This window comes from Microcebus murinus, chromosome X (assembly GCF_040939455.1).
Source record: "Microcebus murinus isolate Inina chromosome X, M.murinus_Inina_mat1.0, whole genome shotgun sequence".
NCBI lineage: Eukaryota > Metazoa > Chordata > Mammalia > Primates > Cheirogaleidae > Microcebus > Microcebus murinus.
This window is the reverse complement of record NC_134136.1, coordinates 73,881,883-75,035,315: the sequence shown is the minus strand read 5'-3', so window position 1 is coordinate 75,035,315 and position 1,153,433 is coordinate 73,881,883. Positions and strand designations below refer to the sequence as shown.

At 37.7% G+C, this 1,153,433-nt stretch overlaps 2 protein-coding genes and 5 pseudogenes across 3 annotated transcripts; 5 read left to right on the top strand and 2 right to left on the bottom strand.

Moving 5' to 3' along the window:
* Positions 1 to 330,430: 330,430 nt before the first annotated feature.
* On the bottom strand, positions 330,431 to 334,212 carry LOC105871964 (nuclear receptor corepressor 1-like; annotated as a pseudogene).
* Positions 334,213 to 588,109: 253,897 nt separating this feature from the next.
* Positions 588,110 to 590,528, top strand: LOC105871950 (ubiquitin-conjugating enzyme E2 variant 3). Its single transcript, XM_012765609.3, has one exon. It carries the CDS (start codon positions 588,148 to 588,150, stop codon positions 589,558 to 589,560), a length of 1,413 nt encoding a protein of 470 aa, XP_012621063.1. The 5' UTR covers positions 588,110 to 588,147; the 3' UTR covers positions 589,561 to 590,528.
* Positions 590,529 to 600,692: 10,164 nt separating this feature from the next.
* Positions 600,693 to 602,158, top strand: LOC105871951 (nucleosome assembly protein 1-like 1 pseudogene; annotated as a pseudogene). Its single transcript, XR_001154392.3, has one exon. The product of XR_001154392.3 is annotated as a nucleosome assembly protein 1-like 1 pseudogene (transcript).
* A 214,012-nt stretch (positions 602,159 to 816,170) lies between these two features.
* LOC142865959 (uncharacterized protein CXorf51A-like) lies at positions 816,171 to 816,822 on the top strand (annotated as a pseudogene).
* A 111,388-nt stretch (positions 816,823 to 928,210) lies between these two features.
* On the bottom strand, positions 928,211 to 929,158 carry LOC105867591 (thioredoxin domain-containing protein 9 pseudogene; annotated as a pseudogene).
* Positions 929,159 to 985,653: 56,495 nt separating this feature from the next.
* Positions 985,654 to 988,127, top strand: LOC105867592 (ribosome production factor 1). Its single transcript, XM_012757808.3, has one exon. The coding sequence runs from the start codon at positions 985,675 to 985,677 to the stop codon at positions 986,722 to 986,724; it is 1,050 nt and encodes a 349-aa protein (XP_012613262.2). The 5' UTR covers positions 985,654 to 985,674; the 3' UTR covers positions 986,725 to 988,127.
* A 154,895-nt stretch (positions 988,128 to 1,143,022) lies between these two features.
* On the top strand, positions 1,143,023 to 1,144,868 carry LOC105857814 (plastin-3 pseudogene; annotated as a pseudogene).
* The last annotated feature ends 8,565 nt before the right edge of the window (positions 1,144,869 to 1,153,433 follow it).

Below are 1,153,433 nucleotides of genomic sequence, written 5' to 3'. Positions count from 1 at the left end.
GAGGTTCCCTGCACAGGAACGCCACCTGGACTTGGCGCACGGCCTCCTCCTGGGAGGAGGGTTGCCCTCTAGGATGCTGATCCGCCCCTGGAGGCACACACACCTCAGTAGGCTGTTCACGTATAAGCCTTCTGTGCCCCGGGCAATGCTAGCCCTCGGTGCAGTGGATCTGGTCTGCAGGTCTGACCTCTGGGTCCCAGATTTCAAATTGTATGTTCACCAGGGAGAGGAATTCTGGTCCCAATTCACCCACAGGGAGCCCAAGCTGGGTCTATGTCTCTCAGCCTCTGAGTTGGCACCATTCTCCTGGGAACACCGTGCCAGCAGCACCTGGGAGGGCTGGCGGGTAGGGAGCTCACAGTCTGAGTTCCCCTGAGTTAGCTGTATGGTGCCAAAAGGGAAGGTCCAGTTCCCTGGGGGTGCCTCTGGCTGGTGGCTGTATTGTCTCTCTGGGCAGCCACGGGTAGGGTCGGCGGAGGGGAGAAGGAGGTAATATAGCGTCTGCCGCACGGCTTGGGTCTGTGCACAGGGAGGTGCCCAGAGGGAGTTTGGAGCCTTCTGCCCCGTCAACTACAGGCTCACTGCTACCTGGCGGCGGCCGTCTCTGCGCTGGTGTCCGCAGGTCTCTCCACCTGCTGGGAAGCCCACCATCAATCCCATATGCAGGGGAGGGGAAAGGTGACTTATCCACCTACCCTTCCCGCTGGTCTCCAGGCTGCTCCGGCGGTCTCAGCTTCCAGTTCTCCTTCGCAGCCTCCTCCCATGGAGGCTCTCAGGGTCTCAGGTACCCCTCCTTCTGGCCCTCATCTGCTGTATGCTTGTCTTCTTGCTTCTTTTTTCTAATTTCTGCTAGAATCTGTCTTTTCTGCAGAGACACTCTGTCTGAAGGTGTTATTCGTCCGCCATCTTGCTCCACTCCCTGAGACAATCGTGTCTATTGTCTTTATAGCCCAGTATCTTACAATATCAATAAGGCAATATTTTTGAAACTTCTATATTCCTGGTCTCTCTTAAGAATAAGACTTTTATTAGTCAATTCTTGCCACCACCTTATAATGTCCGCTTCATTATCATCTCATTTTTTAGGTGAGAAAACTCAATATTGGGGAGATAAAATGCCTGTTCTAAGTCACACCTGTGAATGGTATAGACAAAATTTAATGAATGTGTGTTTGACACTAGCACCCATGCTCCTAAGCACTATACACCATCTCCATCTACTGAAAAACCAATCTTCCCAAATCCAAATTGACATCACATATTAGATATATTCTTCCAGGCAGATGGAAAAAATAAACACTTCTAAGGCTAGAGAATGCCTGATTTATTTTAGATAATGCACAAAGGCCACTGTGGCTGGAACCAAGTAGGCAAGAGACAGCCAAGTAGAGGATATGTACAGAGTGATAACTGGGGGCTATATTATGTAGATATTTTCATGGTTTTCACTTGTACTCTGAGTGAAAGTAGGAATTATAGGAAGGATTTGAGCAGAGTAATAATATAAGCTGGCATATATATAAAATTTTTGTTTCTATCTTTGTTGAGAATAGAATATGGAAATCAAGGGCAAAGTATTAAGGGAACTCAGTGGAGAAGGTGATAGTTCAGGGGATGAGGACTGTAGGGAGGGTCACAAAAGGCCAAGTTTTCTCACAGCTGAACTCTAAGAGGATATACTATAATACACTCATACTTGGAAATTTGACTTAATTTGTATCTATGGGAGATTGCAATTAAGACTATATTATCATCATTAGATTAACTGTAGTTTAGAAAGGATTTCAGCTGAATTACCTGGTCCTGGAACATTTTTTCCTTTGTCACTAGCTGGAACTTGGAAGTATCTCTTGTTTCAAGAATATTTACTACAGAGCGTTTACACTAGATGGCGCTCAGTCCATTTCCCCCAGAGGCTGGTTTGCTCCAGTATTTGTTGACACAGAAGTCTGTTATCTCTTGTATACAAAGATCTCTGAGAGATGCACCAATACTCAGTTCTGGTAAAAGAATCAATTCTATAATGGGTACTTTTTTATGAAGTATTGAAGCATGCATACCCAATATAGTGATTCTGAGTTAAACTCATAATTCAACTTAGATCTTAGAGGAGTGCTGGTTTATTTTATTACACTGATGCCTCCTGGTAGGGGGATTAGGAGGAACACCCATTCTTGGTCTGCCTTTTGCCTTTGAGTTTGGAGATCCATATCTGCAGATATGGATCCTAATTTGCAGATTCTAATCTGCAGTGGAAGGTTCTGCCTTAGGACAGCTGTATGATCTTAGTTTAGTTACTTGCTTCCATATGGTTGAACGTGTCCTAAGTGTCTCTTAAAGCCAGGAAACTGAACAATGATATCCTTGCTTCACTAATATCTTTTTAGTTTCCAAGGATGGTCACTCTTTTTAAAAAAATTAGAGATGCCCTTGAAATTCTCTTTCATGCCTAGTTATGACTTTATTAGCTTTACCTAGTTGAGATATACAACTTCAACTGGTCCTTGAGATGGGGTGCATTTCCTTTTCACAGTTTATCTTCCAAAGTTATACCCACCAAAAGATTTTATACGTTGTCTGGAAAGTTTTTTCATCCTTTCATCACTCCAGTCTCATCTGATTTGCTCTGGAGTTCTTTTATTTATTTTATTTTAAAATATTTAATTGACAAAGATCCTCTATATTTCAGGTGTACAATGTGATGATTTTATAAATGTATAAATTGTGTGTACTTGACCTTGAAACAATATTTGAGCCTCACTTTAACTCATATGTAAAATTAGAGAATAGTTATAAATTATTGGCAGCTGTACTCTGCTTATTCCCATCTAATCAGAGTTTATGCTGATGAGAAGTTTTTTTTGTTTTCATTTTTGTTTTTGTTTTCCCTTTCAGGCCTGACTGTAAACTAGCAGTGGCTCCAGAAGCACTTAGTCTTCTGTGGCTAAGAAACACAATATCTGTTTTGAGAAAAACTGACCTCTCTAACCACACATTAAGAGTGTGGAAATTTAGTCACACACACACACATACACACACACACACACACACACACACACACACACACCCTTTCTTAGCAAGGAGAGGAGAGCTATGCAATTATAATCTTACTTTTGCAATTATAATCTCTTACTTTTGAACAGTGTGTTCATATCTCCTTTCTCATTTGATTCTCCCCCAAATCAGTGTGGAATAAGGAATATGGTCATCGTAATCCCTGTCTTCCAGATGAAGTATGTGAGGTTTATAAAGGTCAAGGGCCTAGCTCAAGGTCACAAAGTTTCTGAGTGGTGAAGGAGGGATGTGAACCCAGGTCTCTGTGAATACTGTGCTATAGGGGACCCACTTGACTAATGATGGCTATTAGTGTTAACTGGGTAATAGGTCTTGAAACATTTGCCCATTTTTCAGACATTTGACCTAAAATACAGAGAAGGGAAAATCTAGTTACCTACGGTCATGTAAGTAATCACACAAACAGAAAATTGAAGAAAGAATAAAGTCAATCTAACTTTTGTCCATGTTTATAACCAACCTCTTCCTGTTTGGTTAAAAGTCAATTTCTTTAAAAAAAGGTACCTTTGTTCTTCTAAAAAGAACCAAGTACATTTCTAAATGTTGTGCCCTTTATTAAAAGCTTAGGTGTAAAGAGAAAAAATGTTTATGCTTTAAAAAAATGAAGCTCATCCTTGTGTTGAGCAAATGGGAATCCTTTGATTCAATCTAAAATTTCTATTCTAGGTATGATTTTTTTAAAGGAAATAAAAATGGAAAATATTCAAAGCTTTTAAATACCACTTTTCTTCTTCTCAGTTTGCTTGCTTATTATTAATATAGTTTGAATGGATTCTTGCTTTGAGATGAAAATTTATTTATAAAAGAACCGTGGATAATCTGTTACTATAGCAATGATTTCTCACTCCGCAGCTATTTAATCTTCAAGCACCATGGAACTTTAAATGTCAGGCTGGTCCATATTTAGAATGAATGCAGTATTTGATTGTACCAATAATTAAGGTGTTTGTGATGAAAAGAATTGGAGTTTGTGTTTTTTGTTTATTTTAAATTTTTGTATAGTGTTTCTCACCTCTTAGGCATGCTCAGCATTGGGGAAAACCGTTTCTGGATAATGTCAGCATAGATTCCCACGCAACTGGAAGCACATGAAAATGATTGGCTGTGAGCAAGCCACATCAGTTTGTACACTAGGGACCTATGGAAGAACACATAGATGCCCATGTTCTACATTCTAATACAAATATGCATCTATGAAAATAGAACAGTAAGTTTGTGGAAAAATACTCTGGGTAAATCATTTCACCTAAAGGTTTAGTTCTGAATCCAGCATCTGGGAAATGACTATCTCTTACCACCAAATAGACATTGTTCTGCTTCAACATAGCTTTGGGGGAGTAACCACTGTTTTAAGGGGTCAGTGCATACAGTTTGGTATAGCTGCTACCAGATGGTGCTTAAGTTCAGAGCAGGCCTGTTGGTACTCTTTCTGGCATGACCCACCCATGGCTTGGTTTTGATTTACCAGGATCCAGTTGTATGTTCTGAAGCACACCCTTTAAAATATATCTAAAATCAGCTAAAATGATAACTATAACTGAAGCACAACTTAAAGCCGCCATAGATCTCAATAACACTCTTCCTTCATGTTTACTTGCCTGGTCCAGAGAAAAACCCTTAACATGATCTCCAGGGACCTATGGACCTGACCTCTACCATCTGCCTATGACTCACTATCAGTCTGCCTGAGCTACTGTAACAAAGTACCACAGACTGGATGGCTTATGCAATGGAAATTTCTTTCTCACGCTTTCGATGGCTTGGAAGTCCAAGATCAAGGTGCAAGCCTACTCAGTGTCTGGTGAGGCCTCTTTTCCTGGCTTGCAGACAGCTACATTCTTGCTATGTCCTCATTGGCACAGAGAGAGGGGGAGTAAAATGGAGGGGAGGAGAATGCACTAGTGTCTCTTCTTATAAGGGCACTAATCCCATCATGAGGGTCATACTCACATGACCTCGTCAAAACCTCATTTCTTTCCAAAGGCCCTACCTCCGAATACCATCTCATTGGGGATTAGGGGTTCAACATTAGACTTTTTGGGGAGAGGGAAACAATTCAATTTCTAGTACTTACCTACCTTTTTTCTTCTTACTCTTTCTATTCTAGCCACACTGAAATTATTTTAATTCCTCAAACAGTAATGTTTTTTTCATGACTTCAGGTTCAGGATTCAGGGTCTTCATATAGACAAACTTATTTGCCTGAAATCTAGCCCAATTTTTCCCTCCTTGCTGCCATTTTCACCTAGCTAATTTATATTTATTGTTTAGGTCTCAGCTCAAGGTCACTATATCAAAGAAGCTTAACTAAACCCCAGATTAGGTGAAATTATTTATTATGTATTTCTATAGCACCCTATATACCTCATCACATGAAACCCATGACAATTGAGATTGCTCATTTAATGTCTATCTCCTAGGCCAGATATTAAATTCAATGATGTCAGGAATCTATCTTGTTTACCATTGTATTTCCAGTGCCTAGCTCGGAGTGTGCACTTAAATATTTGTTGAATGAATGAATGAATTACAGGCAAATTCAGTGATAGAAAATCAAGGTTCCTTTGTCTGGACTCAACAAACAAACCTACTTTAAGATAAACTTGTTCTGGTACCACTACATTAAAAATGGTGAACTGGGATAAGAAATGCAACTAATTTTTAACACAGAAATGAAAAATACATGTATAAATGTCTGCTATTTACTTCAAATAGTCTCTTTGAAAAGATGCCTTTGGATCTTGGGACACATTTTGTCTTTTGAGTGAAAGTTTTTGTTTTGGAAATTATTAAAAGTTATTTAGTATTTAATTCATTTATTGATCCATTTAACAAATTCTATTTTTTCTGAGAAATAAGGTGTGGCTAGTTAACAATGAGACCAGTTTTCTTGTGTGACTCATAAACTGACTCAGAAAGCAATTCCAAAAGTTACATCTTAATGAGAATCATGGAAATTTTATCTTGCCCATTTTTTGAGGTCACTGTACAACCCAGACACGTTGACTGACTTTGTGAAAAAACCAAGCCTCTATTGAAATATTATACATATCACTCAAGTATTTCATGTTTTGAGTTGTGTTTTTGCACAAAAGACATGCCAGGCCCTATGACTATACATCACTACAGGCAGGAGGGATCTAAGGGACAAAGAAGACCTCAGCACTAAGACTTACTTGTTGCTATCCAGCCCTCATCTGTGGCCCTGGATGTTTGATTTTTGTCATCTTCATAAGCCATCTGTGCCTTTCTTGCTAAACTTTCCTCCTGACATCTGCAGGTGGGTAAATCGTGGTGTATGTTTCACCCGGTCTAGACCCCACTAATATGTCCCATTAATTCAATTCTGTTTAATTCACATTTTTTTTTAGCATAATGACAAATTTTTTGCTAAGCACTGAGAGTAAAGAGATTAAAAATATATTAGAAAAACAACAAGGAAGTTACAGGTTATTAGCTGTATAAACACTTAAATAACTACCATAAACTATTCTTAGTAGTGAAGAAATCCATGTACATGCAACGTTCAAAGGAGAGAGACTGCAGAAAGGATTTTCTTCCCCTAAGGGACTTCATATTTCAATGCATGCATGTGCTGTGAAGGAGTGTAACAAGAGTCAGTGGAAGACAAGGTGCCACATCATCCTGAACTAAAGGAGAAGGTAGTTGTCTGAAGCCTTCTGTATCAACTTGGGGTGACAGATTTCTCCTATAGTTCTGATGGTACTCAGGGACTGTATTAGTTTCCTATTACTGCAGTAAAAAATTACCACAAACTTAGTGAATAAAAAAATACATATTTATTCTCTTACAGTTTTGAAGGTCAAAAGTCTAAAATCAAGGTAGCAGCAAGGATGAATTCCTCCTGAAATCTTCAGGAAAGAATCTATTTCCTTGCTCTTTTCAGCTTCTGGAGGCCTCTTGCATTCCTTGGTTGATGACCCCTTCTTCATACCATGCCTACCTCTTGCTTTTGTCATCACATCTCCTACTATGACCTTTTTGCCTCCATTTTTTTTTTTTAAAGACAAACCCTCTCTCTGTAACGCAGGCTAGAGTACAGTGGTGTGATCACAGCTCATTGCAACCTTGAATTCCTTGGTTCTAGCCATCCTCACACCTGGCTAATTTTTAATTATTTTTTTTTAGAGATAGTCTTGCTATGTTGCCCAGGCTGGTCTGGAACTCCTGGCCTCAACTGATCCTCATGCCTTGCCCTCCTAAATTCGTGGGATTATAGGCATGAGTCACTGTGCCCTGTCCTGCCTCCCTCTTATAATGACCCTTGTAATTACATTCGGCTCACGCTGAAACACAGGGTAATCTCTCCATCTCAAGGTCTTTAATCACATCTGCAAAGTCTCTTTTGTCTTATAATGTAGCATTCAGTGTCTGGGGATTACAATGTGGACAACTTTGGGGGCCATTATTTTTCCTAGCTTGGGAACTAAGACAATGAGAAAAGTTTGGGCACATACAGCAACAATAAAAGGTATTTTGATCCTATGCTAATCTTGCTTCAGCTATCAACCAATTGAGTCAAAATCAAATATTTCTTTAGCTTTTCATTTTACTTCAAAATGCTCCACTTCTTTGAAATATGTATCATAAGACTATATTACCCATTATATCCCCTTGTCAATGTCACCTACCCACATTCTGATTATCACCATTACTCTCCCCATTAACTTAAGACTATAGTACCTGATTTACTCTGTTCCTCTCCTCTTTTTTCATTATTTTTGCTTACATGACCTGTCTACCACTCTAGCCCTCCAATTGGGTGACCTTTTTATTGCCACTGGTCATTTCCTTAAGCCCGAATCAACTACTCTTCCCTTGTTTACAATTCTGAAATTCCAATTTCAAGTGTGCCACCCTCTAATTACTTCTAATCCTTTTTACTCACTTACTGTAATACTTGAAGTGATACATTCAATTTACCCATTCTTTCTATTCAACTTTCCCATCCTGACCCCAAGTTTCTACTTACCTACCATTCTATAATTCATTATTATATTTATTCAAGAAATATTAAGCAACTACTATGAGCTAGTCTGACATACAGTGGTGAGGAAAATAAAGGTCTTTCCCCAAAAAACTGGGACCAAGGGTGGAGCAAGATGGCAGAAGAGAAATACCACCAGACAGAGTGTCTTTGCAAAACAGTCAGTTTCTAAAAGAAATTAGAAGTAAGAAGCAAGCAGATGAGCATACATCGGCCAAGGGTAGGAAGGAGGGGTACCGGAGACTACGGGAGACTCCATGGGAGGAGGTTGTGGAGGAGAACTGGAAGTAGAGACCTCCCAAGTAGCCTGGAGACCACCAACAAGGGTAGGTAGAGCGGTTAAATTTCCCCTCCCTTGCATCTCAAACTGCTGGTGAGATCCCCAGTGGGAGGAGAGATCTGTGGACACCAGGCCAGTGAAAGCCACTGCCAGTGAGTGGTAAGTCTGTAGCAGACATGGCACCAGGCTCCCAACTCCCTTGGGGCACCTCCACGTGCACAGACCTGAGCCACATGACAGGTGCCATATTGTTCTATTCTCCCCTTCCCTGACCCTAACCACGGCTGCCGAGAGAGACAATGTAGCCACCAGGCGGAGGCATCATTAGGGAATAGGACCTTCCCTTTTGGGGCCCTTTAGCTGACTGAGGGGTACACAGACAATGAGCTCCCTACCCGCCAGCCCTCCCAGGTGCTGCTGGCCCAGTGACTCCAGGAGAATGGGGCAGACCCTGAGGCTGAGAGACATAGACCCAGCTTGGGCTCCCATGGGTGAATTGGGACTGGCACTCCTCTCCCTGGTGGGGTCAGGGATTGAATACCGGGGCCCAGAGGTCAGACCTGTGGACCAGATCATGTGCACACAGGTCTCGCATTGCCCAGGGCACAGAAGGGATATTTGTTAACAGCCTACTGAGGTGTGTGTGTGTCTTCAGGGGCAGATCAGCATCCTTGACGGCCACCATCCTCCCAAGGCGGGGCTGTACGCCCAGCCCAGGAGGCAACCCTACACAGGGAACCTCCCGGCCCACATCACACACAGGGGAGACCTGGTGGTATGAGGTCTGGCCTCATGGCAGAGGCCCAGGAGAAGCCGTGGAATTGGGAAGGGTGGAAAGGAGTGAGGCCTGCTCCAGACTGTGGGTCTCAGATGGCCCCACCCCCATATGCAGACTTTCTGACTGAGCGGGGCCATTCCAGCCCCTCCCTGAGAGCTTTTCCCAGAAGCAGAAAACAGAACTTTGACCCCTGCTAACAGCATTTGTGGTGCCTGAGGGCAGGCTTAACAAACCCAGCTCTGCTCAGACTCAATCCAAGACCAGCCCTCACTGAGCTGGGGAATAAAAACACAAATGGAAGTCCCAGAACCCCACCTACCACATGAGGCACTGGAGTGCCTCCCCAGGGAAACAAGAGCAGATTACAGGACACAAAAACAACAGTGTAGAATGTTCCTCTGAGCAAGCGCCACCTACTGACAGGGAGGACATTGTGCACACTCTTTTCACAGCACCTACTGACTCATCATACAGGGTATGGTTGAATCTCAACCACAAACACCACCTACTGGCTCAGAGACTAAACAGAGTGTGTCATTACCGAAAGGAAAACCTAAAGGAAAGAAGCAACAACTGACCCAGATGGGAAGAAATCAGTGAAGTAACTCTGGAAATATGAAAACTAAAATGGAAAACACAACCCCAAAGAGGAATACCAGCCCCTTAGAAATGGACACCATACAAAATCAGACCACTAAAATGACAGAAGAAGAATTTCGATCATGGATCATAAGAAAATTCAATGAGTTGCAAGAAAAATTGGATAATTAACAGGAAAAAAAAAAAAAAAAACGCAAAAGGACTCCAGAACCTGGAACAAAAATTCACTAAAGAAATTGATACAATGAAGAAAAATCTGACCAAACCCCTGGAAATGATCAATTCAGGGAACTACAAAACACATTGACAAACCTCAAGAAGAGGGTAGATTACGCAGAAGAAAGAATTTCAGAGATTGAAGATAACACCTACCAATTGAATAAATCAGTCACAGATATAGAGCAGAGAAACAAGAAAAATAGCAAAGCCTACAAGAGATGTGGGATTATGTGAAGACACCTAATGTGAGGGGCATAGGGTTAACAGGAGGGGAATAAGAAAACACTAAAGGGTTAGACAAGCTATTTGAAAATATAATACAGGAAAATTTATCAGGCCTTGGTCAAAATCTCAATATACAAGTTCAAGAAGCTCAGAGGACCCCTGGGAGATTCAATGAAAATAGAAAGAAGTCACAAAATAAAGTCATCAGACTGATAAAAATATCAACTAAAGAGGCCCTTCTAAGAGCTGTAAGGGAAAGAAGCAAGTTACATACAAATGAAAGCCAATCTGAATAATGCCAGACTTCTCTACTGACACTTTACAAGAAAGGAGATACTGGGGCCCCATTCTCACTCTTCTGAAACATAATAATGCTCAGCCTAGAATCTTGTTGCCTGCAAAAATAAGTTTTTTACATGAAGGAGAAACCAAGACATTCTCAGATAAGCAAAGACTGAGGGAATTCACCAAGACAAGACCAGCCCTTCAAGAAGTAATCAAAACAGTGTTACCCATGGATCAGCACAATAAACACTCACGAATGTAAATCTACTCAAAAGCAAAAGATCAGAATCATTGCAGGGGGGCGGAGCAAGATGGCAGACCAATAACACCGCTAGACAGAGGGTCTCTGCAGAAAAGACAGATTCTAGCAGAAACTAGAGGAAAGAAGCAAGAAGACGAGCATACAGCGGACAAGGGCTGGAAGGAGGGGTACATGAGACTTCGGGAGACTCCAAGGGAGGAGGCTGCGGAGGAGAACTGGAGGCTGAGACCACCGGAGCAGCCCGGAGACCAGCGGCAAGGGTAGGTGGATTTGCTGTTTCCCCTCCCCTGCATTCGGGACTGCTGGTGGGCTCCCCAGCAGGTGGAGAGACCTGCGGACACCAGCCCAGAGACCGCCGCCGCCTGCCAACGGTGAGCCTGTAGCAGACGTGGCACCAGGTTCCCAACTTCCTCCAGGCACCTCCGTGTGCACGGACCCGAGCTGCACGGCAGGCGCCATATTGCCTCCTCCTCCCCTCCGCCGACCCTACCCGCGGCTGCCCAGAGAGACAATACAGCCACCAGCCGGAAGCACATCCAGGGAACGGGACCTTCCCGTTTGGGATCCCGCCCGCCCTCCCAGGTGCTGCTGGCACCGTGTTCCCAGGAAAACGGTGCCGACTCAGAGGCTGAGAGACATAGACCCAGCTTGGGCTCCCTGTGGGTGAATTAGGACCGGAAATCCTCTCCCTGGTGGGAATACAGTTTGAACTCTGGGACCCAGAGGTCGGACCTGCAGACCAGATCCCCTGCACCGAGGGCTAGCATTGTCCGGGGCACAGAAGGGTTATACCTGAACAGCCTACTGAGGTCTGTGTGCCTCCAGGGGCGGATCGGCGTCCTAGAGGGCAACCCTCCTCCCAGGAGGAGGCCGTGCGCCCAACCCAGGTGGCGTTCCTGTGCAGGGAACCTCCCCGCCGGCACCACAGTCCGGGGAGGCCTGGTAGCTTGTGGTCTGGCCTGCTGACAGAGGCCCAGGAGTAGCTGCGGAGTTGGGGAGGGTGGAAAGAAGCAAGGCCTGCTGCAGACTGCGGGTCTCAGACAGCCCCACACCCACACACAGACTTTCTGGCTGAGCGGGACCATTCCAGCCCCGCTCTGACAGCTTTCCCTGGAAGCAGAGAACAGAACTTTGACCCCTGCTAAAGGCCTGAGGGCAGGCTTACCCAACCCAGCTCCGCCCAGAACGAGAGCTGATAACAGGACTCAAAATCAACACCATAGCCTGTTCCTCCAAGCAAACGCCACGTACTGACAGGGACGGCATCTTGCACAGATTTTCCATGGCACCCACTGACTCAATATACAGGTAGTGGTCCAATTTCACCCACAGGCACCACCTAACGCCTCAGAAACTAAACAAGGTGTGTGAATACCCAAACAATAACCTAAGGAAAGAAACAATAACTGATCGACATGGGAAGAAATCAGTGAAAGAACTCAGGAAATATGAAGAACCAAACGGAAAACACACCCCCAAGGAGGAGCACCAGCCCCCTAGAAACGGACACCGACCAAAATCAGGCAACCAATATGACAGAAGAGGAATTTCGTATGGGGAACATAAGAACACTCACCCAGCTGCAACAACAACTCAATAACCAACACCAAGAAACCACAAAAAGTCTCCAGGATATGAGAAAAGAAGTAGACACATTGAAGAAAAGTGTAACCGAACTCCTGGAAATGAAGAATCAATTCAAGGAACTACAAAATACAGTGGAAAGTCTCAAGAACAGGGTAGATCAAACAGAAGAAAGAATCTCAGAGCTTGAAGATAACACCCTCCAATTAAATAAATCAGTCACAGAAATAGAGCAGAGAAACAAGAGAAAAGAGCAAAGCCTACAAGAGCTGTGGGATTATGTGAAGAAACCTAATGTGAGGGTCATAGGGTTACAGGAAGGGGAAGAAGACAACACTCAAGGGTTGGACAAGCTGTTTGAAGATATAATAGAGGAAAATTTCCCAGGCCTTGCTCAAAATCTTGATATACAAGTTCAAGAAGCTCAGAGGACCCCTGGGAGATTCAACGCAAACAGGAAGACGTCACGACATGCAGTCATCAGACTGACCAAAGTATCAACTAAAGAGGCCCTTCTAACAGCTGTAAGACAAAAGAAGCAAGTAACATACAAGGGAAAGCCAATTCGAATAACATCAGACTTCTCTAATGAGACTTTACAAGCAAGGAGAGACTGGGGCCTCATTCTCACTCTTTTGAAACAAAACAATGCCCAGCCTAGAATATTATTCCCTGCAAAACTAAGTTCGTATATGAAAGAGAAATAAAAACATTCTCAGACAAGCAAAGGCTCAGAGAATTCACCAAGACAAGACCAGCCCTACAAGAAGTACTTAAAACAGCGTTATGCACGGAACATCATAATAATAACCCACGAATACAAAAACAACAAAAACCCAAATATATTAAAGGCCAGATATTACAATGGCTCAAGACAGAAATCATAGCAACAACATCCAACCCAACAGAATGATCATTAATCTACCTTACCTATCAGTTCTCTCAAAAAATGTGAATGGCTTAAACTCTCCACTCAAGAGACATAGGCTGGCTGAATGGATAAGAAAATACAGGCCAAGTCTATGCTGTCTTCAGGAAACACATCTAACCTGCAAGGATGCATATAGACTAAAAATAAAAGGGTGGACATCAATATTCCAAGCAAATAGAAGCCAAAAGTAGGCTGGTGTGGCAGATCTAATATCAGACGATTTAGTTTTTAAACCAACACAAGTAGTAAAAGACAAAGAGGGTCTTTATATAATGGTGAAGGGCACAGTTCAACAAGAAGGGATAACAATTTTAAATATATATGCACCCAACTTAGGTGCAACAAGTTTCATAAAGCAAACCTTACTGGAGCTAAGCAAATGGATTAATAGCAACTCCATAATCACCGGAGATTTCAACACCCCACTGACGCACAAGACAAATCCTCCAAACAGAAAATTAATAAAGAAATAATGGACTTAAACAAAACTCTAGAACAATTGGGTCTGACAGACATCTACAGAACATTCTACCCAAAATCCACTGAATAATCGTTTTTCTCATCAGTTCACGGGACATTCTCTAAGATTGACCATATCCTAGGACACAAAGAAAATCTCAAGAAATTTAAAAAAATAGAAATCATACCATGTACCTTCTCAGATCCCAGTGGAATAAAACTAGAAATCAACCCTAACATAAATACATTTCTACACAAAAACGTGGAAATTAAACAACCTCCTACTAAATGATTACTTTGTAAATGAAGAAATCAAGACGGAAATAAAAAAGTTCTATGAAGAAAACGACAATGGAGAGACAAGTTATCAACTCCTCTGGGACACAGCTAAAGCAGTTCTGAGAGGAAAGTTTATCTCCATAAATGCCTATAACCAAAAGACCAGAAGATCACAAATAGACAATCTAATGAAACAACTCAAAGAGCTGGAAAAAGAAGAACAGACCAACCCCAAACCCAGCAAAAGAAGTGAAATCAACAAGATCAAATCAGAACTAAACGAAATTGAAAACAGGAAAGCTATTCAGGATATTAATAAAACGAAAAGTTGGTTCTTTGAAAAAATAAACAAAATTGAAACACCATTGGCTAAGCTAACGAAAAGCAGAAAGAGACATCTCTAATAAGCTCCATCAGGAATAAAAAAGGAGATATCACAACTGATCCCAAAGAGATACAAGATACAATTTATGAATACTACAAAAACCTTTATGCACACAAACTGGAAAATGTGGAGGAAATGGACAAATTTCTAGAAACACAGCCTCCCTAGGCTCAACCAAGAAGAAATAGATTCCCTGAACAGACCAATCTCAACAGCTGAAATAGAAACAGCAATTAAAAATCTCCCTAAAAAGAAAAGTCCCAGTCCAGATGGCTTCACACCTGAATTTTACCATACTTACAAAGAAGAACTAGTTCCTGTCTTGCAGAAACTATTCCACAACATCGAGCAGAACGGAAACCTTCCCGAAACCTTTTCTGAAGCGAATATTACTCTGATACCAAAACCAGGAAAGGATGCAACAAAAAACGAAAACTACAGACCAATATCCCTAATGAATATAGATGCAAAAATTTTCAAAAAAATCTTAGCTAACCGAATCCAGACGCTTATCAAAAAAATAATCCACCACGACCAAGTGGGCTTCATCCCAGGGATGCAGGGATGGTTCAACAGACGTAAATCTATAAATGCAATTCACCACATAAACAGAAGCAAAAACAAAGACCACATGATTCTTTCAATAGATGCAGAAAAAGCTTTTGACAAAATTCAACACCCTTTCATGATACGAACACTTAAGAAAATAGGCATAGAAGGGACATACCTAAAAATGATACAAGCCATATATGACAGACCCATAGCCAACATCATACTGAATGGCGAAAGATTGAAATCATTCCCACTTAGAACTGGAACCAGACAAGGCTGCCCACTATCTCCACTTCTGTTCAACATAGTGCTGGAAGTCTTGGCTACAGCAATCAGACAGGAAAATGGAATCAAAGGTATCCAAATAGGGGCAGAAGAGATCAAACTTTCGCTGTTTGCTGATGATATTATATTGTATCTAGAAAACCCCAAGGATTCAAGTAAGAAACTCCTGGAACTGTTCGATGAATTTAGTAAAGTCTCAGGATACAAAATCAATACACAGAAATCAGAGGCATTCATATACGCCAACAACAATCTAATTGAGAACCAAATCAAAGACTCAATTCCCTTCACAATAGCAACAAAGAAATTAATGTACCTAGGAATATATTTAACCAAAGAGGTAGAATACCTCTACAGGGAGAACTATGAAACACTGAGGAAGGAAATAGCAGAGGATGTAAACAGATGGAAATCCATACCATGCTCGTGGATCGGCAGACTCAATATCATCAAAATGTCTATACTACCCAAACTGATCTACAGATTCAATGCAATACCTATTAAAATCCCATCAACATTCTTCACAGATATAGAAAAAACAATTTTACGCTTCGTATGGAACCAAAGAAGACCCCGAATATCAAGAGCAATTCTAGGCAACAAAAACAAAATGGGAGGCATTAATATGCCAGATATCAAACTATACTACAAAGCTGTAGTAATTAAAACAATATGGTATTGGCACAAAAACAGGAATATGGACCAGTGGAACAGATGTGAGAATCCTGATATAAAACCATCCTCATATAGCCATCTCATCTTTGACAAAGCAGACAAAAACATACGCTGGGGAAAAGAATCTCTCTTCAATAAATGGTGCTGGGAAAACTGGATAGCCACCTGTAGAATGCTAAAACAGAACCCACACCTTTCACCTCTCACAAAAACCAACTCACGCTGGATAACAGACTTAAACCTAAGATATGAAACTATTAGAACTCTAGAGGAAAAAGTTGGAAACACTCTCCTAGACATCGGCCTGGGCAAAGAGTTTATGAAGAAGTCCCCAGAGGCAATCACAGCAGCAACAAAAATAAATAAATGGGACATGATCAAACTACAAAGCTTCTGCACAGCCAAAGAAATAGTCATGAAAGTAAACAGACAACCTACAGAATGGGAGAAAATTTTTGCATCCTATGCATCCGATAAGGGACTGATAACTAGAATATACTTAGAACTCACGAAAATTAGGAAGAAAAAATCAAATAACCCCATTAAAAAGTGGGCAGAGGACTTGAACAGAAATTTTTCTAAAGAAGACAGAAGAATGGCCAACAAACATATGAAGAAATGCTCAACATCTCTAATCATCAGGGAAATGCATATCAAAACCACAATGTGATATCACTTAACCCCAGTGAGAATGGCCTTTATCAAAAAATCTCCAAACAATAAATGCTGGCGTGGTTACGGAGAGAGAGGAACACTCCTACACTGTTGGTGGGACTGCAAACTAGTTCAACCTCTGTGGAAAGCAATATGGAGATACCTTAAAGCAATACAAGTGAATCTACCATTTGATCCAGCAATCCCATTGCTGGGCATCTACCCAAATGATCCAATGACACTCTACAAAAAAGACACCTGCACTCGAATGTTTATAGCAGCACAATTCATAATTGCAAGGCTGTGGAAACAGCCCAAGTGCCCATCAATCCAAGAATGGATTAATAAAATGTGGTGTATGTATACCATGGAGTACTATTCAGCTCTAAGAAACAACGGTGATATAGCACATGTTATATTTTCCTGGTTAGAGCTGGAACCCATACTACTAAGTGAAGTATCCCAAGAATGGAAAAACAAGCACCAGATATATTCTCCAGCAAACTGGTATTAACTGAGTAGCACCTAAGTGGACACATAGGTACTACAGTAATAGGGTATTGGGCAGGTGGGAGGGGGGAGGGGGGCGGGTATATACATACACAATGAGTGAGATGTGCACCATCTGGGGGATGGTCATGATGGAGACTCAGATCTTTGGGGGGAGGGGGGGAAATGGGCATTTATTGAAACCTTAAAATCTGTACCCCCATAATATGCCAAAATAAAAATAATTAAGAAAAAAAAAAGTCTATCTTGATAGACTTTTTTTCTGTAATTTGAGTGTTTGCATAATTAGAAACTTCCCTCATGTGACATAGTTTCCATTTATAGAAAAGAATGTTAAAAATGCTAGCCAAAATTTTAGGACAAATTGTTCTCAAATGTATGATGCATTTGATGAACAGGTACGTTAGATTAATCTGATTGAAGCAGCAAAGAGTAGATTTATGATATTGCAGAGCAGAAAGTATGGTTGATGGTTTAAAAATCCAAATAACATATCTGAAATTCCCAGACTTCACTCCCTTGTTGTGACCTTGATGAGGATGGACTACAGTGAGGTTTGGGGACTATAGTCGCCCAGGCCATTTCCTCCTGACTTCCCCTTTTCCTTTGTCATATGAGAACAGACTACAAGGCCCCTTCATATTTTTGCTTTTTCAGTGAAACACCACCCTCTTCTTCCCCAGGATTTCCTGCAGCTTACTGACATTGTAGAGACTTTACACAATTAGAATTTCTATCATCTTTTGCTTCTATGTAATCTAAGGAATACTTCACCTTCTGGCTTTCATGCATAGTTTTTCTTCTACCCTTCAGATTATTCATTCTCTACGTCCCTTTTCTTCTTCCTGATCTATAAGCTTTGAAATACTCAGGGTCTCCTTTTTTTAATCTATATACTTAAGGTGATCTTAACTACAACTATGACATCTTATATACTTATATGTAAAAGACTCACAAATGAGAAGGCATGGAAAGAGGAGAGAGAGGAGGAGTAGGAGGAGAGTGGTTAAACAACACTTATGTAATATTTAATAATAACACATGGAATTATCCCATTTTGTCAGGCACTAGGCTAAGAGCTTTCACTATATTCTCTAACTAAATTATCACAGCATTTGTGGACTGTGCCATATTATATTAATACTATACTAGCCTGTATTTGGACTTCTCTCTTCTAGCCTTTCAATTTCTATTAGATCCTAACCCCTCTCAAAGACATTGCTTCAGCAGTTCTCAATGATTACATTAGCAATTTTGATCCAAATGGGTTATTTGGATCACAACAAATCACAACAAATATGTTGTGATTTCTTCAATCTTAAAAACTGAACCCTCTCTCCACACATCCTTTCTACTACTACCTCATTACTTTGTTCTCTTTCAGCAAACATCTTGAAAGAGTAGTTTGCATTTGCTCTGTCTAATATCTTGCCTCCCTTTCTCTCTTGAACCCACTTCAGTCAGGCTTTCACCCTCACTATTTTGCTAAAACTATTCCTTTCATGGTCAAGAATAAAACCCACATTGCTAAATCCATCAATTATCAGCCTTCATTTTAAACTATAAGTATTTAATAGCTGTTGATGAAGCCTATTACTTCCTCTTTCTTGTAACACTTCCTTGACTTGTCTTTAAGTATTCCTCTGGTTTTCCTCCTATCTCCCTGGCTGCATCATCTCAACCTCCTTTGATGATTACTCTCCCTCTTCATGAATTCTAAAAGTTGTAGTGCCCCAGGGATCACTTCAGTTCTTAGACATCTGTCTCCATCCACACTCACTCATTTTATTAGTGTATTAGTTTTATAGGGCTGCTGTAGCAAAGTGTCACAGTTCTAAAGGCTGGAAATCTGAGATCAAGGCTTTGACTGGGTTGGTTCCTTCTAACAACCGTGAGGGAAGTTTCCTTGGTTTATAATTGGCTGTTTTCGTGGTCACATAGCATTATCCCTGTATATGTGTCTGTGTGTCTGTGTGTGTGTGTGTGTGTCCAAATTTCCCCTTTTTATAAGGACGTCAGTCATATTGAAATAGGGCCAACCTAATACCTCATTTTAAGTTGATTACCTCTATAAAGACCCTGCCTCCAAATACTCTGAGGTACTAGAGGTTAAGACTTCAGCATGTAAATGTTGAGTGGGACACAACTGGACTCATAATATTTGGTTTCATTAAATAACTTGGCATTGAATACCATCCATATGCTGATGGATATCCAAATTATGTCTGTAGCCTGGGCCCCTGCCATAAATTCCAGCTGCCTATTCTATGATTCCTCTTGGATATCTAATAAACATCTTAGATTTAATATGCCCATAACAAACTCCTGATCTCTGTACCTCTCCCTTCAGAAAAACTCCTGCTCCTCCTGAGCCTTCCTCATTTTAATAAATGAAAACTTCATCCTTCCAGTTTCTTAGGCCAAAAATATTGGTATCATCCTTAACTCTTGTCTTTTTCTCATACTCAGCATCTAATCTGTCAGCAAACATGGTCTGTTCCCAATTCAATATTTATTTGGAATCTGATTACTCTCCACTATATCCTTTGCTACCAACCTGATCTGAGTTGCCATCTTCTTCTACCTAAAGATTTGAAGATAGTCTTTTGACAGATCTCCTGTGCTTCATCCCTTGCCACTATGGTATATTCTAATCACAGAAACCAGGAAGATTTTTGAAAATGTAAGTTATATCATATCAGTTTCATGCTTTGAACCCTTCATTGGCTTCCCTTATAATGGTCTACCAGATCCTTCATAATACTGGACTCCAGTTAGTTTTCTGACCTTATGGCCTATCAGACTTCTACCTCTTCACTCTCCTCTCTCCTCTAGTTACACAGGTCTCCTTGCTGTTTTTCTCACATTAAGGCCTTTGCACTAGTCCTTGCCTATGCCTGGAATGTTCTCCTCACAGTTGATAGTGTAGTTTAATCTATTATCTCCTTTAAATCTTTGCTCAAATGTCATTTTCACAATAAGGCCTTGCTTGATATCTCTGATTAAAATTCTAAACCCCTTTCTACCTCCCCAGCACTTTTTGTACCCATGCCCTGCTTTTGTCCATAGCATTCATCACCACCTGGTAAACTATATGGTTCACTTTTTTATTGTTTGTTTCTATCCACAAAAACATCACATGCCCGTTTTCTTAGAGATGTATAGGTACATAGTTCCTGCTTGATTTGAAGGATCATTAGGGGGCTCCCTCACTTTTTCAATTAACAGTCATTGCATTCCTTTTTCTGTACCAGACCTTGTGCTAAATAGTAGGGACACAAAGATCTTTGTCCTTGCCCTTGAGGAAATCACAGTCTAATCAGGGAAAAAGACAGAAGTCCCTGTATTCCCAGAATGGGAGTGACGCATGGCCCTGTGAGAGACAGATACCACTGATCTAGGGACTGTCCATAACAAACTGGGAAGTAATCACTTACCAAGTCAAACCCAAAGGGCTCCTCTGGCTTTACAATTTTCCTGTGTCTATAAAAATAACAAATGCTCATCTCTACAGTGTCTCTGATTTATATGCTTATGAAGTTATGTCTATGATTATTTATGCAAATTAAATTAATTGCAAACTTCATCAGAGTCTTTATTTAGTGTTTGGGACTAGGACTCTGTGCTACTATATGAGCCCCTCATTTTCCAAAGGAGTCAGGTCTAATTTCAAATGCAGGAGGATAACTGCTATTTAAGGAACCCTGCTCTGAGTTTGTTTTTTTTTTTTTTAATAGAGTCTTTTTATTTCAAAGTGAATAATCTCCCCCAATTTATATTTTGTATGATTTGAAAAAGTCTGATGCATGCACTCATGATACATAGGAATTTGAGTTTGTACATGATATAGTTGAAAGAACCCTGGATTGAGTCTTTGAGCACAGCAACTGATTATTTCTGTGATTTTGAACAAATAACTGATTAATTCTGTGACTTTGGACAAAGTTTCTTTTTATGTTTTTGTTTTTCTTAATTTTTCTGGTATCTCAATATTCCCCTTTTCTAAGCAAATGTCTGCACTTCCTATTCCATAAAGTCGCTTGCCATTCATAGGATCTGTGACTTTTAGTCACTTTAGTATCCTTGCTTTTTCAACAACTTGATTGACCTCTTCCTACATCCTTGATTAAGAGCGAATTCTTACTGAACCCCATGAGTACAGAATCTAATTTCTGCCCTATGGAAGCCAAACACCTAATAATATCTGAGACAGATTTTGTTCTTTGCTTTTTTTTTTTAGTTACATCTCCTGCAAGATTTTAGGAGTTGTTCACCTGATTGAGCTTTTTTACTCTTCTTTTTTTTCAAAAGGATATTTATCAGGAATATAAATGAATGATAATATATATTTTGATACATTTAAAGCATTTACTTATCCCCTCTTAAAACCTATGGGAAGTAGATAATATTTTGTAAAAATGGAAGCTGAGATTCAGAAAAAGTATGTGTGTGCATGTGTGTGTATGTGTATATATATATATATATATATATATATATATATATATTTTTTTTTTTTTTTTAAACTCAACAGACACTTATCACTTCCTATGCTCCAGGCACAGCTCCAAGTACTTACAAATATCAACTCTTTTAATCCTCATTTAACCTCATGAGGACAGTAAGGCAGGGAGGATCTAAGTAGCTTGCCCAAGGTTATAGAACTCTTAATTGGCAGAGCTTGCACTTGGACCCAGGGAATCTAGCTCAGGATCCATGCTCTCTTACCCCATACACTAAACTAAGCTTCCTTAGTTCCTAAGGAAGTTCCTAAGTTCCTAAGTGCCTAAGTTCACATAGCCTGTCCATTGGGGCCTGGATATGTATCTTTCCTTAAGGCTCTGTCAATTTGCATACCTAAGTGAATCCATACCCACATACATGTCCCCGGACTCCACATATAATATACATGTGTTTTTCTGTGTCATCAAATGGCATGATATCTCTGCCTTTGGCAGTTCCTAATGGGAAGACAAATTCTGTTTCTTAGTGATAGCCTTGCGAATTAATATTGTCTTAGTTAATGTTTTTTTAGATCCTGCTAGTTCCAATGGATTTTAAAAATAGTTTTCCTTGATTTTTTCACCTATAAAATAGTGAAGCTGAGAAAACTCAAATCCTAATAAACTGTGAATGTCTTTAAGAACCCTTATGGTTTCTAGATAATTCTGCTTTGCAAATAAATTGACACCCATTATAGGGGAAATTGATAAATAAAAAATAAATTAGATGTCTACTATGGAATATTACTTAATTGTCACAAGAAATGAACTAGGTTATGTATGGAAACATGGATGGATATTTTAAAAACACAGTATTAAACAGAAGAAAGCGACAGTGTGTTCTCTATAGAGTAATATCATTTATATATTTAAAATACACAAACACAAAATGTCAATGTATAATTACAAATATACATATATGTCCAAGGACATATATAAAAATATTGAAGTGAATGTGTATGAAGGATGAGAGTATGAATAGGCAGTGAAGGGCAAAACTGGTAATCAAGTAGCACAAAGGAGATAACTTTTAACTCTTGACAGTGTGCTAGGTGGCATATTGTGATGGGAAGAACACTGGCTCCAAATCCCATTCTTAAACCCATTAGTTTTATGTCATTGGGCAGGATTATTAATGTAACCATGTCTTAGTCTCTCTATAGTATAAAAGTCTTCTCATAAGGATTAATTAAGGATAGATAGATAGATAGAGATATAGATGTACTGATGGAAAACACCTGTCTGGCCCCAGGCCCTTATCTTATAATTTAATTCTCAGCCTCTTTTCAATATTGTATTTGCTATAATTATTTTGTACTTGCTCATATGGAAGCCACAGCCCTGATGCCCTTTCTTATCGATACCAGTAACTGACCTTCCAAACCACATGCACATCTGACAGGCTGCAAGCCTTAAAGCATCTTAATAATTAAATTTTTAATTTCATTATGAAGGGAACATTTTTTTCAGGGAGGTATTTTATTTTTATTTTTTTATATTTTATTTCGGCATATTATGGAGGTACAAATTTTAAGGTTTCAAAAAATGCCCTTTCCCCCCCTCCCCTTCAGGGAGGTATTTTAAAACAAACGTTTATATAGCAATTTGTGCTTTACAAAGCATTTTTACATCTATTGTTTCATTGAATCCATGTATTAATTTCCAAAGAAGTTGCCAGTATCTTCAGTTTAATGAGAAGAAGACTGACACTTATAGAGACTAAGGAACATATCTAGCAACATGCAGCTTATAAGTGTCAGGCCCAGAATGAGAATCTAGGTCTTCCTACTTGCAGTCCCAGGCATTTCCCATAACAGCATGCTACATCTCTTTTAAGTAACCCTCACTATTTGTTAATGCAGAATATAGTCCCTTCAATTTCACCAGTCACAACTAGGTCATGCTCGGATGGTAAGGTAATATGATAAATTCTGCTCATGACTCAAAATGTATGATTGTGAAATGCAGGTCATTTCTGCAGGGTCTTGGATAGACCTCATTAAGCATTAGTAGAGCTACTCTTATGATTGAGGATATGTTGGAACTGACAACCCACATAGGTTCTCTGGGGCCTCCATTTTCTGACCTACAGAATGAGGAAGCTTGACTAGCTTATCTCTAAGGAACTTTCCAGCTCTAATGCTCTTTGGTTAGTCAGATCCAGGAAAATAACAAAGAGGAACTTAAAGTACACTCAGGAGTTGGGAGCTGAAGCTATTATTTTAGTAACTTCCAAGGGAGTGATTATGTGAAAGTGGTACTTCTTTTGGAATAATTTATATTAGAAACACACTTGAAGTTAGTACAATCCTATTAAAAGCTGTTAATGGAATTATTATTCTGATAATAAGCTGTTATTACATTCTTAGAATTAATGATATTCATTGTAACAGAGGATTAATGTGATAGTAAAATTTAAGCTCTGACTCTGAGTGTAAGGGCCATTTTAAGGTGATAAAAATACAATGATTAAGAAGAACATGATAAGAAATGATTTATTTTTGTAATGGAGGAAAACATGCTGTGTGTTATTTTCAAAACACTGAGAAAAAATTTTCTCACTAATCAAAACCTTTAATAAGCAATCTAAACTCAATGAACTAGAATCTAGGCTTTTATAATCAGTTATTTGATTAAATCAATTGAATTGTAATTGGTTATTTTTACAACTTGTTTAAGTTTTGCTGTATTCTCTATTCATCACTATTTTACCATTTGTAGCTGAAGTACCAAGTTTGAAGTATGGTATTATTTCATTAAAACTCTAATATCGGGTTTTTATTAATGCCTCAAATGTTCTCTTGCACATTATGAACATCTCTTCACTGTTGGATATTGCTGCTCTGGCCATTATGACAACCCTACCTAGTCACACATGACTTTTACTGAAGTGCTGTTTCATGGGATGTGGTATCCATTGATAACATGTTGAGGGTGGTTTGGTGAGGGTAATGGGAGGTGAAGAAGTTTCGTGGTGTTTTACAGGCCATACCACTCTCTCATCACCTCTTTAATTAGGATGGAAAGAGTCCATTTAATTCTGTACCACAAAAATTATTTATTAAGTTGATAAATACCCATTATGCTTCTAAAAAATCTATTATAATAATACTATTTAACTATTAGATCATTCATATTTTGCAAAGGGATTTAATGAACTTTATCTCATTGCATCTTCATAAGAACCCTACAAAATAGGAAGGGGATACATTATTTGCCCCATTTTACAGATGTAGAAACTAAGGCTCAGAACTAAGAACACATTGCTAGAAAGTGACAGCATCCCTGTTTGCCTGCTGTAAGACCCACAATCATTCCACTGTACTACGTTGCCCTTCCATTAGCAGAGGAAAATTGTGAGTTTGGGGAATATCCATTCATTAATCCCTTTCTTATCAATATTAAATGAACTGACACAAGGGTTTTCCAAATAGGTTCACTTTACACTTAGCTCTCCTTTTAAAAAAGTTCACAAGGTTATTTAACTTTTTAATGTTGTGTGGCATTTTAGTTTTATAAGAATGGCCTCAACCTCATTTAAAGACTCCTGAGCTAATTCATAGACTAATTACTAGCTGTGGATGTTCTCTCTGAGCTGAGGGTCTTCCCAGTATGATGAATGTTCATCCCTACTAGGTTGAATGGATTCTAAATGAAGTGATTAATTTAAAAAATCAATTAGTGTGGAGAGCAAATGTTTTACTCACAACAACCTCCAGTTTAAAGTAGTCCCCTTCATACAGAGGTGTTTATGTGGCAAAGTGAGCAGGCAGGAACCTAAGCCAGGTAAACAACCCCTGGGGCATACTGACTATTTTTTGCCCAGGAGTGGGAGGGCATTTTCTCCAAGCCAACAGCTTTTCTTCCCCTGGCTGGCTAAGTAATGAATGTCCTTGACTTTTTCCTTCAGGTTTCCCATGATCTTATTCTGATACGAAACATGTATTACACTGAGTACCTTTCTGTCTTGTTCTCCCTTTCTAAGTTTAAGGATAAGAAAGTGTAGATCATCAATGGAGACACACTTATCTCTACACTGAAACTTGTCGAAATTTCTAAACTTAAGCTGAGGACATTTTAGAAATGAACAAAATATCAAATTCAATGACATAGTGGTAATTAACTTGGATTTATTTTCTTCTTTTGACCTTAACTCATATTTTTGAAAGCTAATTGATAGCTGTAGTTAAATTAACCAAATTGCTCTAGTGGAACTAGTGAATCTTACATTAACAGACTTGGTTGATGGAGAGGGAGGTTAATGGAAGATATACCTTTGTCCTCCATTGTTAGAGAGACCCAAAGTCCTGGTTTGCTCTGTATAGTCCTGTTTTGATGCTTGCTAATGATCAAGTCTGTTTATTAATAATGCCTCTTTTTATCCTCAAAATTATCCTGGTTTAGGTGGTTAATTATATGACTGCCCTATTTATTACTTCTGTTTTACCTGGCTATAACTTCAAACAGACAGTGATACCATGACTTCTCAAATAGGCTATAATGATTTTTATATCCCCTGTTTTCTGAAAGCCTCAAGCAGATATACTGACCAAAAAGAGATATAAATATGCAGTAATCTTTATTATGAGTGAATATTGTATTAGTTTGCCAGGATTGCCTAACAAAGTACCACAGACTAGGTGGCTCAAATAACAGAAATTTATTGTGTCACGATTCTTTAGAGTACAAGTTTGAAACAATGTGTGCCAGCAGGGTTGGTCTATTTCTGAGAGCTATAAGGGAAGAATCTGTTTGAAGCTTCTCTCCTTGACTTGTAGATGGCTGTCTTCTCCCTATGTGTTCACATAACATTTTCCAAAAATTAGTTCTCCCTGTTTACAAATTTCCTTTTTATATAAGGATGCCAATCATATTTTATTAGGGCCACCCTGTTGACTTTATTTTAACCTGATCACCTCTGTAAAGACCATTAAGATCACTGGGCATCACAAATGAATTTCAGGGGAGTCAATTCAAACCATAACAATTGTTAATTATTTATAAAACACATACCATGTACCAGGAAAACATTTTAAAAGGTCCATCCCATTTAAATTTAGGTACACACTTATAAGTAGGTACCATCACATCCCCATTTTACAGATGAGGGAATAATAACTCATTAAACGTGACTTACCCCAAAACATACAGCTACCAAGTTGGGACCCCTAGATGTGAATTCAAAGCCTGGGCCTTTGTAGTCACTCTGCTCTACTGGTCCTGCCACACACACAGGCAGAAGAGTCTGCTCTGCAATGGTATAATTCTGAGGGTTGGGTAGGGAATTTAGACCACAAAATCTTTCCTTTATGTGGGATTTTATTTTATGGAGGACAAAGACTTCTATCTCCTCCATGAAGAAGAGTTATGGCAGAAGTTACATGTTGACTTGAATGTACACTAATGTTTAAGGAGAGATAGGGGGAAATTGGGATCCTAGAAGTTGAGGAAGCGGAAATGACACAAAAAGGGGGCTGCGCATACCCACACAAGCTACTTATTTGAAATTTTTTTCTAAGGCCTACTCTTTACCACGGTTGCCTTCACATTTCCCTAGTGTAAATACTTCATTACAGAGTGAGTAGATGCCTTGGGTACCTGAAATCTTACTTTTTGGCATATGAACTGAATGTGAGGGTGAAGGGAACAGTATCAGACTAGTGTGTCTCTTCCATGATGTGGGCAGTTGGCCAGTGATCAAACCTGTCACCTTAATTCCTGTGTGGAATGTAGTAATACATGTAAACTGAAAACCATTTTCCCTTGTAGTTTAGGGTAGTTTTGTTGCTGTTGTCAAAGGACTCTAAGGATGCTCTTTTTTTCATGTTTATTTCTTCATAATGCTCTCTTATTCCTTGGAAACAGGTCCCTTCTCTAGCATTGAGAGACACTGCTCAATAGAATGATGAAAATTCTTTATTTGTGCTGACCAACTTTAGCAATACAGTCAAGAAAGAGACATGCAATATATGGAAATTGTTAAGGTTTTGTGCTGCTGGGAGCACCTAACGAGGATCACAACATTCTGGCTGAGAGACAGATGATTTGACATCTGTTCCCATGTTTCCACGGTGCTTCTCTGACTTAGGCAGTACTGATTTTCCTCTGCTTTTCCATTTGTCAACTACATTTCATAACTTGGAGGAATGTATTTAAATTAGGAGAGTGAACTCCACTAAGGTGATCTTTTCAACACTTTGCCTTTTGATTATTCAAGTTTTACTTCTGCTTGTTGGAGAGGCAGAACATGCAGCCAACTTTCAGTGAAGCCTAGGAAAACATGTTTATATATTCTTTAGAAAACCATGTGCTAATCTTGACAGGGGGAAAGGCACAGCAATTACATCTTTTCCTGAAAGATAAAACAAACCAGCAAGGTGAAAAAAAAAGAGATGGAGTTCACAAACCTGCAAGTATACAGCTTTTCTGTGAAGGAATTGGAAAGGAAAATGCCTTTAACAACTGTTTGTAAACAATGAGATGAAGAACTAACATTTGAATACATCTTTATACTTTTCAAAGCATATTTACATCTATTGTAAATTATTTTTACATTTAATTATTTTTTAATTATTTTTTATTTCAACATATTATGGAGGTACAGATGTTAAGGTTTCAATAAATGCCCTTTCCCCCTCCTCCCCCCACAAGTCTGAGTTTCCAGCATGACCATCACCCAGATGTTCCACATCTCACTCATTATGTATATATATACCCGCCCCCCTACTCCCTGCCCAATACCCTATTACTGTAGTACTTATGTGTCCACTTAGGTGCTACTCAGTTAATACCAGCTTGCTGGTTAATATATGTGGTGCTTGTTTTTCCATTCTTGGAATACTTCACTTAGTAGTATGGGTTCCAGCTCTAACCAGGAAAATATAAGATGTGCTATATCACCATTGTTTCTTAAAGCTGAATAGTACTCCATGGTATACATATACCACATTTTATTAATCCATTCTTGGATTGATGGGCACTTGGGCTGTTTCTACAGCCTTGCAATTATGAATTGTGCTGCTATAAACATTCAAGTGCAGGTGTCTTTTTTGTATAGTGTCATTGGATCTTTTGGGTAGATGCCCAGCAATGAGATTGCTGGATCAAATGGTAGATTCACTTGTATCACTTTAAGGTATCTTCATATTGCTTACCACAGAGGTTGAACTAGTTTTCAGTCCCACCAGCAGTGTAGGAGTGTTCCTCTCTCTCCACATCCACGCCAGCATTTGTTATTTCGAGACTTTTTGATAAAGGCCATTCTCACTGGAGTTAAATGATATCTCATTGTAGTTTTGATTTGCATTTCCCTGATGATTAGAGATGATGAGCATTTTTTCATATGTTTGTTGGCCATTCTTCTGTCTTCTTTAGAAAAGTTTCTGTTCAAGTCCTTTGCCCACTTTTTAATAGGGTTATTTGATTTTTTGTTACTGATTTTCGTGAGTTCTAAGTATATTCTAGTTATCAACCTTTTATTGGATACATAGGATGCAAAAATTTTCTCCCATTCTGTAGGTTGTCTGTTTACTTTCATGACTATTTCTTTGGCTGTGCAGAAGCTTTTTAGTTTGATCATGTCCCATTTATTTATTTTTGTTGCTGCTGTGATTGCCTTTGGGGACTTCTTCATAAACTCTTTGCCTAGGCCTATGTCTAGGAGAGTGTTTCCAACTTTATCCTCTAGAATTCTAATAGTTTCATACCTTAGGTTTAAGTCTGTTATCCAGTGTGAGTTCATTTTTGTGAGAGGTGAACGGTGTGGGTCCGGCTTTAGCCTTCTACAAGTGGCTATCCAGTTTTCCCAGCACCATTTATTGAAAAGGGATTCTTTTTCCCAGAGTATGTTTTTGTCTGATTTTTCAAAGATTAGACGGCTATATGAGGATGGTTTTATATCAGGATTCTCACATCTGTTCCACTGGTCAATATTCCTATTTTTGTGCCAATACCATATTGATTTAATTACTACAGCTTTGTAGTATAGTTTGATATCTGGCATATTAATGCCTCCCATTTTGTTTTTGTTGCCTAGAATTGCTCTTGATATTTGGGGTCTTCTTTGGTTCCATACAAAGTGTAAAATTATTTTTTCTATATCTGTGAAGAATGCTGATGGGATTTTAATAGGTATTGTATTGAATCTGTAGATCAGTTTGGATAGTAGAGACATTTTGATGATGTTGAGTCTGCCAATCTACGAGCATGGAATGGATTTCCATCTGTTTACATCCTCTGCTATTTCCTTCCTCAGTGTTTCATAGTTCTCCCTGTAGAGGTCTTTTACCTCCTTGGTTAAGTATACTCCTAGGAACTTTAATTTCTTTGTCGCTATTGTGAAGGGTATTGAGTCTTTAATTTGGTTCTAAATTTGATTGTTGTTGGGGTATACGAATGCCTCCGATTTCTGTGTATTGATTTTGTATCCTGAGACTTTACTAAATTCGTTGATCAGTTCCAGGAGTTTCTCGGTTGAATCTTTGGGGTTTTTTAAGTATAATATCATATCATCAGCAAACAGTGAAAGTTTGATCTCTTCGGCCCCTATTTGGATACCTTTAATTCCACTTTCCTGTCTGATTGCTGTAGCCAGGACTTCCAGCACTATGTTGAATAGACGTAGAGATAGTGGTTAGCCTTGTCTGGTTCCAGTTCTAAGTGGGAATGCTTTCAGTTTTTCCTCATTCAGTATGATGTTGGCTATGGGGCTGTCATATATGGCTTGTATCATTTTTAGGTATGTCCCTTCTATGCCTATTTTCTTAAGTGTTTGTATCATGAAAGGGTGTTGAATTTTGTCAAAAGCTTTTTCTGCATCTATTGAAAGAATCATGTGGTCTTTGTTTTTGCTTCTGTTTATGTGGTGAATTGCATTTATAGATTTACGTATGTTGAACCATCCCTGCCTCCCTGGGATGAAGTGCACTTGGTCATTCCAAACAGAAAATTAATAAAGAAATCATGGACCTAAACAAAACTCTAGAAAAATTGGGTCTGACTGACATTTACAGAACATTCTACCCAAAATCCACTGAATATACGTTCTTCTCATCAGCACATGGGACATTCTCTATGATTGACCATATCCTAGGACACAAAGTAAACCTCAGGAAATTTAAAAAAAATAGAAATCATAGCATGTATCTTCTCAGATCTCAGTGGAATAAAAGTAGAAATCAACCATAACAGATACTCACATTTCTACACAAAAACGTGGAAGTTAAACAACCTCCTACTAAATGATTACTTCATAAATGAAGAAATCAAGATAGGAATAAAAAAATTCTATGAATAAAATGACAATGGAGATACAGGTTATCAAATCCTCTGGGACACAGCTAAAGCAGTTCTGAGAGGAAAGTTTATCTCCATAAATGCCTATAGCCAAAAGTAAAAAAGATTGCAAATAGACAATCTAATGAAACGACTCAAGAGCTGGAAAAAGAAGAACATTTAATGTTTTCAATAGGCTTTTGAGGTAGGCAGAGCAGATGTTGCCATTACTTGAGTGCCTTAGGGATAAGGCTTACTGAAACCTCAGCACTATTGGGTGGCAAGGAAGTAGAGGAAGGTGATACAGGTTGGGACATAGGCTTGAGGGTATTACTAATTCAGTTACAAAGTTGCCAAAGGTCATGGCTACTTTGGTATATTGTCAGTGTCTGAGCCTAGTACTGGTGTTTGTTGTGGGAGCCCTGTCTGCTCAACAGGCCATGGTGGTAGGGGTTTTAGGTGGTAGGCAGAACCTGGAATCAATATGGTCCTGAGTTATCTGGAAGGGGCTTGGAGAAGTATTAAGAAGAGGGTTAGTTTGGGTAGGGTTATTGTCAGGGCCATGGAAAAATGGGCAGATTCGCAAGATCAGCATCACAGTGAGTTGCTTGGCAGAGAAAGTGAGACAGAAGCCTGCTTACAAAGACTGAGGTACACAGATGCTTAAAGTTCATCCCTGGGGCACTGAACCCTTAATGAATAGCGAGGCCACTTTCCAGGCTCCACCAGTGGACAGAGTTGAGGCTATCCACACACACAGGCATGCCCTAAAGTAGACCAGGAATTGATGTGGGTTTAAACCTATATGCAGGGATCATCTGCAACTCCACTTGAAAGGGGTTTTGGAAAGCAAATGTGGGGAAAATAAGGCAGTAGGTGACAGCCATTGTTCTCCTCATTTTCTAGAAACAAAGGCATATGAGAGTTACAATCACAGAATAAGAGGATAAGCTGAACCAAGAAAAAATTTTTGTTGACTCTCACTCAAACCAGTGCTCGTTGTTCTATGTTTTACAGAAGCATGCAAAATAGAAAGGTTTTATTGATATTTTACATATGAAGTCACAGAAAGAGCTTCAGCATTAAAATTTCAGGCTCAGTGGTGATGTAAAAGATTGGAAGTGAAAGAAAACTAAAACAAACTCTACCACAGAAAGAGGATAGCCAGTGGGATGCTTGGAGAACTGAGAAGGTTCACATGTACCTGAAAAGTTTTGTCCCAGTTGGTTGTTTCAATGAAATACCCTGAAACAGATGTCTGTTTCAGATTCTCCAGGAGTTCCACTTAGTTTAGCCCATTGCTACTATTTCTGACATACACAATGTCTTTGTTCTCTATATAGACTTATTGTTTGTATATATCAGATCACTGTTACATGTTTATGGCATATATATAAATTATTTGCACAAAGTAGAGAAGATCCAATATACACTTCTCATGAACTCTTAATCCTCATGAAGGTGAATTAAAGAGTGTAGATGAGATATGGAACCAGCGATATGAAGACAAACTCCAAGAATGTGTCCCGTGTGCTGTTGTGGGCAGAGATGTAATGTATAGATGTTCACTCAATGTCTTTATGAGCATTCTATATTGGTTGTCCATGTATTTTGAAACGAAGAATATCACAATATAATTACAAATACTTCCAACCAAAAACCAAGTATTCTACATGCCCAAAAATTGGTGATGTGATAAAATCAAAAACATGCAGCCTTCAATTTGTCCTCAGTTAATCAGAATGATTGTTTCCCTTACATGTACTCTTATAGCTGTTGCTTTGTTCTTCCTTACATAGTTTCTTTACATGCCTGCTTTCTCGACTAGAGTAAAAGCTTATCAAAGGTAGGAAGCAGGTCTCATTTCTTTTTCTGCTTTTATAACACACATTACAGTGTTCTCATCATTATGGAAGCTAAATAAATTTGCATTTTAGAGTTAAGATAAGCTAGATAAATGGAAATAGCTACAATAGTCCTTTTATGTAACAGATGGTTATTTTCTATTTTTAAAAGGGACCAGTATGCAAGATTAGATGCCCATAAAGAAGGAATATGTTAATAAAGGAATATGTGTTACAGGAAAAAGATGACTAAATTAGCAGTCAGAACACTATAGTGTTCTTGTTCTAACTCTGTTGACAACTTACGGTATGGTTCTGGGTGTGGACTTTCTCCTCTATGAGCCTCCCTTTTCCTTGTCTTCAAAACAAGTACATTTAGTTGATAATCCATTTGGATCCATCTTACTCATCAATTTGAATCCAAAATAGAAAAAAAAATATAAAAATGGCACCAGGATGCTGATAATGTACTATTAGGCATGTGCAGGAGCAAGCAGAAAGGTTGCAAGTTTAGAATTTATTTCCTGATTATTAAGCAATGCGAATTTGTTTTGAAGAATAAAGAAAAGTTTAAAATAAAAAAATATAAATCAATAGTAATCCTACTGATACAGAAAATGTCAGGCTTCAGGACGAGACGCCTCCCCATAGCTCAGCATCTCTGTGGGCCAGTGGTGCATGTGGCCAGTTGGAGAGCCGCCCGGGACCCGGCGTGCTGCCGGGACCCCATGTGCCGGAATGCCCCTAGGCCCACATGCCGCTCCCTGTTTCCAGCCATGGTGCTTTCGTGATCCCGATTGGGTAATTTTTGAATCCCACTGTTTTTGATTGGATGTTAAAGCTTGTTGTTGATTGGATGTTAAAGCTTGATGTGGATTGGATGTTAAAGCTTGTTGTTGATTGGATGCTTTTTGAGCCCTACCAAGGCTATAAAAGCAGGAGGAGAACAAGGAAGGGGGAGCAGAAGGAGCAGAAGGGTCAGAAAATTGGAAGAGAGCTGTAACACTAGGTGTGCAGAGCCTGCTGTAGAAGAATAAAGGCTGTTCTTCGACTCTTCGTGTGCTGCTCGCTTCTTTCCCTGGTAAAACGAATAAGACCTGTAACAAGATCTGTAATGCTGGCTGCACACATTGCCGCAACATTTTGGTTCCCTGACCAGGAAAGTCAACCGAGCTGGCCCCTTGAAGCCACTGGAACGGAGAACGGTGCAGATGGAGAACGGCACAAACGGCGGGCTGAGATCTACGGTGTGGACGGCGAGCAGACTGCACCTGGATGGTGGATGGCACCGAGCAGCATCTCTCTCCTTCAGCACCAAGAGCTGTTGGCCAAGGGTAATTTTGCCGAGGCCTTGCTGAGGGATGGGAAGCAGGGGCACTGATGCAGACCACACTGTGACAGGCCTCTCAGCAGGTGCTGGCCTCCACGGTGCTGTTGGCCAAGGGCAATAGCAGGAGGCTGAGCAGGTGGGTGCTGGGCTTAGCAAGCTGGAGTGGCGGACCAAGGCCAGGACATCAAACAAAGTAGGGTCCCCAGGATCTGCCTGAGGTAGGCCTATCAGGGAAGAGGGGCCCCATCGGCTCCTAAGGGGGTAGGCCTGTCAGTGGGACAGAAGAGGAGCCCCATTGGCTCCTAGGTGTAGCCCCGTCAGTGGGACAGAAGAAGAGCCCCGTCGGCTCCTAAGGGTTAGGCCTGTCAGCGGGACAGAAGAGGAGCCCCATCAGCTCTTAGGTGTAGGCCCGTCAGCAGGACAAAAGAGGAGCCCCATTGGCTCCTAGGTGTAGGTCCGTTAATGGGATGGAAGAGAGAGCCTATCATCTCCTATGGTGTAGGCCTGTCAGTGGGACAGAAGAGGAGCCCCATCGGATCCTAGGGTATAAGCCCGTCAGTGGGACAGAAGAGGAGCCTCATTGGCTCCTAAGGGTATAGGCCCATCAGAGGGACGGAACAGGAGCCCATCAGCTCCTAAATATAGGCCCATTGGCTCCTAGGGTGTAGGCTCGTCAGTGGGACAGAAGAGGAGCCCCATCGGGGGAGGGAATGTATCTGAGTGGAACAATGACTGCTTGCAGTTATTGTGTCGGTAGCCCCATACCTTCGGCTACTGGGTTTGAGTGGGTCCTAATCTGGGGTTCTGTGGTGATGTCGGCATAATGATGATTGCTAAGACACGCCTAAATTCCCTCAAGGGATGCAGCTAGGCGGACACCTAAAGGAGTGTTGTTGGGCGGCATAAGGAACAGGAGCACTGGTTAGGAACCAGAGCAGGGACAAAAGAGTCTGGGCAGGGACAAGGTTCAGAAAAGGAGTGTTGTTGGGCAGTGTAGGGAACAGGAGTGCTGGTTAAATCAGTTGAAACATGGGAAGGTCTGAATCCAAGCCAACGGTTCTAAGGAGCATGCTGATAAGTTTCATGCATTCAGTATGGAGAGTTGTGACTGGGACTGCATCTCAACCACTCGTCCGTAGGTTGTGATCTGCTCCGGCCTTCCAGATGCCTCTGCGTGAAGCGTGAGGTCCGTCGCAGGTTTCGGATGATGGAACCATCCAGCTGGGGCAACCTGCCCTGTATTACCAGCCTTTCTCCACCACTGATCTATAGAATTGGAAACACCATACGCCATCCTACTCAGAGAAACCACAGGCCCTCATCGATTTCCTGGAGTCTATCTTCCAGACTCACCGTCCCATGTGTGAAGATTGCCAGCAACTCCTGCTGACTCTCTTTAATACCGAAGAACGGCATCAGATTATAATTGGAACTCAGAAGTGGCTGCAGAAACAGGTGTCGGTGGGCACCCTGGATGTGGAACAATGGGTATCATGAGCAGTGCTTGAGACAAACCCAGAGTGGGATTTCAATGCACCAGAAGGACAAGTGGCACTGGAGTGGTACCGAGAGGCTCTTCTCCAAGGAATGTGAAAAGGGGCCAAAAAGCTGACCAACATGAACAAGGTTGCCCTAATTACCCAGAAGCCAGAGGAGCCACCCTATGACTTCTACGAGCGCCCCTGTGAGGCATACCAGATATACACACCTATTGACCTAGAGTCAGCCGAAAACCAGAGAATGGTGAATGCAGCGTTCTTCAGGCAATCAGCCTCTGACATTCGGAGGAAACGATTTGCAGCCATGCGTATCATGCAGTTAAAGGAGGTGGCCCAGAAGGTGTACGTCAACCAGGACCAGACCGCTCAGAGGGAGAAAGACCAGAGGATAAAGAAAAAGGTCGCCCTCCTGGCTGCTGTCCTCAGTAGACCTGGCCCGTCCAAGTGGCCTGGACCCCCACGAAAGGGAGGAACCAGAGGATGGACACCCTTGGCAAGAGACCAGTGTGCCAACTGCGAGGGGTTTGGGCACTAGAAGAATGAATGCCCCTACAAGGGAAGTCAACTAGTGTGGCCTGGATCCCCATGAAAGGGGGGAACCAGAGGTCGGGCACCCCTGGAAAGAGACCAGTGTGCCAATTGCAAGGGGTTTGGCCACTGGAAGAATGAATTTCCCCACAAGAGAAGTCACCTGTCGCAAGGGAGGGCCCCGTTCAGGACAACCCAACAGAAACTGGAAGCCCAAGAGCTAGTAGGGCTCTCTGGCATTGACTCCAAGTTGGGCCGACCAGGTTCCTTCAGCCCTTGGGAACCCACAGTTGAGATGCAAGTAGGGGGCCAACAGATGACATGTGCAGAGGTTGGAGCAGAACATTCAGTTGTGATAAGGCACAAGGTCCTCCACATGCCAGACTATCCGGTGCCTCTTTTGGGACAGGACTTGCTGAGCAAGTATGAGGCAGATGTCATTCAGAGGACCAAGGAGCTGGAGGAGGCCAAGAAGAAGCTGGCAGAGAAAGATAAGGAGTGCGCTGACCTGAGGCGCAACCACCAGTGGGTAGAAGCACTGAGGCTCAAGAAGAAGATGGAGGGTAACCTCAGTGACATGGAACTGCAGCTGGGCCATGCTACTCAGCAGGCCACAGAGGCCCAGGCAGCCACACAGCTGCTGCAGGCCCAACTGAAGGAGGAGCAGGCAGGGAGGGATAAGGAGCAGCGGCTAGCAGCTGAGCTCAGAGAGCAGGCACAGGCCCTGGAGCGCTGGGCTGCTCTATTAACTTTTGAGCTGGAGGAGCTGTGGGCTGTGCTGAAGCAGGGTGAGCGCAGCTGGTGGCTGGCAGAGCAGGAACTGTTGGAGGCCACTGAGCACCTCAACCTCCTGCATTCGCAGACCACAGGCCTCCTGAACCAGAAGAAGAAGCTTGAGGTGGATTTGGCCCACCTGAGTGGGAAGGTGGACGAGGCCAAAAAGGCTATCACCAATGCCACCATGATGGCTGAGGAGCTGAAGAAGGAGTAGGACACAAGTGCACACCTGTAATGGATGAAGAAGACACTGTAACAGACAGTGTGGGAGCTCCAGACCCAGCTTGAGGCTGAACAGGCTGCCCTCAGAGGCGAGAGGCAGGTACCTATGGGGTACTGGCACAGACTGTGGGCCCCTGGCAGAGGCCAGTGTCCTGTTTGTCCAAGTGGCTGGACTCGGTAGTGTTGGGATGGCCGCCTTGTATGTTGGTTAAGGAGGTGGACTGGCTTACGTTGGAGGGTGTCCATGTGTGGTGTCCATGGAGGGTGTTCATGTGTGGACCATGAACCCTGCCACCTTCCTTCCTACTGGGCCAGGGCCCCCGGACCATGACTGTGCTGAGGCCATGGAGGAGGTCTGTGAAAGCCAGCCAGACTTGGGAGGTGGTCTGTTGGTGGCACCTGACCTGGAGCTCTACAGGGACAGCAGCAGCTACATCCAGGATGGCAAACAGTTGGCTGGCTGTGCAGTCACCACAGGGAGCAAAGTCATCATGTCAGACCCTCTGCCTCAGGGATAATCATCCCAGGGGGCAGAGTTATGGGTGCTCATCCAAGGTCTCTGGTATGCCCAAGATGTAAGGACCAATGTATATGGATTGTCCCTAAATCTGTTTAGAAGCCAAGAACTCAATGGGACCACTGGTCTGGACTGTCATGGGAATTGGACTCAGGGCCTTCACCCCAACAGACTGGGCTAACTTGCTTTGGTAATCCTTTTCTGGATTTACATGGGGTGCCTCTGTGTTCTTGGCTGGGGCTCTCTGGGGAAGAATATGTAAACCAATCAGGAATTATAACTACGAAAGTCAAAGGGCTAAAAGATCCTTCTGATGGTAACCAGCTTGCCCAATGCAGTTATTAGATTCATAGAGAGGTTGATGCCTCTATGTAAACTGATAAGGGCATCAAAAGGGTGGAATGATATGGAAAATGTCGGGCTTCTGGATGCGGCCGCTTACCGCCTCCCCATAGCTCCACATCTCCGCAGACCAGCACTGCGTGTGGCCAGTTGGAGGGCACGCTGCTGGGGCTGGGCCTCATAGCATAGAGCCGCCTGGGGCCCCACGTGTCCTCGGGACCCCGCGTGCCGGAATGCCCCTAGGCCCACGTGCCACTGCCTGTTTCCGGCCACGCTGCTTGCGTGATCCCTATTGGGTAATTTTTGAATCCCACTGTTTTTGATTGGATGTTAAAGCTTGTTGTTGATTGGACGCTTTTTGAGCCCTACCAAGGATATAAAAGCAGGAGGAGAACAAGGAAGGGGGAGCAGAAGGGTCAGAAGATTGGAAGATGAGAAGACAGCTGTAACACTAGGTGTGCCGAGCCTGCTGTAGAAGAATAAAGGCTGTTTTCTGGCTCTTCGTGTGCCGCTCAGTTCTTTCCCTGGTAAAACGAATAAAAGCTGTAACAAGAGCTATAACGCTGGCTGTACACATTGCCACAACACTACTACCCAGGGATAACCACAACGGGCATCTTTGGGTATTTCCCTATAGTTATTGCTGAGTATGTGAGAGGGAGTAATGGTGGGGAAGGAGGAAGGGAGGAAAGGGAGAGAGAGAAAGAAAGCTTTATATTTATGGGATTGTGCTCTATAAACTGCTTAGTATCATACATTAGTCACTTAGCATTAAATTTTGAACATTTTATGTCATTAAATATTATTAGAAAAATTATTTTTAGTAGTTGAATTACATTTTATTGCTTTGCATCATAATTTATTTCACCCACCCCCTGTTGTTATAATGTGATGCACATCTTGTAACATAGATCCTTACAACCCTTGGCCTATTTTCTTAGGATCAATTTGTAGCACATGATCATTTTGAAGACTTTTGATATCTATTGCCAAGTTGCTCTATAGGAAGTAGTACAATTTATGCCACCACTAGTAGTTCATGAGAAGACCCATCTCAATACACTTACTGCCTGCATAGAGGTTATCCTTGTTTTTTACAACCTTGTTTCATAGGTGAAAATGTTTAGTTATTTTAATTTAAATTATTTTCCTAGATTACTTCTGAGATAGAGTATTTTCTGCTACATTTATTGGCTAACTGCCCTTTCACTCTTATGCATTCTCTATTTGATCTGTTTGCCTGTTTGGGGAGAATCGTTATTTTTTTCTTATTGATTTGTATAAATAAACATATTAACTCTTTGTATGTTATATTTTGCAAATCTGTCCCCATTTTATCATTTACATGCTATTTTTAATGCTTTCTTTTTTGTCATGCAGGAGCTTTACAAAGCTTTCCATGCAGGTAGTCAAATCTAGTAATATTTTTCCTTGAGGTTTCTACTTTGGTTTCTGCTTAGAAATGTCTCTTTCACACCAAGATTCTATAAAAATGCAGCTATCGTCTTCTCCTTTGGGGGGGTGGTGGGGGAGGAAGAGATTAGATACCCAGGCTTTGTGGTTGTAGGAGTCTTTATGGAAAATCATTTTTTATTGTGCTTAATCAAGTAATAATTTCCTTTATTGTCCTTGTTTTATAGACACAGTTGCAAGATGGAAAAATTTAAAAACATTTTAATAAAATGCATAAGCCTATTTGATTCTAGTTTAGTATAATACCTCAGGTATTTTATTTTTCTTCAGTACTTTTAACTATTTTATCTTCTTTTCCATTAAAATGTTTAAATATAGAACTTATGCTGAATTTCTTTATATTTAACTTTTCTTATATAAAATTTTAAATACAGATAACTTCTCTTTTCTCTTGTGTTCCAGACCCCAATTTTAAATGGCTCCTGAGCTTTTCCACTTGGATACCTTGTAGGCATCTTAGAGTCAAAATGTTGAAAAGTAAATTAATTATCCTTTGTAAAAGGAAGCAATTCTCTTCCACTTTCTATGTTTGCTGAATTGGTTTAAGAGCTTCATCATTGACGTAGCAGTACAAGACCACAATTTTAGCATCAACTACCTCTGAAGCCTCCCTCTTTATCTGCCATTATGTTAAATGACTTACTGGGTCCTGTTGAGTTTCTCTCTCTATGTGGCTTCAAAATATCTTGTCTGTTTCCACTTCCGATAAAAGTTTGGACTTTTTCATCTTCCCTTGAAGGATTGCCACTGCTACCTAACTTGTCTCCCCTGCCTCCAGTCTTTCAACTCTCAACTTTACAGTCAGTGTTCCAGCATTATTTCTCCCAAATTGAGTTCTGATCATGGCCCAAAGGCCTTGCTGGCTAGGGCTTGTCTGTGGTGGTGGTTGTGGAGCATTGGGATGGGGAGGAGGACAATTGCTTCTCTTGGGGCAGTCTCTGCAAATGGTGTTTTTGATGAGTACCTGATGAGCCTGTAAAGAAAAGATTTAAGAGATAACAGTCAAAATGCCACATGCTAAGACACATGGGGAAAACAGAAACTATGTGCTGGCTCCCTCATCCACTAACCATGCATACTGCTTGATGTACTGTTCAGACCCCCTCACAACTATAGAAATACAAATTGGAAGAAAAACTCGATTCTACTATATCATATTGCTGAAGATATGATGATAATAATAAAAATATAACATACTGGGGAATATAAGGAGAAACAGGCATGCTCTTAAAGTATCAAAGGTATTGTAATTGGTGTACCTTTTATTGATGACTGTGACTTGGTAATACTTACGAAAATGAAAAACAATCACCCATTCTTTGACCAGCAGCATTGCTTCTAGGGATTTATCTTATGGAAATATTTACATACATGTACAGAGAACGTTGTTTAAATGTTTACTGCAGTGTATTGTTAGGACTTATCTGCACATAGGAGTATTATACAGTTGATAAAAAGAATACACACATAAATACATTATTGTGAAATAATATCTAAGATATGTTGTTAAATGAAACAAATGTAATTTAAGAAAAAATATATATACACACACAAATATGCATATGCTTCTGTTTGTGCAAAGGGGATACACATATATATGCATATGTATCAATCAAAATAATATATACTAACTTATTTTTCCCTGCTTCCTTTTACCCTATTATCCTTTCTCTCATTCAGACAAGAGCTAAGGGATTTTTATTTCATATCTGAAGGAAAGGATAATTCAGGAGACATAAATAATCATTTTCCTGGCCATTGAATTTCGAAGCCTATGGAGAAACAGAAAAGGCAAATATAGGTGTATAGAAGCACTGTGTAACTTCAGATGATCTAAGAATGGTGCTTATAATCAACTCAAGACACTTCTCTAGATTAGACAGGTGATAAGGAGAGTGCAAGGGGAAAACTCAGAGGAAAAATATCTTAGGAATTCCTGTGATAAGTTATGATTAATAAGAGTTGAAAAGTGACAGGTGATGTATATATAATTTCCCAAATAGAGCTTAAAGAAGATGCAAAAACCTAGAAAAGAAAACAAATATGACGTATGTTTATGATATAAGCTAAAAGCTTACATTTCTACATGTTAACAGGCTAGGAATGTAAATTAATGTCATTGGCCTTTTGGGGATAATCAAACTGGAGAACTCATGCTATGATGACCAGTTGCTGAAAATTTTTGCCACATGATAATGTAGATCCAATGTTGCTAGATATTTTGATTTTTCTGAGAAACTAGATATTTAAACTTATTTGAAATATCCTGATGTTTAAATGTTGCCAACTAGTTTACATTTAAAGCAAACAAATAAGCAACAAAGGAGAACATTGCCTGGCCACACAAAATACATTTGCATGGCACCTCTTTATAATTCTGGCATAAGCAGTTGGACCTGAGCTGGCTTCACAGCATTATCCCTGAATTGCAAGAAGATAGTGGGAAACATGATTTGTTCCTCAGAGCAGCACAGAAGTGGCAAAAGGACTTCTCTTTGAATTTCCTGAGGGCTTAGCAAGGTTTGGGGGGGGGGAGAGAAAGAGGAGAGAGAGAGTTTCTATGTATATGTCAGAAAGATTGTTAATTTATGTGAGACTAGATTGCCTCTACCTGAGGGAGTGGAGGCTCGCATAAAAATTTACTACAGCTATGCAAGAACTACAATTCCATATTTGGAACACCTATTCTTGCATATTGAGAGTTGGATCCACTAAGTATGTATATGCATAAAATATCTGTGAAATGATATACTAGAAACTGTCAACTACTATTTGAAAATTGGAAACCAGGAATTTAACTATTTTTATTAAATAGACATTTGAATGGTATGATTTTTTTAAGCATATGAACCTATTACTTAAAATAATATTAATAATATGAACAAATGAACCTACCTTTCTAGACTAGTCTTTTCTTGCTCCATGGATCAATCCTATAATTAAGCCTTATCAGATTCCTCCCCTTTCTCTCCCCCACCTCATTTTCCTCTCTACATCCTACTGCAGCCCCTACCCCCCAAATCTCAAATGTTGTTCTACCCTTAGCCTAGCACTCTCACTTATCTTTCAGAGGCCAGCTGAATAATTGCCTTCTTTTTTGGAATTTCTCCTAATTTCTCTCAGTATCCAAATTAACTTTTTTGTCTAAAATTTATAGCATTTGGTTCATACCATAAGTAACATGTGTACAAAATTGTAATATGGTTACTGAATACATGCCTGTCTCTTTTACTCGTCTGTGAATCCTCTGAGGGAGGGCTCATGTGTGATCTCCCATAAAGCCAAGCATGTATCATTCCTTGAATGAAAGAAAGCTTCAGTTCTTTGAACTTTTTATGAGCATTAAGATATTGCTGTACCTTTAGTTCAATAACACAGATAATAAAGATCTTAGTTCTAAGGTCTAATGTGGTGTTCTAGGCCAATAGTTCCTAAACTGCTACAAATTATAGTCCTCTAGTTTGCTTTAAGAAATTCTGATGCCTGGGCTCTATCCCAGGGTAGTCAGAGTCACAAGGAGACAAAACCGCACATCAGTATTTATTTACTTTTTACAACTCCATGGGTGATTCCAATGCGCAGCCAAGTTTGAAAATCACTGTACCGCAGATTTCAAAATCTAATCTGACAATAGCAAAGCATTCCAGAGAACATGCTTTGTTTCCTGTAGCTTTTACGCACTTTCTTGCTCCATTTATTTGTCTTATGGCTCTTTGGAGTCTTGGCCTAGCCAACTACCCTGAGCCCAGTTGCTATCTAAAAATTAGAGATAATACTTGCTTTGTTTATTTTACAGGGTGATTCTGAGGATTCAATGAGATGATACCGGGAAAAGCACTGTGTGAACTTCAAAAATGCTGGAAAAATATTTGTTCTAATTAGACCCATAGTTTCTTTCTGTGCATATTTTATTTCTTTATTGTAAGTGAATTGGCTTGTAAAGAATGTGAAATTTATCTCCAGAATTACTTAAAATTATTCTGCTTTTACAACAGAAAACATCATAACATTGTTATGATGCTCTTCTTAAGCGTCTAGAGCTATTTCTTTTATTTTCTGTCATCTTGAATGGTGATAAGAGAGCTTTGTATTGATCTGAAATATAGACTGTTTCAAAATTCTTTCTATGAATCGTGAGCAAAATCTATTCTAGATATTGAAATCGTTCATATAACCTCAAAAGAACTTTTTTTTACACACAAGACACTTTTTGCCTTTGAAAAATTGCTGTGACGTCTGATGAGATGAGATATCATCTTTGTTAAGTTCCCCATAAATTTGCATGGCAGATACTTCATCGAATAATTTTGGCCTAGTGCTGATCACTGGGTCATTGTCAGTCTGATTAGGTATATATATTTTTATTATTTTGACATAAATGTACTTCAGTGACATTTAAAATGGAATGAATGCTATTCTGGGCAAGGGAACTAAGCAATAAATTTCTCATGCCTTTGCAATTCTGAGCTTCTCAAGGTAGCATAACTTCAAATTCAAACATATGGGCAGTATAATTGTATATTCTCCAACAATGCATTTTTCATACTCACGTATTTATTTAATTAATTTTTTTTTTTTGGCTTTCAGAAGAAATATAAGTATAGTAGAGGGCTCTGTGGTCCCCTGAGTCACATCTATAGTAAATATTTCCACGTACTATCTTAAGCCAATTTTTTTAAAACCTAAAAGTTGTTAAGTTTAAATTGCCATCAGAGTGCAATGTCCTTTATGGCATCAGCCTGGTAGCCCCAGAAGGCACATTATAAACACTGATGATCCTTGGAGCAAGGCTCCCAGAGGTAGGAGACCAGGGTTAGAACACAACTTCTACCATACTTGCTTCACAGGTTGGGTTAAGTTAAAACTCTCTGTGGCTCAGATTTTACATCTGTAAAAGGGAATTGCTACCAGATGTACAAATCACACTGAATGGTTTTGTAAGGAAACCAAGTTTCTTGAAAAAAGCGATATTGTAATATAGTGATACATGATTGAATAGAACTTTTCAGGCTGCAGAGTGCTTCCAGATACCTTTATATTTTGATTCTTGCTATGTTTTAGTGAGGCATAGATAGTAACATTATGAGCAAACAGAGCATCAGAAAGATCTTATAGCTAGTCAAGTCACTGGCGCAGCATGGATTTGGGCCTAGGTCTAACCTAGGCCCTTGTCCTTTATACTATACTTTGTTACAGTATGTGTATGTGTCTGCCCATGTATGTGCTTATCTGTACAAGCATGAATGTGCACATATATAATAATGGGAACATATATTTATGTGTATCTGAATTTATATGTGCATACATGTTTATGTTAGTGTATATATCCTCATGTGTTCACATGGACACTGCATGATTTTGAATGTGGAAGTAGAGTGTGTGTTCATGGTTGCATATAAGTATGCATGTGTACATATGCATGTTTATGTGAGTATGCCTGTATGTGTTTGTTTGTGTGTGCCTGTGTACTTGGGTGTGTGTGCGTGTCTGTGGTGGAGGCAAGAGAAGGGAGACAATAAAGGATGTGATTCTGAGTCAGTGCAACTCTTTGATAAATTTTTCCATATATTTTATAATTTGAAAATTATAAAAGGTATTGAGCAAAATGTTATGAAAATATCTCAGACTCAGTGGGTAGCTTCTTTGGCACTAGGTGCTCTATTCTTTATTTGTTTATTTATTTATTTATTTTGTTCAGACAGGTTCTTGATCTGTTGTCTGGGCTAGAGTGTTTTGGTGTGATCATAGCTGACTGCAACCTCAAACTCCTGGGCTCAAGTGATCCTTCTGCCTCAGCCTCGCAAAGTGCTGGGGATACAGGTGTGAGCCACCACACCTGGCCTCTGCTTTTTTAAAAGAATCTTTTCATAAGTTATAAAGTCAAAATGTTAGATCTAGAAGAAAAATTAGAGATCTTTTTTGACAAGTACACCAGAATTTCCTGAGAAGCTTATTAAAACTAAAAAAAAAAAAACAAACAAAAACCTGGGCTTCTCTGCAGCCCTATTGAATAAGAATCTCTGGGAGTGGGACCTACAAGTTTATATTTTAGAAAAAGTATTTTAGAAAAGCTCCAAACACAAAAGTGATGCACACTCCTGACTTAGACTTCTTATAGAGAATATTTTTATTACAAATATAGTAATTATGTCTCTAACAATATCACTTTTTTGAAACAACTGAAAACAAAGAGAATGAAAAACATGGAAGAAAGTTGTAAAAGTTATTTAAGAGCTGCCCCTTTAAAAGCACTAGGCCCAGGAAGATTCACTGTTGAATTTTCCTAAATATTTAAAGGACGATAGCTCCATTTTCATTTAAAATTTTCCAGAACATAAAAGAAAAATTTCTAATGTTTTAATGAAGTCATTATATTTTCAACATCAAAACTGAACAAGGATAGCAAAAAAAAAAAAAAAAGAAAGAAAAAAAAAGAAAACTAAGAGCCAGTCAAATTTAGGGATTTCAGTGATAACACCCTAAACAAATGTCATCAAATAGAGTTCATCCGTATACTGAAGAAAAAAAAAAAAAAGAAGATAGCTGTGTGGGAAATATGAATGGTTTCATATTAGGGAATTTATTAATATAATTCACCACACTAATAGATTGAATGAGAAAATCCTTTGAACATTTTCATAAATATGGAAAAGTCACTTTATAAATGTCAGTGTTTCCTCATAAAATCTTACTAAAATTAGAATAGATCACATGAACACACACACACACACACACACACACACACACACACACACTCCTCAACCACATACCACCTCCCCCAATCAATGCATTATACTTGATGGTAAAATGCTAGTGATATTTTTAATAATGTCAAAAACAAGACACGGATACCCCCAACCACTCTAATATTACACAGTTTTTGGAGATACCAGGTAATACTGTTAGGAAAGAGGTACAATAACTGTAAAACAAAAGTGAAAATTATCGTTTTTTTTAGGAGTTATGGTTGTGTTTCAGCAAGTGTACAGCAAGTATAACAGCAAGTGTTAACAGTGACTGACCAGGGAAAGAACCGAGCAGCACACAGAGGGTTGGAGAATCAGCCTTTATTCTGTCGGCAGGCTCACAGGGGCATGCCACCAAATTCTGAGCACCACTTGCTTGTTCTCCTCCAGTTTTATACACTTCTTGGGGTTACACACAACCAATCAACTATGTGCATGAGGAATTACCCAATCAGCTGTGGGATTCAAAAAGCGTCCAATTAGCAACAAGCTTTAATATCCAATCAGCAACAAGCTTTACGTCCAATCAGCAGTGGGATTCAAAAGTATCCAATCAGTAGTGAGTTCAGCCATGGGGCCCTGGGGTGGGGATTTTTCCCTGTCAGTTGATCATTTGTGAGAGTCAACTGGGAAATTGTTAGACAATAAGAGATTTCAGCAAAAAGACTGGTTACAATTTTTTTAAATAAACAAAATAAAAAAATAAAATAAACACAACAATAGCTTACCTTTATATACACAACAATGAATTAGAAAACACAACTGAAAAATATACTTATTTACATAAAATATGACATATATAGGAAGAAATTTTAAATTATTAATATTTGGACTGTGTACCATGCTCACATATTTAACAGGCATTTTAAAAAATCATGTACATGTTTGGATCTTTTTTTCAATTAGAATGTGTGTATCTAGGAAAAAAAAAAACCTTGTCTTGGATGGGATGCCTTTGCATTACTGCAGTGATTGCATTTGTCTGAATCCAAGAATCCTTCTACCCCCCAAAATCGTGGAACTTTAAGGCCTTTATTTCCTCACATAATGAAGAATATGGAGGTAGGCACTCTAGGACTGGTGCAGCTGTTCTGAAATCATGTTGCCTCTGTCTTTGTGCACTGCTCTCCCTAGCAAATGGAAATGGAAATAATTCAGGAAGGAAGAATTTCTTGGGTTTTAGAAAAGATAAGCTCATTACATAGCTTGTAATTCAATGTGATTGTGGAAAGCATAGTGGCTTAGTAAAATCAATCCTCCTACTGGGAGTATAGTAAGCATTTTCAAATGAATAAATAATTTATCATTTATAGTAATTCATAATTTATCAGTTTTAACTTGTTATAATTTATATTTACGAATAAATCTTTCTTAAAGATCCATCCATTATTTTCCCGGGACTTAAATTTCACAAATGAAACCAACATCCCAATGAAAGCACTCATGTATCAATTTCCTGTTACATCTTCAGTTCTGACTAGAAGAGGAATCTTATGTCTTATTCTTGCTGGTAGCCACAATTTTAGGCTGAATAATAAGAGTGTATGGCAAACTAAATACTTAAAAATGGGCCTGCAGAAGCCTCAGGGTTGCAAATGCATCACCATATATAGACCTGACAAGTTACCACCATAGTACCTTCTTGAGGTCACAATAATAAGTTTACATAAGTCAAAACATATGGAGCTATGAAATAGACATGCTGTATTCTTTTTCTTATCTGCATTGAGCATTTTTACCTTTTCTACATGCTCCACATTGTATCTAATCAACAGCCAGACACACTTCATTTAGCAACACATACTTTATCTGAAAACTCATCCCAAAGAGAAATATATATCAAAATAGCCATAACTGATTTTAATTGAAAACACAACCTCCGTGCTGACAGTGCCTAATATTTATTTAATCATGATAATTTGTTTGAGTGCTTGGAGTCAGTTGGCAAAGCTCTTTTAAACAGATTTTTGGTGACTATAAGGGAGACTGGATATTAAGTGAGTATTGAAAATAAATACTAGCAATGCATATATCTCTCCCAGTAGCTTTACAATGTAACAAGATGGCAAACATTTATAGTCCATACCATGATAAAAATTTCTCAAAATTAACTACACAGAACAGGGAATTGTTGCAATATAAATTTAACAGATTATTCATTTGGTAAAATTAAGCTCTATGATGGCATGGAATGAATCTCCTTTTCAATACTCTATCCTTGTTTCCTGGCCCAGTGTCTGCCAAATAGCAGTTAGGGTTCAATAAATCTGATTTAGCTGAATGAATACATAACCCAAACTTGGGTGAGGGAAAATGCCATATCCTTCTGCTGTAGTGTATATTTTGACTGCTATATAAACAGCAAATCATGTTTATCATCAATAAACAACTGATTGACTCTTAGTTCTTGATTCATTTCTCTGACTTGGCAGAGGAGCACACTTAATTTCTCCTCCTCAGATATTTTGCAAGACAATCTAAGACATTTTTCAGTTCATTCCTTTCCTTTCTTTTTTTTTAATTGACACATAATAATTGTACATATTTATGGGTTACAGTGTGATATTTCAATACTTGTATAAAATGTGTAATGATCAAATGGGGTATTAGCATATCCATCACCTCAAACAATTATCATTACTTCATGTTGGGAACATTCAAAATCCTCTCTTCCACCTATATGAAAATATAAATTATTGTTAACTATAGGCACCTAACTATACTAGGGGACAATAGAACTTAATCATCCTATCTATCTGTAATTTTGTATCTTTTAACCAACCTTTACCTCCTCTTCCCTCCCCTCTAACCTTCTCCAGCCTCTAGTAACCACCAATTAACTTTCTACCTCCTTGAAATCCACTTTTTTAGTTCCCTCATGTGAGTGAAAACATGCAATATTTGTCTTTCTGTGCCTGACTTATTTCCCTTAACCTAATGTTCTTCAGACTCACCCATGTTGCCACAAATGATAGGACTTCATTCTTTCTAATGGCTGAATAGTATTCAATTGTGTATATATACTATATTGTCTTTATCCATTCATTTGTTGATGGACACTTAGAATGATTCCATATCTTGGCTATTGTGAATAGTGTTGCAATAAACACGTGAGTGGAAATTTCTCTTCAAAATAATGAAGAAAATTACTTTCTTTTGGATATATATCCAGTAGTAGGATTTCTGGATCAATGGTAATTCTGTTTTTAGTTTTTTCAGAAACTTCTAAACTGTTTTCCATAATCGCTATTTCTTTTCTTCACTTTCTATATATAACAAGTCACAAAGTCCTCCAATTAATTGCATTTAAGAAAAATCTATACTGTTTAAAACCTCTGTCCATCCTGTTTTCCACTGCCTCAGTCCAGGCCATCATATTAATAATTTCAAATCTAAACATATATTTTTGTTTACTTTTTTATTTCAGCATATAATGGGGGTACAGATTTTAACGTTTCAATAAATGCCCATTCCCCCCCTTCCCCCCACAAGTCTGAGTCTCCAGCATGACCATCCCCCAGATGGTGCACATCTCACTCCTTATATATGTATATACCCGCCCCCCTCCCCCTTCCCACCTGCCCAATAACCTATTACTGTAGTACCTATGTGACCACTTAGGTGATACTCAGTTAATACCAAATTGCTGGTGAGTATATGGGATGCTTATTTTTCCATTCTTGGGAAATTTCACTTAATAGTATGGGTTCCAGCTCTAACCAGGAAAATATAAGATGTGATATATACCGTTGTTTCTTAGAGCTGAATAGTACTCCATATACATATACCACATTTTATTAATCCATTATTGGATTGATGGGCACTTGGGCTGTTTCCACAGCCTTGCAATTATGAATTCTGGTGCTATAAACATTCGAGTGCAGGTGTCTTTTTTGTAGAGCGTCATTGGATCTTTTGGGTAGATGCCCAGAAATGGGATTGCTGGATTAAATGGTAGATTCACTTGTATCGCTTTAAGGTATCTCCATATTCCTTTCCACAGAGATTGAACTAGTTTGCAGTCCCACCAACATGTAATAGTGTTCCTCTCTCTCCACATCCACGTCAGCATTTATAGTTCGGAGACTATTTGATAAAGGCCATTCTCACTGGAGTTAAGTGATATTTCATTGTGGTTTTGATTTGCATTTCCCTGATGATTAGAGATGTTGAGCATTTTTTTCATATGTTTGTTGGCCATTCTTCTGTCTTCTTTAGAAAAGTTTCTATTCAAGTCCTTTGCCCACTTTTTAATAGGGTTATTTGATTTTTTAATTCCTGATTTTCAAGAGTTCTAAGTATATTCTAGTTATCAGTCCCTTATCAGATGCATAGGATGCAAAAATTTTCTCCCATTCTGTAGGTTGTCTGTTTACTTTCATGACTATTTCTTTGGCTGTGCAGAAGATTTGTAGTTTGATCATGTCCCATTTATTTATTTTTGTTGCTGCTGTGACTGCCTTTGGGGACTTATTCATAAACTCTTTGCCTAGGCCCATGTCTAGGAGAGTGTTTCCAAATTTTTCCTCTAGAATTCTAATAGTTTCATATCTTAGGTTTAAGTCTGTTATCCAGCGTGAGTTGATTTTTGTGAGAGGTGATAAGTGTGGGTCCTGTTTTAGCCTTGGACAGGTGCCTATCCAGTTTTCCCAGCACCATTTATTGAAAAGGGATTCTTTTCCCCAGCGTATGTTTTTCTCTACTTTGTCAAAGATTAGATGGCTATATGAGGATGGTTTATATCAGGATTCTCACATCTGTTCCACTGGTCAATATTCCTATTTTCTGCCAATACCAGATTGATTTAATTACTACAGCTTTGTAGTATAGTTTGATATCTGACATATAATGCCTCCCATTTTGTTATTGTTGCCTAGAATTGATTTTGATATTGGGGGTCTTCTTTGGTTCCATACGAAGCATAAAATTATTTTTTTCTTTATCTGTGAAGAATGCTGATCGGATTTTAATAGGTATTGCACTGAATCTGTAGATCAGTTTGGGTAGTATAGACATTTTGATGATGTTGAGTCTGCCGATCCACAAGCAAGGTATGGATTTCCATCTGTTTACATGCTCTGCTATTTCCTTCCTCAGTGTTTCATAGTTCTCCCTGTAGAGGTCTTTTACGTCCTTGGTTAAGTATATTCCTAGGTACTTTAATTTCTTTGTTGCTATTGTGAAGGGAATTGAGTCTTTGATTTGGTTCTCAATTAGATTGTTGTTGGCGTATATGAATGCCTCTGATTTCTGTGTATTGATTTTGTATCCTGAGACTTTACTAAATTCATTGATCAGTTCCAGGAGTTGCTTGGTTGAATCTTTGGGGTTTTCTAGATATAATATCATATCATCAGCAAACAGGGAAAGTTTGATCTCTTCTGCCCCTATTTGGATACCTTTAATTCCACTTTCCTGTCTGATTGCTGTAGACAAGACTTCCAGCACTATGTTGAACAGAGGTGGAGATAGTGGGCAGCCTTATCTGGTTCTAGTGCTAAGTGGGAATGATTTCAATTTTTCCCCATTCAGTATGATGTTGGCTATGGGTCTGTCTTATATTGCTTGTATCATTTTTAGGTATATCCCTTCCATGCCTATTTTCTTAAGTGTTGGTATCATGAAAGGGTGTTGAATTTTGTCAAAAGCTTTTTCTGCATCTATTGAAAGAATCATGTGGTCTTTGTTTATCCTTCTGTTTATGTGATCAATTGCATTTATAGATTTACATATGATGAACCATCCCTGCATCCCTGAGATGAAGCCCACTTGGTCGTGATGGATTATTTTTTTGATAAGCGTCTGAATTCGGTTAGCTAAGATTTTGTTGAAAATATTTGCATCTATATTCATTAGGGATATTGGTCTGTAGTTTTCTTTTTTTGTTGGATTCTTTCCTGGTTTTGGTATCAGAGTAATATTCGCTTCACAAAAGGTGTCGGGGAGGTTTCCATTCTTCTCAATGTTGTGGAATAGTTTCTGCAAGATAGGTACTAGTACTTCTTTGTAAGTGTGGTAAAACTTGGATGTGAAACCATCTGGACCGGGAATTTTCTTTTTAGGGAGATTTTTAATTGCTGTTTCTATTTCAGCTGTTGATATTGGTCTGTTCAGGGGATATATTTCTTCCTGGTTGAGCTTAGGGAGGCTGTTTTGTTTCTAGAAATTTGTCCATTTCCTCCACATTGTCCAGTTTGTGTGCATAAATATTTTTGTAATATTCATAAATTATATCTTGTATCTCTTTGGATGAGTTGTGATATCTCCTTTTTTGTTCCTGATGAAGCTTACTAGAGATTTCTCTTTTCTGCTTTTCATTAGCTTAGCCAATGGTGTGTCAATTTTGTTTCTTTTTTCAAAGAACCAACTTTTTGTTTTATTAATCTCCTGAATAGCTTCCATTTTTTCAATTTCATTTAGATCTGATTAAATCTTGTTGATTTCACTTCTGCTGCTGTGTTTAAGTTTGGTCTGTTCTTCTTTTTGCAACTCTTTCAGTTCTTTCGTTAGATTGTCTATTTGTGATCATTATATCTTTTGGTTATAGGCATTTATGGAGATAAACTTTCCTCTCAGAACGGTTTTAGCTGTGTCCCAGAGGATTTTATAAATTCTCTCTCCATTGTCATTTTCTTCATAGAATTTTTTTTATTTCCATCTTGATTTCTTCATTTATGAAGTAATCATTTAGTAGAAGGTTGTTTAATTTCCACATTTTTGTGTAAAAATGTGAGTTTCTGTTAGGGATGATTTCTAGTTTTATTCAACTATGATCTGAGAAGGTACATGGTATGATTTCTATTTTTTTAAATTTCTTGAGATTTACTTTGTTCCCTTCGATAGGGTCAATCTTAGAGAATGTCCCGTGAGCTGATGAGAAGAAGGTATATTCAGTGGATTCTGGGTAGAACTTCCTGTAGATATCAGTCAGACCCAATTGTTCCTGGTTTTTTTTTTAAGTTCATTATTCCTTTATTAATTTTCAGTTTGGAGGATCTGTCTTTTGCCGTCGGTGGGGTGTTGAAATCTCCGGTGATTATGGAGTTGCTATTAATCCATTTTCTTGGATCCAGTAAGGTTTGATTTATGAAACTGGGTGCACCCAAGTTGAGTGCATATATATTTAAAATTGTTATCTCTTCTTGTTGAAGTGTGCCCTTCACCATTATATAATGACCCTCTTTGTCTTTCCCTACTTTTGTTGGTTTAAAAACTAAAACGTCTGAAATTAGAACTGCAACGCCAGCCTTCTTTTGGCTTCCACTTGTCTGGAATACTGATGTCCACCCCTTTACTTTTAGTCTATATGCATCCTTGCAGGTTAGATGTGTTTCCTGAAGACAGCATATACTTGGCCTGTATTTTCTTATCCATTCAGCCAGCCTATGTCTCTTGAGTGGAGAGTTTAAGCCATTCACATTTATTGAGAGAACTGATAGGTAAGGTAGATTACTGTTCATTTTCTTGGGTTGGATATTGTTGCTTTGATTTCTCTCTTGAGCCATTGTATTATATGGCCTTCAATCTTTGGGTTTTGGTTGTTTTTATATTCGTGAGTTTTTATTATGGTGTTCCGTGCATAACATTGTTTTGAGTACTTCTTGTAGGGCTGGTCTTGTCTTGGTGAATTCTCTGAGCCTTTGCTTGTCTGAGAATGTCTTAATTTATCCTTCATATATGAAGCTTAGTTTTGCAGGGAATAAGATTGTAGGTTGAGCATTGTTTTGTTTCAGAAGAGTGATAATGGGGCTCCAGTCTCTACTTGCTTGTAAAGTCTCATTAGAGAAGTCTGGTGTTATTTGAATTGGCGTTGCCTTGTATGTGACTTCCTTCTTTCATCTAACAGCTTTTAGAAGGACCTCTTTAGTTGATATTTTGGTCAGTCTGATGACTGCATGTCGTGACGTCTTCCTGTTTGCATTGAATCTCCCAGGGGTCCTCTGAGCTTCTTGAACTTGTATATCGAGATTTTGAGTAAGGCCTGGGACATTTTCCTCTATTATATCTTCAAATACCTTGTCCAACCAGTGAGTGTTGTCTTCTTCCCCTTTTTGTAACCCTATGACCTTCACATTAGGTTTCTTCACATAATCCCACACCTCTTGTAGGCTTTGCTCTTTTTTCTCTTGTTTCTCTGCTCTATCTCTGTAACGGTTTTATTTAGTTGTAAGGTGCTATCTTCATGCTCTGAGATTCTTTCTTCTGTTTGATCTACCCTGTTCTTGAGACTTTCCACTGTATTTTGTAGTTCCCTGAATTGATTCTTCATTTCCAGGAGTTTGGTTAAACTTTTCTTCATTGTGTCTATTTATTTATTGAACTTTTCTTTTAGGTCCTGGAGGCTTTTTGTGGTTTCTTTGCGTTGGTTATTGAGTTGTTGTTGCAGGTTGGTGAGTGTTCTTATGATCCACATATGAAATTCCTCTTCTGTCATTTTGGTTGCCTGATTTGGGTTGGTGTGCGTTTCTAGGGGGCTGGTGCTCCTCTTTGGGGGTGGGTTTTCCATTTCGTTCTTCATATTTCCGTAGTTCCATTGCTGATTTCTTCCCATGTCGATCAGTTGTTTTTTTCTTTCCTTTAGGTTTTTGTTTGTGTATTCACACGCCTTGTTTAGTTTCTGAGCCATTAAGTGGTGTCTGTGGGTGAGAGTCGACCACTCCCTGTATAATGAGTCAATGGGTGCCATGAAAATGCTGTACAGGATGCCATCCCTGTCAGTAGATGGCACTTGCATGCAGGAACAGGCTATGCTGTTGTTTTTGTGTCCTGTTATCAGCTCTTGTTCTGGGAAGAGCTGGGTTGGGTAAACCTGCCCTCAGACACCAACAATGCTGTTAGCAGGGGTCAAATTTTGGGTCTCTGCTTCCAGGAAAAGCTGTCAGGGAGAGGCTGGAATGGCCCGGCTCAGCCAGAAAGTTTGCTTGTGTGGGTGGGACCGTCTGAGACCTCCAGTCTGGATCCGGCCTGGCTTCCTTCCATCCTCCCCAACTCCCCAGCTACTCCTGGTCCTCTGCCAGCAGGCCAGATCACATGCCACCAGGCCTCCCTGGACTGTGATACCGGTGGGAAGGTTCCCTGTGCAGAAACGCTACCTGTGTTGGGCATATGTCCTCCTTTTGGGAGGAGAGTTGCCCTCTCAGAGGCTGATCTGCCCCTGAAGGCACACACACCTCAGTAGGCTGTTTATGTATATCCCTTCTGTGCCCTGGGCAATGCTAGACCTTGGTGCACGGGATCTTCTCTGCAGGTCCTACCTCTGGGTCCCAGAGTTCAAACTGTATCCCCACCAGGGAGAGGAGTTCTGGTCCCAATTCACCCACAGGGAGCCCAAGCTGGGTCTATGTCTCTCAGCCTCTGAGTCGGCACCCTTCTCCTGGGAACACCGTGCCAGTAGCACCTGGGAGGGCTGGTGGGTAGGGAGCTCACAGTCTGAGTTTCCTTAGTCAGCTGTAGGGTCCAAAAATGGAAGGTCCCATTTCCTGGAGGTGACTCTGGCCGTAAAAGTCTTAGAACCACCACGGACAGATATACCAGGCCAATGTGGTGGTTGGCTCTCTGCTTCGTGTCTCTGTCTACCTTTAGTTGCTCGCAGCCTCTTTCCACTAAATATATTTTTGAAAATATAAATAAATGAATAAATGGAATTCTAAGTAGTCTTTCTGCCTCTTGGCTCTCTTCCTTCTAATTTATCATCAACACAACAGCTAATCACGTTGATATTTAACTAAATTATTTTTTAACAAGGACAGATTTCTACCAAATGAAATTCTATTATGTTACCATTAATTAACATTTTTCAGTAGTCTGACTCTAAAATGAGTTTCTAGTGAGAGTTCTTGGCATTTCTCTCTAGTCATCTTTCCTATCTTTGATCATGTCATTATCTTTGCCATCTCAGGATCTGGATCATGCTATTTCATCTTCTTGAATCATTCTTACCCTCCCTACTTCACTTAGCTAACTGATACTTACTATAAAGGTCTCAGCTTAAAAATTAATTATTCTTTCAAGCCTTATTTTAAAACCTCTGGGCCAGATAAGACCATCTGCTGTATAATCTCATAATGCCCTGCACTTCTCCTTCTTAGCACTCAAAATTATTTGAGTTACTTATCAAATGCCTGTCTTTAATAAATTGTAAGGGCTAAGACTTTCATGTCCTGTTTATCTCTGTGTCCTTGTACAAAATATGGTGATTGTCTCAAAGTAGGTTGGCAAAAATATTTGTTGAATTAATGAATGTTAATTGAAATGTAAACACACAGTACACTATCATGACTTGGTGCTCTTTTATGTTATCCATTCTACCTAAAATGCCTTTACCCAATTCTCCAGTGAAATTTGTAATTGTGTGAATATTAATTGTTCCCCTATCACGGGACAGTGACTATGTTAGATGTTGGGGATATAAAGGTAGAAAAGATATAAATCCTTACATTAAGAAATACAAGGTCTAAGAGATACAGGCAGGTGAATGAATAATATGAATCTCTTTGATGAGTGTATTGACAGAATCTCTACAAAACTTAATGGCAGCACAAAAGAAGGGTAATGTGATTATGAACTCCACTGGTGGGGGTAGTGCTGAGGAGAAAGTTCAAGGATGGTTTCATAGGAGAAGTTATGCTTGGTTTGATTCTTAAATGATCATTAAATATTCACCATGAGGTTAGGTAGAGGATCAGGCTATCCCAAAGGAAGAGCCAGTGTGATGGTGTCAGAGGTTGGGTTTCCTGGGAAGCAAGATTTGAGTTGGGATATAGTGTGCAAGGTATTTATTAAGGAGTACCCTTGGGAAGAGAAAGAAGCAAGAACTGTCATAGGTGAAAGTACAGTTGTGATACAGATCTAAGAAGATACATAAGGAGCTCTGAAACTGGAGTGAGCTTTCAGAGTTGTGAATTGTCCCATCTTGCGCCAAGATGTCCAGGTATTTATACTCCTGCATTGGTTATTAGATGTCAGTTGCCTCCTGGGAAGGGATATGACCTTGGGCAATGTAGTTCCCTGCAGCTGAAGAAATTGTTGAGGGTGTTGCTAGATGAGGGATGTCCATTGATAGAATTCCCAGCAGCTGGAACAACAAATCCTTCCTTGAAGCAGGATATAGGTGGTATATCATAGATGACAGGGAAAGATAAAATGCTTTCCAAGTTTAGAAACCAACAAGTAATTTTTTAAAAAAAATTCTGGAACAGGAACAGGAATCAAGATGGCGGACGAGAAACACCGTCAGACAGAGTGTCTCTGCAGAAAAGACAGATTCTAGCAGAAATTAGAAAAAAGAAGCAAGAAGATGAGCATACAGTGGACAAGGGTTGGAAGGAGGGGTACCTGAGACCACGAGAGACTCTATGGGAGGAGGTTGCGGAGGAAAACTGGAAGCTGACACCACCGGAGCAGCCCGGAAAGCAGCGGGAAGGGTAGGTGACTCGGTCAAGTTTCCCCTCCCCTGAATCTCGGACTGGTGGTGGGCACCCACGCAGGTGGAGAGACCTGCGGACACCAGCCCAGAGACAGCCACCGAAGTGAGCAGTAAGCCAGTAGCAGACATGGCACCAGGCTCCCAAATCCCTCCAGGCACCTCCATGTGCACAGACCCGAGCCTTGCAGCAGGCACCATATTGCCTGATTCTTCACTCCGCCGACCCTACCCACGGCTGCCCAGAAAGACAATATAGTCACCAGCTGAAGGCACCTCCAGGGAACGGGACCTTCTCTTTTGGGACACTACAGCTGACTAAGGGGAACTCAGATTGTGAGCTCCCGACCCACCAGCACTCCCAGGGGCTGCTGGCATGGTGTTCCCAGGAGAACGGTGCATACTCAGAGGCTGAGTAACATAGACCCAACTTGGGCTCCCTGTGGGTGAATTGGGACCGGAAATCCTCTCCCTGGTGGGGATATAGTTTGAACTCTGGGGCCCAGAGGTCAGACCTGCAGATCAGATCCCATGCACCGAGGTCTCGCATTGCCCAGGACACAGAAGGGATATATGTGAATAGCCTACTGAGGTGTGTGTGCCTTCAGGGGCAGATCAGCAGCCTAGAGGGCAACCATCCTCCCAAAGAGAGGTTGTGAGCCCAGCCCAGGTGGCGTTCCTGTGCAGAGAACCTCTCTGCTGGCATCACAGTCCAGGGAGGCCTGGTAGCGTGTGGTCTGGATTGCTGGCAGAGGCCCAGGAGTAGCTGTGGAGTTGGGGAGGGTGGAAAGAAGAGAGGCCTGCTCCAGACTGCAGGTCTCAGACACCCTACCCCACACATAACTATCTGTCTGAGTAGGGCCATTCCAGCCCCTCCCTGACAGCTTTTCCTTGAAGCAGAGAACAGAACTTTGACCCCTCCTAATGACATTGGTGGTGCCTGAGGGCAGGCTTACCCAACCCAGCTCTGCCCAGACACTCTTCTAGACCAGCCCTCATTGAGGGGGAGAAAAGGACACACCTGGAAGTCCTAGGGCCCAACGGACCACCTGAGACACTAAGAATGCCTCTCTACAGGAACAAGAGCTGATAACAGGACACTAAAACAATACCATAGCCTGTCCATCCGAGCAAGCACTACCTATTGACAGGGAGGACATCCTGCACACCCTTTCACGGCACCTATTGACTCATTGTACAGGGAGTGGTCAAATCTCACCCACAGACACCATCTACCAGCTCAGAAACTAGACAAGGCATGTGAATATCCAAACTGAACCCTAAAGAAAAGAAACAACAACTGATCAACATGGGAAGAAATCAGCAAAGGAATTCAGGAAATATGAAGAACCAAACAGAAAACACAACCCTAAAGAGGAGCACCAGCCCCCTAGAAACAGACACCAACCCAAATCAGGCAACCAAAATGACAGAAGAGGAATTTCATATGTGGATCATAAGAACACTCACCGACCTGCAAGAATAACTCAATAACCAACACAAAGAAACCACAAAAAGTCTCCAAAACCTGGAAGAAAAGTTCACTAAAGAAATCCACACAATGAAGAAAATAACTGAACTTCTGGAAATAAAGAATCAATTCAGGGAACTACAAAATACAGTGGAAAATCTCAAGAACAGGGTAGATCAAACAGAAGAAATAATCTCAGAGATTGAGGATAACATCCTCCAATTAAATAAATCAGTCACAGAAATAGAGCAGAGAAACAAGAGAAAAGAGCAAAGCCTACAAGAGATGTGGGATTATGTGAAGAAACCTAATGTGAGGGTCATAGTGTTGCCAGAAGGGGAAGAAGACAACACTCACGGGTTGGACAAGCTATTTGAAGATATAATAGAGGAAAATTTCCCAAGCCTGTCTCAAAATCTTGATATACAAGTTCAAGAAGCTCAGAAGACCCCTGGGAGATTCAATGCAAACAGGAAGATGTCACGACATGCAGTCATCAGACTGACCAAAATATCAACTAAAGAGGCCCTTCTAAGGGGTGTAAGACGAAAGAAGCAAGTAACATACAAGGGAAAGCCAATTTGAATAATACCAGATTTTTTTACTTATAATATACAAGCAAGGAGAGACTGGGGCCGATTCTGATTCTTCTGAAACAAAACAATGCCAAGTCTAGATTCTTATTCCCTGCAAAACTAAGCTTCATATATGAAATAGAAATAAAGATATTGTCAGATAAACAAAGTCTCAGAGAATTCACCAAGACAATACCAGCCCCACATGAATTACTCAAAAGAGTGTTATGCACGGAACAGCATAATATAAACTCACAAATATAAAAACAACCAAAACCCAGAGATTAAAGGACAGATATTATAATGGCTCAAGAAAGAGATCAAAGCAACAACATCCAACTCAACAGAATGAACAGTAATGTATCTTACCTATCAGTTCTCTCAATAAATTTGAATGGCTCAAACCCTTCACTCAAGAGACATACGCTGGCAGAATGGATAAGAAAATACAGGCCAACTATCTGCTGTCTTCAGGAAGCACATCTAAGCTGCAAGGATGCATATAGACTAAAAATAAAAGGGTGGAGATTAGTATTCCAAGCAAGGAAAGCCAAAAGAAGGCTTGTGTGGCAGTTCTAATTGGAGACGATTTAGTTTTTCAAGCAACAAAAGTAGTGAAAGACAAAGAGGGTCACTATATAGTGGTGAAGGGCACAGTTCAACAAGAAGAGATAACAATTTTAAATATATGTGTACCCAACTTAGGTGCACCCAGTTTCATAAAGCAAACATTACTGGATCTAAGGAAATGGATTAATAGCAACTCCATAATCAGCGGAGATTTTAACACCCCCCTGATGGCACAAGACAGATCCTCCAAACATGAATTTAATACAGAAATAATGGACTTAAACAAAACTCTAGAACAGTTGGGTCTGACTGACATTTACAGGACATTTTACCCAAAATCCATTGAATATACGTTCTGCTCATCAGCTCATGGGACATTCTCTAAGACTGATCATATCCTACGACACAAATTAAACCTCAAGAAATTTAAAAAAATAGAAATCATACCATGTATCTTCTCAGAGCACAGAGGAATAAAAATAATAATCAACCCTAACAGAAACTCACATTTCTACAGAAAATGTTCAAATTAAACAACCTCCTACTAAATAATTACTCCATAAATGAAGAAATCAAAATGGAAATTAAAAAGTTCCATGAAGATAATGACAATGGAGAGACAAGGTATCAAATCCTCTGGGACACAGCTAAAGCAGTAATGTGAGGAAAGTTTATCTCCATAAATGCCTATAACCAAAAGTAAAAAATATCACAAATAGACAACCTAATGAAATTACTCAAAGAGCTCGTAAAAGAAGAGCAGACCAACCCCAAACCAGGCAGAAAAAGTGAAATGAACAAGATCAAATCAGAACTAAACAAAATTGAAAAAAAAGCGAAGCTATTCAGGAGATCAATAAATCAAAAAGTTGGTTCTTTGAAAAAATAAACAAAATTGACAAGCCATTGGCTAAGCTAACAAAAAGCAGAAAAGAGAAATCACCAATAAGCTCCATCAGCAACGAAACAGGAGAAATCACAACTGATCCCCATGAGATACAAGATATAATTTATGAATATTACAAAAATCTTTATGCATACAAACTGGACAATGTGGAGGAAATGGACAAATTTCTAGAAATACACAGCCTCCCTAGGCTCAACAAGGAAGAAATAGATTTCCCGAACAGAGTAATCTCAAGAGCTGAAATAGAAACAGCAATTAAAAATCTCACTAAAAAGAAAAGTCCCAGTCCAGATGGTTTCACACCCGAATTTTACCATACTTACAAAGAAGAAATAGTACCTATCTTGAAAAAACTATTTCACAATATCGAGAAGAACGGAAAACTCCCTGACACCTTTTATGAAGCTAATATTACTCTGATACAAAAAACAGGAAAGGATGCAGCAAAAAAAGAAAACTACAGACCAATATCCCTAATGAATATAGATGTAAAAATTTTCAACAAAATCTTAGCTAACCGAATCCAGACGCTTATCAAAAAAATAATCCATCACGACCAAGTGAGCTTCATCCCAGGGATGCAGGAATGGTTCAACATACGTAAATCAATAAATGCAATTCACCACATAAACAGAAGGAAAAGAAAGACCACATGATTCTTTCAATAGATGCAGAAAAAGCTTTTGACAAAATTCAACACCCTTTCATGATACAAACACTTAATAAAATAGGCATAGAAGGAACATACCTAAAAATGATACAAGCCATATAAGACAGACCCATAGCCAACATCATAATGAATGGGGAAAAATTGAAATAATTCCCACTTAGAACTGGAACCAGACAAGGCCGCCCACTTTCTCCACTTCTATTCAACATAGTGCTGGAAGTTCTGGCTACAGCAATCAGACAGGAAAGTGGAATTAAAGGTATCCAAATAGGGGCAGAAGGGATCAAACTTTCACTGTTTTCTGATGATATGATATTATATTTAGAACACTGCAAAGATTCAACCAAGAAACTCCTGGAACTGATAAATGAATTTAGTAATGTCTCAGGATACAAAATCCATACACAGATATCAGAGGCATTCATATACACCAACAACAATCAAATTGAGAACCAAATCAAAGACTCAATTTCCTTCACAATAGCAACAAAGAAATTAAAGTACCTAGGAATATACTTAACCAAGGAGGTAAAAGACCTCTACAGGGAGAACTATGAAACACTGAGGAAGGAAATAGCAGAGGATGTAAACAGATGGAAATCCATTCCATGCTCGTGGATCGGCAGACTCAACATCATGAAAATGTCTATACTAGTCAAACTGATCTACAGATTCAATGAAATACCTATTAAAATCCCATCAGAGTTCTTCACAGATATACAAGAAATAATTTACGCTTTGTATGGAACCAAAGAAGACCCCGAAGATCAAAAGCAATTCTAGGCAACAAAAACAAAATGGGAGGTATTTATATGCCAGATATCAAACTATACTACAAAGGTGCAGTAATTAAATCAATATGGTATTGCCACAAAATTAGGAATATTGACCAGTGGAACAGATCTGAGAATCCTGATATAAAACCATCCTCATATAGCCATGCAATCTTTGACAAAGCAGACAAAAACATACGGTAGGAATAAGAATCCCTTTTCAATAAATGGTGCTGGGAAAACTGGATAGCCACTTGTAGAAGCCTAAAGCCGGACCCACACCTCTAAACTCTTAAAAAAATTAACTCACGCTGGATAACAGACTTATACCTAAAGTATAAAACCATTAGAATTCTAGAGGGAAATGTTGGAAACACTATCCTAGACATTGGCCTAGGCAAAGAGTTTATGAGGAAGTCCCCAAAAGCAATCACAGCAGCAACAAAAATAAATAAATGGGAAATGATAAAACTAAAAAGCTTCTGCACAACCAAAGAAATAGTCATGAAATTAAAAACAGAAAACCTACAGAATGGGAGAAAATTTTTGCATTCTATGCATCCGATAAGGGGCTCATAACTAGAATATACTTAGAACTCATGAAAATAAGCAAGAAAAAATCACATAACTCTGTTTAAACTCGGCAAAGGACTTCAACAGAAACTTTTCTAAAGAAGACAAAAGAATGGCTAACAAACATGAGAAAATGCTCAACATTTGTAATCATCAAGGGAATGCAAATCAAAACCACAATGAGATATCACTTAACTCCAGTGAGAATGCCCTTTATCAAAAAGTTTCCAAACAATATATGCTGGTGTGGATGTGGAGAGAGAGGAACAGTCCTACACTTCTTGTGGGAGTGCAAACTAGTTCAACCTCTTTGGAAAGCAATATGTTGATACTTTAAAGCGACTCTACCATTTGATTCAGTAATCCCTTTACTGGGCATACACCCAAAAGATCCAATGACACTCTACAAAAAAGACACCTGCACTCGAATGGTTATAGCAGCACAATTCATAATTGCAAGGCTGTGGAAACAGCCCAAGGGCCCATGAATCCAAGAATGGATTAATAAAATGTGGTATATGTATACCATGGAGTACCATTCAGCTCTAAGAAACAACGTTGATATAGTCCATCTTATATTTTCCTGGTTAGAGCTGGAACCCAACTACTAAGTCAAGTATCCCAAGAATGGAAAAACAAGCACCACATATACTCACCAGCAAACTGGTATTAACTGAGCAGCACTTAAGAGGACATATAGGTACTGCAGTAATAGGGTATTGAGCAGGTGGGAGGGGGAGGGGGGAGGGTACATACATACATAATGAGTGAGATGTGCACCATCTGGGCGATGGTCATGCTGGAAACTCAGGCTTGTGTGGGGAGGGGGAAAAGGCCAGTTATTGAAATCTTAAAATTTGTACTCCCATAATATTCCAAAATAAAGAAAAACAATTCTGGAACATAAGGTGGTAGTGTTAGGCTGATGGTAAAAGGTGATGCTGGTGAGAGAAGAAGAAACCAGATATTGATGATATGCTATGCTGTTTGGACAAGTAAAAGCACAAGCAAGTGCAAATTCTCAAAACAGGTTTGAGTTTTTCTTGTGTTAGGGAAAGAAATAAAATGCATTTATGCAAAAGATGATGTCCTTTGAGCAGTGGCAATGGGAATGGAGAAGAAGCAATTAAATTAAGACATAGTAAGTGGGCAGAAATGAAGGACTATGGTGACTAATTGAATATATCTGTGTTGGGAGGCTTGATAAGTAGAAAAGAGTTAATGAGTATGATGCATGTTTTCTAACTAGCAATGTTATATAGATGATGGTTCCATTAACCAAGATAGGCAAAATGAATAGATCTGACCAGGCAGTGAAGGAGATAGTGAGCTTAGTTTTATTTTTTTATTATTATTTTTTTTTTATTTCGGCATATTATGGGGGTACAGAATTTAAAGTTTCAATAAATGCCCTTCCCCCCCTCCCGCCACAAGTCTGAGTCTCCAGCAGGACCATCCCTCAGATGGTGCGCCTATCACTCTTTATGTATGTATATACCCGCCCCCCCTCCCCACTCCCCAATACTCTATTACTGTAGTACCTATGTGTCCACTTAGGTGCTACTCAGTTAATACCAGTTTGCTGGAGAATATATCTGGTGCTGTTTTTCCATTCCTGGGATACTTCACTTAGTAATATGGGTTCCAGCTCTAACCAGGAAAATATAAGATGTGCTATATCACCATTATTTCTTAGAGCTGAATAGTACTCCATGGTATACATATACCACATTTTATTAATCCATTCTTGAATTGATGGGCACTTGGGCTGTTTCCACAGCCTTGCGATTATGAATTGTGCTGCTATGAACATTCGAGTGCAGGTGTCTTTTTTGTAGAGTGTCAATGGATCATTTGGGTAGATGCCCAGCAATGGGATTGCTGGATCAAATGGTAGATTCGCTTGTATCGCTTTAAGGTATCTCCATATTGCTTTCCACAGAGGTTGAACTAGTTTGCAGTCCCACCAGCAGTGTAGGAGTGTTCCTCTCTCTCCACATCCACGCCAGCATTTGTTATTTGGAGACATTTTGATAAAGGCCATTTTCACAGGAGTTAAGTGATATCTCATTGTGGTTTTGATTTGCATTTCCCTGATGATTAGGGATGTTGAGCATTTTTTCATATGTTTGTTGGCCATTCTTCTGTCTTCTTCAGAAAAGTTTCTGTTCAGGTCCTTTGTCCACTTTTTAATAGGGTTATTTGATTTTTTCTTGCTTATTTTCTTGAGTTCTAAGTATATTCTAGTTATCAGCCCATTATCGGATACGTAGGATGCAAAAATTTTCTCCCATTCTGTAGGTTGTCTGTTTACTTTCATGACTGTTTCTTTGGCTGTGCAGAAGCTTTGTAGTTTCATCATGTCCCATTTATTTATTTTTGTTGCTGCTTTGATTGCCTTTGGGGATTTCTTCATAAACTCTTTGCCTAGGCCGATGTCTAGGAGAGTGTTTCCAATATTTTCCTCTAAAATTCTAATGGTTTCACACCTGAGATTTAAGTCTGTTATTCAGCGTGAGTTGATATTTGTGAGAGGTGAAAGGTGTGGGTCCTGTTTTAACCTTCACAAGTGGCTATCCAGTTTTCCCACCACCATTTATTGAAAAGGGATTCTTTTACTCAGCGTATGTTTTTGTCTACTTTGTCAAAGATTAGATGGCTATATGAGGATGGTTTTATATCAGGATTCTCACATCTGTTCCACTGGTCAATAATCCTATTTTTGTGCCAATACCAGATTGTTTTCATTACAACAGCTTTGTAGTATAGTTTGATATCTGGCATATTAATGCCTCCCAATTTGTTTTTGTTGCCTAGAATTGCTCTTGATATTCGGGGTCTTCTTTGGTTCCATACGAAGCGTAAAATTATTTTTTCTATATCTGTGAAGAATGCTGATGGGATTTTAAAAGGTATTGCACTGAATCTGTAGATCAGTTTGACTAGTATAGACATTTTCATGATGTTGAGTCTGCCGATCCACGAGCATGGATTGGATTTCCATCTGTTTACATCCTCTGCTATTTCCTTCCTCAGTGTTTCATAGTTCTCCCTATAGAGGTCTTTTACCTCCTTGGTTAAGTATACTTCTAGGTACTTAAATTTCTTTGTTGCTATTGTGAAGGGTATTGAGTCTTTAATTTGGTTCTCGATTTGATTGTTGTTGGCATATATGAATGCCTCTGATTTCTGTGTATTGATTTTGTATCCTGAGACTTTGCTAAATTCATTTATCAGTTCCAGAAGTTTCCTGGTTGAATCTTTGGGGTTTTATAGATATAATATCATATCATCAGCAAACAGTGAAAGTTTGATCTCTTCTGCCCCTATTTGGATACCTGTAATTCCACTTTCCTGTCTGATTGCTGTAGCCAGGAATTCCAGTACTATGTTGAATAGAAGTGGAGATAGTGGGCAGCCTTGTCTGGTTCCGGTTCTAAGTGGGAATGCTTTCAGTTTTTCCCCATTCATTATGATGTTGGCTATGGGTCTGTCATAAATGGCTTGTATCATTTTTAGATATGTCCCTTCTATGCCTATTTTCTTGAGTATTCGTATCATGAAAGGGTGTTGAATTTTGTCAAAAGCTTTTTCTGCATCTATTGAGAGAATCATGTGGTCTTTGTTTTTACTTCTGTTTTTGTGGTGAATTACATTTATAGATTTGCATATGTTGAACCATCCCTGCATTCCTGGGATGAAGCCCACTTGGTCATGATGGATTATTTTTTTGATAAGCGTCTGGAATCGGTTAGCTAAGACTTTGTTGAAAATTTTTGCATCTATATTCATTAGGGATATTGGTCTGTAGTTTTCTTTTTTTGTTGGATTCTTTCCTCGTTTTGGTATCAGAGTGATATTAGCTTCATAAAAGGTGTCAGGGAGGTTTCCATTCTTCTCAATGTTGTGGAATAGTTTCTGCAAGATAGGTATTAGTTCTTCTTAGTAGGTGTGGTAAAATTCGAGTGTGAAGCCATCTGGACCCAGACTTTTCTTTTTAGGGAGATTTTTAATTGCTGTTTCTATTTCAGTTTTTGAGATTAGTCTCTTCAGGGAATCTATTTCTTCCTGGTTGAGCCTAGGGAGGCTGTGTGTTTCTAGAAATTTGTCCATTTCCTCCACATTTTCCAGTTTGTGTGAATAAATATCTTTGTAGTACTCATAAATTATATCTTGTATCTCTTTGGGATCGGTTGTGATATCTCCTTTTTTATTCCTGAATTAGCTTATTAGAGATTTCTCTTTTCTGCTTTTCGTTAGCTTAGCCAGTGGCGTGTCAATTTTGTTTATTTTTTCAAAGAACCAACTTTTTGTTTTGTTAATCTCCTGAATAACTTCCCTGTTTTTAATTTCATTTACTTCTGATTTGATCTTGTTGATTTCACTCCTTCTGCTGGGTTTAGGGCTGGTCTGTTCTTCTTTTTCCAGCTCTTTGAGTCGTTTCATTAGATTGTCTATTTGTGATCTTTTTGACTTTTGGTTATAGGCATTTATGGAGATAAACTTTCCTCTCAGAACTGCTTTAGCTGTGTCCCAGAGGAGTTGATAACTTGTCTCTCCATTGTCACTTTCTTCATAGAATTTTTTTATTTCTGTCTTGATTTCTTCATTTATTAAGTAATCATTTAGTAGAAGGTTGTTTAATTTCCATGTTTTTGTGTAGAAATGTGAGTTTCTGTTAGGGTTGATTTCTACCCTTATTCCATTGTGATCTGAGAAGATACATGATATGATTTCTATTTTTTTAAATTTCTTGAGGTTTACTTTGTGTCCTAGGATATGGTCAATCATAGAGAATGTCCCGTGAGCTGATGAGAAGAACATATATTCAGTGGCTTTGGGGTAGAATGTCCTGTAGATGTCAGTCAGACCCAAGTGTTCTAGGGTTTTGTTAAAGTCTATTATTTCTTTATTAATTTTCTGTTTGGAGGATCTGTCTTGAGCCGTCAGTGGGGTGTTGAAATCTCTGGTGATTATGGAGTTGTTATTAATCCATTTGCTTAGATCCAGTAAGGTTTGCTTTATGAAAGTGGGTGCACCTAAGTCGGTGCATATATATTTAAAATTGTTATCTCTTCTTGTTGAACTGTGCCCTTCACCATTATGTAATGACCCTCTTTGTCTTTCACTACTTTTGTTGGTTTAAAAACTAAATCGTGACGTCTTCCTGTTTGCATTGAATCTCCCAGGGGTCCTCTGGGCTTCTTGAACTTGTATATCGAGATTTTGAGCAAGGCCTGGGAAATTTTCCTCTATTATATCTTCAAAAAGCTTGTCCAGCCCTTGAGTGTTGTCTTCCTCCCCTTCAGCTAAACCTATGACCCTCACGTTAGGTTTTTTCACATAATCCCACAGCTCTTGTAGGATTTGGTCTTTTCTCTTGTTTCTCTGCTGTATTTCTGTGACTGTTTTATTTAATTGGAAGGTGTTATCTTCAAGCTCTGAGATTCTTTCTTCTGCTTGATCTACCCTGTTCTTGAGACTTTCCACAGTATTTTGTAGTTCCCTGAGTTGATTCTTCATCTCCAGGACTTCGGTTAAAGTTTTCTTCACTGCGTCAATCTCTTTGTTGAACCTTTGTTCCATTTCCTGGAGACTTTTTGTGGTTTCTTGGTGTTGGGTATTGAGTTGTTGTTGCAGGTCAGTGAGTGTTCTTATGATCCACATTCGAAATTCCTCTTCTGTCATTTTAGTTGCCAGGTTTTGGTTGTTGTCTGTTTCTAAGGGGCTGGTGCTCCTCTTTGGGGGTGTGTTTTACGTTTGTTTCTTCATATTTCCGGAGTTCCTTCGCTGATTTCTTCCCATTTTGCTCGGTTATTGTTTCTTTCCTTTAGGTTTTCATTTGGGTATTCACACGTCTTTTTTAGTTTCTGAGCCAGTAGATGGAGTTGCTCTCTGTCAGCAGCCTTCGCTGGGGTGGTGTCTGCAGGTCTCTCAACCCGCTGGGGATCCAGCAGTCCGAGATGTAGAGGAGGGGAAACAGCTAATTACCCTACCCTTCCTGATGGTCTCCTTAATTACACAAGTGGAAATAGATGGCAGGAACCGGAGCAGTTCCTCTCTCAGCTCCACCCCCAAGGCGGGGCTAGAGACTTTGGAACCGAAGGCCCAGCTCCAAGTCACCAGTGTGTGTGCGTTGTAACGTCTCTCTGTCTTTTATTCGCTGAAGTCTGCTTCCTACATGGCTTGGCTCTGCCCAGGCAAACTCCAGGGCCTGGACACCGAGCACAGAAGACCTGTGCAGACAGAGATTGGCCTGAAGTCGGCAGGCCCGTAGCCAAACCCAGGGAACCCCGTCTTCTGTCTCTTTAATTACACAGGTGGAGATAAGCGGTAGGAATGGGAACAGTTTCTATCTCAGCTTTGCCCCCAAGGCGGGGACAGAAACTTTGGAGCCAAGGCTCAGCCACAAGAAACAGGATGGTGGTAGACGTAAAGACGCTCTGCCTTATAGCAGCTAAGGGTAACTTCCTTCGTGGGTGTCTCCTGCCAGGCAGGTTCTGCACTCTGGACACAGAGCGCAGGAGACCTGTGCAGTGAGAGATTGTCCTGAAGCCAGACCCACCAGGCCCCTTGTTCTGTCTCTTTAATTCCACAGGTGGAGATAAGCGGCAGGAACGGGAGCAGTTTCTATCTCAGCTCCACCCCCAAGGCGGGGATACAAACTTTGGAGCCAAAGGCCTAGCCCCAAATCCCCGGATGTGGGGGTCGTAAAATATCTCTGCCTTATAACCACTGACGGCTGCCTCCTGCAAGGCCCAGCGCTCCACACTCTGGGCACATCGTTAGGGAGACCTGTGCAGGGTGAGACTGACCAAAAGCTGGCAGGCAGTCAATGGGACCCACCTGTCCCTGTCTTTTGTCTCTTGAATTACCCAGGTGGAGATAAGTGGCAGGAATGAGAACAGTTTCTATCTCAGCTCCACCCCCAAGGCTGGGGCAGAGACTTTGGAGCCCAGGGCGGGGCTCCGGGTCGCAGGAGAGTGTGGAATGCAACCTTTCTCTGCCTTAAATCTGCCAAGGGCAATCTCTCCTGTAGCTCTGCCCCGTCCAGGCAGGGTCCACTCTCTGAGCACAGAATCAGTGCCGCTTGTGCAGCAAGTGACGGTCCAATATCAAATTGGTGGAGCATTGGCGCGTACCAGCGCTTTCTCTGCGCCTCCTCTCCAAACCCGGAGTGCAAGTCAGCGCTGGAATGCTGAATCAGCGCCGGAATGCAGGGGCAGAGTGGTGGTGCCGGAGGGGCAGAGGGAGGGGGGTCCTAATGGATCAAGGAGTCTAACTTTGTGCACTCTGACCTCTCAGTGCTATCCCAAACCTCCTCCAAATCCAAAGTCAAAGCCTCCTGCTGTGTAAACTCCTCATACCCTTGACCTGGGAGTGTTCTGCAGGGCTCTGGTTCCTGATGCGTGGAGAGGGGTTGCTGTGCGCGGACCCTCCCCCACCTTAAAACGCGGCTATTGTGTGCTCTGGCGAACTCAGCGCGTTCCCTACTCTAGTCTCTTCTCCACACAGCTTAATCCCGTGCTGCCACTTCTCACCAACTTCAGGCACCTCCCGGCCTACGTGGGAGTGGAGCTCGGTGTAGGCAGGGGTGTTTCTCAGCGCCGGTTAGAGGCTGGCGCCACTGCCCGCTGGCAGCGGCTTAAGCCGCGCCTCGCTCCCTCCCTGATGTGTACCTCCGAATCCCCGAGTTTTGCAGAAGAATGATTGGTTCACCTTTGCTTTAGGCTGTAAATGGTCTTATCCCTCCATTTCCTGTTGAGTGTCTGCAGGCTTGCAAAGCTGGTCTCGGGGAAGTGTAGATCCCTGGAGTGTGGCTATCCGCTTTCTTCACTATTTTCTCTGGGAGCAGAGAGCCAGGAGGGCACCCCTACTCCACCATTTTCTCCTCTCCGTGAGCTTAGTTTTAGACAGGTAGACTTGGAGGTACCCATGGGATATCTAGGTAAGTTATTCAGTAGGCAGCTGAATATGAGGTCTAGAAACTTAGAAGAATTGAAAGCATAAATTTGGGATCCTTAGCACATAGATGATAGCCGATGCTGTGGTATATCACATGTGAAAGCAGATATTAGAGTTGAGGTCTTTAAGGGAAGAACACCAACTTCATAGAAGATGGTAAGAACTAAATGTATTACAGCCCTAGAAGTGTTGGAAGTAGACAAAGGGATCTAATGGATTAAGCATGACAGTTTTTCACAGCACAAAAAATAAAGTAAACATTGGCATAATAGTGCTGGTTCCCCTGTCTCCAAATTCCATGGGGCAATGTGATAAACTCAGTTAGATGCTAGGCACATGGTGAGTTACATTGCACCATAGCTGAGGAAACCAAGGTCAAGGACTCAGCACATTTTGAGCAAGAAGCAAACATTGTTTTAAGTAGCAAACAAGCCAAGCCAGTGGCATTTCCCAGGAAGTGAGCTTTTTACACAGTATCTCACGCTGTGGTCCCTTGACCTACTTAGTTGCCTATGTGACTAGCCACAGAAACAACTTACTATCAGGAGAGTGATAAGCCTTGTAGTCTGGCTCAGTCAGCAAGGACTTGCAGGGATGCTCAGGGCCCATGGTGGACTGCCTCTCCCTAAAAGTCTGTGATTTCATTTGATGCTCACAAACAGAAACAGGTAGGCAGAATATGAATTTATACACCACTTTACAAAAGAGGAAATTGCTCCTCCTGATAGAGGAAAACTGACTTGTTTTTTCTCTAGCATATAAAAGGCCAAGACAGAAACCCAGTTGTTCTGACTTATATATACTTTTGTTGATACTTAAAAAGATAAACATAAATCACAATTAAGAATTCAAGGCAATTCCCAAGTATGGAGAAGTTTGAAGTATGTCAGATCTAAATGGGAATTGACTTGCATGATTTTTCTATAGTTTTGAATTCACTCCAGTGAAAATTTCTAGCAAGTGATGTTCCCAAGGCTGCTTAGAGTCCTGTGGGGGCAATGTCCAAGGTTAACAGGAGGTGAAACTAACAAAAAAAATGAACTTTGCTAACTTATATACACTTGCCCTTCCAATTTCCCAGCATTTCCTCTGCTGTGATTTCCAGTAATTGTAGAAAGTAACACCACATAGTTTCTCACTGAATGCAATTAACAATTTAATGAAATGTGGATTTACTAGCTTGTGTAGATTTTTATCAAATCACCCTACTGAAGCTTGCAGAGTGTGCCCTAATGACTCATGAACAAGCCACAGATATAGTCTTAAAATTCTACAGTGAGCTTTTAAAATAAACTCTGCAGTAACTTCAGTGGCTGGGCTGAAATATGTCACCTTGCTCTCTTTTAAAAGCTACTTAATTTTTTAATGGAAAGTGCAATTTTGCTGATAGTCACATCATGGCTGCTGTATTGGAATAAAGTAGATTTAAAAGCATGGAGTTGAATAAACCATAAAAGTGGGTCTTTATGCAGAAAGGTATAAAATAGAAAATGTAAGGAACACATAGAGAATTAAGGATTTGATTCTGAATATTGGTGAAGATGTTTGGTTATTGACATTCTTTCCACTATAGTGGAATGTTGGTAACAAAGGAGAAGGAATTAAGCAGGAGGAAGAAGCTCAGTAGGGGAAAAATGGAAATATATTGATTGGAAAAGAAGTCATAAAGAGATCTGTGACAACAAAATGAAGTCACACAGAATTTTCCATGTTGGAATTGATACCTGATTGCTCCTAGACAAATGGGTGAGGACGGGGGCTAAATCCTGCAAATCAGATTGATTTATTGATGCAGACTAGAGGAGATTCCAAAACTAGCCCATAGTAAAAGTTTTTGAAAGCAGGTCGAATGTCAGAAGAGGCAGTCATTATAACTCAAGTGAGGGGAGAGTCAGCATCAAGCTGGTGTCATAGGAGGCAGGTGGTACTGGGGCTTAGTCACAAAAAGATACAAATCCATTATAAGAGCCAGCATATAAGTCTGCAGTGGATCCTTACTTATGGCTTACTTGATAATTAGCTGGTAAATGATTGGCTATATGCCATGAGTAGGAATGGGTTGCAGGTAGAGAACAAGTGATCCTGTATCTGGGAATTGAAAGAACTCAGCCAGAGCTGATAGTCAATTCTGAGTCCTTTTCTAACATGCCCTACAGAGCATTTGTTACAGTGAACCATTACCTTCAAATGCCCCCTTCACCACATTTTCTGGTTGTCCCCTTACCTCTCCAGCTGCCCCTTCTCCACCTCCTTCACTGGCTCATCTTCTCTCCATTTTACTTCTAAATGTTAACAGCTCTCAATGTTCTCTACTTATTCTGGGTCCTAGTCTCATGGCTTCAATATCATTTACAGATAGTTGATTCCTCTCTCTAGAGAGAGAGAGTGCTTTAACCCAGTGTTTCCCACATTTGGTTCGATAACTTGAGTACTTTATCAGTTCTTTTTAAAGGAAAGAAAATTCATACAAGTGTCCAAATGTGATGACTTTAATTATCCTTATATTATTTTTATGAGATGCTTTAAAGATATAAACCATATGTGTGCATGTATGTGTGTGTTCCTTAATGCTAAAACAATATTTCAAATTAAATATAATGACAACTACAAATTCACAGCATAATATGACAAGTAATGTTGATTTGTTAAAACCAAATCAGTTTCTTCATTGTGGATATGGCGCTGACTGCTAAAGGACAGATTCTTTTGAATTCGGCATGCCTGCACTGTGAGCCTAGGGTGACTCAATTCTGCTACCACAATTCTCTTTGTAATTCATGGTGTAACATTTTTTACATGTGATCGACTGCTACAACATCATTTGTCCTTCACTTGGTTTGAATGTATCATTTATTATTGTTTTTACTAGATGATCTAAAAATCTTTATATAATTATTTACCATAGTGACAACATAGAATTTATAAAATAAAAGATCTCTGAGAATATATCTGTAGATGCCATTTTGAGATACAGTGCCTCACTTTCATGTTCTGTGATGAATGTAAACTGGAAGTGTCTAAACTAAACTCATTTTCTTCTTCCTTGACAATCTCTTTATCCTATTTCTCATCTCAGCAGTTAGTACCATCTGATCTATCAAGTCATGCAAGCAAGATAACTGGAATTCATCCTTGACTCCTTCCTTCTTTCTGTGATGTATAAGCAATAAAACATCAGGTCTTACTGAGCCTACCTTCCAAATATCTCTAGAATTTATCTGACTACTGCTGCCCCATTTCAGGCTACCAGCATCTCTAACCTTACAACTACCTTCTGCCTGATTTCCTTGTTTGTAGGAAAACTAATGTGGGAAATTTGAGTCTTGAACCCAAATCTTACTCAAAATTAGTAGAGTAGGCATTTTGACACTTACTTTTTAAAAAAAGTTATTTTAATTGACACATAATAGTTGAACATATTTATGAGGTACAGAGTATTATTAATATTTTCATACAGGTATACAATCTATAATGATCAAATAAATGTAATTAGCATATTCATCACCTCAAACATTTATCATTTCTTTGTGTTGGGAACATTCACAATCCTTTCTTCTAACTGATGAAAAATATACAATAAATTATTATTAACTATCATCACCCTCCAGTGCTATATAACACGTATTCTTTCTATCTAGCTACAATTTTGTATCTTTTAACCAACTTCTCCACACCCCCTCCTCCTCCAAATTTTTCCCAGCTTCTAGTGACCATTATTCTTACTCACTACAGGCATAACTTAAAGATATTGTGGGTTTAGTTCTAGTTTCCAGACTACTGCAGTAAAGCAAATAGTGCAATAGAGCAAGTCACACAGGCTTTTTAGTTTCCCAGTGCATAAATGTTATGTTTACACTATACTGTAGTCTATTTAGTGTACAATAACATGATGTCTAAAAACTATACATACCTTAATTTAAAACCATTTTATTGCTAAAAATGCTAATATCATCTGAGCCTTCAGTAAGTGGTAATCTTTTTGCTGGTGGAGGGTCTTGCCTCGATGTTGGTGGTTGCTGACTGATCAGGGTGGTGGTGGCTGAAGATTGGGGAGACTGTGGCAATTTCTTAAGACGACAATGAAGTTTGGTGCATCAATTGACTCTTTCTTTCACAAAAGATTTTGCCGTAGCATGTAATGCTGTTTAATAGCATTTTACCCATGGTAGAACATTTTCAAAATCGAAGTAAATTCTCTCAAACTCTGACACTGCTTTAACAACTAAGTTTATGTCATATCCCAAATCTTTTGTTGTCATTTAAACAATTTTCACAATATCTTCACCAGGAATGGATTCCATCTCAAGAAACCACTTTCTTTGCTTGTCCATAAAGAACCAATTCCTCATTCAATCAGTTTTATCATGAGATTATGGCAACTCAGTCACATCTTTAGGCTCTACTTCTAATTCTATTTCTTTTGCTATTTCTACCACATTTGCATTTATTTCAACTGCAAAAGTCAAAGTGATTCCTGAGGGTTGGAATAAATTGTTCATAAAGTCTTGTTAATGTTGTTATTTTGGCTTCCTTCCATGAATAATGAATGTTCTTAATGGAATCTAGATATTTTGACTTCCTTCCATGAATAATGAATGTTCTTAATGGAATCTAGAATGGTGGATCCGTTACAGACACTTTTTATTTAATTAGCTCAAATCCATCAGAGGAGTCACTATCTGTAGCAGCTACAGCCTTATGAAGTGTATTTCTTAAATAATAATATTTGAAAATTTAAATTACTCCTTGATGTATGGGCTGCAGAAGAGATATTGTGTTAGTAGGCATGCAAACAGCTTTTGTCTCCTTGTACATCTCCATCAGAGCTCTTGGGTGAACAGGTACATTATCAATGAGCAGTAAAATTTTGAAAGGAATCTTTTTTTCTGAGTAGTCGGTCTCAAGAGTGGGCTTAAAATAGTCAGTAAACCATGTTGTAAACAGATGTGCTGTCTTCCAGGCTTCATTATTCCATTTATAGACTATATGCAGATAGATTTAGCATAATTCTTAAGGAACCTCGGATTTTCAGTATGGCAAATGAGCATTGACTGTAACTTAAAGTCACTAGCTGAATTAGCTGCTAACAAGAGTCAGCCCTTTGAAGCTTTGAAGCCAGAGATTGACTTCTCCTCTCTGGGTATGAAAGTCCTACATGTCATCTTCTTCCAATAAAATGATGTTTTGTCTACACTTACTTGTGTCTACACAAGTCTGTTGTTTAGTGTAGCTACCTTTATCAATTACCTAATCTTCCAGACAACTTGCTGCAGCTTCTATAATAGCATGTGGTGCTTTATCTTGTACTTTTATGTTATGGAGTTGGCTTCTTTCCTTTAATCTCATGAACCAACCTCTACTAGCTTCAAACTTTTCTGTTGCAGCTTTCTCACATATCTCAGCCTTTATAGAATTAAAGAGAGTTAGTGTCTTGCTCTGTCTGGATTAGGCTTTGTCTTAAGGGAATGTGGTATATGGTTTGCTCTTATTGTACTATCCAGACCACTAAAACTTTCTCTATTTCAACAGTAAGGCTATTTTGCTTACTTATCACTCATGTGATCACTGAAGTAGCACTTTTAATTTCCAGCAAGAACTTTTCCTCTGCATTCATAACTTGGCTATTTGTGTAAGAGGCTTAGCTTTTGGCCTGTCTTGGCTTTCAACATGCATCCCTCACTAAGATTAATCATCTCTCACTTTAGATCAAAAGCTGGAAAAGTGTAACTCTTTATTTCACTTGAACACTTGGAGCCCATTGTAGGGTTATTAATTGGCCTAAATTAAATATTATTGAATTTCAGAAAATAGGGAGGCCTTAGGAGAGAAAGTAAGATGGGGAACAATTGGTTAGTGGAAGAGTCAGAACCCATACAACATTTATCAATTAAGCTTACCATTTTATATAAACATGGTCATGGCACCCCAAAACAATTATAATAGTAGCACTGAAGATCACTGATCATAGATCACCATAATGTATGTAATAATAATGATAAAAAAGTTTGGAATATTTTGAGAATTACAAAAATGTGACACACAGATGTGGAGTGAACACATGCTATTGGAAAAATGGCACCTATCAACTTGCTGTAGGCAGGGTTGCCAGAAAGCTTCAACATACAGGAAACACAATATCTGTGAAGCATGATAAAGGAAAGATCAATAAAACAAGGTAGGCCTATACTCCTATGAAATTAACTTGTTTAGCTCTCACATAAAAGGAAGAACAAGAGGTATGTGTCTTCCTGTGCCTGGTTTATTTAATTTAACATAATGTCTTCCCAGATCATCCACATTGCTACCAATTACTGGGTTTCATTCTTTTTTTATGGCTGAATAGTACCCCACTGTGTATATAAACCACAATTTATTTATCCATTTATCTGTTGATGGACACTTATATTGACTCTACATCTTGGCTACTGTGAATAGTGCTGTAGTAAACACTGGCTGCAGATATCTATTTGATAATACTGATTTCCCTTCCTTTGAATATGTACCCACCAGTGGGGTTGCTGGATTATATGGTAGTTGTATTTTTAGTTTTTCAGGAACCTCCATATAGTTCTTCATTATGGCTATACTAATTTACATTCTTACCAAGAGTACATAGAAGTTCACTTTTCTCTGCATCCTAGCAATTATTTGTTATTTTTTGTCCTTTTGATATTAGTCATTCTAACTGCAGTGAGCCAGTATCTCGTGGTTTTGATTTGCATTTCCTGATGATTAGTGACTTTGAGTATTTTTCTTTTATTTGTTAAATTTATTTTTTCTGTAATTCTTTTTTTTTTACTTTGGCATATTATGGGGGTACAGATTTTAAGGTTTCAATAAATGCCCATATCCCCCCTCCCCCCACAAGTCTGAGTCTCCATCGTGAACATCCCCCAGATGGTGCACATCTCACTCATTATGTATGTATATACATGCCCCGCTCCCCCTCCCACCTGCCCAATACCCTATTACTGTACTACCTATGTGACCACTTAGGTGCTGTTCAGTTAATACCAATTTGCTGGTAAGTATATGTGGTGCTTGTTTTTCCATTCGTGGGAAAATTTACTTAATAGTAGGGGTTCCAGCTCTAACCAGGAAAATATAAGATGTGCTATATCACTGTTGTTTCTTAGAGCTGAATAGTACTCCCTGGTATACACATACCACATTTTATTAATCCATTCTTGGATTGATGGACACTTGGGCTATTTCCACAGCCTTGCAATTATGAATTGTGCTGCTATAAACATTCGAGTGCAGGTGTCTTTTTTGTATAGTGACATTGGATCTTTTGGGTAGATGCCTAGCAATGGGATTGCTGGATCAAATGGTAGAATCACTTGTATCGCTTTAAAATATCTCCATATTGCTTTCCACAGAGGTTGAACTAGTTTGCATTCCCACCAACAGTGTAGGAGTGTTCCTCTCTCTCCGCATCCAAGCCAGCATTTATTGTTTGGAGATTTTTTGATAAAGGCCATTCTCACTGGGGTTAAGTGATATTTCATTGTGATTTTGATTTGCATTTCCCTGATGATTACAGATGTTGAGCATTTTTTCATATGTTTGTGGGCCATTCTTCTGTCTCCTTTAGTAAAGTTTCTGTTCAAGTCGTTTGCCCACTTTTTAATGGGGTTATTTGATTTTTTCTTCCTGATTTTCATTAGTTCTAAGTATATTCTAGTTATCAGTCCCTTATCGGATGCATAGGATGCAAAAACTTTCTCCCATTCTGTAGGTTGTCTGTTTACTTTCATGACTATTTCTTTGGCTGTGCAGAAGCTTTGTAGTTTGATCATGTCCCATTAATTTATTTTTGTTCCCGCTGTGATTGCCTTTGGGGATTTGTTTAGGAGAGTGTTTCCAACTTCTTCCTCTAGAGTTCTAATAGTTCCATACCTTAGGTTTAAGTCTGTTATCCAGCATGAGTTGGTTTTTGTGAGAGGTGAAAGGTGTGGGTCCTGTTTTAGCCTTCTACAGGTGGCTATCCAGTTTTCCCATTACCATTTATTGAAAAGGGATTCTTTTCCCCAGCGTATATTTTTGTCTGCTTTGTCAAAGATTAGATGGCTATATGAGGATGGTTTTATATCAGGATTCTCACATCTGTTCCACTGGTAATATTCCTGTTTTTCTGCCAATACCATATTGATTTAATTATTAGAGCTTTGTAGTATAGTTTGATATCTGGCATATTAGTGCCTCTCATTGTGTTTTTGTTGCGTAGAAGTGCTCTTGATATTCGGGTTCTTCTTTGGTTCCATATGAAGCATAAAATTATTTTTTCTATATCTGTGAAGAATGCTGATGGGATTTTAATAGTTATTGCATTGAATCTGTAGATACGTTTGGGTAGTATAGACATTTTGATGATGTTGAGTCTGCCGATCCACAAGCAAGGTATGGATTTCCATCTGTTTACATCCTCTCTATTTCCTTCCTCAGTGTTTCATCATTCTCCCTGTAGAGGTTTTTACCTCCTTGGTTAAGTATATTCCTAGGTACTTTAGTTTCTTTGTTGCTATTGTGACGGGAATTGAGTCTGTGATTTGGTTCTCAACTAGATTGTTGTTGGCGTATATGAATGCCTCTGATTTCTGTGTATTGATTTTGTATCCTGAGACTTTACTAAATTCATTGCTCAGTTCCAGGAGTTTCTTGGTTGACTCTTTGGGGTTTTCTAGATACAATATCATATCGTCAGCAAACAGGGAAAGTTTGATCTCTTCTGTCCCTATTTGGATACCTTTGATTCCATTTTCCTGTCTGATTGCTGTAGCCAAGACTTCCAGCACTATGTTGAACAGAAGTGGAGATAGTGGGCAGCCTTGTCTGGTTCCAGTTCTAAATGGGAATGATTTCAATTTTTCCACATTCAGTATGATGTTGGCTATGGGTCTGTCATATATGGCTTGTATCATTTTTAGGTATGTCCCTTCTATGCCTATTTTCTTGAGTGTTCGTATCATGAAAGGGTGTTGAATTTTGTCACAAGCTTTTTCTGCATCTATTGAAAGAATCATGTGGTCTTTGTTTTTGCTTCTGTTTATGTGGTGAATGCATTTATAGATTTACATATGTTGAACGATCCCTGCATCCCTGGGATGAAGCCAACTTGGTCATGATGGATTATTTTTTTAATAAGCGTCTGGATTCGGTTAGCTAAGATTTTGTTGAAAATTTCTGCATCTATATTCATTAGGGATATTGGTCTGTAGTTTTCTTCTTTTGTTGGATTATTTCCTGATTTTGGTATCAGAGTAATATTCGCTTCATAAAAGGTGTCAGGGAAGTTTCCAGTCTTCTCGATGTTGTGGAATAGTTTCTGCAAGATAGGTACTGGCTCTTCTTTCTAAGTGTGGTAAAATTCGGGTGTGAAGCCATCTGGACCAGAACTTTTCTTTTTAGGGAGATTTTTAATTGCTGTTTCTATTTCAGCTGTTGAGATTGGTCTGTTCAGGGAATCTATTTCTTCCTGGTTGAGCCTAGGGAGGCTGTGTGTTTCTAGAAATTTGACCATTTCCTCCACATTTTCCAGTTTGTGTACATAAAGATTATTGTAGTATTCATAAATTGTATCTTGTATCTCTTTGGGATTAGTTGTGATATCTCTTTTTTTATTCCTCATGGAGCTTATTAGAGATTTCTCTTTTCTGCTTTTCATTAGCTTAGCCAAAGGTGTGTCAATTTTGTTTATTTTTTCAAAGAACCAACTTTTTGTTTTATTAATCTCCTGAATAGCTTCCCTGTTTTCAATTTCATTTAATTCTGATTTGATCTTGTTGATTTCACTTCTTCTGCTGCGTTTGGGGTTGGTCTGTTCTTCTTTTTCCAGCTCTTTGAGTCGTTTCATTAGATTGTCTATTTGTTTTCTTCTTGTCCTTTGGTTATAGGCATTTATGGAGATAAACTTTCCTCTCAGAACTGCTTTAGCTGTGTCTCAGAAGAGTTGATAACTTGTCTCTCCATTGTCGTTTTCTTCATAGAGTTGTTTTATTTCCATCTTGATATCTTAATTTATGAAGTAATCATTTAGTAGGAGGTTGTTTAATTTCCCCTTTTTTGTGTAGAAATGTGAGTTTCTGTTAGGGTTGATTTCTAGTTTTATTTCACTGTGATCTGAGAAGGTACATGGTATGATTTCTATTCTTTTTAAATTTCTTGAGATTTTCTTTGTGTCCTAGGATATGGTCAATCTTAGAGAATGTCCCGTGAGCTGATGAGAAGAACGTATATTCAGTGAATTTTGGGTAGAATGTTCTGTAAATGTCAGTCAAACCCAATTGTTCTAGAGTTTTGTTTAAGTTCATTATTTCTTTATTAATTTTCTGTTTGGAGGATCTGTCTTGAGCCGTCAGTGGGGTGTTGAGATCTCTAGTAATTATGGAGTTGCTATTAATCCATTTGCTTAGCTCTAGTAAGGTTTGCTTTATGAAAACACCTGGGTGCACCTAAGTTGGGTGCATATATATTTAAAACTGTTATCTCTTCTTGTTGAACTGTGCCCTTCACCATTATATAATGACCCTCTTTGTCTTTCACTACCTTTGTTGGTTTAAAAACTAAATCATCTGAAATTAGAATTGCCACACCAGCCTTCTTTTGGCTACTATTTACTTGGAATATTGATCTCCACCCTTTTATTTTTAGTCCATATGCATCCTTGCAGGTTAGATGTGTTTCCTGAACACAGCATATACTTGGCCTGTATTTTCTTATCCATTCAGCTAGCCTATGTCTCTTGAGTGGAGAGTTTAAGCCATTCACATTTATTGAGAAAACTGATAGGTAAGGTAGATTACTGTTCTTTCTGTTGGGTTGGCTGTTGTTGCTATGATTTCTTTCTTGAGCCACTGTAATATCTGGCCTTAATATCTTTGGGTTTTGGTTGTTTTTATATTCGTGGGTTATTATTATGATGTTCCGTGCGTAACGCTGTTTTAAGTACTTCTTGTAGGGCTGGTCTTGTCTTGGTGAATTCTCTGAGCCTTTGCTTGTCTGAGAATGTCTTTATTTCTCCTTCATATATGAATCTTAGTTTTGCAGGGATAATATTCTAGGCTGGGCATTGTTTTGTTTCAAAAGAGTGAGAATGGGACCCCAGTCTCTCCTTGCTTGTAAAGTCTCATTAGAGTAGTCTGATATTATTCAAATTGGCTTTCCTTTGTATGTTACATGCTTTTTTTGTCTTACAGCTCTTAGAAGGGCCTCTTTAGTTGATACTTTGGTCAGTCTGTTGGCTGCATGTCGTGATGTCTTCCTGTTTGCATTGAATATCCCAGGGGTCCTCTGAGCTTTTTGAATTTGTATATCAAGATTTTGAGCAAGGCCTGGGAAATTGTCCTCTATCATATCTTCACACAGCTTGTCCAACCCTTGAGTGTTGTCTTCTTCCTCTTCTGGTAACCCTATGACCCTCACATTAGGTTTCTTCACATAATTCCACATTTCTTGTAGGCTTTGCTCTTTTCTCTTGTTTCTCTGCTCTATTTCTGTGACTGATTTATTTAATTGGAGGGTGTTACTTTTAAGCTCTGAGATTCTTTCTTCTCTTTGATCTACCCTATTCTTGAGACTTTCCACTGTATTTTGTAGTTCCTTGAATTGATTCTTCATTTCCAGGAGTTCGGTTAATCTCTTCTTCATTGTGTCTATTTCTTTTTCATATCCTGGAGGCTTTTTGTTGTTTCTTTGTGTTGGTTATTGATTTGTTGTTGCAGGCCGGTGAGTGTTCTTATAATCCACCTACAGAATTCCTCTTCTGACTTATTGGTTGCCTGATTTTGGTTGGTGTCCGTTCTTATGCAGGTGGTACTTCTCTTTGGTGGTGTGTTTTCCGTTTGGTTCTTCATATTTCCTGAGTTCTGTCGCTGATTTCTTACCATGTTGATCAGTTGTTGTTTCTTTCCTTTAGGTTATTGTTTGGGTATTCACACACCTTGTTTAGTTTTTGAGGCGTTAGGTGTTGTCTGTGGGAGAGATTGGACCACTCCCTGTATATTGAGTCAGTGGGTGCGGTGAAAAGGCTGTGGAAGATGCCGTCCCTGTCAGTAGGTGGCGTTTGCTTGGAGGAACAGGCTATGCTGTCGATTTTGTGTCCCGTTATCAGCTCTTGTTCTGGGCGGAGCTGGGTTGGGTAAGCCTGCCCTCAGGCAGTTAGCAGGGGTCAAAGTTCTGTTCTCTGCTCTCAGAAAAAGCTGTCAGGGCGGGGCTGGATTGGCCCCACTCAGCCAGAAAGTCTGGGTGTGTGGGTGGGGCTGTCTGAGACTCGCAGTCTGGAGTGGGCCTTGCTTCTTTCCACCCTCCCCAACTCTGCAGCTACTCCTGGGCCTCTGCCAGCAGGCCAGACCACAAGCCACCAGGCATCCCCGGACTGTGATGCCGGCGGGGAGGTTCCCTGCACAGGAACGCCACCTGGACTGGGTGCACGGCCTCCTCCTGGGAGGAGGGTTGCTCTCTAGGATGCCGATCTGCCCCTGGAGGCACACACACCTCAGTAGGCTGTTCACGTATAACCCTTCTGTGCCCCGGGCAATTCTAGCCCTCAGTGCAGGGGATCTGGTCTGTAGGTCTTACCTCTAGGTCCCAGAGTTCAAACTGTATCTTCACCAGGGAGAGGAGTTCTGTTCCCAATTCACCCACAGGGAGCCCAAGCTGGGTCTATGCCTCTCAGCCTCTGAGTCGGCACCATTCTCCTGGGAACACCGTGCCAGCAGCACCTGGGAGAGCTGGCGGGTAGGGAGCTCACAGTCTGCGTTTCCCTGAGTCAGCTATAGGGTCCCAAAAGGTAAGGTCCCGTTTCCTGGAGGTGCCTCTGGCTGGTGGCTGTATTGTCTCTCTGGGCAGACACAGGTAGAGTCGGTGGAGGGGAGGAGGAGGCAATATGGTGCCTGCTGCGCGGCTTGGATCTGTGCACATGGAGGTGCCCAGAAGAAGTTGGGAACCTGGTGCCATGTCTGCTATAGGCTCATCGCTGGCTGGCGGCAGCCATCTCTGGGCTGGTGTCTGCAGGTCTCTCCACCCGTTGAGGATCCCACCAGCAGTCCCTAATGCAGGGGAGGGGAAACAGCAAATCCACCTACCCTTGCCGCTGGTCTCCGGGCTGCTCCGGTGGTCTCAGCCTCCAGTTCTCCTCTGCAGCCTCCTCCCGTGGAGTCTCTCGGGGTCTCAGGTGCCCCTCCTTCCAGCCCTCGTCTGCTGTATGTTCATCTTCTTGCTTCTTTTTTCTAATTTCTGTTAGAATCTGTCTTTTCTGCAGAGACACTCTGTCTTGCAGTGTTTCTCATCTACCATCTTGCTCTACCCCCCATTATTTTTTCATATGGCTTAGGGAATCCATTTGATTGGATATTAGACTCTTCATGTTTTTTTCATTCTGTTCACCCATGCTTTCATGTCACATAGTACCTAGAATACGGTAGACACTCAAGTATTTGTTGAATGAATTAATTTGCGGCCCATCATTGCTGGGTCATCCCACTGACCCATCCCCACTGACCATGGAATCTGGTTAATTACAATCATAAAGTCACAAAATGTTGGAGATGGCACAGACTTTCAGGAACATCTAGCGCAAGAGGTTTTATGCTGTGGTCTATGAACATGATGAGGGAGCTGATCAGGCAGTGGTCTGGTCCCTCCTGCCTTCACTTCATATAGAATAAAAAAAAAACTTCTCAATTTATGTTATTTACTGAGGTCTTCAACTAGATTTTTTGGGAAAAATAGATTTTTGTTGTTAAATAAGTAAAAATAAAAATGGAATCTTTTCTTTTTTAACATTGTTTTAGTCCAAGCCCATCATTTGGTAAATGAGGAATCAGGCTGAAAAAGAGGACCATACTTTCCCAAGGTACACAAAGTAGTGTTTAAAGTCTAACCTCCCACCTCTAAAAAACATAGAAGGATTCCAGGATCTTGGAAACTTTGTTATATTACAATTCCTCATTGTACTTTTGCCACCCTATATGTTGTGGGAGGAATTTTTCAGAATGATAATAAAATCAAATCCTAGAATATCTGAATTGGAATAGATGTAGAGATAATCCAGATCAAAAGCTTTTATACTTTTATAGAGAACAAATCCTTAATTAAAATGAAATATTGTATGGAAGCCTGTTGTTTCAACTTTAAATATTTGATAAACATTTTGGGGGCACTGTTCTTAGCTCTACACATACAGTAGTTAACAAGACCATGGTCTTTACTCCCATGAAGGTCATGTTGTGTTGTAAGTAGAGGAGAGAGATATGAAACAACTAAACATATGGGCAAACAGTACAACCTGACAGAGGAAATGAAGGTAGACTTTAGTATAACAACAACACAATTGTTTGAAATGAGTCTTGGGTGAAAGTCAGACCCTAATTAATTCATTCAAATTAGTATGTGATTTTCAAATTATTTTATTACTTATTTCATTATGTTAACAATTCAACACCAGGGGGTCCAAATTGTATATTGTTAAATGTTGTCAAAGAGTGAGGAATGTTTGGGCTGGGCATGGTGCTCACACCTGTGAGCAATTTGGGAGGCTGAGACAGGATGATCGCTTGGGGCAAGGAGTTTGAGAGAAAATCCTGGGCAACAGGAAGACCCATTCTCTACAAAACATTTAAAATATTAGGCAGATGTGGTGGTGAGCATCTGTAGTCCCAGTTACTTAGGAGATTAAGGTTAGAAGATAACTTGAACCCAGGGGTTTGAGGTTGCTGTGAACTATGATTGCACCACTGCAGTGGCTATCTAGATAAGGTACTGAGGAAAATGCCTCATGTATAGTTGTGCAGTTTGGCACTGAACAGAGTGCTCAGCTGAGGGGGGCAGTGAGGACTGAAACAGCCCAAACTCTGCTTGCTAAGTTAAGTACATTATATCAGCTTGCATTTCTTTAAGCTAGGGTCACATTTTTCTTCCTCAAAATGTATTGCCTTCTCTTCAAGGCTTGTGCCTGCAGGGATGAGTTCACTCAAAAGGGGACTTTGTTCTAATTTACACAAAAGGGCTACTTAAGAAAGCTGCAGCACAGATCAGGGAAGATCTTTTTGAGGAGGTGATACTTGAAATTTGACTTCAAGGATAAGCAGGAGTCCATGTGAAGGTGTGCACTTGAAGTAGAAAGAATAGCAAGCATTTGTCTGGTTGTCCTTCAGTTAGGAGTCTGACTGATGTGTTTGAAGAACAACAACCAGGCTAGTGTGGATGGAATAGCATACATGAAGGGAGGAGGAAAAGGAGGAGATGAAGTTAGAGAAGTAAAGAGAGCCAGAGTGTGGAAAATATTCCAAGACATTGTAAATATTTTGGCTTCTCCTTTGAGTTGGATGGGATGTTATTGGAGTCTCATAATCATAGCTGCTCTGATTTAAATACCTACCACCAGTGGTGTGCTGCTAAATATTTAACAACCCACTCTCTGGTTGCTGATTTCCATGATGTAATACTCCCATCATGACTAATTTCACATCACTGAATGTGGAGTTGAGAACAGATGTTAACAATTGGCATGGGGTAGTATGAATGAGTTGCAACAACTTATTTTGCAGGTGCAAAATCTGAAGAGATAAATAATGGTCAGATCCATTGGCCTAGGCAAATAATTCATGAAGAAGACCCCAAAGCAATCACAGCAGCAATTAAAAATAAACATTTGTACCCCAGTAATATGCTCAAATAAAAATAAATAAATGAATAAATAAATAAATAAATAAATAAATAAATAAATGAAACCTGATCAAATTAAAAAGCTTCTGCACAGCCAAGGGGACTATCATTAGAGCGAATAGACAACCTAAAGAATGGGAGAAAATATTTGTCTTGTACACATCCACTAAAGGACTGATAACAAGAATCTATATAGAACTTAAGAAAATTAACAAGAAAACATCAAACAACCCCATCGATAAATTGGCAAAGATTATGAACAGAAACTTTTCAAAAGAAGGGAGAATACTGGCAGCAAACATATAAAAATGTGATCAACATCTCTGATCATTAGGGAAATGCAAATCAAAACCACAATTAAATACCATCTAACTCCAGTGACAATATCCTTTGTAAAAAAATCCCAGTACAACAAATGCTGGCATGGATATGGAGAGATTAGAACACTCTTATACTGTTGGTGGGACTGAAAATTAGTACAACCTCTGTGGAAGGTAATTTGGAGATATCTCAAAGAGCTAAGAATAGAAATATCATTTGCTCTGGCAGTCCCACTACTAGGTATCTACCCAAAGAAAAAAGACATTCTATAATAAAGACATCTGCACTAGAATGTTTATAGCAGCACAATTCACAATTGCAAAGATGTGTAAACAACCCAAGTGCCCATCAATAGATGAGTGGATTAATAAAATGTGGTATATGTATACCATGGAATATTACACACTACAAAAAACAGTGGTGATCTAGCACCTCATAGTATCCTGGATAGAGCTGGAGCCCATCTTTCGAAGTGAGGTATCACAAGAATGGAAAAACAAGCACCACATGTACTCACCATCAAATTGGTACTCACTGATCAACACAGAGGTGCTCACATGGTAGTAATACTCACTGGGTGCCCATCAGGTGGGAGGGAGGTGGTGGTGGTGGGTAAACTCACAACTAATGGATGTGAAGCACATTGTATGGAGGAAGGGCATGCTTGTAGCCCTGTCTTGGGCAAGGCAAAGGCATTATATGTAACCAAAATGTTTGTATTCCCCATAATATTCTGATATTAAAAAAGAAAGATTAAAAAATAATGGTCAGATCAAGTAGGACCTAGTTTACCAAGCTAAAGAGTATAGCCTTCATCCTATATGCAGTTGGAAGCCACTGGTGGATTTTAAGCAGAAATAAACATGGTTAAAACTGTGAAAAAAAGAAAAAAAAACTTTTATCAGGTGGTGGGCGGGTGGGGGAGAGGAGGGGAAAGCTGTATACTTACATAATGGGTGTGGTGCGCACCACCAGGGGGTTGGACACACTTGAATCTCTGGCACAGAGAGGGGGGAGGGGTGGCAAGGGCAATATATGTAACCCTAACAATATCTGTACACCCATAATATAATTAAATAAATAAATAAATTGTGTTTTACAAAGTATTACATGCATGTGTCATATTCATTTTATAAATGAGGAAATGAACAAAAGGGAGTTAAATATCTTATTATAGTAAGGGATGCAAAGAGAAAAACTGACAAAACACCTGAGTTAGTAGCAAAACTGAAATTTGAACCCAAGTTATTCAAATATTCCATTTTATAAAATAATCACTAAAGAGTAAATAGCTAAAGTATATCTTCTTCATTTGAGATGTTTAATAGAATAACAGTAAGTGTACATGAGAGAAGGCTACACTGGCAGCAAAAATGTATGTGTCTTGTCAATAGTCCAATAAAAATGTCACCATTAAAAATGGATGACATTTTGATAAAGGTCTAATAACAAGAATCTATCTAGAACTTAAAAGAATTAACAAGAAAAAATCAAACAATCTCATTAAGAAATGGGCTACAGAAATGAAAAGAAACTTCTCCAAAAGAAGACAGAATAATGGCATGCAAACATATAAAAAATGCTCAACTTCTCTAATTACTAGAGAAATGCAAATCAAAACCACAATGAGATACCACCTAACCCCAGTAGGAATGGCCTATATCAAGAAACCCCAAAACAACAAATGCCGGCGAGGATGCGGAGAGACAGGAACACTCCTACACTGCTGGTGGGACTGTAAATTAGTGCAACCTTTGTGGAAACGAATTTGGAGATACCTCAAACAGCTAGAAATAGAAATACCATTCAACCCTGCAATAGCATTGTTGGGGATCTACCCCAAAGAGCATAAGACGTTCTATTATAAAGACATCAGCACTCGAATGTTTATAGCAGCACAATTCACTATTGCACGGTCATGGAAGCAACCCAAGTACCCGTCAATTCATGAGTGGATAATTAAAATGTGGTATATGCTCACAATGGAATATTACTCAATCCTAAGAAATGACTGTGAGCTAGCCCCGTTTATGCTATCCTGGATTAAGCTTAAGCCCGTTATCCAAAGTGAGGCGACAGAAGACATGGAAAATGGACCCCACATCTACTTGCCATCAAATTGGTACTGACTGATTAAAACTATGGTTTTCAAATGGTGGCAACGCTCACCAGGGATTCGGGGGTGGGGACCCAATCTTAGGGATGTGGCGAGCACTTCGGAGGGGAAGGGCATAACTCTAACCCTTCTTAGGGAGAGCGAAAGATATGCAATGTAACCAAAATGTCAAAAAAAAAACAAAAAACTTTTTATTGGGTGGTGGGCAGGCAGGAGTGGGGAGGAGGAAAGGGGTGTATGCTTTCATAACGTGTGTGGTGCACACCACTGGGGGATTGGACACATCGGGGGGAGGGAGGGGGGCAGGGGCAATATTTGTAACCCTAACAATATTTGTACCTCCATAATATGATGAAATAAAAGGAAAAAAAAGAAAATGGATAAATTTAAAAAACTGAATCATTTCCAAGAATTTTGAAATAGTAGAGAAGTTTAAATTAAAACATAATTACTAATTGCACCTTTTTATATCCTTCCAGAAGGATAAACAAATGGCTGAGGATTACCACTCATAATACAGATCCATTGATAACTTATTTAACGTCAACACTAAAATAGTCCTTAATTATATAAGCCTTAATAGTGTATAATCAACGTGACAGAGGAAATAGAGGTAGACTTTAATAATAAACCAATTATTTGATATAAATCAAGGATGAAAGTCAGATTCTAATTAATTTATTGAAATATTAGCATATGATTTCCAAATTATTTCACTACTTCTATATTTCATTAATGTTAAAAATGAAATACCAAGGTTTCAGGGTTCCAAGTTGTGTGTTACTAAATGGTGTTAAGGAGTCGAGAATGCTTGGATAAAATGTTGGTTTCTTTCTCATGGGGAAAAATATGCGAGTTTAAAATTATACATAGTTTTCTCAGTTGGCTTAAACTAGTACCCAGAGGCATCTTAAACAAGGTGAAATTTGTCATTTCTCTTGGAACACAACCAAGAAGAACTAATTAGCAAGAAAAGTTTTCCCCTGCAAGCTGCAAAATTAGTCTTAAGGTCAAAATAAATGATAATGAGAAAGTTGGGTTATTAAGTCTAAGTATAGTTTCCAAAGGACAAATATAAAAGGCCACTAAACAGAATATTATCATAGAGGAGCTTTCAAGTTTGCAGATTGAGATTTAGTAATATAAGTTGCTGAATTTTTAACAAATTTGCATCATATACATTTCCTTCATCTCTACTGAATCATTAAATTAGAAAATATCATCTCCCAAGATATTTTAACCTGAGTGTTGAATTCAAAATGTTCTTGTGTCTTAATTTTTCAATAGTGAAGTGTCAGCTTATTTTATCAAGAAACCACATTCTGCTTTAAATAGAATTGGAGCACTTCCTATAATTGTAACCAGTTAGTAGGAAATTCATAATTTTTTTCTGCCTTCTGCTTCACTTTCATTTATATATTCCATGAACATTTACTGGATATTGCCTTAGTCTGTTTTCTGTTACTGTAACTGAATACTTGAGACTGGGTAATTTATAAAGAAAATAAACTTATTTCTTACAGTTCTGGAGACCAGGGAGTCCAAGATCAAGGGGCTGGCATGTGGTGAAGGCCTTCTTGTTGCATCATAACGTAGCGGAAGGCATCATATGATAAGAGAAGAAGAGAGTATGTGTCAGCTCAGGTCTCTCTTTCTCTTCTTATAAAGCCACCAGTCCCATCATGGGGGCCTCACCCTGATGATCTTATCTAATCCTGATTACATCCCAAAGACCTCAACTCCAAATACCATCAGTGTATGAATTTGGAGATGGTTTCCAAAACATGATATTTGGGGAACACATTCAAACCACAGCAAACATCTATTTTGTGCAGGTCACTGTGGAAGGTGTTGTGTTAAATGCAGCAATGAATCTATTAAGGATCCTGAATCCATTAAAGATGTAGCTTAATACAGGGAATGTAGGGAAAATAAAACATATTCTTCAATTTGCACAACACAAGATTGAATGTTACAAGAGACATATGAGAAGTATAAATAAAATATTCTTGGAAGATATTACTTCATCTTGAGACAAACGTATAAGATTATAGATAAGGATAAGAACACATGGAAATGAATCATGGAAGGGCATTCCAGGTGGAAGGAATAAGTTTCAATAAGGACTTGGAGCTGACTGTCATTTCTTAGAATTGAGTGATATTCCATTGTAAACATATGCCAAATTTTAATAATCCACTCATGAATTGATGGGCACTTGGGTTGTTTCACGTCCACATCCTTGCAAGAGTGAATTGTGCTGCCATAAACATTTGGGTGCAGATGTCTTTATTATAGAATGCCTTTTTTTTTTTCCTTTGGGTAGATGCCTAGTAGTGTGGGATTGCTTGATTAAATGGTATTTCTATTTTTAGTTCTTTGAGGTATCTCCAAATTCTTTTCCAGAAAGGTTGCACTAATTTGCAGTCCCAGCAACAGTGTAAGAGTGTTCAGTATCTCCACATCCTCGACAACATTTGTTGTTTTGGGATTTTTTGATAAGAGGCCAATCTCAATCTCACTGGGGTTAGGTGATATCTCATTGTGGTTTTGATTTGCATTTGTCTAATGATTAGAGATGTTGAACATTTTTTTATATGTTTGCAGGCCATTATTCTGTCTTCTTTGGAGAAGTTTCTGTTGATATCCATTGCCCATTTCTTGGTGAGGTTGTTTGATTTTTTTTTTCTTGTTAATTCTTTTGAGTTGTAGATAGATTCGAGTTATCAGACCTTTATTGGAAGTGTAGAGAGCAAATATTTTCTTCTATTCTGGAAGGTTGTCTGTTTTCTCTAATGATGGTTTCCTTGGCTGTGCAGAAGTTTTTTAATTTGATCAGATCCCATTTGTTTATTTTTGTTGCTGCTGGGATTGTTTTGGGGGTCTTCTTCAATAATTCTTTGCCTAGGCTGATGTTTGGAAGGGTCTTCCCAACATTTTCTTCTGGGATTTTTAAGATTTTATGCCTTAGGTTTAAGTCTGTTCTAGCACTGATTATATTATCCGGGATTGAGTTTAAGCCCATTATCCAAAGTGAGGTGACACAAGATGGGAAGAATGGGCTCCACATGTACTCGCCATCAACTTGGTCCTGACTGATTAACACTATGGTGCTCAAATGGTTGTGGTGTTTACCAGGGATTCGGGGGTTGGGGAGATAGACCCACATCTGAGGGATGTGGTGAACATTGTGGAGGGGAAGGGCATACCTCTAACCCTTGCTCAGGAGAGGCGAAGATATTAAAATGCAATCAAAATGTTTGTACTCTTGTATTTTCTTGAAATAGAAAAAAAATGAAGACAAAAAAAAAGATTGGAGCTGGAGAAGTATAGAATATGTATAAGAAGAATGTAATTAAATTAGGCTGAGCTATGGGATGTATATCAAGAAGAATAATGGTGAATGGGATAAAACGTAGGTTTGTTAAGTAATCCATTAATAGACAAATATTTAATGGGTACCATCTATGTATGAGGGACTGGTCTAGACAGTGGGGATGGAAGAATGAAAAAGACAGTCTTCAATCTCATGTAATGTTCAGAAATTCCTTGAATGCTAAATATAGAGTTTTGGTAATCGATATGGGAAACATCAAAAGTGATATGACAGCTACATGATCACAGCTTTTCAGAAAAAAAAGTGTATTACAAGGCTACAAGCAATATGTTGTTATGAGTAGAAACTTGGAGTACTGGAAAACCTGAACTATTCCCAGTTATCACTTACAGAAAGCAAAACAACTGGCATAATAAAATAAATAGCATTTTTGTATAATTTCACATGGTAAGGGATCAGTTTCACATCTATTAACTCATTTATTCCTTCTGTAAACCCTACGAAGGCAGGCATTATTATTATTATTTCCATTTTATAGATGAGGCTTAGAGACTAAGTGATTTACTAATGGTCATACAGCTTTAAATAGCCAAGTGAGGATTTGATCCCAAATCTTCTGACACTCGATATCCCTTACTATTTTTCTGAAGTTTTCAGCCTCTACAGAATCAAAAGCTCAAAAAGTACAATCTCCCTGTACATATTTTTCCTATCTCATTATTCCAACACTGGATATAATGCAACAATAAAGAGATTATTATGAGCATAGATTTATGAAAATCTTTTTAACTGTCAGATTTGATTTAAATTAAAAATAATATCATGTAAATCATACAGGCAGGTCATAAGGCTGTATCCCTAGTGCATTACAAATGCTGATTCCTTGACTTCTGGTGGGTTTTTCTTTTCTTTTCTTTTTTTTTTATTTTTTTTTTATTTCAGCATATTAAGGGGGTACAGATTTTAAAGTTTCAATAAATGCCCTTCTCCCCTCCCCCCACAAGTCTGAGTCTCCAGCATGAACATCCCTCAGATGGTGCACATCTCACTCGTTATGTATGTATATACCCGCCCCACCTACCCCCCCTCCCCAATACCCTATTACCATAGTACCTATGTGTCCACTTAGGTGCTACTCAGTTAATACCAGTTTGCTGGAGAATATATCTGGTGCTTGTTTTTCCATTCTTGGGATACTTCACTTAGTAATATGGGTTCCAGCTCTAACCAGGAAAATATAAGATGTGCTATATCACCATTGTTTCTTAAAGCTCAATAGTACTCCATGGTATACATATACCACATTTTATTAATCCATTCTTGAATTGATGGGCACTTGGGCTGTTTCTACAGCCTTGCAATTATAAATTGTGCTGCTATGAACATTCCAGTGCAGGTGTCTTTTTTGTAGAGTGTCATTGGATCGTTGGGTAGATGCCCAGCAATGGGATTGCTGGATCAAATGGTAGATTCACTTGTATCGCTTTAAGGTATCTCCATATTGCTTTCCACAGAGGTTGAACTAGTTTGCAGTCCCACCAGCAGTGTAGGAGTGTTCCTCTCTCTCCACATCCACGCCAGCATTTGTTATTTGGAGACTTTTTGATAAAGGCCATTCTCACTGGAGTTAAGTGATATCTCAATGTAGTCTTGATTTTCATTTCCCTGATGATTAGGGATGTTGAGCATTTTTTCATATGTTTGTTGGCCATTCTTCTGTCTTCTTTAGAAAAGTTTCTGTTCAAGTCCTATGCCCACTTTTTAATGGGATTATTTGATTTTTTCTTGCTGATATTTGTGAGTTCTAAGTATATTCTCGTTATCAGCCCTTTATCAGATGCGTAGGATGCAAAAATTTTCTCCCATTCTGTAGGTTGTCTGTTTACTTTCATGATTGTTTCTTTGGCTGTGCAGAAGCTTTGTAGTTTCATCATGTCCCATTTATTTATTTTTGTTGCTGCTTTGATTGCCTTTGGGGATTTCTTCATAAACTCTTTGCCTAGGCCGATGTCTAGGACAGTCTTTCCAACATATTCCTCTAGAACTCTAATGGTTTCATACCTGAGATTTAAGTCTGTTATCCAGCGTGAGTTGGTTTTTGTGAGAGGTGAAAGGTGTGGGTCCTGTTTGAACTTTCTACAAGTGGCTATCCAGTTTTCCCAGCACCATTTATTGAAAAGGGATTCTTTTGCCCAGCGTATGTTTTTGTCTGCTTTGTCAAAGATTAGATGGCTATATGAGGATGGTTTTATATCAGGATTCTCACATCTGTTCCACTGGTCAATAATCCTATTTTTGTGCCAATACCAGATTGTTTTAATTACAACAGCTTTGTAGTATAGTTTTATATCTGGCATATTAATGCTTCCCAATTTGTTTTTCTTGCCTAAAATTGCTCTTGATATTCGGGGTCTACTTTGGTTCCATACGAAGCGTAAAATTATTTTTTCTATATCTGTGAAGAATGCTGATGGGATTTTAATAGGTATTGCATAGAATCTGTAGATCAGTTTGGGTAGTATAGACATTTTAATGATGTTGAGTCTGCCGATCCACGAGCATGGAATGGATTTCCATCTGTTTATCTCCTCTGCTATTTCCTTCCTCAGTGTTTCATAGTTCTCTCTATAGAGGTCTTTTACCTCCTTGGTTAAGTATACTCCTAGGTACTTTAATATCTTTGTTGCTATTGTGAAGGGTATTGAGTCTTTAATTTGGTTCTCGATTTGATTGTTGTTGGCATATACGAATGCCTCTGATTTCTGTGTATTGATTTTGTATCCTGAGACTTTGCTAAATTCATTGATCAGTTCCAGGAGTTTCCTGGTTGAATCTTTGGGGTTTTCTAGATATAATATCATATCATCAGCAAACAATGAAAGTTTGATCTCTTCTGCCCTTATTTGGATACCTTTAATTCCACTTTCCTGTCTGATTGCTGTAGCCAGGATTTCCAGTACTATGTTGAATAGAAGTGGAGATAGTGGGCAGCCTTGTCTGGTTCCGGTTCTAAGTGGGAATGCTTTCAGTTTTTCCCCATTCAGTATGATGTTGGCTATGGGTCTGTCTTAAATGGCTTGTATCATTTTTAGGTATGTCCCTTCTATGCCTATTTTCTTCAGTGTTCGTATCATGATAGGGTGTTGAATTTTGTCAAAAGCTTTTTCTGCATCTATTGAGAGATTCATGTGGTCTTTGTTTTTGCTTCTGTTTATGTGGTGAATGCATTTATGGATTTACATATGTTGAACCATCCCTGCATTCCTGGGATGAATCCCACTTGGTCATGATGCAATATTTTTTTGATAAGCGTCTGGATTCGGTTAGCTAAGATTTTGTTGAAAATTTTTGCATCTATATTCATTAGGGATATTGGTCTGTAGTTTTCTTTTTTTGTTGGATTCTTTCCTGGTTTTGGTATCAGAGTAATATTCGCTTCATAAAAGATGTCAGGGAGGTTTCCATTCTTCTCGATGTTTTGGAAAAATTTCTGCAAGATAGGTATTAGTTCTTCTTTGTAGGTGTGGTAAAATTCGGGTGTGAAGCCATCTGCACCGGGACTTTTCTTTTTAGGGAGATTTTTAATTGCTGTTTCTATTTCAGCTGTTGAGATTGGTCTGTTCAGGGAATCTATTTCTTCCTTGTTGAGCCTAGGGAGGCTGTGTGTTTCTAGAAATTTGTCCATTTCCTCTACATTTTCCAGTTTGTGTGAATAAATATCTTTGTAGTACTCATAGATCATGTCTTGTATTTCTTTGGGATCCGTTGTGATATCTCCTTTTTTATTTCTGATGGAGCTTATTAGAGATTTCTCTTTTCTGCTTTTTGTTAGCTTAGCCAGTGGCGTGTCAATTTTGTTTATTTTTTCAAAGAACCAACTTTTTGTTTTATTAATCTCCTGAATAGCTTCCCTATTTTCAATTTCGTTTAGTTCTGATTTGATCTTGTTGATTTCACTCCTTCTGCTGGGTTTTGGGCTGGTCTGTTCTTCTTTTTCCAGCTCTTTGAGTCGTTTCATTAGATTGTCTATTTGTGATCTTTTTGACTTTTGGTTATAGGCATTTATGGAGATAAACTTTCCTCTCAGAACTGCTTTAGCTGTGTCCCAGAGGAGTTGATAACTTGTCTCTCCATTGTCATTTTCTTCATAGAATTTTTTTATTTCTCTCTCAATTTCTTCATTCGTGAAGTAAACATTTAGTAGGAGGTTGTTTAATTTCCATGTTTTTGTGTAGAAATGTGAGTTTCTGTTAGGGTTGATTTCTACCATTATTCCATTGTGATCTGAGAAGATACATGGTATGATTTCTGTTTTTTTAAATTTCTTGAGGTTTACTTTGCGTCCTAGGATATGGTCAATCTTAGAGAATGTCCCATGAGCTGATGAGAAGAACGTATATTCAGTGGCTTTGGGGTAGAATGTCCTGTAGATGTCAGTCAGACCCAATTGTTCTAGAGTTTTGTTAAAGTCCATTATTTCTTTATTAATTTTCTGTTTGGAGGATCTGTCTTGAGCCGTCAGTGGGGTGTTGAAATCTCCGGTGATTATGGAGTTGCTATTAATCCATTTGCTTAGATCCAGTATGGTTTGCTTTATGAAACTGGGTCACCTAAGTTGGGTGCATATATATTTAAAATTGTTATCCCTTCTTGTTGAACTGTGCCCTTCACCATTATGTAATGACCCTCTTTGTCTTTCACTACCTTTGTTGGTTTAAAAACTAAATCGTCTGAGATTAGAACTGCCACACCAGCCTTCTTTTGGCTTCCACTTGCCTGGAATACTGATCTCCACCCTTTTACTTTTAGTCTATATGCATCCTTGCAGGTTAGATGTGTTTCCTGAAGACAGCATAGACTTGGCCTGTATTTTCTTATCCATTCAGCCAGTGTATGTCTCTTGAGTGGAGAGTTTAAGCCATTCACATTTATTGAGAGAACTGATAGGTAAGGTAGATTACTGTTCATTCTGTTGGGTTGAATGTTGTTGCTTTGATTTCTCTCTTGAGCCATAGAGATATCTGGCCTTTAATCTTTGGGTGTTGGTTTTTTTTCGATTTTTTTTTTTTATTCGTGAGTTTCTATTATGGTGTTCCATGTGTAACACTGTTTTGAGAACTTCTTGTAGGGCTGGTCTTGTCTTGGTGAATTCTCTGAGGCTTTGCTTGTCTGGGAATGTCTTTATTTCTCCTTCATATATGAAGCTTAGCTTTGCAGGGAATAGGATTCTAGGCTGGGCATTGTTTTGTTTTAGAAGAGTGAGAATGGGGCCCCAGTCTCTCCTTGCTTTTAAAGTCTCATTAGAGAAGTCTGATGTTATTCGAATTGGCTTTCCCTTATATGTTACTTGCTTCTTTTGTCTTACAACTTTTAGAAGGGCCTCTTTAGTTGATACTTTGGTCAGACTGATGACTGCATGATGTGACGTCTTCCTGTTTGCATTGAATCTCCCAGGGGTCCTCTGGGCTTCTTGAACTTGTATATCGAGATTTTGAGCAAGGCCTGGGAAACTTTCCTCTATTATATCTTCAAAAAGCTTGTCCAGCCCTTGAGTGTTGTCTTCCTCCCCTTCGGCTAACCCTATGACCCTCACGTTAGGTTTTTTCACATAATCCCACAGCTCTTGTAGGCTTTGGTCTTTTCTCTTGTTTCTCTGCTGTATTTCTGTGACTGTTTTATTTAATTGGAAGGTGTTATCTTCAAGCTCTGAGATTCTTTCTTCTGCTTGATCTACCCTGTTCTTGAGACTTTCCACATTATTTTTAGTTCCCTGAGTTGATTCTTCATCTCCAGGACTTCGGTTAAAGTTTTCTTCACTGTGTCAATCTCTTTGTTGAACCTTTGTTCCATTTCCTGGAGGCATTTTGTGGTTTCTTGGTGTTGGGTATTGAGTTGTTGTTGCAGGTCAGTGAGTGTTCTTATGATCCACATTCGAAATTCCTCTTCTGTCATTTTAGTTGCCAGGTTTTGGTTGTTGTCTGTTTCTAAGGGGCTGGTGCTCCTCTTTGGGGGTGTGTTTTCCGTTTGTTTCTTCATATTTCCGGAGTTCCTTCGCTGATTTCTTCCCATTTTGCTTGGTTGTTGTTTCTTTCCTTTAGGTTTTCGTTTGGGTATTCACACGTCTTTTTTAGTTTCTGAGCCAGTAGATGGAGTTGCTCTCTGTCAGCAGCCTTCGCTGGGGTGGTGTCTGCAGGTCTCTCAACCCGCTGGGGAGCCAGCAGTCCAAGATGTAGCGGAGGGGAAACAGCTAATTACCCTACCCTTCCTGCTGGTCTCCTTAATTACACAAGTGGAAATAGATGGCAGGAACCGGAGCAGTTCCTCTCTCAGCTCCACCCCCAAGGCGGGGCTAGAGACTTTGGAGTCACCAGAGTGTGTGGGTTGTAATGTCTCTCTGTCTAGTATTCACCAAGGGCTGCTTCCTATAAGGCTCGGCTGTGCCCAGGCAAACTCCTGGGCCTGGACACAGAGCGCAGAAGACCTGTGCAGACAGAGATTGGCCTGAAGCCGGCAGGCCTGTAGCCAAACCCAGGGAACCCTGTCTTCTGTCTCTTTAATTGCACAGGTGGAGATAAGTGGTAGGAATGGGAACAGTTCCTATCTCAGCTTTGCCCCCAAGGCTGGGACAGAAACTTTGGAGCTAAGGCTCAGCCACAAGGAACAGGACAGTGGTAGACGTAAAGACTCATTGCCTTATAGCAGCTAAGGGCAGCTTCTTTCGTGGGTATCTTCTGCCAGATGGGCTCTGCACTCTGGACACAGAGCGCGAGAGACCTATGCAGTGAGAGATTGCCCTGAAGCCAGACCCACCAGGTCCCTTGTTCTGTCTCTTTAATTCCACAGGTGGAGATAAGCGGCAGGAACGGGAGCAGTTTCTATCTCGGCTCCACCCCCAAGGCGGGGATACAAACTTTGGAGCCAAAGGCCTAGCCCCAAATCCCCGGATGTGGGGGTCGTAAAATATCTCTGCCTTATAACCACTGACGGCTGCCTCCTGCAAGGCCCAGTGCTCCATACTCTGGGCACAGCGCGAGCGCGGGAGACCTGTGCAGGGTGAGACTGACCAAAAGCTAGGAGGCAGTCAATGGGACCCACCTGTCCCTGCCTTTTGTCTCTTGAATTACCCTGGTGGAGATAAGAGGCAGGAATGAAAACAGTTTCTATCTCAGCTCCGCCCCCAAGGCTGGGGCAGAGACTTTGGAGCCCAGGGCGGGGCTCCGGGTCCCTGGAGAGTGTGGAAGGCACCCTTTCTCTGCCTTAAATTCGCCAAGGGCAATCAATCTCCCCTGTAGCTCTGCCCTGTCCAGGCAGGGTCCACTCTCTGAGCACAGAGTCAGTGTCGCTTGTGCAGCAAGTGACGGTCTAATATCAAATTGGTGGAGCAGTGGTGCGTACCAGCGCTTTCTCTGCGCCTCCTCTCCAAACCCTGAGCACAAGTCAGCGCTGGAATGCCGAGTCAGCGCCGGAAAGCAGGGGCGGAGAGGTGCCAGAGGGGCAGAGGGAGGGGGTCCTAATGGATCAAGGAGTCTAACTTTGTGCACTCTGACCTCTCAGTGCTATCCCAAACCTCCTCCAAATCCAAAGTCAAAGCCTCCTGCTGTGTAAACTCCCCTTACCTTTGACCTGGGAGTGTTCAGCAGGGAAATGCCCGACTGGGCTCTGGTTCCTGATGCGCGGAGAGAGGTTGCTGTGCGCGCGGACCCTCCCCCACCTTAAACAGCGGCCGCTGTGTGCTCTGGCGAACCCAGGACCTTCCCTACCCTAGTCTCTTCTCCACACAGCTTAATCCTGCACTGCCACTTCTCACCAACTTCAGGCACCTCCCAGCCTATGTGGGAGTGGAGCTCGGTGTAGGAAGGGGTGTTTCTCAGCGCCGGTTAGGGCTGGTGCCACTGCCCGCCGGCAGCGGCTTAATCCGCGCCTCGCTCCCTCCCTGATGTGTGCCTCCGAATCCCCGAATCCCCGAGTTTTGCGGAAGAATGATTGGTTCACCTTTGCTTTAGGCTGTAAATGGTCTTATCCCTCCATTTCCTGTTGGATATTCTGCAGGCTTGCAAAGCTGGTCTCGTGGAAGTGTAGATCGCTGGAGTGTGGCTATCCACTTTCTTCACTATTTGCTCTGGGAGCAGAGTGCCAGGAGGGCACCCCTACTCCGCCATTTTCTCCTCTCTGGTGGGGTTTTCTGTATGTTTTACAACATTTCTGAATGGGTCTGTATGAGTCTGTCAGAATCCTTTGTTGGCATTCTTTTCCTCATCCTGAAGATCCCCCATATTGATTTAATAGATCTTTCATAAAGGTGACTTCTTTCAAAGGCTACAGCAACATTTATCTTTCATGGACTGTAGAAGTATCATTTCCCTTGAGAGGAGCACTATTGATTATTTTTTAGAGTTTTGTCCCAGTGGTACTGAGGTAGTAGGAGGCTACAAAGGGAGAATCAAGATTTAGATACCCATTTAGAAGGTTTGAAAAACAGCAACAACATGCTTATGAATTTTTGCTGATACAACAACTGCATTAAATGGCACCGAAACACAGGCAATTTCATAACAGTTCCATCAAAGAGGTCTTTTGGCACCAGAAAGAGAAAACCATCTATAACAAATATTCTCTGCTTGGCTCCCACAGCAGTTATGAGGAGCTGCTCCATATCACTCTGGTGCATGATCTTGTTGAATTCTATTAACCATTTTATGGGAGAACTCATATCATCCTTCTGTATCATAGATATGTAACTCTTGCTAAACACACCTTCTGCCTTTTCATGAGCTGATTCCTATGTATGGAAATAACCTACTCCACTTTGTCTATATATACTGAATTCTATTTAAATGTTGAACTCTTAAATTTCCCCTACTTCGTGAGGCTTTCCCTTATTTCACTTTCTCCACTCACTCTTTTCACAACAGGCAGGGCCGACATTGTTCCTGGCTCTATGCTAGGCATTTGTGATACAGTAAAACAATGAAAAAGGCAGACAGGGGTCCTGCCCTTATTAGGATTTAGGATTTTTTTCTAGTGAGGAGAGAGAGGCAATAAAGAAAACAAAGAATATAATAATTTCCTATTGTGGTATGTGCCACAAGGAAAAGAAGAGGATAGGATACTGTGATAGAAAATGTGGAGGGAATGGTTATTGGGTGGTTAGGGAAGCCTCTCTGGCACCACCACCTGTGTACCTATCACTTGCATTGTTCCATTTTCTGTACTTTACTGAACTTGTTGGTTTCCTTGTCCTCTCTTCCTAATAGTGGGCAGACCTCTTGGCAATATGAATCATGTTGTCTTTATCTGAATCCACTAGTGCAGAGGAAGCACTTTAAAAATATTTGTTCAACTGACTTGACAAAACAGGCTCCTAACAATTGAGTGACTTGCCTAGAGGTATACCTCTAGAAAGGTATAGATCAGGGTTTGAATATGACCTTTCTGACTCCACATGTAGTGTCCTTTCTCCTATATTACAACTTCCTTTCGATTTCATTATAATGACTCACAAGGTCCTACAAAACCTATACCATTACTACCCTTATGCCCCTACATCTAACTTCATCCCCTACTCTCTCCTCCCTCAGCTCCAGCCCACTGGCCTCCTTGCTCTTCCTTGAGCAGGCAAGGTATGTTCCCAACTCAGGATCTGGTTCTGCCTGTTTTCTCTGTGGACAATGCCCTTTCTTCAGTGTTCCACTCACAGCTCTTTGGCCAACTCCTTTGCTTCCTTCATGTCCTTACTCATGTATCACCTTCTCAATGAAGGCTACACTGTCATTCTTATTTAAATCTCTAGCCTGCTTCCTCATTACTTGTGATCCTCCTTAACCAGTCTGACTCCCCCACCCATGGCACTTACCATCTTCTATTTTATTATATTTCTGTCTTACTCATATTGTTTATTGTTTATTATCTCTTTTTAAAGCCAAATGATAGGTTCCAGAAGAGTAGGATCTTGTTCTATTTTGTTTACTATTGTAACTTAAGGTCCTAGAACAGTACCTGGAGCATAATAGTCACCCAATAACTACTTGTTGAGTAAACTTTGAATAAAATTCATGTTTAATTAGAGACATCTTGTACATGATTGAAGAGCAGTCTCTTAACATCAAAATTGAATGTAAGCAGCAAACAAAGGTCATCCTGTATTACCACTAGATGCTTTCATTCTGTCCTTCCTATACCAAGCATAGCATTGTGCTGAGACTTGAGTGGATAGCAGGAAGCATGGAACATTCTTTAGAGTTAAATACTTTCCCATTTATATTTGTTGGATATCTTTCCACTTGATAATCAGGATAGCAGTCAAATGTCTACCTCACTTCTATCTACTCTACTCTTGGAACTTTGCCAGGCACATTGAAAAGAGGTGCTCAGGAATGTTTGGTAAATGGTCTCACACATATAAACAATTGGAAATTTATTGAATTCTCTTCTGATATCTTACAGGATATTTCCTCTAAAAGAATACTAGTAGATGATTCTCCAACTGGCTCATGAATTTGATCTTGGCTTCTTTCAATGAGACATGGGAAAATAATGAGAGTGATGGATCTTTTTAAAATGACCTTTTCTCTGTATGCCTATTAATTTTGTTTTTCTGTTTATCTATGGAAGTCCTGCATCTGAAAGCAAAGCAGCTGCAAAAATAGATTCTCTCCAACTTGGCAAGCAAAGCCATTTTCCTCAGTCAAATTGTATTTAAATAAATAGATCCTGATTTCTTAGCTCTTTGCCCATCGTACTTCATTTGTTTTGTAGGGTGTTTTTAAGAGGTCATCCAAATTTTATTTAAATGCTACTACAGCATAAACATTACTTAAAAGTACAATCTTGAAACATTAGGCATTTTAAAATGTGAGCTTTTGGTAGATACGTTCTATAATCTTAATTTACTTTTTCATAATTTGTCCTAGAACAAAGGGCTTTGAGGACATGGTCATTGAATTCAAATTAAGTAGAACAAAATCTCATTGCTATGGAGGTTTAGAATCTGAAGCTTTCTCACTGTTACCACTCTGCCTAGTTCCACCTCTCCTCACCTGCCATTTCCACATAATTATCTCATGGCAGCCTAGCTCACCATATCACATAATTCCATGAAAGTCTAGTTCCCTTGTCAAAGACTCATAATCACACAGAAGATACCATAGATACACGGCCACACTAAATCTCACTCCCTAAGATATATAAATATACCAAAGGATTCTCAGACACATGACCATGCTACAGCCTGAATCACTTTTGGGTATAACAAATAAACCCATATATCCTACACAGCCATGCCTACACACACTACAGCCCAGCCCAGTTTTTCCCCACAGACACTCAAATACATTAACTCACTAGTGCTCAAATGTTTGTTCTCTCTCCTTTGTAGGAGTGTTATCCATGGTAAAAGGTAGAAGCTCTTATTCAGATAAACAGTGTAGGAAATGATGGACATAAGAAAAATGAGTATAGCATTTTAGAGAAATACTAAAATAATGTAAGAATTATGTATTTACTAGATTAGTATGTATAAAATAGTAATTACCATTAAAATACTCAGAATCTGATCAATTAAGTGAGCATTTACTTTGTTCACTACATGAGATACTAGTATTTGATTTTAAGAAAGGAATTTAATTTCTCCAAGTAGTAATCAAAACTCTCTTCCGTAGCAAGTGGCTTTCAGCCATAGGCCACATTTATATAGCGGTAAATAAATCATAGTAAGTTTCAATTATTCTCACATCCACACAGAGAGATGATTCTGGAACTCTGTGGAGAGTCTTCCTTGAGTATTCAGTATAGTGCTGGTCACCAAATGTGTCTGAGGGAAAGAACCATCCAATGGCATCAGATATAACATCCTATTATCTTCAAGAAGCCTAATACATATACAATTTGAGTCCCTGGTTGTAAGGAGCAGTCAGAAAAATATTTGAAGAAGTGATGACCAAATGTTTTGTAAAGTTGATAAAATTTATAAACTCATAGACCCAAGATTCCTAAGGAACTCCAAATACAAGAAACCTGAAGAAAATGAACCCAGGGCAATTTATAATTAAATTACTCAAAACCAGAGATAGAGAAAATCTTAAAATCAGCTGGAGGAAAGACGACGATACATTACATAGATAATGACAACGGGATTCACATCGGAAATAATGCAAGCAAGAAGACGATGGAGCAATTAAAATACTGAAAAAAAAAACTTGTAAAACTAGAAATCCATATCCAACAATAATACATTTAAAAGATGAAGTCTAAATAAAGACTTTTGCAGATATACAAAAGGTAAAAGAATTCAGCCTCCACATACCTGCACTACAAGAAATATTAAAGAAGTCTTTCAGAAAGAAGGAGAATGATAACAGATGGAAATATGGACTTACACAAAGGAAGTAAGACCAATAAGAATGGTAACTACATGGATTCCTGCTTCCTGATGTTTGTCTAAAGCCTCTGTTATGACCTGTAGGCTAAAATTCGTCTCTTCCACAAGAAAGCCCTGACTCAGAGCCTAGTGTAAAGGAATGTACCATGTACTCTAAACTTTTGATATTTCAAAGAATAGATCCTTGGCTTCTTAGTTAACACCTCTTAGACAAATTTCAGCTTGTGCTAGTGGACTGAATAGGGATTTTTAGGACACTTTGTAGTTTCCAAGCAGACATACTTTATTAAAGCAGACTATTGATCCAAGATCTAGAGAAACAAGAATTAATTATAAAGGACTGAATAAAGTTATTATTAGGATATTTATGTGTGGTTATTTATTTGGAATATGGTTGGTATTATTTTTAAATATAATTTTATATGTATATAAGGAAGGCCTTTCTATTTTTTTAGGCTCTAACCACAATTTAGTAGATTATAATTTTCTAAACTTGAAATGAATCATCTTTAAATAGCAGTTGATTCTCATTGATCCCTCAGAATTCAGAGACAATTACATTTACTGTATCTCCTTACTTTTTATGGCAATATAATTATTTGCATTTGTTTATTAAGAATATATTTTCCTATTTATCAGGTTATAATTGGCCAACTTAATTATGCAAATATGAGCATAAGTCAAGGTTCTCTAGGATTGTCCAGAGAAAACAAGCCAATAGGTATTATACACACGTACACACACAAACACACACGCACACATATACATACATGAGGGGTATAGACAGAGATTGATTTTCATTGATTTATTATGGGAATTGGCTCATGTTATTATAGAATTTGAGAAGTCCCACCATCTGCCATCTGCAAGCTGGAGAATCAGGAAACCTGGTGGTGTAATGCAGTCTTGAGTACAAAACCTTGAAAACCAGGGTCACCAGTGTCCCAGGGCAGAAAATGAAGTCCCAGATCGAGAAGAGAGAGAGGATTTGCCTTTACTTTGCTTTTTTATTCTATTTAAGTTCCCAATGGATTGGATGATGCCTACCCACAGTGGGGAGAAAGTATCTTCTTTACTCAATCTACCAATTCAAATGCTGGTATCTTCTTGAGACACCCTCACAAGCATACTCAGAAATAAAGTTTTGACTACTATCTGGGTATCCCTTAGCCCAGTCAAATCTACACATAAAATTAACCATTACATCTGGAGTGCCATATTTGAGAATAATCTTCTTTTAGTCAGATGTGACAAGTTCATTATTATTAAGAAACATATATGGGGTTAATGCCTACAAAGTCCTTCCAGGAAACTACTCTGGTACCTAGCTAGAGGGTCCCTATCTCACAAGTGGTAAGGATGGTCACTTCCTGACAGATCAGGGACATTAGCAAAATTATAAGCCCTCAAAAAAAGAGGATTTCACCTAAATTTATACGTGCTATATATGAAACCTAGTGGAGAATATATCCTGGGCTTGGTTTCCTAGTCTTGACTAGGAAAACAACAATACAAGTTTTTATAAAGTCTAACTCAAGATTTCTTATGTAAATTTATGGACAGAAGTTAATTTTGGCCTCACTAGTTATTCAATATTATATAATTCCATAGTTGAAGAGAAAATTCAAGGAGGCATATATGATTAATTAACACTCTTGTTTACACCTGTAGAAATAAATAGGCCAAACCAACTGAGGCAAACCTTTTTAAAAATCATTGCTAGAGATTATTTATGATAACAAGTTTGGGTATTATGAGAAAAAAATTCTGAAATTTAGAAATAAGACACATCCCTTCAATATTAGATGAGAGCAAGGGCCACTCATCTTACTGGTTCCCTCTAATTAATAGGTTATATAAGGTCTTTTTGTGTGTTAAAAAATAAAGAACAGAAAAGGAAGGAAAAGAAAAAGGAGAAAAGAAAATTAAACTAGGTAACTTCTAAGATCCCTTTTAGCTCTTATCAGTTTTGAATTTTATATCGTGAGTATATATTGAGCGTCATTTACTTTGAAGAGCCTCAAAATAAATAAAAATGAAGGCAGATGTAGATTTTTTTGCTGCCTCTCAGAATGCTAGTTTTTGATCACTTTCCTGTTTGTTGTGAGGTATAGAGAAAAAACAGTGAATCCTTTATTAACATTACAGATTCTCAAACTTTGACCCTAAAGACTAATGTCAAAATTACTTGTATATGTAAGCTGCCATATTACTGACAAATACATCAATTTCTTCTACTCTTTAAAGGTGGCTTTTATAATGATTTGGAAAAAATATTTTGGTTAATGTGTTTATGTATTCCTGAGAAAGCAATAAAAAAGCGAGTGGTAGTAGAGGAAGATAATATTGATTGTTTAAAAAGTGATATTTAAATTTAGAATCTACATCCTTAAGGTGAAGTATAGCTTGAGTAACTTCTAAGAGAATGACTAGGAAGCTACAGATGTCCTAAGTTACTGCTCCAGGGTCTCTCTCAGGTTTAAAGTACATACTAAACAGAAAACAAATACCCGGAGCAGCTTGTTTTACCTGGAAGTGTTTCAAATTTCTTTGTGAAAATTACTATTGCTTCCCACTATCTGAATCAAGAACCCCAGGATTGTTGGAGGAAAAGAAAGAAGAGGTACTAAGAGAGATACTGAATTGTATGAATGAGTGAAAGTGTCTTATTCTGACTTCTGCTTCCATTGTTTCTTCACCATTTTAATCACATGTGTTCTTTCCAATGCATACTATTTCCAGGTTGTTAACCTAACTGTTGAACTCAAAGCCCTCTATTGATAACCTTGGATTATTTAAAATAAGCAAAAATAACATGGAATAGGAAAGCTTGGAATTATTGTGGAAAACTTTATTTCTTCCGACAACTTCAGGGATCGTGCAATATGTCGAGATGAATTGAATGAGAAGGGCAAATATATGAATATCGAATGTTTGCTTTCTAAAAAGATGCAAGGCAACATGCATAAAGGTATAAATTTTCTAAGAAGAAAGATCTTAACATTTGATAAAACACAAAGTAGCGGAGGGAAAGGACTATATTAACTAACCCTGCCCGAGAATAGCTATCATGAAACTGAAATCTAAGCTTCTTAGAATCTACAACAAAAAGGTAAACATACATCATATAGTTATCATTGTTTTAATATGAGTAAATATATGAGTTCATTAGGTAAAATAAACATTTTTTTCCAGGAATGTGAGGAGGAATTTGTCAAGAGGGGCTCTAAGAAGAATCTTAGTAGTGATATACTTGATGGCATTTTTCCTGTGCAGTGACACGTATAGTGCTTAAGAAAGCCAAGGGCAAAGATGTTTTGTAGTTTTATAATGGTGACTTTTTAGGTGCCAAAGAAATGTAACCTAGGTATGGAGTTTTCTTATCACTTGGCTACATATGCAAACAAAATATGTGCCTTTCTCAAGAATTGTGTGCTTCTAAGTGATTATATCATTTTTTATAGTAAAGTAGTCAACTAACAAACTATTTCATCAATTCATCATTATGCTAAACATGGCTGAAGTTAAGGTATCCCTAGCTGCTATAACAAATATACACTCAAATGTATAATGACTCAATAATAATATAGATGTATTTCTTGCTTATTTAGAAGTGCAAGATGGATGCTTCTGATTGGGGAGGTTGGTTCTCCATACAGTCATTCAGTGGGCCAGGCTGACAAAGAATTTACCATCTTTATACTTGGCTTCCTTGGTCTCCATGGTAATTTACAAATAGCATAAATACAATTGAGAGACTCTAATAGATCAGGGATGTATTTGGCACACATCATTACCTCTCACATTTTGTTGGTCAGATCTCATTTGTATAACTACATAGTGCAAATGATGCTGGGGAATGCAGTCTACCACATGTAAATTGTTAGCAGTCTCTGCCATGTTTGCCTTTCTGATTAAAACATTCCTTTATATCTTTCTCAGACATAATATACATTTGATGCCTCTGTTAGTGAGACATTCCAAAATCTCATGCAGTCACTGAATCCAGGTCAATCAGATCTTGATATGGTTCCTTATGTTATGGCTGCCCATGACCTCAAAAGACATGCTGAATTATCAGTACCTCCACCCCACCATACCCAAAATACAATGGTGGAGTGGTGCAAGTTGAATGCAGTAAAAATTCTCATTCAGAAAGGGACAACTGGGAAACACGTAGCAATCACTAATCTAGAACAATGATGGAATTCTACAGGACAAGCATTTTGAGATTTCTCTGCCATGGCAGTGAAAAAAATTATATGATAAGCTCCTCATTTTTCTCTTTTAGAGGAATTCCTTTGTCCATTACTCTCAGTGGCACCTGGCTACACATTCTGGGATGTTTTTCACTGTTCGTTATTCTTCATTGCCATATCTGAAGTGGGTGAGAAAGAAATAAACAGCCCCGACATCTGACAGCTGGTAGCAAGCCTGACAACTAAATTTAGGCCATGATGTTTACTTGCTAAATAGCGAGGCCATGGTGTTCCCTACTGAAATAAACACTTTTATACAATATCAACAATATTTGAAAAGAGATCACTCCATGACCTTGATGAAACAAGACAAAAACAAGACCACTCAGTAATCATGACTAAATACAGACACAAAGCAAGAACAGTACACAACCACAAAAAATAACTAAATAACTTCCATTCCTGGTGATATAACTACTTTGCTAATGGCAACCCTAGCCATACTTCATTCTTTCTGCCTCATAGATAAAATTTAAAATACGGGATCACATAATTTCCTTTGTTTACTGATAGCATTCAATCCAGAACAGAAGCCCACTTCCTTAAACTGATCCCAAGCAGAATTAGCCCAACATTCCCATTAGTTATGGAATGAGTCATGTGCCCCAAAGTTTATATGTTGAAGTCCTAGCCCCCAGTACCTCATAATGTAACTATATTTGGAGATAAAGTTTTTAAACAGATGATTAAGTTAAAATGTGGTGTTTAGGTTGGGTCCTAATCTAATATGACTGGTATCCTCATAAAAAGAGTAGATTAGGACACATAGAGAAATACCAAGGGGCACTTGTGCACAGAGAAAAGCCTGTGTGAGGACAAAGCAAGAAGGCAGCTACCTGCAAGCCAATGAGAGAAGCCTCAGAAGAAACCAGCCCTACCAAGACCCTTATCTCAGCCTTCTAGTCTCCATAACTCTGAGGAAATAAATTTCTGTTCTTTAAACCACCCAATCTGTGATATTTGTTATTGCAGTCTGAGAACACTAATATACTATCCTAACTCCCTGTTACTGAGACATCCTATAGTTCCTCAGGGGGTGCAATCTTCCCTGCTGCAGCAAGTTAAAAGAAAAAAAAAAGGACTACAGGGGTTTCCCTGGTACTCTTTGATACTTGGCTTGATTGTGGATGTGGGGGGAACATTCAGTTTTTTGGAGATGCACAAGTTTTGCAACATGCTTCTTTCTGGTGCCAACTGAGGACTCAAGATTTTTTTTATAGGTTAAAATACACATGCACACATACACACACACACACGCACACACACACACACACACACACACACACACATAACTTTCTTTTGTAAATTATTACTGAAAAAATGTAGTAAATTTCTGATCTGTATGCTCCTAGGCAGTTCTGTGTGCCAGTAATTATACCCAAAGTTTTTTTGTAGACATAGTTAAGTCTCCTCTGAACCCTAGCTTCCTTACCTGTTGGTTCTCTCTCTTAACTCAGTGCTACTACCTTGAGACAATCAAAAGTTATAGGCTTGGTGTGAAGATAATATCCTTAAACTATATCCTTATGTTTAACTGCAAATTTTGTTGGCCAAAGCTTTTGTCGGTCTTATTTCATACTTTTTGGGATCCAAAATCAATTAGCCTTTCTAATGTTATGAAAACTCCCTAAGTTCACCCAGGAGGTAACAGAATTCCTGAACAGACCAATCTCAAGCTCAGAAATTGGAGCAGTAATAGAAAACCTCCTCAAACGGAAAAGTCCCAGGCTAGATGGCTACACTTCAGAGTTCTACCAAATATACAAAGATGAACTCATACCTATACTACAGAAACTATTCCACACCATTGAGAAGGATGGTATCCTTCCTAACTCATTCTACAAAGCCAATATCACCTTGATACCAAAGCCAGGAAAGGACGCAGCAGAAAGAAAGAAAGAAAGAAAGAAAGAAAGAAAGAAAGAAAGAAAGAAAGAAAGAAAGAAAGAAAGAAAGAAAATTACAGACCAATATCCCTCATGAATATAGTTGGAAAAATTCTAAATAAAATTTTAGCAAATGGAATTCAGCAACACATCAAAAAAAATAATTCACCATGACCAAGTGGGCTTTATTCCAGAGATGCAAGGATGGTTCAACATACGCAAGTCTATAAATGCAATTCACTTCATAAATAAAATCAAGAACAAAGACCCTATGATTCTCTCAATAGATGCAGAAAAAGCATTTGACAAAGTCCAACACACATTTATGATAAAAACTCTTAACAAAATAGGCGTAGATGGCTCATAACTTACATTTATGAAATCCATCTATGAAAAACCCACTGGTAATATCATTCTAAATGGGGAAAAATTGAAATCTTTCCCTCTTTGAACCGGAACTAGACAAGGATGCCCTGTCTCCTCTGCTATTAAACATAGTGCTCAAAGTCCTAGCGATAGCAATAGGGCAAGAGAAGGGTATTAAGGGCATTCAAGGGGGGGGGGGCAGATGAAATCAAACTCTCGCTCTTTGCCAATGATAATGATATTATATCTAGAAAACCCCACGGACTCACCCAAGAGACTCCTAGATTTGATAAATCAATTTGGTAAAGTTTCAGGTTATAAAATCAATATACCTAAATCAGAAGAATTCATATATGCCAAGAACCATCAAGCAGAAACTCAAATCAAAAACGCAATACCCTTTACTATAGCCCCAAAGAAAATTAAATATCTAGGAGTATACTTAATAAAAGATACAAAAGATTTATACAAGGAGAACTATGAAACTAAAAATATAAATTGCAGATGATTTAAATAGATCGAAAAATCTACCTTGTTCATGGATTGGTAGAATCAATATGGTTAAAATGTCAATATTACCTAAAGTGATCTCCAGAATTAATGCAATCCCCATCAAAATACCACCAGCATTCTTTACAGATCTAGGAAAAATAATTCTTCACTTTGTATGGAACCAAAAAAAGACCTTGTATAGCCAAAGCAATCTTAAGTAAAAAGAACCAACTAGGAGGCATCAGTCTTCCTGATTTCAAACTGTACTATAAAACAATAATAGTTAAATCAGCATGGAAATGACACAAGAACAGAAGCATGGATATCTGGAATAGATTTGAGATACCAGAGATGAAACTATCAGTACACAGTAACTTAATCTTTGATAAAGCAGACAAAAATATACAATGGGGAAAAGAATCTCTCTTCAATGAATGGTGGTGGAAAACTGGTTAGCAACATGCAGAAGAGCGAATCAGGATCCCTACCTCTCACCTCTCACAGAAATTAACTCAAGATGGATAACAGACTTAAATCTAAGGCATGAAAGCTTAAGAATCCTAGAAGATGTTGGGAAAACCCTATCAGACATTGGCCAAGGCAAAGAATTTTTGAGGAAGACTAGCAAGGCAATACGGCAGCATCAAACATAAACAAATGGGATCTGATCAAATTAAAAAGTTTCTGCTGAGCCAAGGAAACTATCAGTAGAACAAATAGACAGCCCATGGAGTGGAAGAAAATATTTGCTCTCTACACCTCTGATAAATTTCTAATAAAGAGAATCTATCTAGAACTTAAAAGAATAAACAAGAAAATATCAAACAACCCCATCAAGAAATGGGCAACAGAAATGAACAGAAACTTCTCCAAAGAAGGCAGAATAATGGCCTGCAAACATATAAAAAAAAATGCTCAACATCTCTAATCATCAGAGAAACGCAAATTAAAACCACAATGAGATACCACCTAACCCCAGTGAGAATGACCTATATCAAGAAATCCCAAAACAACAAATGCTGGGGAGGATGTAGAGACAGAAACACTCTTAAACTGCTGATGGGATTGCAAATTAGTGCAACCTTTGTGGAAAAGAATTTGGAGATACCTCAAAGAGCTAAAAATAGATATACCATTTGACCCAGCAATAGTATTGTTGGGCATCTACCCAAAAGAGCATAAGACATTCTATTATAAAGATATCTGCACCCGAATGTTTATCGCAGCACAATTCACTATTGTAAGGACATGGTAACAACCCAAGTGCCCGTCAATTCATAAGTGGATAATTAAAATTTGGTATATGCTCACAATGGAATATTACTGAATTCTAAGAAATTACAGTGGGCTAGCACTGTTTATGCTATCGTGGATTAAGCTTAAGCCTGTTATCCAAAATGAGGCAACATAAGATCAGGAAAATGGGCTCCACATCTACTCGCCATCAAATTGGAACTGTCTGATTAAAACTATGGTGCTTAAATGGTGGTAATGTTCACCAAGGATTCGGGGGGTGGGACCCACATCTTAGGGATGTGGTGAGCATTGTGGAGGGGAAGGGCATACCTCTAACCCTTCTTAGGGAGAGGCAAAGATATATAATGTAAGCAAAATGTCAAAAGCAAAGAAAATCTTTTATCAGGTGGAGGGCAGGTTGGAGGGGGGAAGAGAAGAAGGGTGTATACTTACATAATGGGTGCGGTGCACACGACCTGTGGGTTGGACATACTTGAAGCTCTGGCACAGCGGGGGGGGGGAGGGGTGGCAGGGGCAATATATGTAATCCTAACAATATTTGTACCACCATAATATTATGAAATAAAAGGAAAAATAAAGAAAACTCCAAATTTCTCTATTATTATTTTTCATTTCTGCTTATAAGCTTATTTATTCTTTTCTAAGCTCATAGTTTTATTGTAATACTTATCTAAACATTTCAAGTAATTATCACCTTGCTAAAGATAAGCAACTACTCATACATATTAATATTTTTAAAATCTTTTTTCTCTAAAATACATCAGTTTGTTAAACCTAAAGCACGAAACTATGAGAATTCTAGATGAAAATGTAGGGATGACCGTTTCAGGCATTGGCCTATGCAAATAATTTATAAGGAAGACCCCCAAAGCAATCATAGCAACAACAAAAATAAATAAATGGGACTGTATCAAATTAAAAAGCTTCTGCACAGCCAAGGAGACTATCACAAGAGCAAACAGGCAACCTGCAGAGTGGGAGAAAATATTTGCATGGTACATATCCGATAAAAGACTGTTAACTAGAATCTTTATAGAACCCAGGAAAATCAGCAAGAAACAAATCAAACAACCCTATCAATAAATGGGCAAAGGACATGAACAGAAACTTCTCAAAAGAAGACAGAATAAAGGGCAACGAACATGAAAAAATGCTCAACATATCTAATCATCAGGCAAATGCAAATCAAAACCACAATGAGATATCACTTACCTCCAGTGAGAATGACCTTTATTAACAAGTCCCCAAACAATAAATGTTGGCATGGATGTGGAGAGATAGGAACACTCCTACATTGTTGGTGGGACTGCAAACTAGTACAACCTCTGTGGAAAGTAATATAGAGATACCTCAAAGAGATACAAGTAGAACTACCATTTGATCCACCAATCCCATTACTGGGCATCTACTCAAAAGAACAAAAGACATTCTATAAAAAAGACATCTTCACTCGAATGTTTATAGCAACACAATTCACAATTGCAAAGATGTGAAAACAACCCAAGTGCCCATCAATGCATGAATGTATAAATAAAATATGGTATATGTATGCCATGGAGTTCTACTCAGCCACAAAAAAACAATGGTGATCTAGCACTTCTTGTATTATCTTGGATAGAGCTGGAACCCATTCTACTAAGTGAAGTACCACAAGAATGGAAAAACTATCACCACATGTACTCACCATTAAATTGGTATTAACTGACCAACACTTATGTGCACATATAATAGTAACATTCATCAGGTGTCAGGCAGATGGAATGGGGGAGGATAGGATGGGTGTATACACACCAAATGGGTGTGGTACGCACCATCTGGGGGATGGACACGCTTGAAGCTCTGAATCAGGTGGGCCAAGGACAATATATGTAACCTAAACATTTGTACTCCCATAGTATGCTGAAATAAAAATATGAATTAAAAAAAGACAAAAAATCTTCATGGATCCACTATTAGCCATAGCTCAGAGGCCCATGAATAAAAATGGCAGGCTTGCTCAGAGCATTCTAGGCAGTTAAGACAATTTGTCTAGCCTGCTGCTAAGTGCTCTAAGGACTTGTCTATTCTGGCTAAAATCCTATGAACACCAGTGTGCATGCTCACACACATCCATTGAAAATATCTAATATCTGTGCTTGTATTCTAGTAAGTAAATATTATATGTATATGTATATATATATAATCAGTTTGATAGGTACTGTTTTCAAAGTTTTCATAGGCAATAGTTTTATCCAATATTTTGTTCTGGAATGCTACACCATTCAAATTTGTTTAGCTTTCTGTATCTATTTCCCTGTCACCTACTGTTTGCTAGCCACCCACTAAACTAATGCCTCATATTTTAGGATTTTATTATGGTATGAACCTGTTCTAAGGTATCAAATTTTATATTAGTGTAACAGTTGCCAGTGTAACAGTAGGTAAATGTCTGTAGAAAATAACAGTTTAACAGAAACCAAGCTGGTTCTTCCCATTCTTGTGTGGTTTCCTTTCACCTAATAATGTAGCTCCAGAATCTTAACATGCTCAGAACTGATCTCAACAAAATTTATCCTGTCCTATATCACCATTGTTTCTTAAAGCTGAATAGTACTCCATGGTATACATATACCACATTTTATTAATCCACTCATGTATTGATGGACACAGGTTGTTTCCACAGCTTTGCAATTGTGAATTGTGCTGCTATAAACATTCGAGCGAATATAGCACATCTTGTATTTTTCTGGATAGACCTGGGACCCATACTACTAAGTGACGTATCCCAAGAATGGAAAAACAAGCACCATATATACTCACCAGCAAATTGGTATTAACTGATCAGCACCTAAGTGGACGCATAGGAATTACTTTTATTGGGTATTGGGCAGGTGCGAGGAGGAGGAGAGGGAGGATATATACACACATAGTGAGTGAGATGTGCACTGTCTGGGGGATGGTCACGCTTGAAGCTCAGACTTGTGGGGGGAGGGCACTATACACAACCTTAAAATTTGTACCCCCATAATATACTGAAATAAAAAAAAATTATCCTGACCTGTTCTTTTTTTTTTTTTTATTTTATTTTTTTATTTTGGCATATTATGGGGGTACAGATTTTAAGGTTTCAATAAATGCCCATTCCCCCCCTCCACCCAAAAGTCTGAGTCTCCATCATGACCATCCCCCAGATGGTGCACATCTCACTCACTATGTATGTATATACCCGCCCCCCTCCCCCCTCCCACCTGCCCAATACCCTATTACTGTAGCACCTATGTGTCTACTTAGGTGCTACTCAGTTAATACCAGTTTGCTGGAGAATATATCTGGTGCTTGTTTTTCCATTCTTGGGATACTTCACTTAGTAGTATGGGTTCCAGCTCTAACCAGGAAAATATAAGGTGTGCTATATCACCATTGTTTCTTAGAGCTGAATAGTACTCCATGGTATACATATACCACGTTTTATTAATCCATTCTTTGATTGATGGGCACTTGGGCTGTTTCCACAGCCTTGCAATTATGAATTGTGCTGCTATAAACATTCGAGTGCAGGTGTCTTTTTTGTAGAGTGTCACTGGATCATTTGGGTAGATGCCCAGCAATGGGATTGCTGGATCAAATGGTAGATTCAGTTGTATCGCTTTAAGGTATCTCCATATTGCTTTCCACAGAGGTTGAACTAGTTTGCAGTCCCACCAGCAGTGTAGGAGTGTTCCTCTCTCTCCGCAACCACGCCAGCATTTATTGTTTGGAGATTTTTTGATAAAGGCCATTCTCACTGGGGTTAAGTGATATCTCATTGTGGTTTTGATTTGCATTTCCCTGATGATTAGAGATGTTGAGCATTTCTTCATATGTTTGTTGGCCATTCTTCTGTCTTCTTTAGAAAAATTTCTGTTCAAGTCCTTTGCCCACTTTTTAATGGGGTTATTTGATTTTTTCTTCCTAATTTTCGTGAGTTCTAAGTATATTCTAGTTATCAGTCCCTTATCGGATGCATAGGATGCAAAAATTTTCTCCCATTCTGTAGGCTGTCTGTTTACTTTCATGACTATTTCTTTGGCTGTGCAGAAGCTTTGTAGTTTGATCATGTCCCATTTATTTATTTTTGTTGCTGCTGTGATTGCCTTTGGGGACTTCTTCATAAACTCTTTGCCCAGGCCGATGTCTAGGAGAGTGTTTCCAACTTTTTCCTCTAGAGTTCTAATAGTTTCATATCTTAGGTTTAATCATTCCCACTTAGAACTGGAACCAGACAAGGCTGCCCACTATCTCCACTTCTGTTCAACATAGTGCTGGAAGTCTTGGCTACAGCAATCAGACAAGAAAATGGAATCAAAGGTATCCAAATAGGGGCAGAAGAGATCAAACTTTCACTGTTTGCTGATGATATGATATTGTATCTAGAAAACCCCAAGGATTCAACCAAGAAACTCCTGGAACTGATCAATGAATTTAGTAAAGTCTCAGGATACAAAATTAATACACAGAAATCAGAGGCATTCATATACGCCAACAACAATCTAATTGAGAACCAAATCAAAGACTCAATTCCCTTCACAATAGCAACAAAGAAATTAAAGTACCTAGGAATATATTTAACCAAAGAGGTAAAAGACCTCTACAGGGAGAACTATGAAACACTGAGGAAGGAAATAGCAGAGGATGTAAACAGATGGAAATCCATACCATGCTCGTGGATCGGCAGACTCAATATCATCAAAATGGCTATACTACCCAAACTGATCTACAGATTCAATGCAATACCTATTAAAATCCCATCAGCATTCTTCACAGATATAGAAAAAATAATTTTACGCTTCGTATGGAACCAAAGAAGACCCCGAATATCAAGAGCAATTCTAGGCAACAAAAACAAAATGGGAGGCATTAATATGCCAGATATCAAACTATACTACAAAGCTGTAGTAATTAAAACAATATGGTATTGGCACAAAAACAGGAATATTGACCAGTGGAACAGATGTGAGAATCCTGATATAAAACCATCCTCATATAGCCATCTCATTTTTGACAAAGCAGACAAAAACATACGCTGGGGAAAAGAATCCCTCTTCAATAAATGGTGCTGGGAAAACTGGATAGCCACCTGTAGAAGGCTAAAACAGGACCCACACCTTTCACCTCTCACAAAAACCAACTGACCTGTTCTTTATCCAGTGCTACACATCTTAGTAAATGGACCTATTATCTACCAAGTTCCCCAATTCAGAAACCTATGTGTTCTACCTCTAAACCATTCACAAAGCACTAAATAATTCTCTTATTTACCCCTCCTCTTCAGCTGTAATCTCATAAGTCTGGATCATGTACTGTCTAACAGATCTTCCATCCTTTACCCTTCCAGTTAATTCAACACACAGAGATTCAGTGCTAGTCCTAAAACAAATATGCCACTTTTTGGTATAGTCTGAATATTTGTTCCAGCAAAATTTATATGTTGAAATTCTATCCTCCAAGGTGATGGTATTAGGAAGTGAGACCTTTGGGAGGTGATTGGGTCATGAGGCCCTTGTGAATGGGATAGTGCCCTTATAAAAGAGGCTCAAGGGAACTCTTTTGCTCCTTCTACCATGACAGGGCACAGCAAGAAGGTATGTCTGAACCAGAATGTGGGCCCTCACTAGACAATGAACCTGCTAGTACCTTGACCCTGGACTTCTCAGCCTCCAGAACTGTGAGAAATCTGTTATTAATAGGCCACCCAGTTTATGATATTTTATTATAGCAGCCTGAATAGACTTAGACAGTTTCTTCTTCAAAACCCAATGGCTTCTCATCACCATTATACTACAACCCAAACTTCTTGCTGTGGCCTACAAGGTCCTTAATCATCCGGCCCCTGCCCACCATTCTGACTTATCTCCTCCCAGTCTTCCCATGGCCTTCACTTCAGCCACAACGACTTCTCAGTTCCTCAGAAATGCAGACTATGTTCACTCTCATCTGTGAGCCTTAGCACATGATGATTTTTTCTCTTAGAATACCTTTTACTGTAACCTCTTTCTTTTTCTTGACTGTAAGTCAGTCATCTTTTGGGCTTTGATTTAAGTAACTCTTTCTCCTAACCTACTGCCCCCAAAGAAAATTCTGGGTTAGATGTCTCCTCTATGCACTCACCTATTACTGGAATTCCACAATTTTTACACATATTACTCCCCCAAACTTATAGAGCTATAATAATAATGACAATGATAATAATAACAATAACACCAGTATTAGTAATATTAACTGATATTTATTGAATACTCACACCATACTTGGCACTGTACTATGTCCCAAGAATAAAGTCATGAACAAGATAGATATGACCTTTGCTCTCATAGAGACAAAGGAAAATAAAAACAAACGCATGAATAAAAATATATGCAGTTGAAAAAACATATAGGTTGAATCATGTGAAATTACTGGTGTTTGGCCATTTTGACCTATAAAATGTCAGTTTCACATAGTTGGCCTAATGTTTACAAATTTTGATAACTGCTAAGTAGCAAAAGGACACATGAGAAAGGAAAGCACAGAAGGGCTAGAGTAACTTTTTTAGAAGTGGATGATCAATGATAACCTTATAAGGAAGTAATATTTGAGCTTAGAATAATGAAGTGGACTCACCCATGTTAAGGTTGGGGGATAAATTTTCTAGACACAGAAAATGATCATTACACTGTATGATAATTGTTTTAATTATTTCCATTAAATGTTAAGCATTGAAATGCCAGAGATTGAAACTATTTTATTTACTTTTGTAAAATATGAAGTATGCAATTGAAAGTTTGTTTAATGAATAAAGGGAAGGGATGCAGGAATAAATGAATGAATGGACCTGAACTCCTAGCACACCTCCAATATTGTCTCCCATGACACTTTTCTTTCTCCAGCTATATGGTGGTTCTAATATTATTATATTTACCTCTAATCAAAGTGTTCATTCCTATTAAAACCTCTCTGTTTTTTCTCATTGAAATTATTTATTCCCATAAAGCTGTCATTTACCTGAATATTTTTTACCCACCCTTCAATATTCATATTAGGTGTCCATTCCTTCAGGAAAAGTTTCCTAACCACTTCTCCATCACCAAACCCATCATCACACTTCACAAAACCCAACAGAGACTCTTCTCTGTTCTTTTTACTATCTTGAATTTCCCACTATCATGCCACTTGCCACATTTTTTGAAATCATTCAACATATGTATTTCTCTTATCTATTGAATTGTAAAATACTCTGGAGTGGGGCTTACGTTTTCTTTTTCACCATGTCTCCATATAGTAAGTGCTTGAAAATGATTGTTGGACTGTGAATAAATACCACATTGACAGTACATAGATAGAGAACTATGAATATGCACTCAATAATGCATTTATTTTCAGGAAAAACTAGCAAATCAAATTAAACTTTTTGATATAGAAGTAGACTTAGAGAAAACTTCCCAAGATGTTGTGGCTTTGAAATTATAAAAATATTAGGCTAAATTCAAATAAATCATAGTATTTCAGATGTTGTCTTATTTCACTGATTTACCTTATCTCTAGAAAAATGCATACATTCTGAATACAATCATGATAACCTTGAATAAACAATTAGGAATTGGAGGGTGAAGAGGATGGCTAATGTAAAAAATTCAGAAATGCCAACTTTATTATCTTGAACATGGAAATAACTATTTACCTACACAATTTAACAGTGGTTGAATATACACTTCATCCTATGGAAAGTGTGAAAAAAAGGTGTTTTGACTCATGGGTAGATACTTTATAGTGATAGAAAGTCACATTTGAGGAATTCTTCCGATTCCAATTCAGTGTCACATGAAAACTGCATTTTTTTCCTCTGCCTATAAAAAATTATCCTTGTAATATCCTGAGATGCTGCAGTCCAGAGGTGTTGTCTTCCACAGCTCAGCTGAGCCCTGTGAAATTAGTATTTAATTGAATATAGCAGATCAATGCAGCAGAGGGCAGTAGGAAAGTGGCAGCTGATTGTGTCTGCTCACCAGGATCAGCATAGCCCTTATAAGGGTTTTGCAGAGAATCCATGACTACCCAGCATTTTCACTGGATAAATTGTCAGACTGAGGTGATATTGAAGATGTTTGTCCAGCCAAAAAGGTGAGTACCCAAGGCAAAGCCAGAATTCACATCCAGGCAGGGTATAAAGTAGCAGCCAGGCAGTACCTAGGAGCCAGTTGATTCTGATATCATTACTGTTGCATCTTGCTGCAAAGAGAGTATTTGAAGGTCTTGGCTTGGTTTCTGGGTCTTACCCTTCTTTCTGCTAAGATGGCAAGACCGTGAGATCACCCTGGGTTAGTGCTAGATTCTTTGGACTATACACACAAGAAACTTGGTGTGTATAGATGAGGTTAATTTCTTTCTGTTACTGAAGTGATGGCAAGGATGAACACTGCTATCATATTTTCTTGATCTTTCATGGATTGTTCCTGAATGTATCCCTCATTAGTACTGACATAAATTTCATTGGATCCTGTCAGGCAGTTTTTTCGTTATTAAAGGTTGTTCTTATTTTGCTTTTAAACAGGATGCAATGGCCCTCACTATTATGTACTTTTAAGTGCTTGGATTTTAGATGATGATGATAATGATAGCCACTATTAGTTTTGAGGACTTAGTATATGCCAGTCACTCAGTAAGAGTTTTATATGTATGATATTATTTAATCCTTAAGGGGCAGGCTAGTATGCTGGTTAGGAATATGATCTCTAGAGTGGAACTACTTGGGTCAGCAACTTAGATCCATCACCTACAAACTGTGTGGACTCTGAGCCTCAGTTTTCAGGCACTGCAGATGGCAATGGGCTTAACAAAATGCATGAGGCCTGATCATTGACTTTATGGAGCTCACAGACTAGTAGAAGTTCTCAGTCAAGCCCACTGCCTGTTTTGTATATGTAGTTTTATTGGCACATAGCCATGCCCATTCATTTACATATTGTCTATATTTGTTTTCAAGCTACAATGGCAGAGTTGAGTAGTTGTCACAGACAACCATATGGCCTACAAGGCTGAAAATATTTATTATCTGGCTCTTTATAGAAAAAATTTGTCAATCTCTGCTCTAGTATTAGGTTGGTGTGGAAGTAATTGAGGTTTTAGCATTGTTGGAATTTGCCATTAGATATTGGAATGCATTCTTAAATAAATGTAGTTATGTTCTGCATCATTTTAATGTACATTTCTCACTTTATTTTTTAATAATGATTTATTACTTGCTGTTTAGTTTATATTTATTTTAGATTATGGAAATGAAGTTAGACAAAAATCAAATTCAAGTGATTTTCTTATTTGAGTTCAAAATGGGGCATAAGGCAGCACAGAGAACTCGCAACATCAACAACGCATTTGGCCCAGGAACTGCTAATGAATGTACATAGAATGCAGTGGTTGTTTGAGAAGTTTTGCAAAGGAGATGAGAGTCTTGAAAATGAGTGCTTCAGTAGCCAGCCATGGCAAGTTGACAATGACCAGTTGAAAGCAATCATCCAAGCTGATCCTCTTATAACTACACAAGAAGTTGCTGAAGGACTCAACATATATGGTTGTTTGGCATTTGAAGCAAATTGGAAAGGTGACAAAGCTCAATAAGTAGGTGCCTTGTGAGCGGACAAAAAAATGGTTGTTTTGAAGTGTCATCTTCTCTTCCTGTACACAACAGTGAACCATTTCTTGATCAGATTGTGACATGCAATGAAAAGTTGATTTTGTATGACAACTGGCGATGACCAGCTCAGTGGTTTGACTGAGAAGAAGTTCCAAAGCACTTCCCAAAGCCAAACTTGCACCAAAAAAAAAAAAAAAATTGGTCATTGTCACTGTTTGGTGGTCTGCTGCCAGCCTGATCCACTGAAGCTTTCTGAATCCTGGAGAAACCATTACAACTGACAAGTATGCTCAGCAAATCAATGAGAAGCACCAAAAACTCCCACACCTGCAGCCAGCATTGATCAACAGAAGGGGCCCAATTCTTCTCCATGACAGTGCCTGACTGCACGTTGCACAACCAGAGCTTCAAAAGTTGAACAAATTGGGCTATGAAGTTTTGCCCCATCTGCCATAGTCACCTAACTACCACTTCTTCAAGCATTTCAACAACCTTTTGCAGGGAAAATGCTTCCACAACCAGCAGGATGCAGAAGATGATTTCCAAGAGTTTGTGGAATCTCAAAGCATGGATTATTATGCTACAGGATTAAACAAACTTATTTCTCATTGGCAAAAATGTGTTGATTGTAATGGTTCCTATTTTGATTAATAAAGAAAGATATGTTTGAGCCTAGTTATGATGATTTAAAATTCACGGTCTGAAACTGCAATTACTTTTGTATCAACCTAATATAATGGTTTCAGGTCATCATTAAAATCTAACACATATTGGTGAAGAGCATAGACTTTAGTGTCACACATATCTAGGTTCAAACATTAGCTGAAAAACTTACTGAACTGTGTGACGCTGAACAAGTTATTCCCTGTACTTTAATTTTCTCATCTGTAAAATGAAGATAATGATAATACATACCTCATTGGGCAATGTGGGTATGTGAGGATTAAATGAAATATTTCTTGTAAAGAGTTTAGTCCAATGTCTGGTACATAGTACACACTCATTTATTTTATCTGTTATTATTTTTTGTAGCGGTAAGTGCTTTATTGGAATCTCATTGGCTTTGCTAGAGCAGGAAATTACATATGGGGACTAGTAGAGGATAAGGATGGAAAAGAAGTGGTGGCAGAATCCCACATGGGAGGCAGATAACAGAAGCCACTGACAGACTGCAGATGTTTCATGTAAATATATAGTGAACATCAGGGCATTGAGGGGTGATGAATAGGGAAAAGGGGAGAATAGCATGGTGGAAAATGCTACTTGGGAAAAATCTATATATCTTCCTCTTTCTTTTCTTTGTTTTTTCCCCTATAGCATTTCATAATCCACAGTATGATTTATTATTTGTTATTTATATTTGTATTGTCTATCTTCTACTGCTAGAATATCAGTTCCACGAGGTCAGGGATCTTTGTTTTGATCACCAAGGGATCCCAAGAATGTAGGACACATACAAGGCACTCAATATCTATTAAATGCATTTGGCCAGAAATGCGTAGGATGAGCTGGATGCTGAAACACCACTTAGGGATCAGTGTACTCACCAATAAGCATAAGGGTGTGGGTGCTGGTTTAGGGTGAAGTCAGCACTCATGGGAAGAGAAGTACCATATCTTGTTTTGTTTCAAAATAATTTTCAGGACTTAGTAACTAATGAACAACAGGAGTCAAGAAAAAGTTTGTTAAAGTAAGGTATTTTTCTTTTGGAAAAATTATACATGTGAACTTTTACACCTAGTTGGATCCTTATCACAGTTAACAGCTGTAATTTGCCAGTGGGGAAATGCATACATGAGAGGTGATATTATTGTAGCAAACAACTCCTACTGTTGTTGACAAGATGAACCATTTTGTGTGTTGTCCTGCTAACATGTAGAGATGAACTGGTTCTATTAATAGCTTCTTATCTCTATCAGAATTGCTGTGATTTATGTTGAAACTTGAAAGTTTTCACTACTTCAATATAATTTCACATGTGTGTTGCAGTCCTGATGCCTTGCTCAATTTTCTAGAGAAAGGGAATGAGAATCAGATTAAAACTAACTTCAATATTCATAAATATACATTAAATTGCTACTATAGAAAGCTGCTAAAGATGGCATTTAATCACTTAAAATTTGCTTTTTGAAAGATTTTCTCCTTTTGGATCCTAGAGTGAGTAAATGTGCTGTCTAGAATGGTCTATTTCTGCATCAGTAATTGCCCCTTGCCTTCTGCAGTTCTAGTTCAATGGTAGTCAACAAGCCTGGCTGCTTTTTGTTACAAACATAAATCAGACTCCCTCTTAAGCTCATATTTGGTGACCCCTTTTTATCTTCTTATTCCCCTGAGGAGAACAATTGGATTCAATTCAGCCCACTACAAGTTCCCAAATGAATGCACTGCTGTCATTTTGAAAATGCCATGGTCACTTTGAAGCCTCTTTCTGTTTTCTTTATTTTGCTACAGGAAAGGGGACAAAAGCGATTATGGTGTAAAATGTAATAAATCATTTCCAAAAGTTTAACTGATAATGAAGGAGCAATCAGGAAAAAATGAAACAAGAAAGCAGAATGCTCAGAGGTCCTACAATAAGAAGAAATAAAACTACAAGACACATTATTGGGGGAAATGGAAGATATTTGTTGAAGATATTTTGACAAATTTTGAACTAGTACGAGCATACACTCAAGAAAACATGGATTTATCTTGATTTGGTTGAGAATGAGGCCATTGAAGTTCTTTCCACCAATCTAGTGCCTATCAGTCTTTCCAAACTTTTAACCTACCATTACTTTAAAAGAGTGATATGGAAGAATGGTTAAATGTTTAGGCTCTGAAATCAGATAGTCTTGGTTCAAATACAAGCTCTGCCATTAACTAGCAAGGTGACCTTGAAAATGTCATTACATTTCTCCAAGCCTTTGTTTTTGTATCTGTAAATTAAAAGTAATGCAAAATTCTCAAAGCTGCCATGAAGATAAGGATACATAATCCATATAAATGAGCTTGCAATGATAAATCTATACATTTTAGTTATTATCATTACACAGATTTTCTGCCCATGCAAAAACAAAAGAAAAGCTATTTATTTTTCTTTCCACACATTGGTAGGTTTTAAGGAGGGCCCCTATCTCTGGCCATATAGTTTCCTATGCTTGATGGCCTTGTAACCATCTCTACTGTTGAAGACCTAGCTTTTAGATCCAGTTAAAGCTATATCCCACAGCTTCCTTGATCTCTTAGCTTTTAAGAATTATACTTTCATCTGATGATTTAAATTAATTTTTGCTGATGGTATTTATTCAGTACCTAACTGACAGTGTCTGGCACTGTAACTGACTAATATTGATTTTGTAGAACATTAACTAAATTGTAAAGCCCTTGAGGGCAGGGCCTATATCATATTTCATCTTGCAGTCCAAATTTATAGCATGGAACAAATCTGTGCAGATGATCTATAATATTTGTAGGTGGTAGCAATTGTGATATTAAAATGGCAAGATCTAAATTTAATCTCCTAAGTCTGGCATTAGCCCATATATTCACAATATTTCAGAGTAACAAGCATGTCGTCAGCAGACCTGGGTTGAATCCAGGATCCTCTACTTTCTAACCCTTATATGAAACATTTCACCTTTCCAAGCCTCAGTAAGGGTTAAATGAGTTAAAACATTTAAAGTACTTAGCAAAAAATACCTAGAACATAGGAAAGAGCACTTGATACAAAGATAGTAGTGCCTTGCTATCAACAAACTAAAAAATGTTACTTCTCTTTTTCAGACTCCATCTTCTCCTCTGTTACTACTATTATATTAACTTTTCATTGGCCATTCCTTTATCACCTGTTCTAACAGTTTATTTCCTCTTTTAGGTCCTCTGAACCTGATCCTTGACTTCACTAAGGCGTACTGGCACTTAATTTTCTTCTTCTTCTTCTTTTTTTTTTTTTCAGTTATTTTCCCCATATTTACCATCACATTTTCTTGTCTACTGAGCCTGGACCCCCAAGTCAACCACTTAATATACTTTCTCCTTAGGAATCTTGACAAATTCATATTTGGTCACATCTGTTCTGCCAACCTTCAACCCTGGGGCTAAGCTCATAATATGATTCATTCCTTTCAGCAACTCTCAAACAGAACTGGAGGCAATCACTACCATACCAATCATTATCAGCACAAGGACAGTGTCACTTGCCACTGTAGAGACTATTTGATATGTAGTCTCACTTGAATTTTTAATGCCACTAGAGAAGGTTTTACTTCATTGTTCTCCTATTCAAGAAGCCTGTATTTATCCAAACTTCTGCCAGTCTCCTCAAAACTCGTTCTCATCCTCTGTTCCCTTCACTGGAAACCAGTGGTTCTAAAATTTGTGTGTGTATCACAATCTCCTGGCAGGATTGTGAAACACAGATTTCTGAGCCTCTTCTTCAGAGTTTTTGCTACAGCAAGTCTGTGGTGGGGCTTGAGAATTTGCATTTCTAACAAATTCCCAGATGATACTGTGCTGCTATATAGTTTTACAACTAAGTTTCTCCACAAAATAGCATACACATTTTGTTTGCACTTTTCTACTACCATCAACTCTTTACCTATTTTGACTTGTTTCCAAATCCATTAGTTCACAGAAATATCTATGTATAATGTTAGTTTTGATTCCCATGTTACTACACCTAATGAATACATTTGGATCTTTATCTCTATTGATAACAGTTGTCATTTACTATTCTATTCCATTCTTAAAATTGTGTACCATGATTTCAGTGACACCATATTTACATAAATGCCCTCTTTCCACTTTAATGATTTAGTTTTGATCTAATTTGCTCATTTCTTCTAGTTGCTTGTTTCTTCTGCGTACCCTTTTATCTTGGTAATTAGCTAGGTTTCATTCTTCTCAGTCTTCTCTAAATATTCTCCTGAGGGGGGTGTCATCTATTATTTCTACCACTTATACATTTACAAATTGCTGTTTCTGTTCAACTGTTGATTCAACTTCCTTCTGCTAGATATCTTACCAACTGCAGAAAATAAACATGAAAAAATCTTATTTAATATTTAGACCAGTTCTTCCTCCTGGTTGATAAGACATTGTGAAGTTGATGATACTATGTCTAGAGAATGTAGGAACAGTAATAATCACCCCTCCTGAACAGTCAGGATAATGACTAGTAAAAGAGAACATGGTTTGGGTTGTAAAGTCCAAAGTATTTTAATATGAGAAGTATAGTTGTGCCGCATAAAGCACTATTTTATTTGTTCATTTATCCATTCAGCAGAGATGTAATGAATACTACACACTGGGATAACTTCTGGAGGTATAGTGCTGAGTAAAACATAGAGTGATACATTCCTATGAAACTTGTGGTTTAATGCAGGACACACATACAAAAATCTCACTGATATACAATTATAATAAGTATTATAAAGGACTTCATTTTAATCTTTTTAATCTACACTAGGCAGAATTCACTGATTCACTGTGAGAGAACAAGAGGCAGACATAGATTAGGTGACTGGTTTTGGAAGAAGCCCTTTGAGGAAGTGAGACTTAAACTGAATCTTGAAGCATGAATAGAAGTTTTCCAGGTGAATGGTGAGATAAGAGTGTTTTAAGCAAAGAGAACAACATGGGCAGATGCTTTGTGAAGGAGAGAGCTTGCTGTGCATAAATAACAGAAAAGCCTCTATGTTTGGATGAGAGGCTGAAGGTTACCTGAAGCTGCAGAAGTCAGGCTCCACATCATGTAGGGCCTTGAAGGCTGTGAAAGAAGTTATATTTTATTCTAAATACAATAGAAAGCCAAGGTAATGACATAATACAACTTATATGTTTATAAGTTCACACTGGCTGTATTGGGGAAAATGGATTTTAGGGAAGAAAGAGCAAGATGACCAGTTAGGAGGCTGTTGAAATCATCCAAGTGAGGGATGATGTTATCTTAGACTAGGGTGGTGGCAATGGAGGCATAAAATATAGGTGGATTTGGGATATACTTTGGAGGAGGAGCCAACAGAGTTTTTATTTGTGTGGATTGGAAGGATATATTTCTTGCTTGGTCAGTTAGTTAGATGTTGATGTCACTTGTTGAGATAGAGAACTTGGAATAGGAGTGTATTTCAGAGCAAATATCAGTGATCACTTTTGGACACTACTAATCTATCAATTAAAAATCAAATTCCTTGGCACAGCATTTAATGATCTGAAACTATATCCTTTTCTTCCTCTCCTTTCTTATTAATATCCTGTCTTATTTCCTTATATTTTCCTTATTTTTATCTTTATTCCTTAGTCATCCCCAATATCTTAGAGATTTCTAAGCATTCAATGCTGTTGCACAATTCTTTGGCTAAGTTCTATAAATTTTGCTCTGTGAAGCTTTCCTTGACAGCCCTGATACGGAAAATGTTGGGGGCCGGGACACAGCCGCTTGCCACCTCCCCATTGCTCTGCATCTCCGCGGGCCAGCGCTGTGCCTGGCCAGTTGGAGGGCACACTGCTGGGGCCAGGCCCCGTGGCAGAGAGCTGCCCAGGCCCACATGTCACCGGGCCCTCGTGCTAGAATGCACCCAGGCCCATGTGCCGCTGCCTGTTTCTGGCCATGCTTTGAATCCCCACTGTTTTTGATTGGATGTTAAAGCTTGTTGTTGATTGGATGTTAAAGCTTGATGCTGATTGGATGTTAAAGCTTGTAGTTGATTGAACGCTTTTTAAGCCCTACCAAGGGTATAAAAGCAGGAGGAGAACAAGGAGGGGACAGAGGGTCAGAAGATCAGAAGACAGGAAGAGAGCTGTAACACTAGGTGTGCTGAGCCTGCTGGGGAGGAATAAAGGCTGTTCTCCGACTCTTTGTGTGCCGCTTGGTTCTTTCCCTGGTCAAGAGCTATAACACTAGCTGTACACTTGCCACAACATTTTGGTTCCCTGACCGGGAAAGCTGACCAAGCTGGCTCCTTGAAGCCACCAGTACAGCACCTTTGATGCCGGTGTCCTTGATGAGCTTGTCAAGGCCTTGCTGAGGGAGGGGAAGCAGGGGCACTGATGCAGGCTATACTGCGACAGGCCTCCCTGCAGGTGCTGGCCTCCACGGTGCACGGACAGGAGCAGGAGGCTGATGGGGTGGGTGCCAGGCTGAGCAAGCTGGAGTGGCAGACCAAGGCCAGGACACTGGACAAGGTAGGGTCCCTGGGACCTGCCCAAGATAGGCCTGTCAGTGGGACAGAAGAGGAGCCCAGTCGGCTCCTAAGGGTGTAGGCCTGTCAGTGGGATGGAAGAGGAGCCCAATCAGCTCCTGAGGTGTAGGCCCATCAATGGGACGGAAGAGGAGCCCCATTGACTCCTAAGGATATAGGCCTGTTAGTGGGATGGAAGAGGAGCCTGATTGCCTCCTAAGGGTTAGGCCCATCAGCGGGATAGAGGCTCATCATTGGGATGAAACAGAAGCCCATCAGCTCCTAAATATAGGCCCATTGGCTCCTAGGTGTAGGCCCGTCAGTGGGATGGAAGAGGAGCTGGATCAGCTCCTAGGGTATAAGCCCGTCAGTAGGACAGAAGAGGAGTCCCATCAGCTTCTAAGGGTTAGTCATCAGTGGAACAGAGCCCCGTCGGCTCCTAGGTGTAGGCCCGTCAGTGGGATGGAAGAGGAACCCCATCGGCCTCTAAGGACAGAGATCCCCCAGAGGAGGGAATGTGTAACCTCTGAGTGAATGTGAGTGGAGGGAACAGTGACTGCTTGCAGTTATTGTCTCGGTAGCCGCACATCTTCAACTATAGGGTTTGAGTAGGTCCTAATCTGGGGTTCTGTGGTGATGTCGGCATAACGGCGATTGCCAAGACGTGCTGAAGTTCTCTCGAGGGACACAGAGGCAGACACCTGAGAGAAACTGCTACCCCTTGTCTAGAAAGGGGAGGGGCCAGAGAAGGGACCACAGTCTGGGCAGGGACAAGGTTCAGAAAAGGAGTGTTGTTGGGCGGTGTAGGGAACAGGAGTGCTGGTTAAATCAATTGAAACATGGGAGGGTCCGAATCCAAGCCAACAGTTGTAAGGTGCATGCTGATAAGTTTCATGCATTCAGTATGGAGAGTGGTGACTGGGACTGCATCCAACACTCCACCACCATTGGTTTCTCCACTGCTGGCATCTCCACCACTTGTCTGTGGGTTGCAGTCTGCCCCAGCCTTCCAGATGCCTCTGTGTGAAGTGTGAGGTCCACTGCAGGTTCTGGATGATGGAACCATGCAGCCAGGGCAACCTGCCCTGTATTATCAGCCTTTCTCCACCACTGATCTATTGAATTGGAAACACCATACCCCATCCTACTCAGACAAACTACACGCCCTCATCGACCTACTGGAGTCTATCTTCCAGACTCACCGTCCCACATGGGAAGATTGTCAGCAACTCCTGCTGACTCTCTTCAGTACCGAAGAGCGGTGTCGGATCATGATTGGAACTCAGAAGTGGCTGCAGGAACGGGCGCCAGTGGGCACCCTGGATATGGAATAATGGATATCATGAGCGGTGCCTGAGACCAACCCAGAGTGGGATTTCAATGCACCAGAAGGACAAGCAGCACTCAAGTGGTACCGAGAGGCTCTTTTCCAAGGAGTGTGGGAAGGGGCCAAAAAGCCGACGAACGTGAACAAGGTTGCCCTAATTACTCAGAAGCCAGAGGAGTCACCGCATGACTTCTACGAGTGCCTCTTTGAGGCATACAGGACATACACACCTATTGACCCCTAGGCCCACGTGCCGCTGGCTGTTTCCGGCCACACTGCTTGCGTGATCCCAATTGGGTAATTTTTGAATCCCACTGTTTTTGATTGGATGTTAAAACTTTTTTTCGATTGGATGTTAAAGCTTGATTTTGATTGGATGCTAAAGCTTGTAGTTGATTGAACGCTTTTTAAGCCCTACCAAGGGTATAAAAGCAGGAGGAGAACAAGGAGGGGGCAGAAGGGTCAGAAGATTGGAAGACAGGAAGAGAGCTGTAACACTAGGTGTGCTGAGCCTGCTGGGGAGGAATAAAGGCTGTTCTCCGACTCTTCGTGTGCCACTCGGTTCTTTCCCCAGTCAAGAGCTATAACACTAGCTGTACACTTGCTGCAACAGCCCTAGGAAGAATTGATGATTTTGTCCTTGTACCTCCAATATATTGTGAATTTCACTTCCATCGTAATAAAAATAATTCAGCAATAACTTGTGAGAAGTACTGTTTTATCATCATTTTACGGATAATGAAGGAGAAGCAAATAGAAGTTAAGAAAATTACTCAATATCACCCAACTAGGACAAAAAATCCCAGATCTGCATGACTTCAAAACGCATGCTGTAAACCATCACGTTCACAGCCTACCTCATTATTGTGCCTGCCATTCTATACGACATTTATCATAAGTTGGTCTTCTATAGTAACTGTGCATTCCTTAAAGACAGGACCTGCATCTCATTTATCTCTGGCAGTGACATGCATAAATGAGATAATTATTTATTAATTAAAAATAAACAATACTAGAATCTATTTGGAACTCAGGGAAATCAGCAAGAAAAAAATCAAATAACCCTATCAAAAAATGGGCAAAGGACATGAACAGAAACTTCTCAAAAGAAGACAGAATAAGGCCAACAAACATATGAAAAAATGTTCAACATCTCTATCATCAGGGAAATGCAAATCAAAACCACAATGAGATATCACTTAACTCCAATGAGAATGGCCTTTATCAAAAAGTCCCCAAACAACAAATGTTGGCGTGGATGTCGAGAGATAAGAACACTCCTACACTACTGGTGGGACTGCAAACTAGTTCAACCTCTGTGGAGAGCAATATGGAGATACCTCAAAGCGATACAAGTAGATCTACCATTTGATCCAGCAATTCCACTACTGGGCATCTACCCAAAAGATCAAAAGTCACTTTATTTAAAACACACCTGCACTTGAATGTTTATATCAGCACAATTCACAATTGCAAAGCTGTGGAAACAACCCAAGTGCCCATCAATTCATGACTGGATTAATAAAATGTGGTATATGTATACCATGGAATACTACTCAGCTTTAAGAAACAATGGTGATTCTTTACCTAGGCCAATGTCTGATAGGGTTTTCCCTACATCTTCTAGGATTCTTAAGGTTTCATGCCTTAAGTTTAAGTCTGTTATCTATCTTGAGTGAATTTTTGTAAGAGGTGAGATATAGGGATCCTGATTCACTCTTTTCCATGTAGCTAACCAGTTTTCCCAGCACCATTTATTGAAGAGAGATTCTTTTCCCCAATGTATATTTTTGTCAGCTTTGTCAAAGATTAGATTACCGTATACTGATGGTTTCATCTCTGCCATCTCAGATCTATTCCAGATATCCATGCTTCTGTTCTTGTGCTAGTTCCAGGCTGGTTTAACTATTATTGCTTTATAGTATAGCTTGAAGTCAGGAAGACATGCCTCCCAGTTTGTTCTTTTTATTTAAGATTTCTTTGGCTATATGAGGTTTTTTCTGGTTCCATACGAAGTGAAGAATTATTTTTTCTAGATCTGTAAAGAATGCTGATGGTATTTTGATGGGGATTGCATTGATTCTGTAGATCACTTTAGGTAATATTGACATTTTAACTATATTGATTCTACCAATCCACGAACAAGGTAGATTTTTCCATCTGTTTATCAGGTGGTGGGCAGGCGGGAGAGGGGAAGAGGAAAGGGGTGTATGCTTACATAACGTGTGTGGTGGACACCACCCAGTGATTGGACACATCAGGGGAAGGGAGGGGAGGCAGGGGCAATATTTGTAACCCTAACAATATTTGTACCTCCATAATATGATGAAATAAAATGGAAAAAAGGGGGAAAAAGAAACAATGGTGATATAGCACATCTTGTATATTCCTGGATACAGGTGGAACCCATACTACTAAGTGAAGTATCTACTAAGTGAAGATCTACTATCTACTAAGTGAAGAATGGAAAAACAAGCACCATATGTACTCACCAGCAAATTGGTATTAATCATCATTTATGATTCCTCGGTGTGTGTTTGAAATACTATTCTTTTCATGTCTGAATTTGTAGCAAAAACAAAACAAAACAAAACAAAAAAAACAACTTCTGTCAAATAAGACCTCATTGTTAAAATAATGAAATAATGTTTTGAGGGGGAATGTATATTTAGATCATGATTGCTTTAGAAAAATGGCAATACATTTAGGATAAGGAGAAAGTGCTCTATTAAAATAATGATCTTCGGCCAGGCACGGTGGCTCATGCCTGTAATCCTAACACTCTGGGAGGCCAAGGTGGGAGGATTGCTTGAGCCTAGGAATTTGAGGTTTCTGTGAGCTAGGCTGACACCATGGCACTCACTCAAGCCTTGACAATGGAGTGAGACTGTCTCAAAATAAGTAAATAAATAAAAATTTAAAAATAATGATCTTCTAAATTTTTTTGTAGCTTAAAATAACACAAATTTATTATTTTATACTTTTGAAAGTCAGAAGTCTGAAATTGTTATTAAGGGTCAAAATCAAGAGAGTACATTCCTTCTGGATGTTCTAGGAGAAAATGCATCTCTGCCTTTCCCAGCTTCTAGAGGCCACCTATATTCCTTGGCTTGTGGTTCCTTCCCCTATCTTCAAAGCCAGCAATGTAGCGTCTTTGGATCTCTCTCTCTCTGACCTTGGTTTAGCTTAAGTTAATCAAGTAGACATACAAACAAACATAAAAAAGACTAGCAAGTCACTTAGAGAATAGATCTCTGTAATCCAATAATTTGTTTACAGAAATCACCAAATGGCCAGACCATAAACCAAATTCTCAGTCATTGCTGTTGCTAGTTAGGAAACACTTGTCAGGCATAAATAAATCAAAATCAAAAACAAAATACAAAATTAGTAGAAATAAAATTAAAATTAGAAAAGCAAGGAGTAATCAAAGTTGTATTGTCATTTTGAATTCACCTCTAAAAATGAAGAATGGATGTGTCTGGTGTTAAGCCCATGAAGTATACCATTTCTGTTGATGGAGTTTACCTGCCTCTGTCAGATGAATCTATTCATATGAGCATCTCAGTGGAAGACCTCCAACACTGCTAGATGATAATTTTCACAAAAGGTAACATCCTGACTCTCATTTAGATATAAAATGAGTATACATTAAATATATTATTTAATTCATCATTTACTAAGGGAACCAGCCTGATGTTAAAACTGGTTCAATGAAAAATCCAAAGAACAGACATATGTATAAATCAGAAGTATTCAAATTAAATTACAAATAGATACACAACTGGCTTTTTTGTTTGTTTTTATTTTTCAATTTTATTTTAGCGTATTATGGGGGTACAAGTGTTAAGGTTACGTATATTGCCCATGCCCCCCCGCCCTCCTCGAGACAGAGCCTCAAGCATGACTATCCCCCAAATGTTGCACATCTCACTCATTGTGTTTGTATATACTCATCCCCTCCTCCCTCCTCCTACCTGCCCAACACCCAATAAATGTTATTCCTATATGTTCACTGAGGTGTTGACCCATTGTTTTTCCATTCTTGAGATACTTCACTTAGTAGAATGGGTTCCAGCTCTCTCCAGGAACATATAAGTGTGCTATATCATCATTGTTTCTTAAAGCTGAATAGTACTCCATGGTATACATATACCACATTTTATTAATCAGGAAAACGGATAGCCACATGTAGAAGACTGAAACAAGACCCACACCTTTTACCTCTCACAAAAATCAACTCACCCTGGGTAACAGACTTGAACCTTAGGTGTGAAACTATTAGAATTCTAGAAGAAAACGTTGGAAATACTCTTCTAGACATTGGCCTAGGAAAAGAATTTATGAAGAAGACCCATAATTGCATAATTGCAAAGCTGTGGAAACAACCCAAGTGCCCATAAATTCACGAGTGGATTAATAAAATGTGGTATATGTATACCATGGAGTACTATTCAGCTCTAAGAAACAATGATGATATAGTACATCTTGTATTTTCCTGGTTAGAGCTGGAACCCATACTACTAAAAGAAGTATCCCAAGAATGGAAAAACAAGCAACACATATACTCACCAGCAAACTGGTATTAACTGAGCAGCACCTAAGTGAACCCATAGGAACCACAGTAATAGGGTATTGGGCAGGTGGGAGGGGGGAGGGGGGGCATATACATACATAATGAGTGAGATGTGCACTGTCTGGGGGATGGTAATGCTAGAAGCTCAGACTTGTGGGGGGACGTGGGCAAGGGCATTATTGAAACCTTGATTTTGTACCCCCATAATATGCTGAAATAAAAAAAAAATCACATAAAAAAGTAGACCACAAAGGCAATCACAGCAGCAACAAAAATAAATAAATGGGACCTGATAAAAGTAAAAAGCTTCTGCACAGCCAAAGAAACTGTCAAGAGAGCAGACACCCCACAGAATGGGAGAAAATTTTCGCAAGCTACACATCCAATAAAGGGCTGATAACTAGAACCTATTTTGAACTCAGGAAAATCAGCAAGGAAAAATCAAACAACCCTATCAAAAAATGGGCAAAGGACATGAACAGAAACTTCTCAAAAGAAGACAAAATAAAGGCCAACAAACATATGAAAAAATGTTCAATATCTCTAATCATCAGGGAAATGCAAATCAAAACCACAATGAGATATCACTTAACTCCAATGAGAATGGCCTTTATCAAAAAGTCCCCAAACAATAAATGTTGGCGTGGATGTGGAGACATAGGAACACTCCTACACTGCTGGTGGGACTGCAAACTAGTTCAACCTCTGTGGAAAGCAATATGGATATACCTCAAAGAGATGCAAATGGAACTACCATTTGATTCAGCAATTCCATTACTGGGCATCTGCCCAAAGGAAAAAAAAAGACATTCTATAAAAAATACACCTTCACTAATATGTTTATTGTAGAACAATTCACAATTGCAAAATTGTGGAAACAACCCAAGTTGTGGAAACAACCCAAGTGCCCATCAATTCATGAATGGATTAATAAAATGTGATCTTCTATATTTTAATTAGTCATTTCATTTCATAATTATTTTCTTCATGAGAAATTCATTTTGGTATATAGTATGAGGCAGGGTCGTAATTTTATATTATTTTTCAATTTTATTTAATCAATTTCCCCAGAACTATTTTGTTTCCCTATGGATAGGGAATGCTTAGTTTATCATAACATAAATATTTCTATGTACTTCATTGTGATTCTGTGTTTTATATTCTATTGACTTATTTTTTTAGCATCAGATTGTTCAATTGCTGAGCTTTGAGTTAAATAATTGAGTTTCATTCAATGATTTTAATTATTACAGCCTACTTTTTAAAATTTTTCATATTCATTGTGCGTGTGTTTTTTTAACTTAACTTTGAGCTTTTGGCTTGTTTAATTGAAATACTTAATTTCTTCTTCAGTACAAAGCCCTCATAGTCCTATACAATTAATAGCAGTGAATATCAGTTTTTAAATATAGTTTTGTCAATTTGACGATTAAAATTGGTCATTTACTTTTATAATCAAATGTAAATGTATCTTACTACTAAAAAGTTGTACGTTTTCTCATATTTTTATTATATACTTACAATTTAATTATTGTGAATAGCCTATACTTGTATACCTTTATTGTTTTTTCTATTGGGCTTTCTTTGTTTCATTATTTTCCTTTCTTTCTTTTCATTCTTTTTCTGTCTTGGTAAGTTAGTTTAATTACAGTACAACTTACCTTCACTGAAAGTCAGCTTTTTAATGAACAGTACCGTTTCTTTTGACAAATGCATGCAATCATGTAACTACCACAAAATCAGGATGTGAAATCATTGTATTATCCTCAAAATTTCCTTTTGTACCCCTTATAATCAAATTTTTCCTCATCCCCATCCCAACCTTTGGAAATCACTGATCTGTTATACATATCTATAAAGTTGTCTTTTTGAGATGTTCTAATAATGAAATATTATAGTAGTCTTTTAAATCTGGCTTCTTTAAAATCTCAGCATAATGCATTTGAAATATATTCATGTTGTTGCATATATCTCCAAGTATTCATTAACACTTGTTATTGTCTGTGATTTGGTTATAACAAGCCTGATAGGATAGCATATGATCTTTTTTTTTTTTTAATTTTTTTTTTATTTTGGCATATTATGGGGGTACAGATTTTAAGGTTTCAATAAATGCCCATTTCTCACCCTCCCCCCAAAAGTCTGAGTCTCCATCATGACCATCCCCCAGATGGTGCACATCTCACTCATTATGTATGTATATACCCACCCCCCTCCCCCCTCCCCCCTCCCCCCTGCCCAATACCCTATTACTGTAGTACCTATGTGTCCACTTAGGTGCTACTCAGTTAATACCAGTTTTCTGGAGAATATATCTGGTGCTTGTTTTTCCATTCTTGGGATACTTCACTTAGTAGTATGGGTTCCAGCTCTAACCAGGAAAATATAAAATGTGCTATATCACCATTGTTTCTTAGAGCTGAATAGTACTCCATGGTGTACATATACCACATTTTATTAATCCATTCTTTGATTGATGGGCACTTGGGCTGTTTCCACAGCCTTGCAATTATGAATTGTGCTGCTATAAACATTCGAGTGCAGGTGTCTTTTTTGTAGAGTGTCACTGGACCATTTGGGTAGATGCCCAGCAATGGGATTGCTGGGTCAAATGGTAGATTAAGTTGTATCGCTTTAAGGTATCTCCATATTGCTTTCCACAGAGGTTGAACTAGTTTGCAGTCCCACCAGCAGTGTAGGAGTGTTCCTCTCTCTCCGCAACCACGCCAGCATTTATTGTTTGGAGATTTTTTGATAAAGGCCATTCTCACTGGGGTTAAGTGATATCTCATTGTGGTTTTGATATGCATTTCCCTGATGATTAGAGATGTTGAGCATTTCTTCATATGTTTGTTGGCCATTCTTCTGTCTTCTTTAGAAAAATTTCTGTTCAAGTCCTCTGCCCACTTTTTAATGGGGTTATTTGATTTTTTCTTCCTAATTTTCGTGAGTTCTAAGTATATTCTAGTTATCAGTCCCTTATCGGATGCATAGGATGCAAAAATTTTCTCCCATTCTGTAGGTTGTCTGTTTACTTTCATGAATATTTCTTTGGCTGTGCAGAAGCTTTGTAGTTTGATCATGTCCCATTTATTTATTTTTGTTGCTGCTGTGATTGCCTCTGCGGACTTCTTCATAAACTCTTTGCCCAGGCCGATGTCTAGGAGAGTGTTTCCAACTTTTTCCTCTAGAGTTCTAATAGTTTCATATCTTAGGTTTAAGTCTGTTATCCAGCGTGAGTTGGTTTTTGTGAGAGGTGAAAGGTGTGGGTTCTGTATTAGCATTCTACAGGTGGCTATCCAGTTTTCCCAGCACCATTTATTGAAGAGAGATTCTTTTCCCCAGCGTATGTTTTTGTCTGCTTTGTCAAAGATGAGATGGCTATATGAGGATGGTTTTATATCAGGATTCTCACATCTGTTCCACTGGTCCATATTCCTGTTTTTGTGCCAATACCATATTGTTTTAATTACTACAGCTTTGTAGTATAGTTTGATATCTGGCATATTAATGCCTCCCATTTTGTTTTTGTTGCCTAGAATTGCTCTTGATATTCGGGGTCTTCTTTGGTTCCATACGAAGCGTAAAATTGTTTTTTCTATATCTGTGAAGAATGTTGATGGGATTTTAATAGGTATTGCATTGAATCTGTAGATCAGTTTGGGTAGTATAGACATTTTGATGATATTGAGTCTGCCGATCCACGAGCATGGTATGGATTTCCATCTGTTTACATCCTCTGCTATTTCCTTCCTCAGTGTTTCATAGTTCTCCCTGTAGAGGTATTCTACCTCTTTGGTTAAATATATTCCTAGGTACATTAATTTCTTTGTTGCTATTGTGAAGGGAATTGAGTCTTTGATTTGGTTCTCAATTAGATTGTTGTTGGCGTATATGAATGCCTCTGATTTCTGTGTATTGATTTTGTATCCTGAGACTTTACTAAATTCATCGAACAGTTCCAGGAGTTTCTTACTTGAATCCTTGGGGTTTTCTAGATACAATATAATATCATCAGCAAACAGCGAAAGTTTGATCTCTTCTGCCCCTATTTGGATACCTTTGATTCCATTTTCCTGTCTGATTGCTGTAGCCAAGACTTCCAGCACTATGTTGAACAGAAGTGGAGATAGTGGGCAGCCTTGTCTGGTTCCAGTTCTAAGTGGGAATGATTTCAATCTTTCTCCATTCAGTATGATGTTGGCTATGGGTCTGTCATATATGGCTTGTATCATTTTTAGGTATGACCCTTCTATGCCTCTTTTCTTCAGTGTTCGTATCATGAAAGGGTGTTGAATTTTGTCAAAAGCTTTTTCTGCATCTATTGGAAGAATCATGTGGTCTTTGTTTTTGCTTCTGTTGATGTGGTGAATTGCATTTATAGATTTACGTATGTTGAACCATCCCTGCATCCCTGGGATGAAGCCCACTTGGTTGTGGTGGATTATTTTTTTGATAAGTGTCTGGATTCGGTTAGCTAAGATTTTGTTGAAAATTTTTGCATCTATATTCATTAGGGATATTGGTCTGTAGTTTTCTTTTTTGTTGCATCCTTTCCTGGTTTTGGTATCAGAGTAATATTCGCTTCATAAAGGTGTCGGGGAGGTTTCCGTTCTTCTCGATGTTGTGGAATAGTTTCTGCAAGATAGGTACTAGTTCTTCTTTGTAAGTATGGTAAAATTCGTGTGTGAAGCCATCTGGACCGGGACTTTTCTTTTTAGGGAGATTTTTAATTGCTGTTTCTATTTCAGCTGTTGAGATTGGTCTGTTCAGGGAATCTATTTCTTCCTGGTTGAGCCTAGGGAGGCTGTGTGTTTCTAGAAATTTGTCCATTTCCTCCACATTTTCCAGTTTGTGTGCATAAAGATTTTTGTAGTATTTATAAATTGTATCTTGTATCTCTTTGGGATCAGTTGTGATATCTCCTTTTTTTATTCCTCATGGAGCTTATTAGAGATTTCTCTTTTCTGCTTTTCGTTAGCTTAGCCAATGGCGTGTCAATTTTGTTTATTTTTTCAAAGAACCAACTTTTTGTTTTATTAATCTCCTGAATTGCTTTCCTGTTTTCAATTTCGTTTAGTTCTGATTTGATCTTCTTGATTTCACTTCTTCTGCTGGGTTTGGGGTTGGTCTGTTCTTCTTTTTCCAGCTCTTTGAGTAGTTTCATTAGATTATCTATTTGTGATATTCTTGTCTTTTGGTTATAGGCATTTATGGAGATAAACTTTCCCTTCAGAACCGCTTTAGCTGTGTCCCAGAGGAGTTGATAACTTGTCTCTCCATTGTCGTTTTCTTCATAGAATTTTTTTATTTCTGTCTTGATTACTTCATTTACGAAGTAATCATTTAGTAGGAGGTTGTTTAATTTCCACGTTTTTGTGTAGAAATGTGAGTTTCTGTTAGGGTTGATTTCTAGTTTTATTCCACTGTGATCTGAGAAGGTACATGGTATGATTTCTATTTTTTTAAATTTCTTGAGATTTTCTTTGTGTCCTAGGATATGGTCAATCTTAGAGAATGTCCTGTGAGCTGATGAGAAGAACGTATATTCAGTGGATTTTGGGTAGAATGTTCTGTAGATGTCTGTCAGACCCAATTGTTCTAGAGTTTTGTTTAAGTCCATTATTTCTTTATTAATTTTCTGTTTGGAGGATCTGTCTCGTGCCGTCAGTGGGGTGTTGAAATCCCCGGCGATTAAGGAGTTGCTATTAATCCATTTGCTTAGATCCAGTAAGGTTTGCTTTATGAATCTGGGTGCACCTAAGTTGGGTGCATATATATTTAAAATTGTTATCTCTTCTTGTTGGACTGTGCCCTTCACCATTATATAATGACCCTCTTTGTCTTTTACTACTTTTGTTGGTTTAAAAACTAAATCGTCTGAAATTAGAACTGCCACACCAGCCTTCTTTTGGCTTCTATTTGCTTGGAATATTGATGTCCACCCTTTTATTTTTAGTCTGTATGCATCCTTGCAGGTTAGATGTGTTTCCTGAAGACAGCATATACTTGGCCTGTATTTTCTTATCCATTCAGCCAGCCTATGTCTCTTGAGTGGAGAGTTTAAGCCATTCACATTTATTGAGAGAACTGATAGGTAAGGTAGATTACTGATCATTCTGTTGGGTTGGATGTTGTTGGTATGATTTCTGTCTTGAGCCATTGTAATATCTGGCCTTTAATATCTTTGGGTTTTGGTTGTTTTTATATCCGTGGATTATTATTATGATGTTCCGTGCATAACGCTGTTTTAAGTACTTCTTGTAGGGCTGGTCTTGTCTTGGTGAATTCTCTGAGCCTTTTCTTGTCTGAGAATGTTTTTATTTCTCCTTAATATACGAAGCTTAGTTTTGCAGGGAATAATATTCTAGGCTGGGCATTGTTTTGTTTCAAAAGAGTGAGAATGGGGCCCCAGTCTCTCCTTGCTTGTAAAGTCTCATTAGAGAAGTCTGATGTTATTCGAATTGGCTTTCCGTTGTATGTTACTTGCTTCTTTTGTCTTACAGCTCTTAGAAGGGCCTCTTTAGTTGATACTTTGGTTAGTCTGATGACTGCATGTCGTGACGTCTTCTTGTTTGCGTTGAATCTCCCAGGGGTCCTCTGAGCTTCTTGAACTTGTATATCAAGATTTTGAGCAAGGCCTGGGAAATTTTCCTCTATTATATCTTCAAACAGCTTGTCCAACCCTTGAGTGTTGTCTTCTTCCCCTTCCTGTAACCCTATGACCCTCACATTAGGTTTCTTCACATAATCCCACAGCTCTTGTAGGCTTTACTCTTTTCTCTTGTTTCTCTGCTCTATTTCTGTGACTGATTTATTTAATTGGAGGGTGTTATCTTCAAGCTCTGAGATTCTTTCTTCTGTTTGATGTACCCTGTTCTTGAGACTTTCCACTGTATTTTGTAGTTCCTTGAATTGATTCTTCATTTCCAGGAGTTCGGTTACACTTTTCTTCAATGTGTCTATTTCTTTTCTCATATCCTGGAGACTTTTTGTGGTTTCTTGGTGTTGGTTGTTGAGTTGTTGTTGCAGCTGTGTGAGTGTTCTTATGTTCCACATACGAAATTCCTCTTCTGTCATATTGGTTGCCTGATTTTGGTCGGTGTCCGTTTCTAGGGGTCTGGTGCTCCTCTTTGGGGGTGTGTTTTCCGTTTGCTTCTTCATATTTCCTGAGTTCTTTCGCTGATTTCTTCCCATGTCGATCAGTTGTTGTTTCTTTCCTTAGGTTATTGTTTGGGTATTCACACACCTTGTTTAGTTTCTGAGGCGTTAGGTGGTGCCTGTGGGTGAAATTGAACCACTCCCTGTATATTGAGTCAGTGGGTGCCGTGGAAAGGCTGTGCAAGATGCCGTCCCTGTCAGTAGGTGGGGTTTGCTTGGAGGAACAGGCTATGGTGTTGATTTTGAGTCCTGTTATCAGCTCTCATTCTGGGCGGAGCTGGGTTGGGTAAGCCTGCCCTCAGGCCGTTAGCAGGGGTCAAAGTTCTGTTCTCTGTTTCCAGGGAAGGCTGTCAGGGCGGGGCTGGAATGGTCCTGCTCAGCCAGAAAGTCTGGGGGTGGGGGTGGGGCTGTCTGAGACCAGCAGTCTGCAGCAGGCCTCGCTTCTTTCCACCCTCCCCATCTCCGCAGCTACTCCTGTGCCTCTACCAGCAGGCCAGACCACAAGCCACCAGGCCTCCCTGGACTGTGATGCCGGCGGGGATGTTCCCTGCACAGGAAAGCCACCTGGGTTGGGCGCACGGCCTCCTCCTGGGAGGAGGGTTGCCCTCTAGGACGCCGATCCGCCCCTGGAGGCACACAGACCTCTGTAGGCTGTTCACGTATAACCCTTCTGTGCCCCGGGCAATGCTAGCCCTTGGTGCAGGGGATCTGGTCTGCAGGTCCGACCTCTGGGTTCCAGAGTTCAAACTGTATTCCCACCAGGGAGAGGATTTCCGGTCCTAATTCACCCACAGGGAGCCCAAGCTGGGTCTATGTCTCTCAGCCTCTGAGTCGGCACCGTTTTCCTAGGAACACGGTGCCAGTAGCACCTGGGAGGGCGGGCGGGGTCCCAAACAGGAAGGTCCCGTTCCCTGGAGGTGCCTCAGGCTGGTTGATGTATTGTCTCTCTGGGCAACCGCGGGTAGGGTCGGCCGCGGGGAGGGGGAGGCAATATGGCGCCTGCAGCGCGGCTCGGGTCCGTGCACACGGAGGTGCCTGGAGGAAGTTGGGAACCTGGTGCCACGTCTGCTACAGGCTCACCGTTGGCAGGCGGCGGCAGTCTCTGGGCTAGTGTCCGCAGGTCTCTCCACCCGCTGGGGAGCCCACCAGCAGTCCCGAATGCAGGGGAAGGGAATCATCAAATCCACCTACCCTTGCCGCTGGTCTCCGGGCTGCTCCGGTGGTCTCAGCCTCCAGTTCTCCTCCGCAGCCTCCTCCCGTGGAGTCTCCCGGGATCTCAGGTACCCCTCCTTCCGGCCCTTGTCCACTGTATGCTCGTCTTCTTGCTTCTTTCCTCTAGTTTCTGCTAGAATCTGTCTTTTCTGGAGAGACCCTCTGTCTGGTGGTGTTATTCGTCCGCCATCTTGCTCCGCCCCCTTCTGGATAGCATATGATCTTAACATGCATTTCTCTAATGACTAATAATGCTGAGTGTTTTTTTTTTTTTCATATGCTTTTTTGGCCATTTGTATATCTTCTTTTTTTTTTTTTATTTTGGCATATTATGGGGGTACAGAATTTAAGGTTTCAATAAATGCCCATTTCCCCCCTCCCCCCAAAAGTCTGAGTCTCCATCATGACCATCCCCCAGATGGTGCACATCTCACTCATTATGTATGTATATTGTATATCTTCTTTAATGAAATGTCTATTTAGATCCCTTGCCCACTTGTATGTATTTATTTATTTATTTAGCCTAACTTAGCATCATAATGATTTACCCCTGTTTCTTTTAGGAGTTTTCTAGTTTATGCTCTTCCATTTATGTCCATGATCCATGCATATTGAGTTAATTTTTGTGAAACGTATGTGATAGGAACTCAAATGCATTATTTTGCATGTGGATATCCAATTCTCCCAGGAACACTTTTTGAAAACACTACCGTTTGCCCATTGATTTGCCTTGACACATTAGCATTGCCATATGAATTTTAGAATCAACTTTGTTATAAGTTTCAGGAAAAAAAAACATGCAGTTGGAATTTTAACAAAGATTGCCTAAATTTTTTAGATCAATTTGGGGAGTATTACAATATTATTTAATTTTCCTTCAGTAGGAAAACTTACTTTAGCACTTTTTATATCTCCAGTTTGATGGAATGTATTGTCTTTATTTTTTTGTAAAAAATATATCCATTGAGCTTTCATTCCTGAAGAACAGTTTTGAGTTTTTTGTTTGTTTGTTTGTTTGTTTTTTCATTACAACACTTTAAATATGTTTTCCACTCTCTTATGGTCTACAGAGTTTTTGATGGGAAGTCAACTATTAATTGGATCATATGCTCCATGTAGTGTGTCATTTTTCTCTTACTGCTTGCATAATTTTCTCTTTTCCTTTTATTTTTCAAATTTCAAAATATTGTGGGGCTCCATATGTTTTGGTTATATAGATTGCTTTTGTACTGCTTGAGACCAAGTAATAAGCGTGTCCATCACCAATATAGTGTACATTGTACCCATTAGATATGATTTCACCCATCCCCTCCAGCCCTCTTCCACTTGCTTGATTTCCACTGAGTTTTGCTTCCATCTATGCACATGGATACCGATTGGTTAGTTCCAATTTAATAGTGAGTATATGTGGTGTTTGTTTTTCCATTCTTGTAGTATTTCACTTAGGATAATTGTCTCCAGTTCAATGCAGATTGTTGCAAAAGGTATTAATTTATTTTTTATGGATGAGTATACTCCATGGTATACATATAGTACATTTTATTAATCCATTCGTGAATGATGGGCACTTGGGTTGATCCATTTCTTTGTGATTGTGAATTGTGTTGTTGTAAACATTCTAGTGCAAGTGTGTTTTTGATAAAGTGACTTGTTTTCCTTTGAGTAAATACCCAGTAATGGGATTGCTAGATCAAATTGTAGGTCTACTTATAGTTCCCTAAGGAATCTCCATACTATTTTACATAGAGTTTGCACTAGTTTGCAGTCCCACCAACAGCATATAAGTGTGTCTTTCTCTCCACATCCAGACCATCATCTATTGTTTGGTGACTTTTTGATAAAAGCTATTCTCACTGGGGTTAGTTGATATCTCTTTGTTGTTTTGATTTGCATTAATCTAATGATAGTGACATTGAGTATTTTTTCATATGTTTATTGGCCATTAGTCTATTTTGTTTTGAAAAACTGTTGTTTATATCTTTTGCCCACTTTTTAATGGCATTGTTTTATTTTTTCTTGATGATTTGATTGAGTTCTTTGTAGACTCTGGTTATGAGCCCTTTATTGGATGTATAGCATGAAAATATTTTTTCCAATTCTGTAAATTGCCTGTTGATTGTTTCCTTGGCTTTGAAGAAGCTTTTTAATTTGATCAGGTCCCATTTAATTATTTTTGTTGCTGCTGTGATTGCCCTTGGGGTCTTCTTCCTAAATTCTTTGCATAGGCTGATAAAAGAGTTTTTCCAACTTTTTCTTCTAGAATTTTTATGGTTTCATGTCTTAGATTTAAATCTGTCATCTATCTCGAATTAATTTTTGTGAGTGGTGAGAGGTACAGATCCTATTTCAGTCTTTTACATGTGGCTATCCAATTTTCCCAACATCATTTATTGTATAGGGATAATTTTCCCCAGTGTATATTGTTGTCTGCCTTGTCAAAGATCAGATGGCAATAGTGGATGGTTTTATATCTGGGTTCTCTGTTCTGTTCTATTGGTCTATATGTCTATTTTTATACCAATAACATGCTGTTTTGGTTACTGTAACCTTATTGTATAGCTACATACCAAGAACGTTCAAGCTAAAAGTGAAGTCAAATACTCAATATCTTTCACAGTAGCTACAAAGAAAGCAAAATACCTATGAATATACTTAACCAAGGAGGTGAATGATCTCTACAAAGAAAGCTACGAATCACTGAGGAAGGATATTTCAGATTATGTAAACAAATGATAAAACATATTGTGCTCATGGATTGGTAGAATCAACACTGTTAAAATGTCCATACTAGCCAAAGTTATTTACAGATTCAATGCAATACCCATCAAAATACCAATGTTATTTTATGAAGATCTAGAAAAAATAATTCTATGCTTCATTCAGAACTAGAAAAGAGCCTGAATAACCAAAGCAAACTTAAGCAAAAAGAACAAATCTGGAGGTAGCACGTTTCTTGGACTTTTAACAGTTTGAATACAATCTGATTCAGTCTGGTGTTCTTATGTGTTTACATTGCTTGCTGTGCATTGGACATCTTGTAGTATGTAAATTTATGCCTTTCGTTGTATTTTAGAAGTTTTTAGCCACTATTTCTTCAAATTTTGTTTCTGACTCCTTCTGTCTCTTTTCTCCTTCAGGAATTCCAATTATAGTTATATTAGATTGTTTGATATTTATGTAACAGTTCCCTGATGATCTACTCATTCTTTTGCATTTTCTCTTTATCCTTTACATTGGAATATATATATATATATATATATATATATATATATATATATATATATATTCATTTTTTTTTCTTTGCCAATTTGCTTTTAAAATCATTCAGTGACTTTCATATTGAACATATGGTATTTTCCAGTTCTGGAATTTTGCATTTTTTATTATTTCTATTTCTCTGCTGAGATTTCCTATCATTTCATTTGTTTTGAATAGGCTTTGGTTTACTTAATTTAGGTTAGTTAAAATAGCTACTTTAAAAATCCCATGTGCTGAAGTTCCAACATGTTTCATCTTATTGTCAGACTTGATTGATATTCTTTCATTTGTGGTTTTCCATTGGTTATATTAGAAGTATCAGGGACATTATGAATGTTAATTTGTGAATATTCTGAATTCGTTTTTTTCCCCCTGATTTCTCTTTCTTTCTATTGTTTTCTTAAACTGGCAGTTATCTTGACTGACCTTTAATTGTTTGCTCTGTTTCTTGGGCAGCATCTGTTTCTCAGTTCAGATCTTTCTCTTTTTATTTAGTCTTCACTTTGATTTTGTTCTGCACGTGTATTTTTCAGAGGTCGGACAGAGATGTTATTATAAAGAATATTGAGATATTTCTATTTCAGGATTTTCAGTTTCTTTTTGGCAGTCATGGCTGCCTGAGATTCAAGTCTCTGTTTTTGCTAGTCATAAAGATTTTGTTCCTCCACTAATGACTTCTGTCCTCATAACTTCACTTTGTCCCACACAAAACAGCAGAAAAATGGAACTTACCATGTCCATTGTCTTTTTTTTTTTCTTTTTTAAGTGTGCATTTACTGCTTTTGTTCACTCACCAGTGCCTTTAAGTTGTTCCTTTGAAATTATTTGTGGTTTTTATAGTTATCGTCTGTGGCGGAATCATCCAGTAAAGTTCAGAATTCCCAGGAGCAGAAGTCAGCAAGTTTCTATGTGATTTAATGTTTTTGTATCTATATTCATAAGAAATATTGGTTTCCATTTTGTTCTTTTAAACTACCTTTTCCAGGTTTTAGTATCAACATTATGCTACCTTTTTAAGGTAAAGAAATATTTCTGTCTTTTTCCAACCTCTGGAATTATCTGTCACTTAACATATGGCAGAGTTTCTCTCTAGCTCCATCTGGGTCCTTTTCACACCCCTCCATGCTTATTGACTTGTTTAGATGTCTGGTTGTTCTGGAAGTAATTGATAATGCTATTTTCATATATAATTTTCTATTTTCTCGAGATTTTCAACTTCATATTTTGTAAATTTTACACATATTTATCCTGATAAGCAAAATTCTCTTCTTGGCCAGGTACCGTGGCTCATTCCTGTAATCCCAGAACTTTGGGAGGCAGAGGTAGGAGCATTGCATGAGGCTAGGAGTTTGAGACAAACATGGGCAACATAGCAAGACCCAGTATCTACAAAAAATTTGAAAAAAAATAGCCAGGTGCAATGGCATATCCATGTACTTCTAGCTACTGGGAGGCTGAAGTGGGAGAATCCCTTAAGCCCAGGAGTTTGTAGTTGCAATGAGCTATGATCATGCCACTGTACTCCAGCTGGGTCACAGAATGGGACCCTGTCTCTAAAAAATAATGAAATAAAATAAAAGTAAAGCAAAGTAAACCTCTTTTCTATTGGTGACTGTTTCTTTGCCCATCCCAATATTTCATATATCTGTGTACTTTGTAATTTTCTTGTATAGATAGTTATATGTTAGACAGCTAACATATGTAAAGTACTTATCTTAGTATTGACGCATAATAGATATTCAGTATATGATATTAGGGCCATAAACATAACAGTGCTCTCTCACTTAAAATTATTAGCAGCCCTAAGGTAAATTTTAACCCCATTTTATAGAAAAAAGTCTCAAGGCTCAGAGATGTTATTGAAATATTTAGTAGGCTGCAGACCTGGACTTTGAAACTAGGTTGTTTTTAACCATTATTATCTTCTGTTGGTAGGGTACAGTTGGTTTTATTATACCTCATTATTATGAATCTTGTGTGCCATTTCATATGTGTTAGGTTCTATTTTGGGAAACCAAGAAGGGGAAATATTCCTAGGCTTAGGAAGAGACAAACCCATTTACAAATTCCTAAAGCACAAGTGAGAATACAGTAAGACCTGTGAGTGTCCCAGAGAAAGTGATATGGGTTTCAAGAAGCAAAAGAGTACTCCTCATAGCCAGAATTAAGGAAGGCCTCATGTAGGAGAAACATTTACATTGGAGTTTAAAGCTTAATCAGGATTTCAACATTGAAAGAAGGAAAACAGTTATATATTTCACACAAACAACATGAAAAAATAGAACAATAGCAGAAAAGGAACTCATACCAAGGACAATGAATTTTGAACTGGTCATCTATTTTGTCTGATGTATAAATTGAAATAAGGAGGAAGAAAGTTTGAAAGAGATATTGAAATACAAATCTTGAAAAAGCTTGGATAACATATGACTGAGTTTTGGCTTTATATATAATCGTATTATTGAGTGGAGAGACAGTTGTAGGTTTTCACCAGGGAAGTGACATGATGATGTTGGCTTATCACTTTTTATTGTATTGATATTATATTTTGTATTAATGTATAAGAGCTATTTGATTACAAATATGTTAATACTGTTGAATTTGATTTACTTGTATTTCTACAGCTTATTTGACCTTATTTTTAACTTTTAAGTAATTTCTTTTATTTCAGCTTATTATGGGGGTACAAATTTTAAGGTTTCAATAAATGCTCATTCCCCCCTTCCCCCACAAGTCTGAGTTTCCAGCGTGACCATCCCCCAAATGGTGCGTATCTCACTCATTGTATATGTGTATACCTGACCCCCTACCCCCTCCCACCTGCACAATACCCTATTACTGTAGTTCCTATGTGTCCACTTAGGTGCTGCTCAGTTAATACCAGTTTGCTGGTGAGTATATGTGGTGCTTGTTTTTCCATTCTTGGGATACTTCACTTAGCAGTATGGGTTCCAGCTCTAACCAGGAAAATATAAGATGTGCTATATCACCATTGTTTCTTAGAGTATACATATACCACATTGTATTAATCCACTCTTGGATTAATGGGCACTTCGGTTGTTTCCACAGCTTTACAATTATGAATTGTGCTGCTATAAACATTCTAGTGCAGGTGTCTTTTTTGTAGAGTGTCATTGGATTTTTTGGGGAGATGCCCAGTAATGGGATTGCTGGATCAAATGGTAGATCCACTGGTATCGTTTAAGGTACCTCCATATTGCTTTTCATAGAGGTTGAACTAGTTTGCAAGCCCACCAGCAGTGTAGGAGTGTTCCTATCTCTCCACATCCATGCCAGCATTTATAATTCTTAGGGCATTTCTACTATAAGATTGTATTAAATAAAACATAATAGTGATATACCTCAGAAATATTTAGGATTTTGTTCCAGACCACCACAATAAGGTGAATATTACAATAAAGCAAATAACATGAATTTTTGACATTCTCAGTACCTAAAAATGTTATGTTTACAACATACTGTAGTTTATTAAGTGTGCAATAGCATTATGTCTAATGAAACGTACATATCTTAATTTAAAAATGCTTTACTGCTAAAAAATGCTAACAATCATCTGAACCTTCAGTAAATTATAGTATTTTTCTTGGTGAAGGATCTTATCTTGATATTGATGACTTGCTGACTGATTAGGGTACTAGTGGCTGAAGGCTGTGTTGGCTATGGTAATTTCTTAAAATAAGACAAAAATGATGATTAACATAACAATTAACCCTTCCTGTCTCAAAAGTTTTCTCTGTATCGTGCTGTTTGATATAATTTTACTCATGGTAGAACTTTTTTAAAAATTGGAATCAATCCTCTCAAATCCTACCACTGCTTTATCAACTATGTTTATATAATATTCTAAATCCATTGCTATCATTTCAACAATATTCACAGCATCTTCAGAAATGAATTCCATCTTAGCAAATCACTGTCTTTGCTCATCTGTAAGAAGCAACTCCTCACTTGTTCAAATTTTATCATGAGATTGCAGCAATTCAGTCACATCTTGAGGCACCACTTCTAATTCTAGTTCTCTTTCTATTTCCACCACATCCACAGTTGCTTCCTTAACCGAAGTCTTGAATACCTAAAAGTTACTCGTGAGGGCTGGACTCAACTTATTACAAACACCTGTCAATCTCGATATTTTGACCTCCTTCCATGAATCATGAATGTTCTTAATGAAATCTAGAATGGTGAATTCTTGCCAGAATGTTTTTAATTGGCTTTGCCTGATACATCAGAGGAATCACTATCTATAGTGGCTATAGCATTGTGTAATGTACTTCTTAGATGATGTGAAAGTCAAAATTAGTCCTTGATCCATGGGTTGCACAATGAATGTTGTGTAGCAAGCATGAAAACGACATTCATCTCTTTATACATCTCTGTCAGAGCTCTTGGGTAAACAGGTGCATTGTCAAGGAGCAGTGATATTTTGAAAGGAAATGATTTTTTTTTTCAGAGCAATAGTTCTCAATAGTTGGCTTAAAATAGTCAGTAATTCATGTTACAAACAGAGGTGCTGTCAATCAGGCTTTGTTGTCCCATTTATGGAATATAGACAGAATAGATTTAGCATAATTCTTAAGGACCTTAGGATTTTCAGAATGGCAAATGAGAATTGGCTTTAACTTAAAGTTACTAGCTGCATTAGCTGCTAATAATAGAGTCAGCCTGTGTTTTGAAGCCAGGCATTGACTTCTGCTTTCTATCTAAGGAAGTCCTAGATGGCATCTCCTTCCAATACAAGGCTATTTTGTCTACATTAAAAATCTGTTCTTTAGCTTATCCACTTTCATCAATTATCTTTGCTAGATCTTCTGGATAACTTGCTGCAGCTTCTACATCAGTACTTGCTGTTTCATCTTGGACTTTTATGTTATGGAGATTGATTCTTTCCTTCAACCTCATGAATCCATCCCTCATAATTCAGAATTTTCTTCTGCAACTTTCTCACGTCTCTCAGCCTTCATAGAAAGAAGAGAGTTAGGGCCTTGCTCTGGATCAGGCTGTGGCTTAAGGCAATGTTGTATCTGGTTTGATCTACTACCAGACCACTAAAACTTTCTCTATGTCAGCACTAAGGCTATTTTTCTTACTTATGTTTCATGTGTTCATTGGAGTAGCACTTTTAATTTCCTGCAAGAACTTTCCTTTGCATTCTCTTCATGGCTTACTGATTGGTACAAGAGGCCTAGCTTTGGGCTTATCTTGGCTTTCAACATGCCTTCCTCACTAAGGTTAATCATTTCCAACTTTGATTTAAAGTGAGAGAAGTGCAACTTTTCCTTTCACTTGAATGCTTACAGGACATTGTAGGGTTTTCATTGCCCTAATTTCAATATTATTGTGTCTCAGGGAATAGAGCATCAGACCACACACAATATTAATCAATTCAGTTCACCATCTTATATGAGCACAGGTAATGCCACCTCAAAACAATTACAATTATAATAATAGCACCAACGATCATTGATCACAGATATAATAATAATAATGAAAATGTTTGAAATATTACAGAGACATGAAGTGAGCACAAGATGTTGCAAAAATGGCATTGATACATTAGTTTATCACAGGGTTGCCACAAACCTTCAATTCGTAAAAAATACAATATCTGTGAAGTGCAATAACATGAGATATGCCTATACTTTCTTCTAGTATGTACATAGTTTAATTTTTTTATATATAGGTCTTTATTCCATATGGAATTTATTTTAGTATAAAGAATGAGTTAGGGATATAATTGTATTTTTCTAGTTTATTGCTGTTTATATCAAAAGACTTTGTTTTTTTTTTTTTTTTTTTTGAGACAGAGTCTCGCTTTGTTGCCCAGGCTAGAGTGAGTGCCGTGGCGTCCTAGCTCACAGCAACCTCAAACTCCTGGGCTCGAGTGATCCTTCTGCCTCAGCCTCCCGAGTAGCTGGGACTACAGGCATGCGCCACCATGCCCGGCTAATTTTATATATATATATCAGTTGGCCAATTAATTTCTTTCTATTTATAGTAGAGACGGGGTCTCGCTCTTGCTCAGGCTGGTTTTGAACTCCTGACCTTGAGCAATCCGCCCGCCTCGGCCTCCCAAGAGCTAGGATTACAGGCGTGAGCCACAGCGCCCGGCCTCAAAAGACTTTGTTAAGCAATCCATTTTTCTGTACTGATATTAAATGCATCATTATAAAATATAAATTTCCATGTTTATAAGTCTATTTATTGGCTTTCTATTATGTTTTACTAATCCATCTATTCTTGTGCTAGAACTGCATTGTTTTATTTATGTTAACTTTTCTTATTTATTTCAGCATATTATGGGGGTACAAATGTTAAGGTTATGTATATTTCCCTGCCCCACTACTCCCTTGAGTCAGAGCTTCAAGCGTGACCATCCCCCACTTGATGGGCACTTGGGTTTTTTCCACAACTTTGGAATTGTGAATTGTGCTGCTATAAACATTCGAGTGCAGGTGTCTTTTTTGTAGAGCATCATTTGATCTTTTGGGTAGATGCCCAGTAGTGGAATTGCTGGATCAAATGGTAGATCTACTTATATTGCTTCAATATATGCAGAAAAAGCATTTGACAAAATTCAACACCCTTTTATGATAAGAATGCCCAACAACATAGGCATAGACAGGGCTTACCTAAAAATGATACAAGCCATATATGACAAACCCACACCCATTATCATACTGAATGGGGAAAACTTGACAGCATTCCCACTTAGAACTGGAACAAGGCAAGGTTGCCCATTATCTCCACTTCAACATAGTGCTGGGAGTCCTTGTTACAGCAATCAGAAAAGAGAGCGGAATTAAGAGCTCTAAAATGGGAGCAGAAGAGCTCAAACGCTAACTCTTTGCTGATAAAATGATATTATACCTAGAAAACCCCAAGGATTCAACCAAGAGACTCCTTGAACTGATAAGTAAATTTAGTAAAATCTCAGGATACAAAATCAATACACAGAAATCAGAGACATTCATATATGCCAACAACAGTAAGAGTGAGAAGCAAATCAAAGGCTTAATTCCCTTTCAAATAGCGACAAAGAAAATAAAGTACCTAGGAATATATTTAACTAAGGAGGTAAAAGACCTCTACAGGGAGAACTATGAAACACTGAAGAAGGAAATAGCAGTGGATGTAAACAGGTGGACAAACATACCATGTTCTTGGGTCAGCAGAATCAACATTGTTAAAATGTCTATACTACCCAAAGTGACGTACAGAGTCAATGTAATCGCTATTAAAATACTATAATCATTTTTAACAGATATAGAAAAAATAATTGTATGCTTCCTATGGAACCAGAGAAGACCCCGTATAGCAAAATCAATCCTAGGCAATAAAAACAAAATAGGAGGTATCAATTTACCAGACTTCAAACTATACTACAAGGCTATAGTATTAAAAAATCTTGGGATTGGCACAAGAACAGGGACATTGACCAGTGGAACCGAACCCAGATATAAAACCATCCTCATATAGCCAGCTAATTTTCAACAAAGCAGACAAAAATCATACACTGGGGAAAAGAATCTTTATTCAATAAATAGTGCTGGGAAAACTGGATAGCCACATGTAGAAGACTGAAACAGGACCCACACCTTTCACCTCTCACAAAAATCAACTCACGCTGAGTAACAGACTTGAACCTTAGGTATGAAACTATTAGAATTCTAGAGGAAAACATTGTAAATACTCTTCTAGACATTGGCCTAGGCAAAGAATTTATGAAGAAGACCCCAAAGGCAATCACAGTAGCAACAAAAATAAATAAATGGGACCTGATCAAATTCAAAAGCTTCTGCATAGCCAAAGAAACTGTCAAGAGAGCAAACAGACAACCCACAGAATGGGAGAAAATTTTTGCAAGCTACACATCCTAGAAAGGGCTGATAACTAGAATTTATTTAGAACTCAGGAAAATCAGCAAGGAAAAATCAACCCTATCAAAAGTGGTCAAAGGACATGAACAGAAATTTTTCAAAAGAAGACAGAATAAAGGTCAACAAACATATGAAAAAATGCTCAGCATCTCTAATCATCAGGGAAATGCAAATCAAAACCGCAGTGAGATATCACTTAATTCCAGTAAGAATGGCCTTTATCAAAAAGTCCCCAAACAATAAATGTTGGTGTGGATGCGGAGAGATAGGAACACTGCTACACTGCTGGTGGGACTGCAAACTAGTTCAACCTCTGTGGAAAGCAATATGGAGATACATTAATATTTTAATATAATTTATCATGTCTCTTCTTAACTCTTATTTAAAATTAATGTGTTTTTTTACCCTTTTAATATGTTTTAACATATTTTGAATTATTTTGACAAATATTAAAACAAATAATAATAGAATTTCAAGTGAAATTAAATAGAAGTTCTAAACTAATTTAAGAAACCTGACTTTTTATCTTCTTATTCACTTTATATCTATTTATATAAATTTTATTTGATATTTCTTAGTACTATTTGGATATTTTCCTTACTTTATCAGTTCTACACATTGTAAATTAATATTGTTTCTGAGAATTGTAACTAATGTTTGTGGCTATTCTGAATTGAATCTATTTTTCTATTATATTTTTCTAACTATTTATTTTTTAAACAACAACTATTATGTTTTTAAATATTTACATCAATAAGCCACTTTAAAGAACATTATTATTAGTTAGATCTATTTGAAGTTACATAAATGATAATTTTTTTGTTCTTTTCAGTAATTATATGATCAATAATTTTAATGAAGGAATGCTTCATGATGGAGACTCAGATTTGTGGGGGGAGGGGGGATAAGGGCATTTATTGAAACCTTAAAATCTGTACCCCCATAATATGCCAAAATAAAAAAAAGTCTAAAAATAATAATATTCTCTATAAATTATTTTATTTTTTTAATTATTTTTTTTTATTTTGGCATGTTATGGGGGTACAGATTTTAAGGTTTCAATAAATGCCCATTTCCCCCCCTCCCCCCAAAAGTCTGAGTCTCCATCATGACCATCCCCCAGATGGTGCCCATCTCACTCACTATGTATGTATATAACCGCCCCCCTCCCCCCTCCAACCTGCCCAATACCCTATAACTGTAGCACCTATGTGTCCACTTAGGTGCTACTCAGTTAATACCAGTTTTCTGGAGAATATATCTGGTGCTTGTTTTTCCATTCTTGGGATACTTCACTTAGTAGTATGGGTTCCAGCTCTAACCAGGAAAATATAAGGTGTGCTATATCACCATTGTTTCTTAGAGCTGAATAGTACTCCATGGTGTACATATACCACATTTTATTAATCCATTCTTTGATTGATGGGCACTTGGGCTGTTTCCACAGCCTTGCAATTATGAATTGTGCTGCTATAAACATTCGAGTGCAGGTGTCTTTTTTGTAGAGTGTCACTGGATCATTTGGGTAGATGCCCAGCAATGGGATTGCTGGATCAAATGGTAGATTCAGTTGTATCGCTTTAAGGTATCTCCATATTGCTTTCCACAGAGGTTGAACTAGTTTGCAGTCCCACCAGCAGTGTAGGAGTGTTCCTCTCTCTCCGCAACCACGCCAGCATTTATTGTTTGGAGATTTTTTGATAAAGGCCATTCTCACTGGGGTTAAGTGATATCTCATTGTGGTTTTGATTTGCATTTCCCTGATGATTAGAGATGTTGAGCATTTCTTCATATGTTTGTTGGCCATTCTTCTGTCTTCTTTAGAAAACTTTCTGTTCAAGTCCTTTGCCCACTTTTTAATGGGGTTATTTGATTTTTTTTTCCTAATTTTCGTGAGTTCTAAGTATATTCTAGTTATCAGTCCCTTATCGGATGCATAGGAAGCAAAAATTTTCTCCCATTCTGTAGGTTGTCTGTTTACTTTCATGACTATTTCTTTGGCTGTGCAGAAGCTTTGTAGTTTGATCATGTCCCATTTATTTATTTTTGTTGCTGCTGTGATTGCCTTTGGGGACTTCTTCATAAACTCTTTGCCCAGGCCGATGTCTAGGAGAGTGTTTCCAACTTTTTCCTCTAGAGTTCTAATAGTTTCATATCTTAGGTTTAAGTCTTGTTATCCAGCGTGAGTTGGTTTTTGTGAGAGGTGAAAGGTGTGGGTCCTGTTTTAGCCTTCTACAGGTGGCTATCCAGTTTTCCCAGCACCATTTATTGAAGAGGGATTCTTTTCCCCAGCATATGTTTTTGTCTGCTTTGTCAAAAATGAGATGGCTATATGAGGATGGTTTTATATCAGGATTCTCACATCTGTTCCACTGGTCAATATTCCTGTTTTTGTGCCAATACCATATTGTTTTAATTACTACAGCTTTGTAGTATAGTTTGATATCTGGCATATTAATGCCTCCCATTTTGTTTTTGTTGCCTAGAATTGCTCTTGATATTCGGGGTCTTCTTTGGTTCCATACGAAGCGTAAAATTATTTTTTCTATATCTGTGAAGAATGCTGATGGGATTTTAATAGGTATTGCATTGAATCTGTAGATCAGTTTGGGTAGTATAGACATTTTGATGATGTTGAGTCTGCCGATCCATGAGCATGGTATGGATTTCCATCTGTTTACATCCTCTGCTATTTCCTTCCTCAGTGTTTCATAGTTCTCCCTGTAGAGGTCTTTTACCTCTTTGGTTAAATATATTCCTAGGTACTTTAATTTCTTTGTTGCTATTGTGAAGGGAATTGAGTCTTTGATTTGGTTCTCAATTAGATTGTTGTTGGCGTATATGAATGCCTCTGATTTCTGTGTATTGATTTTGTATCCTGAGACTTTACTAAATTCATTGATCAGTTCCAGGAGTTTCTTGGTTGAATCCTTGGGGTTTTCTAGGTACAATATCCTATCATCAGCAAACAGTGAAAGTTTGATCTCTTCTGCCCCTATTTGGATACCTTTGATTCCATTTTCCTGTCTGATTGCTATAGCCAAGACTTCCAGCACTATGTTGAACAGAAGTGGAGATAGTGGGCAGCCTTGTCTGGTTCCAGTTCTAAGTGGGAATGATTTCAATCTTTCCCCATTCAGTATGATGTTGGCTATGGGTCTGTCATATATGGCTTGTATCATTTTTAGGTATGTCCCTTCTACGCCTATTTTCTTAAGTGTTCGTATCATGAAAGGGTGTTGAATTTTGTCAAAAGCTTTTTCTGCATCTATTGAAAGAATCATGTGGTCTTTGTTTTTGCTTCTGTTTATGTGGTGAATTGCATTTATAGATTTACGTATGTTGAACCATCCCTGCATCCCTGGGATGAAGCCCACTTGGTCGTGGTGGATTATTTTTTTGATAAGTGTCTGGATTCGGTTAGCTAAGATTTTGTTGAAAATTTTTGCATCTATATTCTTTAGGGATATTGGTCTGTAGTTTTCTTTTTTTGTTGCATCCTTTCCTGGTTTTGGTATCAGAGTAATATTCGCTTCATAAAAGGTGTCGGGTAGGTTTCCGTTCTTCTCGATGTTGTGGAATAGTTTCTGCAAGATAGGTACTAGTTCTTCTTTGTAAGTGTGGTAAAATTCGTGTGTGAAGCCATCTGGACCGGGACTTTTCTTTTTAGGGAAATTTTTAATTGCTGTTTCTATTTCAGCTGTTGAGATTGGTCTGTTCAGGGAATCTATTTCTTCCTGGTTGAGCCTAGGGAGGCTGTGTGTTTCTAGAAATTTGTCCATTTCCTCCACATTTTCCAGTTTGTGTGCATAAAGATTTTTGTAGTATTCATAAATTGTATCTTGTATCTCTTTGGGATCAGTTGTGATATCTCCTTTTTTATTCCTGATGGAGCTTTTTAGAGATTTCACTTTTCTGCTTTTCGTTAGCTTAGCCAATGGCGTGACAATCTTGTTTATTTTTTCAAAGAACCAACTTTTTGCATTATTAATCTCCTGAATAGCTTTCCTGTTTTCAATTTCGTTTAGTTCTGATTTGATCTTGTTGATTTCACTTCTTCTGCTGGGTTTGGGGTTGGTCTGTTCTTCTTTTTCCAGCTCTTTGAGTCGTTTCATTAGATTGTCTATTTGTGATCTTCTTGCCTTTTGGTTATAGGCATTTATGGAGATAAACTTTCCTCTCAGAACTGCTTTAGCTGTGTCCGAGAGGAATTGATAACTTGTCTCTCCATTGTCGTTTTCTTCATAGAAGTTTTTTATTTCTGTCTTGATTTCTTCATTTACGAAGTAATCATTTAGTAGGAGGTTGTTTAATTTCCACGTTTTTGTGTAGAAATGTGAGTTTCTGTTAGGGTTGATTTCTAGTTTTATTCCACTGTGATCTGAGAAGGTACATGGTATGATTTCTATTTTTTTAAATTTCTTGAGATTTTCTTTGTGTCCTAGCATATGGTCAATCTTAGAGAATGTTCCGTGAGCTGATGAGAAGAACGTATATTCAGTGGATTTTGGGTAGAATGTTCTGTAGATGTCTGTCAGACCCAATTGTTCTAGAGTTTTGTTTAAGTCCATTATTTCTTTATTAATTTTCTGTTTGGAGGATCTGTCTCGTGCCGTCAGTGGGGTGTTGAAATCCCCGGCGATTATGGAGTTGCTATTAATCCATTTGCTTAGATCCAGTAAGGTTTGCTTTATGAATCTGGGTGCACCTAAGTTGGGTGCATATATATTTAAAATTGTTCTCTCTTCTTGTTGGACTGTGCCCTTCACCATTATATAATGACCCTCTTTGTCTTTTACTACTTTTGTTGGTTTAAAAACTAAATCGTCTGAAATTAGAACTGCCACACCAGCCTTCTTTTGGCTTCTATTTGCTTGGAATATTGATCTCCACCCTTTTATTTTTAGTCTATGTGCATCCTTGCAGGTTAGATGTGTTTCCTGAAGACAGCATATACTTGGCCTGTATTTTCTTATCCATTCAGCCAGCCTATGTCTCTTGAGTGGAGAGTTTAAGCCATTCACATTTATTGAGAGAACTGATAGGTAAGGTAGATTACTGATCATTCTGTTGGGTTGGATGTTGTTGGTATGATTTCTGTCTTGAGCCATTGTAATATCTGGCCTTTAATATCTTTGGGTTTTGGTTGTTTTTATATCTGTGGATTATTATTATGATGTTCCGTGCATAACGCTGTTTTAAGTACTTCTTGTAGGGCTGGTCTTGTCTTGTTGAATTCTCTGAGCCTTTTCTTGTCTGAGAATGTTTTTATTTCTCCTTCATATACTAAGCTCAGTTTTGCAGGGAATAATATTCTAGGCTGGGCATTGTTTTGTTTCAAAAGAGTGAGAATGTGGCCCCAGTCTCTCCTTGCTTGTAAAGTCTCATTAGAGAAGTCTGATGTTATTCGAATTGGCTTTCCCTTGTATGTCACTTGCTTCTTTTGTCTTACAGCTCTTAGAAGGGCCTCTTTAGTTGATACTTTGGTCAGTCTGATGACTGCATGACGTGACGTCTTCCTGTTTGCATTGAATCTCCCAGGGGTCCTCTGGGCTTCTTTAACTTGTATATCAAGATTTTGAGCAAGGCCTGGGAAATTTTCCTCTATTATATCTTCAAAAAGCTTGTCCAGCCCTTGAGTGTTGTCTTCCTCCCCTTCGGCTAACCCTATGACCCTCACGTTAGGTTTTTTCACATAATCCCACAGCTCTTGTAGGCTTTGGTCTTTTCTCTTGTTTCTCTGCTGTATTTCTGTGACTGATTTATTGAATTGGAAGGTGTTATCTTCAAGCTCTGAGATTCTTTCTTCTGCTTGATCTACCCTGTTCTTGAGACTTTCCACAGTATTTTGTAGTTCTCTGAGTTGATTCTTCATCTCCAGGACTTCGGTTAAAGTTTTCTTCACTGTGTCAATCTCTTTGTTGAACCTTTGTTCCATTTCTTGGAGGTTTTTTGTGTTTTCTTGGTGTTGGTTATTGAGTTGTTGTTGCAGCTGGGTGAGTGTTCTTATGATCCACATACGAAATTCCTTTTCTGTCATATTGGTTGCCTGATTTTGGTCGGTGTCCGTTTCTAGGGGGCTGGTGCTCCTCCTTGGGGGTGTGTTTTCCGTTTGCTTCTTCATATTTCCTTAGTTCTTTCCCTGATTTCTCCCCATGTCGATCAGTTGTTGTTTTTTTCCTTAGGTTATTGTTTGGGTATTCACACACCTTGTTTAGTTTCTGAGGCGTTAGGTGGTGCCTGTGGGTGAAATTTGACCACTCCCTGTATATTGAGTCAGTGGATGCCGTGGCAAGGCTGTGCAAGATGCCGTCCCTGTCAGTAGGTGGCGTTTGCTTGGAGGAACAGGCTATGGTGTTGATTTTGAGTCCTGTTATCAGCTCTCGTTCTGGGCGGAGCTGGGTTGGATAAGCCTGCCCTCAGGCCGTTAGCAGGGGTCAAAGTTCTGTTCTCAGCTTCCAGGGAAAGCATTCAGGGCGGGGCTGGAATGGTCCTGCTCAGCCAGAAAGTCTGGGGGTGGGGGTGGGGCTGTCTGAGACCCGCAGTCTGCATCAGGCCTCGCTTCTTTCCACCCTCCCCAGCTCTGCAGCTACTCCTGGGCCTCTGTTAGCAGGCAAGACCACAAGCCACCAGGCCTCCCTGGACTGTGGTGCCGGCGTGGAGGTTCCCTGCACAGGAACGCCACCTGGGTTGGGCGCACGGCCTCCTCCTGGGAGGAGGGTTGTCCTCTAGGGCGCCGATCGGCCCCTGGAGGCACACAGCCCTCAGTAGCCTGTTCATGTATAACCCTTCTGTGCCCCGGGCAATGCTAGCCCTCGGTGCAGGGGATCTGGTCTGCAGGTCCGACCTCTGGGTCCCAGAGTTCAAACTGTATTCCCACCAGGGAGAGGATTTCCGGTCCTAATTCACCCACAGGGAGCCCAAGCTGGGTCTATGTCTCTCAGCCTCTGAGTCGGCACCGTTTTCCTGGGAACACCGTGCCAGCAGCACCTGGGAGGGCGGGCGGGGTCCCAAACAGGAAGGTCCCGTTCCCTGGAGGTCCCTCCGGCTGGTGGCTGTATTGTCTCTCTGGGCAGCCGCGGGTAGGTTCGGTGGAGGGGAGGAGGAGGCAATATGGCGCCTGCCGCGCGGCTCGGGTCTGTGCACAAGGAGGTGCCCAGGGGAAGTTGGGAACCTGGTGCCACGTCTGCTACAGGCTCACCGTTGGCAGGCGGCGGCAGTCTTGGGCTGATGTCCACAGGTCTCTCCTCCCGCTGGGGAGCCCACCAGCAGTCCCGAATGCAGGGGAGGGGAAACAGCAGATCCACCTACCCTTGCCGCTGGTCTCCGGGCTGCTCCGGTGGTCTCAGCCTCCAGTTCTCCTCTGCAGCCTCCTCCCGTGGAGTCTCCTGGGGTCTCAGGTACCCCTCCTTCCGGCCCTTGTCCGCTGTATGCTCGTCTTCTTGCTTCTTTCCTCTAGTTTCTGCTAGAATCGGTCTTTTCTGCAGAGACCCTCTGTCTGGCGGTGTTATTCGTCCGCCATCTTGTTCCGCCCCCCCTGTTTTGGGATTTCTTGATACAGGCCATTCTCACCGGTGTTAGGTGGTATTTCATTGTGGTTTTGATTTGCATTTCTTTAATGATTAGAGATGTTCAGTATTTTTTATATGTTTGCAGGCCATTATTCTGTCTTCTTTGGAGAAGTTTCTGTTCATTTCCATTGCCCATTTCTTCATCGGGTTGTTTGATTTTTTCTTGTTTATTCTTTTAAGTTCTAGATAGATTCTTGTTATTAGACCTTTATCAGAAGTGTAGAAAGAAAATATTTTCTCCCACTCTGTGGGTTGCCTATTTGCTCTAATGATCATTTCCTTGGCAATGCAGAAACTTTTTAATTTGATCAGATCCCATTTGTTTATTTTTGATGTGGCGGTGATTGTCTTGGGAGTCTTCCTCAAAAATTCTTTGCCTAGACCAATGTCTGATAGGGTTTTCCTAACATCTTCTTCTAGGATTCTTAAAGTTTCATGCGTTAGGTTTAGGTCTGTTATCCATCTTGAATTAATTTTTGTGAGAGGTGAAAGGTGGAATCCTGATTTGCTCTTCTGCATGTAGCTAACCAGTTTTCCCAGCACCATTCATTGAAGAGAGAATCTTTTCCCCGTTGTACATTTTTGTCTGCTTTATCAAAGATTAAGTTACCGTATACAGATGGTTTCATCTCTGGTGTCTCAGATCTATTCCAGATATTGATGCTTCTGTTCTTGTGCCAGTACCAGGCAGATTTAACTATTATTGCTTTATAGTACAGTTTGAGGTCAGGAAGACTGATGCCTCCCAGTTTGTTCTTTTTACTTAAGATTGCTTTGGCTATAGATTACGTGGTTTTCTCTAGTTCCATACAAAGTGAAGGATTATTTTTTTTCTAGATATGTAAAAAATGCTGGAGGTATTTTGATGGGGATTGCATTGATTCTATTGATCACCTTAGGTAATATTGACATTTTAACAATATTGATTCTACGAATCCATTTATGACAAATCAATTGCTAATGGCATTCTAAATCGGGAAAAATTGAAATTATTCCCTCTTTGAACTGGAACTAGACAAGGATGCCCACTATCTCCTCTCTAATTCAACATAGTGCTCAAAGTCCTAGCTATAGCAATCAGGTAAGAGAGGGGTATTAAGGGCATCCAAGTGGGGGCAGATGAGATCAAACTCTCACTCTTCACCAATGATATGATATTATACCTAGATAACCCCATGGAGTCATCCAAGAGACTCCTACATTTGATAAATGAATTTGGTAAAGTTTCAGGGTATAAAATCAATATACACAATTCAGAAGCATTCATATATGCTAAGAACCATCAAGCAGAAACTCAAATCAAAAATGCAATACCCTTCACTATAGCCCCAAAGAAAATCAAATATCTAGTAGTATACTTAACGAGAGATACGAAAGATTTATACAAGGAGAACTACGAAACACTAAAATTAATTGCAGATGTTTTGGGATTTTTTGATAGAGGCCAATCTCACTGGGGTTAGGTGATATTTCATTTTGATTTTTATTTGCATTTGTCTAATGATTAGAGATGTTGAGCATTTTTTATATCTTTGCAAGTCATTATTCTGTCTTCTTTGGAAAAGTTTCTGTTCATTTGCATTGCCCATTTCTTGAGGGGGTTGTTTCATATTTTTTTGTTAATTCTTTTGAGTTCTAGATAGATTCTTGTTATCAGACCTTTATCAGGTGTGTAGAGAGCAAATATTTTCTCCCATTCTGTGGGTTGTCTATTTTCTCTGATGATAGTTTCCTTGGCTGTGCAGAAGCTTTTTAATTTTATCAGATCCAATTTATTTATTTTTGTTGCTGCGGTTATTGCTTTGGAAGTCTTCTTCAAGAATTCTTTCCTTAGGCCAATGTCTGAAAGGGTCTTTCCAACATCTTCTTCTAGGATTCTTAAGGTTTCATGCCTTAGTTTTAGGTCTGTTATCTATCTTGTGTGGATTTTTGTCACAGTTGAGTGGAAGGGATCCAGATTCATTCTTTTGCATGTAGCTACCCAGTTTTTCCAGCACCATTTATTAAAAAGAGATTCTTTTCCCAAATGTATATTTTTGTCTGCTTTATCAAAGATTAGGTTACCATATACAGATGGTTTCATCTCTGGAATCTCAGTCCTGTTCCAAAGATTGATGCCTCTGTTCTCGTGCCAGAAACAGATTGATTTAATTATTATTGCTTTATAGTACAGCTTGAAGTCAGAAAGACTGATGCCTCCCAGTTTTTTCTTTTTACTTAAGATTGCTTTGGCCATATAAAGTCTTTTCTGGTACAAAGTGAAGAATTATTTTTTCTAGATCTGTAAAGAATGATGATGGTATTTTGATGGGGATTGCATTGATTCTGTAGATCACTTTAGGTAATATTGACATTTTAACTCTTAACATAATAGGCATAGGCGGCTGATACCTTAAAATTATCAAGTCCATTTATGACAAACCTACCACCAATATCATACTAAATGGGAAAAAATTGAAAGCATTCCCACTTTGAACCAGAACTAGACAAGGATGCCCACTATCTCCTCTTCTATTCAACATAGTGCTCAGAGTCCTAGCTATAACAATCAGGCAAGCGAGGGGTATTAAGGGCATCCAAGTATGGGCAAATGAGATCAAACCCTCACTCTTTGCTGATAATATGATATTATATCTAGAAAACTCCATGTATTCTTCCAAGAGAATCCTCGATGTGGTAAATGAATTTGATAAAGTCTCAGGTTGTAAAATCAATCTACACAAATCAGAGGCATGCATATATGCAAATAATAGTCTAGCTGAAACTCAAATAAAAAATGGCATACCTTTTACCATAGCCCCAAAGAAAATTAAATATCTAGGAATATATTTAATGAAAGATACAAAAGACTTATACAAGGAGAACTATGAAATGCTAAAAAAAAAAAAAAAAGAAATTATAGAAGATGTAAACAGATGGAAAAATCTACCTTTTTCATGGATTGGTAGAATCGATATCGTGAAAATGTCAATATTCCCTAAAGTTATTTAATTTCTTGGTGCCTCACTTTCCTCATATGTAAAATGTAGATAATTATAATACTTTGTAGGGATGTTATGATATTAAATATGCTAATATGTTTGATGTTCTTAAAAATATTTCTGAGTGCTCCAAAAATGTTAGCTACAATTAGCTAACAGTTATCATCTCCATAACCCTGCTACTCTCCTTTAACAGTCATCTAATTCTAATTCACAGTATTCAGCATATTTCAGTCAAATAATTGTGTATCACAATATGTAATTGTCTTGCTTATTGTGCATCTCCTATCACATACTATCCAAAAACATATACAAAAAAAAAGGACCTGAGTGAGCACAAGTCCTTTGTCCACTTTAATCATTGTTTTATCTCTATTGTCTAAAACAGTACCTGGCAATTAACAAGTATTAAGTAAATATTTGCTCAGCCAGTAAATGTTGTTAAATCAATCAGTGGTATTTTTGAAAGATAATAGAGCCCTCTACTAGTGGCAACAATAATACACAGTGCTTTCTTTTAAAAAAATAAATGCTATTGTATATATTTTAAGTTATAACATAATGTTAAAAGATAACATATAGACGGAAAAATGGATCCCATGGTGGAACAAATGACCCCTTCCATTGCCCCCACAGTGACAAGAACAGCTATAATCTACTCATTTAGGAAAAATCTTATTGTTAACTATAGTCCTCGTGTTGTACATTTGATCTTTCTACTTGTTCATCCTACATATTTGCTACTATGCATCCTTTGACCTGTATCTCCCCATTTATTCCCCCACCTCCAACCCTATTAATCATTGTTTTATTCTCTATCTCTTTATATTTCACCCTTTTAAAAAGATTTAACATATAAATGAGATAATGCAATTTGTCTTTCTGCGTCTGGCTTATTTAACTTAGCATAAATGTCCTTTAGTTCCATCCATGTTGTGGCAAATGGTAGAATTTCCTCCTTTTCGAAGGCAGAATAATATTCCATCATGTGTATATATCTCACAGTTACTTTATCCATTCATCCATTGATGAACATCTACACTGTTTTCCATATCTTGGCTATTGTGAATAATGCTGTAATGAACATAGGAGGATGAGCAGCCCTTTTGAAGTATAGCTTATTCAGTAAACTTCTTAATTTCTATTGGTTGTTTATGTTTATCTACTTTCTAAAATAATCTGGAGTTATAAGGAGGGACACAGATACAGTTTAAACAAGGGAAAAATAAACAAAACTAAGACAAGCCACATGTAACAGAAGGCTATATTTGGTTATTAATGCAGCAAAGTGGTGGGCCTCGCCCAAACCGGGATTAGAGGTGGAAGCTAGTGATGTGAATGGAGTACACTCAGGTCACTGCTTTATAAGAAATGGAATCAGTCTTCAGCTCCTAGAATTGCACTCCAGAAAGCAGTTAAAATCTATCGCTCATCAATAATTGAAGGAATAATTCACCCAAGGGCAGATAAAATGACTTTAGTTCTTTCTGGTGGTATAATAAAGTTTCAGAGGCTATCTCATAGATTTGTAAAAACATATGCCAAATCTTAATCATTTCATTTATTTTCTTTCTTTTTAAGAAGGCATTGTAGTTTTGTCACTCAGAAAATAAATTAACCTAAGTACCACTCACAATTTTATTTCACAATTACCAGTGTATAAATGGGTTTTTTGGTCACAAATACATATAACTCATCCCCAAATTGTTAAATAACAAAGGTAACTTATTGACTCATGTAACTGAAAAATTCAGAGATACTGTGAGTTTTACATGATTTGATTCAGTCACCAATTCAGTGACCAAACAGGATCACCTAGGACCTGGCTTATTTCAGTTTTTCCTTTCTGGATTCCATAGTGTTAACTTCATCCTAAAGCCATTTATTCCTGAGGTCACAGATGGTTGTAAACAACTCCCTGATAAATATACTTCCTTGTTCAGGAAAGAAAGTAGATGTGTCTTACCATTCCCAGTGATGATAATATGTTCAGGTATTTGGAAAATGCCAATTAGCTTAATCCATTCAGATTTTACCTCCAGAGTTTGGGTGTAAGGTTAATCCTATGCATGTCATCTAGTAGAGAAAGTTCAGGATTATGTTGCCATGCAGGAGAGGATATGGATGCTGGGCAGCAAACCAAAGCTGTCTGCTATGCTCATTATTCAAGTACTTTAGGCACAGTTTCTAGAAGACCCTCTGAAGGATGATTTGTATTAATACAGCTGGCAGTTCTCATAGAGCCCTATACATATTCTGAATATTCGTGGATCTCAATTAACAACAAATATATATGTACTGACTCTCTACTATGCTAAACAATTTTCTGCCATTGCACATACCCTGGGAAGAATAAAGGGAGGTGTTTCTCATTAGAGACTACTGGGTTCATTGGGGTGACATTTGCAAATCTTGTGAAAAATCAAGTAGGTGCTGGCAATTTTATTTTATTCACAAGAAAAAAATCTATCTTCACTTTGATAGATTAAATCATTTGTAGAGCCTTGATTTGAATCCAGACCTGTCTCAATTCCTAAATCCTTGCTATTTCAGCAGAAGTCTCCTGAACACACACAGCTAAGGCAAAACAGGATTCCCTATGAGCAAGAGGGAGGGAGGACTTCCTAAGGGTTCTTTCCTTCCACCTGAATTAATCTAGTTCTTACTGCAAAGAGAGCCCTCCCTACCCCCACCAGGCATCTGGGTCCATTGACTGTGGAGAACCAAAGATCTTTCTTAGCTGAGCTAACACAAGGATCTAGTTTTCATGGGGACAGAACAGCCTCAATATGAAATTCTGTCACCTGGGCTCACTTATCTACTTCTAGTTTGGCTCAGGTCAGCTGCTTCTGAGTATTCAAAAAACCTCTGTAGGATGGCTTGCATCCCAGCTGTTTTATGAAGGTAATGTATAACTTTTGCCTCTCGGTTAATGAGCACTAGAAGTAGCTTTCCTCAGTAAATTCTGCTGCTTTTTTCAAACAGAGCTGCTGATGCACTGAATCTTTTCCTTTTTCTTTCTCTTTCCTGGTTATTTAAATAGTATAAAATCCACACAGAAAGAATATGATGACAAATATTCAATGACACCTTCTATTCACCAACCACAATAAAGTTTACTTTTGCAACCATAGCGACCATTACCAGCTGCTGTGTAACTCACTCTTGAAGTTCCTTGTATATTGAAAATAATTTACATGAAACCACTTTAAATCACCTCTTAAGTGGATAGCAACCCTCATCTGCCACTAATTCTCTTTTTATAGAAGCGTTATTTTTTTCATCCTAAAGTTTAAAAACACATTTGGATGTAACACAATGACATTTCCTTGAAGCTACTAGAAATTTCCCACAAGATTTATAAGAGTATTTTTTATCTCTTTGTTTGTAATAGTAAGATTTACTTTCCCAAGCAGATGACCAAAAAAAAAAATAATATTGATAAAGGATCATAACCTAATCATGTGGTATTTAAAAAATGTTAATAGGGGAGGAAGAGGGGATCATTGGAAAGACCACAGTGCTGGGGATCAGAAAATCCACTGTACCAATAACCAACCATGAGATATTAGGCATGCCACTTTACCTAAATCCCAGTTTTTCACATATTCAAATGGTGTGGGAAGGGAAGAGAGTGAAACCAGATGATCCTTCCATTTCTAAGAAGAATCTTGTTCTATATGTCATTTGGCAGAGGGCAAACCTAGCCTCAGCCCTCAAATGACAAAGAACAGTATACAATAATAATTTGGAGCTGAGAGACAATAGTTTTATGTGATAATTATTAATTTATGTTCTCTTGTCTCTGACTTCAGACTTTGCTCTCCTTTGTGATACTGGAGATAGACTGTGTAATGTTTCTCCTTTGCCAGCTGGCTTGTTCTTACCAACAGGGCATTGGAGGCATACTGCAAGGATAGAGAAGGAAGAAGCAGCTTTCTTCCTGTGCTTTGTCCTCCTTTGGGACCGGTGTCCTAAGTTCTGATAGCTTTAATCTTATATCCTTAGGTGGTCAGCAGTGGTCCACGTCTTCTGGCATGCTTCTTTGCCACCACAGCAGTCAGCCTCACAGTTCAGCTGTGGCCTGTGCTCTCCAGCAAGTTTCTCTGCCACCCTATGAGATTGCTCTTGAGGTTCAGTTGTAGCTTTTGGCTTCTGATAAATCTCCCCACCAGTGGCATGCTGTGTGTTCCTGTAGTAGTAATATCCCTGCATTCAGGGGTCTGACCCTCAGCCTTGGGGAGGATGTCATGTAAGTTTCTAAGTACCTTCCTTGTTCAGTATTCCTCAACCCTGCAGTCCTCTTATATCCCTCTTAGTAATTACTAGTATTACTTAAGTACTTAGCAACTCTTTATATACTCCTTATTATTCAAAGTGATTGTGTGGTTTCTATATATCTCCTGAATGGACCCACTGATACATTTACTAACTGACATAGCTACACACACATATACACGTGTATGATATTAGCATATTATTAATTAGCATATGATAGAGGTGAAAATGAACTGACAAACAAACAAGATTTTTAGAGGTAAGGTTAGAAAAGGAAATTTAAATGTCAGAAAAGGATATGAGAAATGTTATCTTCATACGTAGAATCTGCTCCATTTACAATTGGGCTAGCTCTGTTGGCAAAAGGGACTTGACTGAGTATGGAAGAAAACTTAGGAAAATGAAAGTAATAAAAACACTTTAATTGAGTTCTAAAACACTGAATTCAAAACAATTAGATTAATAAAATAGTTTCACTATTTTTTGAACTCAATGAAAGTCTTTAAAAATTAAATTGTTTTTAACTCATGATTTGTTAACTCAATAAATGAGGTTTTCAATGTAATTGCTTTTGAAGTTACTGTTTTTGAATGTAGTAAAAGGTTTTTTTAAAATTATTTTCCTTTTATTATCGTACTTATTTTTTTTAATTATTTTTTTTATTTTGGTATATTATGGGGGTATAGATTTTAAGGTTTCAATAAATGCCCATTTCCCCCCCTCCCCCCAAAAGTCTGAGTCTCCATCATGACCATCCCCCAGATGGTGCACATCTCACTCACTATGTATGTATATACCCGCCCCCCTCCCCCCTCCCACCTGCCCAATACCCTATTACTGTAGCACCTATGTGTCCACTTAGGTGCTACTCAGTTAATACCAGTTTGCTGGAGAATATATCTGGTGCTTGTTTTTCCATTCTTGGGATACTTCACTTAGTAGTATGGGTTCCAGCTCTAACCAGGAAAATATAAGGTGTGCTATATCACCATTGTTTCTTAGAGCTGAATAGTACTCCATGGTGTACATATACCACATTTTATTAATCCATTCTTTGATTGATGGGCACTTGGGCTGTTTCCACAGCCTTGCAATTATGAATTGTGCTGCTATAAACATTCGAGTGCAGGTGTCTTTTTTGTAGAGTGTCACTGGATCATTTGGGTAGATGCCCAGCAATGGGATTGCTGGATCAAATGGTAGATTCACTTGTATCGCTTTAAGGTATCTCCATATTGCTTTCCACAGAGGTTGAACTAGTTTGCAGTCCCACCAGCAGTGTAGGAGTGTTCCTCTCTCTCCGCAACCACGCCAGCATTTATTGTTTGGAGATTTTTTGATAAAGGCCATTCTCACTGGGGTTAAGTGATATCTCATTGTGGTTTTGATTTGCATTTCCCTGATGATTAGAGATGTTGAGCATTTCTTCATATGTTTGTTGGCCATTCTTCTGTCTTCTTTAGAAAAATTTCTGTTCAAGTCCTTTGCCCACTTTTTAATGGGATTATTTGATTTTTTCTTCCTAATTTTCGTGAGTTCTAAGTATATTCTAGTTATCAGTCCCTTATCGGATGCATAGGATGCAAAAATTTTCTCCCATTCTGTAGGTTGTCTGTTTACTTTCATGACTATTTCTTTGGCTGTGCAGAAGCTTTGTAGTTTGATCATGTCCCATTTATTTATTTTTGTTGCTGCTGTGATTGCCTTTGGGGACTTCTTCATAAACTCTTTGCCCAGGCCGATGTCTAGGAGAGTGTTTCCAACTTTTTCCTCTAGAGTTCTAATAGTTTCATATCTTAGGTTTAAGTCTGTTATCCAGCGTGAGTTGGTTTTTGTGAGAGGTGAAAAGGTATCCAAATAGGGGCAGAAGAGATCAAACTTTCACTGTTTGCTGATGATATGATATTGTATCTAGAAAACCCCAAGGATTCAACCAAGAAACTCCTGGAACTGATCAATGAATTTAGTAAAGTCTCAGGATACAAAATCAATACACAGAAATCAGAGGCATTCATATACGCCAACAACAATCTAATTGAGAACCAAATCAAAGACTCAATTCCCTTCACAATAGCAACAAAGAAATTAAAGTACCTAGGAATATATTTAACCAAAGAGGTAAAAGACCTCTACAGGGAGAACTATGAAACACTGAGGAAGGAAATAGCAGAGGATGTAAACAGATGGAAATCCATACCATGCTCGTGGATCGGCAGACTCAATATCGTCAAAATGTCTATACTACCCAAACTGATCTACAGATTCAATGCAATACCTATTAAAATCCCATCAGCATTCTTCACAGATATAGAAAAAATAATTTTACGCTTCGTATGGAACCAAAGAAGACCCCGAATATCAAGAGCAATTCTAGGCAACAAAAACAAAATGGGAGGCATTAATATGCCAGATATTAAACTATACTACAAAGCTGTAGTAATTAAAACAATATGGTATTGGCACAAAAACAGGAATATTGACCAGTGGAACAGATGTGAGAATCCTGATATAAAACCATCCTCATATAGCCGTCTCATCTTTGACAAAGCAGACAAAAACATACGCTGGGGAAAAGAATCCCTCTTCAATAAATGGTGCTGGGAAAACTGGATAGCCACCTGTAGAAGGCTAAAACAGGACCCACACCTTTCACCTCTCACAAAAACCAACTCACGCTGGATAACAGACTTAAACCTAAGATATGAAACTATTAGAACTCTAGAGGAAAAAGTTGGAAACACTCTCCTAGACATCGGCCTGGGCAAAGAGTTTATGAAGAAGTCCCCAAAGGCAATCACAGCAGCAACAAAAATAAATAAATGGGACATGATCAAACTACAAAGCTTCTGCACAGCCAAAGAAATAGTCATGAAAGTAAACAGACAACCTACAGAATGGGAGAAAATTTTTGCATCCTATGCATCCGATAAGGGACTGATAACTAGAATATACTTAGAACTCACGAAAATTAGGAAGAAAAAATCAAATAACCCCATTAAAAAGTGGGCAAAGGACTTGAACAGAAATTTTTCTAAAGAAGACAGAAGAATGGCCAACAAACATATGAAGAAATGCTCAACATCTCTAATCATCAGGGAAATGCAAATCAAAACCACAATGAGATATCACTTAACCCCAGTGAGAATGGCCTTTATCAAAAAATCTCCAAACAATAAATGCTGGCGTGGTTGCGGAGAGAGAGGAACACTCCTACACTGCTGGTGGGACTGCAAACTAGTTCAACCTCTGTGGAAAGCAATATGGAGATACCTTAAAGCGATACAAGTGAATCTACCATTTGATCCAGCAATCCCATTGCTGGGCATCTACCCAAATGATCCAGTGACACTCTACAAAAAAGACACCTGCACTCGAATGTTTATAGCAGCACAATTCATAATTGCAAGGCTGTGGAAACAGCCCAAGTGCCCATCAATCAAAGAATGGATTAATAAAATGTGGTATATGTACACCATGGAGTACTATTCAGCTCTAAGAAACAATGGTGATATAGCACACCTTATATTTTCCTGGTTAGAGCTGGAACCCATACTACTAAGTGAAGTATCCCAAGAATGGAAAAACAAGCACCAGATATATTCTCCAGCAAACTGGTATTAACTGAGTAGCACCTAAGTGGACACATAGGTGCTACAGTAATAGGGTATTGGGCAGGTGGGAGGGGGGAGGGGGGCGGGTATATACATACATAGTGAGTGAGATGTGCACCATCTGGGGGATGGTCATGATGGAGACTCAGACTTTTGGGGGGAGGGGGGGAAATGGGCATTTATTGAAACCTTCAAATCTGTACCCCCATAATATGCCAAAATAAAAAAAAAATAATTAAAAAAAAAAAAAAAACAATATGGTATTGGCACAAAAACAGGAATATTGACCAGTGGAACAGATGTGAGAATCCTGATATAAAACCATCCTCATATAGCCATCTCATCTTTGACAAAGCAGACAAAAACATACGCTGGGGAAAAGAATCCCTCTTCAATAAATGGTGCTGGGAAAACTGGATAGCCACCTGTAGAAGGCTAAAACAGGACCCACACCTTTCACCTCTCACAAAAACCATATCGTACTTATTTTAAAGGCTCTCAATCATCAGAGGCCAATTTGCAGAGTATTACTGCCCTGCAGGGAAGCAGGTAGGCACTGCATATGAAGAGTCAGCCCACACTGTTGTGAAATAGAAGTGAGGAGAGTAAATGCCAATGTAGAGAAGTATTCAAGCTTCCAGGTACTCTCATCACTTCTCAGAACTCACCTATATATTCCCTCTGACTCTACTCTTTGCTGATGCCTTTGTTTCAAGCTTCATTGAAAAACTGAAACAATCAGAGGCATTGCTCATTTTCCTACCACCAAGTCTAAAAAATTACAATCTGTAGCCATTTCCTTTTTTCCTTCCCCCTAGTTACAACAGAAAAAGATGACTTTATCTTACCAAAGGCCAATTACTTGTACTTTAGATCCCATCCTCTCTTGCTTTATCAAGGCCTTCTTGAATAAATTATTAACTATTCCTTTTAAAATTTATTATTTTAATTATCATAAAAATAAGCTATAATATTTTCAAATCTCTTGTCTCTATTTTCATCCTACCTTCCATATTGAACCCAATGCAGTCATCTTTATGCTACCACCACTCAATTAAAACAGGTTTAGCCCAAATCACAAACACGTTCCTTATCACCAACTCCAAAGAACTCATCTTAATCCTCATTTTACTCAATCTTTGAGCATCATTTGTCAGTTTTGACCACTCCCTACTTGAAACATATCTCTCTCTTGACTTCTGTAATACCATATTCTCCTGATTATCTCACTAGATGTTTAATCTTAGTCCCTTTGATGGCACTTTTTCTTCTAAATATTGATGTTCTTCAGGATTCAGTTTCAGAATCTTTCTTTTTATTTCTACATTCTTTCCTGAATTGATTTCCTTAATTCCAATGTATATAAATACCTTTGTTATGGGCTGAACTGTAGCCCCTCAAAAGTCATATATTGAAATTCTAACCCCTAGTACCTCAGAATGACTATATTTGAAGATAGGGCCTTTAAATAGGCAATTAAGTTAATATGGGGCCAGTAGGGTGTTCCCTTATACAATATGACATATATCCTTGTGAGAAGAAGGAATGAAGGCACACATAGAAACATTAGGGATGCTCATACACAAGGAAGGACCATGTGAGGACACAGTGAGAGGATGGCCATCTGCAAGCCAAGGAGAGAGGCCTCAGAAGAAACCAACGCTGCTGACACCTTGATCTTGAACTTCCAGCCTCCAGAATTGTGAGAAAATAAATGTTTGCCCACCTAAATAACAAATAGGTAAACTCTCTAAAAGACAATGATGTTTATTTGGAAATAGACATTGCAATGTGAGTACATATGCCATAGGATACTCTGTGCATACTCAGGGAGGTAAAGAAAAATAAAGGTTTTTAAAGGAAAATTTAGGAGGATTATATTAGTGTTTTCAGACAATTATCCTTGGGTACAAGGATCAATAACAAGGGTGGTGGTCATCAGGAGTTGGACAGGTAGTTGCAGGACATATGTACTCACAGAGTTTTTTGTTGTTGTTGTTGTTGTTTTGTTTGTTTTGTTTTGTTTTGTTTTTGTTTTGTTTTTTTGCGTGTAAGTTTGGAATGACCTGATTCAGTTATTTCTGTGAAAGACAGTTAATTACATTATCTGGTATTTACTTACAAGGTCATTACCCATCTAGTCTATTTATTTTTTGTTACATGATCTACTTTGCAGTTGACATGGACATTGAGGGGGTCAAAAGAGTATTTTATTCTACTTTTTATCCTATTTCCTACCTCTGAAATATTTATTAGTTCAATAATGATAATCAAAGGTTTTCTAATATAAATAAGATTCAATAGGTAAGTAATCCATTTCATAAATATTTCTTAAATACCAATCATATATCAAATAATGGGAATGTAACAGTGAGCACTATAACAGAAACAACGTTATCTATTCCCTCAAAGAATATAGGGAATATGGAAAACACGTGGGTACCACCACATACTGAGTAAATTAACACACTAAAAAATCTCATGAATTCCTATAGTGATGCTGTAATCAATCAAATACACACAATTTTCTGGCAGTTTAGAAGTTGTTGCAGTCTTCCCAATGTGAAGTTTAGTAACATGTAATTCAAAGAGAATGGATAATTATAGATATACTTTGACCCCAGAATTGTATTTGTGGAAACATAGCTCAATAAAGTGACTTGAAAGGAAAAACAGAACCTCTTCTGTGCAAATATATTTATATCTGCACAACCTATAATAACAAATTGGAAATAACAAAAATACTGTGTTTGGGGAATTGTTAAAGTAGGGATAGTATAATATAGCTTCAATTTTCATAGGAAACAGACCCAGAGACTAGAATTCAAGTAAAATTAGTTTATTTGGAATGGGAAAGGGACACCAGTAGGAGAGTAGGGGCATAAGACAGGTAAGACAAGGAAGCCAATAAAAGTACATTATAAAGCAGCTGCCACTGAGGGTGACTGAAGATGTCCCATTGGAAAACTGTTACCAAAATGACATGATGTACCTTAGAATGATGCTATTAGTAGGATGATGTATTGATATTCTAATTCTTAACAGTCATAGGTTGAGGTCTATTCCAAGGCAATGTTACTTCTTTAGCATTTTATACTAGCTAAAGGCATGGCCAGAATGGCTTTCAGTCGTTGAGAATGGAGTGATGGAAATTCCTCAGTCATAGATGCAGATACTGTCAGTTTTACATAGTCTAGAGTACATTGAATGGTTAGCTAATATAACAGTGCAGTCATATACTTCTCTTAAATGTGAAAAACAAGTACACCATGTACATATTTGTAAAAATATAGAAGAAAAAATGCCAACCAAATAAAGAGCACGATACTATTATGCAGTGTCTACAAGCATGGAAAGAGTAGTTATTGCACTAGAACACATGGGATCTTATAAAACAGTGTTGTCAAACAGATGCTATTTATTTTGTATTATAAAGGTATTTAATTAATTTATGAAAATACTCCATCAATGTCAATGGGAAAAAATGACTTTTCAATTAGATGTCAATAAACTGATACCTTTCCAATGGTAGTGGTAGTGGATGGGAAAATACAGATACAAGAGATGTTGCAGAGGTGGCATCAATGGAACCTGGTGAAATCGTGGATTTGGTAGGGAAAGAAGTAAAAGTCATCAAGGATAAACTTAATACTTGTGACTAATTGAATGGAAGGATGGCAACATCTTTAATAGTTCTAGGGAAGTAAAGAGGAAGACCTTATATTAAGGCAGAAGGTGATTGGGGAAAGATGACAAACTATTATATTGTTAGAAGTGTTTCTAAATATGACATTAAGGCTGGAGAGACCTTGAGATATTCTCTGAGGATATTAATCTCTGAAATGTATAGAAATGAATATTAGAAAAACCCTAAAGGTAAAAATAATGTCACACATGTAGGTTAACCCCAAGAAAGTAATAGGTACATGAGGAGGAAAAATGATCCCTTTCAAAGAGAATTATTTCTTATGTAATCAGTCTAATAATTTTTCTTAACATTCCTTTGTCCAATAGAGTTTAGGAATACAATCTTGGCTAATTAATTTCCACAACGCAAGTTTTAATGACAGGAGATAAAACACTCAAGGAGGTGAAATAATTAGTAGATACTGTTAATTTATAAATTTTATTCTTTTTCAGAACACAAATATTTGTTGCCTGCCTCCTTGGCTGGCATTAATCTCATCTTGTATCACTGGACTGTTGCCATGGCTTGGTTTTAACAGAGCCAGGATATCTGGCTGTTTTACTCCTCAATTGTGATAAACGGATGAAAGTAGTGATAATTATGCAAGGAACCACTTTGTCACTACTTCCATGGATTGACTTAAGATGCTCTAGACATTGACATAAGTAGGCTACAGTGTTTTATTGACCTCAATTAACAAGAAAGCAACATTTTTTTTTTATTTGTGCCTTTAATATGGGCAAGGGATAAGAAAGTTAAATACATTTCTAATTTAAATTTGGAACCCAGTAAAGGGAGAAAGTTTGACTTGTTCACAGTTCTGAGTCATGGCCAATTTTTTTTTTTTTTTTAACACAAGCCATCTGCTAGTGCAATACATTTAATGATATATTTACTTAAAATTCTTTTCACATGCTCCCCTGAGTTTTTACACTCAAACAGATCAGAAAGAATATTTGGCTCAGGCATGGGACTTCTGTGATCTACCATCTCCATTGATTTTAGTTGACAATAACCTTCCTCACTCAATGTGTCTCCTCAGAGGCTAATACTCCATTTATCTTATCTTTTCATTTCTAAAGATCTTTTATATAATTTAATAGCAGTACACAAGATTTGTAAGCTGATGTGTTTGGATTTCTCTGGAAAGTTGTATATTTTACCAGAGCTAATAAGTGGCCATCTGATGTCTTATGTTTTACCAACAATAATTTTTAGGGGGTAGTCTAAATAGATTCAAAACTAGATTTTCACAGAAGGGTTTACAGAGCTTTACTGACTAGGCTATTTCTAAGAGTCACCTAGTGATTTCCCTTTGTTGTTATTTGTGATTGGTTCAAAAAGCATAGCAACTTGTGTCTATTTCATATTTCACCCACCCAGGATTTTTTAAGGGATTTTTTTTCATAAATTGTCATTTCAGGTATGGAAATGTGTGAGCATTAATAGTATTTTTCAGGCAAAGGATAAACTATGTATGTACCCCTCAACACCAACTCCCCCTTTTTCCTGAATGCTCCTCTTCAGCAAAATTTAAAATTGGTGTAAGGAGAGAATTACCTTCTCAGTGGTTGATGTTTTTGAAGCCTACTTGGACAGAATCACTGAATAATCACTAAAGATCTTATAACTTCTTCTACATCTATAAATGAAAATTATGTTATAACCATATATTTTAGCCACTGAATCATCAAGTTGAATTGCATTTGCAATGTAAGCAATATTTTAAAATTATCTTTATTTTATAAAATATACACACTAAAATTTTTGCATGGGAGAAAAAATGCAAACTAAACCCAACAATAAAAAATATCTGTAGAATCAATATAGTTAAAATGTCAATATTACCTAAAGTGATCTATAGAATCAATGCAATCCCCATCAAAATACCATCAGCATTCTTTACAGATCTAGAAAAAATAATTCTTCACTTCGTATGAAACCAGAAAAATCCTCGTATAGCCAAAGAAATCTTAAATAAAAAGAACAAACTGGTAGGGATCAGTCTTCCTGACTTCAAGCTATACTATAAAGCAATAATAGTTAAATCAGCCTGCTACTGGCACAAGAACAGAAGCATAGATATCTGGAATAGATCTGAGACACCAGAGATGAAACCATCAGTATACAGTAATATAATCTTTGATAAAGCTGACAAAAATATACATTTGGGAAAATAATCTCTCTTCAATAAATGGTGGTGGGAAAACAGGCTAGCTACATGCAGAAGAGCAAATCAGGATCCCTACCTCTCACCTCTTACAAAAATTCAGTCGAGATGGATAACAGACTTAAACTTAAGGCATGAAACCTTAAGAATCCTAGAAGAAGATGTTGGGAAAACCCTATCAGACATTGGCCTAGGCAAAGAATTTTTGAGGAAGACCCCCAAGACAATCACTGCAGCATCAAAAATAAACAAATGGGATCTGATCAAATTAAAAAGTTTCTGCACAGGCAAGGAAACCATCAGTAGAGCAACTAGACAACCTACATAGTGGGAGAAAATATTTGCTCTATACACCTCTGATAAAGGTCTAATAACAAGAATCTATCTAGAACTTAAAAGAATTAACAAGAAAAAATCAAACAATCCCATCCAGAAATGGGCGACAGAAATGAAAAGAAACTTCTCCAAAGAAGACAGAATAATGGCATGAAAATATATAAAGCAATGCTCAACTTCTCTAATTATTAGAGAAATGCACATCAAAACCACAATGAGATACCACCTAACCCCAGTAAGAATGGCCTATAACAAGAAATCCCAAAACAACAAATGCTGGCGAGGATGCGGAGGGACAGGGACACTCCTATACTGCTGGTGGGACAGCACATTAGTGCCACCTGTGTGGAAAAGAATTTGGAGATACCTCAAACAGCTAGAAATAGAAATACCATTCGACCCTGCAATAGCATTGTTGGGCATCTACCCAAAAGAACATAAGACATTCTATTATAAAGACATCTGCACCCGAATGTTTATGGCAGCACAATTCACTATTGCATGGTCATGGAAACAACCCAAGAGCCCATAAATTCATAAGTGGATAATTAAAATGTGGTATATCCTCACAATGGAATATTACTCAATCCTAAGAAATGACTGTGAACTAGCACTGTTTATGCTACCCTGGATTAAGCTTACGCCCGTTATCCAAAGTGAGGCAACACAAGACATGGAAAATGGGCTCTACATCTACTCGCTATCAAATTGTTACTGACTGATTAAAACTATGGTTTTCAAATGGTGACAATGCTCGCTCACCAGGGATTAGGGGGCGGGGGGACCCAATCTTAGGGAGGTGGCGAGTATTTTGGAGGGGAAGGGCATAACTCTAATCCTTCTTAGAGAGTGGCAAAGATATACAATGTAACCGAAATGTTAAAAAAAATCTTTTTCACACGTGGTGGACAGGTGGGAGGGGGGGAGGAGGAAAGGGGTGTATGCTTCCATAACGTGTGTGATGCACACCACCGGGGGATTGGACACATTGGGGGAGAGGAGAGGGCAGGGGCAATATTTGTAACCGTAACAATATTTGTACCTCCATAATATGATGAAATAAATAAAAAAATAAAAAAAAAATATCTGGAAGATCATGAAGATGGTGGAGCAAAGGTAACCCCCCTGGATTCCTGCTCCCAGAGAATGAGACATAGATCTTGTTCTCCTACATGTGAGTGGATCTCCCCACTACAAGGACAACATCTAGAATCCGCAGATGTATAGCGTGGGACTCTCTCAAAAAAGGAAAAACAAGGTGATTGGGAGATAAGATCATGTTCTATTGAGAATGCAAAACAAACAATAGGGACCGTGGGAGGGCGCCGGCCCACCAGGCCATGGGGTGAGGTGGGATCAGACCCACAGGAGAACTCCTTGCGTCCCCATTGTCCTTCACATCCACCCAGAGAGGGACCTGTCTGAAATTGGTGCGAAATCACGGCAGGAGAAGAGGGTGCTGGAGAGTGCCATCACTGGTGCAAAGTATCATGAACTCCCCTGAACCCTGTGCTAGGACAGCTCCAAGACGGGAGGAAACTGAACTGAGCTGATAGAGGAAGCAGTTAGATGTCTTGCCTCTGGTAACCAGTGGTGCCAGCCCTACAGAGCTGTTTACTAAGTTGGGGACTCTAAGCTGTAACTGCCTCAGGTGAATAAGACTGCACAGGGCAGGTCAATAAGAGCAAGGGCTATGGCTGAACATGGGGTCGGCCAGGCAGCATAGAAGAGGCTACGGGGCGTCCTGACAACCCAGACTCCCAATCTGGCACCTGCCAAACCCTAAACAGTCACTCCCTGTGCTGGTGCCCTGCGAGTGGGCAAGCAGTTGCCATTGAGGGGGTCAACAGCCCAGCCATCATATGGTGTGGCAGGGAAGCCCCCCTCCCCTTCCCAGCCTAGAAACTCTCATGGAAAATTCCGCCCCTACACCATCTGTGATCAGCTCACCAGGCCTGGCTCGATCAAAGAACTGCTAAGAGAACTAGCACCAATGAGAGCCACATCCACTGGGGCACCGGGGTAAAGGGCAGAATGGGGAGCTTCTTCCTCCCTCTAGCCCACATCTCTTCTGCCAACAGTGGTAGGCTCCACCCCTGGAGGTGGGGAGAGACAAGAAAACCCACTCTCGCCAAGATCTAGGGAGAACCAGCTAGGCCTGTGTAGTGCGTAAGCATACAGTATAAAAGACTTTGCTTCCCAGAGCAGCTTAGGTCACCCAGCTGAACAAAAAACTGGGACTGGATCTCCTCCCCAGTGAGGGGCAGGCTCCACAAGCAACCCCACCCATCAGGGTAACCTTCCAAGTGTGGTGGAACAACACCCCTGGTGGCTGATCAAGAAACTACAGAAGAGAGGACATCTGAGCAACATCAATTGATCCAGATGGGGAGGAACCAGTGTAAAAGTTCTAGACATTCAAAAAATAAAACCGAAAACACTTCCCCTAGGAGATGCACCAGCTCTCAAGAAATGGACACTGAATAAACCCAAAACACTAAAATCACAGAAAAAGAATTCCAAAATTGGATTGTAAGAAAGCTCGATGATATGCAAGATAAAATGGATAACCAACACAAGGAAACTACAAAGAAACTACAGTAATTGGAGCTAAGATTCACTAAGGAAATCGAGATCTTGAAGAAGAATCAATTCGATATCCTGGAAATGAAGAATCTATTCAGTGAAATACAAAACACAGTGGAAAGACTAAAAATAGGGTGGACCAAACAGAAGAAAGTATCTCAGAGATTGAAGACAACACATTCAAATCAAATAACTTAATCACAGAGTTAGAGCAGAAAAATAAAACACATGAGCAAAGCTTACAAGAATTGTGGGATTATAGGAAGAAAAATAAACTGCAGGTCCACTGGATTCCAGAGAAGGAGGAAGAAGAATCCCAAGGATTGGATAAGCTATTCAAAGAAATAATTGACGAAAATTTCCCCCGTCTACCTAGCAACTTAGAGTTAGAAATACAAGAGGCCAAAAGGACTCCTGGGAGATAAAATGAAAACAGGAAAACACCACAGCATTTAGTCATCAGAATGACCAAAATATCAACAAAAGAGACCCTCCTATAAGCTGTAAGGTGAAAGAAGCAAGTTACAAACAAAGGAAACCCAATTGGAATAACGCCATATTTCTCAAATGAAAAAATACAAGCAAGGAGATACTGGGGCCCAATTGTCACTCATTTGAAAGAAAATAATGCTCAGCCTAGAATCTTGCACTGTGCAAAACTAAGCTTTATATATGAAGGAGAAATTAAGACATTTTCAGATAGGCAAAGTCTCTGTGAATTAACCAAGACAAGACTAGCCCTACAAGAAGTACTCAAAACAGTGTTATGCACGGAACAGCATAATAGAAACTCACAAATATAAAAACAACCAAAACCTAAAGATTAAAAGCCAGATATTACAAAGGCTCAAGAGAGAAATCAAAGTAACAACATCCAACCTAAAGAATGAACAGTAATCTGCCTCACCTATCAGTTCTCTCAATAAATGTGAATGGTTTAAACTCCCAAATCAAGAGACATAGGCTGGCTGAATGGTTAACAAAATATAGGCCAAGTATCTACTGTATTCAGGAAACACATCTAACTTGCAAGGATACATGTAGACTGAAAGAAAAGGGGTGGAGATCAATATTCCAAGCAAGCGGAAGCAAAAAGAAGGCTGGTGTGGCAGTTCTAATCTCACATGATTTAGTTTTTAAACCAACAAAAGTAGCGAAAGACAAAGATGGTCATTATATAATGGTTAAGGGAACAGTTCAACAAGAAGAGATAAAAATATTAAATATATATGCACCCAACTTAGGTGCACCCAGATTCATAAAGCAAACCTAACTGGATCTAAGCAAATTCATTAACAGCAACACCATAATTATCGGAGATTACAACACCTCACTGACGGCACAGGACATATCCTCCAAAAAGAAAATTAATAAAGAAATAATGAACTTACACAAAACTCTAGAACAATTGGGCTTGAATGACATTTACAGGACATTCTACCTAAAGCACACTGATTATGTGTTCTTCTCATCAGCTCATGGGAAATTCTTTAAGATTCACAATGTCCTAGGACACAAAGTAAGCCTCAAGACATTTAAAAAAATAGAAATCATACCATGTCTCTTCTCAGAGCACAGTGGAATAAAAGTACAAATCAACCCTAACAGAATCTCAAATTACTGCCAACTTGAAGCTTGTGAAAAAAAAAAAAAAAAGAATCTCAAATTATAAACAAAAATGTGGAAATTAAACAACCTCCTACTAAATGATTACTTTATAAAAGAAGAAATCAAGATGGAAATAAAAAAATTCTTTGAACAAAATGACAATGGAGAGACAAGTTATCAAATCATCTGGGTCACAGCCAAAGTTGTACGGAAGGAAAGTTTATTTCCATAAATGCCTATAAACAAAACTCAAAAAGATCACAAATAGACAATCTAATGAAACAACTCAAAGAGCTGGAAAAAGTAGAACAGACAAACCCCAAACCCAGCAGAAGAAGTGAAATTAACAAGATCAAATCAGAACTAAATGAAATTGACAAGAAGCAAACTATACAGGAGATTAATAAAACAAAAAGTTGGTTCTTGGAAAAAATAAACAAAATAGACATAATTTTTATAGGCTAACGAAAAATAGAAAAGAGAATTCTCTAACAAGCACCATCAAGAACAAAACAGGAAATATCAAAACTGATCCTGGGGGAGGATCAAGACGGTGAACAAGAAACACCGCCAGACAGTGTCTCTGCAGAAAAGACAGATTCTAGCAGAAATTAGAAAAAAGAAGCAAGAAGACGAGCATACAGCAGACGAGGGCCGGAGGAGGGGTATCTGAGACCCCGGGAGACTCCACGGAAGGAGGCTGTGGAGGAGAACTGGAAGCTGAGAGCGCTGGAGTATCCCAGAGACCAGCGGGAAGGGTAAGTGGATAATTTACCTTTCCACTCGCCTGCATTTGGGACTGCTGGTGGGCTCCCCAGCAGGTGGAGAGACCTGCGGACACCAGCCCAGAGATGGCCGCCACCAGCTAGCGGTGAGCCTGTAGCAGACGCGGCACCAGGCTCCCAACTCCCTCCGGGCACATCCGTGTGCACAGACCCGAGCCACGCGGCAGGCGCCATATTGCCTCCTTCTCCCCTTCCCTGGCCCTACCCGTGGATTCCCAGAAAGACAATACAGCCAGCAGCCAGAGGCACCTCCAGGGAATGGGAACTTCCCTTTTGGGACCCTACAGCTGACTAAGGGGAACTCAGATTGTGAGCTCACTACCTGCCAGCCCTCCCAGGTGCTGCTGGCATAGTGTTCCCAGGAGAAAGGTGCTGACTCAGAGGTTGAGAGACACAGACCCAGCTTGGGCTCCCTGTGGGTGAATTCGGACCGGAACTTCACTCCCTGGTGAGGATACAGTGTGAACTCTGGGACCCAGAGGTCGGACCATCAGACCAGATCCCGTGCACCAAAGTCTAGCATTGTCCGGAGCACAGAAGGGATATACATGAACAGCCTACTGAGGGGCGTGTGCCTTCAGTGGCAGATCAGCATCCTAGAGGGCAACCCTCCTCCCAAAAGGAGGCCGTACGCCCAGCCCAGGTGGCGTTCCTGTGCTGGGAACCTCCCCGCCGGCATCACAGTCCGGGGAGGCCTGGTGGCTTGTGGTCTGCCCTGCTGGCAGAGACCCAGGAGTAGCTGCGGAGTTGGGGAGGGGGGAAAGAAGCAAGGCCTGATACAGACTGCGGGTCTTAGACAGCACCACCCCCATACACAGACTTACTGGCTGAGCAGGACCATTCCACCCCTGCCTGACAGTTTTCCTGGAAGCAGAGAACAGAACTTTGACCCCTGCTAAAGGAATTGGTGGTGACTGAGGGCAGGCTTACCCAACCCAGTTCTGCCCAGAACAAGAGCTGATAACAGGACAAAAAAACAACAGCAAAGCCTGTTCCTCCAAGCAAGCACCGCCTACTGACAGGGACGGCATCCTGCACAGCCTTTTCTCGGCAACCACTGAATCATTATATAGGGAGTGGTCGCATCTCACACACAGATAACACCTAGCGGCTCAGAAACTAAACAAGGCATGTGAATATCCAAACAAAACCTAAAGGACAGAAAAAAACAACTGATCGACATGGGAGGAAATCAGCGAAGGAACTCAGGAAATTTGAAGAACCAAACGAAAAACACACCCCCAAAGAGGAGCACCAGCCCACTAGAAACGGACACCAATGAAAATAAAGTAAACAAAATGACAGAATAGGAATTTTGTATGTGGATAATAAGAACACTCACCGACCTGCAATAACAACTCAATAACCAATGCAAAGAAACCACAAAAAGGCTACAGGACCTAGAAGAAAAGTTCACTAAAGAAATAGACACAATGAAGAAAAGATTAACTGACTCCTAGAAATGAAGAATCATATCATGGAACTAAAAAATACAGTGGAAAGTATCAAGAACAGGGTAGATCAAACAGAAGAAAGAATCTCAGAGATTGAATATAACATCCTCCAACTAAATAAAACCATCATAGAGATAGAGCAGAGAAACAAGAGAAAAGAGCAAAGCCTACAAGAGCTGTGGGATTATGTGACGAAACCTAATGTGACAGTCATAGGGTTACCAGAAGGGGAAGAAGACAACACTCAAGTGTTGGACAAGCTATTTGAAGATATAATAGAGGAAAATTTCCCAGGCCTTGCTCAATATCTCGATATACAAGTTCAAGAAGCTCAGAGGACCCCTGGGATATTCAATGCAAACAGGAAGACGTCACGTCATGCAGTCATCAGACTGACCAAAGTATCAACAAAAGAGGCCCTTCTAAGAGCTGTAAGACGAAAAGAAGCAAGTAACATACAAGGGAAAGGCAATTCGAATAACACCAGACTTCTCTAATGAGACTTTACAAGCAGGAGAGACTGGGGCCGCATTCTCACTCTTCTGAAACAAAACAATGCCCAGCCTAGAATCTTATTCCCTGAAAAACTAAGCTTCATATATGAAGGAGAAATAAAGACATTCTCTGACAAGCAAAGTCTCAGAGAATTCACCAGGACAAGACCAGACCTACAAGAAGTACTCAAATCAGTGTTACACACGGAACACGAAAATAAAAACTCACTAATATAAAAACAACCAAAACCCAAAGATTAAAGGCCAGATGATATAATGGCTCAAGATAGAAATCAAAGGAACAACAACATAAAAGCCAACAGAATGAACAGTAATCTACCTTACCTATCAGTTCTCTCAATAAATGTGAATGGCTTAAATTCTCCACTCAAGAGACATAGGCTGGCGGAATGGATAAGAAAATACAGGCCAAGTATATGTTGTCTTCAGGAAACACATCTAACCTGCAAGGATGCATATAGACTAAAAGAATAAGGGTGGAGATCAGTATTCCAGGCAAGTGGAAGCCAAAAGAAGGCTGGCGTGGAAGTTCTAATTGCAGATGATTTAGTTTTTAAACCAACAAAAGTAGTGAAAGACAAAGAGGGTCACTATATAATGGTGAAGGGCACACTTAAACAAGAAGAGATAACAATTTTAAATATATATGAACTCAACCTAGGTGCACCCAGTTTCATAAAGGACACCTTACTGCATGTAAGCAAATGGATTAATGGCAACCCCATAATCTCCAGAGATTTCAACACCCCACTGACAGCACAAGACAGACCCTCCAAACAGAAAATTAATAAAGAAATAATGGACTTAAACAAAACCCTGGAACAACTGAGTCTGACTGACATCTGAAGGACATTCTACCCCAAATCCACTGAATATACGTTCTTCTCATCAGCTCACGGGACATTCTCTAAGATTGACCATATCCTACGACACAAAGTAAATCTCAAGAAATTTAAAAAAAATAGAAATCATACCATGTAATTTTTCAGATCACAGTGGAATAAAACTAGAAATCAACCCTAACAGAAACTCATATTTCTACACAAAAATGTGGAAATTAAACAACCCCCAACTAAATGATTACTTCATAAATGAAGAAATAAAGGTGAAAATAAAAAACTTCTATGAAGAAAACGACAATGGAGAGACAAGTTATCAACTCCTCTGGGACACTGCTAAAGCTGTTCTGAGAGGAAAGTTTATCTCTATAAATGTATATAACCAAAATTCAAAAAGATCACAAATAGACAACATAACAAAACGACTCAAAGAGCTGAAAAAAGAAGAACAGAACAAGACCAAAACCCAGCTGAAGAAATGAAATCAACAAATTTAAATCAGAACTAAACGAAATTGAAAACAGGGAAGCTATTCAGGAGATTAATAAAACAAAAAGTTGGTACTTTGAAAAAATAAACAAAATTGACACACCATTGGCTAAACTAACAAAAAGCAGAAAAGAGAAATCTCTAATAAGCTCCATCAGGAACAGAAAAGGATATATCACAACTTATCCCAAAGAGATAAAAGATACAATTTATGAATACTACAAAAATCTTTATGCACACAAACTGGAAAATGTGGAAAATTTGGACAAATTTCTAGAAGCACACAGCCTCCCTAGGCTCAACCAGGAAGAAATAAATTCCCTGAACAGACCAATCTCAACAGCTGAAATAGAAACAGCAATTAAAAATCTCCCTAAAAAGAAAAGTCCCAGTCCTGATGGTTTGACACCTGAATTTTACCACACTTACAAAAAAGGACTAGTACCTATCTTGCAGAAACTATTCCACAACATCGAGAAGAACAGAAACCTCCCTGACAACTTTTATGAAGCGAATATTACTCTGAAACCAATACCAGGAAAGGATGCAACAAAAAAAGAAAACTACAAACCAATATCCCTAATGAATAAGTGCAAAAATTTTCAACAAAATCTTAGCTAACCTAAACCAGATGCTTATCAAAAAAATAATCCATCACGACCAAGTGGGCTTCATCCCAGGGATGCAGGGATGGTTGAACATACGTAAATCTGTAAATTCAATTCACCACATAAACAGAAGCAAAAACAAAAACCACATGATTCTTTCAATAGACACAGAGAAAGCTTTTGACAAAATTCAACACCCTTTCATGATACGAACACTTAAGAAAATAGGCATAGAAGGGACATATCTAAAAATGATACAAGCCATATATGACAGACCCATAGCCAACATCATACTGAATGGGGGAAAATTGAAGACATTCCCACTTAGAACTGGAACCAGACAAGGCTGCCCTCTTTCTCCAATTCTGTTCAACACAGTGCTGAAGTATTGGCTACAGCAATCAGACAGGAAAATGGAATTAAAGGTATCCAAATAGGGGCAGAAGAGATCAAACTTTCACTGTTTGCTGATGATATGATATTGTATCTAGAAAACCCCAAAGATTCAACCAAGAAACTCCTTGAACTGATCAATGAATTTAGTAAAGTCTCAGGATACAAAATCAATATACAGAAATCAGAGGCATTCATATATGCCAACAACAATCTAATTGAGAACCAAATCAAAGACTCAATTCCCTTCACAATAGCAACAAAGAAATTAAAGTGCCTAGGAATATAATTGACGAAGGAGGTAAAAGACCTCTACAGAAAGAACTATGAAACACTGAAGAAGGAAATAGCAGAGGATGTAAACAGAGGGAAATCCATACCATGCTCGTGAGTCGGCAGACTCAACATCAATGCAATGTCTATACTACCCAAACTGATCTACAGATTCAATGCAATACCTATTAAAATCCCATCAGCATTCTTCACAGATATAGAAAAAATAATTTTACGCTTCGTATGGAACCAAAGAAGATCCCGAATATCAAAAGCAATTCTAGGCAACAAAAATAAAATGGGAGGCATTATTATGCCAGATATCAAACTATACTACAAAGCTGTAGTAATTAAACCAATCTGGGATTGGCACACAAATAGGAATATTGACCAGTTGGACAGATCTGAGAATCCTGATACAAAACCATTTTCATATGGCCATCTAAACTTTGAAAAGCAGACAAAACCATACGCTGGGCAAAAGAATCCCTTTTAAATAAATGGTGCTGGGAAAACTGGATAGCCACTTGTAGAAGGCTGGAGCAGATCCCACACCTTTCACCTCACACAAAAAACAACTCACGCTGTATAACAGACTTAAACCTAAGGTATAAAACTATTAGAATTCTAGAGGAAAAAGTTGGAAACACTCTCCTAGACATTGGCCTAGGCAAAGAATTTATGAAGAAGGCCCCAAAGGCAATTATAGCAACAACAAAAATAAATAAATGGGACATGATCAAACTACAAAGCTCCTTCACAGCCAAAGAAATAGTCATGAAAGTAAACAGATAACCTACAGAATGGGAGAAAATTTTTGCATCCTATGCATCCGATAAGGGACTGATAACTAGAATATACTTAGAACTCATGAAAATCAGGAAGAAAAAGTCAAATAACCCTATTAAAAAGTAGGCAATGGACTTGAACAGAAATTTTTCTAAAGAAGACAGAAGAATGGCCAACAAACATATGAAAAAAATGCTCAATATATCTAATCATCAGGGAAATGCAAATCAGTACTACAATGAGATATCACTTAACTCCAGTGAGAATGGCCTTCATCAAAAAGTCTCCAAATAACAAATGCTGGCGTGGATGCGGAAAGAGAGGAACACTCCTACACTGCTGGTGGGACTGCAAACTAGTTCAACCTCTGTGGAAAGCAATATGGAGATACCTTAAAGCAATACAAGTGAATCTACCATTTGATGCAGCAATCCCAATGCTTGGCATCTACCCCAAAGATCCAATGACAGTCTACAAAAAAGTCACCTGCACTGGAATGTTTATAGCAGCACAATTCATAATTGCAAGGCTGTGGAAACAGCCCAAGTGCCCATCAATCCATGAATGGATTAATAAAATGTGGTATATGTATACCATGGATTTCTATTCAGCTCTAAGAAACAACGGTGATATAGCACATCTTATATTTTCCTGGTTAGAGCTGGAACCCATACTATTAAGTGAAGTTTCCCAAGAATGGAAAAAGAAGCACCCCATATACTCACCAGCAAATTGGTATTAACTGAACAGCACCTAAGTAGTCACATAGGTACTACATTAATAGGGTATTGGGCATGTGGGAGGGGGGAGGGGGGCGGATATATACATATATAATGAGTGAGATGTGCACCATCTGGGAGATGGTCATGCTGGAGTCTCAGACTTGTGAGCGGAGGGGGCGGGAAATGGGCATTTATTGAAACCTTAAAATCTGTTCCCCCATATAATGCCGAAATAAAAAAAAAGTGGGCAAAGGACTTGAACAGAAACTTTTTTAAAGAAGACAGAAGAATGACCAACAAACATATGAAAAAATGCTCAACATCTTTAATCTTCAGGGAAATGCAAATCAAACCCACAATGAGATATCACTTAACTTCAGTGAGAATGGCCTTTATCAAAAAGTCTCCAAACAATAAATGCTGGCGTGGATGTGGAGAGAGAGGAACACTCCTACACTGCTGGTGGGACTGCAAACTAGTTCAACCTCTGTGGAAAGCAATATGGAGATACCTTAAAGCGATACAAGTGAATCTACCATTTGATCCACCAATCTCATTGCTGGGCATGTACCCAAAATATCCAATGACACTCTATACAAAAGACACCTGCACTTGAATGTTTATAGCAGCACAATTCATAATCGCAAGGCTGTGGAAACAGCCCAAGTACCCATCAATCCATGAATGGATTAATAAAATGTGGTATATGTATACCATGGAGTACTATTCAGCTCTAAGAAACAATGGTGATATAGCACATCTTATATTTTCCTGGTTAGAGCTGTAACCCATACTATTAAGTGAAGTATCCCAAGAATGGAAAACAAGCACCACATATACTCACCAGGAAATTGGTATTAACTGAACAGCACCTAAGTGGTCACATAGGTACTACAGTAATATGGTATTGGGCAGGTGGGCGGGCGGTGGGGAGCGGGTACATACATATATAATGAGTGAGATGTGCACCATCTGGTGGATGGTCATGCTGGAGAATCAGTCTTGTAGGGGAGGGGTTGAAATGGGCATTTATTGAAACCCTAAAATGTGTACCCCCATGATACGCCGAAATAAAAAAAAAATAAAAAAAAAGAAACTGATCCCAAGGACATACAAGATATAATGTATGAATACTACAAAAACCTTTATGCACACAAACTGGAAAATGTGGAGGAAATGACAAATTTCTATAAACACACAGCCTCCCTAGGCTCAACTAAGAAGAAATAGAATTGCTGAACAGACCAATATCAAAACCAAAAATAGAAACAGCAATTAAAAATCCCCCTAAAAAGAAAAGTCCTGTTCCAGATGGTTTCACACCCGAATTTTACCACAATTACAAAGAAGAACTGGTGTCTATCTTGCAGAAATTATTCCAAAGCGGCGAGAAGAATGGAAACCTCACTGCCACCTTTATGAAGCGAATATTACTCTAATACCAAAACCAGGAAAGGATGCAACAAAAAAAGAAAACTACAGACCAATATCCCTAATGAATATAGATGATAAAATTTTCATCAAAATCCTAGCTAACAGAAGGCAGACACTTAACAAAAAAATAATCCATCACGACCAAGGGGGCTTCATCCCAGAAATGCAGGGATGGTAAAAGACATCCAAATCTATAAATGCAATTCACCACATAAACAGAAGCAAAAACAAAGACGACATGATTCTTTCAATAGATGCAGAAAAAGCTTTTCACAAAATTCAACACCCTTTCGTGATATGAACTCTTAATAAAATAGGCGTAGAAGAGACGTACCTAAAAATGATACAAGCCATATATTACAGACCCATAGCCAATATCATACTAGATGGGGAAAAATTGAAAGCATTCCCACTTAGAACTGGAACCAGGCAAGGCTAACCCACTGTCTCCACTTCTACTCAAAATAGTGTTGGAAGTTCTGGCTACAGCAATCAGATAAGACAGTGGAATTAAAGGTATCCAAATAGGGGCAGAAGAGATCAAATTTTCACTGTTTGCTGATGATATGATATTATATTTAGAAAACCCCAAAAATTCAACCAAGGAATTCCTGGAACTAATAAATTAATTTAGTAAAATCTCAGGATATAAAATCAATACACAGAAATCAGAGGCATTCATGTACGCCAACAACAATCAAACTGAAAACCAAATCAAAGGCTCAATTCCCTTTTACAATAGCAACAAATGAAATAAATTACCTAGGAATATACTTAACCAAGGAGGTAAAAGACTTCTACTGGGAGAACTATGAAAAACTGAGGAAGGAAATAGCAGAAGATGTAAACAGATGGAAATCCATACCATGCTTGTGGGTCAACAGACTCAACATCATTAAACTGTCTATACTACCCAAAGTGATCTACAGATCCAATGCAATACCTATTAAAATCCCATCATTATTCTTTACAGATATACAAAAACTAATTTTACGCTGCATTTGAAACCAGAGAAGACCCTGCATATAAAAAGCAATTCTAGAAATTTGTCCATTTCCTCCACATTTTCGAGTTTGTGTGCATAAAAATTTTTGTAGTACTTATAAATTATACCTTGTATCTCTTTGGGATCAGTTGTGATATATCCTTTTTTGTTCCTGATGGATCTTATTAGAGATTTCTCTTTTCTGCTTTTCATTAGCTTAGCCAATGGTGTGTCAATTTTGTTTATTTTTTCAAAGAACCAACATTTTGTTTTATTCATCTCCAGAATAGCTTCCCTGTTTTCAATTTCATTTAGTTCTGATTTGATCTTGATGATTTCACTTCTTCTGCTGGGTTTGGGGTTGGTCTGTTCTTCTTTTTCCAGCTCTTTGAGTCATTTCATTAGGTTGTCTATTTGTGATCTTTTTGACTTTTGGTTATAGGCATTTATGGAGAGAAACATTCCTCTCAGAACTGCTTTAGCTATATCCCAGAGGATTTGATAACTTGTATATCCATTGTCATTTTGTTCATAGAATTTTTTTATTTCCATCTTGATTTCTTCTCCCAGGCTCAACCAGATAGAAATAGATTCCCTGATCAGACCAATCTCATCTGCTGAAATAGAAACAGCTATTAAAAATCTCCCCCCCAAAAAGTCCTGGTCCAGATGGTTTCACGCCCAAATTTTGCCACACTTACAAAGAAGAAATAGTACCTATCTTGCAGAAACTATTCCACAACATCGAGAAGAACAGAAACCTCCCCGACACCTTTTATGAAGCGAATATTACTCTGATACCAAAACCAGGAAAGGATGCAAGAAAAAAATGAAACTACAGACTAATATCCGTAATGAATATGGATGGAAAAATTTTCAACAAAATCGTAGCGAACCGAATCCAGAAGCTTATCAAAAAAATAATCCAACACGACCAAGCAGGCTTCATCCCAGGGATGCAGAGATGGTTCAACATACGTAAATCTATCAATGCAATTCACCACATAAACAGAAGCAAAAACAAAGACCATATGATTGATTCTTTAAATAGATGCAGAAAAAGCTTTTGAAAAAATTCAACACCCTTTCGTATACGAACACTTAATATAATAGGCATAAAAGGAGCATACCTAAAAATGATAAAAGTCATATATGACAGACCCATAGCCAACATTATACTGAATGGGGAAAAATTGAAAGCATTCCCACTTAGAATAGGGACCAGACGAGGCTGCCCACTATCTCCACTTCTAATCAACATAGTGGTGGAAGTCCTGGCTACAGCAGTCAGACAGGACAGTGGAATGACAGGTATCCAAATAGGGGCAGAAGAAATAAAACTTTCACTGCTTGCTGATGATATAATATTATATTTAGAAACCCCCATATATTGAACCCAGAAAATCCTGGAACTCTTAAATGAATTTAGTAAAGTCTCAGGATACAAAATCGATACACAGAAATCAGAGGCATTCATAAACACCAACAACAATCAAATTGAGAACCAAATCAAACACTCAATTCCTTTCACAATAGCAACAAAGAAATTAAAGTGCCTAGGAATATAATTGACGAAGGAGGTAAAAGACCTCTACAGAAAGAACTATGAAACACTGAAGAAGGAAATAGCAGAGGATGTAAACAGATGGAAATCCATACCATGCTCGTGAGTCGGCAGATTCAACATCACTGCAATGTCTATACTACCCAAACTGATCTACAGATTCAATGCAATACCTATCAAAATCCCATCAGCATTCTTCACAGATATAGAAAAAATAATTTTATGCTTCGTATGGAATCAGAGAAGACCCCAAATATGAAAAGCAATCATAGGCAACAAAAACAAAATGGGAGGTATCAATATGCCAGATATCAAACTATACAAGAAATCTGCAGTAAGTAAAACATCTGGTATTGGCACAAAAATAGGAATATTGATCAGTGGGTCATATCTGAGAATCCTGATATAAAACCATCCTCATATAGCCATCTAATCTTTGATAAAACATGCAAAACCATACGCTGGGCAAAAGAATCTCTTTTCAATAAATGGTGCTGGGAAAACTGGATAGCCACTTGTAGAAGGCTGAAGCAGATCCCACGCCTTTCACCTCTCACAAAAATCATCTCACGCTGGATATCAGACTTAAACCTAAGGTATGAAACTATTAGAACTCTAGAGAAAAAAGTTAGAAACACTCTCCTAGACATCGGCCTGGGCAAAGAGTTTATGAAGAAGTCCCCAAAGGCAATCACAGCAGCAACAAAAATAAATAAATGGGACATGATCAAACTACAAAGCTTCTGCACAGCCAAAGAAATAGTCATGAAAGTAAACAGACAACCTACAGAATGGGAGAAAATTATTGCATCCAACCCTTCTGATAAGGGGCTGATAAATAGAGTCTACTTAAAACTCATGAAAATCAGCAAGAAAAAATCAAATAACCCTATTAAAAAGTGGGCAAAGGGCTTGAACAGAAACTTTTCTAAAGAAGACAGAAGAATGGCCAACAAACATATGAAAAAATACTCAATATCTCTAATCATCAGGGAAATGCAAATCAAAACCACAATGAGATATCACTTAACTCCAGTGAGAATGGCCTTTATCATAAGTCTCCAAACAATAAGTGCTGGTGTGGATGCGGAGAGAGAGGAACACTCCTACACTGCTGGTGGGAGTGCAAATGATTTTAACCTCTGTGGAAAGCAATACAGAGATACCTTAAAGCAATAGAAGTGAATCTACCATTTGATCCAGCAATCCCATTACTGGGCATCTACCAAAAAAATCCAATGACACTATACAAAAAAGACACCTGCACTCCAATGTTTATAGCAGTACAATTCATAATTGCAAGGCTGTGGAAACAGCCCAAGTGCCCATCAATCTAAGAATGGATTAATAAAATGTGGTATATGTATACCATGGAGTACTTATCAGCTTTCAGAAACAATGGTGATATAGTACTCTTATATTTTCCTGGTTAGAGATAGAACCCATACTACTAAGTGAAGTATCCCAACAATGGAAAAAACAAGCATCACATATACTCACCAGCAAACTGGTATTAACTGAGTAGCACCTAAGTGGACAATAGTTACTACAGTAATAGGTTATTGGGCAGGTAGGAGGGGGTAACCGGGGTGGGTATATACATACATAATGAGTGAGATGTGCACCATCTTGGGGCTGGTCATGCTGGAAACTCAGACTTGTGGGGGGAGAGGGGCAAAGTGCATTTATTGAAACCCTAAAATGTGTACCCCCATAATATGCTGAAATAAAAAAATATGAAAAAAAGCAATTCTATGCAACAAAAGCAAAATGAGAGGTATTAATATACCAGATATCCAACTCTACTACAAAGCTGTAGTAATTAAATCAATATGGTATTGGCACAAAAAGAAAAGGAAATATTGACCAGTGGAACAAATCTCAGAATCTTGATATAAAACAATCTGCATATAGCCATCTAATCTTTGACAAAGCAGACAAAAGAATAAATTGGGGAAAATAATCCCTTTTCAGTAAATAGTGCTGGGAAAACCGGATAGCCACTTGTAGAAGGGTGAAGCAGGACCCACGCCTTTCACCTCTTATAAAATGAACTCATGCTGGATAACAGACTTAAACCTAAGGTATGAAACTATTATAATTCTAGAGAAAAGTGTTGGAAACAGTCTCCTAGATATCAGCCTAGGCAAAGAATTTATTAAGAACATCCCAAAGGCAATCACAGCAGCAACAAAAGTATATAAATGGGACATGATCAAACGAAAATTCTTCTGCACAGCCAAAGAAATAGTCATGAAAGTAAACAGACAACCTACAGAATGGGAGAGAATATTCGCATCCTACACATCTGATAAGGGGCTGATAACTAGAGTCTACTTAGAACTCATGAAAAACAGCAAGAAAAAATCAAACAACCGTATCAAGAAGTGGGCAAGGGACTTGAACAGAAATTTTTCAAAAGAAGACAGTAGAATGGCCAACAAACATATGAAAAAATGCTCAACATCTCAAATGATCAGGGAAATGCAAATCAAAACCACAATGAGATGTCACTTAAGTCCAGTGAAAATGGCCTTTATCAAAAATCCCCAAACAATAAATGCTGGTGTGGATGTGGAGAGATAGGAACACTCCTACATTGCTGGTGGGACTGCAAATGAGTTCAACCTCTGTGGAAAGCAATATGACGATACCTTAAAGCAATACAAGTGGATCTACCATTTGATCCAGCAATCCCATTACTTGGCATCTACAAAAAATATCCAACGAACTCTACAAAAAGTCACCGGCACTCAAATATTGATAGCAGCACAATTCATAATTGCAAAGCTGTGGAAACAACCCAAGTTCCCTTCAATCCAAGAGTGGATTAATAAAATGTGGTATATGTATACCATGGAGTACTATTCAGCTCTTAGAAACAATGGTGATTTAGTACACCTTGTATTTTCCTGGTTAGAGTTGGAGCCCATACTACCAAGTGAAGTATCCCAAGAATCAACAAACGAGCACCACATATACTCACCAGAAAACTGGTGTTGACTGAGTAGCACCTAAGTGGACACATAGGAACTACAGTTATTGTGTATTGGCCAGGTGGGAAGGGAAAGGGTCTCGGGTTTATACATACATAATGAGTGAGGTGTGCACTGTTTGGGGGATGGTCACTCTGGGGGGTCAGACTTGTGAGGGCAGAGGGGAAAGGGCATTGTTTGAAACATTAAAATTTGTAACCGCATAATATGCTGAAATTTAAAAAAGTAAAAAAGGTATATCTAATTTGTGTCCTTAAAATTATAAACTTGACTGTGACAAACTAGCCATAATTTATCCTGAAAACTGTATAATTATTGGAGGAATATGACTCTTTGTACATAATGTTTATGTAGGCTCTTTTCCATTTTTTTATAGAGGAAAAAATCTCTTTATTATCTCAAATTCTGTGGGTACAAATATTGTTAGGGTTCCGTATCTTGCCCCTGCCCCCCTCCCTACCCCACTATGCTAGATCTTCAAGTGCGTCCAGTCTCCAAGTGGTGCACCCTGCACCCACCATGTAAGTGTGTACCCTTCCCCTTCACCTAGCTTCCACCTGTTCACCTCCCAATAACATTTTGGTTACAGTGTGTATGTTTGCCTCTCCCTAAAAAGGGATAGAGGTAATCCCTTCCCCCTACAATGCTTATCACATCCTTAAGATATGGGTCTCCCCCGCAAATCCCTGTTGAACACTACCATTCTTTGAGCACCATAGTTTTAGTCTGTCAGTACCAATTTGATGGTGAGTAGATGTGTAGCCCATTTTCCAGGTCTTGTGTCATCTCGCTTTGTATTACAGGCTTAAGCTTAATCCAGGATAGCATATACGGTGCTAGTTCACTGTTGTTTCTTAGGATTGAGTAATATTCCATTGTGAGTATATACCACATTTTAGTTATCCGCTCATGAATTGATGGGCACTTGGGTAATTTCCATGACCGTGCAATAGTGAATTGTGCTGCTATAAACATTCGGGTGCAGATGTCTTTATAATAGAGAGACTTATGTTCTTTTGGGTAGATGCTCAAAAATGCTATTGCTGGGTCAAATGGTATTTCTATTTCTAGCTGTTTTAGGTATCTCCAAATTCTTTTCACAAAGGTTGCACTAATTTGCAGTCCCACAAGCAGTGTAAGAATGTTCCTGTCTATCCGCATCCATGTCCACATTTGTTGATTTGGGATTTCTTTTTTTTTTTTTTAATTTTTTTTTAATTTTGGCATATTATGGGGGTACAGAAGTTAATGTTTCAATAAATGCCCATTTCCCCCCCTCCCCCAAAAAGTCTGAGTCACCATCATGACCATCCCCCAGATGGTGCACATCTCACTCATTATGTATGTATATACCCGCCCCCCTCCCCCCTCCCACCTGCAGAATACCCTATTACTGTAGTACCTATGTGTCCACTTAGGTGCTACTCAGTTAATACCAGTTTGCTGGAGAATATATCTGCTGCTTGTTTTTCCATTCTTGGGATACTTCACTTAGTAGTATGGGTTCCAGCTCTAACCAGGAAAATATAAGATGTGCTATATCACCATTGTTTCTTAGAGCTGAATAGTACTCCATGGTATACATATACCACATTTTATTAATCCATTCTTGGATTGATGGGCACTTGGGCTGTTTCCACAGCCTTGCGATTATGAATTGTGCTGCTATAAACATTCGAGTGCAGGTGTCTTTTTTGTAGAGTGTCACTGGATCATTTGGGTAGATGCCCAGCAATGGGATTGCTGGATCAAATGGTAGATTCACTTGTATCGCTTTAAGGTATCTCCATATTGCTTTCCACAGAGGTTGAACTAGTTTGCAGTCCCACCAGCAGTGTAGGAGTGTTCCTCTCTCTCCGCAACCACGCCAGCATTTATTGTTTGGAGATTTTTTGATAAAGGCCATTCTCACTGGGGTTAAGTGATATCTCATTGTGGTTTTGATTTGCATTTCCCTGATGATTAGAGATGTTGAGCATTTCTTCATATGTTTGTTGGCCATTCTTCTGTCTTCTTTAGAAAAATTTCTGTTCAAGACCTTTGCCTACTTTTTAATGGGGTTATTTGATTTTTTCTTCCTAATTTTCGTGAGTTCTAAGTATATTCTAGTTATCAGTCCCTTATCGGATGCATAGGATGCAAAAATTTTCTCCCATTCTGTAGGTTGTCTGTTTACTTTCATGACTATTTCTTTGGCTGTGCAGAAGCTTTGTAGTTTGATCATGTCCCATTTATTTATTTTTTGTTGCTGCTGTGATTGCCTTTGGGGACTTCTTCATAAACTCTTTGCCCAGGCCGATGTCTAGGAGAGTGTTTCCAACTTTTTCCTCTAGAGTTCTAATAGTTTCCTATCTTAGGTTTAAGTCTGTTATCCAGCGTGAGTTGGTTTTTGTGAGAGGTGAAAGGTGTGGGTCCTGTTTTAGCCTTCTACAGGTGGCTATCCAGTTTTCCCAGCACCATTTATTGAAGAGAGATTCTTTCCCCAGCGTATGTTTTTGTCTGCTTTGTCAAAGATGAGATGGCTACATGAGGATGGTTTTATATCAGGAATCTCACATCTGTTCCACTGGTCAATATTCCTGTTTTTGTGCCAATACCATATTGTTTTATTACTACAGCTTTGTAGTATAGTTTGATATCTGGCATATTAATGCCTCCCATTTTGTTTTTGTTGCCTAGAATTGCTCTTGATATTCGGGGTCTTCTTTGGTTCCATACGAAGTGTAAAATTATTTTTTCTATATCTGTGAAGAATGCTGATGGGATTTTAATAGGTATTGCATTGAATCTGTAGATCAGTTTGGGTAGTATAGACATTTTGATGATATTGAGTCTGGCGATCCACGAGCTTGGTATGGATTTCCTTCTGTTTACATCCTCTGCTATTTCCTTCCTCAGTGTTTCAAAGTTCTCCCTGTAGAGGATTTTTACCTCTTTGGTTAAATATATTCATAGGTACTTTAATTTCTTTGTTGCTATTGTGAAGGGAATTGAGTCTTTGATTTGGTTCTCAATTAGATTGTTGTTGGCGTATGTGAATGCCTCTGATTTCTGTGTATTGATTTTGTAACCTGAGACTTTACTAAATTCATTGATCAGTTCCAGGAGTTTCTTGGTAGAATCCTTGGGGTTTTCTAGATACAATATCATATCATCAGCAAACAGTGAAAGTTTGATCTCTTCTGCCCCTATTTGGATACCTTTGATTCCATTTTCCTGTCTGATTGCTGTAGCCAAGACTTCCAGCACTATGTTGAACAGAAGTGGAGAGAGTGGGCAGCCTTGTCTGGTTCCAGTTCTAAGTGGGAATGATTTCAATCTTTCCCCATTCAGTATGATGTTGGCTATGGGTCTGTCATATATGGCTTGTATCATTTTTAGGTATGTCCCTTCTATGCCTATTTTCTTAAGTGTTCGTATCATGAAAGGGTGTTGAATTTTGTCAAAAGCTTTTTCTGCATCTATTGAAAGAATCATGTGGTCTTTGTTTTTGCTTCTGTTTATGTGGTGAATTGCATTTATAGATTTACATATGTTGAACCATCCCTGCATCCCTGGGATGAAGCCCACTTGGTCGTGGTGGATTATTTTTTTGATAAGTGTCTGGATTCGGTTAGCTAAGATTTTGTTGAAAATTTTGGCATCTATATTCATTAGGGATATTGGGCTGTAGTTTTCTTTTTTTGTGGCATCCTTTCCTGGTTTTGGTATCAGAGTAATATTCGCTTCATAAAAGGTGTCGGGGAGGTTTCCGTTCTTCTCGATATTGTGGAATAGTTTCTGCAAGATAGGTACTAGTTCTTCTTTGTAAGTATGGTAAAATTCAGGTGTGAAGCCATCTGGACCGGGACTTTTCTTTTTAGGGAGATTTTTAATTGCTGTTTCTATTTCAGCTGTTGAGATTGGTCTGTTCAGGGAATCTATTTCTTCCTGGTTGAGCCTTGGGAGGCTATGTGTTTCTAGAAATTTGTCCATTTCCTCCACATTTTCCAGTTTGTGTGCATAAATATTTTTGTAGTATTCATAAATTGTATCTTGTATCTCTTTGGGATCAGTTGTGATATCTCCTTTTTTATTCCTGATGGAGCTTATTAGAGATTTCACTTTTCTGCTTTTCGTTAGCTTAGCCAATGGTGTGTCAATTTTGTTTATTTTTACAAAGAACCAACTTTTTGTTTTATTAATCTACTGAATAGCTTTCCTCTTTTCAATGTCGTTTAGTTCTGATTTGATCTTGTTGATTTCACTTCTTCTGCTGGGTTTGGGGTTTGTCTGTTCTTCTTTTTCCAGCTCTTTGAGTCGTTTCATTAGATTGACTATTTGTGATCTTCTTGTCTTTTGGTTATAGGCATTTATGGAGATAAACTTTCCCTCAGAACTGCTTTAGCTGTGTCCCGGAGGAGTTGATATCTTGTCTCTCCATTGTCGTTTTCTTCATAGAACTTTTTTATTTCCATCTTGATTTCTTCTTTTACTAAGTAATCATTTAGTAGGAGGTTCTTTAATTTCCACATTTTTGTGTAGAAATGTGAGTTTCTGTTAGGGTTGATTTCTAGTTTTATTCCACTGTGGTCTGAGAAGGTACATGGTATGATTTCTATTTTTTTTAAATTTCTTGAGATTTTCTTTGTGTCCTGGGATATGGTCAATCTTAGAGAATGTCCTGTGAGCTGATGACAAGAACGTATATTCAGTGGATTTTGGGTAGAATGTTCTGTAGATGTCTGTCAGACCCAATTGTTCTAGAGTTTTGTTTAAGTCCATTATTTCTTTATTAATTTTCTGTTTGGAGGATCTGTCTCGTGCCGTCAGTGGGGTGTTGAAATCTCTGGTGATTATGGAGTTGCTATTAATCCATTTGCTTAGCTCCAGTAAGGTTTGCTTTATGAATCTGGGTGCACCTAAGTTGGGTGTATATATATTTAAAATTGTTCTCTCTTCTTTTTTGACTGTGCCCTTCACCATTATATAATGACCCTCTTTGTCTTTCACTACTTTTGTTGGTTTAAAAACAAAATCGTCTGAAATTAGAACTGCCACAGCAGCCTTCTTTTGGCTTCTATTAGCTTGGAATATTGATCTCCACCCTTTTATTTTTAGTCTATATGCATCCTTGCAGGTTAGATGTGTTTCCTGAAGACAGCATATACTTGGCCTGTATTTTCTTATCCATTCAGCCAGCCTATGTCTCTTGAGTGGAGAGTTTAAGCCATTCACATTTATTGAGAGAACTGATAGGTAAGGTAGATTACTGATCATTCTGTTGGGTTGGATGTTGTTGCTATGAGTTCTGTCTTGAGCCATTGTAATATCTGGCCTTTAATATCTTTGGGTTTTGGTTGTTTTTATATCTGTGGGTTATTATTATGATTTTCCCTGCATAACGCTGTTTTAAGTACTTCTTGTAGGGCTGGTCTTGTCTTGTTGAATTCTCTGAGCCTTTGCTTGTCTGAGAATGATTTTATTTCTCCTTCATATACAAAGCTTAGTTTTGCAGGGAATAATATTCTAGGCTGGGCATTGTTTTGTTTCAAAAGAGTGAGAAAGGGGCCCCAGTCCTCCCTTGCTTGTAAAGTCTCATTAGAGAAGTCTGATGTTATTCGAATTGGCTTTCCCTTGTATGTTACTTGCTTCTTTTGTCTTACAGCTCTTAGAAGGGCCTCTTTATTTGATACTTTGGTCAGTCTGATGACTGCATGTCGTGACGTCTTCCTGTTTGCGTTGAATCTCCCAGGGGTCCTCTGAGCTTCTTGAACTTGTATATCAAGATTTTGAGCATGGCCTGGGAAATTTTCCTCTATTATATCTTAAAACAGCTTGTCCAACCCTTGAGTGTTGTCTTCTTCCCCTTCTTGTAACCCTATGCCTCCACATTAGGTTTCGTCACATAATTCCACAGCTCTTGTAGGCTTTGCTCTTTTCTCTTGTTTCTCTGCTCTATTTCTGTGACTGATTTATTTAATTGGAGGGTGTTATCTTCAAGCTCTCAGATTCTTTCTTCTGTTTGATCTACCCTGTTCTTGAGACTTTCCACTGTATTTTGTAGTTCCTTGAATTGATTCTTCATTTCCAGGAGTTCGGTTACACTTTTCTTCAATGTGTCTATTTCTTTTCTCATATCCTGGAGACGTTTTGTGGTTTCTTGGTGTTGGTTGTTGAGTTGTTGTTGCAGCTGGGTGAGTGTTCTTATGTTCCACATACGAAATTCCTCTTCTGTCATATTGGTTGCCTGATTTTGGTCGGTGTCCGTTTCTATGGGGCTGGTGCTCCTCTTTGGGGGTGTGTTTTCCGTGTGGTTCTTCATATTTCCTGAGTTCTTTCGCTGATTTCTTCCCATGACGATCAGTTGTTGTTTCTTTCCTTAGGTTATTGTTTGGGTATTCACACACCTTGTTTAGTTTCTGATGCGTTAGGTGGTGCCTGTGGGTGAAATTGGACCACTCCCTGTATATTGAGTCAGTGGGTGCCGTGGAAAGGCTGTGCAAGATGCCGTCCCTGTCAGTGGTGGCGTTTGCTTGGAGGAACAGGCTATGGTGTTGATTTTGAGTCCTGTTATCAGCTCTTGTTCTGGGCAGAGCTGGGTTGGGTAAGCCTGCCCTGAGGCCGTTAGCAGGGGTCAAAGTTCTGTACTCTGCTTCCAGGAAAAGCTGTCAGGGTGGGGCTGGAATGGTCCCGCTCAGCCAGAAAGTCTGTGTGTGGGTGTGGGGCTGTCTGAGACCCGCAGTCTGCAGCAGGCCTCGCTTCTTTCCACCCTCCCCAACTCCGCAGCTACTCCTGGGCCTCTGCCAGCAGGCCAGACCACAAGCCACCAGGCCTCCCTGGACTGTGATGCCGGCGGGGAGTTTCCCTGCACAGGAACGCCACCTGGGTTGGGCGCAAGGCCTCCTCCTGGGAGGAGGGTTGCCCTCTAGGATGCTGATCAGCCCCTGGAGGCACACAGACCTCAGTAGGCTGTTCACGTATAACCCTTCTGTGCCCCGGGCAATGCTAGCCCTTGGTGCAGGGGATCTGGTCTGCAGGTCCGACCTCTGGGTCCCAGAGTTCAAACTGTATTCCCACCAGGGAGAGGATTTCCAGTCCTAATTCACCCACAGGGAGCCCAAGCTGGGTCTATGTCTCTCAGCCTCTGAGTCAGCACCGTTTTCCTGGGAACATGGTGCCAGCAGCACCTGGGAGGGCGGGCGGGGTCCCAAACAGGAAGGTCCCGTTCCCTGGAGGTGCCTCCGGCTGGTGGCTGTATTGTCTCTCTGGGCAGCTGCGGGTAGGGTTGGCGGAGGGGAGGGGGAGGCAATATGGCGCCTGCCGTGCGGCTCGGGTCCATGCACACGGAGGTGCCCGGAGGAAGTTGGGAACCTGGTGCCACGTCTGCTACAGGCTCACCGTTGACAGGCGGCGGCAGTCTCTGGGCTGGTGTCTGCAGGTCTCTCCACCCGCTGGGGAGCCCACCAGCAGTCCTGAATGCAGGGGAGGGACAACTGAAATTCCACCTACCCTTGCCTCTGATCTCCGGGCTGCTCCGGTGGTCTCAGCTTCCAGTTATCCTCCGCAGCCTCCTCCCGTGGAGTCTCCCGGGGTCTCAGGTACCCCTCCTTCCGGCCCTTGTCCACTGTATGTTTGTCTTCTTGCTTCTTTCCTCTAGTTTCTGCTAGAATCTGTCTTTTCTGCAGAGACCCTCTGTCTGGCGGTGTTATTCGTCCGCCATCTTGCTCCGCCCCCCCTGTTTTGGGATTTCTTGATACAGGCCATTCTCACCGGTGTTAGGTGGTATTTCATTGTGGTTTTGATTTGCATTTCTCTAATGATTAGAGATGTTGAACATTTTTAATATGTCTGCAGGCCATTATTCTGTCTTCTTTGGAGAAGTTTCTGTTCATTTCCATTGCCCATTTCTTCATGGGGTTGTTTGATTTCTTCTTGTTTATTCTTTTAAGTTCTAGATAGATTCTTGTTATTAGACCTTTATTGGAAGTGTAGAGAGCGAATATTTTCTCCCATTCTGTGGGTTGTCTATTTGCTCTAATGATCGTTTCCTTGGCAGTGCAGAAACTTTTTAATTTTATCAGATCCCATTTGTTTATTTTTATTGTGTTGGTGATTGCCTTGGGGGTCTTCCTCCTAATTTCTTTGCCTAGACCAATATCTGATAGGATTTTCCTAACATCTTCTTCTAGGATTCTTAAAGTTTCATGCCTTAGGTTTATGTCTGTTATCCATCGTGAGTGAATTTTTTGAGGGGTGAGAGGTTGGTGTCCTGATTTGCTCTTCTGCATGTTGCTAACCAGTTTTCCTAGCACCATTTATTGAATAGAGAATCTTTTCCCCATAGTATATTTTTGTCTGCTTTATCAAAGATTAGGTTACTATATACAGATGGTTTGATCTCTGGAATCTCAGATCTATTCCAGATATCGGAGTTTCTGTTCTTGTGCCAGTACCAGGCAGATTTTACTATTATTGCCTTACAGTACAGCTTGAAGTCAGGAAGACTGATCTCTCCCAGTTTGTGTTTTTACTTAAGATTTCTTTGGCTCTGCATAGTTTTCTCTGGTTTCATACAAAGCAAAGGATTATTTTTTCTAGATCTGTAAAGAATTCTGGTGGTATTTTGATGGGAATTGCATTGATTCTGTAGATCACCTTAGGTAATATTGACATTTTAACAATATTGATTCTTCCAAGCCATGAGCATGGTAGATTTGTCCATCTGTTTAAATCATCTTCAATTTCTTTTTTTAGTGTTTCATAGTTCTCCTTGTATAAATCTTTTGTATCTCTCATTAGATATACTCCTAGGTATTTAATTTTCTTTTGAGTTATAGTAAAGGGTATTTCATTTTTGATTTGAGTTTCTGCTTGATGTTTCTTAGCATATATGAATGTTTATGATTTGTGTATATTGATTTTATACCCTGAAACTTTACCAAATTCATTTATCAAATCTGGTTGTCTCTTGGATGACTCCATAGGGTTTTCTAGATATAATACCATATCATTAGCAAAGAGTGAGAGTTTGAGCTCATCTGACCCAACTTGGATGCCCTTAATACCCCTCTCCTGACTGGTTGCTATAGCTAAGACTTCGAGTACTATGTTGAATAGGAGGGGAGAAAGTGGGCATCCTTGTCTAGTTCCAGTTCAAAGGGGGAATGATTTCAATTTTCCCCCATTTAGAATGATGTTAGCCATTGGTTTGTCATAAATGGATTTGATAAATTTAAGGTATGGGCCGTCTATGCCTATTTTGTTAAGGGTTTTTTATCATAAATGTATGTTGGGCTTTATCAAATGCTTTTTCTGCATCTATTGACAAAATCATATGGTCTTTTTTCTTGACTTTATTTATAAAGTGGATTGCATTTATAGACTTGTGTATGTTGAACCAGCCTTGCATGCCAGGAATAAACCCCACTTGGTCATGGTGAATTATTTTTTTGATGTGCTGCTGAATTCTATTTGCTAAAATTTTGTTTAGGATTTTGCATCTATATTCATGAGGGATATTGGTCTGTAATTTTCTTTTCTTGTTGCATCCTTTCCTGGCTTTGGTATCAAGGTGATATTGGCCTCGTAGAATGTGTTAGGAAGAATAGTATCCTTCTCAATGGTGTGGAATAGTTTCTGGAGTATAGGTATGAGTTCATCTTTGAATGTTTGGTAGAACTCTGGCATGCGTCTCTTTTCCATTTTGCCCTTCAATTTCCTTCTCTGGAAAATAATTCAAATATATTAAAATACTTTCCCACTCTAAAATTCTTTAATTTTTTTTCCATTGTATAAAAACTATGACCAGGTTTCCTTTTCTGAATAATGAAAAACTATATATATATATACAAACACTAAGTGATTATCTCTAACACACCCACAACTTAACTACTTCTGTATTCTCTATATCAATTAATAGCATCACTTCCCCTCATTCCAAAACCCAGGAGCTTATAGTCATTTCCATTCTTACCTTTCTGTCTTATCCTAAATTTACAGAGAGCCATCAAGTTCAGTAAAATCCTCCTCAGAAATGTTTGTCTGGTTTCTCTTCTCCCTAATCTTTTTCCATACTTAATCACATAACTTTTCAGAAGTATCTATTGGATTGTGCTGTTCCTTTGCTTAAAACCCATTACTAAGTCCTGCTTGTTGTTTGTGGAATAAATCTCAACTCCATTAGCATCTCCTACAAGGCTCCTAGAAATCTCTCTCCTCATGCCTATCTTCATATTTTGCACCAGGTCCCTATACTAGAGCTACATGGTAGGCTGAATAATGCCCTCTAGAACCATCCATACCCTAATCCCTGAAATGTGAACATGTTACCTCATGAGGCAAAAGGGATTTTTCATATGTGATTAAGTAAAGGAATTTATATTCTGGAATTTCTGGGTTGGTCTACTGTAATTTCATGGGTCCTTATAAGAGGAAGTCAGGAGGGTCAGAGTTAGAGACAGAGATGTGATGACATAAACCAAGTTTAGAGTAATGCTGGGCAATGAGCCAAAGAATGCAGCCTCTAGAAGTTGGGAGTGGAAGAAATGAATTCTTTCCTAGAGCCTACAGGAAAAAATGTAGCCTGCTGACACCTTGAATTTAGCTGTGTGAGACTCATTTTTGTATTTCTGACCTGCAGAGCTCTAAGGTAATACACTCCCATTGTTAAAACAAAACTTTATATGCTTGTGGTAATTTGTTACAGCAGCAGTAAGAAACTAACATGAGATACCTGAAGTAGATTACCTTGTATAGCAGTTTTCTTTAATTTAGTCTACATAACTAAGAAGTTTCAATACAAGATAATACTTGAATGAACAATTTATCTTTGAAACTAAAGTTCAAAACTCTTAATTCTGTTTTGGACTATGCATTAAAGGAAATATTTGTATGCTAGTATACCATGGCAGAAACAAAACTGGATTAGCAAAAGAGAAAACAAAACAAAACTGGGTATTATCATGGTGCTGTCACAAAAATCTTCTATAAAAATACACAAATCAATTGCCTTTACTTGGCCTGAGATTCCCTATCTGTACAATTGTTTCATGCTCTTCATAGTCTGTACCTGCACAAGTCTTAGATAAGTCATTAAGAGAAAATATCCTGGGTATGACCATTAATCACTATTGCTAGCATCGACCTTGACATTTTTAGTTCTCTCTCCCTTCTCCCTCCCCCTCTCTCCTTTAAAGCATATAAATGAAATTGAAATACATATTTAAGAATTGGATAGAGGAAAATTATGTGGAATAAGGAAAGAAAGCTACTTCTTCCATTTTATTTCTCCAGTTTGCACAGTCAAAATAAATTTTCCAGGTTACTAGCTCTGATCAGCAGATAGGTTATCACATTAATCTCAGAAGGGATATGTTCCACAGATCTAGCTACCTAAACTTCATGTACAATAATAAATTAGCAATGTGATCCTAAAGGAATACTGTAAAATGGGTAATTTCAATTGCATAGTTTTATTCTTAATTCCCAGAGCTGGTCATGGAATTAAAAGTTTTTATCTGAAGACATCTTAAGCCACATAAGTATATACAATGATCTCTTCAAAAAATTCAACCCATACATCTGGAAAGTTAAGTAACATTAAAGGAGTCTTCATCATCTTTTATCAACTTGCTTTTATCCTGAAATATTAAATCATCTGGCAATCATTCTTGGCTTTTAAAGGACTTGAAACATTATAACCAGCAGAATCCACTGCAGTCTGTATTTTAATCTGGATGTGTTCTATTATAACTGAAAATAATCGATAAAAAATACTGCTTTAAAACTGAAATTGTAACTACAGGGTATATGCATATGATATACACACTTTAGTAAGGGCCTCTATCTAAAATTGCTAATCAATAATTGTGATCTCCTGTAAAGCACATCTTAGACATCTTTGCACCATCAGCAAAGTGTGGAAATATAGTAAATGTGTATTGTGTTATAATGAATGTTTTCCATAGGTACAGCATTATGCTAGCTACCCTATAACTATTCAGTATATCCAATGGAACCTAGTTTTAAGAAGTACAGAACATAGTTGGAGATAAAGTAGCTTTTAGGCTGTACTTTACTGAGTGCTTAATATATGGTAGTTATACTCTCATGATGACAAGCACGTGTGAAACTATGGGGTAGATAATAGGACATTGATAGACTAGAGCATACCCATAGAGGCATGAATTAATAGCAAGTGGATGCAAATTTGTGTCATGTGAAATTATTTCACATAATATTTATATAACACATTGATCCTTGCCTTTATTATCATAATCATTAAACATCTTTTATTCAACTGTTATATAAAACATAATTTTAATGCCAGGTATAATTCAATATTTGAAATATGCCATTTCATTATTTGAAAAAATTACTACTATATATGTGATATATAGAAATATTTATTTGGAATGCTCAATTATCTGAAATACTAAACTAGATATTCCAAATATTCGAATAGTCAATGTCATGTAGGTGGTCATAAGATTTTTAAAGTATATTTAATTTATTTTTATCCATTCAATAAATATTTATTTACAACCTTCTCATAAATATCATTTCTCTGGTAGTATATTAACTGTCAACAACAGTTATTTAACAGATACAATATTAAATATGCTCATGTGTCAGTAACATGATGTTTATTTGCTATAGCCTTGTAGTATAGCTTGAAGTCTGGTAAATTGATGCCTCCCAATTTGTTCTTTTTGCTAAAGATTTATTTTGCTATACAGGGTCTTCTCTATTTCTATATGAAGCATAGAATTATTTTTTTCTAGATCTGTGAAAAATGATGTTAGTATTTTAATAGGGACTGCAGTGAATATGTATATCACTTTGGGTAGTATAGACATTGTAACAGTGTTGATTATGCCAACCCATGAGCATGGTATGGTTTTCCACCTATTTACACCCTCTGATATTTCCTTCCTCAGTGTTTCATAGTTCTCCCTGTAGATGTATTTTACTTCTTTACTTAAATATATTTCTAGGTATTTTATTTTCTTTATTGCTATTGTGTAGGGTATTGAGTCTTTGATTTGGTTCTCAGTTTGACTATTTGTTGGTGTATAGGAATGCTACTGATTTCTGTACATTGATTTTGCAACTGGAGACTTTGCTGAATTTGTTTATCAATTCCAGTAGTCTCATAGCAGAATTTGGGGGATTTTCTAGATATAAGATCATATCCTTAGCAAAGAGCGATAGTTTGACCTCTTCTGCCTCCATTTGGATGCCCTTGATTTGCTTCTCTTGTCAGATTGCTCTGGATAGGACTTCCACCATTATGTTGAATAGAAGTGGTAATAAAGGGCAACCTTGTATGGTTCCAGTTCTGAGTGGGAGTGTTTTCAGTTTTTCTCCATTCAGTATGAGGTTGGCTGTGGGTTTGTCATATATGGCTTGTTTCATTTTTAGGTAAGTCCCATCTATGCCTATTTTTTATTTATTTATTTATTTATTTATTTATTTATTTATTTATTTATTGAGACAGAGTCTCACTCTGTTGCCTGGGCTAGAATTCCATGGCATCAGCTGGCTCACAGCCACCTCAAACTCCTGGGCTCAAGCAATTCTACTACTTCAGCCTCCCCAACAGCTGGGACTACAGGCATGCACCACCACGCCTGGCTAATTTTTTCTACATATTTTCAGTTGTCCAGCAAATTTCTTTCTATTTTTTTTTTTTTTTTTTTTTTTTTTTTAGTAAAGACTGGGTCTCACTCTTGCTCAGGCTGGTCTTGAACTCCTGAGTTCAAACGATCCACTCACCTCGGCCTCCCAGAGTGCTAGGATTACAGGCGTGAGCCACCATGCCCAGTTTATGCCTATTTCCTTAAGCGTTCTTACCATAAAACATTGTTGAATGGACATAGACATAGACCCATGGGACAGAGCTGAGAACACAGATATAAAACCATATTCATATAGCCATCTAAGCTTTGACAAAGCAGACAAAAACATACACTGGGGACTAGAATCCTTATACAATAAATCGTGCTGGGAAAACTGGATAGGCAGGTGTAGAAGACTGAAACAAAATCCACACCTTTCAACTATCACAAAAATCAACTGACAGTGGATAACAGACTTAATCCTAAGGTGTAAAACTATAAGAATTTTAGAAAAAAATGTTGGAAAAACTCTTATAGACATTGGCCTCGGCAAAGAATTTATGATGAAGACCCCCGAAAGCAATCATAGCATCAACAAAAATAAGTAAATGAGACCTGATCAAATTAAAAATCTGCACAGCTAAGGAAACTATCATGAGAACAAACAGACAACCTACAGAATGGGAGAAAATATTCACATGGTACACATCTGATAAAGGGCTGATAACTAGAATCTATATGAAACTCAGGAAAATCAGCCAGAAAACATGAAATGACCATATCAAAAAGTGGGCAAAGGACATGAACAGAAACTTTCCAAAAGAAGACAGAATAATGGCCAACAAACATAAGAAAAAATGCTCAATATCTCTAATCATCAGAGAAATGTAAACTAAACCACAATGAGATATCATTTATCTCCAGTGAGAATGTCCTTTATCAAAAAGTCCCCAAACAATAAATGTTGGCCTGAATACAGAGAGACAGGAACACTCCTACACGACTGATGGGACTGCAAACTAGTACAACCTCTGTGGAAAGCAATATGGAGATACCTTAAAGCCATACAAGTAGAACTACCATTTGATTCAGCAATCCCATTACTGTGCATCTGTCCAAAGTAAAAAACGAAAGACATTCTATAAAAAAGACATCTTCACTAAAATGTTTGTAGTACAACAATTCACAATTGCAAAGATGTGGAAACAACCCAAGTGCCCATCCATACATGAGTGGATTAATAAAATGTGGTATATGTATACCCTGGAGTTCTACTCAGCCACACTAGCACCTCTTGTATAATCCTGAATACAGCTGGAATCCATTCTACTAAGTGCAGTATCCCAAGAATGGAAAAATAAGCACCACGTGTACTCACCATCAAATTGGTATTAACTCATAAGGACTTAACTGCATATATAGTAGTAACTAACATTCATTGGGTATGTGACAAGTGGCAGGGAGGAGGGGGGGTTGGGTATTTTTACACCTAATGGGTGCAGTGAGCACCGTCTGGGGCATGGACATGTTAGAAGCTTTGACTCAGGTTGGGCAAGGGAAATATACATAACCTAAACATTTCTATCCCCCTAATATGCTGAAATTAAATAAATAAATAAATAAATAAATAAATAAATAAATAAATAAATAAATCTGCTCATGATTTTACACAATGCCTGTCAACTGATTTTTTTATTATTTTTTATTTTTTATTATTACTTTTTTATTTCAGCATATTATGGGGGTACAGATTTTAAGGTTTCAATAAATGCCCTTTCCCCCCCTCCCCTACAAGTCTGAGTTTCCAGCATGACCATCCCCCAGATGGTGCACATCTCATTCATTATGTATGTATATACCCGCCCCCCTCCCCCCTCCCACCTGCCCAATACCCTATTACTGCAGTACCTATGTGTCCACTTAGGTGCTACTCAGTTAATACCAGCTTGCTGGTGAATATATGTGGTGCTTGTTTTTCCATTCTTGGGATACTTCACTTAGTAGTATGGGTTCCAGCTCTAACCAGGAAAATATAAGATGTACTATATCACCATTGTTTCTGAAAGCTGATAAGTACTCCATGGTATACATATACCACATTTTATTAATCCATTCTTGGATTGATGGGCACTTGGGCTGTTTCCACAGCCTTGCAATTATAAATTGTGCTGCTATAAACATTCGAGTGCAGGTGTCTTTTTTGTAGAGTGTCATTGGATCTTTCTGTCATCTGATTTGATTTACTGATAGTAAACTAGAGTGTGACAGCAGAAAGTAACCTTAGAAACTGCTACAAGCCTCTTACATATTCCAGTTTTACAGATGAGGAATGTGAGGTCCAGAGAGGAGTAACTTAGCCAAGATCATACAATAAGATAATGTCAGAGTCAGAGAGAGATCCCTGATTCACTGACTTCCTGGCAATTTTGCTTTTTACTGTGCTGAGCTACCTCCATATTTATATATTGTCTTTCCATTGCCTGAATTACCTTTTTTTGTTTTACATTGTATATACACAACTCAAGAAAAGGAGCTAAAACACAACTATGCTATTTTGAGATTTAACATTTGAATTTTTTTTGGATACCCTAGTGGATGGCTGGAAGGGAATGTTTAGAAATAATTAATTATTCATAAATATCTTGTTTCTGCATGGTTCAGGTCCCCTGAGCATTTGTAGTCAAATTAAGAATGTTTGTATAAGGAGAAATTCCAGGATAGTAAAACTAGAGACATTTCCCTCTCTGGAGGCAGTTGAAAGTAATAAAAATAAAGACCAAATCTTCTTCTCCACAGAGACATTTGCTTACCCAGAATAAATATAAAGTTTCTCTCTTTTTAGAGGCCTATATAAGGCCAGAATTTTCTATGTCAGGGCTTCCTGTCCTGTGGTGTAACCCATTACACATGCAGGTACCATCTGACCCTCACTGTGTCATCCCATGAGGATTGAGGCTCAAGAATTTGGTGCTAAGATATTTCTCTGACTGCTGCTTCTGCTGTGGATAAGCAATGAATGGTCTTTGTCTCTGATACAGAGGTCTTGTATCATATATATAGGCCAACTTGTTAGTTTTTAGGTAAGGTAAAATCTCAGATCCTTTAAAGCAGCAGTTCCCAACCTTTTTTGGCACCAGGGACCAGTTTCATGGAAGACAATTTTTCCACTGACAGGGGTAGATGGGGGGTCCAGGGGTGGAGCTCAGAGGGTAATGTGCGTCCCTGTTTTCCTTACAGGCTGTGGACTGGTACTGGGCTGTGGCCTAGAGGTTGGAGACCACAGCTTTAAAGTTTCTCAGTTAACAGGCAGATAGAGCTGGATTGTTGGCATAAGTATTTAAAATAGCTCATGCTAGTAATGAAACACACTATGAATACCCAGGAAAATGCAAGTGTCTCTGAGTTGCAGGACCGTTAGTTATTTCCTCATCAATCACTTACAGAAATATGTTCAATCACATTGCATAGATATGTGTATCCAATTGTATAGTTCAGATGTTTGAAACAAAGTGGTACCCTTTGAATTTATGCCCTTGACATTCTAACTTAAGACTCAAATCATTTATTTATAACAGTGGCAAAATTACTTTCTGTAAAAATGGACTGCAGAGATCATTAGTCTAACCAATCACATCTAAATTTTCAAGTTTATAATTAGTAAGAATCTAAATTTTCTAACTTTTATTAGGACCAGATGGTTAGAATGAAAGAAATTTAGAATAAGGCTGATGTACAAACAAGTTAAAAATATTTGAAAGTACTTCTAGAGCCACTGTTTTAGTCTGAGTTAATATCAATCACATAGATCAGTCAGGATGAGCCACTGTTAATTCTTGAACTACCCTGTGGTATAAGTGGGATTATCACCATTTAGCAAATGAGAAAAATCAGGGTTTGGAGTGGTCACCAAGGACACAAAAGTTAGCAAATGGAAATGTTGGATTCAAGCCCAGGTCTTCTGGGTCTAAGTCTTCTTACATTGCTTCCATATTTTAATCTGAACACTCCCTTTTACCATAAATATATGAAGAAAAAAACTTTATAGGCATTATTGTATAATGGAAATAACTCATTATTTGCAGTCTAAATGCATGTTTTGAGTACTGTTTCTTCTATGTATATAATAAGTATTTTTATTATTTTTTTAATTTTAATTTTTTATTTTAGTGTATTATGGGGGTACAAATGTTAAGGTTACATATAGTGCCCATGCCCTCCTCACCCCTCGAGTAAGAGCTTCAAGCGTGTCCATCACCCAAATGTTGCACATCTTACTCGTTGTAGTTGTATATACCCATCCCCTCCTCCCCCGTCCCACCTGCCCGACACCTGATAAATGTTACTTCTATATGTCCACTTAGGTGTTGATTCATTAATACCAATTTACTGGTGAGTAAATGTGGTGCTTGTTTTTCCATTCTTGAGATACTTCAGTTAGTAGAATGGGTTCCAGCTGTATCCAGGAATATATAAGAGGTGCTATATCACCATTGTTTCTTAAAGCTGAGTAGTATTCCATAGTATACATATACCACATTTTGTTAATCCACTCATGAATTGATGGGCACTTGGGTTGTATCCACAGCTTTGCAATTGTGAATTGTGCTGCTATAAACATTCGAGTGCAGGTGTCTTTTTCATAAAGTGATTTTTGATTTTTTGGGTAGATGCCCAGAAGTGGAATTGCTGGATCAAATGGTAGATCTACTTGTATCTCTTTAAGTTATCTCCATATTGCTTTCCAAAGAGGTTGAACTAGTTTGCAGTCCCACCAGCAGTGTAGAAGTGTTCCTATCTCTCCACATCCAGGCCAACATCTATTGTTTTGGGACATTTTGATAAAGGCCATTGTTACTGGAGATAAGTGATATCTCATTGTGGATTTGATTTGCATTTCCCTGATGATTAGAGATGTTGAGCATTTTTTCATGTTTGTTGGCCATTCTTTCTTCTTTTGAGAAGTTTCTGTTCATGTATGCCCATTTTTGATAGAGTTGTTTGATTTTTTCCTGCTGATTTTCCTGAGTTCTAAATAGATTCTAGTTATCAGCCCTTTATCAGATGTGTAGCTTCCCAAAATTTTCTCCCATTCTGTGGGTTATCTGTTTGCTCTCTTGACGCTTTCTTTGGCTGTACAGAAGCTTTTTAATTTGATCAGGTCCCAATTGTTTATTTTTGTTGCCTTTGTGATTGCTTTTTGGGTCTTCTTCATAAATTATTTGCCTAGGCCAATGTCTAGAAGAGTATTTACATTTTCCTCTAGAATTCTAATAGTTTCACACCTAAGGTTCAAGTCTGTTACCCAGCGTGAGTTGAATTTTATGAGAGGTGAAACGTGTGGGTCTTGTTGCAGTCTTCTACATGTGGCTATCCAGTTTTCCCAGTACCATTTATTGAATAAGGATTCTTTTCCCCAGTGTATGTTTTTGTCTGCTTTGTCGAAGATTAGTTGCCTATATGAGGATGGCTTTATATCCGGGTTCTCTGTTCTGTTCCACTGGTCAATGTCCCTGTTCTTGTGCCAATGAAAAGCTGTTTTAATGATTATAGCGTTGTAGTATAATTTGAAGTCTGGTAAATTGATACCTCCAATTTTATTTTATTGCCTAGGATTGATTTTGCTATACGAGGTCTTCTCTGGTTCCATAAGAAGCATAATATTATTTTTTCTATATCTGTGAAAAATGATGATGGTATTTTGATAGGGATTGCATTGACTCTCTAGGTCACTTTGGGTAGTATAAACATTTTAACAATGTTGATTCTGCCAACCCATGAGCATGGTATATTCGTCCATCTATTTATGTCCTCTGCTATTTCCTTCTTCAGTGTTTCATAGTTCTCCCTGTAGAGGTCTTTTACCTGCTTAGTTAAATATATTCTAAGGTACTTTATTTTCTTTGTTGCTATTTTGGAGGGAATTGAGCCTTTGATTTGGTTCTCACTTTTACTGTTGGCATATATGAATGCCTCTGATTTCTGTGTATTGATTTTGTATCCTGAGACTTTACCAAATTCATTTATCAGATCAAGGAGTCTCATGGTTGATTCCTTGGGGTTTTCTAGATATAATATCATGTCCACAGCAAATAGTGAGAATTTGGTCTCTTTTGCTCCCATTTGTATGCCCCTAATTCCACTCTCTTGTCTAATTGCTGTAGCAAGGACTTCCAGCTCTATGAGAACAGAAGTGGAGATAGTGGGCAACCTTGTGTTGTTCCAGTTCTAAGTGGGAATGCTTTCAAATTTTCCCCATTCAGTATGATGATATTGGCTGTGGGTTTGTCATATATGGCTTGTATCATTTTTAGATAAGCCGTGTCTATGCCTATTTTGTTGGGTGTTCTTTGACAAAATAAGTATTTTTTTTTAATTTGTGGAAGTCATTTGAAGATTATGGAGTTTAAATAGTTTTCTGCACTGTTAGTAAATGACAGCAGTGGAACTAGAATCTAGGTCCTGACTCCTAGTCCACTGTGCTTGCTACTATGCTGTGCTGCTTCTAGAGGATTCTATTTAAATTATTTTAGTTATGTTGTGTGGTGTTTTATGTCTTCAAACTCCATTTATTTGCCTTTCCACTGAGACAGAAGGAAGGTCTGAAGTTTATTACTTGAAGAGACAAATGATTTTTAAGAATCATCTATGCGTATGGGAACTTATTTGGTTTGGCGACAGCTTCCTAAATTGCATTACATATACATAATTGGCTAATTTTTAAAATTCATTCATAATTGTTTTTCATACCGGTTTGTAGATTATTTAATATACAGATCATTTATTTTCTGAGATATTTTCCAAGAACGTAATTTAAAAATAATTGCTTTTCATTTATGACAAATGCACTTTGATCTTAGGAGAAGAGGATATTGGTTTCATAAAATTTTTAAATTTGAATTGTTTTTTATTTCGGCATATTATGGGGGTACAAATTTTAAGGTTTCAATAAATGCCCATTTCTCACCCTCCCCCTAAAAGTCTGAGTCACCATCATGACCATCCCCTAGATGGTGCACATCTCACTCATTATGTATGTATATACCCACCCCCCTCCCCCCTCCCACCTGCCCAATACCCTATTACTGTAGTACCTATGTGTCCACTTAGGTGCTACTCAGTTAATACCAGTTTGCTGGAGAATATATCTGGTGCTTGTTTTTCCATTCTTGGGATACTTCACTTAGTAGTATGGGTTCCAGCTCTAACCAGGAAAATATAAGATGTGCTATATCACCATTGTTTCTTAGTGCTGAATAGTACTCCATGGTATACATATACCATATTTTATTAATCAATTCTTGGATTGATGGGCACTTGGGCTGTTTCCACAGCCTTGCAATTATGAATTGTGCTGCTATAAACATTCGAGTGCAGGTGTCTTTTTTGTAGAGTGTCACTGGATCATTTGGGTAGATGCTCAGCAATGGGATTGCTGGATCAAATGGTAGATTCCCCTGTATTGCTTTAAGGTATCTCCATATTGCTTTCCACAGAGGTTGAACTAGTTTGCAGTCCCACCAGCAGTGTAGGAGTGTTCCCCTCTCTCCACAAACACGCCAGCATTTATTGTTTGGAGATTTTTTGATAAAGGCCATTCTCACTGGGGTTAAGTGATATCTCATTGTGGTTTTGATTTGCATTTCCCTGATGATTAGAGATGTTGAGCATTTCTTCATATGTTTGTTAGCCATTCTTCTGTCTTCTTTAGAAAAATTTCTGTTCAAGTCCTTTGCCCACTTTTTAATGCGTTTATTTGATTTTTTCTTCCTAATTTTTGTGAGTTCTAAGTATATTCTAGTTATCAGTCCCTGATCGGATGCATAGGATGCAAAAATTTTCTCCCATTCTGTAGGTTGTCTGTTTACTTTCATGACTATTTCTTTGGCTATGCAGAAGCTTTGTAGTTTGATCATGTCCCATTTATTTATTTTTGTTGCTGCTGTGATTGCCTTTGGAGACTTCTTCATAAACTCTTTGCCCAGGCCAATGTCTAGGAGAGTGTTTCCAACATTTTCCTCTAGAGTTCTAATAGTTTCATACCTTAGGTTTAAGTCTGTTATCCAGCGTGAGTTGGTTTTTGTGAGTGGTGAAAGGTGTGGGTCCTGTTTTAGCCTTCTACAGGTGGCTATCCAGTTTTCCCAGCACCATTTATTGAAGAGAGATTCTTTTCCCCAGGGTATGTTTTTGTCTGCTTTGTCAAAGATTAGATGGCTATATGAGGATGGTTTTATATCAGAATTCTCACATCTGTTCCACTGGTCCATATTCCTATTTTTGTGCCAATACCATATTATTTTAATTACTGCAGCTTTATAATATAGTTTGATATCTGGCATATTAATGCCTCCCATTTTGTTTTTGTTGCCTAGAATTGCTCTTGATATTCGGGATCTTCTTTGGTTCCATACGAAGTGTAAAATTATTTTTTCTATATCTGTGAAGAATGCTGATGGGATTTTAATAGGTATTGCATTGAATCTGTAGATCAGTTTGGGTAGTATAGACATTTTGATAATATTGAGTCTGCCGGTCCACGAGCATAGTATGGATTTCCATCTGTTTACATCCTCTGCTATTTCCTTCCTCAGTGTTTCATAGTTCTCCCTGTAGAGGTCTTTTACATCCTTGGTTAAGTATATTCCTAGGTACTTTAATTTCTTTGTTGCTATTGTGAAGGGAATTGAGTCTTTGATTTGGTTCTCAATTAGATTGTTGTTGGCATATACGAATGCCTCTGATTTCTGTGTATTGATTTTGTATCCTGAGACTTTACTAAATTCATTGATCAGTTCAAGGAGTTTCTTGGCTGAATCTTTGGGGTTTTCTAGATACAATATCATATCATCAGCAAACAGTGAAAGTTTGTTCTCTTCTGCCCCTGTTTGGATACCTTTGATTCCATTTTCCTGTCTGATTGCTGTAGCCAAGACTTCCAGTACTATGTTGAACAGAAGTGGAGACAGTGGGCAGCCTTGTCTGGTTCCATTTCTAAGTGGGAATGATTTCAATTTTTCCCCATTCAGTATGATGTTGGCTATGGGTCTGTCATATATGGCTTGTATCATTTTTAGGTATGTCCCTTCTTTGCCTATTTTCTTAAGTGTTCGTATCATGAAAGGGTGTTGAATTTTGTCAAAAGCTTTTTCTGCGTCTATTGAAAGAATCATGTGGTCTTTGCTTTTACTTCTGTTTATGTGGTGAATTGCATTAATGATTTACGTATGTTGAACCATCCCTGCATCCCTGGGATGAAGCTCACTTGGTCGTGGTGGATTATTTTTTTGGTAAGTGTCTGAATTCGGTTAGCTAAGATTTTGTTGAAAATTTTTGCATCTATATTCACTAGGGATATTGGTCTGTAGTTTTCTTTTTTTGTTGCATCCTCTCCTGGTTTTGGTATCAGAGTAATATTTGCTTCATAAAAGGTTTCGGGGAGGTTTCCGTTCTTCTCGATGTTGTGGAATAGTTTCTGCAAGATAGGTACTAGTTCTTCTTTGTTAGTATGGTAAAATTCAGATGTGAAGCCATCAGGACCGGGACTTTTCTTTTTTGGGAGATTTTTAATTGCTGTTTCTATTTCAGCTCTCTATTTCAGCACGTCTGTTCAGGGAATCTATTTCTTCCTGGTTGAGCCTAGGGAGGCTGTGTGTTTCTAGAAATTTGTCCATTTCCTCCACATTTTCTAGTTTGTGTGCATAAAGATTTTTGTAGTATTCATAAATTGTATCTTGTATCTCTTTGGGATCAGTTGTGATATATCCTTTTTATTCCTGATGGAGCTTATTAGAGATTTCTGTTTTCTGCTTTTCGTTATCTTAGCCAATGGTGTGTCAATTTTGCTTATTTTTTCAAAGAACCAACTTTTTGTTTTATTAATCTCCTGAATAGCTTCCCTGTTTTCAATTTCGTTTAGCTCTGATTTGATCTTGTTGATTTCACTTCTGCTGGGTTTGGGGTTGGTCTGCTCTTCTTTTTCCAGCTCTTTGAGTCGTTTCATTAGATTGTCTATTTGTGATCTTCTTGTCTTTTGTTTATTGGCATTTATGGAGATAAACTTTCCTCTCAGAGCTGCTTTAGCTGTGTCCCAGAGGAGTTGATAACTTGTCTCTCCATTGTCGTTTTCTTCATAGAACTTTTTTTTTTTTTTTGAGACAGAGTCTCGCTTTGTTGCCCAGGCTAGAGTGAGTGCCGTGGCATCAGCCTAGCTCACAGCAACCTCAAACTCCTGGGCTCGAGTGATCCTTCTGCCTCAGCCTCCCAGGTAGCTGGGAATACAGGCATGCGCCACCATGCCCGACTAATTTTTTATATATATATATCAGTTGGCCAATTAATTTCTTTCTATTTATAGTAGAGACGGCGTCTCGCTCTTGCTCCGGCTGGTTTTGAACTCCTGACCTTGAGCAATCTGCCCGCCTCGGCCTCCCAAGAGCTAGGATTACAGGCGTGAGCCACAGCGTGCGGCCCATAGAACTTTTTTATTTCCGTCTTGATTTCTTCATTTAGGAAGTAATCATTTAGTAGGATGTTGTTTAATTTCCACGTTTTTGTATAGAAATGTGAGTTTCTTTTAGGGTTGATTTCTAGTTTTATTCCACTGTGATCTGAGAAGGTACATGATATGATTTCTATTTTTTTAAATTTCTTGAGATTTGCTTTGTGTCCTAGGATATGGTCAATCTTAGAGAGTGTTTCCCTTGAGCTGATGAGAAGAACGTATATTCAGTGGATTTTGGGTAGAATATTCTGTAAATGTCAGTCAGACCCAATTGTTCTAGAGTTTTGTTTAAGTCCATTATTTCTTTATTAATTTTCTGTTTGGAGGATCTGTCTTTTGCCTTCAGTGGGGTGTTGAAATCTCTGGCAATTATGGAGTTGCTATTAATCCATTTGCTTAGCTCCAGTAAGGTTTTCTTTATGAATCTGTGTGCACCTAAGTTGGATGCATATATATTTAAAATTGTTATCTCTTCTTGTTGGACTGTGCCCCTCACCATTATATAATGACGCTCTTTGTCTTTCACTACTTTCATTGGTTTAAAAACTAATTCGTCTGAAATTAGAATTGCCACACCAGCCTTTTTTTGGCTTCTATTTGCTTGGAATATTGATCTCCACCCTTTTATTTTTAGTCTATATGCATCCTTGCAGGTTAGATGTGTTTCCTGAAGACAGCATATACTTGGCCTGTATTTTCTTATCCATTCAGCCAGCCTATGTCTCTTGAGTGGAGAGTTTAAGCCATTCACATTTATTGAGAGAACTGATAGGTAAGGTAGATTACTGATCATTCTGTTGGGTTGGATGTTGTTGCTATGATTTCTGTCTTGAGCCATTGTAATATCTGGCCTTTAGTATCTTTGGGTTTTAGTTGTTTTTATATTCGTGGGTTATTATTATGATGTTCCGTGCATAACGCTGTTTTAAGTACTTCTTGTAGGGCTGGTCTTGTCTTGGTGAATTCTCTGAGCCTTTGCTTGTCTGAGAATGTTTTTATTTCTCCTTCATATACGAAGCTTAGTTTTGCAGGGAATAATATTCTAGGCTGGGCATTGTTTTGTTTCAAAAGAGTGAAAATGGGACCCCAGTCTCTCCTTGCTTGTAAAGTCTCATTAGAGAAGTCTGATGTTTTTCGAATTGGCTTTCGCTTATATGTTACCTGCTTCTTTTGTCTTACAGCTCTTAGAAGGGCCTCTTTAGTTCATACTTTGGTCAGTCTGATGACTGCATGTCGTGACGTCTTCCTGTTTGCGTTGAATCTCCCAGGGGTCCTCTGAGCTTCTTGAACTAGTATATCAAGATTTTGAGCAAGGCCTGGGAAATTTTCCTCTATTATATCTTCAAACAGCTTGTCCAACCCTTGAGTGTTGTCTTCTTCCCCTTCTGGTAACCCTATGACCCTCACATTAGGTTTCTTCACATAATCCCACAGCTCTTGTAGGCTTTACTCTTTTCTCTTGTTTCTCTGCTCTATTTCTGTGACTGATTTATTTATTTGGAGGGTGTTATCTTCAAGCTCTGTGGTTCTTTCTTCTGTTTGATCTACCCTGTTCTTGAGACTTTCCACTGTATTTTGTAGTTCCTTGAATTGGTTCTTCATTTCCAGGAGTTCGGGTACACTTTTCTTCATTGTGTCTATTACTTTTCCCATATCCTGGGGACTTTTTGTGGTTTCTTGGTGTTGGTTATTGAGTTGTTGTTGCAACTGGGTGAGTTTTCTTGTTATCCACATATGGAATTCCTCTTCTGTCATATTGGTTGCCTGATTTTGGTTGGTGTCCGTTTCTAGGGGGCTGGTGCTCCTCTTTTTGGTGCGTTTTCCGTTTGGTTCTTCATATTTCCTGAGTTCTTTCGCTGATTTCTTCCCATGTCGATCAGTTGTTGTTTCTTTCCTTAAGTTATTGTTTGGGTATTCACACACCTTGTTTAGTTTCTGAGGCTTTAGGTGTTGTCTGTGGGTGAAATTGGACCACTCCCTCTATATTCAGTCAGTGGGTGCCATGGAAAGGCTGTGCAAGATGCCGTCCCTGTCAGTAGGTGGCATTTGCTTGGAGGAACAGGCTATACTGTTGATTTTTTGTCCTGTTAACAGCTCTCGTTCTGGGTGGAGCTGGGTTGGGTAAGCCTGCCCTCAGGCCATTAGCAGGGTTCAAATTTCTGTTCTCTGCTTCCAGGGAAAGCTGTCAGGGCGGGGCTGGAATGCTCCCGCTCAGCCAGAAAGTCTGTGTTTCGGGGTGGGGCTGTCTGAGACCCGCAGTCTGGAGCCGGCCTTGCTTCTTTCCACCCTCCCCAACTCCACAGCTACTCCTGGGTCTCTGCCAGCAGGCCAGACCACAAGCCACCAGGCCTCCCCGTACTGTGATGCCGGCGGGGAGGTTCCCTGCACAGGAACGCCACCTGGGTTGGGCGGACGGCCTCCTCCTGGGAGGAGGGTTGCCCTCTAGGACGCCGATCAGCCCCTGGAGGCACACAGACCTCAGTATGCTGTTCACGTATAACCCTTCTGTGCCCCGGGCAATGCTAGCCCTCGGTGCAGGGGATCTGGTCTGCAGGTCCAACCTCTGGGTCCCAGAGTTTAAACTGTATCCCCACCAGGGAGAGGATTTCCGGTCCCAATTCACCCAGAGGGAGCCCAAGCTGGGTCTATGTCTCTCAGCCTCTGAGTCGGCACGGTTCTCCTGGGAACATGATGCCAGCAGCACCTGGGAGGGCGGGTGGGTAGGGAGCTCACAGTCTGAGTTCCCCTGAGTCAGGTTAGGGTCCCAAACGGGAAGGTCCCGTTCCATGGAGGTGCCTCCTGCTGGTGGCTGTATTGTCTCTCTGGGCAGTCGTGGGTAGGGTCAGCGGAGGGGCGGAGGAGGCAATATGGCGCCTGCCGCGCGGCTCGGTTCTGTGCACACGGAGGTGCCCGGAGGAAGTTGGGAACCTGTTGCCACATCTGCTACAGGCTCTCCACTGGCTGGCGGCCACGGTGGTCTCTGGGCTGGTGTCCGCAAGTCTCTCCACCCGCTGGGGAACCCACCAGCAATCCTGAATGCAGGGGAGGGGAAACAGCAAATCCACCTACCCTTGCCGCTGGTCTCCGGGCTGCTCCGGTGGTCTCAGCCTCCAGTTCTCCTCTGCAGCCTCCTCCCGTGGAGTCTCCCGGTGTCTCAGGCTCCCCTCATTCTGGCCCTTGTCCACCTTATGCTCGTCTTCTTGCTTCTTTCCTCTAATTTCTCCTAGAATCTGTCTTTTCTGCAGAGACACTCTGTCCGACGGTGTTATTCGTCCACCATCTTTTTAAATTTGAATTTTAAATGAAAGTGCCCCTGAAATAATAACTATTCAGACATAAGTTGAATATTAAAACTTACTTACAACTGTACATATAATAGAATATAATCCTGCATAGGATATTTAGTTCCTGCCATGAAGATTTGTATTGCAATCAATAACAATAGATTTTATATATATATATAAAAGGTGCAGTCCTGTATAGGTACAAATGGGTGGTTAATGAACAAAGGATATTTAGATAAAAGTGGAAATTAGATCCGTTTGCTGCCCTCACAGAAACCACAAATAGCCAGGGAAACAGGCCTGTAAAGAATTTAAATACAAAATTAAAAGTGTGAAGAGTCTTGAATGACAGGCAAAGGGGCAATTAAGATCTATCCAAGATTTGCAAGCAGCAGAGTAACCTGGTCAGAGTTTATTTTGGAAAAATGTCTCTGGTGGCTGATTTTCAGTAAGGGACAGATGTGATTAAGATAATTGCAATAGCATGACACTGTCAAAGTTCAGGTGAAAGATAACCTATATATGTGCAATATGCATATGTACCAGACTATAGTGTCTGGAATAAAGAAGGTGATCTTCCTGCCTATTTGTTTTCTGGCCAAATTACACCTGGACTTTTGAGTTCAGTTCTGGCATGACACCTAAAAGACACACTTATATAGAAAGTGTGCCTACAGCATGGGTAACAAACTCTCATGCTTTCATGAACCAGAAAAGTAATAGACAATAGAAGCATAATAGATGTGAGGGGACACCTATACATTCTGAGACTAGGGGATTAGTAGACAGGAATGCAGTTACAATTGTTTACCTTTTTTTTTTTTATTTTTTTAATTTGAGACAGAGTCTCGCTTTCTTGCCTAGGCTAGAGTGAGTGCCGTGGCGTCAGCCCAGCTCACATCAACCTCAAACTCCTGGGCTCAAGCAATCCTTCTGCCTCAGCCTCCCGAGTCGCTGGGACTACAGGCACGAGCCACCATGCCCGGCTGATTTTTTTTATATATATGTATTAGTTGGCCAATTAATTTCTTTATATTTTTATAGTAGAGACGGGGTCTCGCTCAGGCTGGTTTTGAACTCCTGACCTTGAGCAATCCGCCCGCCTCAGCCTCCCAGAGTGCTAGGATTACAAGCGTGAGCCACCGCGCCCGGCCAATTGTTTACCTTTTTATAGAAAATGTAACACATTCAATTTTTTTGTGTGATCTACTTTTTAAATACTGGGTCACAATTTTTTTTTAACAAAACACTAGATTCTGGAACCTCTCATGAAGAATGTTTGGAAGAAGTAAAACTTTCAGACTACAGAAAAGGTTTGGGATGGTGGGAAAAGGGTGATAGAATTTGGGAACTACATTAAAATAGTCAAAGGCTGTCATGGGTGAAAGAGTGATTTGCACTGTGTGGCTTTATAAGGCATGTAAAAAGAATAGGTGAATGTTTAAGGAAAACAAATTTCAACTACAAATAAAAATGCTTTTGAATGTTCAGAGTTCTTTAAAATTGGAAACAGGGTGCCTTGAGCAGTAGTGAGCTCACTGTCACTAGAGGTGCTTAAGCAAAGAAAAGATGAACATTTAATATGCTGTTGAAAAGGCTCATTATTGAAGGAAAATATTTCTATTTCTGCGGTATCTTTTGACTCAATCTCTATGAATTTTTGGTAGATTTCTAGCTCAGTATGAAGAAGCAGTTTGAAAATCTGTCAAAAATATTAGGGGAAATAGAGACTACATTAAACAAGGTAAGTATCTAAAATATGGAACCAAAGAAGACCCCAAATATCAAGAGCAATTCTTGGCAACAAAAACAAAATGGGAGGTATTAATATGCCAGATATCAAACTATACAACAAAGCTGTAGTAATTAAAACAATCTGGTATTGGCACAAAAATAGGAATATTGACCAGTAGAACAGATCTGAGAATCCTGATATAAAACCATTCTCATATAGCCATCTAATCTTTGACAAAGCAGACAAAAACATATACTGGGGAAAAGAATCCCTTTTCAATAAATGGTGCTGGAAAAACTGGATAGCCACCTATAGAAGGCTAAAGCAGGACCCACACCTTTTACCTCTCACAAAAATCAACTCACGCTGGATAACAGACTTAAACCAAAGGTATCAAACTATTAGAATTCTAGAGGAAAATATTGGAAACACTCTCCTAGACATCTGCCTAAGCAAAGCGTTTATGAAGAAGTCCCCAAAGGCAATCACAGCAGCAACAAAAATAAATAAATGGGACATGATCAAACTACAAAGCTTCTGCACAGGCAAAGAAACAGTCATGAAAGTAAACAGACAACCTACAGAATGGGAGAAAATTTTTGCATCCTACGCATCGGATAAGGGGCTGATAACTAGAATATACTTAGAACTCATGAAAATCAGGAAGAAAAAATCAAATAACCCTATTAAAAAGTGGGCAAAGGACTTGAACAGAAACTTTTCTAAAGAAGACAGAAGAATGGCCAACAAACATGAAAAAATGCTCAACATCTCTAATCATCAGGGAAATGCAAATCAAAACCACAATGAGATATCACTTAACTCCAGTGAGAATGGCCTTTATCAAAAAGTCTCCAAATGACAAATGCTGGCGTGGATGCGGAGAGAGAGGAACACTCCTACACTGCTGGTGGGACTGCAAACTAGTTCAACCTCTGTGGAAAGCAATATGGAGATACCTTAAAGCGATACAAGTGAATCTACCATTTGATCCAGCATTCCCATTACTGGGCATCTACCCAAAAGATCCAATGACACTCTACGAAAAACACACCTGCACTCGAATACTTATAGCAGCACAATTCATAATTGCAAGGCTGTGGAAACAGCCCAAGTGCCCATCAATCCAAGAATGGATTAATAAAATGTGGTATATGTATACCATGGAGTACTATTCAGCTCTAAGAAACAACAGTGACATAGCACATCTTATATTTTCCTGGTTAGAGCTGGAACCCATACTACTAAGTGAAGTATCCCAAGAACGGAAATACAAGCACCACATATACTCACCAGCAAACTGGTATTAACTGAGTAGCACCTAAGTGGACACATAGGTGCTATAGTAATAGGGTATTGGTCGGGGGGGGGGCAGGTGTATGCATACATAATGAATGAGATGTGCACCATCTGGGGAATGGTCATGCTAGAAACTTAGACTTTGGGGAGGGAAAGGGCATTTATTGAAACCTTAAAATCTGTTCCCCCATAATATTCCGAAATAAAAAAAAAATAAAATAACATATGGTGAGCAAGGTAGTGTGGTGTTATTCAAAGTAACCCTAAATTAGGAATTCGGAGACCTGAGTGTAAGCCATAGTTCTGCCACTTACTCATGAGACCCTTGGTAACTCGCTGACATTTTCAGGGTCTCAAGTTCCTTATTAGTACAATGGACAGTTTGGACTAGGTTAGCAGTAATCACATTTTAGTGTGCCTAAGAATCACCTGGGAGTGGTCTTTAAAAATACAGATTAATTGACTCCAATGCCAGAGATTCTAATAGCGTGAACAAATTATCAAGGCTCTATGGATTTGTGGACTTCTCTGCATTTGGATGGCTGGGTTTTTAAAATTACTCTGATTCTTCAATCAATAATTAGATGTTTTAATTTCCAATAATACTATACCTGTTTCAATGCACTGTATTAAATTATATATTACTAACTTTTAATTTTTGTTCTTTTGTTCTTTTACTTCATCTTGGAAATGATGGAACGAGAATAATTTTAGAGCAAAAATAAAGGGAAAAACAATACTTTCTTATTGGCTGTGGTCACATTGCTCTACCACCACAAATGTAGACTTTTAGAAAATTACACCAAAGTGAAAACTCCTTTATCTAAGTTATGCAGCTGGCTTGGTCTACCTTCCTTAAACCCAGTTCTAGACAGAGATCTTATCACTCAAATAGAAAGAAAGGCCAATACTCAATTCACTCATCAATACCAAGCACAAAGCAGTGAGGATCAGAGCAATGGAAGAATTTTAGTTCCTCCCAGAAACTGCTTGAAAACTTGTTTTACTTATGGCGAGAGATAATCTGTGTGTTCAAGTATAAAGTGTTGGTTGGTAATAATCCAATTTGTGTTAAGGGATTAATATGTTTTGGTGTAGGTAATTATGTCAATTTAGTCACAATTGCACTAACACTAGTATTGGCACTTTTATTTCTCACTCATATTTTTGATGTAATAAAAGCATATGAAAACAAACATATTTAAATAATTTCATCAAGAGATATTGCTATGTAATATATAAAACATCCCTGCCTCCTTACATATCATTTTATTCAGCCAAAGCATTCTCTATTTCTTCCCCTTATCAAGCAGAGTTCAATAGAAATGTAATCTGAGTCGACATGCAAAGCATGTATGTAATTTTACATTTTATAGTAGCCACATTACAGAAGTAAAAACAAACAGATAAAATTCATTTTTAAGAAAATATGTTCCTCATGGTATATTTGAAACATTCAAGTGTTCAATAGTCACATGACTGGTAGCTGCAGTATTAGGCAGCACAACTTGAATCTGTTATCCATGAGGTTTCAATCATTTGCCCCTATTCACTGAAAGCTTGTCACCAGCTCACGGTATTTTTTGCCTGTCCTTAGTTTGGTCATGGTCCTAGGTGACTTCAACATTCATAAACTCCGTGGTCTATTTCTTCATCCTCAATAATCTGTTGTCCCCCCCCATCTTAGTCCCTCACTCCTATGGCATCACCCTGATCTTATTTTCACTCATAACTTCTCAACCTCTGATGTAAATTCTGTCATTTCATTCTCCGATTAAAATATCTTATCTTTCTAGCTCTCTTTTCCAGACACTCTCACTATACTTGCCCTTTTACTTCATTGGAACATGTAGTACAATTTTACCTCAATTTTCAGCCCCTTGGGTGATCTGTATCCAATTTAAATGCTATGAAAATTCTGTGGATTAGCAGTTCAACTACTTTCACACCAGGATCCTCATATTCTTGCACAGCTTCATCTTTTTCCTCAATTATTTTTAAAACTCTTTTGGTATCAATTTTGTTCAGTTCCTTAAATGTATCAGGCTCTCTGGCCTCACAGCCTTTGTAAACATATTTTTCTTTACATAGACTGTTACTCCCTCTTCTCAACCTGGTTATGGTTAAATATCACTGTGAGAAGCTTCCCTGCTTGATCTCTAACTTTTTCTCTAGCTTAGATAAGTTTCTGCTATCCTCTTCCGAGAGCACTTTATACATCTCCTGTCATAGCACTTATCACAAGATATTATAAATACTTTGTAAATTTATGTATTATCTGTTAGCGTGTTGTGTCTGTGAAGGAAAGAACTGTTTATAATATTATCTATCATATCTGTACAATTTTCCTTCATATTAATTACTGTTATTATTATAAATTTGTATTAGTTTGCTCATTTAGGGCCTGGTTCTTCTGGTTGATTTTAAGTGTCCTACAGGCAGGAACTAGTACAATTTGTTCACTGCTGCATTCTCAATGTATAGGGAACCTGTGGCTTTGGGGCCACATGTGGCTTCCTGGATCCTTGAGTGTGGCCTTTTGATGAATCCAAATTTTGCATAACAAATCCTTTCAATAAAGGAATTTATTCTATGGAGTTTGGATTCAATCGAGGAGCCACATTTGGGAATCCAGAGGGCCACATGTGGCCTTGAAGCCACAGGTTCCCCACCCCTGGAAGATACCACCTAGTATATAATAGATGACTTGTGCACATATTTTAAATGGATGGATAAATCGATTGGTGGGTGAATGGATAAATGAACAATATAGAAACCAATCTGCATTGATTGATTTGTAGATGCACTATCATGTGATTAATTGTAATACTTGCTTGCCAGTTAACATGGGGAAATTAAAATAAGGGTCTGAATGTATACTGGTTGAATGCTCCATTTACATGGAATTTAAACATATGAAGATCAAAGACTAACTGTAGCATTCCTTTTTTTGAGTATTCATCATATGTCCCACACTACTAGGTTATTTTCATGCATTATTTTAATCCTTGCAACAACCTAAAATTTAATTATCATTTACTGCTTTTTGTAGAGGAGGACACTGAGTCTTAGAGAACCACCAATGTTTATATTTTCCCCATTTTACAGCTCACAATGGTTGAGCACTTTAATAAGTTCATGCAGTTAGTAAGGACTAGATCTGGGACTGGAAATTGAATCAGCTTGCCTCCAAAGCCTGAATGTTCACAGTGCAGCCCTTAGTGCCATCCTCAATGAGGTCTACAGTGATTCTTATAGTTATGACTTCTTTGACCATGTATTAACCTCTCTGACTAGACCAAAGAGGAGAAAATTTTATTGGAACTTCTCTCTGGATAAAAGTTCCATATCAGGGAACTCCTTTATTCTATAACATGGAGCTATGTATTCCTGATACCTATCTTTTAAATACACCTTAATTCTTACATTGCCACTACATACACGGTTTATAAAATCAAATGAACTGATGATGATTTCTTGTTTTCTCAAATACTCAGTTTCCTTATATGTTAAATGGGTAAAAATATAATAGTAATCATCTCAAGGATTTTTTTGAATATTAAATAGAATAATCTACCTGGCAAAGTGCCTGACACTTAATATATAATAGGAATCAATATTTTTTATGACCCACTGAACCTGGTTGACTTGGCTACATACAACTAATTTGAAGACAGAAACAAAACTATTGTGTAATAGTCTCCTTTCTTGCTACATGGTTCTAATTTGCTTTGGGAGAGATATTGTGAACCCTCTGTGTTGTAGTTAATAAAGTATGACTCATAGAGCTGAAGTGAAGAAATTTCAGGCTTTCTTAAAATTTTATTTATTTATTTATTTATTATTTTGAGACAGAGTCTCGTTCTGTTGCCCTGGCTAGAGTGCCATGGCATCAGCCTAGCTCACAGCAACCTCAAACTTGTAGGCTCAAGTGATCCTTCTGCCTCAGCCTCCCGAGTAGCTGGGAATATAGGCATGTGCCACCATGCCCAGCTAATTTTTTTCTATATATTTTTAGTTGTCCAGCTAATTTTCTATTTTTAGTAGAGACGGAGTCTTGGTCTTCTTGTTCAGGCTGGTCTCAAACTCCTGAGCTCAAATGATCCACCCGTCTCTGCCTCCCAGAGTGCTAGGATTACAGGTGTGAGCCACCGTGCCCGGCCTAATTTTTTTTTTTTTTAAATTTCAGCATATTGTGGGGGTATAAATGTTTAGGTTACATATATTGCCTTTGCCCCAACCGAGTCATAGCTTCAAGCTTATCCATCTCCTAAACGTTGTACACCACATCCATTAGGTGTGAATATACCCATCCCCTCTCCCCCACCTGCCAGATACTCGATGAATGTTATTATTATATGTACACTTAAGTGTTGGTCAGTTAATACCAATTTGATGGAGAGTACATGCGGTGTTTGTTTTTCCATTTTTGTGATATTTCACTTAGTAGAATGGTCTCCAGCTCTATTCAGCATAATACAAGAGGTGTTGAGGTATAAGTTGCTGGCTTACAGAAAACAATCAAATTTATAATCCCAATATTCTGTCATATAATTCAAAATTGATTATGTCATTTTCTTATTGCAGTGTTCTCTTTTGACTTTTTTTCTTTGGCAGGATACATATACATTGGCACTGAGTATTAAGCATAAAGTCTGACTATTAAGTCAGGGAAGAGAGAACTTGAGATGGATAATGTTTATGATTCTGTGGGTATGATGAACAGCACTTCTCCATTTAGAGATCTAGTATCTCTTCCGGCTATTCTATAGCTTTCAAAAGAAAGCCTCAATGTGGAACTTTTAGGGACTAGAGCTGGATCCTATTCCTCTTACAGTTCTCCTTTGATGTAATATGTAATGACGCTAAGGTCTGAAGTACTTAAATGTGAAAACCACTTAATCTCAGAGAAATATCATTAGAAATGTATTACTGTTCAAACAACTAGTATACTGTATCATACCCTTGATTATACTGTTTGAGGGAGAAAATTTATAATAGGGAAAGAGTTGGTTCAAGTAATGTATTTAATCACTAAAGATTTATTTATTTTTAAAGTAAAATTAAAAGAAGAAATATGACACATTTTGAAAAAAACTTGTATAAAACCAGTTCATAAAGAGTCTAAACAAGAATTGTGTTTAAAAAGAGGAAAGGCATATTCCACTTAAAAATCAATAAAACATATTCCCAAATTTTGGGAAGATGAATGAAAAATATACTAATTTCATTGTCTCCCATCAGTCATGATGAATTTTTTCTTCCCCAAACTACCATTTGATCTTTTTATACTTTCTATAATAGCATTTATACATAGTCAGCCCTAAATAGTTATTTAGGTTTGTGTCTGGCATGACCTTGAGCTTATGCCTTTCATGGACATATATTTTTGGATTGAATAGAGAATATTATAAAAGCGTTATCTCTTATATGTTATTAGATAGTATAACTGTACATTCACACATGAGCATAGAAGATGAGGCAGTTAAAAATAAATAAGGAAAAGGAAATACATATATTCTTTAAAAGTAGTTGTTAAATTACTACATAATAGCATTACAAAAGTAAAAGGTGCAAATATCATTATATGCACATATCAGGACTATAAAGGGAAGCCAAATTCTTTGATTAATCTCTTCAGCTTTGTGTTTATGTGGTTAACATCAAGCCTATCACTACAAATGTATGTTAATGAAAAAAAAAAAGCCTGACATCTACCATGGAAGTACATAACGTATTTATGAGTTTTATAAACATATAAAATTTTGTGTACCCAGAATTCTAGAATTAATTCTACGTTGGTCAATATGATAAACTAGATGTTCTTAACCACTCTCCTAATAAAGGTATATTGTGGATACATTATAAAAAGCTAATTGTGGGGGCGGAGCAAGATGGCGGACGAATAACACCGCCAGACAGAGTGTCTCTGCAGAAAAGACAGATTCTAGCAGAAATTGGAGGAAAGAAGCAAGAAGACGAGCATACAGCAGACAAGGGCTGGAAGGAGGGGTACCTGGGACTCCGGGAGACTCCAAGGGAGGAGGCTGTGGAGGAGAACTGGAGGCTGAGACCACAGGAGCAGCCCAGAGACCAGCGGCAAGGGTAGGTGGATTTGCTGTTTCCCCTCCCCTGCATTCAGGACTGCTGGTGGGCTCCCCAGCGGGTGGAGAGACCTGCAGACACCAGTCCAGAGACCGCCGCCACCTGCCAACGGTGAGCCTGTAGCAGACGTGGCACCAGGTTCCCAACTTCCTCCGGGCAGCTCCCTGTGCACAGAACCGAGCCGCGCAGCAGGCGCCATATTGCCTCCTCCTCCCCTCCGCTGACCCTAGGCTGCCCAGAGAGACAATACAGCCAACAGCCGGAGGCACCTCCAGGGAATGGGACCTTCCCGTTTGGGACACTACACCTGACTCAGGGGAACTCAGACTGTGAGCTCCCTACCCGCCCGACCTCCCAGGTGCTGCTGGCACCATGTTCCCAGGAAAACGGTGACGACTCAGAGGCTGAGAGACATAGACCCAGCTTGGGCTCCCTGTGGGTGAATTAGGACCGGAAATCCTCTCCCTGGTGGGAATACAGTTTGAACTCTGGGACCCAGAGGTTGGACCTGCAGACCAGATCCCCAGCACTGGGGGCTAGGATTGCCCGGGGCACAGAAGGGCTATACATGAACAGCCTACTGAGGTGTGTGTGCCTCCAGGGGCGAATCGGCGTTCTAGAGGGCAACCCTCCTCCCAGGAGGAGGCCGTGTGCCCAACCCAGGTGGCGTTCCTGTGCAGGGAACCTCGCCGCCGGCATCACAGTCCGGGGAGGCCTGGTAGCTTGAGGTCTGGCCTGCTGGCAGAGACCCAGGAGTAGCTGCAGGGTTGGGGAGGGTGGAAAGAAGCGATGCCCCCTCCAGACTGTGGGTCGAAGACAGCCCCACCCCCACACACAGACTGAGTGGGACCATTCCAGCCCCGCCCTGACAGCTTTCCCTGGAAGCAGAGGACAGAACTTTGACCCCTGCTAACAGCCTGAGGGCAGGCTTACCCAACCCAGCTCCGCCCAGAACGAGAGCTGATAACAGGACTCAAAATCAACACCAAGGCCTGTTCCTCCAAGCAAACGCCACCACTGACAGGGACGGCATCTTGCACAGCCTTTCCATGGCACCCACTGACTCAATATGAAGGGAGTGGTCCAATTTCACCCACAGGCACCACCTAACGCCTTAGAAACTAAACAAGGTGTGTGAATACCCAAACAATAACCTAAGGAAAGAAACAACAACTGATCGACATGGGAAGAAATCAGCGAAAGAACTCAGGAAATATGAAGAACCAAACGGAAAACACACCCCCAAAGAGGAGCACCAGCCTCCTAGAAACGGACACCGACCATAATCAGGCAACCAATATGACAGAAGAGGAATTTCGTATGTGGATCATAAGAACACTCACCCAGCTGCAACAACAACTCAATAACCAACACCAAGAAACCACAAAAGTCCCCAGGATATGGGAAAAGTAATAGACACAATGAAGAAAAGTGTACCCGAACTCCCGGAAATGAAGAACCAATTCAAGGAACTACAAAATACAGTGGAAAGTCTCAAGAACAGGGTAGATGAAACAGAAGAAAGAACCACAGAGCTTGAAGATAACACACTCCAATTAAATAAATCAGGCACAGAAATAGAGCAGAGAAACAAGAGAAAAGAGCAAAGCCTACAAGAGCTGTGGGATTATGTGAAGAAACCTAATGTGAGGGTCATACGGTTACAAGAAGGGGAAGAAGACAACACTCAAGGGTTGGACAAGCTGTTTGAAGATATAATAGAGGAAAATTTCCCAGGCCTTGCTCAAAATCTTGATATACAAGTTCAAGAAGCTCAGAGGACCCCTGGGAGATTCAACGCAAACAGGAAGACGTCACGACATACAGTCATCAGACTAACAAAAGTATCAACTAAAGAGGCCCTTCTAAGAGCTGTAAGACAAAAGAAGCAAGCAACATACAAGGGAAAGCCAATTCGAATAACATCAGACTTCTCTAATGAGACTTTACAAGCAAGGAGAGACTGGGGCCCCATTCTCACTCTTTTGAAACAAAACAATGCCCAGCCTAGAATATTATTCCCTGCAAAACTAAGCTTCGTATATGAAGGAGAAATAAAATCATTCTCAGACAAGCAAAGGCTCAGAGAATTCACCAAGACAAGACCAGCCCTACAAGAAGTACTTAAAACAGCGTTATGCACGGAACATCATAATAATAACCCACGAACATAAAAACAACCAAAACCCAAAGATATTAAAGGCCACATATTACAGTGGCTCAAGACAGAAATCATAGCAACAACATTCAACCCAACAGAATGATCAGTAATCTACCTTACCTATCAGTTCTCTCAATAAATGTGAATGGCTTAAACTCTCCACTCAAGAGACATAGGCTGGCTGAATGGATAAGAAAATACAGGCCAAGTATATGCTGTCTTCAGGAAACACATCTAACCTGGAAGGATGCATATAGACTAAAAATAAAAGGGTGGAGATCAATATTCCAAGCAAATAGAAGCCAAAAGAAGGCTGGTGTGGCAGTTCTAATTTCAGACGATTTTGTTTTTAAACCAACAAAAGTAGTAAAAGACAAAGAGGATCATTATATAATGGTGAAGGGCACAGTCCAACAAGAAGAGATAACAATTTTAAATATATATGCACCCAACTTAGGTGCACCCAGATTCATAAAGCAAACCTTACTGGAGCTAAGCAAATGGATTAAAAGCAACTCCATAATCGCCAGAGATTTCAACACCCCACTGACGGCACGAGACAGATCCTCCAAACAGAAAATTAATAAAGAAATAATGGACTTAAACAAAACTCTAGAACAATTGGGTCTGACAGACATCTACAGAACATTCTACCCAAAATCCACTGAATATACGTTCTTCTCATCAGCTCACGGGACATTCTCTAAGATTGACCATATGCTAGGACACAAAGAAAATCTCAAGAAATTTAAAAAAATAGAAATCATACCTTCTCAGATCACAGTGGAATAAAACTAGAAATCAACCTTAACAGAAACTCACATTTCTATACAAAAACATGGAAATTAAACAACCTCCTACTAAATGATTACTTCGTAAATAAAGAAATCAAGACGGAAATAAAAAAGTTCTTGAAGAAAATGACAATGGAGAGACAAGTTATCAAATCCTCTGGGACACAGCTAAAGCAGTTCTGAGAAGAAAGTTTATCTCCATAAATGCCTATAACCAAAAGACAAGAAGATCACAAATAGACAATCTAATGAAACGACTCAAAGAGCTGGGAAAAGAAGAACAGACCAACCCCAAACCCAGCAGAAGAAGTGAAATCAACAAGATCAAATCAGAACTAAACGAAATTGAAAACAGGAAAGCTATTCAGGAGATTAATAAAACAAAAAGTTGGTTCTTTGAAAAAACAACCAAAATTGACACACCATTGGCTAAGCTAACGAAAATCAGAAAAGAGAAATCTCTAATAAGCTCCATCAGGAATAAAAAGGAGATATCACAACTGATCCCAAAGAGATACAAGATACAATTTATGAATACTACAAAAATCTTTATGCACACAAACTGGAAAATGTGGAGGAAATGGACAAATTTCTAGAAACACACAGCCTCCCTAGGCTCAACCAGGAAGAAATAGATTCCCTGAGCAGACCAATCTCAACAGCTGAAATAGAAACAGCAATTAAAAATCTCCCTAAAAAGAAAAGTCCCGGTCCAGATGGCTTCACACCTGAATTTTACCATACTTACAAAGAAGAAGTAGTACCTATCTTGCAGAAACTATTCCACAACATCGAGAAGAATGGAAACCTCCCCGAAACCTTTTATGGAGCGAATATTACTCTGACACCGAAACCAGGAAAGGATGCCACAAAAAAAGAAAACTACAGACCAATATCCCTAATGAATATAGATGCCAAAATTTTCAACAAAATCTTAGCTAACCGAATCCAGACACTTATCAAAAAAATAATCCACCACGACCAAGTGGGCTTCATCCCAGGGATGCAGGGATGGTTCAAATACGTAAATCTATAAATTCAATTCACCACATAAACAGAAGCAAAAACAAAGACCATATGATTCTTTCAATAGATGCAGAAAAAGCTTTTGACAAAATTCAACACCCTTTCATGATACGAACACTTAAGAAAATAGGCATAGAAGGGACATACCTAAAAATGATACAAGCCATATATGACAGAACTATAGCCAACATCATAGTGAATATGGAAAGATTGAAATCATTCCCACTTAGAACTGGAACCAGACAAGGCTGCCCACTATCTCCACTTCTGTTCAACATAGTGCTGGAAGTCTTGGCTACAGCAATCAGACAGGAAAATGGAATTAAAGGTATCCAAATAGGGGCAGAAGAGATCAAACTTTCACTATTTGCTGATGATATGATATTGTTCTAGAAAACCCCAAGGATTCAAGCAAGCAACTCCTGGAACTGATCAATGAATTTAGTAAAGTGTCAGGATACAAAATCAATACACAGAAATCAGAGGCATTCATATACGCCAACAACAATCTAATTGAGAACCAAATCAAAGACTCAATTTCCTTCACAATAGCAACAAAGAAATTAAAGTACCTAGGAATATATTTAACCAAAGAGGTAAAAGACCTCTACAGGGAGAACTATGAAACACTGAGGAAGGAAATAGCAGAGGATGTAAACAGATGGAAATCCATACCATGCTCGTGGATCGGCAGACTCAATATCATCAAAATGTCTATATTACCCAAACTGATCTACAGATTCAATGCAATACCTATTAAAATCCCATCAGCATTCTTCACAGATATAGAAAAAATAATTTTACGCTTCGCATGGAACCAAAGAAAACCCCGAATATCAAGAGCAATTCTAGGCAACAAAAACAAAATGGGAGGCATTAATATGCCAGATATCAAACTATACTACAAAGCTGTAGTAATTAAAACAATCTTGTATTGGCACAAAAACAGGAATATTGACCAGTGGAACAGATGTGAGAATCCTGATATAAAACCATCCTCATATAGCCATCTAATCTTTGACAAAGCAGACAAAAACATACGATGGGGAAAAGAATCCCTCTTCAATAAATGGTGCTGGGAAAACTGGATAGCCACCTGTAGAAGGCTAAAACAGGACCCACACCTTTCACCTCTCACAAAAACCAACTCACGCTGGATAACAGACTTAAACCTATGGTATGAAACTATTAGAACTCTAGAGGAAAAAGTTGGAAACACTCTTCTAGACATTGGCCTGGGCAAAGAGTTTATGAAGAAGTTCCCAAAGGCAATCACAGCAGCAACAAAAACAAATAAATGGGACATGATCAAACTACAAAGCTTCTGCACAGCCAAAGAAATAGTCATGAAAGTAAACAGACAACCTACAGAATGGGAGAAAATTTTTGCATCCTATGCATCCGATAAGGGACTGATAACTAGATTATACTTAGAACTCACGAAAATTAGGAAGAAAAATCAAATAACCCCATTAAAAAGTGGGCAAAGAACTTGAATAGAAATTTTTCTAAAGAAGACAGAAGAATGGCCAACAAACATATGAAGAAATGCTCAACATCTCTAATCATCAGGGAAATGCAAATCAAAACCACAATGAGATATCACTTAACCCCCGTGAGAATGGCCTTTATCAAAAAATCTCCAAACAATAAATGCTGGCGTGGTTGCGGAGAGAGAGGAACACTCCTACACTGCTGGTGGGACTGCAAACTAGTTCAACCTCTGTGGAAAGCAATATGGAGATACCTTAAAGCGATACAAGTGAATCTACCATTTGATCCAGCAATCCCATTGCTGGGCATCTACCCAAATGATCCAGTGACACTCTACAAAAAAGACACCTGCACTCGAATGTTTATAGCAGCACAATTCATAATTGCAAGGCTGTGGAAACAGCCCAAGTGCCCATCAATCCAAGAATGGATTAATAAAATGTGGTATATGTATACCATGGAGTACTATTCAGCTCTAAGTAACAATGGTGATATAGCACATCTTATATTTTCCTGGTTAGAGCTGGAACCCATACTACTAAGTGAAGTATCCCAAGAATGGAAAAACAAGCACTAGATATATTCTCCAGCAAACTGGTATTAACTGTGTAGCACCTAAGTGGACACATAGATGCTACAGTAATAGGGTATTGGGCAGGTGGGAGGGGGGAGGGGGGCGGGTATATACATACATATTGAATGAGATGTGCACCATCTGGGGGATGGTCATGATGGAGACTCAGACTTTTTTGGGGAGGGGGGGAAATGTGCGTTTATTGAAACCTTAAAATCTGTACCCCTATAATATGCCAAAATAAAAAAAAAAAGAGAAAAAAAATAAAATAAAATACAAAAAAAAAAAAAGCTAATTGTTACAAACATCATGGTGTTTCATGAAAGCCTCTAATGGTTTAAAAAGGAAATTCATAAAAATGTCAGTGAATTGAAATTCTAAATGTCAGTGATAAACAAACATAAAAATCAGAATTGCTGTGTGGGCAAAAGTGAATTTTATTTTTGGAACTGAGACTACCTCTCTTTCCCCTATCCCTACAAGATGCAGGAGATAAAGATAAGACATCTGCGTTAATTCTACATCATTGAAAAATGCTACAGTCTTCTAAGTACTCCTTGTCTTCTGGCAGAAAGAAACATCAATTCTCTTTGGCAAAAGCAATTTAGATTCTCAGTATTCTGAAAAATTAAGTTCAATCATAATACATCACCCAAAAACATGAAAATAACAAGTGTCCACGAGTAAGAATTAATAGCAACAGCAATAAAAAAAACCCAACATATTTAGATTCCCAAAGACATCATATTTATAATGTAAAGTCCCTATTTATGAAATGTTTAAAGAAATAAAAAGTGAATGGAATAAGATTAGCAAATTGTGGAAGAGTATAAAAAACGGCCAGCACATTTACGAAAGAAGCAAAGAGGACTTTGAGCAATATATATATATATATATATATATATATATATATATATATATATCTGTTGAAGTTTAAACCCACAGAGGAAGACATTATTAAATGCTTTATTATTAAATGTTAAAATGAATGGATTACTTTTTTCTAATCACTTTATGGCATTTACGGATTTTAAAATGGCCTTTATTAATATAGCCATTAGCATATTTTTTTCTAAGCCAGAGACTGTCTTTCCTCTAGTATATGTTGAACTGATCCTATTCACTTTGGATAACATCCTGATCATGAACATGTAAAAAAAAAATTATTGTAAACAGCTGAAAGTAAATCCATACCCAAGATAATACTCACTTATCAATCTTTCTAGGCCAATTTAAATAACAAAATAAAAATGAATTCAAATTAAAAAACAAAACTAAAATAAAACTCATCTCATTGTCACACCTTGAGTTCATTTTCTCCAAGGAAGAATTCTTTCTGACCATACATAACTATGTGACAATAGCTTTAAAATTTTTTCTCTATTATATAAGCATGGCAACTCCTTCACTAGGATGAAAGGGAAGCATCCAAGATCAGATCAGGGAACTCTTACACATGTGGCAGTATTTTTACTTTTCTTTAGAGGAAAAAATAAAATAGATCAGGATCAGTTTCAGTATGCCCTTCTTTTCTGAAGAAAATTCTGTGTTTGTACATGTGTGCCCACACACGCTTGAGCATGCATGTGTATTTTAAGTCTAAATGTGTAAAGTACACATATGTATTTCATGTCTAAATCCTACCAAGCAGAAAAAAAAAAACATTCTGAATAATTTGTAGTTAACAATTTCACAGACTTCACCTTGCTGTCTTGAATGGATTGGATTATTATATAAGCTATAAATATAGCAAGCACTCCTTTAGCTTGCAAAATAATAACTTACTTCAACTGCCAGAGAGCTTTTTCTTATCTCTCACTTCAAGTATTCTCTTCTGTGCAATGCAGGCTGCTGCTGATTTTCTGGGCATATAAGTAGTAAATGCTGAGGCAGCACCTTGGTGTTGGCAGTGTGATCAATCACAGCCTCATCTTGTAGAGTGTCTTCCCCTGCTTGGCGACAGGACACATCTTTGAATGTATATTGTTTTGAAAACCTTAGAGGCTGACCATAAATATGCTAATGCTGGTTCTTACATTTTGCTCTACTTTCTTTTACATCCCTTCCCCCAAAGTAAACATATCAAGTTCACAAAGCAGCAGCAGTATTAATACTCAGTTTACTTAAAATTTCTTTTTTATTTCAGCATATTACAGGGGTATAAATGTTTAGGTTACATATATTGCCTTTGCCCCACCTAAGTCAGAGCTTTAAGCATGTCCGTCTCCCAGACAGTGCACACTCCATCCGTTAGATGTGATTATACCCATCCCCTTCTTCCCCCTCCCACATGCTGGACACTTGATGAATGTTATTATTATGTGTGCACTTAAGTATTGATCAGTTAATACCAATTTGATGGTGAGTATATGTGGTGCTTGTTTTTCCATTCTTGTGATACTTCATTTAGTAGAATGGTTCCAGCTCTAGCCAGGATAATACAAGAGGTGCTAGATCACCATTATTTTTTGTGGCTTAATAGAGCTACATGGTATATGTATACCACAATTTATTAATCAAAGCATGAGCAACCATGATTAATTTTGAATTCAAGTGATAGCACAATTTCTTTATCTGTCTCAAGGGGACTTTTCATGGCACTGTGTACCCATCTCAACTTTCTAGCCTTACCTTCATTGCTGAGATTTTGGTGATCCAATCACACTCAATGATTTTGGATTCCTGAATCAAAAGAAATACTTTCACATATGGTGTATACTCTTCCTAGAGTGTATCCACCCTGCTGCTCTTCCTTCAATCTTCCCTTATGTTCTAGTTGTTGAACAACCATTCTTTTTTCAAGTCAATGTTCAAATGTTGCTCTCCACTATGAAGTCTTTCTCCAGTCACCAAATTTAGTTGTTTTAATATTGATATATCCACAATACACAGTAAATATCCTTTATCTATTATAGCTATCTCACTTTATATTCATTGGTTAATGTATTAGTGTCATACGTTGGACCTTGACTCCTCGATGGTTGAGAAAATATGCTGTTCATTTCTGTGGTACTTAGTGCAGCACCTGGTATGTAATAGTAGTTATCAAATAGATATTGAATAAATCTTGATGTGTCCCAGTTCTGCAATTAATCAGCCTGGCATAATAGTTTAAAGAATGGACTACCTACTTTCCTCCAGCTTTCTCTTACCAAACCCTAACTATTTGTTAAATGGTATTGGTAGAGAGGGACTTTTTCCCATCAAGGCCAAGCCCCAATGTGAAATAGATAAGAAATTTACATTGAGTGAGTATTCACTGGTACATATATCCTTCCTGATTAATAAAAGGATGTAATAGTGCATTTATGTTTGAGTACAAATGAAACAAAAATTCTTTACATTTGCCCTTTCTCTGTAATTATAGAGCAAAGAGAGGTGTGAGTTACATTTAAATATCTCACATAAATTCTTTATCCCCATTTCTTGGTTAATTTCAAAAGAAATTGCTACACATTGTGCATGGGAATATTTCATTCTCAAGAGTTCTTTTGCAGTAGTTTCTTTAGATATGCATATACCTGTAGACAATTGAAGGTTAACAGCTTGTATTGGAGGATACTATGAATCAAAAAGCCAAGTAGAATCCTGTTGTTACTTTCAAAAATTATTTGAAGACTAACTTATCTTGCTGATAAAACTATAATTATGTTTTAAATTCTTCACAAGATTACTCAGCAAATTGTACCTTTTATACAAACTCTTTGTTCTTGAAAATCGGTTATTACAGAAAAGCAAACTCTAGCTTTCCAAGGCAGATAACTTTCCTGAGATATGCTTTTAGATCTTCACAAGCTGTCTTTTTTCTCTTCCTGTCTACATTTTTCAAAGAGTTAGAAATATCTGCAACATATTTGTCACAGCTACAGCTGCCTTTAAAAAATGTTACCTCTCTGGTTGATATAAAACAATATTACAAAAAATTGTGTGAGGCTGTGGGTAGGGAGAAGATTGTATACTTAAGGATCTCCAGAATATTTGTTGAATATAGTATAATATATACTTCATTCTGCCATCATAATGTATACCATATTTTCAATCAATAGAAGTTCAAGTTCAAGTTCCCATGTATACCTAAATAAAAGTTCAACTTAACCTAACATGCTATACAAATTGAGTGAATTTGAATAAAGCTTCTATAAAGAAGGGTTGTGACATTATTTTTATTTATGTAGGCACTTATTTACTTGCTATCATTTTGTTTTGAAAGATTTTATGACATTTTAGGAGAAATATTAGTTTTCAGTTGTCAATGTTACTAATGACTCAATGTTAAGAAGCAAGTGCACATACATCAAACAAAGAAGTGATTTGGAGTCATTTGGTTTCTTCCATGAAGCAGGAGTAAAGGAATGTGGTAAATCATGAACTCTAATATGAGCTGTAGGATAGCAAGGACCTTGTCCACTTTGTTTCCACTGTTATAAATTTAGAACCTAGGAAAATACCTGACACAAAGTAGATATTCAATAAATATTTATTGAATGAATGAATGAACATTTATCTAATCATAGAAGCCATACCAGATAATTACATAACATTTGAAAAATACAGAAATTATATCACAAATGATAAAAATAACCTATAATTCAGGCACTCATGAGTGCTAAAATATGTTTCCTTTGGTTTGGTTACATTTTTTTTTTTTTTTTTGCTTCAAAAAATACACTAATTCAATCTAGCATAAATAAAGTAAGGGTTTTGAAAGGATTCTTTCATGGTGTCTCTGGGGCCTGTGATCTTTCATTTCTTCCTTTATCATTCTCTTACTTCTTTGTATAGACTCATTTTTTATGCTTCCTCATCACCATATGAATTGATTGCCAAAATGACTCCCATTGCTACCTGGGTTCAGATTCTTCAATTTAAGCTGCCACCATCAAGTGACTCCCTTCCCCGTATCTCAGAAAAGATACTCTCTGAGACTTCTTCGAGAGAAATTTTGCTAATTGGCCAGTTGATAACCTCCCTCTGAGTCAGGCAAACATATACTTCTTTCCTATTCTGATCAACTGCAGGATTATGGGTGTCTTGTCGGATTGTGCGATACCTAGACTTACCTCTTTAGCATAGGCTACAGGATGGTATTTGGGGACGGTTTAGAAATGAGGAACCTAGTGGGCACACAATGAATGCAAGATCTGTGCCATCCAGGACCATGTCTTTTACCATTTCTGATGCATAGTAAGTATTCAATAATTGAGTGGTGAATGGACAAGCCAAATAACAGGCATATAAATGGGAATCCCTGAAAGCCATTTTTTGCAACACAACAAAGTTTGATGCTTCTATGTATGTATCCATATGTGTGCAGGTGAGGGAGCATGGTACAGAAATATGTGTATAAGTATTTATATGTATACGTGAAAATGTTACTACATTTCCTGGGATGCTTTTTCTGCATAAAGGGTGATAGACCAGTGCCTAGTGCAGTTGATGGTGCATGTGATCTGGCATTGAAGGAATACTAGCATGAATTTGGTGCTCTCTCTGTCTTAAGACTACAAAAACCATAGTTCCTAAAAGAATTGGCATCCACATAGAATGCTGGATTTTTAAAGTAGTAAAGGATAGGTCAGGGATTTGTTTAGTATAATAGGTTTGTTTTCAATTAAAATGAAGGGCTCTCAGAGAACCCCATGGGTACAGAATGAACTGTGAATAAAATAATTATATTTTGTCACTGGTAAATATTGGGCTTTTGTGACAGATGTGTTCTATTGTTTTATGAAGTTTGAAAGAAAGTGTACTTAATGATCTGTCAGGTCCTCCCTAGTCCTGATACTGGGTTACTAAAGTAAATCCATGATTATTAGTTTAATCATTAACATTAATAATATTATAAATATCAACCCTATCTAAACACATGCATACAAACAATGGATTTGAAATACAGATACATTTCTATCTCAACCTAGAAATATGGAAATAGGTTTTGTATTGCAAATGGATAAACCATGTCCTAGGATATTATATTTTTGAGTGACTATAGTAGACAGTAGAAAGTAAGAGTTAATAGAGACTCTTAAAATTGTATTTACCACCTATACATTAAGCAATTATTTGTACATAATATTTCAATAGTTTTATGACAGCAGTTTTTTTTTTCTTTTTTTATTTCAGCATATCATGGGGGTACAAATTTTAAAGTTTTGAATAATGCCCTTGCCCCCCTCCCCCCACAAGTTTGGGCTTTAAGTGTGACCATCCCCCAGACGGTGCACATGTCACTCATTATGTATGTATATCCCCACCCCCACGTCCCCTTCCCACCTGCCCAATACCCAATTAATGTAATTTCTATGTGTCCACTTAGGTGATGATCAGTTAATACCAATTTTCTGGTGAGTACATGTGGTGCTTGTTTTTCCATTCTTGAGATCCTTCACTTAGTAGTATGGGTTCCAGCTCTATCCAGGAAAATACAAGATGTGCTATATCACCATTGTTTCTTAAAGCTGAATAGTACTCCATGGTATACATATACCACATTTTATTAATCCTCTCATGAATTGTTGGGCACTTGGGTTGTTTACACAGCTTTGCAATTGTGAATTGTGCTGCTATAAACATTCCAGTGCAGGTGTCTTTTTCAAAAAGTGTCTTTTGATCTTTTGGGTAGATGCCCAGTAATGGGATTGATGGATCAAATGGTAGATCTACTTGTATCTCTTTAAGGTACCTCCATATTGCTTTCCAAAGAGGTTGAACTAGTTTGCAGTCCCACCAGCAGTGTAGGAGTGTTCCTATCTCTCCGCATCCAGGCCAACATCTATTGTTTTGGGACGTTTTGATAAAGGCCATTGTTACTGGAGATAAGTGATATCTCATTGTGGTTTTGATTTGCATTTCCCTGATGATTAGAAATGTTGAATATTTTTTCATATGTTCGTTAGCCATTATTCTGTCTTCTTTTTTTTTTTATTTCAGCATATTATGGGGGTACAGATTTTAAGGTTTCAATAAATGCCCATTTCCCCCACTCCCCCCACAAGTCTGAGTCTTCTTAATGAAGTTTCTGTTCATGTCCTTTGCCCAATTTTTGATAGGATTGTTTGATTTTTTCTTGCTGATTTTTGTGAGTTCTAAGAAGATTCTAGTTATCAGCCTCTTATCAGATATGTAGGATGCTAAAATTTTCTCCTATTCTATAGGTTGTCTGTTTGCTTTCATGGCTGTTTCTTTGGCTGTGCAGGAGCTTTTCAGTTTGATCAGGTCCCATTTATTTATTTTTGTTGCTGCTGTGATTGCCTTTTGGGTCTTCTTCATAAATTATTTGCCTAGGCCAATGTCTAGGAGAGTGTTTTCAACATCTTCATCTAGAATTCTAATAGTTTGATACCTTAGGTTTAAGTCTGTTATCCAGCGTGAGTTGATTTTTGTGAGCATTTTAAAAATAAATTTGCTTTATCATAGTCTAGGCAGCATATTAAAAATAAATCCTCTTTCTGACTTTGCAGTAGATACTTCCATTTGTTCTTCATAAATGGCATCAGTCAATGCAAAGGCCACTTTTCACTTAGTTTTTATAATAGTAATTCATGTTGAGATATTAGTTAAATTAACTGATCCTGTGTCTTGCAGGACTTTGCTAATAGTACATGGCTTTCAATTTATGTGTAAATGATTAATAGTCTCCACTCAACATTCACTGTTCATTTTTCTTAAATCCTATTTTAAGTGAGTGATCCATTATATAGATAAAACTACTTGATTCCATGGATAAATTTTATCATTTAAGATTTCCATTGACATGCCATTTCTCCCATTTTAGATTTGGTCATCCATTATATAAAACAAAATCTTTCTGCTTTTGAAATAATCTGCTCTTGTGATGCTTTCTTTTTAATATTAAGCTTTAAGAACAGCTCTTACTTTGTTTTTATTTAAATTTCAGAACAGTGAATTTTTCAAGTCACATATAATATGGGAGCTGTATTTATACTTAAACGGATTTTGTTGGGGGATGCGTTGAATCAAGTAGATGTCACAGACGGTGTACAACTAGTCTGTCCATATAGACAACAAGAAAGGTAAAAGTGCACGCAGTTTTAAATAAATTAAAGAACTTTACGTATCAACTATGTATAAACACCTTTGTGATGCAAACACATGCTTACATACAAAATTACAAATATTAGAGTAAACATTTTTGTCTATTTGGAAACATATCCTTTCTACAAATGATCATGTAATAGTAATTGTTGGGTGTTAATTTCTGGGGAATAATCAGCAAGGAAAAATATTATTTTTCTCCATAGTGTTATACCTTATATTGGATGGAAAAATATAAGAATATTTAATTTGCTAGAACATTTAAAACTAAGTTAAAAATATTTCTCTTTTGCTGCATTAAAATGCTTAAATTGTCTTAAAATGTTTAATGGTCTGAATACTAAAGTGCCTGGAGAGCATTGGTGAGGATTTGTAAATAAATAAAACATATTTCCCTACCGCAATTTATGGACAACAGATCAAGTTGTTTTGTTTATGTATTATCAGAAAAACTGGAGGCTATCCAAGAATGGATGTTACCAAGTAACATCTGAAGACTATCATTTTGTTAAGTCCAGCATGGATTGGCAGTTCTCAATCTTTTTATTCTTTAATAAAATTATTCTGTAAAACAGAAGCAATTCTTTTCAATTCAGCACTCAGTGAGCACTTAACATTGTAAGGGGGGAGATAAGGCATAGAGAAGGTTTCTCAGCCTTGGCACTACTGACATTTTGGGCCAGGGTAATTTTTTTTTTTTTTTAACTGAGGGACTGCCCTGTGTACAGTGAATGCACAGGACATTGAACAGCATCCTTGGTCTTTCCTCACTGGATGCAGTAACAACCACACCCACTTGTTGACAGCCAAAAGTGTCTCTAGACTTTGTTAAATGTTCCCTGGAGTGGAAAATCACCCACCCCTTTCCAGTTAAGAACCATTGATATAACGTATGGGATAAAACTCTATCCTGGCACTAAAGAAGCTTACAATTGAGCAATTTTATGACTCAGAGCCTAAGGTTGAATCTTTACTCTGCCTGTTACTAGTCATGTGATCTTTGCCAAATTACTTAACGTCTCTGAGATACTGTCCTTACTTTTAAAATGGGAATAATATTAATACTTAATTTGCACTTATTGTGAGGCTTAAAGAAAAGTAAGGAATGTTATGAATAATATACACTAGCATGTTTGCTAATCTAAAGTTTTCAACATCAGCTGTACAAATTGCTGGTTTCTACTTCTCTCTCCCTGGTCTCTATGGAAGAGGAGCCTCCTTAAGGCTGATACCCACACCTATTCTCTGGTGTCTATCTCCTCCTGCTTTCTAAGTAATATGATTTGTCTCTTTAACATCCCTTTTCCCTTGCAGATTGGCCCTGTGGTCAGAGAGGTTTGAGTACCTACACATAAAGGTATAAACATTAAATGAGATTGTGAATTATGTAGTTAAGGAAACTGCCAATAAAATGCAGAAACTTTTCCATATTTTATTCTTCCATTCTCTCCCCTCCCCCATCCTCTCTTATCTTGTTTAATTGGTAGTTAATTCTTATGTTTCCCTACCCTAGAATTTATTACACAGCATCGCAATGATCTATTTGCTTGCCTGTATCTCCACCTTCCATTAAACTATAAGCTCCATGAAGGCAGAGCATCTTCCTGTCTCATTTACCACCTGCCTTGTTTCTCAACACATATAATGGAGCATTGCATTAGGCCCGCTATCAGAGCACCTTATTCTATTTCTTCATAGTTTTTACTACGACTCATAGCTACATAATATTTTTGTGTTTACTCATTGATATTTGTCTCCCCTACTAAACATTAAGCTATGAAACTATGTTTACCTTGCTTACTGTACTTACACAGTACCACACAGTACCTAGTATATAATAGGCATTCACTATATTTTTTAAGTAAATGAGTGATTAACTCTATAAATGAATACCCCACACTGCATTTGATTTAAAGGTACGTCTTCTTAATCAACTATGAGGCCCTGTGTTGTGTTGTCCTTATCTACTTCTGCAGTTCTGTTCGGCACCATGCCCTCCATCTTCAGCCTACTTTTAGTTCCATGCCTGCCACATGGTCTTTGCATATCATTTTGTTCAGAATGCCACTGCTTCAGATAGTTAAATGCTACCTATCATTCATTTCTCAGTTCCTACATCACTTCCTCATGGAAGCCTACCCAGTCATCCCTAAACAGGCCAAATGTTCCTAGTAAATCCTTGCTCAACATAATGTACTCCTCCTATACAAGGCCTTTTCAGAGTTGTATATATTTCTACACGAATTTTTCACATGATTATTTCAATTTTTGGTTGATGCTTGTGCCCCTCCACTAAATTGTACTATGTTTCATTTTGCTAATCATTGCAATTCTAGTGCCTAGCAAAGAATTTTGCACATAGCATTTTTTCAGTAAATAATTTTTCCTGAGTACATGCATGCACATTTATAAAACAACCTTACCTGATCTGAAAAATAGAAAAGTTTTAGTAGTTCCCTCAATGGAATTGTTGTGAGGATTATAAACAATGTATGTTAAATGCCTAGCACATATAGTTAATGATAGCTGCTTTAGTATTATTTTTTCATTGACCCTTATACATATGTGCTCCATCATATTAGTTGAATGTTAATCTCTGTCGAGTGCCAAAGAAGGAGGAGAAGGACGAACAGAAATAGAAAGAGGAGAAGGAAGAAAGTTAGTGAAATTTTCTGAAAAAGAAGAAAAGGCTGGTCTCGATCACTTGCTGAACACACCAGAAACTTCCAGTTTACCTAAAGGGCATAGTTACCTATGTTTTTATGTCTTCAGACTTAGAGATAAACCTAAGAGACTTATCAATAGGATGAGGTATATTTATAATAAAATCTATCCTATCCATTTGGTGGGTGCCATTGATAGAAGAAATCAAACTTTTATCTTACAAATAGGCATACGGAAAAATGTGTCATATTTGAAAGCCGTGAACTTAGATTACAAAAATATGAGTTTCTATTGTCTCTTTAACCGCTTTGGTACCAGCGTCGACTATAGTCAATAGTCACAGATTAACGCACATGGTGACTTTAGCCGACAGTTGTGAAATGACTTTTCTAATTTTTCATTTATCAAAATAAAATTGTAAACATTTAAAAATAACGTAATGAAAACATATATGTATATGTTACCTATTCTGATTTACAAGTAAAGCTGCCTGTAAAGTAAAAGAAGCTTTCAGTGCTTTAAAGCTTTCCTCATCACACAAGAGCAAAACGGATTCGTCGTCAATACACAGCACAAACTATCGTGCAGACTATGAGTGCCGGCTGTGGGCAAGGCTTCACAGCCAGTGAGCGTGGTGCCAAAGTGGTTAAGTACTGTATTGATTGGCAGCGTGTGGCAGATACTGTTGTCAATTTCATGACCATTTCCCCTTATTTTCTTGCTAGCGAAAGTCTGACTTTGTTATGGCAGTACCTTTCATCCCTGCCTTCTTGCTTTGATCATAGTCCTATGACAATGTGATATTTGGAGCTGTAGTAGTTATCTTGTGACCATGAGGTAACAAGCTTGAGGACATAAAGCTCAGACACTAAAGGGAACAGGATAGAATCATGGAAAGAACATGGGTTCCTAATGTCATTATTGAGCTGCCACACTGACCGTGGAATCATCAACCCACAGATTTATTGGGGAGAAAATGATAAAATACTTCCCTTGTTTATGCTTCTTTAAATTGAGTGTTCTGTTCACTGTAGCCCTCAAATCCAAATTTAAAAATATTACCCTTGGTACACACAAGTTTTTAATCATTTTCTGTCTCAGATTTTCTGTTGGTAAAATGGCGATAATAATAATATCTTCTTCTGAAGATTAATCGATGTAATGTCTGTATAGAGTAATGGCTCCATCATGGTATGCTAGTAACCTTGTATGTTTCTACATAGGCCATGTAGACAAAGTTCAACTGCAGTTTGACCTAGTCTTGGCAGAACACTGCAATCCTCCCAGGAACACAGAAAAGATAGGTAGTCTTATGAAGACTGCCCTGTTTGTTTCTCATCCTCCTCCCTTCTTGTGGGAGGCTGCAATAATGCAACTTAGCATCTATTTTTCTGTTTCCAATGAATTGTGGGACTCTCCAATATGCCCTCTCCTCTTAGGGTACAGCTGCAGGCTGCAGGCTTATATGTAAGTTTACAAAGCTGTTTGACTTTATAGTGATAGAGTGATCCAGCCCTTAGGTCATGTGTCTTCTAGCCCTTCAGGTTCTGTGTCATTTTGAGGGCCCAGAAATTCATGAAGGTTATAGCATGCTTATTTTGATTTTGTAAGCAAAATCTCCCATCCAAGTGCTAACCAGGCCCGACCTTGCTTAGCTTCTGAGATTGGACGAGATCATGCATATTCAGGGTGGTATGACCATAGACTTAAACAATATCTCTATGTAACTAATACACTGAATCCATTTGGGCTTGTTCTCTCCTTGCTGGTCCTGTCTGTGGAGGTGTGGCAAGCCAACCTAGCAGCTGCCAATGTGCTGCTGTTTATGAATGCTTACCTGGCACAGAGGAAGAACTTAATAAATGTTAGTTAGGTATTAGAGCAGTACTAATGATACTGTTATAATTGTGTTACCGAACCTCAGTTTCTTGCCTGTAAATGAATATTATGAGGAAAGGAAAATATTTTTAAGTTCTTAAGTGCCATCTAGTTATATAATAATAATATTTAATTAACTCTTCTTAGCTGACTGGAGGCATACTTTTCATTCATGGTTTAGATTTGTGACTTAAGGAAATGATATCTAACTTAAATATTAAACTCAATCAGATTTTATTGTAGAAGATAACTACATTCATTCCAGAGAGCCCCAAATCATGTGCCACATTATTGTAGTCACACTGAAAGCTTCTATCACAACTACTGGCTTTTTCTCCTGACATTGGCAATATACAGATGTTCTGGTTAGTTGAGGTTAACTCAAGTTAAATAAGGTTAAATGCAATATGAGAAAGTAATTAATCCTTCTAACCTGCTTTTCTAGTTCTAACACTCAATCCCAATCTCTGCCTGCTCCCAGTCTGTGTACAGAGCTGAAATTTTAAAATTCTTTCAGGGTGAATGACTGTTATGACAAAATTACTGTGAAACATCTTTTAAATGAAACATCAGTACCCCTTTGAAGCAAAACCTTGGTACTAAAGACATTACCTACTGGAATATTGTTTCATATACAATTACTTTATTTTTCTAATTTGAAATAAAAATATGTAATTCTACTTTAAATCCACTTTTTCCAACATTCAAAATGATACTTTTTGTTCAGATTATTTGCATATGTATAATTTTACATGAAGTAGAAACCTAATCTCTTGAGTAAGAAGGGAGAGAACAGTTGTTGGAAATAGAATAATAGGTCATTGTTGTTGTTGGTTTTTTTTTTTGTACACTGCTCTGTGTTTTCTGGGAAATTTGTGTTAATCAGTTGTTTCAACAATGTATTATCTTTATCAAGTGTATTTTACTTGGAGACATATGTTTATATTTTTAAAAATGTTTATTTTCTTCTATTAAGTCCCTTTAAAGCCCAAGAGTGAAAAAAATATTATTATCACTAGTAATTTGATGTTCTGTAAAAAATATCATTTTGTCAGCAAGAAAAAGACGCATTTTGTATAAGTCTATACTTTTGTAACTCACAAAGCAAGAAAAATGGTTTCATTTATGATATAAAGGTGAGTATTCATAAAATCTTCAAATCACTAATTCATAAGCTATTATTTTTATACCACTAAGTGACTAACAGCACTAATTACCCCAAATTTAATATTAATGGTAGAGCCAGATTATGAATCCAGACAGTAAAACACCTATTGTGAAGTAAGAATCCTATCTTTTTTGTGTTTGTGTATTATTGTTTGAGTTTTCTACATTTGTCTGTTAATGTGGGATATGACATTAACAGATTTTCTAATATTAAAACTTGTACTCTTTGGATATATATATATATATATATATATATATCCATCTATACATCTATGTTTAGTTAAGAACTTTGCTTCTATGTTTAGGAAATTGATCTGTGATTCTGTGATTCCTGTGATCCTGTGATTTTTCTTTCTTTTGCTCTTCTATCTTGTCAGGTTCTGGTATTAAGTTTATGTTACCATCATTAAATTGTTTCATTTTTTTCAATTCTCTGTAAAAGTTAATAATATGGGAACCAAATATTCTTTAAATATCTGTAGATTATACCCATATAACTACCTAAGTCTTTGTGTCAGTGTGTTTGTGTATATGCAAGAGAGAAAGAGAAGGGGTGTGGGCAGAGAAGTGGCATATACTTCTTAAGGATTGATTCAACTTTTTAATGCTTATAGGTGTATTTAGGTTTCTGTATTTTCTTGTCAGTATTGAATTATATTCTTCAAGGAAATTGCCTACTTATATAAGTTGTGACAGTTATAGACTTAGAGTTAATCATAATATCTGATCATTATTTTTCAATAACTACTATATTTATAGTTATGTCTCCTTTACATTTTCAATATGGTTCTGTTCTTGATGAAAGAGATTTGTCTTAGTCTTTCTAAAAAGAAAATTGTTGACATTATTTATTCTATTTTTAATTTATTTTTCTGTTTCATTACTTCTGTCCTTGCCTTTGTTTCTTTCCACTCTTTGGATGGATTTGATTGATATTTTATAACTCTTAAGTTAGATAATTAGCTCATAAATTTTTAGCATTTCTTTTCTTTCACATATAATTATTACCTAAGACAATATTTTCCCCCGGGTATTGGTTTTAGCTTCATTGCATTTTGTGAGTTTTGAAATGTGATATTTTCATTTGATGTGTAGTATTTAGTTTTTTTATGAGACAGAGTCTGACTCTGTTGCCCGGGCTAGAGTGCCATGGTGTCAGCCTAGCTCACAGCAACCTCAAACTCCTGGGCTCTATCAATCCTTCTGCCTCAGCCTCCTGATTAGCTGGGACTATAGGCATGCGCCACCATACCCGGCTAACTTTTTGTATGTATTTTTAGTTGGCCAATTAATTTTTTCCATTTTTAGTAAAGACAGGGTCTTGCTCTTGTTCAGGCTGGTTTCAAACTCCTGACCTTGAGAGATCCACCCACCTCGGCCTCACAAAGTGCTAGGGATGTGTAGTATTTTTATTCAGATGTAAAGATTTTCTAGTTTTTATTTTGATTTCTTCTTTGATCCATGAAATATTTAGAAGCATATTTTAAAATTCCCTAATGTCTTGAGTTTTTTATTGATCTTGAACTCAATTGTTTTGTGGCCCAAAAATGTGGTATGTATAATGATCGTTTAAAATTTGTAGGGGGGCTTAATTTATGCCTGGTCAATTATTATATATGCTTTAAACATGCAGGAGAAGAGTATGTTTTCTCTAATACATTTGTGGCATAGTTTTATATATGTTCCTTAGTTGAACCTTGTTAACTCTTATTTCAAATATATACTCTTAATAAATACCAGACAAGATATAGTGTTGGTGAAAATGTACACTGATGAGGATTCTCATATATACTCTATGTGATTGTATAAACTGGTGAACCCACTTTGAAAATCAGTTTATATTATCCAGTAAAGATGAAAATACATATGTCAAAAGTCTAGCATTTTTTACCCTAGGTGCATACCCTAGAGAAATGTGGGCATATACATGCAGGTACATGTATAAGAATGTGCATATATGCTACAAACTCAAATTGTCCAAATGTTTATAATGTATAGGTTAATAAACTTTAGTATATTTCTATAATGGAATAATATAGAACAATATAATTGAATGGCTTAGGGCTATCTGCATCAATTTAGATAATTCTTAAAAAATGATGTTGAAAGAGGGAAGCAATACATGCATACAGTATGATTGAGCTTATAAAAGATCAAACATACAAAACTAAAACTATCATTTATAGAGATATATGAAGCTAAACAAAATCAATAAATACGTTTTTATAAAAATTAATATAGTTAGGGAAGAAAGATAGGCTTGCAATTTATAAGGGGTAGATAGATCTTCTGGGATGCTGGCAAGGTTCTATGTCTTGATCTGGGTGGTGATTATATTGATGTGTATACCATTTGTTTAATATTGCATAGTATGTAATTTTAGTTTGTTGTTATATTTCATAATAAAAAGTAAATATATAATACGACAGAGAATGAGAAATGTTATGATGAAATTAAAGCAGCATCTGAGTAATATGCATGTGTATGCATGCATGTGTATTCTGTTACACAGAGTGGTCAACCCAAGTGTCCATCAATTGGTAAATAGATAAACAAAATGTTGTATACACATATAATGGAATATTATTGAGCCTTTAAAAGAAGGATATTTTGACACATGCTACAACATGGATGAACCTTAAAGATATTAACCAGTTACAGGAGGACAAATATTAGGGCCGTCAAATTCATAGAGAAGGAAAGCAGAAGGGTGGTTGCCAGGGGCTGAGGAAAGGGGTTATGGGGGAGTTATTGTTTAATGGGTATGGAGTTTTAGTTTGGAAGATGACAATGTTCTAGAGATGGATGGTGGTGATAGTTGTACAACAATGTGCAACTGTCCTTAATGCTGCTTAACTGTATACTTAAAAATGGTTATGATGGTAAATTTTGCTACGTATATTTTGCCATGATAAAAACAGACAAGCAAATAAACAAGAAAAGTGAGTATCAAAGACCTATAGAAAGTGAAGGATGGAGCCATGTGGATAGCTATGGGAAGAACATTTCAGACGGAAGGAACTGTGAGTAAAAATACTGATGGAAGATGAGAGTATGTTTGGCAGACCCAAGAATAGATGGCAAAGATATCAGTGCAACTGGAGAAGAGTAAGAAAGGAGTGAAATGGTATGAGATAAGGTCAGAGGGGTAGCAAGCAGTCAGGGCAGATGGAGCCTTCATGATCCTGGTAGAGTATTTGTGTTTTGTTCTCTAAATATGATGAGAAGGTATTCAAGGGTGTCAAGAAGGAGATTAGTATGATCTGACTTGCTACTTAGAAAGATTACCCTGATGCATGCTGAGGAAAGGTTGTAGGGGAGAAACAGCAGAAACTACAGGGCCAGGAGGTTTTCATTGGTGGTGGTCATTGTTTGTCTCTAATAGAGAAGATTATTATAATGTTTTTATGCTGGTGAGAATGAGTGACATTCTGTGTAATTTCTAATCCATCTTTATCCATCCTTCAATTTGATTATTTAGTTAACTTGTCCTTTGAGATTTGACCTTTTGTTTTCAGACATACATGAGATATAGCATCCCTTCCTGTGTGTTATTCCTTTTTAATTTCTTCAAACAATCTATGCTACTTTTTATGTTTGTTTGTTTTCTGACTCTTGCTCATGGTGGCTTGATTATACATGTATTTTGTTTATGTGAGTTGTGAGCTTATGTTTAACAAGGAGTTGTAGAAATCCCAAGAGTGCTGGTTTAAGGATGTTTCCATTTGTGAAGAATTTGCAGTTGCTTCTACTAATTACCCTAGAGTCCAAACAATAATCAATCTTGACTCCCTTAATTATTAGATTGGAGTTTCCCAAACTTTGGAAGAATTTCTCATTTAAGTAACATAAAGAAACAGAAAAGTTTCCCTATTTTCTATTTTTGCTTGCAGATTATATGTTTGCCACATTAAAATTTAAGAAAAAATAATAGCATTTATTAAGTGTGGACTGTGTAATTGGCACAGAGCTTAGCTTTTTACATGCTTTCTCTCATTTAGTACACCTAACGACATGGAGATACACTATTTTTCTCCATTTTAGAGACTGGGAAAATAAGGTCAGAAAAGATAACTTGACTGAGGTTAGATAGCCTATAAGTGAAATGTTATTTTTTTCTCTTTTTTATCAAATTGTATGTATTAAATTCTGTTGATTATTTATTATCTTTTACAGTTTTGTTAGGTATAATTTACTTACAATAAATTGATCATATATAAAGTGTAGAACATGATAAATTTAGATGTACTTATACATACACACATATACATGTATCAATCACCACAATCAAGATAATGAATATGTACTTTACCATCAGATGTTTTCTCATGAAACTTTGTGATTCTTCCCTGTCACCTTCTCCTACCCCTCCCCTTCTCCAGGCAACATTTGGTCAATCTACTTTCTGTCAGTATAGATAAGTGTTTGTTTCCTGAAATTTATATAAATTGAATTAAGTATGTACCTTTTGTCTGTATCCTTTCACTCAGCATTAAAATTTCGAGATTTGCCCATGTTTGAATTCTTTCTTTTGCTGTGTGGTTTTCCATTGTATGAATATACCACAGCATATTTATCCATTCATGTGTTGTGTTGATGGAAATTTGTGATGTTCCCAGTTTTCAGCTACTATAAATACCTTAGATATCAACCTTCTTACGCAAGTCTTCTGTCTTTCTTTGAACTCATGTTTTCCTTTCTCTTGGGTAAATGCCTTATAGTTGAATGATTAGATCATATGGTAGGTGTGAGTTTAGCTTTTAAAGAAAATGCCAAATTGTTTTCCAAAGCGATTGTAACATTTTACATCCTCATGAATAGTATGTGAGAGTTTAAGTTATTCCACATTCTTACAAACACTTGTTATGGTTGGTTTTTGTACTTTTAGAAATTTTCATGTACTTATTTTCCATTTGTTTTTTTTTTTTTCCTTTGGTGATGTGTCGATTTACTTCTCTTATCTATATTTTATATAGATATTAATTTAGTTATTTTAATAGTTCTTTATACATTCTAAATGTAATCCCTTTGTAGGACATTTTTTTTAAGTATTATATCTCACTATGTGGCTTGCCTTTTCATTATCTTAGTAGTGTTTTTTAAGAGCCAAATGTTTTAATTTTGGTGGAGTCCAATTTACTGATATTCTCTTTAATTTTTTAGAATATTATGTCATATTGAATAAAGATTTGCCAAATCTAAGTGTCCTAAGGTTTTCTTCTATGTTTTATTCTAGAAATTATATTGTTTTAGCTCTTACATTGAGTCCATAATCCATTTTGTGATTATTTTTGTAAATGGTAAGAAGAAAGAGTAGAAGTTCATTTTATTTTTCATATGATTGTGCAATTATTTCAGAACCATTTGCTAAAAATATTATTTTTTCCTTATTAAATTGCCTTATTACCTTTAGTAAGAGTCAATTGATCTATGTGTGTGTCTGTTTCTGGACTCTCCCTTCTCTTTGTTCCACTGATCTTGCTAACTTTCTGCCAAAGCCACAATGTCTTGATTGCTGTTATTTTATAATACGACTTGAAATCAAATAGTATAAGTACCTCAACTTTAATGTTCTTTTTAAAAATTTTGCTGTGCTATGTAATTTGCTTTCCCATGTAAATTGTAGATTTCCCTTGTTAATTTCTAAGAAAAAATTGTGCTTGGATTTTGACTGCTAGGATTTGTATGTCGAATCTTTAGAACAATCTGTGGAGAAATAACATCATAGTAATACTGAGTATTCCATTCTGTGATTATACTATAATTTTAATTTGTTTAGATCTTCTTTAATTACTTTTAGTAGTATTCTGTTGTTTAAGTACAAGTCCATATCTTTAGTCAAATTTATCTTAATGGATTTCCTATTTTTGATAATGTTATAAGTGGTGATTATAAAAATTTCAAAACATCATGTTTTACACTCTAAACATATGTAATATTTGTCAATCATATTTCAATACAGCTGGAAAAAATTCAGCCTCTGAAATAAATTGATTTATGAATGTTGATTTTATACTGATCAATACTAGTTATATACTGATTATATAAACTTTTTGTACATTAATCAAATATTGATATATTTGTATGTTGATTATCCTTTAAACTTGTTAAATTCACATATTGGTTCTAATATCACTTTTAGAGAACCTGTAGGTTTGTCCACCTAGATGATGATATCACTATGTCATCTGCAATTAAAAATAGTTTTATTTATTTTCCAAACTGGATGTCCTTGTTTTGTATTTTTTTATTAAACTATGCAGAACTACCAGAACAACGTTGAGAAGTGATAAGAATAGGCATCTTTGTCTTGTTAGTGACCTTTGGAAGAAAGCATTCAGTCTTCAGTATTAAATATGATGTTAGTTGTAGTTTTTTTCATAGATTTCCTTGATCAGATTGAGGAAGTTCCCTTCCATTCATAGTGTGCTGTGAATTTTTTTTTTTTTATGAATTGATGTTGAATTTTGTTGAATGTTCATTATGCACCTACTGAGACAGTATTATGGTTTTGCTTTTTTAGTCTGTAAATTTGCTGAATTACATTGCTGGATATTTTCATGCTCAATCAAATTTGCATTCCTAGAATGTAGCCCATTAGTCATGATGTTTTCTCTTTTTTATGTACTGCTGAATTGATTTACTAAAATTTTGTTAAGAATTTTTGCATCTACTTCATGAGGAATATTGACTTATAAGGTTTTTAAAAATATAATTTATTTCTTTTTTCTTTATTTCTTTCTTCCTTTCTTTCTCTTCTTTCCTTTCTTTCCTCCCTTCCTCCCTCCCTTCTTTCCTTCCTTTTTTGTATCAGTAATACTAGTCTCAAAAATGAGTTGGAGAGTATTCTTTCACTTCAATTTCTTAGAAGCTTTTGTGTTAAACTTGCATTGTTTCTTACAAAAATGTTTGGCAAAATCCAGAAAATCTATCAGGACTTTGAGATATCCTTAAGATTAAAAAATGAATAAAAATTATTTAGTGCATATTTGAATTGCATATAATTATAGTTGATGTCCCATTTTAAATGCAATGATGTTTCATTCCATATGTTTATTTAGGAAATTCAAGGGCATATTTAGATTTGAACAGTAACTCAATGATACATTTTGAATTTATATTCTTTCATGGTTTAATAATAATAAAAGTTTAAAAACATGTACCTGTTCTCAGGCCATTATTCTTTTTTTCCCCTGGCTTAGAAATTTCATTGAGTGGAATGTCAATATTCATTTTTTATTTCAGTGTTATCTAGTACAGTATAATTCTGTAATCACATAATTTCATGATAAAGCATCTAACATGCATTATAAATATTGTCTTTATAATAAGTAAATTTATTTTTAAAATTTTATTGACTGGTTTGGGGAAGGAGATGGGGTAGGGAGTGAGAATGGTTCTTACTATATTTCTAAGGGGGTTGTTTTGAATTTGTGATTATGCACATTTGGGTGGTACCTCAGTTTTAACACTATAATATTAATAGTGACTACAGCCATAATAACCATTCCACTGTTTTCCCATAGGTTAAGAAATAACTCTTTTTCATCTTATAGGTCAAGATAAAGAAAGTATCCTCTTGCCTTGCCGTTCTAAGAAGCCTTTGAGAGAATCGACAGTTACATCAATAACTTCAAATGATCTCTTTACCATCTAATGGTAAGATGACAGATGGAATCTTTGCATTACTAAACAGGATATGCTGGTATTAAGAATTATGCAATGAAGCGAAATACATAAATATCCTAATCCCTCCCTTTCCCAAAGGCATCTGACTTTCTTAATACGAACTTACTACATAATAAAATATTCTCTTTTGTGGAGACTGAAGGTTTCCAAAGGAGTTCACCCTTTTTAATCTAATAAATGCATATTGATCTAATTGAATTAAATAATAAACTAAATAAATTCTGTGTATTATAAAACAAATTCTAGGTGTAATGATTAGTGATTAAGACATTCAAGTCTAAGGAAGATTATTGATTTTCTCTTCTAAAACTAATTATTTTGACCATGATGACAGAGGATAGAAACAATCTGTAAGGGCAAATTTCTATCTAAGACTGAACAATTTTCCCTACATTTTTACCTAAAGGGATCTTCTAGTGGTAAGCTATTTTCCCATTCTGAAGAATCATATAATTATCAACATGCTGGGTCTGAAATGTAGTATAAGGACAATGTATGATAAAGCCTGTGATTACCCAACAACAAAAAATAGTGGAAGGAATCAGTCAAGTGAATTGTGTGTCATGGTGTTATCAAACTAAGCTAGTCTATTTAATCCCGTATTTCTCAAGTTGTTTTTTTTATATATAAAATTAGACTTTATACTAGTTACTTATATTTTGAGGATAATTTGTTATATGGGAATTGTAATAAACAAGATCAACAAACTATAACCTCTTCATGGAAGGATTGTGACAATACATCCTCATTTCCTCAATCTAGCATGGTGCCTAATATTCATAATCTTAATTTATTCTCATTTATTATTGTCCATTCATTCATTTACTATTCATTCATTCATTTCTTTCTTAGGGAGATCCACTGCTACTTAGATTATGTCTGTCGTAAGATCCCATAGCACCTTATTCTGTACTTCACCTCTGACTTTCATCACACCTGTCATTGCCTGTTAACTTGTGTTCCTTCCCTACTGGACTGTGAATTTCACAAGCATAGAGGTTGATGACTGTCATTTATTTAACATTTGGCAGATACAAAGAGTTGTGCTATTTTTTCATATCTATTATAGTCAGATTAATCATCAGAAAACCACTTTGATGTGGGTATTAATAATCTCACTTTGTAGACAGAGAAAGTGAAATTCACAGAGAATAATATATAATCAAATCATTCATTTATCCATTCGTTCATTTCATCATGAAATATTTATTGCGTACCTTTCAACTCTATGCCATATTTTGTATTAATCTATGAGGATACATTGGTACACTAAAGCAGGAATGGTTCCTGCCTTCATATAACTTACGGTTTACTGTTAGAAACACTTTAAGGAAATAAAGGAACAAATATATATATATATGAAATTACAATGAGTGATAGAAGACTGAAGTGTGTATTACAGGGGGTTAACATTTACGTGAAGGATGATGAAACAATTCCTAAGGAAGTGACCATGTTGTCTGAAATGTGAAGAACTCATGAGAAATAGCCAGGTTAAGACATGAATAAACAATTTCTAGGCAGAGGGAACAATATGAGCAAATGTCATTGTGGCCTTAGTTAAAATTATTGAATGGAATAGACAATAGGATAATCAAAAAGTTGGACATTTGGAGAACCAATTTTACAAATTAGTTGTGTAGACATATTGTATATATACCATAAGTAAAATTTAAAACTATGGTATAACTAGCATTGTATGTTTCTTGAGATTTGTTGTAAAAATGAAGGTATTTATAAATCCAGTACAACATGCCTAGAAACTCTGCACTAAGCTACTATGCACCAAAAAAATTCCAATGAAAGGTTAAATATTTACATTTTTTAAAATCAAAATTGAGCATGAGTTGATATATCTAGACTTGATAACTCACTTAACCAATGTTTATTTTAGTTTTTAAATGTTTTTATGTTGATACATAATATTATGTGTATGTATTTATGGGCTACATGTGATATTTTGTTACATGCATAGAATGTGTAATGATAGGGTATTTAGGATATCCATGACCTTGAGTATTTCTCATTTGTAGATATTTTGCAAGTTTTCCATTTGGTATAGAAAAAGTTCTTTATTCTTACTTTTAAACACAAGTGTTGCTTGCAGTTCTTTAGTTTTTCCCTTCCCTCCTGTTTGGAAGATTATGTGACATCAATGCATACTGTTACATTAAAAATTCCGAGGAATAAGTGTCTAGGCAACAAGATAGAATACATAGGAAAGACTGTATCTATTTAACTGTCTTTTTGCTGTTGTTAACCTATAATTTACTTTAACATGGTTATTAATCATGAAGAAATGTGGCCCCTCAACCAAATTGTAACTTCACACAACAATTCCCTTTATTAAAAGGATTCGTTCTGTAAAATTTGGATTCAGTCAAAAGGCCTCACTCAAGGATCCAGAGAGCCACATGTGGCCCCAATAGTACAGGTTCTGTACCCCTGAACGGATTTCAGTTGTCTTTATTACGCTCATGTGCATATTCAATGCTGTATGTTAAGCTGGAAAGTATGCTGCTCCATACAGATGAATTTTGTGTGTGCACATGTGTGCACATGTGCACATAAGTGTGTGTATTCATCCATAGCATGATATTAATTTATATTATAATGATATTTTTATAGCTGTCATAAATACTTTCATTCAATACTTATAACTAATTACAGATCAGTAAAGTGAGGCTGATAATAGTATTCAGTGCACATCTACTATGTTACAGGCACAGTACCAGTTCCTTAGGGTTATGTAATCCACCTGATTGCCCTTGTGAGGAAAATGTGACTCATAGAGATTAAGGAATTTGCATGAAATCTCCTTATATAGTCAGTTAGGTTGGATTAGAATCTAGGTGTGCCTGATTCCAAAGATTATATGCACCATGCTGCTTTCTCAGAAAATGCATGTTACTCTGTACATCATAGAATAGTAAGAAGTGGTGCTGGAACTCTAACCACATATCTTGATAACTCTTAGATCTGCTTCATAAATATTATACAGATGACAAGAAACAATATTAGATCTCATAATAAGTTAAGTTACAATACCATTTTGAAAAGAAGGTGATGAATTTAAAATTGTGAGGTTTAAATTCTTTTACATATATTCATTAAAGTGTTACATATAGATTTTAATAGAAATCTTTATTCAAAATTATCACATGCAATTCTGAATTTCCTTTGGTTTATTAGGTGTTGTATGGTTGTGATTTTAAACGAATGTTGGCTGCTGTTTGGGGATTACTTTTTTGGAATTTAAATAAGCTTTTTGCTTTATGTGACTTATATCATCTTTCCTTTTAAGTCAAAGTATTAAGGGAATACTTCAGTAATATTTGGTAAATACACAAGATGGAAAACTTAGTAGCCATTGTAAAGAATTTTGATGACATGGCAAAATGAAAGATGTTAAAAAGAAGAATACAAAATGATATTTGCAGGTTGATCTCAACTAATCTGTGAGTATTATATAAAGACAGAGCAAACGAAACTTTGAATTATGGATAATTTTTTTTTAATTTCGGCATATTATGGGGGTACAGATTTTAAGGTTTCAATAAATGCCCATTTTCCCCCTCCCCCCAAAAGTCTGAGTCTCCATCATGACCATCCCCCAGATAGTGCACATCTCACTCATTATGTATGTATATACTCGCCCCCCCCACCTGCCCAATACCCTATTACTGTAGTACCTATGTGTCCACTTAGGTGCTACTCAGTTAATACCAGTTTGCTGGAGAATATATCTGGTGCTTGTTTTTCCATTCTTGGGATACTTCACTTAGTAGTATGGGTTCCAGCTCTAACCAGGAAAATATAAGATGTGCTATATCACCATTGTTTCTTAGAGCTGAATAGTACTCCATGGTATGCATATACCACATTTTATTAATCCATTCTTGGATTGATGGGCACTTGGGCTGTTTCCACAGCCTTGCAATTATGAATTGTGCTGCTATAAACATAGTTTAAAATTGTGGCAATGGAAAAAATGAAAAAAAAAAAATTGAAAACCTGAAAGCAAAGAGTTTGCTTTAATATAGTAGTAGTAATACTAAGAGTCTTGCTAGAGACTTAGTTTCTGTATCTCCTTTCTTCCTGTCTTCCCATTGTCCTCCCACCTTGTCTTCCCTCCCCTCCTTCCCTCTGTGTTCCTCTGTTTGTGTTGCTATAAAGGAATGCCCAGGACTGGGTAATTTATAAAGAAAAGAGGTTTATTTGACTCACAGTTCTGCAGGCTGTACAATAAGCATGGCGGCAGCACCTTCTGGTGAGGGCTTTAGGGAGCTCCCAATCAAAGTGGAAGGCAAAGGGGGAGCAGGTGTGTCACATGGCGGGAGAGGAAGCAAAAGTGGGGGAAGGTGCTGGGCTCTTTTTTTTTATTTCAGCATATTATGGGGGTACAAATGTTTAGATTACGTATGTTGCCCTTGCCCTGCCCCCCCCCCAGTCAGAGCTTCAAGCGTGACTATCCCCCAGATGGTGCGCATCACACTCATTATGTATGTATATACCCATACTCTCCTCACTCCCAGGCTCTTTTAAGCAACCAATTCTCACATGAACTGATACAGTGAGAAATCAGCCATTATTGTGGGGATCGTAGCAAGGCATTCATGAGGAATCTGCCCCCAAGACACAAACACTTCCCATTCAGCCATACCTCAAACACTGGAGATCCAATTTCAACATGAGATTTTTGAGCAGACAAATATCAAAACCATGTCACCTTTCCTCCCTCCCTCCCTCCCTCCTTCCTTCTTTCCTTCCTTCTTTCCTTCCTTCCTTCCTTCCTTCCTTCCTTCCTTCCTTCCTTCCTTCCTTCCTTCCTTCCTTCCTTCCTTCCTTCCTTCCTTCTTTTCTTCCTTCATGAGTCTTCCTTCTTTCCCTCCTTCCTTTCTTCTTCGTTTTTACCTATTTTTGCATTGCTTAAAATACTTGTATGACTTTTATTATTGTAAAAATAATATAAATTTATTAAATAAATTATATCCTGATATTTTCTGCAAGAATGGGAACTATCTGTGTATTGGCTTTCCCTTCTTTATCCTCATGCGCTTCTGTAATCTTTTATCTCATATTCTTTTTTTGGTAGTATTCCTTTGCATTTGTTGCTTCTCAATTTTATTTCCACATGACTAATTCATTTTTACAGTGATAATTTCAGTTAATACTACATCTTAGGCAATTTTAAATTATTTTATGCCATTTACAATTCACCCATGTTTATTGTTTATGTCAGCCAATATCCTGTACAGCTTAATCTCTTATTTCAATTTCTGTCTCTTGCTTCTAAGAACATATTCTTTTCTTTTCTTTTACTTACAACCAAGAGCAGCATTACATTTTTTCTCCTTTACACTTTTTCAAGTTTGAAGCTCTTCAGACTTTTGATTTGAAATAACAAATCAAATAAATAGGTTTAACTCTTCCACTCTCTCAAGTTCCTGTTAAACTTAAAAGGGAATATAAAATTTTTAAAAATATCAAAAATAGAAACCAGAAAAATATTTTATTCACAAGCAGGTAACATTGATTATTTTTTTTTCACAATAGAGTATGGAATATAAAAGATTGATGAACAGACAATGTAGCCCTTAAGTATCAGAATGATGAATATGCCTGGAGAGTTAGTGAATTCAATATTGGACAGAACTCTCAGATGTTCTCAATCTTAGAGCAGCAGGGCCCAGAGGAGAAAGCAGAGTGTTGGGTAGTTTGTGGCGTCCAAATATCAGTCCATCATTGTACTAGTGAAAGCACTAGAAGTGAGTCTCCAGCACTACCTTTAACAATTTTTTTTATTTTTATTTTTTACCTAGACAGCATTGATGGGTTCCTATCATGGTCAGTCATTTGAGTTACAAAATGGAAGCACTATCCCAACTGACTGAAAGCTTCCAAAGCAACAGTGAAATTGTACTTTCTATTCACTTTGTGGGTTTAAATATCAATTCCCTGGAGAGGACTCCTTTTATCATTTGACTATCAGGAGTCAACAAAGAGGGCTACATGTAAACCTCGCAAAACGTAGTTCAGAGAGGAAAATTGTGAGGTTTTTCCCTTGCTTATATCTCCAGCCTCATCTGTTCACTGGGATGAAACTTTCTGATTCCTTTCAGTTTCTTAAGTATACCAAGTTGTTTCCCAGCTCAGGGCCTTTCCTATACTATTCTGTCTGACTAAAGCCCTGTGTCCTCCACCTTTGTTTTCCAGACTCTTAATTGTCATATAAGTCTCATCTTCAAGGTCAATCACTGAGGAATACCCTGACTACCTAATCTTGTGTCCTCCCAAATTCTGTGATTCTTCTTCATTGAACCCTGTTTCTTCATTCACAACATTTCTAGCAATTCACAATAATCTGTTTGTATAGACATTTATTAAATGTCTATCTCCTCTACTAGACTCTAAGCTTCATTAAGGCAGTGGTAATATCTATTTTATCATTTTTTCTAGCATATAGCACGGTGCCTGGTAGGTACTGAATAAATATTTGTTAAATGAGGGGATTTTTAATTCAGCTCGGTTATAAGGCTCACCGATGTTTGTTTGACTCCAACTGCTGTACCTTCCAACTTATAACAGAAAAGAGGCCTTCAAATTTGAAAAAAATAAAATTATAATTAATTAAAATTTTTCCTTTTCTTAAAGAATACTAATGAACCTGTATGCAGAAATGTGCCAGGAACTGGCATAAACATGATTGTAGTAGAATTTATTTCCCAGTACCAATAGGGAAATTATTTTAAGTTATTACATATATTGTATTAGGAAAGTTGAGGAGAACTCCTTTCTTTACAAAGCTTCAATACCTTTTATTTATTTTATTTTATTTTATTTTATTTTATTTTATTTTATTTTTGCTTTCATAGAAAAACTCAAACCTCTGTTATTTGGGAGCTTAGTATTGTTATTTGGGCACTTTTGAGAGTTTAATGTTTTCTACTTAATTTAAGTGTAATATAGGTTATATAGAATTGTTACCTGCAGTTCTATGATTTTTCTCAACTTTTCGTTTTTGAAGCCATTCTGTTCTTTGGATGTACATGAAAGGGTATATGATCTCACCATTGTAAATGCTGGGTGAAAAATAGTAATTTCATGCAATCTTGCCTCATAACAGGGGAACTTCTGAGAGACAAACCACAGGACCTTAGTTTTAAGCCAAATCCATCCCCATTCCCTTGGCTGTCGATCTTATGCCCCAATAGTTTAGTCTTTGAGGACTAAGGGCATGATGTTCCTCCTTTAGTGCTAGAAATATAGCACAGTTCTGTTATCATTTCTTTATGATCCAAAGGCCAATGAGACAACTTCAGGATCTTCTTAAGAGAATGTAAGCATTACTGAAGTAGTAAAACAAAAGAAGGTTCAGTATTTTTTTTTCAGTAAAGCTTACATCCTTTTGAATAAGTTTTTGCCCTCATGAAGAATCCTCTGGAGGAACATAGGGAAAAACAAATATTTTTCCAGTTCTACTTAACTGTTTCTAAATGTGTTTCTAAACAAAAATAAGCTGGATGAAAGGAAAGTTATTTCTTTTTGGCCAAGATGACAGATTGCTTCTCTGTATTAAATAGTCTAGAAGTTAAGGGGGTGGCCATATTTACCATGTATAGTGTTATGAGCAGTTATATTTTATGGATATATTTGTAAAATTGTTCTTATATATTTCATGTCAAATTGAAAAGTTTATTTTTTCACTATTGTACCTATGGAAATGCAAGCCATTTTACGGGAAAAAAATCTCCAAAAACTATTAAACGGATCTCAGAAAAAAAAAATCCCTTTTCTTTTCATCTAAATCCAAAATATTGGAGAAAAGTCTTATAATATCTGAGACAGAATCTACCATAAGAATTATTTCCCGGATGGCAGATGAGAAACACTGCCAGACAGAGTGTCTCTGCAGAAAAGATAGATTCTAGCAGAAATCAGAAGAAAGAAGCAAGAAGATGAGCCTACATTGGATGAGGGTCAGAAGGAGGAGTACCTGAGACCATGGGAGACTCCACGGGAGGAGGTCACAGAGGAGAACTGGAAGCTGGGACTGCTGGAGCAGCCCGGAGACCAGCGGGAAGCATCAGCCCTTTCCCCTCCCCTGCATTCCAGACTGCTGGTGGGCTCCCCAGTGAGTGGAGAGACCTGCGGACACCAGCCCAGCGACTGCCGCTGCCAGTGAGCGGTAAGACAGTGGCGGACGCAGCACCAGGCTCCCAACTCCGTCGGGGCACCTCCGTGTGCACAGACCCGAGCTGTGCGGCAGACGCAATATTACCTCCAACTCCTCTCCCCCGACCCTACCCGTGGCTGCCCAGAGAGACAGAGACACAATACAGCCACCAGCCGGAGGCACCTACAGGGAATTGGACCTTCCCTTTTGGGGCCCTACAGCTGACTAAGGGGAACTCAGACTGTGAGCTCCCTACCTGCCAGGCCTCCCAGGTGCTGCTGGCACGGTGATCCCAGGAGAACGGGGCAGACTCTGAGGTTGAGAGACATAGACGCAGCTTGGGCTCCCTGTAGGTGAACTAGGACTGGAACTGCTCTCCCTGGTGGGGATATAGTTTGAATTCTGAGACCCAGAGGTCAGACCTGCAGACGACATCCCATGCACCGAGGCCTCGCATTGCCTGGGGCACAGAAGGGATATTTGTGAACAGCCTACTGTGGTGTGTGTGCCTTCATGGGCAGATCAGTGTCCTAGAGGGCAACCTTCCCCCGAAAGGGAGGCCCTGCACCCAGCACAGGTGGCGTTCCCAAGTAGGGAACCTCCCCGCAGATAGCACAGCCAGGGGAGGAGTGGTGGCATGTGGTCTGGCCTGTGGGCAGAGGCCCAGCAGTAGCTGCGGAGTTGGGGATGGTGGAAAGAAGCCAGGCCCGTTCCAGACTGTGGGTCTCAGACAGCCCCATCCCCACATGCAGACTCCCTGACTGAGCTGGGCCATTCCAGCTCCGAACTGAAAGCTTTGCCTGGAAGCAGAGAACAGAACTTTGACCCCTGCAAATGACATTGGTGGTGCCTGAGGGAAGGCTTACCCATCCCAGCTCTGCCCACACTCTCTCCTAGACTAGCCCTCACTGAGGGGAGAAAAGGACACACCTGGAAGTCCCAGGACCCCACCAACCACATGAGGCACTAGAGTTCTCTCTACAAGAATAAGAGCTGATAACAGGGCATAAAAACAAGAGCATAGCCTGTTCCTCCAAACAAGCACCACCGACTGACAGGGAGAGCATCCTGCACACCCTTATCAGGACAGGGAGTGGACGAATCTCACCCACAGACACCACCTTCCAGCTCAGAAACTAAACAAAGCGTGTGAATACCCAAACAAAAACCTAAAGAAAAGAAACAAAAACTGATCAATATGGGAAGAAATCAGCAAAGGAACTCAGGAAATATGAAGAATCAAATGGAAAACTCTCCCCCAAAGACGAGCTGCAGCCCCCTAGAAATGAACACCAACCAAAATCAGGCAACCAAAATGACAGAAGAGGAATTTCGTCTATGGATCATAAGAAAACTCACCGAGCTGCAACAACAACACAATAACCAACACAAAGAAACCACAAAAAGCCTCCAGGATATGGAAAAAGAAATAGACACAATGAAGAAAAGTGTAACCGAACTCCTGGAAATGAAGAATCAATTCAAGGAACTACAAAATACAGTGGAAAGTCTCAAGAACAGGATAGATCAAACAGAAGAAAGAATCTCAGAGATTGAAGATAACACCCTCCAATTAAATAAATCAGTCACAGAAATAGAGCAGAGAAACAAGAGAAAAGAGCAAAGCCTACAAGAGCTGTGGGATTATGTGAAGAAACCTAATGTGAGGGTCATAGGGTTACCAGAAGGGGAAGGAGATAACACTCAAGGGTTGGACAAGCTGTGTGAAGATAAAATAGACGAAAATTTCCCAGGCCTTGCTCAAAATCTTGATAAACAAGTACAAGAAGCTAGGGGGACGCCTGGGAGATTCAATGCAAACAGGAAGACGTCACGACATGCAGTCATCCGACTGACCAAAGTATCAACTAAAGAGGCCAATCTAAGAGCTGTAAGAAAAAAGAAGCAAGTAACATACAAGGGAAAGCCAATTCAAATAACATCAGACTTCTCTAATGACACTTTGCAAGCAAGGAGAGACTGGGGCCCCATTCTCACTCTTTTGAAACAAAACTATGCCCAGCCTAGAATATTATTCCCTGAAAAACTAAGCTTCGTATATGAAGGAGAAATAAAGACATTCTCAGACAAGCAAAGGCTCAGAGAATCCACCAAGACAAGACCAGCCCTACAAAAAGTACTTAAAACTGCGTTACGCATGGAACATCATAATAATAACCAACGAATATAAAAACGACCAAAACCCAAAGATATTAAAGGCCACATATTGCAAAGGCTAAAGACAGAAATCATAGTGACAACATCCAACCCAACACATTGATCACTAATCTACCTTACCTATCAGTTCTCTCAATAAATGTGAATGGCTTAAACTCTCCACTCAAGAGACATAGGCTGGCTAAATGGATAAGAAAATACAGGCCAAGTCTATGCTGTCTTCAGGAAACACATCTAACCTGCAAGGATGCATATAGACTAAAAGTAAAGGCGTGGAGATCAGTATTTCAAGCAAGAGGAAGCCAAAAGAAGGCTGGCGTAGCAGTTCTGATCTCAGATGATTTCAATTTTACACCAACAAAAGTAGTGAAAGACAAAGATGGACATTATATAATGGTGAAGGGTACAGTTCAACAAGAAGATATAACAATTTTAAATATATATGCATCCAACTTAGGTGCATCCAGATTCATAAAGAAACCTTACTGGATCTAAGCAAATTGATTAACAGCAACTCCCTAATAACCAGAGATTTTAACACCCCACTGACTGCACAGGACAGATCCTCGAAACAGAAAACTAATAAAAAAAAAATGGACTTAAACAAAACTCTAGAACAATTGGGTCTGACTGACATTTACAGAACATTCTACCCAAAATCCACTGAATATACGTTCTTCTCATCAGCTCACGGGATATTCTCTAAGATTGACCATATCCTAGGACACAAAGAAAATCTCCAGAAACTTAAAAAAATAGAAATCATATCATGTACCTTCTCAGATCACAGTGGAATAAAACTAGAAATCAACCCTAACAGAAACTCACATTTCTACACAAAAACGTGGAAATTAAACAACCTCCTACTAAATGATACTTCATAAATGAAGAAATCAAGACGGAAATAAAAAAATTCTATGAAGAAAACGACAATGGAGAGACAATTTATCAACTCCTCTGGGAACAGCTAAAGCAGCTCTGACATGAAAGTTTATCTCCATAAATGCCTATAACCAAAAGACAAGAAGATCACAAATAGACAATCTAATGAAATGACTCAAAGAGCTGGAAAAAGAAGAGCAGACCAACCCCAAACTCAGCAGAAAAAGTGAAATCAACAAGATTAAATCAGAACTAAATGAAATTGAAAACAGGGAAGCTATTCAGGAGATTAATAAAACAAAAAGTTGGTTCTTTGAAAAAATAAACAAAATTGACACACCATTGGCTAAGCTAACGAAAATCAGAAAAGAGAAATCTCTAATAAGCTCCATCAGGAATAAAAAAGGAGATATCACAACTGATCGCAAAGAGATACAAGACACAATTTATGAATACTAAAAAATCTTTATGCACACAAACTGGAAAATGTGGAGGAAATGGACAAATTTCTAGAAACACACAGCCTCCCTAGGCTCAACCAGGAAGATATAAATTCCCTGAACAGACTAATCTCAAGAGCTGAAATAGAAACAGCAATTAAAAATCTCCCTAAAAAGAAAAGTCCCGGTCCAGATGGCTTCACACCCGAATTTTACCACACGTACAAAGAGAAATAGTACCTATCTTGCAGAAACTATTCCACAACATCGAGAAGAACGGAAACCTCCCCGACACCTTTTAGGAAGCGAATATTACTCTGATAACAAAACCTGGAAAGGATGCAACAAAAACAGAAAGCTACAGACCAATATCCCTAATGAATATGTATGCAAAAATTTTCAACAAAATCTTAGCTAACCGAATCCAGACACTTATCAAAAAAATAATCCACCACGACCAAGTGGGCTTCATCCCAGGGATGCAGGGATGATTCAACATACGTAAATCTATAAATGCAATTCACCACATAAACAGAAGCAAAAACAAAAACCACATGATTCTTTCAATAGATGCAGAAAAAGCTTTCGACAAAATTCAACACCCTTTCATGATACGAACACTTAAGAAAATAGGCATAGAAGGGACATACCTAAAAATGATACAAGCCATATATGACAGACCCATAGCCAACATCATACTGAATGGGGAAAGATTGAAATCATTCCCACTTAGAACTGGAACCAGACAAGGCTGCCCACTATCTCCACTTCTGTTCAACATAGTGCTGGAAGTCTTGGCTACAGCAATCAGACAGGAAAATGGAATCAAAGGTTTCCAAATAGGGGCAGAAGAGATCAAACTTTCACTGTTTGCTGATGATATGATATTGTATAGAAAACCCCAAGGATTCAACCAAGAAACTCCTGGAACTGATCAATGAATTTAGTAAAGTCTCAGGATACAAAATCAATACACAGAAATCAGAGGCATTCATATACGCCAACAACAATATAATTGAGAACCAAATCAAAGACTCAATTCCCTTCACAATAGCAACAAGGAAATTAAAGTCCCTAGGAATATACATAACCAAGGATATAAAAGACATCTACAGGGAGAACTATGAAACACTGAAGAAGGAAATAGCAGAGGATGTAAACAGATGGAAATCCATACCATGCTCGTGGATCTGCAGACTCAATATCATCAAAATGTCTATACTACCCAAACTGATCTACAGATTCAATGCAATACCTATTAAAATCCCATCAGCATTCTTCACAGATATAGAAAAAATAATTTTACACTTCGTATGGAACCAAAGAAGACCCCGAATATCAAGAGCAATTCTACGCAACAAAAGCAAAATGGGAGGCATTAATATGCCAGATATCAAACTATACTACAAACCTGTAGTAATTAAATCAATATGGCATTGGCACAAAAATAGAAATATGGACCAGTGGAACAGATGTGAGAATCCTGATATAAAACCATCCTCATATAGCCATTTAATCTTTAACAAAGCAGACAAAAACTTATGCTCGGGAAAAGTATCCCTTTTCAAATAATGGTGCTGGGAAAACTGGATAGCCACCTGTAGAAGGCTAAAACAGGATCCACAACTTTCACCTCTCACAAAAACCAACTCACGCTGGATAACAGACTTAAACCTAAGGTATGACTATTAGAACTCTAGAGGAAAAAGTTGGAAACACTCTCCTAGACATCGGGCTGGGAAAAGAATTTATGAAGAAGTCCCCAAAGGCAATCACAGCAGCAACAAAAATAAATAAATGGGACATGATCAAACTACAAAGCTTCTGCACAGCCAAAGAAATAGTCATGAAAGTAAGCAGACAACCTAAAGAATGGGAGAAAATTTTTGCATCCTATGCATCCGATAAGGGACTGATAACTAGAGTATACTTAGAATTCACGAAAATCAGAAAGAAAAAATCAAATAACCCCATTAAAAAGTGGGCAAAGGACTTGAACAGAGACTTTTCTAGAGAAGAGAGAAGAATGGCCAACAAACATATGAAAAAATGCTCAACATCTCTAATCGTCAGGGAAATGCAAATCAAAACCACAATGAGATATCACTTAACCCCAGTGAGAATGGCCTTTATCAAAAAGTCTCCAAATAACAAATGCTGGTGTGGATGCGGTGTGAGAGGAACACTCCTACACTGCTGGTGGGACTGCAAACTAGTTCAACCTCTGTGGAAAGCAATATGGAGATACCTTAAAGCAATACAAGGGAATCTACCATTTGATCCAGCAATCCCATTGCTGGTAATCTACCCAAATGATCCAATGACAGTCTACAAAAAAGATACCTGACTTGAATGTTTATAGCAGCACAATTCATAATTGCAAGGCTGTGGAAACAGCCCAAGTGCCCATCAATCCAAGAATGGATTAATAAAATGTGGTATATGTATACCATGGAGTACTATTCAGCTCTAAGAAACAATGGTGATATAGCACATCTTATATTTTCCTGGTTAGAGCTGGAACCCATACTACTAAGTGAAGTATCCCAAGAATGGAAAAACAAGCACCAGATATATTCTCCACCAAACTGGTATTAACTGACTAGCACCTAAGTGGACACATAGGTTATTTTATTTTTAAATTTTGAGGAACTTCCATAGTTTTCTACGTAGTACTGCTGATCCATTGTTTTCTGACACAGTTTTTAATGCTTTCTCTTCTCAAACCCTCCCCCCTCTTGCCTCTTCCACACATACATAAAGACCATTTGCATCATCTTAATAAATGAAAGAATTGGAAAGTTTATGTCACCATTATCCACGCAATATTTACATATCTATTCAAATATATAGATAATCTGCCTTTAAATATTGCCCCATTTGGTGGGAAAATTCATAAGCATATAATACAGAGACTGTGTGGTAGACAAAATAATGTCTCCCTCAAAATGTCCACACCCTAATCCCTAGAACCTATATATATGTTAACTTATGTGACAAAAGAGACTTCACAGATGTAATCAGGGCTATGACCCTTAAAATAGGGACATTAGATTATCCAAGTGTATCTAATCTTCTCACAAAGGCCTTTAAAAGCAGAGAACTTTCTCCCATTGGTGGCAGAAAAGATGAGGTATAAGTCATCAGATGCACTCTAAATATGAGGATTTGATCTACCTTGAAGATGGTAGAATGCGGTCACAGGAAAGGCATATAGTTGGCTTTTAGAAGCTGAGAGCAAGCCCTCCCTTGCCAACAGCCTCAAAGAACTTGGAAACAAAATCTTTCCCATAGCCTCAAGTAATGAACAAGGTTCTATTCACACCTTGATTTTAGCCCAATGAGACTCATGTAGAACTTCTACAGAACTGTAATATAATAACTGGATGTTTATTAGGATAATTTGTTATAGTATCAATATAAAACTAATTGATAACTGTATTCTATAATTATTCTGTGAAAAACAATCATACAAAGTATATTCAACCTGTTTCTGCACTAAATAAGAAATGGACAACTTTGCTCTTTCTCATTTTCCCTGAGTAATTTGCGATGTGCGTATGCTGGCCATAGCACCAGTAGAAAGAACAGCACCAAGACAGAGGTGTAAGAGGTATTTTAGAGTTCACTGACACCTCATTTACAAAATGTACTTGGAATAACAATGTATTTAGGGATGTTATTGCCTCTGAGCCAGATACTTAGAATATCTGATGTTAGCTCTTACAATTAAGATGCCCTTACCTACAGTCATTGGATTAATTTTCAATTTGCTACTATTTACAATTAGTAACACATTCATATTTGTTATTCTATTTAGTTTTTAGAATAAATTTGGGAGATAAGTCAGACAGATAACAACCTTCTTTTGGAGATGAACAAAGCAAGGTGCTGATAGTTTAAATTTTTTTATTTTATTTATTTTTATCTATATTTTAATGAGTAGTTGTACATATTTATGAGGTACATATGTTTTCTCTGATACATTTACACAATGTGTAATTTTTGCAGAGGGTCACAGAAATAGCCTCAGAACAAGGCATAAACCACTTCTGACTCTATCCAAAGGCCTCTATTCTACCTTAGAGAACAGATGATAAGCAATAGTGAAGGCTGCTTAAATTTCTCAGTAATCGAGCTTGAAGCCATTCTCTTTTACCCTCCTTTTAATTTTTGTACTTTATCCATTATCTTCTATCAATCCATTTAATCCCTTCCCAAATGCATAGCTCCACATTTTTCTGAAGGGAAAAATTGAAGTTCCAAAGAAATTGAAGTGTCCTTTTCTGACTTTTCAAACAATAGAAATGTAAGTGTGTTTATTTAATTCTTGTCACAACAAAGGTTCTCTAGTGAAGTGTTCCTCTTCAAATACCACTTTAAATATTTTTGGTGTCTAATATGTTTATAAGTATTATTTGCTATTAGACATATGTGCTTTCTAGGATAAAGCATTAAAGAAAATATATCTGTAACAGGGGTCCTAATTTATATTGGGATGTCAAGGAAATTGACCATTAGGGTGAGATATTAAGGATGAATAGGAGTTAGTTGAGGAACAGAAAAAAGCAAAGTCAGCAGTCTTGGGCATGTTGACTGAAAAACAATGGGATTTTAGAGGAAGGCAGTCACTAGAGTATATAGGGCCTTATTGACCATCTTCAGGACACTGGGCATGAATCTCAATCCACGTTTAGGATCTTGAGCACAATGGGCACCTATTGAAGGGTTTTAAGCCAGTGAATGATAGAATCCAATTTGTTAAAAAAAAAAAAACTATCCTGGCTATTATGTGAATAATGGTTTGGAAGAGGACTGGGAAATCAAGGATATCACTTAAGTTTTAGGATTGGACTACTAAAGAAATTAAGGATGGCATTAGGTTTTGGCCTGAGCAGGAAGATATATGTCTTTGACATACATATATATCGAGGTGAAGATGATGGGAAGAGAAGCAGAATGGCCAGAGATGGAGTTTTGTTTTGAATATAAAAAGTTTGAGATATCTCTGAGACATGTATATAGAAATGCCAAATAAACACTTGTATAAACAAGTAGGAGGCTCAGAATAGAAGTCCAGACTAGTGACAATAATTTAGGATCATTTGTATAGAGGTTGTGCTCAACAATCTGGGAATGGATGAGATAGACTAGGTAGAGAAGGAGTGAGAAAAGAAAGCCTGTGGCAGGGGGAGAGGGAAAATAATTTTACACAAAAGAAACATAGGCTGGCAGTCTTTAATTGGTAATTCTGAAATCACTAAAGCTATGGCAATATATTATTATTATTTTTGAAGCATAGTCTCGCTCTGTTGCCCAGCCTAGAGTGAGTGCCATGGCATCAGCCTAGCTCATAGCAACCTCAAACTCCTGGGCTCAAGCGATCCTCCTGCCTCAGTCTCTCGAGTAGCTGGGACTACAGGCATGCGCCACCATGCCCGGCTAATTTTTTCTATATATATTAGTTGGCCAATTAATTTCTTTCTATTTGTAGTAGAGATGGGGTCTCACTCTTGCTCAGGCTGGTTTCAAACTCCTGACCTCGAGCAATCCGCCTGCCTAGGCCTCCCAGAGTGCTAGGATTAGAGGCGTGAGCCACCGTGCCCGGCCTATGGCAATATATTATTGAAGCTTAATTGTTGGTAAAAATTGACCTGACCCTAACTTATTTAGTGACAAAATCTGACACTGAGGTGAGAATTTTTATAATCTATTTGTCTAATATGTCAGTATTTAATTTAGGATATGGTTTTAAACATAAATACTTATTGATGTTGGATTAGAGATTGCTTCATCCAGACACTACTAGGGTATTAGATAATGTGGGATATATGTTCTGTATTACTTCCTAAAACCTAATAATCAGATTTCTGTACCATATCTAGTCCCTAGTGTTTTAAGTAAGGCACCTGTAGCATGTGCCAACTAATACACACATGGGCAAGCAAGCATGGCATGTATCTGTGATAGAATGTGGAGTGATAATAAATAGGCTGACAATATAGGAGGAGCAAAGTCCATGTAGGTCTTTGCAAGTTATATTAAGGAATGTGATGGTTAGATTAAATTCAATTAACTATGGGTTTACTATTTATAGGTAACGTTTTTATTCACATTCTATAAGCAATGAACCTGAGACTAAGGGTAATTAATTTTTCCAAAGCTACATAGCTAATAAGTGATGACTGGAATTTTCTAGAGACCCTGCTCTTAACCACAGCACAGTAGTGTATAATTATCAGTGTAAATTGGCAAATGTCTTATTTATTCTGGCTAGTATATTCATGCATGCCTGTGTGTGTGTACTTGCTCCAGTTTTATTTTATATAGTTGTACAGAGCTATAATTAAAACATAGCAAATTGCACATAAAGTGTGCAATTTCATATATGTTCAACCATGAACCAATCATAGCAATCTAGTCATAAATAGTTTTATCACTCATCATGTACATTGATCTCCAGGCAAACACAAGATCTGATTTCTATCACTGTAGATGAGTTTGCATTTTCTAGAATATTTCCTAAATGGAATCATAAAACATGTACACCCTTTCAGTCTGGCTTGTATCACTCAGAATATTAATTTTTAGATTCATCCAAGTTGTGTATATCAGTTGTTTATTCCTTTTTACAGCACTGAGTAGTATTGTTTGGATATACCAGTTTATCTAATCACATTATTTGTGGGATTTTTTTTCCATTTTTTACCATGAAAAATAAAGCTGCCGTGAACATTCATGCACAGTCATTGAATGGTCATGCATTTACAGTTTTCTTTATTACAGACCTTGAAACAGAATGGCTAGATTGTGTAGTAGGTGTCTGACTAAATCTCTAAAAAAAACCTCTCATATAGTTTTACAAAGTGATTTTCATCAATAGTGTGAGAAAGTTCCCATTTATCTACCCTCACCAATACTTGGTGTCATTAATCTTTTCAATTCTAGCTTTTGTGAAGTTGTGTAGTAGTATATTACTGTGGTTTACTTTGCCATTCATTGATGAATGATAATGTTTGACATCTTTTCATCAGTTTATTGATCATTTATATATCTTCTTTTTGGGGAGGAACCTGTTGTGAAGAACCTTTTGTGAAGAATCTGTTCAAATATTTTGCCTATTTTTATTGGGTTTTTTTTTATTGAGCTGTAAAAATTATTTTTTTTATATTTCTGATGTTTGTTATTTTTGCATTTGCTTCATTGATTTGGGTTTGTATTATACACATAGTTTAGGGTTGATCTTGAGATTTGATGTATGGATACCCTAATCACACACACACAAAAAAAAAAAAACACCAAAGAAATTTGAGTGGTTTCATGCCATGCACACAATTAGTGGTTTGTGTTTTTCTCTCACTCTCTGCTGTATTTCTCCCCTATGCCCATCTTGCTGGGGCTCGTGTTCCTGGTTCCTCTGGAAAGTCAGTGTGGCTTCTTTTTGAGTTCCCGTTATCAGTCACAAAAATCAACTTATGGTGGATAATAGACTTAAACCTAAGGAATAAAACAGTAAGAATTCTAGAAGAAAATATTGGAAAAACTCTTACACACATTGGCCTAGGCAAATAATTTATAAAGAAGACACCAAAGGTAATCAATCACAGCAACAACAAAAATAAATAAATGGGACCTGATAAAATTGAAAAGCTTCTGCACAACCAAGGAAATATCACGAGAGCAAACAGACAATCTACAGAATGGCAGAAAATATTTGCATACTACACATCCAATAAAGGTCTGATAAGTAGAGTCAATATAGAACTCAGAAAAATCAGCAAGAAAAAAAATCAAACAACCCTATCGAAAAGTGGGCAAAGGATATGAACAAAAACTTTTCAAAAGAAGCTAGACTAATGGCCAACAAGCATATGAAAAAAATGCTCAACATCTCTAACAATCAGGGCAATGCAAATCAAAACCACAATGAGATATCACTTAACTCCAGTGAGAATGGCCTTTATCAAAAAATCCCAAAACAATAAATGTTGGCGTGGATGTGGAGAGAGAGGAACATTCATACACTGCTGGTGGAACTGCAAAATAGTACAACCTCTGTGGAAATAAATATGGAGATACCTCAAAGAGATAAAAGTAGAACTACCATTTGATCTAGCAATCGCATTACTGGGCATCTACCTAAAAGAACAAAAGACATTCTATAAAAAAGACATCTGCACTCGAATGTTTATAGCAGCACAATTCACAATTGCAAAGATGTGGAAACAACCCAAATGCCCATCCATACATGAGTGGATTAATGAAATGTAGTATATGTATACCATGGCATTCTACTCAGCCACAAAAAAAACCAATGGTGATCTAGCACCTTTGTATTATGCTGGATAGAGCTGGAACCCATTCTACTAAGTGAAGTATCCCAAGAATTGAAAAAACAAGCACTACATGTACTCACAAACAAATTAGTATTATGTACTCATGTAGTAGTAACATTCATCGGGTGTCGGGTAGGTGGGAGGGGGGAGGGGAGATGAGTATCTTCACACCTCATGGGTGTGGTATGCATGGTCTGGAGGATAGACACGCTTGGAGCTCTGACTCGGGTGGGCCAAAGTCAATATACATAACCTAAATATTTGTATCCCCGTAATATGCTAAATTAAAAATAAATAAATAAAAATAGAAAAGAATAGTGATTATTTCTTTAATAATGCAATTTGTACTTTAAGAGAGACACAGATAGTTGCCAATGAAGATTCAGGGAGGATAAAAATCATTTCAGGGTCAGAAAATATTTTTTAAAGACATGACATATGACTTGGAATGCGAAGAAAAAGGGATGTATTGTCATTTACTCGGTCCTCCCTAACAAAGGGAGGGGGTAACTTACCTTATTCATTAGTTTGGGGAACAAAAACAGGGTATGTATGGATTTTTTTCTTCTCTTATTCTTATTGGGAGTCAGGGTGATTATATTTTCTTCCATGACATAAATTTTCCATGATACTTCTTATAGGATCAGCATTGCCAATGATTATGCAATGCTTCCTAGGACTGGTTGAGTAAGTCTGCCTAATTCTGGAGTAGAGTATTAGGAAGTCCATTGCTGTCAAACACTTAAGTTACATTCTTCAGTATTAGCATTATCAGTAATGGATTTTTTGTCGCCTATCATTGGATTTCTTTGTCCCTTTCAGTTACTGAATTGCATGTGGAAAGAAGAAGTGCTGTATTCTGACACCATAAGACACAAACTATTACAATTTATTAGGTATCTACTGTGTACCAGATATTGTGCTAAGTGATTAAGGTATAGTCTTACTCATTCTTCATAACAACTCTAGAGAGGGGTACCAATAATAGCTTTCATTTTACATGTGAAGATGTCGAGTTTATAGGAGTTACTCCACTTACCCAAGGTCATACATGTATATAAGTGGTGAAGCTGTGGCGCAAACCTAAATCTGTCTGGGTCCATTATATTATGCAGAACAGGAGTTGAGGTAAATGTCATAGTTAATCACAGCAGAATCAGGAAAATGATCAGGGAATAGAATAGAGAGTATTTCAATTTTGTTGATGCATAGAATCTGAAAAGGTAGTCTATGGGCAATGGTAAAGTTCTCAGTGTACTGTACATATAGTTGACCATGAAAGACTAAAAGTACAAAAACAAAACAAAAATGATTAGTGCTGTACACATAATGGTTTGAGTAAGAGTTACTGATATTTAGTGGGGGATGGCGTAAATGAATAATTGATACCATGCCATATGAAGTAATCACAGTGTAAGTTATTTCAGTTTGGGGACTGATGCTTTGCTTTAGCATTCAAATTGGAAGATTTTATTTTTCCTGATAAAGGAAAAGAAGAAACTTCTTCACTGCAGCAGTAGCAAAAAGAATATGATTTATAGTAAGGCAAATCTGGACAGTTAGAGGTATTTTTAGGAAATATTTTACAGAAATGGAAGATAATTCAATTGTACATTGGGATGATAGTAATTTCCTATAACTTTGAAATAATTTTTTCTCTAGGAGTTAAAATAGTTTAATTGCATATGATAAAAAGATGAAAAATGCCTTTTTGGATTATTCAGTGAGAGTGACATATCAAAAGACAATAATTTTAAAATATGATAAAATGCAGAGGAATTAAACCAGGACTAACATGGAAACATTTCCTATGCCTGTGCTGGCTAAGAATTTTGTCCACACTGAGGAATGGAGAGCTTGGTGTTGAAGAGCAGAAATCATACCTTACTTTGATCCTGATAATCTCTTTTGTCATGATTGTGTGTGGATTACGTTCTTTTCAGTTAATTTTTGTTGTCTTTATGATCACCCCAAAGGAAAACAAACAACAACAATAAACTTCAAATACTGCTCTAGGAGAGAAACTGAATAGAGCAAATCTAGTAATCACTTGGAATTATTATCTTGCTACCAAACATGGACAGACCAGGTGAGCTGAACCACTCCAGAGTAGAAACATACTGATGGTACTTCTTCAAGTCAACTTAGCACAAAATGTCTTGTAACGACTTCAGTTTTACAAAAGATAGTCATCATAATGTTAATTTACAGAAAAACTTCAATATTTTAAAGTATTATCACATAGATTATCTCATTTTATAAAGAAGATAGCTTATTCTTAAATATTTTAATCTGGTAAATAACATGAAAAATAATGCCATTTATACAGAAATATTTCAATTTGAATATAGAAATTCTTGATTTTAATAAAGTTTCATGTTATATCCATTCTAAAAGTAGGTCAAGAACAGACATTGTCCCGTTTTAGAAGAGTGTGAACACATTTAATCTTCTGTATTCCTATTACTTCACCACTGAATATAATAAATACAAAATATATCCAATTACAGCACAATAGGATTAAATTCAGAAAGTTACTATGGTGCATGATTTTAAGTATCAACCCTTTTGACTTTCAATTTTCAAAAACGTAATTCATAGTAACTGAAAGGAATGTGAACAATAGTATTTGTGGAACATATTATGAGAGCATTGCATTTTTATGAGTATATTATAAGATTCCTATGTTTAAAATCAATACTGAAAAAATCTTGCTGATTTCAATTGTAGGAAAAAACATATTTACTAAAATAATAACTGGAAATGTGTGAATTAACACACAGAAATATAGTCAAGAGGTTGAGGTCCCACCACATTTAAAAAGTTTCTGTTGGCTTTACGACATGGAGGGTATCGGTAAACTTACCAACAGCCATTTCACTGGAGTGAACAGGCAGAAACCAGACTGACTGGGTTGAGGAATGAGATTCCACATACAAGTGGTGTCATACATTATTTTGGTACCATAGCTAAGGAAATATATCCAAATCAAAGAATGTGGAGATTTTCTCCTTTGTTTTCTTGTAAGAACTTTTGTAGTTTAGATATTACATTTAGTTCTTTGATCAATTGGGGATTAATTTTTGTACTTGGATTGTTATAGGGATCCAAATCCATTCTTTGGAATATGAATATCCATTTTCTCCCAGCACCATTTATAGAACAGGCTATTCTTCCACATTGTTTCTTTTTTTTGTTTGTTTGTTTTTTGACTCCTTGATATATTTTTTTTAAATTGTTTTGATATTTTTTAAATTTCATCATATTACGGGGGTACAAATATTTAGGTTACATATATTGCCTTTGCTCCACCTGAGTCAGAGCTTCAAGCATGTCCATCCCCCAGATAGTGTGCACCACACCCATTAGGTATGAATATACCTATCCTCTCCTTCCACTTCCCACCTGCCTGACACCCAATGAATGTTACTAATATATGTGTATCAGGGGTTCGTGACGTCACCAATAAAGATAGGGCACCCTGGAAGACTGTGTTGCAAGAGATAGAAGAAACAAAGACACAGACACAGAAATAATAGTTAAAAAAGCGGGGAGGTCAGGAGACCACCAGCACTCTGGTGCCAAGGTGGCAGTGACTGAACCCCAGCACTTGCTTTTTATTCTCTTTGCCATGTTGTAAAATACAATGATCTCATGTGAAAAAATCACAGGATACAATGATCAAAGGTTTTGGGGTTCCCCCCAAAATCACAAGGTGTCCTAGCTAATTTCCTTCTCATTTCTAGAAGTGAAAAACACATAATTCTTCAGTAGGTACAACCTTTTTGATCAAGGTAAACTGATTTATCTCACGCTCAAGATATGTACATGGATATCAATCTTAATGTCAGTAGCTGCGACCCATTTGATCGAGAAACAAGGAAACTACATGCTTCCCACTGGGAGACTGGCTTTACATTAACTGAGGCATTATTGAGAGAAAAGGAGAGAAGGAACATGACCCAAAGTGCAAACACTATGGAAGCCTTGAGACCCTTCTCCCGAGCTGACACATTGCAATCTACCTCTACAGCCATGAGAAGTTTTCATGTCAGGCCTCCCACGGCTTTTCATGCATGAGACCCCTTAGGCTCTGAGGTTGGAGCATGCTTTTCTGTACTCCCAGATCGCTGATACATGTCTCCCAACTAGACAGTTAACATCTGCATTTATTTCAGGCTTCTGCTCAGGCAATTCCTTCACCTCCTATCCTCTCACAGCCCCAGACATAGCATTGTAAGTCACAGTGGTCTTAATCCCATCATGTGTGATGTGTGCACATAAGAATTGATCAGTTAATACCAATCTTTTTTTTTTCTTTTTTTAGTTAATACCAATTTGATGGTGAGTATATGTGGTGCTTGATTTTCTATTCTTGTGATACTTAGTAGAATGGATTCCAGCTCTATCCAGGATAACACAACGGTACCTATGCTAAAAATGAATTGAGCATAAGGGTATCGATTTATTCTAGACTCTCAATTATATTATATTGATCTTTATATCTATCCTTATGGAAGTTATTAGTATAGCTTTGTAGTAAGTTTTAATATTGAGAATTTTGAATCCAATAATATTGCTCTTTATTAACATTGATTGTTTTAGCTTTTCTGGGTTCATTTTATTTCAATATGAGATTTTGGATCAACTAGTCTAAAAAGGCAGCTAGGATCTTTAAAGAGATTTCATTAAATTGGTAAATCAAATATAAAGTATCACCATCTTATTATGTTTTCTAGTTTATGATCATGGATTTCTTTCTCCATTTATTTAGTTTCTCATTCATATTATTCCATAAAGATTTGTAGTTTTTATTTTAATTTTTTTTTTATTTTGGCATATTATGGGGATACAGATTTTAAGGTTTCAATAGATGCCCATTTCCCCCCTCACCCCAAAAGTCTGAGTCTCCATCATGACCATCCCCCAGATGGTGCACATCTCACTCATTATGTATGTATATACCCGCCCCCCTTCCCCCTCCCACCTGCCCAATACCCTATTACAGTAGTACCTATGTGTCCACTTAGGTACTACTCAGTTAATACCAGTTTGCTGGAGAATATATCTGGTGCTTATTGTTCCATTCTTGGGATACTTCACTTAGTAGTACGAGTTCCAGCTCTAAACAGGAGAATATAAGATGTGCTATATCACCATTGTTACTTAGAGCTGAATAGTACTCCATGGTATACATATACCACATTTTATTAATCCATTCTTGGATTGATGGGCACTTGGGCTGTTTCCACAGCCTTGCAATTATGAATTGTGCTGCTATAAACATTCGGGTGCAGGTGTCTTTTTTGTAGAGTGTCATTGGATCATTTGGGTAGATGACCAGCAATGGGATTGCTGGATCAAATGGTAGATTCACTTGTATCGCTTTAAGATATCTCCATATTGCTTTCCACAGAGGTTGAACTAGTTTGCAGTCCCACCAGCAGTGTAGGAGTGTTCCTCTCTCTCCGTAACCATGCCAGCATTTATTGTTTGGAGATTTTTTGATAAAGGCCATTCTCACTGGGGTTAAGTGATATCTCATTGTGGTTTTGATTTGCATTTCCCTGATGATTAGAGATGTTGAGCATTTTTTCATATGTTTGTTGGCCATTCTTCTGTCTTCTTTAGAAAAGTTTCTGTTCAAGTCCTTTGCCCACTTTTTAATGGGGTTATTTGATTTTTTCTTCCTAATTTTCGTGAGTTCTAAGCATATTCTAGTTATCAGTTCCTTATCGGATGCATAGGATGCAAAAATTTTCTCCCATTCTTTAGGTTGTCTGTTTACTTTCATGACTATTTCTTTGGCTGTGCAGAAGCTTTGTAGTTTGATCATGTCCCATTTATTTATTTTTGTTGCTGCTGTGATTGCCTTTGGGGACTTCTTCATAAACTCTTTGCCCAGGCCGATGTCTAGGAGAGTGTTCCAACTTTTTCCTCTAGAGTTCTAATAGTTTCATACCTTAGGTTTAAGTCTGTTATCCAGCGTGAGTTGGTTTTTGTGAGAGGTGAAAGGTGTGGATCCTGTTTTAACCTTCTACAGTTGGCTATCCAGTTTTCCCAGCACCATTTATTGAAAAGGGATTCTTTTCCCCAGCGAATGTTTTTGTCTGCTTTGTCAAAGATTAAATGGCTATATGAGGATGGTTTTATATCAGGATTCTCACATCTGTTCAACTGGTCCATATTCCTATTTTTGGGCCACTACGATATTGATTTAATTACTACAGCTTTGTAGTATACTTTGATATCTGGCATATTAATGCGTCCCATTTTGTTTTTGTTGCCTAGAATTGCTCTTTATATTTGCGGTCTTCTTTGGTTCCATACAAAGCATAAAATTATTTTTTCTATATCTGTGAAGAATGCTGGTGGGATTTTAATAGGTATTGCACTGAATCTGTAGATCAGTTTGGGTAGTATAGACATTTTGATGATATTGAGTCTGCCGATCCACGAGCATGGTATGGATTTCCATCTGTTTACATACTCTGCTATTTCCTTCCTCAGTATTTCATAGTTCTCCCTGTAGAGGTCTTTTACGTCCTTGGTTAAGTATATTCCTAGGTACTTTAATTTCTTTGTTGCTATTGTGGAGGGAATTGAGTCTTTGATTTGGTTCTCAATTAGATTGTTGTTGGCGTATATGAATGCCTCTGATTTCTGTGTATTGATTTTGTATCCTTAGACTTTACTAAATTCATTGATCAGTTCCAGGAGTTTCTTGGTTGAATCTTTGGAGTTTTCTAGATACAATATCATATCATCAGCAAACAGTGAAAGTTTGATCTCTTCTGCCCCTATTTGGATACCTTTGATTCCATTTTCCTGTCTGATTGCTGTAGCCAAGACTTCCAGCATTATGTTGAACAGAAGTGGAGATAGTGGGCAGCCTTGTCTGGTTTCAGTTCTAAGTGGGAATGATTTCAATTTTTCCCCATTCAGTATGATGTTGGCTATGGGTCTGTCATATATGGCTTGTATCATTTTTAGGTATGTCCCTTCTATGCCTATTTTGTTACGTGTTCATATTATGAAAGGGTGTTGAATTTTGTCAAAAGCTTTTTCTGCATCTATTGAAAGAATCATGTGGTCTTTGTTTTTCCTTCTATTTATGTGATGAATTGCATTTATAGATTTACGTATGTTGAACCATCCCTGCATCCCTCGGATGAAGCCCACTTGGTCGTGGTGGATTACTTTTTTGATAAGTGTCTGGATTCGCTTAGCTAAGATTTTGTTGAAAATTTTTGCATCTATATTCATTAGGGATATTGGTCTGTAGTTTTTTTTTGTTGTTGTTGTTGCATCCTTTCCTGGTTTTGGTTTCAGAGTAATTTTCACTTCATAGAAGGTGTCGGAGAGGTTTCCGTTCTTCTCGATGTTGTGGAATAGTTTCTGCAAGATAGGTACTAGTTCTTCTTTGTAAGTGTGGTAAAATTCATGTGTGAAGCTATCTGGACTGAGACTTTTCTTTTTAAGGGGATTTTTTAATTGCTGATTCTATTTCAGCTCTTGAGATTGGTCTGTTCAGGGAATCTATTTCTTCCTGGTTGAGCTTAGGGAGGCTGTGTGTTTCTAGAAATTTGTCCATTTCCTCCACATTTTCCAGTTTGTGTGCATAAAGATTTTTGTAATATTCATAAATTGTATCTTATATCTCTTTGGGATCAGTTGTGATATCTCCTTTTTTATTCCTGATGGATCTTATTAGAGATTTCTCTTTTCTGCTTTTCATTAGCTTAGCCAATGGTGTGTCGATTTTGTTTATTTTTTCAAAGAACCAACTTTTTGTTTTATTAATCTCCTGAATAGCTTCCCTGTTTTCAATTTCGTTTAGTTCGGATTTGATCTTGTTGATTTCACTTCTTCTGCTGGTTTTGGGGGTGGTCTGTTCTTCTTTTTCCAGCCCTTTGAGTAGTTTCATTAGATTGTCTATTTGTGATCTTCTTGTCTTTTGGTTATAGGCATTTATGGAGATAAACTTTCCTCTGAGAGCTGCTTTAGCTGTGTCCCAGAGAAGTTGATAACTTGTCTCTCCATTGTAGTTTTCTTCATAGAATTTTTTTTATTTCCATCTTGATTTCTTCATTTATGAATTAATCATGTAGTAGGAGGTTGTTTAATTTCCACGTTTTTGTGTAGAAATGTGAGTTTTTGTTAGGGTTGAATTCTACTTTTATTCCACTGTGATCTGAGAAGGTACATGGTATGATTTCTATTTTTTTTAATTTCTTGAGATTTTCTTTGTGTCCTAGGATATGGTCAATCTTAGAGAATGTCCCATGAGCTGATGAGAAGAATATATATTCAGCGGATCTTGGGTAGAATGTTCTGTAAATGTCAGTCAGACCCAATTGTTCTAGAGTTTTGTTTAAGTCCATTATTTCTTTATTAATTTAATGTTTGGAGGATCTGTCTCGTGCTGTCAGTGGGGTGTTGAAATCTCCCGTGATTATGGAGTTGCTATTAATCCATTTGCTTAGCTCCAGTAAGGTTTGCTTTATGAAACTGAGTGCACCTAAGTTGGATGCATATATGTTTAAAATTGTTATCTCTTCTTGTTGAACTGTGCCCTTCACCATTATATAATGACCTTTTTTCTTTCACTACTTTTGTTGGTTTAAAAACTAAATCGTCTGAAATTAGAATTGCCACACCAGCCTTCTTTTGGCTTCTATTAGCTTGGAATATTGATCTCCACCCTTTTATTTTTAGTCTATATGCATCCTTGCAGGTTAGATGTGTTTCCTGAAGACAGCATATACATGGCCTGTATTTTATTATCCATTCAGCCAGCCTATGTCTCTCACATTTATTGAGAGAACCGATAGGTAAGGTAGATTACTGTTCATTCTGTTGGATTGGATGTTGTTGCTATGATTTCTGTCTTGACCCATTTGTAATATCTGGCCTTTAATATCTTTGGGTTTTGGTTGTTTTTATATTCGTGGGTTATTAATATGATGTTCCGTACGTAACGCTGTTTTAATTACTTCTTGTAGGGCTGGTCGTGTCTTGGTAAATTCTTTGAGCCTATGCTTGTCTGAGAATGTTTTTTCTCTTCTTCATATACGAAGCTTAGTTTTTCAGGGAATAATATTCTAGGCTGGGCATTGTTTTGTTTCAAAAAAGTGAGAATTGGGCCCCTGTGTCTCCTTGCTTGTAAAATCTCATTAGAGAAGTCTGATGTCATTTGAATTGGCTTTCCCTTGTTTGTTACTTGCTTCTTTTGTCTTACAGTTCTTAGAAGGGCCTCTATAGTTGATACTTTGGTCAGTCTGATGACTGCATGTCGTGACGTCTTCCTGTTTGCATAGAATCTCCCAGGCGTCCTCTGACCTTCTTGAACTTGTATATCAAGATTTTGAGCAAAGCCTGGGAAATTTTCGTCTATTATATCTTCACACAGCTTGTCCAACCCTTGAGTGTTGTCTTCTTCCTCTTCTGGTAACCCTATGACCCTCACATTAGGTTTCTTCACATAATTCCACAGCTCTTGTAGGCTTTGCTCTTTTCTCTTGTTTCTCTGCTCTATTTGTGTGACTGATTTATTTAATTGGAGTGTATTATCTTCAAGCTCTGAGATTCTTTCTTCTGTTTGATCTACCCTGTTCTTGAGACTTTCCACTGTATTTTGTAGTTCCTTGAATTGATTCTTCATTTCCAGGAGTTCGGTTAAACTTTTCTTCATTGTGTCTATTTTTTTTCCATATCCTGGAGGCTTTTTGTGGTTTCTTTGTGTTGGTTATTGAGTTGTTGTTGCAGCTCGGTGAGTGTTCTTATGATCCACATATGAAATTCCTCTTCTGTCATATTGGTTGCCTGATTTGGGTTGGTGTTCATTTCTAGGGGGCTGGTGCTCCTCTTTGAGGGTTTGTTTTCCATTTGGTTCTTCATATTTCCTGAGTTCTTTCGCTGATTTCTTCCCATGTCCATGAGTTGTTGTTTCTCTCCTTTAGATTATTGTTTGGGTATTCACACACCTTCTTTAGTTTCTGAGGCGTTAGGTTGTGTCTGTGGGTGAGATGGGACCACTCCCTGTATATTGAGTCAGTGGGAGCCGTGGAAAGCTGTGCAAGGTTCCGACCTTGTCAGTAGGTGGCATTTGCTTGGCGGAACATGCTATGCTGTTGATTTTGTGTCCTGTTGTCAGCTCTTGTTCTGGGTGGAGCTGGGTTGAGTAAGCCCGCCCTTAGGAAGTTAGCAGGGGTCAAAGTTCTGTTCTCTGCTTCCAAGAAAAGCTGACAGGGCGGGGCTGGAATGGTCCCGCTCAGCCAGAATGTCTGCGTGTGGGGGTGGGGCTGTCTGGGACACACAGTCTGGAGTGAGCCTCGCTTTTTTTCACCCTCCCCAACTCCACAACTTCTCCTGGGTCTCTGCCAGCAGGCCAGACCACAAGCCACTATGCCTCTCCGGACTGTGATGCCAGCCGGATGTTCCCTGCACAGGAACGCCACCTGGGCTGGGCGCATGGCCTCCTCCTGGAAGGAGTGTTGCCCTCTATGATGCTGATCCGCCCCTGAAGGCACACACACCTCAGTAGGCTCTTCACGTATAACCCTTCTGTGCCCCGGGCAATCCTATCCCTCAGTGCAGGGGATGTGGTCTGAATGTTAAAGGACTTAATTTATAAAATGGCTATTTTTTAAAAACAGTATTTAGCAAATGAAAATTAGCATCCATGTTGTAATTGCAATCTCTAATTGCAATTTGCTAAATAATTAGTACTTTTTGCCAGCAGGTATTAATATGTAACTTAAATGAAAATTCATGAGATCTCTGAGCTAGCTAGAGTAAGTGTCTTTTATTTCTATCCCAGAAACTTTCCAATGGAATGATTTTTTTAATAAAATTATGATATTTACAGGTTTGGAGAATAACTTCCAGTTTTTGTAATTTCTGAACTGGAGTTTACAATTTCTTACTTCATTATAGAGTCATTATGCTATTCAATCTTCAGGAACAAATCAGGGCCTGATCTCCAACAATACATGATTTCAGTGGTGGTGGTGGTTTACTAATGATGTTTAGATCCACATTTACCAGGAATACGCAATAAACTTAAAAGATAAAATACTGTTTTATTTTATTTCGGCATATTATGGGGGTACAGGTTTTAAGGTTTCAATAAATACCCTTTTCCCCTCTCCCCACAAGTCTCAGTTTCCAGCATGACCATCCCCCATATGGTGCACATCTCACTCCTTATGTATATATATACCCACCCCCCTACCCCCGTCCCAATACCATATTACTGTAGTACTTATGTGTCCACTTAGGTGCTACTAGGTTAATACCAGTTTGCTGGTGAATATATGTGGTGATTGTCTTTCTATTATTGGGATTTCTTCACTTAGTAGTATGAGTTCCAGCTCTAACCAGGAAAATATAAGATGTACTATATCACCATTGTTTCTTAGAAATGAATAGTACTTCATGGCATACATATACCACATTTTATTAATCCATGCTTGGATTGATGGCACATAGGCTGTTTCCACAGTCTTGCAATTATGAATTGTGCTACTATGAACATTCGAGTGCAGGTGTCTTTTATGGAGAGTGTCATTCGATCTTTTGGGTAGATGCCCAGCAATGGGATTGCTGGATCAAATGGTAGATTCCCTTGTATCGCTTTAAGGTATCTCCATATTGCTTTCCACAGATGTTGAACTAGTTTGCAGTCCCACCAGCAGTGTAGGAGTGTTCCTCTCTCTCCGCATCCACGCCAGCATTTGTTATTTGGAGACTTTTTGATAAAGGCCATTCTCACTGGAGTTAAGTGATATCTCATTGTGGTTTTGATTTGCATTTCCCTGATGATTAGAGATGATGAGCATTTTTTCATATGTTTGCTGGCCATTCTTCTTTCTTCTTTAGAAAGGTTTATGTTCAAGTCCTTTGCCCACTTTTTATTAGGGTTATTTGATTTTTTCTTACTGATTTTCATGTGTTCTAAGTATATTCTAGTTGTCAGTCCTTTATGGGACACATAGGATGCAAAAATTTTCTCCCATTTTGTAGGTTGTCTGTTTACTTTCATGACTGTTTCTTTGGCTGTTCAGAATCTTTTCAGTTTGATCATGTCCCATTTATTTATTTTTGTTGCTGCTTTGATTGCCATTGGGGACTTCGTCATAAACACTTTGTCTAGGCCAATGTCTAGGATAGTGTTTCCAATATTTTCCTCTAGAATTCTAACAGTTTCATACCTTAGGTTAAGTCTGTTATCCAGCGTGAGTTGATTTTTGTGAGAGGTGAAAGGTGTGGGTACGGCTTTAGCCTTCTACAAGTGGCTATCCAGTTTTTCCAGCACCATTTATTGAAGAGGGATTCTTTTCCCCAGCGTATGTTTTTGTCTGCTTTGTCAAAGATTAGATGGCTATATGAGGATGGTTTTATATCAGGATTCTCACATCTGTTCCACTGGTCAATATTCCTATTTTTGTGCCAATACCAGATTGTTTTAATTACAACAGCTTTGTAGTATAGTTTGAAATCTGGCATATTAATACCTCCCAATTTGTTTTTCTTGCCTAGAATTGCTCTTGATATTCGGGGTCTTCTTTGGTTCCATACACAGCGTAAAATTATTATTTCTATAACTGTGAAGAAAGTTGATGGGATTTCAATAGGTATTGCATTGAACCTGTAGATCGGTTTGGGTAGTATAGACATTTTAATGATGTTGAGTCTGCCAATCCTTGAGCATAGAATGGATTTCCTTCTGTTTACATCCTCTGCCATTTCCTTCCTCAGTGCTTCATAGTTCTCCCTGTAGATGTATTTTACCTCCTTGGTTAAGTATACTCCTAGGTACTTTAATTTCTTTGTTGCTATTGGGAAGGGTATTGAGTCTTTAATTTGGTTCTCAATTTGATTGTTGTTGATGTATATGAATGCCTCTAATTTCTGTGTATTGCTTTTGTATCCTGAGACTTTACTAAATTCATTTATCAATTCCAGAAATTTCTTGGTTGAAACTTTGGGGTTTTCTAAATATAATATGATATCATCAGCAAACAGTGAAAGTTTAATCTCCTCTTCCCCTAATTGCATACCTTTAATTCCACTTTCCTGTCTGATTGCTGTAGCCAGGACTTCCAGCACTATGTTGAATGGATGTGGCGATAGTGGGCAGCCTTGTCTGGTTCCAGTTCTAAGTGGGAATGATTTCAGTTTTTCCTCAGTATGATGTTGGCTATGGGTCTGTCATATATGGCTTGTATCATTTTTAGGTATGTCCCTTCTATGCCTATTTTCTTAAGTGTTCGTATCATGAAAGGGTGTTGAATTATGTCAAACGGATTTTTTGCATCTATTGAAAGAATCCTGTGGTCTTTATTTTTGCTTCTGTTTATGTGGTGAATTGCATTTATAGATTTACGTATGTTGAACCATCCCTGCATCCCTGGGATGAAGCCCACTTGGTCGTGATGTTTTTTTTTTTTTTTTTTTTTTTTTTTTTTTTTTTTTTCATAGGTGTTTGGATTCGATTAGCTAAGATTTTGTTGAAAATTTGCATCTATATTCATTAGGGATATTGGTCTGTAGTTTTCTTTTTTTGTTGCATCCTTTCCTGGTTTGGGTATCAGAGTATCATTGGCTTCATAGAAGGTGTCGGGATGGTTTCTGTTCTTCTTGATGTTGTGGGATAGTTTCTGCAAGATAGGTACTAGTTCTTCTTTGTAAGTGTGGTAAAATTCAGGTGTGAAGCCATCTCGACCGGGACTTTTCTTTTTAGGGCAATTTTTAATTGCTGTTTTTATTTCAGCTCTTGAGCCTGGTCTGTTCAGGAAATCTATTTCTTCCTGGTTGAGCCTAGGGAGGCTGTGTTTTTCTAGAAATTTGTCCATTTCCTCCACATTTTCCAGTTTGTGTGCATAAAGATTTTTATAGTACTCATAAATTGTATCTTGTATCTCTTTGGGATCAGTTGTGATATCTCCTTTTTTGTTCTTGATGGAGCTTATTAGAGATTTCTCTTTTCTGCTTTTCGTTAGCTTAGCCATTGGCGTGTCAATTTTGTTTATTTTTTCAAAAAAAACCACTTTTTGTTTTGTTAATCTCCTGAATAGCTTCCCTGCTTTCAATTTCGTTTAGTTGTGATTTGAACTTGTTGATTTCACTTCTTCTTCTGGGTTTGGGGCTGGTCTGTTCTTCCTTTTCCAACTCTTTGAGTCATTTCATTAAATTGTCTATTTGTGATCATTTTGACTTTTGATTACAGGCATTTATAGAGATAAACCTTCCTCTCAGAAATGCTTTAGCTGTTCCCAGAGAATTTGATAACTTGCCTCCCCATTGTCATTTTCTTAATAGAATTTTTTTATTTCCATCTTGATTTCTTCATTTATGAAGTAATCATTTAGCTGGAGGTTGTTTAATTTCCACGTTTTTGTGTAGAAATGTGAGTTTCTGTTAGGGTTAATTTTTACTTTTATTCCACTGTGATCTGAGAACATACATGGTATGATTTCTATTTTTTTAAATTTCTTGAGGTTTACTTTGTGTCCTAGGGTATGTTCAATCTTAGAGAATGTCCCGTGTGCTGATGAAAAGAACGTATATTCAGTGGATTTTTGGTAGAATGTTCTGTAAATGTCAGTCAGACCCAATTGTTCTAGAGTTTTGTTAATGTCCATTATTTATTTATTAATTTTCTGTTTGGAGGATCTGTTTTGTGCCATCAGTGGGGTGTTGAAATCTCCGGTGATTATGGAGTTGCTATTAATCCATTTGCTTAGCTCCAGTAAGGTTTGCTTTATGAGTCTTGGTGAACCTAAGTTGGGTGCGTATATATTTAAAATTGTTATTCCTTCTTGTTGAACTGTGCAGTTCACCATTATATAATGACCCTCTTTGTCTTTCACTACTTTTGTTGGTTTAAAAACTAAATTGTCTGAAATTAGAACTGCCATGGCAGCCTTGTTTTGGCTTCTATTTGCTTGGAATATTGATCTCCACACTTTTATTTTTAATCTATATGCATCCTTGCAGGTTAGTTGTGTTTCCTGAAGGCAGCATATACTTGGGCTGCATTTTCTTATCCATTTAGCCAGCCTATGTCTCTTGAGGGGAAAGTTTAAGCCATTTACTTTTATTGAGAGAACTGATAGGTAAGGTAGATTACTGTTCGTTCTGTTGGGTTGGATGTTGTTGCTATGACTTCTGTCTTGAGCCATTGTAATATCTTGCCTTTAATCTTTGGATTTTGGTTGTTTTTATATTCGTGGGTTATTATTATGATATTCCGTGTGTAACACCGTTTAGAGTACTTTTTGTAGGGCTGGTCTTGTCTTGGTGAATTCTCTGAGGCTTTGCTTCTCTAGATAGTCTTTATTTCTCCTTAATATACGAAGCTTAATTTTGCAGGGAATAAGATTCTAGGCTGGGCATTGTTTTGTTTCAGAAGAGTGAGAATGGGGCCCCAGTCACTCCTTGCCTGTAAAGTCTCATTAGAGAAATCTGGTGTTATTCAAATTGGCTTTCCCTTGTATGTTATTTGCTTCTTTCGTCTTACAGCTCTTAGAAGGGCCTCTGTTGTTGATATTTTGGTCAGTCTGATGACTGCATGTTGTGACGTCTTCCTGTTTGCATTGAATCTCCCAGGGGTCCTCTAAGCTTCTTAAACTTGTATATTGAGCTTTTGAGCAAGGCCTGGGAAATTTTCCTCTATTATATCTTCAAATAGCTTGTCCAACTCTTGAGTGTTGTCTTCTTCCCCTTCTGGTAACCCTATGACCCTCACATTAGGTTTTTACATAATCCCACATCTCTTGTAGGCTTTGCTCTTTTCTCTTGTTTCTCTGCTCTATTTCTGTGACTGATTTATTTAATTGGAGGGCATTATCTTCAATCTCTGAGATTCTTTCTTCTGTTTGATCTACCCTGTTCTTGAGACTTTCCACTGTATTTTGTAGTTCCCTGAATTGATTCTTTATTTCCCGGAGTTTGGTTAAACTTTTCTTCATTGTGTCTATTTCTTTAGTTACCTTTTTTTCCAGATCCTGGAGGCTTTTTGTGGTTTCTTTGTGTTGGTTATTGAGTTGTTCTTGCAGGTCGGCGAGTGTTCTTATGATCCACATACGAAATTCCTCTTCTGTCATTTTGGTTGCCTGATTTGGGTTGGTGCCAGTTTCTAGGGGACTGGGCCTCCTCTTTGTGGGTGTATTTTCCGCCTGTTTCCTCATATTTCCTGAGTTCCTTTGCAGATTTCTTCCCATGTCGATCAGTTGTTGTTTCTTTTCTTTAGGTTTTTCCTTGGGTATTCACATGCCTCCTTTAGTTTCTGAGCTGTTAGGTGGTGTCTGTGGGTGAGATTTGACCACTCCCTGTATAATGAGTCAGTTGATTTCGTGAAAATTGTGTGCAGGATGCTTTCCCTGTCAGTAGGTCGCGCTTGCTTGGTGAAACAGGCTAGCTGTTGTTTATATGTCCTGTTATCAGCTCTTGTTCCTGTAGAGAGAACTCTAGTGCCTCAGGTTGTGAGTGGGGCCTTGGGATCTCCAGGTGTGTCCTTTTCTCCCCTTCATTGAGGGCTGGGCTGGGAGTGAATCTAGGGGGAGCTGGGTTGGGTAAGCCTGCCCTCAGGCACCACCAATGTCGTTAGCAGGCGTCAAAGTTCTGTTCTCTGCTTCCAGGCAAAGCTGACAGGGAGGGGCTGGAATGCCCCGGCTCAGACAGAGAGTCTGTGTGTGGAGGTGGGGCTGTCTGATACCCGCAGTCTGGAGCAGGCCTCGCTTCTTTCCATCTCTGCAACTCCGCAGCTACTCCTGGGTCTCTGCCAGCAGGCCAGACCACAAGCCACCAGGTCTCCCCGGGCTGTGATGCCAGCGGGGAGGTTCCCTGCACAGGAACGCACCTGGGCTAGGCGCAAGGCCTCCTCCTGGGAGGTGGGTTGCCCTGTAGGATGCTGATCCACCCCTGGAGGCACACACACCTCAGTAGGCTGTTCACGTATAACCCTTCTGTGCCCTGGGCAATGCTAGCCCTCGGTGCAGGGGATCTGGTCTGCAGGTCCGACCTCTGGGTCCCAGAGTTCAAACTGTATCCCCATCAGGGAGAGGAGTTTCAGTCCCAATTCACCCACAGGGAGCCCAAGCTGGGTCTATATCTCTCACCTCTGAGTCGGCACCGTTCTCCTGGGAACACCGTGCCAGCAGCACCTGGAAGAGCTGGCGGGTAGGGAGCTCAAAGTCTGAGTTCCCCTGAGTCAGCTGTAGGGTCCCAAAAGGGAAGGTCCCGTTCCCTGGAGGTGCCTCTGGCTGGTGGCTGTATTGTCTCTCTTGGCAGCCGGGGGTAGGGTCGGGGGAGGGGAGGAGGAGGCAATATGGCGCCTGCCACGCGGCTCGGGTCTATGCACATGGAGGTGCCCAGAGGGAGTCTGAAACCTGGTGCCACATCTGCTACAGGCTCCCTGCTGGCTGGCGGCGGCCATCTCTGGGCTGACGTCCACAGGTCTCTCCACCCGCTGGGGAGCCCACTAGCAGTCCCAGATGCAGGGGAGGGGAAACAGCAAATCCACCTACCCTTGCCGCTGGTCTCCGGGCTGCTCCAGTGGTCTCAGCCTCCAGTTCTCTTTCGCATCCTCCTCCCGTGGAGTCTCCCGGGGTCTCAGGTACCCCTCCTTCTGGCTCTCGTCCGCTGTATGCTCGTCTTCTTGCTTCTTTTTTCTAATTTCTGCTAGAATCTGTCTTTTCTGCAGAGACAGTCTGTCTGGCGGTGTTATTCGTCCGCCATCTTGCTCCCAATCTCGTGTATTCTTTTTGATGCAATTGTAAATGTAATTATTTTCTTAATTTCATTTTAGATTTTTTAATTGATAGTTTATAGAAATACATTCAATTTTGTATTCTGATCTTATGTTCTGTATTTGGCTGAACATTCTTATTAGTTCTAATGAATTCTTGGGAGAATTCCTTAGAATTTTGTATATCTAGAATTATGTCATCTGTAAATATAGTTTTACTTTTCTCCCATCTGGATGCCTATTATTCTTTTTCTTTTCTTTTCTTTTCTTTCAGCATATTATGGGGACACAGACATTTAGGTTACATACATTACTGTTGTCTCCCCTCCCCCTTCTAGTCAGCGCTTCAAGTGTGTCCATCCCCCAGATGGTGTGTATCACACTATGTATGTATATACCCATCCCCTCTTCCCCCCTCCCACCTGCTCGACACCCGACAAATGTTTTTTTCTCTTTTTCTTAACATTTTGGTTACATTTTATATCTTTGCTTCTCTCTAGCAGGGGTTAGAGTTATGTTCTTCCCCTCCACAATGCCTATTATTAATTATAAATTGCCTAACTGGTTTTGCTTGAACTTCCTGTTCAATGTTAAATAGGAGTAGCTAGAGTGAACAACCTTTTCTTGCTCCTAAAATTAAGGGAAACATGTTTTTTCTTTCATCATTAAGCATAATGTTAGCTGTGTTTTTTGTTGGTGCATATTATCAAGTTAAGGAAGTTCTTTATTTTTAACTTATTATAATTATGCTTTTTATTTTTTTTCCTTTTATTTCATCATATTATGGATGTACAAATATTGTTAGGGTTACAAATATTGCCCCTGCCCTCTCCCTCCACCCCAATGTGTCCAATTCCCTGGTGGTGTGCACCACACACGTTATGAAAGCATACACCCCTTTCCTCTTGCCCCCTCCTGCCTGTCCACCACCCAATAAAATTTTTTTTTGACATTTTGGTTACATTGTATATCTTTGGCTCTCCCTAAGAAGGGTTAGAGTTATGCCCTTCCCCTCCGAAGTGCTCGCCACATCCCTAAGATTGGGTCCCCCCTGCCCCCGAATCCCTGGTGAGCATTGCCACCATTTTAAAACCATAGTTTTAATCAGTCAGTACCAATTTGATGGCGAGTAGATGTGGGGCTCATTTTCCATGTCTTGTGTCGCCTCGCTTTGGATAATGGGTTTAAGCTTAATCCAGGATAGCATAAACAGTGCTAGCTCACAGTCATTTCTTAGGATTGAGTAATATTCCATTGTGAGCATATACCACATTTTAATTATCCACTCATGAATTGACGGGCACTTGGGTTGTTTCCATGACCTTGCAATAGTGAATTGTGCTGCTATAAACATTCGGGTGCAGATGTCTTTATAATAGAATGTCTTATGCTCTTTTGGGTAGATGCCCAACAATGCTATTGCAGCGTCGAATGGTATTTCTATTTCTAGCTGTTTGAGGCATCTCCAAATTCTTTTCCACAAAGGTTGCACTAATTTGCAATAGTTGAGGAAGTTCTTTTCTATTTCTACTTTTATGAATGGTTTTCATAAAAGTGCTGTATTTTGTGAAATTCTTTCCTTGTGTGTATTCAGATGATTATGTGGTGTTCATGTTTTTTTTTCTATCAATATGGTATTTTATAGAGTTGAATTTTATATATTAAGCCACATTTCATTTCTCGGAAAAATCACATTTAATCATGCTGCATAATCCCTCATATATTGCTGGATTTGAGGTGTCAATTTTTTTTTAAACTCATCAAAGAATGCTTGTGAGCCTAGGGATATTTGTTGTGTAAAGTTTTTTGATTTTTTTTTATTCAGTCACTTCACTTATTCTACCTCTATTCAGGTATTCTACTTTTTGAGTGAACTTTTATTATTTGTGTGTTTCAAATAATCCAGTTCATAGTATTTCCTTGTCATATTTTTGTAGTTTTTATTATTTTGTTGTTTTGTTTTGATTAAGGTTGGTGATGATATCAACTTTTTCATTCCTGATTTTAGGAATTTGTGTCACCTTTTTTTTTTTTTGGTCAGCCTACCTAGAGTTAGTAGATTTCGTTAATATTTTAAGTAATCCAAATAAAAAAAAAAATTAAACTTGTTTCTTTTTGTATGGTTTCAGTTTTATTATTTGTTCCTCCTAATGTTTTTTTGTTCAGTTTACTTTTCTTTTTCTAGTTTCTTAAAGGTGAAAGATTGGGCTACTGTTTTGAGATCATTCTTCTTTATAATATGGGCATTTACATCCATAAATTTCCCCCTACTTCCCAGTAAGAAATAATTTAGCACAATCCCATAAGTTTTGATATGTTGTGTTTTCTTCATTTGTCTCCAAGTATTTTCTAATTTCCCTTGTGCTTTCTTCTTTGGCCCATTGGCTATTTTTTTCCACTATTTTTTTTTTCAGCATATTATGGGGGTACAAATGTTAAAGTTACATATATTGCCCATGCTCCCGCTCCTCCCTTGAGTCAGAGCTTCAAGTGTGACCATCCCACAAATGTTCCACATCTCACTCATTATGTCTGTATATGCCCATCCCTCCTCCACCCTCGCGCCTGCACAACACCCAATAAATGTTATTCCTATATGTCCACTTAGGTGTTGATCCGTTAATACCAATTTGCTGGTGAGTATATGTGGTGCTTGTTTTTCCATTCTTGAGATACCTCAGTTAGTAGAATGGGTTCCAGCTCTATCCAGGAATATACAAGAGGTACCATATTCACCATTGTTTCTTAAAGCTGAATAGTACTCCATGGTATACATATACCACATTTTATTAATCCAGTAATGTATTGATGAGTACTTCAGTTGTTTCCACAACTTTGCAAATGTGAATTGTGCTGCTATAAACATTTGGGTGCAGGTGTATTTTTTAAAAAGTGACTTTTGATCTTTTGGGTAGATGCCCAGTAATGGGATTGACAGATCAAATGGTAGATCTACTTGTATCTCTTTAAGGTATCTTCATATTGCTTTCCAAAGAGGTGGAACTAGTTTTCAGTCCCACTAGCAGTGTAGGAGTGTTCCTATCTCTCTGCATCCACGCCAATATTTATTGTTTGGGAACTTTTTGATAAAGGCCATTCTTATTGGAGATAAGTGATATCTCATTGCAGTTTTGATTTTCATTTCCTTGATGATTAGAGATGTTGAGCATTTTTTCATATGTTTGTTGACCATTATTCTGTCTTCTTTTGAAAATTTCTGTTCATGTCCTTTGCCCACTTTTTGATAGGGTTGTTTGATGTTTCCTTGCTGATTTTCCTGAGTTCTAAATAAATTATAGTTATCAGCCCTTTATCGGATGTGTAGCTTGTGAAAATTTTCTCCCATTCTGTGGGTTGTCTGTTTGCTCTCTTGACAGTTTCTTTGGCTGTGCAGAAACTTTTGAATTTGATCAGGTCACATTTGTTTATTTTTGTTGCTGCTGTGATTGCCTTTGGGGTTTTCTTCATAAATTCTTTGCCTGGGCCAATGTCTAGAAGAGTATTTCGAACGTTTTCCTCTAGAATTCTAATAGTTTCATACCTAAGGTTCAAGTCTGTTATCCAGCATGAGTTGATTTTTGTGAGAGGTGAAAGGTGTGGGTTTGTTTCAGTCTTCTATATGTGGCTATCCAGTTTTCCCAGCACCATTTATATTTAGGAATGCATTGTTAAATTTCCACATTCTTTTAATTCCTCAAATTTCATTTTATTTTCTTTTTTTGAAACAGAGTCTCACTCTGTTGCCCTGGGTAGAGTGCAATAGAATCATCATAGTTTACTGAAACCTCAAACTCCTGGGCTCAAGCAATCCTCCTGCCTCAGTCTCCTGAGAAGCTGGGACTCTACAGGTACACACCACTATGCCAAGCTAAAATTTCTGTTTTTAGTAGAGATAGGACCTTGCTCTTGCTCAGGATGGTCTCGAATTCCTGACCTCAAGTGTTCCTCCTACCTTGGCCTCTAGAGTGCCAGGATTATCAATGTGACCCACCACACCCAGCCCCAAATTTCCTGCTGTTATTGATTTCTAAATTCCTTCCATTTTGGTAAAAGAAATACTTTACATTATGTCTTAACAAATTATCTATCCTCAATAATATTTTTTCACTTTAAAATAATGTAAATTTTATTTTATTTACTTTTTTTTACCAATGCTTTTTTTTTTATTTCGGCATATTATGGGGGTACAGATTTTAAGGTTTCAATAAATGCCCAGTTCCCCCCTCCCCCCAAAAGTCTGAGTCTCCATCATGACTATCCCCCAGATGGTGCACATCTCACTCATTATGTATGTATATACCCCCGCCCCCCTCCCCCCTCCCACCTGCCAAATACCCTATTACTGTAGTACCTATGTGTCCACTTAGGTGCTACTCAGTTAATACCAGTTTGCTGGAGAATATACCTGGTGCTTGTTTTTCCATTCTTGGGATACTTCACTTAGTAGTATGGGTTCCAGCTCTAACCAGGAAAACATAAGATGTGCTATGTCACCATTGTTTCTTAGAGCTGAATAGTACTCCATGGTATACATATACCACATTTTATTAATCCATTCTTGGATTGATGGGCACTTGGGGTGTTTCCACAGCCTTGCGATTATGAATTGTGCTGCTATAAACATTCGAGTGCAGGTGTCTTTTGTGTAGAGTGTCACTGGATTATTTGGGTAGATGCCCAGCAATGGGATTGCTAGATCAAATGGTAGATTCACTTGTATTGCGTTAAGGTATCTCCATATTGCTTTCCAAAGAGGTTGAACTAGTTTGCAGTCCCACCAGCAGTGTAGGAGTGTTCCTCTCTCTCCGCAACCACGCCAGTATTTATTGTTTGGAGATTTTCTTTTTTTTTTTTAATTTTTTTTTTATTTTGGCATGTTATGGGGGTACAGATTTTAAGGTTTCAATAAATGCCCATTTTCCCCCTCCCCCCAAAAGTCTGAGTCTCCATCATGACCATCCCCCAGATAGTGCACATCTCACTCATTATGTATGTATATACTCGCCCCCCCCACCTGCCCAATACCCTATTACTGTAGTACCTATGTGTCCACTTAGGTGCTACTCAGTTAATACCAGTTTGCTGGAGAATATATCTGGTGCTTGTTTTTCCATTCTTGGGATACTTCACTTAGTAGTATGGGTTCCAGCTCTAACCAGGAAAATATAAGATGTGCTATATCACCATTGTTTCTTAGAGCTGAATAGTACTCCATGGTATACATATACCACATTTTATTAATCCATTCTTGGATTGATGGGCACTTGGGCTGTTTCCACAGCCTTGCAATTATGAATTGTGCTGCTATAAACATTCGAGTGCAGGTGTCTTTTTTGTAGAGTGTCACTGGATCATTTGGGTAGATGCCCAGCAATGGGATTGCTGGGTCAAATGGTAGATTCAGTTGTATCGCTTTAAGGTATCTCCATATTGCTTTCCACAGAGGTTGAACTAGTTTGCAGTCCCACCAGCAGTGTAGGAGTGTTCCTCTCTCTCCGCAACCACGCCAGCATTTATTGTTTGGAGATTTTTTGATAAAGGCCATTCTCACTGGGGTTAAGTGATATCTCATTGTGGTTTTGGTTTGCATTTCCCTGATGATTAGAGATGTTGAGCATTTCTTCATATGTTTGTTGGCCATTCTTCTGTCTTCTTTAGAAAAATTTCTGTTCAAGTCTTTTGCCCACTTTTTAATGGGGTTATTTGATTTTTTCTTCCAAATTTTCGTGAGTTCTAAGTATATTCTAGTTATCAGTCCCTTATCGGATGCATAGGATGCAAAAATTTTCTCCCATCCTGTAGGTTGTCTGTTTACTTTCATGACTATTTCTTTGGCTGTGCAGAAGCTTTGCAGTTTGATCATGTCCCATTTATTTATTTTTGTTGCTGCTGTGATTGCCTTTGAGGACTCCTTCATAAACTCTTTGCCCAGGCCAATGTCTAGGGGAGTGTTTCCAACTTTTTCCTCTAGAGTTCCAATAGTTTCATACCTTAGGTTTAAGTCTGTTATCCAGCGTGAGTTGGTTTTTGTGATAGGTGAAAGGTGTGGGTCCTGTTTTAGCCTTCTACAGGTGGCTATCCAGTTTTCCCAGCACCATTTATGGAAGAGGGATTCTTTTCTCCAGCGTATGTTTTTGTCTGCTTTGTCAAAGATTAGATGGCTATATGAGGATGGTTTTATATCAGGATTCTCACATCTGTTCCACTGGTCCATATTCCTATTTTTGTGCCAATACCATATTGTTTTAATTACTACAGCTTTGTAGTATAGTTTGATATCTGGCATATTAATGCCTCCCATTTTGTTTTTATTGCCTAGAATTGCTCTTGATATTCGGGGTCTTCTTTGGTTCCATACGAAGCGTAAAATTATTTTTTCTATATCTGTGAAGAATGCTGATGGGATTTTAATAGGTATTGCATTGAATCTGTAGATCAGTTTGGGTAGTATAGACTTTTTTATGATATTGAGTCTGCCGATCCACGAGCATGGTATGGATTTCCATCTGTTTACATACTCTGCTATTTCCTTCCTCAGTGTTTCATAGTTCTCCCTGTAGAGGTCTTTTACCTCCTTGGTTAAGTATATTCCTAGGTATTTTAATTTCTTTGTTGCTATTGTGAAGGGAATTGAGTCTTTGATTTGGTTCTCAATTAGATTGTTGTTGGCGTATATGAATGCCTCTGATTTCTGTGTATTGATTTTGTATCCTGAGACTTTACTAAATTCATTGATCAGTTCCAGGAGTTTCTTGGTTGAATCCTTGGGGTTGTCTAGATACAATATCATATCATCAGCAAACAGTGAAAGTTTGATCTCTTCTGCCCCTATTTGGATATCTTTGATTAATGGTATAATTTTATATTGAAGTCTTTTTGGTATACTTGGTTTGTATTGTTTTTTAAGTTTTTTAATTTCCTTGATGATTCTAATTTTATTCATTATTGATAGGTCATTAGTGTCTCCAACTATAGTTACCCTTCTGATAACAATGTTTTGGTCAATTATAAACTGCACATACCACAGTGGTCCCTTAAAATAATAATGGAGCCGAAAAATCCCTATCACCTAGTTGTGGTAGCCATTGTAATATTGTAGTGCAACACATTGCTCATGTGTCTGCGGTGTTGCCAGTGTAAACAAACCTACTGTACTTCTATTCCTATAAAAGTATATCATACACAATTATTTACAGGACAAAATACTTAATAATAATAATGAACAACTATGTTAATTGTTTATATATTTCCTATATTATACTTCTTGTCCTTATTTTAGAGTATACTCCTTCTACTTACAAAAAGAGTTAATGGTAAATCAACCTCAGGCATTTCCTTCGGGAGGTATCCTAAAAGAAGACATTCTTATCAGAAGAGGCGACAGTTCCATGCATGCTATTGTCCTTGCAGAACTTCTAGTGGGACATGATGTGGAGATGGAAGACAGTGATATTGATGATCCTGAACCTGTGTAGGTCTAGGCTAATGTGTGTAATTGTGTCTTAGTTTTTAACAAAAAAGATTAAACAGAAAAAAAAGATTAAAAATAGAAAAAGTTTATAGAATAGGGATATAAAGAAAAATATTTTTTTTTTTATTTTGGCATATTATGGGGGTACAGATTTTAAGGTTTCAATAAGTGCCCATTTCCCCCCTCCCCCCAAAAGTCTGAGTCTCCATCATGACCATCCCCCAGATGGTGCACATCTCACTCATTATGTATGTATACACACACACCCCTCCCCCCTCCCCCCTCCCACCTGCCCAATACCCTATTACTGTAGTACCTATGTGTCCACTTAGGTGCTAGTCAGTTAGTACCAGTTTACTGGAGAATATATCTGGTGCTTGTTTTTCCATTCTTGGGATACTTCACTTAGTAGTATGGGTTCCAGCTCTAACCAGGAAAATATAAGATGTGCTATATCACCATTGTTTCTTAGAGCTGAATAGTACTCCATGGTTTACATATACCACATTTTATTAATCCATTCTTGGATTGATGGGCACTTGGGCTGTTTCCACAGCCTTGCGATTATGAATTGTGCTGCTATAAACATTCGAGTGCAGGTGTCTTTTTTGTAGAGTGTCACTGGATCATTTGGGTAGATGCCCAGCAATGGGATTGCTGGATCAAATGGTAGATTCACTTGTATCGCTTTAAGGTATCTCCATATTGCTTTCCACAGAGGTTGAACTAGTTTGCAGTCCCACCAGCAGTGTAGGAGTGTTCCTCTCTCTCCGCAACCACGCCAGCATTTATTGTTTGGAGATTTTTTGATAAAGGCCATTCTCACTGGGGTTAAGTGATATCTCATTGTGGTTTTGATTTGCATTTCCCTGATGATTAGAGATGTTGAGCATTTCTTCATATGTTTGTTGGCCATTCTTCTGTCTTCTTTAGAAAAATTTCTGTTCAAGTCCTTTGCCCACTTTTTAATGGGGTTATTTGATTTTTTCTTCCTAATTTTCGTGAGTTCTAAGTATATTCTAGTTATCAGTCCCTTATCGGATGCATAGGATGCAAAAATTTTCTCCCATTCTGTAGGTTGTCTGTTTACTTTCATGACTATTTCTTTGGCTGTGCAGAACTTTGTAGCTTGATCATGTCCCATTTATAGAAAAATATTTTTATACACTGTTTGTTTTAAGCTAAGTTTTATTACAAATGTCACAAAGTTTTAAAAGATGAAAAAATCATCAAATAAAAATTACAATAAGCTAAAATTAGTTTATTATCAAAGAAGGAATAATACTTTTTCATAGATTTAGTGTAGCCTAAGTGAACAGCTTTTACAAAGTCTACAGTAATGTACAGTAATGTCCTAGGTCTTCACATTTGTTCACCACTTATTCACTGATTCACCCAGAACAACTTGTAGTCCTGCAAACTCCATTCATGGTAACCACCCCTCCTCTGCTGTTGTACCATTTTATATCTTTTATACCATATGTTTACTGTACATTTTTTTATGTTTAGATATGGTTAGATATACAAATACCGCTATATAATCATTGCCTACAATATTCAGTGCGATAACATGCTTTATGGATTTGTAGCCTCCAGGTTTGTGTATGATGTTTGCACAATGACAAAATTCCCTTAAGATGCATTTCTTAGAAGGTATCGCTGTTGTTAAGTAATGCATGATTATATTATTATTGAGTTTTTATTCTCTCAATTCTTTCAGTTTTCGCTTAATGTATGTTCAGACTCTGTTTTAGGGTGCCTATGTGTTTATAACTCTTATGTCTTTTGAAAAATTGATCTTTATGTAAGTATAAAATGTCTTTGTCTCCACCAACATTTTAGTCTTAAATGTAATTTGATATTAGTATAGCTACTTAAACTAACTTTTTATTATAGTTTGCGTAGAAACTTTTTATTATCTTTTAATGTTCATACTATTTGTGGCATTTAATCTACAGTTTGTTACTTGTCAAAAATAATTAGTTGGAATTTGTTTTCATCCTATTTTCCAATCTGCCCTTTGATTGGAATGTTTAGTCAATTATTTTTAAAGGTAATTTCTGATAAGATAGGATACATGATGGCAATCTTATTGCCATTTGTTTTCTATATGTCTTATGTCTATTTTGTTCTGCGATTTATATTAATATGTTATTCCTTCTTTTGTGTTAAATTGATATTTTCCATTTTACAATTTTTTACTTGTTTTTTACTTATTTTAATCTGTTTTTGAATATTTTTTCCCCAGCGAATGACCTTCATATTACAATGAACATATTAAATTAAAACAATATTTAAGGCCGGGCGCGGTGGCTCACGCCTGTAATCCTAGCTCTCTGGGAGGCCGAGGCGGGCGGATTGCTCAAGGTCAGGAGTTCAAAACCAGCCTGAGCAAGAGCGAGACCCCGTCTCTACTATAAATAGAAAGAAACTAATTGGCCAACTGATATATATATAAAAAATTAGCTGGGCATGGTGGCGCATGCCTGTAGTCCCAGCTACTCAGGAGGCTGAGACAGAAGGATAGCTTGAGCCCAGGAGTTTGAGGTTGCTGTGAGCTAGGCTGACGCCACGGCACTCACACTAGCCTGGGCAACAAAGCGAGACTCTGTCTCAAAAAAAAAAAAATAGTTTAGATTGGTACTAATATTAATAGTATACAAAAATTTGCTACAATATATTGCATTTCTTTCCTCTCCTTTTTGCTATTATTATTATTATTGTTATTTTTGAGACAGAGTCTCACTTTGTTGCCCAGGCTAGAGTGCCGTGGCGTCAGCTTAGCTCACAGCAATCTCAAATTCCTGGGCTCAAGAAATTCTTCTGCCTCAGCCTCCCGAGTAGCTGGGACTACAGCCATGCACTACCATGCCTGGATAAATGTTTTTTTCTATATATTTTTAGTTGGCCAATTAATTTCTTTCTATTTCTTTTTTTTTTTTTTAGTAGAGACAGGGTCTTGCTCTTGCTCAGGCTGTTTTTGAACTCCTGACCTTGAGCGATCCGCCTGCCTCCGGCTCCCAGAGGGGTACGATTACAGGCGTGAGCCATGGCGCCCAGCATTTCTTTTTGCTATTATTGTCACACAAATTTCATCTTTATGCAATTTGATCCCATCAACAAATGTTTAAATTATTACTTCATCCAGTTGAACTGACTCATAAGAGAGAAGAAAAGTGTTATGCACAAAAATAGTTGGATAATTTTTGTTACCTTTATTTGTGCCCTTTTTTTCTTCATGTGGAGTCTTATTACTGACTAGTACATTTTAATTTCAACCTGACAGACTCCCTTTAGTATTTCATGTAGGGCAGGTGTGCAAGTCACAAATTGTCTCAATTTTTATGGTCTTAATTTCTCCTTTATATTTTAAGGATAGTTTTGCTGGTTAAATATTAGTTGACAGTCCTTTTCCTTTATCACTTTTGATATTTCTTCCCACTGCCATCTTGAATCCTTGGTTTATTTTGAGAAGTCAGCTGTCAATTTTACTAAGTTTTTTTTGTATATGATGCATCCTGATATGATTTGAATATCTGTCCCCTCTAAAACCCATGTTGAAATTTAATCCCCAATGTGACAGTATTGAGAAGTGTGTGGGAGGGGGGCTAGAAGAGGTAATTGGACCACTAGAGCTCTGCCCTCAGGGATGAATTAGTCTATTAATAAATTAATGGATTAATGGGTTATCATGAGAGACCAAGTGGTAGCTTTGTAAGAAGAAGAAGAGAGCCCTGAGCTAGCATGTTAACATGCTCAGCACCCTGGCTATGTGATACCCTGTGCTGTCTAGGGATTTTGTGGAGAGTCCCCCACCAGTAAGAAATTTCTCACCAAATGCCACCCCTTGACCTGGAACTTCTCAGTTTCCATAATTGTAAGAAATAAATTCCTTTTCTTTATAAATTACCCAGTTTTTTGGTATTCTATTATAAGCAACAGGAAATAGACTAATACAAGTCTTATTCTCTTGCTGCTTTCAATAATTGTTTTTGTCATTGGTTTTTATCAATTTGACTAGAATGTGCCTAGTTATGGATTTCTTTGAGTTTATTCTACTTGGACATATTTAGCTTCTTTGATATGCACATGATAGTTGTTTTTCAAATTTGGGAAGTTTCATAACAATTGTTCCTTCATATACTCTTTCTGTCACTTTCTATCTCTCCTTTATTGTCTTCTGACACTCCCAGTATGCCTATACTGGTATGCTTGGTGATGTCCAGAGCTGTCTTAGCCTCTGTTATTTTTACTTCAACCTTTTTTCTTTCTGTTTATTAAACTGTATAATCTCAATTAATCCATCTTAAATTTCACTGATTCACTCTTTTGTCAGTTCAAATTTACTGTTGTGCCCATCTAGCATATACAGTAGTCTCTCTACAAAGGAAAAATTTTGTAACATTTTCTAATTAATATTTTGTGAATAAAGGTACATTTAGGTATGATTTCCCATTTTCCCTAAGTATGGTGACTTTTGGGACACTCTATTTTTTAGTTATTAAGTTCTTAATTTTGATTTGGTTATTTTTATAATTTCTATCCCTTTATAGGTAGTCTTATCTGTTAGATATTGATTATACTTATATTTATTATATATTCCAAGTTTTATTTAGTTATTTGAATATCATAAATAGGTGATTTTATGTCTCTCTAGTAAGTCCAATGTCTTTGCTTTCTCTGAGAGAGTTTCTGTTCAATATTTCTATTTTCATGTGTACAGGCCATATTTCCTCCTTGTGGGTATCATAATTTTGGATTGAAATATGGACATTTAAATATTATAACATATCAAAACCAGAAATCAGATTTTCCCCTTTTTCCAAGTTTTCTTGTTGTTGTTGTTATTTGTTATTTTTGTGGCTGTCGATTTAGTGACTTTCCTTAAATAATTTTATAAATTAATCATTATTTATCATATACAAACACTTAAGTCTCTGTTTAGATAGCTTAGTGGCCTTAGCTAATATTAATAATTGGATAATAATTTTAAATGGTTTGAACAAATAAGTCTCTCTGTCCTTTCTGTGGGGTCACTATGGGTCTGGAGCATGTGTGCAATGCTCTGCTATTTACAATTCTGCCTATGCAGAGCCTCAATGTCAGTCACAGGTAAAAGATTAGGGCTTTCTCGTGTCTTTACTGGGCATTTGCACAGCTCTGTATGTGTACATGGCCTTCTAGATTCCCAGGGATATACTGGAGCTTTTCAATGACCCCATATGGAACCTCATTCCCCAATTTTTACTTTTTTTGACTTAAATAACATATATTTATTTTCACATAGTTATGGAAGCTGGAGGTAGAAGATCAAGGTCCCCACTGATTTGGGTTCTGGCGAGGACTCTCTTTCAGGCTTGGAGATGGCGGCATTGGTGATGGTCCACATGGGGAAATGAGAATGACAGAGAGAGAGAGAGAGAGAGAGAGAGAGAGAGAGAGAGAGAGAGAGAGAGAGAGAGAGAGAGAGAGAGAGAGGAGAGAGGAGAGAGGGTGTTGGAGCCTCCTCCTCTTTTTTTTTTCCTTATTTTAGCGTATTATGGGGGTACAAGTGTTAAGGTTACATATATTGCCCATGCCACCCTCCCCCCTCAAGTAAGAGCTTCAAGCGTGTCCATACCCCTAATGTTGCACAACTTACTCGTTGTGGTTGAATATACCCATCCCCTCCTCCCCCCTCCCACCCTCCCAACACCCGATAAATGTTACTCCTATATGTTCACTTAGGTGTTGATCCGTTAATACCAATTTGCTGGTGAGTACATGTGGTGCTTGTTTTTTCTTTATTGAGATACTTCACTTAGTAGAATGGGTTCCAGCTGTATCCAGGAATATACAAGAGATGCTATATCACCATTGTTTCTAAAACCGGAGTAGTATTCCATGGTATACATATACCACATTTTATTAATCCACTCATAAATTGATGGGCAATTGGAGTGTTAACACAGCTTTGCGATTGTGAATTGGGCTGTTATAAGCATTCAAGTGCAGGTGTATTTTTCATAAAGTGACTTTTGCTCTTTTGGGTAGATGTCCAGTAGTGGAATCCTGGATCAAATGGTAGATCTATTTGTATCTCTTTAAGGTATCTCCATATTGCTTTCCACAGAGGTGGAACTAGTTTGCAGTCCCACCAGCAGTGTAGGAGTGTCCTATCTCTCTGCATCCACAACAGCATTTATTGTTTGATGACTTTGTAATAAAGGCCATTCTCACTGGAGTTAAGTGATATCTCATTGTGGTTTTGATTTGCATTGCCCTGATGATTAGAGATGTTGAGCATTTTTTCATATGTTTGTTGGCCATTATTCTGTCTTCTTTGGAAAAGTTTGTGTTCATATCCTTTGCCCATTTTTTGATGGGGTTGTTTGATTTTTTTTCAGGCTGATTTAGCTGAGTTCTAAATAGATTCTAGTTTTCAACCCTTTATCAGATGTGTAGCTTGCAAAAATTTTCTCCCATTCTGTGGGTTGTCTGTTTGTTCTCTTGACAGTTTCTTTGGCTGTGCAGAAGCTTTTTAATTTGATCAGGTCACATTTGTTTATTTTTGTTGCTGCTGTGATTGCCTTTGGGGTCTTTTTAATAAATTATTTGCCTAGGCTCATGACTAGAAGAGTATTTCCAACATTTTCCTCTAGGATTCTAATAGTTTCACACATAAGGTTCAAGTCTGGTTCCCAGCGTGAGTTGATTTTTGTGAGAGGTGAAAGGTGTGGGTCTTGTTGCAGTCTTCTACATGTGGCTATCCAGTTTCCCCAACACCATTTAGTGAATAAGGATTATTTTCCCCAGTGTATGTTTTTGTCTGCTTTGTCGAAGATTAGTTGGCTATATGAAGATGGTTTTATATCTGGGTTCTCGGTTCTCTTCCACTAGTCAATGTCCCTGTTATTGTGCCAATAAAAAGCTGTTTTAATGACTATACCCTTGTAGTATAGTTTGAAGTCTGGTAGATTGATAACTCCTATTTTGTTTTTGTTGCCTAGGATTAATTTTGCTATAAAGGGTTTTCTCTGGTTCCATAGGAAACGTAAAATTATTTTTTCTATATCTGTGAAAAATGATGATGGTATTTTGATAGGGATTACATTGACTCTGTAGGTCACTTTGGGTAGTATAGACATTTTAACAATGTTGATTCTGCCGACCCATGAGCATAGTATGTTCTTCCATGTGTTTATGTCCTCTGCTATTTCCTTCTTCAGTGTTTCATAGTTCTCCCTGTAGAGGTCTTTTATCTCCTTAGTTAAATATATTCCAAGGTACTTTATTTTCTTTGCTGCTATTTTAAGGGGAATTGAATCTTTGATTTGGTTCTCTCCTGTACTATTGTTGGCTATATGAATGCCTCTGATTTCTGTGTATTGATTTTGTATCCTGAGACTTTACCAAATTCATTTATCACTTCAAGGAGTCTCTTGGTTGAATCCATGGTGTTATCTAGATATAATATCATGTCATCAGCAAAGAGTGAGTGTTTGATCTCTTCTGGTCCCATTTGGATGCCCTTAATTCTGCACTCTTTTCTGATTGCTGTAGCAAGGAATTACAGCACTATGTTGAATAGAAGTGGAGATAGTGGGTAACCTTGTCTTGTTCCAGTTCTAAGTGGGAATGCTTTCAATTTTTTCCCATTCAGTATGATATTGGTTGTGGGTTTGTCTATATGGCTTGTATCATTTCTTGGTAAGCCCCATCTATGCCTATTTTGTTCAGCCTTCTTATCATAAAAGGGTGTTGAATTTTGTCAAATGCTTTCTCTGCGACTATTGAGAGGGTCATATGGCCTTTGTTTGTGCTTCTGTTTATATGTTGAAATACATTTATAGATTTGTGTATGTTGAACCATCCCTACATCCCTGGGATGAAGCTCACTTATTTGTGATGGATTATTTTCTTGACAAGCACCTGGATTTGATTGGCTAGGATTTTGTTGAGAATATTTGCATCTATATTAATAAGGAATATTGGTCTATAGTTTTCATTTTGTTGCATCCTTTCCTGGATTTGGAATCATGGTTATGTTCTCTTCATAAAATTGTTGGGGAGGATTATATCTTCTCAATGTTGTGGAATAACTTCTGCAGGATAGGCACCAGTTCTTCCTTGTAGGTGAGGTAAAATTCGGGTGTGAAACCATCTGGTCCAGGACTTTTCTTTTTAGGAAGGTTTTTTATTGCTGTTTGTATTTCAGTACTTGATATTGATCTGTTTAGTAATTCTATTTCTTCCTGGATGAGCCTAGGGAGGTCGTGTGTTTCTAAGAAATTGTCCATTTCCTCTATATTTTCCAGTTTGTGTGCATAGAGTTTTTTGTAGTATTCATGAATTATATTTTGTATTTCTTTGGCATCCGTTGTAATTTCTCCTTTATTGTTTCTGATAGAGCTAATTAGAGATTTTTCTTTTATGATTTTCATTAGTCTAGACAAAGGTATGTCAATTTTGTGTTGTTGTTTTTTTTTTTCAAAGAACCAATTTTTTGTTTTGTTTATCTTCTGTAAGATTTCCCTGTTGTCATTTCATTTAGTTCTGATTTGATCTTAATGATTTCACTTATTCTGCTGTGTTTGGGGTTGTTTTGTTCTTCTTTTCCTAGCTCTTTGAGACAACTCATTAGGTTGTTTATTTTTGATCTTTTAGTCTTTTGGATATAGGCATTTATACAAATAAACTTTCTTCTCAGGACTGCTTTAGCCGTGTCTCACAGGATTTGATAACTTGTGTCTCCTTTGTTATTTAGTTCAAAGAATTTTTTGATTTCCATCTTGATTTCCTCGTTTATGAAGTCATCATTCAGCAGAAGGTTGTTTAGCTTCCATGACTTTGTATAGAAATGGGGGTTCCTGTTAGGGTTGATTTCTACTTTTATTCCATTGTGACCTGAAAAGATACATGGTATAATTTATATTTTTTTAACTTGTTTGAGACATGCTTTGTGTCCTAGGATATGGTCCATCTTAGAGAATGACCCATGAGCTAATGAGAAGAATGTATATTCAGTGGTTTGGGAATAGAATGTCCTATAAATGTCAGTCAGGACCATTTATTCTAGAGTTCCACTTAAGTACATTATTTCTTTGTTGACTTTCTGTTTGGAGGGTCTGTCCTGTGCTATCAGTGGGGTGTTAAAGTCTCTGACTATTATGATGTTGTTGTTTATTCATTTGTTTAAATCAAGTAGAGTTTGCTTTATGAATCTGGGTGCACCAAGGTTGAGTGCATACATATTTAGAATTGTTATGTCTTCTTGCTGAACTATACATTTCACCATTATATATAGTGACTTTCTTTGTCTTTTATTACTTTTGTTGATTTAAAAACTAAGTTATCTGTAATCAGCACCACCACGCCAGCTTTCTTTTGGCTTCTGTTTGCTTGAAATGTTTTTATCTACCCCTTTACCTTTAGTCTAACTGCATCCTTGCAGGTTAGATGTGTTTCCTGAAGGCAGCAGATACTTGACTTGTGCTTTTTTTTTTTATCCATTCGGCCAGCTTATGTCTCTTGAGTGGAGAGTTCAAGGCATTGACATTTATTGAGATAACTGATAGGTGGGGCATATTTCTGGTCATGATGTTGGGTTGAACTTTGTTGCTTTGTTTTCTCTCTTGAGATATTGTGGTGTCTGGGCTTTGATCTTTAGCTTTGAGTAGATTTACATTCGTGAGTGTTTATTGTGCTATTCCATGGGTAACACTGTTTTGAGTACTTCTTGAAGGGCTGGTCTTTTCTTGTTGAATTTCCTCAGTCTTTTCTTATCTGAGAATGTCTTGATTTCTCCTTCATATACAAAACTTAGTTTTTCAGGGAATAATATTCTAGGCTGGGCATTGTTCTGTTTCAGAAGAGTCAGAATGGGGCCCCAGTCTCTCCTTGCTTGTAAAGCCTCAGTAGAGAAGTCTGTATTTATTCGGATTGGCTTTCCTTTGTATGTTATTTGCTGCTTTCATCTTACTGCTCTTAGAAGGGCCTCTTTTTTTTTTTTAATTATTTTTTTTATTTTGGCATATTATGGGGGTACAGATTTTAAGGTTTCAATAAATGCCCATTTCCCCCACTCCCCCCAAAAGTCTGAGTCTCCATCATGACCATCCCCCAGATGGTGCACATCCCACTCACCATGTATGTATATACCCGCCCCCCTCCCCCCTCCCACCTGCCCAATACCCTATTACTGTAGCACCTATGTGTCCACTTAGGTGCTACTCAGTTAATACCAGTTTGCTGGAGAATATATCTGGTGCTTGTTTTTCCAATCTTGGGATACTTCACTTAGTAGTATGGGTTCCAGCTCTAACCAGGAAAATATAAGATGTGCTATATCACCATTGTTTCTTAGAGCTGAATAGTACTCCATGGTGTACATATACCACATTTTATTAATCCATTCTTTGATTGATGGGCACTTGGGCTGTTTCCACAGCCTTGCAATTATGAATTGTGCTGCTATAAACATTCGAGTGCAGGTGTCTTTTTTGTAGAGTGTCACTGGATCATTTGGGTAGATGCCCAGCAATGGGATTGCTGGATCAAATGGTAGATTCACTTGTATCGCTTTAAGGTATCTCCATATTGCTTTCCACAGAGGTTGAACTAGTTTGCAGTCCCACCAGCAGTGTAGGAGTGTTCCTCTCTCTCCGCAACCACGCCAGCATTTATTGTTTGGAGATTTTTTGATAAAGGCCATTCTCACTGGGGTTAAGTGATATCTCATTGTGGTTTTGATTTGCATTTCCCTGATGATTAGAGATGTTGAGCATTTCTTCATATGTTTGTTGGCCATTCTTCTGTCTTCTTTAGAAAAATTTCTGTTCAAGTCCTTTGCCCACTTTTTAATGGGGTTATTTGACTTTTTCTTCCTAATTTTCGTGAGTTCTAAGTATATTCTAGTTATCAGTCCCTTATCGGATGCATAGGATGCAAAAATTTTCTCCCATTCTGTAGGTTGTCTGTTTACTTTCATGACTATTTCTTTGGCTGTGCAGAAGCTTTGTAGTTTCAGCATGTCCCATTTATTTATTTTTGTTGCTGCTGTGATTGCCTTTGGGGACTTCTTCATAAACTCTTTGCCCAGGCCGATGTCTAGGAGAGTGTTTCCAACTTTTTCCTCTAGAGTTCTAATAGTTTCATATCTTAGGTTTAAGTCTGTTATCCAGCGTGAGTTGGTTTTTGTGAGAGGTGAAAGGTGTGGGTCCTGTTTTAGCCTTCTACAGGTGGCTATCCAGTTTTCCCAGCACCATTTATTGAAGAGGGATTCTTTTCCCCAGCGTATGTTTTTGTCTGCTTTGTCAAAGATGAGATGGCTATATGAGGATGGTTTTATATCAGGATTCTCACATCTGTTCCACTGGTCTATATTCCTGTTTTTGTGCCAATACCATATTGTTTTAATTACTACAGCTTTGTAGTATAGTTTGATATCTGGCATATTAATGCCTCCCATTTTGTTTTTGTTGCCTAGAATTGCTCTTGATATTCGGGGTCTTCTTTGGTTCCATACGAAGCGTAAAATTATTTTTTCTATATCTGTGAAGAATGCTGATGGGATTTTAATAGGTATTGCATTGAATCTGTAGATCAGTTTGGGTAGTATAGACATTTTGATGATATTGAGTCTGCCGATCCACGAGCATGGTATGGATTTCCATCTGTTTACATCCTCTGCTATTTCCTTCCTCAGTGTTTCATAGTTCTCCCTGTAGAGGTCTTTTACCTCTTTGGTTAAATAGAAGGGCCTCTTTAGTTGATATTTTGGTCAGTATGATGACTGCATATCGTGACATCTTCCTGTTTGCATTGAATCTCCCAGGGGTCCTCTGAGCTTCTTGAACTTGTATCTGGAGATTTTTAGCAAGGCCTGGGAAATTTTCCTCTATTATATCTTCAAATAGCTTATCCAATCCTTGAGTATTTTATTCTTCTCCTTCTGGTAACCCTATGACCCTCACATTAGGTTTCTTCACATAATTCCACATCTCTTTTAGGCTTTCCTCTTTTCTCTTGTTACTTTGCTCTATTTCTGTGACTGATTTATTGAATTGGAAGGTGTTATCTTCAATCTCTGAGATTCTTTCTTCTGTTTAATCTACCCTGTTCTTGATGCTTTCCACTCTCTTTTGTAGTTCCCTGAATTGATTCTTCATTTACAGGAGTTAGGTTAAACTTTTCTTCATTGTTTCAATTTCTTTAGTGATTGTTTGTTCTAGGTCCTGGAGTCTTTTTATGTTTTCTTTGTGGTGGTTATCCGGTTTTTCTTGCAGATCGTGTTCACAGGGCCGAGCCATGTGACAGGCGGCATATTGCCTCATTCTCCCATCCCCCATCCCTATCCGCGGCTGCTGAGAGAGACAATATAGCCACCAGTCAAAGGCACCACCAGGGAATGGGATCTTCCCTTTTTGGGCCCTACAGCTGACTGTGGGGTACTCAAACTGTGAGCTTCCTACTCGCCAACCCTACCAGTTTCTGCTGGCCTGGTGATCCCAGGAGAACGGGGCAGACCCTGAGGCTGAGAGACATAGATCCAGCTTGGGCCCCCCATCGGTGAATTGGGACTGACACTCCTCTCCCTGGTGGGCTTAGGGATTGAATTCTGGGGCCCAGAGGTTAGACCTGCAGTCAAGATCCTGGGCACCCAGGTCTCACATTGCCCTGGACACAGAAAGGATATCCGTGAACAGCCTACTGAGGTGTGTGTGCCTTCAGGGTCAGATCAGTATCCTTTAGAGAAACCCTCCTTCTAAAGGAAGGCCACACACTCAGCCCAGGCATCGTTCCTGCGCAAGGAGCCTCCTGGATGGCATCACAGCCAGGGGAGGCCCATGGCATGAAATCTGGCCTGCTGGAAGAGGCCCAAGAGTAGCCACGGAGTTGGGAAGGGTGGAAAGCAGCAAGGCCCGCTCCTGACTGCAGGTCTCAGACAGCCCCACCCCCACATGCAGACTTTCTTTTTTTTTTTTTTTTTTTAGTTCTCCTGAATGGGATTAGAGAGACTTTCTTACTGGGCAGGGTCATTCCAGCCCCTCCCTGACAGCTTTTCCTGGAAGCAGAGAACAGAACTTTGACCCCTGCTAACAGCATTTGTGGTGCCTGAGGGCAGGCTTAACCAACCCAGCTCCACTCAGACTCACTCCCAAACTAGCCCTCACTGAGGTGGAGAATAAGGACACACCTGGAAGTCACAGGGCCCCACCGACCACCTGAGGCACTAGAGTGCCTCTCCAGAGGAACAAGAGCTGGTTACAGGACACAGAAACAACAGTGTAGCCTGTCCCTCCGAGCAAGCACCACCTACCGACAGGGAGGACATTCTGCACACCCTTTACACGGCACCTGCTGACTCATCATACAGGGTGTGGTAGAATCACACCCACAAATACCACCTACCGGCTCAGAGACTAAACAGGGCATGTCAATACCCAAAAGAAAACCTAAAGGCAAGAAGCAACAACTGATCCAGATGGGAAGAAATCACCAAAGGAACTCTGGAAATATGAAGAACCAAATGGAAGCCACACCCTTAAAGAGGAGCACCAGCCCCTTAGAAATGGGCACCAACCAAAATCAGGCAACCAAAATGACAAAAGAGGAATTTCAAATGTGGATCATAAAAAAATTCAATTTTTACTTTTAATTGTTTTTGTCAGTCTTTTGTTAACCCCAAGTGATATAGATACCCGAGGACCTTGCAATGCTAAACAATTACTAAAGATTTTTTTTTTTTTTTTTTTTTTGAGACAGAGTCTCACTTTTGTTGTCCAGGCTAGAGTGAGTGCCGTGGCATCAGCCTAGCTCACAGCAACCTCAAACTCCTGGGCTCGAGTGATCCTTCTGCCTCAGCCTCCCGAGTAGCTGGGACTACAGGCATGCGCCACCATGCCCGGCTAGTTTTTTTTTTATATATATATATCAGTTGGCCAATTAATTTCTTTCTATTTATAGTAGAGACGGGGTCTCGCTCTTGCTCAGGCTGGTTTTGAACTCCTGACCTTGAGCAATCCGCCCGCCTCGGCCTCCCAAGAGCTAGGATTACAGGCGTGAGCCACAAAGATTTTTTTTTTTAATCACCCAAGGGTTACTAGTGTTCATACTGAATGAGTTCTGAAACAGTTCAAATAAGAAAATATCCTGAGAATGGAGTGATTCGGGGAGCTGACAAACATGTCAAATAGTATAAATCTCTGAGAACTGGGTTTTTTACAGCTCCAAATGCACTCAGCCCCCTCTAGGGCCTTCTAGACTGCTGGTTCTCATGGAGATATTTTTAAGGCTACCATAGAGTTGAGATAAGGGATATGGGAACTGTGTAAGTATAAATGATAAAGATTGCATTTCATGCCAATATTCTGCTATGATTTTTTTGGGAAAAAAAATGTTCCTCAGATTGTTGCAAGCATTTGGTTAATTTCCAGAGTTATTTAAAGTTGACTTTGTCTTTGTCTGTCTGTCTGTCTGTCTGTCTGTCTGTCTGTCTGTCTGTCTCTCTCTCTCTCTCTCTCTTTGGCCAGTGTTTGTATTATTTTTATGGAGGAGCAGCCTTACAGAGTTTAACGATTTTTTTTTTAAATAAGTATTCCCTGGATTCATGCCTTTTATTGGTTTCCAGAGTTCTGAAAGTGTTTGTTCCAACATTTTTTTTTCCGTATTTGTTATTTATTTTAAGAAAGAGAAAATTTTTCTAGGTTCTTACTCTACTATATATATATTTTTTTTGCGTTATAGCCTTTCCTTTTTTAAATAATTTTTCTGCCTCTAACCCTTTGAGATCTACAATTACACATATGTTAGACTGTTACATATTTCCCTTTACATCTATGAGGGACTCTTCATATTTTATAGTATTTTTCCTATCTGTGGCTTACATTATTAAATGTAAAAATGTTTATTATCATGTGTTCAGGTTCAGTTACTTTTTTTCTGTGCTGTTAAATCTGTGCTGTTAAATCCATTCTCTGAGTTTTTCATTTCAAAAATTATATTTTGGGGTGTAGAAATTCAATTTTGTTTACATAAATATCTTCCTTATACTTGTTAAGTTTATGCTTTCTCCTAAATACTTATATTTTATTGTAATTGTTTTATCTATTTTTCTGATGTTTTCACTGTGCCTCTTATATGTGTCTGTTTCTTATTTTTCTTCTGAGCATGGGTATATTTTTTTGCTTCTTAGTATGTCTAGGAAGTTTTTCTTGTATGATAGATATTGATTTTTCACATCATTGAGTTTCTGTATTTTCAAGTCTTCCTAAAAGAGTGTTTATATTTATGTATTTATATCAGGAAGTAATTTAGATAACTTGAATACCTGCTTGATCCTAGTCTTTCATATGTAGAGTAAACATTACTCCAGGATTATTTCATACCTACTCTTAAAGCCTGATCCTTCTGGGGTTTCTAATTCATGCTCTGGGTGTTCAATATAGTGCTAAGCTCATTTATTTTCCTCATTTTGTGGATCATAGTCCTGAATTGTTTTTTGCTCACTATCTGAAAACAATTGTTGCTTATGTTTTGTACATTTTTCTAGGTTTTGTTTCTTGTTATGGGGGCTTTTAGTTTGTTTTTGTTATTATAACAAGAAAGGAAGTCTAGTATCAGTTAATCTGTTGTGGCAAGTATAGAATAGACTATTTACAATAGTCTTTGTAAATGACTTATTCTTTATTCCTGAATGCACACATGTATCTTTATTTGTCCTTGAAATTTGGTAACATTTTCCAGATAGATTCTCATGCTGAATGTTCTGTACCTTTTCTTTCCTGTGATACAGTATATCTTTTTTATCTGTATATTTAGGTCTTTCCCAGCCTTCATGTGTCTTGCTTAATTCTTCAGGAACATCAGCTCTGTGTGAGTTGCATATCTTTTGTCTGGATTTCTGATATTGCTTTTAATATTTTAATATCTCTTTCATCTTTTACTTGTATTCAGTGTAAATTCTTCATGATTTTCCATTAAGCCTTACTATATTTTCAATAATGTTATGTATAATTTTGTTGCTTCTTACATGATCTTATTTCTCTACAGTTTAGTTCTCTATTTTCCACCTATTTGCAGAGTTCTGTTAGCCTTTATATCCCTCTATCATCTAATATAAGTTTTGAACCTCTATATATTATTGTAGCTCTTTTTCTTGTCATCCAACTCATGCTATTTGTAATTTTTTGAGACTGTGGAGAAATAATTGTCTTAGCCTGTTTTGTAATTACTTGAGTAAGTCTTCTTGTGATGTGTATTATTCACTGGTAATTTGTTCCTGTTTGATTGCTTCTTTTAATTGAAACTAACATTTTTTCCCAATTTCTTTAGATAATTTAATGTTTACTTCTTTGAGATTATTACTCATCTTTTATGAGACTAGTCATATTTTGGAGTAAGGGGGAAAAGATAATGATGTGGGCATGCCAATATCTTCGATTTGGGTTTATTTTCTTCAGCAATTTTTCAAAACAAATGTCAATCTTTCCCCGTAGCAGCATGTTTTCTCTTAGTTATCAGCATTCAAGTGGTTGGTCATTCACAGTAAATCTGTTAAGCTCCAGGCTCTCTGTTTTGTGCTGTAGTGATTATTGTTTTCCTTCTATCATTTATTACATTTTGCCCAACAGTTCCAGCTGGATAAGATCATAGATAAACATGTTATATCAGTATGGTTTATTTTTCAAGTTCTTCTCCCATACCATTCTGCTATGTCATTCTTGTTTTCTGCAGAAGTATTCCCTCCTTCTCTAGTTGTCTTCCCATCCCTATAAATCTAATTACCCAAAAGGATTGTTGACTAAGACATGACTAAGCATAGCAATAATTATTAATATTTTGGAGAAACTCTGAATACTTCTCAAAGTGTAAAGAGGTATGTACTTTGTCTCTGAGTCTTCTCCCTTGTTTTGCTTTATATTTCACAGTGTTTTCTAGACATGTCTCAAAATATTTGGATCAGAGTTGTGGTCATTTTCTTGTGATTTGAAGACAGATATACCCCCATCCAGCCAAAACAAAAAACAAAAAACAAAAATGAACATGCATACACACTCTGTTCATTCCTGTGCTTTTGGGGAGTTTTGAGAGAGGGGAGTAGAACAGTAAAATAGCATCACTTTATTTTTTAGCCAAGATTTTATACCAGTTTTAGTAGAATAATTAGCTTATTCATTAAGGAGAATAAGTTGTTGCCTATTTTAAATTCTAAAAGGAATATATGTTTGTACTATTCTACTAGTAAAACAATAACCAAAAATCATTTATGTAGAAGTTTCTTCAAGAACTTGTTTTAACACCAATAGTTGAAGAATTTTGATAGGAAAAGCAGCCCTCCCTCTGCCCAAGAAGGCCTTGTTCAGCTGAAGGAAATTAATTAGCTATCCACTAACACATTCAAACTTATGTGACACTCAGAGCAGCATAGGCTTCACTGGGGATAATGTAAAAATCACATAATCTCAGACACCAGTCCAGATCTACTGAATTGGGTTTTGCATTTTAATGAATCCTCAGGTGATTTTTACACACATTAAAGTGTGAGAAGCACTTCCATTACCAAAAGTGTTCCCAGATCTTAAAGAAAGCTTTGCATACTGTTTCAAGCCCAGTAGGGATCTGTTCTATGCAGGTATTCTTTCTAGAACCAGAACGTAACTATGGTCAAAAGCTAGTGGTGTGCTGGTGATTCTTTGAAAAGAAGTCCTGATTCCTATAATTTTCTAGTTTTCTTGGTGAATACTTTCACTGTGGCAAATGTCAAGATAACAACATGATGTAATTGAATGCAGAATTGGGAGGAGACTTGCAGTCTGTTCTTGCATGCCTGTACAAGCTGGCTCTACCACACTCCTACTCAGAATCCATTTATTGCTGTTGCCATTGTTATTGCCAACACAAGCTCTTATTAAGTTCTATGATATTTGGGGGCTTTTTGAATATGATTTTTTTTTCTTAATGAGCACCTTTGTAAAATAAAATAAAGTACGATATTAATATAAAATGAAACATACAACTCTTATTTATCTCTTCTTATCTCTTTAACATATACTAGTTGTAATGTCTTAAAATTTTGTTTTATAAACCAAAGTCTTCATATGTCTACATTAGTTACATAATATGTCTTATTTTGGTCTTAAAAATAAACAGGATTTTGTTTTTGCTTTTCCCAATGCCTTTTAATATTGTATTATTTTATATAATAAGTTGTGTAACAGCATGGGCATTTTATAAAAAAGTGGTTGACTTGGCCAAAGTCACAAAGAAAATAGAGACAAAAGAAAATGATAAACCAAAATTCTAGTTATCCTGCATCCCAGTCATGGTAGTAGTTTGTGTCAAAGACATTTTATGTGTAGAATGATAGAAAGGGATTGACAGAAACTTTATTTGACTCTTTTATGGGTCTAAAATTTCTGGACATTGTGAAAGAGATGAAATGGCAAGAAAGAGTATACATTATTGGGCTTTATTGAGAAAGACTGGATGACCAAGCTTATCACTGACTTCTTTGCCTTCCTTATTAGCCTAATTGATTAATGAAGATCACTTTAGTATTTTTCTCTTTCACAGACATCAGCAATTTCATCCATTATGCAAATGAGGAAAGGGACATTCAGAGAGGTCAAATAATTTGTGCACATATACACAGCTAGTAAATTGCAGAGCCAGGTTAAAATCTAGTTGTATCTGAATCCCAAACCCTCATTTTTCTTTATTGCTTTACACTTTATATGTTTTATTGCCTCTTATTTCTTTTATTAAGTGTGAATTTCTTTTTCTAGGAATATTATAGTATCACTATCCAGATTAAGTCTTAAGGAAGTTAGTTAAATAGCAACAATGTGTAATTAGCGTTCAGAGTTTTTTGTTGTTGTTTTTTGTTTTTTTTTTGTTTTGTTTTTTTTTTTTTTTTTTTTTGGGGGGGGGGATAGAGTCTCACTCTCTTGCCTGGGCTAGAATGCTGTAGTGTCAGCCTAGCTCACAGCAACCTCAAATTCCTGGGCTCAAGCCATCCTTCTGCCTCAGCCTCCTGGGTAGCTGGGACTACAGGCACATGCTACTGTGCCCGGCCCACTTTTTCTATTTTTATTCATTTTGACTAATTTCTATTTATAGCAGAGACAGGGTCTTGCTCTTGCTCAGGCTGGTCTGAACTCCTGAGCTCGAGCAATCCTCTGGTCCCCGCCTCCCAGACTGCTAGGATTACAGGCTTGAGCCACCACGCCCGGCTAGCATTCAGAGTTGTATCAATAAGACTGTTTACATCTTTTTACTTGTAAAAAAATTCTCAGCAAATTACAATTGCAAAAACATTTCATATATAGAAGCGACACATTCCTAGAAACAGAAAGTAGATTAGAAGTTATAAGAGGCTGGGGAAAGGGAGAAATAAGAAGTTATAGCTTAATGATTACACTGTTTGGGGTGATGAAAAAGTTGTAGAAATAAATAGTGATGATGATCACATAACATTGTGGATGTAATTAATGCTACTGGATCATACATTTATAATAGTTAAAATGGAAAATTTCATCTTCTATATATTTTAACCATGATTTTTTTTAAATGTCTATGAAAAACAGACATAAGGCCTCAACAAAACTCACATGTTGACCATGGGTCCTGCATTTGTAAAGAATAATATTCTTGGGAAATACTCTAAATTACTTGTCTATACCCTAGAGATTATAAGATAAAGTTTTTTGTAAACACAATCATAATTAAAATTTCTATATTTGAATAGACTTTTTTAAACTGCACGGAAACTATATTAATTCACAATGAGAATTTTAACCATATAGTGAGCCTTTTGACTAATATCAAGCAATTCATTGTTTCTCCCTGAGAAGCCAGAATGACTTTATCAAAAAAGAGAAAAATAATAGATATTGTTAAGGATGTGGAAAAGAGCGAACTCTTATATACTGTTGGTGGGAATGTAAATCAGTACAGCCATTATTGAAATCTGTATGGAGATTTCTTAAAAAACTGAAAAATAGAGCTACCATATGATGCAGCAATCCTGGTAGTAGGTATTTTTTAAAAAAAAAAAAGTAAATCAGTATATCAGAGGGATATCTGCCCCCTCATGTTTATTGCAGCATTATTCACAATCGCAAATATATGGAATCAACCTAAGTACCCATCAACAGATAAATGTATTTTAAGAATGTAGTATATATACACAATAGTCTACTATTCAGCCATTAAAAATAATGAAATTCTGTCATTTACAGCAATATAGATGGAACAAGACGTCATTAAGAAGAAGCTAGCCTCAGAAAGACAAACATCATGTGTTCTCAGTCATATGTGGAACAGCTAAAAGAATTGATCTCATGAAGGTAGAGAGTAGAAATAATGGTTGCCAGAGGTGAGAAAAGGTGTGTGTGTGTGGGGGGGGGGCGGATGAGAAAGGTTGGTTAATGAGTACAAACATATAGTAAGATAAAAGGAATAAGATCTATGTTCAATAGTAGTGTAGGGTGGCTGTAGTTAAAACCAATGTATTTTATATTTCAAAATTCAAAATAGCTAGAAGAAACAACTTAAAATGTTCTCAACACACAGAAATGATGTATACACGAGGTGATAGATACCCAAAAATGTCTGAAATGATCATTACACATTCTATGTATACAACAAAATGTTACACGTACCCATAATATGTACAGATATTATGTATCAATATAAAATATATTAAATAGATGTGGGCCTACTTACCCCCAACCCCCGAATCCCTGGTGAACACTACCACCATTTGAGCACCATAGCTTTAACCAATCAGTACCAATTTGATGGCGAATACATGTAGAGCCCATTTTCCTGATCTTGTGTCGCCTCACTTTGGATAATGGGCTTAAGCTTAATCCAGGATAGTATGAGAGGTGCTAGCTCACTGTCGTTTCTTAGAATTGAGTAATATTTCATTGTGAGCATATACCAAATTTTCATTTTCCACTCATGAATTGACGGGCACTTGGGTTGTTTCCATGTCCTTGCAATAGTGAATTGTGCACATCTTAGGGTTGTGGTAAGCATTGTGGAGGGGAAGGGCATATCTCTAATCCTTCCTAGGGAGAGGCAAAGATATAAAATGTAACCAAAATGTCAAAAAAAAAAAATTATCGGTGTTGGTCAGCTGGGAGGGGGGAGAAGGGGAAGAGTGTATACTTACATAATGATGTGATGTGCACCACCAGGAGGATGGGCAGCGTGAAGCTCTGACTCAAGGGGGGAGGGGTGAAAAGGGAAATATATGTAACCTTAACAATATTTGTACCCCCATAATATGATGAAACAAAAAATATTTATTAAATAACCAAAATTTGAGGTTGGTAAGGTGATCCTAATGAAAAGAGTACTATTGATTAAGAACAGACTTTCACTTGAAATTACTTTAATAGTTCTTCCCTGAGACCTTATACTTAGATTTACATGGACACCTTTAAAATCTTCTACATATAATCCATCTTTTCTACTATGTATAGAATTTATTAATTTGATTTCTAAGTCTCAGATTCAAACATTATTTCCTAAAGACATCATGATTCCCACAGTCCAGGTTTAGCATGCCCTGTTATTTTATGCCCCAAAGTTCTGTGTAAATCTATAGTACCTGACCAACTTATTCATCATTATTGGTAATTATCTGTTTATTCTCTGTACTTCCTGCAGAACTATATGTTCCATGAGGATAAGGATAGTATTTTTATTCATAATTGCATTCCTCTCAATTCATTTTTACTGGTCATTATTCTCTTCATCCAGAAAGACATCTTTATTTTTTTTCTCTTAGAGAGCTCCATACCACCTTCTGCTTTCACCATGTCAAAAATATCCTTAGAGTTCCTTTCTGATCATTTCATGTAGAACCCTATCCAATTAACTATTGATGTATCCCCCTATTTCCATTAATTACCATATTGTGACTTGGGTTTCTATATTATTCTGTGTATGCTTTTGCTTCCTCTCATGATGTAAGCTCAGTGACAGGAAACACCATATATGTTTCTTTAGCCATTGCATTTATAGCACCTGGCCTAGAACTAAGCACTCAGTAGACACAATAAACATGTATTATCTACCTGTCTACTTATGATTTATTTTAGAAGATATGGGTATAAATCATATATGAAAATGAATAACATAATATAGAAAGTCCATTTAGATTATATATATATACATATATATATATATATATATATATATATATATATATATATATTCTTTTTCTGACATTGCTGAATGGCGTTCTATAGACACAGGCTAATAATGGTTCATATTTCATTTTTTTTGACAGGGTAGTCAAATTTATTTCAAAACAAAAGCTTTGTTGGGCTGCATCAAATGCAGGGAAAAAAAGGAATACTTAGGGGCATGGCTAAATTACCAGTGTGCATAACAGTGAGATATGCCTCAAATAAGCCTTTAAAACTTTATAAACTTTATAAAGTTTATAAACTTTATAAACTTTGTTTTCAGTGCTACTAATGAAAAAAAATAAAGTCTGCATTGGAAATTTACAATATGGCAGAATTTTGTTGCTCCTACCTTTTGACCCTGTTGTACAGATTTCATGACAGGGTCTGTGTTAAAAATCTCAACATTTTCACAAGATTTTAAACATCACTGGGAAGCTAAATTTAGAGGAAACAAAATCAGATAAAAGTACAATGTCTGTGACAGCCAATATTATGTAATTAGGCTGTATGAGGTTGTTTAGAAGGCTAGGATTAAAAAGATAGACAAAAAGATTTTTAAAAATTACCCCCAAAGTTGATGCGCTGATTTGAACATAAGTACACCAGATACTATAGCAAGGGGATACACTGCAAAAAGATAATTTATTTACAGAAGAGTGACTTAAAGACATTATGGTTTTCTTTACAAACAGATGTAAGAACAGGAATTGTCCACTTTTTAAAAACTGTACATTTCAGCCCTCCACTATTATTAATATTATAATCCACTAAATTTGCCTGTTACCAAAGGCAGTTTTTTGTTTTTTCCCCATTTGACCCCCCAAATGCATTTCCATCATTTCTTCATCATTTGTGGCCCTGGCTCTCCTGAAGAGTCTCTGGGCGCAAGTCATATGAGGGCAGGTTTTTGACCTGCAATTAAAAATAAAATCACCAAAAACTAGAGATCCCTCCACTGCACCCTGTCCCTGCCCCTTCTGTGTGCAGTTCACTCATCACTGTCTGACAGTGTCTCATACTGTGCCAAGAGCAGTGGGGCAGGCTCTCGCTCCCAGATCCTGTTCTGTTGGTGAGGAGCTGCTTGATTCACAGCAGAGGGGGCACATGCAATCGGTGTTGGTGGTGTACTGCTAAGCATCCACATAGTCAGAGGATTGTAAAGAAACTGAGTTGAGCCTGTTGAAGAGGGCCTGTATTCCCAAGCCCACCCTGGCGTCTGCCTGTGGTAATCCCCTTCTGAATGCACAGAGGAGACTGAAGAGGGCCGTTCAGTTCCTTAAGTAGCCTTGGCCAGGGATAGGAGATTTAGATTTCCTGCTGTTTGACTTGATTTGGTTTGCAAATTCCTCTTGAATGAGGTAATGGGTCTCCTTCCTCTCTCCAGGTCTCACCATTGGTCACAACTGAGGTGTTAGCAATACCAGGCACTACTCCCACAGGTTGGGACATGACAACTCCATGATCCTCAACTTTGTCATCAAAGCTTCCCATGAGAGCCTTCCCGATAATTTCCTCTAGACCGAGATTACTGGCAGGATCAGCAAAAAATGGCCTATAGAACTAACCAAGCCTGATGTAGTGCTGCTGGCAAATTAAAGATCTCAGTTCCTGGCTGAGCAGCTGCCATATCAGAGTCACCTCCACCAGAGGAGTTCAATTATGAAAAAATCTCTTGCTTATTTGATTTAACCATGGGTTATGTGTTTTCAAGCTTGGTGAAGAATGCAGGCAAGTAGTTTATACTCCCTGGTGAGCAGGGATCATTTCTCTGCTCTGCAGGCTCTGCTCCCCACTGAGACAAGAGCAGCATGCTGTCTTGTTTCTTGTGCACAGCTGTAACCTGGGGTGGGGAGATGGGCTGTTAGGGCTCTGAAGAGACGTGGCTCCTCTCTGGGGATTTTCCAGGCCTACTTCCCCTGGATTTGTCCACAACATTTTCTGGAAATACTCTTGAACCTGGTCTTTGATGGTGGACAGACTGAGACTGATATTCTGGGGTGTAACAATTTGATGTTTTAGTCCTCACCGGAGTAGACACCAAAGCAGATGGTGAATTTTGGAATGTAGAAGTGGGAGGCTGCTGAAGAGTCTGTGAGGAAACTTGATTTCTAGCAAAATCTTGTGTGATAATTTGATAAATGTGATCATCAAATGTGATTAGGCAATGAGTCCTGGGCACTTGCCCCATCCCCTCTCCCTGTGCAAAAGCAGTCAACTGCTGTTGTGGAGATGGCAACTCCTGTTGGGGTAAATAGTGAGGTAATGGTCCTTCATACTGTCTGGTGGGGTCATTTTCTGCTTGATTTGCCTTAACAACCTCTGGTTGATAAGCTTGAAGTTTTTTCTGGGGTGGTACAGGTGAGCTAGCAGGACTTATCACCTCGATAGCATCACTAGATGTTTCATACCTGTGAGAGGATAAGCTACTAGAAGAGTCTGAACTTTGAGAGCCACGTTCCCTTGCATCCTTGTCTGAGGAAATTTGCTGGGTGATGATCACGTCTATGAAGTTAGCTGCAGTAATGGTAGTCTTCCCTCAGGTCCTTAGCTCTTCCTCATATCCGGATTTTGGAGGAGGCCCTTTATCTTTCCCAGCCTCAGAATAAACTACTGAAGAATGAGGCTGGGGCTTGCCACTTGGAAAGGCTGAAGAAGTGTATAGACACTAAACAGATCCCTTCTACACCTCCAGGGTTTTTTGCTCTAGTTGCTGCTGTTTAACTAGAATATACGTAGAACTCAGAAAAATCAGGAAGAAAAAATCAAATAACCGTATTAAAAAGTGGGCAAAGGACTTGAACAGAAACTTTTCTAAAGAAGACAGAAGAATGGCCAACAAACATGAAAAAATACTCAACATCTCTAATCATCAGCGAAATGCAAATCAAAACCACAATGAGATATTACTTAACTCCAGTGAGAATGGCCTTTATCAAAAAGTCTCCAAATAACAAATGCTGGCGTGGATGCGGAGTGAGAGGAACACTCCTACACTGCTGGTGGGACTGCAAACTAGTTCAACCTCTGTGGAAAGCAATATGGAGATACCTTAAAGCGATACAAGTGAATCTACCATTTGATCCAGCAATCCTATTACGGGGCATCTACCCAAAAGATCCAATGACACTCTACAAAAAAGACACCGGCACTTGAATGTTTATAGCAGCACAATTCATAATTGCAAGGCTGTGGAAACAGCCCAAGTGCCCATCAGTCCAAGAATGGATTAATAAAATGTGGTATATGTATACCATGAAGTACTATTCAGCTCTAAGAAACAACGGTGATATAGCACATCTTATATTTTCCTGGTTAGAGCTAGAACCCATACTACTAAGTGAAGTATCCTAAGAATGGAAAAGCAAGCACCACATATACTCACCAGCAAACTGGTATTAACTGAGCAGCACAGAAGTGGACACATAGGTACTATAGTAATAGGGTATTGGTCAGGGGGGAGGGGGGCGGGTATATACATACATAATGAGTGAGATGTGCACCATCTGGGGGAGGGTCATGCTGGAGACTCAGACTTGTGGGGGGAGGGGGAGAAAGGGCATTTATTGAAACCTTAAAATCTGTACCCCCATAATATGCCGGTGAAAAAAAAAGAAAGGAAAAAAAATTTTCTTCTAACCTGGCAGCTTCATGCTTACTCTCTTTTGTTTTGGAAACATTCATCTGGGGTGCAGAAGATGCAGCATCCACAAGAGCAGCCAGGGCATCTGCAGCAGTGTTGTAACGGGAGCCTGGCAGGCCTTGGCTTATTGAAGGGCCCCCAGCAGGCAGTGGCATGATTCGTAGCTGAGCAGTTGGATCCAAAGTTGTGATCACACTGGTTCCGTTGGTTCCCTGGAAAACGCGGGGTCTTTGCTGCAACATGGTCTCCTGAGTTCTTACTGAAGGGAAAGGGGAGCGAACATACCCATGACTACCAAGTCGGCCAGGCTACTCAGAGCCTGGCTGCAGGTAGAGATCAGAGGAAGCTGTAGCAATCCTCTCCCACTCCTTCTCCTGCTCTCGTTCCCGCTCCCTCTCAGCACTTGTGGCTGCTGCGGGGTGTGTTGGGTGTCCTGGAGACATGGAAGCAGAGTTGTATGGCCTGGGAGGGAATGTAATCTGTGTGCCAGGAATATAAGTGATTATGTCCATGGGAGGAGTGCTTGTTCCCCCTGGATGAGGCACTAAAATTGTTGGAGGCATATTGGTCAGGTCAATGATTCCTCTTGTTGCTGGGTATGGGAGACCCAGTGGCTGCTCTCTTGGGGAGAGTTCTCTGACTACATTTGGGTGCAAGTTCATTTGCATCTGCTGTGAGGTAATGTGATCATTTAGGATTGTCTGTCTTATGTTCTCCATTGCATAACGCTGATACTGACTGATGTAACCTGGAGTTGGTGAAAGCTGTCTCTGAAACAGGTAAGCAGCAGCTGCAGGATCCAGAGCCCTGTGAAAGGGCATGGCTGGATCCAAGTGTGTGGGGAGGTGGCTTTGACAAACTTCTCCTGCAGTGCTGCCCCTGTGATGGGGGTCAAAGGAGCTGTGGCTCATGACAAGATCCACCCCAGGCACTGGAGACTTCGCTGGGATACTTTTTCTTTGAGTAGGGGTCAGTGTGGATTTCCTTTCATGATTGGTAGATTTGCTAGAAGAAATAGTAACATCGGAAGTTCTGTTTATCATGGGTGAGTCTCTGGACATGGTGCTCTGATAACTCACAGGGGTCCTCCATGCACTGGTGTCATCATATTTCGTTTTAAAGTGAACCATAGCACATCGTCAAAAATAGTTCTCCAATGAGAAAATTTACCATGTACAATTTCTTAAAATGATGCTTTAAAAGTGTTGACATATAAATATCAATATCTTTCTGCATTTTCTAAGGACTGGTAACTCCTTGTTAGAGTGGGAAGTTGTACAGTGGGCCAAGAAAGAATTTTTGACTCAAAGATTACGATAGGTTTGAAGTAAAAAGCTTATTTTACTTTCCAAGAGAGGAAATGGCACAACATGAAAAAAAGAAGTGCTGGCTCTGAAGATAAGCAGCTTGGGCTTTTATTGGGGTTACAAAAGGTAATAAATAAATAAATAAATAAATAAATAAATAAATAAATAAAGTAATTATTGCAAAATGATAACAGGAGGTGGCTGTGTTTGTTTCTTTTTCTCTGCTAGGCTGGCTTAATTGATCTCCTTGGTATGTGATCTGGTGGATGTGGAGGAGGGCTGTGCCCTTTCTGCCTGCTCCATACTCTTCAACTTCTTTTAAAACAAATTCTTAAAGACAGCAAGTTAAGCCACAAGTAGTTAAGCAAACAAAGGGGCATTGTATGCAGTGATTTCTTTTTCTTAGATGGTTTACTAGCATTGCCTTCCTTTCAGTCTCCTTTTGGTTAGAAATGATAGTCTTAACAATGGATACAGAGAGTGGGGTGTTTGTATGATGGCCAGTTTTTTGTTTTTTTTTTTGTATCTATTTGCGGTTGACTTAAGGTCATAGAGTTGTCCCTGTCTGAGATTCTAATTTAGGGTCATTAAGAGGGAGAGGCTGAAACCAGACAGTCCTAAAAGTCAGTGTAGAGATGGGATAAGGATAGTGTTGTAGGTAAACAGTAAAGGCTAGAATTTGGTTTTATGAATGTTATCAAATAGTGCAGAATGTAGGGTCTGAAAATGAATGTTAAAAGTAGAGCTCTTTGGAGTCTTAAGAGAGGTGTTAACCAAGAGAATCATGGCCACACCTGGAGTTTGAAATTTCACCAGTCAAATTTATCAAAAGTTTTCTGTTTGTGAAATGTATTAGTCCTCTTTAAAATGTCTTGAAGGTTAGTTTGTATTTTTTTGACTGATTAAATAATAAACAACACTTTTGTTTTAGCATGGCACATGTGTCTCTTTGACAGTTAGGATATCAAGGGTTCATTTATTTTGTAAGACAACCTCCACCAGGGAATTTATTTGTTGTTATAATATAGTAATTTATTGGGCTGGTTTTATGGATAATTGACTTATTTTTAAGGACAGTGTTTGTACCAAAAAGATTGAATTAAGTAAGTCAGCTGTGTCAGTAACAAATCTAGATATTATCTTAATTATTGTAAGAATGATAAAGGCATCATGTTTGGATTGAGTGTATGAGGAATAGATAGGAAGAGACATAGTATTATTGATAAGAGTAATGTTAAGGATTATATATATGTTAGAGTATAACTTTTCGTCTAGTTTTTTGGGAAGAATAAATAAGTCATCCAGAGAGAAAGTAAGTTTGATTTGAGGGATTTAGACAAATATTTATGGTTGTATTTAAATAAGTTTTTTAATGTAGCTATCATTATGTTTTATATCTTTATAAGTAGAAGCTAAAGTCATTTTGGCCAATGAAGATAAGTATGAAGTATATTTAGGAATAGTAGAAAGGTTATATATCCAATTGAAGGAAGGGATAGTAGGGTTTTGTCTTACTTTGTAGTCCTGAGGAATATTTAGTTTTTGACATCCCTAGGTGTTGATATTATTACGTTGGAACCAAAAGTTACGTCTCTTGAAGGGGCATGATTGAGGGGGTAGGAGACAAATGTTGGATTTTGTATATTTTGTTTGGGTCCAATTAGTAGTGACATTGTGGGGTTTAGGAAAGTGTATGTTATGGAAAGCGGTTTGAGTCGGTAAGTTGACCCAAACATGGTTAGTAGATAGATGGAAAGTATGATTGTAAGCTGGGGAGTGATTAAAGAATTTTTCCATGAAAGGACGTGGGAAAGATTGACTGATTAGGCACAAGGAAGTTTGTTGGGTAAGTGGAATTGAAGTCAATATGGTTCTCTGGAGATTAAAGTTAGTTTTGTTTTATAGAAAGCTTAAGAGAAGGTGGTCTACTTTGGGTAGAACTGTTGGGTTTCTGGCCCACCCAAGGCAACCAGAATACAAGGGCATTGATTATATAAGATTTTAACTGATTTTATTTGAGACGTGGGATAGGTATAGTGACTCATCCATTTTGTGGAAAAATATCGGCGTATATCGAAAAATTTGTGCAAGATCAAGAAGAATCCACAGTTTTGAGAAGTTGGAGGTCCTCTTAGACTGCAGGCAAGTAGGGATGTTGTAGAATGCACATGGTGGGGAACATGGGAAATAGAGTTCTTATCAGGGTTTTCAGTATAGATAAAAGGGGGAATGGCCTGATATGTAAGTTGGGCAGAAAAATAAGAAGGAGGACAAGGACAACAAGAAGTCGTATATACCACAGTATATTGTTGAAGCTCACAGTTTAAGGGCTTTTGTCATGTGAATCAAAATCTGGTATTGATGATGGACTGGCAAATACAGGCCAGTGGATTTTGAAGGAGTTTGTGCAGGGTGGAAGTAGGTTCCTTTGAAGGATCATTGGCTCTGGGTTGGGAGAAATAAATCTAGGACAGAAATTTCAGAAGTTTAGTTGTAGTGGGAGTAGTGAGAATTATTTGTAAAGTACCCAGTTTGTCCTGGGAGATATTTTTTTTTATCAAAATAGCCTTTTTTCATCAAAATACTTAAATTGTATTGACATTTTACAATACATTTTACAATACAAATGTAAAATGTATTGACATTTTACATTTTACAGGTAATGACATTTTAAGCACATATATGATGCCAAAAACTTACAAATTTAATTTGAGTGTTTATTTCACTAAAATATTTAATAAACTTTGTAACCTGCTGGAAATTTGTTTTCCAAAGCTGTCTCTGGAAGATAAAACTGCAAAGGAAAAGTACATTTTGTTTATTCCTCTTTAAAAAGTTTTTTTTTTTTTTTTTTGCATTTAATAGATATGACAACCTTCCTCAACCCTTAATTTAAATGAAAGAGAAAATTGTCCTGGGAGATTTTTAAGTAAAACTCAATCTCTAGGCTGTAATGTTGAGGTCCCTTTAAATTAAGAGTTGAGGAAACATGGGTATCTGTATACTTTTGAAGGAGTTGTTGAATGAGTTTGACTTTTGGTAAGTGTCTGTTGAGTGAGGTTGGGGTAATTGAGGTGAAAGAGTACAGGAGAACTGAATGTGCAGTCCATATATAAGTTTAAAAGAGCTAAGAAATAAAGGTGGTAGAGAGAAGGACGATTCAGAGTGGTGTAAGTAATACCCCAATAGTCTCCCAGAAGCCAGTTGTTTAAAGATTTCCTCATCCTGTACTTCTTTTGATTCTGATTCTCTGATTTTCTTATGCTACTTGTGTCTCTATGTTGACCATATATTAGTAAGGCCATGGTATGTATCAACACTATATGAGGCATTTTATATCCCATTTAATCTTATCAAAAAATAAATAATATACCTCACCTTTATCCTTATTGCAATAAAAATATATACAATTTATTCCATAAATTTTACCATACTCTTTTATTATTTTATTTATATTTAATATAATATAAGTGGTCATGGTTTAAAGGACTGCCATCATTCTCATCTTCTTAAAAACTACTTTCCTTTTTCATTTTTAATTAGAAATCTCTAGCTTTATTAAAGTTCTTTAGCAGAGTTAAATGCAAAGAGAGCTGTTAATCAAATCATTTGCTTCCTTAATGAATATTTATTGACTGCTACTGTAGCCTACAGCCTACAGTTATTGTAGGCTGTAGGAATATAGCTGTGAACAAAATCAAGTCTCTGCCCTCATAAGATTTACATTCTGCATAGTATTAAATATTTTAGTGGCATGAAGCCCATCTATTCAAATGTTGGTAGCAAAGAATTTGATAAAACATGAAAAAATTTCCTGACAATTATATATATTTTTTTTTTTTTTTGAGACAGAGTCTCGCTTTGTTGCCCAGGCTAGTGTGAGTGCCGTGGCGTCAGCCTAGCTCACAGCAACCTCAAACTCCTGGGCTCGAACGATCCTTCTGTCTCAGCCTCCCGAGTAGCTGGGACTACAGGCATGCGCCACCATGCCCGGCTAATTTTTTATATATATATCAGTTGGCCAATTAGTTTCTTTCTATTTATAGTAGAGACGGGGTCTCGCTCTTGCTCAGGCTGGTTTTGAACTCCTGACCTTGAGCAATCCGCCCGCCTCGGCCTCCCAGAGAGCTAGGATTACAGGCGTGAGCCACCGCGCCCGGCCCCTGACAATTATATACATAACTATTTTGAGAAGACTGTGTTCTGTTATTTTGTTTTTAATTACCTTTCCTATGGCATATTAGTACTTATTCAAGTATCTTAACTCAATTTACTCAAAAGGGAAAAATAATCATATAAATACATCTCTGATAAATGATTTTCATAAATCTCCTTTGAAATGATAAAATTGCATTAAATTTACATACACAAAAGTCATGGAAGAAACATTCAAATTTCCATTTTTCTTAAATGTATAAATTCAAAGTCAGGTAAATACTAGGCTCGGCTTTATGTCCCCACAAGTCTATACATATTAATAAATGCCAATAATTTTATTTTACTCTTACTGAAGATCAAAAATTCACTGATTTTGGCTAAAACATAGCATAAGTCTTACAAAGTAAACAGTACATGCAGATATGAAGTGAAGAGAATATGTTTGTATTTTTTGCCAAATATAAGGATAGGGAAATTTGTAAGTTTAATTTCATAGAGAAAGGTATCATAAAAGTATATATATATATATATATATATATATATATATATATATATATATTTGTTCTAAAACCCAATGGCTAAAATAGCCTAAATGTTGCCCATTTTTGCATGCTATTGTAAGTGACCTCTTTTTTCCATTTCCAACTTTTCATTACTGTATGGAAGAAAGCACGTGATTTTTCTATAGTTTATATTTTGAAAACTTGCTAAACTCACTTGTTAGTTATAGTATGTTTTTGGTAGATGCCTTCAGGTTTTCTACCTAGACTAACATGTCATCTGTAAATATAGATAGTTCCCAATTTATTTCCTTCATCATCTATGTGCCTTTATTAATAAATTATTTTATTTATTTTGCTTTATTACCATAGCTAGGACCTCCAGTACAATATTAATCATTGAGAACAAATATTCTCACTTTCTCACCAATATTAAAGAAGAGAACATTCACTTTATATATTGTTGTCTTGTTGATTTTTTTTGTAGTTGCCCTTTATCAGGATGAAGAAGTTACCTTCTATTCATAGATTGGCAAGGACTTCGTCATGAATAGGGGATGTTATTTTCAAGTATATTTCTGTATCAATCAAGATTATTATCTGGCTTTTCTCATTTTTTAATGAAATAAATTACATCAGTATTAGAATATTACACAAACCCTCAATTCATGGATCAAAACACACTAAACTATAATGGTTTATCCTCTATATATATTGCTGGATTACTTTGTTAAATATTGCTTTTTGAATGGATTTGTGCTGATGTTTATAAGAAAATATTGGTTTGTGGTTTATTTTTGATCTGAGACACTTTTCTGGTTTTAAAACCAGAATAATAGTAGCTTCAAAAATGAGTTGAAATGTTATTTTCTCTTATTTCCTGTAGGAAATTGGGTAGATGTGGTATTACCTCTTTCTTTAATATTTGGTCAATGTACCGATGGGAGTCATAGGGATACTGTATTAGTAGGAGATATATATTAAGGTATTTGTTGTGAGGAATATCAGTAGGATATGTGTTTGTTTATGTGTATGGGTGTGTATCAAGAAATGTATTGCAAAAATTGTGTTATGTATTTCTTGGAAATCGCTAGACAAATCTGAAATTCGTAGGTTAAGTTATCAGGAAAGAGGTACACTAGAATTCTTTAGCAAAAGCTGAAGCTAATATCCACAGCTAATTTATTTTTCTTTATGGAATCCTCAGCTCTGCCTTTAAGAAATTTCAATGGATGAAACAGGCCCATCCAGATTATCTAGAATATTATCCCTTACTTAAAGTCAACTGTTATGGACATTAGTCACATCTACAAAATATCTTTACACCTACATTAGTATACAAATTACTGGGGACTATAACCTAGCCAAGTTTACATATCCGGAAGATCATCATAGGCAAGGAGTTTGTTTTGTTGGAAAGTGGTTTGTTTTTAACTACAAATTCTATATCTTCAATACAAGAAAGCTATTAAGATTATCTTTTTTTTTTCTTACTGACCATTGGTAGTTTGTATATTTCAAAGAATTTATTCATATATATTTTAGGTGTAATGTCAAATTTACTGGCATAAAGTATTCATAAAATTATTGTATTATCTTTTTTTATTTTTTTTTAATTTTTGAGACAGAGTCTTACTCTGTTGTCCAGGCTAGAGTGCCTTGGCATCAGCCTATCTCACAGCCACCTCAAACTCCTGGGCTCAAGTGATCCTCCTGCCTCAGCATCCCAAGTAGCTGGGACTACAGGCATGCACCACCATGACTGGCTAATTTTTTATGTATATTTTTAGTTGGCCAATTAATTTATATTTTTTAGTAGAAACAGGGTCTCACTCTTGCTCAGGCTGGTCTCAAACTCCTGACCTCAAGCGATCATCCTGCCATGGCCTCCCACAGTACTAGGAGTACAGGTGTGAGCCACCACACCTGGCTTACTCTATTATCTTTTAAAGAAAGATTTATGGATTGTGAAAAATGGCAGAATAGGGCTGACCTCTTGGCTCTTGGCTCTCAGGGTGAGAGGTGAAGAGGACAGACAACCACACACAAGTCATCTACACCTATTTTGGATTAGCTTCACAAGACTGCAAAGAGATACTGGGATATGGAAATCATGGACAATAATCAAAGGTGAACCTAAATTCTTCCACTAAATCTGGGGAGTCAGAAAAACTGTGTGGAGGGAGTGCATTCCCATGTCTGCCGCCCCACGGGCTAGACGGAGGAGGCATTCCTTCCCCCCCCCCCTACACAGGGAGATGATCCCTTCCCCTCCAACCCCCACTCCTACACAGGCAGAGAATTGCCTGAAGGTGGTGAGAGGGGGCAACATGGGAAGATGAGCAGTTTGGAGGAGAGTCTGGAGCAGGCAGCATATTGAACTCTCCGCAGTGCCCTGCTGAAGCAGTGGGGAGCACAGGAAGGGTCTGAACCCAGCATCTGCATCCCAAACCTGCCGCCCCACCCCACAGCTTGGGACACGGAAAGCCACGCGGGAGGCCTTTCTTGGGCACCCCCACTGCCCTAGGCCAGCCGAAATGTTGAACTGTTTGCACTTTTGGAGAAGGCAGCTCTTTGAGTTTGCAGCAAGGGTGGTAATTGGTGGGGAAAAAGCCTGAGCCCTGCAGCCGCTTCCCAGCCCCGCCATCCTGTCCCATGGTTTGGAGACACTGTGGAGGGCAGCAGGAGAGGTGTTTTCTCAGGCACTCCCACCACCCTAGGCCAACTGAACTGCTCACGCTTCTGGAGAAGGCAGCTATTCCAGCTCCCAGCTCTCCACTGAAGCAGGCACAGGAGCTGAACCTACAGGTGCTGAACTAAGCAGCTGCCTCCCTGCACCCCAGAAACAAGTACTGAATTGGGCATTCTACCTCAGGACACTTTCAGGTCCAGGAAGTGGGGACTCTACCTTAAAAGAGTCTTGGCTTTTGGTTACCGTTGAAGCTTTGACTGACACTGGGTAGACAGAGGATAGTTCCCCACACATAAACCACTGGGTCTCTGCGAGCAGGGGAATTAGGGAGTGCAGTGGTCGTTTGAAGCCAGCCTGCCAAACCCAACCCAGCCTTCCGCCAAACAGGGGACACATGGCATCAGCACCAACAGAGCATGCCACCACCACCCCGTGGTTTGGAAATGCTGCAGAGGACTGCCCTGGTAGTGAACTCAGTCTCACCCTCTGCCCTAACCAGGCAGGTGGACTTGGATGTTGAATTTAAAAGGGTGGAAAGGTGAGAGCAGCGTTTTGTTCGGTGGCTATCTTGCAAGCTAGAGCCTGGGTGGTTTCTTGCTGCATTTAGCTATTTGCAATCTGTGCCCAGAAAGCAGAGCCTATTGTAGCAAGGCACAGTAGTGAAGGAGGCTGCTATTCCTGAGGACTCGAGGAACCTTTGGGAGTGACAAGACATTCATTTAACACTGAGATACCTATGTTTCCTATTTAGAGGCTTAGAGTGCAATACAAAGATCTTGGGATACATTGATAACTGACTCCTTCCCACAAACCACAGAGATCAAAAGGAAGAGTAAACTCAGAACTTAACACAGTGCCTTCCATTTCAACCTAGTGGTGGAAACTGGTCTCCATCTCACTAGAGTGAACAATCCCTTGGGTGTCTAAGCAAGGGACCCAAACCCATTAAACTCTGTGGACAGAAGGTGAAAACATCAGGTCAAAGGTAATCCAACAGGCTCAAACTCCTCTTAGACAATACAGGACGAGAACACATTCTCCCCAGCTCTAACAAGGATCATTCCTTTGGAACACAAGAACACAGCCTATAATCAAGTTCCAACAACTCTGGTCCTCAGCAAAGCATCCAGATGAGGAAGAACCAGTGAAAGACATCAGGAATCATGAAGGATCAGAGAGAAAAGGCACCTCCAGAAGAAAATACTCATTCCCCACCAACTGACACCAACTTACATGATATGATTAAATTAACAGGAAGAATTCCAGATGTGGATTGTTAGAAAGCTCAACGGAATTGAAGAGAAAATAGACTTCCAACATAGAGAAACCACAAGAACAATCCAGAAAATGAATGAAAAAATTCTCCAAAGATATTGAAGTAATTCAGAGAAACCAAGCAGAAATTCTGGCAATGAAGGAAACATTCAAGGAACTCCATAATGCAGTAGAAATCCTCAAAAACAGGATAGATAATGCTGAAGAAAGAATCTCAGAGATTGAAGATTATACATACACACTAAACAAATCAAAGGAAGAAAGGGTACACATAAACAAGAGACAAGACCAAAGCTTACAGGAAGTGTGGGATTATGTAAAAAAGTCAAATCTCAGACTGATTGGGATTCCAGAAGGGGGAAGAGGAACATTCACAAGGGTTGGAAAACGTATTTCATGGCATAATGGAGGAAAATATGCCAGGCCTAGCTAGAAATCTGGATATCCAAATACAATTAGTGCACAGAACTCCTGAGAGACACAATGTGAATAGGTAATTGCCTCACCATGTGGTTATTAAGCTGACCAAAGTAATTGTGAAAGAATCAATCCTCCGTACAGCAAGGTGAAAACAACAAATAGCCTACAAAGGAAAGCCTATCAGACTAACTGCAGATTTCTCATCTGAAAACTTACAAGCAGGAGGGAGTGGGTGCCTATCCTTAATCTTCTAAAACAGAAAGCCCAACCTAGAATTTTTTATCCGGCAAAATTAAGTTCCATCTATGAGGGCAAAATAAAATCCTTCTCAGACAAGCAATTGCTGAAGGAAAATGCAAAGACCAGACCAGCCCTACAGGAAATTCTCAGACCGGCCTTCCACAGTGAACAGGGCAATAAACACTCCTCCAAATAAAACCCTCGAAGAATTTAATTCTAGACCTTGAACTTCATGATGTCACAAGATCGGAGACAAATCAAGAGGACTTCACCCATCAATATGAACGGAAATCTTCCTCCAATTTCAATCCTCTCAATAAACGTAAATGGTTTAAACTGTCCTCTGAAGAGACATAGGCTGGCAGAGTGGATAAAATTCCACAATCCTAGTATTTGCTGTGTAGAGGAAACACATCTAAACCATAAAGATGCCACCTGGATGAAGATCAAAGGATGGAAAACTATTATCCAGGCAAATGGAAGTCAAAAGAAAGCAGGGGTAGCTATATTATTTGCAGACAATGTTAGATTCAAATTAGCAAATGTAAAAAAGGATAAAGACAGCCCCCTTCATAATGGTGAAAGGGAAAAACTAACAAGAAGATGTAACAATTCTTAATATTTATGCATCCAATGCAGGAGCACCCAATTACATAAAGCAAACCTTGTCTAGCTAAATACCACTTTAAACAACACTACCATAATAGCAGGGGACTTCAACACATCACTAAATGAACTAGATAGATCCTCTAAACAGAAATTAAGTAAAAAATATAAGGGACCTAAGCAGAACTATTGACCAAAAAGGTCTGACAGATCTACACAGAACATTCCATTCAAATAAAGCTGAATTTATATTCTTCTCAGCAGCCCATGGATCCTTCTCCAAAACTGATCACATACTAGGCCACAAAGCAGATCTCAAAAAATTCAAGAAAATAGAAATAGTACCATGTGTCCTCTCTGACCATAGTGGTATAAAATTAGAGTTCAATTCTAACAGAAATACACACTACATTTCTAAGTCATGGAAACTAAACAATCTACTTTTGAATAACTATTGGGTCAAGGAAGAAATTCAGAGGGAATTCAAGAACTTATTTTAACAAAATGATAATGGAGTCACATCTTACCAAAACCTGTGGGATACAGCAAAATCATATCAGAGAGGAAAACTGATAGCAATAAATACTCCCATCCAAAAAAACATAAAGAGTAGACACCAACAACCTAATGAACATACTCAAAGAATTGGAAAGAGAAGAGCAAACCAATTCCAATCTGAGCAGACGAAAAGAGATATCTAAGATCAAAGCTCAACTAAATTAAATGGAAAACAAGAGAATTGTATGGAAGATCAACAAAACCAGAAGCTAGTTTTTTGAAAAGATTAACAAAATTGATGGCCCTCTTGCTAGGCTGACAATAACTCAAAAGGAAAGGACTCTAATAAACTCAATAAGAAATGATAAAGGAGAGATCACAACAGACTCCACAGAAATACAAAACATTATGTTTGTCTACTATAGAAATCTATATGCCCAAAAACTACAGAATGAAGACAAAATGGACAGATTCCTGGACTCACACAACCTCCATAAATTCACCCAGGAGGTAACAGAATTCTTGAACAGAACAATCACATGCTTAGAAATTGAAGCAGTAATTAAAAAACACCCCAAACGGAAAAGCCCTGGGCCAGATGGCTACACTTCAGAGTTCTACCAAACATACAAAGATTAACTCATACCTATACTACAGAAACTATTCAACACCATTTAGAAGGATGGTATTCTTCCTAACTCATTCTAGAAAGCCAATATCAACTTGATACCAATCCAGGAAAGGATGCAACAAACAAAAAAAAAAAAAAAAAGAAAAAAAGAAAATTACAGACCAATATCCCTCATGAATATACATGCAAAAATCCTAAATAAAATTTTAGCAAATAGAATTCAGCAGCACATCAATAAAATAAAATAAAATAATTCACCATGACCAGGTGGGATTTATTCCTGGGATGCAAGGCTGGTTTAACATACGCAAGTCTATAAATGCAATCCACTTTATAAATAAAAGCAAGAACAAAGACCAAATTATTCTGTCAATAGATACAGAAAAAGCATTTGATAAAGTCCAACATACTTTTATGATAAAAACTCCTAACAAAATAGGCATAGACAGCCCTTACCTTAAATTTATCAAATCCATTTATGACAAACCAACTGATAATATCATCCTAAATGGTGAAAAATTGAAATCATTCCCTCTTCAAACCAGAACTAGAAAAGGATGCCCACTCTCTCCTCTCCTATTCAACATAGTGCTCAAAGTCCAAGCTATAGAAACCAGGCAAGAAAGGGGTATTAAGTACATCCATGTCAGAGCAGATGAGGTCAAACTCTCAGTCTTCACCAAAGACATATCTTGAAAACCCCATGGATTCTTCCAAGAGACTCCTAGATTTGATAAATGAATTTGGTAAAGTTTAAGGGTATGAAATCAATACACACAAATCAGAAGCATTCATATATGCCAAGAACCATCAAGCAGAAACTCAAATCAAAAATGCAATACCCTTTACTATAGCCCTAAAGAAAATTAAATACCCAGGGGTATACTTAATGAGATAATATGAAAGATTTATACAAGGAGAACTATGAAACACTTAAAAAAATTGCATATGATTTAAACAGATTGAAAAATCTACCATGTTCATAGATTGGTAGAATCAATATTGTTAAAATGTCAATATTACCTAAGGTGATCTACAGAATCAATGCAATCCCCATCAAAATACCACCAGCATTCTTAACAGATCTAGAAAAAATAATTCTTCACTTTGTATGGAACAAGAGAAAACCATGTATACTCAAAGCAATCTCAAATAAAAAGAGCAAACTGGGAGGCATCAGTCTTCCAGACTTTAAACTGTACTATAAAGCAATAATAATTAAATCTGCCTGTTACTGGCACAAGAACAGAAGCATCGATAGCTGGACTAGAACTGAAATTCCAAAGATGAAACCATCTGTATATGGTAACCTAGTCTTTGATAAAGCAGACAAAAATATACTTTCGGGAAAAGATTCTCTCTTCAATAAATGGTGCTGGAAAACTTGTTAGCAACATGCAGAAGAGGGACTCAGGATCCCAACCTCTCACCTCCCACAAAAATTCACTCGAGATGGATAACAGATTTCAACCTAAGGCATGAAACTTTAAGAATCCTAGAAGAAGATGTTGGGAAAACCCTATCAGATATTGGTCTAGGCAAAGAATTTATGAGGAAGACCCCCAAGGCAATCACCACCACATCAAAAATAAACAGATGGGATCTGATAAAATTAAAAAGTTTCGGCACTGCCATGGAAATGATCATTAGAACAAATAGACAACCCACAGAATGGGAGAAAATATTCGCTCTCTATACTTCCGATAAAGGTCTAATAACAAGAATCTACCTAGAGCTTAAAAGAATAAACAAGAAAAAAATCAAGCAACCCCATGAAGAAATGGGCAATGGAAATGAACAGAAACTTCTCCAAAGAAGACAGAATAATGGCCTTCAGACATATAAAAAAAATGCTCAACATCTCTAATCATCATAGAAATGCAAATCAAAACCACAATGAGATACCACCTAACCCCTGTGAGAATGGCCTGCGTCAAGAAATCCCAAAACAATAAATGCTGGCAAGTATGTGGAGAGACAGGAACACTCTTACACTGGTGGTGGGACTGCAAATTAGTAGAACCTTTGTGGAAAAGAATTTGGAGATACCTCAAACAGCTAGAAATAGAAATACTATTCGACCCAGCAATAGCATTGTTGGGGTTCTACCCAAAAGAACATAAGTCTCTCTATTATAAAGACACCTGCACCCGAATGTTTATGGCAGCACAATTCACTATTTCAAGGGCATGGAAGCTACCTAAGTGTCTGTCAGTCCATGAGTGGATAACTAAAATGTGGTATATGCTCACAATGGAATATTACTGAATTCTAAGAAACGACAGTGAGCTAGCACCGTTTATGCTATCCTGAATTAAGCTTAAGCCCATAATACAAAGCAAGACGACACTAGATCTGGAAAATGGGCTCCACATGTACTCACCATCAAATTTGTACTGACTGACTAAAACTATTGTGCTCAAAAAATAGTAGTTTTCAACAGGGATTTTGCGGGTGGTGACCCACATCTTAAGGAAGTGGCGAGCATTGTGGGTGGGACAGGATTACCTTTATCCCTTTTAGGGAGAGGTAAAGATATACATTGTAACCATAATGTCTGGAAAAAATCTGTAATTGAGAAGTGGGCAGGAGGAAGGGGGTAGGAAGGTAAGGGTATGCACTTACACAGTAGGTTTGGTGAGCACCATCTGGAGGCTAGACACGCTAGATGCTCTGGCATAGAGGGGTGGGGGAAGGGGTCAGGGGCAAGATATGCAACCCTAACAATATCTGTACCCCCATAATATGAAGTAATAAAAAAGAAAGATTTATGTTTTATTTATGAGTGAATTGCATTTATAGACATAAATCTTTCTTTAAAAAAAGAAAGGTTTAGGATTTCTTCATATAGGCCATTGTACCCCCATAATATGATGAAATAAAAGGAAAAAAAAAAAGAAAGATTTAGGTTAACCCATGTACATACACATCTGTATAAATATTTACGTGTGTAATCACCTGTTTCTATATTAAGCTAACCATGAGTTCATACTGATGTCTCTGACTCTAACCCTTGACCACATGGATCATTCTACCCTTTTCCTCTTGCTGTTCTGTAATTCTCAAACCAATATTTAGAAATATGGCACCCACTATGTACTAAACATTGACTTAATTATCCAGGTCCAATATTCATGTATAGTAGTATCTGGATTGTTAATTTGTACCCCCCATAAGAAACAACTTTATAGAGTTCAGTACTTATGTACAGATCTTTTGCCTTTAGTTTATAGAATGCACTCATTTCCAAAGTTACTTCAGTTGGAACCTTATTCTCCACCACATCCCTTTACTGAAGCCGTTCCATACATTTTTAATACATTTACATTCCTTTATCACCTCGGCATTCCATCCGGGAATTTGCTGACCTCCTCATTGTATTGCCTTTTTTCCTTTGTCAAAGGTCAGTTGACTATTAGTGTGATCGATTTCAAAGCTCTGTATTCTGTTCCTTGGATCTATTTGTCTATCCCACCATCAATATCACGCAGCCTTAATTAATGTAAAGTCATGAATTCAGGTCATATGATTATTCCTACTTTACTTCAGTATTTTATTGTTTATTATAGGTCTTTTACCTTCCCTTATAAAGTTTAGAATCATCTTGGTGCTATATCTGTGTTTGTGATTGGGATTGCATTATATATGTACATAAATTTTTAAATAATTGATATATTCACAATATTGAATATTCTTATGCATGAACACAGAATATGTCTCCACTTATTTAGATATTCTATGATATTTTTGATGAGTGTTTTATAGTTTTCTGCCTCGAGATGCTCTGCATATTGTGTTGCCTTTATGTCTAAGTATTTCACTTTGTATTGGTGCTTATTGTAAATGACATTGTTTTTGTTCTCATGATCAACCTTTTTTATTATCATTTCACCAAATTATGAGGGCTCAAATGTTTAGGTTACATATATTGCCTTTGCCTCACCCGAGTCAGAGCTTCAAGTATGTGTATCCCCCAGATGGTGCATACCAAACCCATTAGGTGCCAATATGCCAATCCTCTCCTCCCCTCCACCTGCCTGACACCCAGTGAATGTCACTACTATATGCGCACATAAGTGTTGATCAGTTAATACCAATATGATGGTGAGTACATGTGGTGCTTGTTTTTCCATTCTTGTGATACTTCACTTACTAGAATGGGCTCCATCTCTTTCAAGAATAATACAAGCAGTGCTAGATCACCATTGCTTTTTGTAATTGAGTAGTATTCCATTGTATTCATATACCATATTTTATTAATCCATTCATGGATTGATGGGCAATAGAGTTGTTTCCACATACTTGCAATAGTGAATTGTGCTGCCATAAACATTCTAGTGCAGATGTCTTTAATATAGAATGTCTTTGTTCTTTTGGGTAGATGCCAAGTAATGGGATTGCTGGATCAAATGGTAGTTCTACAGTTAGATCTTTCAGATATCTCCATATTGCTTTCCACAGAGGTTGTACTAGTTTGAAGTCTTACCAGCAGTGTATAAGTGTTCCTATCTCTCCTCATCCACGCCAACATTTATTGTTTGGGGACTTTTTGATAAAGGCCATTCTCACTGGAGTTAAGTGATATCTCATTTTGGTTTTCATTTACATTTTCCTGATGAGTAGAGATGATGAGAATTTTTTCATATGTTTCCTGGCCATTATTCTGTCTTCTTTTGAAGTTTCTGTTGATGTCCTTTGCCCACGTTTTGAAAGGGTCATTTGATTTTTTTCTTGCTGATTTTCCTGACTTCTATATAGATTCTAGTTATCAGTCTTTTATCGGATGTGTAACATGTAAACATTTTCTCCCATTCTGTAGGTTGTCTTTTTGCTCTCGTGATTGCTTCCTTGGATATTGAGAAGCATTTTGATACAATCAGGTCCCATTTATTTATTTTTTGTTATTGTTGTGATTGCCTTTTGGATCTTCATAAATTCTTTGCCTCAGCCAATGTCTGTAAGATTTTGCCAACATTTTATTCTAGAATTATTTTAGTTTCATGCCTTAGGTTTGAGTTTGTTATCCACCATGAGTTGATTTTTGTGACAGGTGAACGGTGTGGATCCTGATTGAGTCTTCTTCGTGTGGCTTCCACTTTTCCCAGCACCATTTACTGAATAAAGTTTCTTTTCCCCAGTGTACGTTTTTGTCTGCTTTGTCAAAGATCGGATGGCTATATGAGATGGTTTCGTATCTGGGTTCTCAGTTGTTTTCCTTTGGTCTATTTCTCTGTTCTTGTGATAGTAACATGCTGTTTTAGTTACTGTAGCCTTGCAGTATAGTTTGAATTTGGTGATTTTATGCCTCCTAATTTGTTCTTTATGCTTAAGATTCCTTTGGCTATACACAGTCACTTCTAGTTCAGTATTAAGCATAGAATTGTTTTTTCTAGATCTGCTAAAAATGATGTTGGTATTTTAATAGGGATTGCATTGAATCTGTAAATCAGTTTGGGTAATATAGACATTGTAACAATATTGATTCTGCTGATCCATGAGCATGGTGTGGTTATCTACCTGTTTATATCCTCTGCTATTTCCTTCCTCAGTATTTCCTAGTTCTCCCTGTAGAGGTCTTTTACCTAGTTCGTTAAACATATTGCTAGATATTTTATTTTCTTTGTTGCTATTGTGAAGGGTATTTAGTCTTTGATTTTGTTCTCAGTTTGACTGTTATTCAATATAGTGTTGGGCCGGGCGCGGTGGCTCACGCCTGTAATCCTAGCTCTCTGGGAGGCCGAGGCGGGCGGATTGCTCGAGGTCAGGAGTTTGAAACCAGCCTGAGCAAGAGCGAGACCCCGTCTCTACTATAAAATAGAAAGAAATTAATTGGCCAACTAATATATATACAAAAAATTAGCCGGGCATGGTGGCGAATGCCTGTAGTCCCAGCTACTCGGGAGGCTGAGGCAGGAGGATTGCTTGAGCCAGGAGTTTGAGGTTGCTATGAGCTAGGCTGACGCCATGGCACTCACTCTAGCCTGGGCAACAAAGCGAGACTCTGTCTCAAAAAAAAAAAAAAATATATAGTGTTGGAAGTCCTAGCCAGAGCAATTAGATAAGAGAAGGACATCAAGGTCATCCAAATGGGGGCAAAATAGTTCAAACTTTCGCTCTTTGCTGACGATATGATCTTATATATAGAAAACCGCAAAGATTCTGCCATGAGAGTACTGGAATTGATAAGGAAATTCAGCAAAGTCTCAGGTTACATAATCAATATATAGAAATCAGCAGCATTCCTATACACCCATGGCATTGTTTCTATATTTCATATTTTAATTATTTGTTGTTAGTATATAATAAAGCAATTGATTTTTGTATGTTAAGCTTGTATCCTGTGACATAACCATACTGTCTTATTAGTCCTAGGTCTGTCTATCTATCTATCTATCTATCTATCTATCTATCTATCTATCTATCTATGATTCTTTACATACATGATCATGTCAGCTGTGAAGAGAAGCAATTTTCTTTCTTGCTTTCCAATATGTATACATTTATTCATTTTCCTTGTTCTATTGCATTACCTAGGATCTCCAGTATGATGTTGAATAAGAGTGGTGGGAGAGGACATCCTTGCTTTGTTCCTGATCTTAGGGGGATATGATCCAGTTTTTTTTTTTTTATCAGAACCATGCCATTATTTGTAGGCTTTATCAGATGTTCTCTATTAAATTGAGAAACTTCTTCATTCCTGGTTTGTGAGGAGTTTTATCATGAATAGGTGTTTGATTTTGTCAAATGCTTTTTCTTTATCAATTGATGTGATTATGTGATTTTTCTTCTAAATCTATTGGTGTGGTAGATGAGCCAGTGAGTTGAAATGACTTCTCTCAGAAGAGAAGAAAAAAGAGGTATTTGGTAGTAGGTGAAGGGGTATTTGGAGAAGAGTATGTTTGATACTTTGGTAGTCACTGTCTACCATTTAAGAGAGTTCAGGGTAATTCCACAAAAATAATAAGCATGAGTTAAGGAATAGACATTATTGGGGAGAAGAAAAGTTTGCATGAACTGAATCAACAAGAAGTGAAAAAGCAAAAGTCTTCCATCATTCCATTATCCCACAGAAATAGGGATCAATGCCTGAGTGACCTGTTAGACACATAGCATGTGTCATATTAAAATAGATCTCCTGACATTCATTCTTCTCATAGGCACATGTGAGAATATAGCCTTGTCTAATAGGATACAAATAGACTTCTGTGCACAAGGCTGTCTGTTTTAAGGTGCCAGCTTTATATAGGAGTTATATGGGAACTCTAACTATCCATAGCCAGAAGAACTCGGGATGCCTGGAGTGTTACAGTCCTCTTCCCCATGAAGCACTAAACTAGTATAGTTTAACTTACAAAAATCAAATGCTTTATTGCATTCTAACAATAAACAGTTGGGATATGAAATTTGAAAACAATACCATTTACAAAAATCACCAAACTAAAGTAAAATGCTTAGTCATAAGTCTAACACAATATTCAGATAACCAAAAGGCAGAAAACTATAAAACACTGATAAAAAATCAAAGAACATCTAAATAATTGGAGAGATATTCTGTGTTCATGGATAGGAAGACTCAATATAGATCCTCTTCCTATTTTCTCTTTATTATCCCACAAGATAACTTCTACTCTTTGCCACCTCTTAAAATAGTTCTCACTAGGTTCATCAAAGACCAAAAGATACTGTAATTCTGCTGATAAACAAATAACAGGTTTTAGGAGCTAAAGTATTTTGATGGCATTAGTAGTTTATGGATACAAGTTTATGCCAAATTGTGTATGCTTAGTTAAGGAATAGATTACCATAAAGTTTTACAGTGATATAGCACCTCTTGTATTTTCCTGGATAGAGCTGGAACCCATTCTACTAAGTGAAGTAACCCAAGAATGGAAAAATAAGCACCACATGTACTCACCAGCAAATTGGTTTCACTGATCAACACCTAAATGGACATATAGGAAAAACATTTATTGGTTGTCGGGCAGGTGGGGAGGAGGGGATGGGTATATACATACATAATGAGTGTGATGTGCACCATCTGGGGGATGTACACACTTGAAGCTCTGACTTGAAAGGGAGAGGGGCAAGTGCTATATATGTAACCTTATCATTTGTACCCCCAGAATATGCTGAAATAAAAAATATTTATTTAGCTTTGTGTACACACTTGAAGCTCTGACACGGAGAGGGAGAGGGGCAAGTGCAATATATGTAACCTTATCATTTGTATCCCCAGAATATGCTGAAATAAAAAAAATATTTACTTAGCTTTGAAATAAAATTAACTGATCCCATGACAATTTTCAAATAAATTATCAAAATCATTTGTCTATGCGTTATCTGTAGATAATATAACTGAATATTGCTCAATATGCTAGGTCATGGTTTTTCTGAAAACTCATTCTGCATGTGTCAGCATAGTTCATCTTTACTGATTCCCAATATAATTTTTGGCTCATACACAACAATTAAAGATCCAGCTTAGTGATCCACGTTCAGTGACTTCAGGAAAACTTCCTCACTTAAGATTGGGTACATAAATACAAAATAAGGGAAAGGGACAGGTAATTTCATGTAATAAAGTTTGATATGTGCATCTTCATTCCCAATGAGAGATCAAATAACCCATTTCAGTCCTCACCATGACTGATTGTGTATTAATGGTAGGATTTAGGAAGCTGAAACATCACAGCTGTTTCATTCATCAGCTTATATGAGATGACCATGTTTTTTCATAGTGTTTTACTATATAATTGAATAAACTTGTTCACATTATTCTTTATTCTCATAATATAACATTGACAATCACTTGTTAATAATAGCATAAGTTTAAACATAATGAAAATTATGTTATAAAAGGTGGATTTCTGATAATCCTTTCACTATCAATCCAAAAGGATGAATTGGTTCTTGCAATTATGAATTCTGCTGCTATAAACATTCGAGTGCAGGTGTCTTTTTTCAAGCGTGTCATTGGATCTTTTGGGTAGATGTCCAGCAATGGGATTGCTGGATCAAATGGTAGAATCATTTGTATCACTTTAAGATATCTCCATATTGCTTTCCACAGAGGTTGAACTAGTTTGCAGTCCCACCAGCAGTGTAGGAGTGTTCCTCTCTCTCCACAACCACGCCAGCATTTACTGTTTGGAGATTTTTTGATAAAGGCCATTCTCACTGGGGTTAAATGATATCTCATTGTGGTTTTGATTTGCATTTCCCTGATGATTAGAGATGTTGAGCATTTCTTCATATGTTTGTTGGACATTCTTCTGTCTTCTTTAGAAAACTTTCTGTTCAAGTCCTTTGCCTACTATTAATGGGGTTATTTGATTTTTTCTTCCTGATTTTCGTGAGTTCTAAGTATCTTGTAGTTATCAGTCCCTTATCAGATGCATAGGATGCAAAAATTTTCTCCCATTCTGTAGGTTGTCTGTTTACTTTCATGACTATTTCTTTGGTTGTGCAGAAGATTTGTAGTTTGATCATGTCCCATTTATTTATTTTTGTTGCTGCTGTGATTGCCTTTGGGGACTTCTTCATAAACTCTTTGCGCAGGCCGATGTCTAGGAGAGTGTTTCCAACTTTTTCCTCTAGAGTTCTAATAGTTTCATACCTTAGGTTTAAGTCTGTTATCCAGCGTGAGTTGGTTTTTGTGAGAGGTGAAAGGTGTGGGTCCTGTTTTAGCCTTCTACAGGTGGCTACCCAGTTTTCCCAGCACCATTTATTGAAAAGGGATTCTTTTCCCCAGCGTATATTTTTGTCTGCTTTGTCAAAGATTAGATGGCTATATAAGGATGGTTTTATATCACGATTCTCACATCTGTTCCACTGGTCAATATTCCTATTTTTGTGCCAATACCACATTGATTTAATTACTAGAGCTTTGTAGTATAGTGTGATATCTGGCATATTAATGCCTCCAATTTTGTTTTTGTTGCCTAGAATTGCTCTTGATATTCGGGGTTTTCTTTGGTTCCATGCGAAGCATAAAATTATTTTTTCTATATCTGTGAAGAATGCTGATGGGATTTTAATAGGTATTGCATTGAATCTGTAGATCAGTTTGGGTAGTATAGACATTCTGATGATATTGAGTCTACCGATCAACGAGCATGGTATGGATTTCCATCTGTTTACATCCTCTGCTATTTCCTTCCTCAGTGTTTCATAGTTCTCCCAGTAGAGGTCTTTTACGTCCTTGGTTCAGTATATTCCTAGGTACTTTAATTTCTTTGTTGCTATTGTGAAGGGAATTGAGTCTTTGATTTGTTTCTCAATTAGATTGTTGTTGGCGTATATGAATGCCTCTGATTTCTGTGTATTGATTTTGTATCCTGAGATTTTACTAAATTCATTGATCAGTTCTAGGACTTTCTTGGTTGAATCTTTGGGGTTTTCTAGATACAATATCATATTATCAGCAAACAGCGAAAGTATGATCTATTCTGCCCCTATTTGGATACCTTTGATTCCATTTTGCTGTCTGATTGCTGTAGCCAAGACTTCCAGCACTATGTTGAACAGAAGTGGAGATAGTGGGCAGCCTTGTCTGGTTCCAGTTCTAAGTGGGAATGATTTCAATCTTTCCCCATTCAGTATGATGTTGGCTATGGGTCTGTCATATATGGCTTGTATCATTTTTAGGTATGTCCCTTCTATGCCTATTTTGTTAAGTGTTCATATCATGAAAGGGTGTTGAATTTTGTCAAAAGCTTTTTCTGCATCTATTGAAAGAATCATGTGGTCTTTTTTTTTGCTTCTGTTTATGTGGTGAATTGCATTTATAGATTTACGTATGTTGAACCATCCCTGCATCCCTGGGATGAAGCCCACTTGGTCGTGGTGGATTATTTTTTGATAAGTGTCTGGATTCGGTTAGCTAAGATTTTGTTGAAAATTTTTGCATCTATATTCATTAGGGATATTGGTCTGTAGTTTTCTTTTTTTGTTGCATCCTTTCATGGTTTTGGTATCAGAGTAATATTCGCTTCATAAAAGGTGTCGGGATGGTTTCTGTTCTTCTTGATGTTGTGGAATAGTTTCTGCAATATAAGTACTAGTTCTTCTTTCTAAGTGTGGTAAAATTCGGGTGTGAGGCCATCTGGACCAGGAGTCTTCTTTTTAGGGAGATTTTATTTGCCGTTTCTATTTCAGCTCTTGAGATACGTCTGTTCAGGGAATCTATTTCTTCCTGGTTGAGCCGAAGGAGGCTGTGTGTTTCTAGAAATTTGTCCATTTCCTCCACATTATCCAGTTTGTGTGCATAAAGATTTTTGTAGTATTCATAAATTGTATCTTGTATCTTTTGGGATCAGTTGTGATATCTCCTTTTTTATTCCTGATGAAACTTATCAGAGATTTCTCTTTTCTGCTTTTCATTAGCTTAGCCAATGGTGTGTCAATTTTGTTTATTTTTCAAAGAACCAACTTTTTGTTTTATTAATCTCCTGAATAGCTTCCCTATTTTCAATTTCGTTTAGTTCTGATCTGATCTTGTTGATTTCAATTCTTCCGCTTGGTTTGGGTTTGGTCTGTTCTTCTTTTTCTAGCTCTTTGAGTCGTTTCATTAGATTGTCTATTTGTGATCTTCTTGTCTTTTGGTTATAGGCATTTATGGAGATAAACTTTCCTCTCAGAACTGCTTTAGCTGTGTCCCAAGGAGTTGATTTCTCTTGTCTCTCCATTGTCTTTTTCTTCATAGAATTTTTTTATTTCTGTCTTGATTTCTTCATTTATGAAATAATCATTTAGTAGGAGGTTGTTTAATTTCTACGTTTTTTGTGTGGAAATCTGTGTTTCTGTTAGGGCTGATTTCAACTTTTATTTCACTGTGATCTGAGAAGGTTCATGGTATGATTTCTATTTTTTTAAATTTCTTGAGATTTACTTTGTGTCCTAGGATATGGTCAATCTTAGAGACTGTCCCGTGAGCTGATGAGAAGAACATATATTCAGTGGATTTTGGGTAGAATGTTCTGTAAATGTCAGTCAGATCCAACTGCTCTAGAGTTTTCTATAAGTCCATTATTTCTTTATTAATTTTCTGTTTGGAGGATCTGTCTCGTGCCGTCAGTGGGGTGTTGAAGTCCCCGGTGATTATGTAGTTGCTATTAATCCATTTGCTTAGGTCCAGTAAGGTTTCCTGTATGAATCTGGGTGCACCTAAATTGGGTGCATATATATTTAAAATTGTTATCTCTTCTTGTTGAACTGTGCCCTTCACCATTATATAATGACCCTCTTTGTCTTTCACTACTTTCGTTGGTTTAAAAACTAAATCGTCTGAAATTAGAACTGCCACACTAGCCTTCTTTTGGCTTCTATTTGCTTAGAATATTGATCTCCACCCTTTTACTTTTAGTCTATATGCATCCTTGCAGGTTAGATGTGTTTCCTGAAGACAGCATATACTTGGCCTGTATTTTCTTATCCATTCAGCCAGCCTATGTCTCTTGAGTGGAGAGTTTAAGCCATTCACATTTGTTGAGAGAACTGATAGGTAAGGTAAATTTCAATTCAATCTGTTGGGTTAGTTGTTGTTGCTTTGATTTCTGTCTTGAGCCATTGAAATATCTGGCCTTTAATATCATTGGGTTTTTGTTGTTTTTATATTCGTGGGTTATTATTATGATGTTCCGTGCGTAACACTGTTTTAAGTACTTCCTGTAGGGCTCATCTTGTCTTCGTGAATTCTCTGAGCCTTTGCTTGTCTGAGAATGTTTTTATTTCTCCTTCATATACGAAGCTTAGTTTTGCAGGGAATAATATTCTAGGCTGGGCATTGTTTTGTTTCAAAAGAGTGAGAATGGGGCCCCAGTCTCTCCTTGCTTGTAAAGTCTCATTAGAGAAGTCTGATGTTATTCGAATTGGCTTTCCCTTGTATGTTACTTGCTTCTTTTGTCTTACAGCTCTTAGAAGGGCCTCTTTAGTTGATACTTTGGTCAGTCTGATGACTGCATGTCGTGACGTCTTCCTGTTTGCATTGAATCTCCCAGGGGTCCTCTGAGCTTCTTGAACTTGTATATCAAGATTTTGAGCAAGGCCTTAGAAATTTTCCTGTATTATATCTTCACACAGCTTGTCCAACCCTTGAGTGTTGTCTTCTTCCCCTTCTTGTAACCCTATGACCCTCAGGTTAGGTTTCTTCACATAATCCCACAGCTCTTGTAGGCTTTGCTCTTTTCTCTTGTTTCTCTGCTGTATTTCTGTGACTGATTTATTTAATTGGAGGGTGTTATCTTCAAGCTCTGAGATTCTTTCTTTTGTTTGATCTACCCTGTTCTTGAGACTTTCCACTGTATTTTGTAGTTCCTTGAATTGATTCTTCATTTCCAGGAGTTCGGTTACACTTTTCTTCATTGTGTCTATTTCTTTTTCCATATCCTGGAGACTTTTTGTGGTTTCTTTGTGTTGGTTATTGAGTCGTTTTTACAGCTCAGTGATTGTTCTTATGATCCACATACGAAATTCCTCTTCTGTCATATTGGTTGCCTGATTTTAGGTGGTGTCCATTTCCAGAGAGCTGGTGCTCCTCTTTGGGTGTGTGTTTTCATTTGGTTCTTCATATTTCCTTTGTTTTTTCACTGATTTCTTCCCATGTCAATCAGTTGTTGTTTCTTTCCTTTAGGTTGTTGTTTGGGTATTCACACACCTTGTTTAGTTTCTGAGGTGTTAGGTGGTGTCTGTGGGTGAGATTGGACCACTCCCTGTATATTGCGTCAGTGGGTGCCGTGGAAAGGCTTTTCAAGCTGCCGTCCCTGTCAGTAGTTGGAGTTTGCTTGGAGGAACAGGCTATGCTGTTGATTTTGTGTCCTGTTATCAGCTCTTGTTCTGGGAGGACCTGGGTTGGGTAAGCCTGCCCTCAGGCAGTTCGCAGGGGTCAAAGTTCTGTTCTCTGCTTCCAGGAAAAGTTTTCAGGATGGGGCTGGAATGGTCCCGCTCAGCCAGAAAGTCTGGGTGTGTGGGTGGGGCTGTCTGATACCCGTAGTCTGTAGCAGGCCTCACTTCTTTCCACCCTCCCCAACTCCGCAGCTACTCCTGGGCTTCTGCCAGCACCCCAGACCACAGCCACCAGGTCTCCCCGGACTGTGATGCCGGCAGGGAGGTTCCCTGCACAGGAACGCCACCTGGGTTGAGCGCACAGCCTCCTCCTGGGAGGAGGGTTGCCCTCTAGGATGCCGATCCTCCTCTGGTGGCACACACACCTCAGTAGGCTGTTCACTTATAACCCTTCTGTGCCCTGGGCAATGCTAGCCCTCACTGCAGGGGATCTGATCTGCAGGTCCGACTTCTGGCTCCCAGAGTTCAAACTGTATCCCCACCAGGGAGAGGAGTTCTGATCCGAATTCACCCACAGGGAGCCCAAGCTTGGTCTATGTCTCTGAGCCTCTGAGTCGACACCGTTCTCCTGGGAACACTGTGCCAGCAGCACCTGGGAGAGTTGGCAGGTAGGGAGCTCACAGTCTGAGTTCCCCTGAGTCAGCTGTAGGGTCCCAAAAGGGAAGGTCCTATTCCCTGGAGGTGCCTCTGGCTGGTGGCTGTATTGTCTCTCTGGGCAGCCGTGGGCAGGGTCGGCGGAGGGGAGGAGGAGGCAATATTGCGCATTCCGCGCGGCTTGGGTCTGTGCATACGGAGGTGCCCTGAGGAAGTTGGGAACCAAGTGCCACATCTGCTACAGGCTCACCGCTGGTTGGAGGCGGCCGTCTCTTGGCTGGCATCAGCAGGTCTCTCCACCCGCTGGGGAGCCCACCAGCAGTCCCAAATTCAGGGGAGGGGAAACAGCAAATCCACCTACCCTTGCCCCTGGTCTCCGGGCTGCTCCAGTGGTCTCAGCCTCCAGTTCTCCTCTGCAGCCTCCTCCCGTGGAGTCTCCCGGGGTCTCAGGTACTCCTCTTTCCAGCCCTCGTCTGCTGTATGCTCGTCTTCTTGCTTCTTTTTTCTAATTTCTGCTAGAATCTGTCTTTTCTGCAGAGACACTCTGTCTAACAGTGTTTCTCGTCCGCCATCTTCACATTTTATATTTTTGCCTGTCCCTAAGAAGGGTTAGAGGTATGCCCTTCCCATCCACAATGCTTACCACTTCTCTAAGATTTGGGTTTCCCACCCCCCTGTATCCCTGATGAGCACTGCCACCATTTGTGCACTATAGTTTTTATCAATCAGTACCAATTTGATGACGAGTACATGTGGAGCCTATTTTCCTGATCTTGTGCCACCTCATTTTGGATAATGGGCTTAAGCTTAATCCAGGATAGTATAAACGGTGCTAGCTTGCTGTTGTTTCTTAGAATTGAGTAATATTCCGTTGTAAATATACCAAATTTTAACAATCCACCGATGAATTGACGGGCACTTGGTTTTTTTCCATGTCCTTGTAATAGTGAATTGTGTTGCCATAAACATTCGGTTGCAGATGTCTTTATAATAGAGAGACTTATGCTCTTTTAGGTAGAAGTCTAACAATGCTATTGCTGGGTCGAATGGTATTTCTATTTCTAGCTGTTTGAGGTATCTCCAAATTCTTTTCCACAAAGGTTGCACTAATTTGCAGTACCACCAGAAGTGTAAGTGTGTTCTGGTCTCTCCTCATCCTCACCAGCATTTGTTGTTTTAGGATTTCTTGATACAGGCCATTCTCACTGGGGTTAGGTGTTATCTCATCATAGTTTTGATTTGCATTTCTCTAATGATTAGATATGTTGTGCATTTTTTATATGTTTGCATGCCATTATTCTCTCTTCTATGGAGAAGTTTCTGTTCATTTCCATTGCCTATTTCTTAATGGGGTTGTTTGATATTTTCTTGTTAGTTCTTTTGAGTTCTAGATAGATTCTTGTTATTAAACCTTTATCGGAAGTGTAGAGAGCAAATATTTTCTCCCCCTCTGTGGGTTGTCTATTTGTTCTAATGATGGTTTCCTTAGCTGTGCAGAAACTTTTTAATTTTATGAGATCCCATTTGTTTATTTTTGATGCATCTGTGATTGCCTTGGGGGTTTTCCTCAAAAATTCTTTGCCTAGACCTATATCTGATAGGGTTTTCCCAACATCTTTTTCTAGAATTCTTAAGATTTCATGCCATAGGTTTCAATCTGTTATACATCTTGAGTAAATTTGTGTGAGAGGAGAGAGGCAGGGATCCTTATTCACTCTTCTACATGTTGCTAACCAGTTTTCCCAGAACCATTTATTTAAGAGAGATTCTTTTCTGCATTGTATATTTTTGTCTGCTTTATCAAAGATTAGGTTACCCTATTCTGATGGTTTCATCTCTGGTATATCAATTCTATTCCAAATATTGATGCTTCTGTTCTTGTGCCAGTCCCAGGATGATTTAACTATTTTTGTTCTATAATACAGCTTGAAGTTAGGAAGACTGATGCCTCCTAGCTGGTTCTTTTTACTTAAGATTGCTTCAGCTATAAAAAGTTTTTTTCTGATTCCATACAAAATGAAGAAGTATTTTTTCTAGTTCTGTAAAGAATGCTGGTGGTACTTTGATGGGGATTTCATTAATTCTGTAGATCACCTTAGGTAACATTGACATTTTAAGGATATTGATTCTACCAATCCATGAACAAGGGAGATTTGTCCATCAGTTTACATCATCTGCAATTTCTTCTTTTGGTGTTTCATTGTTCTCCTTGTATACATCTTTCGTATCTTTTGTTAAATGTACTCCTAGATATTTAATTTTATATGGGGCTATAGTAAAGGGTATTGCATTATTTATTTCAATTTCTGCTTGATGGTTCTTGGCATATACAAATGCTTCTGAATTGTGTATATTGATGTTGTAACCCGAAACTTTACTGAATTCATTTATCAAATCTAGGAGTCTCTTGGATGAATCCATGCGGTTTTCTAGGTATAATATCATTTCTTCAGTGAAGAGCGAGAATTTGATCTCATCTGCCCCCACTTGGATGCCCTTAGTACCCTTGTCTAGCCTGATTGCTAAAGCTAGGACTTTGAGCACTATATTGAATAGAAGAGGAGATAGTGGGCATCCTTGTCTAGTTCTTGTTTGAAGAGGGAATAATTTCAATTTTTCCACATTCAGAATGATATTATCAGTGGGTTTTCATACATGGATTTGATAAATTTAAGGTATGAGCTTCCTTTAGCTATTTTGTTAAGAGTTTTTATCATAAAGGTGTGTTGGACTTTGTCAAATGCTTTTTCTGCATCTATTGACAGAATCATATGGTCTTTTTTCTTGTTTTTATTTATGAGGTGAATTGCATTTATAGACTTGCGTATGTTGAATCAGCCTTGCATCCCTGGAATAAAGACCACCTGGTCATGGTGTATTATTATTATTATTTTTTGATATGTTGCTGAATTCTATTTGCTAAAATTTTGTTAAGGATATTTGCATCTATATTTATGAGGGATATCAGTCTCTAATTTTCTTTTTGTGTTGTGTTTTTTCCTGGCTTTGCTATCAAAGTGATATTAGCTTTGTAGAATTAGTTAGGAAGGATACCATCCTTCTCAATGGTGCAGAATAGTTTCCATAGTGTAGGTATGAGTTCGTCTTTCTATGTTTGGTAGAACTCTGAAGTGTAGCCATCTGGCCTGGGACTTTTCCATTTCAGGAGGTTATTAATTACTGCTCCAATTTCTAAGCTTGAGATTTGTCCATTCAGGAATTCTGTTACCTCCTAAATGAATTTATGGAGGTTGTATAAATCCAGGAATTTGTCCATTTCCTCTTCGTTATATAGTTTTGGGGAATATATTTTTTTATAGTAATAAACATAATGGTTTTTATTACTGTGGTGTGTGTTGTGATCTCTCCTTTTTCATTTCTTCTTGATTTTATTACAATCCTTTCCCTTTGAGTCCTTATCAATCTAGCAAGAGGGCCATCAATTTTTTTTTTTTTTATCTTTTCAAAACATCAGGATCTGGTTTTGCAGATCTTAAGTATAGTTCCTTTTTCTCCATTTAATGAAGCTCTTCTTTGATCTTTGTTATTTATTTTCGTCTACTATGATTGGGAGTTGTTTGCTCCTGTTTTTATAATTCCTTGAGCCTATTAATTAGGTTAAAATATATAAGCTTTGTGTTTTTTGGATGTGAGCATTTATTGGTGTTAGTTTTCCTGTAAGGTAAGCTTTTGCTGTATCCCACAGGTTTTGGTAACAAGTATCACCATTATCATTTTGTCGAAAAAATTATTGAATTCCTTCTTACTTTCTTCCTTGACCCAATAATTTTTTAATGATAGATTGTTTAGCTTCTATGATTTTGTGAGGTGTTGAGTGTTTCTATAGGAATTGAAATGTAATTTTATACAACTATTGTCAGAAAAAATACAAGGTATAATTTCTATTTTCTTGAATTTTTGAGATCTGATTTGTGGCCTAGGATGTGATCAGTTTTGGGGTAGAATTCATGGGCTGCTGAGAAGTACGTAAATTCAATTTTATTTGGCTGTAATGTACTGTAGAGATATGTTAGACCTTTTTGATCAAGGGCTCTGTTCAGGTAGACTATTTATTTGTTAATTTTCTGTTTGGAGGATCTATCCAGATCAATCAGTGCAGTGTTGGAGTCCCCTGCATCCATGACAGTGTTGTGTAACATGGTATTTAGATTAGAAAAGGTTTGCTTTATCTAATTGGGTGCCCCTACTTTAGGTGCATAAATATTAATAATTATTAAATCTTCTTCTTGGATCTTCCCTTTCACCATTATAAAATATTCATCTTTATCCTTTTTTTACTTTTGCTACATTAAACCTTATGTTATCTGCAAATAGTATAGCTACCCCAGCTTTCTTTTGACTTCTGTTTGACTGAATGATAGATTTCTATCCCTTGACCTTCAGCCAGGAGGCATCTTTGTGCATTAGATGTCTTTCTTGTAGACAGCAGATACTAGGCTTGTGGATTTTTGTCCACTCTGCTAGTCTATGTCTCTTCAGAGGACAGTTTAAGCCATTTACATTTATTGAGAGGCTTGAAATTGGAGGAAGATTTACATTCATATTGTTGGGTAAAGTCTTGTTGCTTTGTCTTACTCTTTGAGCCATCCTGTAGTTCGAGGTCTAGCTATAATTTTTTGAAGATTTTAGTTTTAAGACTGTCTATTGTCCTGTTCAGTTAGAAATGTGGGTCGCAGAACTTCCTGTAGGGCTTGTCTGGACTTTGAAAATTCCTTCACTGATTGGTTGTCTGAGAAAGACTTTATTTCTCTCTCATAGATGAAACTTAATTTTGCCAGATAAAGATTTCTAGGTTGGGCTTTGTTCTTTTTTAGAAGGTTAAGGATAGACACCCAATCCTTCCTGGCTTGTAAGGGTTCAGATGAGAAGTCTGCTGTTAGTCTGATAGGTTTTCCTTTGTAGGTTTATTGTTGTTTTCACCTCGCTGTATGGAGGATTGCTTCTTTCATGTTTACTTTTGTCAACCTAATGACCATGTGACAAGGTTATTGCCTTTTCATGTTGAGTCTCCCAGTTTTGTGTGCCCCTTGTATTTGGATATCAAGATTTCTGGCCAGGCCAATCATATTTTTCTCCAGTATTCCGTAAAATAAGTTTTCCATCCCATGTGATTGTTCCTCTTCTCCTTCCTAAATCCCGATCATCCTGAGATTTATCTTTTTATATAATCTTTCTTGTAAGCTTTGATCTTGTCTCTTGCTTCTGTGTTCCCTTTCTTCCTCTGATTTGTTTAGCGCATAGGCATAATCTTCAAGCTCTGAGATTCTTTCCTCTACATGGTCCATCCTGTTCTTGATGCTTTCCACTGTATTAGGGAAATACTTGATTGTTTGCTTCCTTGTCAAAATTTCTGATTATTTTTTTCTGTATAATTTCAATTTATTTGGAGAATTTGGAGAAATTGGAGAATTTCAATTTATTTGGAGAATTCATTCATTTCCTGAATTGTTCTTGTGGTTTCTCTCTGTTGGGATTCTATTTTTTCTTCAATTCCGTTGAGTTTTCCAACAATTTATATTTGAACTTCTTCCTCCGTCAGTTTAATCATACCATGTAAGTTGGTGTCAGTTGATGGAGGTCGAGTATTTTCTTTTGAAGGTGACTTTTATCTATGCTCCCTCATGTTTCCTGTGATATTCCACTGGTTCTTTCTCATCTGGGTGTTTTTTTGAGGACCAGAGCCGTTGAGACAGGATCATGAGCTAAATTTTGGGATTCCTAAGGAATAATCTTTGGCAGGGCTGGGAATATGTGCTCTGGTCCTGTATCATCTTACAGGAGTTTGAGTCTGTTGGGTTATCTTTGATGTAATTTATTCACCTTATGTCTATAGAGATTAATGTGTTTATGCCCCTTGCTTAGAGATTCAGGAGTTAGATAACTCTTTTGAGTGCAAGTTCACTCTCAACCCCTATGTTGAAGTGGGAGGCACTATGATAGGCTGTGATATTACTCTTCCTTTTGTTTCCTGAGGCCTCTGAGAGTCCCAAACCAGAAATAGACCTGCCATGTTTCTTAGCCCCTGCCAAGATGAGGTCAGTCCCTTCAGCATGAAATCCCAGTGGATTGGTCATTGTTAAGGCTATTCTTTAACACTGGCAAATCTCAGCCCAGAAAACAGATTCCCTAACCCCTCTGTATTTCCTGGGAATGGGGTTTCCCCTTTGGCTGAAGGCACCAGCTATCAGGCCACAGTTAAGAGGTAAAGAGGAGACTCAGTTTGATAGGCTGTTCTGACAGGCTGTTAGAGCCACCTTTCCATGGCCAGCACAAACAGGGAAGTGGAAGCAAATTGGAGGTGACAGTCTTGTAACCCGTGTTTCCGATTGAACAGCCTCTTTCTCAACACTTCCCAGAGGCAGAGTCAGACCCTTTGGGGCGAAGCACCCAGACCCAAGTCATAGGAAGGTCTCCCCAGGTTATATATGGAAAAGTAGCCTCCATTTCAACTCCACCTTGCCAAGATAGGTTTTGCTCTCTGGACACAGGGTGCAGGCAGCTTGTACAGCGAGAGACTGGCCAAGATTAATCTGGTGAGGCAGGCACATGAACCACCACTCTCCACCTTCTACCCCTTTAAACACAGAATTCGAGACACGTGGTAGGATTGGGAACAGCCTCTTTTTCAGCTCCACCCAGAGGCAGAGTAGGAACCTTTGGGGCGAAGCACCTGGACCCAAGTCATAGGAGGGTGTGGGTGATGATGTCTTCCCACGTTATATTTGGAAAAGCAGCCTCCTTCACAACTCTGCCTTGCCAAGATGGGCTCTGCTCTCTGGACTTACAGTGCAGGTGGCTTATGCAGGAAAGACCACCCAAAAATCAATCTGTCGGGACAGTCCTGCAAACCCCCACTCTCCGCCTTCTGACCCTTTAACCCTTTGCACTTGGATGTCGAGTGTGACTCTACATGGTTAGCAAAAATTATAGAGATTAAAATTATCCTTTGAATGTATCAATAATTTGAAATATGAAAAAATCCAAATAAATAAGTTTGTATGAAAAGAAACTCCAGTTTTTTATTCTACAGTCCTACTTTGTAAAATCTGGGGTATTTAAACAATTAAATCCCGAGTAGAATAAAGGAATCGAGAAAAAAGCAAGCGAGTGCAAAGGATTAAACAGAGACATTGAGACAAGTGGCAGGAATAGGAATAGCCTCTTTCTCAGTTCAGTCTAGAGTAAGAGTCAGAACCTTTGATGTGAAGCATTTGGTCCCAAGTCACAGGAGGGGGTGGGTGATAATGTCTCTCCAGGTTATATCTGGAAAGCCAGCCTCCTTCAAAACTCCACCTTGCCAAGATGGGCTTTGCTTTCTGGACACAGAGCGCAGGTGGCTTGTGCAGCGAGAGATCACCCAAGATCAGATTGGCAGGGCAGCTGCAAACTGCAACTCTCCACCTTCTGTCTCTTTAAACACAGAATTTGAGGCAAGTGGCAGGAATGGGAACAGCCTCTTTCTCAGCTCTGCTCCAAGGCAGAGTTGGAACCTTTGGCGCGAAGCTCCCAGTCCCAAATCACAGGAGGGTGTGGGTGATAATGTCTCTCCAGGTTATATCTGGGAAGGCAGTCTCCTTCACAGCTCCCCCTTGCCAAGCTGGGCTCTGCTCTCTGGACACAGAGTGCAGGTGGTTTGTGCAGCGAGAAACTGCCCAAGATCAGCCTGGTGGAGCAGCCACATGTACCCCAGCTCCCACCCCACCGCCCCTCCAAACACAGAGTCCAAGTCAAACCGCAGGAATGGGGAGATGGGGACGGTGTTGGAGGAACAGAGGGACTTTCCCCAACTCACGGAGTCCTCACATTTCAAGGAACTTAGCTTTGTGCTCTCTGTCCATTCAGCGCCAGCCAAAACTTCAACTCTACCCAAGGTCAAAGCCTCCTTTCGGGTATACTCCCCTCAACCTGAACCTAGAAGCATCCTGCAGCGAGAGGCCAGACTGGGCTCTCACTCCTGCCGAGCAGGGGAGTGACTGTTGGGTTCGGATCCTTCCCCACCTGAAACTGCCTCAGCTGAGTGCTAATGAGAGTTCAAAATGTTCACTGCTCCAGTCTCCTCTACACATAGCTTTGCCTGGTGCTACCACTTCCCACCAACTTCAGGTACTTCCTGGCCTGTATGAGTATGGAGCACAGTGGAAGGGGGGCGTCTCCCAGTGCTAGGTAAGGCTGATGCCACAGCTGGTAGGCAGCCAGTCAAACCACACCTCACTCCCTCCCTGTTGTATATTTATGATTCCCCAAGTTTTGCAGGAGAATATCCGATTCACCTTTGATTTTGGTTGTAGTCTGTCTTATCCCTCCATTTCTTGGTATTTGTCTGCAGGCTTGCAAAACTGGTCCTGTGGAAGTGAAGATTGCTCACTTGTGGTTGTCTGCTTTCTTCACTTTCCACTCTGAGAGCAGAGAGCCTGGAAGACACCCCTACTCCTTCATTTTCCCCCTTCTCCTCCATTTTTGGTTTTTATTTCTTTTTATGAAATGATATCCCTGAAGCCAAAGGTTTTATTTATTATTTTTTTCTTATACATATTCATTCAAATAAAACATAACAATTACACATTTGTCAGCATGTCAATTTAAATAATCTTAATCAAATCCCCAATAATAAATTAATCACAACTTTGAAAAACAGGTAATGAAAACATTGTCAAATGTAAATATATCCCCTTCTGTCTCTGTCTCTCTCTCTCTGTCTCTCTGTCTCTCTCTCTCCCACACACACATACACACACACAGTCACCCCTCATACCCATACATACCTTATCATACATGTATGCACACACACATACAACTACACATATATGCTACATACCTTCACTTGATAATTTTATTTTTCTTTATACATTTGAGTTTGGGTTTTATGTAGGAATTCAGAATTAAGGTAACACATTCAATTTAAAATGATGAAAATATGATGCTATGAATGTTAAAGGACTTGATTTATAAAAAGGCTATTTTTTAAAAACAGTATTTAGCAAATGAAAATTAGCACCCATGTTGTAATTGCAATCTCTAATTGCAATTTGCTAAATAATTAGTACTTTTTGCCAGCAGGCATTAATATGTAACTAAAATGAAAATTCATGAGATCTCTGAGCTAGCTAGAGTAAGTGTCTTTTATTTCTATCCCAGAAACTTTCCAATGGAATGATTTTTTTAATAAAATTATGATATTTACAGGTTTGGAGAATAACTTCCTGTTTTTGTAATTTCTGAACTGGAGTTTACAATTTCTTACTTTATTATAGAATCATTATGCTATTCAATCTTCAGGGACAAATCAGGGCCTGATCTCCAACAATACATGATCTCAGTGGTGGTGGTGGTTTACTAATGATGTTTAGATCCACATTTACCAGGAATACGCAATAAACTTAAAAGATAAGTTACTGTTTTATTTTATTTCGGCATATTATGGGGGTACAGGTTTTAAGGTTTCAATAAATACCCTTTTCCCCTCTCCCCACAAGTCTCAGTTTCCAGCATGACCATCCCCCAGATGGTGCACATCTCACTCATTATCTATATATATACCCGCCCCCCTACCCCCGACCCATTACCATATTACTGTAGTACTTATGTGTCCACTTAGGTGCTGCTCAGTTAATACCAGTTTGCTGGTGAGTATATGTGGTGCTTGCTTTTCCATTCTTAGGATACTTCACTTAGGAGTATGGGTACTAGCTCTAACCAGGAAAATTTAAGATTTGCTATATCACCGTTGTTTCTTAGAGCTGAATAGTACTCCATGGTATACATATACCACATTTTATTAATCCATTCTTGGATTGATGGGCACTTGGGCTGTTTCCACAACCTTGCAATTATGAATTGTGCTGCTATAAACATTCGAGTGCAGGTGTGTTTTGGATCAAATGGTAGATTCACTTGTATCGCTTTAAGGTATCTCCATATTGCCTTCCACAGAGGTTGAACTAGTTTGCAGTCCCACCAGCAGTGTAGGAGTGTTCCTATCTCTCCGTATCCACGCCAGCATTTGTTATTTGGAGACTTTTTGATAAAGGCCATTCTCACTAGAGTTAAGTGATATCTCATTGTAGTTTTGATTTGCATTTCCCTGATGATTATGGATGATGAGCATTTTTTTCACATGTTTGCTGGCCATTCTTCTTTCTTCTTTAGAAAGGTTTATGTTCAAGTCCTTTGCCCACTTTTTATTAGGGTTATTTGATTTTTTCTTGCTGATTTTCGTGTATTCTAAGTATATTCTAGTTATCAGTCCTTTATGGGACACATAGGATGCAAAAATTTTCTCCCATTCTTTAGGTTGTCTGTTTACTTTCATGACTGTTTCTTTGGCTGTGCAGAATCTTTTCAGTTTGATCATGTCCCATTTATTTATTTTTGTTGCTGCTTTGATTGCCGTTGGGGACTTCTTCATAAACACTTTGTCTAGGCCAATGTCTAGGATAGTGTTTCCAGTATTTTCCTCTAGAATTCTAACAGTTTCATACCTTAGGTTAAGTCTGTTATCCAGCGTGAGTTGATTTTTGTGAGAGGTGAAAGGTGTGGGTACGGCTTTAGCCTTCTACAAGTGGCTATCCAGTTTTTCCAGCACCATTTATTGAAAAGGGATTCTTTTCCCCAGCGTATGTTTTCGTCTCCTTTGTCAAAGATTAGATGGCTATATAAAGATGGTTTTATATCAGGATTCTCACATCTGTTCCACTGGTCAATATTCCTATTTTTGTGCCAATACGAGATTGTTTTAATTACTACAGCTTTGTAGTATAGTTTGAAATCCGGCATATTAATACCTCCCAATTTGTTTTTGTTGCCTAGAATTGCTCTTGATATTCGGGGTCTTCTTTGGTTCCATACAAAGCATAAAATTATTATTTCTATAACTGTGAAGAATGCCGATGGGATTTTAATAGGTATTGCATTGAACCTGTAGATCGGTTTGGGTAGTATAGACATTTTAATGATGTTGAGTCTGCCAATCCTTGAGCATGGAATGGATTTCAATCTGTTTACATCCTCTGCTATTTCCTTCCTCAGTGCTTCATAGTTCTCCCTGTAGAGGTATTTTACCTCCTTGGTTAAGTATACTCCTAGGTACTTTAATTTATTTGTTGCTATTGTGAAGAGTATTGAGTCTTTAATTTGGTTCTCAATTTGATTGTTGTTGATGTATATGAATGCCTCTGATTTCTGTGTATTGATTTTGTATCCTGAGACATTACTAAATTCATTTATCAATTCCAGGAGTTTCTTGGTTGAAACTTTGGGGTTTTCTAAATATAATATCATACCATCAGCAAACAGTGAAAGTTTAATCTCCTCTTCCCCTAATTGCATACCTTTAATTCCACTTTCCTGTCTGATTGCTGTAGCCAGGACTTCCAGCACTATGTTGAATAGAGGTGGAGATAGTGGGCAGCCTTGTCTGGTTCCAGTTCTAAGTGGGAATGATTTCAGTTTTTCCCCACGCAGTATGATGTTGGCTATGGGGCTGTCATATATGGCTTGTATCATTTTTAGGTATGTCCCTTCTATGCCTATTTTCTTAAGTGTTCGTATCATGAAAGGGTGTTGAATTATGTCAAACGGATTTTCTGCATCTATTGAAAGAATCCTGTGGTCTTTATTTTTGCTTCTGTTTATGTGGTGAATTGCATTTATAGATTTACGTATGTTGAACCATCCCTGCATCCCTGGGATGAAGCCCACTTGGTCGTGATGTTTTTTTTTTTTTTTTTTTTTTTTTTTTTTTTTTTTCATAAGTGTCTGGATTCAATTAGCTAAAATTTCGTTGAAAATTTGCATCTATATTCATTAGGGATATTGGTCTGTTGTTTTCTTTTTTTGTTGCATCCTTTCCTGGTTTTGTTATCAGAGTAATATTCGCTTCATAAAAGGTGTCGGGATGGTTTCTGTTCTTCTTGATGTTGTGGGATAGTTTCTGCAAGATAGGTACTAGTTCTTCTTTGTAAGTGTGGTAAAATTCAGGTGTGAAGCCATCTCGACTGGGACTTTTCTTTTTAGGGAGATTTTAATTGCTGTTTCTATTTCAGCTCTTGAGGCTGGTTTGTTCAGGAAATCTATTTCTTCCTGATTGAGCCTAGGGAGGCTGTGTGTTTCTAGAAATTTGTCCATTTCCTCCACATTTTCCAGTTTGTGTGCATAAAGATTTTTATAGTACTCATAAATTATATCTTGTATCTCTTTGGGATCAGTTGTGATATCTCCTTTTTTGTTCCTAATGGAGCTTATTAGAGATTTCTCTTTTCTGCTTTTCGTTAGCTTAGCCAGTGGCATGTCAATTTTGTTTATTTTTTCAAAAAAAAACAACTTTTTGTTTTGTTAATCTCCTGTATAGCTTCCCTGCTTTCAATTTCATTTAGTTGTGATTTGAACTTGTTGATTTCACTTCTTGTTCTGGGTTTGGGGCTGGTCTGTTCTTCCTTTTCCAGCTCTTTGAGTCATTTCATTAAATTGTCTATTTGTGATCATTTTGACTTTTGATTACAGACATTTATAGAGATAAACCTTCCTTTCAGAACTGCTTTAGCTGTTCCCAGAGTATTTGATAACTTGCCTCTCCATTGTCATTTTCTTCATAGAATTTTTGTATTTCCGTCTTGATTTCTTCATTTATGAAGTAATCATTTAGTAGGAGGTTGTTTAATTTCCACGTTTTTGTGTAGAAATGTGAGTTTCTGTTAGGATTAATTTTTACTTTTATTCCACTGAGATCTGAGAAGATACATGGTATGATTTCTATTTTTTTAAATTTCTTGAGGTTTACTTTGTGTCCTAGGGTATGGTCAATCTTAGAGAATGTCCCGTGTGCTGATAAGAAGAAAGTATATTCACTGGATTTTGGGTAGAATGTTCTGTAAATGTCAGTCAGACCAAATTGTTATAGAGTTTTGTTTAAATTCATGATTTCTTTATTAATTTTCTGTTTGGAGAATCTGTCTTGTGCCATCAGTGGGGTGTTGAAATCTCTGGTGATTATGGATTTGCTATTAATCCATTTGTTTAGCTCCAGTAAGGTTTGCTTTATGAATCTTGGTGCACCTAATTTGGGTGCATATATATTTAAAATTGTTATTCCTTCTTGTTGAACTGTGCAGTTCACCATTATATAATGACCCTCTTTGTCTTTCACTGCTTTTGTTGCTTTGAAAACTAAATCGGCTGAAATTAGAACTGCCATGCCAGCCTTCTTTTGGCTTCTATTTGCTTGGAATATTGATCTCCACACTTTTATTTTTAGTCTATATGCATCCTTGCAGGTTAGATGTGTTTCCTGAAGACATCATATACTTGGGCTGCATTTTCTTATCCATTCAGCCAGCCTATGTCTCTTGAGGGGAGAGTTTAAGCCATTTACTTTTATTGAGAGAACTGATAGGTAAGGTAGATTACTGTTCATTCTGTTGGGTTGGAAGTTGTTGCTATGACTTCTGTCTTGAGCCATTGTAATATCTTGCCTTTAATCTTTCGATTTTGGTTGTTTTTATATTCGTGGGTTATTATTATGACATTCCGTGTGTAACACCGTTTAGAGTACTTCTTGTACGGCTGGTCTTTTCTTGGTGAATTCTCTGAGACTTTGCTTCTCTGTGATAGTCTTTATTTCTCCTTAATATACGAAGCTTAATTTTGCAGGGAATAAGATTCTAGGCTGGGCATTGTTTTGTTTCAGAAGAGTGAGAATGGGGCCCAGTCTCTCCTTGCTGGTAAAGTCTCATTAGAGAAATCTGGTGTTATTCAAATTGGCTTTCCCTTGTATGTTACTTGCTTCTTTTGTCTTACAGATCTTAGAAGGGCCTCTTTTGTTGATATTTTGGTCATTCTGATGACTGCATGTTGTGACGTCTTCCTGTTTGCATTGAATCTCCCAGGGGTCCTCTGAGCTTCTTGAACTTGTATATCGAGATTTTGAGCAAGGCCTGGGAAATTTTCCTCTATTATATCTTCAAATAGCTTGTCTAACCCGTGAGTGTTGTCTTCTTCCCCTTCTGGTAACCCTATGACCCTCACATTAGGTTTTTACATAATGCCACATCTCTTGTAGCCTTTGCTCTTTTCTCTTGTTTCTCTGCTCTATTTCTGTGACTGATTTATTTAATTGGAGGGCATTATCTTCAATCTCTGAGATTCTTTCTTCTGTTTGATCTACCCTGTTCTTGAGACTTTCCACTGTATTTTGTAGTTCCCTGAATTTATTCTTTATTTCCAGGAGTTTGGTTAAACTTTTCTTCATTGTGTCTATTTCTTTAGTTACCTTTTTTTTCCAGATCCTGGAGGCTTTTTGTGGTTTCCTTGTGTTGGTTATTGAGTTGTTCTTGCAGGTCGGTGAGTGTTCTTATGATCCACATACGAAATTCCTCTTCTGTCATTTTGGTTCCCTGATTTTGGTTGGTGCCAGTTTCTAGGGGACTGGGGCTCCTCTTTGTGGGTGTATTTTCCGCTTGCTTCTTCATATTTCATGAGTTCCTTTGCTGATTTCTTCCCATGTCAATCAGTTGTTGTTTCTTTTCTTTAGGTTTTTGTTTGGGTATTCACATGCCTTCTTTAGTTTCTGAGCTGGTAGTTGGTGTCTGTGGGTGAGATTCGACCACTGCCTGTATAATGAGTCAGTAGGTTTCGTGAAAATTGTGTGCAGGATGCTTTCCCTGTCATTAGGTGGTGCTTGCTTGGTGAAACAGGCTAGCTGTTGTTTATATGTCCTGTTATCATCTCTTGTTCCTGTAGAGAGAACTCTAGTGCCTCAGGTGGTGGGTGGGGCCTTTGGACCTCCAGGTGTGTCCTTTTCTCCCCTTCATTGAGGGCTGGGCTGGGAGTGAATCTAGGGGGAGCTGGGTTGGGTAAGCCTGCCCTCAGGCACCACCAATGTCGTTAGCAGGCGTCAAAGTTCTGTTCTCTGCTTCCAGGCAAAGCTGACAGGGAGGGGCTGGAATGGCCCGGCTCAGACTGAGAGTCTGCGTGTGGGGGTGGGGCTGTCTGATACCCGCAGTCTGGAGCAGGCCTCGCTTCTTTCCACCCTCTGCAACTCCGCAGCTACTCCTGGGCCTCTGCCAGCAGGCCAGACCACAAGCCACCAGGTCTCCCCGGACTGTGATGCCAGCGGGGAGGTTCCCTGCACAGGAACGCCACCTGGGCTAGGCGCACGGCCTCCTCCTGGGAGGAGGGTTGCCCTCTAGGATGCTGATCCACCCCTGGAGGCACACACACCTCAGTAGGCTGTTCACATATACCCCTTCTGTGCCCTGGGCAATGCTAGCCCTCGGTGCAGGGCATCTGGTCTGCAGGTCCGACCTCTGGGTCCCAGAGTTCAAACTGTATCCCCACCAGGGAGAGGAGTTCCGGTCTCAATTCACCCACAGGGAGCCCTATGTCTCTCAGCCTCTGAGTCTGCACCGTTCTCCTGGGAACACCGTGCCAGCAGCACCTGGGAGAGCTGGCGGGTAGGGAGCTCACAGTCTGAGTTCCCCTGAGTCAGCTGTAGGGTCCCAAAAGGGAAGGTCCCGTTCCCTGGAGGTGCCTCTGGCTGGTGGCTGTATTGTCTCTCTGGGCAGCCGCGGGTAGGGTCGGCGGAGGGGAGGAGGAGGCAATATGGCGCATTCCGCGTGGCTCGGTTCTGTGCACACGGAGGTGCCTAGAGGAAGTTGGGAACCCGGTGCCACGTCTGCTACAGGCTCACCGCTGGCTGAACCAGAATAAGAACTAGGTTACGTTACAGGGCTTGGGGTTATTCATCTCATGAATTAAGTCGTCTTTGGTTGGTCAGGGGTTGTGAATGCCCCTTAGCTTTCCCAGTAGCCATAATGTTCTTTAGCCACTTGGTGGCTCACTAGACAGTTGTCTAATGGAAGAATTAGAGAAAAAAATTACTCGGTCTACGATATAGAGGTATATGCACCATGAGCTGATACATAAAGGTTTTCCATAATCACAATCACATAAAAAGTAAAGGATAAAATAAAGTTTTCTTGTCTTGGGCTTAAGTAGTTGACACACATCCTTAGAACATTAAAAATTAAAAACAGAAAATCCGTGAAATGATTGGATTCTTATGTTACATTTGGTTTTATACTCAAACACGTTGGCATTCATGTTTATTTCTATTATTTTCTCTTTTCCTTCCCTCAATCTTATCTATACCTTCAAAGCCTTTACAAATATGGTGATTAGAGTGTATTCACTGATGATATACAAACTTTCACAGTAGATCAAAGGTTCTTATGGGTTTAACTTCATAGGTTGAGCCCTGCAACAGTCAGTGAGCTAGCTGTGGAACTTGAAATACATTTTCCTCATAAGAGAGTTCCATTTCTAAACTTTGGAAACTATTATCATGCATTAATTACCTTGTTCAAAAATGTGTGACATGATTCTTCAATTAGGTGGTACTTTCCCCCAAAAGTCTGATTGTAATAACGTACATATAAAGAGTCTAATTGAAAACCCAAGTTTAGGAAATGCAGGCAATTTTTCACATAATCTTGGCCAACATTCACTCTGCCTCATCTTCTCTGCCCCTTATTTTTCAGAGAATGTTTCTTTTTAAATAATATGTGCAGATTGACTCTCTCACTTGATCATAGTTACTAAGTCTTTATACAGTTTTATATCTCATTTCATCTACATTTGAATGAGAAGTCTTGTAAATTATTTTTAAATGAAGAAAAAATACAACCTGGGATGCTTTAAAGTATAGTTGTACTCTGAAACGTATTTTTCTATAGTGAATAACAAACACTATTTGTAATTTGAATTATATCTTCTATATTCATTTCTCATTGTTATTAATTCTCTTGGGTAAATAACTAGGAGTCAAATTGTTGGACCATGGGGTGAAAGAATATTTACCATTACAAGATACTATCAAATAATATTCTAATGTAGTTGTATCACTTAAAGTCCTACCAGAAATGCACAAGATTTCTAGTTGCTCCACATCATTGCTTATACTTGATCATTGTCAGTATTTTTGATATTAGATATTCTAATGCATGTGTAATTGTATCTATTATGGTTATTATATAATATGAATTTACATGATAATTGATAGTTTTGCCTATCTTTTTATATGATTATTGACTATGTAAAGCAGCAATTCAAATACATGGCTAATTTTTATTGAGTTATCTATCTTCTTATTTTTTATTTTATAAGCACGTTGTATATATTCTGGACACACTAAAATATTTTCTCTTAACCTTTGGCCTGACCACTTATTTTTGTAATGATATCTTTTAATGGGCACAGAATTTAATTTGATGAACATTATATAATCCATATTTTAAGTTTAGTGATTTTATGTAGTTTTAAAGAAACGTTTGCCTTCCTGTAAAATCAAACTTCGCAGTTAAAGTTTCACTTGAATTTCTAGGTCCATGATTAATCTTACATAACTTTTTGTTTATAATATAAAATACCAGACAAGGTTTATATTATTCATGTAGAAATCCAGATCTTACATAAACATTTATTTAAATAACTTTTCTTTTACCATTAGGTTGCCTTTGCATTTGTCAAAATCAATTGGTAATATAACTATGGGTTCATTTCAGAGCTCTTTATTCCAGTTCATTAATTAATCTGTATATTCTTTTTGAATAATTTAGCTTTATTATAAATCTTGAATTTAATAATGTGACACCTACACATATACTCTACTTTTTTGTGACTGTTTTAGTCATATTTTATTTTCATATGAATTAGATTGATTTCCATATAAATATTTTAACTGGTAAATTTATACCAAAAATAGCTGACAAATTTAACTTCCATTGCTTTGAATTTATAGAAAAATTTGGGAAAAATTAGTATCTAAACTATAGCTTCTATTCTTAGTTCATAATATACTATTAATACTTATTTTTTCTAAAATAAACCCTTACACAAGTGGTCTGATAAGATTATAATACAGGTGAAAAATTCTTATAGCCTAATGATACCATCATAACATCATAGCACAAGAAATTACTCATGTTTGTGGTGATGCCAGTGTAAACAAACCTACCTCAAAGCCAGTCATATAAATGTCTAGCACATACAATTATGTACAATACATAGTCATTGATAATGGTTATAAACAAGTATGTTACTGGTTTATTATTCTACACTTTTTATTGTTATTTTACAGTGTATTCCTCAACTTATTAAAAAAACATCTAAAATAGCCTCAGGTATGTTTATTATAGTAACTCTATAATGTTCATGTGACAAAACTGCTTAAAGAAACATTTCTCAGAATGTATTCCTACCTTTAAGTGATGTATTATTTTATTGCTACTAACTAAACTCTAGATTTTATTCTGATTTCACTACTAATCCCACTAGCATCCTTTTTATGTTCCACAATCCAATCCAGAATATATCTCAGTTAGTCTTCATATTTCCTGTCTCCTCCAATCTCTGGCAGTTTCTTGGTTTTCATTTTTCTTTTTTAATTTTTATAGCATGGAGTCATACTAGTCAATTATCCTTTTGACTATTTTCCAATGTATGATGATGTAATGCTTTTTTGACTCAAGACTATGCTAGGATACTGAGTTTCAGAAAATATACCACAGAGGTAAAGTGCCCTTCTCATCACTTGAGGAAGAAAAACCAGGAAGATGTTGATTATCTCTGGGGCATGAAAGTCCTGAAAGGATACAAAGTATGGATGAGGATAATTTTATTCAGGGAAAGATGGAAGTTGGAGGGCAATAGATTAGGCAATGCCAAGTGCTTATACAAGAACATGGATAGGTGGGGAAAGGACAGGTACAAGAATAGCTACATCACTATAGGTTGGATTGGGCATAAAAGCTACATACAGCCATGCTGTGTACAGTGCCCTACTTAGGAAGGTGCCATTAATATGTACTGTATTACAAAGTATACTTTTCTAAGTAGAATAATGCTCAACAAGTATGAATTATGTGGTGGTTGAAGTCCCTAAAAAAATTGTCCCAAATAAGATTTTAATTCAAAGGAGGTATGAGCAAAAATAGGCAGACTTGCACTGGGGATATAGCTTTTCCTAAATTCTGATAAGTAAAACTCCCTGGTTGAGATAATATTAAGACTCTGTTAACATAGCAATCTCTGTAGTCAGCAAGTACAATCCCATTTCATCTTCACAGGGGCAGCAGAGTTCTTTGGTGAGATCTCTGTTGGGATTTCAGCATGAGTTTAGGTCTCATATATGCACAGGACATATGAAAACCCCAGATTAGACATGGGCCTAACAGCTGAGAGTAGATGAAATATCCATTGACTTGATTGACAGAAAATCACAAAGCACATCACACTGTATGTCTAGCATTATGCAAGTGCGGCAAATACAGTAGTATAGGAAAGGGAAAACTTTCTGTCTTCAAGAAGCTGATATGCTGTTAATACAAATATACAATATCTAATAAATGAGCCAAATGGTAACTATGTGCGATAGCTGTGAGTACTATAGAGAAATAATAAAGCATATTGAGGATTGGCCAGTACTCCAGAGAGGAAGATGTATGCAATTTCAAATAGGGTGTTCAGAGAAGGCTTCTCTGAGAAGGTACTCTTTGAGCAAAATCTTACATTAGGAAAGGGGTAGAATCAATCTTTAATTTCTCAATGTTCTAAGACTTTCCATGTTCCCTGGCAATGAAATGAAATCCCAGTTTTTCCTCTTAATATATTCTTACTATCCTTTCCTACCTTCACCCCACATAGTTCCATCTTGTTCCATGGGATTCTGTTATTCATTCAGGGGACTATTGAGGTACTTTGGTTTGAGAGGTGAAAAGCAAAAGAGAGCATAGACAAATATGCTGTCAATATGTGTAATATATCCTCAAGGCTAGAGAATAGAAGGCGATTGGAATAAGAAAACAAAAGTTGTTCCCATTATGCTTTAGGTGGAGGAGATTTCTCTTCCCTGGGAAGTTTCTAAAAATACCAGTAAGAAATTGAAGACATTTTAAATTATTTTTTGCCAGTACTGATTATCCTTGACCATGAGGAATATAGATCAGAGACTGAGACATGGATTTCTTGCCTTAAAGGGTTGCAGCTCTCTGTCAAACTAATACTGGCTGTGCAGATATGTCTGCGAGAATGAATCTAATTTATTATCCTCTACCAACTTAAAACCAGCACATGGCTATGATGGCTGATGCTTGTGCTTCTGCATTCCTACTAGAAGGAATAAAGAATGGGCCAGCACAAAACAACATGGTGGTATAAGATGAAAAGCTAAATTGGATAGACAAATTGCAGCTCCCTGATACCAGAACTCATCATGTCTACAGTGTCCACAGGAGATTGGGGCCTTCTATATTATTTTTATTTTATCTTCCATAAGAGATAGAGGTGAAAATGGTGTTTCTTATTGTTAGAGTAATATACACAGAGAAAATAAAGGCATAAAGTCTCCGGTGAGCCTTAAGGCATTCAGTTGAGAAGAAGAATATAGGGTTAACAATGCTGAGGAGAGTTAAAGTTTTCTTGGAAATATTAGTACTTTTTGGAAAAGTGTGAGGGTTCCTACAGCTATAAATATAGGATGCGTATTTTTTTCATATTAAAGAAGGAACATGAACAGAAACTTTTCAAAAGAAGATAGACTAATGGCCAATAAATACATGAAAAAATGTTCAATGTCTCTAGTCATTACGGAAATGCATATCAAAACCAGAATGAGATATCACCTAACTCCATTGAGTTAGGCTTTCATCAAAAAGTCCCAAAACAACAGATGCTGGCGAGAATGTGAAGAGAAAGGTACACTTATACACCATTGGTGGAACTGCAAACTAGCACAGCCTCAATGGAAAGTAGTATAGAGATTCCTCAAAGAACTAAAAGTAAATCTACCATTTGATCCAGCAGTCCCACTACTAGGTATTAAGCCAAAGGAAATAAAAAAAGACATTCTATAAAAAAAGACATATGCACTTGAATGTTTATAGCAGCACAATTCACAATTGAAAATATGTGTAATCAACCCAAATTTCCATCAATACATGAGTGGATTCATAAAATGTGGTATATGTATACTATGGAGTATTACTCAGTCATACAAAAGTGCTGATCTAATATCTTTTCTAACAACCTGGATGGAACTGGGGGCCATTCTTCTTGGTGAAGTACTGCAATAATGGAAAAACCAATATCACATGTATTCAACACTAAATTAGAACTAATCGATCAACACTTATGTGCACATATGGAAGTAAAATTCAAAGGAAATCAAATAGGTGAGGGGAGAAGGGGATGGGTAAATTCACGCCTAATAGGTACAATGCTCACTAACTGGCTGAAGGGCACACTTATAACTTCTACTCAAGCTGTACGAAAGAAAATTATGTAACCAAAACATATGTACTTCCATAAAATTCTGAATAAAAAAGAAGGAATATTTCAAGACTTTCAGACATTGAGATGATTTCCTTTACCTCAGTCTTCAATGCTATTTTAATGAAAGCTTATAATCTAGGTATGATGTTTCTCAAACTTTTCTACCTCCCTATTTAAAAGCAATTTCAGCCCCTAGTTGTTAATTTCTTTAAAAAAACTTCAATTTAAGACTATGAATATTTTTATTTGAATGTCCTTCCCACATCTACAGGCCAACTATATATGTATGTATATATGTATGTATATATATATGTGTGTGTATGTATATATAGTATCATATTGTAATTTATGCACAATAATATAGCTTCTCTTTAAATGAACATTTCTGTGAGTTTAGGTAAATGTGAAATTTGTATAATAATAAAAAATTCAATAAATTTTTTTCAAAAGATCTTACCCAATCTGTTGAAATCAAAACTTCTTTCAATCTCCAGACTCTAGAATTCATTCACCATATTTGTTTTTCTATATTTTGTTTTACTAGATTCAGTATTTCTAATGAAACACAGGCATTTAGGATCATGTGTCTTAGATAAAAAATCCAAAAAACATGTTCAAAACAACCTTTATCCAGGAAAAACCTCAGAAAAAACAGGTGCTAAGAGGATTATAAGGATATCCCTAGGCCACAAGCTCATATCTGTCTTGTAGATCACTCCTGGTAAGTAAAATGGGCTCCTTTTTACTCCAGAGTCTGAGGATGAAAAGAAATTTCTATTATCTCCATCCCAAAAGTCACTGATTATTTTCCCTCTTTTTGCTTTCAGGATTTTATATGTTTTAACTGCTTACTCTTTCATTCTAGAGTTAAGGGTAAGTAACTCAGATGGACGGCATCAGATCTTTGAATGATAAGATTAGGGTTGAGTGATGGTACATATTTTCTGCTTAACTATTGGATCTGGGGACTACAAACTGCTCATTAATGTTTTGTTATTAATATAATGGAAAAAGAGCAAGAAAAGCTTTCTTCCATGAGCAAGAGAACCTAGGAGAAAGGCTTAATGGTTCTAAGTTCTGCCATGTAAAACCTGTGCCACTTGAGGAGGTAGCACCCATGAGGGGTGGATGAAGAAAGACACTTGGGTGGGTGTTGCATAGATTATTTGGCAAAATGTCATTGGCCACTCACAGCCCGAAATCATTGAGTGGTTGTTTCAAAAATGTACAAGTCGGTATTTAAGGAAGGCTTCCATACATAGAATGTTGTGTGTGATACCCTACTTGAAAGAATGGCAATCACATGAAATAAAATGTGACTGACACCTCTGTGAGTGGAGAAATGCATGACACTTACAACATAGACAATGGCAGTGTGGGTGCATTGGAGGTATTGTATTTTGTTGCACGCAGAGGAAAGCTTTCCCTAGAATGTAAGTATCCCCCCATCCTAACCCCTAATGCTGGCCTCCCTCAAGGGAACTCTCTTAGGTGCCCTTTCAGAGGCAGTCCTAGGAACTGAGTGTCCCTTGAAAAAACTCCATTTTTTTTTCTGTGATTGATATTCCTTTTTCCAAGTTGCTTGATGGAAATGGAAACACAACTTTCAGTGTGGTTATGGTGTTTCTTGCTGCCCGTACGGTATATATATTTTTTCATTTTGTAGAAACATTTCCCTATGCAAGCCCCCAACCCCTTTAACCTATTTTGCTTATCATTTTCCCCCCATTATTTTCAGGGATTCTCCTTTAGAACTACCCAAACTCCCTCCTGCTTCTAAATTCTATACCTTTTTGAAGCTCAAATTTTTTGACTCTCAGGTATTGAATATCCTCGTTTCTTTATAGCCATAAGAGATCATCATTCTTTTGAAAATACCTTTGAATCCAACACAGGTTATCAGTTTATTAAAGTTTAGGCATAATGCCTGGGAAATTTTACTCATTGATATAATTTTATTTTGTTACTCTTTAAAAAGTTATATATTTGTTTTTGTGCAGAGGAAGGAGTTGGGGTTAGCAACCACTATAGGCTTGGGTGCTATCAGGCTTGAGAGGTGTCTGAGGAGCAAGACACAAATTTTATTTCTTTGTGTTAGGTAAACAGAGATAAGCTAGTGTCTCTCCTTTAATTCTGATTAGGAAGTTGAGTTAGAGATATATGTTTGTGGTATGTTGTCTGTATTAATAACTCATATGTATCATAATACATTAACTCTTTGTGAAAGTTATTTACCAAGGAGGGAGAAATTGTTCTCTTGTCTCTTATAGTCATGGCCACTCTACAAATGTCTACTGATCACAGGGCTTTAATTGTGGTTACATTTTATGTTTTTTTTCTTTTATTTATTGTCTTATTTTTTATTTTTTGATATGTATTTTGAGGGACACTAATTTTTTTTGTATGTTTTGTATATGAGTTTGGGTGAAAAATGTTTATGTGTTTTCTTTATTTATTTGAGAATATTATGGGAGTACAAACGTTTTGGTTATATAAATTGCTTTTGTACCATTTGACTCAAAGTTATAAAGGTGCCTATCCCCCAGATGGCATGCATTGTATCTGTTAGGTGGGAATTTACCCATCTCCTCCTCCCCCTCCCTACTGCTTGATTTCTGATGACTGTTATTTCCATATGTGCACTTAAGTGTTGATTGATTAATTCCAATTTAATGGTGAGTACATGTGGTGTTTATTTATCCATTCTTGTGATAGTTCACTTAGAATAATGGTCCATCTAGGTTAATAAAAAAGGTATTAGTTCATTTTTTATGTCTGAGTAGTACTCTATGGTATACCTATACCACATTTTATTTTATTTTATTTTTTAAAAAACAATCCAGAACTGTAGGCTTCTGTGAGAACGTTCTAAGCTTTATAACTTTGCAACTCTAAAAAAAAAAAAAAAAAACATCAAAGGTATCTTTTTTTTTTATTTTGGCATATTATGGGGGTACAGATTTTAAAGTTTCAATAAATGCCCTTCCCCCCTCCCCCCACAAGTCTGAGTCTCCAGCGTGACCATCCCTCAGATGGTGCGCCTATCACTCGTTATGTATGTATATACCCGCCCCCCCACCCCCCCTCCCCAATACCCTATTACTGTAGTACCTATGTGTCCACTTAGGTGCTACTCAGTTAATACTAGTTTGCTGGAGAATATATCTGGTGCTTGTTTTTCCATTCTTGGGATACTTCACTTAGTAATATGGGTTCCAGCTCTAACCAGGAAAATATAAGATGTGCTATATCACCATTGTTTCTTAGAGCTGAATAGTACTCCATGGTATACATATACCACATTTTATTAATCCATTCTTGAATTGATGGGCACTTGGGCTGTTTCCACAGCCTTGCAATTATAAATTGTGCTGCTATGGACATTCGAGTGCAGGTGTCTTTTTTGTAGAGTGTCATTGGATCATTTGGGTAGATGCCCAGCAATGGGATTGCTGGATCAAATGGTAGATTCACTTGTATCGCTTTAAGGTATCTCCATATTGCTTTCCACAGAGGTTGAACTAGTTTGCAGTCCCACAAGCAGTTTAGGAGTGTTCCTCTCTCTCCACATCCACGCCAGCCTTTGTTATTTGGAGACATTTTGATACAGGCCATTCTCACTGGAGTTAAGTGATATCTCATTGTAGTTTTGATTTGCATTTCCCTGATGAGTAGGGATGTTGAGCATTTTTTCATATGTTTGTTGGCCATTCTTCTGTCTTCTTTAGAAAAGTTTCTGTTCAAGTCCTTTGCCCACGTTATAATAGGGTTATTTGATTTTTTCTTGCTGATTTTCGTGAGTTCTAAGTATATTCTAGTTATCAACCCATTATCGGATACGTAGGATGCAAAAATTTTTTCCCATTCTGTAGGTTGTCTGTTTACTTTCATGACTGTTTCTTTGGCTGTGCAGAAGCTTTGTAGTGTGATCATGTCCCATTTATTTATTTTTGTTGCTGCTGTGATTGCCTTTGGGGACTTCTTCATAAACTCTTTGCTCAGGCCGATGTCTAGGAGAGTGTTTCCAACATTTTCCTCTAGAATTCTAATGGTTTCATACCTGAGATTTAAGTCTGTTATCCAGCGTGAGTTGATTTTTGTGAGAGGTGAAAGGTGTGGGTCCTGTTTTAACCTTCTACAAGTGGCTATCCAGTTTTCCCAGCACCATTTATTGAAAAGGGATTCTTTTCCCCAGCGTATGTTTTTGTCTGCTTTGTCAAAGATTAGATGGCTATATGAGGATGGTTTTATATCACAATTCTCACATCTGTTCCACTGGTCAATAATCATATTTTTGTGCCAATACCAGATTGTTTTAATTACAACAGCTTTGTAGTATAGTTTGATATCTGGCATATTAATGCCTCCCAATTTGTTTTTGTTGCCTAGAATTGCTCTTAATATTCGGGGTCTTCTTTGGTTCAATACAAAGGGTAAAATTATTTTTTCTGTACTATGAAGAATGCTGATGGGATTTTAATAGGTATTGCATTGAATCTGTAGATCAGTTTGGGTAGTATAGACATTTTAATGATGTTGAGTCTGCCGATCCACGAGCATGGAATGGATTTCCATCTGTTTATATCCTCTGCTATTTCCTTCCTCAGTGTTTCATAGTTCTCTCTATAGAGGTCTTTTACCTCCTTGGTTAAGTATACTCCTAGGTACTTTAATTTCTTTGTTGCTATTGTGAAGGGCATTGAGTCTTTCATTTGGTTCTCAATTTGATTGTTGTTGGCATATATGAATGCCTCTGATTTCTGTGTATTGATTTTGTATCCTGAGACATTGCTAAATTCATTGATCAGCTCCAGGAGTTTCTTGGTTGAATCTTTGGGGTTTTCTAGATATAATATCATATCATCCGCAAACAGTGAAAGTTTGATCTCTTCTGCCCCTATTTGGATACCTTTAATTCCACTTTCCTGTCTGATTGCTGTAGCCAGGACTTCCAGTACTATGTTGAATAGAAGTGGAGATAGTAGGCAGCCTTCTCTGGTTCCGGTTCTAAGTGGGAATGCTTTCAGTTTTTCCCCATTCAGTATAATGTTGGCTATGGGTCTGTCATAAATGGCTTGTATCATTTTTAGGTATGTCCCTTCTATGCCTATTTTCTACAGTGTTCGTATCAAGAAAGGGTGTTGAATTTTGTCAAAAGCTTTTTCTGCATCTATTGAAAGAATCATGTGGTCTTTGTTTTTGCGTCTGCTTATGTGGTGAATTGCATTTATAGATTTGCATATGTTGAACCATCCCTGCATTCCTGGGATGAAGCCCACTTGGTCATGATGGATTATTTTTTTGATAAGCGTGTGGATTCGGTTAGCTAAGATTTTGTTGAAAATTTTTGCATCTATATTCATTATGGATATTGGTCTGTGGTTTTCTTTTTTTGTTGAATCCTTTACTGGTTTTGGTATCAGAGTAATATTCGCTTTATAAAAGGTGTCAGGGAGGTTTCCATTCTTCTCTATGTTGTGGAATAGTTTCTGCAAGATAGGTATTAGTTCTTCTTTGTAAGTGTGGTAAAATTCGGGTGTGAAGCCATCTCGACCGGGACTTTTCTTTTTAGGGAGATTTTTAATTGCAGTTTCTATTTCAGCTGTTGAGATACGTCTATTCAGGGAATCTATTTCTTCTTGGTTGAGCCTAGGGAGGCTGTGTGTTTCTAGAAATTTGTCCATTTCCTCCACATTTTCCAGTTTGTGTGAATAAATATCTTTGTAGTACTCATAGATTATATCTTGTATTTCTTTGGGATCAGTTGTGATATCTCCTTTTTTATTCCTGATGGAGCTTATTAGAGATTTCTCTTTTCTGCTTTTTGTTAGCTTAGCCAGTGGCATGTCAATTTTGTTTATTTTTTCAAAGAACCAACTTTTTGTTTTGTTAGTCTCCTGAATAGCTTCCCTGTTTTCAATTTCATTTAGTTCTGATTTGATCTTGTTGATTTCACTCCTTCTACTGGGTTTGGGGTTGGTCTGTTCTTCTTTTTCCAGTTCTTTGAGTCGTTTCATTAGATTGTCTATTTGTGATCTTTTTGACTTTTGGTTATAGGCATTTATGGAGATAAACTTTCCTCTCAGAACTGCTTTAGCTGTGTACCAGAGGAGTTGATAACTTGTCTCTCCATTGTCATTTTCTTCATAGAATTTTTTTTATTTCTGTCTTGATTTCTTCATTTATGAAGTAATCATTTAGTAGGAGGTTGTTTAATTTCCATGTTTTTGTGTAGAAATGTGAGTTTCTGTTAGGGTTAATTTCTACCCTTATTGTGATCTGAGAAGATACATGGTATGATTTCTATTTTTAAAATTTCTTGAGGTTTACTTTGTGTCCTAGGATATGGTCAATCTTAGAGAATGTCCCGTGAGCCGATGAGAAGAACGTATATTCAGTGGCTTTGGGGTAGAATGTCCTGTAGATGTCAGTCAGACCCAATTGTTCTAGCGTTTTGTTTAAGTCCATTATTTCTTTATTAATTTTCTGTTTGGAGGATCTGTCTTGTGCCGTCAGTGCAGTGTTGAAATCTCCGGTGAATATGGAGTTGCTATTAATCCATTTGCTTAGGTCCAGTAAGGTTTGCTTTATGAAACTGGGTACACCTAAGTTGGGTGCATATATATTTAAAATTGTTATCTCTTCTTGTTGAACTGTGCCCTTCACCATTATGTAATGACCCTCTTTGTCTTTCACTACCTTTGTTGGTTTAAAAACTAAATCGTCTGAGATTAGAACTGCCACACCAGCCTTCTTTTGGCTTCCACTTGCCTGAAATACTGATCTCCAACCTTTTACTATTAGTCTATATGTTTCCTTGCAGGTTAGATGTGTTTCCTGAAGACAGCATATACTTGGCCTGTATTTTCCATTATCCATTCCTTATCCATTCAGCCAGCCTATGTCTCTTGAGTGGAGAGTTTAATCCATTCACATTTATTGAGAGAACTGATAGGTAAGGTAGATTACTGTTCATTCTGTTGGGTTGGATGTTGTTGCTTTGATTTCTCTCTTGAGCCATAGTGATATCTGGCGTTTAATCTTTGGGTGTTGGTTTTTTTTTTTTTTTTTTTTTATTCGTGAGTTTCTATTATGGTGTTCCATGTGTAACACTGTTTTGAGAACTTCTTATAGGGCTGGTCTTGTCTTGGTGAATTCTCTGAGGCTTTGCTTGTCTGAAAATGTCTTTATTTCTCCTTCATATATGAAGCTTAGCTTTGCAGGGAATAGGAACTAGGCTGGGTATTGTTTTGTTTCAGAAGAGTGACAATGGGGCCCCAGTCTCTCCTTGCTTGTAAAGTCTCATTAGAGAAGTCTGATGTTATTCGAATTGGCTTTCCCTTGTATGTCACTTGCTTCTTTTGTCTTACAGCTCTTAGAAGGGCCTCTTTAGTTGATACTGTGGTCAGTCTGATGACTGCATGACGTGACGTCTTCCTGTTTGCATTGAATCTCCCAGGGGTCCTCTGGGCTTCTTGAACTTGTATATCGAGATTTTGAGCAAGGCCTGGGAAATTTTCCTCTATTATATCTTCAAAAAGCTTGTCCAGCCCTTGAGTGTTGTCTTCCTCCCCTTCAGCTAACCCTATGACCCTCACGTTAGGTTTCTTCACATAATCCCACAGCTCTTGTAGGCTTTGGTCTTTTCTCTTGTTTCTTGCTGTATTTCTGTGACTATTTTATTTAATTGGAAGGTGTTATCTTCAATCTCTGAGAATCTTTTTTTTTTTTTGAGACAGAGTCTCACTTTGTTGCCCAGGCTAGAGTGAGTGCTGTGGCGTCAGCCTGGCTCACAACAACCTCAATCTCTGGGGCTCAGCGATCCTACTGCCTCAGCCTCCCGAGTAGCTGGGACTACAGGCATGCGCCACCATGCCCGGCTAATTTTTTGTATATATATTTTTAGTTGGTCAATTAATTTATTTCTATTTTTGGTAGGCACAGGGTCTCGCTCAGGCTGGTTTCGAACTACTGACCTCGAGCAATCCACCCGCCTCGGCCTCCCAAAGTGCTAGGATTACAGGCGTGAGCCACCGCGCCCGGCCAATCTCTGAGATTCTTTCTTCTGCTTGATCTACCCTGTTCTTGAGACTTTCCACAGTATTTTGTAGTTCCCTGAGTTGATTCTTCATCTCCAGGACTTTGGTTAAAGTTTTCTTCACTGTGTCAATTTCTTTGTTGAACCTTTGTTCCATTTCCTGGAGGCTTTTTGTGGTTTCTTGGTGTTGGGTATTGAGTTGTTGTTGCAGGTCAGTGAATGTTCTTATGATCCACATTCGAAATTCCTCTTCTGTCATTTTAGTTGCCAGGTTTTGGTTGTTGTCTGTTTCTAAGGGGCTGGTGCTCCTCTTTCGGGGTGTGTTTTCCATTTGTTTCTTCATATTTCCAGAGTTCCTTCGCTGATTTCTTCCCATTTTGCTCGGTTGTTGTTTCTTTCCTTTAGGTTTTCGTTTGGGTATTCACACGTCTTGTTTAGTTTCTGAGCCAGTAGATGGAGTTGCTGTCTGTCAGCAGCCTTCGCTGGGGTGGTGTCTGCAGGTCTCTCAACGCGCTGGGGAGCCAGCAGTCCGAGATGTAGCGGAGGGGAAACAGCTAATTACCCTGCCCTTCCTGCTGGTCTCCTTAATTACACAGGTGGAAATAGATGGCAGGAACCGGAGCAGTTCCTCTCTCAGCTCCACCCCCAAGGCGGGGCTAGAGACTTTGGAGTCACCAGAGTGTGTGGGTTGTAATGTCTTTCTGTCTAGTATTCACCAAGGGCTGCTTCCTACAAGGCTCGGCTGTGCCCAGGCAAACTCCAGGGCCTGGACACCGAGCGCAGAAGACCTGTGCAGACAGAGATTGGCCTGAAGCCGGCAGGCCCGTAGCCAAACCCAGGGAACCCCATCTTCTGTCTCTTTAATTGCACAGGTGGAGATAAGCGGTAGGAATGCGAACAGTTAATATCTCAGCTTTGCCCCCAAGGTGGGGACAGAAACTTTGGAGCCAAGGCTCAGCCACAAGAAACAGGACGGTGGTAGACGTAAAGGCTCTCTGCCTTATAGCAGCTAAGGGCAGCTTCTTTCGTAGGTATCTTCTGCCAGATGGGCTCTGCACTCTGGACACAGAGCGCGAGAGACCTGTGCAGTGAGAGATTGTCCTGAAGCCAGACCCACCAGGTCCTTTGTTCTGTCTCTTTAATTCCACAGGTGGAGATAAGCAGGAACGGGAGCAGTTTCTATCTCGGCTCCACCCCCAAGGCGGGGATACAAACTTTGGAGCCAAAGGCCTAGCCCCAAATCCCCGGATGTGGGGGTCGTAAAATATCTCTGCCTTATAACCACTGACGGCTGCCTCCTGCAAGGCCCAGTGCTCCATACTCTGGGCACAGCGCGAGCGCGGGAGACCTGTGCAGGGTGAGACTGACCAAAAGCTGGCAGGCAGTCAATGGGACCCACCTGTCCCTGCCTTTTGTCTCTTGAATTACCCTGGTGGAGATAAGAGGCAGGAATGAAAACAGTTTCTATCTCAGCTCCGCCCCCAAGGCTGGGGCAGAGACTTTGGAGCCCAGCGCGGGGCTCCGGGTCCCAGGAGAGTGTGGAAGGCACCCTTTCTCTGCCTTAAATTCGCCAAGGGCAATCAATCTCCCCTGTAGCTCTGCCCTGTCCAGGCAGGGTCCACTCTCTGAGCACAGAGTCAGTGCCGCTTGTGCAGCAAGTGACGGTCTAATATCAAATTGGTGGAGCAGCGGTGCGTACCAGCGCTTTCTCTGCGCCTCCTCTCCAAACCCTGAGCGCAAGTCAGCGCTGGAATGCCGAGTCAGCGCCGGAAAGCAGGGGCGGAGAGGTGCCAGAGGGGCAGAGGGAGGGGGGTCCTAATGGATCAAGGAGTCTAACTTTGCGCACTCTGACCTCTCAGTGCTATCCCAAACCTCCTCCAAATCCAAAGTCAAAGCCTCCTGCTGTGTAAACTCCCCTTACCCTTGACCTGGGAGTGTTCAGCAGGGAAATGCCCGACTGGGCTCTGGTTCCTGATGCGCGGAGAGAGCGGTTGCTGCGTGTGCGGACCCTCCCCCACCTTAAACAGCGGCCGCTGTGTGCTCTGGCGAACTCAGGACGTTCCCTACCCTAGTCTCTTCTCCACACAGCTTAATCCCGCGCTGCCACTTCTCACCAACTTCAGGCACCTCCCGGCCTACGTGGGAGTGGAGCTCGGTGTAGGAAGGGGTGTTTCTCAGCGCCGGTTAGGGCTGGTGCCACTGCCCGCCGGCAGCGGCTTAATCCGCGCCTCGCTCCCTCCCTGATGTGTGCCTCCGAATCCCCGAATCCCCGAGTTTTGCGGAAGAATGATCGGTTCACCTTTGCTTTAGGCTGTAAATGGTCTTATCCCTCCATTTCCTGTTGGATATTCTGCAGGCTTGCAAAGCTGGTCTCGTGGAAGTGTAGATCGCTGGAGTGTGGCTATCCGCTTTCTTCACTATTTGCTCTGGGAGCAGAGAGCCAGGAGGGCACCCCTACTCCGCCATTTTCTCCGACCCTATCCCTATAACACATTTTATTAATGCACTCATGCAATGATGGGCACTTGGGTTGTTTCCACATTTTTGCAATTGTGAATTGTACTGCTATAAACATTCTAGTGCAGATGTCTTTTTTATAGCATGTATTTTGTTCTTATGGGTAGATGCCCAGTAATGGGATTGCTGGATCCAATGGTAATTATACTTGTATCTCCATATTACTTTCCAAAAAGGTTACAACAATTTGCAGTCCCACCAGCAGTGTAGTACTGTTCCTGTCTCTCCACATCCTTGCCAACATTTGTTGCTTTGAGACTTTTTGAAAAAAGCCATTTGAATGGAGTTAGGTTATATCTCCTTGTGGTTTTGATTTTCATTTCCCTAACCATTAGAGATGTTGAACAATTATTCATAATGTTTATTGGCCATTAGTCTATCATCTTTTTTTTCCTTTCTTTTATCATATTATGGGGGTACAAATATTATTAGGGTTACATATATTGCCCCTGCCATTCCTCCCCTCACCCCCCGCCTTACCAAAACATAAAGTGTGTCCTACCCCCAGGTGGTATTTTGTAAGTATATATCCTTCCCCTCTTCCTCCTTTCCCATCTGCCCACCACCCGATAAAAGTATTTATTTTTTTACCTTTGGGTTACATTGTTTACCTTTGTCTTTCCCTAGGAAGGAGTTAGAAGTATTCCCCCCCAACACAATGCTCGCCACAACCCTAAGATGTGTATCTTCCCCTCCCCCAAACCCTGGTGAGCACTGTGACCATCTGAGCACCATAGTTTTAATCAGTCAGTACCAATTTGATGGCGAGTACATATGGAGCCCATTTTCCTGATCTTGTGTCACCTCACTTTGAATAACAGGTTTAAGCTTAATCCAGGATAGCATAAACGATTCTAGCTTACTGTCATTTCTTAGAATTGAGTAGCATTCCATTGTGAGCATATGCCAAATTTTAATTATCCACTCATGAATTGACAGACACTTGGGTTGTTTCCATGATCTCACAATAGTGAATTGTGCTGCCATAAACATTCAGATGCAGATGTCTTTATAGTAGAATGTCTTATGCTCTTTTGGGTAGATGCCCAACAATGCTATTGCTGGGTTGAATGGTATTTCTATATCTAGTTGTTTGGGGCATCTCCAAATTCTTTTCCACAGAGGTTGCACTAATTTGCAGTCCCATCAGCAGTGTAGGAGTGTTCTTATCTCTCCACATCCTCACCAGCACTTGTTGTTTTGGGATTTCTTGATACAAGCCATTCTCACTTGTGTTAGATGGTATCTCATTGTGGTTTTGATTTGCATTTCTCTGATGATTAGAGATGTTGAGCATTTTTTATATGTTTGCAGGCCATTATTCTGTCTTCTTTGGAGAAGTTTCTGTTCATTTCCGTTGCCCATTTTTTGATGGGATTGTTTGGTTTTTTTCTTGTTTATTCTGTTAGGTTCTAGATAGATACTTGTTATTAGACTTTTATCAGAGGTGTAGAGAGAAAATAAATTAAAAAGTTTCTGAACTGTCTATCTTCTTTTGAAAAGGTTCTATTCAGAGCTGGAACCCATTCTACTAAGTGAAGTATCCCAAGAATGGAAAATTAAGCACTGTATGTATTCATCAGCAAATTGGTTTCACTGATCAACACCTAAGTAGACATATAGGAATAACATTTATCAGGCATCAGGCAGATGGGAGGTGGAGGAGGGGATGGGTATGTACATACATAATGAGTGCAATGCACACCATCTGGAGAATGGAGACACTTGAAGCTCTGACTGGAGGTCGGGCAAGGGCAACGTACGTAACTTAAACATTTGTACCCCCGTAATATGCTGAAATTTAAAAAAAATAATAATAAAATGAAAAGTTTCTGTTCATGTATTTTGCCCACTATTTAATGGAGTTTAATTTCTTCTTGCTGATTGGTTTGAGTCCTTTATAGATTCTAGTTGTCAGCCCTTTATCAGATGTGTAGCCTGCAAATATTTTCTCCCATTCTGTAGATGGTCTATTTGCTCTAATGATTGTTTCCTTGGCTATGCACAAGCTTTTTAACTTGATCAGGTACCATTTATTTATTTTTGTTGCTGCTGTGATTGCTTTTGGGATCTTCTTCATAAATTCTTTGCGTAGGCCAATGTCTAGAAGAGTATTTCCAAAATTTTCTTCTAAAATTCTTATAGTTTAATGCCTTAAGTTTAATTCTGTTATACACTATGAGTTTATTTTTGTGAGAGGTGAGAGGGGCTGATCTTGTTTCAGTCTTGTGCATGTGGCTATCCCATTTTCCCAGAGCCATTTTTTGAATAAGGATTATTTTCTCCAGTGTATATTTTTGACTGCTTTGTCAAAGATTGGATGGCAATATGAGGATGATTTTATATCTGTTTCTCTGTTCTGATTCACTGGACTGTGTCTCTATTTTGATCCTATTACCATGCAATTTTGGTTATTATACCCTTGTAGTATAGCTTGATGTCTGATAAATTGATGCCTCCTAGTTTTTTGTTTGTTTGTTTGCTTAAGGTTGTTTTGGCTACATGGGGTGTTCTCTGGTTACATACAAAGTGTCATGGATCGGCACAATCAACATTATTAAAATACCTGTACTGCCCAAAGTGATCTACAAATTCAATGTAGTCCCTATTGAAGTATTGGCCTCATTTTTTGCAGATCTAGAAAAATAATTGTGTTTTCTTATTTTAATTTTGACTCATGGGTTGTTTGGTTGTTGGTGATTTGTCTGATCTTTAAGGCAGGGGGATTATAAAATATCCCCGTGCCATAAAGCCCTTCTTGAATTTCAGAGATTGTCAGAGACAGAATGTTGTTCTTGGGACACTGTTTCTGAGAAATAAATATTTAAAAAATTAATAAGATGGAACTACTGAGGAAATTAACAGCTGAGGGGAGTTACAGCCACTGGGGTGCTGGGGTGCAGGGCAGACTGGCAAGCTACTGCCTCCCCCTAGCCTGCATCTCTTCTGCCAAAAGTGGTAGACTCCACCCCTGGAGGTGAAGCGAGACAAGAAAACCCACTCTCCCTCAGATCTAGGAGGAATCTGCTAGACCTGTGTAGTGCATAACCACACAGTATAAAAAATGTTACTTCCCAGAACAGCCCAGGTCACACAGTTGCACAAAAAGCTGGGAATGGATCTCCTCCCCGGTAAGAAGCAGGCCCCACAAGTAAATAACCCCATGAGAGGAACCTTCCAAGAGTGGTGAAATAGCTCCCCCAAGTGCGTAATGAAGAAACTACAAAAGAGAGGACACCTGAGCTCTAGCAATTGATCCAGATGGGGAGGGTCCAGCATAATTCAAAAATCAAACCAAAAATACTCACCCTAGGAGATCCACTAGCTCTCAAGAAACGGAGACAGAACAAACCCAAAACACTAAAATGACAGAAGAAGAATTCCAAAATTGGATAGTAAGAAAGCTCAATGATATGCAAGAAAAAATGGATGACCAACACAAAGAAACTACAAAGAAGATACAGCACTAGGAACAAAGATTCACTAAGGAAATTGGGATCTTGAAGAAGAAGCAATCCGATATCTCGAAATGAAGTATTCATTCAGGGAAATTCGAAACACAGTAGAAAGCCTCAAAAATAGGATGGACCCAACAGAAGACAGAATCTCAGAGACTGGATACAACACATTGAAATCAAATAAGTTAATCACAGAGATAGAGCAGAAAAATAAGAGACATGAGCAAAGCTTACAAGAATTGTGAGATTATACGAAGTAAAATAACCTGTGGGTACACTGAATTCTGTAGAAGGAGGAAGAAAAAACTCAAGGATTGGATAAGCTATTCGAAGAAATAATACAGGAAAATTTCCAAGGTCTAACCAGAAACTTAGAGTTAGAAATACAAGAGGCCAAAAGGAATCCTGGGAGATAAAATGCAAACAGGAAAACACCACAGAATGTGGTCATCAGACTGACCAAAATATCAACAAAAGAGACCCTCCTACAAGCTGCAAGGTGAAAGAAGCAAGTTACATACAAAGGAAAACTAATCTGAATAACGCCAGATTTCTCAACTGAAACAATACAAGCAAGGAGAGACTGAGTCCCCTTTCTCACTCTTTTGAAACAAAATAATGCCCAGTCTAGAATCTTGTACCATGCAAAACAAAGCTTTATATATGAAGGAGAAATTAAGACATTATTAGATAAGCAAAGTCTCAGAGAATTCACCAAGACCAACCATAAAAGAAGTACTCACAACAGTGTTATGCATGGAACAGCATAATCAAAACTCATGAATATAAAAACAAGCAAAACCCAATGATTAAAGGCAAGATATTACAATGGCTCAACAGAGAAATCAAAGCAACAACATCCAACACAAAACAATGAACAGTAATCTGCCTCACCTATCAGTTCTCTCAATAAATGTGAATGGCTTAAACTCTCCACTCAAGAGACATAGGCTGGCTGAATGGATAACAAAATACAAGCCAAATATCTGCTGTCTTCAGGAAACATATATAACTAGCAAGGATGCATATAGACTAAAAGTTAAGGGGTGGAGATCAGTATTCCAAGCAAGCGGAAGCCAAAAGAAGGCTGGTGTGGCAGTTCTAATCTCAGATGATTTAGTTTTTAAAGCAACAAAAGTAGTGAAAGACAAAGATGGTCATTATATAATGGTGAAGGACACAGTTCAACAATAGGATATAACAATTTTAAATATATGTGCACCCAACTTAGGTACACACAGATTCATAAAGCAAACCTTACTGGATCTAATCAAATTGATTATCAGCAACTCCATAATCACCAGAGATTTCAACACCCCACCGATGGCACAGAACAGATCCTCCAAACAGAAAATTAATAAAGAAATAATGGACATAAACAAAACTCTAGAACAATTGGGTCTGACTGACATTTACAGGACAGTCTACCCAAAATCCACTGAATACATTCTTCTCATCAGCTCACAGGACATTCTCTAAGATTGACCATAACCTAGGACAGAAGGTAAGTCTCAAGAAATTTAAAAAAATAGAAATCATACCATGTGTCTTCCCAGATCACAGTGGAAAAAAAGTAGAAATCAACCTTAACAGAAACTCACACTTCTACACGAAAACGTGGAAATTAAACAACCTAGTACTAAATGCTTACTTAATAAATGAAGAAATCAAGATGGAAATTAAAAAAAATTATTTGAACTAAATGACAATGGAGAGACAAGTTATCAAATCCTCTTGAACACAGATAATGCAGTACTTAGAGGAAAGTTTATTTACATAAATTCCTATAACCAAATATCAAAAACATAACAAATGACAATATAATGAAATGACTCAAATATCTGGAAAAAGAAGACCAGACCAACCCCAAACCCAGCAGAAGAAGCGAAGTCCACAAGATCAAATCAGAACTAAATGAAATTGACAACAGGGAAGCTATACAGGATATTAATAAAACAAAAAGTTGGTTCTTGGAAAAAATATACAAAATTGACATGCCATTGGCTAGGCTAACGAAAAGTGGAAAAGAGAAATGTCCAATAAGCTTCATCAGCAACAGAAAAGGAGATATCACAACTGATCCCAAGAAGAAATAAGATATAATTTACGAATACTACAAAAAACTTTATGCACACAAACTGGAAAATGTGGAGGAAATGGACAAATTTCTAGAAACACACAGCCTCCCTAGGCTCAACCAGGAAGAAATAGAATTGCTGAATAGACCAATATCAAGAGCTGAAATAGAAACAGCAATTTAAAAAATCTCCCTAAAATGAAAAGTCCTTGTCCCTACGGTTTCCCACCCGAATTTTACCACAACTACAAAGAAGAACTTGTGCCTATCTTGCAGAAATTATTCCACAACATCAAGAAGAACGGAAACCTCCCCGACACCTTTTATGAAGCGAATATTACTCTGATACCAAAACCAGGAAAGGATGCAACAAAAAAAGAAAACTACAGACCAATATCCCTAATGAATAAGGATGCAAAAATTTTCAACAAAATCTTAGCTAACCGAATCCAGATTCTTATCAAAAAAATAATCCATCACGACCAAGTGGGCTTCATCCCAGGGATGCAGGGATGGTTCAACATACGTAAATCTATAAATGCAATTAACCACATAAAAAGAAACAAAAACAAATACCACATGATTCTTTCACTAGATGAAGAAAAAGGTTTTGACACAATTCAACACCCTTTCATGATATAAACACTTAAGAAAATAGGCATAGAAGGGACACACCTAAAGCCGATACAAGCCATATATGACAGACCCATAGCCAACATCATACTGAATGGGGAAAGATTGAAATCATTCCCACTTAGAACTGGAACCAGACAAGGCTGCCCACTATCTCCACTTCTGTTCAACATAGTGTTGGAAGTCTTGGCTACAGCAATCAGACAGGAAAATGGAATCAAAGGTATCCAAATAGGGGCAGAAGAGATCAAACTTTCACTGTTTGCGGATGATATGATATTGTATCTAGAAAACCCCAAGGATTCAACCAAGAAACTCCTGGAACTGATCAATGAATTTAGTAAAGTCTCAGGATACAAAATCAATACACAGAAATCAGAGGCATTCATATACGCCAACAACAATCTACTTGAGAACCAAATCAAAGACTCAATTCCCTTCACAATAGCAACAAAGAAATTAAAGTACCTAGGAATATATTTAACCAAAGAGGTAGAAGACCTCTACAGGGAGAACTATGAAACACTGAAGAAGGAAATAGCAGAGGATGTAAACAAATGGAAATCCATACCTTGCTCGTGGGTCAGCAGACTCAACATCATTAAACTGTCTATACTACCCAAACTGATCTACAGATCAATATAATATCTGTTAAATTTCCATCATAATTCTTCAGAGATATGGAAAAAATAATTTTACACCGCGTATGGAACCAAAGAAGTTCCCGCATTTCAAAAGCAATTCTAGGCAACAAAAACAAATGGGAGGTATTAATATCCCAGATATCAAACTATACTACAAAGCCATAGTAATTAAATCCATCTTGTATTGGCACAAAAACAGGAATATAGACTAATGGAACAGATCTGAGAATCCTGATATAAAACTCTCCTCATGTAGCCATCTAATATGTGAAAAAACAGGCAAAAACATACACTGGGGAAAAAAATCCCTTGTCAATAAATGGTGCTGGGAAAACTGGATAGCCACTTGTAGAAGACTGAAGCAAGACCCACACCTTTCACTTCTCACAAAAATCAACTTATGCTGGATAACAGACTTAAACCTAAGGTATGAAACTATTAGAATTCTAGAGGAAAATATTGGAAACACTCCTAGACATCAGTCTAGACAAACAATTTATGAAGAAAACCCCAAAGACAATCACAGCAGCAACAAAAATAAATAAATTGGATGTGATCAAAGTAAAACGCTTCTGCACAACCAAAGAAATATTCATGTAATTAGACAGACAACCTACAGAATGGGAGAAAATTTTTGCATCCTACACATCTGATAACGGGCTGATAAGTAGAATATACTTAGAACTCACGAAAAACAGCAAGAAAAAAATCAAATAACCCTATCAAAAAGTGGTCAAAGGACATGAACAGAAACTTCTCTAAAGTAGATATTAGAATGGCCAACAAACATATGAAAAAATGCTCAACATCCCTAATCATCATGGAAATGCAAATCAAAACCACAATGAAATACCACCTAACTCCAATGAGAATGGCCTTTATCAAAAACTCCCCAAACAATAAGTGCTGACATGGATGCAGAGAGATAGGAACACTCCTACACTGCTGGTCGTACTGCACACTTGTTCAACCTCTTTGGATAGCAATATGGAGATACCTTAAGCGATACAAGTGGATCTACCATTTGATCCAGCAATTCTATTACAAGGCATCTACCCAAAAGTCCCAATGATACTCTACAAAAAAGACACCTGCACTCGAATGTTTATAGTAGCACAATTTATAATTGCAAAAGCTGTGGAAACAACCCAAGTGTCCATTAATTGAAGAGTGGTTTAATAAAATGTGGTATATGTATACCATGGAGTTCTATTCAGCTCTAAGAAAAAACAGTGATATAGCACATCTTATATTTTCCTGGTTAGAGCTGGAACCCATACTACTAAGTGAAGCATCCCAAGAATGGATAAACAAGCACCACATATTCACCAGCACGCTGATATTAACTGAGGAGCATCTAATTGGACACATAGAAACGACAGTAATAGGGTATTGGGCAAGCGGGAGGAGGGGCGGGTTTATACATACATAATGAATTAGATGTGCACCATCTGGGGGATGGTCACGCTGGAAACTCAGACTTTTGGGGGAAGGAGGGAAAGGGCATTATTTGAAACCTTAAAATTTGTACCCCCATAATATGCTGAAATTAAAATATATAAAGTGAACAACTTGAAAAATATTAATAAGACTCTTCATTTATGCTAGAGTGTTCTATGTTTTGAAATATGCATATCTATCACCATGGATCACGATACAGAATTGTTCTCTCACCCCCCAAAATATGTCATGCCCCCCTTTGAATAGTAAATCCCCACCTGAACCTAACCTCTTGCAACCACTGCTCTGTTTTCCACCTTTATAATTTGTGTTTTCCGGATTGTCATATAAAGGCAATCAAGAAATATGTTGTTCTTTAGTCTGGCTCCTTTCACTTACCAAAATGATTCAGACATCTTCCATGTTTTTTTTTTTCTCTTTTCTTTGTTTTTTTTTTTTAATTTCAGCATATTATGGGGGTACAAATATTAAGGTTACACACACTGCCCTTGTCTCCCCTCCCCCCTCGAGTCAGAGCTTCAAGCGTATCCGTTCCCCAGACTGTGTGCATCACACTCACTATGTATGTATATACCCATCCCCTTTTGACCCCTCCCACCTGCACCACACATGACAAATGTTTGTTTTTTCTTTTTTTTTTCTTAACATTTTGGTTACATTTTATATCTTTACCTCTCCCTAGCAAGTGTTATGTGAACCAATATTATTTTTATTGCTAAGTAGTATTATAGACAAATGTGAAGGAATTAAGAATAGTTTTCAGTTGTTGGTGATTATTCATAAAACTGCTGTAAACTTTATATACAGATATATGTGTGAAGACAAGTTTCATTTCACTTGTATAAGTAGAATAGTATTGCTAGGTCTGTGAAAAGTGTAAGTTTAAACTGGTAAGAAACTTAAAAAAACTGTTTCTCAGAATAACTTTAGTATTTTGTGTTTCTATAAACAATACATCAGAGATACAGTTGCCCAAATTATCACCAATACTTGGTTTTGACACATATTTGTAATCATTCTCTGTGGTTTCGAGATTTATCATATTTTGTTTTAAACTTACATTTCTTTATTGACTAATGAAGTTGAACATCTTTTAATGTACTTATTTTCCATCTACAGTCTTCTATGATGAAGTAATTGCTAAGATATTTTTCTATTTTATTGTGTTTTTTCTTATTGTGGGATTTTTAGTTTATTATATATTATGATTACAATTACTTTAACAAAAATGTGATTTGTATATAATTTTCTTAATCTGTAGTTTATTTAATTCTCTTCACTGTGTTTTTTACAGAGCATATATTTTCAATATTGATAAGGTATAGTACCTCACTCTAGAATGATAATTATGCATGAATATGATTGCCACCTCTCAAGTGGAATAACACGTGTCAGGTATAATATATGTGATGACACTCTGGGTACATTTGTAATGTTTATTTGCATGCAAAGAGATGGTTTCCCTTGAGCGAAAACATACCATCCCATACACCTTTCCTGTCCCTTTTTCTGGTCTATTCCAGAGAACCCTCTTTAGTCAATTCTCAGAAGCAAGTCTGGGGAAAGGAAAGAATTGGAAGACAGTCTCCCATTGAGGTTTTTGGTATTTTTTGTTCTGGAATAAATGTACATTTTTTCAAAGTTGCCTGGCCAAGATAGAAGGAGACTTTCAATGTGGATATGTTGTCTCTCTCTGCTGAAGAGTATTATTAATTTTCCAGAACCTTTTCCCTAAACCAAAATCTAAACCTCTTAACCTATTGTCACACTAGAGTTGTTCTTCAAAGCTTCTTCATAATTCTTCCCAAATTCCTTCCTGCTTCTCAGATCCTTCTCAGATCTGTTGAAGGCAAACAACTCTCTTTTCTCTAGTATTAAAACCTTTTAATGGACCTGAAAAATGCTCATTCTTTTCAAAGATTGAACACAATGCAATCCCCATAAAAGGACCAACAACATTCTTTACAGATCTAGAAAAAAATAACTCTTCACTTTGTTTGGAACCAGAAAACATCTCGTATAGCTAAAGCAGTCTTAAGTAAAAAGAACAAACTGGGAGCCATCAGTCTTCCTGACTTCAAGCTGTACTATAAATCAATAATAGTTAAATCAACCTGGGACTGGCACAAAAACAGAAACATCAATGTTTGGAATAGAACAGAGATACCAGAGATGAATCCATCAGTATACGGTAACCTAATTTTTGATAAAGCAGACAAAAGTATACAATGCAGAAAAGAATCTCTCTTTAATGGTGCTGGGAAAACTGGTTAGCAACATGCAGAAGAGCGAATCAGGATCCCAAACTCTCACCTCTCACAAAAATTCACTCAAGTTGGATAACAGATTGAAACCTATGGCATGAAATCTTAAAAATCCTAGAAGACTATGTTGGGAAAACACTATCAGACATTGGTCTAGGCAAATAATTTTTGAGGAAGACATCCAAGGCAATCACAGAGGCATCAAAAATAAACAAATGAGATCTCATAAAATTAAAAAGTTTCTGCACATCCAGGGAAACCATCATTAGAGAAAATAGATAACCTACAGAATGGGAGAAAATATTTGCTCTCTACACTTCTAATAAAGGTCTAATAACAAGAATCTATCTAGAACACAAAAGAATTAACAAGAAAATATCAAACAATCCCATTAAGAAATGGGCAATGGAAATGAACAGAAGCCTTTCCAAAGAAGACAGAATAATGGCCTGCAAAGATGTAAAAATTGTTCAACATCTCTAATCATCAGAGAAATGCAAATCAAAACCACAATGAGATATCACTTAACCCCAGTGAGAATGGCCTTTATCAAAAAATCTCCAAACAATAAATGCTGGCGTGGTTGCGGAGAGAGAGGAACACTCCTACACTGCTGGTGGGACTGCAAACTAGTTCAACCTCTGTGGAAAGCAATATGGAGATACCTTAAAGCGATACAAGTGAATCTACCATTTGATCCAGCAATCCCATTGCTGGGCATCTACCCAAATGATCCAGTGACACTCTACAAAAAAGACACCTGCACTCGAATGTTTATAGCAGCACAATTCATAATTGCAAGGCTGTGGAAACAGCCCAAGTGCCCATCAATCCAAGAATGGATTAATTAAATATGTTATATGTATACCATGGAGTACTATTCAGCTCTAAGAAACAATGGTGATATAGCACATCTTATATTTTCCTGGTTAGAGCTGGAACCCATACTACTAAGTGAAGTATCCCAAGAATGGAAAAACAAGCACCAGATATATTCTCCAGAAAACTGGTATTAACTGAGTAGCACCTAAGTGGACACATAAGTGCTACAGTAATAGGGTATTGGGCAGGTGGGAGGGGGGAGGGAGGAGGGGGGTGGGTATATACATACATAGTGAGTGAGATGTGCACCATCTGGGGGATGGTCATGATGGAGACTCAGACTTTTGGGGGGAGGGGGGGAAATGGGCATTTATTGAAACCTTAAAATCTGTACCCCCATAATATGCCAAAATAAAAAAAAAATTAAAAAAAAATGATAATTCCCTTTCTCCTTTTACCTGTAAACCACGCTTCAACAGTAAACATGTTGGTTACTAAAATAAATGATTATATATGTGTGTTAGAAGAGAACTGTGTTTCCACCCTATGGAAATATGAAATGTACTACCTCTCCTCTGTTGTAAAAATAAACATCTTTAATCAAGTAAAAAAAAAAAAAAAAAAAAAAAAAAAAAAAAAAAAAAAAAAAAAAAAAAAACACAATGAGATACCACCTAACCCCAGTGAGAATGGCCTGTATCAAGAAATCCTAAAACAACAAATGTTGGTGAGGATGTAGAGAGGCAGGAACACTCTTACACTGCTGGTGGGACTGCAAGTTAGTGCAACCTTTGTGGAAAAGAATTTGGAGATACTTCAAACAGCTAGAGATAGCAATACCATTCGACCCAGCAATAGCATTGTTGGGCATCTACGCAAAAGAGCATGCAACATTCTGTATAAAGACATCGGCACCCAAATGTTTATGGCAGCACAATTCACTTTTGCAAGGCCATGGAAACAACCCAAGTGCCCATCAGTCCATGAGTGGATAACTAAAATGTAGTATATGCTCACAATGGAATATTACTGAATTCTAAAAAACGACAGTGAGCTAGCACCGTTTATACTATCTTGAGTTAAGCTTAAGCCCATTATCCAAAGTGAGGCGACACAAGATCAAGAAAATGAGCTCCACATGTACTTACCATCAAATTGGTACTGACTGTTTAAAACTATGGTGCTCAAATGGTGGTAGTGCTCACCAGGGATTCGGGGGTGGGGAGGACACCCACATCTTAGTGATGTGGCAAACATTGTGGAGGAGGGCATACCTCTAACCCTTCTTAGGAAGAGACAAATGTATAAAATGTAAACAAAATTGGAAAATGACACCCAAAAACGTTTATTGGGTAGGGGGCAGATTGGAGGGGTGAAGAGGGGATAGGTGTAAACTTACATAATGAGTGTGATGCACACCACCTGGAGGATGGACAGGCTTAAAGCTCTGACACTGCAGTGGGAGGAGGGATGGAAAGGGCAATATATGTAATCTTAACAATATTTGTGCCCCCACAATATGATGAAATGCAAAGGAAAAAATAAAAATCGCTAAAAGAACAAAAAAAAGAAAAGAAAATGAACAACTTATTAGGTGTATACAACTGATTAAATTTATACCCTTTGATGTGATTTTTTTTTTTGGTCACATTTTTAAAAGGTTATATAGCCTTAGTTTTGCTTCCACTTTCTTTTTGGTGTCCCTTCCTAATGCAGTGAGGAAAGAGAAAGAGAGATAGAGATAGAGACACAGAGAGAAACAAGTACATAGAAATAGAGAGAGAAGACAAGAAATTAATCAATAGCCTGCTTCTTTTTATTATTAAGATATTAGTCACATGTGAAGGACATCTGGGTTGTTTCCATTTGGTTTTATGAATAAAGTTATATATTTGTTTACAGATTATGTGCAAACACAAGTTTCATTTACTTGTATTAATTACTAGAAGTGGGATTTGTGTTTATTATTATAATTCTAAGTTAAATTTTAGAGAAATTGAAAATTAAAAAAAAAATCTCTTTGATTATGGTGCTACAATTTTGTACTTCCATGAACAATGTATCAGCAATCCACTGACCCCAATCCTCACCAGCACGTAGTATCAGAAGTTTTTGTGAAGACTTTTGTTTTTATTAGTTATTCTATTATGTGTGTAGACATTTGTCACTGTGCTTTCAGCTTGCATCTCTGTATTGACTGAAAATATTTTGCAAATGCTTAGTATATATTTTTTTGCCATTCATTCATCTCTTTGGTGAATTGTCTGTTGAGATATTTCCCCCATATTTATTGAGTCTTGGAGATTTTTATGTATTCTGAATACAATTCCTTTGACAGAAAAATGATGTGCAAATATTTTTTTCTTGGTCTGTGGTTTATTTTTTCATTCTTTTAATAGTGTCTTGTGCAGAGAAAACATTTTTTATTTTATTTTATTTTATTTTATCATATTATGGGGATACAAATATTGTTAGGGTTACATATATTGCCCCTGCCATTCCTTCCCCCGCCCCCTGCCTTACCAAAACATTAAGTGAGTCCTACCCCCAGGTGGTGCTCATTGCACCTATTTGTAAGTATAAATTCTTCCCCTCCTCCCCCCTCCCATCTGCCCACCACCCGATAAAAGTTTTTTTTTTTTTTCTTCCTTTTTTGACCTTTGGGTTACATTGTATATCTTTGCCTTTCTCTAGGAAGGGTTAGAGGTATTCCCACACACACACACAATGCTGGCCAGAACCCTAAGATGTGTAGGAGATTCACAATTTTTTATTTTATGGATCATGCTTTAATGTCATATCTTATGGTGTCTAAGCTTAAATATATGATTCTTGGTTAACTGTGGTTTTCCTTCAGCACTATAAATATGTCATCTCAGTGTCTTCTGGCCTCTGGTTTCTCATGAAGAGTCATCTCAGAATCTTAGTGAGGATCTTTTGTATGCAATGAGTTTATTCTCTTTGCAGCTTTCAAAACTCTTTTTGTCATCAAAACTTAAATATGATGTATCTCAGTTGAAATTTCTTGTGTTTATGCTACTTATAGTGTTTCACATTTCTGGGATGTGATGAAAAAAAGTTTTCATCCGATTTGGGTGTTTTCAGCCATTATTTCTTGCAATTTTTCCCTACTTCTTTCTGTCCTCTACACATGCTACTCCATTATCCATATTTGGGTGTGCATTCTAGTGTTCCACATTTATATGAGGCACTGCTTATTTTTATTCATTGATTTTATTCTCTTCTTTGAATAGCATAATCACTATCAAACTATTACAAAGTTCACAGATTCTTTCTTCTTCTAGTTATTTACCCAGAGTCTCTCTAGTGAGCTTGTCATTTCAGTTATTTTAATTTTATTTTAATTAATTAATTAATTAATATATTAAATTTCAGCATATTCTGGGGGTTCATAGGTCACATATATTGCCCTTTCCCCCAACTCCCTCTCGAGTCAGAGCTTCAAGCATGTCCATCTCCCAGATGGTGCACATCGTACTCATTATATATGTGTATACCCATCCCCTCCTTCCCCCTCCAATCTGCCCGATGCCCAATAAATGTTGTTCCTATGTGTCCACTTAGGTATTGATCAGTGAAATACATTTTCTGGTGGGTACATGTGGTGCTTATTTCTGAATACTTAGGATATTTCACTTAGTAGAATGGGTTCCAGCTCTATCAAGGAAAATACAAGAGGTGCTATATCACCGTTGTTGCTAATAGCTGAATAGTACTCCATGGCATACATATACCACATTTTATTAATCCATTCATGTATTAATGGGCACTTGGGTTGTTTCCACATCTTTGCAATTGTGAATTGTGCTGTTATTAACATTCGAGTTCAGATGTCTTTTCTAGAGAATATATTTTGGTTTTGGGGGTAGATGCCCAGTAATGGGATTGCTGGATCAAATGCTAGATCTACGTGTATCTCTTTAAGGTATCTCCATATTACTTTCCTTAGACGTTGCACTAATTTGCAGTCACACAAGGAGTGTAGGAGTGTGCCTATGTCTTTGCATCCATGCCAACATTTATTGTTTTGCCACATTTTGATAAAGGCCATTCTCAATGGAGATAAGGCTATCTCATTGTGGTTTTGATTTGCATTTCCCTAATGATTAGAGATGTTGAGCATTTTTTCATATGTTTGCTGGACATTATTCTGTCTTCTTTTGAAAAGTTTCTGTTTATGTCGTTAGCCTAATTTTTGATAGGGTTGTTTGATTTATTCTTGCTGATTTTCCTGAGTAATAAATACATTATAGTTATCAACCCTTTATCCAATATCTAGCATGAAAAAATTTGATCCCATTATGTAGGTTGTCTGTTTGCTCTATGACAGTTTCTTTGGCTGTGTTGAAGCTCTTTAATTTGATCAGGTCCCATTTATTTATTTTTGTTGTTGCTTTGATTGCCTTTGGGGTCTTCATAAATTCTTTGTCTGGGCCAATGTCTAGAAGAGTATTTCCAAAGTCTTCTCTAGAATTCTAATAGTTTCACACCTTAGGTTAAGGTGTGTTCTGTTTAAGGTGATTCTATTACCTAGCATGAGTTGATTTTTGTGAGAGGTAAAAGGTGTGGATCCTGTTTCAGTCTTCTACATGTGGTTATCCAGTTTTCCCTGCACCATTTGTTGAATAAGGATAATTTCCCCCATGTATGTTTTTGTCTTCTTTTCAAAAGATTAGATGAATATATGGGGATGGTTTTATATCTGGGTTCTCAGTTCTGTTCCACTGGTCAACGTCCCTGTTCTTGTGCCAGTCATAAGCTCATTTAATTACTATAGCCTTGTAGCATAATCTGAAGTCTGGTAAATTGATACCTTCCATTTTGTTTTTGTTGCCTAGAATTGCATTTGCTATATGGGATCTTCTCTGGTTCCAAACGAAGTGTAAAATAATTTTTCTATATCTGTGAAACTTGATGCTGGTATTTTAATAGGGATTGCATTGACTCTGTAGATAATTTTGGGTAGTATAGACATTTTAACAATGTTCATTCTGCCAACTCACAAGCATGGTATGGTTTTCAACCTGTTTACATCCTCTGCTATTTCCTTCTTCAGCATTTCATACTACTCCCTTAGAGATCTTTTACCTCCTAAGTTAAATATATTCATACATACTTTATTATCTTTGTTGCTATTGTTAAGAGGATTGAGTCTTTGATTTGGTTCTCAGTTTAACTGTTATTAGTGTATATGAATGCCTATGATTTGTGTGTATTGATTTTATAACCTGAGACTTTACTGAATTTATTTATCAATTACAGGAGTCTTCTGGTTGAATCCTTAGGGTTTTCTAGATATAAAATCATATCATCATGAAAGAGTGAGCGTTTGATCTCTTCTGCCCCTATTTGGATGCCTTTAATTCTGCTCTATTGTCTAAGTTCATTAACTAGGACTTCCAGCACTATGTTGAATAGAAGTGCAAATAGTTTGCAACCTTGTCTGGTTCCAAGTCTAAGTGGGAATGCTTTAAGTTTTTCCCCATTCATTAAGATGTTGGCTGTGAGTTTGTCATATATGGCTTGTTTCATTTTTAGGTAAGCTGTCTATATGCCTATTTTGTTAAGCATTCTTATCATAAAAGGGTGTTGAATCTTGTCAAATGCTTTTTATGGATATATTTACAGGATCATATGACCTTTTTTTATTTATGTTTATGTGGTGAATTACAGTTATACATTTGCATATGTTGAAGCATCCCTGCATGTCTGACATGAAGCCTACTTGGTCATTATAGATTATTTTCTTGATGAGCCCCTGGATTCGTTTGGTTAGGATTTTGTTGAGTATTTTTGCATCTATATTCATAAAATATATTGGAATGTAGTTTTCTTTTTTTGTTGATTTTTTTCCTGGTTTTGGTATCAGGGTTATGTTTGCTTCATAAAATGAGTTGAGGAGGTTTCCATCCTTCTCGATGTTGTAGAATAATTTCTACATGACAGACCCCAGATCTTTGTAGGTGTGGTAAATTTCAGATGTGAAACCATCTGGTCCAGGAATTTTCTTTCAGGAAGGTCTTTTATTTGTGTTTCAATTTCAGTACCTGATATTGGTCTGTTCAGGAATTCTATTTCCTCCTGTTTGAGCCTAGGGAGGCTGTGTGTTTCTAAACATTTTTCCATTTCTTCTACATTTTTCAATTTATATGCATAAAGGTTTTTGTAGTATTGATGAAGTATGTCTTATATTGCCATAGCATCAGTTGTAACATCTCGTTTTTTGTTCCTGATGGAGTTTATATTAGAGATTTTTTTTATTTTCAGCTATTCATTTGTCTAGGCAAAAGCATGTCAACTTTGTTTATTTTTTGAAAGAACCAACCTTTTGTTTGGCTACTCTTCCATATAGTTTCCTCTTGTCAATTTCATTTGGTTCTTATTTGATCTTATTAATTTCACTTCTTCTAATGGGTTTAGCGTCAGTCTGCTTTTCGTTTTCCAGCTCTTTGAGTTGATTCATTAGGTTGTATATTTCTGATCTGTCTTTTGGATATAGGCATTTATAGAAATAAACTTTCCACTCAGGACTGCTTTAACTTGTCCCACAGATTTTGTTAACTTGAATCTCCTTTGTCAATTAGTTCAAATAATCTTTTGATTTCCATCTTCATTTCCTCATTTATGAAGTACTCATTCAGAAGATTGTTTCATTTCCACAATTTTGTATGTAAATGATAGTTTCTGTTAGGGTTGATTTCTACATTTATTCCACTGTTATCTGAGAAGATACATGGTATAATTTCTATTTTTTTTTAATTTTGGGGGACATGCTTTGTGGCCTAAGATATGGTCAATCTTAGAGAATGTCGCATGAGCTGATGAGAAGAACATTCAGTGGTTTTGGCATAGAATGTCCCATATAAGTAAGTCAGGCCCATTTTTTCTACAGTTCTGTTTATGTCCATTATTTCTTTTTTTAATTTTCTGTTTGGAGGATCTGTATTGTGCTGTCAGCGGGGTGTTAAAGTCTCTGGGTATTATGGTGGTGTTGTTTATCAATTTGTTTAGATCAAGTAGAGTTTGCTTTATGAATCTGGGTGCACCAAAGTTGGGTGGATACATATTTACAATTGTTATGTCTTCTTATTAAACTGTACCCTTCACCATTATATAGTGACCTTCTTTGTCTTTTAGTACTTTTGTTTATTTAAAAATTAAGTTGTCTGAACTCAAAACCACCACACCAGCCTTCTTTTGGCTTCCATTCGATTGAAATATTGTTCTCCACCACCTTATCTTTAGTCTAAATGCATCCTTGCAGGTTAGATGGGTTTTCTGAAGACAGCAGATACTTGCTTTGTATTTTTTTTGTCTATTCGACCAGCCTATGTCTCTTGAGTGCAGAGTTAAAGCCATTAATATTTTTTTAACATACGAATAAATTTAATCATCACAACAACCATACATAGTTATCTACAGTATTTTTTTCCTTATTTTTTTTATTTCGGCATATTATGGGGGTACAGATTTTAAGGTTTCAAAAAGTGCCCCTCCCCCCTCCCACGACAAGTCTGAGCTGCCAGCGTGACCATCTTCCTGATGGTGCACATCTCACTCATTGTGTATGCATATAGCTGCCCCCCTCCCCCCTCCCATCTGCTCCATACCCAATTACTGTAGTTCCTATGTGTCCATTTAGGTACTGCTCAGTCAATACCAGTTTACTGGTGAGTATATGTGGTGTTTGTTTTTCCATTCTTGGGATACTTCACTTAGTAGTATGGGTTCCAGCTCTAACCAGGAAAATATAAGATGTGCTATATCACCGTTGTTTCTGAATAGTAACCCTGAATAGTACTCGATGGTATACATATACCACATTTTTTTTTTGGCATATTATGCGGGTACAGATTTTAAGGTTTCAATAAATGTCCATTTCCCCCTCTCCCCCCAAAGTCTGACTCTTCATCATGACCATCCCCCAGATGGTGCACATCTCACTCATTATGTATGTATATACCCGCCCCCCTCCCCCCTCCCACCTCCCCAATACCCTATTACTGTAGCACCTATGTGTCCACTTAGGTGCTACTCAGTTAATACCAGTTTTCTGGAGAATATATCTGGTGCTTGTTTTTCCATTCTTGGGATACTTCACTTAGTAGTATGGGTTCCAGCTCTAACCAGGAAAATATAAGATGTGCTATATCACCATTGTTCCTTAGAGCTGAATAGTACTCCATGGTATACATATACCACATTTTATTAATCCATTCTTGGATTGATGGGCACTTGGGCTGTTTCCACAGCCTTGCAATTATGAATTGTGCTGCTATAAACATTCGAGTGCAGGTGTCTTTTTTGTAGAGTGTCACTGGATCATTTGGGTAGATGCCCAGCAATGGGATTGCTGGATCAAATGGTAGATTCACTTGTATCGCTTTAAGGTATCTCCATATTGCTTCCACAGAGGTTGAACTAGTTTGCAGTCCCACCAGCAGTGTAGGAGTGTTCCTCTATCTCCGCAACCACGCCAGCATTTATTGTTTGGAGATTTTTTGATAAAGGCCATTCTCACTGGGGTTAAGTGATATCTCATTGTGGTTTTGATATTCATTTCCCTGATGATTAGAGATGTTGAGCATTTCTTCATATGTTTGTTGGCCATTCTTCTGTCTTCTTTAGAAAAATTTCTGTTCAAGTCCTTTGCCCACTTTTAATGGGGTTATTTGATTTTTTCTTCCTAATTTTCGTGAGTTCTAAGTATATTCTAGTTATCAGTCCCTTATCGGATGCATAGGATGCAAAAATTTTCTCCCATTCTGTAGGTTGTCTGTTTACTTTCATGACTATTTCTTTGGCTGTGCAGAAGCTTTGTAGTTTGATCATGTCCCATTTATTTATTTTTGTTGCTGCTGTGATTGCCTTTGGGGACTTCTTCATAAACTCTTTGCCCAGGCCGATGTCTAGGAGAGTGTTTCCAACATTTTCCTCTAGAGTTCTAATAGTTTCATATCTTAGATTTAAGTCTGTTATCCAGCATGAGTTGGTTTTTGTGAGAGGTGAAAGGTGTGGGTCCTGTTTTAGCCTTCTACAGGTGGCTATCCAGGTTTCACAGCACCATTTATTGAAGAGAGATTCTTTTCCTTAGCGTAAGTTTTTGTCTGCTTTGTCAAAGATGAGATGGCTATATGAGGATGGTTTTATATCAGGATTCTCACATCTGTTCCACTGGTCAATATTCCTGTTTTTGTGCCAATACCATATTGTTTTAATTACTACAGCTTTGTAGTATAGTTTGATATCTGGCATATTAATGCCTCCCATTTTGTTTTTGTTGCCTAGAATTGCTCTTGATATTCGGGGTCTTCTTTGGTTCCATACGAAGCGTAAAATTATTTTTTCTATATCTGTGAAGAATGCTGATGGGATTTTAATAGGTATTGCATTGAATCTGTAGATCAGTTTGGGTAGTATAGACATTTTGATGATATTGAGTCTGCCGATCCACGAGCATGGTATGGATTTCCATCTGTTTACATCCTCTGCTATTTCCTTCTTCAGTGTTTCATAGTTCTCCCTGTAGAGGTCTTCTACCTCTTTGGTTAAATATATTCCTAGATACTTTAATTTCTTTGTTGCTATTGTGAAGGGAATTGAGTCTTTGATTTGGTTCTCAATTAGATTGTTGTTGGCGTATATGAATGCCTCTGATTTCTGTGTATTGATTTTGTATCCTGAGACTTTACTAAATTCATTGATCAGTTCCAGGAGTTTCTTGGTTGAATCCTTGGGGTTTTCTAGATACAATATCATATCATCCGCAAACAGTGAAAGTTTGATCTCTTCTGCCCCTATGTGGATACCTTTGATTCCATTTTCCTGTCTGATTGCTGTAGTCAAGACTTCCAACACTATGTTGAACAGAAGTGGAGATAGTGGGCAGCCTTGTCTGGTTCCAGTTCTAAGTGGGAATGATTTAAATCTTTCCCAATTCAGTATGATGTTGGCTATGGGTCTGTCATATATGGCTTGTATCATTTTAGGTATGTCCCTTCTATGTCTATTATCTTAAGTGTTCGTATCATGAAAGGGTGTTGAATTTTGTCAAAAGCTTTTTCTGCATCTATTGAAAGAATCATGTGGTCTTTCTTTTCCCTCTGTTTATGTGGTGAATTGCATTTATAGATTTACGTATGTTGAACCATCCCTGCATCCCTGGGATGAAGCCCACTTGGTCGTGGTGGATTATTTTTTTGATAAGTGTCTGGATTCGGTTAGCTAAGATTTTGTTGAAAATTTTTGCATCTATATTCATTATGGATATTGGTCTGTAGTTTTCTTTTTTTGTTGCATCCTTTACTGGTTTTGTTATCAGAGTAATATTCGCTTCAGAAAAGGTGTCGGGGAGGTTTCCATTCTTCTCGATGTTGTGGAATAGTTTCTGCAAGAGAGGTACTAGTTCTTCTTTGTAAGTGTGGTAAAATTCAGGTGTGCAGCCATCTGGACCGGGACTTTTCTTTTTAGGGAGATTTTTAATTGCTGTTTCTATTTCAGCTGTTGAGATTGGTCTGCTCAGGGAATCTATTTCTTCCTGGTTGAGCCTAGGGAGGCTGACTGTTTCTAGAAATTTGTCCATTTCCTCCACATTTTCCAGTTTGTGTGCATAAAGATTTTTGTAGTATTCATAAATTATATCTTGTATCTCTTTGGGATCAGTTGTGATATCTCTTTTTTTATTCCTGATGGAGCTTATTAGAGATTTCTCTTTTCTGCTTTTCGTTAGCTTAGCCAATGGTGTGTCAATTTTGTTTATTTTTTCAAAGAACCAACTTTTTGTTTTATTAATCTCCTGAATAGCTTTCCTGTTTTCAATTTCGTTTAGTTCTGATTTGATCTTGTTGATTTCACTTCTTTTGCTGGGTTTAGGGTTGGTCTCTTCTTCTTATTCCAGCTCTTTGAGTCATTTCGTTAGATTGTCTATTTGTGATCTTCTTGTCTTTTGGTTATAGGCATTTATGGAGATAAACTTTCTTCTCAGAACTGCTTTAGCTGTGTCCCAGAGGAGTTGATAACTTGTCTCTCCATTGTCGTTTTCTTCATAGAACTTTTTTATTTCCATCTTGATTTCTTCATTTACGAAGTAATCATTTAGTAGGACGTTGTTTAATTTCCACGTTTTTGTGTAGAAATGTGAGTTTCTGTTAGGGTTGATTTCTAGTTTTATTCCACTGTGATCTGAGAAGGTACATGGTATGATTTCTATTTTTTTTTAATTTCTTGAGATTTTCTTTGTGTCCTAGGATATGGTCAATCTTAGAGAATGTCCCGTGAGCTGATGAGAAGAACGTATATTCAGTGGATTTTGGGTAGTATATTCTGTAGATGTCTGTCAGACCAAATTGTTATAGAGTTTTGTTTAAGTCCATTATTTCTTTATTAATTTTCTGTTTGGAGGATCTGTCTCGTGCCGTCAGTGAGGTGTTGAAATCTCCGGTGATTATGGAGTTGCTATTAATCCATTTGCTTAGCTCCAGTAAGGTTTGCTTTATGAATCTGGGTGGACCTAATTTGGGTGCATATACATTTAAAATTGTTATCTCTTCTTGTTGGACTGTGCCCTTCACCATTACATAATGACCCACTTTGTCTTTTACTACTTTTGTTGGTTTAAAAACTAAATCGTCTGAAATTAGAACTGCCACACCAGCCTTCTTTTGGCTTCTATTTGCTTGGAATATTGATCTCCACACTTTTATTTTTAGTCTATATGCATCCTTGCAGGATAGATGTGTTTCCTGAAGACAGCATATACTTGGCCTGTATTTTCTTATCCATTCAGCCAGCCTATGTCTCTTGAGTGGAGAGTTTAAGCCATTCACATTTATTGAGAGAACTGATAGGTAAGGTAGATTACTGATCATTCTGTTGGGTTAGATGTTGTTGCTATGAGTTCTGTGTTGAGCCATTGTAATATCTGGCCTTTAATATCTTTGGGTTTTGGTTGTTTTTATATTCGTGGGTTATCATTATGATGTTCCGTGCATAACGCTGTTTTAAGTACTTCTTGTAGGGCTGGTCTTGTCTTGGTGAATTCTCTGAGCCTTTGCTTGTCTGAGAATGTTTTTATTTCTCCTTCATATACGAAGCTTAGTTTTGCAGGGAATAATATTCTAGACTGGGGATTGTTTTGTTTCAAAAGAGTGAGAATGGGGCCCCAGTCTTTCCTTGCTTGGAAAGTCTCATTAGAGAAGTCTGATGTTAATCGAATTGGCTTTCCCTTGTATGTTACTTGCTTCTTTTGTCTTACAGCTCTTAGAAGGGCCTCTTTAGTTGATACTTTTGTTAGTCTGATGACTGCATGTCGTGACGTCTTCCTGTTTGTGTTGAATCTCTCAGGGGTCCTCTGAGCTTCCTGAAGTTGTATATCAAGATTTTGAGCAAGGCCTGGGAAATTTTCCTCTATTATATCTTCAAACAGCTTGTCCAACCCTTGAGTGTTGTCTTCTTCCCCTTCTTGTAACCCTATGACCCTCACATTAGGTTTCTTCACATAATCCCACAGCTCTTGTAGGCTTTGCTCTTTTCTCTTGTTTCTCTGCTGTATTTCTGTGACTGATTTATTTAATTGGAGGGTGTTATCTTCAAGCTCTGAGATTCTTTCTTCTGTTTCATCTACCCTGTTCTTGAGACTTTCCACTGTATTTTGTAGTTCCTTGAATTGTTTCTTCATTTCCAGGAGTTCGGTTACACTTTTCTTCAATGTGTCTATTTCTTTTCTCATATCCTGGAGACTATTTGTGGTCTTGGTGTTGGTTATTGAGTTGTTGTTGCAGCTGGGTGAGTGTTCTTATGTTCCACATACGAAATTCCTCTTCTGTCATATTGGTTGCCTGATTTTGGTCGGTGTCCATTTCTAGGGGGCTGGTGCTCCTCTTTGGGGGTGTGTTTTCCATTTGGTTCTTCGTATTTCCTGAGTTCTTTCGCTGATTTCTTCCCATGTCGATCAGTTGTTGTTTCCTTCCTTAGGTTATTGTTTGGGTATTCACACACTTTGTTTAGTTTCTGAGGCGTTAGGTGGTGCCTGTGGGTGAAATTGGACCACTCCCTGTATATTGAGTCAGTGGGTGCCATGGAAAGGCTGTGAAAGATGCCGTCCCTGTCAGTAGGTGGCGTTTGCTTGGAGGAACAGGCTATGGTGTTGATTTTGAGTCCTGTTATCAGCTCTCGTTCTGGGCGGAGCTAGGTTGGGTAAGCCTGCCCTCAGGCCATTAGCAAGGGTCAAAGTTCCGTTCTCTGCTTCCAGGGAAAGCTGTCAGGGCGGGGCTGGAATGGTCCTGCTCAGCCAGAAAGTCTGGGTGTGGGGGTGGGGCTGTCTGAGACCTGCAGTCTTCAGCAGGCTTCTCTTCTTTCCACCCTCCCCAACTCCGCAGCTATTCCTGGGCCTCTGCCAGCAGGCCAGACCACAAGCCACCAGGCGTCCCCGGACTGTGATGCCGGCGGGGATGTTCCCTGCACAGGAACGCCACCTTGGTTGGGTGCACGTCCTCCTCCTGGGAGGAGGCTTGCCCTCTAGGACGCCAATCCACCCCTGGAGGCACACAGACCTCCGTAGGCTGTTCAGGCTGTTCACGCATAACCCTTCTGTGCCACGGGCAATGCTAGCCCTCGGTGCAGGGAATCTGGTCTGCAGGTCCGACCTCTGGGTCCCAGAGTTCAAACTGTATTCCCACCAGAGAGAGGATTTCAGGTCCTAATTCACCCACAGGGAGCCCAAGCTGGGTCTATGTCTCTCAGCCTCTGAGTCGGCTCCGTTTTCCTGGGAACACGGTGCCTGCAGCACCTGGGAGGGCAGGCGGGGTCCCAAACGGGAAGGTCCCATTCCCTGGAGGTGCCTCCGGCTGGTGGCTGTATTCCCTCTCTGGGCAGCCGTGGGTAGGGTCGGCGGAGGGGAGGAGGAGGCAATATGGCGCCTGCCGCGTGGCTCGGGTCCGTGCACACGGAGGTGCCCGGAGGAAGTTGCGAACCGGGTGCCATGTCTGCTACAGGCTCACCGTTGGCAGGCGGCGGCAGTCTCTGGGCTGGTGTCCGCAGGTCTCTCCACCCGCTGGGGAGCCCACCAGCAGTCCCGAATGCAGGGGAGGGGAAACAGCAAATCCACCTACCCATTGCCGCTGGTCTCCGGGCTGCTCCGGTGGTCTCAGCCTCCAGTTCTCCTCCGCAGCCTCCTCCCTAGGAGTCTCCCGGAGTCTCAGGTACCCCTCCTTCAGGCCCTTGTTGGCTGTATGCTCGTCTTCTTGCTTCTTTCCTCTAGTTTCTGCTAGATTCTGTCTTTTCTGCAGAGACCCTCTGTCTGTCGGTGTTATTCGTCTGCCATCTTGCTCCGCCCCCCCCATATACCACATTTTATTAATCCATTCTTGGATTGATGGGCATTTGGGCTGTTTCCACAGCCTTACAATTATGAATTGTGTTGCTATAAACATTCGGGTGCAGGTGTGTTTTTTGTAGAGTGTCATTGGGTCTTTTGAGTAGATGCCCAGTAATGGGATTGCTGGATCAAATGGTAGATCCACTTGTATCGCCTTAAGGTATCTCCATATTGCTTTCCACACAGGTTGAACTAGTTTGCAGTCCCACCAGCAGTGTAGGAGTGTTCCTCTCTCTCCACATCCACGCCAGCATCTATTGTTTGGAGACTTTTTGATAAAGGCCATTCTCACTGGAGTTAAGTGATATCTCATTGTGGTTTTGATTTGCATTTCCCTGATGATTAGAGGTGTTGAGCATTTTTTCATATGTTTGTTGGCCATTCTTCTGTCTTCTTTAGTAAAGTTTCTGTTCAAGTCTTTTGCCCATTTTTAATAGGGTTATTTGATTTTTTCTTGATGATTTTCATGAGTTCTAAGTAGATTCTAGTTATCAGACCCTTTTCAGATGCTTAGGATGCAAAAATTTTCTCCCAGTCTGTAGGTTGTCTGTTTACTTTCGTTACTATTTCTTTATTCAGTGCAATACCAATTAAAATCCCATCAGCATTCTTCACAGATATAGAAAAAATAATTTTACGCTTCGTATGGAATCAGAGAAGACCCCGAATATCAAAAGCAATCCTAGGCAAGAAAAACAAAATGGGAGGTATTAATATGCCAGATATCAAACTATACTACAAAGCTGTAGTAATTAAAACAATCTTGTATTGGCACAAAATAGGTATATTGACCAATGGAACAGATGTGAGAATCCTGATACAAAACCATCTTCATATAGCCATCTAATCTTTGACAAAGCAGACAAAAACATACGCTGGGGAAAAGAATCCCTTTTCAATAAATGGTGCTGGGAAAACTGGATAGCCACTTGTAGAAGGCTGAAGCAGGACCCACACGTTTCACCTCTCACAAAAATCAACTCATGCTGGATAACAGACTTACACCTAAGGTATGAAACTATGAGAACTCTAAAAGAAAATGTTGGAAACAGTCTCCTAGACATTGGCCTAGGAAAGAGTTTATGAAGAAGTCCCCAAAGGCAATCACAGCAGCAACAAAAATAAATAAATGGGGCATGATCATTAACATTTATTGAGATAACTGATAGGTGGAGCCAATTTCTGTTGATTCTGTTGGATTGAAATTTGTTGCTTTGTTTTCTTTCTTGAGCCATTGAGGTATCTGCCATTTGATCTTTAGATTTTGAGTGGTTTTACATTCATGAGTGTTTATTGTGATGATCTGTCTGTAGCACTGTTTTGAGCACTTCTTGCAGGGCTGGTCTTGCTTTGGTGAATTCCCTCAGTCTTTCCTTATCTGAGAATATTTTATTTGTCCATAACATACAAATATTAGTTTTGCAGGTTATGTGACTCTGGAATGGGGATTATTCTGCTTCAGAAGCATGAGAATACGGCCCTAGTGTCTCCTTGCTTGTAAGGTTTCATTATAGAATTCTGGTGTTATTTGGATTGGCTTTACTTTGTATGTTACTTGCTTCTTTCACCTACAGCTCATAGAAGGGCCCCTTTAGTTGATATTTTGGTCAGTCTTATGACTGCATGTCATCATGTCTTCTTGTTTGCATTGAATCTCTGAGGATTCCTTTGAGTTTCTTTTACTTGGATATCTAGATTTTTGCAAGGCCTGGGATATTTTCCTCTATTATATCTTCAAATAGGTTATCCAACCTTGTGTGTTTTCTTTTTCCCCCTTCCATAATCCCCATATCCCTCACGTTAGGTTTCTTCACAGAATCTCACACTTTTTGTAGGCTTTCCTCTTTTCTCTCATTTCTCTGCTCTATTTCTGTGAGTGACTTATTTAATTGGAAGGTTTTATCTTTAATCTCTGAGATTCTTTCTTCTGTTTGATCTACCCTATTCTTGAGGCTTTCCACTGTGTTTTGTAGTTCCCTGAATAGATTATTCATTTCCAGCAATTCTGTATGATTTTTCTTTAATATTTCAATTTCTTTTCTTTTCTTTTCTTTTTTTTTTCCTCTCTTGGCAGTGGCATAATCAGTTGGCACGTGTTACTTATATATCAATTTCTTTAGTGAACTTTTCTTCCAGGTATTGGATTTTTTTTTTTGAGGTTTCTCTGTGTTGGTTATCCATTTTTTCCTGCCTGTCATTTAGTTTTCTTACAATCCATGTTTGATATTGTTATTCTGTCATTTTGATGGTCTGGTATTGGTTAATGTCCCTTTCTAGAGAGCTCGTGTTCCTCTTCAGGGGTGTGCTTTTCGTTTGAGTCTTCATACTTCCAGAGTTCTTTTGCTGATTTCTTCCCATTTGGCTCAGTTGTTGCTTCTTACCTTTAGATTTTCTCTTGGTTAATGGCATGTCATGTTTAGTCTATGAGCCAGTAGATGGTGTTTGTGGGAGAGATTTGACCACACCCTGTATGATGAGTCAGTGGATGTAGTAAAAGGGTGTGTAGAGTGACCTCCCTGTCAGTAGGTGGTGCTTCCTGCAGGAGCAGGCTACAGTGTTGGTTTTGAGTCCTGTAACAAGCTCTTGTTCCTCTGAAGAGGCACTCCTGTGCCTCACTTGGTGCGTGGTTCCTTGGGATTTCCAGGTGTGTCATTATTCTCCACCTCAATGAGGGAAGGTCAAGGAGTGAGTCTGGGCAGAGCTGGGTTGTGTAAGCCTGTCTTAAAGCACCACAAATGCTGTTATCCAGGATCAAAGGTCTGCTCTCTGCTTCTGGGTAAAACTGTCAGGGAAAGGCTGGAATGGCCCCACTCAGCTAGAAAGTCTGTGTGCGGGGGTGGGACTGTCTCAGATCTGCAGTCTGGAGTAGGCCTCACTCCTTTCCAACCTCCCCAAATCCGAGGCTTCTCCTGGGCCTCTGTCAACAGATAGGATCTCACACCAGCGGGTCTCCCCTGGCTGTGATGTGGGCCAGGAGGTTCCCTGCACAGAATTGCAGCCTGGGCTGTGCACATGACCCTCCAGTGGGATGAGGGTTGCCCCTTAAGCACAGTGATCCACCCCTGCAGGCACACATGCCTTAGTATGCTCATTCACAAATATCCCTTCTGTGTCCTGGGGCAATGTGAGACCTGGATGCATGGGATCTGGTCTGCTTGTCTGACCACTGAGCCCCAGAAATCAATGGCTAACCACACCAGGGAGAGGAGTGCCAGTCCTAATTCACCCACAGGGTGTCCAAGCTGGGTCGATATCGCTCAGCCTCAGGTTCTGCTCCATTCTCCTTGAGACACCAGGCCAGCAGCACCTGGGAGGTTTGGCAGCTAGGGAGCTCACCATCTGAGTACCCCTCAGTCAACTGTAGGGCCCCAAAAGGGAAGGTCCTGTTCCCTGGAGATGCCTCCAGGTGATGGCTAAATTGTCTTTCTTGGAAGCCACATATAGGGAAGGGGGAGGGGAGAATGAAGCAATATGGTGCCTACTGAGCAGCTCAGGACTGTGCATTAGGAGGTGCCCTGATGGAGTTGGGAGACTGGTGCCACATCCGCAAGAGGCTCACCACTCACTGGCAGTGGCCGACTCTGGGCTGGTGTCCTCAGGTCTCTCCAACTGCTGGGGAGCCCACGAGCAGTCTGAGATGCAAGGGAGGAGAAAGTTAACCACTACATTTACCCTTGTCGCTGGTCTCCAAGCTTCTCGAGAGCTCTCTTCTTCCAGTTCTCCTCTGTAACCTCCTCCCATGGAGTCTCCTGTAGTCTCCAATACCCCTCCTTCTGACCCTCGTTTGATGTATGCTTGTCTGCTTGCTTATTTCTTCCACTTTCTTCTAAAATCTGTCTTTTTTACAGAGACACTTTGGCTGGTGGTTTTTCTCATCTGCCATCTTGCTCCACCCTCTTACTGGGATTTTTGTTCCCTGGCCAGGGACATCACTGTTGGCAGCTGACCTGGTGCGGAGACACAGCCCTAGAGTTATGATCCTACTGGGTGACCTAAACTGTTATGAGGATTAAAGTCACTGAGCTGTAAACTATTGATCTGTGCAAAGGCCCTGTGGATTCATGCTATTCGCATAGAAAAAGTTGCTTTTCTTTTCTCACCCTACCTCAAGGGGTTGAGCCTACCACTTTCAGCATGAAAGATCCTGGTTAGGAGGAGTATGTGGTGCCCCAGTCCTAGCACTCTAGTTCCTTTAAGTCCCACAGGTTTTAGCCTCCCACGACTAGAGAAGTGTTTAGAATTCACCCATAAAAACGGGCCTAGCTAGGTGACCATAGGTTGTATAAGGGCGGAGCTTGTCATGAGAGTCTCCAGGCTGGGGAAGGGAGCTGCCCAACACACTGTATCACACCACAGCAGCTGGGTCATAGACCCTGATAATGGTGATCGCTCACCCACAGAGCATTAACATTGGGGGTGACTGCTCAGGAGTTGGCAGGTGCCTGATCGAGGAGCTGAGTCATCAGGATGCCCAGTTGTCTCTTTTATGTCTCCCTCACACAATCTCAAGCCTGTCCAGCAGGAGCTCTTCCTCTTACTGACCCACCCTGGGTGGGCCTATTCACCTGCAGCGGCTTCCAGGTTAGAGTCCCCTACTTAGTGATCACCTTCATTGATCTGGACTCACTGAGTGCCAGAGGCAAGTTACCTGTCTCCTAACTACCTCCAGTGGTAGCTCAGACCAGTCCCTCCCCCACCTAGTGCAGCCCTGGCACAGAGCTCCGAGGAGTTCAAGATGCTTCCTACTATTGTCTCCTCTCCACAGAGCCCCATGTCTCCTGTCGCAATTTTGCCCCAACTTCAGGAAGTGGGTGTGGAGACCAGTGGGGAAGCAAGATGTCCTCCTGTTAAGTCTGATTCCATGTCACTGGCTGGTCATGCAGGCCGGAGCCCTCCTGCGCTCTATGCTCTATTGTTTGCTTCACACTCTCCAGAGTTTGCGATGCTATCTCCCATTCACCTTTTTTTCCCCTGTTTTGCGTGTCCCATGCTGATTTTCTGCCGATTCACAACACTATTCTTGTGGGGAGTTATCCACTCATGTGTAGCAGACCAAGATCTATGCCTCATTTTCTGGGAGCAGGAATTCAGGAGGTTACCTTTACTCTGCCATTTCTTCCTGCTATTTTCATTTTATACTCCATCAATTTTTCTTCTTTAATATTGTCTACCTCCTTATTGATACACTCTTGATAAGACATTGTCGTTAGACTTGTCTTCTCAAAGTAGGGTTGGGTAGTGATTTGAAAATAATTATAATGGATGCTTTATAGTCTTGGTTTACTAAGTATGATATTAGGTCCTGCAACTTACAGTTTCTATTATCTACTTTTGTCCTGTGTTACATTTTCATTTTCTCTGCATTTCTATTAATAACTTCCAGTTAAAACATTGATATTTTATTAATATATTATTGAAATTTTGGATACACATCCTGCTTCTGGGGATTGCTATTTTTGCCTGCTTTCTATTTGTTTATTTACTTGGCTAGGTTATTTTAGTAAAGTCTACTTCCTCTTTAACATGCAAACTTATATTGTTCTTTGGAGGGCACAGCCTTGGATATGTACATAATCACTCTAAACTATCAGTGGTTTTAGTAGAGTTCTTTGTTTCTTTTGCTTATATTTCTGTTATGCTGTATGATTTCTGTTAGGCTGTTAGGCTGCCATAATACTGAGTAATGACAATGGATTCTGTTATTCCATCTTGCCTCTCCCAGAGTAGAAGCTCTGCACGACAGTAGAGCTGGTTTGAGGAGTATTAGGTGCCCAATATCCTCAGCCAGCTGCACCCGGCGTACAGCCTAAATCCTATGATGGAGATTGGCTGTAGGAGCAATTCCTCCGACCTGTAGCCACACATGCATGGTATTTAGCCTCTGAAACATTAAGCTGGCTTTGTAGGGTAGATGAGTGATGGTAGAGGCTTGTTACTCTCACAAGTACATTGTGTATCTATTGACTGGGAAAAAGGGGAGAGGGAACCTACTTTTGTAGTCCACAGTCACCTTAAATTCTCAATCTCTGGCGTCCAGTTACCAAATTTGTGTCCATATATTTTGGTGTGCTAAACTCAGTTTTCCAGGGAAACATAGTCACCTTGTAGCCTGTGTCTCAGATTGGAAAAATGCAAACACATACTAAAAAGAATCTTGCTCCACGAAGACTCAAAAAACCCAGGGAATGCAAAGAACGTAAGCATCATCTCAAGGACTCTGGCGTATTTTCTGTGTTGTATATCACTCTCAGTAAGTAAAGTGGGATTTTTTTTTTCATTGCAAAGGTTGATGAGGAAAAAAAGTATTTCTCCTGTTTCCATTCACTATTGTTTTTTTATATTTTGTTTCCAGGATCCTGTGTAATTTCCTTACTTATTCAGTGGTCAGGATTTGAGGTAAGTCACTCATGTAGAGATACATAAATCTTTTGGATGATCACACCAAATCTTTTGGTGACATGGAGTGTAATTTCTGGTTGGCTCTTGGGTCTGGAGAATGAAATCTATTTGTTAATGCTTTATATATAACAATGGGATGAGAAAGAGGATAAGTCATGCAATAATATTTCTCCTATGAGCAAGAGAACCTAGCAAAAAAGCTTTATGGTGCTTATTTCTGAAAACTGCCATGTGGAAGCTCCAAACTATGAGTGGACAACATGCAAAAAATAAATGAATGAGGAAAAAAATGTGGTGGGTGCTTCAGAGATCCTTTCTATAAATGTAACTGTGCCCATTCACAGGCTGAAAACATTTGAGAGGTTATTGGTAAAGTGCATGATTGAGTGTTTAGGCAGTGCTCCCATTATCAGGCATGCTGTGTGTGGTACCCTGCTCCAGAGAGTAGCAATCATATGTAATTACTTATGATTGAAACCTCTGTGAGTGGAGTAACACATGACACATACGACATATGCCATGGCACTGTGGATGCATTGAATGTGTTTAATTGCATGCTTTACCTGGAACACAGATATTCTCCCAGGCACCCTCCTCTGGGCTGGACTAGCTCATGGAACTTTCTAGCCACATTCCCCAAGACAAGATTTAGGAGCTAAATGTCTTCAGCAAAAGCTTTTAATTGAGTTCTTGTGGGATTCATATTCCTCTTTTTAGAGTTTCTTGAATAAAGTAGGAAACAGCCTTTCAGTATGGGTCATGGTGTGCCTTTAAACCTGTGGAACATTTTTCCTTTTTGTATAACCTATACCCTACCCTAAATCTCAAATGTGATAAAATGTTCTCACGTATTAGCTCCCCTTACCATTTTCAAGGCTTCTCCTTTAGGCTTTCCCAAATATCCTCTTGAATCTCAGACTCCTATCCTATCATACTGAATCCCAAGTATTTTACTCTCAGTATTGAAGGTCCTTTTTATTTTATTTTCCTGGAAGATATTCATTCTTTATGGAAGAAAAAAACATTTTCTCCGATTCTACAGGTTATCTCTTCACTCTAATGATTATTTCCTGTACTGTGCAAAGGCTTTTTACTTTGATGTAATTCCATGTCTACATCTTCTTTTGTTGCCTGTACTTTTGAGGCAATATCTAAAATATCATTGCCCAAAACAAAGTCATAGAAATTTTTCCTGTGTTTTCATCTGGTAGTTTCATGTTTTTGAGTCTCATATTTTGGTAATTAATACATTTTGGGTTGGTTTTTATATATGGCGAGAGATGTGACTAATTTCATTCTTTTGCATGTGTACATCTAGTTTTCCCAGCACCATCCATTAAAGAGATTGTCCTTTTCTCAATGTATGTTCTTGGCATCTTTGTCAAAAATGAATTGGCTGTAGATGTGTGGTTTTATCTCTTTGCTCTCTTTTCTTTTTCACTGGTCTATGTGTCTGTTACAATGCCAGGGCCATGCTGTTTTGGTTGCCAAGCTTTGTAGTATATTTTGAAGTCAGGTAGTGTGATGCCCCAAGAACTATACATTTTGTTCAAGATTGCTTTGTTTATCCAGGGTAATTTGCATTTTCATATGAATTTTAAAGTTTTTTTGTTTTTTTATATTTCTGTGAAGAATGCCCTCGGTATTTTGATGGGGATTTCATTGAATCTGTTAATTGCTTTAGGCAGTATGGGCATTTTAAAATTTATTCTTTTAATTCATGAACAGGGGATATCTTTCCATTCATTTGCATCTTCTTTAATTTCTTTCATCAATGTTTCATGATCTCACTTATATGTGGAATCTATTGTGCCTACAAGTAGAGAGCCTAAAGGATGAATGTGATCTCATAGAAGTTGAGAGTGGAATGGGAGTTACCATAGTCTGGGGTTTATATGGGGGGCACAGATGGGGAGATGTTGGTCAAAGAAAATATAATTATAGATAGGAGAACTATATCTATATTTATATCTATAATTGTGGATAGGAAAATTATAGATAGAAGAAATACTTTCAGGGGATCTATTGCACAGCATGGTGACTACAGTTAATAATGCTCTCTTGTATTCTTAAAAATCTAAAGATAATGGATATTAAGAGTTCTCACTGCAGTCTCCATTGAGCAAGATGGCGGACGAATAACACCGCCAGACAGAGTGTCTCTGCAGAAAAAACAGATTCTAGCAGAAATTAGAGGAAAGAAGCAGGAAGACGAGCATACAGAGGACGAGGGCTGGAAGGAGGGGTACCTGAGACCCCAGGAGACTCCACGGGAGGAGGCAGCAGAGGAGAACTGGAGGCTGAGACCACTGGAGCTCCCGGAGACCAGCGGCAAGGGTAGATGGAGTTGCTGTCTCCCATCCCCTGCATTTGGGACTGCTGGTGGGCTCCCCAACAGGTGGAGAGACCTGCAGACATCATCCCAGAGATGGCTGCAGCCAGCTAGCGGTGAGCCTGTAACAGACGTGGCACCAGGTTCCCAACTGCCTCTGGGCACCTCCTTGTGCACACACCCGAGCCGCGCGGGATGCGCAATATTGCCTCCTCCTCCCCTGCGCCGACCCTACCCGTGGCTGCCCAAAAGACAATACAGCAACCAGCCAGAGGCACCTCCAGGGAATGAGACCTTCCCTTTTGGGACCCTACAGCTGACTCAGGGGAACTCAGACTGTGAGCTCACAACCCGCCTGCCCTCCCAGGTGCTGCTGGCATGGTGTTACCAGGAGAACGGTGCTGACTCAGAGGCTGAGAGACATAGACCCACCTTGGGCTCCCTGTGGGTGAATTGGGACCAGAACACCTCTCCCTGGTGGGGATACAGTTTGAACTCTGGGACCCAGAGGTCGGACCTGCAGACCAGATCCCCTGCACCGAGGGCTAGCATTGCCCAGGGCACAGAAGGGTTATATGTGAACAGCCTACTGAGGTGTGTGTGCCTCCAGGGGCAGATCGGCATCCTAGAGAGCAACCCTCCTCCAAGGAGGAGGCCGTGAGCCCAACCCAGGTGACGTTCCTGTGCAGGGAACCTCCCTACCAGCATCACAGTCAAGGGAGGCCTGGTGGTGTTTGGTCTGGCCTGCTGGCAGAGGCCCAGGAGTAGCTGCGGAGTTGGGGAGGGTGGAAAGAAGTGAGGACCGCTCCAGAATGTGGGTCTCAGACAGACTCACACCCACACCCAGACTTTCTGGCTGAGCGGGACCATTCCAGCCCCGCCCTGACAGCTTTCCCTGGAAGCAGAGAACAGAACTTTGATCCCTGCTAACGGCCTGAGGGCAGGCTTACCCAACCCAGCTCCACCCAGAACAAGAGCTGATAACAGGACACAAAATCAACAGCATAATCTGTTCCTCCAAGCAAACGCCACCTACTGACAGGGATGGCATCTAGCACAGTCTTTCCATGACACCCAATGACTCAATATACAGGGAGTGGTCCAATTTCACCCACAGACACCACCTAATGCCTCAGAAACTAAACAAGGTGTGTGAATACCCAAACAATAACCTAAGGAAAGAAACAACAACTGATCGACATGGGAAGAAATCAGCGAAAGAACTCAGAAAAAATGAAGATCCAAATGGAAAACACGCCCCCAAAGAGGAGCACCAGCCCCCTAGAAACGGACACCAACCAAAATCAGGCAACCAATATGATAGAAGAGGAATTTCGTATGTGGATCATAAGAACACTCACCAAGCTGCAACAACAACTCAATAACCAACACCAAGAAACCACAAAAAGCCTCCAGGATATGGAAAAAGAAATAGACACAATGAAGAAAAGTTTAACCGAACTCCTGGAAATAAAGAATCAATTCAAGAAACTACAAAATACAGTGGAAAGTCTCAAGAACAGGGTAGATAAAACAGAAGAAAGAATCTCAGAGATTGAAGATAACACCCTCCAATTAAATAAATCAGTCACAGAAATAGAGCAGAGAAACAAGAGAAAAGAGCAAAGCCCACAAGAGCTGTGGAATTATGTGAAGAAACCTAATGTGAGGGTCATAGTGTTACCAGTAAGGGAAGAAGACAACACTCAAGGGTTGGACAAGCTGTTTGAAGATATAATAGAGGAAAAATTTCCAGGCCTTGCTCATAATCTTGATATACAAGTTCAAGAAGCTCAGAGGACCCCTGGGAGATTCAACGCAAACAGGAAGACGTCACGACATGCAGTCTTCAGACTGACCAAAGTATCAACTAAAGAGGCCCTTCTAAGAGCTGTAAGAGAGAAGAAGCTAGTAACATACAAGGGAAAGCCAATTCAAATAACATCAGACTACTTTAATGAGACTTTACAAGCAAGGAGAGACTGGGGCCCCATTCTCACTCTTTTGAAACAAAACAATGCCCAGCCTAGAATATTATTCCCTGCAAAACTAAGCTTCGTATATGAAGGAGAAATAAAAATATTGTAAGACAACAAAAGACTCAGAGAATTCAACAAGACAAGACCAGCCCTACAAGAAGTACTTAAAACAGCGTTATGCACGGAACATCATAATAATAACCCAGGAATATAAAAACAACCAAAACCCAATGATATTAAAGGCCAGATATTACAATGGCTCAAGACAGAACTCATAGCAACAACATCCAACCCAAAAGAATGATCAGTAATCTACCTTACCTATCAGTTCTCTCAATAAATGTGAATGGCTTAAACTTTCCATTCAAGAGACATAGGCTGGCTGAATGGATAAGAAAATACAGGCCAAGTATATGCTGTCTTCAGGAAACACATCTAACCTGCAAGGATACATATAGACTAAAAATAAAAGGGTGCAGATCAATATTCCAAGCAAATAGAAGCCAAAAGAAGGCTGGTGTGGCAGTTCTAATTTCAGACGATTTAGTTTTTAAACCAACAAAAGTAGTGAAAGACAAAGAGGGTCATTATATAATGGTGAAGGGCACAGTTCAACAAGAAGAGATAACAATTTAAAATATATATGCACCCAACTTATGTGCAAGCAGATTCATAAAACAAACCTTACTGGAGCTAAGCAAATGCATTATTAGCAACACCATAATCGCCGGAGATTTCAACACCCCACTGACAGTATGAAACAGATCCTCCAAACAGAAAATTAATAAAGAAATAATGGACTTAAACAAAACTCTAGAACAATTGGGTCTGAAAGACATCTACAGAACATTCTACCCAAAATCCCCTGAATATACGTTCTTTTCATCAGCTCACGGGACATTCTCTAAGATTGACCATATCCTAGAACACAAAGTAAATCTCAAGAAATTTAAAAAAATAGAAATCATACCATGTACCTTCTCAGATCACAGTGGAATAAAACTAGACATCAACCCTAACAGAAACTCACATTTCTACACAAAAACGTGGAAATTAAACCACCTCCTACTAAATGATTACTTCATAAATGAAGAAATCAAGACAGAAATAAAAAAATTCTATGAAGAAAACGACAATGGAGAGACAAGTTATCAACTCGTCTGGACACAGCTAAAGCAGTTCTGAGAAGAAAGTTTATCTCCATAAATGCCTATAACCAAAAGACAAGAAGATCACAAATAGACAATCTAATGAAACGACTCAAAGAGCTGGAAAAAGAAGAACAGACCAACCCCAAACCCAGCAGAAGAAGTGAAATCAACAAGATCAAATCAGAACTAAACAAAATTGAAAACAGGGAAGCTATTCAGGAGATTAATAAAACAAAAAGTTGGTTCTTTGAAAAAATAAACAAAAATGACACACCATTGGCTAAGCTAACGAAAAGAAGAAAAGAGAAATCTCTAATAAGCTCCATCAGGAATAAAAAAAGGAGACATCACAGTGATCCCAAAGAGATACAAGATACAATTTATGAATACTACAAAAATCTTTATGCACACAAACTGGAAAATGTGGAGGAAATGGACAAATTTCTAGAAACACACAGCCTCCCTAGGCTCAAGCAGGAAGATAGATTCCCTGAACAGACCAATCTCAACGGCTGAAATAGAAACAGCAATTAAAAATCTCCCTAAAAAGAAAAGTCACGGTCCAGATGGCTTCACACCTGAATTTTACCACACTTACAAGGAAGAACTAGTACCTATCTTGCAGAATGTATTCCACAACATCGAGAAGAACGGAAACCTCCCTGACACCTTTTATGAAGCGAATATTACTCCGATACCAAAACCTGGATAGGATGCAACAAAAAAAGTAAACTACAGATGAATATCCCTAATGAATGTAGATGCAAAAATTTTCAACAAAATCTTAGCTAACCGAATCCAGACACTTATCAAAAAAATAATCCACCATGACCCAGTGGGCTTCATCCCAGGGATGCAGGGATGGTTCAACATACGTAAATCTATAAATGCACTTCACCATAAGAATGGAAGCAAAAACAAGGACCACATGATTCTTTCAATAGATGCAGAAAAAGCTTTTGACAAAATTCAACACTGTTTCATGATACGAACACTTAAGAAAATAGGCATAGAAGGGACATACCTAAAAATGATACAAGCCATATATGACAGACCCATAGCCAACATCATACAGAATGGGGAAAGATTGAAATCATTCCCACTTAGAACTGGAACCAGACAAGGCTGCCCACTATCTCCACTTCTGTTCAACATAGTGCTGGAAGTCTTGGCTACAGCAATCACACAGGAAAACGGAATCAAAGGTATCCAAATAGGGGCAGAGGAGATCAAACTTTTACTGTTTGCTGATGATATGGTATTGTATCTAGAAAACCCCAAAGATTCAACCAAGAAACTCCGGGAACTGATCGTGAATTTAGTAAAGTCTCAGGATACAAAATCAATACATAGAAATCAGAGCCATTCGTATATGCCAACAACAATCTAATTGAGAACCAAATCAAAGACTCAATTCCCTTCACAATAGCAACAAAGAAATTAAAGTACCTAGGAATATACTTAACCAAGGACGTAAAAGACCTCTACAGGGAGAACTATGAAACACTGAGGAAGGAAATAGCAGAGGATGTAAACAGATGGAAATCCATACCATGCTCGTGGACCAGCAGACTCAATATCATCAAAATGTCTATACTGCCCAAACTGATCTACAGATTCAATGCAATACCTATTAAAATCCCATCAGCATTCTTTACAGATATAGAAAAAATAATTTTAAGTTTCGTATGGAACCAAAGAAGACCCCAAATATCAAGAGCAATTCTAGGCAACAAAAACAAAATGGGAGGAATTAATATGCCAGATATCAAACTATACTACAAAGCTGTAGTAATTAAATCAATATGGCATTGGCACAAAAATAGGAATATTGACCTATGGGCCAGATATGAGAATCCTGATATAAAACCATCCTCATATAGCCATCTAATCTTTGACAAAGCAGACAAAAACATACGCTGGGGAAAAGAATCCCTTTCCAATAAATGGTGCTGGGAAAAGTGGATAGCGATCTGTAGAAGGCTAATACAGGACCCACACCTTTCACCTCTCACAAAAACCAACTCACGCTGGATAACAGACTAAAACTTAAGGTATGAAACTATTAGAACTCTAGAGGAAAAAGTTGGAAACACTCTCCTAGACATCGGCCTGGGTAAAGAGTTTATGAAGAAGTCCCCAAAGGCAATCACAGCAGCAACAAAAATAAATAAATGGGACATTATCAAACTACAAAGCTTTTGCACAGCCAAAGAAACAGTCATGAAAGTAAACAGACAACCTACAGAATGGGAGAAAATTTTTGCATCCTATGCATCCGATAAGGGACTGATTACTAGAATATACTTTGAACTCAAGAAACTCAGGAAGAAAAAATCAAATAACCCAATTAAAAAGTGGGCAAAGTATTTGAACGGAAACTTTTCTAAAGAAGAGAGAAGAATGGCCAACAAGCATATGAAAAAATGCTCAACATCTCTAATCGTCAGGGAAATGCAAATCAAAACCACAATGACATATCACTTAACCCCAGTGAGAATGGCCTTTATCAAAAAGTCTCCAAATAACAAATGGTGGCGTGGATGCGGAGTGAGAGGAACACTCCTACACTGCTGGTGGGACTGCAAACTAGTTCAACCTCTGTGGAAATCGTATGGAGATACCTTAAAGTGATACAAGTGAATCTACCATTTGATCCAGCAATCCCATTGCTGGGCATCTACCCAAATGATCCAGTGACAGTCTACAAAAAAGACACCTGCACTCGAATGTTTATAGCAGCACAATTCATAATTGCAAGGCTGTGGAAACAGCCCAAGTGCCCATCAATCCAAGAATGGATTAATAAAATGTGGTATATGTATACCATGTAGTACTATTCAGCTCTAAGAAACATTGGTGATATAGCACATCTTATATTCTCCTGGTTAGAGCTGGAACCCATACTACTAAGTGAAGTATCCCTAGAATGGAAAAGCAAGCACCAGATATATTCTCCAGAAAACTGGTGTTAACTGAGTAGCACCTAAGTGGACACATAAGTACTACAGCAATAGGGTATTGGGCAGGTGGGAGGGGGGAGGGGACGGGTATATACATACATAATGAGTGAGATGTGCACCATCTGGGGGATGGTCATGATGGAGAGTCAGACTTTTGGGGGGAGAGGGGGAAATGGGCATTTATTGAAACCTTAAAATCTGTACCCCCATAATATGCCGAAATAAAAATAAAAAATAAATAAAAAAAAGTGTTCTTACTGCCAACATTGTAACTGTAAAGTAATACATTTATTAATTAACTAGATTAACTATTGCACAATAGGTACTTCAAAACATCACATTGCATCTGATAAGTATGTATAATTTTATGTGTAAACTTAAAAAGTAAAGAAAATAGAATAAAGACATTTAGAACTGTTTTCCAGCTTTGTCATTTTGTGCTTCCATGAAAAGTATGTCACAGTTCCAGTTACCAAAATCCTTACCACCACTTGGGATCAGAAGTTTTATGGTTTGGCTTTCTTATTAGACATTCTAATAGGCGTAGTTTTGCATTATTGTGTGTTGTTAAAATTTATTTTATTTATTTTTAAGTTTTTAAAAATTTGAACATATTATGGGTGTACAAATGTTTAGGTTACTTGTATTGCCCTTGCCCCACCCTAGTGAGAGCTTCAAACGTGTTCATCCCCCAGACAGTGTGCACCACACCAATTAGGTGTGTATATACCCATCCCTTCCTCCGCACTCTCATCTGCCCAACACCTGATGAATGTTATTACTATATATGCTCATGTGGTTTTAATTTACATCTCCTTATTGTTGAAAAATGTTGAGGATTGCATCATGTACTTATTTATCATTCACATATCTTCCCTGGTGAACTGTCTGTGGAGATTTTTTTTCCATTTTTATTGAGTTGTTTGATTTACTATTATTGAATTTAAGTATTATTATTATACATGGAATTTAACTCTTTTAACAAAAATTTTATTTGCATATATTTTACACAGTCTGTCCTTTGTTTTAGATTCTTTTCAGCATTGTGCTGTACAGGACAAATATTTTTTTTATTTTTATATTGTGTAAATTATAACTTTATTCATTTTGGGATTATGCTTTTAATTCCATTGTCTAAAAGATTATAGTCTTACATATACAAATCTTGGTTGACAGATTTTCTTTCAACTTTTTGAATATATTATCCCATTATCTTCTGGCCTCCACAGTTTCTGATGAAATTTGCTGTTAATTTTATTGAGGATTCCTTTTATGCAATGAATTGCTTTTCTATTGCAGATTTCAAAATTCTCTCTCTCTCTCTCTCTCTCTCTCTCTCTCTCTCTCTCTCTCTCTCTCTCTCTCTCTTTATTTATTTATTTTTGTGGGAGGGACAGAGTCTCACTCAGTTGCCTGGACTAGAGTGCAGTGGCATCCTCATAGTTCATTGCAACCTCCAGTGCCTTGGCTCAAGTGATCCTCCTACCTCAGGCTCCTGAGTAGCTGGGACTACTCATGCCAGTATGCCTGGCTAATTTTTTTTTTTAATTTTTTGTAGAGATTGGGTCTCACTATGTTGCTCAGACTGGTTTCGAACTCAATCGATACTTCTGCCTCAGCTTCCCCAAATTCTAGGATTATAGGCATGGGCCACTGTCCCTGACCTCAAAATTCTTTTATCACCATCAACAGATTGAATATATCTGTATGTTTGGATCTGTTTTTGTTTATTCTACTTTGAATTTGTTGCACATTTTTGCTGTGTAGATTAGTGATTTTCAACCATTATTTCAACCATTAATTTCTTTGAACCAACCAAATTTTCAACCATTATTTCTTTGAAGATTTGTCACTACTTCTTTTCATTTTTTTTCTTCTTCAATACTACCATTATTCATATTTTATTGTACCTTTTGCTGTTCCACCTTTATCTGAGGCTATACTTTTTACTATTATTCACTTTACTTTCTGTTCTTTGTGAAGTATTATCACCATCAATCTGTTTTCCAGCCATTCATCCTTTCTTCTGCTGGTTCAAATTAGCTGTTGAACACCTCTACTGATTATTTATTTTATTTCAGATATTGTGCTTTTAAACTCCAGAATATTCTATTTAAAATATTTTCTACCTCTTTTATGATATATGTGTCTGATGGGACATTGTCATCATAATTTCCTTACTTCTCAAATAATGGTTTATTTCTTTGAAAAAATTTATGATATTTGATTTAAAGTCATTATATATTAATATGATATCTGGGCCTTCTCATAGGAAGTTTCTGGTTTCTTCTGTTTTTTTTTTCTGCTATGAAAAGGAAAGGATACATTTTACTTTTCTTTACAGGTCTTAGAATTTTTATCAAAATCTGGACATTTTAGATGATTTATTGTAGCAACTCTGGATAATGATCCCCTTTCCCAGAGATTATTTTTTGTTGTTGTTGTTGTCTATTTTTTATTTATTCATTGAATTGACAATAATATATTAATAACATTTTGTCTGCAGTGTGAATCCTCTTATGTTGCTCCTAATAGGGCTTAGCCTTCAACATGCACACATTCTGAGAAGACAGCAGTGCTAGTAAGATTCTATTTGACTGTTTCTATTCCTGCTCTATTTGTCAAGCTGTCTGCCTCCGGGTGTATCACACTCAACCTTTAGGCTCCCTAATTGTAGGCAATTTTATATATATATATATATATATATATATATATATATATATATATATATATTTCAAAATGCAATGGACAGAAATTGCTCCAGAGTTTGATTCAAATAATTTTGATACTATTATATAGGTAGACTTTGAAAAAAATTTTTTGAGGTTTATTCTGATACCAAGATACCAAGAGGGTTCTTATTATCTTTTTCTTTCCCTTGTTCTCTCTGGTAAACAAATTGGCCTATGTTTTAGCTTCTTGCTCTCAGGGAGCTACAGCCTCATCTTATTTACTAACAACCAAAATTTACATTGATTTTAAGAATGCATTAGGCATGATCTCTCCCACAGTCTATTGCAAATAAAGTCATGTTCTGTAGGGAGAGCTTTAGTAATCTCTGTTATTCAGGCCAGCCTCTCATGCTGTGCAAAATTTTAGAAATACTGATCTGGAGCTGGCATTAAGGACTGGCTTGTGTCTCTTACAGTAACACTTCTGCTTTATGAGAGTAGTGCTTATCCGTGGCAGTAGATCATGTTCTTCTCATGATCTACTGCAGATGCATCTGCAGTAGAACCTTATTTTATAATAGTAGGCTGGACATTGGAACAACACCCTTGATCTCTTACCACATACACATGATATTTAGTCTCTGAACCATTAAGCTGGGTGTGTAGGGTGGATGAGAAATGCCAGGGGCTTATAACTTCCATAAATATACTGTAGCATTTATTGCGTCCTAAAACCTAAAAGGGAGGTTTAATATTTCTCGGTTCTGAAAACCATCATGTTAAATAAGGAATTCCTTTTGAAGGTTTTAGTCACCTAAAATCCTCAATCCCCAGCTTCTGGCATCCATTCACCATATATTTGTATACCTATATTTTAATGTCCCAAATTCAGTTTTTCTGTGGAGATGCATACACCATGTAACATATCTCAGAGTGAAAAAATAGAGTAGCATGCTCTTAACAAACTTATTCTAGGAATATACCATGAAAACCCAGGAACTGAAGGAATATGAGAGAATCCTTAGGTACCAGGTACACTTTTCATCTTGTACATCACTGCTGGTAAGTAAAATGGGCTTTTTACAACCCAGGGTCTGAGAAAGAAAAGGGATTTTTGCTTTCTCTATCCCATTCCCCACTGATTATTCTCCTGTTCTTTACTTATAGCATCATATGTGTTTTTTTTTGCTTATTCTTTGTCTCAGCATTTAAAGTACATAACTCACTTAGAGGGATTCATATCTTCAGGTGACAAGCATGAGATTGGTGAGAGGAAGGATATTTACTGCTTAATTAATAGATCTGGGGAATGCAAACTGCTTGTTAATGTTTTATATATTTCAATGGGAAAAGGAACAGTATACAACATGCAAGGATATTTTTTCCATGAGTAACAGAACCTAAAAGGAATGTTTAATATTTCTCAGTTCTGAAAACCATCATGTGAAAGCTCCAACATGTGATTACACAGCATTTAGGGAGGTATATAAAACAATGAGGAGAATGGGTGCTAAAGAAGTTCTTTGGACGAATGCCAGCGTCCATGCACAGCTTGAAAACAAACATTGAATGGTTGTTTCAAAGGTGAATGTGTGGGTGTTTAGGCATGACTTCCATCCTTAGACATGCTGTGTGTAGTACCCTGCTGCAGACAGTAACAATCACTTATAAAAAAAAATGATTGGCCGGGCGCTGTGGCTCACGCCTGTAATCCTAGCTCTTGGGAGGCCGAGGCGGGCGGATTGCTCAAGGTCAGGAGTTCAAAACCAGCCTGAGCAAGAGCGAGACCCCGTCTCTACTATAAATAGAAAGAAATTAATTGGCCAACTGATATATATATAAAAAATTAGCCGGGCATGGTGGCGCATGCCTGTAGTCCCAGCTACTCGGGAGGCTGAGGCAGAAGGATCACTCAAGCCCAGGAGTTTGAGGTTGCTGTGAGCTAGGCTGACGCCACGGCACTCACTCTAGCCTGGACAACAAAGTGAGACTCTGTCTCAAAAAAAAAAAAAAAAAAATGATTGACATCTCTGTGAATACAGTAATGCGTGACACATACCTTTGTCTTTGTGGTGCTAGGGTCCCCATTCTGAGGCTACAGATGGGCCCCCAGCCACTAGTCATCTCATTAGCATACAAAAGACACTTTTATGACTCTAGAGATTCTAAGAGTTTTAGCTGCTGTGTGCCAGAAACCAGGGACAGAGACCAAATACATATTTCTTATTGTATCATAATGTCACAAGTTATATTCATAAAATTTCAGATATTATACTTAAGAGACAATTCAAAGATTTTTAAGAGTAGCTTTAATTAAATGGAATTTTCACATTGCCTTTGGACCTGGACTCCTATGGAAACTGTCCTTTCTCTGTAAGTGTTCAGTTGCATTTTGAGAAATTTGTGCTATTATCAATTGCTGGAATTGGAGAACAAGGTTGCACATAAAGTTTTACTTATAGTTTATGGAAAAGAAATGCCTCCTGGGTTGCTGTATTGTGAGGAAAGAAGGACAAGGGACAGCATATGTGTTAAGTATGGGAACATATCCTGCCCACAACTGACTTGCCCCCACCAAATGTAGCAGAAAGAGTCTCCTCTGCACAGCTAGGTATTGGGCTCAGTTTCAGCTTTGGTGTTTTCTATTCCATTAACCTGTTCTCTCTTCCTCAATCAGCCCCTCTATGATATACGTAACTACCTTAAGCCAAATGGGATTATAAAATTTAAAGTTCATTTCCAGAATAATTTTCAGAATAGGCAAAATACCCTCAGGGCAAAAGCACCTTCCATCCTTTGTCCTTGATTATCTATTTTCCCTTCAGTTTTGGCTTTACTGTCTTGTCAACTCTTTGATACTTTTAATATATATATATATATCAGCATATCACGGGAATACAAATGTTTAGGTTATATATATTGCCTTTGGCCCACCTCAGTCAGAGCTTTAGGCATGCCCATTCCCCAGACAATGCACACCGCACCCAAAGATGTCTTAAATTTATTTTATCTACATTTTGTAGTTGTTCTTAACGAGAAGGTCGTTTTGAATAATGTAGCCCTACCACCATTGGAAACAGGAAGTCCCCTTCCCATTCCTTCCTATTAAGTGGGAGAAAGTTCACCTTCCACTAAGGTACAAGTAAAATAAGATCTTCCTGAAGTTTTCCTTTATGGTTAATCCTAGTTTTTAAATCTTCTCCTTAAGCCTTCTCAAGTTTCTTCCTGCTTCTCAGATTCCTAACCTTCTGGAAGTCAAAACATTTTCTATTTCAGGTATAGAAGATCCTTCTTTTCTCATGTGCTCATAAAGAACATGCTCATTCTCTTGAAGGTATATTTGAATCTACTATAAGTAACTAATATATTAGGAGTTGCGCATAATACTCAGAAACTTGTATTCTTTGATATGAAACTTTGAAAAAATTTTATGTCTTTACTTTTACATTTACTTTCCTTATGGTGCCCCTTCCTCACTCAGTGATAAGGGAGGTAGGGAAGGAAGGAAGAAGAGAGAAGAGATCAGGAGACTAGAGTGCTCTTTCTCACTTGCTCTCCTTTAACAGATTGAATATATTGTCTGTCAATCTGGATTTCTTCATGTTTATCTTACTTTGTCTTACTTTTTGGATGTACAAATTAATATTTTTCATGAAATTTGGGGAGGATTTTAGCCATTGTTTCTTTCAATACTTTTTTTTTTTGTGTGTGTGTGTGCTGCTTCTCTCTTGCCACTCCTAATGGTATATTAGGCATAAGCATATTTTGGTGTGATGCCTGGTATCCCACCTTTCTAAGGCTCTGCTCATTTTTTTGCATTAATGTTACTGTTCTTTGTAAGACATTACCACTATCTTTCTATTTTCAAGTTCACTGATTCTTTTGCTAGTTAGAAATCTAATGGTGAGCCTCCTGCTGATTTTTCATTTCAGTTATTGTACTTTTTAAAAATCCACAATTATTTTTAAAATGTGTTTACTTGTTTCTTGATATGCACTTTTGATGAGATGTTGTCATCATCATTTTCTTTACTTTTTAGGGATGGCTTTTAGTTCCTTGAAAATATTTATTATGGATGCCTTAAAATACTTGTTCATTAATATAACTTCTGGGGCCTCATAGGCAGTTTCCATGACGTGTTTTTATCCTGTTTAAGGGTTGCATTTTCCTTTTCTTTGAATGTCTTAATTTCCTGTTGTAAAATAGACATTTTAAATTACATATTGCTTCAAACATGCATACTGATTCTCCCTTCCCAGGGATTGTTCTTTTGTTGTTGACTGCTTCTTTATTTGTTTGATGCCTTTGTGGGATAATATTAGTGAAGTGTCTTTTCTCTGCAGTGTGAAGCCTGTTATGTTATTCCTCAGAGGGCACAGCATTTTGCATATATCCAATAACTCTGAGATTGCAGTGGTTTCAGTAGGGTTCTCTTTTTTTATTTTTTCCTGATCTTTCTATCATGTTGTCTAAATCCATGTGTATTACAATCAGCTCTTTGGCTCTCTAGTTGCAAGTGGATTGTTCTTTAGTTGTATGATAATGACATAAGCAAAAATTGCAGTCCAGTGTTTGATCTAAATAATTTGGACCCCTTTATGTAGATAGTTTTTGAGGCAAATGTTTGACCATTGCTCCAATACCAGCGAGGCTCTCATTAGCCATCTATTTCCATCATTTTCTATGGTTAAACTAGGTGGGTTATGTTATCTTATTGTTTTCAGGAAGTTTCAGGTCTCACATCATTTATTTACCACCAAATTCTACATTGTTTTCTAGAGCGCCATTAAGCTTGACCTTCTCCACACTCTGTTACAAATAAAGCCATTATCTTTAGGGAATGCTTTAATGCTATTTTATTAAAGCCAGTCTCTAGAACTGGAAAAAGCTCTAATTCTGTGTTTCTTGGCTAGAAGTAGAAGAAATATATTGTGTGTGCTATAGAGGTACTTTGAACCAATGCTGGTAAACATTCACAGCCTGAAAACATTGAGTTATTTTTCAAAAGGTATGTGAGTGGATGTTTAGGCAGAGCTTTCATCTATAGACATGCTATGTGTGGTACCTTACTACAGAGAGTGGCATATAGTGAAATGATTGACATTTCTGCAGTGGAATAATATATGACATGTGCCACATATGTAATGTAACTATGCGTGCACTTGGCAGGTATTTAGTTGCATTCGGAGAGATTTGTTCCCTAGATGGTAGGTATGCCATGCACACATCTCCCTGATCTTGCTAGACTATCTCATGGAACCTTTTGACATGAATTCTTAGAGGCAAATCTTAGGAACTGAAGTTCCTAGGGAAAAGTCTCTTACTGTTTTTATTTTCTGCAATTCATATCCGTTTTTCCAAAGTTGCTTGGCCAAAATGGGAACCAGGTTCTTAGTGTGGTTATGTTTTCACTCTCTGCCTGTATTCCTTTTTCAAAACCTACTCCTTTTCCAATGCACAAATCAGTTTATCAGTTTTTATCAACACCTCTCCTCATTTTCAAGGCTTATCCTTAGGCCTTCCCAAATCTTACACTTCTCAAATCCCTAATCTACTAACATTTTTTTCTCTCTCAGATATAAAAACTCCTTCTTTGTTCATTAGTTGAAGAAAAAAGCATTTGAATCCTTTACCAGCCACCAATTTATTAGGGGTTATGCATAGCACCTAGAAACTTATACTTTTTATTTTATTTTGTTTTGTTTTGTCATTACTTTTTTAAAAAGTTATGCATCTTTGTCTTTAGTTTTGCTCTTACTTTCCTTATGGTTTCCCTTCCTAACACTGCAATAAAAATGAGAGTGACAGTGATAGTGAGAGAGAGAGAGAGAATGAGAGAAAATGCAAGAGGAGGAAACAAGATAAAAATTATTTGCTTTATTCTTTTTATTACTGAGTAGGGTATAAGTCAGGTGATGGACAGACTTGTTCTTTAAAAGTTGTTGGAAATTATGAATAAAGCTTATATACATACATACATATTTGTGTGTAAACAGGGATTTTATTTTACTTGTATAACTAGTTAGCAGTGCAATTTGTGGATCTTATGCCAAGTGTAATTTCAAATTTAAAATAAATAGAAACCATTTTTTTTTACCATAACTGCTTTAAAATTTTGTGCTACCATGAAAAATATATCACATTTCTAGTCGCCTGTATTCTTACCAGAACCTCATACTGGCAGCTTTTGTTTCGTTTTGTTTTTATATTGGCCATTCTAATATTTGCGTAGACTTTTGTCATTGTAATTTTAATTTGCATCTCTATATTAGCTGTAAATGTTGAACATCTCTTAATATACTTATTTGTCATTCATACATCTTCTTAATGAAGGATATAGTATTTTCTCCAAATTTTATTGCATTGGTTTGATTTATTATTGACATTAAAGAGTTTATATATATTCTGAATACAACTCTTTGATAGAAATGTGATTTGCATGTATATCTCAGTATAAGTTTTGTTTCTTCATTCTTTTAACTGTATTTTGTTCAAAACAAATATTTTCAATTTTGATAAAGTGCAATTTATTATTTTGTAGGGTGTGTTTTAATGCCATATCTAACAGCTGTGAGCCTTAGATATAGTAGTCATATTTGGTTATATTTTTGTTTCAGCACTCTGAATATATCCCCCTGCTGCTTTCTAGCCTCTATGCTTTCTGACAAAAGTTAGCTGTTAATCTTATAAGGATCTCTTGCCTGCAATGAGTTGCTTTTCTCTTGCAGGTGTCAGGATTCTGTCTTTTCCTTAGGTATCAACAAACTGCATATAATGTCTATTGATCTGGATTTGTGTTTATCCTAATTGTAATTTGCTGTACTTCTTGGATGTGTAATGTTTTCCATCAAATTCAGGAAATTTTCATCCCCCAAAACATTTGAATTTTTTTTTTTTTTTTTGGTTCCTTTTATCTCTCTTTCTGGTAATCCCGTGATGCATTTTTTTTTTTTTTTTTTTTTTTGCTATTGTTGGTGTTTCACCTTTCTTGAGGCTCTGCTCATTTTTCTTCATTAATTTTACTCTCTTTTCTTTATAAGGCACTATCACTATAAACCTATGTTCAATTTCATGTATTCTTTTTTCTGGTAGTTGAAATCTACTGTTGAGACCCTCTATTGATTTTTTCACTTAAGTTATTGCACTTCTAATATCCAGATTTTTCTTTAAAAATTTTTCCACCTCTTTATTGATATAAACTTTAGATGAGACATAGTCATCACAACTTCCTTTACATCCCAAACATGATTTTTATTTCTTTCAAAAATCTTTAACAGTTTTTTTAAAGTCTTTGTCTGTTAGTATGACTTCTGTTTCCTCTTATGGGCATTTTCTGTCATCTATTTTTTTCCTGTGTACAAATAACATTATTTTTCATTTGCACATATTATAATTTTCTGTAAAACAGGACATTTTAGATAAACTGTTATATTCTAGATAATGAAAATTTTTTTCAGAGACTGTATTTATACTGTTGTCTGTTTTTTATTTGTTTATTGAATTTGTTGGAGATTATTATATATATATATTTTTTTTTTGCTGTGCATTTTCTTATAGTGTTCATCAGAAGGCACAGACTGTGTATGCACATAATTACTCTAAGATGACAGTGATTCTAGTTGCATTCTCTTTCTTTCTCTTCCTTATCTCCGTCAAGCTATCTGCCTATGTGTGTATGACACACAGGTATTAGGCTTCCTAATTGAAGGGTGATTTTTTTTCTATAGTCTTCAAAAATGTACCTCAAAGTTTGATTGAAATAATTTGAACCACTTTAAACAGGTAGTTTTTGAGGCAAGTCATCTTTCAGATTTGGTCTGACATAAAGAGGGCTCTTATAAGTTGTCACTTTACCTGGTACTTTCTGATAAATGAGTAGGCCTGTAGTTTTGCTTGTTACTTTCATATAGCTCCAGCTTCATCATATTTACTTATCCCCAAAATCTACATTGATTTCTGGAGCATGAGGCCTAACCTTCTCCACACTTTGTTACAAATAAAGTCATTTTTTCAGGAAAGCTTTAATGTCCTCTTTTATTCAAACCAGCCTCTCACACTGGGCAAAAAGAAAGCTCTGATTCACTTATCTGGATCTCAGGGTAGGTGCAATGGCCTACTTCTCTCATAAGACTTCTTCTTTATGTATAGGGTGATGAGTGGTGGTGGTATATTCTGGTCTTCTCAGCCTGCTTACTATAGTGTTGAATCTCTACCTAATAATTATTCAAAAGTGAAGATAATCAGAGATCCAATATTTTCAACCTGCCACAACCACAGTAGAACTTCGGCCCTATGCAAGTGGGCTGAATATAGCAACAGTAGCACTGACCTATCACCACATGCACCTGGTATTTAGCCTCAGCAACACAAAGTCAGGGATAGGGTAGATGAGAAATGCTGGTGACTTGCTCTTTTCATTAAGAGAGCAAAATCCTTGATTGGAAAAACCTCATACTTTAGGCTACACTCACCTCTTTCTTTAATCCCAGGTCTCTGGCATCCATTTACCATACTTGTGTCCCTATATTTTGGTGTCCCAGACTTAGTTTGTCCATAAATATGAAGACTCATTGTTGCATGTTTCTGAATGGAAAAACTGAAAAAAAACAATATTTGAAAAGAACTTGTTCAAGGGAAAGACTCAAAAAACCCCTGGGTTGAAGGAAATATGCAGGAATCAATAAGTGCCAAGAATGTTTCTTACCTTAAAGATAATTCCTTGTAAATAAAATTGACTTATTTTTTCACTCCAGTGTCTAAGGAGAAAAAGGTAGTTCTACTCTCTCTATCACACCAAACCCTTAATTATCCTCCTGTCCTCTGCTTATAGAAGATGTGTGTTTTCCCTATTTATTCTGTGGTTTAGGAGCTGAGTTATGTAACTCAGGTAAAGGGACTCATCCTTCAGGTGACAAGCATGGATTGGTGACTTGGAGTGTATTTTCAAATAAACTATTGTATCTGAGGAATGCACACTGCTTGTTAATACTTTATAATAATAGGAAAAATAGGAAAATAACATATTTTGTTACTTCTCTATGTCTGTGAGGCAAAACATTAGGTTCTTTATTTGAAATCTATCGTCTTCTGTTTTTATGAGATGAGGTCTTGCAGTGTTGATCAGGCACTCAAACCTCTGGGCTCAAGCAATCCTCCCACCTCCAGCATCCCAAGTTGCTGTGATTATGCACACATGCCACCATGCCTGCCTATTGCTGAAAACGTCTGTTTTAGAACTGTTTTTGCTGAATCTTATAAGTTTTGGTATATTGTATATCCGTATTTATTTGTTTCAACATATTTTTAAATTTTTACTTTAGTTTCTTCTCTGACCCATTAGTTTTTCAGGAGCATGTTGTTTAATTTCAATGGTGAATTTTCCAAAATTCCTTGTTATTCATTTCTAGTTTCATAGCATAGTGGTCCAAAAGTATACTTGATATAGTTTGAATCTCCTTAACTTTGTTAAAACTGTTTTGTTATCTAACATTTGCTTTATCCTGGGAAATATTCCATGTCTCCTTGAGAATAATGTATATTTTGTTGCTATTTGATGGAATGTTCTGTATGTGTCTGTTAGGTCCATTTGGTCTAAAATGCAGTTTAAATCTGTAGTTCCCTTTCTGATTTTTCGGTCCAGATGATGTCTCCATTGTCACAAGTGGAGTATTGAAGTCCCGTAGAGTTATCGCATTGCTGTCTATCTCTCCTTCCATACCTATTAATATATGCATTATATATTTAGGTGTTCTGGTGTTGGGTGCATATATATTTACAATTGTAATCTCCTCCTGATAAATTGACTGCTTTATCATTATATAGTGATCTTCGTTGTCTCTTAAGACAGTTTTTCACTCACAGTTTATTTTATTTGAAATAAGTATAGCTACTTCTGGTCTTTTTTTGGTTTTCATTTGCATGGGATATTTTTCCATCCCTTCATTTTCACTCTATGTATGTTTTTAAAGTTGAAGTGAGTTTTTTATAGACGGTACACAGTTGAGTCTTTACCCCCTATTTATTCATCTACTCTATGTGTTTTGATTAAAGAATTTACTCCACTTATATTCAAAGTAATTTATTATAGTTAAAGACTTAGTACTACAATATGTTAATTTTTTTTTAAGATTCTTTGTTTCTTTTTTTTTTTCTTTTTGTCTTCCTTTGTGCTTAGGTGATTTTATGTACTGATATGTTTTGGTTTCTTACTTTTTATCTTTTATGTACGTACTATAGATGTTTGCTTTGTAATTACCATGAGGTTTATATAAAATATTTTATAATTATAACAGGATATTTTAAGCTGATAATCACTTAGTTTTGTTCACATAAAAGATTATACTTTTTACTCCACACTTCCCACAATTTATATCCTTTTATTGTGTATCCCTTAAAAAATTATACTAAATTTAAAAAATGCTCAACTTCAAAAAAATTATTTTAGCTATTATTTTAATAGATTCATCTTTTAACCTTCATACTAAGGATATAAGTGATTTATACACTACCATTACAGTATTAGAATATTCTGAATTTGACTGTGTACTTACTTTTACAAGTGAGTTTTTTTTTAATTTTTTAATTTTTTTTTATTTTGGCATATTATGGGGGTACAGATTTTAGGGTTTCAATAAATGCCCATTTCCCCCCCTCCCCCCAAAAGTCTGAGTCTCCATCATGACCATCCCCCAGATGGTGCACATCTCACTCATTATGTATGTATATACCCACCCCCCTCCTCCCTCCCACCTCCCCAATACCCTATTACTGTAGCACCTATGTGTCCACTTAGGTGCTACTCAGTTAATACCAGTTTGCTGGAGAATATATCTGGTGCTTGTTTTTCCATTCTTGGGATACTTCACTTAGTAGTATGGGTTCCAGCTCTAACCAGGAAAATATAAGATGTGCTATATCACCATTCTTAGAGCTGAATAATACTCCATGGTATACATATACCACATTTTATTAATCCATTCTTGGATTGATGGGCACTTGGGCTGTTTCCACAGCCTTGCAATTATGAATTGTGCTGCTATAAACATTCGAGTGCAGGTGTCTTTTTTGTAGAGTGTCACTGGATCATTTGGGTAGATGCCCAGCAATGGGATTGCTGGATCAAATGGTAGATTCACTTGTATCGCTTTAAGGTATCTCCATATTGCTTTCCACAGAGGTTGAACTAGATTGCAGTACCACCAGCAGTGTAGGAGTTTTCCTCTCTCTCCGCAACCATGCCAGCATTTATTGTTTGGAGATTTTTTGATAAAGGCCATTCTCACTGGGGTTAAGTGATATCTCATTGTGGTTTTGATTTGCATTTCCCTGATGATTAGAGATGTTGAGCATTTCTTCATATGTTTGTTGGCCATTCTTCTGTCTTCTTTAGAAAAATTTCTGTTCAAGTCCTTTGCCCACTTTTTAATGGGGTTATTTGACATTTTCTTCCTAATTTTCGTGAGTTCTAAGTATATTCTAGTTATCAGTCCCTTATCGGATGCATAGGATGCAAAAATTTTCTCCCATTCTGTAGGTTGTCTGTTTACTTTCATGACTATTTCTTTGGCTGTGCAGAAGCTTTGTAGTTTGATCATGTCCCATTTATTTATTTTTGTTGCTGCTGTCATTGCCTTTGGGGACTTCTTCATAAACTCTTTGCCCAGGCCAATGTCTAGGAGACTGTTTCCAACTTTTTCCTCTAGAGTTCTAATAGTTTCATATCTTAGGTTTAAGTCTGTTATCCAGCGTGAGTTGGTTTTTGTGAGGGGTGAAAGGTGTGGGTCCTGTTTTAGCCTTCTACAGGTGGCTATCCAGTTTTCCCAGCACCATTTATTGAAGAGGGATTGTTTTCCCTAGCGTATGTTTTTGTTTGCTTTGTCAATGATTAGATGGCTATATGAGGATGGTTTTATATCAGGATTCTCACATCTGTTCCACTGGTCAATATTCCTGTTTTTGTGACAATACCATATTGTTTTAATTACTACAGCTTTGTAGTATAGTTTGATATCTGGCATATAATTGCCTCCCATTTTGTTTTTGTTGCCTAGAATTGCTCTTGATATTCGGGGTCTTCTTTGGTTCCATACGAAGCGTAAAATTATTTTTTCTATATCTGTGAAGAATGCTGATGGGATTTTAATAGGTATTGCATTGAATCTGTAGATCAGTTTGGGTAGTATAGACATTTTGATGATATTGAGTCTGCCGATCCACGAGCATGGTATGGATTTCCATCTGTTTGCATCCTCTGCTATTTCCTTCCTCAGTGTTTCATAGTTCTCCCTGTAGAGGTCTTTTACGTCCTTGGTTAAGTAAATTCCTAGGTACTTTAATTCCTTTGTTGCTATTGTGAAGGGAATTGAGTCTTTGATTTTATTCTCACTAAGATTGTTGTTGGCATATATGAATGCCTCTGATTTCTGTGTATTGATTTTATATCCTGAGACTTTACTAAATTCATTGATCAGTTCCAGGAGTTTCTTGGTTGAATCCTTGGGGTTTTCTAGATACAATATCATATCATCAGCAAACAATGAAAGTTTGATCTCTTCTGCCCCTATTTGGATACCTTTGATTCCATTTTGCTGTCTGATTGCTGTAGCCAAGACGTCCAGCACTATGTTGAACAGAAGTGGAGATAGTGGGCAGCCTTGTCTGGTTCCAGTTCTAAGTGGGAATGATTTCAATCTTTCCCCATTCAGTATGATGTTGGCTATGGGTCTGTCATATATGGCTTGTATCATTTTTAGGTATGTCCCTTCTATGCCTATTTTCTTAAGTGTTCGTATCATGAAAGGGTGTTGAATTTTGTCAAAAGCTTTTTCTGCATCTATTGAAAGAATCATGTGGTCTTTGTTTTTGCTTCTGTTTATGTAGTGAATTGCATTTATAGATTTACGTATGTTGAACCATCCCTGCATCCCTGGGATGAAGCCCACTTGGTCGTGGTGGATTATTTTTTTGATAAGTGTCTGGATTCGGTTAGCTAAGATTTTGTTGAAAATTTTTGCATCTATATTCATTAGGGATATTGGTCTGTAGTTTTCTTTTTTTGTTGCATCCTTTCCTGGTTTTGGTATCAGAGTAATATTCGCTTCAGAAAAGGTGTCGGGGAGGTTTCCGTTCTTCTCGATGTTGTGGAATAGTTTCTGCAAGATAGGTACAAGTTCTTCTTTGTAAGTATGGTAAAATTCAGGTGTGAAGCCATCTGGACTGGGACTTTTCTTTTTAGGGAGGTTTTTAATTGCTGTTTCTATTTCAGCTGTTGAGATTGGTCTGTTCAGGGAATCTATTTCTTCCTGGTTGAGCCTAGGGAGGCTGAGTGTTTCTAGAAATTTGTCCATTTCCTCCACATTTTCCAGTTTGTGTGCATAAAGATTTTTGTAGTATTCAAAAATTGTATCTTGTATCTCTTTGGGATCAGTTGTAATATCTCCTTTTTTATTCCTGATGGAGCTTATTAGAGATTTCTCTTTTCTGCTTTTCGTTAGCTTAGCCAATGGTGTGTCAATTTTGTTTATTTTTTCAAAGAACCAACTTTTTGTTTTATTAATCTCCTGAATAGCTTTCCTGTTTTCTATTTCGTTTAGTTCTGATTTGATCTTGTTGATTTCACTTCTTCTGCTGGGTTTGGGGTTGGTCTGTTCTTCTTATTCCAGCTCTTTGAGTCGTTTCGTTAGATTGTCATTTGTGATCTTCTTGTCTTTTGGTTATAGGCATTTATGGAGATAAACTTTCCTCTCAGAACTGCTTTAGCTGTGTCCCAGAGGAGTTGATAACTTGTCTCTCCATTGTCGTTTTCTTCATAGAACTTTTTTATTTCCGTCTTGATTTCTTCATTTACGAAGTAATCATTTAGTAGGAGGTTGTTTAATTTCCACGTTTTTGTGTAGAAATGTGAGTTTCTGTTAGGGTTGATTTCTAGTTTTATTCCACTGTGATCTGAGAAGGTACATGGTATGACTTCTATTTTTTTTAATTTCTTGAGATTTTCTTTGTGTCCTAGGATATGGTCAATCTTAGAGAATGTCCCGTGAGCTGATGAGAAGAAAGTATATTCAGTGGATTTTGGATAGAATGTTCTGTAGATGTCTTTCAGACCCAATTGTTCTAGAGTTTTGTTTAAGTCCATTATTTCTTTATTAATTTTCTGTTTGGAGGATCTGTCTCGTGCCGTCAGTGGGGTGTTGAAATCTCCGGCGATTATGGAGTTGGAATTAATCCATTTGTTTAGCTCCAGTAAGGTTTGCTTTATGAATCTGGGTGCACCTAAGTTCGGTGCATATATATTTAAAATTGTTATCTCTTCTTGTTGGACTGTGCCCTTCACCATTATATAATGACTCTCTTTGTCTTTTACTACTTTTGTTGGTTTAAAAACTAAATCATCTGAAATTAGAACTGCCACACCAGCCTTCTTTTGGCTTCTATTTGCTTGGAATATTGATCTCCACACTTTTATTTTTAGTCTATATGCATCCTTGCAGGTTAGATGTGTTTCCTAAAGACAGCATATACTTGGCTTGTATTTTCTTATCCATTCAGCCAGCCTATGTCTCTTGAGTGGAGAGTTTAAGCCATTCACATTTATTGAGAGAACTGATAGGTAAGGTAGATTACTGATCATTCTGTTGAGTTGGATGTTGTTGCTATGATTTCTGTCTTGAGCCATTGTAATATCTGGCCTTTAATATCTTTGGGTTATGGTTGTTTTTATATTCGTGGGTTATAATTATGATGTTCCGTGCATAACGCTTTTTTAAATACTTTTTGTAGGGCTGGTCTTGTCTTGGTGAATTCTCTGAGCCTTTGCTTGTCTGAGAATGTTTTTATTTCTCCTTCATATACGAAGCTTAGTTTTGCAGGGAATAATATTCTAGGCTGGGCATTGTTTTGTTTCAAAAGAGTGAGAATGGGGCCCCAGTCTCTCCTGACTTGTAAAGTCTCATTAGAGAAGTCTGATGTTATTCGAATTGGCTTTCCCTTGTATGTTACTTGCTTCTTTTGTCTTACCGCTCTTAGAAGGGCCTCTTTAGTTGATACTTTGGTCAGTCTGATGACTGCATGTCGTGATGTCTTCCTGTTTGCGTTGAATCTCCCAGGGGTCATCTGAGCTTCTTGAACTTGTATATCAAGATTTTGAGCAAGGCCTGGGAAATTTTCCTCTATTATATCTTCAAACAGCTTGTCCAACCCTTGAGTGTTGTCTTCTTCCCCTTCTTGTAACCCTATGACCCTCACATTAGGCTTCTTCACATAATCCCACAGCTCTTGTAGGCATTGCTCTTTTCTCTTGTTTCTCTGCTCTATTTCTGTGACTGATTTATTTAATTGGAGGGTGTTATCTTCAAGCTCTGAGATTCTTTCTTCTGTTTCATCTACCCTGTTCTTGAGACTTTCCACTGTATTTTGTAGTTCCTTGAATTGATTCTTCATTTCCAGGAGTTCGGTTACACTTTTCTTCAATGTGTCTATTTCTTTTCTCATATCCTGGAGACTTTTTGTGGTTTCTTGGTGTTGGTTATTGAGTTGTTTTTGCAGCTGGGTGAGTGTTCTTATGTTCCACATACGAAATTCCTCTTCTGTCATATTGGTTGCCTGATTTTGGTCGGTGTCCGTTTCTAGGGGGCTGGTGCTCCTCTTTGGGGGTGTGTTTTCCGTTTGGTTCTTCATATTTCCTGAGTTCTTTCGCTGATTTTTTCCCATGTCGATCGTTTGTTGTTTCCTTCCTTAGGTTATTGTTTGGGTATTCACACACCTTGTTTAGTTTCTGATGCATTAGGTGGTGCCTGTGGGTGAAATTGGACCACTCCCTGTATATTGAGTCAGTGGGTGCCGTGGAAAGGCTGTGCAAGGTTCCGTCCCTGTCAGTAGGTGGCGTTTGCTTGGAGGAACAGGCTATGGTGTTGATTTTGAGTCCTTTTATCAGCTCTCGTTCTGGGCGGAGCTGGGTTGGGTAATCCTGCCCTCTGGCCATTATGAGGGGTCAAAGTTCTGTCCTCTGCTTCCAGGGAAAGCTGTCAGGGCGGGGCTGGAATGATCCCGCTCATCCAGAAAGTCTGTATGTGGGGGTGGGGCTGTTTGAGACCGGCAGTCTGGAGCCGGCCTCGCTTCTTTCCACCCTCCCCAACTCCGCAGCTACTCCTGGGCCTCTGCCAGCAGGCCAGACCACAAGCCACCAGGCCTCCCCTGACTGTGATGCCGGCGCGGAGGTTCCCTGCACAGGAACGCCACCTGGGTTGGGCGCAAGGCCTCCTCCTGGGAGGAGGGTTGCCCTCTAGGACGCCGATCCGCCCCTGGAGGCACACACACCTCAGTAGGCTGTTCACGTATAACCCTTCTGTGCTCCATGCAATGCTAGCCCTCGGTGCAGGGAATCTGGTCTGCAGGTCCGACCTCTGGGTCCCAGAGTTCAAACTGTATTCCCACCAGGGAGAGGATTTCCGGTCCTAATTCACCCACAGGGAGCCCAAGCTAGGTCTATGTCTCTCAGCCTCTGAGTCGGCACCGTTTTCCTGGGAACACGGTGCCAGCAGCACCTGGGAGGGCGGGCGGGGTCCCAAACAGGAAGGTCCCGTTCCCTGGAGGTGCCTCAGGCTGGTGGCTGTATTGTCTCTCTGGGCAGCCGCGGGTAGGGTTGGCGGAGGGGAGGAGGAGGCAATATGGCGCCCGCTGCGCGGCTCAGGTCCGTGCACATCGAGGTGCCCGGAGGAAGTTGGGAACCTGGTGCCATGTCTGCTACAGGCTCACCGTTGGCAAGCGGTGGCCGTCTCTGGGCTGGTGTCCGCAGGTCTCTCCACCTGCTGGGGAGCCCACCAGCAGTCCCGAATGCAAGGGAGGGGAAACAGCAATTCCACCTACCCTTGCCGCTGGTCTCCGGGCTGCTCCGGTGGTCTCAGCCTCCAGTTCTCCTCCGCAGCCTCCTCCCGTGGAGTCTCTCGTGGTCTCAGGTACCCCTCCTTCCGGCCCTTGTCCGCTGTATCTCGTCTTCTTGCTTCTTTCCTCTAGTTTCTGCTAAAATCTGTCTTTTCTGCAGAGACCCTCTGTCTGGCGGTGTTATTCGTCCGCCATCATGCTCCCCCCCCCACAAGCAAGTTTTATAATGAGTGTTACTCATCAGCATCCTTTTCTTGCAACTTGAAGAACTCTCTTCAGCATTTCATATAAGACAGGTATTCAGGTGATAAACTCCCTCAGGGTTTACTTGACTGGGAAAGTATCTCTCCCTCACTTCTAAATGACAGATTTTATGGGTAAAGTATTCTCGTTAGACAGTTTTGTGTTTTCCCCCTAGGATTTTGAATATATCATCTTACTCTTTCCTGGCCTGAACGGTTTCTGCTGAGAAGTCCACTGCTAACCTTATTTGAACTTATATGTGATTTGCTTCTTTTCTTCTGCTGCTTTTGGGATCCTCTTTTTGTCTTTTTGACAGTTTGTTTATATTAATATGTCTTAGAGTAGTGTTACTTGGAATGAATCTCAGTGGAGACCTTTGATCTTTTCTTTTAGTTCACTGATTCTTCTCCACTTGATCAATCCTATTGTTGATGCTCTCTATAGCATTTTTCATGTAATTTTTGTATTCTTCTGCCATAGCATATTTGTTTGATTTAAAGAAAAATAATTTCAATCTTTCTGTTAAATTTCCTGTTTTAGTTGCTTATTGTTTTCCTGATATTTTTAATTGTTTCTCTTTGTTTTATTAAAGTTTGCTGATCTTCCTTAAAATAATTTTTTCAAATTGCTTGGCAGTTTTTATATCCGCATTTCTTTGGGGTCAGATGCTGGGAGAGTATTGTATTCTTTTGGTCGTGTTATATCTCCTCATTTTGTTATTTTTTCTTTTCTTTTTTTTTTCCTCCTTGGTTCCTTACATTTATTTCTGCACATTTGTAGAAGTAGGAACTTATTCTAGTCTTTGCAGACTGGCTTTGTCTGGGAGACCCCTTTGCTAGTCAGCTCTTCCAGATATTCTGAGATGGCCATCTGGAATGGTCTTCATGTAGGCTTGCCCTGGAACCCTTGGGCAGGCTGACCTACTGCCTGAATCAGAAGGTGGGAAAATCTATCACCTGAGTCTGCAGGGATGGGCCTAGAGCCTGGATCTACTGTCATGGGCCTGTTGACTGGGTCCATGGTGGTGGGCTGCAGCTTGGTTTCACAAAGACAGGCCTGGATCCTAGATCCATCAGTTCCAAGGTGGGCTTTAAGCCCTGAGTCTGTAGTGGCTGTCCAGGCACTGAGATGGGCCTGGTACTGTAGTCCACTTGGAAAGGCTGTGACATTGAGTCCACAGGGGCTGGCCTGTCACTGGGGAGGACCTGAAGCCTGAATACACAGAAGCAGGCATGAGTCCTGGGGTCCTGTGGGCTCTTGTGGAGCCTGGGTCTGCAGGGGTGATCCTGGAGCCTCAGTCTATGGGGCTGTCCTGGCACTGGGATTTACTGGGCTGAGCCTAGTCCTTGAATCTGCTGAATAAGGCAGAGACCCTGGGTCTGCTACAGCTTAGGGCTGTGGGGATCATCCTAGAACATGGGGCCAGTTTGGTGCTGGGCCAAATGTAGAGACTGGATCCGTTGGGGCCATCCTGGAGGCTTGGTGTCTGGTGCTGACCTGGAAGCTATATCAGTAAGTGCTAGCTTAGTTGCTAGCTGTAGGGGCTCATCTCAAACCTGGGTACACAGAAATAGTCTGGAAGCTTGGATTAGTGGAGGCCAGCTCAGCATTTAGGTCAACTGGGTGGACCTGAACCCTGTATCTGTTGGAACAGACCTAAATTCTGTCTCCTAGAGCATAGGGCTGCACAGATGGCATGAAGTGTGAATCCACATGGGCTTGCCTCATACTGGGAAGGTCTAAATTCTGTGTCTGTGAGTTCCATACTGGTGTTAAAGACCAGGGATGCTGACCTGGTGCTGAGGTAAGCCTGAAGACTAGGGCCCTATGGGCTGACCTGCTCTGGGATAGTCTAGAATTTAGGGAGGTTCTGGTACTTGGAACTGCAGGAGTTGATCTTTAGGCTTGATCTATAGATGCTGGCCTAATATTTAGGGTTGCAGGGGCTGACCTGGAGCTAGGGTTGGTTTAAAGCCTGGGGCCACTGGGATTGACTTAGTGGTGAGGTGAGCCTGGAGACTGAGTGTGCTGGACAGGCCAGAAACCTGAGGCTGCAGAATCTGTCTTGGTGCTGGACAAAGCTTGGAATATTAGTTTGTAGGTCCTTGCCTAGAGTTTTGGACTGTAGGGTTCTGCCCAGTGCTGGGTTTTACTTGGGTGGGTTTGATGTTGGGATCCCAGGCAACATTGGGTGTTCATTTTCCTCTCTTTCACCCAAGGGGAGGGTGTTTCTCTTCACACTCTACTGGCTTGGGTTGTGGAAGGGGTGACATGGGTAATGTACAAGTGTCATCTCATCCTCTTCATTGCATATTTTCTTATTTCTGTGCTACACTCAGGTGCTACAAGCTCTCACCGAGGTTCCTTAGCTCTTGTCAAGGGATTTTCATGCATGGATTGTTGCTAAATCAATGTTTCTGTGTAGAGATGAGTGCTATAAAATCTTATTCTGTCATTTTGCTCCAACTCCCTCAAGGATATGTTTTCTGAAAATACATTTGAATCCTCTATAAGTCATCTATATATTGAGGGGTGGGCGCAATACCCAGAAAAGTTTATTCTTTGATTTTATTTAGTTACCTTTAAAAATTATGTATATATTGCTTTTGTGGAGAGTTGGGACTACAGAATGGTAAACACCTTATGCTTGAGTTGACATTAATAACTATCTTAAGATTACATAGCTAGCAAGAGGCAGAGCTCTTATTTGAACCCAAGAAGTCACTCTCTAGTATCCCTGCTTTAAGTCAACTCACCATGCTACTTCAGTTCCTTTAATTCTAAATCGAGCAGTAGAATGTATTGAACATTTGAGCCAGCTACAGTTCCTTGTGTGGGGTTTGGATAATGGCCCTGCTCACAAAACAAAGGTCTTTGAAAAAATTCAAAAATACACCCAAAGGATGAGAATGATCTGGATTGGAGTGAGCTGCACTTGTACCCAGGATCTTCAACTTTCATAAGAGGACACTGGGATGTCTGCTTATGTTTTATCTACCACCTTCTCTTAGAATTTGAATCATTGGGTATGATGGAATTAAATAGGCAAAAAGGTTGAACTTTTTGAATATACATTTTGATACTTATATTGGTTTACTGGACTGAATATCTTTAATCATATTCAGGTTTGAACCCATTTTTACATGTTTAAATTCTTACATGAGTTAAAACTAGAAAAACATTCTAGTTGTTGGCTGACACTCAGGCAGTAGCAGTCCTTGTCTCAACAAATAGGAAACACCCACCTTTGGCTTACTAGACAGGGAGGCCTGCCTTCAACCCTGCCTCCTTTGATTTTATAGCGGGTGATGGTAGCTATAAGTAGGTATAAGTTATTGAAACCACCATAATCTCATTACTTAAGAATTTAATGGTGAGTAAAGACAAATCCACAGTTTTTGTTATGTTTCTTTTTCTGTGAATATCCATTCCTCTTCCTGATGAATTAGAAGAATAAGCCATGTTTATATGCAAATGTAAAGAAGAGTTGAGTGGGGGTGGGTGAGGGAGGCCAATGTCAAATTTTTTATCTACCAGGTATCTCAGACCTGAAGTGTCTATAGATGCTTGAAAAATTTCTTGTCTACTGTGTGTTTTGTCTGTTATTAATAATGTTCCTACTGGGAATAAAGGATAAGGGACTATGACTACAAATGGAAACCAGGTTGAAGACAAAAGATGATTGGGTATAAATATTTTATAAATATTGAGTATAAATATTGTAACTTTTCTATATTTGTGGATGACATAGGAAGTTTTAAAGTTCTGTGACATGCAAGTTTGACTCATTTTTTAGGGTATTAAGGCAAGATGAGACCCTGAATTCTTGGAAGACTTAGGGAAGTCCAGTTTAAGTGTCCCTGAGACAGAACACTTTTACACTGCTGGTGGGACTGCAAATTAATGCAACCTTTGTGGAAAATAATTTGAAGATACCTCAAACATCTAGAAATAGAAATGCCATTCGACCCAGCAATAGCATTGTTAGGCATTTACCCAAAAGAGCGTAAGAATTCTATTATAAAGACATCTGCACCCGAATGTTTATGGCAGCATAATTCACTATTGCAAGATCATGGAAACAACCCAAGTGCTCGTCAATTTATGAGTGGATAATCAAAATTTGGTATATGCTCACAATAGAATATTACTCAATTCTAAGAAACGACAGCGAGCTAGCACCGTTTATACTATTCTGGGTTAAGCTTAAGCCCATTATCCAAAGTGAGGTGACACAAGATCAGGAAAATGGGCTCCACATGTACTCACCATCAAATTGGTACTGACTGATTAAAACTATGGTGCTCAAATGATGATAGTGCTCACCAGGGACTTGGGGGTAGGGGAGAGACCCACATCTTAGGGAAGTGGCGACCATTGTGGAGGGGAAGGGCATACCTCTAACCCTTCCTGGGGAGAGGCAAAGATATAAAATGTAACCAAAATGTAAAGAAAAAAACAAAACAAACAAACAAAAAAAACCCAACTTTTATTGGGTGGGAGGGGTCTCAAGGGTAAAATATGTAACCTTAACAATATTTGTACCCCCATAATATGATGAAATAAAAAATAATTCTACTCATCAGTGAATAAGTTGGACAGGTAAGTATTTTTACAAATTTCTCAACTTCTCAATCCACAAGCTTTTCCCTAACCTGTTAGGTTTTTAAACCAATAGTATTTTTGGTCTTGAAATATGCCTCCTTCCTTCTATGTTATCTGAGGGTGTTGTTTGTCCAGGCCAATATATATATATATATATACATGTGAAGACTTGTGGCTCAGAATGGAAAGTTTGGAACAGATTCTATAATAAGACTTCTGAAAAATGGCTGAGAATTCCAGGTGTGAGAGGAGAAATAGGATATCTCCTAGGCTCTAAGCCCATTTTTTTTCTCTTGGAAATTAATCCAGGTAAGTTTTATATAATATTTTGTTTCCTCTCTGGGAAAAAAGAAGTAAAGGGGTTTCTGTCTTTTACCTGTTGCTGACTTCTGACTCCTTTTTATTTTTCTCCCTTGAGATTCCTGCATGTTTTCTATGCTTCTTTAGTGGTATTATCATTAAGGTATGTATCTCCAAACAAAGGTGTATTAATTTCCAATTTATACATAATGAATTACTCCAAACTTAAGCTAAAAACAACACACATTTATCATCCCACATTCTTTATGAGTCAGAAGTCCATACATAGCTTAGCCAAGTCCTTGGCTCTGGGTCTTACAAGTCCAGATTTCTGCTCAGGGACTCACAACCCTGAAATCAAAGTTTCAAATGGTGTTATGATCTCATGTAAGGCTCAAGGGCCTCTTTAAAAATTATAAAAAAAATAAAACATTTCCTTGCAGCTCTAGACTGAGGTTCCCAGCTCCTAGACGGCACATGACATTCCTGACAATGTTGATCTGTCCACAAGATGGCAGCTTGCTTCCTCAAGGCTGCTCTCTCTTGTGTATGGTATTCATATCTTCTTTTAAAGAGCTTATCTGGTTAGGCTTGGTCCACTCAAGGTACTCTTCCTTTTTATTGAATCAAACTCAAAATATTAGTGAACTTAATTACAGCTATAACATCCCTTTGGCTATAACACAATTATGGCAGTGACATTACATAAAATCCAAAATTCCTGCTCACACTAAAGGGGATGAGATTATGTAGGGTATGTGCATGGCAGGTCATCTTCAGGACAATCTTAGAATTCTGCCTTCCACAACAAGGATTGGAAGTTTGAGGTGGAATTTGGTATGGAGAAGGATGTAGTGGGGGTGTTGGTAGGTCCTTTGACTTTGTTGTAAAACAAATAATATATAAAATATCACTTCTAATGGCTTGAAATTCAATCAGTAGATTAACACAGATAAGACCATATCTTAATGAGAGAATAATTAAAAATTATTCTCTGTCAGCCTGAAAACCTACAAATCAAACATATAGCAAGTGAGGGGATACCAATTCAGAGAGGAATGACAGAGGAAGGGCAATGGGGATGCATGTTTAACAGATATTTTGCACAATATCAGGGACAACATGTGGGCAGGGACGATCAGGTGACTGTGTGAAAGTAACAAGGCTGGGAGCATTTGGGCAGAGCTGCCACATTTAACCCTGCTTTGTGCAGTGCCCCACTCAAAAGAGTGCCATTCAGCTATACTAAAATATGATTGGCACTCTTTTGAGTGTGGTAATTCACAACATGTACAACCACATGTGGTGGCCCTGGAGGGAGGTGTTGTGGCTGTCTGCACAGATGCAGTCACTTTGTCCAAATCTCTGCCCTAAAGTGCTTCTGGTGAGTCCAGATCCAGGGTTTGAGGGCTCCTGGGAAAAGCTTACCATCCAGGTTTCTCAAGGATTCACATACCTTCCTCAAACAAGGGCCTGAGTATTGATTTTGTAACCTGAGACTTTCCTGAATTTGTTTATCAATTCTAGTAGTCTCATGGCAGAATCTTTTGGGTTTTCTAGATATAAGATCATATCATCAGCAAAGAGAGATAGTTTGACTTCTTATGCCCCCATTTGGATGCCTTTGGTTTGCTTCTCTTGTCTGATTGCTCTGGCTAGGATTTTTAGCACTGTGTTGAATAGAAGCAGTGACAAGGGCCACCTTGTCTGGTTCAGGTTCTAAGTGGGACTGCTTTCAATTTTTCCCCATTCAGTATGATATTGGCTGTGGGCTTGTCATATATGGCTTGTATCATTTTTAGATAAGTTCTGTCTATGCTTATATTCTTAAGCATTCTTATCATAAAAGGATGTTGAATTTTGTTGAATGCTTTTTCTGCTTCTAATTAGAGGATCATATGGTCTCTGTTTTTGCTTCTATTTATGTAGTGAATTACACTGATAGATTTGCATATGTTTAACTATCCCTGCATCAGTGGGATGTAGCCCACTTGGTCATGATCGATTATTTTCTTGATAAGCACCTGAATTCAGTTTGCTAGGATTTTGTTGAGAATTTTTGCATCTATGTTCAATAAGGGATATTGGTCTGTAGTTTTCTTTTTTTTGTTGCATCCTTTCCTGGTTTTGGTATCAAGGTTATGTTGACTTCATAAAATGAGTTGGGGGAGTTCCATCCTTCTCAATGTTGTGGAATAATTTCTGGAGGATAGGCAGCAGTTCTTTGGAGGTCTGGTAAATTTGGGTGTGAAACCATCTGGTCCAGGACTTTTCCTTTCCTTTCCTTTCCTTTCCTTTCCTTTCCTTTCCTTTCCTTTCCTTTCCTTTCCTTTCCTTTCCTTTCCTTTCCTTTCCTTTCCTTTCCTTTTTTTTTTTTTTTAGACAGAGTCTCACTTTGTTGCTCAGGCTAGAGTGAGTGTCATGGCATCAGCCTAGCTCACAGCAACCTCAATCTCCTGGACTTAAGCAATCCTACTGCCTCAGCCTCCCAAGTAGCTGGGACTACAGGCATGCACCACCATGCCTGGTTACTTTTTTGTATATATATTTTTTACTTGGTCAATTAGTTTCTTCCTATTTTCAGTAGAGACGGGGTCTCGCTCAAGCTGATATTGAACTCCTGACCTTGAGCAATCCACCCACCTCGGCCTCCCAGAGTCCTAGGATTACAGGCATGAGCCACCACACCCGGCCGTACTTTTCATTTTCAAAAGGTTTTTTTATTACTGTTTCCATTTCTGTACTTGATATTGGTCTGTTCAGGAATTCTATTTCTTCCTAATTGAGTCTAGGGAGGCTGTGTGTTTCTAAAAATTTGTGCATTTCCTCCATATTTTCCAGTTTATGTCTATAGACGTTTTTATAGTATTCATATATAAAATTTTGTATTTCTGTGGCATCAGTTATGATTTCTCCTTTTTCATTCCTGATGGTCCTTATTAGAGTCCCTTCTTTTCTACTTCTCATTAATTTAGAAAGAGGTGCATCAATTTTTTTTTATTTTTTCAAATAACCAACTTTTTGTTTTATTAATCTTTTGTATAGTTTTTTGTTGTTGTTGTTGTTGTTATCAATTTCATTTAGTTCTGGTCTGATCTTTGTTATTTCCTTTCTTCCGCTGGGTTTGGGGTTGGTTTGCTCATCCTTTTCCAATTATTTGAGATGATTCATTAGATTATTTATTTGTGATCTTTTTGTCTTTTGGATGTAGGCATTTATGGATATACATTTCCTTTCATGACTGCTTTAGTTGTTTCCCACAGATTTTGATAACTTGTGTTTCCTTTATACTTTAATTCAAATAATCTTTTGATTTCCTACTTAACACAATAATTGTTCAGCCAAAAGTTGTTTAGTTTCCATGACTTCATGTAGGGACATCTTCACTAGAATATTTATAGCAGCAAAATTCACAATTCCAAAAATGTAGAAACAACTCATGTGCCCATCAGTACCTGAGTGGATTAATAAAATGTGGTATATGTTTACCATGGAGTTCTACTCAGCCACAAAAAACAAGGGTGATCTAGCACCTCTTGTATTATCCTGGATAGAGCTGGAGCCCATTCTACTAAATGAAGTATCACAAGAATGGAAAAACAAGTGCCCCATGGACTAACCATCAAATTGGTATTAACTGATCAACACTTAAGTGCACATATAGTAATAACATCCATCGTGTGTCGGGCAGGTGAGGAGGTGAGGAGGGAATGGGTATATACACACCTAATGGGTGCGGTAGTCACCGTCTTGGGGATTGATATGGTTCAAGCTCTGACTCGGGTGGGGCAAAGGCAATATATCCACTTGTCAACAGTTTTTGTTTGTTTTCTCTTTGTTTTTCTCCTTTGTTTTTTGATAATAGTCTTTATAGTGGGTGTGAAGTGGTATCTCATTGTGGTTTTAATTGCATTTCTTCAATAATCAGTGATATTGAGCATGTTTTCATGTGTTTTATTAGCTGAATTTTTAAAATTTTTATTTTTTTGTTTATTATTATTTTTTTGATTTATTGGTATATAGATATATCAATATCTATATTGAATTTGAGATGTAGACTTGGGTCATTTTAGTCTATTGACAATGATGAATGAGCCTGAATGCTGGGGGACTTTGGTTCCTTTTTCTCTCTTCTCTCTTTTTCTCTCCATATCAAGTAATTTAGCTAATGATGTATTCTACTCAATACATCTACCTTCCTCTCTACAGACTTTTGTTAATCTGGCTCACTACCTCATAAAACATAAGGATATTGGAGTGCATGGATCTCTTTCACCTACTTGCTTCCACCCTCTCAGATGCAGTATTTAAAGGGAAAGACAGACCCATTGGAGGCCTGTCTCCAAATGAAAAGTTTCGAAGAAACTCTTTAAATAAGAATTTGGAAAAGTCAAGAAAATCCAGGGCTGAGAAGGAAGAATTGGATATGTCTAGGCTTTAAGCCCATCTGCTCCCTTGGAAATGGTTCAGGAAAGGTAAATGACCTGTGTCCTCTCCAAGAATGGGGGAGAAAATGGAATTTCTACCTTGCGAACCTGGAACTACCTAAATTGTCTCCCCTTCTCACTTGAGTTACCTGAATGTTTACCTTGTTTCCTCTGTTGTTTTGGTGTTAAGTTAAAGTACTCTGAACAAGGGACTGGGAAGGTTGGGGCACAGAGGATTGTGGTGGGCATGGTGGGGGCCCTTTAACATTGGTGGAAAGCAAACTATTTTTTAAAATTTCAGCATATTATGGGTTTCAAATAAATTTTAAGGTTTCAAATAATGCACTGGCCCCTATTTCCCCACAAGTCTGAGCCTCAAGTGTGACCATCCCCCAGATGGTGCACATCTCACTCATTATGTGTGTATATACCTGACCCCCCCTCCCACCCACACATTACCCAATTAACTTAGTTCCTATGTGTCTACTTAGGTGCTGCTCAGTTAATACAAGTTTGCTGGTGAGTATATGTAGTGCTTGCTTTTCCGTTCTTGGGATACTTCACTTAGTAGTATGGGTTCCAGCTCTAACCAGGAAAATACAAGATGTGCTATATCACCATTGTTTCTTAAAACTGAATAGTACTCCATGGTATATAAATACCACATATTTTTAATCCACTCATGAATTGATGGGCACTTGGTTTGTTTCCACAGCTTTGCAATTATGAATTGTGCTACTATAAACATTCGAGTACAGGTGTCTTTTGTGTAGAGTGTCATTGGATCTTTTGGGTAGATTCCCAGTAATGGGATTGCTGAACCAAATGGTAGATACACTTGTATTGCTTTAAGGTATCTCCATATTGCTTTCCATAGAGGTTGAACTAGTTTGCAGTCCCACCAGAAGTGTAGGAGTGTTCCTATCTCTCTGCATCCACGCCAACATCTATTGTTTTGGGATGTTATGATAAAGGCCATTCTTACTAGAAATAAGTGATATCTCATTGTAGTTTTGATTTACGTTTCCCTGATGATAAGGGATATTGAGCAGTTTTTCATATGTTTGTCGACCATTCATCTATCTTCTTTAGAAAAGTTTCTGTTCATGTCCTTTGCCCACTTTTTGGACTCAACGTTGTTAAAATGTCTATACTACCCAAACTGATCTACAGATTCAATGCAATACCTATTAAAATACCATCATCATTCTTCACAGATATGGAAAAAGATAATTTTACACTTCGTTTGGAACCAGAGAAGACCCTGCATATCAAAAGCAATTCTAGGCAATGAAAACAAAATGGGAGGTATTAATATGACAGATATCAAACTATAATACAAAGCTGTAGTAATTGAATCAATCAGGTATTGGCACAAAAATAGGAATATTGACCAGTGTAGCATATCTGTGACCCTGATATAAAACCATCCTTGTATAGTCATGTAATCTTTGACAAAGCAGACAAAAACATACACTAGGGAAAAGAATCCCTTTTCAATAAATGGTGCTGGAAAAACTGGATAGCCACTTGTAGAAGGCTGAAGCCGGACCCACACCTCTCACAAAAATCAACTCACACTGGATAACAGACTTAAACCTAAGGTATGAAACTATTAGAATTCTAGAGGAAAATGTTGGAAACACTTTCCTAGACATCAGCCTAGGGAAATAATTTATGAAGAAGATCCCAAAGGCAATCACAGCAGCAACAAAAATAAATAAATGGGACATGATCAAACTAAAAAGCTTTTGCACAGCCAAAGAAATAGTCATGAAAGCAAACAGACCACCTACAAAATGGGAGAAAAATTTTGTGTCCTACATATCTGATAAGGGACTGATAACTAGAATCTACTTAGAACTCACAAAAATCAGCAAGAAAAAAATCAAACAACCCTATCAAAAAGTGGGCAAAGGACACAAACCATTTTTAATATGTCATTCCTGAGGACTTGAAAATCAACAGGAAAATATTGATTAGGTTATTCCTCACCTTAGGGGAAAAAAAGGTCTCAAAACCAGCTAATTAAATATGCAGCATATAAGGGGATACTCACTCAAGGATGGTTAGGGAAGGGCAATGGGGTGGTAATCATATACTGGAAATTCTTCATTACATGAAAATTGCCTGTGTGTATTTGGGTAGGGCTGCAGTCTTCAGCTGCCTGTAGTACCCTACTCCAGAGAGTGACACTCAACATAGACTAAAACATGATTGTCACCCTTTCTGAGTAGAATAATTCACATCATGTATGAAATATGCATTGGCCATGGATGTGAGTGTATATAGCTGCATGCACAGAACTGCCTTCTTTACCTTGAGTCCAAGCACCACACTCCCATTTCCAGGCTACCTCAATTGACTCTGATAAGCAGGCCTTGAGAAGCAGGTCCTAGGGACAGAGGGTTCCCAAGAAAAATCACCCATGTAGGTTTTTCAGGGGTTTGTATGAGTTTGTCAGAGGAGGCATGCCCACACAGATAAGAAAATTTGTAGTGAGAATGTGGCTTTTTCTCTTTGTGCATTTAGATTTTCCACTGTTACAGAAACCAAATACTCTTTTTGTTCCACAAAATTTTTAATCTGTTCTTTCCTAGCAACATTCCTTATAATTCTCATGCTTCTTCCTTTTCCAAGGGGAATGTTCAACTTCGCTTCTGCCTCATAAGTTTCTCTCTGCACCCAAAAGCTCTTTACTCTCTAAGGATTGAGGACAAGTATTTCCTTAGGAGTTTGGATGTTATCCCTTACGTGGAAAGGATACATTTTTTCCCCAGAGTATCTGGATGTTAAGTATATAAGTATACATATGTATTTTTAAATATTTATTGAAAGTATATTTATAGCAATCTTTTCTGAATTCACCAAAACCGTAAAGATTGAGAAGATGCCTAGACTATATATTTGGTTAGTTTCTTTTAACATTTTATTTTTAAAATTGTGTAAAGAGATGAAGGGAGGTGAAGGTACTCATCTCAGACTTCTTGAGAATGATAACATGTCCATTTGTCTTTTCCCTTCCACTTTCTTTGAGTTGTTCTTTCTTAACCTACAGTCTTTGCAAAGAAAACTTGAGAATCAGAGACAGAGAAGGCTGGCACTAGATCCCTGGAGACCATCTACAGGACTGCAACAGTGATTGGGCAGAAGGTTGTATGCACTATAATGCTGGGAAAAGGGGATCAGTGGGTGAGGGAGCAATCATCCTGGTGCCCCCTCCTGGATGACCTTCCATAAAGCATGTTGATTGGGCAAGTGAAAGTTTGTGGAATTTTGTTGTCATCTCAGATCAGTGACATGTCTCACCCTACTCCAAATCTTGGGGTAAATGTAGATTATGATCAAGAGAAAAGGTATTCCTCTATTATATTCTTAACATTACTATATCATTACCTATGTACAACCAGTGTCTACTACTCATGGTGTTTGCTCCCCTGTTTTCATGAGATCTAAGACTTTCCCTGTACAGAATGTCTCACAGTCCCAGATGTGTGTCAGACAGTGACAGTGGTACCATTGTAAATTGTTCTCAGATTTGTGTGTTTATTTTTGAGAAAGTGTGAGAGTTTATTTGTGAGTATGTGTGTATTGGTGTTCGTAAGTTAGTTAGTTGATTAGTTCATGTGCATATCATGTTTGAATTTGGTTAGAGCTTTCAAACTGTTTTTGTTTAGTAATATTGTTTATCTAGAGTTTGGTTCCTGGGTTTGTTTTCTGTTTGTTCTTTTGATTTTGTTGTGTGATTATATTTTTATAATTAACTTTCTCTTTTAGATTCTTGTTTTTTTTTTAATTTGGTTTTTGCTTTTTGTAGATTTATTTGTTTTGTTTTCTTTTATTATTTTAAATTTAACACATGATAACTGCACATATTTTGGGGACACAGTGTGATATTTTTGTTGTCTCTATTTCAATGCACATGATACTTTTGTTATTTGCATGCTTGAGATTTTTATTTTTTAGTTAGAATTTATTTTGGTTTGTGTTTTAGCAAATGTTTCATCTCTGTTTTGGGGGGATGCTATTTTTAAATTATTAGCTTTTGGTTCAAGTCTGGATGTTCTTGTTTTTGATTTGGTTTTTATTTATGCGTATGGTTTGATTTGTACTAATAGGGGTTTGGGGAGTTTTAGTTGTGGTTTTCTGTGTGCCTTTCTTGCCTCCTGTTTTACTATATTTTCTTTCTTTTTTGTTTTCTGTCTTATTTCCGTTAGTTTTTCAGCTTGACTTTACCTATGTATATATGTGGGTAGGTGGATGGGTAGATGGGTTGATATGGGTGTGTGTACATGTGTTTCTGTGGGTATTTTATTTTGGATGGTACTTGGGTTTTTAAAATGTATTTTGTTATTGCTTTCTATGTATTTTTGTTTCAGTTTGTATTATTTTATTTTTATGTGTGTGTGTGTGTGTGTGTGTGTGTATTTAGATGCATTGGTATGTTCATTTTCCTTGTGTTTTGGGATATTGAAGTTTGTATGATTCCTGTTGGGTCATTGTTGCTTTTTTCCCCTTCAATATTTGTGAGGGACTCTTTAAGTTTTCAATATATGTGTGCATTTTATTTGGGGATTGTTTTTGGCAAGTCGTGGGAGTTTGTTTTTTTCTTTATTTTTTTTTATTTCAGCATATTACAGGGGTACAAATGTTTAGATTATATGTATTGCCTTTGTCTCACCCAAATCAGAGCTTCAAGCACTCTCAGATGGTGTGCACCACAACCATTAGGTGTGAATATACCCATCCTCTCCTCCACCTCCCAGCTTTCCAACACCCGATGAATGTTATTACTATATGTGCACTTACGTGTTGACCAGTTAATACTAATTTGCTGGTGAGTACATGTGGTGCTTGTTTTTCTTGTGATACTTGTGATACTTGTGTGCCTTTCTTGCCTCCTGTTTTGCTATATTTTCTTTCTTTTTTGTTTTCTGTCTTATTTCTGTTAGTTTTTCAGCTTGACTTTACCTATGTATATATGTGGGTAGGTGGATGGGTAGATGGGTTGATGTGGGTGTGTGTACATGTGTTTCTGTGAGTATTTTATTTTGGATGGTGCTTGGGTTTTTAAAATGTATTTTGTTATTGCTTTCTATGTATTTTTGGTCACCATTGATCACATTTGATCACCATTGATCACCATTGTTTCTTATAGCTGAGTAGTACTCCATGGTATACATATACCACATTTTATTAATCTATTCATGTATGGATGGACACTTGGGTTGTTTCCACATTTTTGCAATTGTGAAATGTGCTGCTATAAACATTTGAGTGCAGATGTCTTTAATATAGAATGTCTTTTCTTCTTTTGGGTAGATGCCAAGTAATGGGATTACTGGATCAAATGGTAGTTCTACTCATAGCTCTTTGAGGTATCTCCATATTACTTTCCATGATGGTTGTACTAGTTTGCAGTCCCACCAGCAGTGTATGAGTGTTCCTAGAAATTCTGTTATTAAAATAATTTCTGTGTATTTATGTTTTTTTTTTTCCTGCAGCATCTGAAAAAAAGAAGTAGGCTTTTGATCTCACATTCCTGGCACCAAAATTCCCACTCTTTTTCCCAAGGAGACACTTGCTGTTCTTCACTGACTCTTCTGTGGATTGGAGTTTAAGTAAATGACATTGGAAAATTCATCAGGAAGTTTGAAGTGCAGGATACTGAAGGGTTGAGTTGTTTGGCCTTTCAATTTAAGGGATTACTTTGAGGGTAGCAAAATAGTTTTAAATGAATCATCCCTAATATCATTAATAAACTGAAAATAAGGAATATAGTGCAGATATGCATTATTCTTTCCAAGGAGGAGGAAATGGAAGGAATCTTATTCTTCCTTGCTCCTGAAACTTGGCACATTAAGGATGCAGCAGGTGAAGAGATACTCATGGATGGAATAGGAAGAGCAGTGGGATGGGGTTACACAGACTTTTTGGAAAGATATTGCTGCCTACTGAAAGGCTTAAGAGTATGAGGGTTAGACTTAAAGCTGCATAAAAGGTGTCTTTGAGCAGAGATGTCACATTCAGACACTGTATATAGTGTCCTACTAAAGAAGGTATGATTCACACAAACTAAAATAGGTTTTATATTCTGAGGTGGAATAACCTATAACATATACATTAATATGTGGTGGTGCTGGGGTGGGAAAGGAGCTTCAAGCATAGAGCTGTCCTCCTTTGAATAAGCTTGCACCTCCTCAACCCTGAGCTATCTCAGAGGACTTTCAGAAGCACATCTCCAGGGGCTAGCATGTATGTGAGGAAAAGATTCTCATATATATTCTTCAGGGGTTTATATCCCATTATCCCTAAGAGACCTAAAGAAACTGGAAATAAGAACTTTGATAGAGATGTAGCCCTTTCTGTAGCCTCAGAGATTAGCCTTTCTGAGGGACCTAAAAATACCACCTATGCTCAAACCTGCTAATTTTTTCTTAGGTTTCAAGCCCTCCTTTTTCACTGTCCAAGTTCTATCCTAATTTATAATCATGCTAAATTCAGAAGCCCTTTACGCTCTCAGGGATTGAAACTACTTGATTCCTCAAGGCCTACAAACACTATCTTCCTTTAAATATTAATATTACCTTGTATCCTTTCTGTTCACCATATAGGTGAAGGATTAAGGTGATACACAGAAATTTTCATGTAATAGGTGTATTTAAATTTTTACTCCATTTTAAAAATATTTTTGTGTAGGGGATAGCAAGGTGAGAAAACCTATCTCTTAGAAGTTTTGAGAAAAAGGAAATAATGCATTGGATTTTCTCTGTTGCTTATTTGAGGTGACTCTTCTTAACCTAGAGCTCTCATAGAAGAGAGGAAGAAGGAGAGGGAGAAGGAGAACCAATCCCTGGTGACTACAGGAAGCACAACATGGGACGCAAGTTATATATATATATATATATTATATTTCTACATCAGAGTGTGTTATATAATTTGTTAATCTGATGCAGGGGTCCTCAAACTTTTTAAACAGGGGGCCAGTTCACTGTCCCTCAGAACGTTGGAAAGTGCACACTGTGGGCCCAAGGCAGCTGCAAAAACACCCTACGGGCCGGATAAATGTCTTAAGCGGGTGGCATGTGGCTTGCAGGCCGTAGTTTGAGGACGCCTGAATTCTGATGCCTCATTACCTCCTGGGCAAACTATCTCTCTTTTTTTTTGTTTTGTTTTTACTTTTTCTATCACTTTAATAATTTAATAATATTTGGTTTACAAATTTGTTAAAAGGAATTTCTATTACATACTTTCACATAAATGCTATAAATGCAGGCGGATAGAGGTGTATGGTATTGCTGCTGGCATTGTCACTGATGATTACTTTATTTTCCTTTTATCTTATATTATGGGGGTACAAATATTGTTAGGTTTACATATATTGCCCTGCCATTCCTCCTCCCACCCCCCGCCATGCCAAAACATCAAGTGTGTCCAACCTCCAGGTGGTGCTACCACAGCTATTATGTAAGTATATATCCTTCACCTCCTCACCCTCCCATCTGCCCACAACCCGATAAAAGGTTGTTCTTTTTTTCTTCCTTTTTTGACCTTTTGATTACATTGTATATCTTTGGCTCTCCCAATGAAGGGTTAGAGGTATTCCCTCCCCCCCCCCACAATGCTCACCATAACCGTGAGATGTGTATCTCTACCCACCCTCCTGAACCCCTTGTGAACACTACCACCATTTGAGCACCATAGTTTTAATCAGTCAGTACCAATTTGATGGCAAGTAGAAGTGGAGCTCATTTTCTTGATCTTGTGTTGCCGCACTTTGGATAAAGGGTTCAAGCTTAATCCTGGATAGCATAAACAGTCCTAGCTCCCTGTCATTTCTTAGAATTGACTAATATATCATTGTGAGCATATACCAAATTTTAATTATCCACTCATGAATTGACGGGCACTTGGGTTGTTTCCATTATCTTGCAATAGTGAATTGTGCTGTGATAAACATTCGGGTGCAGATGTCTTTATAATAGAATGTCTTATGCTCTTTTGGGTAGATGCCCAACAATGCTACTGCTGGGCTGAATGGTATTTCTATTTCTAGCTGTTTAAGATATCTCCAAATTATTTTTCACAGAGGTTGCACTAATTTGCAGTCCCACCAGCAGTGTAAGAGTGTTCCTGTCTCTCCACATCCTCGCCAGCATTTGTTGTTTTGGGATTTCTTGATACAAGCCATTCTCACTGGTGTTAGATGGTATCTCATTGTGGTTTTGATTTGCATTTCTCTGATAATTAGAGATGTTGACCATTTTATTATATGTTTGCAGGTCATTATTCTGCCTTCTTTGGAAAAGTTTCTATTCATTTCTGTTGCCCATTTCTTTTTTTTGTTTGTTTGTTTTTTTAAGGTAAAAATTATATTTAGTCTCTTCTTGATTTTTTCTCAATTGGCCCACCTATTTATTTATTTATTTATTTATTTTTCTTTCTTTTATTTCATCATATTATGGAGGTACAAATATTGTTAGGGTTACAAATATTGCCCCTGCCCCTCTCTCTCCCCCCGATGTGCTAGAAATTCAAGCGTGTCCAATCCCCCGGGGTGTGCACCACACACATTATGTAAATATACACCCTTCTCCTTCCCCCCACTCCGACCTGCCCACCACCTGATAAAAAGGTGTTTTTTTTTCTTTTTTGTTTGTTTGTTGTTGTTGACATTTTTGTTACATTGTGTATCTTTGCCTCTCCCTAAGAAGGGTTAGAGTTATGCCCTACCGCTCCAAAATGCTCGCAACATCATTAAGATTGGGTCAACACCCCCCATCCCTATTGAACATTACCACCATTAGAGAACCATATTTTTAATCAGTCAGTACCAATTTGATGGTGAGTAGATGTGGGGCCCATTTTCCATGTCTTGTGTCACCTCACTTTGGATAACGGGCTTAACCTTAATCCAGGATAGCATAAACAGTGCTAGCTCACTGTCATTTCTTAGGATTGAGTAATATTCCATTGTGAGCATCTACCACATTTTAATTATCCACTCATGAATTGACGGGCACTTGGGTTGTTTCCATGACCGTGCAATAGTGAATTGTGCTGCCATAAGCATTCAGGTGCAGATGTCTTCATAATAGAATGTCTTATGCTCTTTTGGGTAGATGTCCAACAATGCTATTGGTGGGTCAAATTATATTTCTATTTATAGCTGTTTGAGGTATCCCCAAATTCTTTTCCACAAGTATTGCACTAATTTGCAGTCCCACCAGCAGTGTAAGAGTGTTCCTGTCTCTACGCATCCTTGCCAACATTTGTTCTTTTGGGATTTCTTGATATAGGCCATTCTTACTGGGGTTAGGGGGTATCTCATTTTGGTTTTGATTTGTATTTCTCTGATGATTAGAGATGTTGAGCATTTTTTTTATATGTTTGCAGACCATCATTCTGTCTTCTTTGGAGACGTTTCTGTTCATTTCTGTCACCCATTTTTTGACAGGGTTGTTTGATTTTTTTCTTGTTAAATCTTTTAAGTTCTAGAATAATCCTTGTTATTAGACCTTTATCAGAAGTTTAGATATCCAGTATTTTCTCCCACTCTGTGGTTTGTTTATTTGTTCTAATGATGATTTTCTTAGCTGTGCAAAACTTTTTAACTTGGTGATATCCCATTTGTTTATTTTTGATGCAGTGGTGATTTCCTTGGAGGTATTTCTCAAAAATTCTTTGTCTAGACCAATGTCTTATAGGGTTTTCCCAACATCTTCTTCTAGGATTCTTAAGGTTTCACGCCTTAGGTTTAAAACTGTTATCCATCTTGAGTGAATATTTGTGAGAGGTGAGAGGTAGGGATCCTGCTTCAATCTTCTGCATGTAGCTAACCAGTTTTCCCAGCACCCTTTATTGAAAAGAGATTCTTTTCCCAATTGTATACTTTTGTCTGCTTTATCAAAGATTAAATTGTCTTATACTGGTGGTTTCATCTCTGGTATCCCAGATCTATTCCAGTTATCGATGCTTCAGTTCTTGTGTTAGTACCAGGCTGATTTAACTATTATTCCTTTATTGTATGGCTTGAATTCAGAAAGACTGATGCCACCCAGTTTGTTATTTTTACTTAAGATTGCTTTAGGTATAGGAGGTTTCTTCTGGTTCCATACAAAGTGCAGAATTATATTTTCTAGATCTGTAAGAATGCTGGTGGTATTTTGATGGGGATTGCATTAATTCTGTAGATCACTTTAGGTAATATTGACATTTTAATGATATTGATTCCATCAATCCATGAACAAGGTTGATTTTACCTTCTGTTCAAATCTTCTGGAATTTCTTTTTTAGTGTTTCATAATTCTCCTTGTATAAATCTTTCGTATCTTTCATTAAGTATACTCCTAGGTATTTAATTTTCCTTGGGATTATAGTAAAGTGTATTGCGTTTTTTATTTGAGTTTCTGCTTGATGGTTCTTGGCATATATGAATGCTTCTGATTTGTGTATATTGATTTTATAACCTGAAACCTTACCAAATTTATTTATTAAATCTAGGAGTCTCTTGGATGAATCCATGGGGTTTTATAGGTATAATATCATATCATCAACGAATAGCAAGAGTTTGATCTCATCTGCCCCCACTTGGATGCCCTTAATACCCCTGTCTTATTGATTGGTATAGCTAGGACTTTGAGCACTATGTTGAATACAAGAGGAGACAGTGGGCATCCTTTTCTAGATCTGGATCAAAGAGGGAATGATTTGAATTTTCCCCATTTAGAATGATATTAGCAGTGGGTTTGTCATAAATGGATTTAATAAGTTTAAGGTATGAATCATCTTTGCCTATTTTGTTGAGAGTTTTTATCATAAAGGTGTGTTGGATTTTGTTAAATGCTTTTCCTGCATCTATTGCCAGAATCATATGGTCTGTGTTCTTGTTTTTATTTATGAAGTTAATTGAATTTATAGACTTGTGTATGTTGAACCAGACTTGCATCCCTGCATCCCACCTGGTCATGGTGTATTCTTATTCTTATTATTATTTGATGTTCTGCTTAATTCTATTTGCTAGAATTATATTTAGGATTTTTGCATCTGTATTCATGAGGGATATTGGTCTGTAATATTCTTCTTTTGTTGTATCCTTTCTTGGCTTTGGTATCAAGGTGATGTTGGCTTTGTAGAATGATTTAGGAAGGATACCATCTTTCTAAATGGTGTTGAATAGTTTCTGTAGTATAGGTATGAGTTCATCTTTTTATGTTTGGTAGAACTCTGAAGTGTAACCATCAGGTCCAGAACTTTTCCATTTGGGGAGGTTTTTAATTACTGATTCGATTTCTGGGCTTGAGATTGGTCTATTCAGGAGATATGTTACCTCCTGGGTGAACTTAGGGAGGTTGTATGAATCCAGGAATTTGTTCATTTAATCTTCATTCTGTAGTTTTGGGGCATATAGTTTCTTATAGTAATCAAATATAATGCTTTGTATTTCTGTGGTTTCTGTTGTTATCTATCCTTTTTCATTTCTTATTGAGCTTATTAGAGTCTTTTCCCTTTGATTTCTTGTCAATCTAGCAAGAAGGCCATCAATTTTGTTTATCTTTTCATAAAAACAGTTTCTGGTTTTGTTGATCTTGGTATAGTTCTCTTGTTCTCCATTTCATTAAGTTCTGCTTTGATCTTCATTATTTCTTTTCTTGTAATAGGATTGGAAGTTGTTTGCTCTTATTTTTCCAGTTCTTGAGATTATTCACTAGGTTTTCAGTATCTAAGCTTTGTGTTTTTTGGATGTGAGCGTTAATTGCTGTTAGTTTTCCTCTCAGGTAAGCTTCTGCTGTGTCCCACAGGTTTTGATAACAAGTATCACCATTATATTTTTTTCCAAGAAACTCTTGATTTCACTCTGAATTTCTTCCTTGACCCAATAATTTTTTAGTAATAGATTTTTTAGTTTCCATGATTTTGTGAGGCATTGAGTATTTCTATTGGAATTGAACTGTAATTTTATACCAGTATGGTCAGAAAAGATACAAGGTGTAATTTATATTTTCTTGAATTTTTCAGATATGATTTATGGCATAGGATGTGATCAATTTTGGAGAGGGATCCATGGGATGCTGAGAAGAATGTAAATTTAAATGTATTTGGGTCAAATGTTCTATAGAGATCTGTCAGACCTTTTTGTTCAAGGGCTTTGTTCAGGTCCATTATCTATTTGCTTATTTTCTCTTTGGAGGATGTATCCAGATCATTCAGTGGAGTGTTGAAGTCCCCTACTACTATGCCACTGTTGTGTTACATGGTGTTTAGATTAGACAAGGTTTGCTTTATGTAATTGGGTGCTCCTCCATTGGATGCATAGGTAGAAAAAATTGTTAAGTCTTCTTGTTGGATCTTCTCTTTCACCATTATAAAATGGCCTTCTTTATCGTTTTTTTTTCTTTTGTTATTTTAAAGCTTATGTTATCTGCAAATAGTATAGCTACCCCATCTTTCTTTTGACTTCTGTTTGACTGGATGATAGTTTTCCATCCCTTGACCTTCAGCCAGAAGGCACCTTTGTGGGTTAGATGTGTTTCCTGTAGGCAGCAGATCATAGACTTGTGGAGTTATACACTCTGCCAGTCTATGCTTCTTCAGAGGACAGTTTAAACTATTTACGTTTGTTGAAAGGATTGAAACTGGAGGAAGATTACCATTCATATTGTTGGGTGAAGACTTGTTGCTTTGTATTACTCCTTGTGACATCATGTAGATTGAGATCTAACTTTAGTTCTTTGAAGATTTTGATTTGAGGAGTGTCTATTGTCCTTTTTGTTTAGAAATACGGGTCTGAAAACTTCCTGTAGGGCTGTTCTTGACTTTGCATATTCCTTCAGTGATTGCTTGTCTGAGAAGGACTTTATTTCTCCTTCATAGATGAAACTTAATTTTGATGGATAAAGAATTCTAATTTGAGCATTGTTCTGTTTTAGAACGTTAAGGATAGCCACCCAATCCCTTCTGGCTTGTAAAGTTTCAGATGAGAAGGCTGCTTTTAGTCTGATAGGTTTTTCTTTATAGGTTAATTGTTGTTTTCATTTTGCTGGACAGTGTATTGCTTCTTTCACATTTACTTTGGTCAACCTAATGACCATGTGACATGTGATTGCCTTTTCATGTTGAGTCTCCCAGGCATTCTGTGTACCTCTTGTATTTGTATATCAAGATTTCCGTACAGGCCCAGCACGTTTTCCATATGTATTCTATAAAATAATTTTCCCAGACCTTGTGATTGTTCCTTTTCCCCTTCGGGTATCTCAATCACACTGAGGTTTGGCTTTTTTACATAATCCCATACTTCTTGTAAACTTTGATCTTGTTTCTGTGTTCCCTTTCTTCCTCTGATATGTTTAGTGTATAGGCATAATCTTCAAGCTCTGAGATTCTTTCTTCTCCATGGTCCATCTTGTTTTTGATACTTTCTACTATATTATGGAGATCCTTGATTGTTTCCTTCATTGCCAAGATATCTGCTTGGTTCTTCTGAATAATTTCAAGTTCTTTGGAGTATCTCTCATTCATTTCCTGTGCTGTTCTTGAGGTTTATCTGTTTTGTGATTCTATTTTCTCTTCAATTCCTTTGAGCTTTCTGACAATCCATATTAAAAATTCTTCTTCTGTCAGTTTAATTGTATCATTTAAGTTGGTATCATTTGATGGAGGTTGAGTATTATCTACTGGTTGTGACTTATATCTCTGATCCTTCATGTTTTCTGTGATCTTCCCCTGGTTATTTCTCATCTGGGTGTTTTTTTGAGGACCGGAGGTGCTGGGACTGGATTATTGTCTAAATTCTGGTGTTTCTTAGGATTGATCTCTAGTAGGGCTGGCCACATATAGTGCAGTCCTTTAGTGACTGGGCAAATTATCTTAAACCACATCATGGTGTTTGTAGATTCTGTTATCTATCTCTAAATGGCCACATACTTCACCTCATTCAAAGCTATACAGAAATATATGCTGTAGTGAAGAAGAGGGAAACTGTTCTACTTTGTCTTCTACCATTTTACAAGGGTCCCACATTTGTTTATTTCTCAGGGTCCACGTCTCTCCTTCCTGCACTTAGCGTCTCCCAATGCAGTGAGTGTCATCTATCCTTGATATGTGCTAGGTTGGAACAAGGACTCCTTTGAAGTTTGTTCTCAGGTACTGTTGGAATTATTGAGGTGTGAAGTCATTATTTAGTTTGTGTCTGGGGGGAGTTATATTCATGTATTTGAAGATATGCTCTGTTTTTGTATGTTTGTTCCTTTTTGATTTTCTACTTATGGAATTAATTGTTTTATTTTTATGAACTTGGTTTTGTTTTTTATATTTCTGTTGTTATTATTTTCCTTCTTTGCTTTTTTAAATTTTGGTCTCTATTTCCTACAGGGTTTTGTATATTTGCATTTGTTATATTTTGTATATTATTTGTACTCCTGCTTTATTAGTATTTTTCTTAGTATTACAGCATATAATAGAGTTACAAATTTTAAGGTTTCAAATAATGCCCTGTTCCCCCTCACCCCACATGTCTGACCTTCCAGTGTGACCATCCCCCAGACAGTGCACATCTCACTCATTATGTATGTATATACACATACCCCTCCCCACTCCACCTGCCCAATACACAATTACTGTAGTTCTTATGTGACCAATTAGGTGCTTCTCAGCTAATACCAGTTTGCTGGTGAGTATATGTGGTGTTTGTTTTTCCATTCTTCGGATACTTCACTTAGTAGTATGGGTTCCAGCCCTAACCAGGAATATACAAGGTGTGATATTTCACCATTGTTTCTTAGGGAAAATAGAACTCCATGGTATGCATATAATATATGTTATTAATCCACCCTTGGATTGATGGGAATTTGGGTTGTTTCCACAGCTTTACAATTATGAATTGTGCTGCTATAAACATTAGAGTGCAGGTGTCTTTTTTGTAGAGTGCCATTGGGTCTTTGGGTAGATGACCTGTAATGGGATTGCTGGATCAAATGGTAGATCCACTTGTATCACTTAAGGTCTCTCCATATTGCTTTCCACAGAGGTTGAACTAGTTTGCAGTCCCACCAGCAGTGTAGGAGTGTTCCTATCTCTCCCCATCCACGCCAGCAGTATTGTTCGGGGACATTTTGATAAAGGCTATTCTCACTGGAGTTAAGTGATATCTCATTGTGGTTTTGATTTGCATTTCCCTAATGATTAGAGATGTTGAGAATTTTTACATATGTGTGTTGGCCATTCTTCTGTCTTCCTTAGAAAAGTTTCTGTTCAAGTACTTTGCAAACTTTCTGATAGGGTTGTTTGATTTTGTCTTACTGATTTTTGTGAGTTCTAAGTAGATTCTAGTTATCAGCCCCTTATGAGATGTGTATGATGCAAAATTTTTCTCCCATTCTGTAGATTGTCTGTTTATTTTCATGACTATTTCTTTGGCTGTGCAGAAGATTTTTAGTTTATCATGTTCCATTTATTTATTTCTGTTGCTGCTGTGATTACTTTTGGGGTCTTCTTCATAAATTCTTTTGTTAGGCCAATGACTAGGAGAGTGATTCCAACATTTTCCTATAGAATTCTAATAGTGTCATACCTTAAACCTTAGGTTTAAGGTATGAAACTATCCAGTGTGAGTTGATTTTTGTGAGATATGAAAGGCATAGATCCTGCTCCAGCCTTCCACAAGTGGACATACAGTTTTCCCAGTACAATTTATTGAAAAGAGATTTTTTCCCCAGTGTATGTTTTTGTCTGCTTTGTCAAAGTTTAGATGGCTATATGAGGACGCTTTTATATCAGGGTTCTCAGATCTGTTCCACTGGTTAATATTCCCATTTTTGTGCCAATACCAGATGGATTTAATTACCACAGCTTTGTAGTATAGTTTGATACTGGCATATTAATAACTCCCATTTCGTTTTATTGCCTAGAATTGCTTTTGATATGCAGGGTCTTCTCTGGTTCCAAATGAAGCATAAAATTATTTTTTACTATATCTGTGAAGAATGATGATAGGATTTCAATAGGTGTTGCATTCAATCTGTAGATCAGTTTGGGTAGTATAGATATTTTAAAGATGTTTTCTTTGCCAGCCCACAAGCATGGTATAGATTTCCATCTGTTTACATCCTCTGCTATTCCCTTCCTCAGTATTTCATAGTTCTCCCTGTAGAGGTCTTTTATGTCCCTGGTTAAGTATATTCCTAGATACTTTATTTTCTTTGTTGCTATCGTGGAGGGAACTGAGCCTTTAATTGGATTCTCAGTTTGATTGTTGTTGGAATATATGAATTCCTCTGATTTCTGTGTATTGATTTTGTATCCTGAGACTTTACTAAACTCATTTATCAGTTCTAGGAGTTTCTTGGTTGAATCTTTGGCGTTTTCTAAGTATAATATCATAGCATGAGGAAACAGTGAAAGTTTGATCTCTTCTGCTCCTATTTAGACACCTTTAATTCTAATTTCCTGTATCATTGCTGTAGCCAGGACTTCCAGCACTATGATAAATATAGAAGTGGCGATAGTTGGCAACCTTGCCTTGTTATAGTTCTAAGTGGGAATGCTTTCAATTTTTCCCATTTCAGTATGATGTTGGTTAAGGGTCTGTCATATATGGCCTGTATCATTTTTAGTAATGTCCCTTCTATACCTATTTTATTAAGTGTTCATATCATGAAATGGTGCAGAAATTTGTAAAACCTTTTTCTCCATCTATTGAAAGAATCATGTGGTCTTTGTTTTTGCTACTGTTTATGTGGTGAATTACATTTGTTGATTTGCATATGTTTATTCATCCCTGCATCCATGGGATGAAGCCCACTTGGTTGTGATGGATTATATTTCTGATAAGTGTCTGGATTCGCTTAGCTATGATTTTGTTGAAAATTTTTGCATCTATATTCATAAGGGATATTGGTCGGTAGTTTTCTTTTTTTGTTGCATCTTTTCCTGGTTTTGGTATTAGCGTAATCATAAAAGGTGTCAGTGAACTTTACATTCTTCTCAATATTTTAGAGTCATTTCTGCAAGATAGGCACCAATTCTTCTTTGTAAGTGTGGTGAAATTTGGGTGGGAAACCATCTGTACTGGGACTTTTCTTATTAGCGAGATTTTTAATTGCTGTTTCTATTTCAGCTCTTGATGTTTTTCTGTTTAGGAATTCTATTTATTCCTGGTTGAGCCTAGGGAGGCTGTGTGTTTCTAGAAATTTGTCCATTTCCTCCAGATTTTCTAGTTTGTGTGTATAAAGGTTTTTGTAGTATTCGTAAATTATATCTTTTATCTCCTTGGAGTCAGTTGTGATATCTCCTTTTTTTGTTTCTGATAGAGCTAATTTGAAATTTCTCTTTTCTGCTTTTCATTAGCCTAGCCAATGGCATGTCTATTTTTTTTTTATTTTTTCAAAGAACCAACTTTTTGTTTTATTGATCTCCTGTATAGCTTCCCTATTGTCAATTTCATTTAGTTCTGATTTAACCTTGTTAATTTCACTTCTTCTGTTGGGTTTGGGGTTGGTCTGTTCTTTTTTTTCCAGCTTTTTGAGTCATTTCATTAGATTGCCTATTTGTGATCTTTTTGAATTATGGTTATAGGCATTTATGGAAATAAACTTTCCTCTCAGTACTGCTTTAGCTGTGTCCCAGAGGATTTGATAACTTGTCTCTCCATTGTCATTTTGTTCAAAGATTTTTTTTAATTTCCATCTTGATTTCTTCATTTATGAAGTAATCATTTAGTAGGAGGTTGTTGAATTTCCACGGTTTTGTGTAGAAATGTGAGTTTCTGTTAGGGTTGATTTCTACTTTTATTCCACTGTGCTCTGAGAAGATACATGGTATGATTTGTATATTTTTATATTTCTTGAGACTTACTTTCTGTCCTAGGGTATGGTCAATCTTAGAGAATGTCATGTGAGCTGATGAGAAGAATGTATAATCTGTGGATTTGGGGTAGAATGTCGTGTGAATGTCAGTCAGACCCAATTGTTCTAGAGTTTTGTTTAAGTCTATTATTTCTATATTAATTTTCTGTTTGGACGATCTGTCCTGTGCAGTCAGTGAGGTGTTGAAATCTCCGGTGTTTATGGACTTGCTGTTAATCAATATGCTTAGATTCAGTAAGGTTTGCTTTATGAATCTGTATGCTTCTAAGTTGGGTGCACATATATTTAAGATTGCCATCTCTTCATGTTGAACTGTGCCCTTCACCATTATATAATGACCATATTTGTCTTTCACCACTTTTGTTGGTTTAAAAACTAAATCATCTGAGATTAGAACTGACACACCAACCTTCTTTAGGCTTCCGCTTGCCTGGAATATTGATCTCCATCCCTTTACTTTTAGTCTATATGCATCCTTTCAAGTTAAATGTGTCTCCTGAAGACAGCAGATACTTGGCCTGTATTTTCTTATCCATTCAGCCAGCCTATGTCTCTCAATTGTGGAGTTTAAGGCATTCACATTTATTGAAAGAACTGATAGATGAGGCAGATTACTGTTCATTATGGTGGGTTGGATGTTGATGCTTTGATGTCTTTCTTGAGCCATTGTAATATCTGGCTTTTAATCTTTAGTTTTTTTTTTTTGTTTTTGTTTTTTTTTTTTTTTTATTGGTGCATTTTTATTATGCTGTTCTGGGCATAACACTGTTTTGAGTAGTTCTTGTAGGGCTTGTCTTGTTTGGTGAATTCCCTGAGGCTTTGCTTATCTGAGAATGTTTTAATTTCTCCTTCATAAATAAAGCTTAATTTTGCAAGGTACAAGATTCTAGGCTGGACGTTATTTTGTTTCAAAAGAGTGAGAACCGGGCCCCAGTCTCTCCTTGCTTGTATTATTTCAGTTGAGAAATCTGGTGTTGTTTGGATTGGTTTTCCTTTGTATGTAACTTGCATCTTTCGCCTTACAGGTAGTAGGAGGGTCTGTATTGTTGATATTTTGGTCAGTCTGATGACTACATGCCGTGATGTTTTCCTGTTTGCAATGTATCTTCTAGGTGTCCTTTGGGCCTTTTGTATTTCTAATTCTAGGTTACTGGTTAGATCTGGGAAGTTTTCCTCAATTATTTCTTGAAATAGCTTATCCAATCCTTGCCTTTTTTCTTCCTCCTTCTCTGGAATCCAGTGGACCCCCAGGTTATTTTTCTTTGTATAATCCCACAATTCTTGTAAGCTTTGCTCATGTCTGTTATTTATCTGCTCCAACTCTGTGCTTAACTTATTTGCTTTGAATGCCTTGTCTTCAATCTCTGAGATTTTTTCTTCTTTTTGGTCCACCCTATTTTTGAGGCTTTCCACTGTGTTTTGTGTGTTGCTGAATAGATTTTTCTTTTCCAGGATATTGGATTGATTCTTCTTCAAGATCTCGATTTCCTTAGTGATTCTTTGCTCCAATTCCTGTATTTTCTTTGTAGTTTCCTTGTGTTGGTTATCCATTTTTTCTTGCATATCATTGATCTTTCTTACAATCCAATTTTGGAATTCTTCTGTCATTTTAGTGTTTGGGGTTTGTTCAGTCACCATTTCTTGAGAGTTGGTGTATCTCCTAGGGGAAGTGTTTTCGGTTTGATTTTTTGAAATTCCAGAATTTTTGCTGGGTTCTCCCAATCTGGATCAATTGATGGTTTTCTGGCATCCTCTCTTTTGTAGTTTCCTCATCAGCCACTTGGGTGAGCTATTCCACCACACTTAGAAGGTTCCTCTGATGGGTGGGGTTGCTTGTGGAGCCATCCCCTGGCTGGGGAGGAGATCCAGTCCCATTTTTTTCAACTGGGTGACCTAAGCTGCTCTGGGAAGCCAACTCTATTATACTGCTTGCTTTCACTCCACACAGGCCTAGGGGATTCTCCCTGGATCTTGGGGAGAGTGGGATTTCTTGTCTCGGTCCGCCTCCACGGATGGAGCCTACCACTTTTGGCAGGAGAGATGTGGTCTAGGGGGAGGAAGTAGCTCCCCAGTCTGCCCTTCACCCCGGTGCCCCAGTGGCTGTGGCTCCTGTTGGCACTAGTTCTTTCAGCAGTTCATTGATAGAGCCAGGCCTGGCGAGCCAATCACAGATTGTGTAGGGGTGGAATTTGCCAAGAGAGTTCTCGGAAGGGGGGCTTGACCACGCACCATATGAGTTAGGATGCCCAGTAGCCTTTTCTATGCCACCTGCATGACCGCCTGTTCAGCCATAGCCCTTGCTCTTATTGACCTGCACTGTGCAGTCTTATTCGCCTGAGACAGTTACAGCTTAGAGTCCCAGACTTAATGAATAGCTCTGTAGAGCTGGCACTGCTGGTTACCAGAGTCAAGACATCTAACAGCCTCCCCCATAAGCTCAGTTAAGTTTCCTCCCATCTTGGAGCCGTCCTAGCACAGGGCTCAGGGGAGTTCACAGTACTTTGCACCAATGAAGGCACTCTCCATCAACCTCTTGTCCTGCCGCAATTTTGCACCAGTTTCAGACAGGTCCCTGGCTGGGTGGGTGTGGAGGTCAGTGGGAAAGCAAGGAGTTCTCCTGTGGGTCTGATCCCACTTCACCCCCTGGCCCAGCGGGGCCTGTGCCCTCCCACCCACCCTATTATTTGTTTTGTACTCTCCAGAGAGCACGATCTTATCTCCCAATCACCTTGTTTTTCCTTTTTCGAGAGTGTCCCATGCTGTACCTCTGCAGATTCTCGATGCTGTCCTTATAGTGGGGAGATCAACTCGCGTGTAGGAGACCAAGATCTATGTCTCCTTCTCTGGGAGCAGGAGTTTAGGGGGTTCTGATTAGTATTTTTAATGCTTGTTATTTAGAATTTTCAGTAGTATTTTCATTTTCTACAAAAGTTTTTCTCCTTTTTTTGATTGAAATATAATAATTGTACATACTTATGGAATACAGTGAGATGTTTTGATATATATATATATATATATATATATATATAATGTAATGATTAAATCAAGGTATTTAGCATTCCTTTCATCTCAAACATTTGTTTCTTTGTGGTGAGAATATTTAAAATTCTCAATTCTAGCTCTTTTGAAATATACCATATAATATTGTTGACTATAATCACACATCTGCACAATAGCACATCAGAAATTATTCCTCCCATGTAACTATAATCCTGTTACAGTTAGACAATATCATAAAGGATACACAGGAATTTTGAAAGGCATCTGATAGCTTGGGGTTCAGCAGAGAAAGGCAGGAGGGTATTTGAGCTGCCTTAAAAAAAGGAGGCTTGAATATTGTGAGGAAAGCAGATTAGAGTAAACTTTTCAGGGTTTTTTTTTTTTTTAAGGCAAGAAGTATAATTGGTTTATATAGAGATTAAAGACTAAGAGGTACAAGAGGTACCTGTTAACCAATCTCTCCCCATTTTCCTATTCCCCTTTCCTTCCTATCCTCTGGTAATCACTATTATACTTTCTACTTCCATGGGGTCAGCTTCTTTAAATTCTGCATGCATGACATCATATGGTTTTTGTCTTTAGGTTTGTAATGTATTGTTTTGTGTGTATTATTTGTTTTGTTTCCTTGTATGCATGTTGATTTGCATCTATTGCATATGTTTGTACGTACTACAATATTTCTTTAAATGTTGATTTGTAAGTACGTGGCTGTTATGGTTACTACTTCTGCTGTAGGCCTCCATTTCTGACCAAAGGATGTCAAACCAAGGCACACATGATGCTATAAGAAAGATTCAAGTTAGGCAGAAGATAATTCTCTCAAGAACTCTTCCAACTGAGTTCTCTCTGGCCTTCAATATCTATTATTAGATATGATAAGGACTTGAAAGATTTTCTCTACCTACTTTTGAAGCATATAATGTAGGTTTTCATGTGCCAACTATATTAAATTGAAAATCAATAGAATAATGCAAATATACATTCTAAGTCTGAAAGGAAGGGGCAAAAGGAATAACACATATTCAAAGTCCTGAAATCAGTATTATTACATATGCAGCAAGTGAAGTAAGAAGCACTAAGGGAAAGAAAGAGGGAAGAAAATAGATAGGGAAGATGGGTGGGTTTTCAAAAAGATTTTTACAGCATTGTCTGCTGAGCAGTCATGGACTGAGAGGGTTGGCTAGTTGGTTCAAATGGCATTGTGGAGGGGTAGACATGTGGGGAGGATCTCTGCCTTTAGCCATGCTGTGTGTAGTGTTCCACTTCAGGAAGTGTCATCTATGTGGCTAGAAATATGATTGGCACCTCTTAGAGTGAAATAATGCACAACAGGTACGACCTCAGTACTAGCCCTGGGAGATGGAACATGATTACCTGTACACAGGTGTTATTTCCTAATTCACATAACTCAGTATTGGTTCAACCCATAGAACCCTTTTAAAAGCCTTCTATGGGGAAAAACATAGGGTATAGGGTTCCTTGGGATTAGTCTCATATGTAGGTTTTTCATGGATTTATATCACTGTTATAAAGATCAGGCCCACCACCTTCAGCCATACTGTGGGCAGTGCCCCACTCAGGAAGGCATCATTCACATAGAAGGACATATGAATGGCGCCTTTCTGAGTAGTGTAATGTGCAACATGGACAGCATTTGTGGTGGCATTGGCAGTGGTTGGTGGAGTTTCAGTCACAGAGTTGCATTCGCTTGAGCCTTGGTACCCAACCTTCAGTGATCGGCTACTTCCAAGTATTCTCTGAAGCAGCTTGAGAGACCTGATGCAGAATCTGAGTGTCCTTGGGAAAAGTCTTTCATGTAGGGTTTTGGTGTATTTATTGTTTTTTCTCCACAAAAGTACTGACCATAACTGGAAACAAGATTTGGGATAGGAACATGATACTCTTTCTCTTGTACCTCTTAGTCTTTAATCTCTATATAACCCAAATATACTTCTTGCCTTAAAAAATCCTGAAAAGTTTACACTGATATGATTTCCTCACAATATTCAAGTCTTCTTTTTTAAGGCAGCTCAAATATCCTCCTGCCTTTCTCTGCTGAACCCCAAGCTCCTTTAACTCTTTCATGGAGTGAGAGGCTTAGATGCTACTAAATGCCTTTAATGTCTTTTTTTTTTTTATAGCTAAACACAGAATGGAACTTTAATGTCTTTGACAATTTCTTTTTATTTATTTATTTTTTTTTGAGAGAGTCTCACTTTGTTGCCCAGGCTAGAGTGAGTGCCGTGGCGTCAGCCTAGCTCACAGCAACCTCAATCTCCTGGGCTCAAGTGATCCTACTGCCTCAGCCTCCCGAGTAGCTGGGACTACAGGCATGCGCCACCATGCCCGGCCAATTTTTTCTATATATATTATTTGGCCAATTAATTTGTTTCTATTTATAGTAGACACAGGGTCTCGCTCTTGCTCAAGCTGGTTTCGAACTCTTGACCTTGAGCAATCTGCCCACCATGGCCTCCCAGAGTGCTAGGATTACAAGCGTGAGCCACCATGCCCAGCCCCTTTGACAATTCCTGTGTATCCTTGATCATATCATCATATCAGTAGGGGTTCATATGATGCACAAACCTTGCTCTCATTTGGACAATTTACTTTTTTTTTGTTTATCTTTTTGTTTTAAGTTTTATGTGAATGGATAAAGTGGTAAGAGTATATATGTATGTATGTGTTATTATATATGTGTACATATATATATTCATTCATATATGTGTTCCATATATAGTAATTATGAAAACCAATTTCTTATAAGATATATATTATGAGGGTATTATAAGATTTTATAAGGAATTGGATGCCATGATTATGAAGGCGAGAACGTTCCAAGATCTACAGGGTGAGTCAGTAAGCTAGAGACCCAGGAGAGCTGATGGTACAGTGGCAGCCAAGCACAAACGCCAGAGAACCAGGAGAATCAATGGTATAGTTCCAGTCTGAAGGCCAGCAGGCTTGAGACCCAGTCAATGTTTTAGTTTGAGTACCAAGCCAGGAAAAATCAGATGTCCCAGTTCAAAGGCAGTCAGACAGGAAAAATTCTCTCTAACTCAGGGTAGGTTCAGCCTTTTTGTTCTTCTTAGGCCTTCAACTGTTTGTTTGAGGCCCACCCACATTATGGAGGGCAACCTGCTTTACTCACTCTACCGATTTAAGTATTAACTTCATCCAGAAAGAAAGACCTTAACAGAAACACCCAGAATAGTAATTGACCAAAAATCTTGGCATCCCGTAGCTCAGTCAAGTTAGCACATAGAATTAATTAATCACCACCCATCACATTGGCAACCGTACACATTTCCTTAAACCATACTTAATCACCAACCTAATATGATACAGCTATTCTTTGTGCAACCAAAACTGTACTTACCAATTCACCACAAGAGGAGGTATTTCCTGGAATAATATTTACTCTTCTCCATAGTCCATAATTTAAATACTATAATTTAAAATCAACAATAGTTAATTACTATGATATAATGTCAGTACATCTTATGTTACATGATAAGGGGATAAGAGAGAGAAGATAACAAATACGTACACACACAAATATGCAAATATATTCATAACAAAATAAGGAAAAAATACTCATGACAACTACAGTCCTCATGTCTGTAACTGGTAATGTGGCAGTAGCTGGTATTTATAACTTGTTTCCTCCACTATCTATTCTTTATCTCTTTTGCCTCCAGCATACATCTCAGTTGGCCATGGTTGTTTCCCTGGTTGGGTGACCCAAACCTTCATTCTTGAAGGGTCTGGACCATTAGTAGTCCTGCCAGGATTGGGTTTTGTAGTTGCCCATTGACCTTAATCACAGGGCATGGAAATATTAAGAGACATCTCCTGTATTCCAGACATACTCTTTCTCACCTCCATTGTGAAATAGTGGTCCAATTTTTACTTGGTAGTTAGGATCACTTACCTGAGGATGCACATAGGTGTTATGAGGACTCAGAAGTCCCCTTCTGAGACCTCTTGAAAATAGCAAATTGGTATTAACTGATCAACACCTAAGTAGACACATAGGAATAACATTTATTGGGTGTCAGAAAGAGGGGGGAGGGGATAGGTATACACATACATAATGAATGCGATGCTGCACCATCTGGGGAATGGAGATGCTTGAAGCTCTGACTCGAGTGGGGAGGGGGTGCAAGGGCAATATACAGAACCTTAACATTTATACCCCCATAATTTTCTGAAAAAAGAAGAAAAAAAGAAATATTGTGTTGACTTTCCTCTCTCCATTCATGTTTTCAGGGTATCTCCTCTTAAACCATAGCTGCTATGAGAGAGAGAGAAAGAGAGAGAGTGTGAGAGAGAGAGAATGAGAGACAGAGACAGACAGACAAGCAGAAAGAGACAGTAACAGAGGCAAAATAGACAGAGAGACAGAGTATTGGAGCAGTACTTCTTTTACATTGCTGTGTTAGGAAATATGGGAGATCTTGATGCTTCCTTCTAGGTAAACTTTAAATAACAATGAAACCAATCAAGTGTTGGCAAATGTTGATTGTGGAATTTGAGTCCCATGTCAAAAACAGCCACATGTCCCTTCCCACCTCAAAAAAATTGGGGCAGGGGAGTGAGTATAGGTTGTAATGAAATAGAAGAAAATTAACTCTACTTTCCTTCCTAATAGCATTACCATTCTATGATATACGTCTCCTCTTCATAGTGTCTATTCCCATCCTTCCTGCAATTAGAGCATTTCCTTGGGTACTGGATCTCACCTTCCCCTGATATATACTTGTTGGTGACAGTGACTTTTTGACATTTGTTCTAGGCCATTTATTTGTCTTTATATCTTAATGGGCTGTGTCATATGTGTGTGTGTGTGTGTGCACATATTTGCAGATACTTTGGTATGTACCCTATGTTTGTGTGTGCATAAGTCATGTTGTGTGGGGATATTGTGATGTTGTTTTGGGGGCTTGGGGTTTGATCTCTGTTTTGTTTTTGTAATGATTTTTTCTATTCCTATCAGTTTGTTTCATGCATAGTATTTTGCTTTGTTTGATTTTGGCTCATTTGGGATTTTATATATTTGAATATATTTTTGGATGATTTGGCATGCTCTTTGTTACTGATGTTTTCGTTGTTTTTTTTTTATTTTGGCATATTATGGGGGTACAGATTTTAAGGTTTCAATAAATGCCCATTTCCCCCCCTCCCCCTAAAAGTCTGAGTCTCCATCATAACCATCCCCCAGATGGTGCACATCTCACTCACTATGTATGTATATACCCGCCCCCCTCCCCCCTCCCACCTGCCCATTACCCCCTATTACTGTAGTACCTATGTGTCCACTTAGGTGCTACTCAGTTAATACCAGTTTGCTGGAGAATATATCTGGTGCTTGTTTTTCCATTCTTGGGATACTTCACTTAGTAGTATGGGTTCCAGCTCTAACCAGGAAAATATAAGATGTGCTATATCACCATTGTTTCTTAGAGCTGAATAGTACTCCATGGTATACATATACCACATTTTATTAATCCATTCTTGGATTGTTGGGCACTTGGGCTGTTTCCACAGCCTTGCAATTATGAATTGTGCTGCTATAAACATTCGAGTGCAGGTGTATTTTTGTAGAGTGTCACTGGATCATTTGAGTAGATGCCCAGCAATGGGATTGCTGGATCAAATGGTAGATTCACTTGTATCGCTTTAAGGTATCTCCATATTGCTTTCCACAGAGGTTGAACTAGTTTGCAGGACCACCAGCAGTGTAGGAGTTTTCCTCTCTCTCCGCAACCATGCCAGCATTTATTGTTTGGAGATTTTTTGATAAAGGCCATTCTCACTGGGGTTAAGTGATATCTCATTGTGGTTTTGATTTGCATTTCCCTGATGATTAGAAATGTTGAGCATTTTTTCATATGTTTGTTGGCCATTCTTCTGTCTTCTTTAGAAAAATTTCTGTTCAAGTCCTTTGCCCACTTTTTAATGGGGTTATTTGATTTTTTCTTCCTAATTTTCGTGAGTTCTAAGAATATTATAGTTATCAGTCCCTTATCGGATGCATAGGATGCAAAAATTTTCTCCCATTCTTTAGGTTGTCTGTTTACTTTCATGACTATTTCTTTGGCTGTGCAGAAGCTTTGTAGTTTGATCATGTCCCATTTATTTATTATTGTTGCTGCTGTCATTGCCTTTGGGGACTTCTTCATAAAATCTTTGCCCAGGCCAATGTCTAGGAGACTGTTTCCAACTTTTTCCTCTAGAGTTCTAATAGTTTCATATCTTAGGTTTAAGTCTGTTATCCAGCGTGAGTTGGTTTTTGTGAGAGGTGAAAGGTGTGGGTCCTGTTTTAGCCTTCTACAGGTGGCTATCCAGTTTTCCCAGCACCATTTATTGAAGAGAGATTCTTTTCCCCAGCGTATGTTTTTGTCTGCTTTGTCAAAGATGAGATGGCTATATGAGGATGGTTTTATATCAGGATTATCACATCTGTTCCACTGGTCAATATTCCTGTATTTGTGCAAATACCATATTGTTTTAATTACTACAGCTTTGTAGTATAGTTTGATATCTGGCATATTATTGCCTCCCATTTTGTTTTTGTTGCCTAGAATTGCTCTTGATATTCGGGGTCTTCTTTGGTTCCATACGAAGCGTAAAATTATTTTTTCTATATCTGTGAAGAATGCTGATGGGATTTTAATAGGTATTGCATTGAATCTGTAGATCAGTTTGGGTAGCATAGACATTTTGATGATATTGAGTCTGCCGATCCACGAGCATGGTATGGATTTCCATCTGTTTACATCCTCTGCTATTTCCTTCCTCAGTGTTTCATAGTTCTCCCTGTAGAGGTCTTTTACCTCTTTGGTTAAATATATTCCTAGGTACTTTAATTTCTTTGTTGCTATTGTGAAGGGAATTGAGTCTTTGATTTGGTTCTCAATTAGATTGTTGTTGGCATATACGAATGCCTCTGATTTCTGTGTATTGATTTTGTATCCTGAGACTTTACTAAATTCATTGATCAGTTCCAGGAGTTTCTTGGTTGAATCCTTGGGGTTTTCTAGATACAATACCATATCATCAGCAAAAAGTGAAAGTTTGATCTCTTCTGCCCCTATTTGGATACCTTTGATTCCATTTTGCTGTCTGATTGCTGTAGCCAAGACTTCCAGCACTATGTTGAACAAAAGTGGAGATAGTGGGCAGCCTTGTCTGGTTCCGGTTCTAAGTGGGAATGATTTCAATCTTCCCCCATTCAGTATGATGTTGGCTATGGGTGTGTCACATATGGCTTGTATCATTTTTAGGTATGTCCCTTCTATGCTTATTTTCTTAAGTGTTCGTATCATGAAAGGGTGTTGAATTTTGTCAAAAGCTTTTTCTGCATCTATTGAAAGAATCATGTGGTCTTTGTTTTTGCTTCTGTTTATGTGGTGAATTGCATTTATAGATTTACGTATATTGAACCATCCCTGCATCCCTGGGATGAAGCCCACTTGGTCGTGGTGGATTATTTTTTTGATAAGTGTCTGGATTCTGTTAGCTAAGATTTTGTTGAAAATTTTTGCATCTATATTCATTAGGGATATTGGTCTGTAGTTTTCTTTTTTTGTTGCATCCTTTCCTGGTTTTGGTATCAGAGTAATATTCGCTTCATAAAAGGTTTCGGGGAGGTTTCCGTTCCTCTCGATGTTGTGGAATAGTTTCTGCAAGATAGGTACTAGTTCTTCTTTGTAAGTATGGTAAAATTCAGGTGTGAAGCCATCTGGACCGGGACTTTTCTTTTTAGGGAGATTTTTAATGGCTGTTTCTATTTCAGCTGTTGAGATTGGTCTGTTCAGGGAATCTATTTCTTCCTAGTTGAGCCTAGGGAGGCTGTGTGTTTCTAGAAATTTGTCCATTTCCTCCACATTTTCCAGTTTGTGTGCATAAAGATTTTTGTAGTATTCATAAATTGTATCTTGTATCTCTTTGGGATCAGTTGTGATATCTCCTTTTTTATTCCTGATGGAGCTTATTAGAGATTTCTCTTTTCTGCTTTTCGTTAGCTTAGCCAATGGTGTGTCAATTTTGTTTATTTTTTCAAAGAACCAACTTTTTGTTTTATTAATCTCCTGAATAGCTTCCCTGTTTTCAATTTCGTTTAGTTCTGATTTGATCTTGTTGATTTCACTTCTTCTGCTGGGTTTGGGGTTGATCTGTTCTTCTTTTTCCAGCTCTTTGAGTCGTTTCATTAGATTGTCTATTTGTGATCTTCTTGTCTTTTGGTTATAGGCATTTATGGAGATAAACTTTCCTCTCAGAACTGCTTTAGCTGTGTCCCAGAGGAGTTGATAACTTGTCTCTCCATTGTCGTTTTCTTCATAGAACTTTTTTATTTCCGTCTTGATTTCTTCATTTACGAAGTAATCATTTAGTAGGAGGTTGTTTAATTTCCACGTTTTTGTGTAGAAATGTGAGTTTCTGTTAGGGTTGATTTCTAGTTTTATTCCACTGTGATCTGAGAAGGTACATGGTATGATTTCTATTTTTTTAAATTTCTTGAGATTTTCTTTGTGTCCTAGGATATGGTCAATCTTAGAGAATGTCCCGTGAGCTGATGAGAAGAACGTATATTCAGTGGATTTTGGGTAGAATGTTCTGTAGATGTCTGTCAGACCCAATTGTTCTAGAGTTTTGTTTAAGTCCATTATTTCTTTATTAATTTTCTGTTTGGAGGATCTGTCTCATGCCGTCAGTGGGGTGTTGAAATCTCCGGCGATTATGGAGTTGGTATTAATCCATTTGCTTAGCTCCAGTAAGGTTTGCTTTATGAATCTGGGTGCACCTAAGTTGGGTGCATATATATTTAAAATTGTTATCTTTTCTTGTTGGACTGTGCCCTTCACCATTGTATAATGACCCTCTTTGTCCTTTACTACTTTTGTTGGTTTAAAAACTAAATTGTCTGAAATTAGAACTGCCACACCAGCCTTCTTTTGGCTTCTATTTGCTTGGAATATTGATCTCCACCCTTTTATTTTTAGTCTATATGCATCCTTGAAGGTTAGATGTGTTTCCTGAAGACAGCATATACTTGGCCTGTATTTTCTTATCCATTCAGCCAGCCTATGTCTCTTGAGTGGAGAGTTTAAGCCATTCACATTTATTGAGAGAACTGATAGGTAAGGTAGATTACTGATCATTCTGTTGGGTTGGATGTTGTTGCTATGATTTCTGTGTTGAGCCATTGTAATATCTGGCCTTTAATATCTTTGGGTTTTGGTTGTTTTTATATTCGTGGGTTATTATTATGATGTTCCGTGCATAACGCTGTTTTAAGTACTTTTTGTAGGGCTGGTCTTGTCTTGTTGAATTCTCTGAGCCTTTGCTTGTCTGAGAATGTTTTTATTTCTCCTTCATATACGAAGCTTAGTTTTGCAGGGAATAATATTCTAGGGTGGGCATTGTTTTGTTTCAAAAGAGTGAGAATGGGGCCCCAGTCTCTCCTTGCTTGTAAAGTCTCATTAGAGAAGTCTGATGTTATTTGAATTGGCTTTCCCTTGTATGTTACTTGCTTCTTTTGTCTTACAGCTCTTAGAAGGGCCTCTTTAGTTGATACTTTGGTCAGTCTGATGACTGCATGCCGTGACGTCTTCATGTTTGCCTTGAAGCTCCCAGGGGTCCTCTGAGCTTCTTGAAGTTGTATATCAAGATTTTGAGCAAGGCCTGGGAAATTTTCCTCTATTATATCTTCAAACAGCTTGTCCAAACCTTGAGTGCTGTCTTCCTCCCCTTCTTTTAAGCCTATGACCCTCACATTAGGTTTCTTCACATAATCCCACAGCTCTTGTAGGCTTTGCTCTTTTCTCTTGTTTCTCTGCTCTATTTCTGTGACTGATTTATTTAATTGGAGGGTGTTATCTTCAAGCTCTGAGATTCTTTCTTCTGTTTCATCTACCCTGTTCTTGAGACTTTCCACTGTATTTTGTAGTTCCTTGAATTGATTCTTCATTTCCAGGAGTTCGGTTACACTTTTCTTCAATGTGTCTATTTCTTTTCCCATATCCTGGAGGCTTTTTGTGGTTTCTTTGTGTTGGTTATTGAGTTGTTGTTACAGCTGGGTGAGTGTTCTTATGATCCACATATGAAATTCCTCTTCTGTCATATTGGTTGCCAGATTTTGGTTGGTGTCCGTTTCTAGGGGGCTGGTAGTCCTCTTTTGGGGTGTGTTTTCCATTTGGTTCTTCATATTTACTGAGTTCTTTCGCTGATTTCTTCCTATGTTGATCAGTTGTTGTTTCCCTTCTTAAGTTATTGTTTGGGTATTCACACACCTTGTTTAGTTTCTGAGGCATTAGGTGGTGTCTGTGCATGAAATTGGACCACTCCCTGTATATTGAGTCAGTGGGTGCCGTGGAAAGGGTGTGCAAGATGCTGTCCCTGTCAGTAGGTGGCGTTTGCTTGGAGGAACAGGCTATGGTGTTGATTTTCTGTCCTGTTATCAGCTCTTGTTCTGGGAGGAGCTGGGTTGGGTAAGCCTGACCTCAGGCTGTTAGCAGGGGTCAAAGTTCTGTTCTTTTCTTCCAGAGAAAGCTGTCAGGGCGGGGCTGGAATGGTCCCGCTCAGCCAGAAAGTCTGTGTGTGGGGGTGGGCTGTCTGAGACCCGCAGTCTGGAGCGGGCCTTGCTTCTTTCCACACTCCCCAACTCCGCAGCTACTCCTGGGCCTCTGCCAGCAGGCCAGACCACAAGCCACCAGGCCTCCCTGGACTGTGATGCCGGTGGGGACTTTCCTTGCACAGGAATGCCACCTGGGTTGGGCGCACAGCCTCCTCCTGGGAGGAGGGTTGCCCTCTAGGACGCCGATCTGCCCCTGGAGGCACACGCACCTCAGTAGGCTTTTAACGTATAACCCTTCTTTGCCCCGGGCAATGCTATCCCTCGGTGCAGGGGAACTGGTCTGCAGGTCCGACCTCTGGGTCCCAGAGTTCAAACTGTATCCCCATCAGGGAGAGGTTTTCCAGTCCCAATTCACCCACAGGGAGCCTAAGCTGGGTCTATGTCTCTCAGCCTCTGAGTCGGCACCATTCTCCTGGGAACACGGTGCCAGCAGCGCCTGGGAGGGCGGGCGGGTAGGGAGCTCACAGTCTGAGTTCCCCTGAGTCAGGTGTAGGGTCCCAAACGGGAAGGTCTCGTTCCCTGGAGGTGCCTCCGGCTGGTGGCTGTATTTTCTCTCTGGCCACCGCGGGTAGGGTTGGCGGAGGGGAGGAGGAGGCAATATGGTGCCTGCCACGCGGCTCGGGTCTGTGCACACGGAGGTGCCTGGGGGAAGTTGGGAACCTGGTGCCACGTCTGCTACAGGCTCACCACTGGCTGGTGGTGGCGGCGATCTCAGGGCTGGTGTCCACAGGTCTCTCCACCCGCTGGGGTACCCACCAGCAGTCCCGAATGCAGGGGAGGGGAAACAGCAAATCCACCTACCCTTGCTGCTGGTCTCCGGGCTGCTCCGGTGGTCTCAGCCTCTAGTTCTCCTCCACAGCCTCCTCCCATGGAGTCTCCCGGGGTCTCACGTACCCCTCCTTCCGGCCCTTGTCTGCTGTATGCTCGTCTTCTTGCTTCTTTCCTCTAATTTCTGCTAGAATCTGTCTTTTCTGCAGAGACACTCTGTCTGGCGGTGTTATTCGTCCACCATATTGCTCCAACCCCTGCTGGCCATCTTTAGTGTGCCTTGGATTGTGATGCATCACTCTAATCCTCCAATGCCTTCACATGGCATTCTGTCTGTGTCCCTGTCTATGTGTCTTTACCTACTACAAGGATACAAGTCATATTGGATTAGGGGCTCCATCCTACTCCAGCATGATATCATCTTAACTAATTATATCTGAAAACACCCTATTTCCAAATCAGGTCACATTCTGTGGTACTGGAGTTTAAGACTTTAACATATCTTTATTTTAGAGGATACAATCTGATCCATAGCAGAAGAATTCTTTAAAAAGTGCATAAGTGGGTGTTTAGGCAGACTGCCATCCATAGACATGATGTATTCTGTACATTACTCCAGAAATTGGCAATCGTATATAAGTAAATATGATTAACACCCCTGTAAGTGGAGTAATCATGACATGTACAACATATGTGATGACACTATGTGTACATTGGTGGGATTTTGCTGCGTGTAGAGGGATGCTTTCTGTAGATCCCAGGCACACCTCTCCCTGAGTGCTGGGATTATATCAGGTTGATCTTTTAGACTACCTCAAGAAACTTTTCACAAGATCCATCTGTTCTAGGCTTGTGAGTTTGATTGAACTGGCCTGGGCCTACTCCCAGAGACCAAGCACTTGTCACATATCACTAGGGTGTTTTTGTTTGTTCATTTGTTTTGTTTCTGTAAATGGTGATGGTCCCTGAGGTATTATATAATGTGATATGAGAAAACAGATATCACTAAATACAACTGTTATAACATGTACTAAGTCCAGACCCACAAATGATTTTATTTCATTTATTGATTATCCGATACTATCGGCCAACTTTAAAGTGGAGTCATCTAGCTTCCAGTTTTATGAGAATTACAACTGCCTGGTAGACAAATAGGGACTGAGCCCAAATAGAGACTGAGAAAGCATCCCTCTGCATGCAATGAAATCCTACCTATGTACACACAGTCTCATAAATTCTTGCTGAGGGAAACTTACTTACCATGCTGTATGCCCCTTACACATACGGGCCCTGGGTATTTCCATTTCTGTGGTTGCTGCTACTGCTCTAGTAATTTTAGACTGAAGATATTAATAACCAAGCAAATGATCAGCTAACTGTTGGTGTGAGGATTTGTCAAAATTTAACCCTCAGAGACCCATTAGGATTATGGTGTTTTCATAGAGTGGGCACTTGAATCCTTTTCTTTTGCCATCTCTCCAGGCACAAAGAACACAGAACTCTAGTGACTCTCAAGTCCCCAAGGGAGGATAAAAGTAGCACAGCCCTTCCACAGCATTCCTACAAGCTGGCCCCATGATCTAATGGACTTTAGTCTGGAAGTCTCTTCCATATATATTTCATCTTCTATTAGGTGTAGTTGGTCAGGGAAAAAGAATACACTTTGTGGCTTATATCTCAAAATTGAAAGGTGAAAACAGATCCTCTCAACAACCAGACCACTGATGCAAACTAAGAATTGCAGGACTGAGAATAGAGAAAGAGTATCAGTATACCACAAGCCTATCTCTTTTGTTGGAAATTATTCAAGGTAAGATAAGTGAACTGTGTTGTTTTCACTTTATAGAGGAAGAGATGGAATTTCTGACTTTTTAATTCTGGACTTCACAAAACTTTTGCACTTCCCTCTATTGGTTCCTTCTTATTTTCCCTGGCTTTCCTGTAGCTCTGGAGTTAAAAATGGTATTCTGAGCAAAAGTTTCGGGATTTTGAGTTGTGTTGGGTTAAACGGTCTTTTAATTTGGAGGGAAGGAAGTCATATTTAATGTACTATTCTTAACATTATTTCTATATACAGTTAAAATATTTTTTTAAAAAAAATGGAATGATAGGTGACAACACAATTGGACAATAAAATTATTAAATATAGCCATTTAAGTCTCTGGAAATGGATAAAACTGGATTTAACTAAATGAAAAATATTTATTCAAGAATATCTAGTGAATTGCAGTCAGGATAGTGGGAGTTTATGGCATTTTATCAAGAGAGTGTTCCCGTTGCAGCTAGAGTACAGCTCTTGACCAGGGAAAGAACTGAGCAGAACACAAAGGGTCGGAGAACAGCCTTTTATTCAGCCAGCAGGCTCAGCACAGCATGTGTTACAGCATGTGTTACAACTCTCTTCCCACTTCTGATCTTCTGAACCCCTTCCTTGTTCTCCTCCTGCTTTTATACCCTTGATAGGGCTCAAAAAGTGTCCAATCAATTACAAACTTTAACATCCAATCAGCATAAAGCTTTAACATCCAATCAGCAACAAGCTTTAACATCCAATCAACAACAGTGGGATTCAAAAATTACCCAATTAGGATCATGCAAGTAGCGTGGCAAGAAGCAGGCAGCAGCACGTGGGCCCGGGGGCATTCCAGCATGCAGGGCCCAACCCCAGCAGCATGCCCTCCAACTGGCCATGGGCAGCGGTGGCCCACCGAAATGCATAGTGGCGGCAAGAGGCCACGGCACAGTGCCTGACATTTTCCATGTCATTCCCATCACCAAATTTGACTCTGTAGGGTATACTTTGAGTGGAATTGTTACATCATATGGTATTCTATGTTTAGTCTCTTGACATTCAATATGGGTGCATTTTTTCTTGTCTAATTGCCCTGGGTACAACCTCCAATACAATATTGAATAGAAATGATGAAAAGTAGGCAGCTTTGTCTTGTTTCTGATGATAGGAGAAACGTTTTCAGTCTTCACCTTATGTATGATGGTATTTGTGGATTTTTATATATATATCCATAATAATATTAAAGAAATTTGATTCTATTCTTAGTTCATTGATTTTTTTTTAATTATTTTTTTTATTTTGGCATATTATGGGGGTACAGATTTTAAGGTTTCAATAAATGCCCATTTCCCCCCTCCCCCCAAAAGTCTAAGTCTCCATCATGACCATCCCCCAGATGGTGCACATCTCACTCACTATGTATGTATATACCCGCCCCCCTCCCCCCTCCCACCTGCCCAATTCCCTATTACTGTAGCACCTATGTGTCCACTTAGGTGCTACTCAGTTAATACCAGTTTCCTGGAGAATATATCTGGTGCTTGTTTTTCCATTCTTGGGATACTTCACTTAGTAGTATGGGTTCCAGCTCTAACCAGGAAAATATAAGGTGTGCTATATCACCATTGTTTCTTAGAGCTGAATAGTACTCCATGGTGTACATATACCACATTTTATTAATCCATTCTTTGATTGATGGGCACTTGGGCTGTTTCCACAGCCTTGCAATTATGAATTGTGCTGCTATAAACATTCGAGTGCAGGTGTCTTTTTTGTAGAGTGTCACTGGATCATTTGGGTAGATGCCCAGCAATGGGATTGCTGGATCAAATGGTAGATTCACTTGTATCGCTTTAAGGTATCTCCATATTGCTTTCCACAGAGGTTGAACTAGTTTGCAGTCCCACCAGCAGTGTAGGAGTGTTCCTCTCTCTCCGCAACCACGCCAGCATTTATTGTTTGGAGATTTTTTGATAAAGGCCATTCTCACTGGGGTTAAGTGATACCTCATTGTGGTTTTGATTTGCATTTCCCTGATGATTAGAGATGTTGAGCATTTCTTCATATGTTTGTTGGCCATTCTTCTGTCTTCTTTAGAAAAATTTCTGTTCAAGTCCCTTGCCCACTTTTTAATGGGGTTATTTGATTTTTTCTTCCTAATTTTCGTGAGTTCTAAGTATATTCTAGTTATCAGTCCCTTATCGGATGCATAGGATGCAAAAATTTTCTCCCATTCTGTAGGTTGTCTGTTTACTTTCATGACTATTTCTTTGGCTGTGCAGAAGCTTTGTAGTTTGATCATGTCCCATTTATTTATTTTTGTTGCTGTTGTGATTGCCCTTGGGGACTTCTTCATAAACTCTTTGCCCAGGCCGATGTCTAGGAGAGTGTTTCCAACTTTTTCCTCTAGAGTTCTAATAGTTTCATATCTTAGGTTTAAGTCTGTTATCCAGCGTGAGTTGGTTTTTGTGAGAGGTGAAAGGTGTGGGTCCTGTTTTAGCCTTCTACAGGTGGCTATCCAGTTTTCCCAGCACCATTTATTGAAGAGGGATTCTTTTCCCCAGCGTATGTTTTTGTCTGCTTTGTCAAAGATGAGATGGCTATATGAGGATGGTTTTATATCAGGATTCTCACATCTGTTCCACTGGTCAATATTCCTGTTTTTGTGCCAATACCATATTGTTTTAATCACTACAGCTTTGTAGTAGAGTTTGATATCTGGCATATTAATTCCTCCCATTTTGTTTTTGTTGCCTAGAATTGCTCTTGATATTCGGGGTCTTCTTTGGTTCCATACGAAGCGTAAAATTATTTTTTTCTATATCTGTGAAGAATGCTGATGGGATTTTAATGGGTATTGCATTGAATCTGTAGATCAGTTTGGGTAGTATAGACATTTTGATGATATTGAGTCTGCCGATCCACGAGCATGGTATGGATTTCCATCTGTTTACATCCTCTGCTATTTCCTTCCTCAGTGTTTCATAGTTCTCCCTGTAGAGGCCTTTTACCTCTTTGGTTAAATATATTCCTAGGTACTTTAATTTCTTTGTTGCTATTGTGAAGGGAATTGAGTCTTTGATTTGGTTCTCAATTAGATTGTTGTTGGCGTATATGAATGCCTCTGCTTTCTTTGTATTAATTTTGTATCCTGAGACTTTACTAAATTCATTGATCAGTTCCAGGAGTTTCTTGGTTGAATCCTTGGGGTTTTCTAGATACAATACCATATCATCAGCAAACAGTGAAAGTTTGATCTCCTCTGCCCCTATTTGGATACCTTTGATTCCGTTTTCCTGTCTGATTGCTGTAGCCAAGACTTCCAGCACTATGTTGAACAGAAGTGGAGATAGTGGGCAGCCTTGTCTGGTTCCAGTTCTAAGTGGGAATGATTTCAATCTTTCCCCATTCAGTATGATGTTGGCTATGGGTCTGTCATATATGGCTTGTATCATTTTTAGGTATGTCCCTTCTATGCCTATTTTCTTAAGTGTTCGTATCATGAAAGGGTGTTGAATTATGTCAGAAGCTTTTTCTGCATCTATTGAAAGAATCATGTGGTCTTTGTTTTTGCTTCTGTTTATGTGGTGAATTGCATTTATAGATTTACGTATGTTGAACCATCCCTGCATCCCTGGGATGAAGCCCACTTGGTCATGGTGGATTATTTTTTTGATAAGTGTCTGGATTCTGTTAGCTAAGATTTTGTTGAAAATTTTTGCATCTATATTCATTAGGGATATTGGTCTGTAGTTTTCTTTTTTTGTTGCATCCTTTCCTGGTTTTGGTATCAGAGTAATATTCGCTTCAGAAAAGGTGTCGGGGAGGTTTCCGTTCTTCTCGATGTTGTGGAATAGTTTCTGCAAGATAGGTACTAGTTCTTCTTTGTAAGTATGGTAAAATTCAGGTGTGAAGCCATCTGGACCGGGACTTTTCTTTTTAGGGAGATTTTTAATGGCTGTTTCTATTTCAGCTGTTGAGATTGGTCGGTTCAGGGAATCTATTTCTTCCTGGTTGAGCCTAGGGAGGCTGTGTGTTTCTAGAAATTTGTCCATTTCCTCTACATTTTCCAGTTTGTGTGCATAAAGATTTTTGTAGTATTCATAAATTGTATCTTGTATCTCTTTTTTTTTTATCATGAAAGGGTATCATATTTTGTTAAACATTTTTTCTACGTGTCTGTTGGGATGACCATGTGTTTTTCCTTCATTCTATCAAAATTGTGTTTTATATTCCTGGCATAATCCTGCCACATTCAGTTACCTAGTATTTTTGTTGCAAATTTTTATATCTGTATTTGTAAATTATATTGGTCTGTAGTTTTTATCTTTGTGATATATTTTTCTGGCTTTGGAATCAGGGTAATACTGGCCATATAGAAAGAGTTAAGGGTACTCGAAACTGGCAGAGTAAAGGTACCCCCTTGGACTCCTGCTCCCAGAGAAGGACACATAGATCTTGGTCTCCTACACGTGAGTGGATCTCCCCACTACAAGGACAGCATCGAGAATCTGCAGAGGTGCAGTGCAGGACACTCATAAAAGAATAAACAAGGTGATTGGGAGATAAGATCGTGTTCTCTGGAGAGTGCAAAACAAATCATAGGGCACGTGGGAGGGCGCCAGCCTGCCGGGCCAGGGGGTGAAGTGGGATCAGACCCACAGGAGAACTCCTTGCTTTCCCACTGACCTCCACACCCACCCAGCCAGAGACCTGTCTGAAACTAGTGTGAAATCGCGGCAGAAGAAGAGGGTGCTGGAGAGTGCGGTTAATTGTGGAAAACAACATGAACTCCCCTGAGCCCTGTGCTAGGACAGCTCCAAGATGGGAGGAGACTGAACTGAGCTGATATGGGAGGCAGTTAGATGGCTTGCCTCTGGTAACAGATGGGACAAAGTTGGGGGCTTTAAGCTGGAACTGCCCTGGGCAAATAAGACTACACAGGGCGGGTCCGTAAGAGCGAGGGCTATTGGTGAACTGGCAGTCGGGCAGGCAGCATAGAAGAGGCTATGGGACATCCTGTTGACCCAGACTCTCAACCTGGCACATATGATACCCTAAACAGTCATCCCCAGTACAGGTGTCCTGCGAGTGGGCAAGCAGTTGCCACTGAGGGGGTCCACAGCCCAGCCATCATATGGTGTGGCGAGCAAGCCCCCTCCCCCACCCAGTCTAGAGTCTCTCCTGGCAAATTCTGCCCCTAAACAATCTGAGATCAGCTCGCCAAGCCTGGCTTGACCAACGAAATACTAAGAAGACTAACATCCGAGGGCAGTTACAGCCGCTGGGGTGTCAGGGTACAGGGCAGACTGGGGAGCTACCTCCTCTGCCCAGCCCACATCTCTCCTGCCAAAAGTGGTAGGCTCCACTCCTGGAGGCAGGGCGAGACAAGAAAACCATTTCTCCCCCAGATCTAGGGAGAATGCGCTTGACCTGTGTAGAGCATAAGCACTCAGTAAAAAATACTTCACTTCTCAGAGAAGCCCAGGCCACCCATTTGAACAAAAAGCTGGGACTGGATCTCCTCCTCAGTCAGAGGCAGGCCCCACAAGTAACTATCTCGATGAGGGGAACATTCCAAGAGTGGTGAAAGAGCTCCCCCCATGGCTGATCGAGAAACTACAAAAGAGAGGACCCTTGAGCTCCAGAAATTGATCCGGATGGAGAAGGCCCAGAGTAATTCAAAAACCAAACTAAAAATACTCCCCCTAGGAGATACATCAGACTCAATCAAGGGAGACTGAACAAACCCCAAACACGAAAATGACAGAAGAATTCCAAAATTGGATTGTAAGAAAGCTCAATGATATGCAAGAAATGTATAACCAACACAAAGAAACTACAAAGAAGATACAGTATTAGGAAAAGAGATACTAAGGAAATCGAGATATTGAAGAAGAAAAAATCCGATATCCTGGAAATGAAGAATTTATTCAGGAAAATTCAAAACACAGTGGAAAGCCTCAAAAAAAGTGTGGACAAACAGAAGAAAGAATCTCAGAGATTGAAAACAACACATTAAAATCAAATAACTTAATCAGAGTTAGGGCAGAAAAATAACAGACATGAGCAAAGCTTACAAGAATTGTAGAATTATAAGAAGAAAATTAACCTGCAGGTCCACTGCATTCCAGAGAAGGAGGAAGAAAAAACCTAAGGGTTGGATAAGCTGTTTGAAGAAATAATTGAGGAAACTTCCCAGGTCTAACCAGCAACCAAGAATTAGAAATACAAGAGAACCAAAGGACTCCTGGAAGATACAATGAAAACAGGAAAACACCACGGCATGTAGTCATCAGACTGACCAAAATATCAACAATACAGACCCTCCTACTACCTGTAAGGTGAAAGATGCAAGTTACATACAAAGGAAAACCAATCCAAATAACACCAGATTTCTCAACTGAAATAATACAAGCAAGGAGAGACTGGGGCCCCGTTCTCACTCTTTTGAAACAAAATAACGCCCAACCTAGAATCTTGTACCCTGCAAAATGAAGCTTTACATATGAAGGAGAAATTAAGACATTCTCAGATAAGCAAAGTCTCAGGGAATTCACCAAACAAGACAAGCCCTACAAGAACTACTCAAAACAGTGTTATGCCCGGAACAGCATAATAGAAACACACCAATATAAAAACAACCAAAACCTAAAGATTAAAAGCCAGATATTACATTGGCTCAAGAGAGACATCAAAGCAACAACAGCATCCAACCCAACAGAATGAACAGTAATCTGCCTCACCTATCAGTTCTCTCAATAAATGTGAATGGCTTAAACTCCCCACTAAAGAGACATAGGCCGGCTGAATGGATAAGAAAATACAGGCCAAGCATCTGCTGTCTTCAGGAAACACATCTAACCTGCAAGGATGCATATAGTCTAAAAGTAAAAGGATGGAGATCAGCATTCCAAGCAAGCAGAAGCCAAAAGAAGGCTGGCATGGCAGTTCTAATCTCAGATGATTTAGTTTTAAACCAACAAAAGTGGTGAAAGACAAATATGGTCATTATGTAATGGTGAAGGGCACAGTTCAACATGAAGAGATGACAAATTAAATATATATGCACCCAATTTAAGTGCAAACAGATTCCTAAAGCAAAGCTTACTGAATCTAAGCAAATTGATTAACAGCAACTCTATAATCACCGGGGATTTTAACACCCAACTGACTGAACAGGACATACCCTCCAAACATAAAATTAATATAGAAATAATAGACTTAAACAAAACTCTAGAACAATTGGGTCTGACTGACATTCACAGGACATTCTACCCCAAATCCACTGATTAAACATTCTTCTCATCAGCTCTCATGACATTCTCTAAGATTGACCATACCCTAGGACAGAAAGTAAGCCTCAGGAAATTTTAAAAAATAGAAATCATACCATGTATCTTCTCAGATCACAGTGGAATAAAAGTAGAAATTAACCCTAACAGAAACTCACATTTCTACACAAAACCGTGGAAATAAAACAACCTCCTACTAAATGCTTACTTCATAAATGAAGAAATCAAGATGGAAATAAAAAAAAATTCCTTGAATAAAATGACAATGGAGAGACAAGTTATCAAATCCTCTGGGACACAGCTAAAGCAGTACTGAGAGGAAAGTTCATTTCCATAAATTCCTGCAACCAAAAATCAAAAAGATCACAAATAGACAATATAATGAAACGACTCAAAGAGATGGAAAAAAGAACAGACCAACCCCAATCCCAGTAGAAGAAGCGAAATCAACAAGATCAAATCATAATTAAATAAAATTGACAACAGGGAAGCTATAAAGAAGATTAATAAAACAAAAGGTTGGTTCTTTGAAAAAATAAACCAAATTCACACGCCATTGGCTAGTCTAAGGAAAAGCAGAAAAGAAAAATTTCTAATGAGCTCCATCAGCAACAAAAAAGGAGATATCACAACTGACTCCAATGAGATACAAGATATAATTTACAAATACTACAAAAACTTTTATATACACAAACTGGAAAATGTGGAGGAAATGGAAAAAATTATAGAAACACACACCCTCCCTAGGCTCAACCAGGAAGATATAGAATTGCTGAACAGAAAAATATCTAGAGCTGAAATTGAAACAGCAATTAAAAAATCTCCCTAAAAAGAAAAGTCCCGGTCCAGATGGTTTCACACACAAATTTTATCACACTTACAAATAACTTGTACCTATATTGCAGAAATTATTCCACAACATCGAGAAGAATGGAAACCTCCCCAACACATTTTATGAAGTAAATATTGCACTACTACCAAAACCAGGAAAGAATGCAACAAAAAAAAAAAAAAAGAAAACTACAGACCAATATCCCCAACGAATATAGATGCAAAAATTTTCAGCAAAATCCTAGCTAATTGAATGGAGACGCTTATCAAAAAAATAATCCATCACCACCAAGTGGGCTTCATCCCAGGGATGCAGGGATGGTTCAACATACATAAATCTAAAAATGGAATTCACCACATAAACAGAAGCAAAACCAAATCCATATGATTCTCTCAATAGATTCAGAAAAAAAAGCTTTTGATAAAATTCAACACCCTTTCATGATAAGAACACTTAATAAAATAGGCATAGAAGGATCATACGTAAAAATGATACAAGCCATATATGACAACCCATAGCCAACATCATACTTAATGGGGAAAAATTGTAAGCATCCCGCTTAGAACTGGAACCAGGCAAGGCTGCCCACTATTTCTACTTCTATTCAATATAGTGTTGGAAGTCCTGGTTACAGCAATGAGACAGGAAAGTGGAACTAAAGGTATTCAAATAGGGGGTGAAGAGATCAAACTTTCACTGTTTCCTGATTATATGATTTTATATTTAGAAAATCCCAAATATTCAACCAAGAAATTCCTGGAACTGATAAATAATTTTAGTAAAGTCTCAGGATACAAAATCAATACACAGAAATCAGAGGCATTCATATACGCCAACAACAATCAAATTGAAAACCAAATCAAAGGCTCAATTCCCTTCACAATAGCAACAAAGAAATTAAACTACCTAGGAATATACTTAACCAAAGAGGTAAAAGACCTCTACAGGGAGAACTATGAAATAGTTCTAGGAAATAGCAGAAGGAAATAGCAGAAGATGTAAACAGATGGAAATCCATACCATGCTCGTGGGTCGGCAGACTCAACATCATTAAAATGTCTATATTACCCAAACTGATCTACAGATTCAATGCAATACTTATTAACATCCCATCAGCATTCTTCACAGATATAGAAAAAATAATTTTACGCTGCATTTGGAACCAAAGAAGACCCCGAATATCAAAAGCAATTCTAGGCAACAAAAACAAAATGGGAGGTATTAATATGTCAGATATCAAACTATACTACAAAGCTGTAGTAATTAAATCCATCTTGTATTGGCACTAAAATAGGAATATTGTCCAGTGGAACAGATATGAGAATCCTGATATAAAACCATCCTCATATAGCCATCTAATATTTGACAAAGCAGAAAATATACACTGGGAAAACGAATCCCTTTTCAATAAATGGTGCTGGGAAAACTTGATAGCCACTTGTAGAAGGTCTAAACAGGACCCACACCTTTCACCTTTCACAAAAATCAACACACAGTGGATAACAGACTTAAACCTAAGGTATGAAACTATTAGAATTCTAGAGGAAAATGTTGAAAATACTCTCCTAGACGTCGGCCTAGGCAAAGAGTTTATGAACAAGTCCCAAAAGGCAATCACCGCAGCAACAAAAATAAAAAAAAATTGTGACATGATCAAACTAAAAATCTTCTGCACAGCCAAAGAAATAGCCAAGAAACTAAACAGACAACCTACAGAATCGGAGAAAATTTTTGCATCCTACACATCTGATAAGGGACTGATAACTAGAATATACTTAGAACTCACAAAAATCAGTAAGGAACAATCAAACAACCCTATCAAAAAGTTGGCAAGGGACTTGAACAGAAACTTTTCTAAAGAAGACAGAAGAATGGCCAACAAACATATGAAAAAATTCTCAACATCTTTAATCATCAGGGAAATGCAAATCAAAAGCACAATGAGATATCACTTAACTCCAGTGAGAATGGCCTTTATCAAAAAGTCCCCAAACAATAAATGCTGGTGTGGATGGGGAGAATTAGCAATACTTGTACACTGTGGGTGGGACTTCAAACTAGTTCAACCTCTGTGGAAAGCAATATGGAGATACCTTAAAGCGATACAAGTGAATCTACCATTTGATCCAGCAATCCCATTGCTGGGCATCCACCCAAAATATCCAATGACACTCTACAAAAAGACACCTGCACTCGAATGTTCATAGCAGCACAATTCATAATTGCCAGACTTTGTAATCAGCCCAATTGCCCATCAATCCAAGAATGGATTAATAAAATGTGATATATGTATTCCATGGAGTACTATTCAGCTCTAAGAAACAATGGTGATATAGTACATCTTGTATTTTCCTGGTTAGAGCTGGAACCTTATACTAAGTGAAGTATCCCAAGAATGGAAAACAAGCACCACGTATACTAACCAGCAAACTGGTATTAACTGAGCAGCACCTAATTGTACACATAGGAACTATAGTAATAGGGTATTGGGCAGGTGGTAGGGGGGAGGAGGCAGGTGTATACATACATAATGAGTGAGATGTGAAATGTCTGGGGGATGGTCACACTGGAAGGTCAGACTTGTGGGGGGAGGGGGGAAAGGGCATTATTTGAAACCTTAAAATTTGCAACCCCATGTATGCTGAAATAAAGAAAAAAAAAGAATGAGTTAGGAACTGGTCCCTCTTGTATTTTTAGAAGAGTTTATTAAGGACTGATGTTTATTCCTGTATAAGCATTTGGTAGAATTCACCAATGAAACTATTTTGTTGAAACTATTTTTCCTAGGTTTTTTGGTGGAAAGTTTTTGATTACTAATTTAAACTCTGTACCTATCATAAATTGGCTAATATTTCTATTTCTTCTTGAGTCAGTTTCAGTAGTTCATGTCTCTCTAGGAATTTGACCATTTTATGTAGGTTATCTAATTTGTTGGCAAACAATGTTTTATAATATCCCCTTTTAAGTTTTCTCATTTCTGTAAAGTTGATAGCAATGTCTCCCCCTTTAATACTGATTTTAATAATTTAAATCTTTTGTTTCTTTAATAAGTTTAGCCAAAGTTTTGTCAGTTTTGTTGCGGTTTTGCAAGAACTAACTTTGTTTCATTTACTTTCACTATTGATTTTCTATTGTACAATTCATTTATTTTCATGCTAATCTTCACTATCTCCTTTCTTCTGCTTGCTTTGAGTTTAGTTATCTATTCTGTTGTCAGTTTCTTAAGTTGGAAACGTAGGTTATTGATTTCATATATTTCTTTGTTTTTATGCACATATTTTCAGCCATATATTTCCCTCTGAGTGCTGCTTTAAGTGTATCTCATAAGTATTTGTATGTTGTGTTTTAGTTTCCATGTATTGAAAATACTTTAAATTTAATTTATGATTAATTTGTTGCCTTATGGGTTATTTGGAGTGTATTATTTAATTTCCATATATTTATGAATTTTAAAATTTTTCTTCAGTTATTGATTTTGAGTTTCTTTCTACTGTAGCTGGAGAACATGCTTTATGTGATTGAAATCCTTTGAAAGATTCTTCTTTTTAATTTTATGGATAAATTTTTTCTTTTTATTTCATAATATCATGGGAGTACAAATATTGTTAGGGTTACATATATTGCCCCTGCCATCCCTCCTTCCACCACTGAGCCAGAGCTTCAAGCGTGTCTAATCCCCAGGTGGTTCATACCATGCCCATCATGTAAGTATACAGCCACCCCCTCCTCCCTCCCTCCCACCTGCCCACCCCCAATAAAATTTCTTTTTTTCACATTTTATTTACATTTTATATCTTTGCCTCTTCTTAATAAGGGTTAGAGGTATGCACTTCCCCCCCAACAATGCTTGCCACATCCCTAAGATGTGGGTGTGTCCCCCAATCCCTGGTGAGCACCACCACCATTTGAGCACCATAGTTTTAATCACTCAGTACCAATTTGATGGCAAGTACATGTGGAGCCCATTTTCCTGATCTTGTGTCACCTCACTTTGGATAACGGGGCTTAAGCTTAATCCAGGATAGCGTAAACAGTGCTAGCTCGCTGTCGTTTCTTAGAATTCAGTAATATTCCATTGTGAGCATATACCAAATTTTGATTATCCACTCATGAATTGATGGGTACTTGGGTTGTTTCCATGACCCTGCAAAAGTGAATTGTGCTGCCATAAACATTTGGGTGCAGATGTCTTTATAATAGAAAGTCTTATGCTCTTTTGGGTAGATGTCTAACAATGCTATTGCTGGGTTGAATGGTATTTCTATTTCTACCTGTTTGAGGTATCTCCAAATTCTTTTCCACAAAGGTTGCACTAATTTGCAGTCCCACCAGCAGTGTAAGAGTGTTCCTGTCTGTCCACATCCTCACCAGCATTTGTTGTTTTGGGATTTTTTTGATACAGGCCATTCTCACTCGGGCTAGGTAATATCTCATTGTAGTTTTGATTTGCATTTCTCTAATGATTAGTGATGTTGAATTTTTTTTTATATGGTTGCTGGCCATTATTCTGTATTCTTTAGAAAAGTTTTTGTTCATTTCTGTTGCCCATTTCTTGATGGGGTTGTTTGTTTTTTTCTTGTTAATTCTTTTGAACTCTAGATAGATTCTTGTTATCAGATCTTTATCATAAGTGCAGACAGCAAACATTTTCTCCAGTTCTTCAGGTTGTCTATTTGCACTAATGATAGTTTCCTTGGCTGTGCAGAAGCCTTTTAATTTGATCAGGTCCCATTTGTTTATTTTTGTTGCTGCAGTGATTGCTTTGGGAGTCTTCTTCAAGAATTCTGTGCCTAGGCCAATGTCTGAAAAGATTTTCACAACATCTTCTAGGATTCTTAAGGTTTCATGCTTTAGGTTTAAGTCTGTTATCCATCTTGAATGGATTTTGTGAGAGGTGAGAGGTAGGGATCCTGTTTCATTCTTTTGCATGTAGCTATCCAGTTTTCTCAGTACCATTTATCAAAGAGAGATTCTTTTCCCCATTGTACATTTTTGTCTGCTTTATGAAAGATTAGGTTACCATATGCAGATGGTTTCATCTATGGAATCTCAATCCTATTCCAAAGATCAATGCTTCTGTTCTTGCACCAGTTCCAGGGGGATTTAATCATTTTGGTACCAGCATCAACTATAGTCAATAGCCACAGATGCACATGCACAGCCCAGCATCGACTGTAGTCGACAGCCACAGATATACACACACAGTGACTTTAGCCAACAGCTGTGATATGAATTTTCTAATATTTCATTTATCAAAATAAAATCTTGAACATTTAAAAATAACGTAATGAAAACATGTATGTATGTGTTACCTATTCTGATTTACATTACAAGTAAAGCTGCCTGTAAAGTAAAACAAACTTTCAATGCTTTAAAACTTTCCTCATCACACAAGAGCAAAATGGATTCATCGTCAATGCACAACACAAACTATCGCGTGGACTATGAGTGCCGGCTGTGGGGAAGATTTTGCAGCCGGTGAGCATGGTGCCAAAGTGCATAATTATTATTGCTTTATAGTACAGCTTGAAGTCAGGAAGACTGATGCCTCCCAGTTTGTTCTTTTTACTTAAGATTGCTTTGGCTATAGGAGATTTTTCTGGTTCCATACAAAGTGAAGAATTATTTTTTCTAGATCTGTAAAGAATGATGGTGGTACTTTGCTGTAGATTTAATTTATTCTGTAGATCACTTTAGGTAATATTGACATTTTAACCATATTGTTTTTACCAGTCCATGAACAAGGTTGATTTTTCCATCTGTTTACATCTTCTACAATTATTTTTTTAGCGTTTGTAGTTCTCATTGTATAAGTCTTTCATATCTTTTGTTAAATATATTCCTAGATATTTAATTTTCTTTGGGGGTACAGTAGAAGGTATTGCATTTTTGAGTTTCAGCTTGATGGATCATGGCATATATGAGTGGCTCTGATTTGTGTATATTGATTTTGTAACTTGAGACTTTCCCAATTTCATTTATCAAGTCTAGGAGTCTCTTGGACGAATCCATGGGATTTTCTAGGTATAATATCATATCATCAGTGAAGAGCGAGAGTTTGATCTCATCTGCCCCCAGTTGAATGTCCTTAATACCTCTCTCTTGCCTGATTGCTATAGCTAGGACTTCTAGCACTATGTTGACTAGAAGAGGAGATAGTGGACATCCTTGTCTAGTTCCAGTTCAAAATGGGAATGGTTTCAGTTTTTCCCCATTCTGTATAATATTGGCTGTGGGTTTGTCATAAATGGATTTGATAATTTTAAGGTATGAGCCGCCTATGCCTATTTTGTTAAGAGTTTTTTATCATAAAGGCATGTTGGACTTAGTCAATTGCTTTTTCTGCATCTATTGAGGGAATCATATGGTCATTGTTCTTGTTTTTATTTATGAGGCGATCTCAGAAATAACACAGAGCTCTTACATTTTTTACTTTGAGAAAATTTACATCTTACTTGAGAAATTTATTTCATTTTTATGTCATGCAATTGCTGATATTGTTGGACTAAAACTATAATATTATTATCCTTTGCAGAATGTCTAAAACTTGCAGATTTTTGGTATGTGATGATGGTACATAGCTAATAGAGCTGGACCTGCTTTCAAGGAACTTGTAGTCATGTCATAGAGGAAGACGCATGTAACTTAAAAAGTAAAGTAAACAGAGAAGGACAGTTGCCTCTCCCTTGGTAGAGATGGAGGTGAGTACCCCATCAATGTTCTTGTTGACTGGATCCCAGGACTTAAGACCCCCTAGTTAATCATCTCATGCTAAGCTTACCACTCTTCTAGCATTTAGCCTATCAGTTACTCCAGAATTAAGCTATCATTCACAGAATTTGCAAGAGGTTTTTTCCTTTCTGACGTGTCTAGGTAAATGATTTGTGCTCAGTGCTGAAAATCTTGGTCAAATTCTGAGTTGAGGACCTCATACCCTATTTCTTAGATTCTAATTATGCACAGTCCTGAGCTAGCATTTTTCTCCAGAAGGTAGATTAGTCATGACTGATCATTGAACACACAGAAATGATAAGTGCTTTCCCTAAACTTAGTTTGTGTTTATGTTTTTAAGCTACATATGATTGATAAACAATATTTATTCTCAATGTATAAATGATAGTACCAGGTGAGGAACCTGCCTTTTTCTCAGTGATCAATTGCGCTCACAGTATTCAATTCTCCTCAATAGAATAGCTCAAATTCTGTCATTACACAGATAACCTTTCCAACGGAACCCCAAATCCCTTTACACTCTCACTCATTCATACCACCTTCCTCCTCAGAACTTGTAACTTTGCCAGTGCTTAGGAAATCTTCTCTGATGTCACCGTATAATTAGAAATTAAGATAGAACCCAAAACTTTTCCTTCAGTTGATCTCCTTACAATTTTAATATCAATTATTTTTTTACATTATGTATGAAGGGACAATGTAACAAAAGTATCACTTAAGAACAAACAAATATTGCAATCTTCTTTAGTATAAATAAATATTTCAACTCTATTGAATATGAATAAATACACAAATCTCTTGAATATGATTAAATATTACAACTATCTTGATTATGAATAAATATTGCATGGGCTTTTCCCCCTAATTTTTCTCTGGTTGTGCCTTATTAACATAGGACTAAGTGAGAGCAAGATTTAAGAACCACTCTTTTGGATATGATCATAGGCTGGACCAGTGCCTAGAGAGTATATTATAAATTTTACATTCTTCTGCTGGGAAATGGGGTAGAAACTATTGTCACCTCTGATAGAAGTTTCTTTAACACATTGACTGTCATATTAAAATATTTTTCACCCTTGGGGCCACAGTGTTTTATTAGAAAAATAGAATAAAAACTTCAAAAACAAAATGATCCTTTCTAATTCAATGAAAAATGTATTATTTTCATTATTTTATTTGTGTGAGTTATGTGCAACTTGAAAAATAGTTCTCGCAGCTCCCAAGGTGAAGAAACATGTGAGTTACATATGCTTCATAAGGCTCCAGGTTCAAAACTAGCGTGAGTTAAAAACACCTTATGTGGCAGTAAGTGTGTTAAACCAGTGGTTCCCAAGCATTTTGGCACCATGGACCTGTTTCATGGAAGATGATTTTTCCAAGGACTAGGAGGGGGAGTGGAGTGGCCAGACATGGGGAGCAGCTGCAAATACAGATGAAGCTTCACTAGCTTGCCTGCCACTCACCTCTTGCTGTGCAGCCTGGTTCTTAACAGGCCACAGACAGGTACCTGTTGGTGGCCCTGGGGGTTGGAGATCACAGCTTTAAACCATTTTAGGGTTGAATTGACAACTTTTGTTTGTGAATTTGTGTGTCCAAATCTACATCATGTATCTTACCCCAGCCCAAGCTTTGGGGGAAATTTAGGTTGTAATATAGAGAAATTGCTGTTCTTTGTCACCTATCATTGTAGTAAGAAGGGTACTTAACATGCCTACTGCTACCCGTATCTTATCTGCTCCTTCCTATGCTCTCAGCATTTCCCATGTACTTGTCTGTGACAGTTCCTTACCTGAGTTTTTCATAATTTTTTGTATACCTGTATGGTAGTGGTAGAAATAATTCATGTGTGCATTATATTTGGAATTGTAATTATATATTAGTGTGCTTACATTATGTGCATATTATTGTGGGGTTGTTTTTGATATTTAGTTTATGGCTTTTATTATTTAGCTTTCTTATTTTATTGTTGTATATTTAAATTAGTTTTAAATGTGCTATGGGACTAGGTTTGCTAGTATTTTGTTGAGATTTAGTTTAGTATTCTTGAAAATGAGAATATTTTGTACTGGCTTTATTTACTCCTTATTGTTTTAAGTATCCCTTTTCATACTCAGGTCCCTACAGAGATTGAGAAGCAGTTATACATTGTATATGCTTATGTTAGAAAATGTAGTATTTCCTTTTGCCTACCTCTACAAGGTGATTCCTCCTGATCAGTATATTTGCCTTGGCAACTGCTATTTGTTATGCTTTTGTCTCCAGAAAAAAAATAGTATATACTCTTTTGTCTCGCTTTTATATAATTGTAATTATTTTGAGAAGCATTTAAGTTGTTACATGTATCAATGATTCAAATAGTTGTACAGCTGAGTGGCTTTCAGTATATGCCATGATTTGTTCATCCAAATACCTGTTGATGGACATTTGGGTTGTTTCAAGATTTTTGCTAATACGAATAATGCTAGTGTAAACATTGATGTATAAGTTTCTGTTTGGATGTTTGTTTTGGAATGGCAAAATCATATGGGACATTTATGTGTAACTTTTAAAGAAACTGCACATCTCTTTCCAAATAGTAGTTGTACTATTTACATTTTCATATTTTCTGTTCCTCCACATCCTTAACACCACTTAGTATATTTAGCCTTTTTAATTTTAGCTATCCTAGTGGGAGTAAAGTGCTATCTCATTAAAGTTGTAACTTATAATTCCATAATAACTGATTTTTATGAGCTTACTTGCTATTTGAATGTACATTTTTATGTGCTAGCTTGCTATTTGCATGTATTCTTTAGATAACTTTATTTGCAAGGGAAAAAACTAGAAACAACTGAAATTTACTTCAATGAGTATGGCACATCTATTCATTGGAATACTATTCCACACACAAAAAAATGTATCACTGATACATACAGCAATTACATTAGTCTCAAAGATATATTGCTGAATGAAAGAAAACAGTCCCAAAAGGTTCTATACTTGCATGATGCCATTTATATTACATTATTATTTTATTTCTTTTTTTTATTTCAGCATATTATGGGGGTACAAATGTTATGGTTATGTATATTGCCCATGGCCCCTCTTCCCCCTTGAGTCAGAGCTTCAAGTGTGTTTTTGTATATACCCAGCCCCTCCTCCCAACTCCCAACTGCCCAACACCCAATAAATGTTATTCCTACATGTTTACTTAGGTGTTGATCCGTTAATACCAATTTTCTGGTGAGTACATGTGGTGCTAGTTTTTCTATTCTTGAGATACTTTACTTAGTAGAATGGGCTCCAGCTCTATCCAGGAAAATACAGGAGGTGCTATATCACCATTGTTTCTTAAAGCTGAATAGTACTCCATGGCATACCTAGACCACATTTTATTAATGCAGTCAAGAATTGATGGACACTTGGGTTGTTTCCAAAACTTTGCAATTGTGAATTGTGCTGCTATAAACATTCGAGTGCAGGTGCCTTTTTCATAAAGTGACTTTTGATCTTTTGGGTTGATGCCCAGTAGTGGCATTGCTGGATCAAATGGTAGATCCACTTGTATCCCTTTAAGGTATTTCCATATTGCTTTACACAGAGGTTGAACTAGTTTGCAGTCCCACCAGCAGTGTAGGAGTATTCCTATCTCTCCACATCCATCCCAACATTTATTGTTTGGCGACTTTTTGATAGAGGTCATTCTTACTGGAGATAGGTGATATCTCATTGTGGTTTTAATTTGCATTTCCCTGTGATTAGAGATGTTGAACACTTTTTCATATGTTTATTTTCCATTATTCTGTCTTCTTTTGAAAAATGTTTGTTCATGTCATTTGCCCGCTTTTTGATAGGGTTGTTTGATTTTACCTTGGTGATTTTCCTGAGTTCTAAATAAAGTCTAGTTATTAGCCCTTTATCAGAGGTGTAGTTTGCGAAAATTTTCTCCCATTCCGTGGGTTGTTTGGTTGCTCTCTTGACAGTTTTTTTGGCTGTGCAGAAGCTTTTAATTTTGATCAGGTCCCATTTATTTATTTTTGTTGCTGCTGTGGTTGCCTTTGGGGTCATCTTCATAAATTCTTTGCCTAGGTCAATGTCTAGAAGAGTATTTCCAAAGTTTTCCTCTAGGATTCTAATAGTTTCACACCTAAGGTTCAAGTCTGTTACTCAGCATGAGTTGATTTTTGTGAGAGGTGAAAGCTTTGGGTCCTGTTTCAGTCTTCTACATGTGGCTATCCAGTTGTCTCACCACTATTTATTGAATAGGGATTCTTTTTACCAGTGTATGTTTTTGTCTGCTTTGTTGAAGATTAGTTGGTTATACGAGGATGGTTTTATATCTGGGTTCTCGGTTCTGTTCCACTGTTCCCTGTTCTTGTGCCAATGAAAAGCTGTTTTATACAACTGTATTAACTCCCCTAAAAAGAAAAAAAAAAAGAAAAGCTGTTTTAATTACTATAACCTTGTAGTATAGTTTGAAGTCTGGTAAATTGATACTTCCTATTTTGTTTTTATTGCCTAGGATTGATTTTGCTATATGGGTTCTTCTCTGGTTCCATAAGAAGCAAGAATTATTTTTTCTATATCTGTGAAAAATGATGATGATATTTTGATAGGGATTGCATTGACTCTGTAGGTCACTTTGGGTAGTATAGACATTTTAATGATGTTGATTCCTCTGACCTATGAACATGGTATATTCTTCCACCTGCTTACATCCTCTGCTATTTCCTTCTTCAGTGTTTCATAGTTCTCCCTGTAGAGGTCTTTTACCTCCTTAGTTAAATACATTTCTAGGTATTTTACTTTCTTTGTTGCTATTTTGAAGGAAGTTGAGTCTTTGATTTGGTTCTCACTTGTACTGTTGTTTGCGTATATGAATGCCTCTCATTTCTGTGTATTGATTTTGTATCCCAAGACTTTACCAAATTCATTTATCAATTAATGGAGCCTCTTGGTTGAATATGTGGAGTTTTCCAGGTATAATATCATGCCATCAGCAAAGAGTGAGAGTTTGATCTCTTCTGGTCCCATTTGGATGCTCTCTTGTCTGATTGCTGTATCAAGGACTTTCAGCACTATGTTATATTAATGGCAAATAGATTATTCATTGTCAGGGCTTGTAGTAGGGGTAGGGGGAACTACATAACGACAGATGGAAAGGATTCACTGTGGTGCAACTAATTGTTCTTTACCTTGATAGTGGTGATGCTTACTCTATCTATATATGAGTTAAAATACCCAGGACTATGTACATACACAAAGTTTTAATTTTACTGTGCATTAGTTTGTAAATCATCTTTTATGTCTACAAACTTTTTCTGTTGAATATCCTTTGCCCACATCTTAGTCTTATTTGGTCATAGTAAATAGTTCCTGGAATGTAATGATGGAAAAAGTCTGTCTCAAAATCATACCTCAGATCTTGGTTTCTTTTGTATCCCATTCTCTAATTAAAGGAACATGGAATACTTAGAGAAATTGTTAATTCCAGGGCCAGAGAAGGGAAATTACAAGATGAGCTTTGAGCAGCATGGAGCATCGGAAAATAAGACAAAATAGAATGTCTCTAAAAGGCTGAGCACACATATACTCCTCTAGTTTACACATAGATATGTCAAATAGATGATATCATATGGATATTGATGGCCATAGGAACACTAAGCAAAATTCATAGATGAGGCTTACAAGCACAGAACAGCACTTGAGGGCACAGAGATCCACAGCCACATCTAGAGACTATATTCACTTGCTTTTAGAGAAATAAAAGTAGTACTGACCAGTGTAAGTTAATATTACCTTAGTTTATGGGTTCTTGTCTTGGCTGCTGAGAGGTTCTAGAGGATTAAATTCATGAGGTCTGTGAACTTGAATGGGGAAAAATAATTATATATTTATTCCCATTAATATCTGACTAAAATGAGCATTTCTTGTTTTATGTAAGTGAGCAGCAAATCTCAGTTTCTTATAGTTACACTGATTTTGTAAACAATAGAAATCAAATATCTTTTCATATTAAAGTTGTTGATGATATATCAATGTGACATTTCTAGCCATTACTTTTAAATGATTGATATATTAAATATCTCATAACTGAACTTTCATAATTCAACTCAAATACCACATTATAATACAAGAACCTGTGGCTGAGTAGAACTCCATGATATACATATACCACATTTTATTAATCCACTCATGCATTGATGGGCACTTGGGTTGTTTCTACATCTTTGCAATGAATGAGTGAATGCTATAAACATTCAATTGCAGATTTGTTCTTTATAGAATGTCTTTTCTTCCCTTTGGGTACATGTCCATTAATGGAGACTACTGGATCAAATGGTAGTTCTACTTGTAGCTATTTGAGATATCTCCATATTATTTTCCACAGAGGTTATACTTACTAGTTTGCTGTCGCTCAATAAATTAATATTTCTATATTAGAGACAGAAATTATCTCAGGAATTTTGCAGGGCTTTGCCCTAAAGGAATATGTGAACATGCTAATTCGCATATCAAAGGCTGCTTCCCCTCAGGAGGGCATCTCAAAAGCCAGTGGCAGTTGCTTTCCAAGGTGACACTGCAGTCTCAAATTTGTGGTTTTCACCTGCATTGAACAACAAAGCAGGTTTGTATGGAGCCACAGCATTAGAGCTAATCAAAGAGTGCCTGCCCACCAGACAGACACCTGTGGCTAAAAGCAATTAGCCCAAGGGACAGTTCTTGAATGACTCCAGACTACCTACCTGTCTCCATCCACAGTAACTAGAAAAAGAAATATGGAGCCACTGTGTCTCTATTTAGCCTTTTGGATAAGTGATAGTTTTATCTTAGAACTTGGAAGTTTGTCTTTGAAAGATTTTGTAACCATTTGTTCACATAGATAGAGTTAATTAAGGGATCTGTAGAAGCCTTTTGGGAGACTTTTAACCTAAAACAAGCTACCCATTATTATGTAAATCTGTTACCCCTGGCACATGATATCTGTACCTATAAATACCCATGTGAAACTTTATTCTGGGCTTCCCAATTTATGAAAATATTGTGGGGTCCCCCAAGTATCACCCTTTTACTTATAAATCTATAAAACTATACCTTTATCTCAGTATATTCTTTTATTTCTATTATTTTCTTATCCTTTGCAACAACCCCTGCCTAAGGGACCAAATTTTTTGCTGGGAGCATAGCTAACTCCCCACAGTTTGCAGTCCCACCAGCAGTATGTGAGTGTTCCTATCTCTCCACATTCACACCAGCATTTATTGTTTTGGGACTTTTTGATAAAGGCCATTCTTACAGGAGGTAAGTGATATCTCACTGTGGTTTCTAGCACCTCTTATATTATCTTGGATAGATCTGGAGACCATTCTACTAAGTTAAGTATCACAAAAATGGAGAAACAAGCACCACATGTACTCACCAGCAAATTGGTATTAACTGACTTAACTTACCAACACTTAAGTACACATATAGTAGTAACATTCATTGGGTGTCAGGCAGGTGGGAGGGGGGAGGAGGAGATGGGTATATTCACACCTAATGGGGGTGATGTGCACCTTCTGGGGATGGACACACTTGTAGCTCTGACATGGATAGGGCAGATGCAATATATGTAACCTAAACATTTGACCCCAGTAATGTGAAATAAAAGAAATTTAAAATTTTTTTTTTTAAAATACAAAAGCCTGGGTACAAAAAAGTGAAGAACAGTCAGAAGGTACCATGATGGAGAGGGCAAAAATTTCATTTCTTCTTGAGACGTTGGAAAGAGAAAAGGCCACATAAATTTAACAAGAGTGATAGACAAGACAGAAAATGGGATCAAAGATAAAGGATGCTATTTTACTCTTCTCAGCTCCAGATTCATTTTAGCTTATTTATTTGATATGTGTGTATTAGCAATTAAGAACAATTAATTTATTCTTGCTCAGCCTAAAAATCTGTATGTTAAACATTCACTCGGTGTAGGTTAGAAGAGGGAGGGCTGTGGGGGAGATGCAGCACAGTTCCTTGGCATAAATCTTGGTGACCATGCAAAGGCAGGACACTGTGAAGGCTTGAATTAAAGCTGCATCAATGGGAAATGTTGATCTGGGCTGCCACATTCAGCCATTCAGTGTGCAGTGCGTTTCACAAGAAGGTGTCATTCATGTGAGCCAAAATATGAATGGCACATTTTTGAGAAATGTAATGTACAACATGTAGTGCATATGTGGTAGCCCTGGGGATGGGGTTGTAGCTGCAAGCACAGACATGCTTCTTTTGGATCCTGTGCACCCACTCTTCAGTGTTGGACTACCTCAAGAACTTTTTCTGTTTTCTAGACTGTACATAAGAACTGTGGACTCCTGGGAAAACACTTCCATTTAGGTTCTTTTTTAAAAATTTTAGCATATTATGGGAGTACAAATGTTAAGGTTACATATATTGCCCATACCCCCCCTTGATTCAGAGCCTCAAATGTGACCATCCCCTAAACGTTGCACATCTCATTCATTGTGTTTGTATATACCCATCCCATCCTCCCCCCTCCCACCTTCCCGACACCCAATAAGTGTTATTCCTATATGTTCACGGAGTGTTGATCCATTAATACTAATTTGCTGGTGAGTACATGTGGTGCTTATTTTTCCATTCTTGAGATACTTTACTTAGTAGAATGGGTTATAGCTCTATCCAGGAAAATACCAGAGCTGCCATATCGCCATTGTTTCTTAAAGCTGAATAATACTCCATTGTATACATATACCACATTTTATCAATGTACTCTTGAATTGATGGGCACTTGGGTTGTTTCCAAAACTTTGCAATTATAAATTGTGCTGCTATAAACATTCAAGTGCAGGTGTCTTTTTCATAAAGTGACTTTTGATCTTTTGGGTAAATGTCCAGAAGTGGAATTGCTGAATCAAATGGTAGATCCACTTGTATCGCTTTAAGGTATCTCCATATTGCTTTCCACAGAGGTTGAACTAGTTTGCAGTCCCACCAGCAGTGTAGGAGTGTTCCTGTCTCTCCACATCCACACCAACATTTATTGTTTGGGGACTTTGTGATAAAGGCCATTCTCACTGGAGTTAAGTGATATCTCATTGTGGTTTTGATTTGCATTTCCCTGATGATTAGAGATGTTGAGCATTTTTTCATATGTTTCTTGGCCATTATTCTGTCTTAAAGAATTTATATATTTTTTGCCAAATGAGGCTTGACTAAAATGAGAAATACATTGTATTAAGGAAAGTCTTCCTTCTTTGTCAGCTGAAAGGTCTTCCCCTAGATTCCAAAATTCTCTAACCTTTCCTCATTTGTGGACTTTTCACCATTCCCAATACTTCTTTATAGCTCCTAAAAGACTCTCCTGCCTCTCCAATCTCTCCATTGCTGAACCTCAAAGTCCATTTTCTTCTTAAAGGCAAAAATATTTTCTTATTGACTGCCTTTGAAAATACTTTTCAAACCTTTGTCACCAATAGCCCACCCAAGAAGCCTATAGTCTTTTTTAATTATTGCTTTTTATTTTATTTGGGCATATTATGGGGGTGCAAATTTTAAGGTTTCAATAAATGCCCTTTCCCCCCTTCCCCTACAAGTCTGAGTTTCCAGCATGACCATCCCCCAGATGGTGCACATCTCACTCATGTTTTTTTACTTTTGAAAGCTATATTTGAAGGAGAGAAGGGCATGATAGAACTGATAGTCAGGAGATAGCTTCTAGGCTTCTCTCCCACTTTCTTGTGGTGACACTTATTAACTCTGAACCTAACAGAGAGGGAGGGGGAGGGAGGGGAAGAGGGAATTGAGAGGAAGAAGAGGGTGGGGAGCCAAGTGGCAAGCGCCAGACTGCAAGAGGCCATCTTCATCATGGAACCAGTACATGTGTTTGGGAAGCACGTTATAAATTTTACATCCTCATGTTGAGAAATATGGGATATCTTAACGCTCTCTCACAAATAATCCTCCTTTAATCACATCAGTGGCTTCATGGATAATGTGTTTCTGCAGTTTAACTGCTAATTTCAAAACAGCCACATGCCTCACTGAACCTCAAAACTTAGTGAAATTTAGATTTTTGACCAAGAGAGTAATAATAATTTATTTTTCCTTCTTAACAAACATGTTTGACAGTATACAACCTCTATCTTTTGCTTACAGTGTCTACTTTCTACATTTTGAGGGATTACTGGGGCACTGGATCTTAACTACTCATAATATATAGTACCTTATGGCCAGATTCACCAGAGGTTGTCTTAATAAATTTATGTTGTTTGGGGGAGAATTTAGTTTGTTCAGAGGGGATTTGCTTGATTTGAGTTTGTTTTGGCATTATTTTTTTTTCTTATTTGAGTATAATATTTGTCATTTCCATGTATGTTCCCATTTGTTATTTGCCTTGATTTAATTTTGGTGTTTATGCATGTATTGGTCAGCTAAGGCTGTCATAACAAAATACCATAGACTGATTGGGTGGCTTAAACAACAGAAATTAATTTTCTCACAGTTCTGGAGGCAAGAAATACAAGATCAAGATGCCAGCATGGTCCATTCCTTGTGACACCATCTTCTGTGTTCTCATGGTCTTTCGTTGGTGCATGAATTTGGAGAAAGAAAGAGACAGATATCAAGAGAGACAGAGCCCAATATACATGCTACAGCTTCATGACTTCATCTAAACCTAATTATCTCCCAAAGGCCCCACCTCCAATTATACTCACATTGGGTATTAGGGCTTCAATATATGAATGAGTGTAATACATTACATTACATTCCAGTGTAATACATTTCTGTGTTTTATTTTCTTAATTGTGTTTTGTAAAATTTTATATTGGACTTTGAATGTTTTTTGTGGAATTTATGTTACATTTTTTAGTGGTATCAGACAGCTTCATGCCTTTATTTTGTGTATATAATTTTATTTTTGTTTGCTTGTTGACTATTGATTTTTTCTGTTGTGTGTTTCTTAGTGATTGGTATGCATTTGTGCTTGTGTTTAATTTGAAGCTTGGTTTTTGTACATGTGTATGTTGGGTACTATCTGTCGAATTTGCCTATATTTCTGAGTGCATATATATTTGTCCATGTGAAGTTTTATGTGTATGTGTGCAAATATGCTTCTGTGAGTTTGGTTCATCTTGTGTGATTATTGTTGTTTATGTAATTATTTTGTTGTGGTTTTATTTAGGTCATGATTTCTTATTTATATAATTCATGTTTAGTTTTGTTTTTGTTTCATTACTTTTTGTGGATATTTCATATGCTCATTTTTGCTGATTGCTCCTTTCTTATACTTATTTTGTTAATTTATTTGATTTGTTATTATTTCATTTTTCTAGTGGTTGTGCTTTTGAGTTGAAGTTTGTTTTCTGATGAGTTGTTTATTGGGTTTTGATTTGTTTGGATTTTTATTGCTTCACTTGGGTTTTGGCCTGTGTATTCTTATGTAAGTGTATGTGTATTAGTTTCAGATTTTTAAAACTGATACATAATATTTGTACACATTTATGAGGTACATATGATATTTTGTTACATGCATAGAATGTGTAATGCTCAAATCAAGGTATTTGAGGTATCCATCACCTCAAATATTTATATTTCTATGTGTTGGGATAATTTTAAGTATTCTAGCTATTTTGAACTGCACAATGTATTGTTAACTGTAGTCACCCTACTCTGCTATGAAACATTAAAACTTTTCCTTCTATCCACCTGTATGTTTGTTTCCATTAACCATTCATTCTGTACCACATACACACTTCTCAGCCTCTGGTATCTATCATTCTATTATCTACCTCCATGAGATCATTTTTTTTTTCATTTTGGCATATTATGGGGGTACAGATTTTAAGGTTTCAATAAATGCCCTTTCTTCCCTCCCCCCTCAAGTCTGAGTTTCCAGCATGACCATCCCCCAGATGGTGCACATCTCACTCATTATGTATGTATATACCCGCCCCCCTCCCCCTTGACCAATACCCTATTACTATAGTACCTATGTGTCCACTTAGGTGCTGCTCAGTTAATGCCAGTTGCTGGTGAGTACATGTGGTGCTTGTTTTTCCATTCTTGTGATACTTCACATAGTAGTATGGGTTCCAGCTCTAACCAGGAAATTATAAGATGTGCTATATCACCGTTGTTTCTTAGAGATGAATAGTACTCCATGGTATACATATACCACATTTTATTAATCCATTCTTGGATTGATGGGCACTTGGGCTGTTTCCACAGCCTTGCAATTATGAATTGTGCTGCTATAAACATTCGAGTGCAGGTGTCTTTTTTGTAGAGTGTCATTGGATTTTTAGGGTAAATGCCCAGTAATGGGATTACTGGATCAAATGGTAGATCCACTTGTATTGCTTTAAGGTATCTCCATATTGCTTTCCACAGAGGTTGAACTAGTTTGCAGTCCCACCAGCAGTATAGGAGTGTTCCTCTCTCTCCGCATTCATGCCAGCATTTATTGTTTGGAGACTTTTTGATAAAGGCCATTCTCACTGGAGTTAAGTGATATCTCATTGTGGTTTTGATTTGCCTTTCCCTGATGATTAGAGATGTTGAGCATTTTTTCATATGTTTGTTGGCCATTCTTCTGTCTTCTTTAGAAAAGTTTCTGTTCAAGTCCTTTGCCCACTTTTTAATAGGGTTATTTGATTTTTCTCTTGCTGGTTTTTGTGAGTTCTAAATATATTATAGTTATCAGCCCCTTATCAGATGCGTAGGATGCAAAAATTTTCTCCCATTATGTAGGTTGTCTGTTTACTTTCATGACTGTTTCTTTGGCTGTGCAGAAGCTTTTTACTTTGATCATGTCCCATTTATTTATTTTTGTTGCTGCTTTGATTGCCTTTGGGGACTTCTTCATAAACGCTTTGCCTAGTCTGATGTCTAGGAGAGTGTTTCCAACATTTTCCTCTAGAATTCTAATAGTTTTATATCTTAGATTTAATTCTGTTATCCAGTGGGAGTTTATTTTTGTGAGAGGTGAAAGGTGTGGGTCCTTTTTAGCCTTTTACAAGTGGCTATCCAGTTTTCCCAGAACCATTTATTGAAAAGGGATTCTTTTCCCCAGCATATGTTATTGTCTGCTTTGTCAAAGATTAGATGGCTATATGAGGATAGTTTTATATAAGGATTCTCAGATCTGTTCCACTGGTCAATATTCCTATTTTAGTGCCAATACAAGATGGATTTAATTACTACAGCTTTGTAGTATAGTTTGACATCTGGCATAATAATACCTCCCATTTTGTTGTTGTTGTTGTTGCCTAGAATTGCTTTTGATATTTGGGGTCTTCTTTGGTTCGATATGAAGCATAAATTTTTTTTCTATATCTGTGAAGAATGCTGATGGAATTTTAATAGGTATTGCATTGAATCTGTAGATCAGTTTGGGTAGTATAGACATTTTAATGATGTTCAGTCTGTTGACCCACGAGCATGGTATGGATTTCCATCTGTTTATATCCTCTGCTATTTCCTTCCTCAACTTTTTTGATCCCACATGATTTGAGAACACATGCTAATTGTCTTTCTGTGCCTGGCTTTTTTTACTTAATATAATGACCTGCACTAATATCCATGTTGCTATAAATACCACAATTTCATTCTTTATGAATGCATAGTATTTCACTTTGTATATATACATTTCCTTTATTCATTCATCTTTGCTGGATACTTATTTTTCGAAAAACAAGCTAATTAGGAGCAAAAAGATAAATAAATGATGGACAAAACATTGTACAATGACTGGATAAATTATTGATAAAGTTGGGCATGCAAGTAACTATTTTATTTAGTGAAAGAATATAAATGTTAGATATCTTAACAATGTAAAACTGTTGTTATAAATTAAAACAATACATGGGAAAAAGAAATTTGTAATTTGAATAACTTTATTTCAGTTAAATGGAATTTTAAATTAAAAACCTTCCAATAGAGAATATAATAAGACTATGTACACCAAGTGATAATACTGTGACCCTTTAAGAAAGAAAAAATGCCAATTATACACAAACTTTTCCAGATTAAAGAAGAGAAAAACGTACCTCCCATCTCATTTTGTAAGGCCATAATCATTTTGATACATATAAATTTTAAAAATTACAAGAAAACAATAATATGCTAATTAACCTGATGCGATCATAAATCATTGTATACATGCATGGAAATATAACACTGTACCACAAAATATGTATAATTATTATGTGTCAATTAAAAACAATCATAATAATGGAAAAGAAAAATATAAGCAGCAATCCAAATTTTATAATATATTCCAATCTTATTTATATAAAAAGATAACCTTAAAAAAGTCAGGAAATCTAAAAAATTTTGCATCTGGATTATACAAATCTTAATTTTTAATTTTATTCTCATTTTGAATAATCTATAATTTTATTATAATAAAACAGTCTTCAGAACACTAATGCTTTCATAAAATATTTTTTTTAAAGCGTGCACCGTGGGTGTGTATTACTACTAGAAAATAAAGAATAATTGAAAATAATTGGAAAAAAGGAAGACAATATAGAAATATCCCTCAGCAATATAAAAACTAAAATCTCTAATAAATGTTAGCAAGTTCATTCAATTATTTTTAATTTCAGAAAATTACTGGGGTACAAATGTTTTGGTTATATGTATTGCTTTTGTACAGTTTGAAACAAAGTTAAAAGGGGGCCCATCATTCATATGGCATACATATTACCCATTAGGTATGAATTCACCCATCCCCTACACCCTCCACACACACCTGCTTGATTTCCACTGACTTTTACTTCCATAAGTGCGTGCAGGTGTTGACTGATTAGTTACAATTTATTACCAAGTACGTGAGGTGTTGAAAATGAGAATATTTTGTACTGGATTTATTTATTCCTTATTTTTCTTGAGTAACCCTTTTCATACTCAGGCCCCTACAGAGATTGAGAAGCAGTTATACATTGTATATGCTTATGTTAGAAAATGTAGTATTTCCTTTTGCCTACCTCTACAAGGTGATTCCTCTTGATCAGTATGTTTGCCTTGGCAACTGCTATTTGTTATGCTTTTGTCTCCAGAAAAAAAATAGTATATACTCTTTTGTCTTGCTTTTTTATAATTATAATTATTTTGAGAAACATTTAAGTTATTACATGTATCAATGATTCAAATAGTTGTACAGCTGAGTGGCTTTCAGTATATGCCATGATTTGTTCATCCAAATACCTGTTGATGGACATTTGGGTTGTTTCAAGATTTTTGCTAATATGAATAATGCTACTGTAAACATTGATGTATAAGTTTCTGTTTGGATGTTTGTATTGGAACGGCAAAATCATATGGGACATTTATGTTTAGCTTTTAAAGAAACTGCACATCTCTTTCCAAATAGTAGTTGTACTATTTTACATTTTCATATTTCCTGTTCCTCCACATCCTTAACAACACTTAGTATATTTAGCCTTTTTAATTTTAGCTATCCTAGTGGGAGTAAAGTGCTATATCGTTAAAGTTGTAACTTATAATTCCATAATAACTGATTTTTATGAGCTTACTTGCTATTTGAATGTACATTTTTATGTGCTAGCTTGCTATTTGCATGTATTCTTTAGATAACTTTATGTGCAAGGGAAAAAACTAAAAACAACTGAAATTTCCTTCAATGAGTATGGCACACCCATTCATTGGAATGCTATTCCACAACAAAAAGAAATGTATCACTGATACATACAGCAATTACATTAGTTTCAAAGGCATATTGCTGAATGAAAGAAAACAGTCCCAAAAGTTTCTATACTTGCATGATGCCATTTATATTACATTATTATTTTATTTCTTTTTTCATTTCAGCATATTATGGGGGTACAAATGTTAAGGTTATGTATATTACCCATGGCCCCCCTTCCCCCTTGAGTCAGAGCTTCAAGTGTGTTTTTGTATATACTCAGCCCCTCCTCCCCCTCCCACCTGCCCAACACGCAATAAATGTTATTTCTATATGTTCACTTAGGTGTTGATCTGTTAATACCAACTTGCTGGTGAGTACATGTGGTGTTTGATTTTCCATTCTTAAGATACTTCACTTAGTCGAATGGGTTCCAGCTCTATCCAGGAAAATACAAGAGGTGCTATATCACCATTGTTTCTTAAAGCTGAATAGTACCCCACGGCATACCTAGACCACATTTTATTAATCCACTCATGTATTGATGGGCACTTGGGTTGTTTCCACATCTTTGGAATTGTCAATTGTGCTAAAAAACATTCTAGTGCAAAGTGTCTTTTTATAAAATTTTATAGAATACTTGAACCAACCAATATCAACTCCCAAAACTGATAAATAATAAGCCTTCAAGAAGGAAAAGTCCTAGACAAGATTGTTTCAACCTGAATTTTACTACAGCTATGAAGAAGAACTGGTGCCTATTCTGCAGTAATTATTCCACAACAATGAGAAAGAAGGATTCTACCTAACACATTTTATGAAGCCAACATCACCCTGATACCTTAACCAGGAAAGGATGCAACAAAAAAAAGAAAACTACAGAGTAATATCTCTTATGAATATAGATGATTCAAAAATTCTCAACAAAATCCTAGCAAACCGAATTCAGGTGCTCATCAAAAAAATAATCCATCACGATCAAGTGGGCTGCATACCAGAGATGAAGAAATGGTTCAACATATGTGAATCTATAAATGTAATTCACCACATAAACAGAAGCAAAAACAAATACCATATGATCCCCTCAAAAAATGTAGAAAAAAAAAAACATTCGACAATATTCAACACCCTTTCATCATAAGAACTCTTAACAAAATAGGCATAGATGGGGCTTACCTTAAAGTAAGATACAAATCTTACGTGACAAATCCATAGCCATCATCCTGAATGGGGAAAAATTGAAAGCATTCCTACTTAGAACTGGAATCAGACAAGGTTGCCTTCTTATCACTGCTTATATTCAACATAGTACTGGAAGTCTTAGCCAGAGCAATAAGACAAGAGAAACAAATCAAGGGCATCTAAATGGGGCAGAAGAGGTCAAAGTATCTCTCTTTGCTGATAATATGATTTTATATCTATAAAACCTTAAATATTCTGCCATGAGACTATTGGAATGGATAAATACAGCAAAATCATAGGTTACAAAATCAATGTACAGAAATCAGTAGCATTCCACTACACCAACAAGAATCAAAGTAAGAATCATATCAAAGACTCAATATCTTCCACAATAGCAACAAGGAAATTAAAGTACCTAGGAATATATTTAACTAGGGAGGTGAAAAGACCTCTATAGGGTGCACTATGGAACACTGAAGAAGGAAATAGCAGAGGACATAAACAGTGGAAAACCATACCATGCGCCATGGGTTGGCAGAATCAACATTGTTAAAATGTCTATACTACCCAAAGTGGTCTACAGATTCAATGCAATTCCTATTAAAATACCAATATCATTTTTAGCAGGTCTAGAAAAATAATTCTATGCTTCATATGGAACTAGAGAAGACCCCATATAGTCAAGGCAATCTTAAGCAAAAAGAACAAATTGGTAGGCATCAATTTACCAGACTTCAAGCTCTACTACAAGGCTGTAGTAACGAAAACCTCAGAGACATAGACCAATGGAACAGAACTGAGAACCCAGATATAAAACTGTCCTCATATAGCCAAGTGATCTTTGACAAAGCAGACAAAAACATACACTGGGGAAAAGAATCCTTATTTAATAAATAAGGATTTATTTATTGGGAAATAAATAAATAGGTGACCTAACACCTCTTGTGCTGGGAAAACTGGGTAGCCACATATAGAAGAGTGAAACAGGATCCACACCTTTCACCTCTCACAAAAATCAACTCATGGTAGATAACATACTTAACCTACGGCATGAAACTGTAAGAACTCTAGAAGAAAATGTGGGAAACACACTTACAGACATTGGCCTAGGCATATAATTTATGAAGACAACCCCAAATGCAATCACAACAACAACAAAATAAATAAATGGTATTTGATAAAATTTAAAAGCTTCTGCATTGTCAAGGAAATTATCACGAAAGCAAACAGAAAACCTACAGAATGTGAAAAAAATACATGTTACACATCCAATAAAGGGCTGTTAACTAGAATCTTTATAGAACTCAAGAAAATCAGCAAGAAAAAAATCAAACAACACTGTCAAAAAGTGGGCAGAGGACATGAACAGAAACTTTCTAAAGAAGACAGAAGAATGGCCAACAAACATATGAAAAAATGCTCAATATCTCTAATCATCAGGGAAATGCAAATCAAAACCACAATGAGATATCACTTAACTCCAGTGAGAAAGGCCTTTATCAAAACGTCCCAAAACAATAAATGTTGGCATGGATGCAGAGAGACAGGAGAGACTCGTACACTGCTGGTAGGACTGCAAACTAGTACAACCTCTGTAGAAAGCAATATGGAGATACCTCAAAGAGACACAACTAGATCTACCATTTGATCTAGCAATCCAATTACTGAGCATCTACCCACAAAAACAAAAGATATTCTATAAAAAAACATCTTCACTCAAATGTTTATAGCAGTACAATTCACAATGGCAAAGATATGGAAACAACCCAAGTGCCCATCCATACATGAGTGGATTAATAAAATGTGGTATATGTATACCGTGGAGTACTATTCAGCTATTAGAGACAGAGGTGATCTAGCACCTCTTATATTTTCCTGGATATAGCTGGAATCCATTCTACTAAGTGAAGTATCCCAAGAATGGAAAAATAAACACCACATGTACTCACCATCAAATTGGGATTAACTGATCAACACTTAAGTATACATATAGTGGTACCATCCATTAGGTATCGGGCAGATGGGAGGGGGAGCAGGGAAGGCAGGAGCAGGGCATGGGTATATACACACCTAAGGGGTGCTGTGTGCACCGTCTTGTGGATGGACATGCTTGAAGTTATGACTCAGGTAGGACAAGGGCAATATACGTAACCTAAACATTTGTAACCCTGTAATATGCTGAAATAAAGAAAATGGAAAGAAAAACAACAACAACAAAAAAAAACGAACACATGTATTGTCTAATCTAATCTACTAAATAGCCTAAGATGGCAGTACTTACTTTTACTGCAAGTTTGTATATAAAGAATGAAGCTTAGAGAAGTTATATATGTGGTCTGATCTTAGGGTTACCTGTAAGACTAAGGACTACTGAAGCTGATACTCAACCCAGAATAGCTGCATCTCATCCTGAACCTCGGTGCCTTAAAACAAGAGTGATTCATTATTTTTCATGATTCCATGAGTTTATTGGGAGTTTCTTATACTGGGCTCACTCATGTGACTGCAGACAGCTAATCTGGGACAAACCAAAATTGCTTCTCATGGGTATTGGGTTCCTGCTGGAATGGCAGGGACAACTAGGCTGGGCCTCTCCCTCCATCTGGTATTTCATTGCTGCTTTCTTCACAATGTGGTGAGCTCAAGAACCCAAAAAGGCAAAAGCAGAAACTGCAAAGCATCTTAAGGCTCAGCCTAGGAAGGTTAGCAATGTCACATCTGAAACATTTTATCGATCAAAAGTAACAAAGCCAACGTAGGGCCACCACGTGGGGCAATCAATTCAAACTCTGAATGGAAAAATAGTCCCACTGCAAAAGGGTATGTTCACAGTGGCATATGATTCATTGGGAGTCATTATTATTACAACACACCCAACCACTATGGAGTATTTTGATTTTCCTTTACCTTATATATTTTTGTTGTAATTTTTAAGGTTAAGCCTCACAGGTTGCAGTGTTAAATGGTAGGGGCTCTCCAACGAATATCAAGGGTTACTAAGAATTTTCTTTTGCCTTTAACACAATTACTGATGTAAGTGGCATGTTGCACTTTTACTATACTTTTTCTTAGACTTGGAAGGATCCTAGGTGGTTTGCTGACAAAACATTGCTAGACTCTTGACATGCTTTACAGATGCGTGCTTGAAAATACGGAGTTGTTCGTTCATGGGGACCCATTTTGGGCTTAGAGAGGAGATTCTTCATCTGATCCAATATCTCCCTGCCTTCAGTGGCCATGATGGGTAGGAAAGACCAAAGCAACTACAGCTAACATACTTAACCACAAATGTCAGGGTTCCTTTTATTGACAAGATTTGGAGTGTGGATGGATTTTAGAAGATCTTAAACTGCCTGACTTGAAACCTGCTGCAACTGCCTGGCAGCTCCTAAATATCTAATCCACACAGCCTGCATCAGAGGGGGATGTTTGAAAGCAGAGACTTCTTAAAGGCATGGGAAGGAAAAGAATGGAAGGAGAGTCAGAAATGAGTAATAAGAACATGTTGCTGCCATGCTAGTCATGGGAATCAGGAGGTCCCAGGACATTAAGGGTACCACACCTGCCTTCATCCCCCAGCCCAGCCTGCTAAACTGCCACCCACCCCTGCCCTGAACCCCTCAGGGGGAGACAAGGAGACAAGGTGGCGGAAATCCAATGTGTCCTTCTCTTCCCACCCCTTGTCCCACTCTTACCAGCTGCCTCAGAAAGTCAGCTGGAAGGTGGAGATGAACAGTGACTGCCAGCACCATGGAAATGCCTGGGAATTTGTCATGGGAGGTTGGGAATCAGGAGCAGATGAGATGAGTATCAGAGGAAAACTGGCCAAACAGAGCCCATCACTGACCAACCCCTTCCTCCAGATAAGGCCTTTGTTCCTCCCAGCTGTTCCTCCTATTGTCCATATAGGGACCAATCTCTCTCCTCACCTGTTGATTCTTCCAGTGGTACCCCTCCTAGGTCTGAGCAAGAAGGGTGAGAGGCCCTCTCAGAGCTGCCCCAAGATGACCATTTCTCACTGCAACTCAGAAACCCTGTCATATAAGACACACTGCCCCTACCACTTGGGGGGCATTATATTAAATAGTGATGAGCCAAGCACAGTGTCCACTGTGTGTGGCGAGGAAGGACAAGGACCAATTTTACCCAAGTGGAACTGGGCAAGCTAAGACAGAGTGATAGTGATTTTCATTTCACCTTGTTGAGAAGCCTGGGTCTTAAGCCTGAGGATCCCCATCCGCATGAGCCCTTCTCTGCCATGTTTTCCTTTCATTTCACCTGGCATATACCAGCCTCCTCCTCCCCTATCTGGGTGCAAATGCCTTGAACCCAAGATCCCAGTGTTTATCAGGTTTACATCTGCATCATGATCTCAGTACTGCACATTATAGGCCCGAATCAAATTCCTGTGAATGGGCAAAGGCACCTGTAATGGACATAGATGCCCCTCTCATGTCAACCATTGCTGGGCACTAGCCTAGAACACCTCTAAGAAACATTAAAGAACCTGTGTGGGCTTTTCACAGTGTGTAAGCAGACCTGGCCTATGAGGCATGCCTCCCCCTAAGACCGACTGTCCATGGTCACATCAAAAATGGAAATAAACCCCATGGGGATTTTCAAGTCCTCCAAATGCCTGGACTGCCTCTGGAGGAAACTATTCCTAAAGCACTTAAGTAAAGGGCATCAAAAATGCCCAGAAGGTAGCTCCCCTACCAAATACTAAGAATTCCTAAATTACCTCAATCGTGGATAAATGAAGCATTTATAATCACAAAATAGCATTAAATACTATTGCAAACTAATGATTTTGGTGGAAGGATAATGTGTACATGCTACTTTTTAAGATGATGAAACATATGTGGCTGGGATAAGGAAGCTATGCACTCTACATTGGCATGCTCAAGCCTCACATCCTTCCACCCTCAGAATCAACTGCCCTTTACCTGCTTCCCAAGTTAATGTCATGACACCATTCTCAGATAACACTTCTGGTTGGAAACTCTGCCTGTAACAGGAAGTAAGGAATTTGATATCCTAAACCCAGAACCAGCAGAAGTCACTGAAAGAGGCCACATCACAATGGACCAAGCACAGGTATGCAATAGTCAGGATGATATTTTAAAGCCTTTTTAGCTCTGACCTCAACAAATATTTTATGACACTGGATTACGTGCACAGTTCTTTGGAGACACCAAGGCTTATCCACTGGGGCTGCTGAGGCTCCTCCAACTATCCCAGGCCACCAGTCTGCCCCACTCATACCATTTAGGCAATCTTAAGTTTCAAATGGCTTCTATCAGCTGACTGAGGTCCCAGGAAGGCAGTTCTGTAACATGAAGGCTCCAGGATTTGTATCTCCCTCTCTCTTCCTGCCAGGCTTCACCTTGAGAATCCATAAAGCATAGGCACTAAGAGAACACGGATCATAGGGACAGTGGCCTTGCTCTGAGTCTCTGTGCTGTTCCTTTCCAGCTGCACAACCTGAGCAGGTTGTCTAACCACGGGAGTGGCTCAGAGCTCACGTACCATGGGAGTGGACCCCATGAGCAGTCAACACATGCTGGACTTGGAGGCATGTGAGGACACCAAAGCAGATCCATTTCATTTTTCCCGGTTGCAACAACATTTCTGCGAGGCTAGAGTTAGGGGAGGTATGGAGAGTGACGGTAAAAATTTATGAACATCAGTTGGCCAGGAAACCCCTGATGTGGTATAAGGAAACTCACCTGAGTTTGGTAATTGGAGCATTCCCCATTCTAAACCCGGGGATGTAAGATGTACTACCTGCTGCCCACACACACAGGGCTGCTGCAAAGTATATTATAGATTTTCTCCATGTCCTGTGCTTGTATCTTCTTTCTCTCTCTCTCCTCCTCCTCTCTCAAGAAAACACAAAAGCAATGGAAAAGTCAACATGGCATTTCTCCATTCTCACTAGGACTGAACTGCCTCCCCTCCCCTCATTCCCTCACACAATATGGGGAGGGAAATAAAACAATTAAATTGAACAGAGTGGCAGCTACTCACTTTTGTGTGTCCTGGGCAACTTTGTGCTCAACTTGCTTGTACTGTGACAACAGAGCATGCTGTTGCTTTCAGCCTGTGAGTGGTATCCAAAACCTGGCCAAGCCCACCCCACTCCCCTCTCTCCCTCTCCCATCTTACCCGGAGAAAGTGTGCCCTCACCTGACCTGAGCACAATCTGAGAGAATAAGACTTCTTTTCCTTCTCCAGGGCAGGATATCTTTGCTTGCTGACTTTCACAGTGGGGCAAGATGTCCATTTAAATATGTCTTAATACAACTAGTAAGGAGGGAAGGCTCTCCAGGCAACCTTCTGTTTCCAGGCATTAGAGCCCCTATTCCAGAATCACTTACCTCAGCTCCAAACCACAGATTGAGCACTTCAAGCACATGGGAACCAGGAGGCAGGGGAGGAAGGCAGATGACTCAAGTTCCTCCTGAGCTCCTGGAGGGAAAAGAGCCCTGGCTTACTACATGTAGTCCTCCACCAGAAAGCTTCCATCCCACCCCTGGGGATGATCAGCCTGGGAAGGGCCACAAGCCTTTTTCACAGTGACCTGGACTTCACACTCCCCACTGTCCTCCCTCCTCCATTGCTGCAGGACAAAGATGCCCTTCATGTACTGCACATTAAGGCATTGGTGTTCAGGACTGAGAGATGATGCAAACCCTCAGGTTCACCCACCACAGCCTCTGGGCTCCTAGCCATTCACCCTCTCTCCTAGAGATACCCACCTCCCCTCCAGATTCATAGAATAGTCGGTGAAGTTATACAGGAAACTGTAGAAGGAAGGGGAGAGGAGTCAGGGAGTGCTTAATCCTCTCCTAGACACCCATACAGAAAAAAAGCCCCACTGATTCTCCTTCGTGGTTTAGGGGAGAGATGAATCCACTCTGTCTAGCTCTCAGGGGCATTCACACCACCTATTAACTCCCAGAGGAAACTGAAGTATGTTCCCTCTGGTGACACATCTACTACCAAGAGCTTCCTGAAGTCAAAGTGCCTTCTTCCTTTCCTGTTGTGGCTGCTTTTAGCTCTTGAGCTTGGTAGCAAAGGAATGAATAACTACTCGAAACACATAGTGTTTGGAGAGAAGGGGAGAGGCCAAAGTATGAAGGAGAAAATGGCCTCCTCAGCTAAGTGTCTCCCCTTATTTATTTCCAAGGACACATGCAAAGGGTCAAGGCCATTTGCTAATTTCTTTAAGTTCCATACAGGTCGGCAGTTTTCAGCTGACCCTTGCACACAGCAAACAAGCAGCTTTGGGCGGGCATTTTTGCCTGATCCTTCATTCACCCTGCTCACGTTCTTTCCATCCTTCCTTTCTTCTAGGCCCAGCCTCCACATTTCCCCTTTTTGTATATTTAAAATTAGAGTGTGAGTAGAAGAAGAGATGGAAGCGTCAGCCAGTCTTTTCATAATGGTGTTGGGACATCAATTGGCAGATCTATCCTAGAAAATAAAAGAGACAGTGACAAGACCAAACATGACCGATTGATAATGCAGATATTTTGGGGTGGTCATGGGAATATATCATGTTGCATTATATAATTTGGTAACACTCACAGAAGGATTAGAGGAATGATAAACTACTGACTCTGTGATATTAAGCCAGGCTGTTTCATTTCTCTGCCAGGAACATGTAGGTAACCATACTCCTCCAGTCTATATTGAGTCATTGGTAGACAGAGGGATCTCCGAGTCCCACCATATTAGGGGCTTAAACACAGGCAGGTTTAAGACATGAGCCCAGTAAACTGTGGCTGTACTGCCTCGGAGAAATAAAAGGAGAAAAAGGTTGCAAAGCAGCTCTCAGAGTACCTGACTGCTATTATGGACAACAATAGCCAAATACGCCAGAAAAGTGTTCCCTGGGGTAGAAGGAGTCCCCAATTGTGTTATCATAGCTGAGGCCTGTGTCTCTTGTTGTCTCAATTGACCCCAAGTGATCCTGGGCACCAGTATAGTGTTGTGTGTCTGTTGCAGCGGGACCCTCCCCCCATTGGCAGCAGCTGGAGGGAGAGACGTTTCATTTGTGAAATCTAGCTCATTACGTAGGTGAACTTCTCTGGAAGGGAACCACTTGGGACCTGTAGAAGTTTGAACACAAACATACCCTCTACCCCATGTTAACACACCAAAAGGGCCATCCCAGGTTCCCGCGGGGAGTCCCATCACTGCACCCATGCTTTGTCGAGGCTTGGGTGGGTATTTGGAAAGGGAGGTGTAATGATAAAGGACCGTGGTGGATGGCAGCTGAAAACTGGACAAAAATTTAAAAATTAATGATATATAATGCTGTTGCTATTTTTTGTTGTGGAGGGGCAGGGTACTCCCCCCTTTTGTTTTTCCAAATAATTATTTAAGGTTCAGTTGCTCTGTTCAACAAATGTCTGTCCAGTAGGGTTATGTGAAACGCCAGTGATGTGGTGAATGTTCCAGTCCTGCAATGTATTCTGAAAGGCAACTCTGGTGTAACAGGGTCCATTATCAGTCTTTACAGTATGAGGAAGCCCTAGATCAGGATGGAGTTAAACAAATAAGTGGGAGACATGGCACCCAGTAAGGGAGTGGCATGCATCATTCCTGAGTAAGTGTAAACAATTACATGTAGATATCGAAGGTGCCTGAAGGCACACTTTATACAGGTTGACAAGCTCAGCAGGCACATGTTATGTGATGAACTTGTTTCTGGGTAACAGGAAACTGTTTAGTAAGCATTCAAGTGTTTTGGTGAAAGAACTGATGGAACATTACAGCATTTTTAAAGGTATTAGTGGAATATACATGGTAGGAAATGAGTGCTATTTCCTTCTGTCAGAGGTACACATGGATATGAGCATGAATATGAAAAAGAAGAGGGGGTGTCACTGGATATCTAATAAGTGCTGTAGAACATGGAATTGTTGAAGTTTGCTTAGGTATATCTTTAATTATAGCATTTTTAATATGAAGAAAGGAATAGAATACATAATAGGAGAAAGTGATGTTTAGGGGTTCTCATGGAAATGTTTTTAAAGCTAATATAAGTGCCTCTAATCCTGCTTGTTGAGTAGAGGTAAAGCCAGAGGTGGATAATATCACCATCTTTCCATGCAATTCCTGCTTTAGATGATCATCCTGAGTCACCTATGAATATGATCTGGGTGGCAGGAAGAGATGTAGGTGAGAGTTTTGTAAATGTTTGTGCAGGAAGTAAGGAGAAAGTGGAGAGAAGCTTGTCGGAAGGGTAATGGAAGGAAAGAGAACCTACATAACTTGCAAGGGCTTATTGCCAAAGTAAATGATTATGTGAAGTTGCTTTGAAGCAGTTTTTAGGAATAGGGAGATATATAGCATGTGGATATAATCCAAGTGTACAGCAGCATCCCTTAATAATCAAAGGGGCAAAGAGATTTAGAAGGGGCAAAAAGGTTTTCTTCAAGGGAGTGTGAGGTAGAAATAATCATTCCAAAGGAGGGATGTGAGGTGTTAATTGGCCTGTAAGAGCAGTTGGAGATAGGGGGAATGTTGAAGATAAATAAAAGAATGGGTTTGTCTGGATCTATGCCTGACAGTTGACAGTGATTAAGGGCTTTGTTGATAGCGTGGAATGACTGTAATGCCAGAGATGCTAGTGAATGAGGTGAAGATGGATCTGGATCACCCTTTAATGTATTAGTAAGATGATGTATTTGTTAGTTAGTAATTCCTAAAGTGGGACATGTCCAATTTACATGTCTCAAACATTGTTGTAACAAATGTAGTGTCAGGGTAGAAGTCAAGGAACTTGCTATTTGTTGGGGTTGCAGTTAACGAGAAAAAATTAGATAACCAAGATAGTGCCAGGGTTGACTAAGTTCTACTTTGGGGAAACTTGCAGCCCATGGACAGCAGTATACATTTGTACATGGGCAAATAATGATAATTCTGCTTGAGTAGGAGCTGCTAATACATCATACATATAGTGATAGATGATAGAGGATGGGAACTGGCACCAAGAAAGGGGTCGTTATATGTTTGTCAACATAATATTGACAAATAGCGGGACTATTTAACATCCCTTAAAGGACATTCCAGTGATACCTGTCGACCGGATGGGCATTATGATAAGTGGGAACAGAAAATGCAAATCTTTCTTGGTCTTGTTTCACTAGAGGAATTGGAGAAAAAACAATGTTTAAATCAATTACAATCGAAGGCCAATCTGTTGAAATTAATGACAGCTGGAGAAGACCAGGTTGTAGAGGTCCCATGGAGACTATAATAGCATTAAGAGCTCTTAGGTCCTGTAGTGAATGCCACTTATTGTTTCTTTTAATTATGACAAATACAGGAGTGTTCCATGGGCTCAGGGAAGGTTCTATGTGTCCCACTTTAAGTTGGTCCTGGACAAGAGACTTTAAATTGAAGTAGATAGACTAAAGATGGCTCCTGTAGATCTAAAATGGAGTCAGTCTTGCTCTTTATTAGTAAAAGGTCCCAACCATGTAAAAAGTTCACAGAGGAAGTTCCCAGAGGAGGGAGAAGGGAGTTGAGGAGGCCTGGTCCCAAAAAGAGTAGAGAGGTCCTGTTCCAGGAAAAGTCCCTTGTCCCTCAATGTACCTTTCCATTGTTCGCTTGATTAGTGACTAACCACTAAGTTCTGCTTCTGTGATTGCTCGCTTGCATAGCTGCCAGCCCCTAGGGTATAAGAAAACTGTAAAGGCTTTGTTCCGGGCTGCTTCTCCCTCCTTGCATGGAGTGGTGACAGCCCCTGCACAGGTATCAATAGACTGATTTGACTGATTGGATTCTGGTGTCCGAGTCCCCTCGATCTGCTGGTTTACAACAAAATGTTTTAATTTATCCTGCTTAATGAGCCACTGCTCTATCCAGATAGCCAAATTAGTAGCCTATTGTAAAGGTGTGGGTTGCATTGGATTTACCTGAACAGTGGGCCCTATTGAAAGGCTGGATAGTTAGAAGAAGATTCCATTGTTCTAGCAAATCTCATCCCCATAAAGATTGGCCCTCTCACAAGCAATGGTGAGAAGTGGATAGTTTACTAGGTGAGGAATAGAGATCCCCTTTGAGAGAGGGAGGAGGTGGAGGAGGTAGTTGCTCCTCCTGTTGAACCGAAGAAGGCGATGGTGGAGAGAATGGCTCAGGATTTGGGAATTTTGGAGCAGGGAATGCAGTATCCTCCAGCGGAACAAGCGGCAGCAGAGGAGGAATGGTGGGTTCCAGCGGATTAGAATCCATAGGAACATGTCAGGAGATCAGCGCTGTTTGCACCAGGCTCCATGTAGTTAACATAGCAAGGGGCGCGGGAGCCACATACCTAAAATTCTTCTTAAAAAACTTCCCTGCTTTCTCCCAGAGTTCTAAATCTAATGTGCCCTCATCTGGGAACCTGGGGCAATGTTGCCTTACTGCACATAAGACCTGCTGTAAGGCTTTTGATTCAACGGAACACAGAGTAGCTTTTAAGAGCTTCCGCATAGTGCACAGATTCGCTGATCTTTCATCAGCTTTTACCCCATGTTAGAAATCCCCTTCGGGGGTTGGAGGGATAATCCCACACCTGAGGCATGTGGTGAACATTGTGGAGGGTAAGGGCATACCTCTAACCCTTGCTAGGGAGAGGCAAAGATATAAAATGTAACCAAAATATTAAGAAAAAAAGAAAACCAAACATTTGTCGTTGAGTGTGGGGCAGGTGGGAGGGTGGAGGAGGAGATGGGTATATACATGCATAGTGAGTGTGATGCACACCGTCTGCGGGATGGACACGTTTGAAGCTCTGGCTCAAGGAGGGAGGGGAGACAAGAGCAATATATGTAACCTTAACATTTGTACCCCCATAATATTCTGAAAGAAAAAATGAAAGAAATCCCCTTCTGAAACTACTGGCATTAGTCCCTTTCCCAAAGCAGCGGGTGGGACCGTCCCTCATCAGGATGATTCCCTTTATAGTCTGGATGATAAAAACACTCAGAGGACACATGGATCCCTGAATCATGTTGGGGTCACCACTCCTTGCAGCTGCTTTTTGCTCCTGAGTGTGGTAGCAAAGGAATGAATAATCACTCTAATGATAGGGAAAGCCCCCCACCCTGGGGCCCCATGTATGAACTCACTACTAGTTGGATACTTTTTGAATCCCAGTGCTGATTGGATATTAAAGCTTGTTGCTGATTGGATACTTTTTGAATCCCACCAAGTGTATAAAACTGGAGAACAAGGAAGCGGTGCTCAGAATTTGGTGGCATGCCCCTCTGAGCCCGCTGGTGAAATAAAGGCTGATTCTCCAAACTTCTGTGTGCTTCTCAGTTCTTTCTCTGGTCAGTTGCTGTTAACACTTGCTGTTATACTTTCTGTACATTTGCCGGATCATTTGGGTTCCCTGACCGGGAAAGCAGACTGTGCTGGCCTCTTGAAGCCACTGGATCGGGGACGACCATGGCGGATGACAGTACTCTACGATTGAGAGGAGCTGGCGCTGAACCACCATTTGTAGGAATCCTGGCTCCTCAGGAACTCCCGCTGGCTACAGGGTTTCAGTCTCACCCGAACACTCTGGAGGGATCAGTCAGACCAAGGCCAGGGTGTCAGACAAGGTAGGGTCCTGGGACCTGCCCAAGATAGGCCCGTCAGCAGAGTGAAAGAGGAGCCCAATCACCTCCTAAGGGTAGGCCCTTCAGTGAGATGGAAGAGGAGCCTGATCACCTCCTAAGGACAAGGATCCCCCAGGGTAGGGAATGTGTAACTTCTGTGTGAATGGAAGGAACACAGTGACTCCTTGCGGTCATTGTGTCTGTGGCCCCACAGCTTTGGCTACAGGGTTTGAGTGGGTCCTAACCTGCAGTTCTGTGATGATGTCATATGGCATAACGGCGATTCACTCCCCATGATAGGGAGTGACCAGGCCCGGGATTAAAAACTGATACGGCCTTAACCAAGATGCGCCTAAATTCCCTTGAGGGACGCAGCCAGGCAGACACCTGAAGGAAGCCTCTACTCCTTGTATGTCTTGCAACGAAAGAGAAAGGCGAGGAGCCAGAATGGGGACCAGTCTGGGCAGGGACAAGGTTCAGAAAAGCAGTGTTGTCGGTGGTGTAGGGAACGGGAGCACTGGTTAAACCAGTTAAAACATGAGCAGGGCCGAATCCAAGCCAACAGTTTTAAGGTGCATGCTGATAAATTTCATACATTCAGTATGGAGAGTGGTGACTGGGACTGCACCCGACACCCCACCACCATCAGTTTCTCCACCCCTGGCATCTCCACCATTCGTCCGCCAGTTGCGATCTGTCTCTGCATGAAATGTGAGGTCTGCTGCAGGTTCGGGATGATGGAACCATCCATCCAGGGCAACTTGCCCTGTATTATCAGCCTTTCTCCACCACTGACCTATTGAATTGGAAACACCATACCCCGTCCTACTTGGAGAAACTGCAGGCCCTCATCGACCTCCTGGAATCTATCTTCCAGACTCACAGTCCCACGTGGGAAGATTGCTGACAACTCCTACTGACCTTTTTCAGTACCGAAGAACGGCATTGGATCATGACTGGAACTCGGAAGTGGCTGCAGGAACGGGCTCTGGCAGGCACCCTAGATGTGGAACAATGGGCATCACAAGCAGTGCCCGAGACCAATCAAGAGTGGGATTTCAACACACTGGAAGGACAAGCAGCACTGGAGCGGCACTGAGAGGCTCTTCTCCAAGGAGTGTGGGAAGGGGCCAAAAAGCTGACCAACATGAACAAGGTTTCCTTAATTACCCAGAAGCCAGAGGAGTCACCCTATGACTTTTACGAGCGCCTCTGTGAGGCATACCAAATATACATACCTATTGACATGGAGGCAGCCAAAAACTAGAGAATGGTGAATGTTGCGTTCGTCAGGCAATCGGCCTCCAACATCTGGAGGAAGCTGCAGAAACTCAAAGGATTCACAGGCATGAGTATCACACAGTTAATTGAGGTGGCCCACAAGGTGTACATCAACCGAGACTGGACTGCTTAGAGGGAGAAAGATGAGAGGATGAAGAAAAAGGCCAACCTCCTGGCTACTGCCCTCGGTAGACCCAACCAGTCCAAGTGGCCCAGACGCCCATGAAAGGGTGAACCAGAGGACAGGCACCCCTGGCAAGAGACCAGTGCACCAATTGCAAGGGGTTCGGCCACTGAAAGAATGAATGCCCCCACAAGAGAAGTGGCCTGTCACAAGGGAGGGCCCCATTCAGGACTACCAAGTCAGGTAGATCGGGTTCCTTCAGTCTTAGCCCTCAGGAACCCACAGTTAAGATGAAAGTAGGGGGCCAACAAATGACATTCATGGTGGACACTGGAGCAGAACACTCAATTGTGACAACCCCTGTGGCCCTACTTACAAAGCGGGAAACAACTATAGTCAGAGCTACCAGGACTCAGGTAGCCAGACCCTTCTGCCAGTGTTGTGTATGCCAAATGGGGGGCTATCAGATAAGGCATGGGGTCCTCTACATGCCAGACTGTCCAGTACCTATGTTGGGACGGACTTGCTGAGCAAGTATGAGACAGAGGCCATCCAGAGGACCGAGGAGGTGGAGGAGGCCAAAAAGAAGCTGGCAGAGAAAGATAAGGAGTGCATTAACCTGAGGTGCAACCACCAACAGTCAGTGGAGTCCCTGCAGGCCTCCCTGGATGCTGAGACCTGAGCCCGCAACGAAGCATTGAGGCTCAAGAAGAAGATGGAGGGTGACCTCAATGAACTAGAGCTGCAGCTGCGCTATGCTACCTGTCAGGCCATGGAGGCCCAGGCAGCCACATGGCTGCTGCAGGCCCAGGTGAAGGAGGAGTAGGCAGGGCGGGATGAGGAGCAGCGGCTGGCAGCTGAGCTCCAAGAGCAGGTGGAGACCCTGGAGCACCGGGCTGTGCTGCTGGCTTCTGAGCTGGAGGAGCTGCAGGCTGCGCTGGAGCAGGGCGAGTGCAGCTGGCAGCTGGTGGAGTAGGAGCTGTTGGAGGCCACTGAGCACCTCAACCTCCTGCATTCGCAGAACATAGGCCTCCTGAACCAGAAGAAGCAGCTCGAGGCATATTTGGCCCAGCTGAGTGGGGAGGTGAAGGAGGCTGCCCAGGAGAAGTAGGAGGCAGAGGAGAAGGCCAAAAAGACCATCACCAATGCTGCCAAGATGGCTGAGGAGCTGAAGAAGGAGGAGGACACAAGTGCACACCTGGAACGGATGAAGAAGACACTGGAACAGACCGTGTGGGAGCTCCAGGCCCAGCTTGAGGAGGCTGAACAGGCTGTCCTCAAAGGTGAGAAGAAGCAGGTAGCTATGGGGGTACTGATGCAGACTGTGGGCCCCTGACAGAGGCCAGTAGCCTATCTGTCTAAACAGCTGGACTAGGTAGCGTCAGGATGTCCGCCTTGGCTGAGACCACTGGCAGTAACCGTCTTGCTAATCAAGGAGGCGGACAAGCTTATGCTTGGGCAAAATATCCATGTGCAGGTCCTGAACGCAGTAGTGGCTTTGATGAACACACTGGAGTATCGATGGCTTTCTAGCAGTCGGCTGGCACAGTACCAGGGACTGCTGTGTGAAAACCCACGAGTCACCATCAAGACTGTGCGGGCCTTAATCCCTGCCACCTTCCTTCCTACCGGGCCAGGGCCCCTGGACTATGACTATACTGAGGCCGTGGAGGAGGTCTATGCAAGCCAGCCAGACTTGATATGGTTTGCCCCTGAATCTGGCTGGAAGCCAAGGACTGAATAGGACCACTGGCTTGGACTCTTATAGGAATACTGACAGTCTTCTTGGGAATTGGACTCGGGGCCTCCACCTCAAGAGACTGGACTAACTTGCTTCTTGGTAATCCTTTTCTGGGTCTACATGGGGTACCTCTGTGTTGTTCTTGGTTGGGACTCTCTGGGGGAAGAATGCTGTTACTATGCAAACCAATCAGGAATTGTAGCTACCATAGTCAAAGAGCTAAAAGAAAGAATCCACAAGAGAAAACAGGAGTTAGAACAGACTTGGGGCTTAGCTATCGCCCCTAGCTAGGCCTCTATCTTTCTGATGGTAACCATGGGACCCTGCTTGCTCAATGCAGTTATTAGATTCATAGAGAGGTTGATGCCACTGTGTAAACTGATAAGGGCATCAAAAGGGGGGAATGAGCCGGGCGCGGTGGCTCACGCCTGTAATCCTAGCTCTTGGGAGGCTGAGGCGGGTGGATTGCTCAAGGTCAGGAGTTCAAAACCAGCCTGAGCAAGAGTGAGACCCCGTCTCTACTATAAATACAAAGAAATTAATTGGCCAACTGATATATATATAAAAAATTAGCCGGGCATGGTGGCGCATGCCTGTAGTCCCAGCTACTTGGGAGGCTGAGGCAGAAGGATCGCTCGAGCCCAGGAGTTTGAGGTTGCTGTGAGCTAGGCTGACGCCATGGCACTCACTCTAGCCTGGGCAACAAAGCGAGACTCTGTCTCAAAAAAAAAAAAAAAAAAAAAAAAAAAAGGGGGGAATGATAGGGAAAAACCCCACCCCGGGGCCCCATGACTGAACTCACTAATGGTTGGATACTTTTTGAATCCCAGTGATGATTGGATATTAAAGCTTGTTGCTGAATGGATATTAAAGCTTGTTGCTGATTGGACACTTTTCGAATCCCACCAAGTGTATAAAACTGGAGGAGAACAAGGAAACGGTGCTCAGAATTTGGTGGCATGCCCCTCTGAGCCCACCGGCGGAGTAAAGGCTGATTCTCTGACCCTCTGTGAGCCACTCAGTTCTTTCCCTGGTCAGTTGCTGTTAACACTTGCTGTGACACTTGCTGTACACTTGCCGGAACAGAAACACATAGTGGTTAGAGAGAAGGAGAGAGGCCAAAGTCTGAAGAAGAAAATGGCCTCCTCAGCTAAGTTTTCTCCCCTTATTTATTTCCAAGGATATGTACAAAGGGTCAGGGATGTCTGCTAATTTCTTTAACAAGTTCCATACAGGTCAGCTGTTTTCAGATTATTTCAGCTGACCCTTGCACACAGCAAACAAGCAGATTTGGGCAGGCGTTTTCTTCTGACCCTTCATTCACCCTGCTCACGTTCTTTCTTTCCATCCATGAGTCCATCCTTTCTGCTAGGTCCAGCTCCCACATGTCCTAGTGCATATTTTCCTCCAGAGGTCTGTTCATTAAGAGGACCTTTTCATTCCCATGCACCTGCCTCCTTGTCTGTGCTATAGAATAATATAAACAGGTAATACATAAGAGAGGGGCAATGAAGCAGGGATTGCTATAGGAGCTGCCTCAGCACAGCCTACATTTTCCACACAGAGCTCTCAGAAGTGAGGGACACACAATCTCAGCAGCAGTTTCCACCACCATGTCAACCTCCTGAGAGGGATGTCAAGGTTCGTCCTCTTCCCTCAAGTGCCTAGTGTTTCCTCCTTTCACCTTTCTCTGCCCCTCATTTTCCAGATTCTCTGCTGTCTTGTGACTGAGCTCTCCATTTGCCCACCACTGCTCAACTTCAGGCTTCTCCACATTCCTTGGTGCTTGCATCACACAGGCTAGAGATCAGATGGGAGGGGTGGGGTGGGGAATGGGAACTTGAAAAGTTGGAATGCTTTGCCCATTTAACCAAGATTGAGCACACATTTCTCTAGAGCAAGCAGTGTGCTAGGTGCTGGGCATTCGTTCTCATGGGTCCTATGGGAAAATATCACTTGTGCCTATGAAATGAGTGACTGGGAACGGACAGATCCTGAAAGTCCTTCTTTTCCTTTGTTTTTCTTTATTCTTGGGTTAAATGTATCTGTAGCAGTGTGTGCAAATGTTCATTGTACTGTGTATCTGCCATGATCATCAAAATATAGAATATTTCCAATACCTAAGAAAGTTCCTACCTGTTTGTCTTGGCCCACATACCTCCCCTATTTTAACCACTATTCTGAACTCTATCATGATAGACTAGTTTACCTGCTCTTGACCTTTGTATAAATGGAGCAAGACACTATGTACTCTTTTGAGTTTTTTTATCTTTCTCTCTACATTAAGTCTGTGAGGTCCATCTCCAGTGATACATGGAATGGTAGTCTGCTCTTGTTCATTACTCAGTAGTATTTTATCACATGAATATAAATGAATATAATTCATTCAAGGAAAACTTAGTATTATTTTGGTTATTTCCAGGTTTTAGCCATTATGAATAAAGGTGAAATTAGCACTCTTTTTCATGTGTTTTGTTGAATGTAAACAGTCATTTCTGTTGGGTATATAACCAGGAGTATAACTGCTGGTGTCATATTGTTTCTTAGCTCAGGCTGCCATTACAAAATACCAAAGATTGATTGGCTTGAATGACATAAATTAACTTTCTCACAGTTAAGGAGTCTAGAAGTCCAAGATTCAGGCACCAGCATTGTTTCTTTCAAGGGATGGTGCTCATCCTAGCTTCCAGATGGCTGTATTCTTGCTATGTTTTCACATGGCAAGTAAAGAGGGACAGTGAGCTCTCTGGTGCCTCTTCTTATAATAGCACTGGTTCCCTCATGAGGGCCTCATCTTTGTGACCTCAGTTTTATCTCACAAAGTCCCCATTTCCAAATAACATCACATTCAGGGTTAAGGCTTCAACATATAAATTTTGGGGGTAAACAATTCAGTTCATAAAATTCTACTCTCTGATACCAAAATTCATGACCTCTTCACGTGGAAATTGCATTGATTTTATCCTAACAGCCATATGACTCTTTATTTATTACAGCATTGACTGTAAAGTCTGAAGTCCAAAGGGTCATCTGAATATCATCTAAATAATATATGGGTGAGTGTCTACATGTTTTCCTGAGGATAAATGCCTCTCCAGCTGTGAGCCTATAAAATCAGACAACTTATGTACTTCCAACATATAACGGTGGGGGTATTTGGAAGACACACATTCTCAAAAGGGATAAATAGAAGGAAAGGGTGATGGGTCCCAAACAAGTCCTAAAATTACCAAGGAAAATTCTATTAAATTTTGAGGCCTTAATCATTTTTGTTTGATGCTCTGCCCTCCAGGCTCACATTATGCTAAATGAAAAATGAAAAATATCACATATTGTATAATAAATTCATATAAAATGTAGAAATTTGGCAAATATATAGAGACAGAAGCTAGATTGGTATCTTTGTAGGACTGGAGAATTGTGTTTGGGTGATTGACAATTTACTGATAATGATTTATGGGTTTCATTATGAGTCGAATAAAATGTCCTATGTTTATATTCTATTCATGTTTGAACAAGTCTGTGAATATCATAAATCTTGAATTACACTTCTTAAATTTCTGCTTTTATATTATGTGAATTTCTTCTCAATAATGCTGTTTACAAATATAAATTTGGCCTTTATATCTTTTTTTTTATTTCAACATATTTAGGGGGTACAAATGTTATTGCCCTTGCCCCCACTCCTCCCTCAAGTCAGAGCTTAAAGCATGTCCATCCCCCAGATGGTATGCATCACACTCATTATGTATGTATATACCCATCCCCTCCTCCCCCCTCCCATCTGCCCAACACCCGATAAATGTTATTCCTATATGTCCACTTAGGTGTTGATCAGTGAAACCAATCTGATGGTGAGTACATGTGGTGCTTATTTTTCCATTCTTGGGATGCTTCACTTAGTAGAATGGGTTCCAGCTCTACCTAGGAATATACAAGAGGTGCTATATCACCGTTGTTTCTTATAATTGAATAGTACTCCATGGTATACATATACCACATTTTATTAATCTACTCATGTATTGATGGGCAGTTGGGTTGTTTCCACATCTTTGCAATATTGTAGTTTACTGTTCTTGACAATGTAAAGATAAAATCAGTCATATTCTTTTCCTAGAACTAAGATTTAAGTCTTATAATTGTCCAAATTTGTGTTTATAAAAGGCATTTAGTCCATGAACAATTAGAAAAAATCACCTTTGTGAGGCAGACTGTAAAAATAATATCAATGCATGCCCAATGAAAGTGCTTCATGAATATCGTAATTGAATCTGGGTTTGAGCTTTCACAGAAAATTTCACTTTAGATACTAGATGTAGATAATACCTAAATAAGTAGTGGTGAAAATACCTTAATTGAGTCTTTGGCATTGAGTTATCTTTACTTTGTCAGAACTATTTTATGAAAATTAGATTAGATATATACATAATGATTCTGAATAAATATATTTAAACAAGGCCAGATCAGAAATTGATATTCTGATTTTTACAGTTATAATGAAAGGGAGACATGGTGGGGGTATTAAATTAAATAAAGAAAATGGATTGCTTCCTACAAAGTCAACAAAAATGATATTAAAGTATAATGAAGATAAATAGTTATAATTGTGGATCATTATGAAGCAGATCAAGATTACATTATGCATTGACTGCCTGTGGAGGGCAAGTGGATAAAGCTTTGCACAGGTGTGCCAGTGTTCTGAGTTATCCCAACAGATGGAAGAATTGAAGCCTTTCAGAGTTGTAGAGTTTAGGTAAAATTAAAGGGAGATAATTATTGGGATGGGGAAGTTAAAGATAATGGAGATTACCTAGTTCCACATCTCCTATTATTTGATAAAATCAGTTACTACCACCAAAAAGAAAAAAATAAAATAAAACTGCACCAAAACCAATCCTGTGAGGATAATTTGGGACAAAAATTGCTCATAGTTTAGGATAATATTAAGCAGGAAAACAAAAATATATATATAAAATCCCAGATGGTAAGCCAGTCATATAAGTGAGGGGAGTCTGAAAAACATGTGAAGATGAGGAAAGAGAGGTACCAGTGGTGAAGCTATTTTTTTTAAACCATAACCTGAAAAAATAGATCAGTTTGCCACAGAAAACACGAAAACAAGGTCTTGCTAGGTAAGAATATTGACTATATGGAACGGAATAAAAAAATATATGTACTATGAATTGTTAGTCTTTGAAAGACATTTGGTAGAGATAATAGCAAAAAGAAAGAGATGTTCCTTTTGTCAATTGAGTAGGAAAGGAAAAATATGAAAAATGAGAAATTTAGGATCCTCCTAGCCAAACATAAATGAATGGATGAAACATACACAACAAATCCCCACCAAAATTCCATAACTGCATTTAGACTTTACTACACTGACAGAACAGTATCATTTAAACTAAAAAATACCACAAAATGAATATGATATAACTGAATAAATGAATACAAACTTCTTTTTAAACTCAGAAAAGGTGAGATTTGATTCACATCAAACTCAGGAGCAATCTCTCTCAAGAAAACAACCATAAAGCAGAAAAGCCTATAAGATAACATCCTCAACTGAACTAAGCATTCTCAAACAAGCATTTAGATATATAAAAAAATACTTTGAATCTGAAATCTAATACCTAAGAATAGATATGTACAAAAACTGGAAAAAAATTGATAAAAGATTTGCTTGAATTCAGTAAAAAATGATGACAAAGACAAAATTATCACAGAATTGAAGATTAAAATCACAAGATGCCCAGTGAAAAATAGATTCAAATGAAAATATCATGATAGCATTGAGGAAAGTAAAAACAAAAAAAGACAAGGATTAAAAAAGAAATAAAATGTTCTGAGAGAAAATGGTGAAAATACAAATAGACAAGCAAAAGGAGTACCCTCATATGACTGGAGTCCCTGAACAGAAAAACAAAATAATCCATAGGAGGAAATTAATATTTAAACCATAATCTCCCACTATAATCTCCCCAAATTTTACAAATATATCAATATCTCTAGTTATATAATGAGACTAGTCACTTATTATTTTGGAAAATAAACTTTAAAAATATAGAATCTGAAACACGGCCTAGTAAAACAAATAGGAAAGATAAAGAAAATATTTTCACAGCTTCCTAGTGAAAGAAAAAAAAATAATTAAAATGGCAAGGAGTTTATCCTAACATCAAGTTTACAAAAATAACAGACAAAACAAAGAAAGAGGGAATAGGATTTTTAAAAAAATCTGAAAAACAAATTGAGTGCTAGATTATATATTCAGCAAAACTATCCTACAGGTATCAAGGCCTTAGTAATAGAGGTTTTAACATACAAGAGCTTTTTTCTTTGATGATTTGTGTAAATGATTTATTTATTTTTTTTTTCATTTTTTTAAAATTTCAGCATATCATGGAGGTACAAATGTTAAGGTTATGTATATTGCCCATGAACCCCCTCCCCTTCCCCCACATACGACACCCGATAAATGTTATTCCTATGTGTCCACTTAAGTGTTGATCCGTTAGTACCAATTTGCTGGTGAGTACATGTAGTGCTTGTTTTTCCATTCTTGAGATACATCACTTAGTAGAATGGGTTCCAGCTCTATCCAGGAAAATACAAGAGGTGCTATATCACCATTGTTTCTTAAAGTTGAATAACACTCCATGGTATACATATAGCACGTTTTATTAATCCACTCATGTATTGATGGGCACCTGGGTTGTTTCCATACCTTTGCTATTGTGAACTGTGCTGCTATAAACATTCAAGTGCAGGTGTCCCATTTGTAGAGTGTCATTTGATGTTTTGGGTAGATGCCCACTAGTGGAATAGCTGGATCAAATGGGTAGATCTACTTGTATTGCTTTAAGGTATCTCCATATTGCTTTCCACAGAGGCTGAACCAGTTTGCAGTCCCACCAGCAGTGTAAGATTGTTCCTATCTCTTCGCATCCATGCCAACATTTATTATTTGGGGACTTTTTGATAAAGGCCATTCTTACTGGAGATAAGTAAGATATTGCAGTTTTGATTTGCATTTCCCTGATGATTAGAGATGTTAAGCAATTTTTCATGTTTGTTGGCCTTTATTCTGTATTCTTTTGAAAAATTTCTGTTGATGTCCTTTGCCCACTTTTTGTTAGGTTGTTTGTTATTTTTCTTGCTGATTTTCCTGAGTTCTAAATAAATTCTAGTTATCAGCCCTTTATCAGATGTGTAGCTTACAAAAATTTTCCCCCAATCTGTGGATTGTCTGTTTGCTCTCTTGACAGTTCTTTGGATGTGCAGAAGCTTTTGAATTTGATCAGGTCCCATTTATTTATTTTTGTTGCTGCTGTGGTTGCCTTTGGGGTCATCTTCATAAATTCTTTGCCTAGGTCAATGTCTAGAAGAGTATTTCCAAAGTTTTCCTCTAGGACTCTAAGAGTTTCACACCTAATGTGTAAGTCTGTTACCCAGCATGAGTTGATTTTTGTAAGAGGTGAAAGCTTTGGGTCCTGTTTCAGTCTTCTACATGTGGCTATCCAGGTGTCCGAGCACCATTTATTGAATAAGGATTCTTTTCACCAGTGTATGTTTTTGTCTTCCTTGTCGAAGATTAGTTGGTTATATGAGGATGGTTTTATATCTGGGTTCTCTGTTCTGTTCCACTGGTTAATGTCCCTATCATTGTTCCAGTTGCAAGCTGTTTTAATTACTATTGCCTTGTAGTATAGTTTGAAATTTGGTAAATTGGTACCTCTTATTTTGTTTTTATTGCCTACAATTGATTTTGCTATATGGAGTCTTTTCTGGTTCCATATGAAGGGTAAAATTATTTTTTCTATATCTGTGAAAAATGATGATGGTATTTTAATAGGGATTGCATTGACTCTGTAGGCCACTTTTGGTAGTATACACATTTTAACACTGTTGATTCTGCCGACCAATGAACATACTATGCTCTTCCACTTGTTTACATCCTCTGCTATTTCGTTCTTCAGTGTTTCATAGTTCTCCCTGTAGAGGTCTTTTACCTCATTAGTTAAATATATTCCTAGGTACTTTATTTTCTTTGTTGCTATTTTGAAGAGAATTGAGTCTTTGATTTTGGTTCTCACTTGTACTGTTGTTGGTGTATACGAATGCCTCTGATTTCTGTGTATTGATTTTGTATCCCAAGACTTTACCAAATTCATTTATCAGTTCAAGGAGTCTCTTGATTAAAGCCTTGGAATATTCTAGGTATAATATCATGCCATCAGCAAAGAGTGAGAGTTTGATCTCTTCTGGTCCCAGTTGGATGCTCTTAATTCTGCTCTCTTGTCTGATTGCTATAGCAAGGACTATGTTGAATAGAAGTGAAGATAGTGGGCAACCTTGTCTAGTTCCAGTTCTAAGTGGGAATGCTTTCAATTTTTCCCCATTCAGTATGATATTGGCTGTGGGTTGTCATATATGTCATATATGTCATATATGGCTTTGTCATATATGGCTTCTATCATTTTTAGGTAAGCCCCATCTATGCCTATTTTGTTGAGCGTTCTTGTCATAAAAGGGTGTTGAATTTTGTTAAATGCTTTTCTGTGTCTATTGAGAGGATCATATGGTCTTTATTTTTCCTTCTGTTTATATGGTGAATTACATTTATAGATTTGCATATGTTGAACCATCCCTGCATCCCTGGGATGAAGCCCACTTTGTTGTGGTGGATTATTTTCTTAACAAGCACCTGTATTTGATTGGCAGGGATTTTGTTGAGAATTTCTGCATCTATATTCATAAAGGATATTAGTCTGTAGTTTTCTTTTATTGTTGCATCCTTTTTTGGTTTTGGTATCAGGATTACATAAAGATCAAATCAGAACTAAGTGAAATTGAGAACAGGGAAACTATATGGAAGATTAATAAAATGAAAATTTCATTCTTTGAAAAAAATAAAATTGATACACCTTTGGCTAGACTAATGAAAAACAGAAAAGCAACATCTCTAATAAGCTCCATCAGGAACAATAGAGGAGAAATTTCAACTGATGTCATGGAGATAGAAGATATAATTTATGAATACTACAAAAACCTCTATGGAAAATGTGCAGGAAATGGATAATTTCTTAGAAACACACAGCCTCCCTAGGCTCAACCAGAAAGAAATAGAATTCCTGAACAGACCAATATCAAGTACTGAAATTGAAACAGCAATAAAAAACCTTCCTAAAAAGAAAAGTCCTGGACCAGATGGTTTCACACCTGAATTTTACCATACCTACAAAGATCCGGTGCCTATTCTGCAGAAATCATTCCACAACATTGAAAAGGATGGAATCCTCCCAAACACATTTTATGAAGCAAATGTACAAGACTTGTGATTTCTGTACTTATGAAACTTTAAGGGTTCTATTAGAGTGTGAGCTTCATCCAAACAAGAGATGATAGAGAAAGTTTCACCAAAAATATTCATTGTGAGTGTTTTAATATTTACAATTATAAATAGAAGACTAAAGTAAAGGTACAAACTGTTAATGGTCAAATAGTGCTTACCTTCCTGTTCTTTTAAGTTTTCATGAAGGTGTGGTAGTTGTTTGAGAGATTATTCTTTTATATATATATATATATTTGTTTGTTTTATATTGTTTTTATCTGGTTCTCTGGAAGTTTTTTTTTTTTTTTTTTTTTTTTTTTTTTTTTTTTTAAGTTTCATGTTGTCCTCACCTGTTAGGAAAACAGGTTGAACTCAGAAGGGCACTGGTTTAGAGTGAAAGGATGGAAACTGAATGGGTAGGTAGGTTTCATGACAGTGGGTGCAAGATGAGAAGAGTGTCTGTTCCAAGCAAGAGAAGGTAGGAAACTTTTGGGAGAAGAACAAAAAGGAAGAAGAAGAGGAGCATAGGTGGGTTCATTTGACTTTGTCAGTGTCTCTGGACATGAATTTACAGCGTTCTTCATCTTCTTCCTCCCTCTGCTGTTTGGGCTTGGTTGTTTTGTAACTGTGTTAGGTGCTTGTGATTTTCTGGTTCCCTAACCATATTGAAACCTCTAATTTGTCTACCCCAGGACTTCTGAAATCCCTATATAGTTCCCTTTTTTCCACACATCTATATCTTAGGCTTTGTTTGGTCAGCAAATCTCTACCCTAGCGAAGGCAGCCCAGAGGTGGTTTAGATATCACAAAGCACCAGCCTAACTTCTCAGTGAGGATGTGTGGAGGGAATTAAGGTCAAAATTTTGTAATTGAAGAAATGAGTAATTTCTTCAGCATATCCTTTAAAGAGCCTTCCCCATAACAGGAAGAAGGGGTTTCCTCCAAACCACCATCCATGGCCAACTCAATTCTGTGGTTCATTCCATTGTCTCTTGCTCTTCACAACTACATATTATTTTGGATGTCTTACCTAAAATACCTCCAAGCTAATGTTGCCTTATTTAAGTTTCAGTGGAGATTTGAATCATCCCATTTCACTTCTACTCATTCTTTTTATGTGTCTTGAAAACCATTCACTTCTTGACTACTATCAGGCAACTTTTCCATCCACCTACTTTCCCCTAATATCCAGATAGATCTCTTTAGTTTTATGATTTCCAGCACTTTCTTCTGGCTGTCAAGATTTCACTGAATAAACTTGATACATGGGGTATCCTAGTCTTGTTTCATAAATGATGGATTGTGTTTATCTCAGAAGGTATAGTCGACTGAATGGAGGTCCCCCAAAACATATGTCCATGTCTTTCCTAATCCTCAGAACCTGTGAATAGTACCTTATATGGCAAAAGAATGAATATTACTTTATATATCTAATGCATGAATAAGTTAAGGTTCTTGAGAGGAGAAATTTATCCTGGGTTATCCAGGTGAGCTCTAAATGCAATTATATGTATCCTTTATAGAGGAGAGGGAAAGGATTTTTGACAGAGACACATACAGGAGAAGATAATATGAAGATGGAGAAGACAGATGTGGACACAAGATGAGGAATGTCAAGGCAAGCCAGTAGTCACTATAATCTGGAAAAGGCAAACAAAGATAATAAAAGGAAAGAAAAGATACTCCCTTTAAAGTCATGAATAGGGATAAATCCATGCTGACACCTTGAATTCAGACTTTTGGCCTCTGAAATTGGGAGAGAATATTTCAGTTGTTTAATCCACCAATATTTCAGTTGTGATAATTTCTTACAGAAGCCACAGGAAATAAATACAGAGAGTGTAGTGCCAAGAGTAGGCTTTTACCAGTGTAGGGGAAATTGAGAAAGCTATATACATGACACAAGGTTTCTGGATTATTGAATGCAGGAAGAAATCTAAGGCTGATAACCTTTTCCCAGGGATTAATCAGGTGTATGTGAGTCTTACCTACAAAGCTCTTCTCAACATGTATTCTTACCCAGCAGACACTTTTCTCTTTTTATTTTACCTTTGGCACTGTTAGCATCCTATTATCCTTGAAGCTTATGTCACAGTTGGGATACAGGTGAAATTCATTTTTATGAATAGTTATATCAAGCTTTCAACCTCTTAGAGGAGACTTTGTATTCAGTTTCTGCCCAGATAGCTCCCTAAGTAGAGAGTTTCCCATTCAGATCTTTGGCCATGAATGATAGGGGTTGTGGGATTCACCAAGGCCTTATGTTCCTAATCAACTAGTAAGTTAAATTAGCCTGAGGACTTCACCTGTCCACACAATCTTTTGGCTTAGCAGGATTCTCTATAGAGCATTCACTTCCTGGTGCCCACTGGTTGTTTTCTCACCCAGCGTTCACACAAGTAGTGGAGAATCTCTCCACAAGGTTTTCATGCATGCAAATGGAGTTTGAGGGTTATTATCTCACATGTTCCATTGATTTATAAAACATTTATTAAGCATGTGCTTTAGTGAAAAACTTAGCTAAAGGCCTGAAGTGACACACAGCCAACATAGAAATAGCCCTTCATACCAAAGAAGTTCTAGTCCAGTAGAGGAGGGAAGTCTTAGAGGTATATCCCAGCCAACTCAGGGTCAGAAGTTGATCTTGTGGGCTCTTCTTTATCAGATCTCTCTTCTTATGTTATTATTTCATGGTCTTGGACTTCAGGTTCTTTACTTTCCTATCCCTGACAAATCTAAAAGGCTTCCTCAACCTTTGATAAGGATGACATCACCCTCTACCCAACTGCTTTTCCTGTTTCTTCTGTCAGGCTCTCTGCCAGGTGCCACAGTTCTTCATTAAGTCATACCACTAATAGCTCAGTCTTGGTTTCCAAAATTTTCTCCAAACAGGGATTAATCTGCTTCAGACTGAGTCCTTAACTTTCATTCTGCATGTGTGGCTGCCCCAAAGTTAAAGATATCTTTTTTCCATGAGATTTTACTATCAGCATCATTAGGACAGAGATGGTATATAGCTTCAAAGAGACAGCGATTACATTGATTTTGGGGTCACAGAAGCCAGAAAAGGGGATGAGAGACTTGGGACAAGGCATGATGGTAATATAATTATTTATACATCTGAGACTTGGTACCTTGGTTTACATGGTGGGAAGACTAGGTAGGCATTATAGGCTATGTGCGAGAAGAGTGTCAGGAATCAGAAGCAGACAGAATAACCAGGAAGTCTAAATAAACTGCTAGTTTTGTGGAGTTAGGCCACAGATTGGTGACTCAAAAAAATGTTTACATTTATTAAACAATTTTATTTGCTTCTCTAAAATCTGGTGAATTATATCCAAGCTCTGTCCTCCCTAAAAATGAAGACATATTCAGTGGCTAAGGCACATGCTCAAATATAGGTTGTAAATGAGAAACAAAGGACTGGAAAACGGGAAGCTCAGCAGGATGGTAACCTCTTTTTAATACCCATACTACCACATCCAAACATCATGGATGACTCCCCCATCCCAGCAGTCAGAGTGGAAAACTGATCATCGGTTGTCTAGTCTTCTGACCCCCTACCTGGCTTGGTGGCAGCAGGATATTCATATAGGTGTTCCTACTCCACTGCTTGTGTCAATGGAGACCTAACAGAAAGTATGATCTCCTGCTCCCAGTCCAGCAACAGCAGGTAGCTCATGAAGGCATTTTTCATGCTATAGTTTGAATGTCCCCTCCAAAACTCATGTTGAAATTTAATTGCCTTGTGACAGTATCAAGAAGTGGGACCTTTAAGTAGCATTTATGTAATGAGGGATATTCCCTCATGAATGGATTAATGCCAGTATTGTGGGAATGCTTTTGTTATCATGGGAGTGGGCTTCTGAGAAAATGATGAGTTTGACCTGATTTTCTCTGTCTTACATGCTCTCTCACCAGATGATGCCTTCTGCCATATTATGATGCAGCAAAGAGACCCTTACTAGATTCAGCCTCATGATCTTAGAATTTCCAGTACCCAGAATGATGTGCAAATAAATATCTTCTCTTTATAAATTACCCAGTCTGTAGTATTCTAATATAGGAACATTAAATGGATTAAGACATTCCTCCCATTCTGACACCATGTAAACAGGGACCAGGTATTGGAAGATGGTCTGAGGAAAGATTTTTATTTCCCTCCATAATATCAGTGGAAACCAAGTAGGGACTCTGGACCTTGATGTCCAGTCAGTGTAAGAAGTCTTTGCTCCATTTCCAGTGATTACAGCAAAAACTGAGCAGGGTGTCTGGGATTTTGTCACTCCCTATCCGAAAATAAAGCAACTATAGGCAATACCCATCACCTGCTTAAGTATAAGGAGAAGAATATCTCACAAAAGAGAGGACTGAAGAGAGGAATTCTTTAAATTGCAAGAGAAACACTAAGAAGACCTGACAAACTCACACATAAAACTGACTAGAAAAAAACATGTTGTAACTGAACTAAAGTTCGGAATACCACCCAGGTTTTCAAAGTGGCATCCATGTAGCATAAAAAGGCGTCTATGTATCATAAAAAGGAAGCACACCAGAATAGCATTGCGAGGGCTCTAAAAACTAAATATCATTTGAACCACAGCCCACAAAAGTAGGCCAGGCCCCATGTGCCAAACCTAAACTAGGTGACTGCTGGCTAAAATAGATGATTTAAATAATATCCAGAGCCTCCTAACATCATACCCCAAATGTCCAGGATACAAACAAAAATCTCCCATCATACCATAAACTAGGAAAATCACAACTTGACTAAAAAAAAAACAAACAAAATGAACAGATGCCAACACTGAGATGAATCAGACACTATAATTTCTTACAAGAATCTTAAATTAGCCATGATAAAAAATGCTTAATAAATCAATGTCAAATTCTGTTGAAACAAATAAGTATAGAAAATTTTATTAAATAAATAAAAGTTATAACCAAAGTTACAATGGAGATATGAAACATATAAAAACCAAAATAAATAAATCCTTACTGATTGGGCTAAACAGCAGATTGGAGATGACAGAGAAAACAATAAATGAATCTAAAGATTGACTTCACATGTAATAGTCTTTACAAAAAATAGACTTTACAAATATGAACATCAAATAGAAAATAGACTGGAAAAATATAAGCAGAGTATTACATACCTGTGAAATAATAACAAAATAATTAGCATCTATGTGTCATAGAAGGAGAGAAGAAAGAGTGGCTAAATATTCAAGGAAGTTCTTCACACACACACGTTACAGAAGGAATCAATGAACATCAGAGAGAAATAACGTTGGGAAGATTAATATTATGTATATATACAATATACTTTACTTCTCTTGAGTTTTCCAAATTATGTTAGAAATTGAAGCAGAAGATTTATGTTGTTTGATACAGTTCTAAATATATGTAGAGAAACAAATAAAAAAAAATTATACTCTAGAAAAAACTGGCAGACTAGAAGCAGCCTGCCAGCATGCTGCTCCTGAGGAAAGAATTGAAAGGTGCAGGCAGCTTCTTACATATAGATCACTCTTCTCTGAAGCAGCATTGTGAAATCACAGAGAAGCAACGTGGGATACTCAAACTGGAAAAAAAAAAGCAACAGGGTGATACATATAACAAAATCAGAAGAATTATAAGTAATTTATGTAGATACTCCCCCATTAAGTTAGTGGAGCATAACTGTCCACCGCTTAAGTGTGAGATATATATATATATATATAGTTACTTCTTACAAAAGGGTACAGCATTGAAAGGAGGAAAAAAGTAAGCATAACTTTCCATTGGAAAAACCTGAAAAACATTACTTTGGTTAATCAAAGTTACTATCAACAGCGATAAGTCATGTTAATGGTTTCTGCCATTGTTACATGTGATAAAAACTATGCTTTATCTCTGTATAGATAGAGAACATTACCCATTCTAAACCCATGAGAAACATCAATCAAATCCCAACTGAAGAGCACATAAACCATCCAACCTATTCTCCTCAAAATTGTCAGAGTAATAAAAAACAAGAAATATCTAAAAACCTCACAGTCAAGATGAGCCTAAGGAAACATGATGAGTAAATTTAATATCACATATCCTGGATGGTATCCTGATATAGCAAAAGGGAACTAGGCAAAAACCTAAATAAATCTGAATGGAAAATGGATTTTAGTCCATTGTATAATATTTTATCAACATTGGTTCATGAGTAGTTACAAATGTACACATTAATGTTAACTGTGAATGATAATGGAAACTGGATATGGGAACTTTTTGTACTAGGTAAGAAAACTATTTACTACGTTTGCAATTTTCTGTAAAGCTTTTTTCTTATTATTTCAGCATATTATGGGGGTAGAGATTTTAAGGTTTCAATAAATGCCCTTTCCACCCTACCCCGACAAGTCTGAGTCTCCAGCGTGACCATCCCCCAGATGGTGCACATCTCACTCATTATGTATATATATACCCGCCCTCCATTCCCCCTCCTACCTTCCCAATACCCTATTACTGTAGTACCTATGTGTCCAATTAGGTGCTGCTCAGTTAATACCACTTTGCTGGTGAGTATATGTGGTGCTTGTTTTTCCATTCTTCGGTAACTCCACTTAGTAGTATGTGTTCCAGCTCCAACCAGGAAAATATAAGATGTGCTATATCACCGTTGTTTCTCAGAGCTGAATACTACTCCATGGTATACATATACCACATTGTATTAATCCATTCTTGGATTGATGGGCACTTGGGCTGTTTCCACAGCCTTGCAATTATGAATTGTGCTGCTATAAACATTCGAGTGCAGGTGTCTTTTTTGTAGTGTCATTGGATCTTTTCGGTAGATGCCCAGCAATGGGATTGCTGGATCAAATGGTAGATTCACTTGTATCGCTTTAAGGTATCTCCATATTGCTTTCCACAGAGGTTGAACTAGTTTGCAGTCCCACCAGCAGTGTAGGAGTGTTCCTCTTTATCAACATCCATGCCAGCATTTATTGTTTAGAGGCTAATGGATAAAGGTCATTCTCACTGGAGTTAAGTGATATCTCATTGTGATTTTGATTTGCATTTCCCTGATGATTAGAGATGTTGAGCATTTTTTCATATGTTTGTTGGCCATTCTTCTGTCTACTTTAGAAAAGTTTCTGTTTAAGTCCTTTGCCCACTTTTTATTAGGGTTATTTGATTTTTTCTTGCTGATTTTTGTGAGTTATAAGTATATTCTAGTTATCAATCCCTTATCAGATGCATAGGATGCAAATATTTTCTCCCATTCTGTAGGTTGTCTGTTTACTTTCATGACTGTTTCTTTGGCTGTGCAGAAGCTTTGTAGTTTGATCATGTCCCATTTATTTATTTTTGTTGCTGCTTGGATTGCCTTTGGGGAATTCTTCATAAACTCTTTGCTTAGGCCGATGTCTAGGAGAATGTTTCCAACATTTTCCTCTAGAATTCTAATAGTTTCATACCTTAGGTTTAAGTCTGTTATCCAGCGTGAGTTTATTTTTGTGAGAGGTGAAAGGTGTGGGTCCTGCTTTCGCCTTCTACAGGTAGCTATCTAGTTTTCCCAGCACCATTTATTGAAAAGGGATTCTTTTCCCCAGCATATGTTTTTGTCTGCTTTGTCAAAGATTAGATGGCTACATGAGAATGGCATTATATCAGTATTCTCAGATCTGTCCAACTGGTAAATATTCTAATTTTTGTGCCAATCCCAGATGGATTTAATTACTACGGCTTTGTAGTATAGTTTGATATCAGGCATATTAATGCCTCACATTTTGTTTTTGTTGCCTAGAATTGCTTTTGGTATTCGGGGTCTTCTTTGGTTCCATACGAAGCGTAAAATTATTTTTTCTATATCTGTGAAGAATGCTGATGGGATGTTAATAGGTATTGCATTGAATCTGTAGATCAGTTTGGGTAGTATAGACATTTTAATGATGTTGAGTGTGCCTATCCACGAGCATGGTATAGATTTCCATCTGTTTACACCCTCTACTATTTCCTTCCTCAGTGTTTCATAGTTCTCTCTGTAGAGGTCTTTTACCTCCTTGTTTAAGTGTATTCCTAGGTACCGTCATCTTTGCTGCTATTGTGAAGGGAATTGAGTCTTTGATTTGGTTCTCAATTAGATTGTTGTTGGCATATATTAATGCCTCTGATTTCTGTGTACTGATTTTGTATCCTGAGACTTTACTAAATTCATTTATGAGTTCCAGGAGTTTCTTGGTTGAATCTTTGGGGTTTTCTAAATATAATGTCATATCATCAGCAAACAGTAAAAGTTTGATCTCTTCTGCCCCTATTTGGATACCTTTAATTCCATTTTGCTGTCTGCTTGCTGTAGCCAGGACGTCCAGCACTATGTTGAATAGAAGAGGAGATAGTGGGCAGCCTTGTCTAGTTCCAGTTCTAAGTGGGAATGCTTTCAATTTTTCCCCATTAAGTTTGATGTTGGCTATGGGTCTGTCATATATGGCTTGTATCATTCTTAGGTATGTCCTTTCTATGCCCATTTTATTAAGTGTTCATATCATGAAAGGGTGTTGAATTTTGTAAAAACCTTTTTCTGCATCTATTGAAAGAATTATGTGGTCTTTGTTTTTGTTTCTGGTTATGCGGTTAATTGTATTTATAGATTTACGTATGATGGACCATCCATGCATCCCTGAGATGAAGCCCACTTGGTCGTGATGGATTAATATTTTGATATGCGTCTGGATTGGGTTAGCTAAGATTTTGTTGAGAATTTTTGCATCTATATTCATTATGGATATTGGTCTGTGGTTTTCTTTTTTTGTTGAATCCTTTCCTGGTTTTGGTATCAGAGTAATATTCGCTTCATAAAAGGTGTCAGGGAGGTTTCCATTCTTCTCGATGTTGTAGAATAGTTTCTGCAAGATAGGTACTAGTTCTACTTTGTAAGTGTGGTAAAATTCGGGTGTGAAACCATCTGGACCAGGACTTTTCTTTTTAGGGAGATTTTTTTTATTATTATTATTTTGGCATATTATGGGGGAACAGATTTTAAGGTTTCAATAAATGCCCCTTCTCCCTCCCACAAGTCTGAGTTTCCAGCATGATCATCCCCCAGATAGTGCACATCGCACTCCTTATGTATATAAATACCCGCCCTCCTCCCCCCTCCCACCTGTCAAATTCCCTATTACTATAGTACTTATGTGTCCACTTAGGTGCTACTCAGTTAATACCAGTTTGCTGGTGAATATATCTGGTGCTTGTTTTTCAATTCTTGGGATACTTCACGTAGTAGTATGGGTTCCAGCTCTAACAAGGAAAATATAAGATGTGCTATATCACCATTGTTTCTTAGAGGTGAGTAGTACTCCATGTTATCCATATACCACATTTTATTAATCCATTCTTGGATTGATGGGCACTTGGGCTGTTTGCACAGCCTTGCAATTATTAATTGTGCTGCTATAAACATTCGAGTGCAGGTGTCTTTTTTTGTAGAGTGTCACTGGATAATTTGGGCAGATGCCCAGCAAAGGGATTGCTGGATCAAATGGTAGATTCACTTGTATCGCTTGAAGGTATCTCCATATTGCTTCCCACAGAGGTTGAACTAGTTTGCAGTCCCACCAGCAGTGTAGGTGTGTTCCTCTCTCTCGGCATCCACACCAGCATTTGTTATTTGGATACTTTTTGATAAAGGCCAGTCTCACTGGAGTTAAGTGATATCTCATTGTAGTTTTGATTTGCTTTTCCCTGATGATTAGAGAAGATGAGCATTTTTTCATATGTTTGTTGGCCATTCTTCTGTCTTCTTTAGAAAAGTTTCTGTTAAAATCCTTTGCCCAATTTTTAATAGGGTTATTTGATTTTTTTCTTGCTGATTTTTGTGTGTTCTAAGTATATTCTAGTTACCAGCCCTTTATCGGATACGTACGATGCAAAAATTTTCTCCCATTCTGTAGGTTGTCTGTTTACTTTCGTGACTATTTCTTTGGCTGTGCAGAAGCTTTTTAGTTTCATCATGTCCCATTTATTTATTTTTGTTGCTGGTGTGATTGTCTTTGGGGACTTTTTCATAAACTCTTTGCCAAGGCTTATGTCTAGGAGAGTGTTTCTAACATTTTCCTCTAGAATTCTAATAGTTTCATACCTTAGGTTTAAGTCTGTTATCCAGCATGAGTTTATTTTTGTGAGAGGTGAAAGGTGTGCATCCTGCTTTAGCCTTCTACAAGTGGCTATCCAGTTTTCCCAGCACCTTTTATTGAAAAGGGATTCTTTTCCCCAGCATATGTTATTGTCTGCTTTGTCAAAGATTAGATGGCTATATGAGGATAGTTTTATATAAGGATTCTCAGATCTGTTCCACTGGTCAATATTCCTATTTTAGTGCCAATACAAGATGGATTTAATTACTACAGCTTTGTAGTATAGTTTGACATCTGGCATAATAATACCTCCCTTTTGTTGTTGTTGTTGTTCTTGTCTAGTATTGCTTTTGGTATTTGGGGTCTTCTTTGGTTCGATCTGAAGCATAAATTTTTTTTTTCTATATCTGTGAAGAATGCTAATGGGATTTTAATAGATATTGCATTGAATCTGTAGATCAGTTTGGTTAGTATAGACATTTTAACGATGTTGAGTCTGCCGATCCACGAGCATGGAATGGATTTCCATCGGTTTACATCCTCTGCTATTTCCTTCCTCAGTGTTTCATGGTTCTCCCTATAGAGGTCTTTTACCTCCTTGGTTAAGGATACTCCTAGGTACTTTAATTTGTTTGTTGCTATTGTGAAGGTTATTAAGTCTTTAATTTGTTTCTCAATTAGATTGTTGTTGGCATATACAAATGCCTCTGATTAATGTGTATTCATTTTGTATCCAGAGACTTTGCTAAATTCATTGATCAGTTCCAGGAGTTTCTTGGTTGAATATTTGGGGTTTTCTAAATATACTATCATCAGCAAACAGTGAAAGTTTGATCTCTTCTGCCCCTATTTGGATACCTTCAATTCCATTTTGCTGTCTGTTTGCTGTAGCCAGGACGTCCAGCACTATGTTGAACAGAAGTGGAGATAGTGGGCAGCCTTGTCTGGTTCCAGTTCTAAGTGGGAATGATTTTAGTTTTTCCCCATTCAGTATGATGTTGGCTATGGGTCTGTCATATATGGCTTGTATCATTTTAAGGTATGTCCCTTCTATGCCTATTTTCTTAAATATTCATATCATGAAACGGTGTTGAATTTTGTCAAAAACTTTTTCTGCATCTATTGAGAGAATCATGTGGTCTTTGTTTTTGCTTCTATTTATGTGGTGAATTGCATTTATAGATTTACGTATGTTGAACCATCGCTGCATCCCTGGGATGAAGCCCACTTGGTCGTGATTTATTATTTTTTTGATAAGCGTCTGGATTGTGTTAGCTAAGATTTGGTTGAAAATTTTTACATCTATATTCATTAGGGATATTGGTCTGTAGCTTTCTTTTTTTGTTGCATCCTTTCCTGGTTTTAGTATCAGAGTAATATTTGCTTCATAAAAGGTGTCAGGGAGTTTTCCGTTCTTCTCGATGTTGTGGAATAGTTTCTGCAAGATAGGTACTAGTTCTTTTTGAAAGTTTGGTAAAATTCTGGTGTGAAGCCATCTGGACTGGGATTTTACTTTTTAGCGAGATTTTTATTTGCTGTTTCCATTTCAGCAGTTTAGATTGGTTGGGTTGGATGTTGTTGCTATGATTTCTGTCTTGCGCCTTTGTAATATCTGGCCTTTAATCTTTGGGTTTTTGTTGTTTTTATATTCGTGGGTTATTATTATGATGTTCCGTGTGTAACGCTGTTTTAAGTACTTCTTGTAGGGCTGGTCTTGTCTTGGTGAATTCTCTGAGCCTTTGCTTGTCTGAGAATGTCTTTATTTCTCCTTCATATATGAAGTTTAGTTTTGCAGGGAATAATATTCTAGGCTGGGCATTGTTTTATTTCAAAAGAGTGAGAATGGGGCCCCAGTCTCTCCTTGCTTGTAAAGTCTCATTAGCGAATTCTGGTGTTATTCGAATTGACTTTCCCTTGTATGTGACTTGCTTCTTTTGTCTTACAGCTCTTAGAAATGCCTCTTTAGTTGATACTTTGGTCAGTCTGATGACTGCATGTCGTGACGTCTTCCTGTTTGCGTTGAATCTCCCAGGGGTCCTCTGAGCTTCTTCAACTTGTATATCAAGATTTTGAGCAAGGCCTGGGAAATTTTCCTCTATTATATCTTCAAAGAGCTTGTCCAACCCTTGAGTGTTGTCTTCTTCCCCTTCTGGTAACCCTATGACCCTCACATTAGGTTTCTTCACATAATCCCACAGCTCTTGTAGGCTTTGCTCTTTTCTCTTGTTTCTCTGCTCTATTTCTGTGACTGATTTATTTAATTGGAGGGTGTTATCTTCAAGCTCTGAGATTCTTTCTTCTGTTTGATCTATCCTGTTCTTGAGACTTTCCACTGTATTTTGTAGTTCCTTGAATTGATTCTTCATTTCCAGGAGTTCGGTTAAACTTTTGTTCATTGTGTCCATTTCTTTTTCCAGATCCTGGAGGCTTTTTGTGGTTTCTTTGTGTTGGTTGTTGAGTTGTTGTTTCAGCTCGGTGAGTGTTCTTATGATCCACAGAGGAAATTCCTCTTCTGTCATTTTGGTTGGCCTGATTTTGGTTGGTGCCTGTTTCTAGGGGGCTGGGGCTCCTCTTTGGGGGAGAGTTTTCCATTTGGTTCTTCATATTTCCTGAGTTCCTTCGCTGATTTCTTCCCATATCGATCAGTTGTTGTTTCTTTTCTTTAGGTTTTTGTTTGGGTATTAACATGCCTTGTTTAGTTTCTGAGCCGGAAGTTGGTGTCTGTGGGTGAGATAAGACCACTCCCTGTATAATGAGTCAGTAGGTGTCCTGCAAATGGTGTGCAGGATGCTCTTCCTGTCAGTAGGTGGCGCTTGTTTGGAGGAACATTCTATGCTGTTGTTTTTATGCCCTGTTATCAGCTCTTGTTCCTGTAGAGAGAACTCTAGTGCCTCAGGTGGTGGGTGGGGCTCTGGGACTTCCAGGTGTGTCCTTTTCTCCCCTTCAGTGAGGGCTAGTCTAGGAGAGAGTTTGGGCAGAGCTGGGTTGGGTAAGGCTGCCCTCAGGAAACACCAATGTCATTAGGAGGGGTCAAAGTTCTGTTCTCTGCTTCCAGGCAAAGCTGTCAGGGAGGTGCTGGAATTGCCCGACTCAGTCAGAGAGTCTGTCTGTGGGGATGGGGCTGTCTGAGACTCACAGTCTGGAGCAGGGGTGGCTTCTTTCCACCATCCCCAACTCCGCAGCTACTGCTGGGCCTCCCCCTGCAGGCCAGACCACACACCACCACTCCTCCCCTGGCTGTGCTGCTGACGGGGAGGTTCCCTATGCAGGAATGCCACCTGGGTGGGTGCAGTGCCTCCCTTTGGGGGGAGTGTTTCCCTCTAGGACACTGATCTGCCCCGAAGGCACACACACCTCAGTAGGCTGTTCACAAATATCCCTTCTGTGCCCGAAGCAATGTGAGGCCTTGGTGCAGGGGATGTGGTCCTCAGGTCTGACCTCTGGGTCCTAGAGTTCAAACTATATCCCCAACAAGGAAAGCAGTGCCAGTCCCAATTCACCCACAGGGAGCCCACGATGCATCTTTGTCTCTCAACCTCAGAGTCTGCCCCGTTCTCCTGGGATCACTGTGCCAGTAGCAACTGGGAGGGCTGGCGGGTAGGGAGCTCACAGTCTGAGTTCCCCTTAGTCAGCTGTAGGGCCCCAAAAGGGAAGGTTCCGTTCCCTGTAGGTGCCTCCGGCTGGTGGCTATATTGTCTCTCTGTCTCTCTGGGCAGCCGCAGGTAGGGTCGGGGGAGAGGAGGAGGAGGCAATATGGTGCCTGCCGCGTGGCTGGGGTCTGTGCCCCAAGGGATTTGGGAGCCCAGTGCCGCATCCGCCACTGGCTTACCACTCACTGGCACTGGCCATCGCTGGGCTGGTGTCCGCAGGTCTCTCCACTTGCTGGGGAGCCCACCAGCAGTCCGGGATGCAGGGGAGGGGAAACGGCTGATACTTCCCGCTGGTCTCTGGGCTGCTCCGGGATCCCATCTTCCAGTTCTCCTCCATGACCTCCTCCCGTGGAGTCTCCCTTGGTCTCAGGTACTCCTCCTTCCAACCCTCATCCGATGTAGGCTCCTCTTCTTGCTTCTTTCTTCTGATTTCTGCTAGAATATGTCTTTTCTGCAGAGACACTCTGTCTGGCGGTGTTTCTCATCCGCCATCTTTTTTCCCAGAGCATTTTAGGGAGATTTTTAATTGCTGTTTCTATTTCAGCTCTTGAGATTGATCTCTTCAGGTAATCTATTTCTTCCTGGTTGAGCCTAGGGAGGCTGTCTGTTTCTAGAAATTTGTCCATTTCCTCCACATTTTCCAGTTTGTGTGCATAACCATTTTTGTAGTATTCATAAATTATATTTTGTATCTCTTTGGGATCAGTTGTGATATCTCCTTTTTTGTTCCTGATGGAGCTTATTAGAGATTTCTCTTTTATGCTTTTCGTTACGTTAGCCAATGGTGTGTCAATTTTGTTTATTTTTTCAAAGAACGGACTTTTTGTTTTATTAATCTTGTGAAAAGCTTCCCTGTTTTCAAATTCGTTTAGTTCTAATTTGATCTTGTTGATTTCACTTCATCTGCTAGGTTTGGGGTTGATTTGTTCTTCTTTCTCCAGCTCTTTGAGTCGTTTCATTATATTGTCTATTTGTGATTTTTTTGACTTTTGGTTATAGGCATTTATGGAGATAAACTTTCCTCTCAGAATTGCTTTAGCTGAGTCCCAAAGGATTTGATAACTTGTCTCTCCATTGTAATTTTGTTCATAGAATATTTTTATTTCCATCTTGATTTCTTCATTTACAAAGTAATCATTTAGTAGGAGATTGTTTAATTTCCACATTTTTGTGTAGAAATATGAGTTTCTATAAGGGTTGATTTTTACTATTATTCCACTGTGATCTGAGAAGGTATATGGTATGATTTCTATTTTTTAAAATTTCTTGAGATTTACTTTGTGTCCTAGGATATGGTCAATCTTAGAGAATGTCCTGTGAGATTATATGATGAATGTATATTCAGTGGATTTTGGGTAGAATGTCCTGTAATGTCAGTCAGACCCAATTGTTCTAGAGTTTTGTTTAAGTCCATTATTTCTATATTATTTATATGTTTGGAAGATCTGTCATGTGCCGTCAGTGGAGTGTTGAAATCCCTGGTGATTATGGAATTGCTATTAATCAATTTGCTTAGATCCATTAATGTTTGCTTTATGAAACTGGGTGCACCAAAATTGGGTGCATACATATTTAAAATTGTTATCTCTTCTTGTTGAACTATGCCTTTCACCATTATATAATGACCCTCTTTGTCTTTCACTATTTTTGTTGGTTTAAAAACTAAATCGTCTGAAATCAGAACTGCCATTCCAGCCTAATTTTGGCTTCCACTTGCTTGGAATATTGATCTCTACCCTTTTACTTTTAGTCTATATGCATCCTTGCAGGTTAGATGTGTTTCCTGAAGACAGCGTATACTTGACCTGTATTTTCTTATCCATTCAGCTGGCCTATGTCTCTTGAGTGGAGAGTTTAAGCCATTCACATTTATTGAGAGAACTGATAGGTAAGGTAGATTATTGTTCATCCTGTTGTGTTGGTTGTTATTGCTTTGATTTCTCTCTTGAGCCATTGTGATATCTGGCCTTTAATCTTTGGGTTTTGGTTGTTTTTATATTTGTGAGTTTTTATTATGGTGTTCCGTATGTAACACTGTTTTGAGTACTTCTTGTAGGGCTGATCTTGTCTCTGAGACTTTTCTTATCTGAGAATGTCTTTATTTCTCCTTCATATACGAAGCTTAGTTTTGCAGGGAATAAGATTCTAGGCTGAGCATTGTTTTGTTTCAGAAGAGTGAGAATGAGGCCCCAGTCTCTCCTTGCTTGTAAAGTCTCAGTAGAGTAGTCTGGTGTTATTCAAATTGGCTTTCCCTTGTATGTCACTTGCTTCTTTTGTCTTACAGCTCTTAGAAGGGCCTCCTTTAGTTGATATTTTGGTCAGTCTGATGCCTGCATGTCGTGACGTCTTCCCGTTTGCATTGAATCTCCCAGGGGTCCTCTGAGCTTCTTCAACCTGTATATCGAGATTTGGAGGAAGGCCTGGGAAATTTTCCTCTATTATATCTTTAAGTAGCTTGTCCAACCCGTGAGTGTTGTCTTCTCCCCCTTCTGGTAACTCTATGACCCTCACATTAGGTTTCTTCACATAATCCCACATCTCTTGTAGGCTTTGCTCTTTTCTCTTTTTTCCCTGCTCTATCTCTGTGACTGATTCATTTAATTGGAAGGCATTATCTTCAATCTCTGATATTCTTTCTTCTTTTTGATCTACCCTGTTCTTGAGACTTTCCACTGTATTTTGTAGTTCCCTGAATTTATTCTTCATTTCCAGGAGTTTTGTTAAACTTTTCTTCATTGTGTGGATTTCTTTAGTGAACTTTTGTTCCAGATCCTGAAGACTTTTTGTGGTTTCTTTGTGTTGGATATTGAGTTGTTTTTGCAGGTCATTGAATTTTCTGATGATCCACATTCAAAATTCCTCTTCTGTCATTTTGGTTGCCTGATTTTGATTGGTGTCTGTTTCTAGGGGGCCACTGCTCCTCTGTAGGGGTGTGTTTTCCATTTGGTTCTTCAAATTTCTGGAGTTCCATTGCTGATTTCTTTCCATGTGAAAAATTCTCTGAAAAAATCTGTTTCTTTCACATGTACTCTCTTCTGCTATGTCTTATTTATAGCTCATCTATTGATTTTCTAAATTTTTGAATGAACATACATTGAATTTCCAGATTTTCTTATTTTTTTGTATTTACCTCTTCCTGTTTCAATTAGTGTCTCTATGCCAGGAGGCATTTAGCCAAGATTCTTATCGCAAGACAATGCTTCCTAGTTCCAGAATCCTCAAATAAACTCTAGCCGCAGTATAAGCTTACAGCTTTTTATTTTCTTCCCTTCATGGGCAGCTGACTCCTGCCTACATTTTTGATTTAAAGCATCCAGCACATGTTCTCTGTGCTATTAGCCTCTGATATCTGAGGAATTAAATATCTGACTGCCTTACTTATTATCTTCCCCAGATTTCAGAATGTTCAATCTACACTCCTTACCACTTTGTATGTATGTTTTATTTTTTATTTTTTTTTATTTCATCATATTATGGGGCTACAAATATTGTTAAGGTTACATGTATTGCCCTTGCCTCCCTCCTCCCCCTGTCGCCGAGTCACAGATTCTAGCCAGCCCATCCTCCTGGTTGTGTGCATCACACTCATGTAAGTATACACCCATCCTTTCCTCCCCCCTCCCACCTGCCCACTATCCGATAAAAGTTGTTTTTTTTTTTTTGACATTTTGGTTACATTTTATATCTTTGCCTCTCCCTAGGAAGGGTTAGAGGTATGCCCTTCTCCTTCACAATGCTCACCACATCCCTAAGATATTCTCTTTTCATTTTATAGATATTTTAATTTTATGTTTTTTGTTTTAGGGATTTGCTAGTTGTTTTCAGCGGTGGAAGCATTTCAAACTTGGACATATAGTACCATCTATGTCAGATTTTTATAAAAATATTTATCAAAAGACTTAAAAGCATGCATTCAGTTGACCTTGAGAATGACTTTTACTCATTTAAACTCAGAAAATAATCAAAGTGATATTTACCAAAAAATAGTTATGGGAGGTTAATCACAAGGTTATTTTATTCTAATATAAATTTGAGATGACAAGAAATGGGACAAAAATACACAAACATGGTTTTGGTTACATTATGTTATGTTTACATGAAAGAAAATACTATTTATTATTTCATCAACTATTAAACTATTTAATGACATAGGATACATATGAAATATTGTTTTAAATGATATAAACATATGATCCTAATGTTGTAAGAAAAAAATATCTTTGTATGTAGAGAGTTAGATAAACACATACATAGATAAATAGGTAGAATACACAATTATATTTTATTCTATTCTTTATAGAATATAACCTTACAATCATTTTAATATATGCTATATGAACCATCACTGATTGATTTTCCCATTTAACAGAAATTTGCATCTCTGAAATAAATCACTATTGGTGATCATATAACTTTATATCTTGATGCAACAGATTTGGTGCTATTTAATTAATGAGTTTTTTCTCTATATCAATGAGGAATATTGGTTTATAATACATATTTTTATAATGTCTTTGGTTTTGGTTTCATAATAATAATTACCTGATAAGTAGGAAAATAACATTTTCTATTTTTTGAAGATTTTACAAAAGATTGATACTATATCTTCCTTAAATGTTTGATAGAATTCAACAATAAAGCAATTTTTAAATGGCTATATGGCTATTCTGAATCTTTGATAATGTGTATGTTCATATATATATTTTTTCATTTAAAATGTGTTTTCAAATTTATTGGCATGAAGTTGATTTTCAATTTACAATCTCTTAGTGATTGCAGGATCACAATGAACTCTACTCTTCATTTTTGATATTGAAAAATTGTGTTATATCCCATTTTTTTCAGTATTGTTAGAGGTTTATACATTTTATTCCTTTTTAAAGAACTGACTTTTGCCTTTATTGCTTTTTGTAATAGACAGCTTGCCATACATGGCTCTCAATGACCCTTGCTTCCTAGTATTCACACTTCTATGTATTCTCCTTTCAGTATTGTGGGCTGGCGCTAATAACTTTCTTGTAATGAATAAAATATGGCAGGAATGATGGGATGCCCCTTCTGTGATTAGGTTAAAAAAGATGGTGGCTTCTTTTTTGCTGGTATTCTCTTCCCCTGAGTCTTCTCTGATGTTTGGTGTGATGGAGAGGGCAACCTGGCAAGGAACAAAAAAAGATATTCACCCAACAAACAGCAGAAGACTGAGACTTTACTAAATTCGTTTATCAATTCCAGCAGTCTCTTTGTTGAATCCTTGGGATTTTCTAGGTATAATAGCATATCATCAGCAAAGAGTGAGAGTTTGACCTCTTTTGTCCCATTCAGACACCCTTAATTCCTTTCTCTCTCTCTTTTCTTTAATTTTTTTTTAATTTTTTTTTATTTTAGGAAATTATGAGGATACAAACATTTTGGTTACATGTTATGACTTTACCACATCCCAACCATGATTTGAGAGTGCCTTTCCCCCCCCCTACAATGCCCACTGCATCCATTAGTTGTGAGTTTGCCCATCCCTAATCCTGCTACCCCCAAAGAATATTACTACTGTGTGAGCACCTTAGTGTTGATCAATCAGTGCCAGTTTAATGGCGAGTACATGTGGTGCCTATTCTTCCATTCTTGTGATACCTCACTTTGAAGGATAGGCTCAAGCTCTATCCACGAGAATATAAGAGGTGCTAGATTAGCATCGTTTCTTATAATTGGGTAGTATTCCATTGTATACATATACCAAATTTTATTAATCCACTCATGATTCACAGGCACTTGGGTTGTTTCCACATGTTTAATTCCCTTTTGTCTGATTGCTCTGGCAAGGACTTCCGGCACTATGTTTTTGTTTCTTGAAAATAGTTTTTCTTTTTTTTATTTTAAAATATTACAGGGGTACAGACATTTAGGTTACATATATTGCCTTTGTACCACCCAAGTCAGAGCTGCAAGCTTGCCTATCTCTATATGGTGCAATATTGATTTTGTGTTATATAAAGTTTCTAAATTCTCTTATGAATTCTATTTATTTTGTTGATTGATTTTGTTGATATCTCATTCAATTTTCTACATACAGTGTCATGAAAAAAGCCAGTTTTACTGTTTTCTTTCCAATATGGATTTATTTTATTTATTTTTCTTAGATTATTACACTGTATAGGGCCTCCAATAACATGTCACATAAATAGATAACAGTGGACATCCTTACCTTTTTTTCTGATTTTGAGGGAAAGTATTTATTCTTTCATCATGAAATATGATGCAAGCTATATGTTTTTTGTAGATGAACTTTGTCAGGTTGCAGAATCTCCCTTCTATTTATATTTTGCTGAGATGTGTCTATCTGCAATGGATGTTAGATTTTAACAAACACGTATTATACATATGTCTTCAAAGTCATCAATTATTTCCTCTGCTGTGTCTAATGTTTTGGTAAGCCCATTGTAAGAATTGTATACTTCTTTCAGTAGATCCTCTAACATATTTAGCATACTTATTTTATAGGTCCTTTATGATATTAATATTTCCAATATCTGGGTCATCTCTTGGAGTTCTTTTAGTAGTTTTCTGCCTTGTTTCTCATTTCCTTCTTCACATATCCAGTACATTTAGTTTAAATGGTAGACTTGTGCATAAAAGAATAGTAGAGTTTGAAGTAAATCATAATTATGCAAAATATAGAGCATGTCCACATTTCTGATTGAAAATACACTGACATAGGAGTTTTAGTCAATCTAATATGGATATTTTGTTTTTGTTTCATTATCTTTTCCAAAAATTCATCAAGCCCAATGTGCCTGAGCCTAAAAGAGGATCATTATCTTCTCATCTGCCACTTCTTCAAATCAGAAAACTAGTGGAGATTCTCTTGGTACACTGGAACCCAAACAATTCTAAAATATCATGAAGTTCAAACTTGGCCTATAAAAATATATTACAAGTTAATCTGTTTTCCTTCTACCCCTGTTAATGACACTCTGCTACTTTTCCTTCTACTGCTACTTCAATTAAGATTGCATTCACAGGTCTTTGTACTTCTTGGAGGGACAGATCATTTTTTGGATTTTAAATTATTAGTTATCTTTGTAACCTAAGCTCTCTAATATTTTTTAAAACAGAAAAAAAATCCTTTTATTTTGTAGTTTATCTTGCTTGCTCTCATTGTTATAATGACAGCATTGTTTTATTGCAACTGTTTATATCTTCCAGAAAGATAATTCTAAATTCTATTTGTTTTTGTTGCTACTAACTCTTTCATAACTGGTATGTCATGTTATTGCTTATCAACTTTTTTACTTTCTCAAAAACTTCACCCATCATGTAGATCTATGTGCTTCTGATAACCTCTCATATTTCTTTTTTAAGTATAGTACATTTTAAAACAAACAATACATATTGTTAAAGTATTAAATATATTTAATAGATAAATAAAACCCTCTATATAGGATCTTCATTAACTATCACCTGTAACTTATACATTCATCGTTCATTTGTGTGTGTGTGTGTGTCTGTGTGTGTGCACGCATGCACGTGAGCGAGAAAGAGATAGAGAGAACTTGGTGACTTGTATTAACAAAATTTACTAAAATGTCCCCTTTGTTATTTTCATGTAACATAACAAATTAAAAGAATTCAAATGCAGATATAATTTGAGTAGTTCTTGAGACTACTATGTTGATTACTATCTGCCAAAATCAAAACTATTGATTTGATTAATATGGTCAAAATCAATCAGAGAGTCAAACGTGTAACAATCAATTCAGCTTCTTGAGTTCCTACATACATGTCCTGGCCTTATTTAGGACAGAAAGGACTTATATTTAGTTCAAATAAACAAAGTAAATTTGTGTCCAATGGCCTTCTTTATCTAAGTAATATTTTAAAAAAAATCTCAATATATAAGGCATTTTGCAAATTACCTGGAAACTTATAAAATATTCTACATAAAATAGTGGTATTAAAAAGAAATTAACAGACTCAATTCTTTTAGGATTTCCCTTTTTCTTGTTTTTGTACATTCCATGTTTGGAGACATGAGTGAAACATCAGGAAAAGGAAATGAGAAAAATATTCAGAAAATATAGATTGGAATAGAGTCCTCTGTCAAGTCTACTATTTTCTACAATTAAACTTGATTAAAATTAAATTAATATAAACACATCAATTGGGATTTTGAGAATTTTCATGTTGTCATGTAATTTAGATGCAGGAGAGCATCCAATATATTTTTCTCTATTAAATACAAGATGATAATTCCTCACACATTTAAAGCTTATAGCTAACACTTGGCTTTGGGAGATTTTTTTAGCAGATTTTACTTGATATAAAGAAAGACAAATATGCAAAAGGAAAAAAAATGTCAGCATTTTCTTGTACTGCTTCTATTCTTAGTAACAGTAGGATGAGGCAAATTTAGAGTGTCAACTAGGCACTTTTGATGGTCTATTTTAAGTTAGAGTTTCAATGCATGTAAAATCAATGTAGGCAAAAAATATTATTTTCAATCAGATTTGCACATTTAGAATTTGGTTATATTTTGATGTACCAGTATTTGGGGAGAAATTAAATTTTAGATTTTTAATAGGTCCTCAAATATTTGTATGCAGCTACAGAGGTCCAGAGGTTATTGAGTAAAATAAGTTTGAAAAACGCCTTTACATATTGGTCAATAGCATTTATTTCTTGAAGGAATATATATCTAACACTTTGGGGACAAAATTGTAAAGAAATATATTTTAGGAAATATATTCCAATGCAAGAAATAGTGGAAACTATTTTATTATTGTTTTATTTTAAACATTTAGGATAATTGTGATATTCTAAAAGATAAAATGTTGCAAGTACATTACCTCTAAAATTATATATACACACACACACACAAATACACACACATACACACACACACACACACACACACACACACTTTTTTTATGAAGTGTACCAAAATGTCAGCTACAGATGAATTAAGTTGACTTGCAAAGAACAGGACTCTTATATTTATTATGTTAAAACAATGCATTGTAAATCCTTTCCATACAATCTAAAAGAAAGATTATCATAAATGAGAAAACTTTATAGAAAGATGCAGTGGGAATATTAAAATATATACTTTATCTCCAAAACATTGCAGAGTGACAATAGTTGCAATGAACATAGTGTTAGTATAAGCACAGGACAATAAAATAAAGTGAAGAGCTTGAATACCATAAAAAGACCCTAGTATCTGAAAGTAGTATCATCAACTTAAATTTTCACAAAAGACTATCAAAAACCAAGTAGCCTCATAAAAGATAAAAATCAGAAAATCATCATCAGCATTACTTTATATAAAGTATACAGATTTAAACAGGCAGAAAAGCAATATACTGTGTCGTACACATTAAATGTACTCAAATCTGGAAAAATATTTCACATTTGTTAATAATATTTCATTTTTATTTATTTCACATGAGGACAGATAATAAACTATCATTCATTAGGTGCTTTCCATGTGCCAGAAACAATGCTAAGTAAATTAAGTGCATTATTTTACTTATTTCATGATATTTTTATTTTTATTTTAAAATTAACTCAGCCAATATTACTGGACCTAATTATATTATTTCTACTAAAATTAGGAAAACTATAGATGAAAAATAATCAGTAAATATTTTCATAAATGTTTATTCACAAAATACATATTTGGTCTTGCATTATTGTTTATTTTTCTAAGATATTTTCTGAAATTTTTTCCATCAGTATGCCATGTTTTAGACAGGCATGGTGGCCTCAGACTTGTAATCCCAGCACTTTGGAAGCCGGGGCAGGAGGATTGCTTGAGGCCAGAAGTTTAAGACCAGCCTGGGCAACATAATGAGACCCCATCTCTACAAAAGTTTTAAAAAATTAACTGGGAGTGATGGTGTGCCCCTGTAGTCCCAGCTAGTCAGGAGGCTGAGGTGGGAGGATCACTTAAGTCCAGGAGTTTGAGGCTGCAATGACCTATGATGACACTACTGCACTCTAGCCCAGGCAACAGAGCAAGACTCTGTCTCAAAAATAGAAAAACAGAACAAAAAGGGTAGGCCATGTTTTAGAGAGAACACATTCACAGCTGCTTACAACATCTTCTGCCTGGGCATCAGAAACAAATGCCATTGAGGCAATCAGTGTACCCTAAACATTTACTAGTATTTAATACCATGGTAGTGATCTTCAGATATAAAGGAGGGATGAGGTATAAACTTTGATCTTATATACTGAGTGTAAATATACTAACATGGATCAACTGAAAAGGGATCAATATTGGATAGCGTTTAAATAAGTATTAAGTTTAATGCAGTGAAATATCAAAAATGTTTTAAAGAAAGTTCATGGGTTGATCAGGAAGGGAAAAAAAAAAAACAATTTAATGAAAGTGTGTAAAAACTCACACGATGATGTTAAAAGTATTTCCAATTAAGGAGATAACAAGTGCCAAGAAGCAAAAGCAAGAATAAATGTGAGAAGCATTAGGGAATTAGCAGATGGTGTTTCTAAGAATAATGGGGACAGGTGGGAGAGTAGCAGAATCTAAGATTGGGTAGGCCAAGTAAAACTAGCTTAGTAAAGTAGAATCCATCTTATATGCCTAAGTGAGAAAGTTTAATTTTATTTGCAGCTATTGTAGGTTCTTAAAGTAGAGCTGAAGAATAACAATTAATGTTGTAAAAAAGTAATCCTTGAATCTTTGTGTTTGTTGGAATGAGATAGGATAAATAGATAACCAACTATATTGAAGGTGATCAGTTAAGAATTATTGCATTTTGTCAGACATAAGGTGATGGGGAGCATAGGATGTGGTGATGGTAGTAGTAATTAAGGAAAAAATGATGATTCAAAAATTATGTCAATATTACCTAAAGTCATCTACAGAATTAATGCAATCCCCATCAAAATACCACCATCGTTCTTTACAGATCTAGAAAAAATAATTCTGCACTTTGTATGGAACCAGAAAAAAACCTTGTATAGCCAAAGCAATCTTAAGTAAAAAGAACAAATGGGGAGGCATTAGGCTTCCTGACTTCAAGCTGTAATATAAAGCAATAATATTTAAATCAGCCTGGGACTGGCACAACAACAAAAGCATTGATATTTGGAATAGGACTGAGATTTCAGAGATGAAACCATCTGCATGTGGTAAACTAATCTTTGATAAAGCAGACAAAAATATACAATGGGGAAAAGAAACATGGTGCTGGAAAAACTGGATACCTACATGCAGAAGAATGAATTAGGATCCTTATCTCTCACCTCTCATAAAAATCCACTCAAGATGGATAACAGATTTAAAAGTAAGGCATGACACCTTAAGAATCCTAGAAGAAGAGATTGGGAAAACCCTCTCTGACATTGGCCTAGGCAAAGAAATCTTGAAGATGACCCCCAAAACAATCACTGCAGCAACAAAAATAAACAAATTGGACCTGACCAAATTAAAAAGCTTCTGCACAGCCAAGGAAACTATCATTAGAGCAAATAGATAACCTAGAGGATGGGAGAAAATATTTGCTCTCTACACTTCTGATAAAGGTCTAATAACAAGAATCTATCTAGAACTCAAAACAATTAAGAAAAAAATCAAACAACCTCATCAAGAAATGGGCAACCTAAATGAACAGAAACTTTTTCTAAAGAAGACAGAATAACGGCCAGCAAACATATTTAAAAATGCTCAATATCACTAATCATTAGAGAAATGCAAATAAAAACCACAATGAGATAGCATCTAACCCCAGTGAGATTGGCCTGTATCAAGAAATCCCCAAACAACAAATGCTGGTGAGGATGTGGAGAGACAGGAACACTCTTACACTGCTGGTGGGACTGCAAATTAGTGCAACCTTTGTGGAAAAGAATTTGGAGATACCTCAAACAGCTAAAAATAGAAATACCATTCAACCCAGCAATAGCATTATTAGGCATCTACCCAAAAGAGCATAAGACATTCTGTTATAAAGACATCTGCACCTGAATTTTTATGGCAGCATATTTCACTATTGCAAGGATGTGGAAACAACACAAGTGCCTTTCAATTCATAAGTGGATAATCAAAATTTCATATATGTTTTCAATGGAATATTACTCAATTCTAGGAAACAACAGCAAGCTAGCACAGCTTATATTATCTTGGATTAAGCTTAAGCCTATTATCCAAAGTGAGGTGACACAAGATCAGAATAATGGGCTCCACATATACTCGCCATCAGATTGGTACTGATTGATTAACACTATAGGCTCAATGGGTGGTGGTGTTCACCAGGGATTCGGGGGTTGGTGGGGGGTAGTCCCACATCTTAGAGATGTGGTGAACATTGTGGAGGGGAAAGGCATACCTCTAACCCTTGCTAGGGAGAGGCAAAGATATAAAATGTAACCAAAATGTTAAGAAAAAAAGAAAAACATTTGTCGGGTGTTGGACAGGTGGGAGAGGGGAGGAGAGGATGGGTATATACATACATAGTGTGATGCACACTGTTTGGAGGATGGATACACTTGAAGCTCTGACTCAAGGGGGGAGGAGAGACAAAGGCAATGTATGTAACCATAATGTTTGTACCCCCCTAATATGCTGAAATAAAAAAAATCCATGAATAATAAGATGTTGTAACAATTTACATCCATGGGAATGAATAGAAGGTTAAGGTCTAGGATAAATAAGATGCCTCGGATAGAAATAGTATAGTGAGAAAAACATCAATTCTCTCTCATATGGTTCCCTCACTAACTAAATTTGTTAACTTGAATAAGTTACATTAACTTTGAGGATTGTTTCTCCTTCTGTAAAATGAAGAGGTTATGTTGTTCTTCTCAAAGTTTCTATAAATATTGGAATTCAAAAGATAACTAAGAAAAAAATGATACAGAGTTTTACATTTCATGTGTTGCTTAAGGTAAAGATGGGATATACAAGTTTGATATAAGAGAGATAAAATTGATAGGCCACTAGCTAGATCAACCAAGAAAAGAAGTGAGAAGATTCAAATAAGCTCAATTGCAAATGACATAGAAGATACAACTGATACCACAGAAATATGAAATATAATTGGAGACTACTATAAACATCTCTATGCCCACAAACTAGATAACCTGGAGGGAATGGATAAATTCCTGGAAACATACATCCTTCCAAGCTTGAATCAAGAAGAAATAGGAATCCTAAACTGAACAATAATGAGTAGTGAGATTGACACTGATATATAAAAAGAAAAAAAAAATATCTCCCAAATCAACAGCAACAAAAAGCCCAAGACCAAATTGATTCATAGCCAAAGTTTACCAGATATACAAAGAAAAGCTGATACTAATCATACTGAAAGTGTTCCAAAAGATCAAGAAGGAGAAAATCCTTCCTAACTCATTCTATACAGCCAAGATCATCTTGATATGGAAGTCAGGAAGACACATCAAAAAAAGAGAAAATATAAAGTGATATCCCTAATGAACATAGATGCAAAAATTCTCCACAAAGCACTAGCAAACTGAATTCCACAGCACACCAAAAATATAATACACCATGATCAAGTGGGCTTCATCTCAGTGATGCAAGGATGTTTCAACATATGCAAATCAATAAATACAATTCTCCACATAACTGTAATTAAAAACAAATCCATATGATCATCTCAACAGATGCAGAAAAAAATCATTTTATAATACTTCATCATAAAAATCCTTAGCAAACTAGACATAGAAGGAACATACCTCAAAATAATAAAAGCCATACAGGACAAACCTACAGACAGCACCATCCTAAAAGAGGAAAAGTTGAAAGCATTCTTCCTAAGAACTGGAACAAGAATATACATACATAGTGAGTGAGATGTGCACCATCTGGGGGATGGTCATGATGGAGACTCAGACTTTTGGGGGGAGGGGGGGAAATGGGCATTTATTGAAACCTTAAAATCTGTACCCCCATAATATACCAAAAGAAAAAAAAAAAAGAAAAAAAAAAAAAAGAAAATGAGTCACATTCTCACCATTCCTATTCAATGTAGTATTGAAAGTTCTAGCCAGTCCAATCAGGTAAGAGGAAGAAGTAAAGTGCATTCAAATTCAAAAAGAGGAAATTAAAATATCTCTATTAACTGATGATATGCTCTTATACCTAGAAAACCCTAAAGACTCCTAGATTTAATTAATGAATTCAGTCAAGTCTCAGGATACAAAAATCAATGTACAAAATTAAATGGCATTTCTATATACCAATAATGACCAAGCTGAGAACCATATCAAGAACTTGATCCCATATATAATATAATAGCTACAAAAATAAAATAGCCAGGGACATATTTAAGCAAGGAGGTGAAAGTTCTCTACAAGGAGAACTACAAAACACAAATGAAATAAATTGTAGATGATACAAGCAAATGGGAAAACATCCCATTCTCACAGATTAGAATAAGCAATATTGTTAAAATGACCATATTGCCTAAAGCAATCTACATATTTAAGCAATTCCTATCAAAATACCAATGTAATTTCTCAAAGAATTAGAAAAAAATTCCCAAATTCATTTGGAACCAAAATAAAGCCTGAATAGCCAAAGCAATCCTAACTAAAATGAAGAAAGCTGGAGGTATCATATTTCCTGACTTTAAATTATATTACAAGACTACAGTAAGCAAAACAACATGGTACTGGAGCAAAAATAGATCAATAGAACATAGATCAATAGAACATAGATCTATAGATCATAGTAGAGAACCCAGAAATAAAGCCTAAAACCTACAACCAACTGATCTTCAACAAAGCAGACAAAAACATATTGGGGAAAAGACACCCCATTCAATAAATGATAATGGAAAAATTCGCTAGGTATATGAAGAATTAAACTGGAATCCTATACTCATCATACACAAAAATTATCTCAGAATGGATTAAAGACTTGAATGTAAGACCTGAAACTATAAAAATTCTAGAAGAAAACCTAATAAAAACTCTTCTGAACATTATCCTAGGCAAATAATTTACAACTAAGATCCCAAAACCAAATGCAACAAAAACAAAAATAAACAAATAAGACTTAATTAAACTAAAAACCTTCTGAATAGCAAAAGAAATAATCAACAGAATAAATAGATAACCTACAGAATGAGAGAAAATATCAAACTATGCACCCAGCAAAAGTCTAATATCCAGAATCTACAAAAAACTCAAACAACTGAATGAGAAAAAAGAAATCAAGTTACCCAATTAAAATGTGGGCAAAGGACATGGACAGATATTTATCAAAAAGAGACATGAAAATGTCCATGCATATGAAAAAGAATGCTAAACATCACTAATCATCAGACAAATGCAAATTAAAATGAAAATAAGATATCATCTTACTCCAGTGAGAATGACCATTCCCAAAAAGTCAAAAAACAATAGATATTGGTGAGAATGTGAAGAAAGGGCATGTTTATACACTGTTGATGGAAATGTAAACTAGTACAATCTCTATAGAATACAGTATGGAGATTCCTCAAAGAACTAAGAATAGATCTACCATCTCATCCAGAAATCCTATTACTGAGTATCTACTCAAAGGGAAAGGAGGCATTATATCAGAAAGATACCTGCCCTCCCTCCTATGTTTATTGCAGCACTATATATGTATGCATGTATATATGTATAGATACACACACACACACACATCCATAAACACACACATACACACACACCACGGAATACTATTCAGCCATAAAAAGAAATGAAATAATATATTTTGCAGCAACAGAAATGGAACTGGTGGCCATTATCTTAAATGAAATAATTCAGAAACAGAAATTCAAAAACTTCATATTCTCACTTATAACTGGGACATAAATAATGAATGCACATGGACACAGAGAGTGGAATAATACACCTTAAAGTCTCATAAACATGAGAGAGTGCTGTGCAATGAGAAATTACCTAATGGGTATTATGTGCACTAACTAGGTGATGGATACACAAAAAGTCCAGACATCACTACTATGCAATATACCCATGTGACAAATCTGTGTATTTAATGAATAAATCAATAAAATATTAAAAAATAAAATAATCAGGCCTCCAAAGAATAAAGAATTGAGAATATAAAATCAAGTATAATGAAAAGGTAAACATCTATTGATGTTGGGCATTTGGACAATGAGAGAAATATAAATATCCATCAATGGAGGATTGAATATATTAATGATTATACAACTATGCAAGGGAATACTTTGTGGTAGCAGTGAAATAAAATTAATATTTACAAACCTATAGATGATTACATGACACAATAAATAAGAATTAAAGGTCAGAACAGTATAAAAACATGATAGATTTTAGTAAGCTAAAATTGTTCGATTTCTGAGTGTATTTGAAAATCTTAAAAGGTGCAATTGAAACTGCTAACAATGGTTACTTAAGGGAAGTGGGATTGAAATGTTGGAGAATATATGTGACAGGGGACCTTAGCTTGCATTTAATAGACATGTATAATTTGATATATTAAAGTGAATCATAATTTTTTTTATTTCGGCATATTATGGGGGTACAGATGTTAAGGTTTCAATAAATGCCCTTTCCCCTACTACCCCCAAAAGTCTGAGTTTCCAGCATGATCATCTCTCAGATGGTGCACATCTCATTCATTATGTATGTATATACCCGCCCCCATCCCCCTCCCACCTGCCCAATACCCTATTACTATAGTACCTATATGTCCACTGAAGTGGTGCTCAGTTAATATCAGTTTGCTGGTGAGTATATGTGGTGCTTGTTTTATCATTCATGGGATACTTCACTTAGTAGTATGAGTTCCAGCTCTAACCAGGAAATTATAAGATGTGCTATATCACCATTGTTTCTTAGAGCTGAATACTACTCCATAGTATACATATACCACATTTTATTAATCCATTCTTGGATTGAGGGGCAATTGGGCTTTTTCCACAGCCTTGCAATTATGAAGTGTGCTGCTATAAACATTTGAGTGCAGGTGTCTTTTTTGTAGAGTGTCGTTGGATCTTTTGGGTAGATGCCAAGTAATGGGATTGCTGGATTGAATGCTACATTCACTTGTATCGCTTTAAGGTATTTCCATATTGCTTTCCACAGAGGTTGAACTAGTTTTGCAGTCCCACCAGCAGTGTAGCAGTGTTCTTCTCTATCCACATCCATGCCAGCATTTATTGTTTGGAGACTATTTGATAAAGGTCATTCTTACTGGAGTTAAGTGATATCTCATTGTGGTTTTGATTTGCATTTCCCTGATGATTAGAGATGTTGAGCATTTTTTCATATGTTTGTTGGCCATTCTTCTGTCTTCTTTAGAAAAGTTTCTGTTTAAGTCCTTTGCCCACTTTTGAATAGGGTTATTTGATTTTATCTTGCTGATTTTAATGAGTTTTAAGTTTATTCTAGTTATCAGTCCCTTATCAGATGCGTAGGATGCAAAAATTTTCTCCCATTCTGTAGGTTGTCTGTTTACTTTCATGACTGTTTCTTTGGCTGTGCAGAAGCTTTTTAGTTTGATCATGTCCCATTTATTTATTTTTGTTGCAGCTGTGATTGCCTTTGGGGACTTCTTCATAAACTCTTTGCCTAGGCTGATGTCTAGGAGAGTGTTTCCAACATTTTCCTCTAGAATTCTAATAGATTCATACATTAGGTTTAAGTCTGTTATCCAGCGTGAGTTGATTTTTGTAAAAGGTGAAAGGTGGGTCCTGCTTTAGCCTTGTACAGGTGGCTATCCAGTTTTTCCAGCACCATTTATTGAAAAGGGATTCTTTTCCCCAGCGTATGTTTTTGTCTGCTTTGTCAAAGATTAGATGGTTATATGAGGATGGTTTTATATTTGGATTCTCAGATCTGTTTCACTGGTCAATATTCCTATTTGAGTGCCAATATAAGATGGATTTAATTACTACAGCTTTGTAGTATAGTTTGATATCTGGCATATTAATATCTCCCATTTTATTTTTGTTGCCTAGAATTGCATTTGATATACGGCGTCTTCTTTGGTTTCATACAAAGTATAAAATTATTTTTTCTATATCTGTGAAGAATGCTGATGGGATGTTAATAGGTATTGCATTGAATCTGTAGATCAGTTTGGGTAATATAGACATTTTAATGATGTTGAATCTGCCCATCCGCGAGCATGGTATGGATTTCCATCTGTTTACAACCCGTGCTATTTCCTTCCTCAGTGTTTCATAGTTCTCCCTGTAGAGGTCTTTTACCTCCTTGGTTAAGTATATTCCTAGGTACTTTAATTTCTTTGTTGCTATTGTGAAGGGAATTGAGTCTTTGATTTGGTTCTCAATTTCATTGTTCTTGGCATATATGAATGCCTCTGATTTCTGTGTATTGATTTTGTATCCTGAGACTTTACTAAATTTATTTATTTATTTATTTATTTATTTATTTATTTATTTATTTATTCTGAGACACAGTCTCACTTTGTTGTCCAGGCTAGAGTGAGTGCCGTGGCATCAGCCTAGCTCACAGCATCCTCAAACTCCTGAGCTCAAGCAATCCTTCTGCCTCAGCCTCCCGAGTAGCTGGGACTACAGGCATGTGCCACCATGCCCGGCTAATTTTTTACATATATGTATCAGTTGGCCAATTAATTTCTTTCTATTTATAGTAGAGACGGGGTCTTGCTCTTGCTCAGGCTGGTTTTGAACTCCTGACCTCGAGCAATCCACCCGCCTCGGCCTCCCAGAGAGCTAGGATTACAGGCGTGAGCCACCGCGCCTGGCCTACTAAATTTATTTATCACTTCCAGGAGTTTCTTAGTTAAATCTTTGGGGTTTTCTAAATATAATATATCATCAGTAAACAGTGAAAGTTTGATCTCTTCTGCCCCTATTTGGATGCCTTTAATTCCACTTTCCTGTCTGATTGCTGTAGCCAGGACATCCAGTCCTATGTTGAATAGAAATGGAGATAGTGAGCAGCCTTATCTGGTTCCAGTTCTAAGTATGAATGCTTTCAATTTTTCCCCATTCAGTATGATGTTGTCTATGGGTCTGTCATAAATGGCTTGTATCAATTTTATGTATGTCCCTTCTATTCCTATTTTATTAACTTTTTGTATCATGAAAAGGTGTTGAATTTTATCAAACACTTTTTCTGCTTCTATTGAAAGAATCATGTGGTCTTTGTTTTTGCTTCTGTTTATGTGGTGAATTACAAATAGATACAAGATATAATTTATGAATACTACAAATATCTTTATGCACCCAAACTGGAAAATGTGGAGGAAATGGATACATTTCTAGAAAGACACAGCCTCCCTAGGCTCAACAAGGAAGAAATAGATATCCTGAACAGACCAATCCCAAGAGCTGAAATAGAAACAGCAATTAAAAATCTCCCTAAAAAGAAAAATCCCGGTCCAGATGGTTTCACACCTGAATTTTACCACACTTACAAAGAAGAACTAGTACCTATCTTGCAGAAACTATTCCACAACATCGAGAGGAACGGAAACCTCCCCGACACCTTTTATGAAGCGAATATTACTCTGATACCAAAACCAGGAAAGGATGCAACAAAAAAAGAAAACTACAGACCAATATCCCTAATGAATATAGATGCAAAAATTTTCAACAAAATCTTAGCTAACCGAATCTAGATACTTATCAAAAAAAAATAATCCATCACAATCAAACGGACTTCATCCCAGGGATGCAGGGATGGTTCAACATAAAATTTTATTTTGTTAAATTTTAAACCTAAGAAATTATTAAAGTGTACAATGAACACATGCATACCTTCATCTACATTTCCCATGTTGGCATATTTTCATTCTCTTTTCCTCCCTCCCACCGTAACTCCCTCATTCCCTTACCCACTTCTCCCCCTTTGATTTATCAAATGCTGAAATATATTTAAGTAAATTTTAGACATCATGACACTTTACCACTAAATATTTCAGAACACATCTCCTAAGAACAAAGACATTCTCCTAAATAAACATAGTATTATCATCATGTATAAGGCACTCTACATTGGTCTAATGATAGCATCCACATACATACCATGTTCTCAGTTGCACTATTACTGAGAATGACCTTTTATGTTTTTGCTGTTGTTGTTTATTGTTTATTTGTCTCCTCTTCTAAGATTTAGGATCCAATCAAAGCCTTTGTATCTTATTTTGGCACCAAATCACTTTAGTATAATTTGATTACATTAGATCCTTTGCAATAGTTCAGACCAATTGTTTTGCAGAGTGCCACACATTGTGTGTTTTTGGTTCCTCATTATTATATCCCAGTTAAACACTTTTGAAAGAATATGAAATAGGTGATATTGTGTACTTTACATTGCATTATATTTGGAAACACATATTGGAAATGTATCCCTTTACTGGTGATGTTAAGTTTAATCTCTTTTCTACTGGTTTCTCTCCCAAATTTTCCACCATAAGTAATACCGGGGAGTGATACTTTAAAATCCTTTTCATATCTTTTGCACAACAGCATTGCATTCTTTTTTCCCCTTTTTTATTTATTTTTTCTTATTTCATTATATTATGGGGGTACAAATATTTTTAAAGTTACATATATTGCCCTTGCCACCCCTCCCCCCACCAAAGCATTGTATTCTATTAGCATCCATTGAATATCTTTGCCTGAATCCATCATTAAAATGGAAAATAGACAACAGTGATTTCCTAATTTGTTCATTCTGTGATCAATTTTAATGTACCAATTTGTCTTTTGAGCATTTCCTCAAGGTCTCTCTGACTTTACTTCCTCTTTCATTTTATCCAAAAATTATTTACCACCCCTCAAAATGGACACATTTCCCCCATTTCTCCTCCCCTACGAAGAAGGGTACATACTAATCTGGACCTCATTGGGTTATTGCATAATTATTTTCTTGTCATTATACCATGTTTAAGCATGTTAAATAAATTTTTATATCTTTTCTTCTATTACTCTGCCTTTTTTCAGTTCATTTTCAGCAAACCTTCAGAAGGCAGTGGGGAAGACTTCCCTTAGTCCCTACAGGATTAATAGCAGTTTAGACACTATAAAAATCATTATTAACCACTTGAATACCGCACTCACTGGCCACGAAACCTTGCCCAAAGCCAGCACTCATAGTCCACACGATAGTTTGTGCTGTGCATTGACAACGAATCCATTTTGCTCTCGTGTGATGAGGAAAAATTTAAAGCACTGAAAGCTTGTTTTACTTTACAGGCAGCTTTACTTGTAATGTAAATCAGAATAGGTAACATATACGCATATGTTTTCATTACATTATTTTTAAATATTCACAATTTTATTTTGATAAATTAAAAATTAGAACATGGCTGTCAGCTAAAGTCGAGGCTTGGCTGTGTGCCTTCATATCACGGCTGTCTGCTAAAGTCGCTGATCACGTTCATCTGTGGCTATCGACTATAGTAGATGCTCAGCTATGCACATTCATCTGTGGCTGTTGCCTACAGTTCATGCTGGTCCCGAAGTGGTTAAATATCAAGACCTAGTAAAAAGATATATACAAAATGAAATAGAGAGAAAAAAGTTATTTAAAGAACTGCAGAATATAAATTAGCTGTGGAACAGTTCCAATGAACCTAAGGCACATGTATTTGGTGTTCCCTAAAGAAGAGAGAGAACAAATTGAAAAACTAATATTGTTTTGAAAATGTGATAAAACCTATAATTCTGCAGATTCAAGAACCTCAACAAAACCCAACCACAAGAAACATAAAGAAAACTAGACCGAGGCACATCATAATCAAATTACTGAGAACCAGAGATAAAAAGAAAATCTTGAAGGCAGCTAGAGGGAAAAACACTCTATAACATACAGAAGAACAAAGATAAGTTTGGCAGCAGTTTTCCCAGCAGAAATATTGTGAGACAGAAAATGGAGTGACATCTATAAAATACTAAAAGAAAAATAATGGCGACTTAGAAAATCATACCCAGCAAAAATAATTTTCAAATTACAAAATGAAATAAAAAATTTTACAGAAAAAGAAGGTGAAAGAATACATCAGCAACAAACTACATTAAAATATATGATAAAGGAAGTCTTTCAAGAAGAAGGGAAGTAGTTCCAGATAGAAATATGGTAGCAAAGAAGGAAGAGTATCGGCTGGGGTCGTGGGACCTGGTTGGAGATGGAGTTCGACTGCGAGAGTCTGAGGCGGCTGCTTGGCAAGTACAAGTTCAGGGATCTAACTGTGGAAGAACTAAAGAATGTAAATGTATTTTTCCCACATTTTAGATATTCCATGGACACCTACGTTTTTAAAGATAGTTCCCAGAAAGACCTGCTGAATTTTACTGGCACTATTCCTGTGATGTATCAGGGTAATACATATAACTTACCAATTCGTTTCTGGATTTTGGATTCTCACCCTTTTGCTCCCCCCATTTGCTTCTTGAAGCCAACTGCAAATATGGGAATCTCAGTTGGAAAACATGTGGATGCTCAAGGCAGAATATACTTGCCCTATCTCCAAAACTGGAGCCATCCTAAATCTGTCATTGTTGGATTAATTAAAGAAATGATTGCCAAGTTTCAAGAGGAACTTCCTCTGTATTCTCTGTCATCATCTGATGAGGCACGGCAGGTAGACTTGCTAGCCTATATTGCAAAAATCACTGAAGGTGTCTCAGACATAAATTCAAAGAGCTGGGCAAATCATGAAAATAAAACAATCAATAAAATTACTGTGGTTGGAGGTGGAGAGTTGGGTATTGCCTGCACATTAGCAATTTCAGCAAAGGGAATAGCGGACAGGCTGGTCCTCTTAGACCTTTCAGAAGGAACTAAAGGAGGGACGATGGACCTTGACATTTTCAACCTGCCTAATGTGGAGATCAGCAAAGATTTGTCTGCCTCTGCTCATTCCAAGGTGGTGATCTTCACAGTCAACTCCTTGGGTAGTTCTCAGTCCTATCTTGATGTGGTACAGAGCAATGTGGATATGTTCAGAGCCCTTGTCCCAGTTCTGGGACATTATAGTCAACACAGTGTCCTGCTCGTTGCATCTCAACCAGTGGAAATCATGACCTATGTGACATGGAAACTGAGTGCATTTCCCATAAATCAAGTGATTGGAATTGGCTGCAATCTGGATTCACAGAGATTACAATATATTATTACAAATGTTTTGAAGGCACAGACTTCAGGCAAAGAAGTATGGGTTATTGGTGAGCAGGGAGAAGACAAAGTGCCCACATGGGGTAGCCAAGAAGTAATGAGTCATAACTCTCAGGTGCAGCTATTCAACAGAGCAATGGAACTGTTAAGGGTAAAAGGCCAAAGATCCTGGTCTGTTGGACTATCAGTAGCTGACCTGGTTGACAGTATTGTAAACAATAAAAAGAAAGTGCATTCTGTATCAATTTTAGCAAAGGGATATTATGATATAAATAATGAAGTGTTTCTAAGTTTGCCTTGCATCCTTGGAACCAATGGGGTATCCGAAGTCATCAAAACCACAGGGAAAGAAGATACAGTAACTGAGAAACTCCAAAACAGTGCATCCTCAATCCATGGTCTCCAACAGCAGTTAAAACTTTGATTCTCAAGTGCAGTTGCCTGAAAGGGAAGGTCATTTAATTTTGGCCACATATATAGGTTTGAGGACTTCGGTATCTTATAACTTATCCTTACAAACTGCTTGGTTAAAGTAGATGGTTTCTTGGTTAGCTTTGTGATTTCAGTCCTTAAGGAGTTACATAAGGAGGGCAAAATCTAATTTTCCTTGGTGTTCTTGAGATATCTGTACTGTTCTTTAAACCTACAGCAAGGTAAACATTCATCTGCAATGAGCATCAGATTACAATTAAATTGTATATCCTAACTAGCCAGGCATGGTGGTGCACGCCTGTAGTCCCAGGTACTTGGGAGGCTATGGCGGGAGGATCTCTTGAGCCCAGGAGTTGGTTACAGTGAGCTAGATGGCGCCACTACACTACAGCCTGGGTGCAACAGAGCAAGACCCTGTCTCTTAAAAAACAAACAAACAAACAAAAACTGTATATCCTAAACTAAAAGCACTTTCAGCAATTGGGAATATTTTGAAAGTAATACATCTTTAAAATAAAATTACTGTCTGACTTTTATAATAAACATGATAATCTCAAGGCCCAGTATGGATTTACAGAAGCTGTGTTAGGCATACACTCAAAGATCCAAGCTTTTAAAGTATTAATGTTTCTTTATGTATAACATAAACTTATACATAAGTTTATATAAACTTATACAAAAGTTATACATAATAAATATTATGTATAACTATAATGTAAAATATAGTTGATAGCAATGGTAAAGCATTTTATTTTCCTTCTTCAAATTCCTTAGCTACCAAAAAATGGAGAAAAATTTTACCTGCACTTTAAAATGGTAAGAGAAAGGAATTTTTTTTAATATATGTAGAAAAAGTATACTTTAATTTCCAGTGGGACTTCCTTTCTGAAATTTTCTGTAACCTTTTCCTGGGCTATATAAGAATCTCCAACATCTAATAAACTTACTGTGATATTAGTAGACCAATAGAGAAATGTATATTTTTAGTGGGAATAGTTTATGAATGAAAGCCAAGCAGTTTACTTTAAAGCCAATATATGAGACTTTGATGAAAAACACTGGTCTTAAAGGGGAGAAGTTGGATGAACTGATGGTTCTTAGCAAATCCTTTAACCTCTCCTAAAGAAATGATTCCGAATACATACACTTTGGTGATGGGTCAACAGCAATATTTTCATATGTGAAAGACAGTTGTGTGTCACAATAGTTAATAATATGCTACTAGTAACAGCTAACATCAACATTTCTTATACATCAAGCAATGTGATGAGCACTTTATTATTTTACTGAATCCTCACAATAACCATAGAGGTAGGGAGTATCATCATTATTTTATAAAAGGAAATTGAGGTTTAGTGCCCAAGAACTCATGGCTCTTAAGGGGTACTTATCCATACACTTTCTACTTTTTCTAGGCATTAAAAGGGGGAAGAGGCCTAACAGCCAAAGTAGTTATCACAAGACCCTACAGTTGAGGTCCTATACACTATGAAAGGATCACTTCCATTCTATAGTTAGGGCTTCCTTTTTTAGTTTTTTTTTAACATCATTTTTAGAAAGATTGATTCTCTGGATTCCAAGACTTGCCCTCAGCAAGTTGTAGAGGGGATATGCACTGAGTTAGGTGTTTATTTAACCATTCAACTATTATTTGTTAGGAGCCTACTATACACCAGGCATTAATGGTGAACAAGCCATTGTTCACCATTGACCACGAGGACCATGTATCATGGACCATGTATCTAGTCCATGCCCACCATGGACTAGATACATGCCCTCATGGTCCTTATAATCTACTATGGGAGATACAGTAATAAAATCTCACAAATGAATGTACAATCCTAAGTGTAATAAGTACTGTGAAGAAGTCCAAGGTGCTTTGAAAGCATATAACAGGTGAATCCAAACTTGGTCAGGGAGATAGGAGGCAGATAGTTTATAAGGATAAATGTGTCCTAGGCAGAGAGGAAATAGTCAAATTAATGCTGATTTAGTATAATAATGGATACTTATAATGATGAACTTTAGTTGTAAAGGTCAAATTATACTCAGTATCCCATGTTGAAGAAAGTAGAAAAGTTTTTTCAAGCTCCTGACCTTGAGCAATCCACCTGCCTTGGCCTCCCAGGGTGCTGGGATTGCAGGCGTGAGCCACCACGCCCGGCAAGAAAAGTTTTTATAAAAAAGTAACTCAAAGTACTGTAAAAAAAATAATAATAAACATTTTTTAATATACTTGGAAAGATTCCCACCAGAGTTAACTGGATAAAAACTTTGGAAATTTGAAGAGTTAGCATTAGTTCTATATAATTTCAATACATAGGTAGATTATTGTGGTGTTACTCTAACAGTGTACCCTTAATGTCCTTTTGTATGAAATAGGAAAGTAAAACTGAAAGAACAGGCTGGGTGTGGTGGTTCACGCCTGTAATCCTAGCATTCTGGGTGGATTGCTTAAGCCCAGGAGTTTGAGGTTGCAGTGAGCTGTAATGATGCCATTGCACTCTAGCCAGGGCAACAAGAATGAGGCTCCATCTCAAAAAAAACAAATGAAGAAAAAAACCAAAACACTGAAAGAACAATTTCTTTTGTTTTTTTTAAAGTAGCCTTTTCTTATGTCTCATAATGAATTAGAAATTAGATAATACCTAATACCTCATTTTTAATATGCTCTGCAACAATAACCAGAAAATATTGTATACTAGAATTACCAAGAATTCACATTAATTATAAAAGGAACATGTCAATGTAACAATACTTATTGAGCACCTACATACCGTGTTAGAATCTCAATATTCAGAGATGAATAATCATCCTTGCCCTCTGGAAGGCCACACATAGAAGTAATTCCCTATATCAGATATTTCCATAAGTATTAGCAATCATGTTGTAAGTCCTATGTGTAAGTTAAGTGTACCACAACCACCTCACTATGATTTGGTGACAATTTGACATTCACAATGCTTCTATTAACTTTCACGTTTTAATTTTTCCAAAATCATGTAGTGCCTGTTCTTGTTACGATTTTTAGTGGGGCTTGGATTAAAATGCTTTCTTGATGTTATAGCAGAAGATAAATTTTTATTTTCAAATTTACATTGTTTTCCTTAAATATCAAGAATAATGAATAAAATAAACTTTGATTTTAAAAAAAAAAAAAAAAAAAAAAAAAAAAAAAAAAAAGAAGGAAGAGTATCAGATATGTTAACTACATGAATAAAATGGTAACAGCATGGATAAATGTGTAAATTTTTTTTATTATTATTTCAATCTGTTCAAATAATAATTGATTAAACAAAAATAAAAACAATGTGATATAGGACTATGTGTGTGTGCATGTGTGTGTGTGTTTCTTCCCAGGAGGGGAGAAATGATATTATACTATGTGGGTTTTTATATGTAAAGTGGTATTACTATAATATTACTTGAAGATAGATCAAAATTAAAAACACATGCTATAAACTAGAATGTCATCAATAAATAACAACAAAAAAGTATAGCTAATTATATAACAAAGCAGATAAAATAACCAAATAAGGGAGATGCATGCAGCCTATAAAAAATGCAGTTTAAATTAAAAAGGCAATGTGATACCAGGTTAGCACTAGTTAAAAGAAAGCTGGAAGGCTATATTAATATCAAAATCTATTACCAGAGATAGTGGAGGCCACTTTCTAGTGATGAAGGGGTAAATTAATCAAGAGAATAGAACAATTTTAAATTTTTTTAACAGTTCCCTAAACACAGAACTTCAAACACTGGAAGCAAAATCACATAGAACATCAAGAGAAATAGAAAAAAATCACAATTCATTGGAAATTTAAATATCTTCTCTCAACAATTGATAAAACAAGTAGACAGAAAATCATCAAGAAAATTGGGGGAAAATGGTGGAGTAAAGGTAACCCCTCAGAGGCCTGCTCCCAGAGAAGGAGACACAGATCTTGGTCTCCTACACACGAGTGGATCTCCTCACTACTAGGACAGCATCGAGAATGCACAGAGGTTCATCGTGGGACTCTCAAAAAAGGAAAAACAAGGTGATCGGGAGATAAGATCTCATTCTCTGGAGAGTGCAAAACAAACAATAGGGTGCGTGGGAGGGAGCCCGCCTGCCGAGCCGGGGGTGAACTGGTATCAGATCCACAGGAGAACTCCTTGCTTCCCCATTGACCTCCACACCCACCCAGACAGAGATCTGTCTGAAACTGGTGCAAAATCATGGCAGAAGAGGGTGCTGGAGAGTGCGGTCAATGGTAGAAAACAATGTGATCTCCTGTGAGCCCCGTGCTAGGACGGTTCCAAGATGGGAGGAATCTGAACTGTGCTGACAGGGGAGGCAGTTAGATGTCTTGCCTCTGGTAACCAGTGAGACTAAGTTGGGGGCTTTAAGCTGGAACTGCCCCAGTGAATAAAACCACAGGGCAGGTCAGTAAGAGTGAGGGCTGTGGCTGAAAAGGCAATTGGGCAGGAGGCATTGAGGAGGCTATGGTGTGTCCTATTGACCCAAGCTCCTAACCCAGCACCTGCCGCACCCTAAAAAGTCGCCCCCAGTACTGGTGCCCTGCAAGTGGGCAAGCGGTCACCATTGACGGCGTCCACAGCCCAGCCGTCAGCAGGCAAGTCCCCCTCCCCCACCCAGCCTAGAGTATCTCCTGGCAAATTCTGCCCCTACACAATCTGCAATCAGCTTGACAGGCCTGGGTCCATCAACAAACTACTGAGAAGTCTAACAGCTGAGAGGAGTTACAGCCACTGAGGTGACAGAGTGCAGGGAACACTGGGGAGATACCTCCTCCCTGCAGCCTGCATCTCTCTTGCCGAAAGTGCTAGGCTCCACCCCTGGAGGCAGGGCGAGACAAGAAAACCCACTCTTCCCCAAATCTAGGGAGAACCCACTGAAATTACCCCCAGTCAAAGGAACCTTCCAAGTGTGGTGGAAGAGCTCCCCCAGTGGTTGATAAAGAAACTACAAAAGAGTGGACGCCTGAGCTCTAGCAATCGATCCAGATGGGGAGGCTCCAGCACAATTCAAAAAATCAAACCAAAAATACTCCCCCAGGAGATACACCAGCTCTCAAGAAATGGAGTCTGAACAAACCCAAAACACTAAAATGAGAGAAGAAGAATTCCAACTTGGATTTTAAGAAAGCTCAATGATATGCAAGAAAAATGGATAACCAACAAAAAGAAACTACAAAGAAGATACAAGAATTGGAACAAAGATTCACTAAGGAGATTGAGATCTTGAAGAAGAATCAATAAGATATCCTAAAAATTAAGAATTTATTCAGGGATATTCAAAACACAGTGAAAAGCCTCAAAAATAGGGTGGACCAAACAGAAGAAAGAATCTCAGAGGTTGAAGAAAACTCATTCAAATTAAATAAGTTAATCACAGAGATAGAGCAGAAAAATAACAGACATGAGCAAAACTTACAAGAATTTTGGTATTATATGAAGAAAAATAGCCTGCAGGTCCACTGGATTCCGGAGAAGGAGGAAGAAAAAACCCAAGGGTTGGATAAGATTTTTGAAGAAATAATTGAGGAAAACTTCCCAGGACTAACCAGTAACCTAGAATTAGAAATACAAGAGGCCAAAAGGACTCCTGGGAGATTCAATGCAAACAGAAAAACACCACGGCATGTAGTCATCAGACTGACCAAAATATCAATAATAGAGACCCTCCTACTAGCTGTAAGGTGAAAGAAGCAAGTTACATACAAAGGAAAACCGATATGAATAATGCCAGATTTCTCAGCTAAAACAATACAAGCAAGGAGAGATTGGGGCCTCACTCTCACTCTTTTGAAACAATATAACACTCAGCCTAGAATCTTGTACCCTGCAAAACTAAGCTTTACATTTAAAGGAGAAATCAAGACATTATCAGATAAGCAAAGTCTCAGAGAATTAACCAAGACAATACCAGCCTTACAAGAAGTAATCACAACAGTGTTATGCACAGAACACCATAATAAAAACTCACCAATGTAAAAACAACAAAAAAACCAAAATTAAAGGCCAGATATTACAATGGCTCAAGAGAGAAATCAAAGCAACAACGTTCAACACAACAGAATTAGCAGTAATCCACCTTACCTATAAGTTATCTCAATAAATGTAAATGGCTTAAACTCTCCACTCAAGAGACATAGGCTTCCTGAATGTATAAGAAAATACAGGCCAAGTATATGCTGTCTCCAGGAAATGCATCTAACCTGCAAGGATGCATATAGACTAAAAGTAAAGGGGTGGAGATCAGTATTCCAAGCAAGTGGAAGCAAAAGAAGGCTGGTGTGGCAGTTCTAATCTCAGGTGACTTAGATTTTAAACCAACAAAAGTAGTGAAAGACAAAAGTGGTCATTATATAATGTTGAAAGGCACAATTCAACAAGAAGAGATAACAATTTTACATATATATGCACTCAACTTAGGTGCACCCAGATTCATAAAGCAAACCTTACTGGATCTAAGCAAATTGATTAATAGTAACTCCATAATCACCAGAGATTTTAACACCCCACTGACGGCACAGGACAGATCCTCCAAACAGAAAATTAATAAAGAAATAATGGACTTCAGCAAAACTGTAGAACAACTGGGTCTGACTGACATTCACAGGACATTCTACCCAAAATACACTGAATATACGTTCTTCTCATCAGCTCACCGGACATTCTCTAAGATTGACCATGTGCTAAGACAAAAAGTAAGCCTCAAGAAATTTAAAAAAGTAGAAATCATACATGTATCCTCTCAGATCACAGTGGAATAAAAGTAGAAATCAACCCTAACAGAAATTCACATTTCTACACAAAAAAGTGGAAATTAAACAACCTCCTACTAAATGATTACTTGATAAATGAAGAAATCAAGATAGAAATTAAAAAAATTCTATGTACAAAATGACAATGTAGAGATAAGTTATCAAATCCTCTGGGACACAGCTAAAGCAATTCTGAGAGGAAAGTTTATTTCCATAAATGCCTATAAAGAAAAGTAAAAAAAGATCACAAACAGACAATCTAATGACATGATTCAAAGAGCTGGAAAAAGAAGAACAGATCAACCCCAAACCTAGCAGAAGAAGTGAAATCAACAAGATCAAATACGAACTACATGAAATTGAAAACAGGGAAGCTATAAAGGAGATTAAGAAAAAAAAAAGTTCGTTCTTTGAAAAAAATAAACAAAATTGACAAGCCATTGGCTAGGCTAACAAAAAGCATAAAAGAGAAATCTCAAATAAGCTCCATCAGGAACAAAAAAAGGAGATATCACAACTGATACCAAGGTGATACAAGATATAATTTATGAATACTACAAAAATCTTTATGGACACAAACTGGAAAATGTGGAGGAAACTGACAAATTTCTAGGAAAACAGCCTCCCTAGGCTCCACCAGGAAGAAATAGAATTCCTAAACTGAGCAATCTCAACAGCTGAACTATAAACAGCAATTAAAAATCTCCCTAAAAAGAAAAGTCCGAGTCCAGATGGTTTCATACCCGAATTTTACCACACTTACAAAGAAGAAGTGGTGCCTATCTTGCAGATATTATTCCACAAGATCAAGAAATATAGAAACCTCCCCGAAACCTTTCATGAGCAAATATTACTCTGATACCAAAATCAGGAAAGAATGCAACAAAAAAAGAAAACTACAGACAAATATTCCTAATGAATATAGATGCAAATATTTTCAACAAAATCCTAGCTAATCGAATCCAGACACTTATGAAACAAATAATCCATCACGACCAAGTGGGCTTCATCCCAGGGATGCAGGGATGATTCAATATATGTAAATCTATACGTGCAATTCACCATATAAACAGAAGCTAAAACAAAGACCACATGATTCTTTCAATATATGCAGAAAAAGATTTTGACAAAATTCAACACCCTTTCATGATACGAACACTTAATAAAATAAGCATAGAAGGGACATACCTAAAAATGATACAAGCCATATATGATAGACCCATAACCAACATCACACAAAATGGGGAAAAATTGAAGGCATTCCAACGTAGAACTGGATCCAGACAAGGCTGCTCAATATCTCCACTTCTGTTCAACATAGTGCTGGCTACAGCAATCAGACAGGAACGTGGAATTAAAGGCATACAAATAGGGGCAGAAGAGATCAATCTTTCACTGTTTGCTGATGATATATTATATTTAGAAAACCCCAAAGATTCAACCAACAAACTCCTGGAACTGATAAATGAATTTAGTAAAGTCTCAGGATATAAAATCAATACACAGAAATGAGAGGCATTCATACACGCCAACAAGAATCAAATTGAGAAACAAATAAAAGGCTCCATTACCTTCACAATAGCAACAAAGAAATTAAAGTATCTACGAATATACTTAACCAAGCAGGTAAAAGACCTCTACAGGGAGAATTTGAAACACTGGGGAAGGAAATAACAGAGAATGTAAACAGATGGAAATCCATACCATGCTCCTGGGTCGGCATACTGAACATCATTAAACTGTCTATAGTACCCAAACTGATCTACAGATTCAATGCAATACCTATTAAAATCCCATCAGCATTCTTCACAGATATAGAAAAAATAATTTTACGCTGCGTTTGGCACCAAAGAAGACTCCGAATATCAAAAGCAATTCTAGGCAACAAAAACAAAATGGGAGGTATTAATATGCCAGATATCAAACTATACTACAAAACTGTAGTAATTAAATCAATCTGGTATTGGCACTCAAATAGGAATATTGACCAGTGAAACAGATCTGAGAATACTGATATAAAATCATCCTCATATAGCCATATAATCTTTGACAAAGCAGACAAAAACATACACTGGGGAATAGTATCCCTTTTCAATAAATGATGCTGGGAAAACTGGATAGACACTTGTAGAAGGCTGAAACAGGATCCGCACCTTTCACCTCTCACAAAAATCAACTCACGCTGGATAACAGACTTAAACCTAAGGTATGAAATTATTAGAATTCTAGAGGAAAATGTTGGAAACACTCTCCTAGACATCGGCCTAGGCAAAGAGTTTATGAAGAAGTGCCCAAAGGCAATCAAGCAGCAACAAAAATAAATAAATGGGACATGATCAAAGTAAAAAGCTTCTGCACAGCCAAATAAACAGTCATGAAAGTAAACAGACAACCTACAGAATGGGAGAAAATTTTTGCATCCTATGCATCTGATAAGGGGCTGATAACTAGAATATACTTAGAACTCATGAAAATCAGCAAGATAAAATCAAATAACCCTATTCAAAAGTGGGCAAGGGACTTGAACAGAAACTTTTTTAAAGAAGACAGAAGAATGGCCAACAAACATATGTAAAAATGCTCAACATCTCTAATCATCAGGGAAATGCAAATAAAAACCACAATGAGATATCACTTAACTCCAGTGAGAATGGCCTTTATCAAAAAGTCTCCGAACAATAAATGCTGGCGTGGATGCGGAGAGAGAGGTACACTCTTTCACTAGTGGTGGGACTGCAAACTAGTTCAACCTCTGTGGAAAGGAATATGGAGATATCTTAAAGCGATACAAGTGGATCTACCATTTGATCCAGCAATCCCATTACTGGGCATCTAAAGTAAAGATCCAATGACACTCTACAAAAAGACACCTGCACTTGAATGTTTATAGCAGCACAATTCATAATTGCAAGGCTGTGGAAACAGCCCAAGTGCCCTTCAATCCTAGAGTAGATTAACAAAATGTGATACATAGATATATGTATATATATATATATATATATATACATATATATATATATATATATATATATATATATATATATATATACACACATACCATGGAGTATTATTCAGCTCTAAGAAACAATGGTGATATAGCACATCTTGTATTTTCCTGGTTATAGCTGGAACCCATACTACTAAGTGAAGTATCCCAAGAATGGAAAAACAAGCATCATTAATACTCACCAGCAAATTTGTATTAACTGAGCATCACCTACGTGGACACATAGGTACTACAGTAATAGGGTATTGGGCAGGTGGGAGGGGGGAAAGTCGGGTGTATACATACATAATGAGTGAGATGTGCATCATGTGGGTGATGGTCATGCTGGAAACTCAGACTTGTGGTGGAAGGAGGGGAAAGGACATTTTTTGAAACCTTAAAATTTGTACCTTTAATATGCTGTAATAAAAAAAAAGAAAGAAAATTGTGTAATTGAACACTATTGACAAACTTGACATAATTGATAGTTAAAAACACGATGAACCACAACAGGATGCACTCTTTTCATGTTGTATCTCAACATGGAATTAAATTAGAAAGCAACAAAAGAAAGATCTCTGGAAAAAATCTCCATTTTAAAAATAATAAACATATCTCTAAATAGCCCATGAGTCAAAGATGGAATCAAAACTGAAATTAGAATGTATTTAGTAATGAAGAAATATAAAAGAAAAACTTATTCATATTTGTAGGATGCCACTAAAGTAGTAGTTAGGAAGAAATTTATAGCATTAAATTGTGCTATTAGAAAAGAAAAAAAGGCTTTAAGTCAATGATCTTAACTTTCACCTCAATTTTTTTTAAAAAAACAGGAAATTTTGCACCCAAAGTAAGCAGAAGAAAGGAAAGACTAATGATCAAACTGAAATTGAGAAAATATAAAACAGAAAAACTATAGAGGCAATCAAAGAAACAAAAAACCAGTTCTTAGACAAAGCGTTAGCCAGAGTGAGAATAATCGGGATACATTAATACACCCTTATTTAATTTTACACACACACACACACACACACACACACACACACACACACCCATACACATATCCAGGCACACACATAGAGACACACACCACAAACTTAAGTAAATTTTCTATTATTGGATTTGGGAAAAATGGACTGTTCACTAACTGGTTTAACAGCCATCTATACTATCAAACCATTAAAGGAAGATTGCTCCAAGATCAGATGCAATGACACTAGTGAAAAATCTAAAATCACAGGCAACAGTTTATCAGCTGCCAGAAGTTAACTTCGTTTAGTGTGACTACAGGGATAATTTTTGATAGACTGACAGACATGTCTGTTCAGGAGATGATGGGAAATCTATCACAGAAAAGGTTACCTCCTTTTTTAGCGCCATCTGCTCGCGGCGGCGCCTCCTGCTCCTCCCGCTGCCACTGCTGCCCTGAGTCACTGCCTGTGCAGCTCTGGTCGCCTGGCTCCCTGTACTATCCGCCGGTATTTGGAGATCTTAACAACATGGCAGACATTGACAACAAAGAACAGTGTGAACTTGATCAAGGTTTGGATAATGTTGAAGAAGTAGAAGAAGAAACTGGTGAAGAAACAAAAATCAAAGCGTGTCAGCTGACTATTCAGATGATGCAAAATCCTCAGATTCTTGCAGCCCTTCAAGAAAGACTTGATGGTCTGGTAGAAACACCAACAGGATACATTGAAAGCTTGCCTAGGGTAGTTAAAAGACGAGTGAATTCTGTCAAAAACCTTCAAGTTAAATGTGCACAGATAGAAGCCAAATTCTATGAGGAAGTTCATGATCTTGAAAGGAAGTATGCTGCTCTCTATCAGCCTCTATTTGACAAGCGATTTGAGATTATTAATGCAATTTATGAACTTACAGAAGAAGAATGTGAATGGAAACCAGATGAAGAAGACGAAATTTCTGATGAGCTAAAAGAAAAGGCCAAGATTGAAGAGGAGAAAAAGGATGAAGAAAATCCCAAAGGAATTCCTGAATTTTGGTTGACTGTTTTTAAGAATGTTGACTTGCTCAGTGATATGGTTCAGGAACATGATGAACCTATTCTGAAGCACTTGAAAGATATTAAAGTGAAGTTTTCAGATGCCGGCCAGCCAATGAGTTTTGTCTTAGAATTTCACTTTGAACCCAATGAATATTTCACCAATGAAGTGTTGACAAAGACATACAGGATGAGGTCAGAACCAGATGGTTCTGATCCCTTTTCTTTTGATGGACCAGAAATTATGGGTTGTACAGGGTGCCAGATAGACTTGAAAAAAGGAAAGAATGTCACTTTGAAAACCATTAAGAAGAAGCAGAAACATAAGGGACATGGGACAGTTTGTACTGTGACTAAAACAGTTTCCAATGACTCTTTCTTTAATTTTTTTGCGCCTCCTGAGGTTCCTGAGAGTGGAGATCTGGATGATGACGCTGAAGCTATCCTTGCTGCGGACTTTGAAATTGGTCACTTTTTACGTGAACGTATAATCCCAAGATCAGTGTTATACTTCACTGGAGAAGCTATTGAAGATGATGACAATGATTATGATGAAGAAGATGAAGAAGCGGATGAGGAAGGGGAAGAAGAAGGAGATGAGGAAAACGATCCAGACTATGACCCAAAGAAGGATCAAAACCCAGCAGAGTGCAAGCAGCAGTGAAGCAGGATGTATGTGGCCTTGAGGATTATCTGCACTGGTCTGCCTTCTGCTTCCCTGGAATGGATGAATTTACATCTTTTGTCAAGCCTATTTCAAGTTTTTTGTTGTTGGTTGGTTGTTTGCTTGTTTTTGTTTTTGCAGCCTAAAATAAAATTGTCAAATACACTTTTAGTTCTTAAAAGATAATGTCTTAATTTTGTACTAATTCAGGTAGAAGCAGAGGCCTAGTTTGAATTAAGGGTTGTACCCATTTTACCAAATTACTGAAGAAAAGGGTACCAACTTTAGAAGAGGTACTACATCTATTAAGAATCAAGTGTTAAAAATATAAAGGACAAACTCTTAAATGATGTGATGGTTTTTTAAAAAGAAAAATTTAAAAAGTTAAAATTAATTTTCTTTCAGTTTAGAACTAGAGAGAAGGCCCCAAGCCTCTATGGTATATACTAATTCTTACTGCTTAAAGTATGTCATTTACCCCTGTTTCTGTTTACTATGTATTAAAATGGGTAGTACTGTTTACCTAACTACCTCACAGATGTGTTAAGGCTTATTAAGTTAAATCTCATGAAATGTTTCTCAGTCTCATTAAAAGCTCAAGATTTGGGGCCTTTTTGTAACACAAGTGTTATATTCAGCATCTTATTCATACCATGCTTTGATAATTAAACTGGAAAACAAAGGTTAAGTATAAGTACCTCTATTCTGGATCTGGGCAGGCAACACCCTTGCAGATCTTTGTGTGGCTCTGGGTGGATGAACTATTTCAAAAGGTCCAAGGATTTTTTTTCAGATATGTTTGATGATCATACTGTAGTAAATACTGTAGGGATCATGGGAATAAAGTGGAAATAAGACCATTTTTGGAAAAAAATGCCATTAAATTTGAGACTGGAGAGCCACATTTAAAATACCTCAGGCTAATTTCTGTTAATTTTGGGGGATGGACATTTTTTTTTGTTGTTGTTAGTGAGGGTGGACTAAGTGGATTGTAATTAGAATAAGGTCTAGAGTTCTTGCTCTTAATAAAATAACATTGAATTCATGTTTAGAGGTGATAGAGCTTCCTTTTTGAAAAGGTAGCATAAAAGTTTTAGAATGTGAACACATATTGTTATTTGTGTAGTGTTATCCATTCCTCTACTGAGATTTTTAATTTACTACTGGAAATCCTTAACCAATTATAATAGTTTTTTCTTCTTTATTTTCAAAATGATTTTGGTTGCTTTGATTAGACATTCTGTGCTGGTTTTTATTTTATTTTTTGTAACCACAGCTCATCTAGACACACCTGTTTCTGAACTTGAAATTTTTTTTATCTAAAGATAGAATCCCATTTCTAATGAACTTAAAGTAGCAAAGTCACTATTTTTTTCATTCCTTTAGGAAATAGCTCTTGCCAAAGTGAAGGGGTAGATAATATTGAGTCTTGTTATATAATGGGGATGTGGTTTGCAGCAGAATTTCATTATGGTTAGAGTTTCAAGGGATGTCAGTGTTTATGCGATTTCTCCAGTTCCAAAATAGTTCTATTCCATTTTAGAAGTCTGAAGTATGTAATTTGAAATCCTTAATAAAATTTGGATTTAATTTTAAAAAAAAGAAAAGGTTACCTGTAAGTTCTCAGTACATCATGAATCATGAGTTTGGAATAAATATCAGGAAATAAAGAGGCTTTAAGGAACAGTACTAAAAAGTAATTATCTTGACATTTTAATAAGGTTTTACAAAAAACAATGGCAAAATTATGGGAATGATGACATTAGGCTAGATTAATTTAAGACTGACAGAACCGTGTTTTTTTTTTCCTTTCCCAGTAATATGAAGTCAAAAGGGAATTTGCATCAAAAACCAGATGTGAGGTATATTGGTATTACCAATTCTCAATAAGCCAGGATTTGTCTTTGAAACAGGGTCTTGCTATATTGCTCAGGCTGTAGTGCAGTCAGTGATTATTCACAAGTGCTATTGATCCTAGCACATGACAGGCTCCAATTTGGGGGCTTATTGGATCCTCCTGCCTCAGCCTCCCTAGTAGCTGGGACTACAGTTGTACACCACCACGTCCAGCAGGTGGTTCTTTTCTTTATCAACATTTCTCAATGTATGAAGCAGATGGTTTTGAGGATGGGAAATATGCATTATGACATATATAGCACAGTGCAAGGGATCACATTTTATATATATTCCTAATTAGGGAAAATACTTCAATTTTGTTAGGTGATGGTATAGGAACAAAATTTTTATGGAAATATCAAATTCTAAAATTTTATTGACAAATTTAGTGCCAAATACTTGTATAGTTATACAGTTGTTCACCTATTTTATACCTGTAAAGGTAATTACATATTTACAGTATTTTTCATGATTTGTGAAAACCTGCAAATTCTATGTTTGGTGATTTTAAGAATGTTATGGCAGCTCCAGCAATTAGTTCTTTTATTCTTTCCACTTGCATATTAGAATTTTTTAATGGCAAACATTCTCTGCTTTTAACGAAACCTTATTTTTTTCCCATCACATTTACTTTGATCAGGTGGTCTGCAATAGATTTATATCCCATTTGTTACTTTTATTTTCTAAAATTAGTGATTCTAACCAACAGGTTCTTTCAAAATTTCTCATTTAAGTTGCCATAAAATTCAACTCTTTATGTTTACATCAGTCTGCTCTCTCACCTTTTCATTCTTTTTTATCTCACAATTTGAACTCTAGGTCTTAATAACTGACCCCTGTTTATTGTCACATTACTTCAGATTTGGGTTGACTCTCACCCCAAAGTTCTACATTTCCCTATTCAAACATCTTTTATCAGTAGGCACATATCTGTGACACTTCTACCAAAAAACAATCATACATGCATACACACAACCCTCAAAACACCACTTAAATTTTGACTTAGTATTCTTCTCAGATTTTCTGAATATCTGAAAATGCCTTTCCTCTTTACCAGAGTCCTATGTCATTTTACCCTTTTCACTGCTATGGCTATTGCCTTCACAAACATATTTTTTATTATAAAATATCTGCTAATGCTTTAGGCAATAGGTAATTTAAATTATTGAATTTGCTATATTCTCCTTACCAGATTCGTCCGGGCATAAGATGAATATTTCTTTGAGCACTTAACAATAAACCCCTAGTCATTTTCTTTGAGGAGTGACGTTTATGACCTGCAGCTCTAAAACTTGGGAGGCTCAGTTACTCTGCTAGGGTCATGGGTTGTTTTGAAGTCTCAGTTCTGTCATATTATTTCTACAAAAATAAATCTATCCTTTAGACCCCAGGGTGAAGAAAAATTCTATCCTTTGGAATAGATAGATACAGAATTGCCCTTGTGACCAACAACAATGTTGCTCCATGGCTTCCCTTAAGCAGGTTGACATTCAACTATGAGGAAGCCTTCATGGACAGTCTGGCCTCTGCTGCCACTTTCCCTCCCCAAAGATTATTTTGAAAAGGGGCAACTCATCCCATTGGTTATTGAAAAAATGCCACATTTCATTCTGGGTTCATCTTATACAATATTCTGTATAAAATGATCAGGAAAATGGCTACTCTGTTTCTTGGTCTTCCTCAAAAATGGGAGTGCTTGGTCACTTAGTCAAATCTAAGTTTGGATTTCTACACAATTAAGCATTAAATAACGAGGAGTTGCTACCCTCAGGGGTTGTTAAAAGAATGCCCTTCAGTGCTTTCTCAGGGCATTTCTCCTGGCTCTGTTCTCTTTGACAATTAAACATGCTTACTTCCCTTCCAACTTGAAAAATCTCTCTCCCTATATTCACTGTGACTCTCTTCCTTTAATTTCTCAGTAAAGCCTCTTGAACAGTTTTTTTTTTTTTCATAGTCACTGACTCAACTTCTTCATCTTTCATTTACCCTTAATGAACTGCAAGCTCACATTGCTAATGCATCCCTATAAGTCCAATTGCAAACTCACTAAACTACTCCTTTTGTTAAGTCTATTGAGTACTTTTCAGTTCTCATATAACTTTCACTCTTAGCTCTCAACACTATTGGACACTTCCTCCTCCTTGAGACATCTTCTCCTTTAACTTCTCTAGAGCATAGTAGTTAAAAGAATAGGCTTCTTAGTCACCGTATCTGAATCCAGGATCTTCCACTTAATGCAACCTTGGGCTAATTAATTAACTTCTTTGCACTTCATTTTCTTTATCTGTTAAATGGAGATAATAATAATAACAATAATAATACCTATCCAACTCTTAGGGTTGTGAAAAGGAGCCCTCTTAACATATAACATGCACACAATAAAGATTTGCCATGATGATAAGATATGATTTTATCTTATTACAGTATTATTATTTCTGGGCATACATGCATGTACACACACATACATACATTTATTCTCTTCTATCTCTTCTTAGTCTCCTTCTCAGGACACAATTTGTGTTTCTTTTAGAAGTCTGTATCCCCTATGATTATTTTCTTTACCCCCATCTCTATACCCTCTCAGTGTTATCTAATTTACTCAAATCTCTTAAATTAACATTTAATTGCTGATGACTTTCAGATTTATATCCTTAGCCCAAATTCTTTTTTGTGAGCTCTAGATACATATATCTACTTGCATATTAAGCATGTCCAATATATGAAAAATAGGAACTTTCAAATCAATATGTGAAATACTGAAGTCATCAAATACAGTTTTCTTCCAGTTGACTCCATCTCAGGAAATGTAAACTATACTCACTCAATGTTCCAAGCTAGAAAGCTAAGAATAATCTTTATTTACCATGTATAATACATCTTCCAGTCTTGCTGATACTAGGTGTTTTCTTGTGAATATATATATATATATATATATATATATATATATATATATATATATATATTGGATCATGTTCTCAAGAAAGTTGAAGTCTGTTGAGGGATGCAGACATATGTCAGTATAATTCAATAAGTACTAACCGTAGTCTAGCATCCCCACATTCTTTCTCCTCTTATTAAATAAAACATTCCTTCACTCAGTTGCCCAGGCCAAAAACCTGAGTCATCCTGAATTTATTTCCTCTATTTTCTTTACTGTTATATATAATTCTTTAGCAAATCTTGTCAACTCAATCACCCAAACTCATGCAGAATCCATTCATTTATGCCATCCTACTGCCATCATTCTCATCTAGTGTTTGTTATCTGAGGCAATATTTTTACCCCCTCTCCAGGAAAATTTAGCAATATTTGGAGACATTTTTGGTCATAACAAGTGGCGGAGGTGGTATTAGCATGTAGCATCCTCTAACAGAGGTCAAGGTTGCTGCTAAACACTCTGCGCTGGACAGTACAACTTCCCACACCAAATAATTATATGGCTTAAAATGCCAATAGTGCTTACATTGGAAATCCTGTTCTAATCCAAGTCAGGATTACTTCTTGTTGGTACTAGTTAGACTGGCTCTTAACCAGTTTCCTCTATCACACACATTGGTACTCATTAATATATCTACCACACAGCATACAGAATGATATTAAACACAGATGTGACATGTCATCCCCTGCTTAAATTACCAGCCCTTCCCATTTATAGCAACAAACAATGGTCCTCACTTTGATTAGCACCATGTTTTGAATATGGCAATTAAAATGCTCAATAGTTACTGAATGGATGAACAGAGTAATTAACTTGCTATCGTGAGGTTTTGCTATTGTTTGATTTTTTTTTTTGCACATTCTTAGTAAAACAGAAATAAGGAAGAAATCTAGAGGGCTGACACATAATCAGTGTTCACTCTATTAACTGAAAGATTTTCTTAATTCCTTAATTACTGGGTTACAGAAATCAGATATTACCTCTCCTTCCTCTGCCCATAAAGTAAGTATTCTTTGATATGGACTGAAATACTGGGAGAAAACAACAGAGAAAACAAAGTATTGTAATAATCCAGAGTTACTTTACTTTATTTCAAAGCATTGACTTTATATATATATATATATATATATATATATATATATATATATATACTAATATTTCAATGTTATTTGACCTCATCTCTCTAACACTTTATTTGGATTATACCAAATAAAACATATAGCTTTTTTAAGATATTAAACTGTCTGATAAACCATTGTACATAAACTTTCTGATAAAGCATTATATGTAACATTGAAAAAAGGAATTTATCTCAATATTCCTTTTATTTTAATGTTTTTTATTTTAGTATATTATGAGGGTGCAAGTGTTAAAGTTACGTATATTGCCCATGCACCCATTCCCCTCTCGAGTAAGAGCTTTAAGTGCGTCCATCCCCCAAACGTTGCACATCTTACTCATTGTGTTTGTATATACCCATCCCCTCCTCCCCTCTCCCACCTGCCAGACACCTGAAAAATGTTATTCCTATATGTCCATTTAGGTGTTGATCTATTAATATCAATTTGCTGGTGAGTACATGTGGTGCTTGTTTTTCCATTCTTGAGATACTTCACTTAGTAGAATGGGTTCCACCTCTATCCAGGAATATACAAGAGGTGCTATATCACCATTGTTTCTTAAAACTGAGTAGTACTCCATGGTATACATATACCACATTTTATCAATGTACTCATGAATTTATGGGCACTTGGGTTGTTTCCACACCTTTGCGATTGTGAACTGTGCTGCTATAAACATTCGAGTACAGGTGTCTTTTTCATAAAGTGACTTTTGATCTTTTGGGTAGATGCCCAGTAGTGGAATTGCTGGATCAAATGGTAGATCTACTTGTATTACTTTAAGGTATCTCCATATTGCTTTCCACAGAGGTGGAACTAGTTTGCAGTCCCACCAGCAGTGTAGGAGTGTTCCTCTCTCTCCGCATCCATGCCAGCATTTATTGTTTGAGGGATAAAGGCCATTCTCACTGGAGTTAAGTGATATCTCATTGCACTTTTGATTTGCATTTCCCTGATGATTAGAGATGTTGAGCATTTTTTCATATGTTTGTTGGCCATTATTCTGTCTTCTTTTGAAAAGTTTCTGTTCATGTCCCTTGCCTATTTTTTGATGGGGTTGTTTGATTTTTTCTGGCTGATTTTCTGAGTTCTAAATAGATTCTAGTTATCAGCCCTTTATTAAATATGTAGCTTGAGAAAATTTTCTCCCATTCTGTGGGTTGTCTGTTTGCTCTTTTGACAGTTTATTTGGCTGTGTAGATGCTTTTTAATTTGATAATGTCCCATTTGTTTATTTTTGTTGCTGCTGTGATTGCCTTTGGGGTCTTCTTCATAAATTCTTTGCCTAAGCCAACGTCTAGAAGAATATTTCCAATGTTTTCCTCTAGGATTCTAATAGTTTCACACGTAAGGTTCAAGTCTGTTACCCAGCATGAGTTGATTTTTGTCAGAGGTGAAAGGTTTGGGTCTTGTTTCAGTCTTCTACATGTGGCTATCCAGTTTTCCCAGCACCATTTATTGAATAAGGATTCTTTTCCCCAGTATATATTTTTGTCTGCTTTGTCTAAGATTAGTTGGCTATATGAACAGCATCAGGCATATAGAGGATATGAAAGTATGTTACTGTGTGAACTTTGCGGGTTTTAAAGATTTGGGAGAAGTACCTTTATTCTTACTTGATCTCATTATTCTGGAAAGCAATGTTTGTATGCTGAAGGTTAAACTCTTGAGTAATAAGCTGGCTGAACAGCAAGTTGAGCTGGATAAAATTTGTAGTCTGATGCAGGCTTTTCTACTTTCCTTGGGCTGGTCCTTTCACTTTTAAGTCCCAGTTTCTTCACTTGAAAAATGACATTGTCAACAAGGGGAATTCTAGCTTGAATTTTATTATTATTTTATTTAACACACTATCATTATCCCTCATTCTCTTAGGATATGTAGTTATGATACATATCATTGTGCTTGACACAAAGTGGCTAAAAGTCTTTGGCAAAAGCTTGTGGCCAAATATTAAGAATATTACTCTCAGCTTAATGTACCGGGTCCATATGCATATTACTGATACATATGCAAAATATATAAGATAAATTAAATATATGTACATATATGCATATAATGGGGGGAGAGAGAAAGAAAGGGAGAGAGAGAAGCCTTCCAAACATTAGAAGACATCTAGAGTCTAGAGTCTTATTTTTTGAAACTATCTCTATTGCTGTCTATCCATCCTTCTTTTGTTTGCTTAGAAAGCTAAACTGTATAGAAAGAGAGTTTTATGAACTACTTCATTGCCTCTGATTAAGTTATTGGATGTTTACTCTTTGGCAGGCTGGGTATTCTTCATTCAGGAACTTATCTACACTCACTCTTGGACTAGGGGTACAGAAAAGTTGCTCACATGACTCCTTACCCTTCATTATATGCTTCCAATTCTATAGAAATACATACCAAATATGCTGGAGCATCTTGTTGCTGAGTGATTTTTACTTTAGCTTATGGAATGGATTTCATATCTAACAAAAAATAATTCTAAATGTGAAATTTATATAAAAGTATATTTCTCTACCAATATTTACTTCACTGTTTGTCTCATACATAGGTGATCACTTATATGAAACACTCTTTTGGTTTAAAACATAACACAGTGTTTTGAAAGGAAATGTTGACATATATATTTTAATTAAAGTTCTCATTTGGTATTGTATACCTCTGGACATATCAATTTTCTGTAATAAATGAGAATCAGAAGCTCATAGCTTAATACAAATGGTCAAGAGAGGATGGTGGAAAGCATTGCTTATAACATTCCTTTTTACATTTGAATTGAGAAAAAAAATTCTTAGGTTTAAATCTCTTATCCATCATAAGTAGATTTTTGTACGGCATGAAATCTTAAGAATCCTAGAAGAAGATGTTGGGAAAACCCTATCAGACATGGGCCTAAGCAAAGAATTCTTGAAGAAGACCCCCAAGGCAATCACCGCAGGAACAAAAATAGACAAATGGAATCTGATCAAATTTAAAACCTTCTGCACAGCCAAAGAAACTATCGTAAGAGCAAGTAGACAACCCACAGAATGGGAGAAAATATTTGCTCTCTACATTTCTGATAAAGGTCTACTAACAGGGATCTATCTAGAACTCAAAACAATTAACAAGAAAACATCACACCACCCCATCAAGAAATGGGCAACCGAAATGAACATAAACTTCTCCAAAGAAGACAGAATAATGGCCTGCAAACATATAAAAAATGCTCATCATCTGTAATCATTAGAGAAATGCAAATCAAAACCACAATGAGATATCACCTAACCCCAGTGAGAATGACCTGTATCAAGAAATTCCAAAACAACAAATGCTGGTGAGGATGTGAAGAGACAGGAACACTCTTACATTGCTGGTGGGACTGCAAATTAGTGCAACCTTTATGGAAAAGAATTTGGAGATACCTCAAACAGCTAAAAATAGAAATACCATTCAACCCAGCAATAGCATTGTTAGGCATCTACCTAAAAGAGCATAAGTCTCTCTATTATAAAGACATCTGACCTGAATGTTTATGGCAGCACAATTCACTATTGCAAGGACATGGAAACAATCCAAGTGCCCATCAATTCATGAGTGGATTATTAAAATTTGGTATATGCTCACAATGGAATATAACTCAATTCTATGAAACAACAGCAAGCTAGCACCACTTATACTGTCCTGGATTAAGTTTATGCCTATTACCCAAAGTGAAGCTACAGAAGATCAGGAAAATGGGCTCCACACGTACTCACCATCAAATTGGTACTAACTGATTACTACTATTGTGCTCAAATGGTGGTAGGAATCACCAGGGATTCGGGGGTAGGGGAGGTAGACCCACATCTTAGGGATGTGGTGAGCATTGTGGAGGGTAAGGACATACCTCTAACCCTTCCTAGGGACAGGCAAAGATATTAAATGTAAGAAAAATGTCAAAAAATAAAACCAAACAGATTTATCAGATCTTGGTCAGGTGGGAGGAGGGGATGGGTATATACTTTCATAATGAGTGTGATGCGCACCACCTGAAGGATGGACAGGCTTAAAGCTCTGACTCGAGTGAGTAGGGAAGGCAAGGACAATATATGTAACCTTAACAACATTTGTACCCCCATAATATGATGAAATAAAAATGAAAATAGAAAGAAAAAACATCTGAGTAAAGGGAAACTTATGCTACATAATTTTATAAGAGGTAATTGCTTATAAATTATAGTCTCTCCTCCCCAAGAAAAAGATATAGTCATAATTTTAATGAAGATGGCAAATAGTTTTTAACCAGATGGCTTACTAAATATTTATTTCTAATTGTAGCTTTTATTTTTTATAATTACTAGATATCTTTATTAATCTAGTAATATATAAATAAGAATTACATAAAAATACATCATGAAATGTACCATCTTGTTTAGATTCCAACACTAGTAATGTGGTACTTTAAATATAGGCTATTTATGTTTTAATTTTGAAATATATCAAAATATTATCATTCACAGACTCATTTTGCAATTGCTTTTAAATAACAGATTTTACTGCTCAATAATATTATCCTCCATTTTTAAAAAATACATGGCCTTATATCAATAAACATACTATCATCCATGTTCAAAATATCTGACTATACATACATTTGGAAGATGGTGGCCCAGAGACACCAGCTGCCAGATCGTCTCAGAAAGAAGGAAAAGTTTTAGATGAAAAAGAAAACAAACAAACAAACACACAATTATAGATCAGGTGTAATTCTGATGGAAAAGTCCCAGAGCTACAAAAGATTCCATGAGAAGAAGCTGCAGAGCAGAACAAGAAGTAGCAAGATATCAGCAGAGATCAACCCCTGAGAGTCATGCAGTGCAGTGAAAAGGATAGGCGGAGTGATTTGTTTCTCCTTCCTTCACATCTCTGGAAGTCAGTAGGCTCTCAAGCTTCTGCAGACAATTTTATCCTCACAAGCCCAAAAGGAGCCACCCAAGTGAACTGGGATATTCTTGAGGACAAAACATCAACCTGCCAATACCATCAGTGTCACTTTCCATCACTACAGACCCAAGCTGAGATGGCAGACACCATATTTTTTCTCCACCCACTGTATATGTTTGTCTTCCGTAGGAGACTTCAGCCTCTCAGCTTTATCTCATTCATTCCACCACAAATATTTTACAACTTTGGCCCAGACTGCAGGAGCCACAGGAGCTGGTGGGTCCAGGAGGAACTTCATGACCACAGAGCCTGGATGTTATCAGTGAGCTCCCTTCTGGAAGGAGGGACAGAGATGACCAGAGTACTAGCTTCCCTCCATACAAACAATTTTCCTCCCCTTCGTTTCCTTCCCCCATGGTTCCTGAGGGAAATAATTGATTTAGGGCTCTCAGGAGTGGCTGCTTCCCCTGTTGGTGTGACCACCACACCAGGCTTCAACAGAGAATGGGGTTCAAATTCTTTCTCTTAAAGACCTTCAGAAGACTAAGGGGTCTTAGTCTTAGTGTCCTTGCTCACCAGGCCTACCCAGTGCTGCTTGCTTGGCTTCTCCATGAGAACAAGGCACATGCCAAAGCAAAGGGATATCAAACCTGCTCGAGCTCCCCATACACAACTCAGGAACAGTACACTTCTCCTTGGAATGGTCAGGGATTGAACTTCTGGGACCCAGGGATGGACCTGCAGGACAGATCCCATACTCCCAGGACTCAACCTTGTTGCTTGGGGGCACAGAGGAAAGATTTGTTGACTAACCTCAAGAGGCAAGGGAGCTCACGTGGGCAGAACTGAAAGGAGAGAGCAGCATGGGTCCCAGTTGCAGCACACTTGTAGACCTGTAGACCACTACTCACTCCACAAGAAAGCTGCACTCTCAACCAGGGGTGGGATTCTGGAGAGGGAAGTTCCCAACCTGCCACACCATTGCTGGGGAGCTAAGCTACTTTGAGTTCCTGCCTATAGGAAGACACCAGAGGGATACTATGGAGCAAGGGGAAGGAAGTGAGTGAAACCCACTCTTGACAGCCAGATCATGAGTCTCAAAATGACCCATATCCCACAAGCAGACTTTCTGGCTTGGTGGGACCACTTCAGCCCTGTCCTTGAGGCCTAGGAGTGGACCTTTGACCCCTGCCAAGACAGAAACCTTACCAGATTTTGTGGAGCCTGGGGGCAGACTCACCCAATCCAGCTGATCCCAGCCTCACTCCCCTACCAGCCTCTTCTGTAGTGGAGAATAAAACCTCACCTAGAAGTTTCAGGGTCCTGCTTACTGCCTGGGGAATTTGAGTGTTTCTCTTCAGCAGCTAGAGCTAGTCATAGGTCCCCCAAAAAACATGCAGCTTGCTCCTTCAAGCAAGTGCCACCTACTTTGAGGGAGGTAAATTGACACAGCTGTTTACAGCATTCACTGAATCAATCATATAGAGTGTGGTTGATACTTACCCACAAGCACCACCTATTGTCTCAGAGATTAAACTAGGTGTGCCAATACAATTCACACTGCTAAGAAGAACACAGGGCTGGGGAAAGAGAAAGGATTTCAAAGACCTCCATTTTCCCTCATTAAAGAGAGAAAGGAAATCTACTCACACACAGAGATCAGCACTGCTACAGCATGCAAACAACTGGTAACTGGAAACCACCATGCTAAAGAAATCTGTAACTAAGACATCCATCCAGAATCTAGATTGCCATCAAAACACCCACAAGCAAACCAAAAGATTCTTGACCAATATATGCTACAGTCACACCCTTACAAGTGAGGGAAAAAAAAGAAGTCCCATTAACACAAAAGTAAATCCAAAATTAAACATGACAGCTGCTCTGCATGAGAAGGAATCAGCAAAAGAACTCCAGAAGTATGAAAAACCACAGTGAAAGGACACCCCCAAAAGGGAACACCAGCTCACCAGCAATAGATACCAACGAAAACTAAAATATTGAAATGGCAGAGAATTCCAAACATGGACGCTAAGGAAGCACAATGAAATCCAAGAGTAAATGGAAGCCATCTAAAAGAAACCAGGAAAAGAATTCAGGAAATGAATTAAAAATTCACTAAAGAGTTCAACATATTAAAAACAAATATAACTTCTGGAAATGAATAATCCATTTAAGGAAATACAAAACACAGTGGAAAGTTTAAGAATAGGCTAGATCAGGCAGAAGAAACAATCTCAGAGATTGAAGTCAAGTCTGTAGAAATACGGAATTTTATATTTAAAAAACAAATATAAGAATCATAGGTATCCATAAGGGTGAAGAAGAAAACGAACAAGGTCTTAAATAGAAGGAACATAGAAGGAACACACCTGAAAATAATATAACCATATAGGAAACACCCGAAGCCAACATCATACTGAATGGGGGTAAATTTGGAAGCATTCCCTTAAGAACTGGAACAAGACAAGGCTACTCAATGCAATTACCTCTATTCAGCATAGTATTGCAAGACCTACCAAGAAAATCAGACAAGAGAAAAAAAAAAAAAAAAAAGGACATCAAAATTAAAAAAAAAATAAGAGGATGTCAAATATTCCTGTATGATGATAAAATTATGTTATATCTATAAAACCTAAAATACTCCTAGAATTGATAAGTAAATTCAGTCAAGTCTCAGTTTACAAAATTAATGTACACAAATCAGTAGCATTTATATTCACCAATAGCAACCAAGGTGAAAATCAAATCAAGAACTCAATATCATTTACAATAACTGCAAAAAACAAAAACAAAAAAGAATATAGCTAGGAATATAATTAACCAAGGAAGTAAAAGATCTCTACAAGGAGAATACAAAACACTGATAAAAAATTGTAGATGACACAAAAAATGGAAAAATATCCTTTGCTCATAGATTAGAAGAATCAATATTGTTAAAATTTCCATACTACCCAAAGTGATTTACAGATTCATTTTAATTCCCATAAAAATCCCAACATCATTTTTTCACAGAATTAGAAAAAAATCCAATTTTAATATGGAATCAAAAAGAGCCGGAATAACCAAAGTAATCCTATAAAAAGTAACAAATCTGGAAGCATCACAATTACAAGCATCACATCACAATTACCTGACTACAAGTAATAATACAATGCTATAGTAACTATAACAGCATGGTACTGTCATAAAGGTAGACACACAGATCACTGGAACAGAATAGAAAATTTAAAAATAAAACCATTTACCTAAAACCACCTGATCTTCATCAACAAAGCAGGCAAGAATATACACTGGGGAAGGGATGTCCTATTCAATAAATAGTTCTGGAAAGATTGGAGAGCCACATCCATAAGAATGAAACTGGATTCCTATGTCTCACCTAATAAACAATAAAGATGGATAAAAGACTTAAATGTAAGGACTGAAATCATAAAAATTATAGAAGAAAAATTAAGAAAAACTCTTCTGGATATTGGCCTAGGTGTAGAATTTATTACTAAGACCACAAAAGCTATTACAACAAAACAAATATAAATAAATAGGAAATAATCAAAGTAAAAAAGTGTTTACACAGCAAAGGAAAGAAGAGAATAAATAGACAACCTACAGAATGGCAAAAATATATTTGCAAACTGTACATACAACAAAGAACTACTATCCATTGTATATAAGCAATTCAAACAAATCAGCAAGAAAAAAAACAACCCCATTAAACATTTTGGTTACATATATTGCCTTTGCTTCTCCCAAGCCAGAGCTACAAGTGTACCCATCCTCCAGACAGTGCACTATGTACATATTAGTTATGATTTTTTTAAATTTCAAGATACTGTGGGGGTACAAATATTTTGGTTACATGTTATGACTTTGCCACACCCAACCCATGATTTGAGGCATGCCCTTTTCCCCCACAATGCTCACTGCATCCATTAGTTGTGAGTTTACCCACCCAAAGCCCCCAATCCACAAATAATATTACTACTGTGTGAATGCCTTAGTGTTGATAAGTTAGTGCCGATTTGATGGCGAGTACATGTGGTGCTTATTATTCCTTTCTTGTGATAGCTCAATTTGGAGGATGGACATAAGCTCTATCCAGGAAAATATAAGAGGTGCTAGATCACCATCAGTTTTTATAATTGAGTAGTATTCCATTGTATACATATACCATATTTTATTAATCCACTCATGGATTGATGGACACTTGGCTTCTTTCCATATCATTGTAATAGTGAATTATGCTGCCATAAGCATTTGAGTGCAGATGTCTTTTTTTATAGAATGTCTTTTTTTCCTTTGGGTAGATGCCTAATAGTGCTATTGCTGGATCAAATGCTATTTTTATTTTTAGCTCTTTGAGGTATCTTCAAATTATTTTCCACAGAGGTTGCACTAATTTGCAGTCCCACCAACAGTGTAAGAATGTTCCTATCTCTTCACATCCTAGCCAGCATTATTGCTTTTGTATTTTTTGATAAAAATGTTTGTAACCCCATAATATTCTGAAATTAAAAAATGATAATTAATTGATTTTTTAAAACTTGAATACAAAAAAACACATTAAAAAGTGGGCAAAAGAGATGAACATACCTTTTCAAAGCAAGATATACAAATGTCCAACAAACATATGAAAACAATGCTCAACATCCTTAATCATAAGGGAAATGCACATTAAAATCACAATGATATACCACCTTATCATTGCCAAAATGGCCATTATTAAAAGGTCACAAAAATCACAGATGCTGTTATGAATGTGGTGAAAATGGAGCACTTATACACTGTTGGTGGGAATGTAAATTAGCACAATTTCTATGGAAAACAATATGGAGATTCCTCAAAAAATTAAAAGTAGACCTAACATTCAATCCAGCAATCTCACTATTGGTTATCTATCCAAAGGAAAATAAGCCTTTTTATAAAACGATACATGCAGTTTTTTATTCATTGCAGCACAATGCCCAATAGCCAAGATATGGAATCAACCTAAGTGCTAAATGTTCATCAACTGAAGAGTCGATAAAGAAAATGTAGTTACACACACATACACACACACACACACACATACACACGTACACGCTCGTGCACTCGCACATCACATGGAGCCATCAAAAAGCCATCAAAAAGAATGAAATGTTTTTTCTGCAACTTGATTGGAATTGGAGGCCATTATCCTAAATGATGTATATCAAGAATGGAAAAACAAATATTGCACGTACCCACTTAAGTGGGAGGTAAACAATGAGTCTACATGGTTATACAGAGTGGTATAATGGACTTTGGAGACTCAGAAGTGTGCAGAGAAGGAGGTGGGTGAGGGATCAAATATTTGTCTATCGAATACATTGTTCGGGTGAAGGTACACTATAAGTACTGACTTCACCACTGTACATTTCATACATGTGTCAAAAAACCTCTCATTCCCCCTAAATCTATTGAAAAAATGTGTTAAATATTTTTTTCTAGTCTTAATGCTAACTGTGCTAGTAGATTCTTTGGACATCACTCATACACTTAGATAGAACTGAGGCCATAATAGATATGTTATACGTGTATATGTTTTCATATACCAGGAAAACTGACAATACTAAATGGTTCCATTATTGCTCTATACTTTGTTTTAAATGGATCATCACAAATTCCCCTGGATTTTTAAATTTAGTTGCTCTATAACTACACATATTCTTAACTCTCACAATAGCTAACATCCTAGTCTTGCTTTGAGTCAGCCTTTTCTGATAATAATAGTAATAGTAATAATAATAAGAACAACAGTGGTAAGTTCTAGGTACTGATTACTTTTTGTGTATCTTATTTAATTCTCATAACACTGAGAATTTGGTAGCAGTATCTCCATTTATTTTAGATTTAAAAAACTGAGATAAAGAGGTCTTAAATAACTTACCCACAGAAACACAGCTAGCCAGTTAAAAAACTAGGATTTAAATACAGGCACTCTGGCTCCATGAGCCCTCTCCAAACTGCTATACTCTATTACCTGCTCTACAGCTTGCAGTATTTCTAGCAATAGCAGTGATTATTAAAGATAATATTAGTATTATAATACCTAATTTTAGCATTCTAATTGCATTCATTGGTTTGATGACTGTTAGAAACATTGTGGGTACATTTTGTCTGGAACCTTATTTCTGTTACATATGTCTGATGTCTTCCTGTCCTTAAATAGTATACAACTTCAACACAAATAGAAGTGTTGCTGCTAAAGGATAAAACTAAGGCCATAATAGATATGTTGGCATTCTTCATGATGTTGAAGTTATAAACTGAGGGCTTCATATGAATACTTTCTCCTTCAACCAGAATACCCACCATCTTGGCACCTCTATCATTTCCTATGCCCATGGGAATTATTGCTAAATGATCATCATTCTCTTTCCTTATGTGAACTGCAAGGTCTTAGTATCCTAACGATAATTGTAAAGAACTCAAAAAATCAATTAAAGATATTGGAGGAAATGAAAGCTATTTGCCACCCTCAATTAAGCATGTATCACAGAATTCTGTTGAACATATCTGCAGAGTTTCTGAAGGGAAACTCTTGTTTGAGATTTTACAACAATTTTCTGGATAACTTTCCTGCATTAGTTTAGATTCAAACTTAACTCATTTATCATTATCGATCTGCTTTTGGAATGAAAAATATCTTATAAAAAAGACTTATTATAAGTTAACTTCTATCTTGATTATTTGATCTTATTCTGAACATGTCCATTGGTATTTAGTGAAGTATTTTTAAAAAATTCTTATTTTCATGATAGTATGATTCTAGGTTAAGATGGGCTATGCAAAAATGTGTGTGTGTGTGTGTGTGTGTGTGTGTGTGAGGCCCTTCATCACTATGACCATTAGTTCGAAGATCTTGTTTTTTCAGGTCTGAAGAATACCAAGATGATTAAGGTATATGGTAGGGTGGGATATTAACAACATTTGTCATGTCATGTCATTGGGAGAAAGGCTATTCAATAAATTGAGTTGGACAGAACGATTTTGCATAGGAGGTCTACCAAAATTGGATCTTTCACTCACATTATATATGAAAATCAATTTCAGATGAATTGCAGACTTAAATATTAAAAAAATATTTAAAACTCTTACTAGAAAGTATAGCAAAGATATATTAGACCCTGAGGTGGCAAAAGCTTTTAAAAATAAGATAGAAAATACATGGACTTAAACTCTTATTACTTAGAACCCAAGTAGTTCATCTGCAAACCTCTGGAGATCAAACCAAGTGTGTTCATCTCAAAACTTCATGCCCTTTATAATATACAATAGTACTACCCCCAAAATATGTATATCCCTCAATATGAATGAGTCACATTAATACACTATTAGACATGCTTTATGATACTGCTATTTGTACATATACTTGCTTACCTCCCAACCAGGATTAGGATATTGTTGACGTAAGCTCTGTATTCTTGGCACCTATCATAGGTTTATATATACTAAATTATTTATTAAATTTTTGCATGGTGAATATTTCAAGGATGATCTATTTCCTCCTTCTATACATAAACTATATTTGTTTTCATTGTCCTTTTATTTTTCACATCCTCAAAATCAATGTATCTTTCCTTTGGTTAGAAGATACCACTTATAAGTATCTATACTCTATAGGACTGTTAGAAGAATGAAAAAATAAGATTTATACAATTTTACCTACTTAAATAAATAATAGTTCATAAATAAAATGATCTGATTATGAAAATAGTTGTATAAAATGAAAAATCATAATGTGCATCCTCTAAAAGGAACATAAGTGCTATTATAAAAACAGTAAGTCTTAGAAAATAATTTACAAATCAATTACCATTCAACACTGGCAGTGTACAAGTTGTTCTATAAAATTTCAACAGTTTAGAAATTCAATATTAATATTGTGCTTACATATGCACTTAAAAGGAGCAGAGCTCTCTTAGTTAAAATAGGAATTAATACATCAGGGCATATGGAGTGCAGGAGATAGGAGACCTAAACTTTAGTTCATCTCTGTCACTACCTTCCTGTATAACAGTAGACCAGAGGATTAATTGCTCTGGTCCTCAGCCTCATCATCTATGATATAAAGGAATTTTGCAAGTTCAGTGGTTCTTTACCAAGGTGAACAGAACAATCATCTGGAGAACTGTTTTAAATGCAGATTTCCAAGACTTATCCTCCAGATATTCTGATTTAATAGGTTTGGAGAAGTACCTGGGATCTGTGTATTTTAAGAAATTCTATGAATGACTTTGATGAATGCCTATATTGAGAACCACTGGACAAGAAATCTAAATTCCCTTCTAGTTCTCTGTTTTCAGACATTAACTATGTTCTAGATCAGGCGTCCTCAAACTACAGCCCGTGGGCCACATGCAGGTGTTTTCGCCCATTTGTTTTTTCAAAATAAGATATGTGCAGTGTGCATAGGAATTTGTTCATATTTTTTTAAAACTATAGTCCGGCCCTCCAACGGTCTGAGGGGAAGTGAACTAGCCCCCTGTTTAAAAAGTTTGAGGACCCCTGTTTTAGATGCTATGATGAATACTGATATAAATACCTTAATGTCTTCTCACACGCCTTTTTTGTGAACTTTTTTAATTCTGGAAAGAATTAATATCAACAATTTAGGACAATAATAACAATAAAACCAAAAGACTAACTGAGGCATTGGTTATGTATTTATAACAAAGTGGAACTTGTGAAATATTGGCCCTGAAGTTAACAGAAGTTCTCCTGTTCTAATTCTAAAGAAAATCAGAGTGAAAGATGGTGTGATACTGTAAAATCTTTGGTTGTAATGATGGCCTCAAAATTAAGAGGCATATTTGCTCAGTAATCGGTCTATGGTCTTTGTTATATTTAATCTAGTCGTATTCTGGACAGAAAACAAAAACAAAACAAAACAAAAGTCGTAGTTGAAAGAGAAACAATGTGAACTCTTTTAGGACTCTACCTTTTTTGCAATTGGAAGCAATCAAAAAAGGATTAGCTAACAGATACCCAGGTCACCTGTCACCTCTCCCCTCAACACACACATACACACACACACACAGACACATACATGCATGTGTGCACTATATATGTTGAGGGTTGACTTCTGAGTTGAGAAAGGAAGCAGAATATACACTGTAACATGCATTTGCTCCCTTTCTCTCACACATACACAAAACTAGAAAAATATGTACTCAACATAGCTCAGGAAAAGAGATAAAACGAAATTATCAACATCACTGTTTGAAAATATTTTATTTTTCAACTCTTTAAGAGGAAATATTGAAGTATAAAATGATGCTGAATGGAAGAAGAAGTGATCATGACTGATTATTTTAGCTTCCCATATTAGTGTACGAAGGAATGCTCTTAGAAGACATGTGGCAATCAAAATAAGTGAGGAGAGGAATCAAAGCCAAAGCTGTTTCTTGGGGTGAGAAATTATTATACTTCTCTTTCTGTAAATATATATTCAAATGTATTTTGATAATTATATCATATATTGCAACTAACTCCATGGCTGCAAATTTGAGAAAAAATAAACATCTCTACAGTAATGCAGTTTAGTATAGTTTAGTAATACTTCTGGGGATACTTAAACCACCTAACTCTCAAATTACTCTCTGATGGTAAATGCATAAGACAAGTGCTGACATTGTGTGAGGTGAATTTTAAAGAGAATTTCCCATGAATATGCTTATGGGGACTTTCAATAAATAAAGCCCTATCACTATATTCTGATCCAAACTACTGAAAAGGGCACTCTACACTTAGCAATCTGTCATGATCACTTCTTTTTTCATTCAGCATCATTTTATGCTTAAATATTTCTTACTAAAGAGTTGGAAAATAAATATTTTCTAACAGTGATGTTGATAAGTTTCTTTTATCTCTTTTTCTGAGCTATATTGGATATACATTTTTCTAGTTTTGTGTGTGTGTGAGAACCAGGGGAACCAATAGTGTAAATCCTGGTCTGAGTACCAAAGCCTGAAAACCAGGGGAGCTAATAGTAAAAGGTCTGTTATGATTACCAAGGCCTGAGAACATAAGAGACCAATGTTGTAATTCCCAGATCAAGTCCAAATACCCCCAAATCAAGAACACTGATGTCTGAGGGCAGGAGAAAATGGATGTCTCTGCTCAAACAGAGAGGAAATTCACTCATCCTCCCCTTTTTTGATCTATTCCAGCTCCCAACAGGTTGGATGATCCCCACCTATATTGGTGAGGGCAATCTTCTTTACTTAGTCTACTGATTCAATTGCTAATCTCTTCCAAGAAAATCCTCACAGACACACCCATATATAAGATTTTGCCAGCTATCTGGGCATCCCTTAGCTTAGTCAAGTTGACACATAAAGGTCACCATCACAATGCCCATCATTCAGAGTTTTAAAATCAGCTTTAATTTTTCCATATCTTCTTGTTCCCATATTTCTTAGCTTGGGTCTCCCTCCCTCCCACTCCCCATTCCAGAAAACAGAATGTGATACAAAGGTTTTGGTACAATTACTTTATTTCATGGAAACATTATTAAGAAAGAAAAACAAAAACATAATTATCAATGACATAACATTGAACATACGAGGAGCCACAATTTCAGTGAGGTTTAAATACAAAATTTATACAAATTAGACTCATAAATATATGGTCTTGGTGTCAAATCCTTACATATATCTTAAGCTAGTTTGTAGGCTGTCAATACTGTTTCATTTCCAGAGCTAAACCAGGCATTTTTCGATTCTTGTAACAGGATTATAAACTATAAATTTCTTGAGATGAGCTATCAGTAACTATGAGATATTATGGTATCCTCAGCTATAACATGCAGAGGCACAAAGGATGGTGGTTAATGATTGCTTTTTGCTCACTAAACCTCTTTGAATATTCTTCCAGCATTTTCTAAAATGTCTTCAGTGGTCACATTAGTTTGAAAACTAAGCACAATTAAATAGACTTTGCATTAGAAATTCCTGTACTTTTAAAATAGAATTATGCATTGTGAATATGCATGAAAGAAATATGTGTGTAAACTTTCTCAACATATTTGGCCATGAAACCTTTCTTTTTTCTTATTATAATTTTGTGGAACATTATAGGAAACTAATGTGCTACAGAAAATACTTTGAGCAATGCTGACCTCTTTTGTTGTGACAATCAAAATAACTTAGGGAAATGTTATTTAAATATTGAATTAATTGTATGTGATTCAAAAAAAAGAAATAATGGCAACAGTGTTTTTCAAAGTGTAGTCATTGACCAATACTGAATTATGTACTTATTTAAAACTCAGATTCCTATATCCCACAGTGGAGAGTGGATCCTGGAAATCTGAATTCATATCCAGCTGCTAAAATAATTCAAATGCACATTAAAATTTTAGAAATATTGGATTATTTTATATAGGGAGTTTTATGAAGTTGAGTGATTTTAAACATTTTTAGATATATAAATATGTAGATGGGTTAGATAGATACATAGATCCATTTTTTAAATCCCAGAGAATATTTGGTCAGAAAGTTGAGTTGTTTCAGAAGCTTTCCATGAAGAAGCTTAAGGACAAAAGCATATCTTATAATGAAACCTGGGGTTGTCTCCCAGAAGCCAAGACCCTAGCCAAAGCTGTAATCTGGTGCATAAATGTTATCAAACCTTTAAGGCTCCTTTTCTGATTAAACCTGACTTCTTCACCTTCTCTTTCATGTCAATTACCTCCCTTTTGCTTCTCAGGGTTATTTTATTCTACAGTCCCAGTACCTAGGAAAACAACAACAAAAAAAAAACAAACCACTCGATTCTCTCAATTTCAAATTAGAATTCTGTGACAAAAACCTCTAATTTGCACATCTTAAATGAAGTCAGTTGCATGAAGAACTAAGGAAGAAAGTGGCCAAGAATGGTATTCACCCTTGGTATGATAAAGGGGCCAAGAATATATAGTAATGTACCATGTGTTCAACGATGGACTGCATATATGATAGATGTTACAAAAGTCAAAAAGGCTGTGGTACAGAAACTTTCCAAAAGAAGACAGAATAATGGCCAACGAACATATGAAAAAATGCTCAACATCTCAAATCATTAGGGAAATGCAAACCAAAACCACAATGAAATATCACTTAATCTCCAGTGAGAATGACCTTTATTAACAAGTCTCAAAATTCATGAGTGGATATTTAATTTGGTATATGTTCACAATGGAATATTACTCAATTCTAACAAACGGCAGCAAGCTAGCACCGCTTATACTATCCTGGATTAAGCTTAAGCCCATTATCCAAAGTGAAGTGGCATAAGATCAGGAAAATGGGCTCCACATGTACTCGCCATCAAATTGGTACTGACTAATTTTTTTTTTAATGTTCCCCGATGAAAATCTTTTTTATTTTTATTTTTATTTTTTTTTATTTCGGCATATGATGGGGGTACAGATTTTAAGGTTTCAATAAATGCCCTTTCCCCCCTCCCCCTACAAGTCTGAGTCTCCAGAATGACCATCCCCCAGACGGTGCACATCTCACTCATTATGTACTGACTGATTAATACTATAGTGCTCAAATGGTGGTAATGTTCACCAGGGATTGGGGTGGGGTAGACCCACATCTGAGGGATGTGGTGAGCATTGTGGAGGGGAAGGGCATACCTCTAACCCTTCCTAGGGAGAGGCAAAGATATAAAATGTAACCAAAATGCCAGAAAAAGAGAAATATTTCTTGGGTGTTGGGCAGTTGGGAGGGGGGAGGAAGGGATGGGTGTATACTTAAGTAATGAGTGCTATGCACAGTACCTGGAGGATGGATGTGCTAAAAGCTCTGACTCCACGGGGGGGGGGAAGGGGAGGCAAGGGCGATATATATAACCTTGACAATATTTGTACCCCCATCATATGATGAAATAAACAAAAAAATATCTTGTTAAAATGGAAAAAAACTTAAAAGAATATCTGAAGCTCAACTATTTAACTCATGATTATACAAATGTTTATGCTTTTGATTCTAGAAGAGCTACACTACTTTTATCATAATAACAAGGATAAATAAAGTCTGTAGTCATTTTATCTTAAAAAAAAAAAACAATAAATGTTGCTGTAGATGTGGAGAGATAGGAACACTCCTAGACTGCTGGTGAAACTGAAAACTGGTTCAGCCTCTGTGGAAAGCAATATGGAGACACCATAAAGCTATACAAGTAGATCTACCATTTGATCCAGCAATCCCATTACTGGGCATCTACTCAAAAGATCAAAAGTCATTCTGTGAAAAAGATACCTGCACTCGAATGTTTACAGCACCACAATTCACAATTGCAAAGATGTGGAAACAACTGAAATGCCCATCAATACATGAGTAGATTAATAAAATGTGGTGTATGTATACCATGGAGTACTATTCAGCTATAAGAAACAACAGTGATATAGTACCTCTTATATTTTCCTGGATAGAGCTGGAACCCATTCTATTAAGTGAAGTATCCCAAGAATGGAAAAAAAAAAAAAAGTACCACATGTACTCACCAGCAAATTGGTATTAACTGATCAAAACCTAAGTGGACATATAGGACTAACATTTATCAGGTGTTGGGCAGGTGGGAAAGGGGAAAGAGGGGCTGGTTATATACATACATAATGAGTATGATGCACACCAACTGGGAGATGGATACACTTGAAGCTCTGATTTGAGGTGGCAGGGGGAGCAAGGGCAATGTATGTAACCATAACATTTTACCCCCATAATATACTGAAAATAAATAAATAAATAAATAAATAAATATTTATTTATTGAAACCTTAAAATCTGTACCCCCATAATATGCCGAAATAATAAAAAAAAAGAACAGATTATCATTAGCAGAGAGGTTTGACCGCACAATAAATGTGATGCACTTGATCATCCTGAAACTATCCCTCTGTCTCTCCAGCCCATCAAAAATTGCCTTCCATGAAGCCATTCCCTGGTGCCAAAAAGGTTGAAGACCACTGCTTCCTATGTTTCTTTTTGCTCAAATAAACATATACATTTTTACCTCCAAAAAATAAATAAATAAATAAAATAAAAATAAATAAATAAATAAATAAATAAATAAATAAATAAATAATTACTTTAAACTAAAAAAAAAAAAAAAGAAAAGGCTGTGGGAGAGATAGCAAAAAATTTTAACGTGGGTGTGGATGAAGATGACATTGAGGAGCTCCTCAAGGTGGTTCCTGAGGAATTCACTAATTAGGAGTTGTTAGAAGTGAAACAGGAACACATAGCTGAAGAAGTGACAAAAGAAAAGGAGACTGCAAGAGAAGAAAATGAAGAAGAACCCCCACATAAATTCACAGTGAATGATTTAACAGAAGCTTTTGAAGAACTCAACAAGCTCCTTAAAATGTTGGAGAACATGGACCTTCAACACTGAAAAGCTTTTTATTAATAAAGAGGAATGTTCGTAGTGCATTATCTACTTACAAGCATATCTATAAAGAAAAAAGAAAGAAAACCAGCAAACCTGAATGGACATATTTCTAATAAGGGTGACACTTCCACAAGAATAGCTTTACATAGGTCCATTAGGAAATATTCTGGAAGAAGGCATTGTTATAACAAGAGTATGATAACATGCAGGTTATTGCCATTAAAGACCTTCCTATGGAACAAGATGTGGAGGTAGAAGACACTGATATTGATGATACTGACTCAGTGCAGGTCTAGGTTAATCTTTGCATTTGTGTCTTAATTTTTAATAAAAATATTTAAAAAGTAATAAAATAAAATAAAGCTTTTAGAATAAGTACATAAATAAATAAAATATTTTTGTACAACTGTACAAAGTGTGTTTTAAGTTAAGTGTTATGAAAGGGTCAAAAAGTTAAAAAAAATAAAAAGTTTATAAAGTAAAAATGTTACAGTAAGCTAAAGTTAGTTCATTATTGAAGAAAAATATTATTTTTATGTTTAGTAAAACCTAAATATATTGCACTGTGTTTATAAAGTCTACAATTGTGTACATTAATGTCCTAGGTCTTCACATTCATTCACCACTCACTGACTGACTTACTCAGAACAACTTTCCAGACCTGCAAGCTCCATTCATGATAAGAACCTTATACAAGTATACCATTTTTTATCTTTTATACTGTATTTTTACTATACCTTTTCAACTTTTAGATATGTTTAGATACACAAGTACCATTGTGATACAATTACCTACAGTATTCAGTACAATAACATGCTGTGCAGGCTTATAGCCTTGGAGCAATGGACTATAACATATAGCCTACATGTGTAGTAGGCTATACTATCTAGATATGTGTAAGTGCAGTCTATGATGTTTGTACAATGACAAAATCACCTAAAGATGCATTTCTCAGAAGGTATCCTCTTTGTTAAGTGACACATGACTATAATCATGTGCTACTAACATGGCAGCTCCAATAACGACTCTATGGATAGAGTAAGAGGCAGTTCTCAAAAAAGTACAATATCCATAACATGAGGGGGGTTGTGTAGACGAAATGGAAAAGCCTAAACCCAAAATGAGTGAGAAAAAACTGCTCAGCCTTCCTTCTCCATAATGATTACTGAGATGTCACCACAGAATAATTAAAGCTCCACAAAACCCAGTGCCAAACTTATATAGTAGAAGCAATTGGATTGAGAATCCAAGGTGAGTCTAACTTCAAAGTTTTGTGATTTTTTTTTAATTTTTTTTTATTTTGGCATATTATGGGGGTACAGATTTTAAGGTTTCAATAAATGCCCATTTCCCCCCTCCCCCCAAAAGTCTGAGTCTCCATCATGACCATCCCCCAGATGGTGTACATCTCACTCATTATGTATGTATATACCCGCCCCCTCCCCCCTCCCACTTGCCCAATACCCTATTACTGTAGTACCTATGTGTCCACTTAGGTGCTACTCAGTTAATACCAGTTTGCTGGAGAATATATCTGGTGCTTGTTTTTCCATTCTTGGGATACTTCACTTAGTAGTATGGGTTCCAGATCTAACCAGGAAAATATAAGATGTGCTATATCACCATTGTTTCTTAGAGCTGAATAGTACTCCATGGTATACATATACCACATTTTATTAAACCATTCTTGGATTGATGGGCACTTGGGCTGTTTCCACAGCCTTGCAATTATGAATTGTGCTGCAATAAACATTCGAGTGCAGGTGTCTTTTTTGTAGAGTGTCACAGGATCATTTGGGCAGATGCCCAGCAATGGGATTGCTGGATCAAAAGGTAGATTCACTTGTATCGCTTTAAGGTATCTCCATATTGCTTTCCACAGAGGTTGAACTAGTTTGCAGTCCCACCAGCAGTGTAGGAGTGTTCCTCTCTCTCCGCAACCACGCCAGCATTTATTGTTTGGAGATTTTTTGATAAAGGCCATTCTCACTGGGGTTAAGTGATATCTCATTGTGGTTTTGATTTGCATTTCCCTGATGATTAGAGATGTTGAGCATTTCTCCATATGTTTGTTGGCCATTCTTCTGTCTTCTTTAGAAAAGTTTCTGTTCAAGTCCTTTGCCCACTTTTTAATGGGGTTATTTGATTTTTTCTTCCTAATTTTCATGAGTTCTAAGTATATTCTAGTTATCAGTCCCTTATAGGATGCATAGGATGCAAAAATTTTCTCCCATTCTGTAGGTTGTCTGTTTACTTTCATGACTATTTCTTTGGCTGTGCAGAAGCTTTGTAGTTTGATCATGTCCCATTTATTTATTTTTGTTGCTGGTGTGATTGCCTTTGGGGACTTCTTCATAAACTCTTTGCCCAGGCCGATGTCTAGGAGAGTGTTTCTAACTTTTTCCTCTAGAGTTCTAATAGTTTCATATCTTAGGTTTAAGTCTGTTATCCAGCGTGTGTTGGTTTTTGTGAGAGGTGAAAGGTGTGGGCCCTGTTTTAGCCTTCTACAGGTGGCTATCCAGTTTTCCCAGCACCATTTATTGAAGAGAGATTCTTTTCCCAGCGTATGTTTTTGTCTGCTTTGTCAAAGATGAGATGGCTATATGAGGATGGTTTTATATCAGGATTCTCACATCTGTTCCACTGGTCAATATTCCTGTTTTTGAGCCAATACCATATTGTTTTATTACTACAGCTTTGTACTATAGTTTGATATCTGGCATATTAATGCCTCCCATTTTGTTTTTGTTGCCTAGAATTGCTCTTGATATTCGGGGTCTTCTTTGGTTCCATATGAAGCGTAAAATTATATTTTCTATATCTGTGAAGAATGCTGATGGGATTTTAATAGGTATTGCATTGAATTTGTAGATCAGTTTGGGTAGTACAGACATTTTGATGATATTGAGTCTGCCGATCCACAAGCATGGTATGGATTTCCATCTGTTTACATCCTCTGCTATTTCCTTCCTCAGTGTTTCATAGTTCTCCCTGTAGAGGTCTTTTACCTCTTTGGTTAAATATATTCCTAGGTACTTTAATTTCTTTGTTGCTATTGTGAAGGGAATTTAGTCTTTGATTTGGTTCTCAATTAGATTGTTGTTGGCGTATATGAATGCCTCTGATTTCTGTGTATTCATTTTGTATCCTGAGACTTTACTAAATTCATTGATCAGTTCCAGGAGTTTCTTGGTTGAATCCTTGGGGTTTTCTAGATACAATATCATATCATCAGCAAACAGTGAAAGTTTGATCTCTTCTGCCCCTATTTGGATACCTTTGATTCCATTTTCCTGTCTGATTGCTGTAGCCAAGACTTCCAGCACTATGTTGAACAGAAGTGGAGATAGTGGGCAGCCTTGTCTGGTTCCAGTTCTAAGTGGGAATGATTTCAATCTTTCCCCATTCAGTATGATGTTGGCTATGGGTCTGTCATATATGGCTTGTATCATTTTTAGGTATGTCCCTTCTATGCCTATTTTCTTAAGTGTTCGTATCATGAAAGGGTGTTGAATTTTGTCAAAAGCTTTTTCTGCATCTATTGAAAGAATCATGTGGTCTTTGTTTTTGCTTCTGTTTATGTGGTGAATTGCATTTATAGATTTATGTATGTTGAACCATCCCTGCATCCCTGGGATGAAGCCCACTTGGTCATGGTGGATTATTTTTTTGATAAGTGTCTGGATTCGGTTAGCTAAGATTTTGTTGAATATTTTTGCATCTATATTCATTAGGGATATTGGTCTGTAGTTTTCTTTTATTGTTGCATCCTTTCCTGGTTTTGGTATCAGAGTAATATTCGCTTCATAAAAGGTGTCGGGGAGGTTTCCGTTCCTCTCGATGTTGTGGAATAGTTTCTGCAAGATAGGTACTAGTTCTTCTTTGTAAGTGTGGTAAAATTCAGGTGTGAAGCCATCTGGACCGGGACTTTTCTTTTTAGGGAGATTTTTAATGGCTGTTTCTATTTCAGCTGTTGAGATTTGTCAGTTCAGGGAATCTATTTCTTCCTGGTTGAGCCTAGGGAGGCTGTGTGTTTCTAGAAATTTGTCCATTTCCTCCACATTTTCCAGTTTGTGTGCATAAAGATTTTTGTAGTATTCATAAATTGTATCTTGTATCTCTTTGGGATCAGTTGTGATATCTCCTTTTTTATTCCTGATGGAGCTTATTAGAGATTTCTCTTTTCTGCTTTTCCTTAGCTTAGCCAATGGTGTGTCAATTTTGTTTATTTTTTCAAAGAACCAACTTTTTGTTTTATTAATCTCCTGAATAGCTTTCCTGTTTTCAATTTCGTTTAGTTCTGATTTGATCTTGTTGATTTCACTTCTTCTGCTGGGTTTGGGGTTGGTCTGTTCTTCTTTTTCCAGCTCTTTGAGTCGTTTCATTAGATTGTCTATTTGTGATCTTCTTGACTTTTGGTTATAGGCATTTATGGAGATAAACTTTCCTCTTAAAACTGCTTTAGCTGTGTCCCAGAGGAGTTGATAACTTGTCTCTCCATTGTCGTTTTCTTCATAGAAGTTTTTTATTTCCGTCTTGATTTCTTCATTTACGAAGTAATCATTTAGTAGGAGGTTGTATAATTTCCACGTTTTTGTGTAGAAATGTGAGTTTCTGTTAGGGTTGATTTCTAGTTTTATTCCACTGTGATCTGAGAAGGTACATGGTATGATTTCTATTTTTTTAAATTTCTTGAGATTTTCTGTGTCCTAGGATATGGTCAATCTTAGAGAATGTCCCGTGAGCTGATGAGAAGAACGTATATTCAGTGGATTTTGGGTAGAATGTTCTGTAGATGTCTGTCAGACCCAATTGTTCTAGAGTTTTGTTTAAGTCCATTATTTCTTTATTAATTTTCTGTTTGGAGGATCTGTCTCGTGCCGTTACTGGGGTGTTGAAATCTCCGGCGATTATGGAGTTGGAATTAATCCATTTGCTTAGCTCCAGTAAGGTTTGCTTTATGAATCTGGGTGCAGCTAAGTTGGGTGCATGTATCTTTAAAATTGTTATGTCTTCTTGTTGAACTGTGCCCTTCACCATTATATAATGACCCTCTTTGTCTTTTACTACTTTTGTTGGTTTAAAAACTAAATCGTCTGAATTTAGAACTGCCACACCAGCCTTCTTTTGGCTTCTATTTGCTTGGAATATTGATCTCCACCCTTTTATTTTTAGTCTATATGCATCCTTGCAGGTTAGATGTGTTTCCTGAAGACAGCATATACTTGGCCTGTATTTTCTTATCCATTCAGCCAGCCTATGTCTCTTGAGTGGAGAGTTTAAGCCATTCGCATTTATTGAGAGAACTGATAGGTAAGGTAGATTACTGATCATTCTGTTGGGTTGGATGTTGTTGCTATGATTTCTGTGTTGAGCCATTGTAATATCTGGCCTTTAATATCTTTGGGTTTTGGTTGTTTTTATATTCGTAGGTTATTATTATGATGTTCCGTGCATAACGCTGTTTTAAGTACTTGTGGTAGGGCTGGTCTTGTCTTGGTGAATTCTCTGAGCCTTTGCTTGTCTGAGAATGTTTTTATTTCTCCTTCATATACAAAGCTTAGTTTTGGAGGGAATAATATTCTAGGCTGGGCATTGTTTTGTTTCAAAAGAGTGAGAATGGGGCCCCAGTCTCTCCTTGCTTGTAAAGTCTCATTAGAGAAGTCTGATGTTATTCGAATTGACTTTCCCTTGTATGTTACTTGCTTCTTTTGTCTTACAGCTCTTAGAAGGGCCTCTTTAGTTGATACTTTGGTCAGTCTGATGACTGCATGTCGTGACGTCTTCCTGTTTGCGTTGAATCTCCCAGGGGTCCTGTGAGCTTCTTGAACTTGTATATCAAGATTTTGAGCAAGGCCTGGGAAATTTGCCTCTATTATATCTTCAAACAGCTTGTCCAACCCTTGAGTGTTGTCTTCTTCCCCTTCTTGTAACCCTATGACCCTCACATTAGGTTTCTTCACATAATCCCACAGCTCTTGTAGGCTTTGCTCTTTTCTCTTGTTTCTCTGCTCTATTTCTGTGACTGATTTATTTAATTGGAGGGTGTTATCTTCAAGCTCTGAGATTCTTTCTTCTGTTTCATCTACCCTGTTCTTGAGACTTTCCACTGTATTTTGTAGTTCCTTGAATTGATTCTTCATTTCCAGGAGTTCGGTTACACTTTTCTTCAATGTGTCTATTTCTTTTCTCATATCCTGGAGACTTTTTGTGGTTTCTTGGTGTTGGTTATTGAGTTGTTGTTGCAGCTGGGTGAGTGTTCTTATGTTCCACATACGAAATTCCTCTTCTGTCATATTGGTTGCCTGATTTTGGTCGGTGTCTGTTTCTAGGGTGCTGGTGCTCCTCTTTGTGGGTGTGTTTTCCGTTTGGTTCTTCATATTTCCTGAGTTCTTTCACTTATTTCTTCCCATGTCGATCAGTTGTTTTTTCTTTCCTTAGGTTATTGTTTGGGTATTCACACACCTTGTTTAGTTTCTGAGGCGTTAGGTGGTGCCTGTGGGTGAAATTTGACCACTCCCTGTATATTGAGTCAGTGCGTGCCGTGGAAAGGCCGTGCAAGATGCTGTCCCTGTCAGTAGGTGGCGTTTGCTTGGAGGAACAGGCTATGGTGTTGATTTTGAGTCCTGTTATCAGCTCTCGTTCTGGGCGGAGCTGGGTTGGGTAAGCCTGCCCTCAGGCCGTTAGCAGGGGTCAAAGTTCTGTTCTCTGCTTCCAGGCAAAGCTGTCAGGGGGGGGGTTGGAATGGTCCTGCTCAGCCAGAAAGTCTGTGTGTGGGGGTGGAGCTGTCTGAGACCGGCAGTCTGGAGCGGGCCTCGCTTCTTTCCACCCTCCCCAACTCCGCAGCTACTCCTGGGCCTTTGCCAGCAGGCCAGACCACAAGCCACCCGGCCTCCCCGGACTGTGATGCCGGCGGGGAGGTTCCCTGCACAGAAACGCCACCTGGGTTGGGCGTACGGCCTCCTCCTGGGAGGAGGGTTGCCCTCTAGGACGCCGATCCGCCCCTGGAGGCACACACACCTCATTAGGCTGTTCACGTATAACCCTTCTGTGCCCCGGGCAATGCTAGCCCTAGGTTCAGGGGATCTGGTCTGCAGGTCCGACCTCTGGGTCCCAGAGTTCAAACTGTATCCCCACCAGGGAGAGGATTTCCGGTCCTAATTCACCCACAGGGAGCCCAAGCTGGGTCTATGTCTCTCAGCCTCTGAGTCGGCACCGTTTTCCTGGGAATAAGGTGCCAGCAGCACCTGGGAGCGTGGGCGGTGTCCCAAACGGGAAGGTCCTGTTCCCTGGAGGTGCCTCCGGCTGGTGGCTGTATTGTCTCTCTGGGCAGCCGCGGGTAGGGTCGTCGGAGGGGAGGGGAAGGCAATATGGCGCCTGCCACGCAGCTCGGGTCCGTGCACAGGGAGGTGCCGGGAGGCAGTTGGGAACCTGGTGCCACCTCTGCTACAGGCTCATCGTTGGCAGGCGGCGGCAGTCTCTCGGCTGGTGTCCGCAGGTCTCTCCACCCGCTGGGGAGCCCACCAGCAGTCCCGAATGCAGGGGAGGGGAAACAGCAATTCCACCTACCCTTGCGCTGGTCTCTGGGCTGCTCCTGTGGTCTCAGCCTCCAGTTCTCCTCCGCAGCCTCCTTCCGTGGAGTCTCCCGGGTTCTCAGGTACCCCTCCTTCCGGCCCTTGTCTGCTGTATGCTCGTCTTCTTGCTTCTTTCCTCTAGTTTCTGCTAGAATCTATCTTTTCTGCAGAGACCCTCTGTGTGGCGGTGTTATTCGTCCGCCATCTTGCTCCACCCCCTGTTGTTGTTTTTTTTTTAATTTTTTTTTTATTTTAGCATATTATGGGGGTACAGATTTTAAGGTTTCAATAAATGCCTATTTCCTCCCCTCCCCCCAAAAGTCTGAGTCTCCATCATGACCATCCCCCAGATGGTGCACATCACACTCATTATGTATGTATATACCCGCCCCCCTCCCCCCTCCCACCTGCCCAATACCCTATTACTGTAGTACCTATGTGTCCACTTAGGTGCTACTCAGTTAATACCAGTTTGCTGGAGAATATATCTGGTGCTTGTTTTTCCATTCTTGGGATACTTCACTTAAAGTATTGTGATTTTAAACTAATCTTTTCAACATTCAGACCCTCTATAAAACAGGAGTAAAATGACTATATTTGAGGTGTGTGAGATGAGATTCCAATGAGATAAAAATGAGGTCTTAGATGTAAACTACTTTGGAACCTGGATATAATTGGTGCACTTTTCAGACAAAGATACTTATTGCCACCTAAGAAGCCTTTTTCAATTTTTGGAAGTTGACTTTTTAAACTTCCTGAGATAATTTGTTTTATATCTTTTTGTCCCTTTACATTTCCTCCTTTATCCATTTCCATTGATGTTATTATCTTACCTCAAAGTTTCACCTTCAAAATTAGTGAGAAATTATGAAAATGAAGAAAAAATAGGTGCCTAAATGATAATATAGAGAGGTTTATTCAGAAAACTCCCCAGAAAACTTAATGAGATCTTTTAACTGCATAGTCTGTGAGTTGAAATGTCAATGATACTACTCTTGTGACATAATAGAAAACATGAATAGTAGGATGGTAGATTTTCCAATTAGTTAAATGCTACAAAGGGAATATTTTAAGAAAAAATAACTTTGATGGTCTTTTTGAATGGTCAACTTGGCTACACTACAGTCTCCAGTTATCCAGTCAAATATTAATCTAGACATTGGGAAGAGATTTTGCTGATGTAATTAAAGCTTCTAATCAGTTGACTTAAGTAAAGAAGATCACCCTGGATTTTGGTGAGCTTCCCTGGATAATTTGAAATCCTCTAAAGCAGGGCAGAGACTTTTGTGAGAGAGAAGAAGTTTACTTTGGGCTAGGCCATCATCCAGAATAGCATAAGCCATTTTTGTGTTTTTTTGGGGGGATGTATACATACACATACACATAGTAAAATTTATAGTTGTAGGTCTTCATGAGAAACTTTAAGAAATCTGACAATCAAACCTCTGTCTGACAGAATGCTATGTTGCCTCATACAGTATAAACAAATTCTGTTAGTTCTCGTATGTCTTGCTATTAACTCTATAATACTATATGTGTTGTTATTTTTCCTGTCTAAAACAAGTCTTGTAAAGTCCTATAAATTCTATCAATAAAATATGTATTAAGTGTAACTATTACTCTAGATTCTCTTCAGTAATACTATAGTACTATTAATGTGATCTCTCACCTGGAAAACAGCAACTGCATCCCAACTGAATTCTTCACTACCATTCTTGGCCTGGTCAATCAAATCTACTAAAGATTGATATTTTAATATATGCAAATTTTACCCTGCCAGTCATATTCTTAACATCCTGTGATAGCTTTCTCTTGGTATTAGGATGAAATCCAAACTTTCTACCTTTGCCTATAAGGCTTTGCATGGCCTGGACTTTGCTTCATATAATCTTCCCCACTCTCAATAGATACAGTATAATTCAATCACATGGGACCTTTTTCTGGTTGCTGAAGCTCTTTCTTTTCCCAAGGTCTTCAAAAATACTGTTTACTTCACTCTGGCACATTTTTTCATTTCGTATCTGCTTGACTACCATATATTCATATAAATCATGTTCTCTGTCATTCCAAATTTGTAAACTTTATTATTTTTTTTCTTTTCAGCGATACAATAATTCTTATTTATTTATTCACATAATATTTTTTAAATATCTGTCTCTATTATTAAACTGTAATCTTCATGAGTTTATGGTCTTGTATATATGGGCCAATGCTAGAATATAATAATGAACCATTTATTGTTTTGGAACTTTTTGATAAAGGCCATTCTCACTGGGGATAAGTGGTATCTCATTGTGGTTTACATTTCCCTGTTGATGAGAGATGTTGAGCATTTTTTCATATTTTTTTTGGCCATTATTCTGTCTTCTTTTAGAAAATTTCTGTTCATGTCCTTTGCTGGAACCCATTTTACTAAGTGAAGTATCCCAAGAATGAAAAAATAAGCACCACATGTACTCAATATCAAATTAGTTTTAACTGATCAACACCTAAATAAACATATAGGAATAACATTCATTGGGCATCGGGCAGATGGGGGGGGGGAGGAGGGGATGGATATATACATAAATAATGAGTGTGATGCGCACCATCTGGGGAATGGACACGCTTGAAGCTCTGAATCAGGGGGCAGGGGACAAGGGCAATATACATAACCTAAACATTTGTACCCCCATAATATGCTGAAATAAATAAAAGAAGAAATGGGGCAAAAAGATGAAACTGGATAAATAGGGGAGAAAAGCCATACAAGATACAATTTTATATATAACACATTTTAGTAAACTTAATAGCATCCTTCCTAAGAACTACGTAAATTCTCAGAGTCCTTTCCAGTTATTCAATTAATAATAAATTTATATATTGAATATACATAATAGATATGAATAATATATATAAATTATATATTTTTATATATATATACATATACATATATATATATATATATATATATATATATATATATATATCTCAAAGAATATAATGAATCAATGATATACCCCTTTGAGTAACCTGAATCCTGAATGTTTTCTGTCAGCGGTATCTCTGGTACAATTGTTTACGTTTATCCCAATCTACCAAAACTGTACAATACACTGGCTTCTATGTAACTGAGTTGGGTTGTAACTTATATGATGTAATCCATTTAGTGTTTAAGGTGGTTCATCTGGGCTTTGGGTGTGGTCAAAAGCAGCCACACCTATTTACCCCTCTGTTTTGTATTATGACTAATATTTTCTATTTGTACTAAGATGTGAGAAAGTTTTAGGAGCACTGTAATAGATCATAGACACTAAATCAATATTTTGATAAAGGTTTGTTTTTCAAACAAATATGTATTGATCCTTTACAAAATAAAATTATATCTTGCCATTCTCTTGATCAAGACCCTTCAGGGGTTTCCCAAGTTCTCTCTGGATATAATACAAATTTAATTCCATGAGGTACTACAGTATTTCCCAACCTTCCTTATGCATTAGAAATAACTGGTATTTTTGAGTCTTGAAAAATATATTTCCTGTAAATTACACAGTGATTTAGTAAGTTTTTGGTGGTATTATGGGGAAACACTTATGGGCTTAATTTCCTTTTTGGTGCTGTTTTCCATGTAGAGAGATAGATATTAATGTAACCAACTCAGCCTTTCTATACCTACCTCTTGTTTACCAATAAGTGAGTCATGTAGGGGAGCTAGGAATAAATATTCTTGTTCTTTCTTGTCCACTCTCTCTGGAGAATTAGTTATCTACAAGGAGTATCTGGTTCTTTTATGTTGTAAATAGTAAACTGGAAATCCCTCCCCCTATGGTGAAACCTTCTCTTATTTAGTGCTGCTGAATGGATAACTCTGTCAATTCTGGCATTCAGTATTAAGTCTACTTTTTTATCAGATAAATGGTACATTATCTAATATGATATTTATTAATAATGAAAGTGATATTTTACCCTCCTTCTGTGGAGTCTTTGTCTTGTTTAATTGGCTCATAACTTGGGCAGGAAAAAGGATGTTATTTATCATCTTGAAAAAATCTCAAAAATTGGATACTTGGAGTAGTATTTTTTTAAAACAATTTCCCATACTATTATAAGGATCAGTTATACTTTGAAATCGTCAATATAATGGTCAATTATTTGGATTATTTGTCTAGGTCCTCTTTTCTGAGAATTGTCTACTTGGCTAGCAAATACAACTTCTAGCAACAATATATTTGTTGTTTGTCATCATGCTTATGGCCATAGTATATTGCTGTGGAAGTGGGGAAGCTGATACAAGTTGAGATATGCAGTGTCTCCTTTGGCTTAGAGGAGGGAGGGGGAGAGAAAGAGAGAGGTAAATAGAGAGGGACATTCCAGGTATTAGAATTAATGTGTACAAAAGTTATATGGTATGAAATTAATATTTTCATGGAAAGTTAAACAATGCTTCATTGAGCATTGCTTGAAGCCGGGTAATGAAAAGTCTTTTCATGCTTGATGAGAAGTTTGGAATTTTTATTAAATCATGTAAGTTTCTTCTAAGGATTTTTTAGTATGGCAGTGGTATTTTTATGCTGGTGTGTGCAAAATTGTTTGGAGGACCATAATACTGTGGACAGAAACACTATTTCAGAGATTATTGTAATTGTTCAAGTCTAATTTCAGTAATAGCAGTGGGAAAAGGAAGAGAAGGTGGGTCTTTGAGATCTGTTATCATGTGGATATTTGTCTCCTTCAAAACTCATGTTGAAATTTGATCCCCAATGTTGGAGGTGAGACCTAATGGGAGATGTTTGGATCATGGGGGAAGATCCCTCATGAATATGTCAATACTCTCCCTGAGGGTGAGTGAGTTTTCACTCTATTAGTTCCCATGAGAGCTCTTGTTAAAAAGAGTCTGGCACCTCCCCTCTTTCTTTCTTGTTCCCTCTCTTACCATGTGATCTCTGCATACACTGGTTTTCCTTTTCCCTTCTACGATGAATAGAAGGAGGCTGAGGCCCTCATCAGATGCAGTTGCCCAATCTTGAACCTTCCAGACATTATAATCAAGAGCCAAATAATTTTTCCATTATAAATTATCCAGTCTAAGGTACTCTGCTACAGAAACACAAAATGGACTAAGATAATATGTTTAGAAGATAAAAATTTGGGAGCCTTTTTGATGAATTAAAGTTATTTATTCAACAAATATACCTATTGTACATTAGGTATTCCCAGAATAGTAGAACTTGAAGAGATATTAGACTTAGTTCAATGACTCAATTGTCAAGCTGAACAAACTGAAGCCAAGAAAAGGGAAACAATTACTAATAAAAAATAGTAAATTTGTAAAGTTAAGAACTGAGACTAGAATAGTCTATCTACTAGTGAAAAAGCAGGGTTTTCTTCCCTTCTAAAACACATTAGAATTCATAGCAAGAATACACATTTTAAAATAAGGGAAATTAAATCTTACACCAATTATCTCTGAAAAGCTCTGACAAAACATATTTTCTGCCTAATACATGTTAAAATACGTAAATATAATTTGACCATTTTCACTTCTAATTAAAGAGAAAAATCTACCTGCCTCATTAAATTTGTCACTAAACCTGCTTAAATTTGTAAGGTAAGGCTTCCTAGATGAAGTGATTTACATATTAGGTCTTCAGAGGTGGAGAGACACCATCTAGGTGAAAGAATACTCTAAAGATTGGAAAAATGAGCACCACATGTACTCACCAGCAAATTGATATTAACTGATCAACACCTTAGTGGACATACAGGAATAACATTCATCAGGTGTTGGGTAAGTGGGCAGGGAGGGGATGGGATGGGTATATACATACATAATGAGTGAGATGCGCACCATCTGCGGGATGGACACACTTGAAGATCTGACTTGAGGGGGGTGGGGGTACAAGGGCATTATACGTAACCTTAGCATTTGTACCCCCATAATATGTTGAAAAATAAATAAATAGCAAGAGAAAGGCATGGAGACCTGATATAGTATGGCAAACTTTAAGAATTGTAAAGGAAAATACTAGAGTAAGCTTGGGATGGAGTGTAACAATGGAAAGGAGACCTAGACCTGATCATCAAGTGGCTTCTAAGATAATCTTGGGATGGGGTGGGGAACAATGAAGGGTTTAAATGTAGAGAAGTAACATAGACAGATTTAAATTTAATGGAGGAACAGGGACGATAGAACATTTGCACACTGCTTTTCAGATTAGAAAAATGATGTATAATAAAAATATTAATACTACAATAGTACAGGTCTGACTTTCAGAACACTTGAATGAGAAGCTCAGAAAACAGTCTTCCCCAAAAGCAATTATAAAACTGGACAAAATTGTCAATGACAACAAATTCCAGACTCTGGACTCTGGAAATTCAACAGTCATATGATAATTTAAAAGTGATATTTATTTATTTATTTATTGAGACAGAGTCTTGCTTGGTTGTCCAGGCTAGAGTGAGTGCTGTGGCGTCAGCCTAGCTCACAGAAACCTCAAACTCCTGGGCTCAAGCAATCCTTCTGCCTCAGCCTCCCGAGTAGCTGGGACTACAGGCATGTGCCACCATGTCCAGCTAATTTTTTCTATATATATTAGTTGGTGAATTAATTTCTTTCTATTTATGGTAGAGACCAGGGTCTCGCTCTTGCTCAGGCTGGTTTCGAACTCCTGACCTGGAGCAATCCACCCGCCTTGGCCTCCCAGAATGCTAGGATTACAGGTGTGAGCCACTGCGCCCGGCCTAAAAGTGCTTTTTAAATGAAAAAAAAAAAAAAACTATTGAAACTCAGTAGGAATAGAGGAAACCTATGGCATTTTAGACTGGGGATGCTTTCATTATGTACTTCATCAGGGTGGGACAGGCTGTGAGTATGCTTCGGCTTTCAAAAGAAAAAGAAAGGTTTAATATGAGGCAGACCTTGGCTAGAGGTAGGGAGTTGTTGCTGAGAGGTGTTGTTGAAAACAATAGCAGGACAATCCAGAAACAATAGTAAACTACTAAGTAAGTCCAACAACATAGCAAGACTGAAGTTGAAGTTGTGGTTGGGACAAACGATAGATTTGGAAACAAGTCAAAAATTAAATAAGGATTATGTGAAGCAAGACAGCCAGAATGGACCTTGCTAAACTTTCAAATATCCCTAGGGATCTAGAATCCTAATTACTTGTGTAAGACTGTGCATGCTCAGAAAAGACTAGAGGGGACTCCAGCTAGATAGCTAATTTTTGAATAAAAGAGAGACTTTGAGCACACACAAAGCAAATGCCAGCACAGATTTGTAAACTGCCCGAATCAGAATGTGTTTCCCAAATCAAATATAAGTCCAGAAGCAAAGGAAGGTACTTAAAAGTTGTACTTACGTATATAAAGAAAAAACAACTTACAAAACTTAGAGGAAAATAGAAAATTAAATAATAAGATAAAAGGACTTTGATAACCCATTTTCAATAATGTGTAAGACAAATAGGAAAAAATAAACAGAGATTAAAAAGACTTAAATAGCCAAGTGCTGTGGCTTATGCCTGTAATCCAACTAAGTTGGGAGGCTGAGGCGGGACAATTGCTTGAGCCCAGGAGTTAGAGACCAGCTTGGGCAATGTAGGGAGACCCCATATCTACAGAAAGACAGAAAAATTAGCTGGGGCACAGTGGCATGTGCCTGTAATCCTAGATAATCAGGAGGCTGATGGTGGGGGTGGGGATTGCTTGAGCAAGAATTTTAAGGCAGCAGTGGCCAATAATCACACTACTGCACTCCAGCTACTGCAACAGAGTGGGAATTTATCTCTAAAAAAAACAAACAAATAAAAGACTTAAAACCATAAACAAATTAGACATAAAAGACATTTATGGAGCACTCCACCCAACAAACAGCAAAATAGAGATTCAAGTGCACATGGAACATTCTCCAAAGTAGAATATGTGCCACACCATAAAGTGAGCATCAATAGATTTAAGGAATTGAAATAATAGAAAGTATCTTCTCTGAATACATTGAAATTAAATTAGAAATAAACAAGAGAAAGAAATTTGAAAAATTAAAAATATATGGAAATTAACAAATGTTTAAATAACAACTAATCAGAGAAGTAATGAAGAGAGGAATCTAAACATACTTTAAGATGAATGAAGAAAACGTAACATAACAAACTTTAGAGAATTCAGTCAAAATCGTGCTTACATGAAAGAGATATAATTGTAAGCCTATCTTAAAAAACTAAAAAGATGTTACAACAATATATCAACTTTCTAACTTAAGAAACTATAAAATAAAGCAAACTAAACAGAAAGCAAGTACAAGGAAGAAAATAATATTAGAGTGAAAATAAATACAATAAAGAATAGAGAAATTCAACAAAATGAAAATGTGATTCTTTGAAAAGATCCACAAAATGGACAAACATTTAAATAGACTCGATGACTGCATAAAACAATAACTATAAATCTAGGTTTATGTTGAGGACTTTTGCATCTATATTCATGAGGGATATTGGTCTGTAATTTACTTTTTTTGTTGTGTCCTTTCCAGACTTTGGTATCAAGGTAATATTGGCTTTGTAGAATGAGTTAGGAAGGATACCATCCTTCTCAATGTTGTAGAATAATTTCTGCAGTATAGGTAAGAGTTCATATTTGTATGTTTGGTAGAACTCTGAAGTGTAGCTATCTGGTCTGGGACATTTCCATTTGGGGAGGTTGTTAATTACTGCTCCAATATCTGCACTTGAGATTGGCCTATTCAGGAATTCTGTTACCTGCTGGGTGAACTTAGGGAGGTTGTACGAATACAGGAATTTGTCAATTTCTTACTCATTATGTAATTTGGGGGCATTACAGATTTCTATAGTAGTCAAACATAATGTTTTGTATTTCTGTGGTGTCTGTTGTGACCTCTCCTTATATGGTAACCTAATCTTTGATAAAGCAGACAAAAATATACATTGGGGAAAATAATCTCTTTTCAATAAATGATGCTGGGAAAACTGGATATCTACAAGCAGAAGAATGAATCAGGATCCCTACCTCTCATCTCTCACAAAAATCCACTCAAGATGAATAACAGACCTAAACCTAAGGCATGAAACCCTAATAATCCTAGAAGATGATGTTGGGAAAACCCTTTCTGACATTGGCCTAGACAAAGAATTCTTGAAGAAGACCCCCAAAGCAATCACTGCAGCAATAAATAAATAAATAAATAAATAAATAAATAAATAAATAAACAAATGGGATATGATCAAATTAAAAAACTTCTGCCCAAAGAAACTATCATTAGAGTGAATAAACAACCTACAAAATGGGAGAAAATATTTCCTCTCTACACTTCTGATAAAGGTCTGATAACAAGAATCTATCTAGAACTCAAACGAATTAACAAGAAAAAATCAAATAACGCCGTCAAGAAATGGGCAACCAAAATGAACAGAAACTTTTCAAAAGAAGACAGAATAATGGCCTGCAAATATATAAAAAATGCTCAACATGTCTAATCATTAGAGAAATGCAAATCAAAACTACAATGTCATATCACCTAACCCCAGTGAGATTGGCCTGTATCAAGAAATCCCCAAACAACAAATGCTGGTGAGGATGTGGAGAGACACGAATACTCCTACACTGCTGGTGGGACTGCAAATTAGTGCAACCTTTGTGGAAAAGAATTCGGAGATAACTCAAACAGCTAAAAATAGAAATACCATTCCACCCAGCAATAGCATTATTAGGCATCCACCCAAAAGAGCATAAGACATTCTAATATAAAGACATCTGCACTCGAATGTTTATGGCAGCACAATTCACTATTGCAAGGACATAGAAACAACCCAAGTGCCCGTCAATTCATGACTGGGTTACTAAAATTTGGTATATGTTTATAATGGAATATTACTCAATTCCAAGAAATGACAGTAAACTCACACCACTTATAATATCCTGGATTGAGCTAAAGCCCATTATCCAAAGTGAGGTGACACAAGATCAAAAAACTGGGCTCCACATGTGCTTGCCATCAAATTAGTACTGACTGATTATCAATATGGTACACAAAGGGTGGTAGTGGTCACCAGAGATTCGGGGGTGGTGGGACAGATCCACATCTTAGGGATGTGGTGAACAGTGTGGAGGGGAAGGGAATACCTCTAACCCTTGCTAGGTAAAGGTAAAGTTAAAAAATCTAACCAAAATGTTAAACAAAAAACCCACTATATCTGGTCTCAGGCAGGTGGGAGGGGCGAGGAGGGGATGTGTATATATATACAGTATAAGTGCGATGTGCATTGTCAGGGGAATAGACACACTTGAAGCCCTGACTTGAGTGGGGAGGGAGGCAAGAGCAATGTATGTAACCTTAACATTTGTACCCCCATATTATGCTGACATTAAAAAAAATCTAGGTTTATGGATATGCAGTGTATAAAGAGGTCATCTGTGACAACAGCAGCATAATGGTAGTGTGGGGATTGCTGCTTCTAAAATAGATTTGATACTTAAAAAACAATGACTTCATAAAGTCTCTTAAAAGCAATGGTCTTGCTTTAGAGCATACAACTTTTATTTTATTTTTTTTATTTAGGCATATTATGGGGGTACAGATTTTAAGGTTTCAATAAATGCCCTTTCCCTCCTCCCACCACAAGTCTGAGTTTCCAGCATGACCATCCCCCAGATGGTGCACATGTCACTCATTATGTATGTATATACCCACCCCCCTCTCCCCTCACCCCTCCCCAATACCCTATTACTGTAGTACCTATGTGTCCACTTAGGTGCTACTCAGTTAATACCAGTTTGCTGGTGAATATACATGGTGCTTGTTTTTCCATTCTTGAGATACTTCACTTAGTAGTATGGGTTCCAGCTCTAACCAGGAAAATATAAGATATGCTATATCACCGTTGTTTCTTAGACCTGAATAGTACTCCATGGTATACATATACCACATTTTATTAATCCATTCTTGGATTGATGGGCACTTGGGCTGTTTCTACAGCCTTGCAATTATGAATTGTGCTGCTATAAACATTCGAGTGCAGGTGTCTTTTTTGTAGAGTGTCATTGGATCATTTGGGTAGATGCCCAGCAATGGGGTTGCTGGATCAAATGGTAGATTCACTTGTATTGCTTTAAGGTATCTCCATATTGCTTTCCACAGAGGTTGAACTAGTTTGCAGTCCCACCAGCAGTGTAAGAGTGTTCCTCTCTCTTCACATCCATGCCAGCATTTGTTATTTGGAGACTTTTTGATAAAGGCCATTCTCACTGGAGTTAAGTGATATCTCATTGTGGTTTTGATTTGCATTTCCCTGATGATTAGAGATGATGAGCATTTTTTCATATGTTTGTTGGCTATTCTTCTGTCTTCTTTAGAAAAGTTTCTGTTCAAGTCCTTTGCCCACTTTTTTTTTTTTTATATATTTTTTTTTTATTTTGGCATATTATGAGGGTACAGATTTTAAGGTTTCAATAAATGCCCATTCCCCCCCTCCCCCCAAAAGTATGAGTCTCCATCATGACCATCCCCCAGATGGTGCACATCTCACTCACTATGTATGTATATACCCGCCCCCCTCCCCCCTCCCACCTGCCCAATACCCTATTACTGTAGCACCTATGTGTCTACTTAGGTGCTACTCAGTTAATACCAGTTTGCTGGAGAATATATCTGGTGCTTGTTTTTCCATTCTTGGGATACTTCACTTAGTAGTATGGGTTCCAGCTCTAACCAGGAAAATATAAGGTGTGCTATATCACCATTGTTTCTTAGAGCTGAATAGTACTCCATGGTGTACATATACCACATTTTATTAATCCATTCTTTGATTGATGGGCACTTGGGCTGTTTCCACAGCCTTGCAATTATGAATTGTGCTGCTATAAACATTCGAGTGCAGGTGTCTTTTTTGTAGAGTGTCACTGGATCATTTGGGTAGATGCCCAGCAATGGGATTGCTGGATCAAATGGTAGATTCACTTGGATCGCTTTAAGGTATCTCCATATTGCTTTCCACAGAGGTTGAACTAGTTTGCAGTCCCACCAGCAGTGTAGGAGTGTTCCTCTCTCTCCGCAACCACGCCAGCATTTATTGTTTGGAGATTTTTTGATAAAGGCCATTCTCACTGGGGTTAAGTGATATCTCATTGTGGTTTTGATTTGCATTTCCCTGATGATTAGAGATGTTGAGCATTTCTTCATATGTTTGTTGGCCATTCTTCTGTCTTCTTTAGAAAAATTTCTGTTCAAGTCCTTTGCCCACTTTTTAATGGGATTATTTGATTTTTTCTTCCTAATTTTCATGAGTTCTAAGTATATTCTAGTTATCAGTCCCTTATCGGATGCATAGGATGCAAAAATTTTCTCCCATTCTGTAGGCTGTCTGTTTACTTTCATGACTATTTCTTTGGCTGTGCAGAAGCTTTGTAGTTTGATCATGTCCCATTTATTTATTTTTGTTGCTGCTGTGATTGCCTTTGGGGTCTTCTTCACAAACTCTTTGCCCAGGCTGATGTCTAGGAGAGTGTTTCTAACTTTTTCCTCTAGAGTTCTAATAGTTTCATATCTTAGGTTTAAGTCTGTTATCCAGCGTGAGTTGGTTTTTGTGAGAGGTGAAAGGTGTGGGTCCTGTTTTAGCCTTCTACAGGTGGCTATCCAGTTTTCCCAGCACCATTTATTGAAGAGGGATTCTTTTCCCCAGCGTATGTTTTTGTCTGCTTTGTCAAAGATGAGATGGCTATATGAGGATGGTTTTATATCAGGATTCTCACATCTGTTCCACTGGTCAATATTCCTGTTTTTGTGCCAATACCATATTGTTTTAATTACTACAGCTTTGTAGTATAGTTTGATATCTGGCATATTAATGCCTCCCATTTTGTTTTTGTTGCCTAGAATTGCTCTTGATATTCGGGGTCTTCTTTGGTTCCATACGAAGCGTAAAATTATTTTTTCTATATCTGTGAAGAATGCTGATGGGATTTTAATAGGTATTGCATTGAATCTGTAGATCAGTTTGGGTAATATAGACATTTTGACGATATTGAGTCTGCCAATCCACGAGCATGGTATGGATTTCCATCTGTTTACATCCTCTGCTATTTCCTTCCTCAGTGTTTCATAGTTCTCCCTGTAGAGGTCTTTTACCTCTTTGGTTAAATATATTCCTAGGTACTTTAATTTCTTTGTTGCTATTGTGAAGGGAATTGAGTCTTTGATTTGGTTCTCAATTAGATTGTTGTTGGCGTATATGAATGCCTCTGATTTCTGTGTATTCATTTTGTATCCTGAGACTTTACTAAATTCATTGATCAGTTCCAGGAGTTTCTTGGTTGAATCCTTGGGGTTTTCTAGATACAATATCATATCATCAGCAAACAGTGAAAGTTTGATCTCTTCTGCCCCTATTTGGATACCTTTGATTCCATTTTCCTGTCTGATTGCTGTAGCCAAGACTTCCAGCACTATGTTGAACAGAAGTGGAGATAGTGGGCAGCCTTGTCTGGTTCCAGTTCTAAGTGGGAATGATTTCAATCTTTCCCCATTCAGTATGATGTTGGCTATGGGTCTGTCATATATGGCTTGTATCATTTTTAGGTATGTCCCTTCTATGCCTATTTTCTTAAGTGTTCGTATCATGAAAGGGTGTTGAATTTTGTCAAAAGCTTTTTCTGCATCTATTGAAAGGATCATGTGGTCTTTGTTTTTGCTTCTGTTTATGTGGTGAATTGCATTTATAGATTTACGTATGTTGAACCATCCCTGCATCCCTGGGATGAAGCCCACTTGGTCGTGGTGGATTATTTTTTTGATAAGTGTCTGTATTCGGTTAGCTAAGATTTTGTTGAAAATTTTTGCATCTATATTCATTAGGGATATTGGTCTGTAGTTTTCTTTTTTTGTTGCATCCTTTCCTGGTTTTGGTATCGGAGTAATATTCGCTTCATAAAAGGTGTCGGGGAGGTTTCCGTTCTTCTCGATGTTGTGGAATAGTTTCTGCAAGATAGGTACTAGTTCTTCTTTGTAAGTATGGTAAAATTCAGGTGTGAAGCCATCTGGACCGGGACTTTTCTTTTTAGGGAGATTTTTAATTGCTGTTTCTATTTCAGCTGTTGAGATTGGTCTGTTCAGGGAATCTATTTCTTCCTGGTTGAGCCTAGGGAGGCTGTGTGTTTCTAGAAATTTGTCCATTTCCTCCACATTTTCCAGTTTGTGTGCATAAAGATTTTTGTAGTATTCATAAATTGTATCTTGTATCTCTTTGGGATCAGTTGTGATATCTCCTTTTTTATTCCTGATGGAGCTTATTAGAGATTTCTCTTTTCTGCTTTTCGTTAGCTTAGCCAACGGCGTGTCAATCTTGTTTATTTTTTCAAAGAACCAACTTTTTGTTTTATTAATCTCCTGAATAGCTTTCCTGTTTTCAATTTCGTTTAGTTCTGATTTGATCTTGTTGATTTCACTTCTTCTGCTGGGTTTGGGGTTGGTCTGTTCTTCTTTTTCCAGCTCTTTGAGTCGTTTCATTAGATTGTCTATTTGTGATCTTCTTGCCTTTTGGTTATAGGCATTTATGGAGATAAACTTTCCTCTCAGAACTGCTTTAGCTGTGTCTCAGAGGAGTTGATAACTTGTCTCTCCATTGTCGTTTTCTTCATAGAAGTTTTTTATTTCCGTCTTGATTTCTTCATTTACGAAGTAATCATTTAGTAGGAGGTTGTTTAATTTCCACGTTTTTGTGTAGAAATGTGAGTTTCTGTTAGGGTTGATTTCTAGTTTTATTCCACTGTGATCTGAGAAGGTACATGGTATGATTTCTATTTTTTTAAATTTCTTGAGATTTTCATTGTGTCCTAGAATATGGTCAATCTTAGAGAATGTCCCGTGAGCTGATGAGAAGAACGTATATTCAGTGGATTTTGGGTAGAATGTTCTGTAGATGTCTGTCAGACCCAATTGTTCTAGAGTTTTGTTTAAGTCCATTATTTCTTTATTAATTTTCTGTTTGGAGTATCTGTCTCGTGCCGTCAGTGGGGTGTTGAAATCTCCGGCGATTATGGAGTTGCTATTAATCCATTTGCTTAGCTCCAGTAAGGTTTGCTTTATGAATCTGGGTGCACCTAAGTTGGGTGCATATATATTTAAAATTGTTATCTCTTCTTGTTGGACTGTGCCCTTCACCATTATATAATGACCCTCTTTGTCTTTTACTACTTTTGTTGGTTTAAAAACTAAATCATCTGAAATTAGAACTGCCACACCAGCCTTCTTTTGGCTTCTATTTGCTTGGAATATTGATCTCCACCCTTTTATTTTTAGTCTATGTGCATCCTTGCAGGTTAAATGTGTTTCCTGAAGACAGCATATACTTGGCCTGTATTTTCTTATCCATTCAGCCAGCCTATGTCTCTTGAGTGGAGAGTTTAAGCCATTCACATTTATTGAGAGAACTGATAGGTAAGGTAGATTACTGATCATTCTGTTGGGTTGGATGTTGTTGCTATGATTTCTGTCTTGAGCCATTGTAATATCTGGCCTTTAATATCTTTGGGTTTTGGTTGTTTTTATATCCGTGGATTATTATTATGATGTTCCGTGCATAACGCTGTTTTAAGTACTTCTTGTAGGGCTGGTCTTGTCTTGGTGAATTCTCTGAGCCTTTGCTTGTCTGCGAATGTTTTTATTTCTCCTTCATATATGAAGCTTCGTTTTGCAGGGAATAATATTCTAGGCTGGGCATTGTTTTGTTTCAAAAGAGTGAGAATGGGGCCCCAGTCTCTCCTTGCTTGTAAAGTCTCATTAGAGAAGTCTGATGTTATTCGAATTGGCTTTCCCTTGTATGTCACTTGCTTCTTTTGTCTTACAGCTCTTAGAAGGGCCTCTTTAGTTGATACTTTGGTCAGTCTGATGACTGCATGACGTGACGTCTTCCTGTTTGCATTGATTCTCCCAGGGGTCCTCTGGGCTTCTTGAACTTGTATATCGAGATTTTGAGCAAGGCCTGGGAAATTTTCCTCTATTATATCTTCAAAAAGCTTGTCCAGCCCTTGAGTGTTGTCTTCCTCCCCTTCGGCTAAACCTATGACCCTCACGTTAGGTTTTTTCACATAATCCCACAGCTCTTGTAGACTTTGCTCTTTTCTCTTGTTTCTCTGCTCTATTTCTGTGACTGATTTATTTAATTGGAAGGTGTTATCTTCAAGCTCTGAGATTCTTTCTTCTGCTTGATCTACCCTGTTCTTGAGACTTTCCACAGTATTTTGTAGTTCTCTGAGTTGATTCTTCATCTCCAGGACTTCGGTTAAAGTTTTCTTCACTGTGTCAATCTCTTTGTTGAACCTTTGTTCCATTTCTTGGAGGTTTTTTGTGTTTTCTTGGTGTTGGTTATTGAGTTGTTGTTGCAGCTGGGTGAGTGTTCTTATGATCCACATACGAAATTCCTTTTCTGTCATATTGGTTGCCTGATTTTGATCGGTGTCCGTTTCTAGGGGGCTGGTGCTCCTCCTTGGGGGTGTGTTTTCCGTTTGGTTCTTCATATTTCCTGAGTTCTTTCGCTGATTTCTTCCCATGTTGATCAGTTGTTGTTTCTTTCCTTAGGTTATTGTTTGGGTATTCACACACCTTGTTTAGTTTCTGAGGCGTTAGGTGGTGCCCTTGCCGCTGGTCTCCGGGCTGCTCCGGTGGTCTCAGCCTCCAGTTCTCCTCCGCAGCCTCCTCCCGTGGAGTCTCTCGGGGTCTCAGGTACCCCTCCTTCCGGCCCTTGTCCACTGTATGCTCGTCTTCTTGCTTTTTTCCTCTAGTTTCTGCTAGAATCGGTCTTTTCTGCAGAGACCCTCTGTCTGGCCGTGTTATTCGTCCGCCATCTTGCTCCGCCCCCTCACAACTTTTAAACATTTAAAGTAAAAGAAGCTATTTGTCAAAGAAAAAGAATATTAGACCATTTTACCTAATATTACTAACCAAATATAGTGTAGTTTAACATGCATAAACAGGAAATAAGTAATAAGATACAAATTATCCTGAAAAATTTCATATTTTCATACTTTAGAAAGATTATTTATAGAAAGAAATATATACAATATTTAGAAATATGCCATTTAAGTGGCATTTCTGCCATTTCCATACCATTTTTCAAGTCTCTTACTAACCCCTTTCCTTGCGTATAAAGGCCTTCCTTATTTTATCAAATTTCACATAGCAATGATTCACAAAGTGGTGATATAAAGGTAAGGAGATTTATGTGGTTCATAATGTGAAAATGGGTATCCTGTAGTACACCTCCTAGCTCTAAATGAAAATTATTGTATATTGTACATATATATGCAATGTAGTCTTGCATTATTCCACATTCAACCTAACTTAATTGGGTTGGGGTGGAGGGTTGTGAACTATGATGGTCCTTAAGTCTTCTATGACAATATCAAGTGTCTCAGAAACTTCTAATTTTGTTAATTATCCTAAAATTTATTTGTCAATGTCAACATCCCACCACTAGATGAAAACCAGACCTATAGGATGATAATCACACTAAAAGAAATCATGATGCCTGTTAAGAGCTGAATGTTTGTCCACTCAAAATTAATATGTGTAAGTCCTAATTCCCAATGTGATGGCATTTAGAGGTGATGTCTTTGGAAGATAATTAGTTTTAGAGGAAGTTCAGAGGGTAAGTACATCATGATGAGATTTGTGCTGTCATAGAAAGCGGAAAAGACATCAGAAATCTTTCTCCACGCACATGAACCAAGGAAAGGCCATGTGAACACTAAGGTAGAAAGCAGAATCTGCAAGCCAGGAAGAGATCCTTCACCAGTACTCAGCCATGCTGACACCCTGATTTCCAAATTCCAGCCTCCAGAACTGTGAGAAAACAAATCAATGTTTGTTGTTTAGGCCAAAAATTAAACAAAATTGACACGCCTTTGGGTAGACAAATGAACAGCAGAAAAGAAAAATCTCTAAGATAAACTCCATCAGGAACAAAATAGAAGATATTACAACTAATGCCATGGTGATACAATACATAATTTATGAATACTACAGAAAACTTTATGAACACAAACTGGAAAATGTAGAAGAAATGGACAAATTTTTAGAAACACACAGCCTCCCTAGGCTCAACCAGGAAAAAATAGAATTTCTGAACAGACAAATATCAAGTACTGAAATTGAAACAACAATAAAATCTTTCCTAAAAAGAAAAGTCCTATTTGATCCAGCAATTCCACTACTGGGCATCTACTCAAAATATCAAAAGTCACTTTATGAAAAAGACACCTGGACTCAAATGTTTATAGCAGCACAATTCACAATTGCAAAGCTGTGGAAACAAACCAAGTGCCCATCAATTCATGAGTGGATTAATAAAATGTGGTATATGTATACCATGGAATACTACTCAGCTTTAAGAAACAATGGTGATATAGCACCTCTTGTATTTTCCTGGATAGAGCTGGAACCCATTCTACTAAGTGAAGTATCTCAAGAATGGAAAAACAAGTACCACATGTACTCACCAGCAAATTGGTATTAATAGATCAACACCTAAGTGGACATATAGGAGTAACATTTATTGGATGTTAGGAGGATGGGAAGGGGGGAAACGAGATGCGTATATACAACCACAATGAGTAAGATGTGCAACGTTTGGGGGATGGACACGCTTGAAGCTCTTACTCGAGGGGGTAGGGGGATACAGGCAATATATGTAACCTTAACCTTAACACTTGTACCTCCATAATACGCTATAAATAAAAAAAGAAGAAAGAAAAGTCCCAGGCCAGATAGTTTCACACCCAAATTTTCCCACACCTACAAAGGAGAACCGGTGCCTATCTTGCAGAAACTATTCCACAACATCAAGAAGGATGGAAACCTCCCCAACTAATTTTATGAAGCTAACATCACTCTGATACCAAAATCAGGAAAGGACTCAACAAAGAAAGAAAAATAAAGACCAATATCCATTGTTAATATAAATGAAAAATTATCAACAAAATCATAGCTAGCTGAATCCAGATGCTTATCAAGAAAATAATCCATTTTGACTAAGTGGACTTCATCCCAAAGATGCAGAGATGGTTCAACATATGCAAATCTATAAATGTAATTCACCATACAAACATAAGCAAAAACAAAGACCATATGATCCTTTCAGTAGATGCAGAAAAAGCATTTGACAAGGCTCAATATGCTTTTATGATAAGAACGCTTAACAAAATAGGCATAGACGGGGCTTACCTAAAAATGAAACAAGACATATATGACAAACCAACAGAACATGTCAAACTGAATGGGGAGAAATTGAAAGCATTCCCACTTAGAACTGGAAGGAGGCAAGTTTGCCCACTATCTCCACTTCTATTCAACATAGTGCTGGAAGTCCTGGCTATAGCAAGCAGAAAAGAGAGTGGAATTAAAGGCATACAAATAGGGGCAGAAGAGATCAATCTTTCACTCTTTGGTAATGATATGATATTATATCTAGAAAACCCAAGGATTCAACCAAGAGACTCCTGGAATTGACAAATGAATTTAGTGAAGTATCAGGATACAAAATGAAAACACACAAATCAGAGGCATTCATATACGGCAATAACTGTGAAATTGAGAACCAAATCAAAGACTAAATAACCTTCACAATAGCAACAAATAAAATAAAATATCTAAGAATATATTTAACTAAGGACATAAAAGACCTCTACAGGGAGAACTAAGAAACACAGAGGAAGGAAATAGCAGAGGACGTAAACAGATGGAAAAACATACCATGCTCGTAGAGGAGCAGAATCAACATTGTTAAATGTCTACATTACCCAAAGTGATCTATGGATTCAATACAATCCCTATTAAAATATCAACATCATTTTTCACAGACATAGAAAATAATTTTATGCTTTGTATAAAACCAAAGAAGAGCCCGTACAGAAAAAGCAATTCTAGGCAATAAAAACAAAATTGGAAGTATCAATTTGCAAGATTTCAAATTATGCAATAAGGCTATAGTAATTGAAAGAGCTTTGGACTGGCACAAGAATAGAAACATGGACCAGTGGAACAGAACTGAAAACCCAGATGTAAAACCATCCTCATATGGCCATATAATCTTTAACAAAGCAGGCAAAAACATACACTGGGGAAAAGAATCCTTATTCAATAAATGTTGCGGGGAATATTGGATAGTCACATGTAGAAGGGTGAAGCAGAATCCACACCTTTCACAAAATCACAAAAACCACTCACAAAAATCAACTCACGCTGGGCAACAAACTTAAATCTAATTGTGAAACTGTTAGAATTCTAGAGGAAAATGTTGGAAATACCCCTCTAGACATTGTCCTAGGCAAAGAATCATAAAGAAGATTCCAAAGGCAATCACAGCAACAACGAAAATAAATTAATGAGACCTGATCAAACTAAAAAGCTACTGCACAGCCAAACTGTCATGAGAGGAAAGAGACAATCTACAGATTGGGATAAATTTTTCTTATGCTACACATCTGATAAGAGGATGATAACTAGATTCTATCTAGGACTCATGAAAATCAGCAAGAAAAAAATCAAACAACTCTATCAAAAAGTGGGTGAAGGACATGGACAGAAAATTTTCAAAAGAAGACATAATAATGGCCAACAAAATATGAAAAGATGCTCAACATCTCTAATCATCAGGGAAATGCAAATTAAAACCACAATGAGATATCACTTATCTCCACTGAGAATGGCCTTTATCAAAAAGTTCCAAATCAATAAATATTAGTGTGGATGCAGAGAGATAGAAACACTGATACACTGCAGGTGGGACTGCAAACTAGTGCAACATCTGTGGAAAGCAATATAGAGATACTTTAAAACGATACAAGTGGATCTACTATTTGATGTAGTAATCCCACTACTGGGCATCTACCCAAAAGAACAAAAGACACTCTAGAATAAAGACACCTGCACTCGAATATTTACAGAAGCACAATTCACATTGAAAAGATATGGAAATAACCCAAGTGCCCATCAACACGAGTGGATTAATAAAACGTGGTATACGTATACCGTGGAGTACTATTTACCGTAAGAAACAATAGTGATATAGCACCTCTTGCATTTTCCTGGATAGAGCTGGAACCCATTCTACTAAGTGAGGTATCCCAGGAATGGAAAAATAAGCACCACCTGTACTCACCAGCAAATTGGTATTAACTGATCAACACCTAAGTGGACATATAGGAATAACATTTATTGGGCATCGGGCAGATGGGAGGATGGAGGAAGGGATGGGTATATTCATACATAATGAGTGTGATGCATACCTTGTAGGTGATGGACACACATGAAGCTCTGACTCCAGGGGGGGAGGCTAGGGCAATATATGTATGTACACTTAACATTTGTATCCCCATAATGTGCTGAAATAAATAAAATAAAATTAAAATATTTCAATCATACAAAGTATCTTCTCCAACTGCAAGTGAATGAAAAAATAAAAGTCAGAAAATTATTTTGGTCTTGTGTCACCTCACTTTGGATAATGGACTTAAGCTCAATCCAGGATAATATAGCAGTGCTAGGTCATGTCGTTTCTTAGAATTGAGTAATATTCCATTGTTAACATATAGCAAATTTTAGTAATCCACTCATGAATTGACGGACACTGGGGTTGTTTCCACATCCTTGCAATAGCTGCCATAAACATTCAGGTGTAGATGCCTTTATAATAGAATGTCTTATGCTCTTTTGGGTAGATGACTAACAATGCAAGATCAGAATAATGGACTCCACATATACTTGCCATCAAATTGATACTGACTGATTAACACTATGGTGCTTCACCAGGGATTCCGAGATGGAGGGGTTGTCCCCCATCTGAGGGTCAGGGTGAACATTGTGGAGGGGAAGGGCATACCTCTATCTCCTGCTAGGGAGAGGCAAAGTTATAAAATGTAACCAAAAAGGTAAGAAAAAAAACCAGAAAATTAAAAAATATGTGGATTTTAAACAACATAGTTTTCAACAACCAATGGTCAAAAAAGAACAAAAACAACAATACCACATAGCAAGATGTGTGAAATGCAGTAAAAGCACCACTCAGAAGGAAACCCGAAGCTGTGAAAGTCTACATTAAAAATAAGGAAAATATCAGTTGACTAACAAATGTTACACCTTAACAAATTAGAAGAAGAATAAATTAAATACAAGGCTAGTGGAAGAAAGAAAAAAAGAGTATAGCATAGATAAATGAGAGAACTGAAAACAGAATTAACAAAAATAAAATTAATTCTTTGAAGAAAACATTAAAATTAACAAACTTTGGCTTTGCATAACTCAAAATAAAAGAAGATTGAAATTACTAAAATCAGAAAGGTAGTGAGGATTTATTACTAGTCTTATAGAAATGAAGAGATTATAAAAGAATACTGTGCACAATTGCATTTCAACAAATTATTTGACCTAGATAAAATAGAGAAATTACCATAAGCACAAAAACTATCAAAAATGAATTACGAAAAAGTAGAAAATCTGAAGAGACCTGTAATAAGTAAAGATATTGAGTCAGTAATCAAAAACCTCCCAACATATAAAGCCCAGGACTAGATGCTTCCACTGGCTTCCACTGGGTAAATTCTAACAAGCAATTAAAGAATAAACATCAAACTCTTACAAAGAGTGTAATATGAAGAAATATTTTCTATCTCACTCTATGAGGCCTTCAATATCCTGATTCCAAAATCAGGTGAATATACAAGAAAAGATAACTACAGACCAATGACTCTCATAAATATAAATGAAGAAATTCTCAACAAAGTAGTAGTAAACCAAATCCAGCAGTCTATTAAAAGGATTATTCAACATAAATTACTGGGATTTATCCCAGAAATGCAGTGGTACTTAACCATATGAAAACTAATCAAAATTAAATACCACATTAATAGAACCAAGGAGAAAAACTCACAAAGTATTTTGTATACATAATTTTTTATTTTTAATTTACAAATAATTATATGTTTTTATGAGGTAGAATGTGATGTTTTGATATACACACACTGTTGAGTATTATGTAAAGGTAATTAACAGATGCATCATCTCACATGGTTATTTTTTGCAATGAGAACATGTAAAATATATTCTTTTAGCAATTTTGAAATATATGATACATGATAATTATGTTTAATCATGAAAATATTAATCATGCTGTGCAATAGAAATTAAAACTGCATTTCTCTTGTCTAACTAAAACTTTGTACTCTTTTGTCAGCATCTCCCATCCCCTACCCCACCTTCAGCCTCTGGTAACCACAATTCTGTCCTCTACTTCTATAACTTTGACATTTTATAGATTCCACATATAAGTGAGATCATGTAGTATTTGTCTTTCTGTGTCTGGCTTATTTCACTTGGCATTATGTCCTCAATGTTCATCTATATTGTCACAAATGACAGAATTTCCTTATTATTTAAAGGCTCACTACTATTCCATTGTGTATATACACCACATTTTCTTTAGCCATTCATACACTGATGGCCACATAGGTTGATTCCATTTCTTGGATATTATGAATAATGCTGCAAATGAACATGGGTGTCCAGATATTTCTTTGACATAGTGATTTCAATTCTTTTGGGTATGTACTTAGAAGTAGGATTGCTGGGTCATATGGTAGTTTTATTATTATTTTTTCAGTATTTTATTTTACTTTATTTCAGATTACAGGGGCACAAATGTTTAGGTTACATATATTGCCTTTACACTGCCCAAGTCAGAGCTATAAGCCTGTTCATCCCCCAGAGAATGTGCACCACACCCATTAGTTGTGAATACACCTATTCTCTCCTCTCCACTCTCACCTGTCCAACACCAGATGAATGTTACTACCATATGTGCACTTAAGTGTTGATCAATTAATACCAATTTGATGGTGAGTATATGTGAGTACTTATTAGAATGGGCTTTAGCTCCATCCAGGATAATACAAGAGGTGTTAGGTCACCATTGTTTCCTGTGGCTAAATAGAACTCCATGATATACATATACCACATTTTATTAATCCACTCATGTATTGATGGGCACTTGGGTTATTTCCACATCTTTGCAATTGTGAGTTGTACTGCTATAAACATTCTAGTGCACATGTCATTTCTATAAAATGTCTTTTGTTCTTTTGGGTTGATGCCCAGTAATGGGATTGCTGGATCAAATAGTAGTTATACTTTGAGTTCTTTGAGGTATCTCCTCATTAGTTTCCATAGGTGGTGTAATAGTTTGCAGTCCCACCAGTAGTGTATGAGTGCTCCTATCTCTCTGCATCCATGCCAACATTTGTTGTTTGGAAACGTTTTGATAAACAAAAGTCATTCTCATTGAAGTAAAGTAATATCTCATTGTGTTTTTTATTTCCATTTCCCTGATGATTAGAGATGTTGAACATTTTTTCATGTGTTCTTGATCATTAGTCTATCTTCTTTTGAAAAGTTTCTGTTCATGTTCTTTGCCCACATCTTGATAGGGTTGTTTGACTTTTTTTTTTTGCTGATTTTTCCTGAGGTCTATATAGATGCTAGTTATGAGCCCTTTATTGGATGTAGAGCATGCAAATATTTTCTCTCATTCTGTGGGTTGTCTATTTTCTCTGATAATAGTTTCCGTGGCTGTGTAGAAGCTTTTTAACACATTTTGTATTGCTCACGAGTTTTCTCATGTTCCGTGCACCATCTGTTAAGGACCACTCATGAGTTTTCTTGTTTTTCACACACCATCTGTTATGGACCTTAGTTGTCAAGACACTGTCTTGTCCATATCGAATGAAGTCATCTCATTGGTGGAAACTGTGCAGGTCAATCTACAAAAAACTATATAATTGGATGAACCCATAAAGCGTTGCAGTTACATTGTATTTTGGTCATTCAAATAGTCTTCATCTTCAAGTTCCTGGTGCTTTTAGAAATGCCTTCTCTCAGAAAAAGGAAGGAAACCAACAAAACTGACACACTTCTGGAAGTATTTAATGATAATTTATCAGATACTCCTAATGAGATTGAAGATGCAGATGACTGTTTTGACAATTCTGGAGATGATTCTACTGATTCTACTGACAGTGAAATTATTAGACCTGTAAAGAAGAGCAAGGTGGTGACGCTTTCAAGTGATTCCAACACTGACGAAGCTACTGATAATTGCTGGTCTGAAATTGACACACCAACATGCTTACAAATGTTTGAAGGTCATACTGGGGTCACTACATTTCCATCTTAGTGTGACTCTGTACCCTCCATGACCAATCTCTTTTATGGTGATGACTTGTTTAAGATGTTGTGCAAAAAACTGTCCAACTATCACAATCAAACCACAATGAAATGCAAAACACCATTTAGATCACTAAAGTGGTCTCTGGTTACAAGCATCAAGAAATTCCTTGGCCTAATTATTCTGATGGGTCAAACAAAAAAAGATAGCTGGAAAGACTATTGGTCAACATATCCTTTGATATATACCCCTATATTTCCACAGACAATGAGTCACCATAGATTTGAGCAAATATGGACATTCTGGCCTTTCAACGATACCACCAAAATGGACAGTCACTCAGGGAGACTTTTCAAGATCCAAACTCTGCTGGATTATTTCCTGCATAAATTTCGAACAATATACAAACCAAAGCAACAGTTGTCTGTGGACAAGGGAATGATTCCATGGAGAGGGCATATAAAATTTTGGATGTACAACCCAGCAAACATAACAAAATATGGTTTACTTGTTCAGATGGTGTGCGAGAATGACACCAGCTACATCTGCAATATGGAGATATACACTGCTGAAAGAAAGAAATTGCAAGAAACTGTTCTTTCAGTTCTTGGACCCTATCTTGGCATATGACACCATATTTATCATGATAATTATTACAATGCTACATCTGCTGAATTGCTGCTACAGAACAAAACTAGAGTCTGTGGGACTATTAGAGAGAGTAGAGGTTTACCAACAAATTTGAAAATGAAAACATCAAGAATGAAGAAAGGCGACATAATATTTTCCAGAAAAGGTGATATTCTTCTCCTAGCATGGAAAGACAAGCAGGTTGTCCGAATGATATCAACGATCCATGACACTTCTGTCTCGACAACAGGAAAAAAAATAGAAATATGGGCGAGAATATTGTAAAATCTACCTGCATCAAGGAATACAATGCCCACATGAAAGTCATTGACCATGCGGATCAATTCCTTTTGTGTTGTTCCATTCTAAGGAGAACAATGAAATGGACAAAAACAAGTAGTGCTGTACCTTATAAACTGTGGACTTTTCAATTCATTTAGAGTGTACAAGGTCCTCAATCCATAAGCAAATATAAACAGTTTCTATTGGTGGCGAGAGACTGGATAATGGATGACAATAATGAAAGCTCTCCAGAACCAGAGACAAATTTGTCCAGCCCTTCCCCTGGGAGTGCAAGGAGAGCACTTTGTAAAGACCCACCCAAAAGGTTGTCAAGTAATATGAAGCAGCATGAACCTATGTGTATTCCAGTAAGTGGAAAGAAAAAAATTCCTACGAGAGCCTGCAGAGTTTGTGCCACCCATGGAAAAAGGAGTGAATCTAGATACTTATGTAAATTTTGTTTGGTCCCTCTTCATAGCGTAAAATGTTTTATGCAGTACCATACGTTAAAAAAGTACTAGGAACTTTAATTGTTTAATTAGTTGTTTAATTGTTTAATTGTTTTTGTTAATAAAAATGTTATAATTATTGAGAAACAACACCTAAAGTGCATTCTGATCTGTAATTATGATGATTTAAGTACCGTGCAGTTTGCTCAAAAATGTGCGGTCCCTGGCATATGTCTTAGAGATTTCTATGTGGTATGCAATGTGTTAATTTGATCAGGTCCCATTCATTTATTTTTGTTGATGGTGTGATTGCTTTTGGATCTTCTTCATAAATTCATTGCCTAGGCCAATGTTTATAAGAGTTTTTCCAATATTTTCTTCAATAATTTTTACAGTTTCATGCCTCAGGTTTAAGTCTGTTATCCACCATGAGTTGATTTTTGTGAGAGGTGAAAGGTGAGGATTCTGTTTCCGTCTTCTACATGTGGCAATCCAATTTTCCCAGCACTATTTATTGAATAAGAATTCTTTCCCCCAGTGTATGTTTTTGTCTGCTTTGTCAAAGATTAGATGACTATATGATGATTATTTTATTTCTGGGTTCTCAGTTCTGTTCCATTGGTCTATTTCTCTGTTCTTGTGCCAATATTATGTTGTTTTTGTTATTATAGCCCTGTAATATAGCTTGAAGTCTGGTAAATTGATGCCTCCCTGTTTGTTCTTTTTGGTTGCTTCAGATATATGACATCTTCTCTGGTTCCATAAGAAGTGTAGATTTATTTTTTCTAGATCTGTAAAAAAATGATATTGGTATTTTAATAGGGATTGCATTGAGTCTGTAGATCACTTTGGGTACTATAGACATTTTAACAAGGTTGACTCTGCTGATACATAAGCATGATATGGTTTTCCATCTGTTTACATCCTCTGCTATTTCCTTCCTTAGTGTTTCATAGTTCTCTCTGTAGAGGTCTTTCACTTCCTTAGTTTTATTTTTTTTTATTTTTATTATGGAATGTCTTTATTGTTTTCTGTAATAGCTATACTAATTTATATTCCTACCAACAGTGTGAAAGGGCTCCCTTTCTGCACATCTTTGGCAACAATTTTTATCTTTTGTGTTTTTGATAATAGCCATGCTTACAAGTGTGAGGTGATATCTCATTGTGGTTTTAATTTACATCACTGATGTAAATTAATTTTACATCCCCTGATGTAAATTTAATTTACATCCCTGATGTAAATTTACATCCCTGATGATTAGGGATGTTGAACATTTTTTCATAAATCTTTTGTCCATAGAAATGATGATTTCAATTGATACAAGGGAAAAAGCACTTGAAAAAAGTCCAGTAACAATTCATGATTTAAGAGGAAAATAAACACTCAGTATAGTAGGGATAAGAAGTGAATTTCCTCAAACTTGATAAAGGGAATTATGAAAAACCCACAAGGTCACCTCATACTCTATAACTACAGTCAGATACTAAAATAAGCAGTAATATTCCTTTTTGTGGGGTTACATAGCAAATAAAGATCCATGTAACTAAAATACAATGAGAAAACAGTTTTATTTCACCTTACTCAGACTTTTATCTTTACAGACTCAGCTGAAGTCTTCTTAGGCCCCTACCTGATGACTAGGAATGAATACTGGCCCAGTGTACTTCTCATAGGTAGTTTTAGCTTGAGAACTCCCCATTGACCTGGTAAAGGAATGTGCCATAGTGTAAAACTCATCCTTGCCATTCTACTTCACAGAAGTCATACTTGTTTTGCCATCTGAAGATTTCTTACTTATATTAATATCTGATCATTTCCCTCAACAGATCCCCTGCATATCTAAAATTGTCTTAGTAGTAGCTTCTCAGAGAATGTGAACTAATATATTCTGTGTGTTCCAATTACACTGTGTGCATGCTTTTATGGTACTTATCATGCTATATGCTAAAGGTGATTTATTTATCCTTTTAACCAGTATTCTGTGACCTTGGTGAAAGCAGATATTATATTTTATTAATCTTCATAAACTACAGAGCCCAGGATATTGTCTAGACCTATAACATACTATTTATCTTTTGTCCAGATTCAAATAATTGAAAGATATGATATCTAGATAGTAGTGGATGTGGGTCAGGGTGAAGTGCAAGGAAACTCTGGATGCTACAAATTAGTTACAGATGTATGGAGATACCAATAAGGTTAACTGATTGAGACCTGGAGCTACTGGGTCTCCTGGGCTGCTTAGGTACCTTGAGCTCCCTTTTCCATTTACCCCAGTGATCTATATACTAAATAAATATTATATTTTTATGCCAGCCATGATATGGAATGGTTTGGGAAATGCTACTATAGGACATACCAGAATCTCTGTCAGAGGGCATTTCTGTATTTCAGAAAAAATAAATTATAATGGATTTTTATGTGTTTATTGCCTCCTACAATTGAAATAGCTGGCTTTGTACATTGTAGAAGTTCACTAACCATTTAATGAATGAAATATTAGTTTTACTCTGCAAAAAAATTTAAATTGCTATATATATATATATATATATATATATGCACAAAGTAAGCTTAATAAGCATTTTCTAAACTGAAAATTGAAAATAGAATGTAGAAAATGTTAGGATAAAAAATCAGTGTTCCACTTTTGGATGAACTGTATAACTTCCTGTTATCAAGTTATCACCAATTAATTGGCTCTAATATTACACATATTTTCTGCTCAAGGAGGTTATTTTCACAGAGATCAAAGTTCTGAATAAAGTCTTAATGAAAACCAAAATAATATGCCTGAAGAAATTTTTGCATGTATAATCCATAATAATAAATTGTCAAGTATAATTCTTGAGTGAAAACATGACTTTATAAATTATGAAGCTTTTTATTTAATTTTCAATATTTTTGACATAATTTCTAGATAACATCATGAAACATTGAAACTTGAAGGAGTCTCAAAGATCATCTAGTCCCATTGTCTCATTTTACAGAGAAATAAATGGGAGCAATGAGAGGGAAGGTAATTGAGTGAGATCACACAATAAAATAGTGACAGAGACAGGAGTAGAAAACAAATTTTCTGAATATTAGTCCAGTGCTTGAACCTGTTCTCTCAGCATTACTATTCCAAAAACATTAATATTTAAAGTCGCTGATTAAATGTCTCACACAGGATATGTATGAGTTTCAGGAAACCAAATCTGTGGACCAATGTAAAGATTGAATTAAACAGGATTATTGCTGGAGAAACAAAAATCTGATGAAGGAAGAAAAAGAAGGTTTTAGCTCCATCCCTCACATTTTTACTCAAAGACTATATACTTATGTTTTTTTTTCATAGCCCACACTTATGGGTAGTAATAAGGTATCTTATTTTTATTAATGTATACTTCATATATCATAAAATTTGTACATTTTGGTATGCACTATTGTGCTTTTTCACAAATACATATAGTCGTATAACTATTACCACACTCAAGGTGCAAAGAAACCGGTTACCTCAAAAAACTCCCCCATTCCCTTGGCAATTGATATTGTCCCCTAATTCCATGACCTGGAAACCACTATGGTTTTGTCTTATTGAAAGTGTCTTCTTTTACTCAGGCAGAGTGGTTCATGTCTATAATCTCAGCACTTTGTGAGGCCAAGGAGAGGATTGCTTGAGGCCAGGAGTTCAAGACCAACTTGGCCAACATAGCAAGATGTCATCTCTACAGAAAAAAAAAATAGGTAGGCCCGGTGTCATGCACATATAGTCCCAGGTATTTGGGAGGCTGAGACAGGAGGATCAATTGAGACCAGGAATTCAAAGGTATAGTGAGCTATGATTATGCCACCACACTCCAGTCAAGACAGCAGAGACCTCATACATAATTAAAAAGTATCTTCCTTAGGATCTGATTTATTTTACTTAGATAATGCCATTTAGATACATCCATGTCCTTTAAAATACCGGTAGTTCATTCATTTTCATAGCTGAGTATATTCGAATGTATCTGTGCATTAAAATTGGTTTATTTATTTTCCAAGTTAGGAATAATTTAGGTTATTTTCAGTTTTGATTATTACAAATAAAGCTATGTACAAATCTTTGAATAATATGTGTTTTAATTTTTGTTGGGTAAATAACTTAGGAATGTCTCTTAGTATATTTTCTGTTTTTACAAAGGAGTACTTCAGACTGGGTAATTTAAAATGAAATTGATTTGGCTCATAGTTTTGGAGTCTGAGGTGTTCAAGAGTATGGCACCAGAGTGTTAGTAGTCAGTTTTCTCTTTCTCTTTTTATAAATCCACCTGTCCCATCATGGGAACCCTACCCTGATAACCATATTTAATATTATTACTTTTTTTATTTCGGCATATTATGGGGGTACAGATTTTAGGTTTCAATAAATGCCCATTTCCCCCCTCTCCCCAAAAGTCTGAGTCTCCATCATGACCATCCCCTAGATGGTGCACATCTCACTCATTATGTATGTATATACCCGCCCCCCTCCCCCCTCCCACCTGCAAAATATCCTATTACTGTAGTACCTATGTGTCCACTTAGATGCTACTCAGTTAATACCAGTTTGCTGGAGAATATATCTGGTGCTTGTTTTTCCATTTTGTGCCCCTGGAGGCACACACGCCTCAGTAGGCTGCTCACGCATATCCCTTCTGTGCCCCGGGCAATGCTAGGCCTTGGTGAAGGGGATCTGGTCTGCAGGTCCGACCTCTGGGTCCCAGAGTTCAAACTGTTTCCCCACCAGGGAGAGGATTTCCGGTCCCAATTTACCCACAGGGAGCCCAAGCTGGGTCTGTGTCTCTCAGCCTCTGAGTCGGCACCGTTCTCCTGGGAACACGGTGCCAGCAGCACCTGGGAGGGGGGGCGCATAGGGAGCTCACAGTGTGAGTTCCCCTGAGTCTGGTGTAGGGTCCAAAATGGGGAGGTCCCTTTCCCTGGAGGTGCCTCTGGCTGGTGGCTGTATTGTCTCTCTAGGCAGCCACGGGTAGGGTCCGCGGAGGGGAGGAGGAGGCAATATGGAGCCTGCCGCGTGGCTCTAGCCTGTGCACAAGGAGGTGCCTGGAGGAAGTTGGGAACCTGGTGCCACGTCTGCTACAGGCTCACCATTGCCAGCCGGCCACGGTTTCTGGGCTGGTGTCCGCAGGTCTCTCCACCCGCTGGGGAGCCCACCAGCAGTCCCGAATGCAGGGGAGGGGAAACAGCAAATCCACCTACCCTTGCCGCTGGTCTCCGGGCTGCTCCGGTGGTCTCAGCCTCCAGTTCTCCTCCGCAGCCTCCTCCCGTGGTGTCTCCCAGGGTCTCAGGTACTCCTCCTTCCAGCCCTTGTCCACTGTATGCTTGTCTTCTTGCTTCTTTCCTCTAATTCCTGCTAGAATCTGTCTTTTCTGCAGAGACACTCTGTCTAGCGGTGTTATTCGTCCGCCATCTTGCTCCGCCCCTGGGGGTATAGATTTTAAGGTTTCAATAAATGCATTTTCACCCCCTTGCCTCACAAGTATGAGTCTTCAGCATGACCATCCCCCAGATGGTGCACATCTTACTCATTATGTATGTATATACCCGCCCCCACCCCCTTCCACCTGCCCAATACCCTATTACTGTAGTATCTATGTGTTAACTTAGGTGCTGCTCAGTTAACACCAGTTTGCTGGTGAGTATTAATGGTGCTTGTTTTTCCATTCTTGGGACACTTCACTTAGTAGTATGGGTTCCATCTCTAACCACAAAAATATAAGATGTGCTATATCACCATTGTTGCTTAGAGCTGAATAGTACTCCATGGTATATATATATATATAACACATTTTATTAATCCATTCTTGGATTGATGGACACTTGGGCTGTTTACACAGCCTTGCAATTATGAATTGTGCTACCATAAACATTCAAGTGTAGGTGTCTTTTTTGTAGAGTGTCATTAGATCTTTTGGGTAGTGCCCAGCAATGGGATTGCTGGATCAAATGGTAAGCTCACTGGCATCGCTTTAACGTATCTCCATATTGCTTTCCACAGAGGTTGAACTAGTTTGCACTCCCACCAGCAGTGTAGGAGTGTTCCCCTCTCTCCGCATCCATACCAGCATCTATTGTATGGAGACTTTTTGATAATGGCCATTCTCACTGGAGTTAAGTGATATCTCATTGTGGTTTTGATTTGCATTTCCATATGATTAGAGATGTTGAGCAATTTTTTATATGTTTGTTAGCCATTCTTCTGTTTTCCTTAGAAAAGTTTCTGTTGAAGTCCTTTGCTCACTTTTTAATAGGGTTATTTGATTTTTTCTTGCTGGTTTCATGAGTTCTAAGTATATACTAGTTATCAGCCCCTTATCAGATGCGTAGGATGCAAAATTTTTCTCCCATTCTGTAGGTTGTGTGTTTATTTTAAGGACAGTTTTTTGGCTATGCAGAAGCTTTTTAATTTGATTAGGTCCCATTTATTTATTTTTTGTTGCTGCTGTGATTGCCTTTGGGGTATTCTTCATAAATTCTTTGCCTAGGCCAATGTCTAGGAGAGTGTTTCCAACATTTTCCTCTAGAATTCTCATATTTTCATAACTTAGGTTTAAGTCTGTTATCCAGCATGAGTTGATATTCCTGAGAGGTGAAAGGTGTGGGTCTTGTTTAGCCTTCTACAAGTGGCTATCCACTTTTCCCAGCACCATTATTTGAAAAGGGACTATTTTCCCCAGCGTATGTTTTTGTCTGCTTTGTCTAATATTAGATGGCTATATGAGGATGGTTTTATATCAGGATTCTCATATCTGGCCCATTGGTCAATATTCCTATTTTTGTGGCAATACCAGATTGATTTAATTACTACAGCTTTGTAGTATTGTTTGATATCTGGCATATCCCATTTTGTTTTTGTTGCCTATAATTGCTTTCGATTTTCGAGGTCTTCTTTGGTTCCATATGAAGTATAAAATTATTTTTTCTATATCTGTGAAGAATGCTGATGGGATTTTAATAGGTATTGCATTGAATCTGTACATCAGTTTGAGTAGTATAGACATTTTAATGATGTTGAATCTGCTGATCCGTCAGCATGGTATTGATTTCCATCTGTTTACATCCTCTGCTATTTCCTTTCTCAGTGTTTCCTAGTTCTCCCTGTAGAGGTCTTTTACTTCCTTGGTTAAGTATATTCCTAGGTACTTTAATTACTTTGTTGCTATTGTGAAGGGAATTAAGTCTTTGATTTGGTTTTCAATTAGATTGTTGTTGGCGTATATGCATGCCTCTGATTTCTGTGTATTGATTTTGTATTCTGAGACATTACTAATTTCATTTATCAGTTCCAGGACTTTCTTGGTTGAATCTTTCAGGTTTTCTAAATATCACTTAACTCCAGTGAGAATGACCTTTATCAAAAAGTCTCCAAATAACAAATTCTGGCGTGGATGTGGAGAGAGAGGAACACTCCTACACTGCTGGTGGGACTGCAAACTAGTTCAACCTCTGTGAAAAGCAATATGGAGATACCTTAAAGCGATACAAGTGAATCTACCATTTGATCTAGCAATCCCATTGCTGGGCATCTACCCAAATGATCCAATGACACTCTACAAAAATGACACCTGCACTCGAATGTTCATAGCAGCACAATTCATAATCGCAAGGCTGTGGAAACAGCCCAAGTGCCCATCAATGCAAGAATGGATTAATAAAATGTGGTATATGTATACCATGGAGTACTATTCAGCTCTAAGAAACAATGGTGATATAGCACATCTTATATTTTCCTGGTTAGAGCTGGAACCCATATTACTAAGTGAAGTATCCCAAGAATGGAAAAACAAGCACCAGATATATTCTCCAGCAAACTAGTATTAACTGAGTAGCACCTAAGTGGACACATAGGTACTACAGTAATAGAGTATTGGAGAGGGGGAAAGGGGGGCGGGTATATATATACATAACGAGTGATAGGCGCACCATCTGAGGGATGGTCATGCTGGAGACTCAGACTTATGGGGGGAGAGGGGGAAGGGCATTTATTGAAACTTTAAAATCTGTACCCCCATAATATGCCAAAATAAAAAAAAGTATTATATCATCAGAAAACAGTGAAAGTTTCATCCCTTCTTCCCCGATTTGTATACCTTTAATTCCACTTTCCTCTCTGATTGCTGTAGCCAGGACTTCCAGCACTATGTTGAACAGAAGTGGAGATAGTGGGCAGCCTTGTCTGGTTCCATTTCTAAGTGGGAATGTTTTCAATTTTTCCCCATTCAGTATGATGTTGGCTATGTGTCTGTCATATATGGCTTGTATCATTTTTAGGTATGTCCCTTCTATGCCTATTTTATTAAGTGTACGTATCATGAAAGAGTGTTGAATTATGTCAAAAGCTTTTTCTGAATCTATTGAAAGAATCATGTGGTCTTTGTTTTTGCTTCTGTTTATGTGGCAAATTGCATTTATAGATTTACGTATGTTGAACCATCCCTGCATCCCTGGGATGAAGCCCACTTGGTCGGGGTGGATTATTTTTTTGATAACTGTCTAGATTCGGTTAGCAAAGTTTTTGTTGAAAATTTTTGCATCTATATTCATTAGGGATATTTGTCTATAGTTTTCTTTTTTTGTTTAATCCTTTCCTGGTTTTGGTATCAGAGTAATATTCCCTTCATAGAAGGTGTCCGGGAGGTTTCCGTTCTTCTCGATGTTGTGCAATAGTTTCTGCAAGATAAGTACTAGTTCTTCTTTATAAGTATGGTAAAACTCAGGTGTGAAGCCATCTGGACCGAACTTTTCTTTTTAGGGAGATTTTTAATTGCTGTTTCTATTTCAGCTGTTGAGATTGGTCTGTTCAGGGAATCTATTTCTTCCTCATTTAGCCTAGGGAGGCTGTGTGTTTCTAGAAATTTGTCCATTTCCTCCACATTTTCTAGTTTGTGTGCATAAAGATTTTTGTAGTATTCATAAATTGTATCTTGTATCTCTTTGGGATCAGTTGTGATATTTCCTTTTTTGTTCCTGATGGAGCTTATTAGAGATTTCTCTTTTCTGCTTTTCCTTAGCTTAGCCAATGGTGTGTCAATTTTGTTTATTTTTTCAAAGAACCAACTTTTTGTTTTATTAATCTCCTGAACAGCTTTCCTGTTTTCAATTTCGTTTAGTTCTGATTTGATCTTTTTGATTTCACTTCTTCTGCTGGGTTTGGGGTTGGTCTGTTCTTCTTTTTCCAGCTCTTTGAGTCGTTTCATTAGATTGTCTATTTGTGATCTTCTTGACTTTTGGTTATAGGCATTTATGGAGATAAACTTTCCTCTCAGAACTGCTTTAGCTGTGTCCCAGAGGAGTTGATAAATTATCTCTCCATTGTCATTTTCTTCATAGAATTTTTTTATTTCCGTCTTGATTTCTTCATTTACGAAGTAATCATTTAGTAGGAGGTTGTTTAAGTTCCACGTTTTTGTGTAGAAATGTGAGTTTCTGTTAGGGTTGATTTCTAGTTTTATTCCACTGTGATCTGAGAAGGTACATGGTATGATTTCTATTTTTTTAAATTTCTCGAGATTTTCTTTGTGTCCTAGGATATGATCAATCTTAGAGAATGTCCCGTGAGCCGATGAGAAGAACGTATATTCAGTGGCTTTTGGGTAGAATGTTCTGTAGATCTCAGTCAGACCCAATAGTTCTAGAGTTTTGTTTAAGTCCATTATTTCTTTATTAATTTTCTGTTTGGAGGTTCTGTCTCGTGCCGTCAGTGGGGTGTTGAAATCTCTGGCAATTATGGAGTTGCAATTAATCCATTTGCTTAGCTCCAGTAAGGTTTGTTTTATGAATCTGGGTGCACCTAAGTTGGGTGCATATATATTTAAAATTGTTATCTCTTCGTGTTGAAGCATGCCCTTCACCATTATATAAGGCTGCTCTTTGTCTTTCACTACTTTTGTTGGTTTAAAAACTGAATCGTCTGAATTTAGGACTGCCACGCCAGCCTTCTTTTGGCTTCCACTTGCTTGGAATTCTGATCTCCACCCTTTTACTTTTAGTCTATATGCATCCTTGCAGGTTAGATGTGTTTCCTGAAGACAACATATACTTGGCCTGTATTTCCTTATCCATTCATCGGCCTATGTCTCTTGAGTGCAGAGTTTAAACCATTCACATTTATTGAGACAACTGATAGGTAAGGTAGATTATTATTCATCCTGTTTGGTTGGATGTTGTTGCTTTGATTTTTTCTTAATCCATTGTGATATCTGGCCTTTAATCTTTGGGTTTTGGTTGCTTTTATATTTGTGAGGTTTTATTATGATGATCCGTATGTAACACTGTTTTGAGTACTTCCTATAGGGCTGGTCTTGTCTTGGTGAATTCTCTGAGCCTTTGCTTATCTGAGAATGTCTTTATTTTTCCTTCATATATGAAGCTTAGTTTTGCAGGGAATAATATTCTAGGCTGGGCATTATTTTTATTCAGAAGATTGAGAATAGGGCCCCAGTCTCTCCTTAGTTGTAAAGCCTCAGTAGATAAGTCTGGTGTTATTCGAATTGGCTTTCCCTTGTATGTTACTTGCTTCTTTCGTCTTACACCTCTTAGAAGGGCCTCTTTAGTTGATATTTGGTCAGTCTGATGACTGCATGTCGTGACGTCTTCCTGTTTGCATTGAATCTCCCAGGGGTCCTCTGAGCTTCTTGAACTTGTATATCGAGATTTTGAGCAAGGCCTGGGAAATTTTTCTCTATTATATCTTCAAATACCTTGTCCAACCCTTGAGTGTGGTCTTCTTCCCCTTCTGGTTACCCTATGACCCTCACATTAGGTTTCTTCACATAATCTCAGATTTCTTGTAGGCTTTGCTCTTTTCTCTTGTTTCTCTGCTGTATCTCTGTGACTGTATTTTTTAGTTGGAAGATGTTATCTTCAATCTGTGAGATTCTTTCTTGGGTTTGATCTACCCAGTTATTGAGACATTCCACTGCATTTTGTAGTTTCCTGAATTGATTCTTCATTTCCAGGAGTTTGGTTAAACTTTTTTTCATTGTGTTGATTTCTTTAGTGAACTTTTGTTCCAGGTCCTTGAGGCTTTTTGTGTTTTCTTGTGTGTCGGTTATTGAGTTGTTCTTGCTGGTTGTTGAATTTCCTTATGATCCACATTCAAAATTCCGCTTCTGTAAATTTTGTTGCCTGATTTTGGTGTCTGTTTCTAGGGGGCTGGTGCTCCTCTTTAGGGGTGTGTTTTTCATTTGGTTCTTCATATATCCGAAGTTCCTTCACTGATTTCTTCCCATGTTGTTCAGTTGTTGTTTCTTTCCTTTAGGTTTTCATTTGGGCATTCACACGCCTTGTTTAGTTTCTGAGCTGATAGGTGGTGTTTGTGGGTGATATTTGACCACTCCTTGTATAATGAGTCAGTGGGTGGCCTGAAAAGGGTGTGCAGGATGTCCTCCCTGTCAGTAGGTGGTGCTTGCTTGGAGGAATAGGCTATGCTTTTGATTTTGTGTCCTGTTATCAGCTCTTGTTCCTGTAGAGAGGCACTCTAGTGCCTCAGGTGGTCAGTGGGGCCCTAGGACTTCCAGATGTGTCCTTTTCTCCTCCTCAGTGAGGGCTGGTCTAGGAGAGAGTCTGGGCAGATCTGGGTTGGGTAAGCCTGCCCTCAGGCACCACCAATGTCGTTAGCATAGGCCAAAGTTCTCTTCTCTGCATCCACGCAAAGCTGTCAGGGAGAGGCTGGAATGGCCCCACTCAGTCAGAGAGTCTACGTGTGGGGTGGGGCTGTCTGAGACCTGCTGTCTGGAGCAGGCCTCGCTTCTTTCCACCCTCCCCAACTCTGCAGCTACTCTTGGGCCTCTGCCAGCAGGCCAGACCTCATGCCACCAGGCCTCCCCCAACTGTGATGTCATTGAGGAGGTTCCCTGCACATGAAAGCCACCTGGGCTGGGTGCATGGCCTCCCTTTGGGAGGAGGGTTGCCTTCTAAGATGCTGATCTGCCCCTGAAGGCACACACCCCTCAGTAGGCTGTTCATGTATATCCCTTCTGTGCCCTAGGCAATGCGAGACCTTGGTGCACGGGATCTGGTTTGCAGGTCTGACCTCCGGACTCCAGAGTTCAAACTATATCCCCACCAGGGAGAGGAGTGCCAGTCCCAATACACCCACAGGGGGCCCAAGCTGTTTCTATGTCTCTCAGCCTCAGGGTCTGCCCCGTTTTCCTGGGATCACCGTGCCAGCAGCACCTGGGACGGCTTTCGGGTAGGGAGCTCAAGGTCTGAGTTCCCCTTAGTCAGCTGTAGGGCTGACTAAGGGAAGTCAGCCGTACAGGGAAGGTCCCATTTCCTGAAGGTGTCTCTGGCTGGTGGCTATATTGTCTCTCTGGGCAGCCATGGGTAGGGTCAGTAGAGGAGAGAATGAATCAATATGGTGCCTGCCGTGCGGCTCGTGTCTGTGCACATGGAGCTGCCCCGAGGGATTTTGGAGCCTGGTGCCATGTCTGCTACTACTCACTGGCAGTGGCCATCTCTGGGCTGGTGTCCACAGGTCTCTCCACCCGCTGGTGAGCAAGCCAGCAGTCCAAGATGCATGGGAGGGGAAACTTGTCCAATCTACCTATCCTTCCCACTGGTTTCCGGGCTGCTTCAGCGGTCTCAGCTTCCAGTTATCCTCCACAACCTCCTCCTGTGAGTCTCCCATAGTCTCAGGTACCCCTCTTTCTGACCCTCATCCGCTATATACTCATCTTCTTGCTTCTTTCTTCTAATTTCTGCTAGAATCTGTCTTTTGTGCAGAGTCTCTCTGTCTAGTGGTGTTTCTCGTCTGCCATCTTGATTCCTCCCCCCTTTTAAACTTAATTACTTACCAAAGGGCCCACCTTCAATAAACATTTTAATTTTCAGATTAAGTTTCCAACACATGAAATTTGTGGGACACATTCAAATCATAACAGAATGGAATGGCTGGAACATATTTAAAGTGTACTTTTAACCATATAACAAATTTCCTAACTCTTTTCTATAAGTGATTGTACCATTTTGTAATCATACTGGAGATGTTTGAGATTCCCAGTTTCTCCATATTCTCACCAATATATGGATTATTCAGCTTTCTTAATTCAAATCATTCCAATATGTGTGTAGTGTTATCTCATCATGGTTTTAATTTGCATTATTCTAAAGACTGCTGACATTGAATAACTTGCCACATGCTTTTCATCAATATATTTAATTTTTGAGGGTATGTTAATCTTTAACCATTTTTAATCAGACTGCTTAATTAATATTGCACTTTTAGATTTCCTTATATATTCTAGACACAAGTTCTTTATCACATATGATATACGCATATGTTTCCCCAGCCTATGACTTGTCTTGATATTATTTTTTTATTTATTTTTTATTTTAGTGTATTATGGAGGTACAAGTGTTAAGGTTACTTATATTGCCCATGCCCCTCCCCACTCAAGTAAGAGCTTCAAGCATGTCCATCCCCCAAATGTTGCACATCTTACTCATTGTGGTTGTATACACCCATCCCCTCCTCCCCATTCCCACCCTCCCAACACCCTATGAGTGTTACTCCTATATGTCAACTTAGGTATTGATCCATTAATAGCAATTTGCTGGTGAGTACATGTGGTGCTTGTTTTTCCATGCTTGAGATACTTCACTTAGTAGAATGGGTTCCAGCTCTATCCAGGAATATACAAGAGGTGCTATATCACCATTGTTTCTTAAAGCTGAGTAATATTCCATGGTACACATATAACACATTTTATTAATCCACTCGTGAATTGATGGGCGTTTGGGTTGTTTACACAGCTTTGCAGTTGTGAATTGTCCTGCTATAAGCATTTGAGTGCAGGTGTCTTTTTCATAAAGTGACTTTTGATCTTTTGGGTAGATGCCCAAAAGTGGAATTGCTGGATCAAATGGTAGATCTACTTGTATCGTTTTAAGATATCTCCATATTGCTTTCCACAGAGGTTGAACTAGTTTTCAGTCCCACCAGCAGTGTAGGAGTATTCCTCTCTGTCCACATCCACACCAGCATTTGTTGTTTGGGGACTTTTTGATAAAGGCAATTCTCACTAGAGTTAAGTCATATATCATTGTGGTTTTGATTTGCATTTCCCTGTTGATTAGAGATGTTGAACATTTTTTCTTATGTTTCTTGGCCATTATTCTGTCTTCTTTTGAGAAGTTTCTGTTCATGTCCTTTGCCCATTTTTATAGGGTTGTTTCATTTTTTTTTCTGGCTGATTTTCTTGAGTTCTAAATAGATTCTAGTTATCTATCAGTCCTTTATCATATGTGTACTTGCAAAAATTTTCTCCCATTCTGTGGGTTGTCTGTTTGCTCTCTTGACAGTTTCTTTGGCTGTGCAGAAGCTTTTGAATTTCATTAGGTCCTATTTGTTTATTTTTGTTACTGTTGTCATTGCCTTTGGTGTCTTCTTCATAAATTCTTTGCCTAGGCCAATGTCTAGAAGAGTATTTCCAACATTTTCCTCTAGAATTCTAACAGTTTCACACCTAAGGCTCAAGTCTGTTACCGAGCGTGAGTTGATTTTTGTGAGAGGTGAAAGGTATGGGTCTTGTTTTAGTCTTCTATATGTGGCTATCCACTTTTTTTTTTTTGAGACAGAGTCTCGCTTTGTTGCCCAGGCTAGAGTGTGTGCCGTGGCATCAGCCTAGCTCACAGCAACCTCAAACTCCTGGGCTCAAGCAATCCTATTGCCTCAGCCTCCCGAGTAGCTGGGACTACAGGCACGCGCCACCATGCCCGGCTAATTTATATATATATATATATATATATATATATATATATTAGTTGGCCAATTAATTTCTTTCTATTTTTATAGTAGAGACAGGGTCTCGCTCAGGCTGGTTTTGAACTCCTGGCTTTGAGCAATCCGCCCGCCTCGGCCTCCCAGAGTGCTAGGATTACAAGCGTGAGCCACCACGCCCGGCCTATCCACTTTTCCCAGCACCATTTATTGAATAAGGATTCTTTTCCCCAGTGTATGTTTCTGTTTCTATGCTTTGTCGAAGATTAGTTGGCTATATGAGGAAGGTTTGATATCTGGGTTCTCTGTTATCTTCCACTGGTCAATGTCCCTATTCTTGTGCCAGTAAAAAGATGTTTTAATGACTATAGCCTTGTAGTTTTCAGTCTGGTAAATTGATACTTCCTATTTTGTTTTTATTGCCTAGGATTGCTTTTGCTATATGGGGTCTTCTCTTGTTCCATATGAAGCATAAAATTATTTTTTCTATATCTGTGAAAAATAATGATGGTATTTTGTTAGGGATTACATTGACTCTGTAGGTCACTTTGGGTAGTATAGACATTTTAACAATATTGATTCTGCCGACCCATGAGCATGGTATATTCAGACCAACCCCAATCCCAGCAGAAGAAGTGAAATCATTAAGATCAAATCAGAACTAAATGAAATTGACAACGGGAAACTATATGGAAGATTAATAAAACAAAAAGTTGATTCTTTGAAAAAATAAACAAAATTTACACACCATTGGCTAATCTTACAAAAGGCAAAAAAGAAAAATCTCTAATAAGCTCCATCAGGAACAATAAAGGAGAAATTACAACTGATGCCACAGAGATACAAGATATAATATATGAATGCTACAAAAACCTCTATGCACACAAACTGGAAAATATGGAGGAATTGGACAATTTGTTAGAAATACTCAGCCTCCCTAGGCTCAACCAGGAAGAAATAGAATTCCTGAACAGACCAATATGAAGTACTGAAATTGAAACCGCAATAAAAAACCTTCCTACAAAGAAAAGTTCTGGACCAGATGGTTTCACACCCGATTTTTACCAGACCTACAAAGAAGAATTGGCGCCTATCCTGGAGAAATTATTCCACAACATCGAGAAGGATGGAATCCTCCCCAACACATTTTATGAAGCAAACATAACCCTGATACCAAACCAGGAAAGGATGCAACAAAAAAAGAAAACTATGGACCAATATCCCTTATGAATATAGATGCAAAAATTCTCAACAAAATCCTAGCCAATCGAATCCAGGTGCTTGTCAAGAAAATAATTCATCACAACCATGTGGGCTTCATCCCAGGGATGCTGGGATGGTTCAACATATGCAAATCTATAAATGTAATTCACCATATAAAGAGAATCAAAAACAAAGACCATATGATCCTCTCAATAGACACAGAGAAAGCATTTGACAAAATTAAAATCCTTTTATGATAAGAACACTCAACAAAATAGGCATAGACGGGGCTTTCCTAAAAATGATACAAGCCATATATGACAAACCCACAGCCAATATCATACTGAATGGGGAAAAATTCAAAGTATTCCCACTTAGAACTGGAACAACACAAGAATGCCCACTATCTCCACTTGTGTTCAACATAATGCTGGAAGTCCTCGCTACAGCAATCAGACAAGAGAGCGGAATTAAGGGCATCCAAATGGGAGCTGAAGAGATCAAACTCTCACTCTTCACTGATGACATGATATTATACCTAGAAAATCCCAAGGATTCAACCAAGAGACTCCTTTATATGATAAATGAATTTGGTAAAGTCTCAGGACACAAAATCATTACACAGAAATCAGAGGCGTTCATATACGCCAACAGCAGTAAAAGTGAGAACCAAATCAAAGACTCAATTCCCTTCACAATAGCAACAAAGAAATGACATTCCCTAGGAATATACTTAACCAAGGAGGTAAAAGACCTCTACAGGGAGAACTATGAAACACTGAAGAAGGAAATAGCAGAGGACATAAACAGATGTATTTACATTATTTTAACAGTATCTTTTAAAGATTACCCATTTTAATTTAATGAAATTAAAATTATCAATTTGGACTTTTATGGGTTATGATTCCTGCATTTATCTAAGAACACTTTGTCAATTCCACATTTAAAGATATTTCTTAGTATGGGTCTTATAGAAGTTTTATCATTTTAAATTTTCTTCTAAGATATTTTTCAGTTAATTTTGATATATGGTTTAAGTAATGAATCAAAATTACTTTTGCATTTATTATTCAGTTTTCCATCAGCATTTGCTGAAGTACTGAATTGTCTTTACAACTATGTTATAAATCATTTTACTATCTGCTATGATTAGTTATATGTCAACTTGACTAGGACACTGGGTGCCCCGATTAAACATTATTTCTAGATGCATCTGTGAAAGCATTCCCAGATGAGATTAGAATTTAAACTGGTGGATTGAATAAAGCATATTGCATTTCCCAGTGTAGGTGGGTATCATCTGTTCCACTGAGGGCATGAATAGGAAAAAGAGGTGGAAGAAGGGGAAATTTGTCTCTCTGCCTGTCCACTAAACTGGGACATCAGTCTTCTGCCCTTGGCTGGGACTTATATCATAAACCCTAAGTTTTCAGAACTATTTCACTAGCTTTCCTTGGTCCTCAGCTTGCGGATGGAAAATCATGAGCTGTATCTATCTATCTATCTATCTATCTATCTATCTATCTATCTATCTATCTATCTATCATCATTTTCATCTTTCTATCCTATTGGTTTTATTTCTGTGGAGATCCCTGACTAATAGAGATTTTGATACTAAGAGTGGCGTGCTGCTATAACAAATATGTAGCAGCAGCTTTGGAACTGGGAGATATTTGAGGTACATGCCTGAAAAAGATAATACTGCTGTAAAATTACCACTAAAGTGGACTCTAGTGAGGGCTCAGATAAAAAATAAAATGAAGGGTATAGAGAAAGCCTCCATCTTAGAGGATACATGAATAATCATGAAAAAAATGTTGGTAGAAATATTGATAGTAAAGGTCATTCCGATGAGGTCTGATGGAAATGAGAAACATGTTATTGGAAACATAATGAAAAGTGATCTTTGTTATAAAGTGTCAAAAAACTTGGCTGAATTGCATTCATGTTCTAGTGTTTTGTGGAAGGTAGAATGTGCAAGCAATGAAATCGGGTATTTACTTAAGGAGATTCTTAACCAAAATGTTTAAAGAGCAGAGTATTTTCCCTTTACTGCTTTTAGTAGAATGTAAAAAGGGAAAAATGAATTGAAGGTGAAATTTTCAAGCAAAAAGAACCAAAACTTAAAGACTAGGAAAATTGTTAGCATGTCCATATTACCAAAAACAAACAAACAAACAAACACAAATGGCAAAATGTGTTCAGAATAGAACACTAAGGGTATGGCTGACTGACCATTTGATAATGAATTAGTGTGGCTATAAACTGTAGACCTAATCCTCTACCCCAGTTGGAATACTATCAGTTTGAACTGGAGGGGATGAAGATGGGACAAAGTGAGGAAGGCCGTTGGACTTTTGGATTATACTAGACAGGAACATAGAGATATGTGACTGTGAATGTTTCCTATTATTCACTACAAATAAATAAACTACCCCAAAGAAGATTCAGAGATCATCAGAACTGTCTCCTCATTTTCAAATGGCAGGGATCATTGCCTCAAATTCAACAGTCCAGAAGGCCTCCACCTTAGGCTTTGGGGGTGAGGCCACCCAGATCCTTGGGGGTGTGATCCACACCTAACAGAGTCTCTGGTACAGGACCACCACCTAATGGGTTCAGAAGATATGACCTCCATCTCAGTGGGTCAAGGAGGCAGAGTATTGAGACAAAGGGGATTATTTTCAAACCTTAAGATATAATTGAGTTTGTCTTCCTAGGTTTTGGACTTGCTTGAGATCCTGACCATTTTCTTCTTTCCTAATTATCCCTTTTTTCTATGGAAATGTCTAACCTATGCCGGTTTTATCATTGTATTTTAGAAACACACAACTTGTTTGGTGTCACAGTTTCACAGCTGGAGAGGAATTCTGCCTCAGGATGAATCAAACTTTGAGTCTCACCCATGTCTGATTTAGACAAAATGTATTTAAGAATGTGGACTTTAGACTTCAAAGTTGATTTTGTAGTAAGTAAAGAATTTGGGACTGTTGAGATGGAATGAATGTTTTTTGAATATAATAAGGGCATTAGTTTTGGGGTTCCAGGTGTGGAATGCCATGGACTGAATGTTTGTGTCCTCCCAAAATTCATATGTTTAAGCCCTAATCCTTGATCTGATGATATTTATAAATGGGATCTTTTGGAGGTAATTATATCACAAGGGTGGAGCCCCCATAAATGAGATTAGTTCCCTTATGAGAAGAGACATGAAAAAGATGATCTATCATGTGAGGATACATCCAGAAGGCATCTGTTGCAAATCAGGAAGAGGGCCCTTACCAATACCCAATTTGGCCAGCATCTTAATCTTGCCTTCAGAATTGTGAGGAATAAATGTCTGTTGTTTAAGCCACTCAGTCTACAGTATTTTTGGTAAAGTAGCCTAAGCTTAAGATAGAAATTGGTAATGAGAGTGGCTCTTGAGAACAAAATGTTAAGAATAACTTTTCTGAGTGTTTCTAGAATTGGCTCACTAAGATGATTATATTTAAAGATGCTAATGGTTCTGTTTCCAATACTACAGAAAACACTAAAATCCATGGTTTGATCTTGCAATAGAGATACCCAAAATATCTTCATTAGATACTCCTAATCAACCATTTAATATGAAACAAGGAGCTAGGTGACTGTGAATATGATATATTTTTTAACATTTTTGGAAAACTAATAAATATAATGAGTTTGGCTGGTTACTCCTAGGGTCCCTGGACAAAGTGGTACAAATATAAGATGAATGCAACTATTTTTAGTTCCCAGTCTCAACACTGCGTAAATGACTTAAAAGTTTCTTCTGTGTGTATGTTCTTATCTCCTGTAGCCACAGGACTGAGATTGCTGAAAATAAAATGCAGAATTTCAACTTATGACTGGCTAAATTATAACACAAATTGAATTTCCACCCTCAAATGATGGCTACTGTTAAAGTAAGGGCATTAATTGGGAAATAATGGAGTCTTATTATTTAGAATAAGACATGTGAGAAGAGCTTAATGAAGTGAGGTCATTAAACTTCTAAAATCTGATGAGTCTTTGCCACTGGAAGAGGCTTCCCCACCCCAAGTAGAATCTACCTCCCCTCTCCTAGAAGAAGCAGCTTCCACACACTCAGCAGAAATGGCATTCCAAGCTCTAGGAAAAGTGTCCTCCCTACACCCAGTAACAGTCTAACTTGAATCATAAAAACAGAGAACCATGGCCACTCAATCAATTCCCAGACTTCAGCAAGTTTATAGACCTCAAATGCCTTGAATGTATGGGAGACTGGGTCCCCTGAGGAAGGACCCTTGTATACTCCTTAATATATATAATTTCTACCAGCCTTCCCAAAGGGAACTATGGACATTGACCAGGGTAATTATGCACTGGGGAAAAGGAAATAAGGATAAGGATCACCATATCACCATTTGGGGACTACTGGACAATGGCTCTGCACTGACAGTAAATTTCAGAAGAAGCAAAATGTCACTGTGACCCACTAGTCAATGTTGGGGCTTATAGAGGTCAGGTTATCAATGGAGTTTTAGTTGAGATCCATCTCACAGCATACCCAGTGTGTCCCTGAACTCATTTTATGTTTCTTTCTTTGTTCTAGAATGTGTGGTTGAAATAGATGTACTCAGCAAGTGGCAGAATCTCCATAATGGTTCTTTAATCTGTGATGTGAGGGCTATTATGGCAGATAAGGACAAGTAGAAGGCATTAGAACTGACTACCTAGGAAAAGAGTAAACCAAGATCAATACCACATTCCTGTAGGGACCGTCAATGACTTGAAGGACAAAGCGTGTAGTGATTCCAACCACATCCTCATTCGACTTGTTTTTTTTTTTTTTTGTCCTGTGCAGAAGATAGATTGATTTAGACAATGATGGTAAACTATTATAAGCTTAACCAGGTGGTGACTCAAATTGTAGCTGTTGTACCAGATGTGATTCCCTTGATTAAGAAAAGTAACACATTTACTGGCACCAGATAGGTAGCTATTGATCTAGGAAATGCTATTTTTTTTCATACTTATGAAAAAGGCTCACAAGAGGAAGTTGTTTTCTACTGGCCATGTCAGTAATGCACCTTCACTATCCTATCTCAGGATATATCAATTCTTTAGCCCTATGACATAATTGAGTTTACTGGGATCTTGATTGTATTTTTCTTCCACACGAGACCTCACTAAACCATTACATTGATGCCATTATGCTGATTGCACCTAGTAAGCAAAAAGTAGCAACTACTCTGGAATCATGGTAAGATATTTTCAAGACACAGGGTCAGTAATTTTTCAACAAAAAATCAGAGGCCTCTACCCAAGTGAAATTTCTAAGAGGCCAAGTGGCACGGAGCATGTGGCAATGCCTCTTCTGAGGTGGAAGATAAGTCATTGCATTTGGCTTGGCTCCTCCTACAACCAAAGGTGTTGCACAATACCTCGTGGCACAATTCCTTTATGAATTTTGGAAGCAACATATTTCGAACTTGAGTTTGTTACTCCAGCTCATTTACAGAGTGACTTCCACTCACCAAGGTTGACCTGGATCTGGCCACTGCTGAGTGCCCAGCCTGCCAGAATCAGAGACCCACACTGAGTCCATGATATATTAAATAACACCATTCTTAGGGTGATCAGCCAACAACTTAATTATAAGTTAATTACATTGAAGTGATTTCATCATCAAAGGAAGAGCATTTTGTCCTTTCTGAAATTAACACTTATTTTGGATATGTACTTGCTTTCCCTGTATGTGATGCTTCTGCAGAACTACCTTGTGTGAACTTTCAGAATGCCTTATCACTTCATGTTATTACATACAACATTCCTTCTGATCAAGAAACTCACTACACATCAAAAGAAGTGTGGCAATGGACACATTCTCATCAAACTCACAGATTTCATGTTCCCCTACACCCTGAAGCTCTTAATTTGATGAAATAGTGGAATGCCTTTTGAAAACTCAGTTACAGGGCCAGCTAGGTGGCAATATTCTGCAGGTCTGAGGCAAGGTTTTCCAGAACTGTGGTCACCCAACCCCCTCTGGGCCACAGACCAGCACCAGTCCAGCTTTTTAACAACAGGGCCACAGAGCTCTGCCGCCTTCCCACCCCCTATTCATGGAAAATTTGTCTTTCGTGAAAGTTAGGAGTGGAGGGGCATGGAGCAGGAGATAAGCAGTGAATAATCAAAGCTTCATCTTTATTTACAGCCACCTCATTACTAGCATCACCATCTGAGCTCTGCCTCCTCCTTCTGTCACCCAGCACCCTGTCCGTGGAAAAATTGTCTTCAACGAAACCAGTCCCTAGTGTCAAAAACGTTGGGGACTGCTGCAGAGTCAAGAAAGTCAGAATCAGCATCCAATATATGGTTCTATTTCTCCCTTAGCCAGGATGTATGGGTCCATTTCCACAAGGTGGAAATGGAAGTGGCACCACTCACTATTATGCTCAATGACACAGTAGTGATATTTTTGCCTCCTATTCCCACAACCTTATGCTCTGTCTAGACCAGGGGTCCTCAAACTTTTTAAACAGGGGGCCAGTTCACTGTCCCTCAGACCGTTGGAGAGCACGTACTGTGGGCCCAGGACAAGTCAGCTGCTAAGCAGGACAGGCAGCAGTGGCAAAAACACCCAGTGTGTGTTTAAATGTCCTCGGTAGGCAGCATGTGGCCCACGGGCCATAGCTTGAGGACACCTGGTCTAGATATTATACTCAGCCTAGAGGCCTAGAGGTTCTAAAAGGAGGAAGGCTTCCACCAGGAGACACTGCAATGATTGCATTGAACTGAAAGTTAAGACTGCCATTTGACAAATTTGGGATCTTCATGTATCTGAGTCAAGAAAACAAGAAGGGAGTTACAGTAATAGCTGTGGTGACTGATCCTCATACCCAGGGGAAACTGTACTATTACTACATGATGGGGGTAAGAAAGATTATGTCTAAATTACATGTGTTCCTTTATGGCATCTCTTAGTATTACCATAATCTGTGATTATAATAAATAGAAAACTAGAACAATACAATTTAGGCAGGACTACTAGTGGTCTAGACACTTTAGGAATGAAGGTTTGAGTCACCTTACCAGGAAGAGAACCATGACCAGCTGAGGTGCTTGCTAAATGCAAAAGGAATGCATAGTAGGTAGGTAGTAGAAGAAAGTAGTTATAAATTCCAGCTACCAAACATGACCAGTTACAGAAACAAGAGGTATAATTTTCATATTTCCTCCTAATTTTTATAAATATGTGTGTTTGTGTATGTATAACATACCTTTGTTTCCTTTTCTGTCTCATTCCCTTACAATACAAGATATATTGACTTCACATCATAATATTTAAGTACTATTATTTTTTACACCATAGTCTTTAAGTTACAAGATATCAAGAAAAAGAATAAATATCATTGAAGGTCTTTACCTCCTCTGTTTTGGAAGTGGTTGTGCACTTTTCATTGTATGCTGTTTAGACATATTATGTTAGTCAGAATTAAGATCTTTTTATTTTTTTATTTGGAGATGAATTATAGATTAAATAGATGTGTATGGATCTCAAGTTGATAAGGGGTGTACTTGTCATGGTTAATTTTATGTCGACTTGACTGGGATACTGAGTGCTTAGATTAACATTATTCCTGGATGTCTATGAGGGTGTTTCAGAATGAAATAAGCATTTTAATCTGCAGACTGAGTAAGCCACATTGCTTTCACCAGTAGGGGAGAGCATTATCTAATCTATTGAGGTCCTGAAAGGTGGATGAAGGGAACATTCATTTTATCTGCCTGATTGCTTGATCTGGAACATCAGTCTTCTATCTTCAAATGGGACTTACATTATCAGCTCTCTGCTTCAAGAACTACACCTCCAGATTCCCTGGGATCTTAAGATTGTAAATGGTAGATTGTGAGACTTTTCAGTCTCCATAATGGCATGAACCAATTTCTTATATTATCTTTCGAGATAGGTAGGTGATAGATAGACAGAAATATCCTATTTGTTCTGTATCTCTGGAGAACTGTGATTAATATACCATATATACATGGGTTTATTGTTGCACATTGATTCTATTTTAGAGATCTATTTTTTAAAATAATGTTTAATATTACACTCTCTTAAATATCATAGCTATGCAATAAGTCTTTAAATCACATAGCATATTTCTTCTTTGTTCTTTTTCAAAGTTATTTGGCTATTATATGTTCTTTCTGTTTCCATGTGAATTTTTAAAACTGCTTGTTAATTTTAAAATATACCTGCCCATCCCTTCTATACCCATTTAGATGAGGGCTTTTTTTTTATCATAAAGAGATGTTAAACTTTATCAAATGCTTTTGCAGCATCTATTGAAATAATCACATGGTTATTGTATTTATGTGATGCATCATGTTTATTGATTTGTGATATTAAGCCACTCTTGCATCCCTCGGATAAATCCCACTTGATCATGGTGAATGATATTTTTAATGTACTGTTGAAATCAGATTGATAGTATTTCGTTGAAGAGTTTTGCATCTATGTATGTATCCATCATACTGAATGGGGAACAATTGAAGGCCTTTCCTCTAAGGACTGAACAAGATAACAATGCCCCCCTTTCACCACTAGTATTCAATACAGTACTAGAAGTTGTGGCCAGAGCAATTATGCAAGAGAAAGAAATAAAGGGCATCCAAATTGGAAAAGAAGAAGTAAAATGAGCCTTGTTTGTGGATGAGATGATCTTATACTTAGAAAAACCTAAAAACTCCAGCAAAAATCTGTTATAACTGATAAATAAATAAAGTTGTAGAATACAAAATCAACACATAAAAATCAGTAGTATTTATGTATACTGATAGCCAACAATCTGAAAAAGCAATCAAGACAATAATCCAATTTAAAATAGCTACAGAAATGTGAAATACCTAGGAATAAATCTAACCAAATAACTGAAAGATCTATACAAAGATAATTTTAAAACTCTGATGAAATAAATAAAACAGGACACATAAAAATTGAAAACATATTATATTCTCATGGATTGGAAGAATTAATATTGTAAAAATGACAATACTACCCAGAGCAATGTACAGATAGATTCAATGCAGTCTCTATCAAAATGCCAATGACATTCTTCACAGAAATAGAAAAAAGTTCTAAAATGTATATGAAACCAGAAAAGATCCCAAATATAAAAAGCAATCCTCATCAAAATGAAAAAGATGATCACACTAGCTGACTCCAAAATATACTACAAAGCTACAGTAACCAAAACAGCATGGTACTATGATAAAATCAGACACAAGGTCCAATGGAATAGAATAGTGAACCCAGATATAAATGCACATATTTACAACCAACTCATCTTCAACAAATCCTCCAAGAATATACAATTGGGAAAAGATGGTGTTTGAAATAAATGGTGCTGGGGAAACTGGATGCAGAAAAATGAAATTAGAACCACTCTCCCTCTCTCTAAACACACACAAAAATATAAATGAATTAAAGAATTGAATCTAAGACCTGAAACTGTGAAACCACTGGAAGAACACCTGAGGAGATGCTCCAGGACATTGGTCTAGGCAAGGATTATTTTTGTGTAAGACATCAAAAGCATAGGCAACCAAAGCAAAAATATATAATTGGGATTACAACATGCTAAAAGACTTCTGCACAGCAATGGAAACAGTCAAGAAAGTGAAGAGACAATTCACAGAATGGGAGAAAATATTTGAAAATTGTCCATATGACAAGGAATTGATAATCAGAATATATAATAAGCTCAAACAACTCAACAGCAAAACAACTCTACAAATAAACCAATTAAAAATGGATACCACCTCACCCTAGTTAAAATGGCTTATATTAAAAAGACAGGCAATAACAGATGCTGGTTAGGATTTGGAGAAGGGGAACCTCTTGCACACTCTTGGTGGAAATGTAAATTAGTATATCCAGTATGGATAACAGTATGGAGATTCTTCAAAAAAACTACAGAAAGAGCTACCATATGATCCAGCAATTCCACTAATAGGTACATATCCAAAAGAAAGGAAATGAATATATCAAAGAGGTACATGCAGTCCCATGTTTATTACAGAACTGTTCTCAATAGCCAAAATATGGAATCAATCTAAGTGCCCATCAGTGGATGAATGGATAAAGAAAATGTGGTATGTGTGTATATCTATACACACACACATACACATTGGAATACCATTCAGCCATAAAATAGAATAAAATCATGCCATTTTCAATAGTATGGATGGAACTGAAGGCCATTATGTTCAGTTACATAAGCCAAGCACATAAAGACAAATATTGTATATCCTCACTCATATGTGGGAACTTAAAGTGGATTTTATGAGGAAAGAAAGTAGGTTGTTGGTTGCCAGAGGCCAGGAAGGGGAGGGGGAGGGGGAGATCAAGGGAAAAAGGGATATAAGTGTATTTATTACCACTGAAGAGTACACTTAAAATGGTAAAGATGGTAAATTATATATGTATACTTTACTTCAATAAAACTAAATTTTAAAAATATAATATAATAAAATATGCCTGCCTTACTCAGTCTGCATTTCTTCTTTTGAAACCCCTTTTCCCATATATTCCAATCTTTTTCACCAAACCAATGCCCTTATGGGACTGTTATCTTCCTATATGGTGCAGAAGATAATCATACAGGTTAAAATATCCCTCAGGGGGGTTCTAGAAAAATATATTCTATAACATCTAACATTCTTTCAAGAAAGCAAATATTTCAAGAGATCCAAAAGTATTTGATCATTACTACAGGAAGAAATGAGAAAATGAATCAAAATTAGCCACTTCCGGGCCAAGATACCCTGTAGAACCCCACCACTTCAAGTGGAGCCATAAACTATACAGTGAGGGCTGGAGATATCAGAACTATATATCTCCAGAGGCCTAAAATTATCAACAATGTAGAGATTGAATCATACAAAAACAGAATACATAAATGGTGATAACTAAAATTACAATCAGCAAATTTTAAAAAGACCTTTCTAGAGGATAAATGTGTATCTTTGTGAGTTCTCTGATGGTAAGGAAAGTGGGAAAGAAGGGAAAAGGCTGGTATATGAGAAGGGGTTGAAGTGGAGTCCTGTAGGTTGGAGGCCAGGTCAGCAGGCCCACAACTAGAAATACATGGAGGATTGGGACTGGATGAAGACTGAGTGCTGAAGACAAATTTTTTTCTAAACACTAACACATAGACAAGAATGTTGCTTCTGTTTGTGTTTGGGCTGGGGTATTGGTGAATCAGTGTATTGCTTGCCAGAGTGCAGAGTTATATTGCTTCAGAAAAATCTTGGGATGGTATAGAAAAAACACCCCCTGAACTGAGATTGATTTAAGAGAACAAAGAATGACTTAGACAAGTCTGGCTTGGTGATTTAGACGAGTTTAGTAGAGCTTATTTAAACAGGGCACTCACTCCTGGCACAGGAGTTCTCTGTGCACAGACTCCTGGGCAGTGCAGAAATTCTTCAGAGAGTAAAACCACACGAGAGTATAATCACATTGCCTACTCATGGTGTCACCTTAAATCTCTTCCCAGTGAGTGACTCAGAGCTCTTACATTGTATCATTGTCTGTTCACATTGAAACAAATGAAGCATGCTCAGTATAATCATCATGTATCTCCATGCAACCCATGTTATGTTAATGATATTATAATTCTCCAATAGGCAGAGAACTTAGTATTACAATTAACTAAAAGGTACTAGAAGTCAGCTAGGGGGGGCGGAGCAAGATGGCGGACGAATAACACCACTAGACAGAATGTCTCTGCAAAAAAGACAGATTCTAGCAGAAATTAGAGGAAAGAAGCAAGAAGACGAGCATACAGTGGACAAGGGCCAGAAGGAGGGGTACCTGAGACCCCAGGAGACTCCACGGGAGGAGGCTGCGGAGGAGAACTGGAGGCTGAGACCACCGGAGCAGCCCGGAGACCAGCGGCAAGGATAGGTGGATTTGCTGTTTCCCCTCCCTTGCATTCGGGACTGCTGGTGGGCTCCCCAGCGGGTGGAGAGACCTGCGGACACCAGCCCAGAGACCGTGGCCGCCTGGCAATGGTGAGCCTGTAGCAGACGTGGCACCAGGTTCCCAACTTCCTCCGGGAACCTCTGTGTGCACAGACCTGAGCCGCACGGCAGGCACCATATTGCCTCCTCCTCCCCTCCGTCGACCCTACCCGTGGCTGCCCAGAGAGACAATACAGCCACCATCTGGAGGCACCTACAGGGAACGGGACCTTCCCGTTTGGGACCTACACCTGACTCAGGGGAACTCAGACTGTGAGCTCCCTAGTTGCCCGCCCTCCCAGGTGCTGCTGGCACCATGTTCCGAGGAGAAAGGTGCCAACTCAGAGGCTGAGAGACATAGACCCAGCTTGGGGTTCCTCTGGGTGAATTGGGACTGGAACTCCTCTCCCTGGTGGGGATACAGTTTGAACTCTGGGACCCAGAGGTCGGACCTGCAGACCATATCCCCTGCATGTGAACAACCTACTGAGGTGTGTGTGCCTCCAGGGGCGGATTGGAATCCTAGAGGGCAACCCTCCTCCGAGGAGGAGGCCGTGCGCCCAACCCACATGGCGTTCCTGTGCAGGGAACCTCCCCGCCAGAATCACAGTCCAGGGAGGCCTGGTGGCTTGTGGTCTGGCCTGCTGGCAGAGGCCCAGGAGTAGCTGCGGAGTTGGGGAGGGTGGAAAGACGCGAGGCCCGCTCCAGACAGCCGGTCTCAGACAGCCCCATCCCCACACACAGACTTCTGGTTGAGCAGGACCATTCCAGCCCCGACCTGACACCTTTCCCTGGAAGCAGAGAACAGAACTTTGACCGCTGCTAAGGGCCTGAGGGCAGGCTTACCCAACCCAGCTCTGCCCAGAACAAGAGCTGTTAACAGGACACAAAATCAACAGTATAGCCTGTTCCTCCAAGCAAACGCCACCTACTGACAGGGACTGCATCTTGCAAAGCCATTCCACGGCACACATTGACTCAATATACAGGGAGTGGTCCAATTTCACCCACAGACACCACCTAACGCCTCAGAAGCTAAACAAGGTGTGTGAATACCCACACAATAAATTAAGGAAAGAAAAAACAACTGTTCAACATGGGAAGAAATCAGCGAAAGAACTCAGGAAATATGAAGAAGCAAACAGAAAACACAACCCAAAGAGGAGCACCAGCCCCCTAGAAACAGACACCAACCAAAATGAGGCAACCCATATGACAGAAGAGGAATTTCATATGTGGATCATAGGAACACTCACCCAGCTGCAACAACAACTAAATAACTAACACAAAGAAACCACAAAAAGTCTCCAGGATATGGGAAAAGAAATAGACACAATGAAGAAAAGTGTAACCAAACTCCTGGAAATGAAGAATCAATTCAAGGAACTACAAAATACAGTGGAAAGTCTCAAAAACAGGGTAGATCAAACAGAAGAAAGAATCTCAGAGCTTGAAGATAACACCCTCCAATTAAATAAGTCACAGAAATAGACCAGAGAAACAAGAGAAAAGAGCAAAACCTACAAGAACTGTGGGATTATGTGAAGAAACTTAATGTGAGGGTCATAGGGTTAAAAGAAGGGGAAGAAGACAACACTCAAGTGTTGGACAAGCTGTCTGAAGATATAATACAGGAAAAGTTCCCAGGCCTTGCTCAAAATCTTGATATACAAGTTCAAGAAGGTCAGAGGACCCCTGGGAGATTCAGTGCAAACAGGAAGACGTCACGACATGCAGTCATCACATTGACCAAAGTATCAACTAAAGAGGCCCTTCTAAGAGCTGTAAGACAAAAGAAGCAAGTAACATACAAGGGAAAGCCAATTCGAATAACATCAGACTTCTCTAATGAGACCTAACAAGCAAGGAGAGACTGGGGCCCCATTCTTAATCTTTTGATACAAAACAATGCCCAGCCGAGAATATTATTCCCTGCAAAACTAAGCTTCGTATATGAAGGAGAAATAAAAACATTCTCAGACAAGCAAAGGCTCAGAGAATTCACCAAGACAAGACCAGCCCTACAAGAAGTACATAAAACAGCGTTATGCACGGAACATCATAATAATAACCCACAAATATAAAAACAACCAAAACCCAAATATATTAAAGGCCAGATATTACAATGGCACAACACAGAAATCAAAGCAACAACATAAAACCCAACAGAATGATCAGTAATCTACCTTACCTATCAGTTCTCTCAATAAATGTGAATGGCTTAAACTCTCCACTCAAGAGACATAGGCTGGCCGAATGGATAAGAAAATACAGGCCAAGTATATGCTGTCTTCAAGAAACACATCTAACGTGCAAGGATGCATATAGACTAAAAATAAAAGGGTGGAGATCAATATTCCAAGCAAATATAAGCCAAAAGAAGGCTGGTGTGGCAGTTCTAATTTCAGACGATTTAGTTTTTAAACCAACATAAGTAATAAAAGACAAAGAGGGTCATTATATAATGGTGAAGGGCACAGTCCAACAAGAAGAGAGAACAATTTTAAATATATATGCACCCAACTTAGGTGCACCCAGATTCATAAAGCAAACCTTACTGGAGCTAAGCAAATGGATTAATTCGAACTCCATAATCGCCGGAGATTTCAACACCCCACTGATGGCATGAGACAGATCCCCCAAACAGAAAATTAATAAAGAAATAATGGACTTAAACAAAACTCTAGAACAATTGGGTCTGACAGACATCTACAGAACATTCTACCCAAAATACACTGAATATAGGTTCTTCTCATCAGCTCACGGGGCATTCTCTAAGATTGACCATTTCCTAGGACACAAAGAAAATCTCGAGAAATTTAAAAAAATAGATATCATACCATGTACCTTCTCAGATCACAGTGGAATAAAACTAGAAATCAACCCTAAGAGAAACTCACATTTCCACACAAAAACGTGGAAATTAAACAACCTCCTACTAAATGATTACTTCGTAAATGAAGAAATCAAGAGGGAAATAAAAAAGTTCTATGAAGAAAACGACAATGGAGAGACAAGTTATCAACTCCTCTGGGACACAGCTAAAGAAGTTCTCAGAGGAAAGTTTATCTTCATAAATGCCTATAACCAAAAGTCAAGAAGATCACAAATAGACAATCTAATGAAACGACTCAAAGAGCTGGAAAAAGAAGAACAGACCAACCCCAAACCCAGCAGAAGAAGTGAAATCAACAAGATCAAATCAGAACTAAACGAAATTGAAAACAGGGAAGCTATTCAGGAGATTAATAAAACAAAAAGTTGGTTCTTTGAAAAAATAAGCAAAATTGACACACCATTGGCTAAGCTAACGAAAAGCAGAAAAGAGAAATCTCTAATAAGCTCCATCAGGAATAAAAAAGGAGATATCACAACGGATCCCAAAGAGATACAAGATACAATTTATGAATACTACAAAAATCTTTATGCACACAAACTGGAAAATGTGGAGGAAATGGACAAATTTCTAGAAACACACAGCCTCCCTAGGCTCAACCAGGAAGAAATAGACTCCCTGAACAGACCAATCTCAACAGCTGAAATAGAAACAGCAATTGAAAATCTCCCTAAAAAGAAAAGTCCCGGTCCAGATGGCTTCACACCTGAATTTTACCACACTTACAAAGAAAAACTAGTACCTATCTGGCAGAAACTATTCCACAACATCAAGAAGAACGGAAACCTCCCCGACACCTTTTATGAAGCGAATATTACTCTGATACCAAAACCAGGAAAGGATGCAACAAAAAAAGAAAACTACAGACCAATATCCCTAATGAATATAGATGCAAAAATTCTCAACAAAATCTTAGCTAACAGAATCCAGACACTTATCAAAAAAATAATCCACCACGACCAAGTGGGCTTCATCCCAGGGATGCAGGGATGGTTCAACATACGTAAATCTATAAATGCAATTCACCACATAAACAGAAGCAAAAACAAAGACCATATGATTCTTTCAATAGATGCAGAAAAAGCTTTTGACAAAATTCAACACCCTTTCATGATACGAACACTTAAGAAAATAGGCATAGAAGGGACATACCTAAAAATGATACAAGCCATACATGACAGACCCATAGCCAACATCATAGTGAATGGGGAAAAATTGAAATTATTCCCACTTAGAACTGGAACCACACAAGGCTGCCCACTATCTCCACTTCTGTTCAACATAGTACTGGAAGTCTTGGCTACAGCAATCAGACAGGAAAATGGAATCAAAGGTATTCAAATAGGGGCGGAAGAGATCAAACTTTCACTGTTTGCTGGTGATATGATATTGTATCTAGAAAACCCCAAAGATTCAACCAAGAAACTCCTGGAACTGATCAATGAATTTAGTAAAGTCTCAGGATACAAAATCAATACACAGAAATCAGAGGCATTCATATACGCCAACAACAATCTAATTGAGAACCAAATCAAAGACTCAATTCCCTTCACAATAGCAACAAAGAAATTAAAGTACCTAGGAATATAATTAACCAAGGACGTAAAAGACCTCTGCAGGGATAACTATGAAACACTGAGGAAGGAAATAGCAGAGGATGTAAACAGATGGAAATCCATACCATGCTCATGGATCGGCAGACTCAATATCATCAAAATCTCTGTACTACCCAAAATGATCTACAAATTCAATGCAATACCTATTAAAATCCCATAAGAATTCTTCACAGATACAGAAAAAATAATTTTATGCTTCGTGTGGAACCAAAGAAGACCCCGAATATCAAGAGCAATTCTAGGCAACAAAAACAAAATGGGAGGCATTAATATGCCAGATATCAAACTATACTACAATGCTGTAGTAATTAAAAAAGTATGGTATTGGCACAAAAATAGGAATATTGACCAGTGGAACAGATGTGAGAATTGTGATATAAAACCATCCTCATATAGCCATCTGTCTGCTTTTTGACAAAGCATACAAAAACATACGCTGGGGAAAAGAATCCCTTTTCAATAAATGGTGCTGGGAAAACTGGATAGCCACCTGTAGAAGGCTAAAAGAGGACCCACACCTTTCACCTCTCACAAAAAACAACTCACGCTGTATAACAGACTTAAACCTAAGGTATGAAACTATTAGAGCTCTAGAGGAAAAAGTTGGAAACACACTCCTAGACATTGGCCTGGGCAAAGAGTTTATGAAGAAGTCCCCAAAGGCAATCACAGCAGCAACAAAAATAAATAAATGGGACATGATCAAACTGAAAAGCTTCTGCATAGCCAAAGAAATAGTCAACCTACAGAATGGGAGAAAATTTTTGCATCCTATGCATCGGATAAGGGACTGATAACTAGAATATACATAGAACTCACGAAAATTATGAAGAAAAAATCAAATAACCCCATTAAAAAGTGGGCAAAGGACTTGAACAGAAATTTTTCTAAAGAAGACGGAAGAATGGCCAATAAACATATGAAGAAATGCTCAACATCTCTAATCATCAGAGAAATGCAAATCAAAACCACAATGAGGCAGGGGCCGGAGCAAGATGGCGGATGAATAACACCGCCAGACAGAGGGTCTCTGCAGAAAAGACCGATTCTAGCAGAAACTAGAGGAAAGAAGCAAGAAGACGAGCATACAGCGGACAAGGGCCGGAAGGAGGGGTACCTGAGACCCCGGGAGACTCCACGGGAGGAGGCTGTGGAGGAGAACTGGAGGCTGAGACCACCGGAGCAGCCCGGAGACCAGCGGCAAGGGTAGGTGGATCTGCTGTTTCCCCTCCCCTGCATTCGGGACTGCTGGTGGGCTCCCCAGCGGGTGGAGAGACCTGCGGACATCAGACCAGAGACTGCCGCCGCCTGCCAACGGTGAGCCTGTAGCAGACGTGGCACCAGGTTCCCAACTTCCTCCGGGCACCTCCGTGTGCACAGACCCGAGCCGGGCGGCAGGCGCCATATTGCCTCCTCATCCCCTCCGCCGACCCTACCCGCGGCTACCCAGAGTGAAAACACAGCCACCAGCCGGAGGTACCTCCAGGGAATGGGACCTTCCCGTTTGGGACCCCGCCCTCCCTCTCAGGTGCTGCTGGCACCGTGTTCCCAGGAAAACGGTGCCGACTCAGAGGCTGAGAGACATAGACCCAGCTTGGGCTCCCTGTGGGTGAATTAGGACCGGAAATCCTCTCCCTGGTTGGAATACAGTTTGAACTCTGGGACCCAGAGGTCGGACCAGCAGACCAGATCCCCTGCACCGAGGGCTAGCATTGCCTGGGGCACAGAAGGGTTATACGTGAACAGCCTACTGAGGGCTGTGTGCCTCCAGGGGCGGATCGGCGCCCTAGAGGACAACCCTCCTCCCAGGAGGAGGCCGTGCGCCCAACCCACGTGGCGTTCCTGTGCAGGGAACCTCCCCGCCGGCACCACAGTCCGGGGAGGCCGGGTGTCTTGTGGTCTGGCCTGGTGGCAGAGGACCAAGAGTAGCTGCAGAGTTGGGGAGGGTGGAAAGAAGCGAGGCCTGCTGCAGACTGCGGGTCTCAGACAGCCCCACCCCCACACCCAGACTTTCTGGCTGAGCAGGACCATTCCAGCCCCGCCCTCACATCTTTCCCTGGAAGCTGAGAACAGAACTTTGACCCCTGCTAACGGCCTGAGGGCAGGCTTATCCAACCCAGCTCCGCCCAGAATGAGAGCTGATAACAGGACTCAAAATCAACACCATAGCCTGTTCCTCCAAGCAAACGCCACCTACTGACAGGGACGGTATCTTGCACAGCCTTGCCACAGCATCCACTGACTCAATATACAGGGGGTGGTCCAATTTCACCCACAGGCACCACCTAACGCCTCAGAAACTAAACAACGTGTGTGAATACCCAAACAATAACCTAAGGAAAGAAACAACAACTGATCAACATGGGAAGAAATCAGCGAAAGAACTCAGGAAATATGAAGAACCAAACGGAAAACACACCCCCAAGGAGGAGCACCAGCCCCCTAGAAACGGACACCGACCAAAATCAGGCAACCAATATGACAGAAAAGGAATTTCGTATGTGGATCATAAGAACACTCACCCAGCTGCAACAACAACTCAATAACCAACACCAAGAAAACACAAAAAACCTCCAAGAAATGGAACAAAGGTTCAACAAAGAGATTCACACAGTGAAGAAAACTTTAACCGAAGTCCTGGAGATGAAGAATCAACTCAGAGAACTACAAAATACTGTGGAAAGTCTCAAGAACAGGGTAGATCAAGCAGAAGAAAGAATCTCAGAGATTGAAGATGACACCTTCCAATTAAATAAATCAGTCACAGAAATACAGCAGAGAAACAAGAGAAAAGACCAAAGCCTACAAGAGCTGTGGGATTATGTGAAAAAACCTAACGTTAGGGTCATAGGTTTAGCCGAAGGGGAGGAAGACAACACTCAAGGGCTGGACAAGCTTTTTGAAGATATAATAGAGGAAAATTTCCCAGGCCTTGCTCAAAAACTAGATATACAAGTTCAAGAAGCCCAGAGGACCCCTGGGAGATTCAATGCAAACAGGAAGACGTCACGTCATGCAGTCATCAGACTGACCAAAGTATCAACTAAAGAGGCCCTTCTAAGAGCTGTAAGACAAAAGAAGCAAGTGACATACAAGGGAAAGCCAATTCGAATAACATCAGACTTCTCTAATGAGACTTTACAAGCAAGGAGAGACTGAGGCCCCATTCTCACTCTTTTGAAACAAAACAATGCCCAGCCTAGAATATTATTCCCTGCAAAACTAACCTTCATATATGAAGGAGAAATAAAAACATTCTCAGACAAGCAAAGGCTCAGAGAATTCACCAAGACAAGACCAGCCCTACAAGAAGTACTTAAAACAGCGTTATGCACGGAACATCATAATAATAATCCACGGATATAAAAACACCCAAAACCCAAAGATATTAAAGGCCAGATATTACAATGGCTCAAGACAGAAATCATAGCAACAACATCCAACCCAACAGAATGATCAGTAATCTACCTTACCTATCAGTTCTCTCAATAAATGTGAATGGCTTAAACTCTCCACTCAAGAGATATAGGCTGGCTGAATGGATAAGAAAATACAGGCCAAGTATATGCTGTCTTCAGGAAACACATTTAAAGTGCAAGGATGCACATAGACTAAAAATAAAAGGGTGGAGATCAATATTCCAAGCAAATAGAAGCCAAAAGAAGGCTGGTGTGGCAGTTCTAATTTCAGACGATTTAGTTTTTAAACCAACAAAAGTAGTAAAACACAAAGAGGGTCATTATATAATGGTGAAGGGCACAGTCCAACAAGAAGAGATAACAATTTTAAATATATATGCACCCAACTTAGGTGCACCCAGATTCATAAAGCAAACCTTACTAGATCTAAGCAAATGGATTAATAGCAACTCCATAATCGCCGGGGATTTCAACACCCCACTGAAGGCACGAGACAGATCCTCCAAACAGAAAATTAATAAAGAAATAATGGACTTAAACAAAACTCTAGAACAATTGGGTCTGACAGACATCTACAGAACATTCTACCCAAAATCCACTGAATATACGTTCTTCTCATCAGCTCACGGGACATTCTCTAAACAAGATGACACGCCATTGGCTAAGCTAACGAAAAGCAGAAAAGAGAAATCTCTAATAAGCTCCATCAGGAATAAAAAAGGAGATATCACAACTGATCCCAAAGAGATACAAGATACAATTTATGAATACTACAAAAATCTTTATGCACACAAACTGGAAAATGTGGAGGAAATGGACAAATTTCTAGAAACACACAGCCTCCCTAGGCTCAACCAGGAAGAAATAGATTCCCTGAACAGACCAATCTCAACAGCTGAAATAGAAACAGCAATTAAAAATCTCCCTAAGAAGAAAAGTCCCGGTCCAGATGCCTTCACACCTGAATTTTACCATACTTACAAAGAAGAACTAGTACCTATCTTGCAGAAACTATTCCACAACATCGAGAAGAACGGAAGCCTCCCCGACACCTTTTATGAAGCGAATATTACTCTGATCCCAAAACCAGGAAAGGATGCAACAAAAAAAGAAAACTACAGACCAATATCCCTAATGAATATAGATGCAAAAATTTTCAACAAAATCTTAGCTAACCGAATCCAGACACTTATCAAAAAAATACTCCACCACGACCAAGTGGGCTTCATCCCAGGGATGCAGGGATGGTTCAACATATGTAAATCTATAAATGCAATTCACCACATAAACAGAAGCAAAAAGAAAGACCACATGATTCTTTCAATAGATGCAGAAAAAGCTTTTGACAAAATTCAACACCCTTTCATGATACGAACACTTAAGAAAATAGGCATAGAAGGGACATACCTAAAAATGATACAAGCCATATATGACAGACCCATAGCCAACATCATACTGAATGGGGAAAGATTGAAATCATTCCCACTTAGAACTGGAACCAGACAAGGCTGCCCACTATCTCCACTTCTGTTCAACATAGTGCTGGAAGTCTTGGCTACAGCAATCAGACAGGAAAATGGAATCAAAGGTTTCCAAATAGGGGCAGAAGAGATCAAACTTTCACTGTTTGCTGATGATATGATATTGTATCTAGAAAACCCCACGGATTCAACCAAGAAACTCCTGGAACTGATCAATGAATTTAGTAAAGTCTCAGGATACAAAATTAATACACAGAAATCAGAGGCATTCATATACGCCAACAACAATCTAATTGAGAACCAAATCAAAGACTCAATTCCCTTCACAATAGCAACAAAGAAATTAAAGTACCTAGGAATATATTTAACCAAAGAGGTAAAAGACCTCTACAGGGAGAACTATGAAACACTGAGGAAGGAAATAGCAGAGGATGTAAACAGATGGAAATCCATACCATGCTCGTGGATCGGCAGACTCAATATCATCAAAATGTCTATACTACCCAAACTGATCTACAGATTCAATGCAATACCTATTAAAATCCCATCAACATTCTTCACAGATATAGAAAAAATAATTTTACGCTTCGTATGGAACCAAAGAAGACCCCGAATATCAAGAGCAATTCTAGGCAACAAAAACAAAATGGGAGGCATTAATATGCCAGATATCAAACTATACTACAAAGCTGTAGTAATTAAAACAATATGGTATTGGCACAAAAACAGGAATATAGACCAGTGGAACAGATGTGAGAATTGTGATATAAAACCATCCTCATATAACCATCTCATCTTTGACAAAGCAGACAAAAACATACGCTGGGGAAAAGAATCCCTCTTCAATAAATGGTGCTGGGAAAACTGGATAGCCACCTGTAGAAGGCTAAAACACGACCCACACCTTTCACCTCTCACAAAAACCAACTCACGCTGGATAACAGACTTAAACCTAAGGTATGAAACTATTAGAACTCTAGAGGAAAAAGTTGGAAACACTCTCCTAGACATCGGCCTGGGCAAAGAGTTTATGAAGAAGTCCCCAAAGGCAATCACAGCAGCAACAAAAATAAATAAATGGGACATGATCAAACTACAAAGCTTCTGCACAGCCAAAGAAATAGTCATGAAAGTCAACAGACAACCTACAGAATGGGAGAAAATTTTTGCATCCTATGCATCCGATAAGGGACTGATAACTAGAATATACTTAGAACTCACGAAAATTAGGAAGAAAAAATCAAATAACCCCATTAAAAAGTGGGCAAAGGACTTGAACAGAAATTTTTCTAAAGAAGACAGAAGAATGGCCAACAAACATATGAAGAAATGCTCAACATCTCTAATCATCAGGGAAATGCAAATCAAACCACAATGAGATATCACTTAACCCCAGTGAGAATGGCCTTTATCAAAAAATCTCCAAACAATAAATGCTGGCGTGGTTGCGGAGAGAGAGGAACACTCCTACACTGCTGGTGGGTCTGCAAACTAGTTCAACCTCTGTGGAAAGCAATATGGAGATACCTTAAAGCGATACAAGTGAATCTACCATTTGATCCAGCAATCCCATTGCTGGGCATCTACCCAAATGATCCAGTGACACTCTACAAAAAAGACACCTGCACTCGAATGTTTATAGCAGCACAATTCATAATTGCAAGGCTGTGGAAACAGCCCAAGTGCCCATCAATCAAAGAATGGATTAATAAAATGTGGTATATATACACCATGGAGTACTATTCAGCTCTAAGAAACAATGGTGATATAGCACACCTTATATTTTCCTGGTTAGAGCTGGAACCCATACTACTAAGTGAAGTATCCCAAGATTGGAAAAACAAGCACCAGATATATTCTCCAGCAAACTGGTATTAACTGAGTAGCACCTAAGTGGACACATAGGTGCTACAGTAATAGGGTATTGGGCAGGTGGGAGGGGGGAGGGGGGCGGGTATATACATACATAGTGAGTGAGATGTGCACCATCTGGGGGATGGTCATGATGGAGACTCAGACTTTTGGGGGGAGGGTGGGAATTGGGCATTTATTGAAACCTTAAAATCTGTACCCCCATAATATGCCAAAATAAAAAAAAATAATTAAAAAAAAAAAGAGAATAACGTGAAAGAATACAAAAAAAAAAAAAACCACAATGAGATATCACTTAACCCCAGTGAGAATGGCCTTTATCAAAAATCTCCAAACAATAAATGCTGGCGTGGTTGCGGAGAGAGAGGAACACTCCTACACTGCTGGTGGGACTGCAAACTAGTTCAACCTCTGTGGAAAGCAATATGGAGATATCTTAAAGCGATACAAGTGAATCTACCATTTGATCCAGCAATCCCATTGCTGGGCATCTACCCAAATGATCCAGTGACACTCTACAAAAAAGACACCTGCACTCGAATGTTTATAGCAGCACAATTCATAATTGCAAGGCTGTGGAAACAGCCCAAGTGCCCATCAATCCAAGCATGGATTAGTAAAATGTGGTATATGTATACCATGGAGTACTATTCAGCTCTAAGAAACAATGGTGATATAGCACATCTTATATTTTCCTGGTTAGAGCTGAAGCCCATACTACTAAGTGAATTATCCCAAGAATGGATAAACAAGCACCAGATATATTCTCCAGCAAACTTGTATTAACTGAGTAGCACCTAAATGGACACATAGGTACTACAGTAATAGGGTATTGGGCAGGTGGGAGGGGGGAGGGGGGCGGGTATATACATACATAGTTAGTGAGATGTGCACCATCTGGGTGATGGTCATGATGGAGACTCAGACTTTTGGGGGGAGAGGGAAAATGGGCATTTATTGAAACCTTAAAATCTGTACCCCCATAATATGCCGAAATAAAAAAAAAAAAAAGTCAGCTAAAGCTGGTCTAAAGCAGTAAAGCAGTGGGGGCTGGTTTACACTGCTTGCTTCTGCCTCAGGAAAGTGCTGAGGCACACTTTTTGTGTATTGTAACTATCTTTTGATATTTGCTTAATCTATTTTGTAATAATTTTGTTGAACATTTTAAACAAGTGCAGCACAGTGTTTCTTTTTGTGTGGTGGGGAACCTGCATTTTTTCCTCACATATATATTTGTTTGTGTATATATATATATATATATACACACACACACACGTGAGGGAAAATATATATATACATACACACACAAACATATGTTTCAAATTAGAATATTTTGTGCTAATTTTAGTCATCATATTGTGTAAGAACTTTTATTTTGAGAACTCTCTGTTAGACAGCTGGGCTGAGACATAAGCTGATTTAGCTACCCCTACTTCTTTCTAAAATGTTCTTAATGTCTTAGAATTGTTTGAGCTTGCTTCACAAGCACTTCCCGTCAAATTCTTGTGATTATTTATGACATAAATACCATTGCTTTTAAATAGTATCTTCTTAAAAAAAAAAACAACGAAAGCACAGTGATTGTAAAGACAAAGTAAAAACTGAAGTTTTGACAGTTCTGTCATTATATATAGCCAATTGTTTTATTTTTGTCTAAATCACTGAAACAAAGTGGGAACTGCAAGGTATAACATTTTTGAAGGAACATGAGAAATTTTACTTCATTTGAATGTAAAATGCTCTACTAAATTTAAACAATACATTTAAAAGTAAATGTATCATTCTTCAACTTATTTATTTTAAAACTGTATAACAAATCCCGAAATTAAAATATTATACTTGTTTTATGTTTAACAGTTGCCTAAATTGTACTGTTTGTACACTCTTGGATTTCCTTTAAAAGTCTTTGTTTTTACTGTCATGATTATAATTATGTAAAGAATATTGAATAAAAAATTACAATGTTTTTTTTCTTATTATTACTTCTTTAAACTCTTATTACTGACTTTTTTCCTACTGAAGAGGATGTGTTCAAAAACATGCCTTTTCAGATATCAAATACACTTATGCCACTGGCAGGGGATATTTTATTGTCTAAAATCCTTCATAATTTGGCCCTAGTCTCTGTTTTGTTTTGTTTTGTTTTTTTGGAGGGGGTTCTACTGTTTGTTTCTTTTCAGTTTTATTGAGGTATAATTGACTTAAAATAAATCATACATCTTTAAATTTTACAGCTTGATAAGTTTTGATGTATGTATGCACCCATTAAACCATTACCATGGTCAAAATAGTGAATATTTTCATCTTTTGCAATCTCTCTCTTCCGGCCTTCCCTATACCCATCCCCAAGCAGCTATTTCTCTGCTTTCTGTCACTATAATTTAATTTATATTTTCTAGAAGTTAAATAAATGGCATCATAGAGTATGCACTACTTTGTACTCTTTTATGTCTAACTTATTTCAACTGACATAATCATTTTGTGATGTATTAACTTTCTTATATGTATCAGTATTTCATTACTTTTTATTGCTGAATAATACTGTTACATTGCATGGCTATGCCATATATGTTTATTTATTTACCTGTTGATGGGCATTTGAGTTGCTTTCATTTTTGGCTATTATAAATAAAGCTGTTTTGAACATATTTGTACAAATCTTTGAAGGATATATGCTTTCATTTATCTTAGGTAAATACCTAACAGTGTAATACCTAGAATATAAGGTAGATGTATGTTCCACCTCATTAAAAATTGACAAACACTCTTCCAAAGTGGTTGTGCCTTTTTAAATTTCTACTAACAGTACATGAAATTTCCAGTTTCACCAAATCTTCACCACACTTGCTATGGTCAATTTTTTAACTTTTAGGCATTAAAATATATTTGTCATGGTTTATCATTATGATTTCTATTTGTATTTCCATAATGACTAATAAGGTTAATCATCATTAGCCCATGGGCTTATAGACTATGCCTATATATTTTTTTCTTGCAGTGTCTGCTTGGATCTTGTGTCCCTTTTCAAATTGGTTTGTTGTCTTTTACATATTTTGATAGATTTAACTCCAAGTATTTTGTATGATTGATGCTATTATAAATGGTACTTTTTAGTCATTAATGTCTGTTTGTTTGTACTTGTATTTGGAAATAGAATTTTTGTGTATTTATTTTGTATCCTACAACTTTACTCATCTCACTTACTTGTTCTAGTAACTTTTTTGTGAATTCCACCAAATTTTCTACATAGGTCATCATGTGGTCTGTGCATAAAAGCAATTATCTTTTACTTTACATATTTTTTTCTAGTTTGATTTAATGGTCAGAATTCTGGTACAATATTGAATAGAAGAGTTGACATTCTTCTCATGTTTCTGATCTTATTTGTGAAGATTTCAGCTTTTTACAAGTAAGCAAAATTTTACAATTAACTGTAGAAGATTTTTAAATTTAATTTTTATAATTGTCCTTTATCTGATTGAAGAAGGTCCCTTCTATTCCTAGTTTGCAGAGAGTCTTTATAAGAAATGAATGTGGAAAATTTTTAATGCTTTTTCTGTATATTTTGAGATGATCATATATGTTTCTTTTTTTCATTTTTAATATGGTGGATTACACTGATTGCTTTTTAAATGTTTAACCAAGTGCATTTCTTGGACAAATGGCACGTAGTCATGGCATATTATTAATTTATATATTGTTTGGTTTTATTTTCTATTTCTTTGATGACAACATTTTATAAGTATGTTAATAAGGAGTGTCAATCTACTCTTTATCTTTTGTTATGTTTTTGGTTGGTTTGGTGTTAGGATAATATATATCTGGCTATATATAATGCATAGGTGTGTTCTCTGCTTTATATTCTGAAAGAGTTTATGTAAAATTAGATGTTATTTCTACCTTAAATTTTAGATAGATTTCTTTATTAACATATTTTGGCTGGATTTAGCCTCAGCCTTTGTTTGCTTGTTTTAGACAAAGTCTCACTTTTTTTGCCTAGGCTAGAGTGCAGAGTGTAATGGCATCATCATAGTTGACTGCAACCACAAACACCTGAGCTCAAGCAATTGTCTTGCCTCAGCCTCATAAGTAGTTGGGACCACAGGCTCATGGCGGCATGCCCGGTTAATCTTTCTAGTTTTTGTAGAGATGAGGTCTCGCTATGTTGTCCATGCCAGTCTTCAACTCCTGGCATCAAGCAATCCTCTTGCTTTGGCCTCCCAAAGTGCTAGGAATATAGCCATGAGCCACTGAACCTGGCTTAGTCTCAGTCTTTTATAGTCACTGTGTTCCTGGCCTCAGAGTTGGGAACTTCACAGTGATACAGAAACTTTTCCAGCTTGTAAAGTGCTCCTCACTGTTTCCAGCAGGAAAGAATAATGCCTCTACCTGGGACTAGAGAGTTTTTGTTTTCTGTTCTCTTCTCCAAGCTGTAATGGGCCTTCACCTGTGCCCTCGGAACAATACTCTTTTTGCACTTCTATCAGTGGTTTAAGACTTATTTTATAGGGGACGTAGGGGAGAAAGGTCCAGATAGGGCTGTGTACCTTTCCAAAGTAGCTGCTGTTCTCCATCCTGAGGACTATGCCAAGAGAGAGGATCACTGGGCTCTAGCCCTTCCCTAATTTATTCTTGAATCACCAGAGAGGTTCACGAAGGAGTCTGTAATTGAGTTTGAATTTTCATTGCATCTTCAGATCCCAGAAGTTACATATTTTTACACTAGCCCACATTCTGCCTTTACTAATTCATTAAAAGTATTAGATGTATTTTCCTAACAGTTTATGAATCTAGCATCTACTCAAGGTAAGTATTGCTCACAGGTCATCTTTCCTTGGAGGTTCCTTTCCTTGCCCTGACTTCAGTTTAATTGTTTGCCCTGTGTCCTCAGTTCTCTAATAGGTTCAAGAAAACTTGTAATTTTCCAGATTATCTAGTATTTTAACCACTTTGGTTCCAGCATTAATTATAGTCAATAGTCAATGAACGTGCACAGCTACTTTAGCCAACAGCCGTGATATGACTTTTCTAATTTTTCATTTATCAAAATAAAATTGTGAACATTGAAGAATAACATAATGAAAACATATATGTATATGTTACCTATTCTGATTTACATTATAAGTAAAGCTGCCTGTAAAGTAAATCAAGCTTTCAGTGCTTTAAAGCTTTCCTCATCACACAAGAGCAAACAGATTCATCGTCAATGCACAGCACAAGCTATCGTGCGGACTATGAGTGCCAGCTGTGGGCAAGGTTTCACGACCAGTGAGTGCGGTACCGAAGTGGTTAAGGTATTAACAACACTGTTTCTAGCTTTCTGCACCCTAAGCAGAAGATGGAAACCTAGCCTTTCTTTCTCATATCTGATAATATTGTCCTTGGATGTATATTAGTATTTATGTTAATTTAATATCATAATATTTAAGTTATAGTACATCAGAAGAGTGAACATCACTCAAAGACTTTACCACCTCTTCTGAGAAAGGTATTAGTTTATTTTCAGTTGCGCACAAGATACTGTATCTCATTAGGTGCAACTATGACGTTTTCTTGTCTTTATTTGAAGATTAAGTACTGCTTCAGAAGATGTGTATGGATGCCAAATTGATAAGAGGTGGACTTGTGATGGTTAATTTTAGGTTTCATCTTGACTGGATTAAGGTAGACCCAGATAGTTGATAGAATATTATTTCTGAGAATGTAGGTAATGTGTTTCTATAAGAGATTAGCAATTGAATCAATAGACTATAAGGAATATTCACCCTCATCAATGTGGGAAGGTATCATCCAATCCACTGAGGGCTCAAATAGAACAAAAATGCAGAGAATGTATAAATTTACCCTCTCTTCTGGAGTTGGGACATGCACCTTTCCTGCCTTCAACAATCAGAGATCTAGGTTGTTTGGCTTTTGAACTCTGGGACTTAGACCAGTGGCTTCTGTGTTCCAAGTCTTTGACTTCAGATATAGAGTTAAACCATTGACTCCTCTGGTTCTCAGGTCTTTGAACTTAGATTGAATGACACTACTGATTTACCTGATTCACCATCTTACAGACAGAACATCATGGGAAATTTCAACTTCCATAATTGTATGATCCAATTCCCATAATAAAGCCCCTCTTGTCTGTCTATCTATCAATCTATCTATCTATCCTATTCTGTTTCTTTGTAGAACCTTAACTATTACAGTATCCATATGTATTAGTTTTCTATTGATAATATAACAAATTATCACAATATCAGTGGCTTAAAGCAACACTTTTATAATTTCACACAGTTGTTAAAATCAGAAATCTTCAAACATGCCTTACAGGATGAAAATCAAGATGTACCCATAATAATTTAAAAGGAAAAAGAAAAAAAAAAAGATGTCACTAGAGCTACATTGCTTCTGGAGACTCTATGAAATAATTCATTTACTTTTCTTTCCCAGCTTCTAGGGACCACCTACATTCCTTGGCTTATGGCTCCTTCCTCCGTCTTCAATGATAGCAATGCACCATCTTCGATCTCTCTCCCACTGTGATCTTGGCTTCTGTAATCACATCTCTTTCTCTGAAACTCTTGTCTCCTTTGTATAAAGAGTCTTGAAATGACATTGAGTTTACCCTGACAATCAAGGATAGTATCCCTCTATCAAGAACCTTGCCTTAATAGCATCTGAAAAGCTACTTTTGCTATATAAACTAACATATTCACAGGTTCTAGGAATTAAAGTATGGGTATTTTGGATGGGCCATTATTCACATGGCAATCAAAGTTGTGAAAGATAATATTATCAGTATACTACTATGCTCATGTATCCTTCTTTCCCCCCACCACAGATAATCACTACTCTAATTTTTGAGATAATAATTCTCTTGATTTTCTCTGTAGTTCTTCCACTCGAGTATTTATTCCTAGACAACTTCCTTTATATTGAAGAAATTAGTAGAAAGCACAAATCTTCCTGTGTAGGAAAAGGGTAACATTGCCACTTTAAATAAATCATTAGATAATCTGAAGTGTCTGTTCTCAGTTTCCCTGAGAATTTTTAAGACACACTGCTGGGAAAGTCAGTACATACAGTTATAATACATCCTGGAAAGAAGAGATTTCACCAAGTTCAGGACATCTGGCAGACCTGTATGTACTGTGAACCAGACACTGAATGCCTGGCGGAGATATGATCAGTTTGGAAATGCATTTTCTTCATATTAGAATTCAGTGCTCCATTATCTTGATTCAATGTTTTTTTTTGTTGTTGTTGTTTGTTTGTTTTTAGATTTTTGTTTTGTAATTATGTGTGTCTACTAAGGATTGTATTTTTTGAATCTTTTATACTTTGTGCTTTTGTATAAATTATTTCCTAACTAAAAGAAAGACTTATATTGTTAGTCTACACTCATTTTTATTTTTACCTTACATTTCTTCACTTATTCTATGTGAAACTTTGGGAAATAGAGTACTAAAAATAAATCTCTTCTAAAGCATATTTTTGCCTACAGATTTTAAGAGTATTCAAGCATACAAACAGGTTATGTTGCTTATTGCTGGGGTAATACCATAAGATAACTTCTCCTCTTCCACCTCAAAGTAGTAGTATTCTCCCACTCAAAATATGCATGTATACTCATATGAACACTAACACACAACTAGTCCAGGAAGCACTGATGCTTATACTGGGCAATTGCTTCCAGTGCATAGAGGGTTAATCTGCTTTCCAAGTAGGCTGGTGCTTCCTGTGGTCACTAAATGGTAGCAGAAAACTAGGTAGAGATTAGAGTCTACTGACTTAAAGACTCAAGCCAATTTCTTATGGAACATTCTGAGTTGGATTTTATTATTATGAGTCACATCAGTTGCTTAAAATGGGTTTCTAACAAAGACATCAATAAAAATGGTGCAATGAAATCACAGACAATTTCCAAGGACTGAATGTTTATATTTTATGTATCCATGAAACATTACATTGAGAAAATACAGCCCTTATGGGCCTTTAGGGACTTTTGAACAAGAACATACATGCAAGAAAAAGTGATATGAAAGACCATTATGAAATTTCTCAGTGTCACTAAATGAATGAGGCTGAAGAAGTGAGTAAAATGTGGTTGTTTAGACATAACTACAATACTTTGTTAGCATTTATGGGGAGAAGTAAGCATATAAAAGTAGATATCATGCATAGAAGGTGCCTTATTTTATGACTACTACTGATACAGACATTTCTATTAGCTCTTCCAAGTCCTTTAAATGAAATCAGGGAGGGATACTTGTTATTAGAGTTCTTCTGCTTAAGTATATAAAATAAAAAAAAAAAGACCATTTATAGAGATGAGCCAGATTTTTTAAATTTCATTACCAAGGCAAATAAATGACCTTGACTTTAAAATTCCAGTGTTTTAAAATGGCATCTCTGATTTTTCTTAGCATGAAAGAATCCTCACTAACAAAGCAAAATACAAGAAGACTGAAAAAACATTCTGATATTTTCTTTCCCCCACATCATAGCTGCAAAGTAACAAAAAAAAAAAAAAAAAAAAAAAATCCTGTCTTCTTGATGGTTGGATACTGAATTTAATTTGATTAAGCTACTGCCCTCTTGAGGACACAAGCTTCCTTGTTAAAGCCCCTTAAAATATAAATAACTTTAGCTTATCACTCATTATCTTACAAGCATTATACTAAACATTTTATATATACTAGCTCTGTTGATTGTAACAATTGCCCCATGACAGAGAAAACATTATTAATTTTATCCCCATTTAACAGGTGAGCATGCTATATTAAATATAGTGAGTAACTCACACCACAAAGCCAAGCTAACAGCAAATCTGGTTGGCTCTAGTTTCAAAATTTATACAGATTCACACTATTTCTCAATATTAGTGCTGCTACTGCCATCACCCATCACTTGGTTAATAATATTTTTTTATAAATTCTTATAACAACATTACCATTTTTCCAGACAAGTTACTTAGACCAGAAAGTCTCAGAGGATTCCACAAGATAATTTAAGTGCTTGTTACCTGAACCAGAACAATAATATACATGTTGCAAAAATCCTCAGGATAAACCTAGATTTATAGTGATTGTTGTATGCAATCATCAAGTCTATTTAAATGTTTGTCCATTTTGTGGATCTTTTCAAAGTTATGATTCATTCTTCTGCATGTAGCTATTCAGTTTCCTCAGCACCATTTATTGTAGAGAGATTCTTTTCCCCATTTATATTTTTGTCTGCTTTATCAAAGATTAGCTTACCGCATGTGGATGGTTTCATCTCTAGAATCTCAGTTCTATTCCAAATATCAATTCTTCTGTGCTTGTGCCAGTCTCAGGCTGATTTAACTATTATTGCTTTATAGTAAAGCTTGAAGTCAGGAAGACTGATGCCTTCCAGTTTGTTCTTTTTACTTAAGATTGCTTTGGCTATAGGAGGATTTTTCTGGTTCCATACAAAGTGAAGAATTATTTTTTATAGATCTGTAAAGAATGATGATGTCGCTTTGATGTGGATTGCATTAATTCTGTAGATCACTTTAGGTAATATTGATATTTTACCAATATTGATTTTACCAATCCATGAGTAAGGCAGCTTTTCCCATCTGTTCACACCTTCTATAATTTCTTTTTTTAGTGTTTCATAGTTCTCCTTGTATAAGTCTTTTGTATCTTTCATTAAACATACTCCTAGATATATAATTTTCTTTGGGGCTATAGTAAAAGATATTGCATTTTTTATTTGAGTTTCGGCTTGATGGTTCTTGGCATATATGAATGCCTCTGATTTGTGTATATTGATTTTGTAACCTGAGGTCTTACCAAATTTGTTATCAAATCTAGGAATCTCTTGGTCAAATCCATGGGGTTTTCTAGATATAATATCATATCATCAGTGAAGAGCAAGAGTTTGATCTCATCTGCTCCCACTTGGATGCCCTTAATACTCCTCTTTTGCCTGATTGCTATAGCTAGGACTTTGTGCACTATGTTGAATAGAAAAGAAGATAGTGGGCATCCTTGTATAGTTTTGGTTCAAAGAGGGAATGGTTTCAAATTTTCCCCATTCAGTATGATATTGGCTGTGGGTTTGTCATAAATGGATTTTATATATTTAAGGTATGAGCCACCTCGGCCTATTTTTTTAAGAGTTTTTATCATAAAGGTGTGTTGGGCTTTGTCAAATGCTTTTTCTGCATCTATTGACAGAATCATATGGTCTTTGTTCTTCTCTTTATTTATGAGGTGAATTGCATTTATAGACATGTACATGTTGAACCAGCTTTGCATCCCTGGCATAAAGCCCACCTGGTCATGATGAATTACTTTTTTGATGTGCTTCTGAATTCTATTTGCTAAAATTTTGTTGAGGATTTTTGCATCTATATTCATGAGGGATATTGGTCTGTAATTTTATTTTTTTGTGTGTCCTTTACTGGCTTTGGTATCAATTAAGAAATGGGCAATGTAAATAAATAGAAACTTCTCCAGAGAAGACAGAATAATGGCCCGCAAACATATAAAAAATGCTCAACATCTCTAATAATTAGAGAAATGCAAATAAAAACCACAATGAGAAACCAACTAACCACAGAGAGAATGGCCTGTATCAAGAAATTCCAAAACAACAAATGCTGGCGAGGATGTGGAGAGACAGGAACACTCTTACACTGCTGGTGGGACTGCAAATTAGTGCAACCTTTGTGGAAAAGAATTTGGAGATACCTCAAAGAGCTAAAAATAGAAATACCATTCAATCCAGCAATAGCATTATTAGGCACCTACCCAAAAGAGCATAAGACATTCTATTATAAAGACGTCTGCACCCGAATGTCTATGGCAGCACAATTCACTATTGTGAGGACATGGAAACAACCCGGTGGGTGTTAATTCATGAGTGGATTATTCAAATTTGGTATATGTTCACAATGTAATATTACTCAATTTTATGAAATGACAGTGAGCTAGCACCACTTATACTATCCTGGATTCAGTTTAAGCCTATTATCCAAAGCGAGGTGACACAAGATCAGGAAAATGGGCTCCACATGTACTCACCTTCAAATTGGTACTGACTGATTAAAACTATGGTGCTCAAATGGCCGTAGTGTTCACCAGGGATTCGGAGGGTAGACCCACATTTTAGGGATGTGGTGAGAATTGTGGAGGGGAAGGGCATACTTCTAACCCTTCCCAGGCAGAGACAAAGATATAAAATGTAATCAATATGCCCCCACAAAAAAACATTTATCGGGTGTTGGGCAGGTGGGAGGGAGGAGGAGAAGATGGGTATATACTTACATAATGAGTGTGATGCGGGTGGACACGCTTGAAGCTCTGACTCAATGGGGGGGGGGAAGGCAAAGGCAATATATGTAATCTTAACAACATTTGTACCCCCTTAATATGATGAAATAAAAAAAAATCCTTTTTTTTTCTTTTTTTTTTATTTCGGCATATTATGGGGGTACACATTTTAAAGTTTCAATAAATGCCCTTCCCCCCTCCCCCCACAAGTCTGAGTCTCCAGCATGACCATCGCTCAGATGGTGCACCTATCACTCGTTATGTATGTATATACCCTCCCCCCCCTCCCCAACACCCTATTACTGTAGTACCTATGTGTCCACTTAGGTGCTACTCAGTTAATACCAGTTTGCTGGAGAATATATCTGGTGCTTGTTTTTCCATTCTTGGGATACTTCACTTAGTAATATGGGTTCCAGCTCTAACCAGGAAAATATAAGATGTGCTATATCACCATTGTTTCTTAGAGCTGAATAGTACTCCATGGTATACATATACCACATTTTATTAATCCATTCTTGAATTGATGGGCACTTGGGCTGTTTCCACAGCCTTGCGATTATAAATTGTGCTGCAATCAAAGCAGCAACAAAAATAAATAAATGGGACAAGATGAAACTACAAAGCTTCTGCACAGCCAAAGAAACAGTCATGAAAGTAAACAGACAACCTACAGAATGGGAGAAAATTTTTGCATCCTACGTATCCGATAAAGGGCTGATAACTAGAATATACTTAGAACTCATGAAAATCAGCAAGAAAAAATCAAATAACCCTATTAAAAAGTGGGCAAAGGACTTGAACAGAAACTTTTCTAAAGAAGACAGAAGAATGGCCAACAAACACATGAAAAAATGCTCAACATCCCTAATCATCAGGGAAATGCAAATCTAAACTACAATGAGATATCACTTAACCCCAGTGAGAATGGCCTTTATCAAAAAGTCTCCAAATAACAAATGCTGGCGTGGATGTGGAGAGAGAGGAACACTCCTACACTGCTGGTGGGACTGCAAACTAGTTCAACCTCTGTGGAAAGCAATATGGAGATACCTTAAAGCGATACAAGTGAATCTACCATTTGATCCAGCAATCCCATTGCTGGGCATCTACCCAAATGATCCAATGACACTCAAAATGACACACAAAAAAGACACCTGCACTCGAAAAAAACCTTTTGAAAACAATAATTAAATTAATATGGAAATCAAAAGATTCCTTAAACTGAATGACAAGGGGGGCAGAAGCTATCAAAATTTGTAGCTTTCAGCAAACGCATACCTAAGAGGAAAATTTATAGCTTTAAATGCCCATATCAGAATGTGAGAAAGATCACAAATTAACAATCTAAAATCACAACTCAAAGAACTAGAAAAGGAAGAACAATCAAACCAAATGCCAACAGAATAATAGAAATAACTAAGGTGAGATCAGAATTAAATGAAATGGAAAACAAAAGAATAATATAAAAGGTCAGTGAAACAAAAAGTTAGTTCTTTGAAACAATACACAAAATGAATAGATCTCTTCCTAGAGTGACCAGAAATAGAAGAGAAAGGACCCAAATAACCTCAACCAGAAGTGAAAAAGGAGATATTAAAGTGGATACTACAGAAATACAAAACATCATCCATCAACACCATGAAAATACCTGTGTATGTAAACTAGAAAACGTACTGGAAATGGACACATTTCTGAAAAAGCACAACCTTCCAAGACTTAATCAGAAAGAAGTAGAACTACTAAACAGACCAATAATGAGCAGTTAGATTGAATCAGCAATAAGAAAAAAAAAAACTTCCAACAAATAAAATCCTAGACCAGATAGATTCACAGCTGAATTCTACCAGACTTACAAAGAAGAGCTGGTACCCATACTTCAGAAATTATTTCACAACATTGACAAGGAGGGAATCCTCCCCAACTCATTCTATGAAGCTAGTATTACCTTGATATCAAAACCAGAAAAGGACACAACAACCAAAAGAGAAAGAAAACTACAGACCAATATCCCTTATGAATATAGATGCAAATAACCTCAATAAAATACTAGAAAACCTAATTCAACACCACATCAAAAACATAATAATCCACCATGACTAAATGGGCTTCATCCCAAGGAAGCAATGATGGTTCAATCTAGGTAAATCAATGAATGTGATTCATAAAAAATAAAGCAAAAACAGGCCGGGCGTGGTGGCTCACACCTGTAATCCTAGCTCTCTGGGAGGCCGAGACGGGCAGATTGCTCAAGGTCAGGAGTTCGAAACCAGCCTGAGCAAGAGCGAGACCTCGTCTCTACTATAAATAGAAAGAAATTAATTGGCCAACTAATATATATAGAAAAAATTAGCCGGGCATGGTGGCGCATGCCTGTAGTCCCAGCTACTCGGGAGGCTGAGGCAGGAGGATCGCTTGACCCCAGGAGTTTGAGGTTGCTGTGAGCTAGGCTGACGCCATGGCACTCACTCTAACCTGGGCAACAAGTGAGACTCTGTCTCAAAAAAATAAATAAATAAATAAATAAAAATAAAGCAAAAACAAAGACAATATGATCATCTGAATAGATGCAGAAAAAGCATTTGCCAAAATTTAGCACCCATTCATGATAAAAACTCAGAAAAAGCTAGGCATGGAAGGAATATACCTAAAAATTATAAAAGGTATATATGACAAACACAACACTAACATCATACCAAATTAGAAAAAAATTCAAAGCTTTCTCACTGAAAATGGGAATAGGACAAGTGTGGCCACTGTCAGCACTTCTAATCAACATAGTGCTAGAAGTGTCAGCCACAGCAATAAGACATGAGAAATAAGCAAATGGTATTCAAATTTGGAACAAGGAGGTTAAACTATTGCTTGTTGCAGATTCCATGATCTTATATCTGGAAAACAACAAAAAATACACCAAGAGACTCCTAGATTGGTAAATAAATTCAGGAAAATCTCAGGTTACAAAATCAGTGTGCAACAAATGAGTAGCATTCCTATACACCAATGACAGTCAATTTGAGAGTCAAATCAAAGATTCAATACCATTCACAATAGCTACACAGGAAATAAAATGCCTAGAAGTTTCCTTAACCAAGGATGTGAAAGGTCACTACAAAGATAAATATGAAACACTGAGGAAAGAAATCATAGATGACACACACAAATGGAAAAAACATATTGTACTGATGGATTGGAAAAATCAACATTGTAAAAATGTCCATACTACCCAAAGTGATTTACACATTCAATACACTCCCCATCTAAATACCAATGTCATATTTCAGAGATCTATAAAAATTAATTCTATGCTTCATTTGAAATCAGAAAAGAGCTCAGATAGCCAAAGCAATCCTAAGCAAAAACAACCAATCTGGAGGCATCACATTACCTGACTTCAAACTATACTACAGGGCTCTATAGCAATCAAAAGAGCATGGTATTGGCGCCAAATAGAGACATAGACTAACAGAACAACGAAACAGAACAGATAATCCAGATATAAAACTATTCACCTGCATCAAACTGATCTTTGATAAATGATCAATGAACACTGGGGAAAAGAAGCTCTATTCAAAAAATGGGGGGCGGAGCAAGATGGCGGACGAATAACACCGCCAGACAGAGGGTCTCTGAAGAAAAGACCGATTCCAGCAGAAACTAGAGGAAAGAAGCAAGAAGACGAGCATACAGCGGACAAGGGCCGGAAGGAGGGGTACCTGAGACCCCGGGAGACTCCACGGGAGGAGGCTGCGGAGGATAACTGGAGGCTGAGACCACCAGAGCAGCCCGGAGACCAGCGGCAAGGGTAGGTGGATCTGCTGTTTCCCCTCCCCTGCATTCGGGACTGCTGGTGGGCTCCCCAGCGGGTGGAGAGACCTGCGGACATCAGCCCAGAGACTGCCGCCGCCTGCCAACGGTGAGCCTGTAGCAGACGTGGCACCAGGTTCCCAACTTCCTCCGGGCACCTCCGTGTGCACGGACCCGAGCCGGGCGGCAGGCGCCATATTGCCTCCTCCTCCCCTCCGCCAACCCTCCCCGCGGCTGCCCAGAGAGACAATACAGCCACCAGCCGGAGGCACCTCCAGGGAACGGGACCTTCCCGTTTGGGACCCCGCCCTCCCTCTCAGGTGCTGCTGGCACCATGTTCCCAGGAAAACGGTGCCGACTCAGAGGCTGAGAGACATAGACCCAGCTTGGGCTCCCTGTGGGTGAATTAGGACCAGAAATCCTCTCCCTGGTGGGAATACAGTTTGAACTCTGGGACCCAGAGGTCGGACCTGCAGACCAGATCCCCTGCACCAAGGGCTAGCATTGCCCGGGGCACAGAAGGGTTATACGTGAACAGCCTACTGAGGGCTGTGTGCCTCCAGAGGTGGATCGGCGACCTAGAGGACAACCATCCTCCCAGGAGGAGGCCGTGCGCCCAACCCACGTGGCGTTCCTGTGCAGGGAACCTCCCCGCCGGCACCACAGTCCGCGGAGACCGGGTGTCTTGTGGTCTGGCCTGCTGGCAGAGGAACAGGAGTAGCTGCAGAGTTAGGGAGGGTGGAAAGAAGCGAGGCCTGCTGCAGACTGCGGGTCTCAGACAGCCCCACCCCCACACCCAGACTTTCTGGCTGAGCAGGACCATTCCAGCCCCGCCCTGACATCTTTCCCTGGAAGCTGAGAACAGAACTTTGACCCCTGCTAACGGCCTGAGGGCAGGCTTATCCAACCCAACTCCGCCCAGAACGAGAGCTGATAACAGGACTCAAAATCAACACCATAGCCTGTTCCTCCAAGCAAACGCCACTTACTGACAGGGACAGCATCTTGCACAGCCTTGCCACGGCATCCACTGACTCAATATACAGGGAGTGGTCCAATTTCACCCACAGGCACCACCTAACGCCTCAGAAACTAAACAACGTGTGTGAATACCCAAACAATAACCTAAGGAAAGAAACAACAACTGATCGACATGGGAAGAAATCAGCGAAAGAACTCAGGAAATATGAAGAACCAAACGGAAAACACACCCCCAAGGAGGAGCACCAGCCCCCTAGAAACGGACACCGACCAAAATCAGGCAACCAATATGACAGAAAAGGAATTTCGTATGTGGATCATAAGAACACTCACCCAGCTGCAACAACAACTCAATAACCAAAACCAAGAAAACACAAAAAACCTCCAAGAAATGGAACAAAGGTTCAACAAAGAGATTGACACAGTGAAGAAAACTTTAACCGAAGTCCTGGAGATGAAGAATCAACTCAGAGAACTACAAAATACTGTGGAAAGTCTCAAGAACAGGGTAGATCAAGCAGAAGAAAGAATCTCAGAGCTTGAAGATAACACCTTCCAATTAAATAAATCAGTCACAGAAATAGAGCAGAGAAACAAGAGAAAAGACCAAAGCCTACAAGAGCTGTGGGATTATGTGAAAAAACCTAACGTGAGGGTCATAGGTTTAGCCGAAGGGGAGGAAGACAACACTCAAGGGCTGGACAAGCTTTTTGAAGATATAATAGAGGAAAATTTCCCAGGCCTTGCTCAAAATCTTGATATACAAGTTCAAGAAGCCCAGAGGACCCCTGGGAGATTCAATGCAAACAGGAAGACATCACGTCATGCAGTCATCAGACTGACCAAAGTATCAACTAAAGAGGCCCTTCTAAGAGCTGTAAAACAAAAGAAGCAAGTGACATACAAGGGAAAGCCAATTCGAATAACATCAGACTTCTCTAATGAGACTTTACAAGCAAGGAGAGACTGGGGCCCCATTCTCACTCTTTTGAAACAAAACAATGCCCAGCCTAGAATATTATTCCCTGCAAAACTAACCTTCATATATGAAGGAGAAATAAAAACATTCTCAGACAAGCAAAGGCTCAGAGAATTCACCAAGACAAGACCAGCCCTACCACAAGTACTTAAAACAGCGTTATGCACGGAACATCATAATAATAATCCACGGATATAAAAACAACCAAAACCCAAAGATATTAAAGGCCAGATATTACAATGGCTCAAGACAGAAATCATAGCAACAACATCCAACCCAACAGAATGATCAGTAATCTACCTTACCTATCAGTTCTCTCAAAAAATGTGAATGGCTTAAACTCTCCACTCAAGAGACATAGGCTGGCTGAATGGATAAGAAAATACAGGCCAAGTATATGCTGTCTTCAGGAAACACATTTAAAGTGCAAGGATGCACATAGACTAAAAATAAAAGGGTGGAGATCAATATTCCAAGCAAATAGAAGCCAAAAGAAGGCTGGTGTGGCAGTTCTAATTTCAGACGATTTAGTTTTTAAACCAACAAAAGTAGTAAAAGACAAAGAGGGTCATTATATAATGGTGAAGGGCACAGTCCAACAAGAAGAGATAACAATTTTAAATATATATGCACCCAACTTAGGTGCACCCAGATTCATAAAGCAAACCTTACTGGAGCTAAGCAAATGGATTAATAGCAACTCCATAATAGCCAGTGATTTCAACACCTCACTGACGGTACGAGACAGATCCTCCAAACAGAAAATTAATAAAGAAATAATGGACTTAAACAAAACTCTAGAACAATTGGGTCTGACAGACATCTACAGAACATTCTACCCAAAATCCACTGAATATACGTTCTTCTCATCAGCTCACGGGACATTCTCTAAGATTGACCATATCCTAGGACACAAAGAAAATCTCAAGAAATTTAAAAAAATAGAAATCATATCATGTACCTTCTCAGATCACTGTGGAATAAAACTAGAAATCAACCCTAACAGAAACTCACATTTCTACACAAAAACGTGGAAATTAAACAACCTCCTACTAAATGATTACTTCGTAAATGAAGAAATCAAGACGGAAATAAAAAACTTCTATGAAGAAAACGACAATGGAGAGACAAGTTATCAACTCCTCTGGGACACAGCTAAAGCAGTTCTGAGAGGAAAGTTTATCTCCATAAATGCCTTTAACCAAAAGGCAAGAAGATCACAAATAGACAATCTAATGAAACGACTCAAAGAGCTGGAAAAAGAAGAACAGACCAACCCCAAACCCAGCAGAAGAAGTGAAATCAACAAGATCAAATCAGAACTAAATGAAATTGAAAACAGGAAAGCTATTCAGGAGATTAATAAAACAAAAAGTTGGTTCTTTGAAAAAATAAACATGATTGACACGCCATTGGCTAAGCTAATGAAAAGCAGAAAAGAGAAATCACTAATAAGCTCCATCAGGAATAAAAAAGGAGATATCACAACTGATCCCAAAAAGATACAAGATACAATTTATGAATACTACAAAAATCTTTATGCACACAAACTGGAAAATGTGGAGGAAATGGACAAATTTCTAGAAACACACAGCCTCCCTAGGCTCAACCAGGAAGAAATAGATTCCCTGAATGGAACAATCTCAACAGCTGAAATAGAAACAGCAATTAAAAATCTCCTTAAAAAGAAAACTCCCAGTCCAGATGCCTTCACACCTGAATTTTACCATACTTACAAAGAAGAACTAGTACCTATCTTGCAGAAACTATTCCACACCATCGAGAAGAACGGAAACCTCCCCGACACCTTTTATGAAGCAAATATTACTCTGATACCAAAACCAGGAAAGGATGCAACAAAAAAAGAAAACTACAGACCAATATCCCTAATGAATATAGATGCAAAAATTTTCAACAAAATCTTAGCTAACCGAATCCAGACACTTATCAAAAAAATAATCCACCACGACCAAGTGGGCTTCATCCCAGGGATGCAGGGATGGTTCAACATACGTAAATCTATAAATGCAATTCACCACATAAACAGAAGCAAAAACAAAGACCACATGATTCTTTCAATAGTTGCAGAAAAAGCTTTTGACAAAATTCAACACCCTTTCATGATACGAACACTTAAGAAAATAGGCATAGAAGGGACATACCTAAATATGATACAAGCCATATATGACAGACCCATAGCCAACATCATACTGAATGGGGAAATATTGAAATCATTCCCACTTAGAACTGGAACCAGACAACGCTGCCCACTATCTCCACTTCTGTTCAACATAGTGCTGGAAGTCTTGGCTACAGCAATCAGACAGGAAAATGGAATCAAAGGTATCCAAATAGGGGCAGAAGAGATCAAACTTTCACTGTTTGCTGATGATATGATATTGTATCCAGAAAACCCCAAGGATTCAACCAAGAAACTCCTGGAACTGATCAATGAATTTAGTAAAGTCTCAGGATACAAAATCAATACACAGAAATCAGAGGCATTCATATACGCCAACAACAATCTAATTGAGAACCAAATCAAAGACTCAATTCCCTTCACAATAGCAACAAAGAAATTAAAGTACCTAGGAATATATTTAACCAAAGAGGTAAAAGTCCTCTACAGGGAGAACTATGAAACACTGAGGAAGGAAATAGCAGAGGATGTAAACAGATGGAAATCCATACCATGCTCGTGGATCGGCAGACTCAATATCATCAAAATGTCTATACTACCCAAACTGATCTACAGATTCAATGCAATACCTATTAAAATCCCATCAGCATTCTTCACAGATATAGAAAAAATAATTTTACGCTTCGTATGGAACCAAAGAAGACCCCGAATATCAAGAGCAATTCTATGCAACAAAAACAAAATGGGAGGCATTAATATGCCAGATATCAAACTATACTACAAAGCTGTAGTAATTAAATGGTATTGGCACAAAAATAGGAATATTGACCAGTGGAACAGATGTGAGAATCCTGATATAAAACCATCCTCATATAGCCTTCTCACATTTGACAAAGCAGACAAAAACATACGCTGGGGAAAAGAATCCCTCTTCAATAAATGGTGTTGGGAAAACTGGATAGCCACCTGTAGAAGGCTAAAACAGGACCCACACCTTTCACCTCTCACAAAAACCAACTAACGCTGGATAACAGACTTAAACCTAAGATATGAAACTATTAGAACTCTAGAGGAAAAAGTTGGAAACACTCTCCTAGACATCGGCCTGGGCAAAGAGTTTATGAAGAAGTCCTCAAAGGCAATCACACCAGCAACAAAAATAAATAAATGGGACATGATCAAACTACAAAGCTTCTGCACAGCCAAAGAAATAGTCATGAAAGTAAACAGTCAACCTACAGAATGGGAGAAAATTTTTGCATCCTATGCATCCGATAAGGGACTGATAACCAGAATATACTTAGAACTCACGAAAATTAGGAAGAAAAAATCAAATAACCCCATTAAAAAGTGGGCAAAGGACTTGAACAGAAATTTTTCTAAAGAAGACAGAAGAATGGCCAATAAACATATGAAGAAATGCTCAACATCTCTAATCATCAGGGAAATGCAAATCAAAACCACAATGAGATATCACTTAACCCCAGTGAGAATGGCCTTTATCAAAAAATCTCCAAACAATAAATGCTGGCGTGGTTGCGGAGAGAGAGGAACACTCCTACACTGCTGGTGGGACTGCAAACTAGTTCAACCTCTGTGGAAAGCAATATGGAGATACCTTAAAGCGATACAAGTGAATCTACCATTTGACCCAGCAATCCCATTGCTGGGCATCTACCCAAATGATCCAGTGACACTCTACCAAAAAGACACCTGCACTCGAATGTTTATAGCAGCACAATTCATAATTGCAAGGCTGTGGAAACAGCCCAAGTGCCCATCAATCAAAGAATGGTTTAATAAAATGTGGTATATGTACACCATGGAGTACTATTCAGCTCTAAGAAACAATGGTGATATAGCACACCTTATATTTTTCTGGTTAGAGCTGGAACCCATACTACTAAGTGAAGTATCCCAAGAATGGAAAAACAAGCACCAGATATACTCTCCAGCAAACTGGTAATAACTGAGTAGCACCTAAGTGGACACATAGGTGCTACAGTAATAGGGTATTGGGCAAGTGGGAGGGGGGAGGGGGGCGGGTATATACATACATAGTGAGTGAGATGTGCACCATCTGGGGGATGGTCATGATGGAGACTCAGACTTTTGGGGGGAGGGGGGGAAATGGGCATTTATTGAAACCTTCAAATCTGTACCCCCATAATATGCCAAAATAAAAAAAAATAATTAAAAAAAAATGGTGCTGGGAAAATTATATAGCCACATGCAGAAGAATGAAATAGGATCCATATATCTAGCCACTCACAAAAATTAATATGGATAAAAATAATTCAATGTAAGGCATGAAACAATAAGAATTCTAGAATAAAATGTTGGGAAAGCTTTTCTAAATATTGGCCAAGGCAAATAATTTATGAAAAAGACTCCAATGGCAATCACAACAACAACAAAAATAAATAAATGAGACTTGATTACTCTAAAAGTTTCACATGGTAGTAATATTCTCCAGGGATTAGGGGGGTTGTGAGGATAAACTCACAACTAATGGACATAGTGTGCATTATAGAGGAGAAGGTCATGCCTCTAATTCTCGCTTGGGTGAGGCAAAGACATAAAATGTAACCAAAATGTTTGTACCCTCATAATATACTGAAATAAAAAAATAATAAAAAAATAAAAGGCACTCTCAAGTTCATAAAATTGTAAAAGTTACAATCTCATTGTTATCTAGGGTAAAGTTTTTGTGAATTTAATCCACACTTGACAAACTCGAATTCTGTCACTTGATAGAGATATTTCTCAAATTGTATTATGATGATCATTTATCTTTTTGGGGATGAATAGCAGTGCTAATTGAGGTAAAGGTGATTCAGAGGTGAATTTCTTTCTTTTGGGGGGCAGGAAGCATTAAACTTCATGAAAATGGCTTTTTAAAAATTACTATTATTTAATTGACAAATATACATATTTATGAAAAAATAAATAAAAAAATTTGTACAGCTATAGAAATAATCAGCAGAGCAAATGGAATTAAATGTACACATGTTAAAATATCTTTTCTGCTATGTTATTCATTAAATTTCTCATTCATATATTTATTTGGTAATATTTATTAAATTTGTCCTATATATCTTACATTATTCATGTTTCAGTGCATAAAAACACAAATATTCTTACTCTCTATCAACAAGTTACTTGAAATGTATTAAGGTAAATTTCTCATTATTTCACTGAGCCTTAGCTCTTTAATTTTCAAATTGGGACTACTGACATCTAATCTTTATAGTAATGTGAAGATTAAAGAAAGTACTTAAGCACCCTCAAATAGAACATGACACAATGTATATTCATAAATTATAGCTCCTAATTTTCTTTCCTTTCATTTCCCAAACTTTCTTTTAACTAAATTGTATTATTAGTATTGCAAAATCAATGGATAAAATCCTTCTTTTTTCCATAGAAACTCTCCTTTTTAAGCAGAAATATGGCTTCTCTTAAGTTGCATTTTCATGAACTCTTACTGTTTTATTAATAAAATATTAACCAGGATTCCATTAACATGTGTCATTTCTGGTCTGTTTCTAAGTGAGATGAGAAAATGTGGAGCCACCTGTATTGTGTGTCCTAATTATGCATTTATGGTTTCAACCCCAATGTGTTTTACAACTCAGCTATGTAGAAATCATGTTGTCATATGTTATAACTACTAGCCACATGCTTCTCTAGAACCATTTCATGGGAAAATGATTATACTAGACTCTCTTCTGGATGTTCCTATATCATAAAGCCAATTTAAAAATTGTCAATAGTAGTTTTTGTAACTTCTAGAAGAAAACAATACATGATTATGGAAAGTCATGAATTTATTTTTCCTTCACTTTAATAGTTATATGAATATGTCTGAGCCATGTAAGAAATGAAGAGATTCATGTATCTAAGGTTTAATATCACAAGTAACTAAATAACAGAACTTATATACTTTATACTTATGCATATTATTAATCATAACTTTACACATATTCTAGACAAAGTATATATGGCCTTTTATCACTTGCTAATCATGTATACCATCACTCAGCTGCAGAAAAATGTTTCATCAAAAATAATTTCCTCAATATTTTTCCTGTGCTAATATCAACATAACATCTGCATGAACAAGCTGGCCCAACCCAATTTTATTTTTCTGTATCAGTCCTGCATTATAAAATCAGTATTTTATTTCTTATTTTCTCCAAAATGCTCTCTTGGTATTGATATGTGTTTCTGAAGGATAAAAATATAAATAGGAGTAATGATTTTCAGTATGCTAATATTTCAAGTTGGATGTTTGAAGTGAGTTATAATATTGTATCATAAGGATAGTACTAACTTCAAGGTCATTGAGATATGATAATTCTATGAATGAAATAAAATACCATAAGATGACATTTATCTGTGATTGCTGGCTGTTACAATTATCCACAATAACTCAAAACCCAACTGTCATCTTTATTATATGCACATATGTTTTAGAGGTTTATATATAAATTATATTGACAAACAGGCACAGATAGAACAGTGTACCCACATATTTTTCCCTAATTAGTATTTGGTTGTATATATTTTCTCTATCAAATACATCCTCAAAGTCCATTTATGTTTTATGAATTAACAAGAATTCTAAGAAAGATCAGGATGCATTTTACAATAATTCTCATTGACTTTTTTAGAATAGATATTTAACTTGCATGAACCATCTTAATCAATAGCTAACATGATGTATCTGGGTATTGGGGTCATATCAGAGCCAAATTCATGCCTAATGAAAGTTTAATATATTTTGACTGCACACTAAATACCAAACACTGTTCTAAGCACATTATATGTATTAGCATAATTCCTGTTCAAAGTAGCCTATTAAGTATTATTATTATCATTGTTATTTTACAGAAATAAAAATTAAGACAAATAGTTTAATTGATTTGTTTCAACTAGTAAGATAAAAATAAAAATAAATTGCTTATTACATCTATTTATAAATCAACAGTACCCTAAAGAATCTTCCAAATTATTATTTAAGTCATTTATTCCATGACACTGCAATTTCATCATCCCTTCATTTAACCACTCTCCCTTTTGAAGCCTTGGGAAAATTACTGCAAATTCTGAACAGATTGATGGTGAAATAATTCCATTTGTCTATATTTTATTTCATGAACATGGGACCTCCACAAATATTGGTGAATTTGAGAACTTCCTTGATTTGAGATGATCATATGCTATTTATATTCTACATACTTTTAGCAGAAAAAAACCCTGCACTTGTATTAAGACAGATGAGTGAGTTATAACTTTGCTATCATAAATTTTGTAACCTTGTGGGGCAACTTAAAATCTTTGAGCCTTAGTTCTTTCATTTATAAAATAAAAAGATCATCCACATCACAGAGAGCATTTAAAAGCATATGTGACAGTGTTTGATGTATTGTATATGCTCACTGAATTATAGTTGAATCTAAACAATATACATTCCTATTTAATTTCGAGAATTGATTCTTGTGTACCTTACTAAGGATTTACTTGACATTTTCCATTCCTTTTTTCCCCAACAATATATAATCAATAAGTGTTTAATTTTTACTAGGACCTATTTAATTATTATGAAAAAACTCTGGATATTTATACATTCCTTGAAGATGGATTGTCTCCATCATGAAGATCTCAAACAATCTGCCACCTTACTTGGACCAACTAGGTTCTACAAGCATGGTGGTTTGACTTGCTGTTTCATTCCAGATATGATGTTGGGGGAAAAAAAAATCAGTCAGTGTTCAGGAAAACACCTTTTCATTTCATCCAAAAGGGATAGGAGTAGAAGTAGAAAGGCAACAAAGAATATTTCTTTATCAGTTAAATTGTCAAATTCAATCCAATGACAATCTGTTAAATTCATTTTCAAAATATGAAAATGGTGTCAGTGGAAAATGGCATTGTTTCTGACTAAATGCAGGTGTAAAAGTACTCAATATCACTGAACATAAATTAATCATGAGACGGATAATACATTTTAGAGATGTTTATTATACATAGTCTGTTGTGATTAAAATTATTCATTTATACTAAAATGAAGGATTACTCCACTAACCAATTACCACATAAGAGCATTTTCACTGAAATGCTAATTATCTACTACTGAATCCTTTTGTGAATTATACTAATAAAATGGCTCTTGTTAAAGAAGCAACATAATAAAAAAGGAAAAATCCAAACAGTTTATGTAATAACAATATTAATTTCATTGGCATCATATTTTCAGGGTCTTAAGAGATTCCAAATGGAAATTTGTTACATAGAAAACACAGAGAAAAATGAACCTAGAAGATGTTAGAAATGCTATGCCATTTTCATTTTTCCAGCTAAAGTTTAGTTTGGCTTTCTAGGATAATGCAGGTTAACATATTTAATACTTGATTCTGATGATTGATTTTAATTTTCAAGCCATTTCTATGGGAAGAAAACCACTCATTGGACAAAATTTAAATATAGAAAGAAGATTTTAAGAATATCAATCTACTTGATATCAATTGTAATTCAATTATCTCATTGTTTTTTTCCTGAGAAAATCCCAACAAAGCATGGATCACAGCCATGAACCAGCCTAGTACATTTCAATCATGTTCTTTGTTTTCTCCATGGGAATTAACATCAGAATAATCATGATTAGACCCAAGATAAGTCATGCCAGGTCACTGCTAAAATGCCTTTTTGAAATCATGAAAATTATTTTGGAAAAAGTACTGAAGACAATTCAATGGAGAAATGATAATCTTTTAAACAAATGATTCTGCACAATTCAATGTCTAAATAAAGAAAAAAAAAGACAAACCCCTATATACACACTTCATAATTTTCACTATGTTTAATTCAAACTGAATTATAGACTTAAATGTAAAATGCAAAATGACAACACTTCTAGTGGAAAACAAAGGAGAAATCTAGGTAACCTTGGGCTTAACAATGAGTTTTTAAGATATAACACCAGTAGCGTAATCCATGAATGAAAAATCGATAAAATGAGCCTGATTAAATAAAAAAATAAAATGTTTTCTTTATGAAAGGAACTGTTAAGAGAATGAAAAATCAAGACCCAGACTGGAATAAAATATTTATAAAACATACATCTTATAAAAATTATATCCAGAACATATAAAGAACTCTTAAAACTGAAAAATAAAAAAGAAATTCAATTAAGGGTAAATAATATAAAGATACACCTCACCAAAGAAAATATACAGATATTATTACATCAATTCAACTGATATAACTCAACTCTAGTCTGAGCCACACGAATAACACTGTGTGAAAGGTGAAGATCGACATAGCATTGGTGCACAAACAACCAGACTTTGACAATGAATGGGGACCTACAAAATTTTTATATCTTGATCATGTTATATTCTTCAACCTCTACAAAGTAATGCTATTTTTTTCCTGACCCCGTGGGATTCTCTGCCTTCTTTGGCATGGGTGTTCCCTGGTTATGTTTTGAGGATACTCTGAAGGACACGAACAATCACATTATAACAGAAAGGACAAAATCCTCATTCATTTTCCCATTAGGTTAAATGCACCTCGATTATGTTTCTTGTTCTCCTGTTGTTTGTTGTTATTGCCCTCGCTGTATTTGTTCCCAGACACCTTAGGAAGGTGGGTAGAGGAAGGAGAGCTGGTAAGAGGGCGCAGAGAACTTGGCCTTGTTTCCTGTGTTAAATTTATTAAACCTAAATTTTATCTCCCCTCCCCAAAAAAAAGAAAATATACAGATGACAAATAAGGGTATGAAGATGCTCAACATTATATGTCTTTATGAAATTACAAAATAAAACAAAAATTAGATACCACTAAACAATTATTAGAATGGCTTAATTAAAAATCTGATAATAACAATTAGTGGTAAGGATATGGAGCAACCAGAACTCTCATTTATGGCTGGGAGAATGCAAAATAGCACAACCATTTTGGATAGCAATTTGTAGGTTCTTACAAAGCTAATCATAGTTTATCATGCAAACCAGCAATTGTGCTCCTAAGTATTTAACCAACTGATTAAAAATCTTATATCTACACAAACATCTATGTGTGAATGTTTATAGCACCTTTGTTCATAACTGCAAAAACTAGAAGCAACCAAGAGGTCTTTTAGTAAGTGAATTGATACACAACAGTGGTATATTCATACAATATAATGTTATTCAGTGATATAAAGAAATTAGCTATCAAGAGAAGAAAAAACATGAATTGATCTTAAAGGCATATTGCTAAGTCAAGGAAACCTGACTGAAAAACAACATGCTTCATTATTCCAATTATATGATATTCCAGAAAAGGCAAAAACATAGAGATAGTAAAAAAGATAACTGGTTGCCAGGGATTCTGTGTGGGCGAGGATGGCTAGAAATGTTGAGTATGTAAAGTAAAGGAGATTCCCTTAGGGCAAAGAAACTATTATGTATGATACCATAGTTGTGAATTCATGGCACTATATATTTGTCAAAACACATAGAACTGTACATCACAAAGAATGAACCTTAACGTCTATACATGTTTTCAAAATCAGAGTTTCTTGCTCAGCATGTAAGGAGCTAAGAAGTAATTTCTCCAATCCACAAGACCTGAAAAAAAAAAGTGAACAAACTGAAAACCAACAAAAGGTATAATATATGCATAATGAGAATACTAGAAGGAAAAGAAAAACAGAAAGGAACAGAAGAAATATTTGAACTAATAATTGCTGAGGAGTTCCCAAAATTTGTGATAGACACCAAACCACAGAGCCAGGAATCTCAGAGAACAACAGACAAAATAAATGCCCAAAAAATACACTTAGGCATATCATACTGTAACTGCATAAAATCAAAGAAAAATTAAATTTTTTTCTTAATAAAGCTAGTGTGAAAATCACTTTACCTAACAGAGGAACAAGAATACTAATCACATCAGACTTTTCTTCAGAAAGCATGCAAACAATAAAAGAGAGGACTGAAATATTTAAAGTCTTGAAAGAAAAGCCCCACTAACCTAGAATTCTATATCCAGTGAAATTAACCTTCAACAGTAAAGGGGAAATGAAGATTTTATCAGAAAAACAGAAACAAAGAATCTACCACCAGTAGACCTAACTTGAAATAAATATTAAAAGAAGTTCTTCAGAGAAAAGGGAAATGTAGATGTTAGAAACTTAGACCTTTGTAAAGCAAGGAAGAGCATTAGAGAAAGAATAAAGAGAGAGAAAACAAAATCTTTCATCTTTTGTCTTCTTAATTGATCTAATGGATAAGAGTATCTTCAAAATAATAATAGAAAGAATACATTGGCTGAATATAGCATATGTGTGAGAGAAATAAATGACAGCGATGTTACAAGGGAGAGAAGGGATGAATTGGAAATACTGTGCCATAAGGCACACACATGACACATGAAGCAGTATAATGTTATTTGAAAGTGAACTTAGATTAGTTGTATTGCATAATGCAAGCTCTACTGCAACCATTTGAAACATTTAAAAAGGAAGTAGGATTTCTATGTTACAATGGGAGGAAAAAAATGGAATCATATATAATGCTCAATCAAAACAAGAGAAGGCAAAAAAAGAAAAGAGTGGAAGACAAGAAGGAAACCAAAACAAAGGAAACAAATATAAAACAAGCACAAATATAGTAAATATTAATCCATCAACATCCACAATCACTTTCAATTTAATCTTACCATATAACTTAACATTCCTTGGTATTTACCCAAATGAGATGAAAACTTATGTTGACACAAAAACTTGCATGTGAATATTTATAGCAGCTTTTTAATAATTGCCCAAACTTGGAGGCAATCAAGATATCCTTCAATAGGCATATGTTTAAATAAACTGGTATATCCAATGCAAAGAAATATTACTCAGTATGAAAAAGAAACAAGGGATACCCAGCCACAAGAAGATATGGGGATACCTTAAATCCAAATCACTAAGAGAAAGAAGTAAATCTGAAAATGCTATATACTGGGTGAGTCCAACACTTTGATGTCCTGGAAGGGTAAAATACTGTGAAGACCATAAAAAGGTTGGTGGTTACCAGCGTTATAGGGGAAGGGAGAAATGAATGTGTGGCACAGAGGATTTTCATGGCAGTGCAAATATTTTGTAAGACACCGTAATAGTAAATATATGATATTATTTATTTGGAAAAATGCATAGAACTGCTGAACAGCAAGAGTGAATATGTAAACTATTGACTTTGGATGATAATCATATGTCAACGTTGGCTCATCAGTTGTAACAAATGTACTGCACTAATGTAAAATGTTAATAATAAGGGAAACTTATTGTCAAAAATGGTGGATTAGACATGACCTCCTGGCTCTCTGCTCTCAGAGTGGGAAGTGAATAAAACGGTCTAACTCACATGAGTGGGTAGTTCTTCCACAGAATCGGCTTAACGTAATTGCAGGGAAGCTTTGAGGAACAGCAGTGCTGGGTAAAAAATGAAAGTGACACAGTGGATTTGCTGTAAAGTTCCGAAAATCCGAGTTGTACAGCAGGGAGTGGAGTGCAAGCTGACGTCACTCAGTGGCCAGCCAACTGAGACTGTGTGATCCATCCCACAGGAGAACACCTCCTTCACCGACCTCCACACCCACGCAAGCAGTGAAGCACCTGAAAACATCGAAAAGAGGTAACACATGTGGTCAGGCAGTTCCAAGAGGAGACAGGAGTGGAAAGTAATTTAAACTCTCCAGCACATGGTGCAGGGACTCCCTGGCTGGGAGATCTGTACACACCAGCGGCTTATGCCTCGCTTTTGAAGGGTCAGAAAAGTGAATCCGATCGCTCATTTAGCTGAGTTGTCTGTTAAACTCAGGCAGCCCAAGTGCCACTGGTGAGGGGGCAGAAGAGGGAGGGAGCTTGATCCTCCCTGGACCCTCCCAGGGTGGTGCAGCAGTCCAAGCTCCACTGGTGCAGCATAGAAAAGGGACAGTTTTCACCCCTCAGCGGAACCTCTCAGTGGTCCCCAGCTACTCAAGCACTGCCAGAGAGGGAGCGGAGGAGCGAGGGTACTCAATCCTCCACAGACCCTCCCAGGGGGCTCCAGCAGCCCAAACTCTGCTGGTGACACATGGAAAGGTGATAGTTTTTACCCCTAAGCAGAGCTTCTCAGAGGACCCCAGCAACTCAAGCCCCACCGGTGAAGGAGGAAGAGGGAAGGAGCTCGCTCCTTGGTGAAGCCTCCTGGCATACCCGAGTGTCTCAAGTCCTACCAGTGTGGAGAGGGAAAAGGGAGAGATATTGCTCTCCAGGCGGTGACCCCAGGTGAGGTTAGGCAGTCCCCCATCCCACCCAGCCACCTCAGTTTTGTGCCTAATGAACAGAACCCGCCCCATCAGGGTGGAATTAAGAAGGAGAGTGATTTTCCAACTCTGACATGGGACAACAGTACACCTCGCACGTTCTGAGATTTTGAGCTAGGTGCTTCTCTCCAAAACTACAGACTCCACCACTGGACAGAGTAGTGAAACAAGCCATTACTCAATCTAAAACCAGAGGCTGGACTGCCATCTCCTATTGCTTATTATCAATTGCTGGCCTGTTTTTCACCAAAGGCCCAGGTCCCTGCTCTGAAAGGGTTTAGTAACTGCTTCTCTAGATTTCTATCCAAGTGGAGACCCAATCCCATCTCCTCGAGGCAACTTGGTAGTCAGGGACTTCAACCAAAGGATCAGCCCCCAGATCTGGAAGTGAGCAGTGGTGAGGGAGTCCGCCTTTAGGGCTAAGATCTGCCTGGGTTACAGAAGATCATTGTCTGTGACCAGGCCACTGGTATTCTGTAGGGAAGGGCCTGACCCCTCTTATGCAGGATCAGAGTAGCCAACCAGGTCATTCTCTCTTCTGTGTCCCTCAGTGACCCTAGGCAGGAACTCTTCAACAGCCCTGAGCCTTTTACTTCACACCATCCAGATAAACCCCATCCTTGGAGGGGTGGAGTAAAAAGAGTGGATGCCCTACTACAGCAAGTTGGTTTGGAGTATGTGTTAAAAGCAGAATACAAGGGGTTACCCTTTGTATCCAGGCAGTTGCCAAATTACAGGCCTGTGTTCTGAGAAGGGAAATCTCAATGAGAATCCCTAAATATTGTACCAAAAGACTCTTTCCACTAGGAGCTGACACACATATGTAGTTAATGATCTCTGAATAACTTTAGTAGCTTCCCTCTAGCCACAGATCAAGCAACCTCCAAAGTATATTCTCATAGGCTTGCCGATACCTGTTGTTTATCACCACAACTAAATAGGAAACAGGGATCAAGGCTCCCCTGGAGAGGCATGACAATCCTCAAAGGCTGAGAGTCCGATATACCACATTTAAGGGTTTAGAGCTCATTACATAGTTATTGGAATAGCTTGATAACTGACCTCCCCATGCTAACCACAAGCAACAAAATGAAAAATAGCCTCATATCTAATCATAGTGCCTCTTAGTTCATACTAATAGTTTATAGGGGTGTCACGCTTACAAGATGGGTACAATACTGGGGAATCTAAGCAAGGGATCCAATCTTACTAATCTCTATGAAAAGACGGTGAAGACAACAGGTCAAAGACAATCCAACAGGCTCAAACTCCTCTAAGACATTACAGGTTCAGAGCACATATCTCCAGATCTGCCAAAGATCATCACTCCAGAATTCCAGAATTCAGCTCATAATCCAGTCCCTGCACCTCCGGTCCTCAATAAAACACCAGGATGAGAAAGAACCAGCGAAAATTCAAAGGAAACATGAAGCAACAGACAGAAAAGTCACCTCCAAAGAAAAATACTGATTCTCCCATCATCTGACACCAACTTGCATGATATGAGTAAGCTGACGGAGGAAGATTATCAAATATGGATTACTAGAAAACTAAATGGAATTGAAGAGAAAATAGAATCACAAAATAGAGAAACCATAAGAACAATACAGGAAATGAATGAACGATTCTCCAAAGAAACTGAGATTATCCATAAAAACCAAACAGAAATTATGGCAATGAAGCAAACAATCAAAGATCTCCATAATACAGTGGAAAGCCTAAAGAACAGGATGGACCATGCAGAGGAAAGAATCTCAGAATTTGAAAACTATGCCTATGCTCTAAACAAATCAGAGGAAGAAAGGGAACACATGAACAAGAGACAAAACCAAAATTTACAGAAAGTGTGGGATTATGTCAAAAAGCTGAATCTTAGATTGATTGGGATTCCAGAAAGGGAAGAGGAACATTCACAAGGGCTGGAAAACATATTTCACGGAATACTGGAGGAAAATCTGCCAGGTCTGGCAATAAATCATGATATCCAAATACAAGAAGCTCATAGAACTCCTGGGAGACTCAACGTGAAAAGACAATCACTTCATCATGTGGTTTTTAGGTTAACTAAAGTAAACATGAAAGGAACAATTCTCTGTGCAGTGAGTGAAAGCAGCAAATGACCTATAAAGGTAAGCCTATCAGACTAACAGAAGACTTCTCATCTGAAATCTTACAAGCCAGGAGGGATTGGGTGTCTATCCTTAAACTTCTAAAAAAGAACAAAGCCGAACCTAGAATTCTTTATCTGGCAAAATTAAGTTTCATCTATGAGATAAAAATAAAGTCCTTCTCAGACAAACAATCACTGAAGGAACTTGAAAAGTTTAGACCAGCCCTACAAGAAGTTCTCAGACCTGGATTTCAAACTGAACAGGGCAAGACACACTCCTAAATGTAAAATCCTAAAAGAATTAAAGTTTAGATCTTGAACCAGATGATGGCTCAAGGAGTAAGACAAACCAACAAGTCTCCACCCAATAATATGAATGGTAATCTTCCTCCAATTTCAATACTCTCAATAAATGTAAATGGCTTAAACTGCCCTCTGAAGAGACATAGATTGGCAGAATGGATAAAAAAAAACACAAGCTTAGTATTGTTGTCTACAGGAAACACATCTAACCCACAAAGATGCCTTCTGGCTAAAGGTCAAGGGATGTAAAACTATCATCCAATCCAATGGAAGTCAAAAGAAAGCTGGGGTAGCTATACTATTTGCAGATAACATACACTTTAAAATAGCAAAATTAAAAAAGGATAAAGATGGGGGGATAGAAAAATGGTGGAATAGGGCTGACCTCTTGGCTCTTGGCTCTTGGGGTGAGGGGTGAAGAGGACAGATGACCACATGCAGGCCATCTGCACCTGCTCTGGAGCAGCTTTACAGGACAGCAAAGAGACACCAGGATATGGAAATTGTGGACAACAATCAAAGGTGAACCAAAATTCTTCCTCAAAATCCAGGGAGTCGGAAGTATAGGGGAGGGAGCGTGCCTGCGCTTCTGCCGCCCCATGGGCTGGCCGGAGGAGGCATCCCTTCTCCCCCACACAGGGAGATAATCACTTCCCCACTGATCCCCACGCCCACATACGCAGGGAATTGCCTGAAGTTGATGGGAGGTGGAAACATGGGCTGACAAGCAGTTTAAAGGGGAGTCTGGAGCAGGCAGAATTTTGAATTCTACACGGCGCCCCGCTGAAACAGTGGGGAGTACAGGAAGGGTCTGAACCCAGCACCTACTCCTCAGCCCCCCCGCCCTGCCCCCGCGGCTTGGATACGCCACGCAGATCCACGCGGGAGGAGTTATCTGGGCTTCCCCACTGCCCCAAACCAGCTGAACTGTTCCTGCTTCAGCAGTGGGCAGCCTATCAAGCTCACAGCGCTGCTGAAGTGGTAGTGGGTAGGGAGAAGGGCCCAGCTCTGTGTCCGCACCCCTGCCCCACCACCCTGCCTCCACGGCTTGGAGACGCCGCACAGAGCTGCACAGGAGGCATTCTTCAGGCTTCCCAACTGCCCCCAAAAAGCTGAACTGTTCCTGCTTCAGGAGTGGGCAGCCTATAGAGCTCACAGTGCTGCTGAAGTGGTAGTGGGTATGGAGAAGGTCCCAGGTCTGTACCCGCTCCCCTGCCCAGCCGCCCTGCCCCCGTAGCTTGAAGATGCTGCACAGAGCATCACAGGAGGCATTCTCCAGGCTTCCCGACTGACCCAAACCAGCTTAACTGTTCCTGCCTTTGGAGTGGGCAGCGTATCAAGCTCACAGTGCAGTTGAAGATGTAGTGGGTAAGGAGAAGGGCTTAGCTCTGTGCCCGCTCCCCCACCCCGGCACCCTACCCATGCAGCTTGGATAAGCTGTGGAGGACTGCACTGGAGGAGTTTTACAGGCATCCCTACTTCCCTAAACCAGACAAACTCTTCAAGCAGCTGGAGAAGGAACCTTTCTGTACCACCAGAGCCCCACTGAACCAGTAGTAGGAGAGGAAAGTGTCCTAACCCTGCAGCCACTTCCTAGAACTACCACACTTTACCGAAGCTTGGAGAATCTATGGGTGGCTATGCTAGAAGTGTTTCTCTAGCACCTCTTCTACCCTAGACTGGCTGATCTGTTCAAGTCTCTGGTGAAGGCAACTTGTTGTGCTCCCAGTGCGCCGCTGAAGCAATAGCAAGTGGGAGAGGGCCCAAACCCAGAAGCTCCTAACCAGCTCCGCTGAGCCATTTATTAGTGTGAAAACACTGCGGATGGCTGCCCTGGTAGTAAACAGAGTCTTCCCCTCTGCCCTAACCAGGCAGGTGGCCTTGAAACCTGAATTTATAAAGGGGTAAAGTTGAGAGTGGTGCTTTGTTTGGCAGCTATCTCACAAGTTTGAACCTGGGTGGTATCTCACTGCACTCAGTGGTTGGTGTTCTGTGACCAGAGAGTAGAGCCTGTCTTAGTAAGGCAGGGAAGCAAAGGAGGCTGCTATTCCTGTGGACTCGAATGTCGCGCCCGCCTCGCCAGCAAGGAAGACGCGGCAACTGGAGTTCTTCTGACAGTGCTTTAATGGGGTTCCCTTTAGACTTGCATGATGCGGAAGACCCTGAGCACAAGCTCTCACACACTTATATACTCTAAGGAAGGGGGGAAGTGATGGGGATAGGTTAAAAGCGCTTGAGGGTTATTACTGATAGGCCAAGCTAAGATCCTTCATATGCATACTTATAGAACGGGCCAGGACTTACTCTGCGCATGCGCTGAACTTGTTTACTACAGGCGGGCCACCGGAAATCGGCGCCATCTTGTAATGGCGTTGTCACCGCGCCCCACATCTCCCCCTGTTTTATTAATTTAATGAGAGCTGAGCAACCGTTCAGCACCGTCCTTCAACCGTGCGATCAAGGTTGCAGAGCCTCACTTTCACCAGCAACCACCTTACCTCGTGCAATGAGCAAAACTCGGAGGTGTGCAAAGGCTGGCTGTGGGATAGGAGACATGCCTTATCTGGTGCAATGGGAGAAATCCCTCAGAGTGCAAAGGCCATGTCTGCCAAAATACCTGGGGGTAGGAGCGCGTGCAACCCAAAACTAGGCTAACCCTTAAGCATGGTCAACCACACCTGTGTAGGCTGTCCCAGTTCAAGTGCAGCAAATGCCTGTGCCAATACCACATGGTCCCTCTGTCTCTGGGCCTGCAGCCTACAGATGCACCACAGTCTGCCGCCAGCCGCAGCAAGCAGCAAGACGGCCGTGGCTGCAAGACCGAAACAGAGTCATAGAGCTAGGAGCTTTAACAGAAACAGGAATGTATCTAGGCAAGCGGGTAACAATGGCAGAGGGGTGAGACGTGGCATTCTAACACAATGTATAATTGCACGTATTAGAGGAACAGTTCACATGTGTACCAGAGGGTTTTTCCGTGGATACCACCCAGATAAACGGGGGCCAAACACAGACAGGTGTAGGGGCAAAGGTCGAGTTTCGCCCTCCCGCAATCACCCTCACAGAACCTTCAAAAGAGTCGCTAAGATTCCATGCGAAACTAGCATTCCCTGCCATACCCCCAGCCACCAATGGACAGGGGGGCCAAGTCCGTGCAGCTTCCGTTAACCCCACACAAAACACAAAGTCCCCTTCAAGGAGAAGGATCTATTTCCCTCCAGTTAAGCAGGGAGCTCACGGGCTCTCAATAACAGTAGGCAGGGGAAAACTGATGCGTCATGTGTCACAGGCAACGGCAGGGGAAGCACTGACAGGATCCCCCAGCGTGGCTCCACTGCCATCCTCGCGATCATCCATACTGTCGTCAGGAGGAGTAGCCACTGGGTCCCCATGCTGCTCTGGAGGCTGCTGCACCGTTCTAGTCAGCCGCGTGGGCACCCAGATGGGATTGTCCTGGTCCTGTGGAAAAATACAAATAGCTCCCCTGGATCTCATTAACACTGGATCCGGGCCTTTCCATAGGTTAGACAACACATCTTTCCACTTCACTAATTCTTTCTGTGGCGGAGCAGGCGTGATATGCCTGTCTGCTGCCGAACGTCCTTTGACATCTAAATTTAAAAAATTTAAAGTAAAGAGAGCAAAGGAGATGCGTCCTTTGGGTGATAGCCCTAGCTGTAGGGCATCTCCCCCTTTTTGTTTTTGTAAGTACATTTTGAGCGTGCCGTGAGCACGTTCCACGATGCCTTGTGCTTGAGGGTTGTAGGGAAGACCGGTACGGTGCTCCACACCCAAGCGAGTGCAAAACTGCTGAAAAGATTTTGAGGTATAAGCTGGGCCATTATCTGTCTTAATAACCCGGGGCTTGCCCCAGGCTGCCCAAGCTTCTAGGCAGTGAATGATAACATAACTTGCCTTTTCTCCAGCCAGAGGTGTGGCATGAAGGACGCCTGAGCACGTGTCAACAGACACGTGAACATACTGAAGCTTCCCAAAGGATGGGACGTGAGTTACATCCATTTGCCACATATGTAGAGGACGCAAACCCCTAGGATTCACGCCCGTATGAACAACAGTGCGATAAGGAGCACAACTTGGACATTGCAGTACAATCTCACGAGCATCTGCACGCGTGATGCTGAACTTAAGTCGTAAGGTTTCAGCTGGCACATGATAAAGTTTATGAAAGTCTATGGCGGCGGCGTGGCCATCAGACACCCAGAGGGCGCGAGTGGCGCGATCTGCCATAGCATTTCCCGCAGCCATAGGTCCAGGTAACAAGGAATGAGCTCTGATATGCTGAATGGAAAATGGGTTTTTCCTATTTTGAATAGTATTCCTAATTTCTGTAAATACAGAAAAGACAGTACTCTTGGCAAGAATGTGAAAGGAGTTCTCTAACTGTTTAACTGCGTTGACCACATAAAAGGAGTCTGAGATGATGTTGATAGGTTCAGTGATGGTACTGAGAACCAGACCGACTACGGCAAACTCTACTAGCTGAGGAGAAGAATAGTTAAACTGTTTTGTATACACCTTGTCCTGAATGACATAGCTCCCAATACCTGTCTTAGAGCCATCAGTATACACATTCAAGGCATCAACCAAAGGTAGCAGTGAAGTTACTCTTGGGAAAATAAGCTCGTTCCGCATTGCAAACTGCAACAAGGCATGTTTGGGATAATGGTTGTCAATGCTCCCTGGGAAGGTGCATCTCAATATGGCCCATGCATCAAGAGTGGCACATAGGGTGTTTACCTGATTGGCAGTATATGGACAAATCAGGCTATCAGGGTGACGTCCAAAATGGGACACAGCCAAACTAATACCCTTTAAAGCTATCTCGGCCACACAGGTAGGATAATGGCCAATCACCTTTCCTGGAGAGGCTTGAGGATGCACCCATAAAAGGGGACCATCTTGCCAAAGCACTGCCGTAGGGAGCGTAGGAGAAGGGAGTACACAGAGGGAGAAAGGATCATGGTGTTGAATGCGCACTAGTTGCGCCTTTTGAATGGCTTCTTCTACCTTATGAAGAGCCTTTAGGGCCTCAGGAGTCAAAGTTCTAGGAGACGTGATGTGTGAGTCTCCCTCTAGAATCTGAAATAATGGCTTCAGTTCTGCTGTGGTAAGACATAGGAAAGGTCGAAGCCAATTGATATCCCCTAGCAGTTTTTGAAAATCGTTTAATGTTTTTAAGGCATCTCTTCGGATGGACAGTCTTTGAGGCACAATTTTGTCAGGGAGAATGCTACTACCAAGAAACGCGCCTACTTCTCCCTCTTGCACCTTTTTTGGAGCGACCAGCAAGCCTTTTTCCTTTAAGTGAGCCTGAAGGGACGCATAAGCTTGGCGAAGTACGCCATTATCACAATGACACAAGAGAATATCATCCATATAATGTATAATTCTTACCTTTGAAAACTTCTGCCTAACTGGCTGGATAGCTGAGGCCACATAAAGTTGGCACATAGTGGGACTGTTAGCCATGCCCTGAGGCAAAACCTGCCATTGATATCTTGCATCAGGCTGCTCATGGTTTATGGAAGGAAGCGTGAATGCAAATCTGCTTTTATCTTGTGGATGCAAGGGAATAGAGATAAAACAGTCTTTAATGTCCAAGATAATTAGACTCCAATGTTTAGGCAAAGCTGAGAGAAGGGGCAGTCCTCTTTGAACAGGCCCCATAAGCTGCATCTGGGCATTAATTGCTCTAAGGTCATGCAACAGTCTCCATTTACCAGACCTTTTCTTAATCACAAAAATAGGAGTATTCCAAGGAGAATGAGAGGGTTCAAGATGCCCAAGAGTAAGCTGCTCTTGCACTAGCTTATGGGCCGCGAGTAACTTTTCAGAGGGTAAGGGCCACTGAGGTACCCACACTGGCTCCTCTGTATTCCAGGGTATGGGCAGAGGATCCCCAGCGGCCCCTAAGAAAAACCCAGCCCTTGCTTAGAAGGTCGTGGCACAGGCTCTATAGGTTCAGTTCTTCCCTGCAAGTTCCTCCCAAGCCCTTTACCTGGGACACAGCCCATGCCCTTCATCAGCTTTTGACTTTGAACAGAATAGTCATTGGTCAATTTGAAGTCCAATTGCCGTAGCAAATCTCTACCCCAAAGATTCACAGGCAAAGGCAGAACATAAGGTTGAAAACTACCCTCTCTACCCTCATTATCCTTCCATTTCAGCGTCTGGGCGCTGATCACTGGAGAGGATGCATATCCCAATCCCTGCAGAGTCTGAGCTGAGGGGGCCAATGGCCACGTTTTTGGCCACCAGCGTTCAGAAATTATACTAGTGTCAGCTCCTGTATCTAGGAGGCCTGTAAATGTCTTTCCTTGTATGGTTAAGTCCATAGTAGGACGTTCATCTAAATTCAATGACAAATATGCACAGTTTCCTCCAGAGGAGCCAAAACCTTTTTCTCCTCTGATTTTTTGTTTACTAGGGAATAAAGAATGGAGGCTAGGTAAAATTAGCAACTGTGCTATCCGGTCTCCTGGATATATGGAAACTATGCCTCTAGTGGAAGAGCAAAGAATTTTTACTTGCCCTTCAAAATCTGAATCAATAACTCCTGGGTGAATTATTAATCCCTGCAGAGTTGATGAAGACCTGCCGAGGATGAGTCCTACCGTATTATTAGGTAACGGTCCCTTAAAATCAGATGGGACCGGTTGGCACCCCATGAGGGGGGTTAATACTGTTGTGGTGGTGGCACAGAAGTCCAATCCTGCAGAACCTTTAGTGGCTCTCCTTGGCTCCCCGGAGGCGCTAGGAGCGACCTCTCCTGGGTATTCCCCTGCATGGCCCCATATATTTGCGGGCCCTGGGGTCGGGGGCCCCACCATCCGTTTTTTTGCTTAGGTACAGGCTTTCCATTTTGATCCCGAACTATGGGATTTCCATCCTTATCCTTCGTCGAGCGACATTCAGAAGCCCAATGTCGCCCCTTGCCACAGGTAGGGCAGATGCCTGGCTGTTTGTTAGAGGAGCTCCCTTGCTTAGGAGGTGCTCTACATTGCCTTTTAAGGTGCCCAGGTTTGCCACAATTGTAGCAATTGCGTTCCTGCTTTGCTTGAGCTGCTAAAACAGCGGCCGCCAGGCCACTATTGGTCAGGGGACCCCCTATCTCTCTGCATGCTTTTAGCCAGGCATTAAGGCCTTTATTCTTCCAAGGGGCAATTGCATTACGGCATTCCGTAGTGCACTGCTCAAAGGCAAGCTGCTCAATGAGCGGCATGGCTGTGTCTAGATCCCCAAATACCCTTCCTGCTGCCTCTACTAGCCTAGCTACAAAGTCTGAGAATGGTTCAGCAGGGGCCTGGATAATTTTTGTCAAGTTACCCCTGACCTCCCCACGATTGGGCAAGCTCTTCCATGCCTTAATGGCTATGGAGTTGATCTGGGCATATACCTCCTCTGGGTAGGCGACCTGATTGTTGACCCACTGCCCCTGCCCTGTGAGCATGTCAAAATTCCATGCTGGTTGCCCACGCTGGGCATTTCTCCGGGATTGCTCCATGCACTCTTCCTGGTTAATGGACTTCCAATCTAAATACTGACCTGTAGTCAGTACTGCCTTGACGAGCTGACTCCAATCTCTGGGCGTCATTGCTGAATTGCCCAGTCTCTCTACCAAAGATAAGGTGTAGGAGGCCCCATGTCCCCAGTTTCGGACAGCCTCCGCCAGCTCTTTTAATTGCTTGGCGTTTACTGGCTCCCAGCCCCTTTGATTATCATTCTCAAAGACAGGAAAGGTAAGAAACAGCTCTTTTCGCTCTTCAGGGTGAATGAATGAAGCACCCTGCAGTGCGCCTCTCTGCCTGGGGCTAACGCTTATTTCCTCATAAGGCGGGGCAGACGGAGATGGGCGATACCGCTCATAACCTGCCGCTTCCTGAAAAACCGGTTCCTCTTTCTTTTCTAGTTCCTCCCCCGCCTCCTCCCCTGAACTTGAGGAAGTAAGAGAAGAGGAAGAAGAGGAATCATCCTCAGAAATATTTAATTTTTTAAATTCTGACAGAAAAAGGCTATCTCCTCTGTCTTCTGTCCTGTCCTTTCCTTTGTTATTTTTATTCCTGGTACTTTTACATTTCTTTCTCTCCCTTTTCTTCTTTCTCTCCCTTTGCAGGTCGGGCTGCGCTATCCCTCCCTGCATTTTCCTTTTTTGAGCTCTATATTCCTTTTTTCCACCTTTTACCGCGGTACCTCCCTTACTGCTTCTCTCTGAGCTTGCTTCTTGCAAGTCACTCAGTGCACTTTGGCTAGCTGCTACGCGCGGGCCTGAAGTCTCATCATACAGGCATTTCATGATAATAGGCCACAAAAGGTGCCGCAGCAGAATATTACCCATTTTTTGGAAGCAGGGGAGTTTTGGCCGTCCCACACGTCAGTTCTGAACTCACCTCTGTCGAGGTCGTCTCCGCTGGTGCCTCAAAGTTGTTTCAAGTCCCGGGTTTCGGCACCACTTGTCGCGCCCGCCTCGCCAGCAAGGAAGACGCGGCAACTGGAGTTCTTCTGACAGTGCTTTAATGGGGTTCCCTTTAGACTTGCATGATGCGGAAGACCCTGAGCACAAGCTCTCACACACTTATATACTCTAAGGAAGGGGGGAAGTGATGGGGATAGGTTAAAAGCGCTCGAGGGTTATTACTGATAGGCCAAGCTAAGATCCTTCATATGCATACTTATAGAACGGGCCAGGACTTACTTTGCGCATGCGCTGAACTTGTTTACTACAGGCGGGCCACCGGAAATCGGCGCCATCTTGTAATGGCGTTGTCACCGCGCCCCACACTCGAAGGACCCTTGGGAGAGACGATACAGGACCAGAACACATCCTCTCCAGGTCTTCAAAGGATTGTTGCTTTGGAACGCAAGTACACAGCTTATAATCGACTTCCAGCACCTCTGATATTCAACAAAGTATCCAGATGAGAAGGAACCAGCAAAAAACATCAGGAACCATGAAAGATCAGAGAGAAAAGTCACCTCCAAAAGAAAATACTCATTCTCCACCAACTGACACCAACTTACATGATATGATTAAACTAACAGAGGAAGAATTCTGAATATGGATTGTTAGAAAGCTCAACGGAATTGAAGTGAAAATAGAATCCCAACACAGAAAAACCACAAGGACAATCAAGGAAATGAATCAAAAATTCTCCAAAGATATTGAAGTAATTCAGAGAAACCAAACTGAAATTCTAGCAATGAAGGAAACATTTAAGGAATTCCATAATACAGTGGAAAGCCTCAAAAACAGGATAGATCATGCTGAGGAAAGAAACTCAGAGCGTGAATATTATACCTATATGCTAAAAAAATCAGAGGATTAAAGGGTGCACAGAAAAAAGAGAGAAGATGAAAGCTTACAGGAAGTATGGGATTATGTAAAAAAGTCGAATCTCAGAATGATTGGCATTCCAGAAGGGGAAGAGGAACATTCACAAGGGTTGGAAAACTTATTCAATGGCATACTGGAGGAAAATATGCCAGGCCTAGCTAGAAATATGGATATCCAAATTAAAGAAGCACACAGAACTCCTGGGAGACACAATGCTGATAGGCAATCGCCTTATCATGTGGTTATTAAGGTGACCAAAGTAAATGTGAAAGAAGCAATCCTCCGTGCAGCAAGGCATAAACAACAAATAACCTACAAAGGAAAGCCTATCAGAGTAACTGCAGACTTCTCATCTGAAACCTTACAAGCCAGGAGGGAGTGGGTGCCTATCCTTAATCTTCTAAAACAGAACAAATCCCAACCTAGAATTCTTTACTCGGCAAAATTAAGTTTCATCTATGAGGGTGAAATAAAGTCCTTCTCAGACAAACAGTCACTGAAGGAATATGCAAAGACTAGACCAGCACTACAGGAAATTCTCAGACCTGCCTTCCACAGTGGACAGGGCAATAGACACTCCTCAAAATAAAATCCTCAAAGAATTAAAGTCTATATCTTGAACTTTATGATGACTCAAGCTCTAAGTCAAAACAACAGGACTTCCCCATCAATATGAACAGAAATGTTCCTCCATTTTCAATCCTCTCAATAAAAGTAAATGGTATAAACTGTCCTCTGAAGAGACATAGGCTGGCAGAGTGGATAAAATTCCACAAGCCTAGTATTTGATGTCTACAGGAAATACACCTAAACCATAAAGATGCCTCCTGGGTGAAGATCAAGGGATGGAAAACTATCATCCAAGCAAACAGAAGTCAAAAGAAAGCAGAGGTTGCTATATTGTTCGCAGACAACATTTGATTTAAATTAACAAAACTTTAAAAGGATAAAGAAGGCCACCTCATAATGGTGAAAGGGAAGACCCAACAAGAAGATCTAACAATTCTTAATATTTATGCTCCCAATGCAGGAGCACCCAGTTACATAAAGCAAACCTTGTTGGAGTTAAATACTACCCTAAACAATACTACCATAGTATCAGGGGACTTCAATACACCACTAAATGAAATGGATAGAACCTTGTAACAGAAATTAAGTAAAAAAATAAGGGACCTAAACAAAGCTATTGACCAAAAAGGTCTGACAGATCTATACAGAACATTTCACCCAAATAAATTTGAATTTGCATTCTTCTCAGCAGGCCATGGATCCTTCTCAAAAATTGATCACATAATAGGCCGCAAAGCTGATCTCAAAAAATTTAAGAAAATAAAAATAATAACTTGTGTCTTCTCAGACCATAGTGGTATAAAATTAGAGTTCAACTCTAACAGAAATACACACCACATCACTAAGTCATGGAAACTAAACAAACTACTGTTGAATAACTATTGGGTCAAGGAAGAAATTCAGAGGGAAATCAAGAATTTCTTCGAATAAAATGACAATGGAGCCATATTTTACCAAAATCTTTGGGATACAGCAAAAGCATATCTGAGAGGAAAACTAACAGCAATAAATGCTCATATTCAAAAACCAGAAAGATTAGACACCGACAACCTAATGAATAGTCTCAAGGAATTGGAAAAAGAAGAACAAAGCAAACCAATCCTAGCAGAAGAAAAGAAATATCTAATATCAAAGCCCAAATAAATGAAATGGAAAATAGGAGAATTATATGGAAGATGAACAAAACCAGAAGCTGGTTTTTCGAAAAGATCAACAAAATTGACAGCCCTCTGGCTAGGCTGACAAGAATTCAAAGAGAAAGCACTCTAATAACCTCAATAAGAAATTAAGAAGGAGAGATCACAACTGACTTCACAGAAATACAAAACATTATGTTTGACTACTATAGAAATCTATATTCCCAAAAACTGCAGAATGAAGATGAAATGGACAGATTCCTGGAATCACACAACCTCCCTAAGTTCACCCAGGAGGAAAATATTCTGAAATAAAAATATGCTGAAATAAAAAAAAAAAACCTCCCAAACAAAACAAAACAAACAAGTATAAAGATGAACATTTTATAATGGTGAAAGGGAACATCCAACAAGAAGATTTAACAATACTTAATATGTATGCACCCAATATAGGAGCACCTAATTACATAAAGCAAATCTTGTCTAATCTAAACACCACGTTACAAAATACTGCCATAGTAGCAGGGGACTTTATCACCCTACTGAATCATCTGGATAGATCCTCCTAACAGAAAATAAGCAAAGAAATAATGGATCTGAACACAGCCCTTGATCAAAAAGATATGACATATCTCTATAGAACATTCCATCCAAATAAATTTGAATTTACATACTTCTGAGCAGTCCATGGATCCTAATCCACAATTGATCACATCCCAGGCCACAAATTAGATCTCGAAAAATTCAAGAAAATAGAAATTATACCTTGTATCTTTTCTGACCATAATGGTATAAAATTACAGTTCAATTCCTATAGAAACACTCATCGCCTCTCAAAATAATGAAAGCTAAACAACCTATTACTGAACAGTTATTGGGTCAAGGAAGAAATTCAGAGGGAAATTAAGAGTTTCTTTGAACAAAATGATAATGATGATAGTTGTTACCAAAACCTGTGGGATACAGCAAAAGCTTACCTGAGAGGAAAACTAATAGCAATTAATGCTCACATTCAAAAAACAGAAAGCTTAGATACTGCCAATCTAATGAATAGGCTCAAGGAATTGGAAAAACAAGAGCAAACAACTCCCAATCATAGTACACCAAAAGAAACATCAAAGAATAAAGCAGAACTTAATGAAATGGAGAACAAGCGAACTATACTAAAGATCAACAAAACCGGAATCTGGTTTTTTGAAAAGATAAATAAAATTGATGGCCCTCTTGCTAGATTTACAAGGACTCAAAGAGAAAGGACTCTAATAAACTCAATAAGAAATGAAAAAGGAGAGATCACAACAGACACCACAGAAATACAAAACATCACATTTGACAACTATAAAAAAACTATATGCCCAAAAACTACAGAACGAAGATGAAATGGACATATTCCTGGATTCATACAACCTCTCTAAGTTCATCCAAAAGATAACAGAATTCCAGAAAAGAACAATCTAAGCTCAGAAATTGAAGCAGTAATTAAAAACCTCCCCAAATGGAAAAGTCCCGACCCAAATGGCTACACCCCAGAGTTCTATCAAACATACAAAGATGAACTCATACCTATACTACAGAAACTATTCCACACCATTGAGAAGGATGGTATCCTTCTTAACTCATTCTACGAAGCCAATATCACCTTGATACCAAAGCCAGGAAAGGACACAACAAAAAGAAAGAAAATTACAGACCAATATCCCTCATGAATATACATGCAAAAATCCTAAATAAAATACTAGCAAATAGAATTAAGCAGAACATCAAAAAATAATTCACCATGACCAGGTGGATTTTATTCCAGGGATGCAATGCTGGTTCAACATATGCAAGTCTATAAATGCAATTCACTTCATAAATAAAAAACAATTTAAAAAAGGCCATATGATTCTCTCAATAGATGCAAAAAAAGCACTTGACAAAGTCCAACACACCTTTATGATAAAAACTCTTAACAAAATAGGCAGAGGTGGTTCAACCTTAAACTTACCAAGTCCATTTATGACAAATCACTGCTAATATCATTCTAAATGGGGAAAAATTGAAACATTTCCATTTTTGATCCAGAACTAAACAAGGATGCCCACTATCCTCTCTCCTATTCAACATGGTGCTCAAAGTCCTAGCTATAGCAATCAGGCAAGAGAGGGGTATTGAGGGCATCCAAGTAGGGCAGATGAAATCAAACTCTCACTGTTTGGTGATGATATTAGACCTAGAAACCCTATGTACTCTTCCAAGAGACTCCTAGATTTCATAAATGAATTTGATGAAGTTTCAGGTTATAAAATCAATATACATAAATGAGAAGCATTCATATATGCCAAGAACCATCAATAGAAACTCAAACAAATAATGCGATACACTTTACTATAGACCCAAAGAAAATTATATATCTAGGTGTGTACTTAACAAAAGATATGAAAGATTGTACAAGGAGAACTATGAAGCACTAATAAAAGAAATTACAGATGATTTATACAGATGGAAAAATATTCCTTGTTCATGGATTGGTAGAAACAATATTGTTAAAATGTCAATATTACCTAAAGTGATCTACAGAATCAATGCAATCCCTTTCAAAATACCACCAGCCTTTTTTACAGATCTAGAAAAAAAAATAATTCTTCACTTTGTATGGAAGCAGAAAAAACTTTGTGTAGCTAAAAAGCAATCTAAGTAAAAATAACAAACTGTGAAGCATCAGTCTTCTTGACTTCAAGCTGTATTATAAAGCAATAATACTTAAATCACCCTGAAAATGGCACAAGAACAGAAGCATTAATATCTTGAATAGATCTCAGATACCAGAGATGAAATCATCAGTATACGGTAGCCTAATTTTTGATAAAGCAGACAAAAATATACAATGGGGAAGAGAATCTCTCTTCAACAAACAGTGCTGGGAAAACTGGTTAGCAACATGCAGAAGAGCAAATCAGGACCCCAACCTCTCACTCCTCACAAAAATTCACTCAAGATGGATAACAGATTTAAACCTAAGGCATGAAACTTTAAAAATCCTAGAAGAAGACGTTGGGAAAACCCTATCAGATATTGGTCTAAGCAAAGAATTAATGAAGAAGGCCCCAAAGGCAATCACAGCAGTAACAAAAATAAATAAATAGGACATTATCAAACTCAAAAGCTTCTGCACGGCCAAAGAAATAGTCAGGAAAGCAAACCGAAAATGTACAGAATGGTAGAAAAATTTTTATCCTACACATATGATAAGGGGCTGATAACTAGAATATACTTAGAACTCAGGAAAATCTGCAAGAAAAAATCAAACAACCCTATCAAAAAGTGGGCAAAAGACACGAACAGAAACATTTCTAAAGAAGACAGCATAATGGCTAACAAACGTATGAAAAAATGTTGAACATCTCTAATCATCAGGGAAATGCAAATCAAAACTACAATGGGATATCACTTATCTCCAGTAAGAATGGCCTTTATTAAAAAGTCCCAAAACAATAGATGTTGGTGTGGATTTTGAGAGATAGGAACACTTATACACTGCTGGTGGGACTGCAAAGTAGTTCAACCCCTATGGAAAGTAATGTGGAGATAACTTAAAGTAATACAAGTAGGTCTACCATTTGATCCAGAAATCCCATTACTGGGCATCTACTCAAAGATCTAATGACACTCTCCAAAAGACACCTGCACTCAATGTTTATAGCATCACAATTCACAATTTCAAAGCTGTGGAGACAACCTACATGCCCATCAATTCATGAGTGGATTAATAAAATATGGTATATGTATACCATGGAGTACTATTCAGCTCTAAGAAACAACAGTGATATAGCACATCTTGTATTTTCCTGGATAGATCTGGAACCCATACTACTAAGTGAAGTATTCCAAGAATGGAAAAACAAGCACCACATATACTCACCAGCAACTTGGTATTAACTGATCAGCACCCAAATGGACACATAGGAACTAAATTTATTGGGTATTTTGTGGGTGGGAGACTGGAGAACAGGGAGGGTGTATATATACATAATGAGTGAGAGGTGCACCATCTGGGGGTGGTCATGCTTGAAGCTCAGATTTGTGAGGGAGGGAGTAAATGGCATTATTTAAAACCTTAAAATTTGTACCCCCATAATACGCTAAAATAAAAATTAAAACATAAAAAACACTGGAAACAAAAAAAAAACTGCAAAAAATGAGGTCATAATTAAAGCAATGCTGAAGGGAAATTTATAGCACTAATGCATATATTATACAAAAATTAAAATCTCAGGTAATTAATTTAAACTCTGACTACCAAATAACCTTGAAAATTAAGAGGGGATTATACCAAAGGCAGCAGAAGTAAGGTAAAGATGGCAGCAGAAATCAATGAAATTGAAACTGAATAATTGTAGTGGAAAATCAATGAAAATAGGAGTTGGTTCTTTGAAAATTTCAGTAAAATTGACAAATTTTTAGCAAGACTGAGAAAGAAGGAAAAAGAGAAGACACAAATTACTAATATCAGAAATGGATCATGGACTCTGACTATAGTCACTAAAGACATCAAAAAGACATAAAGGAATCTTACTACAAATCTATATACATACAATTGGCAACTTAGAGAAAATGTAGAACATCCTCAAAAAACACAAATTACCACATCTTACTAATATAAACAATTTTTGGTATGTTTTGCTAATTTTACAAAGTAGGCTACAAAATAGTATATTCAATTAAGTTATTTCTTGGAAAAATATGTATATACACACATACATACATACATACAGACAGACAGACATAGAAAGCCTTTAGTTCTATTCCTTTGTTACTCTTTTGGTGGTATAAATACTGTATTTATTTATTTATTATTATGATTATGATTATAATTCAAGATATTATGAGGATAAAAACATTTTGGTTACATGTAATGTGTTTACCTCACCCAAGCCAGGGCTACAAGTGTGTCCTTCCCCCATACAGTGTGCTCTGCTTCCATTAGCTATGGGTTTGCCCCCCCACTGCCCACCTCATTCCCCCGCCCCCTGAATCCATCCACCTGACCAGCACCAAGAGTATTACTACAATGTGAACACCTTAGTGCTGATCAGTTAATACCAATTTGATGGCTCACATCCAAAAGACAGAAAGCTCATAAATCAACAAACTAATGAACCATCTAAAGGAACTAGAAAAGGAAGATCAAATTAATTCTAAACCTAGTAGAATAAAACAAATAACTAAGATCAGAGCAGAGCTAAATGAGATTAAGAACATAAGAAACATACAGAAGATCAATAAAACCAAAAGTTAGTTTTTTTAAAAGATAAACTAAATTGATAGCCATGTTGCTAGATTGACAAGAACTAGAAAGGAAAGAACTTTAATAAACTCAAACAGAAATAAAAAAGGAGAGGACACTATAGACATTACGAAAAACCAAAACACTATCTTTGAATACTATAAAGAAATTAACACCAATTCTATATAATATCTTACAGAAAATAAAAGCAGGAACATGTCCCAATACATTTTATGAAGGTGGTATTATTCTGACACAAAAACTAGTTAAAGACTGTACAGAAACCCCACAAATTATTAATAATATCTTTCATAAATATAGATGGAAAAATCCATAACAAAATTAGAAAGTAGAATTTAGCAATATAAATAATAATTATACACCAAACCAAGTGGAATTTATTACTGACATGCAAGGATGGTTCAATATTTGAAAATAAATCTATGCAGTCCTCCATATTAACAGTCTAATAAAAGGAAAATAACATGATAATATTATTTGATTCAGAAAACTCATTTAACACAATTTGATATTAATTTATAATAAAAATTGTCAAGTGTATAAATAAATGGGAACTTCTACAACACGATAAATGGCATCTACAAAAAATCTACAGTTGATGTTATATTTAATGATAAGAGATGATAGTATTCCTACTAAGAGTGAGAACAATACAGGGACATTTACTCTTACTCTTCTTAGTCAAAGAGTGCCAGAAGTTCTAGTTAATGCAATAAGGCAATAAAATGCATATAAATCAGAAAGGAAGAGACAAAACTGTTCCTATTATATTTTTAGATGTCCTAATTATGTACATAGAAAATCTCAGGCAATCTATAAAAATGTTTTAGGGCCAATATGTGAGTTCAGGAAGTTCATAGCATATATCAACATACAAACATAAATTCAATTTTTTACATACAATGAAAATATGAATAACACATATTAAAAATGAAAAACCATTTATGATAACTGAAAAAACAAAATAGGTATAAATCTAACAAAACTTGGACAGGTCTTATATGCTGAAAACTACACAATGCTGATTTAAAATAAAGCCTAAAAGATATAAATAAATGGAGAGAGATATACTGTTTTCATGAAGATCCAATCAAGTAAAGATATCAATCCTTCCTCCTGAAATGATATATGGCTATAATTGAATTCCTATTAAAATCTCAACATGATTTTTTGAAAACATTGACAATTCTAAAATTTCTATGAAAAGTCAGAGAAACTTAATAGCTTAAATAATTTTGATAAAGAGGAAAAAGTTTCAACCATGTACAAAAATTAATTCAAAATGAGTAAGAGACTTAAATGTAACAACTTTTAGAAAAAGCATAGGAGAAAATATTTGGGACCTAGGGTTAGGCAAAAAGTTATTAGATTTGACACAAAAATTATAATCCATAAACTTTTAAAAAATGATAAATTGAACTTTGTCAAAATTTAAAAGTTGTGCTCTGAGAAAGACCTATTGAAAGGCTGAATACACAAGCCACACAGTGGTATAAACTATTTTCAAATGACATATGATAAAGGACTGCTATGTAAAATATATTAAGAACTTTAAAATTCCACAGAAGAAAATGGCAACAAATACAATTAGAACATGTACAAATGACAGGTAGAGATATTTCACAGAAGAAGATACATGAGTTGCATGTAAGCACATGTAAATGTGTTCAATGTAATTTTTCATAAGGGAAATTAAAATTAAAACCACAATAAGATACCACTGCACACTTATGAGAATGGCTAGAATAAAAGAGAGTGACAACTGTCTTATCAACAACACTAAATCTTAGCACAGATGTGGAGAAACATACATTGATGATGGGAATGTAAAATGGTACAGCACTCTGCAAAACAGTTTGTTACTTTCTAATAAACTGAACATGCAACTACCATACAATTCATTAATGCAGTTGTGGGTATTTATCCGAGTAATGAATTTATGCTTATAGAAAAAGCTGTACATAATTGTTTATGGCAGCTGCATTCATGATACTCAAAACATAGAAATAGCCTAGATTTCCTTTGCTGGGTGAATATTTAAACAAACTATAGTGCATCCATACTATGAAGCACTACCTGACAATAAAAAAGAAACTATTGGTAAACACAACAACCTGGATGATTCTCTATATAGTTATTCTGGAAGAAAAAGAATTTCAATGCCAATACCAAAGGTTTTCATACTTCATGATCTCATTTATATAACATTCTTTAAATAATAAAATTATAGAGGAGAATAGATCAGTGGTTGCAGGGGTTAAGGTGGAGATGAGGGCAGAATAGAAGTGGGTGTGTCTATAAGGGTAATAAATATGTTCTGTCTCTTGCCTATATCAGTGTCAACATTCTAGTTGTAATATTGTACTATAGATTTTGCAAGATGTTACCATTGTGCAAAATTAGGTAAAGGGTACATAAGATCATTTTATACTATTACATACTTCTGAGTGTGAACCTACAATTATCTCAAAATAAAAAATTTAATTATTTAAAAAAGGAGAAATCAATTTTAATAACACATTTTATTTAACACAATAGATCTAACATATTATCATTCCAACATTTAATCAATATAAAATATTAGGTAAAGGAAAAAGAGATATTTTGGATATTTTTGCACCAAGGCTTCAAACCTGGGGAATATATAAAACATACCTATAGCATATCTCAAATTAGATACTCATTTTCCTCAGAAATGTTTGATCTATATTTAGATTTTATATAATTTAACATTGAAATTAGGTTAATATATTCAAATTATCATAAATACACTTATACTTAAAGATTTTCCGATAATTCAAAGTTACCTAAAGCAGTTTTTTAAACTATTAGTATCCACATTGCTAAAACTGGCTCATCATTTTTAGAATTGACTTTACTTTGAAGTAAAAGCATCAATTTAAAATTACATTTGTCAAAGTGAGTTCAATTTACTAATTTAACTAAATTTACTAATTTCAGTGTCAACTTAGTATTATTAATATTTAATTCAGAGGGAATATTTCATAAATTGAAAATAACTGTAAATGTAATCAATACATAAAAATGTTTTTGCATCAGTCTTTTAGTTTTTCATTCAATGTATTGATTCTGTCAATTACAATTAACACCTTCCACATGTTGATTTATGATAGAAAAATGTGTAATTACATTATTGTTGATATGTATTATTAAAAATTTCTATCTCCATATAAATTTTTGCACTTCTCTAGCTAAGTCTTAAGCTTTCCCTTTCTTGGAGCTTCAGTTTTGGCTCATGGAGATTCAGTATGATATCGGTGAGAAAATGTAAATCACAGTATTACTGAATATTTGGCAAGCCTTTCTTTCGTTTCAGGAAAATCTTGAATGGAAGTTAATGGTACAGATAATCTTTGTAAAATTCACCCATGACTCAATCAATGAGCATTGGCAAAGACCATATGGTCCTTAAATTTGGTGTCTTCCATTATTTTTAACAGCTCCATAAATTGGTGATGATTCATAACAATGCAGGTGTATGCTAAATAGTTGCATCACTGTAAACTGAGCAAGCAAATTTTATTATATATCACACAGGAAATAAAGTAATAAAGGAAACACCAGTCCCTTGTTTTAAAATTATAATAAATCTAGATGCTTTATAGCTGGAACACTGTTGTAATATCTACTTATTTTCTTATCCAGCTGAAATTTTTCTTTGACAGTTGTAAAAGTTTCAAAACTATGCCATGAGTTTGATTTTCTAGGCTGAAAATTTATATTTCTTTATAAACTTAGAAATACTTTGTCACAAAATACATTCAAATTGTTAATTGGGCAGTGTTTCTTACACAAGTGGTCTTAAAAAATTTCATGGAAAATGCATACTATGAGAAAATTCTGCAAGGATTGCAAAATATTTTTTGCACGAAAATAAACTTGCACTAACTTGTTATAACATGTCTGAACAATACCTAGTTTGAAGTACTAACAAGGATAAGACCTCAGTTTGAAAGGGGCCCCTATGAGAGCAATTGAAGCAAGAGCAATTGAAGCAATTTTCTTGCTAAAATTGAAGCAAGAAAAAACACCAAATTTATGGTGAATCTTGGGTAGTAGAATGGTAAAATCATTGATGTTTCATGAAAAGTTGATGGAGACAATGCCCCAAAGAAATCAGTAGTTGACTAAAAGATAACTAATTTTGAGAAAGGACGGAGGTGGGAGTGGGTGGTGGGTAAACTCACAACCAGTGGAGGCAGAGTGCATTGTATAGGGGAAGGGCACACTTGTACCCTTGGCTTCAGCGACACTAAGCCATTACATGTAAACAAAATGTTGAACTCCTATAATATGCTGCAATAAAAAAAGAAAAAAAGGTGAAAGGATAAAACTATGTGGAAGATAAAGCCCAGAGGAGCAGAACATCCACATCAATTTGCCAGGAAAAAAAAAATAATCTTGTTTGTGCCCTAATTGAAGAGGACCAACAGTTAACAGCAGAAACAATAGCCAACAGCATAGACATCTCAAATGGTTTAACTTATACAATTCTGACTGAAAATTAAAGTTGAGTATACTTTCTACTCAAAGGGTGCCAAAACTGTTGTACACAGATCAGTTGCAGACAAGAGCAGAACTTTCAAAGGAAATTTGAATCAAGTGGGATTGAGATCCTGAAGCACTTCTTCAAAAAATTGTAATAGAAGATGAAACATAGCTTTACCAATACAACCATGAAAACAAAGAACAATGAAAGCAATGGATGCCAAGAGGTGGAAGTGATCAAATCAAAGCAAAAATGAGCCAGTCAAGAGCAACAGTCATGGCAACAATTTTGGGGAATGCACAAGGTATTGCTTGCTGACTTTCTAGGGGGTCAAGGAACAATAGCATCTGCTTATTGTTAGAGTGTTTTGAGAAAGCCAAAAATTTAGTGGAAAAACACCCAGGAAAGCATCATCAGGGAGTCCTTCTCCCCCACAACAATGCTCCTGCTGAGTCCTCTTGCCAAACAAGGGAAATTTTGTGAGAACTTCAGTGGGAATCACTACACATCTATCTTTTAGTCCAGATTTGTTTCCTTCCAACTTCTTTTTGTTTCCTAATCTGAAACAATCCTTAAGGGGAACTAACTTTTTTTCATTTAATAATGTAGAATAAACTACATTGACATGGTTCAATTACAGAAACTATAGAGATGAACTAAATGGATGGTATCATTGCTTACAAAATTGTCTACAGCTTGATGGAGTTTATGTTGAGAAATAAAATTTATGTATTTTTTATTTTAATACCATTTCCTAACAACTTTTTTCTTTTTATTTCATCCCATTATGGGGGTACAAATATTGTTAAGATTACATATATTGCCCTTGCCAACCTTCCCCCGTGCTGTGTCAGATCTTCAATAATGTCCAGTCTCCAGGTGGTGCACATCACACTCATTATGTAAGTATACAACCATCCCCTCCTCCCACTTCCCACCTGCCCACCACCCGATAAAAGTTTTTTTTTTTTAATTTATTTTATTTTAGTTTTTTTACATTTTGGTTACATTTTATATCTTTGCCTCTCCGTAGGAAGAGTTAAAGGTATGCCCTTCCCCTCCACAATGCTCACCACTTCCCTAGGATGTGGGTCCCTGCCCCGAATCCCTGGTGAACACTACCAACATTTGAGCACCATAGTTTTTTTTTTTTTTTTTAATTTTTTTTTTACTTCAGCATATTATGGGGGTACAGATTTTAAGGTTTCAATAAATGCCCATTTCGCCCCCTCCCCCAACAAGTCTGAGTCTCCATCATGACCATCCCCCAGATGGTGCACATCTCACTAATTATGTATGTATATACCCGCCCCCCTCCCCTATCCAGCCTGCCCAATACCCTATTACTGTAGTACCTATGTGACCACTTAGGTGCTGTTCAGTTAATACCAATTTGCTGGTGAGTATATGTGGTGCTTGTTTTTCCTTTCTTGAGAAACTTCACTTAATAGTATGGGTTCCAGCTCTAACCAGGAAAATATAAGATGTGCTATGTCACCATTGTTTCTTAGAGCTGAATAGTACTCCATAATATCCATATACCACATTTTATTAATCCATTCTTGGATTGATGGACACGGGCTGTTTCCACAGCCTTGCAATTATGAATTGTGCTGCTATAAACATTCGAGTGCAGGTGTCTTTTTTGTAGAGTGTCATTGGATCTTTTGGGTAGATGCCCAGCAATGAGATTGCTGGATCAAATGGTAGATTCACTTGTATAGCTTTAAGATATCTCCATATTGCTTTCGACAGAGGTTGAACTAGTTTGCAGTCCCACCAGCAGTGTAGGAGTGTTCCTCTCTCTCCGCAACCACGCAAGCATTTATTCTTTGGAAATTTTTTGATAAAGGCCATTCTCACTGGGGTTAAGTGATATCTCATTGTGGTTTTGATTTGCATTTCCCTGATGATTAGAGATGTTGAGCATTTCTCCATATGTTTGTTGGCCATTCTTCTGTCTTCTTTAGAAAAATTTCTGTTCAAGTCCTTTGCCCACTTTTTAATGGGGTTATTAGATTTTTTCTTCCTAATTTTCGTGAGTTCTAAGTATATTCTAGTTATCAGTCCCTTATCGGATGCATAGGATGCAAAAATTTTCTCCCATTCTGTAGGTTGTCTGTTTACTTTCATGACTATTTCTTTGGCTGTGCAGAAGCTTTGTAGTTTGATCATGTCCCATTTATTTATTTTTGTTGCTGCTGTGATTGCCTTTGGGGACTTCTTCATAAACTCTTTGCCCAGGCCAATGTCGAGGAGAGTGTTTCCAACTTTTTCTTCTAGAGTTCTAATAGTTTCATACCTTAGGTTTAAGTCTGTTATCCAGCGTGAGTTTATTTTTGTGAGAGGTGAAAGGTGTGGGTCCTGTTTTAGCCTTCTACAGGTGGCTATCCAGTTTTCCCAACACCATTTATTGAAGAGGGATTCTTTTCCCCAGTGTATGTTTTTTTTTTCTTTATTTCGGAATATAATGGGGGTACAGATTTTAAGGTTTCAATAAATGCCCATTTCCCCCCCTCTCCCCAAAAGTCTGAGTCTCCATCATGACCATCGCCCAGATGGTGCACATCTCACTCATTATGTATGTATATACCCACCCCCCTCCCCCTTCCCACCTGCCCAATACCCTATTACTGTAGTACCTATGGGTCCACTTAGGTGCTACTCAGTTAATACCAGTTTGATGGAGATTATATCTGGTGCTTCTTTTTCCATTCTTGGGATACTTCACTTAGTAGTATGGGTTCCAGCTCTAACCAGGAAAATATAAGATGTGCTATATCGCCATTGTTTCTTAGAGCTGAAAAGTACTCCATGGTATACATATACCACATTTTATTAATCCATTCTTGGATTGATGGGCACTTGGGCTGTTTCCACAGCCTTGCAATTATGAATTGTGCTGCTATAAACATTCGAGTGCAGGTGTCTTTTTTGTAGAGTGTCACTGGATCATTTGGGTAGATGCCCAGCAATGGGATTGCTGGATCAAATGGAAGATTCACTTGTATCGCTTTAAGGTATCTCCATATTGCTTTCCACAGAGGTTGAACTAGTTTGCAGTCCCACCAGCAGTGTAGGAAAGTTCCTCTCTCTCCGCAACCATGCCAGCATTTATTGTTTGGAGATTTTTTGATAAAGGCCATTCTCACTGGGGTTAAGTGATATCTCATTGTGGTTTTGATTTGCATTTCCCTGATGATTAGGGATGTTGAGCATTTTTTCATATGTTTGTTGGCCATTCTTCTGTCTTCTTTAGAAAAGTTTCTGTTCAAGTCCTTTGCCCACTTTTTAATGGGGTTATTTGATTTTTTCTTCCTGATTTTCGTGAGTTCTAAGTATATTCTAGTTATCAGTCCCTTATCGGATGCATAGGATGCAAAAATTTTCTCCCATTCTGTAGGTTGTCTGTTTACTTTCATGACTATTTCTTTGGCTGTGCAGAAGCTTTGTAGTTTGATCATGTCCCATTTATTTATTTTTGTTGCTGCTGTGATTGCCTTTGGGGACTTCTTCATAAACTCTTTGCCCAAGCCGATGTCTAGGAGAGTGTTTCCAACTTTTTCCTGCAGTGTTCTAATAGTTTCATACCTTAGGTTTAAGTCTGTTATCCAGTGTGAGTTGGTTTTTGTGAGAGGTGAAAGGTGTGAGTCCTGTTTTAGCCTTCTGCAGGTGGCTATCCAGTTTTCCCAACACCATTTATTGAAGAGGGATTCTTTTCTCCAGCGTATATTTTTGTCTGCTTTGTCAAAGATTAGCTGGCTATATGAAGATAGTTTTATATCAGGATTCTCACATCTGTTCAACTGGTCAATATTCCTATTTTTGTACCAATACCATATTGATTTAATTACTACAGCTTAGTAGTATAGTTTGATATCTGGCATATTGATGCCTCCCATTTTGTTTTTGTTGCCTAGAATTGCTCTTGATATTCGGGGTCTTCTTTGGTTCCATACGAAGCGTAAAATTATTTTTTCTATATCTGTGAAGAATGCTTATGGGATTTTAACAGGTATTGCATTGAATCTGTAGATCAGTTTGGGTAGTATAGACATTTTGATGATATTGAGTCTGCCGTCCACGAGCATGGTATGGATTTCCATCTGTTTACATCCTCTGCTATTTCCTTCCTCAGTGTTTCATAGTTCTCCCTGTAGAGGTCTTTTACCTCCTTGGTTAAGTATATTCCTATGTACTTTAATTTCTTTGTTGCTATTGTGAAGGGAATTGAGTCTTTGATTTGGTTCTCAATTAGATTGTTGTTGGCGTATATGAATGCCTCTGATTTCTGTGTATTGATTTTGTATCCTAAGACTTTACTAAATTCATTGATCAGTTCCAGGAGTTTCTTGGTTGAATCTTTGGGGTTTTCTAGATACAATATCATATCATCAGCAAACAGTGAAAGTTTGATCTCTTCTGCCCCTATTTGGATACCTTTGATTCCATTTTCCTGTCTAATTGCTGTAGCCAAGACTTCCAGCACTATGTTCAACAGAAGTGGAGACAGTGTGCAGCCTTGTCTGGTTCCAGTTCTAAGTGGGAATGATTTCAATTTTTCCCCATTCAGTATGATGTTGGCTATGGGTCTGTCATATATGGCTTGTATCATTTTTAGGTATGTCTCTTCTATGCCTATTTTCTTAAGTGTTCGTATCATGAAAGGCTGTTGAATTTTGTCAAAAGCTTTTTCTGCATCTATTGAAAGAATTATGTGGTCTTTGTTTTTGCTTCTGTTTATGTGGTGAATTCCATTTATAGATTTACGTATGTTGAACCATCCCTGCATCCCTGGGATGAAGCCCAGTTGGTCGTGGTGGATTATTTTTTTGTTAAGTGTCTGGATTCGGTTAGCTAAGATTGTGTTGAAAATTTTTGCATCTATATTCATTAGGGATATTGGTCTGTAGTTTTCTTTTTTTGTTGCATCCTTTCCTGGTTTTGGGATCAGAGTAATATTCGCTTCATAAAAGGTGTCGGGGAGGTTTCCGTTCTTCTCGATGTTGTGGAATAGTTTCTGCAAGATAGGTACTAGTTCTTCTTTGTAAGTGTCGTAAAATTCAGGTGTGAAGCCATCTGGACCGGGACTTTTCTTTTTAGGGAGATTTTTAATTGCTGTTTCTATTTCAGCTGTTGAGATTGGTCTGTTCAGGGAATCTGTTTATTCCTGGTTGAGCCTAGGGAGGCTGTGTGTTTCTAGAAATTTGTCCATTTCCTCCACGTTTTCCAGTTTATCTGCATAAAGATTTTTATAGTATTCATAAATTGTATCTTGTATCTTTTTGGGATCAGTTGTGATATCTCCTTTTTTGTTCCTGATGGAGCTTATTAGAGATTTCTCTTTTCTGCTTTTCGTTAGCTTAACCAATGGTGTGTCAATTTTGTTTATTTTTTCAAAGAACCAATTTTTTGTTTTATTAATCTCCTGAATAGCTTCCTTGTTTTCAATTTCGTTTAGTTCTGATTTGATCTTGTTGATTTCACTTCTTCTGCTGGGTTTGGGGTTGGTCTGTTCTTCTTTTTCCAGCTCTTTGAGTCGTTTCATTAGATTGTCTATTTGTGATCTTCTTGTCTTTTGGTTATAGGCATTTATGGAGATAAACTTTCCTCTCAGAACTGCTTTAGCTGTGTCCCATGGGAGTTGGTAACTTGTCTCTCCATTGTCGTATTCTTCATAGAATTTTTTAATTTCCGTCTTGATTTCTTCATTTACGAAGTAATCATTTAGTAGGAGGTTGTTTAATTTCCACGTTTTTGTGTAGAAATGTGAGTTTCTGTTAGGGTTGATTTCTAGTTTTATTCCACTGTGATCTGAGAAGGTACATGGTATGATTTCTATTTTTTTTAAATTTCTTGAGATTTTCTTTGTGTCCTAGGATATGGTCAATCTTAGAAAATGTCCCGTGAGCTGACGAGAAGAACGTATATTCAGTGGATTTTGGGTAGAATGTTCTGTAAATGTCAGTCAGACCCAATTGTTCTAGAGTTTTCTTTAAGTCCATTATTTCTTTATTAATTTTCTGTTTGGAGGATCTGTCTCGTGCCGTCAGTGGGGTGTTGAAATCCCCGGCGATTATGGAGTTGCTATTAATCCATTTGCTTAGCTCCAGTAAGGTTTTCTTTATGAATCTGGGTGCGCCTAAGTTGGGTGCATATATATTTAAAATTGTTATCTTTTCTTGCTGAACTGTGCCCTTCACCATTATATAATGACCCTCTTTGTCTTTTACTACTGTTTTTGGTTTAAAAACTAAATCGTCTGAAATAGAACTGCCAAACCAGCCTTCTTTTGGCTTCTATTTGCTTGGAATATTGATCTCCACCCTTTTATTTTTAGTCTATATGCATCCTTGCAGGTTAGATGTGTTTCCTGAAGACAGCATATACTTGGCCTCTATTTTCTTATCCATTCAGCCAGCCTATGTCTCTTGAGTGGAGAGTTTAAGCCATTCGCATTTATTGAGAGAACTGATAGGTAAGGTAGATTACTGATCATTCTGTTGGGTTGGATGTTGTTGCTATGATTTCTGTGTTGAGCCATTGTAATATCTGGCCTTTAATATCTTTGGGTTTTGGTTGTTTTTATATTCGTGGGTTATTATTATGATGTTCCGTGCGTAACGCTGTTTTAAGTAGTTCTTGTAGGGCTGGTCTTGTCTTGGTGAATTCTCTGTGCCTTTGCTTGTCTGAGAATGTTTTTATTTCTCCTTCATATACGAAGCTTAGTTTTGCAGGGAATAATATTCTAGGCTGGGTATTGTTTTGTTTCAAAAGAGTGAGAATGGGGCCCCAGTCTCTCCTTGCTTGTAAAGTCTCATTAGAGAAGTCTGATGTTATTCGAATTGGCTTTCCCTTGTATGTTACTTGCTTCTTTTGTCTTACAGCTCTTAGAAGGGCCTCTTTGGTTGATACTTTGGTCAATCTGATGACTGCATGTCGTGATGTCTTCCTGTTTGCATTGAATCTCCCAGGGGTCCTCTGAGCTTCTTGAACTTGTATATCAAGATTTTGAGCAAGGCCTGGGAAATTTTCCTCTATTATATCTTCAAACAGCTTGTCCAACCCTTGAGTGTTGTCTTCTTCCCCTTCTTGTAACCCTATGACCCTCACATTAGGTTTCTTCACATAATCCCACAGTTCTTGTAGGGTTTGCTCTTTTCTCTTGTTTCTCTGCTCTATTTCTGTGACTGATTTATTTAATTGGAGGGTGTTATCTTCAAGCTCTGAGACTCTTTCTTCTGTTTGATCTACCCTGTTCTTGAGACTTTCTACTGTATTATGTAATTCCTTGAATTGATTCTTCATTTCCAGGAGTTCGGTTACACATTTTTTCATTGTTTCTATTTCTTTTCCCGTATCCTGGAGGCTTTTGGTGATTTCTTTGTGGTGGTTATTGACTTCTTTTTGCAGCTGGGTGAGTGTTCTTATGATCCACATACAAAATTCCTCTTCTGTCATATTTGTTTCCTGATTTTGGTTGGTGTCCGTTTCTAGGGGGCTGGTGCTCCTCTTTGTGCGTGTGTTTTCCGTTTGGTTCTTCATATTTCCTGAATTCTTTCGCTGATTTCTTCCCATGTCGATCATTTGTTGTTTCTTTCCTTAAGTGATTGTTTGGGTATTCACACACCTTGTTTAGTTTCTGAGACGTTAGGTGGTGTCCGTGGGTGAAATTGGACCACTCCCTGTATATTGAATCAGTGGGTGCCGTGGAAAGGCTGTGCAAGATGCCGTCCCTGTCAGTAGGTGGTGTTTGCTTGGAGGAACTGGCTATGCTCTGGATTTTTTTTTTTAATTATTTTTTTTTATTTTGGCATATTATGGGGGTACAGATTTTAAGGTTTCAATAAATGCCCATTTCCCCCCCTCCCCCCAAAAGTCTGAGTCTCCATCATGACCATCCCCCAGATGGTGCACATCTCACTCACTATGTATGTATATACCCGCCCCCCTCCCCCCTCCCACCTGCCCAATACCCTATTACTGTAGCACCTATGTGTCCACTTAGGAGCTACTCAGTTAATACCAGTTTGCTGGAGAATATATCTGGTGCTTGTTTTTCCATTCTTGGGATACTTCACTTAGTAGTATGGGTTCCAGCTCTAACCAGGAAAATATAAGGTGTGCTATATCACCATTGTTTCTTAGAGCTGAATAGTACTCCATGGTGTACTTATACCACATTTTGTTAATCCATTCTTTGATTGATGGGCACTTGGGCTGTTTCCACAGCCTTGCAATTATGAATTGTGCTGCTATAAACATTCGAGTGCAGGTGTCTTTTTTGTAGAGTGTCACTGGATCATTTGGGTACATGCCCAGCAATGGGATTGCTGGATCAAATGGTAGATTCACTTGTATCGCTTTAAGGTATCTCCATATTGCTTTCCACAGAGGTTGAACTAGTTTGCAGTCCCACCAGCAGTGTAAGAGTGTTCCTGTCTCTCCACATCCTCGTCAGCATATTTGAAGCCCATCGTATTACATGAACTGGTGACCTCTGAATTGAGATCTGTCCCACCAGGTCTTTTGGACTTCTATGTGGGCTCCCTAAGTGTGCATATTAGAAAACACATGGAAATTCATTTTCATGGTGCACTGTAGCCCATACTGACTGCAAATGTAATCCAAGAGCCCTATAATGATTACAGCTACCCCCACAAAATGGAATGCACTGCATGGATAGATTGTGAAGTTTTTCATACTTAAAGTGCTCAAGTGCAGTTAGACTTTTTACTTGATAGGAATTCCACTTGTTTTTTTTTTTGTTTGTTTGTTTGTTTTTTTTTTTTTTTGTGTGTGTGTGTGTGTGTGACTGGCAAAGAATTTTCAGCAGCAAACATAAAACCAGTAATATAACAAAACTGATTCTCTTAACTCCTGGCTACTTTATCAAAATACTGGTTAGAGACTGTGGATCCAGATTAACAGGAAAAATATCTTCTCAAAGTATCCTTTCCCTTGTGGTTATCACAGAATATTTAATTTAAAGCATTAACTGTAATAATAAAATTTAGAGAGAGTTTTTTTTTATTATATTAGAAATAAACTCATTTCTATTTAGTTAAATATATTTGTAACAGTTGGAAATATATTTGAGCACATATTTGCTCAAACTGCATGTCTTGCAGACTTCTTAATCCTCAGAGAAATACTTGGGTAAACAAGGAAAAAGTTTTTCATAATACATCCTATAAACTCATAGCATCAAAATTCAGTATACCAAAAAAGGCCACTTAAGGCAGTGAACACAATTTGTCTCCAGAGATGGAGCCATCAATCATATTATTTTGCTTCCTGTTACATCTCTGAGCATATTGAGACCAGGCTATTGGTCTTCAACTAAAATAACTCTACTTTGCTGCAAAATTGGTGAAAACATGAGATCCTACATTTGTCTTGTTTTGCCTAGGCAGTAATCTTTGGTTTTTAGACATTCTTCCAAACTGGAAACTGGAAGAGTTATTGTCATTCCTAGGGGTAGTTTTATATTATTTTTCCTTTTAAAGTCTAATCAAAAAACAGCACATAGGAACTAATCACCGTGGTCTTTCATGAGGAGCAACCAAGTGTTACCAAAGGCATTATGTGCGGTCAATGACAGTTGTCTGTTTCTGACAAAGCCTGATGGAAGCAGCACAGATTTTGGAGGATTACAATATGTTTGTAAGCTTACATTATCACTGATTTCTTGAGTAGCCTTGCACAAAGTTATTTAGGTGGCCAAATTTCAGTTTCATCATTAATTAAATAACGATAGGTTGGTGCATAAGTAATTGTGGTTTTAGCATTATTGAAATTGCCTTTTGATATTGGAATGCATTGTTAAATAAATGTGGTTGTGTTATAAATTTTTAATGCACATTTCTCACTTTATGGTTTTTGCCAATGACTCATCACTTGGTGTTTATCTTATATTTACTTTACACTATGGAAATGTTAGACAAAAAGCAAATTTGAGTGATTTTATTATTTGAGTTCAAAATTGGGCATAAAGCAATGGACACAACTCATAACATCAACAACGTATTTGGCCCTGGAACTTCTAATGAATATACAGTGCAGTGGTGGTTCGAGTGCTTTTGCAAAGGAGATAAGAGCCTTGCAAATGAGAAGCATAGTGGCTGGCCATCACAAATTGACTATGACTAATTGAGAGCCATCATCGAAGCCCATCCTCTTACAACTACAGGAGAAGTTGCCAAAGAGCTCAACATCAACCATTCTACAGTGGTTCAGCATTTCAAGCAAATTGGGAAGGTGAAAAAGCTTGCTAAGTGGGTGCCCCATGAGCTAACTGAAAATCAAAAAAAAATTGTCATTTTGAAGTGTCATCTTCTCTTCTTGTATGCAACAACAAAGAACCATTTCTCGATTGGATTGTGACGTGTGATGAAAAGTGGATTTACAACAAACAGCTCAGTAGTTGGACTGAGAAGAAGCCCTAAAGCACTTCTCAAAGCCAAACTTGCACCAAAAAAGGTCATGGTCATTTTTTGGTGATCTGTTGCCAGTCTGATCCACTGCAGCTTTCTAAATCCCAGTGAAACCATTACATCTGAGAGGGATGCTCAGCAAATTGATGAGACCCACTGAAAACTACAATGCCTTCAACCAGCATTGTTCAACAGAAAGGGCTTAATTTTCTCCATGACAACACCGGAACACATGTTCCACAATCAATTCTTCGAAATTTGAACCAATTGGGCTATGAAGTTTTGCCTCATCTGCCATATTCACCTGACCTCTCACCAACGAACTACCACTTCTTCAAACATCTCGACAACTTTTTGCAGGGAAAATGCTTCCACAACCAGCAGGATGCAGAAAATGCTTTCCAAGAGTTCATTGAATCCCAAAGCATGGATTTTTATGCCACAGTAATAAAACAAAAACTTATTTCTTGTTGGCAAAAATGTATTGATTGTAAGGGTTTCTCTTTTAATTAATAAAGGAGTGTTTGAACATAGTTATAATTATTTAAAATTCACAGTCCAAAGCCACAATTACTATTCTACAAGCCTATAGCTATAATAACTGAAAGAGTGTCTTTCAATGATTAAATGAATCACATACATACAAGTATGTTTAATACTCTCTGTAAACTAACATAAAAGCACATATTATACTGATTGTAACCTAAGAGATACTAAGTAAATAGAAAATACTATTAGTAACTTCTACTTTGATGAGAACATCACACATTTCAGATACAGAAATATCTCCATATTATGCAGTGAACATTGTGGAGGGGAAGGGCATAACTCTAACCCTTCTTTATAATCAACAATTATTGGGGTCCCCAAGCAACTGTTCCCTAGCCAATATCTAAGATTAAATTAATATAAAAAGCGCTGGAAGTCTAGGCTACAGCAATCAGACAGGAAAATGGAATCAAAGGTATCCAAATAGGGGCAGAAGAGATCAAACTTTCACTGTTTGCTGATGATATGATATTGTATCTAGAAAACCCCAAGGATTCAACCAAGAAACTCCTGGAACTGATCAATGAATTTAGTAAAGTCTAAGAATACAAAATCAATACACAGAAATCAGAGGCATTCATATACGCCAACAACAATCTAATTGAGACCCAAATCAAAGACTCAATTCCCTTCACAATAGCAACAAAGAAATTAAAGTACCTAGGAATATACTTAACCAAGGACGTAAAAGACCTCTAGAGGGAGAACTATGAAACACTGAGGAAGGAAATAGCAGAGGATGTAAACAGATGGAAATCCATACCATGCTCGTGGATCGGTAGACTCAATATCAACAAAATGTCTATACTACCCAAACTGATCTACAGATTCAATGCAATACCTATTAAAATGCCATCAGCATTCTTCACAGATATAGAAAAAATAATTTTACGCTTCGTATGGAACCAAAGAAGACCCCGAATATCAAGAGCAATTCTAGGCAACAAAAAAAATGGGAGGCATTAATATGCCAGATATCAAACTACACTACAAAGCTGTAGTAATTAAAACAATAAGGTATTGGCACAAAAATAGGAATATTGACCAGTGGAACACATATGAGAATCCTGATATAAAACCATCCTCATATACCCATCTAATCTTTGACAAAGCAGACAAAAATATACGCTGGGGAAAAGAATCCCTTTTCAATAAATGGTGCTGGGAAAACTGGATTGCCACCTGTAGAAGGCTAAAACAGGACTCACACCTTTCACCTCTCACAAAAACCAACTCACGCTGGATAACAGACTTAAACCTAAGGTATGAAACTATTAGAACTCTAGAGGAAAAAGTTGGAAACATTCTCCTAGACATTGGCCTGGGCAAAGAGTTTATGAAGAAGTCCCCAAAGACAATCACAGCAGCAACAAAAATAAATAAATGGGACATGATCAAACTACAAAGCTTCTGCACAGCCAAAGAAATAGTCATGAAAGTAAACAGACAACCTACAGAATGGGAGAAAATTTTTGCATCCTATGCATCCGATAAGGGACTGATAACTAGAATATACTTAGAACTCACGAAAATTAGGAAGAAAAAATCAAATAACCCCATTAAAAAGTGGGCAAAGGACTTGAACAGAAATTTTTCTAAAGAAGACAGAAGAATGGCCAACAAACATATGGAGAAATGCTCAACATCTCTAATCATCAGGGAAATGCAAATCAAAACCACAATGAGATATCACTTAACCCCAGTGAGAATGGCCTTTATCAAAAAATCTCCAAACAATAAATGCTGGCGTGGTTGCGGAGAGAGAGGAACACTCCTACACTGCTGGTGGGACTGCAAACTAGTTCAACCTCTGTGGAAAGCAATATGGAGATACCTTAAAGCGATACAAGTGAATCTACCATTTGATCCAGCAATCCCATTGCTGGGCATCTACCCAAATGATCCAGTGACACTCTACAAAAAAGACACCTGCACTCGAATGTTTATAGCAGCACAATTCATAATTGCAAGGCTGTGGAAACAGCCCAAGTGCCCATCAATCCAAGAATGGATTAATAAAATGTGGTATATGTATACCATGGAGTACTATTCAGCTCTAAGAAACAATGGTGACATAGCACATCTTATATTTTCCTGGTTAGAGCTGGAACCCATACTACTAAGTGAAGTATCCCAAGAATGGAAAAACAAGCACCAGATATATTCTCCAGCAAACTGGTATTAACTGAGTAGCACCTAAGTGGACACATAGGTGCTACAGTAATAGGGTATTGGGCAGGTGGGAGGGGGGAGGGGGGAGGGTATATACATACATAATGAGTGAGATGTGCACCATCTGGGGGATGGTCATGATGGAGACTCAGACTTTTGGGGGGAGGGGAGGAAATGGGCATTTATTGAAACCTTAAAACTGTACCCCCATCATATGCCAAAATAAAAAAAAAGAATTAAAAAAAAAAAAAAAAAAAAATTTCTAAACAATAAATGCTGGCGTGGTTGCGGAGAGAGAGGAACACTCCTACACTGCTGGTGGGACTGCAAACTAGTTCAACCTCCGTGAAAAGCAATATGGAGATATCTTAAAGCGATACAAGTGAATCTACCATTTGATCCAGCAATCCCATTGCTGGGCATCTACCCAAATGATCCAGTGACACTCTACAAAAAAGACACCTGCACTCGAATGTTTATAGCAGCACAATTCATAATTGCAAGGCTGTGGAAACAGCCCAAGTGCCCATCTACCCAAAAGATCCAATGACACTCTACAAAAAAGACACCTGCACTCGAATGTTTATAGCAGCACAATTCATAATTGCAAGGCTGTGGAAACAGCCCGTGTCCATCAATCCAAGAATGGATTAATAAAATGTGGTATATATATATTATGGAGTACTATTCAGCTCTAAGAAACAATGGTGACATAGCACATCTTATATTTTCCTGGTTAGAGCTGGAACCCATACTATTAAGTGAAGTTTCCCAAGAATGGAAAAACAAGCACCACATATACTCACCAGCAAATTGGTATTAACTGAACAGCACCTAAGTGGTCACATAGGTACTACAGTAATAGGGTATTGGGCAGGTGGGATAGGGGAGGGGGGCGGGTATATACATACATAATGAGTGAGATGTGCACCATCTGGGGGATGGTCATGATGGAGACTCAGACTTGTGGGGGGAGGGGGGAAATGGGCATTTATTGAAACCTTAAATTCTGTACTCCCATAATATGCCAAAATAAAAAAAAAATGAATTAAAAATAAATAAATAAATAAAATGGATTTCCGTTTCATTGGCTGACTTTGAATAAGTGAGTAGTAAGAGATATTTAATTCTGAAAATCTGCTACTGTTAATCTATACACAGATAAATACTTTTAGAACGACATGATGATGATGATGATGATGCAGATGCCAAAAACAGCTTTTATGGGGCAGTTCACATTTGAAAGGCACTGTGCTAAGCATTTTACAAAAAATGTAAACTTTAAACAATTTTAGAAGGTGGATCTCATTTTTATGTCCATGATCACATAGATGGTAAGTGGCAGAGCCAGATTCAAATCTACAACTTAAAACTGGGCAACGGTGTTTTTGTTGGATCTTATTTATAAGTAGTAGTTTTTTGGCATAGTTCTTTTATTAATTTTTTCCTCAAACTCCTTTTTACCATGTATAATAATTTTATTAAGGAAAAAGACTATTCATGTGAATAGAGATTTCTATGGTGTGTGTGTGTGTGTGTAATATATATATATATATATATATATATATATATATATATATAATAAAAGCCTATTTTCAAGGCACTCATGCCAATTACATATTGTAACAACCTATTAAGTTATGTTAACTCAAGTTGTGGGCAATGCTTAGAGTTTTGATAATCTACTATAACGTGATCTGTCCAGTTTTCTTTTTATAAAAATGACAGTGAGGAAATAACAGCAGTATCTTGATCCAGGACAGTCAAAATGCTTCCCAGGACTGGAATTATTATTTATGTCTCAAAAGAAATCTCTAGGTAGAATTAAATTTGTACTATATTAGTAAAACTAGGCTGAGTGAGAAGACCTGACCTTATGTCCTAGTTGAACTTATTAATATATGTATACATTTTGGACAAGTCATTTAACCTCTAGGACCTCACTTTGCTTATCTGTAAAATGGAAAAATTGTAATTGCTCTGCCAGAGTTGCTGTGAGACTTGACTAAGTATTTGAATACACTTAAGAAATTATGAGTAGCTTTTAAAATAGGTGATATTGGGATTATTATATAATTGCTTTTTTCCTCTTTCTCATCCCTTAATCTGACCCTTGAAATGAAAAAAAAAAGTTTCTGTATTAAAATTTCTAATGAAATTCAGGCATATTTAATGGCTCTGAAAAAAGAAATGTGATTTACAATTTACTGAAAGTTTGTAGATGTTAGTGATTGACACAGTGGTCCACTCCTGCTCACTTCGTAACCTTCCATTGCCCTACGGAAGGGCAAAGTGTGAATGGAAGTGTTCCTTGGTGAGTAGGTATGTACAAACCTACCCCCAAATGTGGAGAGAGATGGGAGGCAGATGAAAGAGGCTGAAAAACCCAGTTTCTCAGAAAGAAACATTTAATAGGGACTTATGAACAGAAGCAATGTATTGGATGGCTTTAAGAGGGTGAATCTCCACATTTGCCTTCCAGAAAACATTCTTTATATAACAAGCTTTTTTTGTAAAACATGTGCAGCTTGTCATACCTCAGACTTTCTTGCAAAACTCATGACCACTGGAGCAGTTAGATAAACATCTTTATGAGCATTTTTTATGCCAGGAGAACATCTTACTATGCAGGAGTCAAATACAGCAGACGCTGGTATTGAAGTGTAGAGTCAACATCCAAACCTGCACCAATTCCCCTGGTCCAACTGTTTCTGGGTAATCTGCAAGCTATTCTTTCTCTTCTTGAGTTTCTATATTCAAGAGGGTTGAATCACACAAGCATAAAGAGGATCTTTTTTCCTATAGTGATTTACTAAGTTTTCTCTGCCTACCTATTATGTGTTTCCTTCGTTTAACTTTCACCTCCTTGTAAAAGGCTTACTTGATGGCCTTAGGCTTCTAATATCAGAAAGTCTACAAAAATTGTGTGTGTCATTCAGGTAGTATTCATCATACGATAGTTTCCAAGCCTTCCACCCTTCAGTGGACCCAGTACTTGGCAAAGGCCCCTACAAATAGGAAGTGTGCAGCATACCTTTGCTGCTGTACTCAGGTGACCTCTGTTCCAGAGTAAAACAGTCCCTTTTTTTGGATAAAAGAATTAAGTGGTGAGTGCTGGAGCTGTCGGGGGCTGAGGAGATGGGAAAATGGGAAGTTGTTCAATGGATATAAAGTTTCAATTATGTAAAATAAATGCTTTCTAGAAATCTGCTGTACAACATAGGGCCTGTTAACAATACTGTATCATATACTTCAACGTTTCTTAAGAGGGTAGATCTTATTCTAAGAGTTCTTACAAGAATAACAAAAAACATAAACAAACAAACAAAAAAAGAAGAGGCACAAGGAAACTTTAGGAAGTGATGGATATATTTATTACCTTGATTGTGGTGGCAATTTCATGGGTATATGCATATGTCCAAATTCATCAATTGTATATACTAAATACGTGCATTTTATATTGAATTATATCTCAAAAAAGCTGATTTAAAAATATATTATGGAATAAAAAATATTAATGGGTGAAGAACCACGGAGAAAGAGAATATTGTCAGATTCTATAATTTTGAATATATGAAATGCTGCCATATCTGCACTCTGCACCAGAAATAAATACTGATGTGCCATCATCAGTATTGTCATAAAAGAACATAAAGAAAGTAAACAAACAAAACCCCTGCACAACATGGTGTTGGTGTTATATTTTGGAATCTGACAGAAGGCTTTTCACTTTTAGCCCAAACTGAACATTGATTTCACCTTGATTTCCATCCCTTGGAGTGTAGAGTTTAAGCTCAGAGAGGACAAAGACTGCAGCTTAGAACACTCTCTAACCTCCCACAACCCACTAATTAACCTACTGATTTAAATACAGCAGCATTCAGTGAATATCTGATAAATCAGTGGTCTTTAACGTGAGATACCTACCCATGGGGGTACACAAAGAATGGGGTACACAAAGAATGGGGGTACACAAAGAATGGGGGTACACACCAAGTGGTCCAGAGAGACGGCTACATCTAAGAATATTAGTGCTCAGATTCTCTATTTCTTTCTAAAAGTGACCTGTCTGAACACACCTCCAGTCTAGGACTCATGCAGAATCTGGTTTCACACGTTCACTTCAAAATTGTCCTTCTCCCACTTTACAAAAGAAAGGCATCAAACTCACCCATCTGTGTTCTTTAGTCCCTTAGGTTTTATTGACAGCCTCCCAGGTGCTAAGCAAAGAGAAAATTTAGAATATAAGTAAAACTTCTTTAATCAAAAAATGGTAGTAGAAATATGGTGTTTGGACTTATCTCGGGATGTTCTGAATTCAGATATATTGTGGTATGAGGAGGTGTGAAAAAATGTGTTTACAAACTCTTTACCACCACAACCCAAGTATTTTCAAAGAAACCATTGATCAATGACATTTAATGAAAGCAAAAGAAAAATAACATTGTTAAGAAATATGGAAGGCACAGATGCTTTATTTCAGAAAGGTAACAAACCCAAGGTAATGGTTTATGCATTATCTATCTTAGATTTAAAATTCAAAACTGAGATGCACTCACAAAGATGGTAATAATACACTTACTTGAACTGGAAAAAATGAAGGCAGACTTTTTCTGACACAGTAAGTCTAATTGGTTCAACAATTAAAACTATCTTTGCCAATTAGTTTATCTGACAGTGAAGTTCCAAATTTTGAATAAGCTAAATTTTCAGCTCCATAATTTTAAAAATCAATATATTAAAAGCTCCTGATAAGATGAATCATTTAATATTAAAAATCTTTTTATTTTCAAAGGTGAATTAAAATAGCTATTTTAATTCTTCACAATTTTCTAAGTATATAAAGGTGCCTCAAAGTAAAAGAGGGATATATGTAACTAATGCACATTTAAAATTATTGGAGAGATCTTTCACCTCTTTGGTTAAGTATATTCTAAGATATTTTACTCTCTGCAGCTATTGTGAATGGTATTGAATCTTTTTTTTTTTTTATTTTGGCATATTATGGGGGTACAGATTTTAAGGTTTCAATAAATGCCCATTTCCCCCCTCCCCCCAAAAGTCTGAGTCTCCATCATGACCATCCCCCAGATGGTGCACATCTCACTCACCATGTATGTATATACCATGTATGTATGTATTTAAGCAGACGCTTGATAAAAGAAGATATGTGAATGTCCAGTAAGCATATAAAAAGATGGTCAACATCATTTGTCATTGGAAAAATGCAATTAAAACCACCATGAGATACCACTACACACTCCCTAGAATGGTTAAAATTAAAAACAATAACTGCACTAGATATTGATGAAGGTACAGAAAGAAGAATTTTCATACATTGTTGGTGGTAGCATAAAATGGTATAACCACTCTAAAAGGCTGTCATTTTCTTAAAAGCCTACACATACTTCCCCATAAACCATAAATTTTACTCCTAAGTATTTATCCAAGAGACATGAAGCTTATGTCTATACATAGCTCTGTACATACATGTTCAAGTCAGCTTTATTCATCATAGTTAATAACTGGAAACAACCAAAGTACCACCAACAGGTGAATATAAAAACAAATTGTGATATACAAAAACAATGGAATAGAGTAATAGAAATGAACCCCTGATACACACAACAATATGAATGAATCTCAAAATCATTATGCTGAGTTCAGAAAGTTAGTCAAAGAATATGACATACTGCATGACTCCATTTTTATGAAATTTGAAAAGGCAAAATTAATCTATAGTAATAGATAGATCACTGGTTGGCTGCACCATGGGTCAAGAGATGGGATTGACCACAAGGCTCAGGAGGAAACTTTTGAGCATGATGGAAATGTTCTATATCTTGATTGTGGTGATGATAAAACAGGTATATTTGACAAATGTCATCACAGTGTACACTTAAAATGGGTGTACTCTATTTTATATAAATTATACCTCAATAAAATTGATAAAGAAAAAATATTAGTACTATATTGCACTAAGGCTTGAAAATCCTTTGTTTACAGGAAATTTAAGATAAAAATGATAGCACCTTCTTTTGCCTAAGATTGAAGTACAATATTGATTTCTTTAAAAAAGCCCAGTAAATTCCATAACCAAAGCTTTCCTTGAGCATTTTATTTTCTAAATTTGACATTTTCTAAATTTACCTCTCTCTCTCTCTCTCTCTCTCTCTCTCTCTCTCTCTCTCTCTCTCTCTCTCTCTCTCTCACACACACACACACACACACACACACAGTGCTATGTTTGCACCAACTTTTTCAAGGAAATGTAGATAAATTGGGGAAAGTAATGTAGTACTGAGATATAAACCAATCCTAGTCGGGAGCTTAATTCAGTCAGAAGGTTAGTGAGAGGTGCTCTTAGCTAATAGTATTTACGTGATAATCCTATTTCTAACTCTCTTAAAGCAGAAATTTCACTGGTCCCAGTCAAAAGAGTAAGAAATGGTATTAATTTACTGCTGCCAACGGACATGAATCAGAAGTCAGTCTCAAGAGATCCAATTGAGACAGATGAATGAAAAACTTCTGTACAGTGGTTAAGCTCTCCTCTTTTTACATGGCTTCCTTATATGTAGGAAAATTAGAAATCCTGCCAAGGCTATTATGAGGGTCTCTGAGGAAACTTCGAAGAGTTCTAAGCTTCCCTGTTCTAATATTGTCTGTTGTGTGATATATTCACTTAGAAAAGTATATGTTTCTCCCACAGATTAGGAACCTTGGAAAAGCTTCTCATATAGTAGGAAAATATATTTATTCTAACAGCTGCCAGCATAATTATTCTCAGGATAGTATTTGTACTAATGGGGGTGGGGGGGATTCATTATACTTTATGGCAGAAGCCCAGATATCCAAAGACCTGGATATAAATAGAATGCAAGGATGGAGTTGGGAGACAGGTAGGAGGGCCCAGGCTCCACTACCAAGAAATACTCTTTGAGAGTGTACCCTCATATCTTCAGGAAAACAGACAAAAATATGCTGGATGTTGGCATATTTTATAGGGAAACTAATGAAAGAAATGAATTCAGTGTTCAGGGCTCAATGAGCAAAATGAAGAGGAGAGGAGGTGTGTGGAAATAATCTACTTGAAATTACAAAGAAGGAGGGAATGGGATTTTGACTAGCACAGACATTAAACTGAAATTTAGGCCAAATTAAGCAGATTGCTATGAAGCAGGGTGTCCTCACTGTTGGTCCACATGTGAGTTACAGTTATATTTGAGGCAGTATATAGAATAGTGCTTAAAAGTCTCTGTTTTGAAATCAGATCAAATTTAAACAAAAGGGATTTCAGCTATAATTATTTTTCAACAGTTTAGTATCTATGAGACCCTGGACAAGTTGCTTTGTGTCTCTGAGCATTATTTGTGTAATAGGAAATGCAATGATACCTCATAGAGTTGTTTGTAGGTTAGATTAAATTAAATAATAATTTATAGTTAATTTTATATAAATATCAGCTATTATTATTATTAATAATAATCTTCCTTTTGGTATCCAATGAAGTACAGTACATAACAATGCACAGTATATAATAATGGCTTTCTATATATTAGGTGTTAAGTAATATTTGCTAAATTTAAATAAAATAAGTTTTATCTTTTTGTCAATATCGAAAGATTATTTATCATTGGAAAAAGAATAGGTGGAGGTTCTGCTATTCACAACTTGCCATTTCCTCCAAATTCCAACCATCTGGTGCTTCTAGGTAAGGCATCTCTCATTTACGAATATCCATACATATGCCTACTCATCACACAGTGCTTTTCTTGGGCAAAGAAAATCCAGGCACAACTTCTGTAACACACAAAGTGCATAGTGACAGAAAATTGACTTTTCACTATTTCTATCATCTCATTATGCCTCAAAAGGCCAACAACTGTGTGAATGGCACACTTAACCTTTTCAACACAATAGCATCTTAAATATTTTAAAAGTATGAAATATTGAAGACATACAAAAAAGAAGGCACAAACAGCCTATAGGAACTGACCCAGTTGTCACAACAAGTCAATAGAATGAAAAGGTAAATGAGAGGGAAGAATGCCTTAGATTAAAAGAGACTAAAGATCAAATAACTAAATATTAAGTGTGGACCTCATTTTGATCTTGATTTGAGCAAATCAATTATGAAAAATAAATTTTTGAGACAATTAGGGGAAGGATTTTTTATAGACTTTTGGTGTACATTATACTAAGGAATAACTATTATTTGGGTTAATAGTGATTATGGCATTGTTATGTTTCTTAAAAGCACATATTGATTTTCTGTAAAATATATTTTAAGAAGAAAAAGAACAAAGAAAGAAGAAGCAAAATACAGTATCATTTTAATAATTGTTGAATATACAAGGTAAGCATATAAGAGTCGATTTTACTAGAATGACTATTTTTGTGTGTATTTGAAAATATTATAATGGCACATTTAAGGGAATATGCTATGAATACAACAAATACCTATATATCCAAAACAAGTTTAGAGGAGAAAAAGCCAATTATGTTAAATTCCTTGCAATTATTGGCAAAAAAGCCAATTATGTTAAATTACCTCCACCCCTACAGAAATGACTACTGATTTTGTTGTTTATTTTTCTCTTGTTATTTTTGTACTTTTATTACATATTAATGAATTTCTAATTAAGATATTAAATTGTTTTATATATTTATAAACTTCATATAAATATTATCCTCCTAAACTTCACTATTGGTCTTTTCTAACACTTTCCTTAAATATATTAGTTAACTTTTAGCTGTTAACAAACAAATTTTATTACCTCAGGAAGTAAGTAAAATAAGGCATAATGGCTGCATATTAATTTTGTTGTTAATGTAGGCATTGACTTCTAATTGGCTAAATTTAAATATTTTGTAATACCTGAATTGCCTTGCTCTGAAGACAATAATAACAAAGGTTAATACTCACATTATGTAGAACTCCATGTCTTCATGAGTATTACCTTGGATGGTTTTTGATGAAGCCTCCAATGAGCATTATTGTGAGCTGTTATGTTCAAGGAGATTTCTCTGCCCTTTCTCTTGAAGGGAAACAATCACTGTATATGGATCTTCCAAAAAATGAAAAATTTTTAATAAAGTAATGTATTAGATCTACTACAAAATAGTCTCAGTCACATAACAGGCACTCAACAAATACTTATAAATATTTTTTCCTAAAGGAGAAAGGATACGAAAGTAAAAGATGTCTGAATGCATCTCTATCTATAGTAGCCTGATTCATAACTGTCTTCAGGATTAGTAAACGGAATACAAAAGGAAAAGCCCCTCAACCCTGCTCAGGCTCTGAGGTTCTGAGATTCCAACAGTAAGTTGTTTATCTTTGATATACAGCAAAAGATGATAAGAGCATTTTCTCCATTGCCTAAAAATCTTCTTCCTGACTCACACAGCAACTTGAAGGGATCTATCCCTCCATTCTTCTTTCCAGAGCCTGGACCTAATTGAATTTAGATGTGTTCTCTCTCTCTCTCTCTCGTAAGCCAGAAACCCAGTCCAGTGCTATCCTTTGCCCTTGTTACATTTTGTAATGATGATATTTTCTTTATATCACTTACAGTAATTTAATTATTGATGTTCTCAAGCTCTTATTAATCATCTTTACTGTGACCAGGAAAGCCAAGCTTGTTAAGTATTATTTTTGGTCCATAATTCCTAAACAGATTTATTTTTTATTGTAGTTTGTCTGCCATCTTAAAAAAGACAATTTTTAAAAACCACAAGTCTCTCTGTTCCAGTTAGGCATAATCTAGAGGAATTTTTGTGTTATTTCATCGCATGCCGCCAATTTTCTCCAGTATGTATATAAGTTTGTGAACTGAGGTTCCATGCATTCTATGTTGATGAAAACTTTCTTCAAAATATGTGATTATAATCTAGTGTATTACAGTGAAAGCAGACTTATATTTATCCCACATCTCACCTTGGTGCATTTAAATTCCTCATTTTGTGTGGGGCCATATGTATGCAAAGGAATTCAGACATAAACAGGCTTTGACCCTGTGCTTCTTGAATTGTTCAGTTCTACTCTCATCCCCCTGTTCGATATTTACCTCTTGCTCTCTTTTCTGACTTTTCAATTTCACAGGACTCTACGTTTTGTTTGGTTTTTGTGCAACGTTTGTTATTCTGATCCATTTGGTCACAATTCTCTTGCTTAGCATTTGACACTTTCACCCAGACTCATATTTAGTAGTATACTTCTGGCCCAAATTATCACAGCAAGCAGTAAAATTGGCTTTGACTTTTTCAGTCTCCTTAGTTTACAACCTAATTTGACTAATTTTGGGGGGATATGTCAAAGAGAGAAGACACCTTAATCACAAGTCTTATCTGCCCTTGTAGGAAAGAATGACCATCATCCCTCAGGATGGGAGGGGGATTTAACAAAGCAATGCTCTTTGTCATTAATCTTGTTAATTAGTTGAATAATACACTGTAGAAACATAAGGACACTCCTGGGGCATTTTAATCTTTTGAGGCAAGGGCAACCAAAATGATATAAAATACTATCTCTATCTCTGTGTCTATCAATACATTTGTTCACCAAACATTGACTAAAAATCCATAGTATTTCATACACTTGTTGAGTGCTCTAGAGAGAGCTCTCTCAAGAAATTTAATTTTCACAAAATACTGTATTCTAGAGGATATTATTAGTGTTATGTGAAAAATAAACAAACTAAAAAATTCTCCCTGATTAAATGGGTTTGAGAAAAGACAATTTAAACAGAGGCAACTGATATTCTTGTCTACAGAATATCTGAAAGTCTATAATCCATTTGCTATCTAATTGTTATTACAAATGTCCAAGAAGGAGTGGGTAGATTAAAGAAACTATGCCCCAATCTTGACCAAGAAACCCTTTCTTTCTTGATTTTCTCATTTAGCTAGTGTTTCTTAAAATATGCTTTGGGAAATACTGGTCCTGTGTATATGCAATAATCATATTTAGTTAAGTTGGATGTCATTATGTTCCATTTCATCCTTTTATCCTGGTAATATTTTTTTTTGCCTTGAAATCTATCCAATACTAATGTAGCCAATTATAGCTTTCCTGGGGCACTGTTTGTATGGCAGATGTATTTACATACCTTTTTTTGCAACCTCCTGTATCTTTTAATTTAAAGTATGTCTCCTATAGACAGCTTATAGTTGTTTTCTGCTATTTTAATGATTGTGACAATGTTTATTTAATTCATGTAATTAAATGTAATGAATGTATTCCATTAAAATTTGATATACTTATTGATGTGATTATGTTAGATATTGCAATATTGTTATTTGTTTTCTATTTGTCCGTGTTCAATTCCTCTGTAAGAGATATTTGTAAAACTACCTCTCTCTTTGCTTTATTCATAGTAGGTGTTCAATAAATATTTGTTGAATTGGTTAATAAAATGTTGCTTCTGCTGTGAACTTACCAGAGTCTTCTAGGCAGTGTGAATTTTTTCTGTCTTCTGTGCTCCTATAAAATTGAAAAAAAAATCCACATATTTCTCATAGGCACTGGAGTTTACTGCCAAAATATTTCTAAGCCTGACAAGACTCCTGGAATACCTCTGATACTTAAACATAGTATGTGCTATTTTAGCACACAAAAAAGGAACACTAAGTCATTTTTCAGTGTTACAACTGCTTATCACAGGATATGAGTTGTCATTAAAATAGTTTTAAAATTGGTTTAGAAGTAAAATGTTATAAAATACATCAAAATGACTTTGGATATCATTATAACTTCTCCATTGTTACCAACCTATTTTATTCATCTAATAGAACAGTCCATTTACCTGAAAATCAGACTAGTGTCTTCACTCAAGACATTATATTTATGATTCTCAAGGTCACAACAAATACTGAGGGAACTATGCAGTGGTGATTGTTTGAGTATCACATTATGGGTCTTTCTTCTTCATTAGATTGTTATCTCCTTGAGGGAAGGTCCAAGAAGGTCTCATTTATATGTGTACCACTACTGCTTTGCAGAGTGCCTGGCAAAAAGAAGATAGTCAAATATTTGGATTAATGAATGAATTAATGAATATAAATTAAAAAAATCCACTGAAATGTGAAACTAATATACACATATGTTTCTAACATAGGTGAAACATAGCAGAGATGTTTATATGGAAGCACTTCAAGCCAAAGCAATATAGTACATGATATGGGATATTTGAGCACATACAAAAGGAACACTGAGTCACTTTTCCACCTGAGTGGAAGTTGAACCCATACATTTGTTCTGAAATATGGAGGCAGATTACATTTTTCAGTAAAGACCTTATTGCATATTTCCCTAGTCAAACATCTGTGAATAATTTTGAAAATGTCTGACATATAATACTACCATATAATTCTTAAGGGTGGCCACAAAAAAGGTGTGTGTGTGTGTCTGTGTGTGTGTATGTGTGTGTCAGAGAGAGAGGAAGAGAAGAAGAAGAAGGAGAGGAGGAGGAGGGAGAGAAGGAGGAAGAGGGTATGGGAGGGGAGAAGAGAAAAGGAAGAATGATCAAGCATGACGTGCTTATAATGGAAAACCTTGTATTTTTTTTTTCTGACATCAGTGACATTATTTAGATAGGAAATAAGAAAGAAAGAAAGAAAAAACTGGCACTAGGACGAAGTCCAAAAATGAAAAGTTGTACTTCCTAGCTTTGCCAATACAGGTTTTAGTTCTTCCTTAAACATTGACAGGCTGGAAAAAGGAAGAAATTAAAAATCATAATTGACCAAGAAATTCTGCTCCCCTTAAAACTTTAAGGGTATTTTGTATACCTAAGAAAACTTAACATGTTATTGACTGTGGATTAAAAAATATATCTCATTTATATGAATGATAATTCTTATTCTTATGCTTCATTTATGAACACAAGGGGTAAGCATTTGAAACTATAAAAGATATGTAAAACTTACCTCTCCTAAGACATTTATGATTTTATGTTTATCTATTACTGTCACTTAAAAATTAAAATATAAACAAGTCTTATCTTTTAAACTGTACATTTTCATTGCATACTTATTGTCCCTCTTCTCATAAGAATTGCATTCAGTACAAAATGGTCAATTGGTAAAATTGAACAGTTTAAATTGAACTGCCTATATATATGGTCAAATTGAAAACATTACCATTGTCAGAATGCATTTGGCAACACTTGCAGGTAAGTTAGAAAGATGACTCTCAGAGTCATTTTATTCTTTTTGACTCCAAATTCTTCATGCACAGCATGTGTATGAGTGCACTTATTTAATTAACCATGATTCAATCACTTGTGAAATTCTAATAGTTACTGCAAACATGTTTCCATTGGAAAGAATTAAATGAGTCTAAGTTTTTATCAGAAGCTGCTAATAAATTGCTATTTCTGCTTCATGTTTCGTATAAGTCAAAGATTCTCAGTCTTATTAAAGATGGAAAATATGCTACTCTGAATTTGAGTTATGCCTAATGCAACACAAAGCTTGGTGATATAAATTTAACACTTTTCTTAGAATTTCAGTTAGACACATTGCTATGAACATTTAACTTGGAAAAGATAGAGGATGTAGCTAGAACACTTGCTTAAGAAATCCACAATTAAAATGAGTCTAAGTTATCCTCTCAAAATAATGAAAGTTGGTAAACACTATAATTTAAAATTTATTACACATTTATGGTATATATTAATGATTTACTACAGTGATAATTCTAACTTAATGAATTCTAGTATGCTAATAGCTTTTGAAAATAAAACAAAAATATCATAGAGATACCTTAAAGATAATCTGCAGAGAATATTCTGCAAAATATATTTCTAAGGGTTGTTGGGCATAGCCACTCAGAAAAACAAATTTGTTTTATATATCTCTAGTGATTAATTCAAATTTCATCTCACTTTTGTGTTCCTTCTTTGTACTCTTCTAGCTTTGTTGAAATATGATTGAAAAATAAAAATTGTGCAGACATATATCAAATATATTGTCGGTTCATTTGCAGACCACTGCAATAAACCAAATATGGCAATAATGTGAGTCACATGAATATTTTTGTTTCTCAGTGCATATAAAAGATATTTGTACACTATACTGTAGTCTATTAAGTGTTCAATAGTATTATACCTACTATTGACATAAACAAATCAATGTACATACTTTTATTTTAAAATACTTCATTGTTAAAAAGTGCTAACCATCCTCGACCTTCAGTGAGTTATAATCTTTTTATGGTGGATAGTGTTACCACACTGTTGATGGCTGCTGACTGATCAAGACCACAATTGCTGAATATCGGGGTGTCTGTGACAATTTATGAAAATAAGACAATAATAAAGTTTGCTATATCCATTGACTCTTACTTTCAAAAAAAAAATTCTCTTTAGTATGCCATGCTGTTTAACAGCATTTTCCCCACCATAGAACTTCTTTCAAAGTTGGAGTCAGTTCTCTCAAATTATACCAATAGTTTATTAATTAAGTTTATATAATATTCTAAAACTTTTGTTGTTATTTCAACAATGTTCGCAATATCTTCACCAAGCTTCATCTATATGAAGCAATTTCTCATCAGTTGAACTTTTATCATGAGATTGTAGCAATTCAGGCACATTCTCAGGCTTCACTTTTAATTCTGGTTCTCATGCTATTTTTACTACCTGGAGTTGCTTTCTCCAATGAAGTCTTAAATGACTCAGGTCATCTATGGGGGTTGGAATCAACTTCTTCCCCATGCCTGTTAATGTTGATATTTTTTTTTTACTTGAAACTTATTTTTTTTTCTTTTTTTTTTTATTTTGGCATATTATGGGGGTACAGATTTTAAGGTTTCAATAAATGCCCATTTCCCCCCCTCCCCCCAAAAGTCTGAGTCTCCATCATGACCTACCCCAGATGGTGCACATCTCACTCATTATGTATGTATATACCCGCCCCCACCCCCTCCCGCCTGCCCAATACCCTATTACTGTAGCACCTATGTGACCACTTAGGTGCTACTCAGTTAATACCAGTTTGCTGGAGAATATATCTGGTGCTTGTTTTTCCATTCTTGGGATACTTCACTTAGTAGTATGGGTTCCAGCTCTAATCAGGAAAATATAAGATGTGCTATATCACCATTGTTTCTTAGAGCTGAATAGTACTCCATGGTATACATATGCCACATTTTATTAATCCATTCTTGGATTGATGGGCACGTGGGCTGTTTCCACAGCCTTGCAATTATGAATTGTGCTGCTATAAACATTCGAGTGCAGGTGTCTTTTTTGTAGAGTGTCACTGGATCATTTGGGTAGATGCCCAGCAATGGGATTGCTGGATCAAATGGTAGATTCACTTGTATCGCTTTAAGGTATCTCCATATTGCTTTCCACAGAGGTTGAACTAGTTTGCAGTCCCACCAGCAGTGTAGGAGTGTTCCTCTCTCTCCGCAACCACGCCAGAATTTATTGTTTGGAGATTTTTTGATAAAGGCCATTCTCACTGGGGTTAAGTGATATCTCATTGTGGTTTTGATTTGCATTTCCCTGATGATTAGAGATGTTGAGCATTTCTTCATATGTTTGTTGGCCATTCTTCTGTCTTCTTTAGAAAAATTTCTGTTCAAGTCCTTTGACCATTATTTAATGGGGTTATTTGATTTTTTCTTCCTAATTTTCGTGAGTTCTAAGTATATTCTAGTTATCAGTCCCTTATCGAATGCATAGGATGCAAAAATTTTCTCCCATTCTGTAGGTTGACTGTTGACTTTCATGACTATTTCTTTGGCTGTGCAGAAGCTTTGTAGTTTGATCATGTCCCATTTATTTATTTTTGTTGCTGCTGTGATTGCCTTTGGGGACTTCTTCATAAACTCTTTGCCCAGGCCAATGTCTAGGAGAGTGTTTCCAACTTTTTCCTCTAGAGTTCTAATACTTTCATATCTTAGGTTTAAGTCTGTTATCCAGCGTGAGTTGGTTTTTGTGAGAGGTGAAAGGTGTGGGTCCTGTTTTAGCCTTCTACAGGTGGCTATCCAGTTTTCCCAGCACCATTTATTGAAGAGGGATTCTTTTCCCCAGCGTATGTTTTTGTCTGCTTTGTCAAAGATGAGATGGCTATATGAGGATGGTTTTATATCAGGATTCTCACATCTGTTCCACTGGTCAATATTCCTGTTTTTGTGCCAATACCATATTGTTTTAATTACTACAGCCTTGTAGTATAGTTTGATATCTGGCATATTAATGCCTCCCATTTTGTTTTTGTTGCCTAGAATTGCTCTTGATATTCGGTTGGTTCCATAAGAAGCGTAAAATTATTTTTCTTCTTTGGTTCCATAAGAAGCGTAAAATTATTTTTTCTATATATGTGAAGAATGCTGATGGGATTTTAATAGGTATTGCATTGAATCTGTAGATCAGTTTGGGTAGTATAGACATTTTGATGATATTGAGTCTGCCGATCCACGAGCATGGTATGGATTTCCATCTGTTTACATCCTCTGCTATTTCCTTCCTCAGTGTTTCATAGTTCTCCCTGTAGAGGTCTTTTACCTCCTTGGTTAAGTATATTCCTAGGTACTTTAATTTCTTTGTTGCTATTGTGAAGGGAATTGAGTCTTTGATTTGGTTCTCAATTAGATTGTTGTTGGCGTATATGAATGCCTCTGATTTCTGTGTATTGATTTTGTATCCTGAGACTTTACTAAATTCATTGATCAGTTCCAGGAGTTTCTTGGTTGAATCCTTGGGGTTTTCTAGATACAATATCATATCATCAGCAAACAGTGAAAGTTTGATCTCTTCTGCCCCTATTTGGATACCTTTGATTCCATTTTCCTGTCTGATTGCTGTAGCCAAGACTTCCAGCACTATGTTGAACAGAAGTGGAGATAGTGGGCAGCCTTGTCTGGTTCCAGTTCTAAGTGGGAATGATTTCAATCTTTCCCCATTCAGTATGATGTTGGCTATGGGTCTGTCATATATGGCTTGTATCATTTTTAGGTATGTCCCTTCTATGCCTATTTTCTTAAGTGTTCGTATCATGAAAGGGTGTTGAATTTTGTCAAAAGCTTTTTCTGCATCTATTGAAAGAATCATGTGGTCTTTGTCTTTGCTTCTGTTGATGTGGTGAATTGCATTTATAGATTTACGTATGTTGAACCATCCCTGCATCCCTGGGATGAAGGCCACTTGGTGGTGGTGGATTAATTTTTTGATAAGTGTCTGGATTCGGTTAGCTAAGATTTTGTTGAAAATTTTTGCATCTATATTCATTAGGGATATTGGTCCGTAGTTTTCTTTTTTTGTTGCATCCTTTCCTGGTTTTGGTATCAGAGTAATATTCCCTTCATAAAAGGTGTCAGAGAGGTTTCCGTTCTTCTCGATGTTGTGGAATAGTTTCTGCAAGATAGGTACTAGTTCTTCTTTGTAAGTGTGGTAAAATTCAGGTGTGAAGCCATCTGGACCGGGACTTTTCTTTTTAGGGAGATTTTTAATGGCTGTTTCTATTTCAGCTGTTGAGATTGGTCTGTTCAGGGAATCTGTTTATTCCTGGTTGAGCCTAGGGAGGCTGTGTGTTTCTAGAAATTTGTCCATTTCCTCCACATTTTCCAGTTTGTGTGCATAAAGATTTTTGTAGTATTCATAAATTGTATCTTGTATCTCTTTGGGATCAGTTGTGATAGCTCCTTTTTTATTCCTGATGGAGCTTATTAGAGATTTCTCTTTTCTGCTTTTCATTAGCTTAGCCAATGGTGTGTCAATTTTGTTTATTTTTTCAAAGAACCAACTTTTTGTTTTATTAATCTCCTGAATAGCTTTCCTGTTTTCAATTTTGTTTAGTTCTGATTTGATCTTGTTGATTTCACTTCTTCTGCTGGGTTTGGGGTTGGTCTGTTCTTCTTTTTCCAGCTCTTTGAGTCATTTCATTAGATTGTCTACTTGTGATCTTCTTGTCTTTTGGTTATAGGTATTTATGGAGATAAACTTTCCTCTCAGAACTGCTTTAGCTGTGTCCCAGAGGAGTTGATAACTTGTCTCTCCATTGTCGTTTTCTTCATAGAACTTTTTTATTTCCGTCTTGATTTCTTCATTTACGAAGTAATCATTTAGTAGGAGGTTGTTTAATTTCCATGTTTTTGTGTAGAATTGTGAGTTTCTGTTAGGGTTGATTTCTAGTTTTATTCCACTGTGATCTGAGAAGGTACATGGTATGATTTCTATTTTTTTAAATTTCTTGAGATTTTCTTTGTGTCCTAGTATATGGTCAATCTTAGAGAATGTCCCGTGAGCTGATGAGAAGAACGTATATTCAGTGGATTTTCGGTAGAATGTTCTGTAGATGTCTGTCAGACCCAATTGTTCTAGAGTTTTGTTTAAGTCCATTATTCCTTTATTAATTTTCTGTTTGGAGGATCTGTCTCGTGCCATCAGTGGGGTGTTGAAATCCCCGGCGATTATGGAGTTGCTATTAATCCATTTGCTTAGCTCCAGTAAGGTTTGCTTTATGAATCTGGGTGCACCTAAGTTGGGTGCATATATATTTAAAATTGTTATCTCTTCTTGTTGGACTGTGCCCTTCACCATTATATAATGACCCTCTTTGTCTTTTACTACTTTTGTTGGTTTAAAAACTAAATCATCTGAAATTAGAACTGCCACACCAGCCTTCTTTTGGCTTCTATTTGCTTGGAATATTGATCTCCACCCTTTTATTTTTAGTCTATATGCATCCTTGTAGGTTAGATGTGTTTCCTGAAGACAGCATATACTTGGCCTCTATTTTCTTATCCATTCAGCCAGCCTATGTCTCTTGAGTGGAGAGTTTAAGCCATTCACATTTATTGAGAGAACTGATAGGTAAGGTAGATTACTGATCATTCTGTTGGGTTGGATGTTGTTACTCTGATTTCTGTGTTGAGCCATTGTAATATCTGACCTTTAATATCTTTGTGTTTTGGTTGTTTTTATATTTGTGGATTATTATTATGATGTTCCGTGCATAACGCTGTTTTAAGTACTTCTTGTAGGGCTGGTCTTGTCTTGGTGAATTCTTTGAGCCTTTGCTTGTCTGAGAATGTTTTCATTTCTCCTTCATATATGAAGCTTAGTTTTGCAGGGAATAATATTCTAGGCTGGGCATTGTTTTGTTTCAAAAGAGTGAGAATGGGGCCCCAGTCTCTCCTTGCTTGTAAAGTCTCATTAGAGAAGTCTGATGTTATTCGAATTGGCTTTCCCTTGTATGTTACTTGCTTCTTTTGTCTTACAGCTCTTAGAAGGGCGTCTTTAGTTGATACTTTGGTCAGTCTGATGACTGCATATCGTGACGTCTTCCTGTTTGCATTGAATCTCCCAGGGGTCCTCTGAGCTTCTTGAACTTGTATATCAAGATTTTGAGCAAGGCCTGGGAAATTTTCCTCTATTATATCTTCAAACAGCTTGTCCAACCTTTGAGTGTTGTCTTCTTCCCCTTCTTGTAACCCTATGACCCTCACATTAGGTTTCTTCACATAATCCCACAGCTTTTGTAGTCTTTGCTCTTTTCTCTTGTTTCTCTGCTCTATTTCTGTGACTGATTTATTTAATTGGAGAGTGTTATCTTCAAGCTCTGAGATTCTTTCTTCTGTTTCATCTACCCTGTTCTTGAGAATTTCCACTGTATTTTTTAGTTCCCTGAATTGATTCTTCATTTCCAGGAGTTTGGTTACACTTTTCTTCATTGTGTCTATTTCTTTTCTCATATCCTGGAGGCTTTTGGTGGTTTCTTTGTGTTGGTTATTGAGTTGTTGTTGCAGCTGGGTGAGTGTTCTTATGATCCACATACAAAATTCCTCTTCTGTCATATTGGTTGCCTGATTTTGGTTGGTGTCCGTTTCTAGGGGGCTGGTGCTCCTCTTTGGGGGTGTGTTTTCCGTTTGGTTCTTCATATTTCCTGAGTTCTTTCGCTGATTTCTTCCCATGTCGATCAGTTGTTGTTTCTTTCCTTAGTTTATTGTTTGGGTATTCACACACCTTGTTTAGTGTCTGAGGCATTAGGTTGTGTCTGTGGGTGAAATTGGGCCACTCCCTGTTTATTGAGTCAGTGAGTGCTGTGGAAAGGCTGTGCAAGATGCCATCCCTGTCAGTAGGTGGCGTTTGCTTGGAGGAACAGGCTATACTCTTGATTTTGTGTCCTGTTAACAGCTCTTGTTCTGGGCGGAGCTGGGTTGGGTAAGCCTGCCCTCAGGCCATTAGCAGGGGTCAAAGTTCTGGTCTCTGCTTCCAGGGAAAGATGTCAGGGCTGGGCTGGAATGGTCTGGCTCAGCCAGAAAGTCTGTGTGTGAGGGTGGGGCTGTCTGAGACCCGAAGTCTGGAGCGGGCCTCGCTTCTTTCCACCCTCCCCAACTCTGCAGCTACTCCTGGGCCTCTGCCAGCAGGCCAGACCACAAGCCACCAGGCCTCCCTGGACTGTGATGCTGGCGGGGAGTTTCCCTGCACAGGAACGCTACCTGGGTTGGGCGCACAGCCTCCTCCTTGAAGGAGGGTTGCTCTATAGGACGCCGATCCACCTCTGGAGGCACACACACCTCAGTACGCTGTTCACGTATAACCCTTCTGTGCCCCAGGCAATGCTAGCCCTTGGTGCAGGGGATCTGGTCTTCAGGTCCGACCTCTGGGTCCCAGAGTTCAAACTGTATCCCCACCAGGGAGAGGATTTCTGGTCCCAATTCACCCACAGGGAGCCCAAGCTGCGTCTATGTCTCTCAGCCTCTGAGTCGGCACCGTTCTCCTGGGAACACGCTGCCAGCAGCACCTGGGAGGGCAGTCGGGTAGGGAGCTCACAGTCTGAGTTCCCCTGAGTCAGGTGTAGGGTCCCAAACGGGAAAGTCCAGTTCCCTGGAGGTGCCTGTGGCTGGTGGCTGTATTATCTCTCTGGGCAGCCGCGGGTAGGGTTGGCGGAGGGGAGGAGGAGGCAATGTGGAGCCTGCCGCGCGGCTCGGGTCTGTGCACACAGAGGTGCCCGGAGGAAGTTGGGAACCTGGTGCCACGTCTGCTACAGGCTCACCGTTGTCAGGTGGCGGCTGTCTCTGGGCTGGTGTCCGCAGGTCTCTCCACCCGCTGGGGAGCCCTCCAGCAATCCCGAATGCAGGGGAGGGGAAACAGCAAATCCACCTACCCTTGCCACTGGTCTCCGGGCTGCTCCGGTGGTCTCAGCCTCCAGTTTTCCTCCGCAGCCTCCTCCCGTGGAGTCTCCCGGGGTCTCAGGTACCCCTCCTTCCAGCCCTTGTCTGCTGTATGCTCGTCTTCTTGCTTCTTTCTGTAATTTCTGCTAGAATCTGTCTTTTTTGCAGAGACACTCTGTCTAGCGGTGTTATTCGTCCGCCATCTTCTCACTTCTACAGGCAGCTTTACTTGTAATGTACATCAGAATAGGCAACATATACATATATGTTTTCATTATGTTATTTTTAAATGTTCACAATTTTATTTTGATAAATGAAAAATTAGAAAAGTCATATCACAGCTGTCGGCTAAAGTCACTATGCATGTTCATCTGTGGCTATCGACTTTAGTTGACACTGGTCCCAAGGTGGTTAAGGACCCTAGAATTTTCAGAATGGTAAATAAACAATGGCTTCAACTCAAAGTGACTGGCGGCATTAGCCCTTATGAAGTAGGTCAGCCTGTGTTTTGAAGCTTTGAAGCTAGGCATTGACTTCTCCTCTCTATCTAGGAAAGTCCTAGATGACATATTTTTCCAACAGAAGGCTGTTTCATGTACATTAGAATCTGTTGTGTAGTGTGGCCATCTTACTCAAATATCTTCACTGGATCTGTATAATTTCCTGCAGTTTCTACACCAGTACTTTCTGCTTCATCTTATATTTTTATGTTATGGAGATGGCTTCTTTCCTTCAACCTCATGAATAAAACTCTGCTAGCTTCAATTTTTTTTCTGAATTTTTTTTTTCACTTCTATCAGTCTTCATAGAATTGAAGAGAGTTAAGGACTTGCTTTGGATTAGGCTTTGGCTTAAAGGAATGCTGTTACTGTTTTTTGATTTTCTATCCAGATTACTAAAACTTTCTCCATATCACCAAAAAGGTAGTTTCACTTTCTCATCATTCATTTGTTCACTGAAGTAGCCCTCTTAATTTCCTTCAATAATTTTTCCTTTGCATTAAGAACTTGGCTAACTCTTTGTTGCAAGAGACCTAGCTTTTGGCTTAACTCAGGTTTTTAAATGCCTTCCTCACTAAGCTTAATCATTTCTAGCTTTTGATCTAAAGTGAGAGATATGCAACCATTCCTTTCACTTGAACACCACTGTAGGGTTATTAATTGGCCTAATTTGAATATTATTGTGTCTCAGGGAATAGGGAGGCCAAAGGAGATGGAGAATTGCTGGTTGGTGGGGAAGCTAGAATATACAACATTTATGGATGTTTTCCATATTATATAGCTGTTCATGATGCCCCAAAGCAATTAGAATAGTAACATCAAAGATCACTGATCACAGCAGATCACCCTAACAGATACAATAATAATGAAAAAGTTTGAAATATTTGAAAATTACCGAAATGTGACAGAGAGACACAAAGTGTTGGAAAAGTAGTACTGATAGACTTGCTTGAACCAGGGTTGCCATAAACCTTCAATTTGTATAAAATGAATTATCTGTGAAGCCTAATAAAGTGAATAATAATAAAACTATGGATATGCCTGACTATATTTCAGATGTACATCTCGATGTTTTTGATGTACATATGCTTTGTGGAATTCTTATCACAATCAAAATAATTAAAATATCCATGACATCATGCTCTTAAAAAGATTATTTATATACTGAAAACTTATTTTGACAGTTTTTTAAATATGTTAAAATAAAAATAGAAAGCTATCTACATGTTATAACTGTGCTTTGCATTAACAAATTCAATTGATTTAAAACACTTGGTTTAATTTGAACTTGATCACATAATTGTATTAATGATAGGTTTAAAAGAGAGTAAAATGGAGATGAATAGGTGAAGCACAAGGAATTTTTATGATGGTGAAACTATTCCATCTCATACTGTAATGTTGGATACATGACATTATGCTTTTGTCAAAAATCTATAGAACTGTACAATGCAAAGAGAGAACCCTAATGTAAATCCATACTTGGGCTTCTGTTAGTAATAATGTATCAATTATCACAGTAAATTAATTCTAACAAATATACCACACCAATGGAATATATTAATAATAGGAGAAACCAGGGGTAGGGAGGGGAAGTGGGGGTATGTGGGCATTCTCTGTACTATCTGTGCAGTTTTTCTCTAATTTCAAAACTATTTTAAAACATAAAGTCTAATGATTAAAAGAAGAGTCAAATATGCATTTTATTTATAAAGCAGTATCCTTTCTTTTTTCTGATTAAGCTCTCTACTCACTCTTTGTTTCCATTTGTTATTCAAACCATATTTCTCCTTTGCTCTCCCTCTTGACATGTGTCAGGTTTTACTCTCTTATTCTCTAGTATGCTCTCCTGAGTGTGTACATATATTATATATACATATATGTATATTTACATATAAGATACACAGATAGATACTATGTATCTTAAACTATAAATCTATAAATGACAATGAAGAAGGAGCACCTGTGCTCTTTGCCTTGTGCCTTATTCAGCACAATTAATATGAGTGCAATTAACACTGACTTTTTGCAGTGGGTTTTTCTCTTTAATATTCAGAACCCATTTTGTTTTTCAGAATTTAGGAGAGTTGATGTATACGCTTCCACTTGACCAGCCATAAACAAGCACTGTTTTGGTGATACTGGTAGATATAGAGATGGCTGGATGATGGACATACTAAAGTGGAGCTGAGAGAGAACATGCCTGACCAAGGCCAAGGCTTGGCACATGTAGTGAAGTCCAGTTAATATTCAGAATGTGAACACAGCAGCCAAAGGGTAATCAATGTAGTTTGAAAGTCTAAGGAAGTGGCTTTATCCCCACACTTGAATAAGGAATAAAATGATAAAGACAGTGACTAAATTAAATGGGTTTCTTAGACTAAGATCACTCTTTTACCTGTTGATGTCTACATAGAAGCTATCCAAACTTTAACTTCTGTCATGTAATGCTTTCTGTTTAACATTTTAATGCAATTTTGTGACTAAACAGTTTTTACTCATAATTCCTTAAAAATATTAGAAATGGGAATGTTTGCAGGTAAATATTATGAAATTAATTACTTGGGAGAATTCCCTCAAATTAGCAAAATAGTAGGGCTATAGACAATGATGTGTATTCCATTATACTCATATAATATCCATCCAAGAACTGGGAAAAAGAAAGAAAACTTCCAGATATTATTTTTACATAAAGGAACAATGCACAATAGTCTTTTCTTCTGTTTAAAGTATTTTACAGTATTGTGCTTTCTATCATAGAACCATGACAATGTTCAGTACCAAGACATCTATGGTCTATTCTAACTCTTTCATGCTATGAGTTTATAATGACTCATAGATGTTTCTCTATAGTGGGTTTAGAGCACCAGAAACAATTACAAATGTGATTATGGATAACTTACTATTGTTATAATTTTTAAAAACTGAATATTTGTTATGCAAATATGTGTGTGTTTCGAAGCCAATTCCTGAGGAAAACATAATTATTTGCATCTCCAAAAATTATTTGTTTCTATGTAACTGATGATAATGAAAGCCCCAGGTTTAGTGCTATTGGTAAGGATTTGTGATTGAAAGCTGTCATCTTTAGGTGATTGCCTTTACATGTCTGCCTATAGGATCTCATTCAAAATCACTGCAGAATATAAAAATTTCCCCTAAAGCCATCATTGATAGGTTGGTAAAAAGTTTCCTTCAGGAGAACCCACCTCTTTATATTTTAAAGAGAGATCTAGAATACGGATTTAGACTGGTGGTAGCCTGTAGTACATTCAACTTGCAATCAGAAAACATAGCTTCTGTACTCAGTTCTGCTACTTCTAAGCTGTGTGACCTTATAGTTACTTACAGTGGTTGAAAATGAAAATAATGGTGGCAATCAAATAACACATAATTAAGAGAAGGAAAAAAGAGTTTTAAATCAATGAAGAAGTTTACATCATTTGGTAATATGCAAATGATGCTGAGATCACTTTAATTAAGGCTATTCTAGTAGCTAATACTCCATCACTGCTTATAGCCAAGTTCCTGAAAATAAGTGTCTATAAATCATGTCTTCATTACCACTCATTTCTCCTTAACACTTTCTAGTTTTTCTTCTGTCCCCACCACTCCACCAACACTGATTTCTCTCAGCTTTACCAATGACTTCCTTGTTGCACAATCTAGTAGATACTTTTCAGATCTCTCAACTGTATTGACCAAAGTCTTAATTCCCTCCTTGTTAAAGCTCTTACATCTCAACTTCTGTTACTCTGGTTTTCCTCCTATCTCTCTGGCCTCTCCTTTTGGGGCTGTTTGGTGAGTTTATCTTCATTCTTAATGTTGGGTATCTGATTCTTAATGTTGGGTTTCCATAGGTCTTCATCTTGAGCCCTTTTTTCCGCCAAGACTTTAATTACTCAATTATGTATTAAGGACTAATTATTATCTTCAGCCTAGACCTCTTCTCTGACCTCTACAGATATGACAATTGCCTGGAAATCTCCATTTTGCTACTTCACAAGCTCATCAGATTCCCTTCCTTTACATTTCCTTCATAGAATTTAACACAGTTTCAGTATGTGTTTGTGTTATTGTTAGGTCACTATAAGTTTGGTCCATTATACTAACTCCACTTAAGAACAAGGAACATCTCTGTTTTGTTGAGCACCTTGCACATAGTAAATGCTTAGTAAATATCTAAATAGCAACTCAATGCACTTCAGGAATGCAGTTCGTTTCTTTCCCTTGAATACTTTTTTCTCCCCTTCAGGGAATTTTACTTGCTGTTGACTGTATCTGGAATGCTTTCCATGACTAACTTCACATGGTCAGCTTCTGCCCATCATTTAGGCTCAACTCAAATGTCATTTCCTTAGGGATTTCCTTCCTAATGAGCTGATCTGAAGTCACAGAACTTTGTAACATGATAGCATCTTCTTAACTGGGGCCCTTGTTTATTTATCTCACCAATAGAATGCCAGCCTCCTATAAGTAGGGAGTTGGTTTCTATTGGTCACCAGTACAACTCTTGTGCTTCACACATAGTAGTAACTCAAGATACTCATTAAATGATTTTTTTAATTAATAAAAAGGTTCTTTTACACATTTATGAAAGTTTTATGTGAAAGGTAATGATAAATTATGTACTACTTGGAGATACGAGAAGATTTTATGGAGGAAGAAACATTTGAATTGTGTCTTCTAAGGTAAATAGGACCATAATTTCAGAGCATGGGAATGCAAGTATAGAATTCCTGGATGTGACAAAGTCTGGAGCTAATGCCCAAATTGGAAGAATTGAGGCCTTTTTCCCCCATGCATGGCAAATATGCCAATATTATTAGAAGGAAAATAAAGCTGAAAAGAACATTGTGTTTATATTGTATGAGGTTTTGCATTAGAATATGTGCACTACGGAGCATTTTGAATAAGAAATAGAACAGAAGCTTGATCAGATCTACATGTTTAGAAGGTATATTGAATAATAATGTGAAAAATGACAACAGAGATACTGGAAGTAGAAAGGCCAGTTAGGGAGGGGGCTATACAATATGCCAGCAGAGGAATAGAGTCTGAATTTGAGAAGTGGCTTTGAGGAAAGACAAGAGATAAAGATCAAAGTAACTCAGAAGGATTTGTTTGCTAGCTACATATATATGAATAGTGGAGGATTAGAAATTTATAGTATGTTTTGATAGTGACATTATTCATGGCACAAGGGAGTATAGTAGGTGGAAAAAGTTAGGGTGATTGGAAAAGTGTATTAAGTTTTGGAGAGGAGTTTTAATGATCACTGGATATATAAGTAAAAAGTGTAGCTGGTAGTTGAGTGTTTGGGTCTAGAATTAAGGAGAATGATCAGGACTAGAGATTAATATTTGGAAATCATTACTACACATATGGTACTTAAAATTCAACAATGGATGGAATTGCCCAGAGTTATGAAGAAAAGGGAAAATATAGCTAATAACTGAATATTGGTGGAAGTTTATATTAAAGAAACTAGAAAAGGAAAAAAGTTCTGTGAGAAAATCTGCCAACCAAGAAAGAGAAAAAAAAAAAAATTCAGCTGAAATATCTAGCATGTGATTCAATGAAGCCCTCTTACTATTCTTAGAAAGAAGAAAGGTAGTGTCACATGGTGCAGGGAACTTAAAATGACCTAATTTTCCTATTTATCTGTGAGAGCTGATGAACTTTTAATCTCAGATGTAAAGGTTGTTAATTCTGCCAAAATTGAGTAGAATACTGGACATTTACACTAGAACTTCAGTGACATATTACTGTTGATGTTTTGTGTGCTAACCCCCATTTAATGTAGCCTTTCAAATGACAACTAGCAATCTCACTATCACATAGAATTTCAGAACACTTCCTAATAATGTGTAATAAATTAAATAAAATGGTCAATACAATGATTTTGGAATCCGTATGATGAGAAATTTTTGTCTATATGTATTTTACATTTACTCTCAAATCCTAAAAGTGAGTTTATATATATGTGTGCTTGTGTGTGTATGTGTGTTTGTGTTCCCCTAAATTTTAGCATAGGAAAAACCGAGGATGTTCAATATGATTTTTTTAAGGGCTGACACTGCAGATAAATTGCTTATTTAAGTTATAGTGATATTTTATCCTAGGGGAACAGAGGACACAGATTCAGATGCATTATGTTGTGATGATATCTTTGGTTGTGAATTCTTCCATTTGGGATTCATAATTACAATGTCCCAATACTTGATGTTATTCTCAGCATTCAACCCTCTGATAAATCTGTCTGCACAAAACGGCAGCTGGTCCACTGGCATTGAACTGATTCTGGTGATATAATTTCATGATTTTTTTAGAGTATCTGAAAGAGAACAGCTTCCCAGAGCTTCAGAAGCATTGTGCATGGGAAACTTTGCTCACATTTTCTCTAGGGACAAGGAGGCTGTGTGGGGTGACAATCCATGAGCATTGTCAGGTTAATAACTGTCTCATGGAAAACGTCTTTTTGCTGGTCTTAGTCCCAAGGCTTAGTGAAATTATAAGCATTGTGAGACCAAATAAACCTTCATAATAAAATAAAGGGTGAAGATCAAGAAAGAAAAATTTGGTTTATCTAAAGTATTTTTTAATTCAATCCCCGAATGAGACCATATTAGAAAAAGAGAAAATATTATAAAACAGATGGAAAAATCCAGGTTGTCTGAAGGCAGATGATAGTACTCTAAATGGAATTAATTCTCTTAGCACACTTTCAGGTTATATTTTATGAAAATCTATTTCTTTTGCACAGTGGGGAAAGAATTTGCATCTGACCTTGTAGTGGAGAAAGACCATGCTGATTTTAGGACAGGAAGAATTAAATGTGAATCATAAAATTATTACTCTAACCCATACTATTTTAAACATCTTGTAAATGATTCAGGCCACCATTTGTCTGACCCAAAGGAATAACTTGCTTTCAAAATTTCCTAATAAGTCCTGCTTTATAGGAAGTAGTTAAATAAGGGATGGATGGATAAATTCTTCATAAACAGCCCTTTATGGATCAGAAAAAATTGTACTGACATCATGCTAAATCACCACAGCACGTAATTGCAGAACGTCAAGGGGACTGAAAACAATATAAAGGAGTAGCTCCAGGGTAATCTTTTGTGATGATTAAATGGTTCTGTATTTTGATTGTGGTAGTAGTTACACAAACCTATACATGCAAAAACATCACATAGAATTGTATGCAAACTCTGTACCACTGTAAATCTCCTGGTTTTCAAATTGTATCATAGTTGGTAGCATTTAACCATAACCATAAGTGAAGACTAAGGCACCTCCTTTCCTGAACCCTGGAAAAAAGGGGGCCATATTGGTGTATACAGGAATGAGCTGACTGCTTTTCTACCCATAGCTCCAGTCACACCTTTAGAGGAAAGTAACAAATCTTTGTGTGTCAAACCTTTTAAAGAGGATTATGCTGAATATTTTCGGAACAGGAAAGGTTGGAGTCTATCTATCTAGTTCTTTGAGTAAAGCAAGGGTATATGGTTCTAAACTTGTGACGAGATGGTGGCTCTTTAAAAGACATTGGATGGAACCAGAGATTGGGTTTTATATGAGTGCTAGGGGGCTTATATTTCACTGTAATGTAGAACCCCTGAGAGGTGATAAAACCTCCAAATAAGTGGTATATGAAAATATAGATGGAGTGGGAAGGGTAGAATGTGGTTAGAAATTAACACTAAGCCCCCTAGCCTTGAGAGCTAAGGTAAAGATCCCTTTTCTTGTGCGTGCCACAGAAATATTGGTGATTTCCCTGTTAAATGAACCATGTGAATTTGGATAATAAACATCTCTAGGATAACCACCATACCTAAGAAAAGGGCCACCTCTCCTGGTAATCTAGCACAATATAAACCTGGGATTATTTTAAACCCCATGTAATCAGAAAGGGGGTTCACATAATGAGTGAGATTAAATTTCCCAATAGCCAGAATAGATGTTTGAAGTAGATTTAATTTGATTGAGAGAAATTTAAAAATGTACTTTATTTTTTCTTCAAAAAGTTGGCATAGTTTATAATAAATATATTATGCCTCATATATATATATATATATATATTATAAGATCCATAAGCAAGTGTTAAAAAGCTTTAGATAATTTAAATTTAACAGTTAATTAAACAAATGATGATTTGTGAATTGGGCAGGCCCTAGAATAAGAGAATGTTCAGAGAGACTCCAGTGCTGCCACATAGTTAGAGAGAATTTATGGGCAGAAAAAGGAAAATTGCTTAGAGAAAATAGAATTAAGGTACAGAAACAGCTGCATTGGTTACAGCTCAGCATTTGCCTTATTTGAACACAGTATGAGAAGTTGGCTGCCTGTGATTGGCTGAAACTCAATGATTGGTACAAGAGTAAGTTACAGTCTGCTTATATATCCAATTAGGTGACAGTTCACTATATATCTTTAGGCCAAATTTAAAGTATGTTAAAGGGGCAGATTCAGGGTAAACTTAATTCAACACAAGGGAGAGCATGCCATGTTGTGCACTTAAAGTCATTCAGAATCTTAGGGATGTAGTGTTATCTAAGCTAAGAACTGGAGATTATTAGGTATCAAATTAAAGGAATAAGAAAGTGGAAAGGTATCTGGGTATAAGGAAGTGGAAAGGAATAAGGAAGGAATAAGGAAATGGAAAGGAATAAAGGAATAAGGAAGTGGAAAGGTATCTGTGTAAGCGCATCACAGACCTAAGAAACATCATGTGCAAGATTAGTTACCAAATCTGAAACAGAGAAGAGAGGACTGGGTTGGAGAATTGGCATTTATCAGCATATACATGATAATAAAAAAATTGGGAATATTTAGAAAGAAAAGAGAAAAAATCTTAGGACAAAGCATCAATACTTAACGAAAGGCAGAGAGGGAAAGCCTACAAAGGTGATAAAGAAGACACCAAAGCAATGGGAAGCAAACAACCAGGAGAATGTAGTATCATGCAAGCCAAGAAATGAATACTTTAAAGACAGAGTTGTGGAGGAGGATCTAGATGGCGGACGAGAAACACCGCCAGAAAGAGTGTCTCTGCAGAAAAGACAGATTCTAGCAGAAATTAGAAAAAAGAAGCAAGAAAGCAAGCATACAGCAGACAAGGGCCAGAAGGAGGGGTACCTGAGACCCTGGGAGACACCACGGGAGGAGGCTTCAGAGCAGAACTGGAAGCTGAGACCGCTGTAGCAGCCCGGAGACCAGTGGGAAGGGTAGGTGGATAAATCATCTTTCCCCTCCCCTGCATTTGAGACTGCTGGTGGGCTAACCAGCAGGTGGAGAGACTTGTGGATATCAGCCCAGAAACAGCCGCCGCCAGCTAGCGGTGAGCCTGTAGCGGACACGGCACCAGCCTCCCAAATCCTTGTGCACCTCCTTGTGCACAGACCCGAGACGCGTGGCAGGTGCCATATTGCCTCCTTCTCCCATCCTCCGACCCTACCTGCGGCTGCCCAGAGAGACAATACAGCCACCAGCTGGAGGCACCTCCAGGGAACAGGACCTTCCCTTTTGGGACCCTACAGCTGACTAAGGGGAACTCAGACTGTGAGCTCCCTACCCACCAGCCCTCCCAGGTGCTGCTGGCACGGTGTTCCCAGGAGAACGGTGCTGATTCAGAGGCTGAGAGACACAGACACAGCTTGGGCTCCCTGAGGGTGAATTGGGACCAGAACTCCTCTCCCTAGTGGGGATACAGTTTGAATTCTGGGACCCAGAGGTAAGACCTGCAGACCAGATCCCCTGCAACGAGGTCTAGCATAGCCCAGGGCACAGAAGGGATATTTGTGAACAGCCTGCGGAGGTGTGTGTGCCTCCAGGGGCAGATCAGCATCCTAGAGGGCAACCCTCCCACCAAAGGGAGGCCGTGAGCCCAGCCTAGGCAGCGTTTCTGCACAGGGAACCTCCCGGCAGGCATCACAATCCGGGGAGGCCTGGTGATGTGTGGTCTGGCCTGCTGGCAGAGGCCCAGGAGTAGCTGCAGAGTTGGGGAGGGTGGAAAGAAGCGAGGCCCGCTTCAGACTGCGGGTCTCAGACAGCCCCACCCCTAAACCCAGACTTTCTGTCTGAGTGGAACCATTCCAGTCCTGCCCTGACAGCTTTTCCTGAGGGCAGAGAACAGAACTTTGACCCCTGCAAATGGCATTGGTGGTGCCTGAGGGCAGGCTTACCCAACCCAGCTCCGCCCAGAACAAGAGCTGATAACAGGACACAAAAAAAAACAGCATAGCATGTTCCTCCAAGCAAGCGCCACCTACTGACAGGGACGGCATTCTGCACAGCCTTATCACGGCACCCACTGACTCATTATACAGGGAGTGGTCAGACACCACCACAGACACCACCTAACGGCTCAGAAACTAAACAAGGCGTGTGAATATCCAAACAAAAACCTAAAGGAAAGAAACAACAACTGATCGACATGGGAAGAAATCAGCAAAGGAACTCAGGAAATATGAAGAACCAAACGGAAACCACACCCCCAAACAGGAGCACCAGCCCCCTAGAAACAGACACCAACCAAAATCAGGCAACCAAAATAACAGAAGAAGAATTCCGAATGTGGATCATAAGAACACTCACCGAGCTGCAACAACAACTCAATAACCAACACAAAGAAACCACAAAAAGCCTCCAGGATATGGAAAAAGAAATGGACAAAATGAAGAAAAGTTTAACCAAACTCCTGGAAATGAAGAATCAATTCAGGGAACTACAAAATACAGTGGAAAGACTCAAGAACAGGGTAGATCAAACAGAAAAAAGAATCTCAGAGCTTGAAGATAACACCCTCCAATTAAATAAATCAGTCACAGAAATAGACCAGGGAAACAACAGAAAAGAGCAAAGCCTACAAGAGCTGTGGGATTATGTGAAGAAGCCTAATGTGAGGGTCATAGGGTTACCAGAAGGGGAAGAAGACAACACCCAAGGGTTGGACAAGCTATTTGAAGATATAATAGAGGAAAATTTCCCAGGCCTTGCTCAAAATCTCGATATACAAGTTCAACAAGCTCAGAGGACCCCTGGGAGATTCAATGCAAACAGGAAGACGTCAAGACATGCAGTCATCAGACTGACCAAAATATCAACTAAGGAGGCCCTTCTAAGAGCTGTAAGACAAAAGAAGCAAGTGACATACAAGGGAAAGCCAATTCGAATAACACCAGACTTTTCTAATGAGACTTTACAAGCAAGGAGAGACTGGGGCCCCATTCTCACTCTTTCGAAACAAAACAATGCCCAGCCTAGAATCTTCTTCCCTGCAAAACTAAGCTTCGTATAGGAAGGAGAAATAAAAACATTCTCATACAAGCAAAGGCTCAGAGAATTCACCAAGACAAGACCAGCCCTACAAGAAGTACATAAAACAGCATTATGCACGGAACATCATAATAATAATCCACAAATATAAAAACAACCAAAACCCAAAGATATTAAAGGCCAGATATTACAATGGCTCAAGAGAGAAATTAAAGCAACAACATCCAACCCAACAGAATGTACAATAATCTACCTTACCTATCAGTTCTCTCAACAAATGTGAATGGCTTAAAGTCTCCACTCAAGAGACATAGGCTGGCTGAATGGATAAGAAAATACAGGCCAAGTATATGCTGTCTTCAGGAAACACATCTAACCTGCAAGGATGCATATAGACTAAAAATAAAAGGGTGGAGATCAATATTCCAAGCAAATAGAAGCCAAAAGAAAGCTGGTGTGGCAGTTCTAATTTCAGACGATTAGGTTTTTAAACGAACAAAAGTAGTGAAAGACAAAGAAGGTCATTATATAATGGTGAAGGGCACAGTCCAACAAGAAGAGATAACAATTTTAAATATATATGCACCCAACTTAGGTGCATCCAGATTCATAAAGCAAACCACACTGGAGCAAAGCAAATGGATTGATAGCAACTCCATAATCACCGCAGATTTCAACACCCCACTGACGGAACGAGACAGATCCTCCAAACAGAAAATTAATAAAGAAATAATGGACTTAAACAAAACTCTAGAACAATTGGGTCTGACAGACATCTACAGAACATTCTACCCAAAATCCACTGAATATACGTTCTTCTCATCAGCTCACGGGACATTCTCTAAGATTGACCATATCCTAGGACACAAAGAAAATCTCAAGAAATTTAAAAAAATAGAAATCATACCATGTACTTTTTCAGATCACAGTGGAATAAAACTAGAAATCAACCCTAACAGAAACTCACATTTCTACACAAAAACGTGGAAATTAAACAACCTCCTACTAAGTGATTACTTCGTAAATGAAGAAATCAAGATGGAAATAAAAAACTTCTATGAAGAAAACGACAATGGAGAGACAAGTTATCAACTCCTCTGGGACACAGCTAAAGAAGTTCTGAGAGGAAAGTTTATCTCCATAAATGCCTATAACCAAAAGACAAGAAGATCACAAATAGACAATCTAATGAAATGACTCAAAGAGCTGGAAAAAGAAGAACAGACCAACCCCAAACCCAGCAGAAGAAGTGAAATCAACAAGATCAAATCAGAACTAAACGAAATTGAAAACAGGGAAGCTATTCAGGAGATTAATAAAACAAAAAGTTGGTTCTTTGAAAAAATAAACAAAATTGACACACCATTGGCTAAGCTAATGAAAAGCAGAAAAGAGAAATCTCTAATAAGCTCCATCAGGAATAATAAAGGAGATACCACAACTGATCCCAAAGAGATACAAGATACAATTTATGAATACTACAAAAATCTTTATGCACACAAACTAGAAAATGTGGAGGAAATGGACAAATTTCTAGAAACACACAGCCTCCCTAGGCTCAACCAGGAAGAAATAGATTCCCTGAACATACCAATCTCAACAGCTGAAATAGAAACAGCAATTAAAAATCTCCCTAAAAAGAAAAGTCCCGGTCCAGATGGCTTCACACCCGAATTTTACCAAACTTACAAAGAAGAACTAATAGCTATCTTGCAGAAACTATTCCACAACATCAAGAAGAACGGAAACCTCCCGGACACCTTTTATGAAGCGAATATTACTCTGATACCAAAACCAGGAAAGGATGCAAGAAAAAACGAAAACTACAGACCAATACCCCTAATGAATATAGATGCAAAAATTTTCTACAAAATCCTAGCTACCCGAATCCAGACACTTATCAAAAAAATAATCCATCATGACCAACTGGGCTTCATCCCAGTGAAGCAGGGTTGGTTCAACATACGTAAATCTATAAATGCAATTCACCACATAAACAGAAGCAAAAACAAAGACCACATGATTCTTTCAATAGATACAGAAAAAGCTTTTGTCAAAATTCAACACCCTTTCATGATGCGAACACTTAAGAAAATAGGCATAGAAGGGACATACCTAAAAATGATACAAGCCATATATAACAGACCCATAGCCAACATTATACTCAATGGGTAAAAATTTAAATCATTCCCACTTAAAACTGGAACCAGACAAGGCTGCCCACTATCTCCACTTCTGTTCAACATAGTGCTGGAAGTCTTGGCTACAGCAATCAGACAGGAAAATGGAATCAAAGGTATCCAAATAGGGGCAGAAGAGATCAAACTTTCACTGTTTGCTGATGATATAATATTGTATCTAGAAAACCCTAAGGATTCAACCAAGAAACTCCTGGAACTGGTCAACGAATTTAGTAAAGTCTCAGGATACAAAATCAATACACAGAAATCAGAGGCATTCATATACGCCAACAACAATCTAATTGAGAACCAAATCAAAGACTCAATTCCCTTCACAATAGCAACAAGGAAATTAAAGTACCTAGGAATTTACTTAACCAAGGACGTAAAAGACCTCTACAGGGAGAACTATGAAACACTGAGGAAGGAAATAGCAGAGAATGTAAACAGATCGAAATCCATACCATGCTCGTGGAACGGCAGACTCAATATCATCAAAATGTCTATACTACCCAAACTGATCTACAGATTCAATGCAATACCTATTAAAATCCCATCAGCATTCTTCACAGATATAGAAAAAATAATTTTACGCTTCGTATGGAACCAAAGAAGACTCCGAATATCAAGAGCAATTCTAGGCAACAAAAACAAAATGGGAGGCATTAATATGCCAGATATCAAACTATACTACAAAGATGTAGTAATTAAATCAATTCGGTATTGGCACAAAAATAGGAATATTGACCATTGAAACAGATGTGAGAATCCTGATATAAAATCATCCTCATATAGTCATCTAATCTTTGACAAAGCAGACAAAAATATATGCAGGGGAAAGAGTACCTTTTTAATAAATGGTGCTGGGAAAACTGCATAGCCACCTGTAGAAGGCTAAAACAGGACCCACACCTTTTACCTCTCACAAAAACCAACTCACGCTGGATAACAGACTTAAACCTAAGTTATGAAACTATTAGAACTCTAGAGGAAAGATTTCGAAACACTCTCCTAGCCATCGGCCTGGGCAAAGAGTTTATGAAGAAGTCCCCAAAGGCAATCACAGCAGCAACAAAAATAAATAAATGGGACATGATCAAACTACAAAGCTTCTGCACAGGCAAAGAAATAATCAAGATAGTAAACAGACAATCTACAGAATGGGGGAAAATTTTTGCATCCTATGCATCTGATAAGGGACTGATAACTAGAATATACTTAGAACTCACGAAAATTAGGAAGAAAAAAATCAAATAACCCCATTAAAAAGTGGGCAAAGGACTTGAACAGAAACTTTTCTAAAGAAGACAGAAGCATGGCCAACAAACATATGAAAAAATGCTCAACATCTCTAATCATCAGGGAAATGCAAATCAAAACCACAATGAGATATCACTTAACCCCAGTGAGAATGGCCTTTATCAAAAAATCTCCAAACAATAAATGCTGGCGTGGTTGCGGAGAGAGAGGAACACTCCTACACTGCTGGTGGGATTGCAAACTATTTTAACCTCTGTGGAAAGCAATATGGAGATATCTTAAAGTAATACAAGTGATTCTACCATTTGATCCAGCAATCCCATTGCTGGGCATCTACCCAAAAGATCCAATGACACTCTACAAAAAAGACACCTGCACTCGAATGTTTATAGCAGCACAATTCATAATTTCAAGGCTGTGGAAACAGCCCAAGTGCCCATCAATCCAAGAATGGATTAATAAAATGTGGTATATGTATACCATGGAGTACTATTCAGCTCTAAGAAACAATGGTGACATAGTACATCTTATATTTTCCTGGTTAGAGCTGGAACCCATACTATTAAGTGAAGTTTCCCGAGAATGGAAAAAGAAGCACCACATATACTCACCAGCAAATTGGTATTAACTGAACAGCACCTAAGTGGTCACATAGGTACTACAGTAATAGGATATTGAGCAGGTGGGAGGGGGGAGGCGGGTGGTTATATACATACATAATGAGTGAGATGTGCACCATCTGGGGGATGGTCATGCTGGAGACTCAGACTTGTGGGGGGAGGGGGGAAATGGGCATTTATTGAAACCTTATAATATGTACCCCCATAATATGCCGAAATAAAAAATATATATATAGATGCAATGACAGAAAATAAATCATTTGTTATTGTTCCCAATTTTTCATTTATTCTTTAAAGAAATTGTGAAGTCCTAAACCATTTATATTATATAAACCCTATACTTTTTTTTTATTTTGGCACATGATGGATGTACAGATTTTAAGGTTTCAATAAATGCCCTTTCCCCCCTCCCCCCACAAGTCTGAGTCTCCAGCATGACCATCCCCCAGTCGGTGCACATCTCACTCATTATATATGTATATACCCACCCCCGCCACCCTGCCCAATACCCTATTACTATAGTACCTATGTGTCCACTTAGGTGCTGTTCATTTAATACCAGTTTGCTGGTAAGTATATGTGGTTCTTGTTTTTCCATTCTTGGGATACTTCACTTAGGTGATATAGCACATCTTATAGTTTCCTGGTTAGAGCTGGAACCCATACTACTAAGCCTATACTTCTGATGTCAAGTAAAGCGTTTTGCTTCCTACTCATTAGGTTTTTAAAATAATTAAAAAACCTTTAGTCCCTCTTCCACGGTAGGCTTGTCACTTGAAATAATCCCAGGTGAGGTAGGTATGAGTATTACTGGGTATTAGTGGCACATTTAGGCATAAATTAAAAATATTGACTTTGTTTGAAAACAAGAGAGTTACAGGAGCCTAGCTATATGGTATGACTGCACAGGACAAGGAGTAGAAATGTACAATTGTGTTCTGTTGGAATGAGATGAGGTAGAAAGTACATTATCATCTGAATAGAAATGAGAAATGTTTTGCCACCCATATATTTATTTTCTCTAGTAACTTACTGCTGTATGAATGATGCTAGTATTTAGGGCATCAAAATATTTCTACCTGCATATGCTCTAAATAAATTACATTTAACACAACATCAAAAATGAGTGAAGTTACTTGCCAGCAGGGGTATCTCATTCCTAAAGTCCATAAAAGATGTTCTGTGCATATTATGTGAGGAGTAGTCCTTTAGAAGTAACATAAATTGGAAAAATAGGAGCTAATATTACAATTTTTGATTTGGAATAGCTTAAAATACATGTCAGGTCTAAAAGGCATAGCCAGAGAGCATATATATCTTTTGAATGCAATGAGGAAGAATGTAGGACAATTAAAGTAACTAGAATGACAGGGGATCAACATAAGAATGACTGAGGTGTAAATTGTTTTGTTTTTTTTTTTTGCAATTTCATTCATTTATTTAATGAACATTTAGTGAGTACTTGTTCATGCCACATTCTGAGCTTGGTGTCTGGCATATAGAGATTAAAATAATAATAACTACTATCTACTGAATGTATATTATGTTACAGGACTTGTGGGAGGCAGGTTATTAATATGCCCTTTCTTATTTATTCCACACAAGAACTTTCAGTGAGAGTCATTATTATCCCTAATGACTTTTCTGATATTTATCAGTTGGGGTCCCCATAAAAAAGGAGAACCCATTCCAATTAGGATAATTTATGGAGGAGAGTGAGTATTTAAAATGGGGCCACTTCTAAAGTTATATAATTCATTATATAACTAATAATAAATTATAGAAAGGAGCCACAAAGTACACTCCAGACGTCCTTGCGTTAGTAGTGGCAAAGGTGTCACCACTCGTAGTGTGAAGGAACCTGTTATATTCGAGATTTGCAGGGCCGCAGGACAAAAAGGCAAAGTCACCAAGGCTGTAATTATCAAAAGGAGTTTTATTGTCTAGCTGGAGCTAAGGTCCGAGCCCCCAGAGTACCAGTGCAGTGGCCTCTTCTTCGGGCAGGGACCCCACTTTGTGTGCTAGTGAGCCTTTTATACCTAATTTGTTTCCACACTGATCATGCATCCACCCCCACAGTTATTCTTACTTCATCCTGCCCCTGATAGACTCTAACCTGTTCCTGGTCCTAGCTGAGAGACTCCAGTTTCTGTGTTCTTTGTCTTTCTCCTCTGCATCCCATAATGTACTCATAATGCCTTGCGGTTAGCAAGCAAGCAGTAAACAGAAGCTGGAAGTTGTCCATTGTCCTTATAGCCCAGTATCTTACATTCCCCCCTTTCTCTTGGTTCTTACAAGCATTCTTGCTCGTATCCAGGATCTTGTATCTCTTCTATTCCTAAGCTGTTTTCTTTAAGATTCACCCTTTGGTATTGCTGCTGCAGTACCATTAACTGCACAGTATTTATTTTTTCCTCTATGAAACTGACTAACCTGTTCAGAATACATGGCCCAAAGGTGAGGATGAGCATGAGCACTATTATAGGTCTCAACAAGGTAGATAGCAGGGTAGTTAACCATGGGGAACTGTTGAACCATGGCTCAAACCATCCTTGTTGTTGCTCGCGCTCTCGTTTTCATAAGGCAAGTCCCTCCCTGACCTTTGCCATGGACTCTTTAACTACCCCAGTATGGTCTGCATAGAAGCAGCACTCTTCTCCTAGGGCTGCACATAGCACCCCCCGCACCCCCGTGGAGGAATACTAAGTCTAGCCCCCTCCGGTTCTGCAGCACTACTTCGGACAGTGAAGTTAGGGATTTTTCTAAATGGGAGGTGGACTCCTCAATTCTGGCTATGTCTTCGTCTATGGTGGCCCTTAAGCTATTGAACCCCCTATGCTGCACTGCCAAGGATGAGATACCTGTCCCTGCTCCTATTGCCCCCAGGCCAAAAAGAGTAGCTAAGTTTATTGCTGTGAAAGTTTCCCTTTTTTTACAATTAAGTTGGAGTCCTTTCCTCCTCTGGTCCAAGCAGCATAGACAGTGTCTTCTTAATGATAGATGACCTTAGGGAACACTAGTACCATAATGCAGTATTCTTCAGACTCATTGAAAGCTGATAGGCTTAGGCAGGGGGTTAGGCCTGTCTTTGAACAGATCCACCATCCATTGAGTGCTGGGACCAGCCATTTTATTCCACTGGTCCGGTCTATGGTAGAGTGAACCTTGGCACAAAACTGCGTGTGGCTAGTGGGCACCTTTCCTATGCAGGTTCCATTTCCGGTGACTGTCAGAAGAGTCAGTCTCGGTCTCTTGTGGTCCCATTTACAAGACTGGGGAATTTCTTCTCCTGACTGGCTAAAGGGGGTAGCTACTCCCACTGTTTCATAGAAAGGAGGTCTGATATCAAAACATAACCAGCACTCCTCGCTGAGGGCTGATTCAGCATGGCTTAAAGTTTCACATGCCACTGTCAGCATGTACCATAGGGAGTCCTCTGTTTCTTCTGTTTCAGGGGTGTTCTGACCTCTATGGATGACCTGACTTACCATTTCTGCCCTGGCGAGTTGTGGAGAGGAGACAGTTGGTTGCGGGGTTGATCTGTTCTGCTTTTTCCTTTTTGCCTGTACCTCTGGGTTAGGCCCTACAGCGCCCGAGATGGGAGCCACTTTTAGTTTGATTTGTATGATGGAGCACAGATATGGCCTTTGATAGAGGCATATTCCCCAGGACAGCCCTGACATCCTTCTTTTATCTTTCTTTCCCTCTTCTGTAAATTTTACCTGTATCAGGTTACAGTCTCTGGCATACCTGTCTCTAGTACAAGGTTGGACATAGGACATTTTAGTGAGAAGAGGTTGCACCTGCCATTTCCACTCCCCATCATTTGTGGTCACACACCACCATTTGGCACAATAATAACTTCCAATACCCCCACACTGACGGTTTTCCTGAGGGGGCCAGAATCCCGGACAGGTGTAAAACCCAGTCTGGCTTATAGAGGCCCATTCCACATCTTCCCTCCATGGTCCAGTTACCCAATAACTGGGGATTGGGGCAGCAGCGGGGCCTCCCAAGGATATCACTACTGTCTGTGCCGGCTTTTCTGGGGGACTGATTTTTTCTAAGTTGAATCACAAATCTGGCCACCAGGTGTTTAGTGGCTCTGCCCTTGAGGTGCTATTATATATCTCATGGGTTTCTAAGTTAGTTATTTCCCATGTAAGTTAATATGGCAGATGTGGGTTCTCATTATTAATTACAACTGCAAAACTTTGGTCTAAGAGCAGGATATCCATAATGCACTTGCATATGAAACATAGAACAATACCAAACCCCATCTTTGCAGCTTAGTCCAAATCTTTGGGGTAACTAGTCCCAGTCCAAGTCCTAGAAGGGCAATCAGCAGTTCTACCAGAATCTGAGTCAATAGTCTCATTTACTCTGCAGACGACACATGGGTCAGCCTGGTCTTTAGTGGATTTGTGAGGTCTGCTGTTGCCCTCCACTCGTCCTGCTGTTGCTTCTGCTCGTCATCACCAGCCGGTCTCACGTGGGAATGATGGACCCAGGTTGCTACCCCATCAACCTTAAGAGCAGTGGGGATAACAAGAATAATTTGAAAAGGTTCTTTCCATTTAGGCTCTAGGGTTTTACTGTTATGCCGTTTTACCCACACCCAATCCCCTGGCTGATGACGGTGATACAAGTGTTTAATACTCTCGCTCCTTGGCCCGGTTATCTGGCAGATGGCCTGGAGGGCTGGCCACACTTGACTGTGAACACATGGCAGAGCTTCTACAGCCTTCAGTACCTCTCTATGGTGTTCCTGGAGAGCCTCAGGGCTCACCTTAGGGATTACAGGTGGAGGGGTACCATACACAATCTCAAAGGGGGTTAGGACCAAATGGCAAGGGGTGTTCCGGGCTCAGAACAGGGCGAAAGGAAGGAGGGTCACGCAGTCCCTGCCAGTCTCTAGGACCGATTTAGTTAAGGTCTCCTTTAGGGTTCTGTTCATTCTTTCTACCTGCCCTGAGCTCTGGGGATTATATGCACAATGTAACTTCCAATCCGCCCCCAGTGCTCGGGCTAGCCCTTGACTGACCTGACTTGTGAAGGCTGGCCCATTGTCAGAGCCTATGCTCTCTGGCAGCCCGAACCTGGGAATTATTTCTTCCAATATTTTCTTTGCTACTATTAAGGCAGTCTCTCCTTTAGTAGGAAAAGCTTCCACACACCCTGAGAAAGTGTCTACCATAACCAACAAATACCTGTACCCATATTTTCCGGGTCTTACCTCTGTGAAGTCTATTTCCCAAAATAATCCTGGTTGCCTTCCCTGCTCTCTGGTACCTGTATGGGTCCCTCTGATCCTCCCTGGCTGCATGACCTGCCAGACACGGCAGTTCTGGACAATGTCTTTGGCTATCTTTCCTTGTGATTTGAATCTGATTTGTGCAGTGTCCAGCAAATGTAACATATTCCTTTTTCCCAGATGTGTCGTCTGGTGCAAGTGTCCTAGTAGGTGGTTCCCCAAGTCAGGGACTACTAGGTGGTGCTCTCCATCTTGGAGCCAACCATCCTTACTCTGTGTTGTCTGCAGTTTTTCTTTGGCCCAGGTTATATCCGTGCTGGGATAATCCGGTTCAGGGGGTATCTTTCCCATCCCAGGAGGTGGCAAGCTCAAATATAGAACATCCCTTAGTGTTGGTTCCTCTGCAGCCCTTTTTGCCTCAGCATCTGCAGCCTGGTTGCCCCCGGCTTCAAGAGAATCCCCCTTATGGTGTCCCAGAATGTGGACTACTGCCACTGCTTTTGACAACAAAATGGCTTCTAGCAGCTGAAGAATGTCAGGCTTATGTTTGATTTCTCTGTCCTCCGCTGTGATGAAACCTCTCTCTCTATAGAGGGCCCCATGTATGTATACTGTCCCAAAGGCATAGCGACTGTCAGTGTATACAGTCAGCCTCTTTTCTTGGGCCTGGCGGAGGGCTTCTGTCATTGCCACCGGTTCCACCTTCTGGGCTGATGTCCCCTGTGGGAGGCATGATGCCCAGATAAGATTACCTCGCTCATTCACTATAGCCGCCCCCGCATACCTGTGTCTGTCCCAGACAAAGCTGCTCCCATAGGTGAACCAGGTCAGGTCGCTGTTTGGAAGAGGGCGGTCTTTTAGGTCTTTCCTGGCCATCTGGGTCTCGGCCAGGATCTCGAGGCGACTATGTTCAGGCTTTTCTGGCTCGGGATCCGGCAGGTGCGTGGCTGGGTTCAGGATGGCAGGAGTCCGGAACTCAATGCAAGGAGTGTCCAACCGAAGCCCCTGGTAGTGAGTCAGCCTCCATCGTCCTGGTGGCTAATTCAGGATCCCTGCTATGGCGTGAAGTGTGGTAATCTGCAAATGCTGACCCAGGGTGAGATTATTGGCGTCTTTGACCAGTAAGGCAGTAGCCGTGATGATTCGCAGGCAAACAAGCCATCCCGCCGCTATGGGATCTAGCTTTTTTGGAAGGTACGCCACTGGATGCCTCCAAGGTCCTAGCACCTGCGTGAGCACTCCCTTGGCTATTCCCTTGTTCTAGTCTACAAACAGGTGGAACTCTTTTGTGGGATCAGGGAGCGCCAGGGCCGGGGCCTCTAACATAGCTGTTCCCAAGGCTCAAAAGACACCCTCCATCTGCACTGTCCATTTCCACACTTGTCCTGCCTTGCACCCTTCATACAAGGGCTGAGCCTTCTCTGTGAACCCTGGAATCCAGAGGCAGCAGTACCCCACTGACCTCAGGAACTCCCAAACTTTCTGACATGAGGTTGTGGTGGGTATCCCAAGCATAGTCTGTTTCATTGCTTCTGTTAGCCACCTTTGGCCTCCCTTAATTTCATATCCTCGATAGGTGACTTCATCCTTGCAAATCTGGGCCTTCTTGGCACCAGCCCTGTAGCCCATTTACCCTAACACTCTGAGTAAGTCTTTGGTGCTCTCAAGGCAGGTCTGAAGGGTTAGAGCAGCTAATAGTAAATCATCTACATACTGCAGCAGGGTCACCTCTGGGTGGTTGGCACGGTACTCATCCATTTCTTCGTGAAGGGCGTCATTGAACAAGGTGGGCGAGTTCTTAAACCCCTGGGGGCAGTCTTGTCCAAGTAAGCTGCCTCTGGATTCCCCCTCTATTCATCCTGCCACTCAAAGGCAAATATTTCTTGGCTGTGTGGGGCCACGGCTAGGCTGAAAAAGGCATCCTTTAAATCTAGGACAGTGTACCAAATCTTCATTGAAGGAAGGGAGCTTAGTAGGGTGTAGGGGTTTGGAACCGTAGGGTGGATGTCTAGGACACGCGTGTTGACCTCCCTGAGGTCCTGCACAGGCCGATAATCATTTCCACATGGTTTCTTCACTGGCAACAAAGGAGTATTCCAGGCTGCCTGGCACCTCCGGAGAATCCCAGCGTCTAGGAGCCTTCAAATGTGGGGCGTTATTCCCACTCTAGCCTCCTGGGGCATGGGGTACTGTTAACTCGGGCTGGCTCAGCCCTGGTTCTAACTCAATGTATAGAGGTGGCAGATGCTTTGCCCACCCAGCACCCCTCATTTCAGCCCAAGCTTGGGGAAATCCACGGAGCCAGTGCTCTATGTCCTTTTCCTGTCCCCTCACGGGCTGGTATAGTCTACACTCATCCTCCTGTGCCAAGGTCAAGATTTGAGTGACCCAGCGGCTGCCTTTATCATCAGTTATTATTATTCCTTCTTCAAAGCAAATACGGGCTCTTAATTTTATGAGTATGTCTCTCCCTAATAATGGGGTGGGGCACTCTGGAATGACCAGGAAGGCATGACTCATTTGTCCTGAACTTAAGTCCAACTTTCGCCGTGTAGTCCATAGGTAGGGCTTGGTTCCAGTTGCCCCCTGCACCCAGTTAGTCTTGTTAGACAGTTTTCCCGTGGTCTCAGTAATCACCGAATGTTCTGCTCCCATGTCTACCAGAAAACTGACTGGGCTGCCCTCCACTAGTAAAGTTACCCTGGGCTCAGGGAGGGGAACCAAACCCCATCCCCCCATTCATCCTCTATTTGCCCACCACCGTAACCTTCTCGGAGGATTCAGCTCTACATCCCCCCTTCCTTTTGGGGTATTTCCTAGCCTGGTGTCCAATCGCCTTGCAATTGGCGCACTGATCCTTGCCTAGCCTCTCCCTCCGAGGTTGTTCTTAGCCTCTTGCCCCTAGCTGAACTCCTCCCATAGCTATGAGTAGGATCTTGGTCATCTCTCTCTGTTACCTTTACCCATCTCACCTTACTGGAACTTCCTTTCCTCTAGCCTTATCCTTTCTAAATGTTCTTCAGGCGTCTCTCTATTGTTGTAAACTTTCTCTGGCTCTTCCAGCAAGTCTTGTAGAGTTTTCTCACATAAACTCTCTATTTTCTCCACCTTATGCCTAATGTCTGGGTTTGCCTGGTTAAAAATGGCCATCATAGCAGCCGCCTTGCTCTCTTCTGCAGTAGGATCTATGGGAATGTACTTTTGAAAAGCCTCCATGATTCTCTCTAGATATATGGCTGGCCTGTCCTCGGGCCCCTGACGAACATTTCCTACCTTAGCCAAATTGGTCGGCTTCTGTGCCGCTGCTCGGAGACCGGCCATTAGAGTCTGGTGGTAGACCCGGAGACGTCCCCTACCTTCAGCCTCATTGCAATCCCAGGGCCGCCGTTCAAGAGGAAAGGTCTGGTGGATGACTTGGAGGTTGATGGTTGGTCTGCCGTCCTCTCCTGGAACCAGTTTCTGTGCTTCCGGTTGGATTCTCTCTCTCTCTCTCTTCAGTTGTAAAAAGTACCTTAAGCAACTGTTGGCAATCATCCCAAGTGGCTGGTGAGTAAAAAGTACCTAATCTAAAAGGTTAATTAAATCCCTCGGATATTCAGAAATGTTTGCATTTTGGTATTTCCAATAGTGGAGAAGGGCCAGTACTGGTATGTCTGTTTCCCATCTGCTCCAGGGGGTCCCGCCGATCTCAGGGGAAGCACCCTCACGGGCTCCGGATCTGGAGCCTGTCTAGTCCGCTGCCTAGTCCCACAAGCCAGTCTCCCCATCAGCAGTTCTATTGTGGCTGTGGGTGCTGAATGGTGGGCGCCACCTCCACGAAGGGGGTGGTGGTGGGAGCCGCCACCACCACCACGAGGGGGGCGGGGGCAGGCGCCACCGTAGCCACTGCAAAGAGGGTGGGCACCTCCAACTCCACTACGAGAGGGGCATCAACGGAGCCCTCCTTGGGCCATCCCACCCCAAACATAGACCACTCCCCCTCACAAAGAGTAATAAACTTTCTTCTTTTTTAACCTCCAAGGACAGTTCCTGTGCCCTTGCCCACACATCCTTAGAGTGATTCATGAGGATAGATAACAGCGTCATCAGGGTTTTCCCCATTCCTGAAAAGAAGAAGTCCTAGACACAGGATGAACTGACTCGCACAATCGCACAGGTGACAGGAGTAGACAGACAAGGAACAAAGAACAAAACGAGTACACAGATGAATAAACTAGAAACAATGACCCACCTATTCTGGAACCTCTCCCTGGTCCCCTTCTAACCGAGCCTCCAGCTCCAAGGTCAGCCGTGGGGATTCCAAGGAGCCCAGCAGACGTATGCATCTGGCCTCCACTGGCAACCCACCAGCGCGTTTGCCTAGGTCCTAATGCTGGTCCACTTGTCCTAGGCTCCAATCTATACACTCCTTCCCCGGCTCTGCATCCTATCCAGTGGTCTGTGAGAATCCCGGACGACCCCTCAAATGTTATAGTCGGGATTATCAGGGCCGCAAGACAGAGAGACAGAGTCACTGAGGTTGTAATTATCAAAAGGTGTTTTATTGTCTAGCTCAAGCTAGCGTCCTACCCCCAGAGTGTCTGCGCAGTGGCCTCTTCTTCGGGCAGGGACCCCCCTTTGTGTGCTAGTGAGCCTTTTATACCTAAGCTGTTTACATACTGATCATGCATCCGCCCCCACAGTGATTTTTATTTCACCCTGCCCCTGATAGGCTCTAACCTGTTCTGGGTCCTAGCTGAGAGACTCTGGTTTCCGTGTTCTTTGTCTTTCTCCTCTGCATCCCATAATATACTCATAATGCCTTGCGGTTAGCAAACAAGCAGTAAACAGAAGCTGGAAGGTGTCCATTGTCCTAATAGCCCAGTATCTTACACCCGTCTCTCTGTCTTCATGTACCTACAAGAAAGGCCATATAAGGACATAAACAGGAAGAGGGTGCTCACCAGAACCTGACCATACTGGCACCCTGATCTTGTACTTCTAACCTCCAAATCTGTTATAAATAAATGTTTATTGTTTACAGCACTAAGTCTATAATATGCTATTATAGCAGTCTGAACTAAGACAATTATGTAAATCTATGACCTAGAGATTCTATTCCTGAATATTTATCACTGAGAAATATAGGCTGAAGTCCACAAAGGGAAACGAATGAGGATGCTCAGAGCTACATTGTTTGTGACAGTGGGGTATAGAAGATCCAACATAGATATCACTCAAAATGGGAAGGAAATGGACAAGCAAAACTTAGTACATGCATTCTAATGGATTATGATGCAGCATCACAAGCAATGTGCTAGAGATACATATAGCAGTGTAAGTACAATGCCATACATACACACACACATATTTAACAATGCTATATATTTAACAAGAATACAAATATATACAGGGACATAATTCAAACACAGAGTAGGTGCCTATTGGGGGTAGGAAATTAGTGCTGGAATGTAAGATGAAAGAAAAATAAAATAAAAGAGAAAGATCTTTGCAGAAATCACTAATGATAATATGGCCTGAATCCAATAATAGAATAAAAATAAAGATAAAAGCAATCCTCATGAGTGGCCAGCTAATTTTAATCCCTGTCTGTAATTCACAGGAGTGGCATAAAATAATTTAATCAAAATCAGCAGGCTTTAATGCTAAATATTAATACGATAGGAAGGTGATTATTCATATGAGGTGTCTTTTTGTTTGTTTGTACGGTTATTCACATCTCCACCAACATTGAAATATATCCGTATTAATTTTGAAAGGATTTTAGTTAAAATATCCAAAATACTAACTAATGATTAAGGGAGGGAGACAGAATAAACCAAAATTTTTTTAAAAAAAATATCCTTGGACATATAGGAACAACAAGACTTTTCCTGAATTTCTTAATGAACTTGTATATTAAATTAGTACAACACAGGTGAAAAAAAAAAAAAAAAGAGTGGCCTTGGGGAATAGCTTGAAGGAAACTCTCTTTGCTATGTGAGCCACCACAATTGGACAGGAGTATATGAGGAGGGGATATAAGTTCGGTTTGGGAAGGCTTTTTAGAGGCTGTTAAAGAAAAGCTCCCAGCTCCCCTTCACAACCAGACCATCTTTGCCTTCCTCAGAATCTCCGATTCACCATCCCCTCAACAGAGGTGTCAGGAGTGGTACTTTGTGATGCTTAACCCACATCTTGGCCTCCCTACCCCTCTCATACACAGAGGTGTCAGAAGTTGAACTTTGTGATGTCTAAGGTCCTTTAGCAATCATTGGCTGAGGGAGTGACTTGCTGACCAATCAAAGCTGACAGGCGTGGCAACTTATTGTCCCCAGGAGGGGTATATACAGGATGATCAGGAGATCTGAGGCAGACACCAGGAGGCTTCATGATGGCTAAAGTGACCAGGAAACCACCAAAGCCTATTAAAGATATGGATCAACTGACTCCCTGCCAACCCAGCTCCGGAGATGTTGGCAAGGTGAAATGACCCTACCCAAGTTCCTTCTTTTTTCCTCATTGATACTTTCACCCCCAAAGCTACTACCCTTTCCTTTCCAGGCATAAACTACCTCCTTAATCCACCCTCCCCTTCTCATGAAGCCCTCTTCCCATGCATATTTTATCTTCTTTTCCCAAACTAATACCTTTTGGGCCTCATTCTGTTCTCCTTACAGGTGCTAAAAGAGTGCCACAAAGGTGAAAAAGCTCCTTCAAAGATGCTCAAGAAAAAAAGCCTCTGCAAAAGCTCATGTCCCTATAAAAAATCCTAACAAAGCTAGAGGGCCAACACTATTTGGTCATTATCACTGGCTGAATGAGAAACTGGATAAAAATGAGCCAGATAAGGATCAAAAGAGTGTGGCAAACACCATTTCAAGTGATGACCTGGACAGCCAATAATTACAGAGTGAGTCCAGAAACCTCATAACTATCTGTGAAGTCTCCAGAGGTCTGACTACTGAAAAATGGCCAATCTTGTAGACAATGAATTTTACACCAAGATACACCCATGATGATGAAAATAAAATCAACCTGTTTTAAAAAGATGCTTATGTCTGTGTCTTCTCTGATGGTGGGGAAAGACAGAAGAAAGAGAAGAGCTTGATGTGTAAGAAGGGACAAATGTGGGGTCCTGTAGGGTTCCGAGCGATCCTAGCGTGTCCACAGTTAACCAGACATTGGGGGATAAGAACTGGGTCAGGATTGAGCACTGAAGACAAATTTCCTTCTTAATACTTTATCCCACAGACAAATAGGTAAAGGGCTTGGTGTTGCTACCTGTGTGTATTTTGGCAGGGGTTGGGGAACAATACTTCAGGGTATAAATTGTAAGAACCTGCATGGGGCGAAGTGTGTGGGTGGCAGTACAATTCCCCAAAATAGGCAACCCCCAGGCCACCTACCTCATGGTGGTACTTATGAGGTACACTCCACTCTATGATGTAAGCAACCAAAGGTCCTCAGAAGGACCAGAATCTCATCCTCCTACGAGATACCAACAGGACCTCAAGAGCTAAAACAATGTAGACTTAAGGTCAAAAATCTAACACTGACTAGCCCACTTTCTTAAGAAACTTGGGGTGGAGCAGAGCAGTGGTAGTGGTCTGTCTCCAGTGCAGGCAATAAAGGGAAGCATTATCTACAGAGAAATTTAAAACAACATAGTTTCCTGTCAAAATACCTTTTATCTTTATTCTTTCCAAAGTTGTTTTTATTCCTGAAAAGAATATATTATTTTTAAACAGATTTATTGAAGTATAATTGACATGCGCTAAACTGCACATGCTTAAAAAGTATACAGTTTGGTGAATTTTGTCACATGCATACGCTTGTTAAACCATCACAGTTATAAGAGTAAACATATCCATCACATCCCCAAAGTTTCTTTGTACCACTTGGCAATTCCTCTATCCTTCCCCTCCCAGCACCCCCATTCTCAGATAATCACTGATTTTCTTGCTGCCACTATCACTTTTCATTTTTTAGAGGCCTAAAAAAATGAAATCATAAACTGTGTACTCTATATTTTTGGTCTGGCTTCTTAGAATAATTCTCTTCCCCTCCAAAACGTATTGTGTTGGTCTAATTTCTAAAATATGGCTCTGGTCGGTAAATTTGAATTGTATTTCCGTGTGTGTGTGTGTGTGTGTGTCTGTGTGTGTACGCGTGCATGGGTGTGATCCAAAATAGCACAGTTTTAGCACATATTCTTTAATTAATAATTATTGTCTTCTACGAGAGAATTAATGCAGATGATTTCTGTCATAGTGTTGGCCTCAGACATCATCTGACTCAGTTGTTTGGTGTTTCTTTCTAAAGTAAGTTCCTAAGGATCTGCTATTGCTTGCAGCACCCTTTGGGCTGCAATCTGTGGTACTATATAAAACACATATGCCAGCATTTAAACAACAGTTTCTAAATAAACAATGATAGTACAATGATTTTAAGAAAAAGGAATGAATGATTTGAATTTCTCACATGCGGTCATTTCACGTGACCACTTGTTTATACTTATGCTGAATTTAATGAAACAAAGCTCAAATGGCAAAGTGTCAATACTTGAGAAGTTAAAATTTTTACTTTAAACAAAAACTACTTTGCTAAAGTTGAACTATATCTTTAAAAGTGAAAATTAATCTTCTTTAATTGTTTATTGTTTATTTTAAAATCACAGAACAATTCAATAAAAGGAAATGTTAGATCAGTTGGATAATTTATTAGTTGACTAAATTGTACCATTTGTAGACTTTTTGATTTTCTTAAAATCCCCTTTTTTAACTGTCATGAACACACATATATATATATATGTATATACAAATATATAATGCTCAATAAAATGAACATCATATTACCTTTGTAATCATGTTATTTTTTGTTTTAACTTATGATTATTACTGAAAATGTGTTCTATTGGGTAGAGAGCATTAAAAACATTTCCCATCCACTGCTGAATACACTATGCCAGTGGTAGCAGACATTTGTTTTTCTTAAAATACTTCATACTTTGGTCCAAGTAATTGGCATCTTTTGTATTTGTTTGAAACTGATGTATTGAGATATAATTGACTAAAGTGTATAGTTTAATTAGATTTAACATATATACACCTGTGAAACCATCACCACCATTAAAATAAGAACAGTATCCATCACCTCATCAGTTTTTTTTTTGTACCACATCAAATTTGTTCCTCCCACTATATCCCCACACCCTGTCCATACCCAAACAATCACTGATCTGCTTTCTATCTCTATATATTAACTCTATATATTAACTCTCTCTAAACTTTTTAGAGTTTTATGTAAATGGAATCAGAATATATACTTATTTTTATCTGGCTTCTTTCACTGAGCATAATTATTTTGAAAGTCATCAATGTTATTGTGTACATAAATATTACATTTATTTTATATGCTATGATTTTTATTGCTGTGTTGAGAGTTTGGTAGCATTAAAATGATGCCATAGGATGGGTGTGGTGGCTCACGCCTGTAATCCTACCACTCTGGGAGGCCAAGGCGGGAGGATTGTTCAAGGTCAGGAGTTTGAAACCAGCCTGAGCAAGAATGACACTCTGTCTCTACTAAAAATAGAAAGAAATTAATTGGCCAACTAAAAATATATAGAAAAAAATTAGCTGGGCATGGTGGCACATGCCTGTAGTCCCAGCTACTTGAGAGGCTGAGGCAGGAGGTTTGCTTGAGGCCAGGAATTTGAGGTTGCTGTGGGCTAAGCTGACGCCACAGCACTCTAGCAACACAGTGATACTCTGTCTCAAAAAACTAAAATGATGCCATAAAATTGCTTTAATTTCATTTTTTAGATACTTGTAGATTCCTAGGTAGTTGTAAGAAATACAGAGGTGTTTCATACTCTTCACTCAATTTCCCCCATTGGTCTTGGATAAATATAGTACAGTATGACATAAGGAAACCAACGTTGTTATAATCCATTAAATTATTCATATTTAATCAGTTTTATATTCACACATTTGGGTTTATGTGTGTGTGTTTAGTTCTATACAATATTACCAACTGTAGCACTTCCTGTGGCTACCACTATAGCCAGGGTTCCATCACAAGAAACCTTCAGACTATCCATTTATAACCACAGACACTTCCTTCCTTCCCCCACCACTAGAATTCAGCAATTTGTTTTTCATCTCTATAATTCAGTCATTACAAGAATGTTACATAAATGTGATATTGTACCACAGTTCTTGAATTTCTTTTTCTTCTCCCTCATCCACACTATTATTTTATTACCACATTTCAGTTTCAATAATTTCTATTCATCAATTTCATGTTCCATGATTCTTTCTTTAGCTATGTCAAATATAATTATGAACCTCTCAAAATAATTGTTTATCTCAGATATTGTGCTTTTGTTCTCTAGAATTTCAATTTTATTCTTTCTCATTTTTTCCATGGCTCTGATGAAATTATCTTGATATTTATGCAAGCTGTCCACATTTTACTAGATTATTTATTATATTAATCGTAGTTATTTAAAATCCTTGTCTCATTGTTTCAACATCTAGTTCATCTGTGATTTTGATTATACCAATTTCTTTCTCTCTTGGAAATGGGTTGTTTTTGTTTATCTTGTAAATTTTGTTTTAATTGAATAGCCAACATTTTCTTATGTAGAATAAGAGAGATCAAGACAAATAGCATTTACATCTGGAAATGCACGTCTCTTTTTAGGCAATTCACATGGGGAATCGAATTTATCTACTCAGGAATTGGGCTGAAGTTTTGTGTTTGGTTGTTGCCATGGTTACCTTCAGGTCTTCAATAGATTTATTAATAACATCCTCTATTATTACCTTGTGTTGATACTGAGTGCTGGGGTTTCTGTAGAGTTGTTCTCAAAGTGTGTGCACTGTCCTTAGCTTTAAGATGTCTCTATATGTCTGCTTTATACAGAGTCTCTTTCCATGGTTTTGCCCGTAACCTAGTGATAGACTGCTGTTGCTTTTTATTTATTTAAATTTGGTAGGTTAGTGGTATGAAGAGGTATCCATTTTCCTGGTTTAACCTCAGTCTTAGGTAGGCCTTATGAACCTTGTCTTCAGTGGTGGGTTTCTAAGTTTCCCTAGCCATATTTCCCATGACAACCAATCTTTATCTTATGTTTATAATGGGTCTTGTGTGGGAGATAAAGTTGACCCTATCTCCCAGCACTAGGATATCTCTAATGAGATCGGAAAAGAATCTTGGGCACTGTACTGTTCCCTGCACTTCCCCTAGAGATAAAGGGTTATTTTTCCCCTCTGCCCTCTAATAACAATTGATTTTACATGTTCCCTGGGGATGACAGCATTTGTGGCCCCTTCATCAGGGTCTTAAGGCTTTTGAGAGTAGACAGAATGAATGGTGCAGGGCTTCATATCTTTCCTACAGTGGGACTTCACCCCTTGTTGTATTCTTGCATTAGCAATGGAGGTTTTCTCTAGTCTCTGGACCTGACTCTAATTTTCTCTTGAGCAAATAGTGGACATCCATGGAAAAAACCCTGAAAGCTGATGCTAACTCATCCTGTGTCTATTATTCCAGGGGTTTTGCTACCATCACACTAACATACATCCACCCTTTAGCAATTTGTTCAAAATGTTGGTGATTTCACTTATGCACTTTTATGGAAGTCTTATATTCTTCTGGTGCTCTGTTTTGGGTGAAACAGTCTGTATGTCCCATCTCTCCTTGTAGAAGAAGTGTCCCTCCATGTTAACCATACAATATCAGCTCTCTGATGATGTCAAGAAAAATTATAATTTTTTTAGTTTATCTGGATTTTCTTATCATTAAGGTGTGAGTGTGATTATCCAATTTTCCATCTTAAGCAGAATTAGAACACAGAGGTTATACATTTTTATTGATACATAATAATTGTACATATGTATGGGGTATATGTGATGTTTTAATATATGCATACAATGCTTAATGATCAGACTAGCAGAGTATTTAGGATATCTATCATCTCAAACATTTATCATTTCTTTGTGTTTGGAACATTACGAATCTTTTCTTCTAGCTATTGGAAACAGGTAATAAATTGTTGTTAATCACAGTCACCCTACTGTGATATCTAATGTTAGAATTTATTCCTGTTCTCTAGCTGTGTGATTTTACACATTAAATGACTTCTCTTCATCCTTGTCTAGTAGCTATAATTCTATATTCTATTTCAATGAAATCAACTTTTTTTTTTAGCTCCCATGTATGAGTGAGAAGACGTGATACTTGTCTTTCTGTGCCTGGTTTATTTTTCTTAACATAATGACCTCCAATTCCATCCATATTGCTGCAATGGCAAGATTTTATTGTTTTTTATGACTGAATAGTATTCCATTGTATATATATATGCCACATTGTCCATTCACCCATTGATGGACACTTATGTTAATTTCATATTTCTGTTATTATGAATAGTGCTACACAAAAACAGAGAAATGTAGATATTCCTTTGATAAACTGTTTACTTTCTTTGGATAAACACATAGTGGGGGGATTGCTGAATAATATGAGAGTTCTATTTTTAGTCTCCTGAGGAAACTGCCATAGAGTTTTCCATAATGGTTGTATTAATTTACATTCCCACTAAGAGTTCCCCTTTCTCCACATCCTTACCAACATTTTTTTTGTCCTTTTGAGAATAGCCATTTTAAATGGAATAAGATGATACATCATTGTTATTTTGATTTGCATTTCCCTGATGATTAATAATGTTGAGCATTTTTGTATATGTTTGTTGGCAATTAGTCTATCATTTTTTAAGAAATGTCTACTGAGATCCTTTGCCCACTTTTTAATTGGAATATTATTATTGTTATTTTGTGTTGAGTTCCTTATATATTTTAAATATTAATCTCTTGTAAGATGAATACTTTGCAAATAGTTTATCCCATTCTGTAGGTTGTCTCTTCATTCTGTTGATTGTCTCCTTTGCTATGCAGAACCTTTTAAGTTTCATGTACTCCAATTTGTCTATTTTTGTTTGTTGTATGTTCTTTTGTGGTCTTAGCCATTAAATCTTTTCCTAACCAATGTCCTAAAGTGTTTCCCCTGTGTTTTCTTCTAGTAGTTATGTAGTTTTGTGTCTTAACTTTAAGTCTTTAATTCATGTTGAGTTGATTTTTTTATATATGCTGAGAAATAGAAGTCTAGTTTTGGTCTTCTCCATATGAATGCCCTGTTATCCGAGCACCATTTATCAAAGAGACTATCCTTTCCCCATGTATGTTCTTGATGCCTTTGTGAAAAATGAGTTGACTGTAGAAATGTGTGGATTTATATGTTTTTTTTTTAAATTTTGTTCCATTTGTCTATGTGTTCACTTTTATACTAATACTATGCTAGTTTGGTTATTATAGCTTTGTAGTATATTGTGAAGTCAGGTAGTGTGATTAGTCAAGCTTTGTTCATTTTGCTCAGGATAGCTTTGGTTATTCAAGGTTTTTGGTGATTCCATATGAATTCTAGAATTTTTTTCTATTTCTGTGAATAATGTCATTGGTATTTTGATAAGGGTTGAATTCAATCTGTAAATTTTTCTTGCTAGTATGGTCATTTTAACATTAATTTTTCAATTCATAAGTATGAGTATCTTTAAATTTATTTGTGTCCTCTTCAATTTCTTTCATCAGTGATTTTAGTTGCTGTTGTAGTGGTCTTTCACCTTCCTGGTTAAAATTATTTTTAGGGTTTTTTATAGCTATTATAAATGGAATTGCTTTCATGATTTTTTTTCCTTTCAGCTAGTTGATTATTGATGTATAGAAACACTACTGATATTTTGTATGTTGATTTTTTATTCTTCAACTTTGCTGAATTTGTTTACCAGTTCTACGAATTTTTTGGTGGAGTCTTTAGGTTTATACACACACACACACACACACACACACACACATATATATATGTGTGTGTGTGTGTGTGTGTTATGCAGAAGGGCAATTTATCTTTCTCCTTTCCAATGTGGATGCATTTCATTTCTTTCTCTTGCCTGATTGCTTTGAATAACACTTCAAGTACTATATTGAATAGGAGTGGTGAAAGTGGGTGGGCATTCTTGTCTTGTTCTAGTTCTTATAGGCAAGGCTTTTAGCTGTTCCCCATTCATTAATAGTATAATATTATCTGTAGGTTTGTCATATATGACCTTTATTATGTTGAAGGATGGTTCATCTATGCCTTATTTGTTGAGAATTTTTAATCATGAAAGGATGATAAATTTTATCAAATGCTTTTTGTGCAACTATTTAAAGTATCATATGATTTTTGTTCTTCATTCTATTGAGTGATATATCTCATTTATTGATTTGCACATGTTGAACCATTCTTGCATCCCTGGGATTAATCTCACTTTATTATGATGTATTATCGTTTGATGTATTGCTGAATTCAGTTTGGTAGTACTTCGTTAAGGATTTTTGTATTTATGTTCATCAGAGATATGGGTCTATAATTTTCTTTTTTTGTTATTTTCTTGACTGGTTTTGGTATCAGGGTAATTCTGGCCTTGTAGAATCAGTTAGGAAGAATGCTCCTTTCTCTTCACATCTTGAAATAGTTTGAGAAGAATTGGTGTTAGTTTTATATATATATATATATATATATATATATATATATATATATATATATATATATTTGGTAAAATTCAGCAATAAAGACATTTGTTCCTGGGCTTTTCTTTGGAGACTTTTTATTCCTGATTCAATCTGATTCTTCATTGTTAGTCTGTTCAGTTTTTCTATTTCACTCTTGGTTCAATCTTGGTAGGTTACATGTGTCCAGTAATTTATCCTTCTCCTCTAGGTTTTTTAACTTATTAGCATATAGTTGTTCATAACAATCTCTACTGATGATTTGTACTTCTATAATATCAATTGTAATATCTCCTATTTGATGTCTGATTTTATTTATGTAAGTATTCTATTTTTTCTTGGTTAGTCTAGTTATTGATAAATTCTCTTTATCTTTTTTAAAAAGCAACTTTTCATTTTGTTGATCCTTTGCATGCTTTTTTAGTCTCTATTTCATTTAGCTCTGCTCTGGTCTTTATTATTTTTTTTCCTTTCTAATTTTTTGTTTGGTTTGTTCTTTTTTTTTTTTTTTTCCCCTAATTCCTTGAGGTAGATCCTTAGGTTATTTGTGTGAAATAGTTCTACTTTTTTGATATAGGTGTTTACTTCTATAAACTTCCCTCTTTCTAAGAGAGGGGTTTGGATTTTGTATGTTGTCTTTCCATTTTAATTTATTTTACCAGTCACTGTCTGCCAGGGCCCCCACCCACTGGCCAGTCCCTGCACCACTTTTAAGTGTTTCCAGCTACGATAACTTTGTTTTATTTTTATTTTTCAGCATATTATGGGGGTACTAATGTTAAGGTTACGTATATTGCCCTTACCCACCCCTCAAGTTAGAGCTTCAAGTGTGTCCATCCCCCACTTGGTATGCATAGCACTCATCATGTATGTATATACCTGCCCCCTCCTCCTCCTTTCCATCTGCCCAACATCCAATGAATGTTGTTACTATATGTGCACTTAAGTGTTGATCAGTTAATACCAATTTGATGGTGAGTACGTGTGGTGCTTGTTTTTCCATTCTTGGGATACTTCACTTATTGTTTGAATGGGTATTTTTTGTTTGTTCTTTTCACTTAATTATTTTGTTGTGCTTTGCATCTCCAGGCAGTTTCCCCATATTTGGCTAGAATGTTTAACAAGTTGTAAGATTAATAACTAAAGAAAAGGGTAAAGTAAATTTTTTTGGAGTGAAACTTGGAATAATTTGAGAGAGATTTTATATACTTTTAAAAATCAGAATTTAATTGGGATGCCAGATATATAACAATTTGCATATTTAATTTTCTGGAAAATCTGGAGGTTAGCATTTAATAAATGATTTTGTTCAAAATAAATATGAAGATTCTGTTAATTTATAGTTTATTAATGTGTTATTACTGTATTGAAAATGTTATATGGTTTTAAAATCAGTTTTGTATAGAAAGAAATGTATTAAGCAAAATTATGTGAATAAATATTCCCACAAAATACATCTAAATAGTTCAAAATACTGGAAGAGAGCTGCCAGTGCTACAATAGTGAATGTATTTTTGTTTAAATATCAAAAAATACTGATATGTATATTTTGTGTTTTCAACATGGGGAAAATGTTATCAGTGAATATTTAGGCAGTACACTTTATGGGTGTAATTGAAAGTTGCACAATACTGTTTCCTTTTTTGAAGCTTTCTTTTTTTTGGCATTTTTTTATTCCATATCTTTTTTATTATTATTTCAGCATATTATGGGGGTACAAATGTTTAGGTTACGTGTGCTGCCGTTGCCCCCCTTCCCCCACCCCCAGTCAGAGCTTCAAGCGTGTCCATCCCCCTGCTGGTGTGCATCACACTCATTATGTATGTGTATACCCATCCCCTTCTCCCCCCTCGCTTCGGTGCTTTTAAAATTTTGCTTTTTTATTAAATGCTGCTACTGTTACTCTTTAAATTTTTTTCTTACTCTATTGCTTCCGTTTCATATTTTGAAAAGGGCAAGTACAGGAGCAACTGCTGCGACCCAGAAAATTTGTGTATTATAAATAATTAAAATAGTTTTTAGTTGAAGAAATAATTATCTATTTCAAACATTTTAATTTTCTTTTTGTTTACTTAATTTATTCATTGACCCAAAGGTCATTCAAGAGCATGTTATTTAATTTTCATGTATTTCTACAGTTTCTAAAGTTTCTCTTGTTTTTGATTTCTAGATTTATTCTCTTGTGGTCTGAGAAGAAAAGTAATGTGATTTCTATTTTTTAAAATTTGTTAAGACTTGTTTTGTGGCCTAATATATGGTGTATCCTGGAGAATGTTACATATACTGATTAGACAAATGTGTATTCTGCAGCTGTTTGATGAGCTGCAGGTAAATACCTGTTAAGTCCATTTGGTCTAAAGTAAAGTAAAGTTAAAGTCCAGCGTTTGTGTGTCCATTTTCTGCCTAGATGATTATCTAATGCTGAGAGTGGGGTTTTGAAGTCCCCAACCATGATTTCTATTGAGGTCTATCTCTCCATTTAGATCTAATGATATTTACTTTACATAACTGAGTGCTCCAGTGTTACGTGTATATATATTTAGAGCTGTTATTTCCTCTTGATGAATTGATCCATTTGTTAATATATAATGACCTTTTTATCTCTTTTACAGTTTTTGACTTAAAATCTGTTTTATCTGAAATGAGTATACCTACTCCTACTCACTTTTGATTTCTATTTATGTGAAATATATTTTCTATCTGTTCACTTTCATTGTATATGTGCCTTTACAGGTAAAGTGAGTTTCTTGTAGTTGACATATATATAGTAAGGTCATTTTTTTAATCTATTCATCCATTATATATTTTTAAATCGGGAATCTAATACATGTATATTCAAGGTTGTTGTTGATAGGTTGGAGCTTATTCCTGATATTTTGTTAATTGTTTTCTGGTTCTTTTGTACATCCTTTATTTCTTTCTTCTCCTTTTATTGTTTATCATTGTGGTTTGGTGGTTTTCTATAGTTGGAACATTTGACTCTTTTCTCTTTTTCATGTGTGTATCTGCTCCATGAGTGATTTTTATACTTTTGTGTGTTTTGATGATTGTAGATATGTTACTTTCACTTCCAATTCTAGGACTCCCTTAAACATTTCTTGTAGGGCTGGTCTAGTTGTAATGAATTTCCTGTTTTTTGCCTGTCTGGTTTGACTTAATTTATCCTTTATTTATTTATTTTTGTAGTATAGCTTTGCTGGGTATAATATTCTTGATAGTTTTTTTTTTTTTCTTTTTTCTTTGAGCTCTCTGAATATATCATCACATTCTCTCCTAGCCTGTAGGTTTCTGCTGAGAAATCCTTTTAGTTTGATTGGGATTCTCTTATGTGTAATTTGATGCTTTTTGCTTGATGTTTTTAGATATATCTCTTTGTCTTTTACTTTTGACATTTTTACCATAATGTGATGCGGAGAAGACTTTTGAGAGTTAGATACATTTGGGCTTTTTTGAGATTCCTATATCTGGATGTCTTTATCTCTTGCAAGACTTGGGAATCTTCAATAATTATTTTGTTAAATTTGTTTCCAATGTCTTTGTCCATATTTTCTCCTTATAGAACTCCTAAAATGCAAATATTTATTTGCTTTATGGTGTCCAATATGTCACACAGACTTTCTTCATTCATTTTTTTCTTTTTCTTTTTCTTTTCTTTTTCTTTTTTTTTTTTTTTTCTGGTCTTGCTATTGCAAAAGACCTATCTTCAGGTTCAGAAATCCTTTCTTCTGCTTTATATAAGTTATTGTTGAAGCTCTCTATTGTATTTTCTTTTATTTTATTTCATTCATTGAACTCTTTATTTCTAGAATTTCTATTTGGTTATATGTTATGATTTCTATCTCTTTGCTGAATTTATCATTCAGATCATGAATTGCTTTTCTTATTTATTTATTTATTTATTTATTTATTTATTTATTTATATACTTGTCCCTCAGTATATGTGTGGGATTGGTTGCAGTATACCCCACATATATTAATATCTATGCAAACTCAAGTCCTGCATTCAGCCCTCCATAACCTGTATATATGAAAAGTCAGCCTTCTATATATGTGGGATTTTCATACCATGAATACTATATTTTTGATTTACATTTGGCAACAAATGTAGAATCCACACATATGGAGGGCTGACTGTATTTGTTGAAAAAAATCCACATATAGGTGACCTCATGTAGTTCAAACCCATGTTGCTGAAGAGTCAACTGTATTGTTTGTCTCTGTTCTCTTGTACCTTGCTAGGTTTCTTTAATATCATCATTCTGAATTATTTTTCAGGCATTTCATAGATTTACTTTTCATTGGGATCTATTACTGGATAATTATATTGTTCTTCTGAAAGTGTCATGTTTTTTTTTACTTTGTCATGTTTCTTGTGCCCTTACATTCACATCTTTGCATCTGCTTTAACAGTCACTTCTTCCCATGATATGAATTGTCTTTTGTAGTAAAAGACTTTTCCTGTATATGTATCTAATAGTGTTGGTTAGGTAGGGTACATTGGTTTTGATTCTAGGTGGAGGCAATAGTATAGTTTCTGTATGATTACTTCAGATGTAATCAGTGTCAGTGATGTCTCTGAAGTCCTCAGTGGATTAGGCTGCAGTTGACAGTGGAGACTGTGGCAAGGCTTTGTTGGGGACATGAACATGGGCATGCTGGTCCTTGGGCCCTCAGGTAGCATGTGTGGGCACCAATGATGGTAGGTTTGAGCAGGCTGGTCCTTGAGCCAGGTAACTTTCTTGTATGTTTGTGGTGGCAATGTTGAGCCTCCACAATGTTGCTTGTGGTGACAATGTGGTGACAATGTTTGGCCAGGTGTGTGGAAGGGTCCTTAGGCCCCTTGGTGGTATATGTAATGCTGGCATTAGTAGCAGTGGAAGGCAAAAACACAGTCCTCAAAATGTTGCATATGGGCACCAGTAGTGGTGGCAAGCCAGTCTCTGGGGCCCTAGATGGTATAGGCAGATGGGTGCAAGAAGTGGTGATGGCAGCAGGCTGTGTGAACCATTCGCCAAGGAGGCATACACAGTCATTGGTGATAGGAAGGGAAGACCCATCCATTAACCCCTGTATATTGTGCACTGGTGCTGGCAGGTAGTGCAGATTGATCCCCAGGACCTCAAATGATGTGTGTAGGCACTGGCAGTATAGGTCATGGGTAGGACAGATCTGTCCTCAGTTCCCCTGATGGTGCATGCATGTACTAGCCATGGTGGGTAAAGTGGGCCCAGAACCTATAATTTTAATCACCATACTCAACTGCTTTCCAGAATAGATATTACTTTCCTTTTTCAGGTGAGAAATTCAGAGAGAAAAAAATAATTTTACAAAAGTCAAATATCTAGTAAATGGGACAGAGAGTATTTAAACCCAGGACTATCAGGTTCTTAAGTCATTCCTTGCCTTTTAAAATATACCATGATACTTCCATATACATTGTATAATTACAAATGCACATTTTAATTTTTGGCAGGAAATCATGTCTAGTAATCTCAGGAGTAGGCAAAGTTACAGGCCTGAATGCACTTGTAATCATGGGCTATTAGTGGAAATATCAGTATGACCTACAAAGTCCCTATAGTATCACACTTGATTTTAAATTGCTACTTTGGATACTGGTGGTTGCACTAGTAACTGCAAGCTATTAGTGCTGTCATTATTGGTGCCTAGAGCATCCCAGGAGGATGACACTTGTCACTGGTTGCAACAATTAGAGTCTACTCTGATGGAATGTGTTTGGTAAATAAATTTCTAGTCAAATGCTAATAATTCCATTTGCACATATGTGCCTGGAAAATATAACTAAAGGCAAAAGACCAGTACATACTGAGAGGAGAAATATTTACTGGTCTAAGTAGGGCCACCTTGCTAAAAGCAATAGCCAACCTTGAAACACATTTTCTTCATTTGTGTCACAAAGTTATCTTCACTACAGGACCATTATTGGGATAATATGGAAGAAGTACTTGGTCTGCCTGTATGAGAAAGGGCTCAATCATTGAGCAAAAATGTACTGAGCACTTAGCATGTGGCAAGCACTCTCTTGGGTCCTAGAAACAATTACACTATGGAAATTATTATTAAGTAATGTCCTAATTAAAAGGAAATGGCATTTTCCAAAACCCCCTACCCTTAGAGTTCTTTTAGGTTGTCACCATATCTAGCTCCTAAAATTGTGATATAAATCCTCTAAGTCACTGGCCCAACCATGTTTTTTGCTTCCCTCAATTCAGCTGAACCAGGCTGATAGTTTCAAAAGTAATATTTATTCACCATTAGAAGACACAGGTAAAGTACATAAGAATATACCAGAACACAAAAATATGTAAAGCTTACAAACTCCAAGTTTCTACTGCAAATATTTTCACATTCTTAAAGTCTTAAACAATTTCCTAGGTAACTGTCTTTTGCTTTCTACTTTCCCATCTCTCTGCCATCTATTTTTCCCCTTACCTGAGTCAGTCAGCTGCTCACATTGTCATTACCTCAGAGAAATATAAAGGAACCATGCTCTAAATACACAACTTAGAATACTCTCACTTGTTTTTGGACTACAGACAAATAACTTAATTTTTCAAGAGACAAATGACAAGACCACGAAAATGAATAAAATTTAATCACCATCATTGACAATTTTATGTCCTCTCTAATTTCTGATGGTATATCTTGAGTTTTCTATTTCATTCATAATTATCTTTCCTAAAGTTTGCCATTTTAATTATCTTTTCAATGTGCTAATACTTGGATTTATTTTTATCAATATTCTCAATCCAATAATTTATGCTGTTAAATTTAATATTTCATTTTCATCATTCCCCTTGTTGTTTTTCATATTTTAATGCTTGTATTTAATCTCCAGTTCATTTGTTTTCATTCATTCTTCTATAATAATGACACTTCTATGGACTATGGATTTTCTCATATGTATAGCTTTGCCTTCATTCCATAACAACACTAACTAATACTTATTAAATATTTACTATATGCGAAGTATCTTTTTTTTAATTCAAGAAAATATGAGAGTTAAAACATTTTGGTTTCATTTTATATTTTTGCCTCTCCCTAGCAAGGGCTAGAGGTATGCCCTTTCACTCCACAATGCTCACTACATCCCTCAAATGTGGGTCTACTACTCCAACCCCCAAATCCCTGATGAACATCACCACCATTTGAGCACCATAGTGTTTATCAGTCAGTACCAATTTTATGGCGAGTAAATGTGGAGCCCATTTTTCTGATCTTGTGTCAAGTCACTTTAGAAACTTCGGTACCACACTCACCTGCCAAGAAAACTTGCCCACAGCCAGAACTCATAGTCTGCACGATAGTTTGTGCTGTGCATTGACAACAAATCCGTTTTGCTCTTGTGTGATGAGGAAAGCTTTAAAGCACTGAAAGTTTGTTTTACTTTACAGGCAACTTCACTTGCAATGTAAATCAGGATAGGTAACATACATATATGTTTTCATTATGTTATTTTTAGATGTTCACGATTTTATTTTATTTTTTTTTTAATTATTTTTTTTTTATTTTTGGTATATTATGGGGGTACAGATTTTAAGGTTTCAATAAATGCCCATTTCCCCCCCTCCCCCCAAAAGTCTGAGTCTCCATCATGACCATCCCCCAGATGGTGCACATCTCACTCACTATGTATGTATATACCCGCCCCCCTCCCCCCTCCCACCTGCCCAATACCCTATTACTGTAGCACCTATGTGTCCACTTAGGTGCTACTCAGTTAATACCAGTTTGCTGGAGAATATAACTGGTGCTTGTTTTTCCATTCTTGGAATAATTCACTTAGTAGTATGGGTTCCAGCTCTAACCAGGAAAATATAAGGTGTGCTATATCACCATTGTTTCTTAGAGCTGAATAGTACTCCATGGTGTACATATACCACATTTTATTAATCCATTCTTTGATTGATGGGCACTTGGGCTGTTTCCACAGCCTTGCAATTATGAATTGTGCTGCTATAAACGTTCGAGTGCAGGTGTCTTTTTTGTAGAGTGTCACTGGATCATTCGGGTAGATGCCCAGCAATGGGATTGCTGGATCAAATGGTAGATTCACTTGTATCGCTTTAAGGTATATCCATATTGCTTTCCACAGAGGTTGAACTAGTTTGCAGACCCACCAGCAGTGTAGGAGTGTTCCTCTCTCTCCGCAACCACGCCAGCATTTATTGTTTGGAGATTTTTTGATAAGGGCCATTCTCACTGGGGTTAAATGATATCTGATTGTGGTTTTGATTTGCATTTCCCTGATGATTAGAGACGTTGAGCATTTCTTCATATGTTTGTTGGCCATTCTTCTGTCTTCTTTAGAAAAATTTCTGTTCAAGTCCTTTGCCCACTTTTTAATGGGGTTATTTGATTTTTTCTTCCTAATTTTCGTGAGTTCTAAGTATATTCTAGTTATCAGTCCCTTATCGGATGCATAGGATGCAAAAATTTTCTCCCATTCTGTAGGTTGTCTGTTGACTTTCATGACTATTTCTTTGGCTGTGCAGAAGCTTTGTAGTTTGATCATGTCCCATTTATTTATTTTTGTTGCTGCTGTGATTGCCTTTGGGGTCTTCTTCATAAACTCTTTGCCCAGGCCGATGTCTAGGAGAGTGTTTCCAACTTTTTCCTCTAGAGTTCTAATAGTTTCATATCTTAGGTTTAAGTCTGTTATCCAGCGTGAGTTGGTTTTTGTGAGAGGTGAAAGGTGTGGGTCCTGTTTTAGCCTTCTACAGGTGGCTATCCAGTTTTCCCAGCACCATTTATTGAAGAGGGATTCTTTTCCCCAGCGTATGTTTTTGTCTGCTTTGTCAAAGATGAGATGGCTATATGAGGATGGTTTTATATCAGGATTCTCACATCTGTTCCACTGGTTAATATTCCTGTTTTTGTACCAATACCATATTGTTTTAATTACTACAGCTTTGTAGTATAGTTTGATATCTGGCATATTAATGCCTCCCATTATGTTTTTGTTGCATAGAATTGCTCTTGATATTCGGGGTCTTCTTTGGTTCCATACGAAGCGTAAAATTATTTTTTCTATATCTGTGAAGAATGCTGATGGGATTTTAATAGGTATTGCATTGAATCTGTAGATCAGTTTGGGTAGTATAGACATTTTGATGATATTGAGTCTGCCGATCCACGAGCATGGTATGGATTTCCATCTGTTTACATCCTCTGCTATTTCCTTCCTCAGTGTTTCATAGTTCTCCCTGTAGAGGACTTTTACCTCTTTGGTTAAATATATTCCTAGGTACTTTAATTTCTTTGTTGCTATTGTGAAGGGAATTGAGTCTTTGATTTGATTCTCAATTAGATTGTTGTTGGCGTATATGAATGCCTCTGATTTCTGTGTATTCATTTTGTATCCTGAGACTTTACTAAATTCATTGATCAGTTCCAGGAGTTTCTTGGTTGAATCCTTGGGGTTTTCTAGATACAATATCATATCATCAGCAAACAGTGAAAGTTTGATCTCTTCTGCCCCTATTTGGAAACCTTTGATTCCATTTTCCTGTCTGATTGCTGTAGCCAAGACTTCCAGCACTATGTTGAACAAAAGTGGAGATAGTGGGCAGCCTTGTCTGGTTCCAGTTCTAAGTGGGAATGATTTCAATCTTTCCCCATTCAGTATGATGTTGGCTATGGGTCTGTCATATATGGCTTGTATCATTTTTAGGTATGTCCCTTCTATGCCTATTTTCTTAAGTGTTCGTATCATGAAAGGGTGTTGAATTTTGTCAAAAGCTTTTTCTGCATCTATTGAAAGAATCATGTGGTCTTTCTTTTTGCTTCTGTTTATGTGGTGAATTGCATTTATAGATTTACGTATGTTGAACCATCCCTGCATCCCTGGGATGAAGCCCACTTGGTCGTGGTGGATTATTTTTTTGATAAGTGTCTGGATTCGGTTAGCTAAGATTTTGTTGAAAATTTTTGCATCTATATTCATTAGGGATATGGGTCTGTAGTTTTCTTTTTTTGTGGCATCCTTTCCTGGTTTTGGTATCAGAGTAATATTCGCTTCATAAAAGGTGTCGGGGAGGTTTCCGTTCTTCTCGATGTTGTGGAATAGTTTCTGCAAGATAGGTACTAGTTCTTCTTTGTAAGTATGGTAAAATTAAGGTGTGAAGCCATCTGGACCGGGACTTTTCTTTTTCGGGAGATTTTTAATTGCTGTTTCTATTTCAGCTGTTGAGATTGGTCTGTTCAGGGAATCTATTTCTTCCTGGTTGAGCCTAGGGAGGCTGTGTGTTTCTAGAAATTTGTCCATTTCCTCCACATTTTCCAGTTTGTGTGCATAAAGATTTTTGTAGTATTCATAAATTGTATCTTGTATCTCTTTGGGATCAGTTGTGATATCTCCTTTTTTATTCCTGATGGAGCTTATTAGAGATTTCTCTTTTCTGCTTTTCGTTAGCTTAGCCAATGGCGTGTCAATTTTGTTTATTTTTTCAAAGAACCAACTTTTTGTTTTATTAATCTCCTGAATAGCTTTCCTGTTTTCAATTTCGTTTACTTCTGATTTGATCTTGTTGATTTCACTTCTTCTGCTGGGTTTGGGGTTGGTCTGTTCTTCTTTTTCCAGCTCTTTGAGTCGTTTCATTAGATTGTCTATTTGTGATCTTCTTGCCCTTTGGTTATAGGCATTTATGGATATAAACTTTCCTCTCAGAACTGCTTTAGCTGTGTCCCAGAGGAGTTGATAACTTGTCTCTCCATTGTCGTTTTCTTCATAGAAGTTTTTTATTTCCGTCTTGATTTCTTCATTTACGAAGTAATCATTTAGTAGGAGGTTGTTTAATTTCCACGTTTTTGTGTAGAAATGTGAGTTTCTGTTAGGGTTGATTTCTAGTTTTATTCCACTGTGATCTGAGAAGATACATGGTATGATTTCTATTTTTTTTAAATTTCTTGAGATTTTCTTTGTGTCCTAGGATATGGTCAATCTTAGAGAATGTCCCGTGAGCTGATGAGAAGAACGTATATTCAGTGGATTTTGGGTAGAATGTTCTGTAGATGTCTGTCAGACCCAATTGTTCTAGAGTTTTGTTTAAGTCCATTATTTCTTTATTAATTTTCTGTTTGGAGGATCTGTCTCGTGCCGTCAGTGGGGTGTTGAAATCTCCGGCGATTATGGAGTTGCTATTAATCCATTTGCTTAGCTCCAGTAAGGTTTGCTTTATGAATCTGGGTGCACCTAAGTTGGGTGCATATATATTTAAAATTGTTATCTCTTCTTGTTGGACTGTGCCCTTCACCATTATATATTGACCCTCTTTGTCTTTTACTACTTTTGTTGGTTTAAAAACTAAATCGTCTGAAATTAGAACTGTCGCACCAGCCTTCTTTTGGCTTCTATTTGCTTGGAATATTGATCTCCACCCTTTTATTTTTAGTCTATGTGCATCCTTGCAGGTTAAATGTGTTTCCTGAAGACAGCATATACTTGGCCTGTATTTTCTTCTCCATTCAGCCAGCCTATGTCTCTTGAGTGGAGAGTTTAAGCCATTCACATTTATTGAGAGAACTGATAGGTAAGGTAGATTACTGATCATTCTGTTGGGTTGTATGTTGTTGCTATGATTTCTCTCTTGAGCCATTGTAATATCTGGCCTTTAATATCTTTGGGTTTTGGTTGTTTTTATATCCGTGGATTATTATTATGATGTTCCGTGCATAATGCTGTTTTAAGTACTTCTTGTAGGGCTGGTCTTGTCTTGGTGAATTCTCTGAGCCTTTGCTTGCCTGAGAATGTTTTTATTTCTCCTTCATATACGAAGCTTAGTTTTTCAGGGAATAGTAGTCTAGGCTGGGCATTGTTTTGTGTCAAAAGAGTGAGAATGGGGCCCCAGTCTCTTCTTGCTTCTAAAGTCTCATTAGAGAAGGCTGATGTTATTCGAATTGGCTTTCCCTTGTATGTCACTTTCTTCTTTTGTCTTACAGCTCTTAGAAGGGCCTCTTTAGTTGATACTTTGGTCAGTCTGATGACTGCATGTCGTGATGTCTTCCTGTTTGCATTGAATCTCCCAGGGGTCCTCTGGGCTTCTTGAACTTGTATATCGAGATTTTGAGCAAGGCCTGGGAAATTTTCCTCTATTATATCTTCAAAAAGCTTGTCCAGCCCTTGAGTGTTGTCTTCCTCCCCTTCGGCTAAACCTATGACCCTCACGTTAGGTTTTTTCACATAATCCCACAGCTCTTGTAGGCTTTGGTCTTTTCTCTTGTTTCTCTGCTCTATTTCTGTGACTGATTTATTTAATTGGAAGGTGTTATCTTCAAGCTCTGAGATTCTTTCTTCTGCTTGATCTACCCTGTTCTTGAGACTTTCCACAGTATTTTGTAGTTCTCTGAGTTGATTCTTCATCTCCAGGACTTCGGTTAAAGTTTTCTTCACTATGTCAATCTCTTTGTTGAACCTTTGTTCCATTTCTTGGAGGGTTTTTGTGTTTTCTTGGTGTTGGTTATTGAGTTGTTGTTGCAGCTGGGTGAGTGTTCTTATGATCCACATACGAAATTCCTTTTCTGTCATATTGGTTGCCTGATTTTGGTCGGTGTCCGTTTCTAGGGGGCTGGTGCTCCTCCTTGGGGGTGTGTTTTCCGTTTGGTTCTTCATATTTCCTGAGTTCTTTCGCTGATTTCTTCCCATGTCGATCAGTTGTTGTTTCTTTCCTTAGGTTATTGTTTGTGTATTCACACACCTTGTTTAGTTTCTGAGGCGTTAGGTGGTGCCTGTGGGTGAAATTGGACCACTCCCTGTATATTGAGTCAGTGGATGCCGTGGCAAGGCTGTGCAAGATGCTGTCCCTGTCAGTAAGTGGCGTTTGCTTGGAGGAACAGGCTATGGTGTTGATTTTGAGTTCTGTTATCAGCTCTCGTAGAGATTCGCCTGTTTTCTGGGTGGAGCTGGGTTGGATAAGCCTGCCCTCAGGCCGTTAGCAGGGGTCAAAGTTCTGTTCTCAGCTTGGGTGTGGGGGTGGGGCTGTCTGAGACCCGCAGTCTGCAGCAGGCCTCGCTTCTTTCCACCCTCCCCAACTCTGCAGCTACTCCTGGGCCTCTGCCAGCAGGCCAGACCACAAGACACCAGGCCTCCCCGGACTGTGGTGCTGGCGGGAAGGTTCCCTGCACAGGAACGCCACCTGGGTTGGGCGCACGGCCTCCTCCTGGGAGGAGGGTTGTTCTCTAGTGCGCTGATCCGCCCCTGGAGGCACACAGCCCTCAGTAGGCTGTTCACGTATAACCCTTCTGTGTCCCGGGCAATGCTAGCCCTTGGTGCAGGGGATCTGGTCTGCAGGTCCGACCTCTGGGTCCCAGAGTTCAAACTGTATTCCCACCAGGGAGAGGATTTCCGGTCCTAATTCACCCACAGGGAGCCCAAGCTGGGTCTATGTCTCTCAGCCTCTGAGTCGGCACCGTTTTCCTGGGAACACGGTGCCAGCAGCACCTGGGAGGGCGGCGGGGTCCCAAACGGGAAGGTCCCGTTCCCTGGAGGTGCCTCCGGCTGGTGGCTGTATTGTCTCTCTGGGCAGCCGCGGGTAGGGTCGGTGGAGGGGAGGAGGAGGCAATATGGCGCCTGCCGCGCGACTCGGGTCCGTGCACACGGAGGTGCCCGGAGGAAGTTGGGAACCTGGTGCCTGCTACAGGCTCACCGTTGGCAGGCGGCGGCAGTCTCTGGGCTGATGTCCGCAGGTCTCTCCACCCGCTGGGGAGCCCACCAGCAGTCCCGATTGCAGGGGAGGGGAAACAGCAGATCCACCTACCCTTGCCGCTGGTCTCCGGGCTGCTCCGGTGGTCTCAGCCTCCAGTTCTCCTCCGCAGCCTCCTCCTGTGGAGTCTCCCGGGGTCTCAGGTACCCCTCCTTCCGGCCCTTGTCCGCTGTATGCTTGTCTTCTTGCTTCTTTCCTCTAGTTTCTGCTAGAATCGGTCTTTTCTGCAGAGACCCTCTGTCTGGCGGTGTTATTCGTCCGCCATCTTGCTCCGCCCCCATGTGCTCTCCACGATTTTATTTTGATAAATGAAAAATTAGAAAAGTCATATCACGGTTGTTGGCTAAAGCCGATGCTAGGCTGTGTGCCTTAATATCATTGCTGTGTGAGTTCATCTGTGGCTACCGACTATAGTTGACGCTGGTACCAAAGTTAAGCTTAATCCAGGATAATATAAGCGGTGCTAGCTCACTGTCATTTCTTAGAATTGAGTAATATTCCATTGTAAACATATACCAAATTATAATAATCCACTCATGAATTGAATGGCTCTTGAGTTGTTTCCACGTATGTACGGTAGTGAATTGTGCTGCGATAAGCATTCGTGTGAAGATGTCTTTACAATAGAATGTCTTATCCTTTTTGGGTAGATGCCTAATAATCCTATTGCTAGATCGAATGGTATTTCTATTTTTTGCTCTTTGAGGTATATCCAAATTATTTTCCACAAAGGTTGCACTAATTTGCAGTCCCACCAGCAGGGTAACATTGTTCCTGTCTCTCCAAATCCTCTCAAGAATTTGTTGTTTGGGGATTTCTTGATACAGGCCAATCTCACTGGGGTTAGGTGATATCTCATTGTGGCTTTGATTTGCATTTCTCTAATGATTAGAGGTGTTGAGCATTTTTTATTTGTTTGCAGGTCATTATTTTGACCTCTTTTGAAAAGTTTTTGTTTATTTCCTTTGCCCATTTCTTGATGGGGTTGTTTGGTTTTTTCTTGTTAATTATTTTGAGTTCTAGATAGATTATTGTTATCAAACCTTTACCGGAAGTGTAGAGAACAAATATTTTCTTCCATTCTGTAGGTTGTCTATTTGCTCTAATGATAGTTTCCTTGGCTGTGCAGAAGCTTTGTAATTTGATCAGATCCCACTGGTTTATTTTTGTTGTGGTGGTGATTGCTCTGGGGGTCTTCTTCAAGAATTCTTTGCATAGGCCAATGTCTGAAAGGGTTTTCCCAATATCTTCTTCCAGGATTCTTAAGGTTTCATGTCTTAGGTTTAAGTCTACTATCAATCTTGAGTGGATTTTGGTGAGAGGTGAGAGATAGGGATCCAGATTCATTCTTCTGCATGTGGCTATCCAGTTTTCTCAGCACCCTTTATTCAAGAGAGATTCTCTTCCCCAATGTATATTTTTGTCTGCTTTATAAAAGATTAGGTTACCATATGCATATGGTTTCATCTCTGGAATCTCAATTGTATTCCAAAGATTGATGCCCCTGTTCTTGTGCCAGTCACAGGCTGATTTAATTATTATTGCTTTATAGCACAGCTTGAAGTAAGGAAGACTGATGCCTTCCTGTTTATTCTTTTTACTTAAGATTATTTTTGCTATACAATGTTTTTTTTCTGGTTACATACAAAGTGAAGAATTATTTTTCTAGATCTGTAAAGTATAATGATGGTACTTTGATGGGGATTGCATTTATAGTGTAAATCACATTATGTAATATTGACATTGTAATGATATTGATTCTACCAATCTATGAACCAGGTAGATTTTCCCATCTCTTTACATCTTCTACAATTTCTTTTTTTTTTTTTTTTTTTGGCATTTCATAGTTCTCCTTGTATAAGTCTTTCATATTTTTCATTAAGTATATTCCTAGATATGCAATTTTCTTTGGAGCTATAATAAAAGGTATTGTGTTTTTGATTTGAGTTTTGTCTTAATGGTTATTAGCATATATGAATGCCTCTGATTTCAGTATATTGATTTTGTAACCTGAAACTTTACTGAATTCATTTAGCAGGTCTAGGAGTCTCTTGGACGAATCCATGGGGTTTTCTAGATATAATATCATATCATCTTCAAAGAGCAAGAGTTTGAACTCATCTGCCCCTACTTGTATGCCCTTAATACTCCTCTCTTGCCTGATTGATATAGCTAGGACTTCAAGCACTCTGTTGAATCGAAGAAGAGAGGGCATCTTTGTCTAGTTCCGGTTCAAAGTGAAAATGGTTTCAATTTTTCCCCATTCAGTATAATATTGGCTATATCATAAATGATAAATCCATTTATCATAAATGGATTTCATAATTTTAAGCTATGAGCTGCCTATGCATATTTTTAAGAGTTTTTATCATAAAGGTGTGTTGGACTTTGTCAAATGCTTTTCCTGCATCTATTGAGAGAATGATATGGTCTTTGTTCTTGTTTTTATTTATGAGGCAAATTGCATTTATATACTTGTGTATGTTGTAACAGCCTTGCATCCTTTGAATAAAGCTCACCTAGTCATGGTGAATTATTTTTTTTGATCGTGCTGCTAAAATCTATTTGCTAGAATTTTGTTGAGGATTTTTGCATCTATATTCATGAGGGATATGGGTCTGTAATTTTCTTTTTCTGTTGTGTCCTTTCCTGGCTATGGTGTTAAGGTGATATTGACTTCAAAGAATGAGTTAGGAAGGATACCATCCTTCTCAATGTTGTGGAATAAATTCTGTAATATAGGTATGAGTTAATTTTTGTATGTTAGGTAAAACTCTGAAGTGTAGCCATCTGGTCCGGGACTTTTACGTTTGGGGAGGTTATTAATTAGTTCTCCAAGTTCTGAGCTTGAGAATGTTCTATTCAGAAATTGTGTTACCTCCTGGGTGAACACAGGGAGGTTGTTCGTTTCCAGGAATTTGTCCATTTCCTCCTCGTTACGTAGTTTTGGGGCATACAGTTTTTATAGTAGTCAAAAATAATGTTTTGTATTTCTGTGGTGTCTCTTGTGATCTCTCATTTTTCATTTCTTTTTTTCTTATTTTAGCATATTATGGGGGTACAAATTTTAAGGTTTCAAAAAGTGCCCTTTCCCTCCCTCCCCCCACAAGTCTGAGCTTCAAGTGTGACCATCACCCAGACGATGCACATCTCACTTATTATGTATGTATATACCCGCCTCCTCCTCCCCGCTCCCACCTGCCCAATACCCAAATAATGTAATTCCTCTGTGTCCACTTAGGTGCTGATCAGTTAATACCAATTGGCTGGTGAGTATATGTGATGCTTGTTTGTCAATTCTTGGGATAATTCACTTAGTAGTATGGGTTCCAGCTCTATCCAAGAAAATACAAGGTGTGCTATATCACCGTTGTTTCTTAGAGATGAACAGTACTCCATGGTATACATATACCACATTTTATTAATACACTCATGAATTGATGGACACTTTGGTTGTTTCCACAGCTTTTCAATTGTAGATTGTGCTGCTATAAACATTCAAGTGCAAGTGTCTTTTTTGTAAGGTGTCATTTAATCTTTTGGGTTGATGTCCAGTAATGGGATTGCTGGATCAAATGGTAGATCCACTTGTATCACTATAAGGTATCTCCATAGTGCTTTCCATAGAGATTGACCTAGTTTGCAGTCCATATTGACAAGCAGTGTAGGAGTGTTCCTATCTCTCCGCATCCACGCCAGCATTTATTGTTTGGGGACTTTTTGATAAAGCTATTCTCACTAGAGTTAAGTGATATCTCCTTGTGGATTTGATTGACATTTCCTTGATGATTAGAGATGTTGAACATTTTTTCATATGTTTGTTGGTCATTATTCTGTCTTCTTTTGAAAAGTTTATATTCCTGTCCTTTGCCCATTTTTGATAGGGTTGTTTTATTTTTTCTTGGTGATTTTCATGAGTTCTAAATATATTCTAGTTGTAAGTCCATTATCAGATGTGTGGGATGTGAAAATTTTCTCCTATTCATTAGGTTGTCTGTATGCTTTCAAGACGATTTCTCTGGCTGTGCAGAAGCCTTTTAGTTTGATCAGTTCCCATTTATTCATTTTTGTTGCTGCTGTGATTTCCTTTGGGGTCTTTCCTAGGCTAATGTCTAGTAGAGTGTTTCCAAAACATTACTCTAGAACTCTAATAGTTTCATACCTTAGGTTTAAGTCTGTTACCCAGCGTGAGTTGTTTTTTTGAGAGGTGAAAGGTGTGGATCCTGCTTCAGCCCTCTACAAGTGGCTATACAGTCTTCCCAGCACCATTTATTGAATAGGGATTCTTTTCCCCATTAAATGCTTTTGTCTGCTTTGTCAAAGATTAGATGGCTATATGATGATAATTTTATATCAGGGTTCTCAGTTCTGTTCCACTGGTCAATATTCACATTTTTGTGCCAATACAAGATTGATTTAATTACTACAGCTTTGTAGTATAGTTTTTTTTTCCTTTTATTTTTATTTCAGCATATTATGGGGGTACAGATTTTAAGGTTTCAATAAATGCCGTTTCCCCCCTCCCCCCACAAGTCTGATTCTCCAAGATGACCATCCCACAGATGGTGCACATGTCACTCATTATGTATGTATATACCCATCCCCCTCTCCCCTCCCCCTCCCCAATACCATGTTACTGTAGTACCTATGTGTCCACTTAGGTGCAACTCAGCTAATACCAGTTTGCTGCTGAGTATATGTGGTGCTTGTTTTTCCATTCTTGGAATACTTCACTTAGTAGTATGGGTTCCAGCTCTAACCAGGAAAATATAAGATGTGCTATATCACCGTTGTTTCTTAGAGCTGAATAGTACTCCATGGTATACGTATACCACATTTTATTAATCCATTCTTGGATTGATGGGCACTTGGGCTGTTTCCACAGCCTTGCAATTATGAATTGTGCTGCTATAAACATAAGAGTGCAGGTGTCTTTTTTGTAGAGTGTCATTGGATCTTTTGGGTAGATGCCCAGCAATGGGATTGCTGGATCAAATGGTAGATTCACTTGTATCGCTTTAAGGTATCTCCATATTGCTTTCCACGGAGGTTGAACTAGTTTGCAGTCCCACCAGCAATGTAGGAGTGTTCCCCTCTCTCCACATCCATGCCAGCATTTGTTATTTAGAGACTTTTTGATAATGGCCATTCTCACTGGGGTTAAGTGATATTTCATTGTAGTTTTGATTTGCATTTCCCTGATGATTAGAGATGATGAGCAATTTTTCATATGTTTGTTGGCCATTCTACTGTCTTCTTTAGAAAAGTTTCTGTTCAAGTCCTTTGCCCACTTTTTATACAGTTATTTGATTTTTTCTTACTGATTTTCGTGAGTTCTAAGTATATTCTAGTTATCAGCCTTTTATCGGAAACATAGGATGCAAAAATTTTCTCCCATTTTGTAGGTTGTCTGTTTACTTTCATGACTGTTTCTTTGGCTGTGCAGAAGCTTTTTAGTTTCATCATGTCCCATGTATTTATTTTTGTTGCTACTTTGATTGCCTTTGGAGACTTCTTCATAAACTCTTTGCCTAGGCCAATGTCTAGGAGAGTGTTTCCAACATTTTCCTCTAGAATTCTAATAGTTTCATACCTTACATTTAAGTCTGTTATCCAGCGTGAGTTGATTTTTGTGAGAGGTGAATGGTGTGGGTCCTGCTTTAGCCTTCTACAAGTGGCTATCCAGTTTTCCCAGCATCATTTATTGAAAAGGGATTCTTTTCCCCAGCGTATGTTTTTGTCTGCTTTGTCAAAGATTAGGTTCTATATGAGGATGGTTTTATATCAGGATTCTCACATCTGTTCCACTGGTCAATATTCCTATTTTTGTGCCAATACCAGATTGTTTTAATTACAACAGCTTTGTAGTATAGTGTGATATCTGCCATATTAATTCCTCCCATTTTGTTTTTGTTGCCTAGAATTGCTCTTGATATTCGGGGTCTTCTTTGGTTCCATACAAAGCGTAAAATTATTTTTTCTATATCTGTGAAGAATGCTGATGGGATTTTAATAGGTATTGCATTGAATCTGTAGATCAGTTTGGGTAGTATAGACATTTGAATGATGTTGAGTCTCCCGATCCATGAGCATGGAATGGATTTCCATCTGTTTACATCCTCTGCTATTTCCTTCCACAGTGTTTCATAGTTCTCCCTGTAGAGGTCTTTTACCTCCTTGGTTAAGTATATTCTTAGGTACTTTAATTTATTTGTTGCTATTGTGAAGGATATTGAGTCTTTAATTTGGTTCTCGATTTGATTGTTGTTGGCTTATACGAATGCCTCTGATTTATGTGTATTGAGTTTGTATCCTGAGACTTTACTAAATTCATTTATCAGTTCCAGGAGTTTCCTGATTAAATATTTGGGGTTTTCTAAATATAATATCATATCATCAGCAAACAGTGAAAGTTTGATCTCTTCTGCCCCTATTTGGATACCTTTAATTCCACTTTCCTGTCTGATTGCTGTAGCCAGGACTTCCGACACTATATTGAATAGAAGTGGAGATAGTGGGCAGCCTTCTCTGGTTTCAGTTCTAAGTGAGAATGCTTTCAGTTTTTCCCCATTCGGTATGATGTTGGCTATGGGTCTGTCATATATGGTTTGTATCATTTTTAGGTATGTCCCATCTATGCCTATTTTCTTAAGTGTTCGTATCATGAAAGGGTGTTGAATTTTGTCAAAAGCTTTTTCTGCATCTATTGAGAGAATCATGTGGTCTTTGTTTTTGCTTCTGTTTATGTGGTGAATTGCATTAATAGATTTGTGTATGTTGAACCATCCCTGCATCACTGGGATGAAGCCCACTTGGTCATGATGGATTATTTTGTTTTATAAGCGTCTGGATTCAGTTAGCTAAGATTTTGTTGAAAATGTTTGCATCTATATTCATTAGGGATATTGGTCTGTAGTTTTCTTTTTTTGTTGAATTCTTTGCTGGTTTTGGTATCAGAGTAATATTTGCTTCATAAAAGGTGTCAGGGTGGTTTCCATTCTTCTCGATGTTGTGGAATAGTTTCTGCAAGATAGGTACTAGTTCTTCTATGTAAGCGTGGCAAAATTCAGCTGTGAAGCCATCTGGACAAAGACTTTTCTTTTTAAGGAGATTTTTAATTGCTGTTTCTATTTAAGCTGTTGAAATTGGTCTGTTCAGGGAATCTATCTTTCTGATTGGGCCTAGAGAGGCTGTGTGTTTCTAGAAATTTGTCCCTTTCCTCCACATTTTCCGGTTTGTGTGCATAAAGATTGTTGTAGTATTCATAAATTGTATCTTGTATCTCTTTGGGATCAGTTGTGATATCTCCTTTTTTATTCCTGATGGAGCTTATTAGAGATTTCTCTTGTCTTCTTTTCGTCAGCTTAGCCAGTGGCGTGTCAATTTTGTTTATTTTTTCAAAGAACCAACTTTTTTTTTTTTGTTAATCTCCTTAATAGCTTACCTGTTTTCAATTTCATTTAGTTCTGATTTGATCTTATTGATTTCACTCCTTCTGCTGTGTGTGGGGCTGGTTTGTTCTTCTTTTTCCAGCTCTTTGAGTCATTTCATTAGATCATCTATTTGTGATCTTCTTGACTTTTGTTTATAGGCATTTATGGAGATAAACTTTCCTATCAGAACTACTTTAGCTGTGTCCCAGAGGACTTGATAACTTGTCTCTCATTGTCGTTTTCTTCATAGAATTTTTTTTATTTCCATCGTGATTTCTTCATTTATGAAGTAATCATTTAGTAGGAGGTTGTTTAATTTCCACGTTTTTGTGTAGAAATGTGAGTTTCTGTTAGAGTTGATTTCTACTTTTATTCCACTGTAATCTGAGAAGATACATGGTATGATTTCTATTTTTTTAAATTTTTTGAGGTTTACTTTGTGTCCTAGGATATCATAAATCTTAGAGAATGTCCCATGAGCTGATGAGAAGAACGTATATTCAGTGGATTTGGGGTAGAATGTCCTGTAAATGTCAATCAGACACAATTGTTCTAGAGATTTTTTAAGTCCATTATTTCTTTATTAATTTTCTGTTTGGTGGATCTGTTGAGCTGTCAATGGGGTGTTGAAATCTCCGGTGATTATGGAGTTGCTATTAATACATTTGCTTATATCCAGTAAGGTTTGCTTTATGAAACTTGGTGCACCTCAGTTGGGTGCATATATATTTAAAATTGTTATCTCTTCTTGTTGAGCTGTGCCCTTCACCATTATATAATGACCCTCCTTGTCTTTCACAACTTTTGTTGGTTTAAAAACTAAATCGTCTGAAATTAGAACTGCCACACCAGCCTTCTTTTGGCTTCCACTTGCCTGGAATACTGATCTCCACCCTTTTACTTTTAGTCTATATGCATCCTTGCAGGTTAGATGTGTTTCCTGAAGACAGAATATACTTGGCCTGTATTTTCTTATCCATTCAGCCAGCCTATGTCTCTTGAGTGGAGAGTTTAAGCCATTCACGTTTATTGAGAGAACTGATAGGTAAGGTAGATTACTTTTCATTCTGTTGGGTTGGATGTCTCTCTGACTTATATTCAGCAAAGACTGCTTCCTACTAGGATTGGCCCTGCCCAGGCAATCTCCAGGGTCTGGACACCTAGCGCAGAAGACCTGTGCAGATAGAGACTGGCCGGCAGGCCCGTAGCCAATCCCACCGAACCCCGTCTTCTGTCTCTTTAATTGCACAGGTGGAGATAAACAGTAGGAATGGGAACAGTTCCTATCTCAGCTCTGCCCCCAAGGCGGGGACAGAGGCTTTGGAGCCAAAGGCTCAGCCACAAGACACTGGAGCGTGGTGGATGTAAAGTCTCTCTGCCTTATAGCCACTAAGGGCAGTCTCCCATGAGGCTCAGCCCTTCCCAGGCAGGCTCCGCACTCTGGACACAGAGGGCGGGAGACCTGTACAAGGACAGACTGACCAGAGGCAGGCAGGCTGTCAATGGGACCCACCTATCCCTGCCTTTAGTCTCTTTAATTACCCAGGTGGAGATAAGCGGCAAGAATGAGAACAGTTCCTATCTCAGCTCTGCCCCCAAGGCGGGGGCAGAGACTTTGGACCTGAAGGCTCAGCCACAAGACAGGGGACGGGGTAGACGTGAAGTCTCTCTGCCTTATAGCTGCTAAGTGCATCCTCTTTCTAGTGTGGGCCCTGCCCAGGTGGGCTCTGCACTCTGGACACAGAGCGTGGGAGACCTGTGCAGTCAGAGATTGCCCTGAAGCCAGATCCACCAGGCCCCGTGTTCTGTCTCTTTAATTCCACAGGTGGAGATAAGCGGCAGGAACAGGAGCAGTTTCTATCTCGGCTCCGCCCCCAAGGCGGGGATACAAACTTCAGAGCCAAAGGCCTAGCCCCAAATCCCCGGATGTGGGGTCGTAAAATATCTCTGCCTTATAACCACTGACGGCTGCCTCCTGCAAGGCCCAGCTCTGCCCAGGCAGGCTCCACACTCTGGGCACAGTGTGCGGGAGACCTGTGCAGGGAGAGACTGACCAAAAGCAGGCAGGCAGGCAGTCAATGGGACCCACCTATCCCTGCCTTTTGTCTCTTTAATTACCCAGGTGGAGATAAGCGGCAGGAATGAGAACAGTTTCTATCTCAGCTCCACCCCCAAGGCTGGGACAGAGACTTTGGAGCCCAGGGCGGGGCTCTGGGTCACAGGAGAGTGTGGAAGGCAATGTTTCTCTGCCTTAAATCTGCCAAAGGCAATCTCCCCTGTAGCACTGCCCCGTCCAGGCAGGGTCCACTCTCTGAGCACAGAGTAAGTGCCACTTGTGCAGCACGTGACGGTTCAATATCAAATTGGTGGAGCAGTGGTGCGTACCAGCGCTTTCTCTGCACCTCCTCTCCAAACCCGAGCCCAAGTCAGCGCTGGAATGATGAATCAGTGCCAGAATGCAGGGGCAGAGCGGTGCCAGACTGGCAGAGGGAGGGGGTTCCTAATGGATCGACGAGTCTAACTTTGCACACTCTGACCTCTCAGTGCTATCCCAAACCTCTTCTATATCCAAAGTCAAAGCCTCCTTCTGTGTAAACTCCCCTTAACCTTGACCTGGGAGTGTTCTGCAGGGAGATGCCCGAGTGGGCTCTGGTTCCTGCTGCGCTGAGAGCGGTTGCTGCGCGCGGACCCTCCCCCACCTTAAACTGTGGCAGCTGTGTGCTCTGGAGAACTCAGCGTGTTCCCTGCTCTAGTCTCCTCTCCACACGGCTTAGTCCCCGGGCTGCCACTTCTCAAGAACTTCAGGCACCTCCCGGCCTACGTGAAAGTGGAGCTTGGTGTAGGAGGGGGTGTTTCTCAGCACCGGGTAGGGCTGGCGCCACTGCCCGCCGGCAGTGCCTTAAACAGCGCCTTGGTCCCTCCCTGATGTGTGCCTCTGAATCCTCGAGTTTTGCGGAAGAATGATCTGTTCACCTTTGCTTTAGGCTGTAAATGGTCTTATCCCTCCGTTTCCTGTTGGATGTCTGCAGGCTTGCAAAGCTGGTCTCATGGAAGTGCAGATCGCTGGCATGTGGCTATCCGCTTTCTTCACTTTTCGCTCTGGGAGCAGAGAGCCAGGAGGGCACCCCTACTCCACCATTTTTTTCCTGATCTGTAGTATAGTTTAAAATCTGGCATATTGATACCTCTCATTTTGTTTTTATTGCCTAGAATTACTTTTGATATATGGGGTTTTCTCTGGTTCCAAAAAATGCATAAAATTATTTTTACTATAACTGTTAATAATGACATTGAGACTTTAATAGGTATTGCATTGAATTTGTAGATCATTTTTGGTAGTATAGACATTTTAACAATATTGAGTTGGCTGACCCACAAGCATGGTATGGATTTCCATCTGTTTACATCCTCTGCTATTTCCTTCCTCAGCGTTTCATAGTTCTCCCCATAGAGGTATTTTATCTTCTTAGTTAAATATATTCCTAGGTACTTTATTTTCTTTGTTTCTATTGTGAAGGGTATTGAGACTTTGATTTGGTTCTCAATTTGATTTTTTTAGTGTATATGAATGGCTCTGATTTCTATTTATTGATTTTGTATCCTGAGATTTATTAAATTCATTCATCAATTCCAGGAGTCTCTTGGATGAATCCTTGGGATTTTCTAAATATAATATCATATCATCATCAAACAGTGACTATTTGACCTCTTCTGCCCCAATTTGCATTCTTTAATTCCACTTTCATGTTTGATTGCTATAGCCAGGACTTCCAGCACTATGTTGAATAGAATTAGAGATAGGGGGCAACCTTGCCTGGTTCAATTTCTAAGTGGGAATTCTTTCAATTTTTCCCCATTCAGTATGATGTTGGCTATGGGTCTGTCGAATATGGCTTGTATCATTTTTAGGTATGCCCCTTTTTTGCCTATTTTATTAAGTGTTCTTATCATGCCAGGATGTTTAATTTTGTCAAAAATTTTTCTGCAAATATTGAAACAATCATATTGTCTTTGTTTTTCTTCTATCTATGTGGTGAATTACATTTATTGATTTACTTATCTTGAACCATCCCTGCATCCCTTGGATGAAGCCCACTTGGTCGTCATGGATTATTTTCTTGATAAGTATCTGGATTCGTTTAGCTAGGATTTTGTTGAAAATTTTTGCATCTACATTCATAATGGATATTGGTCTGTAGTTTTCTTTTTCTGTTACATCCTTTCCTGGTTTTAGAATCAGGGTTATGTTCAATTCATAAAAGGTGTTGGGTATGATTCCATTGTTTTCAATGTTGTGGAATAATTTCTGCAAGATATTCACCAGTTCTTCTTTGTAAGTGTGGTAAAATTCGGGTGTGAAACCATCTGGACCAGTACTTTTCTTTTTAGGAAGACTTTTAATTGCTGTTTCTATTTCAGCTCTTGAGATTGATCTGTTCAGGAATTCTATTTCTTTCTGGTTGAGCCTAGGGAGGCTATGTGTTTCTAGAAATGTGTCCATGTCCTCCTCATTTTCCAGTTTGTGTGCATAAAGGTTTTTGTAGTATTCATAAATTATATCTTGTATATCCTTCATATCAGTTGTGATATCTCCTTTTTTTGTTCCTGATGGAGCTTATTAGAGATTTCTCTTTTCTGCTTTTCATTAGTCTAGCCAAAGGCGTTTCAATTTTATTTTTTCACAGAATCAACTTTTTATTTTATTAATATACTATATAGTTTATCTGTTGTCAATTTTGTTTGGTTCTGATTTCATCTTGTTAATTTCACTTCTTCTGCTAGGTTTGGGGTTGTTCTCTTCTTCTTTTTCCAGCTCTTTGAGTCAATTCATTAGATTGTCTATTTGTGATCTTTTTGACTTTTGGTTATTGGCATTTGTGGAAATAAACTTTCCTCTCAGTACTCCATTAGCTGTGTCCCAGAGCATATGATAACTTGTCTCTCCATTGCCATTAAGTTGAAAGAATTTTTTTCATTTCCATCTTGATTTCCTCATTTATCAAGTAATCATTTAGCAGAATGTTGTTTAATTTTCACATTTTTGTGTAGAAATGTTAGTTTCTGTTATGTGGATTTCTAATTTTATTCCACTGTGATGTGAGAAGATACATGGTATTATTTCTATTTTTAAAAAATCTTTTGAGACTCTCTTTTTTGTCCTAGGATATGGTTGATCTTAGAGAATGTCCTATGAGTTGATGAGTACAATATATATTCAGTGGATTTGGGGGTACAATATCCTGTAAACATCAGTCAGGCCCAATTGTTCTAGAGTTTGTTTAAGTCCCTTATTTTTTTTTATTAATTTTCATTTTGTAGGATCTGTCCTGTGCAGTCAATGGGGTGTTGAACGCTCCGGTTATAATGGGGTTGATGTTAATCAATTTGCTTAGATTCAGTAAGGTTTCTTTATGAATCTGGGTACACATAAGTTGGGTACATATATAATTAAAGTTGTTATAAGTTCTTGTTGAACTGTACCCTTCACCATTATATAATGACCCTCTTTGTCTTTCACTACTTTTGTTGGTTTAAAAATTAAATTATCTGAAATCAGAGCTGCCATGCCAGCCTTCTTTTGGGTTCCACTTGCTTGAAATACTGATCTCCACCCCTTTGCTTTTCATCTATATGCATCCTTGCAGGTTAGATGTGTTTCCTGAAGACATCAGATACTTGGCTTGTATTTTTTGTATCCATTCAGGCAGCCTATGTCTCTTGATTGGGGAGTTTAAGCCATTCACATTTATTGAGAGAATTTATATGTGGGGCAGACTAATGTTCCTTTGTTGGGTTGGATATTGTTGTTTCCTTTTCTCTCTGGAGCCATTGTGATATCTGGCCTTTAATATTTAGGTTTTGGGTAGTTTTAGGTTCATGAGTATTTATTATGCTGATTCATGTGTAACACTGTTTTGAGTACTTCTTGTAGGGCTTGTCTTCTCTTGGTGAATTTCCTCAGTCTTTGCTAATCTGAGAATATCTTAATTTCTCCTTCATATATAAAGCTTAGTTTGCAGGGTACATGATTTTTGGATGGGAATTACTCTGTTTCAAAAAAGTGAAAATGGTGCCCAAGTCTCTCCTTACTTCTAATGTTTCAGTTGAGATGTCTGGCATTATTCAAATTGGCTTTCCTTTTTATGTAACTTGCTTATTTTGCCTTACAGCTTGTAGGAGGGTCTCTTTTGTTGATATTTTGGTAGTCTGATGACTACATTTTCTGGTGCTTTCCTGTTTGCATTATATCCCCCAGAGGTCCTTTGTGCTTCTTGGACTTGTATGTCTAAGTTATTGGCCAAACCTTGGAAATTTTCCTCAATTATATCTTCAAATGCCTTATCCAACCCTTGAGTTTTTCTTCCTCCTCTTCCAGAATTCAGAAGAGCTGCAGGGTATATTTCTTCTTATAATCCCACAATTCTTGTAAGCTTTGCCCATGTCTCTTATTAGTCTGCTCTATCTCTGTGATTAACTTATTTGATTTTAAGGTGTTATCTTTAATCTGTAAGATTATTTCTTCTGTTTGGTCCACCCTATTTTTGAGGCTTTCCACTGTGTTTTGTATTTCCCTGAATAAATTCTTCATTTCCTCGAGATTGGATTGATTTTTTTCATTAAGATCTCGATTTCCGTAGTGAATTTTTGTTCCACATCTAGAATTTTCTTTGTGGTTTCTTTGTGTTGGTTATCCATTTATCATTGAGCTTTCTTACAATCCAATTTTGGAATTTTTCTTCTGTCATTTTAGTGTTTTGGGTTTGTTAGTATCCATTTCTTGAGACCTGGTGTATCTCTTTGGGAGAGTGTTTTCAGTTTGATTCTTCATAGTTCCAAAATTATTTTGCTGAGCCCTCCCATCTGGGTCAGCTGATGTTTTTTTGATATGGTATACAGGGGTCCTCTCTTCTATGGTTTCCTGATCTGCCACTGGAGGGACCTCTTTCACCACATTTGGGAGACTACCCCTGATAGGAGGGGTTACATGTGGAGTCTATTGTGGCCACTTATGGGTTATTTGGTCCTTGACCATGGCCCTGACTGTTGGCCACTGACTGAGAGAGGAGATCCAGCCCCAGCATTTGGATAAACTGGGTGACCTAAACTGGTTTATAAAGCAAAGTCATTTGGCTGCCAGCTATCGATCTGTGCACAGGCCCAGCGGATTCACCCTAGATGAGTGGGAGAGTGGCTTTTCTTGTCTCACCATGCCTCCTGGGGCGAAGCTTACTACATTCTACGTGAGAGATGCAGGCTAGGGGGAGGAGGTAGCTCCCCAGTCTTCCCTGCACCCCGGCGCCCCAGTGGCTGTAACTCCCCATGGCATTAGCCTCCTCAGTACTAGAGTTCATAGTTCATTGATCGAGCCAAGCCTGGTCAGCTGATCACAGATTGTGTAAGGGTAGATTTTTTCATGAGAGTCTATAGTCTAGGGGAGGGGATCTGTCAGCCACACCATATCACACCACGACAGCTAGGCTGTGGACACCCGCAATGACAACCACTTGCCCACTCACAGTGTACTAGCACTGGGGGTGACTGTTTAGGAGGTGACAGGTGCCAGGTTGGGGGTGTGAATCATAAGGACTCCCCAATGCTGCCTCTATTCCACCTTCCCACCAACTCACCCCTGTTCAGCCATAGTTCTTGCTCTTACTGTCCCATCCTAGGCAGGCTTATACACCCAAGGCAATTCCAGCTTAGAGTCCCCGACTTCATCAACAGCTCTGTAGGACTGGCCCTGCTGGTTACCAGAGGCAAGATATCTAACTGCCTCCTCTATCAGCTCAGTCTGGTTTCCTCCCCACTTGGTGCCATCCTAGCATGGAGCTCCGGGGGATGTGGGAGTGTTCACAGTGCTTTCCATTAATGACCACACTCTATATCACCCAATTCTCCTGCTGCGATTATGCACCAAATTTAGGCAGGTCCCTGGCTGGGTGGGTGTGGAGGTCAATGGGGACACAAGAAGTTCTCCTGTGCGTCTGACCACTTCACCCTCTGGCCCTTCAGTCTGGCACCCTCCCTTACTCTATGCTCTATTGTTTGTTTTGCACTCTCCCCTCCAGGGAAGGTGATTTTATCTCCCAATCACCTTGTTTCTTCCATTTTTGAGAGTCCAGTGCTGAACCTCTGCTGATTCACAATGTTGTTCTTGTGGGGGAGAGATCCACTTGTGTGTAGAAGACCAAGATCTGTGTCTCTTTCTCTGGGAGCAGGAATCTGAGGGGTTACCTTTACTTCACCATTTTCTCTTCCCTATTTTTCATTTCTTATTGAGTTTATTGGAGTCCTTTCCCTTTGAGACCTTGTCAATCTAGCAAGAAGTCTATCCATTTTGTTTATATTTTCAAAAAAACAGCTTCTGGTTTTGTTGATCATCCGTATAATTATCTTTTTCTCAATTTCATTTAGTTCAGCTTTGATCTTAGTTATTTCTTTTCTTCTACTAGAATTGTAGATGGTTTGTTTTTCTTTTTCCAATTCCTTGAGTGTATTCATTAGGTTGTCAGTATCTAAGCTTTCTGTTTTTCATACTGAGTGTTTATTGCTATTAGTTTTCCTCTCAGGTATGCTTTTGCTGTATCCAACAGGTTTTTGCAACATGTGTCGCAATTTTCACTTTGTTCAAAAAAACTCTTTATTTCCCCCTGAATTTCCTCCTTGACTCAATAATTCTTCAATAATAGACAGTTTAGTTTCTATAACTTTGTGAGGCCTTGAGTGTTTCTATAGGAATTGAACTGTAATTTTATACCACTATGATCAGAGAAGACACATGGTATAATTTGTATTTTCTTGAATTTTTTGAGATCTGATTTGTGGCCTAGTGTGTGATCAATTTTGGAGAAGAATTCGTGGGCTGCTGAAAAGAATGTAAATTCAACTTTATTTGAGTGAAATGGTCTGTAGAGATCTGTCAGAACTTTTTATTCAAGACTTCTGTTTAAGTCCATTATTTCTTTGCTTATTTTCTTTTTGGATGATCTATCTAGTTCATTCAGTGGAATGGTAAATTCCCTGCTACTATGGCAGTATTATTTAACATGCTATTTATATCAGACAAGGTTTGCTTTGGGTGCTCCTGCAGTGGGTGCATAAATATTAAGAATTGTTAAATCTTCTGGTTGAAGCTTCCCTTTTCCCACTATAAAGTGGCCATCTTTATCCATTTTTTTTATTTTTAGTATTTTAAAACTTCTGTTACCTGAAAATAGTATAGCTACCCCTGCTTTCTTTTGACTTTTGTTTGCCTGGTGACAGTTTTCCATACATTGACCTTCAGCTGGAAGGAATCTTCGTGGGTTAGATGCATTTCCTGTAGACAGTATATACTAGTCTTGTGGATTTTTTATCAACTCTGCCACTTTATGACTCTTTAGAGGACAGTTTAAGCCATTAGCATTTATTGAGAGCATTGTTATTGGAGGGAGATTTCCATTCATATTGTTGGGTGAAGTCCTGTTGCTTTTTCTTACTCCTTGAGCCATCATGTAGTTCAAACTCTAACCTTTAACTATTTACAGATTTTACTTTGAGGAGTGTCTATTGCCCTGGTCAGTGTGTAAGACAGGTCTGAGTATTCCCTGTAGGGCTGGTCTGGTCTTTGCAAATTCTTCAGTGATTGCTTGTCTCAGAAGTACTTTATTTCTCCCTCCTAGATGATACTAAATTTTGCTGGATAAAGAATTCTAGGTTGGGCTTTATTCTGTTTTAGAAGATTAAGGATAAGCACCCAATGCCTCCTGGCTTGTAAGGGTTCGGTTGAGAAGTCTGCTGTTAGTCTGATAGGCTTTTCTTTGTAGGTTATTTGTCATTTTCATCTCGCTGCACAGAGGATTGCTTTTTTATGTTTACTTTGATCAGCTTAATAACCACGTGAAAATGTGATTTTCACTTCACGTTGAGACTTCCAGGACTTCTGTGTGCATCTTGTATCTGGATATGAAGATTTATTGCCAGGCCTGGAATATTTTCCTTTAGTATTCCATGAAATAATTTTTCCAGTCCCTGTGAATGTTCCTCTTCCCCTTCTGGGATCCCATCAATCTGAGATTCGGCTTTTTTACATAATCCCACACTTCTTGTAAGCTTTGGTCTTGTCTCTTGTTTCTGTGTTCCCTTTCTTCCTCTGATTTGTTTAGTGCATAGGCATAATCTTCAAGCTCTGAGATTCTTTCCTCTGCATGATCCATCCTGTTCTTGAGGATTTCCCCTATATTACAGAGTTCCTTGAATGTTTCTTTCACTGCCAGGAATTCTGTTTGTTTTTTCTGTATTATTTCAATTTCTTTAGAGAATTTTTTCATTTATTTCATGAATCGTGGTTTCTGTATGTTGTGATTCTATTTACCCTTCAATTTCATTGAGTTTTGTTAGAATCTATATTCAGAATTCTTCCTCCATCAATTTAATCATGTCATAAAAGTTGGTGTCAGTTGCTGGAGATCAAGTATTTTGTTTTGCAGGTGACTTTTCTATACGGTCCTTCATGTTTCCTGTGATCTTTCACTGGTTCTTTCTCATCTGGAGCTTTGCCAAGTACTGGAGTTGCTGGTACTGGATTATGAGCTAAATTCTGGGATTCCAAAAGAATGATCCTTGGCAGAGCTTGGGATATGTGCTCTGGCAATGTATCATCTTATAGGAGTTTGAGCCTGTTGGTTTATCTTTACCTGATGTCTTCACCTTCTGCCTACAGAGTTTAGTGGGTTTGGGCCCCTTGTTTAGATACCCAGGGGTTAGATGTCTCTTGTGAGTGCATGTCTGCTATCAACCGCTAGGTTTAGGTGGGAAGCACTATGTTACACTCTGAGATTACTCTCTCTTTTGTTACCTGTGGTTTGCGAGGAGGAGTTAGTTATCAAGGTATTTCAAGTCCTTTGTATTTGCTCTAAGCTTCCTAATAGGATATACAAACTTTATGGAATGTTCTGCCACTCCTAAGGGTTCCTAGAGTCCTGTTAATACTTTAGGTGGGGAAGAGGAATATCAGGTATCAGTGAGCTTAAGAGAGAATACTTCAGATTTTGCTTAATCTGTAGTAAGGGGGGAGCAGTTAATATGTTATTCAGAGATCTGGTGAAACAGTCATGCAAGGCACCCCTCTCCCCCTTCCACCCCATTAAATGCAGAGTCCAAGCCCAAACTGCCAACATGGGAAGACCTGGGGCAGGGTTGGAGGAGCAGACGGATTTCTCTCCTTATTTCTCTCTTCCAAATGCCTGACCCATTCAGTCAGGCTAGGACATGGGAGAGGTCTGTGACTGCTTCCAAAGCAACCCCCTGCAGCATTTTCAAACTATGGAGTGGCAGCTGTCCACCCTCCCAGCGCCAGCATGGAAGGTACCTGCAGAGTGGAAAGTTGGGTGGCATTTGCTGGGCTGTCTCCAAACCACTGTTGAGTCCACTACTTCCCCAACTTGCTGAGCCACAACTGTTTAGGTGCTAAGAACTGCACTCTCTGTCTACCCAGCACCAGTGAAAACTTCAGTGATTTCCAAGGGCAGAGCCTCCTTTAAGGTATACACCCCCATCCTGGTCCTGGAAGTGTCCTGAAGTGAGATGTCAGTCTCCGTGCTCACTCCTGCAGTACGGGGAAGCATCTGCTGGGTTCGGACCCTCCTCCACCTGAAATTGACTCAGCTGAGTGCTCAGGAGAGTTCAAAATGTTTCATGCTCTGGACTCTATGCCACACATCCCTTCTGCCCATGCTACCACTTCCCACCATCTTCAGGCACTTCTTTGCCTGCGTGGATGTGGAATTTGGTGAGGGAGGGATCATCTCCCTGGACAAGGCAGAACCACTGCCTCAGCCAGCTGGCCAATCCACGTGGCAGACCACCACTCCCTCCCTATTGTATATTTCCGACTCTCTGGGTTTTGCAAAAGATTGTTCAATTCACCTTCAATTTACACCCCTGTTTATTTTTGTTCCCCAGTGCTTCTCTGCAGGTTTGCAAAGCTGATCCTGTGGAATTGCATTTCACTCACATGTGGTTGTCTGCTTTCTTCACTTCCCACTCTGAGAGCAGAGAGCCATATGCCAATTTTCTAAATATGTTACATATATTTGTTTAATCTTCCTAATAACCGTATCAAGTAGGAAAATGAAGCACAGAAATATTATATTTCCTTATATTTACCCAAAGTCATAGAAGTAATAGGTGGCAGAGCCAGGATTGGACATCAGCCAATCTGTCTACAGTAATCTGTCTGCTAACCACTATGATACTACAAGTAGTATAACACTTCCTGTATTTTGCTTCGTCCCTTAGAAAATTCTGCCTGGGACTTGGCATCTAATTCTATTGATCTGGAATACATTAAGATAAATAGCAATATATTATCCTCTTGAATTTTCATAAACTCATGACCTTTATGAATATTACAATTAAAATTATACCAGCAGGATATTATTAAAACAGTATGAAACTCATCTACTTGTAAACTAAGAGTATTTTTTCAGTTTGGTTGTACATGCTGGTTTTCATATTGTGACTTATATACTATTATTTTTTAGCATGTACATTTGGAAACAAATATTTTTGCCACAGAATGACTATTCTTTTAGAGTGTGATCTTAAGTAATTATTTTGTGGAAATTTTAATTTGAATAAAAATCGTGAATTGTTGAGTTAGCCTTAAATTCTAGAAATTTCTGTTCATAGTAGACTTTCATAAATACTCTGAATATATAACTGAATTTTCAAGGCAAACTGTAATGATTGGAAATGGGAAGACATTCCTGCTCTTAAAATAATTTGGACATTTTCCCCCTTAAAATTAACTTTCTATCAAATCTCCACATTGGGAAATTATGAGACTAATGATCCAGTTTTATATTAATCATACATCCTTTAAAAATCAACAACTATCCAAAGAAGCTAAGTGAAGATTTTTGTGACAAATAGTATCTAAAATATTTTTATTCTGATAGTGGAAAGGAATCTACAGTTGAACATATAGATTTATAAACGAGTTTGTATGAGATTCAGTTGAATGCTCATAACTCAACAAACTTTAGCACATCTTCCTATGTGTATGCCAAGATATGTTGAGATTAAACATTGGTATAGTTGTTTCTTTCTTTTAATCCTTGTACTTTTAGGGAGGTTGTATTTGTACAGTATAAGAAGAATGTAAATATTCAATGCTTTATCAGAAACTATGGATGAGGGCAAATTGTTCTACTATTATTGATATTCAACATTATACCTTTCTGCATATTATAAAAAATATCGATCTTAAAACTATGCATAAGGTTTCCCTTAAAAGCAGTATTTATAAGACTATTTTCAATGTTTAAATCTCTAACAGGGAGACCTGGAGACTGATACACTTAGGTTGATTCCATATCTTAGCTACTATAAATTGTGTTGTTGTGCTGTGATAAACATTTGGGTGCAAGTATATTTTTTATAAAATTATTTCTTTGTTTTAGGTAGATACCCAGTAGTAAGGTTGCTGTGGCTAAAATACTGGGCCTACTTTTAGTTATTTGAGAAATCCCCATACTGCTTTGCATAGCAGGTGTACAAGTTTACATTCCCACCAATACTGTAAGAATTATCTTTTCACTGCAACCATGCTAATATCTATTTATTTTTTATTTCAGAGTATTATGAGGGTACAAACATTTCAGGTACATTTTATGTCTTTGCCACACCCAAGAGAGGGTTAGAGGCATGCCCTTCCCCTCTACAATGCTCACCATGTCTTTTAGTTGTGAGTTTTAGTTTATCCCTCAACCCCCTAATCTCTGGAGAATATTACTACCATGTGAGCACCATAGTGTTAATCAGTTAGTGCCAATTTGATGGTGAGTACAAGTGGAGCCTATTCTTCTGATCTTGTGATACTTCACTTTGAATAATGGCTCAAGTTAATCCAGGAAAATATAAGAGGTGCTATATCACTGTCGTTTTTTTTTCTTTTCTCAGCCATTTTCCATCAGTATGTCGTTTCTTATAATGAGTAATATTCCATTGTATATATATACCAAATTTTAATAATCCACTCATGAATTGACAGGCACTTGGGTTGTTTCCACATCCTTGCAATAGTGAATTCTGCTGCCATAAACATTCAGGTGCAGATGTCTTTGTTAAAGAATATCTTTTTCTCTTATGGGTAAATGCCTAATAGTGGTATTGCTGGATCAAATGGTACTTTTACTTTTCATCATTTGAGGTAATAATGGCAATTGGGACTAAAAAGTTTCTGTGCAGCAAAGGAAATAATTAACAGAGTAAACAGACAACCTACAGAATAGGGGAAAATTTCTGGAAACTATACATCTGATAAAGGGCTAATACCCAGAATCCACAAAGAACTCAAACAATTCAAGAAGAAACAAAACAAAACAAAACAAAACAAAATGCCTCATCAAAAAGTGGGAAAAGGACATAAACATACTTTTCTCAAAAGGAGATAGACAAATGCCCAACAGACATGAAAAAAGGCTCAACATCACTATTTATCAGGGAAATGAAAGTTAAAACCACAGTGAGATACTATCTTACTCCTGTCAGAACATTCTCATTTTTAAGGTATCTTGATTCAACATGTACTTTGTTTGTGGCTTTATTTTCATGACTCAGCAGAATGCTCTTAAATTTAAGCACACACGGTATAGTAGAGTGAAATTTGTAGAGTCAAAACATTTGTATTTGAGTTCCATCTGGGTTTCTTATTACATGCATTTATAGGCAAATCACTTAACATCTAACTTTACTCATTTATATCTATATCATAGTTTTGTTCTGAGGATTAATGAGATAATTAATATTATAGTGCTATAAAACTATGCATGGATATGAATGATTTGTCTTCATTTATAATAATTACATTTTCTAAGCTAAGGAGCACATACATAATATACTATTGCATTTATATCTGCTTTTAAAACATCAGATGATTTTACATTTATGAAACCAAAGATTTTGAGATAAAATGTCAAACTAGTGTGGGTTTCCTCTCCAAACTCAACCAAAGAAGCAACAAAGGAGAAGTCAGTTCATTGAAAAGACTCCAATCCACACTCCACACCTGAAATAAATATGTGATAAATCCTTTCAGAGACATATAGAAAGTTCTTGGGTCTCAGCATGGAGAGAAAAAGGACATAAGACAGGGGGATATGCTGCGGTAGGTGATTCTATTTATACCCATTTAAATCCTCCATATTGCCCCAGAGTTCTCCAAGGGAGAAATATCATCAAAGTAAGATGAATCAGGCTTGGCACTGGGAGGCATCTCCCCAATTGCACTTAAACACCCAATTGCACTTCTACTTGCTGTCCAAGCATTAGTTTAAGAGAACCCAGAGCCTATATATATATATATATATATATATATATATATATATATATATATATATATATTTTGTTTGTTTGTTTGTTTGTTTTTGTTTTGTTTTTTTTGTTTGTTTTTTTTTTGAGAAATAGTCTTGCTTTGCTGCCCAGGCTAGAGTGAGTGCCGTGGTGTCAGCCTAGCTCACAGCAACCTCAAACTTCTGGGCTCAAGGGATCCTACTGCCTCAGCCTCCTGAGTAGCTGGGACTACAGGCATGTGCCACCATGCCCGGCTAATTTTTTCTATATATATTAGTTGGCCTATTAATTTATTTCTATTTATAGTAGAGATGGGGTCTCACTCTTGCTCAGGCTGGTTTTGAACTCCTGACCTCAAGCAATCCACCCGCTTTGGCCTCCCAGAGTGCTAGGAAAACAGGCGTGAAGCATCGCACCTGGCCCAGAGCCTTTATAAAAACAGAATAAATGTAGAGAAAGCAGTCAAGCAAATAAATAAATAAAAGTACAACTACAAGGGTACTTGAGCCTAGATACATGGATCAGTACCTGCTGTATTGACATGAGGCAATCAAAAGACAAAGTCTCTAATATTGAATAAACAACAAACAAAAACCCCACAACAACATTGTGTTTTTAAAAGATATACTTGAAAATATAAAATAGTTCAAAATAAATGTATGGGAAAATATATGAGGCACATATAAACCAAAAGATTTTATCCCACAGGAATATGGTTTTTGAACATGATGCAATTGAGGCATTTCTTAAACATGATCATGATCTGTAGAGTTTTTAAACATGATCCCAATACCAATCAACAGGTGAGCTCTATTCCTTCCCCTTTGAATCTGGGCTAGTTTGTGATGGCTTCAACCCATGGAGTATTATGGATATCACTTTATGTGTCATCTTAGCCTAGGTCAAAAAAGTCAAACATTTTACATATTAGAATACTTACCCTCTGGATGCTCCCTCTTGGGATGCTTCCTTTTGGAAGCCAGGAACCTTAAGACAAATGGACAGTACATGTGTAGTTACTATAGCATACTGTCCCAGCTAAGGTGCTAGACATATGAGTAAAAAAGTCCTTCAATGATTTCAGCCCCTCAATAAATTCTTCCAATCTGAAGCTCCAATTATTTTGGAGCAGAGGCAACTCATTTCTACTGCATCCTGTTTAAATTCATGTCCCACAACATCCTAGATCTTAAAAATGTTTGTGTTTTATGAGGAAATACATAAGTAAAACAGCAAAAACCTTAGAAAATAATAGCTAAAAATAATAATTTGATTGTTGTTAGTGTATATGAATGCCTCTGATTTCTGTGTATTGACTTTGTATCCTGAGATTTTACTAAATTCATTTATCAGTTCCAGGAGTTTCTTGGTTAAATCTTTGGGGTTTTCTAAATATAATATCATATCATCAGCAAACAGTGAAAGTTTGATCTCTTCTGCCTCTATTTGGATACGTTTAATTCCACTTTCCTGTCTGATTGCTGTAGCCAAGACTTCCGGCACTATGTTGAATAGAAGTGGAGATAGTGGGCAGCCTTGTCTGGTTCCAGTTCTAAGTGGGAATGCTTTCAATTTTTCTCCATTGAGTATGATGTTGGCTATGGGTCTGTCATATATGGCTTGTATCATTTTTAGGTATGTCCCTTCTACGCCTATTTTCTTAAGTGTTCATATCATGAAAGGGTGTTGAATTTTGTCAAAAGCTTTTTCTGCATCTATTGAAAGAATCATGTGGTCTTTGTTTTTGCTTCTGTTTATGTGATGAATTGCATTTATAGATTTACATATGTTGAACCATCCCTGCATCCCTGAGTTGAAGCCCACTTGGTCGTGATGGATTCTTTTTATGATAAGCGTCTGGATTCAGTTAGCTAAGATTTTGTTGAAAATGTTTGCATCTATATTCATTAGGGATATTGGTATGTAGTTTTCTTTTTTTCTTGCATCCTTTCCTGGTTTTGGTATCAGAGTAATATTCGCTTCATAAAAGGTTTCGGGAAGGTTTCTGTTCTTCTCTATGTTGTGGAATAGTTTCTGTGAGATAGGTACTAGTTCTTCTTTGTAAGTGTTGTAAAATTCGGGTGTGAAACCATTTGGACCAGGACTTTTCTTTTTAGGGAGATTTTTAACTGCTGTTTCTCTTTCAAATCTTGAGATTAGTCTGTTCAGAAAATCTATTACTTCCTGGATGAGCCTAGGGAGGCTGTGTGTTTTTAGAAATTTGTCCATTTCTTCCACATTTTCCAGTTTGTGTGCATAAAGATTTTTGTAGTATTCATAAATTATATCTTGTACCTCTTTGGGATCAGTTGTCATATCTCCTTTTTTGTTCCTGATGGAGCTTATTAGAGATTTCTCTTTTCTGCTTTTTGTTAGCTTAGCCAATGACGTGTCAATTTTGTTTATTTTTTTGAAGAACCAACTTTTTGTTTTATTAATCTCCTGAATAGCTTCCCTGTTTTCAATTTCGTTTAGTTCTGATTTGAACTTGTTGATTTTACTTCTTCTGTTGGGTTTGCGGTTGGTCTGTTCTTCTTTTTCCAAGTCTTTGAGTCATTTCGTTAGATTGTCTATTTGTGATCATTTTGACTTTTGGTTATAGGCATTTATGGAGATAAACTTTCCTCTCAGAACTGCTTTATCTGTGTCCCAGAGAATCTCATAACTTGTCTCTCCATTGTCATTTTGTTCATAGAATTAAATTGAGAACCAAATCAAAGACTCAATTCCCTTCACAATAGCAACAAAGAAATTAAAGTACCTAGGAATATACTTAACCAGGGAGGTAAAAAACCTCTATAGGGAGAACTATGAAACACTGAGGAAGGAAATAGCAGAGGATGTAAACAGATGGAAATCCATTCCATGCTCATGGATCGGCAGACTCAACATCATTAAAATGTCTATGCTACCCAAACTGATCTACAGATTCAACGCAATACCTATTAAAATCCCATCAGCATTATTCACAGATATAGAAAAAATAATTTTACGCTTCGTATGGAACCAAAGAAGACCCCAAATATCAATAGCAATTCTAGACAACAAAAATAAAATGGGAGGCATTAATATGCCAGATATTAAACTATACTGCAAAGCTGTAGTAATTAAATAAATCTTGTATTGGCACAGAAATATGAATATTGACCAGTGGGACAGATCTGAGAATCCTGATATAAAACCATCCTCATATAGCCACCTAATCTTTGACAAAGCAGACAAAAACATACGCTGGGGAAAAAAAATTCCTTTTCAATAAATGATGCTGGGAAAACTGGATAGCCACTTGTAGAAGGCTAAAGCAGGACCCACACCATTCACCTCTCACAAAAATCAACTCACACTGGATAACAGACTTAAACCTAAGGTATGAAACTATTAGAATTCTAGAGGAAAATGTTGGAAACACTCTCCTAGACATTGGCCTAGGCAAAGAGTTTATGAAGAAGTCCCCAAAGGCAATCAAAGCAGCAACAAAAATAAATACATGGGACATGATGAAACTAAAAAGCTTCTGCACAGCCAAAGAAACAGTCATGAAAGTAAACAGACAACCTACAGAATGGGAGAAAATTTTTGCATCCTATGTTTCCGATAAAAGGCTGATAACTAGAATATACTTAGAACTCACGAAAATCAGTAAGAAAAAATCAAATAACTGTATAAAAAGTGGGCAAAGGACTTGAACAGAAACTTTTCTAAAGAAGACAGTAGAATGGCCAACAAACATATGAAAAAATGCTCATCATCTCTAATCATCAGGGAAATGCAAATCAAAACTACAATGAGATATCACTTAACTCCAGTGAGGATGGCCTTTATCAAAAAGTCTCTAAATAACAAATGCTGGCGTGGATGTGGAGAGAGGGGAACACTCCTACATTGCTGGTGGGACTGCAAACTAGTTCAACCTCTGTGGAAAGCAATATGGAGATACCTTAAAGCGATACAAGTGAATCTACCATTTGATCCAGCAATCCCATTGCTGGGCATCTACCCAAATGATCCAATGACACTCTACAAAAAAGACACCTGCACTCGAATGTTTATAGCAGCACAATTCATAATTGCAAGGCTATGGAAACAGCCCAAATGCCCATCAATCCAAGAATGGATTAATAAAATGTGGTATATGTATACCATGGAGTACTATTCAGCTCTACGAAACAACGGTGATATAGCACATCTTATATTTTCCTGGTTAGAGCTGGAACCCATACTACTAAGTGAAGTATCCCAAGAATGGAGAAACAAGCACCACATATACTCACCAGCAACTTGGTGTTAACTGAGCAACACCTAAGTGGACACATAGGTACTACAGTAATAGGGTATTGGGCAGGTAGGAGGGGGTAGGGGGCAGGTATATACATACATAATGAGTGAGATGTGCACCATCTGGGGGATGGTCATGCTGGAAACTCAGACTTGTGGGGGGAGGGAGGGAAAGCGCATTTATTGAAACCTTAAAATCTGTACCCCCATAATATGCCGAAATAAAAAAAAAAACAACAATAAAAATCCTATATGATTTAAAAGAAAAAAAAACACTAAATAAACCTTAAGTTCAATAATGACTTCTAATGTTAATGATGAGCCATTTTGAGCTTAACAACAAATATGAGTAGTATCTGCCAAAATTGTGGAATGCATCTAAAACTGATCTTGGAGAATAAATGTATAGTTTTAAATTAGAATTAAAATATGTGCAAAAAATATAATAATCATTCCACTTATCAAGGTTGAAATAAATTAACAGAATGAATCTTAAAATTTTAAGGAAAGTTTAAAATGTGATTAAGGGCAAATTAAGTGACATAGAACATAAAATATGATGGAATTAACAAAACAAAAGCTTATTCTTTTAAAAGATGAATAAGATAAATAGACCTATCTCCGCTGGGCGCGGTGGCTCATGCCTGTAATTCTAGCACTCTGGGAGGCCGAGGCGGGCGGATAGCTCGAGGTTAGGAGTTCGAAACCAGCCTGAGCAAAAGCGAGACCCCGTCTCTACTATAAATAGAAATAAATTAATTGGCCAACTAATATATATAGAAAAAATTAGCTGGGCATGGTGGCGCATGCCTGTAGTCCCAGCTACTCGGGAGGCTTAGGCAGGAGGATTGCTTGAGCCCAGGAGTTTGAGGTTGCTGTGAGCTAGGCTGACGCCACGGCACTCACTCTAGCCTGGGCAACAAAGCGAGAATCTGTCTAAAAATAAATAAATAAATAGACCTATCTTGTGACCCATCAATATAGCCAATATAATCAAAGAGAAAAAAAAGATTCAGTAAACAAATCTGGATATCCAACAATGAAAATCAGAAAGACAGCTCATGTACTTATATTAGTTCTAGCCAGATGATCCTGGATAGTCTCCCTATTTTAAGGACACTGACCCTTAATTACATCTGCAAAGTTCATTTTTCATGAAATATAATTTATTCATGGCACTGAAAAAGAGAGGTCACAAGGGCCAAAAATTTGCCTACCGTATTTCTTATGTTCATATGGGCCATCACATCCTTTAAATTCTTCTATTGTCAATCTTGCAAGCCTATTGTCAAAAACTTCAGATCCTCTTTCATTAGGATAAAATTTCTGTGTTTTCAGACATTGTGATGTTTTCACATCATTAGATCTGAAAAATGTTTGTGTTTTACTTTTATATGACCCTCTGTTTATCACAGTTGACAGCTTAAGGCCATGTCTTACTTATTTTTGCAGCATCTGCAATACCTAACACTACAATTTGTGCACTGTGCATATTTACTAAGCGCTTTCTTGATAATGAGACAGTGTTGCATAATGGGCATTGGCATAAAGCAAACTTGTGTCCAAATGACAGCACTGTCACTTATTAAGTGAACCAATGGGGCTACAGCATATTAAGTTATTTAAACTTTCAGAGTCTTACATTTTCACCCATAATACAATCTCTGTCTTCTTCTAAAGTAGCCATTATTAAATAAGAAAATATAAATGTAGTAATCCTGCCCTTAAACAAACATTTAAAAATATCTAATTGTCAAGCCATGTGCTTCTTAATGGATATTTGATGGTAAACAAGTCAGGTAGTCTCTTTGAGCTCATGGAACTCATAATCTAGAAGGGGAAACATACATTTAAACTATTAATAGTAAATATTTATGAGTTTATTTAATGCCTGATGTGTAAGCAACTTGATTCCCTTTAGGAGTTGGTAGCCCATATATAGAAAATATCAGTGAGCTCCATATAAAATTTGCAAGCTTCCCTAGCAATATCACCAGTGGATGCCTAGAATGCCCTGTTATGCACCTGATTCTTCTTCTGAGACCTGCCATGCATTTATTTAGTCAGCTCATACTGGCTATTAACTCTCTTTTCTATACTTTCAGATAAATGTTTCTGGTCAACTATTTGTCTCTTAATTTCAGCTTCAATCTTTAATGCTGCTTTTTAAATCACCCTCATTCCCATTATTTTCAGGATAGAGGCTGGTCCTGTCCCCAAACAACACCCAAACCAATTGCTGGGACCCTTCAATGTAAAGGATCTGTAGTTTTATAGAGAAATATAAACACTTGGGACAGAAATGCAAGGCTTCCACTTCTCTTATTTTTATTGCTCAGTGAATTTTTGTTGCCTCCCTAACCTGTCCTTCCTAATTACCCAATATAGGCTCATACTATATAAGTCAAGGGCTCACATTTGAGAAAAAATTACTAAAGGATCTTATGGAATCCCTCCTCTAGGTACTCTAAGCTCTGGTCTCATATTATTCAATTAGTTGGTGTTCCTGGACTAGTTTGCCTTGCTTCCCACAGAAATGCCTTTGCTGAAATCTTATTTGATGTGACACTCAGATTTTCTGGAGAATCTATTTTAAAAAGTATCCATTTGCTTTGCCATACTTATTAAAATATAAATTGAAGATAACGATCTCCGCATATGTCCTCAGGATTATTTGTCAAGAAAACAGTTGTTTTGGTAGCTTAAATTGTTTCCTTTCTTCAGAAAATGACACAGTATTATCCTTTTGATCTTTTCCTTGCTTGGGCTGCTAAATTAATTTCTTGATTACTATACCTCATTCATCCCAAATTTGTCTCATTCCATTTTACTCTTTTTATGTGTATATGTGTGCGTGTGTATTAATATATACATACACATATACATTTGCATATATATTTACTCTGGTTTTTATTTTAAATTATTTAGAAATATTTTCATATTATATCTTGCCTTAAATCCCTTTAGAATTTGAAAAGGTGTTGTTTATAAGTAATTGAGTTCTCTTTTTCAAAAATACATTTTATTGTTTATATTTAAGGTTTACAACATCATGTTATGGGATACATATAGCTAGTAAAATGTTTACTTTAGTGAAGCAAATTAACATACCCATCATCTCACAGGTATTTTTTTATAGTAGAAAAAGCATTGAAAACCTACTCATTTAGCATAAATCCCTAATACAATACATTTTTATTAACTATAGTCCTTATGGTGTATATTAGATTTCTAGATTTGCTCATTTTATGTATTTGCTACTTTATGTCTCTGGCCTTCATCTCCTCATCTCCCCCAACCCTAGTAACCACTGTTTTTTTCTGTATCTCTGTATACTAGACATTTTTTAAAGATTCCACATATAAGTAATCTCACACAATGTTATTTTTATTTCCGTGTCTGGCTTATTTTACTTAGCATAATGTCCACAAGGTTCATCCATGCTGTGACAAATGTCAGGATCGCTTTTTTTAAGGCTACATAATATTTTATTATATACACACATACACACCATAGTTTCTTTATCCATTCATCTATCCATTGACAGAAATCTCTCAATTGCCATCTAGTAGAAAGTTGTTGTCATACTGATCCCTCATTTAAATATGTACAACCTCTCATCAATTCACCAAGTCATAAGCTGTAGATCCCATTTGCCCATAGGCAAAATTAACCCTGGTTCTACAAAGAATTTATTGACAAAAGTACTAAACTGTTCATAATCAATCTCATGATGCAAAATAATACAAGTCATGAGCTCATTCTTAACCACTTCGGTACCGTGCTCACCAGAGCAAAACCTTGCCCACAGCCGGCACTCATAGACCGCACAATAGTTTGTGCCGTGCATTGACGACAAATCCATTTTGCTCTTGTGTGATGAGGAAAGATTTAAAGCACTGAAAGCTTGTTTTACTTTACAGGCAGCTTTACTTGTAATGTAAATCAGAATAGGTAACATATACATACATGTTTTCATTATGCTATTTTTAAATGTTCACAATTTTATTTTGATATATGAAAAATTAGAAAAGTCGCATCACAGCTGTCGGCTAAAGTCATTGAGCACGTTCATCTGTGGCTATTGACTATAGTCAATGCTGGGCTATGTGCGTTCATCTGTGGTTATTGACTATAGTTGACACTGGTACCAAAGTGGTTAAAGATTGTGCTTTGAACTAATTTAGCCAATCTACATAGTTTTGTATAATGAAAACACAAGTATTCAAATGGTGAAAATAAAATGATGTATAAATCACTTTCTTCCAAATGAACCTGTAATGACTGATCAGATCTTTGCTCTTTTGGACCTTTGGTTTTTACACCTGAAATGACTTAGCCTCTGCATTATCCTTGATCTCTGAAACCATACCCTAAAACTCTAGTCAGTTTTAATTCAAAAACTCCCAAGCTCAAACTCTATCCCCCCTTGCTATTTCTTAGAGATAAAAAGCATTATTTATTTGACCAATTATTATTAGCTCAAGATTTCTTTTCAATTTCATATATAAAGCCCCAATATTTAAAAGAGGTAAAAGCAAAACTGCCCCACTTGAAGCAGGGATAAGGAATCCTGAGCCCTGGTTCTGACAGATTCTTTTATCCTAACTCTCCCTGGTTTGAGCATCCCTCTTCTGATGGCTTCTATTTCTTGGTGTATTTGTTAGTCCTGAGAAAGAAAGATGATCCATTACAGCTTAACACAGAAACCAGGAATTCGTATGTTCACACAGAGACTAATATATAAGAAAGTAGAAAACTTGAAAATATTTAAACGAGTTATTTTACCTCTCTGAATCTCTAAAGCAGGTTAAATAATAGTGACTACTTCTAGGATTAAATGAAGTTCTGTGTATACTGATACATGGATGCCTTATAACTTTTGGAAGAAAAATAAAATTCTTCAATTTATATTTTGTAATGCAGCTGAAATCATTACATTATAAACATTATTAATGCTAATATCTTAATTCATAAATAAATTTTTATAAAGGTAAAATTACTAAATATGAGCTGAAATATTTTGAATGTGTTTTTCCACACTATAAAGTTGTTTAAATTTGAATGAAACAAAAAAAAGAATCAGAAAATATTTCCATATACTTTGTTAAATAGTATTTCTGAAACATTAGTATTCTTAGTTAAGACCTACATGAGAAATTAAAATGTTGTTCAGACATCCTATGAATAGTACACTCTTGTAGATCAACTTTAATTCTAAAATCAACAGAATATGTGGTGCTATAGCAATGTTTTTTTCCTTAAATAAAATAAAAATGAAGGATTAAGCTGGGGAACAATTTTCCTCATTCATTGCCTCAGTGATTGAAAGTTACACTTACACCAGAGATCCATAAGGTTATGTGAAATTTGAGCAGTTACTTAGAAGATGACATACATAAGACTCCACATGGTAAGTCAATCTCCCTTAAGATTTTGAAATGCATCTTCCCACCTTTTGAAGGGCACACTTATTTGTGGTATTGAAGGTTTTCCCCAAAGTAGCTACATATGATTATCACATTTCCTAGACACACTGGCCCAGAAAGTAAACCAGGAGACAATGACTGAGGACTGACCTGTTATTTTATTGCTCCTCAAGATGTCCCTGAAGGCAATATGACTTACATGTACCTACTACAAGGCAGAGAGACAGAATGAAATTTATATATAATTATCTACCATGCAATAAAATGTAAAAGAAGGGGTACATTGTTTGGGGACTTTTTGATAAAGGCCATTCTCATTGGAGTTAAGTGATATCTAATTGAGGTTTTGATTTGTATTTCCCTGATGGTTAGAAATGTTGAGCATTTTTTCATGTTTATTGGCCATTATTCTCTCTTCTTTTGAAAAAATTCTGTTCGTGTCCTTTGCCCATTTATTGATAGGGTTGTTTGATTTTTTCCTTGCTGATTTTCCTGAATTCTAAAGAGAATCTAGTTACCAGCCCTTTCTCGGATGTGTAGCTTGGGACACACAGCCTCCCTAGGCTCAACCAGGGAGAAATATAATTCCTGTACAGACCAATATCAAGTACTGAAATTGAAACAGCAATAAAAACCCTTTCTAAAAAGAAAAGAGTTGTACCAGATGGTTTCATACACAAATTATACCATATCTACAAAGAACTGCTGCCTATCCTGAAGAAATTATTCCACAACATCAAGAAGGATGGAATCCTCCCCAACACATTTTATAAAGCCAACATCACCCTGATACCAAAACCAGGAAAAGATGCAACAAAAAAAGAAAATTACAGACCAATATCACTTATGAATATAGATGCAAAAATTCTCAACAAAATCCTAGCTAACTGAATCCAGGTACTTATCAAGAAAATAATCCATCACGGCCAAGTGGGCTTCATCCCAGAGATGCAGGATTGTTCAACATATGCAAATCTATAAATGTAATTCACCACATAAACAGAAGCAAAAACAAAAACCTATCGAAGATCCTCTCAATAGACATAGAAAAAGTATTTGACAAAATTCAACACCCTTTTATGATAAGAACACTTAACAAAATAGGCATAGACAGGGCTTACCTAAAAATGATACAAGCCATATATGACAAACCCACAGCCAACATCATAATGAATGGGGAAAAACTGAAATCATTCCCACTAAGAACTGGAACTAGGCAAGGTTGCCCACTATCTCCACTTCTATTAACATAGTGCTGGAAGGCCTGGCTACAGCAGTCAGACAAGAGAGTGGAATTAAGGGCACCCAAATGGGGGCAGAAGAGATCAAACTCTCACTCTTTGCTGATGATATGATATTATATCTAGAAAACCCCAAGGATTCAACCAAGAGGCTCCTTGAATTGATAAATTAATTCAGTAAAGTCTCAGGATTCAAAATCAATACACACAAATCAGAGGCATTCATATATGCCAATAACAGTCAAAGTGAGAACCAAATCAAAGATTCAATTTCTTTCAAAATAGCAACAAAGAAAATAAAGTACCTAGGAATATATTTAACTAAGAAGGTAAAAGATCTTTACAGGGAGAACTATGAAACACCGAGGAAGATAATAGCAGAGGATATCAGTAGGTGGAAGACCATACCATGCTTGTGGGGTGGCAGAATCAACATTGCCAAAATGTCTATACTCCCCAAAGTGATCTACAAAGTCAGTGCAATCCCTATTAAAGTAGCATCATCATTTTTCACAGATACAGAGAAAATAATTTTACGCTTCATATGGAATCAGAGAATATCCTGTATAGCAAAAGCAATCCTAGGCACTAAAAATAAAATGGGAGATATTAATTTACCAGATTTCACACTATACTACAAGGCTACAGTAATTAAAACAGTTTGGGATTGGCAGAAGAACAGGGACATTGACCAGTGGAACAGAACAGAGAACCCAGATATAAAACTATCCTCATATAGCCGTCAGATCTTTGACAAAGCAGACAAAAGCATACACTAGGGAAAATAATCCTTATTCAATAAATGATGCTGGGAAAACTGGATAGTCACGTGTAGAAGACTGAAACAGGATCCACACCTTTCAGCTCTCACAAAAATCAACTTACGCTGGGTACACCAACAGACTTAAACCTAAGGTGTCTATTAGAATTATAGAGGAAAAGGTTGGAAATACTCTTCTAGACATTGGCCTAGGCAAAGAATTTATGAAGAAGACCCCAAAGGCAATCACAGCTTCAACAAAAATAAATAAATGGGACCTGATCAAATTAAAAAGTTTCTGCACAGCCAAAGAAACTCACGAGAGCAGACAACCTTCAGAATAGGAGAAAATTTTTGCAAGCCGTATAGCTAAATTTTATTAACCACTTACTATGTTGCAGTCACTGAGATAATCTATGAACTCACTATTTATCATTTAATCCTCACAACAAACTCACAAGGTAAGTATATTTTCTCTATTTTACAGATGACAAAATTGGGACCAAAAAAGATTAAGAAATTTGTTCTGTATGGAAATAAAATATTAAAACTGAACCCTGGGTTATGTGGCGTGAGGGATAGAAGATGTCATATCTATTGGAGATACAAATATAGCTATAATATAAGAGAATGAAACAATGGTTATACTGATATAAACCAAACAGTTTCAGTCCACTTTAGACAATCACCCAATCAAGTATGTACGCATATATACATGAACACATTCAGATCCTTTATGGCGGCATCCTCAAACTACAGCCCATGGGCCACATGTGGGTGTTTTTGCCCATTTGTTTTTTTACTTCAAAATAAGATATGTGTAGTGTGCATAGGAATTTGTTCATAGTTATTTTTAAACTATAGTCCGGCCCTCCAATGGTCTGAGGGACAGTGAACTGGCCCCCTGTTTAAAAAGTTTGAAGACCCCTGCTTTATGGAATAGGTTGGTTATAAATAATTGTAAATGTACAGGAAAAGGGAATGTGAGAATATTAAAATAAGAGGGCAGATTCAAATACATATATATGAATCATGGCACAGTGTAATTGCTAGATCTGGGCTCAAATTTACTTCTAATATTATAGTGATGAAAATGGGACAGGGGTTAATCTAAGAAAAAAAGTGCTATTGACATTTTTGGGGAAACAATTCTTTGTTGTTCAAGTCTATTTGGAACACTTGCAGGACATACTAGAGGACACTGGCATCCCTGGTCACACTTCTCTAAATTGTGTTGATTGTGGCAGTGTTCAGGCACAAAGCCTTCACATATTTCCAGATTCCCCTTGAGGACTACTAAGTTATAAGATTTACATTGCTCACCATCGTCTACTTAGAAAACAGAAACAAGTTACTTTAGATCAGATTCTCAGTGCTGACAATTTTTCTAATTATAATGCTATTTAAATTATACAAACATAAAACTGTTACAGACTTATTCTGATAGCTCTCACAGTACTACAAAACAAAATAAAATAATATGCTGAAACAATAAAGAAACATTGATTTCACAATAAGAAAAAAATATAATATTTATGAAAAAATCTAAATGACAACAAAATCATAATATCTATGGAAACAAGAGTACTGCACAAAACATAAATATAGCATAGTCCATCTTTGGGCTTTGCATTATTATAGTTCCATGATAACTCAATTCTTCCCACCATTTTTCTATTGACAAGACATTTTCGACTCTTAAATTGCACAGTTTGCTATGACATAATTTGCCCTTAACTTGGTGCAAATATATCACTTAGTTACCAAGCTCCTACTTAATCTTTCTTCACTAGTTCAAGGCCAAATAGTAGTATCTGTTGCCAACACAATTGTAACAGTAAACCCAGGCACTGACATCATGTGGTAATATTTAATTAAAAGATGGTTATCCAGGAATCCAAAGGTCTCAAACCCAAATTTTTTTTTACAGATTTACTCTCTGTATTAACAGAATTTTTCTAAGTGATTATTAATTATTTCTGTCATTTGTCCTATGTATATGTAGCCTAAAATACAAATTAATTTTTATATGGATGTTTACCAGCTTTTCAATTTTAAGAATAATAAATGCTAAAATCTTAAATGAGTTATTTTCTAATAATAGGGGCATATATGACCACAAATATCACATTGTCATTGTCACCAACACAAAGGTAATGTGGTATGCATTCTTTGTCTCTTTGCATATGTGCTTAAAGTTTTGCAAACAGCAGTGCACAAAAAATATTTATGTAAAGCTTTCCTGTATAGCTTCATCTACTCCCTGCCTAAAGCCTGACCTTATGCTACCATATTCATATCTAAAGAATTCCATTTGGCAGGAACATTATTCTAGATTCTTCTAGAAAGAAGAGTTTGGAAGTAAATGACTCAGCATATTTTATACATGATCATGAAAGACTAAATTTTTTGTTTTGTTTCCATAGACTACTGGATGATTCTCAAAATGTATTCCTCATCATCATAGCTTGTTTTGAATTCCAATTAGTGTTCCATGAAAACAAAAATAAAGTTATATCATCAATTAAGCTAAATTGTGTTAAGAAAAGCAGTAAAGTCCTGTATTCCAGGACTTTTGAAACTTTTAAATGTGCTAAGGTACATTGTGCATCCTCAAGAGGGGAATGTAATATTTCTCAAATTTATTTGATCATAAAACTTTAAAATATTTCTATCATTATTTTGTCATAAACTATTTCGAATATCATGATTTTAAAACAATGCTACTTTAGTGAGCACTTAGTACAGCAAAGTAAGAAATGATTTTCTTAGCTATATGATCGGGGACAAGCAGCTTAATTTCTTCGAACCTCATTTTCTATTTCTGAAAATATAATTATTGGGATTATCTAATAGGGCTGTTAAGTGTACTAAATATGGCATGTACAAAAAACTAGCAATCAATGGTATTACTATTTCCCATAGCCAATTTTATTGCCTGTCATTTTCTTTACTACAGCCCTAATTCATTTGCTCATGTGTGTAATTGCTGAAAGTCCTCAAAGTATGAAAGATGCCAATAAAATTATTCATCTTTTTTTTATTCATCTATCCACTCAATCATTCAACAAATAATTATTGTAAACTGACTATGTGTTAGTTAGCATGTTAAGTTGTAGAAATGGAGATATGGGTGTGACATAGAATTTTTGTACTTGAGATACTCACAGGTATCTTCTTATTGGTGAGAGCTATGGGAATAAATTAGAATACTGTGTCAGAACATAAACTTTTATAATAAAGTTTTATAATATACATAAACTTTTATAATATACAATGTATAGATCTTATACTGAGGAAAATGTGATAAGCAATCTTGGAGGAAAGAGAAGCAGACATGGCTTCTAGGATGTGGTGACATATGAGCTCAAATTGGAAAGATGATTCACAAGGTTGGAAGTAAGGAAAGTGGGACAAGAAGGGAATTTCAGGCCCAGGCATGACACAGCATTGTGTGACTTAGAAATTTTACTTTGCTATTTCTAAAACACAAAGTATAAAGAGGGCAATGGTAGTTGGGACTGCAAAAAGTACTATCTTTGTATAATAAATACATTCAATCTCTTTAAAATGTTGCCTTGCTTTGCCTTCATTTTATATTTTCATTATCGTTCATGAGTTTGTTAATTTATATATCAACTCTGTAAATTATAATAATGAAAACAAATTTTTTATGGAGTTCTTACTATGTACCAGGCTGCATTCTAAGGTCTTTCAAGTCAGTTAATTCTCACAATTCTCTCAAGTATATTTGAGCACCATCACTTTACATATAAGAATGAAGCTAGGAATCTGTTAAATGAATTGTTCAAGGTCATGAAGCCAGTCAGTGACAGAATGGAGATATGCTTTTACCAACATGTCATTCTCTCTCTCTGGCCCTCCTATTCCTGATCCCTCTCTCTAGTTATCCTTATTCCCTCATGTGTTCCTCCTAGCAGAATGTAACATGCTAACTTTCACGTGCTGTCTATCAATCTCTTGTCTGTTTTCTTCATAACATTTATTCCAACTTGGATTCTTTGTTGTTGTTCTCTTGTTTTTGGTCATTTTTGCGTCTCTTTCACTAGTATGTAAGGAATATGCTTCTCCAGCTCACTATTGAATCCTAAGTCCTGGTATGGTGCTTAATATATAATTAAAGAGTGCTAAAGACAAAATTTGAATACATTTTATTTAAACAGAAAGTGCCTTTTCTATCATAACATATATCTCAACCATAGATTTTTGAGAAAATGTGTTTATTAATTAAAATGATGGTTGTTCATAAGATCTCAAAACTCTCTGAACTCTAATCCTGCCCCAAATTAAAACCAACATTACAGGTGACTGCCTTAATCTTGCTATGAAACAAGGAAAGTCTCCATTCACTTAACTATTTATTTTTCTGTTTCACAATATATACTCTTTTTAAACTAGGTGGTCCCAACCTAGCATATCTTGCACCAAATACTGAAGTTCTATTTTTCTTGGTTAACATAGTAGTCTTTTAAAAAATTTAATTTCGAGGTCTTTAAATTGGGCATACACCAGGCCATTTGATACTGCCTTATACCTGACTCCTTGACACATTTACTTTATAAAATAGTTATCATAAATGCTGTCAACAAGGTAAAATAAACTGGTTCTCTCACATTGCATATGGAAATGAAAGTCATGCAGCTGTTTGGGAAACCAATCTGGCATCATCTTTAAAATAAAAAGAGACACCTACTATTTTTATAATCAATAATTTGGTGAATTGGTCATTTTAAAAATTGGCTTCCAGTAATGGATTTTTGACTAATTGGTATGCATCCAGCATCAGTAAATATTAGGTATTATTTTTGTCTTCATTTGAATTTTTAATTACTGGTTGTAGTAAATGCTGTGGTGCTCTTCCTAGATAATCCTTCAGGAATAAGGCACTTAATACCCAGCTGCTAGGAATGTTGGCTCCTGATAGTTCACAGCTGTGATCTTTGGGCATTGCCCTTGGTCTAAAAGCATTGCCTTGCTCAAGTTTATGTCTCTTCCCTCGGGGCAGCCTACATTCAATAACTAGTCAGTGCAAGGCTACAAAGACCCAGATCCCTTGCTGCAATTCTGGGCAACTTTGAAGAGCCATGCCAGCTCCAGAGCTTCTTATGGGATCAAATGAGAAATCTGTTGCAGCTGCATCAAAGCTCACCATCTCCCTCTGTTCAATCCTGCCCCCTCCCTCAGAGGTGTTCTTTCTTAGTGTACTCCCCAATACACCTACTGAATGCAAATTTCCCTCTGGAGTCTGTTTCTCAGGAACCCAATCTAAGACTCTAGTAATACTGAATAGCATTTTAAAATAAAAACATTCCTTTTTGGATGGTTGCAAATTACAAAAGAAATACATACTTGTATCTACTGAAAAAAAAAAAAGAAACAAAATACTGATCACCCTATCCCATAGAAATAAAAGTCCCAATACCTAAATAAATACACAAAAGAATTCACTGCAGCTTTGTACATGGTGTCAAAAACCTGGGAATGAACCTTCTTGCCCTCAAATGGGGAAATAAATGATTTAGCATACACCAACATCATATATTATTATGCATAATTTTATAAATAATGAATTGGAGCTATATAAGCTGACTTGAGATTTTTATGAGGTTTTACTGAGAGAAAAAACAAAATGCATAAAACCCATGAAATTCTTATCCCATGTTTAAGGCATAGAACAAAAAACAGACTGTGTATATGACTGTGAGTGTTAAGTGTGTGTACATGTGTATGCATATTTATATGAACATGGAAACAATAGAGTGGTTAACATGGGCTGTGGGATGGAACTATCAAGATACAGTATGTTGTCTCACTTGTTACAACAAGAATATATTTCATATGTAATTTGAAATATTTAATTAAAATAAAGTTTAAATTTTAACATCACTAAAATGCAAATTATTTTTCCAGCTTTATTGAGGTATAATTGACAAATAAAAACTGTATATATTCAAGATACACAATTTGATGATTTTGTATAAATATACATTGTGAAATGATTATCACAATCAAGCTAATTAACACAAAAATCTCACATAGCTATTGTTTGTGTGTGTATGTGAAGATGCTTAGATTTTATTCTTACAGCAAACTTCAAGTAAACAATACAATATTGTTAACTATAGTCACCATGCTGTACTTTAGATCCTTAGAACCTATCCATCTTATCACTGAAAGTTTATACCCTTTAACCTACATCTCCCCAATTCCCTCCCCATCCCAGTTCTTGGCATCCTAGAAACCACCTTTCTACTCTTTGATTCCATGGTAATAACTTTTTAGATTCCACATATTAGTGGGATCATGCAGTATTTGTCTTTCTGTATCTGGCATATTTCACTTAGTATAATGTCCTCCAGAATCATTCATATTGTCACAAATGACAGGATTTCCTTTTTATTCATGGATGAATAATATCCCCATATATATTAACCTTCCTTCTGATAACTGTAGGTTTAATTTGTTATTCTTTTTCTAGTTTCTTGGGGTATAAAGCTAGGTTGTTTATTTGATAACTCTTTTCCTTAACATAAGCATTTATGGCTATAAACGCTCCTCTTAGAACTGCTCTTGTTGCATCCCATAAGTTTTGGTATGCTGTATTTCCATTTTCATTTGTCTCAGGATACATTTTGATTTCCCTTTCAATTTCTCCTTCAACCCATTGGTTGTTCAGAAGTGTGTTTTTTAATTGCCACATATTTGTGGATTTTCCAAAATTCCTCCTGTTATTGATTTCTAGTTTAATAACATTGTGGTCAGAAAAGATATTTGATGTGACTTCAAAAGTTCATAAATCTGTTAAGACTTGTTTTGTGGCCCAGCGTAAGATCTATCCAAAAGAATGTTACATTTGCACTTGAGAAGAACTTATATTCTGCTGTTGTTAGATGGAATATTCAGTACATGCCTGTTATGTCTATTTGGTCTATACAGTTATTCAAGTCTGCTGTTTCCTTACTGATTTTCTGTCTGGATGATTTATACATTATTGAATGTGGGATATTAAAGTCCCCTACTATTATTGCATTGCCTTTTATTTATCCCTTCAGTTATATTAATATTTACTTTATATATTTAGGTATTCCACTGTTTGGGGTATATAAATTTATAATTGTTATATACTCTTGATTAATAGACCCTTTATCATTATATAGTGAACTCTTGTCTCTTAAGACAGATTTTGACTGATAGTCACAGAAAGACAAGGCCATTTCCAGGTCTATAGCTGGGACAATAGTAAGTAATGCTGCCCTCTCAAAACAATCCTCCTTGCCCTTGGGATCCACCAGGGTTTTATGATCCCTTATATGTGTCCCAAAGGCATTTTGTCCAAAAATGGCTGCAAAATTATTATTGTTTTGAGAGGATGTGAGCAGGGAATCGCCTATCCTGCCATCTTACTTAATACAAATTAAAGTAAAATTAATAGTTTACAGTTACTGAGTGCTGGAAGCAGACCAATATACTAAAAATCAATTCATTGAAATCCAACCTACCAGAAGATAAATTTGCCAACTTATTATTTTTTAAGTTCTAACTTTTCCTGTCCTTTTCATTGTTGTATATGCCAATAGCAGATTAAATACAGTTCCTTATCTTCCTTACTCTGCTCCCACACCTCCCCATGTCTGTGACCTCACTTCTGCCTCTGCCTCTACACCTGCTTTCCTGAAAGATAGAGACAATTTTTTGGTGAACTTATGCCTTCTCCTTGACTCTGGCATTGGAATCCTGAACTATCCTAAACCAGGTTTCAGTTACTTGCCTTCCATTTTGCAAGAAAATGCTCATTTAGAAAATTCACTATCCAGGAATTTACATGAATTTACACAACTACATTAGGTACTTACTGTGCCTTTAGCAACATACTTAGTTCCTTACTTCTGTGATCTCACTCAATTCTCATAAGCAGCCTTAAGAGTTAGGCACTACTATTTGTCCTATTTTTAAAGAAGGAAACTTTAACGTAGAGTGTTTATCAAACTTGCCAAAGATACTTAATTGATAAGTAGTATAGCTGGGATTAAAACTCAGATACAATTGACATAAAGATCTGAGTTATTTTTCAAAAAATAAAATAGTTTATCCTTTCAATTTAGTAAATATAAGAATAAACAACAATAGCCACAATATACTTGGTTAATATAGTTATATCTACTAAAGAAAATTAGTTCACATTTTCTGAAGGATGAGTTTTAACACATTTTAAAAATTCTTTAAGATACATATTATGACTTAACATATAATTACTCTCCTAGATAGAATTATACACTCAAAAGAACATTAATGGCTAAATGAAGGTAAAATATTGTCATCAAGTACTGTTTGAAATAGAAACAAAGAAATATAAAAAAGCTAAATATCCAACAATAACAAAATTCAGGATATTTGTGTTATTACACTAAAAAAGAAATGGTATATAATGATCTATTTTTTAATTGAGGTACAATTTATTTATGAAAATGCACAGACCTTAATAAAGTTCAATGACTTGTCAGTTATATCTAAACAATGCCCAAGAAAAGACACATATTAATAATATTTCAATTACTCCCCAGATTCCTTGGTATCCCTTTCCACTGGATTCCTATCTCCACGCCCAGGCTACTTTTTCTCTAGGCCTGTTGCACACCTTTCAACCTAGGATTATTCTTCAATGTAATTTATTCTCTCTTATGTTGGTTTTGATATATTATTCATTCTTGTTTTAATCTCTACTTTCAGAGGTTCACATTTTCTAGAAGTTTCCTGACAAAAAGTCCATGAAGGACACTTTTTTAGAGATGTACATTTGAACATGGATTAATTTTACTCTCACAGTGGTATAAGAGTTTGACTAAGTATACAATTCTAGGATACAAATCATTTTCCTTTTAATTTAGGGCATTTTCAGTTGTCTTCTATTTCCCAGTCTTGTCATGAAAAATTCAGATATCATTGTAATTCTTTATACCTTGTTTATGACCTGATTTTTCTCTCTAAAAACATAAAGGACTAATTATTACTATTATTCTATAATTTCATGGTAATGTTCCTTGATGTGGATCTTTTAAATTTCACTTTCCTGTACATTTATTGGAAACTTTCAATTCAGAAATCCATGTCCTCTGGTTTCAGAAAAATTTATTTCACTCTTTTAAAATTTATTTTACTATCTTTTTTGTAAAACAAATTGACAATATAAGACAAAAACCTTTAGAAAGTTGATGGGAAATTCTGCAACTGAATACAATGAAATAATTAATGATAGGTCAATGCTTCTTATGGAAAAAAGTATAAGAGCTATATACATTTCAAAAATAATATATTTAAAAGTGGTAGAGAGATGTCAAATCAAGCAGGATTACAGTGAATACATTCCCAAGAGGGAGAATCTTTCTGAAGTAAGATGAGATCTGTGGCTATACTTTATTCACCAATCCTGGGATCAGATTTGGCCCAGGCAGAAAGCTTCTAGCAGGATGCAAAGAAACCATGTGAAACTTTCACTTGCTATGTGGGAAATTACATAATTTGAGACTTGGATATATGAGTTTTCTTATTGCTGCTTTAACAAACCACCATAAACTTAATTGCTTCAAATAATACACATTCATTATTATACAGTTTTGGAGGTCAGGAATCTAACATGGGTCTCAGTAGGCTAAAATCAGTGTTGGTAGAACTGTGTTCCTTCTGAAGACTCTAGGAGAACATCTGTTTCTTACCTCCTTTAGCCTCTAGTAGCTGTCCACATTCCTTGGCAGATGGTCTCAATGTTCCAATAACTGCTTCTGTAGTCGTATTGCCTTCTACTCACTCTAATCTCTTACCTCCCTCTAATAAGAATCCTTGTGATTTCATTGGGCCTACTGAGTCATTCAGAATAATCTTCCCATGTCAAGATTCTTTAATTAATCATATCTGCAAAGCTCCTTTTATCATATAAAGTGACATTCTTAGGGATTAGGATGTGGGTAACATTGGGGTTTCATTATTTTACCTACCACAGTGGGCCTCAAAAACATGGCACTCTTCCCTTTCAAAGAGTCACATATTTGTTAAACTAAGTACAAGAAGAACTAACTATAATGGGAATAGCTCATACAAATAACCTGTAAAAGGCAAGCCAGAGACAGGGAAAATATTTGTAATATAAATGACAAAGGACTAGTATCTACAACTACTAAACTAATAAAAGACAACTACAACTACTAAACTAAAAAAAGTAACTAATAAAGATCCCCTACAGATCAATATAAAAAAGACAACAACCAAATAGATAAATCAGAAAAAGATTTGGCCAGGTAATTCACAAAAGAGAATATCCCAAAGGCCAATAAATTATGAAAAGGTGATGAACTGTATTAGTCATCAAGTGAATGGAAATTAAAACTTCAATGCACTACCATTATACATTTACTAGAATGGATGAAAGATGCATTGTCAAATGTTTATGATGTGCAATAACTGAAACTCTTGTGGACTGATTGTAGGAATATAAATTGTTACAAGTACTTTAGAAGACTTTTCCAACATCCACTAAAGATATCCACTAAAGCCCAACAAATGTATACTCTCAGATTGATTAGTACTAGTCCTAAACATACATCTGACAAAATGTGAACATATGTGGGATTGAGAAAAATGGCGGAGTAGGACTGACCTCCTGGCTCTCTGCTCTCGGAGTGAGAAGTGAAGAAGACAGACAACCACACGAAAGTGATCTGCACTTACACTGGATCAGCTTTGCAAGAGCTGCAGAGAGACACCGGGATATAGAAAACATCGACAATAATCAAAGGTGAACTGAAAAATCTTCCACAAAACCCAGGAAGTCGGAAATATACAATAGGGAGGGAGTGCATACGTGCATATGCTGCCATGATGGGCTGGCCAGAGGAGGCATTGCTTCTGCCTTGCACAGGAAGACGATACCTCCTCCACCAAACCCCATGCCCATGCAGGCAGGGAAGTGCCTGACGTTCCTGGGAAGTGCTAACGTGGGCAGATGAGCGGTGTGGAGTAGAATCTGGAACAGGCAGCATTTTGAATTCTCTGAAGCGCTACACTGAAGCAGTTGCAGGTGGGGGAGGGTCCAACCCCAGCAAACACTTCCCAGTACTGCCGCCACCACTCCATACCTTGGAAACACTGAGGTGGGCCCCGTTGGAAGCGGTTTCAGGCATCCCCTCTACCCTAAACTGGCTGAACTGATCATTGATCAGGCTTTGGGAGAAGTCAACTTTTTGAACTCCCAGCCCCTGCTGAAGCAGTTGCAGGTAGGGGAGGGTCCAAACCCAGCAGCCGCTTCCCAGACACTCTGGTGGGCCATGCTGCAAGCGGTCTCAGGCATCCCCTCGACCCTAAACCTGCTGAACTGATCGGGCATCTGGTAGAAGGCAAAATTTTGAATTGTCTTCAGTGCTCTGCAGAGGCAGTCTTGGGTTGGGGAGGATCTGAACCCAGCATCCACCTCCCTGTACCACAGAAACGAGTACCAAATCTGGCATTCCACCTCAGGATGCTTCCAAGTCCAGGAAAGGGGGACTCTACCTTAAAGGAGGCTTGGCCTTTGGATATCTCTGTGGCTTTGGCTGGCACTGGATAGACAGAGGGAAGATCCCCACAAATAAACTACTGGGTCTATGTGAGTGGGGAAATTAGGGAGTGCAGCAGACGTTTGGAGCCAGTCCAACAAACCCAACTCAGTTTTCCACTGAACAGGGAACTCTCTGCGTTAGCACTGGCAGGGAGTGCCACCACCACCCCATAGCTTGGAAACACTGTGGAAACCTGCTCTGGAAGTTGTCTCAGACCTTCCCTTTGCCTTAACCCAACTGTTGGCCTCAGAAACTGAGTTTAAAGGGGTGGAAAGGGGAGAGTGGTGTTTTGTTCCGCGGCTGTCTCACAAGATTGAACCTGAGTGGTTTCCTGCTACATTCAGCCAATTGCAATCTGTTCCCAGAAAGCAGAGCCTGTCTTAGCAAGGTGGAATTGCAAAGGATTCTGCCATTCCTGAGGACTCTAAGAATCCTTGGGAGTGGCAAGACATCCCCTTAAGACTGAGATACCTGTATATCCTATTTGGAGGCTTAGACCACAATACAAATATCTTGGGATATATTGATACCCGACTCCTTCTTGAAAACCACAGATAACAAAAGAAAGAGTAAACTCAGAGCCTAACACAGTGCCTCTGACTTAAACCTAGTGGTGGAAGCCAGTCTCCATCTCACTAGAGTGAATGAACCCCTGGGTGTCTAAGCAAGAGGCCCAAACCCACTAAATTCTGTGGACAGAAGGTGAAGACATCATGTCAAAGATAACCCAACAGGCTCAAACTCCTATAAGATGATATAGGACCAGAGCACATATTCCCCAGCTCTTCCAAGGATCATTCCTTTGGAACGCCAGAACACAGCTCATAATCCAATACCTGTGGTCCTCAACAAATTATCCAGATGAGGAAGAACCAGGGAAACATAACAGGAATCATAAAGGATCTGAGATAAAATTAACCTCCAAAAGAAAATACTTGTTCACCACCAACTGACAGCAACTTACATGATATTATTAAACTAACAGAGGAAGAATTCCAAATACGGATTGTTAGATAAATCAATGTAATTGAATAGAAAATAGAATCCCAACATAGAGAAAATACAAGAACAATCCAGGAAATGAATGAAAAATTCTCCAAAGAAATCTAAGTAATTCAGAAAAACCAATCAGAAATTCTGGCAATGAAGGAAACATTCAAGGATCTCCAAAATACAATGGAAAGCCTCAAAAACAGGATAGATCATGCAGGGGAAGGAATCTCAGAGCTTGAAGATTATGCCTACATGCTAAATAAATCAGAGGAAAAAAAGGGATAACAGAAACAAGAGACAAGACCAAAGCTTACAACATGTATGGATTATGAACATAAGTCAAATCTCAGATTGATTGGGATTCCAGAAGGGGGAAGAGGAACACTCACAAGGGGTGGAAAACTTATTTTACGGCATACTGGAGGAAAATATGCTGAGCCTGGCCAGAAATCTTGATATCCAAATAAAAGAAGCATACAGAACTCCTGGGAGACTCAACGTGAATAGGCAATCACCTTGTTATATGGTTGTTAAGCTGACCAAAATAAATGTGAAAGAAGCAATCCTCCATACAGCAAGGCGAAAACAACAAATAACCTATAAAGGAAAGGCTACCAGACTAACAGCAGACTTCTCATCTGAAACCTTACAAGCCAGGAGGGAGTGGGTGCCTATCCTTAATCTTCTAAAACAGAATAAAACCCAACCTAGAATTCTTTATCTGGCAAAATTAAGTTTCATCTATGAGGGTGAAATAAAATCCTTCTCAGACATGCAAACATTGAAGGAATTTGCAAAGACCAGACAAGCCCTAAAGGAAATTCTTAGACTTGTCTTCTACAGTGAAGAGGGTAATAGACACTCCTCAAAGTAAAATCCTCAAAGAATTAAAGATTAGACCTCGAACTTCATGATGGCTCAAGGACTAAGACAAAGTAACAGGATTTAACCCAATAATATGAATGGAAATCTTCCTCCAACTTCAATCCCCTCAATAAATGTAAATGGATTAAACTGTTCTCTGAAGAGGCATAGACTGGCAGAGTGGATAAAATTCCACAAGCCTAGTATCTACTGTCTACAGGAAACACATATAACCCAAAAAGATGCCTCCTGGCTGAAGGTCAAGGGAAGGAAAACTATCATCCAAGCAAATGGAAGTCAAAAGAAAGCATGAGTAGCTATACTACTCACAGATAACATAGGTTTTAAAATAGCAAAAGCAAAAAAGGATAAAGATGGATACTTTATAATGGTGAAAGGGAGGATCCAACTAGAAGATTTAACAATTCTTAATATTTATGCACCCACTGCAGGAGCACCAAATTACATAAAGCAAACCTTGTCTGAACTAAATACCACATTAAACAATACTGCCATAGTAGCAGGGGACTTCCACAAGCCACTAAATGAACTGCATAGACCCTCCAAACAGAAATTAAGTAAAGAAATAAGGGATTTACACAAAGCTCTTGATCAAAAAGGACTGACAAATCTCTACAGAACATTCCACCCAAATAAAGATGAATTTACATTCTTCTCAGCATTCCATGGATCCTTCTCCAAAATTGATCACATACTAGGCCGCAAAGCAGATCTCAAAAAATTCAAGAAAAGAAAAATAATACCCTGTGTCTTCTATGACCATAGTGGTATAAAATTAGAGTTCAATTCTAACAGAAATACACACCACTTCACAAAGTCATGAAAACTGAGCAATCTACTGTTGAATAACTATTGGGTCAAGGAAGAAATTCTGAGGGAAATCAAGAGTTTATTTGAACAAAATGACAATGGAGCCACATGTTACCAAAACCTGTGGAATACAGCAAAAGCATATCTGAGAGGAAAACTAATAGCAATAAACACTCACATCCAAAAAAAAAAAAAAAAGATTAGATAAAGACAACATAATTAATAGACTCAAGAAATTAGAAAAAGAAGAGCAAACCAATTCCAATCCTAGCAGAAGAAAAGAAATAACTAAGATCAAAGCAGAACTAAATTAAAAGAAGAACAAGAGAATTATACGGAAGATCAACAAAACCAGAAGCTGTTTTTTTTTTTTAAAGATAAACAAAATTGATAGTCCTCTTGCTAGACTAACAAGAACTCAAAAGGAGAGGACTCTAATAAACTCAATAAGAAACAGAAAAGGAAAGGTCACAATAGACACCACAGAAATACAAAACATAATGTTTGACTACTATAGAAATCTATATGCCCCAAAACTACATAACAAGGAAGAAATGGACAAATTCCTAGATTCATACAACCTCTCTAAGTTCACCCAGGAGGTAACAGAATTCCTGAATAGACCAATATAAAGTGCAGAAATTGGAGTAGTAATTAACATCCTCCACAAACAGAAAAGTCCTGAACCAGATGGCTACACTTCAGAGTTCTACCAAACATACAAAGATGAACCCATACCTATACTACAGAAATGATTCCACCACATAGAGAAAGATGGTATCCTTCCTAACTTATTCTACAAATCCAATATTACCTTGATACCAAAACCAGGAAAGGACACAACAACAACAACAACAACAACAAATTACAGACCAATATCCCTCATGAATATGGATGGAAAAATCCTCAACAAAATTCTAGCAAACAGAATTCAGCAGCACATCAAAAAATAATTCACTATGACCAGGTGTGCTTTATCCCAGGGATGCAAGGCTGGTTCAACATACACAAGTCTATAAATCCAATTTGCCTTATAATTAAAAACAAGAACAAAGACCATATGATTCTCTCGATAGATGCATAAAAAGCATTTGACAAAGTCCAACACACCTTTATGATAAAAACTCTGAACAAAATAGACATTGGCGGTTCTTATTTTAAAATTATCAAATCCATTTATGACAAACCCACGGACAATATCATACTGAATGTGGAAAAGTTGAAACCATTTTCACTTCGAACTGGAACTAGACAAGGATGCCCACTATCTCCTCTTTTATTCAACATAGTGCTTGAAGTCCTAGCTATAGCAATCAGGCAAGAGAGGGATATTAAGGGCATCCAAGTGGGTGCAGATGAGATCAAATTCTCGCTTTTTGCAGATGTATGATATTATAGCTAGAAAACCCCATGGATTCCTCCAAGAGACTCCTAGATTTGATATATGTATTCAGTAAAGTCTCAGATGACAAAATCAATATACACAAATCAGACGCATTTATATATGCCAAGAACCGTCAAGCTGAAGGTCAAATCAAACATGCAATTCCTTTTACTACAGCCCCAAAGAAAATTAAATATCTAGGAATATATCTAACAAAAGATACAAGAGACTTATACAAGGAGAACTATGAAACACTAAAAAAAGAAATTGTAGAAGATGTAAACAGATGGAAAAACATACCTTTTTCATGGATAGGTAGAATCAATATCATTAAAATGTCAGTATTACCTAAAGTCATCTACAGAATTAATGCAATCCCCATCAAAATACCACCATCATTCTTCATAGATCTAGAAAAAATAATTCTTCACTTTGCATGGAATCAGAAAATACAATGTATAGCCAATGCAATCTTAAGTAAAGAGAACAAACTGGGAGGCATCAGTCTTCCTGACTTCAAGCTGTGCTATAAAGCAGTCATAATTAAATTAGCTTGGTACTGGCATTAGAACAGAAGCATTGATGTTTGGAATTGGTCTGAGATTCCAGAGATGAAACCATCTGCATATGATAACCTAATCTTTGATAAAGCAGACAAAAATATACACTGGGGAAAAGAATCTATCTTCAATAAATGGTGCTGGGAAAACTGGATAGCTACATGCAGAAGAATGAATCTGGATCCCTACCTCTCACAAAAATTCACTCAAGATGGATAACAGACTTAAACCTAAAGCATGAAACCCTAAGAATCCTAGAAGAAGATGTTGGGAAAAGGCTCTCTGACATTGGTCTAGGCAAAGAATTTTTAAACAAGACCCTCAAAGCAATCACTGCAGCAACAAAAATAAACAAATGGGATCTGTTCAAGCTAAGAATCTTCTGCACAGCCAAGGAAACTGTCATTAGAGCAAATAGACAACCTACAGAATGGGAGAAAATATTTGCTCTCTACACTTCTGATAAAGGTCTGATAACAAGAATCTATCTAGAACTCAAAAGATTTAACAAGAAAAAAATCAAACAACCCCATAAAGATATGGGCAACGGAAATGAACAGAAACTTTTCCAAAGAAGACAGAATAATGGCCAGCAAACCTATAAAAAAATGCTCAACATCTCTAATCATTAGAGTAATGCAAATCAAAACCACAATGAGATATCATCTAACCCCAGTGAGATTGGCCTGTATCAAGAAATCCCAAAGCAATAAATGCTGGTGAGGATGCAGAGAGACAGGAACACTCTTACACTGCTGGTGGGACCACAAATTAGTGCAACCATTGTGGAAAAGAATTTGCAGATACCTCAAACAGCTAAAAATAGAAATACTATTCGACCCAGCAATAGAATTATTAGGCATCTACCCAAAAGAGCATAAATCATTCTATTATAAAGACATTTGCACCCAAATGTTTTGGGCAGCACAATTCACTATTGCAAGGACGTGGAAACAACCCAAGTGCCCGTCAATTCATGAGTGGATAATTAAAATTTGGTATATGTTTACAATGGAATATTACTCAATACTAAGAAATGACAGTGAGCTAACACCACTTATATTATCCTGGATTGAGCTTGAGCCCATTATCCAAAGTGAGGTGACACAAGATCAGAGGGATGGGCTCCATATGTACTCTCCATCATATTGGTACTGACTGATTTTCAATATGGTGCTCAAAAGTTGGTGGTGTTCACCAGAGATTTGGGGGTTGGAGAGATAGAGAGATCTGAGAGATGTGCCAAACGGTGTGGAGGGGAAGGACATACCTCTAACCTTTGCTAAGTAAAGGTAAAATTATAAAATATGACCAAAATGTTATAAAAAAATATTTATCGGGTGTCGGGCAGGTTGGGGGAAGGGGATGGATTTATATATATATATATATATATATATATATATATATATATATATACACATATATATATATATATACACACATTATAAGTGCATTGTGCATTGTCAGGGGCATGGACATGCTTGAAGCTCTGACTTGAGGGGGGAGGGAAGGCAATAGCAATGTATGTAACCTTAACATTTGTACCCCCTTATGCAGAAATAAAAAAATATATGAACATATGTAAACCAAAAGATATGTGTATATAAATTATCATATTAGCATATTTGCAAATAGCCAAAAACTACAAATTACTCAGATGTCCTTTAACAGTTGAATGGATGAATACAATATACAATTTTTATACATTAAATATACAGCAATAATAATGAGCAATCTATTACATAACTATATGCAACCACATGGATAAATCTCACAAACATAATGTTGAGCAAAAGAGGTCAGACATAACAGTGTATATATTACATGAATCTATGTTTTAAATTATAAATGTTGTCAAAATCAATATTTTTCTGTTAGACATCAGGACAATTTTAGTATTAGCAGGGGTTAGTGACTAGAAGGAGACACTTGGGGCCTTTTGTAATAGTGCCAATATTCTGTGTCTTGATTTGGATGCTGGTTACATGAGTGAGTTCATTTTATGAAAAATAATCAATCTATACATTTATGATTTGTGCTCTTTCCTATATATAAATTAAATTTCACTAATATTTCCAAAAATGTTGACAGGCCTTTGACTAAGTATTTTTTTTTAATTTTAAATTTTGTATTTTTTAATAATTTCAGTTTTAAGGATGAATTTTATAAACAGTACAGAGTTTCTGTATCCTCTTCTCCCACCTTTCAATAAAGTTAACATATAAACATGTTGCATTTGTCAAAACTGAAATTAACATTGGTATATCACTATCAACAAAATTATAGACTTTATTCAAATTTCACCAGTTTTTACACTAATGTTCTTTTTCCATTCCAGGATTCAATTCAGGATACCACATTGCATATGACTAAGTAATTTTTAGTATTTGGGAAAAGTTTCCTATATAATTTTTGACACAGTGTATTTGTAACAACAAAAATGTAGAAATCATATCAATGGTCAACATTAGCAGAATTTTAAAATTCTATATGAAATAGTATACAGCAATTATACTTGAAGACATCTAATAACATAGGTATAAAATGTAAAATTTGATAAATACCATGATCCTATTGTTGGTAATTTGGTAAATGATATAAATTTGATAAAATTTGATAAAATTTGATAAATGCTATGCTCCCAATAAAATTAATGCTACATAAATATTCTATATGAAAATATATTTTTAAAAAACTCTTTCCAGAAATGTATTAACATGTCAGTAGTGGTTACATTTGGATTGTATAATTACATGTATTTTCCATATTCCTCTTAAAGTCCCCTGTGTGACTGTTCTCAACTAGCTTCCAACAAACCATTAAGCCTTAATGTTCTAAAGCAGTGTTTGTCATACTTTTCTGTAAAGGTCAAGATAATAATTAGTTCAGATTTTAAAGGACATATGATCTTTGTCAAAACAATTACTCAAAATTGCTATTTTTGTGTAAAAGCAGTCATAGACAATGACATAAACACTCATAAAATGAATGGTTGTGGCTGTTTTCCAATAAAACTTTATTTATAAAAACAAGCAGCAGGCAAGGTTTAGCTTGCAGCCTGTAGATTCCCCAATCTTGTTTTAAATCATTCTCTTATACATCTAGAATGGTAGTAATTGTGTACTGTCCTTGGAAAATTGAAAAAAAAAAAGTTACTTTCATCCTTTTCTATTGAGCTTAATTCTTTCATTGAACATATTGAGAAAGGTTGATATATATATTTTTTAATTCTCAGAAATAATCAGCTATTTATTACATGAATAACATTTTATTTTAAATAAAATGTTTTTAAGTCTAATCAAAACAGTATGAGGAAAGGCCAAGGAAAGGACAAGAGAGGACAAGGTGGATGCAAAAGTTGTGCAGAAAATGATAATCAGAATTAAGGAATAGCACTGGGTATGGAAAATCATGGATGTATGCAAGAAATATTAAGAAAGTTTGAAAACCAGAAATTGTAGACTCATTGGCTGTGAGGGGAGTAGAATTACTTCATTGATTCTGGCTTGGGTACTGAGTAGATGGTGCTATCATTTGCTCTAAATGAAAAATACAGAAACTCAGAAATAGGTGAGGAGTACAAGACTGAAGGATTTCCTTAAGTTCTTGTTCTAGAGACCCTGAAGTAAGATATTTTCTATGTGTTCTGTGATAACAGTACATTATTTGGGTCTTGATGAATGGATAACATGGCTATAAGCCAGTGCTCCTTCCTCTGTGTTGCACATTAGATGATTGCTCTAAAGACTTTTGAGTAAGCAAAAGATTAGGTTAATTAACATAACATCTATATCATTGGTAAATATAAAGCATAGAGAATTATTTCAGTATATATTGAGATGAAAACAAAGCATTCTTTTGTTTTTATCTCTTTGTAAGAATTGCCCTCATAAAATCCTTCTATCATTCCAGCTGTCAAGTAAAAACAGAAGTTGGACAAGAGTTGGAAGGTGTATGTCTATTTTTATTAGTATTTCACATTTATATGTATTAAAGATATTATGATTATGCTAAGAGATGGATACAATAAATAAGTTTATTTTACAACCTCCAAATGTATAAGAGAATTTCAGTAATAATATAAAAAATACACTGATAGGAGACCTAATAGAAACAAAACAATGGTGGCCAGGAAAAAATCCATTAACCACCTCAGTACGGCGCTCACTGGCTGCGAAACCTTGCCTACAGCCGGCACTCATAGTCCGCATGATAGTTTGTGCTGTGCATTGATGACAAATTCGTTTTGCTCTTGTGTGATGAGGAAAGCTTTAAAGCACTGGAAGCTTGTTTTACTTTACAAGTAGCTTTACTTGTAATGTAAATCAGAATAGGTAACATATACATATATGTTTTCATTAAGTTATTTTTAAATGTTCACAATTTTATTTTGATAAATGAAAAATTAGAAAAGTCATATCATGGCTGCTGGCTAAAGTCGACGCTCAGCTGTGCACCTTCATATCACGGCTATTGGCTAAAGTCACTGTGCGTGTTCATCTGTGCCTATCGACTATAGTTGACGCTGGTACCGAAGTGGTTAAAATACCTGACAATTCAGCTTTGCCTTCTACTCTCCCTTTCAAATACATCCTGGATCCAATCAATTGCCACAGAGCCTTTACCATCTGCACTTACTGTCCATTTCCAGAGCCCGTACATCAGTTTAAGCTCAGGTATCTTTTTCCTTGATTGTTGTACCCATGTCCTATGCCTCTAGGCTCTCATCACTTTTAATCTCCTATCTATACTGCTGCCAGATTAATGTTTAAGCTCTCACTGATGATGTCCCTCCCTAACTACAAAAGCTCATTTCCCACTGCTGTAGCCAAATTACATCACTTGCACTTCCCAGAACCCGGCCCTCACTCTTCGATTTCTGGCTACCATCAATTTCTTAATGTTATTCCTTCTTACTAATTGATCTTCTCCCTTCATCATTATCTGTGCCTGTCAAAATCCTGCCCATTACTCAAAGCCAGTCTCAAAATACTTTACATTTTTTTTTTAATTGAGGCCTTAGTGTTGTCTTAGTCTACTTTGGATAACTTAGGAAACTGAAGAGTGGGCTTGGACAGTGTAGCAGCTGTACACATTCTTTTTTTTTTTTATTTCGGCATATTATCGGGGTACAGATTTTAAGGTTTCAATAAATGCCCATTTCCCCCCTCCCCCCAAAAGTCTGAGTCTCCATCATGACCATCCCCCAGATGGTACACATCTCACTCATTATGTATGTATATACCCGCCCCCCTCCCCCCTCTCACCTGCCCAATACCCTATTACTGTAGTACCTATGTGTCCACTTAGGTGCTACTCAGTTAATACCAGTTTGCTGGAGAATATATCTGGTGCTTGTTTTTCCATTCTTGGGATATTTCACTTAGTAGTATAGGTTCCAGCTCTAACCAGGAAAATATAAGATGTGCTATATCACCGTTGTTTCTTAGAACTGAATAGTACTCCATGGTATACATATACCACATTTTATTAATCCATTCTTGGATTGATGGGCACTTGGGCTGTTTCCACAGCCTTGCGATTATGAATTGTGCTGCTATAAACATTCGAGTGCAGGTGTCTTTTTTGTATAGTGTCATTGGATCATTTGGGTAGATGCCCAGCAATGGGATTGCTGGATCAAATGGTAGATTCACTTGTATCACTTTAAGGTATCTCCATATTGCTTTCCACAGAGGTTGAACTAGTTTGCAGTCCCACCAGCAGTATAGGAGTGTTCCTCTCTCTCCGCAACCACGCCAGCATTTATTGTTTGGAGATTTTTTGATGAAGGCCATTCTCACTGGGGTTAAGTGATATCTCATTGTGGTTTTGATTTGCATTTCCCTGATGATTAGAGATGTTGAGCATTTCTTCATATGTTTGTTGGCCATTCTTCTGTCTTCTTTAGAAAAATTTCTGTTCAAGTCCTTTGCCCACTTTTTAATGGGGTTATTTGATTTTTTCTTCCTGATTTTCGTGAGTTCTAAGTATATTCTAGTTATCAGTCCCTTATCGGATGCATAGGATGCAAAAATTTTCTCCCATTCTGTAGGTTGTCTGTTTACTTTCATGACTATTTCTTTGACTGTGCAGAAGCTTTGAAGTTTGATCATGTCCCATTTATTTATTTTTGTTGCTGCTGTGATTGCCTTTGGGGTCTTCTTCATAAACTCTTTGCCCAGGCCGATGTCTAGGAGAGTGTTTCCAACTTTTTCCTCTAGAGTTCTAATAGTTTCCTACCATAGGTTTAAGTCTGTTATCCAGCGTGAGTTGGTTTTTGTGAGAGGTGAAAGGTGTGGGTCCTGTTTTAGCCTTCTACAGGTGGCTATCCAGTTTTCCCAGCACCATTTATTGAAGAGGGATTCTTTTCCCCAGCGTATGTTTTTGTCTGCTTTATCAAAGATAAGATGGCTATATGAGGATGGTTTTATATCAGGATTCTCACATCTGTTCCACAGGTCAATGTTCCTATTTTTGTGCCAATACCATATTGTTTTAATTACTACAGCTTTGTAGTATAGTTTGATATCTGGCCTGTTAATGCCTCCCATTTTGTTTTTGTTGCCTAGAATTGCTCTTGATATTCGGGGTCTTCTTTGGTTCCATACAAAGCGTAAAATTAGTTTTTCTATATCTGTGAAGAATGCTGATGGGATTTTAATAGGTATTGCATTGAATCTGTAGATCAGGTTGGGTAGTATAGACATTTTGATGATATTGAGTCTGCCGATCCACGAGCATGGTATGGATTTCCATCTGTTTACATCCTCTGCTATTTCCTTCCTCAGTGTTTCATAGTTCTCCCTGTAGAAGTCTTTTACATCCTTGGTTAAGTATATTCCTAGGTAGTTTAATTTCTTTGTTGCTATTGTGAAGGGAATTGAGTCTTTGATTTGGTTCTCAATTAGATTGTTGTTGGTGTATATGAATGCCTCTGATTTCTGTGTATTGATTTTGTATCCTGAGACTTTACTAAATTCATTGATCAGTTCCAGGAGTTTCTTGGTTGAATCTTTGGGGTTTTCTAGATGCAATATCATATCATCAGCAAACAGTGAAAGTTTGATCTCTTCTGCCCCTATTTGGATACCTTTGATTCCATTTTCCTGACTGATTGCTGTAGCCAAGACTTCCAGCACTATGTTGAACAGAAGTGGAGATAGTGGGCAGCCTTGTCTGGTTCCAGTTCTAAGTGGGAATGATTTCAATTTTTCCCCATTCAGTATGATGTTGGCTATGGGTCTGTCATATATGGCTTATATCATTTTTAGGTATGTCCCTTCTATACTTATTTTCGTAAGTGTTCATATAATGAAAGGGTGTTGAATTTTGTCAAAAACTTTTTCTGCATCTATTGAAAGAATCATATGGTCTTTGTTTTTGCTTCTGTTTATGTGGTGAATTGCATTTATAGATTTACGTATGTTGAACCATCCCTGCATTCCTGGGAGGAAGCCCACTTAGTCGTGGTGGATTATTTTTTTGATAAGTGTCTGGATTCGGTTAGCTAAGATTTTGTTGAAAATTTTTGCATCTATATTCATTAGGGATATTGGTCTGTAGTTTTCGTTTTTTGTTGCATCCTTTCCTGGTTTGGGTATCAGAGTAATATTCGCTTCATAAAAGGTGTCGGGGAGGTTTCCATTCTTCTCGATGTTGTGGAATAGTTTCTGCAAGATAGGTACTAGTTCTTCTTTGTAAGTGTGGTAAAATTCGGGTGTGAAGCCATCTGGACCGGGACTTTTCTTTTTAGGGAGATTTTTAATTGCTGTTTCTATTTCAGCTCTTGAGATTGGTCTGTTCAGGGAATCTATTTCTTCCTGGTTGAGCCTAGGGAGGCTGTGTGTTTCTAGAAATTTTTCCATTTCCTCCACATTTTCCAGTTTGTGTGATAAAGATTTTTGTAGTATTCATAAATTGTATCTTGTATCTCTTTGGGATCAGTTGTGATATCTCCTTTTTTGTTCCTGATGGAGCTTATTAGAGATTTCTCTTTTCTGCTTTTCGTTAGCTTAGCCAATGGTGTGTCAATTTTGTTTATTTTTGCAAAGAACCAACTTTTTGTTTTATTAATCTCCTGAATAGCTTAACTGTTTTCAATTTTGTTTAGTTCTGATTTGATCTTGTTGATTTCACTTCTTCTGCTGGGTTTGGGGTTGGTCTGTTCTTCTTTTTCCAGCTCTTTGAGTCGTTTCATTAGATTGTCTATTTGTGATCGTCTTGACTTTTGGTTATAGGCATTTATGGAGATAAACTTTCCTCTCAGAACTGGTTTAGCTGTGTCCCAGAGGAGTTGATAACTTGTCTCTCCCTTGTCGTTTTCTTCATAGAATTTTTTTATTTCCGTCTTGATTTCTTCATTTACGAAGTAATCATGTATTAGGAGGTTGTTTAATTTCCACGCATTTGTGTAGAAATGTGAGTTTCTGTTAGGGTTGATTTCTAGTTTTATTCCACTGTGATCTGAGAAGGTACATGGTATGATTTCTATTTTTTTAAATTTCTTGATATTTCCTTTGCATCCTAGGATATGGTCAATCTTAGAGAATGTCCCGTGAGCTGAAGAGAAGAACGTATATTCAGTGGATTTTGGGTAAAATTTTCGGTAAATGTCAGTCAGACCCAATTGTTCTAGAGATTTGTTTTAGTCCATTATTTCTTTATTAATTTTCTGTTTGGAGGATCTGTCTTGTGCCGTCAGTGGGGTGTTGAAATCTCCAGTGATTATGGAACTGCTATTAATCCATTTGCTTAGCTCCAGTAAGGTTTGCTTTATGAATCTGGGTGCACCTAAGTAGGGTGCCTATATATTTAAAATTGTTATCTCTTCCTGATGAACTGTGCCCTTCACCATTATATAATGACCCTCTTTGTCTTTCACTACTTTTGTTAGTTTAAAAACTAAATCGTCTGAAATTAGAACTGTCGCACCAGCCTTCTTTTGGTTTCTATTTGCTTGGAATATTGATCTCCACCCTTTTAATTTTAGTCTATATGCATCCTTGCAGGTTAGATGTGTTTCCTGAAGACAGCATATACTTGGCCTGTATTTTCTCATCCATTTCAGCCTGCTTAAGTCTCTTTAGTGGAGAGTTTAAACCATTCACATTTATTTAGAGAACTGATAGGTAAGGTAGATTACTGTTCATTCTGTTGGATTGGATGTTGTTGCTATGAGTTCTGTCTTGAGCCATTGTAATATCTGGCCTTTAATATCTTTGGGTGTTGGTTGTTTTTATATTCGTGGGTTATTATTATGATGTTCCGTGCATAACGCTGTTTTAAGTACTTCTTGTAGGGCTGGACTTGTCTTGCTCAATTCTCTGAGCCTTTGCTTGTCTGAGAATGTTTTTATTTCTCCTTCATATACGAAGCTTAGTGTTGCAGGGAATAATATTCTAGGCTGGGCATTGTTTTGTTTCAAAAGAGTGAGAATGGGGCCCCAGTCTCTCCTAGCTTGTAAGGTCTCATTAGAGAAGTCTGATATTATTCGAATTGGCTTTCCCTTGTATGTTACTTGCTTCTTTTGTCTTACAGCTCTTAGAAGGGCCTCTTTGGTTGATACTTTGGTCAATCTGATGACTGCATGTCCTGATGTCTTCCTGTTTGCATTCAATCTCCCAGGGTTCCTCTGAGCTTCTTGAACTTGTATATCAAGATTTTGAGCAAGGCCTGGGAAATTTTCCTGTATTATATCTTCAAACAGCTTGTCCAACCCTTGAGTGTTGTCTTCTTCCCCTTCTTGTAAGCCTATAACCCTCACATTAGGTTTTTTCACATAATCCCAGAGCTCTTGTAGGCTTTGCTCTTTTCTCTTGTTTCTCTGCTGTATTTCTGTGACTGATTCATTTAATTGGAGGGTGTTATCTTCAAGCTCTGAGATTCTTTCTTCTGTTTGATCTACCCTGTTCTTGAGACTTTCCACTGTATTTTGTAGTTCCTTGAATTGATTCTTCATTTCTAGGAGTTCGGTTACACTTTTCTTCATTGTGTCTATTTCTTTTCCCATATCCTGGAGGCTTTTTGTGGTTTCTTTATGTTGGTTATTGAGTTGTTGTTTCAGCTCAGTGAGTGTTCTTATGATCCACATATGAAATTCCTCTTGTGTCATATTGGTTTCCTGATTTTGGTTGGTGTCTGTTTCTAGGGGGCTGGTGCTCCTTTTTGGGGGTGTGTTTTCCGTTTGGTTCTTCATATTTCCTGAGTACTTTCGCTGATTTCTTCCCATGTCGATCAGTTGTTGTTTCTTTCCTTAGGTTATTGTTTGGGTATTCACACACCTTGTTTAGTTTCTGAGGCGTTAGATGGTGTCTTTGGGTGAAAGTGGACCACTCCCTGTATATTGAGTCAGTGGGTGCCCTGAAAAGGCTGTGAGGGATGCTGTCCCTGTCAGTAGGTGGCGTTTGCTTGGAGAATCAGGCTATGCTGTGGATTTTGTTTAAGCCTGCCCTCAGGCCGTTAGCAGAGGTCAAAGTTCTGGTCTCAGCTTCCAGGTAAAGCTGTCAGGGCGGGGCTGGAATGGTCCCGTTCAGCCAGAAAGTCTGGGTGTGGGGGCGCGGCTGTCTGAGACCGGCAGTCTGGAGAGGCCTCGCTTCTTTCCATCCTCCCCATGTCCACAGCTACTCCTGGGCCTTGCCAGCAGGCCAGACCACAAGCCACCAGGCCTCACCGGACTGTGATGTTGGTGGGGAGGTTCCCTGCACAGGAACGCCACCTGGGTTGGGTGCACGGGAGGAGGGTTGCCCTCTAGGATGCCGATCCGCCCCTGGAGGCACACACACCTCAGTAGGCTGTTCACGTATAACCTTTCTGTGCCCTGGGCAATGCTAGCCCTCGGTGCAGCGGATCTGGTCTGCTGGTCCGACCTCTGGGTCCCAGTGTTCAAACTGTATCCCCACCAGGGAGAGGATTTCCGGTCCCAATTCACCCACAGGGAGCCCAAGCTGGGTCTATGTCTCTCAGCCTCTGAGTCGGCATAGTTCTCCTGGGAACTCAGTGCCAGCAGCACCTGGGAGGGCGGGCAGGTAGGGAGCTCACAGTCTGAGTTCCCCTGAGTCAGCTGTACGGTCCCAAGAGGGAAGGTCCCATTCCCTGGAGGTGCCTCCGGCTTGTGGCTGTATTGTCTCTCTGGGCAGCCGCGGGTAGGGTCGGCAGACGGGAGGAGGAGGCAATATGGCGCCTGCCGTGCGGCTCAGGTCTGTGCACACGGAGGTGCCCGGAGGAAGTTGGGAACCTGGTGCCACGTCTGGTACAGGCTCACCACTGGCTGGCGGTGGTGGCGGTCTCTGGGCTGGTGTCCGCAGGTCTCTCCACCCGCTGGGGAGCCCACCAGCAGTCCCAAATGCAGGGGAGGGGAAACAGCAAATCCACCTACCCTTGCCGCTGGTCTCTGGGCTGCTCCCGGGGTCTGAGCCTCCAGTTCTCCTCCGCAGCCTCCTCCCGTGGAGTCTCCTGGAGTCTCAGGTACCCCTCTTTCCGGCCCTTGTCTGCTGTATGCTGGTCTTCTTGCTTCTTTCCTCTAATTTCTGCTAGAATCTGTCTTTCCTGCAGGGAGACTCTGTTTGGCGGTGTTATTCATCCGTCATCTTGCTCCGCCCTCCACATTCTTGATTGTAAGTAGATGTTATTTATCTTGGCACAGCTTTAGGTGGGATAAATGGGACATTAGTCAAATCAGCACAGAAGAACAGTGATGTGATCCATATCAAAGCAAATTTCCCCTATATCCCTTCCTTGAACTATAGGTGTCTGTCTTATTTCTGTTAGATTGTAAGATCCAGAAGACCTCAGACCATGCTGTACACTCTTGGTATCCCTTGAAGAGCCTGAAGCAGTGCCTTTCTCTTTGTACATGCTACATTGAATCAATTTAAGTGTAACTTTGTGTCCAAGCTGTCATTCACATTTGAGTTAATAGTGCTGACACTATCCTGTTTCTTCCAGATTGTTGGACATCATATAGATTATTTTCCTTTTCTTCAGATAAGGTCTGGCTCTGTCACCCAGACTGGAGTGTACTGACCTCACTGAAACCTCAAACTCCTGGGTTCAAGCAATTCTTCTGCCTCAGCCTCCATCGTAGCTGGTACTACAGGTGCATGCCACCACACCCAGCTATTTTTTTGTGTGTTTGTAGAGACAGAGTCTCACCATGTCACCCAGGCTGCTCTGTAACTCCTGGTTGTAAGGGATCCTCCCACCTTGACCTCTCAAAGTGCTGGTATTACAGGTGTGAGCCACCACACCTGGCCCCATATACATTGTTTCTTAACTGTCCTTTCCTATTTCTACCTAGAATTCATGGGTTGTAAGATTATAGTCACAGAAGGACTGAGGTAAATGCTGTACATGCCAAAGACTAATGAATGGGGAAATTTCCACCTAAATTTCTTCACAATTAGCTGGTAGGATGAGACACCTGTATTCAAAATGAAACATAGGCAGGAGCACTGACTACTGACCAGAATAATATAATGGAAAAAAGACACAGCAGGAATGTGTTGATGACTTTTTTTCTTAATTTTGTCTTCAGCTAATAAAGCAGTGCCCCCACAGAGGCCAGAAAGATAGAGAGGCTACTCTATGCATTTATTAACTTATTATTCTTTGTGAACAAAAATAAAACAAAACTGCAAATAAATAGGAAAGATGCACTTTAATTAAATAGAAATGTAGTATAGAGAAACATGCTGGGTCATTCTAGCCTAGTCAAGTATTATTCTATGTGCCTTTGTCTGAACATACAATATGAGAATGATGCTCAGGCATCCTTAACATTATACTGAGGTAGTTTTCCTCCCAAAATGGTTACTTTAAATATCTACAATGCTTAGATGGCCACCTGGAAACAAATAACAAACTATTTTGACTTAAAGCAAGTCAGAAGAGATGAGAAGCAGTAATGACCAAATATATAATAATTGAAAATGCTTGTCAATAGCTGGAAAAGAGCTTTATATTTAAATGTTTATATCCACTGTTTCATGCAACACAGAAAATTCTGAGTTTTATTCAGGGATAAACCTTACCTCATTATACAAAATTGCCTACTTTGTTGTAATACTCTTTATAAAATCAAACTGGAAAGGACTCCAGGACTTCCGAGAAGATATAAGCCTCTGAATTTTAGAGCTAGAAGGAATACCAAATATAATCTTATCAGTTCTTTCCTCATATTTCACATGAGTAAATAGAGGCTCAGAGTTTTGCCTATTTGCATGAGAATGTCTGAATCAGGACAGGAGACCAAATTTGTAGCGTTGTTTCCAATTAAGCATTCTACAGAAAGTGAAATTTCTATCCTAGACTGTTTTTAAAATTTTTTTATTATTTATTTCAAGAAAATGTGAGAGTACAAACATTTTGGTTGCATTTTATATCTTTGCCTATTTTTAGGGATCATTATTTAAATAACTCAAATAAAAATAAAGGGCTTCTAATTTAAACGGACTTCCAATTGACTTATCTTTCTGTACAAATTTATCAATTTCTTTATCCTGGCCTCTAATGTTCCTGTTATAAATCTAAAACATGCCATTTTTTGCAGGTGATTGTCTTATAGTCAATAGGAATAGAAATAGCAAACCTATACCTGGTAGCATCTGAATGCCTCTTCCAAATGTCAACAAAAAAGAAGCCAAATTCTGTAGAATAATTCCAAGGTTTTATTCTGAGTGAAATTTGAGGACTATGACTTGGAGCCATGTCCAGGAAGGCTTGAGCAAGTAGACTCATTGTGGTTGGGTTAGTTTGGTGTTACACATTTCAGGGAGACAGGAATTACAGGTAAAGTCATAAATCAATACATTGAAGGCATACATTGGTTTGGCCTCAAAAGGTGGGATATTTCAAAGAAGAGAGGAAGCTTACAGGTTATATGTGGGTTTAAAGACTCTTTGATTTGTTATTGGTTAAAAAATGAAGTTTTGTTTAAAGGTTTGGAATGTTTTAAGATGAGGAAGTCTGTTAATGAGACAAGCTACCAACCGTATATTTGTTGTGTAAACTGAGAACCTGCAGGGTTGTCTTGAATAGCCTTAGGCCTGTCAATGAGTTACAGAAGATATCTACAAGAAGAGAGGGGGCATGGTGAGTCATTTCTGACCTCCCTCTCTTGGCACAAAACTCAGTTTTAGGGTATCCCCTTGGCCAGGAGGGGGTTCATTCATTCAGTCAGCTGGTGGTAGTGGTAGTAGGGGAGTCTTAAGATGTTGGTTTACCCAAATCATCTTCTAATCCTATTGTAGTTCAAAATAAAAGCTACTATAACTAGAAAGAAAGATTTCTCTGAGAAATTCATAAGAATCATTCTTAATCATGCTAGTCAAGGCTATTATTTTGTAAAAAGGCCTTATAACCACTCATGTTCCTGATAGTATAAGTTTGAACCCAAAATTTCATAGTTACAAGCAATTTCCCCATAAAATTTCAGATTTTATGCCCTCTTTCCTATTCCAGCACACATACTTTCCCAGACATGTATATCTGAGAAAAGAAAAATACTTCAGAGCAATATGAGCTCTGTAAGGTATGCAAAATTTATCAGGTCCAGAAAGACATGAGTATGGGACTTCAGAGATGACCCACTCCTCTGCAATTGTTTGAAGGCATTTGTTCCCTAACTGCCTCACCCATTATCTTTCATGTTCCTGGTATTTGTGATGCAAAGAACAATGTGTAGTCAGTCAATATCTTATGTTATTTTAATGTATATTCTTGGTAAGCAACTCGGAAACTTCCCCTTTTTTACCTTTAAGAACTCACTTGTCATTGCTGCTAATAGTAGTGCATATTCAGAGAAACCAGAATCTAAGCTTCCAGGTTGCATTTCTCAAATTTTGCCCAAATAAACCCTCTTCTTATATTAGTTTTGCTTCAGTTTTTTTCCTTTAGGCCGAAAGACCACTCAAGGAAACTCCTGGATGTCAAAATAGTTCCAGTGGTGTTGCTGATAGCTCAGCACTTGTCCTCAAGGACATATGAGAAGAACAAGTACAAATGGTTTCAGGAGAAGGAAAGAGAAATTTATTACTTTGGCAGCAAAGGAGGCAAAATGGTAGACCTTCTTGTCTCAAATCCAAATTTCCTGAACATTAGCAGAAATACAGAGCTTTTAAAAGGAGTGCTCTTCAGTTCTAGGCTATTGTGGTTAATAATCATCCCATCTCTGCCAAAGACAAAGCCCCACCTAGGCCCACCTGGGGGGTTGGCACTGCCTGAGATAGTTGAGTCATCTCTTGTAGCAAAGGACTTAACCTACCTCAGGGATGCAGGACAGGCTTCAGTTCCCAAAAAGAGTGGGGTAAGTTTTAAAGAGACAGAAAATATTTTTGTAATTTTTTTTCAGGCCCTTTACCTCTTTTTCACATTCCCCACTCTCAATTTTAGGCTTCCATATCTATGGGAGGAGGGGCAACTACTCTGTTACAGTGGTTTCTCACATAATAATTGAATACTCCAATGAAAATATGTGGATGTTCTTTCTTAAAAACATTAGCAGCCAGCCGACAGACAAAACTTTAGAATGCCAATATTTTCTCAATTTTTGAGGATTTCCATAATGCATGAGGAATATGCAAAGGGGATATTCCTTAAAGTCAAATATCTATAATAGGAATATACATATCCCTCTTCCTAAAGTCTCCTACTAATAAAGAAACATAATTTATTACATGTGTATTAACTTTTTATGTTTTCAAAATACTTTTCCATATCAGTGCATTTGGACTTTGTCCTGGAGATGAGTAAAGGTGGTTGAGTATTATCACAGTTTTTGTTTTGTTTTGTTTTTGTGGGAGGAGGTCAGAGTTAAGAACCACCACTCTGGTAGCAGTATAAAGGACAATTTGGGTAGAGTAAAACTTGAGCCCAAGGAGAACATATACTAAGTTAAGGAAAAATGAACCTATCTTATCATCTCCACACTTAGATTAGAAACTTAGATTCAGAGAGATGAAATTACTTGCTCAAGGCCATTACAGAGATTGAATTAAAATAGTCTTCTAAGACTCTTCTGTCTCTTGAAATAATTAAAGTACATACTCTGAGAAGACAAATTTGATCATTTATGAAATCAAAAGGTATATCAACAAATATCGTTTAGTGGCTAAGTCTATTAATTTCACATCTATTGGACATCCCCTGGTGATGTTTCCCATACCACTAAAACTAAATATTATAATTTTCATTACTATTATGTTAACATTGTTATTCACATAGGCAAACATTTTCATATCTCCTTAGTCTATAGTCATAACACATTGAGTGGTATCCCTACTCAGCTTGCCCACCAATTGATAACACCAAGCTCCTCTTTTTTCTTCACATACCAAATTTAATAATTCACAAAGTCCTGCAGATGCTGTCTGTCTAACAGCAGTTATCTATATTCTCGTCTTCATCCTGACACTCAATGTTCTATTCCACTCTTCTATTATCTCTCACCAGGAATAGTAAAGAGACCCTTAACTGTTCTCCTTAGGCTCAAGTTTTACTCTACCCAAATTGTCCTTTAAAGTGATACCAGAGTGATTCTTCTCAACTCTGACCTCCTCCCACAAAAACAAAACAAAACAAAAACTGTGATAATACTCAACCACCTTTATTCACCTCCAGGACAAAGTCCAAATTTCTTAGTGCAAGCACAACAAGACCTTCACATTTTGACCCAACCTTTTCTCAGAAGATTTCTATATATATTTTTTTCTTTTCTGTGCACCGCAAAGACAGGAGTAGATGATTGCTAAGATTTTCTTTCAGCTCTGACATTCTGTGATTCTGTGATTTGCTAAAGGAAACAGTGCTTGAGAGACATTAAAAAAGCCCCTGTTTTTTAACTTTCAGAAATATTTTTGTCAGGTGGAAAAGTGAGTTTTCTCACTTCCCTGCAAATCAGGGAAGTTTTGTCAGTCAAGAGAGAAGGCATGCTGTCCACTCAAGTGGAACAAACCAATCTAAAAAGAATTTCATTTTTCCTCCAAGCTGCAAGCTGCAAATCAACATTAATATGATTTCTTACCAAGAAGCACTGCATATTCAAGGCCATTAGGGTGGGTGATCTAAGGGGCTGAATTGAGAGGTGAAGTTATTAGTTGCATTAGAAATTGATTAGTTGTAGTAGAAAAAATAATGTGGCACAGTACCTTTGCAAAAAGGAGCTTGAGAAGGCTAATAACTAATAGAATTGTCATGGAAAAGACAGAAGCCTCCCAGATTCTCCTTTCCCATCTATCTTTCGTGTAGCAACTCAAAGACCCTCTTTTCAAATGCCATTTTCCTCATGATATCCTGCAATGAGTCTGAATTAGATGTATTTAAATAGTGACTCAATGAGATCTATTTCATCATTAATGTGATTGGTTAAGCAAAAACTGATGGCTCTTTCAGATTAATCAACTTTTCAATGGATTCTGTGACCACATGTAGATACAGTAGGCTAGTGTAACGGATCAAACTGGAGCCCCATTTAAATTAAAGACTGATTCTCCTCTTCCTTGGCTTCTCTAGGTCTCTCCTTTCAAAGGCAGCCTTGGGCCCTCAACCCTTTAGGCATCCTGCCAGGCCTAAGTGGGCATTGTAACCAAGCTCTGGGAATCACTGCATTTTATGTTCTAAGAAATCCAGCAACTTTTCCCCAAGCTTATGTATCATTCACAGAGAAACAAAGAGAAATAGAACACAAATCAAGTTTGTGAAAAAAAAGGTCATTTAAAATAGCCAAACATTTCTTGGATGGGAAATCATAGGTTCTGTCTATATTAAGCAAGAGAAGGGAATGTAGATATTTTAGAATAAATATGTCAGTGAGGAAATTTGTTAAACCTAAAAAAAAAAAAAAAACAAAACTCAACCTGTTGAATGGAGAATAGAAATGAGCTGCATTTTCTACTCAGTTCAACAGAAAAGCAGAGCTGAAAATTCCATATTTGGGGTTTTACTGTGGCTCTAATTGCAGACATTTAGGCAAATTTGACAATTAGTTAACATTAATTGCTTTGAGTTCTATTTAAAATTCTTTTTCAAAGATCATTTTAAAAATAAAAAAATTAAATACAATATTAAGGTGCAATACTTATTTCAGAATATATATTAGTTGATCAGAACACAATTAATGTTAAAAATTTTATAAAACTACTCAAAACTCATTGTTCACTGAATTTTTAAACTTAAATTTCATCCCAAGTAAAGAACATTATTTTGTCCTAGAAAAAGCCTAATCAAGACCCACATACTGAATTGTAAACATGAACAGTGAGCAATGGTAAATTATTTAAAATCTCTTGTAGATTTAGCAAGAGAAGTCAAAACTATGCTTATATTTTTTTTTTTCCATGAGACATTTTCTGATATGGGGTGGTTGATAGTAAAAGAGGCTTTTAGCTGTTATGATTGAACTACACAGATTTGGTCCACATCTTTAAAGCCAAGAAAAGTGAGAGTTAAAGAAATATGAATAAGAAATATTTCTACTTTTCTTAGCTTAAAGAAGTTGGAGAGCCCTTTGTATGTTTGCTCTTCTTTTCCACATAATTTTCAATTACTTATGGCCAGTGTTCCAAATTTGGAGATGGTCATTGACCAGTATTTTAATTTCCATTATTAAAATAAATGAAAAAAATTAAAAAACATATTGGATTACATTCAAAAAGCTGTGAGGACTGGTTATAAAATAAATGAGAAACTTAACATCTAAATGAATGTAAAACAATTTCACCAAATAAGAGATAATTCTAATCTCCATTCAACATACTAAGGACATTTCACTACCTGAAAATTATGTATAACAAATGAATTAATAAAAGATTAAGGATTATCTTTTAAAAACATTTGGTGAGCTATAATACACATACTATAAAATATATATATAAAATGTGAGTTTAAAAAACTAACAATTCAGGGTTCTTTTACTATATTGAAGATGTTGTGCAACGATTACCATAATATAAGTTAAGGTATTTCCTTTGTTTTTTCTCAGCTTTATTAAGGTATAATTGACAAATATATATATATAAATATAAATATAATATACAATATAATGTTTTGATATATGTATATATTGTGAAATGATTAAATTGAGCTACTTAAGATACACATCACTGCACATACTTAATATTTTTTTTGGTGAGAACATTTAAGTTCTACTATTTTTTGCAATTTTCTAGTATACAGTACATTATTATTAACTATAATTATCATGCTACAAAATAAATCTCCAGAACTTATTCATTCTCCCAACTGAAACTGTATTCCCTTTAACCAACATCTCCCCATTTCTCCCCACTCCCATCCCCCAGCAAACAGTATTCTACTCCCTGTTTTTATAAATTCAACTTTTTTTGATTCCACATATAAGTGAGATCATGGAGAATTTGTCTTTCTGTACCTGGTTCTTTTCACTTAGCATAATATCCTCCAGCTTCATCCACATTGTCACAAATAACAAGATTTCATTATTTTTTTGAAGCTGAGTAGTATATCATTGTGTGTGTGTGTGTGTGCGCGCGCGCGCATGCATCTGTATCACATTTTCTTTATACATTCATCCATCAATGGGCACTTAAGTTGTTAGCATGTCTAGACTATTATGAATAGTGCTGCAATGAATGTAAGGAGTGCAGATATCTCTTCAATGCACTGATTTCACTTCTTTTGGCTATATATTCAGAAGTGGAATTGCTGGATCATATGTAAGTTCTAGTTTTCATTTTTTTGAGGCATCTCCATACTGTTTTCCATAATGGCTATACCAAATTTACATTTCCACCAACGATATACAAGGATTTTCTTGTTTCCACATCTGCACCAACATTTATCTTTTGTCTTTTTGGTAATGGCCATTCTAGCAGGTGTGAAGTGATATCTCATGGTGGCTTTAGTTTGCATTTCCTTAATGATTAATGGTGTTGAACACTTTTCATACACCTGCTCACAATTTGTATGTCTTCTTTTAATAAATGTCTATTTAGGACTTTTGCCCATTTTTAATTGGGTTATTTATTTTCATACCATTGAGTTGTTTGAGTTCTTTATATAGTTTGCATATTAACCTTCTATCAGATGTTTTGTTTTTGAATATTTTCCAATTTCTCAGGTTGACTCTTTATTTTGTTGATTTTTTTCCCTTTGCTGTGCAGAAGCTTTATAATTGGGTACAATCCTATTTTTCTAATTTTCCTTTTGGGGCCTATGGTTTTGTTGGCAAATCTAGAAAATCATTGCCAACACTAAAGCCAAGGAGTTTTTCCCTATAGTTTCTCCTAATGGTTTTACAATTTCAGGTCTTAAGTTTAAGTATTTAATTCATTTTTGTGTTGATTTTTATATATGTTATGAGATTATGGTCAATTTTATTCATCCATATATAGATATCCAATTTTCCCAACACCGTTTATTGAAGAGACCATCCTTTTCCCATTGCGTGTCCTTGGTATCTTTGTGAAGATCAATTGACTGTAAATGCATCAATTTATTTCTGACTTCTCTATTGTATTTCATTGGTTTAAGTATCTGTTCTTATGACATAATTTGTATTCATTTAATTGATGTTTATTGAGAGCCTACTATGTTCTTAGGCACTATGCTAGTTGCTAGAAATAAAACAACTATTCCAGTTACTAACCTTATGGAACATGTAGTACAGTGAGTGAAATAGAAATAAATAAGCACTGAGATAACAATTAAAATTTGTGGGTAGCTATCCAAAATAAATGAAGGTGCTCAGATGAGCATGATACCATGGAATATTATAAATTGAGGCTTCAGTAAATACTTTTTGAAGAATTTCAGGTGAAAGGTGAGTATAATATAGTCCTGTGAATAATGGAAGGAGTGTTTCATGTGCAATGAAGGTGCCAGAGTTCAAGAATGCTCTAAATGAGCATACTAACATGGCAACAGCCCCAAAAGGTATGGAAATTGACTATATACATACTTAAAGATGACAGAACACCTGTTGCATAGATCTCTCAGCTACTAAATAATGGCATGAGTTGGCCCCCCGGGAGGGATTGTAGCATATTAGATGTGGAATTCAGGAGTCATCTTTTGGGTAAAATCAGACACTATACTATTGGAAATATAGACATGTCAAAGAGACACATCAAAAAACAGGTTGAAGAGATGCTCACTAGCTATATTTAGGATAATTTGAACTTAAAAATAGACAATAATGGATTATAATCCATGGAATTCATGAGTTTATTCTGATATAAAATAATACCAAGATATAATATAAAAGATATTTTAAAAGCCCTTATTAGATATCAATATTGGTATCTTGATTTTAGACTTCTCACCTCCAAAATTTGAGAAATAATTTCTGTTTATGCTATTCAATTTATTACAACTTGTTATAGAAGCACCATATTTTGAAGTAAGAAACACCACATTTTGAAATAATCTGCAAAAGAATAAAAAAATCAAAGGGAAATTAGAACATGACACCAACCAAAAAACAAATGCAACAAAAGAAAAAATTGATAAAATTGGGCTATAACAAAAGTAAAAACTGCTATGCCTCAAATGACACAATCAACAGTGTGAAAATGAAAACCACGAAGTGGGAGAAAATATTTTCTTTCTTTCTCTTTATTTCTTTCTTCCTTTCTTTCCTTTCTTTCTTTTCTTTCTTTTTCTCTTTCTTTCCTTCCATCTCTCTCTCTCTTTCTCTCTCTCTCTATTTTTTTCTTTCTTTTTTTATCTTAGCATATTATGAGGTTACAAACATTTTGGTCACATTTTATGTCTTTTCCTCACCCAAGTGAGGATTAGAGGCATACCCTTCCCCTCTACAACGCTCACCGCATCCATCAGTTGTGAGTTTACCCCCCCAACACCCCAATCTCTGGAGAATATTACTACCATGTGAGTTCCATAATGTTGATCAGTCAGTGCAAATTTTGTTGCGAGTACATATGGAGCCCATTCTTCTGATCTTGTGATACTTCGCTTCAGATAATGGGCTCAAGCTCTAATCAGGAAAATAGAAGAGGTGCCGGATCACTGTGGTTTCTTATAATTGAATAATATTCCATTGTATACATATACCAAATTTTAATAATCTACTCATAAATTGACAGGCACTTGGGTTGTTTCCACATCCTTGCAAGAGTGAATTGTGCTGCCATAAACATTCGGGTGCAGATGTCTATTATAGAATGTCTTTTTATCTTTTGGGTGGATGCCTAATAGTGCTATTGCTGGATTGAATGGTATTTCTATTTTTAGCTCTTTGAGGTATCTCCAAATTCTTATCCACAGAGGTGGCACTAATTTCCAGTCCTACCAATAGAGTAGGAGTGTTCTTGTCTCTCCACATCCTCACAAGCATTTGTTGTTTGGGGATTTTTTGATAGAGGCCAATCTCGCTAAGGTTAGGTGATATCTCATTGTGGTTTTGATTTGCATTTCCCTAATGATTAGAGATGCTGAGCACTTTTTGTATGTTTGTTGGTCATTATTCTTTCTTCTTTTGAAAAGCTTCTGTTCATTCCCTTTGCCCATTTCTTGATGGGGTTGTTTGATTTTTTCTTGTTAATTTTTGTAAGTTCTAGATAGATTCTTATTATCAACCCTTTATCGGATATGTAGAGAGCAAATATTTTCTCCCATTCTGCAGGCTGTCTATTCACTCTAATGATAGTTTCCTTGGCTGTGCAAAAGCTTTTTAATTTGATCAGATCCTATTTATTTTTGTTGTTATGGTGATTGATTTCAGGGTCTTCTTCAAAGATTCTTGACTAGGAAGATGACTGAAAGGGTCTTCCAAACATCTTCTTCCACAATTCTAATAGTTTCACACCTTAGGTTTAAGTCTGTTACCCAGTGTGAGTTGATTTTTGTGATAGGTGAAAGGTGGGGATCCACTTTCATTCTTCTGCCTGTAGCTATCCAGTTTTCCCCAATGTATATTTTTGTCTTCTTTGTCAAATAGTAGATTACCATATGTGGATGGCTTCATCTCTGGATTCTCAGTCCTGTTCCAAAGGTTTATGTCTCTGTTCTTGTGCAAATGCCATGCTGTTTTAGTTACTATAGTCTTGTGGTAGGGCTTAAGTCTGGCAGATTGATACCTCCCAGTTTGTTCTTTTTACTTAAGATTTCTTTGGCTATATGAGGTCTTTTCTAGTTCCATACAAAGCACAGAATTATTTTCTCTAGATCTGTAAAGAATGATGATAGTATTTTGATAGGGATTTCATTAATTCTGTAGATCACTTTAGGTAGTATCTACATTTTAACAATTTTGATTCTACCAATCCATGAGCAAGGTAGATTTTTCCATGTGTTTACATATTCTACAATTTCTTTTCATAGTGTTTTGTAGTTCTCTCTGTATATGACTCTCACATCTTTTGTTAAATATATTCCTAGATATTTAATTTTATTTGAGGCTATTGTAAAAGGTATTGCATTTTATTTGAATTTCAGCTTTACTGTTATTGATGTATATGAATGCATCTGATTTTTGTGTATTTGTTATGTATTCTTTGAGTTTACTGAACTCATTCATCAATTCTAGGGGTCTCTTGGTTCAATCTTTAGAGTTTGCTAGATATAATATATCAATGGCAAAGAGCAAGAGTTTGATCTCATCTGCCCCCATTTAGATGCTCTTACTATCCCTCTCTTGTCTACTGTTCTAGCAAGGACTTCCAGCACTATGTTGAATAGAGGTTAAATAGTGGGTAGCCTTGTCTGGTTCTGGTTCTAGCTGGGAATGGTTTCAATTTTTCCCATTCTGTATGATATTGGCCATGGGTTTGTCATAAATGAACTTGATAATTTTAAGGTATGATCTATGTATGCATATTTTGTTAAGAGTTTTTATCATAAAGGTGTGCTGGATTTTGTCAAGTGCTTTTTCTGCATCTATTGATAGAATCATATGGCCTTTGTTCTTGCTTTTATTTAGGAGGCGAATTGCATTTATAGATTTGCTTATGTTGAATTAGCCTTGCATCCCTGGAATAAAGCCCATATGGTCATGGTGAATTATTTATTTGATATGCTGCTTAATTTTATTTCATACAATTTTGATAAGGATTTTTGCATCTATATTCATGAGGGATATTGGTCTTTAGTATTGTTTTGTTGTTGGTGTTGTTGTGTCCTTTCCTGGCTTTGATATCGAGGTGATATTGGCCTTGTAGAATGAGATAGGAAAGATACCATCTTTCTTAATGTTGTATTATTATTTCTGTAGTATAGGTATGAGTTATTTGTATATTTGGTATGAAACATAACCAACTGGTCTGTGACTTTTCCATTTTGGGAGGTTTTTAATTGCTTCTCCAATTTCCGAGCTTGAGATTGATCTATTCAGATATTCTATTACTTCCTGGGTGAACTTAGGGAGGTTACATGTTTCCAGGAATTTGTCCATTTCCTCCTCATTATGTAGTTTCTGGGAATATAGATTTTTATAGTAATCAAAAATAATGTTTTGTATTTCCGTGGTATCTGTTGTGACCTCTCCTTTTTCATTTCTGACGGAGTTTAATTGCGTCCTTTCCCTTGAATTCTTGTCAATCTAGCAAAAGAGGTGTCAATTTTGTTTATCTTTTCTAAAAATCAGATTTTGGTTTTGTTATCTCCCATATAATTCTCTTGTTCTCAATTTCATTTAGTAATTCTCTTGTTCTCAATTTCATTTAGTTCGGATTTGATTTTAGTAATTTCTTTTCTTCTACTAGGGTTGGAACTGATTTGCTCTTCTTTTTCCAATTCCTTGACAATTTTTATTAAGTTGTTGATTTTTGAGCTTTCTGGTTTTTGGATGTGATTGTTTAATGCTATTTTTTTTTTCCTCTCAGGTATGCTTTTGCTGTATCCTACAGGATTTGATAACTAGCATCTCCGTAATCATTTAGATCAAAGAAACTCTTGATTTCCCTCTGTATTTACTCCTTGGCCCAATAGTTATTCAACGATAGATTATCTGGATTCCATGAATTTGTAAGGTGCTATTTCTTTAGGAATTTAAGTCTAATCTTATACCACTATGGTCAGAAAAGATACACGGTATAATTTCTGTTTCCTTCTATTTGTGGAGGTCTGATTTTTAACCAAATATGTGATCAATTTTGGAGAATGTTCCATGGGCTGATGAGAAGAATGTATATTCAGCTTTATTTCTGTATAATGTTCTTTAGAGTTCTGTCAGACCCTTTTGTTCTATAGCTCTGTTTAAGTCCATTATTTATTTGCTTATTTTGGAAGATTAGTCCAGTTCATTCAGTGGGATGTTGAAGTACCATGATTCTATGGCATTATTATTTATCATGCTATTTATATCAGATTAGGTTTGCTTTATGTAACTGAGCACAATCGGGTGCATAAATATCAAGAATTGTTCATTCTTCTCATTGGATCTTCCCTTTCACCATTACAAAGTGGCCATCTTTGTCTTTTTTTACTTTTGCTATTTTAAAGCTTAAGCTTATGCTATCTGAATACAGTATAGCTACACTCAATATAGTATAGCTGCTTTCTTTGGAGTTCCATTTGCCTGGATGACTATTTTCCACCCCTTAACCTTGAGCCTGAAGTCATCTTTGTGTATTAGATGCATTACCTGTAGACAACAGATACTAGCCTTGTGGATTTTTATCCACTCTTATAGTCTATGTCTCTTCAGAGGACACTTTAAGCCCCAGGCATCCTCAAACTATGGCCTGCAGGCCACATGTGCCCCGTCGAGGACATTTATCTGGCCCGTCAGGTGTTTTTGCCACCGCTGCCTGTCCTGCTTAGCAGCCGACTGGTCCCGGGTCCACAGTGCACATGTGTGGAATGTGCACCTCACTCCCCAATGGCCCTCCAACGGTCTGAGGGACAGTGAACTGGCCCCTTGTTTAAGAAGTTTGAAGACCTCTGGTTTAAGCCATTCACATTTATTGAGAGGATTGAAATTTGAGGTAGATTTCCATTCGTATTGCTCGGTGAAATCTGTTATTTTGTTTTAGTCCTTGAGCCATCATGAAGTCCAAATTATAGCCTTTAACTCTTGATTTATTTTATTTTGAGGAGTATCTATCATATTTGAAGAGTATCTATGCTTTTTGGTGTTTAATGCAAATCTGTGTACTTCCTGTAGGGCTGGTGTAGTCTTTGCAAATTTCATCAGTGATTGCTTGTCTGGGAAGGACTTTATTTCTCCCTCACAGATGATACTTAATGTTGCCAGATAAAGAATTCTAGGTTGGGCATTATTCTGTTTTAGAATATTAAGGATAGGCAACCAATACCTTCTGGCTTGTAAAGTTTCAGATGAGAAATCTGCAGTTAGTCTGATAGGTTTTCCTTTGTAGTTTGTTGCTTTCGTCTTACTGCTGCGAGAATTGCTTCTTTTGTGTTTACTTTGGTCAGCCTAATAACTATGTAACATGGTGATTGCCTTTTCACATTGAGTCTCCCAGGAGTTCCTTATGCTTCTTGTATCTTCATATCAAGATTTCTGGCCAGGCCAGGCATATTTTCTTCCAGTATTCCATGAAACAAGTTTTCTAGGACTTGTCAATTTTTTTCTTCTCCCTCTTGGATGCTAGTGATTCTTATATTTGGCTTCTCTAAGTAATCTCACATTTCTTGTATGTTTTGGATTTGTCCCTTGTTTCTGTGTTCTTTTTCTTCATCCAATTTGTTTAGCACACAGCCTTTATCTTCAAGCTCTGAGATTCTTTCCTCTGCATGATCCATTATATTCTTGAGGCTTTCCACTGTGTTTTGAAGTTCCTTGAATGCCTCCTTCATAGCCAAGATTTCTGTTTGTTTTTTCCATAGTATTTCAATTTCTTTAGAAGAAATTTAATTCATTTCCTGAATTTATCTTGTGGTTACTTTATGTTGGGATTCTATTTTCTCTTCAATTCCATTGAGTTTTCTTACAATCCATATTCAGAATTCTTCCTCTGTCAGTTTAATTATATCGTGTAAGTTGGTATGTAGTGATGGAGATAGAATATTTTGGGGGGGGGGCGGTGATTTTTCTCTCTGATCTTTCATGTTTCCTTTGTTCTTTCACTGGTTCTTTCTCATTGGGCCACATTTTCTGATGAGACAAAGTGCTGGGGTGCTGGGACTGGTTTATAGACTTAATTTGGGGTCCCTGAAAGGATGTTCCTTGACAATGCTGGGGAGATATGCTCTGGTCTTTTATTGTATTAGACGTGTTTTAGCCTGTTGTGTTATCTCTGTCCTGTTGTCTTTACCTCCTGCTTAATGTGATTAGTGAGTATGGATTCCTTGCTTAGACTCCCAGGAGTTGGATCACTGTTGTGTATGGGACTCCACTGCCGACCAATAGTTTGAGGTGGAAGACACTGTGTTGGGCTATGAGGTTACCCTCTCTTTAGTTGCTTATAGTTTTCTTGGAGGAGTTGGCTATCAAAATATTACAATACCTTTTTATTGAGCTCTAAATCCCTAAATGGGATATACAGGTACCTCAGACTTTGAGGAATGTTACGTCACTCTTAAGGGTTGAGTCCTATTACCACTTTAAGTGGGGAGGGAAGAGCAACAGGTACCAGTGAGCCTGAGAGTGTATACTTCAGAGGTTGCTTGATCTGCAGCTAGCAGCTAGTGGAGAGATGCAAATATGTTATTCAGGGCTTTTTCACCACTCTTGTGAAGCAGATCCTGATGAGGATGTCAATTGGTGCAGTTGCTAAGGTCTCTATGTGTGTGTGTGTGTATAAACTTTTAATAATTGTCATCAAAAAAAGAAGAATTCAAAGAAGAATTCAATGTACTCCATTATTCCCCTCCTCCAAGGGCGGGACCTTTCTCTGCCTGGCAGGGGCAGGGGCAGGGGCATTTCCTGAGTCCATTGCCTGGGCAACATGCCACAGCATTTTTAGGCTATGAATACCCAAATTGACAGCTGCTCACCCAAAAAAAGCCAGCGCTGGAGGCAACTGCTCGGTGGGTAGTAGGAGCTGGGTTTGTTACACTGTTTCTAAGAGCCACCTGCTAAGCCCACTGCTTCCCTAACACACTGACTCATGACTGTTCAGTAGGAAGGTTCTGTACTCTGTCCCACCCTATGCCAGCCACAACTTCAGCATTTTCCAAGGGCAGAGCCTCCTTTTTGTTGTTCACCTCCCTTGTTCTAGTCCTTTTGGCTTCCAGAAGTGAGAAGCCTGTTTCCAAATTCCCTCCTGTGGAACTGGGAAGTGTCCACTCAGACCAGTCCCTTCCTCACCCAAAGCAGACCCAGCACAGTTCACTGGAGAGTTCAAAATATTTCCTGTTCCTGTCTCTACTCCACACAGAATGTCAGCCAGTGCTACAACTTTGCATTGACTTCAGGTGCTTGCCTGCCTGCATGGATGTGAAGGTCAGTGGGGGAAGTGTCATCCTCCTATCGGTCAGATCACAGTGCCCCAGTTGGCTGATTGGTGTGGCCATCCCATGCTCTATTCCCTGTTGTATATCTCACACTCTCCAGACTTTGCAATTTATTCTCCCATTCACCTTTTCTTTTCCCCAGCACTGCTTGTCCCATGTTGTTTCTCTGCAGCTTCACAATAGTGATCCTTTGGGACAGTGATCCACTCACGTATAGCTGTCTGCATTCCTCACCTCCTACTCTGGGAGCAGAGAGCCAGTAGGTCACTGCTAGTCTGCCATTTTTCTATCCAGGAGAAAATATTTTCAAATCATATTTTTGACAAGAAGTTACATATAAAGAGCTACAACTTAATAACAACAAATGTGGATTAGAAATGGGAAAAGGTTTTGAATAGATATTTCTCCAAAGAAGACATAAGAATGGCCAATACACACATGAAATGATGCTCAACATCACTAATCAGTAGGGAAATGCAGATCAGAACCACAATGAGATACCATTTCACACTAGTTTAGATGGAACTACCAAAAAAGGAAAATAAACTGAAAATAACTAGTGTTGTCAAGGATGTAGAGAAGTTGAAACCTTTGTGCACTGTTGGCAGGAATATAAAATGGACAGCATCATAAATATTTATCAAAAAAGTAAAAATAGAATATCATATGATCCAGCAAGCCCACTTATAGATAGTTAACTAAAAGAATTAAGAGAAGGAACTCAAACAGATATTTGTACATCCATGTTCACATTATTCACAATAGCCAAAATGTGGTAGTAACACAAATGCCCACCAAATGATAAATGTATAAACAAAATGTGGTATATAGATACAATAGAATTTTATTCAATTAAAAGTAAAGACATTTCTGATACATACTACAACATGGATAAATCTTGAGGAAATTATGCAAAGTGAAATATGCCAGTCACAAAAGGACAATTACTGTATATAATTCCACTTATGTGAGGTACATGGAGTATTATGATTCATCGAGAAAAAAAGTAGAAGGATGGCTACCAGGGGCAAGGCATTGGCAAAATGGGGTTATTATTTAATGGTTATAGAACATCAGTTTTGCAAGATGTAAAGAGTTCTGGAGATGAATGTTGGTGATGGTTGAACAAAAATGTGAATACAATAAATGCCACAGAACTATGCTCTTAAGAATATCTCTTTTACTATGAAAATAAAGAAAATTAGAAAGTAGTTTAAATGATGTGCTAAAACACAACATATCAAATGAAGATATAAGATACAGCTAAAATTGTAGCTTAAACATAACTATAGTAGAGTAAAAGAAAGGTATAATAGCAGTGATATAGGTTTGACTTTTAGAAGCTAGAAAAAGTAAAATTCTAGATCAAATTAAGCCCAAAATAAATAGAAGAAAGGAAACAATAAAATCAGAAATAAATGGACTATTAAATTGACAAACAGTAGGAAAAAATTACCAAGATATGTATCAGTTCTCTAAAAATATGAATATCACTCACCTCATGCATATATAATTTCTTTGTGTTAGGAACATTCCAATTATACTTTTGTAGTTAAAGTATGCCATATGTTATTGTTGATTATAGTCACTTTCTTGTGCTATCAAATATTGTTTATTCTATCTATCTGACCACAATTACCCAGAATTGATTAATACACATTGTATGCCTATAGCAAAACATCACATGTAACCTTTAAATATATACAATTATATACTGACAATAATTAAAAATGAAAAATGTGATAAAAATATGAATGAATTTTTGAAAACACTACCAAAGCTACTTAAGATAAAGAGAACAAATCTAAACTATAAATTTCAGGAATAAAAGAGATTCCACAGACATTAAAAGTTTAATAAGGCTATAATAAATAAAGAATGAAACCTCCTCAAAGGAATACAGAGCAGAAGTCAACAAACTATGGCTCATGAGCCAAATGCAGTCCAACACTCATTTTTGTAAAACGAATATACATATTTTGGAATACAGTGACAACCATTTGTATACATATAATGTATAGTTGCTTTCACAGGACAACAGCAGAGTTGGGTAGTTACCACAAAAACCATATGGCCTACGATGCTGAAAATATTTACTATCTGTTGCTTTAAAGAAAAAGTTCACCAACTCCTTTACCCAGAAAAATCTGCAGCCTATATATTAAATGGTGGTATATTGGATGATTTCCCCCTGCAATCATTACCAAAACAAATATATCTATTTCAGTACTTCTCTTTAACATTGTACTGGAGGTATTGCCTTGGTGATAAACCAAGAAAAAAAAAAGAAACTAGTTATGGTTACAAACAAAGAAAATAAAATCATTATTTGAATGCAACATGATTATCTATATCAAAAGTTACTACAATAAGTGAATTTAGCAAGTTGTCAATATGAAATGCCAAGGTACAGAAAGCAATAGAATTTCTCTATAATGGCAATGCACAATTGAAAATAAAAGGTTAAAATATACCATTTTCAATAATATCAAAACCAAAAGATATTTATGATAAATTTAATGAAATAGATACAAAACCTCTACAATCAAAACAAAACTACAATCACTACAAAACATTAGTGAGATAGGTTATAGGAGACTTACATGGAAAGGTACAATGTGTTCATGTATTAGAAAACTCAAAATGACAAGAGGTCAACTTTCCAAATTGATCTATAGAGTCAAACAAATTCTTCTTGCAAAAAAACCCCTGGAGCTTTATAGAAATTGACAATTTGATTATAAAATCTACATGAGGAAGAAAGGAATTTAAATTAATATAAAATTTTTGATAAAGAACAGAGTTGAAAGATTTATACCACTTCAAGTTTTGATATGAAGCTACAGTAACTGAGACAATGTAATGATGGATTAGAGAGCGAGAAATCAATGAAACAGGATAGAGATTTCTGTACTAGACCAAGCCATATATATTCAAGTTTTTATACATGGTTTTCAAGGTAATTGAATGGAGAAGTGGTAGCTTTTTCAATAAATAGTGCTGGATCCAGTGGGTATTTACATAGAAAAAAAAAATGAACCTCAAAACCTTCTTCATGTCATATATACAAATTAATTCAAAATGGACTTGAGACCACAGTCAGTGTGTTTCTTAATAGTGGAGAAGGCAAACATAGCCAAAGAAGCTCTGGTAGATACTTTGGCCAAAATTAATAGCTTGAGGTATTCTAGGAGTCGTCTAGATATCTGGACTTTTTTAACCTCTGCTCTAACCTTTCATGTTAAATGAATGTGTAATGTCCAAATCTTAAGTTGAAATAAACAGAAATGGAACAATATTAAATAAATATCACTAATTGTTTGATCATGGCTTCCTTAAACTTATCCTTCAGGCTTTCAAGGGGAATTATCAATTGCCAAATCCACCAATTTTGGTATGCATAAGTATAAAAAGGATTATTCCAAATACATAAACAGTGCTTCCATGATACTAGGTGTTTTCTCTCAGGATGTTTGCCCAATCTGACCAAATGTTTTCAATTATTTAACTCACCATTTTTAAAACCTAAGAAAATATAAAATGTCTGACGAAAACCCTCATAAAGACAAAATGTGATATTCCATAGATAATTTATTATACCAAACTAATAACAATGGTTTCCTATATAATGACATTTTAAACCATGTACCAGTCTTCTATTAAGGAGTCCTTTGGAGAATACTAGATTCTTACAGGTATGAAAATAGAAATAAAAGAATAAAATTAAAATATGCACATATTTCACAATATTACGGGGTATAAATGCTTGGTTACATAAATTGTTTTTATACTGTTTGAGTCAAAGTTATAAGCGTACCCATCATCTAGAAGGCCTGAATTGTGCCTCTTAGGTGTGAATTTACCAATCCCCTCCACTCTCTTCCCACCTACTTGAATTCTGACAAATGTTATTTCCATATGTATACATTAAGAGTTGATTGATTAGTTCCAATTTAATGGTTAGTATATGTCATGGGTTTTTTCCATTCTTGTGTATTTCACTTAGAAGAATGGTCTACAGTTCCATCCAGGCTAATACAAGAGTTATTAGTTCACCATTGTTTTATAGCTGAATAGTACTCCATGGTATACATATGATACATTTTATTAATCCACTCATGTATTGATGACACTTGGGTTGTTTCCACATCTTTGCAACTGTCAATTTTGCTGCTATAAACATTCCACTGCAGATGTCTTTTTGATAAAACAGCTTTTTTTCTTTGGGGTAAAGACCAGGTTGTGGGGATGCTGGATCAAATTGTTACTTCTACCTTTAGTACTTTGAATTACCTCCATACTACTTCCCAAAAAGGTTGTACTGGTTTGCAGTCCCATCAAAAGTGTATGAGTGTTCTTATATCTCAGCATCCATGCCAGTATTTGTTGTTTGTTTGGGGATATTTTTTTTATTTCAGCATATTATGGGGGTATAAATGTTTAGGTTACATATATTGCCTTTGCCCCACACAAGTCAGAGTACCAAACGTATCCATCCCCAAGACGGTGCGCACCACATCCATTAGGTGTGAATATATCCATCCTCTTACCTCACCTCCCACCTGCCTAATACCTGATGAATGTTACTACTATGTGTGCATATATGTGTTGATCAATTAATACCAATTGGATGGTGAGTACATTTGGTGTTTGTTGTTCCATTCTTGTGATACTTCACTTAGTAGAATGAGCTCCAGCTCTATCCAGGATAATACAAGAAGTGCTAGATCACCATTGTTTTTGTGGCTGAGTAGTACTCCGTGGTATAAATATACATATAGCACATTTTATTAATCCACTCATGTATTAATGATAAAAGCCACTCTCACTGGAATCAAGTGATATCTCATTATGGTTTTGATTTTGATTTCCCTGATGATTAGCAATACTGAGTATTTTAGAATATCTTTATTGGCCATTAATCTATCTTCTTTTGAAAAGTTTCTGTTCATGTCTTTTGCACACTTCTGAAATGAGGTTTTTCTTGCTGATTTACTTTTGTTCTTTATAGATTCTGGTTATTAGCCCTTTATCAGATGTATAGCATGAAAATATTTTCTCCCATCTTGTAGGTTGTCTAATGAATCTAATGATTGTGTCCTTGGCTGTGCAGAAACTTTATAATTAGATCAGGTCCCATTTATTTATTTTTGCTTTTCATGTGATTGCTTTTGGGATTATCTTCATAAATTATTTGCCTAGGCCGATATTTATAAGAGTTTTTCCAACATTTTCTTCTAGAATTCTTATAGTTTCATGCCTTAAGTTTAAATTTCTTATCCATCGTAAATTGACTTTTGTGAGAAGTGAGAGTTGCAGATCCTGTTTCAGTCTTCTATATGTAGCTATCCAACTTTCCCAGTATGATTTACTCAATAGTTATTCTTTCCCAGAGGGTATGTTTTTGTCTACTTTGTCAAAGATCAGATGGCAACATGAGGATGGGTTTATATCGGGTTCTCTGTTCTGATCCATTGGTCTATGACTCTGTTCTTGTGCCAGTACTATTCTGTGTTAGTTGCTATAGCGTTGTAGCATAGCTTGAAGTCCTGTAAATTGATGCCTTCCAATTTGTTCTTTTTGCTTAAGGTTGCTTTGGCTATAAGGGGTCTACTCTGGTTCCATATGAAGCATAGAAATATATATTTTTTAGATCTGCAAGTAATAATGTTGCTATTTTTGTAAGGATTGCATTGAATCTGTAGAGATGGATAGAGATGGGTAGCATAGACATTTTAACAATGTTGATTCTGTCAATCCATGAACATGGTATGTTTTTCCATTTGTTTATGCCCTCTGTGATTTCCTTTTTCAGTGTTTCATAGTTCTCCCTGTAGTGGTTTTTCACCTTCTAGGTTAAATATATTTCTAGGTATTTTATTTTCTTTTTTGCCATTATGAAAGGCATTGAATCTTTGATTTGCATCTCAGCTTAACTGTTGTAGGCATATATAAATGCAACTGATTTGTGTACATTGATTTTGTAACATGAGAATTTGCTGAATGTGTTTATCAATTCTAGTAGTTTTCTAGATTTAAGATCATATCATCAGCAAAGAGCAATAGTTTGACCTATTCTTCCCCCATTTAGACACCCTTGACTTTCTTATCTTGCCTGATTGCTTTGCCTAGTACTTTTAGCACTATGTTGAATAGAAGTGGTGACATAGGACAATCTTATATGGTTCCAGTTCTATGTAGGAATGATTTCAATTTTCCCCTGTTCAGTATGAGATTGTCTGTGGCTTTTTGTGTATGGCTTTTAAAATTTTGAGGTATGTCCCATCTATGACTATTTTGATAAGTGTTCTTATCATAAAAGGGTACTAAATTTTGTCAAATGCGTTTTCTATGTCTATTGAGAGAATCATACGGTCTTTGTTTTTACTTTTATTTATGCAGAGAATAACATTTATACATTTGTGTATGTTGAAGCCTCTCTGCATCACTGGGATGAAGCCCACTTGGGTGATGATGGATTATTTTTTTGATGAGAAGCTGAACTCAGTTTGTTAGTATTTTATTGATAATTTTTGCATCTATATTCATAAGGGATATTCGTCTGTAGATTTTGTTGAGTCCTTTTCTGGCTTTGGTATCAAGGTGATTTGGGCTTCATATAACATGTTGGGAAGGATTCCTTCCTTCTTGATATTATGGAATAATTTGTGTAGCATAGGTACCTGTTCTTATTTGTAGATCTGGTAAAATTCAGATATGAAACCAGGTATGGTCTGGCAGGGGTTTTCTTGGAAGATATTTTTTTATTGCTGCTTAAATTTCAGTACTTGATATTGGTCTCTTCAGTAATTCTATTTCTTCCTGATTGAGCCTAAGGAGGCTGCTTGTTTCTACAAATTTGTTCATTTCTTCCAGATTTTCAAGTTTATGTATGTAGGGATTTTTATAGTATTCAAGGATGGTACTTTGTATTTCTGTAATATCAGTTGTAATTATTCATTTTCTATTCCTGATTGATCTTATGAGAGTACTGTCTTTTCTGCATTTGGTTAATCTAGTGAGAGGCCTGTCAATTTTTGTTTATCTTTTCAAAGAACCAACTTTTTTTCATTAATCTTCTGTATAGTTCTTTTGTTAGTGATTCCATTTAGTTCTGCTGTGATGTTGGTTATTTATTTTCTTCTTCTGGGTTTGAGATTGGTTTGCTCAATGTTTTCCAGTTTCTTGATATAATTCTGTTTAGAAATAATGTGATATTTCATATGCTCAGACAGTAGGTATCTTAGCAACTCTTCTCTTCCTGCTTTGGCCACAGGAAGTATGTCATGATCACACCACACAGCACTTCAAACTAGAGTACATATGGTGAATTAGTCTGTTTTGCACTGATATAAAGAGATACCTGAGGCTGAGTAATTTATAAAGAAATGATGTTTATTTGGCTAATGGTTCTGTAGGCTATATGAGAAGCATGCTGCCATCATCTGCTTCTGGTGACGGCTTCCAATCAAAGCAGAAGGTGAAAGGGAAACAGGAGGGTCATCTAGGGAGAGAAGGAACAAGAAGGGATATGAACCTCTTTAAAAAAAAAAAAAAACAGCTCTCACTTGAATCAATCAAGGGAAAACTCACTCATTACTGTGGGGAGGGCACCAAGCCATTCATGAGGGATCTTCCCCTATGGTCCAAACACCAGCCCTTACCTCCAACATTGGGGATCACATTTCAACATGAGATTTGGAGGGGACAAACCTCTAAACTATATCAAATAGTCTCCATTTCCAGGACTGCCACTGATTTAGATTTATTTAAAATTTTTATTTCACATATCCATTTCATCAAGCAAGTAAAGTCAACCAGCTCTTTGGCAGATAATCACCAACATGCCAAAGCTTAAATGAATTTGCCACATTTCAACAAGTTGCATAGACATAATGTAGAGAAAGGATAATTTCAGCTGAAGTAATGTCAGTTCAGTTAATAGTAAAATCCAGGCTAAGTACAATTTAAATCACAAAATGCAGAAATATCTGATGAATTTATAAGTGGAAGGATAAGAAGAAAAAACATTGATGAAACTAAATTAAATCATAGTTTAACGGACCACTGTGATTTTTAAAAAGCCTTTAAGTACAGATATCTTCCACTGTATTCAAGTAATCCGTTGCTAAAAGTCATTATGCCTGAAAACCCTAATGAAGAATTAATTATTTATTATTACAATTGGGAAAAATATAATGCATTCTATATCAAACTCAAATTCATATTCAACTTTCTTTAAAGTGATTAAAAATGGTAAATACACATATATAAATAATTGTTATCATTTAAGAAGCAATATGCTTTAAAATTTCTTTAAATTTAAATGTTTTTATTATTATAAATTGGACAATCATAATTATATTATATTTATGGAGTACACATGATGTTTTGATATATGTATACATTGTGGAATGATTAAATCCAGATAATTAACTTATCCATCACCTTACTTCCTTAACAATTTTTGTGGTGATACATTTGAAATATACTCTCTTATTCTGAAATATTAAAATGGCTTTAAACAGTTTCTGTGTGTGCCATAACAAAATATAGTCTCTCTTTGCACAATTTTCATAACTCACATCTACTTTTTTGACATGTAGTATAGATTTTAAGATGTCTATATGTGATTATGACATTGTACAAATTGTATCTCGAATGTTACTGGAATGTAACTCAATGTAACTCAAAAGTTTGGCTGAAAATATTGTATTGAGTTTTTGTGACCTAAACATAAATATTTCTTATAAAAACAATGCCCAGAAAACAAAAAAAACACATTATATTGAGAAATAAATACATTCTATGAAGTTTGGGTATTAAAAGCCAGATGGTATTATGTGGAAAAACCATAACAAGAAAATATTCTGTAGGAGATTCCTATAATATAAAAACTGGTCCTATATATTCTTACATACAAGAGAAAGAGGAAGCTAAAAAAGCAAGAAAAATGTCAGATACTATCAATACAAAATAGAAATGAATAAAGTGAGAAGGAAAAAGCAAACTGGGTAAAAATTGTTAAAAACCCATAAACAATGTAATACAACTTTTCTGACTTACAACAGTTTATACATATATAAAAAATATCCTTTCTAAGTCCCTTGTCTGGTTACACTTCCTCTGTGCCTACTTTACACCTGCTAAACCTTGAATCAAGCGAACTGCCTACCCTCTCTTTCATAATTCTTGACACTGAGTATTATGAGAAAGATATGATGCAACAGAGCAAGTGGTTCCTAATTTATTTTGGCTCAGCTTCAAGTGACCTAATTAACAACAACAAAATGGCATAAACAAATTTCTTTTTTCTCATATAAATGAAGCCTAGAGCTAAGCAGTCACAAAACCAATATGAAACCATTAATTCAGTCTTATGATTCAAGATTGTTACTTAAGCTCCAGCCAATATGTCCAAATTTCGGTCATCAGGGAGCAGGTAGGTGTGCTTTTTCCATTTACAGACATGTCCAGAAAGTTGCTCATGACATTTCTACTTACATCCTGTTGGCAAGAACTTAATAACATGTTGGCACCTAAGTGCAAAGTAGTCTGAGAGGTGTCATAATTATCCTGGGCAACTGAATGCCCAGCTAAAACTGAGAAGTATTACTACTGAAGAAGGAAGTGAGAAAAGGCATTTAGGAAATAATATTTTCTCTACAATGTCACTACAAATTCATGGTTTACCATGTGGGTCAGCAAACTACAGACCAGGGTTCAGATTCAGTCTTACTACTATTCTCATATGCACAGTTTTATTTCCACAGCTATGCACATTTTTTTTGTATTATATAATACTGTATTCGGGCTACAATTTCAGAGTTAAATAGTTGAAGCACAGACCGTCAGGCCTATAAAGTATTTATTATTTGGCCTGTTATAGAAAAATGTTTGCTGACACCTGTTGACAAAATCAAGAGATTTCTCAGTCCCTGTTACCTCTCAGATATCTCTCCATCTTATTTGCGTGCTCTTCTTCTACTCATTCTTTACACAATAATATTCCAAGACATTGCCCTTTGTTTTATCTTATTATCTACAATTTACCAAGACAATATCATTCATCAAATAAGGAAGAAGTCCTTGCTTGGGGCTGATGGTATTGTTCTGATGGAAGGCAAAGAAGTAATAGAGACTCATCACTTTCTATTTTAATTTTGTATTCCCCTTCAAGGTAAGTTGCTTGTACTGAAAAGCAATTAGAGGAAAAGATGGGTAAAAAGATTATAAGATAGTATAGAACCCTTTTAAATTCATCTCTTAACCTAACTAAATCATATCTTAAGGGACTAAAAGGATCTATCTATCTATGTTTGCCTAACTATTGTCAGTGATAACTGAATAATCAAGAAAAACAGGAGAAATTTTGAAAGGTTGGAGACAGACATATCTGGATTTGGAAAATATTCTAATTTTCCAAAGGAAGAATTTGATTTCTCCCAAATTTAGCCTACTAATATTGACACCAGTTATTATCAAGATTGTAGAATGATTTATAAAAAGATGTTACATGAGCACCAAAGTGTTATAAATGAATAGAGGATACCATTTTGAACATTAAATTTAATAAATATTTAACTCTGACGTTAAGCATTGTCTCTAAATCAAAACTTCATAATGTTCTATATCACCAATAAAATTAAAATTAACAATACACAATTAATATTTTATTCATAAGTACCTGAAAGCATATTTTACTTCTAGCAGACTTTTGAAATGTGAATATTATCATATTGATTTAAAATAAGTCATTAGTAGTATATTACTGACAACTTGAAAGCCTTTTTGATAAAAAGCTATTTAGCTATATTATATGGTCAAGCAACACTTATGTTTTCCTCAATGCAAACTTAGAAAATAAATAAGACAATTATAATCCCAAAATGCAAAGTCACATGTATAATATGGGTAAAATGACAAAATAAGAATATGTAAAATAAAAGTACTTACTTTATTGATAACTTCAAATTGACTATGTTCCAGTCATTTATTATTTTATTATTTTTAATGGTATAAAGTCGTAAGAATCATATTGCGATAAAATCAATCTCAAAAATAGAGAATACAGACCTTTCCCAGGTAATTTAAGAACTCAGTTTTCCTCAACTTAAACGTGATGCCACACAGAAAATAGTAAAGGTGCCTTTCAATGTGATGTAACTATATAAAAACTCAGCATGTATTAGATGACTTATGTATTGAAATCAATAAAATTTAGAAAACACATTTGAATCTGAAGCAGAAATATATAACTGAGCTCTGATCATCGTCAGAGTCTGAATCATATTTCTTTCCTCAGATGGTTTTCTTTTCCAGCTTTGTAAAGTTTGTTCCAAATTTCTTTTGGCTCTGAAATGTTGGCTCCATTAAATTTCCACTGTAATTAAGAATATCCGAACAACTGAGTCTCCATTCTAAAGTTTCTGTGGTAAAGTCATCTGTATTTCCTAGGTCAGTAAATCCAACGACATAATCTTGTGTTTTCCCATCTTTTACCAGTGCTAGCATGGGAATGACTTTGATATGCAGTCTCTCACAAAGGAAAGGTGCTTTTTCCACATTCAGCTTCAAAAACTTGGTCTCAAGGTGTTTCTTGGACAATATCGCCAAATGTCTGTCTAGTATTTTACACCTGAATGTGGAATCTCTGTAGAAATGGCAAACCACTTTTTTACTCTCCTTGACTTCTTGAAAAAAGTCTCTCTCACTAGGGATCTCTCTATATTCTCCATGTCCTTTGGAAAGCCATTCTTGTTTCTGCTGTTGAGCCTTCCTTAGTGCCTCAAGTCTCTTTTCTTGAGGCATTTCAATTCATCTTCATCTATCTGATCCAGTTTCTGAATTTCAGAATCCAAATGTTCTTCCAGTCATTTCATTGTCTGAAGCAACTGATTCTCCAGGACTTTTGAAAACATATCTATAGATGCATCAGCTTCCAGTCTTCTAAATGGTACAGTTCAGCCTTGGTGCTGAGCTCTCGGTGATGCCTTAACAGTGAGGGAAGAGCAGCTCCAGAAAAGCAATCCACTCTGGCTTCAACCTCGTAATAGCTGCCGGTGGCCGCGACGCGGCCGTCACTTCCACCTTCTCATTGGTTGCCTCAGTCATTTATTATTAAATTGGATTACCAAAGTAAAAATTATATCCCAGATTAATAGGTTAATCATAGTTGCATTTTATTTTGATGCATGAATTATCAAAATATATATCCTAGTATCTGTATTTAGTTTTGTAACATTGGCAGCTCTTAGTAACATAGCATATGTCATTGATGTTTGTGTTGGGGATAACTATAATTGGCTATATAAAATTCACCAAAAATAATGCATCTAGAAAGTTATTTTAATGATTACCATCACACAAAAAAATTTTGGTAACAGTGAAACTATTTCCTTCCACAGGTTTCTTGAAACTTCAATTTTATTGATCTGGTAACAAACCCAGTTAAAAACATTACACTCTGAGAGTACATGACTCATGAACAAAGTAAGAATTAAATGAAAAGAATGAGACATTAAGTTCATTCATTTTATGTGATTTCAGAACTGTAACTTGGCTTTACTTGTTTTTAGGTTCTAATATCTTCTTTTTTTTCAACAGTATGGTGATCCCCACTGAAATGAATGCACCTAAGGAATCTGCATTGAAGTCACGTATGCGACTGATGTTTACACATACTGCAATACAGATATAGAAATAGTAGGAATCATTTATTTGTTATTTCCAGGCACTGCCTCACACTCTTTATCTGAATAATCTCATTGACTACTCATAAGTCTATGATGTAGGTTGTACTGGAATTATAAGTTTCCTTATTTTACAGATGAGGAAAGAGGCTTACACCTCATGGTGGTAGCAAGTAATAGATCTCGGATTAAAACCCATATTTGTAGCATCTCAAGATCCACTTTTTTCATTGCTTTGCTATAAAAAGCATACAACAATGGAAGATACAGGAAAAATGTGCTGAGTTCAAAACTATATTAAAAATAGGAACATATTTTATTTTAATAATGATTTTTTCTGAAAGGTAACTGGAGTATACTTTTTAAAATTTCCAAAATGTCCAGATTGCTATAAGAGTGACCTTGCCTACTCTTATAGTCATATCTCCTACCACTTTTCCATTCATATTATTTACTTTAAACATTCAAAGATTGCAGTTCCTATAAAATTCAAGGCTCATTCATGTCTTCATGTCTTTCCACATGGTGTCCCTTTTGCTTGGGATATTCTTTCCAAGGTTCTCCACATGACAAATTCCAACTCATCGTTCAGGACACAGTCAACATGCTCCTCCTCCCCAGTAACTAACAAAATTTAAAAATTAATAAATGGATGCCACTTCTTTCTGATTCACTCTTAGAAATATTTGATACTTCCAAATATTTTTGCTTACCTAATACTTCTTCACCGTGTATGCTAGACCCCAACTTCACTGGCTTAATCAAGAACTTCACTTATTACAATTTTTCCTCTCTTCTACATATTTTTCCTCTCCACTAGAGCATTCTCATCAGCATACAAAATTTCAATTTTTTTCTCCCATAATAATTTAAAAAGGAAGCTCTCTATTGACCTCACTTCTCTCACCAGATACTATACCACTTCTCTGTTCCCATGTTATGAAAAAAGTTGAGAAAGACTTGTCTATACTTGATATTTCTTTGATGTTGCTTACTAATACTTCCCCACCTTTTGCTCAGTTTAGTCAAAGCCCACTAGTCACCTTATTATTACAATAACATTCCAAGAATGCTCTCAACACAGAACCTTTGAACTTGTTGTTTCTGCTAAATGGAGTGCTCTCTCCTAGATATATGTTTCCTCACTTCCCTTTTCACTCTGCACAAATTTACATAACCTTTCCCTGCTTAATTTTTCTTTCTAGTAGTTACATCATCTGGCTCACTATATAATTACTTGCCTAATTGTTTGCGTAGAATCAATTAATTTATTAAATAATCATTTCAATGTTTATTAAATACAAGTTAAAAGACTATATCAATGATATGCTATTGCTTGAAGAAAGTGATTAAGTTATTAATATTGTTTTTCCTTACATGCCTTAGTGAGGCATGCAATAAGTGTGATTAACTGACCAACACTTAGGTGTACATATAGTAATAACATTCATTGGGTGTTGGCCAGGTGGGAGGGGGAGGAGGGGATGGGTAAATTCACACCTAATGGGTGCAATGTGCACCATTCAGCAGATGGACACACTTGAAGCTTTGATTCGGGTAGGGAAAGGCAATATATGTAACCTAAACATTTGTACCCCCATAATATAGTGAAATAAAAATAAATAAGTACATTTAAAAAGCAATAAACAGCCAAGCATTCCCTAACCTCCTAAAATACCAAGTATTCCCTAACCTTACCCTGCTTAATTTTTCTCTCCAATTGTTACACCATCTGGCTCAATATATAATTACTTGCTTGTTTGGTTGTATCTCACCACTGGAATGTAAGTTACTTGAGGACATGGACTTGTTTTTTCTATATCTCCAGTATCTATTGTCATCCCTGAAATACAGCAGACAATGAATACTTGTTGAATCAATTAATTTATTGAATAATCATTTCTAATGTTTATTAAATACAAATTAAAAGGCTATATAAACTGTATCTTATTCCTTGAAGAAAGTGATTAAATTATTACTCTTGTTTTTCCTTACATTTCCTTCAGAATTAATAATGGAATATCATGAGACAAAGAAACTAGAAAACGTGGCCAATAAATAAGGGATAAAAACTGTCCATAGAAACTATATCTTAGGAAGCTTACATTAAAAACTTTCTTAAGACAAAAACTTTAAATCAGTTATTTTACATGTGTTCAAAGAAATAAAGGAAACCATGTCTAAATAACTAAAGGAAAATATCAGAATATGTTTCACCATGGAACCCTGAATACGATTAACAACTGATTTCTTATCAAGTAGGCTAGAAGGCAGTTGAGATGACATTTTCAAAATTCTGTAAGAAAGAAAAATTCTCAGTGAAGAATGTTATACCTGGCAAAATAGCCCATCAAAAATGAAGGAGAAATTAAGACATTCCAAGATCAAAAAAACTGAGAACTTTCATCACTAGCATACCTGCCCTTCAATAAATGCTAATGAGAGTCATTCAGGCTGAAATAATTCAACAGTAGACAATAACTTGAATCCACACTAAGAAATAAAGAATACCGGTAAAGGTAAATACATGAGTAAATACAAAAGATAATATAAATACATTTTTTATTTAAAATCTTTTTTTTCTCCTATATAATTTAAAGTATAACTGCACAAAGCAATAATTTTAAAATTGGGTTGATGGGCCTATAATATATAAAATATAATTTGTATGACAGTAAAAGGACAAGGAGAAGGAAGGGCTAAGTTTTTGTATGTAACTGGTATTAATCTAAACAAGAGAGTTATTTGTTATTATAATTTTTCTAATTAATATGTTAATTGTAATCCCCAGAGCAATCCTAAACACACCACTTAAGAAATATAGTAAAGTAAACGAAAAGGTAATTATTAAAATGGTACACTACAAAATGTCTATTTAACACAAATGAAGGCAGTAAAGGAAAACAGAGGATGTAAAAAGACATAAGACATATAGAAAACAACTAGCAAAAGAACAAACATAAATCCTACCTCATCAGTATTTACATTAAATGTAAATAAACATTCCATTCCAAATGAAGATATTGTGAGAATGGATAAAAATACATAATCCAAATATATGATGTCTATAAGAAACATACTTGTGATTCAAAGACACAAAAATTTTGAAAGTAAAGGGATGGAAAAAGATATACCGTGCCAACAGAACCAACAAGAAACCTAGAGTGGCTACATTAATACCAAACAAAATGGCTAATAAGCACATGGAAATATTCTGAATACCATTCATCATTAGAGAAATGGAAATTAAAACCACAATGAGATACCACTTCACACCGACTAGGTTGACTATAATCAAAATCATGGATAATAATATGTTAGTAAAGATGTAAGAGAAATTCGAAATCTCATATTTCTGGTGCGGAATGTAACAATGTGGCAATTCCTTAAAAGCTTAAACTCAGAGTTACTACATGATGCAGCAATTCTAAGTATATATGTATAAACAATGAAAACATAGAACCATGTAAAAATTTGTATTTGAATGTTTCTAGAAACTGTGTTTATAATAGCCAAAAAGTGGAAACATTTGAATTGTCCATCAAGTGATGAATGGATAAACAAAATGTATATATAAGGAATTAATATTATTTGGACATAAAAAATGAAGCACCAATAAATGACAAACATGGATGATCCTTGGAAACATTATGATAAATAAAAGAAGACAAACAAGGCCCCATATTTTATGATTCTACTTATATATAATGTCCAGATTGACAAATCCATAGAGACAAAATGTAGATTAATTGTTGCTAGGGGCTGGGAGAGTGGAGAATGCAAGTGACTGCTAATAGCATGAATTTTTTTTTTTGAGTGATAAAATGTTCTGCAATTAGATAGTGGTAATAGTTGCACAAATTTGTAAATATATTAAAAATCACTGAATTATGCACTTGAAAACTGAATTTTTTGGTATGTGAACTCTCACAATAAAAATAATAAAAATAAATGCATTAAGATAGGTAATAGTTGATGATGGTTAGGTGATGTGTTTATATATATTTATTGTTCTTCTCTCTCTACTTGTGTGTAATTTTGAAAATTATTATAGTTAAAAGTTGTTATAAGTGTTAGAGAGTAACATTTAAATAAAAAATATTTTAAATTCATAAATAATAAATCCCAGACAGAGTAGGAGAACCATTTAATGTGATGCTAGAACTGCTGGGCTGGATATAGGCTAGAAGGGTATCTAACACACATATTATATATGACAATAAATGTGTCCACAATAAATTAATTTTTAATTTAGGTTGCTCTGATGAAAGAACCTCAACACAATCAGTTCTAACAACTGTTTTGTGAACAACAAAAAAAAGATTAATATATGAGGTAATGGATATGTAAATTGGAATGATGCAATCATTTCATGATGTATATATATATCAAAACATAATGTTGTAGAGGCCTTGTGATGGCTTGAAACAAAAGAAACAATCAGCAGAGTGAAGAGACAACATGTTGCATGGGAGAAAATATTGCAAACTGTTCATCTGATAAGACACTAGTATCCAGAATATAGAAGGAACTCAAACAACAACAAAAACATAAAAAGAAATGACCCCATTAAAAAGTATACAAAGTACTTTTGCCATGAAAGACAAATATCATACATTTTTATTCACATGTGGGAGTGAAAAAAGTTCATTTTATGGAAGTAGAGAGTAAAATGATATTAATAGATACTAGAAGCTGGTAAGGGTGTGTGGGTGCGAGGGAAGTTGAAGAGAGATTGTTTAATGGGTACAACCATACAGTTAGATAGAAGGAAGAAGTTATAATGTTTGATAGCAGAGTAGGGTGACTATAGTTAGCAACTATGTATTATATATTTTAAAGTAGCTAGAAGAGAAGACTTGAAATGTTCCCAACACATAAAAACGATAAATACTCAAGGTGATAGACACCCCAAATATCCTGACTTGATAATTAAATATTCTATTCATGGAACAAAATTTCACCTGTATCCCATAAATATGTAAAATATTATATACCAATTAAAAATACATCATACAGTAAATATATGTGTATATATATATTTATTTGTCAAGAAAAAAGATTAAAAATAATGAAATATATCTCTTTCTTCATTTTTATTTTATGGGTCATTTCTACATCCAGTCTCTAATATCCTGGTACCATGGAACCAATATAATGGTTCATGGTTTTCTAAAGTTCATACTTTGTATATTCTCATCTATAAAATAGAGGTAATAGTATATATTATCTTCATTCATTTGTGCTGCTATAATGAAATACCATAGGCTGGCTAGTTTGCTATAACAAAATGGCACAGACTGGCTACTTTGTGTTGCTATAACAAAATACCATATATTGGCTAGTTTATATATAACAGAAATTTATTTCCACATCATTCTAGATGCTGGAAAGTTCAAGATCAAGGTGCCAGCATGTTTGGCTGTCTGGTGAGGACTGCTCTCTGCTTCCAAGATGGCACCTTATTATTACATCTTCACATGGTGGAAGGCAGAGGAGCAAGAGATCCCAATGCTGAATGAAGCCTCTTTTATAAGGGCCTTAACCTCATTTACAAGGGAGGAACCCTCATGGCTTAATTACCTCTCAAATGCCTTGCCTCTTAATACCATCACATTGGCAAAATTTTAGAGGGGACACGTTCAAACAATAGCACTTATCTTGCCTAACTTGTTTTAGTAACAAATAAATGATGATATATGCAAATAATATGAAAAATGTGGCATGAAATTAAATAGAAATATGATTTGTTTTATTATAATTGATAATAATAATAAGGTGACAGAATTCAAAAACAACTTATGTCAATGGTTTTCAATTGAGATTTTGAAAGGCAACAAAATGGAATGGTTAAGTACAAACTCAAGCCAAAGTGCTTGGGTTCAAATCTCACCTCCACCACTTAATTAATTAATAAATATATATCTGCCTCAGTTTTTCATCTGTATGCAACAGAGATAAAAACAGCCTCTATCATATAGGGTTATTATAAACATCAATGATGTTTTCAAACTTCTTAGACTAGGACCTGAATACTATAGAACTATTTGCTATGATAATTTTATTATTTTTCAAAACCACATATTTGATCTACATCCATTATTATTGGTAGTGAGCTAGATAACTAGCTGGATAGATTCTTATTTAATATAAGCAAAAGGAAAATATTAATATTCTACCTGCCTAGAGTAATAATCAATTTGGAGTTACTGTGTTCATTGACATTTGCAAAGAACCACTGATATCAGCTAGCTATAAAAACCATTATTTGTATAGCTCAAGGTACAGACTTAGAAGAGTAGGCAGCATCTCTTAAGTCTAGTGTTCAGATGGAGTACAATAAAGCTCACTCGTGAAATATATACCACCAATTACATATTGTATATATTTGTACAAGGTATTTTCTGGTGCCAATATTTGACATTTAATCAGCGACCATCTGCTCCTATCCTAAAGTACTTGGTCACTTTTGAGAAAGTGAATAGTTGCCCATCCATAGTTTTTAAAAATGTTCACAGATTGTGTTCACCCTTTAGTTGAAAGTATCTATAAAACCCTAATGTATAATTATACTACACCGATAAGCCCAACATGTGTTTTTTTTAATGTAATGTCATTAATGAAATCTAAGACTTGCTTTAAGCTGTGATTTAAAATAAAATGCTACGGATGTCTCCCAAATTCAGCTAGTAGGCAGAACAATTAAACTCATATTGCCTTAGTTTCCAAAGTTGCTTTGATAATTCACATATACTATGATAGCTATTTTAAGCAGTATCATTCTCTAAATAGAACTTTATTTTTTTAATTTAATTTTTTTTATTTCAGCATATTATGGGGGTAAAAATGTTTAGGTTACATATATTGCCCTTGCCCCACCCCCTCGAGTCAGAGTTTCTAATCAGAAACTAAGGAAATATCTCAGCCCTTTCCCATAGAAAGTAAATTTCCTTCTCCTCAAGACAAATGGGAGAATGTAAGGTCTGCCTAGAGTAGGCAGAAAGTTGTTCCTGTGATGAAAACACAATGACACTAAGGAAGCCATTTCCTTTTGTGTGTTCAGGTTATCTGCTACTCTATTTAAAAGAATTTCTTCAATCATAAGAAATTAAATTTTACAAAGAAAATTTTGTAAGTTCAATATTTTATTTTACATCAAAAATATAGTTTTTACACTTACTAGAACTTTGAGAAAGACTGAAAATATTTTTCTAGCATATGTTTTATATGTGAGTGTGTATATATATATATATATATATATATATATATATATATATAGTTTTCCTGTGAGTAGATCCTCTATCTGAAGAAGAGAAATAAAAGTATATATTGACTAACAGCTACAAGCTATAAAATTCTAATGCATCTATATTGATTAAAAGGTGACTGGATGGTCCAGAATGGGTTCTTAAAGGTCTTAGATGGGGCCTAGGAAAACATATCTTCCTTTTTCCAAGTTCTACAAAAATTCCCTTAGAAATTCTAATATTATAAACAAAGTTATAGCCATAACCTTATTTCTCTATAAACTTGTTCCCTGCTTCTGGTCCAGAGAACATTTTATAACGGTAGTGCTATTTGCAATGACCTCATCTCAGACATTATGTGTTAATTTTAAAATAATTTTCTTTGACTTTCACATAAAAGTGAAAGGTAGGTTCCCAATTCTTATATGAAATATTTATAAAAGTATGTAAAACATCTAAAGTTGCATTAGAAATGCAAATCAGGAATATTAATTTAGGTCCTGACAGAATCTAGAAAAAAATTCCACAAATAAAATAGGCTTTGGGGACTGATATACAATTGCAAGACAACACAAAAGAAGGTAGAAACATATTCCGACTTATGTGTTCACACACCCCCACACATATACACATAATATTCCCCATGTACAAATAACAGAGATTAACCAAGAATTCTCATATGTGAGATGTTACTAAAGTTCAAGTTCAAAGAAATAATCATGCAAATATTGAGACAGAGTAATTAAATTTGCCTAAGGAAAAAATAGGCTAACATTAGATCTCCCTGGGCAACATTATATGCTAAAAGGCATTAGAATATACTGTAAGTTGTTTTGAACCTGCAAAGTTAGTAACCATGAATGCTATAACCAATTGCTAATTGGGCTCATGTAGAAAGACTCATGTGTGAAGATATGCAAGGACTGAAGAAACATGTTTTCATTGTGCCTTTACTGAAAAATGTTAACTATATATAATCCAGCTACCTGGTAAATTAATAAGCAATGCTTGAATAAGAATGTAATGATATGAATAAAAAATGTAATGATATGAAGAGACTGGTAAGGAATACTCAATCCATTTAAACATATAACAAATTCTTTAAAAATGAGCTATTTTTATTTAAATATAAGTGTTATCAACTTCTAAGAACAACTACATAATGAAATAAACACTGGTTTCATTACTTCCATCCTCTTGCCCTTACAGTTTATTCTCAACAGAGCAGTTAGAGTGACTCTTTTAAAATGTGAGTCAGATTATCTTTCTCCTCTGCTGAAACCCTCCAATGCATTCTCATCTCACTTTGAATAAAAAAAAGATTCCATATAATAGCTTACAAAAACTTCCCCATGACTTATTAAATTCATCTCTTGCTGCCTTTCTTTTGTTGACTCTGCACTAGCCCCACTGGCCTTGCTACTCTTCCTAGATCCTGCCATGCACTCCCTTGCCTTTAAGTCATTTGAACATGCTGTTCCTCCACCTGGTTTGCTTCTGCCACAAATTTCTGCATGACTAACTTTATTATGCCCTTCAAATATTTGTGCAAATGCCACTTTCTATGTGACTACTATGATCACCCTATTTAACAATGCATTAATACCCTCACCAAGGCCCTGCCAATTCCCAAACCCTCTTACTCTGCTATTCTTTTTTCTTTTTTCCATAGCACTTATAACATTCTAACATGACATATAAATTAGTTACTATAGCTACTATTCTCTGTCTATCTTCACTAGAATGTAAGTCCCATAAAGACAGGGAGTTTTGCCCAATTTGGTGCATATTTATCCCAAGTGTAATAACAGTTCTTAGCATACAGTATACATTCAAATATTTCTGTGATGATTGGATGGAAAATAATGATAACTTAACACATAAAAGTAAACTCCCAGAGCAACCTCAAATGTAGCAGGGTAGGTGAGAAGAAGGGGTGGAACAAGGATGCCTTTTATGGGATGGGATTAGAGGCAAATGGATATTTTTTCAGGCATGAACTTGTACATGAAGTATTTTTAACTTACTAAATGTATGAATGGTAACCATTAGTACAGCTACAAAGATTATAGGAAGCTATAATACAGTATATAATATATATTATAATCTATAGTAAAAGTGGAAAATATAGTAAGCATATCTAGTATAACAATAAATGCAGAGAGAGAAAAGATATCCATTAAAGTTAAAAGGAAAGACTATCAGCTTGGATCAAATAAAAAATCTCATCATATATGTGTTGTTTGTAAAATATACATCTAAGTAAATTTGTTCAGGTCATGAGAGACTCTGCTCAAAATTGTCAGTGATCTGAAAATAATAACAACGACAACTTGGAAATAACACTTTAAGACTAGATTGAATTTGAGATTTAAAAATACTGAGAATATAACTGCTATTTTAATAACAAAACAAATCCACAAAATAAATTTTATAGTCATTTTATATTTGTACTAAACAAAACACAATATCAAAAAATATGCAGCAAAACTGCATACTAAGGGAATAAATTGATTTAAACATTGTACCTATACTGTTGGAAGACTTTCATAAACATGTATAATGCCATGTCTGTCAACAAAAAGCAGGCAAAAAGGATATGAATGATATAACAAATAATGCAAGTTTATTAACTATATATCTACCACTCTACTTCACAAATAGTAAATGTCTTTTTTACAAGAACCATGAAGCATTTACAAATATTGGTCCTATATTAGGACAAAAATATATTTTAATTAATAACATTGCAATAAAACTAGAAATAAATAACAAAAATGACCAATCATTTAGAAACTTAAAATTTCTTCCAAATGATAATGGAATTAGAGAGGAAATCAAAACTGCAGTTTCTAAATAACTAGAAAATAACAGCGACAAAAAAAAAACAAATATTAAAGCATATGAGGTGCAATAATCAATTTGGAGGAATACTCAGAGTTTTGAAGATTATCAATTTAAAAAATAGAATGAAGAGGAATGAAGAATTAAACATTTACTTCAAAAATGGTAGAAAAATAAAAATTAGGAGACTTCCATTTTCAAAATAGTGGTGTAAAGGCAAGATGACTTTTCCCCAAGAACCACCACCACCACCACCACAGTGCTAATATTTTCATCAGCAACAACCCAGGGCTCGAATATGAAGATGAGATAGTTTTTGAGGCCACAGAGAAATAGAAAATGTCTGAAAAGATGCTAGGAGAACCATACTTCCAGATCTATGATGCTCCCCCATTCTTTCAGGCACTAACTGCATTAAAAAATCTCCCCTCAACTCATAATTCCTAGACTGGAAAAAGTTAAATTGAGGTGGTCAACCAGACTCTCCAGCTTCTTGGGCTCCCTGGAAGAAGACCTAGTCTTACTTTAATCCAAGAGTAGTATCATGACTACACGAAGGGAGAAATATCCCAGAAGACAGGCAGAGCCAAACAGGAGAGATGGTATCATTACCGATCCAGAAACACTACTCTGTATCTTGGCCAAAGAAGATGCCAAATAAGAGTGACTGTAGAAGATACATGCCTCAGGTCCTCTGGGTACAAACACTTAGCCACTGCTGGGTTATCCTACATTGCTGGGATAATCCCTTTGGGACTTAACCCATTTTGGACAGGTAGTCCACTGACCATTTACTAGAGCCAAGGTGAACCTGGGCCTAATATACCACCTAGAGCCAAAACAGAGCAGTGACTGAACAGTGAAGGTTTGCTAAGCAAATACATTCAATTAAAGCCGAAACAAGCCGGACAGAGAAAATTTGAATAAATAATCCTTCAATGCAAAGACATAGATGGAAACAACAACAAATAAGCATGACATTCCCAAAAGGACAAAGGAAAAATTCAATGACTGACTCTAACAAGATGGTGATTTGTGAGCTCTCTGACACAATTCAAAACAGTACTTTTAAGGAAACTCAGTGATCTCTAAGATAACACAGAAAAGCAATTTAGAAGTCTATCAGATACATTTAACAGAGATTGATATAAAAAAAAATCAAACAGAAATCTTACAATTGAGAAATATATTGCTGAACTGAGTAACTCTTTAGACTCAGGCTCTCACTAGAAGAATGAACCATGCAGAGGAAAGAATCAGTTAGCTCAAAGATTGGTTAAAAATACACAGGCAAAGGAGAAAAAAGAAAAAAAGAAAAATGGATGAAGATTGCCTACAAGATATAGAAAATTACTTCAGAAGACGAAATCTAAGAATTATTGGTGTTCAAGAGGGAACTGAGCAAGAGTGAGGGGTAGAAAGCTTGTTCAAAGATATAATAACATAAACCTTTCCAGAACTTGGGAAAGACATAAATATTCATCAAGTCATATGAATGTCTTTCAATGCCAAACAGATTCAGTGCAAATAAGATCACTCCAAGATATTTAATAACCAAACTCTCAAAGATCAAGGACAAAGAAAAGATCCAAAAAGGAGTGAGAGTTAAAATGCAAATGTTATATAAAGAAAGGTGACACTCTTCAAAAAAGACACCTGCACTCGAATGTTTATAGCAGCACAATTCATAATCGCAAGGCTGTGGAAACAGCCCAAGTGCCCATCAATCCAAGAATGGATTAATAAAATGTGGTATATGTATACCATGGAGTACTATTCAGCTCTAAGAAACAACGGTGATATAGCACATCTTATATTTTCATGGTTAGAGCTGGAACCCATACTACTAAGTGAAGTATCCCAAGAATGGAAAAACAAGCACCAGATATATTCTCCAGCAAACTGGTATTAACTGAGTAGCATCTAAGTGGACACACAGGTGCTACAGTAATAGGGTATTGGGGAGGTGGGAGGGGGGAGGGGGCGGGTATATACATACATAATGAGTGAGATGTGCACCATCTGGGGGATGGTCATGATGGAGACTCAGACTTTTGGGGGGAGGGGGGGAAATGGGCATTTATTGAAACCTTAAAATCTGTACCCCCATAATATGCCAAAATAAAAAAAAAAAAAAGAAAGACTAGTTGATTGATAAGAAAACATAAGTCATAGATATTATTTTTAAATATAATATTTTTTATGAAGTTATAGAGTTATTTTTCAGCAGAAACCCTGAGCTAAGTTGGTTACGAATTCCTGTATGTACAGAGTACAACTCGACTTAAGAGGCAAAGTGAAATGTCAATCTGGCTTTAGAGTCTCCTGAATATTCAATAATTGTCTGTATATGATTCATTTTGTAACATGGGCCCACCTAAATGGGTGGGCACTGAGTTCTAAGAACCCAAAAGGTTTGTCACTTCCACCCTGATCCTGGATGATTCAATGTGTTCCACATTATGAAAACATACTGAAGGAGACGTCCCTGGGTCAGATTGGCCGAGACCCAAACTCAGCAGAACGGGAGCACATTGCTTGTTCCCACAATTAGCAGGATGTGACTTGTTAACCAGCAGTGAAAACTGTTCCTCCAGACAAATGGCCAAGGACCAGTGGTTTCACACGCGAGCCAAGGTTGTCTGTTATCTGCACGTGGTACCAGACGGTTGAAGGACAGGATGCAAACATTTTCTTCTCTTGTGCTAGGCAACCAAGCCAGGCATCTTGTTATCCGCAAACGGTATCAAACGTTGAAGGGCATGTCTTGTGTTATGTCTAGAGGAACAGGTGCTGTAGGCCCATGGGAAGTCACGTACCAGAAAGTAGCTGGGAAAATAGCTGGCATGAGAAAATAGCTGTGGGACGCTTGCCAAATTGAACAGTATAAAAATAAAACGACTGGTGCTTTAAGCGCTACAGTCTTGTACCATCAAAAAAAAAAAAAAAAAAAAAAGAAAGGAACTCCAACGTGTCTGGCAATAGACTTTTCAACAGAAACCTTACAGACCATGAGGGAGTGAAAGAAAATGATCAAATTAAAAAGCTTCTGCTCAGCCAAAGAAATTATCATTAGAGTGAATAGACAACCTACAGAATGGGAGAAAATACTTGCTCTCTACACTTCTGATAGAGGTCTGATAACAAGAATTTATTTAGAACTCAAAAGAAGTAACAAGAAAAAATAAAACAACCCCATCAAGAAATGGGCAACAGAAATGAACAGAAACTTTTGCAAAGAAGACAGAATAATGGCCTGCAAAATATAAAAAAAATGCTCAACATCTCTAATCATTAGAGAAATGCAAATCAAAACCACAATGAGATATCACTTAACCCCAGTGAGATTGGCCTCTATCAAAAAATCCCCAAACAACAAATGCTGGCAAGGATGTGGAGAGACAGGAACACTCTCACACTGCTGGTGGGAATGCAAATTAGTGCAATCTTTGTGGAAAAGAATTTGGAGTTACCTCAAAGAGCTAAAAATAGAAGTACCATTTGACCCAGCAAGAGCATTATTAGGCATCTACCCAAAAGAGCATAAGACATTCTATTATAAAGATATTTGCACCTGAATGTTTATGGCAGCACAATTCACTATTGCAAGGACGTGGAAACAACCCAAATGCCTTCCAATTCATAACTGGATTATTAAAATTTGGTACATGTTCACAATGGAATATTACTCAATTTTAAGAAATGACAGTGAGTTAGCACCACTTATATTATCCTGGATTGAGCTTAAGCCCATTATCCAAAGTGAGGTGACACAAGATCAGAAAAATGGGCTCTACATGTACTTGCCATAAAATTGCTACTGACCAATTATCAATATGGTGCTCAAAGGGTGGTGCTGTTCACCAGAGATTCGGGCAGTCTGGGGGGGGGGTAGACTCACATCTGAGGGATGTGGCGAACAGCGTGGAGGGGAAGGGCATACTTCTAACCATTGCTAGGTAAAGGCAAAGTTATAAAATCTAACCAAAATGTTTAAAAAAAAAAAACATTTATCGGGTGTTGGGCAGTTGGGAGGGCGGAAGAGGGGATGAGTATATACATTATAAGTGCAATGTGCATTGTCAGAGGGATGGACATACTTGAAGCTCTAACTTGAGCGGGGAGGGAAGGCAAGAGCAATGTATGTAACCTTAGCATTGTACCCCCATATTATGCTGAAATAAGAAAAATATTTTCAAAATACTCAAAAAAAATTATACTACAACTCAAGAATATTGTTCCAGCAAAATAGTTATTCAAGTTTGAAGGAGAGATAAACTCTTTCAAAGACAAATGAAAAACTCAAGGAATTCATCGCCACTAGACTCATTTTATAAGAAATGATAAAGGCAATTCTTCAATTTGAAAGAAAAAATATATTAACATGCAAAAGAAGACTTCTCAAAACATGAAATGTACTGGCTGGTAAAATAAAGTACTTGGGCAAACACAAATAATATATTATTGTACTAGTGGTGTGCAATCTACTCATAACTCTACTATAAACTCCAAAAGACTAATCTATGAAAAACAATAATAGGTACTGCAATCTATTAAGAGACACATAATTTAAGAATACATAAATTGGACAACTAAGTGTCAAAATGTGGGGGTATAGAGTCAAACTTTATAATTATTTGTGTGTTTTTGCCTTTGATTTTTCTATTCTTTTATTTGTATTCTAAGGCATCATTTTTATAAAATAACTTCTTATATTTATAAAATGTTTTATATGCCTCATGGTAATCACAGTGAAAAAAACTTGTAATAGATTCACTAAAAATTAAGAACAACAAATTAAAACATACTACTAGAGATATTACTTAACTACAAAAGAAGACAGAAAAAAGAAAAGAAGGGAGGAGTCTCAAAATAACCAGAAAACAAGCAACAAAATAGTAGTAATAAGTCCTTACTTATCAATAATGACACTTAATGTAAATAGTCTCAATTTGCCTATTAAAAGGCATAGAGTGGCTGAATGGATTAAGAAAACAAAACCCAATTATATGCCATCTTCAAAAAATCAACTTCACGTATAAAGGCATACATAGACTGAAAGTGAAGAGGTAGAAAAGTATATCCCATGCAACTGGAAACCAAAAAAGAGCAGGAGTAGTTATACTCATATCAGATAAAATCGACTACAAATCAAAGACCATAAAAAATACAAGAAAGGTCACTATATAATGATAAAGAGATCAATTTAGCAAGAGGATATAACAATTATAAATATCTATGCACCCAAAACAAGAGCTTGCAAAAATATAAAGCAAACATTAATAGACCCAAAGGGAGAGAGAGGCCACAAACCAATAATAGTAGGGGATGTTAACACATCACTCTCAGTAATGAATAGATCATCTAGACAAAAAAAAAAATCAGCAAAGAAACAGTGGAGTTAAGCTACACACTAAATTTAATAGGCCTAACTAACATTTATAGAACATTTCACTCAACTGTTGCACAATACATGTTCCTTTTATCATCATTATCCAGAAGGGACCATATCTTAGGCCACAGAACAAGTCTGCACAAATTTAAAAAAATAGAAAACATCAAGTATCTGTTCCAGTAGCAATGGAATCAAGAACAAAAGGAATCTTGGAAAATACACAAACACGTGGAAATTAAACAACATGCTCTTGAATAAGCAATGGGTCAATGAATAAATTAAGAAAAATTTAAAAATTTCTTGAAACAAATGGAAATGAAAATACAACACACCAAAATTTATGGAACATGGCACAAGGAGTACTAAGAGACAAATATATCACAATAAGCATTTATATCAAAAAAGTAGGCAGACTTTAAATTAACATCTTAATACTATACCTCAAGGACTAGGAAGCAAGAATAAACCAAAACCAAAATTAGTAGAAAGAAAGAAATAATAAAGATCAGAGATGAAATAAAGGAAATAGAGACAAAAAATGCAGAAGATCAATGAAACAAAAAGTTGGTATATTGAAAAGATAAACAAAATTGGCAAACCTTCAGCTAGACTGAGAAAAAAACAGTGAAGACCCAAATAAAACCAGTAATTAAAAAGGAGATATATGAGATAAATGGATGTGTACAATTTTCAGAACAGGCCATTAAATAAAGGTGGAGTATACTTTCTACTCTGCTGGCTAGAGTGTGAACCTACTGCAAGATGGAAGCCATATGGTGAGGATAACAGATCATGAAGTCAGAATGAGGGGGGGGTGCGGCAAGATGGCTGACGAATAACACCGCTAGACAGAGTGTCTCTGCAGAAAAGACAGATTCTAGCAGAAATTAGAGGAAAGAAGCAAGAAGACAAGCACACAGCAGACGAGGGCCAGAAGGAGGGGTACCTGAGACCCCGGGAGACTCCACGGGAGGAGGCTGCAGAGGAGAACTGGCGGCTGAGACCACCGGAAGAGCCCGGACCCAGCAGCAAGGGTAGGTGGATTTGCTGTTTCCCCTCCCCTGCATTTGGGACTGCTGGTGGGCTCCCCAGCGGGTAGAGAGACCTGCGGACACCAGCCCAGAGACCGCCGCCACCAGCCAGAGGTGAGCCTGTAGCAGACGTGGCACCAGGTTCCCAACTTCCTACGGGCACCTCCATGTGCACAGAACCGAGCAGCACGGCAGGCGCCATATTGCCTCCTGCTCCCCTCCGCCAACCCTACGTGCAGCTGCCCAGAGAGACCATACAGCCACCAACCAGAGGCACCTCCAGGGAACAGGACCTTCCCGTTTGGGAACCTACAGCTGACTCAGGGGAACTCAGACTGTGAGCTCCCTACCCGTCCGCCCTCCCAGGTGCTGCTGGCACGGTGTTCCCAGGAGAACTGTGCCAACTCAGAGGCTGAGAGACATAGATCCAGCTTGGGCTCCCTGTGGGTGAATTGGGACCAGAAATCCTCTCCCTGCTGGGGATACACTCTGAACTCTGGGACCCAGAGGTCGGACCTGCAGACCAGATCCGCTGACCGAGGGCTAGCATTGCCCGGGGCACAGAAGGGTTATACGTGAACAGCCTACTGAGGTGTCTGTGCCCCAAGGGGCAGATCAGCGTCCTAGAGGGCAACCCTCCTCCCAGGAGGAGGCCGTGCATCCAACCCAGGTGGCGTTCCTGTGCAGGGAACCTCCCCGCCGGCATAACAGTCCGGGGAAGCCTGGTGGCTTGTGGTCTGGCCTGCTGGCAGAGGCCCAGGAGTAGCTGCGGAGTTGGGGAGGGTGGAAAGAAGTAAGGCCCGCTCCAGACTGCCGGTCTCAGACAGCCTAACCCCCACACCCAGACTTTCTGGCTGACCGGGACCATTCGAGCCCCGCCCTGACAGCTTTCCCTGGAAGCAGAGGACACAACTTTGACCCCTGCTAACTGCCTGAGGGCAGGCTTACTCAACCCAGCTCCGCCCAGAACAAGAACTGATAAGAGGACACAAAATCAACAGCATAGCCTGTTCCTCCAAGCAAACGCCACCTACTGACAGGGATGGCATCTTGCACAGCCTTTCCATGGCACCCACTGACTCAATATACAGGGAGTGGTCCAATTTCACCCAAAGACACCACCTAACGCCTCAGAAACTAAACAAGGTGTGTGAATAAACAAACAATTACTTAAGGAAAGAAACAACAACTATTGACATGGGAAGAAATCAGAGAAAGAACTCAGAAAATATGAAGAACCAAACGGAAACCACACCCCCAAACAGGAGCACCAGCCCCCTAGAAACAGACACCAACCAAAATCAAGCAAAAAATATGACAGAAGACAAATTTCGTATGTGGATCCTAAGAACACTCACCCAGCTGCAACAACAACTCAATAACCAACACAAAGAAACCACAAAAACCCTCCAGGATATGGGAAAAGAAATAGACACAATGAAGAAAAGTGTAACCGAACTCCTAGAAATGAAGAATCAATTCAAGGAACTACAAAATACAGTGGAAAGTCTGAAGAACAGGGTAGATCAAACAGAAGAAAGAATCTCAGAGCTTGAAGATAACACCCTCCAATTAAATGAATCAGTCACAGAAATAGAGCAGAGAAACAAGAGAAAAGAGCAAAGCCTACAAGAGATGTGGGATTATGTGAAGAAACCTAATGTGAGGGTCACAGGCTTACCAGAAGGGGAAGAAGACAACACTCAAGGGCTGGACAAGCTGTTTGAAGATATAATAGAGGAAAATTTCCCAGGCCTTGCTCAAAATCTTGATATACAAGTTCAAGAAGCTCAGAGGACCCCTGGGAGATTCAATGCAAACAGGAAGACATTACAACATGTAGTCATCAGACTGACCAAAATATCAACTAAAGAGGCCATTCTAAGAGCTGTAAGACAAAAGAAGCAAGTAACATACAAGGAAAAGCCAATTTGAATAACTCCACACTTCTCTAACGAGACTTTACAAGCAAGGAGAGACTGGGGCCCCATTCCCACTCTTTTGAAGCAAACAATGCCCAGACAAGAATCCTATTCCCTGCAAAACGAAGCTTTGTATATGAAGGAGAAATGAACACATTCTCAGACAAGCAAAGGCTCAGAGAATTCACTAAGACAACACCAGCCCCACAAGATGTACTCGAAACAGTGTTACGCATGGAACATCATCATAATAATCCACGGATATAAAAACAACCAAACCCCAAAGATTAAAGGCCAGATATTACAATGGCTCAAGAAAGAAATCATAGCCACAACATCCTACCCAACAGAATGAACAGTAATCTGCCTTACCTACAAGTACTCTCAATAAATGTGAATGGCTTAAACTCTCCACTCAAGAGACATAGGCTGGCTGAATGGATAAAAAAATACAGGCCAAGTATATGCTGTCTTCAGGAAACACATCTAACATGCAAGGATTCATATAGACTAAAAATGAAAGGGTGGAGAACAATATTCCAAGCAAATAGAAGCCAAAAGAAGGCTGGTGTGGAGTTCTAATTTCAGACGATTTAGTTTTTAAACCAACAAAAGTAGTAAAAGACAAAGAGGGTCATCATATAAAGGATGCATATATACTAAAATTAAAGGGGTGGAGATCACTATTTTAAGCAAGAAGAAGCCAAAAGAAGGCTGGCATGGCAGTTCTAATCTCAGATGATTTAGTTTTTAAACCAACACACAAAAATGGTTATTGTATAATGGTGAAGGGCACAGTCCAACAAGAAGAGATAACAATTTTAAATATATATGCACCCAACTTAGGTGCACCCAGATTCATAAAGCAAACCTTACTGGAGCTAAGCAAATGGATTAATAGCAACTCCATAATCGCCGGAGATTTTAACACCCCACTGACGGCATGAGACAGATCCTCCAAACAGAAAATTAATGAAGAAATAATGGACTTAAACAAAATTCTAGAACAATTGGGTCTGACTGACATCTACAGAACATTCTACCCAAAATCCACTGAATATACATTGTTCTCTTCAGCTCACGGGACATTCTCTAAGCTTGACCATATCCTAGGACACAAATAAAATCTCAAGAAATTTAAAAAAATAGAAATCATACCATGTACCTTCTCAGATCACAGTGGAATAAAAGTAGAAATCAACCCTAACAGATACTCACATTTCTACACAAAAACGTGGAAATTAAACAACCTCCTACTAAATGATTACTTTGTAAATGAAGAAATCAAGATGGAAATAAAAAAGTTCTATGAAAAAAACGACAATGGAGAAAAAAGTTATCAACTCCACTGGGACACAGATAAAGCAGTTCTGAGAGGAAAGTTTATCTCCATAAATGCCTATGCCAAAAGACAAGAAGGTCAAAAATAGACAATCTAATGAAACGACTCAAAGAGCTGGAAAAAGAAGAACAGACCAACCCCAAACCAAGCAGAAGAAGTGAAATCAACAAGATCAAATCAGAACTGAACGAAATTGAAAACAGGGAAGCTATTCAGGAGATTAATAAAACAAAAAGTTGGTTCTTTGAAAAAATAAACAAAATTGACACACCATTGGCTAAGCTAACAAAAAGCAGAAAAGAGAAATCTCTACTAAGCTCCATCAGGAATAAAAAAGGAGATATCACAACTGATCCCAAAGAGATACAAGATACAATTTATGAATACTACAAAAATCTTTATGCACACAAACTAGAAAATGTGGAGGAAATGGACAAATTTCTAGAAACACACAACCTTCCTAGGCTCAACCAGGAAGAAATAGATTCCCTGAACAGACCAATCTCAACAGCTGAAATAGAAACAGCAATTAAAAATCTCCCTAAAAAGAAAAGTCCCGGTCCAGATGGCTTCACACCTGAATTTTACCACACTTACAAAGAAGAACTAGATCTTGCAGAAACTATTCCACAACATCGAGAAGAACGGAAACCTCCCCGACACCTTTTATGAAGCGAATATTACTCTCATACAAAAACCAGGAAAGGATGCAACAAAAAAAGGAAACTACAGACAAATATCCCTAATTAATATACATGCAAAAATTTTCAACAAAATCTTAGCTAACCGAATCCAGACACTTATCAAAAAAATAATCCACCACGACCAAGTGGGCTTCATCCCAGGGATGCAGGGATGGTTCAACATACGTAAATCTATAACTGCAATTCACCGCATAAACAGAAGCAAAAACAAAGACCACATGATTCTTTCAATAGATGCAGAAAAAGCTTTTGACAAAATTCAACACCCCTTCATGATACGAACACTTAAGAAAATAGGCATAGAAGGGACATACCTAAAAATGATACAAGCCATATATGACAGACCCATAGCCAACATCATACTGAATGGGGAAAAATTGAAATCATTCGCACTTAGAAGTGGAACCAGACAAGGCTGCCCACTATCTCCATTTCTGTGCAACATAGTACTGGAAGTCTTGGCTACAGCAATCAGACAGGAAAATGGAATCAAAGGTATCCAAATAGGGGCAGAAGAGATCAAACTTTCACTGTTTGCTGATGATATGATATTGTATCTAGAAACCCCAAGGATTCAACCAAGAAACTCCTGGAACTGATCAATGAATTTAGTAAAGTCTCAGGATACAAAATCAATACACAGAAATCAGAGGCATTCATATATGCCAACAACAATCTAATTGAGAACCAAATCAAAGACTCAATTCCCTTCACAATAGCAACAAAGAAATTAAAGTACCTAGGAATATACTTAACCAAGGACGTAAAAGACCTCTACAGGGATAACTATGAAACACTGAGGAAGGAAATAGCAGAGGATGTAAACAGATGGAAATCCATACCATGCTCGTGGATCGGCAGATTCAATATCATCAAAATGTCTATACTACCCAAACTGATCTACAGATTCAATGCAATACCTATTAAAATCCCATCAGCATTCTTCACACATATAGAAAAAATAATTTTACGCTTCGTGTGGAACCACAGAAGACCCCGAATATCAAGAGCAATTCTAGGCAACAAAAACAAAATGGGAGGCATTAATATGCCAGATATCAAACTATAGTACAAAGCTGTAGTAATTAAAACAATATGGTATTGGCACAAAAACAGGAATATTGACCAGTGGAACAGATGTGAGAATCCTGATATAAAACCATCCTCATATAGCCATCTCATCTTTGACAAAGCAGACAAAAACATACGCTGGGGAAAAGAATCTCTCTTCAATAAATGGTGCTGGGAAAACTGGATAGCCACCTGTAGAAGGCTAAAACAGGACCCACACCTTTAACCTCTTACAAAAACCAACTCATGCTGGATAACAGACTTAAACCTAAGGTATGAAACTGTTAGAACTCTAGAGGAAAAAGTTGGAAACACTCTCCTAGATATTGGCCTGGGCAAAGAGTTTATGAAGAAGTCCCCAAAGGCAATCATAGCAGCAACAAAAATAAATAAATGGGACATGATCAAACTACAAAGCTTCTCCACAGCCAAAGAAATAGTCATGAAAGTAAACAGACAACCTACAGAATGGGAGAAAATTTTTGCATCCTATGCATCCGATAAGGGACTGATAACTAGAATATACTTAGAACTCACGAAAATTAGGAAGAAAAAATCAAATAATCCCATTAAAAAGTGGGCAAAGGACTTCAACAGAAATTTTTCTAAAGAAGACAGAAGAATGGCCAACAAACATATGAAGAAATGCTCAACATCTCTAATCATCAGGGAAATGCAAATCAAAACCACAATGAGATATCACTTGACCCCAGTGAGAATGGCCTTTATCAAAATACTACTAAGTGAAGTATCCCAAGAATGGAAAAACAAGCACCAGATATATTCTCCAGCAAAATGGTATTAACTGAGTAGCACCTAAGTGGACACATAGGTGCTACAGTAATAGGGTATTGGGGAGGTGGGAGGGGGGAGGGGGCGGGTATATACATACATAATGAGTGAGATGTGCACCATCTGGGGGATGGTCATGATGGAGACTCAGAGTTTTGGGGGGAGGGGTGGAAATGGGCATTTATTGAAACCTTAAAATCTGTACCCCCATAATATGCCAAAATAAAAAAAAAATTAAAAAAAAAAATCTCCAAACAATAAATGCTGGCGTGGTTGCGGAGAGAGAGGAACACTCCTACACTGCTGGTGGGACTGCAAACTAGTTCAACCTCTGTGGAAAGCAATATGGGGATGGTCATGATGGAGACTCAGACTTTTGGGGGGAGGGGGCAAATAGGCATTTATTGAAACCTTAAAATCTGTACCCCCATAATATGCCGAAATAAAAAAATATATATATTCTTCGCAAAAAAAAAAAAAATTAAGTTAAAAGACTTATTAGGTCCACCTGCACACTTTGCAGCTAATTCTTAGAAAAGTTCTTACAGTCTGGACTAGTCATACAGATTCATGGCCAATATGATCACTGTTACCTACTACCTCTCTACTTCTTACTTTTCTTTTCAAGTTGTCCTGTGGCAATTGGTTCTACATATGTGCTATCTCAATATTCCATATCCAACTCCAGCTTCCTGCTGTCTCTGTCTTTTATTCTTAAGCTCCACTATGTAGACCAAGATCTAGTACTTAATTATATATTTTCCCTTCAATATCATCAAGAGCATAATTTAACTGGCCTTGTTTTTCCATCTGTGAAACGAGAATAAGAATTTTCCTATTACCATTGCTCAAACAAACATGGTAAAAATTAATGAAATAACTGTAGACCCAGCTTCTGAGATTATAAAATCTAAGAAATATCAAAGTGCATTAAGCTCTTTAGAAGAACTTAAAAATATAAAGATATGGTATGCTGTGCTAACTGCATGTATTAATTCACCCAATTTTAGTCAGATATCAACAAATAATATATTGAGTTGAATGTATGTTTTTAGATCATCTGATTCAACTCCAGTATATTGACATAAAAACTGAGACCACCAAGAAGGGAGCAACCTCCCTAAGTTTACACAGCAATTTAGTGGAAGTGCCAGATAAACTCCCATCATGCCATTATGAAACAAGACAAAAATATACGTCATCAATATTTTTCTAGGTAATTATCATGACTCAAGATCTGCCAGTGGAAGTCCTTTGATCTTAGTGCAGTTTCAGATATATTAATGTATCAAGAATTTCAAAATGTGGGAGAAAGAAACAGCCCTGACAACCCATACCCCACCACCTCTAAGACATCTCAACAGAACAAGAGTTGCATTTAATAAACCTCAGAGTACAGGAAAAAATGGTGATCACTTTCAGTAGTATAATATGACTATATAAAGTTATGGTTACCTAGTTAAGACTGAAACTAAACTCATTGCAAGGAACCAAAATATAATGCCTCCTAGTTCTCAGCCATGACAATTGCATATTAGAAAATCATTTCTTCAATGATCTGTGGCTTTGGTTTAGCATAAAAGTGAAAGACTAATGTGAATATTAATATTCATTACCCTAATAGTCTCCAAGATTCTATTAGGATAATAAAGATAGAAACTAATCCAGCTTCTTCATGTGATGGTCATGCTCATTCCCGACCTGTAAAGCAATAGCAGCTCCTCTCCACACTGGTGGTCTTTTATTTATGACTATAAAATAGAGGGAATTTTCTGAAGACAGGGGCTGATGGCTTGAAATTGAGACTGATGCTCAGTAGAGATTTGACACTCTCGCCTGATAGTTGCAGCAAAAACATGTCTGTGAAAATATTCGAAACACAAACTAAAATCTCTAACAGGTATGGCCAAAAGAGAACACATATTTTAGAATAAACTCCTAGGTAAATGTTTAAAATATATGTAAAACCCCATTGATGAGGTACTTTAGACTTAAATTAAATTACCTTGATAAATAATATTAACATATCATGAAATAAACAGTTTATTTGTTTATTAGTTATGAAGCTATTTGCCACACTTGCTATGAAGGAAAATAATAAATTTGCTAAATGTATTAACATGGATAATCTTATGAACATTATATGGCATGTGGAAGTGTTTTTATTTGTCAGACTCAGAAGCCTGCATTGACCATCTATTTAACAGAGACTCAGAATACTAAAAATGTTTCCCAGAAAGCTTCCAAGTTACTGTTAAAAGCACATATCAAGCATATACAAATAACTTATCTGCAAAACAAAACTAAATGCAAACTGGAAAAAGAAGAATCAGCTCCCAGTATAAATTATGAAGATTATTGGGACATATCACTGCCCAAATCTTGTAGAAACACTGAGCCATGCTCCCCACATTTACTCCTGCTGCTACCTATTTTGTTTCTAAAAGATATTTCTTTACCAAAGCTCTTAGTTACTATTAACTTGTTTATTTGTTCGTTTGTTTGTTGTTAATTTCTGCATATTATGGGGGTACAAATTTTAAGGTTTCAAATAGTGCCCTTGCCCCCCCAAAAGTCTGAGCTTCAAGCGTGCCCATCACCCAGACAGCACACATTTTACTGATTATCTATGTATATACCCGCCCCCTTCCCACTCCCGCCCACCCAATACTCAATTAATGTAGTTCCTGTGTGTCCACTTAGGTGCTGATCAGTTAATACCACTTTGCTGGTGAGTATATGTGGTGATTGTTTTTCCATTGTTGAGATACCTCACTTAGTAGTATGGATTCCAGCTCTATCCAGGAAAATACGAGATGTGCTATATCACCTCTTGAGAGCTGAGTAAGTACTCCATGGTATACATACACAACATTTTATTAATCCACTCATGAATTGACGGGCACTTGGGTTGTTTCCACACTTTGCAATTGTGAATTGTGCTGCTATAAACATTTGAGTACAGGTGTCATTTTTTTGTAGAGTGCCATTTGAACTTTTGGGTAGATGCCCAGTAGTGGGATTGCTGGATCAAATGATAGATCCACTTGTATCGCTTTAAGGTGTCTCCATATTGCTTTCCATAGAGGTTGAACTAGTTTGCAGTCCCACCAGTAGTGTAGGCGTGTTCCTATCAAAGGCTATTCTCACTGGAGTTAAGTGATATCTCATTGTGGTTTTGATTTGCATTTCCCTGATGATTAGAGATGTTGACCATTTTTTCATATGTTTGTTGGCCATGCTTCTGTCTTCTTTAGAAAATTTTCTGTTCAAGTCCTTTTCCCACTTTTTGATAGGGTTATTTGATTTTCTCTTGCTAGTTTTTGTGAGTTCTAAATATATTCTAGTTATCAGTCCCTTATCAGATGCGTAGGATGCACACATTTTCTCCCATTCTGTAGGTTGTCTGTTTACTTTCATGACTGTTTCTTTGGTTGTGCAGAAGCTTTTTAGTTTGATCATGTCCCATTTATTTATTTTTGTTACTGCTGTGATTGCTTTTCGGATCTTCTTCATAAATTCTTTGCCTAGGCTGATGTCTAGGACATTGTTTCCAACATTTTCCTCTAGAATTCTAATATTTTCATACTTTAGGTTTAAGTTGGTTATCCAGCGTGAGTTGATTTTTGTGAGAGGTGAAAGGTGTGAATCCTGCTTCAGCTTTCTACAAGTGGCTATCCAGTTTTCCCAGCACCATTTATTAAAAAGGGATTCTTTTCCCCAGCGTATGTTTTTGTCTGCTTTGTCAAAAATTAGATGGCTATATGAGGATGGTTTTATATCAGAGTTCTCAGATCTGTTTCACTGGTCAATATTTATATTTTTGTGCCAATACCAGATTGATTTAATTACTACAGCTTTGTAGTATAGTTTGATATCTGACATATTAATACTTCCCATTTTGTTTTTATTGCCTAGAATTGCTTTTGATATGCAGAGTATTCTCTGGTTCCAGACGAAGTGTAAAATTATTTTTTCCATATCTGTGAAGAATGATGATGGAATTTTAATAATTATTGCATTTAATCTCTAGATTAGTTTGGGTAGTATAGATATTTTAACAATGTTGATTCTGCCAACCCATGAGCATGGTATGGATTTCCATCTGTTTACATCCTCTGCCATTTCCTTCCTCAGTGTTTCATAGTTCTCCCTGTAGAGGTCTTTTACCTCCTTGGTTAAGTATATTCCTAGGTACTTTAATTTCTTTGTTGCTATTGTGAAGGGAATTGAGTCTTTGATTTGGTTCTCAATTAGATTGTTGTTGGTGTATATGAATGCCTCTGATTTCTGTGTATTGATTTTGTATCCTGAGACTTTACTAAATTCATTGATCAGTTCCAGGAGTTTCTTGGTTGAATCCTTGGGGTTTTCTAAATATAATATCATATCATCAGTGAACAGTAAAAGTTTGATCACTTCTGCCCCAATTTGGATAACTTTAATTCCACTGTCCTGTCTGATTGTTGTAGCCAGGACTTCTAGCACTATGTTCAATAGGAGTGGAGACAGTGGGCAAACTTGCCTGGTTCCAGTTCTAAGTGGGAATGCTTTCAATTTTTCCCCATTCAGTATGATATTGGCTGTGGGTCTGTCGTATATGGCTTGTATCATTTTTAGGTATGTCCCTTCTATGCTTATTTTATTAAGTGTTCGTATCAAGAAAGGGTGCTGAATTTTGTCAAATGCTTTTTCTGCATCTATTGAAAGAGTCATGTGGTCTTTGTTTTTGCTTCTGTTTATGTGGTGAATTATATTTATAGATTTATATATGTTGAACCATCCCTGCATCCCTTGATGAAGACCACTTGGTCATGATGGATTATTTTTTTGATAAGCATCTGGATTTGGTTAGCTAGGATTTTGTTAAAAATTTTTCGATCTATATTCATTAGGGATATTGGTCTGTAGCTGTCTTTTTTTGTTGCATCCTTTCCTGGTTTTGGTATCAGAGTAATGCTCGTTTCATAAAAGGTGTCCGGGAAATTTCCATTCTTCTCAATGTTGTGGAATAATTTCTGCAATATAGGCACCAATTCTTCTTTTTAAGTATGGTAAAATTCAGGTGTAAAACCTTCTGGGATGGGGGTTTTCTTTTAGATGATTTGTCATTGCTGTTTCTATTTCGGCTCTTGATACCGGTCTATTCAGGAATTCTATTTCTTCCTGGTTCAGCCTAGGGAGACTGTGTGTTTCTAGAATTTTTTTATCCATTTCCTCCACATTTTCCAGCTTGTGTGCATAAAGGTTTTTGTAGTATTCATATATTATATCTTGTATCTCCTTGGGATCGGTTGTGATATCTCATTTTTTGTTTCTGATGGAGCTTATTAGAGATTTCTCTTTTCCGCTTTTTTTTTACCCTAGCCAAAGGCGTGTCAATTTTGTTTATTTTTTCAAAGAAACAACTTTTTGTTTTATTAATCTTCTGTATATCTTGCCTGTTGTCAATTTCATTTAGTTCTTATTTGATCTTGTTAATTTCACTTCTTCTGCTGGGTTTGGGGTTGATCTGTTCTTCTTTTTCATGGTCTTTGAGTCGTTTCATTACATTTTCTATTTGTGATCTTTTTGACTTTTGGTCATAGGCATTTATGGAGATAAACTTTCCTGTCAGTATTGCTTTACCTGTGTTCCAGAGTATTCGATAGCTTGTCTCTCTATTGGCATTTTGTTCAAAGAAGTTTTTTATTTCCATCTTTATTTCTTCATATATGAAGTAATCATTTGGTAGAAGGTTGTTTAATTTCCACTTTTTTTCTGTAGAAATGTGAGTTTCTGTTAGGGTTGATTTATACTTTTATTTCACTGTGATCTGAGAAGATATGTGGTATGATTTCTATTTTTTTTTTAATTTCTTGAGGCTTACTTTGTGTCCTAGGATATGATCAATCTTAGAGAATGTCCTGTGAGCTGAAGAGAAGAATGCATATTCAGTGGATTTTGGGTAGAATGTCCTGTAAATGTCAGTCAGGCCCATTTGTTCTAGAGTTTTGTTTAAGTCCATTATTTCTTTATTGATTTTCTGTTTGGAGGATCTGTCCTGTGCAGTCAGTGGGGTGTTGAAATCTCCAGTAATTATGGAGTTGCTGTTAATCAATTTTCTTAGATCCAGTAAGGTTTGCTTTATGAATCTCGGTGCACCTTAGTTGGGTGCATATATATTTAAAGTTGTTATATCTTCTTGTTAAACTGTTCCCTTCATCATTATACAATAACCATTTTTGTGTGTTGGTTTAAAAACTAAATCATCTGAGATTAGAACTGCCATGCCAGCCTTCTTTTGGCTTCTTCTTGCTTAAAATAGTGATCTCCACCCCTTTAATTTTAGTATATATGCATCCTTTAGGGTTAGATGTGTTTCCTGAAGACATCAGATATTTGGCTTGTATTTTATTATCCATTCAGCCAGCCTATGTCCCTTGATTGGGGAGTTTAAGCCATTCACATTTATTGAGAGAACTGATAGGTGAGGCAGATTACTGTTTATTCTGTTGGGTTGGACATTGTTACTTTCATTTCTCTCTTGAGCGAATCTGATATCTGGCCTTTAATCTTTAGGTTTTGGGTGTTTTATGTTCATGAGTTTTTACTATGCTGTTCCCTGCATAACATTGTTTTGAGTACTTCTTGTAGGGCTGGTCTTGTCTTGATAAATTCCCTCAGACTTTCCTTATCTGAAAATGTCTTACTCTCTCCTTCATATATAAAGCTTAGTTTTTCAGGGTACAAAATTCTAGGGTGGGCATTATTTTGTTTCAAAGGAGTGAAAATTAGGCCCCAGTCTCTCCTTCTTTTAGTGCTTCAGTTGATAAATCTGGCATTATCCTGATCAGTTTTTCTTGGTACATAACTTGCTTCTTTTGTCTTACAGCTTGTAGAAGGGCCTCTTTAGTTGATATATTGGTCAGTCGGATGACTGCATGTCGTGACGACTTCCTGTTTCCATTGAATCTCGAAGGGGTCCTTTGAGGACACCTTCTTGAACTTGTATCTGGAGATTTTTAGGAAGGCCTGGGAAATTTTCCTCTATTATATCTTCAAACAGCTTGTTCAACCCTTGAGTGTTTTCTTCTTTCCCCTCTGGTAATCTTATGACCCTCACATTAGATTTATTCACATAATCCCACATCTCTTGAAGACTTTGCTCTTTTCTCTTGTTTCTCTGCTCTATTTATGTGACTGATTTATTTAATTGGAAAGTATTATCTTCAATCTCTGAGATTTTTTCTTCTGTTTGGTCCACCCTATTTTTGAGGCTTTCCCATATCCCTGCATAAATTCTTCATTTCCAGGATATCGGATTGATTTTTCTTCAAAATCTCAATTTCCTTAGAGAAACTTTGTTCCAAGTCCTGAATCTTCTTTGTGGTCTTTGTGTTAGTTGTCCATTTTTTTTTGCATATCATTGAGCTTTCTTATAATTCAATTTTGGAAATCTTCTGTCATTTTAGTGTTTTGAGTTTGTTCAGTCTCCAATTCTTGAGAGCTGGTGTATCTCATAGGGGGAGAGTTTTCGGTTTGATTTTTTGAACTTCCAGAAATCTTACGCTCAGCCCTTCCCATCTGGATCAGCTTGTGGTGGTCAGGCATCCTCTCTTCTGTAGTTTCTTGATCAGCCACTGGGTGGAGCACTTCCACCACACTTGGAAGTTACCCCTGATGGGAGGGGTTATTTGTGGAGCCTATAGTGGCTGCTTGTGGAAGATTTATTCCTTGCCACATCACTGACCTGGGAAAGAGATCGAGCCCCAGCATTTTGATCAACTGGGTGACCTAAACTGTTCTAGGAAGCAAAGTCTTTTATACTGCATGCTTAAGCACTGCACACAGGCCCAGTGGATTCTCCCTAGATCTGGGGAAGAGTGGGTTTTCTGGTCTCACCCTGCCTCCAGAGGTGGAGCCTACCACTTTCAGCAGGAGAGATGTGGGCTCCAGGAGGAAGTAGCTCCCTGGTCTGCCCTGCACCCCAGCACCCCAGTGGCTTTGGCTCCCATTGGCTTTTAGTTTTCTCAGTAGTTCATTGACTGAGCCAGGCCTGGCAAGCCCATCACAGATCGTGTAGGGGCAGAATTTGTCAGGAGAGTCTCTAGGCTGGGGGGAGGGGACCTGCCCTTGCGCTGTATCACACCGCTGGGTGGCTGGGCTGTGGGCCCCCTCAATGGCAACCACTTGCCCACTCACAGGGCACCAGCACTGAGGGCAACTGTTTAGGAGGTGACAGGCGCTGAGTTGGGAGTCTGGGTCATCAGGACGCCCCGTGGCTTCCTCTATGCCACCTTCCCGACTGCCAGTTCAGCCATAGTCCTCACTCTTACTGACCCATCCTGTGAAGTATTATTCGCCCTAGGCAGTTACAGCTTAGAGTTCAACTTAGTGAACAGCTCTGTAGGTCTGGTCCCACTTGTTACCAGAGGCAAGACATCTAACTGCCTCCCTTATCAGCTCAGTTTGGTTTCCTCCCATCTTGGAGCCGTCCTAGAACGGGGCTTCAGGCAATTTCCACTAATGACGATACTCTCCAGCACCCTCTTCTCCTGCCATGATTTTGCTCCAATTTCACACAGGTCCCTGGCTGGGTGGGTGTGGAGATTGATGGGGAAGCAAAGGAGTTCTCCTATGGGGCTGATCCCACTTCACCCCCTGGCCCCGTGTGCCGGCGCCCTCTCACATGTCCTATTGTTTATTTTGCACTCTTCAGAGAATGTGATCTTATCTCCCAATCACCTTGTTTTTTTTTTCCCCTTTTTTGAGAGTCCTGCACTGAACCTCTGCAGATTCTTGATGCTATCCTTGTAGGGGGGAGACCCACTCACGTGTAGGAGACCAAGATCTATGTCTCTTTCTCTGGGAGTAGGAATCCGAGGGGTTACCTTTATTCCATTTTTCCTCCTCCCTGTTTTGTTTTGTTTTGAGACAGGGTCTCACTTTGTAGCCCAGGCTGGAATGTGATGGTGTAATCATAGCTTATTGTAGCCTCAAAGTCCTGAGCTCAAGTGATCCTCTCACCTCAGCCTGCTGAGTAGCTGGGACTATAAGAAAAATCACTATACTCAGCTAATATTTATTTATTTATTTATTTTAGAAATGGGGTCTCACTATGTTGTCCAGGCTGGTCCTGAACTTCTGGCCTCAAGTGATCCTCCCACCTGAGCCTCCCAAATTTCTGGGATTGCAGGAACCACTTTACTCTGTAACTTGGTATTTCATACCCCTAATAATCTGCTTTCCATAACTTTAAGCCTCAGCTATCCTCTCAATAAGGAAAGGTACAGTTGTTTTTAAGTTTGGTTACACATTAACATCATATGAGATACTTTAAAAATTCCAATTACTGGGTCCCACCACAACCAATTAAATGAAAAGCCAAAGGTAGCACCCAGACATGGGTATTTTTAAAAGCTCTCCAGGTGATTGTAATATGTAGCCCATATTGAGAACATCTGCAGTAGTGTACCATTTTCAGGCCGCTGAAGTTTCAGAGGCCTGGAGGACTATGCCCTGCTCCCCACCACCTGCATCCTCATCTTCCCGCAATTTCCAAACTAAATATCATTGCATGTAATTTTTGCTATACTATTCTGCCACCATTAATACCAAATGAGTGGTCACAGGATATAGACAGACAAAGACATACACTCAAACATGTGGAATACACCCAGTGCTAGAGCAGATGGATATGGAAGGAAGCCAAAACTTTGTCCAAAAGTGACTGCTGAGGATGGAATTGGGGATTATCCAGCTTTGGTTAATATTGGAGGAACTAGAGGAGCCCATAGATGGAGATAAGCCCACTCCAGCTGTAGGGAACAAGCCAGAGCCAGGATTAGGATGAGGCAACCGGAAGCATTCACTCTGGGTACAAAATTTTAGGTACCATCAAAAAAAAAAAAAAAAAAGAAAGAAAGAAAAAAGAAAAAGAAAAGAAAAAAATAAAAACAAAACCTCAATAATCAAGGTGAATATTTTAACTCCATATTTTAAAAATTCTAAATCTGTAAAATATCCATGATTAATAATTTTTAAATAAATCCTGCACTGGCACAATTCACTCACATGCATCATCCTAACCTGGGTTCTATAAGATCCTATTACACTAATATAATCTCTGCCCTGGAACAAACTTATCCATACCCTAGACCCACCTGAACCCCAGCAGAAGAAAGTGTTCCCATTCAGGAGAAAGGTGGTGGGACTTCTTCTTCCCAAATTCATCATGAGATGATTGGGCATGGAATAAATTATACTATAAGCTTAATACCTAAAACTGGTAAATAAATCACCCCAAAATAAACCTCATTAACCCTCACAATGGCCCTCCCAATATAAATCAAAAGATTGTGAAATGAGAGGAAAGAATGAGGATCCCTAGAACAGAAATTCCCCCAAAGCCTTACTTGGTACTGGGAGGAGAGTGGAAGAATAGAATGGAAAAGACAAAGGTAGGCAGCTATTAGTTGCTTAACCATTTATACTTGAGCTTATTGATAGTCCTTTCCCCAGACCAGAAAATAATTCTCCAATGGTTTAATTCTAGGCATCCAACAGCTTTAGAAGATAGGTAGAGATAGAAAATTTCCAAATTCTCCCTACAGGGTACTCATTAAAATAATACACTTATGAATGAAAAATTAATGAATGAGTAAATGACTGAGTGGGCACATGCTGTCTCTACATTTAGAATTAAATCACTTCTCTATATTTTCAAGGTCACAAAAAAATGATATGGTGGAGTCTTCAATAAGAACCCTGGCCTGTCAATTCAATGTCATTTAATGTTCAAAAAATATCATATGAAATAAAACAGTAGCATCAAGAAAAATGTTAACAGAAAATACATATGAGGAATGAGAATTTTTGTTTATGTGCCTCTTGGTTAGAAATTTTAGAAGGATTTATTATTTTATAATTAAAACTATTTAAATATTAATAAGACAAAAACTGAGATGTTGATTTAAATGATAAGAAGCAGAAATCATGCACATATACATCACAAAATGGAGTTTAAAGTATAAGATAAACATTTGAAATTGTGATCAAATATAAAATAGCAATGACATTCCATGTGTCACCTATTAAATTATAAAAGATACAAAACCATAATTATCTGTTTATGTCCTCTGCTATTTCCTTCCTCAGTGTTTTATAGCTCTCCCTGTAGAGATCTTTTACCTCCTTTGTTAAATATATTCCTAGGTACTTTATTTTCTTTGTTGTTATTGCAAAGGGTATTGAGTCTTTGATTTGGTTATCAATTTGACTGTTATTGGCATATAGGAATGTCTTTGATTTGTGTATATTAATTTTGTATCCTGAGACTTTAGTAAATTCATTTATCAATTCAAGGAGTCGCTTGGTTGAACCCTTGGGGTTTTCCAAATATAATATCATATCATCAGCAAACAATGAAATTTTGATCACTTCTGTGCCCATTTGGATACATTTAATTCCAATTTCATGGCTGATTGTTGTAGCCAGGAATTCCAGCACTATGTTGAACAGAAGTGGAGATAGTGGGCAACCTTTCCTGGTTCCATTTCTAAGTGTGAGTGCTTTCAATTTTCCCCATTCAGTATGATGTTGGCTATGGATCTGTCATATATGGCTTGTATCATTTTTAGGTATGCCCCTTCTATGCCTATTTTATTAAGTCTTCTTATCATGAAAGGGTGTTGAATTTTGTCAAATGCTTTTTCTGCATCATGGGTGAGCAGACTCAACATTGTTGAAATGTCTATACCATCCAAACTGATCTACAGATTCAATGCAATCCCTGTTAAAAATCCCAACATCATTTTTCACAGATATAGAAAAAATAATTTTATGCTTCGTTTGGACCCAGAGAATACCCCGCATATCAAAAGCAATTCTAGGCAATAAAAACAAAATGGGAGTATCAATATGCCATATTTCAAACTACACTACAAAGCTGTAGTAACTAAATCAGTTTGGAATTAGCACAAAAATAGAAATATTGACCAGTGGAACTGAACTCAGAACCCTAATATAAAACCATCCTCATATAGCCATCTAATCTTCAACAAAGCAGACAAAAACATACACTGGGGAAAAGAATCCCTTTTCAATAAATGGTGCTGGGAAAACTAGATAGCCACTTGTAGAAGGCCAAAGCAGGATCCACACCTTTCACCTCTCACAAAAATCAACTCACGCTGGATAACAGACTTAAACCTAAGGTATGAAACTATTAGAATTCTAGAGGAAAATGTTGGAAACACTCTCCTAGACATTGGCCTGGGCAAAGAATTTATGAAGAAGACCCCAATGGCAATCACAGCAGCAACAAAAATAAATAAATGGGACATGATCAAATTAAAAAGCTTCTGCACAGCCAAAGAAACAGTCATGAAAGCAGACAACTCACAGAATGGGAGAAAATTTTTGCATCCTATACATCTGATAAGGGGCTGATAACTAGAATCTACGTAGAACTCATGAAAATCAGCAACAAAAAAATCAAACAACCCTATCAAAAAGTAGGCAAAGGACATGAACAGAAACTTTTCAAAAGAAGACAGAATAATGGCTAACAAACATCTCAAAAAATGTTCAACATCTCTAATCATCAGGGAAATGCAAATCAAAACCACAATGAGATATCACTTATCTCCAGTAAGAATGGCCTTTATCAAAAAGTCCCAAAACAATAAATGTTGGCATGGGTGTAGAGAGATAGGAACACTCCTACACTGCTGGTGGGATTGCAAACTAGTTCAACCTCTGTGGAAAGCAATATGGCGATACCTTAAAGCGATACAAGTAGATCTACCATTTGATCCAGCAATCCCACGACTGAGCATCTACCCAAAAGAACAAAGGACAATCTACAAAAAAGACATCTGCATTCGAATGTTTATAGCAGCACAATTCACAATTTCAAAGCTGTGGAAACAACCCAAGTGCCCATCAATACATGAGTGGATTAATAAAATATGGTATATGCATACCGTGGAGTACTACTCAGCTCTAAGAAACAATGGTGATATAGCACCTCTTGTATTTTCCTGGATAGAGCTGGAACCCATTCTACTAATTGAAGTATTCCAAGAATAGAAAAACAACCACCACATATATTTACCAGCAAATTGGTATTAACTGATCAGCACCTAAGTGGACACATAGGAATTACATGTATTGAGTATTGAGCAGGTGGGAGTGTGGAGGAGGGGATGGGTATATATATACATAAAGAGTGACATGTGCACTGTCTGGGGGATGTTCATGCTTAAAGCTCAGACTTGTGGGGAGAAGGGGGCAAGGGCATTATACGTAACCTTAAAATTTGTACCCCCATAATATGCTGAAATAAAAAATACCATAATTATGCTCTATTATGGCAAGAAATTTTGAAGTGAATACCAAATATTGCTGATGGGACTGCAAATTAGCACAAAATTTTCAATTTTTGGAAATAAATACCAATCTATAGCAGCCTTCAAATATTCTCAAACATCATGACATAGAAATTACACTTTAGGGACTGTATCATAAGGAAATAATCAAAAGTATGGATACATATTAATGAATCAAAATGTTTTCCTGCATTATTGCATAAATTCAAAATTATGAACAAAATATCAAAATTCAACAATATATTGAAAAACTGAGAAACATTTCAACATTAGGCTATAAGGAAATGGGATAAAATTAATTATGGCACATCCATATGAACACATAAAACATACTTTAAATTTTATTTGGAAAATATTGAGAAATGTCAATTATATAATATAAACATGAATAAAACAGAATATAGAATTATATATCCAATTTACTCTAAAATTAATACTGGAAACTAATAAATCAAGATATAAAAGTTATTATCTGTAAGTTGTATAAATATATATTCCAAAGTTTCAACAATGTGCTTATAAAATTTTCAAAGTCAAAAATGTAAATAATATATATTTTCACTGGAGCCCCATAAAGAAATGCATACCTGGATCATTATACCTCTGTCTTCACTCATTCTATATACTTTTACTATTGAAAATATCTTTGTGAATTGTGATTTACTGTCTCTATGGAGGATAAAATAGCATGTCTGTTATAAAATTATAGTTTAACTACTTTCTGTAATATTTTTCAATTTCCTTTATCAAAATTACATTTATATGACAGTAGCTTTTTTAGGGAAAATGGATTGTGCAAAGTTTCTTTTGTTAGGTAGTGACCAAATTCATTCAATAATTATCTTTGAGCATCTATCTTATGCCTTGTGCTATGTTTGGCACTGAACGTTAAATGGTGAAAAAGGCACACTGAATTCTCAAAATTATCAATCTTAAAGTCTATTTAAGGTGACAGACAATTAAAAACCCCAAAAGGATAAATTAATACACAATGAGTGAGATGTGGAACGTTTGGGGGATGGTCACACTTGAGGCTCTGTCTCGAGGGGGGAGAGGGGGCATGGGTAATATATGTAACCTTAACACTTGTACCCCCATAATGCACTAAAATAAAATAAAAAATAAAAAGAATGGTAATACTCAAAAAAAATAAATAAAGTCAAAGAAACAAAAAATAAAAAGAAAATCAGGTTGTGGAGAAAGAATAACTGTGAATTGTGGGGGTAGGAAAAACTTCTGTTAGTACTCTACACTGGGTAACCAGGAAAGATATCAGTAAATGGATGACTGTTTTACTGAGAACTGAATGACAAATGAAAGTCTGCTGTAAGAAGAGTCAACCAAGGTTCAAAAAAGAAACTTGTAGGCAAAAGTACCTGCTGGTGGAAAGACCCTGAGGGAAGTAAGTGTTTGCATAGCCTCCTAATGCTATCAAGGAAGTCAGTAAGGCCAGAATGATTAGTAAGCCATAGCTGGGGGGAGAGAGTACAAGATGTGATCAGAAAGAGGTAACATCCAGATAATGCAAGACCTTTTAGTCCATGTTAGAAATTGGAGTTTCATGTTAAAATTGGTGATAAGTAATTTAAATATGTAGAACAAATTTAATGTATTTATTTTTTAAATCACTTTGTCTACTGTATGGAGGGTGGATTTTAGCAGAAGAGAGAAATAAAAGATCATTAAGGAGGCTCTTGCAGTAATCCTAGTGTGGTATAATCATTGCTTGGACTAAAGTATAGGAGTGGAAGTGAGAGAAATAGATGTTTGGACTGAGATCCAAAAGGGCCTGTTAATGAATTGGAAATAGTTGGAGCCAGGTTGAGAATGGAAGAAGGGAAAGGCAAACTGCCTGTCTTTAGTAGGTCTTGGCAGCTTACTTGGTGGTGTGACCCAAACATTCATTCTTGAGGGCTCTGAGACATTCGGGGTTGCTACACTGATCCATTCATAGTTACAACGGGGAAAGGTAATGAGGTACCCAGGTGAATCACTTGAGTCCCACACACAAATTTCTCCTGGCCCCAATGGAGAAAAGCAGCCTTGCCTCATCTGATGATCAGGATCAGTTATGCATGCCAATATGGTGACTCCTTCTCTCACCTGCTGGTCCATGGGCATAGGTATACAAAATACCCTAGTGGCAACCATAACTTGCTGTTACGTGTATCTCTTGTCATTGTGGACCAGGCCCTCCCAACTCTGGAGCCCAGAATTATGAGGATAGAAAGCACAAAATTCCCCAGTGAATCATTGGGAGTGGTGGTATGGGGGTAATCCTGCCACCAAACCCTAGTTCCCAAACACATTTACCTTCATAAGGGAGAATCAGTACCATATGGAGACCTCTGGTTTAATAAGTACATTTAAATACACTGAATTTCAAAGGATGACATCCTTTCAGAGTCTCTCTCCAGACCTGGCACTTCAGTAGTATCTTTAGAAGTAGTTCCAGTGCACTATGAGATCAGCTGTTTTTGGATGGCATGTTATGTGATATGGCCAATGGAACTTATGGCCATGAGTCCACTCCTGTATCTCCTTTTCTGTGAAGGGAGTAGTATATTCAGATGTACGCTGAGTGGGATACCAGGTCTATGTATCAGGAATTCCATAAGCTCACATATAGTGGTGCTGGTTGAGGCTCTACAAGCAGGAAAGGCAAACGCATGCCTCAATAAGTACCTATCCTTGTGAGGATCAACTGCTACCACTTCCAAAATAGAGGAGCCCAATGTAGTCAACCTTGCCACCACGTGACCAGTTGGCCTTCTTGAAAAATTGTCATAGTGAGGGCTCATCATTGGTCTACATTGCTGACAAGTTGGACATTCAGAGACAAGACCTAGGTTAGTGGAAGTACATGCTGTTGAGTGCATATATAGCCTCCATCTCTGTCACCATTCCATTCATATGCCCATTATGCCACTTTGGGACAGCTAATGAGCAAAGCTGGGTAATATCAATTGACCAAGTCATTTAATCAACTTGATTTGCAGTACCTCTATGTGGTGAATGTTTTCTGGTGAACAATAATGTGTGACATAAATGTTTTCCTACTTTATACCCCCTTCCATATGTTTTTCCATACACCTCTTCCTTATAACTCTTTGTCTTTGATATTATAGTCCTTGTCTTTCTGGGCCCCAGGTTAGAAATCAGATCACTAACCATTTCCCCGAAATCTATACATTCTTACCTCAGGCCTTTTCTCCCTCTGCACAAAGTAGATAACCAAGTGTACTACTTGCAGCACTTACTATTGAGATTTCTCTCCACTATGTTACAAGGTCACTCCTGAATGTGGCCACAATGCAGCCACTGTCCATGTTCCCCTTTCATTCGTGTAGCATACTGACCCATCAATAAATCAAGGACAGGGTCTTTATTCTTCATTCAGTCATATAGGAGCCCTAATATGTTCATGAGTGCAAACCAAGGAAGGGGCACTGGTGCAACTATTTTAGGTAACAAGAGTTCTAGTGTAGCTTCTCACACAGTTTATTTGTGCCCTCTGGTCCTGCCTGGGTCAATGTAGTCCATTTTATAATTGACTGCTGCTAGGCATGTCTCACTGTATAAATTGTTGGGTCCAGCAGAACTCAGCTCATAAGGAACAGTTCTGGATACATGTTTACTTGACGACTCATGGTAAAGTGTTCTGCCTCTAACCAGGGCCCAGTATCACTCCAAGAGCTTTTTTTTTTTTTTTTTTTTTTTTTTTTTAGGAATGTAATTCTTTGCTGTGAATAGCCTAGACTTGTTCCAGAATTTCAAGGGCTTATATTGTGAATATCTCACTGGAGCAAATACTCCAAACTACATCCTTTCCCAATATTGATATCTTTAATACTTCAGAGTTTATTGAATTATAATGGCCCAAGTGACGACGGTGATTGTATTGCGATCTGGAGCTGCTTCAGTGCCTTTTCCTGCACAAGTGCCACTCAAAGCTGGCAGACTTCCATGACAGCAGGTATAAGTATTAAAGAAATATCTCCAGGTATGGAAATCTAGTCCTCTTCCTTTCATGTAATGAAGGATTCAAAATAGATGCAACAACGTTCATTTTTCATATTTAACATTCCCTCTTTGCAGGCAATCCCTCTGTTCAGGTGTAGTGCAAGGGCCTGGTGTGCATATGGGTTCAGCTTCCAACTGGGCCCCACCAATATCTCTTCAGCATAAGTGAAGTACTGACTCAGACAGCCTCATTAAAAATGTCTGGAGTGGAGCTACAGCTCACCTCTTGGCCTTTCTTACCCCTTAACAGAGACAGTGGACACCAACTCACAATGCCTCATTCCTTCCTTGTGGGCATAAGCTTAGTTTCACATTGGACACACTTACATGCAGTGAGGGGCTAGTTAAGTTGTTAGCCCCACCTTACAATACCTCCTTCTGCCTCACTGATACTGATTGGACATGAGAACTTAATTCCATACCTTCTGGCACAAAGGTAGGGAAAAGGAGCATAGAAGTGGAAACTAGGTCTATCTCATACCATATTGCTTGGTCTTTTGCTGACAGTTGTGTTTAAATGTTGTTTCCCACTGGGCCCCACTGACACTAGCAATGAAGGAGAGTATCATGTCAACTCAACTATACTCACTCCACCTTGTTCAGTCATGTTGCTGCTATTTGAGGAGGGAGAGTCAGCTACCTGCTGGATCCTACTGACTCTTGAGGCAAGCAGTAGTGGAGTGCTAATTTTCTCTGACTTAAAGTCTCATTCAATCTCATTTCTGCTGTGTGGGAGTTGAGGCTCAGCCTGCAGGATCTTGCTGACAGAGTATCACCTGATATTACTTGGTGAAGAATGGAAGATCAGCTCCCTGCTCAGCCTCACCTACACTAAGTTGGCTGGGAGATCAGACCATCATCTTCTGCTAAGCGTGGGATAAAAGATCAACTCTCCACTTGGTTTCACCAATGCTACTTCACCAGGGGAACCGAGCCTTACTTCCCATTTCTGTGTGGTTGGATGTTAGAGATAGGGGTAGTTGGATGGAATATCAGCTCCCTGTTCAGGCCAGCTGAAACTGCTGAAGAAGGATATATGCCTTTCTGCTATTTTTGTTGGTATTTGACTGGAGTCAGATGGCTATTGTTAAAAGTTTTTCAGTTTTTAGGGCACATTTTTTCAAGTTATTTATCTAGGAGAATAGGCTTTTCCAGGAGATTTTATCTGTGCTATTGAAGTCTAGGTTTAAGGTTTCTTAAGTGCCCTGTTTGGGATATATGGAAGGCAATAAGGAAGCTCAGGAACACACTGTCATGTTACTATTCAAGTCTCAAGATCCTTATGCAGTCTGCCTTCTTTGTCCACATTTCAAAAACTTCCTACATTATTTTGTTATTGTTACAGGGTATTTTAATTGTAAGCAGGGGAGCTGAGAGGAGTGGGGTTACTCCATTTTGACTAAAACCAGAAGCAAAGACAAATTTCTATCAACGTTTTAAACCTGCAATTGATTCATGAAAAATAAAATTATTTCTTATGTTATGCCAATTATGTTTAATTCCATTAGGGTTTCCTTTTCAGCTTGGGGTATTTAAATGACAAATTTCAGGTGGCCTAAATTCTGTATTATATGCCTATAACAGTATGCATCCCTTCTAGTCTTTGAGACGACTTTCCACGGACATGGAAAAAATTTAATTCTGGTTCCCATACAATAGTAAGCCAGATTAGACTTGATCATTGTATGGTGGGAACTAAAGAACAGAATTCAAACCCCTCAGCCTTCTTAACAAGGGAATATTTTTCTGGCCTTCATTAACCACAGAGCGAGACAGCACAGTTTCCCACTGACATAACCTCACTTGATGAATTTAAGCTCACTATCCATTTAAAAGTTTCCTCCTCTCCTTTCTCTTCTCTCCCTTTATCATCCTCATCTTTTTCTTTTATTCATTTATTATTATTATTACTGCAGTAATTAATTCAAAGTAGTCACAATGGCAAGTGAGTTGCCTCCAGAATAGTGATGCAGCATTTCCCCAAGACGTTCCCTTCTCCAGGTCTTTCTCAGTCATACCCTGCTTTATAAGACATCAGCAGTGGCATCCGAAGGCAGCTTTTAGAGCATTTTGACAACACAGGCGAATCCCTACCGGAAAGTTGAGATGAAGTTTCTTCGATCTCCCTTCAGGTTGAGTCTTTGGAGCTTCTGAAGCTGGACCTTGACAACCTTAACTATAGTTAATCCTCTCTTCAGTCCTAGTGGTTTTGATTGTTCTCTAACACATTTACTTTCTGGGTCTCCCAAGATTTACTTCTTCTTTAACTGCCAGGTGAAACAAGTCCCTTAAGGAGTGGTAAGGCATTGTAAAGTTGATATATTTAATTACTTCCCCTGTAAAACAACAGATACTGTGAACTGCTAAATTTAATGAATGCCAAAGGAAATGCTACTGTTTAAATGATAGTGCCCTATCCAAAATTCATGTTGAAATTTAATCCCCAATCCAACAGTATTAAGAAATGTGGCCTTTGGAAGGTGATTAAATCATGAGAGCTATGACATCATTAAGGAGATTAGCACCCCTATAAAAGGGCTTTGAGGTTGAAGGGAGTGTTCCCTTCCATCCCTTCTTCAACGTGAGGACACACTGCCATGTAAGGATCTTCCCTCTGGAGGATGCAGCAACAAGGCACCATATTGGAAGTAGAAAGCATCCCTCAGATATCGATGCCAGTGTCTCAGTCTTGTACTTCCCAACCTATAGAACTGTAAGAAATAAATTTCTGTTTACAAACTACCCATATTCAGGTATTTTGTTATAGCAGCACAAATGGACTAAAATAAAAAGTTAGCCAGAAGAAGCCAAACATGTAGATGGAAACCATCCAAAGAAAAGGAATAACTCAATTTGTTTCCTAGTTTTGACAATGCATCTCTACTATATGGTTTTCTGTGCTTTTCTGTGATTCTTCAGAAGCTTTTAAAGTAAAACATTTTATTAGATCATTATTTAGTGCACTTTGTAAGTCAGAAACCAGAATTCCCAAATATTTTATATCAACAATTCTCAAAATATTTATTCTTAGAACCTCTTAAAACTATTCATATTGTGGACTGCAAAGAGCTCCTTATTAATATATATTACATTAGAAACTAATATTGAGAATCTCTAAATCTCTAAAATGTTTATCCATTTTTAAAATAATAAACTCATATATTAACAAAGAATGCATTTTATAAAAATAAACAAATTTTATAAGGCAAAAATTGAGAAGAATGTACTTGGTTTCACTTGTTTCCAAATATTTTTAATGTCTAGGTTTATAGAAGAGAGCTGGATATTCATACTTCTACATTCATCCTTTTGTGACTTAGGATATTATTAAAATCTTTTATATACTTGTAAGAGAAACATAATTAAAAGCTTAACTGTTTTAGAATTATGGAAATTGTTCTGACTTTGTGGACATGTTAAAGGGTTTTAGGAACTTTCCAGGCTCCCAGGACCACAATTTGAGAGATATTGTTTTATTTTCACTGTGGATCTGACTATTTTGGTGATACTATAGTATACTATGGTCTCTATGAAGATCTTGATAGGAATGATAAAAGTTAATTTTTTCCCAAATAGAATATATAACTAGTGTGTAGAATATTCATGTTTTACCCCTCAAGATTACTTTCTACCTATCTCTACCCTGTTCCTAGCTCCAGAAGGTGATCTGCATGGATGGCATCAACTAGACTCCCTGGTAGTCTCTCAGTTGAGTTTAGTCAATGAGAGTCACCAGAAAAAGATTAATAGTAGATATAGAATGGGATTTGGGGAATTATTTTCTAGGTTCCCTCCTGATGGAGCTTGTATTGATAATGACTGTTCCTCTACAAAGGGCCACAGACCTCTCTTAGAAATCCAGTTACTGCTCTCTCTGCTTTCTGATAATTATTCTCTCCCCTTGCCCTTTAGGCCTAGGGGTAGTAACGACTCTCTGCTGTTTCAAGCCCCATGGTGTTTCATTATCTTAAATAATGCTTCATGCTTTATACATAAAGCATAAAGAGTTATGATACGATTTTTAAATTCTCTAGTAGCATGAAAAGCCACGTAAATTTTGAAATTTTTGGTTGCCTTTAAATTTCTTCATTTCCCTGTTTCAGTGTGTCCTGTTTCCTATCCAGACCCTAACATAAAAATAAGATAGTAAATAATAATAAATGGTTTATTAGAATTATTTGGACCTGGATATAAATATACTTAAAAATAAAGAAAATAAAAATAATTTTCTTTTTTGTTTGTTTTCTAGTATAGATTTTTACAAAACTACTAGTTATATAATAATGATCATTTATCATCTGCTTAGTATGTGCTCATATATTTTATTTCATTTTTTTCATCACACTATCATATTGATTTACTCATTCTATGATTATTTGAGTTCCCATAATGTGCCAGTAATTTACCAAGTTATATGGAGCTACAGAGATGAATCAGTGATTCAATCCTGTTGTAATGAATTTTGTGGTATATATCCAAGAGTTTCAGCACAACTTCAGAACTGAAAACCTTCATTGATCTAGCTGCTAGAAGAATTGGCAGCCATTATCCCTCTGCTGAGATTCTATCTGGAAAATTTTCTCAGCTGAAGAGAACTGCCTTGCCCAAGGTCATAGGTCATACCCCCTTCCCAGAGGTAGCTTGTACCCCAAACCTAATTGTTGATGGAGTATAAGTATGTGGATATCTTGACCTAAATTTGGGCAAATGAGTGGTCATCCCGTTTCTAGAGATCCCTTTTTGATGAGCTCTAGCTTTTGCCGCAACTTCATGACAATTAAACTTCTTCTCCCAACCAATCCTACTTCTTATACTTTTTCACAGGTGTAAGAGCATCTTCTAATAAACTTATTGCATACAAGTATACATTTAGAGTCTGATTTATAGGGAGACCAGTCTTTGATTCATGCATTTAAGAAGGTTACAACCTATCTAGAAAACTTTTTTGTCCTCTTTCTTTTTTTTTTTTTTTTTTTTTTTTTATTTTGGCATATTATGGGGGTACAGATTTTAAGGTTTCAATAAATGCCCATTTCCCCCCTCCCCCCAAAAGTCTGAGTCTCCATCATGACCATCCCCCAGATGGTGCACATCTCACTCATTATGTATGTATATACCCACCCCCCTCCCCCCTCCCACCTGCCCAATACCCTATTACTGTAGTACCTATGTGTCCACTTAGGTGCTAGTCAGTTAATACCAGTTTGCTGGAGAATATATCTGGTGCTTGTTTTTCCATTCTTGGGATACTTCACTTAGTAGTATGGGTTCCAGCTCTAACCAGGAAAATATAAGATGTGCTATATCACCATTGTTTCTTAGAGCTGAATAGTACTCCATGGTGTACATATACCACATTTTATTAATCCATTCTTGGATTGATGGGCACTTGGGCTGTTTCCACAGCCTTGCAATTATGAATTGTGCTGCTATAAACATTCGAGTGCAGGTGTCTTTTTTGTAGAGTGTCACTGGATCATTTGGGTAGATGCCCAGCAATGGGATTGCTGTACCAAATGGTAGATTCAGTTGTATCGCTTTAAGGTATCTCCATATTGCTTTCCACAGAGGTTGAACTAGTTTGCAGTCCCACCAGCAGTGTAGGAGTGTTCCTCTCTCTCCGCAACCACGCCAGCATTTATTGTTTGGAGATTTTTTGATAAAGGCCATTCTCACTGGGGTTAAGTGATATCTCATTGTGGTTTTGATTTGCATTTCCCTGATGATTAGAGATGTTGAGCATTTCTTCATATGTTTGTTGGCCATGCTTCTGTCTTCTTTAGAAAAATTTCTGTTCAAGTCCTTTGCCCACTTTTTAATGGGGTTATTACACAGAAATCAGAGGCATTCATATACGCTAACAACAATCTAATTGAGAACCAAATCAAAGACTCAATTCCCTTCACAATAGCAACAAAGAAATTAAAGTACCTAGGAATATATTTAACCAAAGAGGTAAAAGACCTCTACAGGGAGAACTATGAAACACTGAGGAAGGAAATAGCAGAGGATGTAAACAGATGGAAATCCATACCATGCTCGTGGATCGGCAGACTCAATATCATCAAAATGTCTATACTACCCAAACTGATCTACAGATTCAATGCAATACCTATTAAAATCCCATCAGCATTCTTCACAGATATAGAAAAAATAATTTTACGCTTCGTATGGAACCAAAGAAGACCCCGAATATCAAGAGCAATTCTAGGCAACAAAAACAAAATGGGAGGCATTAATATGCCAGATATCAAACTATACTACAAAGCTATAGTAATTAAAACAATATGGTATTGGCACAAAAACAGGAATATTGACCAGTGGAACAGATGTGAGAATCCTGATATAAAACCATCCTCATATAGCCATCTCATCTTTGACAAAGCAGACAAAAACATACGCTGGGGAAAAGAATCTCTCTTCAATAAATGGTGCTGGGAAAACTGGATAGCCACCTGTAGAAGGCTAAAACAGGACCCACACCTTTCACCTCTCACAAAAACCAACTCACGCTGGATAACAGACTTAAACCTAAGATATGAAACTATTAGAACTCTAGAGGAAAAAGTTGGAAACACTCTCCTAGACATCGGCCTGGGCAAAGAGTTTATGAAGAAGTCCCCAAAGGCAATCACAGCAGCAACAAAAATAAATAAATGGGACATGATCAAACTACAAAGCTTCTGCACAGCCAAAGAAATAGTCATGAAAGTAAACAGACAACCTACAGAATGGGAGAAAATTTTTGCATCATATGCATCCGATAAGGGACTGATAACTAGAATATACTTAGAACTCACAAAAATTAGGAAGAAAAAATCAAATAACCCCATTAAAAAGTGGGCAAAAGACTTGAACAGAAATTTTTCTAAAGAAGACAGAAGAATGGCCAACAAACATATGAAGAAATGCTCAACATCTCTAATCATCAGGGAAATGCAAATCAAAACCACAATGAGATATCACTTAACCCCAGTGAGAATGGCCTTTATCAAAAAATCTCCAAACAATAAATGCTGGCGTGGTTGCGGAGAGAGAGGAACACTCCTACACTGCTGGTGGGACTGCAAACTAGTCCAAACATAATCTTTTAGTTCACATAATTTTTCTACCCTTATCAACTATTATTTTTCCCCACTGTGAACTAAACTGTGATCTGTCTATTCCACCAATATTCCAATCTCACTCCTATCTTCAGGTCTTTGGACTCACTATCCAATCCCCTTGCAATTCTATTCACCCAGTTCTTAACCTGACTAGCTTTTTCTTCATTACTCAGGTCTCCAGTCAAAGTCTCAGGTTCCCATTATTCAGGTTTCAGAGAAATCACACCTGATCACCCTGTCTAAATTAGTCATTTTCCTAGCTACCCTCTTTTAATTACCATGGCATACTTTCTTCACTTAGCCCTTTGTGAAATTTTTATGTTTATCCTTATTTTTGTTTACTTCTGTTATTTCCCTCCAAATGGAATGAAAATTCTATATAAGCCAGAAACTCATGTATCTTTTTCCCCCCACTATTAGGCCTTCAGCAAAAAGTACAGAGCCAATTGGGCACTCAGTTGTAAAAGAATAAATTTAAAATCATTAAGAGAGACAAACTTTTCTTAAAACTTAATTTTAAACCTTTTAAACTCATGAATTACTAAAATGACTTTTAAAACGTGGTGCAATATGGCTTTAGGTTCTACTTGCTAGAATATGCTGCAGTAACCAATGAGATGAGATAGAATGAAGAGAGGATGCAAGGCAGAAGTTCGAACAACACTAACATAATGGAAGGCCCACAAAATAGGATGCTTTCAAGGAGATTAACATGAAATATCCAGAGAAGAAAAAACTGAGCAAGGTTAGTGCTATAAAATCAAAGTAACAGGATGATTTTTAAAAGTAGGTCATGAATAGTATAAATGCCTGAAAAGTATTCACTGATTTTTTTAACATAGATGCTATTGGTGACCTTGGCTGAAGCAAATTCAGTGGAGTGGCAGTGATGATGAAAGTAAGATCCCAGTGGATTAAATAAAAAGTTTAACATAGATTTTCAACATAAAAATATGTCATGGTGTTGTGTTGGCCATTTTTAGAGTATATTTCTTTTTATCTGATTTGACCATTTAAAGAAACTCAATTTAGCTCCATTCAAGTGTCTGTTTTAGAGGAGAACTACCTTGTGATGAATTGAATATTTGCAAATAAATTGGATATTTTTCACACCAGTCAAGTTTTTAAATATTTCAATATCTTCATATTGTACTCCTTAAATCTTTTCTTCTATAGACGAAATATTTATAGATTCTCTAACCATTTTCACTTATGACCTACTTTTACACCCTTAAATACCATCCTTATTGACCTTGACCACTGCAGTTTGTCACTTTCATCTTGCAATGTGATTTCTGGAAATATGTAAGAATACTACTCACCTTTTCACATACTCATAATAATTCCCTATTGCCCAATTCAATCTGACCTTTAGAGCCCTCAACTCTGAGTTTAGTAAATATTCTTAGGCATTATCTCCGTTTGCCTCCCGTATTTATAATATACAGTCTAGGGGGTCAGCAAATATTTTTGGTAAAGGATCAGATACTAAATATGTTTGACTTTGCAGACTATATAGACTCTGCTGAAACTACTCAATATGTTATAAATAATCAAATATATAATATCTATTTTAAAAGGCAATAAAGTAATGAATACCTATGGCTAATTCCAACAAAATTTTATTTTTTAAAAAAGCAGGCTTGATTTAGCCCGGGAGCCATAGATTGCCAACCTGTAGTCTAGATAAACAAAATACCTTGACATTTTGGGGGTATATCAAAGTTACTTCTGTGCCTTTGTTCATGCTCTCCACCACAACCCCTGATTAAAGTAAAGGCTATGCTAATGTATCTAACAGACTCCAAAATACAGCAGTTTAAATGAGAGGAAAAGTTTTTTCGTGTTGCATATCAGTGCTGGCCTGAGTGAACCAGATTGGCTCACAGCTCTGTTCTGAAAAATCATTCAGTACCTAGAATCCTTCTTGCTAAAGGTAGAATTGTTAACTCACAGTTCACATACTGGTACCAATGTTTTGTCTCTTAATAATCACTTCCCCTAGAGCTATAGGCTCATATATCTTTGTTTTAGCTTAAAAAATACTGAAAGATAGTTTTCAAATGTTTTTAGTATATATAATCTGGCAGTGTATTTTCCCAGTCTCTGATATCTTTTCCTACCCATAAGCCAATGATTCATACTTTAGATTTTTGCTAAAATAATTCCTTTCTTCTGGTATTAATTTCTATATTAGAGTGAGGTAGTATGTGTTAACAAATAGACCAAAGCATATAAAAACCCACCATATATTAAAAGCTTATTTCCCATGCATTTAACAATTCAGGGTGGCTCTGGATTGTTGGGGAACTTGGCTCCACAGTCATTCAAGGACCCAGGGTGATAGCAGCTCTACAGTAATTCAGCATATGGCTTCCAGTTTAATTTGGGTGGTTGCCATAAGAGTTTGTTAGATGAGAAAAGTAATAAGGAGCACATATAAAAAATGTTAATGTCCCAGGAAATTTTCTCTCATGTTTTATCTGCTCTAACCCTATTAAATGGCCATATGAAACTGCAAGGGAGGCTGAGAAATGTGGTTTAGCTATGTGTCTAGGAGGAAGATAAAAACGAATTACAATAAACAGCCAGGAGTTTCTGTACACTACCTGTCAAGGTGCTACAGTATTACTTCATTCATGAGCTTTTAGTTCCCTTTCCCGTTTGTATGAATCACCACACCTTTCTCTACCTGAACTGCAGATACTGGTGTACCTAAATTTGATGATTATTAAAAGCAGGCACTTGGGAACTCTGCCTTCTGGATGTTGCACAGAAATATGGAAACGTAGCCTGAGCCCTGGTGGCAAGGAACAGCAGAAGGGCAGATTGGGCTTTGTGTGTTTAAATTTTCTTTGGATCACTTACTCTTAGCATAGGGCATTTTTAAAAATGGAGACCCAGTGAGAGTGGTTGAAATTATTTCTTATCATCTCCCATTTTAATTGTACTTCACTTAAATCTTTATCTTTTACTTTCAACCTAAAATAAATTATTCTTGGGGTAACTATCAGATTCATAATAATTCTGCCTTCCTTGTGAACAACTTCAATATAGAAAGAAAACCAGTACTAACAATTAAATGCATTCGGACTCTGTAACCATAGCTGACTGATCCATAGACCAAATGAAATTCTCTCCTCAGCATATTTAAAAACACTGGAACAGAGACTGGCAGTCTTCAGAGCCAAATCATGTCAATGTCGGAATGTTAAGGAGAAAATCAACAATTTTCTGCTGCTAAAGTCTTATATTGACCATGATCGCAGCCTTTCCTAAGTCTTTTTTCTTAATGCCAGCAGTCCCAGAGTCAATTCTGCTCCATTACTCTCCACAGAATTAATTTTTATGTTTATTTTTTTTACATTTTCCAGCATATTCCGGGGGTACAAATGTTACAGTTACGCATATTGTCCTTGTCTCCCTCCCACTTCGAGTCAGAGCTTAAAGGATGACCATCCCCCAGTTGGTGCGCATCACATTCCTTATTATGTATATACATATCACTCCCCACCCCTACCTGCCCAACACCCGAAAAAGGTTATTCCTATATGTCCACTTAGGTGTTGATCAGTTAATACCAATTTGCTGGTGAGTACATGTGGTACATGTTTTTCCATTCTTGAGATACTTCACTTAGTAGAATGGGTTCCAGCTGTATCCAGAAAAACACAAGATGTGCTATATCACTGTTGTTTCTTATAGCTTAAAAGTACTCCACAGTACACATATACCACATTTTATTAATCCATTCATGTATTAATGCGCACTTGGGCTGTTTCCGCAGCTTTGCAATTGTGAATTGTGCTACTATAAACATTCGAGTGCAGGTGTCTTTTTCATAGAGTGATTTTTGTTCTTTGGGGTAGATGTCCAGTAGTGGAATTGCTGGATCAAATGGTAGATCTACTTGTATTGCTTTAAGATATCTCCATAGTGCTTTCTATATAGGCTGAACTAGTTTGCAGTCCCACGAGCAATGTAGGAGTGTTCCTCTCTCTCCACATCCATACCAACATTTACTGTTTTCGAACTTATTAATAAGGGCCATTCTCACTGGAGATAAGTGATATCTCATTGTGGTTTTTATATACATTTCCCTGATGATTAGAGATGTTGAGCATTTTTTCATATGCTTGTTGGCCATTATTCTGTCTTCTTTTGGAAAGTTTGTGTTCATGACCTTTGCCCATTTTTTGATAGGGTTGTTTGTTTTTTCCTTAATGCTTTTCCTCAGATCTAAAGATTCTAGTTATCAGCCCTTTATCAGATGTATAGCTTGCAAAAATTTTCTCCCAATCTGTGGGTTGTCTGTTTGCTCTCTTGACTGTTTCTTTGGCTGTGCAGAAGCTTTTTAATTTGATCATGTCCCATTTATTTATTTTTGTTGCTGCTGTGATTGCCTTTGGGGTCTTCTTCATAAATTCTTTGCCCAGGCCAATGTCTAGGAGAGTATTTCCAACGTTTTCCTCCATCATTCTAAGTTTCACACCTAAGGTTCAAGTCTGTTATCCAGCATGAGTTGATTTTTGTGACAGATGAAAGGTGTGGGTCCTGTTTCAGTCTCCTACATGTGGCTATCCAGTTTTCCCAGCACCATTTAATTGAATAAGGATTCTTTTTCCCCAGTGTATGTTTTTGTCTGCTTTGTCAAAGATTAGTTGGCTATATGAGGATGGTTTTATATCTGTGTTCTGTGTTCTGTTCCACTGGTCAATGTCCCTGTTCTTGTGCCAGTCCCAAGGTGTTTTAATTTACTATAGCCTTATAGTATAGTTTGAAGTCTCATTGATTTTTTTTTCTTTTTTTCTTTTCTTTTTTTTTTGCCTAGGATTACTTTTGCTATATGGGTTCTTCTCTGGTTCCATACAAAGAATAAAATTATTTTTTCTATATCTATGAAAAATGATGATGGTATTTTAATAGGGATTGCATTGAATCTGTAGATCACTTGGGTAGTTTAGACATTTTAACAATGTTGATTCTGCTGACCCACGAGCACGGTATGGTCTTCCACTTGTTTACATCCTCTGCTATTTCCTTGTCAGTGTTTCATAGTTCTCCCTGTAGAGGTCTTTTACCTCCTTGGTTAAATATATTCCTAGGTACTTTATTTTCTTTGTTGCTGTTTTGAAGGGAATTGAGTCTTTGACTTGGTTCTCACTTTGACTGTTGTCCATATATATGATTGCCTCAGATTTGTGTGTATTGATTTTGTATCCTGAGACTTTACCGAATTCATTTATCAATTCAAGGAATCTCTTGGTTGAATCTTTGGGGTTTTCTAGGTATAATATCATATTATCAGCAAAGAGTGAGAGTTTGCTCTCTTCTGCCCCTATTTGGATGCCCTTAATTCCACTCTCTTGTCTGATTGCTATAGCAAGGACTTCCAGCATCATGTTGAATAGAAGTAGAGATAGTGGGCAATCTTGCCTTGTTCCAGTTCTAAGTGGGAATGGTTTTAATTTTTCCCTATTCAGTATGATGTTGGCTGTGGGTTTGTCATATTTGGCTTTCCTGAGTCTTGGCTATTAAAATCTTTCTTCAAAACTGTGAGACACAACAGTACCTTTCAGTGTAATTGACATTTTGCTAAAACACCAAAATTAGTTTCCTCTGATTGCTACTAAAAGAAATTGTTATCCCCTGTCACTGCTAGGATATTTTTACTTTGTTCGTGTAAAGGGAAGTGCAATAGTACTTGAATCATTATTCTTTCTCTTAGGCATATGTTGACATGATACCCATGATACAAGCTATTGGCCTAGTGATTTCATCCTGTTATTGCACTAATTAAAGTCCTGTGTTTTTTTCTTTTATTTATTATATTATGGGGGTACAGATATTGTTAGGGTTACAGGTTGCCCCTGCCACCTCTTCCCCAACCGTGCCAGAGCTTCAAGCGTGTCCAACCCCCAGGTGGTGCACACCACACCCAGTATTTAAGTATAAACCCTTCCCCTCCTCCCCCTCCTGCCAACCATCCGATAAAAGTGTTTTTCTTCTTTTTTTTTTTTTTTGGCATTTTGGTTACCTTGTATATCTTTGCCTCTCCCTAAGAAGGGTTAGGGGCATTCCCTTCCCCCCACAATGCTCACCACATCCCTAGGATGTGGGTCTTCCCCTCCTCGAATCCCTGGTGAGTACTACCACCATTTGAGCACCATAGTTTTAATCAGTCAGTACCAATTTGATGGTGAGTAGATATAGAGCCCATTTTCCTGGTCTTGTGTCACCTCACTTTGGATAACAGGCTTAATCTTGATCCAGGATAGCATAAATGGTGCTAGCTCATTGTCATTTCTTAAAATTGAGTAATATTCTATTGTGAGCATATACGAAATTTTAATTATACACTCCTGAACTGACAGGCATTTGGGTTGTTTCCATGACCTTGCAATGGTGAATTGTGCTGTGATAAACATTCCGGTACAGATGTCTTTATAATAGAATATCTTATGCTCTTTTGGGTAGATGCCAAACAATGCTATTGCAGGGTTGAATGGTATTTCTATATCTAGCTGTTTGAAGTATATCCAAATGGAAAACTATCATCCAGTCAAACGGAAGTCAAAAGAAAGCTGGGGTAGCTATACTATTTGCAGATAACATAAGCTTTAAAATAGCAAAAGTGAAAAAGGATAAAGACGGCCATTTTATAATGGTGAAAGGGAAGACCCAACAAGAAGATTTAACAATTCTTAATATCTATGCACCCAATACAGGAGCACCCAATTACATAAAGCAAATCTTGTCTAATCTAAACACCATGTTACACAACACTGCCATAGTAGCAGGAAACTTCAACACTCCACTGAATGATCTGGATAGATCATCCAAAGAGAAAATAAGCAAATAAATAATGGACCTGAACATATCCTTGATCAAAAAGGTTTGACAGATCTCTATAGAGTATTCCATCCAAATAAAGTTGAATTTACATTCTTCTCAGAAGCCCATGGATCCTTCTCCAAAATTTATCACATCCTAGGCTGCAAATCAGATCTCAAAATATTCAAGAAAATAGAAATTATATGTGGTATCTTTTCTGACCATAGTAGTATAAAATTATAGTTCAACTCCAATAGTATCATTCAACACCTCATAAAATCATGGAAACTAAACAATCTCTTATTGAAAAATTATTGGGTCAAGGAAGAAATTCAGAGGGAAATCAAGAGTTTCTTTGAACAAAATGATAACGGTGGTACGTGTTACCAAAACCTGTGGGATACAGCAAAAGCTTACCTGAGAGGAAAACTAATAGCAATCAATGGTCACATCCAAAAAAACAGAAAGATTAGATACTAACAACCTAATTAATAGGCTCAAAGAATTGGATAAAGAAGAGCAAATAATGCCCAATCATAGTAGAAGAAAAGAAATAACGAAGATCAAAGCAGAACTTAATGAAAGGGAGAACAAGAAAACTATACTAAAGATCAGCAAAACCAGAAGCTGGTTTTTCGAAGAGATAAACAAAATTGATGATCCTCTTGCTAGATTGACAAGGACTCAAAGGGAAAGGACTCTAATAAACTCAATAAGAAATGAAAAAGGAGAGATCACAACAGATACCACATAAATACAGAACATTATATTAGACTACTATTAAAAACTATATGACCCAAAACTACAGAATGAAGATGAAATGGACAAATTCCTGGATTCATACAACTTCCCTAAGTTGACCCAGGAGGTAACAGAATTCCTGAATAGACCAATCTCAAGCTCAGAAATTGAAGCAGTAATTAAAACTCTCCCCAAACGGAAAAGTCCTGGGGCAGATGGCTACACTACAGAGTTCTACCAAATTAAAATCCTCTTTATTGTAACTGCCTTTTGATCTGACACTGTGTAGCTAAATTTTAGAACCCTAATATTTTATATTTTATCTTCCATTATTATTATTTTTTGGATTTCATTTACCATTTTAGACTATTAAAGTCATCTTTAGTTTGAAAGAGACATAAAATATGACAGAAAATCCTAGTCCTCAGTAATAACCATGGTCTCTTCTTCTAGTTAAAACTGCTTCTGGACAACTTTTCTTGGGGCTTTTTCAGTTAGGAGGTTAAGTTGTGGCCAATTGAATATGTGTATATATATGCAATGTGTCACTTGTAGGCCTGACCAATAAAACTTCTTTTGTAATCCTCCATATTCTCTTTCCTTATCTCTTGGCCAAATATAAATAATCCATTGAAGGACTTCAAAGCCCAAAAACCATTGAAACAAATAGATTGAAAGCATCTATGTCCTCAAAAGACTACATGAAATAGATCATTAGACTATTACATGTGAGAAAAAAATAACCTTTCTGTATTAAGCCATTGAGATTTAGCGGTTGTTTGTAACAGCTGTCAAATAACAAATCTGGATTTAAGTAAAGGAGAGACTGTATTCAAAAAGACTATTGCTATACAGAGAGCAATCTGACCTCAGTATGTCCAAGTACCTCAAAATCAAACTGCAAAAGGCTTTTCTCCTCTAGGGAGGGGTAAAGGGCTAGCAGGAACTTTGTGGGGAAGGGAAGCAAGTTGCATGGGTGAAAAGTGGCAAAATCTGAATACTTGGCCAAAAAAAATTTTCTCCAATCAGCCCATTACTGGAATGAGCCTTAAAGGAGGATTCCTGTATCTTAGTGCTTGCTTAAGCAGGGGAAAGTGAAAGTTCAGGGTCCTGTGTGGCAAAGAGAAGCCTGACTAAAGTTTGGTTAAGTCAATGGTTAAGCAAGTGACAATTGTGAGCAATTAGTCACAGTCTAATCTGAATAATACAACCTCTCTTTTCAGTTTCACCTGTCCTATGAAATCAGTCAAGACACTTGTCCAATTCCATATTGTACCAAATTTTGGGTAAACTCACCTACCTTTAATAACAGCAAAACAGTCAGAAAGGGCTATTGGCGAGACGCAAGGAGCCAACACCATGGCGAAGTCCGGGGAGAAGATCGGCGGCAGCGGGAAGAAAAGCCTGAAACCGAAAGCCGCTAGCGGAGAACTTCAGGAAGCTGCAGTGGCTGAGCATGAGACGACAGAAAGCGGGGTCCAACCCCCGAAAATGGCTGCCTTTCCCCCAGGCTTCAGCATTTCGGAGATTAAGAACAAACAGCGGCGACACTTAATGTTCACGCGATGGAAACAGCAGCAGAGGAAGGAAAAGTTGGCAGCCAAGAAAAGACTTAAAAAAGAGAGAGAGGCTCTTGGTGATAAGGCTCCACCAAAGCCTATACCCAAGACCATTGATAACCAACGAGTGTATGATGAAACCATAGTAGACCCTAATGATGAAGAGGTTGCTTATGATGAAGCTACAGATGAATTTGCTTCTTACTTCAACAGGCAGACTTCTCCCAAGATTCTCATCACAACATCAGATAGGCCTCATGGGAGAACAGTAAGACTCTGTGAACAGCTCTCCACAGTTATACCAAACTCACATGTTTATTACAGAAGAGGACTGGCTCTGAAAAAAATTATTCCACAGTGCATCTCAAGAGATTTCACAGACCTGATTGTTATTAATGAAGATCGTAAAACTCCCAATGGACTTATTTTGAGTCACTTGCCAAATGGTCCAACCGCTCATTTTAAAATGAGCAGTGTTCGTCTTCGTAAAGAAATTAAGAGAAGAGGTAAGGACCCCACAGAACACATACCTGAAGTAATTCTGAATAATTTTACAACACGGCTGGGTCACTCAATTGGACGTATGGTTGCATCTCTCTTTCCTCATAATCCTCAATTTATTGGAAGGCAGGTTGCCACATTCCATAATCAGCGAGATTATATCTTCTTTAGATTTCATAGATACATATTCAAGAGTGAAAAGAAAGTGGGAATTCAGGAACTTGGACCACGATTTACCTTAAAATTAAGATCTCTTCAGAAAGGAACCTTTGATTCTAAGTACGGAGAGTATGAATGGGTCCATAAGCCCCGGGAAATGGATACAAGTAGAAGAAAATTCCATTTATAAAGTGCTGAGGGAATAGTATTAGATTTTGCTGAACAGAACTTTCTAAATTATTTTTAACAGAGCAGCCTTTTCAAAATTTACTGATTTCATAAACCTTTCATGTCTGGACAAATTGCCAAATGTTGGTATGTTTATGTAGCAAATATAAATAAAAGTCATTTAGGTGACAGTTTAGGTTTCCTAAAACTTAATTCTGTTATATTTTGGTAATTGTGAATAATTTAAGTTGGAATCAAGATTCAGATTAACTTTTCCATTTGCATTTTCATAGACCATGTGGGCTGGAGAGAAATAAAATGCTTGGTAAATACCAGGTAACCCTTTATACCAGATTAATCTTAGATACCTAGTGCCTGGCACATAGTCTTAAATTGGAGGCCAGGTTTCTGGGATGTTTTAATATTCCCTTAATCCTTTCAGAAGGGTAAAAAAAATTTTAAGCAAAATGTATTACCAGGACTTGAAAAAAGTTGCAAATTACTGAAGCTAATATTTAGTTCCTGGTGGGTTTTTTTGGCTCCTCTGTACCTCACTACATAGTGCTTCAATTCAGGCATTGTCTCAAGTTCTGAAGTTTTTCTTGTATCTTCCAATGGAATTCTTAATTGCAGTCTTTTCTCTACTACCATCTTTGTTAGGAGAGCCATGTATTAGGAAATAACTGACTTTTAGGGGTAACTGGTAATGCCCCTATCCAAAGGAGTTTGAAATATTTATTAAAACAAAGTTAACCCTGTAAATGACTCACAGATAGAAACTATAGAACTTAACAGTCTCCTCTTGACCTTAAAAGAGTAAAAGTTTACAACTTATCTTTAATTCCCTAGCAGTCCTGCAAATGTATGGCAGTAAAGTCACATGAGAAGAGTTAGTGGAACAAACTCAAAAACCAACCTGTTCAGGTGTTCAAATAGACTAATACATAAGTGTATTTAAGCCAATAAGGAAGTAAAACACTTTTATGCTAAGTATTTTATTGTATGCAGCCACCAGTGTATATAAAACAATTACCCTTGTGAAATAGAAGTTCATGAAAATTCAGAGAGGTAGATGTTAAGTACTGACAAAAGTAGAAGTTTGCATATTATGGCACATGTATTGTTATAAGGCTAAGCTTTTGTACAGGCTTCAAATTTAGTTGTTTCTTGAATATTCACCAGTTCATAAGAAGTGGTTTGAGAAACCTGAAATGGAAAAAAAAAAAAGGTTAATTAGGGTAAAGTATCAAAGAAAATAGGTTTTTTTCCATGAATAATTAACAATTATCCCTGTTTTTGTATTTCTCAGTTTTTAATAAATTGCTCATGTACTTTGTCTATTTTTCTGAACACGGTATTTTAGGGCATTCATACAAATGTTGGTTTATAAAGCACTTTCAATTAAAAAAAAAAAAAAAAAAAGAAAGGGCTATTGGCTATTGCAGTAGCAGGCTTAGAAAACCAAGCCTTTTTGTAAAAGCCCCTCTAAACAGTGAACTCTTCAGCCTCTTATTTCATAGTTGCCTGCCCATAATTATCCCAACAAATAAAGGGAATAGGTTAACATAGCTCACATTCACATAAGAGAGAAAAGTAACAAAATAGAAGGTAGGAAAAAATATTCTTCGGCTTACAAAACTGAATCCTTTCCACCCATATAATTAATACAATGTCTTCCCGAATTCTATGGTGCTTCTTTCTCTTGGGAAGACCAAGCTACTGCATTTTGTGACACTATCACTAAATACTTTTTACTTTATTAGCATGTGATTTTTCCATTATAATGCTAATAAAATTTTACAAAGACTAAACTATGCCATGTAGGTACCATATCCTCTGTGGAAATTGCACAGTCACCAAAATGATATAACACAATTACTGTTAAGGAAGAAACACATGCAAAATAACCTAATTTTACAGAAGACATAACTTCAAATTATGAGCATGAGATATATCAAAAACTCATGGGACATTAGATTCTCCACTTCTATTACAACATATATCATTGTATTTTCCCATTTAGCTTATTTAAAAAAAAAAACAAAAAACCTTTCACAAACTTTTAAATTAAAAAACCCTCAATAATATGGCAGAAAAGCCTTATGTAAAAAGTCTTCCTCCTACTCCTGAAAATGAACACATATAAATGCTGGACAATTTTAAATTGAATTACATAAATGAGCTTATAATAAGATTATAATGGTACAGCATGAGGAAGAATCCCAGGAAACAAAGTAACCAAGAGTAGTATTCATAGTCTCTTTTTAAACTAAGACCTCTGCTCTACTTATTCAGATTCCTACTGATTTTTCCACAAAGGTTTTTACCTCACTTTCTGGGTCCCCACAATGCAAAATCTATGCAGTATCTTCCTGTTTATGTTGCCTGTATCTTCATAAATCTTGGTAACCAAGATTGAGACTTTTTTTTTACCAAGTTATATTCACCTAGTCTCACTAATTCAGTATATTTCTTTTTTTTTTCAGTTTTCATTAGTTTTATTTCTTTACCTCATAAACCACATTCAGTCTTTGCTTGTTTATCCTTTTATTTCTATATATTAATTCAAAAAATATTTCCAAATGTATAAACATATGAGGATACCTTTTACATTTCTGTTTATTTTACATAATATACAAATATAGTGTATAAACTTTTACTTAACCTAATGGAATTCCCTATATCATCACAGTATTTTCATTCAGGTAAATATGATGCAACATTTTCCCACCAATTACATTTGTCTTTCACAATTTTTTATTCCCCTATTTAAAAAGGGGCTTGTTTCTGTATTTTCTCATGTTTTTCACTTTTTCACCTGGACACTTTTTTCTTCAAGTTTTATATTACCTGGCTAAAGTGTACATTAGCTTTGTTTTAAGGACTACAAAACAGAATGGAGACAGCTTAGATCATTTTACTGACAAGAGAGCTACATGTTGATGTACTGAGTTCTAATTTAACTTTACTAAGTGGTTTTTATTCTAATATGAACACTTTAAATAAAAATTTAAGTCTCTTTCTGAGATATGCATATGTCCCCTTTTATGTTATTTGATTTACTACATTATTTCCCTAATTTTAATATGCCATATTCAAAATTGACATTTAGTACTCTGAAATTAGAATTGTCTCAAAACATGCTAGTCTGGATAATATTCTTTGTCAATACAATCATAACACAGCATCCACTGTTGAAAAAGACAAATATATTCCAACAACCACTGACCTCCCCCATTTAAATTTAGAGAAGAATCCCAGAAATTAAAAGGTTTAAGGTACCTAGTATATGAAAGTCCACATACTATTTTTTTTTTTTTTTTTTTTTTTTTTTTTTTTTTTTGAGACAGAGTCTCACTTTGTTGTCCAGGCTAGAGTGAGTGCCGTGGCGTCAGCCTAGCTCACAGCAACCTCAAACTCCTGGGCTCAAGCGATCCTCCTGCCTCAGCCTCCCGAGTAGCTGGGACTACAGGCATGCGCCACCATGCCCGGCTAATTTTTTATATACATCAGTTGGCCAATTAATTTCTTTCTATTTTATAGTAGAGACGGGGTCTCGCTCAGGCTGGTTTTGAACTCCTGACCTTGAGCAATCCGCCCGCCTCGGCCTCCCAAGAGCTAGGATTACAGGCGTGAGCCACAGCGCCCGGCCCACATACTATTTCAGTGGGGTTTCTAATTAAAATATTGCCTTCAGTGATTCCGCTAAGAGATTCCTTTATCTCAGGATGATGCCCAAACCACCAATTTTAGAGGTAATTTGATATATGTGTATATCCATTACCTAAATTTTAAACCACCTTAAATCCACAAAACTAGCTTATGTTGTCAGAAAATGTAATTAAATATATAACAAGAATCACTAGTGAAACCATGCCATTTTATAACCCCAGACCAGAAGTGATATGTAAAATTATTTCTATGATCCAATCATGGCTACTAAGGACCAATTCATAAAACACACATACTCGGTTGAAATGCAGTGCATTGTAGTTAAAACTATATTCACGTTATATTTAGATATAGCTCTCCCAAATATTATCATACATAATTCACAGGTGTTTTCAGTATAGCCCAGTACTTTTTAAAACCAAGACAAAAAAATTTCAGAAAGCTGCAACCACAGAAATGTATGGCCATTTAATAATTTGAATAGCTGTAGTGTTTGCAAATCTACAGTAGTGTGCAATAATGTCCTAAGACTTCACATTCTCTCACCACTTACTCACTGACTCACCCAGTGCAACTTCTAGTTGTCCAAGCTTCATTCATGGTAAGTGTCTTTGATAGGTGTACAATTTTTTATATTCTATATCAATGCCTTGCACTGGATCCTGGAATAGAAAGAACACAGAAACGTACAAACTAGTGAAATCCAAATAAAGTTAGTTAATAGAAATGTACTAATATCAGTTTCTTACTTTTGACATATGTACCATGATAATGTAAGATTTTAACAATAGAGGAATCTGAATATGAGGTTTATAAAAACTCTTTGTACCATGTATGCAACTTTCCTATAAATAGAAAATCATTATAAAATTTTAAAAATTCACTTTTCTAAAAAAAATTGTAGATGCCAAATGATGAGAAGAATGCATAAAATCTTATGAACTTCTACATTGTGAATGAAAATGCATAATTGTGCAACCACTTTAGAAAGACTTTGGCAGTTTCTTATGAAGTTAAACATATACTTACCAGATAAAAAAACAATCTCAAACTAGACATTGCACAAAATAATGAAAATTTAGGGTCACTCAAAACCATAAGTAAAAGATTATGGTAGATTTATATATAATTATCAAAAACTGTAAACAGGCCGGGCGCGGTGGCTCACGCCTGTAATCCTAGCTCTCTGGGAGGCTGAGGCGGGCGGATTGCTCGAGGTCAGGAGTTCGAAACCAGCCTGAGCAAGAGCGAGACCCCGTCTCTACTATAAAATAGAAAGAAATTAATTGGCCAACTAATATATATACAAAAAATTAGCCAGGCATGGTGGCGAATGCCTGTAGTCCCAGCTACTCGGGAGGCTGAGGCAGGAGGATTGCTTGAGCCAGGAGTTTGAGGTTGCTATGAGCTAGGCTGACGCCATGGCACTCACTCTAGCCTGGGCAACAAAGCGAGACTCTGTCTCAAAAAAAAAAAAAAAAAAACTGTAAACAAACCAAATATTTAACAATAGGTGACTAGATAAGAGAACTGTGGTATATTCTTACAATGAATATTACTCAGAAATAAACGGAAATAATCTATTAATACACGCAACCATACAGATGCATATCAAATGGATTATGATAAGTGAAAGATCCCACATTCAAAATGATATATAATGTATGATTACATTTACTAATATATGACTTTCTAGAAAATATAAAATTATAGATATGTAAAAAAGATTAGTGCTCTTGGAATGTAGAGATGGGTTACTTATTAAAAAGCAGCATGAGGGAATATTAGGGTGTGATGAAACTGTTTTCTATCATGAATGTGGTAGTGGTTACAAGACTATATACATTTGTCAAAATTCATAAAACTATACAACAAAAATCATGTTACTGTATGTATTTTAAATATACATATATGAGAAAAAAGAAATGTTGAATGAAAATGGACAGAATTTGATATTTGGGTATGATATAGAGTAAATTCCAACCAAAACAAACCTGATGATATTAATGTTAAATAAAAGAGACTAAGATCAAAACAAAATTATAAATATAAGTTAAATATATATTGAGCCTTAAAGTAAATCTCAACAAATTTATAGAGAACAGAAGCATAGATATCTGGAATAGATCTGAGATACCAGAGATGAAACCATCAGTATATGGTAATCTAATCCTTGATAAAGCTGACAAAAATATACATTGGGGAAAAGAATCTCTCTTCAATAAATGGTGCTGGGAAAACAGGCTAGCTACATGCAGAAGAGCAAATCAGGATCCCTACCTCTCACCTCTCACAAAAATTCAATTGAGATGGATAACAGACTTAAACTTAAGGCATGAAACCTTAAGAATCCTAGAAGAAGATGTTGGGAAAATCCTATCAGACATTGGCCTAGGTAAAGAATTTTTGAGGAAGACCCTCAAGGCAATCACTGCAGCATCAAAAATAAACAAATGGGATCTGATCAAATTAAAAACTTTCTGCACAGCCAAGGAAACCATCATCAGAGCAACTAGACAACCCACAGAGTGGGAGAAAATATTTGCTCTCTACACCTCTGATAAAGGTCTAATAACAAGAATCTATCTAGAACTTAAAAGCATTAACAAGAAAAAATCAAACAATGCCATCAAGAAATGGGAGACAAAAATGAAAAGAAACTTCTCCAAAGAAGACAGAATAATGGCATGCAAACATATAAAGAAATGCTCAACTTCTCTAATTATTAGATAAATGCAAATCAAAACCACAATCAGATACCACCTAACTCCAGTAAGAATGGCCTGTATCAAGAAATCCTAAAACAACAAATGCTGGCGAGGATGTGGAGAGACAGGAACACTCCTACACTGCTGGTGGGAATGCAAATTAGTGCAACCTTTGTGGAAAAGAATTTGGAGATACCTCAAACAGTTAGAGATAGAAATACCATTCAACCCTGCAAGAACATTGTTGGGCATCTACCCAAAAGAGCATAAGACATTCTATTATAAAGACATCTGCACCCGAATGTTTATAGCAGCACAATTCACTATTGCACGGTCATGGAAACAACCCCAGAGCCCATCAATTCATCAGTGGATAATTAAAATGTGGTATATGCTCACAATGGAATATTACTCAATCCTAAGTAATGATGGTGAGCTAGCACCATTTATGCTATCCTGGATTAAGCTTAAGCCCGTTATCCAAAGTGAGGGGACACAAGACATGAAAAATGGGCTCTACATCTTCTCACCATCAAATTGGTACTGATTGACTAAAACTATGGTTTTCAAATGGTGGCAAAGCTCACCAGGGATTCGGGGGGTGGGACCCAAAGTTAGGGATGTGGCAAGCATTTTAGAGGGGAAGGGCATAACTCTAACCCTTCTTAGGGAGAGGCAAAGATATACAATATAACCAAAATGTCAAGAAAAAACACAACAAGACAAAACTTTTTATCGGGTGGTGGGCAGGCAGGAGAGGGGAGGAGGAAAGGGGTGTATGCTTCTATAACGTGTGTGATGCACACCACCTGGGGATTAAACACATTGGGGGGAGGGAGGGGGGCAGGGGCAATATTTGTAACCCTAACAATATTTGTACCTCCATAATATGATGAAATAAAAAATAATTTATAGAGAATGAAAACATAGAGATCTATATTCTCTAAAAATTGAAATTACACTAGAAATTAATAAAAAAATAAGAATAAAATTCCCATATTTCTGAAAATGTAAGTAGTATATATCTAAATAACTAATTGACAAAAAGGAATAATAACCGCATTCACTTAGATCATATTTTATCTTTTTTTTTAATTATTTTTATTTTGGCATATTATGGGGGTACAGATTATAAGGTTTCAATAAATGCCCATTTCCCCCCTCCCCCCAAAAGTCTGAGTCTCCATCATGACCATCCCCCAGATGATGCACACCTCACTCACTATGTATGTATATACACACCCTCCTCCCCCCTCCCACCTCCCCAATACCCTATTACTGTAGCACCTATGTGTCCACTTAGGTGCTACTCAGTTAATACCAGTTTGCTGGAGAATATATCTGGTGCTTGTTTTTCCATTCTTGGGATACTTCACTTAGTAGTATGGGTTCCAGCTCTAACCAGGAAAATATAAGATGTGCTATATCACCATTGTTTCTTAGAGCTGAATAGTACTCCATGGTATACATATACCACATTTTATTAATCCATTCTTTGATTGATGGGCACTTGGGCTGTTTCCACAGCCTTGCAATTATGAATTGTGCTGCTATAAACATTCGAGTGCAGGTGTCTTTTTTGTAGAGTGTCACTGGATCATTTGGGTAGATGCCCAGCAATGGGATTGCTGGATCAAATGGTAGATTCACTTGTATCGCTTTAAGGTATCTCCATATTGCTTTCCACAGAGGTTGAACTAGTTTGCAGTCCCACCAGCAGTGTAGGAGTGTTCTTCTCTCTCCGCAACCATGCCAGCATTTATTGTTTGGAGATTTTTTGATAAAGGCCATTCTCACTGGGGTTAAGTGATATCTCATTGTGGTTTTGATTTGCATTTCCCTGATGATTAGAGATGTTGAGCATTTCTTCATATGTTTGTTGGCCATGCTTCTGTCTTCTTTAGAAAAATTTCTGTTCAAGTCCTTTGCCCACTTTTAATGGGGTTATTTGTTTTTTTCTTCCTAATTTTCGTGAGTTCTAAGTATATTCTAGTTATCAGTCCCTTATCGGATGCATAGGATGCAAAAATTTTCTCCCATTCTGTAGGTTGTCTGTTTACTTTCATGACTATTTCTTTGGCTGTGCAGAAGCTTTGTAGTTTGATCATGTCCCATTTGTTTATTTTTGTTGCTGCTGTGATTGCCTTTGGGGACTTCTTCATAAACTCTTTGCCCAGGCCAATGTCTAGGAGAGTGTTTCCAACATTTTCCTCTAGAGTTCTAATAGTTTCATATCTTAGGTTTAAGTCTGTTATCCAGCGTGAGTTGGTTTTTGTGAGAGGTGAAAGGTGTGGGTCCTGTTTTAGCCTTCTACAGGTGGCTATCCAGTTTTCCCAGCACCATTTATTGAAGAGGGATTCTTTTCCCCAGCGTATGTTTTTGTCTGCTTTGTCAAAGATGAGATGGCTATATGAGGATGGTTTTATATCAGGATTCTCACATTTGTTCCACTGGTCAATATTCCTGTTTTTGTGCCAATACCATATTGTTTTAATTACTACAGCTTTGTACTATAGTTTGATATCTGGCATATTAATGCCTCCCACTTTGTTTTTGTTGCCTAGAATTGCGCTTGATATTCGGGGTTTTCTTTGGTTCCATACGAAGCGTAAAATTATTTTTCTATATCTGTGAAGAATCCTGATAGGATTTTAATAGGTATTGCATTGAATCTGTAGATCAGTTTGGGTAGTATAGACATTTTGATGATATTGAGTCTGCCGATCCACGAGCATGGTATGGATTTCCATCTATTTACATCCTCTGCTATTTCCTTCCTCATTGTTTCATAGTTCTCACTGTAGAGGTCTTTTAGGTCCTTGGTTAAGTAAATTCCTAGGTACTTTAATTTCCTTGTTGCTAATGTGAAGGGAATTGAGTCTTTGATTTGGTTCTCAATTAGATTGTTGTTGAAGTATATGAATGCCTCTGATTTCTGTGTATTGATTATGTATCCTGAGACTTTACTAAATTCATTGATCACTTCCAGGAGTTTCTTGGTTGAATCCTTGGGGTTTTCTAGATACAATATCATATCATCAGCAAACAATGAAAGTTTGATCTCTTCTGCCCCTATTTGGATACCTTTGATTCCATTTTCCTGTCTGATTGCTGTAGCCAAGACTTCCAGCACTATGTTGAACAGAAGTGGAGATAGTGGGTAGCCTTGTCTGGTTCCAGTTCTAAGTGGGAATGATTTCAATTTTTCCCCATTCAGTATGATGTTGGCTATGTGTCTGTCATATATGGTTTGTATCATTTTTAGGTATGTCCCTTCTATGCCTATTTTCTTAAGTGTTCATATCATGAAAGGGTGTTGAATTTTGTCAAAAGCTTTTTCTGCATCTATTGAAAGAATCATGTGGTCTTTGTTTTTGCTTCTGTTGATATGGTGAATTGCATTTATAGATTTACGTATGTTGAACCATCCCTGCATCCCTGGGAGGAAGCCCACTTGGTCGTGGTGGATTATTTTTTTGATAAGTGTCTGGATTCGGTTAGCTAAGATTTTGTTGAACAGTTTTGCATCTATATTCATTAGGGATATTGGTCTGTAGTTTTCTTTTTTTCTTGCATCCTTTCCTGGTTTTGGTATCAGAGTAATATTCGCTTCATAAAAGGTGTCGGGGAGGTTTCCGTTCTTCTCGATGTTGTGGAATAGTTTCTGCAAGATAGGTACTAGTTCTTCTTTGTAAGTGTGGTAAAATTCGGGTGTGAAGCCACCTGGACCGGGACTTTTCTTTTTAGGGAGATTTTTAATTGCTGTTTCTATTTCAGCTGTTGAGATTGGTCTGTTCAGGGAATCTATTTCTTCCTGGTTGAGCCTAGGGAGGCTGTGTGTTTCTAGAAATTTGTCCATTTCCTCCACATTTTCCAGTTTGTGTGCATAAAGACTTTTGTAGTATTCATAAATTGTATCTTGTATCTCTTTGGGATCAGTTGTGATATCTCCTTTTTTATTCCTGATGGAGCTTATTACAGATTTCTCTTTTCTGCTTTTCGTTAGCTCAGCCAATGGTGTGTCAATTTTGTTTAATTTTCCAAAGAACCAACTTTTTGTTTTATGAATCTCCTGAATAGCTTTCCTGTTTTCAATTTCGTTTAGTTCTGATTTGATCTTGTTGATTTCACTTCTTCTGCTGGGTTTGGGGTTGGTCTGTTCTTCTTTTTCCAGCTCTTTGAGTCGTTTCATTAGATTGTCTATTTGTGATCTTCTTGTCTTTTGGTTATAGGCATTTATGGAGATAAACTGTCCTCTCAGAACTGCTTTCCTGTGTCCCAGAGGAGTTGATAACTTGTCTCTCCATTGTCGTTTTCTTCATAGAACTTTTTTATTTCCGTCTTGATTCTTCATTTATGAAGTCATCATTTAGTAGTTGGTTGTTTAATTTCCACGTTTTTGTGTAGAAATGTGAGTTTCTGTTAGGGTTGATTTCTAGTTTTATTCCCGTGTGATCTGAGAAGGTACATGGTATGATTTCTATTTTTTTAAATTTCTTGAGATTTTCTTTGTGTCCTAGGATATGGTCAATCTTAGAGAATGTCCCGTGAGCTGAAGAGAAGAACGTATATTCAGTGGATTTTTGGTAGAATGTTCTGTAGATGTCTGTCAGACCCAATTGTTCTAGAGTTTTGTTTAAGTCCATTATTTCTTTATTAATTTTCTGTTTGGAGGATATGTCTCGTGCCGTCAGTGGGGTGTTGAAATCTCCGGCGATTATGGAGTTGCTATTAATCCATTTGCTTAGCTCCAGTAAGGTTTGCTTTATGAATCTGGGTGCACCTAAGTTGGGTGCATATATATTCAAAATTGTTATCTCTTCTTGTTGGACCGTGCCCTTCACCATTATATAATGACCCTCTTTGTCTTTTACTACTTTTGTTGGTTTAAAAACTAAATCGTCTGAAATTAGAACTGCCAGACCAGCCTTCTTTTGGCTTCTATTTGCTTGGAATATTGATCTCCACCCTTTTATTTTTAGTCTATATGCATCCTTGCAGGTTAGATGTGTTTCCTGAAGACAGCATATACTTGGCCTGTATTTTCTTATCCATTCAGCCAGCCTATGACTCTTGATTGGAGAGTTTAAGCCATTCACATTTAATGAGAGAACTGATAGGTAAGGTAGATTACTGATCATTCCGTTGGGTTGGATGTTGTTGCTATGATATCTGTCTTGAGCCATTGTAATATCTGGCCTTTAATATCTTTGGGTTTTGGTTGTTTTTATATTCGTGGGTTATTATTATGATGTTCCGTGTGTAACGCTGTTTTAAGTACTTCTTGTAGAGCTGGTTTTGTCTTGGTGAATTCTCTGAGCCTTTGCTTGTCTGAGAATGTTTTTATTTCTCCTTCATATACGAAGCTTAGTTTTGCAGGGAATAATATTCTAGGCTGGGCATTGTTTTGTTTCAAAAGAGTGAGAATGGGGCCCCAGTCTCTCCTTGCTTGTAAAGTCTCATTAGAGAAGTCTGATGTTATTCGAATTGGCTTTACCTTGTATGTTACTTGCTTCTTTTGTCTTACAGCTCTTAGAAGGGCCTCTTTAGTTGATACTTTGGTCAATCTGATGACTGCATGTCCTGACGTCTTCCTGTTTGCGTTGAATCTCCCAGGGGTCCTCTGAGCTTCTTGAACTTGTATATCAAGATTTTGAGCAAGGCCTGGGAAATTTTCCTCTATTATATCTTCAAACAGCTTGTCCAACCCTTGAGTGTTGTCTTCTTCCCCTTCTTGTAACCCTATGACCCTCACATTAGGTTTCTTCACATAATCCCACAGCTCTTGTAGGCTTTGCTCTTTTCTCTTGTTTCTCTGCTCTATTTCTGTGACTGATTTATTTAATTGGAGGGTGTTATCTTCAAGCTCTGAGATTCTTTCTTCTGTTTCATCTACCCTGTTCTTGAGACTTTCCACTGTATTTTGTAGTTCCTTGAATTGATTCTTCATTTCCAGGAGTTCGGTTACACTTTTCTTCAATGTGTCTATTTCTTTTCTCATATCCTGGAGACTTTTTTGGTTACTTGGTGTTGGTTATTGAGTTGTTGTTGCAGCTGGGTGAGTGTTCTTATGTTCCACGTACGAAATTCCTCTTCTGTCATATTGGTTGCCTGATTTTGGTTGGTGTCCGTTTCTAGGGGGCTGGCGTTCCTCTTTGGGGGTGTGTTTTCCGTTTGGTTCTTCATATTTCCTGAGTTCTTTCGCTGATTTCTTCCCATGTCGATCAGTTGTTGTTTCTTTCCTTAGGTTATTGTTTGGGTATTCTCACACCTTGTTTAGTTTCTGAGGCGTTAGGTGGTGCCTGTGGGTGAAATTGGACCACTCCCTGTATATTGAGTCCGTGGGTGCCGTGGAAAGGCTGTGCAAGGTGCCGTCCCTGTCAGTAGGTGGCGTTTGCTTGGAGGAACAGGCTATGGTGTTGATTTTGAGTCCTGTTATCAGCTCTCCTTTTGGGCAGACCTGGGTTGGGTAAGCCTGCCCTCAGCGGTTAGCAGGGGTCAAAGTTCTGTACTCTGCGTCCAGGGAAAGCTGTCAGGGAGGGGCTGGAATGGTCCCGCTCAGCCAGAAAGTCTGTGTGTGGGGGTGGGGCTGTCTGAGACCCGCAGTCTGGAGCGGGCCTCGCTTCTTTCCACCCTCCCCAACTCCGCAGCTACTCCTGGGCCTCTGCCAGCAGGCCAGACCACAAGCCACCAGGCCTCTCTGGACTGTGTTGCCGGCGGGGAGGTTCCCTGCACAGGAACGCCACCTGGGTTGGGCGCACGGCCTCCTCCTGGGAGGAGAGTTGCCCTCTAGGACACCGATCCGCCCCTGGAGGCACACAGACCTCAGTAGGCTGTTCACGTATAACCCTTCTGTGCCCCGGGCAATGCTAGCCCTAGGTGCAGGGGATCTGGTCTGCAGGTCCGACCTCTGAGTCCCAGAGTTCAAACTGTATTCCCACCAGGGAGAGGATTTCCGGTCCTTATTCACCCACGGGGAGCCCAAGCTGGGTCTATGTCTCTCATCCTCTGAGTCGGCACCGTTTTCCTGGGAACACGGTGCCAGCAGCACCTGGGAGGGCGGGCGGGGTCCCAAACGGGAAGGTCCCATTCCCTGGAGGTGCCTCCGGCTGGTGGCTGTATTGTCTCTCTGGGCAGCCGCGGGTATGGTCAGCGGAGGGGAGGAGGAGGCAATATGGCTCCTGCCGCGCGGCTCGGTTCCGTGCACATGGAGGTGCCCGGAGGAAGTTGGGAACCTGGTGCCACGTCTGCTACAGGCTCACTGTTGGCAGGCATCGGCAGTCTCTGGGCTGGTGTCCTCAGGTCTCTCCACCCGCTGAGGAGCCCACCAGCAGTCCCGAATGCAGGGGAGGGGAAACAGCAAATCCACCTACCCTTGCCGCTGGTCTCCGGGCTGCTCCAGTGGTCTCAGCCTCCAGTTCTCCTCCGCAGCCTCCTCTCGTGGAGTCTCCCGGGGTCTCAGGTACCCCTCCTTCCGGCCCTTGTCCGCTGTATGCTCGTCTTCTTGCTTCTTTCCTCTAGTTTCTGCTAGAATCTGTCTTTTCTGCAGAGACCCTCTGTCTGGCGGTGTTATTCGTCTGCCATCTTGCTCCGCCCCCAATCATATTTTATCTTAAATAAGAATACAAATCAGACACATCAGAACATGTGGAATACAGCTGGATCAGTAATCAGAGGGAATCTTAGAGGTTTACATGCTTATATTAGATACAAAAGGCTGAAAATCAGTGATATGATCTAAATGTGCACCTCAGGAAATTAGAAAAACAACAGTCAAATAAACCCAATGAGAATAGAAGAGATATAATAAAGTAGCAGATATTATGGAAAGAGAGAACAAACTTAAAATATAGAGGATCAAAACAGAAGATTATTTTTTTAATTACTAAAATGAATAACCTCTGGAAAGACATATTGAGTAAAAGAGAAAAGGTACAAATACATGTCAGGAATGAAGATAGGATAGTATAGTTTAGAAGACTCAATATTGGAAAGATTTGCTTCTCACCCACTTGAGTTATATCACCATCCCAGAAAAAATCCTGCAAGGATTTTCAATTAACTAAGTTTATCATCAAAAGATTCATTGAAGAAATGTCTAAAAGATGTACTTCTAGAATAAAGTAATATGATTTAAGAATTTAAGTCTAAGAGGCAAAAGAATGGTGATCACAGAAAATGTTAACCATGTGGATGAAATTAAACAAAAATTGTTGGCATAAAACAATAATGTCCTATTTGAGGGAATATACAAATGGTGGAACTAAAATATTTTTAAAATTTAAAAAGTTGTTAGAAAAGGAAATTTTCTCTGAACCATTAGCATGTAAAAATGGACTTGATTTCTGTATGACCTTGAGCCTGGAGGTTGTAAAATGGCCAACAGTTAGGTCTTAGAAAAAAAAAATCAGAACAAGGGCTTACTAGTCAGAATCAGCTGAAAAATAGCCAAAGAGCAAACAAGTAACTAGAGCCAACAAAAGGATTTAGGGCTCATCAATGGGTTTGTGTCTGAGCTCCTCTACAACCAGCCAGTTCTTAACTAACAAGATAAAGATTTGTTCCATCTAAACACTTTGTTTTAAGAAATTATGTTTTTTGCCTTTTGTCATGCAAGACATTCACATATATACACCATTATCATCACTTGGTGCAGAAATAACAGAGTTTATGGGGAAAAAAATAGACAATTAGCAGACAGCATGCAATTCCCCCAAATGCTCATTATTCCACACTAGATGGAGTATAGATGTTCTGTTTGCACCATGTCCAAAGTTCCTACAGAGAGCTGCTTACTTTGGCCAGCAGGCTAGATAGCAACCAAGCGTACTACAAGACACAGAGAAATCTCACCCCTCCTGTGTTACATAATTGTAGGTTGTAGGTTGGCCAAAGGGAGACTAGGGAACACCTACTTTCTCTAATCAACAAGAAATACATCAAGAAATACACCGTCATCAAGAAATATACCAATCCATTAAGAAATACACCAAGCCCAGAAACAAGGCAATGTAATATGCATACCCCAAACCAAATTCTGTATATTTAACATGGGGCCCTGGGAACAGCTTGGCAGCTGGGAATGCTGACATCAGCCAAGTACCATGCTCCCTTTCTGGAAACTGGCTGAATCCAGCTGAACTATTTCCCCAGGAGCCTCTAGGACTATTAGATTTTGCCTTTGTCTTTCTAGGCTATGCCCTTGACTTTGTTCTGGCAGATAGTATTTATAAAGGCTTCTCTCCCCTCTTTATGGCTAGATGTAAATCCCCAGTGCTTGAACTGCCATGGAGATGTTCTTGGAAAATTAATCAGAATATCTCATCCCAGAGCCAACCCCTCTATATTGAATCAGATTTTCTATGCCTTGCTCAGCAATCAACTCAGCTTAAAACTGTGTCTCAGAGTTTTTATTATTATTTTAATGCAGCAAATCAGGATGAGTAATGAACAAAGTTAAACTATTTACAGTCCTTATATTGTATTGTCCATAAAGATAGTAAAGGTAATGACTAACTTTAGACCTCAAATTAAGTAGGGTATGTTAAAAACTACAACTATAACCATTTGTAGACATATATTGTATATTTTCTGAAGCAGTAGACAGGGAGAAAAAGTGAAACAAGAGAAATAAAACACCAAATCAAACAATGGCCAAAAAGACAGGAAAGCAATCAAGGAAAAATTGTAAGATGATGCAATAGAAATTAAAATAAAATGGAAAGAAAATCCAAATATATTAGTAATCACAAGTACAAATGATTTATAATGATTCAAGCAAGAAAATTAACAAGCTTACTCCTATACCCCAACTTAAAAAAAAAATAACAGTCTATTTAAGCATATGTGAAACATTTGAAAAAGTTAACCACATATTAGGCTATCAACCTCTTCAACAAATTTTAAAGAATTCAGTGTTACCCAGATTGTATTTTCTGGCCAGATGCACTCAACTAGAAGTAAGTTATAAAAAGATGTTGTTAAAATATACATTTGGGAATTTTTAAACATATTCATGTCAGAAAAAAATGTTGGGATTTCAAAAATATGTTAAAGTAGATAATAATGACAACATGAGGTCAGTAGGGGGGTAGGCATGTGGCCCCGCTAGCGCTCCAGCCAGCAAGAGGGACGTGTCTAGTGTATTCTCAAGATCTCGCTGCATGCCCCTTGTATCTTTTCAGCGGCAGCCATGGCACTGACACGGCTACAGGTGTTGGGTCATTGGGTTGCACTGGATCACGTGGGTAGCAAAGGGAGGCCCAGTGCTCCTGTGGCCCCAGATGACAATCAGATGGCGGATGAGAAACAGTGCCAGACAGAGTGTCTCTGCAGAAAAGACAGATTCTAGCAGAAATTAGAAGAAAGAAGCAAGACGACTAGCCTACATCAGATGAGGGTCTGAAGAAGGAGTACCTGAGACAATGGGAGACTCCACAGGAGGAGGTCCAGAGGACAACTGGAAGCTGAGACCGCCTGAGCAGCCCAGAGACCAGAGGGAAAGGTAGGTGGATCGGTCACCTTTCCCCTCCCCTGCATCTGGGACTGCTGGTGGGCTCCCTAGCAGGTGGAGAGACCTGTGGACACCAGCCCAGCGATGGCCACCGCCAGTGAGTGGTAAGCCAGTAGCAGTCGCCACACCCGACTCACAAACCACGCAGGGCACCTCCATGTGCACAGACCTGAGCCGAGAGGCAGGCGCCATATTGCCTCATTCTCCCCTTCCTCACCCTACCCGCGGCTGACCAGAGAGACAATACAACTACCAGCCAGAGGCACCTACAGGGAATGGAACATTCCCTTTTGGGGCCCTACAGCTGACTAAGGAGAACTCAGACTGTGAGCTCCCTACCTACCAGCCCTCCCAGGTGCTGCTGGCATGGTGATCCCAGGCAAACGGGGCAGACTCTGAGGCTGAGAGACATAGACCCAGCTTAGGCTCGCTATGGGTGAATTGGGACTGGCACTCCTCTCCCTGGTGGGGATACAGTTAGAAGTCTGGGGCCCAGAGGTCAGACGTGCAGAGCACATCCCAGGAACCTAGGTCTCGCATTGCCCGGGGCACAGAGGGTTATACATGAACAGCCTACTGAGGTGTTTTGCCTTCAGGGGCAGATCAGCATCCTAGAGGGCAACCCTCCCCTCAAAAGGAGGTCATGAGCCCAGCCCAGGTGGCGTTCCTGCACAGAGAACCTCCCGGACGGCATGACAGGCAGGTGAGATCTGTTGGCGTGTGGTCTAGCATGCTGGCAGAGGCCCAGGAGTAGCTGTGGAGTTGGGGACAGTGGAAAGAAGCCAAGCCTGCTCCACACTGTGGGACTCAGACAGCCCCACCCCCACACGCAGACTCTCTGACTGAGTGGGGCCATTCCAGCCCCTCCCTGACACCTTTTCCTGTAAGCAGACAACAAAACATTGACCACTGCTAATGACACTGCTGGTGCCTGAGGGCAGGCTTACCCAACCCAGCTCAGCCCAGACTCTCTCCTAAACCAGCCCTCACTGATGGGGAGAGGGCTGAGGCCCCACCCACCACCAGAGGCACTGAAGGCCGCTCTACAGGAACAAGAGCTGATAACAGGACACAAAAACAACAGCTTAGACTGTCCCTCCAAGCAAGCGCCACCTACTGACAGGGAGGGCATCCTACACACCCTTTTCAGGGCACCTACTGACTCATTATACAGGGAGTGGTCAAATCTCACCCACAGAAACCACCGACCAGCTCAGAAACTAAACAAGGCATGTGAATACCCAAATGAAAACCTAAAGGAAAGAAACAACAACTGATCGGCATGGGAGAAATCAGTGAAGGAACTCCGGAAATATTAAGAATGAAACAGAAAATACACACCCAAAGAGGGGCACCAGCCCCCTAGAAACAGACACCAACCAAAATAAGGCAACCAACATGACAGACGAGGGATATCTAATGTGGATCATAAGAACACTCACCGACCTGCAAGAACAACTCATTAATCAACAAAAAGAAACCACAAAAAGCCTCCAGGATCTGTAAAAGAAGTTAACTAATGAAATAGACACAATGAAGAAAAGTTTAACCGAACTCCTGGAAATGAAGAATCAATTCAGGGAACTACAAAATACAGTGGAAAGTCTCAGGAACAGGGTAGATCAAACACAATAAGGAATCACAGAGACTGAAGATAACACCCACCGATAAAATAAATCAGTCACAGACATAGAGCAGAGAAACAAGAGAAAAGAGCAAAGCCTAAGAGATATGGGATTATGTGAAGAAACCTAATGTGAGGATCATAGGAGTACCAGAAGTGGAAGAGGACAACAGTCAAGGATTGCACAAGATACTTGAACATATAATCGAGGAAAATTTCCAAGGATTCCCTAAAAATCTCAAAATATAAGTTCAAGAAGTTTAAAGGACCCATGGGTGATTCAATGCAAACAGGAAGACATCACGACATGCAGTCATCAGACTGACCAAAATATCAACTAAAGAGGCCCTTCTAAGGGCTGTAAGATGAAAGAAGCAAGTAACATACAAGGGAAAGCCAATTCAAATAACACCAGACTTCTCTAATGAGACTTTACAAGCAAGGAGAGACTAGGGCCCCATTCTCACTCTTCTGAAACAAAACAATGCCCAGCATAGAATCTTATTCCCTGCAAAACTAAGCTTCGTATATGATGGAGAAATAAAGACATTCCCAGATAAGCAAAGTCTCAGAGAATTCACCAAGACAAGACCAGCCCTACAAGAAGTAATCAAAACAGTGTTACGCACGGAATACCATAATAAAAACTCACGAATATAAAAACAACCAAAAAACAAAGATTAAAGGCCAGATATTACAATGGCTCAAGAGAAAAATCAAAGCAACAACATCCAACCCCACAGAATGAACACTAATCTACCTTACCTATGGGTTCTCTCAATAAATGTGAACAACTTAAACTCTCCACTCAAGAGACATAGGCTGGATGAATGGATAAGATAATACAGGCAAAGTATATGCTGTCTTCAGGAAACACGTCTATTCTGCAAGGATGCATATAGACTAAAAATAAAAGGGTAGAGATCAGTATTCCAGGCAGTGGAAGCCAAAAGAAGGCTGGTGTGGCAGTTCTAATTACACATGATTTAGTTTTTAAACAAACAAAAGTTGTGAAAGACTAAGAGGGTCATTATATAATGGTGAAGGGCACAGTTAACAAGAAGAGATAAAAATTTTAAATATATATGCACCCAACTTAGGTGCACCCAGTTTCATAAAGCAAATCTTACTGGATCTAAGCAAATGGATTAATAGAAACTCCATAATCACTGGAGATTTCAACACCCAACTGACGGCACAAGACAGATCCGACAAACAGAAGCTAATATAGAAATAATGGACTAAAACAAAACTCTAGAACAATTGCGTCTGACTGACATTTACAGGACATTCTACCTAAAATTCACTGAATATACGTTCTTCTCATCAACTCTTGGGACATTTTCTAAGATTGACTATATCCTAGAACACAAAGTAAATCTCAAGAAATTTAAAAAAAATAGAAATCATACTATGTACCTTCTCTGATCACAGTGGAAAAAAAGTAGAAATCAACCGTAACAGAAACTCACATTTCTACATAAAAACGTGGAAATTAAACATCCTCCTACTAAATGATTACTTCATAAATGAAGAAATCAAGATGGAAGTAAAAAAATTCTATAAACAAAATAACAATAAAGAGACAAGTTATCAAATCCTCTAGGACACAGCTAAAGCAATTCTGAGAGGAAAGTTTATCTCGATAAATGCCTATAACCAAAAGTCAAAAAGTTCACAAATAGACAATCTAATGAAACGACTCAAAGATATGGAAAAAGAAAAACAGACCAGCCTAAAACCCAGCAGAAGAAGTGAAATTAACAAGATCAAATCAGAACTAAACGAAATGGAAAACAGGGAAGCTTTTCAGGAGATTAATAAAAAAAAACTTGGTTCTTTGAAAAATTAAACAAAATTGACATGCAACTTGCTAGGCTAATGAAAAGCAGAAAAGAGAAATCTCCAGTAAGCTCCATCAGGAACAAAATAGGAGATATCACAACTGATCCCAGAGAGATACAAGATATAATTTATGAATACTACAAAAATCTTTATGTATACAAACGGGAAAAAGTGGAGAAAATGGGAAAATTTCTAGAAAGACACAGCCTCCCTAGGCTCAAGCAGGAAGAAATAGATTCCCTGTACAGACCAATCTCAAGAGCTGAAATAGAAACAGCAATTAAAAATATCCCTAAAAAGAAATTCCTGGTCCAAATGGTTTCACACCCGAATTTTACCACACTAACAAAGATGAACTAGTACCTATCTTGCAGAAACTATTCCATAACATCAAAAAGAAATGAAACCTCCCCGACACCTTTTATAAAGCGAATATTACTCTGATATCAAAACCAGGAAAAGATGGAACAAAAAAGGAAAACTACAGACCAATATCCCTAATGAATATACATGCAAATATTTTCAACAAAATCTTAGTGAACCGAATCCAGACACTTATCAAAAAAAAAAAAAAATAATCCATCACGACCAAGTGGGCTTCATCCCAAAGATGCAGGGAAGTTTCAACATACGTAAATTTATAAATGCAATTCACCACATAAACAGAAGCAAAAAAAAGAGACCACATGATTCTTTCAATAGATGCAGAAAAAGCTTTTGACAAAATTCATCACCGTTTCATGATACGAACACTTAATAAAATAGTCATAGAAGGGACATACCTAAAAATGATACAAGCCATATATGACAGACGCATACCCAACTAATACCTGATGGGGAAAAATAGAAAGCATTCCTACTTTGACCTGGAACCATACAAGGCTGCCCACTATCTCCACTTCTGTTCAACAAAGTGCTAGCAGTCCTGGTTACAGCAATCAGACAGGAAAGTGGAATTAAAGCTATCGAAATAGGGGCAGAAGAGATCAAACTTTCACTGTTTTCTGATGATATGATATTGTATCTAGAAAACCCAAAAGATTCAACCAAGAAACTCGTGGAACTGATCAATGAATTTAGTAAAGTCTCAGGATACAAAATCAATACACAGAAATCAGAGGCATAAATATACACCAACAACAATCTAATTGAGAACCAAATCAAAGACTCAATTCCATTCACAATAGCAACAAAGAAATTAAAGTACCTAGGAATATACTTAACCAAGGACGTAAAAGACCTCTACAGGGAGAACTATGAAACACTGTGGAAAGAAATAGCAGAGGATGTAAACAGATGGAAATCCATTCCATGCTCGTGGATCAGCAGACTCAATATCATCAAAATGTCTATACTACCCAAACTGATCTACAGATTCAATGCAATACCTATTAAAATCCCATCAGCATTCTTCACAGATATAGAAAAAATAATTTTACGCTTTGTATGGAACCAAAGAAGACCCCGAATATCAAGAGCAATTCTAGGCAACAAAAACAAAGTGGGAGGCATTAACATGCCAGATATCAAACTATACTACAAAGCTATAGTAATTAAAACAATATGGTATTGGAACAAAAATAGGAACATTGACCAGTGGAACAGATGTGAGAATCCTGATATAAAACCATCCTCATATAGCGATCTAATCTTTGATAAAGCAGACAAAAACATACGCTGGGGAAAAGAATCCCTCTTCAATAAATGGTGCTGGGAAAATTGGATAGCCACCTGTAGAAGGCTAAAACAGGACCCACACCTTTCACCTCTCACAAAAACCAACTCACGCTGGATAACAGACTTAAACCTAAGGTATGAAACTATTAGAACTCTAGAGGAAAAAGTTGGAAACACTCTCCTAGACATCGGCCTAGGCAAAGAGTTTATGAAGAAGTCCCCAAAGGCAATTACACCAGCAACAAAAATAAATAAATGGGACATGATCAAACTACAAAGTTTCTGCACTGCCAAAGAAACAGTCATGAAAGTAAACAGACAACCTACAGAATGGGAGAAAATTTTTGCATCCTATGCATCGGATAAGGGACTGATAACTAGAATATACTTAGAACTCACGAAAATCAGGGAGAAAAAAATCTAATAACCCCATTAAAAAGTGGGCAAAGGACTTGAACAGAAATTTTTCTAAAGAAGACAGAAGCATGGCCAACAAACATATGAAAAAATGCTCAACATCTCTAATCATCAGGGAAATGCAAATCAAAACCACAATGAGATATCACTTAACCCCAGTGAGAATGGCCTTTATCAAAAAATCTCCAAACAATAAATGCTGGCATGGTTGCGGAGAGAGAAGAACACTCCTACACTGCTGGTGGGACTGCAAACTAGTTCAACCTCTGTGGAAAGCAATATGGAGATACCTTAAAGCGATACAAATGAATCTACCATTTGATCCAGCAATCCCATTGCGGGGCATCTACCCAAATGATCCAGTGACACTCTACAAAAAAGACACCTGCACTCAAATGTTTATAGCAGCACAATTCATAATTGCAAGGCTGTGGAAACAGCCCAAGTGCCCATCAATCAAAGAATGGATTAATAAAATGTGGTATATGTATACCATGGAGTACTATTCAGCTCTAAGAAACAACGGTGAGATAGCACATCTTATATTTTCCTGGTTAGAGGTGGAACCCATACTACAATGTGAAGTATCCCAAGAATGGAAAAACAAGCACCAGATATATTCTCCAGCAAACTGGTATTAACTGAGTAGCACCTAAGTGGACACATAGGTACTACAATAATAGGGTATTGGGCAGGTGGGAGGGGGGAGTGGGGCGGGTATATACATACATAATGAGTGAGGTGTGCACCATCTGGGGGATGGTCATGATGGAGACTCAGACTTTTGGGGGGAGGGGGCGAAATGGGCATTTATTGAAACCTTAAATTCTGTACCCCCATAATATGCCGAAAAAAAAATGTCTATACTACCCAAACTGATCTACAGATTCAATGCAATACCTATTAAAATCCCATCAGCATTTTTCACAGATACAGAAAAATAATTTTATGCTTCATATAGAACCAAGGAAGACCCCGGATATCAAAAGTAATTCTAGGTAACAAAAACAAAATTGGAGGTATTAATATGCCAGATATCAAACTATACTACAAAGCTGTAGTAATTAATTCAATCTGGTATTGGCACAAAAATAGGAATATTGACCAGTGGAAGAGATCTGAGAATCCCTATATAAAACTATCCTCATATAACCATCTAATCTTTGACAAAGTAGACAAAAACATACGCTGGGGAAAAGAATCCCTTTTCAATAAATGGTGCTGGGAAAACTGGATAGCCACTTGTAGAAGGCTAAAGCCGGATCCACACCTTTCACCTCTCACAAAAATCAACTCATGCTGGATAACAGACTTAAACCTAAGGTATGAAACTATTAGAACTCTAGAGGAAAATGTTGGAAACACTCTCCTAGTCATCGGCCTGGGCAAAGAGTTTATGAAGAAGTCCCCAAAGGCAATCACAGCAGCAACAAAAATAAATAAATGGGACATGATCAAACTACAAAGCTTCTTCACAGCCAAAGAAACAGTCATGAAAGTAAACAGACAACCTACAGAATGGGAGAAAATTTTTGCATCCTATGCATCTGATAAGTGGCTGATAACTAGAATCTACTTAGAACTCACGAAAATCAGCAAGAAAAAAATCAAATAACCCTGTTAATGAGTGGGCAAAGACTTGATCAGAAAATTTTCTAAAGAAGACAGAAGAATGGCCAAGAAACATATGAAGAAATGCTCAACATCTCTAATCATCAGGGAAATGCAAATCAAAACCACAATGAGATATCACTTAACCCCAGTGAGAATGGCCTTTATCAAAAAATCTCCAAACAATAAATGCTGGCGTGGTTGCGGAGAGAGAGGAACACTCCTACACTGCTGGTGGGACTGCAAACTAGTTCAACCTCTGTGGAAAGCAATATGGAGATACCTTAAAGCGATACAAGTGAATCTACCATTTGGTCCAGCAATCCCATTGCTGGGCATCTACCCAAATGATCCAGTGACACTCTACAAAAAAGACACCTGCACTCGAATGTTTATAGCAGCACAATTCATAATTGCAAGGCTGTGGAAACAGCCCAAGTGCCCATCAATCCAAGAATGGATTAATAAAATGTGGTATATGTACACCATGGAGTACTATTCAGCTCTAAGAAACAATGGTGATATAGCACACCTTATATTATCCTGGTTAGAGGTGGAACCCATACTACTAAGTGAAGTATCCCAAGAATGGAAAAACAAGCACCAGATATATTCTCCAGCAAACTGGTATTAACTGAGTAGCACCTAAGTGGACACGTAGGTACTACAGTAATAGGGTATTGGGCAGGTGGGAGGGGGGAGGGGGGTGGGTATATACATACATAGTGAGTGAGATGTGCACCATCTGGGGGATGGTCATGATGGAGACTCAGACTTTTTGGGGGAGGGGGGGAAATGGGCATTTATTGAAACCTTAAAATCTGTACCCCCATAATATGCCAAAATAAAAAAAATAATTAAAAAAATAATATGTCCAAGTCCTAACCCTCAAAAAAAAAATTATGAGAACACTGGCATTGTTTTAAATTTTTAGCATTTTTGTAAATCTTTTTAGGGTCTGGCTTAATAAAAAATAGCTAGATTACAAAAAAAAAAAAAAAGTCTCCAAACAATAAATGCTGGCATGGATGCGGAGAGGGAGAAACACTCCTACACTGCTGGTGGGACTGCAAACTAGTTCAACCTCTGTGGAAAGCAATATGGAGATACCTTAAAGCGATACAATTGAGTCTACCATTTCATCCACCAATCCCATTGCTGGGCATCTACCCAAAAGTCACTCTACAAAAAAGACACCTGCACTCGAATGTTTATAGCAGCACAATTCATAATTGCAAGGCTGTGGAAACAGCCCAAGTGCCCATCTATCCAAGAATGGATTAGTAAAATGTGGTATATGTATACCATGAAGTACTATTCAGCTCTAAGAATCAACGGTGATATAGCACATCTTATATTTTCCTGGTTAGAGCTTGAACCCATACTACCAAGTGAAGTATCCCAAGAATGGAAAAACAACACCACATATACTCAGCAGCAAACTGTTATTAACTGAGCAACACCTAAGTGGACACATTGGTACTACAGTAATTGGGTATTGGGCAGGTGGGAGGGAGGCGGGTATATACATGCATAATGAGTGAGATGTGCACCATCTGGGGGATGGTCATGCTGGAAACTTAGACTTGTGGGGGGAGGGATGGAAAGGGCATTTATTAAAACCTTAAAATCTGTACCCTATAATATGCCGAAATAAAAAAATATCTAAAAAATAAAAATAAAAAAATAATTACAACATGAAATATAAAATAACAAAATATGTTAGATTAAGCTAAAGTGGCTTTTTATTAAGGATAAGAGTGGAAATTAATAAGCTGAAGAAGGTATAAATAAAAATATAATACATTTAAATAAATTAAAAAAAATTTAAAAAGCACAGAGACAAACATTTGTAAAAGAAAGTAACCAGAAGGTTAGTATGGCTGAAGGGAAGAAAAAGGAGAGTGTCAAAAAAGTTGAAGTCAGAGAGGTGTGGGAAAGAAGGGAACCAGATGACTCAGGGCCTTTTAAGTCATAGTGAGAACTTTGGCTTTTACTCTAAATGATCTGGAAGTTTATGAAGGGTTTTATATAGAGTGACATAATCTGATTTACATTTTGAGAGGATCACCTGGTTTTGTGTCAAGATTAGACAAAAGGGGGCAAGGGCAGAGTTGGAGGGACCAGTTAAGAGACTACTACAGTAATCTGGGAAGATATTGTGGTTGTTTGGACCAAGGTAATGGCAGTGGAAATAGAGTGGTAAAATCTGGAATATATATCAAGTGTAGAGTTGATAACACTTAAGGACAGACAATATATGAGATGTGAGAAAGACGTCAAGATGATAGCAAGGTATTTTGGCCTGAGGACTGAAAGAGCAGAGTTTCCATTAATTAACATGGGGATGACTATAGGATGAGGTGACTTATAGAGCAATAAGAGGAGCTTGGTTTTATACAGATACTAAAATAAAGATATTAAGCAGGCTATTGGAAATACAGGCCAGGATTTCAGAAATATTATTATATTCTTTTTCATATGGCCAAGGCTTTATATCACTTGAGTGCAAAGATTAGTGACTTAAATGACAAATTAATTGAGTATCCTAGTCCTAGTCTCTTTCAGAATATTTGTGGATCACAGTGTGTCCTCAAACTGAGAGAATATGTAGTCATCTAACACTTCTTCTCACACAGAATCCATGCATTCAACTTGGGCAGGACATTCATATATATGCCAAAAACTATGTTTCAAAAACAATTCCTTAAAACTTTATTTTATGTTCCCAAATAAATAGTTTTAATTACTTGTTGAAATGGCACTTCCCAAGGTGGTAATTATTTTTGAAAACCTGAAAGTTCTAAACACATTTTAAAACAAATTAGCATTCAGTAAATTAGTCCAAGTTTCAGTTTGATGGTCAGATCATTTTATTTTGATTCCATAGTTGTTTGCCTGCAAAAAAAAAAAAAAGATTAAATAAATCATTTTTTAAAAATAGTTACTGAAACTAAAAATAATGTTACCAGTATAGAGCCTAACTGTATTCAGTGCTTTCTAATATTTACCCTTAATCTTGTTCCTATCTTTTTAACCTCTTTTCAAGGCATAGTCAATGAAAAACTCCCCTACTTATTGCTACCCTTTTCCACATTCAAAACATTTAGTGTCAACATTTTTTTCTAATAGGTGACTGATAGTACAATTTCAAAATATTTCCAGAATTTTTAACTTGACAGTTCCTGGAACAATAACAATCTTCCCAATTTTCCCACATTCCCTTGAGGGTGAAATTACTTGTAATAGGGTCAGGATGAATTTCTAGATATCCTAAATTGTCCATGTGACTTTAAATGTAAATCTTTAATTACCTGAAGCTTCCTCCAGCTCTGTACTCAGTCAAATTTATTTCTCATATTCTGACTTGCACCATAATTCAACTAGCGCTAGGTATCAAAATCTATTTCCTTATTTCTTTCATAAAGATTACCCCACCCCTATCTGTCTGGTTACTGCTTACCTGTAACCTCTCTTAAATATAATACTTCCTTGGCTCATTAATAAGACAAATAAATACTGACCTATTAGTCTTGCCTCTTGGAAAGATTCCATCCAATACTGTTTATATTTGGCATTTACCAATGTGGTCACATTCTATTTATGAAAGCTAGAAGGGCTCAGCCTTCTATGAAAACAAGAGAGACCAACAGATTTTTAGGCAGTAGATTATTAAAAACAGCAGCAAGATAGTCCAACTGATCATAATAATGAGAAGCAGTAGTTCTATTGTTTCAAAATCTAAACTATCTGCCATGAATAGAATTGTTGTGGCAAGAAATTAGATGATACAGATTATGGCAGTAAGGGAAACAAAAACCAAACTTCACTTGAACTTTACCCTAGTGTTTTTCTTGATGCAAGCTTGGAGAAAATATGTATGGTTTCACACCACATTACTACTTATCTCACTGGCCCACAGCTTTGTCCATTATCATGTCATGAGCATGAAGGAAAGTAGTAACCAGGGCAACCTGTGGGGGGAGCACATTCAAAGTTACCCAGGATCAAAACCTCTTTATTATTTAGTCTGTGTGTTCCTTGCTGACTTTACTTCTCTGGTCAAATAAATATGGAAATATAGAATATCTCCTTCTTTGTCTTGCCTACATCTTCATGCCCTACTGACCAATGTGTGATTTATTCATAAAGTCCTAGCTGTCTAATTCCACTGATTTTTCCAGTAAAATATATATTTTTCTAGTAACACACAAACCATATTCAAGCATATGCCAACAAAATCTTTTAACTGCATATATTGCATATAATTACTGAACCAATATATTTTCCATTTTCAGCAAAATAATTTTCCCTTCTGCTGAATACTATAGACAGGGACTAGGATTAGGCAGTATAGATTATACTACACTTTACATTAATAACATTAATTAGTCATTCAGTGTATTTACTTATTAACCAATACACATCAATGTATTATATAATAATACAGCCTAATTTTAGTCATCTTTTTCATAACAACACAAAAATACTTGAGTAAAGTCCTTTCTAAAATTCAGATACAGCATATTTCTAATAAGATTTATGAGAAAATACATAGATTTATTCATTGGTCTTTTTAATTTTTTTGAGATGGGGTCTTGTTCTGTCACCTGGGCTTGAGTGCAGGGGTGTGACCATAGTTCACTGTAACTTCAAACTCCTGGGCTCAAGTGATCCTCCTGGCTCAGCCTCCCAAGTAGCTAGGACTACAGGTGCATGCCACCATGCCCAGTTAAATTAACACTTTGTAAAGATGCAGGTCCTGCTATATTGCCCTGACTGGTTTCAAATTCTTGGCCTCAAGAAATCCTCCTTCCTCAGTTTCCCAAAGTGCTAGGATTACAAGCTTGAGTCACCACACCCAGCCTGGTCTTTGAGCAAAGAATAATAATATATATCCTATATAGTTTATGAGCAACAAATTAAAAGTAGGATGCAGGAGAAATTATAGAAGGATTGTTCCCCTCTTTCAGTAGAAGACCTTAGAGGCCTGGAAGTGGAGGTGATTTCCATGTGAGGAGTAAAAGACAAGGAAGAATTAAAGATAATATCTAGATTTCTGTCTTGTGTGATGAGGCATACTGGGGACTGTTATCTCTAAATTCTCAAATAATCTCCAAATCTAATCATGCCCAGCATGCTTCCAAAGACCAAAATTCTGATTTTCCAGTCTAATGCCTGTCTGTGTTGACTAAGTAATCTAGTGAGATCCCTGCTGAAGTTCATGTCTCAGCCTGCTTGGTAACAAAGTACACCACCCCACCATATGCAAATGCTTAAATTTAACAATTCCAATAATTTTCCTGTTCTCTAGTCAAACGTTTCTGAAGATATCATTTTTATATAAGATATCACCTATTTAAGGCTTACTCATTCTGCAGTAAACTATAAGACACTTTAAAATGAAGTACTCAGTACACTGATGTCAATGATCAATCTCACACACAGATTGATAAAGCAAACTTTATTTGATCTAAACAAATGGATAAACAACAACATCATAATAGTTGGAGACTTTAACACCCCACAGACAGCACAGGGCAGATACTCCAAACAGAAAATCAACAAAGAAATAATGGACTTAAACAGAACTCTGGAACAAATGGGCCTGACTGACATTTACAGGACATTCTAGCCCAAAACCACTGAATATATGTTCTTCTCATCAGCTCATGGGTCATTCTCTAAGACTGACCATATCCTAGGACACAAGCATATCTCAAAAAATTTTAAAAAATAGAAATTATACCATATATCTTTTCAGATCACAAAGGAATAAATGTAGAAATCAACCCTAACAGGAACTCTAATTTCTAGACAAAGTCATGGAAACTAAACAACCTTCTGCTGAATGATCACTTCAAAATGAGGAAATCAAGACGGAAATCAAAAGATTCTTTGAACTAAAAGACAAAGGAGACAAAAGTTATCAAAACCTATGGGACATAGCTAAAGCAGTACTGAGAGGAAAGTTTATTTCTATAAATGCCTATGTCCAAAAGTCAAAAAGATGACAAATAGACAACCTAATGAATCATCTCAAAGAGCTGGAAAAAGAACAGACTGACCCCAAACCCAGCAGAACAAGTGAAATCATTAAGATCAAATCAGAACTAAATGAAATTGACAACAGGGAAACCATATGGAAGATTAATAAAACAAAAAGTTAGTTCTTTGAAAAAATAAACATAATTGACACACCCTTGGCTAGACTAACAAAAAGCAGAAAATAAAAATCTCTAATAAGCTCCATTAGGATCAATAAAAGTGAAATTACAACAGATGCCACAGAAATATAAGGTATAATTTATGAATACTACAAAAACCTCTATGCACACAAACTGGAAAATGTGGAGGAAATGGACAATTTTTTAGAAACACACAGCCTGCCTAGGCTCAACCAGGAAGAAATACAACTCCTGAACAGACCAATATCAAATACTGAAATTGAAACAACAAAAAAAACCTCCCTGAAAAGAAAAGTCCTGAACCAGATGGTTTCACACCTGAATTTTACCACACCTACAAAGAAGAATTGCAGAAATTATTCCACAACATTAAGAAGGATGGAATCCACCCCAACACATTTTATGAGGCAAACATAACCCTGATACCAAAATCAGGAAAGGATGCAACAAAAAAAATAAAACTACAGACCAATATCCCTTATGAATATAGATGCAAAAATTCTCAACAAAATCCTAGCCAATCAAATCAAGGTGCTTGAAAATAATCCATCACAACCAAGTGGGCTTCATCCCAGGGATACAGGGATGGTTCAACATATGCAAATCTCTAAATGTAATTCACCATATAGACAGAAGCAAAAATAAAGATCATATGATCCTCTCAATACATGCAGAAAAACCATTTGACAAAATTCAACACCCTTTTATGATAAGAACACTCAACAAAATAGGCATAGATGGGGCTTACCTAAAAATGATACAAGTTATATATGACAAACCCATAGCCAATATCATATTGAATGGGGAAAAATTGAAAGCATTCCCACTTAGAACTGGAACTAGGCAAGGTTGCCCACTATCTCCACTTCTATTCAATATAGTGCTGGAAGTCCTTGCTAGAGCAATCAGACAAGAGCGCAGAATTAAGGGCTTCCAAACGGGAGCAGAAAAAATCAAAATTTCACTCTTTGGTGATGACATGATATTATACCTAGAAAACTCTAAGGATTCAACCAAGGGACTCCTTGATTTGATAAATGAATGTGATAAAGTTTCAGTATACAAAACCAACACACAGAAGTCAGAGGCATTCATCTACGCGAACAACAGTCAAAGTGAGAACCAAGTCAAAGACTCAATTCCCTTCAAAATTGCAACAAAGAAAATACAGTACCTAGGAATATATTTAACTAAGGAGGTAAAAGACCTCTACAGGGAGAACTATGAAACACTGAAGAATGAAATAGCAGAGGATGTAAACAGGTGGAAGAATACACCACACTCATGGGTTGGTAGAATCAACATTGCTAAAATGTCTATATTACTCAGTTACCTATACAGTCAATGCAATCCCTATTAAAATACCATCATCATTTTTCACAGATATAGAAAAAAATAATTTTATGCTTCATATAGAACCAGAAAAGACCCCATATAGCAAAATCAATCCTAGGCAATGACAACAATAGGAGGTATCAATTTACCACACTTCAAACTATACTACAAGGCTATAGTAATTAAAACATCTTGGGACTGCCATAAGAACAGGGACATTGACTGGTGGAACAGAACACAGAACACAGATATAAAACCATCCTCATATAGGCAACTAATCTTCGACAAAGCAGACAAAACATACACTGGAGAAAATGAATCCTTATTCAATAAATGGTGCTGAGACAACTGGATAGCCACTGTAGAAGACTGAAACAGGACCCACACCTTTCACCTCTCACAAAAATCAACTCACGCTGGGTAACAGAATTGAGTCTTAGGTGTGAAACTATTAGAATTCTACAGGAAAAGTTTGGAAATATTCTCCTAGACATTGGCCTGAGCAAAAAATTTATGAGGAAGACCCCAAAGGCAACCCCACAGCAGCAACAACAAAAATAAATAAATGAGACCTGATATAATTGAAAAGCTTCTGCACAGCCAAATAAACTGTCAAGAGAGCAAACAGACAACCCACAGATTGGGAGAAAATTTTTGAAAGCTACACATCCAATACAGGGCTGATAACAGGAATTTATTTATAACTCAGGAAAATCAGCATGGAAAACTCAAACAACCCTATCAAAAAGTTGGCAAAGGACATGAAGAGAAACTTTTCAAAAGAAGACATAATAATGGCCAACAAACATATGAAAAAATGCTCAACATCTCTAATCATCAGGGAAATGCAAATTAAAACTGCAATGAGACATAACTTATCTCCAGTAAGAATGGCCTTTATCAAAAAGTCCCCAAACAATAAATGTTAGTATGCGTTCGGAGAGATAGGAACACTCCTACACTGCTGGTGGGACTGTAAACTAGTTCAACCTCTGCAGAAAGCACTATGGAGATACCTTAAAGCGATACAAGTAGGTCTACCACTTAATCCAGCAATTTCACTACTGGACATCTACCCAAAAGATCAAAAGTCACTTTATCAAAAAGACATCTTCACTCCATGTTTATTAGCAGCACAGTTCACAATTTCAAAGCTGTGGAAACAACCCAAGTGCCCATCAATACATGAGTGGATTAATAAATTGTGGTATATGTATACCATGGAGTACTATTCAGCTTTAAGAAACAATGGTGATATAGCACCTCTTGTATTTTCCTGGATAGAGCTAGAACCCATTCTACTAAACGAAGTATCCCAAGAATGGAAAAATAAGCACCACATGTACTCACCAGCAAATTGGTATTAATGGATCAACACCTCAGTTGACATACAGGAATAACATTTATCAGGTTTAAGGCAGGTGGGAGGGGGGAGGAGGGGATGGGTATATACAAACATAATGAGTGAGTTGTGAAACTGTGGGGGATGATCACACTTGAAGCTGTGACTCGAGGGGTGAGGGGGAAATAGGCAATAGATGTAACCTTAACATTTATACCCCCATAACATGATGAAATAAAAAATGAAAAAAAATGACCAATCTCAGAAAACAAGAAAGAAGAAAAACAATAAGCAAGCAAATAAAAAGCAATGACATATCCAGGACCTCTGAATTCAGGATACTTTGACTACCAATAGGTCTCTGTAATCATCAAATTTTTAAAAAAATCAAATATAACAAAAATGTAAGTTATATCTTTTGTCATTGCAACAATAAGTAAACAGGACAGAGGAGCATTACTTGTGTTGAGCTCAAAAAAACTAATTTTATGTTTATGTGCAAATCTTCTACCCAGTAGTTCATGGTAACAGAGGACTATAGTAAACCACAATACTTGCTTGCCCTCTACTTTTACTTTACCATACCATACAATATCATAGCCAAATAAAATGCTTACAAAAGATCTATATAGAATTATTGATGCTAAATGGGAAGATGCCCTACTGTATAGCTTCTAACACAATCTAGACTGTGCTGTGTACTACATGAACCACTAGTGACATGTGGCTATTGAATGATTAAAATGTGGCCAGTCCATTTTAAAATGTGTGGTAAAAGTAAAATAAATAGCACGTTTTGAAGATATGTTATGCAGAAAGAATACAAGATATTTAATATTTTTATGTTGGGTACAAATTTTAAATGTTAATATTTTGTATATATTGGGTTAGATAAAATATATTATTAAATAATCCTTTTACCTTTTTCAAAATCATTTTTCTTAATTCTATTTTATAATATTATGGGGGTACAAATGTTTAGGTTACATATATTGCCTTTGACCCACCCGAGTCAGAGTTTCAAGCAGGTCCATGTCCCAGACAGTGAACACCACACCCATAAGGTATGAATATACACATCCTATCCCTCTACCCTCCCACTTGCCTGATGCCCGATAAATGTTAGTATTAATAGGATATTTGTACATAAGTGTTTATCAATTAGTATCAATTTGATGGTGAATACATGTGGTGCTTGTTTTTTCCAGAAGATGATACTTGTTTTTTCTAGAAGATGATACTTGATTCTTGTGATACTTCACTTAGAAGAATGAGCTCCAGCTCTATCCAGGTTAAAACAAGAGGTGATAGATTATAATTGTTTTTGGAGGGCTGAATACTACTCCATGGTATACATATACCATATTTTATTAATCCACTCATGTATGGATGGACACTTGGGTTGTTTCCACATCTTTACAATTTTGAATTGTGCTGCTATAAACATTCGAGTGCAATGTCTTTTTTATAGAGTGTATTTTGTTCCTTTGTGTAGATGCTCAGTAATGGGATTCCTGGATCAAATGGTAGATCTCCCCATATTGCTTTCCACAGAGGTTGCACTAGTTTGCAGTCCCACCAGCAGTGTAGGAGTTTTCCTATCTCTCCACATCCACGCCAGCATTTGTTGTTTGGGGACTTTTTGATAATGGTCATTCTCACTGGAGTTAGGTGATATGTCATTGTGGTTTTGATCTATATTTCCCTGATGATTAGAGATGTTGAGCATTTTTTCATATGTTTGTTGGCCATTAGTCTGTCTTTTTTTGAAAAGTTTTTGTTCATGTCTTTTGCCTACTTTTTAATGGGGTTGTTTGATTTTTTTCTTGTTGATTTTCTTGAGTTCTTTGTAGATTCTGCTTATATGCCCTTTATCAGATATGTAGCACGCAAATATTGTCTTCCATTCTGTAGGTTGTCTATTTGCTCTCATGATAGTTTTCTTGGCTGTGCAGAAGCCTTTTAATTTGATCAGATGCCATTTATTTATTTTTGTTGTTCCTGCGATTATCTTTGGGATCTTCTTCATAAATTCTTTCCCTAGGCCATTACCGGTTTAATGGGCCTTCCAGAATATTTAGAATTACATATGAGGCTCACATTACATTTCTATTGTATATTGCTGTTCTAAAGAGGTTTAAAGCATGCCAGACAAGAGTGTTGAGATGTCCTTTAATTATATGTTGTTTCTTTTAACATTGTTTTCCAAACTAAATTGTTAAAATATAATTGGCTTATGTCAGTAAGTCCTAAAGTATTCTTCATTTGAAGTTAAATAAAATTGTTTGAAGTTAAATAAAATTTCCTGTTATATAGTCTCATATTTAAAGATATGATATAACTTTTATTAGCTCCATTTGGCATCATTAGTGATTGTCAACACATAAGAAGACAAGTTACTTAAGCAAATGGTAGAAAAACAGGGGAAATATTCCATCTTTTTATTCAGTGCTATATTTTTCTTCCTTTTCAATTAGCATAAGAAATCCTATTGATATAGTAGCAGCATATGACTGCATTTGCTAAGTGATGTTGTGAATTCAGACTGAGATTTCCCTTGGAGATTAAAATTGTCTTTGAAATTCTCCAGCTGTAACAACATGGTTTTCTCTTTTACTCTGTTCTTAGCCTGGAATCCTTAGTGATGTAGTTTCTTCTTAGGGAAAATACATCTAAATAGCTGAGCTCTCCATAGGTCCAATGTCAACAAAGATGATGTATAATTTTTTTTAGCTTGTCTTCCCATTCATCCAGCTGTCTTCAGGAACTAAAGACAGAATGGTTATTAGAATTGATAGTGACCCCACAGGAAGATAAAATTGTCATAATCAATTTGTTCTGTTTTGAGCTGAGATTTTCTTTTTCAGTTTGTTAAAGTTTGTGGCTACAGAAATTGTATCACACTCAGCAAATTAATAGATATCTTGGCCAGGTATACCATTTCTACAAACTCATCCCTCACTCCCAAATATGTGATGATTCCCTCATATGTATGCTGGACTGCTAGACAGAGCCCAGGCTACAATTCATTGAGGAGACTGAGGAAAAATTGAAAGTTTCATTGATTATATAGATATTAGATTCACTCAGCTATTAGAATTTACTCATGCATCTAGAAATCCCTAGATAATGGATATTTTTTATCAGTTTTCCCTTACTAATTTGACTCCATCTTGATCCCATCATCTTGATCCAGTCTCACCATAAGGTTATTATGAATTTCTCCCTGCCTTTTTAATATAAAGAAAATTCAACATTCAAAACATTAACAGTACTTATTTCAGACATTTTATAATTCCATTTTAATGTCAAATCAGCATGTCCAATGAAATTCAAAATGTATACTTCTAAATCTGGTTAGTGTCCCTAAATGTCCTGTGGATTTATTTCATGAAATTATGATACATGTAATTTCTAAATAAAGCATATTAAATATGAGTAGTTACAAGACTCTGGGCACTATGTAGTATGCCTCTGGCTTTCTCATAGCAAGCTATATTCTATGTCTTTTCTTAATCACCATTTAATGTTTTTAAAATTAAATTGAGATATAAAACTTACATCACAATAAATTTTGCATTTATTGAGATATTAATTACATAATATACAATTCACACAATTAAATTGGATTATTTAAAGATTTTTTGTATATTTGCAGAGTTGTGCAATCATCACTACAAACAATTTTTGAAAATTTCCTCACTTTGAAAAGAAATCCCACAATATTAGCATTCACTCTCCTTTCCCCCACCACCCCAACTCTGGAAAATGAATACTCTTACATTTATTCTCTATAAATTTGCCCATTCTGGACACTTCATATACATGGAATCATACAATATATGGTATTTGTGTCTACTTTCTTTCACTTAGCATATTGATTTCAAAGTTCATCCATGTTATAACATGTAACAGTACTTTATCCTTTTTATTGCTAAATAGCATTCCATTGTATGGATATACACATTTTATTTACCCGTTCATTAGTTGATGGACATTTGGTAGTTTCTAATTTCTGGATATTGTTAATATTACTGCTATGGACATTCATATGCATGTCTTTGTGTTTATGTAAGTTTTCATTTCTTTTGGTTGCATACCTAGGAGTAGAATTGTTAGTCACATGAAAAGTTTGCATTAATATTTTGAGAAACTTCCAGATTGTTTTCCACAGTGGCTATACCATTTTACATTCCCATCAGCAATGTATGAGAATTCCAATTTGTCTACATCATTGACAATAGTTGTTATTTTACAACTTTTTTATTATAGCCATCCTAGTAGGTGTGATGTATCTCATTGTGATTCTGATTTGCATTTCCTTGATAACTAATTATGTTGATCATCCTTTCATGCACTTATTGTTCATTTGTTTAATTTTCTTTGAAGAAATATTTATTCAAATCCTTCATTCATTTTCATATTATGTTATTTGTCTTTTTGTTATTGAGTTGTAGTTCTTTATATATTTCATATGCAAATTCATTATCACATACATGATTCACAAAAGTTTATACCATTTTGTGAGCTGTCTCGATATCACGTGAATGATAATAGTTTTTATATATATTTTTATGAAATCCAACTTGCCTAGTTTTTTCTTTTGTCATTACTGTTTTTTTTTTTTTTTGGTATATTATGGGGGTACAGATTTTAAGGTTTCAATAAATGCCCATTTCCCCCCCTCCCCCCAAAAGTCTGAGTCTCCATCATGACCATCCCCCAGATGGTGCACATCTCACTCACTATGTATGTATATACCCGCCCCCCTCCCCCCTCCCACCTGCCCAATACCCTATTACTGTAGCACCTATGTGTCTACTTAGGTGCTACTCACTTAATACCAGTTTGCTGGAGAATATATCTGGTGCTTGTTTTTCCATTCTTGGGATACTTCACTTAGTAGTATGGGTTCCAGCTCTAACCAGGAAAATATAAGGTGTGCTATATCACCATTGTTTCTTAGAGCTGAATAGTACTCCATGGTGTACATATACCACATTTTATTAATCCATTCTTGGATTGATGGGCACTTGGGCTGTTTCCACAGCCTTGCAATTATGAATTGTGCAGCTATAAACATTCGAGTGCAGGTGTCTTTTTTGTAGAGTGTCACTGGATCATTTGGGTAGATGCCCAGCAATGGGATTGCTGGATCAAATGGTAGATTCACTTGTATCGCTTTAAGGTATCTCCATATTGATTTCCACAGAGGTTGAACTAGTTTGCAGTCCCACCAGCAGTGTAGGAGTGTTCCTCTCTCTCCGCAACCACGCCAGCATTTATTGTTTGGAGCTTTTTTGATAAAGGCCATTCTCACTGGGGTTAAGTGATATCTCATTGTGGTTTTGATTTGCATTTCCCTGATGATTAGAGATGTTGAGCATTTCTTCATATGTTTGTTGGCCATTCTTCTGTCTTCTTTAGAAAAATTTCTGTTCAAGTCCTTTGCCCACTTTTTAATGGGGTTATTTGATTTTTTCTTCCTAATTTTCGTAAGTTCTAAGTATATTCTAGTTATCAGTCCCTTATCGGATGCATAGGATGCAAAAATTTTCTCCCATTCTGTAGGTTGTCTGTTTACTTTCATGACTATTTCTTTGGCTGTGCAGAAGCTTTGTAGTTTGATCATGTCCCATTTATTTATTTTTGTTGCTGCTGTGATTGCCTTTGGGGACTTCTTCATAAACTCTTTGCCCAGGCCGATGTCTAGGAGAGTGTTTCCAACTTTTTCCTCTAGAGTTCTAATAGTTTCATATCTTAGGTTTAAGTCTGTTATCCAGCGTGAGTTGGTTTTTGTGAGAAGTGAAAGGTGTGGGTCCTGTTTTAGCCTTCTACAGGTGGCTATCCAGTTTTCCCAGCACCATTTATTGAAGAGGGATTCTTTTCCCCAGCGTATGTTTTTGTCTGCTTTGTCAAAGATGAGATGGCTATATGAGGATGGTTTTATATCAGGATTCTCACATCTGTTCCACTGGTCAATATTCCTGTTTTTGTGCCAATACCATATTGTTTTAATTACTACAGCTTTGTAGTATAGTTTGATATCTGGCATATTAATGCCTCCCATTTTGTTTTTGTTGCCTAAAATTGCTCTTGATATTCGGAGTCTTCTTTGGTTCCATACGAAGCGTAAAATTATTTTTTCTATATCTGTGAAGAATGTTGATGGGATTTTAATAGGTATTGCATTGAATCTGTAGGTCAGCTTGGGTAGTATAGACATTTTGATGATATTGAGTCTGCCGATCCACGAGCATGGTATGGATTTCCATCTGTTTACATCCTCTGCTATTTCCTTCCTCAGTGTTTCATAGTTCTCCCTGTAGAGGTCTTTTACCTCTTTGGTTAAATATATTCCTAGGTACTTTAATTTCTTTGTTGCTATTGTGAAGGGAATTGAGTCTTTGATTTGGTTCTCAATTAGATTGTTGTTGGCGTATATGAATGCCTCTGATTTCTGTGTATTAATTTTGTATCCTGAGACTTTACTAAATTCATTGATCAGTTCCAGGAGTTTCTTGGTTGAATCCTTGGGGTTTTCTAGATACAATATCATATCATCAGCAAACAGTGAAAGTTTGATCTCTTCTGCCCCTATTTGGATACCTTTGATTCCATTTTCCTGTCTGATTGCTGTAGCCAAGACTTCCTGCACTATGTTGAACAGAAGTGGAGATAGTGGGCAGCCTTGTCTGGTTCCGGTTCTAAGTGGGAATGCTTTCAGTTTTTCCCCATTCAGTATGATGTTGGCTATGGGTCTGTCATAAATGGCTTGTATCATTTTTAGGTATGTCCCTTCTATGCCTATTTTCTTAAGTGTTCGTATCATGAAAGGCTGTTGAATTTTGTCAAAAGCTTTTTCTGCATCTATTGAAAGAATCATGTGGTCTTTGTTTTTGCTTCTGTTTATGTGGTGAATTGCATTTATAGATTTATGTATGTTGAACCATCCCTGCATCCCTGGGATGAAGCCCACTTGGTCGTGGTGGATTATTTTTTTGATAAGTGTCTGGATTCGGTTAGCTAAGATTTTGTTGAAAATTTTTGCATCTATATTCATTAGGGATATTGGTCTGTAGTTTTCTTTTTTTGTTGCATCCTTTCCTGGTTTTGGTATCAGAGTAATATTCGCTTCAGAAAAGGTGTCGGGGAGGTTTCCGTTCTTCTCGATGTTGTGGAATAGTTTCTGCAAGATAGGTACTAGTTCTTCTTTGTAAGTATGGTAAAATTCAGGTGTGAAGCCATCTGGACCGGGACTTTTCTTTTTAGGGAGATTTTTAATTGCTGTTTCTATTTCAGCTGTTGAGATTGGTCTGTTCAGGGAATCTATTTCTTCCTGGTTGAGCCTAAGGAGGCTGTGTGTTTCTAGAAATTTGTCCATTTCCTCCACATTTTCCAGTTTGTGTGCATAAAGATTTTTGTAGTATTCATAAATTGTATCTTGTATCTCTTTGGTATCAGTTGTGATATCTCCTTTTTTATTCCTGATGGAGCTTATTAGAGATTTCTCTTTTCTGCTTTTCGTTAGCTTAGCCAATGGTGTGTCAATCTTGTTTATTTTTTCAAAGAACCAACTTTTTGTTTTATTAATCTCCTGAATAGCTTTCCTGTTTTCAATTTCGTTTAGTTCTGATTTGATCTTGTTGATTTCACTTCTTCTGCTGGGTTTGGGGCTGGTCTGTTCTTCTTTTTCCAGCTCTTTGAGTCGTTTCATTAGATTGTCTATTTGTGATCTTCTTGCCTTTTGGTTATAGGCATTTATGGAGATAAACTTTCCTCTCAGAACTGCTTTAGCTGTGTCCCAGAGGAGTTGATAACTTGTCTCTCCATTGTCGTTTTCTTCATAGAAGTTTTTTATTTCCGTCTTGATTTCTTCATTTACGAAGTAATCATTTAGTAGGAGGTTGTTTAATTTCCACGTGTTTGTGTAGAAATGTGAGTTTCTGTTAGGGTTGATTTCTAGTTTTATTCCACTGTGATCTGAGAAGGTACATGGTATGATTTCTATTTTTTTAAATTTCTTGAGATTTTCTTTGTGTCCTAGGATATGGTCAATCTTAGAGAATGTCCCATGAGCTGAAGAGAAGAACGTATATTCAGTGGATTTTGGGTAGAATGTTCTGTAGATGTCTGTCAGACCCAATTGTTCTAGAGTTTTGTTTAAGTCCATTATTTCTTTATTAATTTTCTGTTTGGAGGATCTGTCTCGTGCCGTCAGTGGGGTGTTGAAATCCCCGGCAATTATGGAGTTGCTATTAATCCATTTGCTTAGCTCCAGTAAGGTTTGCTTTATGAATCTGGGTGCACCTAAGTTGAGTGCATATATATTTAAAATTGTTCTCTCTTCTTGTTGGACTGTGCCCTTCACCATTATATAATGACCCTCTTTGTCTTTTACTACTTTTGTTGGTTTAAAAACTAAATCGTCTGAAATTAGAACTGCCACACCAGCCTTCTTTTGGCTTCTATTTGCTTGGAATATTGATCTCCACCCTTTTATTTTTAGTCTATGTGCATCCTTGCAGGTTAAATGTGTTTCCTGAAGACAGCATATACTTGGCCTGTATTTTCTTATCCAGTCAGCCAGCCTATGTCTCTTGAGTGGAGAGTTTAAGCCATTCACATTTATTGAGAGAACTGATAGGTAAGGTAGATTAATGATCATTCTGTTGGGTTGGATGTTGTTGCTATGATTTCTGTCTTGAGCCATTGTAATATCTGGCCTTTAATATCTTTGGGTTTTGGGTGTTTTTATATCCGTGGATTATTATTATGATGTTCCGTGCATAACGCTGTTTTAAGTACTTCTTGTAGGGCTGGTCTTGTCTTGGTGAATTCTCTGAGCCTTTGCTTGTCTGAGAATGTTTTTATTTCTCCTTCATATATGAAGGTTAGTTTTGCAGGGAATAATATTCTAGGCTGGGCATTGTTTTGTTTCAAAAGAGTGAGAATGGGGCCCCAGTCTCTCCTTGCTTGTAAAGTCTCATTAGAGAAGTCTGATGTTATTCGAATTGGCTTTCCCTTGTATGTCACTTGCTTCTTTTGTCTTACAGCTCTTAGAAGGGCCTCTTTAGTTGATACTTTGGTCAGTCTGATGACTGCATGACGTGACGTCTTCCTGTTTGCATTGAATCTCCCAGGGGTCCTCTGAGCTTCTTGAACTTGTATATCAAGATTTTGAGCAAGGCCTGGGAAATTTTCCTCTATTATATCTTCAAAAAGCTTTTCCAGCCCTTGAGTGTTGTCTTCCTCCCCTTCGGCTAAACCTATGACCCTCACGTTAGGTTTTTTCACATAATCCCACAGCTCTTGTAGGCTTTGGTCTTTTCTCTTGTTTCTCTGCTGTATTTCTGTGACTGATTTATTTAATTGGAGGGTGTTATCTTCAAGCTCTGAGATTCTTTCTTCTGCTTGATCTACCCTGTTCTTGAGACTTTCCACAGTATTTTGTAGTTCTCTGAGTTGATTCTTGATCTCCAGGACTTCAGTTAAAGTTTTCTTCACTGTGTCAATCTCTTTGTTGAACCTTTGTTCCATTTCTTGGAGGTTTTTTGTGTTTTCTTGGTGTTGGTTATTGAGTTGTTGTTGCAGCTGGGTGAGTGTTCTTATGATCCACATACGAAATTCCTTTTCTGTCATATTGGTTGCCTGATTTTGGTCGGTGTCCGTTTCTAGGGGGCTGGTGCTCCTCCTTAGGGGTGTGTTTTCCGTTTGGTTCTTCATATTTCCTGAGTTCTTTCGCTGATTTCTTCCCATGTCGATCAGTTGTTGTTTCTTTCCTTAGGTTATTGTTTGTGTATTCACACACCTTGTTTAGTTTCTGAGGCGTTAGGTGGTGCCTGTGGGTGAAATTGGACCACTCCCTGTATATTGAGTCAGTGGATGCCGTGGCAAGGCTGTGCAAGATGCTGTCCCTGTCAGTAAGTGGCGTTTGCTTGGAGGAACAGGCTATGGTGTTGATTTTGAGTCCTGTAGAGATCCGCCTGTTTTCTGGGTGGAGCTGGGTTGGATAAGCCTGCCCTCAGGCCGTTAGCAGGGGTCAAAGTTCTGTTCTCAGCTTGGGTGTGGGGGTGGGGCTGTCTGAGACCCGCAGTCTGCAGCAAGCCTCGCTTCTTTCCACCCTCCCCAACTCTGCAGCTACTCCTGGGCCTCTGCCAGCAGGCCAGACCAAAAGACACCAGGCCTCCCCGGACTGTGGTGCCGGCGGGGAGGTTCCCTGCACAGGAACGCCACCTGGGTTGGGCGCACGGCCTCCTCCTGGGAGGAGGGTTGTTCTCTAGGGCGCCGATCCGCCCCTGGAGGCACACAGCCCTCAGTAGGCTGTTCACGTATAACCCTTCTGTGCCCCGGGCAATGCTAGCCCTCGGTGCAGGGGATCTGGTCTGCAGGTCCGACCTCTGGGTCCCAGAGTTCAAACTGTATTCCCACCAGGGAGAGGATTTCCGGTCCTAATTCACCCACAGGGAGCCCAAGCTGGGTCTATGTCTCTCAGCCTCTGAGTTGGCACCGTTTTCCTGGGAACACGGTGCCAGCAGCACCTGGGAGGGCGGGCGGGGTCCCAAACCGGAAGGTCCTGTTCCCTGGAGGTGCCTCCGGCTGGTGGCTGTATTGTCTCTCTGGGCAGCCGCGGGTAGGGTCGGCGGAGGGGAGGAGGAGGCAATATGGCACCTGCCGCGCGGCTCCAGTCCGTGCACTCGTAGGTGCCCGGAGGAAGTTGGGAACCTGGTGCCACGTCTGCTACAGGCTCACCGTTGGCAGGCGGCGGCAGTCTCTGGGCTGATGTCCGCAGGTCTCTCCACCTGCTGGGGAGCCCACCAGCAGTCCCGAATGCAGGGGAGGGGAAACAGCAGAGCCACCTACCCTTGCCGCTGGTCTCCGGGCTGCTCCATTGTTCTCAGCCTCCAGTTCTCCTCCGCAGCCTCCTCCCGTGGAGTCTCCCGGGGTCTCAGGTACCCCTCCTTCCGGCCCCTGTCCGCTGTATGCTCGTCTTCTTGCTTCTTTCCTCTAGTTTCTGCTAGAATCGGTCTTTTCTGCAGAGACCCTCTGTCTGGTGGTGTTATTCGTCCGCCATCTTGCTTCGCCCCCCGTCATTACTGTTTTTGATGTTATATCTATAAAATAATTGTATAACTCAAGGTCACAAAGGCTTATTCTATGTTTTTTCCTACGATTTTTATAGTTTTACCTATCCTAATTAAAAATTTCATTCATTTTGTGTTCATTTTGTGTATGGTGTGAGGTAGAGTTCCATTCTCATTCTCTTCCATGTTCAGTAATCTCAGCACCATTTTATGAAAATACTAAATTTCCCACATTGAATATTCTTGGCACCATTGACAAAAATTACTTGACTATAAAATTAAGTGTTTATTCTTTCACTCAATTATATTCCATTAACCTACATGTCTATCCTTATCCCAGTACTATACAGTCCCAATTGCTAGAGATTTGTCATAAGTTTTGAAACCAAGAAATGTTAGTCATTGAACTTTTTTCTTTTTTTTTCCTTCATGTTTTTTCTTTCTTAATTTTTTTTTACCTATAATTATTATAGGTACATACTAGTTGTTTATATTTATAGAGTACATGTGATGTTTTGATATAGGCATACACTGTGAATTATCCAAATCAGGGTAAGTGGGGTATCCATAACCTCAGGCATTGTTCATTTCTTTGTGTTAGGAATATTTCAATTCTACTCCTCTAGTTATTTTAAAGTATACTCTAACTTATTGTAGATTATAGTCATTTTGTTGTGCTAGGAAATATTGTTCGTTCTATTTAACTCTCTAACTATATTTTCACACCCATTAACAATCCCCATTTTAACCCCCCATCAATGCTATTCTACCCAACCTCTGGTAACCAACATTCCACTCTTTGTCTCCATTATATCCATTGCTTTTAATATTTAGCTTCTACATATGAGTAAGAACATATGAGATTTATATTTCTGTGTTTGGATTATTTCACTTAACATAATGTTCTTCAGTTCCATCTGTGTTGTTGCAAATAGCAGAGCTGCATTTGTTTTATGGCTACATAATATACCATTGTATATATGCATCAAAATGTATTTATGCTCTTTTACATTGATGGACACTTAGGTTGATTCCAAATCTTGGCTATCATGAATAGTGCTGCAATAAACATGGGAGTACAGATATTTTCAATATACTGAATTCCCTTCTCACTAGCAGTGAGATTGCTGGGTGATATGATAGTTCTGTTTTTAGCCTGTTAAGTAAACTCTATACTGTTCTTCATAATAGTTGAACTAATTTACATTCTCACCAACAGCGAATTAGGGTTCCATTTTCTCCACATCCTCACCAGCATTTGTTATTGCCTGTATTTTTGATCAAGGCCATTTTAACTGGGGTGAAATGATATCTCATTGTGGTTTTGATTTGCATTTCTCTAATGACTAACAATGTTGAGGATTTTTTCATATACCTGTTGATCATTTGTATGTCTTCATTTGAGAAATGTCTATTCAGATTCTTTGTTCATTTATTAATAAGATTATTTGATCTTTTTCCTGTAGAGCTGTTGGAGATCAAGGATGCCCATTTTCACCACCGCTATTCAACATTGTACTGGAAATTCTAGCGTCCAGTACAATTAGACAAGAGAAAGAACTAAAGAGCTTCAAAATTGGAAAACACTAATTTATTCACTCATACATTTTGTAGGTAAGAGGTTTTCCACACTGTGGTTGGATTCTCTGCTCAAGGTCTCTTTGCGATGAAATCAAAGTGTTGGTCAGGGCTGAGGTTCCTATCCGGGACTTGGTGTCTTCTTTCAGGTTCATTGGTTATTAGTAGAAGTTGTTTACCTGTGATTGAAGGTCAGAGGTTTTTGTTCTCCCACAAACTATAGGTTATGGACCACTCTCAGTTCCTAGAAGCCTCCCACAGTTTATTATCAGAGGGCCTGCAGTAGCAATGCATACTGACATCCTCATCTGAAACCCACCAGAGAAAACTGTTTTTAAATAGCCCATAAGATTATTTGAGGGCCACCCAGATAATCTCTTCACTTTAAGGCTAATTTGGGACCTTAATTACATCTGAAATCACTTCATAGCAGTACCTACATTAAGGTTTAACTAAATAACTAAGAGGTGTGTATGCCAGGGGCCAAGAATCTTGTGGGGGACATCTTAGAATTCTGCCTAATATACAGGTGATGTCAACACACTTCTGTCATTAAGTGATATACCAAGCATACACAAATTAGATATGTCCTCACGTGCAACTTATTTTAATAGATTAATGCTTCCTTAAGTGTATACATAGATGTTATTCTTTCAGTAGTAATCTCAACATACTGTTTTTAGTCTGTATTATAGAGAAAAAATAGTTAAGTAAACTAACTTCTTTGATGTATCTATTTTCATTTAAAAATATACAGAATTTCACCAATCTGTTCTCCTCATATAAATGCTACACCTATTCCAAGAAGTGATTCAGTGATTTCATCCAAATGTAAATCAAAATAAGGGGTTACCTCAACATATAATAATAACTACTGTTATACTTCTATAAATACAAATTTTAGCAAAAAAATAAAATAAAAATAAACAGTAGAGTCAGGAAAGCTTAGAATAACACAACTAGCTTGAGCTAATGGACATATATGAAAATTTGTACTGTAAAATTAAAGAATGTACATTTCTTCTAAGGACATGTGGAATATTTACAAAACTGTACAACATATGGTATATCAAGAAATAGCTAAAAGCTACATACATATTAATATGCAAAGACACACCCATAAATTATTCATAATTATAAATTGTAATATATTTAGAACTAAATAATAAAATTCTATATACAAATCTTATAGACTACAGATAAATAGTACTTAAATATAAATTTATAGCATAAAGTGTTAAATATTAAAGTACATTGAAAATTAATGAACTAAGCAGAATTTTTTAAAGAAACAACAACATAATTAACCCAATAAAATTCAAAAAGAAGAAAAAAATAAATGAATGAATACAAATAAAAAAATAGGAAAAATATATAATAATAAGGATCAAATAAGCCCAAGTCTTATTTTCTGAAAAAAATAAATAAATAAAATGGATAAAACTCTTTCAAGAGTGACAAAAAAGAAGGTACAGAAAATAATATTGTAAATTAAAAGCAGGACATAAATGAAAATAGGGCAGATATTTGAAAAACTAATCATTTAAAGATTTTATGCCAATGCATTTACAAAGTTGGATGAAATAAAATTTTTTAAGAAGATTATGATTTTTTTCCCAGACTGATTCAAAGTGAAATGGAAAATATGAATAAACTTGAAGACCTTTCAAAAAATAGAGAAAGTTTGAATATCCTCAATGAAATTTACAAGGTAGCATAACTCTTTTATAAAATCAGAGAATAATAGCAAAATAAAATAAAGGCCACTTATGCTTATGAATATAGATATAAAAACCCTGCATAATATAGGCAAACTAAGTTCACAGACATACACATACGTGCACACACACACAACTCCCATCACTAAATTGGAATTATTCATGATTTTAATGTTAGAAAATATATACTGATGTAGGTTTTACCAAACGGGGTTAAAAGGGTGCATTCTTAACTCAATAATGTCTATTTAGAAAGAAACATACATTATACACATATGTTATTAGGACAATTATATGGAACTGGTTTGCATGGAAAAATTCATTATTACCTGTGGCCCAGTGAGATTATTAATAACACTTGGTGGTAGGAAGAATAGTGCCACCCCAGTAAAGGTCCATGCCCAAGTCACCAGAACCTGTGAATATTTTAGTTTATATAACAAAGGAAAATTAAAATTACAGATGAAATTTATGATTGTTAATTAGCTGAATTTTTTTAAAAAAATACAAAGATTATCTTAGATTATCCATGTGGGCCGATATAATCATATGTCCTTAAAAGCGGTAGAGGGAGGCAGAAAAAGAGAATCAAAGGGGATGTGACTACTTAAAAAATGGTCAGAGAGCTGCAAATTTTATAACTTTGAAGGTGGAATAAGGGGTCCACAAACCAAGGCAGCCTCTAGCAGCTGGGAAAAAGCAGGGGAGCCAATTCTTCCCTGGAGCCTATATAAGGAACACACCCTTTCCAACAGCTGAATAGGAGACTCATTTTGTACTTCTGACCTCTAGAACTGTAGGTAATAACATCTTGTTTTTTTAAAGTCACTATGTTTCTGGTAATGTATTATAGCAATAATAGAAAACAAATACATACATCTTTTTCACGAAAGGTCCCAGTTTGGGTGATAAATTACATGGTGATCTATTGATAGTGTTACAATAGTTGCATTCCCTTCAAAATGAGGAATGAGGTGATGAGGTTTACACTCATTGCTTCTCTAAAGCATCTCACTGGGTCTAGTCAATCAATAAGAGTTAAAAAAAGGAGATATATAGATTAGAAAGGCATAAAATATCTGTCCTTATTTGCAGAGAGTATGAGTATTGAGAGAAACCATGTGACAATGCAAAAAACCACATTATAAGACTTAAGAGATATCAGCAAGGTTACCAGACAATAAAAACAATTGCATTACTACATATGAGTAATAAGAGTTATAAAATGTGCTATTAATAAGATACCATTCACAGTAACTTTAAAATAATGTGGTATTAACAAATAAATTTAATAAAGGTTATACAAAAGCCCTTAGGGATAAAATAATAAACTTCTGTATAATAAAATCAACAGGGGGCGGAGCAAGATGGCGGACGAATAACACCGCTAGACAGAGTGTTTCTGCAAAAAAGAAAGATTCTAGCAGAAATTAGAGGAAAGAAGCAAGAAGACGAGCATACAGCGGACAAGGGCTGGAAGGAGGGGTACCTGAGACCCCGGGAGACTCCACGGGAGGAGGCTGAGGAGGAAAACTGGAGGCTGAGACCACTGAAGCAGCCCGGAGACCAGCGGCAAGGGTAGGTGGATTTGCTGTTTCCCCTCCCCTGCATTTGGGACTGCTGGTGGGCTCCCCAGCGGGTGGAGAGACCTGCAGACACCAGCCCAGAGACCGCCGCCGCCTGCCAACGGTGAGCCTGTAGCAGACATGGCACCAGGTTCCCAACTTCCTCTGGGCACCTCCGTGTGCACAGACCCGAGCCGCGCAACAGGCGCCATATTGCCTCCTCCTCCCCTCCGCCGACACTACCCACGGCTGCCCAGAGAGAAAATAAAGCCACCAGCCGGAGGCACCTCCAGGGAACAGGACCTTCCTGTTTGGGACCCTACACCTGACTCAGGGGAACTCAGACTGTGAGCTCCCTACCCGTCTGCCATCCCAGGTGCTGCTGGCACCGTGTTCCCAGGAGAACGGTGCCAACTCAGAGGCTGAGAGACATAGACCAGCTTGGGCTCCCTGTGGGTGAATTGGGACCGGAAATCCTCTCCATGGGGGGGATACAGTTTGAACTCTGGGACCCAGAGGTCGGACCTGCAGACCAGATCCCCTGCACCGAGGGCTAGCATTGCCCAGGACACAGAAGGGTTATACGTGAACAGCCTACTGAGGTCTGTGTGCCTCCAGGGGTGGATCGGCGTCCTAGAGGGCAACGCTCCTCCCAGGAGGAGGCCGTGCGCCCAACCCAGGTGGCGTTCCTGTGCAGGGAGGCCTGGTGGCTTGTGGTCCGGGGAGGCCTGGTGGCTTGTGGTCTGGCCTGCTGGCAGAGGCCCAGGAGTAGCTGCAGAGTTGGGGAGGGTGGAAAGAAGCGAGGCCCGCTCCAGACTGCGGGTCTCAGACAGACCCACCCTCACACCCAGACTTTCTGGCTGAGCCAGACCATTCCAGCCCCTCCCTGACAGCTTTCCCTGGAAGCGGAGAACAGAACTTTGAACCCTGCTAACGGCCTGAGCGCAGGCTTACACAAAATCCACAGCATAGCCTGTTCCTCCAACCAAACGCCACCTACCGACAGGGACGGCATCCCGCACAGCCTTTTCACGGCACCCACTGACTCAATATACAGAGAGTGGTCCAATTTCACCCACAGACACCACCTAACGCCTCAGAAACTAAACAAGGTGTGTGAATACCCAAACAATAACTTAAGGAAAGAAACAACAACTGATCGACATGGGAAGAAATCAGCGAAAGAACTCAGGAAATATGAAGAACCAAACGGAAAACACACCCCCAAAGAGGAGCACCAGCCCTCCAGAAAAGGACACCCACCAAAATCAGGAAACCAATATGACAGAAGAGGAATTTCATATGTGGATCATAAGAACACTCACCAAGGTACAACAACAACTCAATAACCAACATAAAGAAACCACAGAAAGCCTCCAGGATATGGGAAAAGAAATAGACACAATGAAGAAAAGTGTAACCGATCTCCTGGAAATGAAGAATCAATTCAAGGAACTACAAAATACAGTGGAAAGTCTCAAGAACAGGGTAGATGAAACAGAAGAAAGAATCTCAGAGCTTGAAGATAACACCCTCCAATTAAATAAATCAGTCACAGAAATAGAGCAGAGAAACAAGAGAAAAGAGTAAAGCCTACAAGAGCTGTGGGATTATGTGAAGAAACCTAATGTGAGGGTCATAGGGTTACAAAAAGGGGAAGAAGACAACACTCAAGGGTTGGACAAGCTGTTTGAAGATATAATAGAGGAAAATTTCCCAGGCCTTGCTCAAACCCTTGATATACAAGTTCAAGAAGCTCAGAGGACCCCTGGGAGATTCAACGCAAACAGGAAGACGTCACGACATGCAGTCATCAGACTGACCAAAGTATCAACTAAAGAGGCCCTTCTAAGAGCTGTAAGACAAAAGAAGCAAGTAACATACAAGGGAAAGCCAATTCGAATAACATCAGACTTCTCTAATGAGACCTAACAAGCAAGGAGAGACTGGGGCCCCATTCTTAATCTTTTGAAACAAAACAATGCCCAGCCTAGAATATTATTCCCTGCAAAACTAAGCTTCGTATATGAAGGAGAAATAAAAACATTCTCAGACAAGCAAAGGCTCAGAGAATTCACCAAGACAAGACCAGCCCTACAAGAAGTACTTAAAACAGCGTTACATACGGAACATCATAATAATAACCCACGAATATAAAAACAACCAAAACCCAAAGATATTAAAGGCCAGATATTACAATGGCTCAAGACAGAAATCATAGCAACAACATCCAACCCAACAGAATGAACAGTAATCTACCTTACCTATCAGTTCTCTCAATAAATATGAATGGCTTAAACTCTCCACTCAAGAGACATAGGCTGGCTGAATGGATAAGAAAATACAGGCCAAGTATATGCTGTCTTCAGGAAACACATCTAACCTGCAAGGATGCACATAGACTAAAAATAAAAGGGTGGAGATCAATATTCCAAGCAAATAGAAGCCAAAAGAAGGCTGGTGTGGCAGTTCTAATTTCAGACGATTTAGTTTTTAAACTAACAAAAGTAGTGAAAGACAAAGAGGGTCATTATATAATGGTGAAGGGAACAGTTCATCAAGAAGAGATAACAATTTTAAATATATATGCACCCAACTTAGGTGCACCCAGATTCATAAAGCAAACCTTACTGGAGCTAAGCAAATGGATTAATAGCAGCTCCATAATCACTGGAGATTTCAACACCCCACTGACGGCACGAGAAAGATCCTCCAAACAGAAAATTAATAAAGAAATAATGGACTAAAACAAATCTCTAGAACAATTGAGTCTGACTGACATTTACAGAACATTCTACCCAAAATCCACTGAATATACGTTCTTCTCATCAGCTCACGGGACATTCTCTAAGATTGACCATATCCTAGGATGCAAAGAAAATATCAAGAAATTTAAAAAAATAGAAATCATACCATGTACCTTCTCAGATCACAGTGGCATAAAACTAGAAATCAACCCTAACAGAAACTCACATTTCTACACAAAAACGTGGAAATTAAACAACCTCCTACTAAATGATTACTTCGTAAATGAAGAAATCAAGACGGAAATAAAAAAATTCTCTGAAGAAAACGATAATGGAGAGACAAGTTATCAACTCCTCTGGGACACAGCTAAAGCAGTTCTGAGAGGAAAGTTTATCTCCATAAATGCCTATAACCAAAAGTCAAGAAGATCACAAATAGACAATCTAATGAAACGACTCTAAAGCTGGAAAAAGTAAAACAGACCAACCCCAAACCCAGTAGAAGTAGTGAAATCAAGAAGATCAAATCAAAACTAAACAAAATTGAAAACAAGGAAGATATTCAGGAGAAAAATAAAACAAAAAGTTGGTTCTTTGAAAAAATAAACAAAATTGACACACCATTGGCTAAGCTAACGAAAAGCAGAAAAGAGAAATCTCTAATAAGCTCCATCAGGAACAAAAAAGGAGATATCACAACTGATCCCAAAGAGATACAAGATACAATTTATGAATACTACAAAAGTCTTTATGCACACAAACTGGAAAATGTGGAGGAAATGGACAAATTTCTAGAAACACACAGCCTCCCTAGGCTCAACCAGGAAGAAATAGATTCCCTGAACAGACCAATCTCAACAGCTGAAATAGAAACAGCAATTAAAAATCTACCTAAAAAGAAAAGTCCCGGTCCAGATGGCTTCACACCTGAATTTTACCACACTTACAAAGAAGAACTAGTACCTATCTTGCAGAAACTATTCCACAACATCGAGAAGAACGGAAACCTCCCCGACACCTTTTATGAAGCGAATATTACTCTCATACAAAAACCAGGAAAGGATGCAACAAAGAACGAAAACTACAGACCAACATCCCTAATGAATATAGATGCAAAAATTTTCAACAAAATCTTAGCTAACCGAATCCAGACACTTATCAAAAAAATAATCCACCACGACCAAGTGGGCTTCATCCCAGGGATGCAGGGATAGTTCAACATACGTAAATCTATAAATGCAATTCACCACATAAACAGAAGCAAAGACAAAGACCACATGATTCTTTCAATACATGCTGAAAAAGTTTTTGACAAAACTCAACACCCTTTCATGATATGAACACTTAAGAATATAGGTATAGAATGCACATAACTAAAAATTATACAAGCCATATATGACAGACCGATAGCCAACATCATACTGAATGGGGAAAAATTGAAATCATTCCCACTTAGAACTGGAACCAGACAAGGCTGCCCACTATCTCCACTTCTGTTCAATATAGTACTGGAAGTCTTGGCTACAGCAATCAGACCAGAAAATGGAATCAAAGGTATCCAAATAGGGGCAGAAGAGATCAAACTTTCACTGTTTGCTGATGATATGATATTGTATCTAGAAAACCCCAAGGATTCAACCAAGAAACTCCTGGAACTGATCAATGAATTTAGTAAAGTCTCAGGATACAAAATCAATAGACAGAAATCAGAGGCATTCATATATGCCAACAACAATCTAATTGAGAACCAAATCAAAGACTCAATTCCCTTCACAATAGCAACAAAGAAATTAAAGTACCTAGGAATATACTTAACCAAGGACATAAAAGACCTCTACAGGGAGAACCATGAAACACTGAGGAAGGAAATAGCAGAGGATGTAAACAGATGGAAATCCATGCCATTCTTGTGGATCGGCAGACTCAATATCATCGAAATGTCTATACTACCCAAACTGATCTACAGATTCAATGCAATACCTATTAAAATCCCATCAGCATTCTTCACAGATATAGAAAAAATAATTTTACACTTGGTATGGAACCAAGGAGGACCCTGAATATCAAAAGCAATTCTAGGCAACAAAAACAAAATGGGAGGTATTAATATGCCAGATATCAAATCATACTACAAAGCTTTAGTAATTAAATCAATCTAGTATTAGCACAAAAATAGGAATATTGACTAGTGGAACAGATGTGAGAATCCTGATATAAAACCATCGTCACATAGCCATCTCATCTTTCAAAAAGCAGACAAAAACATACGGTGTGGAAAAGAATCCCTTTTCAATAATTGGTGCTGGGAAAACTGGATAGCCACCTGTAGAAGGCTAAAGCAGCACCCACACCTTTCACCTCTCATAAAAATCTACTCACGCTGGATAATAGACTTAAACCTAAGGTATGAAACTATTAGAATTCTAGAGGAAAATGTTGGAAACACTCTCCTAGACATTGGCCTAGGCAAAGAGTTTATGAAGAAGTCCCCAAAAGCAACCACAGCAGCAACAAAAATAAATAAATGGGACATGATCAAACTAAAAAGCTTCTGCACAGCCACAGAAACAGTCATGAAAGTAAACAGACAATCTGCAGAATGGGAGAAAATTTTTGCATCCTATGCATCTGATAATTGCTGATAACCAGAATCTACTTAGAACTCAGGAAAATCAGGAAGAAAAAATCTAATAACCCTATTAAAAAGTGGGCAAAGGACTTGAACAGAAACTTTTCTGAAGAAGACAGAAGAATGGCCAACAAACATATGAAAAAATGCTCAACATCTCTAATCATCAGGGAAATGCAAATCAAAACCATAATGAGATATCACTTAACTCCAGTGAGAATGGCCTTTTATCAAAAAGTCTCCAAACAATAAATGCTGGCGTGGATGCAAAGATAGAGGTACATTCCTACACTACTTGTGGGACTTCAACTAGTTCAACCTCTGTGGAAAGCAATATGGAGATACCCTAAAGCTATACAAGTGTATCTACCATTTGATCCAGCAATCCCATTACTGGGCATCTACCTTAAAGATCCAATGACACTCTACAAAAAAGACATCTGCACTCAAATGTTTATAGCAGAACAATTCATAATTGCAAGGCTGTGGAAACAGCCCAAGTACCCATCAATCCAAGAATGAATTAATAAAATGTGGTATATGTTTACCATGGAGTACTATTCAGCTCTAAGCAACAACAGTGATATAGCACATCTTATATTTTCCTGGTTAGAGCTGGAACCCATACTACTAAGTGAAGTATCCCATGAATGGAAAAACAAGCGCCACATATACTCACCAGGAAACTGGTATTAACTGAGTAGCACCTAAGTGGACACATGTGTACTACAGTGATAGGGTATTGGGCAGGTGGGAAGGGGTAGGGATCGGGTATATACATACATAATGAGTGAGATGTGTACCATCTGGGGGATGGTCAAGCTGGATTCTCAGACTTGTGAGGGTAGGGGTTAGGGGGCATTTGTTGAGACCTTGGAATCTGTACCCCCATAATATGCCAAAATAGAAAAATAAAAAATTTAAAAATAAATAAATAAATAAAAGTATAAATTGGTTTAAAGCTCTTCAGGTCCTCATTGCATTTCAAATAAAATTTGTATCGCCTACCTTGAAAAAAAATTAAAAAAAGAAAGAAAATTCTAATGTACTTAACCGGAAAAAAAAAAAAAGTTATAGACTGGCTGAATTGATCAAAGAATAAGATTCAAACATGTGCTATGCTGCTTACAAGAACTCCCCTGCCATGGGTAAATACATATACAGAATTAAACTAAAGGAGTAGAAAAAGATACTTCATGAGGAAAAAAAAAAGCAAGCAGGAGTAGTGATACTTACATCAGATAAAATGTATTTTATATCAACTAAAAAGACCAAGTAAGTCATTATATAATGATAAAGGGATAATTTCAACAAAAATATGTAAGAATCCTAACTTTACATTCACAGAACACTGGAGAAGCCAGATTATAAAACAAATACTACTACTAGAGTAAGGAAAGGATAGACAACAAGGCAATAATAGTGACAGAAGGCAACACCCTACTGACAGCATTAGACAGATCATTAAGGGAGAAAATCAACAAAGAAACTCAGTACTTAAACTGGACTCTAAATCACTTACAAAGAAAGTATAATATTTGGGAATACATTTAACCATGGAGGTGAAAGATCTCTATTGGAGAACTATAAAATATTTATGAAAAAATCATAGATAATACAAACAAATGGAAAAATATCACATGCTCATGGATTGGAAGAATCAATATTGTTAAAATGATGACAGTACCCAAAGCAATCTGCAGATTCAATTCAATTCCTATAAAATTACCAACATCATTTTTCACAGAATTAGAAAAAGCAATGCCAAAATTCATATGGAACCAAAAGAGCAAAAATACACAATACAATTCTAATTGAAAATAACAAAGCTTCCCTCCCAATTCATTCTATAAAGCCAGTATCACCTTGATACCAAAGCCAGGAAAGAACACAACACTAATAAGAAACTATAGACCAACATCCCTTATTAATGTAGATGCAAATGTAGTCAACAAAATACTAACCAAATTCAACAGCCCATCGAAAAAATAATCCACCATGACCAAGTGGGCTTCATCCCATGGATGCAAAGATGGTTCAAAATACATAAATCAATAAATGTGATTCATCACATAAACAGAAGCAAAACCAAAGACCATATGATTATCTGAATAGATGTAAAAGAAAAAGCATTTGACACAATTTAGCACCCTTTCATGATAAAAACCCTCAAAAAACTAGGCTTAGAAGGAACATATCTCAAAAATTTAAAAGCCATACAAGACAAACTCATAGCCGACATCACATTGAATGGGGAAAAGTTGAAAGCATTCTAAGAACTGGAACATGACAAGAGTGCTCACTGTCACCACTTCTATTCAACATAGTGCTAGAAGAGCAATTGCTCCTATCCAGAGCAATTAGGTTGGAAAAAGAAAGAAAGAGTATCCAAATCAGGAAAGAAGAGGTTGCTTTTTGTTGATGATCTGATCTTATATCTAGAAAACCCCAAGGACTCCATGAAGAGACTCCTGGAATTTATAAACAAATTCAGCAAAGCCTCAGTTTACAAAATTAATGTATACAAATGAGTACCATTGATATACACCAATAACAGTCAAATTGGGAGTCAAATAAATGACTCAATGCCATTCACAACAGCCACAAAGGAAATAAATACCTAGGAATATCCTTAACCAAGTAGTTGAAAGGTCTCTACACAGAGTACTACAAAACATTAAGGAAAGAAATTGGAGATGACACAAACAAATGGAAAAATATATCATGCTCATTGATTAGTAGAATCAACATTGTTAAAATGTCCATACTACCCAAATTGATCTACAGACTGAATGCAATCCCAATCAAAATACCAACATCATCTTTCACAGATCTAGAAAAAAATAATTCTATGCTTTGTTTGGAACTAGAAAAGATCCCAAATAGCCAAAGCAATCATAAGTAAAAAGAATAAATCTGGAGGCATCACATTACCAGACTTCACACAATAATGCAAGGCTATATTAACCAAAATAGCATACTATTGGTGCAAAAATAGAGACATAGATGAATGGGAACATATCAGAAAACCCAGATATAAAAGGACCCACATACAGCCAAATGATCTTGACAAAGCAGGCAACAATATACACTGGAGAAAAGAAGTCCTGTTCAATAAATGGTTCTGGGAGAATTGGATAGCAACACTCAGAAGAATGAAATGCGATCCATATCTCTCAGTGTACACAAAATTAATTCGAGATAGATAAAAGATTTAAATGTAAGGCATGAACTCATAAGAATTCTAGAAAACATTGTTGGAAAAACTCTTTTAGATATTGGCCTAGGCAAAGAATTTTTTAAGAAGATCCCAGTGGCAATCACACCTGTTGAGGGTTAGGGTCGAGACATGAGAACCCCACGAGTGGGACAGGACTTTGTCAAAGAGCAACCTGTGGACATGTCAGTTCACTGATCAAAAGCTGTTCAACCTTGAGGGGGACATTCCACTGATCAAGGATGTCTGCAAATGGACCTGGCCTTGTAATCTGAAGGCAGAGAGAATGATCAAAGGATGTTAGCCCAGCAGATAAGAGCAGTTTGCTATTCTAAGCCTGAGACAATGTTCTTATCTCTCTCCTGAGTTCATATCTCAGTAAATGAAGAACTAGATAAAGTAGAAAGAAGTACTGTGGTCTCTTTGTTCCTGTTTAGATTATACGTTTCCTGCTAACCCATGAGCTTTTCATGTGAAATCATTGTAATCTATAACATAAAAAAGAGAATAAAAATGGGTGTTAGATTTCAGTCAGTACCACCCGGCTCACAGGAATGCTAGTGGTACTCTGCCTTCCCCACACCCTTTCACCTTACTTTTTGTGTCCATATCTTTCTCTCTCCCATCTCTTGCAATGCACACTGCCCGAGGACCCAGTTATATCTGAGGTATCACAAATCTCTGATACACAGCAACAATAAAAATAAATAAATGGTACTTATTAAACTAAAAAGCTTCTGCACAGCTATGGAAATAATCAACAAAACCAATAGACAACCTACACAAAGGAAGAAAATACTCACAAGCTACACATGTAGTAAAGGGCTAATAATCAGAATCTATAAAAAAAACTCAACAAATCAGCAAGAAAACAAACAAATCCATTAAAATGTGGTCAAAAAAATGAACAAAAGCTTTTTAAAGAAGAAATACAAATGAATAATAAACATATAAAACTGATCACCATCACCAATCATCAGGTAAATGCAAATTAAAACCCACAGAATGGGAGAAAAATTTTGCAAGCTACACATTTGATAAAGGGCTGATAATTAGAATCTATTTAGAACTCAGGAAAATCAGCAAGAAAAAATCAAACAATCCTATCAAAAAATGGGCAAAGGACATGAACAGAAACTTCTCAAAAGAAGACAGAATAATGGCCAACAAACATATGAAAAAATGCTAAACATCTCTAATCATCAGTGAAATGCAAATCAAAACCACAATGAGATATCACTTAACTCCAGTGAGAATGGCCTTTATCAAAACGTCCCCAAACAACAAATGCTGGCGTGGATGCAGAGAGAGAGGAACACTCCTACACTGCTGGTGGGACTTCAAACTAATTCAACCTCTATGGAAAGCAATATGGAGATACCTCAAAGCAATACAAGTAGATCTACCATTTGATCCAGCAATTCCACTACTGGGCATCTACCCATAAGAACAAAAGTCACTCTACAAAAAAGACACCTGCACTCGAATTTTTATAGCAGCACAATTCACAATTGCAAAGCTGTGCAAACAACCCAAGTGCCCATCCATTCATGAGTGGATTAATAAAATGTGGTATATGTATATCATGGAGTACTACTCAGCTTTAAGAAACAACGGTGATATAGCTAGCACCTCTTGTATGTTCCTGGATAGAGTTGGAACCCATTCTACTAAGTGAAGTATCTCAAGAATGGAAAAACCGACACCACATGTACTCACCAGCAAATTGGTATTAACGGATCAACACCTAAGGAGACATATAGGAGTAATATTTAACGGGTGTCAGGAGGGTGGGAGGGAGGAGGAGGGGATGCGTATATACAAACACAATGAGTGAGATGTGCAATGTTTGGGGGATGGACACGCTTGAAGCTCTTACTCGCGGGGGGAGGGGAGCATGGGCAAAATATGTAACCTTAACACTTGTACCCCAATAATACACTAAAATAAAATAAAAATTAAATTAAATTTATAAAAAAACACAATGAGATATCACCTTACCCCAGTTACAGTGGCTTTTATTAAAATATCCGCAAACAATAGATGCTGGTGTGGATGCAGAGGGAAATGAACACTTACACACTGTTGGTGGGACTGAAAATTAGTAAAAGCTCTATGGAAAACAGAATGAAGATACCTCAAAGAACTAAAGGTAGACCTACAATTTGATCCAGCAATTCTGTTACTGGGTATGTACCCAAAGGAAAATAAGTCAATTTATTGAAAAGACACCTGCACTCAATTGTTTATTGTGGGACAATTCAAAATTGGAAAGATCTGGAATCAACTCAAGTGCCCATCAATTCATGAGTGGATTAACAAAATGTTGTATTTGTATACTAAGGAATACTAAAGAGCCACGAAGAAGGATGAATTAAGGCCTTTTGCAACAATTTGGATGGGATTAGAAACCATTCTCCTAAGTGAAGTATCTAAAGAATAGGAAAAAAATGTATTCACTATTAAATTGGATTGTAACTAACCAATGAGCACAGTAAGCAGGGGGGAGAGGGGAGGAGAGGATGGGCAAAAATCTACCTAACAGGTACAATGAAACCTATCTGGAGGATGGACACAGTTATAACCCTGATTTAACCATAATAATAGAAACCCATGTAATCAAAAACATTTGAACCCCCTGCAATATTTTGAAATAAAAAAAAAGAAATATGAAGGCATTACATTGTCTGACCTCAAATTATATTAGAAGGCTATAGCAACCAAAACAGCATGCCCCTGGTGTAAAAATAGACACATAGATCAGTGGAACAAAATAGAGAACCCAGAAATAAAGCCATATATTTACAGCCAACTTATTTTTGACATAGTCGACAAGAAGATACACTGGAGTAAGGATACCCTTTCCAATAAATGGTGCTAGGAAAATTGGATAGTCATATAAAGAAGAATAAAACTGTATCCTCATCACTCGCTATACACGGAAATTAACTCAAGATGGATTAAGTACTTAAATGTAAAAACTGAAACAATTAAAATCCTAGAAAAAACCTAGGAAAAACTCTTCTGGACATTAGCCTAGGCAAAAAATTTGCCACTAAGACCTCAAAAGAAAATGCAACCAAAACAAAAAGAGACAAATAAGACTTAAACTCAAAAGCTTCTGCATAGCAATTGAAATAATCAACAGAGTAAATAAACAACCTACAAAATGGGCAAAATTGTTTCCCATCTGTGTATATGTTTTGGGGAAAGATGATTGAGGAATTAATGAGATGTGGCTCATAAGACCATTATTTTATTGCATCACCCAATACTGCTATATTTAAGACAGAAACAGAAGTTTGCAGTGTTTTTCCCTGAAGGAATATGTGAACTCATTAGTTTGCCTATCAAGGGCTGTCTCACCTTGGGAGGGCTCTCAAAGCTCTGGTTAAGGGTGTTTTTCAAGAGGCTTCTGGTTATCTCAGGTCTGTGACCATCCTGTTCTTGAAAGGCAAGACAGGTAAATATCTGGCTCACGGGATGGGAGCTGGAGACAATGAGTGCCCTAGGCAAGAGAGGTACCTCTGTGTTTATGAACAATTTGTTTTGTAGAGATGGACTTCCTGCTATCTCCTGACTGATTGCCTTAAGTCCACAATAACTAGATCAAAGAAATATAGAGCCACTACACCTCTTTGTTATTCCTCTGTTAATTGATAACTGTCTCTTAGAACTTGGAAGTTAGTCACTGAAAGACTTTGTTACTGTTTGTTCACTTGGATAGATTAGAAATTGTTGGAAGCCCTTTGAAAGGACATTTGACCCTAACCCACTACCTGTTACCCATAGCAACCAAAATTATCTGATATGTAAATCTGTTACTCCAGCAACTGATAATTGATACCTGTGATTATAAAAAAAAAAACTATGTGAATCTAACCATAATGCTGCACTGCTTATGGAGATGTGGTGTAGACTCCTGAGTACCCCTGCTTTATCTGATTTATCTATATAACTCTATAAAACTATATCTTAGTCTCTGTATATTATTTTATTTCCATTATTCTTTCTATTTCCTATCAATTTTCTTATCATCTGTGGTGACCATTATCTAAGTGACCTGGCTTCACAGAGAGAAGTAGCTGGTCTCCTCACGGCACTACCACCTCACATATATGCAAAGGGCTAATGTCCTGAATGTACAAGGAATTCAAACAACTCAAAAAAAAATAACAAATAATCCCATTAAAAACTGGACAAAGGACATGAACAGACGTTTTCCAAAAGAAGACACACAAAGGGCCAACATATATATGAAAAAATGTTTAACATCACTAATCATCAGAGAAACAATGAGATATTGTCTTACACAAGTTAGAATGGCTATTCTGAAAAAGACAAAATAAAAAAGATGTTGAGGATACAGAGAAAAGGGAATATTTACACACTGTTGGTGAGAATGTAAATTACTACAACCTCTATGGAAAATAATATGATGTTTACTCACAGAACTATAACTAGAGCTACAATTCAATCCAGTAACCCCACTACTGGGTATCTACACAGTAGATAGAAAAACAAATCACTATATAAAAAAAGACACCTGCATTTATATGTTCATTTCAGCACTATTCACAATAGCTAAGTCATGGAATCAACCTAAGTGTTCATGAAAACACAATTCAATAAAGAAAATGTGGGGTAAACACATACATGTACACACTCCATGGACTACTTCTCAGTCATAAAAAAGAATGAAATGATGTATTTTGCAGCATCATGTATGGAACTGGAGGCCTTTATTCTAAGTGAAATAATTCAGAAATAAAAGTTAAATAATGCATATTCTCACTTATAAGTGGGAGCTAAACAATGGGAACACATGGACATGCACAATGGAATAATAGACATTAGAGACACTAAAAGGTAAGAGGGTGGAAGGGAGGTGAGGGATGAAAAATTACCTACTGGATACAATATACACTATTTGGATGATGGGTACACTAAAAGCCCAGACTTCATCACTACATAATATAATCCATGTAATTAAACTGCATTTGTACTTCTTAAATCTATAAAAATCAAAACATAACTAAACAAAACTTCACACTCATGTGCCATATTATGACATTTTGGTTAACATAGACCACATGTATAATAATGATAATGAGTAACAACCACATTCAACAATTTCTTCCTATGAAAATGATTTGAGAATTCCTTAGAAAAATTAAGTAACTTCTTTTTTATTTATTTATTTATTTTTTTATATTTTAGAGTTTTACGGAGGTACACACATTTTGGTTACATAATTTGCTTTTGTACAGTTTGAGTCGAAGTTATCAAGTGTGCCCTCACTCAGTTAGTGTGCATTGTACCCACCAGGTATGAATTCACCTATCCCCTCCTTCTCCCTCCTGCCTACTTTATTTCCCTTGAGTTTTACTTCCATATGTGCACATAAGCATTGACCAATCAATTCTAATTTAGTATTGAGTACATGCAATGTTTATTTTTTCTATTCGTGCAATATTTCACTAAGAAGAATGGTCTCCAGATCCATCCAGATTCTTACAAAAGAAAACTTTCAATGTATCACTATCTAGGCTTGCAAAGGAATAAAAATCTTTAAAAAAAAAGATTTTCTGGTTATTCTCTACCCTCAGCCCTAATACAATTCTAGGCTTGTATTTGGCCTACAAATTTAGAATTCATATAAGTGCTACTAATATTTAAATATCTATATTCTATGTATTCATATTAATATAAAGAAAAGATAATCTTGTGATATTTGGAAAGATACTGAACATATATAATTGAGTTTCACTTATGAGAATTTCTGACAATCTATTTTGACATGGATTACTGTCTTAACTAAGTCTTTAATCAAAGGATGACAACTTGCATCCTGCATTCTTCCCATCAAAACATAATTATAACATGTGAATTTTATTTTATTTCATTTCTTAATTTCTCTGATGTTATGTACAAACCCTGTTAATTATTTTTCAAACTTGAGTTCTTCATACCTAGTTATTCTAACAAGATTCTTATACAAACATAACTGTCAGAATCAAAGCCCACTCTCTGCACTTAGTTTCAACAATTATTATTAATAAGGTATGTATATAAATTTCTTGTATAACAAAATATGAAGTCAGTCTTCACTTTTCCTGCATTGTAAAACCTGACTCATTTTAAAGGACTTAAACATTTAATTTGATGCTACCATTTCTGAACATGCCAGGCATTTTCTTATTTCTAGGATTTTAGCTTATTTATTCCCTATGCATGCAAGGTTCTTCTCCAAGTTATTTCAAAAATTTACTCCTTCATCTATTTCAAGTCTTGCTTAAATATAACCTTCTCAGTGAAGATTACACTGGCAAACTTATTTAATGTTACAATGCTCCCTTCTCCATATTCCCAATATCTTTTACCCTACTCTGTCTTCTCTAAGTCCAGAAAGGCAGTGATATTTGTCTATATTATTCACCAGTGTATCACTGGAACCTATAACACTGGCAAGTACATAGTATTTGCTCAGTAAATTTTTGCTGTAAGGTGATTCTTGTACTGAAAGTATGGTCTAAGATATCTATGAATGCCCAATTTATATCACATTTAATAATTCCTTGTAGTCACTATTGTGAATAGTGTTGAGTCTTTGATTTGGTTCTCAGTTTCACTGTATTGGTGTATATGAATGCCTCTGATTTGTGTGCATACATAGGAATATATTTAACTAAAGAGGTTAAAGACCTCTACAGGGAGAACTATGAAACACTGAAGAAGGAAATAGCAGAGGATGTAAACGGGTGGAAAACTATACCATGCTTATGGATCAGCAGACACAACATTATTAATATGTCTATGCTACCCAAAGTGATCTACAGAGTCAATGCAATTTCTCTTAAAATACCAACATCATTTTTCACAGATATAGAAAAAAATAATTTTATGCTTCATATGGAGCCAGAGAAGACCCCCTAGAGCAAAAGCAATCCTAGGCAAAAAGAATAAAATGGGAGGCATCAATTCACCAGACTTAAAAATATACCATAAGGCTATAGTAATTAAGACAGTATGGTATTAGCACAAGAACAGAGACATATAACTTCAGAACAGAACTGAGAACCGATATATAAAACCAGCCTCTTATAGCCATCTATTCTTTGATGAAGCAGACAAAAACATACACTGGGGAAAAAGAATCATTCCATGAATTGTGCTGGGAAAACTGGATAGCCACATGTAGAAGACTGAAACATTATCCACACTTTTCACTTCTCACAAAAATCAATTCACGGTGGATAACAGACTTAAACCTAAGGCATGTAACGATAAGAATTCTAGAGGAAAACATTGGAAATAATCTTCTAGACACTGGCCTAGGAAAAGAATTTATGAAGAAGACCCCAAAGGCAATCACAGTAACAACAAAAATAAATAAAGGGGACTTGATCAAATTAAAAAGCTTTTACACAGCCAAAGAAACTATCACCACAGCAAACAGACAACCTACAGACTGGGAGAAAATATTCACATGTTACACATCTGATGAAGGGCTGATAATTAGAATCTATTTAGAACTCAGGAAGACCAGCAAGAAAAATCAAACAACCTTATCGAAAAGTGGGCAAAGGACATGAACAGAAACTTTTCAAAAAAAGACAAAATAATGCCCAACAAACATATGAAAAAATGCTCAACATCTCTAATCATTAGGGAAATGCAAATTAAAACCACAGTGAGATATCACTTGTCTCCAGTGAGAATGACCTTTATCAAAAAGTCCCCAAACAATAAATGTTGGTGTGGATGCAGAGACATAGGAACACTCATACACTGCTGGTGGTACTACAAACTAGTGCAACCTCTGTGGAAAGCAATATGGAGAAATCTGAAAGAGATACAACTATAACTACCATTTGATCCAGCAATCTCATTACTGGGCATCTACCCAAAAGAACAAAATACATTCTAGAGAAAAGACACCTGCACTCGAATGTTTATAGCAGCACAATTCACAGTTGCAAAGATGTGGAAACAACCCAAGTGCCCATCAATACATGAGTGGATTAATAAAATGTGCTATATGTATTCCATGGAGTACTGTTCAGCTATAACAAACAACAGTGATTTAGCCCCTCTTGCATTTTCCTGGTTACAGCTGGAACCCATTCTACTAAGTGAAGTATTCCATGAATGGAAAAATAAGCACCACATGTAGTCACAATCAAATTGGTTTCACTGATCAACACTGAAATGCACATATAGTAATAACATTTATCAGGTGTTAGACAGATGGGGCAGAGGAGGCATGGGTATAAACACACATAATGAGTCTGATGTGCACCATCTGGGGGATGGACACGCTTGAAGCTCTGACTCGGGGTGGGGGGCGAGGGCAATATACATAATCTAAACCTCTGTACTCCAATAATATGCTGAAATTAAAAAAAATTGCCTATAGTCAACAATGGTAACAATTCTCTACTACATAAAATCTATAATTTAGTCAACTATATTCTATCCCGGGTAAGTGGAAAATTAACTCTATGGCATTTCTTATGATATTCTATTAGCTTAATAATATTAATTATTCCTCCACTCCTATCAGTCAATTTTTAAGCAATTTACTTTAGAGATCTACACTATGTAAGTTTTAAGAAAACAATGCATTAAACTTGAGAAGAAGATAAAATGTTATTATGCATATTAATAGTTTCTTTTTTATTTCCATGAGCTTATGTGCTGATGATAATACTACAACAACTCCCTTTGGTATCTAATATATGATTTAAATGAGCACATCTGGCATAAGGTCCAGCAAATGTAACCTGGAAATTTTCTTATTACAGATATCCGGAAATACTGTATAGAATATAACAATGCAATAAATAATATATAGCTGAATTTACAAAAAAAGAAATGGAAATTTCCGGTGCTGAAAATCAATAGTTATTATTCAGCTTTAAAAAGGGAGGACATTCTGATACATGATACAACATAGATTAACCTTTGGGAACATTATGATAAGTGAAATAAGCCAATCACAAAATGCCAAATGCCATATGATTCAACCTACATGAGTAGTCAAAATGAAAGAGGCAGAAAGTATTAATAGAATGGTAGTTGTCAGGGGTTTGAGGGAGGGAGGAATAGTGAATTATTGTTTAATGGGTATAGAGTTTGAGTTTTTCAATTTTTTTTAATTTTTGCAATGAAATAGCTCCTAACTCCAGTGAGAATGGCCCCTATCAAAAAATTCCCCAAATAGGCCGGATGCAGTAGCTCATGCCTGTAATCCTAGCACTCTGGCAAGCTGAGGTGGGTGGATCATTTGAACTCAAGAGTTCGAGACCTGCCTGAGCAAGAGCGAGACCCCATCTATACTGAAAATAGAAAAAATTACACAGGTATGGTGGTGTATGCCTGTAGTCCCAGCTACTCAGGAGGCTGAGGCAGAAGGATCCCTTTAGCTCAGGAGTTTGAGGTTGCCATTAGCTAGGCTGATGCCATGGCACTCTAGCCAGGTCAACAGTGAAACTCTGTCTCAAAAAAACAAAAACAAAAACAAAACAAAAATTTCCAAAATAACAAATGCTGGTGTGGATGTGGAGAGATTGGAACACACTTACACTGCTGATAGGACTGAAAATTGGTACAAATCCTGTGGAAAATAACTTGGAGATACCTCAAAGAGCTAAAAATAGAAATACCATTTGATCCAGCAATCCCACCATTAGGCGTCTCCCCAAAGGCAAAAAAGACATTCTATAATAAAGACATTTACAGTAGAATGTTTATAGCAGCACAATTTACAATTGTAAAGATGTGGAAACAACCCAAATACCCATCAATACATGAGTGGATTAATAAAATATGATATACGTATACCATGGAATACTACTCAACTACAAAAAAAAAAAAAAAAAACAATGGTGATCTAGCACCTCTTATATTATCCTGGATAGAAATTGAGCCCATCCTTTGAATTGAGGTATCACAAGGATGAAAAACCATGCAGCACATGAACTCCACATCAAACTTCTACTAATTGATCAACACTAAGGTACTCACAAGGTAGTTATACTCACTGGGTGCTGGTCAGGTAGGGTGACTAGGGAATGGGAGGTAGAAGGGGTGTGGTGGGTAAACCCACAGCTAATGGAGACAGGCACACGTTATGGGGGAAAGACATGCTTGTGGCCCTGGCTTGAGCGAGGCAAATACACTTCATGTAAACCAAATTTTGTACCCCCATAATATCCTCAGTTAAAATATATATATATATATATATATATAAAAATTTCAATTTTGATGAAGAAAAAAGTTCTGGAGATAGATGGTAGTGATGGTTGCATGGCAGTGTGAGTGTATTTTTTTAATTTTTTTTTATTTCAGCATATTATGGGGGTACAGATTTTAAGGTTTCAATAGATGCCCTTTCCTCCCTCACCCCACAAGTCTGAGTTTCCAGAATGACCATTACCCAGATGGTGCACATCTCACTCATTATGTATGTATATACCCACCCCCTCCCCCTTCCCACCTGCCCAATACCCTATTACTATAGTACCTATGTGTCCACTTAGGTGCTGCTCAGTTAATACCAGTTTGCTGGAGAGTATATGTGGTGCTTGTTTTTCCATTCTTGGGATACTTCACTTAGTAGTATGAATTCTAGCTCTAACCAGGAAAAAAATAACTGTTCCTTTGGTGTTGTCAAGGTTCCCAAATTATTGTTGAAACTTGTTGCTGTTCAGAGATATCTGCACATTTGAAGAATTAGAGGCATATCGCAAACTTTCCAAATTGGATTTGTCTGTTAAAGTCTTTCACCAGTCAGCCTAGGGAGGATGTGTGTTTCTAGAAATTTGTCCATTTCCTCCACATTTTCCAGTTTGTGTGCATAAAGATTTTTGTAGTATTCGTAAATTATATTTTGTATCTCTTTGGGATCAGTTGTGATATCTCCTTTTTTGTTTTTGATGGAGCTTATTAGAGATTTCTCTTTTCTGCTTTTTGTTTGCTTAGCCAATGGCGTGTCAATTTTGTTTATTTTTTCAAAGAACCAATTTTTGTTTTATTAATGGCGTCAATAGCTTCCCTGTTTTCAATTTTGTTTAGTTTTGATTTGATCTTGTTGATTTCACTTCTTCTGCTGAGTTTGGGATTGGTCTTTTCTTCTTTTTCCAGCTCTTTGAGTCATTTCCTTAGATTGACTATTGGTGATCTTTTTGACTTTTGGTTATAGGCATTTATGGAGATAAACTTTCCTCTCAGAACTGCTTTAGCTGTGTCCCAGAGGATTTGGTAACTTGTCTCTCCATTGTCATTTTCTTCATAGAATTTCATTTCCATCTTGATTTCTTCATTTATGAAGTAATCATTTAGTAGGAGGTTGTTTAATTTCTACGTTTTTGTGTAGAAATGTGAGTTTCTGTTATGGTTGATTTCTAGTTTTATTCCACTGTGATCTGAGAAGATACATGGTATGATTTCTATTTTTTTTTTTTTAATTTCATGAGGTTTACTTTGTGTCCTAGGATATGGTCAATCTTAGAGAATGTCCCATGAGCTGATGAGAAGAATGTATATTCAGTGGATTTTGGGGTAGAATGTCGTGTAAATGTCAGTCAGACCCAATTGTTCTAGAGTTTTGTTTAAGTCCATTATTTCTTTATTAATTTTCTGTTTGGAGGATCTGTCTTGTGCTGTCAGTGGGGTGTTAATATCTCCGGTGATTATGGAGTTGCTTAGATACAGTAAGGTTTGCTTTATGAAACTGGGTGCACTTAACTTGGGTGCATATATATTTAAAATTGTTATCTCTTCTTGTTGAACTGTGCCCTTCACCAGTATATAATGACCCTCTTTGTCTTTCACTACTTTTGTTAGTTTAAAAACTAAATCATCTGAAATTAGAAATGCCACGCCAGCCTTCTTTTGGCTTCCACTTGCGTGGAATACTGATCTCCACCCTTTTACTTTTAGTCTATTGCATCCTTGCAGGATAGACATGTTTCCTGAAGACAGCATATACTTGGCCTGTATTTTCTTATCCATTCAGCCAGCCTATGTCTCTTGAGTGGAGAGTTTAAGTCGTCCACATTTATTGAGAGAACGGATAGGTAAGGTAGATTAGTGTTCATTCTGTTGGGTTGGATGTTGTTGCTTTGATTTCTTTCTTGAGCCATTGTAATATCTGGCCTTTAATCTTTGTGTTTTGGTTGTTTTTATATTCGTGAGTTTTTATTATGGTGTTCTGTGTGTAACACTGTTTTGAGTACTTCTTGTAGGGCTGGTCTTGTCTTGGTGAATTCTCTGAGACTTCGCTTATCTGGGAATGTCTTTATTTCTGCTTCATATATGAAGCTTAGTTTTGCAGGGAATAAGATTCTAGGCTGGGCATTCTTTTGTTTCAGAAGAGTGAGAATGGGGCCCCAGTCTCTCCTTGCTTATAAAGTCTCATTAGAGAAGTGTGGTGTTATTCAAATTGGCTTTTCCTTGTATGTCACTTGCTTCTTTCATCTTACAGCTCTTAGAAGGGCCTCTTAGTTGATATTTTGGTCAGTCTGATGACTGCATGTCGTGACATCTTCCTGTTTGCATTAAATTTCCCAGGGGTCCTCTGAGCTTCTTGAACTTGTATATCGAGATTTTCAGCAAGGCCTGGGAAATATTCCTGTATTATATCTTCAAATAGCTTGTGAAACCCTTAAGTGTTATCTTCTTCCCCTGCTGGTAACCCTGTGACCCTCACATCTTCTTCCCCTGCTGGTAACCCTGTGACCCTCACATGACCCTATGATCCCACATCTCTTGTAGGCCTTGCTCTTTTCTCATGTTTCTCTGCTCTATCTCCATGACTGATTTATTTAATTGGAGGGTGTTGTCTTCTATTTCTGAGATTCTTTCTTTTGTTTGCTCTACCCTGCTCTTGAGACTTTCCACTGTATTTTGTAGTTCCTTGAATTGATTCTTCATTTCCAGGAGTTCGGTTAAACTTTTCTTCATTGTGTCAATTGTTTTTGTGTCCTGTTATCAGTTCTTGTTTCTATAGAGAGGCCTTCAGTGCCTCTGGTGGTGGGTGGGGCCCTGGGACTTACACGTGTGTCTTTTTCTCCCCCTCAGTGATGGCTGGTCTATGAGAGAGTCTGGGTGGAGCTGGGTTGGGTAAGCCTGCCCTTGGGCACCACCAATGTCATTAGCAGAGGTCAAAGTTCTGTTGTCTGCTTCCAGGAAAAGGTGTCAGGGAGGGGCTGGAATGGCCCCGCTCAGTCAGAGAGTCTGCGTGTGGGGGTGGGCTGTCTGAGACCCACAGTCTGGAGCAGGCTTGGCTTCTTTCCACTGTCCCCAACTCCGCTGCTACTCCCGGGCCTCTGCCAGCAGGCTAGACCGCACGCCAACAGAACTCCCTTGCCTGTCATGCCGGCCGGGAGGTTCTCTGTGCAGGAACGCCACCTGAGCTGGGCTCAAGGCCTCCCTTTGGGGGGAGGGTTGCCCTCTAGAATGCTGATCTGCCCCTGATGGCAAACGCAACTCAGTTAGGCTGTTCATGTATATCCCTTCTGCGCCCCAGGCAATGCAAGACCTCGGTGCACGGGATCTGCTCTGCGGGTCTGACCGCTGGGCCCCAGAGTTCAAACTATATCCCCACCAGGGAGAGCTGTGCCAGTCCCAATTCATGCACGGTGAGCCCAAACTGAGTCTATGTCTCTCAGCCTCAGGGTCTGTCCCGTTCTCCTGGGATCACCGTGCCAGCAGCACCTGGGAGGGCTGACGGGAAGGGAGCTCACAGTCTGAGTTCCCCTTAGTCAGCTGTAGGGCCCCAAAAGGGAAGGTCCCATTCCCTTGAGGTGCCTCCAGCTGATGGCTATATTGTCTCTCTAGGCAGCCATGGGTACGGTCAGCGGAGGGGAGAAGGAGGAAATATGGCGCCTGCCTTCTGGCTCAGGTCTGTGCACACAGAGGTGCCCCAAGGGATTTGGGAGCCCATGCCACGTCCGCTGCTTACCACTCACTGGCGGCTGCTGTCTCTGGGCTGGTGCCCGGAAGTCTCTCCCCATGCTGGAGAGCCCACCAGCAGTCCCAGATGCAGGAGAGGGGAAAGGTGATCGATTCACCTACCCTTCCCGCTGGTCTCCAGGCTGCTCCACTGGTCTCAGCTTCCAGTTCTTCTCTGCAACCTCCTCCCCCCTGGAGTCTCCCGTGGTCTCAGGTACCCCTCCTTCTGACCCTCATCCACTGTATGCTTGTCTTCTTGCTTCTTTCTTCTAATTTCTGCTAGAATCTTTCTTTTCTGCAGAGACACTGTCTGGCGGTGTTTCTCCTCTGCCATCTTGATTCCCCCTCCCTGAGTGTATTTAATACCACTGAACTAAACTGTAAACATAGGATGGCAAATTTTATGTTATATGTATTATACCATAATTTTTAAAATTAGAAAATATAAACACCCACATACCACAATATGAATAGCAGACTAAATACCAAAATATAAATATAATCCCCATCAAAATTACAATGGTATTTTTTCACAGAAATAGAACAAAATAATTATACAATTCGTATGGAAACACAAAAGACCTTTAATAGGTAAAGCAATCTTGAGAAAGAAGAACCAAGCTTAAAACACCATACTATATGACTTCAAAATACACTACAAAGTAATAGTGATCAAACAGCGTAGTGCTAGCATAAAAACAGACACGTTCACCAATGGAATGGAACAGATAGTCCAGAAATAAACCCGCACATATACGGTTGAATGATTTTCAACAAGAGTGTTAAGAATACACAATGGGGAAATGAAGGCCTCTTTGGGAAATAGTGCTCTGAAGATTGGACATCCACATGCAAAAGAGTGAATCAGACCATTATCTTATACCATATACAAAAATTAATTTGAAATAGATTAAATATATAGATGTAAGAGCTGAATCCATAAAACTCCTTGAAGAAAAGAGAGTGGAAAAGCTACTTGGCATTGGTTTAGGAAATGATTTTTTTGGATGTCACAGTAAAAGCATATCCAATAAAGGCAAAAATAAACCAGTAAGCCTACGTCAAACTAAAAAGTTTATGCACAGCAAAGGAAGCAATCAACAAAATGAAAAGTCATCCTATGGATTGGGAGAAAATAGTTTCAAATGTTATATCTGGTAAGGGGTTAATATCTAAAATATATAAGGAACTTATACAACTAAGCAGCAAAAAACCCCAAATAACCCAATTAAAATATAGCCAAGGACTGTCAATGACCAACAAGTATATGAAAATTTTCTCAACATCATTAATCATCAGGGATATGCAAATCAAAACCACAATGTCACCTCACACCAGTTAGAATGACATCAGAAAGACAAGTGATAACAAGTGTTGGCATGGATGTGGATAAAAAGGATCACTTGTACACTGTCAGTTGGAATGTAAATTAGTACAGCCATTATGGAAAACAGTATGGATCTTCTTTAAAAAGTTAAAAATAGAACTACCATATGATCTAGCAATCCCACTTCTAGGTATATATCCAAAGGCAATGAAATCAATATCCAGAAGAAATATCTGCCCTCCTACATTCACTGCAGCATTATTCACAATAGCCAAGATACGGAAACAACCTAAGTGTTTCTCAACAATGAATGGATAAGTACACACACACACACATACACACAATGAAATGTTATTCTACCATAAAAAAAGGAAATTATGCCAGTTGTGATAACATGGATAAACCTAGAGGACATTATGGTAAATGAAATAAGCCAATCATCGAGACATAAATTCTGTATGATCTCACAGGTAAGTGAGATGTAAAAAAGTTGAAGTTGGAAGCAGAGAGTAGAATGGTGGCTTCCAGTGTCTGAAGGGAAATGGGAAGATATTGGTCGAAGGTTACAAACTTCCAGTTATAATAGGATAGGTTCTGAGGATCTAATGTAGAGTATGATGACTACTGTTAATTATATTGTATTTTTTAGTTGGCATTTGATAAGAGAGATTTTTAAGTGTGTGCATGCAAACACACTATGGTAACTATGGATGGTGATGAACGTATTAATCTTTTTGTTTGTAGTAGTCACTACATAATGTATACATATATCAAATCATCATGCTGTACACCTTGAATATATACAATTTATATTTGTCAATTATATGTCAATAAATCTGGGGAAAAGTAGAATAAAATTAAGGAGATGAGTCCATTCAAGAAAACAGAAAACACTATTTGAAATAAAAGTAATTTCATGAGAAAACTGGTTACATAAGGGATGAAAGAGTTGGAAAACAAGTGATGTACAATGAGTAAACCAAGAGACTAGTTACAACATGAAACCATTTGCATCCTCATTTAATGGCTGAGAGGAAGGCATCAAGAGGAAAGTGAATTGCTGGAATTTTCAGTGAGTAAATGGTGGAAACATACTTTTTCCTGCGAAGTTTGGCAGCCATTTTATGGCTCAGAGGAGGCATCAAGACGAAAGTGAATTGCTGGAATTCTCAGTGACTAAATGGTGGAAACATACGTTATCCTGGGCAGATTGGCTCCAAAATTTGTGTTCTTACCCACTATAATATATAACTTCTCCAAAGAAGAACATGCAGAGAGAGAAATCAACCAAATTCAACTTTTAAAAATAAAAAATATATAATAATTAAAATTAAAAACTCATCAAACATAGATGGACAGATAATATTGAAGTGGGGGGGCGCAGCAAGATGGCGGACGAATAACAGCACCAGACAGAGGGTCTCTGCAGAAAAGACAGATTCTAGCAGAAACTAGAAGAAAGAAGCAAGACGACGAGCATACAGCAGACAAGGGCCGGAAGGAGGGGTACCTGAGACCCCGGGAGACTCCACGGGAGGAGGCTGCGGAGGAGAACTGGAGGCTGAGACCACCGTAGCAGCCCGGAGACCAGCGGCAAGGGTAGGTGGAATTGCTGTTTCCCCTCCCCTGCATTCGGGACTGCTGGTGGGATCCCCAGCGGGTGGAGAGACCTGCGGAAACCAGCCCAGAGACTGCCGATGCCTGCCAACGGTGAGCCTGTAGCAGACGTGGCACCAGGTTCCCAACTTCCTCCGGGCACCTCCGTGTGCATGGAACCGAGCCGCGTGGCAGGCACCATATTGCCTCCCCCTCCCCTCCGCCGACCCTACCCGCAGCTGCCCAGAGAGACAATACAGCCACCAGCCAGAGGCACCTCCAGGGAATGGGACCTTCCCTTTTGGGACCTCGCCGGCCCTCCCAGGTGCTGCTGGCACCGTGTTCCCAGGAAAACGGTGCCGACTCAGAGGCTGAGAGACATAGACCCAGCTTGGGCTCCCTGTGGGAGAATTAGGACCGGAAATCCTCTCCCTGGTGGGAATACAGTTTGAACTCTGGGACCCAGAGGTTGGACCCGCAGACCAGATCCCCTGCACTGAGGGCTAGCATTGCCTGGGGCACAGAAGGGTTATATGTGAACAGCCTACTGAGGTCTGTGTGCCTCCAGGGGCGGATCTGCATTCTAGAGGGCAAATTTCCTCCCAGGAGGAGGCCGTGCGCCCAACCCAGGTGGTGTTCCTGTGCAGAGAACCTCCCCGCCGGCATCACAGTCCGGGGAGGCCTGGTGGCTTGTGGTCTGGCCTGCTGGCAGAGGCCCAGGAGTAGCTGCGGAGTTGGGGAGGGTGGAAAGAAGCGAGGCCTGCTGCAGACTGCGGGTCTCAGACAGCCCACCCCCACACCCAGACTTTCTGGCTGAGCGGGACCATTCCAGCCCCGCCCTGACAGCTTTACCTGGAAGCAGAGGAGAGAACTTTGACCCCTGCTAACAGCCTGAGGGCAGGCTTACCCAACCCAGCTCCGCCCAGAAGGAGAGCTGATAACAGGACTCAAAATCAACACCATAGCCTGTTCCTCCAAGCAAACGCCACCTACTGACAGGGACAGCATCTTGCACAGCCTTTCCATGGCACCCACTGACTCAATATACAGGGAGTGGTCCAATTTCACCCACAGGCACCACCTAACGCCTCAGAAACTAAACAAGGTGTGTGAATACCCAAACAATAACCTAAGGAAAGAAAGAACAACTGATCGACATGGGAAGAAATCAGCGAAAGAACTCAGGAAATATGAAGAACCAAACGGAAAACACACCCCCAAAGAGGAGCACCAGGCCCCTAGAAACGGACACCAACCAAAATCAGGCAACCAATATGACAGAAGAGGAATTTCGTATGTGGAACATAAGAACACTCACCCAGCTGCAACAACAACTCAATAACCAACACCAAGAAACCACAAAAAGTCTCCAGGATATGAGAAAAGAAATAGACGCATTGAAGATAAGTGTAACCGATCTCCTGGAAATGAAGAATCAATTCAAGGAACTACAAAATACAGTGGAAAGTCTCAAGAACAGGGTAGATGAAACAGAAGAAAGAATCTCAGAGCTTGAAGATAACACCCTCCAATTAAATAAATCAGTCACAGAAATAGAGCAGAGAAACAAGAGAAAAGAGCAAAACCTACAAGAGCTGTGGGATTATGTGAAGAAACCTAATGTGAGGGTCATAGGATTACAAGAAGGGGAAGAAGACAACACTCAAGGGTTGGACAAGCTGTTTGAAGACATAATAGAGGAAAATTTCCCAGGCCTTGCTCAAAATCTTGATATAAAAGTTCAAGAAGCTCAGAGGACCCCTGGGAGATTCAACGCAAACAGGAAGACGTCACGACATGCAGTCATCAGACTGACCAAAGTATCAACTAAAAAGGCCCTTCTAAGAGCTGTAAGACAAAAGAAGCCAGTAACATACAAGGGAAAGCCAATTCGAATAACATCAGACTTCTCTAATGAGACTTTACAAGCAAGGAGAGACTGGGGCCCCATTCTCACTCTTTTGAAACAAAACAATGCCCAGCCTAGAATATTATTCCCTGCAAAACTAACCTTCATATATGAAGGAGAAATAAAAACATTCTCAGACAAGCAAAGGCTCAGAGAATGCACCAAGACAAGACCAGCCCTACAAGAAGTACTTAACACAGCGTTATGCACGGAACATCATAATAATAACCCACGAATATAAAAACAAGCAAAACCCAAAGATATAAAGGCCAGATATTACAATGGCTCAAGACAGAAATCATAGCAACAACATCCAACCCAACAGAATGATCAGTAATCTACCTTACCTATCAGTTCTCTCAATAAATGTGAATGGCTTAAACTCTCCACTCAAGAGACATAGGCTGGCTGAATGGATAAGAAAATACAGGCCAAGTATATGCTGTCTTCAGGAAACACATCTAACCTGCAAGGATGCATATAGACTAAAAATAAAAGGGTGGAGATCAATATTCCAAGCAAATAGAAGCCAAAAGAAGGCTGGCGTGGCAGTTCTAATTTCAGACGATTTAGTTTTTAAACCAACAAAAGTAATAAAAGACAAAGAGGGTCATTATATAATGGTGAAGGGCACGGTCCAACAAGAAGAGATAACAATTTTAAATATATATGCACCCAACTTAGGTTCACCCAGATTCATAAAGCAAACCTTATTGGAGCTAAGAAAATGTATTAATAGCAACTCCATAATCGCCGGAGATTTCAACACCCCACTGACGGCACGAAACAGATCTTCCAAACAGACAATTAATAAAGAAATAATGGACTTAAACAAAACTCTAGAACAATTGGGTCTGACAGACATCTACAGAACATTCTACCCAAAATCCACTGAATATACATTCTTCTCATCAGCTCATGGGACATTCTCTAAGATTGACCATATCCTAGGACACAAAGAAAATCTCAAGAAATTTAAAAAAATAGAAATCATACCATGTACCTACTCATATCACAGTGGAATAAAACTAGAAATCAACCCTAACAGAAACTCACATTTCTACACAAAAACGTGGAAATTAAACAACCTCCTACTAAATGATTACTTCGTAAATGAAGAAATCAAGAGGGAAATAAAAAATTTCTATGAAGAAAACGACAATGGAGAGACAAGTTATCAACTCCTCTGGGACACAGCTAAAGCAGTTCTGAGAGGAAAGTTTATCTCCATAAATGCCTATAACCAAAAGACAAGAAGATCACAAATAGACAATTTAATGAAACGACTCAAAGAGCTGGAAAAAGAAGAACAGACCAACTCCAAACCCAGCAGAAGAAGTGAAATCAACAAGATCAAATCAGAACTAAACGAAATTGAAAACAGGAAAGCTATTCAGGAGATTAATAAAACAAAAAGTTGGTTCTTTGAAAAAATAAACAAAATTGACACGCCATTGGCTAAGCTAACGAAAAGCAGAAAAGAGAAATCTCTAATAAGCTCCATCAGGAATAAAAAAGGAGATATCACAACTGATCCCAAAGAGATACAAGATACAATTTATGAATACTACAAAAATCTTTATGCACACAAACTGGAAAATGTGGAGGAAATGGACAAATTTCTAGAAACACACAGCCTCCCTAGGCTCAACCAGGAAGAAATAGATTCCCTGAACAGACCAATCTCAACAGCTGAAATAGAAACAGCAATTAAAAATCTCCCTAAAAAGAAAAGTCCCGGTCCAGATGGCTTCACACCTGAATTTTACCATACTTACAAAGAAGAACTAGTACCTATCTTGCAGAAACTATTCCACAACATCGAGAAGAACGGAAACCTCCCCGACACCTTTTATGAAGCGAATATTACTCTGATACCAAAACCAGGAAAGGATGCAACAAAAAAAGAAAACTACAGACCAATATCCCTAATGAATATAGATGCAAAAATTTTCAACAAAATCTTAGCTAACCGAATCCAGACACTTATCAAAAAAAAAATCCACCACGACCAAGTGGGCTTCATCCCAGGGATGCAGGGATGGTTCAACATACGTAAATCTATAAATGCAATTCACCACATAAACAGAAGCAAAAACAAAGACCACATGATTCTTTCAATAGATGCAGAAAAAGCTTTTGACAAAATTCAACACCCTTTCATGATACGAACACTTAAGAAAATAGGCATAGAAGGGACATACCTAAAAATGATACAAGCCATATATGACAGACCCATAGCCAACATCATACTGAATGGGGAAAGATTGAAATCATTCCCAATTAGAACTGGAACCAGACAAGGCTGCCCACTATCTCCACTTCTGTTCAACATAGTGCTGGAAGTCTTAGCTACAGCAATCAGACAGGAAAATGGAATCAAAGGTATCCAAATAGGGACAGAAGAGATCAAACTTTCACTGTTTGCTGATGATATGATATTGTATCTAGAAAACCCCAAGGATTCAACCAAGAAACTCCTGGAACTGATCAATGAATTTAGTCAAGTCTCAGGATACAAAATCAATACACAGAAATCAGAGGCATTCATATACGCCAACAACAATCTAATTGAGAACCAAATCAAAGACTCAATTCCCTTCACAATAGCAACAAAGAAATTAAAGTACCTAGGAATATATTTAACCAAAGAGGTAAAAGACCTCTACAGGGAGAACTATGAAACACTGAGGAAGGAAATGGCAGACGATGTAAACAGATGGAAATCCATACCATGCTCGTGGATCGGCAGACTCAATATCATCAAAATGTCTATACTACCCAAACTGATCTACAGATTCAATGCAATACCTATTAAAATCCCATCAGCATTCTTCACAGATATAGAAAAAATAATTTTACACTTCGTATGGAACCAAAGAAGACCCCGAATATCAAGAGCAATTCTAGGCAACAAAAACAATATGGGAGGCATTAATATGCCAGATATCAAACTATACTACAAAGCTGTAGTAATTAAAACAATATGGTATTGGCACAAAAACAGGAATATTGACCAGTGGAACAGATGTGAGAATCCTGATATAAAACCATCCTCATATAGCCATCTCATCTTTGACAAAGCAGACAAAAACATACGCTGGGGAAAAGAACCTCTCTTCAATAAATGGTGCTGGGAAAACTGGATAGCCACCTGTAGAAGGCTAAAACAGGACCCACACCTTTCACCTCTCACAAAAACCAACTCACGCTGGATAACAGACTTAAACCTAAGATATGAAACTATTAGAACTCTAGAGGAAAAAGTTGGAAACACTCTCCTAGACATCGGCCTGGGCAAAGAGTTTATGAAGAAGTCCCCAAAGGCAATCACAGCAGCAACAAAAATAAATAAATGGGACATGATCAAGCTACAAAGCTTCTGCACAGCCAAAGAAATAGTCATGAAAGTAAACAGACAACCTACAGAATGGGAGAAAATTTTTGCATCCTATGCATCCGATAAGGGACTGATAACTAGAATATACTTAGAACTCACGAAAATTAGGAAGAAAAAATCAAATAACCCCATTAAAAAGTGGGCAAAAGACTTGAACAGAAATTTTTCTAAAGAAGACAGAAGAATGGCCAAGAAACATATGAAGAAATGCTCAACATCTCTAATCATCAGGGAAATGCAAATTAAAACCACAATGAGATATCACTTAACCCCAGTGAGAATGGCCTTTATCAAAAAATCTCCAAACAATAAATGCTGGCGTGGTTGCAGAGAGAGAGGAACACTCCTACACTGCTGGTGGGACTGCAAACTAGTTCAACCTCTGTGGAAAGCAATATGGAGATACCTTAAAGCGATACAACTGAATCTACCATTTGATCCAGCAATCCCATTGCTGGGCATCTACCCAAATGATCCAGTGACACTCTACAAAAAAGACACCTGCACTCGAATGTTTATAGCAGCACAATTTATAATTGCAAGGCTGTGGAAACAGCCCAAGTGCCCATCAATCAAAGAATGGATTAATAAAATGTGGTATATGTATACCATGGAGTACTATTCAGCTCTAAGAAACAATGGTAATATAGCACATCTTATATTTTCCTGGTTAGAGCTGGAACCCATACTACTAAGTGAAGTATCCCAAGAATGGAAAAACAAGCACCAGATATATTCTCCAGCAAACTGGTATTAACTGAGTAGCACCTAAGTGGACACATAGGTACTACAGTAATAAGGTATTGGGCAGGTGGGAGGGGGGAGGGGGGTGGGTATATACATACATAATGAGTGAGATGTGCACCATCTGGGGGATGGTCATGATGGAGACTCAGACTTTTGGGGGGAGGGGGGGAAATGGGCATTTATTGAAACCTTAAAATCTGTACCCCCATAATATGCCAAAATTAAAAAAAAAAAAAAAAAAAAAGAAAACGAAAATGGAGAGACAAGTTATCAACTCCCCTGGGACACAGCTAAAGCAGTTATGAGAGGAAATTTGTCTCCATAAATGCCTATAACCAAAAGACAAGATGATCACAAATAGACAATCTAATGAAACGACTCAAAGAGCTGGAAAAAGAAGAAAGGACCAACCCCAAACACAGCAGAAGAAGTGAAATCAACAAGATCAAATTAGAACTAAACGAAATTGAAAACAGGAGAGCTATTCAGGAGATTAATAAAACAAAAAGTTGGTTCTTTGAAAAAATAAACAAAATTGACACACCATTGGCTAAGCTAACGAAAAGCAGAAAAGAGAAATCTCTAATAAGCTCCATCAGGAATAAAAAAGGAGATATCACAACTGATCCCAAAGAGATACAAGATACAATTTATGAATACTACAAAAGTCTTTATGCACACAAACTGGAAAATGTGGAGGAAATGGACAAATTTCTAGAAACACACAGCCTCCCTAGGCTCAACCAGGAAGAAATAGATTCCCTGAACAGACCAATCTCAACAGCTGAAATAGAAACAGCAATTAAAAATCTCCCTAAAAAGAAAAGTCCCGGTCCAGATGGCTTCACACCTGAATTTTACCATACTTACAAAGAAGAACTAGTACCTATCTTGCAGAAACTATTCCACAAGATCGAAAAGAACGGAAACCACCCCGACACCTTTTATGAAGCGAATATTACTCTGATACCAAAACCAGGAAAGGATGCAACAAAGAAAGAAAACTACAGACCAATATCCCTAATGAATATAGATGCAAAAATTTTCAACAAAATCTTAGCTAACCGAATCCACACACTAATCAAAAAAATAATCCACCACGACCAAGTGGGCTTCATCGCAGGGATGCAGGGATGGTTCAACATACGTAAATCTATAAATGCAATTCACCACATCAACAGAAGCAAAAACAAAGACCACATGATTCTTTCAATAGATGCAGAAAAAGCTTTTGACAAAATTCAACACCCTTTCATGATATGAACACTTAAGAAAATAGGCATAGAAGGCACATACCTAAAAATGATACAAGCCATATATGACAGACCCATAGCCAACATCATACTGAATGGGAAAAAATTGAAATCATTCGCACTTAGAAGTGGAACCATACAAGGCTGCCCACTATCTCCATTTCTGTGCAACATAGTACTGGAAGTCTTGGCTACAGCAATCAGACAGGAAAATGGAATCAAAGGTATCCAAATAGGGGCAGAAGAGATGAAACTTTCACTGTTTGTTGATGATATGATATTGTATCTAGAAAACCCCAAGGATTCAACCAAGAAACTCCTGGAACTGATCAATGAATTTAGTAAAGTCTCAGGATACAAAATCTATACACAGTAATCAGAGGCATTCATATACGTCAACAACTATCTAATTGAGAACCAAATCAAAGACTCAATTCCCTTCACAATAGCAACAAAGAAATTAAAGTACCTAGGAATATATTTAACCAAAGAGGTAAAAGACCTCTACAGGGAGAACTATGAAACACTGAGGAAGGAAATGGCAGAGGATGTAAACAGATGGAAATCCATACCATGCTCGTGGATCGGCAGACTCAATATCATCAAAATGTCTATACTACCCAAGCTGACCTACAGATTCAATGCAATACCTATTAAAATCCCATCAGCATTCTTCACAGATATAGAAAAAATAATTTTACGCTTCGTATGGAACCAAAGAAGACCCCAATTATCAAGAGCAATTCTAGGCAACAAAAACAATATGGGAGGCATTAATATGCCAGATATCAAACTATACTACAAAGCTGTAGTAATTAAAACAATATGGTATTGGCACAAAAACAGGAATATTGACCAGTGGAACAGATGTGAGAATCCTGATATAAAACCATCTTCATATAGCCATCTAATCTTTGACAAAGCAGACAAAACCTACACTGGGGAAAAGAATCTCTCTTCAATAAATGGTGCTGGGAAAACTGGATAGCCACTTGTAGAAGGCTAAAACAGGACCCACACCTTTCACCTCTCACAAAAACCAACTCACACTGGATAACAGACTTAAACCTAAGATATGAAACTATTAGAACTCTAGAGGAAAAAGTTGGAAACACTCTCCTAGACATCGGCCTGGGCAAAGAGTTTATGAAGAAGTCCCCAAAGTCAATCACAGCAGCAACAAAAATAAATAAATGGGACATGATCAAACTACAAAGCTTCTGCACAGCCAAAGAAATAGTCATGAAATGAAACAGACAACCTACAGAATGGGAGAAAATTTTTGCATCCTATGCATCCGATAAGGGACTGATAACTAGAATATACTTAGAACTCACGAAAATTAGGAAGAAAAAATCAAATAACCCCATTAAAAAGTGGGCAAAGGACTTGAACAGAAATTTTTCTAAAGAAGACCGAAGAATGGCCAACAAACATTTGAAGAAATGCTCAACATCTCTAGTCATCAGGGAAATGCAAATTAAAACCACAATGAGATATCACTTAACCCCTGTGAGAATGGCCTTTATCAAAAATTCTCCAAACAATAAATGCTGGCGTGGTTGCGGAGAGAGAGGAACACTCCTACACTACTGGTGGGACTGTAGACTAGTTCAACCTCTGTGGAAAGCAATATGGAGATACCTTAAAGTGATACAAGTGAATCTACCATTTGATCCAGCAATCCCATTTCTGGGCATCTACCCAAATGATCCAGTGACACTCTACAAAAAAGACACCTGCACTTGAATGTTTATAGCAGCACAATTCATAATTGCAAGGCTGTGGAAACAGCCCAAGTGCCCATCAATCCAAGAATGGATTAATAAAATGTGGTATATGTATACCATGGAGTACTATTCAGCTCTAAGAAACAATGGTGATATAGCACATCTTATATTTTCCTGGTTAGAGCTGGAACCCATACTACTAAGTGAAGTATCCCAAGAATGGAAAAACAAGCACCAGATATATTCTCCAGCAACCTGTATTAACTGAGTAGCACCTAAGTGGATACATAGGTACTACAGTAATAGGGTATTGGGCAGGTGGGAGGGGGGAGGGGGGCGGGTATATACATACATAATGAGTGAGATGTGCACCATCTGGGGGATGGTCATGATGGAGACTCAGACTTTTGTTGGGAGGGGGCGAAATGGGCACTTATTGAAACCTTAAAATCTGTACCCCCATAATATGCAAAAATAAAAAAATAATAATAATAATAAAAAATGAAAGAAAAGAACAGAAAAAAATATTGAAGTGGAAGCTATATATGATTCAGTTATCCAGAATATATAATGGAAGAAAAATTTAATGTAAACAAAAGCTTAAAAAATATGGAGAAAAGAATGAAAAATAAGAATATTTCTAATAAAATCTCAGAAACAGGAGGGGAGGATTAAGATGGCGGATGAGAAACCCCACCAGACAGAGTGTCTCTGCAGAAAAGACAGATTCTAACAGAAATTAGAAAAAAGAAGCAAGAACACTAATATACATCAGACGAGGGCTGGAAGGAGGGGTACCTGAGACCCTGGGAGACTCCACAGGAGGAGCCTGTGGAGGGGAACTTGAAACTGAGACCACCGGAGCAGCCCAGAGACCAGCAGGAAGAGTAGGTGGATAAGTCACCTTTCCCCTCCCCTGCATTTGGGACTGCTGGTGGGCTCCACAGAGAGTGGAGAGACCTGCAGACACCAGCCCAGAGATGGCCACCATCAGCTAGCAGTGAGCCTGTAGCGGATAGGGCAACAGGCTCCTAACTTTCTCCGGGCACTTCCGTATGCACAGACCAGGGCCGCGCAGCAGGCGCCATATTGCCTCCTTCTCCCCTCTGCCAACCCTACCCAAGGCTGCCCAGAGAGACAATACAACCACCAGCCAGAGGCACCTTCAGGGAATGGGACCTTCCCTTTTGGGACCCTACAGATGACTAAGGAGAACTCAGACTGTGAGCTCCCTACCCACCATCCCTCCCAGGTGCTGCTGGCACAGTGTTCCCAGGAGAACGGTGCAGACTCAGAGGCTGAGAGACATAGACCCAGCTTGGGCTCCCTGTGGGTGAATTGGGACTGGAACTCCTCTCCCTGTTGAAGATACAGTTTGAATTCTGGGACCAGAGGTCAGACCTGCAGACCAGATCCCGTGCACCGAGGTCTAACTAGATTGCCCGGGGCAAAGAAGGGATATATGTGACTGGCCTACTGAGCTGTGTGCCTTCAGGGGCAGATCAGCGTACTAGAGGGAAACCCTCCTCCCAAAAGGAGGCCATACGCCCGGACCAGGTGGCGTTTCTGTGCAGGGAACCTCCACACTGGCATCACAATCCGGGGAGGCCTGGTGGTGTGTGGTCTGGCCTACTGGCAGAGGCCCAGGAGTATATGTGGAGTTGGGGATGGTGGAAAGAAGTGAGGCCCGCTCCAGACTGCAGGTTTCAGAGAGTCCCACCACCACAAGCAGACTTTCTGGCTGAGTGGGGCCATTCCAACCCTGCCCTGACAACTTTTCCTGGAAGCAGAGAACAGAACTTTGATCCCTGCTAAACGCATTGGTGGTGCCTGAGGGCAGACTTAACCAACCCAGCTCTGCCCAGAACAAGAGCTGATAACAAAACACAAAAAAAATAGCATAGCCAGTTCCTCCAAGCAAGCGCCACCTACTGACAGGGACCACATCCTGCACAGCCTTTTCATGGCACCCACTGACTCATTATACAGGGAGTGGTCAAATCTCACCCACAGACACCACATAACGGCTCAGAAAATAAACAAGGCATGTGAAACCCAAACAAAAACCTAAAGGAAAGAAACAACAACTGATCAACATGGGAAAAAATCAATGAAGGAACTCAGGAAATATGAAGAACCAAATGGAAAACACACCCCCAAAGAGGAGCACCAGCCCCCTAGAAACAAACACCAACCCAAATCAGGCAACCAAAATGACAGAAGAGAAATTTTGTATGGGGATCATAAGAACACTAACCGACCTGCAACAACAACTCAATAACCAACACAAAGAAACCACAAAAAGTCTCCAGGACCTACAAGAAAAGTTCACTAAAGAAATAGACACAATGAAGAAAAGTTTAACCAAACTACTAGAAATAAAGAATCAATTCAGGTATCTACAAAATACATTGGAAAGTCTCAAGAACAGGGTAGATCAAACAAAAGAAAGAATCTCAGAGCTTGAAGATAACACCCACCAACAAAATAAAACCGTCACAGAGATAGAGCTGAGATACAAGAGAAAAGAGCAAAGCCTACAAGAGATGTATGCTTATGTGAAGAAACCTAATGTGAGGGTCATAGGGTTACCAGAAGGGGAAAAGACAACACTGAAGGGTGGGACAAGCTATTTGAAGATATAATAGAGGAAAATTTCCCAGGCCTTGCTCAAAATCTTGATATACAAGTTCAAGAAGCTCAGAGTACCCATGGGAGATTCAACGCAAACAGGAAGACGTCAGGACATGCAGTCATCAGACTGACCAAAGTATCAACTAAAGAGGCCCTTCTAAGAGCTGTAAGACAAAAGAAGCAAGTGACATACAAGGGAAAGCCAATTCAAATAACACCAGACTTCTCTAATGAGACTTTACAAGAAAGGAAAGACTGGGGCCCCATTCTCACTCTTCTGAAACAAAAAAATGCCCAGCCTAGAATCTTACTCTCTGCAAAACTTAGCTTCATATATGAAGAAGAGATAAAGACATTCTCAGACAAGCAAAGTATCAGAGAATTCACCAGGACAAAACCAGGCCTACAAGAAGTACTCAAAACAGTGTTAAGCACGGAACACCATAATAAAAACTCACGAATATAAAAACAACCAAAACACAAAGATTAAAGACCAGATAATACAATGGTTCAAGAGAGAAATCAAAGCAACAACATCCAACCCAACAGAATGAACTGTAATCTACCTTACCTATCAGTTCTCTCAATAAATGTGAATGGCTTAACTCTCCACTCAAAAGACATAGGCTGGCAGAATGGATAAGAAAATACAGGCTAAGTATATGCTGTCTCAGGAAACACATCTAACGTGCAAAGATGAATATAGATTAAAGCTAAAGGGTGGAGATGAGTATTCCAGGCAAGTGGAAGCCAAAAGAAGGCTGGTGTGGCAGTTCTAATTTCACACGATTTAGTTTTTAAATCAACAAAAGTTGTGAAAGACAAAGAGGGTCATTACATAATGGTGAAGGACACACTTCAACAAAAGATAACAATTTTAAATATATATGCACCCAACTTAGGTGCACCCAGTTTCATAAAGCAAACCTTACTGGATCTAAGCTAATGGATTAATAGCAACTCCATAATCACCAGAGATTTCAACATCCAACTGATGGCACTAGACAAAACCTCCAAACAGAAAATTAATAAAGAAATAATGAACTTAACAAAACCCTGGAACAGTTGGGTCTGACTGACATCTACAGGACATTCTACACAAAATCCACTGTATGTACTTAATTCTCATCAGCTCACGGGACATTCTCTAAGATTGACCATATCCTAGGACACAAAGTAAATCTCAAGAAATTTAAAAAAATAGAAATCATACCATGTACCTTCTCTGATCACAGTGGAATAAAAGTAGAATTCAACCATAAGAGAAACTCACATTTCTACACAAAAACGTGGAAATTAAACAACCTCCTACTAAATGATTACTTCATAAAAGAAGAAACCAAGATAGAAACAAAACAATTCTATGAAGAAAACGACAATGGAGAGACAAGTTATCAAAACCTCTGGGACACAGCAAAACCAGTTCTGAGAGGAACGTTTATCTACATAAAAGCCTATAACCAAAAGACAAAAAGATCACAAATAGACAATCTAACGAAACTACTCAAAGAACTAGGAAAAGAAAAAAGACCAACCCCAAAGCCAGCAGAAGAAGTGAAATCAACAAGATCAAATCAGAACTACGGAAATTGAACACAAGGAAGCTATTCAGGAGATTAATAAAACAAAAAGTTGGTTCTTTGAAAAAATAAACAAAATTGACACACCATTGGCTAAGCTAACGAAGCAGAAAAGTGAAATCTCTAATAAGCTCGATCAGGAACAAAAAAGAGATATCACAACTGATCCCAAAGAGATACAAGATATAATTTACAAATACTACAAAAATCTTCATGCACACAAACTGGAATATGTGGAGGAAATGGACAAATTTCTAAAAAACACACAGCCTTCCTAGGCTCAACCAGGAAGAAATAGATTCCCAGAACAGATCAATCTCAAGAGCTGAAACAGCAACAGCGATTAAAAATCTCCCTAAAATGAAAAGTCCTGGTCCAGATGATTTCACACCCGAATTTTACCACACTTAAAAAGAAGAACTAGTACGTATCTTGCAGAAACTATTCCACAACATTGAGAAGAACTGAAATCTCCCTGACACCTTTTATGAAGCAAATATTACACTGATGCCATAACCAGGAAAGGATGCAACAAAAAAAGAAAACTACAGACAAATATCCCTAATGAATATAGATGCAAAAATTTTCAACAAAATCTTAGCTAACCGAATCCAGACCTTATCAAGAAAATAATATATCACGACCAAGTGGGCTTCATCGCAGGGATGCAGGGATGGTTCACCATAAGTAAATCTATAAATGCAATTCACCACATAAACAGAAGCAAAAACAAAGACCACATGATTCTTTCAATAGATGCAGAAAAAGCTTTTGACAAAATTCAACACCCTTTCATGATATGAACACTTAAGAAAATAGGCATAGAAGGGACATACCTAAAAATGATACAAGCCACATATGACAGACCCATAGCCAACATCATACTGAATGGGGAAAAATTGAAATCATTCCCGCTTAGGACTGGAACCAGACAAGGCTGCCCACTATCTCCACTTCTGTTCAACATAGTGCTGGAACTCTTGGCTATAGCAATCAGACAGGAAAATGGAATTAAAAGTATCCAAATAGGGGCAGAAGAGATCAAACTTTCACTGTTTGCTTATGATATGATATTATATCTAGAGAACTCCAAAGATTCAACCCAGAAACTCCTGGAACTGATCAATGAATTTAGTAAAGTCTCAGGATACAAAATCAATACACAGAAATCAGAGGCATTCATATACGCTAACAACAATCTAATTGAGAACCAAATCAAAGACTCAATTCCCTTCACAATAGCAACAAAGAAATTAAAGTATCTAGGAATATACTTAACCAAGGAGGTAAAAGACTTCTACAGGGAGAACCATGAAACACTGAGGAAGGAAATACAAGAGGATGTAAACAGATGGAAATCCATTCCATGCTCATGGATCGGTAGACTCAACTTCATTAAAATGTCTATACTACCCAAACTGATCTACAGATTCAATGCAATACTTATTAAAATCCCATAAACATTCTTCACAGATATAGAAAAAATAATTTTACACTTCATATGGAACCAAAGAAAACCCCAAATATCAAAAGCAATTCTAGGCAACAGAAACAAAATAGGAGGCATTAATATGCCAGATATTACACTATACTATGAAGCTGTAGTAGTTAAATCATTATGGTATTGGCACAAAAATAGGAATATTGACCAGTGGAACAGATGTGAGAATCCTGATATAAAACCATCCTCATATAGCCATCTAATCTTTGACAAAGCAGACAAAAACATACACTGGGGAAAAGAACCCCTTTTCAATAAACGGTGCTGGGACAACTGGATAGCTACCTGTAGAAGGCTAAAACACGACCCACATCTTTCACCTCTCACAAAAACCAACTCACGCTGGATAACATACTTAAACCTAAGATATGAAACTATTAGAATTCTAAAGGAAAATGTTGGAAACACTCTCCTAGACATCGGCCTAGGCAAAGAGTTTATGAAGAATTCCCAAAAGGCAATCACAGCAGCAACAAAATTAGATAAATGGGACATGATCAAACTAAAAAGCTTCTGCACAGCCAAATAAATAGTCATGACAGTAAACAGACAACCTACAGAATAGGAGAAAATTTTTGCATCCTACGCATCTGATAAGGGACTGATAACTAGAATATACTTAGAACTCACGAAAATCAGGAAGAAAAAATCAAATAACCCTATTAAAAAGTGGGCAAAGGACTTGAACCGAAACTTTTCTAAAGAAGACAGAAGAATGGCCAACAAACATATGAAAAAATGCTCAACATCTCTAATCATCAGGAAATGCAAATCAAAACAACAATGAGATATCACTTAACTTCAGTGAGAATGGCCTTTATCAAAAATTCTCCAAACAATAAATGCTGGCGTGGATGCAAAGAGATAGGAACACTCCTACACTGCTGGTGGGATTGCAATCTAGTTCAACCTCTGTGGAAAGCAATATGGAGATATCTTAAAGAGATACAAATTAATCTTACATTTGATCCAGAAATGTCATTGCTGAGCATCTACCCAAAAGCTCCAATGACACTCTACAAAAAGGACACCTGCACTCAAATGTTTATAGCAGCACAATTCATAATTGCAAGGCTGTGGAAACAGCCCAAGTGCTCATCAATCCAAGAATGGATTAATAAAATGCAGTATATGTATACCATGGAGTACTATTCAGCTCTAAGAAACAATGGTGATATAGCACATTTTATATTTTCCTGGTTAGAGCTGGAACCCATACTATTAAGTGAAATTTCCCAAGAATGTAAAAACAAACACCACATATACTCACCAGCAAATTGGTATTAACTGAACAGCACCTAAGTGGTCATATAGGTACTACAGTAATAGGGTATTGGGCAGTTGGGAGGGGCCAGGAGGGCGGGTATATACATATATAATGAGTGAGATGTGCACCATCTGGGGGATGGTCATGCCGGAGACTCAGACCTGCGGGGGAGGGGCGAAAATGGGCATTTATTGAAACCTTAAAATCTGAACCCCCATAATATGCTGAAATAAAAAAAAAATCTCAGAATCATAGGAAAGAAAGAATGAAAGTTTTTCTAAAATTGATGAAATAAAGGATTATTTGGAAGGAACACAATATTTAATCCTAGCAGGAGAAACAAAATAAAATCCACATTGTTTTCCATGTAACATTATATAGGGCAGCAGAAACAAATAGAAAAATTTAAAAGCAACTGGAAAAATGCAGTCTATCTGCTAAGAAATGATAAGACAATAATATGTATCTCAATGGTACTACTAGTGTCAGAGAATAATGACTGATAATAGAAAATAATTCTTCAAAATGGTTAGGAAAAATGACTGGCTTCCTAAAATTGTATACCCAACTAAGATTTTGAATATTCAAGAATAAAATTGGACAGAATGCTCTTAAAAAATATACACATACATGCACATACACCCCTTTTTCCTATTAATATTCTTTAAAATTATAAACTTCCCTTCTTTGTTTCATTTAATGTTTTGAAGGCTTGAACTACACTGAGTTTAATATGAAGATAATAAGACATGAATTTATTTTGTTTGGTTTCTATTTACCTGGTGTATATCTGCCTATGTTTTAATTTCAACCCATCAAATCACATTACTTTAAAAATGTCTCTTGTGTATATTATAGACTTGAAATGGTTTCATGATGCAATGAAAGTTGTTTTGCTTTATAACAATGAAACCAATGAATTAAGCCCCATTAAATTTAATGATATGACAGATTTGGTATTTGTTTTGCCATTTGTATGTTTTTTTTTTTAGAATATGGCTTGTTTCTTAGTTTTTTTTTTTTCTTAACTATTATCCTCTAAAAAAGTGGTCCCTAAACCCCAGTTCCCAGCCTGGTACCATTCCATGGCCTGTTAGGAACTCCACCTGTATCAATTCTTGGGCTCCACCCTACCTTTCCCAACTCCCACAGAAAAATTGTTTTCCATGAAACCAGCCAGTCCCTAGTGCCAAAAAGGTTAGGGATCACCGCTCTGAAAGCTAGAAAATTATATGTTTTTATTTTAAGGTTTATTTTAAAATTAAACTTTTATATAATACCTTTAGTATATTATGGTATTAAGAGAGAAAACTCCATATTATAAAGATGTCACTCCTACTTGGAGGACTATTAATTCACTAATTTAACATGATTTCAATAAAACTCCACATGTATTTTTGTTTGGAACTAGACAAGCTGATTATATTGTTCATATGGAAAAATAAAATAGCAAAAATAAACAGTAAAATTATGAAAACTAAGATTAATGAGGAAAATTTACCATACCATATAATAAAACATTATTATAAAACCTCAATGATAAAAAAACAATATATTGAGCATACAAACAAAACAATGTAATAGCAGTTCTAGAAATAAACCAAGACATATACAGGAATAGGTAACATAGCTTAAAAAAAGAAAACTTTTTAATAAATGACTTTGACATAATTGTGCAGCCACATGAAGGAAAAAAAGTTAAATCTACTCACACCAAATACCACAATAAACTCTACGTGTGCCAGAAAACAATGAAATCATAAAAGTCATTCAAAAATATAGGCAAATTACTTTATAACCTTAAAGTGGAGAAAGCTGCTCTAATCACTCTGAATCCAGAAGACATCAAAGAAAAAATTGATGAAGTAGGCTAAAAAAATAATAATAAACACATTAATTTCTGTACAGCAAAAAATTAGCAGGGTCAAATGATAATGACATATTTATAAAAAACTTGAAATTCTTATACATATAAAGATCTGATCCCTCTTAAATAGTAGTAAAGAGGCCAATAATCCAATAAGAATGTGAACAAGTAGTTTACAGAAAAAAAATACAAATTGTCATTTAAACATATGAAAAGATGGCCGTCACTCAAAATAAGACAAATAGAAGTTAAAATTTTATTGAGATAACATTTTTCATCTATCAAATTGACAAATAAATCTAAAAGTTCAACAACTCTGTGTTAGCCAGTCTTGGGGAAACACACATACCCATGCATTGCTGATGGAAATGCAAAATGGTAAAACACCACTGAACTGAAGGGTAATTTATAAATATTTATTAAAATTAAAAATTTACTGTTGGATGAGGCAATCCTTCCTCTTGGTATTTATTCTGTGGATATACATGCGTGAGTTAAACATCAGAGACATCTAAGTTTTTTTCACTATTGCACTATTTAGAATTCAGAAAATAGGAAACAATACAATTGTCCATCTATAGTGAATGATTAAACTGTGGTACAATCATATAATGTAGTATTATATAAAAATTTTTAAAATGAGGAGGAAGCTCTTGATATGCCTATATGGAAAGATCTTCAGTATACAATGTGAAGTTAATAATAAAGCAATGTTCAGTAGTATAGTATGCAGAGGGTATGCTACCTTTTCCATATAGAAAGGAAGAAAAATAAGTATATTAATATTTGATTATTTTTGCCTAAAAGGTACTCCATAAGAATAAATGAGAAACTAAGAAAAGTAGTTACCTATGTGCGTATATTGATGAGGAATGAGACTTTTCATTGAATTATTTTTATATTGTTTTGACTATATGAATATAGTACCTATTCAAAAGTAAAACTTTAAAAAAATGGATTTAAAAGTTATTAACATACAAGAGAAGGGTAGAGGAGGCAACACAATTTTGAAAACTGGAAGGATATAGGAGGGGAATAGCTGATTTAAGTCACCAGCAGTACAGAAAGAAATTCAAGAAGCAAGCTTATTTGCATGCAGAATCCCAGAATAATTTGGAAGTGAAAATAAGTATAAATGGGTGGAGCTGAAAACTAGAAATGTATCTAAAATAAAAAAAAATTAGGTTCATACATCTATCCCACAAAAGGTAGTGTCTAAACCTCTGTCAATGTGTCAGAGGAATATATTCTCTGAAGACATTAAAGCAAAAGACTCTGGAATCCTAGACAGTAGGCATAATTGACAGTAGGGACATTGTACTAAAAATTGAGAGAAAGAAAATTGAGAGAGAATAGGAAGAAGGAAGAAGAAATGAAAGGTAAACAAGAGAAAGAAGGAGAACTAACATTCACTAGATAATTACTGTGTGCCAGAGGCTAATATAAGCTTTTTAATTATGACAGCTCATTTAATGTTCACAACCACTCTATGAGGTATATGTTATAATATTTCCCATATCACATATAAAGAAACTTTGATATAGTAGGATTAAATCATTTGACTAAGGATGCAAATCTACTAGGTGACAAAGCATGGAATTGACTAGACAGTCTTGTTTCCAAGCCTAAACCTTTAACACTATACACATTAAAAGGTGAAAATGACAGACCACTGCCCATCTTGGTTTCTAGAAAACTCACAACTGAACACATATGCCCCTACCATGCCTACCAACTGCCACTAGAATGACTTCCAGCATTATTTTGGAAAACGTGACTACTGTAAAAGAGATTCTTATAGTTGTAAGTATTGCAATGAACCACCTCATGCACACAGAGGAAATTCTCTCAACTCACTTTATGAGGAAGAAACAAACTCAATATCAAAAACAGACAAGCACAATATGATAAACAAAAATTGTAAGTAAATCTCAATTATAAACATAGACCTAAAACTCTAAATAAAATATTAGCAAAATGATTCTTGCAATGTATAAATAATAATCCGCCATGAATAAATAGGTTTGAACAAGGAATGCAAAGATGACTTAACAACAGAACATCTATTAATCCAATTCAATGAATTACCATATTAAAGAAGAAAAAAACTTTGAATTACATCAATAGATTCTTTTTTTATTTCTGCATATTATGGAGGTACAAATGTTTAGGTTACATACATTGCCTTTGCCCAGCCCAAGTCAGAACTACAAGTGTGTCCATCCCCCAACAGTGCACATGGAACCCATTAGGTGTGGGTTACTCATCCCCTGCTCCCCGATTCCACCTGCTCTACACCTGATGAATGTTGCTGTCATATGTACACATAAGTGTTGATCAGTTAATGCCAATTTGCTGATGAGTACATGTGGTGCTTGTTTTTCCATCCTTATGATACTTCACTTAGTAGAATGGGCTCCAATAGATTCTTTTTTTTTTCAGCATATTATGGGGGTACAAATGTTTAATTTAAAAAAGTAATAAAATGAGAATAGAAAGAAACATGATATTTAACATAATAAACTGTTTCTACCAAAAATAAATAGTATACATCATACTTATGAAACTATAGGAACATTTTCTTTCAAATCAGGAAAAAGAGAAGTAGATTCAATATTACCACTATCAACTTAATACTAGAGATCCTAGGTATCAATAACAAAAGGAGAAAAATATATTAGAATTAGACTTATAGTAGATAAAACACATATGAAAAAATGCTCAACATCTCTAATCATCAAGGGAATGAAAATCAAAACCACAATGAGATATCACTTAACTCCAATGAGAATGACCATTATCAAAAAGTTCCAAACAACAAGTGTTGGCATGGATGCGGAGAGACAGGAACATTCCTACACTGCTGGTGGAACTGCAAACTAATGCAACCTCTATGGAAAGTAATATGGTGATACCTTAAAGAGCTAAAACTAGAAATACCATTTGATCCAGCAATCCCACTAGTAGGGATCTACCGAAAGGGTAAAAAGACATTCTATAAAAAAGATCTGCACTAGAATATTTATAGCAGCAAAATTCACAATTGCAAAGATGTGGAAACAACACAAGTGCCCATAAATACATGAGTGCATTAGTAAAATGTGGTATATGTATACCATGGAGTGCTACAGGGATATAAAATGGCAAACTACCTATTGTATTGCCCTGGATAGAGCTGGAGCCCATTCTTCCCTAAGTGAAGTATCACAAGATTAGAAAAAACAAACACCCATATACTCACCATTAAATTGGTATTTATTGATCAGCACTAATGTGCACATATTGAAAATAACATTAATTAGGTGTCAGGTAGATGGAGGGAACAGGAGGGGATGCATAAGTTCACACCTAATGAATGTGGTGTGTACTGTCTGCGGGAGGGGCATACTTGTAGCTCTGACTCAGGCGGTGCCAAGACAATTTATGTAATCAAGGCATTGGTACCCCTGTAATACTCTGAAATTAAAAAAAAATTAAAGTGCAAAGTAATAACATTCATTGAGTGTCGGGCAGGTTGGGTGGAAAGGAGGGGATGGCTATATTCACACCTAGCAGGTACGGTGTGTACCATCTGGGGGATGGACGTGCTTGTAGCTCTGACTTGGGTGGTGTAAAGGCAATATATGTAACCTAAACATTTGTAACCCTGTAATATGCTGAAATAAAAAAGTGTAAAATAATTTAAAAAAATAAAGAGCAATCAAAAGAAAAAAATAAAGGTGAAAAATAATCATGTTAAAAATTTAATAAAAATAGATTTAAAAAAAAACTTACATAGGGACTTCAGATCAAGAAAAATTATCTAATTTGTTCTTACTTATAGTAGAAACAATTTATGTGAAAATCTTGATTATGACCACATATGATTTTGGTAAAATAAAAGCAAAAGAAGTAAATCTTATACAATAAGTGTAATTAATAAATTTTAAAAAAGAATTAGAAAAGAAGAAGCAAAGCTAACATCATTTACAGGTAATTTTGTCTAAATAGAAAACCCAAGATAATCTACCAAAAACATTTTGTGCTATTAATAAAATGATAAAAAGATAGATCCTGAAATGTTCTAGATAATAGATCTTTTTTCAGCCCTGATTCACACTGAACAAATATTTATTGAATACAATCTATCTGCTAGGCATTATTGTAGACATTGAGGGCCTAGCAGTAAGCGAAATAGACACAAGTCCCTTACCTCATGAAATTTACATTCCAGTAAATAGACAGGAATCTATAGTACTCCTATTCACCAATAAAAGTAATACATACCACTACATTAGCAGCAAGACAATGAGATACTTAGGAATGAATATTTAAAAATAAAAGTTCAATTTCCTTATGGAGAAAATTATAAAATTATAAATGTTATTGAAAAACATGAGAAGACATGAATATGTAAAATATTCACATTCTAGGATGAGAAGACAAAATGTTATCTATATGTCAATTATCTTCATATTAAACCATAAATTCAATCTCTAAATGCTAGACAAAAACTCATCAGTTTTTCTCATAGACTCCAAAGCCAATCCAATTATTTACAAACATGGCCACGCTGAGAATTTTCCAAATCCTTAATTTCTGCTTTCCTTTTGAAATAGTTTCATTACCTCTCATAATTTCTCTGAGTCAGGAATTCAAGGAGCACTTCACTGAGCAGTTGTGGCTCCATGTTTCTCAACCAGGTGTCAGTCATAGCTGCAGTCATCTGAAGGCTTAACTGTCAGTGCTCACCCACAACTCTGGGTGCTCAAGGTTGCTCACAAACAAAGCTGGCAAATTAGCGCCAGCTGTGAGCAAGAGGACTCAATTCCTTTCCACATAGGCCTCTCCACTGGGCTATTAGATTATTCTAACATGGCAGCTGGCTTTCCCCAGAGTGAATGATAAGATACTAATATGGAAGCTGCAATGCTTTTTATGACAGTCTTGGAAGTCAGGTACTACCACCTATGTCACACATACTGGTTATATGGGGCCAGCCCTGATTCACTATGGGAGAAGAAAACATTAGGTCATGAATGCAGGAGGCAAGAATTATCAAGGGACTATCTCTAAGATGGATTTCTATACCTTTCTTCCAAACAGCTCATATCACGTAATTTTAATACAGTATGATAAGTGTTATGGCATATCATTTTTAATCCTTAGATTTCATTATCCCTAGTATAAACCGAACTTTTCCGAATATCCTTCTTCAAATATTTAAAATGCAACAAAGAGACAAAGCTTAAAATCACTGACCTTACACTAATTTATTTTGCTTTACGAAAAGCTAGCACATCTTAAAAGTTATAGCTTCCATATTTTGCTATCATTTTGGCAAGAAAGAAGTTAAATTTTTAATATCAACCTTTAAAAGATGTCATATGAGGTTGACACTGAAAAAGTCAAACAAAATGCTTGAAGGAAGCCTGTATATCAAAACTGGCAGATTGAAACATGAATGATGCTTTTGGAATTGGATTTTTAACTTAACCTGGTTTTTGGTTTTTCTTACTGAAAATATTCCAATTTAAAATACATTTTATATTCACTTTTTAGAAGATTAAGTTCATGATTGTTGAGAACACAATTATTATCTGCAAATAATGTACTATTCAAATATCATGTTTTGAGCACAAAATATAACCATTTCTCATAGAATTTGCTTCTAATTGGACCAAACTGTTCAAATTGACAAAAGGAAGAAAAGGGACTATGATTTCACCTGTTTTTCCACCTCCAGGTTAATAAGAGGGCTTGTGGTACTGAGAAAGGCAGATCTCAAGGATGTTATCAAATTAGGTAAAGAGAGCCCAAATGGGAAAGCAGGTAGTAATTATTGAGTGGAGAAGTGCTTCACTATATTTTGGAGTACTTTTCTAGAAAGGAAGACTGAAAATTGGAATCCAAGATGCCAGGGCTTTTCAGCCAATACAGAAAAGACTCTTTTAGTGCTTTTACGGTACTTTCTAATAAACAAAATTTTAATATTAGACCAAAGTTAGCCATACCCAACCTCTTATTATTCAGTTTTTTTTTTATTTTGGCATATTATGGGGGTACAGATTTTAAGTTTTCAATAAATGCCCCTTTCGCCCCCTCCCCACAAAAGTCTGAGTCTCCATCATGACCATCCCCTAGATGGGACACATCTCACTCATTATGTATGTATATACCCGCCCCCCTCCCCCCTCCCACCTGCCCAATACACTATTACTGAAGTACCTATGTGTCCATTTAGGTGCTACTCAGTTAACACCAGTTTGCTGGAGAATATATCTGGTGCTTGTTTTTCCATTCTTGGGATACTTCACTTAGTAGTATGGGTTCCAGCTCTAACCAGGAAAATATAAGATGTGCTATGTCACCATTGTTTCTTAGAGCTGAATAGTACTCCATGGTATACATATAACACATTTTATTAATCCATTCTTGGATTGATGGGCACTTGGGCTGTTTCCACAGCCTTGTAATTATGAATTGTGCTGCTATAAACATTCGAGTGCAGGTGTCTTTTTTGTAGAGTGTCATTGGATCATTTGGGTAGATGCCCAGCAATGGGATGGCTGGATCAAATGGTAGATTCACTTGTATCGCTTTAAGGTATCTCCATATTGCTTTCCACAGAGGTTGAACTAGTTTGCAGTCCCACCAGCAGTGTAGGAGTGTTCCTCTCTCTCCGTAACCATGCCAGCATTTATTGTTTGGAGATTTTTTGATAAAGGCCATTCTCACTGGGGTTAAGTGATATCTCAATGTGGTTTTGATTTGCATTTCCCTGATGATTAGAGATGTTGAACATTTTTTCATATGTTTGTTGGCCATTCTTCTATCTTCTTTACAAAAGTTTCTGTTCAAGTCCTTTGCCCACTTTTTAATGGGTTTATTTGATTTTTTCTTCCTGATTTTCGTGAGTTCTAAGTATATTCTAGTTATCAGTCCCTTATCGGATGCATAGGATGCAAAAATTTTCTCCCATTCTGTAGGTTGTCTGTTTGCTTTCATGACTATTTCTTTGGCTGTGCAGAAGCTTTGTAGTTTGATCATGTCCCATTTATTTATTTTGGTTACTGCTGTGATCGCCTTTGGGGACTTCCTCATAAACTCTTTGCCCAGGCCAATGTCTAGGAGAGTGTTTCCAACTTTTACCTCTAGAGTTCTAATAGGTTCATACCTTAGGTTTAAGTCTGTTATCCAGAGTGAGTTGGTTTTTGTGAGAGGTGAAAGGTGTGGGTCCTGTTTTAGCCTTCTACAGGTGGTTATCCAGTTTTCCCAGCACCATTTATTGAAGAGGGATTCTTTTCCCCAGCGTATGTTTTGTCTGCTTTGTCAAAGATTAGATGGCTATGAGGACGGTTTTATATCAGGATTCTCACATCTGTTCCAGTGGTCAATATTCCTAATTTGTGCCAATACCATATTGTTTTAATTACTACAGCTTTGTAGTATAGTTTGATATCTGGCATATTAATGCCTCCCATTTTGTTTTTGTTGCCTAGAATTGCTCTTGATATTCGGGGTCTTCTTTGGTTCCACACGAAGCGTAAAATTATTTTTTCTATATCTGTGAAGAATGCTGATGGGATTTTAATAGGTATTGCATTGAATCTGTAGATCAGTTTGGGTAGTATAGACATTTTGATGATATTGAGTCTGCCGACCCACGAGCATGGTATGGATTTCAATCTGTTTACATCCTCTGCTATTTCCTTCCTCAGTGTTCATAGTTCTCTCTGTAGAGGTCTTTTACCTCTTTGGTTAAATATATTCCTAGGTACTTTAATTTCTTTGTTGCTATTGTGAAGGGAATTGAGTCTTTAATTTGGTTTTCAATTAGATTGTTGTTGGCGTATATGAATGCCTCTGATTTCTGTGTATTGATTTTGTATCCTGAGACTTTACTAAATTCATTGATCAGTTCCAGGAGTTTCTTGGTTGAATCCTTGGGGTTTTCTAGATACAATATCATATCATCAGCAAACAGTGAAAGTTTGATCTCTTCTGCCCCTATTTGGATACCTTTGATTCCATTTTCCTGTCTGATTGCTGTAGCCAAGACTTCCAGCACTATGTTGAACAGAAGTGGAGATAGTGGGCAGCCTTGTCCGGTTCCAGTTCTAAGTGGGAATGATTTCAATGTTTCCCCATTCTGTATGATGTTGGCTATGGGTCTGTCATATATGGCTTGTATCATTTTTAGGTATGTCCCTTCTATGCCTATTTTCTTAAGTGTTCGCATCATGAAAGGGTGTTGAGTTTTGTCAAAAGCTTTTTCAGCATCTATTGAAAGAATAATGTGGTCTGTGTTATTGCTTCTGTTTATGTGGTCAATTGCGTTTATAGATTTACGTATGTTGAACCATCCCTGCATCCCTGGGAGGAAGCCCACTTGGTCGTGGTGGATTATTTTTTTGATAAGTGTCTGGATTCGGTTAGCTAAGATTTTGTTGAAAATTTTTGCATCTATATTCATTAGGGATATTGGTCTGTAGTTTTCCTTTTTTGTTGCATCCTTTCCTGGTTTTGGTATCAGAGTAATATTCGCTTCATAAAAGGTGTCTGGGAGGTTTCTGTTCTTCTCGATGTTGTGGAATAGTTTCTGCAAGATAGGTACTAGTTCTTCTATGTAAGTATGGCAGAATTCAGGTGTGAAGCCGCCTGGACCGGGACTTTTCTTTTTAGGGAGATTTTTAATTGCTGTTTCTATTTCAGCTGTTGAGATTGGTCTGTTCAGGGAATCTATTTCTTCCTGGTTGAGCCTAGGGAGGCTGTGTGTTTCTAGAAATTTGTCCATTTCCTCCACATTTTCCAGTTTGTGTGCATAAAGATTTTTGTAGTATTCATAAATTGTATCTTGTATCTCTTTGGGATCAGTTGTGATATCTCCTTTTTTATTCCTAATGGAGCTTATTAGAGATTTCTCTTTTCTGCTTTTCGTTACCTTAGCCAATGGGGTGTTAATTTTCTTTATTTTCTCAAAGAACCAACTCTTTGTTTTATTAATCTCCTGAATAGCTTCCTTGTTTTCAATTTCGTTTAGTTCTGATTTGATCTTGTTGATTTCCCTTCTTCTGCTGGGTTTGGGGTTGGTCTGTTCTTCTTTTTCCAGATCTTTGAGTCATTTTATTAGATTGTCTATTTGTGATCTTCTTGTCTTGTGCTTATAGGCATTTATGGAGATCAACTTTCCTCCTATAACTGCTTTTGTTGTGTCCCAGTGGAGTTGATAACTTGTCTCTCCATTGTCGTTTTCTTCATAGAACTTTTTTATTTCCCTCTTGATTTCTTCATTTACGAAGTAATCATTTAGTAGGAGGTTGTTTAATGTCCACGTTTTTGTGTAGAAATGTGAGTTTCTGTTAGGGTTGATTTCTAGTTTTATTCCACTGTGATATGAGAAGGTACATGGTATGATTTCTATTTTTTTAAATTTCTTGAGATTTTCTTTGTGTCCTAGGATATGGTCAATCTTAGAGAATGTCCCGTGAGCTGATGAGAAGAACGTATATTCAGTGGATTTTGGGTAGAATGTTCTGTAGATGTCTGTCAGACCCAATTGTTCTAGAGTTTTGTTTAAGTCCATTATTTCTTTATTAATTTTCTGTTTGGAAGATCTGTCTCGTGCCGTCAGTGGGGTGTTGAAATCTCCGGCGATTATGGAGTTGCTATTAATACATTTGCTTAGCTCCAATAAGGTTTGCTTTATGAATCTGGGTGCACCTAAGTTGGGTGCATATATATTTAAAATTGTTATCTCTTCTTGTTGGACCGTGCCCTTCACCATTATATAATGACCCTCTTTGTCTTTTATTACTTTTGTTGGTTTAAAAACTAAATCGTCTGAAATTAGAACTGCCACGCCAGCCTTCTTTTGGCTTCTATTTGCTTGGAATATTGATCTCCACCCTTTTATTTTTAGTCTATGTGCATCCTTGCAGGTTAGATGTGTTTCCTGAAGACAGCATATACTTGGCCTGTATTTTCTTATCCATTCAGCCAGCCTATGTCTCTTGAGTGGAGAGTTTAAGCCATTCACATTTATTGAGAGAACTGATAGGTAAGGTAGATTACTGATCATTCTGTTGGGTTGGATGTTGTTGCTATGATTTCTGTCTTGAGCCATTGTAATATCTGGCCTTTAATATCTTTGGGTTTTGCTTGTTTTTATATTCATGAGTTATTATTATGATGTTCCGTGCATAACGCTGTTTTAAGTACTTCTTGTAGGGCTGGTCTTGTCTTGGTGAATTCTCTGAGCCTTTGCTTGTCTGAGAATGTTTTTATTTCTCCTTCATATACTAAGCTCAGTTTTGCAGTGAATAATATTCTAGGCTGGGCATTGGTTTGTTTCAAAAGGTTGAGAACGGGGCCCCCGTCTCTCCTTGCTTGTAAAGTCTCATTAGAGAAGTCTGATGTTATTCGAATTGGCTTTCCCTTGTATGTTACTTGCTTCTTTTGTCTTACAGCTCTTAGAAGGGACTCTTTAGTTGATACTTTGATCACTCTGATGACTGCATGTGGTGACGTCTTACTGATTGCATTGAATCTCCCAGGGGTCCTCTGAGCTTCTTGAACTTGTATATCAATATTTTGAGCAAGGCCTGGGAAATTTTTCTCTATTATATCTTCAAACAGCTTGTCCAACCCTTGAGTGTTGTCCTCTTCCCCTTCTTGTAACCCTATGACCCTCACATTAGGTTTCTTCACATAATCCCACAGCTGTTGTAGGTTTTGCTCTTTTCTCATGTTTCTCTGCTCTATTTCTGTGACTGATTTATTTAATTGGAGGGTGTTATCTTCAAGCTCTGAGATTCTTTCTTCGGTTTGATCTACCCTGTTTTTGAGACTTTCCACTGTATTTTGTAGTTCCTTGAATTGATTCTTCATTTCCAGTAGTTCGGTTACACTTTTCTTCATTGTGTCTATTTCTTTTCCCATATCCTGGAGGCTTTTTGTGGTTTCTTTGTGTTGGTTATTGAGTTGTTGTTGCAGCTGGGTGAGTGTTCTTATTATCCACATACGAAATTCCTCTTCTGTCATATTGGTTGCCTGATTTTGGTAGGTGTCCGTTTCTAGGGGGCTGGTGCTAGTCTTTGGGGGTGTGTTTTCCGTTTGGTTCTTCATATTTCCTGAGTTCTTTCGCTGATTTCTTCCCATGTCGATCAGTTGTTCTTTCTTTCCTTAGGTTATTGTTTGGGTATTCACACACCTTGTTTAGTTTATGAGGCGTTAGGTGGTGTCTGTGGGTGAAATTGGACCACTCCCTGTGTATTGAGTCAGTGGGTGCCATCGAAAGGCTGTGCAAGATGCCGTCCATGTCAGTAGGTGGCGTTTGCTTGGAGGAACAGGCTATACTGTTGTTTTTGTGTCCTGTTAATAGCTCTTGTTCTGGGCGGAGCTGGTTGGGAAAGCCTGCCCTCAGGCGGTTAGCAGGGGTCAAAATTCTGTTCTCTTCTTCCAGGGAAAGCTGTCAGGGCGGGGCTGGAATGGTCCTGCTCAGCCAGAAAGTCTGCGTGTGGGGGTGGGGCTGTCTGAGACCCACAGTCTGGAGCGGGCCTCGCTTCTTTCCTTCCTCCCCAAATCCACAGCTACTCCTGGGCCTCTGCCAGCAGGCCAGACCACAGGCCACCAGGCCTCCCCTGACTGTGATGCCGGAGGGGACTTTCCCTGCACAGGAACGCCACTTGTGTTGGGCTCACAGCCTCCTCCTGGGAGAAGGGTTGCCCTCTAGGACGCCAATCAGCCCCTGGAGGCACACACACCTCAGTAGGCTGTTCACGTATAACCCTTCTGTGCCCCGGGCAATGCTAGCCCTTGGTGCAGGGGATCTGGTCTGCAGGTCCGACCTCCGGGTCCCAGAGTTCAAAGTGTGTCCCCACCAGGGAGAGGATTTCCGGTCCCAATTCCCCCACAGGTACCCCAAGCTCAGTCTATTTCTCTCAGGCTCTGAGTCGGCATCGTTCTCCTGGGAACACGGTGCCAGCAGCACCTGGGAGTGCGCGCAGGTAGGGAGCTCACAATCTGAGTTCTCCTGAGTCAGGTAAGGGTCCCAAACGGCAAGGTCCCGTTCCCTGGAGGTGCCTCTGGCTGGTGGCTGTATTGTCTCTCTGGGCAGCCGTGGGTAGGGTCGGCAGAGGGGAGGAGGAGGCAATATGGTGCCTGCCACACAGCTCGGGTCTGTGCACACTGAGGTGCCCGGAGGAAGTTGGAAACCTGGTGCCACGTCTGCTATTGGCTCACCGTTGGCAGGCAGCGGCGTTCTCTGGGTGGTGTCCGCAGGTCTCTCCACCCGCTGGGGAGCCCACCAGCAGTCCCGAATGCAGGGGAGGGGAAACAGCAAATCCACCTACCCTTGCCGCTGGTCTCCGGGCTGCTCCGGTGGTCTCAGCCTCCAGTTCTCCTCTGCAGCCTCCTCCCGTGGAGTCTCCCGGGGTCTCAGGTACCCCTCCTTCCGGCCTTTGTCCACTGTATACTCGTCTTCTTCCTTCTTTCCTCTAATGTCTGCTAGAATCTGTCTTTTTTGCAGAGACACTCTGTCTGGCGGTGTTATTCGTCCGCCATCTTCTGGAAAGGTGTTTTAATGACTATAGCCTTGTAGTATAGTTTGAAGTCTGGTAAATTGATACCTCCTATTTGGTTTTTATTGCCTAGGATTGATTTTGCTATATGGGGTCTTCTCTGGTTCCATACGAAGCATAAAATTATTTTTTCTATATGTGTGAAAAATGATGATGGTATTTTGATAGGGATTGCGTTGACTCTGTAGGTCACTTTGGGTAGTATAGATATTTTAACAATGTTGATTCTGCCGACCCATGAGCATGGTATATTCTTCCATCTGTTTACATCCTCTGCTATTTCCTTCTTCAGTGTTTCATAGTTCTCCCTGTAGAGGTCTTTTACCTCTTTAGTTAAATATATTCCAAGGTACTTTATTTTATTGTTGCTATTTTTAAGGGAATTGAGTCTTTGATTTTGTTCTCACTTGTACTGTTGTCGGCGTATATGAATGCCTCTGATTCCTATATCCAAAAGTCGAAATGATCACAAATAGACAACCTAATGAATCATCTCAAAGAGCTGGAAAAAGAAGAACAGACAAAATCCAAACCCAGCAGAAGAACTGAAATCATTAAGATCAAATCAGAACTAAACGAAATAGACAACAGGGAAACTATATGGAGGATTAATTAAAAAGTTGGTTCTTTGAAAAAATAAACAAAATTGACACACTATTGGCTAGACTAACAAAAAGTAGAAAAGAAAAATCTCTAATGAGCTCCATCAGAAACAATAAAGGAGAAATTACAACTGATGCCACAGATATACAAGATATAATCTATGAATACTAGAAAAACCTCTATGCACACAATCTGGAAAATGTGGAGGAAATGAACAATTTCTTAGAAACACACAGCCTCCCTAGGCTCAACCAGGAAGAAATAGAATTCCTGAACAGACCAATATGAAGTACTGAAATTGACACAGCAATAAAAACCCTCCCTAAAAAGAAAATTCCTGGACCAGATGGTTTGACACCCGAATTTTACCACACCTACTAAGAAGAACTGGTGCCTATCATGCAGAAATTATTCCACAACATTGAGAAGGATGAAATCCTCCCCAACACATTCTATAAAGTGAACATAACTCTGATACCAAAACCAGGAAAGGATGCAACAAAAAAAAGAAAACTACAGACCAATATCCCTTATGAATATAGATACAAAAATTCTCAACAAAATCCTAGCCAATCAAATCCAGGTGCTTCTCAAGACAATAATTCATCACAACCAAGTGGACTTCATCCCAGGGATGTAGGGATGGTTCAACATATGCAAATCTATAAATGTAATTCACCATATAAACAGAAGCAAAAACAAAAACCATATGATCCTCTCAATAGACGCAGAAAAAGCATTTGACAAAATTCAACACCCTTTTATGATAAGAACGCTCAACAAAATAGGTATAGGTGGAGCTTACCTAAAAATGATACAAGCCATATATGACAAACCCACAGCCAATATCATACTGAATGAGGAAATATTGAAAGCAATCCCACTTAGAACTGGAACAAGACAAGGTTGCCCACTATCTCCACTTCTGTTCAACATAGTGCTGGACATCCTCACTACAGCAATCAGACAAGAGAGCGGAATTAAGGGCGTCCAAATGGGAGCAGAAGAGATCAAACTCCCACTCTTCGCTGATGACATGATATTATACCTAGAAAACCCCCAGGATTCAACCAAGAGACTCCTTGATCTGATAAATGAATTTGGTAAAGGCTCAGGATACAAAATCATTGTGCTTTTGATTTGCATTTCTCTGATGATTAGAAAAGTTTGACATTTTTAAATATGTTTTTCATCATTAGTCTATCTTCTTTTGAAACATTTCTGTTCATTTCCTTTGCCCACTTTTTAATGGGGTTGTTTGATTTTTTATTTTTAATTTTAATTTTTTTTTTGCTGATTTTTCTGAGTTCTATATAAATGCTAGTTATCAGCCCTTTATCAGATGTGTAGCATGCAAATATTTTCTCCCATTCTGTAGGTTGTCTGTTTGTTCTTGTGGTAGTTTCCTTGGTTGTGCAGAAGCTTTTAAATTTGATCAGGTCCCATTTACTTATTTTTGTTGTTGTTGAGATTTCCTTTGGTATCTTCTTCATAAGTTCTTTGCTTGGGCCAATGTCTGTAAGAGTTTTTCCAACATTTTCTTCTATAATTCTTATAGTTTCATGCCTTAGATTTAATTAAGTCTGTTATCCACCAGTACTTGACTTTTGTGAGAGGTTGGTGGTGCGGATCCTATTTCAGTCTTTTACATGTGGCTATCCAATTTTACAAGCACCATGTATTAAATAAGGATTCTTTTCCCCGTGTATGATTTTGTCTGTTTTGTCAAAGATTGGAATGCTATATGAGAATGGTTCTATATCTGGCTTCTCAGTTCTGTTCCATTGCTTTCTGTCTCTGTTCTTGTACCAGTACCATACTGTTTTAGTTATCATAGCCTTGTAGTATAACTTGAAGTCTGGTAAATTGATGCCTCCATTTTTTTTTTTTTTCTTAAGATTGCTTTTGCTATACAGGGTCTTGTCTGGTTCCATATGAAGCATAAAATTATTTTTTCTAGATCTTTGAAAAATGATGTAGGTTTTTAAATAGGGATTACATTGAATTTGTAGATTACTTTGTGTAGTATATGTTTACATTTTTGAAGGTCATTTCCTGTAATTTGACTTTTTTAGGCCTAATTTTCAAAACATTTTGATTTTGCAGAAATTGATATTTAGAAGTATGCATTGCCCAATGGCATTTTGTAAGAAACTAAACTTATTTGTTCATGCAGTGTTCAATGGTATGATCTCATGAACTGTGGTTATAAGAAATAATAGTAAAATGTGGCTATCTGAGAAGAATTATTTCTGAGTTTCCTGAGAATGATTATAGTTATGGAAGACAAACTCTAAAATGGCCCCCAGTGATCCCACCACCTGGCATTCATCATTGTTTAATCACCTCCCTTTGAGTATAGGTAGTATTTGATACTTTCTGCTAACAAATAGAATATGGCAAAGGTGATAGGATGTCATTACCACAGTTATGTTGCATAATATTGTAATTTCCAACTTGCCAGAAAAGTCTTTCCCTTGTTGCTTTAATGATGCCAGCTGTTATGTGGTGGGCTTCTCCAAGGAGATTCCCACATGGTAAGGAATTGAAGTCTATGTTCATCCAACAATTTGGAAACAAATGAGACTATAGTAAAAATCCCAAAAGGAACTGCATCTTTTCAGAAATTCCATAAATGTGCTGATAAGTGAATCTTTCTCCAGTCAAGCCTCAGATGAGACCCCAACCCTGGCCAAAATCTTGATTGTAGCCTCATGAGAAATCTTAAAGCAAAGGAACAACCAAAGCTGTGTTAGATTTATAACCCATACAAACTGTGATTCAATTAGTCAGTCATTTTGAGCTTCTGAGATTGTGAAAATGTTAACTACCAATAGATAAATAATACAATAAAAATAATAGATAATAGTAATGGTTATAATTGTCATTCAATGAGTGTTCATTGTACATCTGGCATTCTGCTAAGTGATAATATAGCTAGATAGATTGATAGATAGCTAGATGATAGAAAGATGACACGTAGATACATGGATATAAAGACAGATACTTGGTAAATTCTCAGAATAACCATATGAGCTAGGGACTATTATTTTTATAATACAGATGATAAACCTAAGACACTGAAAATTTAGCTTTTTATCTGAGGTTGCATAACTGCTTATGCACAAAGTCCATACAAATGATCTCTTTGCTATGATATATTAGTTGATCTCTAGTATTAAAAGAAAAAAAGTTGAATTAATGAAAGTGTACTCTAGAAGTGAATAAACTCACAAATAATTTGAAACAAAGCCAAAAATTCTGTAAATTAGGTAAGATTATGTCTATCAATTTTCCTATGCAGAAGAAAATATTTCATTTACTTTTAGGCTTCATTATTCTAATCCAATCTCAGATTATTTTGATTTAGTTTCAAAATATTATATTTATGAGAACAATGGAAATAAAATTAGGAAACCAGACAGTGATTTTAAATACTATTTCTTTGGCATAATATTATCTATTGATATTTTTAGTTGTACTTTTATTCTAACATTCTCACCTCCCATTTCAAGTCTATGTACCTCTAGTCTAAAACATTACAAAGTTATTTATAAAAGACAACTTTTCTCTAACAAAACATGGTACCAATTACAGATAAAATAGAAAAGAGAGCTTGAATTCAGGTCAGTTCAATATATAAATACTGAAACAAAGAGAAAAAAAGAAGTTAGAAAATACAGAGATGATCATAAGAAACATAAGGATATTGATGAAAAGAAAATAAGAATGAGGAAGAAGCAATGTTTGTATAAATATTAGCAAAAAATGTTCTACACCTAATGGATTACATTAAACCACAGTTTCAAAAAGTACTCTGAAACCCAAGCAGGATAAATAACAAAAATCACAACTAGGCACATCTTAATAGTATTGCTGAAAACCAAAGATAAGAAGAAAATCCTAGAACAGCTATAGATGAAAGGATGCATTGTCAAGAAAGGAAGAACAATCAGATCAACAGCTAATTATTCAGCAAAAATGAAAAGCCAATACTAAATGGAATTTTATTCTTATACTCTCAAAAGAAGATAACTACTAACTTAGAATATGTATCTAGTTAATATATCCTACGAAAATCAATTAAAAACATATGCACGCTAAAAAACAGAGATTCAGTGCTAGCAGACTCACATAAAAGAATAAAGGGAGCATTTCAAGAGGATATAAAATTATCTTAGTTAGAAATAAGAAAGTGAAGACCTGAAAAACAATGCCAAATATATATAAATCTAAATAAATATTTACCATACAAAAACAATAATAATAAAGACCTGTAGAGTTTAAAATAAAGAGAGAAAGAAACATGAAAATATGATCACATATGTTAGAAAGGGGCAAACATGCAAAAACTAATCACAGCAACATTGTAATAAAAAATGAAACCACCTAATTTCTAACTACAATAGAATGAATAACTAAATTATGCTGAGGTCACAATATGTAAGGGAGAAAATAAGCTACAGCTATATACATCAGCATAAATAAATCCTTGATGCATAAATTTGGCTAAGAAAAGCAAGATGCAGATGACTATATGCAGTATGACATCATTCTCATAAAGATTAAAAAACAGAACAATATACTGTTTAAGGATGATTATAAATAAAGAAGTATTCAAAAGAAATGCAAGAGAAAAAATAAATATCAATTTGGAGAGCATTTACCACCATGGAGATGCAGGGGTGCAGAAAAGATGAAAGGAACACAAAGATAGCATCAATGGTATTGGAAATATTCTAATTCTTAAGTTGGGTGGTGAGTTTTCAAGTGTTTGTTTTATTATCATGCTTCCTAATGTACATAATTGTTACTTATATTCTTTGGTATGCAGCAATTCTATTTTGGATGGTGGGGATAAATATTTACTAAAGACAACAAGAAAATTTGGGGGAACATTTCAAAACTTAGATTTGTAAATATAATGCCTCTCATTTCAAATGGCAGTACCTTGAAAAGACAACACAATTTGACTCATTAGTTGAAATTCTTTGGATCTTTTACTATATAACTTGTATTCTCCCAAGATAAAAACAAGTGACAGTATCAATCAAGGTCAACAAACATACTTAATACATTGAAAATGTGTACTGTTTGAAGAATCACAGTATTTTGTGCAAATTTCTAAATTTCTATGTTGAGTTTGCATTAGAAATGGGTAGTCTTACAGCTTCTGTATTTCTATAAACAAAAAAGAATAATCCACAAAAGTTCTATGTTTATCTGAAAATGTTATACCTTACACATTATAAGTTTTTATTTTTTAAATCTGTGCAATTTTGATTCATACACATTGGACCCTCAATACTTTATAAAAGGAAGTAGAAACAAATATTTTGTGAAGAAAAAGATCAAATGAAATAGCTTCAAAAGTGAAAATAAGCAAGATAAAATTAAATGAAAATTAATAATAAACAAATAAATAAGAATAGATAAAAATAAACTAAAGTAAAAAACAAACAAATATAAAAAGAAAATTTAAAATTAAATTAAAATAATAATGCTCAAAGTTTCAATAGAAAAACAGTTTCATGCCTTAAGAATTTTACTGCAAGTTATATGGAATTATAAATAACTAAGCTGCAGTTTATTCTGGTCCAAACCCTGGTCTAGAACTGTGACTCTACTTGCTATTGGTCAAAATCATTTATTAATATTTTAGTGTGAACTAGCTTGTTATGAGGATACATACATTTGTAATTTTCTGCATAAAAATTGTGGCTCATCTATTTCCTCTTCTGATATTCTAATGAGATTTTAAAATTAACATCCTGTATATTATTTTGAGCCTGAAGAAAGGTACTTTCTTTTTAAATCTAAGTTAATGAATATGCTAAAGTCAACATCTTGTTATATAAGTCCTGATATTCATTATACTCTATTCTAAATTTTTCCTTATAATGCTGATGTTGCTCAGAGAAAACTATAGTGAAATAGTCAAATAATTCAGGAGCCTAGATAAATGGGTCTTACCACTGACAGTACAAATATTTTTAATACTTTCACTGGAATTTGTCTTTGCACCTTCATTTTGTCTTCCAGGATATGCCTTATGTTTATAAATCATCTCAGTGTTATATTTTTGCCACTTTGCTTTGTGTTCTATACATTTATATTTGAACTCATCAAACATCAACTAGTTTCTCTCCATGAGCTTTGGACACTTTATTTGAATTGAAATAGAGGCTCCAGGAGGGATCAAGATGACAGACGAGAAACACTGCCAGACAGAAGGTCTCTGCAGAAAAGACAGATTCTAGCACAAATTAGAAAAAAGCAAGAAGACGAGCATACAGCAGATGAGGGCTGGAAAGAGGGGTACATGAGACCACGGGAGACTCCACGGGAGGAGGATAACTGGAAGCTGAGACCACCGGAGCAGCCTAGAGACCAGTGGGAAGGGTAGGTGGATCAGTCACCTTTCCCTTCCCCTGCATCTGGGACTGTTGGTGGGCTCCCCAGCAGGTGGAGAGACCTTTGGACACCAGCCCAGCGACAGCTGCCAACAGTGAGCGGTAAGCCTGTAGCAGACATGGCACCAGGTTCCCAAATCCCTTGGGGCACCTCCATGTGCACAGACCTGAGTCACAAGGCAGGCACCATATTACTTCCTTCTCCCCTCCACCGACCCTACCTGTAGCTGCCTAAAGAGACAATATAGCAACCAGCCAGAGGCACCTCCAGGGAATGGGAACTGCCCTTTTGGGACCCTACAGCTAACTAAGGGGAACTCAGACTGTGAGCTCCCTACCCACCAGCCCTCCCAGGTCCTGCAGGGACGGTGATCCCAGGACAACGGGGCAGATCCTGAGGCTGACAGACATAGACCCAGCATGGGCTCCCTGTGGGCGAATTGGGACTGGCACTCCTCTCTCTGCTGGGGATATAGTTTGAACTCTGGGACCCAGAGGTCAGACCTGTAGACCATATCCCATGCACGGAGGTCTCGCATTGCCTGGGGCACAGAAGGGATATATGTGAACAGCCTACTGAGGAGTGTGTGCCTTCAGGAGTAGAACAGCATCTTAGAGGGCAACCCTCCACCAAAAGGGAGACCTTGCACCCAGCCCAGGTGGCTTTCATGAATAGAGAACCTTCCCACTGACATCACAGTCCAGGGAGGCCTGGTGGCGTGTGGTCCAGCCTGCTGGCAGAGGCCCAGGAGTAGCTGTGGAGTTGGGGAGGGTGGAAAGAAGCGAGGTCCACTCCAGACTGCGGGTCTCAGACAGCCCCACCCAACACGTAGCCTCCTTGGCTGAGTGGGGCCATTCTAGCCCCCCCTGACAGCTTTTCCTGGAAGCAGAAAACAGAACTTTGACGCCTGCTAACGGCATTGGTGGTGCCTGAGGGCAGGCCTACCCAACCCAGCTCTGCCCAGACTCTTTCCTAGACAAGCCCTCACTGAGGGCGAGAAAAGGACACACCTGGAAGTCCCAGGGCCCCACTGACCACCCGAGGCACTACAGTGCCTCTCTACAGGAACAAGAGCTGATAACAGGACACAAAAACAACAGCATAGCCTGTTCCTCCAAACAAGTGCCATCTTCTGACAAAGAGGACATCTTGCACAGCCTTTTCACGGCACCTACTGACTCATTATACAGGGAATGGTGAAATCCTACCCACAGACACCACCTACTGGCTCAGAAACTAAACAAGGCATGTGAATACCCAGCCCCTCCCCCCCCCAAAAAAAAAAAACCTAAAGGAAAGAAACAACAACTGATCAACATGGGAAGAAATCAACGAAGGAATTCAGGAAATATGAAGAACTTAACGGAAAACACACCCCCAAAGAGGAGCAGGAGCACCCTAAAAACAGACACCAACCTAAATCAGGCAACCAAAATGACAGAAGAGGAATTTCATATGTGAATCATGAGAAAATTCACTGACCTGCAAGAACAACTCAATAACCAACACAAGGAAACCACAAAAAGCCTCCAGGACCTAGAAGAAAAGTTCAATAAAGAAATAGACACAATGAAGAAAAGTATAACCGAACTCCTGGAAATGAAGAATCAATTCATGGAATTACAAAATACAGTGGAAAATCTCAAGAAGAAGGTAGATCAAACAGAAGAAAGAATCTCAGAGATTGAAGATAACACTCTCCAACTAAATAAAACCGTCACAGAGAGAGCAGAGAAACAAGAGAAAAGAGCAAAGCCTACATGAGATGTGGGATTATGAGAAGAAATCTAACGTGAGGGTCATAGGGTTACCAGAAGGGGAAGAGGACAACACTGAAGGGTTGGACAAGCTATTTGAAGATATAATAGAGGAATATTAACCAGGCCTTGCTCCAAATCTAGATATAAAAGTTCAAGAAGCTCAGAAGACCCCTGAGACATTCAAAGTAAACAGGAAGATGTCATGACATGCGGTCATCAGATTGACAAAAACATCAACTAAAGAGGCCCTTCTAAGAGGTGTAAGAAGAAAGAAGCAAGTAACATACAAAGGAAAACCAATTAAAATCACACCAGACTTCTCTAATGAGACTTTACAAGCAAGGAGAGACTGGGGCCCTGTTCTCACTCTTCTGAAACAAAACAATGCACTGCCTAGAATCTTATCCCATGCAAAAATAAGCTTCATATATGAAGGAGAAAGAAAGATATTCTCAGACAAGCAAAGTCTCAGAGAATTCACCAAGACAAGACCAGCCCTACGAAAGGTCCTCAAAACATTATTACACATGAAACACCATAATAAAAACTCACGAATATAAAAACAACCAAAACCGAAAGATTAAAGGCCAGGTAATACAATGGATCAAGACAGAAATTAAAGCAACAACATCCAACCCAACAGAATGAACAATAATGTACCTTACCTATCAGTTCTCTAAATAAATATGAATCGCTTATCAAATCCTCTGGGACACAGCTAAAGCAGTTCTGAGAGGAAAGTTTATCTCCATACATGCCTATAACCAAAAGTCAAAAAGATCACACATAGACAATCTAACAAAACGACTAAAAGAGCTGGAAAAAGAAAAACAGACCAACCTCAAACCCAGCAGAAAAAGTGAAATAAACAAGATCAAATCAGAACTAAACGAAATTGAAAACAGGGAAGCTATTCAGGAGATTAATAAAACAAAAAGTTGGTTCTTTGAAATAATAAACAAAATTGACACAACACTGGCTAAGCTAATGAAAAGCAGAAAAGAGAAACCTCTAATAAGGTCCATCAGGAATAAAAAAGGAGATATCACTACTGATCCCAAAAAGATACAAGATAAAGATTGGGGGTGGAGTAAGATGGCGGACGAATAACACCGCTAGACAGAGTGTCTCTGCAGAAAAGACAGATTCTAGCAGAATTTAGAAAAAAGAAGCAAGAAGACGAGAATACAGTGGACGAGGGCCAGAAGGAGGGGTACCTGAGACCCCGGGAGACTCCACGGGAGGAGACTGCGGAGGAGAACTGGAGGCTGAGACCGCCGGAGCAGCCCGGAGCCCAGCGGCAAGGGTAGGTGGATTTGCTGTTTCCCCTCTCCTGCATTTGGGACTGCTGGTGGGCTCCCCAGCGGGTGGAGACACCTGTGGATGCAAGCTCAGAGACGACCTCCGCCAGCCAGCAGTGTGCCTGTAGCAGACGTGGCACCAGGTTCCCAACTTCCTCTGGGCACCTCCATGTGCACAGACCTGAGCTGCGTGGCAGGAACCATATTGCCTCCTCCTCCTCTCTGCCGAACCTACCCGCGGCTGCCCAGAGAGACAATACAGCCACCAGACAGAGGCTCCTCCAGGGAACGGGACCTTCCCTTTTGGGACACTACAGCTGACTCAGGGGAACTCAGACTGTGAGCTCCATACCCGCCAACTCTCCCAGGTGCTGTTGGCACGGTGTTCCCAGGAGAACAGTGCAGACTCAGAGGCTAAAAGACATAGACCCAGCTTGGGCTCCCTGTGGGTGAATTGGGACCAGAAATCCTCTCCCTGGTGGGGATACAGTTTGAACACTGGGACCCAGAGGTCGGACCTGCAGACCAGATCCCCTGCACCAAGGGCTAGCATTGCCCGGGGCACAGAAGGGTTATACGTGAACAGCCTACTGAGGTCTGTGTGCCTCCAGGGGCGGATCAGCATCCTAGAGGGCAACCTTCCTCCCAGGAGGAGGCCGTGCGCCCAGCCCAGGTGGCATTCCTGTGCAGGCAACCTCCCCGCCGGCATCACAGTCCGGGGAGGCCGGGTGGATTGTGGTCTGGCCTGCTGGCAGAGACCCAGGAGTAGCTGCGGAGTTGGGGAGGGTGGAAAGAAGCCAGGGCTGCTCTACACAGCGGGTCTCAGACAGCCCCACCCCACACGCAGACTTTCTGGCTGAGCGGTACCATTTCAGCCCCACCTGACAGCTTTCCCTGGAAGCAGAGGAGAGAAATTTGACCCCTGCTAACTGCCTGAGGACAAGCTTACTCAACCCAACTCCGCCCAGAACAAAAGCTTACAACAGGACACAAAATCAACAGCATAGCCTGTTCTGCAAAGCAAACGCCACCTACTGACAGGGTCGGCATCCTGCACAGACTTTCCACGGCACCCACTGATTCAATATACAGGGAGTGGTCCAATCTCACCCACAGACACCACCTAACGCCTCAGAAACTAAACAAGGTGTGTGAATACCCAAACAATAACCTAAAGGAAAGAAACAACAACTGATCAACATGGGAAGAAATCAGCGAAAGAACTCAGGAAAAATGAAGAACTAAATGGAAAACACACCCCAAAGAGGAGCACCAGCCCCCTAGAAACGGACACCAACCCAAATTAGGCCACCAATATGACCGAAGAAGAATTTCGTATGTGGATCATAAGACCATTTACCGAGCTGCAACAACAACTCAATAACCAACACCAAGAAACCACAAAAAGCCTCCAGGATATGGAAAAAGAAATAGACACAATGAAGAAAAGTTTAACCAAACTCTTGGAAATTAAGAATCAATTCAGGAACTACAAAATACAGTGGAAAGTCTCAAGAACAGGGTAGATCAAACAGAAGAAAGAATCTCAGAGCTTGAAGATAACACCCTCCAGTTAAATAAATCAGTCACAGAAATACAGCAGAGAAACAAGAGAAAACAGCAAAGCCTACAAGAGCTTTGGGAATATGTGAGGGTCATAGGCTTACCAGAAGGGGAAGAAGACAACACTCAAGGGTTGGACAAGCTGTGTGAAGATATAATAGAGGAAAATTTCTCAGGCCTTGCTCAAAATCTGGATATACAAGTTCAAGAAGCTCAGAGGACCCCTGGGAGACTCAATGCAAACAAGAAGACATCACGACATGCAGTCATCAGACTGACCAAAGTATCAACTAAAGAGGCCCTTCTAAGAGCTGTAAGACAAAAGAAGCAAGTAACATACAAGGGAAAGCCAATTCGAATAACATCAGACTTCTCTAATGAGACTTTACAAGCAAGGAGAGACTGGGGCCCCATTCTCACTCTTTTGAAACAAAACAATGCCCAGCCTAGAATATTATTCCCTGAAAAACTAAGCTTTGTATATGAAGGAGAAATAAAAACATTCTCAGACAAGCAAAGGCTCAGAGAATTCACCAAGACAAGACCAGCCCTACAAGAAGTACTTAAAACAGCGTTATGCACGGAACATCATAATAATAACCCACGAATATAAAAACAACCAAAACCCAAAGATATTAAAGGCCAGATATTACAATGGCTCAAGACAGACATCATAGCAACAACATCCAACCCAACAGAATGATCAGTAATCTACCTTACCTATCAGTTCTCTCAATAAATGTGAATGGCTTAAACTCTCCACTCAAGAGACATAGGCTGGCTGAATGGATAAGAAAATATAGGGCAAGTATATGCTGTCTTCAGGAAACACATCTAACCTGCAAGGATGCATATAGACTAAAAATAAAAGGGTGGAGATCAATATTCCAAGCAAATAGAAGCCAAAAGAAGGCTGGTGTGGCATTTCTAATTTCAGACGATTTAGTTTTTAAACCAACAAAAGTAGTAAAAGACAAAGAGGGTCATTATATAATGGTGAAGGGCACAGTCCAACAAGAAGAGATAACAATTTTAAATATATATGCACCCAACTTAGGTGCACCCAGATTCATAAAGCAAACCTTACTGGAGCTAAGCAAATGGATTAATAGCAACTCCATAATCGCCGGAGATTTCAACACCCCACTGACGGCACGAGACATATCCTCCAAAGAGAAAATTAATAAAGAAATAATGGACTTAAACAAAACTCTAGAACAATTGGGTCTGACACACATCTACAGAACATTCTACCCAAAATCCACTGAATATACGTTCTTCTCATCAGCTCACGGGACATTCTCTAAGATTGATCATATCTTAGGACACAAAGAAAATCTCAAGAAATTTAAAAAAATAGAAATCATACCATGTACCTTCTCATATCACAGTGGAATAAAACTAGAAATCAACCCTAACAGAAACTCACATTTCTAAACAAAAACTTGGAAATTAAACAACCTCCTACTACATGATTACTTCGTAAATGAAGAAATCAGGACGGAAATAAAAAAGTTCTATGAAGAAAACGACAATGGAGAGACAAGTTATCAACTCCTCTGGGACACAGCTAAAGCAGTTCTGAGAGGAAAGTTTATCTCCATAAACGCCAATAACCAAAAGACAAGAAGATCATAAATAGACAATCTAATGAAACGACTCAAAGAGCTGGAAAAAGAAGAACAGACCAGCCCCAAACCCAGCAGAAGAAGTGAGATCAACAAGATCAAATCAGAACTAAACAAAATTGAAAACAGGAAAGCTATTCAGGAGATTAATAAAAAAAAAGTTGGTTCTTTGAAAAAATAAACAAAATTGACACACCACTGGCTAAGCTAATGAAAAGCAGAAAAGAGAAATCTCTAATAAGCTCCATCAGGAATAAAAAAGGAGATATCACAACTGATCCAAAAGAGATACAAGATACAATTTATGAATACTACAAAAATCTTTATGCACACAAACTGGAAAATGTGTAGGAAAAGGACAAATTTCTAGAAACACACAGCCTCCCTAGGCTCAACCAGGAAGAAATAGATTCCCTGAACAGACCAATCTCAACAGCTGAAATAGAAACAGCAATTAAAAATCTCCCTAAGAAGAAAAGTCCCGGTCCAGATGGCTTCACACCTGAATTTTAACATACTTACAAAGAAGAACTAGTACCTACCTTGCAGAAAGTATTCCACAACATCGAGAAGAACGGAAACCTCCCAGACACCTTTTATGAAGCGAATATTACTCTGATACCAAAACCAGGAAAGGATGCCACAAAAAAAGAAAACTACAGACCAATATCCCTAATGAATATAGATGCAAAAATTTTCAACAAAATCTTAGCTAACCGAATCCAGACACTTATCAAAAAAATAATCCACCACGACCAAGTGGGCTTCCTCCCAGGGATGCAGGGATGGTTCAACATACGTAAATCTATAAATGCAATTCAGCACATAAACAGAAGCAAAAACAAAGACCACATGATTCTTTCAATAGATGCAGAAAAAGCTTTTGGCAAAATTCAACACCCTTTCATGATACGAACACTTAAGAAAATAGGCATAGAATGGACATACCTAAAAATGATACAAGCCATATATGACAGACCCATAGCTAACATCATACTGAATGGGGAATAATTGAAATCATTCCCACTTAGAACTGGAACCAGACAAGTCTGCCGACTATCTCCACTTCTGTTCAACATAGTGCTGGAAGTCTTGGCTACAGCAATCAGACAGGAAAATGGAATCAAAGGTATCCAAATAGGGGCAGAAGAGATCAAACTTTCACTGTTTGCTGATGATATGATATTGTATCTAGAAAACCCCAAGGATTCAACCAAGAAACTCCTGGACCTGATCAATGAATTTAGTAAAGTCTCAGGATACAAAATCAATACACAGAAATCAGAGGCATTCATATACTCCAACAACAATCTAATTGAGAACCAAATCAAAGACTCAATTCCCTTCACAATAGCAACAAAGAAATTAAAGTACCTAGGAATATATTTAACCAAAGAGGTAAAAGACCTCTACAGGGAGAACTATGAAACACTGAGGAAGGATATAGCAGAGGATGTAAACAGATGGAAATCCATACCATGCTCGTGGATCGGCAGACTCAATATCATCAAAATGTCTATACTACCCAAACTGATCTACAGATTCAATGCAATACCTATTAAAATCCCATCAGCATTCTTCACAGATATAGAAAACATAATTTTACGCTTCGTATGGAACCAAAGAAGACCCCGAATATCAAGAGCAATTCTAGGCAACAAAAACAAAATGGGAGGCATTAATATGCCAGATATCAAACTATAGTACAAAGCTGTAGTAATTAAAACAATATGGTATTGGCACAAAAATAGGAATATTGACCAGTGGAACAGATGTGAGAATCCTGATATAAAACCATCCTCATATAGCCATCTCAACTTTGACAAAGCAGACAAAAACATACGCTGGGGGAAAGAATCTCTCTTCAATAAATGGTGCTGGGAAAACTGGATAGCCACCTGTAGAAGGCTAAAACAGGACCCACACCTTTCACCTCTAACAAAAACCAACTCACGCTGGATAACAGACTTAAACCTAAGATATGAAACTATTAGAACTCTAGAGGAAAAAGTTGGAAACACTCTCCTAGACATCGGCCTGGGCAAAGAGTTTATGAAGTCCCCAAAGGCAATCGCAGCAGCAACAAAAATAAATAAATGGGATATAATCAAACTACAAAGCTTCTGCACAGCCAAAGAAAGAGTCATGAAAGTAAACAGACAACCTACAGAATGGGAGAAAATTTTTGCATCCTATGCATCCAATAAGGGACTGATAACTAGAAAATACTTAGAACTCACGAAAATCAGGAAGAAAAAATCAAATAACCCCATTAAAAAGTGGACAAAGGACTTGAACAGAAATTTTTCTAAAGAAGACAGAAGAATGGCCAACAAACATATGAAGAAATGCTCAACCTCTCTAATCATCAGGGAAATGCAAATCAAAACCACAATGAGATATCACTTAACCCCAGTGAGAATGACCTTTATCAAAAAATCTCCAAACAATAAATGCTGGCATGGTTGCGGAGAGAGAGGAACACTCCTACACTGCTGGTGGGACTGCAAACTAATTCAACCTCTGTGGAAAGCAATATGGAGATACCTTAAAGCGATACAAGTGAATCTACCATTTGATCCAGCAATCCCATTGCTGGGCATCTACCCAAATGATCCAGTGACACTCTACAAAAAAGACACCTGCACTCGAATGTTTATAGCAGCACAATTCATAATTGCAAGGCTGTGGAAACAGCCCAAATTCCCATCAATCCAAGAATGGATTAATAAAATGTGGTATATGTATACCATGGAGTACTATTCAGCTCTAAGAAACAATGGTGACATAGCGCATGTTATATTTTCCTGGTTAGAGCTGGAACCCATACTACTAAGTGAAGTATCCCAAGAATGGAAAAACAAGCACCAGATATATTCTCCAGCAAACTGGTATTAACTGAGTAGCACCTAAGTGGACACATAGGTGCTACAGTAATAGGGTATTGGGGAGGGGGGAGGGGGGTGGGTATATACAAACATAACGAGTGAGATGTGCACCATCTGGGGGATGGTCATGATGGAGACTCAGACTTTTGGGGGGAGGGGGGGAAATGGGCACTTATTGAAACCTTAAAATCTGTACCCCTATAATATGTACCCCTAAAATCTGTACCCCAAAATAAAAAAAAAAAAAACTAAAAAAAAAATGTGGAGGAAATGGACAAATTTCTAGAAACACACAGCCTCCTTAGGCTCAACCAGTAAGAAATAGATTCCCTGAACAGACCAATCTCAACAGCTGAAATAGAAACAGCAATTAAAAATCTTACTAAAAAGAAAAGTCCCGGTCCTGATGGCTTCACACCTGAATTTTACCATACTTACAAAGAGAACTAGTACCTACCTTGCAGAAACTATTCCACAACATCGAGAAGAACGGAAACCTCCCCGAAACCTTTTAGGAGCGAATATTAATCTGATACCAAAACCTGAAAAGGATGCAACAAAAACAGAAAACTACAGACCAATATCCCTAACGAATATACATGCAAAAATTTTCAACAAAATCTTAGCTAACAGAATACAGACACTTATAAAAAAATAATCCACCACGGCCAAGTGGGCTTCATCGCAGGGATGCAGGGATGGTTCAACATACGTAAATCTATAAATACAATTCATGACATAAACAGAAGCAAAAACAAAGGCCACATGATTCTTTCAATAGATGTAGAAAAAGCTTTTGACAAAATTCAACACCCTTTCATGATACGAACACTTAAGAAAATAGGCATAGAAGGGACATACCTAAAAATGATACAAGCCATATATGACAAACCCATAGCCAACATCATACTGAATGGGGAAAGATTGAAATCATTCCCACTTAGAACTGGAACCAGACAAGGCTGTCCAGTATCTCCACTTCTGTTCAACATAGTGCTGTAAGACTTGGCTACAGCAATCAGACAGGAAAATGGAATTAAAGGTATCCAAATAGGGGAAAAAGAGATCAAACTTTCACTGTTTGCTGATGATATGATATAGTATCTAGGGGACCCCAAATATTCAACCAAGAAACTCCTGGAACAGATCAATGAATTCAGTAAAGTCTCGGGATACAAAATCAATACACAGAAATCAGAGGCATTCATATATGCCAATCTAATTAGAACCAAATCAAAGACTCAATTCCCTTCACTATAGCAACAAAGAAGTTAAAGTACCTAGGAATATACTTAACCAAGGACATAAAAGACCTCTACAGGGAGAACTATAAAACAATGAGGAAGGAAATAGCAGAGGATGTAAACAGATGGAAATCCATACCATGCTCGTAGATCGGCAGACTCAATATCATCAAAATGTCTATACTACCCAAACTGATCTACAGATTCAATGCAATACCTATTAAAATCCCATCAGAATTCTTCACAGATATAGAAAAAATAATTTTATGCTTCGTATGGAACCAAAGAAGAACCCGAATATCAAGAGCAATTCTAGGCAACAAAAACAAAATGGGAGGCATTAATATGCAAGATATCAAACTATACTACAAAGCTGTAGTAATTAAAACAATATGGTATTCGCAAAAATAGGAATATTGACCAGTGGAACAGAGGTGAGAATCCTGATATAAAACCATCCTCATATAGCCATCTAATCTTTGACAAAGCAGACAAAAACATACGCTGGGGAAAAGAATCCCTTTTCAATAAATGGTGCTGGGAAAACTGGATAGCCACCTGTAGAAGGCTAAAACAGGACCCACACCTTTCACCTCTAACAAAAACCAACTCACGCTGGATAACAGACTTAAACCTAAGGTATGAACCTATTAGAACTCTAGAGGAAAAAGTTGGAAACACTCTCCTAGACATTGGCCTGGGCAAAGAGTTTATGAGGAAGTCCCCAAAGGCAATCGCAGCAGCAACAAAAATAAATAAATGGGACATGATCAAACTACAAAGCTTCTGCACACCCAAAGGATTAGTCATGAAGGTAAATAGACCATCTATACAATGGGAGAAAATTTTTGCATCCTATGCATCCGATAAGGGACTGATAACTAGAATATACTTAGAACTCACGAAAATCAGGAAGAAAAAATCAAATAACCCCATTAAAATTGGGCAAAGGACTTGAATAGAAACTTTGCTAAAGAAGACAGAAGAATTGCCAACAAACATATGAAAAAATGCTCAACATCTCTAATCATCAAAGAAATGCAAATCAAAACCACAATGAGATATCACTTAACCCCAGTAAGAATGGCCTTTATCAAAAAATCTCCAAACAATAAATGCTGGTGTGGTTGCGGAGAGAGAGGAACATTCCTACACTTTTGATGGGACTGCAAACTAGTTCAACCTCTGTGGAAAGCAATATGGAGATACCTTAAAGCGATACAAGTGAATCTACCATTTGATCCAGCAATCCCATTGCTGGGCATCTACCCAAATGATCCAATGACACTCTACAAAAAAGACACCTGCACTCGAATGTTTATAGCAGCACAATTCATAATTGCAAGGCTGTGGAAACAGCCCAAGTGCCCATCAATCCAAGAATGGATTAATAAAATGTGGTATATGTATACCATGGAGTACTATTCCGCTCTTAGAAACAATGGTGACATAGCACATCTTATATTTTCCTGGTTAGAGATGGAACCCATACTACTAAGTGAAGTATCTCAAGAATGGTAAAACAAGCACCAGATATATTCTCCAGCAAACTGGTATTAACTGAGTAGCACCTAAGTGGACACATAGGTACTACAGTAATAGGGTATTGGGCAGGTGGGAGGGGGGAGGGTGGCAGGTATATACATACATAATGAGTGAGATGTGCACCATCTGGGGGATGGTCATGATGGAGACTCAGACTTTTGGGGGGAGGTGGGGAAATGGGCATTTATTGAAACCTTAAAATCTGTACCCCCATAATATGCGAAAATAAAAAATATTAAAGTAAAAATAATAATAATAATTCATCATGACCAAGCGGGCTTCATCTCAGGGATGCAGGGATGGTTCAACATACGTAAATACATAAATGCAATTCACCACATAAATAGAAGCAAAAACATGACCACATGATCCTTTCTATAGATGCAGAAAATCTTTTGACAAAATTTAACACCCTTTCATGATACGAACATTTAAGAAAATAGGCATAGAAGGGGCATACCTAAAAATGATACAAGCCATATATGACAGACCCATAGCCAACGTTATACTGAATGGGGAAAAATGAAAGCATTCCCACTTAGAACTGGAACCAGACAAGGCTGCTCACTTTCTCCACTTCTGTTCAACATAGTACTGGAAGTCCTGGCTACAGCAATCAGACAGGAAAATGGAATTAAAGGTATCCAAATAGGGGCAGAAGAGATCAAACTTTCACTGTTTGCTGGTCATATGATATTATATCTAGAAAACCCCAAAGCTTCAACCCAGAAACTCCTGGAACTGATCAATGAATTTAGTAAAGTCTCAGGATACAACATCAATACACAGAAATCAAAGGCATTCATATACACCAACAACAATCTAATTGAGAACCAAATCAAAGACTCAATTCCCTTCACAATAGCAACAAGAAAATTAAAGTACTTAGGAATATACTTAACCAAGGAGGTAAAAGACCTCTACAGGGAGAACCATGAAACACTGAGGAAGGAAATAGCAGAGGATGTAAACAGATGGAAATCCATACCATGCTGGTGGATTGGCAGACTCAACATCATTAAAATGTCTATACTACCCTACTGATCTACAGATTCAATGCAATAGCTATTAAAATCCCTTCAGCATTCTTCACAGATATAGAAAAACTAATTTTACGCTTCATATAGAACCAAAGAAGACCCTGAATATCAAGAGCAATTCTAGGCAACAAAAACAAAACGGGAGGCATTAATATGCCAGATATCAAGCTATACTACAAAGCTGTAGTACTTAAATCAATCTGGTATTCGCACAAATATAGGAATATGGACCAGTGGAACAGATGTGAGAATCCTGATATAAAACTATCCTCATATAGCCATCTATTCTTTGACAAAGCAATCAAAAACATACGCTGGGGAAAAGAATCCCTTTTCAATAAATGGTGCTGGAAAAACTGGATAGCCAATTGTAGGAGGCAAAAGCAGGACCCACACCTTTTACCTCTCACAAAAATCAACTCACACTGGATAACAGACTTAAACCTAAGGTATGAAACTATTAGAATTCTGGAGGAAAAAGTTGGTAACACTGTCCTAGATATAGGCCTATGCAAAGATTTTATGAAGAAGTCCCCAAAGGCAATCACAGCAGCAACAAAAAGAAATAAATGGGACATGATCAAACTACAAAGCTTCTGCACAGCCAAAGAAACAGTCATGGCAGTAAACAGATAACCTACAGAATGGGAGAAAATTTTTGCATCCTATGCATCCGATAAGGGGCTGAAAACTAGAATATACTTAGAACTCACGAAAATCACAAGAAAAAAATCAAATAACCCTTTTAAAAAGTGAGCAAAGGACTTGAACAGAAACTTTACTGAAGAAGACAGAAGAATGGCCAACAAACATATGAAAAAATGCTCAACATCTCTAATCATCAAAGAAATGCAAATCAAAACCACAATGAGATATCACTTAACCCCAGTGAGAATGGCCTTTATCAAAAAATCTCCAAACAATAAATGCTGGTGTGGTTGCCAAGAGAGAGGAACACTCCTACACTGCTGGTGGGACTGCAAACTAGTTCAACCTCTGTGGAAAGCAATATGGAGATACTTTAAAGCGATACAAGTTATTCTACCATTTGATCCAGCAATCCCATTGCTGGGCATCTACCCAAAAGATCCAATGACACTCTACAAAAAAGACACCTGCACTCGAATGTTTATAGCAGCACAATTCATAATTGCAAGGCTGTGGAAACAGCCCAAGTGCCCATCAATCCAAGAAATGGATTAATGTAATGTGGTATATGTATACCATGGAGTACCTTTCAGCTCTAAGAAACAACGGTGATATAGCACATTTTATATTTTCCTGGTTAGAGCTGGAACCCATACTACTAAGTGAAGTATCCCAAGAATGGAAAAACAAGCACCACATATACTCACCAGCAAATTGGTATTAACTGAGCAGCACCTAAGTGGGCACATAGGTACTACAGTAATAGGGTATTAGACAGGTGGGGGGAGTGGGGCTGTTATATACATGCATAATGAGTGAGATGTGCACCATCTGGGGGATGGTCATGCTGGACACTCAGACTTCTGGGGGCAGGGAGGAATGGGCATTTATTGAAACCTTAAAATCTGTACCCCCATAATATGCTGAAAGAAAAAAAATACAAAAATACCAAAATAAAATAAAAATAAAAATAAAGAAATAGAGGTTCTCATTTCCCAATAACCTTATTAATTCTGCTTTTTAAGATAGTACTGTTTTGACTATAACCATAAACATATGAATATTGAGCGGGGATTGCTATATATACACACATAATGGGTGCAGTGCACACCATCTAGGGAATGAACGTGCTTGAAGCTCTGACTTGGGTGGGGCAAAGGCAATATATGTAACCTAAACATTTGTACCCCTTTAATATGCTGAAATTATAAAAAATAATTTTACTAATAAAAATAATAAAACTTATGAATATTGAGTCCCAGCTCTTTCAGGAATGCTATAAGAATGGCAATGGGAATTTATATCAGAGGAGGATTTGAAATGAGAAGGTGGTTTGCAGGCAGGGCTGGAGGAATGGAGTTGGCATTAACTGCAGAAAGTGGTAGGAGACCCACAGATTTTTCAGTGGTATTATTGAAATGACCATTTGATGTTGACAGTACTGTAGCAGTCAGGACCAATAAAAGCCAAATTGAAAGATGTTTTTGAGAAGATGATATGTCATCTCTACTAGAACATATAGAAGAGTCTCAGTAATTGATGCCAGTAGCATTCTGAAATGGATCTATTTTTCTGGAAAGCACCAACTTCAATGACTGCCTGTCTAGTTCATTGTATCTAGGCCAGTCTCTTTGTAGCTCTTTAAAAGCATAATCCCAATTTAAGGTGTATAAAAAATTCTTGGTATTCAGATTGACTACCATTCACATGCTACACAACTGATAAAGGGGTTATCACCATAATCTATAAAGAACTCAAGCAAATCAGCAAGAAAATATCAGACTGACTACCTGGGGTAGAATTTTTCAAAGGGAGTTCTTGTCATTTTTTCGATGCTGTCTTTTTGCAGAACATGTATCTCAGGTTTCTTGTAGTCCTTCAATACCAGTAAGTAAATTACCATATCTCTGTATGTTCACATGTAGACACTATTGACAACTTGTAACTTTTGAATTCTATATGCATGGTTAATAGAGGCTATTCTTTTACTCTTAGGCACTGGATCTGGAATGGCTTGAGATATTCTTTTTTCTATATATAGTTTCCTTTTTTTTTTCATTTATTGAATGATTCTTCTTCTGCCTGGGCCATGGTTACTTGCGTCATCTGATAAGAACTGTTTGTTCTATACATTATCTTTTATCTTCTATCAAGTGTAGGCAACTGAGCTGTGAGGGAATATAGCTTGAGATGGTTTGTTGAGTATGGTCAACTCTGTCTTGATGGATACTCACATTTGACAAATGAAAGTTAAAGCTGTATACATCAGTGGATGAACTGTTTGGGGCGGGGAGATTCTGATAAGCCCGTGGAGCCCTTGGAATGGAAGAGAAACTTGAAAAGATATTACATTCTAATAGTTCTGCTAGGAGTCAGTTGCCTGGCTGACTAGCCTGGGAAGCCCAATGGGCATCACAGTGACATTTCCTTGTCCTGGCTTTATGCTGTTTTTCTCCTCCACTGCCACCTTTCCTTCCTGGTGTAGCACTTCCCCCACTACTCGGCCTCCAGATGCTGCCAAACAGTCATATCTATAGAGATCAAAGTTGAAAAAATAAAATATTTTAGAAAACAATGACTTTTCTTGGCAAGAATCCTCTCTTATTACTATTGTTTGTAAAACTGTAATTTGGAAAGATTTTGTGCCAATGGATCAAAGGATAGAAGTACCTGATTGCGACAACTTAGAAAAGGTAAAGGTAGTTGTAAGAATATAATCAGTTCCCTTTCATGTTTTTAGTGTCTCTTCATGAGGAACTGTTAACCCAAACTGGAAAGTGCTAAATTATTCTCTAAGCTCAGTGAATAAAAGTCATCTCCTCCCAAGAAATCTGACATCAAGTAAAGGTACCTGGTGGGGGAATCAATAAGATCCACAAGCTTTCAGGAACTGGAGAAGACTCCACATGACATGATTAGCATCAAGTCCTCCTTGTATTTACTCTGACATGCAAGTGGGCTGTTGAATCCTTCTTGGGGTTGGAGCCTGGCCTATCCATAGGGGCTCTCATTCAATAGCTAGACATATTATTTAGATTAATAATAGGTAAAAATAAACATTTCAGAGATGTCTACTTCTCTATATAAACTTTCTAACCATCACCAATAAGTGGAAGCAATTTTCTTCTCCTTAGCTTTCTGCTTATATCCACAATTCAGCTTCTTTGCACTCCTCCTCAAGAGGAGCCTCAGCAAATCACAAGCTTATCCATGTGCTTAAGTGTAATGTTGGCAATGCTGAAAAAAAATCTTGTAGCTTTCCATGGAAGAGGTGTACAGCTTAGGCATAAAATATACACAGATTACTGGGAATAATCAGTACCAATCAGTTACACCTACGAAATAAGTAGGCACAATTCTCTCTCCTTATCGTTCTTCATACTCCCAGTCTATCTTAGTCTCAGATTTCCCTACCTTAACTGATGGCTTCACCTTCCACCTAGTAACATAACTAAAAAACTTGTGTCATTGCTATTATCCCAAACATACTTCTCATTAATTTTCCTTGAAAACATCTAGTCAGCCACCAAATGTTCCATTAATCTAATAGATAGTTAATGAGCACCTATCATGTACCAGAATACTCAATGATTACATATATTGCAATGAACAAAACAGAAACAAACAATAATCCCTGGGCTTATAATGACTACATTCTTGTCAAGTTTCTGCATAACATCTCAAATCTACCCCTTCCTCTCCCATTCCATAGCTGTTATCCCAAATTTAGATGAGAAAGTCTTAGCCTATGTTATATGCTCTCTTACTAGCTTCAATGCTTGCCTCCAGTCTTCCTTTTCTAAATCATCTTCCAAATTGCCAACAATGATTCCAATCAACTTAGCTTTAAAACAAGTGGTGGTTACCATTAATTAAAGAATAAAATAAAAACTTGCTAGTGTGGCATACAAGACCTTTCTTATTCAGTTGCTAACTTATCCTAAAGTCTGAGCCATGTGTCTAAAAGCTACACTGATCTGTTAACTGTTCTCTGAATATGCTTCCAAGCTTATCCCTGCATAAGTCTTTCACTTGATGTTCCTTCTGCCACTAATGCTTACCCTTCAATGTTTACTTGCATTGCTGCTTTACTTTAGAAAGCTTTACTTTACACAGTCTGTCTAAAATAGTACCTACGCATAAACCACTCCAAGACTCTCTTTCTGTTATCCTGTTTTACATTTATTCAGATCATATTTACTACCTGAAATTATATTACATATATTTATCTGTTTAATTTAATTACATCCACCAAAATGTGAGCTTAATAAGGGTTTGGATTTTGTCAGTCTTTCACACTACTGTATCTCTAGTGGCTAGACCAGAGCCTGGGTCACACACTCAGCACCTAGTACATATTGGTTGAGAAAATGAATATATCAATACTGTCTAATTTTAAATGTCACTCATGATGGGTTCAGCCTGCTAAATTTCTACTCAACCTTAGAACTCTAGCTCAAATGTCACTGTATATATAAGAACTCCCACTCCTTTAGTCAAAATTAATACTCCCCTTCATTCTAATTTCAGAATACTTTGTACAACCTATATGAAAAATATCACACTTTGCATCATAATCACTAATGTATTTGTCTCCTCCATTTGACTGTGACCTCTATACCCATAGCAACTACATCCTATTTAAATTTGTATGATCTTTCTTTTTTCTCCCTACTATTTAACTCTAAAAGTATCAGGTGCATAGTTGAAGGCACTCTCTAAATGTTTGTCAAAAGAATGAATAATAGTACCTTGCATTTCTCCTGGGAAAGATATATCACTGCCGCATAAAGGGGTTATATTAAGTCTATTAATGCCAGAGAGATGTTCCATTCCTCTTTAAGATTTTTGTATCATGTTTCTGTTTCATGTTCATGTTAACTTCACAATGTATATTGTTTTGCTTCCCTCTTGGTTATAATGCCGCCTTTAAATCATTTTTTTCTCCTGTATTTTACTATAAGTAATCAAGAGAAGACATGACCATAACTTCAACACTTTGATTAGACATTTCCTCAGCCAAATATCTAATTTTATTGCTCATATGTCCTATCTTCCACAAAACACTAGGATACAAACACAATTGAGCCAAGTTCTTTTCCACTCTAAAACAAGGATAGCCTTTTCTCTATTGTTCAATAATATAGTCCTCATTTCTATTTGAGACCTCATGAGAATGGCCTTTCCATTTATATTTCTATCAACATTATATTCAGAATTACTTATTTTCTAACAAGATTTATTCTTTCTCTCAGCTCTTTTCTTTCTGATCCCTTACCAGCATCACCCTTAACAGTCTCTTCACTGCAATGTAGGCTTTTTCTACCATGTACCTCAAAACTTTCAGCTTATACTTACCACCCAGTTTCAAAGATGTTTCCACATGTATAGATATTTATTACAGCAGTACTCCCATTTCTCAGTAACGATTTTCTGTCTTAGTCTGCCTGGGTCATTACAACTAACTACCATAGACTGGGTGGCTTATAAACAACATAAATGTATTTCTCATGGTTCTGGGGCTAGTAAGTCCAAGACCAAGGAGCCAGCAGATTCAGTGTCTGGTGAGGGCCTGCTTTCTTATTCACAGATAGTACCTTCTCACTGTGTCCTCATATAGTGGAAGGGGCAAGGAATATTCCTGGGGTCTCTTTTACAAGGGTACTAATTCCAAAGGCCCCACCTCCTAATACTAATCACCTCCTAAAGGCTCTATCTCCCAATATCATCATCTTCAGTGTTATATTTTCAACATATAAATTTTTGATGGTGACATAAACATTCGGTCTATAGCAGTTGGGAAGTTAAAATATTTTCTTTATTATTTTCTAGTATCATGAGAAGAATCAATTCTTCATTCACTCATAAAGTTACTTCCCCCTCTGAGACACATACCATCTGGTTATAACCCTTGTACCTTAAGACTCCTAAACCTTATCTACTCTCTATGTCTAATCTCATATCACTCTTTACCAAGCTCCATAGGTTCCAACCATACTGACCTTTATTTCATCCCTAAATATACCAGTCTTGTTTTTATCTTGAAGCCTTTGTATAGGCTCTTCCCATTCTGGAAATGTTCCCCTTTCCTATTCTGCTTCTTATGACTCCACACACAACTTTCTCTATCAATCCCCTACTGATCCTCCTAGTCACAGCCTAAATACTCTTAACAAAGTGTCCGTTAGGCATGGACTCAGCAGGAAACAAACGGCATGTCCAAATTAAGGTAATTGAAAGAGAGATTTTGGATGCAGAGAGATAGGAACACACATACATTGCTAGTGGGACTGCAAACTAGTACAACCTCTATGGAAAGGAGTATGGAGATATCTCAAAGAACTAAAAGTAGAACTACCATTTGATGCAGCAATCCCACTACTGAGTATTGACCCAAAGGAATAAAAGACATTCTATAATAAAGACATTTGCACTTGAATGTTTACAGCAGCACAATTCACAATTGCAAATATATGGAAACAACCCAAGTGCCCATCAATACATGAGTGGATTAATAAAATATGGTATATGTATACCATGGAGTACTATTCAGCTATAAGAAACAATGGTGATCTAGCACCTCTTGTATGAACCTTGATGGAAGTGGAGCCCATTTTTCTAAGTGAAGTATACCAAGAATGGAAAAACAAGCACCACATGTACTCACCATTAAATCAGTACTAATTGATCAACATTTATGTCCACATATGGAAGTAACATTCATTGGGGATCGGGCATGTGGGAGTGAGGAGGAGGAAATGCATAAATTTACACCTAACAGGTGTGGCGTGCACTATCTGGGAAATGGCCACACTTATAGCTTTGATGCGGGCAGTGCAAAGGCAATTTATGTGATCAAAGCATTTGTACCCTCATAATATTCTGAAATAAAAAAGGAAAGCTTTAACTATGAGGCTATTTACACAGATGTGGGCACATTTTATAGAAACTGCAAGAGACATCAAATAACCCTAGAGTTAATTACCCTAGAGACATCAAATTACCAGGAGATATGAAGGAATGAGAAAGTTGTGTAGAAAGAGTGGGATGGAGAAGTTTAGTGACCAATGGTCAAGGGACAAAAACAACCCAAGACAGCCATGCAGAGAAGAAAGTGAAGGAATAAATATGTCTTATTTTTTTCCCTTCCTTCCTCTAATCTGCTAGAGTAACCCCATTGGCCAAACCCAACCAAAAGTCATACAATATCAAATATTCCTTATAGATCAGATTCCCATAACAGAGAACAGATGTCCATTGATACCCCAGAATAAGTCAGTTTTCCACATTAAACACTACTGGAGCAACCTTTGTTTATTTATGTTCTTTTTAGAGAACTAAACCTATACCTAGTTCCTTTAGTTATAATCTTCTTAATTAGATTTTAATTTTTAAAAGGAGGAGAGTATGATTTTATTTTTTATATGTCTAAAATTATAGTCTATTATATATGAATTATACCTCAATAAAGCTGAAAACTATGAGGTTGAAATCAGCCATATATATATAATTTAATTTCAAAAAATTTAGGGAGTATGAGTAATTTTTTTTGTTATATGGATAAATTGTGTCATGCTGAAATCAGGGCTTTCAATGAATCCATCCCCAAAATAGTGTACATTTTACTCAATAGGTAGGTTTTTATCCTCCCTCCCACCCCTCCTTCTTAGTTTCCAATGTCTCTTTATGACCATATATATCTTCTATTTAGTTCCCACTTATAAGTGAGAACATGTAGTACTGTGTTTTCCCGAAAATAAGACCTACCCACAAAATAAGCTCTAGTAGGATTTCTAAGCATTTGCGCAATATAAGCCCTACCCCAAAAATAAGAACTAGTGATGACCGTGGCTATGCAGCGTATCTGCACAACCCATGCATTTCGTCATGGAGTGAAAAAGAAAACGAGCAGCCCTTCTCATCTGCCCCATTGTGACAGCTACTATCCCAGAGGTGACCAGAAAGGTGGGGGCATCCCCACCAACAAGGTTGGCTCCCCCTGTCAGGTCCTGGCCATCCTGTGCATGCTGCAAGCTGAGGCTTTGAAGGAAAGTCTCCTCAGTGAAGTGAGGAGTGGGACGCTCCACTTTCGGTATTGTGTGTCCCCAGGGGGAAGAAGGAAAGCTGTGGCTGCCATTTTACTATAATGATGTTCCAGAAGAAGACGACTTAACTATATTTGAATAAATGTAGATTTCCTGAAAATAAGCCCTAGGGTGTCTTCTTGAGGAAAACTAAATATAAGATACTGTCTTATTTTTGGGGAAACACGGTATCTCTTTTTCCATTCCTGAGATACTTACTTCATTTAGGGAATGGTCTCCACTACCACCCAAGTTGCTGCAAAAGACATTATTTCAGTCCTTTTTATACCTGACTAGTACTCCATGATGTTTGTGTGTGTGTGTATAGACACACACACAAATATACACTCCAGGGTTTCTTTATCCACTTATCAACTGATGGGCACTTGAGTTGATTCCATATCTTTTCTATTGTGAATTGTGCTGTGATAAACATTTGGGTACAGGTGTTTTTCATAAAAATTACTTCTTTTCCTTTGGGTAGGTACCTAGTATTCAGATTGCTAGATTGAATGGTGAGTCTACTTTTGGTTCTTTTATTAATCTCTATACTGATTTCCATAGCAGTTGTACAAGTTTACATTCCCACCAACAATGTATAAACATTCCTTTTTACCACAACTGTGCCAACATCTAGTATTTAATTAGTCATGTTGAGCACTTTTCATATATTTTATATATTATATATACACCAATGTTATAGTTCACAAGTACAAATTTGTGACATGAGTCCTCCACAGCATTGTAAAACATACTATTAACAAGGCTGTGCACGGTGGCTCACGCCTATGATCCTAGTACTCTGCGAGGCCGAGGCAGGCAGATTGCTCAAGGTCAGGAGTTCAAAACCAGCCTGATCAAGAGCAAGACCCCATCTCTACTAAAAATAGAAACAAATTAATTGGTCAACTAAAAATATAAAGAAAAAATTACCCGGGTGTGGTGATGTATGCCTGTAGTCCCAGCTACTCGGGAGGCTGAGGCAGCAGGATTGCTTGAGCCCAGGAGTTTGAGGTTGCCGTGAGCTAGGCTGATGCCACGGCACTCTAGCGGGGGCAACAGAGTGAGACTCTGTTTCACACACACACACACACACAAAATAATGAGTTAATGACTTGGAAAAGCAATATTTCCACAAATATTTGAAAACACAGACCTGCATGTTTTATGCTCATGCTTCTGGTTCATGCTTCTGTGTATCTATATACATGAATTATAGATGAACCTAATTCTTCAGTAGACTTTGTAGTGCTTCTATTTTTTTATTAAAATTTTACAGTCTTATGGAATAATCTATTCAACATACTCAAATTTATTATATCAATTTTATAGTAATCTGCAGCAATAGTTTTATCTATTTCCCTGAAATTACAATCAGACAGAATATAATCACAAATGTGATTGGAAATGTCCTCATTTTAAACCATCATATTGAGTTTGATTAATTTAGAAGTTATCTTCCAAAGCCATTTTGTAACTTGTTTTCTGTATAAATAGAAAATAAAACATTTCTAAGCTCAAGAACTCCCTAAAACCTGAAATCGTTTTTCATTCTCCTGTCTTCTGATTGATCTCCTCAAAATGGGTGGTCATTTAACTTTTGATTTATATTTAAATAGCCTTGCTTTCTACTTAGAACAGAGCATTCCAAGCACACATAATTTTCATAGCACTGTTTATTATTCTAAAATGCATCCTTGTCAAATTAAATGCCATTAGGACTGACCTTTCCACAATCACGTAATAAGGGTACATACATACTTAACTATATTTAAATAAATGTAGATTTCCTGAAAATAAGCCCTAGGGTGTCTTCTTGAGGAAAACTAAATATAAAACACTGTCTTATTTTCGGGGAAACACGGTATCTGTTTTTCCATTCCTGAGATACTTACTTCACTTAGGGAATGGTCTCCACTACCACCCAAATTGCTAAAAAAGACGTTAATTCAGTCCTCTTTATACCTGAGTAGTACTCCATGGTGTTTGTGTGTGTGTGTGTCTATGTGTGTGTGTATACACACACACATATACACTCCAGGTTTTCTTTATCCACTAATCAACTGATGGGCACTAATCAACTGGAACCAGGCAAGCCCTTCAGTTGATTAGTGGATAAAGAACTAATCAACTGAAGGGCTTGCCTGGTTCATTATGAGATGGCACTCTGATAAACCTATATACACTCACTGGGCTATCCAGTAAAGCCCAGCATGCCTGGGGGCAATTGCTGGATCATTGTAGTAACAACGTGTTATATCATTGGTTTTAGCAGCCAAGACTGCACAATGGGAAAGGACAATATTCTAAACCATGACTAAATTTGGTCAGTATATCCTTTGCATTTAATTTAATCTGTTTTAGACTTTTGTTTCAAAGTCACTTTTATACCATCATATTTTTATTCTGTAGTTAATTTTATGAGTTTTCACATGTTTTCTAAAATGCCTTTAATAAATATGTTGATTGTCTTATTAGTGAGGTTTTGAATTTGAGATTATATCTTTACTAGACTACTAGAAAATTAAAACGGAGAAAAGTCATTCGAACAATTTTGGAAGGTTTTCATCCATTGAACTGACATTTTATGTTGGCAGTGTTTTGGACACAGTTAATTGTATTCATCATATACAGAATATTATATGGGCACCTTCAAAGGATCAGGATGTCTATGACTTTATCATAAGCCTGGACCACAAAGTTCTGGTCAGGATTATCAAAACAGTGTCATTATTGAGTATTATTCTTTAGCTCCTAGTTTGATTATTTCTGTAAGTGAATATTATAACTTGTTTCCTTCTTCTTTCCTTACTCTCACAAAGACAGAGCTTGAAGAAACTTCAGTTCATTTTACCCAACCTCTTCATTTTACAACGGAAAAAAAAAAAACAAAAACAACCTAAGATTCATAAAAGAGAAGTACCCTAGGTTATAGTATTTTCCACATCTCAGGTCATTGTATTCCTGGCCCAGGGTTCTTTTCGCTATACCAATGTCCATATTCAGGGTATGGATGAAATGAGATAACCCAGTACGTAAAGAGGAAAAAGATAGTTATAGAAGTAGGACAATAAATTCTAAATTGTATTTGGGTTAGAGGATGAAGCATGGAGGGAAGTCATTTCAGTTGATCATTCTACCTCCTCCCCCTGTATCTCAAGCCAAGAGTGGCATGAATGAAACATTTCCCAGATGTCTGTTTTCATAGAGCTATGAGTAATGAATCTTGGTAATATTGATTTAGCTACTTGTAGAGGCATCATAAAGAACCATAAAACATTGGATCAACCTAACATTTATGTCATATCCAATTCTGCCAGTATCAGAAGGAAATGGCAATAATTGTCCAGAGATGAATTGGAGTTATGGAAAATTAGGCCTCAATATGTTTCCAAACAATATAATTACACTTTTTCAAACTTAGCTCTTATCTTTGATGAAATGGTCTTTTGGAGAAATCTCAAACATAATTCCACCAGTAGCAATTTCCATAAGCTAAACAAATTAAGAGCAAATTGCTTGGAAAGTATTAGAAAGATTAAAGACAGAACAGTGACAAATAGAAGTAATCAATTTTGACTTCACTAATTTGTGACCGGATTAAAAAAATGACAGTTATTAAAAGCCTCAGGTTTCAAACTGAAGTAGATATCATGAGTTAAATTTAAAGTAGCAACCATGGAAAAGCTCATTGAGGCTAAGCTTCATACGAACTGCAGAATTAAAAACTTCTCAAAAGAAGACAGAATAATGGCCAAAAAAAATATGAAAAAATCCTCAACATCTCTAATCATCAGGGAAATGCAAATCAAAACCACAATGAGATATCATTTAACTCCAGTGAGAATGACCTTTATCAAAAAGTCCCCAAACAATAAATACTGGCATGGATGTGGAGGGAGAGGAACACTCCTACGCTGCTGGTGGGACTGCCAACTAGTTCAACCTCTGTGGAAAGCAATATGGAGATACCTCAAAGTGATACAAGTAGGTCTACCATTTGATCCAGCAATTCCACTACTGGGCATCTACCCAAAAGATCAAAAGTCGCTTTATGAAAAATACACCTGCACTCGAATGTTTACAGCAGCACAATTCACAATTGCGAAGTTGTGGAAACAACCCAAGTGCCCATCAATTCATGAGTGGATTAATAAAATGTGGTATATGTATACCATGGAGTACTATTCAGCTATAAGAGACAATGGTACCCTCTTGTATTTTCCTGGATAGAGCTGGAACCCATTCTACTAAGTGAAGTATCTCAAGAATGGAAAAACAAGCTCCACATGTACTCACCAGCAAATTGGTATTAATGGATCAACACCTAAGTGGACATATAGGAAAAACATTTATCGGGTATTGGGCAGGTGGGAGGGGGAGGAGGGGATGAGTATATACAAACACAATGAATGAGATGTGCAACGTTTGGGGGATGGTCACACTTGAGTCTCTGACTAGATGGGGGAGGGGAGCATGGGTAATATATGTAACCTTAACATTTGTAACCCCATAATATGCTGAAATGAAAAAAAAGCAAAAAAAAAAAAAAGAAATAGAAATATAGTGATATCTGCATGTAATTATCAACTTCTATTATTTTTTTTTCCATTTCATTTCTAGAGTTACTATTTATACTATGGGAAGACACCAAAATATGTTAGGAAGAGCACAGCTATTCAATTCAGATAGATCTGGCTTTAACTCTTGACTTCATCTTATACTCTGAAATCAATCAACTTCCCTTCAGCAAAACTCTCATGTATAAAATAGAGATATTAACCATATGTCACAGCATTCGTACATTCAGTTGTTCAATGCATAGCAAATTAATCATGTTTACAGGCTAGAATGAAGCCAACTTAGCCTCATCTCAGTCATAAAATAAAGATATTAGAAATGTCATATATATAATCCAGATTAGACATTTTTAATACTTTGGTATTTCTATATACTTGCAATCAGAGTATTTTATTATTTTATGAAAGAGACCCTCTCCATTTCAGAAGCTTAGGGGCAATGACTTATCTACAACAGTCATTCTCAAAGTATGGTCTACAGGCTTTTTGGAGTCCCCAACATTGTTTCAGGGGGTCTGTGTGATCAAAAATATGTTCTTCATAATAGTAAATTGTTATTTATCCTTTTCACTGTATAGAGCACTGGTGGTGTAAAGTCAATGTTGGATAAACTTCTAGTGCCTGAGCATGAATCAAAGCAGTGGGTGTGGCACAAAAAATAAAATAGTTTCATTTAAGAATATCCTTGAAGAAGGAGGAAACATTATGAATTTAATCTTGACCATGAGGCTATAATATTTTAATATTCTGTGTAACACATGAATAATATGCATAAAGCACTTCTACTCTACATAGAAATGGGATGTTTGTATTAATAATGAGTGCTCGTGTGATTGTTTTAGCTGTAAATTATCTATTTTTCTCATGGCACACTATTTTTACTTGATAATATCTACTGACTAGACAAACTACATAAGATTTGAGGATTTAGCAAACATTTTCTTTAAAGTGAACAAAATGAGCCTGCCACTTCAAGGAAAACAACTACTAATGATAAAATTCAAGGTCTTTAGCAAAAATTAAAATTGTGGAAAACTTGTATCCACCACAATAATTTGAAAGCTTCCCAATACACAAACTGTCTTCTGATAATGATAGTGCATTATCTACAATACCTACCTAATTACCTTCAATATGTACCTAATCATTAGGTAAGTATTTTCTAGTTATTTGCCCAGTAGAGGTGCCAACACGGATGCATAGAATATAAATAGGAGCTTTATTCATAATCACCCAAAACTGAAACAACTCAAAGGTCCATCAGCTTGCAGTTGTCTAAATAAATTTTGACACATCATTATAATGGAATTCCCAGAAATAAAAAGGAACTTGTAGTAGTCAGGAAAAAAAGTGGCTTCCTAAGGATGTTCATGTTGTAATTCCTAGAACCTGTGAATATGTTACCTTTCATGGTAAAAGGAACTTGCACATATGAATAAGGTTAAAGACCTTAAGATGGGGAAATTACCCAGGATTGTCCAGGGCCAATATAATCTCATAAATTCTTAAAAGTATGGATTGTTTCCTGGCTGTAGTCAGAGAGAATAATGATAATGTCAGAAGCATCAGAAAGATGTGATATTGCTGGCTTTGAAGATAGAGGAACAGGGCCACAAGTCAAAGAATGGGAGCAGTTTCAAGAAGTTGGAAAAGGAAGGGAAATGGATTCTGCCTTAAAACATCCAGAAAGAAGTATAACCCTGGTGACAACGGATTTTAGCCCAGTGAGACCTGTGTCAGACATAAGTCTACAAAACTATAAGATAATAAATTTTTGTGTTGTACAACATATATGGATATTAATTTGCATTGTAGTAAATGACAGAAAATGATGTGTGATTCTGGTTACCACAGACTAGGGATGGAAGGAGAAATTGCATATAAAAGTTTAGCAGAGGAACTTTCTAGGGTAATGAAAATATTTCATATCTATCTTTCAGTGGTGTGGTGGTTACATAAATGTTTGCATCTGCTAATATTCTCAAAACTATTCACTAAAAAGGAGGTGGTTAAGTGAATGTAAAAATACTTCAATAAAACTGACTTTAAAATGTTTTCTCAAGTTGAATTTCTTATACTTTAAATATCAAGAGATAAAATTTCATAAACAAAAGCTCTTTGGCATCTTCAGTAATTTTAAGAGTTTAGAAAGTTCCTGAATCCTAAAAGTTCCTAGTACTTGCTCTTAACTAGGCCATTGTATTTGAGAATAAAAATATGAGTCCCAAAATTATTTTTGGCCACCACTACACTGTGAGTACCATGAAAGCAGGAAGCTTGCTATAGTAATTTGCCCTCAGAGTAGCACCAGAACATAGCACAGAAACTGACACATATTATATGCATAAATTTCCTATTGATTATGTAACAAATTATCACATGGTGCTCTAAAACAATAGCATTTTATTCTCTTATAATTCTGGAGATCAGTAATCTGCAATGAGTCTTACTGGTATAAAATCAAGGTTTAGTCAGGGAAGCATTCTTTCTGAAAGGTCAAGGAGAGAACACATTTCTTTGCCTTTTTTTACTTCTAGAGGTTGCCTCAATTCCTTGGCTCCTGGCCCCTTCCTCCAACTTCAAAGCTAGCAATGTAGCATCTTCAAATTTATCTCTGACTTGGATCTTCTGCCACCCTTTTCTATCATTAAGAACACTTGTGATTACATTGGACCCACATGGATAATTCAGGAAAATCTACCAATGTCAAGATCCTTACCATAATTACATCTGCAAAGTCTCTTTTGCCATACAAAGTGATATATTCACAGGTCTTGAGCATTAGAACACAATTCACATCCCATTTAATTCACCTATTTAAACTTTACAATTCAATAATTTTTAGCATATTCACAGAGTTGTACAGCCAACACTACATTTTTTAATCTATTCATCACCCCAAACAGAAACCCCAGACCCTTAAACAGTAACTGCCTATTTCCTCCCAGTCCACACATCTCTAGGCAACCAATCATAACCTTTCTTCCTCTATATATTTGCCTATATTGAACACTTTATATAAATGGAATTATGCAATCTGTGGTCTTTTGTGAATGGGTTATTTCACCTAGCATAATATGTTCAGAGTACATCTATGTATGTATCAGTACTTCACTTTTTATGGATGAATAATATTAATATTATATCATATGAATATGCCACATTTTATTTATTAATTGAACAGTTGATGAACATTGGTATTGTTTGTACTTTTTATTATGAATAAAAATGTTACAAACATTTATGTACAAGTTTTTGTGTAGACATATGTTTTTATAAATCTTGGGAATATGCCTAGGAGTGAAATTTCTGGGTCATATGGTATATCCATGTTTAATCTTTTGAGGAACCACCAAATTGTTTTCCACATAGGCTGTAGTATTTTACATTCTCATTGGCTGTGTATAAGGATTCCAATTTCTCTAAATTCTCACTGACATTTATTATCTGTATATGTTTCTGTGGGTGTGTGATTTAACGAAAATACATATACAATGTCAAGCTTTTTCCTTTTTATTTTTCTTTCTTCCAGTCTTTCTTTTTCTCTATTTCTTTCTTCCTTCCCTTATTTATTTATTTATTTTTAGAGTAGTTCAACAATTTGGGAGTTAGTTGGTATAATACAGAGAACATAAGGGGAAAAGTACAAAATGGCATTTAACACCAATGTCACTATATTTATCTCCTTGTGGTTACATTAATAACTAAGGACATTATTAATGTTTATGTTATTCATCTTTCTTTAGAACATAAATCAAAGACAGTTAATACTGGAATTTGGGATATATATATATATAATATATACACAACCTTATGTAAAGTACTTTTCATAAATAACATTACATTTTGAAATATTGGAAACTGAATAGCTATGTTTATTTATATTTTGTCTTAATGGAAGAAGAAGAGGAAAACCCTTCAATTAAAGAGGGTTACACCAATAACAATTTTTTAAGTTAAAAATGTCTTTCTATTCCTTTGTATTTACCACAGACTACACAGTGTCCTGAGAGGATTCATTATGAGAAGAAAATGTCAATCACAGCTTTAAGATATTACTTTGGAAGGAACTAATGAGAACACAAATTGAAAAGTGAAATTTCATCTTGTTTTCAAATAAGTGGACTTAATTTTTCTTTGTATATAAAAAAGTTTAAATCACTTTATTGTAAATATATCTAAACCATAAATTTTTGCAGCTTCCAGGTAAAGTCTAGCACTTCTTTATACAAAGTCTACAAGAAGGGATCTGTAGAGATGATTTCATCTTAAATTTCAGCATTATCCATTCAAATTATTAGCCTAATCTCTGTCAGTAAAAGCACTGCATGTCTGCATATGCTATTGCTGATCTTTTTTTCTTCTTTTTTTATTTCAGGATATTATAGTATTTAGTTTCAAAACCTGAGAGACTTCAGCTATAGTCAGGCATGTATTCTTTAGCATCTTGTTTATTAGTAAAAATTAGCAATCCAGTTTTCCTTGGGTGCACAAGTGGTAACTTTTTATAAAGTTCTTCTCTAGTTACAGAAATCCTTTTTTCTCTGTGTGTACTGTCCATGACAACTATTACAAATTGAGAGTTAGTATAGTAAGTGTTCCAGGAAAAATGAAGACATTCTTGGCCACCAATATCTCACATTAGGAGATGTGTATTAATAACTATTAATACTATCTCTTCTACATTACTTCCTATTGTAGGGGATGTATATAAAATGTTATTCATAGAAAATTGTTAAAGAATGGTAGCTCTCTGAATTATTCAGTCAAACAAGGATAACTTTGTGTTGCAGGTGATTGAGCAGTCATTGAACAGTCTCCATATCCTGAATAGAATCCCCATTCTGGTACAGTAGACCCACTTTAATCCAGCAGGGCCATGTGGCCTCCCCTGACTCATGTTGAGGAAGAAGAGAGAGACATCCCAAAGCCTATAACTCTGCTGCTGATGCTCCCACACTTGCTGCCAGTCCACTTTATGTAACCTGAAAGAAACTAAAGCCCAGGCTACCTTGTGCCCAAGGACCCTCCATTGCTACCTGGCCACTTGCTAATTCCCAAACATTCCCACTGTGTCGTCTGCCTTAAGCCTCGTGAACCATTGTCCTCTCTCAGCTCCCCTCTGAGAGCAATGGCTACCTTTGGGTTGTGTTTTTTACTTTCTTGAATATTGTCCTTAGAAACACAAAGGTTTTAATGTTGATGAAGTTCAATTTATCTATCTTTATTTGCTTGTACTTTTGGTGTTACATCTGAAAATCCTCTGGCAATGATTTTTTGGATATAACATCAAAGATCATGGATATTTACCTGTATATTTTCTTCTAAGAGTTTTATAGTTTTAAATATAATATCATATCATCAGAAAGCAGTGAAAGTTTGATCTCTTCTGCCCCTATGTGGATACATTTAATTCCACTTTCATGTCTGAATGCTATAGCCAGGACTTCCAGCACTATGTTAAATAGAAGTGAAAATCGTGGGCAACCGTGCCTGGTTCCAATTATAAGTGGGAATGCTTTCAATTTTTTCCCATTCAGTATGATGTTGGCTATGGTTCTGTCATATAAGGTTTGTATCATCTATAGGTATGTCCCTTCTATGCCTATTTTATTAAGTGTTCGTATCATGAAAGTGTGTTGAATTTTGTCAAAAACTTTTTCTGCATCTATTGAAAGAATCATGTGGTCTTTGTTTTTGCTTCTATTTATGTGGTGAATTACATATATAGATTTGCAGATGTTGAACTATCCCTGCATCCTTGGGAAGAAGCCCACTTGGTCGTGATGGATTATTTTCTTGATAAGTGTCTGGATTCGGTTAGCTATGTTGAATCTTTTTTGTTGAAAATTTTTGCATGTATATTCATTAGGGATATTGGTCTGTAGTTTTCTTTTTTTTGTTGCATCCTTTCCTGGTTTTGGTATCATGGTTATGTTTGCTTCATAAAAGGTGTTGGGGATGATTCTATTCTTCTCGATGTTGTGGAATAATTTCTGCAAGACAGGCACCAGTTCTTCTTTGTAAGTTTTGTAAAATTTGGGTGTGAAACCATCTGGGCCGGGGGTTTTCTTTTTAGGAAGATTTTTAATTGCTGTTTCTATTTCAGCTCTTGATATTGGTCTGTTCAGGAATTCTATTCCTTCCTGGCTGACCCAAGGGAGGCTGTGTGTTTCTAGAAATTTGTCCATTTCCTCCTCATTTTCCAGTTTGTGTGCATAAAGGTTTTGTAGTATTCATAAACTATATCTTATATCTCCTTGGGATCAGTTGTGATATCTCCTTTTTTGTTCCTGATGGAGGTTATTAAAGATTTCTCTTTTCTTCTTTTTGTTAGTCTAGCAAAAGGCGTGTTGATGTTGTTTATTTTTTAGAAGAACCAACTTTTTTTTTTTTTATGAATCTTCTGTATAGTTTCCCTATTGTCAATTTCGTTTAGGTCTGATTTGATCTTGTTAATTTCACTTATTCTGCTGTGTTTGGGGTTGGTCTGTTCTTCTTTTTCTAGCTCTTTGAGTAGATTCATTGGATTGTCTATTTGTGATCATTTTGACTTTTGGTTATAGGCATTTATGGAAATACACTTTCCTCTCACTACTGCTTTAGCTGAGTCCCAAAGGATTTGATAACTTGTCTCTCCATTGTCATTAAGCACAAAGAATTTTTTGATTTCCATCTTGATTTCCTTCTTTATGAAGTAATCGTTTAGTAGAAGGTTGTTTAATTTCCACATTTTTGTGTAGCAATGTGAGTTTCTGTTAGGGTTGATTTCTACTTTTATTCCACTGTGATCTGAGAAGATGCATGGTATGATTTCTATTTTTTTAAATTTTTTTAGACTTGCTTTGTGTCCTTGGAATTGACTAATGAATTTAGTAAAGTCTCAGGATACAAAATCAATACACAGAAATCAGAGGCATTCATATACGCCAACAACAATCAAATTGAGAACCAAGTCAAAGACTCAATAACCTTAACAATAGCAACAAAGAAAATAAAGTACCTGAGAATATATTTAATGAAGGAGGTAAAAGACCTCTACAGGGAGAACTCTGAAATGCTAAGGAAGGAAATAGCAGAGGATGTAAACAGTTGGATATCCATACCATGCTCTTAGGTCAGCAGACTCAACATTGTTAAAATGTCTATACTACCCAAACTGATCTACATATTCAATATAATACCTATTAAAATCCCAACATCATTCTTCACAGATATAGAAAAAATAACTTTACACTTCGTTTGGAACCAGAGAAGACCCCATATTTCAAAATCAATGCTAGGCAATAAAAACAAAATGGGAGGTATCAATATGCCAGATTTCAAACTATACTACAAAGCTGTAGTAATTAAATCAATTTAGGATAGGTACAAAAATAGGAATATTGACCAGTGGAACAGAGCTTAGAATCCTGATATAAAACCATCTTCATATAGCCATCTAATCTTCAACAAAGCATACAAAAATATCCACTGGAGAAAAGAATCCCTATTCAATAAATGGTGCTGGGAAAACTGGATAGCCATTTGTAGAAGGCTGAAGCAGAATCCATACCTCTCACAAAAATCAAATCATGCTGGGTAACAGACTTAAAACTAAGGTATGAAACTGTTAGAATTCTAGAGGAAAATTTTGGAAACACTCTCCTAGACATTGGCCTAGGGCAGGGGTCCTCTAACTTGTTAAACAGAGGGGCAGTTCACTCTCTCTCAGACCATTGAAGGGCCATTGTAGAGTGTGGGGCACATTTCACACATGCACACTGTGGGCCCGGAACAGTCAGCTGCTAAGGAGCACAGGCAGCAGCAGCAAAAACACCTGACGGGCTAGATAAATGTCCTCAGCGGGCCACATGTGGCCCATGGACTATAGATTGAGGATGCCTGGCTTAGGCAAATAATTTATGAAGAAGACCCCAAAGGCAATCACAGCTGCAACAAAAATAAATAAACGGGACCTGATCAAACTAAAAAGCTTCTGCACAGCCAAAGAAAGGGTCATGAAAGCAAACAGACAACCTACAGAATGGGAGAAAATTTTCTCATCCTACACATCTGATAAGGAGCTAATAGAATCTACTTAGAACTCACGAAAATCAGCAAGAAAAAAATCAAACAACCCTATCAAAAAGTGGGCAAAGGACATGAACAGAAACTTTTCTAAAGAAGACAGAATAATGGCTAACAAACATATGAAAAAATGCTCAACATGACTAATCATCAGGGAAATGCAAATCAAAGCCACAATGAGATATCACTTTTCTCCAGTAAGAATGGCCTTTATCAAAAAGTCCCAAAACAATAGATGTTGGTGTGGATGTGGAGAGATAGGAACTCTCATACACTGCTGGTGGAACTGCAAACTAGTTCAACCTCTGTGGAAAGTGATATGGAGATTCCTTAAAGTGATACAAGTAGATCTACCATTTGATCCAGCAATTCAATTACTGGGCATCTACCCAAAAGATCAAATGACACTCTACAAAAAAGACACCTGCACTCAAATGTTTATAGCAGCACAATTCACAATTGTAAAGCTTTGGAAACAACCCAAGTACTCATCAATACATGAGTGGATTAATAAAATATGGTATATGTATACCATGGAGTACTATTCAGCTATATGAAAGAACAGTGATATAGCACATTTTTTATTTTCCTAGATAGAGCTGGAACCCATACCACTAAGTGAAGTATGCTAAGAATGGAAAAAACAAGCACCACATATGCTCACCAGAAATTTGGTATTAACTGATCAGCACCTAAGTGTACACATAGGAATTACATTAATTGGGTATTGGGCAGGGGGGAGGGGGGAGGAGGGCGTGAGTATATATATACATAATGAGTGAGATGTGCACCGTCTGGGGGATGGTCACACTTGAAGCTCAGACTTGTGGGCAGAAGGGGAACAAGGGCATTATTTGAAACCTTAAAATTTATACCCCCATAATATGCTGAAATTAAAAAAAGAAAATAAAAAAATTACAAAATAGTAATAAAATTTCTCACAATGAAAAGCTTAGATTGGAATGGCTGCATTGGTGAATTATTAACAAGCATTTTATGAAGAATTAAGACCAGTCCTTAAATATTTTTTTCCAAAATTAGAAGAGAGAAAATTTTCAACTCATTCAGCTTGCCTTGATATAAGACAAAGATACAGTCTAATATTTCTTATAGATATATATTAAAAATTTCTAAAGAATACAGTATCAAACCAAATCCAGTAATATACAAAGAGGATTATATACCATAACCAAGTGGGATTCATCTCAAGAATGTAAGGTTCATTTAACATATGAAAATCAACCATGTGATATCTTTTTAGACAAATTAAAAACATTTGACAAAATTCAGTACCACCTCATGATAAAAAAAAACTCTAAAGAAACCCATGAAAAACTAAACTGCATTCTTTATAAAGGACATCTGTGAGCATCCCATAGCTAACATCATACTAACTCGTGGAAAATTGAATGCTTTTACCCTTAATATCAGGAACAATACAAGAATGTCTATTCTCATTTTTTTTCAATATTTTACTGGAAATTCTAGCCAGGGCAATTAGGGAAGAAAAATAAATAAAAGGTATGCAGATTAGAAAAGAGGAAGTCAATCTAACTCCATTTGCAAATGATGTGATTTTGTATATAGAAAATTTTAAGGAATACACAGAAAAACTGTTAGAGCTAATAAATGAGTTCAGTAAGTTTCCAAGATAGAAGGATATACAAGATATACAAAAATCAACTATAAAAATACTCTTGTTATCAATAATCTAAAAAATGAAATTGAGAAAACAATTTCAGTTACAATAGCATCACAAAAATATATTTAGGAATCATGTGAAAAAAGAAATACAAATCTTATATTCTGAAAACCATAAAAAATTATGGAAAGAAATTAAGGAAGACCTAAATAAATGTAAAGATATACTATTTTCATGATTTTGAAGACTTAATAAAATGGCAGTACTACTTAAGTTAATCTATAGATTCAATGCCACCCTTATTTCATCCCAATTGCTTTTTTTTTGCATATATTGACTAATAGATCCTTAATTTATATGGAATGCCAAGGAACCCCAAATAGCCAAAATAAATTTGAAAAAGAAAAGATTGCAGAATTCATACTTCCTGATTTTAAAACCTACAACAAAGCTACACATAGAGTAATGAAAACAGTGAATTTTGGCATAAGAAAAGACTTATAGATCAAAGAAATAGAATTGAGAAAGGTAGAAATAAACCCATATTCCTGCATTTAATTGGTTTTGGACAAGAGTACAAAGACCATCCAATGGAAAAAGGATAATTTCCAACTAATGGTGCTGGGACAAATAGCCATCAGCTATTTGGCCATCCAGCTAATAGCCATCCAGCTGATGGATAGCCATCAGCAAAGAATGAAGTTGAAACCCTACCACATACCACATTCAAAAATTGCTTTAAATTAGATCAAGGATCAAATTTGTAAGAACAAAAACTACAAAACTCTTTTTATTTTTAATGGATAGTTATATTTTTTATTTCTTCTTAAATCGGTGTTTGTAGTTTGTATCATTCTAGAAATTTACCCATTTTATCTAACTGATCTAATTTGTTGGCATATTGTTTTCCTTAGCGCTCCCTTAAAATTATTTTAATTGCTGAAAAGGGTATGAATGTCTCCTTTTTCATTTCTGATTTTAGTAATTTGAGTCTTCTCTCTTTCTCATTTGGTCAGCCTCAAGAAAATTTTAGCAATTATGTTTATCTTTTTCTAGAATCAACTTTTGGTTTTAGTTGATTTTCTTTATTGTGTTTCTAATCTCTATTTCATTAATTTCCACTCATTTATTATTTCCTTCTGTCTGTTGCTTTAGATTTATTAATAATATGTTATTTCTCCAACTCACGAGCATGATATGGCTTTCCATGTGTTTACATCCTCTTCTATTTCCTTCCTCGGTGTTTCATAGTTCTCCCTGTAGAGATCTTTTACCTCCTTAATATATTTTTAGGTATTTTATTTTCTTTGTTGCTATAGTGAAGGGTATTGAGTCTTTAATTTGGTTCTCAATTTGACTGTTATTGACATATATGAATGCTTCTGATTTGTGTGCATTGATTTTGTATCCTGAGAGTTTACTAAATTCATTTATCAATTCCAGGAGTCTCTTGGTTGAATCCTTGGGATTTTCTAGATATAACATCATATCATCAGCAAAGAGTGAAAGTTTTATCTCTTATGCCCTCATTTGGTTGCCTTTAATTCCACTTTCTTATCTGATTACTATAGCCAGGACTCCCAGCACTATGTTGAATACAAGTGGAAATAGTGGACAATCTTGCCTGGTTCCAGTTCTAAGTGGGAATGCTTTCAATGTTTCCCCATTCAGTGTGATGTTGGCTGTGAGTCTGCCCGTCTATACTAACCAAAGTGATGTACAGATTCAATACAATCTCTATTAAAATTCCAACATTATTTTTCACAGATATACAAAAAATAATGTTATGCTTTGTATAGAACCAAAGAAGACTTCATATAGCAAAAGCAATTCTAGGCAATAAAAACCAAATGGAAGGTATCAATTTGCTTGATTTCAAACTATACTACAAGGCAGTAGTAACTAAATCATCTTGTTACTGGCACGAGAATAGGGACATTGACCAGTGGAACAGAACTGAGAACCCAAATATAAAACCATCCTCATATACCCTTATTCAATAAATGGTGTTGGGAAACCTGGATAGCCATATGTAGAAGACTGAAGCAGGATCCTCACCTTTCACTTCTCACAAAAATCAACTCACGCTGGGTAACAGACTTAAACCTAAGATGTGAAACTATTAGAATTATAGAGGAAAATGTTGGAAATACTCTTCTAGACATTGGCCTAGGCAAAGAATTTATGAAGAAGACCCCAAAGGCAATCACAGCAACAAATAAATGGGACCTGATCAAATTAAAAAGCTTCTGCACAGTCAAAGAAACTGTCGCAAGAACAAACGGACAACCTACAGAATGGGAGAAAATTTTTGCATACTACACATCTGATAAGGGTCTGATAACTGGGATCTATTTACAATTAAAGAAAATCAGTAAAAATAATAAAATCAAACAACCCTATCAAAAAATGGGCAAAGGACATGAACAAAAACTTTTTAAAAGAAGACAGAATAAGGGCCAACAAACATATGAAAAAATGCTCAACATCTCTAATCATCAGGAAAATGCAAATCAAATCAGCAATGAGATATCACTTATCTCCAGTGAGAATGGCCTTTATCAAAAAGGTCCAAAACAATAAATGTTGGTGTGGATGCCGAGAGATAGGAATACTCCTGCACTGCTGGTGGGACTGCAAACTACTGCAACCTCTGTGGAAAGCAATATGGAGATACCTTAAAGCGATACAAGTAGAATTACCATTTGATCCAGCAATTCAGTTACTGGGCATCTACCAAATGAAGAAAAGACACTCTATAAAAAAGACATCTGTACTCGAATGTTCATAGCAACACAGTTCACAATTACAAAGTTGTGAAAACCACCCAAGTGCCCATCAATACATGAGTGGATTAATAAAATGTGGTATATGTATATCATGGAGTACTATTCAGCTATAAGAAGCAATGGTGATATAGCACCTCTTGTATTTTCCTGGATAGACCTAGAATCCATTCTACTAATTGAAGTATTCCAAGAATAAAGAAACAAGCACCACATGTACTCATCAGCAAATTGGCTTCACTGGTCAACACCTAAGTGGACATACAGGAATAACATTTATCGGGTGTTGGGTAAATGGGAGGGGGGAGGAGGGTACAGGTATATACATACATAATGAGTGTAATGTGCACTGTCTAGGGGATGGTCACACTTGAAGCTCTGACTCGAGGGGGTTGGGGGGGCAAGGGCAATATATGTAACCTTAACATTTGTACCTCCATAATATGCTGGGGAAAAAAAAGATATAGATGAGGAGGTAAATAATAATAATTTGTTATTTCTCTAGTACTTTAGATAAAATATTAGATAGTTGATTTGAGATTATTTTTCTTTTTTAATGTCTGTATTTACAACTATTTATTTTCTTTCAAACATTGTTTTGGAATCCCATAAGTGTCATTATATGATGTCTTAAATTTCATTTGTTGTATTTACTAATTTGCATTGTAGTTATTTATTGTTTAAATGATTAATTATCTAGGTGTATATTGTTTACTTTTCATATTTTTGTGAATTACTAAAATTTCTTTCTATTACTGATTTCTAATTTTACTCCACTGTGGTCTAAAAGTATACTTTGTATGGTCTAAATCATTTTAAATTTATTGAGGCTTATTTTCTATCCTGAAGAATATTTCACTTGTATTTGGGAAAAACATATATATTATACTGTTTGGGGGTACAGTGTCATAAGATCTGTTAGTTTTGGTTAGTTTTTTATAGTATCCCCTATGTCATGTATTTTCTTGCTGACTTCTTCTAGTTGTTCTATTCATTAAAGAAGGTAGGGTATTGAGTGCACCAATTATTATAATTATTTAATTGTACATTTGTCCCTTTCAACATTATCAGTTTTTGCTTCATGTATTTTGGTACTCTGTAGCTAGATGCATGTATGTTTATGTTTGTTATATCTTCATGGTGCATTGACCATTTTATGATAATAAAATATCCCTTTTTATCCCTAGGGATCTTTTTGGTTTTCAAGTCTGTTTTGTCTGAAATTAGTATAGCCACACCAGCTTTTGTATGGTTGCTCTTTGCATGATATATATATATTTTTTACTTCCAAACTGTTTCTGTCATTGAATCTAAAGTATATCAACCTCCTATAGAAAATATACACTTGGATGTTATAATTTTGTCCATCTGAAAATGTGTGTCTTTTGATTGTAATGTTTAAAACCTTCATATTTAACATTTAATGTTATCAATATAGTTGATTTACATTTGCAACTTGACTTTTTGTTTTACATATGTGTCAGGTCTTTTTGTTTCTTTATTCCCCTTTGCTAGTTTCTTTTTCATTAAGTGACTATTTTATAATACAGTATTTTATTTAATAATGTTTAGTATTTTTAAGTAATTTTCTTAGCTGTCGCTCTTGTGTTTACCACATAGATCTTAATTTGTCATAATCTACATTAGATTTACACTAACTTAATTCTAGTCAGATAGAGGAACATTATACATATATAGTTCTATTATTCCCGTTTCCTCCTTTTTTCACATATATTATCATACATATCTCAAAACTATAATATAAATACCAATACTTTATATAATTTTTGTCTTTTAAAGAAGTCAAAAAGAACAAGTACATATGTGGAGATGCTATTATATTAACTTTATTATTTACTATAACTTTTTCACTTCATTTCTTATGGACTCTAATTACTATGTGGCACCATTTCCTTATCTTAATACAGCTTTACTCCACATGCCTTCTTTGTGTTGTTTTTGGCAAAGATATTACTATATACTATAGATCTACCTATAAAATTATATACATATTGTTTTACACAATTACTCTCATATTAATTAAAAACATAAAAATGAATTTATGCTTTTTTATAATTATATAATCATCTTTACCAATTATTTCATGTAGTTTTGAATTAGCATGTGTGTTCACTTGCCTTCATCATAAAGAAATTCCGTTAGTATTTCTTCTATGGCAGATCTGCTAGCAAAATTTCTGTTGGTTTTTAGTTTTCTAGAAATGTCTTCATTTTTTTTATTTCAGCATATTATGGGGGTACAAATGTTAAGGTTATATATAATGCCCTTGCTCCCCCTCCTCCCTTGAGTCAGCCTTCTGGCTTCCATTGTTTCTGATAAGTTTGATGATGATGATTAGATTTTTATTGTCCACAATGATTTGTTTTTCTCTTGCCACCTTCAAATTTTTCTCATTTTATTTTGTCTTTTGGCATTTGTTGTATGATGTCTGTTTTGGATCTATATGTATTTATTCTCTTTGGAGGCTATCAAACTTATTGAATGTGTAGATTAATATATTTTCCATTTAATTTGGAAAGTTTTCAACCATTATTTCTTCCAATAGTTTTTGCTCCCCTTGCTCTCTTACTTTTCCCTTTTGGTACTCACACTATGTATTTTGGTAAGCTTCATGGTGTTTTTCTGATGCTATTTTTTTTTCATTCTTTTTTTCACTCAGTTGTTAAGACAGCATAATCTTCATTGAACTGTCTCTCATTCACTGATTCTTCTGCCAGTTCAAATCTACATTTTTTAATTAGTTATTGTACTTGTCACCTCCAGAATTTCTATTTGGTTCTCGTTTTGTAATTTCTATTTCTTTAGTGATACGTTGCATTTAATGAGACATTGTAGTTACAAATTCCTTTACATCTTTAAGCATAATCTTCTTTAGTTCTTTGGACATACATTCAATGTTTATTTTGTTGTAAACCAGCAGGTCAAGGGGACTCGGATACCAGAATCCAATCAGCCAAATTAGTTTATTTTTACCTGCGCAGGGGCTATCACCACTCCATGCAAGGAGGGAGAAGAAGCCCTGAACAAAGATTTTGCTGTCCTTTTTATATCTTATAAAACTGGCAGCGGTGCAAGCAAGCAGTTACAGAAGTGGAACTTAGCAGTTAGCTGTTGTTTGAGCAATCAAGTAACCATGGAGATGTAGCAAGCAACCATGGAGAAGTACACAAGCTACCATGGAGAAGTACACAAGAGCTTTTTGAGAACAGGCCCTTTTTCCCCTCTACCCTCCCTCCACTATACTTCCTCTAGGGACTTTCCACTAGCAGTTATTCTTAGAGCAAAACAGAAGCCATCTTAGTGGCCTGGCTATTGACTACTTCAATTTGCAGTAATTTTGTTTTGTGAAGTTACTGTGAACACAGAAGTAGCAAATTCCGAAGCATGGATCCTATGTGAAGTAGTGTTATATTTGAGATTTACAGGGCCACAGGACAGAGAGACAGAGTCACCGAGGCTGTAATTATCCAAAGGAGTTTTATTATCTAGCTCGAGCTAGGGTCTGAGCCCCTAGAGTGCCAGCAGTGGCCTCTTCTTCAGGCAGGGACCCCACTTTTATAGCTAAGTTGTTTACACACTGATCATGCATCTGCCCCCACAGTGATTCTAACTTCATCCTTCCCCTGATAGGCTCTAACCTTTTCCAGGTCCTAGCTGAGAGACTCCGGTTTCTGCGTTTTTGTCTTTTTCCTCTGCACCCCATAATGTACTCATAATGCCTTGCGGTTAGCAAACAAGCAGTAAACAGAAGCTGGAAAGTGTCCATTGTCCTTATAGCCCAGTAACTCACAGTGGAAAGTTTGGTTCTTATGATATTCTGGTCACAATTAATCAATATAAAAGTTTGTTTTACATATATTATTGTTTAAAGATACCTTATTTAATATATATTTTGATTTATTAACACTGAACTCACAGTCAATAGCATTATAACTCATGCTTGAACAAAACTTATCTAACCCAAGTATTTTCTCTATAGGATATATGACAGCCTTCTTATGCCTAGGAATACTAGAGAGCAATTCAGTACTATGCTTAGGGACCTTTCTAAACAGCAAAATGACCAATAAAAAGCATAAAAATTATTTAAAATGTGAGCCTAAATACACTGTGAAAAGGATACTTGTTTATAATGTAAAAGTTGAAATAAGAAGATAAAGCATTACCCCATTAAATTTAAAATCTGTGTATTTTCATAACCAGTTTTTGCTGTCATTTTTCCCTTTACATAGGTCACACTTTCTTGTTTCTTTGCATGTCTCAAGTTTTTGTTTAAAATTGGCAATTTTTGGTAATATTTTGTAGCAAATCTGGATACAAATTCCGTCTCTTGGGCTTGCCATTGTTTGCTTATTTATTCGTTTAGTTACTTTGGTATATTATTTTAATAAAGTCTTTTCTCCTATAGTGTGATGCTTCTGATGTTTCTCCTCAGAGGGCACAGCCTTGGGCATGTGTTAGGAGGAAGGGTTTTGGCTGTCTCTGTTATCTCTGTTGAACTTTCTTCCTACTTCAGTGGGTATCACACCCAGCTGTTATTCTCCACTAATTGCCAACTAATTGCTCAATAGGCTCAACCATGCCCTGGGGTAGGGGGGAATTGCTCTGCAGAGTGATACAATTCAACTCAGGCAGGAGTTTTTCAGGTTTGTCTTTGAGAATGTTTTAACCTCAGGAGGACTCTTCTGTGCCACAACTTTATCTTCTTCTTCTTCTTAGTAAACTAGCTTGCCTATGGTTTGACTTGTTGCTCTTACATAGCTACTCATCTCCTTTTAATTGTTTGCCATGAAATTCTTTGTTTTTGAGAGTGCCCTTAAGTTTGAACTTCCTCAAACTGTGAAAAATAAAGTGAATTTCTCTGGAAAGACCTTTTGAGTTGTTGTTCTTATGATCTGCCTCTCTCCTTGGGTAAAATCTGTGAGCACCTGTTCCAGGTGCTGAGTAGAGGCAGTAAAATTTCCTCATTTTGGACCATCTCTGGTATGATACTTCTGTCCTGTGAGTGAACTGGGTGGAAGACAAGAAGGACCCCAGTATTCTCAGTCTGCCACAACTGTAGTAGAGCCTCCCCTCATGAATAGGGGTTGGGTGAAGGATATGAGCCCCCAACCTCTCATCAGAACTCACCAGGAATTTAGCATCTTCAATTTAAACAGTGTGAAAATGATGACATCCTGGCCCTCCCAGTGAGACACAATATTCCTTGTTTTGTATCTGAAAAGAGAATTAGCCCTTTTCCTGGCCATTCCTGCATAAATTGAAGCTTATAAGATGAGGTGGAGAAGAATGAGAGAATAGGTCATGTGTCAAGTTCCACAAACTCACTGGTTTTACTGATATTCAGTTAATTTTCTCAAATAAGAGCTTCTTGGCAGAAGTTGTCTGAGTTCGTTGGTTGGAGGTTGTCAGGCCAGCTCCGGGACTCTGCGACTTTACATTCTGAGACTACTCTGAAAGATGTTTTTACTTAATTTATCTACTGAGAAGTTGTCCAACTTTGGTGGCATTTCAGTATCATAGATCTTTAAATGGATGAAATGGCTACCACTTACATTTCCAAAGATGAACTTGATGAACTCAAAGAGGCCTTTCCAAAAGTTGAACCAGAGAGTGACAGAGTGGAAAAGGAACTTCAGAGATCATTTGGTTCAAAGCACTCCTTTTACAGATAAGAAAACTAAAGCCTGAAGAGATCTCAACAGCAATGGATTCATTCGTGACTATGAACTTCATGGGCTTTTCAAGGAAGCTAATATGTCATTACCAGGATATAAAGTGAGATAAATTATTCAGAAACTCATGCTGGATGGTGACAGGAATAAGGATGGGAAGATAAGTTTTGATGAATTTGTTTATATTTTTCAAGAGGTAAAAAGCAGCGATATTGCCAAGACCTTCCGCAAAGCAATCAACAGGAAAGAAGGTATTTGTGCTCTTGGACGAACATCAGAGTTGTCCAGCAAAGGAACACAGCATTCTTACTCAGCAGAATAAAAATATGCTTTTATTAACTGGATAAATAAAGCTTTGGAAAATGATCCCAATTGCACCTGTTATACCAATGAACCCAAACACTGATAACCTGTTCAAAGCTGTTGGTGATGGAATTGTGCTTTGTAAAATGATCAACCTTTCAGTTCCTGATACAATTGAGAAAAGAATAATCAACAAGAAGAAACTTACACCCTCCATCATTCAGGAAAACTTGAACTTGGCACTGAACTCTGCTTCTGCCACTGGGTGTCACGTTGTGAACATTGGTTCAGAGGATTTGTGGGCTGGAAAACCTCATCTGGTTTGGGGACTACTTTGGCAAATCATTAAGATTGGTTTGTTCACTGACATTGAATTAAGCAGGAATGAAGCTTTGGCTGCCTTACTTCGAGATGGTGAGACTTTGGAGGAGCTTATGAAATTATCTCCAGAAGAACATCTGCTCAGATGGGTATACTTTCATTTGGAAAACTCAGGCTGGCAAAAAAAAAATCAACAACTTCAGTGCTGACATCAAGGATTCCAAAGCCTATTTCCATCTTCTCAATCAAATTGCACCAAAAGGACAAAAGGAAGGTGAATCACAGATAGATATTAATATGTCAGGTTTCAATGAAACAGATGATTTGAAGCGAGCTGAGAGTATGCTTCAACAACCAGATAAATTAGGTTGCAGACAGTTTGTTACCCTTGCTGATGTTGTCGGTGGAAACCCCAAACTCAACTTAGCCTTTGTGGCTAACCTGTTTAATAAATACCTGGCACTAAATAAGCCAGAGAACAAGGATATTGACTGGACTCTATTAGAAGAAACTTGTGAAGAAAGAACCTTCTGCAACTGGATGAACTCTCTCAGTGTTAATCCCCCCGTAAACCATCTCTATGCTGACCTGCAAGATGCCCTGGTAATCTTACAGTTACATGAATGAATGAAAGTTCCTGTTGACTGGAGTAAGGTTTACAAACCTCCATACTCGAAAGTTGGAGCCAACATGAGAAAGCTAGAAAACTGCAACTACGCTGTTGAATTAGGGAAGCATCCTGCTAAATTCTCCCTGGTTAGCATTGGAGGGCAAGACCTGAATACTGGGAACCCAACTCTGACTTTAGCCTTAATCTAGCAGCTGATGAGAAGATATACCCTCATTGTCCTGGAAGATCTCGGAGAAGGTCAGAAAGCTAACGATGGCATCATTGTGAACTGGGTGAATAGAACATTGAGTGAAGCTGGAAAATCAACTTCCATTCAGAGTTTTAAGGATAAGATGATCAGCTTCAGTTTGGCAGTTGTGGATTTAATTAATGCCATCCAGCCAGGCTGCATAAACTATGACCTTGTTAAGAGCAGTAATCTAACAGAAGATGACAAGCACAATAATGCCAAGTACGCAGTGTCAATGGCTAGAATAATTGGAGCCAGAGTGTATGCTCTCCCTGAAGACCTTGTGGAAGTAAAGCCCAAGATGGTTATGACCGTGTTTGCATGTTTGATGGGCAGGGGAATGAAGAGAGTGTAAAATAACCAATCTGAATAAAACAACCTTGCTCCCAGGTGCATGCTTCACAGGTCAGCTATTTCCATGTGAAGTGCTCATGGCTTAAGAAACTCTTGGACATTCAAAGGACATGTAGTTTTGATTAACAAGACTAGCTCATCAAGAGAGCCCTCAGGGGAAAGAATTGGAATAAAAACAACACCTCTTTCCCATATTCAAAGTTGGATTTGTCAGGCACACCTGAAATATGCTCATAGCCAAACTGTTTTACTCATTTCCTCCTAGAATGCTGCCCTTGGCATTGCCCATTGCTGTATGTTATTTCTCATTATATATCTTTTTCCCTCTTAGAATGTCCCTGTCTTGGGTCTTGCTTAGATGATTGGATATGAATATTATTATACAGTAATTTGCTTTCCATCCAATGTGCTAGTTCTCATTTGAAAACTGTGGTCAGAGGGTATTTAGATATGAGTATCCTTTGCTTATCTTTGTAGTACTGAAAATTTGCCGAAGTAACTGGCTGTGCAGAATGTAATAGAAGATTTTCTTATTCTTTTATTCTTAAGATTGGTATCCTTTTACAGTATCCTTTCTACATTATCCTTATTTGTACATTTAAGAATATTTTGATTACATTAAACAAGACTGCTGATTTTGCTACTTTTTTTAAGGAGTCTTCAAGTAAGTGAAAACACACATTGTAGGTAGAGGGGAAAATGTACCTTAAATTTGCATCTTCCCTCTCACACCCAAGCTGTAAACATTTGAAATATTTTTTTTTTAAATCACTTGGTTCAATACATGCTTATTTGTTTTAAAAACCTATACCATAGGCCGGGCGCTGTGGCTCACGCCTGTAATCCTAGCTCTTGGGAGGCCGAGGCGGGCGGATTGCTCAAGGTCAGGAGTTCAAAACCAGCCTGAGCGAGACCCCGTCTCTACTATAAATAGAAAGAAATTAATTGGCCAACTGATATATATATAAAAAATTAGCCGGGCATGGTGGCGCATGCCTGTAGTCCCAGCTACTCGGGAGGCTGAGGCAGGAGGATCGCTTGAGCCCAGGAGTTTGAGGTTGCTGTGAGCGAGGCTGACGCCACGGCACTCACTCTAGCCTGGGCAACAAAGTGAGACTCTGTCTCAAAAAAAAAAAAAAAAAAAAAAAAACCTATACCATAAAACTCTCTCTTTAAATTTAAAATGCTGTTGAATATGACACTTAAGGAGAGAGTGTGCTCAGAACTTAGACAGGATTCGGTAGGCCAAGTATGCTAAGTGTACGATATATTTTTTAATTTTCCACCTAAAACAAGATGTCACTAAACATAAAATTATATATGTAGGACTTAATGCACTCCTGCTTTGTCAAGCTGTTTGCTATAGTTTTCAAGATCATGTTACTCTAACTCTGAAAAGTGATGTAATCTGATAGCAATGTAGTAGTTCAAATAAAGGCATTTACATACTAAAGAAAGAGTTTTTTTTATTCACTATGTGCCCTTATGACAATTTCCAAAGGCTTTATATTGTTTTTAAATTCTTTCACCAATTATGATTGTTTCACTGAGGAACATATTCACAGGACTCTTCACACCACTGTTCTGTAAGTCAATAAATAATTTTAAATGAGGTTACTAAATATTACATTTCAAATTTAAGTGATATAAACATTACAAAATTTTATCAATAGGGTCCTATTGTTTCAAATACATTGCATGATAGTTAATATAATAAATATACAAGAAACTATAAGAGATTATAAGACTACATAAAAATTAAAAAGATTACTATGTCCACCAATCTTCAATATTATATCATCATCCTAATCAAGCCCCCATATTGGAGATCTCAAGTTAAACAAGACTACAAAACCTCATAAATGTCCTGGACTTTATTCTCCTCACTCAGAGATGTAACAATCTCTGCCCAGGTAGTGATCTTTCTTATTGCAGTAAGAATACACTTGGATTTGCCATAACAGGTTGTTTTGGTGGTATATTCTGGGAGCTATCATTCAATGATCTTTTGGTTCTACCAAGATCCCATTGAGATGTTCTTATAGCCATAGCCTAAGATCCTAATCTTGGTAATAGTTTGCTTCTCTGAAGTCTCTTGAGCCTTTAGGAATCACTTTGACAGCCACAATTAAATAAGTCTTTTATTGGGTCGAGTCTTTTTAAAAAATGTTTTCTTTTATTGAGCTCCTTAAATGTGAGTTTACTTTGTTTCCTGGGAATGAGGAACCAATTTGAGGAATGCTTTAAAAATATGATCAGAGTTTTAAAACTTTATCTTCAGTGGAATTCTTTATTTACTAACAACACTACTTTTTCTCTCTTCCTGTCTTTGTCATTATTTGCTGTATGTCTAGAAGAGGAGTTCTTCTAGGAAATAGCATTATCTGTAGGCCCAGATAATGCCATTCCTCAGGTCAGCCTTTGAGTCTGAGAAGTTTAGACGATTTCTTCTCAGGTGAGCAACTTTCGGAAAACTTTGCCTCAGGTCATGAATAACCACGTTATAAAACATGTCAATGAGCTTGTATTGTCTGTTAAGTGGTTCTGAGGAGTCTCCTCTCCAAACCTTTGTCTGGTGAAAATTGCAAATTTATTGTGTTTTTTGCAGTTGTAGTTCACTCATACACTAGGGTGAGAAACTTGAAGTATAAAATATCCAACAAAACTTCATACTACCTTTCCCAAACTTAGTTTTTATTAGTATAACTCTGATTTCATGCCCTCTCAACCATAATTTCTGCTTTGTACATATATTTATGCTCTAATCCAAAATTGTGTACTTTCTTCTTGGGGGCAGATCCCTCATAAATGGCTTGGGAAATAATCCCAAGAAAGCAGGTTGTTATAAAGAGTCTGACTTCCCCAGATTTTTCTCTTACACTTCCTCTCTCACTATGTGATCTTTTTGCACACATCAGATTTCCTTCTACTTTCCACCATGAGTGGAAGCATCCTGAGACCCGCACCAGAAGCATCTGACCAATTCTGGATTTTCCAGCCACTAGAACCATGAACTAAATAAACATATTTTCTTTATAAATCACCAACTCTCAGGTATTCTGTTATAGCAACATGAAATGGACTAATATAGTAGCTTGCTCCTAAAGTCTTACTTATAAAAAAAGATTGGGCTATGATTCAGTCCTGTAAGCAACAAAAGAATGAGTACATTGGAAACTTTAAAGATAGGCATCTTGAAACCTTTACATATTCAGGATAAACTCTCAAGCATGCATGTTTTCTTCTCTCACCTTACATTTTACCAAGGGTCTTAAGGCAGAGATTGGAAAAAGAGTTAAATGCAAGCAAAAACTAGACTTGGACAAAGCCCCATTTACACACCTCTTATATTTCTCTGAAAATTTTCAAATATCATTAGAAGAGAGACAGTATAAGATGCAAAGTACATTCTACTAAGTGAAGTATCCCAAGAATGGAAAAATAAACACCGCATGTACTCACAAGCAAACTGGTTTCACTGATCAACACCTAAGTGAATATATAGGAATAACATTTACCCAGCATGGGCAGATGGGATGGGGGAGGAGGGTATGGGTACATGCATACATAATGAGTGCAATGTGCACCATCTAGGGGATGGACACACTTGAAGCTCTGACTCGAGGGGGAAGGGGGAACAAGGGTAACATATGTAACCTAAACATTTGTACCCCCATAATACACTAAAATTTTTTAAAAAAAGTTAAAAAAAAGAGTCAAAATATTGGGAGGCTGAGGCAAAAGGATTGCTTGAGCCCAGGAGTTTGAGGTTGCTGTGAGGTAGGCTGATGCCATGGCACTCTAACCTGGACAACAGAGTGAGACTCTGTCAAAAAAACAAAAAAGACTCAAAATAAATTGATGGCCTATAGAGAGAAAAAAAAAATCATAAAGATATTCCCCAGCTCAGTCATTAAACACTAGAAGAAGTAGTCTATAAAAATACATTTTTAAAACTCTGAACTAAAAATATATTGGAAAAATGTCCAGTGCTAGTTAAGAAAACAAAGGGAAAAATATGAGTAATCAACAAATCTGCTCCAAAGAATTAAAAAAAATCACCAAATTTCCCATTTTTCCCCCTAAAACTCATACGAAGAAATTTCTCAAAATTTAAGGCCAATCTTGAATAAATTTTATCTTGATGCCAGCACTATAATATGAACCTTAAGCCTACTACCACTCTTACATAATATTTCCTTCAGAGTAAACAAGCTTCATAAGTAGTAGGTATATTTAATAATTCATAGACATCACCCTATGTTCTAGCAATGAGTATCATCCTCAGATCTTCAGCCAAAAAACCTTTATTTTCCTCCATGTGATACCACAATCCATAACTCAATAGAAAGGAATTTCCCAATAGAAGGGAATTGCCAGGTAAACTGCTCTCCTGATGGTTTCTTCCTCAAAATCCTTGAGTATTCCTATATGCATAATGAAATCAGAGATAATTTAGACATTGATTTCCTGCTACCCTTGTGTCTAAATAAAGCCAAGTGGAAAATTTCAATGAGGTACCAGAATTTGTTGTGTACTAAAATATAGGGGGAGAGCTTCTTGACTTTGGTCTTGGCAATGATTTTTTTCTTGGATATAACACCAAGAGCACAGGCAACGAAAACAAAAATAAATAACTGAGACTACATCAAACTAAAGAGCTTTGGCACAATAAAAGGAACAATCAACAGAGTAAAGAAACAACCTATTGAATAGAATAAAACATGTAAATACCATGTATCTGACAAGGGGTTAATTCCAAAATATATAAACAATTAATACAACTCAATAACAAAAACAACATAAAACTTTATTAAATAATGAGCAAAGGACCTAGATAGACATTTTCCTGAGAAGACATACAAATGGCCAGCAGGTATATGAAAAGTTGCTCACTATCACTAATCCTTAGGGAAATGCAAAGTCAAAACCACAATGCCATATCACTTCACAATTATTATGATGGCTATTTCAAAAACACAAGAAATAACAAGTGGTAGTGGGGGCATGGATAAAAGAGAACCTTGTGCACTGTTGGTGGAAATGTAAAGTGGTATAGCCATTATGGAAAACAGTATGGAAGATTCTTACAAAGTTAAAAATAGAACTGTCACACAATCCAGCAATCCTACTTCTGTGTATATATCCAAAGGAAATGAAAGCAAAATCAAAATCTTGAAGATTAACATTTATTGCAACATTATTCACAACAGCCAAAATAAACAAAAAAACCTAATTGTTTGTGGATGGATAAATAAAGAATATTAGGTGTATATGTATATAGAGTAAACTATTATTCAGCCATAGAAAAGAACTTTGGGCATGAATAAAAATGGAGCACAGTATGCTAAGTGCAATAAGCAAGGCACAGAAAGTTAAACACTATATGATCTTGCATGCAAAATCCAAAATAATTTGAACTCATAGAAGCAGAGTGTAGAATTGTGGTTGCCAGGGGATGAAGTGTGGGCAAAATAGGGAGATGTTGGTTAAAGTTATAAGTTTTCAGTTATAAGATACATTCTAGGGTTTTAATGTACAACATGGTAACTATAGTTCATTATTCAGTATTGTTTACTTGAAATTCGATAAGAGAAAAGATTTTAAGTGTCCTCAGTACACATGTACATACACACATACACACACACACACACAATGGTAACCATGGGTGGTGATGAATGTGTTAATTAATCTGGTTGTGGTAATGATTACACAATGTATATATGTATATTAAATCATCACATTGTATGCCTTGAATATATACAATTTTTATTCATCAATTAAATATTTTAAATTTTAAATAAGTTTATTTTGCTTGAATTTTCAGGGTGTCAGAATTAAATATCACTTTAACCACGAGAAAAAGTAAAAAAAAAAAAAATAGCCAGCCATAGCTATTATTTATTGAAAGTCTCTCAGACAACAGCTGCCTCAGTGATCATTTTACAGAGGTCAGTGATCTGGTGCAACTCAGGCAATATAAAATTTTACCTATTTCAGTAATATATGGATACAATTTGAACACCAATTTGAAAAAAACAGCAATTTTTATGATGCTGAAATGTAAATGTAAGTTGAGATGCTAATTAGACTCTGTCCCATTGTGAAATATATGAATGACAACAGAAAAAAAGCACTTTATTCCATGGGAAATTGAAAAAGTTGTTGACATGGGTGGTGGTTGTGAAACTGTACAGTGGGGGTTGGTGAATAATATTTCAGCAGTAGAATCAACAGGACCTCTTTAATTCTTTTGTTACCTGGTGCTATGGTTTGAATATAGGTGTTTCTGCAAAATTCATACATTGGAACCTAATACCCAGTGTGATAGTATTAAGAGGTGGGGCCTTTGTGGAGGTGACTGAGTCATGAGCACCTTGGCCTCAAGAATGAGACTAGTGCTCTTGTAAAAGTTTGAAGGAAGTCCCTAGCCCCTTTTTGCTCCTTTTGTTATGTGAGGATGCTGTGAGAAAGTGCTAAGAGGAATGGGCCCTCACTCAAGACCAAATCTACTGGTGCCTTCATTTTGGACTTTCTAGCCTCTAGAACTGTAAGAAATAAATTCTATTGTTTATAAATTATCCAGTCTAAGGAACTTTGCTATCGCAGTGGGAACACATTAAAACATTTGGTTCTCCCAAATCAAAGACACAATACCCTTTGCAATAGCAAAAAGATTTTTTTTTGACATTTTGGTTACATTTTATATCTTTGCCTCTCCCTAAGAAGAGTTAGAGGTATGCCCTTCCCCTCCAAAATGCTCACCACATCCCTAAGATGTGGGTCTCCTCCCACCCCGAATCCCTGGTGAGCTCTACCACCATTTGAACACCATAGTTTTAGTCAGTGGGATGGGGGAGGAGGGGATGGGTGTAAACTTACATAATGAGTGCGATGTGCACCACCTGGAAGATGGACACGCATGAAGCTCTGACATGGGGGGGGGAGCAGTGGCAATGGCAATATATATAATCTTAACAATATCTGTATCCCCATAATATGATGAAATAAAAAGAAAAAAAAGAAAAGAAAATATATAGGAATATATTTAAAGAAGGAAGTAAAAGACATCTACAAGGAGAACTACAAAACATTAAGAATGAAATAGCAGAGGATGTAAAGAGGTGGAAAACCACACCATGTTCATGGGTCAGCAGAATCAACATTGTTAAAATGTCTATACTACCCAAAATGATCTACAGATTTAATGCAATTCCTATTAAAATACCAACATAATTTTTAACAGACCTAGAAAAATAATTCTACGCTTTGCATGGAACTGGAGAAGACCCCATATAGCAAAAGTGATCCTAAGCAAAAAGAACAAATTGGAAGGCATCAATTTACTATACTTCAAGCTATACACAAGGATATTGCAACTAAAACAGTTTGGTACTGGCACAAGAACAAAGATATAGAAGAATGGAACAGAACTGAGAACCCAGATATAAAACCGTCCTCATATAGCCATCTAATCTTTGACAAAACAGACAAAAACATACTCTGGGAAAAAGAATCCTCATTCAATAAATGGTGCTGGGAAAATTGAATAGCCACATGCAAAAGACTGAAACATGATCTGTACCTCTCACCTCTCATTAACTCACAGTGGATAACAGACTTAAACCTAAAGAATGAAACTGTGAGAATTTTAGAAGAAAATATTGGGAAAACTCTTATAGACATTGGCCTAAACATAGAATTTATGAAGACCCCAAAGGCAACCACAGCAACAACAAAAATAAATAAATGGGACCTGATCAAATTAAAAAGCTTCTGCACAGCCAAAAAAACTGTCAAGAGACCAAACAGACAACCCACAGAATGGGAGAAAATATTTGCATGCTACACATCCAATAAGGGGCTGATAACTAGAATCTATATAGAACTCAGGGAAATCAGCAAGAAAAAAAAATAAAACAACCCTATTAAAAAGTCGGTAAAGGACATAAACAGAAAATTTTCCAAAGAAGGTAGACTAATGGCCAGCAAACATGAAAAAATGTTCAACATCTGTAATCATCAGGGAAATGCAAATCAAAACCACAATGAGATACCAATTAACTCTAGTGAGAATGACTTTTATCAAAAAGTCCCAAAACAACAAGTGTTGGCATGAATGCAGACAGATAGGAACTCTCATACACTGCTGGTAGGTCTGCAAACTAGTTAAATCTTTGTGGAAAGTAATATGGAGATACCTCAAAGAGCTAAAAGTAGAACTACCATTTGATCCAGCAATCCCATTATTGGGCATCTATCCAAAGAATAAAAAGACATTCTATAAAAAAGACATCTGCATTCAAATGTTTATACCAGCACAATTCACAATTGCAAAGATGTGGAAACAACCCAAGTCCCCATCAAAGCGTGAGTGGATTAATAAAATGTAATATATGTATACCATGAATTTCTACTCAGTCAGAAAAACAATGGTGATATAGTACCTCTTATATTATCCTGGATAGAGCTGGAACCATTCTACTAAGTGAAGATGTGCAACGTTTGGGGGATGATCACGCTTGAGGCTCTGACTTGGGGGAGTGGGGGCATGGGCAATATACATAACCTTAACACTTGTACCCCCATAATATGCTAAAA

What these genes read in the sequence shown, in the direction of transcription:
- LOC105871950 (XM_012765609.3), top strand. Translation starts at nt 588,148, where the DNA reads ATGGAGTTCGACTGCGAGAGTCTGAGGCGGCTGCTTGGCAAGTACAAG.
- LOC105867592 (XM_012757808.3), top strand. Translation starts at nt 985,675, where the DNA reads ATGGCGAAGTCCGGGGAGAAGATCGGCGGCAGCGGGAAGAAAAGCCTG.